General features: G+C 43.1%; 8 protein-coding genes and 4 long non-coding RNA genes across 61 annotated transcripts; 5 read left to right on the forward strand and 7 right to left on the reverse strand.

Moving 5' to 3' along the window:
* Positions 1–3,106: 3,106 nt before the first annotated feature.
* On the reverse strand, positions 3,107–65,538 carry NVL (nuclear VCP like). The gene is made up of 23 exons (XM_039532338.1): positions 65,201–65,538; positions 63,790–63,863; positions 61,660–61,712; positions 61,444–61,543; positions 59,340–59,391; positions 58,432–58,701; positions 54,315–54,441; positions 53,922–53,998; positions 53,473–53,607; positions 51,252–51,353; positions 49,153–49,270; positions 48,275–48,419; positions 44,942–45,212; positions 42,236–42,454; positions 40,352–40,456; positions 39,107–39,169; positions 36,712–36,831; positions 33,965–34,064; positions 26,189–26,295; positions 20,078–20,154; positions 14,259–14,347; positions 7,687–7,757; positions 3,107–4,231 (listed from the first exon to the last, which is right to left on the reverse strand). The coding sequence occupies exons 1-23, from the start codon at positions 65,243–65,245 to the stop codon at positions 4,187–4,189; spliced, it is 2,565 nt and encodes an 854-aa protein (XP_039388272.1). The 5' UTR covers positions 65,246–65,538; the 3' UTR covers positions 3,107–4,186.
* Positions 65,539–67,426: 1,888 nt separating this feature from the next.
* CNIH4 (cornichon family AMPA receptor auxiliary protein 4) lies at positions 67,427–77,315 on the forward strand. The gene is made up of 5 exons (XM_039528317.1): positions 67,427–67,577; positions 70,044–70,112; positions 73,585–73,697; positions 75,657–75,797; positions 77,087–77,315. The coding sequence occupies exons 1-5, from the start codon at positions 67,509–67,511 to the stop codon at positions 77,112–77,114; spliced, it is 420 nt and encodes a 139-aa protein (XP_039384251.1). The 5' UTR covers positions 67,427–67,508; the 3' UTR covers positions 77,115–77,315.
* Positions 77,316–85,597: 8,282 nt separating this feature from the next.
* WDR26 (WD repeat domain 26) lies at positions 85,598–132,077 on the reverse strand. 3 transcript variants are annotated; one of them, XM_039529597.1, is made up of 15 exons: positions 131,263–132,077; positions 129,309–129,408; positions 129,140–129,196; positions 120,354–120,490; positions 117,679–117,776; positions 116,550–116,706; positions 114,519–114,575; positions 110,890–111,028; positions 102,616–102,756; positions 98,248–98,367; positions 96,877–97,022; positions 96,460–96,538; positions 95,390–95,519; positions 92,234–92,419; positions 85,598–90,647 (listed from the first exon to the last, which is right to left on the reverse strand). In XM_039529597.1, the coding sequence occupies exons 1-15, from the start codon at positions 131,625–131,627 to the stop codon at positions 90,622–90,624; spliced, it is 1,938 nt and encodes a 645-aa protein (XP_039385531.1). In that variant the 5' UTR covers positions 131,628–132,077; the 3' UTR covers positions 85,598–90,621. The 3 variants fall into 3 exon arrangements, with proteins under 3 accessions (XP_039385531.1, XP_039385530.1, XP_039385532.1); XM_039529596.1 differs by having other exon boundaries at positions 114,519–114,641; XM_039529598.1 differs by lacking the exon at positions 114,519–114,575 and having other exon boundaries at positions 131,263–132,076.
* A 56,801-nt stretch (positions 132,078–188,878) lies between these two features.
* CNIH3 (cornichon family AMPA receptor auxiliary protein 3) lies at positions 188,879–264,471 on the forward strand. 5 transcript variants are annotated; one of them, XM_039528431.1, is made up of 6 exons: positions 188,879–189,116; positions 226,377–226,445; positions 230,068–230,115; positions 255,519–255,631; positions 261,085–261,228; positions 263,305–264,471. In XM_039528431.1, the coding sequence occupies exons 1-6, from the start codon at positions 189,036–189,038 to the stop codon at positions 263,330–263,332; spliced, it is 483 nt and encodes a 160-aa protein (XP_039384365.1). In that variant the 5' UTR covers positions 188,879–189,035; the 3' UTR covers positions 263,333–264,471. The 5 variants fall into 5 exon arrangements, 1 of the variants encoding a protein (XP_039384365.1); XR_005595497.1 differs by lacking the exons at positions 188,879–189,116; positions 255,519–255,631; positions 263,305–264,471 and adding an exon at positions 216,039–216,287 and having other exon boundaries at positions 261,085–261,142; XR_005595498.1 differs by lacking the exons at positions 188,879–189,116; positions 255,519–255,631; positions 261,085–261,228; positions 263,305–264,471 and adding exons at positions 216,039–216,287; positions 254,616–254,672.
* Positions 226,175–230,227, reverse strand: LOC120400058. The gene is made up of 3 exons (XR_005595500.1): positions 230,055–230,227; positions 229,216–229,415; positions 226,175–226,225 (listed from the first exon to the last, which is right to left on the reverse strand). It is a non-coding gene; the product is annotated as an uncharacterized LOC120400058 (long non-coding RNA).
* On the reverse strand, positions 254,615–266,577 carry LOC120400057. Its single transcript, XR_005595499.1, has 3 exons — positions 266,477–266,577; positions 255,748–255,832; positions 254,615–254,742 (listed from the first exon to the last, which is right to left on the reverse strand). It is a non-coding gene; the product is annotated as an uncharacterized LOC120400057 (long non-coding RNA).
* Positions 266,578–338,602: 72,025 nt separating this feature from the next.
* On the forward strand, positions 338,603–798,348 carry DNAH14 (dynein axonemal heavy chain 14). Of its 24 annotated transcripts, none has more exons than XM_039529966.1 (88): positions 338,603–338,939; positions 342,127–342,294; positions 345,547–345,659; positions 355,891–356,096; positions 365,669–365,803; positions 377,824–377,957; positions 381,796–381,960; positions 397,171–397,283; positions 404,745–404,807; positions 408,517–408,655; positions 425,411–425,542; positions 428,981–429,237; positions 431,066–431,243; positions 439,515–439,833; positions 444,703–444,760; positions 444,921–445,018; positions 459,725–459,897; positions 460,423–460,770; positions 479,919–480,260; positions 484,073–484,472; positions 485,049–485,239; positions 485,518–485,763; positions 488,489–488,610; positions 490,342–490,513; positions 503,947–504,051; positions 504,154–504,272; positions 520,429–520,503; positions 530,381–530,468; positions 531,298–531,548; positions 532,780–532,832; positions 532,950–533,011; positions 543,956–544,009; positions 544,439–544,584; positions 547,665–547,733; positions 550,587–550,773; positions 552,545–552,624; positions 570,606–570,777; positions 578,480–578,569; positions 578,874–579,008; positions 588,836–589,051; positions 591,151–591,223; positions 597,242–597,459; positions 599,524–599,776; positions 606,170–606,254; positions 607,088–607,317; positions 608,648–608,764; positions 613,649–613,807; positions 614,772–614,904; positions 615,548–615,630; positions 620,531–620,727; positions 624,255–624,383; positions 631,731–631,871; positions 655,930–656,097; positions 657,601–657,771; positions 667,310–667,477; positions 672,407–672,493; positions 686,701–686,898; positions 689,282–689,443; positions 691,387–691,578; positions 699,523–699,704; positions 703,301–703,409; positions 703,739–703,864; positions 704,396–704,490; positions 705,419–705,578; positions 708,892–709,023; positions 716,064–716,159; positions 717,014–717,154; positions 717,776–717,991; positions 718,267–718,497; positions 719,206–719,327; positions 725,970–726,214; positions 726,718–727,163; positions 727,605–727,803; positions 730,220–730,426; positions 733,290–733,393; positions 744,478–744,634; positions 745,511–745,721; positions 748,668–748,770; positions 751,352–751,579; positions 763,784–763,981; positions 770,259–770,458; positions 773,202–773,389; positions 780,628–780,824; positions 787,223–787,335; positions 791,332–791,480; positions 794,568–794,725; positions 797,450–797,596; positions 797,939–798,348. In XM_039529966.1, exons 1-88 carry the CDS (start codon positions 338,937–338,939, stop codon positions 798,149–798,151), a joined length of 14,214 nt encoding a protein of 4,737 aa, XP_039385900.1. In that variant the 5' UTR covers positions 338,603–338,936; the 3' UTR covers positions 798,152–798,348. The 24 variants fall into 24 exon arrangements, 23 of the variants coding, with proteins under 23 accessions (XP_039385900.1, XP_039385901.1, XP_039385892.1 ...); XM_039529967.1 differs by adding an exon at positions 797,014–797,110 and having other exon boundaries at positions 532,780–533,011; positions 797,939–798,079; XM_039529958.1 differs by having other exon boundaries at positions 532,780–533,011.
* A 2,960-nt stretch (positions 798,349–801,308) lies between these two features.
* LBR (lamin B receptor) lies at positions 801,309–832,728 on the reverse strand. 4 transcript variants are annotated; one of them, XM_039530406.1, is made up of 14 exons: positions 832,585–832,728; positions 827,822–828,002; positions 823,196–823,384; positions 821,212–821,295; positions 819,638–819,809; positions 815,588–815,781; positions 814,644–814,698; positions 809,701–809,895; positions 807,901–808,004; positions 807,041–807,166; positions 806,752–806,920; positions 803,082–803,162; positions 802,834–802,956; positions 801,309–801,550 (listed from the first exon to the last, which is right to left on the reverse strand). In XM_039530406.1, the coding sequence occupies exons 2-14, from the start codon at positions 827,984–827,986 to the stop codon at positions 801,390–801,392; spliced, it is 1,818 nt and encodes a 605-aa protein (XP_039386340.1). In that variant the 5' UTR covers positions 827,987–828,002; positions 832,585–832,728; the 3' UTR covers positions 801,309–801,389. The 4 variants fall into 4 exon arrangements, with proteins under 4 accessions (XP_039386340.1, XP_039386336.1, XP_039386337.1 ...); XM_039530402.1 differs by having other exon boundaries at positions 819,638–819,812; positions 832,585–832,727; XM_039530403.1 differs by lacking the exon at positions 832,585–832,728 and adding an exon at positions 831,895–832,025 and having other exon boundaries at positions 819,638–819,812.
* LOC120400987 lies at positions 816,933–823,868 on the forward strand. Its single transcript, XR_005596216.1, has 2 exons — positions 816,933–817,494; positions 823,246–823,868. It is a non-coding gene; the product is annotated as an uncharacterized LOC120400987 (long non-coding RNA).
* Positions 832,729–905,188: 72,460 nt separating the features above from the next.
* ENAH (ENAH actin regulator) lies at positions 905,189–1,080,407 on the reverse strand. 17 transcript variants are annotated; one of them, XR_005596173.1, is made up of 18 exons: positions 1,080,079–1,080,407; positions 1,065,703–1,065,830; positions 1,007,661–1,007,826; positions 986,090–986,267; positions 960,662–960,746; positions 932,845–933,155; positions 930,780–930,890; positions 928,094–928,392; positions 927,679–927,803; positions 927,138–927,192; positions 926,744–926,792; positions 925,086–925,152; positions 920,151–920,180; positions 919,881–919,943; positions 913,737–913,815; positions 912,722–912,779; positions 912,323–912,450; positions 905,189–907,539 (listed from the first exon to the last, which is right to left on the reverse strand). XR_005596173.1 is itself a non-coding variant. In XM_039530281.1 (17 exons), the coding sequence occupies exons 2-17, from the start codon at positions 1,065,726–1,065,728 to the stop codon at positions 907,502–907,504; spliced, it is 1,740 nt and encodes a 579-aa protein (XP_039386215.1). In that variant the 5' UTR covers positions 1,065,729–1,065,830; positions 1,080,079–1,080,407; the 3' UTR covers positions 905,189–907,501. The 17 variants fall into 17 exon arrangements, 6 of the variants coding, with proteins under 6 accessions (XP_039386215.1, XP_039386210.1, XP_039386209.1 ...); XR_005596172.1 differs by having other exon boundaries at positions 928,088–928,392; XR_005596166.1 differs by having other exon boundaries at positions 930,780–931,577.
* Positions 1,080,408–1,082,271: 1,864 nt separating this feature from the next.
* On the reverse strand, positions 1,082,272–1,103,675 carry LOC120401536. Of its 2 annotated transcripts, none has more exons than XR_005596513.1 (5): positions 1,103,498–1,103,675; positions 1,102,910–1,102,976; positions 1,086,084–1,086,237; positions 1,085,299–1,085,410; positions 1,082,272–1,084,476 (listed from the first exon to the last, which is right to left on the reverse strand). It is a non-coding gene; the product is annotated as an uncharacterized LOC120401536 (long non-coding RNA). The 2 variants fall into 2 exon arrangements; XR_005596512.1 differs by having other exon boundaries at positions 1,085,299–1,085,458.
* Positions 1,103,676–1,133,785: 30,110 nt separating this feature from the next.
* On the forward strand, positions 1,133,786–1,146,293 carry SRP9 (signal recognition particle 9). Its single transcript, XM_039533019.1, has 3 exons — positions 1,133,786–1,134,002; positions 1,141,696–1,141,764; positions 1,145,777–1,146,293. Exons 1-3 carry the CDS (start codon positions 1,133,931–1,133,933, stop codon positions 1,145,894–1,145,896), a joined length of 261 nt encoding a protein of 86 aa, XP_039388953.1. The 5' UTR covers positions 1,133,786–1,133,930; the 3' UTR covers positions 1,145,897–1,146,293.
* Positions 1,146,294–1,153,433: the final 7,140 nt, after the last annotated feature.

Here is a 1,153,433-nt window from a genome sequence, read left to right on the forward strand (position 1 = left end):
AGTCTAAAATGAATTAGATTCAAATCTGGCAGTAGGTTTTGCCTTCGCAATGCACCACGCCCAAGAAGAAAATATTACAAAAGTTATTTCAAGTTGAAAAGACAGAGCTGTTCATTTGAGTATTTTAAATAGCAAAAAGAGGGAAGGACACATGAGCTTAGCCAATTTTTGCTTTAGCTAGAAGATCTGGACTCCATGGTACCAGATGCCATGTAAACATTTCAAGATCTAGTAAAATTAAAAGTTACTCTAGAACCAGGAGGAAGTGTGCATGATTTATTTTACCCCTGCCAAGCACATGGGATTTGAGTGACTGATCTAGCTTATATAACTAGCTTTCCTAGCCCTGAGATCAATGCATGTTGTGATTTGCCCCTTATGCTGGCCACAGCCTAGGTAGAATGAGTGTGTCAGTGTAGATTTCACAAGAGAGGAATACAGCAACATGTAGCTCCAGAAACATAACTATCATTGATTAAACTCAGCGCAAGTAGAGTCATTACTTTTCAAGTCAGAATATCTAAAATGATAATTTCACACCTATAAAGAAACCAAAGTCTGGTGGGTTAGTTCCCATTTAGGAAGAGAGACAATTTAGAGTAGGTATAAACATCTGGTGATTCACTTATGCCACAAAAATGGTATTACTAGTTGTATGTATATTCTTAATTTTGGAGATTAGCTCCCAATGTGTAGGATAAAATAGCCGCATGCAGTAAGCCTTTGAAAGGAGGACTATAAACACTAAATTTAGAATAATAAATTCAACTCAATGATAGGGTGGCCAATTGCATTTTCATCTTTGAGCCTTAGCTCCAGCAATTAATAGGAATTTGGGAGTGACAGAGAGACAATTTAAAAAAATGGTTTGGCTACTTTTAATTGATTTATACAGTATGATACATTCATTGCTTAATACAGAAATGAATGAAAGTAAAGTCACTGCCAGAGTTGTTTTGCATTCTCTCTTTTTACAGCCAAAAAGTGAAGTGGGTAGTGTCATTAATACCCTCACAGCCAACACTGGCATGCACTTTCTTTGCAGGCAGTACTCAGCAACTGCTTGTCTCAAGCAATCAACTCTTTCCCATAGTACTGTAACCAGATGTTTCAGAGTTGCTTGTTTTGCTCCTGTTTCCTGCAAGGTTACACTGACAGAGCGAATACTGCTTTCTGTTCAGACAACTTGGAGCTAAGGGGCATTCTGACTTTCACTCAGAAAAGAGCACATCTGCCAAATTCAGAGTCACTGTTTCCTTATAGCTAACCCCCTCTCCTTCTGCTCTTCCTGAGATGGCTGGGGAAACAGAGCACCCATAATGTGCTATCAATTGTGTAGGGGAGAGGCCTATGAGATGTTTTTATTAAACAGTTTTACAGCTGCTTGTATGGAAATATTTACTGTTTTAGGATTCAGTGTTTTGGCAAGTAATTAAGAATCAGAAAAGCATTTATATTTACTGTGTGAGCCATAGTCACTTAATTCCCTTACCATGCATCTGATTTAGCAGCAATAACTGCTCAGGCAAAGGGAGAGGAAAGCATTTTTTAAAAATGTGACATTGTTCAAGGACAATAATTGGAAAGATGTTTGCTTAAAACATTTCTCCTTCTGAGCAAAATGTCTCCCTTTTAAAAAGGGGATTTTTCAAAAAGTAGAAGAGATCAGTTTTGTTATGTAAAAATCAATATCCTTTTAGTTTTCAGTAATCTCTTCGTATCTACAGGCTTGTCTACAAGACGACACTCAGGAAAGTTATGATGAATCAACTACAGCTGAGAAGTTAATGAGTGAGACACGGATATTAGAGACACAAGATAGGTGAGGTAATATATATATTTTTTAAATCAGACCTGAAGAGGAGCTCTGTGTAGCTCAAAAGTTTGTCCCTCTCACCAACAGAAGTTGGTCTCATAAAATATATTACCTCACCCACCTTGTCTCTCTAATAACCTGGGACCAATTTGGCTACAACACTGCAAACAATGTTAATAAGTGTAAATTAACGTGCATTAAACCTGAACGGACACACTCCTTCAGAAGTAAAGCGGCCTTAGCTGGTTGTAGCTTAATCCTCCCTTAGTTTAGCCCATGCATACATGGAAAGTTACTGTGCTGCAAACCAGGGTGAAAAAGTCTCTAGTGCATTGCTTGCTGCACAGTAATATCCCATGTGGACACTGCTACACCACAGTGAAAGTCCTGGAGCAGGCGTGGCCAACCTGTGACTCCGGAGCCACATGTGGCTCTTCAGAAGTTAATATGCGGCTCCTTGTATAGGCACCAACTCCAGAGCTGGAGCTACAGGCGCCAACTTTCCAGTGTGTGTGTGTGGGGGGGGGGGGGGCTCACTGCTCAACCCCTGGCTCTGCCACAAGCCGTGCCCCCACTCCACCCCTTCCCATCCCCTCTTCTGAGCCTGCTATGCCCTCGCTGTTCCCCCCCAGAGCCTCCTGCATGTCACGAAACAGCTGATCAGGAGGTGCGGGGAGGAAGGGGGAGGTGCTGATCGGCGGAGATGCCGGTGGTTGGTAGGTGCTGGGAGTGTGGGGGAGAGCTGATGTGGGGCTGCTGACATATTACTGTGGCACTTTTGCAATGTACATTGGTAAACTCTGGTTCCTTCTCAGGCTCAGGTTGGCCACCCCTGTCCTGGAGTATGGCCCTGGCACTCAACATCCTGGCTTGCTGTACAGCAATATGCTGTGTAGACAAGCCCATATCTGTATTAGCTTCGCACCTTTAGTTAATTCATCTTAACTTTCCTGAGTGTCTCTGTCTTCCATATTAGCTACTCAAATTAATACTCCCTCTTATACTTGTTTCAACTTGATCCTACAGGAAGGGAAGTTATGAGCCTCTGTTTCCGTAGAAAGCAGTCAGCTTTCTGGATTACAGCTTCCCAGCAGGAGCACAGCAAATAGCTTAGCTCAGCCTGGAAAATAAATGGTAATAAAAACACAGCTCTTATCTCCCTGGAGTGTTTAAAAACCAAACATTGCAGCACCAAGAATCCAACCTGATTATAAGGAAAAATGAAACTGACTATGCTGATATAATGTGCAAGCTAAGGAATGTGAAAAGACCAAAGAGCAGTTTGACAAGTTGGCTTTTTAAAAAGTTTGCTTTTAATAGGCTAAGATTCTCTTAGAAACATACTGTAAACACATATAGCAAAGTTCTTTAAATGACGCACATTTTTGAGAAAACTATTGAGATAATTTCAGCTGAGACATCTTGCTTGGCCCATGTTATAGCAATGAGAAAATTCTACTTCAGCGGATTTGTCAGAATATGCTAAATTCAGAGTGATTCAAAATCATGAAGAGAGATGGTAACAATAAGGCATAGCATCTTCCACTTTTTCCTTCTATTTCTGATATCACAATTTCTCCTCTCCTTGTTAAGAGGTACATGAACCCAGCTTGTAAGCGCATTTGAGACAGTAAAATTATTGCTCTTTCAAGGTGGAGCCCTTCCCACACGCACTCTGGCAGCGGGCTGCAAACTTCCATTTCTTAATCCTTTGCACGAACCTTTACAATTAACTATCTTTCAGTATGAGGAGTTCCTCTTAAGATAAAGGGAGGTTCTCAAGGGTTCTCAGTTATGATGGCGCACACCCATCAAAACAGATTAGCCTCAAATTTGGCAAGGGCAGGGTTAAAAATGATGCAATAGCATGTGGCTCAACATCTTCTCAGCCCACTTACCTCTGTGTCTCTTCACAGAATGGAACGCTCTGAATAATAGGGCTCATCTTCTGAGAAGGTGCACGTCTCATGTACAACCGAAAATGAATTGTTTTAAAAGTCTAAGGTTTTGAAGGGATGCTCATTATAGCTTCTCTGCCTGTTAAATAGTTCATGAGTTAACAGAGCACTGAATTTTAGAAATTGTTCCTCTATGCCTAAAAGGTGTAGTTTTAAAATCAGAGGGTTGGTGATAAGCAGAACTAGGAAGTCTCCATCTTACATTTTACTCGGTTTAACAATCCCAACTTAACCATTGTCAGAGTGGTAATTAAAACATGGCAGATATCTTCAGAGGCAGCACTTAGTAAAAAGTCAAATGAAACCATGGTCAACTTCTGTTCCAGCTGGGTTTGAGGAGATCAGACGCTACCATTATGAGCCTCTTCAACAAAGCAGAATGATGGTCTCTTTCAGGAGTTGGCCAACTCTATCATCTGCTCAGCGACTGACGCAGCTCTTCATACGTTGCTTGATCCTAACGATGCCAAGTTAGGTGGGGAAAAAGAAAAGATACTTCAGCACAGCAAGAATGCATGCTATGTTTAAAGATGACTTTACACCTATTTTCCATTAGGAAAACTAAACAGAAATGATCTCTGTGCCTGGTGGCTAATATTTGGCTAAAATATTTACAAAAGGAAAAACAATTGGAGGCTAAAGAGTATCTCTTTTATGGGATTCACTTAAGACAAGTCACCAACATTCTGTAATTATTAACAGAAGACTCTGTGTTGGCAGAGTTCTTCTATAAGAAGTATAAGACACGGCCATGCTTGTCTGAGACCATGTCTATGCACAGAACTGCACTGGTAAATTTAAGGTGTGATTTTTGAATCAGTTTAGTTAAACTGGTGCAAAGCCCTGTGCAGATAGTGTCTTATTTTGCTTTAAGAGCAATTTACTTTGGTTTAGTTTATGCCTATTCCCAATCCTAAACTGAAATGACAGAGACCATGCACATAGGGTTTTACCCTGGTTTAATGAAATCTGGTTTACATTACGGCTTAATTAAGCTAAATTTATCTTTCTTACATAGAGTGCTCTTTTTCCTGGTCTTCTTCCACAAGATGGTGCAGGATGGGGGTGATGCAGCTAAATGTCTATATTATTTGCCAGATCAGACTTATCTGGCTGAGTGGGAGCAGCAGCTGGAACGGGGCAAGGAATCGAGGTTCAAAATGCACTTTTCACTCCAAAACACCCTCAGCCACCAGAGATCAGGTGCCCTAAACTGTGAACAATTCAGCAGTTGTTTTATTGACTTATGTAACTCTACTACAGCGTCACTTCACATTATCTGTGGTTGCACAGCAACTAGCCAAAATAATCCCATTCCAGTCTTTACCAGTGTAACAAGTAGGCAATTGTCCTACATGCTGCTTGGTCAAATATGTACTTCTCCAACCACGTGAATTCTTGCCTCTGGAGAGCACTTCTCAGAGCATAGAAAGTGTTTAGATAAAGACAACAGAAAGCAGACCACAAAATTTCTTCTTGCCGGAATCTCTTGTGCTGGCCCATCCCCCACACTAAAAGGAAAAGGAGCATTCACCTCGATACTGTCTTTTCAGAGGATTTGTTGGCTAACTGCCCAAGTGAACTTCAGGAAGGAACAAAGCTATAAAGGTAAGATTTCTACACATCCAGGCTAGAAACAGAACTTTTTTTTTTTTTTAAGATTAGTATTACCATCTCCAATATATTTCCCAGTTTTCTGCTGCAAGAATGGGACTCCTACTGCCATCGTGCCATGTTAAAGAGGGTTTTCTGATTTACAAACTGACCGTCAGCCTAATTCAGCTATTTGAAGTTTAGCTCCTAGTGTATATAGAAAATATTTATTTTCAACTAGTATGATTTAAAGGTGGAAGTCGAAACCGTAATTAAGCAGCTGTAACCAGGATTGAGGAGGAGAGCAGCCTCGTTTACTGAGCTGAGGAAGGAAGGAGTGCTGGAGCAGGAAGTGAGGCAAAAGTAGAGGGAATGGAGAAGAGTAAACTTAACTCCCACATTTAAAAACCCTGGGATAAAAGGTAAATAACCTGTCAAATCTGTGAAAGTACCATTTTCAGTCTAAAATAATTATTTTAAATCAGTACAGATATGCTAGGTGCACCCAGAGGCTAAGCACAAAGTCAGTTCTGCCATTCTCTAAACGCTGTTTACAGAGATGTTCCCATTCTGCACTAGGATGAAACCTAGGACCCTTTCAAATTTTTTTCACAAAAAAATGAGCGTGCATAACAGAGCGACAGATTGATTCTAGTCCCTCTCCCCAGAATAGCCCACAACCAGTTGGTCAGGGCACCTACCTGGAATGGGAGAGATCCAGGTTCCAAGTCCCAGCTTCAATGAATATTTAATTATTTATACAAAGTAAAACAGCACCAATAGGAGAGACTGAGGGAGAATTGGAGAAGGGACTTGGAACCTGAGTCTCCCACATTCCAGGTGAGTGCCCTAATCAGTAGGCTATTGGGGCAAGTGTCTCTATGGAACCAGAAACTTCTTTAGGAGGGTTTCTTTTTAGGTCCAGGATGAAAGTTTCATCAAAGCTGATACATTCTTATAAAATGTCTTGGTTTTGATGACTCACTGTTTTCCAGCACAAAAAAATGTTTAGTCAAAAAATTCCTAACCAGCTCTAATGAAATAAGGCTTGTCTATACTAACACTTAGTTCACAGCAAGCTAGGGTGTAAATCTACCCTGCACAAGCCTGCCACGCAACTCCTCTGCTTCAAAAGCATGAGGACTCATAATACATGTCACTTTAGCGTAGGCAGTGTAACTGCAGTTACTGGTCTGATTCTTACACACACGAATCTTTTAAAGTCTTACTCAAGCCATTTACTTCCATATTATCCTACATCAAGGAGTTCCACAGGTTAATACATATATTGGACTACTGAAATTCATAGCTGAAAATGACATTTTTTCTTTGAGATAATATCCACCAGGAAAGGGATATCAGTGACCATGAGGTTATTAAGGATATTTATCTAATCATTTTACACCCAGCACATTTTGAGTTTGAAGAAATTAGAAGAACTGGCTAATTTATTTTTAGCTCATGTTCATACTATAGTGAAAGTGATATCAATGCTTCATGGTTAAAGTCCATAAAGCCAGCAGACACGTGGAACCTTTCCATGAGAAGGGCCCTAAAGCAATAAAGCTACTGTCTAAATTCCAAAGATTTCTCCTCTGGTCACCCTGCATGAAATTAACGTTGAGAAGTAATGATAGTAAATACTTAACACATTTACCGGCCACTCATCAAAAAGAGAATGGTTCATGATTTGACCTTCCAAACATATGATCAAATTATAAGCTGACTTATAAAGTCATGAAAAGGCTGATAATCAGGAAGAAGAAAAAAAGAAATAGCTTCTTATCTCAAGACAAAGATGTTATCATTATATATTAAGCTGTACTGAACTTTCCCCCCTCCCCATTCAGTAGGTGCATGCATGGTGGAAGCAAAGTGTAATGCAGCCACAACACCATGGGCTGTGATCTCATCAGATCTCACAAGCTTAACAGTATCTTAAGAGTCAGTTCTTGGATCAAAAACGTCTTTGAAAAATCCAGGATGCTGCAGAAAATGATGTTAAGGAGGTACACCTCCCTGAGCCAGTACTGAACTCCCCCATCATCACTGTGGTGCTGGAAGGGCAGTAATCTTCGTGGATGACACTTAAAACAGAGGCCCTAGATGCTTGAGTTCATTTATGAAAAGTGCCATCAGATCTTTTAGAGTGTTACCCCAGATGCCCTGAACACAGGTTCAAACACAGTAAATATATGTTGTCCTCAGTTCTTCCCACCAGTTTCCAGTAACTATAGAATTCTTCACTGCCTATCCTCAACTTGCTCTGTGTGAGGTTAAACAATATTCACCAACCCACAATTTTATAGCTTCTCTTACCTTTCTTGATATAGATGATTTCACTTTCTTAAATGCTTCTTCAAAGTATTTTCGGCTAATCTTGATTTCTCCTTAAAAAGAACACCATACAATGGACTTAATGACTAGGATTTACCCCCAATTCAGTATATAAAACACACACCCACACACTGCTTTCCAAGTAACTTCCAGACTGCCATTAGTGAAAATATATCAAGCCTTTGCATTTCACTAACTGCTTTGTCTACTCTGTGCAACTGGCTGAGATCTGAGCCACAGGCTTGATGAACTCCTGAATTTCAATATCATGTCTAATGCAGACTCTGATCTTGAGCACGTCCCTTTACCCTCTGTACATCAGTTACACCATCTGCAAAATGGGGATAATACCTACTTACCTCACAGGGTTGTTTTAGGTATCAGTGTTTGCAACTATAGATTAAGGGCTTGATTTTCAAAGTTATTGTAGCTCCCATCAAATTCAGCTAGAATTCAAGGTGCTCAACACTTCTGAAAACAAGTAACAAGTGAGCCCTGGTCTACAGCTAAAACTCAAGTCATCCTAGATACCTGACTCCTGGGTGTGAAAACTTCATACCCCTGAAACACATAGTTAAGCTGATCGAAGCCCACATCTACACTACCCGCCAGATCGGCAGGTAGTAATCGATCTATCGGGGATTGACGCCTGTATTCCACCTCAGCAGGAGGAGTCGATGGGGGAGCCGCGGCGGTAAATCGAACTAAGATACTTCAGCTACAGTTGCGCATCTTAGATTGATCCCCCTCCCTAGGGTACGTCTTCACTAGCCGCCGGATCGGCGGGTAGCAATCAATTTCTCGGAGTTCGATATATCGCGTCTCATCTAGACGGGAGGGGGGGGGGAGCCGCGGACATCGATCCCGCGCCGTGAGGACGGGTAAGTAATTCGAGCTAAGGTACTTCGACTTCAGCTACGCTATTCACATAGCTGAAGTTGCGTACCTTAGATCGACCCGCCCCCCACAGTGTAGACCAGCCCCCAGTCCCCATATACACACCACTAGGTTGCTAGAAGAATTCTTTCTTCGACTGAGCTACAGCCTTTCGAGAGGATGGATTAATTGTACTCAGGGACAAAACCCTTCCATTGCTGTAGCAAGCGTCTGTGCCATAGGAGCACAGCTGCAGTGCCTTAGCTGTGCCACTGTAGCCTCCATAGTGTGAACATACCCTGACTTGCTAAAGATCAAACAGGAAATCTAGGACAGGGCTAGCTTCAGAAGTAAGGGCTCTTCATTTTCAGTCCTATGCTCTCATCACATTACATATTATACACACATTGCTTTTATTTATTTATTTTTACATTTAGAAAAAAAAAACTTTCATCATCATCCCAAGTATTCTACACGACCCCCAGGCAGTTCAGCTCCCCCAGCACCATATTGACATTGTTTGGCACTCTCCAGAGCCCAGACAACTGCTTACCCATGTCATCACCTACCCAAACTTGGATAATCTGTATGCATGTCAGACTGTTTCTTTGTCCAGCACTTCCATCCAGTAATTACATGAATAAATCATTAGACTTAATGATTCTTGAACACAGCCTTTGAGCTAACAGATCTATTGGGAAACTGAATTTCATTCCAAACAAATGGAAAAGAAATGTGCATTGTTCAGCTCTCACTAGAAAACAGCTTACAATATATGTGGATTTAATGGACTACAGGATCAAATTGGTACATAGATTTAGTACAACAACAATAACCATCATGCACATAGATAAGCTTCACATCAGACGTGCTGAATGTAGCAGAATGTGTTTTTAAAAACGTTTTGGTGATTGCTTTATATGTATTTCATTAAGACACTTTCAGCGTCACTAGCTTGCACTACCACTTTTCATGGTGTGTGTGTGTGTGTGTGTGTGTGTGTGTGTGTGTGTGTGTGTGTGTGTGAAAACAGAGAACTTGAACATCTAGTCCTGTCAATCCAGGACTTCTCATGAACATATTTAACTGTTGTGGGTTTATTTAATGTAAGTCAGTAAAAAAATACTGGTTAAAACTATAGCCATCGCCAGAGCAAGATTCCACACAGATGGGCTCAGGTAATGATGATTTCTCTTCCAGAAAGAGAAAGTAAAATCTAGTTCAGCATTTCTCCTCATCACCATCTTTTCTATACCACACAGACAAACATCTGGAAACTCCCTGTGACTGACTCAAAGAGTGTGACGGGGAACACACTATGTATTATCAAGAGATCTGTGAGCGTTTCATGCTCAATGAATTCTAAGCCAAGTCAGGTCCACAAGTCCAACAAGGAATAGTATAAGGAATAGTATAAACATCTCCAATTTACTGTGTTATTGTGACCCAAATGTTTACTTGAGCTAACAGAATAGCGTTTTCAACAGTTCAACAGGCCAGAATTCCCTTTCAATGGGTTTCAGGCTCTATCTTCGCAATCAAGACTATCTTAATGACAGCAGCAGGAACATTTGATAGGCACCTATAATAGCTTTAAAAAATAAATAGAATGCTAGAAATACAGATAATCAGATTAATATCTTAAAAAGTGGTCAACTAAGGTTTTACAACACTACAAACTGATATTTTTACTTTGAACTGGAGAAAATCACCCCTAGGGCTTTATATACATTAATTAAAACAACAGAATTTTCACCACTTACTAACTGCACCACATTATAGCGATAGTGGGATTTTTTAAATCCCCTAATGTAGACAAAGCATCTGAGGGAGGGGAGAGTATTTCTGTTTCCACGGCCCATTTAATTCATGGTCTTTATGCAGAGACTCCCAAAGGGGCCAGTCATCATGGTGGTCCCTCCACAATGTGGACACTTGTCTGCTAAGAAGGGCAATAAAAATCTGATTCATTTAATAAAAGCCAACAAAATAGCACTTGGACAGCAATGATCCAGAATGGAGTCAGACCTGTGACCTGGAGATGGTAGGCCACACATCAGATAACTGCTCAGTTATCTGTATATACACTCGATAGTCTGTCAGAGCTCCGAGTTTGATCTGAATGCTCTCTCTAGCTAGTAAAGCTTGGAAGAGGCACTAAACCTATAACAGTCTGGCCTCCCGTACAATTCCTGGATCAGAGAAACACTTGAGTAAACCTGAGGTCCAGCAAAAACGACTATGTACCTACATCTAACAGACATGTAACAGATGGCAGCTGCACTGTTTGATACATGCCCTTGTCTACCGTCACAGATAAAGAGAGGCCTAAATCCCAAACTGGGAAAACAAGAGACCAAAAACAACAAAACAAAAAAAGTGAATACTTTAATGCAAACAACAAAAATGGTAAAAGAATGCACTACTGGCTAGACACAACAGTTAGGACTGTGGCCCAACTGTGCTGTACAAAAACATAGTAAAAGACTTTCTTCACCCTGATGATTTTATAATCTAAGGAAAGTTACAATGGCATAAGCTAAGGCATGAATTTAAACGGACTCAGGGCTTGGCTACACTTACAAATTTGCAGCGCTGCAGCAGGGTGTGAAAACACACCCTCTGCAGCGCTGCAAAAATTGCGCGCGGCGCCCGTAGCGTCAGTGTAAGCCCAGGCGCGGGCGCGCCAGCGCTGCGTCGTCCTTCCCCCAGGTGGAGGTGAGTGAGGACAGGGAGGGAGAGTTCAGCGCTGGCCGCTGGGCGCTGACCACGCTGCTTCAAGCGCCTGCGCGCGGCGCTGGCGCTGCGAAGTTTGAGTGTACCTAGTTATATTGGTATAAGCCTTCCCATGCAGACATTCTTATTTCAGTATAAAAGGCCCTTTGGGAGTTAATCTTAAATCACTTGGGGCGGGGTTTAAGGAGTTTAGTAATGACTAATCTGAGATTGTCTTTAGAACTCTAGAACAAAAAAGGTAAACCAGGACAGTTTTGTTTTGTTTTTAACTTTTTAAAAAAAAGTACTTGTTTTCTCACAGTCATCATTAAGCAGCTGAAGGTCCCAATAGACCCTACTATATTTTTATACTACTCATCACTATGGTATCTGGCCCACATTCAAACAATTATCTAATCTTGCATGTAAACTCCATGGGAAATACACCATCCTTGATCTGATAGGTATTGGAGAATTATTGTCCTTGCCAAGATTTCACTGTGAAAGGCAGAGGAGAAAAGAGTTTGTGTCTGAGCTAGGGAGACTTGATTTATTGTCACCGAGATTATCATAATGCAATCAGACCTGCCCATTTAAACTGAATAGTTATGTATGTAGTTTTATTTTATTGAAGTTATTTCTTAATGTATCACTGGAGACAAAAGTGTCAAGATGATATGCCAACAAGAAAGAAATTTCTTCTCCATTGCTTATCGCTAGCCACACAGGTCTTTTTTTTTTTTTTTTTTTTTAAGAGCAAGAGAAATATTTAAGAAATGCTAAAGCATAAGTGTTACCTTATTCTCTTTCACAGCATACAGGTTAATGAAGGACAGAGAACACTGGGGACAGATCGCCCTCCCGCCTGACACCCCCCCAATGATTTCCCCCTACCCAGAACAGGTAGACAGGACAAATCCATTTTCTATTAGATCTTGAGATTAAATAAAATAAAGGCTGGATTTGCCGTTAAGGCTCAGCATTCCAGCATGGGTGCACAACCTTTGCAGCCCCAATACATCTGGAAGCACAACTACTGCTACACCCTTTTACAGGCCATAGCCAGCGTTCCTTCTCAGGAGAGGCCTGCTTGGCTGACCAGCGCAGAAGGTATGTGGGCCATTCTGCTTTCCTTCTGAAGAGGGCAACGGCAGCTAGCCTCAAGCAGTCAAACTCCCTGGTGCAAAGACTGGCTCTCTATTGGGCTCCTGTGAAGGGGGCTCAAAAGGGATGTGTGTGGAAGTACTTTACACCTCCCTTTTTAAAGAGCTTTGAGATCTATTGATGAAGAGCTCTATATAAGACCAAGACACGGATGGGCAACTTTAAAGGTAGCAAAGGGCCACAAAATCCATGAAAACTCTTTGGCAAGCCATACATTTTTTAAAAGCCACCATGAAGTTCATAACGCAGAAGTGCTTCCTACAATACAGTATGTTAACATACAATTAACCGCGTGTTAACAGTGTAAAACCTCAGTATTCTCACATATAAAATCCCCTTAGTGCACAATCTTTAAGAGAAATACTAACATGCAGTTCTATTAACTTAGTATGACAGAAGATGAGTGGCGCTAGACAGAAGTTAGATTAGAAAAATGTCACAATTCATAGCCATTGAAACCACAGTATGGTTGTCAGATAGTGACCACATAGGGAATTTTTCATTCCAAATGTGAAGTTATCCTCAAAGATGTATTCTACCTGCCCCTAAGACCACCAAAAATTACACGTTATTTTAGGTCTTTGGAACTAAGATCTTCCAAAAAAGCTTAAAAATGCTTTTCACACAATACCAGACTATATACTAAACAACTAGAGTTGCATAGTGCAGGAAAGGAAGCCAAAGGCTCTGTGGACCCAAAATGGCTAGAAGAGAGTCAGAATTCCATTTGAATTTTTATGACCCTATTGCTATTACAAGTAATACCCAAGGTAATTATAACAAAGTAAAAATGGAGGTTTTTTCCTCTAATTTCTTTATGCATTTCACAGCACTTTATATATAATGAATTTCAGTTTCCCTCTTCAGTCCAATTAGTTTTCCCTGTTTGTGTGGGATTGCACAGCAAGAGGGGAGAGAAAAATATTTTTTTTAAATAGGAAAATGTGATTTTAAAACCCCAAAATTTGGAAAAGGGACTTATGGGCAGGTGCAGTACTTGCAACAACTTAACTCACTTTTGAAAAAGACCAGAATTCCAATTGATGGTGTCCCTTTAGTGACAGCTCTTCTATTTGTATTCTGAAAAATTTGAACTTTTATTTGGCCAGAACCAGTGAGAGATGAAAGGTATTCTGTTCTTCATGTCAATTTTATTTGAGAGCACACAGCATGTCATAGAATTGGGTTCTGCACAGAGGGAGGTTAAAATACAGTGTCCCACACAAACACATATCCATTCCCTGGGAAAAGCATAGTAATCAAAAATATTTTCCTGAGCCCAAAAAGGACACTTATCTTCTCCCAAGATCAAACAATTTCTGACCCAAGTATTCACAATTACATGTGGGCAATTTGCATGTGCAAGTACCACATCTGCTCTCTCAAAATGGATAATCCTGCATGCAGGTGACCAGACAATTTCACCAAGTACCTTAGACGGACTGATTACAATAAATATTTGAACATTAGGCCTGCAACTCCATTCCCAAATTTGAACTTCTAATACTACTTAACTTTTTAAGCAAAAGCCCAGTTTCTAATAAATTTAACTTCAACATCTTTACTGGAAATCCATACTAGTACACCTATTGTATTCACCACAATCTCTTAAAAGCAATGCCTCCTAAGGATTATGTTTATATATTTTCTCAACAGAAACCTTCCCCCCTAGTTCTGGTTGGCCCAGTACCCTCCAAGAGTTCAAGCAGATTAAGTGGTGAAAGTAGTTAAACTAGTTAAAGGTCATAAACGTAATCATCTTCCCACTGTTCCATTTAGACGTTATATGCCTGTCTTACCTTTCTTGCTCTTGCCATTCTGTAGGGCCATTTCCTGTCTCAGGGCACAAACTGAAGCTTCACGCACTAGAGCGGAAAGATCTGCCCCCCTAGAGACAGATACAAATAGAATGGATCATTTTAGGATACATTTCTCTCCATCATCTCTATTTGTGATGACATACACACAGCCGGGAGAATGCAAAAGATGCAGAAATAGTAGAACCGCTGGTGAAAGGCAAGTGTATTTGTTTAAAAAAAAAATGCTGGTTATAAAAAGCATCTGAAATCAAGTTTAAGGATCTACTTCTCTCAGTAGTTTACACACCCTGGGGTTGGGAATGCAGAAAGCAGAGAATTTGGTACAAACGTTACATATTCTTCACAAAAAACAATAGTTGCGTTAGATTCACTCAGAAGATCCTATATCACTTGGAAGATTATAAACTACAGTGCATTTGATCCTGAATAAACCTTCTGACACAGAGACAAGAGGAGGGAACAGATGGCTTATTGATTCTTCACTGAAATATGCACTCCTGAGACCCACCTAATGCATCCAGATTAGGTATTTCAGACATTAACTGTGGCTCTGAATTTATTTTGTAGACAAGAACCCAGTACAGCAGCCGTTCCTAGCTTTTTTTAGTCAGAGTTGCATCTCACAATGGATTGGCACCTGGGCATTCCCTGTCCCCATGCAACTGTCCTATGCACCTTTGTCTGTTTCCTCATCCTCCACATCTCCTTTTACTCTTTCCCTTCCTCCTATTATCTTGTTTACTCTTTTGAGGGATGTGATAAATGAGGGTCGGGGTAGCTCCCTTTTATGGACACCCAACCAGCCAGTTAGCTATAAAATCCCTGTTAATAGCTGTTCTCTACTTGCTTTACCTGTAAAGGGTTAAAAAAGTCTACAGGTAAAGGAAGGGAGTGGGCACCTGACCAAAAGAGCCAATGGGAAGGCTAGAACATTTTACAATTGGGAAAAAACTCTCTTTGTGTCTGTTGTTGTTCTCTGGGGAAGAGGAACAGGGCAGCAGTTATGCTGTGAGAAGCTGAAGGCCAGGTATGAAAATCATCAGAATTATACCTATAAATTGCTTATTTGGAAACCCAGATATGTAAGTAGATCAGAAATGTCTAGAAAGATGCCATTAGGTTTATTTCTTTTATTTTGTGAGGCTTGTGGACTCCTCTGTGCTAACCCCAGATGCTTTTGTTTTGCTTGTAACCTTTAAGCTGAACCTCAAGAGAGCTATCTTGATGCTTAATTTTTGTAATTGTTTCTTTTAAGATCTAGCAAAAAGCCTAAATTCCAAATGTATTTCCTTTCTTTTTGGGCTTAATAAAATTTACCTTTTTTAAGAACAAGATTGGATTTTTGTGTCCCTAAGAAGTTTGTGCATGTGTTGTTTAATTAGCTGGTGGCAACAGCTGATTTCCTTTGTTTTTTTCTCAGCTCTTCCCAGGAAGGGGGATGAAAGGGCTTGAGGGGACCCCACAAGAAGGAATCCCCAAGTGCACCTTCCTGGGTTCTCAAAAGGGTCTGGGGTTTTTTTTGCACTTGGGTGGTGGCAGCATCTACCCATCTAAGGTCAGAGAGAAGCTGTGACCGTGGGAGTTTAATACCAGCCTGGAGTGGCCAGTATTATTTTTTTAAATCCTTGCAGGCCCCACCTTCTGCACTCAAAGTGCCAGAGTGGGGAAATCAGCCTTGACGTGGGCTTTTTACTCTTCACTTTGCTCTCTCCCCAGGCTTCACCTCCTCTTTATTTCATTTTCCACCAGTTGAGCATGGCAGGCCGCCAGCTGCCTTGTGTTATATCTTTTAACCCCATTGGAATTACCAAGCACTTTTTCCCACAGGGCTACCTGTTATCATGGATAAAAGAGGAGACAAAGCAGGCAGTCTGAGAATGAGTAAGTCTGGTCATAGTCCTATCCAAGGGAGCGTACTTCACCCCCAGCTTGGGGAATACTGAACTATTGGCCTCTGAAGGCTCCATGTCCACAAATAGTGATTAGATCAGTCTTTGACAATAGCAGGAAACAAAGTGGTATAAGTTATTCACAAATCAATAGCTGGTACATGGCATGTAAGTCATACAAAACTAAGTCTTTAATACCTTTGGCTCAAGCAAACAAATGTATTTAAGGAGTTATTTAATCACCAGATAAATCTCTCTCTTATAAGCCATTTAAAGAAGAGTTAACAAGAACCAATAGGTCTGTACCCACTTTGTTTTACATTTATTTAAATCAAATGCAGTGGATATTGAAATTTTATTTGCTCAATATTGCAGATCTAGCAATGAGAGCTTCAAACACCTGGATACAGGGACTGAAATACTCTCCAGTTCACTGCACATTCTTTAATTACCTTCAGAGCCTCTGCCAAAATGCTTGTTTGCAACTTCCTACATGTCACAGCAGATATCTTTACACTTCCTTCACTAACAGAAGCTATATTCCCCTTCCTCCCCAATGGTAAAGCACATCAGCACTGCCATCTGCTGCGTGCATCCTAACATTTGCTCCCCTCTCTCTACTTGGATGGTAAAGGGGTTCCTGCATTTGAAGCGTAGACTGAAAAAGACTCAAAGTCAGTGAACTGAATTCACTATCATGAAGTGGAGAAAGGAGCAGTGGAAAATGCTACATCATTCAGATGTATAACAAGGAAAAGTCCAGCCAGCAGTTCAAAAGTTCCTCTTTCTAGTCAACTCAGAGTTAAACTTGTTCCCCCTAAGTCAGTTTAAGTGGCTGAAAAATGCAGTAACTTATCACCTACCCATTTCTTGTCTCTTTCTCTTTAAAAGAAGTTGGGTTTAAGAGCAGGGGTAGGCAACCTGTGGCACGCGTGCCAAAGGTGGCACGCGAGCTGATTTTCAGTGGCACTCACACTGCCAGGGTCCTGGCCACCGTTCCGGAGGGCTCTGCATTTTAATTTAATTTTAAATGAAACTTCTTAAACATTTAAAAAACCTAAAATGTTAAAATGTATTACCAGCACACAAAACCTTAAATTAGAGTGAATAAATGAAGACTCGGCACACCGCTTCTGAAAGGTTGCCGACCCCTGGGTTAGAGGATAGCAGAGAGGAGGGTAAAGCTGCACAAACCTCTTTCCTTCTTCTCACTATGCTACCAGAAGGCTCTGGAAGGGGGCAGTGCAGTGGAGACCTTCTCCTCTCACTCCAGAAGGTTTTGGAGGGAACAGAAAAGACACCACTCCTCTATTCAGGCATTTAGATGCAGTGGAGCTTCAGATTAACTCAGAAATCTACTAGCCAGAGGCTGTCCTGTCACCACAAGCTGAGTCCAAGGACAGCAGCCTGCCTTTGTTAGAAATCCTAGGTGATCACCCCCGCATGTCCTTAGCAACACCTGGGACAGGGAAAAATGGGAGCCTGTGCTCATTTAAAGTACTGTCATAGAACCTTGCTTGCGGGGGCTATTACAGACTGGGGGTATATCTGGGTAACACATGTTGTTTTGTGACCTCCATTTTGTTTTTGTGAATGCTATTTTGTGATTGTAATAAATCATTGCGACTTTCACTTAGCAGTGCAACTTCCAGATTGGATTAAGACACCCACATGGGGTTGAAAACCATTCTAATCCTGACAAGGTCAGTCTATCCTGGACATGGTGACCTCATGCTATGGTGGGGGACACCACGACATGCAAGTGGACCAGACTAAGGAGAGGGAAGCTAGGAAGGGCTGCCTGGCCTAAGGCCACTAACCAGCCCTCAGACTAACTGGGAGAGGAAGGGAGTGAGATCAGAGCCGGGGGGCTGCGTTCTTTTCCAAAGATCCATAACTCTCAAGTGCTTTCAAGAGTAAAAGTATCTGTGGTAAAGAAATTCTCTTGTTGAGTAGGAAATTGGTACATCGGTTTTTCCATAACAACCACCTCCCTTTAAAAACAAACACCATTCATCTGCAGCTGGACTTAATTAAATAATTAAACAACTCCCTTGCTAAGCCTGTGTTTCTTGCTTTAATGTCATAGTGTCCCAGAAGGATTCCATTAGATTTCTGAGGTCCCATAGCCAGGTGGGTTCTAGTGGAGAACATGTCTAAGCAACGCGTGCTCAGAAGGCTGTGGCACCAGTTCTGGGGGCTCAGGCAGCTGGATTGCCAGGTTCCACTGCCCAAAAAGGGTGTCAGACATGAAGTCTGCACTAGGGAGTGTGCCTGAGAGACCCAGAGCTAAGAATAGTGATGAGTCAGGACCCAGACCAAGGGGGATTGGAATCGATTTACAGCAGTCCATCCAGAGAGGAAGACTGAGACAAGTTGTAACAGGAACACCCAGCACCCTCATCTTTTATTTATAGATACACATCCATCTTATAGAGTTAGCTTTACTGCTAGAAAGGGTCTGGTAAGTTTCTCAGCACTGAACTTTTGCCCAGGATCTCATCTCACATGTTGAATACTGCAATATCCTTTTCCTCTGGCTTTGACAAACGCAGTTTTGCCACTCTGATATCCATTCACAATGCTGCTGCAGAGATCACTTTCTTATCTTGTCACTTTGACCACATCACCCCTCTCCACACATCCTTTCATTGACTCCCCCTTCTCTATTGCATCCAACATAAGCTGCCTATCTTCATTTTCAAGTCCTTTAATGAACTATCCCTGCTCTACTTATCACCTCTCATTCACTATCTACTGTGATGCCAGCTTTCTTTGCTCAACTATTAAATTTTCAAACAAGCGTCGTTGTGTGCTCTCCAGTGCTGCCCCTCATGCTTTGATGGAGCTCCCCATAAATATCTGCAAAGCCACCTCATTATCCTTCAACACCCTCCTTAAAACTCTCCTTTGCCATGATGTCTACACACAACAAAAACAACCCCCTGGCAACAGTTAGGTCACCAATCCACTGATATCACTACCTATTATATAGGGCAATACTGTCTCATTGTTTCCTTGTACTTTCCCATCTGTCTGTCTCCACCTGTTGTCTCTTGTCTTATACTTAGATTGTAAGTTTTTTGGGGGTAGGGACCATGTTTTTGTTCTGTGTACAGTGCCTAGCACAATGGGATCCTGCCCCATGACTAGACACTACAGTAATAATTACTTTAACCACAACATCAACCATGTTAATTTTTTTACACTGAAAATTATTTTTATTGCACAGTACAGAGATTAAGAGTGCAAAGTCTTTAGGGGAGCAATTATTACCTCAAAGAAATTTAAGATTAACTAACCAATCATGTCTATCAGTTTAAAGCTTTGAGGAGTTGTGCAGTGCTATGGGTTTGCAAATGACCGATAAGAGTGGTTATTAAATTTGCATCAAATCCATCCTTTGGACATTTGTACTACACGAAGGCTCCTCAGTATAAAATATGCATCCAACACTCCGTGTCACATACAGTACAAACATTATCCATTTCTGTGAACTAACTCAGAGAACAAGCTATGTGTACCAGTTTTGCCTACCCACTTTTACCACCTTTAACTGTGGATCCAGTTTAGAGAGAGGTTTCACATTTTGTATCTATGGTTCACTGTAAACATTGCAGAAATAGAGCCAAGGCAAAGAAAAAAGGACACAGTGGCCTTTGCTAAGCTACAGTAGTGTCAGGCACCACCAGACTATTGTGTAGGAAGAGGAAGCCTGTACCATCTACAAAGTCTTAGTAAATCCCTGGAAAAACTTCAAGTGTAAGTGATGGAAACAGGGGGCAAGGCGTTTGAGCCCTGAGAGTCAGCAAGTCCAATGTTCCTGTTAAAAATCATGTAAAAAACACATTAACATGAGTAGGACATTTCTCACTGCACGCATTTGAGTTAAAAATAGAAGACACTCACGTATAGCAATCACAACGTTGATCATAAGCAATTTCTTCAAGGTTTACATCAACATCCAAAGGGGGTCGGGTACCATCCTAAGGAGTTGGGGGTGATGGGAGAAAAAAAGAAATGGTATTTTTTTAGAATAAGAAACCCCCAAAGTGACTATCACACAAAGATCATGTTGTGGTCAGGCTGTACAATTTCCTGAGACTACAGGGCTGGGGGATTAGTACACCTCAGAAAAGGACAAGAATTAAGACCATGTCTGCAGAACCACTTGACACTGAATTGATTCAGAAAATGCTGCTGAATTCCAGTGCTGAGGCTAGCTGAATCAAGGTCAGCATTACCCTTACAGAGAGGAGGAGGAGGAGGACGACGCCTGTCCAATTATGCTGTTCACAATTCAAGAAGGATGCTGAAAAACTGGAGAGGATTCAGAGAAAAGCTACATGAATACAGGATTGGAAAATATGATTTATAGGGAAAGACTCAAGGAGCTCAATCTATTTATCTGATCAAAGACACGGTTAAGGGGTAACTATCGCAATCTGCAAGTACCTACGTGGGCCACGGAAATTTGATAATCGCAGCGCTCTTCAATCTAGCAAACAAAAGTATATAACACGATCCAATGGCTGAAAGTTGAAGCTGGACAAATTCAGACTGAAAATAAGGTGCAAATTTTTAATAGCAAGGGTAATTAACCTCTGAAACAGTTTACCAAGGGTTGTGCTGGATTCATCATCACTGGAAATCCTTAAATAAAGATTTTCCCCAAAAACATATACGCTGTAGTTCAAACAGGAATTAAGTCAAGGAAATCTATGGCCTGTGTTAAGGAGGAAGTCAGAGATTATTACAGCTGTTCCCTCTGGTCTTACATTAATGTAAAGCAGGGGTGAGCAAACTACAGCCTACGGGCTGCATCTGGCCCGTCAGACATTTTAATCCAGCCCTCGAGCTCCCGTCGGGGAGCAAGGTTGGGGGCTTGCCCCGCTCCATGCATGCTGTGGCTCCACATGGCTCCCGGAAGCAGTGGCATGTGCCCCCTCCAGCTCCTACGCGTAGGGGCAGCCAGGGGACTCCACATACTGCCCCCACCCTAAGCGCCGTCCCCGCAGCTCCCATTGGCTGGGAACCGTGGCCAGTGGGAGCTGCAGGAGAAACACCTGCGGATGGAGCAGCGTGAAGAGCAGCCTGGCCGTACCTCTGCATAGGAGCCGGAGGGCAGACATGCCACTGCTTCCGGGAGCTGCTTGAGGTAAGCGTCACCTAGAGCCTGCAACTCTGACCTCCTCCCGCGCCCCAACCCCCTGCCCCAGCCTGGAGCCCCCTCCCGCACCCTGAACTCCTCATCCCCAGCCTCATCCCAGAGCTTGCACCCCCAGCCGGAGGCCTCCCCCCCACAAGCCCCTGCCCCATCCTGGAAACCCCTTCTTCACCCTGAACTCCTCATTTCTGGCCCAACCCCCGAGCCCGCACCCCCAGCCAGAGCTCTCATCCCTCCTCCAAGCCCCCTCCTGCATCCTGAACTCCTCATTTTGGGCCCCACCCCAGAGCTCACCCCCCCAGTTGGAACCCTGACACCCTCCCCACTTCAACTCCCAATTCTGTGAGCATTCATGGCCCGCCATACAATTTCCATACCCAGATGTGGCCCTTAGACCAAAAAGTTTGCCCACCCCGATCTAAAGTGTTGCAGGACTATGGTATAAGCACGTGTATCTACTTCCTCTCCTCCTTTACACAGATATTCTTAAAGCTGGGTGTAGGGTCGACAATATTGGTTAGCCAAACGTTTTCCAGCTTTCTTTAAGAGAAAATTTTCTGGGGAAGAAGTAGCTTGAAATCAAATAATGGAGAAATGTATGCAGCATAGTTGCAGCCATGTTGGTCCCAGGATATTAGAGAGACAAGGTGGGTGAGGTAATATCTTTTATTGGACCATTTTCTGTTGGTGAGAGAGACAAGCTTTTGAGCCACACAGAGCTCTTCTTCAGGCCTGGGAAAGGTATTCCCAGTGTCACAGCTAAATGAAAGGTGGAACAGATTGTTTAGCATAAGTAGCACATATTCTAAGGAACCATTCAAGGTGGAGTGGCCTGTTAACAGCTCTGCAGTCCTAGGACAAGAAGAGGTTAGTGGGTTTCAGATTGTTGTTTGTAACAAGCCATAAATCCAGTGTCTCTGTTCTGAATACCTGCACACCACTTTCAAAAGATGAGCCTGGAAGCTTAAATTCACAACTCTGCTAGATGCTAAAAATCACAGACTGAACAGAGACACTAGATTTATGGCAAGATTTCTGTACAAGCTTGAATTTGTATTATTACCCATTGTGCCATGTGCATCTGAACTAAACTGTGAACTCATTAGCGATGAGACTTTGTCTTATGTTTTATATGGTGTTGAGCACGTCAGTGCTCAAACAAGGGTCCATGTATCCACACTTTTCAGGTTTATGTATCCAGAATGTATGGGTGAATTCTTTGCAATGTGCTGAAAAAACATCTTATCCCCTATTTTAACATTTAATATTTTCCACTCTCCATGGCTACATACTTCAGCATGGAACACTATAACCTATGAGTGAGATTACTCAATAGATACTTTATATTTGCTTGTAAACCAATTGTTTTCTGTGAAGTCTCTCTCCCTGAAGGTCTATCTTCATACAATATAACCAGCAGTTGAACATTTAAAGAAGAAAACCCCAGTTGTCTTACAGTACAGGAGAGTCAGAGTTGGAACAGCCTTATGTTCATATTAAGACGTTTTTCTCAGTGGGTAAATTTGGGACAATTCAATTTTCAGAAGTGGTTACATTTATACTGGACCCTTCATCTGAAGAATCCCATCTACACCCAATATCAACACTGAAATGCAGCTACCTATGCCAGTGGTTCTCAACCTGGGGTACACGTACCCCTGGGGGTGCGCAGAGGTCTTCCAGGGGGTACATCAACTCATCTAGATATTTGCCTAGTTTTACAACTAGGCTACATAAATAGCACTAGCGAAGTCAGTAAAAACTAAAATTTCATACAGACAATGACTTGTTTATATTGCTCTATATACTATACACTGAAATGTAAGTACAATATTTATATGCCAATCGATTTATTTTCAGAGGGGTAGCCGTGTTAGTCTGGTTCTGTAAAAGCAGCAAAGAATCCTGTGGCACCTTATAGACTAACAGACGTTTTGCAGCATGAGCTTTCGTGGGTGAATACCCACTTCTTCGGATGCAAGTGCATGCGAAGAAGTGGGTATTCACCCACGAAAGCTCATGCTGCAAAACGTCTGTTAGTCTATAAGGTGCCACAGGATTCTTTGCTCGATTTATTTTATAATTATATGGTAAAAATCAGAAAGTAGGCAATGTTTCAGTAATAGTGCGCTGTCACACTTTTGTATTTTTAATGTCTGATTTCGTAAGCAAGTACTTTTTAAGTGAGGTGAAACTTGGAGGCATGCAAGACAAATCAGACTCCTGAAAGGGGTACAGTAGACTGGAAAGATTGAGAGCCACTGACCTATGCTACATGCTGAATAGTACAGGGAAGGAGAAGTTTTGAACAGAGACCCTGGGGACAAGCTTCCATTCACATGACAAGTACTATGGGATCTTTACAGTGAACTGGACGGGACTCAAGTTAGTTACTTTGGAAGGTTGAAGGGTGGAGTTGACCATGGTGAGGTCTGAACCTATGGTAGAACTTGAGAGGATGGTTTTGAAAAGCTAATCCTCATTTTCAATAGGTTTTGGTAGAGAATTAGTAGAAATTTCCAAGTAGTCTCCTATCTCCAATTCCAATAAGCATCAACTTTGCATTAGAACTCCACAGCTGTATCCTAGCTTCCCGCTTCCTGGATTGGCAGGAGCTGGGCTTGATGACAAGATGTTGCATTCAGTCCTCCAAGGCAGAAGGGCTGGAACATTTTGCAACACTTCAGAACAACTCCCAGTTGTTTCAGGCAAACCCTTCAGCTGGTGGCTAAAAGTGTTTAGATGGAAGGATGTTTGCTTGTGATGCAGGAGATGGAAGGTGTGTAGGAGAAGACAGCCAGGGGGGCCTTAGAGCTCTAGTAGTGAAACACAACCCTCCCCCACCCCAGGATAGGGATGGGTGAGAGCCACCCACTCAAAAACACGTACCTCTATCCTGACTGTGTCTTGTATTCAGGTATAACAAGTTTGAACACATGCATATAGAAGTAGTAGTTTGATCACCCAGGCACTTTAAATATAATCTGCAAAAGGCTTGTGTCCTTTTTTGTTTATGATGTAAAAATATGCCTGAAAGGGTATGTCTCCCATAACCTTCCTACATACTACCACCTTCACCTGGAGAGGGTGTGCTGTTCTTGTTTTTTTACATTAGAAATGCAGGGTCTTTATCTAGTTTTGAAGACTTTATGGTGACTGGAGAACTAGTGCAATGACTAAGGCTACGAGTCAGCCACGGATTCCGAGATTTTACAACACCTCCATGACTTCCTGAAAATTATTATAATTCAACCCCACGCAACAGGGCTGGGGCTCTCAGGGAAGGGAATTTTAGTCAGACTGTTTAAAACACTTGCATCTACCGAAACATATTGAACTTTAATGCCTAACACACACACTTGGGAGTGTTGAATCTTTAAAAAAATATTCCTTTCTTCCATCATTTAAAGAGTGAGAGTAGCTCAAGACTTCTCCAAGATCCCCATAAATTCTCCAGCTGAACTGGGTGCGGAGGACGAGAGGAGAGGAGGTAAAAACCAGTCACAATAAAACATTTTCTTCCCCCAAAAAGCTTTTCGGGTCTTCTTTTTATACAACAAAACAACAACAACAAAAATGGCACAAGCCCAATTTTTAGGAGAGACTTAACAGGTCCCCTTTAAAAAGAAATTGTTAAAATTACAACCCCATCCCCCATAATGTGCCCTCAAAACTGAGTCGAAAGAAAGAAAGAACGAATGAAAGAACGAATGAAAGAACAGCCCTCTCTGTGGCTTCAAGAGCCAATAACTGACAACGTAACTAGGTTGTTTCAGACAGGCTGAGTAAATGGGGAGAGGCTTACTTCCACAATGCTACTATACAAGAACAACGTGTGAGAAACATATTTGAAGCAAGTCAGAGCCCTAGTGGGAGTCTAACTCTTGCATGAGTCATGACAGGAGCAGACATGTTCCAATCTCTCTCCACATTTTACCTTCCATTATGAGATTTATTAATAGCCCACATACATTCAACCATAACACTGCTTACAATTTCAAGGAGATTTCCCCCCCCCCCGCAATCCTCTTTCATGGTTTCCTCCACATCATTCATGGAGTCTTTAAAGACCCATCCCTTCTCTAAATACAAGCCTCAGCCAATTTTCCAATTCAAGAAAGTTTGACGAGACTCTTTCAGAGCCATCAACACACTAGTCCCTTAGTAAAAGGAAGAGGTGCTTCTGACTAATGTAAAACACTTTTCATATCTTATTACTAAGACAGCATTGTTATGCTATACCCTTTACCTAGGAGAGAGAAACACACTGCAGCGGGAACAGAATCCAGGGCTCATGCTGGGCAGAGTAAGACACTACCCACAGTTGGAATCCACAATTAACAACAACTTTTTTCCACATCTGCCTCTTCCTGCAGCCCCAGCACACCCAACTCTCCTATTGATCCCAACAGGAATTACATACACAGAAATAACTATTGCTGCATAAGGTCTATAGCTGGAATTTGTATGTAAACTTTTATAATTCCACCATCAAACACCTTGGTGTGACAAAGATAGCAGACCCAACAGATATACAAAAGCATTGTATGCACATTCTTATGAAGGAATGAATCATCCCATTAATTTGTCCTAATGAACATAACATAGGGACTAGCATTTTCAGTTTAATTCTCAAGTAAAGAAATTTTTGATCACCTATCATATCAACCTTAAACACTATGTTAAAAAAAAAAAAGTTGGGTGCTTCTTTTAATGACTCTATTACCAGTTATTTTAATGTTTTGTCATATTGGGCCCTGCAATTCTTCTGTGATTATAGTTTGTATAGCATCATTCAACCTAACTTCAAAAGAATGACCTCTTCTAGTATAGATCTCTTTCCAAATACTCACTTTGGTGATGGTCTTTAAAATAGCAAGTCGATCCACAGGTGGTGGCAAACCCACATAGAGTGTTTTATCCAGTCTGCCAGGGCGCAGAATAGCTGGGTCAATTATGTCTGAGGAAAGGAAGACAAAATATAATCCTGAAATTAGATGCAATACTAGAAATGTGTGTGGAATAAAAGAAAATGTCTTTAAGATACTGTTTCAATGGTACCTCATACCAATCAGGTTAAAAAACAGAAAGAGACTGAATGGCGGGAGAAATTATAGTGAAAGAGATTTTATGTATACACCTCTACCCTGATATAACGCTATCCTAGGGAGCCAAAAAAAAAAAAATCTTAACATGTTATAGGTGAAACTGCGTTATATCAAACTTGCTTTGATCCATCGGAGCACACAGCCCCGCCCCCACGGAGCGCTGCTTTACCATGTTATATCCGAATTCGTGTTATATTGGGTCGCATTATATCGGGGTAGAGGTGTATATGGTGGACATGTGCAGTCAGAGTTTTGGGATGCAGTCCCATAACAAAATATCACAAATTGCTGGATATGTACTACCAAATGATCCATTGGAAATCCTCCTGGAGCTTCCTAATGAAAACAGTCACAGAAAAGGAAATGAAGAATTAATCTCTCCTCTGCTAGTAGTTGCTCGGTTATTAGTAGCCTATCATTGGAAAATGAAAAAATAGCTCAACCATAAAGGAATGATTACAAAAAAAAAAAAAGGAGGCTGCAGTTGTGGAAAATTAACACACCAATGACATATCCAGCAAGATGGACAGAGAGATACTTAGCTATTTGGTTACCTTTCAGTCAATATTCAGATAAAGCATATTCATCTGCAAAAAGAGGCTGCACAACTGTCCAATTTTTTGAATATTAACATTTGATAGACATGCCTGGTTTGTTAAATGTGTATATAGCCATTTAATTCAATTTAATAAAAATCTTTAAAAACAACATGATGATGCTCCCTCTGTAATATGGTACCATCCTGTTAAACAGAAAACATCAATGACCACAGTCTCGTAAAAGGTCTCTTTAAACAAAAGCTAACCATTGTAGTGATTGTTTTGTTTCTGATATTTACCCAGCAAGGATTTGTAAACTACGTAAAAACTTCCTAAATAAAATAAAAAATAAAGTAAATAAAAATAAAATAAAGTGTGCGTGGAAGGCACAGAAGACAACATTTGAAGACCAAAAAACAGTTTGCTAAACAACTGTTACTGCCACCAAGTGGGAACCGACATTGTCTAGTTCACAGTCCACTCACATGTCATAAGCATAAGTCTACCCCTCAAGTATCAGTTGAGCCTACTGACAGACATAGGCAACTTTTTCTTGTTTGGAAATATACTGAGATAACACTTGTCTAGCACACCTGAGGGTGCTGACATAGCTGAACAAGGAGTTCCACATGAATTCACAAAAGAAAAAAAATATTTTCAGCTTGTTCTCTTGGGGGTAAGGAAAGAATTCTCACCAAATCAACTATAGCCAAAAATGTTTACAGTAATATAAAAGGTAAATTAAGAATCAATGTTCATCTTCGCAAAGTATAGCTATGCAGGTGAAAACACTTTCTTATAAACAATCTCCTTTTTATTGTTCATTTGCATTGCTATAGGATCTTACTCTTCTGGAAGGTAACAGAGGAGATGAAAGCGGCAAAGAGTTCTGTGGCACTTTATAGACCAACCTTTCAGAAGCGGTGTGCCGAGTCTTCATTTATTCACTCTAAATTAAGGTTTCGCGTGCCAGTCATACATTTTAACGTTTTTAGAAGGTCTCTTTCTATAAGTCTAGAGTATATAACTAAACTATTGTTGTATGTAAAGTAAATAAGGTTTTTAAATTGTTTAAGAAGCTTCTTTTAAAATTAAATTAAAATGCAGAGCCACCCAGACTGGTGGCCAGGACCCGGGCAGTGTGAGTGCCACTGAAAATCAGCTTGTGTGCCGCCTTTGGCACGCCTGCCATAGGTTGCCTGCCCCTGTTATAGACTAACAAACGTATTGAAGCATGAGCTTTCATGGGTGAATACCCACTTCGTTGGATGCAGAGGAGATGAAGTGTTCTTTGAACACATTAAAATATTAGATGGTGCTGCAAAGCACCACATGAACTTGGTCTCCTGAGAGGCAGTGCAGACCAGGGGCTCCAGACTTTATTTGGTCTTGGGAGAGAAATAAACATGGAGATGAGAGAAACTGGAATCCTTCATGAAGTCAAATGTTTTCAGGAGGCCATTCACTGTTTTTAGTACTGCTGGAATCTATAGGAGCTTTTAAGTACCACAGGCATATATGTAGAGTCTTCAAACACAGCAGGAGTCCATAAATACTAAAAACCTATTGTAGTGAGAGAGAGGAAAAATAATCCAATAGTTAGGGCGCTAGTCTCAGGTGGATCACCGGCCTGCAGAGGGCGCTCCGGGCTGGAACAGAGCTAATTCCCAGAGTCACCAGCAGGAGGCGCCACAGGGGTGAGTACGACCCTGTTACAATGACAAATATGGGGTGTAGAAAGTGGCATGGTGGGAACTTGGCCCTATCTCCCACAAATCCCTGGGCCATGTGCTACTGTGCCACAAAGCATTGCAAAAATGTCCCAAAAGGGACTGCACTGGATGGTAATGCGAGACACAGTAGGGAACCTACCCAGGGTGTGCCACACTTTACATCAACACAAGCACTGCTGGCGAGTATGTGCCGTGCTGACACAAGGAGCCCAGTGTGCATGCGCTAGAGCAATACACAAACTTCAGTGGCTGTAACTTGTGTTAACCAAACTTTGTAGTACAGACATGGCGAACATCTTCTATCCCAGATTCTGGGAAGGCAGTGGAGTGAAAACACAATACAATTATTTGACTCCATCTAGGCTTTAAAGACCTTTCCCTCAGACAGCACATCTGCCTCTTTCACTCTCTGAATTTCTTGGAAAACTGGGAGCTCTAAGGCTTAATTCTCTTTAGATTAACTAGACAGTTTGACTTTGGTTCTACATGCAAAGGGAAAGAGATGCAATTAAGTTTAAGGTATCGAATCTCTGCTATGATGACAGTAATCAGAAAGATTTAAAAGAGTTCAAGGTCATTTGGTATGTGCAACAAGAACTTCAGAAACATCCTGTATTTAAGGAGAAATTGGAAGTCCTGTTTTAGAACCCTTAGCATATGATGCCACTATCATAACAGATTTCACGGATTTCACTGTTATTCTTCTTTAACAGTGAAGAATAAATCCTTCTCTTCCATGTAAAGTAGGAATCAGATAGTTCCCATGGGCTTTATATTTTACAAGTTTTTACAAAAGATCAGTATTTGTCTCCATTACCAACAGCTCTACAGTATTAAAGTATTATGTCTGGGCAATACTGATACAATTAAACTAAGGCCTGCTCTACACACAGATTTTGTACCAGTATAACTAACTATTTCAGTTAAGGGTGTCATTCCCCCCCCACCCACCAAACAATAGTTATACTGATACAATCCCTAGTGTGGTTGCAGTTATACCACTATAAAGGTAATCTATATCTGCATAGCTTATTCCTCTTTGCATATGGGAGGAGCTATACCAAGATAAAGAACCTTTATACTAGCAAACCGCATCCACACAAGGGGAGAGGATGTTGCACTGCTTTAACTGTACCAGAATAGTTAAAGCAGAACAAACTGTATGTAAACAAGGCCTGAGTAACAACCATTTGTCCTTTACTATACTGGAGGCTTGATAGTCTGCCATGATACATGGAACTGAAGAGACAGGAAATTTTGTTGTGATCTTTCTACCGTTAGGATAGTAAGCTAGAATTTTTGGATTCTTGAACAACTGCAAATTGTGTATTTATAGTTGTCTGTTTTCTCTGAGCAATTCCAACAGAGATTCTCTCAATTCCACAAGAGTCAGAATAATCTATGAAACATTTTGAACTGAATCAGTTTAAGGATCACATCCTAAGTAACAATGTTAGCTCATTTTCTTTGTTTGGTTCAATTCTCACATGAACTCCAGATCTTTTCACCAAATACACTTTAAATAAATGGGTCTTATGCCATGTAATACATTCATCCATGAAGCCTGATGAGCTAGATGTCTCAATCTTCCTAAGGACTCATTACTAAATACTTGATTTGGGCACAAAAGCTAATTTCAAGGTTCTGTACATACAATAATTGATTTGCAAATTCTGCCAAGATGTCTTAATCTATTAATCCTATTTTTTTTCGGCTGTAACACATCCAAGAAGTCTAATATCTTCATGAGTTTCTTTCTGCACCCAAAATATTAGCTGGTCATTATCTTTAAGTGATCATATATAAACGGAGTATTTTACATTGTGCAATTATATCCTGCAGTGTTCTTTATTCAGTGTTCTATGTATGCATTGCAAGGGAATTAAAGGGCTGACCAGTGCTCAAGGTCTCCCATTGTCATCAATGGGCACAATGAGGTAACAGCCTCTATGCAATTTAAAGAGTCTCCTGAGACCTGGAGCTAGGGAAAAAAGGTTACTATGTGCCCCCAAGACGTAAGTTCCCTTTTGGAACTGCAAATAATGTACCCGAGTCACAGAGTGCACTTTTCTAATAGCCTTTGCTTGGAGTACATTAGGTATACTCAGGAAGTACTGCTTGTTTCCAGGCGCAAATTCCAAGTACAGAACCTGCCTTGGAGCCCAGCTGATGCACTGCATGCAGGTAACAGCTGATAAATCACTTCAGTTAGACAAAGTAGTAGTGAAGGCAGCCAAGCCTATGGGGAACATGAAAATGACCTGGAACAAGCCATTAAAGCAGAACAGTAGAAGTATTTGTACTCTTCAGCAGGAAGAAATGCAAACCTGTGTTCTACAGAACAGCAGCACTTACACTGCCAAAATACCTTCACCCCGCAACTCACATTTGGAGGGAGACTGTTCATAGTGAGTGAGAAAGCCCTTTTGGATCCAGATTGCACATTTCATTTCAAACACCAGATTTCCAGTATTATTTATCTAGTGCTAAAGGTATGTGGTACTGAACTGAACCTATACCAAGTAAGAAGTTCTCTGTTTGGCAGGGTTAACATTGTAGGGGCACAGGCAGATGATATGCCTGTTCTTTTAAGTCTGGACATTTGACAATTTACCAGATAAAAACCGAAAATTTAAAGTGTGCTTTGTCAGTTACAGGAAGTTCGTAACTGTCAAACTATATAAGGTGTGATGGTGTGGTGGAATGCCCCCATTATCTCATAAGAAGTACTTGCTCAAAAGTTTTCAACAGCATAATAAAACACAGTGCCAAGTGGGGATTACAACTGTAACTAGAGCAGAGACATGTAGTTTCAAGAGATAGCTGCCCCTGCCCCTTTTGTATGGCTCTGAGACCCCTCTGGAATTACCCCTCCTTCAAGCACTCTCTGACTCAGAATCATTCATGGAAAAGCCTCACTTTGGGGACACCAGGGCCCATGCTGCTCCATCCCTCCACCCAGCCATGAGTTCAGAGAAGAGATACCAGAAACTCAGCTGGCAGGAGCAGAGACAAGCACTTGCAGAAGGGATCCTAAGGCACTGATGAGACCAGACTGCTTTTTTCAGGTTTTATTCTGGGCATTCTTTCCCCCACCTTGACTGGTTTTCATTCCATTTCCCACCCTCACTGTCTCTCTACTTCAGCCTTACTCTTTATGCCTTGCAAGGTTCCCTTCTCCCCAGCTACCTTATCCCCCGCTCCTCAACGTCCCCTCTCCCTTCCTTTGTCTGTTTATCTAATTCCTTCTTAACAAAACCACACCCAAATTAAAAACCACAAACATCCAAAAAAACTGCAGAACTAACACAGCATTTGCAGACCTTCATATTGTTCATTCTAAGTTCTCTCTCTTTGTTCCCACTCTTTGCCTTGTCCACTGAGACTGAAAATTCTCCAGGACAAGGAATGCCTCTTACTCTGATTGTACAATGCCTAGTAGAATGGGACCCAGGCCTCAGCTTGGTCCATAAGTGATTCTATTATACAAATAATGTAATGAGTGAGTTTTAAGAAGCGTCATGTTAATGCACACACAGCTGTCTTTTTGTTTAAGTGGAGAAGCTGTTGCTAGCAAATATGAAAGTCACCCAGAGTACATCTACACAGCAAGCAGAAACCCATGGCAGCAAGTCTCAGAGCTATGGTCTACAGACTCGAGCTTGCACTGTGGCACTGAAGATAGCTGTGTCAATGTTTGGGCTTGGGCTAAGCCTAGGGCACTAGGCTTCAGAGCCTGAGTCTCAGAGGTAAAAGTAAGCCAGTCCGGTACGCCGTGCCGGACTGGATCGGGTCCTCCAACCGTGATTTAAAGGGCCCAGGGCTCCAGCTGCTGCGGGGAGCCTCGTGCCCTTTAAATCACCACCGGAGCTCCAGCAGCCAGGCTCGGGAGGGGATTTAAAAGGGCCCAGAGCTCCAGTCCCCGTGGGGAGCCCCAGGCCCTTTAAAGTGCCACCCAAGCCCCGCTGCCAGAGCTCCAGCAGCACTTTAAAGGGCCTGGGGCTCCCCCCAGCGGCCAGAGCCTCTGGCCCTTTAAATCATGAAAGGCCCCGCCTCTTCTGGTTGAGGCCACCACCCCCCGCTCAGGACTCAGGCATACTGGTAAGTCCTTTAAGTTACTTTCACCCCTGCTGAGGCTTCAACCCAAAATGTCTACACAGCTATTTTTAAACACTGCAGCGTGAGCCCAAGTCTGTAGACCCGAGCTCTGAGACTTGCTACCATAGGTTTCTGTTTGCTGTGCAGACATACCCCAAGATTTCAGGAGTCAACAAACAATGGGGACAGAGTGGCCAGAAACATGACCAGGATAAGAGGAAGGCAACTGAAAAAATAGAATGTGCTAGGGTTCTTGAGAATAAGTTTTTTTCGGAAGCGGGGGCGGGGGGGGAGGGAAGAGTGTGAAGAGAGGAGAGAAGGAAGGTTATGGAGTGGAGAGAGGAGATAGATGACATGGTATATGGAAAATCTGGTATAAAATATACAAAGCCATAAACTTAACTACACAGATGAGTGGCAAACAATGTAAGCAGAAAGAAGCATGCACTGTCTGCTCTATTTCTAAATCGTATTTTCTAAATTCCAAGGACCTTATTCAAAGCCCACTGAAGTTAATGGCAATTTTTCCATTGACCTCAATAAGCTCTGGATCAGGAACCAACTGAGACAGCTTTATATCTGAACAAGTTAACTTCCATTTTACATCCTGTCAGTCATGACAACTTGGAATAGACTGATGTCTGCATGAAACTTGGTCTATGCCAGGGTCTTATACCGAACAACCACTATGCTTTTATGCACATAAAAAAAGGTTAGTTGAAAGGCACCTGACCTCATCTGAACATTAAAGAATGCAAACAAAAAATACAAGCAAGACAACATACCTGCTTTAAGTATCAGTCAATTAAGCCTTAAATTAGATTACATAAATTAAGGTTTTCAAACAACCTTAATGTAGAAATGTTTTCTTGATGTCTCTATGAAATAGTGTTTAAGTTCACATCTCCTGCAGTGTTTGCAACCCAGTAAATGAGAACCAGAAAATGACTCTTTATTGTTCAAGCAGAGAGAAACATAAGTAGTAAACATAAATGGTGAAGAGTTAGATATTGAAAGTTGTTTCAGTTATAGTAAGCTAAGGTGGTGTTAATAACACAAGTATTTGTACTTGTTTTTAAAATATATATTTTTTAAACTTGAGAGTCCCTTTGTGGAAAAAATAGCAAGCTTGTTTGTTGATTATTTCTCACCTGGCCTGTTGGTAGCCGCCATAATGAAAACCTGCTGACGATTTTCCAGACCATCCATCTCTGTTAGCAACTGGTTTACCACACGGACACTGGCACCTGCCTGAAAACAATAATGTGGTTCGAGCAAAATTGAGAAAGCAAGCAAGCATGTGAATCATTTAAATACAGAAAAAAGTACTTATTAGTCTTCCAAAATACCACTCCAAGATTATGCTTCTCTCACAGCACTTTGATCAAGATTCATTACTGACCACTTTCCTCATCTCCTTTACACACCACCAGCCCAACTTCATGTGTCACGCCACCTTTGTACCTGGCACACATCTCATATGTAACAGGTGACAAGCATCCTCCTTCTCATTAAATGAAAAAAAAAAAAAAAAAAAAAAGGACAATGCTGTCCTGTGAAGCACTCACTACTAGAACCACCCACCATTCTGTTTGTCTTGCTTAAATATAGACAATAAAAATTACATATACACAGGCTTTGAGAGCCCTGCCCAATTAAACTTCTAAACCAAATACATTTTGACCATCTCAACTCAACTCATAATTAAATACAGTGGAACCTCAGAGTTAGGAACACCAGAGTTACAAACTGACCAGTCAGTCAACCACACACCTCATTTGGAATGGAAAATACACAATCAGGCAGCAGCAGAGACCCCCCCCAAAAAAAGGCAGCAAATACAGTACAGTGCTGTGTTAAACTACTAAAAAAAAAAAAAAAAATCAGAAAGCAGAATTTTTCTTATACATAGTAAAGTTTCAAAGCTGTATTAACTCAATGTTCAGTTGTAAACTTTTGAGAGCATCACCATAACATTTTGTTCAGAGTTACCAACAACCTCCATTCCAGAGGTGTTCATAACTCTGAGGTCCTACTGTACTAACATCTCCATTATAGCTACTACTGTTCTAAACTCTATTGTATACTACTCAATACATGCTTTAAAATTACAAGATCTTGGACAGGGATTCTATTAATGAAAGTAGACTTACAAGCCTCTTTTAAAGTGGAATGCTATTGAACTTTGCTTTTCATGAAAGTTAGGCAAAGAGCAATGGCTAGAAATGTGCCTCTATTAGCAGACCAACAGAACTAGACATGACAAGGAAGAATACGTGGAGAGATATGGGAAATTCTAGGTAGAGGACAAGGACTCAATTACAAGAGGAGATTGTTTGGTGGTTCTGCAGATGTCTACTTGGTTGTTTTAAGATTTATAATTTTATTCAGAAATTAAATATCAAAACCCATCAACCTGCCCAGATTTGACAGATAATCAAATAAATGTTAGAAATACCCACAATATTGTAAAAAGCAAGTGGAAACACCTAAGATGATAGGAATCCCAACTATGCACCACAAGAATGGTAGCTCTGATATTGGAGCATAGGCAAACAGCACCAGTTTCCCTTAGCTCAATCACTGTAGAACAGGGAGTTCTCAAAATTATGTTGAGGAACTATACAGAACTAGGGTCTGATTCACTACTGCATTACTCCAGTTTTATGCTGATGTAATTTCCCTGAAGCTACACCACTATAAAAACTGGAGGAACAAAATGAATCAGGCCCATAGTGTTTATATTGATTTGGGCCCCAAATCCATGTCTTACAGAGTTCACAGTGCAGGGCCTGGCAGGGACTCGTCAGCCTGGCTGTGCTTTGCAACGGTATAGATCTCTGCACTTTCCAAAGGTGGGGTAGGAACAGGGGACTTAGAGGCAAGCTGCTCAAACTCCCTCATTCCTACCCATAGGAAGGAGTTGCACTCTACCCAACCCACCGATGACAATGCACAGACACAGTGACTCCATGACTACACAGAGGGCATGAAAGCTACAGGCAGCTGTAGAAAACTTCAAAGGGGCTACATGTTTGAACATCTATAGAGCAACATGTCTGTGCTCATCCAAAGGTGTGCTCTACACTTAAAATTAGCCTAATTTCAGCCATTGGTGTAGCTGCTGTAGCCCACATCCCTCGCATACATGAGGAAAGCTGCGATTTGCACTGGTGGAACTCACTCTGGTTTCAAGCAGAGGTCAGCTCCACCAGTGCAAATTGCTGCTTTCCTTGTATGCATGGGAATTTGTGTTGGTGCAGATACACTGAGGACTTAAATAGGAGCTAATTCCACATGTAGACAATGCTCAAGTTTCTCTTCCACAAAGCAATCAAGATAGATGGGTTCATCTGGTGAAGCAGCTATGAAGGCCACATATACCACTCTGCTCCTGCCATAAAACATTTCCTTTATCGGTTGCGCCTGCACAGACTCAGCATACATGACATTAAGGAGCTTCTGTTCCCATTGCTATTGCAAACAGGGTTCAGGATTTGGCCCTAAGTTAGTTAGTACACTAAATTGCAAACAATTTTCCATTATGGCTTCCAGTGACAAGGGATATTGTGACTCCCAAACTAACATATCTCAATTGGAGGAATTTTCCATAATCCAGGAGCCATTTGCATATACCTCTGAGTACAGTGATCAGCAGAAGTAGGTATTGTACCCAATTACATATTTGGGGCTTGCATTTTTATCTTTGGCTTAAATATGTGGCAACCCTGAAATTTAATTATTGTTTCTGGGAGACAGCAGATTTACATGGCATGTCTACTGAATGGTCTCTGAGGAAGGGGCCAATGAGACAGTATTTGAAAGTTTACACAACACACTCCCCACTTTGAAGCCCACAACTGAGTGAAGTTACTTGTGGAGATGTTTTCATACTCACCTCACGGTCTGATCTCCGAGGGCACAAAGCGTCAACTTCATCAAAGAATATAACACAAGGGGCTGAATTTCTGGCCCGCTGGAATACCTGACGTACAGCACGCTCACTTTCGCCGACATACTGAAATAAGCAAGACATATAACTCAATGAAACTATGTGAGACATCTACATTTTGCCTGACAACCCCAATTTAACCCATAATTTGAGGGTTGCCAGTTCCCTCCATTTAAGTCTGCCACATCATTTTTTTTAATTGGGGACAAATTTACATCTGAACGGGTTATCTTTGTGATGTCTCACAGTTACACATGCCCACATTTGATAAGATGTTACAGGCAAGGATCTCCCCTTTTTAAAATAATGATATCTGCGGTGTTTTGACTAAGAATTAATAGTTAAATTCTTCACCAGAACCTTCATGGATCTTCAGCTGTTCACATCATTTTAGTTATCAAAGTCATCCACAGATTTGCTTCATCTGAAGTTCATATTGTAATTATATGAATACAGAAAGGAACAATTGAAATAGAAGTGAGAGGTTCACTCAAAAACAGTCATCATTTGCACACACAAAAGATGTTCAAATTCTGAATAGGAATTCATTTACCATTGTTACACTTTGCACTCTTATCTTCAAAACTCTCAGAGTTCAGGAGTCAAAACAGTTTCTCTTTGCACTAAGGAGACCGGGATCCCCACTATGGCGGATTTCTCTTTCCCTGCCAAAGGGCATCTCTTTCAGCAGACTTGAGGAAGCCTAGGACAATCGATCAAATCCACTGTTTCTCGTTCTATTTCACCCACTACCGATAAGCAGTAAGTGCTACACTCCTCCAACTCTGCTTTGAAAAACTAAGCCTGAAGCCATTGTGCTCAACATAATTCTCACTTTTAATCAACTGTAGCACATATTAAATTTAATTACTGTAAGTGTTTCTAAGCCCAGTGCTCAGAAATGAGAGACTGAAGCTTCAAACTAGTGTTAATCGTTGATCATAAAAAGCAATGACATTTAAGCAACGTATCTTGAACGTTAACAACTTTTCTGATATTTAAACCTCTATTAAAAGTAGAATAGGAATGAGTTTTGATAACATTTTCAAACCTGGTTGCCTAAAGTTAGTTTAGTAGTTAGTTTGCTTAGGTAAGTGGCCTGATTTGTAGATGTGCTGAGGACCCACAGCTGTCACTAAGAATGAAACTTTTGTCCTTAGTCCTACTTACATACTGGAAAAGATGCAAGTAACTGGCTACTTCACCAGGCCCCCCACAGCCTCATTTTCTTTACCATGAGAGGTCATTTGAGCTGGGACAGATCTAAGCCACCCAAAATTCCTCTCTCCTCTTTCTAGAGCAGTGGTCACCAACCAGTAGATCACAATTGACTCGGTGATCCTGGAGCCTCTGACAGTCGATCGTGACCTCCGGCCACTAAAAGTCCAGCAGCGCAGCGGGTCTAAGGCAGGCTCCTGGGGTGGGGGTAGGGGTCTCCATGCACTGCTCCTGCTTGCAAGCACTGCCCCTACAGCTCCCACTGGCCAATGGGAGCTGCGAGGGTGATGCCCACAGGGAGGGCCAGCGCTCAGAGCCATGTGTCCCTCCTCCCCCTCCAGGGGCTGCAGGGGTGTGCTGGCTGCTTCCAAGAGTGGTGTGGGGCCAGGGCAGGCAGGGAGCCCGCCTTAGCCTCGCTGCGCCGCCAACAGGGAGCCTCCTGAGGTAAATGCTGCCCGGCAGGAGCCTGCACCCCTCCCGCATCCCAACCCTCAGGCCTGAGCCCTTGCCTCGGGCCCGAGCCCTCTCCCAGAGCCAGCACCCCATGCTGCCTCCCACATCCCAAACCCCCTTCTGCACTCCGACTCTCTGTCCCAGCCCTGAGCTCCCTCCCAGCACCCCATACCCTTCCTGTACCCCAGCATTCTGCTCCAGTCCAGAGCCCTCTCCTACACCCAAACTCCCTCCCAGAGCTTGCAACCTGCACCCCCTGCTGCACCCCAACCACCTACCCCAAGCTCATCCCAGAGCCCCCTCCCATACTCCAAACCCCTCCACCCCAACCAGATGAAAGTGAGTGAGGGTAGGGGGATAGCGAGTGACAGAGTGAGCGGGCATGGAGTGAGCAGGGCAGGGTAGATCCTGGATTGCATTTAAATTCAAAAAAAGTGATCTTGTGCATAAAAAGGCTGGGGACCACTGCTCTAGAGAACAACCTGCCTGCCATAAGGACTATAAGAATGAGGAAGAGGTTATACAATGCAATTTTTGTTGTGCAAACTCTCTTCTATATAATGATTAGGATTTTCACTTGACCCAGGCTTTAGCCAAGAATTCAGTCAAAGGCATAGGCCAAGGTGCCACAAGCAAAAAAAAAAAAAAAAAAACCAAAAACAAAACTTACCATATTTAATAGTTCAGGACCCTTCACAGAGATGAAGTTCAGTCCAGACTCATTTGCTACAGCCTAACAAAAAGATAAAGACAGATATATTCAGCTCCCACTCCTGATCCTCAGGAGAGTTTCTGAAGTCTCTGGGGCATCATCATAGTAAAAATAAAAATGGGATTTATTTTCTCTCCTTGACTGTTTGGGCAAGATTCCAGATGCCGACACTGAGCTGGGATATTATTTTTTATCCTGTCTGCTGAACTAGGAAGAACATCAAGGAAAAGGATATCTGTCAAGCGTTTGTCAAATTATACAAAGCTCTTTAGGAGAGATACTATCCCTTTACCCACTCCCTAAAACAAATAAACAAACAAATGATTAGTTTTGAGTGATCGAAAACAGAAGAGTATTTAAAAAATTTTTTTTGGAGAAATGAAAAAAAATCATTTTGGGGTCAAACAAAACATTTTGTTTCTGAGCTTTTAAACTTTTTAAAAAAATAAAATTGAAGTAAAATTCTGAAAAGGTTGAAATAACTTTTCTTTTTGATATGGGGGGGGCGCTGAAACACTTTAGGAAATTCAATACAAATTCACAAAATGTTTCAGTCAACTCCAATATAAATTTGTTGGCAGAAAATCTTTGTCAGAAAAATTGTGCCCAGCTCTATTTTTAAGGCATTGGCTGCACAATTCTCATTGACTGATGAGAGCTACACAGAAATTTCACCCCATAAACAGCGCTTGATGTTAAAAGACAACAACTGGTCTGAAAACTTTGGGTGTTGGAGAGGGAGAAAGGCCATAAGAAATGTAATGCTCCAGCAGGAACGCAAAAGCATTTGCAAGAGAAGGTATATGGTAAAGAAAAAAAGAGCACAGCTGACCAGGTCTGATCACACCCTCCACAGTGGAAAATTCCAGTGATGGGCATCTCATAAACGAACCATTTTCTTTCCTCACTTTATTATTATAATTTAATTCTCTGCCTTGTTTTCTTCCCATTCAAGTTAAATTGTAATTATTTTACTAAGAAACTGAATAACTTCTAAAGAAAATCTTGTACTCCAACTCCTGACGAGGTAAGTGCAAGAGTTCAACTCCTATTATATGGCCTGGACCCAGTAATTTTCCATTAGAAGCCAACTGGTCATTCTTACAAAAACATCTACTTCCTTTCTAGGACTCCCTAGTCTAATTTTGGTATTATCCCACCTCCCAGTCGCCATACGCAGGGTGTGAATTACTAAACTCCTACCTTTGCCAGTAGTGTTTTGCCACACCCAGGAGGCCCTGCAAGTAGAACACCAGCAGGAGCTGTCAGGCCAAGAGCTTTGAATTGCTCTGGATTCCGCACAGGTGCCTGTAAAAAGCCCAAACAGTTCTCAGTGACAGATGTAGCTGGTCTGAATTTTCATCTAACTGCAAACTAGAGCTAAAGCAAAAGGTGCACGACTCTGCAACAAAACTGAACAAGCAAAAATATGGAGCTGAAAAATAGGTGAGTAGGTACTGGCTTGTGGAAGCAAATGACTATTTTGTGCATACTTTAGACATTGACTCGAACAGTTTTAATAAAAACCTATTACTGAAGCCATACCCAGTTTATGTAAAGGCCTGTTGAGGAAGAGAAAATTGCAGTGAGAAATGTATGCACAATTATTTTACAAATTATAAAATAAAGTTTAGCAAATTGTCAGAAAGAGTGAATGTGGGTCTAAGATTTAACAGTTCAAAACCATAAAATAAATTTCCTCATAAATGTTTCATCACTAACAAAGACCAATTAGATCAAACAGAGAAAGTTAGCTGCATATGTTCATTCATAAAAATTTACCAGCAGTAAATATCAGATACGACAAAGCAGAGTTTTCAGAACACTAGAAACAAGGCCTCACAGAATTGGCTATCAGGATCTTAATAAAGACATACAGAACCATGGACAATATTATGCACAAATACATTCTAGGTACATGCAGAGGACCCCATGTACCGTGGCCATGGAACTGGCAGTAGAATCTATCCCTTGCAACAGAACTATGCTCTAGAACAGGGATCAACAACCCTTGGCATGCGGTTTGCCAGAGTAAGCACCCTGGCGGACCAGGCTGGTTTGTTTACCTGCCGCGTCTGCAGGTTTGGCCGATCGCGGCTCCCACTGGCCATGGTTCGCCGCTCCAGGCCAATGAGGGCAGCTGGAAGTGGCAGCCAGCACATCCCTCGGCCTGCACTGCTTCACGCAGCCCCAAGTGGCCTGGAGCCGCGATTGGCCAAACCTGCAGACGTGGCAGTTAAACAAACCGGCCTGGCCCACCAGGGTGTTGATTTCTGTTCTAGAACGTAGGCTTTCCTTTAAAAGTAAAATATTTTCCTAGCCCATATCATGAAGATAAAATTTGAAAATGTTAAGAGTGTAAATCAATGCAATTATCCTCTTGAGTTTACAGATATCTTAAAATGATAGCTTAAAGAGGTGCAATCTCCTTTATTCACCTCAATCAGATGTTGTCACCTTTTTGTTTCATAGTTAAATGTCAACATTATTAACTATTTCACTGGGGGACGTGGATCAGCGTTCATGTCGCACTCCCTGTCAGTATCCAGCCCAAGCCAGGGAAGCTAATGATCCAACCAGACGACCAAATTCGGTCATGAAACCTGGTCACATGCCACATGAGGCAAGTTGCATGTATTCATAGAAGTATCCAGCTGATATGCTTATCCCACACCACCAAACTGCCTCCCATTTCTCCAACACAGCTGCCAAAGATAACTGCATCTGAAGTGTCATGTAAGTTATCACTTCAAAAATTCACAACACACCGAAAACTCAAAGCATGGGGACAATGCTAAGTTAAATCTCAGAAAAAAAACAGACCATTTGATTGTATTATGATTCATTTTCATATTAGACAGACATCTGAATACTATAATTTTAAATGAAAGTGCAGCAGATTTTCCAGTTTGCTGCACCAGTGTGCTGCAGAATCTGGGACCTTGCCATAGAATTTAGGACCAGTTTGCTGTGGTACACCTAAGACCTTGTGTATATGCCCAAAGAAAACATCATGTAAGTTTGACTCCAGCTAGATATCTTAGCCTGGCATTGCCTAACAGGGCTTTAAACAGCATTCATTCCTACCAGTATTGCCATAGTGAGCTCCTCCCGAATGTCCTCCAGGGCGCCGACATCCGCCCATGTCACATCAGGGACGGTGACAAAGCCTTCTCTCTTGGCAGAGGGCTGCACCGAAGACAGTGCAACAATGAAATCATTCATTTCGATGCAGAGCTTCTGCAGCTGCTCCTCCAGCAGGGGATCTTGCTCCTTTAGCAACGCTAGCAGCCTCTGCAATTCATCCTGAGGGAGATGGCAGTGGGAAAAAGAGACAATGGACAAGATTTTAAGAACAAATACCATTTTTCTCAGTTTCCCCTCTACAGACAAAGCCTGTCAGAGTCCAATGTGGTAACATTCATGACACAGTGCATGTGAATTTAAACACTGGAGAAAAGTTACAGACTGACTGCCCTCCCCCCCTCCCCAAACACACACACACACACGGCCAACATGACCAGCGGTAATGCAAACTTCCTCCCACACTGCTCCGGAGACAGTTCTCTCCGTGCTGCAAATGCAGTTCTTGATCTCTTCTGTTGGGACTGCCAACCAGTCTGTTTAAATTCACTAATTCTGTTTATTTAAAAAGGTGATTTGTTCTCTGTTATGAGCAATCACTGGTTCTGCATAGCAGCACTGGGAATTTCAGCCATGCATTTACATTCAGTTGTATGTAGCCCTTAGAAGTCAGTGCTCATTTATAACAAGCTTTCAGTACATTTCTGTGCATCACTGCATGTATTTTTAGGCTCTGTGGTTTAGTGGTTAATGCTGTGCAATTGCTATATGCTGTTTCCAGTCACCCTCTCGTTCTCCCAAGCCAGGGGTTGGCAACCTCTGTCACGTGGCTCGCCAGGGTAAGCACCCTGGTGGGCCAGGCCGGTTTGTTTAACTGCCACATCTGCATGTTTGGCCGATAGCGGCTCCCACTGGCCGCGGTTCGCCATTCCAGGCCAATGGGGGTGGCGGGAAGCACCACAGGCCGAGAGACATGCTGGCCGCAGCTTCCCACCTCCCCTATTGGCCTGGGACAGCAAACCGCGACCAGTGGAGCCGCGGTTGGCCGAACCTGCCGATGCAGCAGATAAACAAACCGGCCCAGCTCGCCGGGGTGCTTACCCTGGCGAACCGTGTGCCAGAGGTTGCCGACCCTTGTCCCAAGCTGACCAGATCTGTTTTTGATCTTTAGGCTCTGGATACAATGGAAGTGAATGACAGAGAGCATCTTGCATCGTTTAACACTGCCCCATCTGACAAACTGCAGTCCAGACAGACTCTGAAGGGAGAGAGTGAATACTATGCAGGTCTTCAGCTGGAACAATCTCCCTAGCTTCTGGAGTTTAAAGCATTGATTATTAAAGTCAGCTCCTTACTGAGAGGTTTGTATCAGAGAATTCCTTGACCAAATAACTCCACATTCCACCATTAACTCTACCTCTGGTCCTAACATGGCATGGTAATATTAAGGTGGGATGGTAGCTCCAGGATTTCCATTTCAGTAGAGGTACAAAAGGTTTACAAAATTCTATCTTTTGCTTACTTGATTTTCCCATAGAAGTTCGTGGAGGGGAAATGTTGGGTGAGGTTTGCGGAACCTTTCCCATCCCCCCCAAAAACAACAACTACATCACTTTGAGGGGTGAAACTCAACAGGTGTGAATGCTTAGTTTTTGTAGATTGGATGAATTGCTGTAGAAAGCTTTTTTGTGTGTTTATTTTAATAAGCATATGTTACTGTTGACTGTCTAATGTGGTCCTACAATACTGTCATTAATATTGATCTTACACCAGTCCTTAACATACAGATCTCTATTATGAGTGTTTCCCAATGACCAGGAACCTCTTTGATCATGCTGACATGAGAGTTGAAGCTATTTGCTTTAAAAATAAATAAATAAAATAAAAAATCACTCATTCCTAGTGTTCTGGAAACAGGTGAGGCGCATGAGTCATGATTATATTACCCTCATGCAGTTGCTTATTAGAGTCTTTCATCTTCCCTCTACTTAAATTAAAACTATTTTCCTGGACAATACTTCTATAAGTAGAATCTGAGTATGCACATGGAGTTTAGAGTACTCTGAAATATCAGCTCTTAAACCTGAAGCAGTCCTTGCAGAATGCAGGCAGAGAATAACTAATGTGCACAACACATTTTCAGGAAGCTTCCAAGGGCAGTACTTAAATTCACAGCAGATGGGTGCTGCTCACATTCAATGGCCACACTATTTCATCTTGAGACATCCAAATATTCTGACATCAGGCTGCCTGGAAACACTCTGGCTTGCAACAAAGCCCCAGTCCTGCTACGCATGCACAAATGACTTTTTCAGCATTATGCTGTATTGTAGACCCAACTTTTACTTTTAAAATGTTGCTTCCCCCAAAGAGGCAATGGTGCCACACAGTAGAGGAGATCAAACACCAGTGAGTGATATCGGCTTAAGAGAACCAGACCCATAGTTTTAGCCCCCAGGTGCATGCAAAAAAGTTATAAGAACCATAAAGTTTTGGTGTCATAATACCCATACAGTCTGTACTGTCAATTAGGAAAAGTACTTTATGAACCAGATGGATGAAGAATGCTACATAACCATAAAAATTACATTCATTTAGAAATGAATACTGCTGTGATCAGAAATGTTTAGTGAGACTGAGTGGGAAGTTCACACACAAACTGGTTAGTCTTTAAGGAATTGTGAAATGAGTGTAACAGTGGATTAATACCTTAGCAGGAAGCTCTGGATGTTTAGTATCCTTTTCCACCAGTGCTTCAGTTCCAGTCTCCAAGTTTTGCTCAGTCGTTGCTTCTCCAGCCTGCACACCTTTCCATTTCTGCTCCTCCAACTTTATCAGGACCCTGTTTACTGTACACATAGCTGCTTCACGACAAAGTGCCATCAAATCAGCACCTACGTAGCCTGGAGTCATATGGGCTAAATAATGAAAATCAAAAGATTCAGGGAGCCTAAGTTTTCGACACAAAGTCTGTAGAATTCTGTGTGAGAGAAGAAAATAGAAGTTGCAACAATTTCCCCTCTGATATGAAAGCAAACATCACTGCTTAGAGATGTAAGTCATCTCAGTTCACTCGGGCAGATCCTAATGGCACAAGAGCCAAATAATTCACACTTAACTGGAGAGTCACTTAATGCTGAGAGCCACAAAATTAATCTATGTTTTCTCCTGACACTCAAAGGAACCTACAGTATCAGCCAGGTGATGCTCATTTAAAGGTTAAGAGTTTTGCTGAACATATATTATAATCAACTACAGGTTTTGTTAGTTTTTTGGTTTGTCTTAAATCAAACAAACCAACATTGGATTTAAACTGTCAGATGACATCCCAAGTGGTTTCCACCAAAACTCAAATGGGTTACCACCCACTCAAGTGATTACTTGGTTCGCATTCCTGCATATAACAACATCTGTTTACATTTCACCTGCTCCAGTCTTTACAAGAACCCTGTTTTTGTTTGCAGAACATGAGCAGGCAGGTCTAGTTTAAGGTCCAGCCTTAAAAAGGCACAATTTAAGTATGGAGCAGGTTGAAACACTTCTATATAGCTAATGAGGATAAAAGTGTTCAAGAGAAAAGCTTCAGCAGATAGAGGAACAGAGCAATAGCAAGGAATTTCTAGAATGTTGCTCTGGCTGATGCTTGTAAATTCTACCAAGCGATACAGTTTACTCGCTAATCCAAGATTGTTCCACTTAAATCATGTCATCAATTATGTTCTTCCTTATCCATGTTCTACTAAAAAATATTTTAATGTAAATTTTTCGTCTCTTCTAGAGCATTCTCCATGTCAGAGCTTAAAGGATTTCCTCCCCAGGGCCCAACAATCCTTCCACCTGAGGGCTGCAAAGGATGCTGATAAGACAAATAAAGATGCAAACCTTACAGAGCCATATTATCTTCCAGCAATACAGAAATCTAGGAGAAGGGAGCTAACCTAGTTTTTATAAATAGCAAAGTATTATTTCAGTAGGGAAATATTAAAAGGCATCACAAACCAGAGAAATGAAATCCACCACTTAAGTGTCTTTTTAAATTTAAAAAAATACCTACCATTTGATCTGAACATCATTTATCCAAGCTGCTAGCACTGTACTAAAGCTTTGAATGGAACAATTTATTAAATGACTATTACCTTTAAAAGTTCAGTATGTTTTTCTTTACCCACTTAACAGACAAAATTAAGTACAGTATCTTTAGTTAATAAGCATCAACTTATTTTCTTCCAATTTTTTGGCTCATTTGACAACAGCTCAGTGGGGGGAAGTGACTCAAGGTACAGAGGTAGCAGTGACTGGCTCAGTCTGTGATCTAAGCACTACCATCCCTTCATTTAAGATAATAAAAGCATATTCACTGACAGTAAAGGTTACATTTTTTTTATAAGTGTATGATTAGAAGTGGGCATGAAAGCTGCCTAACATGTGCATGCAAATCAAGTTCATATTTACACAAAGATGTGTATGAGCAAACAAAACCTGCATGCACAACTGATGTGTACACATCTTCAAATAACTGGGCCTAAACGAACAGCACTAGCCACTTAGTAACCAGTTGAAACATTCCTTCTATCTGATGGATTCACTGTATGTTAAAATGAAACCGTAACGACACCTGTAACTTTTTCCTTTATTCTGTTACCCTGTTGTCATACTCCTATACATAAGACTGATTTTTTCCATTCTTTCAAAAAATGCAGCAATATTGGTAGTTCCTGTGGGCCCACATCTGCAGGAACTGCAGAAAACAACAACAATATGGAGGAATGCTGTTAGACTCCCAGCTTCAACTGTTCAAAACAATGATCAAGATTTTCTTGTCCAAGCAATCGCTCTCACATGTGAGGAAGATTACTGAAGATTCTACTCACAATCACCATTCCTGCTCCTTGAAATGGCACAAGTTGTGAAATATCAACATTTTGATATGGCAAACTACATAATATCTACCTTTTTTGAGAACATGGTGCATACCTCTGTGTGTTTATTCAGGATGGGTTATTTGCCATAGAGTCAAAAGGGATTGTAAAAGGAAAAGGTAAAATAAATGGCCTAGATAAGAAGCATCCCAAATACCTAAACACAATAGCCAGATTTATAGTAGCGACGATGCAACTCCTCTGCCTCAGCCCTGGTAACATAGCTGCTTTGCCACAGCTAAGAAGAGAGATCAAAATGAATATAAACCATTACAGGACCTCACACTTAGAAAAGTGTTGGTTGAGTGGCCAGAGACTGTGCAGAGGGGTCAGCAAAAGCTGACAGGCTGACAAGGGGACACAGAAAGAGCACACTGCGAGCGGACCAGTTTGTTTTTCCTAATGAGAGATGAGGATTAGCTCAGCTTACTCTTTCCCTACCAGCATTTGAAAGCAAGACACAAGGGCAGGCTTTTCATTGTTTTTACTCTTTTGTCTACAGGCTTTGTACCCTTGGGGAATTAATAAATCTTTGTTTTGAATACACTGTGTTTGAACTGTTTTAATCAACTCACTGGTCACAAGTCCCCAGAATGAAAGGGTTTATAGGTGCCAAATGCAGTTGGGCCTATTGCAGTAACATGGTTAGGAAACAGGGCAGCTGCAGCCTAGAGATCCACTCTAAGTATAGTTGAGCCACCTGGTTCCACTCAGAGTTAGGTGCAAGAAGTCAAGCCTGTCACCTCTGGGGTCTACTCAAGAGGTACTAAAAAGAATCTAAGGTGTAGTTGTGCCCTGTAGCCATGACAGGTGAATAAGGAGATTCAAGGACAGAATACTGAACAACAAAATACATATTGCCAACTCCAGGGTCTATTCTCTTCTTAAAGCTGCCCAGAACACTTGTTAATGCAATGTTAAGAGGAGATTTCTATATGCATCCACACAGGACAGCCGTGGATTGGACAGATAGCACAGAGATATACACACTGTTACCCCTTCTCCATTTACCCTTGCAGGCTGATTGGGTGCATGTGGTTACGCGTGCTATACATACGTCCTTAACTGTCCACTAATTTGCAACAGTTTTACTAATCAGAAGCCTTGGCCTACTAAGATATACCTCTCTCTAGCTGCTTCATCAGGAATCCCTAGACAAATTTCTCGATCAAATCTTCCAGCGCGCCTCAATGCTGGGTCCAACGAGTCTGGTCTGTTAGTAGCTCCAATGACTAGGACCTGAGCAGTGGCAGCCAGATTATTCAGGTCTGAGGATGGAAGGCAATAAACAAGTACTCAGAAAAGTGCTATATCTTCCTATTGGAACATCACTGTTAATGCTACTCTTCTTAGACACATGCTGCAAGAACATATTTACTCTTGATCATAGTTGGGAAACCATTTACTGTTATGCAAAACAGCCTGAAGCGGCTTCTCTTTTAACCATGAAAATTTCAAGGCACTTATCTTTATTTCCACTAGCAACATAGTTTGTTCTTTATACAATCTCAGGCATTTGAAACAACATTTACATAGCACTTTTCCAACACATATGTTTACATAGCACTGAAAGGCTTTCAAGGGTGCTGTATAAACTGATCTGTAAATGACAACATTCAGGAATATTTTCTCTTCACACTCAAAAGAAGCCACATTTAGGATGAAATGCAGCAACTGTTAATAGTGCATAATGACATTGCAACACAGGACAGGAAGTTAGTATCATATCATCCAGAAAAAGTGAAGAGTGTCACACTGGATCGCGAGGGAAAATCTAATAAGGCAGGAATAAGTTATATGGAAAGGATTTTAACCAGGGAATTGGTCTTAATATCCCCCACTTCTGCAAAAATACTTTGGGATCTTCAACTACCCACAACTGTTCAGAGCTCAATTTAAATCTAATTTTAAACAAGTTAAAACCAAAACTGGACTTCAAAAAAGAGGGGGGAGGTTAATTTAAAAAAATAAAAGTATGTTAATTTCATTGCTGAAACTGACCATCCATACAGGTTAGAAGCTGGGCGACAATTCTCCGCTCCATGTCTTTCGAGGCAACTTCTCTTTTTGGGGTGATTGCATCAATCTCGTCTATGAAAAGGATGCATGGTGCATTGGACTAGGAACAAGAACACCACAGTAATCACTCTCGATACACATAGCATATAATAAGTAATAATTTAAGAAAAGTGGTTCTCCCATTTGAAAGCTTAAAAGATATATTACGGCAAGTGCTGTCATGTACTTTGAACAACCACCCAGTCTCAAACCCCAGGACCCCCCCACCCCCTGCTCTCTTCATTCTCTTAGAGAAGCCAAGTACACTATGGAATTAGATCATTAGGAAACTAAAGCATGAGTTTTAAAATATATTTTATGTTGCTTTGTGTCTTCTACAGACACTGCATTGTTGTGATTTTGCTGATTTGAAAATATTTAAGCCCAAGACAGAAGTTGAGGCATTTAAATTTTTGTGTGGCAAGAAGTCACTAATGCTGTAGAATATGGAGAGCTAATACCATGCAACCGGCAAGGGGCAGGCGTGGGCGATAATGGAAACTATTTGCCAACTCAGATTACTAGAAGAGTCGGATCACATTCAAGGAGCTAAAGCAGGGAGCACATAAATCATTATAGATTTCCGTAACATTTCATTTAATAAACTCCATGTTCATAAAAGGACAAAGCTAATAAAAAGTAGCACTTACCTGGCACTTTAATTCACCAGTGTATTTAAACATTAACTAATCCTTAAAAAAAAGTATGCTACAGGCAAACACAGAGAAGCTTCTCTATTCAGATCTGTCAACGCCTCTCGATATAGAAAGGCAGAGTTTAAAAGCACACCGCCAAAGCTGTCAAGCCAGTGCAGCATGTGCGCCACCTAGCTGCTTGAGCATTATTTCTCTTAGTTTATCAGCACTTTTGGTACAGAAAGAACATAATTTTGCTATGTAAGGATTATAGTACCAGACATATGGTGCATGCTAGAATACAAGTTTTTTGTTCATGAGACCCAAGAGTCACTGAAAAAGCAATTTAAGATAACAAATGTAAGTGGCTAAGATAAAAAAAAAATTTTTTTAAATTGAAACATGCTTCATGTAATAAATTCCACTGAAAAAGTTAATTCTGATAGCTAAGGGCCAGACCATTTTAAATGCAAAGAATATTTTAAAAACAAACAAAAAAAACCCAACAACCCACATTATCCATTTTATACCATGATTTTGGTTCTCGTTTCCTTATTGTTTGTAATAAAGGCTTTTTAAATTCAAAACAACAGCTCAGGTTCATATTGGGACAGAAACTAATGTGAATCCACAATCCTTGCTTCCTCTGAATCCCATGAAGGCTAGTGAATATGTTGTGAGGCCTCAAAATAGTGGTGATGGTGGAGAATGGAAATGGAAAAGCAAGTGTTGTCAAAAGGCAGATATGGAGGACTCTCTAGGGAATTATACAGAGATGTACTTAAAAGTGATTTTTAATAAGTAGCGTCCCCTCAACCCCTTCTGCTTTTCTTTGCTCTCATGGAGAACCAGACAGACCAAGATACTCTCACATCAGTGTTTGGTCATCACCAACCTGGGCTGGATTTCAGCCAGTAACCCAGGGGTGCTCTTGTGTATTTAAGACTGTGCAGATATAGGAAGAGTTAATCCTAACATTTTTTCTTGGATTCCTAGCTCTTTCCCTACAATTTCTTATTTCATACTAATATCACTAATGTATCCAAATTCACAGACCTAATGAAGAGGTCAACTTCTTAAGTAACACAGCGTAGTAATTACTCCAGTGTATACAAAAGCCAAGTATTTTATGTAGTGAATTGCCTAACAGAGTGACTACACATTAATAATTGTATTACAGTTTATATTTACATTGAAGGCTCTTTGGGGCAGGGATTGTCTTTTTGTTCTGGGTTTGTACAGCACCTAGTACAATGGGATCCCAGTCCATGACTGAAGATCCAAGGTTCTACAGTAATACAAATAATTCAATCTTAATTTCAAATTGCAGCAGCAGAAAGGGATCATTAAAAGGTTTTATGAAGAGAAAGGATAAAGCAATTTATTAGCTCAGCTCCCTGTCCTCACCACAGCTTGTTCAAACAACTCTCTCAGCTTCTGTTCAGACTCCCCAGAGACTCCCGATACAATTTCAGTAGCAGCTACTTTGAGCATCGGCAGTTCAAGTTCCTAGAATAAACGCAAAGAACATGGTTATGAAATCTCAAAAACATTTCCTCTTAGCAGGATTTTCTTTGACTAAGTCCCCTAGAACCAGTATTTATATAATCATAATACTTTACACTTATAAGGAGCCTTTCAAGAGAAGTTTTTAAAGTGCTTTAGAAACCACATGCAACAGCCCTACATCTAAGTGATCAGAGGCACTTAACCAAATGAACAGAGCTGGGAACAGAATCCAGGTCTCCTGGCTCCCACTTTAACAGCTTAATAGCATTTAGTTCATGGCAAACTTGAGAGTAATCTACCCCACACTAGCATGCTGAGCACTAGATGTCCATGTGCATCCTAATAGTTCCTTAGTGTGTTCTGAAATGGGAGTACATCAAAGCACACAAGGAACTGTCAGTGTGCATCAGCAGGGTCCACACCAACACATTGCGGTAGATTTACACCCCAGCTTGCAGTGAAGTACATGATTGTGTAGGCTAAAAATACCCAAGATTTAATTCCAAGAGTCTCTATCAACTTTACGCAATAAAAGCCTGCAAGTTTTCATTTTGAAAAAAGCTGTGTTCCAACAGTTCATAATTTATGTATAATTTCCAGACTATATAACCTACGGCCATTTAAGTGAATACAGCAATAAAAAACAAAACAAAACAAAGAGAGCTACTGTATTGACAAGCCTGGCAATAAAGTCCTCCATTTATCCCCAGAACAGACAGTGATAGTGCAACTGCTCCATAGTGCCATAAGCTGTCTCTACTCTGAACTGTAGGTACCCTGTACAAGTAGAAAGTAGCTTATTCTCATGACTAAAATGCAGTAACAATCCCTGACATCTCTGATGACACCAGCTATAACAGGGGTGGGAAAACTACGGCCCATGTCCAGCCCATCAGATGTTTTAATCCAGCCCTTGAGATCCCACCAGGGAGCAGGGTCTGGGGCTTACCCCGCTCCGGCGCTCCAGCGGGGACGACGACTTGCCCCACTCCGCGTGTGCCATGGCTCCGGGAAGCAGCATGTCCCCCCTCTGGCTCCTAAGCATAGAGGCAGTCAGGGGGTTCCACATGCTGCTCCTGCCCCAAGCAGCTTCCATTGGCTGGGAACTGCGGCCAATGGGAACTGCAGGGGCAGCACCTGCAGACGGGGCAGCACGCAGAGCCACCTGGCCACGGCTCCACGTAGGAGCCGAAGTGGGGACATGCCATTGCTTCTGGGAGCCGCTTGAGGTAAGCGTTGCCGGGAGCCTGCACCCATGACCTCCTCCCACGCCCCAACCCCTTGCCCTGATCCCCCTCCCACCCTCCAAACCCCTCGGTCCCAGCCCAGAGCACCCTCCTGCACTCCAAACCCCTCATCCCCAGCCCCACCCCAGAGCCCACATCCCCAGCTGAAGCCCTCACCCCCCCCATACCCCAACCCCCTGTCCCAGCCCAGAGCCCCCTCCCGCACCATGAACTCCTCATTTCTGGCCTCACCCCAGAGCCCACATCCCCAGCCACACCCCAACCCCCAATTTCATGAGCATTCCTGGCCCACCATACAATTTCCATACCCAGATGTGGGCCTCAGGCCAAAAAGTTTGCCCACCCCTGAGCTATAAGGATGCCACTTGTAGAGGTGGCTGTTTAAGAAGGACAGATCATCAACTTATTTGACAGAAGCCAAACAGCTGTTGTATGGTAACTTCCAAGTTTAATGTCATAGGATTACCTCCCCATGGACTCAGCCATTTCACAACCCAAAACAGATTTCAACCACTTTTACAAAAAATCCAAGCTGAAAACTTTTCTACTGTAAACAGATCAAACAGATAAAACTTTAATCTAATACGTGGCCTGCTGAAAGTCCATTCCTTGTGAGTGCTTGCAAGAAGAAACTGAGCTTTTAATGCAATATTTTCCCCCTGCATGAGGATCTATCAAGGAATAATCCTGATTCAGATTGCATTTCTGTTATTTAAATTCTAATGGATGTTTATTTTGAGATGAGACGGGAAGAGGCAAGATAGATTAGAATGTTCTCCTCTTTGCTTTTATCTATCTGCCCTCTCCCTATCTTAAGTCTAATTAAAAGAGCAGACAGGAGGAAGGGAAAGCAAATATTAAGGCAGTCTCACCCCAGCAATTGCCTGCGCTAGTAATGTCTTTCCACACCCTGGTGGTCCATGTAAAAGAAATCCTCGAGGTGGGACCACGCCTAAGTGATTGTAAACTTCAGGGTGACGCACGTGTATCAGCATCTTGCATACCTCCTGTTAGAAAGAAGATAAAAATAGAGTAGATAGAGGAAAATAATGTAAACACTAAAATGCACAGACGATAACTTGTGTCTCACTTATTTCAGTGACTGATATTAGGGAGGTCAGTTCAGGTTCAGATCTATAGCTAGTCTTGCTGCCCTCATCAAGCAGCGAGAGACAGCTCTTTCTGTTGCCAATGATTTGCTGAGTTGCTATGCAAATCAGTCCTGCTTGGGCTCCAGCTGCCTCATTTTGTATATATGTAGTTTTATTCACTGTGTTCTCTATCCCATAAGTAACACAGCAAGGGTTTAATTAAAACTAACCTTCAGAGTTTCATCACTGCCTCCCACATCGTCAAATTTCACTAAAGGGAACTGCAGCTCTGGTCCTTTAGTTTTAACTGCAAGAAGAAAAAGGAAGGGAATAAATGAAGTCATTAGAATCTGGGCACAGCAGAAGCCAGTGGCTGCAAACCCCAACAAGACAGACACTGATTTGAACACTTGGGTAAAAGATTATACAGAACAAATTATTTCTTATGCAACAGTCACAGGACTGGACTATTTTCTAGCACCACATGAAGGATGAATGTCTTCCTGAAAGGCCCCAACCGAAAAATCAACATTTCAGAAGCGCAGAATATCTCTGATCCCAACTGCTACAGCTACCAACCACCCACATACTCGGTAAGCCATTTCAGAAATAGTAGCTCTCACCTTTCTGCTTACGCAAAACAGATTCTATTTCTTCATCTACATCTTGAGATTCCTCTTTCCTTCTTTTTCGTCTCTTACTCTTTGTCTTCTTTCCTTCGCTCTCCAAAAAAGAAAGGTCTTTTGATTTCTAGCGCATAAAACACAGAATGATATGACTGAGTCTTCAAATATTTAGTACATAAATGATTTGAGCTCTTCTACAGACACTTGAAAGAGCAGAACAAACAAAATCTGAAGACACATATGGTGCTTCATGCATAAATATTATGAGAATGGTAAGAGACAAGGTATGATCAATCCTTTCTGTGTCTAAATCATTGTATTACTTGGTTTTTACTAAGGATTGTTCACATTGATCTGTCTTTTGGGGGGGGGGGGGCACTAAAGTTCCAGAAAAAAATTGTATACATAAGCTAGAAAAAGATCTAAGAATAAAAAGCTGATTTAAGTTAGAACTCATCTACACAGGAACGTTATTCCAGAATAAGGTAGGCTGCGAATTTAAAGCACAATAGTGATTCCAATATAACTCTGTATGGACACCTTTATTCTTGAATAAGAGTATCCATGTGGGTTGCTATTCTGGAATAGATATTCCCGTATATTCTTCAGTAACTATTCTGGACAGTTTTCCCATGCAGACAAGCCCTGAATTGCATAATTATTGTAAAGCAACAAACACTGTGTCTTTATACAGCTGTGTGTGCATGCAGCTGTGTGTGTGTGTGTATATATATATATATAAAAAATAAAAACACCTCCATTAGAACCATTAATTACCAGTAACACACTATGTTTGTACAGCACTTAGCGCAATGGGATCCTGGTTCATAAGTAGGGCTTCTAGGTGCTACGGTAATACAATTACTAATCACCACCAATATTGTAGTGAATATTGTGCAAATAACTCAGGTCATCGCTGTATATGCAAGAAAAATACAAATGAGAGAATAGACAGATGAGATTGTGCATCTTGTTAACTACGTTTTGTTTTCAACACAATTTGGTGGACATTTTATTCCACAATGATCCCCCTGCTACGCCATCTCCCCTTGTAGGGGCAAACACTGTCATTTTAGTCCTAGTAGTAATTTTCCACATCCACCATCAACTTTATGTTAATCAGTCAGCACGGTATAATAGTGAATAGGATGATATGCCTTGTCCACTAGAGAAGAAAAACATCAACTCTACAATATGCCTTTTAGCCACTGAACAAGGACAAAGAGGTCCTGGGGTGTCTCTTAATCCCCAAACTCTTGTATGTTCCCAACTGAAAATCCTCTGGTTGTTTTTGAACACTTTCCATCCTTAAAAACTGGCTCTGGGGTCGCAATGTCACCATAAGGATATTTTTAGATACACTGAGAATACATTGCCTTAAAGGGTCAATGTAATCACATTTCTGTATGAAGGCATTTTACTGACTTTTGTTAAAGAACAAAATTCCTATAACTGAAAGAAAGTCCCCGGGCGATGCTCTGGAACTGCTCCCTACAAAGCCAGTCAGGACTCTGGTGAAGTCTCCTCTCTCTGAGCAGACTGTCTTCAGGGCAAGAAGCTCACACAACTTCACCTCCTTGGGTCTGACCTTGGAGCATTCAGCATCCTCTGCCCTTCCATACGCTTCCCACAGCAAGTCCGCCCAGGCAAGGTCCTGGGGAAGCTAGAGGGCCCTGCACCCCAACTTCGCAGTCAGACATGACTCTTGGCCAGCCAGTAAAACAAAGGTCTATTAGATGACAGGAACACAGTCTAAAACAGAGCTTGTAGGTACAGAGAACAGGACCCCTCCGCAGGGTCCATTTTGTGGGGCAGTGAGCCAGACAACCAAGTCTGCACCTCATGCCACGTCCCCAGCCAGCCCTCAACTGACTCACTCTCCAGCCCCTCCTCCTCTGGGCTTTGTCCCTTTCCTGGGCCAGGAGATCACCTGATTCCTTTGTTCTCCAACACCTTTAGCTATCACCTTTAGCAGGGGGGGGAAGGGCCCAGGCCATCCGGTGTCGGACATTTATGTACACTGGCTGCTTGCTCTGCAACAATTACACCCCCTTATCCCACCACCTAGAGACTTAAGAAATGCATAAGGGAAACTGAGGCATCACTACAGTATTCAGAGGAAACATTAAAAACATCCCACTTCGTCACAACATCAAAGAAATATATTTCTCTTTTCAACTTGTTTACTTTGTACACTGTGGCCCAAAGGGCCTCTTTATGTCAACTGACAAAGGGCCTACTCAACACGTGTCATAATATTTAGCCAAACAGTATCTTGTCAGGTATTATATAATATCTAGTAACATGCTGTCATGAATATCGAACAATGTATTTACAGGTTGTATATAAACAGTTATGCATATGTGCTAGAAATATGCTCTTCAAATAAGTTTTGGAGGCATGTGGATTTCCACAAAGGAACGCAGATTTCCCTGTCTGCATGGTTCAAGCTAACAGGCTGACTGAAAAACAGTCTAGAGCTTGATTATAAACAAAGGACAATTAAAGTACATTTATACCTGAGTTAAACAACGTGATGAAGCCAACTGAGAAAACAAATTGATCAGAGGATGAAGGGACTGAGTGTCTGCACCTAAAGAACCAGCAGTAGTGGAGAGATCTGTCTGAGTTTACTTTTCAAGGGGTTCATTTAAAAAGTATTCTGCACTATAAAAGGGAAGAATAGGGAAAAAGGATCAGCATCCTCTGATTCTGTGAATAGTGGATCCACCTGCTTGAGGAGCTGGAGACACTGACAGCTTGATGTAAGTCAGAAAGTTGTTTAGGCAATGATTGCAGTTTGTTAAAGTTAAGTTTGGTCACTGGAAAGCAGTTTGGTTTTTTTCTGTTTGTTTGTTTTTAACCAGACCTGTCTCTTTCTCTGGCTTAGTATCACTTAAATCTATGTTCCTTATCAATAAACTTATGCTTAGTGTTACTACAACCCATATGCTATGCTGTGTATTAAAGACAGCTAGACCACGGGTTCTCAAACTGGTGGTTGGGACCCCTCAGAGGGTCACAAGGTTATTACATGGGGGGTTAATGGTGTTAAATATGTAAAAAGTGTTTTTAATTTAAAAGGAGGATCGCACTCAGAGGCTTGCTATGTGAAAGGGGCCACCAGTACAAAAGTTTGAGAACTACTGAGCTAGACTAACAGGCTAGCATGTACCCGGTCTGTTTGGAGGCAGTGAACTTGGTAATTTCTGTGACTGTTCAATGAGAGGGGTTGGATACTACAAAGAGATATCTCTGGGAAACTCAGGAACTGGGGTTCACTGAATGTTACCTACCTGGCAGAGCCTCAAGGAGTTTGCTGGTGAGGTGGACAGAGGGGTGTGGCAAGGAGCTTTGCACAGGTTAAGATCCAGCAAAACTTACCTCTCTGTCTCAGCAAGAGAAACACCCAGTGGCTTATGGTTCTGGACAGTACTTTGCACTGTTTCCCCTGTCTGTCAGTCTCCCCTGTTTGCATGGGACTTGCACACAGCAACAGGAGAAGTCATTAAAAAAAAAATTAAGAAAATGTGATTGTAAAACCACAAAAATGGGCAGAGTAATTTGGTCAGGTGTGGTCCTGAAACTATTTTTGACTAATTTTTTTTAATTAACTAGATTTCCAGTCTTTTAATCTTGAGCATCTCAAACATAAAGAAGGCGTTTAAAAAAAAAAAAAAAGACTTTGATACAGTACAAATTTGTCTTTCATAAGAACATATAATCTAGTGTTGTTTGCACCAGAACATTTTTGGCAGCTACAATACTTATTGAAAAAAGATGGCACCAAGCAACTAAGCCAGTCTTTCATCATAACATCTTACATTTACAGAGCGCTTCACAAAAATTAAAATCCACACACTGCTTCTTCCACCAATGCAGCAACCTCTAGGTTGAAACATTGTAGGTGTATTAAAAAAAAAAACCAACAGGTTTGCATTGCCCACTAAAGGCTCAAACTTGTTTTTATATACATTGTTCTTCTCATGCCCCCAAGATGCACAAGTCTGTTTTTCATACTGTACTTCTAAGTATTGTCACATAAGGGAAGAAATGTACTAAGCCCCAATGTGTATGCCATGTTAAGTGGTATCAGATTTAAAAGAGAAGCTACCTCAGATATCTGTTTCCTTTCCTCTTCTTCCTCACACAGGTCAATTAAGAAGTTGTCTTCCTTTCTACCTGGGGTTTTATCAATAAACCATCCACCTTCAGAGATCCTAGTATCAAGTGGGGTACCAGATGGAAGAGCACTAGTTCTGGGTGCTGTCACTTGTGCAGGGCTACTGGTTTCTGTTGGCTCATTCTTGGGAGTTGCTGGAAGAGAATCAGGATCTCCTTTCCGGTATAAGGTCAGCAGAGAGCTGTTCAGGTGATTTGTGGACTGCAAAGTTTATGTATTTGAAAGAAAATTAAAAACAAACAAAAAAACCAATTGCTTGCAGATATCTCCCTTAGCAAGCAGACAGCCTTAGTGCGATAGTAGAGTCTTTACTCTGCCTTCTCCTCCCACCTTTGCTATGTTCCCCTTCCTCAGAAACAGCCCCCAGCAACAGTCCTGCCTCATTCTTCCCCAGGAAATAATTTCCTTTCAACTCTACAAGGTCTCCAGCTGGGGACTCCTGGTTGACATGCTCATTCTGACGAGCCACCTGAGGTTTGTCAGAATGAGGGTATCAGCCAAGCCATTAGCAGTTTGGCAACCGAAGAGCACCATGGGCAGCCAGAATGGAGGGGGCATAGCTGGTCAGATACACTGTGGCTGGTACAACTTCCAGGATGCTAACTTTTAAGACCACCACTAGCACTGGAACATATATTTAAAAAAAAAAAAAAACAAGTCTCACCACAAAGAATTATATTAATTCTAAATCAAAGTTTGGGCCTTTACCAGATGGTGTATACACAGTTCTGTTTTAAAACTCTTGTATATTTCAGTAAAGAGCATCGATATATTTCATATGTGCACTGCTGTGTTCGTTTCAACTGCACTATACCATAGAGAGTGAAATATGGACTTACTAGAGGTTCTGAGTAATCATCATCTGAGTCGTCTGTGTAGCTTTCCACATCCCTTTAGCAGAAAAGTGAGGAGGCAGAAATTATGGGTACAACATACCATAACAGCACAATGAGACATCTGCACAACTAAGAGAACAAATATTCTCCCCTAGGAAGATGCTAGGCTCTCCGTGCTTGGACTACAATACTACTGTGTGTGAGACAGAGGGTAGAGATAGAACAACTCTTCTGATGGCCTTCTCCCCCTTCCCCACAACCTAAGTCTGGTTGTGGAAGGGGGAAAACCTTCTCTCCTCAGCGCTTCCACCACCAGCTGGGCTCTCTATAGTAGATGAAGCTATTCTGGTAGTCCTGAAATCAGACTTCAAAGCCTGATGGAACAGCTCACTCAGTTTGTGTGGCTGGAGGCCTTTGAGGAACTAAAGCTGTATTTATTTTAAAATTCTGGGGCTAGAATGCAAACCAAAAAGATAAAAAGGTTGGAATCATGAGCAGAATACCTCAAGGGGACAAGGAGGGAGGAGAGAGTGTTTTGTAATTTTAACAAATAAAAAGATATTCTCTATGATTAGCCTGCTTTTGACTAATAGGTAACAGATTAACTGCTGAATTTGTCTTCATTAAAAAAATACTTTAAAACCTCAGTAACACACCTCAATATGTATTTACAGCAACTGAGATAAAAGATGAAATATTCATGTTTGTGTGGCAGTAATAAGGCTTAAGCAGGCTGTAGCCTCTAGAAGGTACATGATTACACTCAGAACAGCTCATGCCAGTGTTAATCCATTCATTCAAGAGCAGCAATACACATACACATTGTGAGAAGTCAGGCAGTTTAAGCAGTGCATTACATATATATGGTTACTATAAAATTAAGAAGTTTCTCTGACTTCTTTAGCCATACTCAAACACTTGATTGAATTTGTCCAAAAGCTATACTCTACACTGCCTCCTCTTGATGAGTCCAGACCTAAATGAGCCCAGATTATCCCTATGCTGTTAATCATAGAAATTAGAATCGCAAGACAGCAGTCACTGTATCTCTCCCTGTCAATGCTTGTCCTCTGGACTGTCGTTATAGATGTCTGCTTGCACAGGAAATTGTTAATATTTAGTAGGTTTAATAAAAAGCCAACAGACTGTTGTTTTTTAAAGTGGTTAGAGGTTTGATTACTGAAATTCAGAAGATTTGGGTATTTTGTACTGAATTCAACATACCCGGTCTTAAAAACACTTATACAAATGGCTATTACTGTCACTCTAACTGTAAGAGAGAAAATATGTTAGCACTAATAAAAAGGGAGGCATATTTTCAATATTTAATGCAGAGTAGTCTCTATCACATTTAAGGAGGCAGAATGCTCTAGACTGTGCACAGGGTTGGGAGTCAGGAAATCCAAATTCTAATTTCACTTCTAACACTAACTGGCTGTGCACCCTTGGAAAATTCACTGAAACGCTCCATCTCAGTTTTCCCATGTCTAGGGTGACCAGACAGCAAATGTGAAAAATCAGGATGGGGGTAATAGAAGCCTATATAAGAAAAAGCCCCAAATATCACGACTGTCCCTATAAAATCAGGACATCTGGTCACTCTACCCATGTCTAAAATAGCGATAACACCTCTGTGACAAAGACGAGTTGTAAGAATTTAACAGACAGGCCTTAATTCCATAAGCTGCCTTACCCACAAGGAAGGTGAATCCTTCTACCCACAAGGATCCCTTCGATTTGGGGGTCTGTAGCCTGGTCTTCACCCGCAGTTCCCCACACATACACAAAGTGTTCTTAAATTAATTAACTTGAGTTAATCCCAGTGAAAAGGTAGTTGTAGTTTTTATATGAGTTAGCAGGTTGAGTTCAAGTCTATGGGCCTGGTTCACTAGAATGTACCTTGAGTTAAGAACTCCCCCCGGTCCTTTTTATTTTTTTCCCCAGCAAAGACCAGGCTTATGAGGGTACAAGGGCCCACCTGTGTGGAACAGCTTGCAGGATCAGGGCCTTCACAGTAATAGAGTTTTTTAAAGATACAAAGCACTATGGAAATGTTAAGTACTGACATTGTTAAAGTAGTCTTAAGGCAATAAGTCTTTCCACTTACTCATTCTCTTCTCGTCTGTGTCTTGCTCTTTTTGCCACATGTTCATTCTCTAAAGTTGTTAAATCTTCAAATTCTCTCTCATTACTGATTATACCAAACACTGGAAAAAACCCAGAAGAACATGGATGGCCACAAGTGCTCAACAACAGTGTAGTCAGTAATTCAGAGAGCTTCTTCAGCTTCTTGGTATTTCAGTCCTGATATTAACAGACTTACCTTTCTCAACCTGAATTCTAAAGGCATTTCTTTTTCTTCTTCCATATTCTGCACTGAAAAACAATTGTACAGTGTTAAGTATCAGAGGGGTAGCCGTGTTAGTCTGGATCTGTAAAAGCAACAAAGAATCCTGTGGCACCTTATAGACTAACAGACGTTCTGCAGCATGAGCTTTCGTGGGTGAATACCCACTTCTTCAGATGCAAGAAGTGGGTATTCACCCACGAAAGCTCATGCTGCAGAACGTCTGTTAGTCTATAAGGTGCCACAGGATTCTTTGTACAGTGTTAGGATCTCACTGAGGCCCTCTTTCATGTATTGTCATTCTCAGTGTAGATACAAGTTTCTAAAGTGACACAATCCACAAACTTTTACACAAGTACACTCTGGACCCAGTTATGTGGAAGAGTGACTTTGGTTCGAGCTATTCCAAGCTTTTAAAAAAGATTAGGTGTAACTCAAATGGCATCATACTAAACTCAGTTTCTGGGAAAAAAGGTGCAAAGTGAATCACAGTGGTCTCTAGCTAGTGGTCTTCAGAAGGACATTTAGTAGAGATTATGACCAGCATCATTGGCTGGATATGTAGAGCAGTGAGTGGCAATATAAAAGAAGAGTCAGCCAAGTGGACATTCATTCATAATAGGCTTGTTTGCTTTAAACCACACAAATAGAGCTAGGGACTGGACCAGGATGGGTCCTTCAGCCATAGGATTATTTTTCCTTTTAGGCATGATAATGAAAAATTCAGCCCCTTTCATCATTAGCAATGAATGTGCTCTCTCAACTTCATGATCAAATTGTTGAGTTCCCTTCTACTAACAGACCACAAATTAAACATCCTTCCAAAAAACAGAGGCTACAAACATGGACAAAGCAACCTCCTTGCCCTCCTTCAAATTCTGCCTTAAAATGCTCTTTGCTGTGATACAGTAAAAAAAAAAAACTAGAAAAGTTAGGCAACTGATAGATTAAAATCAGCATCTAATTGTTTCCTTGTGCTCCCTGTTATCTCTTGTCAATCTTCAATGGTCAGATTTTCAGTGCAAGAACTATCTTTCTGTTAGGTGTTCGTACAGCACCTGGCACAATGGCTCGTAGTCAGTGGCTCATACGTGCCAACAATATGATGCAATTGCAAAAAAGGCAAATATCCTTTTGGGGTGTATTAACAGGAGTGTTGTACGCAGGTACAACATAGCAAGATAGCAAGTATGAATAATCGGGACAGAGAGGTGGGGGAATAATAGGGTCCTACATAAGACAAAGCCCCTAATATCAGGATTGTCCCGATAATATTGGGACGTCTGGTCACCCTAGCTGTACATAAGCCACGGGAAGTAATTGTTCTGCTCTACTAGGCACTGGTGAGGCCTCAGGTTGAATACTGTGTTCAGTTATGGGCACCATACTTTCGTAAAGATTGGAGAAAGTCCAGAGGAGAGCAATAAAAGGTCTAGAAAACATAACCTATGAGGAAAGGTTAAAAAAAATGGGCATATATAGTTTCAAGAAAAGACAACTTATCAGATACTCCCTCAGCATTCAAATATATTAAGGGCTGTTTTAAAGAAGATGGTGATAAATTGTTCTCCATGCCCACTGAAGGTATCAGGACAAGACAATCTGTTTAATCTGCAGCAAGGGAGATTTAGATTAGATATAAGGAAGATCTTTCTAACCATAAGGATAGTTAAGTACTGGAATAGGTTACCATGGGATGTTGTGGAATCCTGTCAATGGAGGTTTTTAAGAACAGGTTAGACAAACAACTGGTCAGGGATGATCTACGTATACTTGGTCCTGCCTCAGTAAGATGGACTAGATGACCACTCGAGGTTTCTTGTACCCTACATTTCTATAATGCTCTGTGCTACTGCAATATGAGTAAGTTACTAGATACTATATGTCAGCCAAAGAGAATCTTGCAGTGAAAACAATTTATTTTGATTGTACTTCTTCCTTGATCACTGATGTACTAAGCAACTTTCAATCCTAGTTTATAATAAGGTATAATTCAGAACTGCCATGAGAAATACATTTAAATTTTACAAACAGATATGCAGATACATATTACTATTTCTATTAAAGAAAAAAAAACAGAATGCAAGGACCAAGCTTTTTGCTCACCTGTAAGTTTTCTGTAAATCAGCTGCTAAAATTCCAATGTCCACATATCGGCCACATTTATTACTGCTTAGGTACTGAAATGCAGAGTTTATAGAAATGAACAAAATCTTAGACTTTTGCTGAAATTATTGACCGTCACAAATTATCATCATAAAAAAGAAAATTTAAACTGAAAAATCTAAACAGCTTGAATTTGTTTTGCACAAAGTTATCAGATTGATAAGTTATTTGACAGGAAACTATTAACTATTTACACAGCCAACTGGCCACATTTACTGGGAGAAGTAGTATACTATATTTGGAAGCCAAACTAACTATTGTCATTAATTGGGGCAACTCTATAGACTTCAATCAACAGAACAGTGATACTCAGATTGGTTAATAATTAAATCAGGTATGTGTGCTGCAAAGAGATGCAGGAGACATATTAGGAAGCACAGTTTAATTCATTAAGCAATCAGGATGCTTTTACTATCTTATAAACCAATTCAATTACCAATTTGCACTAAGTTATTAACTTATTTGCTGTGAAACTTAAAACTAAATGTGATTAGTATTATTGAAACAATGAATTCACACTACTGTGACTCTTTTGGGTAATGCTGAAGCTAGGAGGTCTGAGTATCACTGCAACTGCAACAGAGGAAGATGGTCCTGCAGCCAAGCCATTGAACTTGGAAATGGAAAACATGGGTTCTATTTCTGCCACTACCAAACTTTCTGTGTAACCTCATTTCTGTGTGTCTCAGTTCCCCATCTGTAAGAGGCAGATCATAATTTAATATCTAATAGGGGTGTTGTGAAGATAAATGTATCTTTGCAAGGCGCTTAGGGGAGTGCCACTTAAAGTATGTCAATCAAATGCTATAGCATTACACCAGTTTTTATACCTGGCTTTTAGTCTGGCCTATTTTCACAATAATCACACCCTCACATGGACCACCAACTCGAGAGGGCTTGAGTAAAATTACTGCTCCCCCTCACCCCCAAATCAACAGCTCCCTAACTGTCTCGGGTTTTCTAAAGGCATCCATTACTGTGGGATCGCAGCTCCCTCCGACAGGGGGGTGCCCAGGTGGTGTGACCCCAGGAACAAGATGACACCTTTCGGGGAGCCCAAGGACCGCGCCCAGCGCGTTTTAAAGACACACAGAGCGCGTGGTGCTGGCACTAGCCCTGACAAATAAACAGCCGCTCCCCTCCCCTAGACCTGAGAGCCGGGTGACGGCTCTGTAGCGCGGGGCGATGCAGGGCTGCGCTGCGGCCGCCCCTGGTTGCATGCAAGGCACCAACCCCTCGTTAGCCCTGGAGGAGCGCGCGAGGGAACCTGGGGGTGGGGGAGGGTTTGCGCGTGACTTGACTTCCCGGGGCTCGGGACGGGCCACAGCGAGGCAGGAGCAAAGGTCGGCACCTGCTTGATTCGCTGCTTCAGGCGAGGGTCCGCGCGGCCCCGCATGGCCCAGCGCCTCCGGCAGCTCTCGCCAAGCGACCCGAGGCCGCCAGAACGATGGAGATCAGCCCGCAGAGCCGCTCTAGAATTCTACGCAGGCACCCGTCTAGCCACCTAAACCTCCTCCCGTAGGACCCATTCAAACTATCCCAACTTTATTGGCAGTTCTGGTATTACGAACAAGCCCTGTTCTGGGCTAGGAACCGCCTGCGATGCGTTTGCTGCACAGCAGGCGCCCCTGTCCCAAAACCCTCAGCTGGCTGGGGCTTTCCCACCCTTTTCCCCTTGGGGCTGAAGATTCCTGCCTGGGGCCTGAGCCCAGCCAAATTCCTTCAGCCGTTTTGCATTTATAGCGTTTCTCTTGTGCGCAGGAAAGCCCTGTCCGGCCATTGGGTGCTCACTTCACCATTGCTGAAGCTGCAGACATAAAACTTGGCTTGTTTTGTAGGTCTCATTCAGGCGTGGACATCAGCTATGTCTTTTTAAAGTCCGGCACAAGTTGGTTGTATTGTGTTTACAGGGAGGACCCAGCAATGAACAGCGTTTCAGTTAAAGCCATGCCAGTATCAGTCCGTCAATGGCATGCTATTTATTTATTATTGGTGTTATCACAGTGCCTAGGAGCCTTATGATTAAGCCAAGAAAATTAAATGAAAGTTTAGGCATCAACACAGCACTAAGTTTTACAAGTCTGGCATGCACAAGTCAGACATTTCCAATCCCTCCCCCCTCTTCCTGGGACTTAGACACAATGTTGTCTTGTCTGCCTTGCACATACTGCAGATAGTACTATACATTTCTGTTTCTCTTGTTAATTATGTTATTGAAATAACGGGATGTGCACACATAGCCCAATTAGTAATGCAATAAGAACCTTAAGTTTAGGAATGTCCTCACTTTAATGGGTTTTGTTTTATTAATGTCACCAGCATTAAATGTAAAAGTTATTATTTTAAATCCTGTGCTAACCTCCCTCCACCCCATTTGCCCACCTGTGGCCGCTATTAGGATTCTGTGCTTTCTCCTGGGGGAAGGAAGTGGGTGGGTTTGGACTGGGGTCCAGGATTCCTGGGTGGGAGCCTGGGGGAGATGTGCTACTGGGATTCTAGTCTTTGTAAGGTTCCTATCCCATCCTCATCAGCACAGTATCCCAGCCCCTTCCAGCAATGACCTACAGAGTGTGACACTCTCACAGACCTTGGGAGACAGGCCAGCCCTCACTTACAGAGAGCCCCCCCAACCTGAAGCAAATACTCACCAGCAACTACATACCACACAACAGAAACACTAACCTAGGAACCAATCCCTGCAACAAACCGCATTGCTAACTTTGTCTGCATATCCATTCCAGGGACACCATCATACCACCAGGGCTTGTTCATCTGCATATCTACCAATGTAATGTATGCTATAGTGTGCCAGGAATGCCCCTCTGCCATGTACATTGGCCAGACAGGACAGTCTCTGTGCAAAAGAATAAGTGGACACAAATCAGATATTGAGAATTGTAACATTAAAAAACCAGTAGCAGAGCACTTCAATCTCCCTGGGCACTCAATTACAGACTTAAAAGTGGCCATTCTTAACAAAAAAAACCTTCAAAAACAAATTTCAACGAGAAACTGCAGAACTGGAATTAATTTGCAAACTTGACACCATCAAATTAGGCCTGAATAAAGACTGGGAGTGGCTGGGTAACTACAAAAAGTAAATATCAGAGGAGTAGCCGTGTTAGTCTGACTCTGTTGATTTTCCCTCTGTTGATATTCACCCCTTCTTGTCAACTGTTGGGAATGGGCCACATCCACCCTGATTGAATTGGCCTCGTTAGCACTGACCGGCCACTTGGTAAGGCAACTCCCATCTTTTCATGTGCTGTATATTTATCCCTGCCTACTGTATTTTTCACTCCATGCATCTGATGAAGTGGGTTATAGCCCACGAAAGTTTATGCCCAAATACATTTGTTAGTGTCTAAGATGCCACAAGGATTCCTCATTGTTTTTAATATATATGTAAAGTGAGGGATTTTTCCCAGCTTCATCCCAAAGGATGGGTCCAAGCCACCCTTCCCAGCGGGGCACCACCTCACTGCCCTCAGCAGCCTTTGCAGACCTAAGAAGGGACGTGAAGACTACACTTCCCAGCATGCCGCGGGGTGAGATCCCGAGGGGGCGGGCACTATAGCTGGGGACGGTGGGCGGGGTAGGAGGAAGGGAGCCGGAAACGGTAGGGTACGGTGGCCCGGAGGCAGGGCGGCGCTGGAGGCATGGATTCCGTCGTGTTCATCTTTTCGCTCATTGATTGCTGCGCTCTGATCTTCCTCTCCGTGTATTTCGTATCCTCTGGGCGAAGGGGCCGGGGAGGGGCGGGCGGCGTGTCGGGCAGAGCCGGGGGTGCTCGCGGGGTGGGGCGGTAACTCTAGAAGGGGGGGGGGCTTGGTGAGGGATAAGGGGTGTTACCCCCGGGGGGAGCCCGTACAGTGAAGCGGAGGAGTGGGCTGGGGTATCTCGGGGAAGAGGAGGAGGCTGAGGAGGGGGGTTGGGACACTCCTAGGGGTGGCATGATACTCACCTCCTGCCAGTCACCGTCCCTTAGGTATCTCCTAATTCTGCTGGGGCATGTTTAAGCCTAAAGGCCTGAATTTATTGAAATGTTGTTTTAAAAGTCAGGAAAGCAACATCTGTGGATGTTGGGTTTTGTCAAATCCTGTTTTTGCAAAATCTCATTTGGGGCCTAAATTGTATCTCCAATATAGTTATTCTGTTAATTGAATGAATAATATGATGGAAAGTCACACTTGTGAATTTCTCTGTATTTTTGGGAATGTTTTGCTAGTAATTTACACAGGATCTCTTAAAACTCACATTTGTGTCTCACTGATGGTCCTCTATTTTAACTGGAGGATGAAGAAAAATTAGTTAAGGCTTTAAAAACAAAATCTGTACAATAAACATGGATGTTCCTTTGTTATAACCAGCTTTGGATTCTGTTCCAATTTCATCATGATACAGCACATCTGGCATAACTGTCTAATGATAATCCATTAAGGTGCATAAGATTCTGAGTGTTACTATGACTAAATGTACAAATCACCTACCTGGCTGTTGAACTGAATGCTGCTCTTCACAGAATTATCTCCCCAGACACACGAGCATTTAAAATGCTTGTGAATTTTTGTCAGCCATTAGTTTCTTCCAAAACTGCTTTGGTAAAAAGGAAGTTAGAGAATATTGCTAGGACTCAAAAAGGCGGGAGAAGAATAGGCCGTTATGTGAAAACATTTCTATAACACAGAAGAATGTGCAAAAACATGGTTCAGTAATGAAAGCTTGCAGTGTCCAATCCTCTAAATATAGAATTTCAATATGCTGCTTACACTCATAGTCCACATAAGGAAAAACACATTGTGCTGCTTCCATATAGTTTATGTTATACTGATCTGTTTGGTCTTGATATGGGATTTTGGGGAGGGGGGAAGGAGAGGTGCGCTAAATTTAAATCTCAAAAACTTCAAGAGACCTTTGTAATCCAGTGTTCTCTGGATTCTATGGATGTCTTATTCTGTTGGAAATGTATTCTTGGTGTTAGTATGCCACTAGTTCCTGGTTGAACTACCTTTGTAATTCTCCTTACCCAAGGTTTCTCTAATCGCTCATGTTTATTGTTTTATGGCATTATTAGGATGCAAAGGGCACTGGGTGTTTATCAAAATCTCGTTTCTTGTTTCATCATGACACAAAAAAGATGGCCTAAAGAGTTTTGTTTCTAAGGTAAATCAAAACCAGAAAGGCTTTAAAAACATCAGGAATATCAAGTGTATTGTTTTTGCTGGAGTGTGAACTTTCATACCTCATTTGGGGAAGAGTGAGGGTAAATCTTTTTTCAAAGAGAATTTTTCTGATTAAAAATCCCTTCTCTTATCTGGAATCAGTTTCTTGTGATAGCAGCCCACTTGTTCTCCAGCCGAACATAGAGAAACCCGATATTGCTAATAATATGTTTTTAAAAAAAGCAGAACTAATGTTTTTAAACCTTTCGGGTGACTTTGTATGTAATAAAGAACAAAAAAGTGCACATTTTTCTTCCTTCACAGATTACCTTTAAATAATAGTTCTGATATTAAAAGCACCTCTTGTTTTTCTTGTGGAGTAATGTCATGATTATACACTTCAAAAGTGTCCATCACCAGAGTATCTGGGCACTAGTTATAAAATAAACATTAGTTTGCATTTCTCTAGCACTTTTCATTGGGGATCTCAAAGCACTCACAAAAGTCAACAAATTATAACTCACAATACCCCTGTCTGATGGTTGTATTCTCAGTGAGTTAAGAAAAACTGTATTTATGTTTTCAGTTATAAGCATCTAAATCTAGTAAGGGGCTAATTCTATTGAGGTCAGAGGGATCATTTGTATAAATAAGGATTGTAGGACAAGGCCCAGGAACAGAAACTGCATTGAGAAATAAGTAAGCTCTAGAGTTCCCTAATCTGTGTTCAGTGTGTTGAAGCACTTGGCCAACAGTCATTGGTAAAAAGCATTGTGAGATTACTTGTGTGCTGATCCCACTGTGTTCCACATCTTTTCCTCACACATATGATGTAGTAAAGAGAATAAAATAGGACAATAAATGTAATTTACCTCAAATGTAACTGACAGTTTTGCTCTAACAGAAAGGAGTGTCCCAATTAAAGCCTTAACTCCTCTGTCCTATAGTAAAGGTGTGCCTAATTCCTGTGAGAGTTAAAATATAGCTTTGAATTACTGTCTGACAAAAAATGTTCCTTATCTTGGACTTCAGATAATAACCCTATCAGATTTGGAATGCGACTATATTAATGCAAGATCTTGCTGTTCAAAACTAAATAAAGTAAGAAATCTTATGTTGCATTTAATTTGATAAAATTAAGTAGATTCCGTTCTAGCATTGGAAACAATAGGGAGTGCTGTGAATCTCAGAAAGGTGGTGGGTGTTACTTTTTCTTTTCCCACAGCTTTCCTTCACCCCAACTCCTAGAATGAACCTTTCTCATATGTCCAACAGTCTGAACTGTGGGGCATTTCCCCTCTCCCTGGTGCTTTGAGGCAGACCAATAAACTGGCTGTATACCTGCAGCTTAGAATCTCTAGATTCTCTGCCTCTGTCCCTGGGTATGAGGCAAACCAAGGAGTTGCTGGTTGTGACATGGTTTTGTGATCTTCCTAACACTTTTTTTAGTTACTTTATTAGAAATCTGGCTATAATTCCTGGCCTTTTTTGACCAGAGCAATTATCAGGCCTTGTCTACATGAGAAATTGTACCATTTCAACTAATTCTGCTTAGAAACTGACATAGTTAAATTGGTATGTTCCTCTTGTGTGGACACACTTATTTTGGTTTGAGTGGCATAAGATTAGGCTTGGCAGAATTCAGGGATTTTTGAAATTCAACAGATAATATTGATGTTTATTTTTAGCCTTTATCAGTTTTTATCACTTTAAAATTTTCAGTTTCACAGTGAAGCTCCAGCATACTTTCTACACGGCCATAGGGCTGATGACAGCAGGGGGCTCCCTGCACAGATGTGTGGCCCAGAAAGCCAGATCCCTGTGGATGCTAGGGCAGGGGAAGCTGCGTTTGCTGTGCAGAGCAGAGACCCCTGGGAGGGACCAAAATGAGGTGGCTGAGTACTTGACTGTAGGGGGGGGCTACACTGCTGCTGAATGGCTCCTGCCTAGGGATGGCCCCACTCTCTCCTGGTTGGTGACAGCAGGACTGCAGGGGGCCTCTGCCTGGTCAAGAGCCCAGGATACAAAATCCCTGTGGTTGCTAGGTGTGGTAAAGGCTGCATGTACTGATTGCTATTGATGGATCCCCCTTTCGGTTTGTTAGGTGAAATCAATATTTACAGATCACAAAAGATTTAAATTGAATCTTCCTGATGAAGATTCCCAACTTGAGATAAATCAGTATAAGGCACTCTTACACACAAAGTGTGTCCACTGAAGAGGGTTGCTTCAACTTAACTAAATCAAGTTCTAAGCCATTGGTACCATTTTTCCATGTAGCCCAGGCCTGAAACAGCTCTTGCAGCACTCTGATCTACACTTGCTGGGGTGGGTCACTTTTCTGGCTTTGGTTGGTTTTACATTGTTGATAGATTTGCTGCCTATTTTCTGAGCCCTTTGTATTGTCGTTCTGAAAAAATCTTGATTTGCGGAGAGACTGGATCAAATTGAATAAACACCAAGGAGTGGCTAATTGCACTGTAGCCAGGGAGGCATGAAGGGGGAAGGAAAAAAAAGGATTGATTTGTCAGTTTTCTGAGTTTTGAGATGGCTCCCATCTCTGGAGAGACACTACATTTTGTTCACGTTGTGTACATTTTACTTGTTCAGATGTCGTCCATTTTCCAAAGTGATAACTAGTGATTGATATTTAATGTGTCGCTGATTTGTGCATGCGTGTGGGTTGGTTTGTTTGTTTCTTTTTACTGGACTCTGAGTAGAGAATCTGGGATAACTTTTTAAAGTTATTTTGTAGTAAACATTTTAAAATATCAAATGGGGGGGAATAAAATCAAACAAATTTACTGATTTAGATAAACCTATTTCAGATCAGTTGAATGTCTCTTCCTCTTTTTTTTTTTTGTATAATTGAAGTACAGTCAAACCTCGCAATAACGCGCGCTGCCATAACGCGAAATCGCATATAACGCGATCATAAGTTGGCTCCCCTTTAAGGCCTAATACCAGTGGTCCCCAATGCCATGGACCCGCTGGGACATTGATGTGCCCCCGCCTAGTGCTCAGCAGGGGAGAGAAGCTGCGGCCCCGCACCTGCTGGGGACAGAGAACTCCAGGGCTGCGGGCGCCGGTGCTCTCTGTCCCTGGCAGACGCGGGGCCACGGCTTCTCTCCGGCCTTCCGGGGACAGAGAGCACCGATGCCCGCAGCCCTGGAGTTCTCTGTCCCCGGCAGGCGCAGGGCCGCGGCTTCTCTTCCCTGCTGGGCACTAGGCTGTAGGCGGCGCACATCAATGCACCGCGTTGGGAACCACTGACTTAAACTGACCGGTTTGAAACCCCGCTATACCGCGACCCCGCATTTATCGCGAAGGAATTTTTTGGACCCCAAACATTGCGTTATAACGGGGTTTCACTGTACTTGATCGATCTTTCTTTCAAATGGGTGAAGGTTTCACTTTTGGTGAATTGACTTGTATGGATAAATAAGCAAATCCACAAATGTAGGGATCATTTTTCTGAGTAAATACTTCTAATGAAACTGGTAAAATGAAAAACCTGACTATTAAACTTTCTATGGCACTTTTTCCTTTGTGATTCATGTCCTGTCCAGATTTAATTACATTCTACCTGCCTAAATCCCACACTCCCTGCAGTTGATCTAGAATTTAATATTCTTCATTTTCTGCCTTAAATTGTTGTGTAGTGTAGCTGTGTGCAAACAGCTATTGTTTCACCACAGAATTTGATGCATTTCAGTGGAGCTGAAGCGATTCATATAGTTGAGTGCTATATAGGTTCTTTCTCTCTGGCTTATCACCATGGTATCTGGATAAAAGGCAGTATATACATAGATCTCTAATACAGTGGGGAAATGTTTCCAGAACTCTTTCTTTAGACAAACATGGTAGATTTTGATTTAAATAATATTTTAATCATGATTTAAATTTGCCTGCAGGAAATCTTGATTTTTAAATAATTGATTTTAATTATGTTTTGCATTTGTAAGTTTTAGTTCCTTCCCTAAAGAAAGGTTTATTCTCATTGATTACTAACCATTCAGACATGTTGATTTCCAACTAAATATAGCCTTTACCCTAAATTGGAACTTTTTTGCTAACCAGGAGGCCACACTATTTATTGTCTATATACATATATTTAAACAATTATACACCTTAACATATGTATATTATCAGATTCTTAATTTTTACTGTTCATAATAGAAAATGGGGAATGATGCATTTCTTATTTACTAGATTTTTTTATTTGTGATTTATATCAAGTTCTACACAGATGGAAATTGGAATTAAACTAAAAAATGTTAACTATTAGTTTTATTTATCTTAAATGTGCTGGAAACGTAAGAAAAACATTTATCAGAACACGTTTTGCATCTTAGACTAACTGATTTACTTTCCAAAGGAAATATCTGTAGTTTGTCATAATAAAAAACCCATTTAATTCTTAAAAAATCTGATTTAAATAAAATTTTTAGTCCGTTTTTATCCACTCTGTGTACACATGTAGGTTTTGACATAATTACACTAAGGGTTAGTTCCTTTAGGGGGTGCACTCTGTGTAAATATTTAAACTTCTATATTATTTCCTTTTTTGCAGTGGGTGGTCCCAGAATTGATTGGCCATACTATTGTCACAGTATTAATGCTTATTTCATTGCACTGGTTCATCTTCCTCCTTAATTTTCCGGTAGCAACCTGGAACATATATAGGTAAGTGCACAGGATTTTATTTTCTTGTTCTCTTGAAATTTCACTACTTTCAAAATTGAGTGTGAAGATAAACTGTATGTTATGCTGGTACATCGTGACTGGATATTTCATTTATATCTCTAAGTTATTAATTCACTGTAGGTGCTTTTGAAACTGTTAAAAAATCTGACCTTTTTTTAAATTTCCCATGTAGCCTAAAAGGTTAGAAAATTGGCCTCTCCAGTGCTTTTAGCTGAAATTGCAACAGAGTTTGAGAACTTGAGATTCTTCAGTCTGCTTGTTGTGAAATTTATAATGACAAAGTACCTTGCTGTTGTGAGTCAGCATCAAGTTTTCAAGGATTTAATGGCTTGAGCCTTTGAAAATAGTAGCATGCTAATGGGGTGAAATACTGAAAGCTCTGGTGCCAAGATGTTTCCTCTCATTGCTCTGGTCATGTGTCCAATGCCCACATGCTTGTTAGATTCCCCTCTTTCAGGCTTCACGCCTCACTTTAAAATCTCACCAAGAGATGGTGTAAAGACAGTTCTTGTACTGCTGTAACTATGTGGGTGTAGTGATACAACCTCTATTGTGGATGTTGTTGTACTGGTATAAAATTTACAGGAATAAGCAACACTGATATTGGCATCTTTTAGGGTATATCAGTGTCCATGCAAGGAGGTTGTATTTCTTTAACTATTAATTTCTAAAACAATATTGTTTATAACAATTTCAAAGATTGTGTATTGATGAGGCCCTATATCAGGGATGGGCAAACTTTTTGACCCGAGGGCCACATCTGGGTGAGGAAATCACATGCAGAGCCATGAATGTAGGGCTGGGGCAGGGGGTTGGGGTGTGGGGTGTAGGGGGGGGTGCGGTGTGCAGGAAGGGCTCAAGGCAAGGGGTTGGGGCAGAGGAGGGGTGTAGGGTGCAGCAGGGGCTCAGGGCAGGGGGTTGGGGGCCAGGAGGGGTTTGGAGTGCGGGCTCCGGCCTGGCGCTGCTTACCTGGAGCGGCTCCAGGGTGGCAGCAGTCCGCACTGGGGCCAGGGCAGGCTTCCTTGCCTGCCTGCCTAGCCCCGCGCTGCTCCCAGAAGCGGCTAGCACCACCTCCCTGTAACCCCTGGGGAAGGGGAGGACAGAGGGCTGCAAGTGCTGCCCTCATCTGTGGGTACTTCCCCGACGCTCCTGCGGTTCACCGTTCACAGCCAATGGGAGCTGCAGGCGGCGGTGCCTGTGGGAGAGGGCAGCACACAAAGCCTTCTGTGCCCCCTCCCCTAGGAGTTTCAGGGATGTGGTGCCGGCCGCTTCTGGGAGCAGTGTGGGGCCTGCGACACCACAGGGGTGGCAATCCTGAGGGCCGGATCTGGCCTGCAAGCCGTACTTTGCCTGCCCCTGCCCTAGATGCTACCTTGACTTTGACTCTTCCCCCTTCTCTCTGCCTCTGTCCAAACTTCCTGTTCATTGCTTCCTTCACCTCCATTGTCCACTCTCGATTTTGTGCCATCTGTCCAGCCTGTTGTGCCTTGAACAGCCTGCCATCTTGTGTATCAAGCTCCGTCTGTTATTTATTTATTTATTTAAAATTTTAAATCACACCTATAGCATAAAGCCCTCTCTCCATTTTGTGTGGCCTGTGCTGGTATTGCTGCATTTTTGAACTGGGAATGCCTTAGGACAGGGACCTGTTTGTCTCACACTTGTTCTGTTGCTGTACAGAGAAAGTATATGCTAATGTCACCATATTAATGAAGTACATGAGCAAGATATATAGCTTTCTTTCATCTCTCATTTGTGGATGCAATGATTAGGTGATATGCAATATCTTGAAATTTATGAGAACAGCTGCTTTGTACTGAATTAGAAAATGACTCTTAAAATGGGGAGCAATGTCTTTGTTTTCCTTCTTTGGCTGTTTCAGTAAGATTTGCTTGAATACTGAGACTAAAATTATTGTTTTGTTTTTAAACCTTTCAGGTTCATTATGGTGCCAAGTGGGAACCTGGGGGTGTTTGATCCCACAGAGATCCATAATCGGGGGCAATTGAAATCACACATGAAGGAAGCCATGATTAAGCTAGGCTTTCACCTGCTATGTTTCTTCATGTACCTTTACAGGTTAGTCTTAAATCTTGTGCAGCATAGGAACAAAGGAACTGTCATACTAGCATTTCATATCCTCTTTATTCTGCCAGTGTAACTGCATATCTGTCATTCTTCTGCAGCCTATTTTAAGGTCATTGCTCAAGTAATATCTTGTGGCAGTCAGTTCCAGGTTAAACATGCACTCTCAAAATATTGCCTTTAATTTTTAATGTTTCCTTTTAAATGTAACTGAATATTTCCATCTTCAGAAATTAAGAGTGGGCCTGACTAACTTCTAAACTAGGATGATTGTTTAGTTTGGGGGAAATCAGCATTTCATGCACCAGCTAACTGTGATGTCACATTCTAGATTATACAGGGAAGAAGAGATTCAAGACTCCCTACTTCTAATGTAGGGGGTGGGAAAGCTGCACTCTTTTGAAAACAAATGCGCACAAACTGTAGCTGACTTAATCCATCATAAGTGAGCAGCAAAGGGTACAAACAATTAATTTGATTTGTAGTTCAAATGTAAAGGAAAGTAAATAATGGCAGAATGAGGGCCAAGGGCATGGTGTTTCACTTTTAAAAAATCTGACTTAATTTTAGTCATACCCAGCCTGTCTACTCCGGGCCTATCACTTCAGCTTGGCTGCAACTGCACTGGGTAGTTTCATATCTGTCTAGTAAAAGTTTCTCTCTTGTATCTGGTTATAATGAAACCTCTTTCCTCCCATTGAAACATTTCACTTGAAGTTTTATAGAAAACTTTTCAAAATATAAATTTGAGGCCTAAACACTTTGAGCAGACCTTTTAAATGATGCTATCCCACACACAGTGAGAAAGATTGGGAGTAACTACAGGGCATGTCTTTTTTTTGTTTTGTTTAAGCCTTGTTCCATGTATATACGTTAATGTATATTTTGCTCAGATTTCCAAGATATGTAAGGGTTAAGTATCTTAGTGTAAAATCTATTGCAATCAGGGTGCTGAGTGGATTTAACAGACAGAATAAAAAGTGATGGTTAATACCTATCCAATAAGGGAGCTACTTGGGGACCAAATTTGTTTTAATAGACATGTCTCATGCAAACCTTCTCATAGGGTTGGCCAAGCTACAACTCAGTGAGTTCTGTGACATGGCCACCTGCTCACTTCAAGATGGATCTTTGCATGCTAAAATTTACAATCTCTCTGCAAATCTTGCCTTCATAATAAAGGTGAAAGTGGCTGTGATCTCTGTTCTGCTTAAAACTGTAGGTGCTCTGAGATTTGCATATGCTTCAGTAATACATCAGTCTCCTCTTTTGTCTTGCCACAGTATGATCTTGGCTTTGATAAATGACTGAAGTTGAAAAGGAACTGGTTAGTTGCCAAATTTTGAACCATCCGAATAACTCCAGTGAACAGTTGTGGAGCCAGAGACAATTTCGAACATACCTGGACCGGTGTCGTCATGCAGTATATTTTTTCCTCTTTGAGATATTTTTGCTGTATTTTTAACATAAAATATTTTGAAAACCATGACATTGAGTTTTTGTAGCAATTGATTAAGTGTGGTATGAAAAAAACAAGCCACCTATTAGATCTTGTTAGATTTAATTTTTATATGGAACTGATCTTGTAGAAAAGATAACAGGAAAAGACAGCCCGGTTTAGCAGGTCTCTGCTCAGGTCTATACCAGTGGAAGGTCGAGATGCAAATTGAAGTGCAGGTTTAATACATCTGCTCATTCATAAAGGCCTTTTGTAAGTGCCTCTGGCTGTCCGGTTGTTTGAAGATCTATTTTGGAGTCCTGTAGTGGAGTGCACACAACAGGCTGGACCGCCAGAGAAGCTTGTACCCACATGGATCTTTTATCTGCTCGGAGCTATTCCATGAAACAGCATTATGATGAAAGTAGCCTAAAAGAAAGCCACCTAACACTACTTCCATTATCTCATTTTCTGTATGGGGTAAGGCCCCAATAGCAAAAGCGATCCTGGTCTATGCTCTAGTGTAAACTTATCTGTATCAACATAAAAGAGAAACATGAGTTATGATTCTTTCCCCCCTTACGCTCTTGCTACACAATACGTTGATCTACAGATGGAGACTCACTCAGGAGTAATCAACACATTGCAAAGGATGGAGACCGGCAGAAGCTACAGTAAAGCTAAATGACCCCTCAATCTATTTATCCAAGACCTTGCTGTTCCCATTTCAAGACATGTGAATCAAAAATAAACACATCAAAGAATAGTGCTCTGTATCAACTTGTCAGTTACCCCTCTGATGCCCAGCTGTAACTTTCTCTTCGACTGCTCTCCCATGCCACATTCACATTAAATAGCTGAGCCTAAATTCATTTTTAGGGATTCTTATTTTCAGGTCAGTGTGTTACTCTTTTTGATACAGACCACTTTTCTAGATCAATCAGTCTGTGTTTTTAAAATACTAAGTCTTAGCAACACTCAGACAGGAAGGGCTGAGAGATGCTATCCAAAAGAGCAATTGTATCCCTTTGATTTGATATGCAAAATTATAGTTGAAATTAAACGGATGCTAAAATAATTGCAGATTCTTATTCTTTGAGGCCAGCACTGAAGACCTTTAGATAGTTGGAGAAATCAAGCTTCAGTATCTTGCCTTTAACTTTCTTGCTGGGATAGCCTTGGCCTTAGATTTGAGGACATTAAACTGGCCATGTTTGGACACCAGTTGTTCCAAAATCAAAACCAATTATGCTTAAACAAAATGGTTTGTATTGCTACCATGTTTACTTAAGTGCCAACAATATGCTCAGCTCTGCACAAGATCCAAAATAGAGATGCTTACTGGCCTTAAAGACCTTAAACTGTCAATAGATCCTGCATGGAGGATGTGTTAGGAAGCCCAGAAAACAGGGGAGAGTAAGTTTTGTTTTACATATAAGTGAGTCTTAGGGTATGGCTACACTTGAGAGTTGCAGCGCTGGTCGTCCAGCTGTGCAGGGACAGCGCTGGTGTGTGGCCACACTCACAGCTACCAGTGCTGCAGTGTGGCCACATTTGCAGCGCTGTTGGGAGTGATGCATTATGGGCTGCTATCCCAGTGTTCAAGTGGCAGCAACGTGCTTTTCAAAAGGGGTGGGGGGAGTGTAGTGTGACAGGGAGTGGGGGGGGGGGGAGGAGAGAGAGAGAGTGGATTTTTGGAGCCAACACTGTGTATTGGCTCCCTGACTTGCAAAATCAGAAACTTTTTCCGACCCCTTACTCTTTAACTGCAAAAGCCTGAAGACCAGATAAGCAGCTGCCGACTCCCTTTCTCGCTGCTGGTCAAGCAAAAAGCAAACACTCAACCCCTGTAAATCACGCAGGGAGGGGGATATCTCATTTGATTGTTCACAGATTGAGCACAGCAAACAGGAGCTGTGTTTGTTTTTTTAGATAAGCAGCTCCCGGTGCGTTCACAACAAAACAAAGAGAGGCTGCATAACAAAACAAAGGGAATAATTTAGTTAAAAGCATTCTGGGATATCTCCTAATACTCTGGAGGCCAATAACAGCGCTGGTGTGTGGCCACACTTTACGACCAGCACTGCAATGCTTATTCCCCAAGCAGACCCAGGTGTACGGCCAGCGCTGCAGCCAGGGAGTTGCAGCGCTGGATGTGCCCTGCAGGTGTGGACAGTTACTAATTGCAGCACTGGAAAGCCTCCACTAGCGCTGCAACTCTCAAGTGTAGCCATACCCCTAGTGGTAATCCTGGAAGGAATGGGTAGTAGGGCACCAGTAACAATACTGTCTCTACTGCTGCCTAGCTTAGCACCTGTGCTGCAGCATCATGTACTTTGTACAGTCGTTAGGAGATACTACAATTGAATGTTAAGAATGCTGCCATGATCTACAGTAGCAGTAAAGAAGGCCCAGTGTACTCTATGCATTGTCAGATCCAGTCTGCAATGCCATCTGCTGTCATGCAAATGTGCACCTAACTAAGGAAAGGGTGGGTTCTCAGTACCTGTAGAAAAATAGAATGCAGAAAGCTTAACACTGCTACCAGCTCCTGAATTAGTACAAATAGTTCTAACCTCTCCCAGCACTTGTGCCTTGTGATTATCTGCCTGAAAAGCCATGGCTTCTAATTGGCAGACAAAAGGCCAGCTAACACCCTCCTCTGTAACTTTACACCTTCTTACCCACTGTTCATCAGTACAGTTATTGCTGCTCACTAACTTTAGAAGTCTCATACAGCAGCAGCACTGGTGACCTCTCCTGTTTCACATTAAAGATTGCAGCAGTAGTGTTGTTCATGGCAGAAAAACTAAAATAGTTGTTCAGTGGAATAGAGGTTGGGGGGGGAAAAAGCCATCTGTAAAATGGCATAGTAAAAGCAGGCTCCTATCCAATGTAGCTTTTTGTTAAGGAGGCAGGGTCAAATTTTCTATGTTTTATTATAGCTGAAAAGGATTACAAGCATAGATGATACAGTGGGGTTCTGGGCTGGTGGAATGTATTATGACATAGCCTCACTCCTAGGAATGTGCTGGAGATGGAAGGCTCCCTCCAGGGCTAGACCAGTGAGTGTACATACTAACATTCATACTTCAGCAATCTAGGTAACTAAATCAGGCCCTGAACAGTAGTTTGGGAGCAGAAACAATGCAAAGGGCATTGTTTAAGGTATGCTCTTCCCTACCCCCAAGCGCTAAGCTGAAAAGAACAAGTGTTTTGAAATTTAATCTGCAGGTCAACTGAAACCCTGCTTCAAAAGACTGGATAAGTAGAGGAAGATGAGAATACAAAGCAAAGTGAATATGTAGTGTTAATACCAGTATCATCTAATGCTTTTTGTGCACAGGTCTCAAAAGTGCTTTACGAAGCTGTACAAGTACCATCCCCACTTTACAGATGGGAAATGGGAGGTGCAGAGCATAAGTGACAGAGTTGATTACAACTCAGCTTTCTGACTCCATGCTCTAACTACAGGCTCCCTCTGCCTCCTGGATACAGAGATTTTTTTGGGGGGGCTAAGTGCTCACTGTGGGTTGCATTCAAGACAGAAGTAACTATCATCTCTTCTCTATGAAGTCCTCTTGGTGCATTCCACTGGTTTCATGGAACCACGTAGTATCCATTCACACAAGTTTGCATTGCAACTTTTGGTGTTTGAGATGTCATAAAATGATGCATGCTAAGATAATGTAAGTACCCAGGCACGAACAAGTGTAACATTTGAAATTCATAGCCTATTGCTGTGCTAAATGGATGCTCCCTACTATATTGTCCTACATTTACCATATTTCCCTGAAACAATGACATGTGGGAGACTTCAGAAGCTCACCCTCTTCCCCCGTCCCTTTAACTACTATCATATCCAAGGTGTTTTCACCCTATGAAGGTCAACAGTTCAAAGCCATTGTGTTGAAGCTCTTAAAATAACTGCAAGATGGTGGAGGGTCCAAGTGGTCATAGAAAATCTTGACAGCTAGTCTACAGCAGCATTCTGACCACTGCTCGTACTGACAGGAGATTTGCTTGAAATTGCTAGTAGACAAAGTTGTACTTGAGGGCTACAGGGGGAAAGTGTGGTGCTTACAAAGGAAAGCACTAGTTTAACTGTCAAATCTGAGGTGAAATGGACAGCCAATTGACAGCCATGTAACTGAAGATTAGGAGGCTAAGAACTATTCAGTCTATTTATTCATTGCTGTAGCTGGACATGTGCCTCAATTTATAAACACATCAGTTAAATGGCCCTTGTAAAGTCATGTAACAATTCCAGGCAGGAAGCAAGGCAAGGAACAGCCAAGGTGAGGACTAATAGTGAGAACCCTAACCCTGTTGCCATCTGGAAAGTTCTGCTATAAGACTAAAGCTGCCTTCTTTTAAAAATAAAATCTTTCCAAAACCCCCATCTTCTAGTCATTATGTACACATTGTCACCACTTATAGAAAACTAGATCTTGAAAAGGAAGATAGCCCCTGCTCACCTTGCTGGTGGGACATGTCTACACTACAGCTGGGAGATGCATGTTCAAGTGGCTTGAGCTAATGCACTACAAATAGTAGCACAGACACTGGGCCTCAGGCTCTCAAGCTGTAGGCTGAAAGCCCTCACAGTAGATCATATTCAGGACTGTAGTAACTTTAATATGGCATCCTCTCAGTGAAGTCCTCATGGCATATTCTGCTATTTTCAGGGAACCAAGCGCTCTCCATTACTGTGGGTTTGAGAGCATGAGGTGCAATATCCATGCTATTTTTAGTGCAGTAGGTTGATCTCTGCTAGCATGAGTCTGCAACTAGGAGTGAGCCTCTGGTAGGGAGGGAGGAGACAGAATAGAAACATACCCTTAATTATTTCAGCACCATACTGATTCAGTCCTAGAAACGCTATCTTGAACAAAGACATACTAATGAGTAGTTTTCCAGATAGCTGCTACACTTCACCCCGTTAGCACAGACTCACTGCTCATAGCAGTGACTGTTGCCCCATACAGTCAAATCAGGCTGAAGAAAGTAAATGGTGACAGAACAACCATGAACATTTCTTCATATTTACAGACTGCTTAAAATTTAGGGTTTTTGCACTTGCTCTTTAGCAATACAGATTTCAGACCTTGCTATAAAACTAAATGGCTCGTTCAATGCCATGACATGCAGTAGGCTCAGGGTGATTAAGAAGGGAAAGCGCAGAAAGAAAGGGGAAGTCTTGCCTTCTGTCACCTGATAGCTACTAAGTTATTAAATGGTATTTCATAATAAAATGACACTGTCTCAATGTATAATTACACTGTAGAGGCTAAGAAAATTCCAGATAGTGCTACCACATTGAGACAGTAAGAAAAATAATGAGAATTAATATTAATACATACATAACAGACCATTTGAATTGTTTCTATTGACTTTTAGGTGGTGATGGTCAGAATTCACTTTGTGAAAAGTAGGCAGGGCAGACCCAATTCAGCCTAAGCCTTGATGCTGGTACTGTTAAACTAAGAAGATTCCCTTCCTGATGTCTGCAGAGATATTGTTGTTGATAACATCTACCACTGAATGGAAAAAACACTCAAAAGCCATCTGTTCTTCTACAACCACCCCCTACCCCAAAGCAGCACCTTAGTATGACCTTCACTCCAATCTCTCCCATGATAAGCAGCTATAGGGAAGCTGGCGAAACAAGCACTTTCAGGAACTATGCTTCATAGTCATTCTAGTAATTTGCTAATTACAGTATCAAACTACTCACATATGAACATAGCTCTAGCCCCTTTGTTTTCTGAGAGTAAAGTTAATCTCTCTCTCAGTATCAGAGAGGTAGCCGTGTTAGTCTGGTTCTGTAAAAGCAGCAAAGAATCCTGTGGCACCTTATAGACTAACAGACGTTTTGCAGCATGAGCTTTCGTGGGTGAATGCCCACTTCGTCGGATGCACACTTCGTCTCACACACACACACATATATATATATATATATATATATATATAGGCCCAACAGTTGAAACTGTCACACGCGGATGTAATATTAACCAAGATACAGGCTTTCACAATAGCAGCAGTATCTCAGACTTTCAGAATCTGAACAATATGGATTGTCTTATAGGGCCCTTCCGCCCCACCCCATAGCACAGGGCACTTCCCCTCTTATTTATGAGCTTATAACATACCTGTGGCAGCTGTAGGAAGTGCTAACAATACAATTTATTAGGTGGACATGAGTGCCAATACCCTACAGAACCATAGCACATTCTGAGGATTTAAAGGAAAATATTAACAAAAGACACTGAGCACAAATAGCCTGAGAGGAATGCATAGTACAGTCTTCATACTTCCAGCTGGCAATTAAGTTTGGTAGAATGAAATCCAGACTTACTATACAAGTCAGTAGAATGACTCAGATTTTAGAATCTGACTATCACTAGAATTTACCGGGTGGGAGAAAGATGTATTCTAGATGATCAATAGGACGGAGTGTACTACTTTGTGAACAAAAGTGTTTTAGCATCACTTTACAGAAAGCCCGTAAAAACTTGCTAATAGTATACATCAGCCTTGGGCTTTAACTTGTTCATGCTACTTCACAACGCTTGCTTCTCCAGCCCAAAACATAAAGGCCAGCTAGCTTGCTTGCTCTCCAGAAAACTCCAGTTTGCTAAGGCCTCTGTCAGAAGCTTTCCTGTCATTTAAAAAACACAGCACTGTGATTTTCAGCATGAGTGCTATAGGCATATTAAATATTTGGCAAAACTCCTGTCCAATCCATGGAGGCGGAGGTGTTTGCTAGGGAGAATAAGGCTATGGTATTTTTTTTTCCTCTAAGCAAGCTCATCAGAAGGATTAAAGCCTAATCTTACTAGGGGCCCCCAATTACACTACTCTTACACCCGGTGACTAGTACTCTACTCCAAAACTAGTTCTATGCTACTATGGTAACACACAGAGGGAATAAGGCTACTACGATTTGCTCCTAAAATAAGTCCCATACAATAGTGGTAACATCTAATCAACAACAGCTATCAAGTCTTTTCAAACTGGTACAGTTTTATACTAATCGTTGTGGTAGTGCCTAGGAGTTATTGCACTAGGCATCGTGCAGACACACACGCACACAAAAGTGTCCCAGCACCCTAAAAAGTTTACAATTAAAGTATATAACAAGAGGCAACAGGTAGAGACAGCCAGGAAGAACACAAGGAAACATTGTGACAATATTAGTCAGTCTGATAGCCAGTGAATTCAGGACAGCAGCTGCCTCTGTTGTCAAGGTTGTTGTAGGTGTTATGGAAAAGAAGAGTTAAGAAAGAACTGAAAGAACAAGGATGTGGCTCTGCAGAGGATTACAAAGCCTTTCCTCCAAATTTGTAAGGAGCCCCATAGCAGAAAGCACGGAAGGTGCTTATTTGAAAATGTAACTTTTAGATGGTGGAGACTGGCATCAATATAATGGTATCAGGTAAGAGAACAAATAGCAGGGGAAGTGAACACATGCGGTTTATGTTTGATGCAATAAAAGGGGAAGCTAGTAGTAGGAATCTCCTTTAAGTCAACACTGTAGTTTCAATGCTAGCCTCAAGCAGGATCTGGCTTAAGGTGGTTGGGAAATACCTGTCCAAAGAAGTAGTTTAATACCGCTGCACAGCATTACCTGGAGGTCCAATGTAGCAGCACCCTACTGTACTAGGTGCTGTATAAAAATAAGACAATCCCTACCCTATAGCATTTACTATCTAGATTATTGCCCTCTAATCTGAATGGGAAGGATTAGTCAGTCAGTGCTTGTACTGTGTTTTGAAAGCGCACACATTTCATAGAATGTAGATGAGCACAGACTAAGATGCTAGAAAGTAAAGTGCTGTAAGTGTCAAGTATTACAAAAAACAGAGTAGTGTAGGTTAAACCTGAACAAGCAAAGGCTAGAAGTCAAAATGGATATTTTGAGCCAAGTTAGAAAGGTGCAGCTTCATTTAAGTTAGATTCAAATACATATTTGGGAAAATATTCACTAAAAATGCTCAAATATTGAAAGTTCTATTTTAACTGTCAAATCTGAGGTGAAACAGACAGCCAATTGACAGCCATGTAACTGAAGGTTAGGAGGTTAAGAACTATTCGGTCCAGTTATTCATTCTGTTTATTGAACTGAAGAAAGGGAATACAAACATTTCTGTTAAGTGCTGTGCACTGACATGGAAAAAGTGTACTTTTCTTTTAAAAAACCCTAATAAAAACAAATCAGAAGTTATGTAGTTCCAATTAAACAATTTTCTTTTTAAAGATATGTTTAAAATACTACACATTTATAAAATAAAAAAAGTTAACAAAGGGTGTTCTGTAAATAATTAGTAAAACAAGTGAAAATAAATATGAGACCCAACATTCTTATATTTTAATGTAATAATATAGCAAAGAAATTTAAACTACTTAATATAATCCAAGAGGACAGTAACAAAAATCCAGAAAGTTTAAGAACGCAATCCTTTGAAACATTTAATATCAGTCCATAGCAAATAGTCATTACATACCAAAAGCTCTAAGTGTTAACTAGTTCCACCACAACTCCATATAAATCTTGACAATTTAGAAATCTTGAGATCAACAGTAAAGTTCTTTTCTTGATCTCTACAGCTTGGTTTGTAAGTACATACATGCTTTGATGATCCATTTTACCCCATACATTTTCAAGGAGCCAATAACTTTTTTCCATCTGTGCCTAAAAATGTTAAGATTCAAATCTAGTATATTACCCTAACAATGAAAAATGTTTAAGTGAAAGATGGGGCACACTGAATTTCAAATTTATAAAAATATACTGATATTAACTGATGCCTGTAGTCAGAGGACACTTCACATACACACAACGTGACTTAAAGTATGCAATAGAACATGACCAGTACCTAGAACACTTGGTTCCATGTCTATGTAATACACACATACACACACTCTCTCTCTCATATACCAAATAGGAAAACGTTCACACTTAGCTGTTTTACTGAACCCAGGTAATCTGGCTTAGCAGACAGGAAATGGGTATATAGTTTGTGTTTCAGCAACAAGAGGCAGCTACTGCAGCAATTCAACACTGCACAATTCAATGAAGTCCACCCTGTTTTAAAAAGAAAAGTGTACAAGAGTTAATGAAGTTTTGCTAATTGTCATTAAAATTAGCAGTTCTTCCTAAATCAAGTATGGTAGCTGAAAATGGACACGAACCAATGTATTTTTTTAAAGCCATATATAGGATTGATGCTCCTCTTTTTAGCAATTGTTTCAAATAAATTAAACTGAGACAACTTACTGTTTTAGGGATATGAACAAGAGTCTACTGAAAGTCTGTCTTCTCTCCTCTCTGGTCGTCCCTCACATTATCAGCCAACAAATCTGTCTGTAAACTAGACTTGTATGTTGATTTCTCCAACCTTTATGTATATAGTCTACTCAACATGGACTGACTGTGTCAGCTCTACTTTCCAGGAAGCAATATCCTAATAAAGAAACCTTCAAACTTTTGTTTGGAGTGGGAGCATTATTTATTGGTGCTGCGAGATGCCACTAGACACAAATACTGCCAATAGTGAATTGATCGCATTAAACATTACCTGCTTGAAACCAGGATGACAAGTTATTGGCAAGAGTTGGCTAGTATTCCAGCTTGCATCTTTTCACAAGTTTTAAAATTATTAGGATTACTTCTTTTACATTTGAAGAACTTGTACTAAAAGAGTGAGGGCATTGGACATAAAGTTACGTTTTTTAGAAGAGAGATTTGTAACAGCAGCTTATTTCCCCCTTTGTGTTCCATCTCCTCTCTCAAAAAACTACTTACCTGAACAGCGCAGGCACATTCAGATAAATGGTTAAGTATAATTCAGGAAAGATTTACATTGCTGATAATCAGTAGCTATTGTGAATATTTTAATCAACAGCTACAAAAAAAATGCAAAAAACCCACGATAACAGTATGTTCCCTCAGAAGTTTAGCATCAGTTACTAGAAATAACTGATAGTCGGGGATAAATATAACTCTTATTTGCTCCAATCCTTAGATCCCAGCCTAAGAACATTTTTAAGCACATGGAAATTAACACATTGCAGATGAGTCTACTGAATTTGTTTTTTCCATAGCCAAAGTCTTATTTTTGGTCTATGGGCAAAAAGTATTGGTACTTTTCAAACCACACACTATGACTATGTGGTAGCATGTGAAAAAGAGTTTAGGCTGCTCTTTTTGGTCTAGAGCCTAGAACAGTAGCCAGTCATCATTCACTGCCTATAGGCCTACAGGTAATCTTGCTGTCAGACTAAGTACCATAAAGCTTTGCTTTGCCACAGTCTCACCTTTCTATCAGTCTCTGCATATCACATGTAAGATGCAGGCACAATGTATATAGCAAACTTGGTAAGACAGACTTCTAGAAATGAACCACACCACTTAGCTGGTGCAGAAGCCTTCCCATTTATATTGCATAGTTGAGTTACATAACTAAATTTAAGTGGCAATCTCAAAATGTGCTTCTCACTAACCCCATTCTGAAGTGTTCACCATGTATACATTAGGAGTAGACTCTAAAGTCCAGAAGCTCTTGAATTTGGAGGTTGCAGGGAGGCAATACATATTTTGGCAAGAGAGAATTAAAGTTTAATATTCTTTGTCACATATCTCAATAAAGAGAAGGTAATGACTCAAGTGTGCTCTAATGTAGCTTGCACTAGATATGGAGTCCCTGCTAATAGTTTCAGCTACAGGCACTATGCTTAAAATCCTGTGAAGTGACTAAGCACAAATCAATCTTCTGGATTTATATTAGGGGCTTGATCCCACATTCCTTACACACACAAAATTCCCAGTGATGTCAGTGTTAGTTTTTGGGTGAACAAACAGCGACAAAACGGGCTCCACATCATCTAAAAGTATAAAGGGTTAAAAATAAAAAAAAATAAAAATAAAAAAGCCCTTCAGTTACAGCATTACATGCTCTTAGTGGAGAAGAGATTTTTATTTAGGTTTAAAGGAGAGTGTAATGCTCTAAGAATGCTTAAAATGCCAAATTAATAGAATATATGTGAAACCTTGAAAGTTGTAAATAGCAGCACAGTTGCTGTTAGCAATTGTACGCTACTTTGAAGATGTAAAGCACTGTACAAAATTTAGATAGTCAGCTTTTATTTAAACCAAAATGGTTAGCCTGCCAAGACTTGAGCTCAGTGTTCTTTGCTTCTCCTGCAACCTGTACTATCACTGGCACCACAGAACCAAGACTATTATCTTCATGCTGTGACATGCCATTAATAGTGGCAGAAGAAACAATGTTGATCTCCAGAATTAGCAGGTCAAGAGAACTAATTTTCCATTTTTTGGTTGAAAGTTTGTTTGTAATCCAAGTCTACACATATATTGATTTCTAATATTAAACAGTATTTTATATTTGTTTAAAAAGCATTTCAGTTGAATTTTAAAGTAATTTTAGGAAGCTGAAGGCAAATAAACTAGATTGAAGGTATTGACATTCAGTTCTTATTTCAGATGGAAAAATATCAAAATATAGAATGAGGTCAAATTAAGGGTTGGTCTCAGCAAAAATTGTGTATACATTTTTAAGTGTTTAAGATAACATGCAAGTGAGTCAAAGAACCTAATGGCCATAATCTGTTAGAATCTCTCTTGTATTATATGCCTTGAGAGCATCTATTTGGGGCCTGTTCCCACCCTTTAAAAAGGGTCCTATTACTGTGTTATTTCCTCCATTCCCATTACCCAACCACGAGTCTGTTTTTTCTTCCCATGGACAATGGCAAAGTTATCCCTTCACCCAACCAAGTAGGACACTAGAGTACTTACTTAGTCTCTGCAGGAGACTCATCCACCCTTTTGTTCACATCTTTCATGATGGCCTGCCTTCTTCCCTGCTCCCTCTTTACTTCATGGCAGCCCTGATACTACCTTCATCATCCAGTTGAGAAAAGGGAAACCTAACACCATTCCATAATCAACTGCCAAGTAGTGCAGAAGCACACTAGAGATACCAGGCCACCTGTTTATTTTGAGACACATACAGTACTCAAATTGTCTTTTTAATAGGAAATTAGGGAACCATTCCTAAAAATGTCAGGCTATTCACAGCACCAGCACAGAACAAGGTCCAGCAGACACATTTAAACCTGTAAACTTCAAAATATCCCAAAAAACAAAAATCTATGCATCTTTGTCAGTCAAATACTAAGGAAAATTCTGCAATTGTATTTAAGTTAGGGGGAAATTATACAAATTGTCAATATGTATTATAATTTGGATGATAAAGGTACTTTTACTAAATTTTAAAATTACAAAGCAAAACAGCATTATCCTTGTTTCAGATCCTTCCTAAGCTTTTATCAGAACTGTTGCACAAGTTAAGAGAAACTTGTTGCACATATTTATGTAATCTAAAAACTGACCTGTCCTGTTTAATAAACTACTAGTCTCATGGTGCATTTTGACAGCTCTCACTTCTAAATAATTCTGTTTCTTCATTAAGATGGGAAATGAGGTTTCTTTTAAAAGAATACTTTATGTAGCCTGTGTAAAACTCTTTCCAGCCACTGCTTTTGACCATGTCTTGCATGACACTCTAAAAGAGCATCAGTTATACTGCATTTCATGACACTGTTTTTAAGCTGGTTTAAATTCCAAATGTATACAAATGAAGTCACTTTAATCCTATAAATAATTTATTTTTTAAAAAAATTGTGCTGTTAACCCCTTTACAGGGCAACGAGCTATGTGAAAAGTACAAAACTTTTTGTCAAGTGTGATATTGAGAGTGCTTTTGACATAGTTCACTGGTTTATTGTCTGGATTTATAGATACTGCGCAACGGGCAAGGCTAGAGTCCATGAACCAAGCTGCAAAGATCTCAAGCTAAATAAGGCGGAGAGAGATTTAGAGAAACAAGAGACGGAAATACTTTCCTATCCAATGTATACTCTTCAGACTAAAGCACTCTTTCTATCAAGCCTTCTAAACTGTTAAATAAAGTTTTCCAAACAAGCATTTAAACTTCATTACACAGAAGAGCAACAAGAACAGTAGCCCGCCAGACAAAAAGGCAGGGGGAAAAAATATATATACTGAGTTCAATGGTTAGCCTGAATGTAGCACAGTTCTTCACAACCGATGGGGGGTGGGGGGGTAATTCGACACGGCGTCCAACAATGTTCTGACGACGTGCTTCATCTCAACTGGTTACTATGAAGCAAGGTGGTAAATGTTTGGCCCCGATCGGGCTTCAGAAATGGTTCTTTTTTCATGACGAGCATGTCTGTCCAGCTATCAATCATGTTGTTTGCACCAAATCCCAAGCCATTTTAAAATACGACTAATTTTAAGTTAAAGAGAAGTCGTCTGCTCCAAATTCGCCATCAACTATCCATGCTACTGCATTCCTCTGAACAAAGACAAGATGAAACGTAAAAGATTAAACTTGGATAAGGAATTTTTCAAGGTGTAACAACCTCCACTACAAGATATATAAATATAACTTACTTATATACATGTAACACACACACACAAATTTAACATGCTTCAGAGTAATTGTGTGCTATGGATTTTATCCTCCTCACTGAAGGGGAGCTACTCTTTTCCATTCTATTAATGTATGTATGTAACCAATAATCTTTTCACTTTAACAAAAAAAGTAGCTCTCTCTGACTTCCAAATATCCTCTCCCCCCTTTCAGGACATTAATACACAGTATTTGAAGAGGGTTTTTTTTGTTACTCAACACACACTACTTAAAAACTTAGTGACACTGAAAATAAGCAATGGAGTGGACACTGATCTAGAATTGACATGATTTTTTTCCTAGTGGAATCTCTTTCTTACTCTGACAATTTTTAGATATAGATCTATACTAGGAAAGGGTCACTATGGAGACAGCCCTGTTGGACTTCAGAAGTTCACACAGAACATTAAGTGAAAACAATTACAAAAACTGTTTGCTTATTTTAAGATTCCTGAAGTATCAGAACACTAATCTAACTATGCCACCTAGGTTATACACAGAACACTATATAAAAGGAATCCACATTGTTTTTAGTTTAAGTTTACCCCTCTGCCCCACTTTTCCTGTTATTCATGTTATACAAGCATGTGTTTTCTTTTGGGAGGCAAATCTTAAATTGTAGATTAGCGTTCAGTGGTGGAAATGGGAAGGGAAAGGAATGAGGAGAACAGGAGCAGGAAAGAATTTTGGGTTTGTCAGGACTGGTAACACAATATATAGTATTTTACATCTAAGTATAGGGCTGATTTAGTTTAAGCCATTACCACCAGACAGCTGTTCAGTTTGTTAGCAATCTCAGTAGAAGGGCTCGGGACTGAATAGCCATGAAAACTGAAATATCCTCATTGTAATACAGGGAATTTCCTCAATAGAGTTGAGACAGCAGTGGGGGGAAAAACTTGCAATTCTACTGCCTGTGCTATACCAGTTCTCTGGGTAAATGTCTAGTCACCAGGGCTATTAGTACCCTTCAGGGGCATTAAATTCACTTAAGGCTAAATACCCTCATTCTGTTTCCAGAGTTAGGTTAGTATTTGTTATTTATTGCATAACAGTTAGTATTTATACAATGTTTTATATATTCAAAGTATTAGAGAAAAAAAACTTTATTCTACACGCAGTGAACACAGGCAATGTTAAGGCCATCTTGAGGTATCTAGGGACATTATAATCCACTCTAGCTCCATGTTGGGGGTTTAAATGGTTCCTGGATTCCTCCAATAGCATCACTTTCCAGCTGTATATGTTTGGGGGAATAAGTAGACAGATCATTTTGCGGTTTGACAATCAAGGCCTTTTTCAGGAAATGTAATTTTGTTTGAGGCTTAAGAGTTGTTTACTATATTATTTATATTCTTATTGAATGTTTTAATTATTGTCAAGAAATCCAAAGCAATTGGATGGATTATTTAAATTACATAAGCTTTCCAATACAGTTTCTTTTTAAATATACATGGAAGTTGCTTTACCTTCAATATCCTGGTTGTCTATGAATGGTGCTGGTCCCCATATTCTAACAGTGCCATCATCGGAGGCGCTGGCCATCATGGATGGAATCTGCGGGTTCCAGCTCACACAGTTAACTGTACGCGTGTGCCCTGTCAGCTCCGCGATTGGCAGTTCGCTACGTTTGTGCCAAATATACACTTTGTGATCTACATAAAACATCGATTTGAAGCAGCAGCATGAGAAATATTGAATTAAAATGTCTTAAATACATAACTCTCCTAATTTTTCATATTAAAATTACACTCTTCCAGATACCTAAAAACACAGTATTGCCAACAAATAAATAAAGTTTTGCAAATTCTAAAATTGAACCCCCCTAACGTGCAGCAACACTAGCAAGGTTTTGGTTTCACTCTAGAGAGGGGATCTGATCAAGAGGGTGTGGGCAAAACTCATAGACATGTCTTAAGACTTACAACTCTAGCGAGCTCATTATCTGAGGAAAAGCATTTGAGATGGCACTGAATCTTATAATTGTCAGCCAACGTATGGCCAGAAACACAAGTCAACCTCCTCCTAGGTTAAGGATATGCTGTTGCAAGCTGATTCAAGGAAAATACTGGTGATCACTGAACAACGTCTTGATACAATATTTAGAGGACAATACATATATATTGCACAGACCCTGTGTTAAGATCCAATATTTAGGAGTAATAACTAAGGCCACATTTAGAATAGTTAAAGCGTAAGTCGTGGTACTGAAGCCTCCAAAAATTCTAACCAGCTTTGTCAATGACCTAATGGGGTCATGCACCTTAATAGTTTTGCTGTGCCTGTTTCCCCATGTGTAAAGTGGAAACAATTACTGACCAACCTCACAGGATAAGGATTAATTAAATGGTTGTATGGCATTTTGAAGTTATAAAGACCTACATACTACATAGATTTCAAATAGGATTCTAAAGAACCTCCTTTTGTGAACAGTAGGAACTCCTGCTTATCATGCAATATTTAAAAAATAGTAATTAGTCAAATAATCCATTGCAAATCTCTCAAATAAAAAACCACACTGCTTCATAATGAACTGCATTTTATTTAAGACTAACTAGTTAAAATGATATTCTCTCCTAATGTAGATTAATAGCTTCTGACAAACCTGTAGACTGACTTGTTACTAAAGGCTGCATCAGGTTCTCTCAAATGGAGCTACATAGACTGAACTACAAACTATCTATTCACATGTACGTACACTACTAGACTAGCTTTTCAGAATTAAAGCTTTGAGGAACAGACTAAGACAACACTTTACACAATCCAATGCGATTCTGAAGGTTATAAAAACAAAAAAACAAAACAAACCACACACACCCACACACACCCTACCCTGTCCCTTACAAAACAGGCTCAACTCTCTGACCTACCTGCTAGAATAGGACCTGTGAATCATTTGGTAAAGAAATTGCTTTCTGCTTAATCAGCTCATTTGAATAAAACTCTACCACATTATGGTATTTGCATGAAATACACCTTTTGTGTTTACATTGTTCAATCCCCTGATTTCAGATGATAGAGATAAGTATCCATTCTGGTGTCAAATAAAACAAAACCAGTGCTGTGTCTATTCTGGGTCATAAGACCAGCATCTGCTGTCTGGAGAATCAAACTGTAAACACAAGCCAGCATTTTGGTGCTTGACAGTGGACGTGTGTGTAAAAGGAAAAGGACACATGAGCTAGATTAAGGCAGAAGTCAATTTTACTTTCAAAAGAGATTTCTTATTTATTTTCTTCCTATAAGTGCAGGTGGTAGAAAAAAGCCTAACTAGCTGACAACATACCTTTAAATTTAAGAGGTTATGACATTCTAATCTGCTACTTTTTTTTGTACATAGAGACTTTCACAGCAGCCACATTTGCAACAATTCAGTGCAAAGAGGCAACAGCCTCTGGCAGTCCGAATCTAAATAAGGTGCCATCAGCTTCAACTACAGCTGGGTAGTTTTTAGACACTGAAAATAAAAAAAATAAAAAAGCTGTTCTTAAGATGATGACCTGGATAAATTCATTACCACATTAATGTCACACACATAGGTCATAAGTGAAGTGGCAATTAAAAAAAAAAAAAAGAAAAAAAGACTGGTGTACTATAGTGTGTACACTCCCCCACACAAAGCATCAGTATTGCTCAAGCACACAAGCCCTGAATTTTCTGGCAGACAAGTACTACACCCCACACCAGGGCTCTGGCTCAAAGCTGATGACACTGCATTAGAGGTACTATCTTTCAGCTGGTATCTTCCACTAGGTAAGGGCAGAGGAGAAACTTGGTTTAAAATTTAAAGACCTTTCTGCACTCTCCAAAAGAGTATGAAAGTGTGTCCTAGTCCACACCTCCTCTTTCCAAAGAGACTTCACTGTGAGCTACTGAGTACAAAACAGTGGTTACTCAGTTTACCTTAGTGCACTACAAATACTTGGCCTGAGCAGGGCTCAGCATCGTACGTCCCATTGATCGCAATGGGAGTTGAAGGAGCTAAGCCCCTCACATGAAAGCAGTTTGGGACAGGCTCAATAACTAAATTATATTCTCACCACAGACTAATTATGGAAAAAACAACTCTTAAGTGACAAAAATAAACCAACCCATGCTAGAGTTGCCATGTCATCAACTGCTGGATTTGTGATTTTGTTTTTCCTCCCACTATAATTAATTCCACTTGAGTTGAGATGACTACTCTCCTGGGATTAAAGTCATCTGACCACACCTGCTTTTGAAAAACTACTAATCAAATTAACATAAATTACTCACTACAGAACTATTTTGGCCAAAAGCACAACTGCTAATTTGTCATGCCTCTCAAAACCCCCCACATATCTACACATAGTTAAAGCTTACTCAGTGCTATAAACCCATTATAGGAGAGACATGGAAAAGATCTAGAGCATATAGGCTATCCTTTCTACCAGAGCAGGACTGTTCCTTACAATATATAACTTCAGGAGCACTGAGACACACCTTTGTTTACTTCTGTGGACAATAACTTCCTTTTATAGATGATAGTTGCTGGTAATAGCATTAACATTAATTAAAAATACATTGCATCATCCCCTTTTATACACACTGTGTGCTTGAAATGTACATCAACTGACATCTGAAGTCTTTAAAGCCGATGTTACCTTCACTGCCACTAGCGATGAAGTCTTCGTTATGGCCTCCAAAACACGAGTGAATTGTGTAAAACCCTTGTGTAACACCTTGATACTTTCTCACTAAAACTCTGTCTTGCAAGTCCCATAAGTGAACTCCCTGGGGGGGCAAAGAGCATGCCGGAGGTTATTTTTATTGTAAAACAATAGCCAGCACCTACCCTCAAAGTATTCCACTTTTATCATTTGTTTATTTTTGGCATGTCAACCAGCTTAGGCAATAAAACTAGACTATAATGTGAAATTGAATGGATCTCATGCACTAGAACAATGGCTTAAACTCTTGTCCTGTCTCCTATTCCAGCACCCAATTCTCTACTTCGTGGTTTCCAATACACTTAAATTCTGAAGTCCATAAAGAAAAGTTACGTGGAACACCAATATTCCAGGGATGATAACTCTAGAATATTGCTGCAACGTTGGGAAGCCAAACATATAAAATGAAGTGTTTATATCTAACAGCAGATATTTTGTAATTTGCAGTCAAAATATTTCTCTTCATACTACTTTTGTGAAGCCTTTTTTAAAAAATGATATCTTCCCTTTTGGAGAATCCTACATTTATTTATTTGTATATCTGTACATACTGTCAACTATGTTGTGTGGAATACTGCTTTGTTTATTGTTTTATACAGGAGTCGGCAACCTTTCAGAAGTGCTGTGCCGAGTCTTCATTTATTCACTCTAATTTAAGGTTTCACGTGCCAGTAATACATTTTAACGTTTTTAAAAGGTCTCTTTCTGTAAGTCTATACTATATAATTCAACTATTGTTGTATGTAAAGTAAATAAGGTTTGTAAAATGTTTAAGAAGCTTCATTTAAATTTAAATGCAGAGTCCCCCGGACCGGTGGCCAGGACCTGGGCAGTGAGAGTGCCACTGAAAATCAGCTCGCGTGCCGCCTTTGGCGCACGTGCCATAGGTTGCCTACCCCTGGTTTAATACCATTACAGATCCCAAATTCCCTTAGATTTTCTAAAAAAATAAAATTGGTAGTGTTAAGAAAAAGTCTTACTTGTATTTTTATCTATCAACTTACCTGAGTTGCTACATTTAACAAAGCTAATCTGCCATTTTTTGAAATAGTAAATGACATAATAGGATGATCTTCTTGTACTCTGAAATCACAGGAAAGACACCATAATGTTAGGAGCACTACTGTTTGGACATTAAAAAAAAAAAAAAAAGTAACACCAAGAAAGCACAAAAATTTTCATTTGCAATACTTCCACTCATATTTATAACTAAGTGGGCCATGGGTATTGTATTTGAAAGGGGATTACAATCAGAACTGAGTTTAAGTAATCTGGTTCTATTTCAGTATTTGCTGGGTCCACAGATAAACTATACGATGTAGATAGACAGTCTGTGTAATGTATCAGAACTACAGTTTTCTCAACAGGGGAATCAGACTAGATTTATGAGAATTAAGAATTTGTAAGAAAAAGGTAGTTACATGTTCCTGTCTGTAAGGTCCTCAAAGTTATAACCCCGAATTCGCTGGTGCGTGTCCGATGCCAGAACAGTCTTCCCGTCGCTCAAACACCAGAGGCATTGCACTCTCACCCCTTCCCAGGAGTCAAGGAGATTACCATCTAGATCCTGTTTAGGAAGGAAATATAACCAAGGTGTTCTTTTAAGTTAGATTTGTAAGGAATTTTGATGAGCGCTTTTAATTGTAACGACTAAAAGAATGAAGAGAGAAGATTTCTCTTGTCCCGTATCAGATAAAATGTTGGTGATCATGAGAATTAGTGTATTTTTTGGCATCGCCTTCCATCTCCACCCTCAAACCAACACAGAGTCAGGAGAATCCCTTGTTTGACATGGTTGGAATCTAAACTCCTGGCTCAAGTCAGCCAGTTATTCAAAGACCTCAACTCTTCCAGCACCATCACAGTATTCCCAACACAATGATCCAGACGGCAAGAAACCAGAACCCCAAATGGATGGTCCACAGCATATCCATAGGACTGATTCCTCCCTCCCTTTTTTAATGTAAATAGTTAAATTATAGCTTTGCATGCTAGAAATGTAAATAGTCCAGATGAATTCTATGGAAAGCTAGTTTCCTTGGCCTAAAGTGTTCACTAGTCAATGATTCCTGTGAACCAAACTCAGAGAATGCTAAAGAAGTTGCTCATCGACTAAACTGACCCATCATATTGATGTTTGTTTCAGCAATACACCTGCTTTGGTACCAAAGAATGAAAAAGCCCTGTCAGGGCATTAGTATACATGCTACTCTACCTCCAAAAGTAGGAGGGCCAAAAGATTCCACGGGCAACTAAATTTATAACAAGTTACATTATTTTTCATTACATGTACTCTAGTGACTACCTCAACATATGGAATCAAGTATCAGAGGGGTAGCCGTGTTAGTCTGGTTCTGTAGAAGCAGCAAAACATCTGTTAGTCTATAAGGTGCCACAGGATTCTTTGCTGCTTCAACATATGGAAAAAATAGACCTATTAACCATGTTACACCTGTTTTTACTAGAGTGGTCAAGCGTTTAAATAAAATAAAAAAATCACGGTTAATCATTTTTAATTGCACTAACAAACAACAGAATACCACTTATTTTAAAATATTTTCTATATATTCAAATACAGGCTCAGGGCTCCAGCCCCCATTCCACAGCACTCGGGGCTACCTCCCTGCCCAGAGGTACGCAATGAACATGTATTAATTTTGTCTTCAGTTAATCGCAGGCATTAACTGTGATTAATTGATAGCCCTAGTTTTTACTCTTAAGTGCATTCTACTGTTTTCAGCTGCAATGAAGTAAGTGTTCTGAGGGGACATGAACACACAGGTAGAACTTACACACTGATAGAACTGTCCACGCTGCCCTCCTGTTACAAAGCGTTTCCCATCTGGATTCCAAGCCACACTGGTTAAACTATCTTCATGAGATTGACTCATCTTTGTCCTCAGCTCCCCAGTCTGGGGAGGAAACAAAGAAAATCAACCACTACAAAAATCCAGTGTTCCCCACTCCTACAGACACATAATTAACAGATGTGTATGAAAACTTAACCTAGTATTTCTAATTATGGACATTTCACTGCATTAATTGAATAAAAAGGTAAAGAAAGTTGCACACTATGAAAGCCTTCTAGGAAGCAATGAGGAGGTGGAGCTGGGGTCATTCTAATTTTCTTTCAGCATGGGAAAAACTGTCAGCCGTGTTCTCACTCGAGCAGTTGCAATGAGCTCAGCCTCAGAACTTTTTTGCTTCCACTTCAGATCTGAAGCCAGGACAGGCAGTGGGTGTATTTAATGGATTTGGAGGGAAGAAGAAAGGAAAGAAGAGATATCAAGGAAGGAGAAAGTGAAAGATCAATGAAGGAAGGGAAAAGATAAATAACAGGCACAGAAAAATTAAAAAAAAAGGACTGAAGAAAAAAGGAAACCAAAAGAATGCAGAGATAGTAATTTTTTTTTTACACTACAAAGCAGAGTACCAAAAATCTTAAGAACGTAAGAATGGTGATAATGGGTCAAACCAGTGATTTATCTATCCCAGTATCCTGTCTTCCAACAGCAGCCGGGGCCAGATACTTCAGAGGGAGTGAACAGAATAGGGCAATTATTAAGTGATCCATCTCGTTGTCCACTTCCAGCTTATGGCAGTCAGAGGGTTAGGGACACACAGAATGTGGGGTTGGATCCCTGACCACCTTAGCTAATAACCATTGATGGACCTATCGTGCATTAACTTATCTAATTTTTTTTTTAAAACCCAGTTACGCTTTTGCCCTTCAACATCCCCTGGCAACTAGTTCCACAAGTTGACCAGGCATAGTGCAAAGAAGTACTTCCTTATGTTAGTTTTAAACCTGCTGCCTATTAATTTAACTGGGTGATCCTGGGTTCTTGTGTTATGTGAAAGACCTCTTATTCACTTTCTCCACATCATTCGTTATGTTATAGACCTCTATCATAGCCTCACATTAGTCGTCTCTTTTCCAAGTTGAACAGTCCCAGTCATTTTAGTTTCTTGTGTGGAAGCTGTTCTATACCCCTAATTATTTTGTTGCCCTTTTCTGTACCTTTTCCAATATATTTTTTTTGAGAGGGACCAGAACTGCAAACAATATTCAAGGCGTGGGCGTACCATTTATATATTGGAATTATGTTATTTACTGTCTTATTATTTATGCCTTTCCTAATGGTTCCTAACATTCTATTAGGTTGACTACTGCTGCACACTGAGACGATGTTTTCAGAGAACTATCCACAGTGACTCCAAGATCTTTTTCTTGAGTGGTAACAGCTAATTTTGACCCCATCATTTTATATGTATCCATGAGAGGACTGATCCCATGAGAGGACCTTCTCTCTTTTCCCATGACTACTTACTTTGCTTAAGAGCCTTTGGTGTGGGATCTTGTCAAAGGCTTTCTGAAAGTACTCTATATTCACTAGATCACCATTGTCCACATGTTTGTTGACCACCCCAAAGAATTTTTAAAGATTTGTGAGGCATGATTTCTCTTTACAAAAGCCGTGTTGATTCATGCCCAACACATCATGTTTATTGCTGTTTCTGATAATTCTGTTCTTTACCATAGTTTCAATCACCTTGTCTGGTACTGAAGTTAGGCTTACTGGCCTGTAGTTGCCAGGATCACCTCTTAAAAATTGGCATTACATTAGCTATCCTCCAGTCATTTGGTACAGAGGCTGATTTAAGGGACAAGTTACATACCACAATTAATAGTTCTGCAATTTCATATTTGAGTTCCTTCGGAACTCTTGGGTAAATACCATCTGCTCCTGCTGATTTTAATTTATCAATCTGTTCCAAAATCTCCTCTGACTCCTTAATCTGTGACAGTTCCTCAGATCTGTCAACTAAAAATAATGGTTATGGGGTGGGATTCTCTCTCACATCTTTGCATAGGTTTTCACTGCAGAAGAGTTCGTTTAGCTTCTCTGCTATGGCCTTGTCTTCCTTACAATAGCTTATAGTTAACCACGCTCTGGATATTGTACCTTAAACTCTCCATGCTAGGATGGCCTTTTTCCATGGATTGTAAAGTAGGAGTATCACTCATTTGAAAGGGCCAAATGCCATGTTTCATTATGGTCTGAGATATAAATCCACAAAATTCTGAACTTCATACTCTCCTCAATCCTCATTGATCTCCCACTGGTATCACCGGGAGGTTTGACCAGAGTGAGCTTTTATGTAGTGACTCTGCTCCCACTACTTCTGCCTTTTGTTTCTCCAAGCCTCTCTTCTGTTCTTCCCTATGTACTTCCTTCCCTGCAACAACTCCCTATTCTCTCAAGGGCTTCACTCCCATCTCCTAAAATGATCAGCAATGGAATATGTAACCTTGATACTGAAAGGTCTTTGTTGGCATTAAGAGTTGACATTCCAATGGAGATTAATAAGGAACAGAGTTTAGCCTGAAACAGTGACTCAGAGGTGTCTGCAGACTCAGACATAATGATTACTGGTTTACACTGTTAACTTTTCAAATGTGATCTCTGCAGCTATAGGTGCTAACACCCTTTTTATTTTAAATGACACCTTTGATTCTTCACAATCTGAACGTGTCCTTTAGGCCAGATACAGTCTGTATGGGCCACATGCTACTTCTAAAGCCAAAAAGTAAATTACACCTCTACCCCAATATAATGTGGTCCTATATAACGCGAATTCGGATATAATGTGGTAAAGCAGTGCTCCGGGGGACGGGGCTGCTTTAGCTCATTACAGCCGAATTCGTGTTACTGCAAGCGGTTCCTCTGCGCCCCTGTTACTTGCAGAGGCCCTCCCTGGGCCCCCCCCCGCCCCAGCTCACATCCATTTCACTTCCTCCCACGAGTGTGCCACAGCTCTGCTTCTCCCCCCTCCCTCCCAGGCTTGCCGCACAAATCATCTGTTTGGCACTGCAAGCATTGGAGGGAGGGAGGAAGGAGAGGCGGAGCTGCTGCGCTTGTGGGAGGAGGCGGAGGCGAGCTGAGGCAGCGGGGCCGCAGCTAGTAAGGGGGGGGGGGGGGCATGCAGAGGAACCACTTCCTGTCCCAGCTCATCTCCACTCCGCCACCTCCTTCTCCCCCCACGAGCATGCTGCTCAGCTCCACTTCTCCCCCCTCCCTCCCAGGCTTGCTGCACCAAACAGCTGATTGGCACAGCAAGCCTGGGAGGGAGGGGGGAGAAGTGGAGCTGCAGCGCACTCGTGGGAGGAGGTGGAACTGCAGCAAGTAAAAGGGGGGGGGGGCGCACTCAAAGGAACCGCTCCCCGCGCCAACTCATGTTCACCTCGTCCCCTGAGCGCGCCGCCACTGCTCCACTCCCCCCCCCCCCCCCCGCTTGCCAGGCCAAATAGCTGATTGGTGCGGCAAGCCTGGAAGGGAGGGAGAAGTGGAGTGGCAGCAGCACGCTCAGGGAGGAGGCAGAACAGAGGTGAGCTGGGGCGGGGAGCGGTTCCTCTCCCTACCCCGATACAACGCGATCTCACATATAACAGGGTGAGATTTTTTGGCTCCTGAGGACCACGTTATATCGGGGTAGATGTATACGCCCTCGACTGTCTCACCCACTGAACAAAGAGACAGGACCAAATGCTCTTAGATCACACCCACAAGCGTCTCAGCACTATGTGGATGGGTCAGACTCCACCACACTGGCCACTTGGATCACAAATTAAAGAAAACACAGCACTTGGGTTCCCAGCTACTTCCTCACCTCGCCGATAAACCCCATAAATGTCACTTGAACATTATAAAGATAAGTTGTGATGTTTTTAAAAACCACGCACTAAAGGAATTCACTCCTTATAAATCCTCAAAGAAATCCTCTGGAAGTGCATCATCCAGACTTTTCAAAAACCAGTAACTTCTCTCTGGCATGGATGATCACTTGGAATGGAAACATTCCAGCCACCTCTTTATATTCCAGAGTTCAAAGGACAGAAGATCCATGAAGAGTAGACTCACTGACAAGTTAGTTTCAGTTCTGTTCACATTTTATACACAAAACTTTATATTCTACCTAGATTTGGTTTTATTAGCAACCTTTTTAGTAAAATAAAAAAAACTGTAATGTTTCCATGTTCACCTATCTAGAAACAAGCTTACTGAAGTGATTTCATCATTACCGAACAGTTCCAATGCATAATAAAGCCAACTGCTACAGTTAAACATGAAATTTTATATTAATATTGGATTGCTTACTTGTACATTCCAGAGCCACAGCTCAGAGCAGTCATCTGGGCCACATGCAACAAGATAGTTGTCATCTGGACTCCAAGCAATGTAAGAAACACCATATGCATGGCCTTCTAATGTTTTAAGCAATTTTAGCTGGTGCGTATCCTAAGTAAAACAAATACATATATGCTAAAAAGACTAATCAATATTTGGCATAATTTGAGCTACTGTCAAGACAACCTGAGCCAAATTTTATAGTCTTGAGTTTTTATAGGATTTCTACCCAATTCAGGCCTGTATGATTTGGCCATTATTTTTTTAAAACAAAACATTATCTTTAGAGAATCTTAATCTCTATTTGTAAGTGAGCAGCTACTACTCTATAGAGTAGATCCATATATACACAAAAAAGCCTTTCCAAAATTCCCAACATACAGAGAGAAGCACTAGTAGGTATTCTGCGGATGTTTTTTTCTTCCTTTGTTTTGTTATGGAACTCATTGACAGAGTTCTGTGCAAAAATAATACGGCCCATACTTTAGATTATGCAGGATACCTAGCAATTATGCAATATTTCATCTTCAAAGCACTGTAGGAACTTTACACAGTGGAACCAGTCTTTACACCCTTGTGAAGTAGACAAGTATTGTTAACCAAGTTTTACAAGATGATTAAATAAGACAGAAGTTAGGTGATGTGCCTTGGGTCAGGCAGTGAACGTGACAGAATTAGGATTAGAATTTCAGAGTTCCTGGCTCCTGGGGCCTAGTCAGCTACTACACTTCCAACTGCTAGTTTCAAAATAAAATATTCAATTGCCCATAATAAGAATATTTTCCTCCAGTTCTTTGTAGTTGTAGGAATGTAAGAGCCTCCCTTATTAAAGTGATATAAAATGTTACAGGACTGTCAGCCAGTTGTGAAGACCTGCCTTTGTTTTAAATTGTATTTAGTCATTAATACTAACAGTTTAGTTAATGCATGAGGCATTCCTTTTGCCTACTGAACCACTTTAAAATGGTAGTCGATTGTAAAATGCAAGATAGTGTTTAGCAATTTAATGGCAGGACAGCTCATTAGAGCGAAGTCGTAAGGTATTTATCAACTATTTGAAATATTAAGGTGGTGTTTATGCTATTAAACATCTTGCCAGTTGCTGGCTTGATCCAAACCCTGAAATCTTCTAGTTGAGTATTGGCCCAACTGTAGTCACAAGCCTCATGAATCTGTCCCGAGTCATATTAAAGATACAGCGTATAGTGATCAGATTATTAACAACTGTTCAATTAGGGGAGTATTGATTAGGTATTTTTACTCTCCATTATTTGAAAACATTTCCTACTTGCCTACTATCCTTTGTGGCTTCTGTCTTTTCCCATACTGAAAAGTCTCCTCAAGGATTAAAGAAAAAAAAAATTAACTCCACTAAATCACCCCGGCAAGTGAAGAGTGTAAACGTTAACTTCTGAACTTTAACCAATGCAGTACTGAGCCTGCGCACAGATCCAGTTCCTTTTGTCACTGTTCATTGCTGCTAGCCAAAGCTGAGGAAATGTGATTAGTTTAGTCATTTTCACTGCTCCAGATCAGAATCTTATGGGCAGAAGAGACCGTTCTGCCATTTTCACATTTTTCCCAAGCACTCAGAATGAAAGCAAGACTATTCTTGTCATTTTCCCTGCTGCCCATAAGGGTCCAAACTGCAGCAGTGAAACTGATTAGAGACTCATTACCTACCCACCCCTTGGGAAAACAAGGAAAAGTGCAAAGACAGGCACTGGAAGTATTTATGGAACCTGAAAAAAGGCTAGAAAAGGAGATAGATTAGGATTATTTATTTGTGCTTACCTGAAAATTTCCTTATATAGCAAGGTCCATAGATCCTGTATGCAGAAGGCCCAATGCTTACTGCATGAGACAGACAGATCTCAGACACTGGCAGCAGCCTAAACTCCTTCCTCTGAAGTTGCTCTCCAGTTTAGGTTAAGATTTTTAGATTCTTTAATTTAAAACGTATGCCTACTTCAGGAAATGAGTTTACACAATTTTTAAAATTTAAGTATATAAACTCCTTCACATATCCCTTAGTTTGCACCGTCGGGCTAGGTGTACAGGCCCTGCCACTTGACACAAAAAAAGAAAAGCAGCAGCGTTCAGACAGATGAGTTTTCCTATTCTTTGGTGAAACAAGGTCCACAAATCCTACAACAGAATTTTTGAGCAGTGTAAGATCTTTTAGAAAGGGAACAAAGATTCTGAAATACACAGATTCCCTCTCACAAAAATTTGTCTGCAATGAAGTGCGCAGAACTCCCTCCTAAGACTGTACCCACTGAAGTTTAAGAACTACTTTGTAGAATTTAGTCAATGCATTGGTTAACAGCCATACGGTCACTTGAAAGGCTTTTTTGCATAAGGGCATTAAAACAAGGTTCATTTCCACAGAAATGCCTGGTCAACAAGGCTGTTCTAAGAAATTGCTGGACGTCCAGGTGCACTGAGGTGTTTTTGTTGTTTGGGCAGTTTCTTAACCAAAGGATGCAAAATAATACAGAAACTTTATCATCATGATTCCCAAAGCTGAGCCTTCTTGGAGGATTTCTACTACTTGTGGAATTGTAATAATCAGTCTCTGTTCCAGTCTCTTTGCCAAATTGGAAGGTATTTGAAGCTGACATTCAGGGAAAGATATCCTCAGAGTAACTATAATAGTCAGAACAACCCACAACCAAAAACTCCCCCCAATTAATTTATTTTAAATGCCAGGCAACCAGGATCAAGACGACTAGATCATGGTGAAGCATTGCTACAATACAGTCCTTTTGCGGTGTAGAAAGGGGACAGGTTTCTATCATGCTGTTATTTTATAATAAGTCTCCCTACCCAGTAAGAATGTGGGCTCTCATTTTTCATCTCCAGATGGACCCGACTACACTGAGAGCAGTAGGAATGGTTAGAGCCGCATGTGGGTTTTCAATTGGATAGTGTCTTCATGGTAGCAACCTTCAAGTATCTTCTCCTGGACAAGAATATGACTTTGCTGTGGCTCCTGGATGTGAAGAAGCTCATGGCTGGTAGTCCAAAAAGTTGTCGCACTCAAACGCAGGGGTGAAGGCTCCATTCCTGAAGTCAGGTCTCGGCTTACTTTGCCAGTCCCTTCTCTATTAAGATTTTTCATAGAGAAGAGGAGTCTATTGCCTCATAAGAACAAGAGATTTGCTTCCCTCTGAAGGGCTGATAATGAATTGCCAAGAATCAGGTCCCAGATGCATTAGAAACCACATCTCCATCTACAAACTGCCAAGAGATCTGCACTCCTCTGGGATAACGTAGATAACAAAATAGCTGAGTACCACTATCTAAAGTTAAAGCTGAGGGGATCCAGCTCAAGTGGAACAAACTTTCACTGAAGATTAGACTAATAATAGATTAAACTGAATAGACTCTCTCTTCAAGACCTCTTGAGGTTTTCCTGCTATAACCAGATGGACTTCAACAACTGCACCACTATCAAAACAAAACACCCTGCCACACCCTTTGCAATGTCTCAGAAAACTTACACCTAAGATGTCAGGGGTGAGTTACATGCGTCTTGGTACTTTTCTTTTTAGCCATCAGGGCCTTGAATCTTACCTTCAACTCCTCTGGCTTCATTTCCTCTCCATCACAGAAAGGAGTACAGCTTGTTTCATCCATTTTTTGCACATCCTCTTGGTAAGGGGACAGGCAATGTCTCCCCTTTTGCTTGGGGCCCTTTGGACTCCTTGGGATATATATATAGGAACTCAGGAATTCATTTTGAGACCTAGTGAGAGTTCTCCAACAATCCCTCCCTGTTTTATTTTAGCCTTATTCAAGGCAGCTCTTTTTCACTTGGGATCTTGGAGAGAATTCAACTGTCCCCTGACAGAGAGAGAGAGAGAGGCAGTACCCCCAGTGAAAGAAGCTGAGGGGTGCTTGGGCTGGCACAGGCAGGAAGGTTTCATGAGATCACTCGTCAGAGAGCCCAGGAGGTACTTCCAGAGTATAGCTTGCCCTGTGTCCTTACCTTCAGGAGATGGAGGAACAACCTAGGTACTCCTTATGTCCATGGCAGAAGACTCTCCAATTTATTATAGCTAAGTTAAGTAAATAATAGAAAAACCTATCAATATTTTTTAATCAACTTAAGTCAACTATTCAGAGTGACAGATACTATCCAACATGAAGATCTGGCTATGGTTCAGGATTTTAAGTTTGCTTTTTGGTCTTCTGTTTTGAAGACTGCCCATGTTTTTGAACCATATTTGAATGAGTTAGCAAAACCTCATTTATGTAAATCAAATACTCAGTTAAGATTCCAAACCATGGAAATTGCTGTCCTTAAAGGCTGCTATGGAAAGTTCCTTCACCTCTTCGTTTTTGCCCATATAAATATGGAACATTAGAAGACCTATGTCCTTTTATGGATTGTAGAATTTCCCAGCTTTTGAGTGTGTTAGATTTTGCCTTATGAGATGGTAATAAAGACTTTATACAAAAGAGGTAATGTTTTTAGTATTCTCTCAATCACTAGTAATTAAATCAGTGGCAGTTTTTGCCCTTTACACATTATGTTGAAGAATAGGGATAATATTACGTTCTGATTGACATTTTAATGCATTATATGGATGTTGTGTTTTACACGGAGTTTGTTTTTCCTTTTCATATTTGCAAAAGACATACGTCATATGTGATTTAATAAAATTGAATTGACTCAATCCGTACCCTGGAGATGAGCAGTCTCCAACCTTGGAGGATCTGCGATAAGACCTGATGAATAGGTGAGCTGGATTCTTGAGTGGAGATGGGCCCAACAGAAAACCCCCTCAAAGTACACAGAAGATGGATAGATGAATGGTTGAGGGCAGGTCCTAAGGGCCCCCCCACTGTTTTCACCTTGCTGTTCCCCATCTGCACCAAACACCACCATCTCTCTGTGGACACATCGGCCCTCAGTGACTGAGGACAGTTTCTGACAGCATCTTCACCCTGTCTGTCCTTGCCAGCTGGGGAGGGCATGCCAGTTATCTGCCATTTCTCCTGCACCTCCTTTCTGTGTCCACTGAGAGAGGGATGCCTAGATAATCCCTTTGCAAAAGAGGCTACAAGCACCAAATCCTTCTCTTTGTCACAGAAAGGACAGAAATCTGCCCATGCACTCGATGATGGGGGGGGGGGGGGGGGGACGCGCAAGAAAAGCAAAGTTCTCCTTTCTTCATATTTCACTGCCCTACCGCTCACTGTCCTGTTGCTGCAAGGGAAAATGTGCTGCTGCAGTACCTCAGGCAGAAAAGATTCCCCCATATATCCAGTTATTTGCTCCCGGTGTCCTCCAAAATCTTAGGTCTTTTAGCTCTGAAATCCACTTGCTCCAGATTTTAGAAGTTTGCAATAGACAATCAGAATTCTCTGTTATTCATATAAACTTTGCAAGAAGAGGTCTGTTTTTCACCTGCCTGTAGTTGTGGAGTCAGAAATTGGTGGACTAGTTAGGAGGTGGAGACTATGTTACTGCCAGAGACTGAAAGGTCTGTTTCTACTAAAATGCTGAAAGTTCAATGGAGGATCGATCTATGGCCCTTGACTTGTTGAAGAATAGCAGTCAGTCTTTCTTCCATGAGACAGAACTCACCCACTCCAACTGCAAGGAAGTTCTGAGGAAAGGGAAAGATCTAATCTTCCTTCCAACAAGGAAATTATATAGTGGAGGTATTACAACAGCTGTATATTTAACACACACCTCAAGGCCCTGCCCCTGCAGCTCCATTCCCCAAGCTTCTGTATTGGCTTCTGGTAAATATTTTAAAGTCTCTTTCTTTGTGCCTGGTGACTAACTGTGGCAGCACAGCTACAAAATTAGTATGCATTTACTTCCATTTCAAAGCCAGAAAGACCACAAAAATAGTGTTGAACAGGGTCAACATAGTTATATTGTTTTTCATAACACTAAGCTGATATATCCCCTTACAAAACAAACAGTTACAACATTTCCTACTATAAGAGCTCACATTCTAAGACAGACAAGACAAGACAAAAGACATGGAATAGTAGTTCAGGAAAAAGGACAATGTGGCAGGAAAGACACCCAGAATGAGAAAGTTTAAGGATGGATTTTAAGGAGAGGACACATAGTGGACAAGAAGGTAGTTCTTTCAGATATAGTGGCTAGGCAGAACAGAAAGACCAAAGGCCAGATTCTGTCACCTTAAGTAGAGTCTCTTTCCCCATAAGTGGTCCCATTTAAGTCAAGGTACTAACTGACCGGACAGAACCTAAGTGAGCAGTCTAGGAGGACTGAAAGTAGTGGAAGAAGAGCAAGAAGAAATGAGAGTAAAAATATAGGGGCAGATGAGTTTGTAGAGCCTCTGGGTGAGGAGGCTGAAGCTGATGCAAGAGACCAGATTGAATTCAATGTGCATGGGATAGTCGGAGTGACAAGAATGAAAGGATTTCAGCAGCAGCATTTTCATTACACTGGACTTTTGGAGGTGGGGATAAGTTTATTTTCAGGAGAAATATGAGGGTTTGGATACACTTTGCTGAACTACTGATGGAGCCCAAAAGGATTAAAAATATAGGGGAACATTCTTCAGATTTTCAGGATCAGCACATAGCTAGGGAATAGAATAAGTTTGGAACAAAGTTTGACAGTCTCTCTTGAGCCAATTATTTTGTTAACTTTCAACAATTACTTGAAATGATGGGAAGAGAAATAAATGGACTCCATATGCCCTGGCAACTATGAAACCAAGTGACTAGTACGGCCTAATGCAATTTAAATCCATATTCAATATGTCCTGTAACAAGAGCATTTCCTTCAACTTTACTGAGGAATGCATTTCAAATCTACTGATTGTTGTTAGATTTAATACAGTTTCTTGGAATTTCTCCAAATAGCAGCCATTAGAAAAGCTGTGTTTCACTAGTTTGTTCTTCTAGTGACCAGTGCTTGCTTAACATTTTGGCATAATTTCAAACACCTAAAGTGCATTTATTTTGGTATGACTAAATAATATATAATTAATGACTCACTATGAAACTATTTGCTACTACTTGAGGTGCCATTTTGTACCACAGATCTGCCCTTAATCACTTTCCCTAAATAAGCTAGAACTTCCAATCCATGTTAGAAAATAATTCATTTTTTTGTAACTGTCTCCTGACATTTATAAACTATAGAGTGGTCTGGCTCCAATTAAAAATCATCTCCAGCATCAAGCCTCTAGAATCCTTAGCAGTAAGTTTTTCCAAGCTGGATGTATACACAGAACTCGTCTGTTAACTATTTTCAAGATCCCTCACCGTTCCCCAACAGTAAAGAGTTCAACTGGTATACCCTTCCTAATTTTTTTTTTTGGGGGGGGGGGGGGAGAAGAGGAGGATCTGCAGGGAAGAGAGAAGAGAGGGCTTCCCTTCAACTCAGATCCTGCTGCAGGAAGAAGGAGCAGCTTGCAAATTTATAACTGGGATTTAAGTAACAATAACCCAGTATAATTTTTAAAATCTTCTCAAAAGGTTTGAGTTACAACGCTAAGAAACCAGAATATTGTGTGCACACATGCACATTGGATATGTATATACATATCTCAATCATATAGTATATTATGCATATGTATTTGTGGCACATTTCCTAACATGTTTTCAATTAGTAACTGAACATAATTACATCTAATTCATAATGCAGTTGAAATACCAACATATCACTAGGACCTGAATAATCTCAGAGTGACTGCTCAAGCATTTTATTTACAAGAAAATACAATACAGACAGGAAAGATACTGATATCCAATAGCTAGGGTAAGGAGATTTGGCCGTTTCCTTGTAGCAGAGGCAAATAAGCAATATATAGTAACAATTTAAAACGTCAGGAGAACTTAGTCTTGAAGAAAAAAAAACTGTACATCCTTTCTTAATGACTTTGCCAGGTTTTCACAGAACACGAATCAAGAAAAGTTCCTTAAGTTGTATGTACAATGGCAATTAGCAGATAGTTGATGAAATTTCTATATGGTCTGTGAACATTTTATCACTCAAAGATCAGGTAGCATGTTTAAATGGTGAACAGGACTTCTATTTAAAATAATTCAAATTATTAAAAGTAAAGAGGATTTAAAATAAAGGTCTTCACTGAAATAATACCAAAAGCTTTAGGAAAGCCTTAGGCAAAAGCACAATGAAAATTTAAGAAAAAGTCTGCATGATTTAGAAGAGACGCATATAGCTTAGGTCTTTTTTACCTTTAAAAAACACACACCCGTTAAAGTCTGAGCACTTACTGGATCAACCTGCCATATAATAACAGTTGTGTCCTTTGATCCCGTTGCTAGTTTAGTTCCATCATTGGAGAATTTACAGAACCATACTTCATTACAGTGCTCTGTAAGTATCTGCTGTGTGTAACATGGGAACTGTTTCCTGAAACAAAGCAAAAAAAAACAAACAAACAATCTGATAAGCAACTGGTAAAAACTAATTATAAAAGTAAAGATTTCTGCAGTTAATATGTATTTCAAAAGACAATGAGCTTTGAAGACAATCCTATGAACATTAACTAGACAGTATCGGTCTAGTTTGAGGGCCACTAGGTATTGGTGATTTAAAAACAAAAATATTTAATTAAAGATACCCTCTTAAAGGACTCAAAAACATTAAGATGTGACTTTGTAGATTGGCTATATTCACAAGATCTTACTGTTACCCTCAGACTTCCCTCCCCATTACTTCCTATTGTTTGTTATACTCACTGGGTTTCAGATTAAAATTACAAGATCTTTGGACACTAACTGGATCTTCCTAAAGTTTTGTAGGATACAGAACAGTCAGGCACCAATCTGATTGGGCCTCTGGACATTAGTGCAATAAAAGTTAAGGTTAATAAGTTAACAATTTACAGGACTTTTCACTTTAGCTATTTCTTGCAACTCCCCAGACGTGATTAATTACATGCTAAAAAGGAGTAATGGAAATACTAACTTTTACAAGATCATTTTCAAGAAATGAAACTCTCATTAGTTTCCTGTAATTTACATTTTTATATAGTGTTTATCACTGTGGTATTTTGTTACTTTGCAAACTACATACAAATACCGTCCCACTTATGAGCAAACAAAAACAGAACAATAATAGCAGCTAATATCCTCCCCCTGCCCCCAAATTATGTGCCAAGGAAGATCCTACCATCAAAACATTAAATTCATTCAGAAAAATGGAGAGAAGCTCAAGTTATGTTTGCAGCTCACCAATTGGCACTAAGTAGTTGTACAGTGTTTGAAATCACCTGGCTGATTGTGTGCGTTATTTATGTTACGATAGCTTCTAGAGATGCCAATGTGCAAGACGTGCAGACACAAGACAGTCTCTGCCCCACAGAGCTTACAAGTTAACTGGAGCAGGAGCCATCGTGTGTGTGTGTGTGTGTGTGTGTGTGTGTGTGTGTGTGTGTGTGTGTGTGTGTGTGTGTGTGTGTGTGTGTGTGTGTGTGTGTGTGTGTGTGTATTTGTACGGTGCTTGGCACAAAAGGGTCCTGATCCATGACTGGGGGAGCTACTGTAATAATTAATACAATTTAGGTAAAACTGGTTATAAAACATTGCTAAAAATTATTGAACAAAGAGAACTTATTTTAGGACAGTCACTTGTGTCATGAATTTGTCAGTATTGAGTGTAAGAAGATTTGTGTTAGGAAGAGTCAGTGAGGTAATTAAACCAATCCTGCAAAAAGTACTACACATTTGTTTAGTATGCCAAAGATGTGGAAATCCTTTTAAGATACTCTGTAATTTCTTTAAGTAGCAAGACACTCTTGGTATTGCACTACCAAGCAATAGACCCCAAAAAATAAAAAAAACATAAGGCAGGGAAACACCACCCTACTTCCCCCCCTTACAATTAGTTATAACTGAAAAGAGCTGGAGGCATGCCTCCATAATCATGGTTTTGTGGTTTTTAAGAATGGTTAAATAGAAAATCAGCCTAATTCCAATATGTTTTGAGGGGGTTTACACAGTATTTTCAAATGACATTACTGTAACTAGCAGTACTGTAACTGTTTCTAGACAATCAAGATGTTTGTGATCTTAGGACTGTGTAAACTGAATTTGAGATACGGTGGTTACAGGAAGACTTATTTTAAGCATAATTTGTTATTAATGTTTACTACCGCTCTGCCAGTTCTAATACTGTACTTGTAAATCTGCTGTCCCATTTGCACAAAGCCATTTAGTGTAAGAACATATAAATATCAATTTAATGAAAGTCATAGTACACAGGCTGGTCTGCTGCTATAAATGATGCTTGTCACTGACATGGATTTAAGGAGTCCATGCAAGTAACTTACACTGATGCAAGGAAACAAGGAGAGAAAAGACAGACACTTTCCTCTCTCAACTAATGAAGCAAGTAGCTCAGTAAGTTGTACTTCACAGATACAGCAAAGTATGTATTAAACAGGTACTCAACCACTGTTCTTTTCAGAATATGCGGAACAGAACAGAACTTGATATTTTTGGGTGGTCACAAGACAAGATGTTGGTTAAGAAGGATAGTTGTTTGAACAGGTTTTGTTTAGTTAGCTGAGTACTCATGCTCAACCATACTTCTCTACATTTCTGCTTATGCAAAAGTCCTTCATTACTCATCTGCTCAGTATATAGTGTGCTTAAACTTTAGGCCTGGTCCATACTAAAAAGTTAGGTCAATCCAGCTACATTGATTAGGGGTGTGAAAAATCCACAACCTTGAGTGATGTAGTTAAGCTTGCCTAACATATGGCGTAGACAAAAGAGTTCTTCTGTCAACCTAGCTACTGCCTCTCAGGGAGGTGGACTATCTGTGCCACTGTAGCGTTTCAAGTGTAGACAAACCCTTAATGCAGGGGTACACTATTTTTTGTCAAGATCCAAATTTCTCGGTCAAGATATAATCAAGGTCCAGACTCAAGAGAAAATTGTTTTTTTTTTAAAATAAGTAAATAAAAAAAATTTCAGGGTCCATTCAAAAAGCTTCTGGTGATCTGGATTTGGCCCACAGTCTACCTATTGACTACCTCTGCCTTAGTGTTTCCTTATGCTTTATTCCACCATGTCAACAACATGGTTCATCAGTTACTGTGTTTTCACAACTTTAGAATTCTAAATTTAATCCTTTAAAAACAGACCAAAAGAACTAAAATTAAAATTACTGGAATAATAATTTAACTTTAACATGAAAGTAAATTTGTTCCCAGCGTTTACAATGAAAACACTGTTTAATAAACAGACACCATCAAGATTGACAGTGTTGCTAACCCAATATCTGCAAGAGGCAATGTTCACTTTGCTCCCAAAACCTTCAGTGTTTTTTAAATAAATCTTCCTATGCATAATCCTACAACCACAAACTGAAGCGGCAGAAGAGGAGAACCAGGTAAGTATGCAGACTCCACTTTCTACTTCTCAAAAAAGGGTTGGGGGGGGGGGGGAGAAGATGTTAAAATTGGATTGATTATAAAATAAAAGGATGCGGTAAAGGGTCCCCCACCTGCCCCCAATTAAGTTCTCCATTATCACAAGGCCAGTAACGTGAAAAAGCTTCACCCTCCACTCTGAGTACCCTCTCCCTCATTCCACCTCCTGAGAAGCAGCAATCCTGTCTGTTTTGCTCAACATTGTATCTGTTCGTGAGATATAAGCATGCCTGATTACAATATTGCCAGAAATCCATACAGATTAACCCCATTAAAAATAAAATAAATAAATAAAGTGGAAGTTACCAGTAGACTATCCTATCAATTTTAATATTACTCAAGTTTCATTGTCTTTTTAAACTATTAGATTACTGTTACTTTAATTCTATCAATTTGTTTACACATAATTAAAAAGGCCTAAAAACAAAATCCAGAATCTGGCTTCCACTGTCTTTAACTCACCTCATTATGCCCAAGCATTGCAGCATGTACGGCGCACCACATACTGATCTCAGACCCCTGCAATAGGTAGGTACAATAGGTTGAGTTGAGGACAGAGTGGAAGCCTTTGTTTTGAAGTATCTTCTTTTGGGAGGGGGAGGGGAAGAAAGGGGGGTACATGAGACTATGGTTTAATTGATATATACATATACACACACACCCAGTATGCAAGTCTGGGTGTGGAGGATACAAAATTAGAAAGATAAAAGTTTGACCTACATGGGCATATATTTATGATGGGTGGGCTTTAGACAAGCCCAGACTTGTTACATTTGGCCCTCAAATATTATTGTATTATTTTATATAACTACATCTTAAAGGAGGGTGTTCCAATTGCATTGATCTCACTTGTTAGCTGGATGCAAACACAGCATTAACACACTTCTAGACTGGCAGTAAGTATTAAAAATCAATACGGTCCACAATTTATTACTGCCCTAATGTTAAGAATCCTTTCTGAAGTACAAGGACCCCAATTCCTACCCACACTTTAAAAAAAAAAAAAAAGCCTTCAAACCACTTGTTATTCCCTAGAATTGAAATGAAGTGAGATGGCCAAAAATCCACACAAGAAAGGAATTTAAGGTGTTGTGGCAGTTAAAAGCGCAAGACTACAAAAGTCTAAAGCCAGAACAATTACTTGAACATATAGTTATAAGTATTAGGATAGTCATTTAGATTCTAAATAGAAGTATTGAAAAGACTACTGAAATGGAAATCTTCACTTTAAAAATAGATACCAAATAGTCTAAAGCTAAAAATCCCATGTGGTTGGAGATATTGGCAATTTTTAGAGAAAAAACAGAATTACAAGGGAGTCCTGAGAAGTTGTTAGTAGCTCACTATAGTAAGCATTTAATATGAAGAAAATCTTCATTATGAGCCAAAGAACTGAACTGCTACTCCAAACACCAAAAATATAAAACACCATCCCCCTTTTTCGTGCTACTTCAGCGTTCGGCAACTTGTGGCCTTACCCCTAATTATACTCTAGAAATATCTACAAGCTTTGTCTCTGCATTCATGTCACTTCTGCTAGATCCCTGAGGAGCTTTGGTTGTCTGAAGAAAAACACTCAAAACACAGCAACTGTTTCTCTGTGTGCATGATATATCAGCACTGAGTTACTTCCTCCCTGGTGCCTGCACAAGTTTCACATTTTAAATTTCTAAGCAACACCAATGTTACTTACATATAAGAGTTATGAAATTTGGGTGTTTTCTTCCAAAACAAACTTTGCCAAAGTTAAAGACATGTATTTGTGTGTTCTGTCTTACTTAGTTTGCATTACACATTTTTTAGCTATGACCAAGAATTAGAGAGTAGAATGCATTATGTGTTTTTATTTAATTTCATCTTCTAAAATGTAACGGCATTCATTAATTAAAGACTAAATCTGGAATATGACCTTGAACAGTAAACGCAGATTTACCTTACGCATCCAAGAAGTTTGAATGGGTAGTAACAATTCGACAGCCATTAGACAATGACAGAATAGCAAGTAGCAGCAAGTTTGTGCACTTAGATTAAGGCTAAATCCTTGATACATACACCCATCTCACTACAGGGCTGCCCAGAGGATTCAGGGGGCCTGGGGCAAAGCAATTTCAGGGGCCCCTTCTATAAAAAAAAAAGTTGCAATACTATAGAATACTATATTCTTGTGGGGGCCCCTGCGGGGCCCAGGGCCTGGGGTAAATTGCCCCACTTGCCCCCCCTCTGGGCAGCCCTGTCTCATTAAACAGTAAATTGCATTCCCTCAAGGAGAAGTAGCCAGACATCAAGAAGCATTTTCATACATGTTCTGTAGTTTGTCTGCACAAACTGTTAGTCAACTAAATGGGCCTGGCTTTTCCCAGTCTACTCCAGCATGTTCCAATTTGAAACAACTGTCCTACAGTTCAAAGGAACAATATTGTGTAAGTGGATTGTGTTATATATTTAAAAAAAAATACCACTGTCAATTTTAAAAGTAGAAAAAGGAATTCTTACCTACTACAAACATGGTCTATAAGCAGGGACACAGAATCTAGACTGTTATCTAGTTTGGTATTATGATATAGGCACCGGTCTCGTTGTAGCTCCACAGCCTGACGTAGTAGATTCTGTAAGCGCCTTGGGGGAAGCATCACCGATGGCGGTAAGTATGCTTAAAGAAAAAAAAAAAAACCCACAAAAATTACAAACGCACATTTTATCTTTACTGAATAAAAACCCATAAAGAGTTATAAATTAAAGAAATCCAACCTACTGCTCAACTTGTTGGTTTATAACTGTGTAACTGAGGACCCAAAGATGAACTCATATTCACTGATGTTTTCAAACAGAATTGTACTTTTTTTAGCTCTGTTGCTTTTGTTCAGCACAAGTTCCACTTATACAAAGTAGACTGCTGCATGCTGATTTTAACAGTAAAATCCTCAATTGCGAGACTCCACTAGACCACCTTTTGTGCTCACTATGAGGAATTCCCATTAAAAGGCAACACTATGTTAGTACTGCTATTAATGGAGCAGTAGAGTCCACCACATTACAGCATGCTTTCCAACCTCTTTTCATTTGCAGACTCCTCAAAAATTTCAAATGGGAGTGCGGACCCCTTTGGAAATCTTTTGACAGTCTGCGGACCCCCCCAGAGGCCTGAGGACCACAGGCTGAAAACCATTATATTATGGATAGGCCTATAGAATTGAAATGAGATACCACATGCCCTAGGATCAGACAGTCCCTGGGTCAATATCAAGGGCAGCTGCAATACATCCAACATGTTGACCTATCACAAGTGACATGGAAGAAGCAAACTAACAGTCAGAGCAGATGGCAGTGAAAACAATTCATATACTTTCTACATATAGCAGAGGCACTGAGAACTGAAAGCTGTTATTACAAACAGCTAGAGGCAGCATAAGATTGAGAGGCACAAGACCTAAGACCCACAAAAATCACTAAGTCATTCCCAGTAACCAGAATTATCTTCCCCATAAAGCACCAGTCACTGATAGTAAGTGTAATTAAAATCACTTTCCTCGAAAAAGTTACATCCTATTTAATAGGGTACTAGAAAAATATTTGGGGTGTATTTAGAAAAATCTATTTAAATGCTGAACATTAAATATCTTACTCTGGAGTTTGTCCAAAAGTTTAGACCTGGAAGCTGTTCCTTTTCCTTCCCATTCTGCTTTTGCACGCAAGTCTTCTGCATGACTACACATCAGATACCTGTAAAAACAAAGCGAATGAACACATCCTATTATGGTCTAAACCTTTTGGAATTCGTTTTCAATTGTAAGGATGCCCACATGCTCAGGGTTTAACTGATTGCCATATTTGGGGTCGGGAAGGAATTTTCCTCCAGGGCAGATTTCCAGAGGCCCTGGAGGTTTTTCCACCTTCCCCTGCAGCGTGGGGCACAGGTTGCTTGCTGGAGGATTCTCTACACCTTGAGATCTTTAAAACACAATTTGAGGACTTCAATAGCTCAGACATAGGTTAGGGGTTTGCTACAGGCGTGGGTGGGTGAGATTCTGTGGCCTGCGTTGTGCAGGAGATCAGACTAGATCAGGGGGTCTCAAACACAAATGACCATGAGGGCCACATGAGGACTAGTTCATTGGCCCGAGGACCGCATCACTGACACCCGCCCCTCACTGCCCCCTGCCCTGACCCCACTCCACCTCTTTCATGAAGTCCCGCCCCTGCCCTGACTCCATTCCGACCCCCTACCTGCCTCCATTCCAATCCCTTCCCCGAAGTCCTCACCTCAACTCCGCCCCCTCCCTGCCCACAGAGGACACAAGAGGGGTGTGGCAGGGGCTCAGGGCAGGGAGTGAAGGAGGAGTGCAGGGTGCAGCAGGGGGCTCAGAGCAGGGAGGTGGGGTGCAGGAGGGAGTGTGGGGTGTGGCAGAGGGTTGGGGTTTAGGCAGGGGGCTCAGGGTGCAGAAGGGGTGTGGGATGCAGCAGGGGGCTCAGGGCAGGGGGTTGGTGTGCAGCAGGGGGTTGGGGTTCAGGCAGGGGGCTCGGGGCAAGGAGTTGGGACAAGCAGCTGGAACCATGTCCCTGCGGCCCCTGGGGGAGGAGGGATGCAGGGCTCCGCGTGCTGCTTGCCACTCCTCCAGGTACCTCCCCCAAAGCTCCCATTGGCTGTGGTTCCCTGTTCCCAGCCAATGGGACCGGGGGGGAGGGGGGAAGGGGAAGGGGTGTGTGCCTGGAACCAGGGCAACACACAGAGCCCTCTCCCCCCGCCAGCTGCAGGGACGTGATGTCAGCTGCTTCAGGGAGCGGTGCAGGGCTCGAGGGGGGCAATCCGCTGTAGCTTGCCCACCCCTGGCCTGGAGGTAGGCAGGGGGGGTGCAGGCCGCTTGGCAGGCCGCAGGAAATAGCCCCACGGGCTGCATGTTTGAGACCCCTGGACTAGATGATCATAATGGTCCCTTCTGACCTTAAAGTCTGAGTCTACATGGAGGAGATGTTCCTGTTTACAATTCATATTTAAGTGAAGTGGGGGTAGAAGAGACTCTAAGAAGAGAGATCTCTGTTTTAGGACCTCTCTCTCCTCCATCAGCTTATTACAGCCAGAATGTACTGATTTTTAGGAGACGCGGTACAGTCACTCCTGACCAACTTGCACTCAAGTAAAAGCTTGGGCAAATGTATGAGGAGTCAAAGACTAGATTGGGGCAAATTAAAGGGGACAATGATGCTTTATTTTGTAAGCAATATATTTCATTTCTCCCCCATGCAGATTTACTCAAACGCTCATGAATTTCAATATAAAAAACCCAACTCAGTGACTCAGAAGTTTACATCAAGTTAGACTAGTCAATGATGGCACAAAAATATACCTAGATGCAAACAAGATTTACTATGCTAACTGATCCCAGTGTGTTTGAGGTATACATATGTGTTTCAAGCTGCATCATACTAAACTTCTAAATTTCTAGCATAATAGCATTGTCAATGATGCCAACACTACCGGGTTCTGCAATTTGTTTCTTGGGATGGTAATGATACAATGCATTAGTAAGATTTATTGTTGGAGTCTGGGTGATGAACAATAGCCATTTGCTCCAGAAGTTCCTTTTTCCTTTGTCACTAACTAGAAAGATTTAAGGAGAGAAGGTACCAATGCAAGGTAATGGATAAGAAACAAAACAGATCTTGTTTAGACTGACCTTCAGGAGAAATTGGGGGGAGGGGGAAAAGGAGACTGTGCACATGCTACACTCCCCCTTCACCCGCAAGGAAACAAAAAAACCCATCCCCTACCAACTTGAGAATTACTCAGCTATAGGAAAAGAGACTGAACATGCTTCCTTTAAAGGACTGAAATTATGTCCTTATCAGTTTAGGTTCTGATACCATAAAGGCAGTATATATAAAAACACTTATTTTGGATGAATGATGATATGATATGAATCATGGTACAACAATACAGTCAGTATAATAAATTTCTTCCCCTTGCCATTTTAAATAGCAGTGATCACTAAGCATAAATAATTCAGATTTTTAAAACAAGTTAGTACTAAAGATTGAAGAGAAAGGGGAGAGATAGAAGACCCTGCTTCTGCAATGGAGTTTTCCCCACTGATTTCAATAGGAGTGGGACTGGGTCCAAAAGGGAGAATAGTGCTTCATTTTTACCAAGACATTATTTTACTTATTCCACATGATTCAAGTGCACTTTTAATGTTATGAAGAGAGGGCTCAGGAAATACTGACCAGCACTTGTTTCCACTGAATTACACAATCCCTCAGGATATTCTGTAGAACTAGCTGTCCAAGATTAAACACCCTTACCCACTGAGGACATGAATGCGCTCTGTATTGTATTTCAGTGGTGTCAGTTCACAGCGCAGAACTTGAAGTGCCTCCAGAACCTTGCCATCCTCCAGGTATTCCAGGTACTTCTGCTGTAGCAGCAAGAACTTCATCCTCTGACATGACAGAAAGCAGCAGTCAGGGGAAAAAGGTTGACTGAAGTTTCAGAAAATGTTTGAGCCTAAACAGAACAGTAGAAACCATTCTACTATATACCCTTCAGAAATACAACTACATGCAATGTATCATTACTTCTGGCTGATCTTTCAATACAATTGTGGTAGTTATGTTAAAAGCGACCCAAATAAATAAGTAATCAATCTTTTCCACCTGCCTACTGGAGCCCCAAATATCCTCTTCCGCACGCCTCACACCCCTTCTAATTCTCCCTATTCTGAACCCATATCCCTTTCAGTCACTATCCTTCAAACCAGGATTTGAGGGAATCCCATCTATCTCATACTCAAACAAAACAAAAAAAGTATGCTGCATGCTTGTACAGAGCATGACCAGGAGGTCAGCAAGTCAAACCCCTAACTGGTTTTATACAGATTATGTAGGAGCTCACCAAGGGATTCTCTCTCTCTCTCTCTCTAGTTGTATAACATGCTGTAGCAACATATTAACACTGCAACTAGGCAAAACAAGGCACCATGCAAATTAAACTTGTTTTCCAGAAGTATTAATACTGCCATCTTCTTTTTACAGAAAGCAGAGCGATGTCGCTCCCCACATTTAGGGCTCACTTAGCCTATACTCATTTCTCATAAGCATTCACTTCTATTAGAATTCCAATGTGACCTTCACACATGCTCACATTTCTCATCAATAGTCATGATTCTAACTTCGTTAAAATGTTCATGGACACAAAATGAAGGAAGGCATTCAGTTTCAGATTTAAAATCTGGAGTCCCCAAAATTTCTTAACATGCTGATCCTTAAGATGAAAGTGAGACAGTTTAGTTACTTCTACTGTAACTAAGCATAGCCACTTGGTGTATGCATTTTTTGTCTGTCTTCACTGCTGCTGCCAGGGGTTATCGCCATGAGGCCTTCAACAAGTAGTGGGGTAAGAGGAAAACCTGAGACTGTATCTAGAGTGAAACAAAATTAAATTAAAGTGATGTGCTATGCTTTCCCCATCTCTATAGAAACTGAATGAAGTGTATTCATGATCTGTCTTGCACTTCAAATATTTGATCACCACCTTTCCCCATGTGAGTTCAGCAGACCCCAAAGACCAGCAGCTTTTCCAACACTATATGTATTTACTTATATTAGTGCATTAAGGGCATTATACAATTTTGAGCAAGGTGCTAACCTCTTCAAATCAAGACACTTAAATATGAAACATTTGTTATGCCTTACTCCATCTTGTTCATTTTTACTCCATGTTGTTCATTTTTGCACTTCATCTTGGATAGGGTAGCTAGACTGTCCTATTTGATCAATTTCATTTAATTCTGTTTTTTCCATACAATAGCTCAATGTTGAAGTGTTCTGAGCTGCTAACAATAGAATATTTAAATAACTAGAACTTAATTGAAAAAGATGTATAGAGTAATATTTGTAAATTAAGAAAAATCCTAAATTTTAAAGACTAAAGGCTAAAGGCTAAAGGCTAAATTACTTGAGATTGTCTCTTGATTTGAGGTTTACTCAATTTAACATTTGACTGACTGTGTTAGACACATTTTAAAAGAACATTAATTAGCTCTCATTCATGTTGTTTAAGATATATAGTACTGTCATCACAATGGCATGGAGAAAGATACATTACTACAGTGAGTCTCATAAAAATCTCATTCCTGCTACGCATTTGACTAGATGAGATACACAGATCTTAAATATCTTATCTAGTAGTGGTTTTGTCTTATGCTTTTTGAGGGAATTTAAAACATTTAGGTAAAATATTTGTTTTCCTTCAAGCGGAATGCATTCCAGATTGATTATGAATACAGCCTACAAGGACTACATTTGATTAAAACACCGAGTGAAAACGACACTTAACAGCAGAAGAAAGCTTTGGTTTTCATGTTTGGCCCACTACTCTGTAACTCTTGAGAACAAATCACACTTATCAAGTTTTCATGTACATGAAAGAAGACTGCTGACATAATGTATAGCTTTCAGAAGTGTATGAAGTTACCTAGATATGCATCACCATATAGATATTTGTAGCTAATTTCATACTATAACATCTTAGTTTTCCAGTACTCTGATGTCCTGTAGGGGAGAGGTCAGAATCCCCTTTATAATTATTCTCCCTCTCACTGCACAGATATTCAGTTTGTTTGCATTCAACGTGAAGAGGAGGCCCATTAGAGAAGAGAGTATCTGTACAATTTGTACAGGTATAATGTTGCAGATTTTGGGGTGATGAGTCATTAGAAGTAAGCCTTCCCCTTTTAATATTTCCTATCCACTTGTTAGGAAAGTGGAAGGGTTGATTCCTCACGGTAGGTGATCACCACATAACCCCAAACTTCAGTGTTTTAAAAAACTTAGTTCTTATCCAGAACTTCATGTTGAATATTCTCCAATTCTCCCTGCATATCTCAGACAATATTTTGTTTCTTATGTATCCATCCACTTTTTCTTGGTTTCCCTTATCTGCATGGTGATAACCACTTCATCCAATTACTATCTCTACCTGGCATAATGGTTCTAAAAGAAGGGGTAATGAAAGCCATTTCTGTGGACAAAAAAGGAAAGGAAAGCTTTTTGTTGTTGTTGTGCCAATATCAGCAATTTAATGGAAATCCCTGTAAAAGCAAACCAGAGGCACTGTCTCCATGACTCATTTTATCCACACTAGTACAAGAAGCATGTCAAAATTGACCGACATTCAGCCCTGATATTGTGTATAGCAACCAAGGCAGAGTACTGTTGCCAAGACAGCTGAATATGTACAGTCTCAGTTGGTTCAGAGCAAATTTTCCTTTAAAAAAGGTCATTAACTCCATGAGTCCTAGGCATACTACTGAAAAGGACATCTCCTAGAATGATACAGCACCAGAGTTTTCATACATAGAGACAAAGTACATATACTAAATGCTACAAATATTTTATTCATAACATAACAGAGTTGGAACAAAAATGTTGAATGGATTTAATTACAACTAATGTCCCTATCAAAGCCCAGATAACATTTTGCCTACAGTTTAGTCACAACCTTTTTGTTATTGGTTCACGAATGAATTTTTGTCCAAAAAACCCTACTAAGTTATTTGATATGATGTAGAACTAAATTTCAGATTTGAGTTACAGTATCCCAAATAATGAGAAATTAGCTGTAGAGACCCTTTACACTAATGGTCATGGATCCTATACCCGAGTTATTTTTAAAGATATTATCTTACCTTATGTCAGACAATTCAGCTTTTCTGCAACCAGCGCTTCTTGTGACAAGAGGGGCTTTTTCTGGCAAACTAAGTTCTATCTCTTCCCCCTACCCTTTTCCTAATTTCCCCTTCTGCTGCTACCATCTAATACCAGTAGTGCTGATAACTGCATCTAGTGTCAGCTGCCATCCTCCTCAACTGGACAGCAGGGAGTTTAAAACATGTAACATTCGTTCAGTGCCCTGTGCTCATAGTTATATTATAGCTTCAAAGAAACCCTGCCGGAAATATATCTCATGCTTATCAGGAGGTCTTCAATATATTTTTCTATCCAATATGAACAAAATAAGAGCATTAAATTGGTTGTGGTTAGACGGTTCCTACATATCCAGCTCAACACTCAGATTTCCCTTCAAAAATAATTATCGTCTTGCAATGGAAAGTATTAGAAGAGACTTCATCCCAATCCCTTTCAATCTCTATCCTGTATCAATAAAACTGAAGAGCCCTGAAACAGTTAACTGCAAACCTAACATTGACAATATAGTTTGAGATGCAGTTAGCCACTTCACTTCTGAATGATCATTGTAAATCCACCAGTTCCAGCAGAGAGTGTAGCCACTCTATGTTTCAGTAGCAAAGATTCCTCCGTGTATTATCTGGTGGAGAAACCCTGCAGGGAATGATGTTCATCTTGTCAGGTTGCGGACTTTAATTCAGTTAAATGTTACAAAATCCGATGTACAGCACTAAAGATGAATTGAGGTACAAGTGTCGCATTCTGCTGTTTCTAGATACTGTATGACATAATTAACAGTAAAACTGGCTCAATGTTAAAGTGACCCTACATAAAGAATTGCTAGGGTCTAAGTTCGGAACAGGGTTGACCAAAAATCAGGATTGAAAAAAAGTTATGGTTTAAGTGTTTATATTGTCAGTGCTTAAACTATAAATGGGACGAAAGTGGATGTTTTGCACTTGTTTCTTTAGTTTACTAGTTATATAAAGATTCTATATAAAATATCAACTGTAGACGTTTCTCCAAAATACTCATCTAAACTGAAAAAGCAAAGTCCAGGGCCTCATCCACATCCTAACTGTGAAAACACCACAGACCCGATAAGCAAATAGCCTATTCTATAACTACAAGCAACACCATATTTTGATATTCTGAATGTTCTCAAACTGAATCAAGAAAATTGAAGGGTTTTGATCTGTATTTGTGGTTTGAAGTCAATGGGATGTGTGTTCCTATTTAGGAACTTTAGTTTTTCAAAAATAAAATCCTAAAGTGACTTGCATATATAAAAAATGAGTTCATAATTTTATTAGTATATTGAAAATCTAAATAACTGATCATTAACATCAAAACAAAATTGCTTTGAAGTGACAAACACTGTCACTAAGAGAAGTTTAATAAAAATATAATTTTAGCCTCCTAATGCTGCAACATTATGTACATGCTTAGCATAAATAGTCCTGTTGAAGTCAATGAGAATATTTATGAGAGTACAGTTGTGGGTCTGATTTGCAGAATCAGGGCCTTAACATTCAATATTTTGTTTTTCCACCTATGGCACTTTTGTAAAAATTGAACAAGATACTCTACTAATAGTGGCATTTAACAATAGCACAATTTTTTCAAGCTAGTTAATTTAAATTAGGTTGAGTTTTTGTTAACTTAAAAAAAAAAAGTCACTTGATTTAGGTCAGCAAAGTAAGTTATTCCAGCCTGGCTTGGCTCTCTGCTCTCCTGTTCACAGGGAGTCTGTGCACGCCATTCTTGGGCCAGAAACTTTTATGCTGTTGTTGAGTAGCCTCCTCTAGGCAATCCAGCACAGACATTGGCTGAAACTAGAGGAAGCTGCATCTAGCCACTCTCTTTTAGGTAACCAGGTACAAGGCCTCTAAGTGAGAGCAAAAGGAAAAATTAGGGGATCCTGGAGTGTATCCCCTTCCAATAAGGAATCATTACATCTTTTAGGGCTTCTCTCAACAGCAAATTACTTCTGATTAACCTCCGTGTGTGGACACACTAATTCCACATGGAGTTAATAAGGAATAGTTAATCTGCTCTTAATTCACACCCTAGTTTATTCCAGATTAATTTTCATGTGTAGACAAGCCTTTGGCTGATACCATAGAGTTAGGAAACCTGAGAGCTCCCAGCTGGAATTCAAATGATCATTGAACAAAACTGCAGGTAGAAGTGCTATTTCTCTTAAAAGCGGGATGATCAAGTTCACCTAGCTAGGATGAATACCATTATTTGACAGAATAGCCCCAAATCAAGTGTAGACAAGTGAAATTTCACTTGGAAATCACAAGTGCACTGACTGAAATGCTGGCCTGGGCCAAAAACAAAAGTGGATATCCTTACGTTTTTTGAAAACGACACTTAGAAGAAAGCTTTGGTTTTCATGTTTGGCCCACTACTCTGGATAAGGCTTTCCTCTGGCACCTCAGCCAATTGCATCCCCCATACAACATTACACGAAGTACACACATGGCTAGCCATATTACTCAACAGCAGTACAGGGCACAATTGCCTTTCAGTGGTGTTTACAATGGAACTGAGAGGAGAGGCTACTTTTCATTTTCACCTCAAGCCAGATGCAGCAGCTGTTTAATGAACCCCCAGTTTTAAACTTAGATTAGTAGTTTGTACCTTAATATGCAGCATTTATAGCACTTCGATCTGTAGATCTCAAAGCACTTTGTGGGCAGCTTATGCTCATTTTCACAGACAGAATTTATAATATACGTGCAATACAACTATGTTTGATATTCAGCTCATCCTTGACCAAGTCACATTAAAAGTAAGATTCCCTAGCCTATTAAAGCTTACAGTAAAATGTCAGTAAGATTGACTTTTTACATACACACACCCCCACCCACTCAACTTCAGATACATGTGGTCAAACTGCCAGGTTGAGATTCAGAAACCTAAGCCCATATGATCTTGGTTCATAAAACACAAACAGCATTTCTTCCCCTAAAGAATATGGTCATATACAGCACTTAGTAGAATAAGTGCAGGTTCAACATCAGCTGAATGAACACATTTTTTATCTAAAATTATGATGAAGTTTGACTTAAAAACAGAAACCAGAAGCATAGTGCCTTCCAGAACATATAAAGTTGCCAAAATAAGTGTACACTGAATTGAGTGGTTTTACTTTTTTCATCATAGGGTGGAAATAGATGAAGTGCTGGCATTAGTAAGATTACTAGTGATTTAAAAAATGAATTATTTAACTTCCCTCCCCACCACTAGGACCATGAGTGGGAGAAAGATAACCCCACCTCTTAAAATAAACAGAAGTGCCTACATCATCACTGACTGTGCAAAACCCAGAGATATAATCTTTTATTAGATCTGATTATGCTCTATAGATAGTCTGAGCGGTGACAAAAAAATTCTTCTTTATCTAGCGAGCTTTCCTTTTCCAGTTGCTACTTATTGCTCTAAATTGGGCTGAAATCTTGCAATAACCATAAATATCCAGAAAAATATTTTCCAAATCAGCATAAAAAAAACCCCAACAGATCAACTCTATAAGTTTATTAATAGCTTTTAAAAAAATTATGTACTAAAACATCTGACTCTAAAGATATGGATGATAAAAACCAATAAAGTCCTATCCCCTCAGCTTACATCTTTAATTTATTTTCTTACTGCTGTACATGTGGCAGACTTGTTTTTAAATAAAAATCAGTATTCGTTATTTTTCTTAATTCATCAGACTCAGTTTAGATGAACAAAATACACTTTACAGCATCAATTTAGTTTAGATAAGGTAGAGTCTGAAAACAAAATTCACATTTCTATAAGTTTTACTCAGTTGGAGTACATTTTCCCAAGGTTAGGGTTTACGTAGCCATTTATACTTTGGATTCGCTAAAAGCAAATTGTCCCCTTGTTTTCCTCTTTTGTCAAATTAACCTATTGTGACAAGTACAAAAAAAATCCTTATAGTTTGACAATTTTTTCATAAACTAGAATAGACAGCACCATTTTGAATGGAATAGGAAAAAAATGCATATCCTCAAAATGCTAGAACCCTAATAAACGTTTGCTTTAATAGATGCTACGCTCTTGTGTATGCAACAGGCTACCGAATTCTCACTCCTCATGAGACACTGAAAATGTACACATTATTTTGGTATGTTCTGTTTGGATAGTCTTTCCTGCTGTCTTTTTAAAAGTTTGCCTTCCAATATTAGCCTGCGAAGCAAAAAATAGGACCTAGAACTATATAGCTCAATAGAAAAGACTTTGGAGGGGTTAAACATTCACACAATTACAGAACAAGATGTAACTTCTTTCAGGCAGCCACTGATGTTTTGTTAAACATCTGTTTTTCCTACTTCACTTCCTGTTCTCTCTCTTCCCCTCCCCCGCCGGCAGGAAACTCTCCTCCTGACAACAAAATGAATCAGCTAGAAGTAAAAAGCTAAGCAGCCATCAGCTGATTCCTCATTGTTTACAGCCACAGGCACTTCAAAAAGCAGTGCTACTTTTTTCTCCCCAAATGACTACAAAACAACACTGAATAGCTAATGTCCAATTAATTTCAATAAATGTTTAACATAGTAAAATAAGATGTTTGAAGGAAGACAAGGCCTGTATGTAACCATTTTGATCCTGGGTCATAGAAACAAACCCAGAAACACTTTGTATGTCAACAAAGTTCACAAGTTACTGAAACCACATATATTAAAACCAAACAAATTGTAACTCTGTCAAGTCACAGGATCTAAATCCTAGCATAAATCACCAGACTGGTCTGCTTTAAAAATAATTTAAAAGAGGACAAAGCTCTACAAAAATTCCGAAGAGTAAACACACACATTTGTTCTCTAAAAGCCATCTAGAAAAGCAACAGTATTGTTCATTTTCTATATCAGCCACTGTATTCCCATGACATTCTATTGCAGTATGCAAACCCCCACAGTACCTAGGTATTCTACACTGTACTTAAGCTTGGTTCTTTAAGAAAACATAAAGGAAAAACAAAAAAAACCCCAAAAAACACTACGCCAGCTATTTCAAACTCAGAAGCACTTTTAGAATTTCTTTAAAGTAACTGAATTAAGTATCAACTGAAGTTATCCAATTATGGATTTTAAATTAGATATGCAGATTACACAAGTTGTATTCTGATCCATGAAGGCAGACTTTAATAAATTTACACATTCAGTGCACTGAGTATTGGTCTTAATATTTTTAGGCCTCCTCTCTCAAATACAACAAAATGACAGAAGAGCAAATTAGTATTGTGCTTGGGATAGCAAGTTGCTTACTAAAATAAACACAGATGCCAACATTAACTCTGAAGTAGGTACCAAAAAAAAAAAAAGTGTATTATTACAGTTATTCCCAAATACATCTGAAACAATTCAAAATGTGCCTCTTACCACAATTGCGTGAGGAGAATGCACCAAAGGCTTAAGTTCATTCAAGTCGTTCTCAGCCTGCAAAAATTGGTATAAAAAATAAACATAACCTTGAAGAACCATGAAATGCATTTCACATACTATAAATTTAACAGCAGTTATGCAGTCCTATATGCCCCACATACATTACCTTATCCCATTCTCCTTCCATGACATGATTGCGGAATTTGGTAGCAGAAGGATGTTCTAAACGACATCCTGACTCTTGCATGAGAAGATCAACAGTCTGGCTGCAGGAGAGATACAGCGTAAAAAAAACTGACCAATTTTACTCTTAAAATGCACCACGCATTGCAATAAGTCTGTTATAGTTAAAAATGACTTTTTATGAAGCAAAAAGGGTTATAACCAGATTCAGAAACACGTGAAGAGATAAGTATTCCAATCACTCAAGACACTTGAATAGACAGCTCTCTATATCCACAAGAGTGGTTGATTGGTTTGAAAACTTGCATGAAGTGCCAAGATGGTGGTCTTTGACTCAGACAGGCATGTCCAGATAGAAATAAACCAGTTTCTAGCAGCAAGTTGTCTACACAGAGGAAAAATATAGAGGCACATCTAGTGTTTATAACCTATAACTACCCCTAGAGAATGGGTATAAAGGGCTGCCACTGCTCTGTATTAAGATGTCTGCAGAGATAGCCCTAGCTTTTGTTCATGTCAGGACTTTAAAAGGCTGGTTCCTTAAAATAAAAAATAAGCAAACTCACTAACTTGTAACCCTCCCCCTTTTATGCTAAAAATAACATTTACTGTGGTGTAGCCTATAAACAGTCACAAGCTGTCTCCTACTGTGGAGAATCTGCCTCCTATGTCAGTGGTGTGTTTTATTTCATGTACTAAGTTCATTAGACTCAATCCAGCCCCACAACAGTTTGCCATCTCTCCTTTGGTACTTCCCTTGTAGCTTTATTTTCTGGGGCATCATCTATAGGACCCCTCCCAAAAATCTCAATATTCATCTAGTTGCTGTTATGTTATATTTAGAAAAGGGGGAGAGGAGTGTTTGTAAAATCCAGATGGTTCATCTCTCTGTATTTTATTTCTATTTCCCCTCCCTCCACTGCATACTCACCCAAAAATACTGCAGTGCTCTGAGCCACAGAAGAATCAACATATTTGTAATTTTAATTTTTTCAGTCTATAGATAGGAGTATTTTCAAAAGCTATTAGACATATGGCCAAACCAAACCTACAAAAGCTTTCATCCAATTACATGAACACAGGCTCTGCAATCAGAATCCTAAATGCTAGTTTAATTCTTTGGTTGGCTTGTTTACAATTAACCAATCAGCTCTTAAGACTTAAACAAAACAAAAAACATCCAAGTGTCCAGGCTCCATTATGTTCACCAGATCACTTCCCCCCCACTACCACATTTGTACTGATCTGACTTTAGTGATATGTGACTGGGCTTTCATATTGTCATCTTTGGCAGAGGAAGCCCTACCTGTCCCCCAGCACGGTTGAGACACACAGTCTGTCTCGAATGTACAAAGCTGGTTGGAAGAGCCTTAAAGACAGGTCCCTCACGTCATTATTTTCAACACATTAGGTCTGCCCCACAGCTCCCCTTCATATACACTTACTGATCTGTCTTTATAATGGGATATCAAGCTGTGACAAGGCAGTGTGGGAGAGAAGGCGGCCCCTTTCCTCCCCTCCACCATCCAAATCTTACGTATGTGGGTCATAAACAGATTTGTTGGTCTGTCTCCCATGGGCACAAATGGTGCCCTAAAATAGAACAAGTCTCCCAGCACCATTATTTCCCCCGGCCCACTCCTGCACCAAGCCAACCCCCTCCCCCACTTTTGACTCCTCTCTCCTTATCGATGTGCAATTCAGCTACATCAGTGCGGGTCTACAGAGGGGAGGGGCCCAGGGCCCCCATCCTCCCTCCTGGTCCCTATGGAGGGGGAAGCGGGGGTCTCATAACACCGCTAAAGGGAAAAGGGAGAAAAACGGCCCCCCACCGTGTGGGGCTCTCTTACCCCAGCGCAGGCCTGCCCCGCAGGGGCCCCCTCCGCCCTATGGAGGAGGAGGGGGTCGGTCTCCCCTCCGAGGGCGCGGGCACTTACTTGAGGCCCAGCCCGTGGAGGTGCTGCCCGATGAGCCGGATCACGTCCTCGTCGGACTGCGAGAGCCGCTTCTTCTTTTTCAGGGCGCTGCCGCCGCCTCCCCCCAGCTCCGCGGCGGCCGAGCCGGGCCCCCCGGCGGCCGGGACCCCGTTGTTGACGCTCAGGCCGCCGGGGCTGCTGCCGCCGCCGCTGCTATTGGCCGCGGAGGCGGAGGGCAGTAGCCCGTTGGCGTGAGCCAGCTGCTCCCCGGCGGCCGAGCCCGACGAGGCCTCGCCGTTCTGGGCGCCCAAGCAGCCCAGCTCCGGGCCCGCCGGCCCCTGCGGCGGCGGCTGCTGCTGGCCTCCTCCTGCCCCGTTGGCCTGCATGGCGCTGCTGCTGCTGCTGCCTCTGAGCTGGGCGGCAGGGGGGGCGAGCCCGGCGGAGAGCGAGGGGGACTGGGACGAGGTGAGGCCTGCTCTGCCCGCGGAAGCCCCGGGCTCGCCTGCTCCCTCCGCCGCCGCCGGGGACGCCCGGGCTTTCTTCCGCGGGGGCGGGGAGGCTCCGCCGGTGTCCGAGTCGGAGGAGGAGGAAGCGGAGGCCAGAGTTTCCTCGCCGAGAGCGGCCGTGGTGGGAAGCCGGGGGGGCGAGGAAGGGAGGCGGGGGGGCGAGGGGAGGAGGAGCGGGGCCCTGTCCCCCCCGGGGTCCCGGAGGCAGCGCCGCCGCCCGCTCTGGGCTCCCTCTTGTTATTGCTGCCGCTGCCCCGAGCCCCCGCCCGGCCGCCCCAGGCGCCCGGCCTGCTCCGTGCTGCTGGGTTTGTCACTTCTCTGCCCAGCTGCAGCCTAATGGAGTCCGGGCCGGGACGTCACAGGAAATTCCTATACTGCCCCCTACACCCACTTCCGCCGCCCGGAGCGGGTATGGAGCCTATGGGGCAAGGGGCAGAGAAGAGCGGGGCTTCACCCTGCTTGTGCAGCGCCAGGGGAAGGGGGGTGGCACAGACCCAGAGGGGGCTCTGCCACACACCTGTCTAGCTGCCTCCCACCCAGCCCTGTGTGCCTACCTAGCATGTCTCTGTATACAGACTATGTACATGTGTCCTGATCGGTAATACATATCGACAGACTATATATAGGTGTGTGTACATCTGTAGGGGAGTGTGTAAATACACACACACATAGATAGATGATATACATACACATACAGATAGATATATAGATGACACACACACACCAACATAAAATATGCTAAAAGAACATTATTAAGGTTACCAGGTGATCACTCAAAAGTTAAATACCAGAGTTAAAGTGAAACCTTAATTTGGCCCCCTTGTGCCTATGCATTAGGAGATCATATTTAATTACAGGATCCCACAGTATTTTTTCCACAGAAGCCTACTGCCTATACTGCATAGTATAGATGGTGCTCACTTAATGAGCAGCTAATCAATATTTGTTTTTCTCCTCATTGTTTAATAACATACTAGTCAAACCCTGCTCTGAATACAGAATTATTAATTTTTCATGGGCTTTATCATAGTGTTCACAAATCTCTATGAATTTATTTTCACAACATCCTTGTGAGGTGAGAGGATATTATTATCCCCATTTTACAGATGGGCTATCGAGACACAGAGATAAAAGTAAAAAGTTCCCAACAAGTTTGGATGCCAAAAAAATACCTAATACATAATTTTGCAGAGTACATATTACACAGCATTTTATGTGTTCAAAGCACAGTTCCATTAACCCTTATGTTCCACACCGACACCTGCCACCACTGGAAGAGGGCTAGGCACCCTGCTGGGCTAGTCTGTGCTCCACTCTGGTTCCACATCCGACTGGGGACATTAGTTGGCCATGAGCACAGGCATGTACCTGACGCAGTTCACGCACTCCTCTGATACATATCCTTCCTGTGATGAGAGGGAGACACTAGTGCACATCTATGTAGGGTGTATCAGGTGGCAGCTCTTCTGGCTCCTCCAGAACCTCTTACTAAGGTTATAGCTGCATTTTCCCCTGCACTTCCTGATCTGTGCACACCCCATCCATGGCCCCACAAAGTCATGGGACCTAGTCATCCATCTTCTCCTGGCATTGGCCAAGATGGCCATCCATCACACCAGGAGGAAGTTGGATGGGGGTACTCTGTGACTGTGGAGTCTATTTCCATTCCCTTTTCCAATCATATCTGAGTAGAGTTCCTTTCTGGGTGGTGTCTACAGACTCCTCAGACACCTTTGAGGAGTGGTGGGCACTGTCCGGGGTTCTCTGCTCTTTGTCCCCCTCTGGCTGCCTCATTTTTAACCTTTGACTTAACAACTTTAACCTTTAACCTGTTCCTGTTTTCTCTTTCATTGTCCCAAGTAGTCAACTGTGACTGGGGCTTAGTGGTTCCTCCCCCTTAGTTGAGGGGGCAGGACTTAAATTTTGGGTAGGCCTAGATATGCCTGTCCAAGTACTAATAAATAGTCCACATCTGTCACAGGTACATCTTCATGTGTAGGCGGTGGAGTTCCCCTTGGTGTGCTTGAGGATAGTCCTGGGTGGTACCACCAGAATCAGAGACCCCTGGACTACAATCAGAGGGATTGGGTGGATCCCGTGGTGTCTGGCCGGCGCATGAGATTGACTACGGACACTACCCTGTGCATCCACCATCCTGTGCTCCAGGGGATGAAGGCTTTTGTCACCTATCTTGAATGGTCCTGCTGGAGGGCACTTCCTGCCAACCTCTCAACCTCAGCCCTCCAGCTCTCATAATCAGGCCCCTGCTCTGTGAGTCCGCCCCCTCATCCCTGATACCTCTGATGCGCCACCTGAGCTGGCTGAGCACCATCCAGCAGGCCCTTATCCAAACTGTGCCCCAAGAACATCTCTACATGCATATGCTTCATACCATCCACTTCCTTGCCCTCATGTCCCGCCCCAACACTAAGTAGTGGGACCTGCTGTCACTTGCAGAGGGTTGAGAGCCCCAGTGGACCAGCCTGTACGCCATCCAGACCCACGATCCAGTGGGGATCTCAGTTGTCAGCTCCTTCATGGACACATGAATGTGGGCATATGGGTGGCACAGTTTACAGAGTCCCCCGACACCTGCCTTTTATGCGGCAAGAGAGAGACTCTGACACACATTTACATAGAATGGGTCAGCTGCTGCCCCTCTTTTGGCTACTCCAGAACCTCCTGATGAGACCCATCCACCTCAGTGCCTTCAATAGGTTTAAGAGGGAACTGGGTCCATGTGACGTGGTATACCAGATGCTCTGAGGCCCCCTGCTGGAGATCTTTTGGCCCTGCCATACTCTGCCCCAAAAAAGGGCAGTGGAGAGGGTCCTCCAAGCTGCCTAGAGTGACTGTGTGGGACACAACCAATCAGGCCCAGCAGCCTGATATAACAAAAGCTGCAGGGCCAAAGCTGGGAGGTCAGTCCCTTGCTGCAGCTGTAGGAGTGTGGCTGGCTGATAGAGTGAAAGAGCAGTACTGCCAGAAGCCAGGGAGAGTGAGCTGGTTGCTGGGACTCCATTAGGGCAAGGTGCTGAGGTAAGGGTGAAGATGGTGTGGGGCCATGGGGATGTAGCCCTGGGAATTAGAGAAGCTGTGTGATATAGTTAAAGGGATATAGCAGATGGCTGTGATCTACAGGGTCCCTGGGCTGGGGCCTGGAGTAGTGGGCTGACCTGCTGGGCCACCCCTACCCCTCATTAGGCACTGGGGGGAAGTGGCCTGGACATTGAGGCACCCCAAAGGGGGAACTGAACTATAGTGGTCCAGCTAGGGTGACCAGATGAGAGGTGAAATATCGGGATGGTGTCGGGGGGAAGAGATGTGCTGGCAGAGCAACAAAAAAACCCCAAAGAACAAGAGCTGCTGGAGCATAGGAAAAATTGGTGGGGGCTGAGCACCCACCGGCAACTCCATGCTCTGCCCCAGCTTGCCTTTGCTCTGCCTCCATCTCCCCTGAGCTAGCTGTGGCATCCTGCTTCTCTCCGCTCCCTCCAGTGCTTGCGCTGCCATACAGCTGATTAGCGCAAGCCTGGGAGGGAGGGGTGAGGAGGAGGAATGCAGCGTGCTTGGGGAAGAGGCAGGGTCTGGGGGGTGGGGATTTGGGGAGGGACCCCATGGGAAGGGAGGGGTGGAGTTGGGGTGGGGGAGCACGAGCCCCCTCTGCCTGTGCGCCGGAGGGCAAAATATCGGGACAATTCGCATCCCGAGCGAACATTGGTTGGGACGTGGGACAAACAAGTAAATATCAGGACAGTCCCGATAAAATTGGGACGTCTGGTCACCCTAGGCCTAGCTGGAGAGCTGTAGCCAGGAAGCCCCAAGAGGGTGAAGACATTGTCTCCAGGGAGGGAGCCTGGGACACTGCTCTATCCCAGAGCAGGGACATCTGAGAGGGTGTGTACAAGAAGTGAGTGCACCCTATTAGTCCAATACATCTGAACTGATTGCCTGCTGCTCAGTTGGTCTTAAGGAAAGGTACCTTGGCCTTATAAAGGGGGAGATAACAGAATTTGGTTGTTGACAGATGCTGTGTGGAATAAGAAGGTTCCTGCAAGGCTGTAAGTTAGCAGAGAAGGCTGAACTCCAGACAAGAAGTGTTGGGAGAGCGGGAAGACAGACCCTCAGGGAGGAGGGTTTCTGCCCAATTTGAGATTATGTAAAGGTAGTGAATGTTTAGAGGACAGACCTTTACAGAGGAGGGACTGGGCCCAGCTGAAATTTGGATGAAGAATTTGAAAGTTTGAGTTTTATTGAAAAAATATTTTTGTAGGACTTAATAAATTGGATCCCAGAAGGGAAATGTTTTAAATATCTAGAATGTGGCCTTTTTAAGTGCCCTGGGAGGGGTGGGAGGAAAGAGGCAGTTTTCAGCAGAGCCATGGACACTGCAGGACAGGTATGCCCTTTGACATCTTCCTATTTCTGGAACAAATGATGTAGGGATGCTACAGGTGATGGTCTCCTTTGCTACACAGTGCTGATTCATTTCCAGAGCAGTACCAGCCTGTGCACTGAATGAACCAGGTGTTGTGCAGAAAAAATAATATGTGATCATGTAATTAAAACTGTATCTTAGGCACCAAAGGGCCAAATGAAAGTTGCACGGGCAACCTTAAGTCCTCCATTTAATAACTTTTGAGTGCTTGACTTTGCAATCTTACTAATTTTCTTAACATGGTTATTTTGTCTGTAACTTTCAAAAAAGAAAACTTTAAAAAAATCCATTATGGGTCATCAGCGGGGTTGGGACTTCTAAATCTACTGCAGACATCTACCACTTCAGCTAATGGACCAACTGATAGCAGTGGTAGGTTGTTATCCTCTGTGTCAGTGGTGGGCAACCTGAAGCCCATAGGCCACATGTGGCCCATCAGAGTAATCCGCTGCCGGGTTGCGAGACAGTTTGTTTACATTGGCCATCTTCAGGCACTGCTGCCCGCAGCTCCCAGTGGTCGTAGTTCACCATTCCCAGCCAATGGGAGTTGCAGGAAGCAGCGTGGGCCACAGGGATGTGCTGACTGCAGCACCCATTGGCTGGGAACAGCGAACTGTGGCTACTGGCAGCTGCGGGCAGCTGCGTCTGCGGACAGTCAATGTAAACAAACTGTCTTGTGGCCTGCCAGTGGATTACCCTGATTGGCCCCATGTAGCCCATGGGCTGCAGGTTGCCCACCACTGCTCTACGTGGACCAGAATTAGTAGGGGTTGGAACACTTTGCCAGTGGGTTTCAGAGATATTTGCTGACAACAAAGATGGTGAGACTCAAGAATTTTGGGTTTTATTCTAGGTTCTGGAGGAGAGTGTGGTCTAGTGGCCATGGAGTCTTGCCTATTTTCCCCGAAGCTTGAACCCTTGTGTCCTGTTTCTTCCAACATGTCCCAGTCCTGTCTCTCCCTACCTCAGGCTTCGTCCACATTGCCTGGGCACTACTGGAGAGATGATTTCCCTGCTTTCATTTCCAGTGCTCAGCCCTGGCTCTGCCTGTAGCAGCCCAGAACTGCAATTGCAGGGAAAGTCTTCATCCTTGGGATGGAGCACACTCCATGCTGAAAGACTGGGAAGCTCTCACATACTCAGTAGAGACTTGTCAGAAATGCAGTATTTTTTATAACTTGGCCACACACGGGTGGATTTTCACAGAAATACAAAAGACACATCCTTGACACAAAGGCCATCCCCATCCTGCTAAACTTCAAGTTCTGCTCCAAAACATAGGGACACTATAGCATCTCAGAGAAAAGGTTGCTAGTGTTTCTTAAAACTGGCAAACCAGTGTGTTTTTTTTTCACTAGCCTTGTTATCAGAAATGGCAAAAATGTCAGCCTGAGGCAGATACCTGCCATGGTAAACTTCAGCCCAAACAGTTCAGCTTTGGTAAAGTGATAAGCAATTGAAAACAGGGTCTTATAATGGCAAGTATTGGGCAATTTTCATACGCTGTGCAACCAATCCAACCTGTAATGTATGTTTCTGTGCACTGGTATACAAGTAATGCCTATAAATACTAAATACATATTACATAACTATATTATATATAAGTTGTGTGTGCATGCACACATATATCTTTATATTATACAGATATTACAGGAGTTAGCCATAGTCAGCATAAGCTGTATGGCAGGAATCCTTGCACCCATGCAGAGGTGTATTGACTTTCAGTAGGGCTCTGCATGTATGCAAGATTGAGTCACCCTGATCCAATTTCAGGTTTGGAGCCTCTGGGTGTATCTCTGTTCATGTATCTCTCTATGTTCTCCACTGACTTGTATCACTTGTGCGGAGAATAATTCACTGATCAGAATTCTCCACTCACCTACACCAATCAGCATTTTAAACCCACGTTACATGGGTGAAAATCACACAAGGCAGTAGAGAATCAGGATTATAGTGGCATGGTTGAATCACAACTTCATTTAAAGATCAACTTTTCTAAGTCTTCTAAAATTGATGTGCTTAGTCAGATTCCTGAGGCACATCAAATTTCAAAGGAGGGTGCAGGGTGGGGTAGTGACCCAAATTTTGGGTCATTTGAAATTACATAATTTTTTTTATCTGAGATCGAGATCAAAGGATTGTTGTGATGCTGGTGAAAATGGAGTCAGTCAATCTTTACCAAGGTACCATTCTCTTAATCTTGGGAGACCCAAATTGTGAATGGGTAATTAAGAAAATGTTCACTTCTTCACTTGAATAGACATGCAGTCTGGATGGAGTACAGTGTACATTGCCAATAAAGAATAAATCTGTAAGGGTTCCTGTGCAGCCACTTTATGCATGCTTGGGTAGTTCAAGGGAATGTGCTGATGCCATTGCCCCCAGTGAACACCCTGCCACTAGTTCAAACCTTTGTACACTTGTGCAATAAAAATTGAATAGCTCACGTTGCTTACTACAAGTTGGCTCTGTTATGTTAATGTTTTTTACTCAGAGGTTCACTGAACACAGCAGAACAGTCAGTAGCTGGTCTAAACAAAATGTTTGTTATATTAGGTGGGAAGGAGCTGGAGCCAGAGGACTTTGTGTGGTGGAAGGGACGGGGACAGGTAAGAGGGTCAGATAGGGGTTGTGGCTGTGGAGGGGACAGGAAATAAGGGTAGGTGGTAGACAAGCCTTAGATTGGTTGTTTGAGGGGGAAATCTGTGTATTTTGCTAGACCCTGGGGAACAGAAGGTGACGAGTGGCTATTTCCTGATCTCCGGGCAAATTAATGTGTTGGTTTCAAAGACTTGTATTGTGGAGGCTTGTAACTGACCGCACAGGGACCCCTTTTCACTGAAGGAAAATACACTGGCAACCCTGGAGTGCACGTGTGAGGATTTGGGGAGATTGCTGGATCACTAGGTTGTAGAAATTTGCAGGAGAGCAAGGAATACACCGTGACATGGGGATTGCTGGGTGGAGAGAGATGGCCTGCCTTGGAATCAAGTTTTGCCCACTCTGCAATGTCTAATGAGTGACTCAGGAGTTTGTGATCTACTGGACATTGTGGTGAGTCACTTGGTGAGAAATGATCTGGGCCTTATTCCTGGTGTTGGGCCATAAGCACAGACTGGTGGGATCAAGTTGCCATGCAGATGTGGGATGAGCAGCAGTGGCTCCAGAACTTTCACAAGAAGAAGCAGATGTTCCTTGAGATTTGTGGGAAGCTTGCCTCAACCCTCTAGCATTAGGATATACACAGAGGGAGGCCAGGCTGCTACAGAAGCAAGCTGCTAGAGCTATCTAGAAGCTGGCTTATGCTAGACTGTCACATGTCCACAGAGAACCAGTTTGGTGTTGGCAAGTTGGGATTGTGGTGGTGGAAGTGTGAGGCAATCAGGACTGACTTACCCAAAGGTAGTGGGCATAAACAATGTCCTGAAATAACATCTGGTTTTGTGAGAATAGGCTTTCCAAACTGTGCTGGGGCCATTGATGGACTTCTGTGCCCACAGTTTATCCACCACAAGGAGCATGTGAGTACATAAGGAGTAGTATCCTTTTTGGTTTATGCAGGCCCTAGTTGACCCTCATTATGCAGGCCCATCAACCGTGAGAGGTAGGCTCATGGACACTAATACAGGATGTAGTGGCAAGGTGCATGATGCCAGGGTTTTCTGGAGATTTGAACTTTACCTTCATGGACAAGCTGGGATGTTATTTTCACCCTATGACATTGTTATAAATGTAGTCACTGTCCCCACTGTTATTCTGGGGACCCTGCTTACCTCCTTTTGCCATGGCTTATGAAACCTTATCCTGATCTCAGAGGACATGTCATGGAACAAGATAATACTCACAACAAACTGGTTCAGCTGCAACAGCAGCACAGCATTTAGTGGGTGAAGAGCCAGGCAGCTAGTGCATTGAGCAGACGCTGACTGGCACTCCCTGAGTTCTTATAGCTGGTCTGTGTGGCCTTTAGTGGGCAGTGACCAATAGGGGGTAAGCTATACTAATTCAATTACAAGACTTGGACAGACTGCGTGAGTTCCTTACAAGACATGGCAAAAGAAGGTTCAACTACACACTCAGTACCTGTAATGTGATGGTTGAATGTGCATTTGGCAGACTGAAGTCCTGGTGTGGATGATGACATTGGCATCCAAACAGTTGTATAAGCAATGGCAGTCTGCATTATTGTTGCCTGCTTTGTCCTCACAGACATTGTGCAGGGCGCAAGTGAGCTCTTCCCCCTCCAGAAATGGGCTCAATACACTGCTGGACTTCTAGACAGGTGCACTTTCTGGCTGGTCATTACAGGGACAGGATCCACATGTGCAACAGAAATCGGGGATGCTTTGTGCACCATATAATGGGCTTGCCTCCTCCAGTGGGTGAGGGGAATGATGTAATAGGGAATTAAATAGTATTTGTAATGCGTGCCACAGTCAGCTTGTGGGTGGAGGCCAGATCCAAAGGGAGGGTTTTATCAACTTACATGATGCATTGTGTATAATCATGTCATGTTCCTCATCACACAGTTTGCTTTACTGTGAGGGTATGTATGAAAAATGTTATCCACTTCATAAAAACTGGCCACATTCTTTAGACACACAGCTCAGCTTTGAAAGTAAAGGGATGGTTTATGTATGTTGTTTAAACATGTACTTCAAAGCCAGCTTATAGATTACTGTGAAGAAGTTCCTCTGAAGTAAATGTAATACACCATGATAATGACACTTTCCATATGGAACACTTTATTTGTAGATAGTCATGTAATAGAAACTCTCAATGTTAAAAACCTGATGGGTAGACCAGCTGCCAGCAAAACTAACAATAGAACAAAGTGCAAAACCCAGTGAACATTAGTTGTGAGGAAATGCAATGCACAACAGTGCAAAACACTCATTCTCTATTCAGTGCCATTCAATAACTATAATTATATCTGGGAGTCCACTGTCTCTCTGTTCTTTGGCCATTCTAGTGTGTCTGATGAATGTGGGCCACTGCAGGAGGTACATTTGGTGAGTCCAACTACTTGTGACACAGACCACCCAGCCCGAATATTGTCCAAAGTGTGCATGAGCTATAGGACATGCTAGCATTGAGGGGATTCAGGGCATGGTGCTGCAGCATGAAGTGCAACTGGAGGCTGCAGTCTTGCTGGCAGGGGTGGCTCTATGTATTTTGCTGCCCCAAGCATGGCAGTTAGGCAACTTTTGGTGGCATGCCTGCGGGAGGTCCGCTGGTCCCGGGCCTTCGGCATACCTGCCACCGAAACCGCAGGACTGGCAGACCTCCTGTAGGCATGCTGCCGAAGGTAGCCTGACCGCTGCCCTCACGGCGACCGGCAGGCCGCCCTCTGCAGCTTGCCGCCCAAGGCACGCACTTGGTGCACTGGTGCCTGGAGCCGCCCCTGCTTATTTCCATGAGCACAAGCATTCTCTCAAACTTTTCTGCTGCATTCTATCTTCTTCCCTCAGCCTGCATTCTTGCTCCTGAAACTGTGCTGCCAAACTCCTTTTTGTCTTTCTCTCTCTGGAATTCCAGTTAAGGGCTGGCCTTCCACAGGATCTTCACTGTTACTTCATTTTGGACCTACTTCCTCCATGCCCCACTGCACTGAAGTTGGCATCCAAAGGCTCCTGGCTGCCTGTATGCATCATGCAGAAGTTGAAGAGACAGCCAAGGCAAGTGAAAACACATTATTGTCTGAGCATGGGGGAGGGAGGGGGGATTACATAGCATGTACTGCACAGGGTGGAGCTGCAGCAAGTCGTGGGCAAAAGATGCTACTTTTGTGTAGAACAAGCATAGAACCCAATGAGAAATTTTCTTTGCTCAGACAGCCCTCTGAGCTTCAATCAGCAGCAAGACTCCAGACATCATTGGAAGATGCACTTTACAAATTGAATTTCAATTATTTATAAATCTCCACCATTTTATCCTGGGGTTGCACTGGGCATAAGGGTGTGAGTTTCAATATGCTTTACTACCTGTGGTTTTACTATCATTAGCCAGGGCAACAACAAGAGAACATTAGAGTTCTGGAGATTCTTGACTGGTAGCATGACCTTCTGCTCCCAGTTAGCAGAGGCCAGCCATTCATCTATGCATTTGGTGACTGACCAGCATGCTTCTGAATGGAGAGGGTTCGTGAGCTACAGAGATGGTTCTAATAAGTATGCCCCACCCTGTGAGAAGTACACAACCATAACCAGCCAATAATGGGTTATAATTCATGGGCCAATGAACAAAATGCTGCTTTAGGTTGGAGACATAAGGGCGTGAGTTTCACCAGTAACAGAAATGTGCTACAATCCCTGGGTTATAATAATAATTTCATTGGGTCATAAGCCAGAAATTCCTCCCATTTGTACATTAATAACCAATATGGAGGCAAAACATACCTGCCTCTGATGCTACTTTTGCCTCCTGTGGTTCTGCTGCTGGTTGCTCTGGGGGGGGGGCAACCCAACAGCTCCTCCAAGTATGGTCCCAGGATGTGCTATAGCTGCTCTGATGGCATAGCCTCCTCAGTAACTGGCATGAAAACTAGGCTCACTTCCCAGGTTTCATCCGATGGCTGCTGGCTCTCCAGTGGCTCTGCTAACTCAGTGTTATGAGAGTGCCATCCCAGCTTAGCAGACTGTCATATTCGTTCAGTGCCTGCTGAATCTCCCAGAATCTGGTCAAACTGCTTGTACAAGAGGGAGGCAGAAGATGCATTTCCAGAGGTGCATTTACTGTCCCTCACATTGCACTAGTCAGTTTTAAACCACTTTACTCATTCCTCACTCATGGCAGTCTGATTGATCCCCAGCACTACAAGCTTCTTCAAGATTCCTTTGTATGCATGATCTCTTGCACTCCTACTGAAGTTGAAGCTCTTGGTTGCTTTACACCAGAGACTTACCAGAATTTGACTCTGTTGCTCTGGCCAGCAAGCAGTGAACTTGCTGTGGGGCTTCTTCCTGTCAGTGGCCATAGCTAATAAAGGAGACTGTTAAATTAGTTTCCAGATAAGTGGTCAGCATTGAGGAAGAGCAGCTATACTAGAACCAGATGGGGGTTGCTTCCTGTTCCTGGGAATTAAGGGGGACGTTTTAGGTTAGAAGGGATGAGAAACACAGGACTGTAGGAGTAGCACTGGTGGAATCTCCTGACAAGTCTGGGACTCCAAGCTTGAGCTGCATCCACACTGCAAAATGACAGGGCTTGGACCTGAGTCCCTGAATGTCTTAGGCTCAGACCCACTCCCCCAGGTGGGCCCTGAGGGTTAGCTGACAAATCAGAAAGATTTGTGTGTGTGGCTGGTATGGGGATTTAGGCTCAAACCTGAGTCTGTGCCTGGGTTTTACAATGCACAGTAGACATACTCCCTAGGAGGCCTTTGCTCCAGGGACTGCATGTGAGTTGGGTTATAGGAATAGGAAGTGGGTGGGGAAGTATCAACAATAGAAATGCTTGCAGTGGGGGTGGGGGGCTGGGTACAGTAGTGGGGAGTGTGCCAGGGTGGAGGGGAATCCAGTGAATACATCAAGGGCATGCCTGAGGAGGTGTGCCTAAGCAGGGATGGTGTGGCCCATCTAGTGGCAGTGTGGAAAGGACAGGCAGGCTGGCTCAGTAATCAAACTGCAAGACGTCCCATATACAACTGCTTAAACAACTTAGACTTTTTAAGGTGATCATCACAGTGAATTGGAGGAGGAACCACAGCTTAAATCCCCAGTCTAGGCGGAGAGAGGGGAGAGCAGAACACAGGTTCTCACCCAAGAAAGCTGATGGCTAGAGGCCTAAGTATTGTGTGGTGCCATCGGGCGGGAGGATGGAGGACTCAAAAGTGCAATTTCCTCAGTAAACTGATGATAAGAACCAGAGAGGGGGAGGCGGTTGTGGGGTTTTGTTTTTGTTTCAGGGGGGTTGCTCAAGTGATCCCAAATTTGGATAACTAATGCTATCCTGCACCCCCAAACAGACATAGCAAATTTCAAGACAATCCCAGGGAGGATGTAGATTTCTGAGCACTTAAGAGAGTAGACCTTTAAACAGAAAGCACTGCTCAACCTTAACTATAGTGGAGCTGGCACTCATCTATAATATAGATGCATACACTCAGACTTCATCAAAATATTACTACTGGTTAGAGAACACATTCATCAGATTTCTGTCCAAAAAATAATTGACAAAGTTATAAACAATTGAAAATGGAGTTCCAAGGAAAAGTGTTGGGCAACATTAACAGCTGTCACAACATCTCTAGCTGTGATATATGTACAAACAGAATACATGATGGTGTGGAATAAATATTGTTATTGGCATTAGTGGAAACTCAGCCAGTCGACTATTCTATATAGTCGCATTTCTAATATTTGTCTATGAACTACGTAAGATGAAACTAATTCCTATGCTCTTCCACTGTTAATGGTTAGTGAAGAGCATCAAGGCTTTTCAGACTGAGGAGAGGAAAATTAAAACTAAGACACCAGTAACCCCCCCCCCCCAAAATAGAATACTTTGGAGTTGTGACATTTTTATGTTTAAAAGAGCTATCTTGAGCACTTGTATCTAGCCCTGTAATGTCCCTTGTCCAGCTGAAAAACAGAATTTCCCCTTTTTTCAAAAGTATGCGGCTCACTTGTAGGTCTGCAAGGCCAAAAAATATCCACCCTTCTTGTCACCTGTGCAGGGCTGAATATTGCCTGTCTGGGCTTGTAAATCCTTTTGCATATTTGTTTTGGTGTGGGATTCTATATTTGAGGTGTGTTTTTTTTTTTTTTTTGTTTGTTTGTTCTTAAATATCTGTCTAGGGTTTTTTTGGGTTTTTTTTTTTTTAATGGTGACTGACTGAAGCTGCTCAGGGGTTTGGAATGTTAGAATAAGTCCTAGTGAGATGGATTAGTGGGCAGAGTGCAAGTGAAGTGGTCAAATGTGCATGATAAATTGTGGTGTGTGTGTGTGCATGCTCACTTTTCTTCCCCACCCATTGCTCATAGGAAGCAAACAAAAACCAAGGTGACTGTGAAAAGAAAAAGGAGTATCTTAGAATGATGGCATTTTCCAGATTGCCAAGTAAATGAATGCTTAGATATATTTGTAGTCTCCAAAAGATGAAACATGGACTGAGAACAAACACCACTTTTAAGAGGCTTGTCCTTTTCCAAAAAGCAGTTTTCAAGCAGACTACTGTGTTTTGTGTGATTCCCAGCCATTGTCACAAGCTGACAGTATTTTAGACTCTCAATACATGCCAGGCCTCCATCTGTCATTGATGCAGTGCTTCAGGGTAGTCATAGGGGGCATGTCTCATCTTTTGGATGAGACATCAAATTGTGGTCTTGACCACTTCTTTTCAGTAAAGATCCTATGATGCTTCTTACGAAAACAGTGGAGTTTGAATTTGGCCAGGACACTAAAATTAATTTTGGGTAATTACATTCCATCTACACCCTATCTAAATAACATCTGTAATTTCAATGGGATACAGTATTCTCCTCCACTTCCTGCCATTAACCTTGTGTAATGCTGCCCTGTGGTGATAAACATCAGCAGGATGAAATCCGATGGCTGATTGCACTTGAGTGTGTAGGATGTCATTGAGTGCTATGGTATACCACTCCTATTTAAGATCTATTAGGATGCTATGCAACTCCACCAGAGAGGTCCTTTGGGGCCATCTGCCTGTCCCAAAGTCAGGTAAGGAGAGGGGGGGGGGGGGGGCGTGGGGCACTAACCTGTAAAAAAAAGCTTGCTGCCAACACAACAACAAAGTTAACAAGAGACTTTTTTTTGGAAAAAGAAGGGTCTTCAACTCGAAGAAAGTGGGTGGTGGTGGTGAAAGCGCGAGGAAAGCCTAAGCGATCATCACCCTTTGCAGCCAGGAGGATTACCCACATGGAACATGAGGAGGAAGGACCATGTAGGAAAGGGGGCGCAGCAGGCAGGTTGCAGCAGAGCAACCTGACCAACAACCTGACCTACATTAGCGGACGCAGAGAGACAGAGGATGCTACAGCTGAGGAGAGTTGTGGAGTTGACAGTGTTGCTGTAGGATACATGCACACATGAGACACACACACACACACACACACTTTCATGTAGGCAAGCAGGCACAGAGCAGGCTGGAGAGTTGACTGGTTGGTGACAGCATGGTCATCACATCATCACAGAAGAGAGAAGAAAGAAAAAGATTAGGATGAATGTTGTTCAGTGCTGTTGTTCCAACAGTGAAGAGGGACAGGAGACTACTTTAACAAGAAAACTACAGATACAGACTCAGACCAGACAAAGACAGACAAGACATTACCATGAGACTAGACATGATAGAGGAGACTGACATGATATGATATGAAACACAATCATGGACCCATGCAGAGGGGAGAGAGAATGGGAAGAGAGAGAGAGATTGGAGAGAGTGATGGATCTTAACAATCTGGTCATAGGAGCATCTTCTTTCTGGCACGATCCACAAGAGTAAGCCTGTATCGCCAGAGCAGGCAAGGAAAAAAAGAGATCCAGATCGACCATGCATGCAAAGAGTTCAGAAGATGAAGAAGAAGAGGTTAGAAGTTAGAGGAGAGAGAAGAGAGGCAGGCCATCACTTGGTGGTGGGGCTGAAGTGGAAGCCAGCTGAAGAGAAAAGAAATAGATAGAAGAATAGACAGAAGCTCAAGACAGAAGAACAGACCACGACCCATAAGAAGGAGGAGAAGACCAGATGAGATTTTGAAGAAGGAGTGAGGGACAGTCTGAGAAGTGAGGAGAGAGGAAGAGGAAGAAGACAGAGACAGGAGAGAAGAAGAGTCACAGAGCCAGGAAGACACTTGAAATAAGAAACATTAAGCAACAGAAGAAAGAAACAAGCAGCAGAAAGGAGCAAGATAGAAGAGAGAAGAAAGAAGAGAGGAAGAAGAGAAGGAAGAAAGGACAAGGACAGCAGAGCCAAAAAGGCAAAAGCAAAAGAGCAGCACATGAAAGCCAAGAGCAGAGAGAGGAAGAAGAGGAGAGATTAAGAGGACAGGGAGGGACTGGCAGCAGACAGAGCACAGGCAGAAGCATAGCAGCACAGAGCTAGACAAGAAAAACAGCTGTGGACTGTCTGGAAAGCTGAAGAGAAAAAGTGAAAAGCAAGCCAGACAGTCAAAGACAAAAAGCAGAATAACAGTAAACGAAATAGAACTACAGAAAAACAGACAGCAATTGAACAGACCACCAGAGAGAACAACAGACCAACACCACCACCACTCAGACCCAGCCAAGCCAACAACAACATCAATCATCAATTGAAAGCCACCACCATGATGAAGAACAGGAAGCAGCCAACCAAATGATATCAGCAGAGCTGGCCTGAAAAAGACTGATGATCTCCCTGAAAATGAGCAGACCCCCTGGACAGAAAAATAGGAAGAAGAAAATGCCCAAGTGGAAGGAAAAGAGAGAAGACTGAAAACTGGGAAGAAAGAAGAAAGGGAATCAAGAGCAAAGAAAGGAGAATCACTGCAAAGTGGGAGAGATCAACAAATCAGGAAGAACAGAGATCCTCTTAATGAAGGATGAACTAGAGAGGTAACCAGAATGAAGGATGACACAGGGCGGAAGAACAGGAACATGGAGCAGGATAGAGGCAGATCAGATCATGCTAGACCAGAGTAGCAACAGAGGCATCCCAGTCTCTGGGTCAAGACTATATGGATTACATCACTCGTGGATGACTATGAGAGCTGGAAGAGCCTTGGCACATTGAGAGATCTTGGAGAAGCTCTCAGCACTCAGCATCCCAGCTCAAGTGTGTAACCTGATCAAAGATTCAATCGGTGCCATCATACACTAGATATTCCCATGAGTGTGGCAGCTCACAAATGGAGCTTGCATGCAGCTTCGGTCAGACAAGGATGCTTGTTGTTGGATTTTTCTCTTTCTTACAAGCGTCAACTGAATCGAATGGATTCAATTTGTTGGAATGGAATGGAGATGGGGACCTTGACGACGACCGGACAGATGAGCTGCAGCTGCAGAAGATGCACTCCCAGCCACCTTGCTGCACAGAGCACAGAGATCACAAGATAGTGGCAGCCACGTCATCACAGCAAGGCCTCAACATCCACAAGGACAAGACCAAGATCCTTACAGCAGCAGATCTCAGCAATCAAGTCAGCACAAGTGAAGCCAAGAACTCAAAAGCTAGCAGTCCCAAGCCTACCAGCTCACACAGCAAACCAGCATAGCAGCAGCAGAGCAAGAAGGCAGAGGCAGAGATGGTAGTATCAAGTGCTTAAGCAAGAGCAGCAAACTTGAGGCTCAAAGCAAGATGAGACTGGAGAGCTGTCTTTGGCAATGAAGCAGAACAACATGTTCAACTCCAGCTGCAAAAGCTGAAACCTGGATGGAGCTGGAAACAGACAAACAACCAGACAGACAAAATCAGACCGATCCAGCTGGGACCCACCAGCTCCAGAGAGATCCACCCCAGAGAGGGAATCCACCAGGCAAGAGGAAGGATCCTCCATGAGAGAGGGCCAAAAACTCCCAGAGAGAAGAAAGATGTGGAGAGAAGCTACATGGACAGACAGGGACTAACATACAACATCAGGCAACAGGCACAAAACAGGCCCAAAAGACCTGGCGGGAGAAGAAATAAAAGGCAAAAAGAAATGGAACCTATGCCAGCAATAATGAAAGAAGAAGGGAAACCACAGGCCAGTTGGGGACATCTGTTGAAAGACTATGGAGATGTTGAATGAATGGAGACTGAATGAATGAATGAGGATGCTATGCGTATTACAAGTGTAGAGGGAAGCAAGGTAGGTGTTCCAAATGGTAGGATAGCATACAGTTGAGCCCCTGGGGGGTTCCCAGCACTCTCACACACAGTAAAAAGTTGTCAGAAAAGAGAAGATGCAGATATCCTCAGTACAAAGAATTGGGTGATTAAAGACAAACACAGTACTTCCTAGCTAGGGGGGGGAAGTCCAATAGAGGGTGCAAAGGTAACTGTTCATTCCTAGCTGGGGGTGGAGGGGAATCATCTGCTTTGTCCTCTTATAATCCTGCTGTAGCAGAAGCCTCATATTTACTACTTGTAGGCAGTAATCCTGGCCTTCCCTTAGCAGCCATCTCCCAGACTGCTGCTCACAACTACCAGCCTCTTATCTCCGTGAGCTTGATTATCACTTTTTTTTTTATTTTTCCTGGCTGCTTGGGGTGACTCTGGGCCCTCTGTTGCCCAGATGTTGAATTGAGTCCCTGCCCCTCCAACGATGACATGAACTTCTTTACCTCAATTTATTCTAGGATTACCAAGACCCTCTGTTTCAGTGACTTTGTAAAATCATGGAATGGTTTTGTAAGTAGCTGTTGTTTTACCAATTTTCACCCAAATTTTGGATCACGCAAGTAGATGAAAATACTGATTGTTAAGAAAATCTAATACAGTTAGGCAGCCATTCTTCTGGTTTTAAAATGGACAGTCCTGCTTTTCTATGGTTTGTCTCCTCTAGTCCTGAGACAAAACCAGACATGTTTTTGTCCAGTATTGCATGGAGGATGCCATTTTGAAGAGCACACTGCTCTGCACCTGCAGCTCATGCAGGCAGAGGCGGGCCCACACTGTTCTCAGAAGTACCGGAATGTCTGGTATTTCAGAGATGCATAAGTGGCCACCCTAAACACATTACAGTAGGTAGATGTGTTTATGAGCCACGCTGCTCAGTGTCCCTCTAGGCTGAGCTGCTTTGAAAGGAATATTTTCTAAATTCTGCTACATCCAAGATTGCAGGACACTCTTAAAAAAACAACAACAAAAAACAAACAAAAAAAAGACACTATGCAGGACTTCAGAAATTTAGACTGAAGCCCTTTATATCAAAGCATCACAACCGTAAACTCTGTGTTTTTTAAAAACAAAACACACACACCACAGCATTAAACTGCTCTTATTTTCACGACTCTTACTTTTCTCTCTCTCCCTCTCCCCCCATATTCCTGCACCCCAGTATTTAACTGGAAAACTGTGAAGTTAATTTTGTACACTGATTTTTATCCATTTTAAAATTTTGTATTAAACACTGAAATTTTAAACAAAATAAAAACCGTAATGGGAGGGCTTTAAAGGTTACCCAGCTATGAACTGGTGGGGTAGGCACTGGAGATAGGTGACCTTATGAAAACCTAGATCTGTATATTGTAATTAATTTATTAGTTTGATCTTGCAAACACTATTCATGGGGCGGGGGGCGGAGGGGAAGGTCAGTTGCTTGTTTGTCACCTTATTACATAGTGTCAGAAGTAAATTAAAATCTCTGCAAAAATGGAGCTGCCTTAATCTGGAGAGGAACCTGGCAGACAACTAATGAAGGTGGCTGCAGTGCTTTCAAACTTTCCTGGAAGCAAGCGATATTGGAGAAGTTAAAATCCTCCTCAGTCTCACTGCTACATGTGCATGGGTGTGAGCGATCAGAGTACTACAAGTATCAGAGGGGTAGCCGTGTTAGTCTGGTTCTGTAGAAGCAGCAAAGAATCCTGTGGCACCTTATAGACTAACAGACGTTTTGCAGCATGAGCTTTCGTGGGTGAATACCCACTTCTTCGGATGCAAGAATGTCGAGCCTCTGACATTCACACACTTGCATCCGAAGAAGTGGGTATTCACCCACGAAAGCTCATGCTGCAAAACGTCTGTTAGTCTATAAGGTGCCACAGGATTCTTTGCTGCTTCTACAGAGTACTACAGTGCACTTCAGCAGGAACATGAAGGGGACTATAATTACTGAATAAAGTCATTCAAGAATAGTTTAAATCTCTCAAGAATGTCACTTGTAAAAGGCCCAATTGCCTACACGAAGCCAGCTGCCACGAGAAACCATTGACCATTATATTATAGATAGATCTACAGCATTAAAACAAACTACAGTAGCAAACAAATGGCAAAGAATAGATTTATTTGTAGTAAAGGTGGAGGCAATCAGAGTATGCTGCAAAGGTGTCCAGCACAAGGATGCAGTGTCATTCATGCAACCATTGTGTGTCCTTATAAGAAATTGAAAAGAAATACAAAAGCAAACTTTATTCAGTAATACGTAGCTAAAGGACAAAGCTCTGATGCAGAAACAGAGTCCTTCAGTGGGGCTCTTGGACCTGGTTTAAATAGTTTTTGTACACTTTTAAATTTCAGTTAGCGGGTGATTTGATACCAAAATAGATAAATTGGTACTGGTGTGGTCATGTGAAGGTGCTTATATCAATTTACCGTCTTCCCATACATATATGGCGATAAATTCTGCCAGTACAACAAACACCCACACTAGGGTGTTTTACTGCTTTAACTATAGCCATACAAAAACTGTGTGCAGACCTATACATTAGAAAAGCTAAAGAGCAAGGGTTTACAACAGATTTGGTTGGTAGTGGGGATAAATGAACAGAATGTAAAATTCAAAATAGATTCTAATGATGAGCGCAACACAACCATACCAGCAGTATTCAAAAAGATTAGTGATTGCCCAATTTTAAAAATGTAACAACTATTTTCAATTGGCATACACAATATGAGCCTATGAGCACATACTGCCATGTTGGAATAAGGGCAGGCGAGTTTGAAATAGTAGAACAAGAAATCCTCTTCATGTAAAATTGAGAAGTAGTCCTCAAAGGCAGATAATCAAATGGGTATATACCTGATATACTGAACAAAATATATTCTTAAATAATCTGAGCTGTTTAACACAATGGACTGCATTAAGAATATAATACATCACATTAATATAGCTCTACCGTGCCAGCACAGTACATGTGCCACATCTCATTAGCATTGAGTAATATATTAAAAGATGACTTGACAGGATGGTAAAATTAGATGGTGCATGAATTCAGACATCAATGTACTGGGTTAACAGTATTGTCACAGTAAACCCCAAACTAGTTAAGAACTTGTATAGGTCCAAAAGATTTGGTTAAGGCCGTCAAAGAAGAGAGTGTCTCATGAGATCAGTTGAAGTAGTCCTGTCTGGATTTCAGTAGTCAAGATTACTTTCAGTTTTGGATGTAAGTCAAGGTTTCTGACAGATCCAAGCTGATAGTGAAAGTGCAAAACTCAGCATATTTGTCTTCTCTTTTAGTAAACATATATGTGATTTTCCTTTCAGAATGCCTTAAGAGTCTGAGGCGTACCAAAGCACCATGTCACAGAACTATAAGGGGATGGATGTTGTGGATGTAATTGTTGATCTGCTAGTGCAGGATGAAAAATTAACACCACCACAACAAGGCTCTATTATCGGCCTGTATCATGCCAGCATGGATACTGATACCTGCCCTGTAACAGGGGTATAACTGTTTATAACCCTGACCAGAATTTATATTACAGCAGCACTTGGAGGCTCCAATTAAGATCCAGATCCTATTGTATTCGGCCCTGTACAAACACATAGTAAGAGACAAACATTTTACAATATAAACAGAACTACACAGAAAGGAAGCTGTTATCCCCATTTGGGGGAAATGAGACACTGAGATTAAGAAATAATCCCCACATCATCATATAACTGAAGTACATGAGTAGTCCCATTTGAATTCAGCGATTACGCAAATGCTAAAGTGCTTTCCTGAATTAAGACTTGTGTGATCTGCCCAAGGTCGCCCAGGAAGGCTGTGGCAGAACTAGGAACCGCACTCTGATCTCATTTTAGCTACTCATTTTAGTTCAAAATTTACACATAAACTTGATGTCTCGGCAGCTTTCATTACTGAAAATTATTTACATCAGATATAAAAAATCATGAAGTTATAGCAAAAGCTAGTTATACTAAAGAAAGGAATCCCACAGCATTTAAAGTTTCTTACATGTGTAATTTTTGTGTCCTTCCTTCCTTAGGGCTTGTCTACATCATGCAGCTTTTAGCGACAAGGCTGTGTCGACACTTTTGCCAACAAAATACTTCCAGCCCCATGAGCGGTGTTAGCTTTGTCGGCAGGAGCGCGCTCCTGCTGACAAAGCTACATTCACACTGCCACTTGCATCGACAAAACTTTTATCTTTGGCCGGGGGGGGGGGGACTTTTAAAAGTACCCGTGAAAGACAAAAGTTTTGTTGACAACTTCGCAGTGTAGACATACTCTTAGTCTCCACCCATTGTACCCCACGCTGGGGCCTTGGCAGATTGAGAGAGACGCTTCTGTGTCACACATTTGGCTCTTTATCCCCTTTGACAGCATCTTTTTGTAATTCTCCCTTTCTCCTCTCTTCTGTCTCACCATGGTCCCTCTTTCTGTTCCCATCCGCCCGACATTCACCATTTCTCTGACTCTCACTTTGTCTGTCTCTACTTCGGCTATTTGTTACCTTCATCCTCTCTCCTTCCACTTACTCTCTGCTCCATCTCCTGTGATATATTTATCTCCTCCCTGCACCCATGTTTCCTGGCCTCCTCTCTCAGTTTAAAATATCAAGATGGTAAAGGAAGTGTCTGTGTGCTAACATTTGAAAGCAAACAAACAACTAAGAGTTCTAGTGCTGTTTTAAAAAAATAAAACAACTACCTGGCATAAAAATATTTCTTCCCCCATCCCCAAGTTGAAGCCCTCTCCAAATTTACTCTGGCCCAAGGCACAGGATGGGAAATATGGAGTCATGGTGCAATAATTTTAAGGTCTGATCACTCAAGCTGTCAGGGAAATGGCACTTATGCTGCTGGGGATCTGGGATCATCCTTTCCATCATCCATCCAGCAGTTCCCTCTGTAGCCTGGGAGGCCATGAGAAATTGGACCTTACAATCATAACACTCTGACTTACAGAAAAGCTAATTTAGAGCCCTTTCAAATGTTCCTACTCTTACATAACTATATTTTTCTTCTTCTTCCACCAATACAGTTGGACTCTTGGCACTAAGACAACCTGATTTTACAAAAAGAAGATTTAGACATATTAGAATTTTTAGATGTGTTTTTACAAGTTCTGAAAAGCCCGTGGCATATGCACAAGGGGTGGTGTGACATGGAGGTTTTATTAGCACTTGTTTGGGATGAGCTGCATAACTCATTTGAGTCTTTGCCTTGCATGAGTAATGTAGTCATCTCAAATACATGCTAATGAAATCTTTATACTATTGTCTCTGAGAAAAGAACACAGGGAGGATACATGACACCATGGTATGGTATGAAGGCTTTATTGACGTGAATTTGGGATGGCCACATTACTCATGCATAATGTGAGTAATCAGAGAGAGAGAGACCATATATTGTCAGTCCTGTTGTTATCTATCAATGTATGTTCACACAATATATGTGCAGATGACAATAGAAATCACTATGCTTCAAGTATTGTTTCTCTAGAAATACCTAAATTTGGCTATGGTTTTCTTTAAATATTCACACTTTACCTTAGAGTTTTAATAAATAGAAATGCTGTTTCTATGAAAAAGCAGTGTGGCTAGTGGTTAGGGCATGGAATTGGAGGCAGACCCTCATGAGTAGGAAATATTCCAAGGAAAAATACCAGCTTTGTTAAATTGGAATTAAGGCCTTCATTTTACAGATACTTAAGCACATGTATAACTTTGCTCCTGAAAAAAGTACCATTGACTAAACGCAGGATTGGGAACCTAAGATTATAAATATGTATTGCAACAAGTCTGTCACCTGGAATATCATGGTTGTTGCTATGCTGACCATAGCCACTCAAAACTTTTCAGTAGCACCTGGAATAAACTCAAATATTTTCTAAAAGTACAGGCCCCTGTCACTTGAGCTAAGAGAATCTCCATTAGCTGTTAGAAGTATGGGGCCTATGACACAGTTGAACAGTTCTGATTCCATTTTGCAAGGGGTAATGGTACACATACATGCTAGGCAGTTTGATACGGTGAGCCTGCTTGACTACAGTGGCATAAATCTGCTCTAATGGAGTGGAGGATCAGGCCCTATATCAACAATGTCAGATGAAAAATCCTTGATAGAACATTGTTCTAAAAACACAAGTGTCTGAAAAATAGGAAATCACTGTGAATCATTAAAACCCCGACAAATATTGGGAAAGAAATACAAAGAATGTCATGATGGGTGTAAGGTGCCAGTCACTCTCTGACTACTAAATCTGAATTCGTAGGGTATGGCCCCCATAAATGCAATACATTCAGGTGAGTCCTGATTGCCACCAGAACTGCTCTCTTGCCCTAGTTTTGAAACAAGTCATCTCTAAACCTACAACCAGGCACTATCCCCCCATTCCATAGATGGATATAGCTCTGTCTATCAGCACAAAGGAAAGACTTAATCTGTTAATGGAACCTCCCATCTGCAGTCAGACCTGTTGAATGGTAGTTCTGGGTCTTTGCAGTCCTTAAGCAACAGCACTACCTCGTGATCCAAAAGGGAGGCTATCCAGGGTCCAGTCAGTACAAATATATTGAAGTTTGTGTAAGGCCCACAAACCATTAGTCAGTGGAATTCAGTTTTTATTGATCTTTGCTTTCTTGATCATTGGGTATAACAGATGGATCAAATCTTTCTTTCCATACTTGGCTCTGATCAAAGTTGGGATATTCAGCCCTTACTCTTATTTGTCAGTGAGGTGGACTTTCACTTAGAAAGATCAGATTAGAAATATTTCACTGATTTTCTTAGACCTTTTCAGGGGTAGGAAAGAATGGCTCATCATTTTGAGTGACACTTGCGTGCAGATAAGTAGTGCTGAAACTTGTAGGAGTGTTAATTAGAGCCAAGTATAACCTGACTGACATGTCCTGAACTTGCTTTATTTTCATACATGTGTCTGAGTTGGAAAGTTCATGGAATCATAGGGCCTAATCCTGAAGTCTTTATGGGAATTTTGCCTGTGAAAGACTGAGTAAAAACAGAGTAGGGTTCTCTGGATATGGTCCACAGTGATTGCCCAAAATGATCCTCTTTTTAGCGTTAGCACTATAGTAGCTTTAGGTATACCATATATTGGGCATGATTATCCTCTTACCTATACTGGCTTGACATTGATTGAACTCCTGATTCTGATCTCACACTGATTTTATATCTTTGTAACTCTACTGAATTCAGTGTAGTTACTCCTGACTCCCACTGGTGTGAGATCAGAACCGGGTCCATTGAAACAACTGAACATCTACCTGAAGGCAGGAGTTAAGGGGCAATGTAGTAAAAAGACATATGGAAAAGTGTGCTTGCTTCTAGAGAATTGTCACTGTATCAGGCTTGAGTCTGTAACTCTCTACTGACAGTAAGGGATTTACACAAATGTAAATAAGAGGAGAATCCGTCCCACTGATCTAGCTTGATTGGGATATTATGTGAAGGAAGCAGATGTTTCTCCACATCCTTAAATTGTACAGCTACTATAAGGATCAGATTACTCCATGGATTTGTGAGAAGAAGAGATACCGTACACTTGGCATATTGCTAAGTCTAATTCCATCAAAAAGGGGTTTATATTCGAAACACTAATAGAGCCTTAAATATAATAATAGGTTTACACGAGCAATAAATCAGCTTGATTAACCAAGTTGTATTCAAAGAGAATATGTAATACAAATGCTGCACATCGATATTGTCTAACATGTATGGATGTAGATAGCGCAGGCCATGTTTGGGGTCCCATACACTATATTTTTGTTCATTTTTTAATTTCCTAGGGACATAATTTCTCATGAATACTTGTGGGAGTTTGGTTCCTTCTTCATTCCCTCACTGATACACCGTGGGGTGGCTTCTGATCTTATACTGGGTTAATACTGTTCTGTTATTATTTGTATTCCAGTAGCACCTAAAGGCCCTTTTCACGCCCCTGCCCCACCCTTTCTCAGGCCATGCCCCCTGCTCACTGCATCACCCTTCCCTCTGTCCCTCTCTCTCCCCCACCCTCACTCACTCATTTTCACTGGGCTGGGGCAGGGGGTTGGAGTGCAGGAGGGGGTGAGGGCTCCGACTGGGTGTGTGGGCTTCAGGGTGGGCCAGAAATGAGGGTTTCAGAGTGTGGGAGGGGGCTCCAAGATGTGGCAGGGGGTTGGGGTACGGGAGGTGGTGAGGGCTCTGGCTGGGGGTGCAGAATCTGGTGTGAGGCCAGAAATGAGGGGTTGAGGGTGCAGGAGAGGGCTCTGGGCGGGGGCAGGAGTTTGCGGTGTGGGGGTGGGAGTAAGGGCTCCAGCTGGGGATGCGGGTTCTGGACTGGGGCTGGTGATGAGGGGTTTGGGGTACAGGAGGGGGCTCCAGGCTGGGGCTGAGGGGTTCAGAGTGTGGGGCAGGTGGTGGGGGGGTGGGAGGAGGTTTGGGGGGTGGGCTCCAGGAGAGATTTTGGGTGTAGGAGCGGGGCTCAGGGCTGGGGCAAGGGGTTGGGATGTGGGCTCTGGGCTCCGGGAGGGAGTTCAGGGCTGGGGCATGCGGTTGGGGGGCAAGGCGGTTGTGAGCTCCAGGTGGCGCTTACCTCAGGTGGCTCCCCAGAAGTGGCGACATGTCCCTCAGCTCCTAGATGGAGGCACGGAGGCTCCATGTGCTCTCCCCACCAGCAGGCACTGCCCCTGCAACTCCCATTGGCCGCAGTTCCCGGCCAATGGGAGCTGTGGAGTCGACGTTCGGGCCGAGGTCAGTGCATGGAGCCCCCCTGGCTGCACCTCTGCCTAAGAGCTGGACATGTCGCTGCTTCCAGGGAGCCTCGTGGAGCTGGGTATAGAGCCTGCCAGCCCCATGCCAACCGGACTTTTAATGGCTCCGTCAGCGGTGCTAACCAGAGCCGCTAGGGTCCCTTTTCGACCGGGTGTTCTGGTTGGAAACCAGATGCTTGGCAACCCTAGTTCCCAGCTTCTCCTGGAGGAGGGTAATCTCTTTGTTCCCAGGGGCTGAATTCATTTGGAGTTTCACCCCCAGCTCATGTGTCTAGGCTAAGGAGGGGATTCCATGAGACCTAGTGTCCTAGATTGAGGGTGTATGATGTCTGTACCCCCATACAGGCCCTGAAAGGGCTAATGTGAGCCTGAGAAGCCAGTTATGTTATCTGGCTGCACCTGGAGGGAGAGTCGGGCTTAACTGTTCATGAAGCCCAGCTGGGCAGGAACAGGCTGCTTAGTATACACAGAGGAAGTCTGGGGTGGGGAGGGGGAGCTGCAAGCTCTGCTAGTGGCATGTGGTGCAATGATAACACCAGTATGTGTGCTGCTAATAGCTGCTGCAGCAGCACTGATACATCTAAGGAAGAAACTATTGGAGCTAACCTTTCGGCCAAAGGTAAAAAGGAATAATGAAAATAGAAGTGCACAACAGATTTATGAGGACTGGGGGGGAGCTTAGTAGACAAAATGATATGGATTGCCACAGACTTCCTCATGCTATCGGGTTAAAATAGGTAATGGAGATATGTAAAAAAGAAACATTGAGAGAAATAAAAATGTTTAGTCATGGGAAATCAAATTACAGCTGGACAGTTATTCCCCCATTTGTGGATTTGGAATTGTATGAAAAAAATGAGAGAAAAGGGGGAAAACACACATTATGACCAATGAAATTTCTGAATTTACTTATGAAAACTGGGGACAGCTTTGCCAAGTCTATACAGACGGATCAAGAGATGACAGCATGGATTGAGTGGGAACAGCCTTCTGTGTTCCTAGGCATGGAATCCAGAAATCTAAAAGGCTATAGAATTATGTAACCGTTCTGACAGATGAACTAATGGGGATAATGTCGGCGCTAGCCAAGTAAAAGATGGGCAACCAGCTGCAGCTTTTGGAATAATTTTATCTTATTCCAAGTCAGGCATTATGACAATCAGAACAGGGACTACAGAATACAGACATGACATCATAAGTGAAATAATATTCCTAACAATGGAAATAATGCAAGCAGGTGCCTGTGTAACAATAGCATGGATTCCGGCACATATCGGTATACCTGGAAATGAGATGGCTGACAAAGCAGTAAAACAAGCTCTAAAAAATGAGGAGGCAGATATTAAGATACCCTTAAACAGACAAGAATTTAATAGTGTGGTCATGAAGGAGCTTGTGAAGGAAGAACTATGGACTAAGGAAACAAAAGGACAAAAGTTTCATGATGTATGCTCAAAAATCAAAGACAATACTATACTCCACAGTTATGATAGAAAAAGTCATGGAGTTGTGCTATAAATAAGTTAAACTTATTAAAAAGAAATAAAGATAGACTGTGTAATGTGTGCAAAACCAAAGAAACTGTTGATCACATACTATGGCATTGTGGGCAAAATTCTATGGAAAGAAAGTTTCTTTATAAAACAGTAAGTTCGCTTGGAATCAAAGGATTTCTCCCTAAATGGACTTATGAGAATATCATGGAAATGCAACAGTGCAAAAGAAGTCTTGCTGTATTTCTTAAGGATACTAGCCTGAGTGAAAGGAGATATAAAGTGGCTAAAAATGAATTAAGAAAGTGATGATCACAGCTTTGTATGTTGAGGCTGCTGCACCAATTAACAAAGAGAGAGACAGACAAAGAAGGGGGCTGCAGGGAGAGAGTCTGCAGTCACTATCTGGGCACTAGAATGTGGAGATACCTGGAAGACACAGGATTGGAGTGAGCTCCTGTGACTGACCCAAGGAGCCTCTAGGGCAGTGGTGGCCAATCTGAGCCTGAGAAGGAGCCAGAATTTACCAATATACATTGGTCTGATCTAAACAGGAGCCAAGCACAAGCATCTGAAGGCAGAATTTAGCCGACACACTGTTTTGCATTGGCAGGTGTTGGCCATGTGTGAGGCCAGTGGTCACAATTCTGTTCAGAGGCACATTTCTAGTTGGGATAATTTCTGTCAGCACAATCACGCAATAAACACCTCGGGTTTTGGGATGGACAAGTAAGGAAATACATATTGGAAAACATCAGGTCTGGGAATAAGGCACTTTGGGTCCCTAAACACACTACTTGGGATGGAGAGTTTTGTTGCCAAGTGTCAAGTATCAGAGGGGTAGCCGTGTTAGTCTGGTTCTGTAAAAGCAGCAAAGAATCCTGTGGCACCTTATAGACTAACAGACGTTTTGCAGCATGAGCTTTCGTGGGTGAATCCGAAGAAGTGGGTATTCACCCACGAAAGCTCATGCTGCAAAACGTCTGTTAGTCTATAAGGTGCCACAGGATTCTTTGCTGCTGTTGCCAAGTGTATGCATCTCTCATGATACTCATGGATTTGGCAGCCCTCTCACACCTGCCTGTAGCTTGGCCTGAATCTTCTGCATCTGGCTGAGCTGTGGTCAGGAGCTGTACTTCCCCTGCCAACCATTAGATGCTTCTGTGGAGCGTGGCCTTAGGAAGCCACAGTGGATGTCTGCCTCCCTTCTGGCTGCTCTCTGCTGGATCAAGAGATGGGGACTGGGGAGGAAGTGGTGGCAGCGGCAGAAGCCCCAGCTGGTGGGGACAGTAGGTGAGGGGGCTCAGTACTAGATTCAGGCTGCTCTAGCCAGCCCTCAGATCCCTGCCTCCCAGCCAAACCCTCAGAGCCCCTCTTACTCCTCAGAGCCCTCCATCCAGATTCCCAACCCCTAGCTCCCATCCCCAAACTCACCAACAGCACTCCAACCCTAGGCAGCACCCAGCCACCTCAGATACCCACCGGAGCGCCCCCACCTATCATATCACAGCAGGACACCAACCCCCTACCTGCCCGAGCCTCAGCTGCCAGGTTTGTGCAGCTCTGTGTCCTATCCCCAGGAGTACTTGTTGAAGGGTGTATAGATCCTAAGCTGCAGTCTGTGATTACTTGCAAGTGATTTAATAAGCTATTTTATGCCGCGGCAAATAATTGGCATACAATGTCACACATGGAGTTGCACACAACTTGGCAGCTAGCGTGTGTACAACAGCAAAGAGTTTACAGTGGCAGCTGGATTGCATATACTTGTGTGGGTGGGCCAGGCCCACTTCACTCTCCTCCTGGTACACAGAGTCCTCTGCTGGGGTGATGCTGGCAGCTTGCACCACTGCAGTATGCCTGGGAGCTAATGCCCCACTGTGATGCCTGGGGCAGTTCACACCTCAGAGATACTGTTTCAGGCTGTCTGCAGACTTGGGCAGCCATTGCTGCACTGGTAACGCTCGTCACATTTTCAATATTTTCTTTGCTACCACGTGGATTAGAAATGTACTTTTAAAGCAACAATTTGAATAAAATCTCAGATTCTGCCAAGCACATGACTTCAGGAACAGGGGCTGTAGCCCTGGGTTTATAGTGCCTATGCCTTAATCCGGCCCCTTTCCCCTCCCCCAACCTTTAAATTCTCTTCTAATTAAACAGTTTTTTTCTTAAAATGGAAAGAAATTAAAGACCCTCCTATCAAAGAATGCTTAAAAAAAGGAGGCCTGTGAGAATTAGTCTCTGAATCCATGAAGCTTAGAATCACCTTATTCCATTCCAGCAATGAAAATGGCTTTCCAAGACACAGTTTGAGAAACTCTTACTTGTATGCAAAATTTTTAACATTTTTTCTGTTGAGCATTGAAGGACCACAGTATGCATGCTACTTCAATGGTAACTGATATCCTACCCTTGCAGAGTTAAGGAATTTATGAACTTGTACGATTTTTTCCATCTCTAATTTTTATGTCTTGCTCTAAAATAAAATATAAACTGATGGGAGCTGGGAAAATCTTGCAAGTGCAGAGTATACTGTTGATAACTCTGACACCTAGTGGTCATTTGCAGAACCATAATAAGGTAGTACAGCCTTAAAGAAGGCTATTTAAAATACTGAGTTGTAATTATTTTAAATTATATTTTTAAGAGTAGGACTCCCTGTATGAGGAATGATTCTATTCAGTGTAAATGAACTTCGTTTCTAGGAATGTTATTAATTTAGTTCACCCCTATAAAATATTAACACTTTAACAGTTATTCAAAAAATCCTATGTGTCTGCTTGTACTTACTTGTATGGAACTTATTAACATCTTGCCATGGTGAGGTCACAAGCCAACTCAAAGATATAATTGAAAAAATACTGAAAATTACCTTACCACTATGACACATGGCAGGTCCTTCCATTCCTAATGGTTAGAGATTAGCTCAGAAGCCCATAAGACTAGGAGGTTTGGATTCTGTTCCTGGTACTGCCACTCACTCATTGTGTGACCTTGGGCAAGTCCCTTCACCATCTCCAGCCTTGATTTCTGTATGTTGGGGGATGACACTTATTTCACAGGGGTGTTGAGAATTAGTTAATGTTTGTCAAGTAGCTCTGAGAAATTCAGATGGAATGTTCTATAAAAGTGCACAGAGTGATTATTAGTAGCCCAGGAAGCATTCACATCCAACCATGCAGACATCAAGAATGACTGCCTTATATACTGTGTTAATATATTGTACTTATGTTATAAATTATAATAGTATAAGATATATACTGTGTCTGATTACTACATGGCTTTAGATCACTGGTCAGAAGTTTGTCAGTAGCATCATACGCATGTTGATAGCACCCAGTGAATACAGAAATCTAAGCTTATTCATATATAACCACATATGTATGTATACAATGCTTTACTATAGGTGAAATTTGTTAAACAAAGAGAAGAATCCATGACAAGTATCAGAGGGGTAGCCATGTTAGTCTGGATCTGTAAAAGCAGCAAAGAGTCCTGTGGCACCTTATAGACTAACAGACGTATTGGACGTAACTACACACCACACCATAGTAACTCTAACTCAGGAACCAACCCATGCAACAAACCTCAATGCCAACTCTGCCCACCAGCGACACCATCGCAGGACCTAACCAGATCAGTCACACCATCACCGGTTCATTCACCTGCATGTCCACCAATGTAATATATGCCAGCAATGCCCCTCTGCTATATACATCAGCCAAACTGGACAGTCTCTAAGGAAAAGGATAAATGGACACAAATCAGATATTAGGAATGCCAATATACAAAAACCTGTAGGAGAACACTTCAATCTCCCTGGACACACAATAGCAGATTTAAAGGTAGCCATCCTGCAGCAAAAACACTTCAGGACCAGACTTCAAAGAGAAACTGCTGAGCTTCAGTTCATCTACAAATTTGACACCATCAGCTCAGGATTAAACAAAGACTAATGGCTTGCCAACTACAAAAGCAGTTTCTCCTCCATTGGTATTCACACCTCAACTGCTAGAAGAGGGCCTCATCCTCCCTGATTGAACTAACCTTGTTATCTCTAGACTGATTCTTGCTTGCATATTTATACCTGCCCCTGGAAATTTCCACTACAGTCCAACAAAGTGGGTATTCACCCACGAAAGCTCATGCTCCAATACGTCTGTTAGTCTATAAGGTGCCACAGGACTCTTTGCTGCAATCCATGACAAATATGCTTTAAATGTAATAGCAGTGAACCAAATGGCATGTGTGTATTATAGCTGGAATCTTCATGACAAATGCTGGTTTTCTGGAGTTTCTTAAAAAGAGGAAGATAGGGAGATGAACATTAATTGAAAGGCTGTGCTCAGCGTAAGGGGTGACTCAGAAAAAACATGCAGATGGAAAACAGCAAATGAGATTAAGAAAGTAGTGGAGCATAGACACACAGCCATGATTCTGACATCATTGAAGTCTATAGTAAAAATCCCAGTGGTGCAGGATCAGCCCCAGGGAGAGGGAGCAGAAGGCAGCCTATGTCTTCTTCTGGACTAGTGAATTCAGTTTCATAACAGCAACAAGGTGTTCCAAGCAGGGCACTTTGAGGTTATATATTGAATTTCTCAGCAGAGTTAAACTCACGGGTTTTGGATTTCTGCCAGTAACCAAGGAGCACAACAGTCCTCAAGAAACACACTTCCTGGGGCTTGATGTTCAATGGGGTTGTTGGTTTTTTTTAGAATTCTTTACTAATGTTCAGTGTGAAGGTAAGCTGTGCTAGTGAATGTGTGCATGGAACAGGACAGGTCCGTGCAGGATCCATTATTCACTTAACCAGCACTGTCCACTCCTTTAATTATATAATTTGGTTGACCCATCCATCCCATTTATTTAAAAATGAATGTTGAAATTGTGGTCCCATTGAAGTCCATGGCAAAAATCCCATTGGCTTTAATGGGGTTAGGATTTCACCCCAGTATCTTCTTTTACCTAAACTAATGGTGTGGGGGGAGGTGAGGGGAGGAAAAATATTTAATAAAATAACCCTAGACAATTCCAAACCAAACTTTGCTTTAAAAAAAGGGAGTGGAGAGGTTGCTATGACAACAGTAACATATTTAATCACTTACAAAATCCATTCCCTTATTAGCAAGGAAATTAATAGTTAAAGATATTATAACTCTTACACTGCCAACATAAATACGTTACTGTGTTCTCCTCAAATTCCTTAATGTAATGCCACAGCCTTAACTGTGATCCAGAATAAACGGCATTATTTCATGAGTAACTTCAAAATATAAACAAGACACACAATCCTTTTGAAATTGTAACATGAACATTGCAGATTTATACATTAATGATCCATATTGATCAGCCTGAAATATACATTTACATATATACATGTTACCATAAACCAATCATGTTTTGCATTTTTTTGGCTGAATCGTATATCCAGCATTATTCTCAATTTCAAGTATTTCCCCCCAAAGTTCTACTGTTAGTTGATAAGTAACTGATATGGTTTAACATTTAACAACATCACTGAAAAAAATTAGCTGCTACAATCAAGATATTTAGATATAACCAAGATAATAAAAATAAAATAAAATAACTTCCCATGGGTTAGACTTGAAGCTGTTGTGATGGAATATGCATTTCTTTACACTTGATAAGAATGTGTTTGCTTATTGTGTAGGCAGCATAGGGATTTTGGTGATATTAAGTATTCATTTTGTTGCTTTTAAATGCTTGAATTTTGTAAATGTTGTCAGAAGGAAGTACAATATCACTTAGCACACTTAACTCTTTGTTAGACAGTTTTTGTTGTTTTGGGTGTGGGGATTGTTTTGGATTTTTTGGGATACAGACACTTGGTACAACATTGTTCTGCAAAGGTGTATATAGTACATAGTACTGTATTGTTATTCATAGGTACATGGCACAATCTTATTCTATACTGATGGCCCCAGAATTAGATGGTGCAGTGTTTTTTTTGCACAGGTAGAAACATGGGTATTTGGTGTAGAAATATTACTTTCTGCTTAGCTGTCCTGTGCTACCTATTTTGTATGTAAACGAGAGACTGAATGTTCTAGTACAGTATAGTTCTGGCTTATGGTCATAATTGTTTTGGTTTTTTTTAATGTTTAAAATAGCTCTATTAAATCTAGACTCACACTTGTTTGGGTTTTTTTTTTAAATATGAGTTTAACATAGTTTATCTTTAGTCCACACAAGCTGCACAACTCATGTCAGAAACTGATTTGTCTGCCAATGTGTTTACAACTCATTTGTTAGCCAGCATGAAGAAGGCCTTAGGTGACATGCAGATCCCAGTCCCAGCTTGGGAGGATTGCTACAATAAATTTCATGGTGTTTGTTTTACTTGTGCTGCTCCACTTCCTGCTCTCTAGTCTACGAGCATGTTCCCAGCCTTCCAGTACGAAAGCTAAATTCTTGAAGAAAAGTTATTTTAAAAGACTCTCAGAGTGTGTGAACATTTATATGAGTGTGTGTTTGTTGCCTTTGTTGGTGCATGTGGTGCATACTGGTGAGGTAGGGTGACCTGATGTCCCGATTTTATAGGGACAGTCCCGATTTTTGGGTCTTTTTCTTATATAGGCTCCTATTACCCCCCAACCCATCCTGATTTTTCATATTTGCTGTCTGGTCACCCTACGGTGAGGGTAGGTGTATGCTCTAGAGGGAGTGTGTCTGACTGACTGATTGATTGAATATGGGTGAGAATGTGCTGGGGGAGGAGAAGGAGTGTGTGTGAGTTCAAGGGATGTGTGTGTCAATATCTATCTGAGGAAAAGTATATAGGAGAGCAAAGGAAGTCTGTGTTTTGGAGGGAGATGAGTGTGAGGTGTGTGGGTATGTGTATGTATACTGTACTGTCTCTCCTGTAAGGTGTCTTGGGCAGTGGGGCCTGTGTGCAATTACTGAAAATGCATCTGCTTGTAATACTTACTTAGTAATTGCCATACTGGAGAGACCAATGATCCATGCAGCCTTTCTGACAGTGGTCAATGCCAGATGCTTCAGATAAAGAGAGATCTCACGTAATGCATGTATTTCTGCAATACTGTATTACTGGTGATTAGCTTGTGCCCTGAGATCTGGTGACTACCTTTTCATTTCCTCCTGGACCCCTCTCCTTCAAAGACATAAACTGGGCCACCTGTGTTCATGTTAATTGCAATAGTGGATTAAAGAGTCTCTTCACTTCCAAAATTACTGTTATCCCATCCACTAGAACGTCACCCTTCTGAGCGTCAGCGGCTGCTCCTGCAATTACTGGACACTCAAGGCACTCATTGGCTGTTAAGTCATTCAGGGGGAAAATAAAGGTGAAAAAGGGAAGCAAATACAAGAAGCAAGGAGAGACTGCTAGCAGCCGCCTCCAGAGCATAGCAACAGGGTGAGCTACGTTGCCCTGCAGGGAGATCCCAACAAATGGCTCCACCCTTTTAATCTTCTCACACAACCCTTGGCATGGCCGTATGTGAAACAGCAGGCAGACTGTTGATGCACACAACTGTTAGAGGAGATAGAAGTGAAAATCCAGACCCAAGGCTGCTGTTGCATCAAGTAAACTAACAAATATAACAGAAACAAAAACTAAGTTGATTTCTTACCTATATGCAGCATTAAGAGAGAACATGCCAGATTCATGCTTCATGATACTGGAGTGTTGCGGGATAAAAACTATGTACCTGGAGGTACAAAATAGTTCTCCTGGAGAGGATGGGGAAAAACTGCTGTTGTTGCTGTATCTTCTTTAATGCTGTGCCAGTAGTTGAAAGATAAATCATACCAGCTCCATAGGACACTGGGCTTCCAAACTTGTACCTTGAAAATGGTTCTTGAAACCTTAGTATTTAACAAGCACCAGAAACAGTGGCCAGTCTAAAGCTCCACATTCTCCCTTTTGATCAGCCTGATAAGGTCATGGATCTGGGTCTTTTTCTGATTGTGGCAAAAAAACCTCCCAGATCCCAGAAATAATGAAAATTGAACTTATCATGTTCATCAGTCAGGCACCATCAAACCATCTCAGAACAGTCAGTGGTGTATAGTGAAGGTGAGCCCCACCAGTCTTCTTTCAGACTTGAAATTGGATACTTGAAGGATTTTGCCTGAACAAAACCACCTATTGACAAGTTTGCTACAATATTTTAATAGCACCAATACGACCATTTTCATTCTAGCTCCTTCTACAAGGAGATACAAACGTGTCCTGAAAGAGTCTTGCTCACTGGGATATGGATATCAGCACATGCAAAGCTATAGCTGCTAACAAACCAGTTTGCATCAGAATTACACCCAGTGCAGGGATTTCTGAACTGAGGTATATTAGTTAACAAGAGAAGTGGGTAATTTGCAATCAGAGAGTGCAGGAGGTTGCAGGTAGAAAACACTAGTACGTTTCCTGGACAGACTTGTGGGAAAGCCTGTAAATCAAGAATTGGATTTTTTTTAGCCATCTATGAGTCAAGAAAAGGTCTTGCTAAATTGATCTACATAGTTCCAGGATGGCAATCACCATGGCGTGTAGGCAATAGATACAAGATTTAAAATGCCTCAGTGTCATCTGTTCAATGGAGATTTTATTCTTTTGGTCATCTGTAGATAAAGATACCAAAGGGAGGAAGAAAACTAACTGATCAGTTTATTGCTTCTTGTATTAAACAAAGGCCTATGCAAAGAAATGCCATGTCTTGCCTCTTTCAAAGAATAAAGACATGGAATCATCCAGATCTCTGGCAATAGGAAATTTTGTAGATGGAAACCTTAAATCAAAAATACCTTGCTTGCAACTCTGTGGAGGCTCACCTTGGGTATTGTAAATCAGCTTCATTATCTCATGTATGATAGTATTTTTGGAGTGGTTTTTAGACAGAGACAGAGACAGAGCAAGCAGGGCAGACCCGAAAGTAGGGGTCGTGTTTTTCTAGGTCAGTGGTTCTCAACCAAGGGTACGTGTACCCTCAGGAGTATGCAGAGGTTTTCCAGGGGTATATTTGCCTAGTTTTACAATAGGCTACATAAAAAGCACTAGTGAAGTCAGTACAAACTAAAATTTCATACAGACAAAATGAGAAAGTTAGCAATGTTTCAGTAATAGTGTGCTGTGGCACTTTTGTATTTTTATGTCTGATTGTGTAAGCAAGTAATTTTTAAGTGAAGTGAAACCTGGGGTATGCAGGACAAATCAGACTCCTGAAAGGGGTACAGTAGTCTGGAAAGGTTGAGAACCACTGGTTTAGTGGCTAGAGCACTGGATTGGGAATCTACAATGGGGCCTGGATTTCACCCCCAGTCTGAAGTCAGTGGCAAAATTCCTGGTACTGCCACTGACGTGCTGTGTGACCTTGGGAAACTCTCCTGACATCTTTATGCCTTTGTTTCCCTTCCAACCATTTGTCTGTCTTGACTATTTAGACTGCAGGCTCTTCAGGTAGCAGAGGCTGTTTCTTTCTTTCTTTGGGCCTTTAGGTTCTAGGATCATACAAATAATAAGGTATTTGGACTTTGCTGGGCTTTGAAGATGAGGGCCAGGACCTTAAACTGGATCCAGTATTGAATGAAGAGCCAGCGTAGCATGCAGAGCTTGTGGTTATTCTACCTCTGAAGAATACAGGCCTGAGTTGATCCTGCTGAGTTTTGAAACTGTAGTTCCAGAGAGTCTAGATTTTTCCAAACCAGAAGCTCAGGCTGCTATGCAGTGTCCCTTGGCAATGGACACTTATATTTTTTTCTTTGGTTCTGATTCAATATTTTAATAGCACCAATATGATCATTTTCATTCTAGCTCCTTTTACAAGGAGATACAAACGTGTCCTGAAAGAGTCTTGCTCACTGGGATATGGATATCAGCACATGCAAAGCTACAGCTGCTAACAAACCAGTTTGCATCAGAATTACACCCAGTAATTCTGGGTGTAATACAGCTTTTATATTTTTATCTGCCTCTCCAGGGTCTGCCCTTTCTGCTGTGGAACAAAACTGTGGTTTAAATGTGTCCTTTTGTACAGGCTTCCCAATCTGTCTTATTGAGGTGTTTTATGCATTTTCACATCTGCAGTGCTTATACATGCTTTTAGTTGACAGCTCAGATGGCAAAAGAAGGGACAGCAGGGGGCACCAAATCTGCATAATTCTACTAAGATGAGATCTGAAAAGAATTTAGGGCCCCATTCATAAAATTACAGCTCTTGTGTATATAGTATAACTTTCCACACTCCGTTTGGCTCCTGGAATTTCTTCCAAAAGCTGCTTTTTCTATAAAAAGAAACTTTATTTCCCAGCAGGTACCATGGCTGGAGTGAGTGGCTATTCTCCACAAAACTTCTTGCACTTCAGTCTTTCTCCCTTCTGTAGGGGAAGAGGTAGGTTCCAGAAACCAAACGGGGGAAGATGGTCTTTCCCAGATACAATTCCAGCAGGCACTTGTGCAGGTGGTACTGGGTTCATTGATGGCCTGATCCTGCAGCCCTTAAGTGTGCAGATACCAAGGTGGCAAATGAGGAATAAGTAGATGCAGACTGAAAGATGCAGGCAAGAGTTTAATTAAATCAAACTCAGACTTCACTGAGCACTTTGCCATCACAAGGAATGGGCTAGCATATTGTGAGGCTTTTACTTAGGCGCTGTTCTTTTGTACAGATTGAAGATTGTGGGTTTTATATATTTTTGAACAAAAGTACCTGTAAAAAATAAATAAGTTTTTGTTGTTGAATAGCTTCCTCCCCCACCCCCCGCAAAAAAAGTTTCACCTTGTGTATCTGTGTGAGGTTTAAATACATAAATATGGGTCTTAACCTGGAACCCTTCTTCACATGAGTAGCCCGTTCTCATATAACACTGGTGTGAAGAAGAGCTGTTTGTGTAAGGATGTGCTGCAGGATTGGGTTCTAACTATGGTAACACATGAGCACAAATTAAGGGGTTGTCTACGTGGTGGGGTAATGCGCATCGTGGGGGTATGATTTCTAAAGCACACAACCGTGTTGAGCATTAATTGGCCCATGCAGACCCTGCTGGTCTATGCTAAAGTTTCCCTTGTGTACAGTGCAGCCCTTTTGAATATTTTGAAATGGTTATTTCCTTCCCCCACCACCATTTCAGCTTGCCAGCTAGAGGTTCACTTAGTTGCCCTCCTTACAGCTGCTTAACACCTGAGTGCCTTAGGCCTTGTCTTCTCTGGAGAGAGACAGAGTAGCCAAATGGCCCAAATTACAGCTATCAGTGGCCAGCCGCTGATGTAGCTGCATTGGTGCAATCCCCCAAGCATAGACAAGCAAAGCAGCAATTTGCTCTGGTGCAACCACCCTTCTTTTATGCAGGAGCAAGCACCACTGGTGCAAAATGCAGCTTATAAGCAATTTTGTCTGTTTACATAAGGCGTATTGTACTACTCGCTTATAGGACTCAAAGGATTTATTAGGACACTGCAAGTAACAACTCCAGCACACACAGGCTGAACTAAAGCTTCCTACAACCACCTCCCTCTGTCAGATACAACATAATATCAAAACAAGACAATAATTTAGCATTATGATAAAGACACAGCACCACCTTTAGTGTAAATAGCAGCTCCACCAATCATTACAACCCCTTCCACCCTCCCCGCACTTGAATAAGAATTTAAAAGTAGTAACAAAAGTTCTATTATTGTTGTGACTCCTAGGAATCCATGTAGACTGCAATTCACAGAGGTTTTGGTGTTAGTTTAACAGGGTGACGGCCATCCGAGTGCCCCTTTTGCCCACAAGTCAGTCTGCACTGCAGCACCCTGCCTCAATTTCCCTTCTTGGACTCCAGATTGCAGTCCAAAGGTAATTAAAATACTCCCCTTCTGGAGTCATGACACACATTGGTTCCAGTTCAATGTCTCTCTTTCCCCATGGGTAGGGAGTCCCCACTCCTCCTTCCTGGAGCTGGGTCACACTTCCTTTACTCTCTGTAGACCCAAACTCCCCTGGTGGCAGGGTCTTCCCTGCATGAGTCTTTTTCATGCTGCTGTTTCCTGAGCTTCCCCCTCCTGTTTTCTGCTCTCCTCTGGCTCCTGATGGTATGTCTACACAGCAAAGAAAAACATGCAGCTGGCCCGTGCCAGCCAACTGAGTCTCGGACTTTGGGGCTGTTTCATTGGTGTGGCTGGAGCCCAGATTCTGGGACCCTGTGGGGTGTCCATAGAACTAAAACTCTCACCCAGGCCCTCCTCATCTCCCATCTTGATTATCTTTCAATCTCCTTTTCTGTGGTCTCCCTCTCAACTTCTTCAGCCATCCAAAACACCACCTCATTCAATGGCAGCTTCCCTGCCTGTTCTTATGGTGAAACCCTCCACTAGCTTCTCCTTTTCCACATAGTCAAGCTTTTTGTCCTTCACAGATCTTTCCCTCCCTATCAGCCTATCTGTGTGTCTTATCAAGTCCCTTGGTTTTATGTCACATTACTTCATATCTTCCCATGCTTAACCAAAGATCAGTTTGTTCAGAGTGGGAGTTTGAAGAAATATGATCAGATTCTATCACTTTCCAACCTTTTCCCCCCCCCCCCTTAGGGGGACAGGTCTGACTGTATAACTACTATACTATTTGTTTCACTGCATATCTAGCTGTTAAACAATATGATACATTCCTACTTCTGAACAATTTCCTGGTAAATACATTTAGATGTATTTTTGAATTAGATCCTCCATCTAGTTTGTAAACCTCATGGGGGCAAGAACAACATCTTCTTTAGTATTTTGAACAGAGCTAAGCACGCTGTAGGTGTTTCCATGCTATTATTATTTGTTAGAGCTAGGTGAATGGAAAGTAGTGGATCTTAAGTCTTTCAAAATGCTGTATGTACTCTCACCCCCACTACATCCTCCATTTCTGAGTCAGTTCAGTGCAAAGAGGTTGCTAAATTGCATTCTTAATTTGCAATCTGCTAAATTACTGACACATTATAACCTAGGTGACTGTCACTTTGATAACAAACTGGGAGTATTTTTAAATCAAGTATGCGTGACTGAAAAGACAACATTTACAAATGAAACCCTGTGGCAGATGAGGCTGCTCCATGGTATCTCCTGTAGGGCAAAGTGTGGTGCTGCAGGCCTCCCCTGCCTTAATCCAGACATTTGGCCGCTTGCTTGGCACTGGGAGGCCTATGACCTAAATTCAGCAACATTTTCTAAACAGTTAAGTAACACAATAACAAAACACAGAATTTGGTTGTCTTTATCTTTAAATAAAGAGACAAAATTCAAAGGCAAGCACTTAGTTGCAGTACTTGAAGGCCAGGCCCTTGGGTTTGGGCTGGCACAAGGATTTTCTCCTCAATCCCAGCCATAAATAGGGTTGCCAACTTTTTACTCGCATAAAACCGAACACCCTTGCCCTGCCCCTTCTCCGAGGCCCTGCCCCCGCTTACTTCATCCCCCCTCCCGCTATCACTCACTCTCCCTACACTGACTCACTCGCTCATTTTCGCCAGGCTGGTTCAGGGAGCTGGGGTACGGGAGGGGGTGAGGGCACCGGCTGGGATTGTGGGTGCTGGGATGGGGCCAGGGATGAGGGGTTTGGAATGTAGGAGGGTGCTCCAGGCTGGGACTGAGGGGTTCAGAGGGCAGGAGGGGGCTCCAGGCAGGGGCTGGGGTGTGGGGGGATATAAGAGCTCTGGCTGGGGGTGCAGACTGTGGGGTGGGGCTGGGGATTAAGGGTTTGAGGTGTAGGAGGGTGCTTTGGGCTGGGACCGAGGGTTCGGAGGCTGGGAGGGAGATCAGGGCTGGGGCAGGTGGTTGGAGTGTGGGAGGGCGTGAGGGCTCCTGATGGGGGTATGCGCTATGGGGTGGGGGTGGGCTGGGGATGAGGGGCTTGGGGCGCAGGAGGGTGCTCTGGGCTGGGATGGAGGGGTTTGGAGAGTGGGAGGGGGATCAGGGCTGGGCCTGGGGCAGGGGTAAAGGGCTGGGGCCCGGTCGAGGGTGGAGGCTCCAGGCAGCGCTTACCTCAAGCAGCTCCAAGAAGCAGTGGCATATCTCCTCTCCAGCTCCTATGCAGAAGGGCAGCCAGGCAGCTCTGCGCACTGCCCTGTCTGCAGATGCCACCCCTGCAGATCCCATTCGCTGCGGTTCCCAGCCAATAGGAGCTGCGGGGGTGGCGGCACTTGGGATGGGGGCAGCATGCAGAGTCCCCTGGCTGCCCCTACATGTAGGAGCTGGAGAGGGGACATGCTGGCTGCTTCCCGGGAGCCACATGGTGCAGAGGCTATCAGGGAGCCTGTGAGCCCCGCTGCGTAGCGCCGCCAACCGGACAGTCAACGGCCCGGTCAGTGGTGCTGACAGTGGATCCGCCAGGATCCCTTTTCAACTGAGTGTTCCGGTTGAAAACTGGACACTTGGTCATGCTAGCCATAGCTACTGGAATTAGGGGTGCTGGGGTGCTGCTGCACCCCCTGGCTTGAAGTGGTTTCCATCATATACAGGGTTAACAGTTTGGTTCAATGGCTCTCAGTACCCCCACTATACAAATTGTTCCAGCACCACTGATCCCAGCCTCACTCAGTTCTGCTACTGAGCAGTAGTAGGCAAGCCTTCTTAACTGGCCCGCTGGCTCCTGATTGGTCAGTGTTTGCTTCTGGCCCTTCTAGGCCTCTGGAGGACTGTCTTGTAGGTAGCCCAGTCTGACTGTGTTTTCCTTGAGCAGGAGATGTCGAGGTGCCCATACATCCCAGGGCAGAGAAGGCCTGATAAATGCCATCACAGACCCTTTTAGGTCATGCCTGAGAGGGAAACACATTTTCCTGTCATGTACATAAATAGTGATTTGAGTGATTGAGTGGTACCTTAACATAGAGGTGTGTGACCACAGAAATGCTGATTTCGTGATACCTACTACAAGGCTGAACCAAAGATTTCATAGGAATGCTTAATAAAAAGGAGCAACAGTGGTGATTAGGTGTTTTTGCAAAACGTTGGTTAGATTTTGGCTGGGTAAAGCCTAGAGAAAGGATGCTTTAGATCTAGGCCGCATTTTATCTGATCTCCCAGAGTTCAGGGGAGAAGGTTGCTGAGAAATTGTTCTAGTTTGCGGCTACTTCTGTTTAATATTATGCACAGAATTCTCATCTTCAGAATGATTTGTAAATTGCACTTGATTGTGCTGCATCTGAAACAATTTTCATGAAGCTGTTCAGTCATTGACTAGATATGGAGTAAATTAGGGCCTTTTGTATTTGACTTTTTAATGAGCTGATGATTAACAATAATGTAGTTTGAGTAATTCATAACCCCAAACAATCCCAAAAAGGGAGAAGTAAGAATGAGCCTGACCCACAGTGCAGAGCCAGATCCAAAGACCAGGGGTGTCTAGATGCAGGATTTTGGCTCAGACTCATTGCTAGAAAAGGTTTCTATTTAAAAGGCTTTCCCTCAAAATCCTGAGGGGTAGCAGCTTTATCCATTCACCACCCATTCCTTGCCCTGAAGGTTTCCCATACCTATAATTTAGCCTACATGAGAGGAGTCAGCCAATGGAGCTGCTATTCCCATTAGGTAAGGAATAAGCGCAGTGAATTTTGTAGGGCACACACCAGCAGAGCACAGCTTAATAGTCCCAAAATAGAAAAGCCTAGGGATTCATAAACTCAAAGTTCTCATCTGCTGATTTCTCTCTCTCTCCCCACCGCATACACATTTCTGGAGCTCATAGTGCTATGGCTGGGAAGGGGAGAGTTTAACCCTTTCCTTGCAAAATCCCGTGTGAGGTTCATCAACCCTAGCACACTAACGTACTGTCCAAGTTAGCAATCTGAGCAATGGGGCTTAAACAATTTCCAGGTTTTCATCAGAGGACTCCTCATCTGGAACAGTTCCCAGTAGGAGTTAGGGAGGCCAATAACCTACTTAGTGTCAAGGTAGAGCTTGACAAATGTATGAGTGGGATTGTATGATGGGGTTGCTTGTAGTGGTAGGGGGCAGGCAGCTCTGAGGTTCCCTTACAGGATAAAAGGTTTAGAAAACCTGACATATGAGGAAAGGTTAAAAAAAATGGGCATGTTTAGTCTTAAAAAAAAAAGAAAAAAGGAGACTGAGTGGGAACCCACCTGATAACAGTCTTCAAATATGTTAAGGGCTGTTACAAAGAGGACAGTATCAATTGTTCTCCATGGCCACTGAAGGGAGGACAAGAAGTAATGATCTTAATGTGCAGCAAGGGAGATTTAGATTAGAGATTGGGAAAAACTTTTAACTATAAGGGTAGTTAAGCTCTGGAATAGGCTTCTAATGCAGGTTGTGGAATCCCCATCAAAGGCATCTCTCAGGGATAGTCTAGGTATACTTGGTCCTGCCTTGCCATTGCACTAGATGGTCTCGGCGTCCCTTCTAGCCCTACAATTCTATGAACATAAGAACATAAGAAAGGCCGTACCGGGTCAGACCAAAGGTCCATCTAGCCCAGTATCTGTCTACCGACAGTGGCCAATGCCAGGTGCCCCAGAGGGAGTGAATCTAACAGGCAATGATCAAGTGATCTCTCTCCTGCCATCCATCTCCATCCTCTGACGAACAGAGGCTAGGGACACCATTCTTACCCATTCTGGCTAATAGCCATTTATGGACTTAGCCACCATGAATTTATCCAGTCCCCTTTTAAACATTGTTATAGTCCTAGCCTTCACAACCTCCTCAGGTAAGGAGTTCCACAAGTTGACTGTGCGCTGCGTGAAGAAGAACTTCCTTTTATTTGTTTTAAACCTGCTGCCTATTAATTTCATTTGGTGACCCCTAGTTCTTATATTATGGGAATAAGTAAATAACTTTTCCTTATCCACTTTCTCAACATCACTCATGATTTTATATACCTCTATCATGTCCCCCCTTAGTCTTCTCTTTTCCAAGCTGAAGAGTCCTAGCCTCTTTAATCTTTCCTCGTATGGGACCCTCTCCAAACCCCTAATCATTTTAGTTGCCCTTCTCTGAACCTTTTCTAGTGCTAGAATATCTTTTTTGAGGTGAGGAGACCACATCTGTACACAGTATTCGAGATGTGGGCGTACCATGGATTTATATAAGGGCAATAATATATTCTCAGTCTTATTCTCTATCCCCTTTTTAATGATTCCTAACATCCTGTTTGCTTTTTTGACCACCTCTGCACACTGCGTGGACATCTTCAGAGAACTATCCACGATGACGCCAAGATCTTTTTCCTGACTCGTTGTAGCTAAATTAGCCCCCATCATGTTGTATGTATAGTTGGGGTTATTTTTTCCAGTGTGCATTACTTTACATTTATCCACATTAAATTTCATTTGCCATTTTGTTGCCCAATCACTTAGTTTTGTGAGATCTTTTTGAAGTTCTTCACAATCTGCTTTGGTCTTAACTATCTTGAGCAGTTTAGTATCATCTGCAAACTTGGCCACCTCACTGTTTACCCCTTTCTCCAGATCATTTATGAATAAATTGAATAAGATTGGTCCGAGGACTGACCCTTGGGGAACACCACTAGTTACCCCTTTCCATTCTGAGAATTTACCATTAATTCTTACCCTTTGTTCCCTGTCCTTTAACCAGTTCTCAATCCATGAAAGGACCTTCCCTTTTATCCCATGACAGCTTAATTTACATAAGAGCCTTTGGTGAGGGACCTTGTCAAAGGCTTTCTGGAAATGCAAGTACACTATGTCCACCGGATCTCCCTTGTCCACATGTTTGTTGACCCCTTCAAAGAATTCTAATAGATTAGTAAGACACGATTTCCCTTTACAGAAACCATGTTGACTATTGCTCAAGAGTTTATGTTTATCTATGTGTCTGACAATTTTATTCTTTATTATTGTTTCAACTAATTTGCCCGGTACCAATGTTAGACTTACCGGTCTGTAATTGCCGGGATCACCCCTAGAGTCCTTTTTAAATATTGGCGTTACATTAGCTAACTTCCAGTCATTGGGTACCGAAGCCGATTTAAAGGACAGGTTACAAACCTTAGTTAATAGTTCCGCAACTTCACATTTGAGTTCTTTCATGGTTCTGTTATTCTATGATATAGTTTCATTGGAGCTAATGGGACTATTCAAATGAGTAAATTCTGAGTGGACTGGGACCATGTTTCTCAATCATAGAGATATTCACATGGGTGGATAATGCAGGCTTGTATAGAAGAGGAGACTCACCACAGGCAAATGGCTCGTGGCTGGGTGTGGCATAGCAGGCTGTTCTCCTCTAGTGCTCCCCGGCAATGATTGCTCTGGTCCCTCAGTTGTCTATCTCTTTTCATGACTCAGCCCTCCAGCCAGGTCATGTTTTGTTTCCACCCCTTCCTGGGTAACGGGATGGATGTTTGTTGTGTTGGATGATATGCTTACATCAAGTTTTCCACCCCTGACTGTGGGCCCCATATTCTTTACATCCTCTCATCCCAGGGCTTTCAAAAGTCCTTACCCCTCTTATCTCAGCGGGCAGAGTGAGGTTATTCACACCACAATCCCCAGTGGCAGTTAGGGGAACCCAGGCCCTTCCCTTCCTCTGGATTTCAGTCCTAGGACACAGGCCTAGAATTTTAAAAGGTAGCTAGGTGTTGCTGCACTCAGCATTTGTCAGTGGGATTTAGGTTCTTAAGTGCCTATATCCTTTTAGAAAATGAATTAGGCTCTTAAATCAGTTAGGTGTTGCAACACTCCAAGCAGCAATGCCCAAATAGCTCTAAAAATCTGGGCTCCCTGTAATAAGCAGGCAAGGGCTGCCTATATTCAGATCTGCCTCCTGCTACCTCCCTACACTTCTTCCCACCTCAGCCTGTCAGCAGGTCTTTCCCACAGCCTCTTTCAGGCCTCCCTATGTAGCCTTTACTCTTACTATCAGGAGAGTGACTGCAGAGTTTCTCTTTACAGCCCTCACTTCTGCTCCAAACTTCCTCTGTTTATAACACCACCCAGCACCTCCCCATCTGGATTTAATCATTAATTAGGCCTGGTCTACCCTCCAGGGGCAAGCGGGTGGGCTCTGACTCTCTCTGACTGACTGCCATTAATCTTTGATCTTCTGTCTGGGATAGACACCCTATGCCAGCGCTCATGATAACGAAGTTGAAATTTGCTTTCTTCAAATATCCCGAAATATTTGCTTGATATTTGCAGTATCCATGAATGTTCCTGTCAGTAAACTGGTATGCTAGAATATCTGCAGAAAATAGATATGAAAAGGGAGCAAAGGTACGCTGTCTCACTCTGCTGGTGCCTGGGCCACAGCTAGAGGTTGATAAGTCTGCTGCAGCCTTGGCTAGCACAGCTGGATCTTTTTGCTCAGACAATAGAGGTTTGTGCTTTTAAATTGAGAAGTCCAAGGTTCAAACCCCACACTGCCAATGACTCAAGAGCATGGCATTACAAGTTGCCACTGAAATTAATTCTGAAAAAAAAATCTGGCTAGTCACTGAGATACTATTGCAGCATGCAAGTAAAAATCCACTCCAATCACATGTCCTTCATACTATTTCATAGCTACTTTGTAGCCCAATAATTCATGTGACCAGGCCCATAATAAATATGTTGAGATGGATTCTGATCTTACTTACACCTGTCTAAATCAAATAACTCCATTGATGTCATCAGCATTATATCAATGCAAAACTGGTATAAATTAGATAAGAATCTGGCTCAATGTTTCCCTTTAAAAGAATTAAATAATATTGTATTGCAAAATAGTGTTTCTTTGTGTGGTTCTCAGTGGAAAAAATATGTTTGACATTCTTGTGAGTCATAGTATTTTGTTATTGACTCTTCAGCTATCTCAGTTTGACACGTGTCATTATTCTCATCCCAGGATATGATTAGTTAAGATCACATTTAGCTCTTCCATTTCTCCAGTAATCTCTTCACATTATATTTCATTGATCTCCCAGTTAACAATTGCTTCAGAGATCTGAGCGACAAGTAGCATGTCTCCAGGAAGCGAAGTAAAATGGGTGCATTGTGAGAGAACAGGATGAAACAGCAAGAACAGGATGAAACAGCTGACACTTATTGCTGAGCTTCTTGTGTCTCACAAATGAAAGTGGGTACCAGTCTAAAAAGGCAGATAAACCTTGACTCTGCCATTACTGATGAATACCAGGGATAATAGGGATGAAATGGGAATGACAAAAGAATGAGGGATGAAAACAATACAGAACAAGGAAAGAAAGCAACAGAACATAGATGAAATAGCTTTGTATTTCCTTAATAAAAAGCTTTACGAAGGGCACATTTTTTTTTGTTTTGGTACATCACAGTCACTGTTTCTATTAGCCTTTCTTTGTGTTTGTAACAATTAGCGTCCAGATACCCCAGAGGGAGAACCAAGGGGCTGAACCCCAAAGAATAAGCAATTGAATCAACTGATTCTATACAATATTTTGTAGTATAAAAGTGTGTCAAGTAAGGTCTTTTATGAACGCTGGTGACACACTGGTGATTAATACCATTGTGAAATGTATGTATTAACACTATATAAGGAGTTATTGATACCTACTAATATTATGCTTTAAAGTTTGTGACCAAACAAAGGGAGCAACAAGTTTTCTCCCTCCGAGCCTGACTGGGAAAGACCACTGCACTCCCTTGGTGGTAGGAGCCATGCTGGCTTTGCCCCCTGTGCTGGAAGCAGAGGGGCAGGACAAGAACTATAAGAGGTGGGCTCTTCAGATCAGTGAAGTGGGAGCCAGATGTCTCTAGCCTGCTGCAGGACTCTGGACTTGCTACCAAGCAATACAGTGCCCTGCCCATGGAGGAGACCAAGTGTGGAGAGAGCTGCTGGGACTGCTCTCTGCCGTTTACCTGGAAGAGACTGAGGACTTGCAAACTATGGAGCCACGCCAATGGAGGGTGGCAGGAGGCTTGCCCCAGACATGAGGCAGTGGGCCTTGACTGTGTTTGCTGTCTGCTCCAGCCCAAAGGCTGAAGCTGGAGACAGCTCGTTGCTCTGCCCTGCCCAGAGGGTCAGAGCCTATGAACTGTGTTTGCTGTCTGCCCAAGCCAGGAGACTAGGTTGAGAGCCACTGCCCTAATCTGAAGGGCTAGGGGTGCTGGTAACCTGATGTAAGTAGAAAATTGCTTAGGCAAAGATTTTAACTTGCTAAAATTAAGTTTTAGTGACTAGATACCATGTTTTGTTTTATTTGTAACCACACCTGTTTCTTTTAGTCTTGCTTAATATCACTTACATTTCTGTTCTTTGTTAATAAACTTATTCTTGTTGTATTACAAAATCATCTCAGTGCTGTATACTAGGTGAAGACTCACACTTCACGTCTTGCTGATGTGTGCTCTGTCTGGAAGCAACAACTTTAATTTCTGTGAGTGTCCAGTGAGAGAGACTGGACGCTGCAGAGGGACGTCTTTGGGAAACTTGGGAAATGGGCTTCACTGATTGTTACCTGCAAAGCAAGGTTTAGACTGACAGTCTTGAAGAGTTTGCTGGCAAGGCAGGCAGGCTGGAGTATCAGGAAGCAGACAACAGTTTAGCAGTAGCAAAGCTGCTAAGGCAGAGTGGTAACGCAGTGGCTCATTGTTCTGGGTGTCCTGAGCACGATGTCACAGTGTTATATATATATTTTTTTCTGAGTATCTGAATATTTATAAAGATCCAGATCCAAACTTCCCCAACGTTTCCGTGGTGATGGTTTAGATCTTGTATTGTGGTTCAGGCTCATATTTATCTTTTGTGGGGAGAGTCTTTTGAGGCAACAGACAGAAAAAGAAGAAGCACAAAGAAAGAAAAGAATTTCTTTATTTGTATTACAGCAGTGCCTAGAAACTTCAACAAGGAATGTGACCCCATTGTGCTAGATCAGAGGTGGGCAAACAATGGCCCGCAGGCCACATCTTGCCCACGGGACCGTCCCCCCAGCTCTTGTCCCGGGATGCTTGCCCCCGGCCCCTTCTCTGCTGTCCCCCTCCCCTGCAGCCTCAGCTCGCTTGCTCTGCCGCCGGCGCAATGCTCTGGGCGGCGGGGCTGTGAGCTCCTGGGGTAGCGTGGTATGGGGGCAGGGAGCAGGAGGGTTAGATAGAGGGCAGGGGAGTTCAGGGTGGTGGTCAGGGGCGGGGGTGTGGATAGGGGTCGGGGGGAACAGGGGGTTGAATGGGGGTAGAGGTTTGGGGGGCAGTCAGGAAGGAGCCGGGGGTTGAATGGGAAGGCAGGAGGCAGTCAGGAGACAGGGAGCAGGGAGGGTGGATGGGGCAGGGGTCCCAAAGGGGCCGTCAGGGAACAGGGGGCTTGGATGGGGCAGGAGTCCCCGGGGGGTGGGGGACAGATAGGAGGTGAGGGCCAGGCCACGACCCCCTCCCCTAACCCGGCCCTCCATACAATTTACAAAACCCAATGCAGCCCACAGGCCAAAAAGGTTGCCTGCCCCTGTGCTAGATGCTGCCCAAGCACAGAGTAAATCACAGAAATCATTACAGACCTGCTGCACCCAGCTCAGAAATATTTTCTATATTATAAAGAGGGTGGCTAGTGTGTCCAGGATCTACATTTAAAATATGAATTATGTATGAGCATGGCCATTCTCATATGACTGTATTTTTAAATAAACAGTAATAGGCCAAAATGCTGCATCTTACATAATAGCAATACTGCAGATATTGCCACTTACTGTTATGGTTTTTACAAGGGATTCTGTCTGCATTGATTTAGGGCCAAAAGTATAGGTATGGGATTGGCTCTGTAGATTAGAATCCAAACACCCTAAAATTCAAAGGTGTTCCAATTTGAGATTTTGTCACTTGTTGGTACAAGGAGAATAGTCCATTTAATTAGTTTGTTTGTGTTAATTTGGACAATCTTTGAATTAAATGCAGAGTTGCAGGCTTATACAAATCCTGTTTTTGGCAGATGACCATTCTATCTTAAAACAAAGATTAACAAAACTGTGTGCATCAAACTGCAAAACACATTTTCTGAATAAATGTTTTCATAATTTAATGTATTTATATATACATGTTAGTTTGCTCATTCATGCATGCTAAACACTTCTAACAAATCATTAATTCTTTTAGAATACCCAGGCTAGCCTGGTAGTCACTGCTATTGCTTTATACTATCACACCAAAGATCAGGTTTGATTTACTGCACCAATTTGCTGTTCATTGGCCAGCCAGGGACCAGGAGTGCAGCTGTGACTCTCCATCTAGCAGAGAGAGGAAGTGCTATTCATTCAAATAGCCTCCTCTCCATCTGATTAGGAGAACTGCTGAAGAACACCATAATCTGCTTTGTTCAGTCATCTCTGGCTGGAGTGGTGGTGCCTGAGTCATGGTTTAGGACACAGGCTTTCCAGGGGGAAGTGGTCCTCAAAGCTCTTAGAGTTGGAAGACAACTCAGAGGGGAAAAAAAGACAACACAACACCATTCAAATCTGCTGAATTGTTTCTATATGAACTTGGCCCAGAGCCTTCATTTCAAAGTTTAGACAAATGAGTATCTTAAGCAAGTTACCTTATTAGTGTGGACGGCACAGCAGGATCTTTAATGACTGTCTGGGGAAAGATTTCTCTTGTGTTACTTATACAGACAGTCCCCACAGAAGGTTAATTGTTTTATTCTCAGCTCCTTTATGGAATTCAACCACTCATAAGATAAATGCTTATGTTGCTCTGCAAAGATTTTGACTCAAAAATTCCATTTAATGTTAACAGGACTTAATAGATATTAGTAAGAGTTATGTATGTAAAATTACCTTGCATTGATTATAGGCACAGCTCTTAGTTCCAACTAAAGATAACATTGCCAACACTTCCCCTTATAAGACCCTGTTTTCAGTTCCTTATAATTTTGCCAAACTTTAACTGTTTGGACTGAAATTTTCCATGCTGGGTTTCTGCCTTTGGTTGAATATTTTGGAAAGTTTTAGTAAAGATTGTTCCACTGTTTCCTAAAACAACATTAAGAAATATGTTGTGTTTTGCACATATTAAAAAAATTCCTTCAGCTGGTTTTTTGAGGTGCTCTAGTGCCTCCAAGCTTTGGAGTAGGTCTTTAAGTTTGACAGAGGGGCTGCCTTGTGCCTTTGCTGTTCCCATGAAAAACTACCCAAAATTGCCCAAGTTGTAAGTCTTTGCAAAATCTTAATTCACACATGCTCGGCAGAGACGTATTAGAGTTTGACATCTAAATTCTCTGAAGATTCCTGTATTGCTACATGAGCAGGCTATGTGGATCTTTTTCCAAGATTAGAGGGTTTTTTGCTCCAAAGTACAGTGCATTGCAGTAATCGAGCTTGAAGGTCATGAAATTGTAAATTTCTGAGGTTAGTCCAAATGACTGAGGATGGGCCAAGTATCCTTGCCAACAGTCAATGGAATAGGGCATTTTTGCAGCTGGAAGCAGAGATCAAATTATACCACTGACAGTGGCTTCGTGAGCTGCCACTTTTTTCAGGGCTGCCACCTTGTTCTCCAGACTCTAAGCTTTCATTTAAAACAAAAAGTTTCTGGGCTTTTTGGTTGCAAAGTTAACCTTCCCTAAGTAAATTGAACATAAACTGATGCAGAGATTTCTGCTTGAGCCTGCACACAGTCTAAAACAATAACTCTTAGGTATGAAATGCTTCCATTCATTTGTATGAGTTTTAACACTAATGCCCAATGATGGTGGCAATTTAAATATCAGCTGTAACTATTTCAGAGTTATCAACACTCATAAGAAAAAGGGGAGAATCCTATTATGAAGATCTGCTCAATCTAATATGTGTGGCATTTCACTTTGGAATCATGAGTGGTCTGAGCTTGGTTTGTGGACAGAATTTGGGAGCATACCACTATTTACATTTTTCCAATCTGAATCCAGTAGCATTCAAGGGTTTGTCTACACTTGAAACACTGCAGCTGTCTACACTGTAGCACTTCAGTGTGGACACTACGTATGCTGACAGAAGAACCCATTCTCTCTTTGGCATAGGTAATCCACCTCCCCAAGAGGCACTAGCTAGCTTGACAGAATTCTTCCATCGACCTAGCACTGACTACACCAGGGGTTAGATTGGCTTCCATATGTCTCTCAGGGGTGTGGATTTTTCACACCCCTGAGAGACATAGCTAAGCTGATGTAACTTGTCAGCGTATTAAAGCACCAAGTATATATATTACTGGTCTGGACTTTATTCTGCTTGCACTTGATAAATGTGATCAAATCATGATCACTTGTACCTAAGCTACCATTAATGTTTTAGAACCAGACTGGGAGCCACTGGAGGGTCCAGAGCACAGGCTTGCTGTGTTCACAGTGGCCTAAACCATGAAAGAGGTGGGAAGCCACATTTTGTACCATCTGAAGCCTTTACATTGTTTTCACATTCAACTACAGATATAGGGAATTACAGCAGTGCAGTTTGGAGGTGGCAGATGAATGGCTCCCTGTTGCCAGGTCCCGATCTGTGAGAAAGGTGTGGAGTGCCTAGGGAGATGGAGCTAAGGAAGACATTTTTAATCATCGATTCTCCTGTTTGACTTATTGCTGAGTTTGGATGAACAGGCCTCCAAATCTTAACAACACTTTGATGAATGAGGGCTGTATGCCTTCAGTGAAAGGTGGGAAACTGTGTTCCAGCTGGTTCTTGACAGCATTTCCCCCCCTGGCTGAAAAGAATAATTTCGACCTGGGCTGTCAGAACCCCTTGTGGTTAGCCAATGACTCAGGGCTGGTTCGAAGGGCACTTGAGCAGGGCAGTCACCCCGGCAACTGACTTCTATCAGGGACCATACTGCTACTATGCCATTCAGCCTCCCCTGCGCCTTTTTTCCACATGGCCAACTTATGTGCAATATATATTTGAGATGACTATCAGGAAAAACTTTATCACTGGAGGTATTTGACTGTGGAGGAGTCTCCAAAGAGAAGTAGTGGAAACCCTATTGCTTCGGTCATGTGCCCCGAGCACGTAGGTGGCACACAGATGATGGTGGTAATAATAAATTTGACAATATACTACAATATATACTGTGGGGAACAATCCTGCAGTAACAGGGAGATAGCCTGAATGAGATCTAATGTCTTGTATGGTTCTTTATCACAGTAATGTATGTATTTGCAGAATTGCTTCAGAACAAAATGTTTTCCCTAGGCTTTCTGTGAGGCATCAGCTGTTCTTTAATCAGTGCTAAAGTGAATGATAAATATTCAGGTGTTGGAGGAACCGTGACACAATACAAAGACCTATTGTTCTGCAATCTATTTACAGCCTCTATTTCAGAATGTGCTGTTATTAATAAACCCTTTAATTTCTAAAGACTCTGCTACATTTCAGAGGGAAATGGCTTTTAGATACAAAAGAATAAAAAGGTCAAAGGATTGCAATGCAAAATTTTACTGCAGCCCCGCATAATTGTAAAGCCCATTATCATTTGCAGCAACTTGCCCTACTTAATGAAATCATGTAGTCACAAGTACTTTACTGAGACTCTGTATTATAAAATATTGCTTCTAGCTAGCCATCCTAGGCTTGTTTTTTAATTACTGGCCTTGGCACTGGATTCAAGTCAGTACTGTTTCCATGAGTCAAAAGTGTACATTAGTTAAAAATAAAACCAGGGAAATTATATATCTGTAAATACTTGACAAAGAAGGAAGTCTATATTTGGCTTGGTTTTAATGTAGTGATGCCCTCTGTGCACCAGGGATGAATTTGGCTTCTGCTAAGTGACCCTGGGCAAATGACTAAACAGCTCTATTGCTCAGTTTCCTTTTCTAGAAATGAATGGATGCAGTGTTAGGAGCAGTAGTTCTTTCATGTCTTGTAAAGTGCTTTGGATTGATATAGCACCTTCCAGCCATGGATTTCAAAGTACTTTTAAAACAACCCCTTCTGAGAGTATCGTCTCCAGAAAAGGTTTTGAAAATACCTGCCATTTTGTATAAATGGATGCATTCCAAAGTGTGTGTGTGGGGGGGTGGGGGAATGCTCTTGAAGCATCTTTGACAGATAAGAAATAATCATGGCAGGGGATGGCTTAGTAGTACCCAAAGAGGGGATAAATGCCATCAGAGGCAGAGACCTCTCCCTCTTCTTGAACATGGTCTTACATTTTTATAAGGTTCAGAGAAGCAAGGATTGGGCCAGATAGATACAGTAGAACCTCAGAGTTAGGAACACCAGAGTTACAAACTGACCAGTCAACTACACACCTCATTTGGAACCGGAAGTATGTAATCAGACAGCAGTGGAGGGAAAAAAAAAAAGTACTGTACTGTGTTAAAGGTAAACTACTGAAAAAATAAAGGGAAAGAAGCATTTTTTCTTTTGCATAGTAAAGTTTCAAAGCTGTATTAAGTCAATGTTCAGTTCTAAACTTTTGAAAGAACAACCATAGCATTTTGTTCAGAGTTATGAACATTTCAGAGTTACCAACAACCTCCAGTCCTGAGGTGTTCTTAACTGTGAGGTTCTCCTGTATTTCTCTGACCCCCAAAGGTGTTTAGGCAGTTAGCAGATAAGAAGTACCCTGCCAGATGGTGGCAATTAGGAATTTTGCTGCTTACATTAATAATTTGATAAAGACAATATCCTTTTCAGCTACAGAATGTAGCTAGAGATGGAACTCCTTCCCAATAGCTGTATGCCCAGCTACCACTCTCTCCACATTTAAATAGCTCCTCAAAACTTATCTTCCCTTCAAGAAGTATATTATTTCTCTCTCTCTGTGTCAAAAACCTATTTGCCAAAAGTGAGTAATTCTGTGATCTTCTTAATGTCACCTCATTTCCCCCACCTTTCTTGTTTATTACCCTTACTCATTATATTGGGCTAGGTCTCAGACCCCCACTTTGTTCCATCCCTCATAAGCCCACTTTGAGTTAGCCTACTGGCTAATTCAGGCTCACATCCTGGTTCAGATTTTGAAACACTGGAAAGTGTTTGAAGTGTAGCATTAATTACATACAGGGAGAAGGGGGACCCATCTCCACAAGTGGGACACCTCCTCTTAGAACAAAACTTAGACCCAGACCCTGCAAACACTTATGCAGGTGCTTAATCATAAGCATGTGCATTTATGCAGGATGGAGACCTTTACTATGATCAACATAAGAACTACTATACTGGATCAGACCAAAGATCCATCTAGCCCAGTATTCTGTCTTCCAACACTGGCCAATGCCAGGTGCCCCAGAAGGAATGAACAAAACAGGTAATCATCAAGTGATCCATCCCCTGTTGCCCATCACCAGCTTCTGGCAAACAGAGGCTAGGGACACCATTCCTGCCCATCCTGGCTAATAGCAATTGATAGACCTACCCTCCATGAACTTATCTAGGTCTTTTTTGAACCATTTATAGTCTTGGCCTTCACAACATCCTCTGGCAAGGAGTTCCACAGGTTGACTGTGCATTGTGTGAAAAAATACTTCCTTTTGTTTGTTTTAAACCTGCTGCCTATTAATAGGGATGTTCTTATTCTATTTGCATCATAAACTATCCACATCAGCAGTACTGGGTCACGATGCAGTGGGGACAGAAAATATTGCTTTGTTCGGCAGATGAATCCCCAGCCTTTCATCATGGAAAATGCCTCATGCTCTAATTATCATCACTGGATTCCTTATTCTTCCTTATTTCAGGATCATCTTTGCAAAGTTCCCTCTTATCTGGGAAGGAGGGACCCCTCAGGGGAATCATTTTAAAGTATTATTTAAAAATACCTCCTGCTGGGGATGGTGGATTTTGCTGTGTATCTTTCAGTGAGACATTTAAAACCTCACGTATGGTTTGGTTTTGTTAACATTCCTCATGCACATTGCCACAGCCTGGAAGCGAAGAGACACACTGGGGGAGGGGTGGGGAGAAAAGAAGGGGGATAGAGCAGCAGCAACGAATGTGGAAAAATCAGCAGCCTGCAGGACGCACGTGGTTTCCTGGGGATTTATGAAAACTCCAGAGATCTGCACGCGGTGGAGGGGGGATGCTGGTGGCCATGCCGAGAGCCCAGGTCCCCGCTCAGCGCGTGCTGCTGCCGGGTGTGAGGAGAGGGCTGCGGGGGGGAGAAGGGGAGGAGATCCCAGGACTCTCGCATCTCCGCCTCCTCGCCCAGCAGCAGGTGCAGGATTTCATTCAAAGCTGCCGCTGCGGACTGATCGGGGGGACTCAGAGCGGCCCCAGTCTGGGATTGTAACGGGAGAGGCCAGTGGGGGCGCGATTGAGCGTCGGGGGAGCGAAGCCGGAGCGGGACCGAGGGGAACAGAGAAAAGCTGCGGAGCGGGAGGAGAGGATCTCGCAGTCCGGATCCGGGGGGACCAGAGGGACCCACCCCAGAGCGCCCACCCGGCTCGGCGCCTTCTTCTGTGCGCTGGGGTCCCCGGCAACTCCGGGTTCGCCCTGTGCCTTGGGGGCTCCCCTGGCCGCTCTGGGGGTCCCCTCCCCTCCTCTTGGTTCCGTGGGGTCGCTGAGCGCCCCCTCGCGTTGGGAAGGCCCCGGGGACGGGGGGGGGCGAGGGGAAAACTCCGCTTCTCGCCTCCTCCGGGCTCCCCGTCTCCTTTCCGAGGTCCGATCCCCGCTCTCCCAAGCCGGGCTCTGCCTGCGTTTAGCAGGGCGAAGGGTCTCCCCTCTCTCGTTTCCTTGGCGGCGAGGACCTTTCCCATCTCCATTTTGGGGATCTCGGGTCTCCTGGGCTTGGGGGCGCCCCGGCAGCGAGCGGGGGTCTCCCCTCGGAGGCAGGGAAGAGTCACCCGCTCCTTGAATTTCTGGGGTTGTCTCCACTCTGCGGCGCTGGGGTCCTCTGGGTCCGATTGGGGGGTGGCGGGGGGTTCTCCCCTCACCATGGCCTTCACTTTCGCTGCCTTTTGCTACATGCTGTCCCTGGTGCTGTGCGCTGCCCTCATCTTCTTCGCCATCTGGCATGTGAGTATCCGACACGCCCTCCCCTCCCTCCAACAGCGCCCCGCCCCCAGCCCCCCAAAGCCCGGGACAGGGGCAGCCCCCTCCCCACCACATCTCCCCCTGGCTCCAGGGCAGGGAGATCAGACGCTCCCGAGATCCCGGCCCGGCTCAGCTCCCGGGACCGCAGGAGACAGCTCAGATCCACAGCCCCAGTCACCCCCCGGTGCTGCGATGAGTCGAGGCGCGGTAACAGCGAGACGCTGGGAAATGCCAGCCTCGGGGGTGGGTGCGTTTAGAAACGATTCCAGGCAAAGGGAAAGAAACAACCGATGAGCGCGGTGCGGGAGAGGGGACGAGAAAGGAAGCGTGTGACAACTGCAGAGGGATAAGTGGGACCCTTGGGCTGAAGGAAATGGGAATTTACAGCACCCTCCGTTTTCCTTCGTGCCTCCGAGACGTGGCCTTTGTTGGCCTGCGCGCCGGTGGAAGTGCTGAGGCTCAGCCCACGTGGCGGGACTGAGCCGTCCGAAGCTGCAGGAATTAGGGACGCAGGGAAAAGCGGCAGGGTGGGTGATAGTGGCGCGTGCTTTGCAGAGTAGGAAAGTTAAATCCCGGGGCTTGTCCACACTCAGCGCTGCACTGCCGAGAGTGAAGACCTGCCCAGTGTACAGGGATAAGTAGGACCCTTTGGCTGAAGATAAGGGAAATTTACAGCGCACAGTCCGGGATGCTACAAAAGCAGGGGATGAGCGGAGACAGAGCCAGCCCTTTGGCTGAGTAGCAAAGCCGAGGGCCCGACCACTTGTTAAAGACCCCCCGGTACTTCTTGCTGGAGCAGGTGTGCGAACCCTTGTTTCCTATCCAAAGCCAACTCGCCTAAAGAGGCAACCTCAGGGTAAAGTTGCCCCTAGAGTTGGGTTTGTATAAAACAAGCTTTTAGGAAGCCAAAGACCAGTGAAAATATCCTCAGGATTTTTAAAAAATCACAATAAGGAGACCTTTGAAAGGCAAGTTCCCTGAATGCCGGGCCTGATCCTGTAAAGTGCTGAGCACGCTCCACACCAACTGACTTTTATGGAAATCAAGGGCGCTCAGTGAGTGCCTCCATGTCCGGTTTGGGCCCATTGATCATGCTAATACATGAGAACTGGGGAGTAAAGTGCTAGTCATTTTCATTGTCCAGGAAAGAAGGAATGGTGGAGCATAAATACTGAAGAGTAAATTAGATTATTTCACTTTTTCCAGTTTTAATAATCTAATGTGTCACTAATTACAAATAGATGAGGACATTTGTGTTAAAATGTTGAATTTATTTAACCTGAGATTGCCCCCTTTCCCCACCTTCTTTAATTTTCCCGCAGTTATGGATATGGGGTTCTTCATTTCCTGTCCTAACTGTGTAGCTGTGTGGTGTAAAACAGCTTGGGGGGTGTGTGTGTGGAAGGCAGGGTGCGTTTCAGTGATGGGTTATAGTTATCCCTATATATAATTTGCCAATCAATTTAAAATTGTTACATGTTTTAGAAGCCTTTGGGATGAAGATGTGTTATATTAATAATAATTAATAATTTCCTTAATGTCATAAAAAGACCTACATTGGGACCAGATAGAATATAGCAAGATAACCTGGAAAAGGGAGACAGCACCATATAGAGCTTATGGAACAGATGACTGATGGAGCAGCATAGAAGGATTTAGGATTTCTTATTAATGAAACATGGGAAGGATAGAGCTGCTAATTTAGGTCTGCTTAAGCATTTCAGGAATATTAAGTGAAAAGATAAACATGTCTATATAGTGAAACAATTTTTGAATTCTAATCATTCTAAGCTAATACAGGTGCAGTAACCAGGTTTCTATGTGTTAATGCAACTGTAAAAGTTTTGTGATAGGTACTACCTCCATGAAGACATAGAGCACCTGCAGCCACTGAGCCAAATTTTTCTGATGAACTGATGTAAATCAGTAGAACAACTCAATTTTCTCCAATGTAATAAAACAGAAAGTGGCCTAGTCTCTTCTTGTAGAATGATAACAAATAATACTACTTAAATAAGCGGTTTATGAAAGTAGTAGAATAACAGAAGATTAAATCCCACACCAACTTTTAAATGTGCCTTCCATATATAAATAAAAAACCTGACAGAGCTTTTATTATTCCCACAGTGAGAACAGTAATACTCCAATTTCTTATGAGATTTAACTGGAAGACGAGGGTATATGATGCAGTATATTTACTTTAGTCTTTTATTCTAAATATTTCAGTGCAGAAACCTTCCCATCCTTTCCCCAGAATCTGACTTTGGTTCTTATATATTTATAAGGGAGAGTTGATGTATTCCAGATGGATTCTCAAATTCACAACAGAGGATCTTTTTAACGATTAAGATGGCTTGATTGTAAATCTCCTTAAACAGTTTGGCTACTATGACTAAACTGACGATTGATCCACACCCAAATACTCAATAACTTTTGAAGGGGATTGGGAGATTCAAAAACTGAACCCGAATCTTAATTTTGGAATTATTTTAAAGAACCAGAACAAAATCCCATATTCAGACGTTGTGGTGTTCAGAGCGAGATCTGAAATTTGAGGCTTCGGCAAGTTTTTAGAATGGATCCATAGTGCTTCAGAATAAAATTAAAGTTCTCATTTTCATCCGTACCTCATGCTAAAAACATCAAACTGTATTAATGGCTTGTATAATGATTTTTAGTGTTACTGTAGTGCCTAGGAACTGTGAAACCAAAATAAAAACAAAGACTGACAAAGGCTATTGTTTTATTTTTATTTATTTTTTACTTCCATAGAGCTTTTTATCTGAGATGCTAAAAGTTCTTTAGAAACATTAATACTTGCAGCATCCTAGTGAGGGAGATCTAATAATGGTATATAGTATTTAAAGTAAATTCTTTGAAGTGTGTGTAAATCAAAATCTAGATGAAACTGTTAATTATCTGGAAGGGTCAATACTATCTTTCCTACTTAAGGGCTGAGTGCACCTGCAATACTCCCAATGTCTGCTTGCATGGAAAGAACTCTCTAGTTAGATGACCCATTGATTCAAAAAAATCCTGTGCACGGTTTACACTCGTGATACTGTTGTTATCACTATTGAAATTTCACTGATGCTAAATTAGTGGTGGAAAAGTACTAAAAATTCACACCGTCAATGCACTCCATAATACCAAGACTTAAATCCAGGTCTCCGTGGCATGGCAATCATCACACCTCTCAGAATTATTTTTATTTGGAATAACATAGTACTAAAGTCATTCTGTATTATGGACATTCTGTCCTGCTCTTGTGGAAAAGTACTAGAGAAGGTGGAAGAGAAGATGACTTCTCTATAAGATTCTTTTAATCATTTTATGGAATTTAATAGAAAATTATATTCCTGCTATATGATGGTTAAAAATAGTCTATAGAAGGGTTAGCATTTTCTGTGAAATTCTGTTGATGTTTAGAGTAAGTTTTACAGAGCCCTAGTGGCTTAGTCCTTTTCAAATTCTCTCGGTCTTTTTCATAAGGTTAACCTACCCAGGTCCTAAAGTATTTCCAAGAGCTTGTTCAAGATCTCTTATAGGGCCAGATTGTGAGACACTTGCTTATGTTTTGTTGTACCTTACTCCTTGAATAGTTACTTTGAATTCAGTGGGACTTCACATGGAGTAAGGCACTACTCAGTGTAAGGAAGGGTAGGGCAATTTGGCCCATAGATAATAAAGGTCTGATGTAACAAATATTACAAAAATAATTCGAAATGTTAAAATATGACAAGCTGGTATGTCTACACTGACTCTGTATGGGTATGTCCAGTTAGCTCAATTGTGTTAACATGATTGAAAAATCCTATTAAAATGCAGGCTATCATGTATGAAGCCAGGCTAGTTGGCTGTGTTGTCTGATGGGAGCCTGGCTTCAAATGTGTTAGCCTGCGTTTTAATGTGGCTTTTCAGTCATGTTAACCTAATTTGATTGAGATAACTCAACTGAAAAATTCACCTTTGCCCATCAAGGTATACTCTATGGGATTGTAAAACACTGCAAAAATGTAGCAAGCTAGAATATATCCCTCTGTTTTGAATTACTAGCTGAAATAGCCTCTGTATGTAGCTATTTGTCCAAATTTTGCTCTCAGCTGCATTCTTGCAACTCAGCTGACTTCAGTAGAGCGGCATGGTGTAACTGATAGCAGAATTTTAGTCCATTTGCTATATAGTTCGGTAGATTTTTCTGATTTAGTTATTAACCCAATAGAACAATATCATCCTCTTCACTAAAGATCAAAGTTAACTCTATCTCCTCCTAAATCTCAGCTCTCATTGCTGCTCTCTTTAAACAACTTTCCAACTATCCAAATCAGGATTACTCTTTGTCCTTACACTACTACCCTCAACTAGGATTCCATTTATCTAAGCTATGTTAAGTCTTTTTGAGTTCCTAGCAGGATTTAAGGTGCCACATTCATCCCTAGTATAACTCTATTGATTTCAGTGAAGTTACACTTGGATTGAATGTGACCCAAGATGTCTTAAATTGATGTTTATTCCCAGCCACTTGAAATGTGACTCCCTTATACAAAGTCCTACAACCTTGACACTCGCTTCAGATTACTATATTTGAACATCCATAAGTGAGGCCATCCTCTTTCAAACGTTTTAAGATGAAAGATGCTTATGCTTTCAGGTTTGTCACATTAAAAGCTACGTTATCAATGGAGAGCATGGCTTTTTTCAAAATCTCTTTTTTTTATAGTACAACTTAGTAACAATTCATAAATGCAAAGTACTATACTATTAACATTAATTAATTGTATACAATTTTGAGATCACACCACCATGTTTCTTTGGCGTTAATGGAGTGTGTCCTGTGAATGCATAACAGTATTTAGTGCTCAGTACTATGTAAGAATATATTAAGAATACAGTTTTAATGGACAAAACTCATTTCACAATATTGAATATAGATGTATAGAGCTAGTAGGGTTCATTCAGTGCTTGCATAAAGAATAACATAACATCACCTAAGCATACGGGGTATTTTGCTACAACCTTAGGTACAAACAAGCCTTGGATTCCATTAGCCCAGTTCTCTGACATGGCAAAAGTAACAATCTTTGAAATCAATGGGAGTTACTTGTATCCTGGGGCAGGAGAATAAGACCCCAGAGCATGGCAATCCACATTCCTTTCCATTATATTTAATGTCATATGTTTTTAAGAGAGCGGAGGGAGAGGGGAAAAACATTAATCCTTAAAAAATTACATTCATATAGTTCTGAGCCTGACTTAAAACCACAAATATACATGTGCAGTTATATTTGTGACAGCAACAAAGAGTCCTGTGGCACCTTATAGACTAACAGACGTTCTGCAGCATGAGCTTTCGTGGGTGAATACCCACTTCTTCAGATTGCAGACATAGATCTGAGAAGAAGGTGTTCAACCACAACAACTGCAATGCTGCAAGGTCTGTTGTGTTCTATAATGCCACAGAGGAGTTGCTGTTTTCTTTTTTAACACGGCTACCCCTCTGATATTTGTGACAGTGGGGCAGGCACAACTTGTATAGTGGGGGTGCTGAGAGCCATTGAACCAAACTGTAAGCCGTGGATATGATGGAACCCCCTTCAAGCCATGTGGTGTGGCAGCACTCTTAGTCCCAGCACCGATTATTTATGATGTATTTTGCCCCCGCCTGTTGTGCCTAGACATTATGGGCCAGTTATTAATCCTACATACCTTGGCACAGTGATATGGATTAAACTTGACATTTCGGTTTTAACTGAAGATAGGGAATGATAACAGCAAGGAGGTATGAGTCAAGAATCCTGTGTTCTGTGCCTAGCTTTGCAGCTGACTCACTGTTTGATTACTGGGCAAATCATTTATACATTTCTGTGCCTCAATTTCCTATCTGTTAAATGTGGATAATAGTACTAAATTCTCAGGGATGCTGCGTGTGGTCTTGGTCAATTTATATCTTCAAAATGCTTTGAGATCTTTGAGTGAAAGGTGCAGTGTGTATACATATAATTTTGTTATTAATCACTCTGTATTTTCTTGCTGGTATAGATTTAATTTTATTGGAATTCAATTTTTAGTAGTTTATGCTGGAATTTTCAAAGGCATCTGAGAGAGTTAGGTACTCAACTCCTTTAATTCAATGGCTATTAGACAGCTAACTCCCGGATGCTCCTTTAAAAGTGCTGGCTTTAATTTTTGTCAATCTGCATACGCTTAATTTTGAAGATTGATGAAAAGAGCATAAGGGGATGTCTTAAAGTTCTGTGCTGATAGGGAAGTCAATAGTTCATTGCAGATAATCAGTGTACTTTAGTAACCAGACATATATGAGCAAGTCAATATTTTTCACATATAATGCCTCACCAATTTCTTTAGCCATGGCTTGGAGGGTAGGTATCTTACCTGGAAACTGTTAAAGTGATTTGTGAACTAGCTTGAGCCTGGGCCTCTCCTATGTAGAGGTTGTCATTGTCAGTCATCTTGGTTCAAATTATTTGCAATGCATTAGAGTATGCATTGGACTGAAAGTCATTTCCTTAAGGGGTTGAGGTTAGCCTTGAATTTACCTCCAATTATACATGGTTAATACCATCCCTTAATGATTGATTACCGGTAATTTATCTGAGTACACTTTACGATTCTTTGGCGTTAAAGCAAGGGTGGGTCAAGGTTGAGGCACATGGACAGAAAAGTTACACTGCCACTGCCTGTTTTGTACCTGTTTGTTGAAGATTTTTCTTTCCTTCCCCCTCAGTGGTTGAGCCCATTGATCCCTGCAGATTTCCTAACCTCTCCAGTTTAAGGAATGAGACTGAGATTGAAACCTTCTCTCACGGTTCTGTAAACGCAGAGCACCACCAGGTTGGGCTGACCATAATGCATTTTAATAGTCAGCTAATAACCACCTTTGGAAAAGTTTGTCATATTAATGCTGACTTTAGCAGCCCCAACAGCATCAATATGATAGACAAATGAATTTTGTATTTTGAAAAAAGAAATAGATTTCAGTTTGTTTACTTTGTCTCATTTAAATAAATCTTTGAAGAATTTATGATTTGTCGCAAAAGTAAAAATACAGTAACTCCTCGCTTAACGTTGTAGTTATGTTCCTGAAAAATGGCGACTTTAAGTGAAACAATGTTAAGCGAATCCAATTTCCCCATAAGAATTAATGTAAATGGGGTGGGGGTTAGGTTCCAGGGCAGCTTCCCCTATTCTGCAAGCACCAGGGGCAGGGGGCTCAACCCTCAGCCCACCCACTCCACCCCTTCCCCCAAGCCCCCACCCTTGACCCGCCTCTTCTCCTCCCCACCTCCTCCCCCTTTACTTTGCATGCTGTGTCCTGGCTCCTCCCCCTCCCTCCCCTCCTTTCTAAACGCCGCAAGCCAGCTGATTGCCGCATTCGGGAGGCAGGGGAGGGAGGGGGAGCCTGCACGCCAAGTCCTCGCTCCTCCCCCCTCCCTCCTGCTGGGGAAATCAGCTGGCTTGTGATGTTTAGGAGGCAGGAGGGAGGGGGGAGGAGTGAGGATTTGGCACAGGCTCCCTCTCCCCCCCCCCCGCCTCCTGCCCAGGGCAATCAGCTGGCTTCCGGTGTTCGGGAGGGAGAGAGGGGGAGCCTGCGTGCTGAGTCCTCACTCCTCCCCCCTCCCTCCTGCCTCCAAAATGCCGCAAGCCAGCTGATTGCCGTGGGAAGGAGGCAGGGGGAGGAGGGGGAAGGCACTGATCCGCAGGGTCTGCCAGTGGGTGGGAGGCGCTGTGGCGAGGGGGGGCGTAGGGAGGCTGCCAGCTGTGGAGAAAGCAGGCAGCCAAACAACGTAAGAGTGGAGCATTGCACAACTGTAAATGAGTATGTTCCCTAATTGATCAGCAACGTAACAACGAAACGACGTTAAGCCGGACGACTTTAAGTGCAAAATTACTGTAGTAAAATCATTTAATGGGTCCAGAAAAAAAAGCCAGTGTGTATGTTTGAACTGTGCACATCGAGATTATTCTGGGGAGAGATTCTAAATTGTAAGTGGGTAACCATCTTGAGCTTACAAGTAGCTCCAGATGCTTTCCAAGTCACAGCCACTTCATCATCAATGAGCCATGAATTATTCTGTGGAGCCTTGTGTGAATTTTTATTGGAGTCACAGAACTGTTATAATGTAATTTGAACAGTGGCCAACACTGTTTCTGAACTTCTGTTGGCTTTAGAAGGAAAATCTGCTTATTGCTGGGATTTTTCCTCTTAGTTGGTTTAATATTTTTTTAAAAAGCACAAGCAATCTGCCTATTATTACAGTGTTTCCTAATAAGCAGGGAAACACCACTGCCACGTTTTATTGGACCATTAACATACCTTTCAGACGGGTTGGGAGGAGTGAAGTTATAGGCATCTGTTGTATAAATTTGCATCTTCAGCCACACAAGATATATGTTAATTCACCCCTATAATGTATTTATTCAATTATAAAATGGATCCCGTGTTTTACAGTTGATTTTTCTTCTAAATACAAACAATCTTTTTATCAAATATCTTTCCAGTAAAATGGGAAGTCTGCACTGCCATTGTTGTGCCTGTTCAATGGGTAAAGAATACTTACCCCTGAAGAAGAGTGAGAGTCAGTGGAGAATCTTGAACCTAGACCTCTAGATATTGGGGTATCCACAAGGATTGTCAACTCCTTGACCTCTCTTCCTTCCCCAGTTTCCTTGACAGCACAGCTCACTTACGAGCAATATTGCCACTGACAACCAGCAGGGTCTCCATCTTTTCCAGACTGTCCTTCAGCCAGTCATTCTCATTGAAGTCTCTGTCTTGGCCAGTTACTAGGAAAACAAGGAAGCTGTGCTGTCCAGGTTTGCAGGAAAGGGGCTATAGGTTGTACATCATCCAGTTTAGAGCTGGTCTGGACATTTTTTGACTAAAAGGGGAGAGAGAAAGGAAGGCAGCCACCTGTGATTCACCTGATTTGGAGCAGGGACCTGAAACTGAGTCTCTCACATCCCAAGTGATTTCCCTAACCACCAGTTTATTCTTGGACGGCTCTTTCTCAAACTCTCCTGTAGGAGCTATTCCACTTTGTATTAATAATTAAATATTCAGTGGGCCAAAGAGATTGATTCTAGAGCCCAGTGGTTATGGCCCACACCCGGGACATGGGAGAGTCAGCTTCAAGTCCCTCTTTTGAATCAGGCAGGGCAAGGACTTGAGCTTGGGTCTGCCGCGTTCCAGATGAGTTCCACCAGGCTGTAGAGTCTCTTCCTGTCTCACTTCTTGTGAAAAATTTCATCCCAGTGAGGAATAGGCAAATGTTTGAAATCTTAAAAATGACTGACAGCATGGTAGCCCCAAATATCTTTCAGTCTTTTCTGGTGGCCTACGTATTGCACAGGAAGGGTGACAGAATCCAACCTTAGGGACTTTGTATGAGAAACAACACAGGAAGGAATGGAGCCACCGAACAATAACCTCCTCCAGCCTTGTCAGTTGCTATTTCAGCAATTACGTGACACACATAGTCATAGTGATACTAAAAATGTCTGAGCTTTCTCTCTGGCTTCCTTGTGTCCTGTCTCATGTATTTATTTTACCACAAAGGCAATTGCTAATTCAGCACTTTTACAATATTGTTACCCAGACAGGCTAGTTCCACTCTAATATTTGATGATTTGCAGTGCCCTTTAATAGAACCTTTATCAATTAGATCCCTAAAGTACAGTTCTGCTTCATATAGTGCAGTTAAAATGATTTTATACTATTAGAAGTGAAGAACATTATAAACTCTCCTCTGCATTATGCTTTGATGTTTCACATTTGGATTTTCTATACACACACACAAACAATGGGCAACAAAGAGGCTCCTTTGTTCTGATAGAGCAGCATACAGCCCAGGAGATCAGCATCTCCTTCTTTTGCTTTAATCCCTGGTAATTTTGTATTAGCTTCTTTTGATGTGGCAATTGGACATTCCTTAAGGGTTAATTACTAGCTGCAGCAAATACAGAATACAATAGTCATCCCACTGAAAAGAGTTGCATGGCACCCGCTGTTAAAAACATGATTGTTGAAAATTTAATGATTTTAACTGAATAGGAAAATAGTGGACAGTTAGGAGGCAGTGTTGTCTAGTGGTTAGACTGGGAGCCAGGATTCCTGGGTTCTGTTCCAAACTCCCCCACTGATTCTATTCTGTCACCTGGGTGAATCACTTAATCTCTGTGTGCCTCAATTTTCCCTTTTTGTATAATGAATATCATACTTACCTACCTCACACGGGGATGTGATGCTTTCTGAATAATTTGCAGCATTGCCAATTCCAAGCATTCAAATATAATGACTCAGGCCACCAAAATCATAACTGGATTTAAAAAAAATGATTAAAAAAAATAAAGTTAGAGTTATTTGCCTTCTGCTTTTTGAGATTTTAGGTTGCTCTCTGGTCACATTTTCAAGCTTTATTATGCAACTAGAAGAGCCAGAAACTTTTTTTTTTTTAAAGCAAACTGAGAATATCACCTAATCACTTGAATCCAGGAACTGGAACTTTAAGAAAAATCCCAAATATTGTGACAACTCAGGAAGAAATGGAGACAATTGGCAACACTCTTTGTACAGTCCTTTGTGATTCTTTGATGATAGATACTATATAAATGTCAAGTGTTGTTATATGGGCCAGCTGTTTAGATGCAGTAAAGTTCAATTTCCTATAAATCTAAATGCCAACCATCTTCATGCTGTGAGTCACTCTTTAAGTGTTTGAATGTTTAAAGTCAATGTTCTGTCTTGTTATTATGTTTTCAAGTTAAGAGTGCTGGCTAAGTAGTGTAGGTTCATAGCTAACGTCACTATGCATGATTTTTTCCTCCCCTTAATAACATTTTAAAGAGAACTTATTGCTCTCGTATTGACAGCCCAGAAGACTAAAGCTCTTTTATACATTCACAGGATGGGTAGAGCTAGACAGAAATGGTGAAAGTTCTACTAAGATCATTTGGCTACATGCACTTCAACCTTGACCCGCTGTTACTATTACTAACTCAGCAATTACAACAGATCCTCAGAGATGCCATTTCTGTTTGGATACAAGTTCAAGGCTAACCACATTCCTTAACCAGACCATATCCCTTTCGTTACACGAATGTGTTTCATGAGAACATAAGCGACTGGAGGGATAGAACAGGAAGATGCTTTTAAGACCAGCATACTTGCCGCTTCTGTGGTTCTCTTAACCTCACCTTCCTGCTTTACCACCTAATCCCTTTCTTCTTATATATGTCTCCACTTTTCTTTGATTGCTCTCCTCCCATAACCACAGGTGCAACCACTACTGGAGCAAACATGTGTTTTCCTTCCCTTGGTGATGTCCACACCCAACTCTGCATGCTCTGTGGATGGAGAGGAAAAAATGGAAAGATCTTGGAACCTTTCCCTGAAAGGCCCCTTTGCTGCTGCTCATCTCCACTTAATATCCCTGGAGTAAACCCTGTCTCCCCTACCCTAGCTCCCGCTGGAGTCATTTGGCTCCTGCTGTGCTGCAGATGGCAGAACCTGCAGGGGGAGGAAGCAGCACAGATGCCCCAGCACTTCCTTCTGGGGCCCCACAACAGGCTCTTTTCCTCCACCGTGGGAGGTCTACAAAGCACCAGGAGGTTGAGTAGGGGTGTGGGGAAGAGAGCACCGCGGTAGGAAGGAATCTGGGGATAGAGAGAGCATGGAGGGGAGAAGGAGGAGGTGAGGAGTGTGACAAGGTGACATCTTTCTTTTGCTCTGTCTATACAGACTTGAAGACGTTCATTTGTCAAGCACCCAAGTGCAGTGTATTTTCATTTGCTTTTCCCACCACCTTACTGAGCCATACCCCACAATTATTTACACGTTCAGTTTCTCCTCAGTTCTCTGCCAAGGAGAGGAAAGGGAAAAGATCTCTCTACTCAGCAATCCTTCTCAGTTCTGGCTCTGCTAGCCTGCCCCTCTCTCTCTCCCCTGCACTTCCCTCCTGTGCTTCTTACGCTTACTATGTTAATGGGCCAATTTGCTCATTACTCCTCTCCCAGCCCATTCTAATCCACTTATTAGGCCCCATCATGTCCACCCTGCAGGGGAATTAATTGGTGTTTCAGTGACCAGAGTGCTGATTCAGCTGTTGGTTCCCAGCACTCAGTCACAAGGAGAAGAGAGACCATCTACGTGCACGTGTGGGTGAGAGGGAAAGAAGGAGGGGATAGTAAGCATAACAGTTCTTGGTGTTGGGGATAGGAATGGAAGAGGAGAAAGTTGGAGAAGAGGAGGCTGCATGAGTCTGTAAGGTGAAGCTGAATGTATGTGTATGTGGACTCTCTTGGGATAGCCTGTGTAGTTAGGGTGGGGGAGCCTGCATGCATGTGTGAATGGATGTGTGGGGGAGGCAGGCCACAGGTGTGAGTGGATTCTGGGGGACCTTCAGGTGTTTGTATTTTTTGCTGGAATTTGGGGGAAGGCAGTAGTGCATGTGTGAGAAAGTGGGAATGGGAGCACAAGACAGAAGAAAAGAGGGAAAGAGCAGGGTCAGCCTCGGGGAAAATGGCACCCTGGGTGAACTTGTATTTTCGCACCCCTGGCCTCCACTGCCTCCCCATCCATCCCCTGGTTCCCCTGCCTCTCCCCCATTCCTCCCTCCCCCCCGAATTGGCCTGAGCTCCCTTCCACAGCCTCACACCTCAGGCCCACCCTGTTCGTTGCCTCTTGATGACAGCTCCTCCCTGACCATTGTGCCCTGGATGGTCGCCCACGTCGCCCACCTGTAAGGACAGCCCTGGGAGAGAGATGGAAGCATTGGGGAATGGAGGAAGAGAACTCAGCACAAGAAAACGAGAGGAAGGGATGTGTGGGAGGAGAAGGAACAATGTTCACAATATAGAAATAATATTGAGATAATAGACTGGAAAGACAGAGAAGATAATAAGAGAACTAAAAAAGTGAAGGAAGAGAAGAGATGAATCTAGGGGAGACAAAGTCACGTTTAAAGTGTTCACTTAATAGAACATATAAATGCCAAGCCAGTATAATCAGTAACAGAATATAGGAAGCTTTTAAAAAAGAAAATGGATGGGATAAAATGGGCTGTGAGGGCGAGACTGGAAACTTGCTAAGGGTCAGCACTGACTAGCTGTCCTGCCTCTTTCCTATGATTTTTGTCTTTCTTACGCTGAACAGAATTCCTTCTCCTGGTCTCTCTCCTCCCTCCCATCTTCACCTGCAAATATTTTCTCTGGTCGCATCTAGACCAGTAACTTATTCCATCTGTTTATTACTCTTTGCTTGACGTGATTCTGGAGAAACTTTCCATTTACTCTTAGCTTTGGGTTATTATGTCCCTAAGCTTTTGAACCCTTATATAGAAAATACTCCATTTCCTTCTAAGAATGTAACTCAAGAAGAAAAGACAGTGTGGATTTTATGCATTTGTTTTTCCTCTTGCTGTTCCATGGGGAATAATTGATATATACTCTGTGTGTGATAGAAAAAAAAGAAACAAAGGAAAGTGGGAGTATTACACAGGAGCATACTGCACAAATAATCAGCAAATGATTTTGAATGGGGAGAGAAAACAAGGGCAGAAGAACATTTCCTTTCATGACCATAGATGGGCCAGTTACATGGTCCCTGGTCAGAATTAATCTGGGAACCACATGGCTGATGGTGTGAACTCTTGTAATACGCACACTTTTTGGAAAAATTCTTTCTTGTTAGAGATGGATCTTGCTGGCTGAGAAAACCAGAAAACTGGAAAAGCCTGATTTCCACTGAAATCAGGCCCACAGAGTGCCCATTTGGACTTTGGTGCTGCAGGCAGAGGAAGCCCTCCACTGCTGCTTACACATATCACAGCCATCAGCTTGCTAGAGGATTGCACACCTCATTGCTTATGCAGGCTGAGCTGTTAGCCCAGCTGGGCCCTTGCCCCACTATGGCCTGCCTTCCTAGCCAGGCCCTTTTCCCCCAGCTCTGGCCAGCCCTGATAACACACAGCTCAGCCTACATAAGCAGCACAGTATGCAGTCCTCTAGTAATAAACCTGTGATGCACACATATGTAGGTAATAAATTTCAGTTGTTTATTTCCTGGCTGCAGCTTCCTGATTTGGGCCTGGGGTGTAAAACAAGGAGTAACAAGGGGCAATGCAGCTCCCCCTCTTATACTAAAGCAAAGGGGAGCCCTCCCTTCTCTGCCTGTCTTGTTGTCTTGGATAAACAGCAATTCCCTGCAGCTCCCGCTACTCCTTCGCTAGGGTGGGGACAGCTCCCACTCCTGGCTCAAGTTAATGGACCCACTGTATGGGTGACTGTCAGAAAGGTTAATGCTGCTGCCACATGACAGTGGTCAGTGTTCTTTGATGCCAGTGGTTTCTATTAGATGCTTGTGCTGCAAAATTCAAATCCAAATTTTCCCAGAATTTGGGGTTGTTGGGATCTGGGTTTTTTGGGATGGTACATTATAGAAATAAGGGCAAGCTGCAGAGTTTGGATGTGGATTTGAACTTCCCATAATTCAAGTGTGTTTGGGTATGGGTATTTGGTTCAGACCCATCTTTATTATGGGCTTTCCAGGCAGGAAGAGAGAAGAGAAACTGGTTGGAGGACTCATTGTTGAATAACACAAGAACGAGTTCCCTGCTCACCTAGTGTGAGACAGTCCCTGGGAATTGATCCCAGGGTATTTTATGGCATTCAAACGTCAGAGTAAACTAGTTCATAAACAATAAGTCATGGCTTTCCTGATGTCAGGGGCGGCTCTAGGTATTTTGCCGCCCCAGGCACGGCAGGCAGGCTGCCTTTGGCGGCTTGCCTGCGGGAGGTCCCCGGTCCCGCGGATTCGGTGGCACACCTGCGGGAGGTCCGCCGAAGCCGCGGGACCAGCAGACCCTCCGCAGGCATGACACCGAAGGCAACCTGCCTGCCGCCCTCGCGGCGACCGGCAGAACGCCCCCGGTGGCTTGCTGCCCCAGGCACGCACTTGGCGTGCTGGTGCCTGGAGCCGCCCCTGCCTGATGTCAATGTGTTGTCACCTGCCCAGTCAATAAAGTATTGCATTGGGTTTTCTGGGTGTAGTTAATGCCTGCCTGTGAACCCTTTAAAAAAAGTTACGTTACAGCAGGGAGGTGTTTCACCCGTTGTGTAATGGAACTTTCTACAACAAACTGTTGGCTTCCCTGTACTGCATGTAGTAATAGGAGGGTTCTAAATCATAATAATAATTAATAATGGAAGAACTGTGACAACAATATGATGAAGTCCCTCCAGTAAAGAAAAGCCTGACAGTCTGGGCTTCAGAAATTCTTCCTCAACTTGAAATTTGTTTGAAATGTATTCTGACTGCAGATATAGTAAGTAAAATCATCAGCCTGTTTAGGAACAGGCTCCGTACAACTACATTTGCAATGTCTCTTCCACATAGCTTGCTTGTTTTCATCTCCATAATGAACACCAGTTTATCAATGCACAGCTGATTTCCCCAGCTGAATTCACTTGGTGCTGCGTGAAAGTCCATGAGTGAGTTTAAAGCTATGGTGGAGGGATAGAGAATTTCTGAACCTTTGTGTGTGGATTTGGTAAATAGTTGGATCCTCTTTCTCCCCCTCTCTAGAAAAGAAGGTTGAAATCCTCCAGTTTTGGCAGCCATCTGGGTAAACAAGGAACATATTTCAGTGGCTGGGGCTGAGGAGGTGGAATGTATATGTCAGTCCCATATCTGCCAGTGAAACCTCCTCTTTCAGTTGCCATTGGATAAGATGGTTTTAAAAGCAGTTGCAAAAATCTGTCAGTTGTTGCCTGTCAAGTCAGCCATCTGTGAACAACATGTTCTCAACTATCTTCTGATGCTGGAAAGCTCCCAGTGGCTTGGACACAATCAATAACAAGTGAATACAGATTCCTTTAACTTCCAAAATGTGTTTGCTTTTCCCAGGCATTGCCTGCAGTGTTACAATAATAATATTTAGTAACTTACATGGAGACAGGGTCCTTCAAGATAAAAATTGCTATCCTTAAAATAAACATCCTTATACACTTCCAAAACTTGGGTTTTCATGACAGATTTCTTCATTCTCAGACTAACAGATGAATTCTTTTAAGTGACTGCCATATAATGATCCTTAGAAGTTTGCACTGTACTTGTCCACTTGCTTGGAAATCTGACTTGGCTCTAGCTGAGGCTGCTTGCCACACTTGTATGTCCATACAGTCATGTCTATATGGGGAAATTTGCCACCATAACAATACCACTGTAGTCATACCGGTATAAGTTTCTGTGTGGACACTCTTTTTTCAGAATAAAGGATGGTGTATAATTATGCCACCAAATTTTCCTGAGTAGACAAGCTGTTAAAATCATATTTACAGAGTCAAGACTGAGCCTGTATTGTGAGTATGTCTTTAATTTGTCATACTGTAATGCCATGTAAAAGACATAGCAGGTTAGCTTAAATAACTGAGAAAGTAAAATGAGATTTTCATGCCTGTTGAATTAGCTAAAATATTACAGTAGTTAGTGCCTAAGAGGCGAAAATCATGTTTGGTAGTTGGACTAAACCTGATACTCTTCTTTCCTTAGCACAACCAAACAACAAACCTAGAATTTAACTTCAAGAAAAAGATTAAGACCAAGTGACTGGGTTTAAATTGGTGCAACTCAGATTGGAGCCAACAGAAATTGTGCCTGCTTACACGAGGGCTGAATTTGGCCTTCAGTTCAGAAAGATGTTTTTAAGTGGTGGCAGATGCATTAGCAAGTTCAAATCAGATGGAGCAAGAAAGTGCTGTATGGTTATTGATGTGAAATCTGACAAAAACAGTTTAAAACCACCCAAGGGTGAGAAATTGCTATTTTCAATCTTAACCCAAAAGGCATTGCCTAAAGCAGACAACTAACAACACGTGTTAGCTACGGGGGTTGCATTTATTACATTTTATATTAGTCCATTACTATTAACCTCTTCAGCAATGTAGTATTCTGGAGGCACTAATCTGTTTAGGCTTAGACATTCGTATTCTAACATTCCTGCTTTTCTATGTACTCCCAGGCTCATTCTCTTGCCCCTCTCCCCCAATAATCTATAGGTTACAGCTTTCTCTCCCCCTCCCATTATTATTCTGTGGGCCACTTCTACTCAACACCAAATGCATTAACCAAGTTAGACATGCACCCCACAAACACATAAAATGTACACAGCTCCAGATTTTATGTGGTCCAGTCTAGAGTTGGGCCAAAACTGGAACTGTCAGGCTGTACTCCTTTGACGTTCTAGATGTGTAGGTTCAGATTCAAATCCCTGGATCTGAAGCTTCTGTAAAATATTGGCCTTCAGTCAAAGCTGGAAGGAAACCTCGGTTCTGTGTTTGGTTGGGGCACAGACAGAATCTTGAAGTGTTCTGACAAAATTTCAACTCAAGATCACAGAAATTCCACAGGATCAGTTGATCTTTTGAGAAAAGTTTGTGAGATTTCAGTGCCAACACTACCCAGATCTAACTCTGTCTTGACTGCCAAAAAAGGTGTGTTTTTACTGTGGGATAACTACCATATTTTCCGGCGTATAAGGCGACTGGGCGTATAAGACGACCCCCTAATTTTACAGTTAAAACATAGGTTTTGGCCTATACTCGCCGTATAAGACGACCCCCCCCTTCCGAGGGGAGGAGCCCAGAGCCTTTTAAATCCCAGCCGCGGCCGGGAGTCAGAGGGCTCTGGGCTGCCCGCTGTGGCTGGGAGCCCAGAGCCTTTTAAATCCCAGCTGCGGCGGGGAGTCAGAGGGCTCTGGGCTGCCCGCTGCGGCTGGGAGCCCAGAGCCTTTTAAATCCCAGCCGCGGCGGGGAGTCAGAGGGCTCTGGGCTGCCCGCTGCGGCGGGGAGCCCAGAGCCTTTTAAATCCCAGCCGCGGCGAGGAGTGAAAGGGCTCTGGGCTGCCCGCTGCGGCGGGGAGCCCAGAGCCTTTTAAATCCCAGCCGCGGCCGGGAATCAGAGGGCTCTGGGCTGCCCGCTGCGGCGGGGAGCCCAGAGCCTTTTAAATCCCAGCCGCGGCCGGGAATCAGAGGGCTCTGGGCTGCCCGCTGCGGCTGGGAGCCCAGAGCCTTTTAAATCCCAGCCGTGGCCGGGAATCAGAGGGCTCTGGGCTGCCCGCTGCAGCGGGGAGCCCAGAGCCTTTTAAATCCCAGCCGCGGCGGGGAGTCAAGGGCTCTGGGCTGCCCGCTGCGGCGGGGAGCCTAGAGCCTTTTAAATCCCAGCCGCAGCCGGGAATCAGAGGGCTCTGGGCTGCCCGCTGTTTATACCCGGCGTATAAGACGACCCCCGATTTTTGGGGGTTGTTTTTTAGTATAGAAAGTCGTCTTATACGCCGGAAAATACGGTAAGCCATGTTAGCTATCCCACTGTAAAATCCTAATGAAAGCAGGCATTTGTAGTTTTTACTGGGAGGTAGCTCGGTGAGGTCAGCACTCCACTCTACCACCACCCCCAAAACCCCATGCTTGACCGTACCTAGTTTATCTTGTGGTAAAACTATAGAGTCATGTTTCCACTAGGATTTTAATGTGAATTAGCTATTCCACAAAAACGCACCTTTTTTGGCAGTGAAGATAAACCCTGAATCTGAACCTTAAACTACAGCTTATGCCTGATTCTGAACACTACCTCCTTGGCCCATGTACAATTCTGACTAGAGCTAGTTGGCTTTGAGTTTCAAAAATAAAGGCATTTTGAAATTTTAGAGTGATTTTTTTCCCTCCTGTTTTTTGACATTCTCTAGAACTCATCATCAAACTTTATCAAATAAAAATGTCAAATGTTGAAATATTTGTATTGCTAATTGTATTACATTAGTGCCTAGTTTTGGATCATGGCCCCCTTGTGCTAGGCACTGTACAAAATGTAATAGAGACGGTCCCTGCCCCAAACACCTTCCAATCTTAAGTATAAGATGAGAGACAACAGCTGGATACAACAAACATAATTGGTCAGTATGACAGGCAGCTGTCACTGCATACCTGCTGCCTACCCGGAAAATAAAAATGAAATCTGCTCTAGTTTAGATTAGCATCTTGAACTCTGTGTGCACTGGCTTATTTTAACCCTCCCATGCCAGCAAAATCAAAACTGCGGGGGAAATACTTTATGTGCATTCATAGTAACTTATCCTAAGAAGTGGCTTGTTAGTTTTAAAGTAAAAAAAACAACTCAATTTTTTTATGAAGTCAGATTATAATTAATAATAATTTGTACTTGCATTATAGAGAGCCTTTCATCTGAGGATCTCAAAGCACTTTACAAGTCACATTAATTAAATCTCACTTTAACCCCCTATGAGCACATTAAGTATTATACCCATTTTACAGGTGAATAAACTGAAATACAGAGAGATTAAAGACCTGATAATGAGTGGTGCTAAACACCCTTAACTTTCACTAAAGTCAGAGTTGAAGGTGCTCAGGGCTGAACCTCAGGTGACTTGTTCAGATCTCTAAAGAGGGATTGGCAAAGCTGAGATGAAAACAAACAAACTAGAGAAATGCAACCTAGATGGAGCTACTATAAGGTGAGTGCATAACTGGTTGGAAAACCATTCCCAGAGAGTAGTTATCAGTGGTTCACAGTCATGCTGGAAGAGCATAATTAGTGGGGTCCCGCAGGGATCAGTTCTGGGTCCGGTTCTGTTCAAAATCATCATCAATGATTTAGATAATGGCATAGAGAGTACACTTATAAAGTTTGCGGATGATACCAAGCTGGGAGGAGCTGCAAGTGCTTTGGAGGGTAGGATTATAATTCAAAATGATCTGGACAAACTGGAGAAATGGGCTGAAGTAAATAGGATGAAATTCGATAAGGACAAATGCAAAGTACTCCAGTTAGGAAGGAACAATCCGTTGCACATGTACAAAATGAGAAATGACTGCCTAGGAGGGAGTACTGCGGAAAGGGACCAGGGGGTCAGAGTGGACCACAAGCTAAATATGAGTTAACACTGTAACACTGTTGCAAAAAAAGCAAACATATTTCTGGGATGTATTAGCAGGAGTGTTGTAAGCAAGACACGAGAAGTAATTCTTCCACTCTACTCTATGCTGATTAGGCCTCAACTGGAGTATTGTGTCCAGTTCTGGGTGCCACATTTCAGGAAAGATGTGGACAAATTGGAGAAAGTCCAGAGAAGAACAACAAAAATTATTAAAGGTCTAGAAAACATGACCTTTGAGGAAAGATTGAAAAAAATGGGTTTGTTTAGTCTGGAAAAGAGAAGACTGAGAGGGGATATGATAAGAATTTTCAAGTACATAAAAGGTTGTCACAAGGAGGGAGAAAAATTGTTTTTAACCTCTGAGGATAAGACAGGAAGCAATGGGCTTAAATTGCAGCAAGGGAGGTTTGGATTGGACATTAGGAAAAGCTTCCTAACTGTCAGGGTGGTTAAGCACTGGAATAAATTGCTTAGGGAAGTTGTGGAATCTCCATCATTGGAGATTTTTAAGAGCAGGTTAGATAAACACCTGTCAGGAATGGTGTAGATCAGGGGTCGGCAACCTTTCAGCAGTGCTGTGCCGAGTCTTCATTTATTCACTCTAATTTAAGGTTTCGCGTGCCGGTAACATATTTTAATGTTTTTAGAAGGTCTCTTTCTATAAGTCTATAGTATATAACTAAACTATTGTTGTATGTAAAGTAAATAAGGTTTTTAAAATGTTTAAGAAGCTTCATTTAAAATTAAATTAAAACGCAGAGCCCCCCGGATTGGTGGCCAGGACCCGGGCAGTGTGAGTGCCACTGAAAATCAGCTCGCGCGCTGCCTTCGGCACCTATGCCATAGGTTGCCTACCCCTGGTGTAGATAATACTTAGTCCTGCCATGAGTGCAGTGAACTAGACTAGATGTCCTCCTGAGGTCCCTTCCAGTCCTATGATTCTATGAGTCCTGACCCCTAGGGCATTTCTCTAGCTCTAGATTACATAGTGAAGCATGGAGCCATAGAGAGGCAGTGTGATTTAGCTGTTAGAATATGGGGCTATGTGTGAGGAGGCCTGAATTCTGTTCCCTCTTCTGCCACTGATTCAAATTGTTTGGCAAATCATTTGATTTTTCTGTGCCCTGTTTTCCCCTTATGTAATGTGAGACCAATTCTTTCCCCACCTTTGCAAAATGTTTTAAGAGCCTTGTTGAAAGGTGATTTATAACTGCAACACTTTGTTTTTATTATTATTGCAGCAATACAGATCTCATGGTTTTGACTTCCTACAGGACAGAGACACCTTTAAGACAAGGCTTGGTGTACAGGGCAAGGCCATACTTTGCATCATTTGTTGTGGCAATGAGTTCATAGCCATCCTCATAGTCTGCAGAATAACAACATCAATGTTATTCACCTTGAGAACTCTTGAAACCTACTCACACCTAGCATTTGACAGATCTTTTACATTAAGCTGGTATACACATAGAGCTGGTCCTACAGTTTTTTGGTGCTGTCCCAGAAAGGTCTCTTAACAAATTTCACATTGCTGTTCGTACCTGGAGATTGACAAATCAATGTCCTGTAGCCTTTGACAACATTCATTGTGTTAATTAATAACACATAACAGGAGCTCCACTTGAAGGTTGTCATCTTGACTCAGTGTCACCTTTTGTGGTCAACAGATCCAAAGTACTTGGGGATAACATTAGAAAGAAGCTTGACTTTTAAAGATCAGCTGGAAAAGATATGTGAAAAGGTAAAAACGAGGACTAGCCTTGTCTGAAAACTTGCGGGCACAACATGGGGTAACAATGCACACGTATTTTGAACAGCAACAATAGTACTGGTATACTTGACCATTCTGTATTGTACACCAGTCAGGATGGGCAGCTCCCACACCAAATCCCTGGATGCACAGCTTAATGCCATGATGAGACTCAGAATAGGAACATTAAAATCAACATCTGTTCAATGGTTGCCTGCTCTGGCACACATACATCCCTTCCCCCAAATCTGGAAACACACTCAGCTGTGTGACAGTCAAACCAGGGCCAACATGAACCTACCAATTAATCAGGACTTCCCAAACCTTTTGAAGGCACCTCTGAAATCTTGCAAGTCTTTTTGGGCTCGTGCTAAAGCTCTTACAGCACCCCCATTCAAGCCTGAGGCACACTGGGAAGCATTCTGGGATAATGCTAAGGTCCCAAACAAACGCCTGATTACCAACCCAACTAAAGAACTTCCAGGCTTCTGCCTACCCTGGAAACAATGGTTTTTGTTGAACCATTTCAGAACATTGTCACCAGATGCTCTCATCTTTTACACCTCTGAAAGATGAGACATGACACACAGTGTGACTATGAACACTAGGTGCAAACTATGGACCATGTAAATCAGTGCCCGCTTCAATCATTTGACGGTGGCATCTCAGACTTACACCCAGTCACTTCCAAAGCTATTCAGTGACTCACTAATCTGGACTTGGGTATTTGAACATTGTGGATCACCCCTCTTGCCGTACAAAAGAAGATTTATTATTATTAACCCAACCATGAATTAATTATTTTAAATATATTGCTCAGGAAAGTATTTAAGTAGCGGAGCAAAAGGAATGTCTTTGATCTCCTTTTCCCTTCCCACATTTCAGTTGGCTGTAGTGGGCTATTAACCAAACCAAGTATTTCAGACATGCTTGCTTGGGGAACCTAAGAGTTACACAAGAGGCTATTGCTGAAATCCCAGTTTTTTCTTTTTCTCTTTTTTTTTAAACTTGAAATGTTTAAAAGGATTTTGTTAAGTAATAAAGACTAAGAAATATTTAAACATGAGATGCTGTGGCATGTGAGGCAGGTTGCTGAAGATTTTGAATGATCACTCCAGGAAACAGCTGTCTGTCATTTCCTAATGGAAGAGAGAAAAGTTCTTTATAATAACAGGAAGTCAAGAGGGTTTATTTCCAGTGAAATTATACTTGACACTGCAAAGATTACCCCAAATTATTTTGCTTTATGTCCGGTACTTGCTTCAGTGATCATGCAAGTCCAATTTCCAAAGAGGTCTAAGACTCACTTAAATATTATTGAGATGCAAATGTGTCCTGCTACAGTAACTTCAAGCATTAGGCAAATTGTAGCTGAGATTGTAAGGAGAAAAAAGACGAACTAAACTACTTGAGATTATACTGAGAAATTGGTCAATATACCCATCTGGCAAATGGGGAAATGCTGTTACAGAAATAAAGGTACCTTCTGGGTTTTAAAGATTAGCAGTTAAAAAGAACCAAAATAGGGAATATTGTTGAAGATAAAGAGTTGATTCTTTGATGGTCTGCTAATATAATAAAGAGTCCTGTGGCACCTTATAGACTAACAGATGTATTGGAGCATAAGCTTTCTGACGCATGTGTCTGACGAAGTGGGTATTCACCCACGAAAGCTCATGCTCCAATACGTCTGTTAGTCTATAAGGTGCCACAGGACTCTTAGTTGCTTTTTACAGATCCAGACTAACCCATCTACCCCTCTGATACTTGATAATATAATGCAACTGGAGTTGCATACTTCAGTCACCAGAGCAAAATACACAGCAAAATCAAATAATTTTTGGCAAGCTTTAAAGTGAATGGTCTAACTTTATCCCTGAAACTTCATCCAATAAAGTTACCCTAGGCAAGAATTTTGCCAGTCTTCATACATGTTTTGTAATGAATCCATGTCCTATAGAATGACAGTTAATACATGAATCACACACATCCCTGGGTTGCTGGGAGTAGAATGCTAGGGCTTCAGCTCTAAAAGCACAGGTTTCTACTACTTTACCAAAGGAAGTGATAGCCTTGGGGTGCTACTAATCAGCTCCCTATCTGACACACAAACAAATCCGATACATGATTACATCATGCCTGCATAAATACCACATAGGGCCTGGATTTGGTCTCTTAGCTTTTGTACTACCATTCCTTTGAATCTGAACTTTGGGCTTAAAACTAGATTTCAGTTTCTGTTTAACAAGAGAAAAGAAATCATAGGTACCAAACCCCATGCAGTTGTTTCTGTATAATTGTCCATGAATGCAAAGCTTTATGCCGTCTCTATATGGTAAACTGAATTTGGGGAGTGAATAGTCACTCCAAAAAATACTTATGATGACACGACAGCCATTCAGAGAATTAAGCCTCACACCTGCCATTTGCAAATACCAGCAGCGTGACGTTGATGTGAGAGAAGAGATTAAAGCTATTTCAAAACTCCCAGCTCATACAGCCTCTAATCAAACTGTAGCCTTCGAGAGTCAGTGAAGTTGGTAGCTTACGAGCAGCTTTCCTTATCTCTCTGGCTCCAGCTTGGTTCACGCAACTGATTTCCCTGCCTTCTGAAGAGTCTGAAGATGAAATTCCTGCTTCGTTTCCTTGCCAGGGACTCTTGTTATTTTTCAGGATTTAGCAGCAAATGTAGAATTGAGCAAACTCCTTTTGGAGCCAGTCACTGAGTAAGTCATCATCAGCACTATGTGTCCCTCCCACCTCAATATGAAGGGAGCCAAGTCTGCTGGATTTTCAAGCGAAGCCAAAGTATGTAGGCCATACTTTCAGGATGGTTACTCTATCCTGGGAAGCAGTGACTCTGAGAGGCTAAGCCCAGGTCTACACTAGCGGGGGGGTCGACCTAAGATACATAACTTCAGCTACGTGAATAGCGTATCTTAGGTCGACTTACCTGGCCGTGAGGACGGCGGCGAGTCGACCGCTGCCGCTCCCCCATTGACTCCACTTCTGCCTCTCACAAGCTGGAGTTCCAGAGTCAACGGGGAGCGCGATCGGGGATCGATTTTATCGCATCTACACTAGACGCAATAAATCGACCCCCCAATAAATCAATCACCAGGAGTGAAGACCTGCCCTTAGGGGTCATCCTGGATGATCTGCTGAACTTGAGCTCCCAAAGTGACTATGTGGTCAAAATGACTAATGTGATCCTTGGATGCATTAACAGGGAAATCTTGAGTAGGAGTAGAGAGGTTATATTATCCCTGTATTTGGCACAGCTGCGACCACTACTGGAGTTTTGCATCTGGTTCTAGTGTCCACCGCTCAAGAAGGATGTTAATAAATTGGAGAGGTTTCAGAGAAGAGCCACAAGAATGATTAGAGGATTAGAAAACATGACTTATTAGTGGGACACTCAAGGAGTTCATTCTATTTAGTCTTAACAAAGAGAAGGTTAAGGGGTGATTTGATCACAGGCTATAAGTACCTCCATGGGGAACAAATATTTGATAATGGCCTCTTCTATCGAGCGGACAAAGGTATGAGAAGATCCACTGGAAGTTGATGCTACACAAATTAAGACTGGAAATAAAGTGTAATTTTTTAACTGTGAGGGTAATTAACCATTGGAATAATTTACCAAGGGTCATGGTGGATTCTCCATCACTGACCATTTGTAAATCCAGTTTGGATGTTTTTCTAAAAGATATGCTCTAGTTTAAAAATGAATTATTTTGGGAAGTTCTATAGCCTGTGTTATGCTGGAGAGCAGATGAGATAATCACCATGGTCCTTTCTGGCCTTAGAATCTATGAAATGTTTATCTGATTTTACCTCTTTTTACTTAAGTAACATCAATTACCATGATGCCACAGCACTAGTGTCCTTGGTCCTATCATGAGGGCCTTCTCCTCTGTCCCTAAATCCTGGCAGGGTAGGATTAATAATGCTGTGACAGTGCATGGAATTAGTGCAGCAGAATTTGATAGGCAAGTGGGGAGTTTAAGGTTTGGTTGGTTTTGGTTTTTTAAATGAGGCTGGTTACTTTTGTTTTTTATTGGTAGGTGTGACGCTGGTAGATATGGTGCCAGCTCATGCCACGGCCTGAAGCCTCACTAACCACTGACAAACGCATAGCTGGAGACCAGTCTGGTTCACCTGTGTGTTAGTATTGTTAAAATAGATATAAGAGTTATAAGAATGTAATATAATGTTTACATTTTTGAATGCTTGTAGGATGCTGCATGTGTTAATCCTACTTATAGTATCCGTATCCCATGTTATGGGGTAATGTTTAAATGTTTGCTTTGTAACTATAAAAATGTTTTTTAAGACTGTAAATCACCCACAGTCAGGGCAGAAGCATTATCAAGTATGAAATGCTAATTTACCTCAAGTGGTGTTTTCTCCTCCCCAGCAAAAGAAGGTCTACAGATATCAGACAAGCTACTATGGACAAAAGACTTTGTTGGTTGCTTTCTGCATACCCCTGAAGAGGGTATGTGCACAGGCTCTTGTCCCATCAGTAGGGCCCTACCAAATTCATGGCCCATTTTGGTCAATTTCACGATCATAGGATTTTAAAAATAGTAAATTTCATGATTTCAGCTATGTAAATCTGAAATTTCATGGTGTTGGAATTGTAGGGGTCCTGACCCAAAAAGGAGTTGTGAGGGGGTTACAAGTTTATTGTAAGGGGGGAGGGATTGCGGTACTGCTACCCTTAATTCTGCGCTGCTGCTGGCAGGGTGCTGCCTTCGGAGCTGGGTGCTCAGCCAACAGCCTTCGCTTTCCAACCACCCAGCTCTGAAGGCAGCACAGAAGTAAGGGTGGAAATACTGCGACATTTTGGGTCAGGACCCACAATTTGAGAAATGCTGGTTTTCCCTAAGAAATCTGTATAGTATAGGGTAAAAGCACACAAAAGACCAGATTTCATGGCGGGGAAACCAGATTTCATGGTCCATGACATGTTTTTCATGGCCGTGTGTAGCAGGGTGGTCACCCTGCTCCAGCTTGGAAAGGGTTAAAAGCTAGCCCTTGGAGAGGGCTGGGGCTGAAAGCAGTTGAGGGAGGCTGATTGGATTGGCAGCCGCAGGTGTGGCTGCACCCAATTAGGGTCCAGCTGGCCCTGATAAAAGGGCTGGGAGCTAGGCAAGGGGAGTCTTACTCCAGTGGTGGAGTGGGAAGGACCTGCCTAGAGGAGGGCATCCCAAACAGAGCAGTGCTGGGGAAGGACAGGCAGAGCTGGGGAGCTCTGGCCAGGCAAGTCCCCAGGCTGAGGCCAGGCTAAAAGGGCCTGTGGTGGTACTGAGGCTGCAGTGGTGCAGCCAGGCCAGGAAGAGGCAGCCAACGATAAGCAGCCATTGCAGACTACAGTTTGCCCCTGAGAAAAGGGGCTAGATGAAGACTGGCCATCGGTCACTGAGGCAAGGTGGGCTTCAGGGAATTGGGGTTCCCCAGGGAGGGGAAGTCCCCTGAGCAATGGGGCACTGTGGGCTGGGGGGACATGGGGCCTGACCTAAAGTGTGGTGGAAAAAAGGGAGAAGCAGGTGGTAGCAAGGGAGACACTGACCAGCAGGAGGCGCTCTGAATCTGGAAGAGTTAATTCCCAGATCAATCAACAGGAGGTGCCATGTCAATAACTCTCATTTCTTTTTCCTACTTAATAAATCTTTAGTTAGTTAAAGGATTGGCTACAAGTGTTATCTTTAGAGCCCTGTGTAGATACAAAATTTGTATCCACATCAGATCCGTGATCTGCAAAAATGATCTATGGATATAAAATGGATATTTGCAGATTTTTCAGTGCATTAGATATAAAACTTGGATCCGCATCCCTCTTCAAAAATAGTCTGTGGATATCCTCATCCACATCTGCAGATGTGGATATCTGTGGATATAAAGTGGATATCCGTGCAGGGCTCTAGTTGTCTTTGGTTTGTGATCTGAGTACAGTTGACGTGGGGTAAGTCACTGATTCTTTGGGACTGGGAGTAACCTGAATATTCTTGTGATTTTTGGTGTAAGGGACCATCTATCACAGAGGCAAGCTTACCTGAGTGGCAAGATGCATTGAAGTACCCAAGGGGACCATCTGTGTCTTCCTATTAGGGTTGTTATAGTGCCTCAGGAATTTACACTTGTTACTTGGTTGGTGAATTCTAAGTATAAAACACCCAACCACTTTGGGGTTCATATTCCGTTTCTTGGCAGTCTGTCCTGAGGTTGGTACCCATGGTCATGAGTAAGGATGAGAGGCTGTCACGGAAGTTGTGGAAGTCACAGATTCCATGACCTCCATGACTTCTGCAGCTTTAGTGGCCAGTATGGCTGACCCTAGGGCTGCTCGAGCAGTGGGAGGGAGGAAGGTGGCCTTGGGGACTGCTGGAGTAGCCGCGGTCCTGGGGGTGGCCTGAGCAGCGGCTCTAGGGGTGGCCAGAGGTAGCCAGCCCCCACCACCAGAGTATGGGCCAGCTGTTGGGCCCCAGGACCTCCCACAGCAGCAGTGTCCCAGGCTCCCCAGAGTAGCAAGACCCTAGGAGCAGATAAGATTTAGTCAGGGGTGTTTATAGTAACAGTCATGGACAGGTCAGGGCAGTGAATTTCTGTTTATTGTCCGTAACCTGTCCATGACTTTTACTAAAAATACCGGTGACTAAATCTTAGCCTTAGTCATGAGCTAGTTAGGCAGTGTAACAGTAGGTTTCAGAAGAGAAATCCCATGGAACCTGCCCAGAAACCCAAGAATTAATTCATTTATAAAATAAAGTTTGAAGTGGAGATTTAGTGCAAGCACTGCGTGGGCCTATTATTAATCCTGACTCTTGTGCAGAGATTTTAATGCACTGGCTTTGCATGTGTATGAATGTCAATATCTTGTGCCTGGCCCACAAAGAAAATGAAGAAGCTACTGCTAGTGCTAGTTAAGGGAGTGTTTCCAAAGGTGGCGACTTGGTGTTAGGGGGCCTGCTGCTGGATGCTTTTATCTTTTTGTAAGAGTAATAAAACTAAAGGCCAGACTACCTGAGGTCGTTAAAAAAAATCTCCTGGGATGTATGGGTGTTGATTTTGTGTTTTGATCAAATTGAAACTCTGGTAATTTTACATTCTGCCAACCTAAATCCTTCACTCCCTGCAGTTTCAATTGGATAAGCTATTCTTCATTTCCTGCTGTAAACTTGTTTACAAAGTGTTTCTATTTACTGCTAAACAGCTGCTGTGTTCTACCCCAAAGATCATGAACATCACTGAGCCATACTGTAAAGCACTTTGGGATCCCTACTGAGGGTAACTGCATGTAGAATTTGGCACACATTGTGCAGATTTAAACCCACCAGTTTACTGCAGTGTGTACTACTCTAATGCCCAGGAAGATAGAAATCTGCGTAAAAAAAGCCCCAAAATGTTGTTCTGTTATCCTGGAATGCACCATAACCCAGGGGCTTGAGTACCAGGCTAGAAGTCAGGTGTGCCTGTGTTCTAATCATGGCTCTGGCATAGATTTCTTGTGTACTGTGGGAAAGTCACTGAATTTCCCTGCCTCGGTCTCCCCACCTGTAAAGTGGTTATCTCACAGAGCTGCTGTGAGGATTAACTAATATCTGTAAAGCACTTTAATTTATAAAGTGCAGTAGCATAGGTAGGTAAAATCAACATCCTCTAATACCAGCCTTCCAGTACAATGGAAAGCTTGATTCTAAGTTTCTGTACTTGGGTTTGTAACCTTTGTAAATGGTTTTCTGCTATTCCAGTGGGTCACAGAATTAGATTTGTGAGGCTGAAAATGGAATTGCTCTGTAGCCTGTAACAAAACAATCTTTAGAAGCAGCAAAGAATCCTGTGGCACCTTATAGACTAACAGATGTTTTGCAGCATGAGCTTTCGTGGCCCATGAAAGCTCATGCTGCAAAACATCTGTTAGTCTATAAGGTGCCACAGGATTCTTTGCTGCTTCTACAGAACCAGACTAACACGGCTACCCCTCTGATACTTAAAACAATCTTTAAACCTTATCAGCTCCAGATCCAAAGCTAGATCCCAATAATAAGTGATAGGTATGGGAGTGACTACAACCATGAATGCCCTCCTAGTGTACAGATAAGATAATGGAACAATTTCATCTTTAGAGAGTGACAACTGCAAAGTTTTACTGGTCTGATTTTTCAGAGATGGGCAAAAGTTCAGATCTAGACTTGGAACCAAACTTTGTTGTTTGGGCCGCCATCTGCATATTTTGTGACCCTCTCCAATATTACTCTCTGTTTTTGGCCTATTTCTTTCTTTTCTTTGTTTAAAAATGTCTCGTAAACAGCCGTAGCTGACTTTGGCCCATGCCCTGGAGAAACCGGATGATTTGAGAATTGATTCTGAGGAGATAGTCTCCTCTGCAGATCTGTCCAGCTCTGGGTATCTGGAGCAGAGAGTCAGCTGATACTCTCCCGCCTTTCTTAGCTCATGTGAGCCTGGCTGCAGTTCAGGATATGAATTTTGTGGTTATGTAATTGTTATGATCTTGTTTTCTCGAAACTTCACTTTTAAATTTCTAAGCAATTTCTAAGCAGCTGGTGGGACAGCTGCTGTTTTGTGAGGTGATATGGGTGGGGGGCTGTATTTTGGGGTAGAAGCATCTGAGTTCTATCACCTAGAAACTGAGTGGCTGCAGTGTGTAGCATAGTGACAACAATGGAGTTCTAGAAGGCCTCGGATTTGTTACAATATAGTTAAACCTCTTTGTTTTCAGTTTAAACAGAGAAAAACCTGAGTTTTACAAAATATTATTATTTTTTTATTTTCACCCTACTTTTATATCTTTCAAATATTTTAAAATCACTTGTTTTATTAGGAAAATGCAATACATCGCAGAAGATATATGTATTACGAAAATACATTGGTCTGTGTGTATATGCAAAGCTGCCTGTTGAAGTAAGGCTATGGATTAGTCTAGAAGATACACACAATAAACAGGCATGCACACAAGCTCTGAAGTGTGCGCGCCTCTGAATGTATTAATGAATCTCATGCCCACTAACTAAACATTTCAAGCTGTTAGCAGATAATGGTTGAAAGATCTGACACTAAAATGGGAAGAAAACAAAAATCTGTGCCAGAATACATTTCAGAACACAAGGAAGTATTCAAAAGTGGTTTAAAAAAAAAAAAAACAGGAGCAAAAGATGCACTTCAAATGGTGTGGCCCAATTATTAAATATGAGTAATATTAGTAAATATTTATAGGCTAATAGTTTTAAGTCCCCAACAGTAACTGTTTATTCAAATGAAAAGTTTTATTTGGGGACTAGAGATACATTGTTTTCGTAACTCAGAGGTGGCATTGTTTTGAGTTCTGTTTAGTTCTGCAGCAAACCACATTGAATTCCATTAATCAAAGCATCAACCTACTGACTATTTCCCCCCATCCTTTTGTCCACCAAAATAAACCCTGATATTCACACAGAAAAAATAATTTTTTTCCACCAATTTTCACTTGTTGTAGTAAACACTGATAAATTTCCAGGAAAAATTAAATAAATATAGTTTTGAAACAAGAGCTGAAAACTAGTTCCTCCTATACTTACCAGCTAACCCTTGACTTCAGGGTCACTAGACACCAAACATTTAGCAACATTGCTTAAGATATTACCAATGTTATCCAGCAGTTGAAGAAGAAACAGTTTTTCAGTTTACATCTCAGCTACACCCCATCTCTTGCCTTCACCTGCATTTAGTTATCAAATGTCAGTGGGTCAAATTACCCTCAGATGTACACATGAAGCTCCCATTAGAGACGTAACAGAAGTTGATAGCATGCAAGGGAGGACAGAGTTTATCTCTAACTTTTTTGCTGTTTCCAGTTCAGGCCAGTATCAGTGTTATGCCATTTTAAAGCCTCAATAAATGGCCAAGGCCAGAGGAGAGGAAGCATTTCAAGGCATTAGTAGTTGGAGGGGTGGAGGAAAAAAAACAGGAGACTGTCCCTTTAAAGGCCTGTAATGTAGCAGGGTGGGGTTGGGGGTGAGAATGGGTTTCCTTATCTCTTGGCCAATCAAGAGGAGCTCTCTGAAAGAAAGCAGTATATATGCTGCCTTCCCTTTCAGCACAGGGAAGCTGCTGACAGGAGAAGCAAATCAGAGGTGGAAGGTGGAGCTCCTGCTAGGGAGGGCTAGGAGTGGCAACTTTGTGAAGAGCTTACTGGGATAGAAGAAGACCTCCCTGTGTGGTAGAACTAAGAGCCAGAGCTGAGTATGAGCTTCTGGGATGTGGTGATGGACTTTATTTTGAGGACCTTAAGGACTGTTCTATTATTTAACCAGCCCCGGGGTGGGAAGGGTGTTAGCCATGAGAGAGACTGAAACTAGAGGCAAGCTGCTGCAGAGCCTCTTCTGGCCATGAGGGGATAACCAGGAGACAACGGCCTTGATACAAGGTCCCACACTGAAATTTGACTAGAGCTGGGGTAAAGCCATACATGCAGCTAAAACTCTCATCCAGGCTCTCATCATCTCACATCTTAATTAGTGCAATATGCTTTTCTTTGGCCTTGACAAATTCTATCTTGTCCCACTCATACCCAATGCAGCTGCAAATATTATTTTCCTAGCCCTTCACTTCAACACTTTCACTATTGAGATGTCAACTCTTGCCTATGATTGGCCAATGATACCAGTCTCTATCACTCACTTGTAAAGTTTTCAGATGAGTACCTTTGTTTTCTCCCATCCTGCCCCTCATGCTTGGGAGGTACTCCCCATAAACATCTACAAAGCTATCTCAAAATCCTCCTTCAAATTGCTCCTTAAAACTCTCTTTTTTTACAATGGTGCCTTCAAAAAACTGGATATCAGTTAGCCTGCTGGTGTGCTGAGACCACTGCCTGTTCTGTGTTTGCTGTTCTCAGATTAGTTCAGCATGGTCAGATGTTCACCACATTATTCAGCACTAGCTTGGCACCTTTGCTGGCAGTCTGAACAGGCAAGACACCGTGAATGGGCTATGAATGGACGATGAATGTAGTCCCTCCAGGTCAGGGCTGTGGTACATTTTCATCTCAGTATTTTATTTTTAGATTTTTCTAAGATGTGTATAAATTATAATTTTCAAGCCCAAGAGTTATCAATGCAGCGCCTTTTACCAGCCATGAATTCACCTTAAAGAATATTCTCAGCAGATTTCCTACCCATAAATCAGTCATGGTCAGTTTAATAACAAAAAAACAAACACCTGTGCTCAAGTCAAACGCCTGTAAGGGCTCAGTGGTCAAAAATTAGAATGGCCTCCCTAAAACACAGAGATCTGGATTCCTTCCTGCCACTGCCAGGTGAAATTTTCAGTTAGATCTCTGTGGGAATAAATAAATGGAGAATGAAAATCACCCTCAATCTCATGCGAATGCTTCTGTATTCAAAGCTGTCATTGTCTGGAGAAACATGCATGGGCAGGGAATTGAGGCACATCTATAAATATCTTCCTAATTGTTGCTGTTCTGAAACAGGTGATGCCAGCACAGAATCTGTAAACTATGCAGCATAAGAATGTCTAAATTGGGGCAAAATCTGTGCTGATTTACACTTGGAGTTAATGGCCTTGCATGGGGAGAAAGTCACCACAGAGCGTGGCAGTATATTTATAAATCAAGGGAACTTTTATTCTGTTTTATTAGATGCATAGTGTAGTGTGAGATCATAAACACAGAAACATGCTTTAAGCAGCAACTAGAGAACCTCCTAACCAGGAAGTTCGTACCTTTATTAAGCTCCTTGCTGCAACACATTCTAGTCCGCTCTAATAACTGTAGAGAACCAGAAACTTTATAACCACCCCATAGGTCGCTCCAATACTTACCTTTTTCTTCCATCCACAGAACAAGTACAGCATAGGTAGTGGCAGTACAAGCTTCCTGCCATTCTGTGCCCAACAAATATTCCTCAACTCAAACCTGGATGATCTCTTCTAGGAGTCAGAGGACAGTTCAGTCTTCATAGCCCATTCATTCTCATCATAGTGCAAGAATATTAAATATTGCCAACTATGATGGTGTTGGTGGGTTTTTTTTTTTGTTTTTTGTTTTGTTTTTTGTGATGTGGACACTAGTCCACCAATAACTAGACCACTTGCTTATGACCTTAGATGAGGTGAGGGAGATAATTCTGTGGGTATCAATGGCTCTGTGTATTATGCTTTTAGAGAGACAAGGTGGGTGAGGTAATATCTTTTATTGGACCAACTTCTGTTGGTGAGAGAGAGACAAGCGTTTGAGCTTACACAGGGCTCTTCTTTAGGTCTGGGAAAGTACTCAGAATGTCACAGCTAAACAAAAGGTGGAACAAATTGTTTAGCATAAGGAGTTAACATCATAAGAGACCATTTTAGGTGAAATGGGGAAGTAACACTTCTGCAGTCACAGAACAAAGGAGGCTTAATGGGTTATAGATTGTTGTAATGATCCATAAATCCAGTTTCTTTATTAAGTCAGTGATTTTTAGTGTCTAATAAAGTTATGAGTTTAAATTCCCAAGCTTGTGTTCTGAAGGTGTTGTGCAGGTTTCCTTTGAGGACAAGAACTGAGGGGTCAAATATGGAGTGATCATTTTGTGAAAAGTGTTTGCCCATGGCTGATATGGTGTTTTTGTCTTTTATCATTTTTCTGTATGAGTTCATTTGCAGGCATAGTGATTGCCTCATTTCACCCACATAGTTGTTTGTTTGGGGCATTTGATGCATTGCATGAGGTACACCATATGTTGTGATAGGTGTGTGTGTAGGACCCCTTGAAAGGTGTGTTGTGGGGGGTATTGATCATCATAGCAATGGAGATAGGTCTGAGGTTTTGCATCAATTATGGCAGGATCTAGTGCCGCGTGCCTATCACAACAGGTGGTATACCTCATTCAGTGCACTAAATGCCCCAATAACAACTACGTGGGTAACATGAGAATGAACTGACACAAAAAATGATGTAGTCTATTCTGGCATCCTTACCTGTCATATATCACTTAAACTATATGCTGCTCTGGGCAAGGAATATCCTACATTTCTTTGTGCAGCACCTTCACGTCAATAAGACTATAACAAACATTTAATAATAATGCTGTGACATGAAGAGTTATCAGCTGAATACATTGCAACCTGTAGTTTGCTATTAAAAATGCCACAATTGTTTAATTTTAAATGCTCTATAACTTGGTAGAAACAGTGTTGTTAGAGCAGGAGACTTGGAATCCTTGATTTTATTCTCATTTCTGCCACTAGAGTGGTATATGGGCTCTGGTCTGGCAAGTCTCAACCTTTCTGCACCTCTGTTTCCATATTTGTAAAATGGGGACAATCATAACTACCTAACAGGATTATTTTGAGGCTTACTTGTTCATAAAGCTAGGCAGTTTCCATGTTGTGACCACTGTTTATTTCAGTTTCAGAACAGCTGTCTCATTGGATACGTCTACGCTGCAAAAAAACAGCAGAGAGTCTCAGAGCCTGGTCAACTAACTCAGGCTTTTGGGACTCTCACTGTGGACTAAAAATAGCAGTGCAGGTGTTCCTCCTCGGACTGGAGCTTGGGCTCTGACACCCTCTCCCCTCACCAGGTTTCAGAGCTCATGCTCCTGTCCAAGCAACCATCTCCACATTTCTGTTTTTAGCCCTGTACCGCAAGCCCTGGGTTCTGAAATTCACTGCCACAGGTTTGGGGTTTTATTCAGTGTAGAAGACGTACCCACTACCTTTCTGCATTCACTATCTGTTGGTTGTGTCTACCTGTTGTCAACTCTGAGGAGACCATACTGGGAATTGTAGGCCCAATTCTTGTCTCATTTAAACCAATTTTACACCAATGTGTCTGTAGTCACTTAAATGGAGTTACTGGAGATTCCCACTACTGTAAGTAGAACAGATTCAGACCCAGTCTGTTCAGGGTACTTAAACACCAGAAGGATACAGACCAAGTAGGTGGAGTTCATAGGAGAACAACAAAAATAATGAATGGACTGAGGTGACTGACTTATGAGGCAAGATTAAAAGAGCTAAATCTATCCAGCTTGGCTAAGAAGTGACTAAGGAGACAGTGGAGAGGGATGTCAGAATGACAGAGGAGTGTAAACAGCAAAAGCCAGACCACCCTCCCCAGAGGGAAAAACCTGAGGGGTTTTCATCAGCAAGTTTTCCTTAGGAAGTTCTGTCAAAGGGACAGAATTTGTTCTCCACCTCCCCAGACCTCTTGCAGAACAAGCAGGGAGTTCAGCCTATATAATCCTCAGACCATCTCTGAGATCTTCATTCTTCTTGGAAGAGCCACTGCAGGCAAAGGGCCATCCACACCAAGACCCTGAGCTTCCAAACTTTGAGGCTCTTTGGTGGTAGCGGGGAGACAATGCAAATCCCCTGCTCGGTTCTGACCCTTTGTGACTGGGTGAGAAGTGAGCCAATCTCTCAGCAAGGTGTGGGCTACACCAGAGCCGTTCTTTTAAAGCATATTTTCCCTGGAAAATTTAGGAAACAAAGTGTGTGTTTCTTTCAAAAACTTTCATGGAATTTTCTGGGTTTGTTTGTTTGTTTTTTCCAGCGAAGCAAAATGTTTTGTTTCAGTTTTTGCCCTCCACCGCCCACCCCATGACGGTTTTCAATTTTTTGGCTTTCAGGGGGTGTTTCATGTTTGGTTCTTTCCTTTCTTTCTTCCTTCTACTTTTTCAGTGGGAAAGAAAAGGTAGGGGAGAGGAAAAAACGGTGGGAAGGCAACAAAACGGTAAAATAAAAAAAATCTATTTTTGAAAACTAAAAGTTTTTTAATCAAAATGAAAAAATATATATTAAAAACATTGGAAAATTGTGAACAAAAACAATTTTTTCATTAAAATTTTCCTATTGAAAAAGCTGGAAGGAAACAAAACAAAGAAAAAGGCTGAAAAAATGTTGACCTGGTCTCATCTACACTGTATGAAAATTTGAGAATCCTTGCTCTATGGATCAAACTTTTTTTGACTGGGGTGAGATGTGGGGGTGTATGATCTAACTGGCATAACAGGTCTTCTTCATTTCTAATTTGTCTGATTTTATGCTTAGCCCCTTTAATGTTCAAATAGCAAAATAATCCTCCACCTCCAATTAAATCAAGTTGCCTTCTGACTTTTCCTTATTTCAATACAACACCATTTTCCAAAGCTCTCAATGTTAGGACTATGGCTTATTGCATTTATCTGTAGACAAATGAATTCATTTTTAGAGTTTTGATCTCTGAAAAATACTGTAGTAGCACATTTATTGGAGGAGTGATTCAACCTGGCAGTGGGTCAATATGTATGTCCTGTTTATAGCATGACCTATTCCTTTGTACAGTGATCTTGTGGCTGAAGGTAGCTTTTTGAATTTGTATATGTGGTTCTGTAAAATGAAATAAAACATTCATTAGTTATATTTGGGATGAATTTTAACCAAAGTTAGTAATAGATCTTAGTAACTACTATAAAGAAAAAGACCTGGATTCACTGGCATTACTGTTGTCATTACAATGTTTGAAATAACTATTTTGCAGATAATCGCATTTGATGAGCTAAGGACAGACTTCAAGAGCCCAATAGACCAGTGCAATCCAGTTCATGCAGTGAGTACAGCCTGAGATTTGCCAAACTTTAGATATTGAATGGAAGAAGATGTGCTGAGCTGTCAATGGAAAATATAGAAATTGATTTAAGAATCAATGAATTGGAATATGAATATAGTTATAGTCTGTAAGAGCAGCCGCTGTTTACTCTTGATTTAGCAACCCATCTTAGTCTGATGGTCTCAGGGTGGATCTTTACTCAAGTAGTTCCCTTTCTTGCTGGAGATGGCATGGGAGCACTTAGAGATTCAGAAAGAGGAGAAGTTGAAATGTGATTGTAGGGGCTTTGTGCATCTCTTCATTCTGAGGCACACTTTCCCCCTTTTAAAATCCTTTTCCTCCTCTGCACCCAAGCAGTGGGCTGACCATTTTCTTCAGTGTTTGCAGTGGTGTTGTAGCTGTGTCGGTCCCAGGATATTAGACAGACATGGTGACTGATGTCATATCTTTTATTGGGCCAATTGCTGTTGGTGAGAGCTTGAAAGTTTGTTGACTCTCTCATGAATGGAAGTTGGTCCAATAAAAGATATTATCTCATCTTCTTCGAGAGTGACCCATTGTCTGTACTGACTACTCAAGGACTTTGATGAGGGATGCAATCATCACCTTTCTGCCTGGAGGTCTCCCCTGCACTAAAGGGGAATAACCCACTGAAGTCAATGAGGTTCCACCTTCTTACCGTAAAGGATAATTTGACACAGAGGCTGTAAACTCTGCTATGCTCCAGCAATCTGTCAGTTATGTAGGAGCCTGGGCCAAATTTAACTAAATGTAGACTGGAAGAAAGGGGTGCATCTCCTTTGAAAGTCTGTGGGACAAATTCTATGGGGACAGAAACAGTTGTATAGATTACATATTGGGTAAGTGGCAAAGATTTGGCATCAGCTGTGTGACCGCAAAATGAGTATAACTTAAAAAGTAAGGGCATGTACCAGGAGGTCCAGCCAATGGGTAAGAGACAGCTTTCCCTCTTCCCTTATTTTAACGTATTCTTGACCTCTTCCCAACATTCCTGGTTTAAGCAGGTGCAAATTCTGCTCTCAGGTGAGCCAGTGTTCATCAGAGTGATTCCATTGGCTTCAGTGAAGTTACCCCACATTAATACCAGCAGAACAGAAGGCAGAACTCATTGGGAGTTGCATTTGTTTTCACTACAGGCTGATTTTTGTCCCCACATAACATCAAATTGGTATAAGTTATACGTATCTTGCACTGCCACCAAATGCTAACCAGATTCGAATTACAATACTTGGCCACTTAAATCCGTTTCATGACTAGTTTATTCCCAAAACGTAACTTATGCCACCTTTTATACCACCATTGAATATGACATCTTAAGAGTAGTCTTGAACTTGAGTCTCCCAAGTAGCTTTGTACTACAGAATCATTGAGCCAGTCTAAAGTTAATATGTATGTTTATGTAAGTAATTGTATCTGTTAATCTACTAAAATAAATCCACCCCTAAAATAGTAACTGAAAATGGAAACTGTAGGGAACAATCTCAACTGAAATATATTACAGCTTTTTCTATGAAAGTAATATTTAGGCCTATTTATCAGTGTTTCTTAATTCTCCTCATGCATTTTTGTCCTCATCTTGTGATACAGGCACACTTTCTGTATCTATCTCTGCATCACGTCCCACTAATATATTTTGTTCCTAAACTTGTATAGTGCCCTAGAGAGAGAAATTGCTTTTGTTTTAGAATACTAATGTAATTGGCTTCCAGGATAAGAAAGTCAATGTCTGTGTGTCCCTGTTCAAATCACGTTAGTGATTTAATTCATTAATTCATTAATCCCAGAATGTTCAGGAATTTTCATTTATTCTGAACAAACATTACACAGTGTCCAATAAAATCCTGCAAGTTATTCTGTATCAGTAGCACCATTTTGACTCTCACCTAGCAAACTTTCTGTTACTTTTTCCTGTTCAGTGTGGATGTTAATGGGTGTTATTCTAGCACACTAGGAGAGATTTTTATGAGAGGAGGCATTTGCTCTGGTGTCATTCACCAAATGTTTTTCGTTCTTCCCCTATTGTGTATCAGTTGGTGCCCACATTTCCATCTAGCTAATTGTGTGGACTCCAGATCATACTATTTTAATGTCTGGTACTAATCAATTTATTCTCACAGCACACCTGCTAGGTAAGGGAGTATTATTATCCCCATTTTACAGAGAGGAAGCTGAGTCACAGAGCGATCAGTCAGGAAGACTATGGCAGAGTTGAGACTCAAACTCGGGTCACCTGACTCCCACTGTAGAGTCTAAAGCATTTCCTCTTCCAGAAGACCAGGCATATTTAGCCCCAGACCTGCAATGGGGAGCTATGGTGGCAGAATCTTACATCCACATGGACTTCCCATTGAAGCCAACGGTGCTTTGCGCAGGTGTAAGAGTCCAACCACGTGGACCCCTTTGCAGGATAGCATCATAGTCTGAGGAGTTTCTTGACATAAAAGGTGTCATGTAAAGGCAAAATATTACTGTTGTACCTTCCATTGTTTTCCCAAACTTAAACCTTTTTAGGAGAAATATAATCCTCACAAAATGGAATCAGCCTAAAACAGTTTGAAAAACACAGAAGGCGTAGAGAGAATTGGCTTCACACATTGGTTCATCTCATTATTTGTTTCAGAAAGGTGACTGTACATAGTAGCTTTTGCAATGTCTAGAGAAAACGCTTAACCTCCCTCAGGAGACTGTATGGTACAAACCAAGGCACTTCTCTAATTTCTTGTAAGAAGAGGTGTAAAACTTCACTTACTTTTGAATTGCTCACTCCTCTTAGGCACAGTGCAACAGAGTCTGTTCTGCGCTAACCGCAGTAAATGCAGAGTCATTCCATTGAGTGTCATGGCGTTACTTTGGATGTACCCTGATGTAACCAAGAGCAAAATCTTGTCTGGTGGCTTGAGTGATGTGTCTACGCAGAGCGGAACATTGTTTTGCTAGTGAATTTCTCACCTGTGATCCATTTAACAGAAAGCCTGTTAAAGTTATTTGTTTTGACTTTCCTTGCATCAGCTGAGCCTGCATTGTCTAAACACTGGAATCCTCAAGTCCAGTATCTTTCAGTTCATATAAATATGTCTTCTGTTTTAAAAGGATATTTCTAGCATATTACAAATACACTGTAGTAGCCTGATCAACTATAAAAGTTGCACATTGATAGAGTGTCTTGGCAATTATAGAGGTACCTATCTAAACACATGTTCTCTGTGTGGAACCACCACTGAAGTTAGTGGGAATCTGAATGTTTGTGCCTCAGTCTCTCTGGACCAATGCAGCCTTAGTGTAAGAAGGCACAAATACTGACTTCAAAGTTGTTGCCCTGCTAACTTTAGGTCTCAGTTTTGTCTCTGGTTTGTTTTCTCATATGTTACTGGGAATAATAATAACCTTCCTCACAAGAGTGTTTAGACAACTGAGTGAATCAATTTTAAAGTAATATATGAGAGATAAATATTACTAGGCCAAATTCATCCCTTGTGCAACTCTGTTAATATCTGGATATAAGCCATGGATGGTTTTGGCCCATTCTGTTTGTGATATATTTTCTTCAATTAATTACACAATATAACCTCCCACCACCTTTTTTCCCACCTTTCTTTGACAGCGAGAGAGACTAAGAAACATTGAGCGCATCTGCTTTCTTCTGCGAAAGGTGAGCATAAACCAATACAGGATCTACGACATTGATGAGAATTAAGACCATCAGGTGGCTGTTCTGGGTATGTCCATTTGCCCGTCCCACTGATCCTCCATCATCACTCATGAAATCTGAGATTCCAGTGCAGAAATTGGAATCAGTGTTACCTCTGAAAAACAAAGTGAAGGTAACGAGAAGGGGTTGCTATCAGTCAGGATTTCCTGACAAGAACGGAACATTTCAGAACAGTCTCAGGTTCAGATTTAATAACCTGCTTTTTGAAGGTGGTGATTGGTTTCTGGAGGTGTAACTTGTGACAGTTATGGCACGTGCCCTGTGCTGCCATCAGGATCTGAGGTTTATAATTATTCTTTGCTGGACAGTCATTTACTAATTATTTGATAAATGGAGCATTTTATTTGTATGAGTTCAACCTTTTGAGTTTCTTACAGGCTGAATGAGAATGTTGAGATTATAGAGGCTGACCCTATGATGGCACCGAGTGACTCAGTTTATATGGGAGTAAAGGGTGCTCTGCTCTTTGCAGGACTCACCCAGTAATGAGTTACACATTCTACTGTAATTTAAGAATGGAATTTTTAAAAGCACTCAGTGTTGGCCTTACTCTGTTCCCATTAAAGTCCAATTGATTTCACTGGATACAAAGTTAGACGAACACTGAACATGTTTGATTTCCTTAGGGTGGAGTTTTCAATGTAAGCTGTAACGTAAGCTTATCAATGGGAGAGTAGCACCAGTGACCATCAGGACCAAAATCACAATGCCCCAACACATGTGCTAAAGGAGCAACACTGTTAGCTGGGAGTGAGTACAAGGCTCTTAACTTTGAAGCAGGCCACACACTAGCTGTAGACATGATCACACGCACTTAGACAGTATATTATGCAAGCTGCTTACATTGTCTTTTTAAGCCATTCTGTCTCTGAACAGATGAAGAAAAAAGACCTGACCTTGCAAAAAAGTTTTAATAAGTGTACCTATGCACTGTATTATAGAATTCAATGCAACATCATGATAATTAGCAAAACATTCCAGCTCTTAGAAGATGTCATTAGAATGTCCAGACTGGAAAGTATTTGTTGCTGCATTGTATCCATCCTTAATAGGTTATCAACTGTGTTTAAGTACCGTGGGCCAGATTTATCTGTGCTGCAACTCCCATGATGTCAATAGTGTTAGACTGGGGGGAATTTGGCTCAGTGGCCAAATTCTGTCATGAAATACATCCTTGCAACTCCTGTTGACTTCATTGTGAGTTGGACATGTATTGGAGAGCAGAATCTGGCACAGTTTCCCAGGATATTGTAGGTAGGAGCCTAACTCAGAGGACAGATTAGTAGAAGGGAAAGGTGGTGAAACTCAACTCAAGCTGCAGCCACAATCCCAAGCTATTCTACTGGAATGTACTCAGGTTCCTATATAGTGCTCTCATCACTATTGTATCTGAACTCCTAATTCTGCCTGTAATTGCAGAGTAGGTGGATGGTTCTGCTACCGTGATAAGCAGTGAAATAGCTAACACTATTGACTGCACGTGGCTATGTTCAGAACAGCTGGGAAACTCAGTTTCAAAATGTTGTGATCTTGGCAGTGCTAAGTACTGGCTCAGCCTGATCCCAGGGCCTGATTATGTTATAAACAACTGTATTTGCACTAGGGAGGGACCCTACTTTATAAAACATTTTTGTTGAATTTATACCAGTTTAGATTGATTATGGGAACAATTGTGAGCACACTGCTATCAAGAACCTGTGTAATCACATCTGACGAGAGAAAATATTAATCCAGACTAGCTAAACAACATAAAAAAGAATCAGTTCTTTTCCAGGAACCATTTTGCTGACTTAGCAGTCACCTAGTTTCCAGCTGTGTCCCAGTTTCTCTGACAGAAAGCAACAGGTGGGTGGCAAATGTATTAATATATGTGAGTCCCCAGGGGAGTCCTTGCCCATAGGAAAGTTTAATTTTTATTGAGCCTGAGCCTCATTGCTGACAGCAAAGATGGTGCCTTTTGGCTAATTACTGAAACAGCATACACCAGGGATCAGACTTCTAACTCACTTAAATTGTTTGTTAATGAAGCTTCTCCTCCCAGGTTCTTTGGGGACACATTTGTTTTAATTGGGAGATGTGATACAGGAAGAGGAAGAAGGAATAACTACAGAGACGTGCAGTCTTTTCAAGTCCAATATTTACTAACAATCGCTTTTGTGTACATAGCAGTTCTGGAGCATTCATGGTTAGTGGTAGAGCTTTGGGGAAGCAATTAAAATACTAAGTGTTTTAAGGACATAGGAAAATGTAAGGGAATATGTAGTTTGTAATGAACTCTAAAAGACCTTCTGATTATTATAACACTGCTCTGTGTGGCTGTGGGTAACTAACCTCAGTGTGCCTGTTTCCCTTTCTATAAAATGAGGAAATAGTAACATACCTGTTTCCTAGGGTGTTGGGGTTGGCTAACATTTTCAAAGCACTTTACAAACATAAAGCCAGCAGTCTTACTGTTAATGCCACTAGAACTGAATTCTTGATTTTTGGCTAGAAACCTCTATTTTAAAGGGATTTATAAGTGGGCTGTAAATATGTGCTTCATTTCACTGTCCCAGGGTTCTACAGGGGAGTCTCTCACAAGTGATCATGAACACAGCGCCATACAAGTCACATATAGTGAGCCCCAGTCGATGAAGAGACTGGATGGTTTGTCAGAATTATCTTGGAAATCCTTAGTTTTTTTTAATGTCGTGGAGATCATTAGCAGGGTTTGACCATAGCTTGTGTGTATGTATTTGATTATACTAGATGTTACATAATTTGACTGAGTTTTCAAGCATGGTGGGATTGACAAAGGAGGGATCCCACTACAGCCAGAACATTCACAAACATCACTATCTGATGTGAATTACTTTTGGAAAATGTTTACATACCATGAAAACAGTATCTCACTCAGGCAGTATGTAAAGCAGGTGGCATGTATGTGATGTTCTGGCTTTTATGTATGTGTATCACTGCCCTCTGCTGGAGAGACCTGCTCAATTTTTCTGCTAGACACTAAAGCAGTGGTCCCCAACCTTTTTGTGACCAGTAGCACATTCATGTTTTCAGAAGAGTGTGGCAGGTGCCAACAATTTTTCAAGGCTTATTTTGTATTTGTACATTAAATAATACAAAAAACATATTTAATATTACATAAGATATGAATCCAGAGAGAAGAGAGAAGCCGGAGAGAAGCCGCGAGGACAGAGAACACTGGCGCCCGCAGCCCCGGAGTACTCTGTCCCCAGCAGGTGCGGGGACTTGGATTCTCTCCCCTGCTGGGCACTAGGTGGGTCCTGCGCCTGCCGGGGACCGAGAACACCGGCGCCCTCAGTCTGCAGCCCCGGAGCTCTCTGACCCTGGCAGACATGGGGACGCAGCTTCTCTCCCCTGCGGGGCACTAGGCAGGCCCCGCACCTGCCGGGAACAGAGAACACTGCGCCCGCAGCCTGAGTTCTCTGTCCCTGGCAGGCGCAGAGCCACGGCTTCTCTCCCCTGCTGGGCACTAGGCGGGCACACATAAATGCCCCGGAGGGCACCATGGTGCCTGCGGGCACCACGTTGGGGACCACTGCACTAAAGCTTTGATTACAAAGAGGCTATGAGCTTTGTTCAGACTTGAGTGATCCCTTGGATCACAAGGTAAATGCCTTAAAGATATTATTTCCTGAAGCCAGTTTTAAAACTGGCTTCCCAGTGTGATACTGAAATTCTCCTTTATCTCAGAGGCCTGGTTTTTTGGAGCTCTGTAGTATGATCTTCCAGTCATATGTGGTTTAGCTGGAAATCATACACTTTTTGTGTATGTACATGCCCACAGATTTATTACATAAGCTGATTTACTTAAAGTATATGCTAGTGATGCTGATAGCCATGCAGGCTGGGTCTACACTAGCTTTCCCCCCCCTAAAATTTGTTACCAATTTTGCAGCTCTGCTGGTGAGAACTCTACTCTAAGCAATGTGCCAATGATGTTTTAATAATCACTGTTTGCAGTGTTTGTAGTCTTTTTTGTCTCAGGATATTACAGAGAGTACCTTTCCCAGCTCTGAAGAAGAGCTCAGTGTATCTCAGAAGCTTGTCTCTCTCACCAACAGAAGTGGGTCCAATAAAAGATATTACCTTACACACCATGTCTCTCTTTCAACCACCATGTCATTTAGACCAGCTATGAGCAGAGAAAGGCATGGTAGTTAAAATGCTAGTGGCCCACTTGCTGTTGGTATTATGGGTGGAGCTGAACTGGTGTTAGCAACACTGGGAAATTGTAGGGGAAAATGGCTAGTGTAGACACAGCCACAGTGCTGGCAAGAGGTAGAAGAGCTGTGGATTTCCCCTCAGCAATCCGGATGCAGAGCAGTGCTGTGAAACATGTGTCTGACTTGGAGCAAGCTATTCTCATTCTACATTACCATGGCAAGTCAAGAGCTTAGTCCTGCATCATCCCTGGGAAGGTGGAAGAAGGAGGAATTGAACTGGCAAGAGACACTGCAGACAATGCAAAGTAACTGCTATGAAATTTTTAAAAGGTAGTTTATAATACTTAGCATATACCATCTGTAGTCACAAGGCTTTTTCCATAGGTGAGTAGTACTAATGTTCCAATTTTACAGCCATGGGAACAGAGGTACAGTGGGAAAATGAATTTCCCAAATTCACACATCAAATCTATGAAAGAGCTGGAAATAGGGCTCTGACCTGATTCACTGGACTCTCCTCATGTAAATGATCTAATGGGAATTTTTCTCATTTATATTACATTTTTCTAATTTGTATCTCATTAAATACCATAGTATTTTTTAATATTTTACAGTTAATTATGATGGCTATATTACATTATTGGTGCACTGCACAACATTCTCTAGAGAAACTTTTTTCTATGACAGATGCCTGTTGGAAACTTTCCTTTTCTTCTGGTTTTTAAGGCAGTTAGGATTTTCCTATATTAACACATTTGGCAATGCGATGGTGCATGAACATTGTAATACTACGGCGCTGCCCCAGAGGACACATTTTAAAAGTGGCAGCTTTATAGCAGGTAGCAATTCAGATGTGACTATGGACTGCATGGATTGGGAACAATGACTGTTAACCTCATTCCCCAACAGGGAAGTCCTTCCAGGTTAAAGGAGAACATCCTCTCTCAGCAGATAAATTCCAGACCCCAGTTTGCTCACACCCATCCTTTCATGAGCAATAAAAATGACTTTACGAAAAATGACTGAGGGTTTGTTTTTAAACCTAGTTAACTTCAAGCAAGATAGGGATATGAGAAGCAGAACTGGAATTGGAGTCTGTGTGGAAGGGGGACTAAGATTGATAAAAGACAGATCTTTCACCTTTTCTACAGCTGTAAAGAAAGCATTTATGCTAGGCCAAACATAACATCTCTGGAGCTGCAGGATTAGAGACATGCTGAATCAGATCTTTATCCTTTTATTTATTGTTGGTAAATTCAGAAGAAGCAACAGGGAACAGTGCAAATTTCCAGAGTCAAAGCAACTGTAACCACAAAGTGACTTTGAGAGGGACATTTGCCTCCAGAGATGTTCCAAATAATTGTAAAAAAGACAAATAGGGTTTTGGGGAGGGGGGTTACAATTGAAAGATAAACATTGTATCTTTCTTTTTATTTTTGGGGTATTTATGTAAGACAATCCTGGAGACTAAAGTCCTCTTTAGTAATTTACTATCACTTTTCCACCGAAAAGATAGAGCATGGACAGCAGTAGTGCTAGGTTCACTATACTGCCCTAGCAATGTCCCTCCGCCATAACCTGGATGGAACACTTCTAGAGGTGAAAGGCCCATAATGATAATACGTTGCACTTCTTCCAGTGTGCTCCATTGGAAGATCTCAAGACATTTTGCAAATGTTAATTTCTCACAGCAGCCTTATGAGGTCAGTAATTATCATTAGCCCCATTTTACAGATGGCAAAACTGAGGCACATAAATGTTAAATAACTGGTACAAGGAGGTCACCTAGCAACTTAGTGGCAGAACAGAGATTAGAACCCAGAGGTCTTGACTCCCAGAGGTGAAAGATTAGTGCACTAACTCTCTGCCTTGCCTGAAGAATAGTTCATGACAGCGAGAAGAGAAAGCTACGCTAGCTTTTTTTACCCCTAACATTTCCCAAAATTGCTACCATAGTTCAGCTCCACCAATAGTAGACATGGTGGCACCCTAGTGTAACAAGCTGCTGGTGTTTTAACCACCTTGTGATCTCATCCTGCTCAGTGCCAGTCTAGGCAATACCAGTGCTTGCTGATGCTTTATCTGTTATAGAGTTCCCACCATTGATATCATCAGTGGAGCTGCCTCAATGATGGAAGATGTACTGTAGACAGGGCTTGGGTGCTCAGATATGATTTTACCACCGTATAGGGTTTCAGCTCTGTCTATACTAAATCCATCAGAGTAGCTACCACTTGTGGAACTGCACCAATTGGGGAATTAGGGATCTGAAAAATCCCAGTGTAGACACAGCCTAAAGTCTAGTGTAAACAAGCCCAACAAATCAGGCTATGTCTATGCTACAGTGGCACAGCTGCAGCTACACCGCTATCATGTAGATGCTTCCTACACTGATGGTTTTTCCATTGATGTAGTTAATCCACCTTTCCGAGAGGTAGTACCTGCCTCTACAGAAGAATCTTCCATCAACCTAGGTGTGTCTCACTGCGGGTTTGGTTGACCTAACCACAGTACTCAGGGTGGGAAATTTTTCACAACCCTGAGCAACATAGCTAGATAGACCTAATTTTTAAGTGCAGAACAGGCCTCAGTTGCAAAGCTGGGAATAGAGACTATACCCCTACCTTTAGTAGCACTATAAATCATTTTCAGCACTGATTAAAAATGAACCAGTTCCTAATTTAGACAGGGATTAATAAGGAAAGTAAACGTTACAGCATAGCCATACCGTAAAGATAGGTCTGCTTTAGAGAGAATCTTGTATTTATTGTCTTCACTGCCAGGTTTGTAACATACCAGGTGCTGTCTCCTGCTCTAACGAATAGTAAAAAAATTCTTCTTGCAGTTTAGGTGCCTCTGTCATCAGAGAGGGAGATTGAATTGTTGGCCAGTGAAAATCAGGTAAATTAAGTCTGTGGCAGTAGCAGAACTTGCTGTGATATTTCACAGAACAATGCAGGATGCATTTTGAGTTTTGATAAATTGTTCCTAAGACAAAGACCATAATGAGAACTGAAACTGGCATTACATGAATCCCTTCCATTGATAGAGACTGTAACAAAGATGGAGTATATGCACTTTGTCCACTCTTGTTAGAGTCCAAAGACTGCATCCTTGTTAGAGGCTTCTCAATGCCTGCTATATTTCCTGGCATACCTAATGCTTTTCTCTTTCATACCTTATAAATATCATGACACCGCTGAGTCTGACTCACCAGCTGGGCAGCAGGAAATCCTGCAGGAGGCTCCTCCTGCTGTGTGATTGGTAGCTAAAACTCACATCAAAAGGCAATGTAAATTAGTTATGAAGAATAACCAATGCTTGTACAAACTGTGCTGGAGCTATTTGGGCAATCATTCAGTTCACATTTTAATAGCTTAAGTGTCCTTTTAAGACAATACAGATAGAAGCTTCTGCCCTAGCAGACACTGCTGCACATAAAATGATTTGAATCGGTATTATAATTTTAAAGTTTTTAAATATTTATCATCTCATATTATTTTATTGGGTATTTAAACCATTTGCTTCTAACTCTGAAGCACAATTGCAAACTAGTTCTAGCTAGAGATGGCCCTGAATCACAAAATGTGATCTGAATAGCTGAGGATGTAGGGAAATTTGGGTTCAGATCTGAAGTCCGTGCCCAAGCCCTTTCTCTAATGATGGAGCATACTGACACTCCAGCTATGAACACCCTGAAACTTCAGGGAAGTTTGAATCCCTCTCTGAACATGACAGCCTGGACCAATCTGTATTTATTGTGCTGAATTGAAATAAATGTTGCCATTGAAACCCAAAATCACAATGAATGTGCCTGGTTTCAGTTTTTGTTACAAACTTGAAGCTCAGATCTGTTTGGAGATCTTTCCGTCTAGGGTTTTAGTTCAAGCCATAGTTTGAGGGAGGTGTCAGACATAAAATACAGCTGCAGACCCAAACTTTCCCGAAGTTCAGGTTGTGTTTGGATCTGATTTCAGGCTCATCTCTACTTTTAACGAGGGTTGGGTCCTATAAGGACTGACCAGCTAAACCATTTCCCCCTGAAGTGGGTTTATATCATTTTAAACCTTTCAGGAATCCTGATTCCTTTACAGGTTTGGATTGGCCTTAAATATGTACTCAGTGACTGGGACCACAAAGGCTTTCTTAAACTATTTGATTACCTGAAAAAATCTTAACGAAATTGATTAACAAGGGTTGTGTGTGTGTGGTCTTATTCACCAAGCTGCTCACTTGAGCATTTTGTTACTATCTCTTTTCTGATTCAAGGAATAACCAGAAATCTTTACCTATCTAGCAGCCTACAAAAATGTTGGGTAACTATACTGAAGGGAACAATTCTGTTTTGGTCAGGGTGTGGATGAATAGCATATGTAATAACTTTTTCTTTCCAACTTCTATGTTGCCGTTGTTTACTTTTCCCTTTCATTTTTGCTTCCATTATTTATGTACATATGGTAGTCCTTGGCGGGCTGAGGTACTGAAATGGATCGTTGGCAGAAGTGTGGACTCTTCCACATTTATCACGAGAGCCTGATTCTTATTATTTGTATTACAGGAGTACCTCAAGATCCTAACCAAGATCAAGGCCCCTTTGCACTAGGTGCTATACAAAGACATAGTAAGAAATTGTATGCTTTTCAGGGCAGGAACTATCTAAATGAACAAGACAGAGAAAAGATGGGAGATGAAACAGAGGTAGAAAGGCCGACAAAAGGACTTAGACACCTAGAAAATCACTGGAACAGCACTGTGACCCACAAAGCCCGAGTTAAGTGCTAGTCTCCCTATGCAATGCCTGGGGGGAGAGAGGCACTTTAGAATGCAATCCACAAAACCCAGCACGCTAGGCAGGGAGCCACCTAAGCTAGCCAATGGGAGATGCTGAGGAGAGTGGTGTATTCAAAGCTCTGCCCCTCTTATGGAGGTAGGCACCTAAGGTCAACTACAGGGAGGTGCTGAGCTCTGCTAGTGATCGGTGAACAGGGAAAGAGATATGTTCATCTGTCTAATGTGCATGCAGGCCTGATCTGGTAGGCGTGCTCAGAGGCTGTCTATCTCCAAACAAAACAACCAGCCAGGGAAGAGACCCTCCCTTTAGCTTAATAGTTAGGGTACTTGCCCAGGATGTGGGAGATCTCCTGTTAAAGTCTCTTCTGCTTCTCAGGGCAGAGAAGGGATTTTAACAGGGCTCTGCCACCTGTCAGGTGAGTGCTCTAACCACTGGACTATGGGATAATCTGATGTGGGGCCCGTCAGTCTCTCATATTGAAATTGTTCCATTTGAATTAAATAATGGAGCCAGAGGGAGAGACTGACACTATAGGCCAATGATTAGGGAGCACTCATCCCTATTGAAATTCCTTCTCACTGGGGTAAGGGAAACTTGAACTGGGGGTCTCCCACAGCCTTAACCACTGGGCTAAGGGTTATAAAAGAGGGCTTCCTCCTTCCCACCTTGTCTTGTGTGGAGTTAGGCGGCCTCTGAGTACAACTACTGGATCAGGCCACACACGCAGGTTAGGCAGAGGAACCGTTTGTGGATTGCGCTGCAGTTCAGGCAGGTGATACCCATCCAGACCCCTAGGGTGAGGCAGCTGTGCACGTGCTCGGGGCAGAAACATAGGCACCTAGGGAGGCTTTTACTGCAAAAACTGACTCACAAAGTGAGTTTAGGTGCCTCTAGGGTTAGACAGCAGCTAAGCAGGAGTTTTGTGGATCACAGTGGTGTCTAAAACAGAACTCAGGCACCTAAGTAGAGCCAGGCCAAAGTGGATTGTCCAAGGTTACACAGCAAAGCCAGGCATAGCACCAACATCACTAGTTTACTCCACCACTACCCACTAAACTCCAAGCCGGCATGAGCCTGCAGTGTGTTGAGTGCCTCCCACAAGCAGGGGCGGCTCTAGCAATTTCGCTGCCCCAAGCAGGGCGGCACGCCGCGGGGGGCACTCGGGGGGCGCTCTGGCGGTCGCCGGTCCCGCTGCTCCGGTGGACCTCCTGCAGACGTGCCTGCGGAGGGTCCACTGGTCCCGCGGCTCTGGTGGAGCAACCGCAGGCACGCCTGCAGGAGGTCCACCGGAGCCGCCTGCCGCCCTCCCGGCGACAGGCAGAGCGCCCCCCACGGCATGCCGCCCCAAACACGCGCTTGGCACGCTGGGGTCTGGAGCCGGCCCTGCCCACAAGGATGCTTCAATAGATATTAAGTGGATTAAGCATTTCCTTAATCCACTTTCAGTACCTTTCACAGGATTGGGTGCTGCCTGGTTCAGTCTCAGGTCTGTCTGCATATGCTGTAAAAAGGCTGTCTCTGGAGAATGCTGCATCCAGAGCTGCTTGTAATACTAGCTAATTAGTTCGTGTTTTTTCTGGTTTGAAAATCTCATCATTGATCACCAGTGTAATTCTATATGTATTTTTAAAATACTCTTGCTTACCGTGGTAAGTTTCTTAATGATAGCCTGGAATATCTCTCTGATATGCTTTCTTTTTATTTTCTTAGCTGTTTTTGAGCTCTCAATTTACTGATTTGTCCAAAATAGATCCTGGAAGAATTTGGGGCAAGAACTTTCAGTTTCTGTTCTCCGTGATTATGGTATCAACTTTATGTTAGCATGCAGAAAGCCGCATTCCTTTTAGTTTATAAATGATAACTGAAAATGTGTGCTGCTTTTTGGGGAGTTGATGACTTAGGGATTTGATAATGCAGCATGGGATCTTTCATCTTCAGGACACCCATGCAAATCCAGCCCAGCTCTGTACTGACTTACAATTATTACAGTCTGATTGATGGCTCGTGGGTGTGAAATTACTTGGTGGTTTTCAGTGTTTAGATACTTTGGTGATGTGTGCTGTAAGAAACCCTGAGATTATGTAGCTAGAATGGTCTCAGCCCAGGTTTTTATGGGTAGTCCATAAAACTACCACCTCCACAATTAGTCCTTTTGTAGACTGTATCAGCAGAGACTCCAAGGATTGAATATAGACACAGGGAGTGTAGTATCCTCATGCCCCTAATGGTGCTGGTCAACTCCGCAGTAGATCGGCAAGACCATGTGGAAAACCTTGCAATTCCACTATAAATGCTATGCATGTTCTGTCAATGCACTTCTGTCTCCAGGGCTGACAATGCAGCCTCTTTTTTTTTTTCCTCTTGCATTGTAAAACCAAAGTTTATCTTGGCCTTAAGGATAGTTCTAACAACATGTTTAAAACACTTATAATGGGGTATAACTTTGTTAGTCTTACACCACTGAAAATAAGATTTCAAGTAGGTTAAAATACATCAGTACAAAAATTTCAGCTAGCTCATGGAAATCATGCCTTATGTGTAATTTATTTTTAGACTGTTTCTGTAGAGAGTCTCTTGTTAGTCAGAGAAGAAATGGAACAATTTGCAGTTTATATAAACAGCAGGACTGTCACCAGTTTGCACAACTTGGGGAAAGAGGTTTCTTAGCTCTGGAGGGAGCATTATCTCCCTGCAGGGGATGTGGGAGGGAATAGGAAAAGCAAATGAGATATTTTGAAAGTGGTTTGGACTCTGCCGGTTTATGCATCTACATGAACTCCATTTCCATGATAGTGCTCCCTCTGCAATCCACATAGCTAGCCAAGTCTTTTTGAGTGGAAGCAGCAATAGTGGTATGCTCCATAGGGTTGATTCAGGGTTGATCCAGGGTATGATGGTCAGACCCACATCCAAAGGCAGTGAGAGGTTTTCAGGTACAGGCTTTTGCTTTGGGCCAGTTGCAACACTTGGAATTAAGCTTCATCAAAATGGGAGAACTTGGTCCAGAACCACTTCTCATACAAATGGGCCACATCTAGAACTGGTATAAACTGTTGTAACTCCGTTGAAGTCAGTGGAACTGAGCTTGCTTACACAAAGTCTGATTTTTGACTTATATTTATAGTTTGACACTGGCCTATTTATGTCCTCTTTATTCTATTTCAGATGGTAACTATGACCTTCACTTGTCTCAGGGTATATCTATATGGTGAGTTTCTGTGCAGCAAGTGAGGGTGTGAATCAAGCTTGCCATGCAGTAATTCACTGTGTGGACACTGCTACAGCACAGTGAAAGTCCCAGAATGCAGCTTAGTGTACTACACTTTCAAGCACCAATACGCGAAGCCTGTACTCTGAGGCTTTACCGCGCTGTAGCAGTGTCCACACGGCGAGTTACTGCACAGCAAGCTTGTACACTGTAGCTTCACACTTTGGCTTGCTGAGCAGTAATTCACCATGCAGACAAGCCCCCGGTCCCTTAGGTTTAAAGTGCCTAAAGCTGTCACTGACTACTGGAGGCAGGCTGTACGGGATGCAGCAGCCAATGTCTAGAGTAAGTTCATAATCTTTATGGAAGCGGGCATCTGCATTGTCTGGTGTTCAGGAACAAATTATTTAAAGATGCCCTGTCAAATGAAAATGAGCTGAAATTGCAGTCGCTCTAGTCAACTCTTTCTTGGACTGTGTGTTGCATTTGCTTTGTACTGAACAGGATTGGAATGGAAGAAGAGAAGTGAAAAAGACATAAGGATGAGTTGATAAAGAAAGGGATGATTGTAAGGGGAGACCTCTAAGTGCTAAAAAATCAGAGATGAGGTGCATCCTCTCCAGTCTCCCATTCGATGTGGGAGGTATGTCTTTACTACCTATCTCCACTGCAGAAAGAAAAAGAGAAAAAGGAGACATGGGAGATGAGAAACAAGGAGAATCTTTTTATTTCTATTAGGTATTTATACGGTCTCATTACCATAGTATCTTTGCAGTTCAGTCTTTAATGTATTTTCTCCCACAACATCCTTCTGAGGTAGAGAGGCACTATTGTCCCCATTTTGCAGATGGGGACTTGAGGCAAAGATGAACAAAGGAATTGCAGTTCTCTGACCAATTTACTTCATATCTTGTCACCAACGGTGGCCAGTGCCAGATGTTTTAGAGGAAGGTGCTAGAAACACCACAGTCGACAGATGTGGGATAATTTGCCCTCCATGAAGGTCTCATCCTATTCCCTAGTAAAGTGTTTCAGCTCTGGCTGAGCTCCTCCTCGTGGTCAGACATCAGGCTGCTGTATTGATTACTATGTGCTTTTAAGCCTACTGAATAGCGTCTAGACATTGTTTCTTAGTGTAGCAACTCAGGCACATTCCCAGGGAGCAGACCCCTGTCTAGTGTCCCTTTTTGGGGATATGGGACTCTACGTCGCAGCTGTCATAGGCCCCAACACCAGTTCTGACCCCTTCAAGTCTTCCCAACGGCTTAAGCACACACTCTCCAGAGCTCCACCCTTGTGGGTATTCTGGGTTACTGTTTATCCATTTAAGGACTTTGTAACAATTAAAACAAGGGAACATGCAGACTGTAGAAAGGAATTCTAAACTTTGTCTCTGAGTAAATATACACTTTACTCATAGGCAAAGCACAATAGTTGCAGATCTAGGCAAAAATAACACACACCTCCTTCCAGTATTCCCACCACTCCAAGAGCCCTTTGTGTTTTGATTAATGTCCATTCAAAATCCCAGGACTCTCCTGCACCACACTCATCCTTGTCAGTCTTCCTGTTGTCAGCCCGTGAGACAACCTCCAGCTTGAGAAGATCCAGCCCTTAAATAGAATTCTGGCCTCCACTGTCAGGTGACATCTTGAGCAGCTTCAAAACCCCCATCAGGTTTTATCGTGTGTAAAATATTTTTATTTAAAGTTAATTTTTCTTGACTAAAAACAAGGATACAGTCAAATCCAGGGCACTCGAATGTCCCTGAAAACTAGAAATGTCCAAGCTTTCAAGACCTATCCTTGAGACAAATAATTGGAAATTCTGCTCCCCATTGACTTAAACGGGGCCAGGATTTCACTCGGTGTGTTTGTCCACGTTTTTGCAAAGTCTCTGAAGACTCTTCCCTTTGAAGGAATCTCTGGCCAGCGGAGCTGGTGAGACTGACAGCAGGTTGGGTGAGTGCATATGCAATCCAACAGTGTCTCCATTCAGGTCTATCTCATGTTGATACCTGGTCGTCCCTCCAGAGCTTCCAAGGAGCTTTCTCCCTCCCCAGCACGTAAAGTCAAATCCAAATGGTGAAAGGGAAGGAGTGGGAAAAAAATGGGTGTAGAGAAGAAGTAGGAATCCTTTTCTCTCACCTGCTTGTGCACATCTCCTTGATGCCCAACATCACTGGAGAGATCTCATGCCACTCCAGAAACATATGTCATGACTTGGAAAATCTGGTCTCCCTAGTCCAAACCCTCTGAGAGAGAATATTTATCATAGCACAACTTTACTCTGATCATAAGTTCATGATGGAGGAAACCACGCCCCTTCTATTGCAAGTCCACAAACACCAAGACACAGTAAATGTGCCATGGGTGGCAATCTACTGAGAGGCCAGGTAGGGGGAAATCCACAACCTCTGTGAACCAAACTCCAATGCTATGTAGCAGCTTCCTCTGGAGAACAATGGAATCAGGTGCTGTGGGGCTGTAAACTAGGTAGACCGGTCTGCCAGAAACACCATGTAACAGAAGCTTAGTGGTCCATAGCTGCTACTACAACCTGGGTGGTTCTGGAAGGGACCTGGAGGGGAAGCTGCATGGGAACTTCAGGGGCAGAGGAGGATTTCACCTCTCCCATCCCTGTGCACACCCCACACACGAAGCCCATTCACTCAGGGTTGGCACAACATAAGAACAGCCCTACTGGGTCAGACTAAGGTCCATCTAGCCCAGTATCCTGTCTGCCGACAGTGGCCAACACTAGGCACTGCAGAAGGAATGAACAGAACAGATAATCATGAAGTGATCCATCCCCTGTTGCCCAGTCCCAGCTTCTGGCAAACGGGCTAAGGACACCACCCCTGTCCATCTTGGCTAATAGCCATTGATGGACCGATCCTCCATGAACTTATCTAATTCTTTTTGAACCTTGTTATAGTCTTGGCCTTCACAACATCCTCTGGCAAGGGAGTTCCACAGGCTGACTGTGCGTTGTGTGAAAAAATACTTCCTTTTGTTTGTTTTAAACCTGCTGCCTATTAAATAACTGATAAGGAAGCTCTTGCCCCATCAGAGAACTAGTAATTTACGTATTGCAGGGCATTGATACCATCCAAGAATTTCTTTCTAGGCTCCTGTAAATGCTATCCCTGTGCCTGAGTTAATTGCAAGCAGTTCATTTTTGTTTTGAAGCATGTTGAATCATGTTTCATAAAGAGAAAGGGAACACGTCTGCCTTATTGTAACATTTATTTCAGTTAAGACGGAAAGAAAGCTAAAGCTAAATGACAAGTCTGTTTGAAGCAGAAATAACAGAGCTTTGAAGGAAGGTGCTTTAGAGCCCGAGTCTAAGGTTTTTACATAATAGATAAGAAAAAATGATCTTTCATATTTGGGGTATTTTTCCTCCCCATTGGAAAGAAGTCACTGACAGACTGATACCAATGAAGAAATAAATACGCCAGTCTCGTAGGTTTGTATTTTGTCATATAGTGTAGGTCAAATCAAATGGATAAGTGGTCTATTATCTGCCGTGAGCTCAGATTAAAATAGCTGAGTGATCACCTGAGCTTTAAATGAATGGATAGAATGTACCCCTGCTTATCTGGGAAAGTGACCCTCAACCAGAACAGAAAGACCATATAGCATCTAGAGAAAGTCCAGCCCTTGTTTGTAGGCAATTCCTTCATCACTGAAATTGATTTATGTATGCACCTTGCCAGCACAAATCAAACTATTTTCAGTGACATTTTGCACGTTGCTGAGTTCTGCATTTTCCAAAGGTTAAGAAAATGATGATTTTTATTTTTAGGTATTGTTACCTCAGGGTCTCTGAGTGCTTAACAAAATATAATGAAAAACTACATCCTGCTTGTGCCTGCATAGGTGAATAAGGAAGAGAGAGATCACAAAGGACTAGGTTGTATGGTTACCGCAAGCCTTAATAAGGAACAACCCATAGCTGTGACCAAAAGTAACAATTCTGTTTCAGCTTCCCGCTAGCTCCAGGGAAGAAGCTGTGCCAGCCATATATCTGGTCCTGCTTACTTCCCCCTCCATGCTGGCTCAGTTGTGCTGTCCAGCATGCTGGGGCTGGTGGGATGGAGATGAAGCCAAGTCTCTGCCCGTTTCCTTCCCACTCGTGAAGGAGAGAGAGGGGCAATCCCACAGCTGATGCGCTCACCATGCACACAGATCAGTGCAAGTTGAGGAGTCGGTGGGGAGGGGAGACGGACGAATTCGTGTTTCTTCATTCCTCTTCACAGACACATCAGGCAGCTCACAACTGAGCCCAAAGTCACTGTGGAAACAGCAGTGTGCATGTTGCACATAATTAAAAAATGCTAGGTGCTTTGATAACACTTTCCATCTTAGACTCAAAATGCATTTTATAGATACTAATGATTTCTGATTCACAACAGATTGAGGTAGGAGAGCAGTAACTCAATTTTGCAGATGGGAAATTGGGGCATAGAGAAGTTTATTTATTTGCTCATGATCACACAGGAAGCCAGTTGCTGACATAGGAATAGAATTCAAATCTCCTGGTTCTGGGTCTTAACCATAAGGCCACCCTTCCTGCCTGTGAGCTGTGAGAGATGAAATCCTTTCATGCAGTGGCAGGTATGTATGCTAACATGGCAAGATGTCCACCATGGCAATGAGAATATCCTTTGGGGAAAGGGAACCTGCTTATTAATCATATTTATCACATTGCTATTTAAACATTGTACTGTAGAGATTACTCTCTTCAATGACTCAATATTGCTTTTCTGCAGCCTCCTTTTTTAAAATATTTGTTGCAAGGATTAAGGTGCTAAACAAAATACAGTCCTTTAATAGAGAGTCTGAGACTGCTAATTCCACCCCCACCCAGGTGGGAGGCATCTCCAGGTAGAGGGGCAGGGAGGCAGATACCAGGATGGGAAGATAACCAACTAAGAACATAGTGTTTGTCCCTCTTTCGTTATCAGAAGGATTGAGGTTAATGGTTATTTTATTAATAAACACCTATTTTATACCTATGCCTTATAGGCATAGCAGAGTAAAAGTTGGCAATGTGTTTCAGTGAAGTCCAGATACCACTCCAGAATCAATGTTCTGAAATTTTTACAAAACTTAGACACCATTACAAAAATCTGGGAAGTCTGGAAATGAAGAGTTAAGGAATACAGCTAATTCCACACTGGCGTATAATCCTTCCTCATTCGCTATCACTCCCATTTGCTTACACTGGGCAGTCCACCTTTGCTTTGCTCTCTTGTTATCTTCTTTAATAGAAATGCAGTTTGGGAGCCTACTTGTGATTTAATATGTTTTTTTTATCAAGAGCCAAATTCTTTCATTTTTATTCACTGACTAGCATCTCATTCCATGAGTAATCCCATTTTCTTCACTGCGACCACTCACAGGGAGTAGGGTCCTACTCAACTTGAGTTTTTATCTACACTGAAAATTGTGTTTTCACACATGATGTGTTTCAACATTTTAACATGGATAAATGACACTCCCTCTCCCAGTTCCTCTTCATACCCACCCCACCCAACTGCACCCAGGCACGCCCTACCCCAGTGCCCTGCACACCAGTACTTAATTTGTAATGAAACAGATGCTGGGCTCAAGCAATTGTTTTTTTAGTTTCATAACTGACACAGCAAGCTCAGAGGTGCCATGGATCTGCCCTGGCACAAATGAAGCACTGCTACACACCCACTCCATGTCCTCCATCTTCTGGTCTACTATGTCCCCTCGGTGCCTCACCTTGTCATCTGCATCCTTACTCCATGCCTCTGTCATGACTGGAAGGGAGTCCTGGTTTCTGGCACAAATGTGTAATTCATGTAATTTGGATGAGCATCCAGACCTAGGGACACTTGCTATCTCTATTGTCATCTGGCATTGTGAAAAGCTTCACCTCTTGGTCCTCTCTTCATGTGTTCATCTCATATTCTTCATTTCTAACTCAAGACAATGTTAATCACCACACTGCTAATTGCTCTTGTGTCTGCTTCCTCCAATACTCTTCACACAGCAGGCCAGAATGGATTCTTTTAAATATGTCTCCTTGCAGTGATAATAGAGCAACATAGGAACAAAGTTGTGCCAAAAATAAGCGTTAGCAACCACGCTGCTTCTAATGGCCTCCTGAGAACAGACTCCTAAGCAGCTCTCAGGAACACAATTATACACCTGATTCTCTGATGAGCTGTGTATAAGTTACTGACAAACTTTGAATCACTAACCTGACAGATTTGTTTGATGTGAAGAAAATAAAAGTTTGCATATTATCCAAACAAAAGTTTTAGGTTCTCTTCCCATTGAGTTCAATGCAAGTTTAAGTAGAGTCAGGATCAGACTCTTAATCCCTCAAAGGAAGGCTCTATGCAAATGAGTAAAATAAGTACAATAGGTAAAGTGGATTGAGTTAACATCTCTTCCTGTTAAATGGATTGGAAAGCTGTTACAGCTCCTGCTCAGTTTCCCACTGGGCTTCTGCCTCCTCAGATGGACATTCATTGTACTTGAGACGTGTCGGTGTCTTTCTTGTGAGCATGTTACTCAAAGTTCATGAAACTGCCAATCTCAGGCAGGCCCCAGGAATGTGGTCTTAGAGCCCTTCCAGTACTATACAGATGTGTGAACTTCATTTTACTGATCCCTGATGCCCTTTCATCAATATGAACTTGTCTGTGAAATGAGATGGTGGTTTCCCAATGAAATGGATGTGGTACTAATTGTCAATCTTGCTGCCAGACTCAGGGAAATGGCCAAAGACTGGATGGGTTTGGGGATTGAATCATCCTCTCACCCCATAAGCAGGTCCTGCCTGCCTGAGGCACCTTGGTGAGGCAGTGCAAGGAAGTGTGCACCTCTGTTCCCAGGCATGTACTTATACTGCACATAATTAGAGGACTTCAATCTCCAGGGCTGCCAATCCAGCCTTTGTCACTATTGCTGAATTATTTGAAATTCAAAGCTGGTGTTGATGTCACCTGCACTCTCTTGGGGATTCTGCTGGAGGAGGGAAGCTATAAGTCCTGTCACGGGCTCAGTATGGACTTTGTAAGCATGCAGCCCAGGGGCCTCGGTCAAACCTCTTCTTAGTGCCAACCACTTTTTGCAGCCTCTCAAAGAAAGTGGTGGAAGTCGTGTTGCTTGGGTAGGGTGACCATATTTTCCCAAAGGAAATTTTCCCACTTCACATGGCTTGCCTGAGGCCCCTCCCCATCCCCCACAGGGCCAGCCTGAGTGCGCCCCACCACCCCACTGCCTACTCACACAGGGCCGGCTCAAGGCCGCCCTCTAAACCCCACGCATGGGGCTGGCCCAAGACCCCCTGCTGCCTGCCTGTGCGGTGCCAGCCTGGCCCAAGCTGCTCACCTGAGCCCTTTCTCCTGCGCAGGGCTGGCGTTGCCGCTTGATCCCCCTCACATTCCTCCATGGCCCACGAGGGGTCACACCCCACTTCTTTGGGCAAAACTGTGCATTTGTCAGTTTGCTTTTACCAACTGATGATCAGTCAGCAAGAGCAAACGGGACAAACGCCCAGTTTTGCCAAAAAAATTGGGATGGTTGGGACAGGGCTTCAAAAAGGGACGGTCCTGGCCAGAACAGGAGATATGGTCACCCCATGCTTGGGTCATTTAAGGTGGGCTGGAGAAGACACCCAGACAGGTGTGGGTGTCGCAAGAGGGGAACTTGCACTTGAATAAAATATTTGAGACTGTTGCAAATGCTAAAATGTAATGTGTATACAATGTGGTGTGTTTATACACAGTTCATCAAGTATCTCGGTGCCTGTGACAAACAGAGCAAACATTTACAGTGTATGCGTTCCAGATGTGTGCCTGTTCCAGAGCAACGCACACGCTTCCAAAGTGCTACTATTTTTCTGTATAATCCAGTTCATTTTCTTCCAGTAGTTTGCACTGAATTCTTCTGGCTTGGTCTGTAGCTTGCAATTAGCACAATTGAATAGCTATTAAATAGGGTAATCACTTGTTGTTATTCTCACAAAGGCTTTAATCTGGCAACTGATATTTCTCAATAAACCCTGCTCGCACTGGGTGAGCTCTATTAAGATGGACTCTAAAGTGAAATTAAATTAACTCTCTGCTCTGAAAACCATGGATTCCGCTCCCCCTCCCTTCTTCCACTGACATGAAAGCAGAGAAATACCACCCTCAGCTTTAGTAAGTGATCATATGAAAAAAATGGCAAACTTCTCAGCACAGACCTCATCAGGGAGGTGCTTCAGACATTTCCAGACTCCCAAAGGAGATGGATTGGGGGAACCTGGATGTTGTCCATTCACTGACTGTTCCTGCAGTGTGGAGGATAAAAAGAGTTGAAGTTACAGTGGGTGGAAGGGAAAAAAGCCTCGGTATAAACTGATGCAGCATCACTGATGGAGTTGCACCCTATTACATCAGGCCCAGAGTTGGGTCTTTGGCTGATTTTATGCATATGCAACATTTGCAGTTGCTTGTTGCTGCTATATGGATGGAAAGGGACGGATCTATTCTTAACGTAAACAGACTTGTTTCCACTTGGCTAGTGAACAGTTTTTGTGTCACATGAAGGAGACCTAGCTTCCAGTTCCATGTCCTTTCCCCTTTTATTCCTCAGGATGGGAATGATAGGGAGGATGCAGGCTCAGCCTCTAGAGAGATCGGGAGAGTTTATGTCACCTAACAGCTGGATAAAGAATGGCATGGATGGGCTTGGAAGGGAATCCCATCTATCCATTCTCTGAAAGAAGGAATGGTGTCTGGTATTTCGGGCTTTTGAAATCGGCGGTGTAAGACAGGTGGTAATGTGGAGAGGGGGAGACTTTCACAGGGATGCAGTGGGTCCTCCTTGAGAAGTGGAAAAATTGTGGGGTTTCCAATTGCACTGGGATATTCTGGGGCATTAGCTCTGAGCTAAGGGCTTCTAAGTAGTATCAGATTCTTAGCACTTAAGTGAGTGACTTAGCAATAATTGGGTGAACAGGCTGTGATAGGTGATTTTCCATAGGTGCAGGCTCCATTAGTAACAAGGAAGGTTTTGTAATATTTATTCTGCCGCCACTACACTTTTACAGTTGTAATAATTATAATCTGTCTTCTGTGTCGTTCAAACATGGCATTATTCAGCAGTGGAGCAAGTTAGAATATTCATTTCCCATGAAAATGATGTAATATGCTATAAGTGTGGTCACAAACAAGAAAAATCAATTCCTATGCAATAGAATAATGACAAAAGGGCAAATAACTATATAAAAAGCAAGGGATGTTTTGTAAACAGATCAACAACAACATATATACAGAAAACAAGAAGCCCAATGGTTTGGGATTGAGCTACTCAAGAGACTGCCTCAGCTCTCAGGTAGCTCACCTGCAGCAGTGGGGGAGTTCTAGTGCTAGAAAAATGAGGGAGCTGCTGGCAGGGTATTGTCTGCAAGGGAGACTGACTCTGAAACTCACCTTCCCATGCCATAGTCCAGCAGAGCCCAGATTTGTAAACTTCTGGAGTTGCTGCAAGTCTCTCTTTTCTCTTAGAATTCTGAGGAGGAGCAAGCGAGAGAGAAAGAGAGAGAGTGTGTGTGTGTGTGTGTGTGTGTGTGTACATGTACGTACTATCTGGTGCACTGGGAGATTAGGTATTTATGATGAGATGAGCGATTTTTTTCCTGTCTATATATTAAATTGTACGTTGTAATTGTTGTAAGGGCACCTGGTGCAACCGCTTCTCTCAGGGCAGAGTCCCCTGGCTCACCCCACTTTTACACTGCGTCTCCAGGCTATCGCATTCTGTGTACCAAAGATGATTAGTCTGCAGGCCTGACTGTGTTTGGTTGCCTGCATGGATCCTCTTTTGGGGGCTGTGACCAGTAGGTGACGCACTGACTCAGATCAGCTTCTTCAAAACAAAATATTATTGATATACATCTAAAGGAATGTAGCATGTGGAGAAAAGGGTTAAAACAACAAGCAGCCTACATGCCTTTGCCTAAATTTATTTAAGACTAATTTATCCAAGACGACTCAGCCTCAGGGAGTGAAAAATCAGTCTGCTCTCAAGCACTCACTGCCTCCTTCTGTGTCCCTCTCAGCTTCAGGACTGAGGTTTTTTACCCCTCCACAGTTCTTTACTTCATTTCCCCCAATTGGATTTCCTTCCTCTTCCATCCCCTATGCCCAGGGTTACTAGCCAGCCTACTGATCAGAGCAGGGTGGAGGTAAAACTTCAAAGGACTTGATACCTGTATTTAAGTACTAGTCAGTGGGTTATCTACAGCCATTGTCTGCCTCCCTGAGGGTGAGCTCCTGCAGTAGTTCACCTTTTGAAACTGGGTAGCAAACAGCATAACGATCATTAAATATACAGCAGTACACATAATATTCATTAAAATAATACAGATGTCTCTCACATTCTTCCCAGACATATTCTCCGAGAAGTGATGGGGGGAGCTTGCATTGCTACTGGCCTTGGCAATCCTGATCCCTGGATAAACAGAGGACTTTGGTCTGCAGTGGCCAAATCCTGCCCTGCCTTATGCCCATGTAGCCTCATTGAAGTCAGTGAGGTCAGTTTCCCTCCAGATTTACCAGTTTTGTACATTTTACCGATAATGGATCACTTAAAAGACTAAAACCCTAAAAAGGCTATTAAGAACAGGTATATGGGAATTGTAACCCACTTTCAGTGCTAGGGTGCTTAGCCAGATATATGTCCACCATTAAGCACTTTCTATCTACAATTTGTGACTGTGATGAATCCTCCTTGCTAGAAAGGTTACCGCTATACTATAAATCAAATTCTGAAAAGGGGGGAAAAAAGCAGCAGTGATAAATTACCTGAGTCTGGAATCAAACTGTATAGTTGAGCCATGATTTGTCATCTGCCTAGGACAGGGGTTCTCAAACTGGGGGTCATGATCCCTCAGGGAGTCGCAAGGTTATTACATGGGGGGTGGGGGTTGCGAGTTGTCACCTCCACCTCCAAACCCTGCTTCACCTCCAGCATTTATAATAGTGTTAAATATAAAAAATGTGTTTTTAATTTATAAGGGCGGGGGTCGCACTCGTAGGTTTGCCGCATGAAAGGGGTTGCCAATACTAAAGTTTGAGAAACATTGGCCTAGGAGATAGAGCTTTGAGGGTACTATAATTGAAGCTACTGGCACAGGATAAGATGTCTCTAAATGTGTTACTTGCTATGGCAAAAGTACCAAAGATAAATAAAAGTTCTGTGACTGAGGTGAAAAGATTCCAAAAACAGAAAAAGGTTGGGCTCCATTACAATACAGTGATATAGCTAAAAAGAGGGATGTCATAACTATAAAGGGAAGGGTAACAGCCCTCCTGTGAACAATACTATAAAATCCCTCCTGGCCAGAGACACCAAAATCCTTTTACCTGTAAAGGGTTAAGAAGCTCAGGTAACCTGGCTGACACCTGACTCAAAGAGACAAGATACTTTCAAATCGTGGTGGGGGGAAGGCTTTTGTTTGTGTGCTCTTTGTTTTGGGGGTTGTTTGCTCTTGGGACTAAGAGGGACCGGACATCAATCCATGCTCTCCAAATCTTTCTGAACAAGTCTCTCATATTTCAAACTTGTAAGTAACAGCCAGGCAAGACGTGTTAGTTTTATCTTTGTTTCCTCAACTTGTAAATGTTCCTTTTGCTAGAGGGTTTACCTCTGTTTGCTGTAACTTTGAACCTAAGGCTTCCTCTGGGCTCTTTGAATCTGATTACCCTGTAAAGTTATTTTCCATCCTGATTTTACAGAGATGATTTTTACTTTTCCTTCTTTAATTAAAAGCCTTCTTTTTAAAAACCTGATTGATTTTTCCTTGTTTTAAGATCCAAGGGAGTTGGATCTGGACTCACCAGGAATTGGTGGGGGGGGGGGGGGAAAGGAGGGGGAATGGTTAATTTCTCCTTGTTTTAAGATCCAAGGGTTTGGTGTTCACCAGGAACTTGGTGGAGAAGTCTCTCAAGGCTACCCGGGGAAGGGTTATAGTACTTGGGAGGGAGATATTCTGGGTGGGGGAAGGTAGACAGAGTTTCCCAAATGACTTATAAATAATTTGGGTGGTGGCAGCAAAACCAGATCTAAGCTGGTAGTTAAGCTTAGAGGTTCTCATGCAGGCCCCCGCATCTGTACCCTAGAGTTCAGAGTGGGGAAGGAACCTTGACAAGGGGTCACTGTGGTAGTTGAGAGGTTCCATTGAACTATTACCAACCAAACTCCAAATGCCTTTTGTGGTGCAGCCTGTCTTTAGCTGAGGTGGCTCCAAGACACTGCAAGAGATGAAGCCAAGATGCCTACAAAGGTTTCTGCCTGGTGAGAAATGATTGCTGTCGGCAAATGAATCTTTATGGTTGTAAAAAAGAGCACCTGAGAAAATGAGAGAAAAAGACCAACTAAGAAAGGAGGAAAGCAGTAGAGATAGTGACAGGACTCTACGGTCTTGTCTGCAGTAGCCTTTCTTCCTTAAAATTAGATTTCCCTGTTGCTACCTATTCAGTTCCACCTGCGTTGATGGTGGGAGCGTTTCTAATGTCCACCCAATTTGTCTCTAATGAGAAATTACCCACTTCTTGGGTCCAAAGAGCACTGACACTTGGAGCCATGTTGTTACTAAGGAGAGACTTTTCAAGGTTTCCTTCTCACAAGATTTTGGCTCAAACTGCGCTGTAATATATACATGAGTCTCCCAGTGATTTAATCCTGTTATAGAAGATCAAAATAGTTGAAAACAATCCCAAACTAGATCTCCAATTTTCAATGGTTCAGTTATAATACTTAGCACTTGAATAGCTCTTTGTAACCATTCACTCATTTATTCTCAGAATACCCCAGTGAGACAGGCAAGTATTATAATCCCCATTTTACAGACAGGGGAAACTGAAGCAAGAAGAGGATAAGTGACTTATCCAGGGTCTCTCAATAAGTCATTGGAGTAGAGTCAAGATTAGAACTCAGCATTCAATCCTGTGCTCATTTTCTTTAGACCATATTGCCTCTCAGTTAAGATGCACCTGGGGGCAGGCACATACACCCATGAGACTTGCAGATATGCTTAGTCTACTGAAAAGCTGTTTTAAACTATACAAATCACAGAGGGGATTTTCTGATAGATCTGTACTCTTCTGCTTTTTTTTTCTCTTTAGCTGGTGCTGCCTGAGTATTCTATCCATAGCCTTTTCTGCATCATGTTCTTGTGTGCTCAGGAATGGCTAACCCTAGGGCTGAATGTTCCTCTGGTTTTCTATCACTTTTGGAGGTAAGGCTGTCTTCTATGTACTGGACTATTGTCACCCTCATTTGCCCAATCAACATGCATGCATATGGCATAGGGAAAACACAGCAGTAACATGAAGGATGGATTTCTTTCTGTACCATTAGTTGCATAGGTAGATGAAACTCAGTTCTGCTGTGGGTTCATACTTTTAAGCTGAAAGGGCCTCAAACTTTAACAGTCAATCTGGAGAAAGAGGAAAACATGAAGCATTCAGATTCGAAGAGGATGGAATGGATTTTAAAGCTTCTACAAACCTGAATATTAAAATAAATATTTTTATGGCACTTTAGGGGGGAAAAAGGAGTATATCTTTAAAAAAAAAATCTTAGATTAAGTTAATTAACTATTCCTAGACAGTAACTCCTCGCTTAACGTTGTAGTTATGTTCCTGAAAAATGCGACTTTAAGTGAAACGATGTTAAGTGAATCCAATTTCCCCATAAGAATTAATGTAAATGGGGGGTTAGGTTTCAGGGCAGCTTCCCCTGCTCTGCAAGCACCAGGGGTGGGGGACTCAACCCTCAGCCCACCCACTCCACCCCTTCCTCCAAACCCCCACCATTGATCCACCTCTTCTCCCCCCCCTTTACTTCGCACACTGTGTCCTGGCTCCTCCCCACTCCCTCCCCTCCTTTCTAAACGCTGCAAGCCAGCTGATTGCCGCGTTTGGGAGGCAGGGGATGGAGGGGGGAGGCGCGCCAAGTCCTCTCTCCTCCCCCCTCCCTCCTGCCCAGAACAATCAGCTGGCTTCTGGCGTTTGGGAGGCAGGGGAAGCCTGCACACCGAGTCCTCGCTCCTCCCCTCTCCCTCCTGCCTCCAAAACACTGCAAGCCAGCTGATTGCCGCGGGCAGAAGGCAGGGGAGGAGGGGGAAGGCACTGATCTGCGGGGTCTGCTGGCGGGCGGGAGGCACTGTGCGCGTGCGTAGGGAGGCTGCCAGCTGTGGAGAAAGCAGGCAGCCAAACAACGTAAGAGTGGAGCATTGCACAACTGTAAATGAGCATGTTCCCTAATTGATCAGCAACATAACAATGAAACAACATTAAGCGGGACGACTTTAAGTGAGGAGTTACTGTACAGTGTTGGAACACAAATACTACAGCAGCATAGTAGTGCATGAGAACCAGGAAATGAAACAGACTACAATATGAAAGTGAAACTAACCATTGTACTAGGCACTGGACAGACACAGGGCAGTCCTGGCCCGAAAGAGCTTGCTATCTAGAGGAATTGAATGGGTGTGGAGATGAAACTACCCTCTCAACCCTTCCATCAGGGTTGTGGATCATTGATGGGAGGAGTCTGAGGGATGTTTCCACTTTCACTATCTGTAATTGTGGTTAGGGTGGCCAACTGTCTAATCACACAAACCCAAACACCCTTGCCCTGCCCCTTCCCCAGGGCCCCACCCCATGCTCCACCCCTTCTCTGAGGCCACCTCCCCTGCTCACTCCAGCCTCCCTCCCTCATTGCTCACTCTCCCCCACCCTCACTCACTTTCACCAGGCTGGGGCAGGGGGTTGGGGTGCAGGCTCTGGGAGGGAATTTGGGTGCAGGAGGGGGCTCCAGGCTGAGCCCAGGACAGGAGGTTGGAGTGCAGAAGGGGGTGTGGGGTGCAGGATCTGGGAGAGAGTTTGGTGCAGGAGTGGGCTCGGGGCTGGGACAGGGAGTTGGGGTGCAGGAGAGGGCTTGGGGTACAGGCTCTGGGAGGAAGTATGGGTGTGAGAGGGGGCTGGGGCAGGGGGTTGGGGTGCAGGAGGGGTTCTGGGGTGTGGGCTCTGGGAGGGAGTTTGGGTGCAGGAGGGGGCTCAGGGATGGGGGTTGGGGTGCGGGAGAGGGTGCAGGGTGCGAGCTCCGGCTGGGTGGCACTTACCTTGGGTGGCTCCCAGAAGGGACCAGCACGTCCGGCTCCTACGCTCGGGGCATCCAGGTAGCTCTGTGTGCTGCCCCAGCCTGTAGGCACCTCCTCCACAGGTCCAATTGGCTACGGTTTCCCGTTCCCAGCCAATGGGAGCTGCGGAGTTAGCGCTCAGGGTGGGGGCAGCACGTGGAAAAACCCTGGCTGCGTCTCTGCCTAGGAGTCACAGGGACATGCTGGCCACTTCCAGGAGGGCATGAAGCCAAGGAGCCTGTGTTAGCCCCGCTGCACCACCAGACTTTTAGCACCCTAAAATCTCTTGGAGTAGCCTCCAGGAGATCGAGCCCGATTCCAGGAGACTCCCAGCCAAACAGGAGGGTTGGCAACCCTACTTGTGGCCAGATTCTCTAATCTTCTCTAGGCACTTTGTGCTGCTCTGGCTTTGCAGAATGGCCAGATTCTGGCTGTAGCTGTCTGCAGGCAAGCTTTCCATTAGTGTAAAACTGGCAGAGGCAGCCTCCCCCATCCCATCACAGTGGGAGGGACAGGGCATTGCAGGAGTGGGATGTGGTGGAGTGAAGCTGCTCTATGCCACTGGTTAAGGTCCACTGGTTAAGGTCTCTTGGGGACATTAAGAATTAGTTGCTTAAGGTAAAATTTCTCTTCGGCAGCTCTAATTTACGCTAGAGCCAGACAATGTAGGATCAGGGAACTTCAGCCAGCTCCCTAGTAGCCAAGCCCCCAGTGCACCCTAGTGAAGAATCAGCCCTCCATCTGTCCTTAGGATAACTAAGGGACTTTAATCTCCAGTGCTGTCAGTATAGCACCTTTCAGTAGAACTACATTCCCATAAAATTTTTAAAAGACATACATGATTTTTATCTTCTCAGGGTCTCTTTATATCAGGAGGGCTAAAAAATGTAGCAGAGACCCACTGCTGTGTAGCAGTGCGAAGAGCAGTGTTATAGTGAAGAAGATAATTAGGAGTATCTTGGCTTGGAACTAAAGAGTGGGAGCTCTCTCATAGTATTGGCTACAAAAGCTCAGTAGTAATTTCGAGTGGAATGGCAACAGTGTATTATTCTGAGTTTACAGTGACAATCTAATTCTCAAAAGCTTGATGGAGTTGTGAATGTGCTTTCTCTCTGGTGGGACTGAACACAGGAAAGCTAATAGTATTTCCAACACAATTTTCACAGAGGGGAACACCTCAAGTGTCACAAGAACAGGTGTCTGGCAGGTGTGAAAATTATATTTAATGTGCAAGGCAAAAATGTTGTTTGTGGCTGGCGAGTGTTTATAGTCATGCTTGGGGGGGGGAGTATAGTAGATCTTTATCTGCAGAGATGTCTGCGTATGTATGCTATTACTCTTATTATTATGCCTCCAGTAAGGATCAGGGTTCCTTATGCCAAGTGCTGTACAAAGACACAGGAAGATGTGGGGAGAAATCATAGCCCCAATGAAGTCAATGGAGCCAGAATTTCACCTATGGCCCCTTTTGAAGAATCTGCAGTCTATAGAAAGATGAGTGAGTGTGACAAATGCTAGAAGGGAAGGAGGGAGAGAGGACATGGTTAGCGTTAATGAGAAGTTAAACATCTGGTTCCACAAGTTGGCTATGTGCTGGCTCTTCATCATTTAAAAGAATGGGTGGGTTTTTAAATAAACATGTAAATATAATCAGTTCCTGATCCCATCAATCTCTATATATTAGTTTCTATACTGTATTTTTAACAGTAATAATAATACTTCATCTAAGGATCTCAAAGCATTTAACTAGAATTGATCAGAAAATTATTTTTCCTCACAAAATAATTTAGACAAAAATAATGTCTTTTCCTCAACATTTTTCTTCATTTGTTTGAGCTTTTGTTGAAAACCCAAACATTTTCAACAAATATGGAAATTTCCCTTGTGTAGAAAAGTCATTTTCCATTCAAAGATTATGTTGATGGCAAATTTTTCAGCCATATAGCAATGCAACTAAGCTATATAATGCATGCTATATGAGTAGGGCCCTACCAAATTTATGTTCCATTTTGGTCAATTTCACATAGGATTTAAAAAATAGTAAATTTCATGATTACAAGCTATTGAAATCTAAAATTTCATGGTGGTGTAATTGTAGGGGTCCTGACCCAAAAAGGTTGTGAGGGGGTCACAAGGTTATTGTAGGGGGAAGGGAGGGTTTGCAGTACTGCTACCCTTACTTCTGCACTGCTGCTGGCGGCGGCACTGCCTTCAGAGCTGGGCAGCTGGAGAGCAGCGGTTGCTGGCCAGGAGCCCAGTTCTGAAGGCAGAGCCGCTGCCAGCAGCATCATAGAAGTAAAGATGGCATGGTATGGTATTGCCATACTTACTTCTGCGCTACTGCCTGCAGAGCTGGGCCCTCAATCAGCAGCCGCCACTTTCCAACCACTCAGCTCTGAAGGCAGCAGTAAGGGTGGCATGGTATAGTATTGCCACCCTTACTTCTACGCTGCTGCTGGCAGGGCACCACCTTCAGAGCTGGGTGCCTGGCTAACAGCTGCCACTTTCTGACCACGCAGCTCAGAAGGCAGCGCAGAAGTAAGGGTGGCAATACTACGACCACTTTTGGGTCAGGACCCCCAATTTGAGAAATTCTGGTTTCCCCTGTGAAAACTGTATAGGATAGGGTAAAAGCACACAAAAGACCAGATTTCATGGTCCGTGACATGTTTTTCAGCTGTGAATTTGGTAGGGTCCTACATATGAGATATGCAAGTATTATTATATTCTTTTTACAGATGGATAACTGAAGTGCTTATTGGTTCAGAGAGAATTACCTGTTGTCATGCAGTTAGTCAGTGACATAGCTGCTATTAGAATTCAGGAATCTTGATTACCTGTTCTGACCACTAGACAAGACTGCCATTCATAACATATTCGTATTAGAAAGTAAGTCACAGTCACATAAGGAGGACGGAATGTATTGTTCTAAACAATTAATAGAACATAGGAAGTCCACAAGAATTAATTGCTACAGGGATATATGAGTAGTCTGTTTAGATTGGTATCAGATTTCAACAATGGCCAATGCCATATGCTTCAGAGGAAGATCTAAAACAGGGGTCGGCAACCTTTGGCATGTGGCTCACCAGGATAAGCACCGTGGTGGGCAAGACCAGTTTGTTTACCTGCTGCATCCGCAGGTTTGTCCAATCGTGGCTCCCACTGGCCGCGGTTCACCGTCCCAGGCCAATGGGGGTGGTGGGAAGCGGTGGCCAGCATAACCCTCAGCCCGCGCTGCTTCCCAGCCCCCCGGCGAACCGCAGCCAGTGGGAGCCGCGATCGGTCGAACCTGTGGACGCAGCAGGTAAACAAACCAGCCCGGCCTGCCAGGGGGCTTACCCTGGCGAGCCGTGTGCCAAAGGTTGCCGACCCCTGATCTAAAACCTCCAAACTGAACCTAACTATGGATTGCTATGTCATGGGAGGACACGGGATTTCTTCTTTACTCTGGGCTAGTGATCTGGGGCATGAGGACCTGCAACCTGGAATAAATGGATTTAGAATATTAGTGTCACTACAGATGTTTTCTTTTGCTCTTTCAGGTATTTCCATTGCCCAGCGGATAGTTCAGAGCTTGCATATGATCCACCTGCAGTCATGAATGCAGACACCTTGAGTTACTGTCAGAAAGAAGCATGGTGTAAACTAGCTTTCTATCTCCTTTCCTTCTTCTACTATCTTTACTGGTAAGCTTCTTCATTCCTATGTGGAAGTGGTACAGAGCTGTTTTTCATGTAAAAATTAAGCTTGCACTATGGACCAACAAGAACAGGCAGCCTCATTCCCTTTGTCTGGAGCAACCATTTCAGTCCCTGATTCAGGCAACATCCCTGTTCAGAACAGCACTTAAGCATGCGTTTAAGACCCATTGAGGTCATAGGACTTCCAGTTAAGCATGTACTTACGTTCTTTCCTGAATTGGGGCCCAATGCATCCCCAAGGTTTCCAATACAATTTTGTTCAGCCTTCAGTCAAAGAGCTATTTCTGATAGGAAATTAATTTTTTTTTTGGTCCTTTGGATAGTCTGTTTAGATGGATGTCACTCTATGTTGATGTCATAGCAAATAAGTTACATCAGCTATTAATAATATACAATATTAGGGTGAAATCCTGCCCTGTGCTATGCAAGTTGATTCTTACCTAACACTCAAAAGAGCACTAGAACGGGGGCCCAATAGCTGCAGGTGCACCTGAGCAGCTAACGTGCATGCTTTGGTCTGCAGCAGTAAGGTGCACTTGGCAGTACCTCTCCCGTGGCCTATCCTGAGCCAACCTCCCTTGCATTATAAAGATAGTTCTAGTGCTAGATAGATAAGGCCTCATCCAAAGGTCACAGTAGTGAAGGAAAGACTCCAGGTCCATGGAGAACTCCACCCCACTCCTCCTCCTTACCCTGTCACATTTACTAAGGGCACAGATGCAAATGGCTGATGCAAGGAATATGCAGGGATCATGTCTAGTAAGGAGATACCTGCGTGATCCTTGCACTTTTGCTGGTAGGGGCCAGGTAGTTACACTAAAGCAGCTTGACAACACAAATTCATGCTTTTAATTTTAAATGAAGTTATTTTATTTTAGTTTTCCCTCTACTCCTCTCATAACTGGGATCATGTCCAGTACCCCGTCTCCAACACCCTTATGTTGCATAATGCTTTGTAAGATGGGGCTTGTTCAACTAATACAGTGCTGTGGGAGGCTGAATGTCCCTTCCTGATTAGCAATAGTGATAATGTAATATCTGCTCACTTGTAAATTACAACATTATCCTGAGGTCTAAATGCTGCAGGCTGCATGTTAAAATTTGTGGCAGTTAAATTGAAAAGTAATTACTAAGAGCAAAATTATGTCTGGCCAAATCTGTGTGAGAAGGCACTAGGGTCCTTCCCACTCTTACCCATCTGCTCCCCTTGGCATGAGTCAGATACTGTCTGAGTGGGAAGGACATGGATTATGCTTTGTTAGCTCTCCTGGCTGTGCCAACTTCACCCATCCCTTCCTTGGCTTGTTTGGGGAAGGCAGAGCCATAGTACCTTTACCTTCACCCTTTTGTACTGGCCAGCAGACTAGAATCAGCTAGTTAGTGTTTCAGAATTCCCTCTGGGCCGCTCATTTCTGTCATCCTAAAACATGGCCAGAAACGTACAGTTGCAATCTGCCCCTAAGCGATCTAGTGTAAATTACAGAATCACCTATGCCACCCCTACCTATATTATCAGAGATGGAGATACAGTGAAGCAGGTCTGTGGTAGAGTAGTATAATTTCATAGTTATACAGAGTTACACTTAAGATATATGTATCCTATACAACTGATCTCTTTATTTTTGATGTTTCCTCCATTGCACGAAGATTTTTTCTCTTAAGAAATGAAACACCACCATTTCAGTGGAAACCCTGCTTTTCCTTCTGGGAATGGCTGGCAGAAATTTCAAAGATCAAACACACTACTAGAGTGGTTTTATTTTCTTCACTTTTCAGACTCAGACATCAGAAGTACATTATTAAGCTCACACGAAACTTGTGGTGTGATGGAAAATGGCTAATGAATTCATAGTATCTTGAGTGATTCCTGATACTAATCTTGAATCCACCATAATTCAGTTGCTATAGAGAGATGGAAGGGATGTGAGCCAGTATAGCAAAGGAAGGCATAGGCCATTAGAGTCAAAAATTAGGAATGGAGGGTAAAGGTTATAAAATTCAAAGTGCTTTGCATACTTCAAAGGGACACTTTCATACTGGCTCTTTCTCTTTTGCATTCAGCATGATCTACACTTTCGTGAGCTCTTAACTCAGAAATCCTCATTGAAGACTGGGAACAACAAAGGATGGAGAGCAAGGACAAGTCAGCCTAAAGTGACGCTTGGTAAAAAGAATAGCAAAGAGAGGAAAGCTTTGAACCCAAGCAGTAATACAGTATATGAAAGACATATGCAGTAAGAATAATGGCCCGCTGCAGATCTGGAGTACCATGGAGACTAGGCTGAGTAAACTATGCTTATCTTTTGTTTCTCTGTGTATCCCAGTCTTTGGCTTTAAAAAAAAAAAGGCAAAAAATTATCACATGTGGAGGCAAAGTCAAAGAACTATCTGCATCTGATGGGAAATGCGGCTTAGTGAAATTGGTTCATCACAAACTGCTATTTCACAAGGAGTAAAGCTTCTCAATTACTATTTTGTACTGAAGAGTGAAGTGGGAGGATCACCATCCATGGGAGTGGTGGCTAAGGATGCTGCTAATACACCTGTTAAATACACAGCATTCTGAGCATGAACACTCATCGGAATCAAGGTGGGATTCATGTCAGTTATCCAAGGATGTTCATCTGACTCCAAGGAAAAAGAGTTATTGTATCTTGACAATTAAGTGATTTTTAATGCTTTTTTTCCCTACCCATGACAAAGAAATTAATAACTTGCACTGGTAGTGCAGTGATTTCCAAAAATATACTGTTCCTGTGATTGAATATCCAGTGGTATATATTTTTATATTCCATCTGTGATGCAACAGTTTATGTATGGTACAATTATGTCTAAAATGCATTCAGTTATGACCTAATTCTGTCAACCATTCAGTAGCACAGTTTTCCTCTTATTGGGGAAAAAAATTGTTACAAATCACAATATTATGGAATAGTGTAACATGAATATTCTACACACCAGAATGGTGTATGCAAAGTATTGTACCTGTAAAGGACCAGATTATTTTTGTCTATAATTTTCTCATGCTGTTTCATGTGTGTTGTCCAGTTTAATCTGAAATTAATGGGCTGTTTTGTGCTTGTTTTCCCACATATTGGACAAGTATTGTGAAGGATAGTCAATCCTTTTTAAAATTTAATGCAAAGGTTTTTTACTTCATTTTAGAACACAGGTTGATATAGATGGACTGTGTATGCTTATGAATGAATAAATATATATGTACACACACACAATCCAGCTATAAATATATATTAAGGTAACCTGTTTGTTTAAAACCTGTGACTAGGGTGCTGAACTTCTGGAAAGTGTTTTACACACCGGCTATTGTATTAAAACCAAAACGTAATGTAAACAGTAATTTAATTTCTCATCTCATTGAGAAGTCCAGTCTTATACTTCTTAAATAAAAGCTGCAATGTAATACAGAGATATTCAAACTACACAATTCCAAAGAAGAGTAGGTCACTATAAAGAAAATTAATTGGCATAAATATTATTTGGCCAAATCCTATTGGCTTTACTCACACATAACCCTTATTCTCACAAGTAGTCTCCTTGACCTCAGTAGGATTGCAGGATGGGCCATTTGTCTCTACTCCAGGGTCTCCTGGGTGGGCGCAAGTGGGGCAATTTGCCCCAGGCCCCGCAGGTGTCCCCATGAGAGTTTTTCGAGGCCCCTGGAGTGGGGTCCTTCACTTGCTCCGGGGGCCCCGGAAAACTCTCACGGGGCCCGGGCCCCCGGAGCTTCTTCCGCTCCGGGTCTTCGGCGGCAATTTGGCGGCGGGGGCGGTCCTTCTGCTCCAAGACCTGCCGCCGAAGTGCCCTGAAGACCCGCGGCTAGGGGTCCTTCCACCCCGGGACCCGCCACCGAAGTGCCGGGTCTTTGGCAGCAATTCGGCGGCAGGGGCCCCCCACCGCCGAAGACCCCAGGCCCCCTAAATCCTTGGGGCGGCCCTGCTCTACTCAAGGCAAAACTTTCAATCAAGTCAAAGGGTGAATTGTTTGAATATGGGGCCAGATTCTGGCCTTCACTAAATTTGCTTTGAACTCCGCCAGAAATGCAAAACAGACTTAAAGCTGGCCTAAGTAGCTAGCGGAGGATTTCCTTAATGTGAGGGGAAGCCTTTAGTGGCATAGGGCTGGCTACATCAGCCCTACGCCACCCTGCTTGTAGCCTTAAGCATAAGAGCTGTGTCAGGTGCAGGGTCTGAGGTCAATGGAATTTGAGGAAAGATCCCTCACAGCGTCTTGCCAGGATTAGCCTCCAAAGAAGCAAGGACCACATAGCAAACCAGCCCTGTTTACTAAATGGTGGCAGGTATATCTGAATGCTATATTCTTAGCTCTTCAAACATATACCAGATCTTTGCAGTTTTCTTGTAAAGGTAAGTTTGATTCCATAGAGTTTATCAAATGGTACAGTAAGTAGAACAGATTGTTTGTTTTGTTTTTAAAGTAAAATAGCTTTGTTTTATGATAAAATGTCTTGTTACTTGTAAACAGTCCAGAAACTTAATCTGAATTCCTTTGTATTGTGACTGAATGGCCTAGCATCGTAACCAGTATAAGGAGCTGAGGGATGTGTGTCATAAGGGCAAAGAATAAAAATGTTTGCAAGACTTAAATTATCTTTTTTTATGTCTAGATTTGCCAGCCTTACTTTAAGAGGGGCATCATGAGTGGAGCAAGAGACAAGAGATCTGGGTTCTGTCCTTAACTCTCCAATTGATCTGCTATGTGTCCTTGATCAAGACACTAGCTAGAATCAAACCTGAGTCAGGGGAGTGTGTGGCAGGGCTGAATTGTCCCAGGACCTGGGTAGAAACCGACTGATTCTGAGAGTCACAATCTGGTTCCTGCTTCTCCTTTGCTTCAAGAGGGAAGTAATTTGGGCCAGCCCTTCGCTGGTGCTGCTTATTTATCTATCTGTGCTGGCTCAGCTGTGCTGCTTGGTGCATCATGGGGGGCACGGCATAAACTCTGACCACTCTCTGACCACCTTTACCTTTGCTCACCCTCAGTGGCAGCAGGTTGTATAATTTTTGGTGGTGCCCAGGCCGTAGTTTACCCACCCCTGGGCTAGGGTGTCCCCACTCCGGGGTACTCTCTCTGCACTGGACACTTCCCTGACTCACTGATCATTACATACAATTTAAAGCAAATACAATTTATTTAATCAGCAATTAATTTTAAAAAGAATAAGGAAAAAGGAAAGGTTAAAGGAAAACATCACCCGCTTTGTGGCAGGGGACATTACAAACAGTGTCTCTGGCATGTCAGGGCAGTTCACAGTCTGTTCCTTGTAGGTCCCAGGCCTCCTTCTCAGGCCCTGGCTGTGCTGCAGGGATGCTGTGGGTTAGACACTTGCTCTGGTGGTGGCCACACACCTCCGGGTTTTGGGTGGTGGGACTCTTCTTCCCAGCGTCAGCCCCCCATCAGGTTAAGATTTCCCTCCCAGTCTGGCCTACAAGGACCCTTGGCTGGGGGTGTCTTTCTGCGCTGGGCCCTTTGCCCAGGGTTCCCCCTTGACTGGCCCCAGTTGCTCACCACACCCGGCCCCAGACTGCTCCAGCCAGCCCCAGCTCCACTGTTCTAGCTCTGGCTCCACTCTGCCTCAGCGCTGCTGCTCTGCCTCCAGCCCCCTGGGCTGCTTCTCTGGCCCCTCCCAGCTCAGGTCTGCTCTCTGGGCTGCTTCTGTAACTCTGCTCCCAGCTCTGACCTGCTTCCTAGGCTACTTCTCTGGCCCCTTTGGATCTGGCACAGCTCTGCTCCCCAGCTCAGCTAGGTCCCCTGCTTTCTCCTTAGCTCGGCCCCCACTCTGTCTGACCCAGGCAATTCCAGCTCAGATGGAGGACGGGACCCCCCCTAGCCTCCTGACTCCCTGATTAGCCTGCCCACCCTGTCAATCAGGCTGACCTGGAGCACTGGACTCTCCCCATTGTTCTGGGGACTGTCAGTCTCAGGGTCCTGATTTCCCATCAGCCCTTCCCCTTTTTTTTAGTACTGGGAGCTAGCCAACCCAAACCACCTCCACTGAATGTTAATAAGGGGACAACAGTCCCCATTACACAAAGAATGGGGCCGGGCATGTGCAGGAGGGGTTTCAGGGGTAGCGCAGAGGGTTGGGGTGTGGGGCAGTGAGGGCTCTGGGTGGGGGTCCGGGCTGTGGGGCTGGGGATGAGGGGTTTGGGGGTGTGGGAGGGGCTCAGGGCTAGGGGAGAGGGTTGGGGTACAGGGGTGAAGGCTGTGGGTGGGGTGGGGTGAACGGTACACAGTGCAGGAGGGGGCTCAGGGCTGAGGCAGAGGTTTTGGGTTGGGGCAGGTAAGGGCTCTGGCTGGGGGTGCGGGGTTTAGGTGGGGCTGGGCTGGGGATGAGGAATTCAAACTTTGGGGTGCAGCAGGCAGGCTGCCCCAGGGCTGGGGCCAGAGAGGAGGACCCCCCCGAGCCCTCTCCCCACCAGCAGCAGTGAGCTCCAGGGGAGGGCCCCCCTCCCCTCCCTTCTGCCATGACACACCCAAGCCCCAAGATGCTGCCAGGAGGTCTCGGAGTCGCCTGCTGGGGTGGGGTGGGGCTTCCATGCCCTCCCTTCCTGCCGCTGCCACCGCCGCTCCCTTAGTCAGCAACGGTGCAGGTCACAGGTGAGGCAGGGTCCAGGGACGCTTGGGGGAGGCACACAATGGCAGCAGACAGGACTGGGGGAGAGATCTGGCCCCGAACATTGGTGGAGCCAGGCCCCTGGGGCCCTGAATTTGCTGGAGCACAGGCACCATAGGCCCATACAACTCACTGCGCCTGCTCACCCTCTCTGCCCATCAGTGTCAGAAGGTAAATAACAGCTGGGCACCAGCTTCCCTCCCATTGCACAGACTCTGGTGAGGCAGGTAGCCCAATCAGGGAAACAAAAAGGTTCCTTATGCCCCCTTATTCCTCTGAATGTGTGTATAGCCCAACGCATGACTGAGCCATTCACCTTTCAGTGCCTCTGTGTCCTCACCTGTAACACGGGAACAGTGGTACCTACCTTGTGACAGTGCTTAGAGCTCTTTGGATGAAAGATGCATTAGAGGCAGAATATTTTGTTTATGGGAGATGAATATTTCTAAAGGAAGGAGGTAAGAGATGGAAATGAACCAAGTGTGGAGAAAACAAACCTGAAGGAGGTGCCGGTACATGGAATGTACCTAGATAGTTTGGGTTCGTTGCCACTAACAAATCCATTGCTCCTGCTCCCTTCTCCCTTCTCTACACCTTAATGTGCAGGGATGTGAGGCTGGAATCCAGCATGCAGAGATGTGCACTTCCCTTATGGAGTCCAGAAATCCTGCTTCCACTCTCCAGCAGCAGAACCACTCTGGCTTCTTAACTTCTAGGAACCCTTGACTTTTGCTCAGAAGGTCTAATCCAAAATCCATTGACTTCAATGGACTTTGGATTCGGCCCATAGATTGCTATACAAATGTGGGAGTATCCCCACTGCAAAGCCCTTCCTGTGTTACTGGTCCCATCTGTGCAGACTGAACTTTGCATCTGTCATAGGTTTATTCCCCACTTTGAACTTTAGCATCCACAAGATGGGGACCTGCATGGACTCCTCTAAACTTAAATCCTAGTTTAGATCTGGTAAAGCTGCCACCAACTAGAGATTCCAGTGTCTAGTACACTCCCTGTTCCCCCAAACTTTCCCTGGGGAACACAGATCCCAACTTCCTTGGATCTTAACACAAAGGGAAATAATCCATTCCCCCCACCTTCTTCCCCCTCCCCTTGTCCTTGGGAGAGATACCTTGATTCAAACTCCTTGAATCAAACAAAGAGGGATTCACTTTTCCCCCTCCCCTTCCCCTGAAAATCCAAACAAGGGAAGAAATCACTCAGGTTCTAAAAGAAAAGATTTTATTAAAGAGAGAAAAAAGTACACTAGCTCTGTATTACCAGGATGAAAAAATACAGGGTCTAACTTAGAAGCCTGGAGAGGCTTCCCCCCCCGGCCCTTCCTCAGAATAATCAAAGTAACAGCAAACAGAAATAAAGATATTTCTTCAGCAAACACACAATTGCAAATGTAGAAATCAATTATAAGACTAAATCGCCTTCTAATACTCACTATACTGAATAGAAGAAAATACTTCAGGAAACCTTGGAGAACTTGAAGAATATGTCTGGCCTCTCTTAAATCCAAAGAGAGAACGAACTCAAAACAAAGAACACAGACAAAGGCTTCCCTCCACAGAGATTTGAAATTATCTTGTCCCTTGATTGGTCCTCTGGTCAGGTGTTCATCAGGTTACTGCTTGTTAACCCTTTACAGGTAAAAGAGACCTTAACCCTTAACTAACTGTTTTATGACAGCATCGATGATCTGATCCCTATTACTGCTCTGGTGAGTTATTCAGTCACTTGTTACTTGTGAAAATGCTGCTATGTATTGTAGTCTGTGTTCCACTGGGATTAACTAAGGCTAAACACTAGGAATATTTAAAAAATCCAAATGTTTAAAGGCATTTTATTTTTCTGCATTGACACTAATATAGACATTTATAGTAACACCATATACATTCTTGAATCAGCTACTTAGACATAGGGGGGAAAGATAGGGCCAAAATCTGTTATCCTGCACAAGGCCAGAGTTAATGGAGTTTTCTGCAGGGGAGAGGATACTGGCCCCATGGGAGGGGGGACAACCCCAGCTGACTATTCATATTCACAGTGGTAGCTTTAATCTGGTTAAGTATAAATTTACAGGCATTAATCCAGTGATCCTTAAGAGTAACCTCTTGACTTTAATACATGGCTCCAACAAAATCCATTATGGTTTCTGGGAACTATGCTTGAAAAATGTGTCCAGATTATACAGTAGAGAGACAGTGGAGTAGTTCATACATCAGTGCAAAATGAATATAAAATGCTACCAAGCTGACATTTGCCACTCCTACCTGAAATAACGTTTACAGATGTAAAAAATCTACACAAAGTGAAAGGCAGAGGATAATCAGGCTGCCAGTGTTGGCGAAAAACTCTGCAGTGCAGATCAGCGAGGAGCATTTTGACTGTAGTTGTTTATTATTGCACAATATGATTTCTGTTTCTCTTGCAGTGTTAACGACAACTCTGCAGAGGATGGGGTTGGGGCAGAGGTGAAAATAAGCCGGTACGCCCCGGTACAGTGTACCGGCAAGAACCGGTGCGCCGTACCGAACCGGCTTTCCCAGGTGGCAATTTAAGGGGCCTGGGGCTCCCAGCAGTGGCTGGAGCCCCAGGCCCTTTAAATAGCCGCCAGAGCCCTGCTGCTGGAGCCCCAGGGTAGCAGCAGCGGCTAGGGGCTCCGGCGGTGATTTAAAGGGCCTGGGGCTCCCAGCCACCGCTACCGCACTGGAGCCCTGGGCCCTTTAAATTGCTGACGGAGCCCCAGGGGTCCCAGAGCTCTAAAGGCCCCGCCCCTTCCAGTTGAGGCCCCGCCCCCGGTCAGGACTCCGGCGTACCGGTAAGTCCTTTAAGTTACTTTCACCCCTGGGTGGAGGGGAATAGGGAGTTAAAAGTAAATATTCACTTAAAAAAATGAAGTTCACATTTATTGAAATGAGTATTTAAAATCCATGTAGTTACTTTAAAACACATGCCTGATATATTTTCACATAAACCTTAACTGGTTCTTTGATTATGAATTACACAAGCCAGCAACTGGAAGAATGGATACTTTAACAAAGCTCCATGGAGCATTATTATGTGAAGATGTTTTCTAATTGTGATATTTCCATTTGCTGTTCCTGGTCTCCCAGCCTGACAGAGCCCACCATAGTGATGCCCTTGCCCCGCAGACCTATAACAACAGTGACCCAGCGATATGAGAAAAGACAAGTGTGGTTGTGCCTTCCCAGCTGCCAAGTAACATCTTGTCATGTAACCATATTTACTCCTGAACAAATTGCATCTGCTTTGTCACTTTGAATCACTTGGTGGGGCCTTCATATTCAAGAACTTGTACTAGCCACATGCAGCAGTGATTTAAAACTATTTTGACTTTATAAGCACTCACTGGTCATCATGATGAAATGCACCTTAAGCCAAGGGCAATTTACTCTGACCTATTTGTTCTTGAGTTTCAGCTTTATTGTATTTCTTGAACTGGAAAGGAGATTTAGCTCTTAAACTTTATGATCAACCTCAGTACCTTGGGCTTGGAAGTCTCCCTCCCCCTGCCTTTCACAGAGTGAATTTTAGTACACATTAAAGTGATTGATAGCACTAAACACACTTCTCTGAAAATGCTCCTCAATGTTGACCTTCAGCTTCCCTGCAATTTCAGTCCTGAACAGTCTTGGAGGCAGTAAGAGGGGTATAAATGAATGATGAAGTTACATAAAATAATCAATGGAAGACAGAAGTTAAACTGGGGGGGTCTTATTTACCCTTTTTCATACTACAAGAACAAAGGACCATTCCATGAAATTGAAAGGCAACAACTATGAAACTGATAAGGAAATAGGCATATAATTAACCCGTGGCACTCATTGCCACAAGAAATTGTTGAGGCCAAGAGTTCAGTATGAGTTCACTAAAGCCAATACCTTTATATAGATCGGGGTCGGCAACCTTTCAGAAGTGATGTGCCGAGTCTTAATTTATTCACTCTAATTTAAGGCTTCAGGTGCCATTAATACATTTTAACGTTTTTAGAAGGTCTCTTTCTATAAGTCTATAATAAGTAACTAAACTATTGTTGTATGTAAATTAAATAAGATTTTTAAAATGTTTAAAAAGCTTCATTTAAAATTAAATTAAAATGCAGAGCCCCCCCCCAGACCGGTGACCACGACCCAGGCAGTGTGAGTGCTGCTGAAAATCACGCGTGCCATAAGTTGCCTACCCTTGATATAGATAATGAGATCATCTAGTTACATGTGAGGGAATAAAAATGAATTCAAGATATAAACCCACATGTTGCACGATATAAGCTAGCTACTAACTAATGGAGTTTAGCAGACAATTTACCCTCCAAACAGGTTATTCCATTATGAAGTTTTATACACCTTTCTATGATATCTAGAAACAGCCACAGTCAGAGACAGGCTATTAAACTAGATGGGCCATCGGTCTGATCCAATATGGAAATTCCTACATTCAGATTCTGTTCTCACATGATTGAAAATCCAAAAAAAGTCTGCTGAATTCAAAGTTGCTTTTTAAATTATTTCATTTTCTACACTGAGGGTGAGATTTTCAAAAGCACATAAGGGACTTAGGAGCCTAAGTCCCATTTTCAAGAGACTTGTGTATTTAGTAGCCTAGGTCTCATGGAAAGTTACTTTTGAAATTTTACTATGAAATTAGTGTACATATTTATTTAACACCATAAATGTACTTGAATCAATTACTTAAAAATTAAATAAAAATAAGGCAAAATCCTGTTTTCCTGTGCAACGTTTCTGTAAAGCAAAGAAGCATGGTCATGTGCTTAAGGCAGTAGACTAGCCCTCACAAAATCTGAGTTCAGTTCCTGTCTGTGCAGAAGCTTCCTGTCTGACTGTGGTCAAGTCACTTAATACCCCATTTTACACATGGTGAATTGAGACATTAATACTTCTTTTCTCCTACCTTTCTTTGCCTTATCAATTTAGACTATAAGGTCTTCTGGGATGAGATTGTCACTTACTATGTGTTTGACTAGTGCCTAGCACAATGGGGCCCAAACTGGGACTGGGTTAGCAGAATGCTACTATGATAAAAATTATTAATAATATTTTTTCCATAGGAGGGAACAATCTGAATTCAATGGAGCTAGGATTTATTCACAGCAATGTAACTGAGATCAGGCTTTGACCTTTTGGGTTGCTGCTCAGTAGAGCCCTAGCAGCAAATTTAAAGGTGACAGAAATGGAGATGTACATTACCTATTGAGTGGAGGGAATGTGATGATCTACTGTAGCAGAAAAAAGAAATTAACAAAAAGAATGTTAAAATAGAGAGGGGTTACGTTATCCTACGCCCTTTTGCACCCTTCTGTTGCCTTTTTTCTTAACCCTTTGTCCACCTTCTGATCATATAATTTACACTTACTTACACTGACCTTCCAACATTAAATGTAAGGCTGGGCTACACACCAACTCACACTGAAATACCTTTTGTAGAGATATGTTTATGAAAGATTGTGATTTGGAGATGCTCCCTCAGAAGGGACAGCATTGTGAGTGTGGGAATTTGGAGATGTGCCCTTTGAGGTAGAGGTTGGGAACACAGCATGGTTGTGTGCAGCCGCTCACTTCAGAAGTGCTCCAGTTTGTTTTATTAAAGTTTTATTCCTTTCTCATTCTCTGGTTTGTTATTTAATGAACCTCATGATCGTTATATGGTGTCAGAAGTGCTGAATGAGAAGGGAACTGCAATCATTTTGAAGTTAACTCCTGTGTTTGCAACTGAAAGCAGAGACAAAGGGAGGCACCAGAGAAGCACGGTGGAGCACCAGACACAGAGGTTTTTCCATGTATTTGGTGAGCACAATAGTAGCTTGATTTGCTTAAAGGTGTGTGTGTGCCAAAAATGGATGTGTTGCAACCGCCATCAGTCTGCCATTGTCAGGCAATGTTGCAGAGAACTGGAAAAAATTCAGCCAGAGATTTGATTGTATTTAGCAGCCATAGGGGCAGAGGAGAAAAATGATAAAGTGACATCATCCTATTTTTTTTTTGGCATGTTGTTGGGGAGGAAGCATCTGATATTTGTAACAACTTTTAAGTTTGAAGAAGGTGAAAGCATGAATTTAAATAAAATACTGACTAAATGTGAGGAACATTGCATGCCAAAAAGGAATGAGACCTTTGAGAGACACACAGTTTTTATATGCGTCCAAAAGACTGATGACACCATGCAGCCGTGTGTAACAGAATTAAGGACCCTCCGTAAAACTTGTGATTTGGTGAGTTGACAGAGTCTGTGGCAGGAGCGATGGAAGCTCTCTAAAAGTGGGGAGACCATGGTCACTCAAACCATGGCCCTGTCCCCCCCACTGCTCTTTCTCTCTGAGGCCCTGCCCTCATGCCACCCCTTCTCTCTGAGGCTCCAACCCCATACTGCCTCTTCTCCAAAAGCCCTGTTTCTGTGCTGCCTCTTGGCCCCCAAACCCTCCCCCCCACTTGCTCCTCTGTGCCTCCTCCTCCCGGCTTGCCCTTACAGCCAGTAAAAAAGTGATGGGGCCCTGGCCTCCTGGCCCCTGCTTGTTCTAGCATCCCTGGGCTGTGGTCAGAGACAGAATCATTTGTGGCATTAAAGACAATTCATGAAGAGAGAGGCTGCTCTGTGACGGAGATTTAACTTTAAAAAAGTCTCTCCAAATGTGCAGGGAAGCGGAAACTGTGAAAGCACAAGCCAAACAGCTGAATTCACCAGAAGGAGTTATCCATGTACTAGGTAGTAAAGAATCTAGCCAGAATAGATCAAATTAGAAAGTAGAACCACTCACTATGAAAACCACTGCTAGGGAGAAGACTGGGTACAGACGTTCATGCTGAAGATGTGGATCACAGCATGCCCCCCAACAGTGTGCTGCCTTTGGGAAACTCTGTCATAAATGTGGGAAAAATAATCCCAAATGCAGAAAAGTCAAATACATATAGTTAAAGACAATCTGGTTGAGGAGTTTTTCATAGACGTCCTGGGTTCTACCAAGCCTGAGGAGAGGGATTGCCTATGACAGTGAATGGAACAATTATGCCACTGAAACTGGACGCGGGAGCTCAGGTTAACATTCTGTCTGAAAAAGATTATGAGAGACTGAAAATAAGACCAAATATAAAAGACTAAAATATAAATACAAAATATAAATACAAATATAAAAGACAAAAATAAAAGTAACTGGTTATTCTGGAACAAATATACCAGTGAGCAGGAGGTGAATTGCTAGCATCAACCATAAAAACACCATATACAGGCTCACATTCATTGTAGTGCCAAAGGAAATAACACCAATTTTAGGTCTTGCTGCATGTAAGAAACTCAATCTGGTAAAACAGGTACTCTCACTGCAAGATCATACTAAACCTGGCTACGAGGCACTCTTTTGGGAATATAAAGACTTGTTTCAAGGGTTGGGTTGTTTGCAGAGTGAACATACAATCTGAATAAACAAGCAGGTCTCTCCAGTTATCCATCCATGTAGAAAGGTGTTATTTCTACTCTGTGATAAACTCAAGGCTGAACTTGCAAGGATGGAAGCAATGCAAGTAATACAAAAAATTGAGGTGCCAAAAGAATGGGTGAGCTCCCTAGTCATCATGGAGAAAAGTAAAGGCCAGCTTTGCATATGCTTAGATTCCAGAGACCTCATCAAGGCTATAAAAAGAGAACATTTCAAACTAACAACTGGAGAAGTGATTATGGCTCAATTTGCAAATGCTCAATATTTCAGTAAATTGGATGCATCCTCGGGGTTTTGGCAGCTAAAATTAACCGAAGAAAGTTCGAAACTATGCATATTTAATACTCCATTTGGAAGATACAGATTTTTATGCTTACCCTTCGGCATACCTTCAGCACCAGAAGTGTACCACAAAACCATACATGTGATCTATAAACATATTAATGGTGTTGACCTCAATGGATGATGATATCATCTGGAGCTCAGCGAAAGAGGAGCATGATCATAGATATCAGGAAGTCCTGAATGCAACTAGAGCTGCATACCTCAAACTAAATAGGGAGAAATGTGTTTTAGGGGTTACAGAACTGACTTTTGTTGGGGACATTATTTCCAATGAAGGTGTAAAACCTGATAAGAGGAAGATTTCAGCCATTGAAATGCCACATCTCCAGTCAAAGAAAGATGTCCAATGGTTCCTGGGAATGGTTAATTATCTATCTTGGAAAATTCATATCTAATCTCTCTACCAAAGCAGTGGCTTTGAGAAAACTCGAGAATAAAAATGAATGATATTGGGGTGCAGAACAAGAGGAATTATGGGAAGGTTTAAAACAACAACTGATACAAGAGCCAGTGTTGAAGTTCTGTGCACCGGGAAGGCCTATTAACATTTCAGCAGATGATTCACAGTCTGTGTTAGGTGCAGTGATTTTACAGAAGTATGAGGATTGTCAGCAACCAGTGCCATATGCATCCAAATCATTGACTGAGGCTGAAACCAGATACAAACAGATCAAGAAGGAGCTTTTAGGAATATTGTTTGCCTGTGAGAGAGTCAATGAGTATATTTATGGACAGTGGAAGTTGAAACAGACACAAGCGCCTGATAATGTTATATAGCAAACTACTAAATGACTGTACCTTAAGGACTCTTACCTACATGCCTCCAGCTTCCATCCAGGACACACCACACGATCCATTGTCTACAGCCAAGCTCTAAGGTACAACCGTATTTGCTCCAATCCCTCAGACAGAGATAAACACCTACAAGATCTCTATCAAGCGTTCTTAAAACTACAATACCCACCTGTGAAGTGAAAAAACAGATTGACAGAGCCAGAAGAGTACCCAGAAGCTACCTACTACAGGACAGGCCCAACAAAGAAAATAACAGAACGCCACTAGCCATCAGGTACAGCCCCCAACTAAAACCTCTCCAGCGCATCATCAAAGATCTACAACCTATCCTTAAAGATGATCCCTCATTCTCACAGATCTTGGGAGACAGGCCAGTCCTTGCTTATAGACAGCCTCCCAACCTGAAGCAAATACTCACCAGCAACCGCACACCATACAACATAAGCACTAACCCAGGAACCTATCCTTGCAACAAAGCCCGATGCCAGCTCTGTCCACATATATCTATTCAAGTGACACCATCATAGGACCTAATCACATCAGCCACGCCATCATGGGCTCGTTCACCTGCACATCTACCAACGTGATATATGCCATCATGTGCCAGCAATGCCCCTCTGCAATGTACATTGGCCAAACTGGACAGTCTCTATGCAAAAGAATAAATGGACACAAATCTGACATCAGGAATCATAACATTGAAAAACCAGTGGGAGAACACTTCAACCTCTCTAACCACTCAGTGACAGACTTGAAGGTGGCAATTTTCAACAAAAAAACTTCAAAAACAGACTCCAAAGAGAGACTGCTGAACTTGAATTAATATGCAAATTAGATACAATTAGCTCAGGCTTAAACGGAGACTGGGAATGGTTGGGTCATTACACTAATTGAATCTATTTCCCTATGTTAAGTTCTCCTCACACCTTCTATGGGTCATCTTAATTATCACTTCAAAAGTTTTTTTTTCTCCTGCTGATGATAGCTCATCTCAATTGATTAGACTCTTCCTGTTGGTATGCATACTTCCACCTTTTCATGTTCTCTGTATGTATAAATATCTCCTGTCTGTGTGTTCCAGTCTATGCATCTGAAGAAGTGAGCTGTAGCTCACAAAAGCTCATGCTGAAATAAATTTGTTAGTCTCTAAGGTGCCACAAGTTCTCCTGTTCTTTTTATGGTTTGGTTGTTACCTACATGTTCACTGCAGATGCACTTTCCAGAGCAGTGGCTTCTATGAAATCAGAGAAGACTTTAGAGACAGAGATGCAAGCCTATATAGATCTGATTGTAAAGTCAATTCCCATGGCTAACAGGAAACTGCAACAAATAAGAGAGGAAACGGAGAAAGAAGAATCACTGGAAATCCTTAAAGAAGTGATAATTAAAGGGTGGCCTGAAGAAATAAGCAGTTGCTGTCCAAGTATAAGAGACTATTGGAACTGCAGATATGAACTTACTGTGCTAGATGAGGTGATTTTCAAGGGCAGTAAGGTTGTAATCATGAGCGGTGTGTGAACTGCCGGGTGGGGTAGGCTAGCCGCCAGCCCCACCCCTTCCACCCAAAATCCCCTTCTGCACCCTCCCTCCCTGCAGCCACCGACCCCACCCCAGGCTAGTGCCCCCAACTCTCCCCCCACTCAGCCCCAGAGTGACAGGAGAGCAGGTGGCATAGGCCAAGCCGGGGCCACCCCACAGGGAGATTGCAGCCATGCTGAGCGGGAAGCAGGAGGTGGGAGTCTGGGGGCTGATCATGGGCAGGGCCATGCCTGGCTCTTCAGGGAGGCACAGCCTCCCCAACCTATGATACTTGCCACCCATGGTTGTAATTCCAATGAGCCTCTGAAAAGAAATACTACAGAAGATTTGCGAAGGTCATTTAGAAATTGAGAAGTGCAAACAACAAGCATGAGAGGTGCTGTATTGTCTGCAGATCAATCACAACATTGCTAATATGGTAGGAAACTGCTTTTCCTGCTTGAAATACCAATAGGCAGAGTCACTGAGACCTCATCCAGTTCCACAAAGGCTTATGAGAAGGTCAGCATTGACTTATTTACCTGGCAATCAAAGGATTATTTAATAGTCACAGATTATTATTCTCTGCATCCAGCAATTTTCACACTTCGCAGTACTAATAGTAAGTCAGTGACAGCCAGCATGAAAAGAATCGTCTCCAGACATGGAATTCCACATGAAGTCTTTAGTGATAATGGACGTAATTTTCCAGTGAGGATTTTAGGCGATTTGCCCTAGATTGGGATTTTCACCACAAAACATCAAGTCCAAATTACCCCCAGTCAAATGGATTTGCAGAAAGGTCAATACAGATGGTAAAGAACCCTGTGAAAAAGACTTTTGACAGTGGGAGTGATTTCTATAAAGCGTTACTGGTTTACCGAAGTGCACCTCTGGAGTATGGCTTTTCTCCAGCTCAGCTGTTAATGGGAAGAAGGATCAGATCTAATTTATCAATTACTGGTAACTTGCTGAAATCTCATAACAGTGCAACTGTACAGAAGATGAAAGAAAATCAGAAATGGAAGCAGAAATATTATTTTGACAAAAGGGTCTGTGATCTCCCATCTCTTCACCCAGGTGATAGAGTGTGCCTGAGGAATCACATCTCCAATACTTGGAGTCAAAGAGGTACCATTAAAGAACAGCTGCATCCAAGGTCTTACGTAGTCCAGACAGACCCGGGGGACACATTTTGACATAGTCTATGGGATCTGAAAGTAATCCCAGAAAGTTCCAACACATTGACAGCTGATGTGGACTCTGGCATTTCCCATCTGACTGATCCTTTATCATCAACGCACAAAGGAGAAACTGTCAAGGAACAAGAGAACAAATCAGACGCTAATGAATGGCTGATACTGAGAAGATCAGAGTGGGATGGGTTAGATCACAGAAATGCCCTTGGGAGCTGCCACCTGATGTGCCAAGACTATTTCTGCCCCTGCTTTCCCTGCCAGCTTGGGACCCCAGCACCCTGTCTTGCTGAGCCAGACAGGCTTGCCTGCTTCAACACAGACCCAGGGTCGGACTTACTAGCCCCAAAGCTGCAGACTTAACTGAAAGCAGCTTACAGAAGTGTTCTTGTCTTTAACACTCAGATGCCCAACTCCCAATGGGGTCTAAACCCAAATAAATCCATCAATTTTAATTCACACCTAAAGCTTATACAGGGTAAACTAATGAATTGTTTGCCCTCTATAACACTGATAGCGAGGTATGCACAGCTGTTTCCACCCTCCCCCACTCCCCCCATATTAATACATACTCTGGATTAATTGATAAGTAAAAAGTGATTTTATTAAATACGGAAAGTGGGATTTAGGTGGTTCCAAGTAGTAACAGACAGAACGTGAATTACCAAGCAAAATAAAATAAAACATGCAACTCTATGTCTAATACAGTAAGAAACTGAATACAGATAAGATCTCACCCTCAGAGATGTTTTAATACATTTCTTTCACAGACTGGATGCCTTCCTAGTCTGGGCACAATCCTTTCCCCTGGTATAGCCCTTGTTCCAGCTCAGGTGGTAGCTAGGGGATTCCTCATGATGGCTAGTCCACTTTGTTCTGTTCCACCCATTTATATATATTTTTGCATAAGGCGGAAATCCTTTGTCCCTCTGGGTTCCCCCCTCCTTCTCAATAGAAAAGCACCAGGTTAAAGATAGATTTCAGTTCAGGTGACATGATCACATGCAGGGCCGGCTTTAGCAAGTGCGGGGCCCAATTCGAACTGTTTCAATGGGGCCCCGGCCGGCAGATATATATAATATAAAAAAAAAAAAAACACACCTGGGCTTTGACTCACCTCACAGTGCAGTGAGTGGCGGCGGCGGGTCCAGTCCTTCGTCTCCAGGTCTCTTTGGGCTGAAGCCGCCCGCGCCGCCAAAGTGCCTCTGAACAGCGCAAGCAAGCCACTGCCTGAAGTGTTGCCCGGACCCGGAGCGCGAGTAAAAAAAAAAAAAAAAAAAGTAAAAGCTAGCCAGGTAGAGGATTCTCACTGGGGGGGCCCGCCCCGGGCGGGCGGTGGGGGGGGGCTGGGGAATTGCCCCCGGCCCCCTGATCACATGTCACTGTAAGACTTCATTACCCACTTGCCAGCACACACATATACAAGAAGACTTACAGGTAAAACAGAGCCATCTGCAGTCAATTGTCCTGGTTAATGGGAGTTATAAAGATACCAAACCACCATTAATGGCCCACACTTTGCATAATTACAATAGGCCCTCAGTTATATTTCATATTTCTAGGTTCAGATTCAAGAGTGATACATTTATACAAATAGGATGATCACACTCAGTAGATTATAAGCTTTGTAATGATACCTTACAAGAGACCTTTTACATGAAGCATATTCCAGTTACATTAGCATATTTTCATATAGAATGCAATGTCACACAGAGCTGGAGATTAAACATCTTCAAAGACTGATGGAGACTTGCTAACCTGCCTGGACAAGGGGTATTTGAGGAAAGTGAGTGGTAAAGACTCACTCGAGAGTGATGTGCTGGTAATTGCCACATTGGGTTTATGGAAATGTACTACATGGGTTGAGAATTTAATGTATGTGTTATTAGATAGTTGTTAACTGTTTATATATATATACATATAAAAGTTAATTAGTTTTTTTTTAAGAGGGAAGATATAGAGATATGTTTATGAAAGATTGTGATTTGGAGATGGTCCCTTATAAGGGATAGTGTTGTGAATGTGGCAATTTGGAGATGTGTGTTGGAAACACTGCATGGCTGTGTGCAGTGGCTTGTTACAGAAGCTCTCCAGTTTGTTTTATTCCTTTCTTATTCACTGGTGTGTTATTTAATGAACCCCAAGATCATAGAATTGGAAGGGACCTCAGAAGGTCATCTAGTCCAACCCCTTGCTCAAAGGGGGACCAATCCCCAGATTTTTACTCCAGTTCCCTAAATGACCCCCTTAAGGATTGAACTCATAACCCTGGGTTTAGCATACCAATGCTCAAACCACTGAGCTAGCCCTCCTTCTAGCATTACAGCTACATCAATTTTAATTCACACCTTTTGTTATTTTGGAATAAAAGTGTTCTATTCTGATTTTTTTTAAATTGTAAAAGTGACATAAGCTAAAACAAAATAAGTCACTTTTATTCTGAAATAAGTGTGTCCAAACAGACTTGCCCTGATATACCAAAAGCTGTGAATTAAAATCTATTTAGTTATTTTAGGACAAGTCTGTGTATAGCCCAGCTCTGAAGCCTTGTCTATGTATAGAAGTTGCACCAGTTTAACTAAAATTGAAATAAAAGCAGATATAAGCCAGTGGTTAAGCAACAGAAGTGTGTCCACACAGGAATTTGCACCAGTTTAAATAAATAATTTAAAGATTAATTTTAGTTAAAGCAGGTAGAATATCTGTGTGTAGACTTGGCCTTATGCTACCATTTACATCAGCCCTGAGATTGGGTCCTGGACATTCTTTTCTATTACCTCTGGGTTCAAATTCCAAGTAGGCTGTTTCTGGTGGTGGTGGTGCTGGGTTTTTTTCTTTTTGAAATATGCATATTTTCCTTTTCCATAAGAGATTGTATGCTATGAACTGTGAACGGATTTGACTATATCTCTACCTTCTGTTGCCAACCTTATGTATAAAAGTTATATATAGGTAAGACATAGGTATTATAAGGCTGTAATGCAAGGACTGTATAACAATTAGCATAATCAAGGGCTAGCGACATGAGCAGCTTGGGAATGAGGAACTAACTATTAAAAAGACCCTAAGTCATAAAATAAGTATAATAGTAAATAATAGTGTTATGTGCTGGGAAAAGGTGAAGTCTGAACCCTGAAGAATATACTTTTGGAATTTCAAGAAAGCTTAAAAAACGTTGAGCTTAACCAAAACGTATATGTGCTAACCACAGATGTACCATGGCAACTAATTGACATAAATGCTAATGGGTGTAACTTAAATGACTAAGTGATCTGTCGAAGTTAGGGACCCTGATATTAGTGAGGTATGGAAGTAAATATAATGAAAGGAGGCGGAAACCATCACTGGATATGTATAAGGTATGGAGGGCATTAATGTAACCCATTTATAAAAGGAATTACCCAGCCTGTAGGCCAGTGGTGCCCAATTTTTTCCATTTGCCCCCCCCCAGTAATGGAATCTGTCCACACCCCTCCTCCATCACTGCACAGTTGGCTCAGCAGAGGGGCTTGGGGTAGAACTGCGGATGGGGTCAGAGAGGGAATGAGGGCAGAGTTGGCCTGGGGTCATAGCAGGGGATGGAGTGAAGCTGTGGCTGGAGCTGGGCTGGAGGCCGGGAGCGGGGCTGGGAGCAGAGCCGGGGGCTGGGAGCAGAGCCAGGACCAAGCCAGGAGCAGAGCCTCAGGCGAGGCTAGGAGCTGAGCCAGGGCTGGGGATGGAGTGGGGCTGGGTGGGGCTCCCTTCTCATCCCCTGTGGGGGCTGGCCCAAGCCCCATCGTGCCCCCCAGAACGTTCCTTCATGCCTCCCTGCGGGGGCATGCTCAACAGTTTGGGGACCACTGCTGTAGGCAGTGGGATATGTTGGGACCTGTTGACCTGATGACCACCCACTAATTACCTCACCTACTTTACGGTTCTCTGCAAGGGATGATGTGAGTAATGCAAGTATTGGACATTCTGTATTGGTTCTGTCACTTTTACTATATTACATTTTGTTATTCAGTTTGTTTTGGTAATAAACTTTATAATGTAACTAGTCAGAGAACATGTAGTGGATTGTCTTGTGTGCTCCTCGAGGTCCTCATTCTAATGGCAATGTCACCACTGGAGCTGATTCAGAGGCAGAACCCTTTCAGACCACTCCATGGCCGATAAAATTAAATATCCCCTGACAGATCAGGCTACACTTCACTGTTAATATCTGTGCTTTTAAATACTTTGGGTTTTTTTAAAGTGCAGTATTCCTTGGTATGCATGTCGGTGCACGCACGCACAAACACACATGCATAGTTGCCACCTTGAAGTTATATAAATTTGTTGCCTGATAATATAATGAATAGATGGCAATGACTTTTCTATCATCTCCATGCAGCTGCCACTTATACACAGCAAGCCCCCAGTGGTAGAATTATTTATGAAATTACAGTCAGGGAGAAGAAAAACTGGTGTTCATGCACAGCAGTGGCTTTTCTAACAGGTTCGTTTGAAATCTGCTTTTGGGAAGCATCAGTGAAGGGTCTTTGTAGAGCTGCTGCTCAGTTATTACCAGCTCCTACCACCTGCTGCTGTTTGAGTCTTTTTTTCCAGGGAAAGCTGAAGGGTCAGCTCTAAAGGGTGCTCATTTTCTGATTGCTTGGCCTTCAAGAGCTAAACCCAGGATAGTGAAATGAAACATTTCATCGGGCCATGTTTGATCAATCAGATCTTCCATCCAATGTAATAACCTTAAATCATCCCTAAGAATGCACCCTCTGGGTTTGTGAGGGAGTCTGATGCTCCAGGGTATCTGCTTTAATGTGTTTGCCTTACTAAGGAAGCTGAAAGGCCTTCACCTTGGACACTTCCCTTTAATGTAAGCGTTTCATATGCTAATAAAGTGTTTCTGAAAATGCAAAATGATTTTTCCAACACCTGCTGCCCTTAAACAGCAACAAAATCTCCACTTCAAGCATATTCTTAAGTGGTGCAGGATTTTAATGGGCCTTTTCTCGATCCTGGTGGAAAGCCAGTAACAACGATTTTCTAATCTTCAAGGGATTTCTTTCCATTTCAAACTTCCTTCTGGTGTGCATTGACACTTAGTTCAGCCTCAAGAGAACTCAGAATGTCTCCTCAGGGGGTCTTTACTTTTCCTCTTAGAAGTGAGCTACTCTTGTTAGGCTCAGCACAGTGCTCTGATACATTACATAATTAGACTTCCCAATCTTTTAAGTGTAAATTGAATATTTATACATATAAAATATTAGCAGACTTTCCAAAGAAACCTCTTTGAATCCTGGGAAATGCAGCAAGACATTATCAGACCATACAAGCCCCTATAGTAGGGTGACCAGAGGGCAAGTGTGAAAAATCAGGACAGGGGTGGGGGGTAACAGGTGCCTATATAAGAAAAAGTCCCCAAAATCAGGAATGTCCCTATCAAATCGGGACATCTGGTCACTCTACCCTATAGGATCCCATTTTATTGTAGGTCCATGCCTCATAGCCTAGTTAGGGGACTTCACTTTGTATCCCCTTTTCCTCTGTGGTGTGCGTAGCTATGAACCTGTGATGCTTTTTGTTTTCTCTGTGAAACACTTTATCATTTACCATAAGTTCATTTCCCCTGCACAGAGTTTAGCAGCCATTTTGTTCTCAGAGCATAGTACAGATTTTCACAGGACACAGACACTGTGCTCTCTAATAGGGACTTCACTTTAGTTAATTCTTGTTTTGTTATTCTCCAAGGGCCTGACCTGGACAGGTGATGTGTCTCTGTCTGGATATAGACACCCTCAGGAGGCACTGATTTGAAGCCTGAGATTTCTTTACCATTAGCATAGCTTTCATAGTCAGATTTTATTGTCCATAAAATTATTTATTTCTTTTTAAACTCCAGCCTCAGTACTTTGTGATTTTTCTGAATCCATGGGCCCAGATCTTGGGCCATGTTAAGATAGTTGTGTACCACTCCCTTGATTCAAAGCTGCTCTAAACCCAGCATAACTGGCTCCTGGAATATTCCTAATGCATCAAGGAATCGTCAGGAGGGCAGAGCTCCTATGTTACCTCTTTCCCTGTGGCCAGGGGCAAAGGGGTGTGGCTAGAACTTCCTCAACCCTTGTGATCCCCAGCTGATGGAATAGCCCCTTGGGGCCACTAACAGCAGGCACAATTAAGAGCAACTTTCTTGATACCCCAGTGATGGGCTGCTCTGTCAGTCCTAGATGTAGCTTATGTTCTCCCCATGAATCTAGTTCAGAAACACAATGGAATGATCTAGTAGCCTTGGAGACGTGCAAAAAAAAATAATAAAAAAAATGTGATGTTTAATGGGCGTCTGCCAATGTAATAGTAAGAAGGGTGAATGACTGTAGATGCTTTATATCCTATTAAAGGACATTGATATTTTTGTCAACCACTCCAAACTATGAACAATTCCGTTAAGTCTCAGTCAGTGAAGGCTTGACCTGCAGGTTGCATCTGCTAAAGCATATTTGTCAAGGAAGATGGTAGCAACAAGGAAAATATGCTTCTGCAGCAATACCAGATGCAACTTGTTGATATGTAATGGTAGGATTAAAACAATTTTTTCCTCCTTCAGCCTGACAAGTGACTAGGGTATGGTTCACAGATTCCTTTGCTGCATTCAGAAAATTCTCATAATATGGGGCTATGATGAGTGGTCTTCCAGGTCCCGCTCCACAGAGGCATCTCACCCACTAGTTAGAGCACTATTCTTGATTCCCTAGCTGACTGTGGTATTTCTGCTTTTTAATTTAACCAAATAACCACCTGTTCTTGTATTATGAAACCGGGAGAACAGATGTTCCTGCTCTTTCTTCGCTACATCATTCGTTATTTTATATACTTTTATTATGTCCTCTCTTATTTGTCTCCTTTCTTAGGTTAACAATCCCATTCTTTACAATTTCTTTCTACATGAGTTTTTTCATGCTCTGGATCAATCTCATCGTCCTTCTCTGACCTCCCTATAGTTCTGCAAATCATTTTTTGAGTCAGGTACTTCACACAACATAACAAATAAGGACACATCATTAATTTATATAAAGGCGCTTTAATATTCTCCATTTCATTCACTATCCTGTTATGCAATTTAACATCTTATTTTTGTTTTTGGATCACAGCTGCACATTGAGAAGAGATCTTCATTAGCTGTCTGCAATGACCCCCAGATCCCTCTCTGGAATGGAAATTGAAGTAAGCCACTCTGAAATTGAAATTAGAATCATATACATGTAGGACTGGAAGGGACCTCAACAAGTCATCTAGTCTAGTTCCCCTACACTGAGACAAGGCTAAGTATTATCTAGACCAGGTGTAGGCAACCTCTGGCACGCGTGCCAAAGGCACCACGCAAGCTGATTTTCAGCGGCACTCACACTGCCTGGGTCCTGGCCACCGGTCCAGGGGGCTCTGCATTTTAATTTAATTTTAAATGAAGCTTCTTAAACATTTTAAAAACCTTATTTACTTTACATACAACAATAGTTTAGTTATATATTATAGACTTATAGAAAGTGACCTAAAAACATTAAAATATATTACTGGCACGCAAAACCTTAAATTAGAGTGAATAAATGAAGACTCGGCACACCACTTCTGAAAGATTGCCGACCCCTGATCTAGACCATCCCTGACAGATGTTGGTCTAACCTGTTTTTAAAAACCTCCAGTGATGGAGATTCCACAGCCTCTCTAGGTAATTTGTTCCAGTGCTTAACTATCCTAATGTCTGACCTAATTTTCCCTGTTTGACCTAAAGTCCCCTTGCTGCAATTTAAGCCCATTGCTCCTTGCCCTGTCCTCCCTCAGTGGATAAGGAGAACAATTTATTACCCACCTCTTTATAATAATCTTTTATATATTTAAAGACTGTTATCATGTCTCCCTCCTCATTCTTTTCTTCTCCAGACTAAAAAAACCCAGTTTGTTTAGTCTTTCCTCAGAGGTTATATTTTCTAGACCTTTAATCACTTTGGTTTCTTCTCTGGACTTCTTCAGTTTGTCCACCTCTTTCCCGAAATGTGGTTCCCAGAACTGGACACAGTACTTCATTTGAGGCCTCCTCAGTGCTGAGTAGAGTGGAAGAATTACTTCTCATGTCTTGCTTATAACACTCTTGCTAATACATCCCACAATGATGTTTGCTTTTTTGCAACTGAATTACATTGTTGATTCATATTTAGTTTGTGAGCACCTATAGCCCCCAGCTCCTTTTCTGCAGTACTCCTTCATAGGCAGTCATTTCCCATTTTGCATTTGTGCAATTGATTATTCCTGCCTAAGTGTAGCACTTTGCATTTGTCGTTATGGAATTTGATCCAGTTAATCCTGCTCCAAGGAAGAGAGCATCCACAGGACAGGTTAATGTTTAATTTATGCGCATTGACTTCACACCTCTAATTGATTTGCTTTAACTTCCTTGAGTGTCACTATGTCGACTTTTGAATATGCCACCTTCCAAGCCTAGGAGTCACTGCTATTCTCCTTTGAAATCAGACTACATGGAGGTGTCGGTGACCTGGCCTTGGGAGGTCATGCCTTGTGGCTAGAGCAGGAGTCACACCTAGTGGTTGGAGCAGATGTCAGGGGCCAGATGCCAGAGTCTAGGGTCACAGTTGGAGTCAGATGCCATATGTCAGAGCCAGAGATCACAACTGGGTTACCTGGAGTGAGGCAGAGTGAGGAGTTGGGGCGAATGCTTTGAGCACCCACTGAACTGCTGCTGCTGCTGGGCTTAAGATTAACTCTTCCAACCAATCAGGCAGTGTAGCCTGGAAGTGAAAGAGTGAGAAAATTTGTTCTTGTGAGCTAGCAAATCCATTTCTTCAGATCCAGGAAATTTATATCATTTAAATAAGAAACAAAGTGTTTAACTGCTTATCTGAACTGACCCTACAAATCTTCTGAGATTTACCTTCAGTGTCATTACAGTCACTTGATAGATAAGAGTGCCCTAGAGGCACTCTTGTGTTTTAACCCCCCCTTCTGACACTGACTCACTTTATGATCTTGGGCAAATCACCTAACTGCTCTTGCCTCAGTTTTCACATCAGTAAAATGGAGATAATGGTATTTCAATGACTTACAGGAGTATTGTGCAAGGGGATTTGAAGATATCAAGTGCTACACATTATTACCTGCTAAGTGAAACCCTTCTGTATTAAAGGGAGGCAGCATTGTCTAATAGTTAAAGCACATAAGATGTGGGTGTTATTTCTGACGCTCTCATTGACTCACTGTGTGACCTTGGACAAGTCACTTCACTTCTCTGAGTGTCTCAGTTTTCTCTGTTTGTAAAATTGGGCTGACAACAACAAGATACCCATTTTTGTAAGGCACTATGAAATTGTCAGATGAAAATTATTAATATTACAACTCTCAAATCTGGATAGCTTAAAAATAAGGGATTTTTGAAGGGTTAATGTCATAGTATGAAAGTCCTCTTGGCAGCATAAACAGTAGCATGTAATTACTTTGGTTTTAAGGAATTGTAAATTCTCATTTGCATCGAAGGACTCCCTACAAATTCATTTAAACTCATCTGCTGTTTGAAGGAAATCTAATGTGTTTTGTTAGCAATCAAAGCAGTTCATAGAACTATAGGATCTCACGGACTGTGACATACTGTGTAGGAGTATTTCAGGTCTGACTGGGTGATAATTATCAGGAATGAGCAGAAGTTGACAGACAGCTATTGGAATTATTTAGTTTTATTTAAATTCACAGTGTGAAGAGAGAAAAAAAAAAGCTAAGTTGAGTTAGTCTGTAGAATGACAGTGTATCTGTAATTCTCTGATTTAGGCCAATGAAGTTAATACTGTTGAGAATCTATTGGAAGATGAAACCTTGCATAACTAATTTAGTGTTTGACAAGCTATATCACATCTCAAGTACCATAGAGTAATTTGTGTAGGCAAAGTAACACAGTGGATTGAGTTCTGGCTTACAGGAACAATTTGTAACAGTGGATCAGCAATGCATTCATTTCCATTTGTAGATTCATTAGCAATATTTAATATTCCAGGCAAGTTGGTAACACAGTGATATATTAATTCTTTTAAAGATATCCATCCCAAGAGGTGAGAGTAGAAAGCAAAACCACAAACAAGTTCAGATGTTAAAAATTAGCATGAAACCATAGTGATAAAACATTTATTGAGAGTATCATTTTTTTGGCTTTTAAATATGTCTTATTTTTATTATTTAAACATTAAAAATCTTGACATACAGGACTTTGCAAGGTGAAAAAGGTTATGCGATCCATTTGACTGACAGTGTTTCTGTTTAAAATCACATATTGTTTTTCTGCTTCTTCACAGACAAACGGTAAAGAGATACTTTCCATCTGAATTAAGAGAACAAGACAAGAAAGAATAAAAGTAAAGTTTTTACGAAAGAGTATATAGTGCATTCCCTCTGTGACAGTCTGCTTTGCATGTGAATACAAAATGGCTGCCTGTTTCTGTAGCCAGCAGAATGCTTAGAGTTAAAAATGTGGTACATAAAAAATAAAGGAAAACCAATTACATAACTAAGTATATCACACAGTGGTGGCCGGTCATTAGCAGAGCTTCTCAAAGTCAGGCCGCTGCTTGTTCAGGGAAAGCCCCTGGCAGGCCGGGCTGATTTGTTTACCTGCCGAGTCTGCAGGTTCAGCCGATCGCAGCTCCCACTGGCCGCGGTTCGCCGCTCCAGGCCAATGGGGGCTGTGGGAAGCAGCGTGGGCAGAGGGATGTGCTGGCCGCCCTTCCCGCAGCCCCCACTGGCCTGGAGCAGCAAACCGCGGCCAGTGGGAGACGCGATTGGCCGAACCTGCAAACACGGCAGGTAAACAAACCGGCCTGGACCGCCAGGGGCTTTCCCTGAACAAGCAGCAGCCTGACTTTGAGAAGCACTGGGCTACAGTACATCTAGCTGCTACCAAGTGAAGAGAAAGAGGCTTCTGGCCCTGCATCACATAGATGACAGGCAGCAGATGGAGGAGAGGCAGAGTAAGGAATACTGTCTTTGGTAGGGCTAGCACCACAGAAGCAGAGTATAAGCCTGTCAGCAGGACAGGGTGGAGAAACAAAGCAGGAAATTCAGGCATCTGTAGGGCTGTTTCAGGTCTCATGCACATACTTCATGCTACCTCTGCTTTTCCAGAATCAGCAACAGGTAGGGATATTTTATGAGAAGAGGGTACTGAGAGTGCTGGAGAGTGTCGATTAGAAGTGAGAGCTCTGGAGGTTGGTACTGTGTTCTGAGGAGTGTGAGAGAGCTCAGAGCTGATGTGGGTGGTTCTGAGCTGTGGAGAGATGTAGGAAGGGAATGGGGGGTGTTCAGCCTGGGGAGGGGTTCTGAGCTAATGGAGGGCGGGTTGGATTGAACAGAGGGGATCTGTGGAGATTCTGAGCTGGGAGGTGAATGAGCAGTGGGAATGTAGCCAACTGTGTGTTGTGTTTTTGATGGGGGAGAAGGAGGAGTCAGTGTGGTGAGATGGTAGGGTAGATCGGATGAGGGGACAGGCTGGATTAGGAGAGAACAGTGAAGGGTTACAGAGAAATATGGTTTTCACCTTCTTGACCATTTGTTGTAAGGGCATTCTGGTTTCCATTCTGAAAGGCAAGAGGGCTTGGAACAGGGGAGAGGGCATCCCTTTTCATCCTGCTTGGTCATCAAACTCCCTTATCCCCTAGCAAAATATGCCCTTGTGCCCTCCCCACAACCACCATGTCCCAGTTTTTCATTTGAAAATATGATCAACTTGTAGGGAGAAGACAGCTACTTAAAATCCCAACTTTTATTTTGGGCACCAGTTGCCATTGGCTTGCTCGCGTGTGGCCAGATTGCGGGCTAAATGCAACCTATAGAATTCTACTGTGTGGCCAGGACTGCCCTCATCCTTGATACAAAAGTCTAGTCCTCAGGCCTAGGTCTTCAAAATATTTAGACACCTAACTCCCATTGGTTGAGATCTGGGCCTTAGTGACAACTGGTCCCAACATGGTATGCTCCAATAGTGAATGAGAGATGATAGGCATGATGGGGATGTACGGTAGATTCTGCTTAATAGCCATCCTGATATTAGCAAATTCTGGTTAATGGCAACATTTCTGGGAACCAATCCCACCCCATTAACATCAGTGTTAATGGGATTCGGATATTGAAAATGGCATGTGGCTTATTAGCAGCTTTCTTTTTTTTTAAGGAAGGCCCCACCTGCAGGCAGGTTTGTGAGGCTGCAGCCAGGGAAGGAAGTAGTAGGATGTAGCAAGCACCCCCCCACACACACCCTCTGCAGGCAGCTTTGTGAGGCTGCAGCCATGGAACGAAGTTTTGGGACATGTGTGGGGCACCCCTACAAGCAGGTGTAGAAGGCTGCAGCCAGGGAAAGGAAGTGCTGGGACGTGTCTTTGCTGGCTGCAGACCAGAAAACCTGCCTGCATGCTGCAGGCAGGATTGGGGGGGAGCGGGCAGCGCAATGGCAGAAAGGGGTTGCTGCAGCCCAAATGTCAGAGTGGCACCATACTTCTCCCTCCACTCTCCAGGCTGCACCATGCCAGGGGACAGCCCACAGGGAAGGAAGCGCTGGGATGTGCCTAGCCCTGAACCCTGGAGAGTGCAGGGAGAGGTCTGATGTAGCCTTACGGGGTCCTCAGCATTCCTGTTCCTCATAGTAAGTCCTGGCATTCAGGCTGCAGCCCCCTCCCCACTGCTGCCCAGTCTGCAGGCAGGTTTGCAGGGCTACAGCCAGGGAAGGCCATCCCAGCTCTTCCTTCCCTGGATTCTGCTGTGCAAACCTGCCTTCCGCTTATTAGTAAGTGACAGATAATAGCAACTCTTTGCTGGCAACCAAAGGGTTGCTGAGAAGCGGAATCTATCAGGGGTGCTGAAATTGGCAGTACTGGGGGTGCCGTAGCACCCCATGGCTTGAAGTAGTAATAACAATCAAATACATGGTTTCCGTAAAAATTGTTCCAGCACCCCTGGAATCTATTGTACTGTGAAGGGCCTTTAAAGAGAAGACAAATAACTTATGTTTGATGCTGTAGAGAAGGGGGAGCCAGTGGAGAGATGAAAAGAGAAGGGTGACATGGTCAAAGTAATGGACTAGGAAAACTATCTTTACAGCAATATTGTGAATGGATATGAGTGGGACAAGATTGCATTTCTGAAGGCCAGAGAGAAAGATTTTACAGTAATCAAGACATAAGATGATAAGAGTTTTAGCTCTGTGGATGGATAAGAAAGGATGTATTTTAGAGATGCTATGCAGAAGTAATTGGCAAGATTTAGACCTGGCCTAGATGTGAGGACTTAGAGAGAGGTCTAAGCTGAAGATGACAAACATGTTATGGACCTGAGTGACAAGCAGGATTGTGGTGTTGTCCATAGTGAAAGGAGGTAGTGGGGATGACTTGAGGGGTGTGGACTGTAAGGTGGATAGAAAGCTGGCTAGATTGTCGGGCTCAGCGGGTAGTGTTCAATGGCTTGATGTCTAGTTGGCAGCCAGTATCAAGCGGAGTGCCCCAGGGGTCGGTCCTGGGGCCGGGTTTGTTCAACATCTTTATTGATGATGGGATTCATTGCACCCTCAGCAAGTTCGCAGATGACACTAAGCTGGGGAGAGAGGTAGATATGCTGGAAGGTAGTGATAGGGTCCAGAGTGACCTAGACAAATTGGAGGATCAACAAGGACAAGAGCAGAGTCCTGCACTTAGGAAGGAAGAATCCCATGCATCACTATAGGCTGGGGACGGACTGGCTAAGCAGCAGTTCTGCAGAAAAGGACCTGGGAATTACAGTGGACGAGAAGCTGAATATGAGTCAGCAGCGTTGTTGCCAAGAAGGCCAAAGGCATATTGGGCTGTATTAGTAGGAGTATTGCCAGCAGATTGAGGGAAGTGATTATTCCTCTCTGTTTGGCACTGGTGTGCCACACCTGGAGTATTGCGTCCAGTTTTGGTCCCCCGACTACAGAAGGGTTGTGGACAAATTGGAGCGAGTCCAGCGGAGGGCAACGGAAATGATTATGGGGCTGGGGCACATGATTTATAAGGAGAGGCTGAGGGAACTGGGGTTATTTAGTCTGCAGAAAAGAAGAGTGAGGGGGGATTTGATAGCAGCCTTCAACTATGTGAAGGGGGTTCCAAAGAGGATGGAGCTAGGCTGTTCTCAATGGTGGCAGATGACAGAACAAGAAGCAATGATCTCAAGTTGCAGTGTGGGAGGTCTAGATTGGATATTAGGAAACACTATTTCACTAGGAGGGTGGTGAAGCACTGGAATGGGTTACCTAGGGAGGTGGTGGAATCTCCTTCATTAGAGGTTTTTAAGGTCAGGCTTGACAAAGTCCTGGATGGGATGATTTAGTTGTGGATTGGTCCTGCTTTGAGCAGGGGGTTGGACTAGATGACCTACTGAGGTCTCTTCCAAACCTAATATTCTATAATTCTACAATATTGTTTTAGCTAAGTTGAGTTTGAGATGATAGATAGACATCCATGAGGAGATGTCAGAAAGAAAGGCTAAGATTTTAGTTTGGACAGAAGAAGACAGGTCTGAAGTAGAGAGAGAGATTTGTGAGTTGTTAGTGTAGAGATGGTAGCTGAATTTGTGTTTGCAGATGACATTTCCAAGAGATATGGTGTAGAGTGAGAAGAGAAGGGGACCAAGGACAGAGCCCTTAGAAATCCCCACAGAAAGTTGGAGGGGGGGATGAGGAGGAGCCTGGAAGGGACACTTTCTGTGAAAGAGTGATAATAGATGTAGGAGAAGAACCAGGAGAGGACAGAGTCACCAAAGTCAAGGGAGGACAAGATTTTAAGAGGAGGAGGATGGTTGACAGTGTCGAAGTGGCTGACAGGTCAAGGAAGATGAGGATGGAGAACTGATTCTGAGACTTGGCTAGGAAAAGGTTGAGACTTTGGCAAGAGCAGTTTCAGTGGAGTGCAAGGGAGGGAAACGAGATTAAAGAGGGTCAAGGATGGAATTGGAGGAGAGGAACTTCAGACAGTGATTGTAGCCAAGGTGTTCAATGAGCTTAGAGATGAAAGGAGAGGGGAGATGGGGTAGTAGTTGGAGAGGCATGTGGAGTACATTTGGGGGGGGTTAAGATGGGAAATACTAGAGCATTCTTGAATTTTGAGGGGAAAGAGAGGAGAGTGAAAGGTTAAAGAGAAGAGTAAGGGAGGAGATAAGTGGGCGTGAGGGACATCAGGAGATGGGATGGAATGGATCAAGTGGAGGTATTAGAGGAGGAGCATTAATTGATGTATTGGAGGGGTGAAAGGCAGACTGGCCAGCATTAATTTATTGTGGGAGAATCTTAGTGTTAATGGATTTATTAGGGGAGGCTGCCCAGCATTCATTTGGTGGAGTGGGGATGATCCAGCTTTAATTGATTTGGTGGATGTGTTGGGGGTGAGTGTAACATTAATTAGCAGCTCATAGTGGGAGGTCAGATTCTTTAGGTCCAAGCAGAGGGGGTTACCTGTCCCAACGAGAGACCAAGCAAGAAGGGGCTTGTCTTGGATGGTGTACCAGTGTAATTTGACCTGGTGAGTGGGATTAGTCATTGGGCTAGTAGATGTGTGGGTAAACTTTTTGGCTAGCTGTGAGTTGAGTTTTGTGATTACTGCTGTTGATTGACTACAAATTGTGCACACAGCTAGTCAGTGCTAGAACATCCTATTATTTCTCCATCTATTTGTTAGCTTTATCCATCTGTTATCTCTTGCCTCTTGGATGATAAGCCCTTTGATCAGGGACTGCCATTTATTATATTTGTAAATCACGCTTGGCAACCGACAAACACTTGGCATTAAGTTGTAATGTGCATAGAGCTGGGCCAATGACATAAAAGTCACCGGGCTGCATGTTGGGGTTGTCAGTGACGACAGCGGCGGGATTCATTGAGCTGGTGCTCGTGGAATTCAGTTCGCTGGTTGGACCATTAGCTTCCCTGACTGCCATCAGGTACTGGCGGGTGGCGCGACGAGGATGCTGATCCATTGTCGATGAATGCCTGCTGACTAGGTTCAGCGGTGGCCTAGAAGAACTGCATCACAACACTGAAGATGCCATCACTTGGCTAGACAACTAAGCACACGCTAAATAAATAATTATATTTGTACAAGGTTTTCACAATGGGACCCTACTGCAGTGTAAATGATAATGTACAAGTCCTTGCCTATCATATTCAGGTGAGAGTGCAGTGGGAGTGTATCTCTCTGTTGCAACTGGAATAGAATTGCAGGATGAGGGAGGTTAGCCATTTTGTCAACATCAACAGAATTACATTATAGAAATTGACTTGTGAAATGTTCATGACTTGCACTCTATATAACCCTGAGATACGTAAAAAATGCTGCAACTCACTTCATTGAAAAGCAGGACTTTGAAGGAAATAGTGTTAGTGTTTTTCTTCTTTAATTGCAACTGATTTTCTTAATTACTTTTTTAATTCTCTAATTTCTATAAACTTTGGATCATTGTGGCACCAATGCTTCCATTCGCCTTATATTCCTTTTGGCCAACTTGCCCATTATCTGTAATCGGAGGCAAATTCTGTTCAGTTGTCAGTTTTCTTTACTAGCTGCTGTACAATAAAAGAAGATCCTGTTTTTATGTAATTTTTTCTCCCCGATCTCTCACAGAGAACCCTCCGGGAGAGTTCGAAGTCCTTAGAAAAGTTTATTAGGCAGAAAGTTAAGTTGTGCTACACATTTCATACAGAGCTGAGTGTGATCTATGGTGACAGTAATAGTCATAGACTGCTGTAATGTGGATTAGTGCTCAGATGCTATTGGCAGATATTTTGAGGAAAGGTTGTTGACAGTCACAGTTAAGTTCTTCTGACTACTGTGGTAGCCTCAGCTTCAGATTTAATACTGACAGTATGGCATTTCCTTTGATTTTACTCTAATATGATACAAAAATCCATTTTTAAGGCTTAGGCAAGATCTAATAATGTTTTGGGAAAGCAATCATTTTTTTAAAAATTCTCTCACAGTGAAGTTTGAGAAATGAACTGTCTAAAATGGCGATTTTTTAGGAAGTGAAAATTGTTTAGTCTTGTCTCAGAAACTCAAAAAAATGGAAATGCTAGAAAAATTTGCTAATAACAAAAATGTTGATTTGTGTGTTTGCTAATATTTCCAAAGGAAGGCATAGTTATATTATACAGGACACAAATAATCATATAATAACTCAGTGATTATACAGTGAAAATGACCATGCATTAATCCACTGGGTCATATTGTGTTGTTATTATTGTAAGCAAAGCTTTCTGTTGATTTCAATGTGTTTCATTGATTTCAGTGGAGAGGTCTGCTTGAAATCTGATAGCACAGTACAGCCTAAACTCATGATCTGATCACATTTTTTCTGTAGCTGCTATAGTATTTGAGTATGGGGCATGGAAAACGTAATGTCAGGTGAGTATTAAGGAGATATGAAGGTAAATTCACTTGAATAGGATGGATATAGCAGCTTGGCTACATTCTCCCCACTCATTTTGAATGTACCTAACTAGTCTGAAGATCCCAATAAGCAATTATAAAATCAACTCGGCCAAGTAGATTTAACAAAACAGTTACCCATCCACTAGGCCCTTCATATGTATTCAAAGTCACTGAAAGAGTGAATTGGCATATGTCAGAATTGCACTGTGATGGTAGATAGCCCTGACCTTTGTGTTTCTCTTGATGTTTGTTAACAGGAAGTTAGTAAAGAAGACTTGGGTGCAAAATGTTTAAGGAAATTTGAGTCAAATCTTTTATCTCAAATAATATATGTACATATCAACACGTTGGTACAAAAATTATCTCACAGGAAAGATCATGAGATGAGATAGTTCAAACTTCCAGGGAGATAATGGTCTGATAATGGTCCATAAATAACAAAGGAACAGAGAGAAAGACAGTGTGTTACTGTGAATGACAGACTCCTTGCCTGCTTTCTTTTAGGCTTGGGAAATGGAAGAAACAATGAGCTTATAGTTTAATAAAAATGTTATGTAGGTGGAAGTCAAAATATTCCCCTTCTCACTAGAATTTGGTAGAATTGTGCTCTTTGAAAGGAAACCTCTCTAGCTGGAAAGTGCAAGAAGTGGAAAGAGAAATATAACTGGTGAATCTTTCCAGAGAACAATCAAAGAAGTTTCCAAAACCCAGATAGATGTCTCCTTTGGCATTGGGAAGAAGCCTCATTCATCAAAAGAGTGAAACAAGAAAAGGGTCTTTGTGCACATTTCTCTGAAATGGGATGTTTGATGGGACTGCAATATGATAATTTGCGGCATTCAGTGGCTCTCAAACTCCTTCTCTATTGTGTGGTGAGGTGACGTCTTGCTAATATATTGTGCTGTAACTTAGAAATTAGGGTGGAGCAAAACTGCAGAACATTTTTTGCAAAATTATAGATTTCTGAAAATTGCTGAGAAAATGTTCATCTCTGTTCACACCTCTTCCTCAATCTTGTTTTTCTGAAAAAGTGCTGTTCAGAGTTATAATGCTGTAGGTTCCATCAGCAAGAACAAACTTACTTTGTTGAAAGTCAGCCCATTTTAGCTTGAAAGTATCATGAAAATGGGGCTGATTTTGAATTCTCAGAGTGTGGTGGAGAGGGGCATCATCTGAGCATAAGATTGGGAGCCAGAATATCCTGAACTGTAGTCTCTTACAGTCTTTTTGTGGATCGAGTAGTCACGTGACCTCCTGGTCTCAGTTTCCCTATCTCTGAATGAGCACTGTAGTTATTTGTATTTCAGTAATGCTTAGAGGTCTAAATCTGTCCCACCCCACTCCCCTTATGTTAGGTGCCTTACACCTATATAACAAATAAGAAAGTCTCTACCCAAAAGAGCTTACATCAAATTGTTTATAACACTAGAACTCAAACCTGACTTCTGATGTTGAGGTCATTTTGGAACCTGTAGCAGCCATCTTAAAGACCACTCATTCTGAGACACTACGCGTGCAACCCATGTTATTCGAGACAATCTACAAACTGCAAGGACATTTATATAGGGCCAAATTGGCCTTAGTATTCGCATTAGTGGAGGTGGAAGGACACAAAAGACCTCTCTCTTCTTCCACACCCTGTGCAAGCGCTAGAGCCAATTGTAGTCCTAAACCTGGTGAAACAGAGGGACTGCTGCCTCCATGCATCCTTGGTGTGCAAACTGTTTACAAAGTGGTGAGGAAAGAGACCGAGACAATATTCCACCAGAAACCTGGCTGGGTGTGGCGAGGAGAGTATACTGCATTGTCTTGAATGTTCCCCCTTGCCACTGAGGAGTGGGGTTATACCTGTACTTTAACTGTACAGTCTGACCCACAACAACATGAGAAAAATATAGTATTGCATACTTTTAGTGAAACAAAGATACACACACACACACACACACACACACACACACGGGGAATCCACAACTTGTACTCAAACCGAATGCATGTTGCTCTAAAACAAAGTGTATGATCTTAAAATCAATGTGTTGTTTCACAGGCATTGGGTGGTGCGTTTTAAAATGTAGTAATGAGGTGAACTTGGTGCCCACAAAAGTGAGATAGACTGATAGATGGTGGTCATATTGCAGGAATGTGCTGTGTGGGAAAGCTTGTACAACAGCCTACACACCCACCATAATAGTTCAGTTCTGAGCCTTTTCTGAGGTGAGGCTGTCATTCTCAGACATAATTCTCATGAGACATAATTCTCATGTTAAATTATGTTTTTCATCTAGACAAGCAGCCACTGAAATGATCAACTTCACATTCACTTGTAACCTACCCTGAAGCCCAACTGAACATATCTTCAGAAGTAAAAGGCTAGTGCTTTATTCCATTGTGCTAACAGGGATGGGTGTAAATGAAACCCGTAGGGATAAGGTACTGTTTCAGGTCAGTGATATAATGGTTCTCAAACTGTTGTTCATGGCCCAATTCATGGAGCTGCTTTTCTCACAATGATGAAGCCTCAATAAGTCTACAAGTGATAATTAGCTGCCAGCTCTGCTCATTCTCACACTATTTAGTTTCCAGATGCTTTTTTTAATGATTAAAATAAATAATACAGGCTCTCCTTAGCACTGTGTATAGCAGCTTTATGTCTTTCTTTGTCAAGAGTTTCCTTAGTGTATATTCAACTGGAATCAAACTTGTGCACTCACACAAACTGGAGGGCTAGTAAATATACAGGATGACAGAAACAAGATGCAAAATGACCCAGAGAGATGGGAGGAGGGATTTACAAAGACATAAATATCAGTTAGACACCCAACTGCCATTTGTGCCTTCAAAAATAGAGCAGCAGGGGTTGAAAAGACAAAAAGGAAAGGTTTAGTATTAATAAAATATGAATTCCTACACCAAAAGACAGTATAGCACAAATAAATAGCACAGATTGAAAATGGGAGGACATAACCAAGCAGTCATATCCATCATATTGTGTCCTCATTTAAATTATTGCTGTTTCATGTAACCAAGCATGATCATTACTGCCATAAAGTAGTGGGATCAAGAGATTGGGGGTGAGGAAAAAGTCTACCAAAGAATCTCTGCATCCAACGAAGTGGGTATTCACCCACGAAAGCTCATGCTCCTATATGTCTGTTAGGCCTGGTCTACACTAGGACTTTAATTCGAATTTATCAGCGTTAATTCGAACTAACCGCTCAACCGTCCACACCAGGAAGCCATTTAATTCGAACTAGAGGGCTCTTTAGTTCGAATTTGGTACTCCACCCCGGCAGGTGGAGTAACGCTAAATTCGCACTTGCTAGCTCGAATTAGGCTTGGTGTGGATGCTAATCGAACTTAGCAGCTCCGGGAGCTATCCCACAGTGCACCACTCTGTGGACGCTCTGGACAGCAGTCCGAGCTTGGATTCTCTGGCCAGCCACACAGGAAATGACCCGCGAAAATTTGAATTCATTTTCCTGTCTGGGCGGTTTGAATCTGACGTTCTGGTTGCACATCGGGGCGAGCTCCGCAGCACCTGCAACGATGCAGAGCTCTCCAGCAGAGGAGTCCAGGCAATCCCAGACTAGAAAGAGGTCCCCAGCATGGACTGACCGGGAAGTCCAGGATCTGATCGCTGTGTGGGGCGAGGAGTCTGTGCTCTCGGAGCTGCGCTCCAACAAGCGGAACGCGAAGACCTTCGAGAAGGTCTCTAAAGCCATGAAAGACAAAGGATACAGCCGGGATGCGATGCAGTGCCGCGTGAAAGTGAAGGACCTAAGACAAGGGTATCAAAAAGTCAGAGCGGCAAACGGACGCTCCGGAGCCCAGCCCCAGACATGCCGCTTCTACGAGGCACTGCATGCCATTCTAGGTGGGTCTGCCACCAGTGCCCCACCAGTGACGGTGGACTCCGAGGACGGAATAGTGTACCGGGACAGTTCCCCCTCCCTGTTCGCCGATGGGGAAGATGAGGAAGGGTCTTTTGAGGACGGCGCAGGCGACATCGAACCCACTCCCGCTTTCCCTGACAGCCAGGATCTCTTCATCACCCTCACAGAGATCCCCTACCAACCATCCCCGCCCGTTAACCCGGACTCGGAATCAGGTGAAGGATCAGGCGGTAAGTGCTACAAACAGGGAAACATTTATTTTTTTAAGAAACAGGGATATATATAAAAAATAGAAATACTATATAAAATTTTTAAATATGAAACTATACAAACAGCAGGTCTACACAGATAGGAATGGAGCAATAGTCCTCTGGGGACAGTTCAAAAAAGCTCTCAGAGAGCAGCTGGAAAAGCCTCAGCAAGAGGTTTCTTGGGAGAGGTGCTTTATTGGGTGCTCCGTTGAAGCACACTCTCCCGCGCCAGGCCATCCTCAGGTACAGGGGGACCATCGCCTCTACGAGCATGGCAGCGTATGGTCCTGGTCTGTGCAGGGCTTCTGTTAGCATCCGCTCTCTCTGTGTGCGCCTGACACGCCTCAGGGTGATGTCGTTGTGGAAGTGCTGCATCTAATTAGTGGAATTAGTGTACTGTTACTATTGTGCATGGTAGACTTTTACTTTGCATAAGAATGACCCTCGCTTAACAGAGTTTTACTTTGCATAAGAATGACCCTCGCTTAACAGACTTTTCCTTTGCATAAGAATGACCCTCGCTTAACAGCCACGTGTTGCAGGCCACAGAGGAAAAGCATACAGGGGTCTTTCCCGTTCACTGGCGGGAGGTGCCGCATAACGCTCATCTTTTCTGCTTTGCACATTGCCTCCAGCAGGAGAGCACAGCTAAGCACTAACTGATAAGCACTCTGTACTGTAAGGCTTACCAGGACTTTGTGCAAGACGGATGCAGCTGTCTCTCCTCGCTTGCGCTATCCAGTGCAATCGCGCCGCCAATGAGAGCGTATTCCGAAATCTCGGACTAGTTCCGAGATCTCCTGAGACTTGGTTCCCTGTTTGGTCTTCTTAACTGAAACTGACTAGACTGTGTTTACTGTTGGCAAACATGTATTTGTTCAAGGAAATCACCTACTTTTTCGCATCACACAGCTTCGGCTCCTTCCCGGACTGCCCCGCCATCCCCCTCGCAGAGGCTGGCTCAGATTAGACGCCGAAAGAAAAAGACAAGGGACGACATGTTCCAGGAACTGATGGCCAGCTCCAGAGCGGAGGCGGCAGAGCAGAGACAGTCGAGGGAGAGCCTGTGTCAGCAGCATCGCACACACCTGGAACGGGAGGATAGGTGGCGGCAGGAAGACCAGCAGGCGACTCAAACGCTGCTTGGTCTAATGAGGGAGCAAACGGACACGCTCCGGCACCTTGTAGATGTTCTGCAAGACCGCAGTCAGGAGGAGAGAGCCCCCCTGCAGTGCATCTGCAACCGCCCTCCAACGCCAAGAAGTCCTGTCCCCCCCTCACCCAAAGTGACAAGACGGAGGGGCGGTAGGGGCCGTGAGAACTGTCCCTGCACCGCAGCACACAGATAATGTTCGAGACAACTGTCGCGCTGTAAATTTGTACAAGCTCTTTCCTTACAGCATCAACCAGTCCCAACTCCAAGTTCAAACCCCCCACTGTGTACTACATTATTAAAGGCGGTTTGGTGTTACTGACTGTTTCCGTCACGTTTCTGGTGTCAGAAGACTTTCTGTTCTGTGTGTGTGTGTGGGGGGGAATTGTAATGTCAGTGCATAGCCCACAGTGCCATGCTACAGACTTGGCTGCAGGGTCAACTGCAGGGCACACACAGACTGCAGTCACTAGGCACCAGGGACAGTCTGTGTGGTGTATGCTGCCCCGGGTCTTTCCTTGATGTGTATGCTTGTGCAGGGTCCTGGTGCCTGCCATCCCCGAATGTAAAGGCAGGCTTCCCTTCACATGCACTTGGACCGTAGTCACGATCCTCCCCGGTGCCCTGAGCCCCAAAAAGAGACCTCATCCAGGGGCAGATACTCACCCTTCCCCCACACCCCTCACCCCTTCCAACGCCCAAACCCACAGCTGTCATGTTAACCCCTATCCAAAGACGGCACCCCTCGCCCCTTCCTGCAAACCCACCCATCAGTGCACACCTTAACCAGCACAGAATGCTTCCATGTTTCAACGAAGAAACAGAAATGCAAAGTCAACGAAAGATTTATTATTAATTACTAAAACATGTCCTTAGTTTTAAAACGTCCTTTGGAAGTGGGGGAAACTTGGTTTATGATCAGGCTCTCTTAAAATCAAGTGGACAGTCACAGGTTACCCTGCTCTGCGAGGAAACTCGCTTTCAAAGCCTCCCTGATGCATATCGCTTCCCGCTGGGATATTCTCTCAGCACGGGTGTCTGGCTGATCGTAAACAGCAGCCAGGCGATTTGCCTCAACCTCCCAAGCGGCCAAAAAGGTCTCGCCCTTGCTCTCACAGAGATTGTGGAGCACACAGCAAGCAGCAATAACTACGGGGATATTCTTTTCGCTGATGTCCGAGCGAGTCAGTAAGATCCGCCATCTCCCCTTGAGACGTCCGAAAGCACACTCCACCACCATTCTGCACTTGCTCAGCCGGTAGTTGAAGAGTTCCTTTTCACTGTCCAAGGCGCCTGTATAGGGCTTCATGAGCCAGGGCATTAGCGGGTAGGCCGGGTCCCCGAGGATCACTGTAGGCATCTGCACATCCCCAACCGTTATTTTGTGGTCCGGGAAGAAAGTGCCTGCCTGGAGGCGTCTAAACAGACCAGAGTTCCTGAACACACGCGCGTCATGAACCTTGCCCGCCCACCTGACGTTGATGTTGGTAAAACGTCCCCTATGGTCCACCACAGCTTGCAGCACCATTGAAAAGTAGCCCTTTCGGTTAATGTACTCGCTGGCCTGGTGGGCTGGTGCCAGGATAGGGATGTGAGTCCCATCTATAGCCCCACCGCAGTTTGGGAATCCCATCGCAGCGAAGCCATCTATGATGACCTGGACATTTCCGACAGTCACTACCTTTGAGAGCAGTTGCTCAACGATTGCGTGGGCTACTTGAATGACAGCAATCCCCACGGTAGATTTGCCCACGCCAAAGTGGTTCGCTACTGACCGGTAGCTGTCTGGCGTGGCAAGTTTCCAGAGGGCTATGGCCACTCGCTTCTGCACAGTCAGGGCTGCTCGCATCCTTGTGTCCTGGCGCTTCAGGGCAGGGGACAGCAAGTCACAGAGTTCAAGGAAAGTGCCCTTACGCATCCTGAAGTTTCGCAGCCACTCTGTGTCATCCCAGACCTGCAGCACTATGCAGTCCCACCAGTCTGTGCTTGTTTCCCGGGCCCAGAATCGCCGTTCCACACCATGAACTTGACCCATTGCCACCATGATCTCCACTGCCCGGCGTACCCTGCTTTCTGAGAGGTCTGCGCCACTCTCCTCACCGTGCTGCCGGAGCCTCCTCGCCCGGTTTCTCAGCATCTGACTGTGGAAGAGGTGTACGATAACGTGCGAGGAGTTGACAACGGCCATAAGTGCAGCGATGATCGCAGCGGGCTCCATGCTCGCAGTGCTGTGGCGTCCGCGCTGTAACCGAGCAGACAAGGGCGCGAACAGATTTCCCGCCGGCGCTTTCAAGGAAGACAGGGAGGGCGTGATTGACGGTTCAATGACGACACATTTTTCCCCCCAGCATGCATTGGGGGGAAATCCCAGAATTCCAATGGGCAGCGGGGAGTGCGGGAACTGTGGGATAGCTTCCCACAGTGCACCGCTTCCAAAGTCGAAGCTGGCCCCGTGAATGTGGACTCAGAAGTTCGAATTTGTGTATTTAGTATGGATACACAAATTCGACTTATTAAGGTCGAATCCACAAATTCGACTTAAGTAGATTCGAAATAGTCCTGTAGTGTAGACAAGCCCTTAGTCTATAAGGTGCCAAAGGACTCTTTTCTGCTTTTACAGATCCAGACTAACACGGCTACCCCTCTGATACTTGCCTTAAGAAGTGAGTCTCAATATGAAAGTGTTTATTTGAGTGGCACTGATAAAAAAGCAAGCTGTATTCTATCCACAAACAAGAAATTTCAGTAACCTAGTCAAACATCACAAAAATAAGAACCAGTCCTTTTTGATCACTTGTATGACGTAGGTTTTAGTTTTTCAAAATTATATGAGTTATAGACTCAGGTAATCATTGTCATGAAGTAAATGCCAGGCTATCGCTATAAATAAGAACCACAAATGCAGTTTTGATTTTACATTGTCATCTTTCCTGTGCTTGGCTGCTTCCAAGTAGCTGTCACTAACTTTTGGCTCTATGGAACTGGAGGGAAAGGAGTGTGTAATATACTATAATTCTTTGTTGTTTTGTCAAAATCAAGTTTATAATCTCCTTTGGTGTCTCCAGCTACTGTCAGCTTGCAATGTAGAATTAAATAAATTTAGGTGGAGAAACAAATAACTGGCATATTGTTTCCCTTTTGTGAAATGTGGGGCTATTTTTAAAACATATTTTAAACTCCACTGCTGATTAAGGGTGGAGGATTGATTGCCTGAATCTTCTGTCTATTCATAGAAAAGATTGTGTCCGCTTAAGCATTCTTGTATGGCAGGGTTTCTCAAACAGGGGTCACCGCTTCTATAGGGAAAGCCCCTGGCGGGCCGGGCCAATGTGTTTACCTGTCCTGTCAGCAGGTCCGGCCGATCGCGACTCCCACTGGCTGCGGATCGCTGCTCTGGGCCAATGGGAGTTGCTGGAAGCGGCAGCCAGTACATCCCTCAGCCTGCGCCGCTTCCAGGAGCTCCCATTGGCCCGGAGCAGCGATCCGTAGCCACTGGGAGTCGCAATCGGCCGGACCTGCGGACGGGACAGGTAAACACACCGGCCCGGCCCGCCAGGGGCTTTCCCTACAGAAGCGGTGACCCCTGTTTGAGAAACCCTGTTGTATGGGTCTTACCATCATACACCACCCCTGAACTGGATAGACCATCTCCACTCCAATTCAGTCTCTGCTGAAACTGCCAATAAGATAACAGGTAGAGGAGAAAGAACAATTTGTTGCCAATTATTTATTCATTTTTGCTTTTTTTCCCCCAACTGTAGTTGCTAGTAAAATTTAATCACAGAATAAACTCAGCCAGTAATTCTTGATTTGCAGATTATTCACAAGCACTGTATTGTATGTAAACAGTTTCCATTTGAAATCTAAATGGCATTGCTTAGCTTTGCTTGTATGTAGAGGTCATGTAGCATTCTGTTCTCTGATTCATAGAATCATAGAGTATCAGGGTTGCAAGGGACCTCAGGAGGTCATCTAGTCCAACCCCCTGCTCAAAGCAGGACCTATCCACAACTAAATCATCCTAGCCAGAGCTTTGTCAAGTCTGACCTTAAAAACCTCTAAGGAAGGAGATTCCACTACCTCCCTAGGTAACCCATTCCAGTGCTTCACCACCCTCCTAGTGAAAAAGTTTTTCCTAATATCCAACCTAAACCTCCCTCACTGCAACTTGAGACCATTACTCCTTGTTCTGTCATCAGATACCACTGAGAACAGTCTAGATCCATCCTCTTTAGAACCCCCTTTCAGGTAATTGAAAGCAGCTATCAAATCCCCCCTCATTCTTCTCTTTTGCAGACTATATAACCCCAGTTCCCTCAGCCTCTCCTCATAAGTCATGTGCTCCAGCCCCCTAATCATTTTTGTTGCCTTCCGCTGGACTCTTTCCAATTTTTCCACATCCTTCTTGTAGTGTGGGGCCCAAAACTGGACACAGTACTCCAGATGAGGCCTCACCAATGACTAATAGAGGGGAATGATCACGTCCTTCGATCTGCTGGCAATGCTCCTACTTATACAGCCCCAAATGCCGTTAGCCTTCTTGGCAACAAGGGCACACTGTTGACTCATATCCAGCTTCTCGTCCACTGTAACCCCTAGGTCCTTTTCTGCAGAACTGCTGCCTAACCACTCTGCTACCTAGTCTGTAGCACTGCATGGGGTTCTTCCTTCCTAAGTGCAGGACTCTGCACTTGTCCTTGTTGAACCTCATCAGATTTCTTTTGGCCCAATCCTCTAATTTGTCTAAGTCCCTCTGTATTGTATCCCTACCCTCCAGCATATCTACCACTCTTCCCAGTTTAGTGTCATCCGCAAACTTGCTGAGGATGCAGTCCACGCCATCCTCCAGATCATTAATGAAGATATTGAACAAAACCAGCCCCAGGAATGACCCTTAGGGCACTCTGCTTGATACCGCCTGCCAACTAGACATGGAGCCATTGATCACTACCTGTTGAGCCCAATGAGCTAGCCAGCGCTCTATCCACCTTATAGTTCATTCATCCAGCCCATACTTCTTTAACTTGCTGGCAAGAATACTGTGGGAGACCGTATCAAAAGCTTTGCTAAAGTCAAAGAATAACATGTCCACTGCTTTCCCGTCATCCACAGAGCCAGTTATCTCCTCATAGAAGGCAATTAGTTAGTCAGGTATGACTTGCCCTTGGTGAATCCATGCTGACTGTTCCTGATCGCTTTCCTCTCCTCTAAATGCTTCAGAATTGATTCCTTGAGGACCTGCTCCATGATTTTTCCAGAGACTGAGGTGAGGCTGACTGGCCTGTAGTTTCCTGGATCCTCCTTCTTCCCTTTTTTAAAGATGGGCACTACATTAGCCTTTTTCCAGTCACCTGGGACCTCCCCACATTGCCAGGACTTTTCAAAGATAATGGCCAATGGCTCTGCAATCACATCCGCCAACTCCTTCAACACCCTTGGATGCAGTGCATCCAGCCCCATGGACTTGTACTTGTCCAGCTTTTCTAAACAGTCCTGAACCACTTCTTTCTCCACAGAGGGCTTGTCACCTCCTCCCCATACTGTGCTGCCCAGTGCAGTAGTCTGGGAGCTGACGTTGTTCATGAAGACAGAGGCAAAAAAAGCATTGAGTACATTGGCTTTTTCTATGTCCTCTGTCAGTAGTTTGCCTCCCTCATTCAGTAAGAGGCCCACACTTTCCCTGACCTTCTTGTTGTTGCTAACACACTTGTAGAAACCCTTCTTGTTACTCCTAACATCCCTTGCTAGCTGCAATTCCAAGTGTGATTTGGCCTTCCTGATTTCACTCCTGCATGCCTGAGCAATATTTTTATACTCTTCCCTGGTCATTTGTCCAATCTTCCACTTCTTGTAAGCTTCTTTTTTTTGTGTTTAAGATCAGCAAGGATTTCACTGTTAAGCCAAGCTGGTCGCCTGCCATATTAACTATTCTTTCTACACATTGGGATGGTTTGTTCCTGCAACCTCAATAAGGATTCTTTAAAATACAGCCAGCTCTCCTGGACTCCTTTCCCCCTCATGTTATTTTCTCAGAGGATCCTGCCCATCAGTTCCCTGAGGGAGTCAAAGTCTGCTTTTCTGAAGTCCAGGGTACATATTCTGCTGCTCTCCTTTTTTCCTTGTGTCAGAATCCTGAACTCGACCATCTCATGGTCACTGCCTCCCAGGTTCCCATCCACTTTTGCGTCCCCTACTAAGTCTTCCCTGTTTGCGAGCAGCAGGTCAAGAAGACCTCTGCCCCTAGTTGGTTTATGACTGTTGTCATAAACAAGTGTTCAGTACAAATGCTACTATTTTGAACTTCATGTTCCAAACTTGCTTTACATGTATGTTCTCTCAGGGCTTGTCTACACTTGGAAATGTACTGAAATAGCTATTCTGGAATAATTATTTGGTATATCTCCTCATGTGGAAGCTCTTATTTTGGAATAAGAGTTTCCATGTGGGATTTTACACCAAAATAACTATTCTGGTATAGCTGTTTTGGTAAATTTCTAAGTGTAGGCAAGCCTTTAGAGAACATTCATGGAAGGGGTAAAAGTGTCATAGGAAGTAGATCCATTAGCAATAATGTCTTAGGTGAAATGTAAAAGTAAAATATAGGCAAAATTCTTCCATATGCAGGGTTTTTTTAAATCCTGGATAGAAGGACCTTTTTTTAAGATTAGTGCCTTTTGAAAATAAACTTATCACAGGGCTCTGAAGTTTACTGCTTCTAATGTATCTAAATAAATATTACATGGAAACAACAGCTGTATGCTTTAACACAGAGGTGGGCAAACTACGGCCTGCGGGCCACATCCGGTCTGCAGGACTGACCTGCCCGGCCCTGGAGCTCCCGGCTGGGGAAGCTAGCCCCCAGCCCCTTCCCTGGTATCCTCCTTCCCCTGCAGCCTCAGCTTGCCATGCTGCCAGCGCTCTGGGTGGTGGGGCTGCAAGCTCCTGCTGGGCAGCATGGTTGCAAGAATAAGGGGCAGGGGGTCCTGGGGGCAGTCAGGGGACAGGGAGCAGGGGGCAGTTGGATAGGCGTGGGAGTCCTGGAGGGCCTGTCAGGGGGTAGGGGTGTGGAAAGGGGTCCGAGCAGTCAGGAGACAGGGAGCAGGGGAAGTTGGATAGGGGGTGGAGTCCCAGGGGGGCAGTTAGGGGCAGAGGGTCCCGGGAGGGGGCGGTCAGGGGACAAGGAGCAGGGGGGGTTGAATGGGTCGGGGGTTTTGAGGGAGGCAGTCGGGGGTAGGAAGTGGGAGGGGGCAGATAGGGGGCCAGGGCTGGGGCCAGGCTGCTTAGGGAGGCACAGCCTTCCCTACCTGGCCCTCCATACAATTTCGGAACCCCGATGTGGCCCTCAGGCCAAAACGTTTTCCCACCCCTGCTTTAACAAGTGTCAGCTCTGCATTACCACTTTATGATCGGGCACTAAAGTGAGCTTATAATCATTAATTTAATATGTAATATTAATGACTTAGTCCAAGCTATGATACAGATGGGACAGTTCAAGTTTATATTTATGTTCCTATCAAATTATGTTGGGTTTTGAATGATAATATAACTTGCTCTCTAGGCTATTATAATTTGACAAGTTTCTACCTAAACTCTTGTTTGATATTATCATTTCCAAGTGCATTTTTAACTCTTTGAAAAGATAAAGGTTTATAAATATTTTTCTTCATAGAAAAACTGTGAATGATTTTTTAATAAGAAAACAATATTTGAAAATACTTCACCACACCTATAACTCCTCAGTTTCCATTTTCTCTGTGCAATATCTTGGGGGGAATGACTCCACTAATTTGTTAATTGATGATTAGGCTGATGTAGCAGAGGGACAGATTGGCTTTCCTGCTGCTTTTAGTGCTGCTCAGGAACACCCTGCAGTTTATTTCATACTGAGTCTCCAGCACAGTGTTATTGTATCTGACCTAATTATTGAATTGAAGTGTCCAAATCTTTACACCCTCCCATTGTTCAAAAACAAAACTGTCTGAAGAAAGAGCCATTAAAATGCCATTAGAAATATAGCACCTATTGCATAATTGACACTTAGGCAATAGGTGCTGAGATTTGTAAAACTGCTCTCAGACTGAGACAGGAAGGTGATATTGTACATTATTTACTTGAGTTTTCTATTTGATTTTATTAAGAAACTCATGTGTCTACCAACCAAAGTAACAGTGATTTTTTTTCTAAACTTACCAAAGATACCAGACCTCAATGAGGTCTATGGACTATCCAGCCCATGTTTCAAACTTCAGTTCTATCAAAAAGTATATGTTTTTAAATTTTGTTGAAAATGTATGGTTTGGGGGTAATTTGGTTAAGGAGTCACCTTGGGCTGGTTACCAAGTATGGAAAGTTGGGAAAAGATCTAATTTTTGAAGCTAAGTACAGTATGTGAAAACAGGGTTATAATTTAAACACTTTTCAACTTAAACTATAAAGATGTATCTGGGAACTGTTATAATTAAAAAAATAGGTATCACCAAATGCCCTGAAATGTTTCTACTTCCACCTTTATCACACTTTGTCTAAGTCACTTCAGCCCACCCTTTATAGAGTTTAGGAAGGTACATGATGTGATTCCTTCCATGTAGCTATTGCCTATGTGAACCATACATACAATTCGTCGGCACTAGCCTTGCCTTTGGTCTGTAATAGATCACTGAGTGGCTCTTAGACATCAGCAGCTGGATATCTTGTGATATATGCAGCATTCTTCTCTCTCTCCCCCCCTTTTTTTAAAAAGAAAGCTGGTACTGTTAAAAGACACCAGATTGGTTTTCATAGTTGCCAATCACAATTTCAGATGCTTATCTGAACTGAACTAAGCTCCAAACCTTTTTCAAGGCTGATCCTTTGAGAATGGCTTCTCATCTACTAGGGCAGTGCTCTTCATTATTTTTGAAGTGGGGGACACTTTGGCAAAAAGCCTTCAATGTGAGAGCCACAGCAACCCGATACAGATGGTTGAACACTCCGAGTTCTTTGTTGGTTAATATGGAGGGGGTATGGGGTGCTGGCTCTGGGAGGGGCCACAGGGATGGGGCAGTGTGGGAATATATCACCCCTATGCTGATCTGTTAAACAGGAATGTGGAAAGTTACAGCTTCACGCCGCTTGGGAAGAGAGGTTAAGTTAGGTTGTGTGCCAGGTGGCTGAAGCCGGTTCGACGCGGCCTTGTCTGGTCTTCTGATAAAGGGAAGGCCGTAAACAAGATAATAAATTAGAGAAGTATGCAGCATGACAGCTCACCAGTGATTAGAAAGCAGGGGACGTACTAATCCTTGGGAGCCAATTAATAATTGTGTAGTGATGATACAATTATAGTGTAATAATTGCAATAAAGGTATATAAAGAGAGTGCTTGGAAAAATAAAATGATTCAGCTTGCAATCATGTTGGTTGTTGTGCTTTATCCGGCCCGCATGCAACGCAACAGGGCAGGGGCTTGGGGTGCAGGACGGGGTATGCAGGGGCTGGCTCCGGGAGGCTGCAGGTTGGGTGGTGGAAGAGCTATTCAGAACCTGTCCATTGAAGGGAACGGCACTTTCTTTGGGCAGCCCCGGCTCCACGCCAGTCCTGGAAGGGGCCAACGCACTTCCTGGCCAGTGGCAGCTGTGGGGAAAGTGCTTGCAGGCAGGAGCAGCGTGCAGAGACCTCTGCTCCCCTCTTACCCTGCGGGGCCATGCTGGCCACTTCCGGGAGTGGCATGGGGCTGAGGCAGAAAGGGAGCCTGCCTTAGCTGCAGCCCCACTGCCACCGGAGAGTGCGATCAACAGGGAGTCGCACTTAGGGTCCATGGGAGCCGCCACTGGCTCGCAGACCTTGCAATAAAGAACACTGCACTAGGGAGTCATGTGAGACAAGGGCCTGGTGCCCTCACAACTTTCATATGTAAAAGCAACAAAGAATCCTGTGGCACCTTATAGACTAACAGACGTTTTGCAGCATGAGCTTTCGTGGGTGAATACCCACTTCTTCAGATGCAAGTGGTGGAAATTTCCAGGGGCAGGTTTATATATGCAAGCAAGAAGCAAGCTAGAGATAACGAGGTTAGTTCAATCAGGGAGGATGAGGCCCTGTTCTAGCAGTTGAGGTGTGAAAACCAAGGGAGGAGAAACTGGTTCTGTAATTGGCAAGCCATTCACAGTCTTTGTTTAATCCTGAGCTGATGGTGTCAAATTTGCAGATGAACTGGAGCTCAGCAGTTTCTCTTTGAAGTCTGGTCCTGAAGTTTTTTTGCTGCAGGATGGCCACCTTAAGATCTGCTATTGTGTGGCCAGGGAGGTTGAAGTGTTCTCCTACAGGTTTTTGTATATTGCCATTCCTAATATCTGATTTGTGTCCATTTATCCTTTTCCTTAGAGACTGTCCAGTCTGGCCGATGTACATAGCAGAGGGGCATTGCTGGCATATGATGGCATATATTACATTGGTGGACGTGCAGGTGAATGAACCGGTGATGGTGTGGCTGATCTGGTTAGGTCCTGTGATGGTGTTGCTGGTGTAGATATGTGGGCAGAGTTGGCATCGAGGTTTGTTGCATGGGTTGGTTCCTGAGCTAGAGTTACTATGGTGTGGTGTGCAGTTACTGGTGAGAATATGCTTCAGGTTGGCAGGTTGTCTGTGGGCGAGGACTGGCCTGCCACTTTCATATGTGACCTTATCAGGATTTGAACAAAGGTCTGCAGCAATGACAAGCTGGAAAATAATCTCTTTCATATTGGCCCTGATAAACTTTAAAAAGTTTTAAATAAAGTGTTCTTAGTTGAAATTATCCTGAGAGGTTACTGTGTTTGTGTGTGGGAGAAGTAGGAATTTTTCCAGTGCCTCTAGGAAGGAACTGGAAATAGGCCTGGCAATTCTTATTAATTTCTTGAAAGTAACCCTTTCGTGTTAATAAGATTTTTCTAAATTTTAAAACATCCTCACAATATTATTATTCCAGATCATGCTCCCTACATATTGTATGTAAGGGATCCTCCATATGGATTTTTCTGCTTCTGTGCAGAAGTAGTGGCTCAGCTGCTTTTACAGCATTGTATCTCCCTTCTCTGGATCCTGTGGACGGATTTTGGGGAAGTTTTGTTACCGTACTGGGTCAGGATCTGAACTTTGTAAGTCAGACTCACTCTTGGAGGCCTCTTCAGTATAGCCACCACTGAATGCTCAAAAGTCATGAGCCAGATCCCCAAAATTATGACATTGACTTAAAAATAAAAAAATCTTAAGTTATTTTTATCTAACTTGTGGTGTTTGAGCCTTCAGGGTGTGCTTGGATCACATTTTCAACAGTTTCTCTGCAACCAAGAGAGCTATACACTTTTTTTAAAATGAAAACTGAGATTCTTACATATTAATTTTTCTCTTGGAGCTGAGGCTCTAAATAATCCATCAGCTATGAAGGAGCTACCCTGGCACAGTGAGGTCCAAATAACTGTTTATACTTACTATACACCACATGCAAAGCCTAGCTACATATACATACTACTTCTCTGGCAGGATTTTGCTGGCTTCTGAAACATAAACAGGGAGGCTGCTAGAAGGCTCACAAAATATTTAAGGAAACAAACCCATTTCCTATAAGCTATAGTCACACTGCCTCTTTTATAATGTATATGATCTTTAATAATAATGCTTTGCATTTATTTTGTATATCGTTTCAAAAAATCCAAAGTACTTTAAACTTGAGTGAATAATAGTAATAAATGTGACATCCAGGAGCTTTGCTAAGAGATTTATCTTTATTTCCTTGTCTGGGTCACACAACATGCATCTGTTGCAAATGTCTGTGCTTCTTGTCACATGGCAGAGGTCACTATCAACTGACTCAGTGGTTACCGTTACAACTTTATATTATCTTTCTTTTAAAGATAACATTGGACACTTTGGCTCCAAACTCTCTGTGCTATAAACTTTAAACTAGCCTCCTGAAATAATATTTAAGCATCTAAATTAATGACTGGACTTCCATTGACTTCAATTGCAGATTGTAGATGCTCAAAATCTGAGAGAATCTGGCCATTTAAGTGGCTAAATGTGATATGTCCTGCGTCAAACACCCAGTTGGTGTCAGAATAGAGCAGAGTTCTCCTGATTCCCCAGTCCTGTCACAGGTCTAGCCATTAGACCTATCTCTGAAATGACTGATATCATAAAAAATTAAGAGCTAGATTAAAAATCTGATTACAGCCTTTAAAAAAAATCTAATATCCTTTAAAAATCTGATATTCTTTATAATGGGTTTCTTTTAACATTTTATCCTTTAATAATCACTAAACTTTCTGAATAATAGTTGCTTGTTATATGGTAAACTATTGATTGTTACAGTGAGACTTTTTTAATATGGGTCAGTGGTAAAATATGATGTGAACTTCTTTTAATTATTTTTAATCTGTCCTCTTCCTCTCATCATTTATCACTCTATCAATTTAAGGTCTATGTTGCCATGGAGTTTAATCCACATCTCCCTAGGATAGTAAAACCACTTGAGACAGTAGTAAAGTGTGGCAAAGCACATGGTGAATACTAATGCAGATATAGTACTTCATATTCCAGATTGAGTGACTAAACTTCCAGCAGGAGGACTGGAAGAAAACATTTAAATATTGCATGAGCTTGACAGCTTTTATAAACTGCAAATCAAATAAAAAGAAACATGTTCACAAAATGTGAGTTTTTTTGAGTAATTAGGAAATGATCAACAGAAGGGAAAGTTAATTTTAGTTTAGTCTCTGTTTCTGAGTGCAGCTGTGCATTTTTCACAAATGCAATACGTACAGAAAAAGTGAGCTTCATTCACTTGACTAGGGGCTAGATTGGCACTGCTGAATGCAGTGGTTTCTATGTACTTGTTGTAATAAGGATGTGACATGCAGGAATGCTGGTACAATCTTTATTTCCTGATTCATTGCATGACATAGGTCAGTTAGAAAAGGCTAGACTGCTGTCACATGGCAGAGATCAATATCCATTGACTCCAGTGACTACTGGTATACTTCTATGGATCCTATTACTGTAGTATCTGGGCACTTCGCAGAGGCTGAGTTTATATTCACAGTACCTCTTTGAGCTAGCTGGAGAACTGAGCTATAGAGAGATAAGGGACTTGTTCAAGATCATACAAGAAGCTTCTAGCAGAGCTGGGAATTGGACCCAGACTTCTTAGTCCTAGTCTATTGCCTTAAATACAAGGCTATGCTGCCTTGGAACAGGACATGGTTGTCTTGCACTGCCTCACTAGGAAGCAGCATGGGAGGCTATTTTACATCTGGAGATGGGCTCAAGCCATGCACTTTAGACACAGAATTAGAAATTAATTTTGACTTTTCCCAAAATGCAGAGGATTTCAGTTTGTGGCTTCAGAATCAGTATGGATTAAATATAATTTTGCACTGTTTGCAGTTTAAACTTCTCTTGACTTGTGTATGACAAGCAAGTATTAGAATAATACTTTTTTTTTTTAACGGACTATGTTCCACATAACTTTTCCCTCATTTCATTATGACAACTACATCATAGATAAATGTATCACAGAAAAAGGGTTGTAGACAGCGCTGGTTAAGACAACTTACTGACTTGACATGTACAGGCACTACTCACGGTTGTCCTGTAAAACACTGGCTTTTGTTTTCAAGTGCAACACTATGCTATACTTGGACATTATGGAGCCTTGTGGTGGCACTTCTGTATCGTACATAGATCAAGGGGACAATTCCCAAAGATCTCAATGGGAATGCTGCTAGTAGAAAGCATTACTGTATATAGCTGTCAGGCTTTTAAAAAACAAAGCTCCTCTACTGAACTGAACCAATTTGTTGACTGACTTTCTGTGGGCTTCATGGTAGGAGAGGCTTGAAGGTGGTGGAATTAGGAATAAATTCAGAGATTGTGTTTCCTGACTAGGAAGTGGCATGGAAGGAAAAGTGAAATCAGCAGTGGGAGAAGCAAACATCAGTAGTCAAGGTTGGTGTCATTGGTGGAGTGGATGAGGCAACAATCATCTGCTCTTGTCTCTTAAGTTAAGTAGGGAGTGGCATTTAAATGATAAATGGAATTTTTTATTTCTTAAACTATGTGTGTGTTTTTGATGGTGTCTTGTGTTACCAGAAATGCATTTCTAACTATACAGGCTAGGACATAACAGGAAATACAGCCTGAGGAGCACGCAATTATTCAGTGCATGGAAGTGAAATAATCGTGTCAGTTACACTTCAGATTGCTGGGCCTGCTCGTGTCAACTTCTAATTAGACCTGTTCTGTGGCACAGAATAAATTATAATTACAAGCACGGCAGTAGGTTGTTGCTGTCACGACTGAAGTCAGATCATTATGCATCCACTATTTCATTCAACACGTCCTTACAACCCAGATTAAAATAACATTATGGCTGAGGAGCTAACCTGCAAGAATAAGGTTGTTTTCCAGTTGGTTCTCCTGCACCTTTTTCTCAATCCAGTTTTATTAGGGCAGTGCAGCAGGGTTGGCCCTATCTCATCTGAGAAGTTGGGCAGTATTAGAGTATTTTTAGCTTATTATCTTTAGAGAAAGACTGTTACATTGTAGTAGAACAGGTAGCGCTACTCACAAACTTGCCCTGGAAAAAGGGGTAAACCAGGAGGTGGCAAAATTTGCAGAGGATACAAAATTACTCAAGATAAGTACAAAATAGACTGCAAGAGTTACAAAGGGATGTCACAAAATGAGGTGACTGGGCAACAAAGTGCATTTATCAACATTGAATTTCATCTGCCAAAGTAATGCATATTGGAAAACATCATCCCAACTATCCACACACAATGATGGGGGTCTAAACTAGCTGTTACCACCCAAAGATCTTGGAGTCATCATGGATAGTTCTCTGGAAACATCTGCTCAGTGTGCAGCAGCTGTCCTAACAGCTTACAGAATGTTAGGAACCATTAGGAATGGGATATATAGTATCATTATATTTACTGTCTTATTATCTAAACACATGGCACGCCCACACCTTGAATATTGCTAGGGTTGCCAGGAGTCTGGTTTTCAACCGGAACACCAAGTTGAAAAGGGATCCTGGTGGCTCTGGTCAGCACTGATGACCAGGCTGTTAAAAGTCCAGTTGGCATTGCTGCGGGGCTAAGGCAGGCTCTCTGCCTGCCCTGGGTTTGTGCAGCTCCCTGGAGGCAGCTGGCATGTCTGGCCCCTAGGCGGAGAGGTGATCAGGGAAGCTTCATGTGCTGCCCCCAGCTCCAGCTGTGTAGCTCCCATTGGCACCATGCAGAGCCGCCTGGCCCCTCCACCTAGGGGCCAGGCATGCTGCCTTTGCCCCACTATGCTGCTGACCAGGGGCAACCTAAGGTATGTGCCGCCCGGCCAGAGCCCACACCCCGAACTCTCAACCTGGGACAGGGTTCTGGTACAGGAGGAACACCCTCCCACACCTTAACTCCCTCCCAGACCCCACACTCTGAACCCCTCAGCCCCAGCCAGAGCCCCCTCCTGCACTCCAAACCCCTCGGCCCCAGCCGGAGCCTGCACCTCCTCCCGCACCTGCACCCTCTCCACTAGCCCTGAGCCCACTCTTGCACTCCAAAACTCTCATCCACAGCCCCACCCTATAGCCTGCACCCCCCAGCTGGAGCCCTCAGCCCAGAGCCCCCTCCTGCATACAGAACCCCTCATTTCTGGCCCCACCATGGAGCCCTCACCCCCTCCTGCACTCCAACCCCCTGCCCTAGCCCAAAAAAGAACTAGATAAGTTCATGGAGAATAGAGCCATTGATGGACCTATTCTCCATTAGCCAAGATAGTCAGGGATGCAACCCCATGCTCTGGGTGTCCCTAAGCCACTGGCTGCAAGATGCTGGGACTGGATGACAGGGGATGGCTTTACCTGATGGTTGCCCTGTTCTGTCATTTCCTTTGAAGCATCTGGCATTGACTGCTATCAGAAGACAGGATGCTGGGCTAGATATACCATTGATCTGACCCAGTATGGCCATTCTTATGTTCTTATCTATTGATGGCCATTGGTATGTGGACTGTATTGTGTTTTATAATGCCCCCCATCACCATAGCTTCCAAGTGCCTAAGTGTGTTATGACACTCTTAACTCAGAATGTATGTTTTTGTGGATTGTGTTGTTTTAATTTCAATTTTAAGGGCCCAGTGACTTCAGTGGAAAACTTGCATACACGAGGATTTCAGAAATTGCCCTACTTCCATGGAAATACCTACAGAGGGGGCTCTGGGGGAGGGAGAGTGCTATGAGGATCCCCTTGTGGAATTTCCCCCCCCCAAAATCACTTTGTTATATGAGGGACAGTTTTCTCCCTGGGTTTGTTTTCACCACCAAGAAGTGGGTGAGCTTTGGCTCTGCTCCAATAACTCATGGGATGAAATTTTGGCCCTAATGAAGTCAATAGGAGTTTTGCTGTTGACTTCAGTGGGGCTGGGATTTCATCCAGAGTTTCTGAGGGATTCTTCAGAAGAAATAGACCTCATAAATTTAGAATAATCCACTTGTGATCTCCATACATCTGAACTGAACTTACCTTGCCCTTTTACCAGAAAAATAACTCCGTATCCATCAACATCAGAATTGGAATCTACCTCTAAATGTAGGTCAACCTTTGTAGACAGATTTTTACTAATGTTGGGCCCAGTCCTGCAGCCTCTTACTCATGCAGCTTGCCCCGTTGCAGCCAATGGAAAACAGATAATGTGCCCACATTTCATTTATTTCAAAGAGACTTTGCTCTGAGAACCCAATGGTTCCCTCTTACAAAAGTGGCTTTTAACCTTGGCACTTGTTGGCTCTGAAGAATTGTACACTTGTGCTAGTGTTCACCGTAGCTCACTGCCAAGCAACACATGAAGTGACTTCTGAGGCAAAGCCATTTTCTAGCTCTCAAACACAATTTGTGCAGCAGAAATTTAAGAGAAGTGCACAAAATCCTCTAGTCAATGATTTTAGGAAGTCATGGTATGCAATTCTCTACCATGCAGTGTGCTTGATTTTAGAGGTAATGCTACTGGGCCATCAGTTTTAACTTGTTTGCAGTTGGTGTCTGGTTGAGATCATAGTGCATAGTAATATCAATTTACTATCTGCTGTGTCCTCTGCATAGGGGTATATGTCCTCCTGGCAAAGATGATTTAGGCAACAATATAGCTGGTCTTCATAATCTCTTAATTATTGTGATCAAACAGGTTGTAATTTCAGGTGTAATTTCTGCATCTTTTTCTAGCACCATGTTTTGTATCCCCAGAGTTCCTTTAATAAACTTGCAGAAGATGCAATGGTGAGTGCACTAGCTTTTCATCCCTGTAGAGTCAACTTCAAATTCTAGTCTGAGTCACAAGTGGAATTGCAAGTCCACTATTTTCTTTTCCTCCAGCTAATCAGTAGCTTTTGTTCAAGATAGTTCTAACTATGAAATATTGGGAGTGTTTGTTGCAGGTCAGGTCTGAAGTGGACATACAGAAGTGGGGACGAGGGGATGCAAAGCTTGCAAGGTGATTTCCTGCACTAAGGCAGGAATGAGTTAGTGCTATTTGTTCTTCTTGAGTGCTAAAAGTGCCAGGGTCCACTAGGAGTTACTATAATACAATTAATAATAATTGTGAGTTTCTTATCCATACACGTTGACATGCACACTCCCCTTCAGATTACTGTTAGCAGAGCTAAATGACATAAATGGGCAAAATGCTTTTTCTCATCTTAACTGAAACTCCCAGTTAACTGAAGTTTGTTTGTAGCTGTACTGAGCTAGCAATCTCTTTCCATATAATCCAGTACTCCTATATCCCCAATCCCTGAAACCCACCTCTTCCATCTCCAGTGTTAGAAAGCAAGTCGGCATTTTCTGTTCAGCTTAGCATGCAGCTAGTTCCACCAGACCCAGTTAGCCTGGGTCTGTGCTTAAACAATGCAGGTAATGAAAGATATGACAAATACTGTGATGCTGAGCCTTTCTGGCTTGTAGGGAGGAAAGAGATGTTGGAAAAAGGGAGATGAGAGGAAGGCTGTGATCAGACTACGAGTGTGAGATGGTGGTCCAGCAAGGGTATCCACTCTTCCAGCTCCCTTTGCGGTTGCCTTTCTTTAGTGGAGAAATGTGTCTTTCTGCCTGGGGTATCTCCAGGCTGAACAATTCTCTGCCTTCACTGTGTTTTTCCCCAGCAGACCTGCTTGCTTTCTCTTCAGAGATTAATAGCAGTGTCACTGCCCACAGTTAAGGTACCCCATGGCTCTTTCTAAGCTTATTTATTCTTAGGGTAAAAATATTACATAAAATATCGTAAAACAATAAAATAGCCTCAGCTCAGAACTAGCACTCATGAAAAATGTCATCCCTCCTTTATATAGTTATGGGGTCCTCCATTTAGAGTTTCCAGGAGCAGGTAATCTGTAGACAATGGGTTTTTCTCTCCAAGGCATAGCTTCAAAGGGCTTTTTGAAGTACTCCTGGAAAACCCTCTTCACTTATTGTCTCAGTTGTTGGATGTTCCTAACATTTTATCAAGGTTTATGTTAGTCAGTCTCCCAGAAAAGTCACATACCATCCTACAATAACACACAATTACATTATTTTAATAAAATAGATCCCAAAGGTATTAAACTTAATTCTATAAGGTTTGTCCAGGATCTTGCAGGAAATTTCCCTCTGTCACCGCAATGTCACTGGGTACCTCTCTCTGGCTTGGTCTGGTCAGGACAACTTTCAGGATCAGTATAATGAAATCACAATGGTGTCATAGTTGATCCTGTGGTCCCAGGATGGTGTGACAGTGATGATGGTGAAGTTTGCTCCTTCTCCTCCTTTCATCTTTCAGTCACCCAGCATTTGTGTCCCTCTGTCCATATGCTAATCCTTCCCCCCAAAGTGTTTTCCTTTTAAGAACCCCAAAAGGAAGTGATGGGTGGAATAGCTCATTCCCCCTCATTATTTTGTTTCATTGATTACTAGTCCCACACTTTATCAGATATAATTCAAGGACTATGTTAAGATCATAGCTATAGGCCTCTTTGTTTGTACTAAATCAGTCATTGTTTCCTTTTTTTGCCCCCTTTCCCATCAACATTTATTACTCTAGGTTATTGTGACACTCTATGAACTTTGACTCACTTTTCACAGTTGAGCTTACAAACTGGAGAGGACAGAACTAATGGGCTAACACGGTGGAGATTGGGATACAGAAGTGAATGTTTGGAGATGGGGTGGGGGGCTGAACTGGTGAGGGTGAGGGTCAGAATTAATTGCTGGGCAAGGGATGGGTAGATGTAGAGGTAAGACTGTTTGTAGAGTCAAAATCACCTTTTCCAATAAAATTTGGGAGAGTGGGCAACTCTGATTGTCTCTTAGGAAGGGGGAGTTCAAAAATAAAGACAGAAAACCCCAATTTAGTAGTGGTTTTTTTTAAAATCACTTTTTGAGGGGGCAGTTTCATGGCAGTTTTCACTGACTGAGTAACTGCAGGATTCATACTGTTTCTGTATTCAAAGCCTTACTGTGGGTTTACACTGGGAATGCCAGGTGTCCAAATACTAAGGTGATGGAATATGATAAGCTATGAATAGATCATACTTTTTAAGGCAAACAGGGACACTATGATCATCTCAAGTAAAATTTTCAAATAGCACTGAAATCCCATTTTCAAAAGTCACCTGGTGCTGTATTAGTTAGGATATCAGACTGCTTCAAGCTATGACAGACAAGCAGTGCATGTGTAATTCATAGATTCTAAGGTAAAAAAAGGACCATTGTGATCATCTAATCTCACCTCTTGTATAACATAGGCCATACAACTTCCCCAAAATAATTCCAAAAGTACATATGCACTGACTTCCCCTCTTTCCAGTGGGTGCTCGACCCCCGCATCCCTGTCTCCTGGCCCTGCCCCCACTGCACCCCTTCCATGAGGCCCTGCCCCACACCTATTCCAACTCCTTCTCCAAATCTCTGCCTCTTTCCCACCTCCTCCCCTGAGCGCGCCACATTCCCGCACCTTCTCTCCCCCTCTTCCCCTCAGAGTATGCTAATGCGGCCAAACAGCTGTTTGTCAGCAGCCAGGCGGGAAGTGCTGGGAGGTAGGAGGAGGAGCAGGGACATGGCGTGCTCAGGGTGGGAGGAGGAGGTGGGGCAGGGGGTGAGGGGAGCGTGGCTGCCGGTGGGTGCAGAGCACCCACTAACTTTTTCCCATGGGTGCTCCATCCCCGGAGCACCCACGGAGTCGGCGCCTATGTGAAAGCAGAGCTTTTAGAAAAACATCCAATCCTGATTTAAAAATCGTTAGTGGTGGAGAATCCACCACAACGCTTGATAAATTGTTCCAATGAGTAATTACTCACTGTTTAAAATGTACACCTTATTTCCAGTCTGAATTTTCCAGCTTCAACTTCCTGTCACTGATTGATATTAGACCTTTCTCTGTTAGGTTTGAACAGCCCATTATCAAATATTTGTACCTCATGTAGGTGGTGGTGATTTTATGTTCTCTACCAGGTCACTAATAAAAATTATTAAATAGCATCAGGCCAAGAACTGATCCCACTAGGATCCCACTAGAAACTTCTGTTTGTCTGCTAGACACGATCAGGCACACCCTTGTATCCTTCCTCCTGGGTTCCATGGGTGTGGTGACTTGACCCTCTTCTTCAATTCTCTCCCTTTTGTGCATGTATGGCATCTTCAGAGCAACATTTTGTAGATGCAGTTGTGGGTCCATAAGTCATTTCAAGGCCTCTTCTGTGACATTGTGCGTGTTATCCAATTCACCTGTGAATCCATATTTGGGGCACGATGTTATGTGTTTGTTGGTTTAGATGTTCTCACTAGAGTCACACAAAGGGGAATCTTTGTTTTTTCCACTTGTGCATCAAGTAGCTGCATCTTCCATGGTTTGTTCAGTTGCAGTTCAGTGTGATCAGAAGTCTGCAGGTCAAAACCAGGAGGGTGGCTTGTTGGGTTAGTAGTAGTGTGCTTTTTGGAGCAGTAAATGAGGTCCAGACACTTTGCCATTCCCAGGCTGGATCCAGAGACATGCAGTCCATAGTGGTTTTCGGGATTTCAGGTATTGTTGGGTTATGTTATCCATAACCTGCTGGATGGGAATTTCTGTGTAGTCTTCAGCACATTTAAATTCTCTTCTGGTGGCTCTATCTTGATGGATAGCTGGAGGTTTGATGTTTGCTAATACAGCAAGCCAATAGAGGTGTTGATTTTAATGTTCCTGTGATGATTCTTATGGACTGATTCAGCTGCCTGTCCACAAATTGGATATAGCTGCTTCTTGTCCATACCAGTGCACAGTACTCTGAAACTGAGTACACTAGGGCCAAGGCCAATGCTCATAGCCCTAGGTCAGTTGATCCCTCCCCAGCTTGTTCCCACTAAACTTGACAGTTACTGTTTTGTTCAATTCTGGTGGAAAGTAGAGACTACAGATTTGCTCGGATTTGGGTTTGCTCTTCAGTGACAGCCTATGCTCGATAGGGACCACATTCTGAAAGAAACCTTTCCTAAACTCCCTCTTCGGCCCTGAGCTTGGGAAGACCAGGACCTACCAGCGTAAAGTGGCACCAGACCCTGCCATAACAGATGCAAAACATGCAGATGTATTTCCATTGATACGATGATTAATACCCTCCAAACACACTTTTGAAGATCCTACACTTGCCTATCATAACATGTGATGTAGCTCATCCGGGGCATTAAATGCCCTAATAACTATGTAAGTGAAATGAGACTATCATTATACTCTTATTTTTCTATGAGAGTTCATTCAAGACAAAAACACCATATCATCCATGTGTGAACACTTTTCACAGAACAGTCACTCCATATCCGACCTCTCAGTCCTCATCCTCAAAGGAAACCTGTCCAACAATTTCAAAAGATGAGCCTAGGAGATTAAATTCATAACTTTTCTAGACACTAAAAATCATGGACTTAAACTCTAAATCCAGTGCCTTTATTGTTACAATACTCTATAACCTGCTAATCCCCCTTTTTGGTCCTATGACTGCAGAGGTGTTAACTGGCCACTTCATTTTGAATAGTCCCTTGAAATAGTTTAGTATAAGCAGTTAACACATATCTGTTCCACCTTTTTATTTAGCTGTGACACAGCCGCTCTGAGTAAATTTCCCAGACCTGAAGAAGAGCTCTGTGTTGCTTGAAAGCTTACCTCTTTCACCAACAGAAGTTGGTCTAATAAAGATATTACCTCACCCCTCTGGTCTCTTTACTATAAACACAAAGCATTATTTTTTAATATTCATCATCATCCCCTTTAGGTATGAGTCTTCCAGCCCAAATAGTTTCAACCACTGGTAGGCATGAATAATCAACGCCACATGCCTTTGTCAGCTCATCATTCTTATAATGAAAAAGGAAAACAACCGTAGGCATATCTATATACATTTTTTTTATGTGTGGTGTAGTTTTAATTGGCATTTATAAGATCATTCTAGAAAATGAATGCCTGTACATTAGCTTGAATCCTTTCTCAGCATTACATGTAATTTATAATTAAGTAATGATGACAGATGTGGAGGGCATTTCCTGGCAATTAATGACTGACTAGAGGATCCAAAGGCTATAGACAAAAATGTATACAATAACTAACAGGAAAACAGCAATACTTCATTATCAATTAAAAGAAAAAAATCTTTTACTAATCATATATATTGGGTCACATTCCATTACAAGTTCCTTTTTACAAAACACATTTTTCTTTCACCAATCACATTTCTCCAGCTTCTTTATTGGTTTGTTCTTTTCTGATGATCCAAACACCAACTCCTGCAGTATTCTGAAATGAAAGCTGTATGCTTTATTCAGGTCTCTTAGTCAAGCTTTCTGTTTTACTGTTAAATCAACAAAGGGGAAAAACAGAAGCCACCACTGACCCTGGAGTGTAGTCAAGCCATATTAGCAAAGTGCTTTGAGATCCTTAGATGAAACCTACTGTATACGTATAACACATTTATTCTTGGTTGCTTTTGTACTCCAAAAGGATTACTGACGTGAAACCAAAGATTATTGCCTGTACTGTGTTTTTCTTTTTATCAAATATATGAATTGTAAATATAGTTGTAGAGCTCTATGAAAAGCAACTTTAATGAAGTTAGTGTGATGCTGTGCAAGCTGCACTTCTAAAAACATAGACTTAATCTTTCTTCTTGATTAATTGAATGTCCGATGGGGCTGCTTCTTCTTTTCCTTTACTTTTAGCATTCCAAATAAATACTGCAGGAATCTAGAAATGCAGCCATTGGTTAAATCTGCAAAGCTGGGGCATATCGGTTTGCTGCTAAATCTTTAATGAAAATCTAAAGCTAAAATGATTCCTGCAGATGGCAACGTCAGCAATAGCCTTGTCAGTTTATTTTAGCAGAATCTGATTTTTTTTTCATTTGGAACTTGGGGCAAAATGTCATCTTAAATAAGGTGGAAACTTTTAATATAGGAATAAGTGATGTTTGAAAAGCATAGGGGTCCAGTGTTCATGGCTGTTTTACTGACAGTTGCCATATTTAGTGATAATTTTTGCTGTACAGGCTGTTACATTTAGGCTGTCTTCCAAATTCCAACAGGAAATGGCTTCTCTGCTGAGCTGCTAACATGGTTGACAATTAGTGTCTATTCTATTGTTACTTTTAGTGATGTGAACACATGGGAACTGGCCCAAGAGCCAAAAAATCAATTTCACACTTGTGAGAACACACTTAGATCAATGAAGTATCACTAAAGCATAATTAAAAGAAATATAATTTCACTTCATTGCCATGGAAAGCTGTGCAAAACAGAACCATTGATATTTATTCAGTCACAGATTTCACACTGTGAAAATGAGTAGAGTTTTAAAAATGCAGTGGTGATTTTTCACTTATGAGTTCTCAGTTTTTATATCTGTCATATAAAAGTGTTTGGTGAATTGTTAAGAGACCTGAAATTCGGAGTTGCATTTTATTAGTACTTTGTTTTGTGTCTCATAAGCTGTTTCAGTATGTCAGCCTATTTTTTTAACTGTTCCTTTTAAAATTACAAGCTTTTTCATACGAAGGAGGCTGTGGAATTTTTATATGTGAGATTTGTTTATTGTAAGAGATCCTTAATATTTAATGTTGCTCTGGTAACATGGCAACTAAACTGGCAGTTGTTATGAAGAAAGTAAATATCCTTCCTAGATAATTCTGGAATATTAGGGTGATATTCACGTCGGGGGCTTATGTGGAATGTAAGTGTATTTAGGCCTTCTGCTGGCCCCTCCTGTGCAGGGATGAATTTCACCCTATGCAATTTGGAATATTGAGAAATGACCTGCTATTTATTCACTCTGTCCCTCCTGTTGTGTGTGGGCAGGGGCGGCTCCAGGCCCCAGCATGCCAAGCACATGCTTGGGGTCGGCAAGCCGCGGGGGGCGCTCTGCCAGCGCCGCGAGGGTGGCAGGCAGGCTGCCTCCGGCGGTTTGCCTGCAGAGGGTCCGCTGGTCCCGCGGCTTCGGTGGACCTCCCGCAGGCTTCAGTGGAGCTTTGGACCCTCCGCAGGCAAACCGCCAGAGGCAGCCTGCTTGGGGCAGCAAAATCCCTAGAGCCGCCCCTGTGTGTGGGTAGGATGTGGGGGAATCCCCAGTGGTTGGGAAGGAAAAATAACATGCAGCAAAGCTGAACAGTCTCCATCCAATTTATAGTTACTGTTCAAAATCAAATATTTTCTACACTGAAAATGCATTGTTTTGTTTTTCTCCAAGGAAACACAATTCACACAGTTTTCATTTTTATTTTTTGTCTTGCAAAAGAAGTTTAGATAAACAATAAAAACTTTCTGAAGTGCATGCATAGTGCTCTTGACTGCCAGGGTGGATTTGTCAGTGGTATGCTCTGATTCCCTCCTAAATCCCTTTCTCTAGTTGTTGGTTGTTGTAATGCCATTTCTGCATCATGTTTTACAAACATAGGATGATAGGGTCCCTGGATTGAGGAATTTATAATCTAAGGGCCTGATCCTGCAAACCTTTATTCACAAAAATAGCCTCATCGACTTGCTTCTGCCAGTAAGAAATACTTTTATGAGTCAGGGTTCAGGGCTGGGTTCTGTGCAGTTTTAAGGAGCTGAAGTCTACGGCTTTGAACCTTTCTGGAAGTCACCCTGGCCCTGATTGCTCTAGGGTAGTGGTTCTCAAACTTTTGTACTGGAGACTCTTTTCACACAGTATGCCTCTGAGTGCGACCTTCCCCCACCCCCTTAAAATTAAAAACACTTTTAAAAATATATTTAACACCATTATAAATGCTGGAGGCAAAGCAAAGTTTCGGGTGGAGGCTGACAGCTCACAACCCCTCATGTAATAGCCTCACGACCCCCTAAGGGGTCCCGAACCCCAGTTTGAGAACCCCTGCTCTAGGGTCATCCCACCCCACACCTACTGTGATCACATAGCTTTTTCTGAAGGTGGCATTCATTGCTCTAAAATGCTGCACCCAAAAATCATGTTGTAAAATTGTATTTGTTTTCTAAATTCTTTCTTTTAAAAATATATGACCAATCAAAAATCTCTAGAGGTTTTTTTGTGAACTACATTGCAGCAGTTAATGTCCTAAGGTGCTGCTGTATGTTGTACAATAGTAGCTGTGATAAACTCAGGACAGACAGCTGGAAGGGGAAGGGGAGGGGAGATAGAAAACAGTCCCAGAAGGTTAAAAGGCCCTCCTCCCTATCAGTTGAGGAGGGGCTACCAGAGAATCAATTAGGATCAGCTGAGAGGGAGTTACCTGAGGTCAATTAGGATCAGCTGATTCCAACTAAGGGCTGCCTGAGACCTTTTTAAACCCTCCCCTATAGGGGTGGGGGTGAGAAGGAGTTATGCTGCCAGTAGGTTAGGAGCAGTGAGACAGCAAGCCTTACCCAGAGGGTAGGTTGCATTCCATCCCATAAGGGAGAAAACCAAGCCCAAAAGACTGATGGAGAGAAGGAACAGACTTCCCCTGTGCAACCAAGGGGGTCTGTTTTACCCATGCTTGTCTCACCAAGGCTAAAAGCAGCAGAGGCTGGTGAGACCGAGAAGGTGCCTTTCCACATAGCACACTATTGGCAATATACATAAAATAATACAGCATTGTATACTACATGTTGTACAAAACTCTGACCCTGACACTTGAATAAGTTTCCATAATTGACATTGAGTAATCATTTTCAACTGCTGATTCAACAACCTCATTCCATGTACAGCGAGTATCTAAAGAGGAATCAGTACAGAGATAAGAACACAAAAGGATGGTGGAGAGACAGTTAACAGGAAGATATACAGGCATCCATCAAGTTGAAAATCAGAAAAATGTGACTAATAATAATACGGTGCCTTCTTGGCTTATTGTTGGAGTGGGTATATGGATAGGTCTCTGAAGTCTTTGAGGTCTATAGGTGAATGAACATCATTCATTTTACTGGCATAGTGAAACTCCTGTGAAGTGGAGGGAAACCCATCAGCTCATGGAGATATTAAGCTAATGCAGGATGATCACTGTCACTACAATTAACATGAAAGCCAATCAGAATGACTTGATGCATGGCACAATGCCACACTAACAATGATACAAGAACCATTTGGAAAAAATCCAGAGAATGACAGTCAAATTGGGGGTATATCATGGCTTTTAAATCCAGCTTGTATTTGGGGAATGGACATGTGGGGTGGCCATGCAGCAAAAGGAGGACCCAGGGATATTTTACATGACTCAAATAGAATAGCGTCAGGAGCCAGGGGAATGCATACCAGAGTTGGAGCTCCCCCATCCTTTCATGGGATGCAGTGTGCACTCTCCTTGTCCCTGCTCCATATGCTGGCTTAGTTCCATCAGCTTGTGAGGAGCAGGTACTGGGCCATGAGCCCTTCCTACCAATAGGGAATCTAAAACCAGAGTTGGCACGGAGTCTCTGAGCCATTGAGCACCAGGAATACAGGGTCCCAGATTGTGCCAGCCCTGATGATGTTTGTGCCTTCCTCTCCACTTCATGCAGCTGTACAGGGCTTGGTACAATGTTGCTGTAAGTAATTTCCATTTCCATATTTTATTTTTCATATTTGTTAATATGGTAGTTCTTCTGTCATGTCCACTAGGAACTAGAGTGAAGGTGCCAAGGGAAGATGGTCATGTGGCTAATGCACAGGACTAGGTATCAGAAGATCTAGTTTCTATTCCCAATTCTACTTCAGATATTCTAGGTAACCTTGGCCAAACCACATAACCTCAATGCCCCATCAGTAAAACAAGGATGATAATCCTTGCATGCCTCACACCAATAATATGAGGATTAACTCAACAATGTTTATACAGTGCTGTGATATCTGCAGAAGGAAAAAGCAACTCCCTTGGGACTGGAGACAGACTTGGATAGAGACACTTGGATTATTGCCATTTGCTGATGCAAACCATGAGTGGGGATAGGTGGATGGGTGAGCAGATATGGTCAAGGGATTATTACTTGTGGGACAGTCTCACTGGCAGGTACGAAGGGAGTTAAGTGGACTGTGGCCAAAGTTACGTGAAGGGGGTGATTTTTTACTCTTCATTTGCATATATTCTGTTGCTGTGTTTTCCCAGATCTATGACTGTTTCTGTTCTCCTAATAATTTCCTTATTTGTATAAATTCTGAGTGCTTGCAAGTAAGGAAGCTCAGCCTACTGAGGGCACCCACAGAGGGTACATTTAGTTTACCCAGGTTTCTGGGTGGGGGCTTGAGGCAGATTAACTATTCATCAAGAGGACCCTATATATATTGAACCAGGACCTTTTTGTTGGCATTAACCACCTGGCAGAAGGTGACACATTAAAAGTATGTTAGTAAGGTTGCAAAAGAAAAAGTACTCAAAAGATAGGAAATGGTAGAATTCAAGTTGCCTGTGCATCCTTCATTTATCCTTCATGTGAGTATGCAGTATGGTAGTCTTTAAAAACACAATATCCTCCTCTCTCTCCCTCCCCCCCCCCCGGATTCCTGCCTGGGTGAGCCTGCTCTGGGGATGAAGCAGGGTTATGTAGTATTGTCTGTAGGACCCCGGTTTCTTTTGTTACATAAGTTGGAAGGTGTGTACTATTTGTAGTACTGGGGCAGAAGGGTCTAGGCCCACCCATAACTAAAGGCCTTCCCCCTCAATTAAGATGGAGGAACCACTAAGCCCAGGCTACAGTTGAATAGTTGGGACAACAAACGGGGAAAAAAACAGGAATGGGAGTGAGGTCAAGGTTGAAAATCAGGGATCTGGAGGGGACACTTAGCAGAGAACCCCTGATAGCACCCACTGATCCTCAAAGGCATCTAGGGAATCAGTGGACTCTGCCCAAAGGGGCCCTGCCCGGAGACCTGATTGGATAAGGGGTTGGAAATAGGCCCCACCATCACAGAGCACTCATTTACCCACTCCCCCCAATCCAGCTTCTGGTGTGATGGGTGGCTGTCTTGGCCAGTACCTGGAGGAGGTTGTTGAGGAGGTCCCATGACTTTATGGGGCCATGGAAGGAGTGTGCATAGATCAAGAGGTTCAGAGAAAAGCTACCCTCACCTCCTAGAGTTGGAAGTGTATATTGAATGAAGCAGAGGACTGCAGGGAGAGAGAGGATGGTGAAGGCAGTTCAGTACAATACTGCCCTGGAGAACTGGATTCTATCCCTGTCTCTGCCAAAGAGTTACTATCCAGTGGTCACTAATTGTGTATTCCTCAGTTTCTTTCTGCCCTTGAGACACTGGGGTCTGATTTGCAGCATTGCTGAGTGCTCAGAGGTGCAACTGAAGTCAATGGGAGTTGTTTTCTTAACATATAAAGGGTTTTATAATGCTAAGTACTCTGAAAAATCATGTCCTAGGTGTCTCAAAACTGCCACCCAAAATTAGTGGATACTTCTGACCTTAATCTCTGTGCCTCTGTTCATCATCTGTATAAAAGGGTCAATACGACCACCTCATCTTAATTTGTGAGTGCTTGACTTTTCAACTTAATGTTCTTTAAACATAGTTTCTTTTTTGTGTGTAATAGAGAAACAAATTACAGCAAGCTCAGCTTTGGATGGATATGGTTACAGTAGATAATCAGTTGTGAAGGGCCTAGGGTGACCAGATGTCCTGATTTTATAGGGACAGTCCCAATATTTGGGGCTTTTTAAAATATGGGCTCCTATTACCTTCCACCCCTATCCTGATTTTTTCACACTTGCTATCTGGTCACCCTAGAAGGGCCAAAAGAGACTTCCTAAACAAATGATAAATTCAATATATTTGTATAAGTGACAAAGAGACTAGTTAATTGAATAAGAGAGGAGAGCTAGTGGAAAGAGACAATGTGCATAAATAAGCTATGGCTGGATCCTACTTCTACTGAAACCAATGGGAGCTTTGCTAGTGACTTGAATGGGAACAGAATTGGGCCCAGAGGGAGATAGAGGAGTGTGTCGATTTTTCTTTTTCTTTGCAAAATAATTGTCTTTAATGGATCTTGGAAAATAAATATATGAATGCACCTATTGTGGTAAATAAATACTTCCTTTAAACAAAGCAAATATCTATTTCCCAGAAATACAATAACTATATTTTGATTAAAAGCAGCAAAGAGTCTTGTGGCACCTTACAGACTAACAGACGTATTGGAGCATGAGCTTTCATGGGTGAATACCAACTTCAACTTCAGCAAACACCCACCAAAACTATGCTTTAAAGAAAAATTTCCTGTTACTGTCAATAGTGGAGGCAGGAGGAGAACAAACCAAAAACTTCTCCTGTCTTCTCTCTCAAACACACACACAAACAAACATTCATGCTGCCACTATCCCCATGTTCCCCATCCATAGGAGTTGGATTTTTTTCCCTTCTGTGTACAGCATTGCACAACTGTGTGGAAAATAATTATAATTAACCAATGTGTGTTTTATACCATTTCTACCCTAATAATCATCCCAGGTTTCTCTCTCATGTGTTGAATTCTGGGTTGTTTAATCTTTAGAACAGATGTGAGCCTTCTTATAAATGTCTGATTTATTAATTTTAATAGTCTGCTCTGGGGTTTTTAGACTGCAGTATAGCTATCTGCTGCATCATAGTAAACTGTGATTTAAACTGAATCAGTTTATCCCATACTTCTCTGATTAATCACTTGAGTCATCTGTTTATCACACTGAGTGGCTGTTCTTTCTCTACTCTGAGGTTGGATAATTTTGTCTGTCTATTTCTAATCAAGCAGTTAACTAGCCTTGTGGTTCTTCAGTTCTTTATGATGCATTTGGATTGAGTTTTCCTTGAAGATTTTCACATCACATTGGCACTTTAACTTATAAATGTTTCACTGATCTTTGATATACCTTTGATACCTTTTATCATTCTTTTTAAGTACATTATCTTTTCAGTCTTCTTTTCAATTTATTTTTAAAATTCTATTTTCAAAAGTGGAAATGGACATTTTCTTGATGCTTTGTGATTATGGTTTCCTAGCAACATAAAGCTGACCTTTTCTTCTCCAGGAAGGAGGTCTGTTTTAAATCTTACCACCTTTCTATGGTGTATAAGGGCAGGTCGACACAGATGTGTGGGGTTTTTTTTTTTTTTTTACCATTTTAACTATATCATTGTAAGGCCATGTCTACACTACAGAGTTAAATGGACTTAAATTATGTCAACAATCATAAGCTGCTGTAATTATATCATTTGGGCATGTTCACACAATACTACTTGTGTCAGCAGTGCATGTCCAAAGTTATTGCTATAGCACTGACAGAGAGAGCAGTGCACTATGGGTAGCTATCCCACTGTGCAAATTGCCACCTTCTCCTGCTAGGAGTTCTGGGAATGGATTGCAGTGCATTATGTGGGTGGGATCACTACCCCATGATGCAATACAGTTTTCTCCATCCCATAATTCTAAAGATTTCTGACTGTGTTCTGTGCTGTTTTTCAGCAGCCCCTATAAACTTTGTGCCTGCCATCTCTGCCTGAAAGCATGGCTCCTGCACTTCTCATTAGTCTTGTGATAAGTGTTATGAACACAACACAACTGATCCTGCAGTATTTCATGAGCTGCAAATCTGAACAGGAAGCCATGGTGTCTGCCCTGCTGTGTGCCATGGGAAGACACAATTCAAGATTTGATATTGGCATTCATGGAGCAGCTACACACAGCGGATCGTTGCTATTGGGCTTGGGAAACAAGCACTGAGTGGTGGGATCGGATTATGATGCAGGTATGAGAGGATGAGCCATGGCTGCAGAACTTTTGTGTGCATAAAGCCACCTTCCTTGAACTATGTACAGAATTCACCCCAACTCTGTGGCACAAGGATACCAAAATGAGAGCTGCCCTAATGGTGGAGCGCTGTGTGGAAGGTGGCAACTCCAGACTGCTACCAGTCAGTCGTGAATCCGTTTGGAGTTGGGAAGTCGACTGTGGAGGTTGTGGCGATGCAAGTGTACAGGGCCATTAATCACCTGCTATGAAGGACTGTGACTCTGGTCACTGTGCAGGAAATAGTGGGTGGCTTTGCAGCAATGGGATTCCCTAACTGCGGTGAGGTGATAGATGGCATGCATATCCCAATTTTTGGCCCCAGACCTTCTTGCGATGGAGTATATCAATAAAAAGGTCTACTTCTCTATATGGTAGTACAGGCGCTGGTGGATCACGGGGTCATTTCACTGACAATGTGGGTGGTCAGGAAAGGGATATGATACACACATCTTTAGGAACATTGGCCTATATAGAAAGTTGCATGAAGTGACTTTCTTTCCAGACCAGAAGATTCCAGTGGTGGGTGTTGAAATGCCCTTAGTGATCCTGGGAGACAGTCTACCGCTGACTTCCATGGCTCAGTCTGTATAAATTCTTCCATAAGAAATAGCAAGGGAATCCAGACCAGAGCTGGAGACCTTGATTTTGCAACACAAAACCTCCCCTGGTACTGTTCAAGCAGACTTGAGATTAAAAAAGGATCAGGCCCAAAACTTCCTTTATAGTTGAAGCTCATCTGATAAACCTCTTGACAGCAGTTAACAGAGCAGGTATTCCTTGGGTGAAGAATAGGCAATATACATTGTGGCTTTGAAGTCAATTCCTATTTCCTGTGTATACACAGGTAATTAGTTGCATTCATCAGCATAAGGTAATTATCCATTCATACAAAGTTTACTACAAATTTCAAAGAGAAAAAGACAATGATATTACACCACATTTCATCTAATTGCTAATATTCCCTTTGGATCTCTGAATCAATAGAATTCAGGAAGAGAAGTTTATCTTCTACTAGTTAATCTGGTTACATTGTTAACATCTAACAAGATATAGGTAAACAGTCAAATACAATCAGTATCTTCTAATTCTCTAACAATATAAGTTTAGAGTTCAAAGCTCTAGGCTAGCTGACATAGCTTTGTTAGCTATGTATACGGAATTACCCTAATTACCATTTATATACTTTTCTAATATGTCTTTAAAGGTTGAATTCAGTCATTTAGCCTGCTAGTTGCTTAACTCTGCCTGACTCAGTGTCACATACCATGTAACTGGTGCTGCCTCCTGGCCATTCTGGGGATTAGCTTTGCCAGGCCAAGGCCTCTTCCAGCAGCTACACTCTGCCACTCTCTCAGCCTGTGGCCCCCTCTCACTCCAGTAACTGCAGCATCCTATTCTTGACTCAGCCCTCTAGCTAGATCACTGTGCTTGTCCCTTTCAGGGATGTGTATCAAAGTCTCTGCTCCCCAGCATTCTCAGGCAGTCCTCTAACTGCTCCAGGTGTCACTCCTTCAGTAGAGAGGGGAAAGAAGGGCCTATCCTCTACTCTAGATTCTGGCTCAGGGATGCTCTAAACAGCAACTAAGGTGTGGTTCCCCCCTGTACCTTGCTGTCTTTCTGTGAGCCTCTTCCTTACCTCCTGGCCCTCCCCATTTCCTTCGTGCAAGGCATGATCATGGGCTAGTTGCCTCTATAGCTCCCTCCCAGGGAGTGACTGCAGACTGCAGTGTACCCCATAAGTCTAAATGATATAACTGGAATATGTTTTATGCTACATATGCCATGTAACATATCTATGTATAGGTTATGATCTACTGAATAAATTCCTCCTATTTGTATGCATGTATTGTTTTTGTACTTGAAGTTAGGAATATTATAACATATATCTGAAGTAATATTTAACTAACAGTATGCAAACTTATAATGACATCCAAAACTACATTTAAATTAATTTAGTTTCAAATTCAAACACAAACAAAACCAAATTTTGTGCAAAATTTATTTTGGGTCTTGCAAACCTTTACTTAGAATTGCATATTAAAAATTTTTGTTGCATCCAGATAAGTAGGAATTTTTTAAACTGATTTTTATGTTGGGTTAATAGTGATTTGTGTGTGTGTTTGGAATCCACATGGACTGTCATGTTATGGATAATTTGTGTCACATACTAACTCACCCTATCTCAGCACAACCAGGAGGGTCTGCCATTGCTCTCTGGGAGTATCTTTCACATTAACTTTACTTAAACCAAATATTAAAACATCCCAAAATACAAATTTAAAGACATGCAGTTTAGCAGTGGAAAAATAACTATTTCCATGTAACTTTAAAAAATTCTAATGGGGCTATTCTCTCTCAACTGTTTGATGGTAACTCCCAGTAGCTTTAATTGTAGTCTTGTGCACCAATGGGAAAATAGATGTGCATAAAATGATGGGATCTAAATTATTAGTGACCACTCAAGAAAGAGATCTTGGACTCATTGTGGATAGTTCTCTGAAAACATCCACTCAATGTGCAGCAGCAGTCAAAAAAGTGAACAGAATGTTGGGAACATTAAAAAAGGGTAGAGATAAGTCAGAAAATATCATATTGCTTGTATATAAATCCATGCTATGCCCACATCTCGAATACTGCGTGCAGATGTGGTTGTACCATCTCAAAAAAAAAAAGATCTATTGGACTTGGAAAAGGTTCAGAAAAGGGCAACAGAAATGATTAGGGGTATGGAATGGCTGCCATATGAGAAGATACTAATAAGACTGCAACTTTTCACCTTGGAAAACAGACGACTAAGGGGGATATGATAGCTATCTATAAAATCATGACTGGTGTGGAGAAAGTAAATAAGAAAGTGCTATTTACTCCTCCTCATAACACAAGAACTAGGGGCCACCAAATGAAATTAACAGGCAGCAGATTTAAAACAAACAAAATAAAGTATTTTTTCACACAATGCGTAGTCAACCTGTGAAGCTCCTTGCCAGAGGATGTTGTGAAGGCCAAGATTATAACAGGGTTCAAAAAAGAACTAGAAATTCATGGAGGATAGGTCTATCAATGGCTGTTAGCCAGGATGGGCAGGGAGGGTGTCCCTAGCCTCTGTTTGCCAGAAGCTGGGAATGGGCGACAGGGGAGGGATCACTTGATGATTACCTGTTCTGTTCATTCCTTCTGGGACACGTGGCATTGGCCACTGTCAGAAGACAAGATACTGGGCTAGCTGGACCTTTGGTTTGACCCAGTATGGCCATTCTTATGTTCTAGTTAACTGAGGTTTTAGGTGGCATATCAAATGAGATCCCACATCCTTAATGTGACATTTGTTCTCAATTTCATCCAGTCAGACCTGTTTTTAATATGAATGTCTCTGCAAACTTCATATTTTATTTGGATTTAAGCATTTCAGATTAACAAATCAAAGATTAGTCACTATTTAAATCTTTGGGATACCCGCATGAGGATAAACCAAGTATGGATTAACCAGATCTGAGCAGACTTATTTTCTTTCAGGTTTTCAGCAGAGTCTGGAAATTTAGATAAGATACTCTTAAAATATACAGTTTTAGTTCTTTTTTTAATTATGAAAGAAGGCTACAGTTTATGAGTAACTAGTCAGAGGACATAAACTATATACTGAGGTGACCAAGATAACTTTTAACCAGTCTGATTTGAACATATTGGTTAGGAAGCCAGTTTTTTAAATATTAAATAGCATTGACCTTTTAAAAATTCTCTGGTTGAAGTGCAATAAATATGTGACTACATTATCGTGTAAGCAATTTGCTTTCATCATGTCTTTTGAAACTTCCAATGAAATCGTGAAAGCCTTATTTACAGTGTGTCTTACAATCTCTAAGTCTGACTCATTTGCTGAAACTGTGAAGAACTTTTAAAATATTGTCCTGTGGCAACTAGGTAGAAAGTAATAACAAAAAGTTGGTTCAAGATGTAGCTATAGTTGATCCACTAAGTAAAAAGGGACTATACTATAATTAAATTCAACATTATTGTGGGAGGGATTTTACCAAAAGTCAGCATTGTGTCACTAACCTTAAAAAAATTTTTTTTTAAAGAGGTAGTGAGTCAAAAAGCCCCTTGTATCTAAAGTGAGAAGATCATGCTCTATATGCAGGCTGCTTTAGGCACTGATATATACAGCAAATATAGGTGCCTGCAAAATAAAATGTAAGCAGGAAGGCAAGAGAAAACAGCATAAATAGGAAGTATCAGAGGGGTAGCCATGTTAGTCTGGATCTGTAAAAGCAGCAAAGAGTCTTGTGGCACCTTATAGACTAACAGACGTTTTGGAGCATGAGCTTTCGTGGGTGAATACCCACTTCATCAGATGCATGTAGTGGATATTTCCAGGGGCAGGTATATATAAGCAAGCAAGAAGCAGGCTAGAGATAAGGAGGTTAGTTCAATCAGGGAGGATGAGGCCCTCTTCTAGCAGCTGAGGTGTGAAAACCAAGAGAGGAGAAACTGGTTTTGTAGTTGGCAAGCCATTCACAGTCTTTGTTTAATCCTGAGCTGATGGTGTCAAATTTGCAGATGAACTGAAGCTCAGCAGTTTCTCTTTGAAGTCTGGTCCTGAAGTTTTTTTGCTTTTACATAAATAGGAAGGTTCTAGAGATTATTTAAACTAAACAGATACCTTTGAAAAATGGGAAAATTGTCCAATTTAATTCATTAGATAGGAACATACAAATAATAACTATAATAATAAATATTATGTGAAACGGACATTAGAAGGGCTAAGAGAGAATTCGAAGTGCAAAAAGCCAAAGCTATAAAAACAAATAAATTATTTAAGAATATCAGAAGTAGAAAGTGATTCTTGGAATTCTACACTAATGAGCCTCAGCAGAAAAACTGGTAGAAATGATCATGAAAAATCACATATGTTAACATGATAGTACAAACCACCACAGCTTCTGTCAAGGAAAGTCACCTCTCTCTAGTCTGAGTATTTCATTGTCAGTACAATAGTAGATGAAGGAATACAGGTTTACATGATTTGACTTATAAAAATCCTTTGAGAAAGTTTCTCACTTCACAGTGTTGTCCAAGATTTTCAAAAGTGATTATTGATTTTCCAGTGTCCAATTTGATGTGTCTTAAAGAGGTCTGATTTTTAATAAAATCCTGGGAGCACTAAACTTCTGAACATTGTTCCCTTACCATGTCTCAAAGTGCACCCCAGAAATCATGAGACTTTTGAAAATCTTAGTAATTATTTGTATTTCAGATGTGCCAAAGTCCTCATTGAGAGCCCTGTGGTGCCAGGTGCTGCGTACACTTAGGAGAAAACTAACTGCTACAAGGAGTTTACAGTCTAATCTGGAGCTCTCAAGGAAAGGAAGTAGTCAAAGAGTGGGAGTTAAGCACTATGATGGATTGGAAACTGGTTTATAGGCAGAAAACGTGGCATCAGGTTCCCTGAGTGGGGTGGTGGAAGGCCTAGGAGGCAGTGCGCCCAGCGGCTGGAAGACGGGATAGTAGGAGTGGGAGGAGCCGGTATGGTGGGCGCAGTGAACGCCTCCGGCCCCAGCGCTTTTTAGGCTTAGCCTATGCGCCGCCACACTGGCCCCTGGCGGCCGGAGTGCGACTCTGCAACGGGGACTCATTCGCACGCGCCTGACCGAGGCGATTGCGCGTGGGCCGGGCGTTCGTTGGGATAACGGACCCACCTGCCGCCCTGAGGGGAACATGGTGAGCTCGTCAGGCCGGGGCAGGGAGGAGCCTCTCTCCAGTTGGGTGAGGGGAGGCGCAGGGAACGGAGACCCTCCATCGGGGGTGGGGACCAAGGGCAGGTGTTTGCGGGGAGAAAGTTTCGTAGTCAGGGGTTCGGGGAGCTGGGCGAGCTTCTCTCTCCCGGCGTGGGGCGCAGCGGGAATACCAGGCAGGGAGCAGGTCTCGGGAAAGGTCACAGAAGAGAGCGGGGAAACGCCGCAGAAATGGCGGGGCCGGGGCGAGCCTCCGTGTGGCTGGGACTGCCGAAGACGGTCTGCGCTGCCTGTCCTGGTGGGGTCCCCCCGTCCGTCGCGGGTACGCGGGGCCCGGCAGGGAGGCAGTTGCAGAAGAGCGCGAGCCCGCTGAAGCTTGAGGGACACGGACTGTCGCCGCTCGTGTGTGAGCCTGGCTAGCTCGCTGGCGTCAATTGTCAGGGGCAGGGTAAACGTGGCGTCGCTCTGCGCAGTCCCGGAAACCCGCCCGGAAAGCGCTGGCATTTTAGAATTGTAATTTGTTAATCTAGAGGAGACTTTCCTTCAAGACAGTCAGTGAGTCAACTTGGGTCAACTCTTGACTTTGTTCAGTTAACCTGGAAGTCCAAAGTAGCTTACTTAGGGCCTGTAAAAGGGGGATGGGTGGGGGAGATGGAGACTGGGCTCCTTTAAAACAGTGGTGGCCAAGCCTTTTTCAAAGTAGTGATTATTTATTGTGGCTATAAAGCACCTTTTACAAGTTAATGGTCCTTTACAATTCATCAAAAACTGTAGATGCCTTGTAATTGCTCAAACAGAATTTTAGCCACCCATCATCCAGATGTACCCTAGACACTGGCCTGATCTTCATACAGTAATAATTCTTAAAGGAACTTTGTGAAATTGTTGTAAGTTTGTGAACACTCCTATAGCTATTTAAAGTTGGTTGAAGTTTGTTTAGCTTGCTTCTCTAACTAAATTGATATAAGTCTGAGTTTGGAGAGTTAGGGCCTAAGCATGTCAACATAAAATTTGTGTTGGTTTATCTAAAATGGTGCAAGTCTGTGTGTTGACAAATCCATGCATTCACAAAAGTCTTTTTTCTTTGAGTGGAAACAATTCACAGACTAATCCCTTCAGAATGTTAGGAAGTAGGTTGAATTTTGCTCTCCTGAAGGAGCATTTTCTCTAGATGAGTACTTGACCGTCATCTGTTCACTTAGTATTGACCTGATGCTTACCTACTGGTGAATAATTTTACTATCATTTTAAGGAGATACTCACATTACCGAATGCTCATAGGCTAGAACTTTGTGAAAGAAAATATTTAGCAAAGACTTAAGCATGTTCTGAAGTGCTCTGCTAAATTGCGACCATATATTCTGTCTTTATATTATTATAGGTGACTGGTGTTCTGTACATTCCCACAGAAAGAATTGGAACTGGGAACTGTTTTTTGAGATGGTTCTAAACTTAAAGGTTATACCTAAAATGACCACGCTGTCTGAATGTAGCTCACTCCTGTTGATTAGCAGGAGGATCCCTTGCACTTCTTATGTGCCTGCCTCCTAGCCTTTCAAATACAGAATGTATAGAGGTCATTATTTTTTCATGCACAATATAGTTGTTTGGTTGTGTTACAGGAAACGCAGTGTATAAAATCCCCAAATTAGAGAAATGCCTCTTATGTGTAAAATGAAACAAGTGGCCCTGGATGGTTCATAGGACTGGTAATAGAGCCATCTAAACATAGCTTAACAATAAACAAACAATAACTTATGGATTTATTGAAGCTGGAGCCCTAGTGCTGCAGGGATGAAGTTGTGGAGATCACATAAAATCACTGAATCTCTGACCAACTGCATAGTCTTACCTATCACCAATGCATAGCATTTTAATCCTTTAAAGAGGCACTGTAAATGACTGACATCTGAGGACTTGTCTACACTTAAAATGCTGCAGTGGCGTAGGTGCACTGCTGTAGTGCTTCCATAAATACACTGCCTGCCTTGAGAGGCAGTAGCTATGTTGATGGGAGAAGCCCTTCTACTGACATAGTGCTGTGTACGCCAGCTGATGTAAGTTTGCAGTGTAGACCAATGCTGAAGATGAAGGAACTGCACATAGTATGAGACGTTTTTCCTCTGATTATGTATCTTTCTCTGGTGTAAAAAAATGTCAGATTGGTTGAGGAAGAAAAATCTGCTTTTCACTGACCTTTTGGTATGTAGGTCTTAACACAGCATGATGCATAGAATTTGCAGCCTGGATCTATGCAGTGTGCTAGCCATATTGGGCCAAATTCTAATCTCAGTTTTCTAGGTGTTAATCCCACAACTCCCTGTGAAATTAGTGGGAGGTGAGACCCTGAACAGCCTCCCCAGATCATATATTGTCATTGTTCCTGCAGAGACTGTATTTATGGGGCTGTAGTTTTGAGGTATTTGAGGTGGGGAGAAGTAGAGGAGAGGCTTGTCTGTGAAATGTAGAGAAGTGGCTGTACTCTAGTATGAAGTTAGACAATTTAAGGGAGACTTGCTGTTACTCCAAAATGAAAGGGATTTGTGCTATTATGTACCTGAGTTTAATGGCTTAATTTACAGTATTTGTTTTTATGGTTTAAAAAGGAGAATGGTTGATTTGTTTGTCTGAAGAAATTTAGGCTTGTTATTTAGGGCTGGATTTAGTAAAAAATGTTTTCAGACTCAACCTTGAAGCAATGCATATGATGCTCATGATGTATACAAAATGTGGCTATTATTTATACATTTTATCATAGAACTGATATTTTTCCCTTACATATTTCTGCAATAATTTTTATTCTAATCTTACTGCTACCAAATGATTATTAGTGGATTAAATGTGTGCTCTTTTGTCTTAGAGAAATGACTAACATAGTAGAAAACAGTTTAATTGCTTCATATTTCTTACAGGCAAAGTATATACATCTTTCAGTAAAAGGCCTGAAAACCACTCAAAACTGTTTTTATGTTGCCGTTTTGAAAGTGGACTATCAGTTCCAACTCCTTAATAAATAAATGCAAAACCTTATGATTGACTTCTAATTTTAAGCCCTGGACTCAGATAATATATGCATTCCTTGTATATGTAATAGGACAACTCATTATGGTACCATAATAGAGGCATAATCACAGTTTGGTGATTCACATCTGGTAACTGTTTTTCATCCTTAGGACCAAAGATACCTAACCCAGATGGATGAGCAGAGCACCTTGCCCAAAACAAAACTGGTGTCTCGTCTCCAGTTGGGACCAGAGAATACAGAAATACCACATATGGTTGAAGGAAGGTATATTATGCATGAACAAGCTGTCAACATTGAGGAAAACAGCAGCTCACTGGTGAGAGATCAGTGTTTTCCTTTTTAAAATGGGATAAATGCTTATGATGTTAATATTGTATTAACTATAATCACATTACATTAAAGGACTGACTTAAGGATATTTACACTTAATTTTAAGTAGAATGTTAAGTAGAATTAGCTGTTAGCTAAGACAGCATATAAGTGGTAGTTACACACCATCATACAGGGCTAAATTCAACCCTGGTGAGTGGGTGTGTGTGCAGCGGGATAGTGGTGGGTTTTTTTTGTTTTGTTTTTTAAGTGAAAAGGAAAAAAAGTCTTGGCTTTTCCATTGCAAAGAGAGACATCATGTGTTCTGGGTTATGGTTAACAACAAAGTCTCTTTCCTTCCTGGAATGCTATATTTATTTGGCCTGTAAGAGAACAAGACCAACAAAAATCTCTCTACCTAGGCTCTGAAGCAGAATTGTCACATTCCAGAAAGCAAAAGATTTTTTTTTTCTCTTAAAAATCCAGAACAGATGAATACTCATCTCAGCTGTTTGGGCAAGAAACTTTTCTGTAGTCTCAGGTTTGTGTCTATTACTTTCTAGGTTATGTTTTGTTGGATTAATTGGCATGGTGAAAAGGGCACCTCTGCCAAGAAACCTGACTTCTTAACTGTTGCTAGGCCTAACCGTAGCACTGCAATAGAGATGAGAACTAGCTGTGTGTGGGCTGGTTTGGCCTTGTTCTTCCCCTGAACCCCAGAGGCTTTGCAACAGATGTATAGGTTTTTACTAGCCCACTTCTGTCCCAGGGGTTCTCAACCAGGGTTCCATGTACCTTTGGGGGTATTCAGAGGCCTTCCAGGGAGTACATCAGTTTATCTAGATAGTTGCCTAGTTTTACAACAGGATACATAAAAAACACTAGCGAAGTCAGTACAAACTAAAATTACATATACAATGATTTGTTTACATTGCTCTAAGTACAATCTTTATATTCCAATTGATTTATTTTAAAATTACTTTCTAATTTTTACCATATAAGCAATTTTTGAGTAATAGTGTGCTGTGACACTTCTGTATTTTTCTTTGATTTTATAAGCAAGTAGTTGTTAAGTAAGATGAAACTTAGGGTATGCAAGACAAGTTAGACTCTTGAAAGGGGCACAGTAGTCTGGAAAGTTTGAGAACCACTGCCATAAATAGTCCTTACCTTAATCCAGACACATGGTAACCCTAAGTATCACAGACATGTCCAGATTTTTGAGTTTTAAATAGCCATCTGGGAGAACTTTGTAAAAATCTAAAAAGGTCCGGGATTTCCCTCTCAATGCAGAGTGCAGCACGGCTGACAGAGAGGCCGGTCCGGATTGAGTCACTCGCATCGGGGCCTCCAGCAGCCCAGAGCCCCTCACCCGCAGCCTCAGCACACCACGCTGGCAGCGCTGTGGGAGGGGGGCGGTGCTGTGCGCTCCACGGAGTGGGATGTGGTAGCATGTCTGTCTCTATGTGGAGCCAGACACACTGGTCTGAGCGGCATGGTAAGGGGGTTGGAGAAGGGGTCGTGGGTCCTGGGGGGCAGTCAAGGGACAGGGAGCGGGGGGGGTTGGATGGGTCGGGGGTTCGGGGGGGGGGCCTGTCAGGGGCAGGGGTGTGGAGAGGGGTCGAGACAGTCAGGGACAGGGAGACAGAGGCTTAGATAGGGGATGGGGCAGTTAGGGGCAGGGGTCCCGGAGGGGGCGATCAGGGGACAAGGAGCACGGGGGTTTGGATGGGTTGGAGGTTCTGTGGGGGGCAGTCAGGGGGTGGGAAATGGGAGGGAGTGGATAGGGGGTGGGGCTACCCCCCCAATAGTGTGTCCCTTTTTTTTAAAAGTTCAAATATGGTAACCCTACCTTACTATATGTTCAAGAATGTCATAAACCATAAGCGATTAAAACAAACGGGATGAGGGAAAATATATTAGCATTTTTTGTGCAAATCATTTGTATTTATTTGTATATGTAATTTATCCAAGTAGAATTACCTAGGGAGGTGGTGGAATCTCCATCCTTTAGAGGTTTTTAAGGCCTGGTTTGGCAAAGCCCTGGCTAGGATGATATAGGTGGGGTTGGTCCTGTTTTGAGCAGGGAGTTGGACCAGATGACCTCCTGAGGTCTCTTCCAACCCTTATCTTCTATGATTCTGTTTTTTCTAATATCAAAACCCTTTTGGCTGTGTGGTCTAGTGGCTAGGGCACTGGACTGGGACTCAGGGGAGCTGGTTTGGGGGGAGGGATAGCTCAATGGTTTGTGCATTGGACTGCTAAACCCAGGGTTGAGAGTTCAGTCCTTGAGGGGGCCACATAGGGAGCTTTGCTGCTGACCCCCCGCAGGGGATTCCCGCTGCTGCCGTGTTCATGGCGCTGCTGCTGCTGGGGTCCCAGTGGCTGTCCCCACACCCAGGGGTCCCAGCAGCTGGGGGTCCCCACTGCTGCCACACCCTGGACTCTGCTGTTACCAGTGTCCCAACAGCTGGCCCTGTGCCTGGGATCCCACCAGTGGAACTGAAACTGAACAGAATGCTTTGGAGAGATTTACATTGTTTAATAATTAGTTTTGCACAATATTCTACAATATGTTTTAATGCTGTGCTCTGAAAAATGATGAGAAATAATGAAAAGAACTGCATTTGTCAAACAAATTACATTTTATTTTGAATTATTCTGTCCCCTTTTGTCTTTGTTCACTTACACAGTAATTTATAAATTCCACTCATTCACATTGGATCCCCTAGCCATTAGTGTGAGGCAGCGAGGTTCTACTATATGATATTTGAATCATAGGGCCATATTTTGTCCTGACTTTACTCTCTGTGCAACTCTTTGATTTTAATGATTTCACTGGGTTGCCTGTTAGCCAGATTTCTTTGCAAAATATTTTGTTCTCAGTGGTAAGTTCAAAGTCATTTATTCCTGTCTTTGGAGGATGGAAAAGAGAAGGGAAAGAAAACCTTTATGTTCTGTATGAAAATAAGGGAACATAAGTGTTATTAATAAACGTATTTGAATGTTTTGTATAAATCTATTTATGATTTAATTCAATCATTCACTGGAATATTCTTTACAAAAGTTTTCATACACTTAAACGCCTTTTAATCTTACCTTCGAAAAAGTTTTCAGTGGAAGCAGAGTTACGCTATCAATTAGTACTTTTGAAAATCAGCTCTTCAGTTGTTTCCTCAGTTGACTTAAGAAATATTATTTGAGCATCGATTCAATATGTATTAAAATTAATGTATTTCTACTTTCTTTTCTTCCTCAGCCTTCTTCAGTAGAGAAGTATCCTACTGCACTCCGTACAGCAGTTTACAGAACAGGAACAGAAAGGAAACACAAAACAACAGTAAAGGAAGGAAAGATGGGCTTTGAATATGTGTATGTAAAATTTTATATTTTTTTCATTCTGTACTTCCTGTTTTGAATTTAAAGCTGAGATGACCCCCAGTAGAACTCCAGAATCTGAGAGAGAGCCTTTAGATTTGGTAAGTGTGTACTTCTACTATCCAGATATAAGCTTCACAGCTCAGGCCCAACTCTACTATAAAGGACCAGTATATGTCATTTACAGTGATGTAAATCCAAAGAAACTCCACTGAAGTCAGCAAAGTTATTCTGGATATACACTAGTGTAAAAGATTGCAATCTGACCCAAAGACTATCTGGGGAAGCAGAGAAAGAAGAATGCCTGTGGACATGTCTACGCTGCAAAAAAAACCTGTGCCAGAGAGTCTCAGAGCCTGGGTCAGATGGCTCGGGCTGTGGGGCTAAAATTAGCAGTATAGATGTTCAGGCTCGGGCTGGAGCCCAGGCTTCGAGACTCATCCCTTGTCCAAAAGCTTACACTGCAATTTCTTAGCTCCACGAGTCAAAGTCAGCTGACCCAGGCCAGCCACACCCGTGCCGCAGATCTCTTATTGCAGGTCTCTTAGACATACCTTGTGAGAAGGCAGTCCTTCACCCAATTCTGAGGACTGTTTAAAGCCTGGGCTGAGATTTATTTTTGTTATGTTTGTTTTTGCATATGATGACTTGCTTATGTTTATGGTTAAAATGATTTGCTCCTGATACAATGAGCTTGCTGTTTACTGCTGTATTATTTCCAATTTCACACAAAAGGGTAGGAAAACATTTTTCACACCGCTCTTAAAAACATCTTTACATTTATGCTGGTGTGCAGAAGAATATTTATATCAGTAGCAACAATTATTTAGCACTTGTGTTTCTGGGGGGTTTGGGGATCCACATGTAGATATACTGAAATTTCCCAGATTCTGCGCTTCATTAGGGTAGGGTGTTTTTGTGTGTGTGTGTGTGTGTGTGTGTGTGTGTGTGTCCCCGTAATGTTGGTGCAAATTGACATAGCCAGGCTTTGTCGGCTCATTTGAAGTATAGGCTGATCTGATGATATAGAGCAGGTCCTACAGCATCCCTTTTTGTGGGACAGTGCAAGGGCCATGGGTTGGGAAAAAGGAGCTGTAGTCAGAGCTTCCATGAACCCTGGCAATCTTCAGCTGCTATAACAGGAAATTGAATTCATTGGCAGCTAGTAATTTTAGAGTAGCTGTCAGGATATTGTGATTTATGCTGAGACGTGTCTATTGTTAGCTTTTGACTGAAGTGGTTGGCCAGTGTGTGGGACTCTGCAGGTTGTTTCCGCTAGGAGGAGAAACTGATGATCAGTTACATCTTTGATGTGACCCCGTTTGTTTATGAAGAATATATAAAGTCCTGTTTCCGAGAACAAAGGAGGAATCGAACAGGAGACAGGTGTTTTTGCTCATAGCTCAAAGCCCCTTTCAGTCAGACATAAAGTACACAGAAGCACACTCTAGGCTTTTTCTAAGGATCACAATCACAGTGCTTGTTTACACTCTGTCTGGAGCTTCCTTGTTGCCTTTTCTGTTTCTCTGATGTTTCTTCTCCCCTTGCGTCCCCCCCCCCATCTCCACCAAACAATACCCAGCAAAAACCCTCTGACCACATAGTTTTAAATCTTGAGCCACTTCATGTGTGCCTTTGTTTTGGGTCGTGAGGTCTGTTATAATAAGTGAGATGCAATATGTGGGATATATTAGCACCTTCGGCCTAGTCACTCTCCAACATTAAACAGTTTTAAACAAGGTTTGGGGTTTAGTATACAAAGACCTCATCTTACTTAGCACCATGGCAAACATGCTGTTAAAAATCCTTTTAACCTTTTATTAAAGATACAGAAAAGAAGAAAAAACAGTCAAAGCATTTGAAATGTAAAGTATTTAAGTCATTCATTTTAATAACATCCTTTCTTCTCATTCCCTTTAGCTCGAGAGTGTTTAAAGGAAAAACCTCCTTGTTTGATAATCTCTTAGATGGGATTAAAGATGGCAATAACTGTTCTTTTGTGGAAAAGAGAAGATGTTAGCTGGGATGGGCTGAAGGTGGTGTTGCTAAATTCAGTCTTATAAGATACAGTCTCCATGTTTGACAATCTGTTAGATGGTATTAAACAGGTAGTAACTGTTTTCCCAAGTTGCTTGGGATTCAGCTAGAGCTGCTATGGGTGTCATTGTCATCTGGCTTCCTCTCACTGGCCCTGTCTCATCAGGCATTTCTCAGGATCAGGATGATGAAGGTGATCCAGGTGATGGTGATACCGAAGCTCACGCCACTAGTCATCATCTGTTGTTTCAAGTGCTCTTCCTTATTTGCTCCCCAAAGTCTTTTTTTAAGGACCCAAAAAGGGAGTGATGAGAGGAGTAGCCCATTCCCTCATTATTTTGTTTACCAGTTAGGCCTAACATCTGACACACCAATTTTGGCTCATTAACTTCCAGCTCCACATCATCTATTTTTAACAAGTGTGATTTTTAACGTAGTCCTTGAATTATATCAACAAGTCCTTTTTTGTTTAGACTAATTCAATTTCATACCTTTTCCCATCAGCATTTTGTTATAGGTTTTTGTGACATGTTACAAACTTTCACTCATGTCTTACAATAAACTCATGATACTTACATATTTATGTCTGTCAGAAAGTTTTCATATCACCAACCCAAAATGTTTTACTTCCACTGATTTTTTTTTTTTTTGGGCTGCCTTCATGCAATTGGGAGAGGCCACATACAATGTGCCTGTTTAAAGTGTCTGTTGTTTCTGTGGAATATGCTGGTTGAGACAGACTCTGCCCATTTTGTTCTAATGGGAAATCATTACTGCCGCAACTTTCCCAGTCTCAATATCCACAGCTAAATTCTCAGTTTTGTGGCCACCACACTGAAATATTGTCCTTCTGATACCTCCTTAAATGGTCCTTGTGGGTAACTTTGGGTATAGTCCTGGGAAACAACTGTATCCTATGCATCACTTTACTTATTTAGATGAGTTCTGTAGTGGATCCCTCTGAAGATTTATTCAGCTTAGGGCTCCTACTCTTCTTCTTCCTAGAATTGTAAAAGCATACCAGATTCTCTTTTTTTAAAAATTCCTCATATAATCTTACATGTAGAACCTTTTCATCTTATCAGAGGCTATCCTCAAATTTTCTCTAGCAAAGATGTGTGGTTTTTTCATTTTGCATTGTGGGGTTTCTGTGTAGTCTAAAAAGTTCATATTTCTTTGTGCCTCTTCAGGAATGCCATCCATGAGATTTGCTCCGGTCCCTAGCTCATGCCCAAATACGAGGACTGCTGGGTTAGATTTTGTACTCTAATTGACTGTTGTATAAGCCATCAAATTAAATGGGATATGCAGGTTTCAGTCCCTTGGGTGCTGTTCTACAAAGGTAGCCAGCTGAACCACAAAAGTCCTATTGAACCGTTCTGTCATCCCACTAGATTGTGGGTGTGCGGGGTATGCCCCTCCTAGAGGACTGTTTTCTTTTGCATCCCTCACTGCTAGAGGATGATGCCCCCCACCCAGGGGCATTCCCGACTCCAAGATGTGCCTCACCTGTGTGGAGCTGATTCCTGTAATGGTGAGACACTCTCACTGTGTCTGGTCCCTGGGAGAGTCCCACAGAACTTGCCACAGCTAAAACTGCAGTCTGGGAGTAAAGGCACTCCAGTCTCCAGGGGACTCTGATGCTGACCCTGGATTGTCCCCGGAGCCTTTAACTTCAAAGAGGGTAGAATTGTGAAAACCTCCCCGGCAGATTCCCCCTGTAAAGGCGTGTAAAAAGAGTTCTGAGTCATTGGCCATCTAGAGGGGTTCCCCAGTGCGGTCACCTCAGTACTGACGGCACTGGAAGAACATGGGCTCCGAGTTGTTGGCCAGCCAGAGGGTTTCCCCGGTGCAGCCACTTCGGTACTGATGGCACCAGCAGCTCTGAAGCATGGTACTCAGAAGGGGGCCTCTGCTATGGGCTTAGGCAGTCTGGCTCTGAGGCAATGGTACTGCCCCCTAAGTAGAGCGACAAGTACCATACTATCTGTAAAAGAGCAGAACAGAGAGAACTTTTGACAAAACTCCCATCTAGGGAGTGCTCTGCACCTTCTCAACCATCGGTACTGACAACTTACCATAGATACTCCTCTGCGGTACTAAGTGAGTCCACAGTATCACATGAGCTCTGGTACCCTGGAGACCTGTGGTCCTGGTACCCAGGGAAAGACAATTACCGTACCATCTCTAAAAGAATGTCAGACAAAACTTTAGATACCGGGCATGACAAAATTCCCATCTAGGGAGTGCTCTGCACCTTCTCAACCATCAGTACTGACAAAGTACCATGCATACTCCTTCGCAGTACCGAGTGAGCGCAGGGTACCACATGAGCTCTGGTATTCTGGAGAATTGATGGTTGGGGAAGAACTGCAATTCCCATTACTTGGTACTGGGGCCCTGGTACCGAGCACATCCCAGCACCCAGAATCGTTCTTGGCACCAAGCTGTGTACCACCAATACCCCAGTCAGAGCCACCCTTACCCAGTGACAAGTTTGACAGTGGCCAGCAGAAGGGCATTGTGGCCCACTGTCAGTACAAAGATCCTCCTCAGTTCCATCGAGCCAACCCATGATTGTGGTACAGGCCCCTTGGTGTAACCCCATGCCCACCCCATGGCTGTATTGTGATCCTTGGGCAATGTACACATCCCACATATCACAGCCATCCAGTGTCTCTCTGAGAGAGTCCACCAGATGCTCTCCTACAGCCTGGCTGTCCAGAATCCATTAGCCAGGGGAGGAGGAAGATTTCAAAACAGGAAAGGCTCAAAGGGGAACCTACCTCTCCAGCAAACATCCCCTCATCTACACTAGATGAGACTGCAATCCCTCCCCCTGCCACATCACTAGGTGGTGATTTAAAAAACTTTTTGGATCTTACTAAGAGGGTGGCAGATAAGCTGCAGATTCCCCTACAGGAAGTGGCAGATAAACATAACAAGTTGGTGGATATTCTGCACACCACCTCCTCATCAAGAATTGCCCTCCTAATTAATGAGCGATTCTAGATTTTACCAAAGTAATCCGGCAGACACCAGCCTCCATCACGTCAACCAGCAAGAGAGCAAAAAAAAAAACCCCTTCATCCCTCCCAAAGAGGCAGACTTCCTGTTTCAACATCTGCAACTTCATAGTGGGTGTGGTTAATGCACAAAGCAAGCAACATCATGTAAAGTTGACCCCATACGATCAGGCTTGGGAGGAGTGCATATTTGTCGGTGACATTACAGTTTAGAATCGTGAATTACCACACGCTCATAGCCAAATATGATTTTATTAATTATGGGAAACTCAGTGTGTTTCTGGAACATTTACTGGAGACACAAAAGGAGCAGTTTCAGGCCATTCTTAGAGAGGGTCAGTTAATTGCCAGACTGATGCTAGAGACAGCACTGGATGTAGCCGATACAGTGGCCCGTCTGCTCTCCATAATAGTGGTACTGAGGTGGGCTTCTTGGCTACACCTTTCTGGGTTGCCCAAAGAGCTGCAGAAGGCTTCCAGTTTGAAGGGCCCAAACTCTTTGTGTAGAAGACGGATTCTTCTCTCCACATCCTGAAGGATTCCCGGGGCACATTATACTCCCTAGGAATCTGCACTGTGAGACAGAAGAGAAGATATACCTCTCAGCCACAGCACAGGTCACAGCCTCCTCAATATTCACCATCTCAGCTCTGTTAGGAGCTGCAGCGTAAAAGGACTAGGGCTTAAAAACAGAATCAGTTCGCACCCCAATCTGTGACCTCTCAAACTGCCTCCTTAAGCACTTTTGATGGGCTGGTCAAGGGCCCGAACAATTATACCTTGCAACATCAGCTGCCATCTACACACCTATCACGCCCCCTTCAGAAATTGCTTGGCCCTTTTTCACAGCAGTTGGGACAACATCACCTCTGACAGATGTAGCCTGGAGATTATTTTGAAGAGTTACACCATTCAATTCATATGTCCCCCCGCCTTCCAGCCGTTCCTCCCCATCCCTCTTCAGGGACCCCTGTCATGAGAACCTACTTCATCAGGAAATATATCATTTGTTATGCCTAGGGGCCACAGAACCAGTCTTGGTGCAACTCAGGAGCAAGGTGTTTTACTCCCATTATTTCCTGATTCTCCAAGGCAAAGGGAGGTTGGAGGTCCATTCTAATTCTAAGGGCATTAAACAAATATGGGAAGGCGCAGATGTTCAAGATGGTCACGCTAGCAGCCATTACTCCAGTTCTAGAGCAAGGAGATTGATTTCTGGCCCTTGACCTACAAGATGTCTACTTCCGTATCTCAATACAGCCATTGTACAGGAGATTCCTGTGGTACAGACTGTTCCACCCAGGGTATTCTCCAAGGTTCTCTCCATTGTAGCAGTGCACTAACCTCGGTACAGTGAATGGAATTTATCAGGACCAATCTCAATGCAGTACAAGCGAGAGCATTCCTCTCATTACACAGACTCACCATCTTGGAATGGATGCCTCCCTAACAGGCTGGGGAGCTCACCTACACAACCAAAAGGTTCAGGGCAAATGGCCGCCTACAGAAGTGACCCTCCATATCTCTCTTTGGGAGCTAATGGCTGTCAGGAATGTCTGTGCACACTTTCTGCCTTTTGTCAAGAACACCCAGACGAAGGTCATGATGGACTTAATATTACCTGTCTGTTTTACATAAATTGCCAGGGGGGGTGCCAGATCTCCCTCCCTCCCTCTGCACAGAAGCACTCAAACTTTGGAATTGGTGCATCCATCACAATGTACTCATCTCAGCTGTCTATTTACAAGGGATGCAGAATGTGACAGCGGACAGTCTCAGTCGGAATTTTTCTCACGATCACGAATGAGAACTGAACTCTGAGATGCTTAGATTTGCCCTTTGGGGAACCCTGACTACGGAGCTCTTTGCTACTTACCAGAACAAGAAATGTCCTCGTTACTGCCCCAGGGCTGGCCTGGGGAAACATTCACTGGGAGACACCCTCCTCCTCCCATGGGACAGGGACCTCTTGTCCGCCTTTTACCAGTTTCCTCTTTTATCCAAGGTCCTGTTGAAAATTCACCGAGACAAAGTGAGAGTTATTCTGATTGCCCCTCCTGGCCAAGACAAGTCTGGTTCCCTTACCTGACACAGATGGCAGTATGCCTTCTGGTTCTCATAGAATCATAGATTATTAGGGTTGGAAGGGACCTCAAGAGATCATCTAGTCCAACCCCCTGCTCAAAGCAGGACCAATCCCCAAATGGCCCCCTCAAGGATTGAACTCACAACCCTAGGTTTAGCAGGCCAATGCCCAAACCACTGCGCTGTCTCTCCCCTTCTTCTTTGGCCCATTCCTCACCTGCTCTCAAAACAATGGGCTGATCCTTCACCCCAACTTGCGGGTCCTCCACCTCCAGGCTTGGCTCCTTCTTAGTTCTAAGGCTTAGAGGCAGAATTCCCCGACGAGCTGAAAGATGTATTGCTACACAGCCAAAAGTTTACCACTCGACATGCCTACAAAATGGAAACGATTCCAAGTTTGTTGTCATTCTAAACACAGAGACCCAACCTCATCTTCCCTCCCTCTGATTTTACACTACATTTTAGACCTCAAGAGGTCAAAACTCTCTCTCAACTCCCTGAAGGTACATCTTGTGGCAAAAACAGCTTTCCACTGCCAAGTAGACAGATACTCAGTGTTTGCTTACCCACTGAAGTGTAGATTCCTTAAGGGCATTGGGAATCAATACCTGCATGTGAGATCACCTACTCCAGCCTGGGATTTTAACCTAGTTTTCAGGGCTTGGACTTAAAGGGAGGTCTAGTCAATGGCAACTTGCTCTCTCGTACACCTCTCCATGAAGACAGCATTTCTAATTGCCATCACTTCAGCTAGGCACATAAGAGAAGTAGCAGCCCTGATGCATGCTCACCATTTACGGTATTTTTTTTTTTAAAGACCAAGTAACTCTGAGGCCATATCCTAAGTTTCTCCCTACTTTCTCTGCACTTTGCATATGAGTCAATAGATCCATCTCCTTATGTTCCCCTGCCCCCCAACCACATTGTGACAACAGGGAAATGATTCTGCATATGCTGGATGTTAGAAGTACACTAGCTTTCTACTTGGACAGGAGTAAGAACTTCAGGAAATCCCTATGCTCTTCCTTTCATTCACAGAAAGAGCCAAAGGCTCTCTGGTAATGGCTCAAAGACTACCCAAATGGGTCTCTTGTTGCATTAATCACTGTTATCAAGGGGACAACCTACAGCCTCCATCCAGAGTTCATATGCACACCATGAGGTCAATTTCTACCTTGTTCACATTTTGTAAAGATATCCCTATCTCAGTAATCTGTAGAGCAATGACTTGGGCCTCTGCCCATGCTTTCGCAGAACATTACGCAATCACTGGAAATTTGACCTCCGACCCCACCTTCGACTCCACAGTATTCTCTATAGTAACAGACTCCACTTTGAAGTCCCAGCCTACAGTGGTAGGTACTTCTTGGGAGTCACCTACAGTGGCGCACACATACGGACACTACTCGAAGAAGAGGATGTTACTTACCTTGTGCAGTAGCAATAGTTCTCTGAGATGTGTCCCCCTGTGGATGCTCCACAACCCACCCTCCTCCCCTCTACTTCAGAGTTCTCCATAGGGCTCTGGGGTAGAGAATAAGCTTGGAGAGGAGGGGGTTCGTCCACATAGTGCTAGATAGCCTCAAGGCAGACCACGAAGGAGGGAGAGTGCATATGTGGGCTCAACAGACACTGCTACCAAAATTAGAGCGCATATGTGGTGCTGCCCTTCGGCCTGTCAACAGTGCCTCGGATTTTTATAGAATGTATGATGGTGGTAGCTGTCTTCCTGAGAAGGTTAGGAATCAAGTCTATCTCTGCCTGGATGACTGACTTTTGTGTGAATTAGAGTGCATATGTGGGCTTAACAGACACTGCTACTCTGATTTAGAGGCACAGGGGCACATATACACCTACAGTGGAGCACCTGTAGGAGGACACATATCTCCAAGAACCGTTGTTACTGTTCAAGGTGAGTAACTTCCTCTTTCTTGCTCTTGCAAGCATTTTATTCAATAAAAATTCTGTCTTAGATTGGCTAAGGTTTTTATACTCATCACCGCTGATTTTCCCCATCTCCGATACAATATTTATCCTTAAACTCCAAGCTTTCTCACTGTTACTACAGTGCTTTTGTTGTTTGTATTGTGAGGGGATATTCTGTTCTGGGGTGACTGTGTTTGTCACACATTATTCTGATATCAGGGTCCCCTCTTTGGGAAGCTTTTTGTTGCTGTAGAAACCATTCTTGCAACCCCACATTGACTGACTATCTCAGTGGATGAACCAGGAACATTTTCACTTTTGCAAATTATGGAATGAGAGGCGACTGCCATCTTTTCTTGAGTGTACTCATTCCCTTGAGCAACTAATTCCTTGGTCTCCTGCTTAGGGCAGTGTTTGCAATAAGCTCTTCCAACAAGGTGATTTGTACAAGGCATTGGCATTATTATGCCTATTTCCAGGCCTGTATGTAACTGTGAAATCACAGCATTGCAGTTTTTCCAGCTATGTGGCAAGTTACCCCTCAAGATTGCTGAATCTAAAGAACCATTGCAGGGAAGTATGGTCTTTCCGAATCATAAACTTCCTCCCATACAAGTAGTGATGAGAATGTTCTGTAGATTTAATCACTGCTAGAAGTTCCTTTCGGGAGGGGCAGTAATTTCTTTCAGGAGATCTAAGGGTATATCTGTACTACAAGTGCTACATTGGCACACACGTAGTGATGCTGTTGTAGTGTAGACACTACAGCAATGGAAGGGGTTTTTCCATTGCTATAGTAAATCCACTTCCTTGAGAGGCAGTAGTTAGGTCAACAAAATAATGTGTCTACATTGGGGCTTATTTTGTCTTAAATGTGTGTCTTGGCAGTGAATTTTTCACACCCCTGAGTGATGCAGCTATATCTAAGTTATAGGCGTAGACCAGGCTTGATTGTTTTTTTTTTTTTCCTTTCCAAATTGCATATTCCCTTCATAGAGAATTACCTTTTCACTTCATGCTAGGAAGAGTTGTGCCTTAACTGTAAATGTGAACTATTGCATAAATGTTTTCTCCTAGTCAATTATTCTTTTCTCTTATTTGATTGAATATTCAAATTATTCATACAAGATAATTTTCTTATTCAATTCTAGACTCTCAAGAAAACTGAGAGAGAGTCCTGAAAGGGCTCAGTGCGAGACGATGATATCCTTAGAGCTGAAGAGTGACATTGGAAAAAAACATTCCATGATACCTGTTCATGAAGAAGTTCAGCATGTTGTTGGCACATCAGCGTCTTCTTCCATAGATAGTGAAGGAAAGTATAATAAACATAAGCTTAAAATGGCAGAAAAAGAAGGCGAGAGAAAATCAAATTTGTTTTTTGTATTGGTATAGGTGTACTTAAGATAATTTTTATGATGATCAGAAAAAATTGCTTTCTGTGCATTCGTGACAAGAAGGCCACAAATCATGAATACTTCTATTTCAATTACCATCACATTCTAACTCATGCTCTTAAATTTAAACTATTTATTTCTGACTGTGCTGTTAGTATTTGGCATAATACAGTGATTATAAATCACTTGTCCCCTGTAAAAATAGTGTAGTATTAATGTTTGTTCATTCTGCCTCTGCACAAGATGTTATAATGGAATTGGATTAAGTTTTGCTTGCTTACTGGGAGTGTGACACATCTTGGAATCATTAACAAATGGTGCTATTTCACTGAGTGCTTGTGCATCTGTATTCCACTTTAGGGGGGTGTGCACACAGTGTACTCAAGCCAGAGAATTCTGCGGATCACATGTCCTGTACCTCCTGGCAAGTGTTTGAAGGGTGGAGCAGCTCCAACTCTTCTTTGGTTCCTTCTCATTGTGACTATAAGCTAGAGCTCCCTGTGTTCTGTCATGGTCTCTTTCTCTCATCTTAAGAGATTTTTTCCTTTGTAAATAGGTAATAGTATCATCTTTAGCACTTCAGTGTGTGTTTCTTTTTATTTTTTTTTCCACCCTGCCAAAATTGCTCTCTTTTAGTCTGAGAGGTGAAACACTGGCTTTATGCTGTCTCTGGGATTTAAACACTGCCCCTCTTGCAGGGTGTCTATCCCTGACAATGACAGCTGCACCTCTTGCTTATTGTGGTTGGGGGAAGTTCACTTTGTCAGAAAGATGTGGCATCTATTGTGCCTTTTAAAAAGAGGACTCAGAAGTCAAGAGAGCTTCATCTGAGGAAGTACGTAATAGAGCAGGCAATGAGACCATCCTCTGCCTCAGTACTGCCTGATATAGTAAGACCTCAAACTACTACTCCTAAAAGTGCCTTCATTCAAGCTCTCAAAAACATGAGAAAGTGGGATGTGTCTATTATGAGAAAATGGAAGCTCTCCCCATCTCTGTACTCTTCTCAGAAACAACCAACACCTGAAACTCACCCTAAACCAATAAAGAGCTCTTTGGGTCTTAAAAAGGATTCTGAACACAGACATTCTTCTAAAAACCTTCCCCAGGCTCTTATCCATACCAAGGTTAGAGCATCATCTTTGGCCTGACACTCCCTAGTACCATCTCAGTTCTGGCACTGTCTGGCCTCTTACAGACTTATGATCCAGCAAGTCTCTGTGGCTCCTGGATTATTGGCACTGACTACACCTGAGGCTTATGCTGCAGGTGTAGACGTATGCCTGTCAGTACTATAGTCTGCTGTGATTCAGCCACATTGACTATGATAGTGGCATATCTGTACTGAGGTCAGCACCAGAATTGGTACTGGTTTCACTCTCTGTATTGGCACTGACTGTAGTCTCGGCACTAACGTTGACTCACTTTGTGACTGGCACCACTGCAGCTTTTGGTCTTGGTACCAACTGTTTCAAACACCTGATTGGTGCACCTCTAGTGGTTGATACTGAAGCAAATACAACCATTGACACCAAAGTCACACCATGCACAGTTCTCTGTACATTTCACTATAGCACTGATGTTTGGTTCTGTGCTGACTTTGAGGCAGCCCCCAATGCTGTTGTCAGCTAAGCCTTATTTGTTTAAGCGGCAAGCAGAACAGCATGATGCATTATCTGCCCATCGTGCCGTGACTTCTCCAGTGACATAAGACTATTGTATGTCCTTCTCTGAGTCAGATTACAGTAGCAGTGGTTCCCAAACTACTACTTGCTGTGACCCCCTTTGGTGTCACCTCTGTTATGGTGACCTCCAAGGGTCTGAGAGGTGAGGGATGTGATGCTGGAAAACCAGGTGCTGGCTCTTGCCAAGGTTTTAGGCCTCAGATAGGCACTGACAAATTCATTGCTGGCAGCCAGTCTGTTTTACCTGTGTGTTAATGTGATTAAGATGGGTATTGAACATAAAACAATATGTTTAGTATTTAGACTTTATGAAATGCATGCAAGTTGCTGAATGCATTAATCTCACTTGTAATATCTTTATCACATGCTGTAAAGCAAAAACCTAAATATTACCTTATAAGTGTAAAAATGTTTGCCCTGAAACTGTCAGCCTATCAGAAGGGAAAGTCTCTTGCCCCTCAGGCAGGACTACCAAAACTGAATGGGCCATTGTGGGACATCATAATACAAAGACTTTGCTAATTGCCCCTCCACAGGCTGAGAGCAAAAGGGCTCGTCCCATTAGCTTGTATTCTGGAAGAAGGACATAAAGATAGTGAACAGAACATTTTTTATCTCTTTTGGTGTTTGGACTCTGACAGCTGGAGCTGTGAAACAGAAGCAGATTCCCCAGGGTCAAGCTGGGATAGCCCTAAAAGACATTCAGTGCTGACAGATTACTATAACCCTCACCTTTTGGAACCATAGACTGTAACTCATTTGTGTTTATATGTTTGCCTGCTTTAACCTGTAAATAACTTTCTCATTTCTTTTTCCTAGTTAATAAATCCTTAGCTTGGTATAGGATTGGCAATAAGCATTGTCTTTAGTGTGAGATCAAAGGTACCAATTGACCTGGGGTAAGTGACTGGTCTCTTGGGCCTGGAAGCAACATGAATCTTTTATGATCTCTGGTATATAGCAATCAACTATTGCTAAGACCAGCTTGCCTGGGAGACAAAACAGACTGGAATGCCCAAGAGAACTGTCTGTGATTTCATGGTAAAACTGTTAAGAATGCTTCAGGAGTTCACATTTGTTACTGTGGGTACGTCTACACTACGGGACTATTCCGAATTTGCATAAACCGGTTTTGTAAAACAGATTGTATAAAATCGAGTGCGCGCGGCCACACTAAACACATTAAATCGGTGGTGTGCGTCCACGGTCCGAGGCTAGCATCGACTTCTGGAGCGTTGCACTGTGGGTAGCTATTCCGTAGCTATCCCATAGTTCCCGCAGCCTCCCCCGCCCCTTGGAATTTCCGGGTTGAGATCCCAGTGCCTGATGGGGCAATAATCATTGTCGCGGGTGGTTCTGGGTAAATGTCGTCAGTCACTCCTTCCTCTGGGAAAGCAACGGCAGACAAGCATTTCGCGCCTTTTTTCCCTGGATTGCCCTGGCAGATGCCATAGCATGGCAATCATGGAGCCTGTTTTGCCTTTTGTGACTGTCACCGTATGTGTACTAGATGCCGCTGACAGAGGCGATTCAGCAGCGCTACACAGCAGCATGCTTTTGCTTTTGCATGACAGCAGAGATGGTTATCAGCCATACTGTACCATCTACCAATCCATAAATTGGTAATAAGATGATCGTGGCTACCAGTCCTTTTGCACTGTTCCATTTGCTGCTGTCATAAGTGGCCCTGGCTGCTCTTAGCCAGGGGCACAAAAGCCAAAATTGGGAATGACTCCCTGAGTCAATCCCTCCTTTTTGGTATCTAAAAATAGAATCAGTCCTGCCTAGAATATGGGCAAGTGTACTAGAGAACCACTGTATCAGAGAACCAGAGAGCACAGCTGCTCTGTGTCAGATCCTGCAGAAATTATGAGCTGTATTCTATTCACATTGGGTGCTCCTGCAACAACCCCACCTGTTGATTCCGTTCTTCCCTCAGCCTTCCTGGGCTACCGTAGCATTGTCCCCCCACTTGTGTGATGAAGTAATAAAGAATGCAGGAATAAGACACAGTGACTTGTTAGTGAGATATGAGTGGAAGGCAGCCTCCAGCTGCTATGATAGTCCAGACAGGACAGTAAGGAGTGTGTAGGAGAGGAGCCCAGCATCCCTCTGCTAGTTCAGGGCACTTGAATCTTTTCTTTACACATGAAGGGTGGGGCTGATGGAGCTCAGCCCCTGTTGCTATGACGACGATGGTTATCAGCCATACTGCACCATCTACCAGGAAAAATTAGGACCAGGCGCCTTGATCGACCTAACAGATGCTAGTCAGCATGGTTACCAGTCCTTTGCACTGCCCCATGTGCCAATAGGCTGATGACGAGGACGGGTACCAGTCGTATTGTACCATCAGCCAGCCATAGCGTGGGGGGAGCAAGGATGTTGGTGTTGAGTGCTGCACCATCGCGTCTATCTGCAGCATTCAGTAAAGATAGGGTGACATGTAAAAGAGTCAAGAGAGGATTGTTTTCCCTTTCACTTCTGGGGGTGGGTGGGGGGGTGCGTAAATTGCCGAGCTATGCCCTGACCCACCGCGGACACTGTTTTTTGACCCTAGAAGCATTTGGAGCTCAGCCAAGAATGCAAATGCTTTTCAGAGACTGCAGGAACTGTGGGATAGCTTGAGTCCTCCAGTCCATGAGCGTCCATTTGATTCTTTGGCTTTCCGTTACGCTTGTCACGCAGCAGTGCGCTGAGTCCCTGCTATGGCATCTGTCTGGAAATATTTAAAAAATGATTTTGAATTTCGTCTTCTGTAACGGAGCGCTGATAGAACAGATGTGCCTGCCCTTACAGCGATCACGTCCGCATCGTCCATGTGGGAGCTCTTTCTTTATTTTGATTTTTAACTGCATCACCACCCGTGCTGATCAGAGCTCCACGCTGGGCAAACAGGAAATATTCAAAAGTTTGCGGGGCTTTTCCTGTCTACCTGGCCACTGCATCCGAGTTCAGATTGCTGTCCAGAGCGGTCAGTGGTGCACTGTGGGATACCGCCCGGAGGCCAATACGTCGATCTGCGGCCACACTAACCCCAATCCGATATGGTAATACCGATATTAGCCCTACTCCTCTCGTTAGGGAGGAGTACAGAAACCGGTTTAAAGAGCCCTTTATACCGATATAAAGGGCCTCTTAGTGTGGACGGTTGTGGCGTTAAATCGGTTTTACGCTCCTAAAACCGGTTTAAACGCGTAGTGTAGACCAGGCTTGTGTTGTTGAAATGCTTATTAACATTGGTCTTGTGGGAGATCTTCTTTGAGTTTCTTACTGGCCACCCATGCTATGCCCACACTGGCCTTGTTGGGCTCCCTGGGGAGGCCCTTGGTCCTTGAGTATGGTTTTGCTTATCCAGACATAGATTTCCTTCACTTTGGCTGACTTTGCAGGCTCCTCAGCCATCTCATGTACTGTTCTTTTGCACCTTGCCAGGACCTATTGAGGAAAAGAGAGTAAGAGTTATAGGCAGAGATGGACTCTTCCTAATCCATCTAAGTGCCCTGTGGGTACTAAGCAGCTGTTTTGATGGTTTGATTGAGGATGCCAGACCAGTTTTCACGATTCCAGTGTCTTCTCCCTCTTTGTTCACAAACAATCCTATTTCTTCGGTGCTTGGTCCCAAATTACTTTGGACCAATGGGTCTTATGCACAGTGGAAGTTGGATGCATCCTTCAGTTTGTTTCTTCCCTCTCCTTCCCCATCACTTTCAGGGACCATTCTCACAAGGCCCTCCTCCTACAGGAGGTTCAATTTCTCATCCTGGTCGGAGTCATAGACGAGATGCCTCAGTGTCAAAGAGGAACGGGATTCTATTTTTTAATCCCAAAAGCACAGGGAGGTTTTAGGCCAATTTTAGACCTACATCAACTCAACCAATATCTAAAAAGATAAAGTTTTGCAGGATCATGTTGGCTTCGTTATCCCCTCCCTGGAGACTGATATGCCGCCCTCAACTTAAAGGATACCTATGTCCATGTGGTGATTTATCAAGGCCACAGAAAATATTTCAGATTCGTGTCATCTCATTACCTGTTCACGGTGCTGCCCTTCAGCCTGTCAACAGTGCCTCGGATTTTTATAGAATGTATGATGGTGGTAGCTGCCTTCCTGCGGTGGTTAGGAATCCAAGTCTATCTCTGCCTGGATGACTGACTTTTGTGTGAAGCCATTCCAGGATTCAGTTATTGTCCAGTGTAACTCTCATTCAATCAACTTTCAAGGCACTGGGTCTGTTGATCAATTCAGAAAACATCTATCCTTTCGCCAGTTAAGAGGATAGAATTTATAGGGACAGTGTTGGACTCTACCCCAGCTAGAGCTTTCCTTCCAGAGTCAAGGTTTCAGACAATTTGATCCATTGTTTTAGATCTCAAGACTTATCCAATCACAGCTGCATGGAATTTAGAGGTTTCTGGGATGCATGGTCTCTTGAACATCTGCAATCCAGTATGTCATGTTGCATCTCGGGATTCTACAAAATTGGCTGGCTTCAATATTTTTTCTGAGCCATTCCCATTGGAAAACATGTATCTCTCACATTTTAGACTCTTTAGACTGGTAGATAAACCTTGCCAATACTTGTGTAGGAGTTCATTTAGTCCCTCAATTATTGGGAATAATATTCAAGGATGCAGCTACCCTGTTTTGGGGGGCTCATTTGGGTTCTCTTCAGTCTCAGGGGTTATGGTATACAAAGGACCTAATTCTTTACTTAAATGTCAGGGAGTTGACAGCTATCCAGCTGGAAGTTCAGGTTTTCCTATCCCATGTCCAGAGAAAAAGCCTCACTCTCACAGACAACATAGCAGCAGTGTTCTGTCTTGACAAGGAAGGACGCACTCATCCTTGCTCTGCCAAGTGGCAACTCGTCTATGGGATTTTTGCATTGCCAACTTGATCTGTATGAAAGCTACTTACCTTGCAGGAATGCAGAATGAACTGGAAGATCACCTAGACAGGTCATTTGCAAGTTGCCATGAGTGGTCCTTTTGTTGCGATGTAGCCAGATCCATTTTCCAAATCTGGAGAACTCCCCAGGTAGATCTGTGTGTTATGAGATATAACAGGAAATGCTACCAGTTTTATTCCTTACAAGGTCACAGTCCGGGTTCCCTAATGGATGCTTTCCTATTGCTCAGGATATGTATGCTAGTAGGCTGAATGGCTGTACTGTACTGCAAAGAACTGGGGTGGTTTTTTTGTTTGTTTAGCTGCTCAGAAGATTCTTTTGAACAGCAGGAAACTGTTTACTAGGAATACTTACCAGTGTAAATGGAAACATTTCTTGGGTTGAGTAGAAGTTCATAGCTTCCTCCCCTCAGCAGAAAAGATACAGGATATTTTATCTGCTTCATTGTAAGGAATTTGAACTGTCTATTAACGCTCTAAAAGTACATTTATCTAGTATCTCAGCTATACATCCTCCTGTCCCATGAAGACTAATGTTCTCTCACCCTATAGTGGTTATATTTTTAAAAGGGATAGCAGAATCTATTTCCTCATCAAACAGACCGTTCCTCCTTGGAACCTGAATCTGGTATTACTAGTTCTAATGGGACCTCCATTTGAGGCTCTTTCGTCCACCTTTTCAGCAAAAGTTTCTTTCTTGGTGGCTATTACTTCTGCAAGGAGAGTCAGTGAACTGCAGGCTCTGATGGTGAGGCCCCTGTACACTATATTCTTTAAAGACTAAGTGTTCATGCGGTTCTATCCAAAATGTATTCCAAAGGTGGTGTCCAGTATCCACGTTAACCAGACTGTCCGTTTATCTATCTTATCCCCTAAGCTGCATACACGTAAGGATGTCTTCATACACAGGATGGCCTCATACACAAGATGTCTGTCATGCCCACTCTTTCTATATAGACAGAGCAAAATCCTTTTAGATCATCTCCATGTCTATTTATATTCTGTACAGACAGTATGAAAGGACAGGAGGGTTCAGCTCAAAGATGGTCTCATTGGATAACCTCATGTATAACCACAGATTATGAGATAGCAAACTCACTACCTCCTTCATAAGTGTCAGCTTATTTCACAAGGGTACCAGCAACTTTCTTGACCTTCTTGAGAGATTTTCCTGCAGAAGACATCCGTAGAGCAGTGACCTGCTCATCGGTGCATACTTTCTTCAAGCACTGTGCTATTACCATAGCCTCCAGAGCTGACTCAAACTTTGGGAAAGCAGTCCTAAGGTCTTTATTCAAATAGAATCCCAAATCCCACCACCATTCCGTATTGCTTGGGAGTCACTGAGGTGGAATAGACATTTGCAGACACTCGAAGAAGAAGAAAATGGTTACTTGAGATGCATGCACATGTTTGTTTCATGATCCAATCTTCTCCTCCTCTGCTTCAGAATCTATTCTATCATGATTCCATTGTGAAGGTACTGAAGGAGGGTTGGGATGGCTCTGCCCTTTATAGGCTGGCCTGGGGCACAAGGGTGCATGTTCCACCCCAACAGGTCTGGCTACACAGAACTCTCCGGCTCCAGGTGCACTGGGCATGCACACAGCTGAGTGGAATAGACATATGCAACACACTTTTTTTTTTTGCCTTTATTTGATGAAAAGACACTGAGAGGTATGATGCCTATGTTTTTTACAGTTCAAAGTATCAACTACAAAGTGTGTACAAAATATATTTATCCAGGTGAAAAATTTACCTCTACATATCAAAATTACATGCACGTGTAATTCTAATCTATGTAAAATAAATCTTCTCTAAGTCTGTGTATTCAAGTTGACAAGATATTTTATGGTGAACTTCCTGAGAGGAGAGTGATAAAAATAGTTTATAACCCTCACCTAAAGGCTGAAAAATACTACCTTCTTCCCTCCAAATGTATTTTAAATAAATACAAAATAAAATCACGTCTGGAAAGAATAAAAGCTTTATAAAAATCTGTAGAAGTTTTGCAGTTAACTTTGGTGGGTGAAAAATCAGGCACTTAAGCCCTAAGCGAAAGCTCATTTGGAGTGGGGGGAGGGGGAAGACCATTCTCAGGGAGTTCAATTGGCTTTGGACCAGTCCTTAAATGAGGCTGAAAGGAAGGGCCGATGAGCCAAGGGACTATAGCAGACATTTTTTTGTAAGCAAAATAAATGGAAATTGAGGGTGCTAAGTGACTTGCAGAATTGGGCCCATGGTGATGGCATGCCATGATTCAATAACTGAACAAAGCACAGAAGCACATGTTTTATTTTAAATGTGTGTAAGTCTGATTGATTAAACATGTTTAAGGCCTTTGTTTATTAGGGATACACTTAAGCATATGCTTAAGTGCTTTGCTGCATTGGGCCCATAAAGAAGTAGGTACTGGGTTCTTTTTCTCTCTGAAAGTGAAAAAGTTTAATCCTTAATGGCCCATTCATATTCTATTAAAGTCACAGCTCTCATTGACTGCAAGTAGAATCAAATGTGACGGAAGTTTAAATGCAAGAGCAAAATATAAAAAGACGAGTAACACTCTTACTTTTTTCAAAACTGTTGAAGGTAAAATACATGTTCAGACTATACACTTTAATACTGATTGGTCCATTGTAACAGCAAAAGAAGTTTAATGTGGATTTCCAGTGCGTTCATTGGGGTGAAGGAGGGGAGTACTTATGATTTTTTTTTAAACTTTTTTTTTTACTATGAACATGTTATAGACTTTACATATAGTGATATTTTAAAAATTCATTTAAATTAGAATGTTCTTTGAAAAAATATAAATTGCATAAATGTAAATGAGAATGTATATTAACTGTAAAATTGTAACTTTTTTTTCAGAAAACAAGTGAGGCCTCACGATCTACTGTCAGTAGCATAATACTTATATTTAAACTGTTTGTTACAGATGATAATAAAGAGACTGAACTTCAAACAGTTGTTTCAGAACCAAGTTGCCATACAAAGATCTGTAAACAACAGAAAGCTGGAACATCTCATAACAAACCTATTAGGGAAAAAGTTTACTCTTACGATAGAACAGGTACGTAAATCTTAGTAGCACAGAGACAAATTATTTTCTCAGTTATGCCATCGAAAACAATGGAGTTACTCCAGATGCAAACTGATGTAACCAAAAAATATTTGTCTCCATGTCTTTTTGGGAATAGTTGTGTACTTGGTTAAAAATTTTGTGGGATAGTTCTAGTTAAGATGGCACTTTAATTCTGAAAGACGTGTCAGCGGTTTATAACTTTCCCTGCAAATTACCTTTTAGGGTTGATATTTTTCACACTTTGTCTCAGTCCAGAAATGATTTTGCTTGTAGGGTTAAAAATGTGTTTGAGTTCTCAGATGTTAAAAACATTATTCAGATGACTGTCTAGGTTCTTACGTTGGCTTTTAGCATTCTGACAATTCAGGTTTAAAACTTCAGTTATGGCATGTACTGGAGTCTACATTGCAATGATCTACTCTGGTACTATCTAGATGGATTGAGACTGGATTGGACATCCAGTGTATGGTAAATTAGAATGTTCTTTGAAAAAATATAAATTGCATAAATGTAAATGAGAATGTATATTAACTGTAAAATTGTAACTTTTTTACAATTTTACAAGGGATGAGCCTTTTTCAGACTCTGATGTCTCAGAGCAGGGCTCCTTTTCTGCCCTCCACTCACTGAGCCAGCATTTGGATGAAGCCTCCTGGGATGGTACCAGGCATTCTAGGATCAGGGGTTCTGAATATCCATGGGGAACCTTTCCTTGTCTGCCCATTTTTCGTGGGCCTTCTGGAATCGTTAGGGGCACTTCGGAGAGCAGTTTTGCAGGTCTCCAACTACCAAGAAAACCCAACACCCACTGGTACCGCATCATTCTCAGACACCATCTGACCAGCCCTTGGTACTTCAGAATTGCCATCTTGGTACCTCATGCTCTTCCTTTGGTACCGTATACACCCTCACCACAGGGAAACAGTCAAGATCAGCAGGATCCCCAGGTGGAGGGAACCTTGCCTCATCAGCTAAGTTATTTTAATCTCCTGATGAAGCAGTGATGTCCCTCTTCCCTCCTCCCCCTATATTAACAACTTTCGTGGCTTTCAAGACCACATGGAATGCCTGGCAGAATCCTTCCAGATTCCATTAGAGGAAGTGTAGGAGACTTAAGTCTTTGGGACATTTTGAATATTGCCCTCTCAGACAGTGAGGCCCGGGTATCATCTGATCGTAAAGTCTGCAAACACCTGGCACTATTCAGCCCACCTGTAGGTGAGCAGATAAAGAAGTACTATGTCCCCTTTAAGGATATGGAGAATTTTTTTTGTTGCACCGCGCTCCCAATTCTTTGGTTGTGGATGTGGCAAATGAAAGGAATAGACATTAGCATTTCATTCTTTCACCTTATGAGAAGGAGTCCAAATGGTTAGATCTCCTGGGAAGGAAAAGCTACACCATGTTGTCCCTCCCGTTCTTATTGGCAAAGTATGACTACAACACTTTTAAGTTCACTCTTTATTTAACATCTGTTACCGAATCAGCAGGAACAATTTCAGGCTCTCATTTCAGAGAGTCAGCTGATAGCCAACACCCTTCCTCCAAGTTGCCCTAGATACCATGGATACAGCTTCTAGATCCCTAGCCATGACCCTGGTCAAGCAGAGAGCTTCTGGTCTCCCAAGACAGGTGCAGAATATGTTGAAGACCTTACCTTTAAAGGAACCCAAACTATTCATTTCTGACACAGATTCCTCCTTTCACTCCCTGAGGGACTTGACAGCTATCTAGCAGTCACTGGGAATTTATGTCCCTGAAACAAAGGTGATTTAGTGGGTCTCATACCTCATTGTGGTCTAGGCTGTTCCAATACAACCTCCCACAGACTTTTCCCAGACCCTTTGACTTTCAAAGAAGGAGATCTAGGCCTCAAAAGAAGGGACTTCAGTCTTCCACAGTAACATCATCTGCACCTCCCTCCAAGAAACAATGCCTCGGTTGAGTGCTTCAAGCTTCCTACCCTTCCAGAACCCGTGCTGAGTGATTCCGTCCAACCCCCCTTTGGGGATTGACTGTCCAGCTTCCTTCTTGTCTGGGAACAGATTACCTCACAGATGGATTTCTGAGGTCATCAGTCTGTGGTATTCCATAAACTTTCACTCTATCCCTCTTCCCTGTCCCTCTTCAGGGACTTCTTACACAAGAACCTCTTGAAACAGGAGGGCCAGTCTATCCTACTCTTGAGGGGTGATCAAGGAGGTTTCCCCTGAGTTTGTTGGAAGAGGCTTTTGTTCCAGCTATTTCCTAGTTTCCAAGAGGCTTAGATAATTGCAATTGATCCTTGATCTGAGAAAGTTGAGCACCTGCATTTCAGGATGGGAACGTTAGCCACTATAATAAATCTCTAGATCCGGGAGATAGGTATCCTAGAGGTCAAGGGTGACAAACCAACTTTCATGTAGTCATCCATCCATCGCACAGATGTTTTCTACGATTCAAAATTGGTCAAACTCTGCTAGTATTGAGACCTTCCCTTTGGGCTCTCTTCAGAGCATAGGGTCTTTTTATAAAGCTTCTCTCAGCAGTGATAGCCCTTTTATGTTAATGGGCTATAGTAGTAGTCCCATACCTAGATGATTGGCTCCTCAAGCGTCAATCAGCTGTAGAAGTCTAGTTTGCAGCATCCAAGGCTATAGCCCTATTTTTGTCTCTGGGCCTTCACATCAATCAAAAGAAGTCTACATTGACACCAGTCCAGAGAAATAGACTTCGTTGAGCCTCTCTAGACTCACTAGCCACCAGAGCCTAACTCCCCAAATTGGATTCTCCACTGTTCAGTCTAATCTCAATGATACTACACTGCCCACAAACAACTGTAAGGTCCTGCCTACAACCCCTGGGACACGTGTTGACCTCCATGTTTGCCATGCCTTACATGAGACTGCACTTCAGGTACCTTCAGACATGACTACAAATCTATGTATACCTCAAACATACATGGTCTCTCCAAACATATTATGGTACCTCAAAGTTCTGGACTCTCTCAGATGGTAGAAGTATCCATTGAAATATTATTTGTGAACCCCATTCTCTGGACCCCATCCTCCATCAAAGATTCTTCAATAGATGCTTCTATTTTGGGATGGGGAGCCCGCCTCTAATGGGGTACAATCCAGGGCAGTAGTCCACACAAGAGGTTTTGCTCTATATCAACATTCTGAAGCTGCGAGCAGTGAGATACACTTGCTAACACTTCCTTCACACCATACAGTGCCACTCCGCCAGGGTAATGCTGTACAGCAGGCCAGCAATGAGTTGTATCCCCTGACTAGGTGGAGTAAGATCCCAGTCCTTATACACAGAGTTGCTAAGGCTTTGGAACTGTGCATGTTCCATGAGATAGAAATTTCAGCAGTCTTCCAGGTCTCGAGAATACAGATGCAAACTCTCTGAGCAGACACTTCCTCAGGATCACAGCATCTTCCAGACCTGGAGTTCCCCAGAAGTAGACCTCTTTCCCACCCTGAGGAACGTGAAATGCTGCCTTTTCTTCTCTAAGAGAGAATATGGCTGTAGTAAGAGGAGGCCCTAAGATATAAACTTTGGTATCAGAGGCCCGGTATGAGGCCTGAGGCCTAAACTAAAGTAATGGTCAAGACTTTGCTAACATAAAGCAAAGTTAAGCTGTGAGCCAGAGGCAGGCCCTGCTCACAGAAGCTGGCAAGGAAAGGGCTGATGCTGCAAGAAGATACGTACCTAAAAGGTACTGAACACTAGATATCAGAACATTCACATACTTGCACATTCCACACAGATAACAAAGAACAGGCTGGCCCATCCCAATGACAGGGGCAAAAGGGTAAAATGATGGATAGAGTTGTTTTGATCGAACCAACATGTACAAGGTGAGAGGTGGCACCTTAATACGTAGAGAGGTTGTACCTTGCTACGTAGAGGGGTTGCAGGTGTGATGTGTAACTTGTTTGTATCTGTGTATAAGAATGCATCCCTGGGGCGGTGTCTTTGTCCGGCCGAGGGGGCAGTGGAAAGTCCCGCCACTGACTGAGCCGGGTCCATTGCCAAGAGGCACTTTCTCGTAGTATGCCCTGAAACCTACAGGGAACTGCAATTGTGTCCGAGGTTGCAATAAACCTAGCCGATGTGGCTTTGCATCTTACTGGACTCTGTGGTTATTGGGGGTTCTCGTCAGGTCTGCTGTGCCAGCTATCTGTGCAGAGCTGGGGCAGCACACAGAGGGAACACACGCACGCAGCCAAGTGATATCAACATTGGAGAAAGCAGAGCACCATACCATTCCCCCTGTACAGAAGCTCATCCCGTAGTGGGACCTCAGTTTGGTTCTTAATGCTCTAATGAATCCTCCCTTTGAACCAATGGCTATCTGCTCACTCTTCCACCTCTCCCTCAAGATGACATTCCTCATAGCTATCACCTCAGCTAGATGAATGGAAAAGCTCAGTCCCTTATGGCTGACCCACAATATACCACCTTCCATAAAGACAAAATTTATACTGCGTCGTCCTTCTGAATTCTTCTTGAAGGTCCCTTTGGAATACAGTAGAACCTCAGTTATGAACATCTCAGGAAAGGAGGTTGTTCATAACACAGTGATATTGGACAATATCATAGTTCGGTGGCCCATGAAAACAGGCCTGAATGCTAGTTGGACAGGGCAAATGTACTTTCTGCGGTCCTGCACTCCCTGCTGTCCTTCATTCCTGTGTAACAGCTCCAAGTTGCATGGTGAATGAGGGGGAGGAGTAAAGGGAACCCAGAAGTTGTTTGCACTGTTCAATGTTTGTTATGCATTATATTATTACTGGTTTAGGCATTTTAATAGCAACTGGGCTGCCTGATAGGTCTTTAATATTGGTGTTTTTGTAATACAGCATGTTAAAAATAAAGGTTTTTATTTTATTAAGAAAGTTTATTACCGTGACTGCATCACATCATATATAGTAATATATGTATTTCAAGGAATAAAGACATAAGGCACAACTGGGAAATTCTTTCCATGCTCAATTTCTCAATACATCTTTTCAAGTCAGTTCATAATGAAAATCCACTATTCATGTCACACAAACGACTGTTCCGCTCCATTGTATAAGTAGTCATTTCATCCATAACTTAAAAATTGTGACAATCACATCCAACCCATTTGTAATGTACAGCAACTAGTTCATTTACTGTTAACTTTGCTGTACAAATACATTCATAAATGTACTAATCTCCCTTCTCTTTTGATCCATGCAAATCCATAATGTGAGCACACAAAGCATCGCTGATTTCTGTTGCATGTGAGCATCCTGTTCCAGCTATGACAGGTGCATTTTCTGGCTGAGTGTACCGGTTCAGCAATCCATTACTATCAGAGGTCCGCTCAGTGACAAATGGCTCACCTTTGGATTCACAAACTTTGTGAAGAGCACAGCAAGCCACAATAACGTGGACAGCATTGATGTAATTGGAATCCAAATGGTTCTGTAAACAGCACCAGCAGGATTTCAAGCACAGAATCACAGAAATGTAGTGTGAAAGGGACCTCAAAAAGGCATTAAGCCTTGCGCTTTGAGGCAGGCCCAAGTAAACAGAGACCATCCCTGACTGGTGTTAGTCCAATCCGTTCTTCAAAATCTCCAGTGATGGGGATTCTTAACCATATCCCCCCTTAGTCATCTCTTTTCCAAGCTGAAAAGTCCCAGTTTTACTAATCTCTCCTCATATGGGAGCTGTTCCATACCCCTAATCATTTTTTGTTGGCCTTTTCTGTACCTTTTCCAATTCCAATAAATCTTTTTTTTTTTTTTTGAGATGGGGCGACCAGATTTGCATGCAGTATTCAAGATGTGGGCGTACCATAGGTTTATATGGAGGCAATATGATATTAACTATCCCTTTCCTAATGATTCCCAACATTAGCTTTTTTGACTGCTACTGTACATTGAGTGGATATTTTCAGAGAACTATCCACAGTGACTCCAAGATCTTTCCTGAGTGGTAACAGCTAATTTAGAGCCCATCATTTTGTATGTATATTTGGGATTATGTTTTCCAATATGCATTACTTTGCATTTGTCAACATTGAATTTCATCTGCCATTTTGTTGCCCAGTCACTCAGTTTTGTGAGATCCCTTTGTAACTCTTTGCAAACAATCTTTGCCTTTCAGTCCTCTGGACCCTCACCCATTCTCCATGAGTTCTCAAATATAATTGCTAATGGTTGCAAGATTGCTTTAGCTAGTTTCTTAAATACTCTAGCATGAATTTCATCAGGTCCTGACCACCTAAATATACCTAACTTCTCTAGATAGTCTTTAACCGGCTCTTTCCTTATTTTGGCTTTTGTTTTTGCACTTTGTTGCTAATATTAATTGTGTTGAGTATCTGGCCACCATTAACCTTTTTAGTGATGGCTGAAGGAAAATAAACATTAAACACTTCAGCCTTCTTGAGGTGATCAGTTATTAGCTTTCCTTCCCTGTTAAGTAGAGGACCTGTGCTCTCCTTTGTCTTTTATTTTTTTATCCTAGTATGTTTAAAAAAACCTCTTCTTGTGTCTACATGCATATGCTGTTTTGTACTCCTCCTTAGCAATTTGCCTGTTTCCACTTTTTGTAAGATTCCTTTTTGATTTTCAAGTCAATTAAAGGGCTCCTGACGGAGCCATACTGGCATCTTCCTATTTTTCCTTGGCATTGGGATAGCTTGGAGTTGTGCCTTTTATATTGACTCCTTGATAAATTGCCAGCTGTCCTGAATTCCTTTGTCCCCTAGATTTTCTTCTTATGGGACCTCACCTACCAGTTCTCCAAGTTTTTGTTAGTCTGTTTTGAAGTCCGTTATCCTTATTCTGTTTCTCTCACTCCTTCCTTTCCCTAGAGTCATGAAATCTATCACTTTCACACAAAATTGTCTTCCACCTTCATATTCACTACCAATTCCTCCCTTTTGGTCAGAATCAAGTCTAATATCGCTGTCTCCCTGGTAACTTCCTCCACTTTCTGAAACAAAAAGTTGTCCCCACTGCATTCCAAATATTTAGTGGAAATGGTCTATTTTGTCATATTGCTTTTCCAGCAGATTTCTGGGTAAAGTCCCCCATTTCTACCAGGTTTTGGATATTTATTTGTTCTAGAAATGCCTCATCTAGTTCCTCTTTCTGATTTATTGGTCTATAGTAGACCCTTACCATGAAGTCACCTGTGGGTTTTTGTTGTTTTTTTAACTCCTTCTACTTCTGCCAAACACACATTCAACTCAGCAGATGTAGAAGTATAACTCAAAGTATAGTATAACTCAATCTTCTTTTGTCAGGGCCTCCAAGATCAGGATATGGTTTCATAAACCAGGCAAAAGGGGTCCCTGAGGTCCCTTATAAAAACAGTGGCGAAAGTTACTCCATTTATGACAATATAATTTGGTTGGAATCGCTTTCCCGCCTGTCCAGGAAGGTAGAATCTCAAACAGCTGAAAATCTTGGTGTCATGAACTTTTCCTGTGAAACTCATATTGGCATCCATAATTTGGCCTCAGTGGTTGACAAGAGCCCGTACAACATGGAGTAGTGCCCTTGGTGATTTATGTACTCTTGTGCTCCTTGAAGAGGGCAAACTATGGGCATATGAGTCCCATGGCACAATTAGGAAACCCCATTGTCTCAAAGTCAGCAGCTACTTAGGGACATTGTTCATGCTCACCACCTTTGGGTAGATTACATACCTGATTGCCTTGGAAACCTCTGCACCACAGCCCCAGCAGTCGACTTGCCAACACCAAGTTGGTAATCAAAGGAGATGTCAGGAGTGGCTAGCTACCAGATGGTTATAGCAACCCACTTCTGGAGCAGCCTGGCTGCCTTCCTGTGTGTGTCATGATGCTGGAGGACTGCTCCACAAAACTCTACAAATGTTGCTTTCTTCATGGGGAAAGTTCTGGAGCCACTGCTTTGGTCATCCCAGGTGTGCATGACAATGTGATCCTAACAGTCTGTGTTTGTGGCCCTGCTCCAGAAGCACCAGTCTACCTAGGGGGCAATAGTATATATACCGCGAGCTGTGAGCAGCATCAATTGGAGTCTGCTGCATCTGTATTGTCATTGTCGTCCTCCTCTTAAAGTCCTTTTAAAGACTTCCTTTAAAAAGTGGAAGTCAAATCCTAGTGAGGCAAATAGAAAGGAGCATAAACACTGCCAAATTAAGAGCAAGAGTATAATAAGAAAAGCCAAAGAGGAGTTTGAAGAACGGCTAGCCAAAAACTCCGAAGGTAATAACAAAATGTTTTTTAAGTACATCAGAAGCAGGAAGCCTGCTAAACAACCAGTGGGGCCCCTTGACGATCGAAATACAAAAGGAGCGCTTAAAGACGATAAAGTCATTGTGGAGAAACTAAATGGATTCTTTGCTTCAATCTTCACGGCTGAGGATGTTAGGGAGATTCCCAAACCTGAGCTGGCTTTTGTAGGTGACAAATCTGAGGAACTGTCACAGACTGAAGTGTCACTAGAGGAGGTTTTGGAATTAATTGATTAAACTCAACATTAACAAATCACCGGGACTCGATGGCATTCACCCAAAGTTCTGAAAGAACTCAAATGTGAAGTTGCAAAATTATTAACTAAGGTTTGTAACCTGTCCTTTAAATCGGCTTTGGTACCCAATGACTGGAAGTTAGCTAATGTAATGCCGATATTTAAAAAGGGCTCTAGAAGTGATCCCGGCAATTACAGACTGGTAAGTCTAACATTGGTACAGGGCAAATTAGTCAAAACAATAGTTAAGAATAAAATTGTCAGACACATAGAAAAACATAAACTGTTGAGCAATAGTCAATGTGGTTTCTGTAAAGGGAAATCGTGTCTTACTAATCTATTAGAGTTCTTTGAAGGGGTCAACAAACATGTGGACAAGGGGGATCCAGTGGACATAGTGTACTTAGATTTCCAGAAAGCCTTTGACAAGGTCCCTCACCAAAGGCTCTTACGTAAATTAAGCTGTCAAGGGATAAAAGGGAAGGTCCTTTCATGGATTGAGAACTGGTTAAAAGACAGGGAACAAAGGGTAGGAATTAATGGTAAATTCTCAGAATGGAGAGGGGTAACTAGTGGTGTTCCCCAAGGGTCAGTCCTAGGACCAATCCTATTGAACTTATTCATAAATATCTGGAGAAAGGGGTAAACAGTGATGTGGCAAAGTTTGCAGATGATACTAAACTGCTCAAGATAGTTAAGACCAAAGCAGATTGTGAAGAACTTCAAAAAGATCTCACAAAACTAAGTGATTGGGCAACAAAATGGCAAATGAAATTTAATGTGGATAAATGTAAAGTAATGCACGTTGGAAAAAATAACCCCAACTAAACATACAATATGATGGGGGCTAATTTAGCTACAACGAGTCAAGAAAAAGATCTTGGAGTCATTGTGGATAGTTCTCTGAAGATGTCCACGCAGTGTGCAGAGGCTGTCAAAAAAGCAAACAGGATGCTAGGAATCATTAAAAAGGGGATAGAGAATAAGACTGAGAATATATTATTATCTTTATATAAATCCATGGTACGCCCACATCTTGAATACTGTGTACAGATGTGGTCTCCTCACCTCAAAAAAGATATACTGGCACTAGAAAAGGTTCAGAAAAGGGCAACTAAAATGATTAGGGGTTTGGAGAGGGTCCCATATGAGGAAAGATTAAAGAGGCTAGGACTCTTCAGCTTGGAAAAGAGGAGACTAAGGGGGGATATGATAGAGGTATATAAAATCATGAGTGATGTTGAGAAAGTGGATAAGGAAAAGTTATTTACTTATTCCCATAATACAAGAACTAGGGGTCACCAAATGAAATTAACAGGCAGCAGGTTTAAAACAAATAAAAGGAAGTTCTTCTTCACGCAGCGCACAGTCAACTTGTGGAACTCCTTACCTGAGGAGGTTATGAAGGCTAGGACTATAACAGTGTTTAAAAAAAAAACTGGATAAATTCATGGTGGTTAAGTCCATAAATGGCTATTAGCCAGGATGGGTAAAGAATGGTGTCCCTAGCCTCTGTTTGTCAGAGGATGGAGATGGATGGCAGGATAGTGATCACTTGATCATTGCCTGTTAGGTTCACTCCCTCTGGGGCACCTGGCACTGGCCACTGTTGGTAGACAGATACTGGGCTAGATGGACCTTTGGTCTGACCTGGTACGGCTGTTCTTATGTTTTCCAAAAGATGCCTTTGGTAGATCAGAAAACACTGCTGTTATGTCCACCAGCACCTCTTGGATGCTTTGCCTGTTTCCTGACACAGGAGTGAAAATGCAAGTAGGGTAAGTTCTTCAAATGGTGACTCCTCTGTGGCTGGCTCTGGTTGCTGGGAGAATGCAGACTCAAAAGTCATCTCAGCTGGATGTGTTTGTGGGCTATGACAAATTCCTCTCAAGTGCTGTGGGATGGATAGTCAAGCTTTCCCACAGTGCACCACGAACAATGGACTAGAGTGACTACAGCTGACAAGGTCACTTAGCAGCATAATGCTGTTGGTTTGACTCAGGTCTGCATAGTGCACTGTGGACACACAAGTGAGACCCACGTTCAGAAATTCTACAAATACCAAGCCTGTGGCTTGAGTCCCCCACAGACCTGGCTCTATGTTCCAGTGTGGACCTAGCCTAAGAAACCTCTGTTCACACTTCTCTCCCCACTATTGGATCCTCACCCTACTGCTGAAGCACCTACTGCTGGGGGGCCTGGCGGGGATAATCTTACTGATTTTGGGGCAGCTCTGGTGTTTTCACCATGGAAATTAAGAAAATGTGGTATAGTCTGGATAGGACTGTGTGTACTTCAGTAGTCCTCCTATGTTCCTACTCCTCTCTTCCCACCATTGTTTTGCTTACATAGGCATTGAACTCTACCACATGGAGTTAAGAATGGCAATTGTCTTGTAGATGGGACATAGGTGAGCCTTAGCTCTGACCCATGTGCCCTTCTAATGATGCCTAGACTGGGGAGGAGCTGAGGCTGGCTTCTCCCAGTGAACAGGAAGGCAGACTAGCTTCCCCCAAAGTGGGCTCATATCCATGGAGAGAAGAGGAATGAGGAGACAGGTTAGTCTTTCTGAAAGTCTCCCTGCTCTGCTCAAGTCTTAACTGCCAATTTCCTTTCACTACTCCTGGTAATCTCAGTTGAGCACCATGGTGATAGTAAGCTTCGTGTTTCCCAACGCTACCTTCCAGCAACTACCTCATCAGGAGAAGGTGCACAGAAATGCCTTATCCTCATTTCAGGACCTTACTCAGTTCTCATGAAGGAGTAAGAGAGAGACATGGTGATCCCCTATTGGCTCCAGGGAACATACTTTTAATAGTCCTAGCACTCCATAAACCACAAAGCTCACTAACCTGCCCTGGTGCGTCTCACATTAATATGGAGTAGTGTGTATGGTATTATTGGGGATATCCTTTAACTAAATAAGAGATATCCTTTAACTTTTGTTATACATTATCATTTTGTTAGTGGTGCCTTCAAGATACTGTGAATTTGTGCTTTAATTAGTTCAGTGTTGTGCGTTTCTAATGATAGGTTTTATTGCAGTGGTTCTCAAACTTTTGTACTGGTGACCCCTTTCACATAGCAAGCCTCTGAGTGCGACCACCCTTATAAATTTAAAAACATTTTTTTTATACATTTAACATTATTATAAATGCTGGAGGCAAAGTGGGGTTTGGGGTGGAGGCTGACCGCTTGTGACACCCAATGTAATAACCTCGCGGCCCCCTGAAGGGTTCTGACTCCTAGTTTGAGAACCCTTGGTTTATTGTATATAACAGTCCAGAAATGTAGTAGAGAGATAGATCTGTAAGGTAGGAATAACAGTACTTCCATCTGATATATACTACCATCAGTTGTTCTCATAATTCAAATTAATTTGTGGGTATTCATCCCCCTGGTGAATTTGTTCCTTGATCTTTATTTTACTCAACTATGTACCTTGTTTGGGTATGTATTACAAATGTAAAAAGATTCCTTTAAAAATTGATTCCCCCCGCCCACTCTATACACCAGAACCAACTGACGATGATGTGATAAAGCATATTTTGAGGCTGAGAGGCAAACTTGGCTGGCAAACGATATTACCACCACGTGGATACATAGCTGAAGAGACGAAGGCGACTATAATTCAGAAGATTGCACTTCGGGTAATTTTCTTTATTTTTCTGTTGAATTTTGCCTTGTGAAAATGAGGATTGAATGTAAATTTAGTGAAAATAGTTCTCCCTTGCCTATTTTCCCCCCCGAACATAATTTTTTCCTTAAATCAGGAGAACAGAATGCTCAGAATGAGTAAAACATTAGTAGGATTGGGGCCTAAACCTTTAAAATCACCAGTGATATAGCCTATGCCTTGTAAGAGGCAGAGAGATTCTGGGGAGTGGAAGAAGTGAGACACCTTGAATAGTGATGCCTGGCAGTGCTGTATTTGTCTCCAGATGTCCTGGGAGGGCATAGTAAGAAGTGGCCTTTAATAAAGCATGTACTGTGAGCAGCATTAGCCAGATATTTCTTCACATTCACTGGAGTGCTAACAGCCAAAATATGTCTGTCCCTTTGTAAGTGCAGTAGTGATGGTAAGAGGTCTCCTTGTGTTCTCTCTTCAATAAAGTGCACTCTTACAGAGCCAGACATAGTTTGGGCCTATTTATGCAGAACAGCAAGTTATGCAAGTCCTAGTGGGGCAAGTATTCTTTGTCATCATCTCATCAACAACAACAGAAAAACAGTCTCTTTTTCATTAGAAATTCTTCCCTATTTAGAACTGTTACTGATCCCAATGCAGCTGCATTGGTGGTAGTTCAGTGGTAGAAAATGGTTGTTTTTTAAAGTTTAGTGTAGACAAGTAATCTGATGTGCAGGAACAAGGGGCACCTTTTCATCCATCTGGATCTTTGTATGCTGACATTTATATAATTGTGATCAGGTTCGAAAGGTCAACTACTGTTGCAGGAAATCAGAAAAATCTGCTTCATAGTACAGTACTAGTTATTCATTTATTCTTTCACATTTGTTACCATTGGCCCTTCATTTGTTAGTATTTTGCATTTTTCTTTAAAGTTCTCACCATTACATCTTCACTGGTAGAAGCCAGGATGGCAGTGCTAGTGTAGACAGGCAGCTGGTGTCTGTTAGCATTATAATCACCAACCGTAATGATGGTAGTAAAATAAGAATATCGAAGAAAAAAAAAAAGCCTTAGTTGCTAAGTGGCTGCTCCTTATTCATACACAGAGAGTAACAAAATGGAGGCCATTTGGTAAATAAAATTTTGATGTGGAATGTAGGAGGAGATACAGGAAACTTATTGTAGGCCTCCTGTATAAACCACAAGTCTTGAAAGGATTTGATTTTAATCAGTAAAGGCTGATTTCAGTGTGTCAGCTGAAATTATCATTATCAGTCAGCGTGATTGCAGTCCTCCCCTTGGCAGCACCTTACAGCTGCATGGATCAGATGTCAACAGCACAGCAGCAACTCAGAGAACCCTCCGCAGCCATGTTGCCATGGGCCTGCTCTCTCACTCCCCAGGTAGGAGACCTGCCAGGACCCAGCCACCCACTCACTCACTCCTGTGACATCAGAACTGTAGAGGGTTCCCTGCAGGGCTGAGTGGCTGCTGACATGTGGTCCCTGCAGGCACAAGGCTGTGGGTGGAAGGCTGCAATCCTGGCAGAGCAGAGCAGAATAGAGACTCCTGTCTAGGACAGCAAAGAGAAAGAAGAGAATGAGGCCCTGACAGGAGCTATTAAGCAGTGGGATGGCCTCCCCTGTATTGGGGGCTCATCTGGGCCACTGACTCCCTGCTGAAACTTAAATTAGATTGATTTAAAATTGATAGAAATAAGAAAAAAAAAGTTAAAAATAATTTCCATCAAAATTAAAAAAATATAAAATTCTGCCAAAACTAATAACTTTGTGGTAGAAGAAGCCTTCCAAATGATTTGATTATTATTTCTTCCCATCATAAGTCATCAGTGTCAATTATGTAGTTCAAGGTATGAAAGACATTATATATAAAATAAATAGAACACTGGTTTTCAACATTTTTTTCATTTGCAGACCCATAAATATTTCAAATGGACATGCAGACCCCTTTGGAAATCTTGGACATAGTCTGCAGACCCCCAAGGGTCTGTGGACCACAGGTTGAAAACCACTGTCATAGAACATCCAACTTGCAGGATATCTATTAAATTGCCATGTGTGGATAGCTTTTCTAGAGTGCCTGGCATTTGGGATGGCATGAGCTTTATACTTCTATTACCTGTTTCCCTGTAGGAGTGAAAGTAATTGCATTTCTCTTGTATTGCACAGTTGGTTTTTCAGCGCTAATTCTTTCAAAAGTGGTGATTATGCTTCTATATTTTGATCAAAACTGATTGAAGTGATATTGCCTTACTGCAAATTATTTAAGAACTGAACAACACAATACTTGGTTTCTCGAGGAAAGAAAATAATACATAAATATCATGGTAACAGCAATTCAAAATGCATGGAAGGTGTTTAGAAATCTGGTTTCAAATAATGTAGTACTTATAACATTGGCAAAGTTTGTTGCATCATAGTAACTGGTTGAGAAGTATAAGGGCTTCCTCCAGTTTAACATCCTCTTTGCATCTTGATATAGGTAGTAGGAAGCCAGATTTTGAAACATTGACTCCATGAATGGGTAGCTAGCTACCTGGTGAAAATTTTGCACAGGAACCTGCTTCTGCATGCAAAATGTTCCTGCCCATTGTTAGAGGCAGGATCAAAAATATACTCTGCAGCTTTGCAACTTTTGATTCAAAAGCTTATTCCTCTATGTCCCTACAAGAAGCATAATAATTTGATAAAATGTAGTTCATTCAACCTGTATTTATGCCATATTTTCAAAACTACTAGATAGTAACAGTATTTAGAATATTAAATAGCACCTTTTTTCTAACATTCACAAAGTGCTTTACAATATTAATTGATTAAACCTAACAATGCTCCTATAACAGGGGTGGGCAAACTTTTCTTTGGCCTGAGGGCCACATTGGGTTTCGGAAATTGTATGGAGGACCGGTTAGGGGAGGCTGTGCCTCCCCAAACAGCCAGGCGTGGCCTGGCTCCTGCCCTTATTCTCCCCCCCTCCGCCCGCTTCTCACCCCTGGGACCCCTGCCCCATCTGCCGCCCCGTCCAACCCCTCCTTTCATTCCTGGCTGCCCCGCCCCAGGACCCCTGCCCCATCCAACCACCCCTTCTCTCTGACCACCCCCAGAACCACTGCCCCCCTGCTGCCCCATCCAACCCTCCCCTCCTTCCTGACTGCCCTCCGGGACCTCTGCACCCATTCAACCCCCCTGTTCCCTGCCCTCTGACTGCCCTGACCCCTATCCACACCCCTGCCCCTCACCCTGAACTCCCTTGTCCTCTATCCAACCCCCCGCCCCCCGGCTCCCTGCCCCCTTACTGCGCTGCCTGGGCTGTTCAGTATAGCAGAGAAAGATCTAACATGATCCGATGGCTGGAAGTTGAAGCTAGACAAATGCAGCCAGGAAATAAGGTGTACATTTTTAACAGTATGAGTAATTATTCATTGGTACAATTTACCAAGGGTTGTGGTGGATTCTCTATCACTGATAATTTTTAAATCAAGATTGGATGCTTTTCTAAAAGGTGTATTCTGAGGATCATTTTGAGGAAATTCTGTGGCTTGTGTTATACAGAAGGTTAGGCTAGATGATCACAGTGGTCCCTTCTGGCCTTGGAATCTGTGAACATTTAAAAAACTCTCCTGTCATGGAACAGAAGAATAATTGGATTGATGCTACTTGAAGAGCTATATGATGTAATAATAGGTAAATTTCCAGCTAATTCTGATGCCATTATTCACCATTCTGTTTTTAGTCAGTCTGTTTGAATTTATTATTTACTTATGGTAAAGTACATAATCAATTTGTAATTATGAAAAATAAGTGGTGCAGTAACTTAATGCATGTATTCTTTGCTAACAGAGACCTTTATTACTGAAAGATAGTGGAGAATATATATATTGTCTCAGAAGAAGCAGGAACAACCCTAAGGCTCCCTATAATCCATACGATCTTCAAGTTGTCTCTGCAAATTCAGCTAGACATAATAAAGAATATTGGACCATTACTGCTTCATTTGTGTCCAAGGTATCTATATAATAATTTCAGAATTTACATTCACAGCAGTAATTGTAACTCAGGAGTTTTGAAACTTTTTTGTAGAATGTATCCACCCCACCTCCCATTTATGATCTTACAACATCCCAGTGGAAATTACAGTACTTGCATATTTAAATAATACATTGTGGCACTCGAACCCCTCTAATGCATGTGCCACACATACAGATGGATGAGTTTGCTACTACTGGCTGCAAGTTAACAGACCTGGGCCATTTTTCTCAGGCAGAATAGGCTTCTGCTTTTAGACCCAGAGTTCTGGGTTTGATCCCTGCTGTCAACGAGCCATTGAGAGGCATCACATTACACTTATATAAAAAAGTAGTATTGGGAAAGTATTTAAGGTGTTTTTTTCAAAATTGATCAGCATTGGCCTATATTTGCTCCCTTTGAAGTCTCTGGTAAAACTCCCATTGATTTCAGTGGAAGCAGAATTAAGTCAACACTGAGCATTTTTGAAAATCTCACTCAGTGTATTTTTATCTGCCTTTTAGTGATTTACAGCTGGAAATAAAGAGGGGGAGTCATTGCTGTATGACCAGTCAGCTGTCCATGGACCACAGTTTGGCTAAGGCCTATTAGAAAAAGAGCACTGCAGTAATCTGTACAGACTATTTCGGTGGTGCTGAACTTGATGGGGAAACCTGGGTTATTTTCCATTAGCTTAAAAGGTCTCCTTTAGCACAAGTACTAGTAACTTGTAGTTTGGAAAGATAGACTGACTGACTTAATAGGTTATGAGTCACTGTCCCTATGGATGCTCCACTTCAGGTGTGTGCATGTCCATGTGCTTTCAATCAGAGATTCTTGTCAGCAATATCTATTGGCCTGTGCCCTACACATTCTCATACTCCGGTACAAGAATATACAGGGAGGGAAGGATATGCCACCGCCCCCCTCCAACCTTCATCCCTGGTAATGACACCTATAGCTCCTCCACTGGAGATAGATGATATTGCCTCAGACATTTCCATCCAGGTTTCCACCACTTTCCCATTCAGCCTTCCTCCTTTAAGGTATATCCCAAGGACGAGAGCCCAGGAACCAGTCGATGACTGACTTGTCAACCTTAGCAGGAACATCCTTGGGACCCCACTCCTTTTCCTTATGCCCCCACAGCATTTTTCTTTTTGGACACCTTGTGCTCCTTATGGTGGCCAATTCTGTAAGGTGCCCTCATGCAAGAGGACCTACGAAATCAACAGCCACTGGCACCTCAGGATTCTCTTCCCAGGAAAAGACACTTTCATCTAACAAATCCTCTTCCTCACCAGGAAAGATGGTTATGCCCCCACCCCCATTCTCAATGGGTGATTTCAAGATCTTACAAAAGTTTAGGAAAAAGAATCATAGAGGCCTTGTGGATCCCCTTGGAGGAAATACAAGTATTGTGCTCCCGGGTGGATATTTTGCATATCTCCTTTCAGGCAAGGCAATCGTGCTCTGTCAGTGATGCTTTACTTACTATCACGAGCCTGCATGATATAGGAAACACAGGTAACCATTCCACCCACATGCTGACAAAAAGTACTATGTATTGTCCATGGATTCAGAGTATTTTTCTCCCATCCCGCCCCTAACTTTTTGGTAGTTGATACTGTTAATGAAAGGAATAGGTGGTATTGGTCCAGACATCTCCCTCCAGTAAAGAACTTAAGTGCCTGGACCATCTCAGTTGCAAAAGCTATTCTTCAATTGTTCTATAATTTAAGATTGCCAGTTATTATGCCTTGATGGTGAAATATTACTTTATAAGTTACAGCAAATTCTCACATTTTATTGATTTGCCTCAAGACCAGAAGGAATAGTTTCAAACTCTCAGTACTGAAGGCCAGATGATTGCCAGATGTTCCCTGTAGACTTTTCTTGATGTGGCAGACATAGCCTTGTGTTTTATGGGAACTCTGTGACAACTCTCTTATGTCAAAAGACCTACTGATCTCTTTGGTATTGGACTACATACTATTGTCCTGTCATCATTAAATTGATGGGAAGAACCTTTGAAAATCTGGAAGGAAGCATCCTCTTTCCAACATTGCCACCAATACACTGGCTCACTAGTCTGGGATACAGTGTAAATTAAACTAACTAGAGACTGAAAGATTGAGTGCTTGTGAAACCAGATAACAGGGAAAATAAAGAATCTTGGGGAGTTCTGGCTGGAAAAGAGACACTGACCTTATTCCATTTGCTTTAAGATTTCTTCCAGACCTGTAATGTATAAACATTATGGATGGCCCTTTTCATATAGTATTGGTACAAGATGCCTATAATCAGGACTCACCATGAAGAATTCTGTTGTCCACCCAATTCTGAAGAGGCCATCACTAAATTCAGTCAACCTTGCCAACTACTACTTCTTGTAGTACTCCCTTTTTGAGGAAGCTAATATGAAAGATAGCGAATAGCAGTCCCAAAGTTCACCTGTCCACTGGCTGTGACCTTAATCTTTACCCAATCAGACATCAGTCCAGGACATGGAACTGAAATGATGCTGATGGATGATCTTCTTCACATTCTCATAGACAAGGAACAATCATCTGCTCTCTTAGATTTCTTGTGTTTTGATTCAGTTGATCATAGGATGCTGCTATCTCATCTGAAAGATGGGGTAGAAGTCAAAGGAAACCGTCTCAATAGTTTAAATCCTTTGGGGCTTCACTCAAAGGGTCGTGGTGAACAACTGTCACTTTGCTTATCAGAATCCTTACATGTGAAGTGTACTGTAAGGCTCACTTCTCTCCCCTCTCCTATTCAATATTTCTTCTTCGAGTGATTGCTCCTATGCATTCCAGTTAGGTGTGTGGGCTGCGCCTGCACGGCTCTTCGGAAGATTTTTACCCTAGCAACTCCGGCGGGCCGGCTGGGCGCCCCCTGGAGTGGCGCCGCTATAGCGCAGGATATATACCCCAGCCGGCCCGTCCGCTCCTCAGTTCCTTCTTTCCGCCCGTGACGGCCGTTGGAACAGTGGAGCACAGCTTAGCTGACCTCCACTTCCCTAGCTACTCGTAGTTTTCTCTCGTTCTGTTTATAGTGGTAGTTAAATCTGTTTGTTTGTAGAATAGTATAGTGTATTTATTTTACAGGGGTTGGGGTTTATCCCCTTCCCCTCACCCGGGTCCGGGTCCGGTGCCCGGTCCACAGGGTTTTCTACTGCTCGTCCGGCCACAAGCCGCTGCCGACAAGAGATCTTCTCCTAAGTGCCTCGAGGGATCTTACCTCACAGATAAGTGCCGCGTTTGTGAGGCCCTTAATCCGTGAACAAAGGGGAGCGGGGCTTTCGTTTTGAACAGCTCCTGAGGAGGCAGCTCCTGAGGAGGCAGCTCTTGCTCCTCCGCTCTCGGCGCCGACCGCTAGTTCGTTTTCACGGCGCGCTCCCTCGGCACCGGACCGCCGGTGCCGCCAAGGCCTCCTGGCACCACCGTCGCTGAGTCCGACGTACCCTCGGCATGGACCTCTCTCCTGGAGGATGAAGAGTTACTCCGGCCAGGCAAGAGCCGTTGAGTCCGGTGCTGGAAAGCTCCCCGGTATGCACCGTGGTCGAGCTTGCCCGGAAGCTGCGTCCGAGCCGCCTGCTCTGCAGCCGAGCGCTACGCTCAGTCGGATCGCCCGGCACCGATGTCTGCCGCGGCACCGACAATATCCGCACCTTTCACTCCGGCCAGGCAAGAGCCGTCGAGTCCGGTGCTGGAAAGCTCCCCGGTATGGACCGTGGTCGAGCTCGCTCTGACGCTGCGTCCGAGCCGCCTGCTCCACAGCCGAGCGCTACGCTCCGTCGGATCGCCCGGCACCGATGTCGGCCGCGGCACCGACAATATCCGCACTGTTAACTCCGGCCAGGCAAGAGCTGTCGAGTCCGGTGCTGGAAAGCTCCCCGGTGCAGACCGTGGTCGAGCTCACTCTGTAGCTGCGTCCGAGACGCCTGCTCCGCAGCCGAGCGCTAGGCTCCGTCGGATTGCCCAGCACCGATGTCGGCCGCGGCACCGACAATATCCGCACTGTTAACTCCGGCCAGGCAAAAGCCGTCGAGTCCGGTGCCGGAAAGCTCCCCGGTACGCACCGTGGTCGAGCTCGCCCGGAAGCTGCGTCCGAGCCGCCTGCTCCGCAGCCGAGCGCGATGTTCAGTGGGACCGCCGGCACCGACGTCTGCCGCGGCACCGGCAATGTCTGCACCATTAACTCTGGCCAGGCAAGAGCCGTCGAGTCCGGTGCCGGAAAGCTCCCCGGTACGGACCGTGGTCGAGCTCGCCCTGAAGCTGCGTCCGGGGTGCCAGCTATGGTCGAGCTCACTGTTCCCTCCTTTGACATCCGTAGGGCGTCTGCAATCTATATCTAGCGGACAGAGCCCTCTCGTAACGCCCCCAAAACCTTCATCGTACCGGCATACCGGACGAAGGGCATACCTGTCTCCTCCTAGAGGATTTCATCTTCAATTATGTTGTGCATACGCACCTCCTGTGTTTTGGCCCATGTTCCATAGCGCCACCTTACTGCACATTCCACCAGGGCTCAGGCTTCTCTGCTGCCTTCCTGGCTCACATACCCTTCCAGGGGATGTGTCGTGCTACTACCTGGTCCTCTATCCAGACCATTGCCTCTTTGGTCCAACAGTCCAGAGCTGATGCAGCCTTTGGCTTAGCAGTTTGCATTCTGCGACATCTACCTCCGACCCCACCGCCTAGGTAAGGCTTGGGAATCACCTAACTGGAATGCATAGGAGCAATCACTCGAAGAAGAAAAGACGGTTACTCACCTGTAGCAACTGTTGTTCTTCGAGATGTGTTGCTCCTATCCATTCCAGACCCGCCCTCCTTCCCCACTGTCGGAGTAGCCGGCAAGAAGGAACTGAGGAGTGGACGGGCTGGCTGGGGTATATATCCTGCGCTATAGCGGCGCCACTCCAGGGGGCGCCCAGCCGGCCCGCCGGAGTTGCTAGGGTAAAAATCTTCCGAAGAGCCGTGCACGCGCGGCGCGCACACCTAACTGGAATGGATAGGAGCAACACATCTCGAAGAATAACAGTTACTACAGGTGAGTAACCGTCTTTTACATGCAGTCACTAGAAGAAATTGACACTCCACGTGCTCAATTACCAACAAATATGCAAATAACAGCTCTGTTTATCCTTTACCGAGGCCCTGATTTAGATAACCATCCCTAAAACTCACTGAAGTAAATTGGGATTAAGGATATGCTTTCCAATATAGAGATGGTCTTAAGCACAGAAGTAATTTCTTGATTTGTGGCCACAGCATGCACATTGTTATCACACAGCTATCCCAGGCTTTGAATAAGATAAAAACATGGATGAGGATGAATTGGTTGAAGTTAAACACAAGCAAAGTGAAGGTTATGATATATTGGTTGGCAGAGGATAATGAAATGAAAAGCTTGCTGAAGAACTGGCTTGCCCCATTTATGTTGCCACTAGTCAATATATATCCCCAAATAATCAACAGCATCTGCATTCTAGACATCTTTATGGACTCCCCACTGATGCTGAACTCGTGTAACACCAGTATTTCAAGACAGTTCTGCAACTCAGCACCTGATATACAACAAGTGTGAGTGCACAGAGGTAACTCTCAAAGAGCAACAATTATTATGTCACCTCTTTCTTAGCAGAAGTCCTCACTGAGATGATGATGCTTAGGTCCCTCTTCTGAGTTGATACAGTTAATTTAAAACCCTGTATAAGTAGCTGAAATTGTTCCTTCCACTGTTCATTACTTTGCATGTATCACTATTGAACTCGGTCTGCACTCATGTTGTCCTTTCATCTAATTTGGTTAAATCCTTTTGAAGTTCCTCAGTCTTCTATGTATTTGACTAACCTAAATAACTTTATCATCTGCAATTTTTGCTGTGCCACTGCTTGCTCCCCTTTACAGATGATTAGTAAATGTATTAAACAACACCAGACCTCGTACACAGCCTTTTGTTGAGGGACTTCGTCAAAGACTTTTTGAAGAGCTAAATAAATTATGTCAATACAGTTCTGCTCTATTAGGATGTTAAAACAATTGTATAGATTAGTGGCACAATTTTCCTTTGCAGAAACAGTGCTGGTTAGACCTTTTCGTATCAGGCTCTTCCAGGTGTTTTATTCTATTTTTTATTATTGAGAGTGCATCATTCTCTCTCTCTTTCTCCCCCCACCCCCACTTCGACATTGAGTCAAGTTTAAGCTGTTGGTCCTTCAGTATTCTGGGTTAGAATACCTAAAAGATCTCCTTCAAGGATTCTGAGCTTCAGGAAGCTCTATCCTTACATGAAACCTTCAAACTACAAGAAACTCTGTACTTTTACTTTTTGAATAAACTGTAATGACCAGTGTCCCTATAGTGTGACTGTCTAATCTAGTTGCATTTCTAAAGCACCTATCACAGTAATGTCTAACTACTGTTTCCTGGTGCAGCTAGCAGAGATTGTTAACCGTTATGAATTGTGTGGTGGTTATGGCTAGAAAGTGAAATGAGACCATCATACTCACTTTTAACTGTAATTTAATCAGAATTTTGACTGAAGATCTCTTAATTAAAAAGTTTTATTGTGCACTAATCCTCTCTGAAATGCAGCCTCACAATCACATAGGCAGTATGAAGCAAGATATTTGACATTACAGAGAAGATTGATTTTTTTTCCCCCTGAAATCCTCTTCCAGTAAATATGATGGCAAGCCTTTAAAGCCTTATCACCAGGCACACCTCTACTCCAATATAATGTGATCCTCTGGACCCAAAAAAATCTCACTGTGTTATAGGTGAGATCGCGTTATATCTGGGTAGGGAGAGGAACCGCTTCCTGCCCCAGCTTACCTTCGCTCTGCCTCTGCCTCTTCCCTGAGTTGCACCGCTGCCGCTTCGCTTCTCCCTGCCTTCCAGGCTTGCCGCGCCAATCAGCAAGCCTGGAGCGGGGGAGAAGTGGAGTGGTGGCGGAGCACTCAGAGGTGGAGGCAGAGATGAGCTGGAGTGGGGAGCAGTTCCTCTGTGCCCTCAGCTACTTGCTGCGGCCCTCTCCAGGGCCCCCCCACCCCAGCTCACCTCCATTCCACTTCCCACGAGCATGCCGCAGCTCCGCTTCTCCGTCCTACCTCCCAGGCTTGCCGCACCAATCAGCCGTTTGGCCCGGCAAGCCTGGGAGGGAGGAGAAGCACAGCTGAGCGGTGTGCTCATGGGAGGAGGAGGAGGAGGAAGTGGCGGAGCAGAGGTGAGCTAGTGCAGGAAGCAGTTCCTCTGCACCCCTCCCCCCTTATTTGCTGCGGCCCCCCTGTCCCAGTTCACCTCCGCTCCGCCTCCACCTCCTCCCACGAGTGTGCCACAGCTCTGCTTCTCCTCCCTCCCAGGCTTGCCATGCCAAACAGCTGATTGACGCAGCAAGCCTGGGAGGGAGGAGAAGCGGAGCTGCAGTGCGCTGGTGGGAGGAGGCAGAGGTGGAGCGGAGGTGAGCTGGGGTGGGGGGCCCTGGGGAGGGCCGCAGCGAGTAACGGGTGGGCGTGGAGGAACCGCTTGCGATAACACTAATTCAGATATAACAAGGTAAAGCAGCCCCATCCGCTGGAGCGCTGCTTTACCGCGTTATATCCGAATTCACGTTATATAGAACCACATTATATCGGGGTAGAGGTGTATGTCATGAGGTATAAGATGGGTCAGACAGACAGGTCCTCTTTCAAGTGTTGAAGTATCAGTTCAGTAAAAACTGATAGCATTTCACACAAAGACCGATCCTTATTATAGGATGAGACTTGATTGTCTTATCGCTTTTTGCTGTGTAGATCACATTCTGTCCTTAACTAAAGCCCTGTATCTGTGACTTGATTCAAATTGCAGATAAAGGTATTGCTATGTTTTAAAAAGAATATAAGGAAGCAATCCAGGAACAGTTATGTTGCCTGATGTCAAGACCTATTGGTTTTGTCTTCCTCTGCATTAATTCTTGAACTGTTTCCTGTGCATGCAGAATGCAAACATAACAAAGTCAGGCTTGATTAGTCTTGGTTTTTATTATTGTTTTTTAATATTCACAAGAACAGTTATGTCTTAGATTCCTGCCTTATTTTGGACTGTAAAGGGGAACTTAAGAACCATTCAGATTGTAGTAATTTAAACAAAATGATAGTTTTATGTGCTCGTCTGCCAAAAAGCATCCTTTGGATCAATTGTATACTGCGTGCTTGGAAAAAAAATATTCTGCATTAAACAGTGTTGACGCTTTATATAAAAAAAGAGCTTGGTTCAAAAATGCTTGTTCGCTACTAATAGCATAATTTAGCAGTAATAAATACTGATTTGTGTTATCCCTACTGTGATAGACCCAGGCCAGTTGGGTACAGCAGAATAGCAGAAGGCAGATATACTGGCCACTGGATTAACAGTTTTCTGTTCCCTGACTGACCAGAGCAGGGGCTGCTCCAGGCTAATGAGAACACCTGACTCTAATTAACCTGTAACGAGTCAGGTGAGGCCATTCAGTTAATGTGACCACCTGACTCTAATTAAGGCCCTGCTGATACTATAAAAAGGGCTCACTCCAGTCAGGCAAGGGAGAGCCAGGGAGCCAGAGGAGAGGAAGTGCGGCTGAAGGGCTGGTTACTGAAGACACCCTCAAACCATCATTAAAGGAGCCCTAAGGTAAGGGTGAAGAAGGGAGAAGCAGGAGAGTTGTGGGGAAGTGGCCCAGGGAAATGTAGCAACTCTGGCAGTGAAAGGTTGGCTGCCAACAACTGCTACCATTAGGGTCCCTGGGCTGGAACCCGGAGTAGAGAGGGGTTCCCCCCAACCCACCACTACAGGAACAGCTTCTGGAAGGGGAAGTCAGGTCCCTGTCAGGACAGGAGGCTGAACAGAGACTGTGGGAGTTCTCTCACCAACCTCCTTGCAGCCTATGATGAAAAGGGCTCAGTAGACTGTAACCCTGGCCCTAGAGAGAGAAGGGCTACGTGGAGGGTCACAGTGAGCCACTGAGGCTAGCATAAACCGCCTAGAAGCGCAGGACCCACGGGAGCAAGGTCAGAGCTCTGCCACAACTGGTGTCAGGAGTGGGATCGTGATTGTTCACAGCGTGGCGGAACAAAGAGGTGTTTACTAAAAAACAACGGAAAAAAAACCCAAAAACAAAAACAAAAAAAGCCCCAAAACTAAAAAAAGTGCACTGGGGTTTTTGGTTGTGGGTTTTTTGTTGTTGTTGTTGTTTGTACCACCATGGAGGAAGTGGTGAGAGCACTGGTGCAAGCCACAGCGGCCCAGCAGGAGGCAACCCGGGCTCAGGCGATAGCACAACAGGAGTCCATGAGGTTACAGCAGGAAACCAACCAATTATTAATGAGCCAGGCGACCGAAGATCGCGCCCTCCTGTGCGAGGTTGTGGACCAGCTGAAGATCCTCACCACCCAGGCCCGGGTGTCCAATGGGACGCGAACCCTGATGGCCACCGGTTGTCTGCCAAAGATGACGACAGACGATGACATAGAGGCGTATCTCCTCTCATTTGAAAGGACTGCACAGTCTGAGGCGTGGCCCCTGGAGCAGTGGGCCAGCATTCTCGCCCCTTTCTTGTGAGGAGAGGCCCAGAAGGCCTACTTTGATCTGCCCACTCAGGATGCCGCTGACTATTACCGGCTGAGGGCAGAGATCCTAGCACGATCCGAGGTGACAGCAGCAGTACGGGCCCAGAGGTTCCAGGAGTGGAAATACAGGGAGAACAAACCTCCAAGGTCCCAACTATTTGACCTCATACACCTTGCTCGGAAGTGCTTACGGCCTGAGGCATGCAGCCCGGAGGAGATATTAGAGACTTTGGTCATGGACCATTACGTGCGGGGGTTGCCGCCAGATCTCCGAAAATGGGTCTGCCAGAACGATCCGTCCACCTATGACGAAATGATCACATTGGTAGAAAGACAGATAACAGCCAGGGAATTAACCCAACTACCCAAGGAAGGCCCTTCACGAAACAAACATTTGACCCCGACCATGGAGGGTCGGGCGGCCAATCCCCCAGGAAGTCCTAGGTGGAAGAAGAGGGAGGCCAAAAACCAGTCGGGAACCCAGAAGGAAGGGGAAGGGCTGAGTGGGGGGAACCCTGGGACTAAATCCCCTAACCCACGTGATAGGGGAATGACTAGAAGCAATTATAGGTGTTATGGGTGCAGGGAGTTGGGGCACATAGCTGCCCAGTGCCCCAATGTCATAGAGCCAAGGCAGTGTAACCTGGGGAATGGGGCAGACCCATGCAGCCTACTCAATATTGTAGGGGTCGCAGTCACCCCACATAAATATACAAGGCAGGTAAAGTTGAATGGGGTAGAAACCATAGCACTCCCCGAGTCTACGAGTGCCATCACCCTGATTTCAGGTAAATTAGTGAAGTGCAGCCAGTTAATGCAGGCCAAGCATACGGGGGTAACCTGTGTCCGTGGGACTGTTAGCTACTACCCCATCATACCAGTAAAAATTGAAATTCAGGGAAATGTCACCGGTGTGAAAACAGGGGTAGTCCCAAACCTCCCATACCCCGTGCTCATAGGTAGAGATTTTCCTGGGTTTGGAAACTTGCTCCCACCGGAGGAATTAGAGGGAGAGGAGCTCCCTGAACTTCAGGGGGTTTCCGCAGCGGAATGTCACCTCCCATTTTTCGCAGAAATGTCCCAGGAGCTATTCCCTGTCCCGGGGAAAGGCAGGAAGACCAAAAGAGAAAGAAGGGCAGCCAAGGCCTTGGGTACCCGAATCCTGATACAAGGACAGAAGGTCGCCTGTGTAGGCAGACGTACATGGGCAACTGAAGGGGAGGGCCCTGAGACAGAGGAGGGGTCAGAGACCACTTCCAACCCCAACCTCACGGAGCCAGCCGAGAGGGCAGAGACAGATCCCCCAGAGTTCAGGCTGTTAAGCCCAGAGAGAGAGACTTTTGGACGGGACCAGGTGGAAGACCCAAGGTACGAGAACGCCAGGAAGGAGGTGGCTGAGATAGATGGAGTACCCATAGAGGGAAAGGCCCGGGGGCCAGGGCCTTATTTTGTGATCAAGAGGAATCTCCTATACCGGGTTGTGCAAATGCAGGAGCAAGAGTTACACCAACTCCTAGTCCCCCGGAAACACCAGAAGACAATATTAAGCCTCGCTCACAGTCACCTTTTTGGAGGACACTTGGGAGTGGAGAAAACCCAGGCACGAATCTTACACAGGTTCTTCTGGCCGGGGGTACATGAAGACGTCCAGCGGTACTGTGCCTCTTGCCCTGAATGTCAACTGCACAGCCCTCGTCCACATCTAAGAGCTCCTCTGGTACCCCTGCCGATCATCGAAGTCCCATTCGAGCGGATCGCCATGGATCTTGTGGGGCCGCTAGAGAAAACGACCCGAGGCCACCAGTATGTGCTTGTCATCCTAGACTATGCAACCAGGTACCCAGAAGCTGTCCCCTTACGAAATACAGCTTCCAAGAGCGTTGCCAAAGAATTAGTGGCAATCTTTGCCCGGGTAGGGCTACCAAAAGAAATCCTCACAGACCAGGGAACACCATTCATGTCCAAGTTGATGAAGGATTTGTGTTCCCTGCTCCATGTCCAGACGCTGTGGACCTCAGTTTACCATCCACAAACCGATGGTCTGGTGGAAAGATTTAACCGAACCCTCAAGGCCATGATAAGAAAGGTGGTAAGCAAGGATGGGAAAGATTGGGACAACCTACTACCGTACCTCATGTTCGCCATCCGTGAGGTCCCCCAAGCTTCCACCGGATTCTCCCCCTTTGAACTGTTGTATGGACGCAACCCCCGAGGCATCCTGGACATAGCCAAGGAAATTTGGGAGGAGGAACCCAGTGAGGGGAAGAACGTAACAGAACATATACTACAGATGAGGGATCGGATAGCCCGGGTCACTCCCATAGTGAGGGAACACCTAGAGAAGGCCCAAGAGGCCCAGAGAACCTACTACGACCGCCAAGCCAAGCTTCGTCAGTTTCAACCTGGTGACCGAGTAATGGTACTGGTACCCACGGCCGAAAGTAAGCTGTTGGCCCAGTGGCAAGGGCCCTATGAAATAGTTGAACCTGTAGGGAAAGTAAATTACAAGGTGCGACAACCAGGACGTTGAAAGGTAGAGCAGATATATCATGTCAACCTTCTGAAACCATGGCATGCACGAGAGGCATGCACAGTGATTCGAGAAGAGCTGCACCCAGGGAACAAAAATCCTGAACAGGTGAGGGTGTCTCCTGATCTAACAACAGCACAGAAGAAAGAGATAACTGAGATGATTGCCCAATATCAAGATGTATTCTCGACAAAGCCAGGTCGCACAACCGGGGCATATCACCATATGATTACAAACCCTGGGGCCAGAGTAACTATGAGGCCCTACCGGGTGCCAGCAGCCAAAAGGGAGGAAATAAAAGCGGAAGTCAGGAAAATGCTGGAGATGGGGGTCATCGAAGAATCCCACAGTCAGTGGTCCAGCCCAATAGTGTTGGTGCCCAAACCTGATGGCACCACAAGGTTCTGCAATGACTTCTGTCGACTAAATGAGATATCCCAGTTTGATGCCTACCCTATACCCCGCATAGACGAACTAGTGGACCGTCTGGGGAATGCCCGGTACTTGACAACCTTAGACTTGACAAAGGGGTACTGGCAGATTCCCCTAGCCGAAGATGCAAAGGAAAAGACGGCGTTTTCTACACCAGAGGGTCTCTTCCAATATACGGTCCTTCCTTTTGGACTACATGGGGGTCCAGCTACCTTTCAGCGCCTCATGGACAAGTTATTATGCCCCCATACCAGTTATGCTGCAGCCTACTTGGATGACGTGGTGATTCATACCCCAGACTGGGAGACCCACTTGGAAAAAGTGGGGGCGGTCCTTGATACCTTCCGGCGAGCTGGTCTTACGGCGAACCCTGTTAAGTGCGCTGTAGGGTTCACGGAGGCCAAATATCTTGTCTATGTGGTAGGAAAAGGTCTGGTAAAACCCCAACTGAATAAGTTAGAGGCCATCCAAAATTGGCCTCAGCCGAGTCGTAAGAAGCAGGTCCGAGCATTTCTAGGGGTGGTGGGGTATTACCGGCGTTTCATCCCCCATTTTGCTACAAGGGCAGGTCCCCTAACAGACTTAGTGAAGGCCCGTGGTCCTGATCCAGTCAGATGGTCCGATGCAGCAGAGAGGGCATTCGCGGACTTACGGACTGCCCTCTGCAGTAACCCCGTATTGATAGCCCCAGATTTCGACAAGGACTTTATCCTACAGACAGATGCATCTGAGGTAGGGTTAGGGGCCGTCCTGTCGCAGATGGTTGGGGAGGAGGAACACCCAGTTCTTTACCTCAGTAGGAAACTCCTTCCGAGGGAACAAAAATACGCAGTTGTAGAGAGAGAGTGCCTCGCTGTAAAATGGGCCATGGAAACGTTGCATTACTACCTGCTGGGGCGCAGATTTATCCTTGTGACTGACCATACCCCTCTTCAATGGATGCAACGGAACAAGGAAAAGAACACAAGGGTAACCAGGTGGTTCTTATCCCTCCAACCTTTCCAGTTCTGCATAGAGCACAGAGCAGGGAGTTGCCATGGCAATGCCGATGGCTTATCACGCGTACACTGTCTGGCGTCCCAAGCTGCCCAACCCCTTGGTGTTGAGCAGAGGGGAGGGATATGTGATAGACCCAGGCCAGTTGGGTACAGCAGAATAGCAGAAGGCAGCTATACTGGCCTCTGGATTAACAGTTTTCTGTTCCCTGACTGACCAGAGCAGGGGCTGCTCCAGGCTAATGAGAACACCTGACGCTAATTAACCTGTAACGAGTCAGGTGAGGCCATTCAGTTAATGTGACCACCTGACTCTAATTAAGGCCCTGCTGATACTATAAAAAGGGCTCACTCCAGTCAGGCAAGGGAGAGCCAGGGAGCCAGAGGAGAGGAAGTGCGGCTGAAGGGCTGGTTACTGAAGACACCCTCAAACCATCATTAAAGGAGCCCTAAGGTAAGGGTGAAGAAGGGAGAAGCAGGAGAGTTGTGGGGAAGTGGCCCAGGGAAATGTAGCAACTCTGGCAGTGAAAGGTTGGCTGCCAACAACTGCTACCATTAGGGTCCCTGGGCTGGAACCCGGAGTAGAGGGTGGGCCCGGGTTCCCCCCAACCCACCACTACAGGAACAGCTTCTGGAAGGGGAAGTCAGGTCCTTGTCAGGACAGGAGGCTGAACAGAGACTGTGGGAGTTCTCTCACCAACCTCCTTGCAGCCTATGATGAAAAGGGCTCAGTAGACTGTAACCCTGGCCCTAGAGAGAGAAGGGCTACGTGGAGGGTCACAGTGAGCCACTGACGCTAGCATAAACCGCCTAGAAGCGCAGGACCCACAGGAGCAAGGTCAGAGCTCTGCCACACTACATATAACTGATTGCAACAGAAAATATATTTTATATAAATGTACTTTATTGCTGAAGCTTTTAATTATCTGTTTTTTCATACCTACTTAATTTGTAATTTGAAATTAAATATGAGGAAAGAAATAGAACAGTTAATTTGCTACCTATAAACATTCTGTACCTTTTACTCTTTTTGAGTAGCATAGAAATCATGTGAATTGAGAGTCACAGTGCTAGAAACAGATGGTTTTATATGTATTCCAGTCAGCAAACAATGAAACACGCTGTGTCCATTTGTATGGGAATACAGAGAGAGGAGGGATATATTTGTGGAGTTGTAGAAAATAAAAAACCTTTTGAAATGCAAAATTTTGGCTATCTGCAGTTAGCTCTGCTGGTAACATAGTATGTTGCCATGTAGGACTCCTTGATTAATATCCAGCCTAATTTATTCTCTCACCTCAAACATGAAGGGTCTCAAAACATTCAGAAGTACGGTACTACTCTTAGGCACTGAGAAGGGCACATACTATATAATTTGTGAGCATCCTCTAGAGCCTGGAAGAAAGGATCTTCATGATTCTACACAAGCATAGCAGCTCTTTCAGCTGCTGTTTTTCTGTTTGCCTGCTATTGCCATGCAACTGCTATTACTAACCGGATTTTGTTTATTAGAGCAGTTAATAAAATGTCAGATTTACTGTGTAGCTAATAAATTATGTATTGCAATAGTGGAAACTCCATAATGTCTCAAACAAATGCTTCTTGAACTCCTGTTTAAGATGAAGTAATGACTATTTTTTATTTCATTTTTCTAGTTTTCTGTAGTACACAAAGCAGAAGAAATGGAAATAATTCCTGTAATGGAATGGCTATGTGAAAGACAACTTTATTACATGATATGTAATTTTAATGTGTTTTCCAACGTCAGGTAAGAGAGAGAGAATTAATATATAAAAATATTAGAATGTATTATAATCTAACTTAATAATGCCTTTTTAAAAAAACCTACTAATTTCATGCCTGCAATAATTTGTGAGTTTCATAAATTGATATTTTTCCATAGTTACGTTATTTAAGGATGACCAACAAAGAAAAAAAATGTGTGCCTTTTTTAGGTTCCTTTGTGATGTAGGGTGTGTGTGTGTGTATATGTGTGTGTGTGTATGTATGTATGTATGTGTGTGTGTGTGTATATGTGTATATATATATATATATATATATATATATATATATATATATATATATAGTGGTAGAGCTCTGACCTTGCTCCTGTGGATCCTGCGCTTCTAGGCGGTTTATGCTTAGCCTCAGTGGCTCACTGTGACCCTCCACGTAGCCCTTCTCTCTCTCTAGGGCCAGGGTTACAGTCTACTGAGCCCTTTTCATCATAGGCTGCAAGGAGGTTGGTGAGAGAACTCCCACAGTCTCTGTTCAGCCTCCTGTCCTGACAGGGACCTGACTTCCCCTTCCAGGAGCTGTTCCTGTAGTTGTGGGTTGGAGGGAACCCGGGCCCACCCTCTACTCCGGGTTCCAGCCCAGGGACCCTAATGGTAGCAGTTGTTGGCAGCCAACCTTTCACTGCCAGAGTTGCTACATTTCCCTGGGCCACTTCCCCACAACTCTCCTGCTTCTCCCTTCTTCACCCTTACCTTAGGGCTCCTTTAACGATGTTTTAGGGTGTCTTCAGTAACCAGCCCTTCAGCTGCACTTCCTCTCCTCTGGCTCCCTGGCTCCTCTGCCTGACTGGAGTGAGCCCTTTTTATAGTAACAGCAGGGCCTTAATTAGAGTCAGGTGGTCACATTAACTGAATGGCCTCACCTGACTCTTTACAGGTTAATTAGAGTCAGGTGTTCTCATTAGCCTGGAGCAGCCCCTGCTCTGGTCAGTCAGGGAACAGAAAACTGTTAATCCAGTGGCCAGTATATCTGCCTTCAGCTATTCTGCTGTACCCAACTGGCCTGAGTCTATCACAATATATATATATTAAAATATATATATACACAGAGAGAGAGAGAGATATTCCTTTTTCTTTTTTTGTGTGTGTGGGAAGATTTTTTGCTTCTTTATTTTAACCTTAGACTATCAGGTATGCCAAGCCATCTTTTTCGTTTTCGTCAGAAGACTTCTCGAAATCAGGTGTATGGTATGCAAAGTGGTTTTAATCTTTCTTTCATGATAAAGAATGCATGAAATGACAAGCACTACTCAACCTACATGTAGAATGCTGCTGAGCAGTCTGTTATGTATTAAAGATAAAGCAAAATCTTTGATACTAAAATTGTCTTGTTCTTCTGATTCGGTATTGTGGGTGCATCCATAACAATGCCATAGTTAAAGGTTGAGTTGAACATTTCACTTAAAGCAAGATTTAAAATCCCTCTATTGTACATTTTGATTATGTGGGCTTCCATTATCAATGTTTTACGGTTCCTGGCTTCTGATTTATATTCATTACTGTCAATTTCCTGTGTCTTCCATTTGTCCATAAATATATAGTTTTTATAGCTGTCTTTACTTCCCCTCTAAATCAGGTCAGTTTTTTTAGCCAATACAGCCTTCTTCCTTGGTTGTGGCATTTAGGCTTCTAGTAAAGAATAATCATTTTGCATTTTTCTGGTTAAATTATTCTTCACAGTTGATTTGGCTCATAATTGTTTTACTCGTCTGGACTTTATTCTGTTTTCACATTATAAATGTGATCAAGTCATGATCACTTGTACCTTAAGCTATCATTATTTTTTAGTTCTGTGATGAGTTCCTCTATATCTCTCAAGACCAAGTCTTATACAGAATCCCCCCTCATGTTGGCTACAATACTTCTTGAGTTGGGAAATTATCTATAATATTAAGAAATTCCAAGGATGTTTTAGTACTGGCAGCATGAAAGCTCCAGCATATGTCACTCAAATTGAAGTACACAATGATTAAGCAGCTTTTTTCTCTACACATTGTAGATAGGTGCATAAGTAATCAATCAGCGTGTTCCCTAATGTGATATGGTAGTCTGTAGCAGGCACCAACTAAAATGCCATTTTGTGCTTTATCTGTTAGAACATTGATCCATAAGCATTCAGGATCATTTTCTTCTGAGATATTGGTGATTCAAACAGGCAATGTCAGTTTTAACATGGGGTGCCTCTCCTTTTGCTTACTCAGTCCTTCCTAAATAGGTAATAAAATCAACAGCTAACATTCCAATCATGAATTATTCCACCAGGTCTCAGTAATACCAACTATCTCTAATTTATGCTCATAAATGAACAATTCCAATTCCTCTTCTTTGTTACCCAGCCTCCTAACACTGGTGTATAGTTAAACAATTTCTTCTCTTCCTGTCCTTTGGTTCCTTGACTAATTTTGTTCTTGATATCTTTATTCTGTTCTGAGAGCTTATATCACCCCTCTTTTTACCCTCTTGTTTTATTAGTTTAACCCCCTCCTGGCTACTCTGTCCAGCCTGTTCCTGAGGCAGTTGTTTCCCCTTCTTCTGTGGTGGAGGCAATCCAGTCTATACAGCCCTCTCTCCCCACAGAATGTGAACCAATGTTCTACAGAACCAAAGTCCTCCACCATTTATCTAGCCAGTGGTTCACTTTCAGAATCTTCTGCCTTCCTTCACTTGCAGGACAGGCAGGATCTCAGAAAAAACATTATTCTTCAGCCCACTTCCAAGTTCCCTGCAGTCATCTATTATCTGTGAGATATTCTATGACTCTGTGTCATTAGTGCTGATATGGACCATCACCAGTGGATGCTTGTCCAATGACTTCAAAAGCCTATCTAATCTTAAAGTTACGTCTCGTGTCTTGAGTCTGGGAAGACAGCATGCCATCCTCTTGTCTGCTTTTTCATGACTCTATGGAAGAGGAGAACTACAAGTTGGATCTGCCATTTCCACTGGTACCAGCACAAATATCTTCCCCATCTCCTATTACCCCAGCTTCGCCATCCGCTCTGGATGGCCACAAGCAGTTTCAAGAGCTGCTGTGCAGGGTGGTGAAGGAAATTCAGATCTGTCTAGAGGAGGTCCAGGATACACAACACAAGATTCAAGACATCCTATAACCCACAGGATCCAGCTGTGTAGTGCTCCCAGTAAAGGAAGTGATACTGAAACCAGCAAGAGCTGTATGACATGCATCAACAACATGCGCCCCTATCCCCAAGAGGACTGAGAAGGGTTACTTTGTCCTGGCAAAGGGAGTGGAGTTTCTGTTTACACACCCCACACCGAACTCTCTAGTTCAGGCTGCAACAGAAAGATCCAGGCAGCAACATCCAAGAGCCACTCCCTGCAATAAGGAGGCCAAGAATCTGGACCTGCTGGGTAGGAAGATATTTACATCTACTAGACTGCAGTTGAGAATATTGAACAATCAAGTGCTGTTGGCCAGGTCTGATCTTTTGAATTATTCAGAGTTCTTAGATTTTTAAGGACAAATTACTTTAGCAAGATAGGAATCAGTTTCAGCTCTTTATTGATGAAGGCAAGCTGGTGGTCAGAACTGCATTACAATCTGTGATTGATGCACTGGACACCACATTAAGGTCAATGGCAACTGCCATTGTGATGTGCCAAAAATCATGACTATACTCTTCAGGGCTTCCCAGGGAGATCCAGAACACTGTGGATGACTTGCCCTTCGAGGAGACCAACCTTTTTCAATTAAAAGACTGATAAGTTTGTACACTTGCTAAAGGACTCAAGGGCAGCCCCCCCCTACTCCCTGGGTGAATATATACAGCAGCTCCAAAGAGGAAATAATTCAAATAAACTAACGTCTATGCCTCAACTGTTTATCACTAGCGATTCTATGAACCGCCTTGTAAAAGACAGAGGGCAAAAGCCATGATATCCTCTATCTTCCAAATCAACCGCATCAACCCAAACTCACCTCCTGGTGAAAAAGATACTTTTGACTGGAGGCTCTGGAGTTGTGAACCACTGTTGTTGCAGTCTCCACAGAATCCTCGTGTATCCTTTTGTGGGTGTGGCCATCTAGCACTCTTTTTTCCCCACAACCGGAGTGCAATAACAATGAACATCTATTACATTTACATTATCCAGTTTCTCTCTGTACCCTCTCAAAAAAAAACCCAAAACCTTCCCTGTCTCCTCGTCAGGGACCATTTTCATAAGGAGCTCCTCTGTCAAGAGGTAGAATCTCTCCCCTCCAATGGGGAGCAATAGAGTGGGGTACTTCTTTAACATCAAAGATAAGGGTTCTATTTGAAATATTTCCTAGTTCCCAAAGAGAAGGAAGGGTGGAGGCCAATTTCTTGATTTTTCTCCCCCCCCCCCCGCCCACAAATTATAATTCTTTTTGGTTACACTGGCATTGCTAATACCTTCCCTGCAAAATAATACATGGTTCACAGCTCTCAGTATGAAATATGTGTACTTTCATGTGCCATAATCACCCCATCCACAAAATATTCCTTTTTTGTCAGCTCCCAGAGTCTTTAACAAGATGCTTGTGACAATAATAGCCAGACTGAGGTTCCAGGACACTCACCTGTATCCTTTCCTAGATGACATCTTCATCAGAACTCCAGCCCAAGCAACAGAACACAGTGCCACAGTCCAGTCTCTGGATTTGCTTCAAGCATGTGGATTTGTAAACACCAAGAGTAGCTGCTTGGCTCCCTTCACCTGGGAATAGAAATAGACTTCTGTGGCAAAGGTCTATCCATCGCCAGACAGATTTCACAAGATACAGAACCTGATATCCAGTTGGTAAAATGTTCAAATCTGACCATAGCTCAATGTCAACAACTAATGGGCTGCCTGATTTCATGTATTGGAGTCACCCCATGGGCCATATCAGGTGCCTCCAGGCCTTTCTCCTGAAAATATGGAATGTTTCAGCAGAATGCATGTAAGGTTCTGAACCAGGTGCTAATTTCGCTAAAATGGTGGACAGTCTCACAGAACGTTGCAAAGGTCTTCCCTTTGTCTTAAAGATGCACAGGTACTCACAACTGATGCTAGCCTGAAAGGATGGAGAATGAATCTGGGGCACAGAAAAATGCAAAGTACCTGGAACCCCATGTGAAATTAATCAAATGGCAGACTGGCTCAGGAGATGCACAGTCAACAACTCAGGATGGTTCTTGAATTAGTAAGTCTTCGCTATGATTTTTCAAGAGCTCAGACTTCTGGCAGTCAACCTGTTAGCCAATCATAAGAACACAAAGTGGCCAAAGTATCTCACAGGGATGCAGATGCCAAATCTCTGGTGACGGATGCTCTTTTGCACAGATGGCTACAAGGCCTGCCATATACTTTCCTGCTCTTTCCATTTCTAGGAAAGGTGATCCAGTAGATAAGATGAGGCAAAGGCAATAGTGTGTTAACTCCATGTTAGCTAAGGAGATCATGGTTCTTCAACCTGATTGAATTGAAATTGGAGCCACCAGTGTAGCTACCGGTGAGACTAGACATCATTGACCACGGCCCATTCTTCCATACAGACCCAGACAGGCGCCTGCTGTCATCCTGGCTGTTGAGAGGGAAGCTTAGCTATGGTAGGATTATCCTACAAAGTGATTGGAACTCTGTCTAGATGAGCCTCAACACTAAAAGCTCAATCTTCTGTTTTATTAGGTTTAACTCATGGTGTCAAGAACACAGCAAAAATCCCAGTGATCCTGATATCCTGTTGATCGGTTCTTTCCTGCTACCCAGAATGCATAGGTTCACAGACAGACTCTTGAGATGTAGTAGTATGTCATTTATTTGGTGCTTCAGTGAGTGATCAGTCCACTGAAACAGGGCACAGCATAGGTTTAAATGCAAGCGTGCTCCCTCATTCATGAGCTCGCCTTAAATACATTGTTAAAAAGTCATTCATTTATATATTGTATAAACACTTTTTCTGCCTTAGCACTAAGATTAGTTTGCTAACTCAGTTGTTTAACTGATCATGTTACTGACCTAGTTGTTTACATGATCAGATTGCCGGCTCAGCATTTTACCTGGCTGTTCTCTTTCCTTGCCAGACAAGCAGGCATCTTTCCACATGTCCCTATACATGCATCTAAAGTATACATTTTACATATTACATCACTGGCTTTCTTTAGGAAAGAATAGACAAGGGATTTCAGCCTAGATCCATAGTCTGCCAGGTATGAGCTATAAGTAATATCCTATTTGTGGGATTGTTTGGTTCCTTAGCCGAGACCCCTTTGGTATCCATTTTTCTCAGAGTAGTCAGACTGGCTAAACCTGCAGTTAGACCAGTTTTTCCCAGTTGGGAGATACCAATCGCACACCATTTTGAGCCACTGACATCAATAGCTCCATTTTACCTATCCACTATAACCTGTTTTCTGATTGCCGTCATGTCTGCTAGATGAGTTTCTGAACCAAAAGCTTTATCCATGCAGGACCCTGAGTGTGTATCATGATGACAAGTTGGTGCTAAGATTCCCAGAATCACTCTTGCCTAAGGTGAATTCATCTTTCCATGTTTCACAGAAGACTGTCATCCTTTCATTCTGTCCAAAGCCACAACGCCCAATAGAAAAGCTGTTAGCACACTTTGGATGTTAGAGCACTAAAGAGCTATATCAAGCCTACTGAATCAACAAGAAGATTGGGCTTCTTATTTGTATTTGATGTGAAGTGCCAAGTATCCAAGCTATTGCTAGCTAGGTGGATCAAGCTATGCATCGTTCAGGTATATAAGGCAACAGGTATTCTTTTCCAGACATCGTCCAGGCACGCTTTAGTCTAAAGGACCTATGGCGACTTTGTGGGTGGAAAGAGCTTGTGTTTCCACTGCAGAGATCTGCAGGGCAGCAACATGGTTCTATATTAACACCTTTATTAGACTACTGTGCAGGTTGCAGGATTGTGCAGGTGTGAGTCTAATAATAGCATTACTATTTTGAGTGAGTAAGTTTGGGAGAGGGGGTTTCCCAATCTCATTCTGTTTTGTGTTTTATCCCTCTCTACTTTGGTTCACTGCTTGCTGCTTCCCATATATATTAGAACTGTGGGAAATGCTGAGATGAAGAATGGTAAATTTCTTACTTGATAATTTTCTTTCTGCTAGCAATGTTATCCTCCCTAGTTGGCTTCCTAGCCAAAGGACAGTATTTAATTTCAATATTCATGTTTGAAAACCACAGCCTATTGTACATAGTTTATTAGCTAGTATTTACTAACCATATTCTGTACATTTTTATACAGTTTTGGGATTAATCATCTGGCAGCAGGCCAGAGATTAGGGGCCTGACTATCTCAGGCTCTGCTACAGCTTTGAACTGCTTCCAGAAACTGCACACAGGAGGGGAATACCCTCTACATATCATAACTATGGGAGATGCTGCTATCAGTAAGAAAATTATTAGGTAAGGAATTTACCATTTGTTTGTTTCTAGAATGAAGAAATATTTTTTCACCTGGAAAATCAATGTTCGAAGAGCTAAGACAACCAAGAGCAAGTAAGTTGGAATACAAAGTATTGTGAAAAAAATTAAAAGAAATCTGAATGTTCTGAAATGTATCTGTTGAATAAAGTGCAAATTAATATTTCAGTGCTTTGTGAATCAGCAGTAAACAATTACAAAAAATCGCTAGGGCATCTTTATTGTATTGATACCTGCATGGCAAAAATTATTGCAATGAAAGTTCAATGGTACATCTATATTACTGTAAAGCATATCACAGAGGACTGTCTTTTTGTTGTATGTTTGTACAGAGCCTAGCACAATGAGGTCATGGTCCATGACTAGGGACCCGATATGCTATTCATAGATTCTAAGGACATTACTATGGTAATACAAATAATAATAGAGTATGGGTGAGGTCTGTTTCACCCATATAGTGTAAGAATGATCAGGTTCTGTGCAGATGGAACATGGAGGGGCTGAGAGGAATTCAATCCCTATGCTGGGACCAAAAGAAACAGGACCTCATAGCCACTTTCTCTATCCCATTCCCATTATAGCCTTCCTCATTAGTACATAGACACACTCTATGGCATGTAGAGGTGCACAGGCCTATGAGTGATGCAGAGGATCTTGCACTGGTTCTCTTCACAATGAATGAATTTCTTTCTCTATGGAATATACAACAGAAGATTGTGAGTTCAGGCCAATGCCTGCATAGGGGAGTGGGCATAATGAGTTCTGCTTGTTACCCTGTCAAAGAAAGCTATCAGGTTGATTTGACACAATTTTTCTTGACAAATCCATGCTGACAGTTATTTATCATCTTATTATCTTCTAGGTGTTTGCAAATTGATTGTTTAATTATTTTCTCCATTATCTTCCTGAGTACAAAAGTTAAGCTGACGGGTCTGTAATTCCCCGCGTTCTCCTTATTTCCCTTTTTATAGATGGACACTAATTTGCCCTTTTTCAGTCTTCTGGAATGTTTCCTGTCTTCCATGACTTTTTAAAGATAATTGCTAATGGCTCAGATATCTTCTCAGTCAGCTCCTTGAGTATTCTAGGATGCATTTCATAAGGCTCTAGTGATTTGAAGACATCTAACTTGTCTAAGTAATTTTTGACATGTTCTTTCCCTATTTTAGACTCTGATCGTACCTCATTTTCACTGGCATTCACTATGTCAGATGTCCAGTTGCCACCAACCTTCTTGGTGAAAACTGAAACAAAGAAGTCATTAAGCACCTCTGCCATTTCCACATTTTCTGTTATTGTCTCCCCCCCCACCCCATTGAGCAGTGGGCCTACTCTGTCCTTGGTCTTCCTCTTACGTCTAATATATTTGTAGAATGTTTTCTTGTTTCCTTTTATCATGTGGACTGATCACATGTACTTGTACAGTCATAGCAGCCATTAGTTGGAGACTGTCTGTAGTGTTCTCAGGAAGACTCCTCAGGTTGGAGATAAGCATCTCCTAAGGCCTATTGTTTTTCCTAATGGCCCATTGCTCTGAATCAGTCCTTCCCCACCCATTATCTAGACTGAAAGCATCTTGTCTGGTGGGTGTTCCCCAGGTGTAACTACATTTGAAATACAGATACATAGTCAATATTCATAACTTCAGATGATAAAATGATACATGCATACAAATAGGATAATCATATTCAGCAAATCATAACTTTTCCAATGACACCTTATATGATTTATCCTGCATACATTACATTATAATTGTCGTAATGATATCGTAATAATATCACTGCAAAGAATATGGAGTGCAGTGTCAAAGGTATATTTAAGCTAATGAGGTAGTCTGAGGAATCAGCACTGGTTCCAGAGGCTGGGCAGTAGGTTGCATGGTCACATCTCTGCACCATGAGCATTTGCATAGAGGACTGAAAATAGGGACAGTGCATTGGCTCTGTTCAGACTCTGGAGGCTTAAAACACCTGGAGATTCAGCAATTGGATCCCTGCTCAGTAGTTTGGCGAGGGAGAGTCTCCTCTTTGCTATCTATGTGAGTGTCAGGGTGCAAGTGGGAGAAGGCTACATATGATCTGTCCTTTTCTTTGCACATTCATGTGTGACCTAAGCACAATCTAACTATAGTTAACCTAGTCTGTCTTTACCTTATTTTCAGATACTTAAATGGGAAAGGCATTGGGAGTCATTACTCAATTTTTAATCTGTATTTAAATTCAGCCATTTTCATTTCTGTAAATAGGAGTTATGAATGATTAAAAACTGAATAAGAATTCCAAAATTTTGCTGATTGATTATAGAAGCGAGAACATAATGGTGTCCTTTATAATCTGTTAACTTCTGTAAAAGAGAGATAGCGGTAACATTTTTACAGTAATTATGTTAATTAGATACCGTGAAGGAGGCACTGTCATTATAAGGCCCTATTTTCAAATGCTAATAGCTAGCTGAAAATTTTACCAGTTGTGGTTTTCTATTTTACTGTCAGCAGTTTGCCCAAATGCAGTTTTCTTTTGTGTGTGGAAAGTTTGTCATAATTATTTTGGGACACTGTCAGACTATCCAACTATATGAAAATTGTATCTTTTTTAAAAAAATCAAATTTACTCTTGAATAACTAAAAAATGGATTATTTTCAAAATGTATCCTGCAACCATAGTACCTTGTACTTATTAATTATTTGTATTACCATGGCATCTAGTACTGCAATCTCATCGCATCCCACAAGCTAACCCCTATTCCTCTACAAACTTAGGCATCTGAGTAACTTTTTTTTGGTGGTTAGTTCCACTAAACTCAACAGATGAAAGAAATGGAGACCGCATTGAAGTCCATAGAAGCCATAGGTACTGACTCCATGGAGAAAAATTAGCGGGTACTTAGCACCCACTGCCAGCCAAGCTCCCCCTCTCCCTCCCACCCTCCAGCAACTCTCCGTCACTGGCAGCCCTGCTGATCACTCCTCCCCCTCCATCCCAGAGCCTCCCACCCGACGCGAACAGCTGTTCGCACGGCAGGTTGGCTCCGGGCGGGAGGGGGAGGAGTGGGGATGGGGTACACTTGGGAGGGGGTGGAAAGAGGCAAGGCAGAGCAGAGGCAGGGGCTTCAGGGAAGAGGTGGAGTGGGGGTGGGATCTGGGGGGTGGCGTTGAGCTCCCCCGGGTAGAGGGGAAGTCTGTGCCTATGGTAGGAGTTTTGATTATTCACCAGCATAAAGTTACTCACAGGTATAAGTATTTGCAGGCCTTTGGCCTACGATGACTTAGACCATGTTACTTCTTGGATAGGAAACCTCCAAAGAACATCAGGATGCTACATTTGGTGGCATTCTTCCTTCATAGCTGGGGTTTGAGATCCTCATATAATATGGAAGATACTGTAGAAGTTCAAATTGTTCCAGTCATTATTGATTATAAACATTGTTTCCTACAGCTTTAGGACCTGATCTAAAGCCCTTTGGAGTCAACAGGAGTCTTTCCACTGATTTTAAACGGCTTTGAATCAGTCTTTTATGAGGATAACTGCCTTTAACATGTTAAGATACTAGGTTTAAAATAACGTTTAATTTAATCAATAATAGGAAAAGAATTATATGTATCATAAAGAGAAATTACATTTTTGAGTTCAGTAATATCTTCAGGCTGAGAATACTAAAGAATTAAAAGGGGGAAAACAACATGAAGTTCCAGTTCCAGTATATTTCTATAGTGTCTACTTAACTGTTACAAAAAGAGAAGCACTTGTATACGTTTTACACCGTGAGATGCTTTTCTTGTTTCCAGAACTATGATGTACAACCAGCTTTTTTTGGCTGATGAATTATTTCTGAGCTGCTTGCTTTATATCCAAGGACTGTGTGAAGATGCATGTAACATTAATTGCTGCAAAGGATCAGAAGATAATGCAATTTATTTGATAAAGGTGAGCAAAACAGCAATATTTTTAAGTGTAACTACACCAAAAATTGATGGCTTCATATCTCACACATCAGTAAATATTAGTGATGAAAAAATATATGATAAGATATTCTTGGATAATTCTGGAAAAGAGCAACAAAGGCATTTGAGGTATGGGGAATGTGAGCACATGACTGGTTATAGAGTTTTCATTTCCAACAAAACAAGTGAATGGAGAATTGTGTGTCAGCTTGCCAACTGATAATTGGAACTGATTTGAAGTATCTGTTTAAGAATTGATGTGCATCATTTAAAGTGTGTGAATTGTACAGTGTGTCACCAATACAATGCAGTATATTATTGTGACTTGAAATCATTTGTACTAAGATAGATTTTAAGATTTTAAGCTTTTTGGGACTATCTCACTGGTGACTTTGGGCATGTCACTTCCCTTATCTGTACTTCCATTATCTCATCTGTAAAATGGGGATAATGACTCTAACCTCTTTTGTAAAGCACTTTTGAGATTTATGGATGAAAAGTACAATATAAGAGGTAGGTTTTATCTCACTGTTGTTGTGATTATTTCATTATATGTTGTGACAGACCCAAACCAGTGGGGTACAGGAGTCTGGTAGAGGGCAAATATACTGGTCACTGGATGAGTAGTTTTCTGTTCCCTGAGTGACCAGAGCAGGGGCTGCACTAGAGTAATCAGGAACCTGCTAGAACCAATTAAGGCAGACAGGCTGATTAGAACACTTGCAGCCAATCAAGGCAGGCTAATCAGGGCACCTGGGTTTAAAAAGGAGCTCACTCCAGTTAGGCAGGGGGAGCCAGAGGAGAGGAAGTGCATGTGAGGAGCTGGGAGCAAGAGCCACAAGGAGCTGAGAATGAGAGGGTGTGCTGCTGGAGGACTAAGGAGTACAAGCATTATCAGACACCAGGAGGAAGGTCCTGTGGTGAGGATAAAGAAGGTGTTTGGAGGAGGTCATGGGGAAGTAGCCCATGGAGTTGTAGCTGTCATACAGCTGTTACAGGAGGCACTATAGACAGCTGCAATCCACAGTGCCCTGGGCTGGAACCCGGAGTAGAGGGCGGGCCTGGGTTCCCCCCAAACCTCCCAACTCCTGATCAGACACAGGAGGAGTTGACCCAGACCGTGGGGAAGATCTCTGAGGTGAGCAAATCTGACAATAAGCGCAGGACCCACCAAGGTAGAGGAGGAACTTTGTCACAATGTGTATTGTGGGGCCTTGATTGGGGCTCCAGGTGCCATCTACCACACTACAGAAAATAAACTGTGTAAATACTGATGGAATCTGCCATAAAGCAACAAGATGATCTGAAAAAAAGTTAAGTACCATATTATTTTCATTGCAATAGGAATCTAGTATTATTTTAGACAGTTTTTTCTATATTTGACCATTGTAAACCAGCTGCATTTTATGCATTTTAAGTACAATTTTCACAATATTTTATTTGTTCACTGGAATCGTCTTAGCTTACTTTTCCTTTTGCTGTGTACCCCTCAATTCTATACAAAATATCACTGGCAGAGGGATAGCTCAGTGGTTTGAGCATTGGCCTGCTAAACCCAGGGTTGTGAGCTCAATCCTTGAGAGGGCCATTTAGGGATCTGGGGCAAAAATCTGTCTGGTAATTGGTCCTGCTCTGAGCAGGGGGTTGGACTAGATGACCTCTAGTCCCTTCCAACCCTGAACATAAGAAAGGCCGTACCGGGTCAGACCAAAGGTCCATCTAGCCCAGTATCTGTCTACCGACAGTGGCCAATGCCAGGTGCCCCTGAGGGAGTGAACCTAACAGGCAATGATCAAGTGATTTCTCTCCTGCCATCTATCTCCATCCTCTGACAAACAGAGGCTAGGGACACCATTCTTACCCATTCTGGCTAATAGCCATTTATGGACTTAGCCACCATGAATTTATCCAGTCCCCTTTTAAACATTGTTATAGTCCTAGCCTTCACAACCTCCTCAGGTAAGGAGTTCCACAAGTTGACTGTGCGCTGCGTGAAGAAGAACTTCCTTTTATTTGTTTTAAACCTGCTGCCTATCAATTTCATTTGGTGACCCCTAGTTCTTGTATTATGGGAATAAGTAAATAACTTTTCCTTATCCACTTTCTCAACATCACTCATGATTTTATATACCTCTATCATGTCCCCCCTTAGTCTTCTCTTTTCCAAACTGAAGAGTCCTAGCCTCTTTAATCTTTCCTCATATGGGACCCTCTCTAAACCTCTAATCATTTTAGTTGCTCTTTTCTGAACCTTTTCTAGTGCTAGACTATCTTTTTTGAGGTGAGGAGACCACATCTGTACACAGTATTCGAGATGTGGGCATACCATGGATTTATATAAGGGCAATAATATATTCTCAGTCTTATTCTCTATCCCCTTTTTAATGATTCCTAGCATCCTGTTTGCTTTTTTGACAGCCTCTGCACACTGCGTGGACATCTTCAGAGAACTATCCACGATAACTCCAAGATCTTTTTCCTGACTCGTTGTAGCTAAATTAGCCCCCATCATGTTGTATGTATAGTTGGGGTTATATATTCTATATATATATTCTCTGATATTCTATGATTTCTAAACTAATATTTCTTCATTGAGTGGTTTTCTAGATGTCTTCCATTCATGATATTGCACATCCCTTAATGCTAGAGATTGGAACTTTTTTGTTGCTAGCAGTCACCCTGTTGGTCCACGGATGCTCCTGGAATGCCCCTCCTGTTCCACCTCCGAAGGCATAAAGAGACAGGGGTGACTGACTGCCACTTAGTTCTTTCAACAGTGGCCTTAGGTTAGAGACAGAACACTTTAGCAGTCCCTTATCTGTTTTAAACTTGGGCAGTTAGGTGTTGTAAATAGTTTTTGTTTTAGTCAGATAGCTTTAGATAAGTTCTTTGTTAGTATTTTAGTGTTAGGTGCTATCTTAAAATACTAGCTAACTAAACATTTAAACTAGGTGATAGGCAGCTATGTGGGCTTCTAAATCTCTTGGTTTTAAAACATGCCTTTCATGTAACGTTGCCTGGTCAGAGATGCTTGTAAGTATTTTCGTATCTAGGTTAGGGGCATATTCCTAATAAATATGCTATCTGCTGTTCTTTTGGCTAGCAGTCTCGGAAGAACAGGGAGATTAAACTGAGGATGTATCTCCTGGACAGATGTGAGACCTGACTCAGATCCTGGTGAGTCAGATTAGTCGGTCTCCAGTATTCCCTCTACAAGTAGTGTTTCCGTGGCAGTTAAAAATCTTTGGCTGAAAAGGGACACATTTCTTTCTCCAGATCCTTTGAAGAAAAAGAAAACAAGATTCAAACTGCTGTTTTGGAAGGCATAGATAGGTGTTTTCTGAAGCCCTGAAGCATGCCTCTGAGAGATTGGTACGGTTAAAGAGAATGCCTTCAGATCATTCTGAGGCTTCAGTGCCACCTCTGCAGGTAACAGTAGCATATTCTGTATGTACTTCATTGGTACTCAAGGATTTAATAACAGGTGCACAGATACCATCACAGTTCAAAGATGCTGCTTCCATGACTACTTTCTTGTTGGTATTGTGTACAACTATACTGATTGGTTATATAGCTCCAGCATCGGTACTGATTACTTCAGCTCTCACATACATTGGATTTAGTGGTATGTGACCATTCAGAATCATCAATACTGGCTCATGCTGACAATCTATTATTGGTACCATATATGGGTGAATCATTGGTACTGGCTATTGAACATCTGCCTGCAGGATCTGGCACTCACTTAATGAAGACTCCTCCTTGCTAGTCATCTTTGTTTGAGAGAATGTTCATTGACTTCTGAGGCAAGTTTGGAGGGATCTCTTTCTTACCCACCTGCCTATGGTTCCCAAGATTTGTCCTAAAATCAGACTTCAGAAGTCTTCCCAGAAGGATTATATGTTAGATTCCAAGGCCAGAAGGGACCTTCTGTATAACACAGGCCATGGGACTGCCCCAAAATAATTTCTAGAGCATATTTTTTAGAAAAATATTCAATCCTGATTTTAAAATTGCCAGTTACTTATCCTCACTGTTAAAAATTATGCCTTATTTCCAGCATGGATTAGTCTAGCTTTGAATTCCAGCCACTGGATCATGTCATACCTTTCCCTGCTAGATTGAAAAGACTCATTTTCAAATATTTGTTACTCATACAGACTGTATTCAAGCCACCCCTTAAACTTCTGTTTGTTAAGCTATATAGAACGAACTCCTTGAATTTGTCACTGTAAGGCATATTTTCTAATCCTTTAATCATTCTTGTGGCTCTTCTCTGAATCCGCTCCAATTTTTCAATATCTTTCTTGAATTGTGGGAACCAGAACTGGATACAGTATTCCAGAAGCTGTCACACCAGTGTCAAATAGAAAGGCAAAATAAATTATATACTCCTACTTGAGATTCCCCTCTTTATGCATCCAAAGACTGCATTAGCCCTTTTGACCACTGCGTCACATTGGGAGTTTATGTTCAGCTGACTTTTCACCACGAGCCGTAAATGTTTGTCAGAGTCACTGCTTATGAGGATAGACTTTTTTGTCTTGTATATATGGCCTACATTCTTTGTTCCTAGACACATGCATTTACATTTAGCAGTATTAAAACACACATTGGTTGTGTCCAGCTTACCAAGTGGATCAGATAGCTCTGTACCAGTGACCGGTCTTCATTACCACTCCCCCAACTCCGTGTAATCTGCTAATGTTATCAGTAATTGTTTTATTTTATTCCAGGTCATTGATAAAAATATAAAATATAGTTGGGCCAAGAACACCCCGCTGTAGGACCCCACCTTTATCTGGAAACAAAAGTTCAAAATGCTGGCTCTTGCTGTTATATTCTCATGACTGAATCTGCTGGATTAGTTTACAGCTCTGGATATGCTTGATGGGTATGTTCACATCTCCGTCTATCCAGTTTGTAAACAATATTTAAGATTTTTGGTAGGAATGACACATACCAGTACTGAGTGTTGGCTTTGGCTCCAAGGATTTTCATAATTGTCTGGACACAGTGGCAGATGTCACAAAAGCAGAGTGTATCAGTCTTCTTTGGGGCTTTTCATAAAAGGAAGTAATGGATCACATCATCTTCATTCTTGGTTGTTTCTCAAACGTAGGTCTAAGGGCTAGTCTACACTACAATGTTGAAGTGCTGTTGCAGCAGTGCTGCCGTGGCAGCTCTTTAATGTGATTTGTGTAGTTGCTGCAGAATGCTGGTGCCCTGTCTTCATTGGTGCTTTACAGCACTGAATCTTGCTGTGCTCATGGGGGTGTTTTTTCACTCCTGAGTGAGAAAGTTTCAGTGCTGTAAAGTGCCAGTGTAGACAAGCCCTAAGAGTTCACATGAAGAAATCAAACAATTCCTTCTCAAAAAGTGGAAATTACAGGGTTTTGATAGATTCAAAGACAATATGAGTAGATCTTCCTCAGAACTGATTAGAAAACTGATTTGGGGGGAGGGATAGCTCAGTGATTTGAGCTATTGGCCTGCTAAACCCAGGGTTGTGAGTTCAATCCTTGAGGGGGCCACTTAGGGATCTGGGGCAAAAAAATTGGTCCTGCTAGTGAAGGCAGGGGGCTGGACTCAATGACCTTTCAAGGTCCCTTCCAGTTCTAGGAGATTGGTATATCTCTTATTATTATAATAAAACCTGGTGAATGTCATACTACTCATGCAAAGAAATTCTGTAATGACTGTCAGAATGTGTCAGAGACTATTTAGGGTACATAGTATTGTGCTGGTTTCTTTCCTCAGTCCAGGCTATAACTTCATCTTCTCTCACGGTGGTTGAAGAGAATCCTAGAGTTTAATTCCAGAAGGGGCCATCAGACCATCTAGTCTGACTTGTTTATATATCACAGACCACCCAGCACCCCACACTACACCCAGCAACTGAAAGGAGATCAAAGTATTACAGCACACAGGAGACAAGACTATTATGAGCCACAGTCAGAGAATAGGAGAGCCCAACGAGCATCAGTACCTGGGACCCCAGCATTGGCCAGGAAATAAGTTAGTGAGAAACACCCAAATAATCTTGGCAAATGATCCGTACCCACATGCTACAGAGGAAGGCGAACCCCCCCATCCCCGCAAGGTCAATCTGACTGGGAATATTCCTTCCCCACAACACATAAGGCTATCAGTTAGCCCAGTGGTTCTCAAACTTTTGTACTGATGACCCTTTTCACGTAGCAAGCCTCTGAGTGCAACTCTCCCCTTACAAATTAAAAACACTTTTAATATATTTAACATCATTATAAATACTGGAGGCAAAGTGAGGTTTTGGGTGGAGGCTGACAGCTCACGACACCCCCCGCCCCGGAATAAACTTGTGATCCCCTGAGGGGTCCCGAACCCCAGTTTGAGAACCCCTGAGTTAGCGCCTGAGTATGTGAGCAAAAACCAGCCAGCAAAGCATCTGAGAGGGAGAATGTTGTATGCCACCTCATAGCTCTGGCCCATCCTGTCCAATGTCCCGTCTTCAGCTATAGCAACCTCTGATGCTTCAGAGGAAGGAGATAAACAACAAAAGTCCCAAAATATGCTGGGGAGAAAAAAAATCCCTTCCTGACCCCTGCAGAGGGCTGGCTGAAACCCTGAACCATAAGCTTTTAGAAAATAACCAGAAGTGAGCTCCAGAGCCGCTGAGCCCTGCCCCCTACCATCACAAGCAACCCTGTCATGCAGTTTCCTCCTGAGGGAATTCTGCGCCAAAAAAAAATTCTGCTCACAAGATTTTAAAATTCTGCTTATTTTATTTGTCAGTAATTAAATGTGAGGGCTCCAGCATGACAGTGGGGAGCATAGGCTACTACTTGCAGAGAGGTGAGAGATCACCCTTCAGCCTCCTCTCCCCCAGTGCATGGACTGAGCAGTAAGGATGCACCCAACACTGACACAATGCAAGGGCCAGGCCTGCCCCAGAAACACCCCAGGGCCCTGACCTTCCATGTCAGGTGAACCAGGGTAGCAAGCAAGAGGGACAGAGTCTCACACGCACAGCCCTGTCTCTCAATCCAGGTATGGAGCAAGGAGGCTCAACCTGGCAGGATCCAAGTGTGGAGAGACTTGGTGTGGGTGGCTCTGTGGGGGGTCCTGGTGCGGGGAGGGATCTTAATGCATAGGAGCTCGGTAGCTTCCAGGGGCAGAGGGAATGGAACTCTGAAAGGGGTGGGGTGAAGGTGGTTGGGGCTCAGCAGGAGTGGTCTGGGTGCTGGGAGAGTGAAGATTGGTGTGGTCGAGGTCCAGGTGCAGCTGGTTGGGGCTCAGTGAGGTGGGAGTTCGGGTGCAAGGGGCTCGGTGCAGTGGTCCAGGTGCGGAGGGAGTGTGGGACTCATCATGGTGGGGGTTCAAATGCAGGGGAACTTAGCAGGGAGTGGTCTGGGTGCAGGGATGGGGGTCCAGATGCAGGGGTGGAGCTTGATAGGGATCTGGGTGCAGGGGGATGGAGCTCAGCGGAGCAGCTCTTCCAGTCTTTCTCTTCATAAAATAAGCCTTCCATTCCCCTGACCATCCTAGTAGTGCTTGTATGTGTCTGTTCCAGTTTAAATTAACTGTTCTTGAACATGAGTGACCAGAATTGTACACAATATTCAAATGAGGTCTTACCAGTGGCTTATTAATGGGATTAATAGTTGTCTGTCTCTACTGGAAATGCCTCACCAAATACATCCTAGGATCACATTTTGCCTTTTTTAGAGCTGCAACACATTGATGCTCATAGTTATCCTGTGATTGACTCTCAACCAGGTTTCTCTCCTCTGTCGCTTCCAACTGATGAGCCCCCAGCAGGTAGCAGAAATTCTGACTGCAAGTGTGTGACCTTGCACTTTGTACTATTGAATTTCATCTAATTTCTGTCACTCCAGTGTTCAAGGCTGTCGAGATCTTCATGTATAATGTTCTGATCCTCCCCTAAGTTGATGATGACTCCCAACTTAGTAGTATCAGCATATTTCATTAGGGCACTCATACTTTTTGTGCCAATGTCGTTAATAAAAATATTGAATGATACTGGTCCCAAGACTGATCCTTGGGGAACTCCACTAATAACCTCCCTTTAGTCCAATAATTCATCTTTCCATACAATTCGTTGCCTTCTTCCTGTTAGCTGATTCCACATCCACCTTACAATGCTTGTACTGATCCCCATCTTCCCTAATTTAACTAATGGTTTTCCATATGAAACCATGTCAAAAGCTTTACTGAAGTCCAGTTCTTGTCTAAAAAATCAGTTATTTTAGCAAAGAAGGAAATCAGGTTAGTCTGGCATGATCTATCATTGGTAAACCCATGTTGCATTACATCACCTTTAGCATGAACTTCTATGAATTTAATTACTCTTTCCTTCATAGTTCACTCTAAAACCTTGCATACTACTGAGGTCAGATTAAAAGGACTATAATTGCCCAGACCACGTTTTCCCCCCTTTCTTAAATATTAGTATGATGTTAGCTATTCTCCAGTCATATGGTACTACCCCCACATAGATTTATTAATAACCCTTGCTACTGGACTAGCAGTCGCATGTGCCATTTCTTTCAGTATTCTGTCATGGAATTTATCAGGTGCCCCTGATTTGAATGCATTAAGCTCCTTAGGTGTTTCTTCCACCTCTGAGGTGGAAGATTCTAGACACTCCATCATCAGTACTGCCTTCATTCATATGCTCCTTATTATCATTCTTATTGAAAATTGAGGCAAAGTATTCATTTAGTTTTTGGCCATAGCTAGATTTATCATTAATCTTCCCCTCTGCATTACATAGCGGTTCATTCTCAATCTTCCTTATTCTCATTTTATTTATGTAACTAAAAATCCTTTTAGTATTTATTATAATTTCCCTGGCAAAAGCTAATCATCTTGACTTTTAGCAATTTTCACTTTATTTCTACGTTTTCTAACCTCCATGATGTAGCTTTCTTTGTTCATCAGTCCCTTTTTTCCATTCCTTCTGGCACTCTGCTTACTCCCAATAATGTGTTTGACGTAGTTGTTCATCCATCTGGATCCAGAGCCTTTCCCTATAAAATTTCCCCCCCTATGTTTGGGATGCAAATTTCAGATCGATTTTGTATAGTTGCTTTGCAGAATTTCTAAGCCTCTGTATTTAAGCCTTTAAGCTGTTTTGTCCAGTTGACCTCTTCAACTAACTCCCTTAATTTCCCAGAGTCTGCCCTTTTGAAAAAAAAATCGTAGTTGATGACTTGGTGTTGATTATCTTTCCATTTAATTTAAACCGAATCAGCTTTTGATCACTTGATCCAAGGTTATTTCCTTTAACCAGCTTGTCTCAGTAACGATAGGATAAAGAAGCAGACCTATCTTATCCAGGAATAAGTTGTACCTACCAATACTAACAGCATTTATTTTCCAGTGTATATCCAAGAACTTAGTCTCCCATTATGTAATGAATCCCAAAGTATTTCTCTCTAATAATATTAGAGATTATTACCCATATCCAAGATTGATCCAGAGGGTCAATATTAGCACATCCCTAATATTATCCCAACAGACCCTCTTTTACAATTCTTTCCCAAGGCAATTTTGACTCAGACAGATTGTTTTATTCATACTGTCATTTCATATTTCATTACAGTTACTGCTTCATTGATGTACAGTGCTATTTCATTACCTTATTCCTCTCTCTCCTAAACACACATTTCTTTCAAAACCAGTATGGCAGTCATGAATGCTATTCCACCATGTTTCTGTAATCCCTAGACTATCTGGCTTGACCTTCTGCACCAATAGTTCCATTTCCTCCATTTTACTGCCCAGACTTCTTGCATTCATGTAGAAGCATTTCAGTTGTTTCCTTTGGACTTCACCCAGTTTTCTAGCTGGACTGGATATAGTCCTTTCACTAAGGGCTTGGCTACACTTACAGATTTGCAGCGCTGCAGCAGGGTGTGAAAACACACCCTCTCCAGTGCTGCAAATTGCGGCGCTGCAAAGCGCCAGTGTGGTCAAAGTCCCAGCGCTGGGAGCGCGGCTCCCAGCGCTGTACGTTATTCCCCACAGGGAGGTGGAGTACGGACAGCGCTGGGAGAGCTCTCTCCCAGCGCTGGCGCTTTGACTACACTTAGCGCTTCAAAGCGCTGCCGTGGCAGCGCTTCGAAGTGCTAAGTGTAGCCACAGCCTAAGTGTAATACCTGCCTGAATACTACTCTAAACAACATTTCCATTTTTTCTCCCTCCTTTTCATACTCTTACCTTGTGGTGTTCCATTATCCCTTATTGCATCTTCATTTAGTTGATTTTCTTCCTACTGTGGATTGAAGCCAGGCATAGAGATTGCACAAGTTTCTCCTAACCTTCTCCCCATATCTTTTAGCATAAAGCCCTTCTTATCATTCATTCTGGTATTGATCCCAGAAGGTTAATACCCCAGGTACTCAGGTGGAGTCCATCAATTGAAGAGTCTTTTTTCTGTGAATTCTTGTCCATGGTCAATCATCCCAAAACCGTCCTCATAGCACTAATCCTTAACATTGTACATTCTGTCTTTACAGTTCCCCAGTGAGTTCTGATGTCCCTTCATTAGTGGTTAGATCCTTCTCAGGCTTGCAAAGGCCTCCCATTTGTGCTTCCTTAACCAACTCTAATGGATACTTCCAAACTGGGTTGGGATGCTTACATCCAAACATCATCAGACTCGAGCATTGTGGCCTCAGAAAGAGACTCTTCTACATACATATGGTGTTGGAACTTTGAACAGTTCATCTGGTCTGTATAATCTTTCACCCGATTCAGGCCAGAAAGTGTTGGAGATGTTGCTTACCCTCCAATTCCGCTGATTCCAAGAACTTTAGTGAAGCTCAAGCAAGACTCATCTTCCATGAGGCTCATCACACCAGCATCTTCCAGACTGACTTCTGGATGGTTGATACCATCACAGATTGCCCCTCTTCTGGTTCCCAAATTGATATCAGAGGCCTGGTCTACACTAGGCGTTTAAAATTTTTTTTTGAAAAAAAAAAATTTAACGCCACAACACCCACCACACCAGGCACCCTATATTTTATTTAATCTTTAATTAATTTCTTCTGTACTCCTGCCCTCCGAGGAGAGTAGCTAATGTATCCATTAACATATATAATGTTAGAGTGGCCGTGTCACGGTGCGGCGGTATTGGCCTCCGGAGCCATCACAGTGCACACCACTGGCCGCTCCAGCATTCTGGGACGGATGCACTGCACAGGGTAGGAGGAAAAAGCGGAGCCCTTTTGAAATTTTTTTCATTTCCTGCTTCGACAGCTCATCATCTGGCTCATCATCACAGCAGACAGCAGCAGCAACAATGCAGCAGTCTCAATGAAGAAAAAAGAGCCCCAAGATGGACAGCATGGGTAATGCTGGGAGGGATCGGATCTGATCGTGGGGATGGAGATGCTAACAGACTAACACAACAAAATGAAAAAAAAGAAAAAAAAAAAATTTTTTAAGAATTTCTAAGGCCACAGGCTGGAGGACAGTGCAGGCCAGGTGAAAAGTAGAGTGCAAGTTAAGGAGCTAAGACAGAAACCAAAGCAGCAACCCAAAAAACCAGGAAACAAAAGGGAAGGTCTTGGTCAGCTGCGTTTCTATGCTTTTGCTGCTGTTGGGCAAGTACCCCCCCCCTGCTGATTGTGGATTGGGGGGTAATGGTTATTCCGAGTGTCTGTATGCATGTCTGACGGGATGATGGAGAAGAAGAAAGAAGAGGAGAGGAAGAAGGAAGAAGCACACAGCAGAGACCCCAGCAGCCAGGCACCCCGACATCCCAGCTGCGGAATTCCTGATCTGCCTTTAAGCATTACCAGCCCGCCAGCCCAGAGCTCTGGTAGAGGGAGGAATGGCATAGGGAGCAGGAGCTTTACAGTGCTTTCTTTTTTTGAACAGTTTTTTTTAATTTTTGATTTTTTACTGAGATGCATTTGTGCATTCAGCAGGATGCATAGCAACATAGGAGAGTATAGTTAGAAAAGTTTGTTAACATGTTGTCCGGGATTGAGAGGAAATCCTCTGTAGACATTTCTGAAGCCTTTGCAGAAGGGGTTCCAGCACAAGGCAATTGGTTCTACCATGCATGTAATATGTTTTACCATGCCATTCATGTAGCAAGCTATCAGGTATCATTAGTAATCAGGTATCATCATGCAATGCAGTTTACGGTCCTGGGATAGCTGAATGCTCCGCTTCTTATCTTGTATCTCAGCTTTATCTTGTTGTGGGTCATAATGATATTTGAAATAAAGTGGTTAAAAATCAGGGAAATCGTGGGGGTAGTTTTTCTACTGGGTTCGTGGGGGTGCAGCAGCGGGAAAAACTGTTCTGTGATGCAGCAGCCGAGGTGTGTGGAGACTGTGGGAGGAGATGATCTTTTCTGATTGGTCAAGCTTTGGGCTGGGCGGGGCGAGCTATGTGGGGGGGGAGCGTGGTAGAGAGTAGGCGGAGCTAGAGCAGTGGCCAGCAGGGAGGGAGCGGGGTATTAGGGCGCATGGGAGCTGAGGGTAAATCACTGAGACTGTGGCTTGAATCCTGCTGAGTGGACCAGATCTGTAGATGCCTGTATGCAAGCAGATGAGATCTGTATCAAAATAGATGTGTAAAATGAAAGTGAATATGAAAGAAACACTAGTAGGGAAATCACATGTGTAATGTAAGGTGAATAGTGTATTCAAATCTGAAAAATATAACCATTAAATGCACCTTTCCTCATGCCTTTAAAAATATTTCAAGCCTTGCAGCTCCATCGAAAAGAAAGGCACAGAAGAGAGGATCCAGAAGATGAAGAGATAGATTACAGATGAGAGGAGGCGCTGGATGAATGAATGAGTGAGGTTTCAAATCACAGGAAAGAGAAGGAGGTGGTGAGAGCACAGGGAGAGGAGGAAGGGAGCGTGAGGACAGGGAGGGAAGAGAGGTAGTGAGGGGAGGGAATGAGGAAAACAGCAGGAGGGGCACGGCGAGATGAGAGGTATCAGCGGAGCAGCGGCAGGAAAAGTGGCGGCAGGGAGGAATCCGCTGCCTTGTGGAGGCGGGATGCAGCTCTGGGGCTGCTGCGTGATCTTGGAACCCTGCTCCTCCCACCCCTAACCACCTGTTCAGCATCCTCACCACCTCCCGCCCCTACCCATGCGTGGCGTGCCCTCCGGGAGGCTGTCCTCCACCCGCCCCACCCCACCCATGAGCCGGCCCTCCACCACCTCCGCCACTCCCCTCCCAATTTCTGGTGGGCTCCTGAATCCCTTTTTTCCTCCCCCTCTCTCCTCCATTTTCCTCCCTCTCCACCTTACAATCCTTTTAAATAATGAAATGCTTTTAAAAATCAAAATCTAATGATTTTATTTAAAGAGAGTAATACTGAGACTGGAAGCAGGGACTGGGCGAAGGGGAGGGGGGAAGGGCATTGGGGACTGAATTCTGTCCACGGGCTTGTGATCTTTGCCAAATCTTCAGCTTCACTTTGCACTCTCTGGTTGATGCATCTAGCTTCCCTCTCCCTGGTTCTAATCTTCTCTCTGTGTGTAATCAGCTAATCTCCCTGGTGTCTGGCCTCGCCCTTTCGCCCCCACCCATCACCTTAGGTCCCTCAGCATGTGCTCCCCTTAGCAGAAATACAGCAAGCAGAGGGGACATTGGGTTGGCTGAGAGCAAAAGCTGAGGTCTGAGCGAGCCTTTAAACGGCTAAATGCTGGCCTGCAATTGCATGCACATTTTTAATGCTGGGAATTACAGCCTTGACCATCCTGACCACCTGTGTGCTGCCTGTCGAAGGCTGTGGGATGACCTGTATCGGCTGTAGGCCAGATGTCAGGCAGGCATTGCCATCATCCCCCCCAGGCGGTCCCACTTTTCTGGTCTGGGCCGCCCAGGTTTTCTAAACAGGCCAATTTCTGAATTGCTGAGCATCATGATGGGTCCTAGCCATCGTCCCAGACTGCAGCTGTGGAACCACCTGGCCCCATCCACCCAAGGATGATTGAAAAAGTACCCCTTCTCCCCAACGCCTGCAGCACCATGCCACTGTGCTGGCGGTGCCAAGATAACTCATCTCTGTCCATCCGCGGTTCCCCACCAGGCTGGTTGCATCACAGCAGCCTCATGGGGACCATCTGCACAACCCAAACAGCACAGAGTCTACAGCTTGCAATGCAGATTGGCTACACAACCTTCACAAAAGCAGCAGCTCACAAATTGCCTTGGCTAATCCCACCACAGCTCCCCATTGACCGTAGCTGTCTGGTGTTGCAAGCCACCCATCCGCTCGCGCCGCTTCTGTCTCCATTTGTCATGGTAGCTGTCATCTTGGGGGGCTACCCACAGGGGCTTTCGGGCCATGAAGTCAAAGTGCCGCAGGGCTTGCAGTTGCAAGTTTGAAGCTTTCGTCCCCACCATGAAACACCCCACACCTGCAACACAACATCAGTCACCAGTCAGTGCGCCCATTCGGGGAATATCGGGCACCAATTATACCCCCAATCCCGGCCCCCCGTCAAGCGCCGGGGCCGCGCCGTTGAGTCATCTCCTCATCACTCCGTCCCCAACTGTCATCGCCCCCGCCCGCGCTGGGCCGCCTCTTACTGGTCACAGATTTCGCCATGTGTCAGATCGCACTGTGCCGCCCGTCAGCGAGAGGTGCGCCTAATGTGAATTGCGGTAAGGAGCTGTGACAGCTGTGGCTTAAAACATCCACGCCAGCAAAAGAGGGACCAAGCGGTGCCACTGCCAGCGGGCAGTGCTCTGTGCTGGCAACTGGAGGGGGGAGGGGAGCGCGCAGCTGCCGCACAACGGGCCCAGGGAGGCATTTTGAGGGGTGAGGGCGGGGGATCGAAACCGGGAAAGGCCCGGAAAGCTGGGGGAATCTCAACCCGAAATGCTAAGGCCAGAGAATAATTGGACAATTCTTTACCTGAAAATGTCATCCCTACATCTGACAGCCTGGAAGCTAGCTTCTTGAATGAGACTTAGAAATTCTGTTCTCAAGCAGTTCAGGACATTTTAATAAATAGTAGAAGCTTTCCACTTGAGCAACTTGGAAAAGATTGGATGATTGGCCCCAGAGTCTTAATATTTCACCTTTTTCAGTTTGATATACCTTCCATTTTAGATTACCTTCTGTCCTTAAAATCATCTGCATTATTGATTAGTTCCATTAAAGTGCACGTAGCTTCAGTATTTGTCTATCATCCTAAGAATGATGGTTTTAATATATTTTCTTATCCTACTTCTCAAAGATTTCTTAAGCATTTCCAGCTATAAAGGATCTGTATGCTCCATGAATTCTGATTATTGTGTTGTCTAGTTTAATGAAAACCCTGTTTGAACCTTTAGCTACTTGTCCATTAAATCTTCTGTCCATGAAAACAGTATTTTTAGTAGCAATTACTTCTGCACAACGAGTGGATGAAAATGTAGGGGTCTGGTCATGCCTATATGATTTTCAGAGGGATAAGGTTTTATTAAGGGCTTATCCAAGTTTCTTGCCTAAGATTGTGAATGAGTTTCATGTTAACCAGTCAACTAACTTACCAGGATTTTGTCCAAAACCTCACACTAATAGAGTAGAAAGGACTCTAGTTAGAGTCCCAAATTTAGCCTTTTATCTGAACAGAACTAAATCTTCTAGGCTTTCTTTAATTATTTGTGGCACCAAAAGAGTTAGAGATAAACAGATTGTTTGTTTGTTTTTTTTCTCAGATACTTTCAAATTAGATTTCAAGATGTATTAAATTGTGCTATCAATTTGCAAGTCGGGATGCCCCATTGGCAGTTAGGACCCATTTTACAAGAGCCCAAGCTGCTTCCGTAGCTGCTTAATAATGTCTCAGTTTTAGACATTTGTAAGGCACATGGGCATCTGTCCATACTTTCATGAACATGCAGTTGAACAGGCAACTAGAGAAGATACAGCCTTTGGTAAAGAAGTGCTTAGATTTATCTTTATGTAAAACTTTGATATGCACCTCCATTTGTTAACTGCTTTTCAATCTCCATAAGTGGGAGACATATAGACAAATGAGGTTACTCATTTACAGTAACTGATGAGTTGTCTATATGTATTCCATGACCTACCCTCCTTCCCCACATTTCAAAGTCCTTACAAGATTTTGGCTGATGAAGGATCTGAGTGGCATTTAGTCTGCCCTGTCCCTTTATGCCCTCTGGGAAGGTGGAAGCTGGAGGGGTACATTCTTTGAGCATGTGTGGACCGCAGGAGACTGCTAGCAGGAAAAAAATCTGACCTCTGGCGCTAGAGGGTGTGCAATACTATAAGTGCAATACATATAGACAGCACATCTTGAACAACATCAATTACTATAAGGTAAGTAACCTCTCTTTTTCTCTTCCACTGCTCTAACCACCATATGTTTTTCTGTCTTACACACACACACATACTCCCTATTTAAGTTTCTTCACTGGTTCTGCATGACCTGCATTAAAATTAAACTCATTTGTCCTCCTCTTCCTGCACTGAAATTAAATTAATTGTCCTCACCTTCCAGGCTTTATGTAGCTCTTCCCCTGCCTATATTGCACTTTTCTATCATCTCAAACTATTCTTCCACTTGAAGGCCTGCACTCTGACAGTTGTCCTTCCTCTTATGTTCACTTTGCATTTTGGGGCCTAGTGCCTGTATGCTGCTACTGTCCAGGAGGATGGGTTGGGGAGACATATGAGCTGATGTCTAACTGCTAGGTTTTCTTTCACTACTCATGGTATTTTTTCCATTCATTCATTTAGGTGGACAGATTTCGCACATATTCTTTGGATGAGTTTTGTGAGGAGCAATATCAACAGAATAAAGAAGCACTTCATCAGCTACAGACTTTCAGGGAGAAAGTAATTAAAGCCATTCAGAGTACTTTTTTAAGGGTAATTATTTAAGATCCTTTGCTATTTTTATTTGTATGGTTTTATTCTACATGTGTTGTTCCTCTTCAAGTTCTATTAAAAAAAACTATTAGGCGTTTGCAATATGAGAAGAGTTGGTACCTGTTCATGCAAACTACAAGAACATTTATTGTATTCTGTGTTTCCATATAATAAAATTTTCCTTTTTGTTCTTTTCTCTACTTAATAGAAATATTATATCATATATAATTTTCTTTTAAGAGCCATGAAGTTTCAGTGAGGTCTACAGTTTAATGATTTTGAAATTCAGTCAAATATTTATTTAATATAATACCATGCTTTGAAGGCCACTTTTAGAAGTGGAAACTGACTGTACATAGAAAATAATTAATTGTACACTAGGTGCTGTCAGATGGATTAAATAAATGGAAAAAAGAGAAATCATCATGTTTTTTCTAAGTTTTCAGTTATAATGATCTTGGGTGTTACTTGTTACAATAGCACATTAAGAATTTCCAGACAGAAGTAAGATTTTTTTTTAAATTGAAGGTGTCAATATACATATAGAAAAATTGTATCACCCAAATGCCATTTTACAAAGACTTTGTAAAAGAAGCTTTAACTTCTATGTATACAATGATACTGAAGACTGCATAAGAGCCGTCTTACTTTGCCTAATAATGGTTCTGGTCCTGCAGCCCTTGCTCAGGGCTGCCCAGAGGATTCAGGGGGCCTGGGCCAAAGCACTTTAGGGGGCCCCTTCCATTAAAAAAAAAAGGTGCAAAATTATAGAATACTATATTCTCATGGGGGGCCCTGCAGGGCCTGGGGCAAATTGCCCCACTTGCTCCCCCCTCTGGGCGGCCCTGCCCTTGCTCACATTAGTAGTCCTGTTCATTTCAATGAAACTATGTAGGAGAGTAAGGGTTGCATGATTGTGATCTTTGTTAGGGCCATAGAAACCTGTCCACTCAAATGTATAGGTCTTTAAATTGTGTGGTCTGTTTGGGTGAGATTGGTTTTTTCCAGTGATCCATTACTGTAGAACGATTTGGAAGAGAGGGATTCTGATGAAGATTTTGCCTCAGTCTCCCAAATATATGTGCAAAGCTCTCCTCTGCATTCATGTAGAGGCTCTTTTCCAGAGGTCTCGGAGGAGATTGGTATCACTTGTGAGAAACGGCCACAACCACCATCTAGTTGGTATGAACACCCAGGGATGCCTCTACCCATGCCATATGCACCACCACCTTGGCCATACTGGGACCCGTGAGTGTCCGATCACCAACAGTTCTCTAGGGCTTTGAGCACCATCTATCACAGAGATAAATAGCCTTCATCGCCCTCCCTGTCTAGGAAACCTGAACCTCAGGAAAAAATCTTTGAGGAATGGGAAGCTAGTGCTGATGAAGATGTCTCTCCACTGGCCAATATCTCTTCATTCCTGGATGAAGTGGTTATGCCACCTCCTCCATCCCTGGTGAACGATTTCAAGTTGTTTCAAGAGCTTGTAAAGGGAATTGTGGATTATTTGTAAATGCCTCTTGAACAGGTTAAAGAATCATATCATATAAGTTGCTTGACATCCTTCATACAGCTTCATCTGCTCGCATTGCCTTGCCTGTTAACCTTTGCAGGGTCCAGTAGGGCCTCATTATCTGACACATCCCGGTCACAATTCCACCTATATGCAAAAGAGTGGATAAGAAATATTATGTTCGGTGTAAGGAGATTTTTTATTTTCTCATCCCTCTCCTTACTCTTGGTGGTTGACATGAAGAAGAAGATGTGGTTTCTCTCTCTCTCTCTCTCTCTCTGCAGTAACTGTGATTCTTTGAGATATGTATTCCTATGGGTGATCCACTACCCTCTCTCCTTCCCATCTGCTTCAGAGTTCTTTGCTATGGAGCTTCCCGGTAGAGAAGAAACTGAAGGTGGTTTGCCCGCCAATGCTTTATAACATGAGGCTGGAGTAATATAAGCATGGAGCATGAGGCTGAGTAATGTGCATGCATGAGTCGAATAGATGCTATTATTAGAAATCTCCAATCAAAGGCGAAGGGGTTCAAGCATATCTAGAATGGAGCACCTGTATGGGCACACATCTTGAAGAACCACAGTTACTGCACAGGTTGAGCGACCATTTCTTCCTTGGTATAACTGTTGATCCTCAATCCTCATCTACAACGTTTGCTTTCAAGACTGTATTTATACGTTCAGTACATGCCTAGAATATTGGTTGTGTCTTCAATTCATTTGTGAAATGTTGATTTTATACTGAAGTGTTTCTGGGTGAATTAATAAATTGTTGATTGGTTAAGAATAATCAAGAGTCCTGATTCAAGAAAAAATGTTCATGATGAAAATTGATTTGACAAGAACCTAGCATTAAATTAATAACCTAATGCTTCCTAGACTCACTAAAAAGGGGCTATCCTAATTAGAGTCCGTTTTGATGTTGACTATAACACTTAGCATATTGACAAATCTAGCTCGTTAGATACCAGTTTTACAATTTAGCTGGCACAATGACAAATTTATAAAATTGACCCCCCTTTCATGCCTCCTTAAAGAACTGGTGTTTAATCCAGCTAAGCTGCTGGTAGATATGTCCTCATATATGTATTTATTGTTATTTTAATGTTTGTTCACACCACATGGAAGAATCCTGTATGAAAGCCTTATTTTGCCCCAACCAATCCGACAGGACTCTGAGGCAGCCAAATGCAGCTTCAATCCCCTAGAGGTATCATATGTGCTGTGTGGTCATATCTAGATCTGTACTGAGACTACCGTCAACAGGACCCCAAGTCTCCTCTCCCAGTAGACCCCATGTATTGGCCAGTCATGGCCTGCATCGCAGAATTATTTCATTGGCTGATTACATCCAAACTGACACCAAAAATCACCTCTGCTCTTTCCTGAATTGCACTTCAGTTCTGTGACCCAACAAAATACTTCTGCCAAACCCTGTTTTGGTGACTGAAAACACCTTGGATTAGTGTGCATGCAGCATGTTTGTGCAAATGCATTGACATTGAGGACTTAATTTTAGAAGTTTTTGTGTGTGTGTGTAATATATATATATAGTAAAAGCTTAAATAAAGGTATGGTAGACATTGAGGTCACTCTGGATATGGCCTTAGTTTTATTTTAGTGTTTATTACCAATGTATATTTTTGGTTGTTTTGTAATATTTATCTTATTGATACTCTACTAACAACATATTAAAAAGATAAAGAATTATTTCTTTCAGAAGTATTAAGTCTTATTTAACCTAGAAAAACTGAATTTCCATGGTGTATGTGTGTCTCTCTCTCTGGAACTTTAAATAAAAGCATTTCTGAACAATACAGAAAAGTCTGTAATAAAAAGTTGACTGTTGCAAAATGTGCTGTATGTTTTTTTTAATGGGATTTAAAGCGTACTTTTCTAAATTTATTTTTACTAACACTGTAGGTGGCAGAAATGAAGGGAGCTCAAAAGCTTTTTCAGTCTGTGCCAAGTGACAGCAAGGAAAATCCAAAATATGCTGAGATAAGTGAATGGCGTCAGATGATGAAACGCTTTTCAAGGTTTCTTCTGCTAGTTGACAAGATCTTCCAAGAACTGCTCCGTAAACTGGTGCACAATGCTGTCCAGCTGCTGTTGGAGTTATTTAAGGGTTCCAGCAATGTGATCAATCCAGATGAAAAGAAGAATGAAAACCTTATGAGGTTATTTCTGGCACTCTTGGTTGCGAGCACTGGTTTAAAGCATTTTAATTTTATTCTATTATTTTCTTAAAGTAATCTGATTATTTTTTTTATTTTGCTCTGCGTTTATATTTTGTGGACCATCAGTTTTCTTCCACATGGTTTTCAAGCCCTGTATATGCATGATTTCCTTATGTGTAAATACTTAGAGATATGAGATTTGTCTCTTAATATTGCTGTTAATGGAGACATCAGTACAGTAAACGGCAGATCCATGGCTCTTAGACCCAGAGCTGGGAAGGGGCTCAAGGGCAACATTCATCTGCTTTTTTCACTGCTCCAGGTGAAAGGAGGATAGGCTGCTAGATTTTGGGTTTGGGCAGTGTGCCTCTCTTGGATCTAAAGCTCCGTACTTTACCGATCCCTGGGTTCCTTCCCCATTTAGGGCCCAGATCTATAGATCCAGTCTTATGGCGTGATGCAAAGCCCACTGAAGTTAAATAAAAGGAGTCTTTCCAATGATTTCAGTGGACTTTGGATTGTACCGTTAGTCTGCAATATAAAGTTGGATTTGTATAAATTGGCTATAGTAACTGTGCATTTATGATGGAAATACATGACCTATTTTAGACTAATAATTCCTTATTTGGTCAGTGAACTTTTTTTAAGTGTAATTGAGGCTGGGGAAGTTACACATAATGAATGAATGAGTTGACCCAGGAGTAAGGAAACTACGGGATTTTCTTGACATTACTTAAAATGTAACTTAGAAACTATGAATACTCACATCAAATGTACTTTTTTCCTCATTGAAGTGCTCTCTTCATTGAAGTATTTCAATTTTTTTTAAAGTGAATTTTAATGCCGTGAAAAAGTGCTGAATTAACATCCTGGCATCTGAATTTTTCTCTCTATCCATAAAACAGGTGTAATACCACTAGCAACTCTCCATTTATGTGTACATCGCCTAAACAATGTGTCTTCCACCCAGATTTCCAGAGATGACCCCTAGAGGTGGCAGAGTAATTTAGTTTGTTTCCATATAGTTCTTCATATTTCTGATGAGATTAACAGGCTGCCACATGATATTGGTTTATAAAATATTGGGGATCTGGATTGGGATCACAACTCCTTTCACAAAGACAAATATATAGCTGTCAGTGTATGACAATATTCCATCACTACTTGTCTGAACCATGTAGGAACTCAGCCTAAAATTGAAGATCTTCATATTCCTCTGCCAGTTCCCTGAGTCATCCAGTTTCCCTCACTCTATACATTTTTATATTCCTTCTAGATTACATTACAAATACATGTTTGTGTTTTCATTTGAAAAAATGTTAAAGTTCATTCCTGATATATAAAGCCATGATGTGAAATCATGATGTAGTGAAGTGTATAGTCTGTCTCTCTATCTCAGTGATACTCAGACTGAGGCTCGCAAGCTCTTTAAAGTGGCTCTTTAATGTGACTCCTGCAGCTCCTTGCAGCACATAATTAAATCTCAGAGTGTTTTAATATCAACCAATCTAAGTTATTAACCAATCAGGATATAGATGATAAAATAATAATACTTGGTCCGTTGCTTTGCTGTGAGAATATATATATAAATATAAAAATAGTAAATGAAATAATGAATTCACACTACTGTGACTCTTTTTGGTGAGGTCTGAGTATCACTGATCTAACTAAAAAGTTTACCTGAAAAATAGATCATCTGAAAAAATGTTACAAACATTTTTAATGAAGCTGCTTTAGTTTTGAAAGATGCAGGTAATTGTAATTCTTTTCTGTTTAATTAGTAAGAAACATATAATTTAGTTTTCTTTGGTTCATTTTGTTAATCCAGTATTTATAAGAACACTCTTGTGAGACTATCTGGCCTGTTGGATGCAGAATACTGTTCAGTAGGAGTATCTAAAGAATTCATTCGAGATTTTGAGAGAGCACCTCAAGAACCATCTTTCCATTCAAGGGAGGACAAAGTTTTAAAACCTGAAATAATTACTGTAGCTGATATTGACAAGGTAAAGCAGCCGCCAAAATATAGGATTTTTCTTTGAGTGCTTGACATATATATTCCACTGTAAGTGTGTGTGCTTCCCGGTGCACTTGAGCTGGAGGATTCTGGTGATCAATACCTATCGGGGTGGTGCATGCTCCCTGAGTGTCCTGATTCCTCCAACTGAGGGCATAAAGAGCAGGATTACCGTGTCCACCTCTCAGTTCCTTCTGACCACCTGTTGCTAAAAGTTTACCGTGTACTCACTGTTTTCCTGTGATCATCAATAACTTTTCTTGTGTAAATACTTAATGTAGTCATTAGTATATAATATTTCCTTTGTCTTCTAATAGAAGATTTGTTTTTGTCCCTGAGGTGGTACTGCAGTACTGACTTTAGTCATGCATAAGTCCCCAGGTTTTAAAAACTGCTTGTCTTGCAAGGTAGTCATGCCTGTTAATGATGGGCATATTAGATGCGTCATCTGTTTAGATGAAGGTCACGTTAGGGGCATGTGCTATTTGCAAGTGCTTTTCTAGAGAATGCAAAATCCAGGGAAGCCTGTCTGAGAGAATAGCTTAGAGAGAGTTGTATACTCCCAGTCTGTGATCCTGGCCAGCCTAAAACTGATCAAGTGAAGCACGCCACCTCTAGATGTGCTCCAGCAGCTACAACTTCATATGTTCCATCACTGAGGTCGTTGTCCTCTGCTAGATGGAGAAAAACCCTTAAGATGACCAGAGAAAAGAGTTACTGTTCCCATACCTGGGAACTTCATCAAAAACTCCTAGGACTTTAAGCTCTGTATATATCAGTGATAGCTCAGGACCCAAAAAGGGCTCCTTGAGCACCTGCGGAGACTCTGACCCTCATACTCTCAGTGAAAAGGTACTTCATAAGTTGACTGGTACTGAGCTGGTACCATCTACATTAAATTACTTGGCACTGGTACTAACGTTGCCAGTACCGATCATTTGGGTACCAATGAAGCTGCTACCCTCCACTGCTCCTTTGGTAGCAGTACCCCTGACATCAGTACCATTGATGTCTTCAGAGATGGCACCGATGACTGCAGCACCAATACTCTGAGTACCATGAAATCCCCAAGTATCTATGGCAGCCAGAGACTTGCTCTGCATATCAGTTCCAGGCTCTCTTATATGTCAAATCAGGGTCCTGGGACTGGCTTCAGTATCATTAAAGCCAGTCTGAAGCCTTCAAATATAAGGGCTCCATGTTACACCTACTGTCACTCCACTATTCTTACCAAAGGAATATTCTTTTTCCTTACCAGATTTACAGAGCAGCAGAGAGTCTTCCCCTGCTAAATCCCATGCATTCAAATTTCCCCCACCATCCACAACCAGGCAGCATTCTATAAAGTGTTCTTACAATCATACCTACAGGTCCCTGGCTAAGAAGATAATTCCTTGACATCCTCCTTGTTAGCCACCAGCTCCTTACACTTACCCCCGGCACTCAATAATATCAAAGAGAGTATCCTGCAAGCAATGAGATCTGTCTCAACCTCTCAATCCAGACCAAGCATCTATAAAAGAGATTGTGTTCCCTCAAATGACTCATCCTGTTGCTAGCTTGGCTCCTTTGGATGAGGAGACGCAGGAGGAACAGCAGATTCCAATGTAGCTGTCCATCTTCCTCAGCTGAAGAGACCATTGTACCTGAATCCTCTTCATGGGTCCTGGATGACTACAGATCCTTCCAGGATCTCATGCAGAGGGTTGTCTTGTCTTGCGCTATCCCTCGGATAGTGGTCCAAGAAAACCTTCACAAATCGTTGAATATATTATACTGAGCTGTACCCAGACAGGTAGCTTTACATATCAACACTATCAAATCTTTGGACACTGCTAAATTCCTCTGGCAAACACCAGCTTCTCTGGTGTTGTGACAGTCAGGATCCAGACACCCCAGGAGGAGAGCAGGGGGTCTGATCCCTGAAGAATAAGCAATTAACTCAACTTATTGTACTATAAACAGTGTCTTGGAAGGTATAATATGAAAACTGGTGATACACTAGTCATGAATATCATTGCATGAAGCACATATGAATGATGTGTAATGAAATATGTTTGTTTTGGGGGTGGACTTGATGAACACATTTTTCCTGGGCAATATTGTTTAGCCTGTTTACCTGTGCGTCCAGTGTAAATTGAGCAAGGTGATGCCAGATACAGTGGAATTACATTTGAATTTAAGGTAAACAAAGTAATCAATAGAAAGAGCTAATTCTCAAGAGGATAAGGAAGACAGCATCTGTTCATTGGCAGAGGAGAATAACTTTATCTGGGGATACACTTCAAAAGAATACATTTCAGAAGTTTACTGAACTATAAGAAGAAGATGAGAGGAAAGTGCTTAGTATCCATCACTTTAAAGGACAGAAGAGGCCCGCACTCTTGGAATCTGTGAAAACTTGATCCTTCAGCCATGGAGGATGAAGATGCTGAGAACTGACTAGATGAGAAATTGCCTAAGACCAGGATTGTAAACTGTTACATTTTAGACAAAAGAAAGTATGTTGTTACTATTGTTTTATTTGTAACCCTGCCATTCTCTTTTTCTCTTGTTTATTAACACTTAAAACTATGTTCTTTATTTAATAAACTGTATGCTTATTTTTACTACAAACCCCATCTCAATGCTATGTATTAAGTTAGGGTGTGTTTGTTTACTGCCTCTTTGGAGACTTCAGACTTAATAATTTCTGTAAGTGTCCAGTGAGAGGGGCTCCCCATCTCTGGGGAGGTTGGGAATTGGAGTGTACTGAATGTTACCTATGAAGCAAGATCTAGATTGGCAGAATCTTGAATAGTTTACTGGTAAGGCAGACAGACTGGTGTGTCAGGGAGCTGTCACACAGTTTAAGCTCCAGCAAAGCTTTTTCTTGCTAAGGCAGAGAGGTAACACAGTGGCTTAAGGCTCTGGGTTCCCTGAGGAGAGCATCACTAACCTCAAAAAGAGCTGACTTCTGTTAGCTGCTATTGCAGGGGTTTGAGAAGCTCTTTATTCACCCTCTGCTGGGTCCCTTGGTGGTAACAGTGAAGGGAGAAGATCAGGTGGGCATTTCAAATCTACTCCAAAGGACAAGGAGCCAGAGAGGCTTGCTTTGTTTGGAAGGAAAGAAGGCTTATTCTAGTTGTAGCCTCCAAATAACAATTACAAACTACCAGGCACTATTATTGAAATATTATTTTAATAACTATGAGTCACTAAACAGATTTACTGACAAATAGCCTCAAAAAGTGAAGGACCAGTTTAAATCTGTTGTGACTGAGGGCCAGCAAATAGCCATGACATTGTTGCAAATGACTCTGGACACAGCAGATACAGCCTTCAGTTTCATAGTGACTGCTATCACCATTGGGAGGTCTTCCTGTCTTCCCACATCAGGCATATGTAGGGAATTTCCAAACTTTGTGGTGCAACCTCTTCATTGGAAAGACTGACAAGGCTTTATACTCTCTTAAAGACTCCAGAGTGACACTGATGTCTTTAGAAATATATACCCCAGGCCCCAAGAAGATGTATACCCCATACCCCACCTTAATTTAGTGGGCCTCAGCAGTGCCACTGCCAGTGCTCCTTTCAACATTGGCAGGCTGATTTCTCCAGAGAGTGACATAGGTTTCCATGAAGAAAATCATCCACATCTGCATCAATGAACTCTACCCATCGACCTCTATCAGCCTCAAGGCAGCCAATTTGACTACTTCACTGAGAGCAGAGATTTTGGATCTTCCCAACCAGTTTCCTTCCTCTGGGAACCAGTTGTTCCATTTCTGCAAGTATCTGCGACTTCATAACCACCAATCGTTCTGGATTATAGGCACTGTGAAATTCCATGTTTTGTTGTACACTACCAACCTCTACCCCATCCCTATTCAGTGATTTATCACAAGATTGGACTGTTCAAGATGTACAGTCTCTTCTAGTTCTTGGAGCAATAGAGGGAGGTTCCTTTACACTCAGCACAGGGGAAGAGGGTTTTGCTTCTGATATTTTCTTGTACCCAAAATAAGATGGCATTTTCAGGCCTATCCTGGACCAAAGGAAATTGAACATCTTTTCAGAAAGCTAAAATTAAGGATGGGTGCCCCTTGCCTTCATTATCCTGCCCTTCAACTCAAATGATTGTTAGGCAACCTTGAGGGCGATAGCAGCTTATTTTCATGTGGTTAGCTGCCCAAGCCACAGAAAATACATAAGGTTTTTAGTGGGGTGTCGTCACTACCACTATACAATGCTTCCATTTAGCTTCTCATCAGCTCATTTTAGACAATGTATTCCCATAACTGCACAGTTTAATTCGCAGACAATCCAGCTAACAGAGAGCATCTGTCAAATCCAGTTGCTTTTTGCAAAACTGGGTCTGAAATAAACAAGGAAAAGTTGATATCTTGTGTACAAAGAATTGAGCTTATTGGGGCCATTCTCAATGCTCCTGCAACCATCTACTTGCCTCAGGAAAGGTTTCAGTCCATCCTAAACATATGCACCAATCTGTAGGCTCACCCAAGTACAACAGTGAGGACTTGTCTGAGATTGCCTGGACACCTGAAATGAAATTAAATAAACTCTGCCTCAGAGCATCTTATCTTCCTAGAGTGCAGAATGCTCTAGTGGATTGTCTAAGTAGGAAGTTGATCAGCAATCATGTATGGACCCTGAAACACAAAATAGTTCAGATTATAGTTAACAAATGGGGTATCCATGCTTTATACATGTTCACTATCCACAGAAAACAGTGTGTGACTGCTTCTGTTCCAGGCCATTCATAGTCTAGAATCAATAAGACGCATTCTGGCATCCTTGTATCTCAGAATGTCTATGTGTATATCCTTCAATTACACTGATTCCTAGATTTATTGTAAAATTGAAATAAGATCAGACTAACATTATTTTAATAACTCTAACATGGCTGTTGCAATATTGCTTTTTGGATATTCAGACTCTGTCATGACAACCTCCCATAATCATGAAATTGTTCCCCGATTTAATCTCTAAGAATTTCAGAAAGTTTCTGCACCCAGATCCTTACAGCCTCTCCCTCACCGCATGGTTGTTGACTGGCTAATGATACTGGAGGGCAATCTGGTCATATAATATACAGAACATCCTTATTAACAGCAGAAAAAGCTCACCTAGTGCAATTTACTTAGATAAGTGGGAAAGATTTTTATTTGGGCCCACTGTCATCTGCTGTCACCATACAAAGTGCAGATTCAAGGTACTTGGGATATCTGCTGGACTTAAAAGAATAAGGTCTTTCTATGAGTACAGTAAAAGTTCACATTGCAACCACATGTGCTAGTTACCCTTTAGTCCATGGAAATTCTATTTTCTCTCATCCTGTGGTGGGAAGATTTCTGAAAGGCAATAAGTGAACCTGTACCTCCCTGGGACCTTAATTTAGTATTGGTAGCAGGTTTTTTTGGACTTATGCTCTCTTCCATTTATCAACTAAGACAGCTTTTCTCATTTTAATAACATCGGTAACAAGAATTGGAGCGCTATAAACTTTAATGGTAGGACCTCCATGTACAATTGTCTACAAAGACAAGGTCTTATTAAGGTCTCCTTCAAAGTTCTTGTCAAAGGTGATCTAGGAATTCCACCTAAACTAGGTCATACATCTACCAATGTTCTTTCTGAAACTACATGCTCACTGGGATGAGGAGAGGTTGTACTCACTGGATTCTTGTAGAGCACTTTCTGTTTAGACAGGACAAAAGAGTGTAGATCCTAACCAAGACTCTGCGTAGGTTACACAGAGAAGAGAGAGAATCAAATATCAGCATGAAGAATTTCCAGTTGGACCTTTGGCTGCATCAGGTCCTGTTATGATTTTGCAAAGATTGTACCACCTGCAAAAATTATTGCACAATGTTCCAATCATAGACCTTTATAAAGCAGGTACATAGGTTCACTCCACATTATACCATTGTTGAAGCATTTATTGCCAATGTACACTTTGGAAAGGCAGTTGTGCATATGCTGTTTAAATAGACTTTGAGTTCCTTCCATGAAAGGAGTACTGCTTGGGCTCACCAACAGTAGAATATATATGAGTACAAGTACTTGAAGAAGAAGAAATAGTTACTTAACTGTACAATAACTGGTTCTTCAGGATGTGTTGTACTCATATATATTCCATGACACAGGTTCCATCCCATTTACTAGAGTCTAATATCACCAAAATTTGGGTGGTGAAGGAACTTAGAGGGTTGGGCTGGCCCTGCCCTTTATGCCATCGGATGGAGGGCACATGCACAGGGGTGCACATGTGAGAGGAAGAGCATAATGGTTTTCTTTTCCCATGTGAAAGCCAGTCTCTCCCCTGCTCCACAGTGAATGGCCAATTAGTCTTTGTATTCCTAGTATGGTGAAGCAGTAGTATGGTGCTAGTATGGTGAAGCAGCAGGTGTAGTGTCTCAGTGCACCAGAAGGATCTGGGAAGTATTGGAGTTCCTATTGGAATGGTATGCATCTATTCTGCACTGGTGTAGAGTGGTACTTTAAAAACAAAAATGAGTTCTTAAGTTTTTTACTAAATCTATTCATTTTAGTGGGAGTTTGCATGAGTTAACTGAGTGAGGCTCATCATTTGGCACAAGAAGAAGAATAAAAATGATTGAGATTTTAAATCTGTTACATATCACACAACAAATGATTTTTAGCTAACAGTGGCATACAAATAAATATCAATAGGTTTTATTTAAACCCGCTCACGTATTAAAATTTGTAATATTATTTGACACTATTAAAGTAGTCAAGATAAAATAAAACTAAGGAGGTGTGGAAATATGAAGTATTCTACAAGTTTACTATTAAATCTACTAAAAATAGGCAGCTGAAATTAAAAGGCTTGTTATTCATAAAGAATGCATCTGCATCCATCTGAGGTTCAAAAACAGACTCATAAAAGTGGATAAGTCAGAGGTGGGCAAACTACAGCCTGCAGGCCACATCTGGCCTGCGGCACTCTCCTGCCTGGCCCTTGAGCTGGCCTCTGGGCGCTACCCTCCTGTTCCCCCTCTCCCGCAGCCACAACTCACTGCGCTGACGGCACAATGCTTTGGGCGGTGGGGCTGCGAGCTCCTGGAGCAGCGCAGCTGCAGAGCCGGGGCCTGACCCGGTGCTCTGTTCTGCGCGGTGGCATGGCTGGCTCCAGCCAGGCAGCACGGCTACCTGTCCGGGTGCTCAGGGTGGTGTGGCTGTAGCGCCACCAGGCACGGGTGATCCAGGCAGTGCGGTAAGGGGGCAGGGAACGGGGGTGGGAGGGGGTTGGATAAAGGACAGGGGAGTTCTGAGTGGTGGTTGGGGGGTGGGTGTGTGGATAGGGGTTGGGGCGGTCAGAGGGTGGGGAACGGGGGTTGAATAAGGGCAGTCAGGAAGGAGGGGCGGCCGGATGGGGTGGCAGGGGCAGTCAGGGGACAGGAAGTGGGGGTGGTGGATGGGGCAGGGTCCTGGGGGGGCCGTCAGGGAATGGGGGGTTGGATGGGGTAGGAGTCCCAGGGAGGCCATAAGGGAGCAAGAAGCAGGGGGGGGGGGTCAGATAGGGGTCAGGGGCCAGTCCACGCCTGGCTGTTTGGGGAGGCACAGCCTCCCCAACCAGCCCTCCATACAATTTCGGAAACTCATGCGGCCCTCAGGCTAAAAAGTTTGCCTGCCCCTGGGATAAGTGCTACTCCCATTTTAGAATTAGGGAAAAATGAAGCACAGAGAATTTTGTGACTTGTTGAAATAGGGTGACCAGATGTCCCTATTTTATAGGGACAGTCCTGAGATTTGGGGCTTTTTTTTCTATAGGCACCTATTACCCCCACCCCACCCCATCCCGATTTTTCACACTTGCTATCTGGTCACCCTATGTTGAAACCAAGGATAGAATTGGTAATAAAATTCACATCTGACTAGTCCCTATCTGTAATGGTCTAAACATTTCACCCTGTCATCTCCAGATCAGAAGTTCTGGCTCTGTTTTGTATCTGGAATAATTATTTCTAACATTAATACATCTACTTTTTAATTAACACTTTTACACTGGTGATAATCAATAATCTCCCTCAGCTTTTGGTCTTAGGATCAGATGTTTTCTTTTCTTTTTCCACTGTATAGTGTCTTCACACAACTGATACTTGTAATTTATCTGTTGTGTAGTGTGATGTTCTGGACTTTTATTTCTGTTTTGGGATACAGTTTGTAAGAAAAATGCTATATTAAATATTTTATTGTATCCTTGCGATTTAATAATATCTGTGTATCAATTTAGGTGCTAGAAGATGTAAAAAAGCAACTGGAAGGAGAGCAAGAATATGCACCAGTATTTGAAGTAAATATAGGTCTAAGAATTCCTTTTGAGAAGATTAATGATAGGGGCAGCCATCAGGAGGATGATCCTGAGTCCTGTGAGATGCAAGATGATGATTCTTTTTCACTGACCTCAGTAGAGTTTCTGAAGCAAAGGTTAAAAGATGATGACAATTTGAAAAGTTGGACCCAGAGTAAGAGTAAAAGGGCATATGAGGAGCTGTCGGAAAATACAAAGAAACAGACATTTAAATTAAGTCAAGGAAAAACTGACCTTTCTGGTAAGATAAACAGAGTCCTTTAGGAATAAAGAAAAGTATCATATATGAAACCGACATGTAAACTATTACTGAAATAGGATTTAGAGTATATCCAGTAGTACAGTAGAGATTGAATATTATGTAAATGCTAGTATTTTTGCAAGTAGCAATAACATTTTTATTTAAAGTTTACTGTATTTTCTGACCTTACTAGTGGCTAATGAAGTGCATTTAATTTCTAAGTATTTTTATATTTAAAAATATCATTTACATCTGTTAAGGTGTTTGTGTGTGTGTGTGTGTGAGAGAGAGAGAGAGACTATCATTTTTCATGTTTTCTAGTTACTGCTGTAAGCTAGCCCAAATACTTGGTTGTGACTCCACATACCAGTGATTGAAACATAGGGAATAAAAAATAATGTTTTTGAGAAGGAGACCAGCAGTCCATTGATTAAGCTTAATCTTTATAGTGGCATAGCATCTTCTGGAGATGTTTGTTTCTCTCTGCAGGAAACTTTCTGGAAGCTAAAACTATGTCTTTTTCACAAGCTTCCTACCACATTGCTTATGGAAAATATCTGTGGCTAGTCAATAAAATGTGCAGACTGCTTCCAGATATTCCTCGTGTGCATCTTCCTCTGGAGAGTACTTGCTGTCTTTTTCTGGGTGTCAGGTTTGGCAAGAACTAAGTACTGTAATTAGATAACTTCACAAAGACAGGTACACGCTAATCGTTTTCAAGATTTCCTCATATACTTCAAACAGCATCTGAAGATGTGGCATTTGAGAATCTCTACCGACAGCTGGAATGGCGACTAGATGTGTTAGTCAGATTCATCTCAAAGTGCTTCATCAGTCAGCATTCATTTTGGTTTGATGCAAAGGGGGAAACTCCCCAAGTAAGCCTAATAGCATCCAAACTTCCTAGACAGTGGCAGGAGTCCCTGTCCTGAACCAAGTCATTGGGAGCTTTGTGCTCTGGAGCAGAACCACCTAGTACCAGGAAGGACTGGACTGAGATTTTGGAGGGCAAAATTGTGGCACTTTTCAATACTGGGACTGCTTCTCTGGCATCAAACCCTTCATGCTCTATCCAGCATCTTCTACTTCAGTGATCTGAGTTATAGAAATGACTCTAGTTCTCTGCTTAGCTCTAGAATACCTTCTACTGCTTCCAGAACCAGAGTTACCTCCCTCTCCAGACCTCAACGCCTGGCACCAGGACTTCAGTTGCTTCTGATATCACTATGGTACCCACCTCTGTCCCCATCCTCAAGTAAGGGTTGAGCCAGATTGGCTCTGGTACTGTGAGTGAGTAGAGAGGCAGGTCACCCCAGCGCCTGTGATACTAATGGCTCCCACTCTGGATCTGGGATCAGAATCCTCAGGATTGGAAGAAGATTTTGAGAGGGACGGCTTTGGCCTGGGCAGAACATCAGAAGTTTCCAGGGCTTCTCGCCACTTCCATATAAGAGAATATCCCCCCTATACTCATTGGTGCCCTGCCCCTTGGGGACCAGCATAGAGGAATATTAGATCCTATAGTGGCAATTCTGGATCCGAGAAGATCTGTGGGATTTACCACCCTTATATCCATAACATGGCACAAGAACCCGAGGAGACCTAGGGTTCTCAGAGGGTGGAGGAGGAGCTTCCTCAGCCTTCTCAAGAATCACAACTCCAGCAGTATGAGGAAGAATAGAAACAAGAGCAGAACTTTTCTATGCCTGTGACATTTTCTTCTTCCCTGGATGTTGTGGTCATTCTAGTTTCCCCACCATGCCCTGATGACTAAGGCCTCCAGGACTTACTGAAGAGAGTGGCAGAATCACTTCATATTTCCCTGAAAGAGGTATAGGAAGATCCATACAAACTGCTGGTCATTTTGTATAGGTCAGTCCCAAGCAGAGTGGTGCTTTCTATTAACGAGGCCGTCCTCAAACCTTCCAGGCCTCTGGCAGACACACCCATGATACCGCCAGTCTACAGTTGGGCTGAGAAAGAGGTACTTCATACCTGTGAAAGGGTCAGAGCATGTAGGTTCTCATCTACTTCCCGACTCATTGATGGTGTCTGTAGCCATTGAGCATAGCTGACAAAAAAGACCCAGTTCTATGCAGCATGAGAATAAAGTGAAGAGGGTTGACCTCTGTGGTAGGAAGGCATATTTCTCAGCCTCCCTTCAGTTCTGAGTTTCAAACTGCAAGCTCTATGACAAGCTGGGTGGCTTCATTGTTAAGGTGCCTCTCAGGACTTTAGAGACCAGTTCCGGGCTCTGACTGATGAAAGAAACTGGAAACAAAGTTTGACGCTTCAGACTGCTTTAGACATGGAGGGCCTGGTGGTGAAATCTCTCCTCTGTGGGAATCCCAAAGGAGGTACAAACAATGGTGGAGGACCTTCCATTTGAGTACAATGATCTGTTATGCAACCCTGTGTATCCCACAGTCATGGATCTCTGAAATGCTCTCCTTTCTCTGCAGCTCACAGAGGCGGATCAGTGTTTTGGTGCTGGATGGTCTGGCCATGCCCCCTCTGCTCCTGCTTGCTGCCAGATTTCTGCCTCTACAGCAGCAGATAGTGACAGTTCCTTTTGCTTTTGCCCTTACTCTTTCTATTTTAAAATTTCTACCCAGTTTTCTGGGCAGCGGGGAGCAGTGTTCTCCCTCCTTGGCATTCTTCCTCCTCCTTGGGTCTGTTAACCCCTCAAGAGTTTAACCTTCCCTGAGCCTCTGCTCCAATATTTCCCTGCTGGCTTCTCTGCCCCTGACATGCATGGCAGAGCAGCCAAGAAAGCAATAGGTAAAATCGAAGTAGTGCTCTATGTGTGAGACAGCAATCCCAGGCTTGGTTGACAGTGTGTTGTGGCCAGCCTGCACCTAGCCTTCCGTCTCTAACTCTGATAGGTCCTGGGGCTACTAGTCAGACAGGCCGAAGGGTTCCCCTGCCCCCTGAGACAGCCATGACTCCAATGGGGAAAAAATAGACCAGGAACCCCCAGAGGGTTGTATCCCTAAGCGCAATCCGTTGCCTTCTTCCTGTTAGCCAGTTTCTTGTCCAGCTTACAATGCTTGTACTGATCCCTATCTTCCCTAATTTTAGTAATGATTTTCCATATGGTTGTAACTCCATTCCATGGCTGGGGCTGGGAGCGTAGCTGCAGCCAGGCTGCGGTGGGAGCCAGCAGTCAAGCTGCGGTCAGGTGCAGCTCCACTCCCACCCCAGGATTGGCCCCTGACTGCAGCCCTGCTCCTGGACCTGGACCCGGACCCAAACCCACCCCCAGTTGTGGTCCCAGCCTCGGCCCTCTTACCGCTGTCCATGCCCCACAGCCCCGCTCCCGGCTCTGGCTGGGGTGTGTGTGTGTGCAGACAGGGGGAAGAGAGGTGCAACCCTAAAAAGTTTGGGGACCACTGCCTTAGGGCTATGTCTTAGCTCCTTCAGCTTATACCTTATGGTATCTCATCCATTATTTGAGCCCCTGGCATCCTGCTGTCTTCTATATCTTTCTCAGAAGATAACATTTTGGGTCTCTGTCCAGTCAGCCAGAAGAGTCAGGGAACTAGGGGTGCTTATGGCTGACCCTCCCTGTACAGTTTTTCAGAGGGACAAGGTATTCATTAGACTACATCTGTAGTTTATCTCTTAGTAGTGTTGGAATTTCACATCAACAAGATTATGTACCTCTATTTTACGTAAGGCTTGTTCTATCAGAGAGGAGGTCTCATGGCTTTCAGTGGACATGCTGAGGGCTCTTGCCTTTTATCTGCAAAGAATAAAATCATTTTGAAAATCCCATAAACTCTTTGTCTCATTCATGGAATTTATGAAAGGAGAGGCTCTTTCCTCCCAGATGCTGCTGAAATCGATCTCAAAGTGCATCTGGCTGCTACAAGATGAATTATATTTCCTTTGAGGGCAGCGTGAGAACTCACTTGACTAGTGCTCAGGCAGGATTGGTTGCTTCCCTTAGAGAAGTTCCTATTATTGACTTCTGCAGAGCAGCACCTTGCAGTTCTGTACACACCTTCATTAGACAATAGGCGCTGTTGCAAGGAGCTGCTTTTGATGCTTCCCTAGGCATGGCAGTTCTGCAATTTACTGTGCCATAGGACACAAGGAACCCACTTCCTTAAAGAGGCATTGCATGTGAATCACCTGAAGTTCACTATATATAGGGACAATCAGTCAAAGAAGGATGAGTTACTCACCTTGTAGTAACTTGAGTTCTTTGAGATGTGTTGTCCCTGTGGGTAGTACACTACATGCTCTCCTTCTGCACTACCTGATTCCCCCTAGTGGGGACTAGCGATAGAAAAGGAACCAAAATGGCAGTGGTCCAGCAGCCCCCTTTATTTCTTTAGGGTGGACCATGAGGTTGGTAGGGGTGCACGATCAGACCATCCTGACACTGCTAAAAACAAGATCTTTGGTTCTGGGCACATGGAGCACATTCACAATTTGAATGTTCACTATACATAGGGTCAACACATCTTGAAGAACTCAAGTTACTACAAGGTGTGTAACCCATCTGTTCTCTACGCTTCTTAATATGCCATTCCACTCAATTTGGACAGCAGTGTTGTTGGACCAGGACACTCTTTTTCTCTGAATTACTTGTCTTTTAGGAATTTTAATTGAATTTTTTCTTGGATTTTGTTTTTATTGCTCAGGAAGTCTGAAGCTGAGAGCATTCAGCCTGCCAGCACCCATATCTCCATAAAAAGAGAGTAATGTCACACACATTTGACTTTTTTCCTGTTTCCGTCTGTTGGTAGAAGAAGTTACAACCACTGTTTGGACTGATTAGCATGTTAAGGGATATAAGACACCAAATTAGGAGGTAAGACATTAGAATTTTGTTCAATACTTGTGCTTTCTTTTCTGTAGCATGCAAAGGAGAAGTCAAGCCTGAATCAGATAATAAAGCGGAATTAAAACATGAATGGTAAGTGTAGTCTTAGAAACATATTTAACAACACACTATTCAGAGTGTAACAGCTGATAATAATGGGGTAAAAGTGGGCATTTTAGTTGAAACCTTTATAATAGTATGCACATTTAAAAAAAAATATTACCCATATTCAGAATGTTATTTTCTTTCCTAGTTCTTCATCATTCTGTACAGATATCTTTTTAATTCCCAATAGAAGACAGTTTTCTAAAAAATTACAAGGAATTGTGGATGGTCTAGAAAATACTACCGGTATGTATGATTGTTGGTATCACTTCATAAAGCAAATACTAGTGAATATGTAATAGAACAAAGCACCAAGCAAGAAGAGAGGAGAGGTTAGCAAATGCTATTGAGTGGGAGGAAGAGAGATATTTAGGAAAATGAAGAAAGGGTGACAGAAGAGAAGAAAAAAGTAGAAGACAAAAAGAAAGGGAGGCAAATACAAAGAATAGAGAGAGAGAAAAAGGGTGTGGGGAGAATAGCATTGGTGGTGGTGGTGGTCCAACTCCTTTTTTTTTTTTTTTTTAAACATTGATTCCATGCATAAATTTTGTATTGAGACTTGTATACACTACTGAAGTTTGGAGTAGGCTGTCAAATGTGCCCTTTGGCAGCCCATTGGATTTCTATATCATAAATCAGCTTATTTCTTATATTGGGTGGTTTCAGGACATTGCTTATTTATAGTACGGTATATAGAACTGATCAGGATGACAGATAAAAAATAATACAAATTTTCTTCTTCTAGAGAGTTCCTATGGGTTGTCTACTTCAGGTGCATGTACAGCCCATGTGCCTTTGATTATATTTCTTGCTATCAATGTCTGGTTGATCCATAAGTACACCCTAGTATCCTCATGCCCTATACCAGGGGTCGGCAACCTTTCGGAAGTGGTGTGCCGAGTCTTCATTTATTCACTCTAATATAAGGTTTTGCGTGCCAGTAATACATTTTAATGTTTTTAGAAGGTCTCTTTCTATAAGTCTATAATATATAACTAAACTATTGTTGTATGTAAAGTAAATAAGGTTTTTAAAATGTTTAAAAAGTTTCATTTGAAATTAAATTAAAATGCAGAGCCCCCCGGACTGGTGGCCAGGACCCAGGCAGTGTGAGTGCCACTGAAAATCAGCTCATGTGCTGCCTTCGGCACACATGCCATAGGTTGCCTACCCCTGCCCTATACTTAAGATACATAGGGCAGTACAGGACCAACCACAGCTGCAATTCCTTCTCAACCATGTGTGGCATGTAATGGAATGCTGTGGTGTCTGCATAGCTAGCTTCTCAGTTAGTTGTAGTGTTTATATATACATAGTTATATTAGTTTGTGTAGTTAGGATAGACTTTTAGAGAAGAAAAAATCTCTTTTTAAGGAGCCATTGATTAAGAAGATTTTGTCTAAGATTCTCACCAGTGTGTGCCCAGTTCACCCACTTATTCTTATGGGTTTCCTTCTACAGGGATTGTCTCTGAAAGGGTTTATTCAATACCTAATTGGGATGAAAATCCACATTATCACTCTCATATGCCCTGGTACCATCCTCCCTGGAGCCCTCCCTCTTTGGCATACGGGGCATCACAATGGCCTTTTTGGAACATGTGGGAACCTTTTGGGGATAGATATGTGACGGTGCAAAAGCATTCCAATGAGAAGATTCATGGAAGACAACCAGTGTTGTCACAGCCTCTTCCTATTCACTCTATTCAGAATGAAGACACATAATGTCAGGAAGTGCAACAGCTAGGGGATGAATCACCTCTCTCTCAAAACATCACATCGGCCTTACAGGATGAGGCTGTCATGCCTTCACCTCCATTTTGTGTGGATGATTTTAAACTGTTTCAAGAACCAATGAAAAGAATTGCTGAAGCATTACACATTTCTTTAAAGGCAATTCAAGAATCTCAACTCAAATTATTGGGTATACTTCAGTCATCTTCCAGTGGGAGGTGCTTCCAATCAACAAAGCTTTATTTGAGCCAGCGAAAAGTGTTTGGATGTGTCAGCCACCATTCCAGCTACACATGAGAGAATTGACGACAAATATTATTTATCTCCCAAAGACTCAGAGTTCCTGTTTTCCTTTCCAGTTCATAACTCTTTTTGTAGTAGACATTGTCAATTAAAGGTCAAAGCATGGTTGTAGATCAACCCTGCCTGACAAGGACCAAAAATATTTGAATTTATTTGGAAGAAAAAATTATTAGCCTGCCACACTTCAGTTTAGAGTAATGAATTTCCAAGCATTGATGGCAAAGTACAGTTATATTAAATATAACAACTTTCATATTTTATTAAGTTTCTGCCACAAGATCAGAAGATTCAGTTTCAGTCCTTGAAAGCTGAAGGTCAGACAGTAGCCAGATATTCACTTCAGGCTGCTTTGATGTCACTGGCAACACACACTGTGGCTGCAGCTATAGTAATACATAGAGCATCATGGCTACAAGGGTCTGGAATTCCTAAAAAGGCCCAGAGCACAGTGGATGAGCTTTATTCAGTGATAAAACAGATGCTTCATTCCATTCACTGAAGGACTCCAGGGCAACCTTACATTCCCTAGGAATTTACACACCTGTCAATAAGAGAAAATATAGGCGCAGTTTTCACAAAGACAGTGTTCTGTGCAAATGTCTTACCAGTAAAAACTGTCTGAACCTCTCAGAAAGAAGGGAAAGTTTCAGAAGAGGCCTTCCTTTAGCAGCAATAGGAACATGCAACCATCTGCATCTCGGAAACAGCAGTGTTGCTCAGAAGGCTGAGAGCTGCTAACCACTCATCATTTTAGATCTAATGAGTCATCCTTCTTTGCCTACCCCTCTATTCAGAAGTCACCTTTCTCTTTTCTGGAAAGCTTGGGACTGCATAACATCCAAAAAGTGGATTTTAGAAGTGGTAACCTCTGGATACGCAATCCATTTGAAAGTTATCCCTGTCCCATTCTTTTTCAGGGACCTTCCCATGAGTGTCTTTTGAGAAAAGAAGTGGATTTTCATGGAAGCAAGACCTCTCAGTTACATTGGCAGAGAGGTCTACTCAAGGTACTTCCTAATCTCCCAGAAGAAGGGGGGATAGAGACGCATTCTAGACCTAAGCAGATTAAACACCTTCATCCAGCATTCAAAGTTCAAGATGGTCATATGATCCAGGAGACTGGTTTGCACTTTGCAGCCCTTGCCTCAAGGATGTGCATTTTCATACAGCCATACATATAGCTCACACACATCTGCTATGATTCACAATAGATTAAGATCATTACCAGTACATAGTGTTCCCATTTGGACTTTCATCAGCACCCAGGTTGTTCACAGGTACTCTGAGGGCTTGTCTACACTTCCAGCACTGCAGTCGCACCGCTGTAGTGCTTAGTGAAGATGCTATCTGTAACAAAGGGAGAACTTCTTTCATTGGTGTAGGTACTCCACCTCCCTGAGAGGCAGTAGCTATGTTGACCTGAGAAACCCTCCTGTTGATTTAGCACTGTTTACAGTGGGAGTTAGGCCAGTATAACTACGTTGCTCAGGGGTGTGGATTTTCCACACTCCTGAGTGACGTAGTTATACAGTAACTCTTCGCTTAACGTTGTAGTTATGTTCCTGAAAAATGCGACTTCAAGCGAAACGATGCTAAGCAACCCCAATTTCCCCATAAGAATTAATGTAAATAGGGGGGTTAGGTTCCTGGGAAATTGTTTTTTATAAATATATATACACAGTATAAGTTTTAAACAAACAATTTAATACTGTACACAGCAATGATGATTGTGAAGCTTGGTTGAAAGTGGTGAAGTCAGGGAGTGGGATATTTCCCAGGGAATGCCTTACTGCTAAATGACGAACTAGAATAGCTGAGCCCTCAGGAGTTAACACATTGTTAATGTAGCCTCACACTCTACAAGACAGCACAAATGGAGGGAGGGGAGACAGCATGGCTGACAGAGACTCTCACCTGTGTGTGTGTGTGTGTGTGTGAGAGAGAGAGATACGTGTTGCCCCTTTAAGTACGCTGACCCCAGTCTAAGTACATGCCTTTTAAAGTAGATCAGCAAGTTGAGACAGCTCCTGCTGCCAGCAAGCTCCCTCCACCCTGACCCCTGTCATGTCTCCCCTGTTCTCTATGGAGATGAGGTAAACGGGGGACATGAGCAGGGGGGAAACTACATGCCAAACTTCATCTCCACTGTTTTCAGGCCTGGCTCCGGAAAGTTCATATCCCCAACAAACATTGATTGCATATACCAGTTTCAATTCCACAAACAGTACTATTATCACTTGGTGGAAGGACCTCACCACAGGTTGTATGGGGATGTATGGGGATTACCCCACCTATTCTGTCAAAGAAGATAATGTCTTACACATCACTAATTGCATGGGGGATACATCTGGCTGAACTTGGTGGTGCAGGGCAGCTGGAGTGCTCAAAAATCTACCCAACATATTAATATATTGCAACTGAGAAGAGTAAGAAATGCATGCTTACACCTCCTACCATTAAGTGCTACATAAATTTAACAAGAGGGTGCATGATAATTTTGCTTATGCAAAGAAGTGATGCTTTTGTGGCGCTGGTGCATGAAATATCACCAGCATAACAGAGGTGCACTTACCAGGACTACAGAATACAGTGATGGAGAAATTAAGCAGACATTTCTCAGTAGATAGCAAATGGAAAATTAATGGAAAAGTGCTTCAATCAATATTCCATGAGTGAAGTTTCCCAGAGATAGACCTCTTCACCACCTAGGTCAACAAAAGTGCAAGGAATTTTGTTCCGGGGAAGTCTAGGTCACTGATCACCAGAGGACATGTTTCAGATTCTGTGTTTTGAAAATACTGTTTTATGCCTTTCTGCTATTCCCTTAATTCAGAGGGTGCTAAAAAATGTAAAGCAAGTTAAGTCATAGTTCCAGAATTGTCCTAACAAAGCTGGTTCCCAGATTTAGTCTATCTTTGCCTTACTGCTCCACTCCAATGATTAGCTCCCCCTGAGGTCCAACCTGCTACACCAGAACTAAGAACAGATTTTCCCATCCCAGTCTGGTGTTCTTGCACCTGATGGTGTGGTTGTTAGATGAGTCTCACACTTTGAGGAGAAATATGTAAAGAATCTTCATAATATTTTGTTGAAAGCAGGAAGTGGTCAACTTGAAAAACTTATTTTGGTAAATGGACTAAATGCCAAGTTTGAGGTAAGGAAAGAGATCAGTCTCCCCAGAGTTTCTCCGTTACCTCAGATGTTAGTTATTGACTGATATTAGAAGGATGTGGGATTTTGTTGAGTTAAATAATAGTTCAGTTAGAGGCCATCAGTGCCTTTCATTTCACGGTGGAGTGTTATGTTTTCGCTCATCCTAAGATAACTAGATTTCTCAAAAAGCTAGTAAACCATTACCTCCCTGTTAGATGACTGCCACAGATTGAAGACTTTAATTTGGTTCTGTCAGCTTTAATGAGACTTCCATTCAAATGTTTAGTCAATTGGTCCTTCTTACACTTATCAATTAAAGTGTCTTTCCCAGTGGTTATAATTTCAGCCCGTAGGGTTGGGGAGTTGGGACCTCTTGTAGCAGACTCCCCACCAACTCCTTCCCAGACTTATGTTGTGTTTCGTGGGGACAAGGTAACATTTCATCTTTGCTCTTGTTTATTCCCACAGTGTTCACAAATGTGCATATTAATCAGGAAATTCATTTACTGGAGTTCTATCCTAAACCTTCTGGGAATTCTGTGGAGGCCCAGACTGAATGCATTATGTGTGGACAGCTCTCACTTTTTACCAAGAAAGAACTAAACTTTTCTGAGCCTCTCTAAAACTTCGTCTTGTTTGGAGAAGGACTGAAAGGCTGCCCAATTACATGTCAAAGTTTCTTATCTGATTGTGACATGTATACAAAGCTGTTACGAAACCTTGAAAATAAAGCCACCTACAAATATTAAGTTCATTCTACAAGGGTGGTTAGCGAATGTCCTTGATATTTGTAAAACAGCTACGTTGGGCTCTATGTAGTGTTTACTAGACATTATGCCCTTGTTCAAACTTCTTGAGTTGATGCCTCTCTTGTTTTGGCTTTGCTTCAATTTCCTGTAAGTAAAAAAAAAAAAAAAAAAGACTCTGAAGCCCCCATCCTCATAAGAGAATTGCTACTTGGGAATCACCTGAAGTGGAACACCCTTTTGGGACTATTCACTCAACAAAGCAAGGAAGGTTTCTTGCCATGTATGGTAATTGGAATTCTTTGAGATGTGTCCGTGTGGGTGCTCCACTACCCACCATCTTTCCCCTCTGCTTCAGAGTCCTTAATATTTAAGAATTCCACAGTAGCAAATGAAGTGGAGTGGCAGTTGATCCCACACTGCCCTGTATACCCTTAGTACAGGGCACGAGGACAGCTAGAGCATGTGTGTACCATGTCTACACTGCTAGCAAAAATTTTTCTATTAAAGGTGTCTCTGCACCTGATGTGCAGCACCCATAGAACACACATCTCAAAGTACAGTTACTTTTACATACATTGGATCCAGCATCACAATCTACCAAGGAGTCCATGGCAGTGAGGTCTTCCTATTGGTTTCATCCTTATTCTGTTGATGTTCTTGTATATTGGCTGGCTTGTACCAGTAGCAGTTTTTGCTTGCCTGGTAGGCAGGGTCTGTTGTCAGTTTGCAGAAACCAAGAGGCCCAATCACAGGTGAGGTCAGAATTGGATGTGTCCTATGCCTACAAAATCTGGGGATAATCCTGGACTAGTTAATGTCAGTATTGTTCTTTAGGGCACTGAGGTAGCATGCTATAATGAAAGCTATGAACTCCTGAGTTCTAATCTTGTCTTTGTCACTAACCAGCTGTGTGGCTTTGGCTAATCACTTAACCTCTCTGTGTCTCAATTTCCCATTATATAAAATCTGTATGGGGCAGCTTCTTATCTTAACAGATCATAGAATCATAAGGTTGGAAGGGACTTCAGGAGGTCATCTAGTCCAACCCCCGGCTCAAAGCAGGACGAATCCCCAGACAGATTTTTTTGCCCCAGATCCCTAACTGGCCCCCTCAAGGATTGAACTCACAACCCTGGGTGGTTCTTCGAGTGCTTGCTCATATCGATTCCAATTAGATGTGTGCGCACCACGTGCGTGATCGTTGGAAGATTTTTACCCTAGCATCACTCGGTGGGTTGGCTGAGGTGCCCCCTGGAGTGACGCCCTTATGGTGCCAGATATATGCCCCTGCCGACCCAATGCCCCCTCAGTTCCTTCTTACTGCCCGTGACGGTTGTTGGAACTGTGGAGCTGATCTCCACTTCCCTAGCTCTTTGCTCATTTATACCTGTAGATAGTTGTTATAGTGTAGTTGTTAGTAGTTTCTAGTTGTAGTCAATAGTTTTTGTAGTTGGTGTATATAGTAATTGGAGGTAAGGGGCTTCTCCCTCCTCCTTCCCGGTACCAGGCCCATGCCTAGGTCTCTGGGTTTCAAGCCCTGCTCGGCCTGTCTTAAGCCGATGCCTATGGGAGACCCCCATGACTCCTGTCTGAAGTGCCTGGGGGAATCCCATCAGTAAGATAAGTGCTGCATTTGTAAGGCATTCATGCCTCAGACAAAAAAGGAGCGGGACTTTCGTTTGAAGCAGCTCCTCATGGAAGTGGCACTTTAGCCCAATGTCCTCTGCCCCGTGCCAAGACCCAGCGCCTTTGGTCCGAAGTGCACCTCTTGCACCGAATTGACCCGGCACCGGCAAAGACTCCCGGCACCGGACATCTCTGGCACCATTACCAGCGTGGCACCACTTGCTGTCTCCGGGAGCCAAGAAGCAGCACAAGCAACCTGCTGCTCCTGTACTGTTGCCGGCACTGCCTGTGCCTCCCTTGGAGCAGCGTCCCGTGCCGGACCGCCCTGCGAAGGCTCCAACTCCGGCACCGCTGATTCCGGCGCCGCAAGAGCCGTTGAGTCCAGTGCACATAAGCTCCCCGGTACGCACCGTGGTTGAGCTCGGCCTGCCTTCCACCCCGGAGACTTTCTCTACTGCTTGCGACCTGATTTTGCTCACCAAGCTGGGACCGTCACAATCTTCGGTACCACCGGTGCGGGCTGATCCATCGATAGGGAAGCCCTCCATGATGCGCCCTCCATCGCAGAGCGAGAAGGGTCGGCACCGATCTTGGTCCCAGTCCAGGTCACAGTCCCGATCCAGGCACTGGTCTCCTCCACGGCACCACTCGCAGTCCCAGCACCAATCACCATCTTGGCGCAGGTCGTACTTGGGCGCCGCTCCACCTCAAGAAGATCTCCTTTCCGGTACGGTCCATACCGGTCCAGCTCCCGGCGCCGGTCTCCTTGGAGTCGTTCCCGGCGCCGCTCCGCCCGTAGATCTTCAGCGAGGTCCAGATCTACCTCCTGGAACCAAAACGACCATCGGTCCCGGTCCAGATTGCAGTTCAGTTCGAGACCACGGCACTGATCTCCTTTCCCGTGGTGCGGGCCAACAATGCATGACAGTGCAACCTAGCATGAGCAATTGGCTCCACCTTGGCCTTCCCACCCCAACTCAAGGTCCCAAGTGAAGAGTGGCTACCGCGTCCATGACCAAGACGGGGATGGAGCTAGCCAATGGCACGACGAGGGGCAGGATCCTGCTCAGGGTCCCCCACAATGGCCCTTTTGGACCCCTTGGGCATACCATCAGGCCCAAGGTGTCCCATTGGGAGCTTCTCGTTCTGCCCACTCAGAATCTTGGGACCTGGAGGCCACTGTCAGTTCCCCCCACCCCGCAGGGGGCTTGGAGGTGACGGCCCTACCCTCAACTCAGGCCCATGCCCCTAGCATGGATGACCTAAGGCAGCTGGACCCGCCCCCCACCCCCTCAGCAGGACTTGCCCCAGGACCCATTAGTCCCGGGTGTATCTTCTTCATCCTCCCCTGACAAGGTAGTGGCGGGCACATCCTCCTCTGGCCCACCATTTATAGACCACCATGCACACCAAAACTTGCTTCGTAGAGTGGCACAAAACATGAACCTCCAGGTGGAGGAGGTGGTGGAGGTCGAGGATGCGGTGGTAGACATTTTATCTGCCAATGCCCCCACATGGATAGCCTTGCCGTTTATTAGGACCATTCAGGCTAACGCCAATACAATCTGGCAGTCTCCGGCGTCTATTCCTTCCATTGCCAAGGGGGTGGAGAGGAAGTACATGGTCTCCTCCAAAGACTGAGTACGTGTACATTCACCCCTAACCCTGCTCCCTTGTTGTACAGTCCGTTAATGAGAGGGAAAGACATGGACCTTGCTAGAGGAGGGCAAGAAAGTAGCCAGGACATCCTTGCAGGCTTCGATAGATGCAGCAGACTCGAAGGCTAGGACTCTAGCCTCGGGCATGGCTATGCGCCGCATCTCATGGCTGCAGGTGTCTGGTCTTCCATAGGAGCTGCAACAAACAATTCAGGACCTATCGTTTGATGGCCAGGGGCTATTTTCAGACAAAACAGACTCCAGAGTCTGAAGGATAACCAGGCCATCATGTGCTCATTGGGCATGCATACCCCGGTGATGCAATGTAGGCCCTTCTGACCCCAACTGCAGCGCACCTACCCTAACCCCTGGTTGAGACAGGACTTTTCTAGAAGACGCGGCTGCGGTGGTAGGAGGAGGCAATCTGGTCCTCAGACAGGCCAGAACGAGCCACCCCCACAAACCATTGGCGGGGCCCAAACAAAACTTTTGAAGGTGCACCCAAGGGCGGAGCACCAGTCTCCTTACAGGATCCTTTCCCACCTTTCACCAGCCGCGTCTCCTATTTCCTCCCTGCCTGGTCCCATCGTCAGACTGCTGGGTCCTATGCACGGTGGAAAGTGGATACTGACTTCAATTTGTTTTGTCCCTCTCTGTCCCTCTTCAGGGACCCCTCTCATGAACAACTCCTTCTACAGGAGATGCAGACGCTCCCGGCTGTCAGAACTATAGAGAAGGTTCCAAGGAATCTGAGGGGCAGAGGGTTTTACTATTGCTACTTCCTAATCCCCAAGGCAAAGGGGGGGGGAGGGCTATGGCCCATTCTGGACCTGCGTGGACTCAACAAATTTATGGTAAAGTTGAAGTTCCGCATGGTTTCCCTGGGGACCACTATCCCTTCCCTGGATCCTGGAGTCTGGTATGCTGCTCTCGACATGAGGGACGCGTATTTCCACATAGCGATCTACCCACCGCACAGACGCTTCCTTCGCTTTGTGATCAGTCAATGACACTTTCAGTTTACCATTCTCCCCTTTGGCCTATCCATGGCACCAAGGGTATTTACAAAGTGTATGGCTGTCGTAGCTGCCTTGCTCCGTTGACATCGGATCAAAGTGTTTCCGTACCTCGATGACTGGCTCATTTGGGGTCGCTCTGAGCTCCAGGTGCAATATCATGTTAGGTTCACCGTGAGCTTTTTCAGACAGCTGGGCCTGCTGCTCAATGTCGAAAAGTCCACTTTGCAGCTGACCCAGAGAATAGACTTCATCGGAGCAGTCCTGGATTCAAATCTTGCCCAGGCGTGCCTACCGCATGCCTGCTTCCAGTCCATGGTGAGCATTATCCATGGTCTCTGAAGCTTCCCCCTCGACAGCATGCACGTGCCTCGGTCTACTGGGACACATGGCATCTTGCACCTTCGTGACCAGACATGCCAGACTACTCCTCCATCCACTTCAGGCCTGGCTCTCATCAGTCTACCGTCCAGGCTGAGACTATCTGGACACGGTGCTCATGGTACAGACGGAAGTCTTAACCTCCCTGGGTTGGTGGCTGAACCCCAACTTCGTATGCGGGGGGATGCCATTCCATGCCCCACAGCCCTCCCTAGTCCTAACCACGGACGCATCATCTCTAGGCTGGGGCACTCACCTTGTGGACCTTTGCACACAGGGCCTTTGGTCCACAGAAGAGAGAGCCCTGCACATCAACGTGCGGGAACTGAGAGCAGTTCGCCTGGCATGCCAGGCGTTCCGCGAACACCTTCAGGGCCATTGTGTTGCAGTCTTCACAGACAACGCAAGGGCCATGTTTTACATCAACATGCAAGGGGGAGCGCGATCATCCTCCCTCTGTCAGGAAGCCATTCGCCTGTGGGAATTCTGCATAGCTCACTTGATCGACCTAGTGACATCGTTTCTCCTGGGAGTCCAAAGCACTTTGGCAGATTGCCTCAGCCGGTCCTTCCTGGCTCATGAGTGGTCAGTTCACCCGGACGTTATCCATGCTGTTTTCTGGAAGTGGGGGTTTCCCCACATAGACCTTTTCACCTCTTGCAAGACTCTAAAATGCCAGATGTTTTGCTCTCTCCAGGGATGCTCCCCGGGCTCCCTATTGGACGCCTTCCTGATGCCATGGAAAGACCATATGCTCTATGCCTTTCCTTCATTCCCATTAGTCCACAAGATCCTTCTCAAATTGCGAAGAGACAAGGCCCACTTAATCTTGATCACCCCGGCATGGCCCAGGCAACATTGGTACACCACTGTCCTCGATCTGTCGGTGACCACACCAATTCCACTCCTGTTGTGGCTGGACCTGATCACTTAGGAGCACAGCTGACTGTGTCATCCAGACCTGCAATCCCTCCATCTCACAGCATGGATGCTGCATGGCTAACTCAATCTGAGCTGTGTTGCTCCCACTCGGTGCAGCATGTACTCTTGCGTAGCAGAAAGCCCTTTATTAGGTCCACGTACCTGGCCAAGTGGAAACGTTTCTCCTGCTGGTGTGCCCTGAGCAATACTGCCCCTCTAGAGGTGCCAGTACCTATCATCCTAGATTATCTCTTGTCCTTGAAACAGCAAGGCCTAGCAGTTTCATCCATCAGAGTACACCTAGCAACAATTTCGGCCTTCCACCTGGGTGAAAACAAGCGCTCGGTTTTCTCCAATCCCATGGTCTGCAGATTCCTCAAGGGATTGGAACATCTGTACCTGCAAATTCGGCATCCGGCCCCTACGTGGGACCTCAACCTGGTCCTATCCAGGCTCATAGGTGCCCCATTTGAGCCAATGGCCACTTGCTCGCTTCTGTGTCTTTCCTGGAAAACAGCTTTCCTTGTTGCTATCACCTCGGCGAGACGTGTGTCGGAGCTTCGAGCCCTAACTTCGGACCCACCGTATACAGTGTTTCATAAGGACAAGGTACAGCTGTGACCACACCCCAACTTCCTTCCTAAGGTGGTGTCTCCCTTCCATGACAACCAAGACCTCTTCCTTCCGGTCTTCTTTCTGAAGCCGCACGCCTCTTGACGAGAGCAACAGCTGCATTCCCTAGATGTTCGCAGGGCCCTCGCCTTTTACATTGAATGAATGAAATCCTTTAGGACGACAACCCAGCTGTTCATAGCGGTGGCAGACCAGATGAAGGGTCTCCCGGTCTCCACACAGCACATCTCATCCTGGATTACATCATGCATCCGTGCGTGCTATGACTTGGCTGGTATCCCAACTACGCACCTTACTGCCCACTCTGCTGGGTCTCAAGCTTCGTCCTCCACCTCCTGGCTCATGTGCTCATATAGAAGATCTGTAGGGCAGCAACTTGGTCATCAGTACATACCTTTGCTTCCCACTATGCGATAGTGCAGCAGTCCAGGGATGATGCTGCATTTGGTTCTGCGGTCCTTCAGTCCGTGAGATCTCACTCTGACCCCACCGCCTAGGTAAGTCTTGGGAGTCACCTAATTGGAATGGATATGAGCAAGCACTTGAAGAAGAAAAGACGGTTACTCACCTTTGTAACTGTTCTTCAAGATGTGTTGCTCATATCCGTTCTAAACCAGCCCTCCTTCCCCTCTGTTGGAGTAGCCGGCAAGAAGGAACTCGGGGGCGCTGGGTCGGCAGGGGCATATATCTGACGCCACTCCCGGGGGCACCTCAGCCAACCCACCAAGTGTTGCTAGGGTAAAAATCTTCCGATGATCATGCACGTGGCACGCACACACCTAATTGGAATAGATATGAACAACATATCTCGAAGAACAACAGTTACAAAGGTGAGTAACTGTCTTTTTAGCAGGCCAATGCTCAAACCACTGAGCTATCCCTCTCCCCCAACCTCAGTGTTCCTATTAGGCTTGGTTCACCCTATAAATACAATGGGATAGGGATGCAGTTTGCATCTATCTGCTCCTGTAGGAGCAGTTGCACCAAGACAGTGATCTACAGGAACAGTGGCAATGTTTACACTATCTTCCCATAGTAGTTCTTCAAGGGAAGAGCAGCTTTAATTTCTTACTAGGTTTGCCCTCTTTGGTCATTCCTGCTCACTTCCCAGGTTCTACCAACGTGCTTCAGCTGCCCTATTGGAGTGGGACTTCTGGGCAAATTATGTTTTTGTGATTTTTCCACTGGACAGACTTCCCGCTAATGAGGCCCAGATGAATAGGTTCTGATGACAGTATGGATTAGATGATCATAATGGTCCCTTCTGACCTTAAAGTCTATGAGTCTAAATATCTTGAGTGTACAATTTTGTGAAATTCTTTTCGGCTTTCATTAGAAAACTATTTCTGTTAACCAATTTTTGGTGGTCATTTGAGTGTTCACCTAAACCAAGTTTCACTACCTACCTGAAAGGGTGTTGTGAGGATTGGTTTGTATATGATTGTACAGCACTATGAAGATGAAAAGTGCTGAATTTAGCTATAGCAAATAGCAGCTGATTTGCGAATTTAGTTACATATATATTAACAATCTTGCATTCGTCATGCTTAACATAGATGGATGTATATGTTCCTGTATGCCTGTTGTTCAAAAAAGATGGGGAACCCTTACCTCTATGTATGTTGAAATAATTATTACATTTATACTTCAATATATATTTAATATTATAGCATATTTAGATACCAAAGGCCAAATTCATCCGTGCAATAGTGGGGGCACTTCTATTAACTTCACAAGCGTTGCTGCTACTTATACCAGTGGTGAATTTGGCCCTGTTGCATATCTTCTTTTTATTTATCATGACATCAAAAATTAGTAAATATATATGTGCATTTATACTTGCCATGTTAATAGCACTTGTCCCTACCACTGGCACAAACTAACTTTCAGTGACAGTGTCACAGGAAAAACAATGAGTCCTTGTGGCACGTTAGAGACTAACAAATGTATTTGGGCATAAGCTTTTATGGGCTAAAACCCACTTCATCAAATGCATCTTCATCTGATGGTTTTAGCCCATGAAAGCTTATGCCCAAATAAATTTGTTAGTCTCTAAGGTGCCTCAAGGATGCCTCCTTGTTTTTGGTGATACAGACTAACATGGCTACTACTCTGAAAAGTGTCACAGGAGGCACTTATGTGTATGCACATTAATCTTAACTCCAGAGGTTAAAACTGGGGTCATAGTAAATACATCCTGGCCTCAGTTACACTGGCACAACTGCAATGGCCTCAGGATTTGGCCCCTTGAGTTTAGACAGAAATATTTTCCATCACTAGAATATCTTAACAGCTTTTAAAATACTTTGCATTCTGCAATATATTTTCCTTATGCTCTGTTGTTTCACCTCTTGTGCATAATATGTGGTGCACCAAATCAATATTGTTCTCTTTTGTAAGTAACAAATTTATCTTTGAAGGCTTGGAATTATTCAAACTTAAGTATGATTTGTTAATAGAAAAAAATGGATTTTAGAGCTCCAAGATTTTGTATGTGAAATGTGACAAAGATTGCCGTGAAATAATGGTAAATTATAAAATACATAGACAATAAGCAAACTATAGAAATCTTATTTTTTAATTCAATATATACAGTTCACTGTGGTGATTTCTTCATTATGTATCATATTGTGGTAGATTATATGGGGAAGTACAATATTAGTGTACTATTTGGAGAGTGGAGAATATGCATACTGTTTATGATCTTTGTTTATGTATTATTGTAAATTTAAGTTCTGAGATTAGTCTCAGAAAATTAACTTGCTTTATCTCTTTTTAGCTCAGGTTATTCCATTTTCTCGTGATACTCATCTGTCAATCTTCATCACTCAGTCTTTACATAAAATAATGCAGTCACCTGAAAGTTGTACAGAATTGTGGGAAAAAGAATATCCAGCACCATGGCCAAATTGGGAGCTACTTCTAGGAACAGATCCATGCTACCAAAACAAAGTATGTGCTGCAAAGTAAAAAAATGTATCTAAGTAACATAACATTTGATTGTAAAAGTATATTTTAAAATAATCTGTTATATGTTGAATGCTAACCCTGAGTTTGGTACTGTACAGAACAGAAAATAACACTCTCCCTGCCCTGAAGAGTTAACATTCTAATAGAGACACACACAGGATGCGCAGGGAAACCCGGCGGTGGCAATATTTGAAAAAAATGTTATCAATTTGCTTTCTGTTGTCATCCTGTTAGAAGTGAGTCTTTAGGAAGGATTCTTGGGAGGTAGTTGTAAACTAAATATGAATATACCAATCTGAATTTATGTAAGAAAGTATAGGTCCTGCGTGTTTTTTTTTTTAACAGAAGTTCAACTTATCTATTTTGACGATCTCTGTTTTGAAAAATTGTTAATTTACAAAACTGGTCAGTAGATATCTAAATTGCTGGTAACAGAGAAAATTTAATTAGACCAACCTTTTGTCAAAATTAAATTTGTAACTATTTCTTACAATATTAAATCTACAGATTTTGACTCTTCTGTCTATTCTTAGTAGTTCAATGGAACAAGTTGAATCTTATAGCAGAAACTTTATGCGATACTGTGCCATGGTGAATGAAGCTAAAACTATGAATATGGAAATCTTAGCACTACAAAGGGAATTATCATCACATGATTTCAGAGGCATCTTAAATAAGTATACAGATGATGTAAACAAGATTATATGTATGACTATTGAAAGACGCATTCATATGATTAAGGTCAGAAGTGTTAACTATCAAACAGACTGCCTGCCATATTTTGAAGCCCTGCTTAATATAATACGTTCATCACTGTATGCAATAGTTGAAGCAAAGAACTTGCATCTCTCAGAAGTAAGTGACTTGATCATTTTTATTGCACACACATTTAGGGTTAATAAATGAAAATATATTATATAGCATATAGTATGTATGGCAGTGGTCCCCAACCTTTTTGTCTGGCGGGTGCCAGATGAAGGACCGGGGCGGCGGTGGAGCACCTGCCGAAATGCTGCTGAATTTCTGCAGCATTTCAGCGGTGACGCCACTCGATGATGTCGTTTGTCGGCAGCAAGTGGCGTCATCGAGAAGCGTCGCCGCCAAATTTCTGCAGCATTTTGGCGGCGATGCCTCTCGATGACGTCACTTGCCGCTGACAAGTGATGTCATCGAGAGGCGTTACCGCTGAAATGCTGCAGAAATTCGGCGGCATTTCGGCGGATGCTCCACCACTGGCCAGGACACGGGTGCATTTAGATGCCCTCGCGGGCGCCATGGCACCCGCGGGCACCACATTGGGGACCCCTGATGTATGGTATTATTCCACACGTATATTAATCAGCAATATCATGAAAACAAGTACCGCTTAGTTGCTATGATCTCATTAAAAGATTATATAATTAAAATGATATTTTTTACATTTATGAAGGAAAACCTTAAACTATTGTTCTTTTTAAAAGCTACTCTAAAAATATCTCATAGAGTTCTACATTTTTTTTATTTCTCTCTCTTTACCACAGCAAATTTCCTCAGTTTCCAAGAAGATGATTTATTTTCTAGTTGTCAGATCCATCCATCCATCCATCTGATCCGTTGCCTTTCATTAGAACCGTTCCACATAGTCTAAGACATGCCCTGGAAAATGAGTTTTGCATAGCAAGATCCATATTGGACTTTATAATGTATTGTGCTCTTTACACTTTGCAGATTCTAGGAAGCTATGCTTGGAGGATACCTGTCATCTTCAAAATTATTTTTATAAAAAACACTTCCAATTCTTCAAGTGGTTGTTCACATGTACTGCATTTATGGTGCACAGCATGAGGCCAACATTTTGAACATCAGTGTCCTCAGGTGCCCCATAGCTTAGGCATAAAGGATGGGGTGGGCAAAATTGCTCTCCAGTTTCTTCTTTCCATTTGTGGTTGTGAGACTGAACATCTGCAGTATCTTTGCCCAATGCATTACTTAATTCTCATAGTTAGTTAACTGTAGTTTATGTAGTTAGTTTCTTTCTTTCTAGTTCATTGGCTATATATATACATATTAGGGCCCGCCCTCTACTCCGGGTTCCAGCCCAGGGACCCTAATATATATATAAAAACCCAAATATATATATATAAAACCCCAAAACCTTTTAGCTTTATAAAGTCCAGATGCTCTTGGCACCAGACCCTTAGACACAGTGAAGTCCAAGACCCTGGGATTCAAGTCCTGTCCCTCTTGTGAGGAAGTCATTTCTATCAACAATAGACAGCGTAAGAGCCTCTTTTGTTTGGAGGATGTGCATATACCACACAAGTACTCTATATGCTGTTCCTTTTCTAAAAAGGACCCAAAAATCCAGGGTCATCTGAAAACATTCCTCGTTGAGAGCTTCACAATGGCTTCGTTGACGCCTGAGCATGAGAAGTCTATCTGATCAGACTGTACAGTCTCTGAGAGGACTCCAGTAAGTCAACGGTTCACTTTGAGCTCCAGAAATCATTTCGTTTTGAGGAAGTCCCTCTTTTTTCCAATGGGGATGGCCAGTATCTCTTCAGTGTCCTCAGGTCAATCTTCTGAAGAGAGAGGCCTCAAAGAGCACCAATCCCATGGTCACTGGAGACACAGATGTGCATCTCTGGCACTGAGCAAGTCCAGTTCAGCAGGCAGTTCAAAGCCCGTAATGGGTCCCATTGATGCCTTGACATCAAGCAGTCATCACATTTCTGCTCAGTCTCCAGGTGCCACTGACGAGTCTGGTACTAGTAATCGTGGACAGAAGCACTCAGCACTGAAAGAGTCAGCTCCAAAGATCTCAGCATCAGAGCTCCGTGCGCACAAATGTATTGTTTCTGACTGTGAAAATCCCAGTTACAAAGGACCACACCCAGAAGAATCTACTGTGGCAGAGCTCTGACCTTGCTCCCGTGGGTCCTGCGCTTCTAGGCGGTTTATGCTAGCCTCAGTGGCTCACTGTGACCCTCCACGTAGCCCTTCTCTCTCTAGGGCCAGGGTTACAGTCTACTGAGCCCTTTTCATCATAGGCTGCAAGGAGGTTGGTGAGAGAACTCCCACAGTCTCTGGCCTGGTCTACACTACGCGTTTAAACCGGTTTTAGGAGCGTAAAACCGATTTAATGCCACACCCGTCCACACTAAGAGGCCCTTTATATCGGTATAAAGGGCTCTTTAAACCGGTTTCTGTACTCCTCCCTAACGAGAGGAGTAGTGCTAATATCGGTATTAACATATCGGATTGGGGTTAGTGTGGCCGCAGATCGACGGTATTGGCCTCCGGGCGGTATCCCACAGTGCACCACTGACCGCTCTGGACAGCAATCTGAACTCGGATGCAGTGGCCAGGTAGACAGGAAAAGCCCCGCGAACTTTTGAATATTTCCTGTTTGCCCAGCGTGGAGCTCCGATCAGCACGGGTGGTGATGCAGTTAAAAATCAAAATAAAGAAAGAGCTCCAGCATGGACGATGCGGACGTGATCGCTGTAAGGGCAGGCAAATCTGTTCTATCAGCGCTCCGTTACAGAAGACGAAATTCAAAATCATTTTTTAAATATCTCCAGACAGATGCCATAGCAGGGACTCAGCGCACTGCTGCGTGGCAAGCGTAACGGAAAGCCAAAGAATCAAATGGACGCTCATGGACTGGAGGACTCAAGCTATCCCACAGTTCCTGCAGTCTCTGAAAAGCATTTGCATTCTTGGCTGAGCTCCAAATGCTTCTAGGGTCAAAAACAGTGTCCATGGTGGGTCAGGGCATAGCTAGGCAATTTACGCACCCCACCCACCCCAGAAGTGAAAGGAAAACAATCCTGTCTTGACTCTTTTACATGTCACCCTATCTTTACTGAATGCTGCAGATAGACGCGATAGTGCAGCACTCAACACCAACATCCTTGCTCCCCCCCCCCGCCATGGGTGGCTGATGGTACAATAAGACTGATACCCATCGTCATCATCAGCCTATTGGCACATGGGGCAGTGCAAAAGGACTGGTAACCATGCGTACTAGCATCCATCAGGTCGATCAAGGCGCCTGGCCCTAATTTTTCCTGGTAGATGGTACAATATGGCTGATAACCATCATCATCATAGCAACAGGGGCTGAGCTTCATCAGCCCCACACTTCATGTGTAAAGAAAAGATTCAATTGCCCCTGGACTAGCAGCAGGATGCTGGGCTCCTCTCCTCCACACTCCTTAATGTCCTATGTGGACTATCATAGCAACTGGAGGCTGCCTTCCACTCATTTCTCACTAACAAGTATTCCTGCATTCTTTATTACTTCATCACACAAGTGGGGGGACAATGCTATGGTAGCCCAGGAAGGCTGGGGAAGAATGGAATGAACAGGTGGGGTTGTTGCAGGAGCACCCCCTGTGAATAGCATACAGCTCATAATCTATGCAGGATCTGACACAGAGCAGCTGTGCTCTCTGGTTCTCTGATACAGTGGTTCTCTAGTACACTTGCCCATATTCTAGGCAGGACTGATTCTATTTTTAGATACCAAAAAGGAGGGATTGACTCAGGGAGTCATTCCCAATTTTGGCTTTTGCGCCCCTGGCTAAGAGCAGCCGGGGCACTTATGACAGCAGCAAATGGAACAGTGCAAAAGGACTGGTAACCATGCCCATCTTATTACCAATTTATGGTATGGTAGATGGTACAATATGGCTGATAACCATCTCTGCTATCATGCAAAAGCAAAAGCATGCAGCTGTGTAGCACTGCTGAATCGCCTCTGTGAGCGGCATCTAGTACACATACGGTGACAGTCACAAAAGGCGAAACAGGCTCCATAATTGTCATGCTATGGCATCTTCCAGGGCAATCCAGGGAAAAAAAGGCATGAAATGCTTGTCTGCCGTTGCTTTCCCAGCGGAAGGAGTGACTGACGACATTTACCCAGAACCACCCGCGACAATGATTTTTGCCGCATCAGGCACTGGGATCTCAACCCGGAAATTCAAAGGGGGGGGGGAGGCTGCGGGAACTATGGGATAGCTACGGAATAGCTACCCACAGTGCAATGCTCCAGAAATCGACGCTAGCCTCGGACCGTGGACGCACACCACCGATTTAATGTGTTTAGTGTGGCCGCGCACACTCGATTTTATACAATCTGTTTTGTTAAACCGGTTTATGTAAATTCGGAATAATCCCGTAGTGTAGACGTACCCAGCCTCCTGTCCTGACAGGGACCTGACTTCCCCTTCCAGGAGCTGTTCCTGTAGTGGTGGGTTGAGGGGGAACCCGGGCCCGCCCTCTACTCCAGGTTCCAGCCCAGGGACCCTAATGGTAGCAGTTGTTGGCAGCCAACCTTTCACTGCCAGAGTCGCTACATTTCCCTGGGCCACTTCCCCACAGCTCTCCTGCCTCTCCCTTCTTCACCCTTACCTTACAGCTCCTTTAGCGATGGTTTGAGGGTGTCTTCAGTAACCAGCCCTTCAGCCTCACCTCCTCTCCTCTGGCTCCCTGGCTCTCCCTTGCCTGACTGGAGTGAGCCCTTTTTATAGTATCAGCAGGGCCTTAATTAGAGTCAGGTGGTCACATTAACTGAATGGCCTCACCTGACTCTTTACAGGTTAATTAGAGTCAGGTGTTCTCATTAGCCTGGAGCAGCCCCTGCTCTGGTCAGTCAGGGAACAGAAAACTGTTAATCCAGTGGCCAGTATATCTGCCTTCTGCTATTCTGCTGTACCCAACTGGCCTGGGTCTATCACACTACCCATGGCACTGGTGCAGAGTGTGAGCAGTTATTACTCTCTCGTACTGACTGTACTTCCTCCTGAGACCTTGCTGCCTGAGACTTTATTTGTGGTACATCTCCCCCCCCCCCCCCCACAGCTCAAGGTACTGAGACACCTAATGGTAACTGACGAAGATGTCCTTCTGTTACTTTTTTCTGCCAAGAAGTTACGTACTCTGGCACAGACCTCAGCACCGTTACTGGTTCATGATCTCCCTCGACACCTGAGAGATCTGCTTCACGGATGGAAGTAGCTTATTCCTTCTTTGAGTGCTTGTCCCTATTTGCATTCTGCTTTAGGGTGTGCATGTGCTGCATATGCCTGTGAATGGAAGTTTTTGCTAGCAGTGTTCATTGGGCTGTGCATGGGTCCTACCTATCACCATACCAAGGCTAAAAAGGGCTATGCAGGACCAACTGCCACTACAGTTCCTTCTCACCACCCTTGATCTGAGACAGAGCATTAGTGTCCATAGCTTGTCTGAGTTTAGCTTCTCTTTGTAGTTGTATATAGTTAGTTATCCAACTAGTAGTGTTATATTGTTAGTTGGTTGATTAGATAGTTATAATTGGCAACAATTTTAAGGGGGTTATCTCCCCCCCCTCCATTTTTCTTAATTCTCCATATATGTTCTGGGGCCAGCATGTGAAAATCCCCAGGATTTAAATAGTGTGTGATCAGTCTGTCTGTACCCAGTTAGCACATGACCATGACACTTATCTATAAGGAGACTCACCCACCATCAAAGTGCTGTATTTGTAGATCATTTTGCCCTTGGGCCAGACATCCCAGAGAAGTCCAGCTTAGGGTGTTTCCTTATGGATAGGTCCATGAGGATAGAGTCACATCCTGTCCTGCTGAATCCTCCAGTATGTTGGCCAGTGGAGTCCAGGTTTGTCCCATTAAGCTTGGCTTTGTTTTGCTCTGGGCATCTTTCCCTAAAACACTCAGGAATCATCGGGGAAAATGAGGAAAAGAGCAAACATTAGTAGAAAGAGAGTAGGGACAAATCTCCTATCAAGTCCTCTTCAAAGAAGAGGTCATTGACCCCTGTCTCCAAGCATTCTGAGACTCCACGTGCTGGTATAGGTATGGCTGGAGCTCATAAGGAGAGTGATAATGGCTCTTCATACTCCTGCACCAAAAATTTTAAAATTCTGCAAATTTTATTTGTTGAATAAATGTGGAAGCTCCAGCATGTCATTGGGGAGAAGAAGTGGGAGATCACTGTGCAGCTCCCCCTGGGACACAGACTCAGCTGTGAGGCTGCACCCAACCCTGACACAGCACAAGGACCTGGGTTGCCCCAGAAACACCCCAGGGCCCTGTCCCTCTGTGTGGGCAGACAGGCTCAGCAAGGCAGGATCAAAGTGTGGAGGGGCTTAAGTGGGGGGATCCAGGTGTGGGTTAAGAGGGTTCTGTATGGGGCAGTCTGGGTGCAAGTGGATCAATGGGGGAGCCAGGTGTGTGGGGGATCTGGATGACCAGGGGCTTGTTGGGGAGTCCAGGTGAAGGTGGTTGGGGGTCTGTGTGTGGGGGGATAGAGCCCAGCAGGCAGAGTCTGGGTGTGGGGGGCTCAGTGAGTGGTCCAGATGCTCAGGGAGTGGGGCTCAGTGGGGTGGGAATCCAGGTTCAGATGGTTGGGGCTCAGTGGGATGTGGATCCAGTGTGGGTGGCTCATCAGGGTGATGCAGGTGGAGTGGGGCTCATCATGGGGGTTCTGAGTGCGGGGAGGTGAGGCTCGTCTGGAGGGTCTGGGTATGAAGGGGTCTGAATTCATGGGGGTTGGGTGGATGAAGGGGCGGCTCCCTGTACAGGAATCCCTCCCCTTGCAGCTGAGGCGCAATGGGTGTGGGGAGAGGGATTTTACAGAGCTTTCTGCAGCCAGGGGAGAAATCTGAGGGTGGGTCTGACACTGCCTCAGATGCTGTGCAGGGGAAGAGGAAGTCTCATCCTCCCCAGCCTAGCTGGGGCTAGCAGCTGAGCACAATGCAGGGTAGGAGCCACCAGCTAGGTCTTCCCCAGTCCCATCTCCTGCGCCACAGTGATTTACTTTTCTGCTGGCTGCCCTGAGCACCCAAAACATACTGCTGGAGAGGGTCGCGTTGTACAGTACCGGGTGACTTAATGGTCTATACATAATTGTAATCCCTGCTTTTCTTGCGGAATTTACAATAATATCAAGTAGCAAAATAGTTCCATTAGTGGTACAGTAATCCTTCCCAGTACCATTCACAAATCAAGGTAGAACCCATTCCTCTCTGGAACCAACGGCATCGCCATTGAGAGGTCTCATATTCCTTTTCTGAATCCATAGCCAATAGAAATACATCACCCTCAGTTCAAGGGACATTATCCAGATAGGGCATCTAGGAATGTCTCAAGGTACGTCTACACTACGGGACTATTCCGAATTTGCATAAACCGGTTTTGTAAAACAGATTTTATAAAATCGAGTGTGCGTGGCCACACTAAACACATTAAATCGGTGGTGTGCGTCCACGGTCCGAGGCTAGCATCGATTTCTGGAGCATTGCACTGTGGGTAGCTACTCCGTAGCTATCCCATAGTTCCCGCAGCCTCCCCCGCCCCTTGGCATTTCCGGGTTGAGATCCCAGTGCCTGATGGGGCAAAAATCATTTTCGCGGGTGGTTCTGGGTACAGCCTCACCCCTCCCTCCCTCCCTGACAGCGGCAGACAACCGTTTCGCGCCCTTTTTGCTTGGTGAACCGTGCAGACGCCATAGCACAGCAAGCATGGACCCTGCTCAGCTCCATACCGCAATCGTGGATGTTTTAAACACCTCGCGCACTCTCGTGTAGTATATGCTGAACCAGGACCTTCGAACCGAGGCGAGTAAGAGGCGGATACGGCAGCGCGGCGATGACAGTGATGAGGACGTGGACACAGAATTCTCTCAAACCGCGGGCCCCGGCGCTTTGGAGATCCTGATGGTAATGGGGCAGATTCTATCCATTGAACGCCGATTTTGGGCCGGAAACAAGCACTGACTGGTGGGACCGCATTGTGTTGCAGGTGTGGGACGATTCCCAGTGGCTGCGAAACTTTCGCATGCGTAAGGGCACTTTCATGGAACTTTGTGACTTGCTTGCCCCTGCCCTGAAACGCCATAATACCAAGATGAGAGCAGCCCTCACAGTAGAGAAGCGAGTGGCGATAGCCCTGTGGAAGCTTGCAACGCCAGACAGCTACCGGTCAGTCGGGAATCAATTTGGAGTTGGAAAATCTACTGTGGGGGCTGCTGTGATGCAAGTAGCCAAAGCAATCACTAAGCTGCTGCTACGAAAGGTTGTGACTCTGGGAAACGTGCAGGCCATAGTGGATGGCTTTGCTGCAATGGGATTCCCTAACTGTGGGGGGGCGATAGATGGAACCCATATCCCTATCTTGGCACCGCAGCACCAGGGCACCCAGTACGTAAACCGGAAGGGGTACTTTTCAATGGTGCTGCAAGCACTGGTGGATCACAAGGGACGTTTCACAAACATCCACGCGGGATGGCCAGGGAGGGTTCATGACACTCACGTATTCATAAGCACTACTCTGTTTAAACGGCTGCAGCAAGGGACTTACTTCCCAGACCAGAAAATAACAGTTGGGGATGTTGAAATGCCTGTCGTTATCCTGGGGGACCCAGCCTACCCCTTGATGCCATGGCTCATGAAGCCATACACAGGCAGCCTGGACAGTGGTCAGGATCTGTTCAATTACAGGCTGAGCAAGTGCAGAATGGTGGTGGAATGTGCATTTGGCCGTTTAAAGGCTCGCTGGCGCACATTACTGACTCGCTCAGACCTCAGCCAAACCAATGTCCCCTATGTTATTGCTGCTTGCTGTATTCTCCACAATCTCTGTGAGAGTAAGGGGGAGACCTTTATGGCGGGGTGGGAGGCTGAGGCAAATCACCTGGCCGCTGATTACGCGCAGCCAGACACCAGGGAGATTAGAAGAGCACACCAGGAAGCGGTGCGCATCAGAGAAGCTTTGAAAACGAGCTTCATCAATGGCCAGGGTACAGTGTGACTGCTGTGTTTGTTGATGAACACCCAACCCCCTTGATTGACTCAGTCCCTGTAAGCAACTCCCCTCCCCTTCGAGTACAGCTTACTTATGCTAAGAAAGTCACTCTCATTTAAAAGCATGAATTCTTTATTTTTCATTATAAAAGAGGAGAGAAGTAAGGGTGTGCTTTGGGAGGAGGAAAGGAGGGATGGAGAAGGCCATTAAAAAAATTCAGAGTAACGGCATCCTTCTGGTTGGGCTATCCACGGGGTGGAGTGGGCGGGTGCAGAGCCTCCCCACGCGTTCTTACACGTCTGGGTGAGGAGGCTAAGGAACATGGTGAGGGGGGTTATACAGGGGCTGCAGCGGCACTCTGTGATCCTGCTGCCGTTCCTGAAGCTCCACAAGACGCCGGAGCATGTCAGTTTGATCACGCAGCAGCCCCAGAGTTGCATCCCGCCACCGCTGATCTTCCTGCCGCCACCGCTGATTTTCCTGCCGGTCTTCCTGCCGCCACCTCTCATCTCGGTTGTCCCTCCTGTCCTCACGTTCATCCCTCCTGTCCTCACGTTCACTGGCCTCTTTCCTGTAATTTGAAACCACGTCCTTCCACTCATTCAGATGAGCTCTTTCATTGCGTGTAACTTCCATAATATCCGAGATCATCTCATCTCGCGTCTTCTTTTCCTCTGCCTTATCTGTGCTAGCCTTTGGGATGGAGGAGGGACGCTTGAAAAATTTGCAGCTGCATGAGGGAGATAAATATTTAGAAAGATACATTTTACAGAACAATGGTTATACTCTTTCACAGTGAAAAGCACTATTCACCTTACATAGCACATGTGATTTCCCTACAAGGTCGCATTTTTATCTGAATAGTGACTGCTTGCATCTCTGGGGTTACAGATCTCACAGACACAGGTCCAGGCATCAGGATTCAGCTTGCATGCGGCCATGGTAAGCCACTGTCTCAGTGATTTACCCTCCCCCCCCAACGCATGGCTAATACCACGCTAGCTCCTGCTAATCAACAACCTTCCCCTCCCCCACCCACTGCTTGTCCGGTAGCTTGGGAAGATCGCCTCGCTGGTGACCAAACAGAAAAGATCATCGGCATTTCACCCTCCTCCTCCCCCGCCGCTACGTGCAGGAAAGTGTTTTTAAGCTGCTGCATTCCACGAACCCAGTAGAAAAATGGCCACCCCCCTTACTTAAATTCCTGATTTTTAACCAGGTTATCCTGAACGATATCACTTTGCTGAGGATAACAGAACAAGATAAAGAGCGGATGCTTCTTGAATGCCAGCAGTCCCCGGGACCATACGCTGCGATGCTTTGCCACGCAATGATACCTGATTACTTGCTACATGCATGGCATGGTAAAGTGTCCTACCATGGTGGGCGGAACAAGGATGCCTTGCCCAGAAACCTTCTGCAAAGGCTTCTGGAGTACCTACAGGAGCGCTTCATCGAGATGTCCCTGGAGGATTTCCTCTCAATCCCTGGACATGTTAACAAACTTTTCTAAGTAACTATACTGTCTGCGAATGCATCCCAAGTCCTCAGGGCAAATCAATCATTAAAAAAGGCTTGCTTAAAAAACACTGTTTGCTATTTGCAAAGGTACACTCACCAGAGCTCCCTTCCATGGCGTCATTCTCTGCAATAGTTGCTTGTGAGGGCTGGGAGCAGGGTAATTCCGTCAGGGTGATAAAAAGCTCCTGGCTGCTGGGGAGTGCTGTGTGCTCTCTGCGAGGTCTTCCTCTTCTTCTTCCTCTTCATCTTCCCCGTCTGCATAATCCTCAGACATGGCAGAGATTACAACCCCCACCTCGGAATCCACGGTCAGGGGTGGGGTACTTGTGGCGCAGCCCCCTAAAATTGCATGCAGCTCATCATAGAAGCGGCATGTTTTTCGACCTGCCCCGGACCTTCCATTTGCTTCTTTGGTTTTCTGGTAGGCTTGTCTGAGCTCCTTAACTTTCACTCTGCACTGCACGGAGTCCCTGCTGTGGCCTTTAGCAGTCATAGCCTTAGAAATTCTTTCAAATACTTTTTCATTTCGTCTTTTGGAACGCAGTTCTGTTAGCACTGAATCCTCTCCCCATATAGCGATCAGATCCAGTACCTCCCGAGCGGTCCATGCTGGGGCTCTTTTTCGATTCTCAGGAGACTGCATTGTTAACTGTGCTGATGAGCTGTGCGTGGTCACCTGTGATGATGAGCTCTCCACGCTGTCGAAGCAGGAAATGAATTTCAAAAGTTCGCGGGGCTTTTCCTGTCTACCTGGCCAGTGCATCCGAGTTGAGAATGCTGTCCAGAGCGGTCAGTGGTGCACTGTGGGATAGCTCCCGGAGGCCAATACCGTCGATTGCAGCCACACTAACCCTATTCCGATATGTTAATACCGATATTAGCGCTACTCCTCTCGTCGGGCAGGAGTACAGAAACCGATTTAAAGAGCCATTAAAATCGATATAAGGTGCCTCCTAGTGTGGACGGTTGTGGCGTTAAATCGGTTTTACGCTCGTAAAACCGATTTAAACGCCTAGTGTAGACCAGGCCTCAGCCTGTGTTCCCTCTAAGCTGCGCATACTTGATTAGCAGAGCCACACACATCTGGCAATGTGTGTTTAGGTGCCTGTAGCGGGGCGGTCACCGCACTCTGGCCCTGAAGGGGTTAAAACAGCTCTGGGAAAGGGCTGCTTTGGGGAGCCAATATGGTAGGCCGATTGGGAAGGCAGCCACAGCTGGGGCCACACCCCAATCAGACCACAGCTGGCCCTATAAAAGGGCTGTGAGCCAGTCTCTCTCCAGCCTTGGAGAAGGACCTGGCTGCCTGGAAGCACAGGGTACAGGGAATGGAGCAGGGCTGGGGAAAGGCAAGAGGAGCTGGGGAGCTCCAGCCTGGTAAATTGCCAGGCTGTGGCCTTGCTAAAAGGCCAAAACAGGTACTGGGGTTGGAGAGGCGCAGCCCAGAAATAGGCAGAGGCAGCTGGGCCAACCTCCTTGCCAATGATGAGTGGCCATGACAGACTGCAGTCTGCCCCAGTGAGCGAGGGCTAGATGATGACTGGCCGTAGCCACTGAGGCAAGGTGGGGATAGAGGGTTGGGGGGTTCCCTTGGGAGGGGAGACCCAGACTTTGGGTTACTGCTGGGGACAGAACCCCAAGGTAAAGGGGCACCGGGGTCCAGGACGAACATGGGAGGCCTGAGGCAAGTGAACCACCGGCCAGGAGAGGGTGCTCCGAGCTGGAATTGAGCTAATTCCCAAGACCAGCAGGAGGCACCATACCGGTGAATTTCACTTTGCTACAGTGCCCCGTCCCCCTGCTGCTTTGCAGCCATATTGCTCCTGCAGCTGCTCCCAGGACCATCCTGCTGGCTGTGTAGAATGGGGAGGGGAAGGGGGTGCTGATATCAAGGTGTCCTCCTTCCCCCACCCCTGTACCCTATCTCCACAGAGTAGGGGAGAGGAGACAGGGCTCGGGACTTAGAGCAGGAGAGCCGCTGAGGTCTGAACAAGCCTTCTGGGTTGTGAGTGAGTGCCTTAAAGAGACAGCGTGCAGTGTCTCAGAGACTTCCCTAGCAGTGAGCGCACACACACACACTCACTCTGACTCTCCACCTCCCCCCGCCCATGTACCCCATCTTTGCAGAGCAGGGGAAGGCGGGGGACAGGGCTCAGGAGCAGGAGAGCTTTCTATGATTGCCTTAAAGAGACAGCACATGGTGTCTCTCAGAAACTTTCCCAGCATCCAGTTCACACACTGTCTCTGTCTTACACACACACACTCACCTCCTAACACATTTGTATTATTGTTACTTTTTGCAGTGCACATACATTGTGTAATTTTATTTTTTCAAAGTGTTATTTTAGTTTTTTGATTGGTCTATGTGTTTCATAATTTTTATTTCTCTTACACATAAATTTAATTCTTTGAGTAGTGAGTTCTAAAATGCCTAATCTGACCTGTCTGGAGTAATTATTCCTATGGTAACTTTTAAAAAATAACATATCTAGGTTTTTTATTTCTACTGGTGATGCACATCCGCACATTACCTCAGTGCATATAACAGAATTTATTCCACAGATGGATGAAAAAAATTAGAGGTGACATTGGTTTCAGCACTCCCTCATTAGTGACTGTCACCCTCATATGATACAGTATGCTCCCTCAGGGGCTCCTGCTCCCTTCCCCTCTGAAACACCTCAGTGTCCCTATTGAAATCTCTGGGGCCTGTATACAAGACATCCCTCTCCGGGACCACATAGTGAGCATGACACAAGGTGACAGAAGGCCATTTTATCCCAAGGAGGATCCTTCTCAGCTTCCTAGACAGGACCAACAGTCAGATGAAGTCAGTCAGCTGGAACAAGGGGACACCAGCTCCACTGGTCCTGTCATCTTCACCCAACGAGGCAGTGGTTTGAGCTTTGGTTTCAGTTCCTGAAAACTGTCAAAAAGGACTGCTGAAGCACCTCCAGATACCACTAGAAGTGCAGGAGGCTCCTCAGAGATTATTGGACATCCATCATAGCTCGATTCCGAATAAGGTTGCCCTTTTTATCAGTGAGGCAGTCTGAGAACCAGCAACGACTGTCACAGATTCTGGCCACCGTTGCCCTTACATCTGGAAGAGCAGAAAAAATATGTACCAGCTAAAGAGGCAGATTATCTCTTCTCAGACCCTGTTCCAAACACTCTCAAGCAGCAAGTAAGAAGAGTAAGCAACAGAAAAGGTCAGCATCATTTTACAAGGATACTAAACATCTAGACCTCTTTGGGAGAAAAAACTATTCATCATTGAGTTTTCAGTTTATCCGTTGTGATAAAAAAGACAGAAAAGACCTTTAATTTATATTTCCTGCCCTGTCTAGGGGGATTCCATCCCTTCCTGCTAAGGGCGTTTAGAAGACTCTCTCTAAATTCTTCCAGTTTAAAAAAAAAAGGGGGGGGGAAGGAGGGAGAAATAACTTTCTTCTGCATTCCTCACTGCTAGAGGGTGATAGCCCTTCCTCCAGAGGCATGCTCAGCTGAGCTTCAAGAGGTGCCTCTCCTGCAAAGAGTCAATTCCTGTAATGGACAGACACTCTCACTGTGTCCAGTGCAGAAGTGTTCCCTCTGCAACCAGATAAAGCCAAGGTCTTGCAAGAACTGGGAGCTGAAGTCAAAATGCCTTCTTATGGAGAAGACACTTCAGCCTCCAGGGGACTCTGGTGTAGACCCCAGATCATACCCAGAGTTTTCAGTGTCAAAGGAGTAGAGTCGCAGAAAAGACCAGCAGATTCTCCCTATAAAGGCTTGAGAAAAAGGGCTCCAAGCCCCCAAACTGAGTTGTTGGCCAGCCAGAGGGGTTCCCCATTGCAGCCACATCGATACTAATAGTAACCCGAAGTATCAGAGTGCCTCTGCTGTGAGCTCAGCTGCACTGCCTAGAGACACCAGGAGTCAGGTTCTGAGGCAGCGGTACTACCCCTTAAGGACAAAGACAGTTACTGTACCATCTCTAAAAGAGAGGCACCAAGTAAACCTTCAGTACCGGGTGTGACAAAGCTCCCATCTAGGGAACGCTCTGCACCATCTCAGCCATCAGTACCGATAACATTCCACAGACACTGAGATAACGAGCCCACAGTACCGCAAGAGTTCTGGTACCCTACAGACCTGACGGTTGGGAAAGAACCACAGTCCCCATTAGTCGGTACTGGGGCCCTGGTACTGAGCACATCCTGGCACCTGGAATTGTCCTCTGCATCATGCCATGTACTACTAATAGCCTGGTCAGCGCCACCCTTACCCAGTGACAAGGAGGATGTCATTTTCCTGGTCTCTCATTGTGGCCTGCTGTCACAATACAAGGGCGCTCCTCAATTCCATTGAGCCAACGCATGATCATGTTATGGGCCCACTGGGGCAACCCCATCACCTAATACCCTTCCCCTACAATGGCGGTATTGGGATCTTGGGTGACTTACACATCACGGCCATCCAGTATCTCTGAGAGAGAGAGTCCACGAGATAGTTTCTTACAGCCTCGCTGTCCAGAGCCCCTGAGCCGGGGAGGAAGAAGCTTTGCACAAGAGGAAGAAGGGCTTAAAGGGGAAGCTACTCCTCCCAGCTAACTTCTCCCCATTTCCACCAGATGAGGCTGTAAAGCCTTCCCCCAATCACTAGGTGATGATTTTAAGAGAACTGAAAAATACTACATCCCTCCCAAAGAGGTAGACTTCCTATTTCAACATCTGCAACCCAACTCCATCATAGTAGATGCGGTTAATACATGAGGCAAGCAATATCATGGCAAGTTGACCTCATACAATCAGGATTGGAAAATGCTAGGTCACTTTGGCAGGAAGGCATATTGGTCTGCAACATTGTAGTTTAGAGTCATGAAATACCAAGCTGTAATGCCCAAATATAATTTTATTAATTATGGGAAACTCAGTACATTTCTGGAACATTTACCAGAGACACAAAAGGAGCTGTTTCAGGCCATTGTCAGACAGGGTCAGTTAGTAGACAGCATTGGATGCTGCTGATACAGCGGTCCGCTCAATCTCGACTGCAGTGGTAATGAAGCAGGCTTCTTGGCAACACATTTCTGGGTTGCCCAAAGAGCTGCAGATGATGATGATGGAAGATCCCCTGTTTGAAGGGCCTGAGTTCTTTGCAGAGAAGACACTCTTCTCTCCACACCTTGAAGGATTCCTAGGCCACATTACCCTCCCTAAGAATCTAGTACATGGAAATGGAAGGTACAGAAGGGAAGATGTAGTGCTCAGCCACAGGACAGGTCACGACTTCCTCAGTACCCACAGTCCCAGTGCTATTATGAGCTGCAATGTAAAAGGCTCGGGGTTCAGAAGCAGTCAACACCTCAACCAGTGACCTCTCAGACCACCTCTTCTAAACACTTTTGACAGGTTGGTTGAGGGTCTGAACAACTATAACTCAAAACATGAGCTGCCATCTACTCGGTCACACCCCTTCAGAAGTCGCCTAGCTCTCTTTCACAGCAGTTGGGAGAAGATCACATCTGACGGGTGGGTCTTGGAGATTATTTCAAAGGGTTACACCATTCAGTTTATATCCCTCCCCCAGTCCCACTCTCCTTCCCCGCCCCTCTTCGGGCACACTTCTGATGAGAACCTGCTTCACCAGGAAACAGATCATCTCTTATGCCTAGGGGCCGTAGAACCAGTCCCAGTGCATCTCATGGTAAAGGGATTTTACTCTCATTATTTCCTGATTCCCAAGGCAAAGGGAGGGTGGAAGCCCGTTGTAGATCTAAGGGCATTAAACAAATATGTGAAGGTGCAAAAGTTCTAGATGGTCATTCTAGCAGCCATTATTCCAGCTCTAAAGCAAGGAGATTGGTTTTTAGTCCACGATCTACAAGATGCCTACTTCCACATCCTGATATGACCGCCACAGAGGAGATTCTTATGGTTTATCTTCGGGCAGGACCATTATTAGTACAGGATGCTCCCATTCTGCTTCTCATCTGCACACAGGGTATCTTTCAAGGTTCTTTCCATCGTAGTGGTGCACCTGTGAACATTCAGCATTGTGATCCATAGTTTAGCAAATGCCGCCTCAGGGCTCCCTCATTTCAGAAAGCTGTACAAGCCACCCAGATGACCAGGGACACACATTTGTTTAACTGGGTCTACAGCTCAGTTTACAGAAATCAACACTGACCTCAGTACAGCGACTGGAGTTTATCAGTGCCGGCCTCAATGCAGTACAAACAGGAGCGTTCCTCCCACTGCACAGACTCACCACCCTTACGAGTCTCAAAGAGATGGTCCGGTCCGGTCCGGTCCAGTCCAGTTCTCAAACATTGACCTGGAAATGCCTGCAACTGCTAGGTCATATGGCAGCATGCACTTTCAACACCCCAAACACCTGAATGTTCATGAGATGTCTTTAGATGTGGATCACTTCTGTCTATTCCCCAAACAAGAACAGACTAAACAAAGTATCACTAACCTCCACAGTAAAGCACTCCTTAGACTGTTGGACAGACCCATCCAATGTCCAAGCAAGTGTTCCATTCATGCAACTGACACTGACTCTAATAATAGATGCCTCCCTAATAGGCTGAGGAGCTCACCTACACAACTGCAAAGTTAAAGGCAAGTGGTCTTCCACAGAAGCAACCCTCCATAGCAATATTTTGGAGCTAAGGGCCATCTGGAACATGTGTGCACACTTTCTGCCTTTCATCAAGAACGCCTATATGAAGGTCATGATGGACAATATGACCTGTATGTTTTACATAAATCACTAGTGAGCACCAGATCTCCCTCCCTCTGCACGGAAGCACTCAAACTTGGGAATTGGTGCATCTGTCACAATGTGCTCGTCTCCGCTATCTGTCTAATGGGGATACAGAACATGACAACCAACAGTCTTAATCAGAACTCTTCTCACGACCGTTAATGGGAACTGAACTCAGAGGTGCTACAAGACATATTAGCCTTTGTGGAACCCCGACTACAGAGCTCTCCACTACTTACCAGAACAAGAAATGTCCTCGTTACTGCTCCAGGCCTGACCTGGGGAAACATTCACTTGGAGATGCCCTCATCCTTCCATGAGACAGGGACCTCTTGTATGCCTTTCTCTCATTTCCTCATCTGTTGAAGATTCTGTTGAAAATTCAGCAAGACAAAATGAGTTATTCTGATTGCCCCTCCTGGCCAAGGCAAGTCTGGTTCCCTTACCTGACACAGACGGCAATATGTCTTCAGGTTTGTCTTAGGCCCATTCCCCTCCTGCTCTCTCAGAGCGAGAGGCTTTCACCCCAACCTTCAGGTCTTCCGCCTTCAGGGTTGGCTCCTTATTGGTTCCAAGTTTTAGAAGTGGAATACCCTGTTGAGGTGAAAGATATGTTGCTGCACAGCCAAAAGCTGACCACTTGACATACTTACCTACAAAAAATGGAAATGATTCCAAATTTGGTGTCATTCTAAGCACACAGACCCAACCTTGTTTTCTCTCCCTCTGATTTTAGACTACATTTTAGACCTCAGGATGTAAAAACTCTCACTCAGCTCCCTTAAGGTACATTTTGCTGTCATAACGGCTTTTCACTGTTAGATGGATACTTGGTGTTCGCTCATCCACTGATGTGTATGTTCCTTAAGGGCATTGGGAATCTCTTCCCAAATGTGAGACCACCCATTCCAACCTGGGACCTTAACTTAGTTTCCAGAGCTTTGACTAGACTTCCCTTTGAGCCCATGGCAACTTGCTCTCTCTTTTACACATGTCCATGAAGACACCATTTCTAATGGCCATCACCTCAGCAGGGTGCATAGAAGAAATAATGGCCCTAGTGGCATACCCACCATACATGGTTTCTTTTAAAGACAAAGTAACTCTGAGGCTGCATCCCAAGTTTCTCGCTAATTTGGAGACTGTGTTAGTGAAGGAACTGGGAAGTGGTTATGGATGCCCTGCACTTTAAGCCATTGGCTATGGCGCATTGGAGAATGCATAGAGCATAGCCACAGCCCCCAAAAGACACTACTGCTCAGAAAACTCTGGTCTTACATACATGGGGCCTGTGCATATCACAAGTGGAATACATGGATACAACACATCTCAAATAACTAATTACCTGTAGTGTAAATAAATGTTCTTTTTTAGTGGCAGCATTTTATAAAAAGGTATGAAGCTTTAGAGTATGTCACTTTACACTGTTGAAAAGGTGTGAAAGAGTCTGACTACACTACGAGTTAGGGCCAGGATTCCCAGCTTGTGTACACATGCTTGCGTTAATTCTCATCGGCACTGGCACACTCAAAATAGTGTATCTGCAGTAGTATGGGCTGTGGTAGCAGTGGCCTGAGCTTGCTGCCCCAAGTACATACCCACCAGGGTTCAGACAGGTTTGTACTGAGGCAGCTAGCCTGTGCTAGCTTTCTGTGCTACCGTCTGTACACTACCATTTTTAGTGTGTTAGCTCAGATGAGAGCTAATGGGAGTATGTGTATACAAGTTGGGCATCAGACCCTTAGACATAGCCTTAGTGTAAATGAAAATCCAGCCCTTTATCTCCAGCTCTTATACTTCATTTTGTTTTTTTTAACTGCATTGTTCCTGGCTTCTCTCTGAGTATTTTGATGATAAAACAGAGAAAAATATAACAATATAAATAATTTAAAAGTGTGTGTTTGAACAATATAATGATTGATGTTTCATTTATTTTAGGTTATCCATTCAGCACTTAGAAAGCTGGACAAAGATCTCACAACAGTGGAAGAATTTATTGAGCACTTGACTTTTTTGAGCCAAATTTCCTCAGAGTTGCCAATGCTAGAAACTCAGTATAACACTCTTTCCCAATTGTATTCTATTGCGAGAGCCTATGACTTCTTTATTCCAGCTGAACAATTTGCTTTATATCAGATCCTTACTCGCAGTCTGCATGATCTTAAATCAAGTATCCTTATTTGTGAAAAAGTCAAAAATGACAATATTATAAAATTCAGTGCAGATTTGGATGGCTATTTTGGCAACCTACAGTTTGAACTTAGGAACTTTAAGAACAAAGTAAGTGACTGCTCTGTTAAGAAAGCATATTTTCATCTTTAGAGTCAGTCTGGTCTAATGGATTAAAAATGAGCTTAAGAATCAGGAACTCAAGCATTCTGATCCTAACTGTTACTCTAGCTCATATTGTGGCCTTGGGCAAATTGCTTAATACTATATCTATATCTCATTTTCCCCATATGTAATGTGTGGGTAATAATACTTATGTAGCAGGCAGAGGTATTATGAGGATAATTATGTAATATTCATAAATGCCCCAATTCAATAAAGCACTTAGGCATATCCTTAAGTCCCATTTACTATGTTTGTTTATTTGTATTGCAGTACCACCCAGAGCCCAGGTCCCCATTTTGCTAAGTGCTGTACAAACAAAAAGACTGTTCTTGGCCAAAAGAGCATATACAGTCTGTACATATACAGTCTTTAAGACAGACTAGGTGGACAGCTAATGGAAGTCCAAGTTGACAATGACATACAATCATAGAACTGGAAGAGACCTCAAGAGGTCATCTTGTCCAGTCCTCTGCACTCAAGGCATGACTAAATATTATATAAACCGTCCCTAACAGGGGTTTGTCCAACCTGCTCTTTAAAATCCCCAATGATGGAGATTCCACAACCTCCCTAGGCAAATTATTCCAGTGCTTAACCACTCTGACAATTAGAAAGTTTTTCCTAATGTCCAACCTAATCCGTCCTTGCTGCAATTTAAGCCCATTGCTTCTTTTCTAGTCTCAGAGGTTAAGAAGAACACTTTTTCTCCCTCCTCCTTGTAACAGCCTTTTATGTACTTGAAAACTGCTATCATGTCCCCTCTCAGTCTTCTCTTCTTCAAACTAAAAAAACCCAATTTTTTCAATCTTCCCTCATAGGTCATGTTTTCTAGACCTTTAATAATTTTTGTTGCTCTTCTCTGGACTTTCTCCAGTTTGTCCACATCTTTTCTGAAATGTGGTGCCCAGAACTGGACACAATACTCTGGTTGAGGCCTAATCAGCATGGAGTAGAACGGAAGAATTACATCTGGTGTCTTGCTTACAATACTCCTGCTAATACATCCTAGAATTATGTGTGTGTGTGGGTTTTTTTTTTTTTTTTTTTTTTTTTTTTTGCAACAGTGTTTCACTGTTAACTCATATTAGGTAGTGATCCACTATGACCCCCATATCTTTTTCCGCAGTACTCCTTCCTAGGCAGTCATTTCCCATTTTGTATGTGTGCAACTGATTGTTCCTTCCTAAGTGGAGTATTTTGCATTTGTCCTTATTGAATTTCATCCTGTTTACTTCAGACCATTTTTCCAGTTTGTCCAGATCATTTTTAATTTTAATCCTATCTTATCCTATTATTAGCATGTTAAACATTGGTCACAGCACAGCAGCTTCCTAAGAATAGTCAAGTGTTTTATAGGCATCAAGGCATAAGTGGATGTTAATAGACGTTTAATGGAGCTTTAACATGTGCTTAAGTACTTTGCTGAATCAGGTTGGACTTAAAACATGCTTAAAGTTAAGCACATGCTTAAGTGTTTTGCTGAATTGGGGTCAAAACATTATGGAAATATAGAGATACAACTAACGTTTTCAATTATTGTCACCGACTTCATTTTTGGAAAATGGAAACATCTGAAAAATAAACTAGTTAATAATGCACACCATGCATGCACTTAAAGTGATATGGATGTGCACACAAGAAACGTTAGTTCAAAATTTGAACCAAATTTCTTAAAATGTTTTCTCTCTGAACATAACATACTGGTTGAGTTGCCCATGGGCTAAACACAGCTAGTGCAATACTAATGCATAAAAAAGTCATTAATAATTGTGACTGGGATGCCAGGGGGATCATGCTGAGGTTGCTGAATTAGGGCAAACTCCAAAAAATGGAGCAGACGATCTCCCAAACTGGTGGGTATTCTGATACTTAAAATCACCAAACCAGCAACAAAAATGCTATAATACCTTACTGGTTACCCAGAAACCAAAACTCAGCTCCCTTAAAGCAACACAGCTTTGGACTCCCAGCCAGACATCAAAGTCAAATATGATGAAGATCACTGAAAATCTTGTTCATCATGTAAAAAGTTATACCAATCCCAAAGGATCGGACACATTACCCACCAGATTAATGAATATCTTAGCTCTTACCCAAATACATTTTTACAGCCAATTCTTATTAACTAAACTAAAATTTATTTAAAAAGTAGAGAGAGTATTGGTTAAAAGATCATTATGCATACAGATATGAGTAGAGTTCTTCAGCCAGTTTCATAGTAGAGATAGTGACCTTTAAAGATGGCAAAGAGTTCTTTCAGAATTAGTCCATAGGTTACAGTCCAATGTTCAATATCAGGGTGATCTAGAAGGGACTGGAGACCTCAATCTTGCGACTCAAACTTCCCCTGATGGAGCTTAAGCATATCTGAGATGACAGGATCAGGGCTCTAGAGTTCTTTTTATAGTTGTCTAGTAGCTTCTTGACAGAGTGTTGTCCTTTGGTGAACAATAGGCAATTATCATAGCTTTGAAGTAGCCTTCCTATTTCCTAAGCAGCACCGGTAATTAGCTACATGGATTAACATAAAGCAACTGCCCATCTGCCATTTACAGGTAGTTTACTACATAGTTCAAAGAGAAATTAAGACAGTGATATTACTACATTCACAGTTCATGTAAATGTTAACATCTGGATTAACAAAATACTGCCTATAGAGGGGAAAGGTTTGGTTATATTGTCAGCCTCTAACAATATATTGTGATAGATTCATGCCAGTTGGGAACAGCAGAGTAGCAGAAGGGAGATATACTGGCCACTGGATAAGCAGTTTTCTGTCCCCTGAGTGACCAGAGCAGGGGCTGCTCCAGGCTAATGAGAACACCTGACTCAAATTAACCTGCTAAGAGTCAGGTGAGCCAGTTAAGCACCTGACTCTAATTAAGGCCCCTCTGATGCTATAAAAGGGCTCACTCCAGTCAGGCTAGAGGGAGCCAGAGGAGAGGAAGCGTGTGCGAGGAACTGGGAGCAAGAGGCATGCAAGAAGCTGAGAGTGAGTAGGCATACTGCTGGAGGACTGAGAAGTACAAGCGTTATCAGACATCAGGAGGAAGGTCCGGCAGTGAGGACAAAGAAGGTGTTGGGAGGAGGCCATGGGGAAGTAGCCCAGGGAGTTGTAGCTGTTGTACAACTGTACCAGGAGGCACTCTAGACAGCTGCAGCTGGAACCCGGAGTAGAGGGCGGGCCTGGGTTCCCCCCAAACCTCCCAACTCCTGATCAAACACAGGAGGAATTGACCTGGACTGTGGCTTCTACCAGAGGGGAAGGTCTCTGGGCTGTTTCCTGACCCTCAGGGTAAATCTGTGAGGCAAGTAAATCTGCCAATAAGCGCAGGACCCACCAAGGTAGAGGAGGAACTTTGTGGTTTTGTGTGTTTACATATATTGTGACAATCATTATCTTCTAATATGTCTCTAAATGTTGAATTTGGGTCAATTAGCCTGCTAGTTGCTTAACCCTTTCTGGCATAATGTCACAATAATAAAAATAAATAAATAAATTTAAGACTTACATATACCGCTTTCTTCCTCTAGTAAGTGTAGATTTTTGGTAGGTTGCATGTGCATGCTGCAGAACAAACAATAACTAAATGATGTGGTAAAAGGTAGAAATTCATAAAGAATTGAATGCTTTTTCAGATATTTGATTTTGCAAATATTTAAAAAGTTTTATACGAGTACTGTAATTGGTTACTAATAGTAGGCTCTGTACTTTGACATTTTTAGAACACATTTTAACACATTTTTATGTCACATAGGTGAGAAATCCAGTTCTCCTCCTTAGCAAAACATCACCTAAGACAGCTAAAGAGATGATCCAAAGCCTTGTGGAAGAAGCTGCAGTTATTTCTAACAAATCCAGAAGTTATGCAAATTACCAGGATCTCTTTGACAGTTCCATTGCTGACATGCGATCATTGTCGTTGGAAAGGGTGTCACAGAAGAGTCAAGTTGGAGACTCAAGTTCTCAGAGAGTGAATAAAGAGCTCTCTAAAATTGAAAGTGAATTATCTTTGCGAAAACTCTTGTGGGACTTACTAGAGGAATGGGGGAAGCTTTCTTTTAGGTGGAAACATACACTTTTTGAGAACATTGATGTAGATTTAATACAAAAGGACGTTAACAGATTTATGCAGACAATACAGATTCTAGAAAAAGGTAAAAATACTAAAATTGCTAGTGTTTGAGGCTTATAGCCATTCATCAATGTATTGAGGGAAAGAAAATATTTAGAAATTATGGGCTAGATCCTTAACTGGTGTAAATTAGAATAATGCCAGTTTTTAATAGGTCTGCAATGATTTTCACCACTGTTTCCTTATTCTACAAAATCAAATTATGAGACGCAAAGACATTGAATTGGTGGTGCACTTATAGTAGCTTTAAACTTAAAGAATATTCCTGGTTCTTCTCCTTTTGTGGGAGATAAAGAGGGGTTTGGACTTCTTCAAATCGTAGAACATGAGGCTATTGATGTCCAAATTATTCAAAAAGCGATGACCATTTGAATAAAATAAAATTAAAAAACTATAGATATGTTTCATTATTGTATTTTAATATGTTCTTATAAGTGATGCCAATGGAAAAAATAATATGATAATGGAGCACAGTAAGATGCTAAAGAAAAATAATTACAGAAATATCTTGTGTTATATATACTTAATAGTAATGTTGTGTCTGCTTACGCAGATTGAAATAAGTCTGATATATTGCAAACATTTTATATTTTCCAAGGTTTACCAGAAAATAATATTATAATAGGTCTGAAGCAGTCACTAACGGATTTTAAAGAAGGCCTATCTGTGATTGTGTTTTTAAGAAGTCCATATCTTCAACCAAGGCATTGGGAGGCTATACAGTATATTATTGGGCAATCCATTTCTTGGGATAAAAAGTTTACGCTGGAGAATGTTCTGCAACTCAATGTAAATATATGTTGCATTATTTATACCTGACTCATTAACATTTTTTGTTGTAAAATGTGGTTATAATTGGTTTATTACAGCTGTACTTCTGATTGAAGGTTTACATTAGCTTTTAAATATATAGTCCAATCTACGGCTACTACTACTCCACTTCTGCAGCTTTAATAGGGATATTGTATATTTTGCAGAAATTTATACTCCAGTTATTTAGTATAATATCTGTATTATCACTTGTTTATCTATTGTTCAACCCCGCGTAATACAGTTTTCTACTTTAGTTGTTTCAGTACGAGAAAGAAATCACTGATGTATCAGTAACAGCAACCAATGAAGCCACCCTTGAAATAATGCTGAATAAGATAATTAACCTTTGGAATAAAACTAATTTCCATTTGTCTCCTCACCGCTCTGAAACTTCAACTTTCATGATTATTTCATCTGCTGAAGATATAATGGCTCAGTTAGAAGAATCTCAAGTAACAATTTCAACAATTAAGGGTTCTTGCTATGTTGGGCCAATTAAGGTAAAGATTACTTGTGACATTTGTGTATGTTTGGAGAATAAAGTTTGCGGAAAACCTGTGCAAGTGGTGTACAACTAAAATAAATAGTATCTTTGATGTTTACTTTCTTTTTACTTTCAAAGCTTGGCAGTAAACCTTTTCTAAAGGTATTTATTACTGTATGTGTGTTGCTGTAAATAGTTGCAGAGCTTCTAGTTAGGAGGGTCTTCATAGAACTTCTCAGAAGTTCTGTCTCCACAAGACCATTAGCAGCATTTGCACTGCAGTTACTGTATACTGTATGTGATTTATTTGATTAACTTTTTGGCAGTTTTTCTACTCAGCAGTGATTAGTCCTGGTTAGATTTATTTTTGTTATTAAACAGCTGCTTTTTGGTAGCACTACTGAATATGTGGTCACTTTTCAACCCTGTCCAAGCTAGAAGAGAAGCTAGATCTTTCCACAGCATAGATCCACAGGAAAAAGAGTGAGAGAAGAGCATTTAGCTTCTAAAGCATCCAATTCCTCCTTAGCTTTCTGTCCAGACTTCCATGACTTATGTGAATTTGTCTAATCACAATGATTTGAAAAGGCAGGCACTATATTTGGATGCATCTAACTTTGTGTGCAACTATAGTTAAACCATACAAATGATATGAGCTCTTTTCAAAGATCATTTAGTGCTGTACTTTAGTAACACTTTTTTTCAGCATTATTGAGCTATACTTAAATGTAAGTTTTCTGCAATGACCATTTTCTAATTATATGAGAATTGAAGAGGGGATTGAAATGAGGAAAGGTGAGCTAGATTGGGGGCAGGGCATTTCATACATGGAAAAATGTACAGATGGAAGTAGTAGGAGAAGATTAACAAGGCATGGAATCACTGGGACAAGGAGGAATGTGGTAAAAGTGGTCAGAGACATAGGCCAGAGTGGAGTTGTGCACTTGAAGATGAGAATAAGAAATTTTGGTGGTCAAGGGTGAATCAGTGGAATGATTCAAGAGTGAAGTATGGTAACATGGCTAGATTGATGTGGGAGGAAGATTGCCACTAACATATGTTTTGGATGGACTGAAGGGAGTCAATATATATGTCGCAGAGGCTTAAGAAGGTGATTATAATAATCAATATGCACAATGAGGGCATGAATGAGTGTTGTAGCTGTCAGGCAGAGAGAAAGGGATTGATTTGTGGTGTGCTGTGAAGAAAGAAAAAAAAAGATTTAGACATGGCCTGAATGCATGGGAAGGAGAAAGGAGTTAAAATGGCCCCAGGGTTTGAGCCTGGGTGATTGGGAGGATGGTGGTGTTGATAACACAACCAAAAAAATGGATGGGGGTGGGAAATTATGACTTAGGAGGATAGATTTTAGCCGTGGTAAGCTTCAGGAGGATACGCTGGAGAAATCAGTTGGGATGTGGGACTGGAGAGAAAAGGGACATAGGTGTGGAAAAGGCGACTTGTTCATTAGGATAAAGATGCTGAAGCTGTAAGAGTGGATGAGGTTACCTAGGTATAGTGAAAGAAGAAAAAAGGACAAAGAAAAAGACCCATATGACTTCTATAAAGAGGGGAAGAAAGGAAAGAAGAGTAATCATCAAAGGAGTCTCAAATGCTAAGATGGTGCAGTAATGGACACAGAATAGCAGACTACATAAGACTAGCGTCCTGTAGTTTTTAACGTAGTCCTGTCTTCAAGTCCATGAGAGTTTGAGTAAGGATTTTGTCCCATAGTATTTTGCAGTATGCATGAATTATAGAGCTAAAATCTGAATTGTGTGCAGAGTGCTTATCAAATCATGCCCTTTGTAAAGTAATTAATCATATGTATGAAACAAATTAAGATGAATATATGCAAATTCAGTTGACAGTATGTTTTGTAGTCTATTTTTTCACTTTTTCTGCCTTCAAATAGGTCCTCAGCAATATAGATTATTTTGGTTTCTTTTAATTATATGAATCTTGCTCTTACATCTCAAATGTGACATTTTGAATCACAGTTTTAGTTATTTTTAAGGAGTCCAATTATTTATATAGCTGGGCATGATTTATAGTTTTGAGTCTCAGCCCAGATTGCAACTGTAAATGGCTTTAATTTATAGCTCCTAGAACTGATTGATTATTATTAAAAACATACGCAGCTGGGTATTGCAGCTGTATCAGTATATCAAAAAGAAACCAGATATAGTAACTAGGTCTTCTTTGGATCATCTTGCAAAATTCTGTTTGCCCTTTGTTTAAAGCAAATATGAACGTGTATACTTGTTAAGTTTGTAGAAATAGGTTTACAAAATTTCCGTTACTGTTCTATTGGCTTCAGTGAACGCTAACTAACAGTGAGGTTAATTTATGAGCAAGGAAAGCAGGATTCAGCTCCATAATTTATACCACTACAAATACAGTTAAATTTTAATTCATGCCAGTGCCCGGAAATGAAAAGATTTCCAGCTGAGTGATAGCTATTTTCTTCATACTCTTATGTATTATTATTATTGAAACATAATATAAAACAAACTTATGACATATCTTAGTAAGCCTTTTTCAGATACAAATAATTAACTCCTAAGTAGGTTTTTTGTCACATTATATAAAAGTGTGGAAATTTTGTATTTAATACTATGCTATAGTCTGCTTAAAACTCCATCAAAATTTTGTTTTGGAGTCCTTAGGTAACATCTTGCAGAAGTAAGAATTTCCACCAAGCTTAGATTTTACTTTATATTATTCTATTTTTTTGGTAGAACCTTGTAGATGCATGGGATCATAAGTTAAATCTCTTCTCTCGCACCCTGGAGGAATGGTTGACTTGCCAAAGGAATTGGATTTACCTGGAACCAATCTTTCATGCTCCAGAAATACAAAGGTATATATGAATGCATATCACATTATCTCAGGGCAAAGTGATCTTAGCAGATCAGAGAACTGAACCTCAAGTATGTTCAAGCATTTAAGAAATAGTGACTAATTTTTAAGGGAGGATATCATGGTGATGCATGAGACAAAAAACACAGATGAGTGGATAGCTAGATTGTGAAATGATGAAGTTTAACATTCTAGGATGGGGCACAATGCTAGGGAGATTCAGTAGTACTGGCACACTAAATGTCAGGGAGCTCTATTTTATAAAATCAACCACGATATAAATAGTTTGAAAAGAAAGTTAAAAGATTTTGCCCTTTTCTCTATTCAGGATTGTACCAATTTAAAAAAAAATGTGATTTTTGAACTGATTCAATTAATCTACTGCAAACCCTGTGTACACGTTCTTTTAATTAGCTTAATTGGATATCAAGGTATACTAAATTGACATAAACCAGGTTTAAATTGAAATAAGAGTGTTCACACATGGTTTTGCACCAGTTTAACTCAGATGTCTATAAAATGCAGTTTTAAAAGCTAAGGCTTAAGAGGCTAGATTACATGCCCACTTCAGTAAAACAATACTGCAGTCTATTTTTAATTACAGTAACCTTTATCTTATCTTTGTATGATTATTTTTTATTTTTGGCTAGCTTCCAGATATGGTGATGAGTGAAGCAATTTGTGATACAGCATGGCCAGAGGGCAGCAGGAGAGGGTTAGAAGGGAGCCTTATCCCCTGTAAGGGGAAGAAAGTTTGCTATAGATTAACTAGAGCACCTGATGCCAATTAGAGCACCTGAAGCCAATTAGACAAAATTAGACCACCTGCAGTCAGTCACATGATAAAAACCCTTGCTTCAATCAGACAGTGTGGGAGTAGGAGCAGAAAGGATTGGTGTTGGAGCAGAGAACAGTTTGGAGGAGTTGGAGCAGAAAGAATTGGTGTTGGAGCAGAGAACAGTTTGGAGAAGTGCGGTGGGCTAAGAAGTCCTAGACCCTAGGTAAGGGGCACCTGGCTTGTGCAGAGGGAGGGCAGGAAGCCCCCCACAAGCTGAAGGGCAGGAGAGGGAAGTAGCCCAGAGGAAGGAACCGTCAGTTCAAGTAGTTCACCGCTATCCTCAGGGCCCCTGGGCTGGGACCTGGAGTAGATGGTGGGCCCAGGTCCCTCCCTCTCCACTCCCCTCCTCTAGAACACTAGTGGGGCAATTAATATTCCAATTTAGGGGCAAGAAATGGTGCCCTGAACCCCCCTCCCCAAAGAAGAGAAAGTGCGAGACCCATCATAATAGTGCTGGCAATTTGCCACAAATTACATGAAGAGAAAAAACTAGGTTACTTCCTGTTTACTACAATTTTCTGAATATTTTTTTTCACCCAAATCCACATTCATCTTTCTCGCCATAGTATCTTCTCTTATCTTGGTCAGGAATTCAGGGGATATGTTGCCTGTACATCTTATTATAGAGGTTTTGGCAGTGATTAGTGCACATTCAGGCACTCAGATACTAATTGTAAGAGAGACATATGTGCCTAAATAGATAGATTGACTGACTAACCTGTGATGAGGCATGCTACCCTGACTCTGTGTGGCTCAACATGTGATTCCAAAATGTGAGTCTGTGGAAGCAGTATAAAGGCTGTAGGGAAAATAAATTGACAAAATTCACAATTAGGTATATTTGAATGCTGCATTCTATAAATTGATCTCTAATATGATCTGTGATTTAAATAGGCAGCTTCCAGCAGAAGCAAGTATTTTCTCTCAGGTCAATAACAAATGGAAAGAGATAATGGCGTGTACAGAGGATAACCCAAATGCTCTTAGGGCAGCCACAACTGCAGGAGTCCTTGAGATGCTGCAGACCAACAATGCACATCTTGAAAAAATACAGAAGTCTCTTGAGGTAAAACCGCACCTGATCTCCCTACTTCCAGCCCTGTTCCCTATCCACTAAACCATGCTGCGAACCAGTGCTTTTTCCTTAGTAAAACTTTGTGATAAAAAAACTAAACAAATAGTATAAGAATCTGTAATTAATTGTGGGTTTGAGTGAGATATTTGGAAATAACAACCTAAACATACCATGTTCAAAGAACAAACATCCTGAACATATCTTTGGACATGACTCTCTACAGATTCATTTGTATCCCTTCAAAATAAAAGTCTAATGAAGTCATAAATCACTTATGAGAGTTAACTAAGCTTCAGTTTATATCTAAATAGTAGTAAAAGGTAAAATCCCTTTAAAAGTCTCACTAATGAAGTAAACCCAGATTTTACTGTACACAGAAGTGCTAGATAATGTGTAGTGCTTACAACTTCATGTGTAAGACTGGGCTGTATTTTGCAATTACAGTAAGAGTTCAACCTCTGTTTTTTATATGAAAAAGTTTGTCTGCCTCAAATTTTCAGCACGTAAGTTTTGAGTAAGTTTTGTCTGCATTTTCAGAGGATTTTCAAACAAATCCATGTATTTGTTTCTGAGTTCTAACTTAAAGTTGGCATTAAAAAGTTGACATTTTAAGTCTCACAATTTTCTGGGCTTCTGTAGCTTAAAAACTAAGTACAGTAGAAACTCAGAAATTGATACATAATTGGCTTTGGGGCGGTCTCTCTATAGTTGCATAATTATTAATAAAGAAAAAAAATTAGTGTTACTTGTCATAACTGAAACCTTTTGTGCAACAGTTAGCTGGCAGAGAAAATGTCTTATGTTGGCTTCTCCTATTGTCTGATGTGTTATGCAGAAGCCCTTTTGAATGGCTCAGGAAAGGAATACAACACTGGCTCTTGTCCCCAGGTCTGCCATCCCTACTGGGGCAGAACAGAAGTTGTAGTGCATTGTCTATGTTGTATGGTGGTAGTTCTATAGTGAGGCATGTGACTCTTTTTGGAAGGGTGAGGGTATGTCATTTTAGGTGCCCTAACTTTGCATTTCCTCACTTATGTGATCTTGTGTTAAGGTTGGTGTGTACATAAAATTCGTAACTGTATTTTGTGCATCAGTGATGAGGCAAATCTGTGCCTTGGCAGTAAAACTTATACAAGTCTGCTCCTTGAGGAAGGGTTGGGTTTGACTGTCTGCATGATGAGAAGGCTGGGAGAGGGTAACAGACAGAGGATCCATCTTTGCATGGATCTCTAACCTGTTGCAGGGACAAAAAGGTAGTCTTCAGCCCAGCACTCTGCCAGGCTAGTTGGCTTGGGTGCTGGCATGAGGCTATGGCCTGATTTACACGATAGCTACATGTTTTATGTTGACTCTGAGTAGGATGAATGATGTAAAGCCATGACATTTTGCCAAGAATGACAGCCATCAAGATTATATAACATCTGAAGGAGCTGGATCTGCCGTTCATAGAAAATAAGTTGCAGTTAAGTAGTAAATTATGATCCAAGTTCATGTTTTTTCATTTACATGCAGTTTTTTTTACTCAATGACTAATAATAGAATCATAGGGTTAGAAAGGACCACAAAGGTCATCTAGTCTAACCCCCTGCCAAGATGCAGGATTTGTTGTGTCTAAACTATCCAAGACAGATGGCTATGCAGTCTCCTCTTGAAAATCTCCAATGAAAAATCTTCAACAACCTCCTGAGGCAGTCTGTTCCATTATCCTACTGTTCTTACAGTTAGGAAGTTTTTTCTGAGATTTAATCTAAATCTGCTATGCTGTAGTTTGAACCCATTGCCTCTTGTTCTGCCTCTGTGGCAAAAGAGAACAACTTTTCTTCATCTTTTTTATGGCAGCCTTTCAAGTATCTGAAGACAACTATCCTGTCCCCCCTTAATCTGCTCTTTTCCAAACTAAGCATACCCAGTTCATTCAGACTTTGCTCAAATAGCTTGCATTCCATCCCTTTAATCATCTTTGTTGTTCACCTCTGGATCCTTTCCAGTGTCTCTACATCCTTTCTATACATTTGTGACCAAAATTAGATACAGTGCACCAGCTCAGGCTGAACCAGCACCAAGTAGAGCGGTACTATCAGCTCCCATGATTTGCATGCTGTGCCGCTTTTAATGCAACCTAAAATTGCATTTGCTCTTTTTTTTTCTTTTTTTTCCCAGCAGCATCACATGGCTGACTCATGTTGAGGTTGTGTTCTACCACAATTCCGAGTTCTTCTTCGAGTAGTGTACCTGTGGGTACTCCACATTAGGTGGTGGTGCGTCCCAGTGCTGTCAGTTGGAGATTTATGGTAGCAGTGTTTGCGTGAGTTGCATGTGCAAAGTAGGCATCTTGTGGTGCTGTTGGTGCCGCATGTAGCACATGCGCGACCCAAGCCCTCCAGTTCCTTCTCAACTGTCCTTGGCTGAAGACAGAGCGAAGAGGCAGTGTTAGCCGTTTTCCCTAAAACTGTTAAGAAATAACTTTTAGATACATATTTAGATAAGTTGTTACAGAGAGAGTTAGAATTAGTGTCAGGGTTAGAAAAAAAAAATTCTTGTTAGTTCATTAGACAACCTCCCCATGAGGGACGGTTACTAGTTAAAATGCTGGGGTCTCCATGCTTCAAACAATGCGGCTCCTGCCACGATACCATGCTCGTTTCAGACAGACGTTCTTTATGCATACACTGCCTGGGTGAGGGGCATATTCCCCAGAAATGTCCCCACTGCAGCAACCTGAAAGCCAGAGCCCGACGGGACAGGGATCCCCAGCTTAAAATGATCTTGATGGGGAAGTCCCTCCAGCCTGAGGTGGACAAGCAAACAGCCTCTCTGGGCACTCCTCAAGATGGAAAAGGAGACCTACCCTCTGAAAAACCAAAAAAGAGGGCTCAAAGGTCTCCGCAGAGAGGTGATTTCCTGCCAGGTCGATATCCCTGATGCCATCTTACTCTTGGGTGAGCACCTATGACACTCTAGGACCGCCAGCACTGCTGAAGTCAGAGCAAAAGAAACAGAGTCGAAGCACTGACAAAAACATGCCTCCTCCACAGCACCAAGCTCACCGGTACAGAGCTCGGCACTGAGTGTCTCAGGCACCATGCCTCCACCCCTAGCACCAACAACTCGGTCGGCACTGGTAGACACCAGAAAATCTGCACTGACGGCACCAGCCAAACAACACCATTGGTTGGCACTTACTCCATCAATGAAAGGGAAAGCACCCACAGCACTGACTACTCAGAAATCAGCACCAACAGTGTCTCTGCTGCACCAGAGAGACTTAGAAATCTCATCGGCACCACATTCACCGATACCCGTTGCCGAGGGCTCCCCCAAAGGCTCCAGAGGAGATCACAGCCCAGAAGTCATGGCACTGTTCTCCATTGAGGAGGAGGAGATGCAGGGACAATATCTCCATGTCACTCCTCACCTAAGGCCCACTGACCGGGTGGAACCACATGGGTCCAAGACACCAGATGAACCAACCATGGTGTGGACCCCCATGGATGTACCCTCTTATGGCTTTCCCAATGCAATGGGCGCATTGGGAACCATGGAGCTCATATAGGGTCAGCATTCTAGACCATCCATAACTCATAAATGTAAACTGCGCTCTAACCCAGCATCTCCCACACCACAATCCTTGGAGACACAGAGAGCGGGAGAGGACTCAGAGATGGGCACAGACCATGACACATCTCCTGTACACAATTCACCTTCCTCCCCAGATGAGGCAATTATGCCCCCACCGCCAACCTTGGCAGATGACTTTAAACAGCTCAGGAGCTGTTCAAAACATCCCACTAGAGGAGGTAAAGACAAACCAGCACAAGCTAGTACAAATACTGCAACCTGCATCTACCTCCAAGATTGCCCTTTCCATCAACAAGACCATCTTGGATCCTGCGGCGATAGTGTGGCAGACACCTGCTTCTATTCCGCCCACCTGCAAAAAAGTGGATAGAAAATATTACATACCATTCAAGGGGGCAGACCTTCTATTTGTGCACCCACCTCCCAACTCCCTAGTTGTTGAGGCAGTAAGTCACCCTAGCAAACAGCCACAATTCAAGGTTACACCCAATAACAAAGAACACAAAAGACTCGACTTGTTCGGATGCAAAGTATATTCCTCCAGCACCCTTCAGTTTTGAGTGGCCAATTATTCAGCACTGCCGGCCAGATACGACTATGACAACTATGGGAAACTTGCCCAGTTCACATATGAGCTCCCAGATAAAAAACAGACAAAATTCTAGGCCATTGTCATTGAGGGCCAGCTCTTATCCAAAACAGCCCATCGGGGCATTGTACACAGCAGACACGGCAGCCAGAATGAGGGCCACAGCTGTAGCAATGCGCCAAGCCTCATGGCTTCAGGTCTCAGGGATACCAAAAGAACTCCAGATAGAATTAGAGGACTTACCTTTTGACTGGGAGCAACTATTCTTATAGAAGACAGACAAGGTGCTTCATTCAATGAAGGACTTTCGGGCCATGCTCTGCACTTTGGGGATTTACAACCCCCCTGCAGAGAGAAAGAGATACCAACCATATCAGAGACCTAGAGACTCCTCAAACAGGCAACAACAACAGCGACCATACGATAACCAATGCCAACATCATTGATCACAACACCAGCAAACACCTCAATCTTGGGTGCCATCTTCTCAGTTAGCACCTCCAAAACCACAATTTTGAAAAGTTGGTTGATGGTTTGAATGACCTCCCTCATGAAACAGCACTCACACCTGACCCATCCCCAATTTTTGGCCATCGACTCTGGCCCTTTTACCACATCTGGGCCATAACAACTTCTAACAGCCATTTGTTTGATATCAAGTTGGGATATGCTATCCCCTTAACCTCCTTCCCACCTACCCTACCTCCTTCCCCATCCCTCTTCAGGAACCCTTCTCAGGAGCACCGACTACAACAAGAAGTCGATAATCTTCTACAGGTAGGTGCCATGGAACAAGCACTGCTACAATGCGACAGCAGACATGCTCAGCAGGTATTTCTCTCAGGAGCATGAATGGGAGATGAATGAAGAGGTCCTGAGTTCAATCTTCAAATGGTGGGGCACTCCCACCATCAGTCTGTTCGCATCCCTGACAAATCGCAAAAGCGTGATGTTCTACTCAAGAGCGGGACTGGGACTACAGTCATTAGGGGACGCCTTCCTCATCAAATGGGAGGCACAGCTCATGTATGCATTTCCACCAATACCAGTGATATCACGTGTGATACACAAGATACAAGGTCCAAAGTTAGCCTTATAGTCCTGATATGGCCCAGACAGGCATGGTATCCTTACCTGTAACATATGGCGATATGCACCCGCGAGCTCTCCCTCGCCAGCTGGATCTGCTGTCTCAACAGAATGGTTGCACTCTCCACCCAAACCTGGAGATACTCCACTTACAGGCAAGGCTCCTGAATGGTTCCACCATGACAAAATAACCTGCTCAGAACAAGTTAAACACGTGTTATTAAATAGCAGGAAACTGACTACGAGAAATACCTACCTTCAAAAACTGAAGAGGTTCTCCGTCAGGTGTCAAGGAAGTCACTTGACGAGCGATTCAGCACCACTACCATTCATCTTAGAATAACTATTGGAGCTGAAAAGCACTGGCTTAACGATGAGCTCAGTCAGAGTCCATCTTGCAGCCATTTCAGCATTCCATCAAGGGAGTGATGGAATTTTGATGTTCGCACACCCAACTACAAAACGCTTCCAACATGGGACCTCAACCTGGTACTGAAATGCCTCACTAGACCACCATTCGAACCATTAGCCAGCCGGTCACCATTACCATTAACCATTAGCCACCTTATTGATGAAAGTAGCCTTCCTGGTCACCATTACCTCAGCGAGAAGGGTGAGCTAGATAGGAGTGCTCATGGCAGATCCTCCATACACAACATTCTTCAAGAACAAGGTCACGCTATGTCCACACCCTAAATTCTTACCGAAAGTAACCTCAGCATTTCACATGAACCAATCTATTCACCTACCGACATTCTACTCTAAGCCTCATGGTACTCCAACAGAAGCTGCCCTACACACTCTAGACATTAAAAGGGTGCTAGCTTTCTACTTTGAAAGAACCAAACCTTTCAGGAAATCCCCTAGAATTTTCATCTCTACTACTGAGTGCTCGAAAGGAGGTGCTACATCCACTCAGAGATTATCTAAATAGATTTTCACATGCATTCAAACGTGTTACCATATCTGGAATACAGAACCACTGGAGCACATTAGAGCACATTCTACTAGGTCCATTTCAACTTTAGTAGCATTCCCCAATAACGTTCCAATACTAGATATCTGTAAGGCGGCCACCTGGGCCTCCATCCACGCATTCACAATGCACTATGTAGTCACACAGGACTCCAGGGCTGATGCCATAGGGGGCCTCACGGTACTTACTTCAATGACTCAAACGAACCCGAAGTCCCCAGCGCCCTCATAGGGGCACTACTCTACAGTCATCTAAAGTGGAGCACCCTCAGGGACACTACTCAAAGGAAAAGGGAAGGTTATTCACCTTGTGCAGTCACTGGAGTTCTTCGAGATGTGTGCCCTTGTGGGTGCTCCACTACCTGCCCTCCTCCCCTCTACTTCGGAGTTCACAGTGAGGACTCTGTGGTAGAGAAGGAATGCACTACACGCGGCACCAACGGCACCGTGAGATGTCTACTGCACATGTGCGACCTGCACGGATGCTGCTACCATAAATCTCTGATAGATGGTGTTGGACTCACCGCCACCTAAAGTGGAGCACTCACAGGGACACACATCTCGAAGAACACCAGTGACTGCACAAGGTGAGTAAGCTTTCCTTCCTTCTCAGCAGTGCTACTGCGAAGCCAGTTTTCCCCCATTCTGTATCTGTGCATTTGGTTTTACTTACCTAAGGCCTGGTCTACACTAGGACTTTAATTCGAATTTATCAGCGTTAATTCTAACTAACCGCTCAACCGTCCACACCAGGAAGCCATTTAATTCGAACTAGAGGGCTCTTTAGTTCGAATTTGGTACTCCACCCCGGCAGGTGGAGTAACGCTAAATTCGACATGGCTAGCTTGAATTAGGCTAGGTGTGGATGCTAATCGAACTTAGCAGCTCCGGGAGCTATCCCACAGTGCACCACTCTGTTGACGCTCTGGACAGCAGTCCGAGCTTGGATTCTCTGGCCAGCCACACAGGAAATGACCCGCGAAAATTTGAATTCATTTTCCTGTCTGGGCGTTTGAATCTGACGTTCTGGTTGCACATCGGGGCGAGCTCCGCAGCACCTGCAACGATGCAGAGCTCTCCAGCAGAGGAGTCCGGGCAATCCCAGAATAGAAAGAGGTCCCCAGCATGGACTGACCGGGAAGTCCAGGATCTGATCGCTGTGTGGGGCGAGGAGTCTGTGCTCGAGCTGCGCTCCAACAAGCGGAACGCGAAGACCTTCGAGAAGGTCTCTAAAGCCATGAAAGAGAAAGGATACAGCCGGGATGCGATGCAGTGCCGCGTGAAAGTGAAGGACCTAAGACAAGGGTATCAAAAAGTCAGAGCGGCAAACGGATGCTCCGGAGCCCAGCCCCAGACATGCCGCTTCTACGAGGCACTGCATGCCATTCTAGGTGGGTCTGCCACCAGTGCCCCACCAGTGACGGTGGACTCCGAGGATGGAATAGTGTACCGGGACAGTTCCTCCTCCCTGTTCGCCGATGGGGAAGATGAGGAAGGGTCTTTTGAGGACGGCGCAGGCGACATCGAACCCACTCCCGCTTTCCCTGACAGCCAGGATCTCTTCATCACCCTCACAGAGATCCCCTACCAACCGTCCCCGCCCGTTAACCCGGACTCGGAATCAGGGGAAGGATCAGGCGGTAAGTGGTACAAACAGGGAAACATTTATTTTTTTAAGAAACAGGGATATATATAAAAATAGAAATACTATATAAAAATTTTTAAATATGAAACTATTCAAACAGCAGGTCTACACAGATAGGAATGGAGCAATAGTCCTCTGGGGACAGTTCAAAAAAGCTCTCAGAGAGCAGCTGGAAAAGCCTCAGCAGGAGGTTCCTTGGTAGAGGTGCCTTGTTGGGTGCTCCGTTGAAGCACACTCTTCCGCGCCAGGCCATCCTCAGGTAAAGGGGGACCATCGCCTCGACGAGCATGGCAGCGTATGGTCCTGGTCTGTGCAGGGCTTCTGTTAGCATCCGCTCTCTCTGAGTCCGCCTGACACGCCTCAGGGTGATGTCATTGTGGAAGTGCTGCATCTAATTAGTGGAATTAGTGTACTGTTACTATTGTGAATGGTAGACTTTTACTTTGCATAAGAATGACCCTCGCTTAACAGACTTTTACTTTGCATAAGAATGACCCTCGCTTAACAGCCACGTGTTGGAGGCCACAGAGGAAAAGCATACAGTGATCTTTCCCGTGCACTGGCGGGAGGGGCCGCAAAACGGTCATCTTTTCTGCTTTGCACATTGCCTCCAGCAGGAGAGCACAGCTAAGCACTAACTGATAAGCACTCTGTACTGTAAGGCTTACCAGGACTTTGTGCAAGAGGGATGCAGCTGTCTCTCCTCGCTTGTGCGCTATCCAGTGCAATCGCGCCGCCAATGAGAGCGTATTCCGAAATCTCGGACTAGTTCCGAGATCTCCTGAGACTTGGTTCCCTGTTTGGTCTTCTTAACTGAAACTGACTAGACTGTGTTTACTGTTGGCAAACATGTATTTGTTCAAGGAAATCACCTACTTTTTCGCATCACACAGCTTCGGCTCCTTCCCGGACTGCCCCGGCATCCCCCTCGCAGAGGCTGGCTCAGATTAGACGCCGAAAGAAAAAGACTAGGGACGACATGTTCCAGGAACTGATGGCCAGCTCCAGAGCGGAGGCGGCAGAGCAGAGACAGTCGAGGGAGAGCCTATGTCAGCAGCATCGCACACACCTGGAACGGGAGGATAGGTGGCGGCAGGAAGACCAGCAGGCGACTCAAACGCTGCTTGGTCTAATGAGGGAGCAAACGGACACGCTCCGGCGCCTTGTAGATGTTCTGCAAGACCGCAGGCAGGAGGAGAGAGCCCCCCTGCAGTGCATCTGCAACCGCCCTCCAACGCCAGGAAGTCCTGTCCCCCCCTCACCCAAAGTTACAAGAAGGAGGGGCGGTAGGGGCCGTGAGAACTGTCCCTGCACCGCAGCACACCGATAATGTTCGAGACAACTCTCGTGCTGTAAATTTGTACAAGCTCTTTCCTTACAGCATCAACCAGTCCCAACTCCAAGTTCAAACCCCCCACTGTGTACTACATTATCAAAAGCGGTTTGGTGTTACTGACTGTTTCCGTCACGTTTCTGGTGTCAGAAGACTTTCTGTTGTTGTATGTGTGTGGGGGGGGGGAAATTGTAATTTCAGTGCATAGCCCACAGTGCCATGCTACAGACTTGGCTGCAGGGTCAACTGCAGGGCACACACAGACTGCAGTCACTAGGCACCAGGGACAGTCTGTGTGGTGTATGCTGCCCCAGGTCTTTCCTTGATGTGTATGCTTGTGCAGGGTCCTGGTGCCTGCCATCCCCGAATGTAAAGGCAGGCTTCCCTTCACATGCACTTGGACCGTAGTCACGATCCTCCCTGGTGCCCTGAGCCCCAAAAAGAGACCTCATCCAGGGGCAGATACTCACCCTTCCCCCACACCCCTCACCCCTTCCAACGCCCAAACCCACAGCCGTCATGTTAACCCCTATCCAAAGACGGCACCCCTCGCCCCTTCCTGCAAACCCACCATCAGTGCACACCTTACACAGCACAGAATGCTTCCATGATTCAACCAAGAAACAGAAATGCAAAGTCAACGAAAGATTTATTATTAATTACTAAAACATGTCCTTAGTTTTAAAACGTCCTTCGGAAGTGGGGGAAACTTGGTTTATGATCAGGCTCTCTTAAAATCAAGTGGACAGTCACAGGTTACCCTGCTCTGCGAGGAAACTCGCTTTCAAAGCCTCTCTGATGCATATCGCTTCCCGCTGGGATATTCTCTCGGCACGGGTGTCTGGCTGATCGTAAACAGCAGCCAGGCGATTTGCCTCAACCTCCCAAGCGGCCAAAAAGGTCTCGCCCTTGCTCTCAGAGAGATTGTGGAGCACACAGCAAGCAGCAATAACTACGGGGATATTCTTTTCGCTGATGTCCGAGCGAGTCAGTAAGGTCCGCCATCTCCCCTTGAGACGTCTGAAAGCACACTCCACCACCATTCTGCACTTGCTCAGCCGGTAGTTGAAGAGTTCCTTTTCACTGTCCAAGGCGCCTGTATAGGGCTTCATGAGCCAGGGCATTAGCGGGTAGGCCGGGTCCCCGAGGATCACTGTAGGCATCTGCACATCCCCAACCGTTATTTTGTGGTCCGGGAAGAAAGTACCTGCCTGGAGGCGTCTAAATAGACCAGAGTTCCTGAACACACGCGCGTCATGAACCTTGCCCGCCCACCCGACGTTGATGTTGGTAAAACGTCCCCTATGGTCCACCACAGCTTGCAGCACCATTGAAAAGTAGCCCTTTCGGTTAATGTACTCGCTGGCCTGGTGGGCTGGTGCCAGGATAGGGATGTGAGTCCCATCTATAGCCCCACCGCAGTTTGGGAATCCCATCGCGGCGAAGCCATCTATGATGACCTGGACATTTCCGAGAGTCACTACCTTTGAGAGCAGTTGCTCAACGATTGCGTGGGCTACTTGAATGACAGCAATCCCCACGGTAGATTTGCCCACGCCAAAGTGGTTCGCTACTGACCGGTAGCTGTCTGGCATGGCTAGTTTCCAGAGGGCTATGGCCACTCGCTTCTGCACACTGAGGGCTGCTCGCATCCTTGTGTCCTGGCGCTTCAGGGCAGGGGCCAGCAAGTCACAGAGTTCAAGGAAAGTGCCCTTACACATCCTGAAGTTTCGCAGCCACTCTGTGTCATCCCAGACCTGCAGCACTATGCGGTCCCACCAGTCTGTGCTTGTTTCCCGGGCCCAGAATCGCCGTTCCACACCATGAACGTGACCCATTGCCACCATGATCTCCACTGCCCGGCGTACCCTGGTTTCTGAGAGGTCTGTGCCACTCTCCTCACGCGCTGCGGAGCCTCCTCGCCCGGTTTCTCAGCAGCTGACTGTGGAAGAGGTGGACGATAAGGTGCGAGGAGTTGACAACGGCCATAAGTGCAGCGATGATCGCAGCGGGCTCCATGCTCGCAGTGCTGTGGCGTCCGCGCTGTAACCGACCAGACAAGGGCGCGAACAGATTTCCCGACGGCGCTTTCAAGGAAGAGAGGGAGGGCGTGATTGACAGTTCAATGACGACAGTTACCCAAAACCACCCTCGACACATTTTTCCCCCCAGCATGCATTGGAGGGAAATCCCACAATTCCAATGGGCAGCGGGGAGTGCGGGAACTGTGGGATAGCTTCCCACAGTGCACCGCTTCCAAAGTCGAAGCTGGCCCCGTGAATGTGGACTCAGAAGTTCGAATTTGTGTATTTAGTATGGATACACAAATTCGACTTATTAAGGTCGAATCCACAAATTCGACTTAAGTAGATTCGAAATAGTCCTGTAGTGTAGACAAGGCCTAAGTGTAGCACATTACATTTGTCTTTGTTGAATTTCATTTTGTTGTCTATAGCCCAGTTCTCTCATTTATCAAGATCTGAATTTTAGCTTTATTCTCTGAAGTATTGGCACCCTCCGCCCCGCTTTGTGTCATCTGCAAACTTGATAACTATGCTTTCTATACCTACATCCAGGTCATTAATAAAGATGTTAAACAACACCAGACCCAGAACGGATCCTTGTGGAACCCCACTTGAGACCTCCCTCCAATCTGAGATAATTTCTTTAATAGTTACTCTTTGCAGTTGTGTAACCAGCTATGTATCAATATAATGGTAGTTTTGCCGAGCCCACATTTCTCCAGTTTACTTATCAGAATGTCACATGGGATTGTGTCAAAAGCCTTGCTGAAATCCAGGTATATTATGACCACCGCATTCCCTCTATCCACCAAGTCAGTTACCTTGTCAAAGAAGGAGATCAAGCTGGTTTGACATGATTTGTTCTTGGTAAATCCATACTGGCTGCTAGTGATTACCCCATCATCCTCCAGGTATTCGCCAATTGAATGTTTTATACATAGCTCTTATAGCTTCTGAGGTATCAAAGTCAGGCTGGCTGGTCTGTAGTTTCCCGGTTCTTCCTTCTTCCCCCTCTTTAAATATGGACACTGTTAGCCCTTCTCCAGTCTTCCGGGACCTTTCCTGTCATCCATGACTTTGTAAATATAATGCCAATGGCTCTGAGATTTCTTCATCTAATTCCTTCAGTACCCTTGGGTGAATAGCAACCGCCCCCACTGATTAGAATTCATTCAATTTGGTCAGAAGATCTCTGATGTGTTCTTTTCTTATCCCATTCTGCATTATCCCTTCCCCTATATTGACTACGGTGACTTCGCTAGTCATCCGTTCACTTATTATTTTTTGAGAGAATACAAGCAAAGTAGACATTGAGCTGCCTTGCCTTCCTATCATACTAGTCATCATTAGTATAAATCCTTGTCAAACAGTTAGTGTAATTTAACATTTGATTATTGATAGGATTTATGTACAGCAATTTGACTGCAATAATTTCCTCTAAAAGAGGCTGCCAGCAAAGCAACTTTGTTGCATGCAACTAATATAGGATATGGCAGCGAGTGGCTCATTGAAGTGAGCATTTAGGCATGTATTGCACTGACATTGCATTGTTTGTATCAGCTGCCTATTGACCAATCAGTGGGCTAGAATATATTTGCAGTGGTGGACTGAAGATGTGTTTTTTTTTTATATATATAAATTTAGAGAGAGCGGAGTGTTATCCTGTGGAGTTGTAAATGGTCTTTGTGCCCTGCGGGCTTCAACCAGAGTAAGCCTGATAAACAGAATGATTATAAATATGCATAGTGCACTACAAAATAAGTAAGATCACACATCACTGCCACAAAGAGTTTCTACTTTAACACAGACAAAAGCAAACCACAGGACAAGAATTCAGTCACAGGAAGAAGCGGGAACAGTATTGGATTGATTAGATTAATGCAAAAGTGGACTTTCAGGAGAGGTTTAACGGTAAGAGAGGTGAGGAAGGGTACTTAGCTGACTTGAAAGGAGGCTGATCCAACTATAGTGGATAGCATAAAAAAGAGCAGAAAACCAACCATCGGAAAAGGTAATGAATAAAGAGAGAGGAGTAGGTGTGAAGGAAAAGGGTGAAGTTAAGAGGGATGTACATGGCTGTAATGCAGAGCCGTGAAAGTGAGGATGAGGAGCTTGGGATCATATTTCTGTATTATAGTTTCAATGTATCTTTAATGTTATTTTTTAATTACTGTATTTATTTTGGAACAGGACTATCTTGAAATTAAACGAATGATTTTCCCAAGGTTTTACTTTCTCAGCAATGCTGAACTTCTTGACATTTTAGCTGAAAGCAAAAATCCTGAGGCTGTGCAGGTAACATTTCAATACTGCATGCTAGGAACATTCTTCTTGTTACATGTAATGACAGACTGTTCATATTTTATTCTGTAATTTTCTTTTATGTCTGTACCATAGCCTCATCTTGTGAAATGTTTTGCGAATATCAGGAAGTTATATATACGCAGACATGACCAGAAGTCTCCGGTGGTGGTGATGATCGGTTCTGCTGAAGAAGAGACTCTCTTAGTGCCAAAGTATGGTATACATACATTGCATGATAATTAATACAATGGAAATTTAAGAAATTTCTGCTGATTTTCCGACAGCTCTTTACAATGTAACTTTGTATGGATTCTTTGGTGTACAGATAGTGTTGGTGTGAGGTCTCTGAAACTTGTAACCAGCAGCTTCAAAGCTTCCTTCTGCCTCATCATAAACATGCAGATACCATCTAATGATGGATCAGTTTTGAATATTTTGAATGACTTTAAATCTTGTGATGTGGAGCTCTTCTCGCACTGTATTATAAAACCTTAAGGACCCATTTCAGCCCTCGAGTCAGCACATACAGTTTCCACTGATTGCAGTGGGAACTACACCTATTTCAGAGTTGAATTTGCGTGCGGAGACTAGTATAAATACTAACTCGAGAGAATACGCTGTCTCAGCATTTCTGTTTGTAACATGCACAGTGCCTTACAAATCTAGAAGCTGGTCAGATTTGTCGCATAACAGCTGGTAAACATTTTGCATTAGAACAAATGCATTCTGCAGCCCAGCATTTCTCACACTTCTAAGACATATGGGATGTTCTTCTTCAAGTGATTGCACATGTCTATTCCACTGTAGATGTTTGTGAGCTCCAGTGCACAGTTGTCAAAGAGTTTTTCCCTTAGCGATAGCCGTTGAGGCAGCATGCACACCAGCAAGTGCACAGGCATAAAGAACCAAGCCATCTGACCTCCCTCAGTTCCTTCTTACTGTTTGTAACAATTTTTGGAGCTCTCTTTCCTTGCATCTGCAAGATGTTAGTCAAATCATTGTTGTTAGTCAAACTCATTCTAGTTCTATGTAGTTACTGTACTTAATACAAATTGTTGTTGTTTGTGTGGATCCAGCACCCAGTCTGGGTACTGCCTCTGGTACCGGAGATATGCCATGGGTTTCAAGCCCTGCCACTCTTGAGGTAAGGCAGTGCCTAACAGTGACCCTCAGCCCTGCTGCCTTAAGTGCTTAGGGTAGGCTCACGTGAATAACAAATGTAGTATTTGTAAGGGATTAAAGCCTGCTCCAAAAAAGACAGGGCAGCCAGATTGAAAAATCTGCTGCTGAAATCAGTTTAGATGGAGGACATAGCACCATCTACCTTGGTTTGGGTATGGAGCACCTCTGCTTTAGTCAGTAGTGCATATTCTGCATTACTGGTACCAACAGGCAGATTGTTGTTGCTAGTAACAAAGAGGTACTGTAAATTGTACTTGGTACAAGGATCATTGAAGGAAGCGAAGAGGTCAAAATCAACTAAAGACTCAAGAGGGTGCTCAAAGCATGCATTCCCCAGAGCAAACCTCTAAGCAAGGTTGGTTGTTGACACCAGGGTCCAGTACAGGGCTGTTCTGACCAGCTTCTGAAGCACAATCATTGGGATCACCTCATGCCACCACCTTCTGAGGCATTTGAGGCTATGAGAGAGCTTTTGAACCTCTCAGTGCCACCATCACTAGCAGTTCAGGAGTCTCACCTGGCACTGGTGCCCAAGCTACCAGCGTAAGTGGTTTCACCACCACACTGGGCAGGTCTAGCTGAATTAGCCATCAGGGTTTTGATTAAGACAATGCTGCCTAAGGGAAAGGCACAGATCTCCCTGGCTCCCCTTTCTTCGGAGTCTGAATCTTCCTCACTGGTACTGTTCAGTACAGCCCCACCATGGTAGCAACAAGAGGCTTCTTCTTCATCAGACTCTGAAGTGAAATCCTATGTGTCCTAGCCTAGCTAGTCCCACCATCAAGAATATGCTACTTGCCCACCCTGGTTTCATTCTCAGTATCAACCCTTACTTACTGAAAGGACCCTGGGGCATTTTAGAACTCATGGGGGTTTTCCCCCTAATCAAGAGCTTCCCCACATCTACCTCAGCTGGCTCCATCTAGTGGCTGTCAGGAGCATTGATGCTGCAAACACCCTAGTTTTGGCACTGAGCCTGACCTAGTGGACACAGGACCTCTCTCATTAACATCCACAAGAGGAGTGGGAAGTGGACAAGCTTCCAAGACTGCAGGCATCCTCTTTCTCTATGGTAACTGTGGCAGAACCTATTTCTCTGCCTCCTGTTGATTTTAAGACACATCAAGAGTTGTTGAGGATGGCTGTGGTCTTGGACATCTACTGTCAAGGAGTCCAGGAAAAATCCCACACGTTGATGGACTTCTTGGTATCTCCAGCCCAAGCTAGAATAGCTCTTCCTATTAATGATGCTATTTTAAGGCCTACCAAAGTTATTTGGCAGGCCCCAGCTTCCCTGCCACTGACTGCAAAAAAAGACTGGAGAGAAGTTACTATGTCCCCTCTCAGGGGTTCAAGCACCTCTGTAATCATGTCCCTCTGAGCTCACTTATAGTGTTAGCAGCCAATGAGAGAGAGACATGGTCATGGGACATCAACCCCCTAAAAATAAGATGGCCAAGAAGCAGGACTTATTTGGGAGAAAGCTTTATTCCACATGTAGGTTATAGCTTCCTATTGCAAACCAGCAAACTTTACTGGGGTGCTACGATTTCACCCTGTGGGATATAGATTCAGAGTTCAAAGACAAGCTCCCAGATGATATGAAACAAGAGTTCCAGATATTAATTGAGGAGGGTAAGTTGGTTGCCAGAATGGCTCTGCATGTGGGTCTAGGTGCAGCAAATTTTGCAGTTTGGGGCATGGCCTCTGCCATCACAATGAAATGCTTGTCTTGGTTACAGTCTTCTGGCTGCCTTCCAGGGGTTCAACAAACAGTCTGGTTCATCAAGGCAGGCAGCATCCTCCACAAGCTAATTTTGATGGACGGGTTGAGAGCAATGTATCAGTTCTAAGAGTGCCATCTTTTTCTTCCCAAGTTTTTGCAAACTGTGTGTTCTACCTCCACTGTGATTGGGGCCACATCACAACAGATAGGTGGGTTCTAAGCATGGTGGAAATGGGATATACACTCCATTTTATTTCTGCTCCCTCCCACCTACCCTTCCTGTCCTCCTTCAGGGACGTCTGTCATGAGGCAGTGTTACTGCAAGAAATGCAATTGCTTTTCCTTGTAAGAGCTATAGAAGAGATCTATCCTGATACTGAAGGCAAAAGGGGATCTCCGGCCTATTTTAGATATAAAGGAGTTAAACAAGTGCCTAAAAAAGAAGAAATTCTGGATCATCACTCTAGCTTCCATTATTTCTTCCCAGGAGCCAGGGGACTGGTATGGTGCTCTTGACTTAAAGGATATTTGCTTTCATGTGGCAGTTCATCAAAGGCATAGAAAATTTCTGAGATTCACTGTCAGCTGATGCCCTTATCAGTTCACAGTGTTCCTCTTTGGTCTGTCAGCTGCCCCGCATGTATTTACAAAGTGTATGGTCACAGTAGCAGCATTCCTCCAGAGAGCAGGGGTCCACATTTTCCCTTACCTGGATGGATGGCTGGTAAGAGGTAAATCCAGGTTGCAGGTGTTGTCCAGCATAAGCAAAATCCAATCCATCTTCGATACATTTGGTTTAGTGATTAACACAAACAAATCATCCCCCCCTCTGGGTGAACAAATCATCCCTCCCTTAATTGGTGAACATACCCAACCAATATCTGCAAAGGTGTTCCCTTTGTCCCTCCCTAACAATGTCTTTCCTTAGTCATGGATGCCTCAAACCTGGGTTGGGATCAACTGGTACCCCCACAGATGCAAAGTCTCTGATCTACTCAAGATCTCAGTCTCCATGTAAACAACATGTGAACAACCCAGTTAGCTTGTTCACATCAGGGGAAGGGGTGTATTGGTGCTGACCAACAATATGCCAGACATGTTTTATGTAAACAAATGGAGAGGACAGTCCTCACTACTTTATCAGGAAGCAATCCTGCTCTGGGACTTCTGCATTGCCAACTCTGTGGTTCTGAAAGTAGCCCAAGTGCTCAGAATATGCTGAGCAGGTTATTTCTCAGTCACCATAAGTGGTCCCTTCACCCAGACATAGCAAGGTCTATTTTCCAGCACTGAGGAACACCCCGACTGGATCTATTTGTAACAAAAGACCACAGGAAATGTCAGTTTTGCTCCCAAGTGGGCCACAGTCGAGGTTCATTAATGGATGCTTTTCTACTGCTTTGGTCAGAGGGTCTGCTGTATAATTTCCTCTAACCCTCTTCTGCCTGTAGTTCTATGAAAGGTCAAGCAGGATAAAGCCTGTCTTATACTGATTGGTCCTGCATGGCCCCATCAGCACTGGTTTTCAAACTAGTTAGACCAGTGGTAGGCAACCCGTGGCTGCACGTGGCCCATCTGTTCGCCATTCCTGGACAAAGGGAACTGCAGGAAGCAGCAGCCAGCATGTCCCTGCAGCCTGTGCCGCTTCCCGCAGCACCCATTGGCCAGGAATGGTGAACCGTGGCCACTGGGAGCTGCAGGCGGCCATGCAAATGTAAACAAACTGTCTGGTGGCCTGCCAGCAGATTATCCTGATGGGTCATGTGCGGCCCACGGGCTGCAGGTTGCCCACCACTGAGTTAGACCTATTAATCAGTCTGCCACTGTCAGTCTCACTACATACAGACTTGATTTTTTTCTAGAGTCATTGTTGCCTCCTCCACTCCAGTCTACAGGCTCTTTGCCTGAGAAGCCTGAAGGCTTTGTAGTTAACATCAGTGGAGGAGTTCTGTTTTAGAGAAGTTCAGGACATGCTGCTAAATAGAACAAAAACAACTAGAACTACTTACCTGGCTAACTGGAAGAGGATTTCCCTCTGGTCCAGACTGAAAGAGGTTTTCCCCTTTCTTGCTTCTATTCAGCATGTGCTGGCTCTCTTCTGTCCCTTAAACATCAGAGATTGATGATTATCTCAATCAGAGTACATTAAGCGACTATATCAGCATTTCACCTAGCTGTGGATAACCACACTCTCTTTTCCAATCCAATGACCGTAAGATTTTTAAAGGGTTTAGACAGACTATTTCATCAGGCACAGAACACTATTCCACCATGGACCCTAAATCTAGTCTTAACAAAGCTGACAGGTCCCTTCTCTGAGCCTCTAGCAACTTACTTTATGTTGTACCTTTTGATGAAGGTGGTGCTGTGCAGAGAGGGTGGAAATTGAGGGCGCTAGTATCAGATCCTCCATATACAAGTTTCTGCGTGGACAAAATCTATCTTCATCCTCGACCAAGTTTTCTTATAAAAGAGGCTTCTACTTTTCATACTAACCAAGAAATTTTCTTACTGACCTTCTTCCCAAAGCCAGAGCAATAAGGTGCTGGAGATGCTCAGGATGTTAGAAGAACTGTAGCATTTTATCTGAAAGGACTAAACCTCAATTGTTCATTGCATTTGCAGACAGAATCAAGGGCAGTCCTGTTTCCACACAAAAGATTTCATCATGGATATCCAATTGTATTTGCCTTTGTTATGATTAGGCTAACATCAAGCCACCGCATAGAGCGTAGGGTCATATGACTAGGTCCCAAGCAACCTCTGGGCTTTTCTGGCTAATATGCCCATATTGGACATTTGCAAAGTGGCAACTTGGTGATTGTCACACATTTACCTCTCATTACATTATCTCTCAGCTATGTAGACACTATGCTGAATTTGGATGAGTGGTCCTCCAATCCCTGTTCAAAGAAACTCCCAAACCACCTCCAGTTGAGATTGCTTGTGAGTCACCTACAATGGAATGGACATGTGCTATCATGTGTAGAAGAAGAAATGGTTACTAATCTTTCCGTAACTGTTGTTCTTAGAGATGGGTTGCACATGTCCATTCCATAATCTGTCCTCCTTCCCCTCTCTATTGGAGTATTTCCGGTAGAAAGGAACTGAGGAGGGTCAGAGGAGACTTGGCCCTTTATGCCTGTGTGCAGCAGCAGAGGGCTCTCATGCCACCCCAGTGGGTACTAGTAAGGGAAAAACTATCCTACAGCTGTGCACTGGAGCACAACAACACTTACAATGGAATGGACATGTGCAACAGATCTGTAAGAACACCAGTTAAGGTTAGAAACCATTTCCTCCTCCTCTCTGCTTTCTAGAGGTGGTTCAGTGACCTATCACAGAGTGTGCTGACCATGCCCTGTTCTTTGGCTTGCTGCTAGAATTTCTGCAATTAGTGACAGTTTACAGTGCTCCCAAACATCTCCTTTACCAGTTTTACTTTAATATATATCTTTAGTCATTAGTGAGCAACCTTTACTTTTTCTTCCTCCTTCCTCTTAGATTGGGTATTTAGCACCATGGTGGTTTATAGCCACCCAGATCTGCCACTGCAGTGTCTCCCTACTGGGACTACTGCACCATGGCTGAGTTTTCCTGAAAATACTGGACTAAATCAAAGCAGTGGCCCATATATGAAGAAGTGTTTACAGGCTCATCTCAAGGCAAATTATGCCCTGCCTGTTTACAGCCAGCTGATTCTCATGCTGCCAGGGTATGGAGCTTAGCATTGGGTTGGCATGTTGGGACACTCCTTCCCTAGAGGACTCGTGACTCAAGCCCAGTCAGGATCTCCTGAACTTCTTGGGTAGAGAGCCTAAGGACAAGGAGGAGACCATTTGACCAGCTCAGAGGGTAAGCCCTGTGACTAATCTGGGCCACACACCATTTCCCCCCAAATACTGAAATGAGTTTCATCTCATTGGGGAAAGAAGGAAGGCTCCAACACAGCTCCCCTTCTTCCAAACAAAAATCTGCGACCCCATCCTACAGGAAGAGGAACTGTGACCCTAAGGGTGAGGACACAGAGAAACATATCTAGGGCACTCAAGACTCATGATGAAAAGAGCCACAAGAAACACTGGGCTGGCCACAGCTGGGCAGCAACTTCTCAAAAACAGGCAAAAAGAGCCAGAAAACAAAAAGAGAAAGGAAAAAATATAAAAAACGTATATCTGATTCAGGGTCTTTCTTCTTTACTGAGGAAGATGAGCTCTCCAGTTCAAGTTTCTGAGCAGGAATGGAAAAATACATCAAAGGACTTTCCACCCTGACAGATTTAATACTAATCACAGAAAGTCTGCATCTGCTGTTCAGATCCACCTAGAACAGATACCCAATAAGGTGGTCAAGGGCAAATACCCATCAGCCAAATCAGTGACCAAGATGCCAATCCTGCTGCACCCTTCCTATGAGGATGTGATCAGGGATCAGTAGAATACCCTAACAAGAGTAAGTGCATTAGCAGGCGTTCACTTAGATACCATAAGATACAAGAGCCAAAAAATGCCAACACATTTGATCCTGTAGGTGACATCTTTAGCTAAAGATAGCATAATCCTATCAGAAAGGGATTCCTTGATAGCAAGATGGAAGTCAAAGAAGGTATTTTGTGACTTTCTTGGCTGCCTTCAGAGTTCCCTGACCACTACCTGTTTTGCAAGAACCACAGTATTCTGGCTGAATGACCAACCCTGGATAATAAGGACCAACCTGACTTCAGGTCTAACTTAAAGAAAGTATTCTAGCAAAGACTTCGTGGCACATGTGTCTCATTAAATGCAATATGATTCTCAGCCAGGCTCATATTATCAGCTCAGCAGCTGGGCACCACATTGACTATATCTTTGGATGGCAGAGATGCACACGAAACAAGTGTTGTGCTCATCCAGAGTCACAAGATCTCCACTATTTGGAGATAAATTTAATAAGACAGTGGTATACAGTGCATGCAAACTGCAGCAATCCCTTCCTTTCCCATGCGGTGCCTCAAGAAGCGATGACAAGTGCAGAAATGTTCCTTTCATCCATCCTTTTCATAAAAATACCAAAGGAAAGATAGCAGGTATGTCAGGGGAAAATCCTTTAGCCATGGATCAAGTGGCAAAACCAGAGGTGGTAGCAACACCTCTAAGGACTCACCTATGAGTCTGTGCCTCTGACCACATCTGAATCTAGGAGGCAGAGTGTCCCACTTCTCTAATGGATGGTGTCTGTCCATCACTGACAAGTAGATGAAAGCAGTAGTAAGTTTTGGTTACTCCCTTGAACTAAGGGCCCCACTGCATCACTCATTCATCCAGTCGCCTATCTCAAGCACTGTTATCAAATGCAAGCTAGTACTGAATGAAATCTGTAGCCTTCTGCACAGAAGAGCAATAGAATTGCTACCCTCGTAAGAAAGGTTCTTGTGGCTATATTCCATATTCTGTATTATCCAGAAATGTATAGTGTGAGTTAGTCATCCTGGACCTCAAACTGCTCTACAAATGAAGAAAATGAAATTGTGGATGCAAAGTTAGCCTCAGTGGTAGAATCCCTGTAAAAAAGGGATTTCCTTGTCTCAATGGACCTAGCAGATGTGTAACCGCATGTACATGTCACTGCTGTGTATTAAAATTTGTGTATGGCACAGCTGACTACCAGTACAAAATACTGCTATCCTTGTTTTTGTCAGCACCCAGAGTCTCTATCAAGATGCTGGTGGTGGTCATAGCCCAACTTTGGTCCCAGGCTTTCATCTGTATCCTTTCCTGGAGGACATTTCTATCAGTGCTCCAACCAAAGAACGAGTACACAGCAGCACAAGTTGGACACTTCAAGCATGCTGTTTTGTGATAAACATGAAAGGAAATATCCGATTCCTTTCACAAAGATAGATCACCTAGAAGTGGATATAGACACTTCTGTGGCTGTAGTCTGGCCTTTATTGGACAGGTTTGAGAAAATCCAAAAGCTTATACCTGTGTTTGTAAGGAACACAAGGCCATCCATATCTCAGTGTCTCTGGTTTTGTGTATAGGAACCACCTCCTGGGGAAGATCCCATATCAGGTTCTCTAGAAGTTTCTTTTCAAGGTTTGAAATAACTTACCGGAATGCATGCAGTATCAGGTGCTGGTCCCAAACCAGGTTCTGGACTCCCTCAGATGGTGGACAATCCTAGAAAATGTCTGTAAGGGTCTTTCCGTATGCCGTACAGACTCACAGGTACTCACAACAGATACCAGCCTAATCGGGTGCAGAGCATATCACAGACACAGAATAATGCATGGCACATTGAACTCCATGGAAAGGAGCCAGAGCATCAAGCTTGTGAAGCTTAGAGTGGTTGAAGTTAGCCCTAAAAAAGTTCTAGCGCCACTTCAGTTTTAATTTATATATATATGTGGATAGGTCCATCAATGGTTATTAGCCAAGATGGTCTGGATGACACGGAATAGATCACTTGATAAATTTGCTCTTTCTGAAGCATCTGACACCAGCCACTGTTGAAGACCTGATTCTGGGCTAGATGGACCATTGGTCTGACTCAGTATGGCCATTCTTATGTTCTTATGTACTGTTTGCGGGCCAGCTAGTCTACCATACATAGTTTACTGGTTGATAGTAACAAAAAATTCAATAATCATATTCTGGGAGTTTCTACATAGATTTAGAATGATCTTTTGTCAGCAAGCAAGAGAAGAGGGTGTGGCCAGTATGGGCTGTGCTACAACACTGAACTGCCTGTGGAACTGCAAAGAGGAGGGGGAATAGCTCGTACAATCTGTGGGAGATATTGCTAGCAGAAAGAAAGTTATGGGGTAATAAATTCCTCATTCTTTGGTGAATGTGTAGTTAAGACACAACTGTTGTAAAAAGCATGATTGCTTACTCAAAATTTTAAAGCTAAATAATCTACAAACTAAGGCCCCAACTCTGCAAACCTTCGTATGTGTGTAACTTTATTTTGGTGAGTAGTCCCATTGACTTCAGTAGGATTGTACATGCAAGTAAATTTACATATGTATGTGAGTATTTATAGTGTTGGGCCCTAAATAATGACATATTCAAGAAAAATTATGTATACCTAGTTTTAGTTACCATTATTTTGTATTGTAGTGTGGTATACAGATGTCACCCTTTGCTACTTTAAAAATTAGTTCAACAGTCAGCTAAAGAAAGTCTGAAATCAGTGGGTAAAATATTTTTTTTCATAAATGTAAAGTATCTTTGACTGTGAGAAGTTTTTAAAAGAATCTAATTAATATTTTATCTGAATCTCTAGTATTACTTACAACAGATCATTTTTTTCTATTAGGTGTCTATAAAATAGGGATAATAATCCCTTTAGTCTTTGTAAGTGCTAGATATTATATTTTCAGTTTTGAAGGCTTTCTTAGTTATTTCTCTAATTGTACTTACCCAAAATAGAGATACACACTAATTCTCTTTTCCACTTGTATTATATATTTAACATGTTTAGCATGTTGTTTATGGAGCTATAAAGTATAAATATGGTATTAATCATTTATGAAATGCATACATTGCTACTTCCATTTTTGAATCTTAAAGAAAAAAGTGATAATGAAGCCAGATAACAAAATTGGACAAATTATTGAGAATGTTAATGACCGAGCAGGGGCTTAAAAAAAAGAACACAGTGTACTGGTTAACAATATAAAAAGGTGCACAGTATGGAAGGGAGCAGCAAAATTGCATTACACAGCCTGAAAATTGGATTATGGCTGTTAAGGATTTTCAAACAATATGTTAGAGCTATATTGGAACATTAAAAACAACAGATATTAAGATTATTATTATTATTAAGCTACAATCTACTGATTTGTCACAAAATAAATAAATTATAACTTAGATAGATGCACATGTAATGAAGAGAGGTCAGATCCTTGGCCCAAGATATTTAGGGAGTGACTACTGCTATGGGGAAATAGACTATGAGTGAAAGGAGAAGATCTGCCATATAAATGTCAATAATTGGTAAGTTATCTTTCATTGGAAAATGAATGTGTTTCATTGGATTCAGAAATGTACATAAAACCTAAAGATTTTTTTTCCCAAGTGATTGTTCACATGGATTTCACTCTTGGTGCACATATACCGCATGTGTGCAAGATTGGATTGGCCAGCAGTATCTGTTGGAGAGGGACATATTTTTGAACAATGTACCATACATTGCTTCTTCTCCAAGTGGATTAAAAAAGCTACAGATGCTCTCCTGAAATTGTCCCTCCTTGAGTGCGCTATGCAATCCTCTTCTGACACCAAAGGAAAGATGCAGCTAGACCTCAGTCCTACAATCATTCTTGCTCTACAAGTGGCCTGTGAGCTGAGAGTCTACCCTGTGTTCCCAGGGCACATTGACCAAGAGACCCAGTCCTCTTCCATTATGGCTTTGATGACCTCTTATGGGTGGGAACGAGCACCAGTCCAGAATTGACCTGAGATCACCCTCTCCAGTGTGTATTGAGTCTAGGCACAAGACTTGTAATTCACAGCTCAGTGGCCGAAGGGCATCTAATGGCCTGAGAAAAGTCCAGAGAGCACCAGATGTATCCATTAAACCAGAGTACCATGTATCTTTCAGTACTGATCCTTCAGCACTTGACGTCTCATTACCCAACATTCAGTATCCTGTGCTTCTATACAGGCAACCTTGAAACTGTTCCCCAGTGCCCAGCGCATCAGAACCTAGAGTGGTGGAACCAAGTGGTTTATCTGTGGCAGTGGTATCAGAGTTTCTCTCCCTAAGAGCCTGAGGTTGGTGATAGGTAATACACCATCTTCCAAGGTATGGCAGGTGAAGGATTTATATCTGGCACTGACTTCACTTCCTACCCATTTAGGCAGGGCACAGCAGAGCCAGAGTACTCCTAACAGGACAGCCCCTCACTTGGAAGAAGTGTACTCCTTTTTCTTCATTCCATTTGAGGTATCATAGGGATTCCTTTCTTGCACACCCTCCTTTCCCCTCATTGATTAGTTCAGTGTAAATTAGGAAGAGAGTCTGGGGAAGGATCTGTAAGTGAGCCCTCTGTGTGTCTTCCACCTTAGTACCCATTTTGGTATCAGTCTTGGCTGTGGCTGATGTCTTGGGAGGTGCAGCCATATTTATACAAACCTATATCATTGGCCTCCTCTAGGGTTAGATCTCGCTTCTCAAATAGTCATTATAAAGCAACACAACCAGGTCAGGTAGTGCAGACTCAGATCCTGGAAAGGCAGAAGGAAAAAAGTAGTGAGTAATAAAATTTGCAAGGGGAACACCAGCTTGTCTCTAGTGTCACCAATGCGATCTCATCCTCTACTGACAAGACAGTAAATCCCTGGATTTATTCATTCAACAATTTAAAGGTGTTCCACCAGAGTCTAATCAAGTTCATGGCAGACACTCTGGATATATCTCTGCAAGTGGTTCAGGACAAACTTCACAAACTCCTGTACACTTTGCACCTTTCCATGCCTGGCAGGCTCAGCAGTCCCCTAAATGAGGAACTGTTGTAACCTGTGAAAGATCTGTGGCACCCTCCAGATTCCATTCTAATCACATCCAGGTGAGCTGACAGGAGGTACCAAGTGCCTCCCATGGGATCTGAGTACTTTTATTCCAACCCAGTACCACAGTTGCTTCTGGTAGCTGCCATCCAAGATAGGTTGAAGCAGTAGGGGCCTCCCAAATGTATGCTTAGGGAGAGAGACCCAAAGATATTGGACCTATTCACCCACAGAGTGTATTCATCTGCCAGCCTCCAGATATGTGTAGCTAAATGTCAATTTCTTCTGTCCAAATAAAAATTATTTGAATTGGGAAAAACTGATACAAAAACACTAACAGGAACTAAAGACCCAGCATGTCTGAAGAAGAGATGATAACCTATACTTCCTTACAAGCTACACACAGTGTGTCCAACTCAGTGATGCATGCTATGGCTACGTCAGTGGCCATGATGGGAAGACCTTCCTGGCTCCAATCAGAGAGGTCCAAGCATCAAAGAACCACCTTCCCTTTAACTTTTTAATTAAAATATGGGTGAGGATCTCCATTTCTTAAAGGGCTGTAGGACAACTCTGTGTTCTCATGGCTTGTGTGTTCCAGTCCCAAGGAGAAAACAAGTAAGACCACAGACCTCCTTCCTGCAGTGTTCCTCTTCTTACTATTATTATTAGTCTCAAAGGACCTTGGAGCCATCAAGAAAGAAGTAGAGGTTCCACCGACAACCCTCTGGCTCTTCCTCTTCTACTGCACATTCTGCCTTTTCCTCCAGCCAGCAGGTTTGACACCAGTATTGAGAATCTGATGAATACTTCCGAGGATCCTCTTCCTTTTACTCTGTTTTATCCATCACCAATTACATGAAACCTGAACTTGGATCATGGTGTACCAGTGGACCCTGAAAATTTTAAATAAAGGGGTATTCTATCCAATTCCACTTCCTTCCTAATGCTTCCCCCCACCCTCCCCATCTCAAGAAATAGAATCTTTCTACAGCTGGGAGCTGTGGAAGAAGTGCCCTTACAGTTCAGGGGCATTGGGTTTTATTCACATTATTTTCTTATCCCAAAGAAGAAAGGAGAGAAATTGGTGTTCCATTCTGGACTTTGAATTACAATAAATTAATCTCTCATTTCAACTTCAGGATGATGATTCTGACCTCCTTAATTTCCTCATTAGATCCTCAAGGCTGATTTGTGGTTCTCAACCTGCAAGACTTCTACTTCCACATATCTATTCATCTGTCCCACAGGAAATACCTCAGATTCTTAGTAGGAGTATCTCACTACAGTACAGGGTCCTGCCCTCTCATCTTTCCATGGTACTGAGGGTGTTCACTAAGGGCTTCGCTGTCATGACAAGTTATCTAAGGAGACAAAGGATCCAGATCAGCCCATACCTCACCTAACAGGCGGATCCAGATCCCAAATGGTAACCAACTTAGACTCTTGGGACATATGGCCTCATGCCCTATGTGATGCAGTTATCCAGACTTCACCTACACTGTATACAAGAGTGTTTGAAATCAGTGTATATATGAGGAAGATAGCCAATGGGCATAATGGTCCCAGAAGTTCTCTCCTAGTTAAACTGGTGGGGAAAAGTGTGCAGTGGGGTACCCTTCTCTGCACCTCTGCTTTTCAAGTCTCTAGTGCCAGACCCCTCCATTCAGGGATGGGGAGTTCAGCTAGATCACCTTTAAATCCAGGTCCTATGTTCCCCTCTGGAAGCTTGTCTCCACCTAATTATTCTAGTGCTTGGAGCCATTCACTTGGCATGCCAGGCATTCCTAGCACTACTCTAGGGATGCACAATCCAAGTTCTGACATACTATACCACAGCTATGCGTTATATCAACAGACCAGGGGAAGCAAGAGGCCATTCAGCTATGGAGCTGGCACTTTCTGAGTCAAATCACACCAGCAGCTCTGCACCTTCCCAGCCTTCAGAACACTTTGACCAGGACAAGCAGGCTAATGATCGACAGACATGTGAGATGGGTTTAAAATGATTTGCTGCAACATTATTAATTAAACCTTGGGGAGGGACACTACATTGCCCGCCATAGCTCTCACATACCAAACATTTAATTGGTTCCAGTGCAGGTTACAAGGCTTCTACCACGAGCCATACAAGTCAAGGTAGACTTTCCCTGGGCTACCCCACAGACTCAGTTCAGTTGTGAACCATCTCCCCACCATGTAATGAGGGGTGGAGTGACAGAGGCCATAAGGCTGGGTTGGCGGAACCTCAATCAGTAAAGACTTCTCTCACTTCCGTCCCCCCACGAGTGCAACGTGTATCATTCAGCTGTGCAATCCCGAACCTCATTGACCTTTGGGAGCTTGCCCCTTTAGCTTTTACTTGCACTGGACACTGGTCACTGGACATGCAGCATGCCCGGTATCTTTCTCCTGAATGACCCAATCCCTAAAGTCACCGAGCCAAATGATGGTCCCAATATCTGACAGATGCTCTCCGTCCTCCCTAAAGAGCTCAGGACCATTTAATCAGCTATCCCTATGTGCCCCCACTCCAAGTCACAAAATTATCCCAGCTGCCTCTGATTCACATTTTTGTGCCCTGTTGATGTGTGCTGGCTTATGACCCCCCACCCCCACCAACTTGTCTTGCAAGCATCTCCAACCAAACCAATTGAACATGAGGCCTAGAGATAATGCATAACTCTTGAGGGGGAGGGGGGATTTAAAGGTTCTGGAGGGCACATGACTTCTGATGTGAGATTACTTGCTCCAGACATAGTCCATAGCCTTTCAGCCATGAGGGAAGCCAGAGAGTCAGCTACCTCTGCTAACCCAAACTGGAGCTGTGTATCCTGTCCCTTTGGCTTGTATATTGCTGGTGCTACTCCTGCCATGATTCCATGAGCCACCCTTACAGCCACTCCCATTGTGTTTCCAATCCTGTATTGTCAGGTCCATGGTCTTCTGTAGAATGTACATGACCCAGCAGAGAGGTTCAGATCCAGCCATTGCTTGACTGTCACTTTCCTCAGACTCATCCTTGTGTTTGAGTCCCATGTTTCTTGGTAGTGTGACCCAGGGCTGAATTTACTGGAGATTTGCCCTTCTGCCCTTTAAGTTTTGCTATATAAAATTTGTTAGCACACCCTAGCTTACCCTATCCATCTGAAGATCCTTGGATGTGGGTCACTGACTTGCCACCTGAAGCTGAGATCCTATTCCTGGGCAGCCTGTGGCTGTCAGCTGACCTTTACTCTCCAGTACATGGTAGAGCATCATCCTGGATCCTTGAACTGCAGTATGGTATATGAGGTTCTCTTGCAAACACCAATGGCCAGAGCTCTCTTGGGGGGGAATGGTCTGTGTACCCATCTGCCAGCCTGTGGAAACAAAAACTGACCCTTCCAAATGGACTTGTCTGAAGCCACTGTTTTGAAAGAAGTGTCAAAAAAGTCAAAACATGCCATAAATTCATGGTTTATAACACTTTGTCATTCAATAAATGTTGCATTAACCAACTTGTGGGGTGCAGACGTGGTCCACTGGATACCACTGGCCAAAATAATCCAATCTTGTGTGTGTGAGGTGGGGTGCATGCGCACCAAGAGTGGAATAGATATGAACTACAAGTTGCAAAGAACTAGAGTTACTTTAAGGTAAGTAACCATTCTTTTCTGGATGTGATCCTTCATGCATTATATAAGCCTACAATCTCCATGGAGACAAAATTTCCACTGATTTCTTTGGGAGTTACGCACATGAATGAGCTGCAGAATCTGTAGCCCCTGGAGAAAGACAGTGATTCCAAAGGAGAGGAAATGTTTTCTCACACTCTGGATTAAGTCCAAGTGTGTAGAATTGAGAAATAAGAGGTGCAGTAGAACTCTTAATGCCTACAATTCAAATAAAGTTGTAAGAATATGAAATTAAAATGTTCAGTTGTTTTCAATAAGTGCTGACTTTTCAAATTCTACATTACAGGATTATTCGTATTAGAGGCCCTGTTGAGCAGTGGCTAGGTAATATAGAGAGCAGCATGTTTGATATGGTAAAAAAGTAAGTATATATTTCCCACTGAATAAAAAATTCTCTGTTACCGTCATTTGTGGGTTACATATTTATTTGTATTTGTGGTAGTATCCAGAGGCTTTAATCATGGTCAGGATCCCATTGGCCTAGGTGCTGTATAAACACACAGTAGGAGATAAATAGTCTCTGTCCCCAACGAGCTTACACTTGAACAAAGGACTTACAATTATTTAAAAAAAACCAAGCAAGTGCATACCATAAACGCTCTTATCTAGAACTAAATGAAAACTGACAATGTGCAGAATTTCAGGCTTATGTTTGGTAGCATTGGCATGCAGGAGTGCTCAGAAATCATTTGAGATAACCAGACTAGTCCTTTCAAAACAGCAGAGCATGATTTCACTGCTCTTGGAGCATATTTTATGTGCAATTCCAGTTGAAGATGGGGATAGTTCTTAATTGTCTAATCATGTATTAAACAGCAAACAAAATTATACTAACACTTCTTAAAAAAACAATCGTGCAGATGGTTTGTGTGTAATTTTCAATCCAACAGACCCCATCTCTTTCCACTTCATGTACACTTTAAGCGTTATTCTGTTTTGGTTTGATTCTGAATTATCCTTTTGTCCTTATATAAACTTTATTCTCAGGAGCCTTTGGTAGCATGCCCCTCCATGAGTATCTGTCTCTGGACAGACATAACACCCATTTGAGCTCAACCAAGATCTCCCTTAAGAGGCGGAAGACTTTAGAGGATTCAGGGAAAGCTCCAAAGAGGAGAAACTTGGTCTCTCATCACAAGGATCCAGCTCCCAAAAGGCCCTGATCTCCCACCAAATTTACAGTGTTGGAGGCCTTGACCTCTCAACTTGGTACCATGGAAACAATGAACTCTTCCTCCAGTACCAGCAGAGCCAGAAGATCCTGGAGTGTTTCAGAGAAATATGACTCCAGCCGGCCCATGTACCATGAAAGACAGGATGCCCAGGACATATACGTCTGTAAAATGGCACCGTATACATCAGACTTACTATCAATGCCTTCTTCCTCTGACAAAATTAAAGCACCAGACACCTGAAGCCCGAGCACCTACCTGCTCCAGATCAACAGTACCATCCACCTCAATTGCTGCATTAGTACTGATCCACTCCATACTGCAGGAATACCACTACTCCAGGGACCTATCAGATTTAGATGAACTGGAGTCCCCACTGTTAAATAGGTACCAACAACTGTTGGTACCAAGACCCCAGTCTCCAGATTACCATTGCTTCCCAGTATTACAAGATTATCTGCCTTTTTGTACAGGGCCCCCCTGCTTTGGAGGATATTGAGGAGGATGAAGGAGATGTTCAGTCAGTCTCATATTATCAGTGCATATCAGGATAGAAAGCTATACTTTGACCGGCTCCTTGTCCACAACAGGAACAGTAGAATCACTTCTGGGTGCCACCCTCTCTTCCGTATGGCCACCCCCCCAGTGATCATACTAGGATCCTTGGGCAGCATATTGGTAGCAGTTTGCCAAATTCCACCTCCATTACACCAAAAGGCTAGGGTTATACAGTCTCCCCATCAAACCCCCTTCATGAGAAGACCTTTGAAGAACAGGAGAGTAGAGAGGAAAAGGAGGCTGTGATGGGTTCCCCCTGAGTGCCACCTGGAACTGGGGTACCACTGAGCCCCCTGACCCACCAGCCTGGGGCCCCCCTCACACTACTGCTGTGACAAGCTACAAAATCCTCCAGCCTGCACTTTCACCAGCATACATACAGGTAGGAACACACCCAGCTGCAGTTACAAGCAGCTCTCTGACCAGTACCTGCATGGGAAAGCTCTACTCCCAGCTCCTCAGGCATACACCTGCTCTGGAGTATAAACCCAAAATTATACTGTCCTGCACTGCACAGACAACTATACAGCATAAGTTTATAAAATTCACCCCCTCCCTCAATCTGGAGAGGAATATGCAACAGCCCTTTGCCTTGAGTTATGATTCCCACACACTAGTTTAGATAAAGCAAAAACAAGTTTATTAACTACAAAAGATGGACTTTAAGTGATTATAAGTGATAGCAAACCGATCAAAGCAGAATACCTATCAAATAAACAAAAAATGCAAACTAAACTTATCCAGTCTATTTAGTATATTATGAATAGCAGATTCCCACCCTAAGGAATGATACAAGCAGGCTGCAGATTCTTAAGAGGCAATCTGCACCTGCTTTGCAGCTTGGAATCCCCAGGTGTTTCATTCACAGGCTAAAAATCCCTTTAGCCTGGGTCCAGCACTTCCTCCAGTTCACTGTTTGTTCCTCAGGTGTTTCCAGGAGTCTTCTTGGGTGGCGAGTGAAGAACACCAGATGATGTCACTCCCTCCTTTATATAGCTTTTGCATATGGTTGGATCCCTTTGTTCCCAAGTCTGGTTCCCATACCAGTCTGTGGAAAAACATTGACATCCTAAAATGTAATCTAGAGACATGTAGTCACATCACATGTCTTTGTAGAGTCATAGCAGCCATTACTCAAAGGCTGTCTGCAGTGTTCTCAGGAAGGCTCCCCAGGTGCAAGATAAGCGTCTCCTAAGGCCTATTGTTTTTTCCTAATGGCTCATTGTCCTGAATAGGCACTTCCCCACCCACTACCTAGACTGAAAACATCTAATCTAGTGGGCGTTTCCCAGGTGTAACTACATTTGGAATACAGATACATAGTCAATATTCATAACTCCAGATACAAAAATAATACATGCGTACAAATAGGATAACCATATTCGGCAAATCATAACATTTTCAGTAACATCTCACATGACTTATCTTGCATAAAATACATCATAACTAAGTCATAATTGTATCATAATATTACTATGAAGTATATGAAGTGCAGTGTCATAGAGGCCACCCCTCAAACTCCTATTTCATCCTCATTTCCAGACAAGGCAGTCATGCCTCCATCATCATTGATGGCCAACAATTTTTGTCAGTTCCAGGATCTTCTGGAGAGGTTGGTTGACAGCCTTCAGATACCTCTTGCAGAAGCTAAAGACTCACAACAGAAGCTCCTGGACATTCTGTAGTTGGCAACATTCACCTGAGTTGCACTAGCTGGGAAGCATCCCTAAGTGCAGCAAAGACTGTGTGGCAAACTCCTGCCACCCTATCTCACCAACTTGAAAACCAGCAGATAAGAAATATCATGTTCCTCCCAGGGACTCAATTTTTGTTCTCCCCCAACTCCTACAGACTTAATTCTCTTGTAGAGGATACTGTAAATGAGAGGGATAAACAGCTACCAGGTCTACTTCATAGAATATCAGGGTTGGAAGGGACCTCAGGAAGTCATCCAGTCCAACCCCCAGCTCAAAGCAGGACCAGTTCCCAACTAAATCATCCCAGCCAGGGCTTTGTCAAACTTTAAAAACCTCTAAGGAAGGAGATTCCACCACCTCCCTGGGTAACCCATTCCAGTGTTCCACCACTCTGAGTGAAAAAGTTTTTCCTAATATCCAACCTAAACCTCCCCCACTGCAACTTGAGACCATTACTCCTTGTTCTGTCATCGAGTACCGCTGAGAGCAGTCTAGATCCATCCTTTTTGGAACCCCCTTTCAGGTAGTTGAAAGCAGCTATCACATCCCCCCTCATTCTTCTCTTCTGCAGACTAAACAATCCCAGTTCCCTCAGCCTCTCCTCATAAGTCATGTGCTCCAGACCCCTAATCATTTTTGTTGCCCTCTGCTGGACCCTTTCCAATTTTTCTACATCCTTCTTATAGTGTGGGGCCCAAAACTTGACACAGTACTCCAGATGAGGCCTCACCAATGTCGAATAGAGGGGAATGATCACATCCCTCAATCTGTTGGCAATGCCCCTACTTATACAGCCCAAAATACCATTAGCCTTCTTGGCAACAAGGGCACACTGTTGACTCATATCCAGCTTCTTGTCCACTGTAACCCCTAGGTCCTTTTCTGCAGAATTGCTTCCATTCGGTCCCTAGTCTGTAACAGTAAATGGGATTCTTCCGTCCTAAATGCAGGACTCTGCACTTGTCCTTGTTGAACCTCATCAGGTTTCTTTTGGCCCAGTCCTCTAATTTGTCTAGGTCCCTCTGTATCCTATCCCTACCCTCCAGCATATCTACTACTCCTCCAAGTTTAGTGTCATCTGCAAACTTGCTGAGAGTGCAGTCCACGCCATCCTCCAGATCATTAATGAAGATATTGAACAAAACCAGCCCCAGGACTGACTCTTGGGGCACTCCACTAGAAACCGGCTGCCAACTAGACATGGAGCCGTTGATCACTACCCGTTGAGCCCGACGATCTAGCCAGTTTTCTATCCACCTTATAGTCCAATCGTCCAGCCCATACTACTTTAACTTCGTATGATAAGAATCAGAAGAAGTTAGACCTTTTTAGACAAAAGGATTACTCATTCATATTCCTCCCATTTTGGATCATAAGCTGTCAGGTGAGCATGGGAAGTATGACTTCATGAATTACAGCACTTTCAGACCATCTTTGTGACGTGTTAATTATTAGCTGGAACTTCTCTCCAAGCCTCCTTAGATACTGCAGATGATGATGCCAAATCCCTCTCCACAGCAGTTGTTATGCACAGAACGTCATGTCTCTAGCATTTGAGGTTCACAAGAGAGGTTCAGAATACTTTTGAGGATCTCCAGTTTAATGGTTGGAAGCTCTTATCTGGAACTACAGATGAGTCCCTACATACACTGAAGAAATCCATGACCATGTTGAGATCTCTGTTATATACACCCCTACGAACAAAAGGAGACTTGGCACATCTCAGACTGCCCAGAGACTGCACCTTTCCCAGTTCTCTTGATTTTACAGAACCACTGAACCCATTAGAAAGAGACAAAGATTCCAGGGGAAGAGAGCTGTTGCACCTCAGTGCACCTCATGCGGGCGTGGACACATGTTCAACAGTCAATATGATTGGTAACAGAGTCATTTATTTTTCTCCAGCATACATCTTTAAACTCTTGAAGCAGGCAAGCAAGCAATTGCTAATTGGTTAACAAAATACACACAAGCACTGCTATAACTTCATAGGGTAACATCATCCTAGACAACTTCTAATTTATTATCCTATTATTGCCTGCAGAGAGAAGTTAGCCAAGGCCAACTTCTCATAACAAAACTCACAACCTAATTAACCCAACCTGAAAACCTAAACATCTCAGGCTTCCCACACTACCTCCTAAAAACCTAAACATCTTAGCTTCCCACACTACCAGCTGCCAAGCTAGCAAAATATTCCCAACAGAGAGCTCATCACCCTCCTTCAGCAAGTACCCACTTATCCTTTAAACAGTAATTTGGATGGATTGATCAAGGGTTCAATTCCTCCCTCCCCTCTAGTTTGCAAGCTACAATCTTTTGCCCATCTTCCCAATTTTAGAGACCATCTTTCCCATTTCCAACAGTCTTGGTGGCATATTACCAGGAGCGGCTCCAGGCCCCAGCACGCCAAGCACGTGCTTGGGGTGGCAAGCCACGGGGGGCGCTCTGCTGATGCTGCGAGGGCGGCAGGCAGGCTGCCTTCGGCGGCTTGCCTGTGGAGGTCTGCTGGTCCCGCGGCTTCAGGAGGTCCGCCGAAGCCGCGGGACCAGCGGACCCTCTGAAGGCAGCCTACCTGCCTGCCGTGCTTGGGGCGGCAAAATGCCTTGAGCCGCCCCTGCATATTACAAAAGACAAGTGGGTCATGGAGGTTATAAGATTAGGCTACACTATCCACTTTATGTCCTTCCCTCCCTGCTTCCTGCAGCCCTTCTCCATCTCTCTACAGGGACCCCGCTCATGAGACTATACTGATTTAAGAAATGCACTCTCTCCTTCAGTTAGGAGCAATAGAAATGATCCCATCTCCTCACAGGGTGAAAGGGTTTTGCTCAAAAGTATTTTCTCATGCCAAAGGACAGAGGGTGGTGACTGAGTTTAGATCTGAGATGGCTGAACAAATTCATAAAGTTGCAGAAGTCAGAATGGTGATGTGGGGAGCTATAATTCCTTCCTTGATCTATGGCCATTAGCAGTCCATTAAGACTATCGCTTTATTTTACATACCTATAGTTAGTCTCCTAGTTATAGTTCTAGCTGTAGTTATTTTCTTTCTTATTTTATGCTTAAAAATCCCCCCTCCCCCTCCAAGACTTTAATTTCTTTCCTGTTCTTTTCTCCTCCTTTCCCCCAGTGGGGTATACTCAGTTCATCGGGCTACAAAAGATGCCTCACTTTAAAGAGGCAATCCCAGTTGTGAACAAATACTCTCAGTGCATTCTCTGCCTTGGAGAAAGCCACATCCAGTAGAAGTGTGGTCTTTGCCAACAACTCCGGCCAAGATCCCTTAAGGACAGAGAGATCTGCCAGAAGGTCATCTTCATGGAGGTTGCTCTCCAGCCTGAATCATCTGACAGATGTGAATCTTTTCCAAGCCCTCTACATCTAAGGACTATGGGTCGAAGAAACAAGCTGAGGACCCTTTTCATAAATCATCTAAGAAGAGAGCAGCAAGTCCCCACAGTGAGCTCCGAGATAACCATAAGCGATCTCCATTTCACTTGGTATCTTTGGCACCGTCAGCACCAAGGCCATCTCCACTGCCACTGACCCTGGGATGATTGGTACTAGCAGAATCCCACCATTCCAGGGACCTCAGCATGCTAGACACATCTGGGTCCTCACCTCTTGGGACCTCTGCACCAAGCATTTACTGAGCACAGGAAATATCCACACTGCCATGTCATGCCCCTCTGCTCTCTAGTGACGCTTCAGACAGTGAGCCAGAGGAGGTAGTGTTGCAGTACTCCTCCCAAGCCTCATATGGTGCTCACTATTAACAGAGCCGAAGGATATACCCACAGATGGCCTCACCGTCTTCTTACGGCCACTCATGGGCTCCACCACCGGGCTGTATGCCCCCACCATCCCAGTACCCATATTGGGAACCTTGGGTGGCACATTGCCAGCATGCCTCTCAGGCTTCAAGCTTCACCCGAGAACTATCAAGAGACACCTCCTTGCCTGCAGCATCCAGTGCTTCAGAACCTCCACAAGACATAGAGGAACAGGAGGCCAGTACCGAGGAAGAAGTGACACCAAGGACCATATCCTCCTCTTCTTCTGGCGAAGTCATCATGCCTCCCCCATCATCTTTGGCATATGACTTTCACCTCTTCCAGGAGCTGGATAAGAGAGTGGCAGACACTGTCTGGATAGCATTGGAGGAAGTCAAGGACAACCACATACAACTCCTTCTTCACTTTCCTCCTCCTCCAAGATTGCCCTCTCTATCAATGAGGTCATGTTAGACCCAGCAAAAACTGTGTCGCAAACCCCATCACCAGTGGCACCTACCTGCAAGCAGGCGGACAAAAAGTACTATATCCCTGCCAAAGAATCTGAATTTCTGTTCTCCCAGCCACCACCCAGCTCCATCATGGTGAATGCCATTAACTCCAATGGCTGACAACACCAGTCAAGGGCTATTCCCTGTGATAGGGATTGGAAGCATTTAGACTTTTTCATTAGAAAAGCGTACTTTTTGGCCACTCTCCAATTCTGTATCACCAACTACCTGGCCCTCATAGCGAATATGATTATATAAATTACTTAAAACTGAATGACTTTATTGAAAAGATGCCAGAATCACATTGTGACCAATTTAAGGCCATTATCCAGGAGGGCCAATTAGGACAAAGACATCACTGCAATCTGCCCTCGATGTGGCCTACATAGTGGCTATGGTGATGCAACTTTTGCCAGGGCTCCATCTGTTGAGCTTCCTGAAAGAGGTACAGTCCACTGTTGAGGACCTTCCTTTTGATGGCACAAAGCTTTTTGCTGAAAAGACTGATGTCTCCTATCACACCCTGAAGGACTCCAGGGCTACTCTCCGGTCACTGGGTATCTATACACTGGGACAAGAGAGACAATTTAGTCCCCAATCCCAGCATCGACCACACATGTCTCAGTCTCAATCTCAATGCCACTATGAGCCACAAAGAAAGAAAGAGAAATTTCCTATGTGCAAACCACCTGGCCCACCATCTTCTTTGTCTCAGCCCACTACATCCAAGCACCATTTTTGATGGGTGGATTGAAGTGCCATTAGATCACTCCCCCTGAGTGACACAGCCAACCAGTGTTTCACACCCATTTGGCCACCGATCGGCAGCGTTCCGCAGTGTCTGGGAATGCAGAACATGGACCAATGGGTTCTAAAGATTGTTCAAACCAGGTGTTTCATCCATTTTACCTCCCTCCCTCCTCCACAACACCCTTCCCCATCCCTCTTCAGGGATTCTTCTCACGAGAGTTTAATACAACAAGAAGTAGACTGTTTCCTCCAGTTAGGAACCATAGAACCAGTACCTCAACTTCTATGAGGCAAAGGGTTCTACTAGACGTCAGAGGCTATGGAATTGGTGTATCTCCTGCAATGTTACACTGTCCGCAGCTTGCCTCCCAGGCACACACAACTCGATAGCGGAAAGTTCAGTCACAAACATTCAACAGTACTTCACGACGGATTCAGATGATGGGGGACATTGTCCACAGACCTGTTGGGCACTCAACTGAATAAGAAATATCCATACTAGTTCTCCAGAGTGGGAATGAGTCAATATTCCCTGGGCAATGCTCTCCTCATCCCTGGAACAGGGACTTTGTCTCCACCTTTTCACCTGTATCTCTACTGTTTAACGTACTGCTGAAAATAAAGAGACAGAGCCCAAGTCATCCTGATTGCTCCTCCTTGTTCAAGACAGACCTGGTACCCTTACCTGGGAGAGCACAGCTGTGTCTTCACATAGTTTGGGTCTTTGCCCTCTGGCTTCCTGAAACATGCAACATGAGTCAGTGCCCCTCATCTCGGGGCAGAGCTTCAAAGGCCAGATATTTTTGGCATAACCAATGTTGGGGAGCTTACATTAACTGAAAGTAGAAATTACACAGGAAATTCATCCAGTAAGCCAGGACCCTGAAAACACATTTAACTCTTATTGTCACAAAAGCCCATGCCTCTCTGGTCCATTTCAATATAATAGTCTTTTGAAGTTCTCACACCTCCCAAGTCTCACATCTGTCACAGTCATTATAAGGACTAGTGATGGCAATTAAAATTTCTTGGAATCCCATTTATTTTATACATCTTTTACTATGGATGCCTTCACTCTCAGAGAAGTGGTTTTATTTGAAAGAGGAGTGGTTTGTCTTTTGTAAAAGTTTTATTAGGTAATGGATTGGTCTGATATGGCATCAGTAAGGAGACACTGAAGCAGAAGTGGGGTTTGTTTCTGTAGTCTGAGCTGTCATTATTTGGAGGAGGAATTTTTGAAACTGATATTAAGCACAGATATTGCAATTTGTTTTATGGACAAAATGCTGGCATATGACATGGTAGTTCTTTTAGGGTCTGTTCTACAAGATGCAAAGCACTTAATGCAAGGTTCTGAGCACCTCATATGACATTGAAGTGATGAGGACTTTTAATCTTTGGGCCCTTGGTGATCTGCTGTAGCATCCAAAAATATCCAGTTTAGCAAAGTCTGGTTTGTCAAAATACTTGCTATATTAGCTAGTGATTATGAAGTCTGCTACAAAACCTTAGTATATGGCAACATCAGAGACGACCCATGCCTGCTGATGGTAGGGCGGGGGGTGGGGGTGGGGGTGGGGCACAAAGCGAGGGCAGCAGCTTCAGCAGTGTTACTGAGCATGCTGACTACAAACCAAGCAGCAAATCTTGGGAGGGAAGGCATGGGAGCCTGCATGCTCTCCTCTACACGTCGCTTCTGGGCAGCATAATAATTAACTAATAGTATTTCTGTGATCACCTACTTTTATTTTAATGGTATGACATGTGTTGTAGATTTGTAAATATTGGAATGGTAGAGTGGAATCAAATGGAATTTAAACAGTGGTTTCTGACTCATCCAGGACAGGTGGTACTTCTTGTGGTAAGTATCATTTGAGAATTCATTCAAACATGAAAAATGCCATTGCCACTTGTATTTTGGATATCTGTTTTAGTGAGAAACTCTGCCTTTAAATATCTAAATCCTATTCTAATAATGCTATATGAATGCAGCTTTCTAAATTTCAGTACAAAATGCTTGACTACTTGGTTGATAACATGGTTCTTTAACATAAACCATTTCTGCAGGTTTAATTCTGCTTCTGTACTCTGGTTCTCTGATTATCAGAGGTGGCTGGAGCAATTTAAAAGTTGCCTGAGGGTGGGACCATTTTGTATTGCCCAGCAGTCAAGGAAAAAAGAGAATGAATAGTAGCCTTGACATGAGGGCCTCAAATTTAATAGGGTTAAAATAAAGGAATAGTGGGAGGAGGGTAATTTTAAAGGGTAAATTCAGAAGTTTACAGAAAAAATAGTTATATGCTAATTACATTTAAATAACATTTATGAATGTGAAAAAATCATTAGTATTTCCAGACTCCATTACCTGAAGTAGAGTAAAGAAGAATGTGATCATTTGAGAAGGTTAAGATACAAAAAATCTAAGTGTGAAAAGATTATATTATTTTTTCTCTGTGTTCAGAAGGGAAATATCAAATAAGCATGGGGTTCTGCTACCATTATTCATCATAAGCAGCACTTCTCTTCATTACTCCATTATTTGTGGAGTAAAGTACTGGTCAATGTAAGGATGTCAGAATCTGACCCCTATGTTATTAAACCAATCTGTGGGTTTATGCAACATGTACTTTTGAAGTCAAAGAAATAGAAACTGTAGTTAATGCTGCCAGAATAATATTTTCCTTTTTTAGAGTCAAATTATGTTTAATAAGGATTGTACAAGAAGTTTCCAGAGTTCTGATCCAAAAATGGCACTGACAGGAATCCATGATGAACTAGTCCGTCATCTAGAGCAGCTTGCAGAGATGGCATCTGACATTCTTCAGTTTCACAAGCAAACCACACTAGAGGCATTGCTTACTCTGTACATCCACTGTAGGGACATACTTTCCAGTCTGATAGATAAACAAATCTTCAAAAGGGAGGATTTTGAATGGACAAGGTACAAAGTTTTTAAATTATCATAGGTGGGGATGATAGCAACATCTAATTACTTCCCATTATTGGACACTGTTTTCAGTTGCTTATAACTTTGCCATACTTTAAGTATTAGGGCTGAAATTTTCAATGCTGGGCTCAGAGCGGGTTTTTTTTCTTTTAATTTTGAATGAACCTAGGGGAAAATGCCTGTTTTCCTATGTTAAAAAATTCCAGTGACCTTTTCTTTGAGAAGCTGTGTCACTCCATACTTTACAGCAGGGGCTTGAAATTTGGCAGGGGAGTAGCCTTTGTGTCAGGGATATACCTTTTGCCAACCCTATCAAAAACTTCCTAAATTTGGCCAAGTTATATGCATTTGAGAAATCACAATTTGCACATGCCCAATAGAGACTTGCTAGAGCCTTTCAACTAAATTCCTCAAATATTCTGTCCATATTGGGCATGTTCCGGTTTGGGGCTTAGCAGAACTTTCCTGGCCATTGTAGCTCTGGGTTGCTGCTGGATAGGTTGGGGCCAAGCATCAGAACTGAGAGAAAGAAGCCAGTCTCTCTCCTGTGCTGTCAGTGCCCTCTTCCTCGCGCTGGGTCCATGGAGCATGTAGAAGGAAGCTGCCTGGTTCTAACGCAGAGGGGACGGGAGCTGGATAGGCAGGTGTGGGGGGAGTAGATTGGGACTGGAAGTCAGGGAGGGAAATGGGAAGGGACTGGCTAGAGGGCACATGAGGAGTCAGGGTGAGGGAGGAGACTGGGACTGGCTAAGCAAAGAGACTTGGGCAAGGATCCAAGTGTGGGGACAACATTGAGATTGGATGAAGAGCCCAATGTTTCAAATAGCAGTATGTCAAAGTGCACTACAAAACTCTTACTTTGTGGTAGCAGGATCCACAAGACCTGTAGTGCCTGGCAAGCTAGTGTGCTTGGTTTGCTATGTATTAACTGACCATGTAGACAAGTCCTCAGAGTTTGTGGTATTTTTACTCATTTAGTCAGTATTCCATGTCATTATGATAAAGTGATGCTTTATTTTCAGTACCTAATGTAATTTAGCTTTGCTTTCTAAATTTTCTCCTATTTATGATTATTATTTTTATTTGACTCTTCTTGCACCTTCAACTCTATCTAATTTATCCCTTCATTTAAAAAATCCATGTATATTCCATACAGTGAATAGGTGTGATGTTAGTTCCTTTGTCATTCATTTTACAAGATTCTGATACACAAATATTATTTCAGGCAGTTGCGTTATGAATGGAATGAAATGAACACCACATGTAGGGTAGTTCAAGGTAATGCCTCCTTTATTTATGGCTATGAGTACTTGGGCTGTTCCTCTCGACTGGTTATTACACCGCTCACCGACCGATGCTGGTTAACCCTTACTGGAGCACTACACTTGAATCTAGGAGGCTGTCCTGCTGGTCCAGCTGGTACAGGAAAAACCGAGACTGTCAAAGACCTGTCTAAAGTAAGTACCATATGCTGATAGGACAGAATAAATCCAGTGCATTTATGACATTTCCTTTTAGAGAAACTATAACCAGTAGTATTTCTGCTATACAGCTTTTGTCTGCATTCATCACGAATGGGTAACACATCCCACTTGTAGAATTTGAAGGCGGTCTAGTGCTGTTGTTGGAGGCTTCAGGACTCAGGTCAGACCACCATATCTTCTGCCTCCAACAACGCTGGCAGTTTTGTTTTGCTGTATAATTTACATTGTCATTTATTTTCTTGCAGTAGTGACTTGATTTCAGCTTTTAGCTCCTCTCTCACTTTCCTAAGGTGAAGAATTAATGGAGTATTGAGGCTCTCACCCTCTGCCTTCTCCAGTACTGTACTTCTTGAGTGTGATCCCACCACCCTCTACTGTCAGCAGAGAAGCCCTGCAGGCATGAGTCAAGTCCAAGAATTGTTATGGGCAGCATTTCAGGAACTTTCAAGGGCAAGCTTGAAACTTACTCCAACAAGTTGCCAACCCTCTCTCTGCCAGGGAATGGGGCTTTGGGACAGACAGGTATGCTGAAGCCTCAGCCTCAGGGTCAGCTCCAAGCCATGACCCATTATGGAAGGCTTGACCAGGAACATGACCACAGAGATGAGAACCCCTCACAGCCTGCTATGGGGTAAATATTGCAAACACCAGAGACTCTAGGTACCAAAAAGACAAAAGCAAATGTGCCCTTAATAAGGCAGCAGTTTGTATAGTGAATGAACAAGCAATATAAAAATTGGGGTTTAAACCCTTTTTCTTTTGCTTTCCCACCCTGAGGAAGAGTTTGGTGGGGCTTTTCTCCTCAAAGAGGCTCTTTTACAGTGCTCTGTATCAAGTCCATTGCTCCTCCTCCACTCTGCAGCATAGAAATATAGCACTGGAAGGGATAGGACTCAAGAGGGCATCTCATCCAGCCTCTGCACTGAGGCAGAACTAAGTATTACGTAGACCATTCCTGATGGTTTTCTAACCTATTTTTAAAAATCTCCAATCACAGAGAGATTCCATAGCCTCCCTAGGTAATTTATTCCAATGCTTAAATAGCCTTACAGTTAGGACATTTTTCCTAATATTTAACCAAAATCTCTATTGCTGCTATTTAAGCCCATTACTTCTTGTCCTGTCCTCAGACAATAAGGAGAATACTTTATTGCCCTCCACTTTATAACAACCTTTTATGTACTTTAAGACTGTTATCATGTCCCCCTTCACTCATTTCTTCTTCAGACTAAACAAGTCCAATTTTTTCCATCGTTCTTTGTTGGTCATGTTTTCAAGACCTTTCATCTTTTTTTCCCTCTCCTTTGGATTTTCTCCAGTTTGTCCACACCTTTCCTGAAGTGTGGTGCCTAAAACTGGACACAGTACTCCAGTTGAAGCTTTATCAATGCTAAGTAAAATGGAAGAATTACTTCTCATATTTTACTTACAGCACTCCTGTGAATACATCTGTAAGGTGGGACAGACTCCAGTTTTTCTTTTGCAGGTTCTGTCAGTTCTGTGTTGCTAGGCATCAGCCAATGAGAGCTCCTGGGCAGTACTTCTGCAGAACTGAGAGCAGAGGTCTGCCCTCTTACACTGCCTGTTCCCTTCTGAGCTGCTCTGCTTCCCTTTTGAAAGTCCGTCTCCAGTTTGCATAAGCTTTATAAGTGTGGAAGGGCAGGGTCATCTGGTACCAAAGTTGCTCCTTAACCCCTTGTTATTTAGTGTGGAGTTTGTATACCACATCCCATACCCTTCCCCTCAAAACAGGACCTGGGTTCATATCCTTCAGACCCAGGTCCCCACCCTCTCGGAAGGGAAAAATCTGTGTTTTGGTGGGCCTTCTGAGCTCAGTGAAATACCTGAAAACTGTACCACTGTAAGGAAAGGTACCACTGTGTAATTCTGGGGTTGGCATACTTTATGGAGTTTAACCAGTGAAGAGGGGCAATGGTCTGTTACTAGTGAGAATGGATTTCCCAACAAATGCTGTCTTAGGGTCTAATCTACAGGCCATTTCACAGCTAAAGCTTCCTTTTCTATGACTGAACAGGCCACCTCCTGGGGAAACAGTTTTCTGTGTATATAGAGGACACGGTATTCTTCTCCCTCAACTGCCTGGGAAAGAACTACACCCAGTCTTACATCAGAGGTGTCTGTTTGTAGTGTGAACTTTTTGGAAAAGTCTGATTGGAGAAGTACTGGCTCCTGGCACAGATGATCTTTTAGAGTCCTAAATGCCCTGTCACTGTCCTCTGACCAAATGATTTTCTTAGGATTAGTGTCCTTCATGAGGTCTATGAGACATGCTGCAATCATGGCAAAGTCTGGTATGAATCTTCTATAATTTCCTGGTAGGCTCAGAAAGTGTTGTAGCTGTTTGTTTGTCATCGGGATAGGGCAGGTAGCTAAGATCTGTACTTTGCCAATTAGTGGTTGTAACTTGCCCCTCCCTGTGTTATAACTGAGGTATATAACGTCCTAGTTCGCCATCTTACTGTTGGCTATCTTTGCAGCTAGTCCAGCACTCTTGAAAGCCCATAGGATAGAAGTGACATGTCATAGGTGATTGTCCCAATTATGGCTATAAATCATGTTATCTATATAGGCTGAGCATATTGGCTGTGAAGTCACAGCACTTGGTCCATGAGTTTTTGAAAAGTAGATGCTACCCCTTGGAGGCAGAATGGCATAGTGTGGAATTGGTATTGACTGAATGGGGTGGATATAGCTGTCTTTTCCTGTGATTCCGAGTTCAGAGATTTCTCAGTACCCCTTTGTGAGGTCTAGGGCAGAGATGTATTTGGCAGCTCCCAGCCTTTCTAGTAATTCATCCACCCTGGGCATAGGGTAGGTGTCATATCTCGTTATGGCATTTACATTTCTGAAATCAATACAGAAGCACATTGTCCCATCTGATTTTGATACCAGCACAATGAGACTTCTCCACTCACTGCAAGACCGATTCCTTTCTTTAGCAGGGCTGGGATGAACGTGCCTGCACTCTCAACCTTCAAATTCTATAATTATCCAGAGAGAGAAAGAGAGAAAATATTTGAAAGGTTTAAAAACCAAAGAGAGAGAATTTGTTTAGTATAATTAAAGTTGGTATAACTAGGGTAATGGCACATTTTACATCTAGGTTGGAGAAGACACTGGTAAATGTAACAGTAAGAATGAGACCACCACTGTCAGGGAGATGGACTAGATGACTACAAGGGAAGTCTCTTCCATCTGTAGATTCTGGGCCATGACAGTTTGCCTTCCTTACATGAAGAGTTTTATGGAGATCAGTAAACTATTCATTGTGAGTAAGATGGACTTGGCCTTCTTATCCTTATAAGGATTTTAATGGGTATTGTATTTTTTGCAAACCTTAGTTGAATATAAAACAAATACTGTAGCTACGAAGAATGTAGACACTCTTTAGGGTAATGGTTGTTCAGAATAAAATTTCAGCCTTGTTTAAATGTTGAATCCTAAGAACACATATACATAATGGTTTCAAGCCATTCTGAAAATAATAAATAAATAATAAATCCCTAATGCAAAACCATTATAGTTGATGGAGTTGCATTAGGGATGGAACTGGCCCATTGCCTTTTATTCTTCCCTGTGTAGCTCTAAAATGTTGCATTATACCTTTAATTTATCATTTCCAAAGTGATTTTAATTGGTACAGAAATGCATAATTAATTAAAGTTTACATCAGAGTCAGAAAGACAGTGATACTTGGAAGAACTTGTGTTATGGAGCTTGCTTGCCATTTTTTAATAATGAAGACCTAAAAGGTAGTTAATTGTGTCCATTCGTGATAAATTTTAAGGTTTTACTGACTGTCAAATTTATGAAACTCTAATTCAGAGCATATATTCTATAGTTGGTTGCACTAATAAGATGATACAGTGTCAGAGCGTTATATTTAAGATACATCTTATTGCTTTCAAATCAACTTTGTGAATAAAATTGGGCCATCAAGTTCATGTCAGTTTAGATGTGTTTCCCTCAACTACTGAAACAATTTTTGTTTTTTTTTTAAATTGATCATATTTTCATAAATATTTGGAACTAAGTCAAAGATGGTGTATGGTACATATCTGAGTGTAAGGCAGGGGTCAGCAACCTTTCAGAAGTGGTGTGCCGAGTCTTCATTTATTTACTCTAATTTAAGGTTTCGTGTGCCAGTAATACATTTTAACGTTTTTAGGAGGTCTCGTTCTATGTCTATAATATATAACTAAACTATTGTTGTATGTAAAGTAAATAAGGTTTTAAAAATGTTTAAGAAGCTTCATTTACAATTAAATTAAAATGCAGAGCCCCCGGGACCAGTGACCAGAACCCAGGCAGTGTGAGTGCCACTGAAAATCAGCTCGTGTGCCGTCTTCGGCACCCGTGCCATAGGTTGCCTACTCCTGGTGTAAGGGATTAAACTATATACATCAGTTCTAGTTTCCGTAATAGCATGCTGGTGAGAATGTTGAGCCTTTTACCATGAGACCATCATTCATCTGTTTTGGAAAGGATTAATTAAATATATTAGGTAGATGGTGCCAAAAATATTTGTGATGTCAATATTTTCTTATTTTTAATCTATTTCATTCAATTTGCTGTATTTAATACATACATTTTATTTACCAAAATGAAATCAGTTATTTTAGTCCTTTGTATAATTTTTATTTCTTCTCTTTTGATTGAGCCTTGAATTGTTCAGTATTAAAGTGCTTAGGAAACATATACTTGGTAGATATGTGTTAAAAACATGGATGTTTTCAGCTTCTTTTTGGCCCCTACTTTTTACTAAGGCCTGGTCTACACTAGGGGGTGGGGGTCAAACTAAGGTACGCAAGTTCAGCTACGTGAATAGCGTAGCTGAACTTGAACTACCTTAGTTCGAACTACTCACCCGTCCAGATGCCGCGGGATCGAAGTCCACGGCTCCCCCATTGACTCCGCCACCGCCGTTCGCGGTGGTGGAGTTCCGGAGTCGACAGGAGCGCGTTCGGAGTTCGATATATCGCGTCTAGATGAGACGTGATATATCGAACTCCGAGAAGACGAACACTAGCCGCCGACCCGGGCGGGTAGTATAGACGTAGCCTAAGAGACAAAACTTAACTGCTACTTTTCTTCTTTTAGAATTGTATATTATTAGAGACTATTAGAAGCTTTGCTTCTATGATCCAAAAAGCTTCAGAAAATATTTACAAATATCACTGGAAAACTAATATGTGAGATGTTCACCTTTATTCATAAAACAGTAACATACCAAGCATGCAATGCTACAAAGTGTTGAGAACTTTCAACTCCCTTTGAATTGGACTTCAGAATACAATAGAATGTCAGAGTTACAAACACCTCGGAAATAGAGATTGTTCATAACTCTGAAATGTTCTGAACAAACTCCGAACAAAACATTATGGTGGTTCTTTTAAAAGTTTACAACAGAACATTGACTTAATACAACTTTCAAATTTTACTATGCAGAAGAAAAATGCTTCTTTTAACCATCTTAATTTAAATGACACAAGCACAGAGACAATTTCCCTGCCTTGTCAAATCTTTTTTTAAACTTTCCCTTTATTTTTTAGTAGTTTACTTTAAACACAGTACTGTACTGTATTTGCCTTTTTTTTTTTATTCTGCTCCTGCCTGATTGCATACTTCTGGATCCAAGTGAGCTGTGTGGTTGACTGGTCAGTTCACAACTCTGGTGTTCATAACTCTGAGGTTCTACTGTATTTGATATGTTACTGGAGGTTTTCAGGATCTCACAGGATCAGGTCTTATTTTCTCATATCTATCTTTTTATTCTCCATGTGTATGGCCAACCATTACAGAAGCTGTCTACTGAAATGAAAAAGAAAGAAAGCCCTCTTTTAAATGGTAAATTATATGTATACAAGTAATAAAAGAGAGTATATAAGGTAATCAGATGCATTAATTTAAAATAGCTGAATGATAACTATTTCAGAACAAGTAATTAGTATAGCAAATGGGAAATCTCACAATGCAGTGGCAGGAGCACCGGGGCCTTTAAATACCTGCCCGAGCCCTGCTACCCCAGGGTAGCAGCGGCAGGGCTCCCACTGTGATTTAAAGGGCCCGGAGCTCTGCGGCGGCCAGAGCCCCAGGCTCTTTAATTCACCCCTGGCCCCGGGGCTCCCAGCCGCCTCTGCAGCTGGTAGCGCTGGAGTGATTTAAAGGCCCTGGGGTGCTGGCTGGGCCTTTAAATCTTAGCACGGCCTTTAAATCTTGAAAGGCCATGCCTCTTCCGGTTGAGGCCAAGCCCCGGCTCAAGACTCCAGCATACTAGTAAGTCCTTTAATTTACTTTCACCCCTGCTTTTGAGTTTGGTACTGGGCATGCCTAAGTCCCAGGGCATAAGCCTGTTCTGGCTATAGAACGTCTGTTACTCAGTGATCCTCACTTCTATTGTTTAAACATTTTGGGAGAAAGACACATTAGGCATAAGTGTCCTATCTGCAGGGGGTTTAAGACCAGAGCTAAGTTTTCTAGGGAGGTAAGGCATCCACACTGGAAGCCGCTTTGCATGCCTCTTAAAATCCAGCTGCTCAGTACACGGGGTTTCAGACTCCACACTGTCCAGGAGCATACCACCAGACTTGACAGTATCCCCCTGCCAGAGGGAGTCAGAGAGAAAACACCATTATCCTTCTCCGGTGCCAGATTTTACTTTTGGAATCAAAGTGTCAGGACATTCAGGCTATTTTTTTTAATTTCCTTATCTCCAAATTTTCTTATTAAATGTTTTATCTTCCACATTTTATTCTGAGTCATTGTGGGGGTGCTTGGATGAGTAAATTGGTATGATAGGTCTTCAATTCCCAATGGCTCAGCTGATTATTTTGGGAGATTTTAATGCTCAGATAGGTCTCCCAACAAACACAGTATCAAGGGAAGAAAACACTGAAAAGACTTTTTTAACTCCTGCCCTGTGCTAAGAATTTTCAATGCTAAAATAATATTGCAGATGGTCTATGGGGCTGAAGTTTGGCGTAGAGGCCAAATTTCAGCCTTAGTATTTTTTAGGAGATTTTTAGTTCTCCCAGTTTCTATCCTGCCTCATTTTTACATTCCGAGATTGGTGATTTTTCTGAAAGTAGTAGAATTTGTATAGCTTTTCTTAAATTTTGGTTTAAGATCTATACTCTTCCAAATTATAGATTGCCCTGTATTTGCCTTCAGGAGGTGGAGGAACAACCTGGGTACTCCTTATTTTCATGGTATGAGACCATCCATATTATTATAAGCAGCAAAGAATCCTGTGGCACCTTATAGACTAACAGATGTTTTGCAGCATGAGCTTTCGTGGGTGAATACCCACTTCTTCGGATGCAAGCAGTGGAAATTTCCAGGGGCAGGTGTGTATATATAAGCAAGCAAGAAGCAAGCTAGAGATAACGAGGTTAGATCAATCAGGGAGGATGGGGCCCTGTTCCAGCAGCTGAGGTGTGAAAACCAAGGGAGGAGAAACTGGTTCTGTAATTGGCAAGCCATTCACAGTCTTTGTTTAGTCCTAAACTGATGGTGTTAAATTTGCAGATGAACTGGAGCTCAGCAGTTTCTCTTTGGAGTCTGGTCCTAAAGTTTTTTTGCTGTAGGATGGCCACCTTAAAATCTGCTATTGTGTGGCCAGGGAGGTTGAAGTGTTCTCCTACAGGTTTTTGTATATTGCCATTCCTAATGTCTGATTTGTGTCCATTTATCCTTTTCCTTAGAGACTGTCCAGTTTGGCCGATGTACATAGCAGAGGGGCATTGCTGGCATATGATGGCATATATTACATTGGTGGACGTGCAGGTGAATGAACCGGTGATGGTGTGGCTGATCTGGTTAGGTCCTGTGATGGTGTTGCTGGTGTAGATATGTGGGCAAAGTTGGCATTGAGGTTTGTTGCATGGGTTGGTTCCTGAGCTAGAGTTACTATGGTGCGGTGTGCAGTTGCTGGTGAGAATATGCCTCAGAAACCATCCTGACATTATAATCAAAGAGGCTGATAAAGGAGGTGCTGTTGTCATCATGAACAGGTCTGACTACCAAAAGGAGGCCGCCAGACAACTCTCCAATACCAAATTTTACAGGCTACTTCCCTCAGATCCCACTGAGGAATACACTAAGAAACTGCACCATCTACTCAGGACACTCCCTACACTAACACCGGAACAAATCAACATACCCTTAGAACCCCGACCAGGGTTATTCTATCTACTACCCAAGATCCACAAACCCGGAAATCCTGGACGCCCCATCATCTCTGGCATTGGAACTCTCACTGAAGGACTGTCTGGATATGTGGGCTCTCTACTCAGACCCTATGTTACCAGCACTCCCAGCTATCTCCGTGACACCACTGATTTCCTGAGGAAACTACAATGCATTGGTGACCTTCCAGAAAACACCATCCTAGCCACCATGGATGTAGAGGCTCTCTACACTAACATCCCACACACTGATGGAATACAAGCTGTCAGGAACAGTATCCCTGATGATGCCACAGCACAACTGGTTGCTGAGCTCTGTGCCTTTATCCTCACATACAACTATTTCAAATTTAATGACAATATATATCTCCAGATCAGTGGCACCGCTATGGGCACCCGCATGGCCCCACAATATGCCAATATTTTTATGGCCGACCTGGAACAACGCTTCCTCAGCTCCCGTCCACTCACGCCCCTTCTCTACCTACACTACATTGATGACATCTTCATCATCTGGACCCATGGGAAGGAGACTCTGGAAAAATTCCACCATGATTTCAACAGCTTCCACCCCTCCATCAACCTCAGCCTGGACCTATCTACACGGGAGGTCCACTTCCTAGACACCACGGTGCAAATAAGTGGTGGTCACATTAACACCACCCTATACCGAAAACCTACCGACCGCTATGCCTACCTTCATGCCTCCAGCTTCCATCCCGGGCACACCACAAGATCCATTGTCTACAGCCAAGCACTGAGGTGCAACCGTATCTGCTCTAACCCCGCAGACAGAGACCAACACTTAGAAAATCTCCACCAAGCATTCTCAAGACTACAGTACCCACACGAGGAAATAAGGAAACAGATCAACAGAGCCAGATGTGTACCCAGAAGCCTCCTACTGCAAGACAAGCCCAAGAAAGAAACCAACAGGACTCCACTGGCCATCACATACAGTCCCCAGCTCAAACCCCTCCAACGCATCATCAGGGATCTACAACCCATCCTGGACAATGATCCCACACTTTCACAGGCCTTGGGTGGCAGGCCAGTCCTCGCCCACAGACAACCTTCCAACCTGAAGCATATTCTCACCAGCAACTGCACACCGCACCATAGTAACTCTAGCTCAGGAACCAACCCATGCAACAAACCTCGATGCCAACTCTGCCCACATATCTACACCAGCAACACCATCACAGGACCTAACCAGATCAGCCACACCATCACCGGTTCATTCACCTGCACGTCCACCAATGTAATATATGCCATCATATGCCAGCAATGCCCCTCTGCTATGTACATCGGCCAAACTGGACAGTCTCTAAGGAAAAGGATAAATGGACACAAATCAGACATTAGGAATGGCAATATACAAAAACCTGTAGGAGAACACTTCAACCTCCCTGGCCACACAATAGCAGATTTTAAGGTGGCCATCCTACAGCAAAAAAACTTCAGGACCAGACTCCAAAGAGAAACTGCTGAGCTCCAGTTCATCTGCAAATTTAACACCATCAGTTTAGGACTAAACAAAGACTGTGAATGGCTTGCCAATTACAGAACCAGTTTCTCCTCCCTTGGTTTTCACACCTCAGCTGCTGGAACAGGGCCCCATCCTCCCTGATTGATCTAACCTCGTTATCTCTAGCTTGCTTCTTGCTTGCTTATATATACACACCTGCCCCTGGAAATTTCCACTGCTTGCATCCGAAGAAGTGGGTATTCACCCACGAAAGCTCATGCTGCAAAACATCTGTTAGTCTATAAGGTGCCACAGGATTCTTTGCTGCTTCTACAGAACCAGACTAACACGGCTACCCCTCTGATACATATTATTATAGTTAGGTTCGGTTTTTCTGTTAGTCCCTGTCAATATGTTTTAATCAATGTAATCAACTCAGAGTGACAGATATTACCCAACAAGAAGATATGGGTATGATTCATGATTTTAACTTTGACTTTGGGTTTTCTACTTTGAAGATTGCCCATGTTTTTAACTATATTTGAATTAATTATCAAATCCTAATTTATGTAAGATACATATTCTGTTAAAATTCCAGATCATGGAAACTGCTGTCCTTAAAGGTAGATATGAAAAAGTTCCTTCACGTCACCCTTTTTGCCCATTAAATCTGGAGCTTTGGAAGATCTACCTCATTATAGAATGATTATAGAATTTTGGATTGTAGAATTTTCCAGCTGCTGAAAGCAAGCTGAATTTTTCCTCTTTTGTTTAAAAAAAAAAAAGATTTTTTTTATCATCATCTCTAAAGATAATGATTTTAATATTTTCTCAGTCCATAGTAGTAATTAAATCAATGCAATTTTTTGCCCTATTAGCAGTGTACCAAAGAAGAGGGTTTTTGTTAAGTTCTGATTGATATTTTAATATATTATATGGATATTGCTGCTGTTCTAGATTGTGTTTTTCTTTCTGTATTTGCAAGACGTATGTCATATGCCTATCTTAATTGTAAATGTAAAGAGTGATGATTTAGAAATGTAAAGGGTGAATCAGACTTACAGTGAGATTACTTCTCTCCTTTTAGAATCACTTATAAAAATTTTTCCATGAAAAACAATTCTTCAAAAATATGCTTTCAACAATTTTTATGTCTATGGGGATGACCTTATTCATACGCTGTTATTTTAATGTTTCAAGAAATGTGTCATATCTGCTCTAAAACAGTATTCTTTCCCTTAGGCCATGGGAAAACTCTGTGTGGTTTTTAATTGTTTTGAAGGTTTGGATTATCAGGTAAGGCATGTTATGTTCTTTATCACAAATAACTTGGCAGGATAGTACTGCAAAGCAGAATAAATGATTTCATGTTTTTCCTCTTAGTTCTATCCTACAACTATAGTACATTTCTGAGTTAAAAACTGTGATTATGATAATAATACAAGGGTTTTTTTTTAAGGAAAAGTGAATATAGTTAAATTTAGAGATTGGGTCAGGGAGCTGTGTGCAAATCTAGATCCGGAATATGTTTAGATTAGGATCAGAGAATGTGTTTTATCTACTGTTCTGCTCCCTTGAATAAATAAGATGATTTCTTTCTCTTTTTTCTCTCACGCTCTTGTGAATAAAGGACATTGCAGTTTTTCAAGAATCAGTATTACCAAAATCATCTAAAGCTTCAGCTCTTAATACTAATTTCTGTTCTTTTTTCTTTTTTTTCTTAAGATGATGGGAAAATTCTTCTGTGGACTAGTTCAGTCTGGAACATGGTGTTGTTTTGATGAGTTCAATCGCATAGATATAGAAGTTCTGTCTGTAATTGCTTCACAGATTCAGACAATCAAGGCAGCAAAAGATAGCCATGTTATCAGGTATTTGTTTTCATTTCCTTGGTTCTTTTGCAAGTAATAATGCCTTATAGAACTGGCTATTTACTGCTTTAGGTCTAGAAAGGCACTTGAATTTCTTACACCTGTTCCACACTATGGGTATGTCTACATTACGGGATTATTCTGATTTTACAGAAACCGGTATTTGGAAACAGATTGTATAAAGTCGAGCGCATGCGGCCACACTAAGCACATTAATTCGGTGGTGGGCGTCCATGTACCGAGGCTAGCGTCGATTTCCGGAGCGTTGCACTGTGGGTAGCTATCCCATTGCTATCCCATAGTTCCCGCAGTCTCCCCCGCCCACTGGAATTCTGGGTTGAGATCACAATGCATGATGGGGCAAAAACAGTGTCGCGGGTGATTCTGGGTAAATGTCGTCAGTCAATCCTCCCTCCGTGAAAGCAATGGCAGACAATCATTCCGCGCCCTTTTCCCTGGATTGCCCTGGCAGACGCCATAGCATGGCAACCATGGAGCCCGTTCAGACTTTTTTCACTGTTATTGTATGTCTGCTCAATGCTGCTGACAGACGCGGTACTGCAGTGCTACACAGCAGCATTCACTTGCCTTCACAAGTTAGCAGAGATGGTTATCAGCCCTATTGCACCGTCTGCTGCTTTGCAAATTGGCAGTGACGGTTACCAGTCATATTGTACCGTCTCCTGTTGTCATGGGTGCTCCTGGCTGGCCTCGGTGAGGTCGGCCGGGGGCGCATGGACAAAAATGGGAATGACTCCCCAGGTCATTCCCGTCTTTACGTTTTGTGTAAAGGTAGAGTCAGTCCTGCCTAGAATATCAGGCAAGCCTATTAAAGAACCAGAGAGGCAAACGGCCGCTCCGGGTCAGAGCCCCAGACATGCCGCTGAAATGATGAGCTGCATGCCATTCTAGGGGGTGCCCCTGCAACAACCCCACCCATTGTTTCCCTCCTCCCCCACCCCTCCTGGGCTACCGTGGCAGTTATCCCCCCATTTGTGTGATGAAGTAGTAAAGAATGCATGAATAAGAAACTGACTTTATTGCGTCTGCAATCAGAGATAAAAGGCGAGGGGAGGCTGCCTCCAGCTGCTATAATATTCCAGGCAGGACTGAATCTCCATTAGACAAAGCTTAAAGAAGGGAATGACTGGGAGTCATTCCCATTTTTGCCCAGGCACCCCCGGCTGACCTCACCGAGGCCAGCCAGGAGCACTCACGGGATGATGATGATGACGGCTATCAGTCATATTGCACTGTCTGCCATCAGGAAGGGAAGGGGAGGGGATGCCGCTGTTTAGCACTGCAGCACCGCGTCTGCCAGCAGCATCCAGTAGACATACGGTGACACTGAAAAAAGGCGAGAAATGATTTTTTTCCCTTTTATTTTCATGGGGGCGGAGGAGGACTAACAACATATACCCTGAACCACCCGCAACAATGTTTTTGACCCTTCAGGCTTTGAGAGCTCAGTCAAGAATGCAAATGATTTTTGGAGATTGCAGGAACTGTGGGAAAGCTAGAGTCCTCAGTCCCCCATCTGTCCCTCCCTCCCTCCCTCCCTGAGCGTCCATTTGATTCTTCGGCTTTCCGTTACGCTTGTCTCAGCTCCTTAAGTTTCACGCAGCACTGTGTAGAGTCCCTGTTGTGGCCTCTCTCTATCATAGCCTTGGAGATTTTTTCAAATGCTTTGGCATTTCGTCTATTGGAATGGAGTTCTGATAGAACAGATTCATCTCCCCATACAGAGATCAGATTCAGTATCTCCCGTACGGTCCATGCTGGAGCTCTTTTTTGATTCTTAGACTGCATGGTCACCCGTGCTAATCGGCGCTCGACGCTGGGCAAACAGGAAATGAAATTCAAAAGTTTGCAGGGCTTTTCCTGTCTTCCTGGCCAGTGCATCCGAGTTCAGATTGCTGTCCAGCGGTCACAATGCACTGTGGGATAGCGCCCGGAGGCCAATACTGTCGAATTGCGGCCACACTAACCCTAATCCGAAATGGCAATACCAATTTCAGCGCTACTCCCCTCGTCAGGGAGGATTACAGATACCGGTATTAAGAGCCCTTTATATCGATGTGAAGGGCTTCATTATGTGGATGGGTGCAGGGTTAATGCGGTTTAACGCTGCTAAATTCTATATAAACTCGTAGTATAGACCAGGCCTATGGTTGATCCTGTGCTGATGATAACCAGATTTAAACATTCCTAGCAGAGTTAAGATGGTTTCTCTTAAGCAGTCTGGGCAAGGGTTTTTTTTTGTTTTGGTTTGCTAAGAACAATGATACAATTTACCTTGAAGGGGTTAGCTTCTATTATGATTGAACGAGCAGAGTATGGGGCAGAGAGAAATCCTTGTATACCTTGTTCAGAGGACAAGTTCTGCTAGTAACAAACACAGAAAACCAAAATATCTTTTTGGCTTCCCCACACTCCCAAAAAGGAAACAGAAAGCTAAATCATGCCATCATTCCCTCCATAGATACATAAGGCCCTAAATGCACTTGAATCACTTAGGTTCTGTTACATGTGACTGGGGAAGAGGGAACTGTGGAGGGGTTGCACAAGAGGAGGACATTGTACCCTCACTATAGCAGTGCTTGGTAGCAGCTCTCTCCGGAGCAGTGTGGAAGGGGATGTTTGAGCCAGGTGCGTAACAGGAGAGTTGTGGTTGACCAGACCCTGGACTGTGTAAATCCACTGACCAAAACACTTATGGTATGTATGCATGAGTGCAGAGGCTACAGTCATTATTATAGGCCATAGACTGCAGTAATAGATGCATTGGCCTTTCCTTCCCTACAATGGAGAATTTTCATCCTCACAGAGATTCTCTGTGAAAGGCCCATTCACTTGCACTTTGTACTTTGTTCAAGATTTGTCCCAGAGTCATTTATCTTTGTCTGTCTGCTCCCTCTCCCTCATAATTTTGCTTTGCTTTTATGCATTTTAAGGCTTCTGTGTCTTTTTAATATTTGTATTAACACATTATATTATTATCCAATTTAAATTTGCAGAAAACATTTTTATTTTTTCCCCCTTTTTGGGGTAAATGATTAATAATGTGCTTTATAACATAGATTTGTGCTGGAAGGAAAAGAAATCCGTATCAATACATCCTGTGGAATCTTTATTACCATGAATCCTGGGTAAGTGACAATAAAAACTAGACTTGTTTGAGAATGCCGAAGCATGAGCTTCAAAATTCCCCTTTGGTGCTCATACAGATTAAACTCTGGGCTGCTTTTTGACATTAGTTTATCTTCCAGATCAGTTAGAATATTTGTCCATTTAGTAACTAAAGAGTTGCTCTCTTTTTTCTGTGGCTTGTTCCAGGATCCGAAAGGAATGATGAGACTATTTTTCCTAATTTATGGTCATCATCTGTCCCTTAAGGCTCAGCATGTTGCTTTCTAACATATTTGCTCAAAATGAAGAGAGCAAATTATTTTTCCTATAAAATAGTAAACTATATTTTTCCTCTTTTTCTCAATATATTTTGTATACCTTCTATGTCATGAATTCATCATTTCTTGCCTCCCCATTTCCCCCTCTCCCTTTATAGACATAACATTTGTAACTTTTCCCCTGTCAAATGGATTTATAATATATAGTGGTATTTGCCTCCTCTGCAAGTCATGTGATTCTTCCTTTATGAAATCTCTGAAAATCTGTTTTCTTCATCATCCTTAAACCCTAGTCTAAGCTTTGGTAACCACTTGTCTCAGCTACTGAAACCCCAGGGGTCATCAATATGCAGGCTGTGGGCCAAATCTGGACTGCCAGATGCTTTTGAATACAACCAGAAATATTTTTATTTACTTATTATTATCATTATTGTTATTTTTATTATTTTCTCTGGAGTCTGGACCTTGACTATATCTTGACCATAAAAATTGAACCTGGACAAAAAACGTAATTGACTTATTCCTGTTTACTCCATGGGCTCCCTGGCTTGTCCCCTTGCATCCCTGCAATCTATTCAAGACACTGCTGCCACAATTATCTTCCTCTCTGGCCACTATTGTTGACACTCCCATGTTTCAATCCCTGCATATTGGGTTGCAGTCACTTATCACCTCAAATCTGAGCTGCTTGTCCTCCATTTCAGCCTTCTGTGTCTGTACTTCTCAGATCTTATTTCTGCTTACCTCTCCTCTCATTGTCTGCTTTTCCTTCAAGTTACCTGCCTAGCAGCTGGTTTGGTATTCTTCTCCCACTTCAATCCCAGGGCCGCCCAGAGGGAGGGGCAAGTGGGGCAATTTGCCCCGGGCCCCGCAGGAACCCCCATGAGAATTTTCGGGGCCCCTGGAGCGGGGTCCTTCCGCTCCGGGTCTTCGGCGGCGGGGATTCCTTCCACCCCGGGGCGAGGAAGGACCCCCCGCCGCTGAATTACCACTGAAGCAGGACCCACCGCCGAAGTGCCGTGTCTTTGGGGCACTTTGGCGGCGGGTCCCGGAGCGGAAGGACCCCCTGCCACTGAATTATCACTGAAGCAGGGCCCCAGGCCCCCTGAATCCTCTGGGCGGCCCTGTTCAATCCTCTTTCTATATTGTTACAGATCTGGCTGAGTTCCCACTGTTGGACAGATTTCAGAGTAGCAGCCGTGTTAGTCTGTATCCGCAAAAAGAACAGGAGTACTTGTGGCAACTTAAAGACCAACAAATTTATTTTAGCATGAGCTTTCGTGCGCTACAGCTGTTGGACACTCACTAAACTGCTGTGAGGAAACCTAAATGTTGAATCCAGCTTGTCTTTAGCTTGCTGGGGCTGGACAGAGTTTAATCCCAGTTTCGGCTTTGGGTACACACTCCAGGTGCAGACCTTTTGTCAGTGAGGCCCCTGATGCCCCAGTTGCCTAGGCCCTGAAAATTTAGTGTCATTTCCCCCAAGCATCTACAGCAGCTTTTGCATATTCCCTAGAATGCCAGCAAAGGTGCGAGTCTTCTGGCTTAGTTTTCCTCTTCAGGGGTACATGATAATGAAAGCCAGCCAATAGATAGACTTTGCACAGGATTCTATTACATATTTTCTCTTTACTTAGAAACATGAGAAAAACACAGATCTATATAAAATAATTAACACACCTGTACACATATCCCTGCCTCAGCCTCCTCTTTTGCTGGAGAGTTCATTGGGCTTGGTTAGAAACCTACTGTTAGTATTTGTGCCACGAGTGCTCCCTCCCCTCCAAAGCTCAGCTGCAGATTATTGCCCAAAGGCTAATGCCCAGACACTTAATGGGTCGTTGGACAGGATAGGTGACAGGTGCCCCGCACTGGGCCCAGTGGTGGTAAGTCTGTAATGTTAAATGCCCCGCTAACCCCAAACCAATGCAGGAACTTGGGCCCAGTGAAACTTGGAAAGAGGACACAAGGCTGATAGACTACAAGGACCAGATGCAATTGTCTGCTACTCCTGTGGACAACAGCAACATAGGTTTTGTGACTGCTCATCCATAGAGTGTAACTTTGTGCATGTATGGACAAGAGAGAATAGGGCACAGAGAAAAGCCCTAGGAAATCTCACAATTCCAGTAGAGGCAAATGTACAGTGATTATGCTGATCCATAGAATAAAAGTTTAAGGATGTGTCCGCATATGAGGTGTCTGAATCTGCATAGGTCTTACACTCTTCTAAAAGAGATTGGAAACATATCTGTAGATAATTAATTATCTCCTGCCTGTTTTTATACCAAAACTAATGATGTGCATGCATGCATTTGTATGTATTCAAAACATCTAAACTTAAGGGAAATTGTTATAACCTGGCAATCCTAAAGTAAATTATCTGCTGTGGATGAATTAAAATATGTTGATGTAAGCAACAAAACTTCACTATTTAATTCCCTTAGGATAATACCAAAATAGGATAATACTATACTATAACTTTTTTTGTGTTTGAGAAATCATTCTTTAGTTTCTTACTATTCTAACTCCCAGATAATTAGTACAGATGTAACTTCTGAAGGCTTGAGAAATTTTCTTCTTCTTCTTCATTAGGTACAAAGGCCGTGTAGAACTCCCAGACAATTTAAAATCTTTGTTTCGACCTGTCTCAATGATGGTACCAGATTATCAACTCATTGCTGAAGTAATATTATTTTCAGAAGGTTTCAAATCAGCAAAGTCACTCTCTGGGAAATTGGTCAATCTTTACCAGTTGGCTTGCAATCAGCTGTCACAACAGGTAAAATATCATTTTTAGAATTAGAGAGACAAGAGGTAATATCTTTTATTGGACCAACTTCTGTTGGTTAGAGAGACAAGCATTTGACTTACACAGAGCTCTTCTTCAGGTCTGGGAAACCTACTCAGAGCGACACAGCTAAATACAAGATGGAACAGATTGTTTAGCATAAGTAGTCAACACATATTTCAAGGGACCATTCGATGTGAAGTGGCCCATTAACACCCCTTCAGTCACGGGGGGAGGGGAAAAGGCAGCTGTGGGGGCATTGTTTGTGGGTTATAGATTGTTGTAATAAGCCATAATTCCTGGGGCTCCATTGAGTCCATGATTTTTAGTATCTAGCAAAGTTATAAATTTAAGCTCCCAGGCTCATCTTTTGAACATGTTCTGCAGGTTTCTTTTGAGATTGAGGATTGATAGGTCAGATCTAGAGTGATTGCTTTGTGAAAAGTATTCACCCACAGGTGATATGGTGTTTTTGTCTTTTATCGTTTTCCTGTGTGAGTTCATTCAAGAGGGTAGTGATTGTCTGGTTTCATCCACATAGTTGTTGTTGGTGCATTTAGTGCACTTAGTGCATTTAGTGCATTACTTTGCTAGACACTAAAAATCATGGCTTGAATAGAGACACTGGATTTATGGCTTATTACAACCATCTGTAACCCCCCAGGTGCCTTTCCCCCTCCCTCCCTTGCTTCCCCCTCTATGACTAGAGGTTTCAGGGGGGTAGCCCTGTTAGTCTGTATCAGCAAAAACATTGAGGAGACTAGAGAGGTGTTAATGAACCACTTCACCTCAAATAGTCCCTTGAAATAATCTATTCCACCTTGTATTTAGCCGACCTGAAGAAGAGCTCTGTGTAAGCTCCAAAGCTTGTCTCTCTCACCCACAGAAGTTGGTCAATAAAAGATACTACCTCACCCATCTTGTCTATCTAATATCCTGGGACCAACACAGCTTACAACTACATTGCATTTTCAGAATTGTATTTTATAGATTGCAGAATATACATGTGGAGAGTGGGGCTGCTTATCATGAGCACAGAGGATATGTGGAATCCATTTGTAGTTGATTTCATAAGTTTTTTTTTTTACAAATATCTCAGGGGACTCTATTAATACTAAATAGGTTTTAAACACATTTTAAACAAACCTTTGCATACAAATGATCTGCTTAAGCAATTCTTGTTTCTACCAATTTATTTTTAAATTTAAAACATTTATTTCTTTTGAAGTTCCAAGAAACAGCAAAAAAAACAGGTTAGGATTCTTCTGGTTTTATTTTGCTTTTACAACACAACAATGATCAGTCATTTAATATTGAAAAATAGATTTTGCAGGAGTTCATTCCATAATGTGAATTTATTGCTTTGGCCCCCTCAAACAATCCTTGACTTGGCTATGATTTTTTTTTAATTAATTTAGTATATTTTTCGCTCAGGCGCTAGTTGTTAAGTACACAGGATAGCCTTATCTTTCACTTGTTTGAGCTGTCATTGGTTGGTTTCACAAATTTCTTACCTAGATATATTTTTATATCAAACCTGTTTTGTTTGATTCCATGATTGGGTTGCATTTCTCCAAATATAGTAATTTATTATATATAATAAGTATATAGTTCAAGGGACAAATTTTGCCTTTCTCTGCATCCAAGCAATCCCACTGAGTTTCTTGTTCTCAAGTGCATATGTCAATTTATGTCTGATATTGTTTAAGAATTTGTTATATTCTTTTAGCCTTGTTAAGAAAATATATTTAATGTTTTCTAGGATCATTATGATTTTGGTATGAGAGCCATAAAGACAGTGTTATTGAGGGCTGGACAGAAGAAAAAAGAATTAAAAATACAGTGAGTAAGATTCTAAATCTCTTCCACACTATATTACTACAATTTAGGTCTTTATTATGGTGTCTTAACAAGCAAAATAACACATAATCTCACAACTAAAATGTTGTGAACAGAGAATCTTTAACAGGAATATTGACTTACACGCCGACATCACCAGCCCAGTGGATGTTGGGATGTCTCATCACAAGATGGAAGTTGGAGGACTGAGAAGCTCTGCTATAATCATTACCCTAAACAAACAAAAATGTAAAATAGCTTTAAAAATGTGCAAAAGACTTAACTGATGATAGTTACATTGAAAACTCCAGCTTTCAAAACAAGCAAGATCAATATTAACTCCATTGGTGAAACCTTGATTTGGCATCATATACTGCTTATGAGCGAGCACTGAGGTGCAGTTAAAGGTTTTTATGTTGTATGTTGATACAAAGCCTTGGTAGTGATGCATCCTACTTTCCAACAGCTAGATTTTAAGTATAAAGTTCCAGAACAGTGAGTTGCTGAACACCCTCAACTCCTGTTAGCATCAGCATGTGCTTGGTAGTACGTAGGTGTGCACAATACCTTGTAGTTTTGGGCTCATAAAAAGAATGTGATGCATTTCTGCCCAGGAAGAGAACGCAGACATCCAGAAGCAGACATTATCTGTTGTGCTTTACTTACATTCACATGTTCAAAGTTACATCAGGAAGGTAAAGAGCCAAATTTTTTCATGATACAACTTCACTGAAAATAATGAGGGTATACCATGGATGAATCTGGTCCAAAGTGTTTAGTAGCTGTTGTTATGCACATGTGGGAATTTACATGTGTGTGTATATATAAATAGTATGGACAAACCCATTTCCTGTATGGCTTGTGCTGTCACTTAAGTTAAACAGAAAGTATATTTCTAGACATTTTCTAGGCTTCACTCCCTCTGTTTGCAACTGCTGTTTTCATTTCCTTGTTCAAATTGGCCAATATTTTCCCACTCCCAAATGCTAACTTCTCATCTCCTCCAAAATTCTTGGCTATACCCACTCTTCCAACTTGGCACTTCCTAGTTCAAACTTCCTAGTTCAAACTTTCCCCAATGTCTTCTTCTTCCAGCTGCTTTCTTACATTCCTGGCCAAATCTCGATCATCACTTTCAGGCCAAAATGCTCTAACAACCCCTGCTGTCTCCCCTACTGAAGCTCCCTAACTTTCAGCGATGATGCAAAAATCTGTTTTTACTGGCTATTCAATTTGCAGTTGGTTTTGGCCTATGGGAATTCTTTATCCAGGGAATCATGTGGAGTTTGATTGCACAACAATGACCTTGTTCTGTCTCTACCTAGCGCTTATCAGGATTTGGTGTTATGCAGTATATCAGGTTTTTTATTTGACTAGCTTGATAATAATGCTTAATATTTGGTAGAACCTGAGATAAATAAAGGGGGGGAGCTCCCTTTTACAGACATCCAGCTAGCCAGTTAGTTATAAAGTCCCTCTTGGTGGCTGTTCTCTATTTGCTTTACCTGTCAAGGATTAACAAAATCCTGCAGGTAAAGAAAAGGCCACCTGACCAAAAGAGCTAATGGGAAGGCTAGAACTTTTTAAAATTGGGAAAGAAGCTTTCCCTTTGTGTCTGTGGTCGTTCTCCAGAGAGCAGAGACACAGAGCAGCAATGCTGTAAACAACTTTAAGCCAGGTCTGATCATAAGTCATCAGATCATACCTAGAACTACTTATCTGGAACTCCCAAATGTGTAAGTAGATCAGGAATGTTTAGAAAGACACAATTAGGGTTATTTCTGCTTATTTCTTATGGGTAATGGACTCCTTTGTGCCAACCCCAGATGCTTTTGTTTGCTTGTAACCTTTAAGCTGAACCCCCAAGAAAGCTATTTTGGATGTTTAATTGTTGGAATTGCTCTTTTAAAATCTAAAACCTAAGTTCCAGATGTATTTACTTTCTTTTTTGTTTTAATAAAAGTTACTTTTTAAGAACAGGATTGAATTTTTGGTGTCCTAAGAGGTTTGTGCATGTTGTTCGATTAGCTGGTAGCAACAGCTAATTTCCTTTGTTTTCTTTCTCAGCTCTTCCCCGGAGGGGTGTGTATGAAAGGGCTTGAGGATACCCCACAGGGAGGAATTCCCAAGTGCTCCTTACTGGGTCCAAGGGTTTTTTTTCCATTTGGGTAGTGGCAGCATTTACCACGCCAAGGTCAGAAAAAAGCTGTAACTTTGGGAGTTTAATACAAGCCTGGAGTGGCAAGTATTAATTTTTAAAATCCTTGCGGGCCCCCACCTTCTGCATTCAAAGTGCCAGAGTGGGATTCAGCCTTGACAGAGCCAATCCTCCCTTTTACCATGGCCTATGTAAAGTAGATTGCTTAACACTGGGTTTCTTATTTCCCCAATCAATTTATCATGGATTGCTATTTGATCAAAGAGATTTCCTGGGCCTGGAACTTGAACTGTTTGGAAAAAAGAAGTGATTTGGGGGTAAGATATTCATTTTAACTACTGCAGTTTTGCCAAACCTGAAATGTCGTGTTCTTCTTCAAGTGATGTCCCTATGAGTGCTCCACTGTAGGTGCGACAGCGCCCTCTGCGCCTGGGATCGGAGATCTTCATCAGCAGTGCCTGTCGGACCATACATGTGCACCTCCTCCCTCTTGTGCAGTGAGCGGTACATATATATATAGTACTGTGCAGTCTGACTCCTCCCAGTTCCTTTTCTGCCACCTTTAGTCTGGGATGGAATCTACAGCAGAGCCCCCTTTTTCTTGTTCCCTCAGTAGTTAGTGTCTTACCTGTTAGTTGTAGTGTAGTTAGTATTTTTTTCTTCTCCTTTTCTTCTAAAAAAATTTTTTTTGTTTTCTTAATCTTTACAGTTATTTCATAGCTTAGGTTTCATTTGCCCCCTGCTTCCCGCCCATCCCAATTGGAAAGCTTTTTTTCTTCACCCTTATGCCCAGATCCCTTGGGTGTAAGAGGTGCATCTCCTGCAGGGCTACCATACCGGTAACAGACAGCCATCTGCAATATATACACTGTCTGGGAGAGGGATACGTTCTACAAAGTGTTCCCACTGCCATGGCCTGACAGCCCAAGCCAGGAAAGACCAGGACATTAGCTTAAGACTTCTCCTTATGGAGAAATCACTGCAGCATGCATCAGACCCAGGCCTGGACTCTCCCCCTGTGAGGCCCTCGCGTTCTGCCAGGTTGTCTGCTGATCCTCATTCCCCTTGTCCTTCAAAGAGAAAGTCATCCCTTTCTCACTTGCATTAGAAAAAATGGGCTCCCTCCTCACACTTTGAGGCACAGGCACCAACTTTCTTCTTTCCGAGTGGGTGTTCCACCCCTGCTCCACCCTGAGGCCCTGTCCCCACTCTGCCCCTTCCCCCAAGTCCTCGCCCTCCCTTCACCTCTACCCACCCCTTCTTCTCCCCCAAACACCCCTGCCCTCACTCTGCCTCTTCCCACCCCCACTCCATCCCCTCCCCCCCAGTGCCTCCTGCCTGCCGCCGAACAACTGATTGGTGGGTGGCTGGTGGGTGCTGAACAACCACCATTTTTTTTCTGTGGGTGCTCCAGACCCAGAGAAACCATGGAGTTAGCACCTATGCTTTGAGGCATAGCCCACCAGAACACCATCCCCAATGATGTCAGTCGCCTCAACAGCATCTGACAGGGGCCATAGCTGTGGGGCCTACCCAGGTACCTTCAGTACCAGAACAAAAAAAACCTGTCCTCAGAGCACACGGATGATTCCCTGCACTCCCTTAAAAACTCCTGAGCTACACTCCGATTCCTTGGCACCTACATGCCTGCAGTGAAGAGACATCCGGAAAGTATCATCTCCCCCTGCGATCCCTGCCACCGTATTATACTCCTCAAGGTCATTTGGACATCCAGTGCTGAAAACAAAGGCTTTCCTCCAAGTGTAGAAAACCCACTCCTCAGAGGGCTACTTCTCACACAACCCCACTTAAGCAACAATTTGGAAGGTGTGGTCAGTGCCCCAAGAAGCTTCCCCCTCTTCCAATCATTCCCACCATCTTTCAGATGTTAGTCTGTATCCACAAAAACAACAAGGAGTCAAGTGGCACCTCAAAGTGCCACTGGACTCCCTACAATCTTTGACATCCCACCAGCTTGGCGACCAACTAACTCTGTTTCTTCCATCATGGAAACTCATCACTTCAGACAAGTGAGTTCTAGAGATAATCAAGGAAGGATACTCCATCCCCTTCCTATCTTGCCCCACCACCCCTCCTTCCCATCCCTCTATAGGGACCCCTCTCATGAACCCATTCTACAGGGAGAAATAAGTCATCTTCTGCAGCTGGGAGCCATAAAATTGGTCCCTTTCCAAAACAGGGGACAGGGTTTCTATTCCCATTTTTTCCTCATCCAGAAGAAATCCAATGACTGGTGACCCATCCTGGACCTTCGCAATCTAAACAAGTTTCTCAAACTGCAACACTTTAAGATGGTTATCCTCTCCACTATTATCCCAGCAGTTGAACAGGGGGCCTGGTTTTTGGCCCTCAATGTCCAAGACACATATGTCCATATCACAATACATCCTGCCCACAGATGATTTCTCTGATTCCTCATGGGTGACAACCACTACCTGTACACGGTACTATGTTTTGGACTATCAGCAGCCCCTCAGGTGTTCTCAAAGTTCCTAGTGGTAGTTGCTGCCTGTCTACGAAGCAAGGCATCGTCATCTTTCCATACTTGGACAATTGTCTCCTCAAGGCCCCATCCGAGCCATCCATGTAACAATGGACCTGTTTACGAAGCTAGGCCTCCTCGTAAACCTAGAAAAGTCTACTTTAATTCCGGTACAACACCTGGAATTTCTTCTTCGAGTGCTTGCTCATATCCATTCCAGTTAGGTGTGCGCGCGCCGCGTGCACGTTCGTCGGAAGATTTTTACCCTAGCAACCCTCAGTGGGTCGGCTGAGCGCCCCCTGGAGTGGCGCCATAACGGCACCGGATATATACCTCAGCCGACCCACCCGACCCTCAGTTCCTTCTTACCGCCCATGTCGGTCGTTGGAACAGTGGAGTGCGGCGTAGCTGACCTCCACTTCCCTAGCTTCCTTATAGATATCCTCTTCATCATTCTGTATATAGTTCGTTTATATTTTTCTTTATCAGTTTTTGTTTACTAGTAAGTTAGTTAGTTAGTGTATTATTAGTCAGTGGGTTCGGGGATTAGCCCCTCTCCCGCGCCTGGGACCGGAGCGCATGCCCGGCTCCCTGGGTTTCAAGCCGTGCTCGGCCTGTCACAGGCCTATGCCTACAGGAGATCCACATAGCTCCAGTCTAAAGTGCCTGGGGGAGTCGCACTTATCTACTAAGTGCCTCATTTGCAAGGCTTTCAAGCCGCGCACCAAGAGGGAGAGAGACATCAGGCTCAAACAGCTCCTCATGGAAGCAGCCTTGACCCCTCCAGCTTCGGCACCGTCCGCCGCTCCATCGGACGCTCGGAGCACCTCCTCGGCACCGGGCCGCTCTTCTCTACACAAGCCGCGAGCACCGTCGGCACCAAAATCGGCCACGAGACACTCCCTTTCGCCGAAAGCGAAAAAAGCGAAGGCCGCTGCCGTCTCGGCACCACCTGCTTCGGCATCGCCGAGTGTGCCCCGACCAGACCGCCCGGCACCGAAACCTGCCGCGGCGCAGATTACGCCGGCACCGACCACTCTGCCGGTGCCGTCGACTCCGGTCCATCAGAGACCGTCAAGTCCGGAACCTGTGTCCTCCCCGGCACCCGCCGTGGTAGAGCTCCAGATGCCATCAACTCCAGAGGCCTTCACGGCGGCAAAGGACCTTATTGCCTTGATGAACTGGGCTGTGCCTCCGCCCCCGGTACCGCCGGTGCGGGCGCTCCATTCTATTGGCAAGCCGTCCTTGCTCCGTCCACCTCCTGGCACCGAGTTGACCCAGCACCGCTCTCGCTCCCGTTCACGTGGACGCTCCCGGTCCCGCCGAAGATCTCCCTCCCGGCACCGTTCTCAACGCTGCTCGCAGTCCCGGCACCGCTCTGCCACGCAGCGCCGGTCAGACTCGCGGCACCGGTCGTTCTCTCGTTCCCCGACTCAGCACTCGCGGCACCGATCCAGATCCCGGTACCGCTACGGACACCGTGCCTCTCGGAGCCATTCTAGGCACCGCGAATGGAGATCACGGTCGACTTCCCGGCACCGGGTTGGTCGTAGGTCCCGATCTCACTCTCGCTGCTGCGCTGCCTCCCGGCACCAGTCGCCTCAAAGCAGGGAAACGAGATCAGTCGGCACCTCGGCGCAAGGCTTCTCCGCTCCTCCGTGGCCCTCCAGGCATGTGTCGGTATCATCACAGGCCGACAGCTATTATGTGGACGAGCATGACCCTCAAGTGCCCTCGGGAGTCTTCCAGGAGGCCCGTTTTGCAGACCAAGACCTTTGTCATTGTGGTTTTTGGACCCCTTGGGCTTACCATCAGGCCCAAGGCGCTCCACTGCCTTCCACCCATGCAGCCCCACCAGAGCCACGTGCCCCGGAAGCTACAGTAAGCCGCCCCCCAGCTGAGACGGAGGTTCCGACACTACCCCTCCAACATTCACTGGAGCCTCTTGACCAGGAGCCGTCCCAGGAACCAGAGGCCGGACAAGACACCATCGTCCCGGGGGTCTCTTCTGCCTCCTCCCCGGATGAGGCAGTAGCGGGGTCCTCCTCCTCAGGGCCCACTCCAATAGATTTGAGAGCACACCAGGACCTCCTTCGGAGGGTGGCATTATGCATGGACCTCCAAGCAGAGGAAGTGCCAGAGGTGGACAACTCTGTGGTCACCATTTTGTCGGCGGACGCTCCAACCAGGGTGGCTCTGCCATTCATAAAGACTATTCAGGCGAATGCTGACAGTCTTTGGCAATCACCAGCCTCCATCCCTCCCACAGCCAAAGGGGTGGAACGCAAGTATATGGTCCCCTCTAAGGGATATGAGTATTTGTACGTCCACCCTCCCCCCTCGTCGCTACTGGTTCAATCCGTCAACGACAGGGAGCGTCACGGACAGCAAGCCCCGACTCCTAAGTCTAAGGACGCAAGGAGAATGGACTTGCTAGGCCGCAAGGTCTACTCTGCGGGCGCCTTACAATTGAGGGTGGCTAACCAGCAGGCTTTATTGAGCCGTTATTGCCATGACACATGGGCTGAAGTGGAAAAGTTCAAGGAGCTGCTACCTCAGGACTCGCGCCAGGAGTTCACGGCCTTCCTGGAGGAAGGTAAAAAGGTGGCTCGTACATCATTGCAGGCCTCCTTGGATGCGGCCGATTCAGGAGCCCGAACTCTGGCCTCCAGCATCACCATGCGCCGCATCTCCTGGCTGCAGAGTTCGAATCTCCCCCCTGAATTACAATATACAATTCAGGACCTTCCCTTCGACGGCAAGGGGTTGTTTTCAGAAAAAACGGACCCCAGGCTTCAAAGCCTGAAGGATAACAGGGTTATTATCCGCACATTGGGGATGCACACCCCTGTGACCCAGAGACGTCCGTTCCGCCTCCAGCTTAACCGGCCTTACTTTATGCCCGGATACAGGCAAGACTCTGGTCGGCGACGCGGTCGAGGGGGACGTAGACGGCAGCCTGGTCCGCAACCGTCCCAAGGTCGCGCCCCTTCCAAGCCACCGGCGGGGCCGAAATCGTCATTTTGAAGATGCGCCCGGGGACGGCCTACCAGCTCTTACTCAGGATCCTTTCCCTCCTTTTTCCAACCGCCTTTCCTACTTCCTCCCGGCGTGGTCCCGGCTGACCTCCGATGCCTGGGTCCTCCGCACAGTGGAACGTGGATACCACCTCCAATTCGTTTCACCCCTACCTTCCCACCCTCCTTCCCGGTCCCTCTTCAGGGACCCCTCTCACAAGCAACTCCTCTTACAAGAAGTGCAGACGCTCCTCGCTATCGAAGTGATAGAGGAGGTTCCAGAGGGAGAAAGAGGCAAGGGGTTTTATTCCCGTTATTTCTTGATCCCCAAGTCCAAAGGGGGCCTCAGGTCCATCCTAGACCTGCGAGACCTCAACAAATACATACTAAAGCTGAAGTTCCGCATGGTCTCCTTGGGGACCATCATTCCTACCTTGGATCCTGGAGACTGGTATGCCGCCCTCGATATGAAGGACGCTTATTTCCACATCGCCATCTTTCCACCGCACAGGCGCTTTCTACAATTTACACTCAATCACCTTCACTTCCAGTTTGCGGTCCTCCCCTTCGTCCTATCCACAGCCCCAAGGGTGTTTACAAAGTGCATGGCCGTCGTCGCCGCCCACCTCCGTCGGCGCGGCATCTGCGTTTTTCCCTACCTAGACGACTGGCTCATCAGGGGGGATTCGCGGACCCAGGTGCAGCAGCATGTAACAGTGATCAAAGACTTGTTCACGCGACTGGGCCTGGTACTCAATGTGGAGAAGTCCATCTTAATGCCCTCCCAGAGGCTGGACTTCATTGGAGCGACCCTGGACTCTTCTCTAGCCAGGGCCTTCCTTCCTCAGCTTTGATTCCAGGCCCTCACACAGATCATTCAGGGGCTTCAGACCTCCCGCATGACTTCGGCCCATACTTGCCTCCGCCTCTTGGGTCACATGGCGGCTTGCACTTACGTAACCAAACACGCCAGGCTCCGCCTTCGCCCCCTCCAGATGTGGCTCAACGCGGTGTATCGCCCGCACAGGGACCCTCTAGACACCCTGCTCACCGTTCCAACGAGCACCCTTCGTTCTCTGGACTGGTGGCTGACCCCGTCCCAAGTGTGTGCAGGGGTCCCATTCCATCCGTCTCAGCCTTCACTTTCACTGACGACGGACGCCTCGTCCCTCGGATGGGGGGCTCACCTCGGCCACCTTCGTACGCAGGGCCTCTGGTCATTGCAGGAGTTGAAGCTGCACATCAATGTCAGGGAGCTACGAGCAGTGCGCCTCGCATGCCAGATGTTCCAAAATCAACTCAACGGCCATTGTGTCTCTGTCTTTACGGACAACACAACGGCCATGTACTATATCAACAAGCAGGGGGGAACTCGCTCTTCCTCACTCTGCCACGAGGCGATACAACTGTGGGAATTCTGCATAGCCCACTCGATAGATATAGTGGCGTTTTTCCTCCCAGGCGTGAAGAACACCTTAGCAGATCGCCTGAGCAGATCCTTTCTCTCCCACGAGTGGTCGCTGAGACCAGACATCGCTCATGTAATTTTCCAACAGTGGGGATTTCCCCAGATAGACCTGTTCGCATCTCGAGCAAACCGGAAATGCCAGGACTTTTGCTCATTTCAAGGCCTGTCACCGGGGTCCCCGTCGGACGCTTTTCTCCTTCCATGGAATCATCATCTACTCTACGCATTTCCCCCATTCCCCCTAGTCCACAGAGTCCTGCTGAAGCTCCGACAAGACAGAGCACATCTCTTCTTGATTGCGCCAGCGTGGCCCAGGCAGCACTGGTACACCACGCTGCTCCGTTTTTCTATAGCCAGCCCAATTCCTCTGCTGCTTCACCCGGATCTTATAACCCAAGATCACGGCACTCTCCGTCACCCAGACCTGACGGCCCTCCACCTCACGGCTTGGCTCCTGCGTGGCTAGACGAGTCGGAATTGCGCTGCTCTGCTCCTGTGCAGCATGTCTTGTTGAGCAGCAGAAAGCCTTCGACTCGCTCTACTTACCTAGACAAATGGAAGCGCTTCGCTTGCTGGGCTCAGGCGCGCAACGCTGGCCCTTCGGAGCTCCCTATCCCAGTTGTCCTCGACTACCTCTGGTTCCTGAAACAGCAAGGCCTAGCATTGTCCTCTCTAAAGGTACACTTAGCGGCCATATCTCCTTTCCACCCAGGAGAGGGTGGACATACGGTTTTCTCTCATCCATTGACTGCTAGATTCCGAAAGGGCCTTGAGCGTCTCTACCCTCAAGTACGTCACCCGACTCCTACCTGGGACCTAAACCTGGTCCTCAACAGGCTCATGTCTCCACCCTTTGAGCCATTGGCCACCTGCTCGCTGCTGTACCTGTCCTGGAAGACGGTCTTTTTGGTAGCCATCACATCGGCTAGGCGGGTCTCTGAGCTCCGAGCGCTCACGGTGGACCCGCCCTATACTGTCTTTCATAAGGACAAGGTACAGCTGCGTCCACATCCAGCGTTCCTCCCGAAAGTGGTATCAGCTTTCCACAACAATCAAGATATCTTCCTTCCGGTTTTCTTTCCAAAGCTGCATACATCCTCACGCGAGCAACAGCTTCACTCTCTCGATGTTCGTAGGGCGCTGGCTTTCTATATAGATCGGACAAAACCGTTCCGCAAGTCCCCTCAACTGTTCGTGGCAGTTGCCAACCGGATGCGAGGTTTTCCTGTTTCATCGCAGCGGATCTCCTCGTGGCTGACAGCATGCATACGCACCTGCTATGACTTAGCTCATGTTCCCTTGGGCCATCTCACCGCCCACTCTACCAGAGCCCAGGCTTCATCCGCCGCTTTTCTGGCGCACGTTCCAATACAAGAAATATGTCGTGCGGCAACCTGGTCATCGGTTCATACCTTCGCCTCTCACTATGCTCTGGTCCAGCAATCTAGAGATGATGCAACCTTTGGCTCCGCGGTCCTACATTCCGCCACATCTCTCTCCGACCCCACCGCCTAGGTAAGGCTTGGGAATCACCTAACTGGAATGGATATGAGCATGCACTCGAAGAAGAAAAAACGGTTACTTATCTTTGTAACTGTTGTTCTTCGAGATGTATTGCTCATATCCATTCCACACCCACCCTCCTTCCCTACTGTCGGAGTAGCCGGCAAGAAGGAACTGAGGGTCGGGTGGGTCAGCTGAGGTATATATCCGATGCCGTTATGGCGCCACTCCAGGGAGTGCTCAGCCGACCCACTGAGGGTTGCTAAGGTAAAAATCTTCCGACGAACATGCACGCGGCGCGCGCATACCTAACTGGAATGGATATGAGCAACACATCTCGAAGAACAACAGTTACAAAGGTAAGTAACCGTTTTTTATCGGCGCACAGTTGGATGCCATGCAAGCCAGAGCCTTCCTACCACCTCACAGATTCTCTGCTGTACTAGATCTGATATCCAATGTACAGATCCACCCCAGACATAGTTGCTGACTCCGTGGGTGCTGCAGAGTTGGAGCACCCACGGGGAAAAATTAGTGGGTACTCCACACCCACTGGCAGCCAACCTCCATCCGCCCCCACCCCCTTCTCACCTCCTCCTCCTCTGAGCGTGCCGCATCCCCGCTCCTCCCCCTCCCAGCACTTCCCGCCCGTTGCCTAACAGCTTTTTGGCAGCACTTAGGACTTTCCAGGAGGGAGGGGCAGGAGTGGGGATGCGGCATGCTTAGGGGAGGAGATGCAGAAGAGTCAGGGCAGGGATGGGGGCTTGGGGGAAGGAGGTGGAATGAGGGCGGGGCTGGGGGGGGGGAAGGTGTGGTGGGGGGGACTTTGGGGAAGGAGTGGAATGGGGTGGGGTGCAGGCAGTGCAGGGGCGGGAAGAGGCGGGGCAAGGGTGGGGCCAGGGGAGCAGGTTGAGGACCCACCGGGTAGAGGAGAAGTCGGCACTTATGGCCCCAGATCTCTGTCAGAATATGCCTCCAACTTCTAGGCCACATGGCAGCAGCCACTTTCATGGTCAGACACAAAAGACTACACATGTGATGTCTTCAGGTGTGGCTCCATACAGTATATCTTCCCCACAAACACAGCCTCCGCAAACTTTTATTCATGCCGATGAGAGTCAAGGACTCACTACTTTGGTGGACGCAGCCCAACGACGTCTGCATCGGAGTTCCTTTCCTCCAACCACCACCAACCATGATTCTAACAACTGATGCCTCCCTAATCAATTGGGGAGCACATCTCCACAATCACATAGTGAGGGCAGATGGTTGTTAACCAAATCTAGTCTACACATCAACCTCCTAGAACTACGAGCGGTCTGCAAAACCTGCTGACATTTCCTCCCTCTCTCGAACATCACACCATCAGAGTCATGATGGACAATCTCGCCTGCCGAGCCAGATCCCATTCTTTATGTTTGGAGGCACTCAAAATGTGGAAAAGGTGTATCCAACACAACATCACCATGTCAGGTGCATACCTCCCTGGACACTAGAACACCACCATGGATGCATTGAGCAAGAGATTCTCCCATGATTACGAATGGGAACTGGACATGCAAGCCCGTCAGCCCATCTTCAACCAGTGGGGATGTCTTACCATAGATCTGTTTGCCACTCTGCAAAACACCCATTGCCCTCATTTCTGTTCCAAAGCAGGACTGGAACACAGATCATTGGGAGACGCATTCCTTATCACATGGTATGCACCACTCCTCTATGCCTTCCCTCCTTTTGCCCTCCTATTCTGAGTACTTTGCAAAATACAGGAGGACTGAGCTCCTATCATTCTTATAGCTCCAACATGGCCACAACAGGTCTAGTATACTTCCTCCTTCAGATATAGTATGCCAACCGATTTCTCTCCGTCCAACACCATGGTCCTTCCACAAGACACGTTCTCCATCCCAATCCACAGATGCTCCACCTCAAGGCCTAATTCCTACATGGTTCTGGGATTCGGAAATAACCTGTTCATATGCAGTCAAACGGATACTTTTGAATAGCAGGTGTGACATAATTAGATGCAAGTACATTTACAAATGGACTAGATTTCAAAACTGGTGTGCCTCCCACCAAGTTGACGCAGCACATGCTCAGTTACCACTTATCCTGGACTACATGTTATACCTTAAACAATCAGGATTATCTACCAGCTCGATTTGGGTACACATGGTGGCAATCACAACTTTTTACTGCCACATACCTCTTCACACACCTGCTCACAAAACAGTTTCTGAAGGGTCTCCAAAATCTTTATTCCCACATACGAGACCTGACCCCTGCCTGAGACCTCGTCCTAATCCTGTGTTCTCTAACTAGACCCCCATTTGAACCAATGGCGACCTGATCTTACCTGCATCTGTCAATGAAAATGGCCTTTCTTGTCACCATCACTGCTGCCCAATGAGAGGGCAAAATTACGGTCCTTATGGCATATCCATACACAATGTTTCACAAATACAAAGTTACCCTATGCACACATTCAAAATTACTATCTAAGTTTCCATCATCCTTCCACCTCAAGCAAGCAATACACCTTCCTTGCTTCTTCCCAAAGTGTCGTAACAACCAACAGGAGGCAGCTCTACACACTCTGGAGTAAGATGAACATTAGTGTTTTATTTGGACAGGACTAAACATTTCTGAAAATCAGCATGATTATTCTTCTCCACCACTGAAAGATCCAAAGCACAGCCATCTCTTAACAATGCCTTTCCAAGTGGATCTCACAGTGTATATAATTTATTTTATGAGCTCCACCACAGACAACCTCCTACCGCAATCAGAATACATTCCACATGTTCATTTTCCACCTCAATAGCTTTTCTGAATAAGGTCCGCATTGATGACATTTATAAAGCTGCCACATGGGTATCAACAGACAGTTTCACCCAGCACTACTCTATTATGCACAACGCCGCAGCAGACACTGTCCTAGGACATGTTTCCTAGGACATCTCCAAAGCCCCAGCTGTCCATTTAGGGGCACTGCTTTCTAGTCACTGACAGTGGAGCACCCATAGGAACATAACTTGAAGAGGAAGACAAGGTTACTCACCCTGTACAGTAACTGAGGTTTTTCTGGATGTGTCCCCCTACAGGTGCTCCACTATCCCCCGCTTCCCCTTTGCTTCAGAGCCTAAAACATATGCTCTGCGGCAGAGAAGGAACTGGAGGTGGTCAGACTGCACATATACATCCCGCTCACAGCATGAGAGTAGGGAGATGTGCATATGTGGTCCTACGGACATGGTTGATGAAGATCTCCGATCCCAGGTGCTGGGGGTGCTGTCCCATCTACAGTGGAGCACCTATAGAGGGAGATATCTTGAAGAACCTCAGTTACTGCACAAGGTGAGTTAACCTTTTCTTGACTAACTTTCCAGATCTGTTTTGATATTCTTAATCAAATTAGTATAAATAATATTATTTAAGGTGTGTCGTCTTTTAGAAATGTGCATTCCCAAGTACCTTATTGAAGTAGTTATCCATTTGTTTTTGTATTTATCTTTTATACCTTTCTATAGATCAGACCGCACACCTGCATCAAGAACTTCTGACTTGTCACTGTTTATTTTAAATCCTGACACTTTTCAAATGTTTAGATTACCTCTTGCACTTCTTATAGTATGTGAACAGGATTCATAACAAATACCATGACATTGTCGGCATATAAGGCTGATTTGCATTCCCTCTTTCCTATTGTAATTCTATTTATATTAGGATTATTGCTAATTGATCAGGCCAGTCATTTGCCCAATCAGTCAGCAATGTTGGTAGTCATCGTTAGCGATGGACTACCAATATTGCTAATTGATCTTGCAAATGACTCCATTAACATGGCAAAAAGAAGAGGTGATAAGGGGCATCCTGCTTGTCTACCTCTAAAAAGGGGACATTTTTTCTCATCAATATCCTGTTTACTCTTATTGTAGCAAATGGTTGGAATATAAGACAGAAATCCAATTTTCAAAAATAGGTCCTAAACTGCGTGCATCTAGAATATCTTTTAAGAACTGCTAGTTTAGTCTCTCTAAACTTTTAGTGCATCTAGTGATAAATATATATGGGCTTCATTCATAAAGCCTTCAAAGAAATTGAGGTCTAAAACTCTGTTAACATTATCCAATAGCTGCTTGTTTAATACAAAGCTGTTTTGGTCACTATTAATGTATCTAGGTAATAATTTTTTCAGTCTGTTTGCTAGGATTGAAGCGTACATTTTTGCATCTTGATTTAGTAAGGAGATGGGCCTCTGAGGCACACCGTTGGATGATCCTCACCAGGTTTTGAGATGACTACATTTTATCCTTCTATCTAAATATCTGAGGGTTTTTTTGTTAGTTCATTGAAGATATTGTTAACTGTTATATTAGTTGTGTCCTAAAAAATTTACAGAATTCTGGATGAAATCCACCAGGGCATGGGGATTTGCCATTTTTAAGGGACTTAATAACCTCTAGCTCTTCCTCTGATTTAATATCTTGCTCCAGGGCTTCTAGGTCAGGGAGTTCTAGATTTAGCAAAATATTCCTCTATCAGCTTATGGTCAACTGACTTTAGGGAGTAAAGTCTCCTATAGAAGTTTGCAAAAGTCTCACATATACCTTTTGGGCCAGTTGCCAGTTTATTTGGCGCTTCCAGACTGGAGGTATAATTTTACTTCCTTTTAAATTTTTAGTCTATTAGCTAGTCATTTATCACTTCTGTTAATCTTTTCATAATATAGGTGTTTGGTGTACCTGATTGCCAGTTCAGCTTTTTCTGTTTGTAGCAAATCTAACTTGCTTCTGACCTCTATTTTTTGTATATTTTCTGTGATTGATTTTTCTGGTGTAATTTAAAATTTTCAGCCTTGTTGAGCAATGTTTGCATTTCCTCTTTTCTAACTTTTCTAACATAGGATTTTTTGTTAATTAAGATGCCCCAATTACTGCTTTCAAGATATCCCACAGAGTGCTTTTTAAAATCTGATCAGCACTGTTTTCCTTAAAATATTGCTTATTTTCCTCTCTGATATCTTCAACTCTTTTCTTGTCATCGCATAGAAGTGAGATGTTTAATCTCCATTTTTTCATTTTAGTGTGTCTTTCCATTGTCTTATAAGAAGCCAAACTAATGCATGATCTGATCAAGGGATGCATCCTTCCAGTCCTGACATTGCTGTACTAAGCAAAGATCTAGAGATCATATATGTTCTATGGGATATTGAAAAGAAGGAGTAGTCTCTTTTCTTTGGGTTAAGACACCTCTTGGAGTATGTTTATTCATTAGATAGAAAATCAGGAGAAGAATTAATCTATCCTTTATTATACTACCTCTCTGATCTATCTAACCCAGGATCCGGATACAATTATAATCATATCCAATAATAATATTTCCTTCTCTAAAATCTTCTAATGTCTGAGATAACTTTCTGAAAAAAGGTATTTGACTGTGACTAGAGGCACAAATACTTCCTAACATTAGCATTCTATCACCAATTGTACCTTTAACTAACACTTGTCTTCATTATCTATATATTTATCCTTTATTTAGTAAGGTATATGTTTGGCAATAATGATTTCTACTTCTCTTTTATTTGAAGTTCCTGGAGAAATATAAGGTGTTTGGAACTAGTTACCTTTAATGTGTTTATGATGTTCCTCCATAAGGTGTATGTTTTTAACAAAAGTCCCATGTATCTGGATTCTTTCTTTCTTTCTTTCTTTCTTTCTTTCTTTCTTTCTTTCTTTCTTTCTTTCTTTCTTTCTTTCTTTCTTTCTTTCTTTCTTTCAACTGCTGTTAAGACATTGGTATTTATGTTAAAGAACTGGATTGCATTAGCCATGATAAGTCCACATGAGATTCTAATGAGCAAACTAGGGAAATGTGGTCTAGATGAAATTACCAAAAGGTGGTGCACAACTGGTTGAAAAACCATACTCAGAGTAGTTATTAATGGTTTACTGTCAAAACGGGACATCTAGTAGGGTCCTGCTCAGATCAGTCCTGGGTTGGGTACTATTCAATATTTTCATTAATGACTTGGCAATAGAGTGGAGAGTATGCTTATAAAATGTACAGATGGCACCAAGACAGAAGGGGTTGCAAGTCCTTTAGAGGACAGGATTAGAATTCAAACTGACCTTGGAGAACTGGTGTGAAATCAGCAAGATGAAATTCAATAAAACAAGTGTAAAGTACTACATTTAGGAAGGAAAAATCAAATCCCCAACTACAAAATGGGGAATAATTGGCTAGGCAGTAGTACTGCTGAAAAGAATTTGGGGGTATAGTGGGACACAATTTGAATATGAGACAATGTCATGTAGTTGCAAAAAAGGCAAATATTCTGGGGTGAATTAGCTGTAGTGTTATATGTGAGACATGAGAGGTAATTGTTCTGCTCTGCTTGGTACTGATGAGGCCTCATCTGAAGTATTGCTTCCAGTTTTGGACGCCACACTTTCAAATGTGGGCAAATTCAAGTGAGTCCAGAGGACAGCAACAAAAATGATAAAAGATTTAGAAAACATGACTGATGAGGAAAGGTTTAAAAAAAACTAGGGATGTTTAGTTTTGAGAAAAGAGGGGGAGACCTGAGAAGTCTACAAATATGTATAATGAGGATGGTGATAAATTGTTGTCCTACTTTCAGTGGACATAGAGAAGAAATAATTATCTTAATCTGTAGCAAGGGAGATTGAAGTTAGATATAAGGAAAATATTTCTAACTGTAAGGATAGTTATATACTGGAATAGGCTATCAAAGGAGGTTGTGCAATTCCCCTCATAGGAGGTTTTTACGAATAGGTTAGACAAACACCTGTCAGGGATGGTCTAGGTATACTTGGTCGTACCTCATCACAGGGAGATGGACTAGGTGACCTCTTGAGATCCCATCCAGCCCTACATTTCTTTAATTGTTGTTTTAATATACTGTGACTTGAATTCCTGTTTTACTCTATTTGTTTGCCTTTTTTCCCTCCTGTTGAAAAGATTTTGTATGAATTTACTACTTATGGGCCTGATCCAACTTTTATTGAAGTCAGTGAGAATCTTTTATTTTATTTCAATCAGAATTGGATTGGGTCCCAAATGAGGAAAGTGAGCAAAATTATGTTCCAAGGTGAAATTCAAATTAAATAAACAAGTTTGATCTCACCTTGTCCTTCCAAACTCTTTTCAGTACAAAAATGTGATCATTTTCAAAATATCTGCTAAAATATACAGTATGATGCACAATTATAAATAAATTAGAAAATGAGAATGATATTCTCCAAGGGTATAAGACAGATAGAATCATATATTAAATATCCTGGTTTGACATTCTTTTTATAATTTTTCTAGAAATTATGAAACTAGTGTTCCTGCAGAAGAAGAAACTCTCATTATAATCAATTCATTGAAAGAAGCTAATTTACCCAAGTTTCTTGCAGAAGATGTTCCTCTGTTTGAGAACATTATGGCAGATCTGTTCCCAGGAATTACAGTTCCAAGAGTAAGCACTCACAAACTAGAGGTAATAAAATGAATAAGGCTTTTCAGGGATAGTGATTGACAACTTAAATGTCACTGTTTTATTTCAATAAAGAAAGGGATAAAAAAATCTTTAATGGTTTAAAAATTCTTAATTTTTTTTATTAAGGGAGAAACCCTGATATGCAGCAAATCAAAGTGATGTGTCTTGATGGGGGAGAGTTCTCCAATGGCCAGGGAAATAGCATCCTTCCCCTCTCCACCCTAGGCCATGGAGCCACTCTGTAACTCCTGAAGATTCAGGCCTGACCCACTTCACACAGATACGTTTGAACCACAGCTCTCCAGTCCCAGATCTGCTGATTTATCCTCCATCCTTCACAGCCCCATTGAGACCAGGGAGTGGAACCCTCCTTTGCAAATTCCCTTGATTTGTGCTCTGTGCAGTGGAACATGTTCCACTACCTGTTGGGCCCTATGTGTCTGCAGAGGAAAGGGGAAGCAGGGTTTTCTCTTAACATTTTTTGTCTGTAGTCCAGTTATCTCAGTTGTCTAAAGAAAAATGTTTTAAAAGTAAATCAAATTTACTTTTTAGTCTTTTGTTAATTTCACATGTTGATATAAAATAGCATGGGATTTCTGTTAAAGGTGGATTTTCTAGTTTGTTTGAGAGAAACCTGGAGAGCTTTTTCCTCTTCATTTGTTGAAATTTGCCCAAAGATTTGAACACTGTGGAGTCTTTTCTATTCTTGGTGGTCATGTGTAGCTGGAGTTTGTGTATGTATTGAAGAGAAGATGGATCTCTGTCCAGCCCTTGTGAATGAAGATCCCTTGATCATCTTAAGATCTCTTGTGAGACTACTGGGCTGATTTTCCCGCTACTTAAGCAATATGCAAGTCTTTGTGGTATGAGGACCTAACTTTAAGCAGGCAATGTGTCCAATTGACTTCAGTTACGTTAAGCATTTGCATAAGTCTTTGCAGGATTGAGACCTTACACTGATATATACTGAGAATAATTCTGTTTATGTAAAATCGGTGTGAGGTTCCTCAAGCCCATTATTTATGAGACTTTTACAGAAAAGAGCAAGCCATAACCATGTCATAAAAGATTTTTAAGTTCTTCTTCGAGTTCCCTGTGGGTGCTCCACTTCAGGTGTCAGTGTGTCCCGGTGCCACTGATCGGAGATTTACGGTAGCAGTACCTGGTTGGGACACGCGTGCACAGTAGTTGTCTTGCAGTGCCCTTGGAGATTCAAGTAGTGCTTGTGCATCCCAGCCCCCTCAGATTCTTCTCAACTGTCCTCAGCTGCAGATGGAGCTCCAATTGCAGTGTCACAGAACCATCTAGAAAAGTGTTTAAAATAGTTATTAGTTAAGTTTGTCCTCAATAATTAGTTAGTCATTGTTGAACTAGGTTTCTGTTTCTTTTTCTAACTGGTTAAACTAAAAATACCCAAAAAACAAAAAACCCTCCCTAGGGGTTTTTCCCCTCCGTTTCCTTTAGTTATCCCATGACCAAAATTGGACTCTGAAAATGCCAACCTCTCCTGGGTTTAAAAGATGTACTTCTTGTAAGGACGCAATGCCCGTCTACGACGGACACTCACAATGCGTCTGCTGCTTAGGAGAGGAGCACATTCCTCAGAAATGCTCTCACTGCAGTAATCTTAAAGCCAGAGCGAGGAGAGACAGGGATCTCCGACTCAAAATGATTTTTATGGAAAAATCCCTAACATCACCATCCACTCCGGGAATTGGGGGATTCACCAGGTACCTTGTCCCTAAACAGAGCAAGGGCCCTCTCCTTCAAAAAGGTGAGGAAGAGGGAGACATCTCCTGCTCATGGAGAATCGTTGAAAAGAAAACGGTCTCCAGCAAGATCGCTACCCATGGTGACCAGCAGGGTGACCATATTTGATACTCCGAGCATCTCCAGCACTGCCAATACTGGGACCTCGGCTGGCAGAGATAAAGAATCAAGTTGCAGGCATAAATCAACTTCCTCCACAGCACCAACTACTCCAAGGAAGGACATGGTGCCGACAATGCCTCAGCTTGCTATGCCCCTTCCTATGGTGCCACATACTACAGAGCTGATACCTGACCGTACTAAGTCGGCACCAGCAAAGGCCATGCACAGGTGGATGGGATCAACCTCCCAGGCGTCTACACATAAGAACATGGCACTGCTGCCCTCGGCACCATGCTCCCTCACTAAAGCAGCCGATATCAGAATCTCATCCACACTGATACTTGGTGCCAATGGCACTGGTGCAACTGGAATCACCAAATGCCTCCAGATTCTCAAGTGATGAGGAAGCTGATATGTATGAGGCAGTCTTCTACTCCGGAGATACCTCCCCATTGGGCACTGAACCCCCAGCGTTGCACACAAGTTCCAAGGAACATCTACACAGGGACATGCCTCCATGGCTGACTAACCTGTGGATGTGCCCCCCATGCCATTTCCAATGCAGTGGGCACAGTGGGACCCATGGGCAGTTTACCGTGCTCAGGCCCAAGGGCCCTATACATCGCAGAGGTGACAGATACGCCCTGTGACAGATACTGCAAATGAGCCCTCGGAGACACAGGAGGACTCTGTAGAGGAATTGAATGATTCCAACAACCAACAACAATCACCAACTCACAATTCATCTTCATCTCTGGATGAGGCTGTCATGCCATCCCCACCCACCGTTGCAGATGACTCAAAACAATTTCAAGAGCTATTCAAACGGATGGCACCTAGCCAGAACATCCAGCTGGAAGAGGTGACTGAAAACCAACATCAGCTCAAGATACTACACCCAGCATCCTCGACTAAGATTGCACTACCGATTAATAGCGCTCTAATGGAACCAGCAGAATTAGTATGGCAAACACCAGCAACCATACCTCCGACATGCAAAAGGGCAGACAGGAAGTATTAAGTGCCCAACAAGGGTATGGATTTCCTGTTTTCATCCTCTCAGCCATACTACTTGGTTGTGGAGACAGTGAATCAATGAGGGGGAACAACACCATTATAAATCCACACCACTTGACAAGGACTCAGAAAGATTGGATTTGTTTGGCTGAAAAGTCTACTCATCGGCAACCCTTCAGTTTCGCATAGCCAGCTACACAGCAGTACTAGCGAAATACGACCATGATTATTACCAAAAACTCAGTGAATTCTTAGCAGACATCCCAGAAGACGGAAGGGATCAATTCCAATCCACCATAACCTAAGGTCAACTCATGGCGAGGACTGCTTTACAAGCGTCCCTTGACATTGTGGTCACAGCTGCTCTCACAACAGCTACAGCAGTAGTCATGAGGAGGGCCTCCTGGCTACAATCCTCTGGAATACCAAAGGACCTCCAGACTAAAGTCGGGGACCTCCCCTTTGACAGGGAAAAACTGTTCTTGGCAAAAACAGATGAAGTCCTACACTCAATGAAAGACTTTCGAACTATGCCCCAAACCCTGGGCATCTGTACGCCCCTTAACAAATGTAGGAGATATCAACCTTACCAGTGCAATAGACACAACTGGACAGAGACAACAGAGGCCTTATGATAATCAAAGACAAAGGCACAGATCACAGAGACATCACCCTACCCAGTCCCAGACTGCGACATCCCAGTCATCTTCAAACAAGATGCAATTTTGAAGCATTGGTTGAGGGTCTGACCGACCGCCCCCGACCACCAGCGTCAATAGAACCAATAATCCAAGTTTTTGGTCATTGACTCTGACCATTCGACCATACGTGGGCCACCATCACTACGAACCACTGATTTTTGGATATCATTCAAACAGGTTATACCATCCCCTTTACCTTCATCCCACCTACCCACCCGCCTGCCCCATCACTCTTCAGGGACCCTTCTCACGAGCACCTATTGAGACAAGAAGTAGATCTCCTTCTACAATTACGGGCCATGGAACAAGTTCCAACACAACACAGAGGGAAAGGATTTTATTCCCATTATTTTCTGACTCAAAAGAAAAATGGAGGTTGGAGACCCATACTAGACCTCAGAAAACTCAACAAATTTGTCCATACCCACAGATTCAAAATGGTCACACCGAACTCGATCATCCCAGCTCTGGAAGAGGGGGACTGATTTTCAGCCCTCAACATACAAGATGCTTACTTTCACATTACCATCCATACTGCTCACAGACAATTCCTACAATTCACAGTGGGACAAGATCACTTCCAATACAGAGTACTGCCATTTGGACTGTTGACAGTTCCATGGGTCTTTACCAAAACCCTAGCGGTGGTAGCTGCTCATCTACGCAGACAGGGAATACTGGTATTCCCATACTTAAACGATTGCCTACTAAAAGGTTCTACCAGGATGGAAACACTACACATGACTTGACAAACCATCTCTCTGTTTCACTCCCTAGGGCTACAAATCAACAAAAAGAAATCTACCCTAACTCCAGTACAACATCTGGACTTCATAGGAGTGCACCTGGATTCAGTAGAGACCAAAATATTGCTACCGATGCCCCGATTCACAGCACTGACCTCCATCATATCGGTGATCTCAGACAGCCTGTAGGTGCCTGCACCTGCTGACAACTCCTGGGATATATGGCGGCCACCACTTTCATTGTAAAACATGCCAGACTACACCTGCATTGCTTTCACGAAAGCACAACCTACACAAAAGACTCACACCAACCCCAGAGGTCCTACATTCACTACGATGGTGGACAAACCCAATAAACGTGTGCTCAGGCATCCCGTTTCAGCAGGTACAAATCACAACAGATGCCTCACTGGTCGGATGGGGAGCTCACCTAAACCAATATACAACCCAAGGCAAGTGGTCTCCCACGGAAACACACTTACAGATCAACCTGCTCAAATTACGCGTGGTTCGCAATACATACCTACATTTCCTCCCCATTATGCGAGGCAAAACAATAAGGATCCCAACAGATAACGTTGCATGTATGTTCTATATAAACCGCCAGAGTGGGGCACATTCCCACTCCTTTATGCACAGAGGCCTTAAAACTATGGAATTGGTGCATAAAACACAACATCTCTGTTACAGCAGCATACCTCCCAGGCTGACTGAACATGATGGCAGACACATTAAGCAGATGATTTTCCCAAGAGCACGAATGGGAACTGAACGACAAAATAATCAAACACATATTTCACATGTGGGGATCACCTCACATAGATCTGTTCGCGACATCGGTAAACAAGAAATGTCCAAAGCTTTGTTCACGAGCAGGACTCAGAGCACAATCCCTGGGGGACGCTTTCCTCATCAAATGGAGTGCTCCTCTTCTATACACATTTCCACTCATACCTCTGATCTCCAGAGTGATGCACAAAATACGAACAGACAGAGGCAAAATAATACTCATAGTACTGACATGGCCCAGACAGACTTGGTTCCCTTACCTGTCGTGCATGGTGATCTTCAAACTGTTCACTTTTCCTCGCCTATGGAATCTTCTCTCTCAGGATGTCGGTCAAGTCCTCCATCTGGACCCGGAGAGACTTCACCTGAAGGCATGGTTCCACCCCAACGAACTAACCTGCTCAGAACAGGTAAAACAGGTGTTAATAAACAGCAGGAAATACAGCACATGCACTATTTACTTCCAAAAATGGAAAAGATTCTTCCTGTGGTGCCAAAACAAACAGATAGCTGCAAGTTGGGCACCACTTCCACTAATCATGGATCATTTATTATCCCTAAAGAACTCAGAGCTTGCTACGAGCTCGCTTAGAGTTCACCTTGTGGCCATCACGGCCTTCCATAAACAAGTAGATGGGACATTGGTATTCACCCAGCCGATTACTAAATGATTCCTAATGGGCATACAGAATATGTATCCAGACATCCATGTGGGTGTGGGTTCTTGGGACTTAAATCTGGTTCTCAAAAGTCTAACCAGAGCCCCTTTCGAACCCTTAGCCACATGCTCATTACTTCACTTATCTATGAAAGTGGCATTCCTGGTCGCCATTACATCGGCACGAAGAGTTAGTGAAATAGGGGTTCTCATGGCTCACCCCCATACACAATATTCTTCAAGGATAAAGTCACACTTAGAACACATGCTAAGTTTATGCCCAAAATATCATCTTCATTCCATCTCAACCAACCAATTCACTTACCTACATTCCACCCAAAACCACACACTAATGCTCAAGAGGCAATCCTGCACACACTGGATGTGCGTCGGGCCTTAGCCTTTTACCTAGACAGAACAAAGCCATTCTGTAAATCTCTTAGATTCGTTGTGTCAACAACAGAACAATCAAAAGGCTCTGCCATATGACTCAAAGATTATCCAAATGGATATCCAACTGATCCATACATGCTATTCACTACATACAACTGAAGCCCCTCTGAGCATCAGAGCCCACTCGACAAGAGCTTTAGCTACCTCCACAGCATTTCTACACAATATTCCCATTCTAGACATCAGCAGGGTAGCCACCTGGGCCTCTGAACACACATTCACGAACCACTGTGCAATCACTCTTGGTTCCAGCTTGAATACATGACTAAGCCTCACTGTACTAGCCTCAGCAATTGACTCCACTCCGAAGTCCCTTCCATCTTCATGAGGGCACTGCTCTACATTCATCTGAAGTGGAGCACCCACAGCACTTGGAGAAGAAGAGAGGGTTCATCACCTTATGCAGTAACTGAGGTTCTTCGAGATGTGTATCCCTCTGGGTGCTCCACCACCCACCCTCCTTCCCTCTACTTCAGAGTTTGCAGTAAGGACTATACAGTGGAGAAGGAACTAAGGGGTTAGGACACGCGAGTGCTAGTTGAATCGCCAACAGCATCATGAGAAGGTTACTGCGCACGCGCATCCCAACCAGGCACTGGTACTGAAAATCTCCAATCAGCAGCGCCGGCATGCACCTGAAGTGGAGCACCCACAGGGACACACATCTGGAAGAACCTCAGTTACTGCACAAGGTGAGTAACCCTCTCTTTTCAATTTCCATGATATTATACACTGCTACCCTGATATAACGCTGTCCTCGGAAGCCAAAAAATCTTACTGTGTTATAGGTGAAACTGCGTTATATCGAACTTGCTTTGATCCACTGGAGTGCGCAGCCATGCCCCCCCAGAGCTCTGCATTACCGTGTTATATCCAAATTCGCGTTATATTGGGTTGCGTTATATCGGTGTAGAGGTGTAGTTAACATGTTTCATGTCTTAGGAGTTAAGATGTGTACAGTATTATAATTCAAGTAAGTGGAAATTCTGAGCATGTGTCTTTGCCCATAGAAAATAAAGAGAACTGTTTTATGAATACAAGGTCATGACACTGAAGGACTAAGTAAAAGAAAGAAACAATAATTTAATCTGTTCCATTTAATCTGTCAATTTGAGCTGTACTAACCTGGATGCATGTGATATTTAAGCATTATAGTTGGAATTGCAATTAATCAGAGATTTCTTTATGATATTGTTAATTGCATTCTAGCATGCATCAGAAACATTTGTATGTTCTTAGGGGATACAATAACCTATTTTATTTATTTATTTATTTATTTAAGGAATATTAGCCCCAGGTATTGTGGAAATCACCTACTTTTCTAATTTCTTCTGCTTCTGATACTGCTGCCTTCCTGAAAATGTTTTCAGGAAAATGCATTTACCACAGAAGCAGTCACTTTACCTTTTAATTTCTTTTAAGTTCTATTACTGTGCTAACTGTGTGATTTATTTTTTTCATCTTAGAAATCAGTAGCTGTTGCAATGCAACAGTTAGGTTTGCAGCCTTGGGCATCTCAGATAGAAAAAGTTTTACAGTTTCACAATCAAATTCTGGTAAGTACAGCAGAACATTTGTTAATATGACAAATGCCTTGAATTTGAGGTACAAGTCCAGAGATTTGAAGATTTGTGACAGTATCCAAAAGATCCTAATATAATCACATGCCTGTTGAGAACTACAAAATTGATATTGTAGTAGAAAGAAAAAATATTTTTGAGACCAAAATCAAATTCATATCAGAATTCTAAACTTGCACACATGCTAAATCATTGAAATTTTTTTCTAATAGTCTATCATTTTAGGGATAAGCTCCAATGCCACTTAGAAACGAGCTGATCTTTGCAAATGTGTTTTCAGGCTCGGGTTGGTGTGATGTTAGTGGGCCCTACAGGTGGAGGGAAGACAACTGTTAGAACAATTTTAGAAAAAGCTTTGGTAATTTTACCAACTTTATGTTTGGAAAAAATTTCAAAAAATGATGCTGTTTTGCAGGTAAGATATTTGAATATCTCTCTTATATGTTAGTTTTAAGCTGCTGGGTTTAGTTTAATTTTTAATCTTGAAGGGCATTTATTTTAAAGCTGGTTCATAATTCTGCATAGATCATAATTTTTCCAGCAAACTAATTTATCAGTAAAGATCCATATTTGTTTCTCTTTTTAAATTGAGTGCTTTGGGAAAGTAACACATTAATATCCTGGGGAGAGTATTTTGAAAAGTGCCCAAGAAAGTTTAATGCCCAGTTCCCATTGAAAGTCAGGAGGAATTGGATGCCTTAAGTCTCCTTAAGCACTTTTGAAAATTGCACTCTGAAGTGTGGGGGTGGAAAGAACAAGTTTCAGTGGAAGTTTCCTCACTACACTCAATCTTTGAGCCTCAGTCCTTAACCTAGGAAGACCACCCCTGTACCTGAGAGGTAATTTGTTCTTCATGCCTATTCATTCAGACCTTGGCCTTTCTGTTGACTGCCACTGCCACATTTGAGTGTGCTCAAATATATCAGTGATATGGGCAGTTGTCTACTAGGAATCAGACTGAGACAACTTTTAATAATTACAGATCGTTGCGAGATTTGAACCAGAAATAACCTAGTAATGAAATACTTCATGTCTCATCACCAATTCCTTGAATCATCTAGTCCCCTATTTATTGTTTAGAATTAATTAGTCAGACATACACTTTTCAGCTAAGAAAACTGAAAGAAATCTGTTTATATTTCAAAAAGAATACATACTTTATGCTCCTGTTTTTATTAAAGAATGTCAATATCTTGCAGTAAAATTTAAATTTTTGTAGTTAGCCTTTTAAAATGTAAATTAATTTAGACAAGGGATAACCCAGTAATAATCTTGCAAATAAGAATTTATTGCATGATACTGAACCACAAAAAAAAAGTCATATATGGTGCAGGAAGATTTAGCAATGACAAATCTGGAAGTCAGTGCAACAAAAGATTTATGTAAAGACATCTGAAGCATGAAATACTCTTCTGTTTTTTATACCAATGTTTTACACTTAACTGCTAATTCATTAACATGAGCTTATTCTGGTCTTTTGAATAAGTATCCATTTTTTAAATTGGCCAAAAATTTACTGCTTCTTTGTGTGCTTGCTCATGTCCATTCCACTGTAGGTGGGTGCTCGCTACACGCACCGGTTCTGGAAGTTTTTCCCACAGTGGTATCCACAGTGGATCAGCTCTGGCACCCTCTGGAGTGACGTGCATATGTGCTGGTATAAGGGTGCCGCCACCCCCCCTTCAGTTCCTTCTTACCGCCAGTGATGGTGCTGAACAGTCCCTTGCCTTGGCAAGCTTTTGGCTTTTTCAGTGTTGTTTCTAGTATTGTTTGCTGTATATAATTGTTGAGGGTAGTTTCTAGTGTAGTTCTTATTAGTTTCCTTAGTGTAAGTATAGAATAAGTTAGTCTCCTATGAGACTTAGCCCAGGGACGGTGCATGCCCCAGTCCCTGTGCTTCAAGCCTTGTGAGCACTGTAAAAAACCTATGTCCATCAGCAATCCCCATCAAAGCTTTCTGAAGTGCTTGAGGGAAACCCACAAGTGACAACTTTCGCATTTGCAAAAGTTTTAAGCCACACACCAGAAAGGAGTGAGACATTTGGCTTCGAGCACTCCTTATGGAGCCAGCCAGATTGGACTCTGCTACAAGCACCTCTGCGATGGTGCAGAGTGTGGCACTGGCCCTGACCACCGAATGGTGCCGATCTCCATCCCCAGTACTTGCTAAGAAGCAGAAGAAACACACTGGGATCGGGCAGTCTCACATGTCTCGTAAAGGGAAGGAGAAAGCCGGAGGTGAGCAAAGACCCACGTGGGGCAGCTGATCCCCTCCAGAGTGCAGCCAGGCTCCAGCATCACTGACTGATCTGTCGAGCTCCCTCTGGGACCTGCCCGCCACCCTGGGAAGCAGCAGAGGCACTCGGCACCTGGCAGAGCTATCCACACCACAGGACTTTCAGGCTGCTTAAGGACATATTGTCCTTCCGACTGCTGCTGATGCCTGTGAGAGAAGTTGCCTGCTCGAGAGCAATCCTGCCCTGGGGCCTTTAAAACAATTCCTATCTGCATGGCACCACTCCCTGGCACCACCACAGGAGGCATCCCGCCAGCAGTCTCCAGAGCTGTGCTGTCTGCCCTCCAACACAAGCCAGCTGGCCTGCCAGAGCTCCTAGTACCACTCCCTGCACTCCAGGCTCCATTCTCTGGAATCTCAGCGTCATTTGCCAGCTATCTGGCACAGACCTCCCAAGGCACGCCGCCAGTCCGCAGAGGCCTGGCACTGGTCTCCTGAGTGTCTGTGTTACTCTCCAGACTCATGGCACCAATCCCTCGAGTCTCAACGCTGGTCTCTGAATCGACAGTACCAGTCTCCAGAGGCCCGACGCCAATCTCTGGAGTCATGATGGAGGTCTCTGCGCTCCCAGTCACTGAAGCCCTGGCACCGTTTCCAGAGTATGAGGCATTGATCACCAGGCAACCATCACTGATCCACCAAGCACTGTCACCAGAGACCCAACAACAAGTTCCGACTTCCGGGCACCGGTCCCCAGGGGATGAGCACAGGGACAGCTCAAAGGAAAGGCAAAGAGGCAGTAGTGGTACCACCATGGGGCTGGGAGGGGGGAAGGATATCTTAGTGGTTTGAGCATTGGCCTACTAAACCCAGGGTTGTGAGTTCAATCCTTGAGAGGGCCATGTAGGGATCTGGGACAAAAATCAGTACTTGGACCTGCTAGTGAAGGCAGGGGGCTGGACTCAATGACCTTTCAGGGTCCCTTCCAGTTCTATGGGATAGGTATATCTCCATGGTCCCCAAGACAAGTCTCTTCCTTCTCAGTCTCAGAAGGCGAGGAGCTCATAGTGCCCGTGGGCCAAGGTCAGCTGGCAGTTTCATCGGGATTGCCCCCAGAACTGCCAGCAAGTGCTTTGCCTCAGGGCCAGTTCTAGAACCCTTGGGAATTCCCTCAGATATCGGAGCTTGTGCAGTGATCAGTCTCAGGGACTTCTGAGAAGCGATCGGTGACAGTTTCCCGTCCACCCCGACACTCAGGAGTCGGAGCAGGGTGTCCAGTGGTAGCCAGCCTCAGCCAAGGCTCCCCCGGCAGCAGAAATGGAGTTGGTCAACCCATCTCCTCATCCTCTTCACTTGATAAGCCATTGGAGGGGCCCTCCCATGTGATTCTCCAGGACCATGTCAAAGCTCAGCAGGAGCTACTTAAGAATGGCAACAAATCTGGGGCTGGGGGTTGAGGAGTTGGCAGAATCTTCCGACACCCTATTTGACATATTGAGTGCAGCGGCCCCTTCTAAGGTGGTTCTGCCTGTCCACGAGGAGGTGGTAAAGTTAATCAAGGCCTTGTGGCAAATTCCCTCCTCTCTGCACCCCATCTCCAAGCGGGCAGAGAGGAAATAAATCCTGGCTAAAGGCTTCAAATACCTTTCCACCCACCTGTCCTTGAGCTCTTTGGTTGTATCCACTGCCAATGAACTTGACAGGCAGGGGCAACCTGATTTGACCCCTAAGAACAAAGATACAAAGAGGCTCGATATGTTTGGCAGAAAGATTTATTCAACTGCCAGTCTCCAATTGCAAGTGGCCACACACACAGCCCTGCATGGCAGATATAACATTTGGCAATCCGTGGCCAAGCTTTTGGACTCTTCGCCAGAGGGCTCTAAGCAGGAGTTCCTGGCCATTCTCACAGTCAGGACTGTGGCTTTGGCCATGTCCATGAGAAGGGCGTCTTGGCTATAGTGGTCCAGGCTCCCAGTGGAGGTTCAGCAGCCAACCCAAGACTTCCCCTTTGATGGCCTGGCGCTATTCTCAGATCTGATTGCCCAAATCACCACCCACCTGCTTACTACAGCCCGGGCCTGTCTCAGGCTGCTAGGACACATGGTGGCATGCACTTATGTTGTCCAGCACACAAGACTACGCCTCAGACCCCTCCAGATGTGGCTGGCATCACTTGGACAAGCTCCTCACTATCCCGCCACGGGTACTCACCGCCCTGCAATCGTAGTCCAACCTTGATCTGGTGTTGAAAGGTGTTCCGTTTGCGACTCCATGACCCACAGTGTCCCTGGTGTTGGATGCTTCTGACCTCGGTAGGGGAGCCCACCTCGGTACACTCCGAACTCATGGTCTATAGGGTTGAGAGGAGCTGTCGCTGCACATAAACATCAGAGAGTTCAGGGCCATCCACCTGTTTTGCGTAGTGTTCCTTCCCCATCTGTCTGGTTGAGTAGTGCAGGTATTGACAGACAACAAGGCCTCCATGTTCTATATCAACAGACAGGGGAGCTTGATCATCGGCCCTTTGTCAGGAAGTCCTTCACCTGTGGGACTTCTGTATCCAAAATGCTAGCCACCTGGAAGCCTCCAACTTCCCTGGTTTCCGGAACACACTGGTGGATCGTCTCAGCGGGTCCTTCTTCTCTCACCACGTGTGGTCCCTCCACTAGGAGGTTGTCAAGATACTCTTCCAGAAGTGGGGAGCTCCCCAAGTGGACCAATTCACCACCAGATAGAACAGAAAATGTCACCAGTTCTGCTCTCTGCAGGATCTCGAAAGTGGCTCGCCATCCGTTGCCTTTCTCCTCTCATGGACGGGCGACCTGATGTACACCTTACTGCCAATCTCATTGATCAGCAAAGTCCTTTTGAAGATCAAGAGGGACAAAGCGTGAGTAATTATGATCGCCCCGGGTTGGCCTCGCCAGCATTGGTTCATCACACTCATGGACTTAGCGGTAGCGGCCCCGTGGACACTTTCCAACTGCCAGGACCTGCTCTCTCAGGATCATGGACTGTTACTGCACCTGAACCTTGCCTCTCTCCACCTCACAGCATGGATGCTGCATAACTGAATCTTGAAGAACAAGCCTGCTCTAGTTAGGTCTGGCAGGTTCTTTCAGAAAGCAGAAAGGCCTCCAGTAGAGTGACTTACCTGGCAAAGTGGAAGCATTTCTTCTGCTGGGTGTTGGAGCAGTATATCTTTCCAGTCCAGTCATCACTATAATACATCCTGGATTACCTGCTTCACTTAAAGCACCAAGGCCTTGCCTTTTCATCGATCAAGGTGCACTTGGTGGCTATATTGGCCTTCCACTCTCGCATCCAGGGTTGATCAGTATTCTCACACAAGATGACAATCAGGTTCCTGAAAGGCCTTGAAACACTTTTCACACTGGTCTGGGATCCAGTTCCCCAGTGGGATCTCAACCTGGTCCTCTCCAAGCTCATTGGCCCTCCCTTCGAGCCTCTGACTTCTTGCACTCTTTCACACGTGTAATGGAAGGTCTCATTCCTGGTAGCTACAATGAAGTCGCATCTTACGCGGGGGTTAGGTTCTAAAGTCAGCGCGTAAGGCGAAAATCGCGTATAGTCAAAATTACCCTTGAAAATCCCTTAAATCGCCCATAAAGTACAGTATACTGTACATGGTTTTGTGTATACGACCCTGTACAGTAATAGGTATAAATGTATAATGTATATAGTAATGTACAGTATATAATAAAGAGTACATATGCAAAATATAATTTTACAGTACTGTATTTTTAATTACAGGTGGCAATTACAGGGGGTAATTACAGGGGATCATCAGGGCTTGATGTCGATCCAGGAAATGGAGGTGACAGAGAGCTTGGATGACAGAGAGCGAGTCGTAGATGAAATGGTTGGCTCTGGTTCAGCTCAAGAAGTTGATTGTGTAGGCTCATCTGCTGCTGGCTGTTTTTCTTTGAAAAACATGGTGATCGGCAACTGTCGCTGTTGTCTCTTGAGCTGCTCAAACATTTCTTGATACGGTCTCAAATCGTCCATAATAACCACGTGTGATTTTGAGGCTTTGTTCCATAGAGGGACCATATTCAGAAATTAAATCATTCAAGTGTTTCGCTGCTTGGAACACTTCAGCAAGATTCCAACTTGCTGGCTCTTCCTGTTCGTCGTCATCATCTTCATCTTCTGTAGATGATTTTATCAGTTCCTCTAACTCTTCGTTAGTCAATGTTTCTCTATGGCTCTCAATTAATTCTTCAATTTCTTCCTCAAGGATGTCGACAAAGCCATCACCACCCACTTGCCTGGCCACCTGAACAATGCGTTTCACTTCTTTGTCAATGGTCGGGAAACCCTTAAAATCATTCATACATTCTTTCCATAGGTTTTGCCAACATGCATTGACTGTTTCAGGCTTGATTGCATCTATTGCCTGTTTAATATAAGTGATGCAATTAGCAATGTTGAAGGACTTCCAACACTCCATCACATTAAGATTGAGATCAGCGTCCATAGTGCTACGTATCTGTGAGAGCATAAGCCTCGTGTACATGGCCTTGAAACAGTGAATCACGCCTTGGTCGAGAGGATGGAGGTGGTATTGGGGGGGAGAAAGACAACTTCGATGTCATTATGTGCAAAACGGAGTGCCGCAGGGTGGCCAGGAGCATTGTCTACAATCAACAACACTTTAAGTCATGTCCTTTCATTCCGGATGTCAAGCGGTACCTCGAAGAGAAACACTTGTGGAACCAATCCAGAAATAATGCTGCCGTCACCTAAGCCTTTTTATTTGATTGCCAGAACACAGGCAGGAGATTTTTTGTTCTTGCCTTTTAGGGCATGGGGATTTGCAGCCCCGTAGAGCAAGCCCGGCTTTATTAAATGCCCAGCCGCATTGCCACAAAACAACACAGTCACATGGTCTTTAGCTGCTTTGAAGCCAGGGGCTTGTCTTTCTGATTTCAAAATGTAAGTGCGGTTGGGCATTTTTTTCCAGAAGAGCCCAGTCCCGTCAGCATTAAAAACTTGTTCCAGAAGATAGCCCTTTTCTTCTATGATTTTCTTTAATTGTTCGGGGTAGGCTTTTGCTGCCTCTTCATTGGCAGATGCAGCTTCACCAATAGTCTGCACGTTTTTGAGGTTGAAGCGGTTCCTAAAACTGTTAAGCCAACCTTGGCTGGCTTTGAATTCCTTCTCATCAGAAGGATGTCCCTCTTTGACAGGAGGTTTGAACAGTGCGTAGAGGCTAAGAGCCTTTTCTTGCAACGTGTTGCCATCAATAGGCACACGTTTATGATTCATGTCTTCCAGCCATAAGTTTAATGCCTTTTCAGTCTTCACTAAAGTCTTATCACGCACCTGGCTCGTCACCTTAGCAGTTATTGGCGCTCGTGATGCCACAGCTTGACGAATTTCTCTCTCTCTAATCTTGATGGCATGGATGCTAGACTCATTGCGGCCATATTTACGCACCATGCTGGAGACTGACATACCATCTCTCAATAAGTCCAACACAGCCAGTTTTTCCTCCAGCATTGGAACAGATTGCTGTTTCTTCGGTTGAGCACCAGATGAAGTAGTTGACTTGCATTTAGGGACCATGTTGTACGAAAAATATGTATCTTTAAACACTAGAATCACACTCAACGCGGTGAGATGCTCACACTATGAGAGGCATGCGGAACAGCAGATTCACGTCTCCCATCTCACGCTCACTCCGGGGCATTCCCTCATTGGGTGGAATCGCCTGCACTATTTACAGGTATCTTGTTGTTTTTCTTTTTCTTTTTCTTTTTTTTTGCTGAGAGTGTATAGTTGAATTAGCGTAAGTTAAATGCGCGTATGATGCGACTTGCCTGTGTTACATTGGCGAGGTGAGTCTTCAAAATTAAAGCTCTTATGCTGGAGCCCCCACACACGGTGTTCTACAAGAACAAGGTAAAACTGTGTCCCTATCCAGCCTTCTTGCCAAAGGTGATATTGTAGTTGCATGTCAACCAGGATATCTTCCTCCTGATATTCTGTCCAAAGAAGAGAGGCGTCTACACACCGTAGACATCAGACATGCCCTAGCCTTCTACCTGGAGCGCACCAAGCCCTTCAGTACATCTACTCAACTCTTCATTGCGGTGGCTGATAGGATGAAGGGCCTTCCAGTGTCTTCTCAGAAGATTTCATCCTGAATCACCATGTGCATCCATACTTGTTAGGAGATAGAACAGGCTGTGCCCCCACCAATAGTGACAGCTCATTCCACAAGAGCTCAGGCATCATCAGATGATTTCCTGCTGCATGTCCCCATTCAGGACATCTGCAGAGCCATGATGTGGTCATCGGTATACACCTTCATGATGCATTATGCCATCACCCAGCAGGCCAGAGACCACTCTGGCTTTGGCAGAGCTGTCTTGCAGTTGACACTCCATGAACTCTACCCGCTCCGGAGGTACTGCTTGGGAGTCACCTACAATGGAATGGAAATGAGCAAGCACTTGAAGAAGGAAAAACAGGTACCTTTTGTAACTGTTGTTCTTCAAGATGTGTTGCTCATGTCCATTCCATGATCCGCTCTCCGTCCCCTCTGTCAGAGTTGTAGCAAGAAGGGACTGAAGGGGAGGCCAGTTGTGAGAGCAGCAGAGAGCAATCTCCTATGGATGCTACTGAGGGAAAAACTTCCGGCACCAGTGCATGTGGTGAACACATACACCTACAGTAGAATGGACATGAGCAACACATCTCAAAGAACAACCAGTTACAAAAGGTGAGTAACCAGGGATTTTTTTTTATATTCTTCCATTAAAGAACAAATTTTTTCTTTTAAAATTTCCATGGATGTTTGGTTCTCACAGACCTGACAGACTAATGTATCAGCAGTGGTTGTGCAAGCTTTCCCACACACTTTAATCTAAGTCTGCAACAGATCTAGCTGTTTCAGACCTAGGCTACTAGAATTGTGTGGTGGTTTTACAAAGAAGGCAGATGTCAAGTAGGAACTAGGAATCGACCACATATTTATTTTCACTTATGACATGTAACAAGTTATGAAGCCAGGCCTCCAGAGTCTGTGGCTAGTTCATTAACCCATTGCGCTACCTACCTCTACTTTTGAATAAGAAAACAAATATAAATTCTTATCAACATACTGAGTGTGAAAATAAATGTCATACTTTGTTGTCCAGTGTTGTGTTATTTTGAAGCTTTACTATCATGAAGGTTAGAATATTTTATGCTCACATTTCCACCATATCAAAAAGAGCTGGTCCTAAATTAATCTTCAATAGAAAAACTCAGATTGGTAATGTGGCTTTTCTAATATCAGACTTACTGTGTTTAAAAACTCCATAAAGCTTCTTGATGCTGTTTGAATGTAAATTAAACACACTTGTGGTGCATTTCAGACCTTGTTGCCAAGGTCCCTGACTTCCTTATGAAGCTAATGGAAGATTTCACTGAGGCCCGGTCTCCACTGAAAAGTTAGGTCAACCCAGCTACATTGCTTAGGGGTTTAAAAAAGAAAATCCACACTCCTGAGCAATGTAGTTAAGCTGACCTAACCCCCAGTGTAAACAGCGCTAGGTCAAGAATTCTATTGCTTCTCAGGAGTGTGAATTATCTACACCAACAGGAGAACCCCTACCATTGTTGTAGGGAGTATCTACACTGAAGCACTACAGTGGTGCAGCTGCAGTTGTGCAGCTGTGCTGCTGTAGCATTTCAAGTATAGACAAGCCCTGAGTAAGAACTCAGGGCCAAATTCAAGAAGGTCTTTATGTGCATGTTTGAGTTAGTCCATTGAAATCAGTGGGACTGCTCACATGTTTAAAGTTATACACACACATAAGTACCTTGCTGAATCAAGGCCTCACTAAGAATTGTTAGATTTGACCCTTTGTGGTATATAAATGGTGGTGCAATCTGTCATAGTCATTAAGGCTGAAGGCCTTATAATTGAAGTAGAATTAAGCTAATAGTAGAATACAAATTCTGCAATTAAAAAAAAGTCTTTACCTCAGAATGCACCAAAGAAAGGAAAAGTGGATACTTTTGTAATAAACCCAAAGTGTGTCAGTGTTGGTGAGCTGTATGGACAGACTGATCCTAATACTATGGAGTGGTCTGATGGATTATTGGCATCAGCAGTTCGAACATTTGCAAAACATTCAACAAAAAAATCTAAAAAAATGGAGGCAAACACTGATGCAGCTACAAGAATCCAGGACGCTTACACCGTGAGTTCAGTTGTTATTTTAATGATTATAAGGAATATGTTACAGTCTTGCATGACCTAATGTTGACTTGTAAATTGGGCCAGCTGTAGGGGTTTGAGAGGCTGGCAAGGCTATTATTTGGGCTCTCTACCCTCTAAACCTCTCCTTTCACCGCAATAATCCTCTTCTTTCCTCCTTAGTCTTCCCACCAAGGAGGATAGCTAGCAGAATGTCAATTGGTGCTCTTTTGGCCAATTTTTATTCCCACTGAAATCAGTAAGAGGTTTGCCTTGACTATAATGAGATCAGGATTTGGCCATCAGAGAGCTGCAGATCCTAATCACATGTAAAATATGGGACTGACCCACAAATTTGGAAGCCTCCAAAAAGAAATAAAAAATCAATGACCATGTTTTAGATGCAAGCGTTGCTGGTTCCAAAAGAATCTTTGCTTTTAAATCTTCCAGCTGCTATGTTTAATTATATTTAATAAATGAAATTTGTGCTGCAGAACTCCCAGCGCTGGGGGCCTGCCTAAATTATGGTAGCCTTCTGGGGCTTTCCTATGGGCTATTGCACTGCCCAGAATCTTGGCAGTACTCTGTGCTGTGGCCCTGCCCCTGACATGCCCCTACACCAAAACTTGTTGAGGGGGGGTTTGGAAGGAAACCTTACAGCTTTGTTCCTTAATTCGTGCACTAAAGGAATCTTCTCACAGCCTAAACGGGGACTTTTAAAGCTCCTTTAATCTTTGGTCCTTTTACCTTGTGTAGACCAGCCCCTGAAGTTCTTTTCCACAATTCTCCACAATTCACCACCAGATGTCAGGCTCATCCTGACTCTGCTTATACAATAATGATAATAAGTAAGGAAAAAGATTTCAGGGTCTGTTCAGAAGCATCTGGTGGTCTGCATTTGGCCCATGGTCTACCTGCTGACTACCCCTGCCATAGTGATCAGGAAAGCATTAGCCTTCTACCTCGATAGGACCAAACCATTTAGAAGATCTCCTAGACTATATGTATCCATTGCGACAGAAACATGGGTTCAGTAATTTTTAAACAGCGGTTATCAAAATGCATTTCTGGCTGTATTAAGATTATGACAGAACTCATGTTCAGCCCTCTTTGAGAGTGATAACACGGTCCACAAGAGCACTATCTACATCTATAGGCTTACTTAAGGATGTACCAATTGCAGGCATCTGTAGAGCAGCAACTTCGTCATCTTTTCATACTTTTTCTAATCATTATTCTTGGTTACCTGAGGCAAAAGAAGATGCTCTAGGCAATGCAGTTCTCTCTTCTGTATTGGACTCTGCTCTGAATCTTCCACCTACATAATAGGGGTACTGCTCAGGAGTCACCTGAAGTGGAGCACACACAAGAACACTACTTGAATAAGGAGTTTCCTCACCTTGTGCAATGACTGGATTTCTTTGATATGTGTGTCCCTGTGGGTGTTCAACTACCTGCTTTCCTTCCCCTCTGCTTTGGAGTCTCCCTAGTGGGTCTTTGTGGTGGAGAAGGAGCCGAGAACTGTTTGGCCATGCAGCCCAATATAACTTCAGTGCAGAGCACAAGGATGTGTTGGGCGCAAGCGTGGGCCGATTGGGAATTGCTATAAAAAATCTCTGATCAAAGGTGCAAAGATGCAAGCACACCTGAAGTGGAGCACCCACAGTGACACACATCTCGCAGAACTCCAGTTACTGCACAAGGTGAGTATCCTCTCCTACTGTCTCACAGGCAGTGTCAAGCAGGGACAGACTCACTCTCCAGCAGCCTCCCAGAACCTCCCCTCCTCACCAAGCCTGGATTAGTGTTACTGTGCTGGGGCAGAGGGTGCTGCTGCAGGTGGTTGGTGCCACCTCAGCGGGGCATAAAGGAGGCAGAGAAGGGATTGCTGTATATTATATTTAAAGAGGTACCATTGAATTTTCATACCATGACTTTATACACTGCTTTTCCCCAATCCCATGACTTTTACTAAATTTACTGTGAATGCTCTGTGATTTTTTATTTTAAAAAAATCCATGACAAATCTTCAGCTCTAGGCAAGAGAATCTAACTTTTATATTGTCTAGTAACTTACACTGTTAATATTGTCATTTGTTTTAGTTGAACACAATGGATCTAACTGACACTGCTGTGACTGCAAAACACAAAGTAACAGAATCTTCGTACTCACACAGTAAGTGCTATGACTGTATAAACATGGAACAAATGGCAAACATTTAATAAAGAAAACTCCTTTCTCTGAAGTCTAGTTCATTGCTATTTCTTCTGCCTGATAAAGGCTAAAGGCCTTATAATTGAAGTAGAATTAAATTTATAGTAGAATATAAATGCTGCAATTAAAAAATTTGTCTTTACTTCAGAATGCACCAAAGAAAGGAAAAGTAGACATGCAACTCTTACTCACTTATGCAGAATTTTCTTAAGTATCCCCAGTTAAACAACTGGGACTACTTAGGAGCCAGGCTGTGATAGCCTTACAGTGAGTAGTATCTTGCTCCACAAATAAACTCATTGACTTCCGTAGGATTATTCCTTCTTTAAGGTATTGTTATTCTGGAGGTTGGATAAAACCTCAGTGGAGCTGATCAGCAGAACAGCCACTTTCCACTTAGGATAAATGACGGAACAATGAAACGTCCCTTTGTTTAAAGAGAGCTGAAATAATAGGACCCACCACCTAAAACACAGACAGACCACATGTAAGGCCACTCAGGAATCTGCACTGTAGGTGGAGGCGTTTCATGATGGCCTAAACCTGAACACAGGAGTGGGTTTGATTTGACTGCTGTTTTGTACTGTACGTATGAGATAAGGAACAGAAACACCACAGAAGTAGAGAAGGAGCAGAGACGCCCTGGTAGTGTGACCCGGAGAAAAAGCTGAGAGAGAGAGCTTTTGGGCTAAATACATACTGGCTAGAAAGGGGTTTACAACAGTGAGCATAGAAACTGTCTCCTGCTGTTTGAATCCTAAAGTGTTCAAGTAAACAGGACATTGTGTACGTTCTTTGTAAATAAACAAGATTCCATCAAAGAAATACCTGACTCCGTCACCAATTTCTTCCTTTAATGGAAACAACCCACAAGAACGAATTTTGGCTAACCTCACGGTTCAAAAGGAGTAACAGTACTATTCAATATGAGTAAGGATTGAAGAAACTCACCCACAGTGAATAAAGTTACAGGTATTATGTCAGTGGTTTGTAACTGCTTTTAACATAAACTTTCCAGCTATGCCTCATGGCGTTTATCTGTCAGTGCTATATTTTTGTATCAAATTCACACATTGTCTTAAAATGTATCCTTAGTTAACTAATGTCCAGGCTCTGTGTAATCTGCAGCCACAAAAATTGCTACCCATCACTGATGAGTAGATTACCTTAAAATCTTGAACTGAATTGTAAACTAAAACAGTGATGTCTGCCTGAAGGCTTGTCTTCACTGCAACCGTTAACTTGAGTTAGCACACTCAGATTACTCCACTGGAGCCTTAATCAAGTGAGAGTGACCACATTTTGAAACAACAAAACTCTCGTTACACAGAGTTGTTTGATTAGTGGTACAGAGTGATTGGATGAACAGTTGATGAGTTCTTGTTACTCAAGTTGCTGCATCTCCACTTCATTACTAGATTGAGCTTCAGCAGCACTTGAGTTTCAGCCTCTACACCCTGATGTTCCAGTTAGTTCAAGCTAAAAGAGATGCCTAGCTCAGGCTAGAGATTTTTATGTGTGGACCAGAGGCAGGTTAGGAGTAAAACTCAAGTTATACCTTGAGCTAACAATACAGTGAAGACAAGCCTTGAGTGTGTATAGAGCCAGGAACAACAACCCTGAGAGAGATGAATTGCCCGCATTCATCTCAATGCACCACTGATGCTAAATGTAAATGTCCAAAACTAACTATTTCACAGCTAATCATTTGAGCAGAAACAGAATTTATGATGTAATTATGCATCATCAATGCAAAAAATCCATGGCATATCAAAAAGTGGAAGTGTGAGGACAGTGTAAAATAAATGGAATTTAATGGCAAAATAAGTATTACATCGGCTACTGTACTGATTATATGATTGTTTCATATTTAATTCCATAAAAGTCTCCCATTTTCAATTCAAATGGAGCTGTGGAAGAATTTCCAGTCTGCTGCACTGGAGTGCCAAATAACCAGGTGATTTTACCATAGAATATAAGTCAAGTTTGCTGAGAAGTTCACAGAAGCCTTCACTAAGGTTTCTTTTTATTATCATCTTTATTCAGATAGCACTGAAGATATGCATGGTGCTGTACAATGAATAAAATGTGACATGCATCTCTTTCTGTTGCACATCGTCTGCCCTCATTCATCACTAATGGGTTAATGCTCCCACCTCTGACATTCAAAATCAGTCCAGTTTTGTTGCTGGAGGTTCCAGGGCAAAGTCCCACACTTCAGCTCAGGAGACAAGATTCTTTTTTGCGTAGTGTTCCTGTGAGTGCTCCACTTCAGGTTCACCTGCACTGCACCTTTGGTTGGAGATTTTTGGTAGCAGTGTCTGTTCACCTCAGGGATGCGCGCCACACATCCATGTGCACTACACATCCACACATCCCATACTGAGACTATATGGGGATGGATGGGTGAACTGCCCTCAATCCTCTGAGCTGCTTTAGCCTGAGATGGAGTCTTCTGTCTGCCTGTTCTTGTTAATATTCAATTTATCAGTTAGTCAGTATACAGTTAGTTATTTCATAGTGTTGTGGGAACAGTTGTTTCCTTTTTTTTCTTTTGCTTTTTTATTTTAAAAAAATTAAAAAGGTCAGCTTTTGTTATTTTGCTCAAAAATGCCAGGCTCCCAGGGATTTAGAAGATGCTTCTCATGCCACAAGGCTATCCTGAGCAATGATGGGCATTCTCAGTGCCTCTGCTGTTAGAGAGATGTGTACATTCCCAGTAACTGCAAGATCTACACTTCCTTCATGAGTAGATCCCAATGGATCAAACACCAACTTTGGGTCCAGAGGTGGTGGGCCGCACTGTACATAGGTATCCTAGTACAGCTAGTGCCCTGTCCACCTCAAAATCTGTGTCACGGGAGGTTGCTAGACACATAGGACATAGCAGTACCGTTTATGTCTATGGGGCTGAAATCCTCAAAAGCTAGCTTTGATATCTGCCTCTAGACAGAAAGAGGTAATGAGTAAATCTCCAAGGACATTTCAGTCACCACTGCGTAAATGGGCTATGGAGACCTCAGGTCCCAAGGGGAGTTCCATGCAGGCTCCAAGTGATTCTGGTGCTGCAACGGCAGTGAAGACAGTTTCAAAGAATCATTCATCAAAGACAGAATTGGTACCAAGCTGGAGTACGTGTACCCAGAACTGCAGACACTCTTCTGAGAGGAATTCTAAACTCATTCTTCTTTGAGTGCTTGCTCATGTGTATTCCACAGTAGATGTGCTTGCTCGCCACGTAAACCGGTGCCGGAAGTTTTTCCCTCAGCAGTACCCATAGGGGGGAGCGCAACTGCGACCCCTGGAGTGGCACTGCTATAGCGCGCTATAAACGGAGCCATGCGCTCCCCTCCACCCTCAGTTCCTTCTTGCCACCCGTGACGATGCATCAGAACTACTAGCTCCAGCTTCGCTGCAGCTCTTCCCAACCTCGTTCGTTGTTCAGTAGTACCTATGTCGTTCAAAAGTTCTAGTTTTGTTAGTTAGAGTTCAGGCCAGGGCATGCCCCGGGCGCCAGGGTTTAAATTGTGTGAGTCTTGTAGGCGTTCGATGCCCAGGAGTGACCCGCACTCCGACTGCCTCTGCTGCCTGGGCAAAACCCACATTAGCGACCACTGTAAAATCTGCAGGTCCTTCAAACCCAGGACTAAGAAAGAAAGAGACATCCGACTTTGGGCCCTTCTCATGGAGTTGGCACTGGCTCTGACCCCGGTGTGCTGAGCGGAGTCAGCATCGGGCATCTTATCTTTGGTGCACAGCAACCCCATGGCACCCGCCAGTGGCCGGCACCGCTCCCCGATGAGAAAGCAAAGAAAGGCATCGTCGTCATCACAAGCGCAGAGAGAAGGCACAGAGTGAGGCTAGGCCCACGTCGGGCAGCCTTGTTTTCCCCCTTCTCCCTCCCCCCCCCCGGGCTGTAGAGCTCTGACTCAGGTTGAGTGGAGCAGCCCGGTTGCGTCAACTCAGGCCTCTTCAGCTGAAGTCCGCATGCCTTCGACACCAAAGGCCCTGAGGCGGCCAAAGACGTTATATCCCTGCAGGTGCCCACGGCACCGCCGGCATCTGGACCCTGATCTAGAGGCAAGCCGCCGCTGGACTCTCACCAGCTGACGCTGACCTGACGCAGATCCCGGTCAGGGGACCACTCTCGGGCACGTTCGTCACCCAGTGTCCTTTCGGGGGACAGCCCTCAGCCTCCGCTCTCATCACCCTCCAGGCTGTCTGGTAAGGTGCCTTCGGAACAGAGTTCCAGCCACTGCTCCATGCTGAGTACAGGGTATCGGCGGGACAGGCATGGACGCCACAGACACTGTGGATTACCATTCCAGTCAGTGAAGCTGTCATGTAACCTATTAAAACTATCTGGCAAAACCCAGCTACCGCATAACTCAACGTAACTCAATGTCCACCCCGCCTAAGCTGATTGGCACCACAAGCCTGGGAGGTGAGAGAAGTGAAGCAGCGACGGCGTGCTCGGGGAGGAGTGGAGCAGGGGTGAGCTGGGGCGGGGAGTTCCCCTGCATGCCGCCCCCCCTCCTTACTTGCTGCAGGCGGCCCTCCCCGCGCCCCCTTGCCCCAGCTCCCTCCGCCTAAATGCCGGCGGCGACTGGGGCGGCTGAAGATCTGGCCGCTGTGGTCACCGCTGAAGAAAATGCTGCCCCCCAAATCCTAGCGCCCTAGGCGACCGCCTAGGTCGCCTAATAGGTTGCACCAGCCCTGCCTATCAATACAAGAATTGCACTACTGTTTCCATAAGGAAAGGGTTATTCAGATAGCTCCAGAAATCTTTTTGTTCAAAATAAGTTACCCTTTACACAATTCCTGAGAAATAGTTCTCCCATTAATTTGTTCTAACTCATAGCACTTCTTTAGAAGGTTATGACATATATGTGGCTATTTCTAGCATTCTAAAGATATATCTCAAGCATATGGAGTACACATACCAGTTGTGATCAGTTCATCTCATTCTATCAGAAATGCCAAATCCTTAGAACCACAAAGTTGCTGCAAACAAGATGTTAAAATCCTGCACCGGTTCTCATGGTAGACATCTGGGAAGCTATTCACTGGCATCCAGAAGCATTGGGGGGAAAAGTGTATGTCTCATCTGAGGAAGATTTGCAAAGTAAAGCCATGTAAAGTTAAAAAATTCTATTGTATGACATGGCTGAGACATGTTCCAAGTTTAGAAAAGCAGGCACAAACCAGTTCCTCAGAGACAAAAGGCAAACTGACACCTCAACCAGGTGTCAAGAAAATCAAATGGACCATCACCTGGTTAAATGGCCATTCTTTGGCAGGAAAAAGGGTCTGAGTGAGAAATTTACAGCTGGCAGTTCCCATCTCTCGAGACTTTCTGTTTCCTTATCCCCAGCTGGAGATGATTCTCAAAGGAGAAGAAAAGGATAAAAATAAGGAAGAGAGGCCTCAAATAATCTCTCCCTCATCTCTACTCAAAGCATCAACAATACCTTAAGGACAATGAAATTAACACTGAACTGAGGGAGGGGTCCTGGCTGAAAGGACTCCAGACAGTAAGATTGCTGGAGCATATGGTGAGAGAAACTTTTGCTTTGAATTCACTTAGCTTGTTGAGTTAGGTGTTTGTGTTATACCTTTTATTTATTTGTAATCAATTCTGACTTTTATGCCTCATTACTTGTAATCACTTAAAATCTATCTTTCTGTACTTAATCATTAATTAAACCTGTTAAATGTTTGCAAGTTTTGGATCCAGTAATCTTCTTTTACTGACAGACAGACAGACGATATGAGGCAAAGCTGAGTTTATTTCTCAAGCACTCTCAGATAATTATTGGAGTAACACGTTCCATTCTATTAACTGTATTGCATTTCTACCACATGTAGTAAGACAAGCTTTTATAACATCTGAAGACTCTCGTCAGGTAGAAAGTGCGACAGAAGAGCTTCTTTTTACATGTGTGATAGTGTGACTATAAAATGAATGCTTATTTGTAGGTAAAACTATTACTGATTGGCAGTGGATAATCTTGGATGGACCAGTAGACACAGTTTGGATAGAAAACTTAAATACTGTGCTAGATGATACCAGAACTCTGTGTCTTGCGAATAGTGAAAGAATCTACTTACCTTCAGGAATCAGAATGATATTTGAAACAGACAGTCTCTCTCAGGCCAGTCCTGCTACTGTCAGTCGATGTGCAATGGTTTTTGTGGTAAGTCTGTAAGAAAAATTATAGATTATTTTATAATAAGAATTTTTTGCCTTATTGATATATTTGACTTCATCTGCAAAAATACCAACATAACAAACTGAGCGAATTAATGTTTAGTACATCATTAAACCACCAGATTTGTATTATCCTGTCAGTGATTTTAGATGGAACAATACACATGCACTGAAGGCTATATATTTGTAGAGTATTATTTTAAGTAATAGCCTCAATTTTTGAGGTCACAATTTTCAGTCACAAATTTTGCACTCACAGAGCTAGAGTGTGACTTTAGGCACAGCCATGAGTAAAGGACAGTGCATAAATTGCACCACCCAAGAAGTACCACCAGGAGGCACTGTGACTCAGGGATACAGCTGTAAATCACAAATTCCTCCCCTGCTTCCTTTTTGCTATGTAGTGGGGGAGTAATTTTGCTGCTGCTGTGTATGGGCAGCAAGTCTCTCCACCCTCAGTGTCAGTTTAGCTACAGTAGCCAGTGCATAGTGCGGTTGGAGCCAAGTCTCTGTGTGTTCCCTGTCCTTTCTGACCACTTGCTCTGGGATGAGGGGGAGTAATGGGAACATGGGTGGCAAGTTTGTAAAAATTTTGGTGGGGCCCAGAACCCGCCCCCAACTCCGCCCCCCCAACTCCGCCCCCACCTGCCTAAGGCTCTGGGAGGGGGCTCGGCGGGGGAGGTCTGGGGTGCAGATCCTGGGCTGGGGATTAGGGTGCAGGAAGGGTGCTGGGTGCAGGCTCTGGGCTGGGGCAGGGGGTGGGTGTGCAGGAGGAGGTGAAGGGTGCAGGCTTTGGGATGGAGTTTGGGGTTGGGAAGGGGTGTGTGGGAAGTGGGAGGGAGTTTGGGTATAGGCGGGAGTGCAGGGTGAGGACTGTGGGGCTGAGGATGAGGGGGACATGATGCGGGGGGGCTCAGGGCTAGGGAAGAGGGTTGGGCTGTGGGGTGCGGGCTGTGGATGAGGGGTTCATGATGCGGGGGGGCTCGGCTAGGGAAGAGGGTTGGGCTGTGGGGTGAGGGCTGTGGATGAGGGGTTCATGATGCGGGGGGGCTCAGGGCTAGGGAAGAGGGTTGGGCTGTGGGGTGAGGGCTGTGGATGAGGGGTTCATGATGTGGGGGGCTCAGGGCTAGGGAAGAGGGTTGGGCTGTGGATGAGGGGTTCATGATGCAGGAGGGGGCTCAGGGCTAGGGCAGAGGTTTGGAGTGTGGGGTGAGGGCTGTGGGGCTGGGGATGAGGGGTTCATGATGTGGGGGCGCTCAGGGCTGGGGCTGAAGATTAGGGTGCAGGGGATGAGGGGTTCATGCTGTGGAGGTGCTCAGGGCTGGGGCTGAGGATTAGGGTGCAGGGGGATGAGGGCTCTGGCTGGGGCTGAGGATTAGGGTGCAGGGGATGAGGGGTTCATGATGTGGGGGTGCTCAGGGCTGGGGCTGAGGATTAGGGTGCGGGGGGAATGAGGGCTCTGGCTGGGGCTGAGGGTTTGGGGTTGGAGAGGCTCAGGGTAAGGGCAGCCTGCCTTGCCAGTAGTGGTGAAGGGCAGGCACTAGGACCCTGCGGCAGCAGACAGCAAATCTGCTGGGAGCCCTCCGGGCAGCAGGCAGGGGAGAGGCGCGCTGTGTTCTGTCAGGCAGGGACGCAACACAACGCGGCGGAGGGGGGGGAACACACGGAGGGGGGGTGGCAGGCGGGGGCTGGGACCTGCTTCAGGCAGGGTCGCGGCGGCAGGGGGAGACCTACGGTGGCCGGGGCCGATCCAGGCAGGACCGGGGGGGGCGGGAAGAGACCCAGCTCCAACTATTGCTGGAGCAGGGCGCCCAGCCCTGAATATTGCTGGGGCCCGGGCCCCACACAAATATATAACCTGCCGCCCATGAATGGGAATGCAATGATTATTAGTAGTTGGGGGTCTGATTCCCTGTTTGTGGTCCCATCTTACTCATTTTGAAGCCAGTGCAAAAATAACAAGCCCTCCAGCTTTATAGTCTGTATAGCACAAACACATTTCTCAAGATCTATTGTAAAGACTATACAACTCATTTGATTTAATTAACAGGACCCAAGTAATCTGGGATGGGAACCTTATGTAAAGACATGGCTGTTAAAAGCTTCCAGAATAATTACACAAAGTGGCTCGGAGTGTCTTGAACGTTTATTTGAAAAAAGTATAAAAAAAGGACTAAATTTTTTACATAAACACAAGAAAATGCAGCCATTTCCCGTGCAGCAGATGGGAATTATAATGAATCTCTGCAGAATCCTTGGTGCTTTTATTGATATAATGAGCAAAAATGGACTCTTCTGTCACAGTGAGTAAATACATTTTAAAATTAATTTAAAATCATTTTTCCTTTCATAGGTGTTTGATTCTTTGATGTTGAGCATATAATTACCCATCTAATTCGTTTGTATTCACACACTTGTTTCCTCAAGACTGGGCAAAACTAAAATGACTCAGACACTTACATGTCTAGAGTTTAAAAAATACTTTCCACTATTTGCATTACTCTCTTAAACTGCTTGAAAACAACAGTTTTTCCACAAAAATACCATTTATACCACTTTTGAATCTTGTGCTTCCAGAATGAGTCATTCAGAAAAATCCCTTAGATTTTAAGCTTTTTGGCCCTCTGACACACCTTCAGGATGGCTCTAGAGTGAGCCTATCTCCTCACCAAGACATTCTGTGGACTGGGTGATCTAATAAAAGAGGTCATCCTTGGACCTTGGACTACAGTCAAGACTTGCCATGTTTGGCCACATGGCCTCATGCATCCACATTACTCCATTTGCTAGGCTCCATCTCCATTGCCTACAAACCTAGCTTCAACCTGTCTACTCACCAGAAAAAGACAATATCAGTGCCAAAGTAACAATTCTGACCAAGGTTCTGGCCTCTCTTACCGAAGGATAAAGCCAGAGAAAGTTTGGGTGGGAATTCCTTTCCTCACAGCTACACCCAAGGTGATTAGCTTCACAGATTACTCCATTTTAGGTTAGGGAGCTCATATGGGCAAGCGTCCTGCATATCAATCTACTGGAACTAAAAGAGGTCTGTTGGGCCTGCAATGCTTTCTTTCCACTCATCCAATCCTGACATATCCAGATAATATTGGCAACTTGATGACTGTCTTCTAGGTAAACAAACAGGGGAACAAGATACCTCCCTCTGCATATAGAGAGAGTCAACCTGTGGAATTGATGCATCTGAAATCACATAACTGTTTCAGCAGTGTGCCTACCAAATATGCAGAACTCCCAAGTAGACAGTTTCAGGAGACATTTTTCCTCAGACCATGAATTGGCGAGATTCACAATTCCATTCTCAGTGGGGACTCCCTTCTATTACCCTGGACAGACCACCTCAGTTATGCCAGTTCCCCCAAGCCATTAGTATTACAAGTCCTCTGGAACATCCATCGTGACAGGGCTTTGGGTCATCCTCGTCAAATCCAGCTAGCTGAGGCATTTCTGGTTCTCAGACCACCTGAGGATTTCAACCCGCCTGCCCATCAACATCCAACCATTTCCGGATCTGCTAATGCAACACAATGGCACTATCATATATCCCAACCCAGGGCCAAAACAACTCAAGGCCTGGCATTTGGATGGGCATCAGAGGTAGAGCACTTATGTTCCAGGGTGGTTCAATCCATCCTCAACCAAAGCAGGAAGAATTCTACCACAAGATGCTATTCAGCCAAGTGGAAGTGTTTCTCCTTTTGGTCACCACACCAATTATCTCTAGAGTCCAGTGAGAACTCTGCTATTCTAGAATATCTATTCACCTTTAAGACATTGGGTGTCTCTGTCAGTTCCCCACAGGTTCATCTGTCAGTAATCAGTGCTTTTCATTCTCCTATCAAGGAACACACTATCTTCATTCATCCTGAGATGACAAGATTCTTGAAGGGACTTTTTAGATCCTTTCCACCAGTGGTGAAGTACCACAACTTCATTCTTTCGATTCTCATCAAACCTCCTTTCAGATCATTAGCCACATGCTCTAAGTCCCATCTCTCGATAAAAGTTGCCAGAAAGGTGATCTAGCTGGGAGCACTCATGGCAAATCCACTATAGATTGCCTTTCATAAAGAGAAGATCTTTCTTCACCTACACCCAAAATTCATCCCTAAAATAATTTCAGAGTTTCAAATGAGTCAAACCATCCATTTACCAATATTTTTTTCCAGAACCATGTGCCTCCAATGAGGCAAGGAGGCTTCACTGTCTAGATGTCTGATGAGCACTAGCCTTTTATCTACAGAGAAAAAAAGCAACTAAAAAGACACATAGCTTTTTTATTGCCATACCAGAGAACTCAAGAGGTCAGAGAGACTCTAAATGGATCTTGGGTTGCAACATTGTTTATTACCAATTAGCTCTTATTTCCTCCACAGAGGGGGTGAAGGGCCATTCCACGAGAGTGCAAGCAATCTCTATGGCATCTCTGCAAGACTTGCCTTTACTGAAAATAGGTATTGCAGCTATCTGGAGCTCCTTATACACCTTTACAAGACATTATGCTTTGGTGGAGTCTTCTACTTCTGATATAACTGTAGGGACAGCAATATTACAGACAGTCATTACATCTGCATCTTCTCATCCACCTCCTGTTTGACCACTGCTTACTAATTTCCCACGTGTGGAATTCACATAGGGACAATCACTTGAAGAAGAAATGAAGATTACTTACTTGTTACAATGGGAGGTTCTTTGAGATATGTGGTCCCTGTCTGTATTCCACTACTTGCCTTCTGTCCCCCCTGCTGCAGATCATAATTAGATTTGCAGTAGAAGAGGAACTGGAGAGGTGTTGGTCTGCACCGCCCTTTATATTCCGGTTCAGAGCATGAGAACAACTGTGCATGTGCAGGCCAACTGACACTGCTTACTAAAAATCTCTGGATTCAGGTGCATAGTGTGTGGAATACAGATAGGGACCACACATCTCGAAGACCCTCCAGTAGTAACTGGTAAGTAAGCATCCTTAATTTTGTCACTTAAGGCCTGATTCTACCAATTTTGCTCATGTTGAAAAGTATAAGAACATAAGAACGGCTGTACCGGGTCAGACCAAAGGTCCATCTAGCCCAGTATCTGTCTACCGACAGTGGCCAATGCCAGGTGCCCCAGAGGGAGTGAACCTAACAGGCAATGATCAAGTGATCTCTCTCCTGCCATCCATCTCCATCCTCTGACGAACAGAGGCTAGGGACACCATTCTTACCCATCCTAGCTAATAGCCATTTATGGACTTAGCCACCATGAATTTATCCAGTCCCCTTTTAAACATTGTTGTAGTCCTAGCCTTCACAACCTCCTCAGGTAAGGAGTTCCACAAGTTGACTGTGCGCTGCGTGAAGAAGAACTTCCTTTTTTTGTTTTAAACCTGCTGCCTGTTAATTTCATTTGGAGACCCCTAGTTCTTGTATTATGGGAAAAGGAAATAACTTTTCCTTATCCACTTTCTCAACATCACTCATGATTTTATATACCTCTATCATATCCCCCCTTAGTCTCCTCTTTTCCAAGCTGAAGAGTCCTAGCCTCTTTAATCTTTCCTCGTATGGGACCCTCTCCAAACCCCTAATCATTTTAGTTGCCCTTTTCTGAACCTTCTCTAGTGCTAGAATATCTTTTTTGAGGTGAGGAGACCACATCTGTACACAGTATTCAAGATATGGGCGTACCATAGATTTATATAAGGGCAATGATATATTCTCAGTCTTATTCTCTATCCCCTTTTTAATGATTCCTAACATCCTGTTTGCTTTTTTGACCGCCTCTGCACACTGCGTGGACATCTTCAGAGAACTATCCACAATGACTCCAAGATCTTTTTCCTGACTCGTTGTAGCTAAATTAGCCCCCATCATATTGTATGTATAGTTGGGGTTATTTTTTCCAATGTGCATTACTTTACATTTATCCACATTAAATTTCATTTGCCATTTTGTTGCCCAATCACTTAGTTTTGTGAGATCTTTTTGAAGTTCTTCACAATCTGCTTTGGTCTTAACTATCTTGAGCAGTTTAGTATCATCTGCAAACTTTGCCACCTCACTGTTTACCCCTTTCTCCAGATCATTTATGAATAAGTTGAATAGGATTGGTCCTAGGACTGACCCTTGGGGAACACCACTAGTTACCCCTCTCCATTCTGAGAATTTACCATTAATTCCTACCCTTTGTTCCCTGTCTTTTAACCAGTTCTCAATCCATGAAAGGACCTTCCCTTTTATCTCATGACAGCTTAATTTACGTAAGAGTCTTTGGTGAGAGACCTTGTCAAAGGCTTTCTGGAAATCTAAGTACACTATGTCCACTGGATCCCCCTTGTCCACATGTTTGTTGACCCCTTCAAAGAACTCTAATAGATTAGTAAGACATGATTTCCCTTTACAGAAACCATGTTGACTATTGCTCAACAGTTTGTTTTTCAATGTGTCTGACCATTTTATTCTTAACTATTGTTTCGACTAATTTGCCCGGTACCGACGTTAGACTTACCAGTCTGTAATTGCCGGGATCACCTCTAGAGCCCTTTTTAAATATTGGCGTTACATTAGCTAACTTCCAGTCATTGAGTATCGAAGCCGATTTAAAGGACAGGTTACAAACCTTAGTTAATAGTTCCGCAACTTCACATTTGAGTTCTTTCAGAACTCTTGGGTGAATGCCATCTGGTTCCGGTGACTTGTTAATGTTGAGTTTATCAATTAATTCCAAAACCTCCTCTAGTGACACTTCAGTCTGTGACAGTTCCTCAGAACTGTCACCTACAAAAGCCAGCTCAGGTTTGGGAATCCCCCTAACATCCTCAGCCGTGAAGACTGAAGCAAAGAATCCATTTAGTTTCTCCGCAATTACTTTATCGTCTTTAAGCGCTTCTTTTGTATTTCGATCATCAAGGGGCCCCACTGGTTGTTTAATAGGCGTCCTGCTTCTGATGTACTTAAAAAACATTTTGTTATTACCTTTGGAGTTTTTGGCTAGCCGTTCTTCAAACTCCTCTTTGGCTTTTCTTATTACACTCTTGCACTTAAGTTGGCAGTGTTTGTGCTCCTTTCGATTTGCCTCACTAGGATTTGACTTCCACTTTTTAAAGGAAGTCTTTTTATCTCTCACTGCTTCTTTTACATGGTTGTTAAGCCACGGTGGCTCTTTTTTAGTTCTTTTACTGTGTTTCTTAATTTGTGGTATACATTGAAGTTGGGCCTCTATTATGGTGTCTTTAAAAAGGGCCCATGCAACTTGCAGGGATTTCACTTTAGTCACTGTACCTTTTAACTTTTGTTTAACTAACTCCCTCATTTTTGTATAGTTCCCCCTTTTGAAATTAAATGCCACAGTGTTGGGCTGTTGAGGTGTTCTTCCCACCACAGGGATGTTGAATGCTATTGTATTATGGTCACTATTTCCAAGCGGTCCTGCTATAGTTACCTCTTGGACCAGCTCCTGTGCTCCACTCAGGATTAAATCTAGAGTTGCCTCTCTCCTTGTGGGTTCCCGTACCAGCTGCTCCATGAAGCAGTCATTTAAAGTATCGAGAAATTTTATCTCTGCATTTCGTCCTGAAGTGAAATGTTCCCAGTCAATATGGGGATAATTGAAATCCCCCACTATTATTGGGTTCTTAATTTTGATAGCCTCTCTAATTTCCCTTAGCATTTCATCGTCACTATTACTGTCCTGGTCAGGTGGTCGATAATAGATCCCTAGTGTAGTTCTGTTGCAATTATGTTACATTGGGGGCTATTTTTGGTCCTTACTGTCCTAAGTGAATTTTACTCATAAAGAAACCTATGTATGCTATGATTCAACTTTATTTGTCTTCAGTCCATGTTAATCCAAATGAACTCCTATCAGTCTGAGAAAAAAATAATTACAATTACACAACCAATTGTATGGTAAAGAAAAATCTGATACTAGTCAATGCTATTCTGGTTAACTAACACCACTAAAATTAAAATGGATAAAGTTCAACTACCACCTCTGATTTCCTAATGGCCTGACTCTGCATGCTATATTGTCAATCTTCAGAATAACTCATGCCTAGCATTCTTGATTCTGACTTATGAGCTCAGTCATCCCCCCAATGTTTTAACCACCTGCTTTCCTACAGAGGAACAACCAGCTCCACAGTTACTGTTTGTAGTGCTTCCTAAGAGTAGAAGTAGTTAAGTAGATGAGCTTCTTGTCACCCATTCTCCATGTCTTCTGATTCTCCATCTTATCTGTCCTTTCCACAAAGGGCAGCATATTCTATAGGAGTTACTAGTAACCTAGCAGTGCATTCAGACTTATAGGTACAGAGGAAGAACAGAAAGCTGAAAGATTTCATATGTGTAGAATGTCGTTTATGTTTTTTGTGTACATCAGTTAGGTAGAACAATTTTTTTCTATTCCTGTGTTGGTAGAAGCAAAAAAGGACCTTTCACTGCAGTCAGTCATTTGAATTATTTTCTAGAGTAAATTATGATCAAGTCATAAAAAATTCTTTGGTAAAACATAGATCCAGTGTCAATCCAATATCTTCAAACCAGTTGCCTTTTGACATTCCATAATTACATTAATGCAAATGAGAAGTTTCAAAGTTGATTGCCTAGCAAACTAAAATTAGTACAACTGTAGTTTGTGTAATCATATAAACTTATTTCTTACATATGTCAAATGATGTCTTCTGACTTTTTTTTTAGGTGTTGAACATCAGGACTCTGTTGCAGGTACTTCAAAAGTTGAAGCCAAAGCACTAACGGCAAAGGCCTCAGTAGAAAAGAAAAGGTCAGCCAATGGATTTAGATTTGTTAACAATGAGCCATTATTCTTTCAAGAAAAGACAAACTCCTTGATAAACAGTGCACTAATTCAAATTGGATAATTAGGAGTTGGCAAATAACATTAGTTTTCCTTGCATCTTAAAGAACAGGCTACCACAAGGTTCTATGTTGGCCCTAACTTTGTTTAATGTCTGCATGTCAAATCTTTTCCAAACTACAACTTCAGAGTGTGTATATAGTAGTGATATCTGCCTGGCTGCACAAACTGAAATGTTGGATGAAACTAACTAGATGATTGTTTACAGTTTTCTTTAATTCAAGAATTTAGAGAATGATCTGAACTTTGTACTTGAGCCCCAATAAGGACGGTCTCTTGTGCATTCCTCCAGAATAATTATTTCTTTCACAACGTGTGATCATGTTCTGTGTCCCTCAACCCATTCATGACCACTAGCCAAACTACCGTATCTTGGAATTATGTTAGACCACAGTCTCACACTGAAACAGCACCTCACAATGTATTAGAAAAAGTGGAGTAATACTCTTAACATATCTTGCCTTACTGGGGCTTTTTGAGAACTCCTGGCAGCAGTACTACAGAATTATTTACCGTCTGGTACTCAACAGCTGTGTAATATGTTGCACGCCACTTGGCTATTAGTAACCATGCATGTCTTTTGAAAATGTCACCCTACCAGTCCTTATGTTTATAAACCTACTTGGTGCATAATAACAATTTATAACATATAAGTTAATTACGTGCAATGAAGCAGTTGACTACAATAGTAATAGCCTGTTGTAATATTACTGAACTTACTTCTTTCTCATTGATTCCAGGGAAGATCAGAAATGGTTTTTGGAAAAGTATCCTGACAAACTGCCATCATTGTTAGAGAAACTCTATGTCTTTGCATTTACTTGGGCAGTTGGAGGAGTTTTAAGACGAGAGACTGATTATGAGGAAGAGTCTCTGATTGGCATAAATACCAAAGATGAGTCTCTTGTAACTGTAACACGTGGTTTCAGTAACTTTGTTCGGGATATATTTGAAGGAGAATCACCTATTGGTAAGTTTTGCTATATGTAGTATACTACATACCATTCATTAATTTTATGGTGTTTCTATTACAATTAGTTTGAAGGTTTTCATCTTTTCGAACCAAATCTTATAAATAAAAAATGTTCATGTTTGAACTTAAAAGCCACATATTATATATATAGTTTTGTACACTTTTTAAAATATTTAGTACTAAAAAACTAAAGAAGATCGAACTAGCTGAATAATTATCTCTGTTTTCAAAGTCCCAGATTTTCTCCCAGAAATAATTTGTGCAATTATCATATTCAGACAAAGTCAGAGTCATTATTAATACTGTGATTGGGAGAGGTGAAGTTGTCAGGGTAGGCCAGCCATGATTTCCATTTTGGCTGATTGCTGAAAAACTGTTCACAAAGCAGCATAAAATACATGTAGTTCCAGTGTTGCTAGTCAGTTTAAATTTAGAAGGCTCATTCATGTAGAGTATGTCTACACTGCAAAGAAACACTTGTGGCAGGGTACATATACACTGCAATTAGACCCTCATGGCTGGCCTGTGCTAGCTGGCTTGGGCTCATGCTAAGGGGCTATTTAATGGTGGTGTAGACATTTGGGCTCAGGTTGCAGCCGAAGTTCTGGGACCCTGCCACCTTGCAGAGTCCTAGAGCCTGGACTCCAGCCCGAGCCTAAATGTCTACACCATAACTAAATAGCGCCTTTGCCTGAGCCCTGTGAGCATGAATCAGCTGGCATGGGCCAGCCACGGTTTTGTAATTATAGTGTAAACATACCATCAGTGCCCTAGTCTGGTGCCTTTGGTTTGCAAGACTTGCACTATGGGGCTAAAAATAGCAGTGTAGACATTCCCACTTGGGCTGAAGCCCAGGCTCTGAGACCCACCTCCCTTGCCAGATTTCAGAGCTCGGGCTTCAGCCTGAGCAAGCACGTCTACACTGCTATTTTAGTCTCATAGCATGAGCCCAAGACAGTTGACCAGACTCCGAGACTCGCTGCCATGGGGTTTTTTTTCAGTGTGGCATACCCTTAGAGATAATCAAAATGTATTTTTGACCTTGCAATGAGTGGTAAGAAGGAGAGATGGTTAAAGTGTTTTTTAAAAATCTAGAAATATAAGTACACATATTTCATTTCTTTGAGAAATAAGCTATATTGACTACTGTTCAGTTGTTTAGCTTTACATCACCACACGTAGAGGCAGTTGAACAATATGAAATCTCTAATTTTTCTGGGCAGATCCTCAGCTGGTGTAAATTGTCGTAACTCTTTGACATCAAATTCTAATGTGCACCAGCAAAGGATTTGTCGCTCTGCTTCAATATCTGTTTCCAACTTCACAGGCATTCAGTTCCCAGCTGGAGACAGGGTTATCTTTGAGTATTTTGTGGATTTACAAACAGGTGACTTTGCACCATGGACAGACTTAGTTCCTACCACTCAGTTTCTAATTCAACAAGGTAAGATTCCTCGGTGAAAATCTCTAGTACTATATGTCTACTTTATTATCTCTGGGAGGATCTTTTTTCCCTTTAAATATAGTGCTTACAAAAATGAAAGATTCACACCACTGTTTATCCTCAGAACAAATACAGTATTGTTAGTGTTTTATGTAAACTGTCCCCTGGGTGTTCATCGAGCATACCTCAAATTTGACTTGGAGACACCACCTGCATGGATAAGAGGATAGTTCAGTTTTTTGTAATTATCCATTTCTTAATGTCTATGCTGAGACAGCCAACAACATTCTCCTTCAAGTTATGGTCCCTGTATGTATTCACTCGAGGTACACATGAGCTTCACATGCCTGAGACCTGAAGATTGTTCACTAGCAGAGTCCTTTGGTCTGTGTCTGTGCCCTTCTCCTCCTCACGTTCCAAACCAAGGCTATAAGGAGTGGTACAGACCAACAACCTCTCTATTTCCTTTCTATCGCCTGTGGTCTGAGGCAGAGCTTGTCTAGTATCCGCAGCTTTAGCTAACATTCTTTATTTTAGTGTGAGCAGTTATATAAAAGAGCAGGCCAAACTATTTACAAGTTTATTCTAGGGTTAGGATAGGTCTAAGATCCAGAGGTCTGGGATATCCCTGCCCTCTCTCTCACTCCTCTGTGCAGAGTACGTAGTAAGCCCAAGACCCCAGGATTCAAGATCTGTGTGATCTGCCCCCAGACCTTCCTGGTCAGTGACAACCACTTGACTGTATTGCCTTGGGGAAGCTCACATCCCCTCTATGTATAATATCTGCTGCTCCTTCCCTCACTGAATCCATAAATCCCGTAATTTCAGACTTAGAAGATTCCTGTTGGATTTCTCAATGAGGCCTTGATCCAACCCAAAAGACCCTATATCAGGCAGAAGTGTCAAGAAGTGCCCCTTCGAGCACGGTTGTCTCCAGCTCCAAAACTGCTGAGAGCAAAGTGAAGGACTTTAGCAAACAAAGCAAACATGAATAGGGTACGGGTAAATTCTCTCATAAGAATAAATGTGAGAAATCCCTCTCTAAGTCCTCATCTAAGAAAAGGACTTCTTCCTAGGCCCCTTCTGACTCAGGTGATACTCTGTGCCCTGCTACATGTGTGTCAGGCGCTCACAAGGAGCCAAGGGACCAGTTTCTCAGCGCTGAGAACCAAAAATGCCCTGTGAATGTCAGCTGCTGAAGGAGTGAAAACATTCTCGGTACCAATAAGGGAAAGGAGCAAGTGGACGCCTCCTCCACCAATGGTACCAACTTGTATGGAGGAGGAGTTGTTGATGCCAAGAACTGCCACTCACCCAAAACTGGCACCGCCAAGGGTTTGTCCTGTTTGTCCCTCAGCAATAAAGGTCACATACACTATCCCAGAGTACCCTACAATCTCTGAAGACTGAGTTGCCAGTACTGTAAGATATGGTGCTTGCCTACACTATTGGTTCATCATTCACTGGTGCCATCTACCAGCTGAGCCATAGTAAGACCACCACCAGTACTGATGGTCCTGCCCGACCACATGAGGATTTGTACTCCTCCAATGAATCTGGGGTCAGTGGGAGAGCTTCACGGGTCTTGTCAAGGTGGGAAGTTGGCCCCAACAGAGACTCTAAGATTTAATGGGCACCTTCCCACTCCCACAGGAGAGACTACCCAGTTCCTCAGAAGGACCATTGCCTCCCACCATTACCTCTGTGATCCCTCTCAATGGCTTTAATGGAGTTCCTGGGGTCCTTATAGGAGACATCTTGAATACAGAACAAGAGTCAAGGCATATATCCACACATAGGGAAGAATCCCAACCCACTCAGGAACACTCCAAGGAAAAGAGACAATCTGACCGTGGGGTTATTATCCTCAGCAGGTGTGTAGGTCTCATCAGCCTCACTGTCACCAGCAGACAACTATAGACAATGCCAGGATCTTCTAGGAAAAATCACTCTAGATCCTCATGGAAGAAATACAGGAGATCGTAAATTACTGGATATCCTCCAGAGCTTGGGTCATAGTAAGGTGGCATTGCCAATCTGTGAGGCTATCTTAGAAACAGCCAAAATGGTCTGGCATACTCCAGCCACCTATGCTTCTACTCTATAAAGAATGGAGAAGAAGTATTTTGTACTGTCTAAAGGGGCATAATACTGTTTCTCACACCTGCTCCAGACTCTTTAGTGGTGCAGCCTGTCACCCAAAAGGAACAAGCAACACCAACACAGATCTGCACTCACAGATAGGGAGACAAACATCTAGACCTCTTTAGGGAAAATAACTTCATTTCTGACACTTTACAGTTCTGCACAGTAATCTACTGGGTTTTAATGGCAAAGTATGCTTTTATTAATTATAATAAGGTCTCTAAATTCATCAACTAGCTGCCTCCAGAACACAAACTTCAGTTTCAAATAGTCATTGAAGAGGATATATTGATAGCCAGGTGAGTGGCAGTTCTTGGTATCAACAACTCCTCCTCCATACAAGTTGGTACCTTTGGTCATCCACTTATCTGTTTTCTGTCAGAAGCCCCATGCGTCCAGAGACAGGAAGCTCTACTTTCTGGAATATCTGTTGAGCCTTGGCTTTCTACCTATAGAAGTGCAGTAATGCTTAAATACCGTTAAAAATCTGTGCCTTACTGTTCAAATCAGATGCTCAGTTTGGTAGGGCAGTGCTTGAATCTATATCTAATTAGGACAGAATCCCATCACCCATTGATGGGGTACTACTTGCCAATCTAGCCAAAGAGAGGGAATATGCAGAGGGCACTCAAAAAGAAGTGAAGACTTCTTACTTGTGATGAGTTTTTCAGGATTGACTCTGCATAGACACACTCACCACCCAGCCTTCTCTCTTCCTCAGAGTCCTAATAAAATCACTGCAGTGACAGTGGAAGAAATTCAGGCAATAGCAGGTGCCATGCCCCCTTTTATAGCTTTATCCTCAGAACATTCAGGAATTCTAAAGGGAGGAGCAGGAGGAGGCACATGAGCACTCTAATGACATTGCTATGAGAAGTTCTAATCATCTAGGCTGCCCCTGAAGAGTATGAATATGCAGAGTCTGTCTCAAAAAACTGGTTACAAATAACTTCTATTTCTCTTTACCCTCTGAGGCAGCTGTTCTCCTGTAGAACAACACAACCTACAATATCCCAGGGACATTCTTGAGTTTTATAGATAAGGTGTTTTTTTATGTGAAAATGCTTGAACTGTTGAATGACCCATCAAGGGAGATGAGACTAGTTCAAACCAGACCGTTTTCAGAGAGTGCTGCAAAACTTCCTACAATAACTCAGACAATGACAATGAACTGTAAGTGCAACAAAAAACAAAACCCAATCAAAAAACATAGTAAGCAAAGACTGCCAAACATGGGGAAATCAAATAACAGAATACTACGGACATCTCATATGTGGAATTGAAATATGCAGTGATAAGGACCATATAAATATTTTAGATTCTAAGCCACACAAGTACCCAATCCTGCAAGCACTTGCACATGAATAACTTATACATGTGAATCGACTCTCTTAGTTTAAAGGGACTTGTTTTTAAAGCAATATGTTCTTATAAAAAAAATCTGAATTTTGTGTTTTTACTTCTTTGTTTATAAAACAGATGTATTATTTCTCTTGTAATATCACTTTTTTGTGAGAAAATATGAAGCATTAATTCCTATGAAGTTTTTATCTGTCTTCTCGGCCTTCTGGCTAAGATCAAGTGTAGATAACTTCTTGGCTCTTTGAGATCAGATGGGGTGAGTAGTCTCTTGGCCTATCCAAGGCCGTGATCAATTGTTTTGATGTTTTGGTCTTTTGGCCTTGAGATGAAAACCTGGTCTGTGTCTTGGGAATCTTGAAGAAACATTATCTAAAATTTGTATCTGTTCTTATCATAGCAGATGGATAGGTCAAAGTAATATAATTAAGTAAAATGTGCTAATAATGTCAGTGACTACTGGTGTTTCAAAACTGTTTCACTTCTGCTTATAAGGTTCCTGCTGTGAATAATACTACAATTTTATACGCCTTTTAGCAGAGATTAATTTTGCTTTGTGACAAAATATCTTGTCATGCATTTCATAGCTCTCCAGGTAAAATTATTATTTTATTTATTTTTTATAGTGTCTACAAATATTCAGAGAGCTATAGTAAGTCATGGTTTCCACTCTGATCTTTGTGTACCGAGATCATCATTGTGGTATGTCAGATCAGAATTTCTGATTCTGCTCCTGCTTCCACTTGCATGGAACCTGTAGACCAGCTTCCCCAACATGGTGACATGATTACCAGTATTGATATTGTTTAAGATCAGACACCCTGACATCCAGAGTAAGGTATTTCTTTCAAAGGCTAATTCATAGCAAGACACCAAATGGCCAGTCAAGCAGAGAATTAAAAGAATATGAGGCACATTCTCTTGTCACTTACATGTATCTTTGAACAGCTGGGCCAACTACATTTCTCACAGGAGGAGCGGAAGGAAGCATAGCAGGCTTCAAGCTCAGCTGCTGCTCTTTCTCCTTCCCAGTTTGTGAAGAGCAGCCCCTGCTCCTCTCTCCTTCTCCTTACCATCAGCTCATCAGTAAGCATCAGCTCTTGAGCAGCTTAGCTCCCTCCCTTAGAGGAGGCACAGCCAAGGACATTTTGGGTGGTAGCAGCAATGGACCCCTGCAGAGATGTAGCACCCAGGGTAAATTAATTCAGTAGCAGGAAGAGGGCAGCATTAACTGAATTGTATTCGGAAGGAGGAATGGAAAGAATGTGTTCAGTATGGAGGCAGCATGGGCAGAAAACAACATAACTTGTGAGTTCCTTAATCAATACAAAGATTAAAAAATCAGAAATTAAAAGTAAATAATCTGTTTTTTTTATTCAGAGACTACATCATTTTCTGATTCCCTGAGATCTGGGAGTAATAAAGATGTGAACCTTGGAAGAAGAGATACTCTGAAGCTTATACCCAATATGGAAACAATTTGCTATTCTTTTCTAACAAGCCTTCTTTTAATGAATAAACATCCAGTACTTATCACAGGTAACAAACTCTTAACTTCTAAAAACAAAGCAAATACTGTAGTCTGTTAAATAAATTATTCATGTCCAAATAGATTTTAAACAAAATACAGACATAGGAATTCCTATCTATTGACTCCCATTAGCCTAGTGTGCTTTGTTTGATACGTTTTATTTAATACTTTATTAACCCCTTCTCCACATAGGAAAAGCTGAATATAATATAAGTTGACACCTATATATAGCATATGCATAATAAAGGACTGATGGTGCTGAATCTTCCAGTATCTGATTCTGTCGCTCTTACTCATGTCGAGTAGTACCTTATTCCACAAAATACCCCATTAGAATCAGTGGAGCTACTCACAAAAGGTATTACTTAATGTCAATGATAGTGACAGAATCTGTCCTACAGAAAGATGATGGGATTTAAGCCATTCTCAAAAAAAAGCATTTAACAAAATGGTGGATGAATAGCAACCATGAATAGAAAATTCAAACAGCTTTTGATTAATTGACTTCCAGAAAAACTGTGAGGATGAGCCCTAAACTCACTCTTGAATCTGCAGCATCTACTGTTGCTTTCCCAGCTCCTTTTTCCCCATATGTAGGGATAATATATAATCTAAAGCTATACTTGAATGTAATTTTTGACTTTCAGGTCTTAAGTTGTCCGTTAAGAGAGAGCTGGAAACAGCCATAGCTTGGGTAGGAGTACTCTCATGCACAGAATGAAAACATTCCAGCTTGAACATCGCAGCTCCCCTGTGGCAGCATTTTCTAAAACAAAATATTCTTATCAGTTTTTCTCGTTTGTATATTTAAGAAATACTGAAATATATAAAACAAGCAGAGATTTAACCTGTGTAATAGCAGTAATAGTGTGCAGATTATGAATTCATGTTTTGGCACACAGTTTTGCCATGCCTATTAATGAAAATTTGAGTTTAAGTGTCTCAATTCTTTTTGTCTTTGGGTTTTTTTAGGAGACTCTGGTATTGGGAAGACTGCCATGATTCAAAATATGCTTGAAAGACTTCAGAATCAAGGGGGATTATTTGTAAAATCAGGAACAATTTTAGGAGATGTCGTCTTACATAATGAAATTAAAAAAGCAAGGTTGTAGATGGCTTTCCAGTTTTACATTTTCCATCAGTATTTAATATCATAGGAAGTAATACAGTCAAACTTTCCTTAGGATTGATAATGAATAAATAATAGACATTAATTTTAGTATTGTGGTAAGTTATACCATAATTGTAGTGCTGTTGAGGCAGCATTTTTATTTTAAACCCCCATTTTCAAGTGCTTTAACTTTCTGGAAAAAAGTAATATTTTAGCCAAAATAACTTATGCTGCTTCTTAGCTCAAAGATGAATTTGTTTGAGTTTTGTGAAATTCCATTAGTTTACATTTTAAAAAAACCCTGTTTTTCATGTAATGAGAAATTATCCAGATTTTGTATGTGGCCAGATTGAAAAATGTGTTAAAATTTAAATTAAACTTTTTTAAAAAGTTTTTTAAAAAAGTTTTTTAAAAAAGTTTGCTCTCGGTCTTCACTGAGAGCAAACTATTTTCAATACCAAAAGGAGAAGTACCTGAAAAATGTTGATATAGTTTTCACACTGGCAATTTGAATAACAATGTATAAATTCTCATCCTGAAGAAAAAAGATTTATTTCATTACTCTGTATTATTTCTTCATGGCAGTTAAGTTACAAAAATGAATTGTGTTTTTTCCTACTCGTGTCTTCCTGATCAGTATGTTAAAGAATTCCAGTTACCTAACATTTGATATGCCCAAAGGTGCTCAGAAGAGAGTGTGGCCCTCACCTGGAGACTCGGGTATGTGATCACATTCATTTTTAAAAGGTTTTAGGACCAATTTTATTGGAATAATTTTGCATCTCTAATTAAACTTTGGAGCAAAATGTTGGGGGCAGTTAATTACACCAACATCTGATCCCAGTTAGATGTCTAACCATTTGAACTGTGGGTGCAAACTGAACCTGCAGAAAAAGAGGTTGAGCTGAAGTCTGTCTGATAATCTGGCCTTCACAACTAAAAATGACTGTAAAATTGTATTAATTAGTAGCAAGCTCTATCCTAGTACTGTACTTTTATTATAAACATTTGAATATTTACATGACATTGATAGCAGAACTGGGAATACAGGCATGAAAATTAGCTCAAGAACTCAAACCATGATAAGCTTCTACATGAGTGACACCAAAATAAACCAAGCTTTTCATCACTATTATATTTCAATTTGATTGGAGGCACAAAGCTTGTAAACGGTGTGTGTGGTTACATTTTATTGGTGTGAAAATCTGTTTGAAAAATGCAAGTAGACTTCAGCAAAGTCTTTTGGATTTTGCATCTAAGTGCATCTATAAAGATATTTCTGATCACTTATATAAAATTTCCAAGAAATATACAGCACAAAAATGTATTTATTTAAAATTTATTTAAGTATGCAGTAGTACAGTGGTTCCCAAACTTGTTCCGCCACTTGTGCAGGGAAAGCCCCTGGTGGGCCAGGCGGGTTTGTTTACCTGCAGTGTCTGCAGGTTCGGCTGATCGCGGCTCCCAGTGGCTGTGGTTTGCCGCTCCAGGCCAATGGGAGCTGCAGGAAGCGGTGAGGGACATGCTGGCCGCTGCTTCTCGCAGCTCCCATTGGCCTGGAGTGGTGAACCACAGCCACTGGGAGCTGCGATTGGCCGAACCTGCAGATGTGGCAGGTAAACAAACCAGCCTGGCCCGTCAGGGGCTTTCCCTGCACAAGCGGTGAAACATGTTTGGGAACCACTGCTGTAGTAGATTCACCTGCAGTGATGAAATAAAGACCACAGTCACTCATTCAGAAAAAAGCAAGGTTAAATAGGTCAGCCATGCACCATCTGAACTGAAAGTCAACAAGCTTACTTTCTTTAGGACTAACAGAGGAAGTAAAATCTAGCACTAAGATTTCTGCCTCTAATCCAACGGTGGGCAAACTACGTGGGATTGCCAGCCCCATGGTGCCGCAGGGCTAAGGCAGGTTCCCTGCATGCCCTGGCCCCGCATCGCCCCCAGAAGCAGTGGGCACCATGTCCCTGCTGCCCGGGGGCGGGGGCAGAGGGCTCCACACACTGCCCTCACCTGCGGGTACCTCCCCTGAAGCTCCCATTGGTCACTTCTGGGGGCAAAGTGGGGCCAGAGCAGACAGGGAGCCTGCCTTAGCCCTGCTGTGCACTGCTGCCAGCCCGGAGCCCACACCCCAACCCCCTGCCCTGAGCCCCCTGCTGCACCCCACACCCGCTCTTGCACCCCAAACCCTGCCATGAGCCCCATCATACACCCTGCACTCCTCCTGCACCCAAACCTCTTGCCCTGAGCCCCTCCCTGCACACCGCACCCCCTCTCACACCCTGCACGCTAACCCCCTGCCTCAGCCCTACATTCATGGCCCTGCATTCAGTTTCCCCACCCAGATGTGGCCCTTGGGCCAAAAAGTTTGCTCACCCCTGCTCTAGTCCTTTAGATATTCAAATATATATGGGGAATCACAGTGAGAGCATGCTGGTTGATCTGAGGTGTCTTGACAGAGCACAGGGAGATAGCTAAGAAATAAATCTTATAGGGAATTATACATCTTAAATTGCACCTGGAAGTGAACAAGAACTTAGTGCACTATTTGGACAGTTTATGTGGTATTTTTCTTGTGCTGTACTCTCCTAAGCACTGCTGCACTAGGTGTAACTTCCAAATGGTCATCAAGTTCATGTAGTGCAGTGATTGCTTTTTTTTGAGATGTCAAGCTGCATGTCATCTCCATACTGATTGCACTAAAGTGTAAACTTCTTCACTATCTCCTCCTATGACTTCACATAAATGTTGAACAGAAGGGATGACAGAAAATAATCCTCAGCAGCCATGCATTAGAAAGCCCTGCAGTTAACTGGGCAATTGCACAACATGTTCTTGGACCACTGTGCAGGAACAAAAAAGAATGGAACCACTTACGTGTAATTTCATCCATCCCAGCATGATTCACAGTCAATAAAACCTTACAGCTAACAGTATCAAATGCTACTGAAAGATCTAAAAAAAATTGTATGACTGTTGTCCATTGCTAGAAGGAAGTTATCAGCCAGCAAGCTTGTTTCATTTTCCATACTGTTCTCTGAACGTAGGGATTATTATTACTGATCAAATAAATCTGAGAACTCCAGATAACATAGGAGGTGCTTCACTACAGCTTTCCCAAAAACCTTACCTGAAATCGAAGGTTAGAGACACTATGGCTATGGAGTTCTGAGGATGTAAAATACCACCACCTTAAAAGTATGCACGACCAAATGCAGCATTTGGCAAAGTCATTCATGTCCCTCAGCTTTAAGTAATGTTGCAGCACATTTCCTCTAGGGTTCTGGAATGTCTCTTCTACTACAACTGCTACCTCTTTTGCAATTTCTTTGAGGTTGTCAAGTTCTAATTCCAGAAATGTGCATGGCTGCCATCTGAAACTTGGTGCATACAGGCTAGAATGGATATCCAGTTTCAGTGTTCTCTGTCACAGTTCAGTAGAGTTGCTATTTGCAGCTTTTCTTTCTTCATATACAACTGAAAAAAGTCATCTATCAGCGTTTCCCAAACTGGAGTCCATGAGGGTACTCCAAGGGGTCCGTGGGCCCCGCTGATCAACTCCTCCCCCTCTCTCCCAGTACCTGCATGCTGGGAAACAGCTCTATCTCCCAGATGCTACTGAAGCTAAACCAGGAAATTTTAGGTGCTAGAAGTCTGGTGGTGCAGCAGGACTAAGGCAGGCTCTCTACCTGCCCTGGCTCTGCGCCACTTCCAGAAGTGTCCGGCACATTCCTGCAGCCCCTAAGGGGGGGTGCAAGGGATCTCCGTGTGCTGTCCCTGCCCTGAGCCTACTGTGCAGCTCCCATTGACTCAAACTCCCTCGGAGAGCCCGAAACCTGAACCCCCTCCTGCACCCAAACTTCCTCTCAGAGCCAGCACCCCCTTCTGCACATCTATCCCACTAGGGTTGCCAGCTTTCTAATAGCACAAAACTGAACACCCTAGCCCCACCTCCTCACCCCTGCCCCACTCTTTCCCCAAGGGTCTGCCCCCACTCACTACATTCCTCCTCGGTGGGTCGCTCTCCCCCACCCTCACTCGCTTTCACTGGGCTGGGGCAGGGGCTTGGGGTGGGGATAGGAATGAGGGATTTGGGGTGCAGGAGGGGGCTTCAGACTGAGGGATGGGGTTGAGGGATTTGGAATGTGGGAGCAGGCTGCAGGTTGAGGGGGTTGGAGTGTGGGAGGGGGTATGGGCTCTGGGCTGGGGGTGCTGGCTCTGGGCTGGGGCCAGGGATGAGGGGTTCAGGGTGTGGGAGGGGGCTCTGGGCTGGGGCAAGGGGTTGGGGTGCAGCGAGGGTGAGGGCTCTGGGCTGGGAGTGCAGGCTCTGGGCTGGGGCCAAGGATGAGGAGTTTGGGGAGCAGGAGGGGGCTCCACATTTGGGGGGCTCAGGGATGGGGCAATGAGTTGGAGCTTGGGGTTGAGGTGTGGGCTTACCTCAGATGGCTCCCAGTCAGCAGCACAGCAGGGATAAAGCAAGCTGCCTACCCTTCCTTACACCACATTGCGCACGCCCTGGAAGCGACCAGCAGCAGGTCCTGTGCTATGCAGGGGGACAAGAGGCTCCGTGCACTGCTTTCACCCATAGAAACTGCCCCTCCAGCTCCCATTGGCTGGAAACTGGCCAATGGTAGTGTGGAGCCAGTGCTCGGGGCAGGGGCAGCACGTGGAGCCCTATGCCCCCCTCACCTAGGAGCCACACCTGCAGGACACTTCTGGGGTGCAGCGCGGTGCCAGGAAAGGTAGGGACTAACCTGTCTTAGCACCAGAGCACTGCCAACCTGACCTTTAATGGCTAGGTTGGCAGTGCTGACTAGAGCCGCCAGAGTCCCTTTTCGACCAGGTGTTCCGGTTGAAAACCAAACACCTGGTCACTCTATTCCCTAGCCTGGTGAAAGTGAGTGAGGGTGGGGGAAAATGAGTGATGAGGGGGGAATGAAGTGAGTGGGGAGTGGAAGAGGTGGGGCGAGGCCTTGGGGGAACAGGTGGAGTGGGGGTGGGGCCTGTGGCTGAGTGGCTTGCGGGGGTCCCTGAAACATTTTAAATCAAAATGAGATCCTCGGGTTACTGAAGTTTGGGAACCACAGTCAGGAGTAATTCTGGTGGAGAATTAGCTGGTTTGTTGGTCGTCTTCCACAGTTAAGAATTTTTTTAAACTTTTTAATGTAATCTCTACATTTGGAAAAACAGTTTTTGAATAAATAATGTATATATTTTACACAGTAGCTTAGCAGTAAACTTCCTTTATCTCTTTCAGGAGAAGAAAACATTTTAACTTATGTTTTAAATATGCTTTTTTAAGATACACAGGCAAAGAGATGCTTTGAATTCAAAACTATAAAATTACTATTAAATCGCAGAAGCACATTTGAATTGTACCAAAATCCAAACAGTGTTCTACTCTATCATGCTTAACAAAGCTGGCAATGCTTAAAATACCACACTAATATGAAGACAATATGCACTTTGACTTGACTTATATTTTTGGTAGTGATATTAAAAGAAATATTTGCTGTAATAACAGTATGCAATATTAATAGCATCTTAGAATTGTGAAGAGAGTAGATCCACTGTTGATCAGATATCATTCTGACCCTTAATTTTGTATATGGCACAGATTTGAAGTCAACGACGGGGCCATATTCTGCAAGTGAAACTGGTGACATTGCTCTAACATCTGAAAGAATCAAGGGTGTTATAGTTTCCACAATACAGTGTGGTGCCCACACCAGTGCTGCCCAAATACAGTCATGGATTCATCAGAAATTAATACTAAAAAGTAAAGATGTTCTTGGTGCACCAAAATCCAAACAGGTAAAACAGTGTTCTACTCTACCAATGCTTAAAAATGCTGTCAGTGCTTAAAATAAACACTAAAAAGATTGACAGAACTATTTGACTTATTTAAAAAGTGTGTCTGTCTAACTCCTGTTAAATACATTTGTAGCCATGTTGGTCTCTCTCACCAATAGAAGTTGGTCCAATAAAAGACATTACCTCATCCCCCTTGTCTCTCTAATGTTGTGTGTATTAGGCTGTTTGGGTTATTGTTTTTATCTGTTACTGTTGTGCTTCTTTTCAATTACTAATGTAGTATTTCAGGTGTAATGGCAGGAATTTGGGGATAAGGTATTCTTAATAAGTAATGTATTGGTAACCTTATTTATTCAATCCCATTCATTTATGAATGTTATAGTAGCTACAAAAATAAATAAAAAGCTTCCAAGATGTTTCAGCCAGCTAGCCAGCCTACTCAATTAGCTGAATATGCCAACCCTAGTGGGATAGGGGTGCAGAAGTGGGTGCTGGCTCATTGAATCTCTGACAATGGGCTGTTGCTGTTTCCATTGCTGGCCACCACCCTGGCCTCCCCTCTGGACACCATCCACAAATGTAATACATTACAATAACTTTTAAAAATCCAAATAGGAACTAACAAAATACATAGTATTAATCTCCTCGCATGTTCTTCCATAGCTGTGAAACCTCTCATTGTTTGTAAAGTCAAATGTAGTTTGCCTGGCCCTGTGTAGTTGTGGAAGAAGGAGTGACTTCCTTTCCCAGAACTGCTTCCTGCAGGTTTTATTGTGGGAAGGGATGATCTCACTCAATATGACTATTTATTGAAACAGCTAGGCCTGGAACTCAAAAGGGAAGAGGCAGTTCTTGACTTAGGCCTAAGTGGAGCACAGCATTGGTCCAAGAGGTGAATATAGCTAAACCACTAGGTAATAGCAACCATAATGTAATTAAATTTAACATCTTGGGGGAACGGGGGGGAATATCAAATAAACCAGCACAAATAGCATTTAACTGCAAAAAAAGGGGAACTCCACAGGTGGCTAGTGAAATTGAAATTAAAAGGAACAGTTACAAAACTGAAATGCCTGCAAGATTCATGGAAATTTTAAAAAAACTTAATAGAGACTTTAAACCCCAGATTTAAAAAAGAAGAAGAAGAAGACCAAAAAATGTCACCAGGGCTAAACAATGGAATAAAAGAGGCAGTTAGAGACAAAAAGGTATCTTTTAAAAATTGGAAGTTAAATCTTACCGAGGAAAATAGAAAGGAGCATAAACTCTGGAAGTCAAGTATAAAAGTATAATTAGGCAGGCCAAAAAAGAATTTGAAGAACAACTAGCAAAAGACACAAAAATAACAGCAATTTTATTTAAATGAATCAGGAGCAGGAAGCCTGCCAAAGCCTATCAGTGGAGCTACTGGACAATTGAGGTGCTAAAGGAGCACTCAGAGAAGACAAGGCCGTTGCGGAGAATCAAAATTAATTCTTTGCATTGGCTTTCACTGCAAAGAATATGAAGAGATTCCCATACCCAAGACATTCTTTTTAGGTGACAAATCTGAGGAACTGTCCCAGATTGGGGTGTCATTAGAGGAAGTTTTGGAACAAATTAATAAACAGCAATAAGTCACCAAGACCACATGGTATTCAAGAGTTCTGAAGGAAGTCACATATGAAATTGCAGAACAACTAACTGTGGTATGTAACCTATCACTTAAATCACCCTCTGTACCAGATGACTAATGGATAACTAATGTAGCACTTTTTTTTTAAAGGCTCCAGAAGCACATCTAGCAATTACAGGCCAGTAAACCCAACTTCAGTCCCAGGCAAATTGGTTGAAACTATAGTAAAAGACAGAATTATCAGACACACAGATGAACACAATGTGTTGGGGAAGAGTTGACACAGCTTTTATAATGGGAAATCATGCCTCACCAATATATTAGAATTCTTGGAGGGGGTCAACAAACATGTGGAAAAGAGTGATCCAGCAGATATAATATACTTGGATTTTCAGAAAGCCTTTGACAAGGTCTTTCAGCAAAGGCTCTTAAGCAAAATAAGCAGTTATGGGATAAGAGGGAAGGTCCTCGCATGGATCAATAACTGGTTAAAAGATAGGAAACAAAGGGTACGAATAAATGGTCAGTTTTCACAGTGGAGAGGTAAATAATGAGGTCTCCCAAGGATATAGACTGTGACAACTGCTGTTCAACATTTTCTGAAGTGACCTGGAAAAGGTGGTAAACAGTAAGGTGGCAAAGTTTGCAGATGAGTCAAAATTACTCAAGATAGTTAAGTCCAGAGCTGACTACAAAGAGTTACAAAGGGAGTTACAAAATGGAAATGAAATTCAAAGATGATAAATGCAAAGTAATTGCACATTGGAAAACAGAATCCCAACTATACATACACAATTATGGGGTCTTAATTAGTTGTTACCACTCAAGGAAGATATCCTGGAGTCATTGTGGATAGTTCTCTGAAAACATCTATTCACTGTCAAAAAAGCTAACAGAACATTAGGAACCATTAGGAAAGGAATAGATAATAAGACAGAAAATATCATAATGCCACTATGTAAATTCATGGCGCACCCACACCTTGAACACTGCATGGAGTTCTGGTCACCCATCTCAAAAAAGATATATTAGAGTTGGAGCAGGGACATAGAAGGTCAACAAAAATTATTAGGAATATGGAACAACTTCCGTATGAGGAGAGATTAAAAAGACTGGAACTGTTCATCTTAGAAAAGAGATGACTGAGGGGAGATATGATAGAGGTCTATAAAATAATGAATGGTGTAGAGAAAGTGAATAAGAAAGTCTTATTTACCTTGTCACATAACACAAAAACCAGGGGTTGCCCATTTAAATCAATAGGCAGCAGGTTTATAACAAACATAAGGAAGTACTTCACACAACACAAAGTCAACTTGTGGAACTCATTGCCAGGGGATGTTGTGAAGATCAAAAGTAAAACTGGGTTAAAAGAATTAGATAAATTCATGGGTGACAGGTCCATCAATGGCTATTAGGCAGATGGTCTGGAATGAAATCCCATGCCTTGGGTGCCCCTAAACCTCTAACAATCAGAAGCTGGGACTGGACAACGGGATAGATCACTTGATAAATTGCCCTTTTCTGTTCATTCCTTCTGAAACATCTGGCACTGTCCACTGTCAAAAGAGAGGATACTGTGCTAGATGGACCATTGATCTGACACAGTATGATCATTCTTACATTTTTATGTGTCTTAATATTAAAGCATTCTCATTGTTTCCATTTGGATGAGATATAACAGCTTCCTGTACCTTGCAGTTTACATCTGAGCTGCTCATATAATGACATATACTAAGTCATTTGTGCAAGTACACTAATTAATGTGTGTTTTAGATAAAGAACAATGTAGCTCTTTCATAATTATGTGCGTAAAACACAGTCACTTCATGTTAATACTCTGTAATAATAAGTAAAGCTAACTTTAACATAACTCAGATATGGTTTCTAATGTGGTTATATTTATTCACAGGTGATAATGTTTATTGATGATCTGAATATGCCAATACCAGAGGAGTATGGTGCCCAGCCACCACTTGAAACAATCAGACAGTTTTTAGATTTAGGAGGTTTTTATGACACTAAGCAACTTGCATGGAGGGTACAGTATGGACTTCTGATTTTTTATCAGTTCTAATTAATCTTCTGCAAAGAGCAAGTTAAGTTAAATCTAAGGGCTACTAACCATTTCATATTAATATTATGATAATATTATGCTTACTGATAACAATGGAGTATATTTAAATGAGTTTTCCAGGAGGGATGGGGAGAGTTGTAAATGTGTCTTATTGATTGATCTAAAGGACTAGATTTTTTTTTAATTCTGATTTAAGAAGCAAGAAAAAATTTAAAAAAATATTTTAACTAGAATTTATTTAGAAAATACGATTTTATTGTATTCTAGTTAAATAGATTACATTACAGTCTGGAAGGTGCCACAAGTACTCCTGTTCTTTTTGCTGATTCAGACTAACACGGCTGCTATTCTGAAACATTACATTTTATGAAATTTAAAATTCATACACAATTTTTAAAAATCTCATTTCAGCTCATACCTTGCTTCAGCTGGATAGATCTCCTCTCCCTGTATCCTTACAGAATGCCTTTTGGCCTTGCTCTCTCTCCTGAGGATCTTTTTCTCTTTTCAGAACTTTGTTTCATCACCACTGCTTTCAGGTCTTGTGGTCTCTTCTTTTTGTAGTGTCAAGACTTACACTTAGGGTGCCATGCATTAAGCAGTAACTAGAGAACTCCCTGACCCAAAGAAGTCCTTCTCTTTATTAAACTCCCAGTGCAACTCATCATGGTCTACTCTGGAACTGTGGAGGACCGGGAGCTCCATAACCACTCCACATTTCCCTTTCTTTATAATAAAAGATTACAACTTAAATTATATCCCAGCCAGTGTGTGTGTATGTGTCTGTCTCTTTGTCTATCTAGAATTCAAAATAAACATTGAATTCCTTAAAATTATTTGCACTTATATGTCCCTTATCAATTCAGTTTAAATAGTCCTGAGCAATATTCTAATGATCAAGTCTCTGAGGGGGCCTGATCAATCTTCCAGCCCATGTATGTGAAGTTCTCTGTGAAGGTGAGGGCTCAGGTCTCAGATTCTCTGTTGTCCTGGGAAGTACTGAAGATGAACTCAAGTCCCCCAAACAAGTCATTTTGGAGTCTCCACTAGTCAGGATCTGAGAGTTTCTGCTACAATCTGAACTGTTCCAAATGTCTAAGAGCTTTTGAGCCAAACTTTGTTCCCTGGCTAAGTTCAGGTAGTGCTTTTGTTCAGTGCTAAGCCTTGAAGTTTAGATGCTGCCAGATTTTTATTTCATCATCTCATTTTCAAAATTCCTTCAAAAAATCATAACAATGTAGGGCTGAAAAAGACCTCAAGAAATCTTCAAGTCCAGCCCCCTCGATTGAGGCAGGACCAAGTAAACCTAAACTATCCCTGACAGGTGTTTGTCCAGCGTGTTCTTAAAAACCTCCAATGATGGAGACTCCACAACTTCCCTTGGAAGGCTTTTCCAGACCAAAACTACCACCTAGTCTGTTCTCTGCATTTTGTAGTTGTGCATTTGATTTTTACTTCTGAAGTGAAGTACTGTGCACTTTTCTTTATTGAATTTCATCTTGTTGATTTCAGACCAATTTTCCAAACTGTCAAGGTCATTTTGAATTTTATTCTAATCTAATTCTAATCTAATCCAAAATGCTGGCAACCTCACCCACTTTGGTGTTGTCTGCAAATTTTATAAGCATATTCTCCATAGTACCAGACCAAAGACTGACCTCTGTTGGACCCCACTAGAATTGCCCTCCAAGTTTGATGACAAACCATTGATAACTATTCTTTGACTACAGTCTTTCAACCAGTTATGCACCCACTTTATAGTAATTTCATCAGACCACATTTCACTAGTTTGCTTATGAGAAGGTCATGTCATACTGTGACAAAAGCAGATAGCTTTGTAGTGAGTAATGGTTCTGGTGATTGTTTTTCTTCTTTGTTACATACTTCACAGCTCTCCATTAAAGTCTGAATTTGCCTACTCAGGGCAGGCCACCATAGGGATTGTTGTGCTCAGGCCCTGCAGTTGTTTATACCTTGGTGTCTTTCATGGGTTCTTCTTCGAGAAGAAGAAGAGGAGGTTACTCACCTTGTGCAGTAACACGTTCTTCGAGATGAGTGTCCCTGTGGGTGCTCCACTACCCTTCCCTCCTCCCCTCTACTTCGGAGTTGGGGTAGCCTCCGGTGTAGAGAAGGAACTGAGGGAAACGGCCGCGCATGCTCACTAGAGCTATACTCAGAGTGGGGGGGGGCAGGCTCTGAGCATGCGTGGCCGGTAGGAGTACTGCTGCAAAAATCTCCGATCAAGAGCGCAGGGGCGCACCGACACCTAAAGTGGAGCACCCACAGGGACACTCATCTCGAAGAACGTCAGTTACTGCACAAGGTGAGTAACCTCCTCTTTTGGAGAGTTTCTCTTTCTGAAATTCCGAAGCGAGAAGAATGTGCTGATGTTCAAAAGCAGGCCATCAGCCATGTAAAAGTAATTTTGGTCCTGCCAGTATGGTAGTGGTCTGTTGGAAGCCTATTCCTTTGACCCCATGTTCTTTAGCAGGATGGATAAAAATCAATGATAAAAAAAAATTAAAATAAAAAAATGGATTTGTTTATTTAAATCAGATTTTTTGATAAAATGCTTTTTGAGGAAAAAAACTATCGAGATGGTTTTAATTAAGATACATTATAGCTCAAAGATATCTCATCATGGAATAGGGATTATAAATTATAATTCTATAGTATGACAACATATTCATGTAATGTTTAAGAAAAGTTTTGTAAATGAGTTTCAACAGTTCATGGATTAGGGACCCAATCTTATGGGATTCCAGGGGATTCTGTGTAGATTTAGGTTAATCTTTCTATCTACCCAATGGGACTCAGTGCTCAGTCTAGAAGATACCATCAGAGATGCTTAGTTTTGCAGTTCTCAAACTGTGGATTTGTGTCTCCAGAGATAACATGCTTGTTGACAGCAAAAATGTTTTTAAAATAAATAAATAACCAACACGAATGCACTTTTATGTAAAAATCCATGATTACATTGAGTCTTCCTGACTAGTGATTTAAATCATTATTTTTTTTTATGTTAAAATCCAACACAGTTATGTAGGTCCAAGTGACTGTTAAAACTTTGGTTTCCACCTGAGCATTCTGCTGCTTGGTTTCTGTGAGACTTCTTGATATAAATGCAACAGGTCTCTGGTTTCCCACTGGCTGCTTTTTTGTGAAGACTGCTTCTAAACCATATGAAGATGCATCTGCTGCTACTGTTGTTGGATAGTTTACTGAGTATTGTGCAAAAAGAGATGGAGATCTCAGTAGTTCTTTTATTTTATTAAATGTATTTTGTTTTGTGCTCTTCCAGATCCACATATTGTAACCATTAAGGAGAACTCTTAAGGATTTGGTTAGATGAACTAAATTTGAATTTCCCAAAATGATTTGTAATGCCCAGGAATCTTCTCAGCAGGAAATATTGTTGGGTTCAAATGAGGCAAGCAGTGCCTTCAATTTGTCTGAATCCTGCTGAATTTCCTGTTTGCTAAATGTGTGTCCTACAAATCTTTGCTCTTTTCCACATTAACATTTCTTGCTTAGAGTGAGGCCAGCTTGTTGGAAGCACCTCAAAACTGCATGTAATCACTCATGTTCATTTTTATCTCTGCCATATACCAAGACATCATCTGGATGGCAAAGGACAACAGGCAAACTTGACACAATCTTAGAGATTCTTTTCTGGAAATGTTCTAGTGCCAAAGCTATGCCAAATGGAAACTGATTGAAACAGTACCTTCCAAACAGGGTGATGAATGAAGTTAATGGTATAGATTCTTTAGCAAGAGGGATGTGCCAGATGTGCTGTAGCATCTAACTTTGAGATTCTCTTTCATTCTTCTTTGACTTTCTGTAGCAAGGGTATAGAGATGAGGCATGGTACTGTGAGACCAAAGGGATTCATTGATGGCATCAATTTTATTTTGTACTCCCAGACAGCTTTCCTTGTGAAGATGTGTAGATACATTTCATGTGTAGTTTGCTTTTTGTATTAAAGCATTCCTGTTTCTCTAATAGGTGTAGTCTTTCCATTGCTGGCAACCCTAGTAGGGCCAATTTGTACACGCACATCAGATTTGCATATGTATTTGTGCAGGTTCAGAATTGGCTTCTTCTTTAGGTAGATCAGCCCGCTCACCAGATGCGAGAATCCCATTCACCAGATGTGAGTGTATTTCTGAATTGGGAGAGCACAACATTTTGAGAGACCAATTGTTTGTCCATGATAACAGCTTTTCCTCCAACAAGCCTCCTTCCCCTTTCCTAGGTTTGAAACTTGGGCTATTCTCAATGCCTAGCCACCAGCATCATTCTTGCATCTCTTTGTCTCCTCTTATCTCAAGGAAGAAACCAAAGAAACTCACCTTCTCCAGCCTCAATCAACTCGTCTGTCTCATACTACTTCTGTCTCCTCCTCCTCTGCCCACTACAGTTTTACCCACTCAGGGCTTTCTTCTCTCTAGCACATAGGGAGTGAACTCAATATCTCCCATCCCCTTCTCTCCCTGCTCTCCCAGCTCTCTCTCTCTCTTTCTGAAACAGGGGTTGGAAGTAAGAGCGGCCTCCACACCAAGAAACATTTCTCAAGAGAGAAAAACTGACCCAAAAGAGGTGCTGACGAAGTAGCCTCACATGGTGAAGGGGAGAGTATTGAGTGGTATAAGGAGGCAAAAAATTGATTTTTTCATGGGTTGGGGGCACATATAGACATGGAATTTTATTAACAACAAGACATGTGACTTCATTGGGCTACGGGATTTTTACCTGAGATATGTGTTTTTATAGGAATTTTGCAAGACTGAAATATTCCTTGTTTAGAATTTTTCTCTCACCTTTCTGTTCCTTTTCCCTACATACTCATGTTTGTTTTTCAGTTGTCCTATTCTCTGTGCCTTTCTTCACCATTTTTCATTAGACTTTTTTATCTCTGTCCCTCTTTGCGTCTTTTTTCACACTCAAAAGCAGACCACATACATTTAAATTCAAATCAAACTTTAGAGGGGTAGCCGTGTTAGTCTGGATCTGTAAAAGCAGCAAAGAATCCTGTGGCACCTTATAGACTGACAGACGTTTTGCAGCATGAGCTTTCGTGGGTGAATACCCACTTCGTCGGATGCATCTATAAGTCTATAAGGTGCCACAGGATTCTTTGCTGCAAATCAAACTTTGAAATCCATGTTGTTTCTGTGGATTCTGAATTAGGTAAAAAGTTTTCTTATTCCTAAAAGTACCCAAACAAAATAAGACTTCTCTTCTCTTCAGTGATAGTTTTGACTGAATATTTCCAATTTATTATTTAATCTGCAGGTTATACATCTTAAATTCGTCAAATTACTTACCTGTCATTGATAAACCAGAGAAAGAGAACTCAATATTTGTGTGTGTGTGTGTATGTGTATAAATTAGGGCTGTCAATCAATTAAAAAAATTAATCATGATTCATTACGCCATAAAACATTGAATCACGATTAATCGCGCGGTTAAACAATAATAGAATACCATTTATATAAATATTTTTGGATGTTTTCCACATTTTCAAATATATTGATTTCAGTTACAACACGGAATACAAAGTGTACAGTGCTCACTTTATATTATTATAAATATTTGCACTGTAAAAATAAAATATACTGTTTTTCAATTCACTTAATACAAGTACTGTACTGCAATCTCTTTATCATGAAAGTTGAACTTATAAATGTAGAGTTATGTACAAAAAATAATTGCATTCAATAATAAAACAATGTAAAACTTTAAAACCTACAATTCTGCTCAGTCCTATTTCTTGTTCAGCCAATCGCTCAGACAAACAAGTTTGTTTACATTTGCAGGAGATAATGCTGCCTGCTTCTTGTTTACAATGTCACCTGAAAGTGAGAGCAGACATTCGCATAGCACTGTTGTAGCCAGTGTTGCAAGATATTTACATGCCAGATGTGCTAAAGATTCATACATCCCTTCATGCGTTAGCCACCATTCCAGAGGACATATGTCTATGCTGATGATGGGTTCTGCTCAATAACGATCCAAAGCAGTGCAGACCAACACATGCTCATTTTCATAATCTGAGTCAGATGCCACCAGCAGAAGGTTCATTTTATCTTTTGATGGTTCAGGTTCTGTAGTTTCCGCATCAGAGTGTTGCTCTTTTAAGACTTCTGAAAGCATGTTCCACACCTCATCCCTCTCAGATTTTGGAAGACACTTCAGATTCTTAAATCATGGGTCTACTGCTGTAGCTATCTTTAGAAATCTCACATTGGTACCTTTTTTGCATTTTGTCAAATCCTCAGTGAAATGTTCTTAAAACGAACAACATGCTGGGTCATCATCCTAGACTGGTGTAACATGAAATATATGGCAGAATGCGGGTAAAACAGAGCAGGAGACATACAATTCTCCCCCAAGTTGTTCAGTCACAAATTTAATTAACGTGTTATTTTTTTAACGAGTGTCATCAGCATGGAGGCATGTCCTCTGGAATGGTGGCCAAAGCATCAAGGGGTATACAAATGTTTAGCCTATCTGGCACAAAAACACCTTGCAATGCCAGCTACAAAAGTGCCATGCGAACATCTGTTCTCTCTTTCAGGTGATATTGTAAATAAGAAGTGGAGAGCATTATTTCCTGTAAATTTAAATAAACTTGTTTCTTTTAGCGATTGGCTGAACAAGAAGTAGGACTGAGTGGACTTGTAGACTAAAGTTTTACATTGTTTTGTTTTTGACTGCAGTTATGTAAAAAAAAATCTACATTTGTCAGTTGCACTTTCACAATAAAGAGATTGTATTATGGTACTTGTATGAGGTGAATTGAAAAGTACTATTTCTTTTATCATTTTTACAAATAATACAAAGTGAGCACTGTACACTTCGTATTCTGTGTTGTAATTTAAATCAATATATTTGAAAATGTAGAAAAACATCCAAAATATTTAACACATTTCAATTGGTATTCTAATGTTAACAGAGCGATCAATCGCGATTAATTTTTTTGAATTAATTGCGTGAGTTAACTGTGATTAATCAACAACTCTAATATATATATATATATATATATATATATATATATATATATATATATATAAAAATTGTAGCTCTCGGTAACTCTTTCCTGCTATCGTTGCTCAAATCACTGGATTTATATATTTATATTGGGGATTAATTTTGCCTATTTTCTAACTACATTTACATTTGGAGCAAGATGGAGACCTTTAAGTGGAAATCCTTGCAATAGCATAAGAGCTCTAAAATTTATTTTGTTTTGAAATGCTGATTCAGTTGCTGCCTTTCAAGCTTGTCCCATTCTGTTTCTTACAGAATATCCAGGATGTCTCACTGGTTGCAGACTGTGCCCCTCCAAGTGGTGGAAGAAATGAGATTAGCCCACGTCTTCTCACACACTTTTGTCTGTTGGTTCTGCCTCAGCCTTCCTTACAATCCTTACAACGTATTTTCCAGGTAATAGATCAGATAGTTTGGGAGAAATTATATCAGCAAATGGAAGTTCTAAAAGAATGAATAGCCAGCAAGTTTCACTTAAAATACCTCAAACCGTTTTTTTCACACTAATCACAACATTTTATGTAGTATTGTATAAGCAAAGAGGTGGGTTTAGGCATCTAAGAAACCCTCATTTGTGTGGGAGTTCAAACCAGGTATGTCCCAAACATAGATTTTATTTCACTACTTAGGAAACACTTAAAGTTGTATGATCTTGAGTTGAAATAATGTTTAAATAAAGAATTCCAGGTTCTTATGAGAATTCACAGTTGTGAGATTTTTGATTAAATTAGCCCTGAAAGCACCGAGGAAGATTTTTAGTTTATATGAATAAATTGCATTTGAGGAACAATAAGAGATTAAGCTCATCCTCAGTTTTTCATCTTTCCTTCTCCCACCTCTCCTGCCAAACAGGTGCACCAAAGTCTCCTATAAACTGCTGTACCCTTCTTTCTCCTGATAAACATCTTGCTTCCAGCTATTGTTGGGGCTGGGAATTGGAAGCAGTAAGGTGTGTGTCACTTGAAGAAAATAAGCCAAGGATTGAGGAGGTTTTTCTATCATTAGAGCAGGAATCTTTGCCCAACCTGTTCCATTTCTCAGCTGCTTGGACACCTTTTCTGATCCTTGGAATATTACCATTTCTGCCCATCTCTTCACAACCCTCCTTCAAATAGTGCTGTTTGCCTACCAGTCCCCAGTAGTTGTCTAAGGATTAAGATGCACATACTGTATATTTCTGGGTAGGAAACACCTGTGATAAGGTAGAAAGGCACTCTATAAGTCCCAGTGTTTGAGGGGTTAATGCAGATCCCTCCCTGTAACATGGGTAATCAAAGGTGGAGTATATTAAGTTAAAGAGGAAGTGACTGTGGTGGTGGCTACCTAGGAGAAGGGTGTGAAAGAAGCTGGAAACATCTCTGACAAGCACTGAGGTTCGTTGTTCTGAATGGATTATTTTTGTTTTTATTTATTTGGAATCCTTTGTTTATAAATCAGCAAAAGAAAGCCTTGAGGAAGAGGATTCAAACTGCCGCTGCTGAGTGTTATTCATCTTCCCTAGTTGTTCCCACTGACTTACATGCCAGTGTGTCCTGACAATGTTATCAATCACTGTGCTTGACAAATGCATTATGTACATTCTATTGTATTCTAATCTAACTGTGGGAAACTTGGATGGATTTGTTTTCTCTCATAGGGTTATACTGTATTAGGGTCTCATCCTGTTACTGCTAAAACAGATGGATGCACCCATTTGTAAACATTATGAAACTACTTTCCATATAACATGAATGACATTCTCTGTTCAAGAGAGGCCCTGAACTGGAAAAGCAGGGGTTTTGCAGATCAAGAGTGAAGTACCTTGGAAGAGATGTGTTGGGAAGCTTGCATAGCATTTAACTTACCTAGAGTATGCCTGGTTTAAGATTGTGTGCATTAATACCTACTTTTCAGGAACTCTGAATTCAGTCACAGATTACTAAGGGAAAAGTAAACGAGACAAATCGAGATGCATTATCAAAAGACTCATTTGTGAGTCTATTCTAACTACAAACAGTACATATTTGTTATAATTCATCTTAGTGTTTCCAGGGATTGCCATTTACACATCCCTCCATGGACCAGGGAAGCAGCTATGCCAGAAACGGGAATTCATCCCTGGGGAAAAAGTAGATAGATGACACTTTGGAACAAAGCCAGCATAGATGTGGAGAGCCCTATACTCAGTTTAATAGTTCTGCTTCACTGATGGAAGGCTTGGCTACATAGAGCTTGTACCAGTGAGAGTTGGGTGGGATTTTATGATGGGGGATGAATGGTAACAGTGGGGCCCTGAGGTTGCAGTAGTGGTTGCAGAGTTGCCTGAGGAGTTTTTATTTATTTATTTAGAATTTAATATTTTTTTAAAGTCAAGTATACAAGGCTCTGGGTTCCCTAATATATAATTAACAAGACAATAAAATCCCAGCAACAAAAATAACAATTTTAAACAGTGTGAGATAGCAGGGCCAGGGAACAGTGGGAGAGTGGTAGAAGGGAGATATATAAACCCTAGGCTAATTAACATGTGGTTCCCTGTATACTAAGGAAGGTTACTAGAGGTTAATTGGAGCACCTGTAGTCAGTTGTGGCACTGTCAGGAACCTAATAACAAAACCCTGCTTCAGGCAGACAGGATGGTGCAAGGAAGGATTGAAGACTGGAGTTTGGAAGTGTGTTGCTGAGAATTGAAAGACCAGAGAACTGGAGGAATGGAGACCCTGCCCCAACAGGGCAGGGAGACTCCCTCCCCCAACGTCAAGGACCACCTTCCCAGGCCACTAGGCACCACAAGAGCAGGAGCAAGGGTGGTGTCCTAGCCCCTCCACCAAGAAAAGCACGGGACTCACCATACCAACATTGGCCGTTTTTCCACAACAGGAACACATCCAGCCACCTACAAATTCTTTTGGCCAATGGATTCCATTCTTTCTTGACACCTCCAGAAAGCTGTTATACTCAGATTTGACATAGACAATTTGCTCTGCACCTTTACTCATAATTTGGACTGGTGCGATTTAGGCATTTTTATTACTATTTAGCTAATTGCTCCTCCCTTAAAGGCATACGCATTTTCCTCATCAGTCTCTGATCAGAGAAGGGTGGGCACCCCTAGTTACTTCTCAGGGCTTGTCTACATGGTGATTTAGTGCGTGGAAAACCAGGATGTGAATGTACAGTGCACTAATTTGCTGTTAAATGTTGCTCTTGACCATCAGGATTTGTATGTCTATGTTTCAATCCACTGTGCTCACAGAAAATAGCTTAGATTTGTAGTAGGGACAAAACCTCTTCAGTAAAGAGTTCTGCTATTTGATTTGTCAGCAGCCTTAAAGGTTTTCACAAAATATCTTGTGCTGGTGATAGCATTTCTAAGGGCATATCTACACTACAGACTTAGGTCTACCTATGTTAGGTTGACCTACAGCCACCACAGTAAGTACTGAGGTCCTGCTATCCTCCTCCTGTTGGTGATGTGTGTCTTCATCAGGAGTGCTTCCACCAACTGAAGAGGGGCAGAATGGGGGGCTGAGAGCCAGAACGTTTAGCTCTGTGAAGCTCCTCGCTGGGGGCCCAGCTGCCCCCCAAGTCTCTTGCCTCCCCATTTCCTGCCGGGAACAGGGAGCTGGGCTTCTCACCTCCCCACTGGGAGTGGGGGCAGCTACCTGGGCTACTTGGCTCCGTGATCACGGACAGGAGAGCTGGGTGGACGCAGCCAGGTTCTAGCTGCCCAGCTTTCTTGTCAATTTCAGGGCTCCAGCGTGGAGTCCTGAAATTGACAAGACAGCCAACAGTCAATGTAAGTATCTAAGTATCTATACAGACACTGTGTCTCCCTAACTACATCAACATAAGCCCTATGCCTCTCGTGAGGTAAGGTATGTCTACACTACGGGATTACTCCGATTTTACAGAATTCGATTTTTGGCAACAGATTGTATAAAGTCGAGTGCATGCGGCCACACTAAGCACATTAATTCGGTGGTGTGCGTCCATGGTACCAAGGCTAGTGTCGACTTCCGGAGTGTTGCACAGTGGGTAGCTATCCCATAGTTCCCGCATTCTCCTCTGCCCATTGGAATTCTGGGTTGAGGTCCCAATGCCTGATAGGGCAAAAAACATTGTTGCAGGTGGTTCTGGGTACATGTTGTCAGGCCCCCTTTCCCTCCCTCCCTCCCTCCGTGAAAGCAATGGCAGTTTCGTGCCTTTTTTCCTGGGTTACCTGTGCAGACGCCATACCACAGCAAGCATGGAGCCCGCACTGCTGACCATCACTGTAAGTCTCCTGGGTGCTGGCAGACGTGGGACTGCATTGCTACACAGCAGCAGCTCATTGCCTTTTGGCAGCAGATGGTGCATTAGGACTGAAAGCCATCATCCTCATACAGAGAGGGAGTGACTCCGCCAGGTCATTTCCCATTTTCTGCCGAGCACCCAGGAGATGATGAGGGCTAGCAGTCATAATGCAGCATCTTCTGGCAAGCAGCCAGGAGATGATGATGGCTTGCAGTCTTAATGCAGCATCTTCTGCTAAGCACCCAGGAAATGACAATGGCTAGCAGTCATACTGCACCGTCTGCTGCCAGCCTAAGATGTAAAAGATAGATGGAGTGGATCAAAACAAAAAATAGACCAGATTTGTTTTGTATTCATTTGTTCCCGCCTCCCTCCATGAAATCAACAGCCTGCTAAACCCAGACTTTTGAGTTCAATCCTTGAGGGGGCCATTCTGTGTAACAGTTGTTTGTGTTTTTCCTTGATGCAAAGCCTCCACCTTTGTGGATTTTAATTCTCTGTAAGCCATGTCGTCAGTCGCCCCTCCCTCCATCAGAGCAATGGCAGACAATCGTTTTGCGCCTTTTTTCAATGCAGACACCATACCATGACAAGCATGGAGCCCGCTCAGCTCAATGCAGCAGTGATGAACATTGTAAGCACCTTGCGCATTATCGTGCAGTTTATGCTGAACCAGAACCTGCAAAACCAGGCGAGGAGGATGCGACGGCAGCATGGTGACGAGAGCGATGAGGACATGGACACAGAATTCTCTCAAACCACGGGTCCTGGCACCTTGGAGATCATGGTGTTAACGGGGCAGGTTCATGCTGTGGAACGCCGATTCTGGGCCCGGGAAACAAGCACAGACTGGTGGGACCGCATAGTGTTGCGGGTGTGGGATGATTCCCAGTGGCTGCGAAACTTTCGCATGTGTAAGGGCACTTTAATGGAACGTTGTGACTTGCTTTCCCCTGTGCTGAAGTGCCAGAATACCAAGATGAGAGCAGCCCTCACAGTTGAGAAGCGAGTGACAATAGCCCTGTGGAAGCTTGCAATGCCAGACAGCTTCTGGTCAGTCAGGAATCAATTTGGAGTGGGCAAATCTACTGTGGGGACTGCTGTGATGCAAGTAGCCAAAGCAATCACTAAGCTGCTGCTACCAAAGGTAGTGACTCTGGGAAATGTGCATGTCATAGTAGATGGCTTTGCTGCAATGGGATTCCCTAACTGTGGTGGGGCGATAGATGGAACCCATATCCCTATCTTGGCACCGGAGCACCAGGGCACCCAGTACATAAACCGCAAGGGGTAATTTTCAATGGTGCTGCAAACACTGGTGGATCACAAGGGACGTTCCACCAGCATCAATATTGGATGGCCGAGAAGGGTTCATGATGCTCACATCTTCAGGAACACTAGTCTGTTTAAATGGCTGCAGCAAGGAATTTACTTCCCAGACCAGAAAATAACTGTTGGGGATGTTTACGTGCCTATAGTTATCGTTGGGCACCCAGCCTACCCCTTAATGCCATACACAGCCATGAAGCCATACACAGGCAGCCTGGACAGTAGTCAGGAGTTGTTCAACTATAGGCTGAGCAAGTGCAGAATGGTGGTAGAATGAGCATTTGGACATTTAAAGGGTCACCCCCTTGATTGACTCATTCCCTGTAAGCCACCCACCCTCCCCGCTTCAATCATAGCTTGCTTGCAAAGGAAATAAAGTCACTATCATTTAAAAACCATGTATTCTTTATTAATTTATTATAAAAGTAGGGGGAGAACTGACAAGGTAGCCCGGGTGGGGTGTGGGAGGAGGGGAGAAGGGAAGGAAAAGGCCACTTCAAAACTTGTTGAATCTCAGCCTTCTGTTGCTTGGGCTGTCCACTGGGGTGGAATGGCAGGGTGCACGGATGAGATCGCATTTTGCATCTTAATATTGAGTGCCTGCAGCTTTGGTGTTAGAGATCACAGACGCAGGGCTGGGCAACAGAATTTGGCTTGCATGTGGCCACGGTAAGCCATTGTCTTTCGGCTTCTGCAACCTTCATAAAAGCAGCACCCTCCTTTCCCATACCAAGCAAAGCCCGTTGAGTGCTGCGGTTTTCATGTTAATGTGCAGCAGCAGAAACCAAACTAACCCACCCACCCCTCCGCCCAAATCCAGTTCTCTGGGATGATTGCTTTACCCCTGCCCCCATCGCGTGGCTAGTATCAGGGAAGATCCCTGCTAGCCAAACACGAACAGCTCAGCTCCAGTGCCCCCCCACCCACCCACCGCTTGGCTAACTGCGGGGAGGATTTATTTTCAGCCACAGGCAAACAGCCCAGTAGGAACAGCCACCTCTGAATGTCCCTTTAATTAAATTCCCATATTTCAACCAGGTTACCATGAACGATATCACTCTCCTGAGGATAACACAGCGAGATAAAGAACGGATGTTGCTTGAATGCCAGCAAACACCGGGACAATACGCTGCCAGTCTTTGTTATACAATGATACCAGATTACTTGCTACTAGCATGAAGTGGTAAAGTGTCCTACCATGGAGGACAGAGTAAGGCTGCCCTCCCCAGAAACCTTCTGCAAAGGCTTTTGGAGTACCTCCAGGAGAGCTTCATGGAGATGTCCCTGGAGGATTTCTGCTCCATCCCCAGACACATTAACAGACTTTTCCAGTAGCTGTATTGGCCGCAAATGCATCCCAAGTCCTCAGTGCAAATTAATCATTAAGAAATGCTTGCTTTTAAACCATGTTTTATATTTACAAAGGTACACTCACCAGAGGTCCCTTCTCCGGCTTCATGGTCTGGGATACCACCTTGTGAGGGTATTTCAGTCAGGCTGAGAAAAAGATCCTGGCTGCTGGGGAGAACGGTGTGCTGTGTGCTCTCTGCAAGCTCATCCTCCTCCTTCTCCTCATCTTCCCCATCCGCAAAATCCTCAGGCATGGCTGAGAGTACCCTCTCCTTGGAATCCATGGTCAGGGGTGGAGTAGTGGTGGAGGCCCCCCCTAAAACTGCATGCTGCTCAGCGTAGAAGTGGCATATCTGCGGCTCTGCCCAGGAGCGGCTGTTTGCTTCTTTGGTTTTCTGGTAGGCTTGTCTGAGCTCCTTAACTTTCACACGGCACTGTAGTGAGTCCCTATTGTGGCCTCTCTCCATCATGCCCTTGGAGATTTTTTCAAATATTTTGGCATTTTGTCTTTTGGAACGTAGTTCTGCTAGCACAGAATCATCTCCCCATACAGCGATCAGATCCAGTACCTCCCGTACGGTCCATGCTGGAGCTCTTTTTCGATTCTCAGACTGCATGGTCACCTGTGCTGATCAGCTCTCCACGCTGGGCAAACAGGAAATTAAATTCAAAAGTTCGCGGGGCTTTTCCTGTCTACCTGGTCAGTGCATCCGAGTTCACATTGCTGTCCAGAGCAGTCACAATTTGAACCGGCAATGTCGATTTCAGTGCTACTCTCCTCGTCGAGGAGGAGTACAGAAATCGATTTTAAGAGCTCTTCATGTCGAAGTAAATGGCTTCATTGTGTGGAGGGGTGCAGGGTTAATTTGATTTAACAATGCTAAATTCGACCTAAACTCGTAATGTAGACCAGGCTGTAGAGTTATATCAATGTAGTAGGGCGCTTACATCAGTGGGACAAGTCTGTAGTATGTACACTGACATAATTAGGTCAATGTAAGGCAGATTATGTCGACCTAACTGTGTGGTGTAGACCAGGCCTAAGAAGACAACGCAACGCCTTTACTCTTACCTCAGTGGCTGGCTCATTTGAGGATCCTCTTCTCAACAAATTCACAGATAATATACATTACATCCTTCAAATCTTTACTAAGTTGGGACTCCAGGTAAACAAAGAGAATTCATCCTTAGTACCATCCTAGAAGACAGAATTTATAGGAGCACTTCTGGATTCCACAGCAGCTTACCTCATAGTAGGTTCAAAATCAAAATTATAAATAATTTACTAATAATTCTCAGACAGCAGTACGAATGTGTCTAAAAATACTAGGTCATTTCATGCACATTCATCACTCCTCATACTAGACATCACCTTTGCTTTATGCAAGGCTGGTTGTAGTCATCTACCTACCAAGCAAACACCATCCAGATATGGCAGTGCAGATTCCACAACAGGTCCTATCATCACTAAACCACTGGAAGTAACCAGTCCAAGTACGCAGAGGTGTTCCGTTTTCTGCCCACAGTGGGCCCCCTCTGCCCACAGTGATGTTAGTAATGAATGCTTCCAACCTCTCATAGGGAGCATACCAGAATCAACCTTAGACCCAGGAACTATGTTCAATAAACAGGTCTCAGCTTCATAAATACTTTAGAACTGAGAGCAATCTGTATAGCATGTGTGATGTTCCCACCTTTAATACAAGGCACAACAATACAAGTGATAAAAGATAACACTATAGTTATGTTCTATATTAACTGATGAGGAGGACACAGATCTTCTCAACTGTACCAAGAACCTGTTCACCTATGGAGCTGGTGCATCAGGTTTCAGATTACCTTGATAGCCATTCATCTACCAGGATCAGTGAACAGAGGATCAGTTGAACAGACACTTTCCTTTTGACCATAAATGGTCTATTAAGGACTCAATCTTTCAAATGGAGTCACTCAATTATAGACTTGTTTGTCACAAAATCAAACAGAAAATGCTGCCTCTTTTGCTTTAGAGGAAGTCTGAATCCAGGATTGCTATCTGATGCTTTCCTTATCTCTTATTCCCAGGCTTAGATGTACACCTACGACCAGTTCCTTTAATTCTGAGAACATTGAGAAAGTTCAGACAGGATGCAGCAAAGTTGCTATTGATAGCCCAGTGAGGCCCAGACAGTTTTGGTTCAAAGACCTGTTAAGACTCTTGATACAAACCCCAAAAACGTGGCCTCTGGATTTGGACATAATCTCCCAAAACCATGAGGAAGAACCTTTCATCCAGATACAGAGTCTCTGCATCATACAGCCTGGATGCCAGCTGCCTAACTGACATTGAGAAGTCATGTTCCAAAGACGTCCAGAACATCCTGATCCATAGCATAAATGATTCCAGAAGACTCACTTGCAGTTCCAAATAGAAGCATTTCACTGTTTAGATGAAATAGCATTTCTCTCCATTTTAAGCTGACATTCCCTTTATTTTGGATTACTTTCTCTCTTACAGTGCTTTGGACTTTCGGTTAGCTCTACAAGAGTACATGTAGTGGCTATATCTGCTTATCATCCTCCAATACATAACCACACTGTATTATTATACCCTACAGTGTCTAGATTCCTCAAAGTGTTGATATACGTATTCCCTCCAGGCAGGATAGGATCTCAATGTAGTGTTGGCTGGGTTCATTGGACTCCCATTCAGATCAGTAGCATCATGTTCCCTATACCACCTTTTCATGAAAACAGCTTTCTTATGGGCAACCACCTCTGCATAGGAGAATTGCAAGCTCTGATATCAGGCCCATCTTATACTACTTTTTCAAAAGGATTTGGTACAGCTTGTGGTTTGAATTCACCTGCAAATAGCAAAACTAGTTACGATCTCTGGGCTTGATGGCCATTTACTTGCTCATAGAGGCACATCCAAGTGTTAAGAGGTATCATATTTTTAACAGGACCACCATTTTCAATTCAAAGTGTTGTCTTTTGAGCTGACATAGGTGCACCATATGTTTGCCAAGAACTTAACAGCGATAAATGTCCATCTCCCGATTGGGAATACATGTATTTCCTTTGTCTGGAATATTGATTTCTCAAGGATAGCATCTTGGAAGGAGTCCAAGGATTTGTTCATATCCCCACTAAAGTGCTGAAGTCACTACATTTCTTTTTTAGAATGATTGTCTTTATGGAGTCCCCTCTTGGTTTACGTGTACCCTGTGCATGCGAGATGGGATTCTTTTGGCCAGCTGTGTGTACTGGGGCTGCTTCTCTAGCTTAGGTGCCATCACATCCCTTCTCTCCCACACCTGAGGCATAAAGGGCAAAGCTGGTCCAAATTTCTCTCCGTTCCTTCTTAACACTCATGGCAGTTCCGCAGAAGCCTTGCAGTCTGCACATATTCTGCACACTATGCGATTTACTTAGCCTTGTATGTAATAGTATAGTGTAATTTGTGTGGTTTCTCTTTTTCATGCTGTCAGGGTTCCCTCCCCACTCTGAACTTTAGGGTACAGATGTGGGGACCCTCATGAAAGACCCCCTAAGCTTATTTCTACCAGCTTAGGTTAAAACTTCCCCAAGGCACAAATTCTCCCTTGTATCTTGGATTAGGTAAACGCTGCCACCACCAAGTGATTCAAACAAACAAACACTTAGGGAGGGCCACTTGGAGCCCTATCTCCCCCTTAATATTCCCCCAAGCCCTATGCCCCCTTTCCTGGGGAGGCTTGAGAATAAATAAGATGAGCATAGACCAACCTTGGGGTTTTTAGGACACTAAAACAAACAATCAGATTCTTAACAAAAACAAAACAGGAGTACTTGTGGCACCTTAAAGACTAACAAATTTATTTTAGCATGAGCTTTCGTGAGCTACAGCTCACTTCTTCGGATGCATAGAATGGAACACACAGACAGGAGATATTTATACATACAGAGAACATGAAAAGGTGGAAGTATGCATAACAACAGGAAAAGTCTAATCAATTGAGATGAGCTATCATCAGCAGGAGAAAAAAAAACTTTTTGAAGTGATAATTAAGATGGCCCATAGAAGGTGTGAGGAGAACTTAACATATGGAAATAGATTCAATTAGTGTAATGACCCAACCATGCCCAGTCTCTGTTTAGGCCAGAGTTAATTGTATCTAATTTGCATATTAATTCGAGTTCAGCAGTGTCTCTTTGGAGTCTGTTTTTGAAGTTTTTTTGTTGCAAAATTGCCACCTTCAAGTCTGTCACTGAGTGGTTAGAGAGGTTGAAGTGTTCTCCCACTTGAGCTTCTTAACCCTTTACAGGTAAGAGGATTTTGTGCCTCTGGCCAGGAGGGATTTTATAGTACTGTATACAGAAAGGTGGTTACTCTTCCCTTTATATTTATGACAAATGCGTACTGTGGAAGGGGGAGGGAATTAGATACATTTTAATTAGCCTTGATATCGGTCTTCCTCCCCACCACCCCTACCACTCCCAGCCATACAGGGATACTAACATTATGGCAGAAGGTAAGTCACCAGTGTTAATGTCACTCGTATGATTCTTGGATGCCCATTAAAAATGGGCCCTTCCAGTACCTTCTTTTTCTTGAAGAAGGATACATTATTGACAGATGTTTTATCTGTTGCTCTTTCACCAAGCATACTCAGAGAAAGATGGAGGCACAAATGAAATTTTTCCTCCTAGAGAATTGATCCAAGCCTTCTCAGACTTTGAGAGAGAAGAGCTACAGCCAGGCTTCAGACAGTGGGCTGGTGAGCCGTGATTCATTTTGATCTCCTGAACTACATATACTCACAAGAACTGTTCAGTCACACTACACTGGTATCAGTGTCTGATGAGCAGAAAGAAGCACCAATCCAAAGATGAACCTCAGGCACAGGCTGCCATTCTCATTACATGGCAAGAAACAGAAGAGTCATCAGCTGCATGACTTCTCTTGGGCTCATTTATCCAACAGCCATAAGCCTGACAAAACCCATGCCAGTGACCCAGTACTGACTTCCAAGACAGCACGTTTGGCACTCTCTAAATCAGCAAACTGCTGCCCTCGATACCAACCCTTTGGTACAGACTATGGTGCTAACTGCCTTGGTACTCAGAGCCTCATTACAAGTGCCTCTGTGATTGTAGCCCCAGTATCTTCCACCTCAGTACCAACTACATCAATGGTACCCACTATTTCAGTTCTGAGAAACTTATTGGTGGACTCTGTAGTGGAGTCCCCTCTCTTCAAAAAAAAAATAAAATAGAGAGGTGATAGCTAAACCACCAACCTTGTAGCCACTGGTACTGCAGGTCAGAGAGGTATCCCTGGTAGTGACCTTTCCTATACAAAGATGATACATATGAAAGACCTGTCCCTTTCTTAGAGGAGGTGATGTAATAATTGGGTCCTAGCACGCCTACTTTAATTGTTAGCCTAACTGATAAAAATTGGGTAAAGATTCAAAAATTGTTACAGTAATTGTTATATAAAACTATTTTTAACAAGTTAAAAAGGATACAAAAAACTAAATTTAAACAAAAACGGTCTACTATTACCACTCAAGGACTGTGTTAAAATTATGACTGGTAAATAAGAGAAGTAAAAAATGAAAATTCAATAAGTCAATATTGGTGTATCAAAATTAGGCCTAATTAATGGACAAAATAATGAAAGGATAGATTATTTCACTCATCCCCTTTTTTGAGCCCTTTAAAAGAGACTTTGGGGGAGAAGAGGGAGAACTTTTTACGATCACCACAGGTGTAGCAGAAAAATTGTTTCCATAACACCAGACCTTAATACTCCGATGGGGACACTAGTCTAGGTGTAGTAAAAAGAGGTCTGGGCTTCATAGGGGGTCACCCTATCTGGTACCTCCCATGTGACCTCCAACTCAATATTTCTACCCATTCCAGTCATGGTTTAAACACATGGTTAAAAGCTTAGGCATACATCCCTGTCATCTCAAAAAGAGCTGACAGGAGGTACTGAGTCCCTGCTAAACGATCTGAGTATTTCTAGATATTCAAGAGCAAGTTCTCTCATAGTGGTAGCAGTACAAGAGATCAAAACATCGAGCCCGCCCAAGTCCACATTGAGCAAAACGAACCCAAAGAAATTGAAACTCTTTAGCCTTAAGCTGTATTCATCAACTATGCTCCAGAGGTATGGCTAACTATTATGCCCTCCTCTCAAAATAAGATTTTTTTTAATTGAGACAATGTCTCAATTTATAGGCAACTATCCAAAGAGTAGTAAGCGGAGATGAAATATACAATGGCAGAAGGACATCTGACTTTATGTACTTCTCTATTGTCATAGATTCAGTCCTCAGAGATCCCCAGGCAGATCCAGGCAACAATCGAGGACCTCACATTTGAGAATAATGAACTTTTCAACAACAGGACAGAGGAAGCACCCTCTAAAGGATTCTAGGGCAACTCTGCATTCTTTGAGACTCTACATCCCAACTCTAAAGAGGAAGCGGCCATGCCAGCATACTTTTGACAGCACTCCTCTGTCAAATATTACAATCAGCCACAGAGGACATAAGAGCCACTGAAGAAGAGACAGAGATTCCTGTGAAAATGACCCTCTACCTCCTTTGCTGTCCCATGGTTGACTCCAGCATTGAGATCCTGCTAGAACCACTTGAGGATCTTTTTTGTTCTACCCTCACATCATCCCTTGGGAACAACCATTTTTATTTTTGAGAAGTTTGGGCAAGCATTACCTCAGACTAGTGGGTCCTAGAAATCATAAGCAAATCCCTTCCCTGTCCTTTTTCAGAGAGCCTTCTCACAAGAGACTGTTAAAACAAGTAAACTCCTTTCTATAGCTGGGAACTGTGAAGGAGGAAGTGCCCTTACATTTCAGGGGAAGATGCTTTTATTCACATTATTTACTGATCCCAAAGAATAACTATTGGGTTTGTTGCTTAGCCTGGACCTTCAGTGCCTCAAAATGTTCATCCATTGTTTCAAATTCAGGATGGTGACTCTAGCCTCTATAAATTCCCTCATTAGATCATCAGGACTGGTTTGCTGCTCTTTGCCTACAAAATGCCCACTTCCATATCTATCCACCCAACCCACAGAAATACCTCAAATTCCTTTAGGAACATTTCACTATCAGAATAGGGCTCTGCCCTTTGGGCTATCTGCAGCATCGAGGGTTTTCACCAGGTACCTTGCAGTATAGGCAACTCATCCAGGTAGATAAGGAATCCAGATCTATCCTTACCTCAACAACTAACTGATTCGAGGAAGAACTTCACAACAGGTAACTGACTCGGTCCAAGTAATTCTAAAGTTCTTTGCCTCGTTTGGTCTCAAAGTTAATAGACAAAAATCCACACTCAGTGATGCATAGATAGAGTTTGTAGGAATCCTATTAGACTCCAGATAGTGATAGCTTATCTTCCAAAGGGAGAGCCCAGACAATGGCAAGGCTTATCAGTCAACTTCAAGTTCACCCAGGAACATCAGTGAAAGCATGTCTCAGACTTCTAACACACTTGACCTCATATACTTATGTCAGCTAGCATGCCAAACTTCACCTACACTCCATGTAAGGGTGGTTGAAATCACTGTGTCTACCCAGAAGACACTTTATGGACTTGATGGTTATGATACCACAAGAAGTCATCATTAAACTAGTGGAAAGACCCTTCTCAGGTGTGCAATGCAGTACCCTTCTTTACACCTCTACATACTAAGACTCTAGTGACAGACAACTCCACTCAGGGATGGGGAGAGATCATCTAGATCACCTTTAAATCAGTAATAATTGCTGATCTCTGAAGACTGGGTATCCACGTTTTTCCATATCTGGATGACTACTAATCCAGAGTCAATCCAGTCTGCAAGTTTTGGACAATATCCTTCAAATTCAGTTTCTGTTTGCTCAGTTCGGCCTGAAAATAACCAGTGACTAGTCAGTTCTGTGTCCTGTGTAAAGAATAGAATGCATTGGGGCCATTCTGGACTCCACAATAGGAGATTGCCTATCTGCCTCCAGAAAAAAAGTCCAGCTAGGCTCAATTTATGCAATAATCTGCAGTTTATCCAAGAACTGCAAGATCTTGCCTCAGGTTGCTCGACCACCTGGTCTTCTGCATTTACGTGACTCAGCATGCCAGACTTCACCTGTGCTGAATGCAAAGCTGGTTGAAGTCTATATCAGCCGAGAAGACATCACATGGACATATTCACATTGCATCTTGAGTCCTGGCCTCATTAAGTTGATGGATGAATCCAGTGATGTATGTTGCAAGTTGATCCCCTTTTCTCCTCCAGTTTCATCAAAGATGCTAGTAACAGATACATCCACTCTGAGCTGGGGACCATACCTGGATGATGTGCAAACACAAGACTTGTGGACACCTCAGGAGTCAGCTCTTCATTTACACATCCTAAAGCCGAGAGCCATTTATTGAGCTTGCAAAGTCTTCCTATTATTCAACAGGGGCCTCACCATAAAGATTATACCACACAATATGGCTGCAATGTTTTATCTGAACTAACAAGGCAGGTCAAAATCCACTCAGTTGAGTCAGGAGGTATGTGTCTGGAACGTCTACATTTGTCATCAGGTCACTTTCAAAGCATCTGATCTCCCCAGAGTGCAGAAAGTTCTGACAGATTGCCTCACCATAAAATCAATCAACAATCACAAATGGACTCTAAAGGATGAGGGGTTTCAAATGATTTTCAGCAAATATGGTTCTTCTTTGAGTGCTTGCTCATATGCATTCCAATTAGATGTGTGCGTGCCGCGTGCACGTTCGTCGGAAGACTTTTTACCCTAGCAGCACTCGGTGGGTCGGCTGGGCACCCCTTGGAGTGGCGCCGCTATAGCGCCGAATATATACCCCTGCCGACCCATCCGCTCCTCAGTTCCTTCTTACCGCCCGTGTCGGTCGTTGGAACAGTGGAGCGCGGCTTAGCTGTCCTCCACTTCCCTAGCTTTTCACTCGTTTTTCCTATAGTTATAGTGTATATAGTTCAGTCTTCATGTTATAGTTAACTTTTATTGGTTTTTAGTAATAGTTAGTGTAAATAGTTGAGAGGGGTTGGGGCTTAGCCCTTTTCTCCCTCGCCCGGTGCCGGGCCCATGCCCGGCTCGCCGGGGTTCAAGCAGTGCTCGACCTGCCATAGGCCGATGCCCACAGGAGACCCACACAGCTCCTGTCTTAGGTGCCTTGGGGAATCCCATTTGGCAGACAAGTGCCACATTTGCAAGGCTTTTAAGCCCCAAACAAAAAAGGAGCAGGACATTCGCCTTAGGCAGCTCCTAATGGAAGCGGCGCTCACTCCTCCTGCACCGACTTCGCCGCCGGCACCGGGATCAAGTTCTGCCTCCGCACCGGGAACCACTGGCACCGCGAAGGCCCCGCACCAGCCGTTGTCTCATCCACGGCACCGGTCACTCTCCCCGCGGGGGAAGAAGCGCAAGACTCCTGCGGCACCCGCGCCTGGGGTGCAGTCTGAGCGCGCACCGAGAGCAGATTGCCCGGCACCTTCATCTGCCGCAGCACTGCCCACCACTGCACCATCGATTCCGGCCTCTCAGGGGCCATTGAGTCCGGTGCCCGTTGACTCCCCGGCCCCCGCCGTGGTAGAGCTTATTGTGCCCTCTACGCCGGAGACTTTCGCAACGGCGAGAGACCTCATTGCCCTCATGGACCCAGGGCCGCCTCAGCCCCTGGCACCGCCGGTGCGTGCCCCTCATTCTCTAGGCAAGCCAGGCATGATGAGGCATCCCTCGCAGGGCACCGTCGAGCGTTGACACTCCGGGTCGCGCTCCCGAGGACAGTCGAGATCCGGTCGCCGATCACGATCACGGCACCGTTCACAGTCCTGGTGCCGCTACCCATCAAGGCACCGGTCCTATTCACGGCACCGATCGCAGTCCGTTCACTGTCCCGGTACTCCCGGCACCGCTCCCGCTCCAGGCACCGATCCCGGTACCGTGTCTCCCATAGCAGGTCGAGACGCAGGGACTCTAGGCATCGGTCGACCTCCCGGCACCGCGCTGGTAGTAGGTCCCAATCTCCGTTGCAGTACCGCTACGACTCCCGGCACCGCTCTCCGGGGCGACGTACGGAGCAGGGCCGCTCTGCCTACAGGGACCCGCCCTATTCCAGCACAGCTCCGCCATGGCCGTACAGGCACACCTCGGCCTCGTCTCACGCCGGCTCTGCCTATTATGGGGACTCAGACATTAATAGCAGGGTTTCCCAGACACATCACGCCTCGGACCACGCACCGCAGCAGTGGCCCTTCTGGACGCCTTGGGCATACCATCAGGCCCAAGGCAAGCCCACGGTACCACCTCGCCCAGTGGCTGCAGAGCATCGCGTGCCAGAGGCGACAGCTAGCAGGCCTCCAGCGACCAATACTGAAGATGTTTCGGCGCCTGTTCCTCAGGCCCAAACCTCTCCGACCCCAGATGTTGCCCAGGACCAGGAGCCACTTCAGGACTCACTTGTTCTGGGCCTTTCCTCTTCCTCTTCCCCGGATGAGGCAGTGGCTGGCACATCCACATCCGGTCCACCTCCGATCGACCTTCGCTCACATCAGGACCTCCTCCGGCGTGTAGCACAAAATATCAACTTGCCCACCGAGGAAGTCCCAGAGGTGGAGGATCCGGTCGTTGATATCTTGACAGCGGAGGCCCCCACTCGTGTGGCGCTCCCCTTTATTCACTCAATCCAGGCCAGAGCAGACACCATCTGGCAATCCCCGGCGTCTATCCAACCGACCGCCAGAGGGGTTGAACGCAAATACAGGGTGCCCTCCCAGGGCTACGAGTACTTGTACGTGAACCCCCCCTCCTTCCTCATTGGTAGTGCAATCTGTTAATGACAGGGAGCACCATGGACAGCAGGCCCCCGCACCAAAATCCAGGGAGGCCAGACGTATGGACCTCTTGGGCCGCAAGGTCTACTCCGCAGGGGGCCTCCAACTGCGAGTAGCAAATCAGCAGGCCCTGCTAAGCAGGTACAATTATAACACCTGGCAGTCAGTGAGCAAGTTCTCTGAGCTCCTGCCTCAGGACTCCAGACAAGAGTTCTCAGCTTTGTTGGAGGAAGGCAAAAAGGTGGCGCGTACCTCGCTCCAGGCCTCGTTGGACGCTGCAGACTCGGCTGCTCGTACAGTTGCATCAGGCATAGCGATGCGTCGCATTTCGTGGCTTCAGGCATCGGGCCTGCCACCTGAGCTCCAGTATACGCTTCAGGACCTCCCATTCGATGGCAAGGGCCTATTTTCTGAAAAGACGGATACCAGGCTTCAAAGTCTGAAGGACAATCGGGTGATTATGCGTTCGCTCGGGATGCATACCCCTCAGACTCAAAGGCGGCCCTTCCGCCCTCAGCCTCAGCGTCCTTACCCCCCACCAAGACTGAGGCAGGACTTTGTTAGGCATCGAAGTCGCTATACGTGCAGACGACAGTCCGGACCTCAGGGAGGCAACAACAACTCCGGCTCCGCTAAACCACCCTCGGGCCCGAAACCAAACTTTTTAGGGTGCACCTGAGAGCAGCGTACCGATGACCTCCGAGGACCCATTTTTGTTTTACAACCGTCTTTCCTTTTTCCTCCCTGCGTGGTCCCACATCACTTCCTATCGTTGGGTCCTTCGCACGATGGAACTGGGATACCACCTTCAGTTTCTTTCAACCCCTCCCTCCCACCCCCCTTCCTCATCCCTCTTCAGGGACCCATCTCACGAGCAACTCCTCTTGCAGGAGGTACGCCAGCTCCGGACCATCGGGGCTATAGAGGAGGTACCAGAGGACTCAAGGGGCAAGGGGTTTTATTCCCATTACTTTCTAATCCCCAAGGCGAAAGGGGGTCTCCGACCTATCCTGGACCTGCGAGGCCTGAACAAGTACCTGAAAAAGTTCAAGTTTCGCATGGTATCCCTGGGGACCATCATCCCTTCCCTGGATCCCGGAGATTGGTACGCAGCTCTTGACATGAAGGATGCATATTTCCATATTTCTATATACCCTCCGCACAGGCGGTATTTACGGTTTTTGGTGGGCTGCCAGCACTTTCAGTTTACAGTCCTCCCCTTTGGCCTCTCCTTGGCCCCGTGGGTGTTTACAAAGTGCATGGCAGTAGTCGCAGCCTTCCGCCGCCGCCACCGAATTCATGTCTTTCCATATCTCGACGATTGGCTAATTTGAGGAACCTCGGCCGCGCAAGTGACCACGGCAGTAGACATCGTCAAAGACATGTTCGGCTGTCTAGGACTCTTGCTCTACGTAGGGAAATCCACCCTAGTACCTACGCAGAGAATAGAGTTCATCGGGGCATTGCTAGACTCCACTCTCGCAACAGCCAGTCTGCCCTTGCCTCGCTTTCATTCGATTGTCTCTCTCATTCATACGCTCCAGGACTTTCCGACAACCTTGGCGCGCTCTTGCCTCCGCCTCCTCGGCCACCTGGCAGCGTGCACATTCGTGACAAAGCACGCCAGGCTGTGCATGAGGCCCCTTCAAACTTGGCTCGCCTCGACGTACCGTCCGGGCAGAGACGCCATAGACATGATACTCACCATTCCACTGAGTATCCTCACCTCCCTCAATTGGTGGAGGTCGCAGTCTCTGGTGTGCTCAGGCCTCCCATTCCATCCGCCACAACCCTCGGTGTCCTTAACAACGGACGCGTCGTCCCTGGGTTGGGGCGCACATCTGGGGCGACTTCGTACTCAAGCCCTTTGGTCTCCCCAGGAGTTGGCATTGCACATAAACGTTCGGGGGTTGAGGGCAGTCCGCCTGGCATGTCAGGCGTTCCAGGCTCAGCTACAGGGTCGTTGTGTCTCGGTCTTCTTGGACAACACAACGGCCATGTATTATATCAACAAGCAAGGGGGAACGCGATCCTCCCCTCTCTGTCGGGAGGCGATTATGCTTTGGGACTTTTGCATAGCCCACTCAATAGACCTGGTAGCATCCTTTCTCCCAGGAGTCCGGAACACCTTGGCGGACCAATTGAGCAGATCCTTCCTCACTCACGAGTGGTCCATCCACCCGGACGTCCTCTATTCGGTCTTCCAAAAGTGGGGGTTTCCCCTCATAGAGCTTTTCGCCTCCCGACAGAACCAGAAGTGCCAGCAGTTCTGCTCCCTGCAGGGTCGCTCCCCGGGCTCCCTCTTGGATGCGTTCCTGCTCCCGTGGAACGATCGCCTCCTTTATGCCTTCCCTCCATTCCCACTCGTCCACCAAGTCCTCCTCAAGCTCCGCAGAGACAGGGCTCGGCTGATCCTAATTGCTCCAGCGTGACCGAGGCAACATTGGTACACGCAGTTGCTCAACCTCTCAGTGGCAGATCCGATACCCTTGCCACTCTATCCAGACCTCATATCCCAGGACTTCGGCAGACTTCACCACCTGGACCTACAGTCCCTCCATCTGACAGCATGGCTACTCTCTGGCTAAACAAGTTGGAGTTGCGCTGTTCGGACGCTGTGCAGCAGGTCCTATTGGGGAGTATAAAGCCTTCTACGCGAACGACATATCACGCCAAGTGGAAGCGCTTCTCTTGTTGGTGCGCTCAGCGGGGTTTCCTCCCGGATCAGGTACCCATCCCCATTATCCAGGACTACTTATGGTCCCTTAAGGAGCAGAACCTGTCGGTCTCATCCATTAAGGTGCACCTTGCTGCCATTTCCGCCTTCCATCCCGGAGACGCAGGCTCTACAGTCTTCTCTCACCATATGGTGTCCAGATTTCGTAGGGGCTTGGAACGTCTGTACCCTCAGGTCAGGAGACCTGCCCCTGCTTGGGACTTGAACCTGGTGTTGGCTCAGCTTACGCGTCATTCCTTTGAGCCTTTGGCCACCTGCTTGTTGCTGTACCTCTCCTGGAAGACGGCCTTCCTCGTTGCCATTACATCGGCGAGACGAGTTTCGGAACTTCACGCATTCACTGCAGATCCTCCTTACACGGTCTTCCATAAGGACAAGGTACAGCTCCGACTGCACCCAGCCTTTCTCCCTAAAGTGGTGTCTGCATTCCACATCAATCAGGACGTTTTCCTCCCTGTTTTCTTCCTGAAACCGCACTCATCGCGTCGGGAGCAGTAATTGCACACCTTGGACATCCGCAGGGCTCTTGCCTTTTATATTGAGAGAACCAGGCCCTTCCAGCAGTCTCCTCAGCTCTTTGTGGCTGTCGCTGACCGCATGAAGGGTATGCCTGTCTCCTCCCAACGAATTGCTTCTTGGGTGACGTCTTGTATCCGGGCATGCTATGACTTGGCGCAGGTTCCCGCTGGACATCTGACTGCCCATTCTACTCGAGCTCAGGCCTCCTCGGCTGCCTTCCTGGCCCATGTGCCCATTCAAGAAATCTGCAGGGCCGCCACCTGGTCTTCCATCCATACCTTTGCGGCGCATTATGCATTGGTTCAGCAATCTAGAGACGATGCTGCCTTTGGTCTTACACTCCCCGACGTCTCACTCTCACCCCACCGCCTACGTAAGGCTTGGGAATCACCTAATTGGAATGCATATGAGCAAGCACTCGAAGAAGAAAAGACGGTTACTCACCTTTGTAACTGTTGTTCTTTGAGATGTGTTGCTCATATCCATTCCAAACCCGCCCTCCTTCCCCGCTGTCGGAGTAGCCGGCAAGAAGGAACTGAGGAGCGGATGGGTCGGCAGGGGTATATATTCAGCGCTATAGTGGCGCCACTCCAGGGGGCGCCCAGCCGACCCACCGAGTGCTGCTATGGTAAAAAGTCTTCCGACGAACGTGTAAGCGGCACGCGCACACCTAATTGGAATGGATATGAGCAACACATCTCGAAGAACAACAGTTACAAAGGTGAGTAACCGTCTTTTTTCCCACCTTAGATCCATTTGTTATCAAAGAAAACAAGAAGTGTCATTGTTTCTGTGGCAAAGAAAGACAGAGTTCAGAGTCAGTTTCCAATGCATTCCTGATTTCATGGTGCTTGGAATGTCTATATGTATTTTCTCCAATCCCACTGATTCCCAGAACCATCAGAAAATTCAAACAGGAAGTAGCCAGTATCATTAATAGCCCTGGTGTGGCCAACACAGTTTTGTTAATTAGACCTTCAAACCTCATCCATTCAACCTCCCAACACCTTACTATTACTCTGAGGCATAATCTCTGAGTCATAGTCAAGTCTCCTTGCACTCTGCACATCACAACATGGACATTGAATGGTTAACTCATCAGAAAGTCTGTTCGGCCATGTACAGAACATTCTCAGTGAAAGTAGGAAAGACTCTACTAGGAAAACTTACCAGGCTAAATGGAAGAGATTTTCGATATGGGCTCATCATCATCAGTTATCGCCTTCCACAGCTCAGGTCCTAGACATGTTAGAATAATTCCTGGATCAAAAAATTCAGTCCTGTAAATTAGTTTGGTGAAGGGTCACTTAGCAGCCATCTTTGCTATTCACTCTGTTATTCATGGACATTCTGTTTTTTCCCACCCTATGGTCACAAGATTTTTAAAAGGTCTGATATGAGTTTAACCCCCCATAAGAAAACCAATCCCCTCCTGGGAGCTTAATTTAGTCCTGGCAGATGTGACAGGGTTGGGACTCACCACCGCAGCGCCTCCTGCTGGCACGTCTGAGAATTAGCTCTGTCCTCTGCGGGGCACCCTCTGCTGGTGGTGTCCCATCCGTCATCTGCTCCCCTGTTGGTGTCTGGACCCATGTTGCTCCCTGCTCGGCAGCGGCCTCTTCAGGACACTGCCCTCTGGCATGCCTACAGCTCTGGTCTCATCCCCTTCCAGGGGTCTGGTGTTATCAGAAGACCTCCATCTGCACCTGTTCTAGTGGCCAGCTGCAGCCTCAAAGTCTAGCCCCTTTGTCACAGGGGCCAGCCACAGCCTGTATCAGGCCACGCTCCTTCTCAGCCAGGTGTAGTACAAGGGGGAAGGGGGGACCCAGGCCCACCCGCTACTCTGGGTCCCAACCCAGGGACCCTCTAGCAGCAGCCTTCCTGCCCTCCTCCTCTCCCCTTGTCAGAATTTTGTCCCTGGGCCACTTCCCGTTTGACCCTGTGCACCTGCTTGTCCCTATGTAACAAGGCCTGCAGCCTGGGGTTTTCCTTGGCTGGAGCTCTCCAGCTTCTTCTGTCCTTCCTCAGCACTGCTCTGTCCAAGGTGCTACCTTTCAGCCTAGGAGCCAGTCCTCCTCCCTTGGCAGTCAGGGAGAGACTGCCTTTCCACCTGCTAGACAGCCTTTATATAGAGCCTTACCCGGCCCTGATTGTCTACCTCTGCCCTGTCCTGATTGGCTCCTAACAGGCCTCTGTTGATTGGCTGCCGGCCTGTGCAGCCTGAAAGGCCTGTTCCAGACTTTTTCTCAGGGGGTGGGGCACCGCCCCACCACAGCAGGTCTCATGATTCCACCTTGGTCTATTTCACTTATCAGCAAAGAGCATTTTTGTTGGCAATAGCATTAGCAAAGAGATTAGGGGAGTTACTGTACCTGATGGCAGGACATCTATATAGTTTCTTCCATAAAGCTAATGTCTCATTAAAGGTCCGTTCCAAATTCTTACTGAAGGTGTTTTTCGATTTTCACTTGAATCAGGTCATTAATCTGCTGATGTTTTTTCCTGAAATCCCAAACTCACAAGGTTGACAAGACACTGCATTCTTTAGAGGTCTATAGGGCACTTTCCTTTTACATAGATTGAATGAAACAGTTCAAAATGTGTCTCAGGCTCTTTCTTGTATATGAAGAGACAATGAACAGTCAGACTGTTGTGCCTCACAGAATCTATAACTGGATCTCGCTGTGCAACAAAATTTGTTACGAACTGGCTAATGCAAGTCCACCCCCTAGGATTATTGCCTATTCTACTAGAGCTCAAGCTGCCCACTCTCTCTAAGGAATGTTCCTGTTGTGGACATTGGTAGGTCTTGCTTCCACAATGGTATAATACTGAGTGAATGTGGGGCTGTATCTAGAGGTCATGTGAACTTTGGGAAAATGTTCTATAGTCTTTGTTTTAAAAGACTACTGGTTCTCACTTCCAACATGTCTATTGCTTGGGTGTCATCAACAATGGAATATATATGTGGACATGCACTCGAAGAAGAAAGAGTTATTTACCTGTACACACACATTCCACAATGTGCCTTACATTTTTGCTACTACAGTCTATTTTCATAAGGATTTCAGTGATGAAGGAACTGGGGGGCGCAGTTTGAGTGGCCCAGTCTTTTATGCCCTCAGCTGGGGGCATGAGGACCCTGAGGTCACCTGCCTCACCCAAACAGGTACTGCTGACCAAAAGTCTCTTGCTCAAATGCACTGGACACAGACCAGCAGTGGACAAAACATCTTGAAAAAGTAAAGTTACTGTGCAGGTAAGTAAGAGTGTCTTTTCCTTCAAAATAATAATGAAAATTGCTGCTTTTTGTCTTATAAATTTTGTTATATTTCAGCAGTTAGCAATATTCTTAAATCTTTCTTAAGAAGTAGTAACTAAATCATATACATTTTTCTTCTTTAGGTTAATCTGGGAACATACCTGTATAACAACAGATTCTTATCTGAGGTTCAGAAATGCAGTGACTTTCTAACTTCCTCTTCCATAGCTGTATACTATAGTGTGTGCCGCAGCATGCTCCCAACGCCAGCTAAGTGCCACTATACATTTAATCTACGAGATCTCTTCAAGGTGTGTTATACTGCAGTAGACATTTTAGATTGCCATAAAAGTATTCTCAATTTTTGTGCAGAATGAACAAGCAAGAGTATGTATAATTTTGTCTACTGAATGTAGCCTGGTTCTTGGAGTTAGATTATTAAATTAGTCTTGCTATCTGGAGTCCTATGATCGTTTCAATTTGGTTTATGACATACAAGGAAAATAAATTTGGAGATTTCCATATAATCGAGTCTTTGCTTTCAGAATTGCCAAGATCACTCAGAAATAATTATTAATAAATAGAAGAAAACAGAGGGCGGAAGTGATAGTCTCCTTCAGACTGCAAATTGTTTGTTTTAAAAGTATTTGTTGCTGCCTACCAGAGTGGCCGTTCCATGAGTGCTGTATACTAACCTATCTCTCACTTATTTGTGCACTGGTATATATTGTTTCATTTTATCTTTATTGCCTTCAGTAAAAAGATGTGTTAACATTAGAAACAAATATCTAGGAACTAAATAATTTTGGCCATTTTCAGCCCTGCAACAAGTGGGCACAACTCCATTGACTTCAATGAAGTTGTGCTTCCACTTATACCAGGACTCAATTAACCCTTTAACTATATTCATTTACTGAAAAGATTAAAGTTTGAATCAAGGCTGAGCATATACATCAGTCCCTGTTGTGCATGATCTACAGATATAAAAATATGTTCATGCACCATTAAAAGTTTCAATAAATTGTGATTTCAGCAAGTGTGGTATTTCTTATAAAATAAAATACTACAGTATCTTACAGTAATGGAACTTGAACAAGAGCTATTTTATGAATTTTGAGGGCCTCATGCTGCCGGGGAAGATGGGAAAGGGGAAATAATTAGGTCAGGAGTTGCTTCTGTTCCTAGTATGTATGGAAAGTTGGCTCATGTAAGCTCCATGTGTTGCAAACTGTCCATCGCAAAAAGTACCCCAGGCAGTCACTTGCATTGCTGATGCTTATGGCTGACCAAATATGGACTGTCATCTGGCTTATACCAACAACCCAGTGGTAGGGCTTGGATTGAACTGCGCCACCCCATTAGGACTCCTGAACCCACTGTGCCTCAAGAGGCACAATATTTTCAGTAGTTCCTGATGCCCCGGGAAGATACACCTGCTGCTACATCCTATAGGGGATACAATGTGCACTTTGTTTCATGTCCTCCCACCTTCCCTGGCTAGCAGGATTTTGTAAGCATGGTCATGGCCCAGGAACTGTCATGTTACCATCCCCTGTGTGGGAGGTATAAGGTAGGAGAAGGCTTCTTGTGCCCTCCTGCTCCCTTGAATGCATGTGCAAGGGAAGAAAACACATACCTTAAGTGAGAGATATTTGAATGCTTTAGTTCTGATTAAAATGTATGATACTACTGTTGATAAAGCTTAATACAATATATGGTAGCTTAAAAATAAACATACCAGGATCTCTTTTAGTAATCCAATTACCGGTAATTTAAAACTTCATATAAACATGATGTACTAAAATTGCTAACAGGTGCTCCAGGGGTTGTTGCAAGCCCACAGGTCTGTTATTGTCTCAAATGAAACTGCAGCTCTTCTCTTTGTGCATGAAACAACCCGAGTATTCCATGATCGCCTGATTGAATCTGCTGAAAGAGAGATTTTTTATCAGTTTCTTGCAAATGAACTCCATAACTATTTTAAGGTAAATATATGTATTTTTCTTCAGACATTTTCTTTAGACGTGCATTTGTTTTAGGCCCTTTTGGAAAACTTCCTTAGTTATAAAAAATAGTAATTATAGATGTATAAATTAAGGGCCATAATCTGCTCTCATTTACACCAATATAAATCCTGTGTAACTAAGAGCAGAATTTGGCCTGATGTTAAAAAGTTAGCCTGCTCCTCAATCCCCCATATACATAATTCTTGCTGATTTCAGAAGGAGTTCCATGTGAGGAGGCTTGCAGGATTGGGCCCTTAAATATTAGATGACTGATTCTATCTGACCCTGTGTAGGTAAACAAAGGGAGGGAAGAGGGAGGTCTTTCTCCATCTTCTACCACAGTTGGAGATGAACAGAAGCAAGCATACTGGAATCTGAGAACACATAAAGCTTTCTTTTGATAAAAAATAAATATTTCTCTACATGTAAGTGATAAGATAGTTTTCAGCTGAAATTTATCTGAAAAACTAAGGAAATCTCTCACCATACTTTGCTTTAGGTGCTAAAAATTAAATAATGAAGCCAGGAATGACAATAATATTAAGTCTCCCATTTATGTACTATATTGTGGTGTATTTATATCTGTTTAACTTGCTGTCAGGAAATATGAGTTTGTAGCAAACTATGAATGTTTTCAGTCTGTAGCAATTTAGGAATGTTTAAAATACTGTACAACGCATTTTTAGTTGTGAATTTAGTCAAAGAGGAATTATTTTATAAGAAACACCAACACTGCTTCCTATGGCACTCAGTTTTCCATGGAGTTCTCTCTTACAGATATTGACTAGGCTTAACCCTGCTTAGTCTATGAGATTTGACAAGATCATAATCCAAGATGAAATGCTGTAGATTCTGTATTTTTCACATAACTTGACAATTTGACCAATTATTAACACAGTGCTAAATATGCTACAAAGGCATCTTTCCTGTACTTTGATACCACGTCCTTCCACTCATTCAGATGAGCTCTTTCATTGCGGGTCACTTCCATGATTTCCGAGAACATTTAGTCTCGCGTCTTTTTTTTCCGCCGCCTTATCTGAGATAGCCTTCAGGACGGAGGAGGGAGACTTGAAAAATTTGCAGCTGCAGGAGGGAGGGAAAAAAGGGAGAGAAGTATTTACAAAGATACATTTTACAGAACAATGCTTATACTCTTTCACGGTGAACAACACTATTCACCTTACATAGCACATGTGATCTCACTACAAGGTCACATTTTGCATCTTAATATTGAGTGCCTGCGGCTTTGGTGCTAGAGATCACAGACGCAGGGCCGGGCATCAGAATTCGGCTTGCATGCGGCCATGGTAAGCCATTGTCTTTCGGCTTCTACAGCCTTCATATATCCAGCGCCCTCCTTTCCCAAATAGCAAGCAAAGCCCGTTGAGTGCTGCTTCTTTCCTGTTAACGTGCAGCACCAGAACCGCCCCCATTCAATTCTCTGGGATGATCGCTTTACCCCTCCCCCCACCGTGTGGCTGGTATCATGGAAGATTGTTGCTAGCCACCCTCCCTGCCACCGCGTGGCTGATAGCAGGGAAGATCCCAGCTAGCCAAACGCGAAAAAGCTCAGTGCCAATCACCCCGCTCCCTTCCCCCTGCTTGGCTAAATGCAGGATAGGATTTCTTTTAAGCCACAGGCAAACAGCCCAACCATATCTCTCCCTCCCCTTAATTAAATTCCCGTATTTCAACCAGGTTACCATGAACGATATCACTCTCCTGAGGATAACACAGCGAGATAAAGAACGGATGTTGCTTGAATGCCAGCAAACACCAGGACCATACGCAGCTGGGCTTTGTCATGCAATGATACCAGATTACTTGCTACATGCATGGCGTGGTCAAGTGTCCTACCACGGAGGACAGAATAAGGCTGCCCTGCCCAGAAACCTTCTGCAAAGGCTTTTGGAGTATCTCCAGGAGAGCTTCATGGAGATGTCCCTGGAGGATTTCTGCTCCATCCCCAGACATGTTAACAGACTTTTCCAGTAACTGTACTGGCCGCGAATGCATCCCAAGTCCTCAGGGCAAATTAATCATTAAAAAACGCTTGCTTTTAAACCATATTTTATATTTACAAAGGTACACTCACCAGAGGTCCCTTCCATGTCTCAGATAGTGGCTTGGGAAGGCTGGGAGGGTACTTCTGTCAGGCTGAGAAAAAGCTCCTGGCTGTTGGGGAGAATGGAGTGCTGTGTGCTCTCTGCAAGCTCGTCCTCCTCCTCATCTTCCCCGTCCGCAGAATCCTCAGGCAAGGCTAAGATTACCCCCACCTCGGAATCCACGGACAGGGGTGGGGTAGTGGTGGCGGACCCCCCTAGAATTGCATGCAGCTCAGCGTAGAAGCGGCATGTTTGTGGCCCTGCCCCCGACCTTCCATTTGCTTCTTCGGTTTTCTGGTAGGCTTGTCTGAGGGCCTTAACTTTCACACGGCACTGTACTGAATCCCTGGTGTGGCCTCTCTCCATCATGGCCTTGGAAATTTTTTCAAATGTTTTTTCATTTAGTCTTTTGGAATGGAGTTCTGTTAGCACGGACTCCTCTCCCCATATAGCGATCAGATCCAGTACCTCCCGTGCGGTCCATGCTGGAGCTCTTTTTCGATTCTCAGACTGCATAGTTACCTGTGCTGATGATCTCTGCGTGGTCACCTGTGCTGATCAGCTCTCCACGCTGGGCAAACAGGAAATGAAATTCAAAAGTTCGCGGGGCTTTTCCTGTCTACCTGGCCAGTGCATCCGTCTCCAGATTGCTGTCCAGAGTGGTCACAATGGTGCACTGTGGGATAGCTCCCGGAGGCCAATACCGTCGAATTGCGGCCACAGTAACCCTATTCCAAAATGGCAATACCAATTTGAGCACTACTCCCCTCATCAGGGAGGAGTACAGATATCGCTATTAAGAGCCTTTTATATCGATATAAAGGGCTTCGTTGTGTGGATGTGTGCAGGGTTAATTCGGTTTAACACTGCTAAATTCGGTATAAACCCATAGTGTAGAACAGGCCTATAACTATCTATTACCCTAATTCTAAACAAGGAGGCAGGAGGACACTGTAGTTCTGACTTGCTGCCATGGGAGGTCAGAAGGAATCAAGTGGCAGGTTGGGGCTGCTCCATCCTTTATAATCTTGCTGTAGGTGGCATGACGGCGTACAAAGTGCATGAACACCCCTAAAGGACATTGCTGACTAAAAGATGCACAAGACGCATACACCTTCAGTGGGATCTGTGTAGACAGTTGCTTGAAGAAGAACTTGCTCTTTGCTGCTTACAGGTATGGTTTAATCCATTCAGCTCTCATGTTTAGATTCAGTAAGTGTTCAACCATTAAGACCATTTCAAACAGAGAAAGTATTTTTGTCATTCAAGAGTGCCTTTGACAAGAAATAGTGTTTTCTAAGGCGAGCATATTAATAAAACAAGCTTCTTTATCATTTTGCAGCAAAATACAACAATTTAGCAATTTAGCAATTTGCTGGCTGTAACTTGTAATGCAGTTTTTCTCTTGAGCTTTATGGTTTTTTTGCTAGCATCTTTAAAAAAGGATTTGAAGTAAAGGGTATACAAATCAACAAAGTATTGTTCTCTAACATTTAAAATCTTTTTACTTTGTAAATGATACTGCTCATCAATAATCAATACCAATTTATTATGGATGTCTAGAAAACAGATGATTACTCTATTTTGCATTTATATCTCTCCCAATTGATCAGTATTTAAAAAAAATCTTCACTATATTTGTTAAAATGTTCACTATGCTATTTTAGGAGATTTGTAACACCCAACCCATACATATTAAAATAAAGACATTCCTGTATTTGGCTTACAAAACCTGATGCAATTGCAGACATATATTTTGTTGTGTGTGTAACCCACCAACTTGGTACAGCTAACACAAGTTCTAGACATAAGATTTGTCTCATTCCAGGGAAAAACAAACATATTGTAATCCATCACAACCTATTTGAAGGGACCTGGTGAAGACTGATAGGCCATGAAATTGATTTCCCTTTCCCATCTAAAATGACTGATCTTCCAGATGTTTTCTGTGCATTTCTATTTCCAATTAACTTTTACAAATGCAAGAAAAAATTTAAAGCATGCAGCTTGTCAGACAAACACACACCACACATACACAACACAACAACAGTCTATTAGAGAAGAACTACAAGAGGAGTATTTCAATGATTAGTTGTGTATCAGTAATTCCCTTGTGATTTACATATTACTTACATATTACTAATTACAATTGATTCATCCTGTAAAATTGCTTTCAACTTGGCACATTAAAAACATGGTACAACCCTAGAAGCTGAGTTTGCCTAATGTTGAACCTGACTAAATATAAAACAGTGAAATGTGTCTTGTAGTTAAGAGTTGTTTTTGTTCTTGCAAACTGTTATTGGAATAGGTAGTTAAACTCTAATGGCCAGGTCTTCAGCTGGTGTAAATTGATGTAGCTCTAACGAGGTCAATGGGGCTGCACCAATTTAAGGCAGCCAATGTTAATCTGGCACCAGTGACCGTGAGGACAGGAGGGACCAACGTGAGGACAGGAGGGACGAACGTGAGGAGAGGAGAGACGCTCGAGATGAGAGGTGACGGCAGGAAGATCTGAGGTGTCGGGATGCAACTCTGGGGCTGCTGCGTGATCAAACGGACATGTTCCGGCGTCTGGTGGAGCTTCAGGAACGGCAGCAGGATCACAGAGTGCTGCTGCAGCCCCTGTATAACTGTCCTCCCCCCTCACCATGTTCCTTAGCCTCCTCACCCACCAGACGACTAAGAACGCGTGGGAGGAGGCTCTGTGCACCCGCCCATTCCACCCCAGTGGACAGCCCAACCAAAAGGCTGTCATTATTTTGAAATTTTTTTAGTGGCCTTTTCCTTCCCTCCTATCCTCCTCCCAAACCCCACCCGGGCTACCTTGTCAGTTCTCTCCCTCTTTTTATAATTAATTAATAAAGAATACATGGTTTTTAAACAAGAGTGACTTTATTTCCTTAGGAAGCAAGCGGTAATCAAAGTGGGAGGGTGGGTGGCTTACAGGGAATGAGTCAATCGGAGGAGGGGGGCCTTCATCAAGATAGGGATATGGGTTCCATCTATCGCCCCACCACAGTTAGGGAATCCCATTGCAGCAAAGCCATCTACTATGACCTGCACATTTCCCAGAGTCACAACCTTTCGTAGCAGCAGCTTAATGATTGCTTTGGCTACTTGCATCACAGCAGCCCCCACAGAAGATTTGCCCATTCCAAATTGATTCCCGACTGACCGGTAGCTGTCTAGCATTGCAAGCTTCCAGAGGGCTATCGCCACTCGCTTCTCAGCTGTGAGGGCTGCTCTCATCTTGATATTCTGGCGTTTCAGGGCAGGGGAAAGCAAGTCACAAAGTTCCATGAAAGTGTCCTTACGCATGCGAAAGTTTCGCAGCCACTGGGAATCGTCCCTCACCTGCAACACTATGCGGTCCCACCAGTCTGTGCTTGTTTCCCAGGCCCAAAATCGGCATTCAATGACTAGAACCTGCCCCATTACCAGCATGATCTCCAAAGCGCAGGGGCATGCGGTTTGAGAGAATTCTGTGTCCGTGTCCTCCTCATTCTCGTCGCCGCGCTGCCGTAGCCGCCGCCTCCTTGCCTGGTTTTGCAGGTCCTGGTTCAGCATAGACTGCATGAGAATGCGCGAGGTGTTTACAACGTCCAGGATTGCTGTCTTGAGCTGAGCAGGGTCCATGCTTGCCGTGCTATGGCGTCTGCACAGTTCACCCAGGAAAAAAGGCGCAAAACGGTTGTCTGCTACTTGCACGGACGGAGGGGTGAGGCTGTACCCAGAACCACCCGCGACAATGTTTGTTGCCCCATCAGGCACTGGGATCTCAACCCAGAATTCCAATGGGCGGGGGAGACTGCGGGAACTATGGGATAGCTATTGGATAGCTACCCACAGCGCAACGCTCTGGAAATTGACACTAGCCTCGGAACATGGACGCACACCGCCGAATTAATGTTCTTAGTGTGGCCCCATGCACTTGACTTTATACAATCTGTTTTAAAAAACTGGTTTCTGTAAAATCGGAATAATCCCGTAGTGTAGACATACCCATAGTCACAGACTTTAAAGCCAAAAGGGACCATCATGATCATCCAGTCTGACCTCCTGCACATCGCAGGCCACAGAACCTCACCCACCAGCTCCTGTAATAGACCCATAACCTCTGGCTGAGTTACTGAAATCCTCAAATCATGATTGAAAGACTTCAAGTTACAAAAATGCACCATTTAATCTAATTTAAACCAGCAAGTGACCCAGGACCCATGCTTCAGAAGGAAAACAACCCCCCACCCCTGGGTCTCTGCCAATCTGCCCTGGGGGAAAATTCCATCTCAATCCCAAATAGGGCCATTAGTTAGACCCTGAGCATATCAGCAAGACCCACCAGCCAGACACCTGGGAATGAATTCACTGTAATAACTTAGAGCCCTTCCCATCTAGTGTCCCATCTCCAGCCATTGGGAATATATTCTACTAGCAGCCGCAGGTGGGCCACATGCTATTGTAAGCAATCTCATCATACCATCCACTCCATAAACATACCAAGCTCAGTCTTGAAACCATTTAGGTTTTTTGCCCTCACTGTTCCCCTTGGAAGACTGTTCCAAAATTTCACTCCTCTGGTGGTTAGAAACGTGTCTGATTTCAAGCCTAAATGTGTTGGTGGCCAGTTTATATCCATCAAAGAGTCCTGTGGCACCTTATAGACTAACAGACGTATTGGAGCATGAGCTTTCGTGGGTGAATACCCACATGCATCCAACGAAGTGGGTATTCACCCATGAAAGCTCATGCTCCAATACATCTGTTAGTCTATAAGGTGCCACAGGACTCTTTGCTGCTTTTACAGATCCAGACTAACACGGCTACCCCTCTGATATTTATATCCATCTGTTCTTGTGTCAACATTGGCACTTAACTTAAATAACTTCTCTCCCTCCCTGATCCCTCTGATGTATTTGTAGAGAGCAATCATAATCTCCCCTTAGCCTTCATTTTGTTAGGCTAAACAAAGCTCCTTAAGTCTCCTCTGATCATCCTTCTCTGCACTTCTCTGCACCTGTTCCAGTTTGAAATCATCTTTTTCAAACACAAGAGACCAGAATTATGCAGTATTCCAGATGAGATCTCATCGCCAGGCGAGGATATTTTCTCCACAAATGGAAAATCAAAGAATCAACAAATTGTGACTGTGCTGAGGTACAAATCATGTGACACATCACAAACAATGTCCCATTTACACTTACAGTGGAGGTACAAGGAGGATCCACCTAGCTTATCCCAGAAACATTAGAATGGCTTTCAAACCTTAAAATTAAATTATAATCCCAGCCCGATGCTTTTCAAATGTCATACAAAAGAAGAACCAATGAATAAATAATGGTAATAACACATCCCTGTCTCTACTGGAAATACTTCATCTCATACATCCTAGAATTGCATTAGCCTTTTTCACAGCCACATCACATTGGTGGCTCATAGTCATCGACCAGTGATCGACCAGTACAACCAGGTCTTTCTCCTCCTCAGTTGCTTCCAATTGATATGTCCCCAGCTTATAGCAAAAATTATTTTTGTTAGTCCCTTAGTGCATGACTTTGCACAATTAAATTTCATCCTGTTTCTATTACTCCCGTTTTCAAGGTCCTCCAGATCATCTTATATGATATTACCATAACCCTATTCCCTGAAGAACTCCCTTAGTAATCTCCCTCAAGACTGGCAGTTTATCTTTCACTATGACCTGTTGTAATCTCCCCTTTAACCAGTTTCTTCCCATCTTTCTTATATTAATTCTTCTAGTAATCCCCATCTTTTCAAATTAACTAATAATTTCCCATATGGAACTGTATCAAATGCCTACTGAAATCCAGGAAGATTAGATCTGCATTTTCTTTATCTAAAACATCAGTTATCTGTTCATTAGTTTGTTGTTAAGTTTCATTTAAGCCCATTGAGTTTTAAAAAAAAAGGTGGGGTTGGGAGTCTCTTCTTCTTTCAGTCTTGCCTAAGTAAGAAGGGTAGATCTGATGGCAGAGTGCAAATCCCTAAGTTTAAAATATGCCCAGGATGCAAGACAGTTGTGCTTGCTAATGATGCACATTCAATAGGCCTTCTTATTTCAGAGTAACCCATTATCTTAGTAAGTATACTATTTGAAACTGTCTTTCTAAGCATGTTGAAAAGATACACTAGCTTCCAATCTCAGTCTCCACCTCTGCTCCCAGTCTGCCTGCAGAGCCACTCATATTTTTCCATCTGCCCACCAGCTCTCTGTTCCAGTCTCCTTGTCCAATCAGTTCCAGTCTGAAACTTCCTCCCCTGGCACCCCAGGGGATTTACATTCCTCCACCCCCTACCCTGTCCCGGCCCAGTCCCAGTCTCACTAGGATCCTTGTCCTAACCTATTTCTTTCCATCTTCCCTGGTCTGATTTTAGTCTCTTCTACAGTCCAGTCAGGCCTCCTCTTTCTCCACACTGCCTGGCAGCCAGAAAGGGCCTCATTGAGAGCACATGATAGACAGTCTTCATGCTCTCAGTTCTGGTGCCTCACCCTGCCCTGTCACAGAAAAGCTGAGAACAGCATTTACAGGCATGCTCCTTCACTCTGTGAGGATATCATATGCACAGTTTTGCCAGTGCTAGGAGCTGTGAGGGTGGAATCTTCAGAGATTTTAGCTTCTAAATTCTACTGAGCAAGTGCAACCTGAGATTCTTCAGAGGCTTATAACTCTGCCAAATTTGGATGGATTTTTAAAGTAGCAGGAAAAGGTAAATCCCTGACACAAAACACCACCTGCCAAATTTAAAGTTCTTGCTCCAAAGCATGGAGGCGCTAGATTTTTGAGAAGAAAAGGACATACATTTAATACAGCAAAAATAATGTACTTTCCCTAATTTCATTCTCAGGATAGGTCTATACTTACCCGCCGGGTCAACGCGTAGAGTTCGACTTCTCGGAGTTCGAACTATCGCATCTAATCTAGACGCGATAGTTCGAACTCCGAACACGCTCCTGTCGACTCCGGAACTCCGCCACCGCATGGCGGTGGCGGAGTCAACGGGGGAGCCGCGGACTTCGATCCCATGGCGTCTGGACAGGTAGGCAGTTCGAACTAAGGTAGTTCGACTTCAGCTACGCTATTCGTGTAGCTGAAGTCGCGTACCTTAGTTCGACCCCTCCCCCAGTGTAGACCAGGCCTCAGAAATGGCTGAACCTTTCTAGCTGTAAATTTCAACAACAAAAAATCATTAGACAGATATCCAATATGGAAAATTTCAATACAATTAAATATGGCAAAGTTATGGGGAACTGAAATGAAGGTCTAATAACAAGAACTGGGGGGAAACAATAATAGGCAGAACTACCATTTGATTTATGAGCAGCAATGAACATTGCTTTCTAACATATAAAATGGTGAGGTTAATAGATTGAATTGTATTTTTAATAGATCACATGGACCAAAGAAAAATTGATGGAGGAGTCTACCATATTTGTGGATTTTCTGGATATGAACACACCTCTTGAAAATAAAATCTATCGAAACATCACTAACTATAAAAAACTTGTTTCTGTCTTGGAAGAATTCCAAACTAAAATGAATTCAACGAATACTAAGGTATAGAAAACAGACGGCTTGTTATCTGTAGCTATTAAACTAAAATTTGGAAGAGAACATTTTAGAAATATTTTGAGCATGCCAAAATGCTGTTTTTTCAAATATAGGCATGTAAGTTGTGATAAAAAATAATATACCTAGTTTACATTTGTACATACAATCTGGACAATTATTATAGTACACAGTTACTTGATATCTGCATGCAGTGAGTACAGGTCTGTCGCATCTTACGCGCATTTAACATGCACGATTTCAGCTTTACGCGGTCGGCAAAAAAAAAAAGGGAGAAAAATAACAATTTTAATACTGTACATGTAGTGCGGGCGATTCCGCCCACCATTACACTCAATGTAATTTTGACTATACACGATTTTCACTTTACGCGCTGACTGCGGAACGTAACCCCAGTGTAAGATGCAACAGATCTGTATTTAAGTACACAAGTGTGAGTTTTGCAAGCATGGCAGGTGAACAGGTGTGTTTATTTGAAAATGTAGTCCAGGAGAGCTAGTTATTGGTGTTTTATTATTTTCATTGGGATCATTGGTTTCAGTTGTTAAGAGTAGAAGGATGATCTTATGGTTAATGCACTGGACTGAGACTCAGGAGATCTGGGTTCTATTTTTATCTCTGGTACACACTTTCATGATGACTTTAGACAGGTCACTTATTCTCTCTGGTCTCAGTTTCCCTTCTGGAACATGGCACAAGGATTCTGCACAGATAAATTCATTAAAGTATGGGACACACACAGGTACTATGTGATGAACACCAATATAAGCCTATAAATAAATAGTCTCTCACCAACTAATCTGTTCTAGTAACTGTGTTACTGACTATCACTAGACAAAGTTAAACTCTCCCTAATTCAAAAAGAATAATATGAAATCTACTGAATCATAGTAGCTATCATAAGAAAAAGGATTCCATTTGTCCAAATTTCAAAGACTACTTACCATATGGCATGTGGTCTTATCCTTCTTCCTACCAACCACTCATTGGTATGTATCAACTCAGTGAGACGAGAAATAATGTCAAAACTAGATTTTAAATTAATACAACATTTCTTTTAAATCCCTCCTTTTCCCCAATTGAAAGTTAAACTATGCTATCCTTTCTTAATTTAGCATTGTTTAATGTTAAATAAATGTTTAATGTTGCCAAAGGACAACATTACATGAAAAATGCATGACAATATTTCATTATTTTTGTCACCAGAATAGTTTTACAGTGTCGTCAAGGAGTTATCTTTACTTTCCTATTCACACTATTAATGAAATGTCTCTTAAAGCCTTAGAATAGGATCTCCTTTCTTGTGACTTTAATAAATAACAATACACTTTAAAAGTGTTACCAGAGAATTTCACTAACTGAATTGTTGCCGATGATCCATAGCACAAATTCTGCCTTCACGTCTCTGTACCTGTCAGTGCAGAATTCCCCAAATTCAGATACACTGATGTAGTTCCACTGCAGTTGGAGTTGATTTGTTAGACTTGTATATGGTGTTCGTGTCTTCTGTATGCTGTAGAGCACAGCTTCCCACAAGCTCCCAACATGCTGTTAGGGGAGAAACAGTGCTGAAGCCTTTTAAGAGGGTAGAGTTGGCAGAGTGGCATATAAAATGAGGAATAGGGAGAAATAGAGTGCTGAGCTGTAGGGATGGATGGCAACATGTAGAGTCTTGAAAGTGAGGATAAGGAACTAAAATAAATTGAATGATAGAGACAATTGACATGGACAGCAAGGAAGAATAATTTAGCGGTAGCATATTGAATGGATTGGAGAAGGGAAAAGAGCAAGGCATAGAGCTAGAGAGGAGGAGATTGCTATATTACTTGCAAGAGAGATCTGGGTGCAGGCCAGAGTTTTTTAGTGAGGACAGGCAAAGGGGTAAACATCAACATATTTGACATCAGCTTGTGTCATGGCTGTTATATTATATACGGACCAAATTCTGCCTGCAGATATGCTCAAGTTGAAATTAATAGAAGTTACTTGCATACTGGTATGGGCAGAAGTATATACAATATATTGAAGTATATATATTTTCAAAATAATAAACACTATATTAGTATCGCATCTCAGCCACAGGCTTCTTTTTTAAATTTAAAAATTAATCAGAATAGAAGCTATTCTGCTAATCATCATCACAAGTTTTATTTCTGTCCAAAGAAGTCAGCAGATATGTCTAATTCTGCTATATACTCCTATTTTCAGATGCTGGAGTTCTAACAATTTTTTTTTTAGTGACTACATCACTGGTTTATATAATGATACTTCCATAAACTTTCCTCCCCACCTCATCTCCCTCCATTTCCCAAAAATTAATCCCCTCTGCTGACCGTGAAGCTCACTGAGGAGAATCAAGGAACGAGAGATTTTTGGTCATTTTGGTTGTCCCCACTGCTGTTAGTCCATCTTCTTCTGCACTACTGTAAATCCACTCTGTCCCACATGAAGCTAAATCCTTCTCTCACATACACGGTTATACTGTAATGCTAATTAACTTCAGTGGGGCTGCACCGCTGTAACAAAGAGCAGATTGTAGCTTATAGTACAGGGGTCAGCAGCCTTTCAGAAGCAGTGTGCCGAGTCTTCATTTAGTCACTTTAATTTAAGGTTTCACGTGCCGGTAATAAATTTTAATGTTTTTAGAAGGTCTCTCTATATAAGTCTATATATTATATAACTAAACTATTGTTATATTGTAAAATAAACAAGGTTTTCAAAATGTTTAAGAAGCGTCATTTAAAATTAAATTAAAACGTTGAGCTTACGCTGCCGGCCCGCTCAGCCCGCTGCTGGTCTGGGTTCTGTTCACCTAGGCCGGCAGCGGGCTGAGCGGGGCCTGCGGCCGGGACTCCGGCTGGCAAGGGTCCAGCAGCCAGAACCCCAGACTGGCAGCAGGCTGTGCGGGGCCAGTGGCCAGGACCCCAGACCAACAGTGGGCTGAACGGCTCAGCCCGCTGCTGCTCAGGGGTTCCATCCACCGGCTCCTGCCAGCCAGGATCCCGGCTGCCAGACCCGCTTAGCCCGCTGCCGATCTGGGGTCCCGGCCCTGCCCACATACAGTGGATACCTACCTTCTCCCTGGTTCTGGCCCATTCTCTTTCTCTCTCTCTGCACTGAGCTGAGGGTGGGAGTGCACTGAGCACAGGGCGTGGGGTGAAGGAGCAGGCTAGAGGTTGGGGTGTAGGGTCTGGCCAGGAGCAGGGCCTCCCGGGGGGGGCAATTTGCAGTGGGCCCTACAGGGGCACCACGAGCTGCTCCGGGTTTTCAGCGGCGGGCCCTTTACTCGCTCTGGGTCTTCAGCGGCAGGTCCTACAGTGCAGCGGAAGACTCGGAGCAAGTGAGGAACCCGCCGCTGAAGTGCTGCTGAAGCCTCGGCGCGCCGCCCGGTCAGTACAAGCACCACAAGCAGCGGAGGGAAAAAAAAGGGGAAAAAAGCGATCGGCGGCACTTAGGCTGCTCTACCGCCACTGCTTCATTCTTTGGCGGCAATTCGGCGGCGGGTCCTTCCCTCCAAGAGGGACCCGCCGCTGAATTGCTGCCGAAGACCCGATCCTGCCCCAGGCCCCCTGAATCCTCTGGGCAGCCCTGGCCAGGAGCGAGAATGAGGGAGGGGGCTCAGGGTTGGGGCAGGAGGTTTGGGTGTGGAGTGCTTACCTGGGCAGCTCCCATTTGGTGCAAGAGGTGCAGGTGGGAATATGGGGGGGGGTGTGCTGCAGGAGCTCCTGTCTGGTGCTCAGGGTAGGAGTGGGGATGTGGGGGATGCAAGAGTCAGGATGTGGGGGTGCATGGGGTGTGGGGAGGCTGGGTATGTGGGGGGGTGCCAGAGTCAGGGCTGGGGTCGTGGTGGGGGTGAAGGAGTCAAGCAGAGGGCTGGGTGTGTGTGAGGGGGTACAGGGCTCAGGGCAAGGGCCTAGGGTGTGTGCAGGGCTCACGGCATGGGCCTTGGGGGTGTGTGGGGCTGCAGGGCTCAGGACAGAGGACTGGATGTGTGAGGGGGAATCAGGGCAGAGTGCTGGATGTGTGGGCTGGGGTCATGGGGTGCTCACGGCAGGGGGCTGGGTGTGTGTGAGGGGGGTCAAGGCAAGGGCTGGGGGTGTGGGCTGGGGTCGTGGGGTGCTCATGGCAAGGGGCTGGGGATATGTGAGGGGGGGGTCAGGGCAGAGGGCTAGGGGTGTGGGCTGGGGTCGTGGGGTGCTCACAGCAAGGGGCTGGAGGGGATATGCCCCTATTCCACTACCTCCCTTCCCCAAGGCCCTGCCCCCACTTCTTCTCTGTCTCAGCCAGGAGCAGCGAGTAGGCTGACTCCACTCCTCCCCAGCCCCTCCCTCGCAAGGGCCATCAGCTGAAGGGCTGGCAGAGAGGGAGGGACGGAGAGGAGGAGGAGGGGCAGGAACCCAGCACACTGCGGGAAGAGGCAGGGGAGCCGGCAGGACCAAGCTTCTGCCCCCTGCCCCCATGGGAGGGGGCAGAGGGTGGAGAAGAGCAGGCTAGGCCAGACCGGGCTGGGTGAGATTTTTAATGTTATGCTGCTGCCTGCCGGGACTCCGTGCCGTCTTTGGCACACGTGCCATAGGTTGCCGACCCCTGTTATAGTACTTGCTTTTGCAATCTGAGTAGGGTATTGTTGGGTAGAATGGACAGAGTGCAGCGAATCAGGGAGATTAGTGGCAATATGGGTAGCAGCATGAGGATCTCCGTAAGTGACTTTGAGAGAGGCAGTCAAGAGGATAGGAAAGAGAAGAAATAAACATCTATTATAACTTTTCTAGTTATGGGAATTGAGCTGTCTCTCCCGTCTCTTCTAGGTATGTTTCCCCCGGCTAGCCCTTTTCCCTTACTTACCTACTGTAAATATCACTTGCCATGTGCAGCTGCTTTCTTACTGAAGTGAGCTTGTTTTTTTTGCTTCCCCAGACTTCAATGGTGTTCTTTAAGGAAGCTGTAGAACACACTACAAGGGCTGCTAGAGTCTTTCGGCAACCAGGTGGCCACATGATGCTAGTAAGAATATTCATTTTTTAACATTTACATAATTCTAAATTTAAAAAAATTAAGAATCCCAATGGAAGTGGGGTTTTATGCAGAATTTCAACTTGCTGTACTTACTAAGAAGATTCACCTAAACCATATTAATTCCTAGCAAGATAAAATCAGAGCTAGCACTTGTATCTTTTGAGGTTACCATCTTTAGGAAAATAAGCTGAGCTTTGTATTGTATTTTAAAATAAATTATTCTGGCACTGAATAATGTTATCCATCCATCCACATTCCCTGTATGGCCATGTCATCCCAAAAGTCTCCAGGAATCCTTTACCTTGAGAAGTCTTTGTTGGAGGCAGTTGCCCCCTTCTCCTGTAAGTTTCTGGAAGAATCAGGTAGTCATTCCTCCAATCTTATATTTCGAGAAGGGCATACCTTATGTAGTTGTTGCACCCAGACGTGTAAAGAACTTTGTGGAGGCAGCAGCTGGAAGCTACCAGTTCCCCTACTTGGCAGAAGCAGGGCACAAAAGCCTTCCACTTCCTATTCAGCACTCTGTACATATGTGAGGGTGTCTGAGGTGTCTTTTAGGCCTCAGCTAATGCTTCAGTAAGGCCATGAACTTTTCCTGCTCTGGTTCTCCCTAACGAGCTGGGCAGCCCCAGACCATACAGGCTCTTTCTTCTTCGAGTGGTTGTTCATGTCTATTCAAAGTAGGTGTGCGTGCACCGCGTGCACGCCAGCCGGAAGATTTTCCCCTAGCAGCACCTGTAGGGTCGGCCCTGGCGCCCCCTGGAGTGGCGCCACTACGGCACCCTATAAAGGGGCTCGCCAACCCTCCACCCCTTCAGTTCCTTCTTACTGCCGGTGATGGCTAGCTGGAACTTCGCTTGCTGATAGCAAGTTTAGCAGTGTCCATAAACCTAGTGTATATAGTTCGTGTATATAGTTAGTCCATCTAGATTAGTTGTACATAGTTCTTTGCTGTTGGGGGTTCCCCCACACCTACTCATCGCCCCGCTGGGGCATGCCCGGGTCTCCCGGGTTTAAACTCTGCAAGGACTGCGGAAAGTTCATGCCAAAGAGTGACCCACACTCTGCTTGTCTGTGGTGCCTCGGGGAGAGCCACCAAAGGGACCGGTGCACTATTTGCAGGGGCTTCTGTCCCAGAACTCTCAAAGACAGAGCACAAAGACTTAGAGTTCTTCTGATGGAGGCTGCCTTGCGGCCACCTTCGGACCCGGAGCTGGCCGACGCGGTGACCAGCACATCATCGTCGGTGCGGAGCACCCCGGCACCAGCGTCAGGATTTAGAGCCCAGCCCAAATCCTCCAAAACCCAGCACCAGAGGGAGTCGGGTCATAAGAAGTCAGCCTCAGTGTGGCACCGCTCGCCATCCCCGGTGCCTGCTAAAAAGAAGAGGTCGGTGAGGGAGCGATCGCCCTGCCAGGACCTCCACAGGCCGACGCCGTCCGCCGGTACAAGTGGACAGGCTGGGCTACAGCCCCCGGCTGCTCCGTTGACTCCCGCACCGGAGAGAGGGTGGTCGAGTCCGGAGCGACCAACATCCCTGGACCTTAGCGGAGACGTGCGTCCCCCCTCAACGCCAGAGGCATTCGAGGCGGCCTCAGACCTGCTGAGACTCCCGGTACCGGCCTCCCCACATCGTGGCAGGGAGTTGCCTACTATAGCTCGTCCCCCAGTACTGTCTAGGGGCAAGCCGGCCATGCTGTCACCTCCTCTCCATCCCGCGCCACCCGGGCGGCTCCGGACCAGAGAGACAGCTCCCTGCCTCCGCACCACTCTCCGGTGACAACGGGTGCCACTCCTCCCAGGTTCTCTTATTCAGAGACCTCAGACTCAGAGGCGGACTCCTATCGCTCCAGCTGGTTGCGGAACAGGAGGTCGACTTCAGGGGTGAGCCACCAGCGGTACCCACCACAGTGGCAGCAGCAATGGCAACCGCCCTCCCAGTCGCTGTTTTGGACCCCTTGGGCCTACCACCAGTCGGTGGGCCAGGCGTTTGGTCCTCGCTCCAGGTCGGCCTCGGTCTCCTCGGCATCGATGGCCCCGGCACAGTTGCCTCCTCCAATGGCACAGTCGCCAGGCAGGGGTGTACCGCATCTAAGTTCAGCACCCCTTAGCCGGGCATCGGCACCGGCGGTGACCACGGTTCGGGCTCAACAGGTGCCGCCAGACACGCCAAGCCGTTCATTGGTGACCCCGGTACCAGCCACAGTGCCGCATTTGGAACCGGCACCGGGCCCGCAACCTCGGTACCATGTGCCGCCAGACCCCAAAGGGCTGGAAGCGCCGGAGGACGGGCCGATCCAAGTGATTTCCTCCTCTTCTTCCCCAGATGAGGCGGTCGCGGGCACAGCCACGGCACCGGCCCTGGAAGACACTAGGATCCTTCAACAACTGCTCAGGCGAGCGGCTCAGAGCCTCGCAATCCAGGCTGAGGAACTTGAGGTGGACATAGATCCGGTAGTGGACATCCTGGCTCCATCGGGACCATCCAGAGTGGCCCTACCATTGATCAAGACCATAGAGGACACGTCCCGCACCTTATGGCAAACGCCAGCCTCATTGGCCCCTACTGCCAAGAAAACAGAGAGGCGTTATTTTGTGCCCTCTAAGGGGCATGAGCATTTGTACACCCATCCTTCCCTGGACTCCCTGGTGGTAGACGTGGCCAACCAAAGGGAGCGTCAAGGGTTTCAAGGGTCGACGCCAAAGAACAGGGATGCCAAAAGGCTCGACCTCTTTGGTAGAAAGGTGTACTCCACGGCGGGCCTTCAACTATGAATAGCCAACCAACAGGCTGTCGTAAGCCGATATGGTCATAACACATGTTCGGCCATGTCGAAGTTTACCGAGCTCCTTCCCCAGGATTCGAGGGCAGAGTTTTCAGCCTTGGTGGAAGAGGGAAAGCTCTTCTCCCGAACCTCCCTTCAGGCTGCCCTAGATGCAGCGGACTCGGCCTCACACTTCATGGCAACAGGCCTGGTCATGTGGCGGGGAGCCTGGCTCCAGGTCTCGGGCCTACCCTATGAGGTCCAGCAGACTATCCAGGACCTCCCCTTTGAAGCGCAGATGCTGTTTTCGGACAAAATGGATAAGCGTCTGCATAGTCTAAAGGACTCGAGGGCTACGCTTCGCTCGCTGGGCCTGCATACCCCGACAACCCAACGTAGACAGTTTAGGCCGCAAGCGGCGCCGCGCACTTACCAGCCTCAGAATCATCCAGAGGTTGGGCGCAGACAGGGCAGGAACGGCAGGAGGCGCCACCAACGCCATCCCTCCGGCCAGGCATCCGGCCAACCAAGACCGACATCGGGGCCTAGACCCCCTATTTGATGGTACAGTCGAGGACGGCCTACCGATCAGGACTCCGGATCCTTCTTTCCCTACCTTTGGGTCATGTCTGTCCCCCTTCTACTATGCCTGGTCCCAAATCACATCAGACAGTTGGGTGCTTCGCACGGTAGAGAGGGGATATTCTATTCAGTTCTCCTCCCTCCCGCCCCACCAGCCCCCCTCCCCGTCCCTTTTCAGGGACCCCTCTCACGAGCAACTTCTAATTCAGGAAGTGCGGTCCCTCCTCACAGCGGGGGTGGTGGAGGAAGTTCCTCAGGAGGTCAGGGGCAGAGGCTTCTACTCCCGGTATTTTCTAATACCGATGGCAAAATGGGGCCTCAGACTCATCCTGGACTTGTGGTGGCTGAACAAGTTTGTGAGAAAGCTCAGGTTCCGCATGGTCTCCCTGTCTTCGATCATTCCCTCCTTGGATCCAGGAGATTGGTATGCCACCCTCGACTTAAAGGATGCATATTTCCATATTGCCATAATCCCCCGACACCGTCGGTACCTCAGGTTTGTCATGGCCGACGCCCATCTGCAGTTCACAGTGCTCCCGTTTGGCCTATCGGCGGCACCAAGGGTCTTCACAAAGTGCATAGCAGTCGTGGCGACCTTTCTGCACAGGTGGGGTATCCAGGTATTCCCCTACTTGGACGATTGGCTTATAAAGGGCTGCTCCAAGGAGCAGGTGGAAGCTCAGGTGCTTTTCATCAGGCGGACCTTCCTCGAGCTCGGCCTCCTCTTAAACGAGGCCAAGTCCACCTTGTCTCCTACCCAAAGGATAGAATTTATAGGGGCGGTTCTGGACTCAACACACGCCAGAGCGTATCTTCCGGAGTCCAGGTTCCGGTCCATGTCCGAAATCATTCTCGGTCCGCAACGCGCCCCGACCACCACAGCAAGAAACTGCCTCAAGCTGTTGGGCCACATGGCGGCGTGCACCTATGTGGTGAGCCATGCCAAACTCCAGCTTCACCCACTACAATGCTGGTTGGCGACGGTATACCGCCTGGCCAGGGATCCCCTGGACTCAGTGGTGACTCTTCCCCAGGTGGTGCTGAGCTCTCTCCAATGGTGACTCGACCCACTGAAGGTGTGCTTGGGTGTTCCCTTCGCCACCCCTCAACCCTCCCTCTCCCTGGTGATGGATGCCTCGGATTGGGGATGAGGAGCGCACTTGGGGGACCTCAAGACACAGGGCTTGTGGTCGCAGGAGTACCTCAAGTTACATATCAACGTCTGGGAGCTGAGAGCTGTTCACCTGGCTTGTCTTACCTTCCAATCCCACCTGGCCGGCAGATGTTTCTCAGTCCTCATGGACAACACGTCAGCGGTCTTCTATATCAACAAACAGGGGGGTGCACGCTCCTCTCCCCTGTTCAGGGAAGCCCTTGCGCTGTGGGACTTTTGCGTTCAGAATGCTACCCACCTGATGGCGTTCTACCTCCCGGGGGAACAGAACGGCCTGGCGGATGCCCTCAGCCGCTCTTTCCGGGGTCACAAGTGGTCACTTCTTCGGGATGTAGTGCGCTCAATCTTCTGGCTCTGGGGTCGTCCCCAGTTAGACCTGTTTGCTTCAAGGGAAAACAGGAAGTGTTGGTGGTTTTGCTCCCTCCAGGGCCACAGCCCGGGGTCTCTGTCGGACGCCTTCCTCCTGTCGTGGAAGAAAGGGCTGCTCTACGCCTTTCCTCCAATTCCCTTGATACACAGGGTAATTCTCAAGATCCGCAGGGATCACGCCCATGTAATCCTGATAGCACCGGCATGGCTGCGCCAACATTGGTACACGTTGCTCCTGCACATGTCCACCCGAGCGCCCCTGACTCTGCCCCTGCTGCCGGACCTGATCACGCAGGACCAGGGCTGCCTCCGCCACCCGAACTTGCAATCACTCCACCTCACAGCCTGGATGCTCCATGGTTGAACCCGGTGGAGTTGCAATGCTCCCAACAGGTCAGACAAGTGCTGCTCGGTAGTAGAAAACCTTCGACCAGGGCCACCTACCTGGCCAAATGGAAACGCTTCTCCATCTGGTCCGGTCAGCGAGGGCAGGAACCGTTGCGGGCCCCAATTCCCATTATCTTAGACTATCTGCTCCACCTGAGACAGTTGGGCTTTTCCCTCTCCTCGGTTCAAGTTCACTTAGCGGCCATCTCGGCTTTCCACCCGGGAGAAAGGGGCACCTCAGTGTTCGCAAACCCGCTGGTTGGTCGTTTCCTCAAGGGCATGGACAGGCTGTTTCCGCATGTCCGTCAACCAGCTCCTACCTGGGACCTCAACCTGGTCCTCTCTGCCCTCATGGGGCCTCCCTTCGAGCCCCTGGCTTCATGCTGTCTGCTGTACCTGTCATAGAATGTTGCTTTTCTTGTAGCGATCACCTCGGCCAGGAGGGTATCGGAGCTCAGGGCGCTGACATCCGAACCCCCGTACACAGTCTTCTATAAGGACAAGGTCCAACTTAGACCTCACCTGGCTTTCCTCCCCAAGGTTGTCTCCCAATTCCACATGGGACAAGATATCTTCCTACCGGTGTTTTATCCAAAGCCACACTCTTCCGGTAAGGAGCGGAGGCTGCATTCCCTGGATGTCCGCAGGGCCCTAGCCTTTTATGTTGAACGGACAAAGCCGTTTAGACGGTTGACCCAGCTCTTCATCGTAGTGGCGGATAGAATGAAGGGGCTCCCGGTCTCCTCTCAGAGGATCTCTTCGTGGATCGCGGCCTGCATATGGGAATGCTATCGTATAGCTAGAGCCACTATCCCTCTGGTTACGGCCCACTCTACCAGAGCGCAGGCCTCCTCCGCAGTGTTCCTGGCTCAGATCCCGACTCAGGAGATTTGTAGAGCTGCCCACGTAGTCCTCCATCCACATGTTCACGTCGCACTATGCCATCACGCACCAGGCTAGGGATGATGCCACCTTCAGTCGTGCAGTGCTTCAGTCAGCAGTGACCTCCGACCCCACCTCCTAAGGTTAGGCTTGTGAGTCACCTACTTTGAATGGACATGAACAGACACTTGAAGAAGAAAAAACGGTTACCCACCTTTTAGTAACTGTTGTTCTTTGAGATGTGTTATTCATGTCCATTCCAATACCCACCCTCCTGCCCCTCTGTCGGAGTGCCAGCAAGAAGGAACTGAGGGGGTGGAGGGTTGGCGGGCCCCTTTATAAGGCGCTGTAGTGGCGCCACTCCAGGGGGTGCCAGGGCTGACCCTACGGGCACTGCTAGGGAAAAATCTTCCGGCTGGCGTGCACGCGGCGCGCGTGCACCTACTTTGAATGGACATGAACAACACATCTCGAAGAACCACAGTTACTAAAAGGTGGGTAACCGTTTTTTCAGGCTTGGTGGACAGCTGATGAAAGATGTCCAATAAGTATGATATTAAGAAGTAAGTAGTTATCCAGCCTGAGTTGTGAAAAACCTGGAATTTATTTTGTTTCTAGATTTTATTTGAATTTCTGTGTCACTCTGAAATATTTACAATAATAAAACATATATTAGAATGTTTTTATATTAGAAACATTACACTCTAATCCTGGTCTATGAATGCAAACTTAGAATAAAGTTAAAAGTTAAGCGATGAGAACATTAAAAGATTCTTGCTATATATATCCTCTCCATTATTTACTGCTCATCTGCAAACTTGATCAGTGAAAAAAATGTTGACTGGCATAGGGTAACGAACCAGTTCCGGTGGGAACCCACTAGAAACACACCTGCTCAATGATGCTTCCCTATTTACTATTACATTTTGAGACATATCAGTTAGTCAACTCTTAATCCATTTAATGTGTGCTATGTTGATTTTATATTATTCTAGTTTTTAAATAAATTGTTTAATGCCTTACAGAAGCCTAAGTATATTATGTCAACACTATTACCTTTCTCAACCAAACTTGTGATCTCATCAAAAAAGATATCAAGTTAGTTTGACAGAATCTGTTTTCCGCAAACCCATTTTCATTGGCATTCATTGTATTACCCTCCCTTTAATTCTTTATTAATCGAGTCCCATAACATCCGCTCCATTATGTTGCCTGGAATTAATGTAAAACTGACAGACTTAAAATTACCCAGGTGATTCGATTTTCCCTTATTAAATATTGGCACAACATTAGCTTTCTTCTTGTCTTCTGGAACTTTCCCAATATTCCAAGCCTTATTGAAAATCAACTTTAATGGTCCAACAAGCTCCCCAGCCAGCTCTTTTAAAATTCTTGAATGCAAGTTATCTGGACCTGCAGATTTAAAAAAAGTCTCTAGTTCTTGCTGTTAAACATCCTCCTGAGATACTAGTGGAATGGAAAGAGAGTTATCATCATATGATATGACTAAGTCATCTGTTTTTTTGCAAATACAAAACAAATATTTATTGAACACTTCTGCCTTATTATTGATAATTCTACCCTTTCTATCTAGTAATGGACCAGTACCATTACTAAGGGCTTGTCTACACTACAGGACTATTTCGAATCTACTTAAGTCGAATTTGTGGATTCGACCTTAATAAGTCGAATTTGTGTATCCATACTAAATACACAAATTCGAACTTCTGAGTCCACATTCACGGGGCCAGCTTCGACTTTGGAAGCGGTGCACTGTGGGAAGCTATCCCACAGTTCCCGCACTCCCCGCTGCCCATTGGAATTGTGGGATTTCCCCCCAATGCATGCTGGGGGGAAAAATGTGTCGTCATTGAACCGTCAATCCCGCCCTCCCTCTCTTCCTTGAAAGCGCCGGCGGGAAATCTGTTCGCGCCCTTCTCTGGTCGGTTACAGCGCGGACGCCACAGCACTGCGAGCATGGAGCCCGCTGCGATCATCGCTGCACTTATGGCCGTTGTCAACTCCTCGCACGTTATCGTCCACCTCTTCCACAGTCAGATGCTGAGAAACCGGGCGAGGAGGCTCCGGCAGCACGGTGAGAGAGTGGCGCAGACCTCTCAGAAAGCAGGGTACGCCGGGCAGTGGAGATCATGGTGGCAATGGGTCAAGTTCATGGTGTGGAACGGCGATTCTGGGCCCGGGAAACAAGCACAGACTGGTGGGACCGCATAGTGCTGCAGGTCTGGGATGACACAGAGTGGCTGCGAAACTTCAGGATGCGTAAGGACACTTTCCTTGAACTGTGTGACTTGCTGTCCCCTGCCCTGAAGCGCCAGGACACAAGGATGCGAGCAGCCCTGACTGTGCAGAAGCGAGTGGCCATAGCCCTCTGGAAACTTGCCACGCCAGACAGCTACCGGTCAGTAGCGAACCACTTTGGCGTGGGCAAATCTACCGTGGGGATTGCTGTCATTCAAGTAGCCCACGCAATCGTTGAGCAACTGCTCTCAAAGGTAGTGACTGTCGGAAATGTCCAGGTCATCATAGATGGCTTCGCTGCGATGGGATTCCCAAACTGCGGTGGGGCTATAGATGGGACTCACATCCCTATCCTGGCACCAGCCCACCAGGCCAGCGAGTACATTAACCGAAAGGGCTACTTTTCAATGGTGCTGCAAGCTGTGGTGGACCATAGGGGACGTTTTACCAACATCAACGTCGGGTGGGCGGGCAAGGTTCATGGCGCGTGTGTTCAGGAACTCTGGTCTGTTTAGACGCCTCCAGGCAGGCACTTTCTTCCCGGACCACAAAATAACGGTTGGGGATGTGCAGATGCCTACAGTGATCCTCGGGGACCCGGCCTACCCGCTAATGCCCTGGCTCATGAAGCCCTATACAGGCGCCTTGGACACTGAAAAGGAACTCTTCAACTACCGGCTGAGCAAGTGCAGAATGGTGGTGGAGTGTGCTTTGGACGTCTCAAGGGAGATGGCGGACCTTACTGACTCGCTCGGACATCAGCGAAAAGAATATCCCCGTAGTTATTGCTGCTTGCTGTGTGCTCCACAATCTCTGTGAGAGCAAGGGCGAGACCTTTTTGGCCGCTTGGGAGGTTGAGGCAAATCGCCTGGCTGCTGTTTATGATCAGCCAGACACCTTGCTGAGAGAATATCCCAGCGGGAAGCGATATGCATCAGGGAGGCTTTGAAAGCGAGTTTCCTCGCAGAGCAGGGTAACCTGTGACTGTCCACTTGATTTTAAGAGAGCCTGATCATAAACCAAGTTTTCCCCACTTCCCAAGGACGTTTTAAAACTAAGGACATGTTTTAGTAATTAATAATAAATCTTTCGTTGACTTTGCATTTCTGTTTCTTCGTTGAAACATGGAAGCATTCTGTGCTGGTTAAGGTGTGCACTGATGGGTGGGTTTGCAGGAAGGCGAGGGTGCCGTCCTTGGATAGGGGTTACCATGACGGCTGTGGGTTTGGGCGTTGGAAGGGGTGAGGGGTGTGGGGGAAGGGTGAGTATCTGCCCCTGGATGAGGTCTCTTTTTGGGGCTCGGGGCACCGGGGAGGATCGTGACTACGGTCCAAATGCATGTGAAGGGAAGCCTGCCTTTACATTCGGGGATGTCAGGCACCAGGACCCTGCACAAGCATACACATCAAGGAAAGACCCGGGGCAGCATACACCACACAGACTGTCCCTGGTGCCTAGTGACTGCAGTCTGTGTGTGCCCTGCAGTTGACCCTGCAGCCAAGTCTGTAGCATGGCACTGTGGGCTATGCAGTGACATTACAATTCCCCCCCCCCCCCACAGAACAACAGAAAGTCTTCTGACACCAGAAACGTGACGGAAACAGTCAGTAACACCAAACCGCTTTTAATAATGTAATACACAGTGGGGGGTTTGAACTTGGAGTTGGGACTGGTTGATGCTGTAAAGAAAGAGCTTGTACAAATTTACAGCGCGACAGTTGTCTCTAACATTATCGGTGTGCTGCGGTGCAGGGACAGTTCTCACGGCCCCTACCGCCCCTCCGTCTTGTCACTTTGGGTGAGGGGGGGACAGGACTTCTTGGCGTTGGAGGGCGGTTGCAGATGCACTGCAGGGGGGCTCTCTCCTCCTGACTGCGGTCTTGCAGAACATCTACAAGGCGCCGGAGCGTCTCCGTTTGCTCCCTCATTAGACCAAGCAGCGTTTGAGTCGCCTGCTGGTCTTCCTGCCGCCACCTATCCTCCCGTTCCAGGTGTGTGCGATGCTGCTGACACAGGCTCTCCCTCGACTGTCTCTGCTCTGCTGCCTCCGCTCTGGAGCTGGCCATCAGTTCCTGGAACATGTCGTCCCTTGTCTTTTTCTTTCGGCGTCTAATCTGAGCCAGCCTCTGCGAGGGGGATGGCGGGGCAGTCCGTGAAGGAGCCGAAGCTGTGTGATGCGAAAAAGTAGGTGATTTCCTTGAACAAATACATGTTTGCCAACAGTAAACACAGTCTAGTCATTTTCAGTTAAGAAGACCAAACAGGGAACCAAGTCTCAGGAGATCTCGGAACTAGTCTGAGATTTCGGAATACGCTCTCATTGGCGGCGCGATTGCACTGGATAGCGCACAAGCGAGGAGAGACAGCTGCATCCCTCTTGCACAAAGTCCTGGTAAGCCTTACAGTACAGACTGCTTATCAGATAGTGCTTAGCTGTGCTCTCCTGCTGGAGGCAATGTGCAAAGCAGAAAAGATGAGCGTTATGCGGCATCTCCCGCCAGTGACCGCGAAAGACCCCTGTATGCTTTTCCTCTGAGGCCTGCAACACGTGGCTGTTAAGCGAGGGTCATTCTTATGCAAAGTAAAACTCTGTTAAGCGAGGGTCATTCTTATGCAAAGTAAAACTCTGTTAAGCGAGGTCATTCTTATGCAAAGTAAAAGTCTACCATGCACAATAGTAACAGTACACTAATTCCACTAATTAGATGCAGCACTTCCACAACGACATCACCCTGAGGCGTGTCAGGCGCACACAGAGAGGCGGATGTTAATAGAAGCCCTGCACAGACCAGGACCCTACGCTGCCATGCTCGTAGGCGATGGTCCCCTCTACCTGAGGATGGCATGGCGCGGAAGAGTGTGCTTCAACGGAGCACCCAATAAAGCACCTCTCCCAAGAAACCTCTTGCTGAGGCTTTTCCAGCTGCTCTCTGAGAGCTTTTTTGAAATATCCCCAGAGGACTATTGCTCCATTGCTGTTTGTGTAGACCTGCTGTTTGTTTAGTTTCATATTTAAAAATGTTTATATAGTATTTCTATTTTTATATAAATCCCTGTTTCTTAAAAAATAAATGTTTCCCTGTTTGTAGCACTTACCGCCTGATCCTTCCCTGATTCCGAGTCCTGGTTAACGGGCGGACGGTTGGTAGGGGATCTCTGTGAGGGTGATGAAGAGATCCTGGCTGTCAGGGAAAGCGGGAGTGGGTTCGATGTCGCCTGCGCCGTCCTCTAAAGACCCTTCCTCATCTTCCCCATCGGCGAACAGGAGGGGAACTGTCCCGGTACACTATTCCGTCCTCGGAGTCCACCGTCACTGGTGGGGCACTGGTGGCAGACCCACCTAGAATGGCATGCAGTGCCTCGTAGAAGCGGCATGTCTGGGGCTGGGCTCCGGAGCGTCCGTTTGCCGCTCTGACATATTGATACCCTTGTCTTAGGTCCTTCACTTTCACGCGGCACTGCATCGCATCCCGGCTGTATCCTTTGTCTTTCATGGCTTTAGAGACCTTCTTGAAGGTCTTCGCGTTCCGCTTGTTGGAGCGCAGCTCCGAGAGCACAGACTCCTCGCCCCACACAGCGATCAGATCCTGGACTTCCCGGTCACTCCATGCTGGGGACCTCTTTCTATTCTGGGATTGCCCGGACTCCTCTGCTGGAGAGCTCTGCATCGTTGCAGGTGCTGCGGAGCTCGCCCCGATGTGCAACCAGAACGTCAGATTCAAACCGCCCAGACAGGAAAATGAATTCAAATTTTCGCGGGTCATTTCCTGTGTGGCTGGCCAGAGAATCCAAGCTCGGAATGCTGTCCAGAGCGTCAACAGAGTGGTGAACTGTGGGATAGCTCCCGGAGCTGCTAAGTTCGATTAGCATCCACACCAAGCCTAATTCGAGCTAGCAAGTGCGAATTTAGCGTTACTCCACCTGCCGGGGTGGAGTACCAAATTCGAACTAAAGAGCCCTCTAGTTCGAATTAAATGGCTTCCTGGTGTGGACGGTTGAGCGGTTAGTTCGAATTAACGCTGATAAATTCGAATTAAAGTCCTAGTGTAGACCAGGCCTAAGATTCGTTTTGTTTCTAGTACAGCTTAAAAACTCCTTGTTGCTGGCCATAGATTTCTCCTGGTGTCCCTTTGCTTCCCTTAGGAATTGTAGAAAATTGATATCTTCTGATATATTTATTAATATCAACTTCTCTTATGATGGTCCTTAACGTGAATATATGATAAACACAGGATCTCCTGGACCTGAATCCAGCTTGTCCTTTTCTAAGTTTTGGATCCACTGTCTCTTTCATCCTGTATAGTATCACACTGCAGAAGATTTTCCCTACAACAAAGAGTAGTAGAGTAACTCCTCTCCAATTGTTACAGTCAGTGAGATCACCCTTTTGGGGGTATTCTGACAATGACTCCATGTTTCTACAGGGTCATAATCGTCACTTTTTTCTCAGAATTCATTAAACAGTTCTGTCAGTTTTGTTAGGTTGGTGGTATCAAGTACTTTTAGCAATTCTGCTGTAATTTGATTGTCTCCTGCCGCTTTGTTTTTCAGCTGCTTAATTACAGCCTAAACTTCTGAGAATTCTATTAGACCATTGTTAATGTCAAGTTGATCAGATTTGCTGAAGTGGGGCTGTGGCTGTTGAGGATTTCTTTGAAATGCTGTGCCCATCTCTGTTTCTGTTCTACATCAGTTGCAAACATTTTTCCATCTTTGCTTTTTATTGGCCCATTTCCGAAATTTCCACACAGGGTTTTAGTAACTTGGTAAAAAGCTCTGTGATTTCCTGTCATATCAGCAGTTTCAGCCTACGCTGCTAGATTTTCAAAATATTTCTGTTTCTTTCCCAGTGTTGCTTTTCACTGCATTGTCAGCTTTTTTTTATTCTAACCATCATAAAAGAGTGAATAGAACTACATTACCTTGGACACAGCACACTAACCAGCAGGGATCTCAAGAAGCAAGTGGCATCACGGATAGGACAGGCGTCCATAGTGTTCAGTAAACTCAACAACATATGAAATCAAAGATATACTGCACCATAACAAAATTTAGAATTTTCAACACAAATGTAATCTCAGTGTTAACATATCACTTCGAAAGCTGGAGATTTACCAAAATGCTAGACAGAAAACTAGACACTTTTGAAAATAACTGCCTATGAAAGATTATGGGCATTGGATACAAAGACTTCATTAGTAGCTAACATATCCAATAAATTGCCAACCAGCAGCTCATCACCACCAGAATCAGATGGAAGCACTGGACATATTTAGGGCATGTACTCTGGATGCCAACACATAGACTCCCACATGAAGTCTGTCATGTCCCGCTGCATAGCATTTATGTCATCTCAGTACTCTAACTGAAGCAAATAAACTGGTGCACAGAAAAAAGTGGAAACATCTGCATGCTACCTTCCAGAGCTACACATTCAAGTGGCAGAACTGCTTCAGCAACTGTCTGCTGAACTGATAGTCATCTCTGTAGTTGTATGCTGTGTTGTAGCCATATTGGTTCCAGGAGATAGACCCAATGGGTGCAGTAATATCTTTTATTGGACCAACTTTTCTCACCAATGGAAGTTGGTCCAATAAAAGATATTACCTCGCCTTCCTTGTCTCTCTAATATCTGTAGTTGTACAGTTATTTCATTTTATATTTTTCTTTTCAATCTATAGTGAAGGGATTCTCAAACCATCTGCATGACTGTGTATGTGTGTGTATATAGATAGATAGATAGATAGATAGATAAAATAACTAATATCTTTCTGCAGATTGGCCTGGATGGAAATGGGAAAATAACCTGTGCAACCCTTGCCTGTTATTTAGCAAACTGTAGTCTCTTTAGATTGTCTGTTACCCACAGTTACAGCTACACAGATTTCATAGAGGACCTGAAAAGAGTCTATAGACAAACAGGGCTGGAGGGCCAGAACACTGTTTTGCTCATCACTGATTCAGATATAGTTCAGGTAAATGCTTTCTTACATGATGTTTTTGCTAAAGTTAGAGTACTTGCATGCATGCTTGTTTTAGGCCTGGTCTGCACTGGGGGGATCGATCTAAGATACGCAACTTCAGCTACGAGAATAGCGTAGTTGAAGTCAACATATCTTAGATCGACTTAGAATCACTTACTTCGTGTCCTCGCGGCGCAGGATCAACGGCCGCCGCTCCCCCGCTGACTCCGCTTCTGCCTCTTGCCCTGGTGGAGTTCCAGAGTCGACGGGGAGCGCATTTGGGGATCAATGTATCATGTCTAGACGAGACGCAATACATTGATCCCCGATAGAGCAATCACTACCCGCCGATCTGGCAGGTAGTGTAGACATACCCTTAGAGTTGTACCATTGTGCGGATACAAATATGTTTTGTACAAACAAATGGAGACCATGGGCTAAAAATTGGTCTCTTTAAAAGTTTGGTCCTGCTTCCTTTTAAACTCAATAGCAAAACTCCCTTTGATTTCAGTGGTGCAGTATTGGGTTCCGACTATATGCTATATAGCAGGGGTTGGCAACCTTTCAGAAGTGGTGTGCCGAGTCTTCATTTATTCACTCTAATTTAAGGTTTCGCGTGCCAGTGATACATTTTAACATTTTTAGAAGGTATCTTTCTTTAAGTCTATAATATATAACTAAACTATTGGTGTATGTAAAGTAAACAAGGATTTTAAAATGTTTAAGAAGCTTCATTTAAAATTAAATTGAAATGCAGAGCCCCCCGGACCGGTGGCCAGGATCAGGGCAGTGTGAGTGCCACTGAAAATCAGCTCATGTGCTGCCTTCGGCACGCGTGCCATAGGTTGCCTACCCCTGCTATATAGTGAGAAATGTCCTTTTTCCTAAACTGTGTTCCTATTTCACAGTGATGTGAAAAAATAGGCACCAATTTGAACAGAAAGAAAAAAATGAAACATTTAAACATGATCATACACTTCAATAAGTTGATTAATTACCAAGATAAATTCACAGTTCACCCATAGTTGAAAGAACGAGGTATTTGACTTTATGCTTGAAAAGGCACTCATGGCCACGGGTTTTGTGGTGTACTTGTATGCATCATTATGTATATTTTTTTTACTTGTGTATATTATATGTATGTGCCCAATGAAGACAAAAACCTAATATTTGGTGCTATCAATGATTGGGAATTTTTTAATATTTTGTTCTGGTGCTTGTACAGAGCAAATCTCTTTGCTCTGACAACTGGACTGGAAACCTGACAGGAGTAGACCTTCATATAAAATTTCAGCACTTTTGTTAATGGGGTCAGAGGCAATAAGAAAATGGCCTCTTTTGTGGTATTTCTTTTTCCAGTTTTAGCCAAAAAAGCAGGATGAGAAAGCATATGAAAATTAATAGATAATGTAAAGTTAACCAGTTTTTTCACCTTAGAGAAGTTTCAGGTTTCATCTGAGTTGCAGGCAAAGATTTGGGTTAATTCCTCTTTTTCTAAAATGGTCCAACTGTCCTAATCCAAATACAGTAATGCTTAGGGCTACAAATTTGTCACTTTATTTTTTATCAAAAATCACAGAGCAGTCTTGGTAAATTTAGTAAAAGTCATGTATTTAGGGGGCAATGGTGTGTAAAGTCACAGATATGAAAAGTCAGTTATATCTCCTTAAATACAGTCTACATAAATCCCTGCAGAAGGGCCACCAACCTCCCACAGCAGCTCCTTCCACCCCAGCACTGCAAACCTAATCCCCACCCAGTGCAGAGGGGAGGCCCTAAGGTGGGTCAGGAAAAGCTGGAGCCTGTTCTGTACTCATCCCACAGTGGTGGCTCCTGTCCCATAGGACTGGACCTGGCTCCCCAGTTGAGGCATTGCGCCCTGGTACACAAAGTTACAGCACCGCTCAGGTTTGGCCTGGTCATCCCTCAGTCATGACAGAAATGTGGCTGAGCCAAACCTGAGTGAGTAGTCCTATGACCCTGACAGGTTGTAATGCCACTCAAACAAATTTGGCCGGGCAGCACTGCAACCCTTTGTGCCAGGTCACATTACCTGAGAGGGGAACTGGGCCCAGCATATGGGACAGTGTGGGTCAGACTCACTCTCCAACTCCTCCCCCTCCCTGACCTCTTCTGCACACCGAGCCAGTGACTCATTTAGAACCTCCCCGGAATCTACTGGTTTGCAATCCACTGTTTGGGAAACTCCCCTTTATTAAAATCACAGACACAAAGAAAAGTCACAGATTAACCAAAAAATCACTGTATCTGTGATATTTTTACCACTGTGACAAGCCTTCAGCCCTAAAAATGCTTTATGATATATTGTATTAGTTTTAAAAGGAAATAAGTAACAAGTTTTGCAGGGATTACTAATTGTTGTTCTTTACCCTAGGATTCTTTTTTAGAACATTTGAGCTGCATTCTGAATTCTGGAGAAGTGCTTGATTTATTTGATAAGGAGGAGTTGGAAGGTATTGTTGTGAAGCTTACAGCTGTTGCCGAAAAGGCTGACTACTCTAACAGCAGAGAAGCTATTCTTTCATTTTTCATGCAGGTACTGTTTCAAATACATTAATTTTAGAGAATTTGAAACTTTTTTATCAAAATGTCCAAGGGCTAGACCCTGTTCCAGTTGAACAATAGTTTCGCCATTGTCATCAGTGTAAGCAGGAGTAGGTAGCTGTATCTAAGACCATTTCAAAGATGCCTACCTAAGTCAAAAGTTACTGAGGCACTTAAATCGCTTTTGAAAATGGAACTTAGTCACTTAAATGTTTTGAAAATTTTGCCACATGTTTATATTATTACATATAAGTTTTAATAGTAGTAGTTTTGAATTTTAAAATTTATATTTTGCATCATATTTCACCCTTTGTTTTTACATTCAACAATCTAGGATGCTTACTTAAGTATTTGATTTGCTGAAATGTTTTTTCTTCTTCATAACAAGAAAACTAAAGAGATGGTCTGTGTGACATTCCACAGGGTACAGTCTGAACTGATGGACTGCTATGTCCCCTTAGCTGTCCAACCTGAGATGCTTTTTACATTGCTTTGCTGGTGAACAGCAACCCCTCCTGGCTCTGCTCACTCGCAGCCACCAGCATGTAAAGTCACTCCGAGCTGAATACATGAATGTTATGCCCAGCCATTCATGAATTACATATAGAGTGATACCCACATAGTCCCAGTCCCAGTCTTATGCACCAGAAATATGTGTTTTATACTGCTCAATAGCCCTCTGGACAGTATAAGCTCATAGATAGTCCAACATTCCAACACTGGGTAATGTTTATGCACCAGGCTTGTTGACCTAAGTAGAGATTCTCAAGCACTTCAGCCAAAACAAGTGTATTAACAGAGAAAGATGGTTTTTAAGTGATTACAAGTGATAAGGCTTAAAAATCAGAATTAGTTAAAAAGAAATAAAAGGATAAACACACAAACTAATACCTAAACTTTATCAAGGGTAATAGGTTTAAAAGCAGAAAGAAGTTTTTCTCAACAAAAGCTTACAGCAGTCTGTGCTGGCTTGAAAACTGCCAGGCCAGGACCAGTCCTCCAGTTCAATGATGCTTCTTTTGTCTTTCAAGCAGTGAAGTTGCCGTCAATAGAGATGGAGGGGAAGTGGTAAGGTGGAGGGCACTGTCTCCCATTCTTATATCCCACTCCCCTCTTTGAGGATTAGTCCCACTGGGGTACAGACAAACAGTCTCCTGTGTATGTGAGGTTTGAAAAGTTTCTGGGAGGAAATGTAAATTCTTTGTTTATATCTTCCTGCCCTGCTGGTGAATAGCCAATTAAGTAGGTAATGGCGCTTTAGCACTTTGCTGACATGCCAGTGTGTCTTTGTCTCTGAGAAATTGGTTTGTGGGTGTTACCCAGAATTACAACATATTCCAGTAACAATCATACAGTAAAATCTCACCACTTTACACACAGTGTTGTTACACACATCTTAACAGGACAATGATATTCAGCAGATTATAAATTTTCAAATGATACATCACAAGGCATACTTTGTACAAAATATATCATAACCATATTAACGTGGTGAACATGGAGTACCGGGTGTCACAGTATGTCAACAAATTTCCGTCACAACTGGGGTTTGATTCTACAGTCCATATGAATGTGTAACTCCCATTTACTCTAAGAATTAAGCATGTGTAGGGACTGCAAGATCAAGGATATTATGAGCTAGCAAATTCACTAAGTATTTGAGCAGTCTGCCTTTTCTTTTAGGTATTTTAATATTTTGTACTCTGTTTTTTATAGTCTTAAATGCGTGACTTAAAAATGATTAGGTAAATTTTTACATTGTTGATCATGTATTAGTACAGTATTGTTGTCACTTAAAAAAGAGAGCATTACATTAGTAAAAAGTAGTAATCTTAACATAATTTTTGTAATAAAATAATTCCAGCCAGCAAACAGGTTTGGGAAAAGAGATATGTAACTGTAATTCCCCCTGCCAAAATTAAACCTTTATTTCAGAGAGTACGTAGCAAGCTTCATATTGTTTTGGCGACAAGTCCTGCAGGACTTAACTTCCGTCAACTTTGTCGGATATATCCTTCCATCGTTAATTGCTCTACCATTGACTGGTATGACAACTGGCCTGAAGAAGCTCTACTGCATGTTGCAAAAATCTACTTTAGCCATGAAGACATTTGTGATGACAGTGAGGTAGCATAATAATAGAACTTACCTTTTTTTAACTGTAGTTAACACTTTTTCATTTATTGTGCATTTGATACCAGATTCAGACAACATGGAAATTGCAGAGCCAAATTCAGCAGAGATTGAAATGACAATCTAGGTCTGGACCTGAGTTTTGCATTTGTTACATGAGTACAAATCAGGAATAATTTCATTGAAGCCAGTAGGGCTAAACTGGTGTAAAACCAGCATAACTGAGAAAAGAATCAGGCCCATAGAATGTATGTCAGATCATTGTTAAAACACCAATTTGATATAAAATGAGACCTACATGCTGAGGTGCAATAACAGGGAGCAGTAGAAAAAACACAATTGTCAGGATGATATAAAATAAAATTATTACTACATTGCAAAAATGAGTACAATTATTTTTCCCACTTCCATGGTGATGTACAATTTTTGGCTTGGCTTATGGTGAATTTTACAAAAGCTGTTTTGCTATAGAAAACTGCTTTTCATTAAAGGAAAATTTAACCAAGCTACAATTGATGTGAAGTGAGTTTTCATTTTTTGCAAAAACAGTGACTAGGAAAATTTTGCCATTCTCAATGCATATGTTTACATATTTTTCCAGGGCCTAATTGTCAAACATGATGGGTCAGAGTCTTCCCTCACTTACATTGGTGCAAATCTATTGGCTTCATTTTTATCCTTATAACTAAGGCTAAGATTTTGTCATGGATATTTTCAGTAAAAGTCATGGTCAGGTCGTAGACAATAATTAAAAATTAATGGAAGCCTGTGACCTGTCCCTGACTTTTGCTAAAAATATCCATGACAAAATGGGGAGCCTGGGCAGCTGGGGGTAGTCTGGGAGCTCCAGGGACCCCTACCACCCATAGGGGCTTGGAGCTCTTCAGTCCCCCTCTGCCTGCGGCTCTGAGCTGCGGGAGTCCCCCCTGCCTCCCATGGAGGTCGGGAGTGGCGAGGGTCCCCCCTGACAGCCAGGAGCAACGAGGGTCCCCCCCCCACCATCCGGGGTGGTAGAGAGCGGCAGGGGTTCCCCCTGCTGCCCACAGCGGGGGACCCTGCAGCTCTCATCCGACGCTGGCTGAAGTCACAAAGGTCTTTGGAAGTCACAGATTCTGTGACTTCCATGACCTCTGTGTCTAAATCGCAGCCTTAATTATAACTGACGACAGAATTTGACCCTTTGTATTGTTCAGTGTCCTCATTTGTAATAAAACTGTACAGATTTTCACTTGGCAACAAGAGCTGAAATTCTTATACAAATATCCTTTTCATATTCCTACTCATGAGACATGTCAACTGGTGCAGTGTAAATGGTGGAACCTTCTTATAGCAGTGTCCCAGAGGGTATGTCTGCACTGCAATCCAAGGTGTGAGAGCAGCATGGATAAACCTACTCTGGCTTTGCCCACACTACCATGACTAAAAGTATCAGTGTAGATGCAGTGGCACAGGCATCAGTGCAAGCTGTACAAGCATACTGGGGACCCTGGGTGTGTATCATGTGACTAGCCCACCTTGAAGCCCATGCTGCCTCATCTACAGTACTATTTTTAGCTGCGATAGCTATCTCTATCTATGCTGCAGTAACACCTCAGATTGCAGTATAGTTGTATCCTTAGAATGCTCAGGCTCTCCTCCAACCCCCTCTCCTCCACTTTCCCAAACATTCCGGGGGCAAGCCTATAAAAAGAGAAGCAATAGGACACAAGGAGAAATCAATTGCCAGTAGAATTTAAGATAGGAGGAGGTTTTTGATATATTAGGAACAAAAAAATCCTGAGAATGGTATTGGTCCATTATTGGATGGAAATGATAGAATTATCAATAATAATGCGAAAAGGTAGGAGTATTCAATAAATATTTCTGTTCTGTATTTGGGGAAAATTTTAATTGTAAATGAGGAATCATCTTTGAGTAGGTTGTGTATTTCCAGGGGTCCTGCAAGGGTCTTTGCCCTACACTGTTTAATACTTATATCAGTGACCTGGAAGAAATCATAAAAACATCTCTGATAGAGATCTCAGGTGACACCAGAATTGGGTTGGTGCAAAAATAGACAATTGAGTAATAATTACATAATCAGCTAGCCAGAGAGGAGTTACAGCTCCCTCCCACTTGAATGGGCCATCACAGAGACATATTAGTCCTCGGTGATTCACTTTCACTCCAAGGCCATAGAGGCTTAATTTCAATATATAGATACATTATTCCTTAAATATTACCGTATGCACATCTCATAATGATTAGGAGTATCAGTAAGTTACAAATATTTGGTAGAAACCTCACCTGTTGCCCTTTATGAATAAGTACTATAAAAGCAGTGTATTTGGTGTAGAGAGTTTGTCAGGTCTGAGGCAGGAATTGCTCTTAAAGTACAGTGAACCCTTTGCCAGTTGACACTTATGGGCCTCTGTGTCACACTTCCCTAGACTTCATGCTTAAATAAGACATATACTTTAAACACTAAGAGTGTTTTAGCTCAGTGGGTTCTCAACCAGGATCTGGGACCCCCTGGGGGGCCCTGAGAAGGTTTCAGGGGGTCCGTCAAGCAGGGTTAGCATTAGACTTGCTGGGGCCAAAGTCAGAAAACTGAAGTCCGAGGCCTTGAGCCCCACCGCCTGGGGCTGAAGCTGAAGCCTGAGCAGTTCAGCTCCATAGGGACCCTGGCGTGAGGCCCCAGGCTATTGTCCTGCTTGCTACCTCCTAATGCCAGCCCTGTCTTTTATATGCAGAAAACCAGTTGTGCCACTGGTGGGCCATGGAGTTTTTATAGCATGTTGTGGGGGCCTCAGAAAGAAAAAGGTTAAGAACCTCTGCTTTAGCTTACTATCTTAATAGGGCTAAGTAATTTTATAAGTGTCCCAATCTCTTTATTTCATGTTCTGACAATCCTAAAGGTCACATTACCTCTTCACAATCATTATCTAGATATGTTAGACCAGGGATTTGGAGCAATCAAATTTTTGAATTTCTCCGCTCCAGCTCCGGGCTCCGCTCCAAAGCCCTGGGTTAGAAAGTGTATGGAAAAACGTTAAAGATAGCATCCATTCCTCCCCATGATGGGGTTAGGCCGTCGTCAGGCTATCCCTTGATATGAGGATGATGTCTGCCAGGGGAAAAGTCATTGATGAAACTTAAGATGGCTAAGGAGTCCAATTTGTGCTTTACATGTTTTATTCATATATGTGATAGGTGGTTGCTTGGAAAGAGCACAACTTCTGGCCAGGATGCTGTATCTTTTCCTTCCTCCTCAACCGTTTCTCAGCCACTTGAGCAAGGCAATTCTCTTCAAAACAGGCTGAGGCTTGATGTATGATGCAACAACATTGCAGTCTATTGCCAGCCAGCTCTTCCCAATTGGTGCAATGCCTCCCTTCTTAAAATATATTTTCAGGGTATTCTTGTAGCTTTTCCTCTGTCCCCCACAGATCCTCTTACCATCACTAAGTTGAGAAAAGAGGACTTGCTTCAGAAGGCAAGTATCGGCCATCCGCACACAATGATCAGCCCAGTTAAGTTGATGTTTCATAATTAAGGCTGTGATATAGTCATGGATATTTTTAGTAAAAGTCATGGTCAAATCATGGGCAATAAACAAAAATTCACGGCCCATGACCTGTGCATGACTTGTACTATAAATACCACTATCTAAATCTTAGCTGGTGGGGGAGTTTCGCTGCTCAGGGAGGGGGCATGCCCCCGGGGCCATCCACCCCCCCCACCCTTCCCCACTGCTCCGCCCACCCCTGGGACTACTGCTAGGGGCCGCTCACCTGCCGCTGCTGTGGCCACCCATGGGACCACTGCTCAGGCAGTCTCCAGGGCCAGTGTGCACCGATCGCTGCTCAGGCGGTCACCGGGACCAGGTGCCTGGGGCCACCTGAGCAGCGGCTAGTGCGGCTGGCTCCAGGGCCTCTCCAGCAGTGGCCGGTGTGGCTGGCTATGGAGCTACTCCAGCAGTGGCAATGTGGCTGTCCCCGGGGCCACCTGACCTGCTGGTCCCTGGGGTCCGCCACACTGGCAGCTGCAGAAGTCATAGAGGTCGCAGGAAGTTACAGAATCTGTGACTTCCATGACAGACATGGAGCCTTATTCCTAATCTTCACCTCAACATGTGATGTTAGCTGCAGAGAGAATGCTGGTATTGGTGCAATGGTCTTCCCATCTGATATGGAGAATCTTCCTAAGGCAGCACTCCAGATGCTTAAGGCGGCTTCGGTATGTCACTCATGTCTCGCACCCATAAGGAAGGGTAGGGATCATTATGGTATTGTAGACCAGGATCTTAGTTTCCATCCGCAGATCTCTGTCAGTAAAGACACAACGGAGCAACTTTCCAAAGGACACATTGGCACAACGGATGCTATGTTCAGTCATTACATTGAGATTGGCTGTCTGGGAGAGGTGGCTACCAAAGTAAAGAAATGCTCAGCTTTCCAGGGGTCCACCGCCAGTGACAATTTGTGGGAGAATGGAGGCAACTAGTGTGGGGACAGGCTGGTGGAGCACTTTAGTCTTCCCATTCTTGAGGGAAAGTCCCAAGCTATGATAGGCTCCTGCTGGAGCGGCTCTGCAGCCAGCTACAACAGGCGCTGCCGGAGTGGCCCCAGGGCCATCCACCCCGGACGCTGCTTGGGTGTCCCCAGGAAGCTGGCCCTGGGGACCACCTGAGCAGCGGCAGGTGCAGCTGGCCCTGGGGACTGCCTGAGCAGTGGTTCCAGGGGCAGCCGGAGCAGTGGGGGAGGTAGCACCAGGGGCGGCCAGAACAGCTACTGCTCAGCAGTCCCCGGCAGCTGGTGCCCTCCTAAGCAGCTGTCCCCTGGCCCACTCTCCCAGAGCAGCAGCACCCCAGCTAAGATTTAGGCAGATGTATTTATGGTACAAGTCATGGACAGGTCACGGTCTGTGAATTTTTGTTTATTGCCTGTGACTTATCATGACTTCTACTAAAAATATCCATGACTAAATCATCGGTTTAGCGATAAACAATGGCTGGTGTTGTTCTCTACGCTTCTCTTGGATCTGTCATGCAACAAAAATCATGTTGATGGTGCTCTGAGACAGTCTGAGACCATATTGGGATTCTGAAAGGACATCTTCAGCAAGAGGGAGGAGACAGTTCAAAAGGATGCAAGAAGGACATTCCCAGAAATGGAGAGGAGGGCAATACCTCAGTAACTCCTGCACATTGACTTGTCCCCTTCCTTAAAAATTGTCACAATATCGGCATTCTTTAGGTTGGATGGAATTTCCTCATTAACTCAAATTCTAACAAAACGTTTATGCAGTTTTTGCACAAATGCTATTCCCAGGGGTGAAAGTAACTTACAGGACTTACCGGTACTGCCGGAGTCCCGAGGGGGGCGTGGCCTCATCCGTAAAAGGCGTGGCCTCAACCAGAAGAGGCGAGGCCTCTCAAGATTTAAATACTCTGGGGCACCAGCTGTGGCTGGGAGCCCCAGGGCCTTTAAGTCAACCCAGGGCTCTCAGGTAAATTAAAGGGCCTGGGGCTCTGGCCCCTTTAAATCTCCACCGCAGCTCCAGCTGGGCTTTAAAGGGCTCAGGGCTCCTGCAGCTGTGGGGAACTCCGAGCCCTTTAAAGCCCGGCCGCCGAAGCTGCAGGTGGGATTTAAAGGGCTCTGGGCTCTCTGCAGTGGTGGGGAGCTCTGAGCCCTTTAAATCCCGGCCCCAGCCCAGCCGCCGAAGCTGCGGGTGGGATTTAAAGGGCTTGGAGCTCCCTGCCGCTGCGGGGAGCCCAGAGCCCTTTTAATCCCAGCCGCGGAAGCCGGTGCAGTCCGCCACAGTGTACTGGCTCTTGCCGGTATGCTGAACTGGACCGGACCAGCTTACTTTCACCTCTGGCTATTCCACCACCTTTGAAAACCTCCCAGAGATGCCATCTGGGCCTGGCACCTTGTTGTTTCTTGTCTGAGTGATGCCAGACTTCCTCAGAAGATGGCGGGGGGTAGCAAGCGGTTCTATTACTGGATGCTGAGGAATGGACTCAATGGTGGCAGCTGAGACTTCAGATTCATGGTTCAATAGAGTCTCAAAATGTTCCTTCCAACATTGCTTGAAGGCCATTGTCCTTAAGAAAGATGGAGTTGTCCTGGGCTCACAGAGGGATTGTGCCATTTGAACGTAGATGGCTTTGTTGCTTGAAAAAAGCTTCTCATGTCATGCTGATCAGCAAAACTCTGGATCTCCATGGCCTATGCTTGTCACCACTGATTCTTGATGTCACGCAGCTTCCTTTGAACACAGCTTTAAGCCAATGATAAGTCTCTGGTATTTGCTGATTAGAGGATTCATTTTGCCAAGTGCAAAATGCACTTCTCTTCTAGTGAATAAGTGCTATGATTTCCTTATTGTTGTCACCAAACCAATCCGTATGGCAGTGAGTGGACTATCCAATTGATTCAGCACATGCCTTATGAATGATGGTCTTGAATTCCTTCCAATGTGTTTAGATGTTGTTGATATTGTCAGGAAAGTCAGAGAGCCTCTCGATGACGTGTTGCTGAAGAGTCTCGCAAATAGCTTATTTCTGAAGTTCCTTAATGTTAAATCTCTTTCACATTCCTTTTGGTTGTTTATGGTGTTGTGGTGCAAGCTGTATGTTCATGATTGATCTGACTAAGCGAAGAACGTAAGACCACTTGGAAACACCCACATGCCAAACACTGGCATCTTTTTCACTGTCATTGTCAGAACCCGTGATCGTACTGTTGTCGATATTACATGAGCCATGAGAGGTATGGATGACTGGTTAGGACCAGAGCAATGGCTACTGCTATGGCATGTCTTAGAAATGTTCCAGTTGCTGAGATCTGTAAGGCTGGTACAGGGAGCTCTATACATACATTTACAAAACACTGTTCCCTAGATCTACTGTGTAGATCAGACACTTAGTTTGGTAGGGCACTACTTCATTTTCTATTCAGTTAGAACTCCAAGTCCCATGATCCATTCATGAGGTATTGATTGCCAAAGTCTCCTGTGAGTGGGAATATTCAGAGGACTCTCCAAGAAGGAATTAAGTTTAGTAACCTGTAACTCGAGTTTTTTGAGATAGACTCTGCATATTCACATTCCCTGCCCACCTTCCTATCTTCTTTGGAGTCCTAATAAAACTTGGCTCTGGGGAAGTGGTGGAAGGAGTTGAGCTGGCAGAGGGTGTCATGCTCCCTTTTATAGCTTCACCCTCAGAATATCCAGGAACAGAGGAGAGGGGTAGGAAGAACACATGATCACTCCAAGAGACACTGCTACAAGAAGGTTTAATTGCCTAAGTTGCATCAGCTAGGACAGGGGTAGGCAACCTATGGCACAGGTGCCGAAGGCGGCACACGAGCTGATTTTCAGTGGCACTCACACTGCCCAGGTCCTGACCACCAGTCCAGGGGGCTCTGCATTTTAATTTAATTTTAAATGAAGCTTCTTAAACATTTTAAAAACCTTATTTACTTTACATACAACACTAGTTTAGTTATATATTATAGACTTATAGAAAGAGACCTTCTAAAAAGGTTAAAATGTATTACTGGCACATGGAACCTTTAATTAGAGTGAATAAATGAAAACTCGGCACACCACTTCCGAAAGGTTGCCGACCCCTCAGCTAGGACAATCCCCTGAGTGGGGATATCCAAAGTCCATCTCAAAGAATTCTGGTTACAGGTACATAATTTAAATTTTCTATTAACTTTGCATGCCAGTATATGAAGCATGATTTTATTACTTTATTTTATTATTATTACTAATACTAATATAATAAGCATTAATTAATATTAATAAGCATCGTTTTACTAATTTATTATTTCCTGTGCATTTAACAATGTTATGTGAACCAAAATATAAACAAAAATGAATACTATGACTTAAAAAATATGAAGATTTTACTTTTTCATATTTATTTAAAATCATGTTGCCTTCCAGAACTTAACAAACACAGTTGCCCAGGTATGTGTTGAAATCCACAAAAGTGCATCTACAACAACTGAGAAATATTTGAAGGAAACTAAAAGGCACTACTACATCACTCCTAATAGCTATTTGCAATTCATAGACACCTTTTCAAGCATATTACAGAGCACAAAAAAGAAAAGTCTGTTTAACAGGTGAGAAATTAATAACATTTTCCCATTGTGCTCTGCTGCAATGTACAGCCACATAAAATATCCTACTTCAAAGGAGCAAAATATCAAAACCAAACACAATGGGTCAAATTTTCAAAATTGGACATCTAAAATATCCTTGTAAAATCTATGAGCGTGTATGCACTAATATTGTGTAATAGAATACAGATGTGTAAGAGTGATTGCATGCACAATTACCCATTTAACATGCATAATTTTATATGTAAAGTTACCTGATATTATTTCTAGGACTGTTGATTAATCGCAGTTAACTCATGCGATTAACTCAAAAAAATGAATCGCAATTAATTGCAGTTTTAATCACACGGTTAAACAATAGAATACCAATTGAAATTTATTAAATATTTTGGCTATTTTTCTACATTTTCATATATATTATATTCTGTGTTGTAATTGAAATCAAAGTGTATATTATTTATGATTACAAATATTTGCACTGTAAAAATGATAAAAGCAATAGTATTTTTCAATTCACCTCATACAAGTAGTATAGTGCAATCTCTTTGTCGTAAAAGTGCAACTTACAAATGTAGATTTTTTTTTGTTACATAACTGCACTCAAAACAATGTAAAACTTCAGAGACTACAAGTCCACTCAGTGCTACTTCTTGTGCAGCCAAATGCTCAGACAAACAAGTTTGTTTATATCTAAAGGAGATAATGCTGCCCACTTCTTATTTACAATGTCACCAGAAAGTGAGAACAGACGTTCACATGGCACATTTGTAGCCGGCATTTCAAGGTATTTTTGTGCCAAATATGCTAAACATTCGTATGTCCCTTCATGCTTTGGCCGCCATTCCAGAGGACATGCTTCCATGCTGATGACGCTCATTAAAAAAATAATGTGTTAATTACATTTGTGACTGAACTCCTTGGGGGAGAACTGTATGTCTCCTGCGCTCTGTTTTACCCACATTCTGCCATACATTTCATATTAAAGCAGTCTTGGATAATAACTCAGCATGTTGTTCATTTTAAGAACACTTTCACTGCAGATCTGACAAAACGCAAAGGAAGTACCAATGTGAAATTTCTAAAGATAGCTACAGCATTAGACCCATGATTTAAGAATCTGAAGTGCCTTCCAAAATCTGAGAGGGACGAGGTGTGGAGCATGCTTTCAGAAGTCTTAAAAGAGCAACACTCCGATGCAGAAACTACAGAACCTGAACCACAAAAAAAAAAAAAAATTAACCTTCTTCTGGTGACATCTGACTCAGATGATGAAAATGAACATGCGTTGGTCTGCACTGCTTTGGATTGTTATCAAGCAGAACCCATCATCAGCATGGACGTATGTCCTCTGGAATGGTGGCTGAAGCACGAAGGGACATATGAATCTTTAGCGCATCTGGGACGTAAATATCTTGTGACGCCAGCTACAACAGTGCCATGCAAACGCCTGTTCTCACTTTCAGGTGATATTGTAAACAAGAAGCAGGCAGCATTATCTCCTGCAAATGTAAACAAACTTGTTTGTCTACGCGATTGGCTGAACAAGAACTAGGACTGAGTGGACTTGTTAGTTCTGAAGTTTTATATTGTTTTATTTTTAATGCAATGATTTTTGTTCATAACTCTACATTTGTAAGTTCAACTTTCAAGATAAAGAGATTGCAGTACAGTACAGTCGAACCCATTTATCTCAACCTCGGTTAACTTGCCAATCGTATTAAGTCGACGTTTTAGAAGTGGAACCGCCAAACTCCCTCTTTGTCTTATCGGTTTCTCATCGGTTATGTCGATTCTTTAATCTCGCCAAACCCTAATATCTCGAGCACAGAAGAGCGCCGAATTTGCCACTTACCGGTAAACTACTAACTCCGGCGGCGGCCCTGCCCAGCTCCTGCCGCATCCCTCCCTGGCCGCGCGACTCCTGCCCTGGCCCCGTGTCCCCAGCCGCGCGACTCCTGCCCTGGCCCCGCATCCCCGGCCACCCGGCTCCCGCCCCGCGTCCCCGGCCGCCCGGCTCCCCGCGGCTCCGACCCCGGCTCCCCAGCCCCAGCCGCCCAGCTCCCGCATCCCCAGCCGCCCGCTCACCGGCCGCCCAGCCCTGCGTCCCCCGCCGCCGGCCCCCCGGGCCTGGCTCCCCGCGTCCCCGACCCCCCGGCTCCCCAGCCCCAGCCGCCCAGCTCCCCGCGTCCCCAGCCGCCTGCTCACCGGCCGCTCAGCCCTGCGTCCCCAGCCGCCCGGCCCCCGGCCCGGCTCCCCTCGTCCCGACCCCCCGTGGCCCCAGCCGCCCGCTCCCCGCGTCCCCAGCTGCCCGGCTCCCGTGTCCCGCCGCGCCCGCCCGTCCGCCCGGCCCGCCGCGGTCCCGCCGCCGCCCGCCCGCCCGGCCCGCTTCCCGGTCCCCACCGCCCCGCTTCCCGGTCCCGCCCGCCCGCCCAGCCCTGCATACCCGATCCCGCTACGCCAGCCGCCCGCCAGCCCCGCCCCGCATACCCCGTCCCGCTTTGCCTGCCGCCCGCCTGCCCGCCCGCTTCCCCGGCCGCCCGCTCCCCGGCTCCCCAGCCCCGCGTCCCCAGCCCGCGGTTCCCTGCATACCCGCCCGCCCAGCCCGCTTCCCTGGTCCCCGCTTCGCCGCCTGCTCACCCGGCCCCGCTTACCCGGTCCCCGCTTCGCCTGCCGCCCGCCCGCCCGGCCCCGCTTACCCGGTCCCCGCTTCGCCTGTTTATCTCGATCATCGGTTATCTCGATGCTTTTTGGCAAACCCCTAGGCCAGCGACATAACAGGGTTCAACTGTACTTGTATGAGGTGAATTGAAAAATACTATTCTGTTTTTTACAGTGCAAATATTTGTAATAAAAAATAAATATAAAGTGAGCACTGTACACTTTGTATTATGTGTTGTAATTGAAATCAGTATATTTGAAAATGTAGAAAACATTCAAAAATATTTATATAAAAGGTATTTTATTGTTTAACAGTGTAAATAATCGCACAATTTATCATGATTAATTTTTTTAATTGCTTGAAAGCCCTAATTATTTCTAAAGATCCCAAAGTCAATATATAATAACTTATATTTTACTTAATCTTCACACTGTCCATATACTAGAGGATGTTTCAAAATATTACAAACCACCCAAAATATATTTGTTACACTAGAGGCACCCGAGCAAGTGGAAATAGTTGTAAATTATATTTTCCTGGACAAGCTAATCTCTCCCTGGGGCAACAAAATTACCCCCACAATCCTGTTTCTATCCTGCAACACCGTCTTTACAGTTGGGACCCCATAATAACCCTGCCAGGTATGATTCCTCAGTGGATGTGGTAAATCAGCTCATCTCTGGATTCCCTTCCCAGACCATCTCTCCAACCCATACTGCAAATATTTGGGCTGTGTTGGCCTTTTGTGGGCCTTCATTGGAGGGGAGGTTGTAGCAGATTTCCACTGCTACTGCCTACCCCTCCACTCCTTCAGTTAGATTTTCCCAGAGCAGAAGTTAGCATAGACCATTGAATGAAACTGGGCTGTTATCTTTAATGACAAATAAAATAAAATTACACAACTAGATAATGCACATTGCAACTTAATTTTTATTTGTAGGGCTTGTTTTTACAATGGTCTGACCAAGCTTCTGGAAGCAACATCACTGGTTGCAGAAATGCAAGAAGAGTTGCTTACCCTTGGCCCTCAGATAGAGCAAAAATCAAAGGTATGTTTTAATTACAAATTACTTTCTGTAGTGGGCTTTAAAAATCTTCTGTAACCTCCCATTCCACCTCCTCCTCTCCACAAAATTCAGGACCTAAAACCTACTTGTTATAGCACCCTTGCCAGTGAGTTACATTATACCCTTTCTCCTTCAACACTTCCATGGCTGACAGGAGATTCAGACACAGTAAAGACAATTCAGTTTTCTGATTGGCTCATGAGAAAAAGAAAATGTTTCAATCTTCTCACTATTCCGTCATCTCACCAAGTGTGTATGAAATTCTGCAATCAAAATGTTTTGCAAAGGAAAACTTTTTTTTTTCCTGTTAGGAGATAGAAGAACTCGTGGAAAAACTTCATAGAGACTCACAAGTAGTGGAGCAGGTTCGAACTCTTGTTAAACAGGATGAAGAAATCATGGCTGAGGAAACAAAAGTTGTGGAAGAATACGCTCGGGTACTGAGTCTCTTGTGGTCTCTCACAGGTTTGGTTTCTGTGGGCCTAGTTTTACAAAGCATTAAGAACAGTCTGGGCATTAACAACCTTGCATGATCCAGTTCTATTTATGGTAAAAATAAGTAGTTCCAAAAAGTGCAGAAATTTTCATATGCCTTCAGCATAGATACTGTTTTTTTAGGAATCTTCACCATATTATAAAATGTAAAGTAATAAAAACTGAAAGATATCTGTTTTAGTTCTTTCAAGCATGATTCTGATTAGAAAAGTAACTATGCATGAACAGCATCTTAGTACTTCACATATCATCTTTTTGTGTGTCTTACTCGCAAAACAAACATTTTCATCTTAGTACTTCACATATCATCTTTTTGTGTGTCTTACTCGCAAAACAAACATTTTCCTACTGGTTGTTACAGAAATCTGGTTTTGTTCAAGTACATATTGTCAAAAGAAAATGCCAACTCTAACTTTTTTCTGTGGGCTGTGGGGTTTTGTTTGTTTGGGTTTTTTTTTTTTTTTACAATGTAGCAAGCAACTGAAGAGCTAAATGCTGTATTGCCAGCTTTAGAAAAGGCCCTCGCTGCTCTAGATGCATTGGACAAAGCTCACATTGCAGAACTCAGGTAGGTTGGTTTTGTTTTAAAACTTTGCTATTAGTTGGAACAGTGACAATCTTCAGTTCTGGAATAATAATGCTGGCAAATTACATAACAGAGCAAAGGTTTCCACAGGAGTTCCTTCCATTCAGAACATCCATAACTAAAGAAAATGATTTTGAAAGTGCAAACAATGCACTCTTGCCTACATTTCAAGCTCACTCACTCTTACTCTTACTTCTTTATGCTTTCATGTGTCAAATTCGTTCCTATTGGTTAGTTTATTCTCTTTCTAAATCAAGACACACCCACCACCCCTATATTGGGTCAAAAGGGGCTTGTCAGAAATTTTCATTTTCTACACTTTTATACACAGACCTTTTTCAGGGAAGAGGGGTGAAGGATGGTGTCATCAGATCTAAGTTGTTTTCCTCTGTTAATATAGGGGTTTTTTTTCTTCTCCGTTCTATTAAAATAACAATATAGTACTTTGTAGTATAGTTATATACTAATTAGTAAGAACACAGAAATTAATATTAATTTAGAAACTAAAATAATAGTTCAGACTATTGAACCATCTAATCCAGTAGCCTGTCTTTGAGGTGGGCCAATACTGGATGATTTAAATGAAAATATACAGCACTGTATTTTGTATAAGCAACAAAGAATCCTGTGGCACCTTATAGACTAACAGACGTTTTGCAGCATGAGCTTTCGTGGGTGAATACCCACTTCTTCGGATGCAAGTGGGTATTCTTCGGACTTGCATCTGAAGAAGTGGGTATTCACCCACGAAAGCTCATGCTGCAAAACGTCTGTTAGTCTATAAGGTGCCACAGGATTCTTTGTTGCTTTTACAGATCCAGACTAACACGGCTACCCCTCTGATACTTGTATTTTGTATGAAACTGCTGATTGTTATCAATTTCTCAAATGTTTCTTTGTTTTTTTACAGAGTATACACTCATCCTCCTCCTCTTGTACTAACTGTTATGAATGCAGTTTGTATTCTTCTGCAAAAGAAACCTAGTTGGGCAACAGCAAAGCTCCTCCTTGCAGATGCAGGATTCCTCAAAAAATTGGTTACCCTGGATAAAGATAATCTACCAGAAAAGGTAAAGGGATGGTATAGTGCTCAATAATTCATCTTCATTTCTTCTAGGATTCTTCAAAGGATGTTGATTTTGTCTTAATAAAGACTGAATTTTGTATAATAACTTTGGGCCAGATTCAGTCCCATGTTGCAGCCCCTTTATGCCACTATGGCAGGATGAAGGGGCTACAAAGGGGACAGAGGCAGAAACAACTGCTGCAGAATCCTACTGTCATGGATAGGCTCTCTCTTCCCAGCATAGACCTGGGATAATACCTTTATGCTGGACTCCCTGGCAGCTCCAGAAGTATGGGCCATGTCAGGGGCAGGGTGGGAGAGTGAGGAAAGAGAAAGTCATGAGCACACTGTGCTGTGTGCCACTGTAATTGTCCATAGAGGGCTATTACAAACTGGCACAATTTAGATTAGCTCATGGGCTGCTCTGAGTTGAGATGAGGACTGGGGACAGAACAGAGGAGGTGCAGATGTGGTTTAAAGCTTCCTTTCTCCCCAACTCAACTGGTTTAGTGCTCGATGAAGAACTGGAGGAACACAGAACCTTCCCCTTTCTATCAATATGTAGAAAAGAATGGATGAGAGTAATGCTTTTAGAAAAAATTAAACCAGTAGTTTCTTCTTTGAGTGCTTGTTGGTATATATATTTCAGTTTTGGTGCACATGCTCCCCATGTGCTTTTTTGGCCAGCAGCATCTGTTTGGGGCTGCACTGCCCCCTGAGTGTCCTTGTGGTCTCATATTGAGGGCATCAAAGGTGGAGGTGGTCCACCTGCAACTCATTTCCTTCTCACTGCCTTTGGCTGTAAAACAGAGCTTCCTAGTATCCATGACACATCTCTTTTTAGCTTATTATACTAATTCTTTTGAACATAATTAGTGTTAATTTAGGAAAAGATAGGCTTAGTTACCTGTTGGCAATTTTTTTAATAAGTTTTTGTTGTTCAGGAAGTTTTTTAATCTCACTTCCCTCACCAGAATTTTCTTCTTAATATCAAGGTTTAGGGGCATTGTAATGGTTTGGGGGACCTGCCTACATACAACTTCTGAATTCTGTTTGATATTTTGAACTCAGTATACATCTGTACTGAATAATAACCTCCATTTTGTTTTCTAAGCACCATTGCAATTGTAAAAATTGTTCTGTGCCTTCACCTTGTGTGAGGCAAACCCACAACCAGACAACCGAGATTCACCTCTCCAACAGAGCCAGCAGTGACTCAGCACTCAGGCATGCTGTAGCAGCCTATCCCTGAGCAGGGCCTGAGTCAAATAACCCCAAGGCACAAGTATTTTACTGATGGCACCAGATATCAGGTTAGTCTGTGCTATAGCACTACCCGGCCAGGAATCCTCACACTGTCTCACTGTGTTGTAGACTCCCTCTGCTTCCAGCCTGCCTTTGGTACAATTCCTGCCCCTGATGCAATTCCTGCCACAGCCTTACCTGAGCCTTGTTCCAGCTTGCTTCAGCCTTGCCCGTGCCCTAGTCCAACTGTGCTCCAGCCCTGTTACTGACCCACTCCAGCCCTGCATCCATCTCCTGACCCCTCAGATCCTCAGACTGACTCCCACCCAGCTTCAATCTTTGGCCTGAATTGGGACTCCAACTATAAACCTGATTTGGTTTGTCTTTGGACTCTGACCTCAGTTCTGACCCACAGCCTCTCCCCAACTCAGCCCAGACCCAACTCTATGGCTGTCTTTGACCCTGGTACCTGTTCTTGACCACCTCTCTAACTACCAGGTCTGCCCGCCTCAAACCAGAGCCTGACTGTTTGCACAGACTCTGTACCAGGCACTGGTGAGGACTCAGCTGGAATATTGTGTCTGCACTTTCAGAAATATATGGACAAATTGGAGAGGGTCCAAAAGAGAGTAACAAAAATGATAAACGTTTTAGTAAATGTGACCTGTGAGGAAAGGTTAAAAAAACTGGGTATGTTTTGTCCTGAGAAAAGAAGACTGAGGGACAACCAGATAACTGTCTTCAAATATGCTAAGGGCTCATATAAAGAGAATGGTCCTATTAGGATCCAGGAAGTTGGCAGGCAGAAGCCCACTGCTAAAGGACCTCCCCCCAGTCTAAGGGGGGGATCCACAGGACCTGGAAGCCAAGTGATTCCGAGGGGACAACTAATGAAATAACAGGGACAGGAGTGCGGTCAAAGGGTCAAACGAAGGGAACCTGATGGGGGCACCGAGCAGAGAACCCTGGGGAAAAAAAAACCTAACAGGACAAATATACCATTGTCTATAGATTTAAGATGAAGTCCAATTTTTCCATCCTGATCTTTACACACAATTATTTCATGGATGCCTTGTTTAATCTCTGCTCTGCAAATTCCAACATCATTTCCAGTTACTGGAGCTACCATATAATTCACAGTGGAGGGTCTCGTTACCGGCTGCCCCTGAGATTGTGTACCTGCAACCATTGGCAAGTTTTTATGTACCCCTTCTTCATTAAGACTCAGACCCATGTATTCAAAAAGTTCTGGGTATAGTCTGGGATAAAGACTTCCATCTTGAGGGATGGGAGCAGAAGCTTCAGACAAAATTGCTGGATTGGCAGGGTTTGAATAAAAGGCAGTCTGAGCCTGAATTACCTTGTCCACTTTCAGATCTTCCAGAGAAGGATAAAGAGACATTTTTTGTGCAATTTTCACAGCTGAGGCGGAGGCGGTGGCGGTGACGGAAGCTGCTGTTCCTAGGCCGCTATCAACGGTGGCTCTAGCTCTTGGCAACGCGGCTCTGCTAAGGGAGTGGCTTTGTTGTTGTTCTCCATGTTCACTGTTTGTTGTTCTCCCTGTTCACTGAAGATAGAATAAGAAATAATCGACTTAACTTTCAGAAAGGGAGATTTCAGTTAGATATAAGGAAAAACTTTCTAACTGTAAGGATAGTTAAGTAATGGAATAGACTACCAAGGGATATCGTGAAATCCCTGTCATTGGATGTTTTTAAGAACAGGTTAGACAGACACCTGTCAGTGATGTCTAGGACTACAGGGTCCTGCTTCGGCACAGTGGAATGGAGTATGTGACGTCTCAAGGTCCCTTCCAGCCCTATATTTCTATGATACTATATAGATCTAACTGAAGACAGTAACATTTCTATGGATTTACATCAGTGAAAATGAGATCATAATCCTGCCCAAAGTATTTATAGTGGTTTTTTCTCATCTTCACCTAACTAAAAAATATCCAAAAAGACTTTCCATTGTCTTCTCCTTAAGCAACAAAGAATGCTGTAATAATTCTTCAAATCTGTGGGAACTCTAAGTCATTGTTCTAATATTTAACCTGTTCATTTTTTTAGGTGTTTCTGCAATTGAAAAGATATGTAAGATCACCTGACTTTAGCCCATCAAAAGTGGGACTAGTGTCTATTGCCTGTTGCTCCATGTGTCACTGGATTTTAGCTTTAGATCACTACCATGAAGTACAAAAGGTATCTTATTTAATAAAATTATCATTATTTCCAAAAACTCTTTTAATATTCCCAGTAAAATACAAGTCCCTATAAGAATACATTTGGTAGATGATCTTCTGTTCTTAGAATATGATCTTTCATATACAAATGCATTCAACAATAACTGAAATTAGCTATTTTAGTAGGAACCTTCATATGAAACAGTTATTCTACTGGAATACTGATTCAGCCTCTTAATCAAATAGTTACCCATAATAAAGCTCATGGGCCAAATTCTGTTCTTAGTAATATCTGTGCAATCCACCTAAAGGCAGTAATCTCAAAACAGAAATGGTGAAAATTGGTTTGCAAAACCCATGCTACTTATATTCCAAGAACTGAACTAGATGCCTTAGAGAACGTGGAATAAAAACAGAAATTAAAATCTGTGCTGACTCAATTTCACTTCAATGTTATGCAAGCTCATAGAAACCGAGCATGATTAAAAAGCCAAATAAATTGAGTACCAATTTATTCTTTACTCTCTCACATCATATATAAATCTTTCTACATCTGTGACCATCCTTAATGGTCTTTTCATTCTTGTCTTGTTAGGAGTTTCAATAGAGAGATCTATGATTTAATAGCCCAGAAAACCAAGCTTCTGTCTTTTTGAGGTTCTCTCTCTGAATCAGGATTGAGATATATTTGGTGGAGCCATATTGTTCCCGTACTGTGGATAAAGAAAGGTCTAGCCCTTCCTTCCTTCCTTAGGTCCTACCTTCCTATCAGATACTTTTCACAACCAGTAAATTCACTTTTAAATACAAAAATGTCTTTTAAACATCTTTTATAGAAATTCAATTTTAAGCAAGTTCTAAGTAAAGTAGAAATAGGAATTTAACACTGGCTAAAGAAGAGGGGCAAGATTCAGGTCCCAAGTACTTTTAGATCAGACAATGGACTTGTTTTCAGACCAACTATAGACTCATGCACTTTCCCATGCAGATTGCTCATTGGCTGCTTCTGTAAAAGAAGCAATCTACCAGACATCTCAGACATACGTTGCAACTTCAGAGGTGATTTTTATTGTTATTTACATCTAAAGAAATAAACCAAGTCAGAGAGTGCACCTTCTAAAATATAGGGTCCTGACCCCCGGTCCCACCCTGGAATATTACTCTCCATAGCTCCAGCTGCAGAAGACCTGTGAGGTGTGAACTCTGCAAGATTTGGGGAGTGGGACACAAAAATTACCCCTTATGATTCCCCTCAGGCCATTTTTGGGCATATGTTGTGTGTCATCTGAGCCTTGAATTTAGCTGTAAGAGTGTTTTGCACAGTATAGTTATGTTCTTGAATAAAATTCACCTGGCATAAACAGTTGATTCAGTAGACTAGGGTAGTTTAATTCATTACAGCATGTTTAATTTGACTAACCTCAATATATATGCTAACATAACCAATAATATTTAGGTCTGTAAAGCGATTAAAAAATTCAATCACAATTAATTGTGCGATTAATAGCTCTGTTAATAGAAATCCAAAAATATTTATATAAATGGTAGTTTTCCACATTTTCAAATATATTGATTTCAATTACAACACAGAATACAAAGTGTACAGAGCTCACTTATTATTTTTATTATAAATATTTGCACTGTAAAAATAAAAGCAATAGTATTTTTCAATTCACTTAATTCAGTACTGTAGTGCAATCTCTTTATCATGAAAGTTGAACTTACAACTGTAGAGTTATGAACAAAAATCATTGCATTAAAAAATAAAACAATATAAAACTTCAGAACCAACAAGTCCACTCAGTCCTAGTTCTTGTTCAGCCAATCGCTAGATAAACAAGTTTGTTTACATTTGCAGGAGGTAATGCTGCCTGCTTCTTGTTTACAATATCACCTGAAAGTGAGAACAGGCGTTTGCATGGCACTGTTATAGCCGGAGTTGCAAGATATTTACATCCCAGATGTGCTAAAGATTCATATGTCCCTTCGTGCTTCAACCACCATTCCAAAGGACATATGTCCATGCTGATGATGGGTTCTGCTCGATAACAATCCAAAGCAGTGCAGATCATGTGTATCAGATGTCACCAGAAGAAGGTTCATTTTCTTTTTTTTGGTGGTTCAGGTTCTGTAGTTTCTGCATCGGAGTGTTGCTCTTTTAAGACTTCTGAAAGCATGCTCCACACCTCGTCCCTCTCAGATTTTGGAAGGCACTTCAGATTCTTAAATCATGGGTCTACTGCTGTAGCTATCTTTAGAAATCTCACATTGGTACTTCCTTTGCGTTTTGTCAAATCTGCAGTGAAAGTGTTCTTAAAACGAACAACATGCTGGGTCATCATCCAAGACTGCTTTAATATGAAATATATGGCAGAATGTGGGTAAAACAGAGAGCAGGAGACCTACAGTTCTCCCCCCGAGGAGTTCAGTCACAAATTTAATTAACATGTTATTTTTTTAACGAGCGTCATCAGCATGGAAGCATGTCCTCTGGAATAGTGGCCAAAGCATGAAGGGACATACGAATGTTTAGCATATCTGGCACAAAAATACCTTGCAATGCCGACTACAAATGTGCCATGTGAACATCTGTTCTCTCTTTCAGGTGACATTGTAAATAAGAAGTGGGAAGCATTATCTCCTGTAAATGAAAACAAACTTGTTTGTCTGAGTGATTGGCTGCACAAAAAGTCAGGCTGAGTGGACTTGTAGACCCTAAAGTTTTACATTGTTTTGTTTTTGCGTGCAGTTATGTAACAACAAAATCTACATTTGTTAGTTGCACTTTCACGATAAAGAGATTGCGCTACAGTACTTGTATGAGGTGAATTGAAAAATACTATTTATCATTTTTACAGTGCAAATATTTGTAATAAAAATAATACAAAGTGAGCACTGTACACTTTCTATTCTGTTGTAATTTAAATCAATATATTTGAAAATATAGAAAAACATCCAAAATATTTAATAAATTTCAATTGGTATTCTGTTGTTTAACAGTGCGATTAATCACGATTAATTTTTTGAGTTAATCACGTGAGTTAACTGCGATTAATCGACAGACCTAATAATAATTCGATTATAGAAATATATACATGGCGTGAAAAGAGTGTGTACAATATATTTATTGGGATTAAACATTTCAACAGTTATCTCATAAGGACAGCACAATAATTCTATGTGTATATTCAGTGTCTGTGTACCGCATACATATTCAAATACATACACAGAAAATGTAATACAAGCAGTTGGGTCCTGTCTTATTCCTTGAACTGTGTGAGGATCCCCAACCCTATTCTGAAGGCAGTTCCATTTCCATTGCACTTCATGGAAGACTGTCCATCCGGAGATCTGCATGGTTGGAGGAAACAGGCAGTTGGGCAGGCCCAGCTCTAGGGAATGATGTGCATTGTCCATATGCCAGGCCTCTGTTAATTTGGCAGGAGAAGTAATATAGCCTCTAAATAAGGTCTCAGGCCATCTGTAAACAGGGAAATCCCTGACATTGCAGCTCCATTGGGTCCATGTTCCCAAGAAGTTGAGGTGAGACACAAAGCCTGCCTACTGTCTAGTCCACACCTGCAGCAGTTTCAGAGATTCAAACCCTGCCTCCCAATTAAACCATGTGGGAAGCTCTTCATGAGGGAAAGTTTGTGAAATCTTCCTCTCAAGGTCCCTATTTGTGGGGATGTTGAATATGTGTACATGGAGAATGATGATTTTTTATTCCTTTTTCATTCTTTAATAATGTAAGAAACCACCTTTTATTTAACCCTCTCATAAATTGATGTTCAGAAGAGGGAATCTCACCAGGTATTCTGTTTGGTATGTAGCTAGTGGCTAGAGGCAGAGAAACAGATGGAGCAGGAGCTGAAGCAGAGCATCCAGACCCAAATGGAGATTTAAATAGAGTGAATAGGAATGGAGAATAGAGCCAGGACGTAGGGAGGTTTAGGTGAGATGAGAGGTGAAGCCAGTCTGTGTGGGAAGGAAGTTATTTGATAGGCACAGCCTGGGCCAGGATAAAGGTCAGATGGGGAAGTAAGAGAAGTGTATGGGCAGATTAGATTAGGTAATTGGAAGAAAAAGGAGTGGAGTGGGAGAAGCAGTTACTAGGGAATGAAAGTTGGACAAGGCTCTAGGGTTCACATAAAATCAGGGAGCAAGAGTAGAAACTAAGCAGAAGTGTTAGGAGTAGAACAGGAGGACAGGTAGAAGCACCTGAGGAGACAGCCACTGACAGGAACACTTAGAGCTCTTTGCTTTCAGATCCTCACTGTGGTGAAGGGGATATTGGAATTAAAACATATTAGTTAGGATGAATACATTATATTAAAACTAATACATATGTATTGCAACTGCATTATCTTCTGACATTGCTCACAATTCAGAATTTAGCTTTGCATTTGAAATCCTCTTCCCTACATGTATGAAGTGCTTTGTCTTTATTTTCTGCCAGAAAATTACACCTTAGATCTTCAAAAGGAGATAAGTTAACTTTGGTCTGGGAGAACCAATGAATAAAAGATTTCATGTTACAGTCACGTGACCATGGATTATTGTGCAAGAAGACATCTTTAATAGCTGAAATAGAAAAATGGTAAATGCAGCTTAGTAGTTGACATTTGTCAACTAAAATTTGTTTTTGCGTTTAGTAAGAATTGAATATATGCTTGAGAAGTATCTATCAAACTTCTAGAACCCCCAGACTCCTCTCCTACTCTTAATTCATTTCCTAAGTGTCCCTCTGATCTCATTGGTATGTGGTCCCTTAATCTCCTGGATCATTTGAAGTTTCCTCACACACCAAAAAGGTCACACTCAAATTTGGCTTCACTAAAAACTACTCTCTTTGATCTCACCACCATTAAGTTTCCATTCTTTGACCTCATCTAATTTAACATCACTCACCCTCTTGCTCTCTAGTCTTGCCATATAGACCTTCTCCAAACTTCAATCCATCAGTATCCCCGATTTCTCATAAATGGTCAGTCCTGTCTCCTCCCTTTCCAATTTTCAACTCTTTTCAGCTCTAAACTCATCAAGCTCACCATACACAACTGCTGCTTTAAGTTCCCTTTCTCTAATTCCATCTTGGATCTCCTCCATTGTAGCTTCTGACCTCTTCACTTTATTGAAACTACTCTTCTTAAGGTTTCTAGTGACCTGTTCGTACCCAAGTCTTGGAAACAATACTACATCCTCAACCTTGACATCTCTCCTAACCTTGACACTATAGTCACTCCCCTCCTGGTAGACATTCTTCCCTCCCTTGGTTTTTCTGATATTGTCGTCTCTCAGTTCTCCATATGCCACTCATACTATTCCTTCAGCATCTCTTTCAATGGGTCAACCTCATACCCTTTTACACTCCTTATGCACATCCCACCGGGGTCTTTCCTCAGTCCTCTCTTCTTCTTCCTCTGGATTCTCTCCTTGGCTGATTTTGTCCTCTTACATCTTAATCTACCATCTGTTTGCTGATGACTCTGAAATCTGCCTGTACATTCTTCACTGCCTCCCTCCATCCAGACCCATGCCTCTGTAAGTCTGACATCTTCTCCTAGATCTCTTACCATTAGCTCAACCTTAACATGGCCAAAACTGAAATCCTTATTTTACCAAAAGGTCAGTTCCTCTTTCTGGCCTCTTGATATGTTACCCCCATATCTATTCATCCATCCATTGTACTCCCCCTTCTAATCCACATCAGGCTCGATTCTTGTCTTATCTTTAAGGCCTCATCCTAATTATCTTTCCAATGACCTATTTCTACCATGATGCCTTAGTTGCCAACTCTTATGATTTTATACTGAGTCCCCCAAAATTTTGGTGTTTTTCTTGAGGTGCCAACTCCAGGAGTCATTTAATTACCTGAGACTCTCAATTTTAATTTTTAAAGAGTAAGCCTCTAGCCCTCATGGTTGCAGAGAAAAGGTTAAAAATATAAACCCTAAAGACTCATAACAGAGAAAGAAAATAAAGAACTCCAAATCTATTATTTTAAAAATTTCAGGATTTTTAATACAATCAACTGATTTTTGTTGTCCTGATGCATGTTTTGAGTATTTGGAGTTTGCATTCTACACATGTAAATATTTTCATTTATATTGAAAAAATAAGTCATGGAACTTACATTTGTGTTTATGTGATTTTATTTTATGCATGTCTTAAAATAGTATGAGAAATATGTGAAATTCTTAGAGAAACAGTTGTTCTTACCTTGATGAACTATCTGAATTAGAAACCACACAGATACTTTGGTTAATCAATAACTTCTAATAATATGTTTATTAAAACACAATTGGCATTTTACAGACTGAAAAAAATATTAATCTATACAAGAGCTTTTGCTCAAATGTTCTGCATGTATGAAAACCCCAGAAAGGCAGACAAAACAAGCAAATGCAGCCAGTAATAATACAAATTAAAAGGAGGCATATACCCATGAGAAAGTGTATGGAGTGATAGCACAGAACTGCAATGAATTTAATATAATTTATGCACAGAATGAAAGATTTGGGCAGTCACTTGTTTGAACTGGACATTCTTTTGATTCACTTTTAATATTGACTTCTCAGTCCTATTAGAAAGTACAGTTGCCACATTTTTTATGACGAGCTAAATATGTCTTATAACTATACTATAAGAGCTGAAGTTTATTTTTCTTGGAGACCTTTTTCAGTAATAAACATGGCCTTAGGATGTCAAGGTACGTATTTGCTTATGTCTATAAGCTAAACAAAGAGGGTACAGTGAAGAAATGGGAAAATGTAGTTTATACTTGTCTAGGTCTGCATTAGGAAATAAGATGACCAGCAGATTTTTCTTTCATATCAATACAAATATTAACAACCAATACCATTACCAACTAACTGATAACCACTAGTATTTCAGGATGCCCAGTTTTGAAAATATTTCCCAGGGGGACTGCAGGAGAAAGGAAAAGTCATTTTTCAGTTTTTTGAATACATTCAAAATATGTAGGTGGTATTTAACAAACCGTATATTTTCTTCATTCAAAATGAAGTGTAGCCTGAGATACATATTTTTATCTAGTTGGTGAAGCCAAAAGAAATCCGGGTTACAGAAGCTCAGGAAGTACTAAGACTTGCCCATCAAAAACTGGATGAAAAACAAAGAAGTTTGGCCTTGGTGAGTCATTTCTCATTATTATATGTTATTGCTTAGTTATTGAAGCATGTAAATATTCATGTTTTTCTTAGACCCTACTAAAACTTGTACAAGTTTTTTTTTTAAAAGCTTCAGAAGAGGGAGACATTTCTTTACAGGAGTGTTGGGGCCCAATCCTACAATCTTAAGACTTTGGAACTCCTGTCTGATCTCATTTACTTCAGTGGATGCTTTACCTGCACTAGGACTGCAAGATCAGGCCTTTAATCAAACTTCAGCAAAGCCTAGAAAATAGTGATTTCTTCAGAGAAATAGCTTCCAGTGCCTCCTAGTTTGCTTCATTCCTCTCAACCAATTTGGGACACTGGACTTTACAGTGGGAGTGGGAAGAGGACTTATTAATGCAGGAAGCGTTAAACAACAGAAAAGTGATCAGTAGTAATAAATAACCCCAAAAGAACAATTTCAGTACCAAGGGAAAATGTTGCTCCAAAATGTAGGAAAGGCCCACTTGAAAATGAACAATAGAAATTTGTGTTGTGCCTATACTTCAGAAAGGGTAAAGATTAGAGGTGACTTAGCCTCTAAATTGCTGTGACCATTCGTGTATTGCCATTCGTGTATTGCCATCTTACTGTCAGACAACGCATAATGAGAAGACTGAGTTTTAGAGTAATGCAATGTGAAACAACTGTCAATCACTACAGTGTAAGCTCTTACTTTCTTAAATAAGCTCAAGCCTGTTACACTGGTAGCACATGTAGTGATAAAAGCAATGAAGTAGGTCTATTAAGTCTAATAAATGGCAGGCAGGCACCCCTTAGTCAAAATAAAAAATAAAAACCTTGATCTATTATCTGCCAATTGATTACTAGATTGAAGAACATGAACAGAATTTAGAGGCAAGCTATCAAGAAAGCATAGCCCAGAAAGAAATGCTAGCAACTCGAAAGCAACTGGCAACTCAGCGTCTACACAGAGCATCTATATTAAGCACAGCTCTGGCAGATGAGATGGTATTGCCTTTCATTTTTTGTATTGTCCACTTTTTGGCCTCAGAACATTCAAGCATAAGAGCATCATAGGAGTTTTACTTCATTTACATTTTTCAGGGGTGGGAAGCTGCCTCCCCTTTTTAGATAGTGCTTCCCCTCTCCCACATTACCATATGGCTTAGCATGGTGTTGTGGCCTTTTGTGCTGGCCTGTCCAGTTTAATAACTAGATCCCAGCCCTGGGCAGAAGAGGAGAACTGCTTTAATGAGGATTCTTGCCCAATAAAACCAATCTTCCTACCTTTCAACAGCTGCACCTTAGTTTCCTCCCTCCAGCAGGTACAACAGTATTTCCAATCCCTTGTACTGCTGGGCAGAAAGAGGCCTCCCCTATTATGACTTGTTCTGCAGGGCAGGAGGAAGCCTTCCCTATTATGATTAATAGGTTTTGAGGTGCTTCAGTAATGATTCCTTTCCTTGGTCCAGAGTTGCAACTGTCACTTTAATTAAACTCCTGATTCCTATTCCACATAATTGTAAATAGTAAACTTTGATACTACATTATTAAAAATGCATATTTACATATATTTAAAAACAGGTACATTTTTATTGTAAATGATAATATTTCATTTGGATGTGTTAGGAGCGATGGAAAGAATCAGTTAATAACCTGGACGAAAGGCTGCAAGGTATTATGGGCGATGCCCTTGTTTCAGCAGCATGCATCATCTACAGCGGAGTGTTATCAGCAGAATATCGTCAGCAGCTAATAAATGAATGTCTGAGATTGTGTAATGAGAACATCATTCCTGTGTCTCCAAATTATTCCCTAATAACAGCTATGACAGAAAAAAATGAGGTAATAATATGAGCAGATGATGAGGGGCATAGCTGATTTTTTTACATCAAAGGCTTTATCAGGACTTCCCCCTTTCAGAACACTTGATTCCAAACTTGATTTACTAAGAGTAAAATTCAGAGGTACAAGTATTTTACTGAGATTATTTACAATATAGATCGTTGTGTTTTGTTGCTTCACCTTGTCTTTATATGTAGTTAATTGTAAACAATGTATCCATGAAATAACAAGGATTGTCAAAAATGTAAAAATATTGAAAATTGAAACTTTTCTAGATCAGTAAATGGCAAAATGAAGGTTTGCCTCTCGACCAGTACTCCATTGAGAATGCTATCCTTGTTAAGTATGGACAACGATGGCCTTTACTAATTGATCCACAGAAACAGGCTTACAGATGGATTTGTCAAATGGAGGGAAACAGGCTACGACAAATTCATGCTTCTGATTCCAATTACTTAAGAACTTTAGAAAATGCCATGCGAATTGGAGACTCCATTCTGCTACAGGTAATTTGCTTTAATTTGAGGGGGGTTCTGAGTAAATAACAAGGGAAAAAAATCCCATCAGAAAACTATAAATGTAAGAAGAATAGAATGTGTTTGAATGTTAATTTCCCTTGTCAAAGGTGTAAGAGTAGGAGAGCGATGGAAGCGATGGAACTACTTTGTAGTTTTATTTATTTAAATTTAATAATAAATATCTGTCTAAAACTCTAGGAACCTGATTCTCCTCACTGACACTGATGTAAATTAGTAGTAACTCCAGTGATGTCAGTGGAGTTACACTGCATTAAAACTGGTATGGAGAACTGGCCATAAGCACTGACAGTTCTCGATAAAACCACATACATACGAGAAAGTCTCAGTCAGCTACATGGATTCCTATGGGATCAGAAGGCCAGAGCCATCTGCACTGAGGACCTATGCTTCTGCATTAGCTCTGTGTCCTTGCCATCCCCACACTTGCATTATAGGCAGCATGATTCCAATGAAGTCTCACTGACAGGGCATCTCTAGTACCCACTGTCCCTGGTTCCCTCTTTAAGGGGAGTTCCCAGCTGGGCACAAGGGATATGAATATCCTTCCAGAAATTAAATTTAATGATAAAATGCAAGGTGTATATCTGATTTCAAGCTCACAAAGCTAAATAATTATTTGAGCTTATTAATTAACCATAATGATTGCTATGTAGACAATACATTTATGGGTTTTAGGATCTTGCTGAAACTTTGGATTCAAATTTAAAGCCAATCTTAAGAAAGGAAATCTACAGTACAGGAGGTAAAGACTTCATCAGGATTGGAGATGCTGAAATTGAATACAACCACAACTTTAGGTAACTGACCTCATCCATGACAATTTTTTCTAACTACTATTGTATTAGGTTGTACAATATATTAAACTACACTCTCAACATGCATTTTAAGAACATTATTAAAGTAGCAAAGTAAAGTGCTCAAAAGTTAGAAAATGCCTGTGCAATCTTAATTCAACTCCCTTGTGCATGTCCATGATGATACTGTATTGATTTATATGATCACATATTATTTTTTCCTCAGAACCCCTGCTTCATTCAGTAAGAGCATGGATAGTGCTCACTTAATGAGTAGCTATTCAATATTTTTTATTCTCTTTGTTGTTGTGTGCCACATGCCTTATTTACTGCACACTATTCAAAATCTGCTCTGAAAACAGAATAATTGGTTTCTTCATGGTCTTTTCTATGGTGCTTATCACTGTGGTATGTGATTGCTTCACAAACATTAAATAATTCATTTTAACAAAACCTCCATGAAAGTGAGTGGTATTATCCCCATTTTACAGAAGGGGTATAGAGACACAGAGACATTAAGGTCAAAAGTAACCACTAATTTTGGGTCCTCAACCTGAGATACCTAGGCCCCGATTTTTCAGTGTGTTAAACTTAAGACCAGCTTTCTGTTGACTTTAAGTGCTCTAAATCCACATGATTACTAGTATCAGAGGGGTAGCCGTGTTAGTCTGGTTCTGTAGAAGCAGCAAAGAATCCTGTGGCACCTTATAGACTAACAGATGATTACTAGGATTGCCGTGAAATTTGGTGTTCCTCATGGGACACAGAGTTCTGTTAGTGATCCAAAATTGGGGCCATTTGACCAAGTTGTTCCCAAGATACAGCCCCCAGAAAACACATTATGACACTTTTGTTCACAGGTAGAGATCAAACCAGGGCTCAGATCATCACACTAGTGTTATGTTCAAGGGTTATCTCAATTGAGTGCATGGCACCCAGGGGCGGCTCTAGGCACCAGCGGGCCAAGCGCCCGCTTGGGGCGGCATCCTGGGGAGGGCGTCATTTGGCTCCGGTGGAGCTCCCGCCGGCATGCCTGCGGCAGGTCCACCGGAGCCCGGGACGAGCGGACCTGCCGCAGGCATGACTGCGGCGGGTCCCGTCTTCCCGCGGCTCCGGTTGAGCTCCCGCAGGCATGACTGCGGCGGGTCCCGTCTTCCCGCGGCTCCGGTTGAGCTCCCGCAGGCATGACTGCGGCGGGTCCCGTCTTCCCGCGGCTCCGGTTGAGCTCCCGCAGGCATGACTGCGGCAGGTCCGCTCGTCCCGGGCTCCGGTGGACCTGCCGCAGGCATGCCGGCGGGAGCTCCACCGGAGCCAAATGCCGCCCTCCCCAGGATGCCGGAGCCGCGGGAAGAGGGGACCCGCCGCGGGACTGGGGAAGGGCGGCGCAGCGCTCCGCGCTGCTTGGGGCAGCCTACTTTGTAGAGCCGCCCCTGATGGCACCCACCAGCCTTTTGGGGAAAATATTATTTGAAATAGGGTTTGCTTCTCCAGTTAGGCACATGCCAAGCAGTTCTAAGGCTCATGCACCTATTAACACTCCTAATGGATCACACTGGACATGTGAAGAGAGAGGCTAACTACAGTATTTGGAAAATTACCTCTGTGTTACAGGACCTGTGTGGCTCTGAGATATGTTATTGAATCTGAGCACTGCCCCAGGCACTGAGGGTATATCTTCACTGCAATTAAATACCCGGGGCTGGCCCCTGCCAGCTGACACAGGCTCATGGGTTGCAGAGCTTGGGCTAAGGGGCTGCTTAATTGCAGTGTAGATGTTTGGCCTTGGGCTGGAGCTCAGGCTCTGGGACCCTGTGAGGTGTGGTCCATCTCTACACCTCAGTTAAATGGCCCCTTAGCCTGAGCTCTGCAAGCGCAAGTCAGCTGGCGCGGACCAGCCATAGGTTTTTAATTGCAGTATAGACATATCCTGAGAGTTTAAATCTGGCCCAGGGCAGAAATCTGAAGTGAAAAAAGCAGGCATATTGCTCCAATCTGCCTCTGACAAAAGGTTTCATTTTTATTTACTTTGTGGAAAATGTAATGTGAATACAGTAGAATATTCAGAGGTGCTAAAACTATTTTTGGAAAAGAAAATAAACTACACAAGCAAATGCTTGTTGGGAGGGGAGGACGAGTAGAGGCGAAGATGTGGGTGATAATGAGGGAGGGGGTTGTGGAATCTGGTGATGGGGATTGGGCAAGGATACCAATTGGGGGGGCCGGGGAGGGTGGTAGCTCCCCCTCCCCCCAGTTTCAGAAGTTCCCACTCTACCTGTGGTACTTATGTGGCCCCATCACCATAGTATTTGAGCTTGCACCTCACAATGTCTAATCTAACCTATTTCTCCTCCCCACCCCTTGGTGAGGTAAAGCAATGCTGTTATCCCCGTTGTACAGATGGGGCACTGAGGCACACACAACTAAAGGCCAGATTTTCAAAGGTATTTAAGCACCTAATGAGATTTTTCAAATGCACTTAGAAGGTTAGGTGCTTTGTAAACCCCATTAGATGCCTAGCTGCATCTTTGGGTGCCTAAAAACCTTTGAAAGTCTGTCCTTAAAGCACTGGCCCGGGGTCAGAGAGGAAGTCCATGGGGGGAAGTAGAACCAGGTCTTTCAAGGCTAGCTCCCTATCCAGCAGACCAGCCTCTCTCTCTGCTGCATGCTGCAATAAAGAGGACTCCAACAGATGGGAGCAAAACCAAAGCGGCCAGTTCTCTGAGACTCTAGCAAACAGTCCCAGGATGGATGCCATGGTTGACAGCAGGAGGCAAATAAAAAGAACCCCCAAATCTGTTATTTTTACATACTCATATCTTATGATTTTAAAAACCAATCACATGATTTTTGGTGAGCCTGATTCATGATTTTTGAACATTTGAGATTGGCAATACTGTGAAAGTGACTTGAAATGTCAGTTTCACTCCTGTCTAAGGTTATTTTCTAGTGTATTATTTGTAGTGAGATAACACCTCTAGAGCCCCAGGCAGGTGCAGTATAAATTCATGGCGCCTTGCCATAGTAGGATGTTTCAGTTAAATGATCTAGTCCAAGCTTGATGAACTGCAAAAAGTTATAGAAAGTAATCTAGATTTTTCTACAATTTTTTTCAGTTGTTGTATTCAAGAGTTAGTAACAAAGAATATACATTAAAATTTTAAACCTAACCAGTGTTCCTTAAGTGACTTGACACAAGATGTGAGAACATATTAGTATTAGAGCTGAGTGGGTCTAATATTTATTAAATCATTTTTTTTTATATAGGAATTTGATACACTACTCCTATCAGCTAATTTCTAAGTTATCTGCAAAAAAAAAAAAAAAACCCTAGAGTTTTCAGGTGCCTAAGTAGCCTTTGGTATCATGGTTAAAGTTGCTCCCCCCCTACCAAATCTGCAATGATGCCCTAGGGCAGGGGTTCTCAGACTTTTGTACTGGTGACCCCTTTCACACAGCAAGCCTCTGAGGGCGACCCCCCTTACATATGAAAAACACCTTTTTATATATTTGACACCATTATAAATACTGGAGGTGAAGCAGGGTTAGGGGTGAAGGCTGACAGCTCGTGACCCCCCCATGTAATAACCTCATGACCCCCTGAGAGGTCCCAATCCCCAGTTTGAGAACCTCTGCCCTAGAGAATGGAGGAGGGCTTGGGACACTGAGAAGAAGAACGTGGGAGAGGATAGGGGCAGGGGCATCTGTCAGCCCCACATTCTCTCCCATATGTGTGCCACAATCTGGGACCCTCCCCAACCCATCTACAGGGATATGACCCCTTTCTCTGCCCCTCCACATGTGAGCCAACTTCTGGAGGAAGCTTGCCTATTTGGGGAGTGGGATGTTCTGAGCTGCTCTCCCTACCCCCCATGTGAGCTGAGATCTGGGGTTCCCTGCTCATGTGTGGGGTTTGACCTCCCTTGCATGTCCCCTTCGTGAGCCAGGTTCTGGAGAGAGCTAGCTGTTCTGGAGGTGCTTGAGCCCCATTTCCTATTCCCCTCAGGTGATCTGGGATGCCTTGACCTTCTAAGGAGATCTGAGCCCCTCTCCCTATCCCCCACATATGAGCCAGAACCTGGGAACGCCCTGCCCCTGTGGATGAGGAGCTTAGAACAGGCATGTTGCTCAGAGCATACCCCCAAAACACAGTGCTGATACTGGGGTGAGGAGCTGAGAACAATTATGCTTGATGCATATCAGAAACTCTCCAGCACTGGGGAGGAAGGAAGGGAACACCCACTGACATGAATGGGAGTGGGGCATCATACTTCTCAGAGCCATTGTTTTAGGCTGTATTTATCTGCATTGGTTATTCATTCAGCTGAGAATCTCATTGAAATGAATGAGCCACTTAACACCCCTCTGAGCCTGCTGTACTGCTGATGGATGTGTAGAGCCCCTCTGCTCCATTCTCCCTATAATTTCATAGAATATTATAATGAAGTGCTAGCTCTTCTTTAGCTAAGGTTGGGAAGCTCTTCCTGTGTAAAGGACAACTCTTCTAAATGCTCTAAAACCTGCATGCTTATACAGATTATCAGTTTAGGGGTAGGGTTAGCTATGCAAATGTAGGTCATTTCAGCAAGATACATACCCCAGGGAAAAAACAGCATTTCATTAAGTTCACTTTCTAGCAACTTTGAAGTTTGAAACCCACCATGAGTAGAAATCTGAGAATGAACAGTAAACATTTGAGAAAAATCTGCCTCTATCAAGGTGTGTTTTTGTTTTGTTTTTTAAGAAGTACAATCTGAATACAGAATATTCAGAAGGCACTGGAACTATTTTTGAATGAATGAATAAATGAATTACATGAATGAATGCACACTGGGACGGTAGGGGTGGTTAAGGGGCAAGATAGGTGGTAATTGGGAGGAGCTGTTTAGGTCTGCCATGAAGAATGCAAGTATTCTGGAGAGGGGGATAAATAGGAATGGGTGGTAGGGGAGGGAAGAGAAGCTGGGGGGCTCAGGTAAGGGGGAGAGGGTAAGGATTAGAGGGAATGGGAGGGGAAAAGATGGGTTGGAGAATGTGAGGAGTACCAGAGGTAATTGGAGTTTGTGGCAGGGGAGACTTTCTGCCCTGAATTCTCTCCTTCCGTATGTGTACTGGGATCTGGAGGAGCCCTACCCCTGTTCAGGGATCTAAGCCCCTCTCCCTACCTGCTGTGTGTTCTGGGATCTGGGGAACACTGCTCCTCTTGGTCTGTTTGAGTTTCTTGACCTGCTCCTCCATGAGAGGTCACAGAGGAGGAGGAACTGAAGGTAACAGATTTAGACATCTGAAATCCAGAAAATGAATAGTTAAGTTACACTTCTCTGCTGTGTGGGGGTGGAGCTGTTGAAAGTGTATGGGGGATGGGCTCAGTTTGGAGAAGGGGCAGACTGGGTGGACCTGAGGCATGGCTGGGGAAGCCTGGCTGAAGTAGGTGCAGGAGTCCCATCTGCAAGTGGGCAATGGAAGTGAGATGCTAGCTCAGGTGTCATAAGCAAAGTAGTGTGGGACCCTCCAGGAAAGTTTTGAATCTTTAGATCCACTGCATAGACCTCTGCACCTTGAGCTAATGGAATAACCTATAGCAGTAGTATGCTGTCAGCCTTTATGTGGCCCAGAACAAGAAGGGGAAACTTTTCCAGTAGGATTCACAGATATTTGATGACATCAGGAGACTAGTGAGACTTGGTGTTGTGGGTAGGCAATCCCCTGCATACCCCCAGACCACAATTTACACTGCTTACACAGTCCTTCCCCTGTTTGAGGCACACAAGGGATTTCTCCAAATAAAACAAACAAAAAGGTACTTTTTCATCTCCTTCCCCTGCAAGAGACAGAATCAGAGTGAAAGAAAAAGACAAATGTGGTCAGTCTCTTAGGTGGTCTTTTGGTCACCCCTTTGGAATTCATTTTATCTGCATGTGTGGTGTGCTTAATCAGGGGGTAGGGTCACACAGGGACAGGTTGAAATGCTAGTGTGGCATCTTCAGTTCATGCCCCAGTCTGCTATGGGGTGGAGGAAAATAGCTTTGTGGTTGCTGACTGCTCATTGGGGAGCACCTGACAATCTGGATACCTTTTCCGTTTACTTCAGTCCTGGCTGTGGGACAACTCCCATTCCTACTCCTATTTAACAGGGATAAAGCTGGGGCTAGGGCGGGAGAAGAGAAATCACTGATTTTCTGAAAAAAATTAGAGCATTCCTGAGGCTGTTCTGACTTATTGTGGGAGTCAAACCAACTCCCAAACAGGATCAAGAGGACATAAAAGTGATGTATAGCCATCTTTGCTGCCACCTCACCCCACCCCACCCCTTTTGGTTCTGCAAGGGTCTAGCTCAATATCCAATTTATTTTTAAAGTGTTCTTAGTGTTGCTGAAATATGCCAAATTGAAAGCGCTAGACAAGAAACATTTGATACTCAAATCCTGTTGTGATGGATGCTCTCATAATATATTTCTTTAGACAGATTTTCATTCACATAACAGGTAAAGTGTGGTCAAAGAAAGTGCTGCCTTCTTTCACCTCACCTTGCCAATGTGCTTCATCCCTAACCTGAAGTTCAAATTAAAAGAAAACGTATGAGTAAGATATGTTGATATGTGCATTATTACTTATTCCTTTAACACTTAAAATGCTTTGTGGTTTCAGATTATACATAACGACACAAAAAGCCAACCCCCATTTTCTTCCTTCAGTTTGTAACGTGGTCACAATGATCAACTTCACTGTAACATTCCAAGGTTTGCAGGACCAACTGTTGTCCACTGTAGTAATTCATGAAACACCCCAGTTAGAGCAACAACGTTGTGAGTTATTGGAGAGTATCTCTGCTGACCAAATCACACTCCGAGAACTGGAACAAAAATCACTTAAACTGCTCCAGAAAACAGAAGGTAAGCAAAAATGTTACAGAAATTGAGGACATACTGTGCATCTGTTTGAGGAAAGTATAGAACAAAATTGCTTACTATGCTATACAGTATTGTGATAGTGAACATGGATAAGTTCTTAATGTGCATTGCAAACAGTAAACTTCTGCTTCAGTTTCTTCTGTTAATTCTTGTGTGTGAAATTATCAGATAACTTTATTTCTTTGTATTTATTTTCATTACAGTTTATATAAAGTATTAAGATAAATATAAATTATACAGCAAGACAATAAATTCCATATAAAAACAAATAATGTGAAATACAATACTAACATCAGTTAGGTTTAGTGTGAAACTTTGTTTTTGTTTTTTGGGTTTTTTTTAAATAAATATATGACTACAGGGATAGTTTATGAAGTAACCTCCATAAAATACAGCCTGGGTTATTTTTAAAAAATGTGTTCATTTGTCTGCTGCATTCTAGTTCACAAATTTTCAATTTGAATAAAACCTTTTTCACATTTTAGGACACATATTAGATGACCAGGACCTCATTGACAACTTACAAAGAACAAAAGTTACTTCAAAAGAGATTTTTGAGCGTGTAGAAGCATCAGCAAAAACAGAGGCCGCAATTGAAAAAACACGTAAAAACTATCTCCCTATTGCAACTCGAGGTGCTGTGCTCTACTTTGTAGTGGCAGATCTTATTAAGATCAACTACATGTATCAGTTTTCATTGGAGTGGTTCCATAAAATCTTTGTAGAATCTATGGATTTGGTGAATAAACTGCAAAGTCAAATTTCTCTGTCAGAGTCGACTTCTTCTGTATGTGGAACAGTACGAGCCCTTAGCAGGCAGAGAAAAAGGCATTTCACCCAAGAGCACTGGGAAGAATGTGAGAATGAGACAGACAGCTTTAACAGGCATCTTAAAGATATAATTGACATGTTGACGAATAATGTTTATAAGGTGAGGTGTCACCAAAATACAATATAGTTACTTACTCATGAATCTTCCTAATTACTATGAGAAGCTTTGTGTCTGAAGCTATGTCTACACTATGGGCTATGGGTGTGAGTCTCTTCCTTATGGACTCATACTGCTACCATGAGTATAAATATCAGTATACCTGCAATAGCTTGGGAAGCCGCAGTGGAAGCATGGCTCAGTTGTGCTGAGTATGACCCCCTCTGTACGTACCCATATATACTCAGCATGGCTCAGCTGTGCCTCCATTGCCTCTACCAGTGATACTGTGGCTACACTGCTATTTAAACTCATGCTAGCAGTATTCAAGCAGGAGAATCACACCCCAGTCTGTAAAGTAGACATTGCCTTAAATATCTGCTTTGTGTGTTTTCTAAGTATATTACACTATTAGTATTGACACACATCTTTCCCCCTCAACAGACAGTTTGTTCTGCACTCTTCACTGAAAATCAACTTTGCTTCTCTTTCCTACTCTGCACTAAGATCATGCAGAATAACTGTGGTGAAAATCAACCCCAAGACAACCTTGGATTCCTATCTGAGAATGAGTGGAACTTCTTCCTCTACTCCAGCATGTTGGCAAATATTATGGATACACAATCAGAGTTCGAAAATTATGGTAAATAAAGCTCCTATCCTTCAGTTAGACTTATACAATCCCACTGAAATTAAAGGGGCCTCATGAGTGTAACTAAGAGCAGAATTAGGTACCTTTAAAGAAACACAGACGAGGTAATAAACATATATATTTAAATGTCTTTCTTGCCTCTGCTGCCAATAATGCTTTCTACTCTGTTACAGTGAAGTCACTGGAATTTCTCTTGTTTTACATCATATAACTGGGAATAGAATTTAGCCTTTGTAATAGCAGAACTGAAAAGTTTGAAAAATCTCATCAAATGTTCAATAGAGAGCCTGTTGTTATTGTTGTTGTTTGTTTTTGCTTCTTGAACTGGGTTTGACTGTAAATCTTGACTAATCTGCTTATATCCAATTTCACTTTCTGATTCTGATACTACCATAATTCTGTTGTGTGTTAGATTGCAAATATTTCAGGAAAGTATTTAAATACAAAAAACATACTTGCATTTTTGTAAACCATGAAAATATTTAATTAACACAATTTTTGTAAAATGCAAGCCTTTTATTCTTATGTTTAATATAAAACCTAAAATTTGGGCCTGGACTGCATGACACAGTGCCGTTGTAACAACAATTCTTCTTTGAGTAGTGTTCCTATGGGTTCTCCACTTCTGGTGCACATGCGCTCCATATGCCTTTGATCAGAGATTTTCAGTAGTAGTGCCCATTCAGCCTGAGTATGCACTCCAGACATCCTCATACCTTGTATCAAGGTATGAGAATGTCTGTAGAGCTGTGTGGACAAACTGTCTTCAGTTCCTTCTCAGTTGCCCTTCAGCCTGAGGCAGAGCGCTGAGCACGCCCACTTCACTTTAGGCACAGTTAAGTATAGTTATTCTTTTATTTCTTTAGTTTAGTCTAGTTCATAGTATTTAGTTTTTGTGGTTCTGTTGTTTGTTGTTTCCCCCCTTTCTTTTTTCCCGCTTCAAGGGTTATTCTGCATATTGGCATTTTTTTGATATGCTGGGATCCTTAGGTTTTAAATGTTGTCCCTCTTTCTGGGAAGCTATCCTAGTCTATGATGAGTCTCTTTCCACAGATTGAAGAACCCACTGCAATATGGGATTTGAACTTTTTCCTCAATTCCCTTATAAAATTGTTTCTTTTGAGCCATTAGCTACATTCTCTTTACTTCACCTATCCATTGAAACAGCATTCTTGGTGGCTGAACCTTCTGCCTTCAAGGAACAGAGAAATGGGGACATTAATGGCAGATTCTCCCTTTACAGAGTTTTTCAAGGGAAAGGTTTTGTTATGACTACATCCCAAATTTCTACCTCAAGTGTCTTCTGAATTTAACAGTAGTCATGTCATTCATCTCCCAGTTGTTTTCCGAAAGCCACATCAGCCCAGGAAGGAAGCTACATTCCATACCTTGGATATCAGTAAGGCATTACCTTTCTATCCAGACAGAACCGATCCATTTAGAAAGTCTCCAAGACTGTTTCTATCCAAGGAATCTGCAGTCTGTACCCAAAGAGGACCTCTGGATGATTTATTTGGTGGTACAATCTATCAACATCCAATCTCCTTCTAGGATGCTAGCTCATTCTACAAAGTTTCAGTCTACTTCCGTGGCATTACTCAAAGATGTTCCAGTTGTTGAAATTTGCAAAGCTGCACCTTAGACTTCACTACATATTTTTTCTAAACACTGTGCTTTGGTTCATGCCTCTAGCTCAGGTGCTGCAGTTGGCAGTGCAGTTCTGTCCTTCTGTATTAGACTTAACTCTGAAGCTCCCTCCTCTTTCCAGGAATAATGCTCAGAAGTTACCTGAAGTGGAGTACCCATAGAGACACTACTCAAAGAAGAAGAAGAGGTTACTTTGTGCAGTGAAAGGAGTTCTTTGGGATGCGTCTTTCTATAGGTGCTCCACTCAGTCTCCTTCCCCTCTGCCTCAGCATTTCCTTTCGCAGAATTTTGTGGTAGAGAAGGAACAGAGAGTGATTCACCTGCACAGCTCTATGTATCTTTAGTATTGGGTGCAGGGATGTCTGGAGCACATCTATGAGCCGAATGGGCACTGCTACCAAAAATCTCCAATCAAAGGCAAATGGGGTGCATGTGCACCTGAAATGGAGCACCCATAGGGGAACACATGTCAAAGAACTCCAGATACTGCACAGAGTAAGTACCCTCTCATTCAAATGAAATAGCATTACCATTGGTAGAATAGAGCAGTGGTAATGTAACTATGCTGTTTTAACATCCAAAAAGCATAAACAGTAATCTTTCTACAAAGTCTCCTTTATATTATCAGTTTATGATCAAACTTAAGTGAACAGACCATAGTTACTTTTTTTGCATCAGTTAATTTTACTTGTATGACGTGGATGAAAATCTAAGAAGCAAAGGATTAATGTGTTCTAATCCTATAATTCTTGTTGCTTAGGTTCATATATGTTTAATAAAACTCCTCATCTCTGGATTACTGAATCTATGTGGAAGGAATGTCAGTACATGAGCACTCACATGCAACCTTTCAATCTCTTGTGTGACTCCCTTGCATCAAATTCCCAACAATGGAGTTCTTTCCTAAACAGTGGTAACTTATATTATTTACTTAGCACACAGTACAGGCCAACATCATCACAACAAGGTACGAGCTCGTAATTTTACTTTATTTTGTTTAAAACTTTAAGTAATCTTGGGTAAGGAGTCATGTTTCCTCAGCTGTGCCCAGTAAATCTATATGCAGTGTTGTAGCTGTCAGTACCAGGATATTAGAGAAACAAGGTGGGTGGGTAATATCTTTTATTGGACCAACTTCTGTTGATGAGAGAGAGAAGCTTTCAATCTTACACAGAGCTCCCAGACCTGAGGAAGAGCTCTGTATAAACTCGAAAGCTAGTCTCTTTCACCAACAGAAGTTGGTCTAATAAAAGATACTACTTCACCCAACTTATCTGTCTCTCTAATATCCTGGTACTGACACAGCTACAACAACACTGCATATAGATTTGCTAGGCACCTCTACTGCCTAGTAAAGCTGTATGTCAATCAGGAGGTTTGTGGTGACTTTATAAACCAGAAAAGTAACATTTATAAGGCTTTGATTCAGCAAGATACTTCAGGTTGTGTACACACACAATTTGTACCGCTTTGATTATACCAATATAGACAGTGGTACAACCTTTGACAGGGTTATTGGCCTAGTGCAGTGGTCCCCAAACTTTTCATGGACAAGCCCTCCCTTACACCTGTCTGTGCCCCTGCAAGCCGGGGCCAGGAGTGGGGCCACAGCTCCCCGGGGGGATGGGTGTTGACAGGAGTAAGGGAGCCAAGGCTAGGGCTGCAGCTGGGCGTGGGTCTGGGGCCAGGAATGGAGCTGCAGCCAGGGCCTGAGGTTGTGGACAGGGCTAGGGCTGGGGCTGTGAGAAGTTGTGGCTGGAGGCTGAGGCTGGGGGGTTGGTCTGAGGGCAGGGGCAGGAGCAGAAGCTGCAGCTGGGCCGCAGTCAGGGACTAAGGCTGGGGCTGGGAGCAGAGCCACAGCCAAGATCCAGGAGCCAGGGCTGTGGCAGAGCTGAGGGCAGAGCAGGCTGTGTGGTGTTCCCTCCCCACTCCCTGTGGGGGCTGGCTTTGGCCCCCGCCACTTCCCCCCAAACATTCTAGTGGGTGTGTCCCACAGTCTGGGGACCACTGGCCTAGGGGATGGGAGGGAAGCTGTAAACATGATATATCTTTAATAATGCTTTTGATACAGTTTCACATGACATTCTCATAAGCAAATGTGGTCTAGATGATTACTTATAAGGTGTGTCAAAACTGGTTGAAAGAATATTCTCAAAGAATAGTTATCAATGGTTCACTGACAAATTAGAAAGACATATCCTGTGGAGCTCTGAAGGGGTCTATCCTGGGTCTAGTACTATTCAATATTTTCATTAATGATTTGGTTAATCAAGTGAGAGTATGCTTATAAAATATGCAGATGACACCAAGCAAGGGGAGTAGCAAACAGGTGGAGAGCAGGATTAGAATGCAAAATAACCTTGACAAATTGGAGAATTGGTCTGAACTCAGCAAGATTACATTCAAGAAAGACAAGTGCAAAGTACTTCACTTAGGAAGAAAAAAAATCAAATGCACAATTACAAAATAGGGAATAACTGAAGAGGCAGTAGTACCACTAAACAGAGTGTGGGGGTTGTAATGCATAACACATTGAATATAAGCCAACAGTGTGATCCAGTTGCAAAAAAAGGCTAATATCATTTTGGGATTTATTAATAGGAGTGTTCTATGTATGACATTGGAGGTAATTCTCCCATTCTTCTTAGCACTGGTGAGGCCTCAGTTGGAGCATTGTGTCCAGTTCTGGGCATCTAGAAAAGATGTGAATAAATTGGAGAGAGCTCAGAGGAGAGCAACAAAAACTATAAAAGTTTTAGAAATCCTGACCTATGAGGAAAGGTTTAAAAAACTGGGCATGTGTAGTCTTGAGAAAGGATGACGGAAGATGGCACCTGATAACAATCTTTAAATATGCTAAGGATTGTTATAGGAAGGAGTGTGATCAATTGTCCCCCGTGTCTACTGAAAGTAGGAACAGAAGTAATTGGCTTAATCTGCAGCAAGGAAGATTTAGGTTAGATATTAGAAAAATCTTCCTAACTATCAGGATAGTTAAGCATAAAATAGGCTTCCAAGAGAGGTTGCAGAATCCCCATCATTGGAGGTTTTTAAGAACCGGTTAGATAAACACCTGGCAGGAATGGTCCTGCTGCAGCACAGGGGCCTGGACTAGATGGCCTCTCAAGGTCCATGATTCTGTGATAACCATCGCCCACCCCACATCAGAAGGGACACAATTATACCACTATAAAGTTACTCTATCTATAGATCTATTCCTGTACGGGGAGGGGAATAAGCTATACTGATATATGGCATCTTTATACCTGTATAATTGGGTCCACATGAGGGACTATATCAGAATAACTATATTGGTAAAACTTTCACACAACTCTGTAAATCATCCCAGATTCACTTTTATGATTGTGTTGATATCAACAGACCTTAAGGCTTATTGTGTAAAGTTGGCTGCATATAATGCTATGAACTGGTTGCTGTGCATGTATACCACTGCTCTCCATTGGATAGAATCAGAACTGCTCCAATGTCATAGGCCCTGTACTGCTAATAGCTATTGAGATTCTCCTTTAGCTGAAATGGTAGGGGTTTGTGCTTTTGGAGCAGGATGTCTACATTCTGTTAAAACTGTAGAGTCCATGGGGGGCAGGGATTTGTTACAGTATTATTCAGATGGTATCATTCTTGAAACTCATTCAGTTGACAAAAATCTTATATTTAGCTTTTAAAAGGTAAACAAAGGCCATCTAAAATCTTTGATCAATGGCTACTTTTGGTGAGGTACTCACTGGAAAATATAGTTAGGCAGCTAGTGCTAGTCTTTTTTATTACTGTTGTATATTTGTAACTCTGGTTTTATGATTCTATAACAGATACAGACCTGCAATCAGATGCACTGAAAGAAAGAATTGGGCTTGATAGTGCCGTGGTAGATTTTCATTGGGAGAATCTTTCTTCATTTCAAAGAATTATATTGGTAAGAAAATAAAATGATGAAGGAATATTCTTTTACCAAAAATTTTAGACACTGTTGACCACTTAGTTAGATATAGATTTGAGAGGACTTTATAGCTCCTAAATTCCAAAATATTTGTCAATGATGTAATGTTGAAGACACATAAAATAAGTTTTGCAAAACTTCTGTAAGAAAATAAAGGGGGCAGGTTTCACAGAAAGCTATTTATAATGCAATTAAATTGTGTTTTTTTCTGAATAAATACATTACTGTTCATTTTGTGAAATAAAAAGCATTATACAGAGGCCCAAATTCTCATCTGCATTCAGGTTGCTCTGCACCATACCACAAGTACAAAGCAACCTAAAAACGAGCATAGTAGAGTCTTATATCACCCTGCTCTCTGCAGTCAAAATAGGAGATGTGTCTGAGAGTTTCCTGGGGAACAGTGATCTCCAGCTACCATAAATAGCCCCTGGTGGCTATCTGTAGCCTGAATAAGTTAAAACAGGCTTCAATCAGACTCACTTCAATAAGCCTCCCTTAGACCAAAGGACTCTTAGGTCCACGGTTCACCTTAAATCAGGAGAACACAGAAGTGGCTTACCACCATCTTTGCACCACCTCACTTGAGTTACATTGTGTGCTTCTTGACTGCAACCCTAGATCTGGGCTAGACCATCTTTAATCATGCTTGGATTACAGAATTCTTCTTCGAGTGATTGCTCATATGCATTCCAGTTAGGTGTGCGCACGCTGCGTGCACGTGCATCGGAAGATTTTTACCCTAGCAACACTTGGTGGGTCGGCTGGGCGCCCCCTGGAGTGGTGCCGCTATGGCGCAGGATATATACCCCTGCCGACCCATCTGCCCCTCAGTTCCTTCTTACCGCCTGTGTCGGTCGTTGGAACAGTGGAGCGCGGCTTAGCTGACCTCCACTTCCCTAGCTACTTGTAGTTCTCTCGTTAATTCTTGTGTATATAGTTTAGATTTATATAGTTGTAGTTAACTTTATTCGTTTGTACTATAGTTAGTAATATAGTTCACAGGGGTTCGGGGATTATCCCCTTCCCCGCACCCGGTGCCTGGGCCTATGCCCGGTTCACCGAGTTTTCAAAGCTCGGCCTGCCACAAGCCGATGCCGACAAGAGATCCCCATGACACCTCCTGTGTTTTGGCCCATGTTCCACAGAGCCACTTTACTGCACATTCCACCAGGGCTCAGGCTTCTCTGCTGCCTTCCTGGCTCACATACCCTTTCAGGGGATGTGTCGTGCAACTACCTGGTCCTCGGTCCACACCTTTGCCTCATTGGTCCAAGAGTCCAGAGATGATGCAGCCTTTGGCTCAGCAGTTTTGCATTCTGCAACATCTAACTCCGACCCCACCGCCTATGTAAGGCTTGGGAATCACCTAACTGGAATGCATATGAGCAATCACTCGAAGAAGAAAAGATGGTTACTCACCGTTGTAACTGTTGTTCTTCGAGAACATATCCATTCCAGACCCGCCCTCCTTCCCCACTGTTGGAGTAGCCGGCAAGAAGGAACTGAGGGGCGGATGGGTCGGCAGGGGTATATATCCTGCGCCATAGCGGCGCCACTCCAGGGGGCGCCCAGCCGACCCACCGAGTGTTGCTAGGGTAAAAATCTTCCAACGAACGTGCACGCGGTGTGCACACACCTAACTGGAATGGATATGAGCAACACATCTCGAAGAACAACAGTTACAACGGTGAGTAACCATCTTTTTTGGGACCATGTGCACTGTGGAAATTGGGGCAACCACATCTTCCATAAACTAGAAAACAAAGCAACCTGACCACATATATACCCCACCCCACACAAATCCCTGAATGCCACTGTCTCCCCACCCCACACACAGACCCTCAAATGCTCCTCTCACCCCACATGTACCTCAACAACCTCCTACAGTCCTTTATCCAGTTATCCTGGTAGTTTCCACACACATCCCAGCAGCCTTGACATACATCCCTCTCACTCACACTTCAGTTCCACTAGCCATAGACCCCAACATCCCTCCCTCGCCCCCAACATCCCAGACCCCAACTGCCACTACGCATCCTCCATTCCCTCCACAGGCCCCACAACTCACCTCAGCCACCATCTTTCACTAGTCTTTAACTCCTCACTATGTAGCCCTCCAACACGCCCCTCTTAGCCCATAGCCCATCACCCACCACTCCCAGGACCGTCTTAGCCACTCACCAACTCAGTGATCTGCTTTTGTCCCAGGCTATGGTGGCTTCTCCCAATCCTGGCCCACCCAGCTCTGCTCACTTCCATTGCCCACCCTGCACTTACAGGGCCCTGTGCTGCTCAGGTTTGGTTCAGCCACTTCTTTGTCATGACAGAGGGGTAGCCAGGCCAAACTTGCGTGAGAGGTGTTGCAACCTGGTGCACAGGGTTGCAGCACTGCTTAGGTTTGGTGTGGCTATCCCTCCATCTGACAGGAGGACAGCCAGGCCAAATTTGAGTGAGTGGCATTGTGACCCAGCGTACAGGGTCACAGTGCTGCAGAGTTTCTTTTGTTTTTCCCAGTTGTCAGCAACCCCCTGAGATGGGTGTCCTGTGGAAGTGAAATTCCAATTCCCAGTTTTATTAATTTTAAGGATTTCATAGAATTGTAGGACTGGAAATGACCTCAAGAGGTCATCTAGTCCAGTCCCCTGCACTCATGGCAGGAGTAAGTATTATCTAGACCCTGATAGGTGTTTGTTTAACCTTCTCTTAAAAATCTCCAATGATGGAGATTTCATAACTTCCGAGGCAATTTATTCCAATGCTTAACCATCCTGACAGTTATGAAGTTTTTCCTGATGTTCAAGCTAAACCTCCCTTGCTGCAATTTAAGCCCATTGCTTTTTGTCCTATTCTCACAGGTTAAGGAGAACAATTTTTCTCCCTCCTGCTTGTAACAACTTATGTACTTGAAAACTGTTATGTCCCCTCTCAGTCTTCTCTTCTTCAGACTAAGCAAACTCAATTTTTTCAATCTTCTCTCATAGGTAATTTTTCTAGACCTTTAATAAATTTTGTTGCTCTTCTCTGGACTTTCTCCAATTTGTCCACATCTTTCCTGAAATGTGGTGTCTAATCAGCATGGAGTAGAGCAGAAGAATCATTTCTTGTGTCTTGCTTACAACACTCCTGCTAACATATCCCATTTGCCTGATTTAAATCCTGCAGCAATACTCCATTCTCTCACACACAAACACACTGCTTCCCTCTTATACCCATGTCAAGATACACATACACAAGAACCAATCATCCAATCCATTGTTCACTTACTGTCTCCCAAACACGCCTATAGAAGCTCCCCGACTTACGCAAGCGTTCTGTTCAGGAACGCCTTGCATAAGTCTAATTTTGCGTAAGTCGGGAACGTATACCTGACAATTATGAAAAAAAAAAAAAAAAGTTTACAGAACTTTTTCCATAAGTGCGCTTTGCATAAGTTGGGTTTGCGTAACATGGGGAGCATCTGTATTAATGTTGTTGTGCCCCTTCCCTTCAATAGTCAGTTACCTCTTTTTCTAAGACATAAGCCCCTTCCGTTTTTACCAAGACTTTCATAGAATTTTCTTTGTACTTAGGATTCTTCTGAGAGTGATTGTCCACACAGATTCCACTCTTGGTGCACATGTGCCCCATGCATGTGAGATCAGATTCTTTTTGAAGAGCAGTGTTCATTGGGGCTGTGCCTATACACTGGGAGCCCTCGTGACTACCATAGCTCAGGGTGCTGTTTAGACTGGCTATCCCAGACAAAACCATTCCATTTATTGAGGAGGCCTATTGCTTCTCCAGAACACAGAAGATGTTCTCCTCCAAAGGATTGTGTACATTTACATTCCACTGTAAGAAACAAGGTATCTCTGAAACCTGTTCACCGTCCAGGGGTAAGGAACACAATTGTGGATTTCCTCCAAAAGGATTTCATAGACCAGCATAAGTGCCCAATGAGGAAAGATATTCTTCTCTGGATCTTCTACCAGTGGAAACATCTGATAATAAATTTATTTCTGGCTAATCTGGACAACAATTGTAAGAGTTTTTGCTCCAGGGTGAGCCACAGCCCCAGTTCCATTACAGATGCCTTCCTTCTCCCCTGGTCCACTCATCTCCTATTTGCATTCCCTCCAGTTCTTCTCATCCCAAAAGTACTCCGAAAACTGAAAAGGCACAAGGCAACATTAATCGTAGCCTGTAAGGGAACTGCTGATGAGTCATCTGCAATGGAATGTATACGTGCACAATCATTCAAAGGAGAAAAAACAGTACTTACCCAGTTTAATCCAGTAACTGTTGTTTTTCAAGATGTGTTGTGCACATATACATTCCACAATCCTCCCTCCTTCCTTGCTACTTCAGACACTAGATACACAGCAGTGCAAAGGACCAGAGAGGGAGGCAATAGAAGCACCCCTTTTATGGCCTTGGCTTGGAAGAAGAGGAGAGCAGGGTTGCATGCCCTGCCTAGTGGTACTTCTGGCAAAAATCACAGACTCAAGTGTGTTGGGCACCCATATACTTGCAATGGAATGTATATGTGCACAACACATCTTGAAGAACAACAGCTACTGTTCAGGTATGTAGCTGTTTTTTTCTCACTGGTTGATCTTCACTCCCCACCACTTCCCAGACCACTGGGAATCAAGAAGGACAGAGGGCAGGGACCCACAAAGAGCTTCCATCTTTGTACCCCGCATGTGCCCTCCACCTCAGAATGCCTAACAACCTATCACTTGTGGCCTTACTGATCTCCATGAGATATGAACCTTTATACTACAAAGCCCACTTCTACTGTGACTAGATTGAAGTCTCATTCTCTGAAGAAGCAGATTCAACCTCCTCCAGTTCCTCATCTACTGCAACATCAGATTCTGGAAGATGAGGACATTGAGAATGTAGATGACAATTCCCCAGACCACCACCACCCTCTCCCTGAATGGGTGTCTTCTTCATTGCTTGAGGAAGCAGTTAATCCACTTTTTTGTGATTAATTTTTCTATTTATTTTCATAAAGAAACAGGCAATGAAATGTAAAAAAAAAATGACATAGCTTTTATATGTTTCTAAATACTGCACGTTTCATGGGATTTGCAACAGATTTATGCAATTACACAGTTTTACAATTTATTAAAGCTGAAAAACCAGACAATACAAAACCAAACCATGCTACATAGACATTACATGTTAGGATGGGGGTAACAGTAATAAAATAGGAGAAGTACATGAATAGGCAGAGGGGGCTGGAGTATGAGGAAAAAAGAGGAGGAGGTAGGTGGAATTAGAAGTCTGGCATTCTTTGAGCTGTCTCAAATCTATCTAGAAATGGGTTCCAGACTTCTCTGAATTAATATAATTTCTGTCTACTGTGATAAGCTATTCTTTCTTTGACTGCTGACTCAGAACGATCCAAATACTGCTCAGTGCTGGAAATAAGCCTACTCTTCCATTTATGTAAAATCATGGCCTGGATGATAAGTGCAGCCCTCAAGAAACAGTCTTTGTGTCAAATTTAAACCCAACTTAGCAGGTAAATAACCTAAGATATAATTTTAGGATGAGGTTTGGCTGCTGAGGTCGAGCACTGTTTTAACTCTTGAGTTCACCTTTTTCCACAGCTTCCTGACCATTGAATAGCATATGTATCAGGGTTCCTTTTTCTTTGTAATAAAGAACAAACATCAGAAGTTAAGGCCTTTATCTTGTGCAACCTCTTTGGCATCCAATATATTTTGAATAAAACCTTTTGTTATGTTAAGCATAGCCTGAGATCCACAGAGGCATTTTTAACATTATGTAATATGCTCAGCCATTGAGATTCTTTTAAGGGCTGTGATAAATTCCCTTCCCTCATTTTTCACAAAGAATTCCAGACTAGAACAGAAGAACAGCCATACTGGGTGTAGTGGGGTGGTTACCCCACTCCTGCCCTGAAGGGCTTAAAACAGCCCTGGGAGCGGGCTGTGGCAGGGGAAAGGCTAGGCTGATTGGAAAGCAGCCACAGCTGTGGCTGGCATAATGCGGGCCCAGCTGGCCCTTATAAGAGGGCTGGGGCCTGGGCCAGGGCCAGCTCTGGCTTTTTTGCCGCCCCAAGCAAAACAAAAAACAAAAAACCTGCAGGGCAGCTGGAGCGGCGAAGCAGTGGGGAGGGGGAGGAAGCGGGGAGGAGAGAGAGAAGTGGGGCGTCCAGGGCTTCCTTCAGCCAGGGCGCTCACCACTCGGCCCCTCCCACCGCGCCGCCTGCCAGGAGGGCTCCGCATCACTCCGGTCGGCGGGGAGGGAAGGACACGGGCTGCCGGGCTTGCTGTAGACCTGGCACCAGCTGGGGCAGACAGAACACGCAGCTGGCTCCCAGCAGGGCGCTCCCTTCCTCCGCACCGCTGCCCCCTACAAGGCGGCCAGAGCGGTGAACAAAAGAGAAAAAAAAGAAAAAAAAAGGGCCGCCGGGCCACTCTAGGATTGGACGGAATGCTGCCCCTTAGAATCTGCCGCCCCAAGCATGAGCTTGCTTGGCTGGTGCCTGGAGCCAGCCCTGGCTGAGGCCAGAAGCTAAGGGAGACTCTCTCTAGCTTTGAGAGGGCGGGACCTGGCTGCAGGGAGCTGAGAGATGGTACCTGGAGTGAAGCAGGGCTGGGGAAGGCCAAGGGAGCTGGGGAGCTCTGGCCTAGAAAGCTCATAGACTTTAAGGTCAGAAGGGACCATTATGATCAGCTAGTCCGACCTCCAGCACAACACAGGCCACAGAATCTCACCCACCCACTCCTGTAACAATCCCCTAACCTATGTCTGAGTTATTGAAGTCCTTAAATCATGGTTTAAAGACCTCAAGATGCAGAGAATCCTCCAGCAAGTGACCTGTGCCCCATGCTGCAGAGGAAGGCGAAAAACCTCCAGGGCCTCTGCCAATCTGCCCTGGAGGAAAATTCCTTCCCTACCCCAAATATGGCAATCAGTTAAACCCTGAGCATGTGAGCAAGACTCACCAGCCAGCAATCAGGAAAGAATTCTCTGTAGTAACTCAGATCCCACCCCATCTAACATCACATCACAGACCACTAGGCATATTTACCTGCTAATAATCAAAGATCACTCTGCTGATGGTCACAGGTCATAATGCTGCTTTAGCATTATAAAAGGGACAAAGTCCTCATCATTGACTAATTGGGAAATGCATATGATGCTTCTGCTCACCCAGTTCTTCCAAATTATAAATTAATTCCCAGTTGTGAATCTGAGTTGCCACAAATAGGTGACTTTGCCTGACGTCAAGGATGACAAACCTAGAAGACCAACACCTTCTTTATAGGATGAATAGTCTTTCAAGATCTTTTGCCAAGAATTGCCAAAACCTGTGTTATTCCACCAGAAATAATCCAGGAGAAATAGCATAAATTACTGACATATATAACTCATCAACACCTGGTGGCCTAGGACTGCACACAAACAATGGCATTCTCAAACTTGCAAAAGCATCTTGGCATGCTCCCACTTCAGTAATGGCGATTTCCAAGTGAACAGATCAGAAGCCCAAACAAAGGGTATGGTATATTTATTTCAGAACTCAAGACCAGGTTCACTGGTCATGCAAGCAGCCCAAGAGAGGTCAAAATAGCAAGAGTCCTTCAAAACCACTCCTTGCAACAAGGACCTAAGAAACTGTACCTATATGGTTATAAAATATACTCCTCCATGAGACTTCAAATGAGAGTGGCCAACTGCAACACCTTACTCCTGTCTAAATCTGAATTCTTCTCTGGGACAGTCCTTTGAACCTCCTCAATAAATTATCTAAGGATCATCAGGAGGAGTTAAAGATCTTTATGACCAAAGGCCAATTCACAGTGAGAACATCCCTCCAGGCCACTCTTATTGCTTCTGACACAATGGTGAGGACTGTGACCATGGCCATCTTCATGAGGTGTTCTTCATAGCTACAGGCATCTGGGATCCTTTGGGAGGTCAAGATGACTATAGCAAACCTTCCTTTCAAGGGCTGTGAGCTCTTCAGCAGCACTACTGATGAGGTTCTTCACAGACCTAAGGACATTTGAGTGACCTGCGATTCCAGGCACTCTAGGTCCCTACTTCTCAGGGGAAACAGCCTCTGAGGCCGCAGCCTTGCTACAAAACCTGTACTACTCTCAACAGTGACTTTCTGAGCCTTTGAGGTAGAGATTCCACAAGCATCACCCTTTCACCATCTCCTTGACTGTCCCACAATTTTGACACAAGTAGCAAGAGCCCGCTCAAACTACCTGTGGATGCTTCTGTCACATCTTTTGGAAACTGATTTTCCCTCTTTCAAAAAGCCAAGAATGGGATAACTTCAGACCGGTGACTTCTGGATATAGTAACCCAGGGGTGACCAACCTGAGCCTGAGAAGGAGCCAGAATTTACCAATGTACATTGCCAAAGAGCCACAGTAATATGTCAGCAGCCCCCCATCAGCTCCCAGCACCTTCCACCCACCAGCAACCCTGCCGATCAGTGCCTCCCCCTCTCTCTCCACACCTCCCAATCAGCTGTTTCGTGATGTGCAGGAGGCTCTGAGAGGGGAGGTGGAGGAGCAAGGGCATGGCAGACTCAGGGGAGGGTGTGGGAAGGGGTGGAGTGGGGGCAGGGCCTATGGCAGAGCCAGGGGTTGAGTGAGAACTCCACGGCACATTGGAAAGTTGGTGCCTGTAGCTCCAGCCCCAGAGTCGGTGCCTATACAAGGAGCCGCATATTAACTTAGTAACCAATGGGTATTCCATCCAGTTTTAGACAGTTCCTACCCCCCACCCCTTGTCTGTCTTCAAGAACCCCTTTCACAAGATGCTGGTGAGGCAAGAAGTAGGAAATACCCATAGAATTAAGAAGAAAGGGCTTTTATTCTCATTACATCCTAATTCCAAAGGAGAAAGGGATCTGGGCATCCAGTGCCTCAACAAGGTTATTATTCAATGTTTCATATTCCATCCTACCCTTCAGCCTCTTGATGTCCCCACAGGTCTTTACCACGTTGCTAGCCATTGTGGCTGCACATCTATACAGACTGGGAATGCAAGTTTGTCTATATATAGATGACTAGACAGTTCAAGGAAGATCCCCACAGCAAATATTCAATTCAGTTCACATAACTCTACATGTCTTTGCATCTCTGTGCCTAGAGTCAACAAGGACAAAGTCCACTATGATCCCAACTCGAACCATAGAGTTCATCAGCACAGTGCTAGACACTTCTCCAACTCCAGAACACTCTGGCAGGCCAGCTCAGCAGATCATTTTCAGAGAACCATGAATGGCCCCAATTCCATTTTCCACAACATATTAATCAGGTGGGGATTTCCAGTTGTGGTCTTGTTCACATCATACAAGAACAGCAACTGCTGGACCTTTTGCTCCTGAAGGGATGTAAACCCAGGCTCGCTGACACCTTTCTTTGCTCTTGAGTGCTGGATCAGTTCTTCACCTTTCCACCAACTCACTTAATTTCCAGAGTTTGAGAAAGCTGAGACAGAACTCTTGCCACATTATCCTGACCACTCCCAGCATGGGCCAGACAGCTCTGGTTTTTTGAGCTGATGAATCTTTTGATCATCCCACCAATCACCTTATCACTTCTTCCTGACATAGTCTCCCAAAACAAGGGCTGAATATTGACCCATATACAACGTCACTCCATCTAATAGCCTGGATACTGTTTGGGTAACTCCACTGGAGAGGGTCTATTCATTTGAATTACAGAAAATTCTCTACAAAGCAGAAAGCCTTCTACCAGACTAGCATATAGAAATGGAAAAGGTTTTATTATCTGAACAATCCAGCAGCAGCTTTCACCAATGACTCCTTGATTTCCAACTATCCTGGAATATCTATCCTTCTTGAAGTGATCCAGGCTTTCCATCAGCTCAGTTAGAGTACATTTGGCAGCAATTTCTGCATATCACCAGGGTTACATTGTATTCACACACCCCACTGTACTGAAATTTTTGAAGGGCCTTGCTTATATTCTCCACCTACTTAAGGACCGTCCCCTTTCCTGAGACCTCAATTTAATTCTTACTGGTTTAATGGGATTACCCATCAAACCCATGGTGATTTGCTCCTTCTGTCATCTGTCAGTGAAGACACCTTTTCTGGTGGCCATTATCTCAGCTTAGAAAAGTTAGCAAATACAGGCCCTCAGGTCCCCATAAGGACAAAGTAATCTTTAGGCCTCATCCCAAATTTCTGCCTAAGGTAGTTTCAATCAATCAATTCATCTCAATCAATTAATCCATCTCCCATTTTTTCCCCAAAACCTCACTGGAACCCAGGCAAAATAAAACAGCACATACTAAAGAAGTGAGAGCTTTATCCTTAAATGGAACAAAGTTATTCATTTCTTCCCCCAGACCCTTTATGGCTTTCCCAGAAAAAGTTAGAGGGCAACCCATGTCCACAGAGGTTATCCAGGTGTGTTCCTGTCTATATTTAGTGGTTCTCAGCACCCCCACTACACAGATTGTTCTAGCACTCTGCAAGCCACCCTCCATCCCAGATAATCAGAGTCCTGTTCTCTTGTGACTCTTGTTGGCAAAGGAACCGAGTGGCTGTTGAGGCCACCCTGCCCTTTATGCCCTCAGCTGTGGTGGTCGCAAGGGATCTCAGAGTACAGGTACAACCCCAAGGGACACTGCTATCCAAAAGAATCCAATCTCACACATGGGACACTTGCACAACTTGAGTGGAATCCGTGTGGAAAACACATCTTAAAGAACCACAGTTACCATGGGGTAAATAACATTTCTTTCACCTTCTTTTCAGCTCCTAGTCCTGATTTTATTGCAATTCTTCCCATATTACCTGATAAGTGCTTTACTTTCCCATGTAGATATCTTTTGATTCCTGTAAAGTGAGAGGTATACAATGACCTAGTGGTATTAATATTGGTTAAGTAAAACACGAATGTTGAGATTTTGGAATCTTTTAGAACTGTATAGTACAAAACAACCGGACTTTATTTTTATCACAGGCATAATTATTATGCTAATGTTAATTTAAATGACTTGATTAATTTGCTCTCTCATCTTTCATATTTTATTGTTAGATTAAAATTCTCAGACCAGGAAGTTTAAATAGTGCAATACGAGAGTTTGTTATTGAGAAATTAGGAGCCAGCTATCTTCAGACTGGAGGGATTAACTTGAAAGAAGTGTATGAAGATTCCAGTGCTGCCACTCCATTAATATTTATTCATTCTCATGGTGAGATACTTATAAACTAAGAAGGGGCACATAAAACCTGGTTTATGAAGCATTAATTTTCAGATTCTAGTTTAGCTCCTATGTTCAATAGGTTGCCCCTGCTTCCTAGAGTGTTACCAACTTTTGCATTCATGTTATCCTTGTCTCCTGTTAAACTGAACAGCAAAGAGTGAAACTGGGAGTAGACAAAAATCACAGGAAGGAGGAGGGTTGTGAGGGATGCTCCACATCAATCCACCAGTACCTCTGGCCTTGGAACTCTGCTCCAATCTTCAAATTCCCCTTTAACACTGGGTTCAAGGTAGCTGCTGGAAGGGGAAGCCCTGCTCATCGTCACCAAAGATAAGGAAAGTGGTAAGGAACCAGGAGGCAGCACAGAGTTACAAGGCCTGGCTTTAAATGGATTCCCCGAAAATCCATGGGCAGAGTTTTTCTCCTTCTAGACTGCCTCTAGTGGTTTTTCCATGAGAGTGAGTGATCTGGCCCTATATTATTTGTTCAGTATTTAAAATAACACTAAATAACTTAACCAAAAATGTTGGTTGAACCACCTCAGCATTTTCCTGATAAGAGGTACTTCTGCTGCTCAATATCATTTGCTATGATAGTTACCATTTTGAGAAATTCTTGAACTAATACAATCAAACCATTTTTATTCATCAGTGTCTCGGTGCTTTCTTCTGATAATATAACATAACCCATTGTTCCTCACCCCATGATTCCCTTATAATGAAATGTATAATATTACAAAAATAACAGAGTACTATTCTTACAGGTGAGATGATTAAAGATGACACATTTTTAAATATGTAACTCTAAAGATAATTTTTGGCTGCTGTAGCCGCATAAATAAATCAATTCCATGTTGTTACACAGGAATAGACCCAGCAGCTCACCTTCTGCGCCTTGCACAGGAAATAAAAGGAAGCACACGGCATGTGCAAATGGTTTCTTTGGGACGTGGTCAGGGAAGCAAAGCTGAAGATTTGATACATAAAGCACAGCTGTTGAGTGGACAATGGGTTTTCCTGCAAAACTGCCATCTTGCTGCATCATTTATGCCCAGGCTTTGTACTATTGTTGATTCGTAAGTGTTTTATTTATATTCAAAATATAAATAAGTTATATACTTAACCCAGCCAAATCTGAAGCAATCAATATAAATGCAAATATCAATCTTTTTAACACAAGAGAGAAACTGCTTTGAACAGAGGAGGGATAGCTCAGTGGTTTGAGCATTGGTCTGCTAAACCCAAGGTTGTGAGTTCAGTCCTTGAGGGGGCCACTTAGGGATCTAGGGCAAAATCAGTACTTGGTCCTGCTAGTGAAGGTAGGGGGCTGGACTCAATGACCTTTCAGGGTCCCTTCCAGCTCTATGAGGATAGGTATATCTCCATATATTATTTATTATATAAGAGGTATAAATAAAGTCTCAGAAGAGGAACTGGAAAAAGTTTTCTTCTTTGAGTGTTTATATATTCTACTCTTGGCTAGCAATATCTATTGGGCAGTTCCTACAACCTGAGTGCCCTCATTCTCCTCTCCAAAGGGCATAAAGAGGAGAGCCACACCAACCTACTCTTGGTTCCTTCATACCACCCAGGACTGAGAGACATAACTGAGGACAGTATTTGTCTCTTGCCCATTTGTGATTGTCAATACAATCATTTTGTATATAGTTGCTTTTAGTGTGGATACAGTAGTTTATGATAGGTTTCCATTCTGCGTAGTTTTTACTCTGTCTTTTAGTTATCTGGTACCAGGCTTCAGACCTTATGGCTGAGCAAAAATCACCAGGTTTCATGCCAGGTGCCTATACCCTTCAATGACAGGCATATTAGATGCCTATTTTGTCTGAGTGAGTGGTATATTACTAACAAATGCTCTATTTGTTGGTCTTTTTCCAACAAAACTCAAAAGCAAGGGAGGCTTATTTAAAGCTGTACCTCCTAGACAAGCCTATACTTGGTCCTGGACCAACAAGATCTGCCTGGATCCAAATTTCTTCTACTGGTGAATGGGAGTGCCACAACTTCCTCTATGGTTCCAGCTCCCAAAAAGTACTCCTTAGCTACTTCCATTTCTAAATTCTCTCTTAGAGAAATTCAGGCTGTCACTGAATGTAACAGACTGCACCAACCTAGCTCTACTCTTTCTGACAAGGACACCAAAAGATTAGACCACTTCAATAGGAAGAGTTTTATCTCAGCTAACCTACAGTTCTGCATTGTGAATTATCAGACCTCAATTCCAAATAGGATTTTATTAATTATATTTTTTCTGAGTTCAGAAACAAACTGCTCCAGGAACCTAAAACAGAATTGCAGACCATTGTCTGAGTGAGTGGACAAACTGATAGCTTGATTGTTCCTCCAGGCCTCAGTAGATGCATCTGTCACAGCTTCCTGTTGCATGGTAACTTTGGTTGCAATGAGATAAGCTTCATGACTTCAATTCTCTGAGTTCCCCAAGGGCATTCCTACCATGGAGGATCTCCGCTTTGAGGTTAACAACATGTACAGTGTACAGTCCTTCAGGACTCTCATGCAACCCTCCACTCCCTGAGTATATACACCTCAGCACCTTGGAGAAGGTACTCCAAACCACCTCCTTATAAGCAAGAGCCTGCTTTTCCACCCCTTTACTACCAGAGATCCTATGAACTTCCCAGGAAGTCTCTACCGTGCATGGTCCCGTATTACTTTGGACTCACAGTAGGGAGAGGATACTCCATCCAATTCTGTGCCCTCCCATCGTTCCACCCCCCCTTACCCATCCCTCTTCAGAGACCCCTCTCACAAGCAACTCCTTATACGGGAGGTGCACTCGCTTTTATCACTAGGGGCAGTGGAAGAGGTCCCTCAGGAGCAGAAGGGCAAGGGCGTCTATTCCTGGTATTTCCGAATACTGAAAGCCAAAGGCAGCCTCAGGCCCATCTTGGACCTGCGAGAACTCAACAAGTTCATGAAGAAACTAAAGTTCTGCATGGTCTCTTTGGCCTCCATCATCCCCTCACTGGATCCAGCAGACTGGTATGGCACCCTCGACTTGAAGAACACATATTTTCATATTGCAGTCACTCAGCCCCCACAGAAAGTACCTCAGGTTTGTGGTGAACAATACCCACTACTAATTCACAGTCCTTCCTTCTCTCACTTTTCTGCAATCATAATTGTTGGATTTACCATGCTCAGAAAACCACGTAGGCTTCTGATTTGTCAAAGATATTGGTGTCTGCACTGTTCCACCATATGCTGAGTTCTGGCGAAAGGCTACAACTCCTGGACTTTAGCTAGCAGCTCCTGACCTGGACCTCAGTGGAGGCTCAGTGGAATACAGCTGTTGCTGCTATTGCTGCCCACCGGTACCCTTATCCCTGAAGGCAAGAGAACTGTCCCCCATTACCACCCTAGAGATCAGTCTGACCAGGGAGGCCCCTCATGGCATGAGCAGATAGGCTGAAGTTGCCATTCATTGTCAGAAATGAGTGAGGAGTTCATCCACAATATCTGAAAAGGGAAGATCACCACCCAATATATCCGTGAACAAAAGGTAGCGGCTGTGGGGTTCGCTGCCAGAGATTAGTGAAAGGGGATCCACCTTGCATCTGTGAACCTGTTGGGCTGTTGAATTCTCTCCTCTATCCACTGCACCACTCACTTGGAATGCAACTGAGTATTTTCTGACCTTGGCAAACCCCAGTACCTAGTAATTAGCTACCAGGTAGGAATGACCATTCCCAGTCTTATAGTACATCATTAGAGGTTCTAATGTGAGTGGACAGCATCACATTTCTGAACTGGACGATGATGTGAAGATTCAGATTCTCTTTTGCAGGACCTGCTAGCTCTCTTTCTAGGCTTACTACTTTGAAGAATAAGACAAAAGCTGGAGAAATCACATTATTTCTGTCTAGGTTGTTTCATTTAATTAACTTGAGCAAATGGTAATGAAATTTGATTATTAAAAAATTGCATCTTGCCTTATATTTGGTAGAATAATAATTATGTTACCAAACTACCTGTCTTTACAGATTTACCCAGCCGAACATAAACATGGATCCTCAGTTTAGACTATGGTTAAGTTCCACACCTGATCCTTCTTTCCCCATACCTATCCTGCAGAAAGGTTTTAAGGTAAGGGCATAGGCAGTGAGTTATATGGGCTCCACCAATGTTTGGTATTATATTTTCAGAACCATCCCATCCATATGACAGATGGGGGCAAATGCCCTGGGGGGCCCTGCACCCAAGGGATTAGTGTTAGGACTTGGGGTGTTAGCCTGGCTGTTAGCCTGGGGCCAGCAGCAGCGAGCAACCCAGCCCAAGCCTGCCCCACTCCATCCCTTCCCTCAAGCCCCTGCCCCGCCTCTTTCTAGCTTCTGCCCCCTCCCCCCAAGCAACACCAGGAGTGGGCAAGGGGCGGGCTGGGGCTGGGCCACTCGCTGCTGCTGCCAGCGCAAGCCCCGTCCTCGCCCTGCTAGCCCCCCAGGCCACCCTGGACCCCATGTCCCCCTGAAGCGCATGCCCCCCTCCCCCCCCCCAAAAGCAGGATGGCTCTGTTTGGACCCGTTCTGGGCATCACCAAAAATTATACTAACCTGGCGCCCATGGGTAAGGGTTGATTATAATTTGCTAAAACACCACAATCAGAAAGTTGCTGTGGTTTTGGCTGTGAATACTCAATTTGAATATTTCAAATTTCTCATTCTAATATTATCTTAACAAGAAACAGAGCCAAACCAAAATTCAGGCCCAGTTTACTAAGTCTGGCAATGTGTAAATCCAGCATCAATTTTGGCCATCCGTTAACCTAAAGTGGTTGTGTGCCTGGCTTGAGCCACGCCCATCTCAGTGATCTTATCTGGGTGAGCCCCATGCCAAGGTCCTGGTGCCAACCAGCACCAAGGTCCCTGGATCCCTCCTGGTCAGTCTAATTCAGTACTGAGATACCAACACAGTTGATGTGCTGCCAAAGTCTCCTGATCCCTCCAGCTTGACCTATTCATCACCAAGGTCAGCATTCTTGTTCTGGTGTCAAAGTCCCTGTATTCCTCCGGATCAGTCTAATTCCAGCAGCCTTGATGTGTGCTAAGGTCCCCTGGATTTATAATTTGATGCTGATGTCCCAATATTGTTGTTATAGCGTCAAAGCACCCGGATCCCTCTGGGTTGATCTATTAGCATTGAGGTTCTGGCACAATTAATGACGTGCCTAAGTCCCTGTATTCCCCGCAATCAACCTGAGGTCTCAGTATTGTTGATACATCCATTTTTTGTAGAATTTGCACAGCTGTTGCTTGAAGCCCTGTATGTAAATATATTGAAATAAAAATGTCTTTTGCTGAGGTCTGATGTGGGAAAATGAAATTATAATCACTTCCAACATTCTCTTGTATTACAATCTAGCGCTGATGCTCATGTTGGCAGTTTGTAGTCCTTGTTCACCTAGACTTATCAGCCCTACTTCCTCAGAGGTTATACATTTTACTAATCTCTCACAAGTGAGCATAGATAGAGGCCACTTAAAGAAGAAAGAGAGGTTACTTACCAGAAATTGTTCTTTGAGAGTATTGCTTCTGTATATTCACACTCCGTATTCACACTCCCTACTCACCTTCCCCTCTTCTTTGGAGTCTCAGATAAAGAATTCCAAAAGTAGCAAAGGAATTGAAGAGTGGTTGGGGCCACACCCTCTTTTATACCCTCGGAATCCTCCCCAGGGGGAGCAGGGGGTAAACAGGTAGCATGACGGGTTTGGCCAGTCAGACCTATGAGTCGGAGTTAGGAGTCAGTAAACCAAGTCAAGGGTCAGAATCAGAGGTGGAAGTCAGAATCCATGACTGGGGCGTGGATCAGGACCAAGGCAGGAAAGCAAGAACTAGGTCAAGAAAACCAGAATCAGGAGCAGACAGGGAAGCAGGAACCAGGGACAAGTCAGGAAAGCATGGCTCAGGAGTCAGGCAAGAAGGCAGGGTTCAATGTAGCAACTACCCAGTTGCACAGATAACTTCCTGTGTCTGCTTCTGGTTTAAGTAGCACAGCCAGACCAATAGATGGGGCCAGGCACTCATCCAATCAGGACTTCGATTGCCGATGCCTCTGGTGGGGCTACGGTTCCATTAGCCACTGAGCCCACCAGTTACTAGCAAGCTGCCAGATGGTAGCCAAAATACAAAGGTTGCTTGGGGATCCAAGGATCGTGGTTCAAGACTTGTGAATCCTTATGGGGGTCAGATGACTGGCACCAATGGATATTGATCACTAATAAAATTCCACAGCTCAACACAAGGAGTATTATGTCTCATAAGTGCGAGGGATGATATTTTCCAAGAAGAACAGTTACTTGTAAGTAATCTCTCTCTCTTTCCAATTGATCATATCCAATTAAATAACTAATCCACTAAGAAAAAGTGAAAGGGTTTTGTTAGATTTGTTTTGCTCTCATCAATCTGTCTGCAGCATATTATTCAGAAAATATAATACACCTCTACCCCGATATAACGCGACCTGATATAACACGAATTCAGACATAACGCGTTAAAGCAGTGCTCTGGGGGGGGGGGGCTGCGCACTCCGGCAGATCAAAGCAAGTTCGATATAACGTGGTTTCACCTATAACGCGGTAATATTTTTTGGCTCCCAAGAACAGCGTTATATCGGGGTAGAGGTGTAATGGTAATACACTTGCCTTGTTTCCCTCTTTTCTTTTTTAAAGATGGCAATAGAACCACCTCGGGGTCTGAAGGGAAAATTACTTCAGACATTTGGATACAGTGGCAGCGGAGATGTAACGGAAATTATCTTCAACAAGGTTGAATGTGGCTTATCATGGAAGAAGCTGGTGTTCAGCCTGTGTTTCTTCAATGCTGTAGTCCATGAAAGAAAAAAATATGGCTCTTTGGGCTGGAATGTTCCATATGAATTTAACTCTTCCGATTTAGAAGTAAGTACTTTGCAAAAAAACCCACAAAGAAACAAATAGAAAGTTATCTGGCACTCTGATTCCCAGGTTCATGAATGCTTACACTAGAGATGGGTATGAACTAGAACACCTAGTCTGATCTCCCAAGTACACAAATTCAGTGTCTCACGCCCATGCCTAGCTTATACTGTACTTTGATTCTAAGTTTGTCTCCCAGGAACTATTCAGTTTCTAGGAGACAAAATCCCAATAAGTTTAAAATAAAAAGTAAACACTCAAGGGTCAGGCCTGGGAAGAACCCAGTGTTCATTAAGTATTTATAAATGTGTCTGAAAAAGAGAAAATTATGGAAGACCACCATGTATTATTTTTCCCTACAATACAGGAAGGGTACCCCATATCCCTTCTAATACCACTAGTGCAGGAGATCATGAAAACTCTGTGGAGAAACAAAGACTCCATAATTCCTGAAACCAGCAGGTAATTGTTCTACTTTGATCACTGCACATGTGGATCCCACTCGTGCTGTGTTGGGCACCCCAGAACAATAGTTTGCAACATTTTCACTAGCAGTGTGTAGTAGGGGTCACATTCACACTCCGCGTACCCTTCCCAAGGGTATAAAGAGCCTGAGACCCTAACTTCCACTCAGTGCTTTGCAACCACCCTAGGCAGAGCAGATGGAACATCAATATCCTTTTTATAGTTCCTCGTTGCTTAGATAGGATGTTACTTTTTAGTAATTGGAACTTAGTATTCACTAGCGTTACAGTTACTCTAGTTTTTAAAAAGGTACATTTTAATTTTGTTTTTTATTCTCAGGCAGTTGGTTTTTAGTTTAGATACAACAGTGCTGAGCTCTATTATGATCATTGGACCTACAAATTTACTCTAATTGTGGTCTCAACTGCAAAAAGTATGTGAAAGTTCATAAGATATCACAATAACAAATAATAACAAATGTTGATAGGAAACAGTACAAAAGGGAGACTGAATTAGTCCAAACTAAAAGGAGGTTACTGAGCCTCATCATAAGCAGCTTGATATCCTCCACCTTCAGAGGCCTATATAGCCTTACCTGTTAATGAGGCTCTTTTAGATCCAGCAAAGATTGTTTGGCAAACACTAGCTTCCATTCCCCCTACGTAAAAGAGCAGACAAGAGGTATTACGTCTCAGCAAATGACTCAGAGTTTTTATTTTCCCACCTCTCACTTAACTCCCTGATAGTAGATGTGGTGAAGGAAGGTGGTAGGCAGCACCACGCTAAATCAACACCTCATGATAAAGATCACAGGTGCCTGGACCTATTAGGGAGAAAGTCTTACTCCTCGGCCTCTCTTCAGTTCAGAATTGCCAATTATCAGGCCTTGATGGCAAAATATAACCACATCAGCTATACCAAATTGCCTCCTTTGTTAACCACCTATTGGCAGAACCCAGGGAGCAGTTTCAGGTGATTGTGGCAGAGGCCTAGCTATTGGCCAGAAGAATGTTGCAAGCCTCCCTCGATGCTGCTTACACCGCCACTCGTTCAGTTGCCACAGCAATGGTAGTGAGAAGAGCCTTCTGGCTCCAGCTCTCTGGTTTCCCTTAGAAGGTTCAAACCATGGTCAAGGACCTTCCTTTCAATGGTTCTAAATTGTTCACAGATTTGATGGATGAGCCTCTGTGAATACTGAAGGATTCCAGAGTGACTACATTCTCTTGGCATTTATACCCCCTTCATACAAGAGAAAAGTCCCAGACAGCACAGAGATCCCACCCAATCCAATTCCTCTCCTCTCAGAGGCCAAATGAACCACAGGCACCGAGTTTTCAAAATGCTGGGGGGTGCTTGACCCCAGACCCCACCCGCACTCAACCTTTCCCCCAAGGCCCCACCAAAGCTCTGCTTTCTTCCTGCTCCACCCCTGCCCTGCCTCTTCCCCCCACTCAACCCCCGCCCCACGTCTTCCTGCCCAGTTCCGCCCCCTCCCCCAAGCGTGCCGCATCCTCGCTCCTCCCCCTCTCTCCCAGCTTCCTGCCTGCACACCGCAAAACAGCTGATTGTGGTGGGAAGGAGGGAGGGGAAGGCGCTGATCCGACTGCAGGGCTTCCGCCAGCGGGCGGAATGTGCTCGGGGAAAGAGCTGATGGGGGGCTGCCAGTGGGTGCTCTGCACCCACCATTTTTTCCCCGTGGATGCTCCAGCCCTGGAGCACCTATGGAATTGGCACCTATTATATGAACCACACCTTAGAAGCAGAGGTTTCAGAGAAGGAAACTATCCACTTCTCAGCCTTCTGCCTCATACCCATCCACTTCCAATCAGCAATTTTGATGTGTCTGTTGAGAGTGTGAACTACAATCCTCATCCTCTCCTGTTGCACAAGTTCATCAGCCTTTCTTCCTTTGGCAAACACCTTCACCGCTTTAGGCGAGCCTGGGAGTTAATCACTATAGACAAGTGGGTCTTGGAGATCATTTCCACAGATTATTCAATACACTTCACTTCACTTCCCCCTTCTCCATCCCTCTTCAGGGACTTCTCTAATGAGAGCATGCTTCTCCAAGAAATAGACACTGTCTTATGTTTGGGTGCTCTAGAACCAGTCCCCATGCTACACAGAGGAAAGGGGGTTTATTCAAGGTATTTCCTCGTACCAAAAAAGAGTAGAGGTTGGATACCCATCCTAAATATGAGACTACTCAATACCTATGTGAAGGTACGGAAATTCAAAATAGTGATGCTTGCAGCGATAATTCCTTCACTAGAGCAAGGGGATTGGTTTTCAGCCCTCAACCTTCAAGACTGTTGGCTTAGTATGATGGGGTGGACTAGGCTCTGCGGCCCCCTATTGGAGGCCTTGTGGCCCTGCCACACCTGCCCCAGAAAAGGACAGTAGAGAGGTCCTCCAAACTGCCTAGAGAGGCTGTGAGGGAAGCAGCTAATCAGGGCCCAGCAGGCTATTATAAGAAGAGCTGCAGGGCCAGAAACAAGTTCAGTCCCTTGATAGAGCTGGAGGGGCCTGGATGGTGTGTGGCTGGCTGAAGGAGCTGCAGGACCTCAGATGAGGTAGTTCTGCCAGAAGCTGGGGAGAGCGAGAAGGAGCCCTAAGCTGGTTGCAGGGATTCCATCAGGACAAGGCGCTGAAGTAAGGGTGAAGATGCCATGGGGAAGTGGCCCAGGGAATTAGAGCAGCAGCGCAACTTAGATAAAGGGACACAGTGACTACTGCTATCTACAGGGTCCCTGGGCTGGGACCCGGAGTAGTGGGCAGGCCTGGGTTCCCAAAACCCTCCAATTAGTCATTGAGGGAAGTGGCCTGGACTTTGAGGTACCCCAAAGGGCAACCTGAACTGCAGTGACCCAGCTGAAGAGCTGGCACCAGAAAGGCCCTGAGAGGGCGAACACATTGCCTTCAGGGAAGGAGCCCTGAAGCACCGCTGTATTCCGGAGCAGGGACAAACTGAGAGAGGCATTACAGAGGGCACTGAAAGAGGCCCCTGTAGACAAACTGTATCTGATTTGGCCAGTGGGCTGAGTCACCGGAGACCCACCAAAGAGAGAAAGTGAGTGTACGGTCACATGCACTCTGCCATGGGGTGCTCATGAGAGGTGAGTCTGCCCCTGTTACACTTAGAAATTACAAATTGAAGGCACAAAGATGGTTAGCAACAACGCATGTTTCCACATCACTATCCATCCATCCCACAAATGTTTCACAGCATATTACTGTGGATGCACTCAGCAGACACTTCTTCCAAGACCATAAATGGGAAATAGATCCCAACATATTACATCACATATTCCACCAGTCGGGCACCCTCCAAATAGATCTGTTCACCACAGAAGTAAATAAACGGATTGGGTTGCCAGTCCTTAAGAGATGCTTTTCAACTTCAGTGGTCATCAGCCTACTGTATGTGTTCCCTCTGACTCCTCTAATAGGCAAGACATTGCTCAAAACAAAGAACAGGGCCATATCATCCTAATAACCTCCACCTGGCCCAGGCAAATGTGGTTTCCTTACACCCTACAGCTGGTTGTTGCCGTCCGATCATTCTCCACAACACTCCCTGTGACCGGTCGGATCACAGAAATCCCCTTGGGAACTGCCAACTGATGTGCCAAGACTACTTCTGCCCCTGCTTTTCTTGCCAGTTTGGGACTCCAGCACTCTGTCTTGTTGAGCCAGTCAGCTTCAGCACAGACACAGAGGTTGGGCCACACCCATCTGCATTTCACTGAAACTGATGCACTCAACTCAGGGGCTTCTTAGTTAACAGAGACTTTCCCAGTGCTGTGTTCAGCCTTTCTGGGCAATTTGCAACTTGTGTAGTTCTAGATTTTTCTGATCTTCACTCTTACTTGTTTTGCTTCTTTTTCTGTCCCTATTGCTCTTACCCGAAATAAGCAAACAGAAAATAACAAACTAGTAACCACTTGCCCCAAAGCTGCAGACTTAACTGAAAGCCACTTAAAAAGTGTTCCAGTCTATAACACTCAGATGCCCAATTCCCAATGGGGTCCAAACCCCAAATAAATCCGGTTTACCCTGTATAAAGCTTATACAGAGTAAACTCATAAATTGTTCGCCCTCTATAACACTGATAGAGAGATATGCACAGCTGTTTGCCCCCCGCCCCCAGGTATGAATGCATACTCTGGGTTAATTAATAAAAAGTGATTTTATTAAATACAGAAAGAAGGATTTAAGTGGTTCCAAGTAGTAACAGACAGAACAAAGTGAATTACCAAGTAAAATAAAATAAAACATGCAAGTCTAAGTCTAAGAAAACTGAATACAGATAAAACCTTACCCTTAGAGGAATTCCAGTAAGCTTCCTTTTACAGACTAGTCTCCTTCTAGTCTGGGTCCAGCAATCATTCACACCCCCTGTAGTTACTGTCCTTTGTTCCAGTTTCTTTCAGGTATCCTTGGGGGTGGAGAAGTTATCTCTTTAGCCAGCTGAAGACAAAATGGAGGGGTCTCCCAGGGATTTATTATCTCTCTTCTGGGTGGACACCCCTTCCTCTCTCCTATGCAAAGTCCAGCTCCAAGATGGAGTTTTGGAGTCACATGGGCAAGTCACATGTCCATGCATGACTGAGTTTCTTACCAGCAAAGCCACATTCCTGGGAAAGTTCTGATGTGGATTGGCATCTTCAAGTTCATTGTTGGCTTAAGTGGTTCTTGACTGGGCACTTAATTTGCACATTCCTTTCTCAAGAAGCTAACCAAATGCTCTGCTAGGCTAGTTAAAATCAAGCAAGTACACAGCCAATATTCATAACTTTTAATACAAAAATGACACATGCATACAGATAGGATTAATATATTCAGTAGATGATAACCTTTACATAGATATGTTACATGGCATATGTAGTGTAAAACATATTCCAGTTATGTCACACATACATTCATAAGCATATTTCCATAAAGCCTTATGGGGTGCACCATCACACTCTCCACCTCCTCTCCTAAAACCACGGGATGATTCTTCACTCCAATTTCAAGATTCTTCGTCTCGAAGCATGATTAAGCGAGGGCTCACTTGGGTAGAGATAACCGGGGGCAAGTGGGGCAATTTTCCCCAGGCCCCGGGCTCCGCAGGGGCCCCCAAGAGAACGGCTGAGTCTCCCGCCCCGGCCCCTTACCCCCGCCTCCGCCCCTCACCCGGCGCCTCAGAGCATCCAGGAGCTGCCCTCGACAGCGGCAGTGTGGCTCCGGCGGGGCCCCTAAGCTCTGCCCTGCTCAGAGCCGCATGGTAATGGGGCGGGGCTGCGAGCTCCGGGCCGAGCGGAGGGAACTCAGGCCTCACAGGAGCTCACAGCCCCGCCCCCTTACCACGCAGCTCTGAGCAGGGCGGAGCTCAGGCCCCGCCGGAGACACGCTGCAGCTGGTCAGCGACACGCTGAGGCTCCGGGTGAGGGGGGAGCCAGGAGTAAGAGGCTGGGGCCGGGGGGGGGGGGTTGGCTAAGGAGCAGAGAATCCCAGGGACAGTCAGGACACAGGGAGGGGGCAGAGGTTGGGGGCGGTCAGGGGACAGGGAATGGGAGGGGTTGGATTGTGGGTGTTCCGGGGATCTGTCAGGACTCAGTGGGGGTGGATAGGGGTCAGGGCAGTCAGGGGACAGGGAGCAGGGGTGGGGTCACGGGGTGGTAGTTGGGGGTGGGGGTCTCTGGGGGACGGTGAGGGGACAAGGAGCAGGATGTGTCAGGGATTCTGAGCAGGGCAGGCAGTCAGGGGCAGGAAGTGGGTGGGGGTCGGATAGGGGGCAGGGCCAGGTTGTTTGGGAGGCACAGCCTTCCCTACCCTAAAGCTCATTCAGGCTTGCAGAAGAGCCAAGCTGTTAGCTTTTCCATTAGGGCTACCATCCCTTTCACTTCTCAAATGCCAAATTATAGTCTATATTTAATTTCAGTGCCATAGGGAGATTCATGTCAGGGGAGGGTAGCTTTATTTAAAATTAGCCACTGGGGGAGGGATCACATGAGAACAGCAATATCCTGCCCAACCCTACCAGGGGAGACCCCTCTCCCCTGCATTCCCTGAGGCTTCAGAGGGGTTAATTCAGTGGTTCTCAAACTTTTGTCCTGGTGACCCTTTCACATAGCAAACCTCTGAGTGTGACCCCAACCCCAACCCCTTATAAATTGAAAACACTTTTTTATATATTTAATACTATTATAAATGCTGGAGGCAAAGCGGGGTTTGAGGTAGAGGCTGACAGCTTGCGACCCTCAGTAATAACCTCGTGACCCCCTGAGCGGTCCTGACCCCCAGTTTGAGAACCCCTGGGTTAATTTAATTTTAGCACTCTGTGTCCATTCACATGCATATGCTATTTTGAGCATTTCAGTTTTCACAACATAGGCTCATCCCAGATTCTGGAACAAGCTCAAATGCTCAGTTTGTGGAGTATGTACATAAGCTGTACTAAAGACAAACCCACAGTAACCGTCTTCAGTTTGTGAGGGACCCTATGGAGCCAGTTTCTAGGAAACAGCTAAATGCATGGAGGTTAAGTCCATTAATGGCTGTTAGCCAGGATGGGTAAGGAATGGTGTCCCCAGCCTCTGTTTGTCAGAGGGTGGAGATGGATGGCAGGAGAGAGATCACTTGATCATTACCTGTTAGGTTCACTCCCTCTGAGACACTTGGCATTGGCCATTGTCAGTACACAGGATACTGGGATGGATGGACCTTTGGTTTGACCCAGTATGGCTGTTCTTATGTTCTAACCTAAATGAACCCAAAGTTATGGAGACAGATATGAGTCAAGGAAGCCAGCAGAGTATCAGAAACCTGGAAAAATCTCTGCCTAGATGGGCTCAGGTGTTTGGTTACAAGCTGAGGTGGTTCAAAAGTTTTGGATTTTTTTAAGCAGAATTTTTTTATTGTTTCTTTAAACAACCAAACGCACCAAGCAGCAAATATTTAGCCACACACTTCTGAAATCCCAAATCGTGTTCAGGTTTTGGCAGACTTATTTCAGCTTTTCAATTAAAAAAAAAACACAACAAAATTTGAATGAAAGCAGACGTCCGTGATTTTTTTCTGCTTTTTAAAAACCCCTAGTTTTCAATCCAAAAAAAGTTTTGATGGAAAATATTTGTCCAACCATTTTAATGAGCTTTAGTGCCTTTTAGCACTAGCTGATGCTGAGAACCAGTGATACTTTGTAAAGAAGTTTTCTCAAAACTGAGTTTGTGCTCAGATGTGGAAGGTTTATTTTTCCCAGGGCCGCCCGTCGGGGGGAGCAAGTGGGGAAATTTGCCCTGGGCCCCGCAGCGGCCCCCATGAGAATATAGTATTGCAATTTTTTTTATGGAAGAGGCCCCCGAAATTGCTTTGCCCCAGGCCCCCTGAATCCTCTGGGCTGCCCTGGAGATAACCTGTTCAACCAATGTAAAAAGAGTGCTACTACACAATGGGAAACAATCTACTTGCTACATGTATTGTCAGAAATGGACACATTTTGCCAGTTGGTGTGGCCATAGACAGCATTCACCAATGACTGCATCGCTTCCAGATATACTAGATTACACCGTAGCCCTAAAAACTTCTGATTAAGTAAGAGCCCACCTAATAGCCATCAGAGCCTTTCACACACCCCCATACAGGGCTATTCCATCTTTAGCCTCCCAACCACAGGATGGTTCCTCAAAGAGCTTGGAAACCTCTACCCAGTGGTCCAACATCCATCTCCAATATGGGACCTCAGTCTGGTCCTTAAATGCCTCCCAAGACTGCCCTTTGAACCTCTGGCTTCTTGTTCACTACTCCATATGTTGACAAGACAGCATTCCTGATAGCCATTACGTTGGCATGACAGTTTGGTGAGTTACAGGCCCTGATGGCATATCCCCCTTTTACAGTGTTTTTTAAGGACAAGGTCATGCTTCAACTTCACACCAAATTCTTACCTAAGATCTCTTCTGCATTCCACCTCAGTCAGACAATTCACTTGCCTGTCTTCAACTCCTAAGTGCATCTGGACCCCCAGGATGTAGTACTGCATACCCTGGATGTCAGAAAAACTCTAGCTTTCTATCTAGACAGAACAAAACCCATCAGAAAGACCGAAAAGTTATTCATCTTGATAGCAGACAGATCAAATGGGTTGGCAATCTCTAGCAAGAGACTTTCCAAATGGATTTCACAATGCATTAGCTCCTGTTACTAATCTCACAACATTGAGCCACCCTAGCTCATATGCACTTATTCAACAAGGTCCATTGCCACTTCCACAGCTTTCCATAATAACATACCAATCATCAAAATATGTAAAGCTGCCACTTGGGCTTCTGTGCGTACGTTCTCTGAACATTATGCAATCACCCATGACTCCACTCTGATACAATATTCAGCTCAATTGTACTCTCTGCTGTAGTGGATTCAACTCAGAAGCCCCCTCCACCTTAGAGGGTACTGCTCAGTAGTCACCTAGAGTGAAGCACCCATAGGGGGACACATCTCAAAGAACCACAGTTACTGCACAGAGTGAGTAAACATTTCTTATCCCATCAATAAAAGGATTGTCATTATCTGATTCCTCTTTAGACTTCAGCAGGAGGCCTTCACTGAAGACTAGAGCAAGTCAGCAACAAGAAAACAACAACAGTAAAGGCAATACAAACTAGCCTTATTATGAATGTAAAGATTTAAATCCTAATTACTTTCCTTGGTATCCTCCAAGTTGGGCGAATGTGTGTCATCCATAAGATCCTCAACTGTGGCATATTGACCCCCAAGATCACAGTATCTACAACATTCAGGATGAGTTTCCCCCTCAATACATGGAGCATACATGTAAGTCACTTAATTCAGGTTCTTGAGTGTCATATTCTCCTGCTTGGATTGTGGAATCAGAAAATCAACAGAATTATAGTGATAAAGATTTCCCTACCTACTCAACTGGCGATGTCCCAACCAATCACTCTCCAGTCTGTTCCTCATTTCCTCTGTGAAGATGCTGACTAGGTCCATCACCCCAATCTCCAGCTCAAGGCATGGCTCTTTGATGGTTCCAAAGCTTGGAAATGACTTGTTCCGAGTATGTAAAGGTGATGCTGTTACATAGCAGGAAGCAAACTACTTTCACATATATGTTCAAAGGTGGAAGAGATTCTAACTCTGGTTACTTGAGATGCATTACTTCTACTTCTACATCCTCTCCATTACTACTTGTGTGAGATTACATCCTAGAACTAAAGATGTCAGGATTATCTCTAAATTCCATAAAGGCGCATCTCGCAGTCATCACTGTCTTCCATCGTAAGATAGAAGGTTGTTCCGTTTTTGCTCATCCTTTCACAAGAAGGGTTCTCAAGGGAATGAGTAACCTCTTCCCACAAATCAAATGGCCTACATCGTCATGGGATCTCAACCTTGTCCTCAGGTGCCTTACAAGGCCTCCCTGTGAACCCATGCCCATCAGCTGTCTTCATGAAAACCACATTCCTAGTGTCCATTACTTCTGCTCAGAGAGTGGCAGAGATAGGGGCTCTAATGGCGTACCCTCCCCCATTTATAATCTTTTTCAAAGACAAGGTTACACTATGACCACACCCCAAGTTCCTACCAAAAATACCTTCAGATTTCCATATAAACCAGCTTATCCACTTCTGAGTTTTCTTTCCAAAACCACACTGGGACAAAAGGGAGGCGACATTACACACACGATGTCAGGAGAGCACTAGTCTTCTATTTGGATAGGACTAAGTCCTTCAGGAAAGCTCCCAGACTATTTCTCTCCATTGCAGACAGATCTAAGGGATCCTCAATCGCTAAACAAAGATTCTCTACATGGATATCAGACTGCATTACCTATTGCTATCGTTCTCACAACATTCAGATTCCTCCTAGAGGATGAACGCACTCCAGATCTCTCTCCACTTCCATAGGCTTCCTCAAAAACATTCTGGTCACAGAAATGTGCAGAGCAGTGACTTGAACATCTGCTCATACATTTGCTGAACATTATGCAGAATCAATGTCCAATGCCATATTTGGCTCCACTGTCTTATCCTCAATTCTAGACTCAATTCCTAAGCCCCACTCCTCCATTGGGGCACTGCTGCAGAGTCACCTGCAGTGGAGCACCTATCGGGACACTACTTGAAGAAGATAAGGGTTACTCACCTTGTGCAGTACAAGATGTGTGTCCCTGTGGGTGCTCCACTAGTGCCCTCCTCCAGACTGCTTTGGAGTTCTTACCAATGAGCTCTGCAATAGAGAAGGAACTGGGAATGATTCACCTGCAAAGCACTATATAGCCCTGATGCAGGGCATATGACGGGGAGAGAGCAGAATCAAATGGACACTGCTACCTAAAATCTCTGATCTGAGGCACAGGAAGTGTGAATACACCTACAGTAGCACATCAATAGGGACACACATCTTGAAGATCTACAGTTACAAGATGAGTCAACTTTTATTTATTTTAATCTGTTTTTATAGTTAGTATACAGCTAGTAGGGTGCTCTTGAAGGATTCACATATATCATGAGGTTCTGATGATGATAAAGCTTTTGATACAGTCTCCCACAGTATTCTTGCCAGCAAGTTAAAGAAGCATGGGCTGGATGAATGGACTATAAGGTGGATAGAAAGCTGGCTAGATCATCAGGCTCAATGGATAGAGATCAATGGCTCCATGTCTAGTTGGCAGACGGTATCAAGCGGAGTGCCCAAAGGGTCAGTCCTGAGGCCATTTTTGTTCAATAACTTCATTAATGATCTGGAGGATGGCGTGGATTGCACCCTCAGCAAGTTTGCAGATGACACTAAACTGGGAAAAGTGGTAGATACGCTGGAGGGTAGGGATAGGATACAGAAGTACCTAGACAAATTAGAGGGTTAGGCCAAAAGAAATCTGGTGAGGTTCAACACGGAAAAATGCAGAGTCCTGCAGTTAGGATGGAAGAATCCCATGCACTGCTACAGACTAGAGACCGAGTGGTTAGGCAGCAGTTCTGTAGAAAAGGACCTAGGGGTTACAGTGGACAAGAAACTGGATATGAGTCAACAGCGTGCCCTTGTTGCCAAGAAGGCTAACAGCATGTTGGGCTGTATAAGTAGGAGCATTGCCAGCAGATCGAGGGACGTGATCATTCCCCTCTATTCATCATTGGTGAAGCCTCATCTGGAGAACTGTTGTCCAGTTTTGGGCCCCACACTACAAGACGGATGTGAAAAAATTGGAAAGAGTCCAGCGGAGGGCAACAAAAATGATGAGGAGGTTGGAGCATATGATTTATGAGGAGGGGCTGAGGGAACTGGGATTATTTAGTCTGCAGAAGAGAAGAATGACATGGGATTTGATAGCTACTTTCAACTACCTGAAAGGGGGTTCCAAAGAGAATGAATCTAGACTGTTCTCAGTGGTAGCAAATGACAGAACAAGTAGTAGTGGTCTCAAGTTGCAGTGGGAGGAGGTGTAGGTTGGATATTAGGAAAAACTTTTTCACTAGGAGGGTGGTGAAGCACTGGACTGGGTTACCTAGGGAGGTGGTGGAATCTCCTTCCTTAGAGGTTTTTTCAGGTTAGGTTTGACAAAGCCCTGGCTGGGATGATTTAGTTGGGGATTGGACCTGCTTTGAGCAGGGAGTTGGATTAGATGACCTCCTGAGATCCCTTCCAACCCTGATATTCTATGATTCTATGATAACATAATCACAAGAGTCAAATTAAAGTAACAATAGTAATGCTTAACTTCAATCTTTTGCTCCAAAGGTTTCCATACAGATGTTGGGGATGCTTCTGGCAAACCAAGAAGAGATTCCTTGGCAAGCAATATGTTATCTTACTGGAGAGGTAGTTTATGGAGGTCGTGTGACTGACCACTGGGACCGTCGTTGCTTGCTCAGCATTCTGAACAATTTCTATAGCCCTGTTGTATTGCAGGAGGGTTTCGCTTACTCTAGTGATGGGGTAAGAAAAATATTTTTTCTCTCACTATTCTCAAGTGTTGTAATAAGTTGTACCTTTATATTGCATATTTAAAATATTTTCAGCCTTATAAATTACTGAACTTCAGATTATGGGCATCCAAATCTAAATTTTGAATGGCAATTAATTGTTAAGTATCAGAGGGGTAGCCGTGTTAGTCTGGTTCTGTAGAAGCAGCAAAGAATCCTGTGGCACCTTATAGACTAACAGATGTTTTGTAGCATGAGCTTTCGTGGGTGAACACCCACTTCTTCGGATGCAAGCAGTGGAAATTTCCAGGGGCAGGTGTGTATATATAAGCAAGCAAGAAGCAAGCTAGAGATAACGAGGTTAGATCAATCAGGGAGGATGGGGCCCTGTTCCAGCAGCTGAGGTGTGAAAACCAAGGGAGGAGAAACTGGTTCTGTAATTGGCAAGCCATTCACAGTCTTTGTTTAGTCCTAAACTGATGGTGTTAAATTTGCAGATGAACTGGAGCTCAGCAGTTTCTCTCTGGAGTCTGCTATTGTGTGGCCAGGGAGGTTGAAGTGTTCTCCTACAGGTTTTTGTATATTGCCATTCCTACTGTCTGATTTGTGTCCATTTATCCTTTTCCTTAGAGACTGTCCAGTTTGGCCGATGTACATAGCAGAGGGGCATTGCTGGCATATGATGGCATATATTACATTGGTGGACGTGCAGGTGAATGAACCGGTGATGGTGTGGCTGATCTGGTTAGGTCCTGTGATGGTGTTGCTGGTGTAGATATGTGGGCAGAATTGGCATCGAGGTTTGTTGCATGGGTTGGTTCCTGAGCTAGAGTTACTATGGTGCGGTGTGCAGTTGCTGGTGAGAATATGCTTCAGGTTGGCAGGTTGTCTGTGGGCGAGGACTGGCCTGCCACCCAAGGCCTGTGAAAGTGTGGGATCATTCTCCAGGATGGGTTGTAGATCCCTGATGATGCGTTGGAGGGGTTTGAGCTGGGGACTGTATGTGATGGCCAGTGGAGTCCTGTTGGTTTCTTTCTTGGGCTTGTCTTGCAGTAGGAGGCTTCTGGGTACACATCTGGCTCTGTTGATCTGTTTCCTTATTTCCTCATGTGGGTACTGTAGTCTTGAGAATGCTTGGTGGAGATTTTCTAAGTGTTGGTCTCTGTCTGCGGGGTTAGAGCAGATACGGTTGTACCTCAGTGCTTGGCTGTAGACAATGGATCTTGTGGTGTGCCCGGGATGGAAGCTGGAGGCATGAAGGTAGGCATAGCGGTCGGTAGGTTTTCGGTATAGGGTGGTGTTAATGTGACCACCACTTATTTGCACCGTGGTGTCTAGGAAGTGGACCTCCCGTGTAGATAGGTCCAGGCTGAGGTTGATGGAGGGGTGGAAGCTGTTGAAATCATGGTGGAATTTTTCCAGAGTCTCCTTCCCATGGGTCCAGATGATGAAGATGTCATCAATGTAGCGTAGTTTAATTGTTAAACTTTACTATGTTTAATTGTTAAACTTTACTATGGCACAGAAGGCTCTTGTCATTCAGATTAAAGTTATATACATGCATCTGTATGTATTTTTTTGAAACAGTTGGTGAAATATAGTATATTTAGCTGCGTTGATCTGAATTACATTGGCACACTTTGATTACCATACTTGTATGAATTTTTGTAACTAAAATAAGAGCTCAAGGTGCATCTCTATGGTCAAAATGCACCCCTGTCATTTTATGTAGTTGCATGTAACTGACTTAGTGGCAAACTTCTGGAAATGGGCAACAGAAGGATTTATTTGCACACTGTTAGCTCCTGCTTTGCTATGGTACCAATAACAAAATGACTCCCCTCGTTTTTTTAAAAATCATGTGGCGTGATGTTTAACTACAATGGGGTATTGAAAAATGGCACAATGTGGTAGTGAGATTACAATCACACTTTAAAATACATTATAATGTCTCCATTTAGTAGTCAGATAGATGCACCAGGATATGAAATGGCATTTGATCCTTTTAAGACCCTCTAGCTAAGCAGGGATACAGGCACTGACTCAGAAACAGTTACCCCTGAGGAGCATGAGAATTTATTGTAAGTAGAGATTAAACTAAAACCTGATTATAGCAAAACCAATGTAGAATTTTTAAGAAAAAAATTGATTCTTCAAGGGCTTCTGTGAATTCCCATTTAGGAGAGCTAACACCTCTAGCATGAAGCTGCAGAATGATAGAAAAGAGTTATGTCCATTAGGGAGTGCAGGAGCACTCTTGTGCTAGGATATCATCGGCTCCATTGATGGGAGGCTGCATCCCCCTGACCATCTCAGTTCCTTAGCCACCAAGAGCTAAATGGAACTATCTGTTGTGTCTGCAAGCTAGTTAGAAGAAGCTGTTTTCTTCTATTATTGGTTATTTAGAGAGTGAATGATTGGGGTAATTTGCCTTGGATTATTCCCAAGGCAATGTCAGGTCCCAAATTTGGTAGGGGATTCAAAAGGTATGCAAACTTCTCAGCCCTCGTTCCTGAGACTGACGCACATGTTCAGTGTCTAGTGTGCCAGGGAGAGGCTCATGTAGTGTCACAGTGCATAATTTGGCATGCCTTCACTAGTTGGACAAGGAACAACAGATGGTGCAGGTGCCCTTAGCTTCCTTAAGCTTTAAGCCAGACTGTCCTAGAAGTCCTTCGGGAATTTCAAAGTCTGCCTCTTCTTCCGAGGTCTTCCATTAAATATCCCTTTGCCTCAGCCTTGGTGCTGCACACAATACTAGGCTTGACATCTATCTCCCCAAGACATATCTGCTGGGGCTGAGCTTCCTGCCCAGCATCTCATCACCATAGGCTCTATCAAAACAGACTGCTCCGGCACTGCAGTCTACACTGGTATCAGCATTGGCACTGAAAACTGCCTTGGTGTTCTTAGAATAGACACTGACACTACAAATAAAAGACAAGCTTCCAGATCTCCTCATTGCAGAGAGATGTTTGTTAAAGGTTATAATTTAGAGAAGCTCCCTCATAACAGCATTATGACAGCATTATGGATATAAGAATTTTGAGACATGCCCTGGTGGCAGTGATGGTGAACACAGGGTGTGTGTGTACCATGAACACTCCCAAGTTTTCTACTAAAAGTTTATGCCTTTCTCATTCAGTGGCTTGTTGTTTAATGACCCCTAAGATCATTATATCAAGTCAGAAATGCCAGATGAGAAAGAGACTGCAGTAATTTTTAGGTTAATTCTGTGTTTGAAACTGATAACAGGAAAGAGGAGCACATGGGGCAACAAACAAAGAACAACAAAGGCTTTTATATCTATTTTATTAGCACAATAGTAGTTTGATACATTTAAGAAGGGAAGAAAGCGAAAAATGGATATGTTGCAAACTCCATCCAGTCTGCAATTGTCAGGCAATGTTGCAGAGAAGTGAAAAAAAATTCTGAAAGAGATTTGAATTGTATAGGAGCAGAGATGAAAAGTGATAAAGTGAAATCATCTGTCTTTTTGCATATTGTTGGGGAGGAAGAATTGAATATTTGTAACAACTTTAAGTTTGAAGAAAGCATGAAGTTAAGTAAAATACTGACCAAATTTGAGGAATATTGCATGCCAAAAAGGAATGAAACCATAGGCGCCAGCTCTGGGACTGGAGCACCCACGGGGAAAAAATGGTGGGGTGCTGTGCATCCATCGACAGCTCCCCTATTAGCTCCTCCCCACCTCCGCCAACATCTCCTGCCTGCTGACAGGCCCCACAGATCAGTGCCTCCCCCTCCCTCCCCGCTCCTCCCACATGCCACAATCAGCTGTTTCGTGGCATGCGGGAGGCTGGGGAGGAGGAGCAAGGACATGGCGCACTGGAGGAAGGAGATAAAACTAGGCAGGAAGAGGCGGGTCAGGGGTGGAGCAAGGTCGGGAAGAGGCAGGGCACAGGTGAGGCCTTGGGGGAAGAGGTGGAGTGGGGGCAGGTCCTGGGGCAGTGCACCCACTGGCACTTTAGAAAGTTGGCGCCTGTGAATGAGACCTTTGAGAGAGACATTTTTACATGCACACAAAAAAACTGATGATAGACTAGAGCAATGTGTCACAGAATTAAGGAGGCTTAGTGAGACCTGTGACTTTGGTTAGCTGACAGAGACTCTGGTCAAAGATAGCATTAAAGACAATGTTTTAAGAAAGAGACTGCTCCATAAAGGAGATTTAACTCCAGAAAAATCTCTCCATATATGCAAAGCAGCAGAAACTGAAAGCACATGCCAAAGAGCTGAATTCACTAGAAGGGGTTATTCACACACTAAATACAAAAGAATATAGCCAGAAAAGGTCAGATCAAAAAGTGCAACCACCTACTATGAAAGCGACTGCTGTGGGGCAGAGTGAATACAGATTATGTGGAAAGTGTGGATCACAGCATGGCCCCCAAACAGTGTTTTGCCTTTGGAAGCTCTATCATAAATGCTGCAGATTCCAAATGCAGAAAAGTCAAGAACATGTAGTTGAAGATAACCTGATTGAGGAGTTTTACATAGTTGTGCTGGAATCAAGCAAAACTGATGAGAGGGACTGGATTCTGCCAATGGCAGTGAATGAAACCATTATTCTACTCAACCTGGACGCAGAAGAGCAGGTTAATATTCTGTCTCAACAAGATTATGAGAGACTGACAATAAGACCAAAACTGGGAACAACAAAAATAAAAGTAACTGATTATTCTGGAATAAACATACTAGTGGAGGAGAAGTGCATTCTAGCATCAAATATGAAAACACCACATATAGGCTCCTATTCATTGTAGTACCAAAGGATGTGACCAGTATCTCTTGGTTTAAAGAAGCATTCTGAGCATGACTACACAGTGACTTAGTGCCTGGCAAGTCAGCTTGCTGCACACTAACTCGCCATGTGGACACTGCTACAGTGCACTCCCTCTATAGCTTGTCTGAGATAGGATCCTGTGCAGAGATTTGCAAAGCAGCAACATGGAGTTCGGTTCAAACTTTTACTTAGCACTATTTGTTGGATTTGGCATTGTGTCCTATTGCTTGGTTTGGTAAGCTGGCACTACAGTTCATTTTTGCCTAGAATTCCTCCCCTTCCATCCTCTGATGGGAGCATTTCTTGCTAATCTCCTGTAACGTGGAATGCACAGAAGCCCTCAAAGGAGAAAGAAGGGTTGGTTACTTGTAACTGTTGTTCTTCAAGTGTTGCCTGAGTTCATTCACACTTCCCACCTGCCTTCCTCTCTGCCTCAGAGTGCTTTGTATTGCTGGACTCTGTAGGCTAGGAGAAAGATCTGAGGTGGTCAGGCGGGGGAATATTCTGTTATGAAAAAGCGCATATGCAACCCCCAGCAAACATGGCTTTTTACATAGTTCCCCAGGTCTACACTAGAGGGGCTAGAACCCATGAGTGTGAATGCACAGAGACAACTCTTGAAGCATAATAGTACTAGTAAGGAAAACTTCTCTGCACACTAAGGGTAGCCCCCAGAAGGATCTCTTATATTGCTACCTCTGCCACTCAGAAGTGCTAGGAAAAATCAGGAAAGTTAACTCTGAACAATTGAATTACTAGCAGAACTATCTGAACAACACAGCGAATTACAATTGAATTACTAGCTTAGAACTATCTGAACAACACAGCGACAGCATTAATTTAAAATAGTTTTCGTACTGAATTTTAAAAATAATTAACATATATATAAAAAGCAAAAATACCTGTAAGTTGACATAAGTTTACAGTGCTTGTGGGAGGAGGAGAATACTGAATTCTCTCCATGTCTTGTCCTTTTTTGTTATTTTAAAGGAAGGTGAATTGATTTATTTTATATTAATAGATGATATTTTGGCCCATATATAAACCTTACAAATAAATTATGCTGTTTATTCCTTTGTATGTGTTTGTGTACATGTATGCGTGCATGCATGTATATACATATAGAGAGAAGAATGGGGGAAGGGATATATGCTATTTTTATATAAGCAGTACAGAATGATTTGCACTCACAGAAGAACCCCACCACCACCAACACATGTATAAATGCATGTGTTAATCAGATAACTGCTCAAGCAGAAGGGTATTTGCAATATAATTACATTCTTCTTCAAATTGGCTTTGTGTCTATTCCCACCTGTAAGGAATATCACGCACCACTGACTTTCAGGAATCTTTTAGAAAAGCAGTCCCAGTTGGGACCATATAAGCAACCTTGAAGAAAAGTTACTTGTGTGTAACCCTTTTTGCACTAACCAGCCTTTCATTAAGTAGGGAAATAAAATGTTTGTCATTTATTTTGCAGGTATATCGACCTGTGTCTGCCACAGATAGCTTACAAGACTGTAGAGCCTATTTAGAGTCTCTGCCAGACACTGATTCACCAGAGCTATTTGGAATGCATGCCTGTGCTGGAAGAGCATTCCTGGAATCTCAGGCACAAACCTTTATTGATACCATTGTCAGTATGCAGCCAGGAATCAGCATGGACACCCTGATCATCAGGTCAGTGTTTTAAAAAGAAACTGTTTTGGTGACAGAACAAAGTAGAATCTATTACCTAAGAGAGTTAGGAAGTTATTTGTTATGCTTGCCCACAATTTTAAAGTTTATTTGCATATATTAACTCTGATTTACTGAATGAGTAAAACAAGGGGAGTGAGGTCATATTTTTTTATAGGACCAACTTCTGTTGGTAAGAGAGACAAGCTTTCGAGCTCCACAGAACTCTTCTTCAGGTCTGGGAGAGGTACTCAGGACTTGTCTACACTTAAAACACTGCACTAGCACATCTGTGCCACCACTGCAGCCACTGTAGTGCGTCAGTGAAGACACTACCTATGTCAAAGGGAGGGCTTCTCCTGTCAGTGTAGATAATCCAGCTCCCCGAGAGGTGGCTGCTAGGTCAGTGGGAGAATTCTCTTGTCAACCTAGCACTGTCTAAACCGGGAGTTAGGTTGATTTAACCGCCTCGCTCAGGGGTATGGATTTTTCACACCCTAAGTGACATAGTTATGCCAACCTAATTTCCTAGTGTAGACCAGTGCTTAGGGCATGTCTACACTACAATCTTAAATCAACCTATGTTAGGTTGACTTACAGCCACCTCACTAATTACTACAGTAGCTGATGTCCACACTGCCCTCCTTCTGTCAGTGGTGCGCATTCTCACCAGGAGTGCTTCCACTGACTGAAGAGGGGCAGTGTGGGGGACTGAGAGCCAGGGCTCTCAGCTCCACGTAGCTAACCACCGGGAGCCCAGCTGCCCCCTGGGGCTTCTCACTTCTGGCAGGGAGATCTGCACCTGGAGTCTGGTCAGGTGCCATGCTTCCAGAGGGGAACTGAGAGCCGGGGGGGCAGCCAGATTCCCGACAGGAAGATCCGTGCCTGGAGTCCGGTTGGCTGCCGTGTTCCCAGTGGGGAGCCAAGAGCCATGGGGGGCAGCTGGGCTCCCAGCCAGGAGTCTTGGTGCAACCGGCCTCCCAACAGGGAGCCGGGACCGGGTTGGTGGGGGGCAGCAGGGCTCCCAGACAGGAGCTCGGGTGGTAGCCCAAGCCAGGAATCTGGGTGGCAGCCTGGCTTGGAGCGGAAACCTGGTAGCAGCCCAGTTAGAAAGCTGGGCTTTCTTGTCAAATTCACAGTTCCAGTGGAGCCATGAAATTTACCAGGCAGCCAACTGCCGATGTAGGTAATGCAGTATCTACACAGACACTTCATTGCCCTAACTACACCGACATAAGCCCCTCACAATATAAACAGACTTTAGTCTCCTCAGTCTTAAAAACCCATCCTTGATCTCATGTTGCCTGTGCAACTATTGATTATTCTTCCTTCTCTCCTTCATCTCAAAACTCATTGAATGTCTCATCTTCAACTGCTGTATGGATTTTGTCTCCTCCAGTTCCATCCCTAGACCCTCTGCAGTCTGGATTCTGACCTGAATACTTCACTGAAACTGCTCTCACCAAAGTCTCTAATGACCTATTTGTGGCCAAATCCTAGGGCCTGTACATTTAAATATTCTTATCCTCCGTAAGTTCTTGGCTGCCTTTAACCAGGGCCGGCTCCAGACCCCAGCGCAGCAAGCACGCGCGTGGGGCGGCCCTTTCCTGGGGGGGCGGCAGGCTGGGCCGGTGGACCTGCCGCAGTCATGCCTGCGGGAGGTCGAGCGGAGCCCCGGGATGACTGGAGCTGCCGCAGGCATGACTGCGGAGGGGGCGCTCATCCGGCGGCTCCAGTGGACCTCCCGCAGGCATGACTGCGGACGGTTCACTGGTCCCGCGGCTCGGCTTGAGCTCCCGCAGGCATGACTGCAGCAGCTCAAGCGGAGCCGCCGGACCTGCGAACCGTCTGCAGCTGCGGGAGGTCCAGCCGAGCCGCGCGACCAGCGGACCCTCACCAGTCAGGCCCGCAGAAGGTCCGCTGCTCCCGCGGCTCCGGGGCGCCTCCCGCGCATGACTGCTTGGGGTGGCCAAAAAGGTAGAGCCGCCCCTGCCTTTAACATAGTCAACTATGCTATTCTTCCTGAAGTCTTTTCCTCCCTTGGCTGTCATGATTCTCTCCTTTCCTGGTTCTCTAATTCTTCCTTCAGTGTTTTATTTGGTGAAGTCTCCTCCCTTCCAACTGCTGTGTTCTCTGCAGGGTAGAGTATTACTGCATAATTCCAGAGGCATTGCCACATTATTTAAATCTAATCTGCTGCATAGTAAAAGACCTTGCCTAGAAAAGAAAATGAGTATCTTCCTGGCCATATTTTAGATTTACAGGCATCACTGTAACCTAAATTCAAACCTCGGCTGGTCTGTTTCTGATATATGGGTACAATATTCTGTTCTTTGTGTATTGTACAAGTCAAATATATTCTAGCTCCTATAAAACAACCACTAGGAAAATGATCAAATGTCCATGTAACTAACTTGCTTAGTGAAATGGCTATTTTTCTGTTATTCCTAGATACTTGTACTGCTTTGTCAGGAATCTGCCTTACTGCATAGATCATTGACTCTTCCTCAGTGTCATGTTGAAAGGACCATTCTTTTGGAATATCACCCACAACTCTTCATCCATATCCACTCATCTAACTATAGAAACCTGCTAGAGATGGTCTAGAAATATTAGAATATAACCATAAACCACAAGTGGAAGTGGGGAGATTAGATCATCTCCTTTTGGACCCCTCCAACCCTGACAATTCCAGAATTATAAGTCTTAACTTTTTTTTTTTTTTTTTTTTTTTTGCCCCTTCCAGTGGTGGAAAGAGCCAAGATGAATTAGTACTGGAAATAGCTTCTGACATTCTAAGGCAGCTGCCACTCACTATAGAGGAACAAGATACAGAACTGACACCTGGAACTGAACGTTCTTCCAAAATGAAAATCACACTGGGAAGCTTACTGTCAGGCCCCATTTGGGCTGCTCTTGCAAAAGCTGCTAAAGGTCAGAACAACAGTTTACATAATGTTTAATTAGAAAGAAACTTTTATTTTCACAAATTAATCTTTTATTTTAAAATATTCCTTGTCTGTTTTTAACATTCTATCGCAGTTTCTCTCCTCATTCACAACATGCCCCCCACCTATGGAGCCCTCACCAACCCCAAGTAACAAACTTAAAACTTCTCCTTGAATTTCATCTACCAAAAGTTGCAATTCAGAGTCCCATTCTGGTGCCCTGGCACAGAAGAGCAAAGTGACACCAAACACTCCTAAGGACCATGCTACCCCTGGTACAGTTCAGGTGCCATATGTTCCAACAGCATCTTCAGCACTGCAACTTTTGGCACCTCATCCCTGGTACCACTCACAACCTCCTCATTACCAATAGACATTTTCAGCACCAGATGTTTTGGTGCTGTAAATTCTGGCATTGAAGCTTTCATGGTACTGGCCAGTCTACGTGCAGATTTGGTACTGGAGTCTCCTCTATTAGAGTACTTAAGAGATGTCATCTCCAAGCAGCCTGTGTCTCTGCCTGCATCCAACCTGGTATTTTTATGTAGACCTGATACCCCAGAGAGGATTGCTCCACCCCTGGAGGAGGCTTGCTATTTTCGTTGCCCTCTCCAGATCACAACAGAGACTTCTCTCCTTCCTGCCCCAACTCTCCACCCTGGGTGGCGCCACAGGAATCCAGCAGAACCTCCAGAAATGACTCCATTAAAGGACATAGAAAGAGGGCAGGTATTTTTAAAGAACCTCCATTTTGTTGTCTTCCTAGATATCCCCTTGTTCCCTGATGAAGCATTCAATCCACCTTTCACAGGTTCTCAGGACAAACTCAGGGGTTCTTCTTCAAGGAGTGTCCCTGTGGTGCTCCATTTCAGGTGTTGGTACATCCCTGTGCCTTTGATTGGAGAATTTCAGGAACAGTGCTCATCTGGGTCACGCATGCACTCTCCCCGTCTTGCGCCATTGTTGGTGCCTATCTAGCACCATGTGACCAGACCCCCCTCAGTTCCTTCTCAACTGTCCTCGGCCTGAAACGGAGCTCCTAGCAGTGTTAAAACTGATAGCTATACTTAGACTTTAGAAAAAAGAACAGGAGTACTTGTGGCACCTTAGAGACTAACAAATTTATTTGAGTATAAGCTTTCATAAGCATTGGATGCATGTAGTGGAAAATACAGTAGGAAGATATATATATACACAGAGAACATGAAACAATGGGTGTTACCATACACATTATAAGGAGAGTGATCAGTTAAGGTGAGCTATTATCAGCAGGAGAGAAAAAGAACTGTTTGTAGTGGTAATGAAAATGGCCCATTTCCAGCAATTGACAAGGAGATGTAAGGAACTGTGCGGGGGGTAGGGGTAGGGGTGGGGTGGGGGGAGGGAATAAACATGGGGAAATAGTTTTACTTTGTGTAATGCCCCATCCACTCCCAGTCTTTATTCAAGCCTAATTTGATGGTGTCCAATTTGCACATTAATTCCAATTCAGCAGTCTCTCGTTGGAGTCTGTTTTTGAAGTTTCTTTTGTTGTAATATTGCGACTTTTAGGTCTGTAATCGAATGGCCATGGAGATTGAAGTGTTCTCCGACTGGTTTTTAAATGTTATAATTCTTGACGTCTGATTTGTGTCCATTTATTCTTTTAGATAGAGACTGTCCGGTTTGGCCAATGTATATGGCAGAGGGGCATTGCTGGCACATGATGGCATATATCACATTGGTAGATGTGCAGGTGAACGAGCCCCTGATGTGGCTGATGTGATTAGGTCCTATGATGGTATCCCCTGAATAGATATGTGGACAGAGTTGGCAACAGGCTTTGTTGCAAGGATAGGTTCCTGGGTTAGTGTTTTTGTTGTGTGTGGTTGCTGGTGAGTATTTGCTTCAGGTTTGGGGGTTGTCTGTAAGGAAGGACTGGCCTGTCTCCCAGGATCTGTGAGAGTGATGGATCGTCCTTCAGGATAGGTTGTAGATCCTTGATGATGCGCTGGAGAGGTTTTGGTTGGGGGCTGAAAGTTATGGCTAGTGGCATTCTGTTACTTTCTTTGTTGGGCCTGTCCTGTAGTCGGTGACTTCTGGGTACTCTTCTGGCTCTGTCAATCTGTTTCTTCACTTCATCAGGTGGGTATTGTAGTTGTAAGAATGCTTGATAATTATCTTGTAGGTGTTTGTCTCTGTCTGAGGGGTTGGAGCAAATGCGATTGTATCGTAGGAGCTTGGCTGTAGACAATGGATCGAGTGGTGTTGTCTGGATGAAAGCTGGAGGCATGTAGGTAAGTATAGTGATCAGTAGGTTTCTGGTATAGGGTGGTGTTTATGTGGCCATCATTTATTAGCACTGTAGTGTCCAGGAAGTGGTTCTCTTGTGTGGACTGGTCCAGGCTGAGGTTGATGGTGGGGTGGAAATTGTTGAAATCATGATTGCATTCCTCAAGGACTTCTTTTCCATGGGTCCAGATGATGAAGATGACATCAGTGTAGCGCAAGTAGAGTTGGGGTGTTAGGGGACGAAAGCTGAGGAAGCATTGTTCTAAGTCGGCCATAAAAATGTTGGCATACTGTGGGGCCATGCGGGTACCCATAGCAGTGCCACTGATTTGAAGGTACACATTGTCCCCAAATGTTATGGGTGAGGACAAAGTTACAAAGTTCAGCCACCAGGTTTGCCGTGACATTATCAGGGATACTGTTCCTGACAGCTTGTAGTCCATCTCTGTGTGGAATGTTGGTGTAGAGGGCTTCTACATCCATAGTGGCTAGGATGGTGTTTTCAGGAAGATCACTAATGGATTGTAGTTTCCTCAGGAAGTCAGTGGTGTCTTGAAGATAGCTAGGAGTGCTAGTAGTGTAAGGCCTGAGGAGGGAGTCTACATAGCCAGACAATCCTGCTGTCAGGGTGCCTATGCCTGAGATGATGAGGCGGTCCAGGATTTCCAGGTTTATGGATCTTGGGAAGCGGATAGAATACCCTTGCTCGGAGTTCTAGGGATGTGTCTGTGCAGATTTGCTCTTGTGCTTTTTCAGGGAGTTTCTTGAGTAGTTGGTGTAGTTTCTTTTGGTAATCCTCAATGGGATCAGACCAGTTGGAGAACACTTCAATCTCCATGGCCATTCGATTACAGACCTAAAAGTCGCAATATTACAACAAAAGAAACTTCAAAAACAGACTCCAACGAGAGACTGCTGAAATGGAATTAATGTGCAAATTGGACACCATCAATTTAGGCTTGAATAAAGACTGGGAGTGGATGGGGCATTACACAAAGTAAAACTATTTCCCCATGTTTACTCCCTCCCCCCACCGTCACTCCTACCCCCCGCACAGTTCCTTACATCTCCTTGTCAATTGCTGGAAATGGGCCATTTTCATTACCACTACAAACAGTTCTTTTTTTCTCCTGCTGATAATAGCTCACCTTAACTGATCACTCTCCTTATAATGTGTATGGTAACACCCATTGTTTCATGTTCTCTGTGTGTATATATAACTTCCTACTTTATTTTCCACTACATACATCCAATGAAGCGGGCTGTAGCCCACGAAAGCTTATGCTCAAATAAATTTGTTAGTCTCTAAGGTGCCACAAGTACTCCTGTTCTTTTTGCAGATACAGACTAATACGGCTGCTACTCTGAAACCTTAGATTTTAGAGTAGTCTTTAGCACCCTAGTTAGGTTTACTTATCTCTTTCTCCCTGTTTATTTTTTCCTTTCTCTTTTTACTCTGAGTTTGAATATCCCTTAGTTTATTAGAGTTCACCATTAGGGTTGAACCATGATAACTAGAGCCACGCACGGTTCACTGGGTTTCAAGTGCTGCCTTTCCTGCTGAGAGGTGACCGGTCTCAGACAGACACTCTCGGTGTGTCTGGTGCCTAGGGGAGGCACACGTTCCTCAAAATTGCTCTCACTGCATTAACCTGAAACCTCGCACCAGAAAGGATAGAGACCTATGTCTCAAACTTCTGTTAATGGAGAAGTCTCTGTGCCCAGCATCTGATCCAGGTCCACAAACTCCCCCAGGGGCGGCGAGTTATATACACTTGTGGTGCCTGGGCTCCACCAATATTCAGGGCCTGGGGGCCTGTCTCCACCAATATTTGGGGCCAGGTCTCTCCCTTGCCCCTGCCTGCTGCCCCCACATGCCTCCCCTGAGTGTGCCCTGGCCCCACTTGCTGCCCCTGCTCACCTCCCCCAGGCCCAGGAGCCTGCAGCTCCATGCTGACTCTGCTCTGCCAGCTCCCGGCATCAACTGCTGCTGCAGGGTCCTAGTGCCCCCCATCCACTAATGGCAGGGCAGGCTGCCCTTACCCTGCCTGTCTGCCCTAACCCTGAGCCTCTCCAACTCCCCAAACCCCTCAACCCCGACCAGAGCCCATATACCCCTGCACTCTAATCCTCTGCTGCAGCTCTGAGTCCTCTTCTGCATCATGAACTCCCCATCCTCAGCCCCAGAGCCCCCACCCCACACCTCAACCTTCTGCCCTAGCCTTGAGCCCCCTCCCATACCCCAAACCCCTCATCCTCAGCCCCACAGCCCTCACCCCTGCACCCCCTCCTATCCCCAAACTCCGTCCCAGAGTGTTCACCCCCTCCCCCTTCCCATACACCCCCACTCTTGCCCCCAAACTCCCTCCCAGAACCTGCACCCCTCGCCCCCACCCCCAACCCAGAGCCTGCACCCCTCACCCCCTTTTGCACACCCAGCCCCTGCCCCAGCCCGGAGCCTGCACCCAAACTCCGTCCCAGAACCAGCACCCCTCACCCCCTCCTGCACCCCAACCTCTTGCTCCAGACCAGAGCCTGCACCTCAGACCTCCTCCCCCACCCAAACTCCATCCCAGAGCCTGCACCCTGCACCCCTCCTGCACCGTAATCCCCAGCCCAGGGCCTGCACCCCAGACCTCCTCCCCCCACCCAAACTGCCTCCCAGAGCCTTAGGCAGGTGGGGGCGGAGTTTGGGGGGGGCAGGTTCTGGGCACCACCAAAATTTCTACAAACCTGCCATCCATGAACTCCCAGCCCGGACAGTGTTCCCCAGCAACGTCACCCAGTTCACAGTGGAAGGCTCACTCCTCCAAAAAGACAGTGAGGAAAAGGGCTTTGACTTCTCTGAAACAGCCGCCAAAAAAGATGCACTCCCCAGTCTAGCTGAGTACTTATGAGGCATTGGGCTTATCTGGTGCCATGCATACCGTGAAAGCCAGTGACCCTAAGTGGGCAGGCTTGGAGTCAAGGGGCAAACAGAAACCTACCTCCTCCTCTATGGCACCAACAGAGCTGCCACAAGATGTGGCACCAATACGCTCGGCCCAAGTTCTGGTGCCACCTCCTGTCCCAACAATGCAGAGCGCACGGAGGCCAGCACTGACAAACGCGACTACAACAGCAGTGTTGGCACTGACCACCTTGGTACTGAAACTATCAGCACCACACTTCTTACATCAGGCAGACCTGCATGGCTCATTGACACCTGAATCATGTTGTTTTGGCACCGGTGTTTCCCTGACACACATGGCACCGCGTCAGCTTACTTCATCTCTGGCCCCTCCATTCTCCAGTGAGGAAGACGATACTGAGGAAGAGGGTGTCTTCTCATCTCAGCACTCCTTTGCTACTCAATCTACTACAGTGCTCGGTCCACCTATACAGCCTAAAATCCATCACAGGTCTGACACCCAGACCTGGTATGCTCCCCCCCGCCCACATGGATGTGACCGCTTATGCCATTCCTCACTCAGTGGCCCTACTGGAACCAACGGGGGGCATACAGGAGACAGTACCCCTGAGCCCATATAGGGAGAGGTTTAGATCTCCCACACTACCCTCAGTTTCTGCACATATTGGGAACGTGTGGACAGCACATCTTGCAAAACCACAGTTAGTGCAGGGTAAGTAACCATTCTTCCCAAGCTCTGATGAAATGTTAAATCAACTTTCTTGTAACTAAAAAGTCCTATAGAGACATTAGTTGAATAAGCTTATGTTATGTGGATCAGCAACTCACTATAGCCAGTTATGCTCTTGAACAAATTTTAGGATATTATCTTATTTTGGGCTAATGTATAATATAAGGGAGACATCTAACTATGACTCTGTCAGTTTTTTCTAGCCTTTGATGTGCAATAGGATGCCAAAAACACTGAGAATTCTTCCCTGTCTTTAATGTTAATCTGAGGAGGACTTTTCTAATCTGTATTGCTCAACCATTTGGTCAGTGCTTTAACCAAAGGCTGACTCATATCTAGCTTTAGATTCATGTGTGCATGCATGTGAAATCCCAAAAGAAAATACAGTAATAGTGTAAAATACTTGTTGGCATATTTGAGAATCCCCTGGGTCCACATTTGTGTTTCAGTCCCAAAGAATTTCAAGTTTATCTGAGCTCCACCTCATTGATCTGCTGCAATGATTTGGCTGAAAGAGTGTAACAAAAAAGAAAATGTAACGGTAAATAAATTCCAGATCTGTTGCTATTGGACTCTATTCATAATTTTATCCATATTTTTAAAAATGAGAATAATAATTTTTTAAAAGGCCCAAAACCTGAAGTCCATATTTACGCCTTAATTGAGCATACTTCCCAGTAATTTCAGTTGTAGTCTTGTCCAAGTAAAGATTAAGTGTTGAGCAAAGATTTCAGGATTTTCACTATTAATAGTTAAGAGAAATTCAAAATCTGAAAGAAAAGCAAATTCCTCTCAGAGGATCATGCTGCTAGATTTGAGAACTTCTATAAAATTGGAAATTTGCACATTTGACATTCACTTGTTGCACTAATGTGTTGAGCCTGCTGGTGTCAGACAGTGTTGCAGATACTGTGGAAGCCACATTCACAAAAGTGAATACACAGGGAAAGGATGTTTTCCTTCTTTGCTGAAAAAGAGAAGTAAATTACCTTGAATTATAATAAAACTTAATCTTCCATTTCCCTGCCTCATTTAAGTGAGGCTCACAAAGCATTGAAACAAAAAATGTCTCAGACATTCTGAGTGTCATTTATGCATCTTACTTCAAACCTGCAGTTGGCTAATAGAATACTTATGATAAAGTTCTCTCCCACTACTTCATATGGTGCAAAGTGGCTTGTCCCTAACTCAGCATAGGAGAGAAACTAAGGCAATATTTGCAAAACTTGAATGTCATGATAATGAGCAGCTCCTTCTCACTTCTCTATGGGAGGAAAGTTCCAGCTGATATTACTCCTTTTTCCTTTACCAGGACATGATCCTTTTATCAATTCAGCTTTGTTAACTGTTCTTCGCCAGGAGATTGACCGATTTAATAATTTATTGTCTGTAATAACCATATCGTTGCATTCACTTCAACAAGCTATGAAGGGAGAGATTATCTTCACCACAGGGTTAGAAGACCTTTATAACTCAGTTTTGAAGTCCAAGGTGCCTGAGTTCTGGCAGGTAAGATTATAAAGCCTCTTAGTTTACATGTGCAGGTATAGATAGATCGATCAATCAATTGATCAATCAAGCACTGAGGGACTCTTCCAAACAGGCTTTTACTAGAGGATGATTCAATTCAGGAAGCTCCCTAGAAGGAGGGAGGGAATTTTTGTTCTAAAATTGTGGCCCTTTTTTCAAACCAAAAAATTGTCTGAAAAATATTCACTTTTTTTTTCCTTTCTACCACTGATTGCAATAAAATGACTCAGGACTAAGAAGTCTTTTTATTGTATTTTTGGATGTTTATTGTTTGTTGCAGGGAAGGGGAGTGTTGTTGTCTTTGGATATGTCTACACTATGAAATTAGGTCGATTTTATAAAAGTCAATCTTTAGAAAGCAATTTTATACAGTCGATTGTGTATATCTCCACTAAGCACATTAAGTCGGTGGAGTGCATCCTCAATACCACTGCTAGCATCGACTCATGGAGCGGTGCACTGTGAGTAGCTATCCCACAGTTCCCACAGTCTCCGCTGCCCATTGGCATTCTGGGTTAAGCTCCCAATACCTGATGGGGCAAAAACATTGTCATGGGTGGTTTTGGGTACGTCGTCAGTCTCCCCTCCCTTCTTTCCTCCGTGAAAGTAACGGCAGACAATATTTTCGCGCCTTTTTTCCTGGGTTACCCATGCAGGTGCCATAGCACAGCAAGCATGGAGCCCGCTGTGACGTTATTGATATAATCTGGGACCATATAGAACATGGTTGCAAACAAGGTCCTGTAGTGGCACCAAATCTTATGTAAAGGGGGTCATAAGGTGTCTAAGACCAGGTTATAGGTTGCTTTTTTACGGTTATGCTGTCTGTATGCATGTATCGTTTTTGTAGTTGAAGTTATGACTATTGGCTCTATACTGTCTGTACTTCAAACTTATGCTATGCTTCTGTTAGCCCTGCCTAGTCTGCTTGATGGCCCATTAAGGACCATCAGCTATACAACTGACCCATTCAGAGAAGGCAGATACGCCTTGTAACTCAGCAAAGTATGCAGGAACTTGCCCATGTGACTCCAGACTCCATTTTGCTGCAATTTTCCACTGTAAGAACAAAGAGGTGTTCTGACACCTGGAAAAGACTATAAAAGGCTGATGCCTCATCTCCATCTTGTCTTCAATCCTGCTTCTTACCTCTGAAGGGACTTCGCTAGAAACTGAATCTCTGAACAAAGGACTGAATGACCCCTCCCAGATGTGGATGTACTCCAGAGACTTGATTTGAACCTGCAGTTTACTCCATCACTGCTACAAGACTGAACTAAGAACTTTGCCATTAGTGTATGTAATTGAGTCCATTTAACCAATTCTAGCCCTCATCTATAGCTTTTTCCTTTTATGAATAAACCTTTAGATTTTAGATTCTAAAGGATTGACAACAGCGTGATTTGTGGGTAAGATCTGATTTGTATATTGACCTGGGTCTGGGGCTTGATTCTTTGGGATTGAGAGAACCTTTTTCTTTTATTGGGGTGTTGGTTTTCGTAATCATTCATCCCCATGACGAGTGGCACTGGTGGTGATACTGGAAAGCTGGAGTGTCTAAGGGAATTGCTTGTGTGACTTGTGGTTAACCAGTGGGTGAGACCAAAGTCCTCTTTGTCTGGCTGGTTTGATTTGCCTTAGAGGTGGAAAAACCCTAGCCTTGGGCCGTAACTGCCCTGTTTAAGCAATTTGTCCTGAATTGGCACTCTCAGTTGGGTCCCGCCAGAACTGCATCGTTACACCCGCTCAGCTCACCGCTGCTGTTGTGAGCATTGTAAACACTTCATGTGTGCAGAACCTGGGAGACACCAGCAAGAGGACGATTGTGAGGAGGACATGGACACAGATGTTCCTGAAAGCATGGGATGTGGCAATTGGGACATCATGGCAGCAGTGGGACAGGTTGATACAGTGGAACGCCAATTCTGGGCCCAGCAAACAAGCACAGACTGGTGGGACCGCACAGTGTTGCAGGTCTGGGATGATTCCCAGTGGCTGTGAAACTTTCGCATGCATATGGCCACTTTCCTGGAACTTTTTGAGTTGCTTTCCCCCCACCCTGAAGAGCAGGAATACCAAGATGAGAGCTGCCCTGACAGTTGAGAAGTGAGTGGTGATAGCCCTGTGAAAGTTTGCAACGCTTGACTGCTACTGCTCAGTCAGGAATCAATTTGGAGTGGGCAAATCTATTGTGAGGACTGTTATGATCCAAGTAGTCAATGCAGTCACTGACCTTCTGCTAGCAAGGGTAGTGACTCTGGGAAATGTGCAGGTCATAGTGGATGGCTTTATTGCAATGGCGTTCCCTAACTGTGGTGGGGTGATAGATGGAACGCATATCCCTATCTTGGCACTGGACCACCTTGCCAACCAGTATGTAAACCACAAGGAGTACTTCTCAATGGTGCTGCAAGCACTGGTGGATCACAAGGGACGTTTCACCAGCATCAACATGGGCTGGCTGGGAAAAGTGCATGATGCTTGCTGTTCAAGCAGCTGCAAGAAGGGACTTACTTCACAGACCAGAAAATTACCGTTGGGGATGTTGAACTGCCAATAGTTATCCTTGGGGACCCAGCCTACCCCTTGATCCCATGGCTCATGAAGTCATACACAGGCAGCCTGGACAGTTGTAAGGAGCAGTTCAACTATGGGCTGAGCAAGTGCAGAATGGTGGTAGAATGTGCCTTTGGACATTTAAAAGCTCACTGGCGCTGTTTGCTGACTAGGTTAGACCTCAGCACAACCAGTATTCCCATTGTTATTGCTTCTTGCTGTGTGCTCCATAATATCTGTGAGAGTAAGGGGGAGACGTTTATGGCGGGGTGGGAGGTTGAGGCAAATCGCCTGGTGGCTGATTTTGAGCCACCAGACACCAAGGCTAAGACAAGCACAGCTAGGCACACTGCGCATCAAAGAGGCTTTGAAAACCAGTTTCATGACTAGCCAGGCTACGGTGTGACAGTTGTGTGTGTTTCTGCTTGATGCAAACCCACCCCCTTTGTTGATTTTAATTCCCTGTAAGCCAACCACCCTCCCCCCTTTGATCACAGCTGGCAAAGGAAATAAAGTCACTATTGTTTTGAAACCATACATTCTTTCTTTATTAATTTTTAAAAAGTGAGATACCTGACAAGGTAGCCCAGGTGGGGTGGGGGAGGAGGAGAGGTGGGAAGGACAAGGCCACATTGCTTATTGTAGCCAGACTGCAAATAAAAACTGTTTGAATGACAGCCTTCTGTTGCTTGGGCCATCCTCTGGAGTGGAGTGGCTGGGTGCCCAGAACCTCCCCTTTCCTCCCCCCTCCTCTCCCGCGCGTTCTTGGGCGTCTGGGTAAGGAGGATATGGAACTTGGGGAGGAGGGCAGGTGGTTATACAGTGGATGCAGTCTGTGCAGTCAGTCTGTGCTCTTGTTGGCTTTCCTGCAGCTCCACCAGATGCCTCTTCGTGTCCGTTTGCTCCCCCATTAGCCTCAGCATTGCCTCCTGCCTCTTCTCATCACCCTCACTTAATGCTTTCCTGGCCTCTGCCACTGAATGCCTCCATGCATTCAGCTGTGCCCTGTCAGTGTCGGAGGACTGCATAAGCTCGGAAAACATGTCATCGCGAATACAGGGGTTTTTTGCTTTCTAATCGGCGATAACCTCAGGGATGGAGATGATAGGGGGAGCATAGAAACATTTGCACCTGCGGGGGGATAAAAAGGGTGAATACAATTTAAGATGATGCATTTCTGAGAACAAAAGGGAGACTCTTTCACAATTCACATCAGACAGCACGTGCTTTAGGTACAAGGTCGCATTTTGCCTTTTATATTGATCACCTACCAGTATGGTGACACATCACACACAGCTGGGTAACAGAATTTGGTTTCCAGGCGGCCATGGTAAGCCAAAGGGTACACGGGGTTGGCTTCTTCTGCGTTCATAACATATAGAAATGGTTTCAAACTGCAGTGCCCTCCTTTCCCACAGCAAGCAATGCCGGTTGAGTTTGCCATTTAAAAGGAGGGGCTGCAGTTTTCAGGTGGATGTGCAGCACACACCACCACCCCACCCCACCATGTGGCTATTATCTGGGATGATCCCTTCCCCCACTGCATGGCTATTCTCAGGGATGATCCCTTTTAGCCAAGCACAAACAGCCCAGCATGAACGGGGTCCTTTTACTGTTCCCTTACCAAAATTCCCCTGTTTCAACCAGCATTCTCCTGAGGCTAACACAGAAAGATATAGACCGAATGTTGCTTGAATGCGACCAGAACCTAAGACCATTCGCTTCCATGCTTTGTGCTACAATGATTCCAGACTACTTACTACTGACTTGGTGTGGTAAAGTGTCCTACTGTGGAGGAGGAAATAAGGCAGCTCTCCCCAGAAACCTTCTGCAAAGGCTTTCAGAGACCTCCAGGAGAGCGTCATGGAGATGTCCCTGGAGGATTCCTGCTCCATCCCCAGACACATTAATAGACTTTTCTAGTAGCTATACTGGCCGCAAACACATCCCAGTTCTTCAGGGCAAATCAATCATTATTGCTTTTAAACCCTGTACTGTATTTACAAATGTGCACTCACCAGAGGTGGCCTTCTCCAGTTTCAGGATCCGGGATCCTGCCTTGGGAAGGTACTGGCTGCAGGGTGATGAAAAGGTCCTGGCTGCTGGGGAGAACGGATTCACCGTTTGCCTGCTGCGCATTATCCTCCTCCTCTTCCTCATCCACAAAATCCTCCTCCCTGTTGCGTGAGACTCCCCCTGACAGGTGTCCACGGACAGTGGTGGGGTCATGGTAGGGTGCCCCCTAGGGTGCATAGGACTGCTATGCAGCTGATCATAGAAGCGGCATGTATGGGGCTCTGACCCGGCGTGACCGTTTGCCTCCTTTGTCTTTTGGTAGGCTTGGCTGAGCTCCTTAACTTTCACATGACTCTGCTGTCCGTCCCTGTTGTAGCCTCTAGCCACCATGCCTTGTGCGATTTTGGCATATATATTAGCATTTCGTCTTTTTGATCAGAGTTCAGCCTGCACAGATTCTTCTCCCCATGCAGCAGTCAGAGCCAGTGTCTCCTGTTCGGTCCACGCTGGAGCTCATTTGCAATTCTGGAAGGACTGCATGGTCACCCGTGCTGCTGAGTTCACCACGCTGACCAAACAGGAAATGAAAGTCAAAATTTCCTGGGGCTTTTCCTGTGTACCTGGCTAGTGCATCGGAGTTGAAAGCTGTCCAGAGTGGTCACATTGGAGCACTCTGGGATAGCTCCTCGAGGCCAATACCATCAAATTGCCTCTGCACTACCCCAAATTCGACCCAGCAAGGTCGATTTTAGTGCTACTCCCCTCACCGGGGGGGAGGAGTACAGAAGTCAATTTTAAGAGCCCTTTAGGTCAACAGAACGGGATTGGTTGTATAGATGCATTGCTTATAAAATCGACCTAACACGGCTAAATTCGACCTAACCTCATAGTGTAAACCAGATCTTTGTTTTGTGGTTGGTTGCCTGTTTTTAGAAAAGGTCCAAAGTGCCCAAAGAATTAAACACACTATCTCTGCCACTGTAACTTTGCAACAGTTGGAGAAAGGTTAAAAAGTGACATTTACTAGAGTTACAGTTTCATTTTCCCTTTTGTCACTTCATAAGTTTTCCAAAGTTGAGGCAGCTTTGAAAAGGCAGAATGGAAAAAGAATATGGAAAAAGAAAAGTCCAATTTAAAATCTTGATATCATTCATTTTTATTGCACTGACTAGCATAAAGGGAAAAATAGGGAAAAGGGAATGGGGAATTGAAATTCCAAAAATACTTTGCAAAAATTTTTGAAAAAAATAAATAAGCATTGTTCCACTTTTAAATCCTGTGAAATTAAAAGAATTCCAAATTTTGAAATTTTTAGCAAAGTAGATCTGGTTTTTGAACCTTCAGTAACACAACTAATCTTTTCAAATATGTGTGTTGAGCACAAAGAAAGCATGGTGATACAATGACAGTAGAAATGCTTAGGCAGATGGATCTAATGTGAGACTTTGGTTTTTGAGGAAACCCATATTACAAGTGTGTTTTGGAAAAGCTGGTGCATTTGTGTTTTTGTTTTCTTTTTGAGCATGTATGTTCTGAATTTTAGCACTTTGTCAGATTTTGACACTTTGGAAAGTCCAGAGAGCAATATCCGTTATAGGAGATTAAAGGGCATTTCATAGTGAGCACTGTCAGAAGTTTGTGAGTGTTCTTTCAAAGGCTTTTAATCTATATTTTGTCCATTTCTACCTCTCAGGCAGTGATTCCCTTCTGCAGTCCTACTGCTAACAGTTCCAGTTTATAAACTGGCTGTATTTGATAATGTAGTGGTATTTAATGAGATTCTGCTTTTCTGTCATTTGCAACAGCTATATTCCTATATGTCAAATAAGTCTTTGGGATCATGGATTGATGACCTTATTCTACGAGTGAATTTCTTTGCAACCTGGGCAAACCAGGTCATCACCTGTATACAGTTAAGGTAAAGTGAAACATGAAAAAATAAACTAGAAGTAAAGGGGGAAACCCTAATAAAATTACAATTCCAGCTGGAACTCTAAACCAAATACTTGGGTGAGATGGACTCCCACAGGCTCTCCTCCTGAGGAACCCTTAGCATAGGAGGCATGACTGGGGACATGAGGAGTGTGTCAGGGTTGGGCCACAGCATGTAGTGCTATGAAGATTCTGGGTAGTGCTGCTGCCATAGGACAGCTCGGAGAGGCTGACATAATTTAGATAGGCCCCCACTCTCTAGAGCAGCCTGGATTCGGCAGGGCACAAAGGGTGGTTATGCTGTATTATTAATTTATTATTATTTGTGTTATCACAGTGCCTAGGAGCCCCAGTCATGGGCCAGGGCCAACAAAAAGACAGTCCCTACCCCAAAGAATATACAGTCTGAGACAGGCGTGGCCAACCTGAGCCTGAGAAGGAGCCAGAATTTACCAATGTACATTGCCAAAGAGTCACAGTAATATGTCATCAGCCCCCCACATCAGCTCCGCCGCCCCCATCCCCACTCCCAGTGCCTGCTGCCCAGCACCCCCCCACACACACACACACTGCCTGATCAGCTGTTTCATGGCATTCAGGAGGCACTGGGGGGGAGGGGTAGGAGCGAGGGCATGGCAGGCTCAGGGGAGGGCACAGGAAGAGGTGGAGTGGGGCCAGGGGGTTGAGCAGTGAGCACTCCCTGGCACACTGGAAAGTTGGCACCTGTAGCTCCAGCCCCGGAGTCAGTGCCTATACAAGGAGCTGCATATTAACTTCTGAAGAGCCACATGTGGCTCCGGAGCCACAGGTTGGCCACCCCTGGTCTAAGACAAGAGACAACAGATGGATACAGATAAACCGAAGGGGGCAGTACAAGGAAAATATGAGATAATATTGGTCAGCATGATAACAGCTGTGCTGAGACCACAGCCTGTCAATTTTTTTGTAGACCTCATGGCAAAGGAGAGTTTTAAGTAGGGTTTAGAAGGATAGATAATTCGTTTTGCAAATACCTGTGGGAGCTTTTCCCAGGAGTGTGGGGCGGGGGCAGCACGAGAGAAAGCACAAAGGTGACATTGGACGTTGACATTATTGACCTATCACAGGCAGGCGTTGACCTTTCAATACTGAATGAGATGATAGGTACGGTGGGGATAGGTTCTGAAGGCCCTTGAAAGTGAAGACAAATAGCTTATGTTTCATACAATAGAGAGGAAGCAGCCAGTAGAGCAGTAGTGGGCAAACTGCAGCCTGTCAGGGTAATCTGCTGGCGGGCCACAAGACAGTTCGTTTACATTGACTGTCCGCAGCTCCAAGTGGCCGTGGCTCGCTGTTCCCAGCCAATGGAAGCTGCAGGAGACGGCAGCCAGCATGTCCCTGCCGCCTGCGCTGCTTCCCACAGTTCCCATTAGCCGGGAACGGTGAATCGCGGCCACTGGGAGCTACGGGCAATTGTGCATGCAGATGGTCAACGTAAACAAATTGTTTCGCGGCCTGCCAGCGGATTACCCTGACAGGCCGCATGTGGGCCGCAGGTTGCCCACTACTCCAGTAGAGAGATACAAAGAAAGAGGTGACATGCTAAGTGATGGGCTAGGAAAACATTGCAGCAACATTCTGAATGGATATGAGCGGGACAAGTTTGTATTTGTCAAGGACAGAGAAAAGTATATTGCAGGTAATTGAGAAATGAGATAATGAGAACCTTGTGGATGGATAGAAAAGGCCATATCATAAAGAAGAGGACCAAGGACACATTCTGAGGAACCCCCCAGAAAGCTGGTGGGGAGATGAGGAAGCTTGTCTGAAGAATATGCTGAAAGCACAATTAGAGAAGTAGGAGGAGAGCCAGAAGAGGGCAGAGTCACAGAAGGACAAGATTTCAAGAAGAGTATGGTTGCCTGTGATGAAGGTGGCTGACAGGTCAAGGAGGTTGCAATTAGAGTATTGGGTCTGAGCTTTTGCTAAGAAGAAGTCATTAGAGATTTTGGTGAGAGCAGTTTCAGTTGAGCAGAAAAGGGCAGAAACCAGAAAAGGGCAGAAACCAGACTGGAGAACTTCTAGAATGGCTTGAAGGAGAGTAACTGCAGACAGCCATTGTAAGCATCATGTTCAAGGAACTTACAGATGAAAGTGAGATAGGTTGGTAGTTGAAGAATCAAATGGGATCAAAGGTAGATTTTTTTTTAAGATGGGAGAAACTAAAGCATTTTGAGAGGAAAGACCCAGAAAAGACTGAAAAATAAAGGAGAATAGGCACCGCACAGACTCTCATGCAATTTGAGGAAGTGTATTAAAAACAAGGACAGATTCAAATTGTCAAGATGAGTAACCTGGTCATTTTATGCAAAGAGAAGCAAAATTAATTCAGTTGCCTTGCCAAAGTTATTGAATATTAACCTTGGAGTCATTGATTAAAATAGATCCACTTATCCAAGTGAAGCATGTTGAATGTGAAACCTACTTTACACTAAGAGAGTTCGTAACAATGTATTTCATATACATATAAGTTCTCACTAACTTTTAAAACATTGTAGTGGTAAAAAAACAAAGGCCCAAATCCTCAAGATATTTAGGTGCCTAACTCCCACTGATTTCAACAGGAGTTTGGCCAGACCCTTCAAGTTATTTAGGTGCCTAAGTTTCCCTACTCTGAGTAGGGAAACCTGTCTACTTCAGAACTCAGAAGACCAAGGGAGAAATCCTGGCTCCATTGAAGTCAATTACAAAATTCTCATTGACTTCAGAGAAGCCAGGATTTCACCCTAGAAATATATTTAGAAGGCAGGGGTGCCATCATCTGCAATGCTGTCCTTGGTACTTATTCTGAGTAATTTTAAGAGACATTTTTATAGTTTGATTTGTAATTAGGTTAAAAATCTAGGATAGCGTAGAAAATATCAAAACAGAATCTTCTTGAATAGAGGGGGCAGTCCTCTGTGTGTGGAAGTTTAAGAGTCTTCATACTAAACAACACAAAAATCCTGAGCATTAGTTACATGTAAAGATTTTTAAACATTAAATATAAGAATTTTTTTACAAAGACGATATCTGATCCATTTTGCTTGAAGAGTGCCCCTTACGGACAATTCTCTTTAACATCACTGCCAGTCAATATTTGGTTTGACCATGATTTTTTTTCTTAAATTTTATTGAATATTCACTGATGTTGAAAGGTGCTGGATTGCCAGCTCCAGAAAATGAAGTGCTCTGTTTAGTTAGAGAACAGGTACAGTATAGGCAGCAAAAATGCAAGTTTCTGGGCCCCCCAGTTTTGTCTGCAAGGTCCACCTCTAGCAATGAAGCAAAAGTTCAGTCGCCCTGTCTATGCAATCTATTGTCCCACTGCTCAGACTATTAGCAAGTGATGGTGATGGTTTTGTGATCTAGACACTTGTCCAGTACTGGACTGAGAGCACCATCTCATTTCATGTAAATAATAGCCCTTGCATTGTCACTTTAGGTTACTAGACATCTATAATTAAATCCTTCTTGACTGTCACATGAGCAGCTATTTAGCAATTAAATTATTCATATAAATAAGGAGTGCAAATTTTGGCTCCTACCTTATATAATATTTAAGATTAAAGTTTCTGGCGTCACTTTGAGGTAACTAGCTTTCTCTCACACAGATTAGTGTTGTTTGAATAAAATACATTGTATCATATTTAATCAGTCACAAGAGCTTACCAAAGAGACAATTTTAAATCACAGTTGTCTGCTCCTAAATCACATTTATTTAATAATATGATTTGCTGTGATCTTACTGGTTGCATTCAGACATAAATTTGCTAATTTTTGTGTGTTTTATCTAAAGACGTTTAGAAAATTTGCTAGGGAATTCATAGGCCTTTAGGAATAATGATGAAGATAGATTTTGTTTTCAAACAAGTGAGCTAGGGTTTGGGTTTTTTTTTTTCAGGGCATGGGGGTGTTAAAAAAAAACCTGCTTAAGCATTTATTATCCTCTTTTAAAAAACAGGTATAACAGCTTAATGCTGCTTCAGAAACAAGCCAAAACATCTGGGATCTCATTTTCATCACCGACTGGCGATAGGTCCAACATATCCACCAACAGCATTCAGGGAAATCCCAGTCGCTTCTGGCTTTCAGGGTTTTTTTCCCCACAAGGTACACTAGTAACTAGTCAGTCATCAATAATGAATAGTGATTTGTAATTTTTTCTTCTCAAATCTTCTGCCCTCTCCGTCTTGGACTGGGGGATGGGGGAGTTTCATGTCGTTAGAGGCAGGCAAATGGTTCTTCCTTTTTGGGGCCATTTCTCTTCTGTTTTTGCAGAAAATCATACCAAAACTTGGGCTGTTTCCTAATCTGTATTCAGTTAATACTTAGTTTTGATTGAATTTATATCTTGATTTTTGGCTGACCACATAATTTCAACGCTGCTTGCCTCATTAAATCAGAAGACATTATTATTTTGGAAAAGGTTGGCCAGTTGATGCTTCCTTAAATCTACCTGGATTACACTGTTATTTTCAGCAAAGATTCTTTTGAAGGCAGTCCAAATGCTGCGCACATTATATAGATCATAAAAATAAGGCTGCGGATTATATAGCAATATTGAGTATCCATGCTGAGTCTCTTTCTGCATGTACTTTATATTTTTATGCTTCCAAAATGGTATTGCACAGCTTAGCCATATGTCATAAACAGATAGTTAAGGGTTAAATGCCTCTTTTACCTATAAAGGGTTAAGAAGTTCACCTAGCCTAGCTCACACCTGACCAGAGGAACCAATGGGGGAACAAGATGTTTCAAAAGGAAGGAGGGAAGTTTTGCTTTGTTTAGTCAGTTTCAGTTTCAGCCTGAGTGAAAAAGATCAAGGAACCAGCCTCTTATCAGAGTAGTAAGTTTTAGAAAGGGATAAATAGGTTTATGTTTATTTTCTTTGTAACTTGTCTTGGTACCATTAAGGGAATTATCAAATTTGGGTATTCTTGTGTGTATTAATATTTTTGCCCAGGGGAATATCCTCTGTGTTTTGAATTGTTGTCTGTGAGAGTAGCTGGTATGCTAATCTCTCCCAGAGGGTTTTCTTTTACCTTTCTTTTCTTTAATTAAAAGCCTTCTTTTTAAATACCTGATTGATTTTTTCCTTGTTTTTAGATCCAAGGGGGTTGGATCTGGATCCACCAGGAGTTGGTGGGAGAAAGGAGTGGGGATAGTTAATTTCTCCTTGTTTTAAGGGGTTTGGATCTGTGTTCACCAGGAAATTGGTGAAGTCTCTCAAGACTACCCAGGGAAGAAAAGTAGTGCTTGTGAGTGGTGGCAGCGATACCAGATCTAAGCTGGTAATTAAGCTTAGAAGTGTCCATGCAGGTCCCCACATCTGTACCCTAAAGTTCAGAGTGGGGAAGGAACCTTGTATAACCTTTGTCGTTTTTCATTTACTGATTAAATGATGCCCTCCCATGGTAGCATCCAAAACTGAATTTACTACCAACAAAAGTCAGGGCTATTTTGTTTATTAAACTGTAGTATTATGGCACCAGCACTTTTTCTTACTGCACCCATGTCCCTCACACCAACTGAAGTTTAAAATGACTGGAGAAAACATTGACTGTGGGAGGAAGGTTTAAGGGGTTGGAATAAGTGCCCCTATTGGTTTTAAAAAGTTGTTAATACATTATTTCCAAAGGCCTCATTATAAAAATGAACTGAACTTGCAACTGCTCTGTGTTGATAGCTGTGGTTTTAGATGGAGTGTCTAGCATTATGTGCGTTGGATCTCTCACAAAGAAATGAGGTGTGGATCTTAAGAGGTTTATTCACTGTGGTATCCTCATAAGTTAAAACATGTTTTATTTCTACTCAGTGAATTCATTATGTAAAAACTTATGGCTAGATCCAAAAAGGGGGACTTAGCATCAGCATTGCAATGCCTAATATTTAGGTGTCCTCTGCCACCTACTGGCATCTGCATAAGGCAACCAGTCATAAGGCTATGACTCTGTCACGAATTCTGTGACTTTATGAGAGCTCTGGCTTCAGCACTGCATCCACAGGACTTAAACAGCTTTGCGTATGCCCACTGGCAGAACTTGAGGTGCCAAGAGGACTTTACATGCCTATAGAGTTAGGCAGAGGCTGAACTGGGGTTTTGAGGCGCTAAATGTTGAGCTTAAAGTGTCAGTTAGGTGCATATGGTGAATTGTGGCTTTGTCACTAAGTAAAAAGAGCTGATTCCAAATGTGCCCAAGGAGCTGATCAGTGACCTAAGAAGCTATGGGTTAGCTCCACAAAGGCGTTTAGGTGCCTAACTGTCACTTTAGGCCCCTACAGCCAACATTTAGGCACCACCGAGATCCTCAGAACCCCCCACTCAAAGTTTCTGCCAGCAGAGTTCCCAAGGCACCTAAAATTTGTGCTGATGGGAGCAATCTGTGAAGCTGCTCGTGCCCAAGCCCTGGTGGGATTCTCAAACTAGGCATGCCCCTGCCTACTAGATCAGGCCCCAACGAACAACAGCTAGCAATGAGAATTTTCCTGACTTGATGGTTTGTGCATGTCTCTATCCAACTTATTAGAGCACTCCCCCACCATGAAATCCCCAGCTGCCTGAACCAGTGTAGCGTTGAGAAAGGCACTTAAGCCAGGTCAGCCCTAAATCCAGGCATGGGTTCATGGCTGTGAAGCCCAAGCTGCCACTAGGCCCTGCCTAAGTCCCATTCCTCTCCGCGGTATTTCTTAGTGGCTTCCCTGTTTATAGAGAGAGCCTGGAAGGACACCTTGGAGAGGATTCAACACAGTGGCAGGGTCCTTAAAAATTAGGTATTGTGATGCCTAAGTCCCTTTCTGCATTTAACCCAAATTAATTTTTTTTAAACTCTTTGCAAAGAGCACAGCCCTAGTACTGAGCTGGATTCTTTTCTGGATCATGTATTAATTATTAACAAATTTTAATTGTTAAAAAATCTTTATTTTTGATACATGAACCAGGAAAAAAAAAAACACCTTGACTTTCAAATTTCAGGGGGAGAGTGAGAGACTATACTTGTCAATACTGTATATTTACATTGGAGTAGCTTTAACTTGAAAGTCAGAGAGATGACAATCATGGGTTGATGTGATGCCGGTTTTCAGAGCATTTTGAGTTTGGGAATGCATAGCAAATGTGGGCCTCAGAGTAAACTCGGCTCTGGTCTTAAATACACTTAGCGTTTTAATACCAGATTGTTGTGTATTTTATTCCTGCAGGGTTTCTTACTGCTGTGCTGCAGAACTATGCTCGTCAAAATGGAATCTCGGTGGATTCTCTAACTTTTGGCCATAGACTACTTCCTACGATCCACGATGAAGACTGCAACCTCAGAGAAGTCAAAAGAAAACAAAATATAATACAAACTGCATTTAAGGTAAGGGCTGTAATGGCAGCTAGACGACAAACTGTAAATGTGGCAGGAACCAAGGTTATTCTAAAACAGGTTTATTTTATTTTATTTTTTTTTGACGCACTGTCTGCAGGCTATTGCTCCACCCCCTCCCCCCAATATTTAAGTTGTCCTGTGTTTTAAATTGTTCCTATACGACTAACCTTATAATCATATTCTTAAAACTTGAGTCAAACACCATGATGCTTTGAATCTGTCGCAAACTAGAAAATACCACCCTGCCCTCTGTCCCATTTTGGTGGTTACAATTCATGAGCAGAAAATCAGAAGTAAAACTTTTTCATTTCTGTTTATTTCCAACTCATCCTCAGAAAATTGACTATTGCTAGTATCTATACAGAGAGGGCTCCCAGCGGGCAAAGTACAAGACTGAAAGGATTTTAACCCCAATATATACAGAACATGCCCACATCCACTCTGCTAGTAGGGCCTAACTGGACCCTCACATTGAGGGCAGGCCAGCAATTAGGAGGGCATTTCTGACAGCAGACACCAACATTCTGAGAATGGAAACGCAGCTATGAGAGACAGAAGGCAAGGAAATTTAGGGAGGGCACCTATTTACTGTCTTGGATAAAGGGGGCATAGATATCAATATTTGGGGTGTAAGTGGATAAGGTGCAATGAGTACTAGAGCAACATACGTTGCAATTTATTGAGAACAAGTGCACTGAAAGCGTTTTTGTCTTATTTGCTAAGCCCTAAATTGGCAGCTCTAACAAGGTATTACCTTGTAGTAGGTAATCGCAGTTAACAGAATTAATCGCAATTAATCAGTTTTAATCGCACTTGAAATGTAAATATTTTTGGATGTTTTTCTACATTTTCAACTATATTAATTTCAATTACAAGACCAATTACAAAGTGTATAGTCTTCACTTTATATTTATACAAATATTTGCACTGTAAAAATGGCAAACAAAAGAAATAGTATTTTTCAATTCACTTCATACAAGTACTGTAGTACAAGCTCTAAGTGCAACTTACAAATGTAGATTTTTGTTGTTGTTACAGGAATGACTCAAAACCAAAACAATGTGGAGCCTACAAGTCCACTTGTCCTACTTCTTATTCAGCCAATCGCTAAGACTAACAAGTTTGTTTACATTTACAGGAGATAATGCTGCCTGCTTCTTGTTTACAATGTCACCTGAAAGTGAGAACAGGCATTTGCATGGCACTTTTGTAGCCAGCATTGCAAGGTGTTTACATGCCCGATGTCCTAAACATTTGTATGCCCTTACATGCTTCGGCCACCATTCCAGCTTCCATGCTCATTTAAAAAAAAAAAAAGGCATTAATTAAATTTGTGACTAAACTCCTGGGGGGAGAGAATTGTACATTTCCTAGTCTGTTTTACCCACATTCTGCCATATATTTCATGTTATAGCAGTCTCGGATGATGACCTGCCACATGTTGTTCGTTTTAAGAACATTTTTCACTGCAGATTTGACAAAACACCAAGGTACCAGTGTGAGATTTCTAAAGATAACTACATCACTTGACCCAAGGTATAAGAATCTGAAGTGCCTTCCAAAATCTGACAGGGATGTGTGGAGCATGCTTTCAGAAGTCTTAAATGAGCAACACTCCGATATAGAAACTACAGAACCCGAACCACCAAAAGAAAATCAACCTTCTGCTAGTGGCATCTGACTGACTCAGATGATGAAAATGAACATGCGTAGGTCCACACTGCTTTGGATGGTTATCGACCATAACCCATTATCAGCCTGGATGCATGTCCTCTTGAACGGTGGTTGAAGCATGGACATATGACTCTTTAGTGCATCTGGCGCATAAATATCTTGTGATGCTAGCTACAACAGTGCCATGCAAACACCTGTTCTCACTTTCAGGTGATATTGTGAACGGGCAACATTATCTCATGCAAACTTGGTTGAGCAATTGGCTGAAGAAGTAGGACTGAGTGGGGACTTGTAAGCTCTAAAGTTTTACATTGTTTTATTTTTGAATGGTTTTTTTTGTACATAGTTCAACTTTCATGATAAAGAGATTGAACTACTGTATTTGTGAATTGAAAAATACTATTTTATTTTTTTACAGTGTGAATATTTGTAATAAAAAATATAAAGTGAGCACTGTACACTTCGTATTGTGTTGTAAGTTAAATCAATATATTTGAAAATGTAGGAAACATCCAAAATGATTTAAATAAATGGCTTATTGTTTAACAGTGCAATTAATTTTTTTAATCACTTGACAGCCCTACCTTGTTGTAATGCTCTAGGGGCATCGTGATAGCACCCTGAAAACACAGACAATCCCTTCCCTGCAGACCTTACAGTCCCCATTAAAAGAAGAACAGGCAGCTACAGAAACTACTAGTATGTTATATAGAGTTACTGTTGTGACTTGGAACTATCAAGCTGTGCACAAACACCCTGCTCCCCTCTGCTTTCACATACCTTAAAAATAAAAAAAACAACCCTGGACTTCCTTCCTACTTAAACTTGTTTTCCTCCTTTATGCTGGACTATATCCACCACTTCTGGATTTAACATTCCAATTTCCTTTAAATGAGCAAGAGTGGTGGGTACATTTTATGTTTAGACATTGCCATCTTCAGGCTGCCAACCGCCATGCATCCTTAAGGTTGCTGAAAAGCAAAGTCTTGTTCTCTACCTCACAATACATAATCTGAGTATTTCTCTCTCTAATCTTAGGAATCTTCCCCCCCAGAAAATGGTGTTCTAGTTTTTGGTTTATATATAGATGGTGCACGATGGAGCACTACTACACATGTGCTGGAAGAACCCTTTCTTCATGACAGATTTTATCCACTCCCTGAAATAGTGTTTTTACCACAACAGGTGAGAGCTAACTTCTTATGTAAGTTTTGCTATCTGTTGGCTATGCCATCTACAAACAAATCTAACTGTTATGCTATCACTTTGGGCCGCCCATGGAAATACCAATGGCCTCGTCCTATAGTTCTTACTTGGGTAAAATATGCAAAATTTCCACTGAGCACAGTACGAGTAAGAACTGGAGCTGATCCTTGAGTCAGCTAAGGAAAAGGCAGGATTTAGTTTCTAACATAGGGGATCTAGTCCTGTTCTCACTAACCAAAAATTGTTGGAGTACATTTTCATTTGGTTTAACTATGTACCTGCTATTAAACAATCCTCTTGTGTCTGGATTATAATTTTTAGATTATCCAAACAAGACACACATGTCCAGATGAGGAACAAGGAGAACTAATGCATTATGAATGTCCACTTTACCGGACTCCTCAAAGAGCTGGAATCTTGTTATCTACAGGTCTGTCCACTAACTTTGTAACAACAGTCAGTCTACCAACCAAGAGAACTTCCAGTCATTGGGTTACAAGAGGGGTTGCAATGCTGTGCCAACTGGATGACTGACAAATTGGAACAAAACAAACCACCACCATTTATTATTAATGAAACCACATCTTATCTGCTGTACAACTAAGATTGGGGAGTATAGTGGTTTCAAAAGCATTAGGAGTACTAGTAGTCAGTCAGCTACTTACTGTACAAATGCGATCAAGATAATGTAGCACTCCTTGGGTTAAATAAATCTTATTTAAAAATCTGTAGTTTGATGTACAGCCTGATACTTTCTTCCTGCATTGGTTTTATCCATTCGCTCGCCTCCCTGGTATCTGATTATTCATCTGAAGCAGTGTGTCTAAGTTTTATAATTACGCACCATCTCTGTATAGGCTAGACAGGAAAGTAGAGCATTCTAAGTAGCATTGTGATTTAAGTTTATGATCGAAATTAAAGAACACAGTTGTTAACTGCTCCAATGAGAAGACCTTTTTCATAGTATTATAAGTGTATTCCTCACTTCTATCCATGGTAGTTCAAGTGTTTTACCAAAGTGTGGTAGCTAGTGTGGAGTTATCAGAGCCCACTTCAAAACTACAGGGATAATCTTCATGTTATAACTGATTAGAAACTCCTACTTCCATTTATCTTGTGCATACCAGTTTTGCCAGGTTTAAAAAGAGCAACCAGCTTATATGGACCACTGATCTGATATGAAGATCTTTTTCACTTCTCCATTTTAATAAAATGTATATTAATGTATATTTTGGCCTCTGCACCTTCACCAGAAAAAGACTGTGCAAATAGAATTTAGTTACTTATATTGATGATGCACAAAATTAAAACTTTGTCCCAACATATATTAAGAGTGCATGTAAACCTAACACTGCTCCCCCCCGAAAAGCACACAGAAGGAGACAGAATTAGGTTCTTCTTACCCAATAGCAGGCTGACCAACATTCAAGGCTGGGCCTCTTGTCTTCTCTTGCAAGGACATCTTACCATTGCAGAGAAAATTAAAGGCACTATTTCATGGACAACTTCCACATTATGTACTGCATGATTAGAAAAATCTCATTCCCACCCCTACATAAAACAGCACGGCATTAGCTGGGCATGGGTGAGATTAACGAATTCAAACTACTGGGGTAGGTGCCCTCACACTGTGAAGATCCACACTTGTTACAAATGTGAGTTACTCCTGATTAAACCAAAAATGTGAAGAGGAATGTTTAAATAACTCTGCTTAAAAGGTCCAAAAACTTGCTTATAGAGCTTAAGTGCTGCCATTAGTGAAGGGCCAAGAACATTTTTATAAATAAAACACCTCATTTGAAATTTTGTTTCTCTTCAGGTGATGATTCCAATGAAGATTCAGCTGGCACTGTTCTCTTAAAAATGCAATTAATATATAAATAAGTGATCAAAATTTGCACTCTACCACTTTTAAAAACAATTTTATTTCAGTTTACAGGTTGTTTGTATAAAATGCTACTTAAATCAATTTTACATCAAAAATATGAGCGTACAGAACAAGTTGCAGTTGATATATACCCATGTCTCCAAAGAATGGCATGCAGACTGTAGAAAGGTTGCTAGTTTATTTTTTAGTAGCATAATTTAACCTCATTTTAAAAAGTGGTACTTTTAACCACGTTTTTTTCCAGAAATCAAAATAGTTGGTGTTAAAATATTCTCCTTACAACAGCAACCAACCACATGGACCTGCTGAAGCTGTCATGATCATGTTGAACAAGTTATGCTATATTCACTAAAATGACTCAGTGCATTTTAAAAAAAAGCAAAAACACTAGCTTTTCAATTATATCACTATATCACACATCCAACTATTCAACATTTTTAACAATTGTAGTCTGATAGGAACCCTGACTATGGAGTACCAAATTTCCCTCCACAGTGCAATTAAAATTCAAGACCAATGACTTACTAAATTTTTGTATCTGAAAAAAGCTACCAACTGAAAGACAAGCAGGATAAAACTAGTTCCCCAAGGTTCATTAATGCAAAATTACCTCAGCACTCTCCCAGCCTTATTAAAATTAACCCACTTACAGTTAATCAAATACAAATTAAACCTTTGCAGTGGGATAGAATTCCATTCTTGGGATATAAAGAACATAACTGACAGAAGTAGATAAAAATATATACGCTAGATTAAAAAAAGTCAAATATATACAAAAATATATTAGAATGTGACAAAGATTCATGTAAAAATTGACTTAAATAGAAACACTGAAAAAACTCTGCTATTTGCAACAGTATAAAAGGCAAAACCTACATTTGAGGTAGTAATGCCAGATTCACAAACTTTGGATTGAATATATTTTCTACATTTTCATAGCATATTTGTCAACAATATTAAAATGAATACTTCAATTAATTTTCAAGACAATTAATACATTACTTTACAAAATCCTTAAGAACTTTAAAAAAAAAATACTGGAAATGGTTTGTTTCTCACTGTTCCTAAAAAAACTATTGTATCTCACATTCTCAAACACTGTACAGGAAAAACATGAAGGTTTTATAATACAGTCAATGGATCCTATGGTACATTAAGAACTATTTTACAAAACTCAGAGCAAACACACTGTAGCTAATTTACTTCATAGTGTGTACTATACACCTTATAATACCTTCCATTTATCACTGAATGCAGGATTATGGTTTTTAGCTCCTCACCGCTGGGAACCAGCAAGAGATTGAAGAAGAGCTGGATGGAAATCGTATTCCCTTAATATAACAAAAACATACATCACAGTGCTCAATTAAATGAACTTTTTCTAAAAAAATGTAAACTCAGTAGATTAAGGTTTAACTTAAAAAATTGGATCCTCAAGAATAAAAAGAAACGCACAAAACCTTACAATTTTGATTGGGTTGTAAACCCCAAAGCCTTGCACCCTACAGTTTTTGTTTGTTTTGTTTTGTGGGGTGGCGGGGAGGGAAAGAGAGCACATTTTCTCAGGGATAATACTGAAAGTCAGTTAAATATGTGAGTTATGTGAACTGTGTATTTCCTTATCTTTTACTTATTCATACATCACAAGGTAACTGGTTTATTCTAACTGAATACACCGTGTAGCTTAAAATGACTAGTTGGTAAATATTTGGAGACGGCTGTCTAATAATCATATTTGTTTGTTCACTACGTTGTTTAATCACATCTTTAAGAAAAGCCTAAAAATTTAACAAACAGACGAAGTGCAAAGGTATGGGGCATGTTTTTATTTGCAAAGAATGCGTAACTGCAGACGTAGTTTGCAACACAAGTTCCTGGAGTACCTTAGTAGATGTATGGAAATATACGGTATGGTACACGTTGACAGTATCTTTCCCATGCCAAGCCATATTTTTTCTTACACTGATGTTCATCACGAGCTTCTCGGTGAATAAGCAAGCAGGTGAAACAAATCACGTAGAAATATGGCAAAATATGATTAAAACCTGTAGAACACAGTTGGAAAGTCATTGTACATATAGCAAAACTCAGAAAAATATGCTGATATTCAGAGTAAGAGTAAAAACCTTGAAATACAAGTCATGATACAGATATTGGGTTCCAACTATTAGGTCAAACATTATACAAAACACAACATTTTATCTATACCAAACTGTATGGCATGTGCTTGTTCTGGCCTGTGAGCATCTTCAAAGAGATTGCATCTATTTGTACAGTAGTGAACCTCTTGTTAGCACTCAATAATAGGATATAGCAAGACTGCTATGGCACATTTTGCAGGCAGTTTGTCTAGACTAACAGTTTGTTTTTGGAGGAGAGGTGTAAAGGAAGAAGGCCTTTTAATTTTGCAGACCTGCTCTCTGTTTTATGTACACATGTGACAAATTTTACAATGCTTAAAGAAAGTAATTTTGCATTAAACCTCACAAACGCACACTTCCTGTAGGCTAAAGCAAAAGGGATATTCAGGCAGAAAAATGCATTGAGAGAATATTACAGTATTGTGCGATGCATACAAAAGCAAGGAAATGTTAAGGTAAAGTATCCTCCCAATACCTAGATCTCCAAATTTAAGATAAGACAGACTGCTAACGGTGCTCTTTAGGTGAACTTCACTATACTCAAAATATTTAAAAGCTGAAATAATTGATATTTGAACCTAAATGTTGAATTTCCATACTTTCTGAAGTTTGGATGTTTTTTAACTGAAATATTTTTAATAGTGGAAGATTTGCTCAATTTTAGCTGCATCCTAATTCCAAGGCATAAAACTTTGGAGTTTAAAACAAATTCTCAGCAACAAGAGTTCAACACAGCCTCCTTCATGTGTGTTTACGGTCATCAATTCATTTGGATGTACTCTGTTTTGAGATCCTGCCCATATCTGGTGACACTTGTCCCCAAGCAGCAGGAAACCCTGCCTACTAAAGTAGTACTTCCTCTAGCTCCATTTGTAAACATCATAGCCCAGCTGGGAGCCCCAGGACGAATGAATGAAGAAGGGGCTCACAAGTCAGCCATCCCCAGAAGAGCACAGGTAAAGCAGGAGGAGTCAGAAGTTTATCTAAGACCTAAACTTGGTTCAAAGGGATTATGTAGTGGGAAGCCATATGTCAAATCAGGCTTATTCCACTGAATTAAAACTTTCTGTTAATTACAGACAGTCTAGCGTCTTAAATAATTATTGGCAAATTAGAAAATGGATGTCAGTTGCCAAAACACATGCACAAGTTTTTAAATAGAAAGCACTTTAGTTTCAGGATCTTACCACATGATAGGGACCAAGCCAGAGCCATCATAATATCACCTAGATAGTTAGGGTGACGAACCAAGCCCCACCAGCCTGTGATTAGAAGACTTTTTCCAGCTGCAGTGGGAATACATTTCAAGTCTGCATACAGAAAATAGGGTATAAAATAATGTTAAAAATGTGCATGTAAAGAGTACATAATTGAGAGATGCTGTATGGAAAGTAGTAAAAAAAACTGAACGCTAAGTTAGCCAAAAGATACTTACGAGCCAATTTGGGATCATTTGGATTCCTCCGAAATGCATTTTTCTGAGAGTTTGCACCACGGAAAATGTAATACCCAAAGACTAAAATAAAGAAAATATTTTCATTTCATAATTGCAATATGTTTCAGTAAACTCTTCTATCATCAAAATACCCGCTTGTACAGTCACAAAATTATTTCATTAGAGACAGTTATAATTACCCAGCTCTCAAGAATCACTAATAGAACTGAAATATTGTAAAAAACACCGTGGGTTTCAAATGTTAATGTGTTTCATACTGTATCTGAAGCTTTATACATAGGTATAGGATTTTGGAGAATCTTTACCAAGAACTTTGCCTTTTTACACGTTTCATTTTTAACATGATGCTGGGTTTTACATTTCTATTAAATAACCCACAACAAGTTCTCATATTCCTCAGAAGTACACCTATTCTGGGAAAATACATGCCCAATATATCATTGCAAGCAGATGGACGTCCAAGAGGCAACAACATTCATGGCTACATTCTTTTTTATTACGCTCTTCATATGCACTACTATAGTCTTACCATGTTTACTTGCCCACTCTCCCCAGTCAAGTAAACTTTTAATAGAAGAGAAATTGAATTCAATTAAAAAAAAACAAACAAGCTAAAGAGTAGATGAGATGTTGCACCTGGGCCACTACATTTTCACTGTATGTTTTTGAAGTTTGCATTGTACTGCTATGTACCCTAGCACAATTGATAAAAATGTAAGAAAGAAGAGGGGTGGGCACAAAAGAAATTTAAAGGAAAATGGGACAATGTTCCAGCATATTAAAAATTAAGCATTTATTCAAATGAAAGAAACCTCAGAACTGAAAAGGAAGGGGAAAAAAAAGATGCATTTTGCATCTCTTGGCGGAAGCAGATATGAAGTAAAATGAATGAATAAAATGTATAAGTGTTATTGCATTTCAAGGAGCTCTCCCAGAATTCTGATACATACGGGCTATACTGTTCCCATCTTGAGTGCAGTTTCAGGAAGCAGTTCAAAGCTGTAGCACAGCCAGTGCTAGCCACACCCATGCTTGCCTGCTTATGCTTCATACACTGGATGCCAGACATGCCTTACCATTTTATTTGCAGAGGATAAAATATTTTGGATCTTCAGCTAGACTGTTCATCTCAGAGGAGAGACTGAAAGGAAAACCCATCTGGTTCAAAAGATTATTTAGATGGATTTCTGTAGCCCAGCATCTCCCACAATTCTGATATTTATGGACTATTCCCCTGTTGCCGAGACTGTGCTAGCCACACCCCTTTTTCGACCCTGCTGCCAAATCTTCTGCCTCCACAGCAGCAAAGTGATAGTTCACTTTGCTCCTTACTTTTCTTTGCTCGCTTATTATTTTATCCACTTTCTGAGCAGAAGCAAACAGCCTCTTTGTTTTCCCTCCATTGGATCTGGTCTCAGTCACCCAGAACCAGCATTGCAATGCCTCCCTGCTACACTCCTTTGCCTTCAGTCACGCATGACAAACACCAAACTAAATCAAATGGTATTCTATCTGTGAAGCAGCTTTTACAGGCTCTTTGAATGGCAAATTGGGCCCTGCCTGTTTTTAGCCAGGTAAACCTTGCACTGGTAGGACACAGGGCTTTAGGTCAGGCATGCATGTTGGTCCCACTACTCCACAAAGCCCTAACTCCTACACAGAAAAGCCCAATCTGGAGACTTTGGATGAACGACAATATCCAGGGTGGATGACCTTAAGGCCATGAAGAACAGAGGCTATCTTGACTTCAGGTCTACACTTAAGAAAATTTCCCTAGCAACAACCTTTATGGCAGATGCCTGAATGGATGCAATGAGATTTTCAGCGAGAGCCATGGGCATCCAGCTCTGGAACCCTGGAAAGTTGATGCTCACTCCAAAGAAATTCCGTGCTCATCTAAATTTAGAGGCCCTCTCCTCTTTGGAGAAAATCTAGACAAGCTGCCAAGCTGAACCTTTCCCCCTGAGTCCTCTAAGGAGAGACCACAAACCCAGCAAGTCAAAAACACTCTATTTGTCCATCCTCCTCACAAAAGGTACCAGGGGAAAACTCTGGGACCAGAGATTGGGTGGAAAATCCAAAAGGTGGGTCCACCGCCTGTAAGAGCCCACTAGGACAACAAACAAATGTGCCTACATCCAAACGTGAATCTAGGACGCAGAATTTCCCAGTTCTCAGAAGTATGATCTCTATTAAACTAAAGACAGTGAGCGAGAGAGGCAGTTACTTCTTCAAACTAAAGGCTCCAGCCCATCTCTTGTTCATCCAAACCCCCATCAAACACAAGCTGGTATTAAACAAAAAGTCAGATTTCCTGGGCATAGGAGCAATAGAAAAAGTTCCCTCAGAAGAAAAATTCTTAAGACTATACTTCATTGTTCAGAAGCACACCGGAGGGGACTGAGGGGTGCCCCAGAGCTATGCTGGATCTCAAGCAGCTCAACAAATGGATGAAGAAAGAGATTCTGGATTGAGATCCTAGCTTCAACAGTAGCATTCCTGTCTCAAGGGGAGCTCCTCGTTACTGTGGCTCTAACAGATGTAGATCTCCACATTCCCATATGACCATGCCACCACAGACTGCTGAGATTTGCATACCAGTACCAAACGCTTCTATTTTTTAGCCTTTCATCCACCCCCTGGGTCTTTACCAAGATGCTCGTGGTAGTAATGCCCAGGCTCAAATCTCAGGACTCCCACATGTCCTTATCCTTTCCTAGAGGACATCTTGATCAGAGCTCTGATCCAAGCAGCAGCACACAGTGCCACAATCTGGACACTAGATCTGCTTCAAGCACATGGATTTGTGATAAACACTAAGAAGAGCTCCTTCATTCCCTCCCATCACAAAGACAGTTTGCTTGGGAGTGGAAAGATTTCTCTGGCAAAAGGTCTACCCATCACCAGACAGATTCGACTGGCTCCAAAACTTGATATACATGTTGGTAAAATGTGCAGGCCAACCATAGCTTAATGTCTATAGCTACTGGTCCTCCTAGCTTTATGTATAGGAATCACCCTATGAAGAAGGTGCCTTATCAGGTGCCTCCAGGCTTCTGCCCTGAAAGGATGGAGCAACTCATCAAAACGCATGCAAAATCAGGCCCTGGTTCTGAACCAGGTGCCGAACTCTCTAAGATGGCGGACGATCCCATACAACAGTGGTTCTCAAAACACAGATGTGTGTACTTCTGGGGGTATGGAAAGGTCTTCCAGGGGATACATCAACTCATCTAGCTATTTGCCTACTTTTACAACAGCCCACATTAGGTGAATCTAACATGAGTTTATTCTTTGCAGTAATTGCTAGCCAAAAAATATCCCCTCTTAAGCAACTCATTAGTTGTCCAGAGTATGTTCAGGTTTTTTAGTGTATTTAAACCCATAATACTTAATATGCCTACTCAAGAACTATTGTAGTAATGGGGGCCTCACAATTTTTAACTTATGGTGGGGAACTCCTATTACTGTGGTGGGGAACTGAGACAGAGATTAAATGACTTGCCCAAGGCCACACAGGAAGTCTGTAGCAGAGAAGGGAAATGAACTCCAGGCCTCGTAAGTGCCCTAACCACTGGACCATCCTTCCTCTTTCAGAAAAGAAAATAAAGATTAGTTTTGTAATTGTAAAAAAATGTTCATGACTTACTATTCAGAATAATAATTGCAGAAGCAATAGGCCAAGAAATTTCACTAGGATGATTGACTAAATAGAAGGCTTGTAAACTGTAGACGAATGGAATCCATACCAAATCTCCAAATGCTAGCATGAACCCAAACCCATCGTGGGTAATGTCCATTGTAGTCAAGATAGCTTCCTAGAGAGATTAGGAGGGAAATTTACAATTCATAAAAAAAGCACGAGTACATTAGTCTGTCACAATTTAACTGGATATGCCAGCAAAAGTTTACTATAGACTGAAGGGAATGTCAGTTACCTCATTCCAGAGAGCATCCACCACATAGAGAAGTTGGAAACTATTAACCAGTATCATTGACAAAGATGGCACATTACGATCCTGTACCTTCATCTCAGCCAACAGCATTGACAAGTTAATAACAACCTAAAAAGAGTCAGATTTCACTACAAATTTTGCACAAATTTAAAGACAGACACTTATTTCTACTATGTCAGGGGTCAGCAACTTTTCAGAAGTGGTGTGCCGAGTCTTAATTTATTCACTCTAATTTAAGGTTTCATGTGCCTGTAATACATTTTAACGTTTTTAGAACGTATCTTTCTATAAGTCTATAATATATAACTATTGTTGTATGTAAAGTAAATAAGGCTTTTAAAATGTTTAAGAAGCTTCATTTAAAATTAAATTAAAATGCCAGGACCCAGGCAGTGTGAGTGCCACTGAAAATCAGTGTGTGTGCCAATTTCAGCACCCGTGCCATAGGTTGCCTACCCCTGTACTATGTTATAGTTCATTTTTAAAAGCAGACTGTCTGGCAATTTAGACCCAAGATCTAGGTTACATTTATTTAAAAAACAAAAAACAAACAAACAAACAAAAAAACCTACAAATTTCACAAAAAGGTAACTCATTAGTAGCCATGGTTCAAAAAAGTATAACCTCTGCATAGTCACACTTTTAGAATGCTTAATACAAGCAATGTGATAGAGCTGTAAAAACTGTTCCCGTGAGATCTGTTTTAATCATGTCTTTCAATACACAGCTGTTTTGCACATTTTCCCTTCTTTCAAGCATATATTTTTTTACCACAATTAAAAGTTTTCATATTTAGTAAGATCCAAGCAAGTGAAACAAAATGGTTAAGAGTACTCACTCACCCAGCCAATTAAGCCTGGACGCAACTCACAGAAGTATTTGAGGTCAAAATTTCCAATGCGAGGGTTTAATTCACGTCCAATGAACAAGTCATAAACAAAGTTCCCTGCAAACAAAATGCACATGCTTCCAGTAATGGCTTTCTGTCTGTTCCCCACCACCTTCCTCCAACACTTAAAAAACAACTATTACTTTATCTGTGGTTACAAGTCGTGCTGTAATCCTAAAACTTGAATTTAAAAAAAGTTATAATGGAATTTTTCCTGAGAGCCCTCATATGGTAAAAACATAAGCTAAGTCTGCCCAATAATTTCTTGAGGAAATTTTTCATCTTTTATTCCTCCTTGAAGTTTGCCTCTTCCATAAACTCTGCTGTTAGGAGCTTGTGAATTTCATTTTCTGTGACACAGTGACATCACAATCCCCATGTGGAAGTTACATACTAACTAATCTTAGCTGCTCCTACTCTTAAATTCCCCACGGCACCTCTCACTCTGTGCTGGATAGCAGCAATGTAACTTCAGCCAAGAACATGTAGCAGTTTTAATCAAGAAAATGAAACAATGCATAAGTGAATAAAGTGTGACTAATTTTTTTTTGGGGGGGGGGGGGTATGTGTGTGGGGGGAGGGGGTGGAAATATGAGAAGAAAGATAATACTATATGCATATGCTAGAAAGCGGAATTCTTGTTAACTTTTGAAGATGGACAAGGAGGACAGAAATGGCTCACTTGGAAGGTAGGAAAAAATCTTGTATAGAAGAAACAGAATACCATTTTTAAAAAGTCATATTTTGAATGCTAGAACTATACTTTTAGAAGCACAATTATTGTGACAATTTCTCTTCTGTTCACTCCCAAACACCAGCAAAAAGCTAGTAAGCTTAAGTTTTCAATAATTTTCTTGTTTCACTCATTCATTTTGTCTGGTAACTCCCCTTGTCATCTTACTGCTATTCTATTAGAAGCAACACTGTCAGTTTAATGCCGTGTTATATACACACATTTCTGCAGTTAGCCAGCAAGGTCTGACATGGTCCCCCCCGTACCCATACTGTTACAAGTAAAAGCCAAGATTATTACTATCATAACTGTATGGTTTTTTGGGGGGCGGGGGAGGAGAGAATCTACTTTTATTTGTACATTTGGTAAATTTGCGTATAGTCAATCTTTCCCCTCCCAATTTATCACTGATCCTGCAAAACCCTGACACATATGATTAGCTTTGCATAAATGAGTAGTCCCACTGGAGTCAAAATATCCTTCCAAAAACTAAGCTAAACGACTAGATTTAAAAACAGATGCAGCCAAGTAAATAAAAACTGAGTTAAAATCATACATTGAAATTCTCTCCTACCCCTGACTTCCCACTGCCAGTGTCTCTAGTTTTTGAATCAATCATTTTCTCCCTGCTCCTCCCCACCAGCTGTTGTTGGAGAGGTTTCAACAAAGAGGGGAAAGTGTGAAAGTGACTATACAGAAGACTATCAAATGCTGAAAACTGCAAAAGAAAAATCATTTTCCTCTCATCTCTAAGTACAGGGCTACATAAAACACTTCAAATAATGCTTCTGAGTTCAACTAAATTTGAGGTGCTATGCAGGTTCTTTATTAAAAAGTATCTTTATTAAAAAACATTCAACTTGCAATATAAATATGAGAAACATCTAATAATTAGCCAGACTGTTATGGCAATTATCCTAAAATGTACTTAAGATTTGATTTAACAAAGATTTCTTTGTACTATGAAAGTGTAATAAAACAGAAAGGAGGAAAGGTTTGAAATATTATTCACACACTTACCAGAATTTCCACCAGGTGACAGTTCTTCCTTAGGTGCTTTCAGGGACCGGGCATAGAGATAAAGGCTCAACAACAAAGAAAAAACTGCAGCAGAGACTGCAAACTGCAGAAAATGGTCATATAAATAATGAAGCTCAATTTCAAAATATAAAGAATTTCCTACAGCGGCAGCAGTCAGGACAAAAGCATAAAATCCTTTAAAAAAAGACAAAACAAAAACAAAAGTTAACAAATAAGCCAAAAGACAAACTTTTAGTATAAGGAGTCATTCATTACATTTGTGTGTGATTTTGTGAAGTTTTGAAAAATAAGATTTCAAGATACCTACAATGACATAATTATCTAATTTTAAAATCGTGTATAGATGTGTCCCACTTCAGCTAAGCATTTAGCAGAATCAGGGCTTTAAAGTATATGCATAGCAACATGCATGTAACAGGCCAAGCAGTGGTCATGCTGGCTAGAAGTTTTTTTGTTTGTTTTGTTTTTAAAAGGTGTTTTCAGCCACAGTCTCCTCTGGTTGAAAGTCCACACCCACAACTGGTCAAGCCAGTGTGCAGTTTAGAACTTACCCTGGATTTCAGGTTTATGATAAGCTCTCAACATAGCAATATCTATGAGCAAGGAATTCAACCACCTCCAGCTGGCTACGATCACATAATGACCTGGTTTCAGCAACACACAACAGGATTACAGCAATACAGTCTACCTGGTCTACAGTTAATACAAAATGCAGCAGCACCCCTCCTCAGCAACACAGCTTACCCTCAAGCACATGGAACCCATCTATTCACTTCACTGGCTCGACATAGTATATTGCATCAAGTTCAAGACTTCAGTACTTTTCTTCAAGACAAGTAATAATCTGAGCCTAGGTTATCAAATAGGTCACCTAAAGCTCCAGGACAAGGACCACCATCTACAGCTACGATCCTCTGGCAACATATCCACCACAGGGCTAAAAGCTCAATTGTGTAGGAGATAAAAATCTTTTGGGAGATCCAGGAATGTGCTCTCCCACAGAAGCTAAACCAAGCCACAGGCTTTGCTGCTTTCCATCCCACATGCACACACACTTCTTCAATCTTACCTTCCTCATAAAAAGCACACAGATCAACACACACACACACACGCAAGAATGTTGGTTTTTATTTTTCCCCTGGGGAAAAATAAAAACAAAAAGAATCACACAACAGATGCTAGTTGCATGCAGTGTTGTTGTAGCCACGTCGATCCCAAGATATTTGATATTTTTATATATATAAAAATAGCTTTGGATCCACTTGGTTACAACACTAGTTGACATATACTAGACATGTCTCAACTTCTTAAAGCAGTACTGAAAGGGGCTCAATACATGAGATGGTGCAGTATAAGAACCTGAATAGAAAAGGTACAGGTTTGGACATCAGTGTTCTTTTCTCAACAGTAAGAAAAACTTTCTTTCGAGAGCAACAGTCTTATTGCAGTGTGTTGTGTTGCTCAGCATAAGAGGATCTTCTGAACGCTGCTCTATGGTGTTGAGGGGACAGAGTGCTGAAGCATGCAGAGCTGCCCAGCAGAAACATGGGAGGGCCCTTTTGAAGCACTTCTTGTCCTTGGAGGGACTTGGGGTATGAAACCATTGAGAATTGGGGCCAGAGTGTGGGTTAAGAGATCCTATAGGACGAACTGCTTATTTGAAGTGGAAAGGTGAGAGCAAGAACTTGAGCTCTTAACACTGCATGCCAGGTAGGAAAGCAGGCAGGAATAGACTTGTTACCTGAAGCCCAGGATAGAAGGGAGCCAGAGTCCCTTGTCTGCTGCCACTGCCACGGGCCTTGGTGTAAGAGACATAGCTGGGATTGGAGATGGTAGGACCCTATGATCTTTCACTCTGCTAGAGAAGTTTGAATAATGGAGGGGAAACCTTTGGTCCAGAAAGAGTAAATAGCGACAAAGGAGAGCATGCCCAGAATACATACTCTTCAGATATATTTTTTGTATGACTATTTTATTTTCAAAGTTTTGCTCTACTGTTCTCCGAGCTTGCGAGGGCATGCACTCAACTTGTTAACATTCCTCTATCTTTTTAAACTTTAACTTTTGAATGCCACATTGAGTTAATTCTAAAATGTCAGGGAATATTCTGGGCATCAGTAGCCAGAACCTTATTGATTTTAGGGAAACCAAGAGAGGGGGGAAAAGGGAGGAAACACAAAGACTATCCTTTGTTTAGCAAACCAACTGCTTCAAGCACCTCTGCAATTATCTGTAGATCAAATAACTAGTTGATAGCACCCAATAATGCTTTCCAGCACAATAATGATAATTCAGCTATGTCCATCTTCCCAACAGAGTTTAATGTGTGAGACCCTGAATAACTTCTTGCCAGACAGAAAAATTACCAAATAATAATGATGGAAGGATAGGGGGCATGCACACAGCCCAAGCATGAGGGGAGATTAAGGGACCTGGTATGGGGAAGTAATGGAGCAAACAGAACCTCTGGGCCAGGAGACTGGCAGTCTCCCTGGCATATGGCAGAGTGAGGAATGGACAACACACAGCCCCCAGCATTAAGGAAGCGGGGTGATGAAGAGCATTGTAGGGAGTGCTGTAAGGAGTGCCTGAAATGGAAGGTCATAGGAGGGTAGCACACATGGACCTTGTGGAGGGAAGCAATGATCCCCTGACTGTGCAATGAGCATATCCTTCAAAAGGTGCAAACTGCACAACTCCATAGTATTTATGAAGGGATCACCATGAGAAGTTACTTGAACTAGAAACTGCTCAATATACTGAGCATCCTGGAGTTATCTGAAGAAAAAAAAAATCTTTTTGTTTCTATGGATGAGGACAGATACAACAAAACAGTAGGTCTCCATAGCTAAGTAATTGCATAGCAGCCTCCAGAGTATGCTAGAAAGTATAACAGACCAAGAAAGACAGGCGATAATATAGCCTCTCTTGTTTTTAGTTACATTGGGATTGATTTTAAGGAAAATGTGGGCATGGACATGTAATCACCAAATATAATAATACAAACTGACTTGAGTTAGTCACTTCATTGGTATTGCACAGCTACAAACCAATCAGACATTGGAGAATGTGTGCCCCCGAGAAGCCAATACACGAAAGCAACACCCCAAAGCAAAAAAAAATCTCCCAGAGCACAAAGCAATGCAATTCATAACTCCACAATCTGAAAAGTTTAATCCCCTCATCCACAGCTGAACACTACAGTGAAAATTCTGGGCAACTTTATATCCATCAAGCCATAGAGAATAGTGCCAGTCCATGTTGTGCCAACCTTGCAATATAGCCATTAAAATTTACCAGACCACACTCTTACCAAGATGATAATTAGGTTCTACAGATAAGGAATAATTTAAACTCCATTCCATAGGCATGCAGAACTTTCCAAGGCCATTTTATATGTGGATTTCATAAACTAGTAGTGCAATATGAATATATAAGAACGCTTCGTCCTGTGCCCTCAGAGACAGAAGAACAATATAAGTTATCGTGTTTACCATAGCCATGGGTACATTTACCTAAATCTTACAGTATTCCACGACCAAAAATCAACAACAAAAAACCCTATGTTAAAATGAAGTTAAGACTGAGAGCACATATTTCCATGGACAAGGACCAATACAAAAAAACAGGTCTCCATAGCTACGCAATAAAGGGTTACCAAAAAAAATAAAATAAAATAAAATCTTGCATGCGCACTCTATAGGGATAGTGTAATTAATTACCCCAAAACAAAGAATTACAAATCCAGGAAATTCAGTTAGAATTACACTTAAAAGAAATCCACACATTAAGATACCAGAACTTTAACTCTGTCCCTACAGTGAAGTCATGCAATAACCCCATGATTAGGGCTGAAATATTTTAGTGTTTGTAGTCCCATTTAAAGACACGGGTTTTTTTCATATTGTGTCACTACAGGGTATTTAAGGTTGTGTGGGCACCTTACCTGTGTGTTTCCATACCTTAACATATTTGGATTTCCTTTAGATGTAACGAACTGTGAATTTCCTGGGTTTTAATGCTCAATTTTATGATATATAGTTACAAATGATGTATTTCCCTGTAAGTTATTGTATGTACTGAATCTTCACTCCATTTTAACATAGTTGTGTATCTTGGAATTTTCTAGTTTTCTTGTTTGTGTGTCCCGCCTGAGAACTAAAAAATCTAAATAATAATACTGAGAGATATTTCTAATGATTTGAGGATAGAAAGCATCAACCTTAAATCGGTTCTATTTTAAACCTGTGTGTGCTGATTCTCTGATACAGCAGACCAGCACAACACAGCCAGAGCACACTGACCACTTAAGCTTAGCTTATTTCACAGCTGCTTTGCATCACCAAGTGTACTAGTGAATCAGGCCCTTAATTGCAATTGACTTATTGGTTTAAAAGAGCAGTGTTAGTGAGACCAGCCTTTCAATCACTGATGGCCAAGTTAGCATACTGCCATAGAATCTTTAAAAAAATGACTGTTTAGCCAAATCTCCAACAAGAACTCTTGACACATGTCTCCCTCATACCACAGACTCATTACAGCAGCTGGACTGTTGCATGTAAATCAACCGCAGAGAAAGGGCTGTGGTCCCAAAAGGAAATTAGCTGTTGATTTGACCCTGTCTTTAACCTGTATAATCTTAATAATTATGTTATTGTTCACAGCATATCTTAATTACAACCTAGTTTCTTCAAAGACAGCATATGCACAAGATACCAATTAATTTTAACTCTATTGAAAGACTGAAGAGTCTTATTCCATTATGAAGATTGTACAGGGCACATGAAACATTCACAAAACATCTAACTTTTCCCCACTAATACTACACTATGTGTATTTTAATTAACCTGTGACACTGAGTTAATTAAAGCGGAGTGTCACAGATTAGACAAATTTCAAAGGAAACTATTGAACACACTTACCATTTATTCTGTACTGTAGCCTTCTTCCATTCAAAAGTGGCATTCCTTCTACAACCTTAGAAGAGAAAGGATAAAAGGCTAGTTGATTTTTTTAAAAAACTTGATTAAAACAATTTAATTTGCCAACATGACATTCAGTCATGATCGCCAACTAGAGGCATGCCATCAACTTGAAAATCTTACTCCTTTCTAAAATTTTTCTACCTTCTGTAGTAAATAGCAACAACTGAGATTAAAAAATGAAAGCTAGCAAGTCTATTCTTCCCATCACTTAATTAGTTTACAGAAAGTATTGTCAAATGCACAAAGTATAATGTCAGCTTCCCTTCAGTAAGCTTCCCATTTATTTTGTATTTTCCCACAAAGAGAAGGGAGGGTCATTTAGAAAAGGGAAAATAAAATAGGAAAATGGGGTTTACAAGGGGAGTCAGGAGCAGGTTCAATACCTAAGACTACTTTTCACACCTTTTTTTTTTTTTTTTAATAGCGACAAGGTAGGTGAGGTAATCTCTTTTACTGGACTAACTTCTTCTGTTCATGGAGACAAACTTTTGAGCTACACAGAATAATAACTATTTGATGTAGTGATGGAACCAAATAGAAACTCAGTAACAGAAGCTGGTAAAAATGTATATGCTCAAAAGTTGCCATATGACATTCTTCTAGGATTCTATCAGTGCATCAAGTCCATTTTACTACTTGATACCTAAATGATCAAAGTACTGGGATATATGACCAGAAATCAGACTTTTGTCAGCAAGGGTTTTCAGGATGGCAGTTGTGTAATTTAAGCTTTCAACAAATCTGAAGTAGTTATATTCCAATATAGTATTGATAAATAGATAGTTATTGGTTAATTAACAGTATTTCAAATAATGGAATCAAACCTTCTTTCAACCCAGTCCACAAAACCCTCCAGAACACATTTACTACTAGAAGTTCACCTTTCCAACTGGCAGTAATGAAAACAGAGCTTGAAGAAAGAACCACAGAAGAAAGACACCAAACACTCTGGTCTCCCATAAACTGTCAAATGCTGGCAAAGGAGGGAAGTTCATAACACTGGGATCTTCCTGTTTGCACATCAACAGCAAATAAAACACAGTGGCAGGCAGGAAAAATATCATGCAGAAGGCCCCTGTAAACAAAAAACACACAACAGTAAAAGATAAACTTGGAAAATAAAATCATCCCATTAGAACAGCAATTTTCAATCTGTAGATTAATAAACTCAAATTATTTCATACAAGGATAAACACTTATTTGATAAAACAAACAATTGCATGTAATGCTATCAAAGATTACCACCATGTGTTTACAATGGCTGTGTTAGCCACAAGTGGAATAGTCATCTTAAATAAGTGCCAATTTTTTTAAAAAAATACCATGCTACATAGTTAGTTTGTTTTTAAAAAAGGGGAGTTCTGTAAACAAACCACTCACTCCAGAGTTAGCTTAATACCAGAAAGAGGGTGGTAAAAAAATTCTATAATTTAAAACCATATATAAATTATCTAAAATGGCATTTCTATAAATTGGTGTTGCTGTTTTAGAGCAAAACTCCCTCTAGAAACAGACTATTATAAACAAAGAATTCCATAACCTTAGATAAATAAATTGCTTTTAAGACAGGGAATCTTAAAACTGCCAATTCAACCAGTTGTGAAATTGGTCAGTGTAATTTTTTTTTTTAATTTAAACTAGGTTCAATGTAATTAGATCGTGTAATTTTAAGATCACTGTGTTTTCATCTAGACTCTTTATTTAAGGATAGCAGCTGACAGGTTAATTTAGAATATTAGATCCAGTGCCAGTGGAGACAGATTATCTTGATTAGTCACACAGTGCAAGCAAAAGACAAAAAAATAGAATCATAGAAAGGTAGGATTGGAGAGGACCTCAATAGGTCATTTCATCCATAGACGAGGCAGGACTAAGTATTATCTATAATATCCCTGACAGGTGTTGGTCTAACCTGTTTGTAAAGACCTCCAATGACAGAGATTCCACAACCTCCCTTGGTAATTTGTTCCAATGCTGAACTACCTTTACAATTAGGACATTTGCCTAATGTCTAACCTAAATGTCCTTGATGCAGTTTATGCCCATTACTTCTTGTCCTGTCCTCAGTGGATAAGGAAAACAACTTATCACCTCTCTTTTTATAACAATTCTTTTACATACTTGAAGACAGTTATGTCCCCCCTCAACCTTCTCTTCTCCAGATTTAACTAATCCAATTTTTTTGTCTTTCCTTGTAGGTCTTGTTTTCTAGACCTTTAAACATTTTTGTTGCTCTCCTCTGGACTGTCTACGAAGAGTGGTGCCCAGAACTGAACACAGTATTCCAGTGGAGGCCTTATCACTGCTGAGCAGAATGGAAGAATTACTTCTCATGTCTTGCATAAAACACTCCTGCTAGTACATCACACAACTTTTGCCTTTTTTTTTTCCCCCTTCTCAACCGTATTACACAGTGTTGACTCTTATAGTAGATCACAAGTTTAATAACTCCCAGATCATTTTCTACAATACTCCTTCCTAGACAGTAATTTCCCATTTTGTATGTGCACATGTGAGGGGGTGTGCCAACCCCGCAAGGGTTAACCATGTACTTTGGGCTCAGGAGGTCACACCTCCCTCCCCTCCGGGCATACTCCATCTGGAAGCAGTATATAAAAGGTCACAGCTCAGCTCAATCTGGGCTGACTGAGGAGAAAAGCAGATGCATGCTGCAGGCTCCTGCCAGGGAGCTGCTAGAGCTCCAGCCTGCAGAGCCCAGTCGACTGCGGAGAATGTGGGAGGTGGAAGGCTGCTAACCCTGAAGGAACTACAGGATCCAAGACTAACGGTAGGAAGTGGTCCAGGGAACATGTTTGTTGAACGAGGGACCTAAGCCTGAAGCCAGGACTACTGGTTCCGCAGGACACTGGGTTGGGATCTGGTTGAGTAGGATGGGCCCAGGTCCCCCTAGCCTAATGCTAGGCCCCACAGCCCTGAGGCCAAGGGCAGCCATAGACTCTAGCTGCTAGCTCCCACCACTCTGAGGCCAAGGGACGTTCCCTAATCTTTGTCTGGTAGGCCTCCCCACCCTTACTGCGAGAAGCCACATTCACCAAAAGGGGGCGTTCTTCCCCAACGGTCTGAAATCCTGCTACAGTGCCATGGATTATTCCTTCCGAAGTGTAGTACTTTGCATTTGTCCTTGTTGAATTTCATCCTGTTTATTTCAGACCACTTCTCCAGTTTGTCAAGATAATTTTGAATTCTAATCCTGTCCTCGAAAGCACTTCCAACCCCTCCTAGCTTGCTATCATCCATATATTTTATAAGCATTATTCTCTATGCCATTATCCAAATCATTTGAAAAGATATTGAATAGAACCCAGGACAGATTCCTGCAGGACTCCATTCTATATGCCCTTCCAGCTTGACTGTGAACCATTGATAACTACTCTGAGTGTGATTTTCCAACCAGTTGTGCACCCACCTCATAGTACGTTTGTCTAGGCTATATTTCCCTAGTTTGCTTATGAGATGGGCATGTGAGACAGTATCAAAAACCTCATTAAAGCTGAGATATCAAATCTACTTCTTCTTCCCATCCACAAGGCTCGCTGCTCTGTCAAAGGATATTAGATGGATTTGTCAAGAACAAATCATGTCAAACCAAAGTTGGCTATTATTTATCACCTTGTCGTCTAGGAACTCACAACTTGATTATTTGCTCCATTATCCTTCCAGGTACCAAAGTTAAGATGACTGGTTTATAATTTCCTAGGTTGTCCTTATTCCCCCTTTTATTCACAGGTATTATATTTGCTCTCTGATCTCTCCCATCCTCCACAGGTTCGGAATGATTGCTGATGGCTCAGAGATCTCTTCAGCCAGTTCCTTAAATATTATAGCATGTATTTCATCAGTCCCTGCTGACTGAAGTCAACTAACATGTCTAAGTTAGGTCATGTCTACAGTAGCAAGCTTACAGCTGTACCGATGCAGCTGAGCCGCTGTAAGACTGCTTATGTAGCCGCTCTATGCCAACAGAAGAGAGCTCCTGGTTAAGCCAGCGTGGTCTTTTACCGTACTTCCTATCTTTCCCATGCACTGGGATATATCTGTAAAAAGCTGCCAACTCTCCTGAACTCTTTTTTTCCCCCATAGACTTGCTTACCTACCAATACTGCTAATAAAAGGAGTTCACCATACAGCTATAGATACAAAGGGATTTATTCAAGGGTTGTGTCCACATACAGTATGTTGTATAAATTAATAAATAAGTAGCCACACGCAACAGGCAGTGGTGGTTAGCATAGGCACAGTGTGAAAATGTGTGTCTCACATTACAGGTGTCTGTATTCACAGAACTAAATGCAAGATTGTTTCTCTCATGGATTTTTTTCTAGTTTTGTCCTCTCTAGTTTTAACCCCAAAGGGCTACTTCTGTGATAACAAAGAATGTAAGATTGAATACCCAGTGTCCTAACACAATGGTACTCCACTATTTCCCTTTGCAATCTATTCCAGATTTCAATCAACTAATGGTCAGAAATCACTGACCTCTCGTTATTCAGCCAAAATTTTCCTTGTTTTATTTTCACAGCATTAAACCCAGTTACTTTCCAATTGGCTTTTTAAAAAAGTAAAATGATCATACTGATTCCATTGAAGTACAAAGTACATTTGCCTTCAGTAGTTCTCCAATAAGGTGGAATATCTGAGTTTGAGACAACTGGCTTTTCAAATTATGAAATTTAAAGATGCTTACTCTAGTAACTTCAAGGAGAAAGATCATGATAATCAGTCATCTGTCTCACAGCAGGTCAAACAGAACCAAATGTGAGGCATCAATGTCACCAAAGGCAAACAAGATACACTAGCACCAGATGAATGACCCCAATGTGTGTGTGTGTGGGGGGGGAAATCTTTGAGAATGGCAACGTGATATCAAGTAAAAATAAATCAGTGACTATCACTATTGTTAATATACATACCAATTCTTCCACCAAACTCTAGCTCCTTTGTTTCTGTTGATACTTTTTCAGTAGTTTTTGCTGTCTCAAAAACTCTCTCTTCCAAAAATATTTCTTCCTTTTTCTTCTGTCTTCTTGGATGTAAGGTGTACTTGTCAAGCACATGCCCAATTTCTAGCTCTGATTCAACTTTCTGCTGATAAAGAACAAAAGCAAAAACCAAACAATTACCATGTCTTATTCTATAGAGTGGTGTAATCAAGAGATTACTCAGATTTGAGCACCGAAGTACAATGCATTTTTCCCCCGTTAAAAGGTATTCAACTATATTAGCAGTAGAAGAGAAGACAGCCAAAAGGCAAATATTCTGCTTAATATTCCCTCCCCGCCGCACTTGTCTGCTTTGTTTCCACCCTTTCCAATTCTACAAGCCCTAGTCCTCCCTTCAGATGAGTGTTATCCTAAACAACCACCTTCCCCTGCCAGAAGAAATTATTTTAAAAAGCAGCAGTTAATATTGTTTCACTGCTGATCAATTAGAGAACATGGTCATTTAAAGTTGCGTAATGCTCCCTTATAACATTGTTTGGCAGCTGCCTGCTTTGTCCACTGCTTGCAGAAAGAGCAACCCATTGGAGCTAGCTGGTGGGGGCTTGGAACCAGGGTGGACCAGCAGCACCCCTACCAGCTCCCTGCTCCCCTAAGTTCCCTATATGGCAGCTGCCCAGCAGGTTAGCTGTCCCTCCCCCAACTGCCATGTGCTGCTCCTGCCCTCTGACTTGGAGCTGCTCCCGGAAGCCTCCTGCCTGCTGTGCAGAGGGGGTAGGGTGACCAGATAGCAAGGAAAAATCGGGACAGGGGGTAATAGGCACCTATATAAGACAAAGCCCCAAATATTATCGGGACATCTGGTCACTGGGGGGAGGGAGAGAGAAGAGGGGTGCTAATGTCAGGGTGTCCTCCTCTCCCCACTCCTGCCCCCCATCTCCACAAAGCAGGTGGGAACATGACAGGGTTCAGGAGGGAGGGAGCTTGCTGGCAGCAGCTGCTGTCTCAACTTGCTGATCTACTTTAAAAGGCAGTGTACTTAAGAGTGGGGTCAGTGTACTTAAAAGGGCAATGCGCATCTCTCTCTCACACACAGTCTGTATGTGTCTCTCTCTGCCATGCTGTCTCCCCTCTCTCCATTCATGCTGCCTTGTAAAGTGTGAGGCTACATTAACAACGTGTTAACCCTTGACGGCTCACCCGAGTGCTTGTTCATCATTTAGCAGTAAGGCATTCCCTGGGAAATACCCCACCATCTGACTCCGCCACCTCAACCAAGCTTCACAATCATCATTGGTGTGTGGGTGTGTGTGTGTAAAAATATAAAAAATTTAGTCTTTGGCAAAAAAAATTTCCCTGGAACCTAACCCCCCCATTTAAATTAATTCTTATGGGGAAATTGGATTAGCTTAACATCGTTTCGCTTAAAGTAGCATTTTTCAGAAACATTACAACCTTAAGCAAGGAGTTACCGTAACAAACACTTTTTTCTGGTAATGCTGCAGATTTACTGTGGCCATAAGATATACAGTTCTTAGCTCTCTTACCTGTAAGATTTTGTAGGAAGTATCATTCCTTTCTGTACTATCAGGTTCACCATTATACCTGCTAGTGTTGTTCTCATTCAGTTTCTAGTTTGAAAAAGAAAGTGAATTTTTAAATGCTACCATTGAATTAAAATAAGTACATAATGAATAATTTAAAAAGTATTTACTGACAGAGGTATCTGTCACAACAGTAGACTAGTATAATTGAAAAAAATAGAGAAGGTGTTTTGTTATCCCTCCCCATTTGTTTACTTTGTGCACCTGGCAGCATTTTTTGAAAATGAGTAAATGCAATCTCCACTGTTTGGATGAGTCAAAGGAAAAAGGGGAGAGAATTTCTTTAAGAGTAAGAAAATGCAATAGTAAAACAGGGTAAGTTGGGAGAATTCAGAGGAAGGTGCAGTTCCCAAGTCACTTTTAACTCAGTGAATTGAGACGTCAATTACAAAAAGTGTGTCCATTTAACCATTTTGTTACGCAAGCTAATTCACTCTCCCGAAATTGTTTCTTCTGCAAAAGGAGCAGACCTGCCAAGTAAAAAAGGTGCCATTTAACATTATACTTTTCCATAGTAAAAAAAAATAGGAGCCAAATATGTCCTTCAGACAAATCTGAAGTCTGGCTACACAGCTCTGGAAAAATCTAACTGATGAAATAAAATTTTGGTTTTGGTTTCAGTTTCTGCTTCACAGCAGGGAGGCTCAGAAAAGCCTGCCTGTAGCTAAGGAAACAGACCAAAATTATGAATTCTTCAGGAGCGAGTCACTCCTATCATGCCAGTGATCAAAATGTCTGCTTCCTAAGCTTTAAGCAAGTTTAAACCGCACTGTTAAGCACATGAGGACCTTCATGCACAGAAGGAGAATTGTGGGCCACAAGTCATTAGAAACACAACATGTGGGCATGTCGCCAACAAAGGCCCAGGGCATAGCTTAAGTCACCTGAAAGGTAGAAAATTAGGTCATTATAAAACAACATGCGGAGCACAAACCACAGTATGTTTTTAAGGGGTTATAACTCAGCCAAATGAAAAATAATTTTAATGGATCAGTGAAAGGCACATTTTTAAACTAGAAACTATGTCCCAGCCTTATTTCAAGTTCCCATCTCCTCACTGAAGCACTTCAAAACAAAGTTCTTATAAAGCAGACATGTGTCACCTCTGCTAACCTTCATTCTCAAAAGCTGCTGGTCCATTTTTAATCAAAATTTTCAACACAAATTCACTTCCAGGTTAGAAGAAACGTGCAAAATTTCAGCTTGAAAGCCAAAAGTTTGACAGTTAAAAGCTATCAGAAAATGATCCTTTATAATGAAAACACTTATGCAACCTCACACATAGGCAAGGCCACATATACTTCACAGCAAGCTAGTCCTAAATTCTGCACCAAAATCCCAACTTTCTGCAGTAGCTTCAGATAAATTTTTAATATACAGGTTTTTAATTAATTAAATGTGAAAATAATCAATACTGCTGCACCTGTTTGTTTTGATACTAAATTTGACTTTATCTCCACATTTTCAGTGTGCCACAGATATTCATCTTTAGATTTCAATATTAGCAACGATTAAGATAAGTGGTGCAGTTCAAACCTCTTAGAACTAGTGCTTCAAGTTCTGTGCAAATTCAAGGAGGTATTACCGCATCTCTTTACACTTGGTTTACATTTTCAAGTTTCATACCCATGTAAGCTAGGAAACTTATTTTGTTAAAATGAAAGTGGAGCTTCCTGAGCACAATTCTGCAGCCAGGCCCTGACCATAAGCAATACTATGCTTATAATAGCAACTGGGAAGGGCATTTGTTTCAAACTGTATTTACAGTACTATTACATTTTTTCTTTAAATCTAGACATACCCACAGATCCAAATCTTCAAAGGTTTCACTCCTCTAAAAAAATGTCATTTGAGACTATACATGTTTATAGAACACAGTACATATCAGTGCAAGTAGACAGATCTCAATCAGAAATTAATCCAATACCAGAAGAGTTAAGTTAGTTTCCCGAACTGTTTTCTTTTTCTCATCTCTAGATTCTCTGCTTTGGGAGGAAGAACGACGTTTGCCTTTTGCTGACCGACCAGGAGAACGAGATCTGGATCGGCTACCACTGCGTCTGGAAGGAGAACTTGAGGAAGAATTGCTTTTTCGAGGTTTAAATGATGATACAGACTGAAAGAAACAGGACACATTAAATATGATTTGTAAAGTTTTTGCTAAATGAAAGAATTGTCATAAAAATACAATTAGACAGTAATTTTAGCTGTTATTTCTCAATATATATTTGTACCATTGAAAACATCTAATACCTATAAAAATGTTTAAATATTTGTAGTAAATTTAGGACTCAAAGGGACTCAATTTTCAGCTCTAGTAATTGAGCAGAGACTGTGGTAATGCAAAGCTTCCCTACTCCGCTAACATTCCACAAGACCAAGATGGAGGGACAATCTCATTAGTATTTAGTCCCTATTCTTCCATTTCTGGTTAATACTGAAGCAACTGAAGCAAGACAGGCTTGAGTATCTGGTTGCTTCAGGTCTCCTTAACCCTTGCCAAATTTGGGTGCAGACCTGGGTATAGCACAGAAACTGCACTAACAACATTGTAATATATGCTCCTTCTAGCAGCAGTAAAGATCAAGGTGTTCATGTCAGCTGCCTATGATCCCACTGACTCTTCTAACAATCCCAGCAGGAATAAACAGGCTGCCTTCTGAGATCTTGTCTCAGATACTGCAGAGAACAGTATTCGGAAATTTTCTGCCATCAGTACTCTCTTATTGAGTTCTGCAGAACTTTAACTTGTTTCCCCTGTTGTTCAGTGTGTACACAGGTCCCTGAAGAAAACTGAAACAGTACTTTCAGTATGCTGATACCACCCAGCTCTATTTCACTGTCATCGGTCCAACCAGTTCTGTTGGATGGCTTCTCCCTGAGACTGTAGAGATTAGAGGTATGGATGAGACCTAGCTGTTGCACTTCAGCAAAAATGCTACTACACTAACAGGAGAGCTTTTCCCGTTGACAGATGTACCACCTCTCATTGAGGTGGATTAACATGCTGACAGGAGAAGCCCTCCCCTCGACATAGCGTTGTCTACACCAGAAGTTAGCTTGGTATAAATGCATTGCTCAGCGATGTGGATTTTTCACATCCCTCAGTGACATAGTTATACCCATGTAAGTTCACAGTGTAGACTAGACCTCAGTCTAAAATAAAACTAAGGTAATCTGGGAGAAGCAACTATAAAATATGACATGACAACAATTATCTTCCCTTTAATGTAAGGTGTGTGCCTACTAATTGTTAAAGTTTGCATTGTGACGGTATGGTTGTATTCCCAGCTGCTGCTCAATGATCTTATTAGCAGCTGTGGTGAGGAAGACTCATCTATATCTGACCAGGAGACTAAAACCACTTCATTCAGATGTGAACTCTGTTACTTCTGCATTTATCACCCGACGATTAGATTACTGCATGTGTTTTGCACAAGGCAACACACTTTAAGTCAACCTGGAAACAGAGTGCTGTAGAATGTGTCAGCCAATTTAAAAAGCAGTATTTCTCACTAAGAACACATAACACCAATGTTTCAGGATCCACATTAGTTTCTGGATGGAGTTTAAGATATTGTTTTTCACATATAAAACTGTAAAGGTAAAGTTTTCAAAAGCACCTAAGATTGTATGTCTAAAGCTACGTCTACACTACACAGCTTCGAGCGACATGGCCGTGTCGCTACAGCCATGCAGCTAAAAGTCACACAGTGTAGCCATTCTTTGTCAGCTCTCCTGCCGACAAAGCGCTGGTCACACTGGCGCTTGTCACCAGCAAAACGTTTGTCAGGGCAGGAGAGAGTTTTGTCGTTCAATTGCCAGTGTAGACATTACCTCACTCAAATAAGGCTATTTGATGTCAAATCCTAGTGAAGACAAGGTAATCTGTAGCTTTCACACAATTTAACAGGTTAAGTTGGTAGCCTACGCTAACTCAATTTTCTAATTTGCATTAAGAAACCACTTGTCTTTGATAATGATGACAAGGCCACAGTGATTTAGAGGCCTACATCCTACTGACTTTCAGTAAAAATTTAAATGTCTAAGTCATTTGGGAACTATTTGGAAATTTTATCCTCAATGGCTTGGGGACCTGCCTACTTCTTCAATTATAGTCAACAGAGGTGCTCAAGTTGGAGGATAGTCAGTATAAAAGACTTTTAAGGTGAGGACACTGCTTTTGAGATTTTTTTGATCAATGTACTGAATATTGTTTTGCTTCAATTTGTTAAATCTAAACCCCACCACTTGGGAGCAAAACTCTATTCAAACACATCCAAGGCCCTAACTGATGACTGAGAAAATTCCCACTCAATTCTGTGGTCACACAAATCATCTAAGTTTACACAAGGAAAGTAAGGACCTGTAATTCATCAATGTGAAGCTCTGTTGTGAGAAACAGATTAAGATTTTAGGTTAACTTAAACAGTATCCTTTATGTTACGTTTCTTATTCTTACAAATCAGTTGTTTTCAGGGTTCTGTTGCCAGAGGCTCTAACATACAGCAAACAAATCCTTTTAAGATGTATTAAAATGCACATAAAGAAGAGTGTTAAAACATTTTAAAAATAAGTAAACTTTCATTTTAATAGCCTCCCTTATTTCCCATTTGCATAGTCTTTTATAGGGGGAAAACCTTTGCTGGGCAGTGACTCAGATGGCATCAAATACTCTTTTTATAGCTTTCAGGTTTTGTTTCTCAAATTCAATCCTGCTTCATAAGATGACAGATCATACACACACAGGAGAGGCAAAAAGATGAGTAAAAGATTTTTTAAAATACAGCATTTGATATTTGTTCAGTTTCTGGAAAAAAAATAATCACTTGTACAGTATTTAGCACGAAATTCAGATACCTAATCTGGGGGCAAGACAAATTTTTACCCATCACTTCTACTTTGCCCCTGGCATAGCAAAGTATTGCAAGGGCATATCTGTCGTACTTGGGTATAACCAACCTAGTTAGACAAGTAGAAAAGTGATAAAGATTACGGAAAAAACTGATTAGGAAGGGACCAGTAGTAGAAACCTTAGATTCTCTTCTCAGGACTTGTTCAGGACACAGTCAAGGAGATGTTAATATCTCTGGTCCCTTCTCTTCACCAGATCTGAACATATTTCAGGATCAGGAAAGAGAGGAGTCCCAAGAGTGGTGGTGAAAACCATGATAGTGCTGCAGATTTTTATTCCCTTCATTATCAAAATTGCTAAATGTTGCTCAGAAAAGCAGTGCTTAGAATAGAGAACAACTTTGTCCCCAAACTGAACGGAACAAGTTTTCATTAGTCCTCATACACATGCTTCCTATAATTTAAACATGTTTTTCTGTCTAAAAACAACTCTAACCTCATCAGGAGCCATAAGAAACCTCTAACAAACAGATTTTCATTTGAACAAAAAGAGTTCACATAATTCCTTTGACTCTTTGGTGTTGAGCAGCTATTTTAAATAACTTGCTTATAAATTTAAATGACCTTTCTTTCATCTTTCACCCACTTTAGACTATTTAAGACTTCAACAGAGAGTACAATTCAACATAGTTCATTCATTATAGCCTCATCCAAGTCTATAATACATAACCACAATTACCATCTCTAGTGGAGAATTCAGAATCTCATTTTTTCTTGTGCAACACAGCCAACCACAGAAGACAAGATTGCTATCTAAAAATTAGGCTTACCATCTGAAAGATCTTTTTTAAAAACACCTTTCAAACCTTTACACATCAAAAAAACAAACACACACACACACAAAAAGAGAAGGAAGTATACTTCCTTCCATTCTTTTGCAGCTCGCATGTAAGGGTCAAGATTAAGAAGTATCTTAAAGTACCATCAACTTAAAAACTACATCTAAAAAGGTTGTACCTTCTATCTGTAATACTATAATGGAAATTTCTTCCTCCCAGTTTACTTTATGCATTTGACAGCACTTTGTGTCTATTCAGTTTTAGCATTCTGCTGATGTCAGCTGACTTCCTGTCTCATGCATTAGCACATGGATATTACATTCAAGGGAAACTCATAGGCAGGCCCTACAGGAAGGCATTTACAAGTAATAGCAATTGAACAAATTTAAGAGACAACTAGCAGGTACATGGCACAGAGTAAGGAGGAGAAGGATGGGCCTGAGCATGTATGGTGTTATTCTCATCATCCCTAAGGACTCTACTAGTCGTCACTGGAGCAGAATACCCTTACGAAAAGAGTATTTTTTTTAATTGCTCTGTACATAGTATTTAAAAAAGGGTATTTTAAACAAATTTAGATTTTGTTTTTTTAAATTGGCTTACTTAACAAAAATCTACTTAACATCTAGCTAACAGCTCTGTAGGCAATTCCACAATTGTGTGGTACAATCCTCTAATGGGAGTTCTATTTGGGGAATACTTGCAGGCCTGGGCCTTCATTTTCAAAATGTATCACCAAGTTTTTTAGATAGCAAATTGGATCACGGTTTTTAAAACTTTTAATATAGTACACATTATGAACTTAGTCAAGACTTCAATATGGATTCTAAATATTGTTAATTATATAGATGAACACTTACCCTTATATCGCTTTCCCTCAACTCAAGCTCAGTTCCATCTTTGTATTGAACAGTGTAAAGGTGAGTGAGGTCATTATAGCTAGTTATTTGTACTTCATAATAGAGGACACTTCCTGGCCAACGACCCATCACCACCTCACCAGTCGCAAATCTTCTGTTTGGCATTTTCCAAAAAGAATCCCTAAATTAAAAAAAAAGTTTTTACATCAAACGACAAATTTAAGCCAGGCCTTCATTCCCACCTTTCCCCCACCCCCAATCTTTTTGTACAGAAGCACAATTGTGATGGTCTATTCTGGAATGCAAAAATAAAGCATTCCAAATCTGTTGAATATACATGTGTTATCCATATTATGCACCAAAATAAAATATCTATTTTAAAAGAACATTATTAAGATTGCCAAGTCAAGCACTCAGAATTTAGGAAATACCAGAATTAAGGTTGTTTACGCAACTTTAATCTGTGTCTCCCCCAGAGAATATATGATATAGTCCTTAATAACATGATCACAAACTATTTTTTCCACAAGATCCCTATCTCATTCAATGCACAAGCTAGGTGGTACTCACTGAATGAGCAGCTATATTATCCTAATTGAATGACATACTGCCTCATGTCTTATTTAATGCACATTATTGAAACTGCTGTGAAGAGAGAATTATTAAAATTTCCTCATGGGTTTTTCTATCGTGTACATCAGTGTTTCCCAAACTTGGGACACCGCTTATTTAGGGAACGCCCCTGGCGGGCCAGGCCGGTTTGTTTACCTGCCGTGTCCACAGGTCCGGCCGATCGCGGCTCGCTGCTCCAGGCCAATGGGAGCTGCTGGAAGCAGCGGCCAGTATGTCCCTCGACTCGCGACGCTTCCTGCACTCCCATTGGCCTGGAGCAGCTCAGTGGTTTGAGCATTGGCCTGCTAAACCCAGGGTTGTGAGTTCAATCCTTGAGGGGGCCGTTTAGGGAACTGGGGTAAAAATCTGTCTGGGGATTGGTCCTGCTTTGAGCAGGGGGTTGGACTAGAAGACCTCCTGAGGTCCCTTCCAACCCTGATATTCTATGTAATTAGAGACTATCATAATGCATATACTCCTCCCAAAGGGGCCAAATTAAGGTTGTGTAGACCTTTCTTAATTATGCAGCCTGAGATATAACCAGATGTTCATTCTGTTCTCTCTCCACTATTCCAACATAGGAGACCATCTGACTGAAGTCCTAGAATAAAATAATCAATTCCAGGACTTTCCTATTCCAGATAATCTTCACTTTTGTTGAGTTCATGGATGCCACAATCAAGGGAGTTACAGATCCCAACCTTCAGATTCCAGTTATTTGAATGATAAGTCATGCTAGTAGTATGGACAAGATCACTTCACCGCACTGCTGAGTAAAGCCAGTGGACAGTGTGGTAAAAAGGTTTATAGGGTTATGTCACACTGATCATATGCTTCAAGAGAGGTGGACAGAAAATAGAAGTTCTACTGGCATTGGCAGAATGTGCAAAACCACTCTGCTGCATCCCTGAGAAAGACCAATAAAGGTCAGGTAAAACAGCAGAATAAACAAGGCCACACAAACACATACTGAGGGAGCCAGAAGAACAAAATATTTAATACTCTGTATCGCCAGGCTGCCCTAAAAGAATGGTTAAACTGCATTAATTCCAGTACTGCAAATCCAATTTATTTGAAGGTATTGGATTTGTTTTCTGTGTTATCCCACCTCTTTCTGTGAGAGCTCAGGATCCAATGCTGATAGCCCAAAAGGGGTGAGAATCTTGAGCAGGGGTAGGCAACCTATGGCATGGGTGCTGAAGGTGGCACGCAAGCTGATTTTCAGTGGCACTCACACTGCCCGGGTCCTGGCCACTGGTCCGGGGGGCTTTGCATTTTAATTTAGTTTTAAATGAAGCTTCTTTAACGTGTTTTAAAAACCTTATTTACTTTACATACACCATAGTTTAGTTATATATTAGAGAGACTTATAGAAAGAGACCGTCTAAAAATGTATTATTGGCACGCGAAACTTTAATTTAAGTGAATAAATGACGAGTCGGCACACCACTTCTGAAAGGTTGCCGACCCCTGATCTTGAGGATGCTTTCAAATTAGAGCCATCAGAACTTTCAGAGCTGGATAGGAGGCACTGCTACCTCTGGTACTGACTGACACATGCATAAAGTGATCTAGAGAGACAGATGAATATTCGGAGACAACACAACAGGGACACATACAGGAGGCCTCCTGCCCTTCTTACTGACCTGATCTTTGGACTAGCTATGTCATACCTCATATCAGGAGAGAAAGTGGCAGGAAAATGATTTCCAAAAGACCAGGTCCTATCACCAAAATGTTACCCTTACATAACTTAATACGTCCTTGCACTCTTGCTGCTGTGGAGTGCAAAAAGAGCTATAGCCCCTCTGAACCACTGAATGGGCATCCAATAATACTTTCTTCCCTCATAATCCTTTAGTAGCCCATCTCCCTACCAGGACTGAAGGGAGAAATAAAACTGAAAAAATCTTTTCCTGTTTGGAAATGTTGGGAGAACTCCAAAGGAACCCACTGCTTTGCCATATTGAGGAGAAACACTGAGGAGAGTTGAACATTTGTGCATTATGCTGTGCATACTAGAAGAGAGAGAGAGACAGTTTTTCAGAAGACAGAAGGTGAAGAGAGACTCTATACTTTGAAGATCCGGAAGAACATGCCAGTAGTCATGTCTAATGGAACAGCAGGTATTCACAAAGGAGAAGTTAGTTTTATGTTCAAACACTCTGTAAAAATAAACTATGACAGATAATTTTAGGACCACCATTTCCACTGTTTGTCTGCTTGTCTTGAACACGTAAATGCTGGCATCTACCACCATTTTAACCATTGTGTAATCTGGACCTGATTAGGTGACATGATTAAGTTAAACTATCAGCAATCAATGGGACCTTGTCTATACTACTGTTCCCACCACTAACAGCGGTGAACATTTTTAATGAAGAGTGGCTGTCTCTATGCTAGGTTATGTCATCAATCCTCCTATGGTCAACGAGTACTCTAGCTGCTCTTCAAATTGCCTTTTGCATTTTACAGTTTCACAGTGCAGTTTCCAGGTCATGGACTGTACAGTACTTAAATAATATTTAAATCACCCTTTAGGAAAAGGTCTCCACAATACTCACTAAGGCACAGCTTTCAATGGAAGAAGTGCTCACAGTGCATAAAGTGAAGCACATACATAAGTTTTTGTACAATTGGGGTCTAGGAGATTATGTTTGCCCATACCATCACTCATACCACTTTCACATTAAATCAAGAAAAACCGAATACAAAAAGTTCAGGCCTAATCATCATTATACTTACAATCTAGAATTATTTGTATAGTGCCAATGTAAGGATTTGATTAGGAAGAATGGAATAAGCAAGTTAACTGTTTAAGAACTAAGAGGAGTAAAATACTATTTTTTAAAAGTCAGATTATACATGTTTACATATAGTTTAACGCACTTACAAAATTTGGAAAATGAAATGTGTTTGCAAGCAAACATAAATAGGCTTAGAGCAAAAACAAAACATTTTGATCTGACTTTAACTATCCTTGTATTATATATACCAAAAGAGTATAGTAAATAGTTGGGTGTCAAGTAAAAAAAAAAACAAAAAAAACAATTAGTGTGACTACCACAGAAGTATTTTGCATAGTATCTTTCAAACCAGCCTTATCATATATATATATATATATATATATATAAAAAAAGAAAGAAGAAAAGACACCACCACCACTCCATCTCCCTATTTCTATACAGCATTTACATTTTAAATTGAAAAGCAACTGACAAAGACCATAACTGACAACTACTAAATACCCAAATGAAGAGAAAATCTGTCAGCCTTTGCAAAGCAAATCTTGAAGCTATTATAGAAGAACATGTGCATTCGTCCCCTTTAAATATACTTTCAACCAGAAGCATTCACAATGGAGGGAAAACGTCATAATTTAAACTTTTCCCATTTAACTTGATAGAAACGCTTCAATGATAAATGGCTTGAGCGCGCCCTGGAAATGCAACAGATCTCACGTTTGTTTTGTGGATCGGGAATCCTCCCCGGCAGTGCGAGTAAAGAGACGGGACGGTGAAGAGGAAACGATCCCGTGACGATCACTTTCCTCTTCAGCCCCCCGCAGCCCCGCTTTTGCGCGCGATGTAAAGTCTCGCTCGTTTGTTTCGCAGCGTCCCGCGCGCCCCAGGCCTCAGCCCGCCCGCGCCTCGCTCGTTAGCCCGGAAGAGGCGAGGCACTTAGCCGTCGCCCGGCTCTTTCGCAGGGTGTAGGGGAGCGTGTCCCCCCGGACATCGCCTCGCCCCACAGGGCAGCCGGCCAGTCTCGCGCGCTGGGGAGGGCGCTACACGCCTGTTTTCATGGACGCTTCAGGTCGCGGGGCTCCCCCGCCACGAGCCTCCCCTCGGTTACCGTCCTCCCCCCGGTTACCGTCCGCCCCCCGCCGTGTAGAAGGGAGGCGAGGGCGGATAACGGAACCTGTCACCGCCCGCTCCGAGATGCGAACGCCACTGGCGGGACGTTAACGAGCGAGAGAGGTCGGGGACGGAGCCCCCAGAAACACAGAGAGAAACGTCTCGGCATCGCAAGGCCCCGGAGCGTGGGGGAGGGGTGGGGAGGGGAGGAAGCGACTGGACGGTGCCCTTCCTCCCGGGAAAGCCGCTGAGGGGGTGTGTCCTGGTCCCCGGCTGCCCTCAGTCCCGGGTCCTTACCTGGGCTGCCGCCCCCACCTGGCCTGGCCGGAATCGCCTCTGCGACACAGCAGGAGCCGGGGCCGATCGGACCGGACCGTCAACGAGCTACGAAAACAACCACCCCGAGCGACGGTTACAGGGCCGCAGCCCCGCCCCTTCCTGCGAGCTGTTGGGCGCCAACAGTCCCCATTGGCCAGGTCGCCGGGTTTGAATCGCGACCGAGACGCGGAATTGGCTACGAGTCGGTGGCGCGTTCCACCCGTTTGTGCCCCTGTCGGGCCCTCCGAGTGACTGAGCTGCCCCAGGCCAGCAGGGAGCTGCAGGTCCGAGTTCGTCCCCGCGCCTCGGGGAAGGGAAACTTCAGCTTCGCTCACCGGGATATTCAAATCCTAGCCCCCCCCCCCGGGCTCTGCCTCATTCTGGGGAGGACACAGATTTCGGCCCAGAGCACCAGATCCCCGCCCAAAACCCTCCACCTTTCCCTCATCCCCTCTTCTGTCAGAGCCACCCACCTGCCACTGTGGTTGCCAATCCTCCAAGGTTGGCCTGGAGTCTCCAGGAGTTAAAGATTAGGGCATGTGATGAAATCTCCAGGAATATATCCAACCAAAATTGCCAACTCTACCTGCCACTAACAAGGGGGAAGGGAAATGGAGACTGACTCAGGGAGGGGAGAGGAAACACCTACACAGCTGAAAATGGTTTCACTGGTTGAAAAGACTTATGCTGCTTGCAGAGGTGGTATTTTTTATGTCAACTCTCGTCAGCAATAAAGCTTCTTTACGATATACACTGCAGCAGCGCACCTCTATGGATGCAGCTGTAGCACTGTATGTAGAGACATAAGACACAACTGTTCCTGTTCCCCAGAGACAAAGAGTAGATCAGGCCTTTTACATGTAAAGAAAAAACCCCACACAGACAAATCTGAAATCTTCAGGAGAGAAAGATGGTTTGCTCATCTGCACTAGCATTGGAAGTTAGCTAATGTAACGCCAATATTTAAAAAGGGCTCTAGGGGTGATCCCGGCAATTACAGACCGGTAAGTCTAACGTCGGTACCGGGCAAATTAGTTGAAACAATAGTAAAGAATAAAATTGTCAGACACATAGAAAAACAAACTCTTGAGCAATAGTCAACATGGTTTCTGTAAAGGGAAATCGTGTCTTACTAATCTATTAGAGTTCTTTGAAGGGGTCAACAAACATGTGGACAAGGGGGATCTGGTGGACATAGTGTACTTAGATTTCCAGAAAGCCTTTGACAAGGTCCCTCACCAAAGGCTCTTACGTAAATTAAGCTGTCATGGGATAAAAGGAAAGGTCCTTTCATGGATTGAGAACTGGTTAAAGGACAGGGAACAAAGGGTAGGAATTAATGGTAAATTCTCAGAATGGAGAGGGGTAACTAGTGGTGTTCCCCAAGGGTCAGTCCTGGGACCAATCCTATTCAATTTATTCATAAATGATCTGGAGAAAGGGGTAAACAGTGAGGTGGCAAAGTTTGCAGATGATACTAAACTACTCAAGATAGTTAAGACCAAAGCAGATTGTGAAGAACTTCAAAAAGATCTCACAAAACTAAGTGATTGGGCAACAAAATGGCAAATGAAATGTAATGTGGATAAATGTAAAGTAATGCACATTGGAAAAAATAACCCCAACTATACATACAACATGATGGGGGCTAATTTAGCTACAACGAGTCAGGAAAAAGATCTTGTTTATCGTGGATAGTTCTCTGAAGATGTCCACGCAGTGTGCAGAGGCGGTCAAAAAAGTAAACAGGATGTTAGGAATCATTAAAAAGGGGATAGAGAATAAGACTGAGAATATATTATTGCCCTTATATAAATCCATGGTACGCCCACACCTCGAATACTGTGTACAGATGTGGTCTCCTCACCTCAAAAAAGATATTCTAGCACTAGAAAAGGTTCAGAAAAGAGCAACTAAAATGATTAGGGGTTTAGAGAGGGTCCCATATGAGGAAAGATTAAAGAGGCTAGGACTCTTCAGTTTGGAAAAGAGAAGACTAAGGGGGGACATGATAGAGGTATATAAAATCATGAGTGATGTTGAGAAAGTGGATAAGGAAAAGTTATTTACTTATTCCCATAATACAAGAACTAGGGGTCACCAAATGAAATTAATAGGCAGCAGGTTTAAAACAAATAAAAGGAAGTTCTTCTTCACGCAGCGCACAGTCAACTTGTGGAACTCCTTACCTGAGGAGGTTGTGAAGGCTAGGACTATAACAATGTTTAAAAGGGGACTGGATAAATTCATGGTGGCTAAGTCCATAAATGGCTATTAGCCAGGATGGGTAAGAATGGTGTCCCTAGCCTCTGTTCGTCAGAGGATGGAGATGGATGGCAGGAGAGAGATCACTTGATCATTGCCTGTTAGATTCACTCCCTCAGGGGCACCTGGCATTGGCCACTGTCGGTAGACAGATACTGGGCTAGATGGACCTTTGGTCTGACCCGGTACGGCCTTTCTTATGTTATGTTCTTATGTTCTTATTATTCCAAGTACCGATTTAGGGGTATCAATTGCTGACCATTTTTGACAGCAACAGGTTCATTTCCCCAAACAGAGCTTGGCCTATTCTCCGCTAATGTTCCAAAACATAAGATTGACAAGCATTTTACTAATAGGTGTAAAGTTATCCACATCCTCTGACGATGGACAAGGGTGAGGGACAATCTCAGCACATGGGAAAAACTTCACAAACAAATGCATCATGCTAAAGTAGTTTACATCAAGTTAAAGCTTGTGGAAGGGTCCCAGTAAAGGAACACAAGGTTTGGGATGGAATATGGTTTTAGGGAAAGCTCTGGAATAGTGCTGTATATGACACTCATTTTAGCTCCATATTTAACTCCATTCTGTACAGCCTTTGTATTAAACACTTTTCTAAACAGTACATCACAGCAGCAGATGGAAGTACATCCAAAATTCTGACTCAGAACCAAGTTTGAGGACTGTATAGAAGTTATAGGCATTAATTCATCTAGGTTTTTATTTACCACCCAGTCATGTGGTAACTTCCTAGCCCCAGGAGCTCTACTTTTTGGAAACTAGTACCTCATAAAATTGTACACAAGAAGGTATACGCATCATGGCTGTATCTAACTGATTCTCATTTAATCACATTGGGCTGTGGGCTGCAACCATAATAAGCTCATCAAGTATCAGAAGAACTGGCAATACTGTCTAAAGTTCAAGTAATACTAAACGCTATATTGAGACAATGATCAGACACACAATCTTGTCTAAAGCTCACAGTATTAGAAACACCTGAGTCTTGTCTGTATTATAACTATAGTGGAGCTGCATGTGTGGTGAATTACAGACACACAATTTTTTAAAGAAAAAAAAACACCCCATCATCTGTAGGCAAACACTTTTCACAAAGCAATCACTTCATATCTGACCTCTCAGTCCTCATCCTCAAAGGATACCTTCACAACACCTCTTAGTTCCCAATCTCGTCTTTTGAACCCATAACTCTACTGGACCCTAAAAACCACAGACTTAACAAGAATTGATTTTATGGCCCATTACAACAACTTTTAACACACCCTGCTGCCTACTATCCCACTTCATTTGAAGTGGTCCCCTACAGCGTGTGTGAATCCCTTATGCTTAACAATATGTCCCACTTTGTATTTAGCTTGGACTCTAATTTCCTTCTTCAGCCCTGAAGAGCTCTGTGAAGCTCGAAAGCCTGACCTTTCCACCAACAGAGGGTGGTCCAATAAAGATATTACCTTACCCCACCCCAACCACCTTGTTTAACTACACAGTTTGACTGCCTAAAGGCCAAAGATACAATTTTCTCTCCCTTCATTTCCATCTGCAGGAATTGGATATTTTTTAATGAATATTATTGCAGGTAGGCTAAGCCAAAATATAATTTACCTCTAAAGAAGCTGAGATTTGTAGTCATGCTGCTTCTCTTCCAGGAGTTCCAGGTTCATGGGCATTTGGTGCAAAGACTTTGTCACCGATGCACATAATACTCCTGAGGGCATTCTATGGCAAAAAATTAAAAATTCTGCACACAATATTTTAAAATTCTGCAAACTTTGTCAAATAAATGTGGAGGCTCCAGCATGGCATTGGGGAGCACAGGCCACTTGCTGCACAGAGATGGGAGATAGCTTTGCATCCCCCCCTCCTGGGACATGGAGTAGTGGTGAGGCTGCACCCAACCCTGACACAGCACAAGGACTGGGCCTGCCCCAGAAACACCCCAGAGACCTGCCCCTCTGCCAGGTGCACTAAGTGTGGGAAGGCAGGCTCAGCAATGGAGGATCCAAGTGTGGAGGGGCTTAGTGTAGGGGAATCCAGGTGTGGGTTGAGAGGGTTGTGTGTGGGACAATCTGGGTGCAGGCAGCTCAGTGGGGGATCCGGGTGCAGGGGGGATCTGGATGCACAGGGGCTTGCTGGGGGGTTCTGAGTGCAACGGTAATGGGACTCTGCCGGGGGTGTCCAGGTGTAGGTGGTTGGGGCTCAGAAGGGGAGGTCTGAGTGTGGGGTGAATAGAGCTCAACACGGGGATCTGGGTGTGGGAGACTCAGTAAGGGGGTCCAGATGCAGAGGGAATGGGGCTCAGTAGGGTGGGGATCCAGGTGCAGCTGGTTAGGGCTTGGTGTGGGGGGATCCGGGTGCAGGTGGCGAGGGGGTGGTCCAGAGTGGGGCTCATCAGGGGGGTTCTGGGTGCCAGGAAGGGGTGAGGCTCAGCAGGAGGGTGTGGGTATGAGGGGGTCTGGATGCACGGGGGATGGGGAAGTAGCTCCTTGTAAAGGGATCCCTTCCTCTGCATCTGAGGAGCGATGGGTGCAGGAAGCGCAGGGGTGGAGAGTGAGTTTGCACAGCTTCCTACAGCAGCTGGGGGAGAAATCTGGGGGTGGGTCTGACCCAGCCCCAGATGCCATGCAAGGCAAGAGTAAGTTCCCTCCTGCCCAACCCAGCCGGGACTAGCAGCTGAGCCTAACGCAGGGTAGGAGCCACCAGCCGTGTCTTCCCCAGTTCCACCCTGCCGCACAGTGATTTACCTCTCTGCTGTCTGCCCTGGGCACCCAAAACATACTGCTGAGGAGGGTCACATGACTGCTTTTGTGGCTTCCCTTTGCTTTCCCATCAGAAAGTCATTTTTCTGCAGGGAAACAAAGAAATCTGTGGTGAACATAAATTGTACACATGCCTGGTGGCACAGAATTCCCCCAGGAGTAACATAAGATTGACTTTTGAGGTTGACAGCTCCATTGTTTCAGGGGAATGTAGCTGCCTTGGAGGATGAAGATCTGTGTAAAGTGATACATTTTGACTTATTTCATGAGTGATTTTGAATGTCAAAATCACAACCTTGATTTCAACCCACCATATGACAAGGAGCCAAAGAGGAAGTGTGAATCACACATTATTTCCTGCCTTTTTAAAATACATCTATCTTTCTTGGGGGGGGGGGGGGTAGAGGGATTGTCATATGTGGGGGTGACAAAGTAAGAATTATAATTATACTAGTTCATATTTTACTTTTTAAGACATCTACTGTTGGATTAGTACCTTTCCCCAAGGATCCAGAAGCACTTTATTTAATATTAAGATTTGCAACATCCCTGTAATGTTGAAAAGAAATACAGAACCCTCTTCACTTAACCACCAGAAAGCAAACATCTTTTGGATTAAACACAGTAGACTATAATATTTTTGAATGTCACAAACAGTAAACAAGATATATATACAGATTATGCATTTAAAATTTATAATTGGTGGTATCCCTTTAATCCATCCTCACACGAGAAAGTATGTGAGAATGACTGGCATGTTTTGAAATCAGGAAACCTAAGCAATAATATTTCTTGTTATCTGCACAGAAATATATTGTGAAAAGGTAACATAAATGCACTGGGTAATTTCTCAATAAAAATAAAATTCAAGTTAGTTTTTTATTTCCACCAATAAGGCAAGTGATTTATCTATTTTACACATGCTCATTTAAAATTAATTTAATATTGTTGTAAGTATTTGGATTAAAAACCTCAAAGTCTTCTCGTCATCCATAAAATACTGAATAGTCAATTGCAATGCAAGCTCCCCTTCATTGTCAAAAGTGCCTCAACTCTGTTCAGGGAGTTTATTTTGTAGCCTAATCAGTACTTCACCTATCCAGCAAGACAGCAAAAAGGCTAAAAACAAACTTGTTTGTTTGCTTTTGTGATGTGAATAGTATCCACTAAAGGACTGACAACCCCATCCATGCAAAAACCATGAGTTAGGCCCTCAGAAATCATGTGACTATTTTAAAAATCCTGAGATTCTAAAAATAATACATTGTGGGTTGTTTTTATTTGTTTTCTGATTTTAGAGCCTTTGGGGTTTGTTTTCAAGATTTCCTCTGCAGCTCTGACAGCTAGAAACTTACAGGTTTAAAAATAAATTAACACAGAGATTCTCACCTAATCAAATCAGTTGGAGCTTTAAGAATAACACTAAATATTGTGGGACTCTTAATAAATTGTGAGAGTTAGGAACACTTCACTATGAACTGAACTGAGACATCATTTGTAACAAACCAATAGTGTGAGTGTAATATCATGCATGTTGGAATATACAATTCAGAAATTCCATTGTGTTGGTAATAAACCATACATATGCCCATAAAGGATGACAAAATACAACATGATTTATGTAACTAATCAACACAATTTTCAAGTTGCCTATTTCATTGTAATACTCATTTTGCAGTCACCTATATATTTAATACTCAGTGTGAACTGTGAATATTACACTTATAAAACTTGAAATTCACTTTAAGTTCAAATATTCATCTAAAGTTTGCTTTTCAGAGATATCCACATTAGTAAATCTCAAAAGCCTTAATATTCCCAGAAACCAAATGCGAAAGTTAAATTTACTTTCATATTCAAATGAAGATTTGCAATTAATGTTTTCCACTATATGCTCAGCTCTGCTCTTAACTTTCCAATTCTCCAAAGCAAAGGAAATCTTGGTGCAAATACTAATACCAACCCAGAAAGTCTATTTTTTATTCAGCTTTCTTATTAAGAAGAACAAACACTAATTTGTATTTTCTTTAACAAAATGCCCTTTGTGTTCATTTTATTTTCCATTACATAGGCTATTAAGAGGCTTCTAAATTAAATCAGGCACATAATTGAACTGGAATCAGTGTCACAAAATCATGTTAGAGTACAGATTTGCAACAATCCAGTTAGTACAAATTTGCTCTTTTTAAAACATGTTTCTTTTTGACTGACTGACAGATAGATCTTACTGCAAGGAGCAGAGCAACTGAAGCACATTTCTGACCTCAAGTGGACAATTTGTTTGTTTCTGAATAGTAATCCAATATTGCACAGTTTACAGTGATAATCTAATAGGGCTTGTTTTCAGGCGGACAGCTTGTATATTTAAACAAAGAAAGATCCAATTCATGCTTATAGAGAGCCAACTTTATTTTACTAATGATAAAGGCATATAATTAATGTGTCTAACTATGTAGGCTTTCAATTGTAATCTCATTTGGAGAATAAATATGCTTTCATAGTGAAATAGAGTCTTTTGGAGTTGTTTGTCAAACCTGGATTAGAGAGCTTGTAATTTGACAACTGAGGATTTATTTACAAAACCAATGTACTTGCTGGTATGGATGTTAAATTAAGTGGTCATTTCAGATTAGTAATCTAAAATGATCCAATAATATTTTAATAATTAAAAACATCACAAACTTGAAAACTAGTAAATTAAAAAAAGGCTAAAATACTTTCCCTGAGCCCTCTGCAAATATATGTGGCTTTACAATCAAATTTTTCTATTTTCTTTTTATAAATGAAATCTCTCTCTCCTGTTGCCTAACTCACCCAAACAGGGGAAAGTGCAAGACTATATACAAAATAAATAAGCAGGAAAAAGTATTGTTTTTCCTCTAATCACTTTCATTTTAGTAACTGCAGGTATTGATTGTAACGATCGTAGGTAAATATTTTCAGACAGATATGGGATATTTAAAAGGTCTGTGTACCTTTAAGAATCTGAAACTGCAAGATAGGAATGTGCTTGAAGCTGCAAATCTGTAGATCTTGAGCAGGGGATCTCAGTTCCTGCTTCCAAAGCAGTATGGCTCAGATCAAGCTTTGCCCAAGATTTTCTCCTCTGGCTGTTACTCCGTAACCGCCCCTCATCACTGGGGCAAAATCTACTTCAGATAATGTTAATAAGTGAGGATTAACTGAGGCAGGGACTTCCCACAAAGTCAAGGGGATGGTGAGAAAACAATGCTGGTGAGCAGTAGTGTGACTGTCCCCACTATCCTTGCCCCCATGGAGAAGCATCTGCATAGTCAAGGGAAGTGCCTCAGCAGAAGAATGCTTTAAAAGGAAATTAAACAATAGATCCCAAATCTCCTTAGTAGAGGCAGTTTGCAAAAGGCTATGTCTGAGGTTAAGAGGAAATATAAAAGTGATGGACTATAGTAGGAATTTCATGTGGGTAGTTACATCTGGGCACCATATGTTGCACTGTTTTCTGGTTCACTTCCGCGTGTAATTTAAGATGTGTGTTTAAATCTATAAAGCCCTACATCATGCCTGAAGACCTAACTACTTTAGGCCCTATGCCTGCAAACATGGTATTCCCATGCTTAAATGTACATGAGTAGTCCCATTTACTTCAATTACGCTAAATATGTGCACAAAATTAAGTATGTGCAAGTTTGAATTACCAGGGCCTTACAGACTGCTTTTCCCCACAGTATGCACCCACCCAAGAGCAGAGTTCAGCCCATGCATTCTCAGTTAACAGTCCCAAGATTTAAAATTCAGAGGCTGGTGGCAATGTATTTTTGGTGAACAATCCATAACTCTGGAACTAGCTTCCCTTGTCTGCCAGAGCCTGAATTTGATGACCTTCAGGAGCCCCTAACTGTTTATCCATGCCCTTGCCTGAGTAACGGTTTGAATGGGAGGTACTTTTTGTAACTGATTTGGCTAGAGACAAAAAGAAAAGAAATAAGAATGGTGGGGAGAAATAGGAGGGCATTGGGGAAGGGGGCACACACAGAGCCCCTGGCATGGGCTAGTTCATTTTTCATCCTTTATGTTGGTGGTCTACTTTTAGCATTTCACTTACTTTGAAAAATGAAACTATTCTAATTAGTTTATGGTAAATTTCTCACCTGGGTTCTTATGCTCTAACATAAATCAAAACGCTGTGTTTGATTTACAATTCTGACAGAGGAAAATTTAAATACTTCTTTAAAAAAATATTCCAAGGCCAGAGAGGGCGGGGGGGGGGGGGGAGGGCAAAAACTTACTGAAAACACTTCTGGAAAATTGTGTAATATTTTGCATCAAAACTACTTGGCTTGTCAGTTAAAGAGAAACTATTAATAGAGTAGAAAAAAAGATTTGTTAGTAAATATTCTAAAGGTTGATCTTTAACTTTTTAAAAATTATTATTAATAGGAAAACTGCCAACAAATTAGAGTATTCTTTTGGGAGAGAACATGGTCTTGTAGTTAGGATAGAACAAAAAGGCAGGACTCCTACCTCCTGTTTCTAGCTTTGCCACTAATTTATTTTGTGATGCTGGGCAAGTCATGGGGTCACAAGTTGAAGATACAAATTAATATATACATTTTACTTTTTACTCAGTCAAAGCTCGTATTCGGTCACATAGTGTTCAGTTGTTTCCCCAGACTGTGCCTCAGTTTCTCCATTGAAGGTGCGTATAAATAATCCCTTTCTACCCACCAAGACTATTGTGAGGTCAAATTAAGTGATTGCAAAACACTTTGAGATTCTCTGGTAAAAAGTGCTATAAAAGAATTTCAAGAGCATTACACAATTATTCAAAATATCTAGAAGTATTACATAAGATACACAATCATATAAAAGATAACTTAGTTTCACTGTGTTAAATATATGTAAAATATATCTAAATAAAACCCTAGAGAATCCCCCAAAACTGGACCTTTTCCTCTATCTTTTAGCAGGATAACTAATGTTAATAAAACAGAATAACAAACACATTTTAATATAAAAAGAAATTTGCCAAACAATATATGCAACAATAAGTGAAGAGAGAGAAATATAATATTTAAACTTTATACTAATATTTGAGGCATAGAACGCTTACCGCACATTGAACTAACAAGGAAGAGCTACTCATAATTCTACAAAATTTCCTTTGCTTGGGGCTGTTCCCGCAATATTTATTACTCCTTTTTCCTTACAGAAGGACTCAGCCCTTTAATCCTCATTCAGACCTTTGCAACTGAAACTAAACCCAGTTGCATGCACTCTAAGGCCTGGTCTACAGTAGGGGGTGGGGTCGATGTAAGATACACAACTTCAGCTACGGGAAGGTATTCCTGTAGCTGAAGTCGACATATCTTATTTCGATTTACCTCCCATCCTCACAGTGCGGGCTTGACGGCCGCGGCTCCTCCGTCGACTCCGCTACTGCCGCTTGCAGAAGTTCGAGGAGTTCTGGAGTCGACAGGGAGCACGTTCGGGGATCGATATATCGCTTCTAGATGAGACGCGATATATCAATCCCCGATAAATCGATCACTACTCGCCGATCCGGCATGTAGTCTGGACATACCCTAAGTATCCAATTTACTTTGATTTTCTCTTTCCCACATGCAGTGACATACCTAGCAGCCAGCCTTTGTACCAGTGAACACAATACTTTCTTTGTATGATAGTGTAATTTTTCATCTTTTCTTTCAAAAAACAAATTTTCATGATGAGTTTTTACGTTCATCCTTTCTTGTATATTTTCCCATTGTCCTATCCTCTTTTTTAAAGATTTCTGTATTAAGATTTTTTTTTCTCTCACTTGAAAATGATAAATAAATGTTATGGAACAGACAAATAACTTTGCAAAGGTACTCATTAGTCCAGTCAGAGACAGGATACTGGACTAGGTAGACCTCAAGTCTGATTCACTATGGCAATTCCTATGTTCCTATTATTTCTCCATTTTAAAGCCAGGGAAAGTGAGGCAAGAGAGGCTGAATTATTTACCCAAGATCACACAGAGAGCCAATGACAGAGCAAGGAATACAATCCACATATTATAATTCTCAGTCTCATGCCCTGTCCAATAGACTGTATTCCCCCCCCACACACACAATTGGGACTACGCAGGCTGGCCCCCCTGACCACATAGAGCCCCCATGGATTTCAGTTGGGCTCCAGGCAGGCACAGGAATTCACCTGCACAACGCTGATTGCAGGGTCAGCTTTGTGCATGTGCCACCTCTATTAACAGCCTGCAGGAACTCCAAAAACAACATGCACAGAGATGAAAACCAGTGAGAATTATTAGAAATTTTAAAATGTAAAGTACACAGAAAACAAAGGTGTCTGTTTTATATCTACACACACTAAAATTAATACACCTGAACTTTGGGGAAATGCAGATCCAGATCAGAGCTTTGCAATTCAGCGTCTCATCTTTGATACATAGCTCAGTGTTCAAAATTATACATCTGATGAACTGAAAAATCATCACACTATGTAGCTTCGGTGTTGCAGATCACACAGCAAGCAGATCACACAGCATGTAGGCTTTCTGTGCAGCTTATCATTCATAATGGGATTTCGCACTTGCATCAGTGCTACTGATGTTTGTTAAACAATATTTTTATCTAAAAATATCACCTTGAACGGGGAGAAATATGAATAATACTAGAGGAAGGGAGAAACAATCATGAAAGGACAATCTTTGGCTGCTAATAACGGAACATGAAAGGCGACCTACTCCATAAAACAATCTAGGTGAAATTCAGCTCACTCCCCAAACCTTGAGTGATTGAGCTTTATGTGGATGAAGTGCATGGAGGCTGCAAGCAAAATCCCTTAGCAGCCACTGCTCCACTCTATCTGTTGAAACAACACCTACAGCCCATCTGTGCAGATTGTGTGGGGCTCTGGGGACAATGGAGACTTGTCAATACTTGGGATTTTACCCACTGGTGACCAGCCTTTGATGCAGGTGCACCTGTGCAAATCCCTATTGTAGACAGGCTGCTCTGCTATAAATCACAATTTATACTAGTGCAGCTACAGTGATGGCTGGCCACAAATGGGTGAAATCCCAGTGTATGCTGTGGCTTAGCCTGACTACACTGAATATTTGCACAAATGCAGTTGTACTAGTAGCTGGCCACCAATGGCTATAACCAGGGCAAATCCCCGTATCTGAATAATCACAGATTCTCTGACTTTTTCTCTTATCTGTTGCCATTACTATACCTGGAGTCAGCAGAGATCCTCTCTATGATGTACATGCATTACGGAACTCCCCTATACAGCTAATTAATTGGCAGATGCTCCCACACTGCCCCATTATTGTGCATTAGTGAGGTGGAGGCCTTCCAAGGCAAATCCACATTAAGGAGTAGTTCACCTATGCACTAATCTACTGGTTAAAAAAAGGCAGTTCTTTATGCCTTTATTTTATCATAGATATTTCCCAAAACAACTTTTTGTAGTTGTTTTTTTAAAATGCTTATTACGCACTCATTCATAATAGGTTTCATCTCAAGCAATTTAACCTACTTCTGGAGGTATTGAGCTCCTTGTGATAAAGCAGGAATATATTTTAATGGTAGCAAGGTTTCAGTTACATATCCATGACAGCTACCTGTTGAAAAGCAGAAGTTAATACACTACTACATAGTAAATTCAACAGAAGCTAAACGAATGCAGTGAAATACTTTCGTAAGCATTGTTTTAAATCTGCATAGCATTGGACGAGGAAGGCAATGGTCTCCAGGAAAGAAGAGGAGAAAAGATGGGCCTAAGAGGGAGCTGAACTGTAGTACCTCATGCTTTGTCTACTGATGGTTTCTGTAGAGCCCAAGAGCTGGTCTACACTAGAAAGTTAGGTTGACATAACTGTCTCTCTCAGGGGTGTGAAAACCCACAGAGACATAGTTAAGCCAACTTAGGGCTTGTCTACACTGCGAAGTTGTCGACAAAAGTTTTGTCTTTCACAGGTACTTTAACCCCCCCCCCGAAAAACAAAAGTTTTGCCAAAACAAGTGTCAGCGTGAACATAGCTTTGTGTAATGACAAAGTGCTGACAAAGTACCGAAAAAGAGTGTTTATACACGCCAACTTTTAGCAACAAGGCCTTGTCGCTAAAAGCTGCGTGGTGTAGACAAGCCCTTAAACACCAGTGTTGACAGCGCTAGGTCGATAGAAAAATTCTTTCATTGACCTAGCTACTACGTTTACTACACCGCTGTGGTAAGTGTCTACACTACAGCAGTGCAGTTTCTAACATAGATTTTCTAGTGTGGACATACCCTAGGGAAAAAAGAGGGTGGGGGGAAATTGAGTACATCATTCCTCTCATTGGATACATAGGTTGGAAAACAGACGCCCACTTTTTCCTTTGCCCGGGGGTCCTCAACCCCTGCTCAGCCCCAGGCCCTGCCCCCACTGCACTCCACTCCTTCCCCCAAACTCCCACCTTGCCCTGCCTCTTTCCACCCCTGCTCTGCCCCAGGACCCATCCCCACTCCACCCTTTCCCCCAAGCCCTTACCCCTGGCCCCTTCCTGCCCAGTTCCATCTCCTACCCCAAGCGCACCATGTCCCCATTCCTCCCTCTCCCTCCCAATGCCTCCTGCATGCCATGGAACAGCTGATCGCAGCAGGCAGGACGTGCTGGGAGGGAGGGGGAGGAGTTGATTGGTGGGGCTGCTGGTGGGAGGAGGTGCTATGGGGATGGGGGAGCTGGCTGCCGATGGGTGCTAAGCACCTGCTAATTTTTTAATGTGGATGCTCAAGCCCTGGAGCACCCATGGGGTTGGTGGCTATAGTTGGAAATATAACTGCAGCTGCTTCGTTCTGCAATTCTTTGGCAGGCCTTGGGTTGTGCCTGCCAGTTGCTCTCTCTTGTGTTTGAATTTAGTACATTAATATGTTATGTATTAAAAGGTGTCATCCATCAGCATAACAGAGTTTATACATTCAAACATTTTCTGCTCCTCATGTGCCCACTTTTCTACATTGGATCTATATTCTGTTGGACCTTGGACCCAGATCCATAAATCAATGGGATTTATGCTTAATCTGCCACCGTGTAGACTGATCTTGGGGAGTTTCCTTATAACTCGGTCTGAACCCAACTCCATATTTCAGTACCTTTTTAGAAGCTTAAAACAATTTCTTCCTTCCTCCATTTGTCAAGCATTGATGTTTATTTGCTTCTGTTACGGATCACAAATCCACCATAGCTTGGAGCCCAATCCTCCTACTGAAATCAAAAGGAGTTTTGCCGTCTAGTGGGAACAGGAGCTGTATTTCCTTTTTCTCACGATAAGTCAAGGTTTCTCCACCTGAGGAGGATCATGAAAGCCTAACATGGGGGTCACAAGGCACTGAAAATTTTATTACAATCTAAAGCAAAGAAAAATCTCACTTCCCACATACCCTTACACACTTCAAGGTCAAGTATTCTCTGTCAATCATTTAAAACACTTACACAAATAAATTATATAGGGTTATAACTATTATCATTAATATATTTTTACTCTTAGTTTTATAGTAAATGTAAGAGTGTTGTGGAAATTTTTTACTTCAATAAGGGATTGCCATTCTGAAGAGGTTCTGGAACACTTTTTTTTTTTTTAATCTGAGCAGAGCCTTTAGGATTGGTTTGAGTAATTAGCTTGTATTTTCTTGTTAATTTGCTCTCTGCTTTTGTAGAAGAAAATTGAATGATGAGACACTGATTTAACAAGAAAAACAATGTCAGGGAATCCAAACCTGTCTGGTTCAAAAGCATAAGTCTATACCACTTGAGCTACCACTGTCAGCAGTACAAGGGTGTGTGACACACAGTTTAGCAGTTCCAGTTCCAGCTACTAGGAAAGTGATACACCCACACACATCTGTTGGTTAAGGCCATGATCCAGGGATCAGGAGAGAGGGTTCAATTCCCTCCTGAATATTGGGCAAGCCATTTAGTCTCTGTGTCTCAGTTCTCCATCTGTAAAACAGGAATATTTCCCTACCTCAGGAGGAAGTTGTGAGGATGAATTAATTAATATGAAGTGCTCAGACACTATGGGAGTCATACAGGTTGATATACTAATTTTATTTTTAATTTCTCAGTGATAAAGTGGTGGGTTTTTGTTTTTGTTTTTTAAAAAGGGGGGAGATTGGAAGTCAATGGAAGTTATGTCATTGACTTAGGCTATGGCTACACTTGCAGATGTAGAGCGCTGGGAGTTAAACCAGCCCTTGCGGACAGCAGCAGGGAAAGCGCTGCCCTGTGTTCACATTGTCAACTGCAAGCGCAGTGGCGTGGCCACCTTAGCAGCTCTTGCAACACCACAGAAAACAGTGCATTGTGGTAGCTATCTCAGTGTGCAAGTGGCTGCAACGTGCTTTTGAAATGAGGTGGGGTGGAGTGTGACAGGGAGTGTGTTGTGTGTATATGGGGGGAGAGACAGTGTGTTTTGTGGGGCAGAGAGTGTGTCAGCGTGCTCTCTTGTAAGTTCAGACAGCAGCGGGGGGAAACCCCCGACATCAGCCACCACCCCACACACCCCGCCTCTCTCTCTCACACACAAGCACAAACACCTGCCTTGGAAGCAGCAGCATTCCACAGTGCCCTGGAGCAGACAAGTAGGCCAGCTCTCAGAAACGGAGCTTTGAAAGGGGATATCCCCATGCCTGCAGCCGAGTTCAAAACAATGACCAGAGTGGCCATTTGACTTCAAGGGGTTATGGGACATTTCTGGAGGCCGATCACAGCGCAGTAATGCAACACGTCATCCACACTGACACCCTGGAGTTTCAGCCAAAGCACAGCAAGCTTTATGCTTTTCGTGGAGGAGGATTACCAGGGGCGCTCCAGCTGCAGAGTCCAGGCGTTCTAAGTGCCTTGCCAGTGTGGGCACCTCAGGAGTTAGGGCGCCCAGGGCTGATTTAATGCGCTCTAAATTGCAAGTGTAGCCAAGCTCTTAATGGGGCCAGGATTTCACCTTTAGAATCTAGAAGATTCCTCATTAGATCTCAATTTAAAGTATGTCAAATTGGGGGCCCACAATTCCATCTTTTTGGAGAGTATGAAATACTTTCAGACACTACCATTTACCAAGGGTTGTGGTGGATTCTTTATCACAGGCAATTTTTAAAACAAGATGGGATGTTTCTCTAAAAGCTCTGGCTCTAGGGATTAGTTTGAGGGAGTTCTATGGCCTGTGCTATACAGGACATCAGACTAGATGATCACAACCATCCCTGCTGGCCTTGGAACCTATGAATCTACAGCTCTCAACAAGTGTGTCGGGCACTTGCATTCTGGGAATTTTTCCAAAATGTTATCTTCACAAACAGCTTTAAAAAAAAACTGGCCAGAGTTATAAATAGCTTTTACTTTGCTGCATGCTTTTTAGCTTGTGCCCTGGAATACATAGCAAGAATGGGTACAGTGTTTACAAAGTGTTTCCAAATTCTCTACACAGGAGAAGTAGAAAAATTACATTGAAACTTTGATCTCTACATGAGTGTAACAAACTTCCTCTTTGTACTGCAACTACATGAATTTATAAATAAGGCCCATTATTGGCTAAGGGAGGTTCATGCTTTTCTCAGAGACCTGGTGATTATGATAAGCTCTCTTGCTGCAGTATCTTCTGGTGGGAAGTTGAACACTCATTTTTGACAATGAGACCCTTACCTTGCTCCAGTGACAGGTTCCTGGAAAGGATCATCTCTTTCAGTATGAAGAGTATTAACAAAAGTATGTATTGCAATAACTGCCCATAAAGTATTTTCCAAGGGTTCATAGATTTTGTGATATATGAGCCAACATTTTTCAGCCATGTCAAAGGCAATTGTATTAAAAGAACAAAAGAGTTTGAAATGTTCAAACCAAGCATTTTTGAATCCTAGGATGGAATACAAAGCCTACACCTTATTTGTTAAATAAAGGAAAAGCTAGTTTCCTCCATACTAAGTGCCTGTAACTCACAACCAGCTTTATAGAGTTTTTAAATCAGTGCCTTCTGTCCTGTTTGCATCAGTGTAGCCATCACAAAGGGGTTGTAAAGCATCCTGACATGGGCTTCTCTGCCAGGTGGATAGCCAGCTCTGGTAGCTGTAGCTCCCACACCCCTGGTGCAAGAAGCCTTCTAGGAGCATGGTAATAGGGATAGGAAGGAGCCTGGGCAGGGGGTACCTATGCTCCATCTATTCTGTTACAGTCAACAGGGGCCATTTCAGAAGGGGTGCAAGTTAGAGCAGCCTGAGGGCTGAATTGATCCCCCAAATATGGGAGGCATATTGCATGCGCTCTCAGTTCCCACACCAGGAAATGCACTGAATGAGAGGATGAATTTGGGCCTCAGTGTCACTGTTTGTAGAGTGTTAATGACGACACATCCCCTACATCACTGGGGTGTTGTAAGATTTAATTCATTAATATCTCTAAAGTGCTTTGAGACACTGATGAAAAGTCCTGTGATAGTGCAAAGCTGAGAGTCTTCATGCAATCTATTAATTGCAGCATCTGGGGCTTTAAGGAAAAGCACCAAATAGCACAAGACTTGTAATAAATTTGTGAGAGTTGGTAACTTTTACTGAACAAACTAGAGCAGCTCAATTTCATCCTATCTGAATCATACCTATCCTTAGGGTGACCAGATGTCCCGTTTTTAAAGGGACAGTCCCGTTTTTTGTGACTTTTTCTTATATAGGCGCCTATTACCCCCCACCCCCACCCCCTTTCCCATTTTTTCCACAGTTGCTATCTGGTCACCCTACCTATCCTTCTCCCTCAAATGGCATGAATATGGATGCCCCTAGGGTAGTCCGAACAGCATATGTGCTAGTTATGCTGCATTTTTTCTAACCTCATACAGAAGAAGAAACCATGCTGACTGAGTATAGGGTTGTATTCAGCCTTCCCTACTTCCTGTTCTGAAGGCTAAAATACATAGTGCTAAGTGCAAAAATAGCTGCATCCAGGATGCAAGACATATTGTGGTTGAAACACATAACTGTAGCTGTGATGCCAAGTTGTGTATTAGTATTTAATTTTTTAAAGGTAAGTTTCTAGCCCTCATAGCTGACGAGAAATTTTGAAAACATGAAGTGAATACAGACTGAAGAATCAGAAATCAGAACACAAAGAAAAAGAATCCAAAATTATTTAAACAAAACAATGATTTTTATGCTATCATTACTATTCTTGTCTGACTCATGATTTCTTGAATACTTGAGGCTGGCAATACTGCATAATACCTTGTGGTAGCTGGGATGGTAAGCAGGGAAAGCAAGGGTTAAAGGAGGCTTTGTAGGGGAAGCTGAAGAAACATGAAAAGGCAAAGAGAAAGCAGTAGAAATTAACATACCTTGTAGCATCCCTGAACAACTAGTACTATACCACCAGAACAGATTCATCTGCAAGGGATATCAGCTTTGCCTTTTTGTCGCTCAGCTGAGCATTGACAGAAAGAGTCAGAGATTAATCTAATTTGCATAAAATGAAGGCAATTGGATCCAGATGAAGCATTGCACTGGGGACATTAGTCTGGGGCCACTCCTCAATATTAAAATAAAAAGAGGAGAGGTTGCAATTTGGCAACCCCATAAAAATGTGCTCACTTCGCAAGACCTGTTCTCTAATCACCTCAACAGTAGGACACTTTGAAATGCTGGTCTCTCTTCCTATCTCTCTCCATTCCAACTGGGAATAATGCCAGTTTCTTTAATTCCCTGCCTCCTCTCACAACTCTAGAAGGCTAGAGTCCTTAGTCTCCAGTCCTGATGCCCCCACTATTCTCGCCCCTCCCATCATCTTCCTCATTAAAAAAATGAAACAAAAATCCAAGCATACCTTGCTGAAGTGATGAGGCCAGAAGCAGAGGCAGTAGATCAGGTGGCCGGCTTTGGTATATCCCAAAAGACTAGCTCCTATCTAATGGCTTTAAAAATAGGGGTCTCTCTTCAGAGATAATACACTTAAGTTACGCTGACTTCAGCTGAGTTATTTCCTATGCACACCAGTGGAACAAATTCTGCTAAGGATGTTCTCTGAATTAACTCCATGAACTTCAATAGTTATTACAGATTTATACCAATGTAAACATAGGTGTTAGAACTAGAGGTGCTGGGGGTGCTGCCACATTGCCCTGGCTTGAAGTGGTTTCCATCCATGGGTGGCAGGTGAAATCCCTCTTTGGGAAGGCTAGCCCCTGGGCCCCACCCCTTCTGCCCAAGGACCCGCCCCTTCCACACCCACTCTCACCCATCAGAGCCCTGAGCCCGCTCCAACGTGGCCAGAGGAGCCTCGTCTGAACAGACCCAACGCTTGGGCCGCTGGCCAGCCAGAGCACCCGCCTGACCCCTGGCCTGAACACCCCGAAGGGGGTGAGGAGAGATGCGGCAGGTGGGGGGGGGAACCCTCGGGGCGGGGGGTAGAATGGACTTACCAGGCAGCAGCTGAAGCAGTTGGTGGGGGCCCTCAAGGAAGGGGCGGAGCAGGGAGGGGAAGAGGCAGAACGCAGGCAGGGCCACCATATCCCGGGCATTTGGTGGCAGGTCAGTGGCGGATGAACCAGGAGAGATTTAGCCTCCCCTGCCCTATTATACCTGTCACCCATTTCCATCATATACATGGTTTACAATTTGGTTCAATGGCTCCCAGCACCCTTACTATACAGATTGTTCCAGCACCCCTGAGTGTAAAGGAGAACAGACTTTGGCCTCTTGGAGTTACATTGGCATAAAACCACATTGAGAGACATCTGATTCAGGCCCAAATATCATGTGTGTGTACCTGTACTCACTAATTTCTCCAAGGTATTTTTCATGCCTGGTTTTATTATTGCTTGTGAAAGATTTTGTTTATTTAAAGGAGAATGGAAAAATGTATTAAAGAGATATGACTATCAAAATTGTAAACCATGTTGGTGACATCTGGACTCAGTTCACTCAACAAAATATAGCCCTTTATTTCAACACCTGCTATCATAGCCTTTCTGTAGCATTATACTGGATAAAATAATCATAAAGAAGCAGCCTCATTGATAGAACCCTACCAAATTCACAGTCCATTTTGGTCAATTTCATGGTCATAGGATTTTAAAAATTGTAAATTTCATTATTTCAGCTACATAAATCTGAAATTTTATGGTGTTGTAATTGTAAGGGTGCTGACCCAAAAAGGAGTTGTGTCGGGGGGTTGCAAGTTTATTGTAGGGGGCGTTGTGGTACTGCTACCCTTATTTCTGCGCTGGTGCTGGCAGCGGCACTGCCTTCAGAACTGGCTGGAGAGTGGTGGCTGCTGGCTAGGAGCTCAGCTCTGAAGGCAGAGCCGCCGCAGCAGCAGCACAGCAGTAAGGGTGGCATGGTATGATATTGCCACCCTTACTTCTGTGCTGTTGCTGGCAGGGCACCACCTTCAGCGCTGGGCGCCCAGCCAACAGCCACTGTTCTCCAGCCACCCAGCTCTGAAGGCAGTGCAGAAGTGACGGTGGCAATACCGCAACCCCCATAAAATAACCTTACAACCCCCCTGCAACTCTCTTTTGGGTCAGGACCCCTAATTTGAGAAATACTGGTCTCCCCAGTGAAATCTGTATAGTATAGGGTAAAAGCACACAAAAGACCAGATTTCATGGGGGGAGACCAGATTTCATGGTCCCTGATGCATTTTTCATGGCTGTCAATGTGGTAGGGCCCTACTCATTGATGTTCAGTTACCATAATAGTTGTCCAAGTGACTATTAGAATGGGATTTTATTGTAATCTTGTGGTGGTCCTTCCTGGGCATGAAGCAGTTACAAAACATTTTGATGGCCTAACATTTTTAATTTTTGTTACAAAAACAAAGGAGAAGGTTACTCACCTTGCAGTAACTGAGGTGCTTTGAGATGTGTGTCCCTGTGGGTGCTCCACTCCAGGTGTCGGTGTGTCCTGGCACCATTGATCGGAGATCTTCGGTAGCAGTGCCTGGTCGGGACACACACACGCAGCTGTTGTCTCATGGCATCATTAGGGCCTGTCTGTGCGCGCGTGTCCCGCATCCCCGCCCAATTCCTTCTCTACTGTAGAGTCATCTGATTCATACTCCAAAAGTAGGAGGAGGAGGGTGGATAGTGGAGCATCCACAGGGACACACATCTCAAAGAACCTCAGTTACTGCAAGATGAGTAATCTTCTCTTCTTCTTCGAGTGCTGTCCCTGTGGGTGCTCCACTCCACTGTGAAGCAGTACTCACTATGGTTGGTGGGACTTTGGAGTTGCTTCACTGATAACGGTAGACAGTATTGTATGGCCTACTATGGTGTCTGCCATAGCGTCCTGTGTGATAGCGTAATGTTTGGCGAACGTGTGGTCTGATGCCCATGTGGCTGCCCTGCCTATGTCGGTAATAGGTATGTTTTTAAGGAATGCAACGGATGTTGACATCGCTCTAGTAGAGTGTGGTCTGATTCCCTCGGGGGGTTGAGCATTCTGGGTCTGGTAGCAGGACCTAATGCATTTGGAAATCCACTTGGAGAGTCATTGCCTGGAAATAGCAGCACCCTTCAATTGTTCAGTAGTGAACACCAATAGTCTAGGAGATTTATGGAATGCCTTAGTTCTGTCCAAATAAGGACTTCATTGGGGGGGTTTGGAAAAAAGTTTATCCTTATCAAAGGGAAGGTCCTCCACTTTGGTTTGCAGGTCTTTAGGGATGCCAGATGAAGACAGCCAGGAAGACCTGTGCATCACTACTGCGGTGGCGGTAGTACAGGCTGCTGTGTCTGCATGTCCAGGGATGCTTGTAGCGCCACCCTAGACACCAGTTGACCTCTGATGAGGACAGATTTAAAGTCTGATCTTCTGTCCTCTGGGATATGGGAGGTAAATTCAAATAACTTCTTGTAATTGTCATAGTCATAGCTTGCGAGGAGGGCAGAGGTGTTGAGGAGAGCCGCCCTCTGTGGCGGGTCAAGTCCTTGTTTCTGAGGTGCTGGAGCGGTCACCTGTGCTGGTCTTTGGTGGTCTCAGCACAGGGGGAAGTGACTTCACTGGAGACCTTTTTCGTTTATTTAGGTCCCTTTGTGGAGAAGTTGGGGCTTCCTGCCTCTTCACATGAGAGGGTGAAGCCATGCTCCTGGTCGGTTCTGACCCAGTAGGAGAGCATGAAGGAGGTTTACTTGTGCCTGTCTCTTCTGGTGGCTGCAGGGTTTCTCCATAAGGAGCATTTTCAGCCGCAGGTCTCTGTCGCGGTGAGCCCTGGCTCTCAGGCTATTACAATGGACAAATTTTGCGGGGACGTGTATCTCACCTACACACGTCACACATAGTGACTGTCCATCAGACCGCGGCATAGACTCATTGCAGGAGCTGCATTTTTTTTAATCCAGGGGACCCCAGCATCATGAATCTATGACTGCCTTGGGGGGTGGGGGAGAGTCTCAGCAGGAGACAAACTTGAGAGAAAAGGAGGTTGTTTTTTTTAAACTAACGAACAATGAATAACTATTCTAAAGGAAGGAAAAGAACTGGGATATTTCTAGCTAACTATTTCTACTTGTTTCCTTTAGTGACCAGGGGAAGAGGTTCAGCACTGCCCTGAGTCCTGTCTTCAGCTGAGGACAGTTGAGAAGGAACTGAGGGAGTGCGGGACGCGTGCACACAGACAGACCCTAACGACACCGCGAAACAACAGCTGGGTGTGTGCGTCCTGACCAAGCACTGCTTCCAAAGATCTCCGATCAACCGCGCCAGGATGCACTGTCACCTGGAGTGGAGCACCCACAGGGACAGCACTTGAAGAACAAAAATATCCACAAGAATTTACTATGTAGTGCACTGGCTGAACAGTTATTCAGAGCAGAATTTTAGCTACATAGGGTTAGGCTCGCCTTCTAAATAGTCCCCCTTCACCCTTTCCTAACTTTCAAGGAAGATGAAAGCAACAGTTTTAGCAAATAATGTCATTTTACTCTAGGCCCACTTACAATACAATGAGACTGTCTCAAAGTCATGGCCCCCTCTGGATAATCATTCACACAATAGCTATACATGGCAAATGACTAAACATCTATGGGAAAAAATCCCAGTGAGCCAACATCTGTTAAACATGATAGAAAAGGCATTGATGTACTATACTTCAGAGTCGTCTTCCTCTTCCCCAATTACAAGGCAGGAAGACCTGGCTTGATTCTGGTTATCGATCTGTGGTTCTGCTCTCAAGTGTCTCCTGCTTCTGATCTCCTGGTAACCTGACCCTGCCTGCCTCCTTACTCTTAATTCTTGTTTGTTCTCTGGCCTGGCTTTTACTCTGACCTCCTAGTATCTGACCTGGCCTGACTCCTGCTTTGACCACTAGGTCAGACTGCTCATGTCCCAGTTGTGACATATCCAGAGATGGCTTTAGGTATATCCTTATATATGGGGCGCACACTTCAAGGATCTCCAGGTTACACACACATGCCTCAGTCAGAACACCATTTCCGGTTCTCCAGCTATAAGTACAACTGTAGACTCCGACTGGACTAGTACCACTGTGCTGTGGGAGAGAGAAACATATCTAATAGCACTATTCTGTCACAAAGTTGTACTTTGGCTTTTGTAATAATCAGTTTCTTCCATGATGCCTGCAAAGTCTAGACCGGCATTTAGAGATACTGTGTGGTGACATTAGGTTAAGTTAGTCTGGGAGCTAGAAAGAAAGGCCCTGTGGGTGGGGTGCTCTAAGATAGTACGGAGACTCAACCACATGGAGGAACAGTTGCTAAAGAACTAAGAGGCAGAAAGATTCATAGGCAATAAATGGCCACAGGATGTTGTCTCTGGCATGCAGAAGTAAGGGGACATTTTTACAGGTATGGAGAGAGGCAGATGTGGCCCTGCATATAGTACATTATATAGATCCACAGAAAACCTAGGGCTGGACCTGATTAGGAGTCTTTTTAGGTTATATTGCTAATAATTTAAAAGAAACTTCAATCTGCTTCATAACCCAGGGAAATGCCTATTTGCTTAAAGCTGTTTAAGCCTACGAGCACAAAGTGAAAGTGTCTCTTGTTTCCTGACACAGCCCTGCACGTGGGACCAACTTATTGTTTCAGAGACTACAGAGCACAGTTCAATCAATTCACTGAATGTTCCATATTTTTAAGTAACTGGTCTTTAGCAGTTATGTAGAGTTCAGGCTGTCATGGCATGATTGTATAGAGATTTATTCAGATTAGAATTAGACTGCTGTACACTTTGGACCTGGGATTTCCATGGACTGTGGAGGGTAGGATCTTGCTTTAAGATGCAGCTTTATTTGGTTCTTTATCCACAACGCTCACACAGGCATTTGGCAATCACTTCCCTAAACAGCATGAAGCAAGAATCCAGACCTGTGGTCTCCCCACATATCCGTATATATCATACCTATGATGAAAGGCTGGCTGACCAAGCACACTCAGACATAATCATTATTTAAATGCCCATGGAAGGACCCTTTGAGACAGCCTGACCTAAAAACACCCTCAGAGCCAATCACTCTTGCATGAAAACAAAGATGTTTCCGGCTTATGCTTAATGCCTACCCTCTTGTCAACAGGCATTCTGGCTCAGAGTCTATTTACCTTTATAGGTTGACTATGGCTTGGAGACAAAGAATAGACTCTCAGTTGTTCATGTAGGCTAGAGTTTTCAGAGCACCCTTCATACTCAAGGCATCTTAAAGTACTTTACAAAGTCAGACAGACTGCTGCTGAATTTTAAGTCGCTGTTGTGGCCCCATCATAGGGTTAAGCAACATTGCATTTTCCCTGTTGTATCTCTGCAATTTTGAGCAGCAATTGGAGCCAAGATACAAAAGTGACAAGCATCTTAGAAACACATATAACACACAAACGGTACATTTACATAAATAGCATTTCAGCAATGACACAAAAAGTATTCTTGTGTAACGTTTAAATTTAAATAAAGATCCTTTATAGGGCACCGGGCTACACACAGAGCCAATCAAGCAGAAGACCCATGGTTTACATTTGAAAGTGAGTGTTGCTTTCAGGGTTAGTATTTCCTCTTCCTGTACACAGCTGCCAGCAGGCTTTTGAAGTTTCTCAAGTTCTATAGATTTCCTTTGTCAGAAGAGCGGCATTTCTTTGTTTAAAAATATTTGTTTGCCTCTCACTGTTCCACTCCCACTCCTTAACTGCTCTACCTAACTTGGGATTTTTCAAAATTAAACAAAAACTCGATATTTCTGTTTGCCCACTTGTGCCTCTCCACTCCCATTAGTCTTTGTGCTTTTAGCCACCTCATTGTTTTGTTTTTTCTTACTGTTGGGACACAAGTGGGACTGAGCAAAGTTACTTTATTGTGAAAATGTCAGCCCCACCCCACAGTTTCCTTATTTATGACCAAAAATCCTGAAATCTACTGAGCACCAACAACTTGCACTGACTTTCTTTTGCAGGATGAGGGCCCCACCATTGTCCAAAGATTTCTTTGAGGGGGTAGAATTGAGCTTTAAGGCACAATAAAGTTACTATTTGAGACCTATGGCAGTTGATGCATCAGCCCCTCTTTTCAATTACAAGATGTAACGTTAAGTCAATATGATTGTTAGACTTTGTTGAGGAGAAGTGCTAGAGTGGAAGGGCAGATGCTACATCAGGAGTAATACACAGTGTTGGGTGGGAACGTGAGAGTGAAACAGAAAGGCTATTGTCAGGGCAGCAATGGTGTGTAGATGGAGCTGGGTGTAAAGGAAATCATCAAGACCGCTTGGGTGGGGGGATGGGATGAGAAAAGGCTCATTAATATAGTGTTTGATCTTTGTTGCATATTTCTGTTCACACGTATTCCTCTTACGTTCTGGAGTCAAGTAGCTTATTACAGTGTGGGAAGAGTTCCTGGCAAACAAGATTTGCTGAGTAAATCAATGACAAATGTAACAGCATTTCCCCCACTTTATGTAGCAGGATAAAAAGATCAGTCTCCGTCCTTGTGGGAATGCTTAAGTACACTGATAGGCAGAACAAAAAAATGTAACATACTGAAGCCAGAGACCAAACTAACTGCAGCATGTATACCCCAAGGCAGAACTCTTGCGGTCCAAAATTCTTAAGAACCTGACTTATCAAATTTTAGATTTCTGGGTCTTAAAGAATGGCTCGCTTACTATATTTAAAATCTTTTCCTTAATTCAGCCAGTTTTCAGCTTTGCTTGTCCTTTTTGCTAATGATTCAAGACAAAATGTTTTAAATAAAACGTTCAGCCCAGCTCCTCAGTCCTTCAGAAGCTGTGACATCTTTGCCATTTCCCTTGGCACAAATTGTCGTAATAAACACAGGATCACAACTCCACTGCAGGATAGCCGAGTACATTTGTTACCTACAGAACAAGAAGAGGAGCAGAGCATGGCTTTGGATCCATGTTCCACTCCTGACCGATCCCACCTCTTGAAATATCAAGACTGAATATGTTTTACTAGTATATAATCGTGCTAAACCTCCATTGCAAAAATGATTGGCTGGCTTCTGAAAGTACAGCCAATTACAAGGAAGACGGAGAGGCATTGTGCTAATCTCATTGCAGCATGGCACTGGGATCGGTACATTAAAATAGATGAATCTTTTACAATGGAGAGTCTTCAACTTTTGGAAAGCATCAAAATCCAGATTGGTATTTCAAGGCTGCCCTGTTTTTCTAGTAAACTGAAACACTGGATCTAAGCTTGAGGGGTGGGGGCAGGGAGTGTATCAGAATCATAGAATATCAGGGTTGGAAGGGACCTCAGGAGGTCATCTAGTCCAAACCCTTGCTCAAAGCAGGACCAATCCCCAGACATATTTTTGCCCCAAATGGCCCCCTCAAGGATTGAAACTCACAACCCTGGGTTTAGCAGGCCAATGCTCAAACCACTGAACTATTCCTCCCTCCAGGGAGTAGTGTTCTACCCCAGAGGGGACTTGAACCCACAATCTCTGGCTTCAGAAGCCAGTGCCTTATCCATTAGACCACTGGGCCCTGAAGTAACCTTCCTGTATGCGCATATGCATCCATGCAGGGAGTTCAGAATCTGAACATGTCCACATTTTGCAGCTCAGGCTGATGTCTAATGTGAAGTTTGTAATACATTAGTCATTGAAAGGCACAGTCTGCTGAAATGGGATGTATATTCCAGGTAGCCCCATATGAGGGGAGACAGAAAATTCTGGAATGAAAAGTGCTCTCTCTCTCGCTCTCTCTTTTTTTTCAAACCAAAAAACGTAATACCCAGTAAAGCTGGGACAGAGTTTAAGCAAAGCTGCTGCTTGAATTGTAATGGATTTTGGGAACTAAACTTACAGGAAATCTATATTTATTTATGTACACACCAGATAAGAATTCCTCAACCTGGTGGGCAAAAGCCCATTTTTTCTGTCTTCATAAACAATTTTTTCAATTACAACAGTCTTTCCTGTATTGATTACATCTATTTGCATCTACAAATATTCAATAATGGGCTCTTCAGTCTAGCAGAGAAAAATATAACACGATCTATTGGCTGGAAGTTGAAGCTAGACAATTCAGACTAGAAATAAGGTGTACATTTTTACCTGTGAGGGTAAGTAACCAAAGTGGTCCCTTCTGGCCTTGTTTACTGTGCCCCAAAGAAAACAGCTACTGCCATCAAAATTGTGCATATACTTAACTTGGGGTTTTTGCCTTCTATTTTTTTTGAAGCAAACCACCACAAGTCAGAGTGAAAGAGATTATGATGAATTATGTTGCTGTCTCTGCAAAAATACAAAGTAATGATATAATCAAAATGTCACTCACATGATGCTGCTGGTGGTTTGAGGAGTCAGAGTTTGACTTAAGCAGAGAACAAACAGGCATTGTTATGGCTTTGGCATTTGCCTCCTGATTTACTGCATTACGAATGAAACTTTTTTTATTTAGGATTTATAATGCCTCGCGTACAGAAACTGCTCTATAAACCCTCCAGCTCTATCTTCTAATGAAAACAGACAAGAAGTTAATAAGAGAGTGCTATGTGGGCTAATCAATACACCTTTCCCCTACTCCATCACCCTTCAAGTTATTAAAAAAAATTAGGTAAATGTGTGTGGGATTAGTGTTAATTTCGTGAACATCAGAGATGGCAAAAGTCAAGTCACACTTAAGCCTGGTCTACACTAGGCGTTTAAACCGGTTTTAGGAGCATAAAACCGATTTAACGCCACACCCGTCCACACTAGGAGGCACCTTATATCGATTTTAATGGCTCTTTAAATCGGTTTCTGTACTCCTCCCCGACGAGAGGAGTAGCGCTAATATCGGGATTAACATATCGGAATAGGGTTAGTGTGGCTGCAAATCGACGGTATTGGCCTCCGGGCGGTATCCCACAGTGCACCACTGTCCGCTCTGGACAGCAATCTGAACTCGGATGCACTGGCCAGGTAGACAGGAAAAGCCCCGCGAACTTTTGAAATTCATTTCCTGCTTCCCCAGCGTGGAGAGCTCATCAGCACAGGTGACCACGCACAGCTCATCTGCACAGTAACAATGCAGTCTCCTGAGAATCGAAAAAGAGCTCCAGCATGGACTGCACGGGAGGTACTGGATCTGATCGCTATATGGGGAGAGGATTCAGTGCTAACTGAACTGCGTTCCAAAAGACGAAATGAAAAAGTATTTGAAAGAATTTCTAAGGCTATGACGGATAAAGGCCACAGCAGGGACTCAGTGCAGTGCAGAGTGAAAGTTAAGGAGCTCAGACAAGCCTACCAGAAAACCAAAGAAGCAAACGGAAGGTCCGGGGCAGGTCGAAAAACATGCCGCTTCTATGCTGAGCTGCATGCAATTTTAGGGGGCTGTGCCACAACTACCCCACCCCTGACCGTGGATTCCGAGATGGGGGTTGTAATCTCTGCCATGTCTGAGGATTATGCAGACGAGGAAGATGAAGATGAAGAAGAGGAGGAAGACCTAGCAGAGAGCACACAGCACTCCGTGAGCCCCAGCAGCCTGGAGCTTTTTCTGACCCTGACGGAATTACCCTCCTCCCAAGCAACTATCCCAGACAATGACGCCATGGAAGGGACCTCTGGTGAGTGTACCTTTGCAAATAGCAAACATTGTTTTTTAAGCAAGCGTTTTTTAATGATTGATTTGCCCTGAGGACTTGGGATGCATTTGCAGACAGTATAGTTACTTAGAAAAGTTTGTTAACATGTCCGGGGATTGAGAGGAAATCCTCCAGGGACATCTCAATGAAGTGCTCCTGTAGGTACTCCAGAAGCCTTTGCAGAAGGTTTCTGGGCAAGGCAGCCTTGTTCCGCCCACCATGGTAGAACACTTTACCACGCCATGCATGTAGCAAGTAATCAGGTATCATAGCATGGCAAAACATAGCAGCGTATGGTCCCGGTGACTGCTGGCATTCAAGAAGCATCCGTTCTTTATCTCGCTGTGTGATCCTCAGCAAAGTGATATCGTTCAGGATAACCTGGTTAAAAATCAGGAATTTAAGTAAGGGGGATGGCCATTTTCCTACTGGGTTCGTGGAATGCAGCAGCTTAAAAAAAAAACCTTTCCTGCACGCAGCCAAGCGGGGGGAGGGGAGGAGTGAAATGCCGATGATCTTTTTTGTGTTTGGTCACCGGCGATCTTCCCCAAGCTACCAGCCATGCAGTGGGTGGGGGTGGGGTGGGGTGGAAAGGGTGTTGATTAGCAGGGAGCTAGCGTGGTATTAGCCATGCATTGGGGGGAGGGGTAAATCACTGCAGAAGCCGAAAGACAGTGGCTTACCATGGCCGCATGCAAGTTGAATTCTGATGCCTGGACCTGTGTCTGTGAGATCTGTAACTCCAGAGCTGCAGGCACTCACTATTAAGATGAAAAATGCGACCTTGTAGGGAAATCACATGTGCTATGTAAGGTGAATAGTGCTGTTCACTGTGAAAGACTATAACCATATTTCTGTAAAATGTATCTTTTTAAATATTTCTCTCCCTCATGCAGCTGCAAATATTTCAAGCGTCCCTCCTCCATCCCAAAGGCTAGCACAGATAAGGCGGAGGAAAAAGAAGACGAGAGATGAAATGTTCTCGGATATTATGGAAGTTACACACAATGAAAGAGCTCATCTGAATGAGTGGAAGGACATGGTATCAAATTACAGGAAAGATGCCAGTGAACGTGAGGACAGGAGAGACACCCGAGATGAGAAGTGGCGGCAGGAAGACTGGCAGGAAAATCAGAGGTGGCGGCAGGAAGATCAGCGGTGGCGGGATGCAACTCTGGGGCTGCTGCGTGATCAAGCTGACATGCTCCAGCGTCTGGTGGAGCTTCAGGAACGGCAGCAGGATCACAGAGTGCCGCTGCAGCCCCTGTATAACCACCCTCAACCCTCACCATGTTCCACATCCTCCTCATCCAGACGTGTAAGAACGCATGGGGGGAGGCTCCGTGCACCCGCCCACTCCACCCCCATGGACAGCCCAACCAGAAGGCTGTCGTTAATGTGAAATTTTTTTAACGGCCTTCTCCATCCTTCCTATCCTCCTCCCAAACCACACCCTTCATTCTCTCCCTCTTTTTTATAATGAATTAATAAAGAATTCATGATTTTTAAACGAGAGTGACTTTATTTGCATAAGTAAGCTGTAGTCGAAGGGGGAGGGGGAGTTGCTTACAGGGAATGAGTCAATCAAGGGGGTTGGGTGTTCATCAACAAACACAGCAGTCACACTGTACCCTGGCCATTGATGAAGCTCCTTTTCAAAGCTTCTCTGATGCGCACCGCTTCCTGGTATGCTCTTCTAATCTCCCTGATGTCTGGCTGCGCGTAATCAGCGGCCAGGTGATTTGCCTCAGCCTCCCACCCCGCCATAAAGGTCTCCCCCTTACTCTCACAGAGACTGTGGAGAATACAGCAAGTAGCAATAACATAGGGGACATTGGTTTGGCTGAGGTCTGAGCGAGTCAGTAATGTCCGCCAGCGCGCCTTTAAATGGCCAAATGCACATTCCACCACCATTCTGCACTTGCTCAGCCTGTAATTGAACAGATCCTGACCACTGTCCAGGCTGCCTGTGTATGGCTTCATGAGCCATGGCATCAAGGGGTAGGCTGGGTCCCCCAGGATAACGACAGGCATTTCAACATCCCCAACTGTTATTTTCTGGTCTGGGAAGTAATTCCCTTGCTGCAGCCGTTTAAACAGAGTAGTGCTTCTGAATACGCGAGCGTCATGAACCCTCCCTGGCCATCCCACGTGGATGTTGGTGAAACGTCCCTTGTGATCCACCAGTGCTTGCAGCACCATTGAAAAGTACCCCTTCCGGTTTACGTACTGGGTGCCCTGGCGCTGCGGTGCCAAGATAGGGATATGGGTTCCATCTATCGCCCCCCCACAGTTAGGGAATCCCAGTGCAGCAAAGCCATCCACTATGGCCTGCACGTTTCCCAGAGTCACAACCTTTCGTAGCAGCAGCTTAGTGATTGCTTTGGCTACTTGCATCACAGCAGCCCCCACAGTAGATTTTCCAACTCCAAATTGATTCCCGACTGACCGGTAGCTGTCTGGTGTTGCAAGCTTCCACAGGGCTATCGCCACTCGCTTCTCTACTGTGAGGGCTGCTCTCATCTTGGTATTATGGCGTTTCAGGGCAGGGGCAAACAAGTCACAAAGTTCCATGAAAGTGCCCTTACACATGCGAAAGTTTCGCAGCCACTGGGAATCGTCCCACACCTGCAACACAATGCGGTCCCACCAGTCAGTGCTTGTTTCCCGGGCCCAAAATCAGCGTTCAATGGATAGAATCTGCCCCATTACCATCAGGATCTGCAACGCTCCGGGGCCCGCGGTTTGAGAGAATTCTGTGTCTACGTCCTCATCACTGTCATCGCCACGCTGCCGTATCCGCCTCCTCCTCGCCTCGGTTTGAAGGTCCTGGTTCACCATATACTGCACAAGAGTGCGCGAGGTGTTTAAAACATCCACGATTGCGGTATTGAGCTGAGCAGGGTCCATGCTTGCTGTGCTATGGCGTCTGCACAGTTCACCAAGCAAAAAAGGCGCGAAACGGTTGTGTGCTGCTTTCAGGGAGGGAGGGGTGAGGCTGTACCCAGAACCACCCGCGACAATGATTTTTGCCCCATCAGGCACTGGGATCTCAACCCGGAAATGCCAAGGGGCGGGGGAGGCTGCGGGAACTATGGGATAGCTACGGGATAGCTACCCACAGTGCAACGCTCCAGAAATCGACGCTAGCCTCGGACCATGGACGCACACCACCGATTTAATGTGTTTAGTGTGGCCGCGCGCACTCGATTTTATACAATCTGTTTTGCAAAACCGGTTTATGTAAATTCGGAATAATCCCGTAGTGTAGACGTACCCATAGTCTACTCCCTTGCCAATGGGGAATTATTCCTGCCAGCTATCCCAGGAACAGTTCGTCCAGTTTTAGATTATTGGACTTCTACCACATCCTATTGAGTTCACTCTTGAAGAAATAAGTCTCAGACTGCCCAGATCTCCCACACTAAAGCAGTGGGTATAGCCATTACACTTGTTAGATTAAGGAGCAGACAATCATGAAACTATTATCTAGAACAAGACAGGGATAAAACATCATTCATCCTTCGCTGCTATGGTGTATCCCTTTTCTCCATTAGTCCACTGTATTTTATCTGTTTAGACTGCAAATTATTGAAGGAAGGCTTGGGCCTGTCTTCCCAATCATTTTTAAGGGCCTAGCCCATGTGGGTTCTGTATAGATACATCTTGTACGGCTCTACATAGGGCCTAAAGCACAGCAGTTTCCACTATGCAAGTGAACACTATTGACCTGAATTTATAGTGCTAATTTATTATGGCTCACCAATGATCTAACCAGAAAATACCTAGGTTCTTGTCCCAGATTCAGGCTACAGAATTAGAGAACATACGGAGTGCAATATCTTGTACAGACCCTCGGCATGTGTGGGAAGGACACTCATGCTGAGGACAAAACCAAATTTTCAAGATCTTTATTAAAATCAACGAGAGAGTAACCAAAGTTACAAACCACAGAGCCACAAAAAAGTAATACAGTTCTATAGTCCCTGGTGGTAACGTCCCTTTTATAAAAGGCTACTTAAACTAGCATACTCGCACCCTTCTTTGGAGACCTGGTAGTGGGAGACAGAGGACCAGCCTGGTCTCTTGCATACCCAATGAGTTCAATGCTCCAGGCTCTTCAATCCCAAGCTGGTAGAGATCAGGTTCAAGTGTTGAGTAGCTAAGCTATATTACAGATGCTGAGCTGATAGCTTAACAGAAGATAACTAAGAGAAGGAATGACCCCTCCACATGGTGGTTTTCCCTCTTATAAGGTCCTGACACTGTCCTGAATATTCATATCAATGCCCAACCATCAACCCAGATAAATCTTCGGGTTCACTTACTCTATAGGCTAGCATATTCTGACATATTAATATAAATTATCTCATCCTCAAAACCATCACCTTTGGCCTAGATCATTACTTCCATTTTCTGTGGTATACAGGACCTTGTGTACCATAATTTTGGTGAACACATTCAGTTTTTTGTTCAGTTCCCCAAAATCAAAAGAGGTATCCGGTAGGCCATTTGTCTATGCCAAAGGTTACAAACTTTTATGCTAACTTGCTGTAGCTAATCATACAGGATACAGACCTGTATGTTCCTTGTGTTACAGCCAGGGGTGGCTCCAGGCCCCAGCACACCAAGCGCATGCTTGAGGCGGCAAGCCGAGGGGGGTGCTCTGCCAGTCACCACAAGGGCGGCAGGCAGGCTGCCTTCGGCGGCTTGCCTGCGGAGGGTCTGCTGGTCCCGCGGCTTCGGTGAACCTCCCTGCCTGCGGGGACCAGCGGACTGAAGCCGCGGGACCAGGGCCGAAGCCGCGGGACCAGCAGACCCTCCGCAGGCAAGCCGCCGAAGGCAGCCTGCCTGCCGTGCTTGGGGCGGCAAAATGCCTAGAGCCGCCCCTGGTTACAGCCAAGTATAATGAAGAAATGTGTACTGGAATTATTCAGTACAAAACAAACCAAGAGAATAATAATCAAATAAATAAAGAAAACAGATTACATAATAGACCAAGCTAGCAGGCTAGCCCCATGGGCTACAACACCCTTTGCATCATGGAATAGTGCTGTGTAGCAGCTCTCCATACTGGACCATGGGTGTGTTTGGGAGCAAGGAGGCGGGATTTCTACACAATTATGTTTGCTACCCCTCCTCATGCTCTGTAGTAATAGCTACAGCCATCCTCTGCCCTGGTTAGGATTCTATTTTTCAGCCCTTGCACAACCCATCCACTCAGACTGGGTTCAACTCGCTAGACGTTTGTTCAAACAACATCAGTTGCGTTAAAAAAAAAAAAAGATTTTGAGACTGCACTCACCTAGCCATCTTCATCCAGCTCTCCCCCTCCCAAATCTATTTGAAATAAATAATTAAAGTCAACATTCTTGACTGACCACTTTGTCCATGAATTTTGAGGTCTGTGCCTTCTGCTAGAGATATTTTACAGCAAAAAAGTTAATACAGAATATTTAGTGTAAAATAGCATTTGTGCACAAACAGAACAATGTTATTACTATAGCTCCACAAACTGAATTTCATGAATGGAACCATGAGAAAAAGACTCGTTTTTCTCTCTCTAAAAGTGTTTAATTTCAGAGTATGGTGCAAAAAGATTTTATTATTTTTCTCATGATAACTCCAGTCCCATTTTGTCTTTAATTTAGACTATCTTAAGATTTATTGTTTGTTGGTAGGCAGAGTTTGTACTTCACATGAAGACACTGACTAGCATAGAAAGGATTCATTTTGTGCATGTGGGATTTGCTCCCAGTTTTGGAATATTGCACAAAGCTGAATAGATCGTTTCCCCCTGCAAATCAGAGGAACTGTGCTAACAGGATCTACCCTTTCATTAGGAAGTGGCCTCTCATTGTAGTAGCAACACTATATCCTGAGCAAGTAGAAAAGGAAATTCTTCAACTGGAGAGAGTTCACAGAAACAACCACCACCTCAAGGGCATTCAGGGAGCAGATTCTGTTGAGATTTGGGTGAACCACACAAATTAGAAGTTATACAGTGTGAAAAACAAGGATGTGCTTTCGGTGAAAGAACGCTCAAGACTTTAAGGGTCTAATAGGGTTAGTTATTATGCAACTGATACTAAGAGAACAGCAGTGATTAGTGTTTCTAAGAAACAGCCCTAAGAATGCTCTGACCTACATTGCTATTATTGTAGATATACTGTACCGTCTGCTTAGTATAATAGAAGGCTAACTCATGTAGTGATCAGCTTTTATAGGCTGACAGAATTAATGTGGCATCATTAGCAGTTATGGTTACCTGCAGAGAAATAACTGTGCAAGTTATGAAATGGCAGTTATTGACCTGGCAGTGGCAAGACTGGGATATAGTCACAGAAGAAAATAGACTACCACATTGATTCTGTCTCTCTATGAACAAGTGTGTGTGTATATTTTTTGGAAAAGGGCACTATGTTAATCCAGAGGGAAAAGAAACACATAATTGGAGCACTGTTCAAGCAGCTGAAAGTATAAACAGGTAAACTAGACATTTGTCAGGGCTTAGTGAAATTCTGCCATATGAAGAGACTTGCTGACCACACTGCAAATGGATCTGCTGTTGTTTTCTTAACCTCTTTCTGTTCTCATTACCAAAAACAACCTGACCTGTCAATGGCACACTCAGGGTTTTCTAGCTGTAGCAAATGAAAGCTTGATTGCCAGTGCACACCGATAACTGACTCAATGCTGTGGTTTTTGTACTTGAGATCATTTCCTGTTACAAGCTACAGCCTGTCGATTTCTCTGTATTATTGCTAACGTGCCAGCAGTGCAACAGACATTTTTGTCAAACAGGCAAATTGTTTCAGTTCACGTAAATCCTCTGTTTGGCATAGAATAGCTGAAACAGCTACTAGAACAAGAGGCTAAAAATAAAGTATCATCTAATTTAGATACAAATTAAGCTTCTCTAGATTTTTAGTGTTTTTTTTCCCTGGCAGATATCACTGTATTACTGAACATCAATAGGGTAAACGTACTAAAAATCAAGATTACTGGAACTGCTGAGTTTCATAACAAAACCTCAGAAATGCTTACGACCAAATTTTGCTCTCAATTAAATGTCAATGGAGTTAGTCTGGATTTACACTGGTGTAACATAGCAAAACTGGGCTCTTACAGTACAGTATCATTTATATAGTGCCAAGAGGTGCATAGTAATTTTCAGACAGCTTGATGAGAAGTTCTTTGACCTGAACAGTTTACAATCCAAGTAGCTGTATCTATTGCATCCATTATAGCAGAATCCAAGTTTCATGTTTGAATGGAAATAACTTCAGAAGGAATGTGGGCCGACGTAAGAAAACATTGCATTATACACTGATCGCAGTGCTTTTTTGCTTTACTTTTTTGTCATATTACAGCAAGGTCTATTCCAAGATGACCCTCTAACCACAGATCCTTACTCATTTATTACTGCTACAATCAAATACAAAGATTTGCTGGTAGTTATTTGAAAGCCTCTGCTAGAAATGCGGTCAGGGCACAAAGATATTTCATAGTGGCATTAGGTTAAGAGTGCTTGGAATACACTGCTTGTGTACTGCAACTTTTGCAACTAAAAAATAATACCAATACCTCCCAATTTTAAACCTTTATGCAATTTGTCAAGAATTTCTCAAAACATAAGAGCACCCAGGACACATCAACACATTTTTTCCTTGGAACAGATACACTTCCTATAGTCCAAGAGACAATTTGGTTCTTGAAAAAAGTTTAATACCAGACAGTGGATTTTGCACAGCATAACGTCAGCAGCTTATAGGAACGGATGGAACACTTGAATAAGAAATACTTGGTTCAGGAACTTATCGCAGAAGTGAAATATGTTGTTGGATGAGCCTGTACATCTCTATCCAGTACCTTTTGTAGAGTTTAGACACAGGATGTAAAAATCTATTTTAGACAGCTGAGTAGTGTCAAATAGGTGTATTTTACTTTAAAATGGCTGGGATCATCTAAAAACAGGTTTTACAGGCAGTTCCATATTCTATAATAATCTCTTCTTGTATTTAAAAAAAAAAGATAAAAGAAACAAATTATTATTTAAAGCCACATGGGAAGACCAGAATCAGCCCAGCTGAACTGACAGCTCATTTTCATATGAAATAACTACTAGATGTACACAATTCTTCCCAAAGATTGGACTGTACTTGCTTTTTCTAGTGACAATATAGGTATCATGATGCCAGTCATAGGCCATATTTTCTGTCCTGCAGCTGTGCAACAATGGTCCTACAAACAATGAAGTAAATTGCACTAAGGGAATAATATTGGGGAAATGCCTACAAATAAATTGTAAATCATAAAATTGTAGGACTGAAAGGGACCTCGAGAGGACATCTAGTCCAGTCCCTGGCACTCGTGGCAGGACTAAGTATTATTCTAGACCATCCCTGACAGCTATTTGTTTAACCTGCTCTTTAAAACCTCCAAAGATGCAGATTCCAGAGCCTCCTTATGCTGTTTATTCCAGCACTTAAACACACTGACAGTTAGGAAGTTTTCCCTAGTGTCCAACCTAAACCAATTTGCTGCAATTTAAGCCCATTGCTTCTTGTCCTAGCCTCATAAATTAAGGAGAACCATTTTTCTCCCTCCTCCTTGTGGCAACCTTTTATGTACTTGAAAACTGTTATGTCTTCCCTCCGTCTTCTCTTCTCCAGACTGAATAAACCCAGTTTTTTCAATCTTCCCTCATAGGTCATGTTTTCTAGACCTGTAATCATTTTTTCTGCTCTTCTCAGGTGCCATTCATCCACACTGAACCTTCAAGAAAAGGAGTCTATATTATGAACCTCGCTACAACATTGAGAACAACATCTGCAGAGCAGGTATAAGAACCCCCCAACATTAATTTGGAGGAAGCAAATCCTAATAAGAGTGGATTTACTCTGCTGCATCATTACTTACAGCAAGGATGGAAGAAAAAATGTGATGCATTTCTTGTTCCTAGGTCTGATGTTCTGAATGGTTCAACAGAAAATTTCTTTAGCATTTGGGATTCTCATACCTTTTGACCTATCAATAAAAATTAGCACAAATACTGCAGTTGTAAACCTTCTGACTTTAGTGTCTCATGCTCTCTTGCGTTAAGCACAGCAATAGGCATACAACATGACAAAGCAAGGGAGGCTTTCACTCATTCCAAGCATCAAAACCGCACGTGACCGATGTTAGTCATGTCGGAAGGCACCAAACTACGGTGGTGATGGGGGAGGTATAAGAATCTGAATAGAATGGAGTATCATATACGTCACATTCCCTTTTAAACTCCATGTATAGTTCAGAGATCTAATGGTTCTGTGGTTGGCTAGACGCATACCTGGATCTCTAGTCTCTTCCTGCTGGAAGCCAATGGGATTAACTGAGGCCTCTGACGTCTCTCGTCTTTTAGCCTGCCTGTCACTAGAGAGTGCACATAAAAACTTGGTACGCTAGTCAGATCATTTCCAAAGTAACAGGTTCCTACCTTGGTATACAGCAGGAGGTCCCAAACGTTACCTAATCACAGGCTGCATTGTCAATTTGCCTGGATGTCAAGGACCACGCTTAATTTGCACACCAATTGAAGCAGTCTGTAGTCACCTTCCTCTTCCATACAGAAGTATGGCTCATGCTGACGACAAGTCCCAGCAGACATTGAGTCATTTTGATGTGAGCAGCCCACCTAAGTGCTATATTCAGAAGCCACAGGTCTCAGCAGTCACACCTTATAAAGGATGGCCACATGGTTGATTGTAGCTTCTGTGGGATGCTCTTTGGCCATGTCCCATTTAGACACTTTGGCTTATTCTCTATAATCCAAAAGAGTCCCTAGGAGTTTCCTTCCACCTAAATAGAAAAAGATAGTGATTCCAGTCAACTAGCCAGACAATACTTTTTTTTCTTGGAGACGTTGGGAGGAAGGTAGAAGAGACACCGCATTTCTTTGCCTACTGTGGCTAGAGAGACAGTGTAATCAAATAAAAGGACCCACCCAGCTGCATAAGCACTTCTAAGGGTTGCCAATAACAGCTGCTTGAGGAGTCTGATAAGGCAACAGAAGCTTAGCATCTGGGATCTACAACTTATCCAAGGAGTGGCTCACTATCCTGGCAAGAAATGTGACACAACACTGGCCTGCTACAGCTGGCTGAGAATATTTTGTGTTCAATGTTGTTGTTAAAAAGGACCCATAAACAGAGATGGAGGAAGGATAAACTCAAGGTAGCATAGTACAAAAAAAAGCAAATGGCATGGAGTGGGACATTTAAACCACAGAGCATTAGCTAATATAGCAGAACTTCTGCAGACATAGTGGGTGAACACGGAGAAGCAAGAAAATCTTGGTTACTGTGTTTTGCATTATGTTCTTTCCTGATGTAAGGTGATAAATTGATGTGCTGCAAACAGACACAGCTAGTTTATAGCCAAAATGCAACACTGCATTTACTCAGAGTTAAGGTTGCTCAAGGGCAAATCTCACCAACTTCTCACTAGAAATCAAGAAAATCACCAGCAAAGGCAACTTTCATTTCCATTCTTTTAATGCAAGAATATGACAGTCAGAGGCAGGAGGGCTGTGAGCAGAAGTGGGGCCAATAGGGTGCTGTGTGGGATGCAGGCAAAACGATGCACATTGCTGCTGACCACATGAATAACTGGCAGTGCTGATAAAGACATTTTTAAAACTGCCCTGTATAGCTGGGAGCCTTTCCATTACCAATGCCTTGGGGCAGAGCAAATGGGCTCTACGCAGGTCTGCATGAACACACCCCTGCTCAGTCTCCTGTTATAGTGGAAGAAGAAGAGCTAGTTCCAAAATCTCCTGAGTACAATTGGAGAGGGTAACTATCTCCCCTTGAATGGGGAAACATTTATGGATCCAGCTGCCTCCAAGCCCATGAGGAATGTTAAGGGCCCAAACTGGCACAAACTTTGGAGATTTAAATTAGGGCTGGCAAGCGATTAAAAAAATTTATCACGAATAATTGTGCTATTAAACAATAATAGAATACCATTTATATAAATATTTTTGGATGTTTTGCACATTTTCAAATATATTAATTTCAGTTACAACACAAAATGCAAAGTGTACAGTGCTCACTTTATATTTATTACTATAGATATTTGCACTTTGTAAAAATAAAAGAAATAGTATTTTTCAATTCACCTAATGCAAGTACTGTAGTGCAGTCTCTTTATCATGAAAGTTGAAATTGCAAATGTAGAGTTTATGTACAAAAAATAACTGCATTAAAAAATAAAACATTGTAAAACTTTAGATCCTACAAGTCCACTCAGTCCTCCTACTTGTTCAGCCAATCGCTCAAACAAGTTTGTGCCTACTGCCTGACACTGTTGTAGCTGGCCTTGCAAGATATTTACATGCCAGATGCACTAAAGATTCATATGTCCCTTTGTGCTTCAACCACCATTCCAGGGGATTAGACTAGGTGATCCTTGCAGTTCCTTCTAACCCTTTTATTCTATGAATTTCCCAGGGTTTCAGTAACACAGTATTAGCCTTCAGGAAATCACATGACTCAATTCTGTGACATGATGCATAAAAATGAGTACAAACCAAAACAATGGATCCAGATACCTCCTGAACTTTGTGACTTGGGCCATTCTTGTCATTTACTATATTTGTGCACAATGCCTAACACAATGAGACCACAACTTGTTTGCAGTCTCGGGTTGCTACCACAATATAAATGTTAAATAATCCTATGATTATTTATTGGCACATGGAAGCACAAATATTCAGAGATGCAAGAGTGGACATTGAACTGAGTGTTCTAAGCTTGTATTGTGGGTTGATAGTGCACTGAGCTTTTTTATACCCTTAATAACATCTATTTGTCAGTCCCTAAGAGCAAAATGTAGAGCCTCGGTTCTCTGAAGCAGACAGGTTAGCCTTAAAGATACCACGCTTCTGCCCAGTTAGTGCCTGCCCTCACCCCCTTTTACTGCCCACCATTGTCTCCCTGACCCTCGATACCATCGCCCTTACCCCTGACCTCACCCCTGCTGGCCAGCCCTCCACTGACACCTTAAAGGGTTGGGTTCTCGTCCAGGGGAAGCAGAGCAAGCGGAAGAAAATAAAAAGAGAAATGCAAATAAAGATTCACTCAACATATACCTAAGCTTTGCACCATTAACACTTCAATAGGACTGCTATGCCAGAAGGGAAGCAGACAATATGGCTTTCTTGCCTTCTCGTCTGGTGGTGTTTCCTTGAGATACAGACATTTTGGGCAAAGATGCAGTGATCATGGAGATTACCATATTTGTGGTGTGTATGTGTGTGTTTCTGCACCTTCTGCTTAAAGATTGCATTGTGATCATCTCTGCAATTATCTAGTACTGGTTGCAATGACCCTAATAGCCTCCAGATAGTTCTATGGACATGTCTGGGATGGTTTAAGAAAATGGGGACATCTGTGGCCATGAAGAAAATCTGTAAATTTGCCGAGAGGTTTGTATGACCCACCTCCCCACTCTATGAATAGTATGAGCACAATGACTCAGCTGTTAGAAACCCCAGAGCCTAGGTGATATTTTTCCACATCTAGTCTGCTGTATCCGGTGCTTGAGGAGAGAGTGGTTTTCTTGTTTCCTACATCATCTTGGTGTCCTCCCAGTCCTTTAGAACAAAGCTGACCTATCTGGCTTGAGTTGAAATGGTGCTGAGCAGTTGTCTGGATTTAATAGTTGTGTTTTGTCTTGTTCTCATGTTTCCTGGAGGGAATTCCAAACTATGCTATTATGTATGTTTCGCTTTTCTTTTCTCTTTCCAATTTTAGCAGGTTGCGTTGTCTCAGAGCAGATAATTGAAATACAATGGCCTCAGCGGCTTGCCAAGTTTTTCAGTAGCAAGTGGGATGCTTTTTCTGCCCTGGTTGCCCCGCTCCCCCCATATTTTTCAAGAGTTCTTTTTGTAAAATGTAACTAACAGGATTTATCTGCAAAGGGAGCAAAAGTATGTAGGTTCCCCCTCCCACACACTTTGCCTCCCTCAGCCCAGGTGCTGTATAATGTGGTTGTATAGTAACTACCTCAGATGTAGAGCATTGTCTACTGGCTATAACCAAAGGCTCCTCTCTCTCTCTCACCCCTTCAATTTTTGCATGTGTGAAAATTTCACCTGAAGATGAGCAGAGGTGAGAGTATCACAGAAATAGAGTCATTGCAGAGAAATTATTTGCTCTATAAGTCACTTAAAAGAATTACTGTAATTAAGTAAAAATACCAGTGACTCACACGAGCTGCAGCATTCATAAAAGAAAATGAAAGCAACAGACGCAGAGTCCTCCATATTGACTATTTGTAATTGGTGGGTATTTCATGGTTTGCATTTGAAATGTTCCTCCTGTGATAAAACCTACTCTTCTGAGGACAGTGAACCTAGCTTGAAGGACCCACATGGGATAGCTTGATCCAGTAGACAGAGAGTAGGGCTGGGTTCTAGTCCCAGCTCCTGCATAGTCTTGTAATTTCTGTGCTTCAGGTACCTCTCTCGAAAAATGGGAACTATAATTCACTTTTGGGAAGGTCTTGAGGTCTATGGATGAAAAGTACATTGAGTACAAAGTATTTTTATTATTAAATAAAAAATGCAGACCGATTGGAGGACATCCAGACATTTAGTTCTTGTGCTCTGACACATGCACTTTTTGCCAGAAGCCACTACAAATTATGAATAAAGGACTTACAAGTTTTGGGGCCCAGCACACATCTGCTGTCCTCAGTCAAGCAGAAATTCCATTGACCTGAATGGGAGTTTTGGCTGAGTGAGAACTGAAGGATCATCTCCTGTGTAAGATAATCACTTTAGTGCTACGTACAATAACCTGCATCCTATTATGTAGTCTAGTTTTTAACTTGTATGGAATTTAAGCTACGAGCAACGGACAAAAACAGCTTCAAGATGTTATTGAGTAATCAATATTCAGTTTGATAATGTGGACTATGTTATTGAATCCAACTGGTGTAGCTCTAAATCATCAGATATTAATGCACAATCAGACATACATCATAAGGCAGTAGGTTGTGAACTATGACAAGTTTTGGAGGCCTTTCATTGTAAGAATAGTGGCATGCATTGGCAGATTAACCACTAGGCCAGCTAATTGGGGGTCCCAAGAAAAATGGATGCCCCCAAACCCCAACCCTGCTCCCTGGCAGGAGCACCGCAGGTGGGGGAAGCCCCAGAACCCTGAGCCCATTTCCGCAGCAGGAGCGCTGTGGGGTGGGAACTACAGGCAGAAGAGGTAGGCAGGGGCCCTCACTTGCTCTGGCCCAGGGCCCCACAAAACCACAATCTGCCTCAGAGCCTCATTTTACAGTTCACTTAGGTTTCAGAGAGGGAAAGTTCTATTTGAAGTCCAGTTGTACTCTGAGAAGAGACTCTAAAAATGGCAATGTAGGGCTCCATATTTCCTGCATCAATCACAATCAGATTGGCTCAGCTGACAAGTAAAGAGATGGTTTTTCTAATTGTTAGCACTGCAAGATTAACCTAGGATCTGAGAGTCAAGCTGGGTTTTGTCTGGCTCATAAATCATCAGCAGCTATAAAGATTCTGCAAGTGGAGTTTAGTTAACAGTTCTAGAGTCAATTCACAGGCCAAAATAGCATGCAGCTTCCTCTCAATTAACAGAAGTAAAAGTCAGTAAAGACATTTTGTTTGTCATAGTAAGCAGGTATTTGTATGGTCTCCTAGTAATGAGACCACAGTTACAGTTGCACGGAATTTTCTGTTTTATAGGGTCTGTACCTCACTTTCACCTTTTTTCAACCCCCCCCCCCTTTTTTTTTTTATAAGCATGCCTTGGTAATTTGAACCAAATTTCAGTCACTAACTAATGTATAACTAACACGGCTACCCCTCTGATACTTAATGTATATGGAACATTCTCCCATGTGTCTTCCTAAAAACCACCAACACAAAAGTTTGGGGAAACCAGAACACTGGAAAAGCCTGATTTCCCCCCCCCCACAGTGCTCGATTGCTGCTCCCTCTCATCTCCGACCAGTAACATTAGAGATACTCAGTCACTCATCCCCCTACAGTTCATTTTGCATACTTGGAGAGTCACTATTACCCTGGCTGTCATGGCAACAGCTGCCTTTGATAACTGATTTATCTCCGACGATCTGAAGGGCCCCAGGAGGAGCTGTAATGAAAGCAGACTAATTTTGGATATGCTCCTGCGGGTTTGTGGTCTGGTAGATTATGCAGTTTCTTTTAAAAGTATTATTGTTACTTTCCTCCAAAAGGGAAACATAAAAATAAGATACAAAATTCCAGATCCTTTTCATGTATATTGTCATGCTTCTTACAAATTTGGAGCTATGACCTTCTGAATACTTACTTTTTGAAAAAGCAGAATATTATAAATGAGTTTCTACTCTGTTTTCTGTTGCACAAATTTTTAAAAAGTTATTTAAAAGTTGCAGTAAAACTGAAGATGCATTAAAATATTTTTTTAAAAATGCAGTTTAACTTAATTTAAATAATTTGAGCTACATGGAACTGAGTGGTGAACATGGCACTTCACAAAGAACAAGTGTAATAAAATATGAATTGAAGACAAATGTGTAAAAGCTTTATTATTTAAATAACAAGGATAAGATTTTATTTCTATTACAAATTAAATAATTTTTTATTTGAATTTCCTTAATTTTAGTTAAGGTGGCTTTCTCAATAAATTAACCATAAAAATAGGAAATACAAAATTAAGGATTAAAAAATTGCAAAGCTAAGCACTCTCAAGTTAGGAAATACCAGAATTAACATTGCCCATGCAACCTTAATTGGCTCCTGTGAAGGGGTTGACTCACCACTAGCACCTTCTTGTGGCCAGACATAGTATAGCAGTATTCCCGCCCAGATACCTCCTGCTAATGGTCATGCCATGCCTGCAGTGGTCTGCCTCATCCTGTGACATGGCCCTCCAGTCAGGTCACTTTAAAGTCTCTCCGGTTCTGGGAAAGTCAACAAACTAAACCAGGGGGAATTAACACAAATAAACAGGTTCACAGATAATAAAGAGGATAATCTCCCTCTCAAGGTGTCTCAGCAGCTGGCCCTCTCTCTCCTCAGGGAGGGGCCGTCAGTCAGCCCTCTCTTCAGGAGGTGGGTGCTGAATATCTGCCATCAACTGAGCTGGGGCTCTCCCTCTTAAGCTCCTTTCACCAATCCTGACATGTTGCATAGGTGTGACAGGGTGGAGCCAACTGAGCCCACATTGTTCAGTGCGGGATTTGTTGTACCCCACCATAGCCCCCCCCTTGTATGTATACCTTATGTGTATGAACCTGAATCTTCAATTACATGATCATTTTATATATATATATATATATATATAAAATCATGTAAAATATATATTTTTTACAGAGGATCCTTGGTTCATTCTGTGTACAGGATAGGTCTGCTCTGGGGATGAATTGGGGTTGTGTTGTCTGCAGGGCCCCTGACACATTTGTTGCAGAACTTTGTAGGTGTCTAGTGAATGAAACAGAGGATTACAGCTAGAGAAAGGATGGTCTCAAGGTTAGAGCAGTTGAATGTTGCCCTGGAGACTTGGAATTTATACCTGCCTCTGCCACTGAGTTCCTAGGTGATGCTGGTCAAATCATGTACACCAGACTTTTTAACAGATAGTTACTTCTGAATGTAAGTAAAGGCTGTATCATAATGCATATGCACAAGGGGGCCAAGTCAAGGTTGCATGGGCAATGTTCATTCTGGCATTTCCTAACTTGAGAGTAATGGGCCTTTTAATTGTAAACATTTTATTTCCTAATTTTTATGGATTCATTTATTGATGAAAGCTGCCTTAACTAATGTAAAATGAAATTTTTTGTTTGTGTTTTATATTATATGCAACCTTCCCTACAACCCTATTTTAAAAGACTGTGGTTGGAAATTCAAGAACTCAGAAGTTAGGAGCTGGTAATAAAAATTTAGAATCTTTAAATAAATTGTATTAAGAAAATATCCAAACTCTGTGACAACAGCTCAGCAGAAGCAGGAGTTTTGCCTCTGCTCAGCAGAGGGTGACGACAATATATTATCACCATTCCACCGGTAATTATGTCTCTGAATGCAAACCGGTAGTAGATGTGTTGAATAAGGTATTGCCACTTATTAAAAATATTCTCATCACAGGATTCCATGCTTACATCTCAAGCTTTTAGCATGATCCAGATCAACAACTCCTCTAGCTTATTTGTATGTACACCTCTCCCTTGAGGGGAGGAAGGCAGATGCCTGAAGGCTCTTGCTCTCTCCCACTGGTAACATATTGCCAGTGCCTCAGTCCCCATGAACCTTGCAGTCACTCTCTTTGATGCTCCCTGCCTCCTTCTTCACCTTCTTCCCCTGTCCCCTCCCTCTCGCTCTGCTTTGCCAGGAACCCTTTATCTTTGTCTCTCTATTCTCCCCTCAGCCACGCATGACACCAAGTAGATTACACTTCCTGGGATTCACACTTCTAATTGCTTTGTTCAGGTTTTATTCTGAGTGAAATTTTCTTGTTCTTTGAGAAAATGGACAATGTTGCACTTATTTTGGAGTGATAAGGGCTGATCTGGAACATCATCATCAGCCAGCAAGAAGCTGTGGCTCAGAAGATTGCTAATAGAACATGGACTCTTTCTTCTTTAGCCTGCTGGATCAAATCAGAGAAAGTCAAATGCTCCTGCCTTTTCACAGCTGAGCAGCAGCCTGTGTGAAATGAGGTGGCAATCTCAGTCCAGTTGCTAGTGGATAAACATCCACAATACAATATCACCACCAGGGGTACCATCATTGGCAGACTTAGTAGAGAGACTAAAGATTTAATGGGACTAGAAAGTAAACTATTATCTCATCATTACAGGTTCTGTTTAGGCACATTGAGAGAGAGTGGAGGGGGGAGAAGGGAACTCATACTACTTGGTCTGCTAGAGACTTCAAGAATGCAGGTGAGTACATGAAAACAGAAGAAAAGATTTAAGAGTTTAATACAAACTAGAACAATCTATCATAAGAAACTGATTGGGCTTCTAACATGGCTAACACAGATAATGACAAATGTGTATTATTAAAAAACATTTTAACATGCTTTTTCTGTTAGATGCTAAACCCCAATCTTATTAGAGTAACACCTGAATAAAAAAGATGCAAAATTTTTCCACCAGTGACTGACCTCATGTACTGAGTGCAGTTGGGGGTCTTCTATCACAGCTGGACTGCATGCCTTCTGAAGCACTAGTGGAAACAGTAAATGTGCGAACCGTAGCTCTTTATGGCAGTATCTCTTCAGCACTCCTGTCTCTCTCCTACCTCACCTAAGTAATATTTCAAAGACCATCTGATGCCATATGGAAAAAAAAATTAGACTAGACAATTTTGCCCGTGTATTAAAGATTTTGTATTTCCCTTTCCCCCTTTCAGTTATTATTAGAAATATTTGCATTAAAAACAGCTTCTCTGTTTCTTATGAGTTCACCTGCTCTTGTCACTTCTCTGTCACCCAGTTATAATCCCTTGTCTCTGACTTCACACACAGGAGGTGTAAGTTCCTAAGGATCAACAATTCTATTTTCATGCAAATACCCTTAATACGGCAATAAATATGAAGAACACACATAAAATAGTGTCAGATGGCAGCAAAATAGTCTCAAAATAGGATGAATTTCAGGAGGCATGAGCAGTTCTGAGGAGTTGGATCATTTTTACTTCAGTTGAATTTGGGGATTTCAGAGTTTGAGGTTATGGGGCAAGGAGCACTCCCCTGAGGTGAGAACTTTTGCCAGCTGATTATTTGCATCTTTTGGCCTTTATCCATCTAGCTCTAGCATTTTTTTAGAACAGTGGTTTTCAAGACTATGTCTAAGATTTCCAAAGGGGTCCGTACCTTCATTTGGAAATTTTTAGAGGTCCACAAATGAAAAAAGGTTGAAAACCACTGCTTTAGTAAACCTCATTACAAGAAGAAGTTATATGTTGCAGAGGGCAGGGTGATGGATTAAAGTAAAATGTTACATTTATTTATAGGACTACATCTGTCAGTCTCCTTAGGTGGTCAATTTCAATGAAGTTTAAATTCTTTGTCTAAATTTAATGTCTGAATGTGATGTTTAGGGGAGTGAGATTTGATAAAACTGTCCAAACAGTTTACTTTCATCAGAACAAACAGTATTGTCCAACATGAGAGGTCTTGTCATGATAACTGTGACACTGCTGTCAGTCACTGTAGCCCTGCAAAGAAGTTTAAATAACCTAATTAATGTTTAATCCATCTCCGGCACACACACAAATAACTCTCAAAGAAGAATGAAGGATATTTTTAATCTTTATTCCCTGGTGAGATTTATGTATTTTATATTAATGGGGAAGAAATATTAGACAAAATCCTTTTTAAAAATGTACAAGTGCTGTACTTTGGCACTGAATCAGATGCAGTGGCATCTCTCTCTCTTTTTAGTTTTAATTGCCTATTGTACTTTAACTGAATGCAGTGGAATGGCAAAATTCACCCTATTAGAAATGTGGTTTCAGTTCCCACAGACCCTATTTTTCTTCTTCATTGACCCCACTTATTTTAGATGCTTCATGATGTAACAATATGATGCATTGTATTGGGGATGGGCCTTCATGCAAACCCACTGTAGCTGCTGTCTCTTACAGGAGGTTTCATAGTCAACCTAGTTAATATAAATTCATATGATTAACTCACCATTTTCAACTGAGCATTTTCTGGGGGGGGCTCTTAAGTGCTTTTGTTTTTAAAATTGTGGTCTTATTCTGGAACCGATGCTGTACATTTGGGTGGTTGTGTTCCATGGCCTGCTGTGTTTTTACTTGTTTAATAACTACAACCATGCAGCTTGAAATTATGCTTTGGGGTCTCTTCCCTCACTGCCCTTTTATCTAATTATGGATGATCAGTTTTCCTTCCCCATCTCCTTTCTTCCACTATAGCTTTCACATTCTTGTCAGTTAGAAACCAGAGCTCATACAATAACTTGAGGTAGAGTCTAGTATGGCAGAACTTTGGCTGATGCTGTAGTGAGCCAAAATAGTAGTAGTTCTAGTTACTGATGAAATAATGAATTGTGTGATGTGTGGATCTCCTAGACCTGTTGCTTTTAATTTCTGTACTCCAGGTCATTCTAGTGAAGGCTTGCAAAATAGACACACAATCTATTCATCCACCCTTTACTCACCTGGCAAAGAATCCCAGTTTTACCTACTGCAGATAAGCAGAATGTCTCCAGGCTGCAGTACAGGGAGATGTTACTTCTCAGTGAGTTTCAATGGTCTAAAAACATTTTAAGTGCTAAATCTAAGTTTGACAGTATACTGGAAATGAGACCATTTTAAAAAACACTAGTGTTATAGTTGCATCTACAAGGTATGTCTGACCCCATTGTGTTAAGTGCTGCATAAACATATAGTAACAGACTCCCTAACCCAAAGGGATTGCAATATAGACAAGACAGATGAAAGGAGACAAAAAGGAAATATTATCCCTGTTTTACAGATGGGGAAGTGAGGTACCAACACACTAAGGTCACATAGGAAGCTCTGTGACAGAGAAAGGAATTATACCTAGAGCTCCTGAGTTCTAGTTCGTGCCTTAACCAGAAGACAGTCCTCTTTCTTTCTAATTATATTATGAATTTATAAATAATCAGGTAGAATGTTAATCAGTTGAATCATATGGATATCAAGACACTTGATACTTTGGTAAAATATAAGAGAAGAGGTACTGCAACCATCTATGGGAAAAAATAAACATGAACTCGACTTGTTTAAAAAGTTTTCAGCTCACTATTATTTTTAATTCACAAATTCCTTTAAATAAGCATCTTTTTCTTAAGACTCAAAGCAGCCACACTTACATTTACTATCTTAAAATTGATCCTCTTTGCTCATTCAAATTGCACTTACCTTTAGCTTCTGCTGTTTCCACTTTAGGACTGATTATAGTTGAACAACAGACATTGACATAATGTCCTTTGAAACCATAAAAGCCTTACTGACATGTGACCAGATTTTTTAAATTATTTACTTATTTATTTTGGGTGGAGAGAGAAAAAATGTGTTTTGGTTATTCCTGTCGTCATTGAAAGAATCTTACATTCCTTAAGTGGTCAAGAATGCATCCAGTGACTTCCGAGTCCAGATACTTAAAAGGATTCTAATTATCTGTAGCTCCTTGTGTTTACTTTTCCTAATCTTTTCCTTAGGTTCTTATTAACAATTACTGCCTTTTGTTTATACAGGATACATATATCCTGCCCTCCTCCTTTCCCACCACTTCCCTTTACTACCTCTCCTTGATAAGGTTCTAATTTAGATTCACATTCTACGTGGATTAAATTCTTGACACTATTTTCTCTTTGGACATTTCTAGCTCATAATGGGCACTGTAAATTAAACTTTTAAATCATAGATACATCACACATATTCTCTCTTGCATCCTTAAAATAGGTGGAGCACATAATGAATATGCAGTATGCCCTGGGTTATCTATATTGAAATGATAGATGGGAATTGCTTAAAAAGACCACAAGATGCCACTACTATGCCACAGAGACAGAGTTATAAGAGGAACTAAAATACCTGATAAGACAGACTTTAAAAGAGAAATTTTAAGAATAAAAGGTAGAAAAAAACTAGCATATATCCTTATCCCTCTAGCCTCACAACCTTGTTTGCCTTTATTTCAGTGTATTTAAAACTATACAGTATTTCCAGCTCCCACACAGAATTAAATAAAAGATTTGTTGACAAAAAGAGCTGTACTATAATAACTGAAAAATGCATAGCTTCCCGTCCAGCAGAAATAATCCAGTTCTTAACCAAAACCAAAATACTATTTTACAATGCAACATTTAACAGGAATAAGAAGTCTGACATAAAACCCTCAGAAGCCCACATTCACTGATGACAAATTTAAGTGCCAGTTCTGTGTGGGTGTAAGTTGGCCAGAAAACAGGAAGTGGGAAAGTAGCTGAAATACCATGGTATAAACTGATAAGTACTGTAACTTGTACGGTTTGCTATTTAGTAGATGCGTGCAGAACAAAAGTCAGCTTTCATATTAAGGAAAAGGCTGGTCTTGTAAAGGCATTGGACTGAGACATAGGAGATCTGGCATCAATTCTCTGCTCTGCTACAGCGTTCCTATGTGATATTTGACAACTCATTTAATCTCTCTGTGCCTTCTGTTCCCCCATTTGTAAAACAGGAATAAGAATTCTCCCACCTTTTGTCTGCTTAGTCCATTTACATCTTTATGCGTTTGTACACTGCCTAAAACAATGGAATCCCAATCTCTCTCAGTGCCTCTAAGTGCAACTGTAATACAAATAATCAGGGCCTGAAATGGGAAAAAGCAGGAAGGCACAATATAAAATAAAATATTTAGTTATAATGGCTGTTAAAACTGAAAACTTTCTGAGCAAGATGCTCATTCCCCACTCCCGCTCCTTTATGACAGGTGAAAGAGCCAGAGCACGGTAAAGGGGCCTATGTCGGGATCTGGCTGAGGAAGGATTCTGCCAGCACCGACATGGTGCGGGACAGCCAAAAGTGCGCAACCAAGAGGTGCAACGATGCAAAGGAGTACTATCTAGAAAGCACACTAATTCAATATTACCAACTTTAAAATACAGATGCTGGGATTTTCGAAAGTGTCTAAGGGCTCGTCTACACTGGCAATTCACAGCGCTGCAACTTTCTCGCTCGGGGGTGTGAAAAAACACCCCCGAGCACAGCAAGTTTCAGCGCTGTAAATGCCCATGTAGACAGTGCACCAGCGCCAGTAGCTACGCCCCTCGTGGAGGTGGGTTTATTAGAGCGCCGCCGCAGCAGCGCTTTAGCGTTGCCAGTGTAGACTAGTCCTAAGTAACTCAGGAGCACAAATCGCACCGAAGCGCAAGTCCTAAAGTCATTTAGTACTTTTGAAAATATCACCCAAAGCAACTTGTAAAAAGCAAGGAAATAAAATACTAATTTTAAAGGCAAAGAATGCACTGTATTAAAGCTCAAACAGTATGGAGAAAGGAATGGTCCCCCTCTAAAATATATAAACACATCAAAGTGCCACTAGCATAGCCGCAGGAGCTCTGGCTTGCCAGTGACTTGGGCTTCATTAAGATTTCTGCGCACAGGAGCAGAAATTTATTGTTTCAAAATTAAAAGAAGCCCATTTAGCAAGATTGCTTAGATGGCAATTTTCAGGGCCTATTTTAATGTGTTGCAGAATAATCTGACTTTGAAAATATGTAAATATTATCCTCCAAGACCCTAACAGTGCAGGGAGAAGAGAGCAAGATTATTCAAAGCACTTAAAAACAAGAGCTAGTTTCTGCCAGTGAGGAGCTGTGCTTGCTTTGAAAAGAACAGAAGAAAAGACTGAAAATTAAACTTTTAGTGCCATTGATTATGACTACATAATAATGCTCTTTGCAACTGGGAGAAAGACACAGAACCCTAGCTCTTGTGAGCTGTGCTTTTGGACTGCTACCTCAGATGAACAGTGGTCCCCCCCCTTCTTTTTTCTTGTACCTATCTGAAGAATTTGTTTATCTTAAAGGTAACCTGCAAAAAAGGGGGTGCGGGGAGAATTGGGCTTATGCTCTTTTCACTTGAAAGGTTCCCCTCTAAAATAAAACCCTTCAAAATATTTTTTTAAAAACATTTGAAATTTTGGTCCTATCTAATGTGAAAAAGTATCTGATATGATTAGAGAACTAGTAAAATAGTGACGTATCTGAGCCAAGAGAGTGAAAATTGAGCTATTAAGAGGGGAAACAATTTTTAGGTCTGTCTACATTCAAACTTACATTGGTGTGGCTAAACTGATGTAAACCCCCATGGCCTTATCTAGACTAATATTTAGGGTGTGATGTTAACATGGGCTAACACGTCTATTAAAAAAAAAGTCTAGTGTAGGTAAGACACCCTGCCTTTAACACATACTAAGATTGTCAAATTAAAGCAGATTGTGAAAGATGTTCTCTGAGCTCCACTTGGCTCCCTTGTGGTGGGGCTTGACTGAGGGGGGGAAAAAGGTAGATGGTAGTTTTTCTCAAACACTGTCTCTTTGTGATGCCAAATGAGACATCTCCAACCTTGTCTCTGAGGCCTGGTCTACACTACGCGTTTAAACTGATTTTAGCAGCGTTAAACCGATTTAACGCTGCACCTGTCCATATAACAAGGCCCTTTATATTGATATAAAGGGCTCTTTAAACCAGTTTCTGTACTCCTCCCCGACGAGAGGAGTAGCGCTGAAATCGGTATTACCATATCGGATTAGGGTTAGTGTGGCCGCAAATCGACGGTATTGGCCTCCGGGTGGTATCCCACAGTGCACCATTGTGACCGCTCTGGACAGCAATCTGAACTCGTATGCAGTGGCCAGGTAGACAGGAAAAGCCTCGCGAACTTTTGAATTTCATTTCCTGTTTGCCCAGCATGGAGCTCCAGCATGGACCTTATGGGAGATACTGGATCTGATTGCTGTATGGGGAGGCAAATCTGTTCTATCACAGCTCCATTACAGAAGACGAAATGCCAAAGCATTTGAAAAAAATCTCCAGACAGAGTCCACAGCAGGGACTAAGCACAGTGCTGCGTGACAAGTGTAACGGAAAGCCAAAGAATCAAACGGACGCTCATGGAGGGAGGGAGGGGGTACTGAGGACTCCAGCTATCCCACAGTCCCCGCAGTCTCCGAAAAGCATTTGCATTCTTGGCTGAGCTCCCAATGCCTGTAGGGTCAAACACATTGTCCGGGGTGGTTCAGGGTATAGCTCGTCAATTTATCCCCCCCACCCCCACCCCCACTGGAAAGGAAAGGGAAAAAATAGTTTCTTGCCTTTTTTCAATGTCACCCTATGTCTACTGAATGCTGCTGGTAGACGCGATGCTGCAGCAGTGAACAGCAGCATCCTCTTCCCCCCCCCCTCCCCGGTGGCAGATGGTACAATATGACTGCTATCCATCATCATTATCAGCCCGTGAGTGCTCCTGGCTGGCCTCAGGTGAGGTCGGCCAGGGGCACCTGGGTAAAAATAGGAATGACTCCTGGTCATTCCTAGTAGATGGTACAGAACGGCTGGTAATCGTCTTCATCATAGCAACTGGGGGTTGAGCTCCATCAGCCCCCGCCCTTCATGTCTAAAGAAAAGATTCTGTACTGCCTGGACTATCATAGCAGCGGGATGCTGGGCTCCTCTCCCCCACACCACTTAATGTCCTGCCTGGACTATCATAGCAGCTGGAGGCTGCCTCACCCTCATTTTATCTCACTAACAAGTCACTGTTTCTTATTCCTGCATTCTTTATTACTTCATGACACAAATGGGGGGGACACTGCCACGGTAGAATCAGTCCTGGCTAGAATATGGGCAAGTGTACTAGAGAACCACTGTATCAGAGAGTGCAGCTGCTCTGTGTCAGATCCTGCAGAAATTATGAGCTGTATGCTATTCACAGGGGGTGCGCATGCAACTACCCCACCTGTTGATTCCGTTCTTCCCCCAGCCTTCCTGGGCTACTGTAGCATTGTCCCCCCACTTGTGTGATGAAGTAATAAAGAATGCAGGAATAAGACACACTGACTTGTTAGTGAGAAATGAGTGGAAGGCAGCCTCCAGCTGCTATGATAGTCCAGACAGGACAGTAAGGAGTGTGGAGCAGAGGAGCCCAGCATCCCTCTGCTAGTCCAGGGGCAATTGAATCTTTTTTTTACACATGAAGGGTGGGGGCTGACAGAGCTCAGCCCCCTGTTGCTATGACGATGATGGTTATCAGCCATACTGTACCATCTACCAGGAAAAATTAGGGCCAGGCACAGGGGCGGCTCTAGAAAGTAGGCTGCCCCAAGCAGCGCGGAGCGCTGCGCCGCCCTTCCCCGGTCCCGCGGCGGGTCCCCTCTTCCCGCGGCTCCGGTTGAGCTCCTGCCGGCATGCCTGCGGCAGGTCCACCGGAGCCCGGGACGAGCGGACCTGCCGCAGTCCTGCCTGCGGGAGCTCAACCGGAGCAGCGGGAAGACGGGACCCGCCGCAGTCATGCCTGCGGCAGGTCCGCTCGTCCCGGGCTCCGGTGGACCTGCCGCAGGCATGCCGGCGGGAGCTCCACCGGAGCCAAATGCCGCCCCCCCGGGAAACGGCCGCCCCAAGCGCCTGCTTGGCGCGCTGGTGTCTAGAGCCGCCCCTGGCCAGGCACCCTTGATAGACCTCACCGATGTTAGTCAGCATGGTTACCAGTCCTTTTGCACTGCCCCATGTGACAATACGCTGATGACGAGGACGGATACCAGTCGTATTGCACCATCAGCCACCCATGGCGGGGGGGAGCAAGGATGTTGGTGTTGAGTGCTGCAGCATCGGGTCTATCTGCAGCATTCAGTAAAGATAGGGTGACATGTAAAAGAGTCAAGAGAGGATTGTTTTCCCTTTCACTTCTGGGGGTGGGTGGAGGGGTGCGTAAATTGCCGAGCTATGCCCTGACCCACCGCGGACACTGTGTTTGACCCTAGAAGCATTTGGAGCTCAGCCAAGAATGCAAATACTTTTCGGAGACTGCAGGAACTGAGGGATAGCTTGAGTCCTTCAGTCCATGAGCGTCCATTTGATTCTTGGGCTTTCCGTTACGTTTGTCATGCAGCAGTGCGCTGAGCCCCTGCTATGGCATCTGTCTGGAGATTTTTTTAAAATGATTTTGAATTTTGTCTTCTGTAACGGAGCGCTGATAGAACAGATTCGCCTGCCCTTACAGCGATCACGTCCGCATCGTCCATGCGGGAGCTCTTTCTTTATTTTGATTTTTAACTGCATCACCACACGTGCTGATCGGAGCTCCACGCTGGGCAAACAGGAAATATTCAAAAGTTCGCGGGGCTTTTCCTGTCTACCTGGCCACTGCATACGAGTTCAGATTCCTGTCCAGAGCGGTCAGTGGTGCACTGTGGGATAGCTCCCGGAGGCCAATACCGTTGATCTGCGGCCACACTAACCCTAATCCGATATGGTAATTCCGATATTAGCGCTACTCCTCTTGTTAGGGAGGAGTACAGAAACCGGTTTAAAGAGCCCTTTATACCGATATAAAGGGCCTCTTAGTGTGGACGGGTGTGGCGTTAAATCGGTTTTATGCTCCTAAAACCGGTTTAAATGCCTAGTGTAGACCAGGCTTCATCCACTTCTCTACACTGCCTTTCAGAAGGAATCAACCAAGTATCTGCATGTGTAATTCTCACTAACTGTGGATCATTGTCCCTCTAGTGGCTAGATCACCCAGAATCAGAATTAAAGGCCAGAAAGGATCACCAGATTTGAATTCTTCTTTTAAAATCCAGGTCAAATTCTGCCCTGAGATGTGCAAGTAGAGCCAAGCTCTCATTGAAGTCAATGTGAAGTTGCACATCTACATCTCAAGGCGGACTAGCTCCTAATAATTTTGTGCAAACAACACCTCCGCTTGCACATATTTGACTGAATGTATAACATTTTAAATGTTCATAGTACTTGACAGATTCCTAATAAAGCTTCTTAAGGGTATCTTTGGAGTAAAAATAGTACTTATTTACTGATCTTTCATTAGTCTAAGAACTAAAGCACCAATATTAAAAATGACTGTGAGAAAAAATAAATTCATCTGCTAATGTGTATTGTTCTTTAGCTCAAGTGGTAGAAACTCAAAGCTTTTAGCTCTAGAGATCCCAGTTTAATCCCTGAAGATGACACAATCAGGGGCTGGTCTACACTGGGGGCGGGGGTATCGATCTAAGATACACAACTTCAGCTACGTGAATAGCGTAGCTGAAGTCAAAGTATCTTAGATTGATTTACCTCGGGTCCTCACGGCGTTGGATCGACGTCCGCGGCTCCCTGTGTCGACTCCGCTACTGCCGCTCACTCCGGTGGAGCTCTGGAGTCGACGGGAGCACGTTCGGGGATCAATATATCGCATCTAGATGAGACGCAATATATCGATCCCCGAAAAATCGATCGCTACCTGCCAATACAGCGGGTAGTCTGGACGTACCCAGGGCCATCATCATGCTTCCCTGTGCTGTCTCTAACTACTAAATCATAGCCAGCTCCGAGACCCAGGAACAGAACCCAGGAATCTTGATGCCCAGCATATTAATGGTAGAACACACACAGCTGTATAACTCAGCCTGTAATAAAGTATGTGTTTATTTCCCTCAATGGGCTGCTCCTTGTAGAGAACAGCAGCACACTTTCACCCCTCCCTAATTCCAATGGGTGAAGTGGTAGAGGTCAGTTGATGAGGCCACAGGGGGAAAGTGCATGTAATTTAGCATGAGGACTCTTAATAGTTCAATTTTTTTTATATTGTAATACATATCTAGAAATTAGTTTGGCTATTGGGCTAATATTTATTGTGTTTCATGTTTAGTGTTTGTAGTTTGGTTAAATTGAAGCTGTCCTTTTAGGAATAGGATAGGGCATATAGCAGGGGTAGGCAACCTATGGCACGGGTGCCGAAGACGGCACATGAGCTGATTTTCAGTGGCACTCATACTGCCCAGGTCCTGGCCACCAGTCCAGGGGGCTCTGCATTTTAATTTAATTTTAAATTAAGCTTCTTAAACATTTTAAAACCCGTATTTACTTTGCATACAACAATAGTTGAATTATATATTATAGACTTATAGAAAAAGACCTTCTAAAAATGTTAAAATGTATTACCGGCACGCAAAACCTTAAATTAGAGTGAATAAATGAAGACTCGGCACAGCACTTCTGAAAGGTTGCTGACCCCTGGCATATAGTATAGATTGTCTGAAAGAAGTATATTAAATCAAATTGTGACCATCTCTCTTGCAGGGATATAACATTATCTCTTATAAGGGGACTGGATGAGGTAGGACTTTGCTAATGAGCTTCAGATTCTTTTGTCTTGAGGTCACTCATATGAATCCAGACCAATTGAATAGGGATTAAAAGTTGTTCCCGTCTAATGGATGTCCGAGGGCCTCCAATTCCAGCTCCAACATCACAAACTCCTTACCACACTTTGGACTACTTGGCAGACTCAGAGAGGCTACAAAGTGTATGGCCCACAAAAACTGAACTACTTATGTTACTGTTAGTAGAAGCTGCCTCGTCCCCTGCCACCCCAGATGAAAACTGAAGCAGGCAAGACATGTGGGAAACTTGCCCTGCTGTTGCTGTGCAGAAAAACTGAGGGCTCCACACCTGGAACTGCAGAAAACTTGGCAGGGTATAGGACAGGAAACCGTGAGGATTCAGAACATAGGGGCAGTGCAGGGGAATGTGGCTTGGCAAAGAGGGAGAATGTACTGAGTTGGAGACTGAGGGAAAAGGGAAGGAAATATAGATAACAGGTGAATGCAGGGGGCAGCTGGGGGACAGGAAATTCGGGGGAGCATGGAGACAAGTTGTGAGTGGGGCAATTACCTATCCCGTATATAGGATACATCCTGTCTATATATATATGGAGGGGACTAGAGAGGCAGCTCTGACTCCTCAGGGGATAGAAGTGAGTAAGCAGCCCCATCCAAGGGGATGCATTTTTGTGTCTGTATTTGAACTTGAATTTTGAACCTGAAATTATTGCACAAAATGAGGACGGGCAGCTTCCCCCCAAAGAAAAATCAGAGGGCAGGTAAAAAAATTTTTAAAAAAAAATCATGATTTTTAGACACTAGGGTTTGGCAATACTGCTGCACTTGAATGCTAGATATGGGATGGCAGGCAGGGCAGAGTTAAGGTTGGTGGTGGAACTGTAATTTCTTAATTGCTATTTAGCTTTTCTGAACTACAAGTATGTGAGGGTTCCCTCTCCACTCTGAACTCTGGGGTACAGATGTGAGGACCCGCATGAAAGACCCCCTAAGCTTATTTCTAGTAGCTTAGGTTAAAAACTTCCCCCAGGCACAAATCCTTCCTTGTCCTTGGATGAGTACTGCTGCCACCACCAAGTGAGTTAGACAAAAATTCAAGGAAAAGAACCACTTGGAGTTCCTGTTCCCCCAAAATACCCCCAAACCCCTTCACCCCCTTTCCTGGGGAGGCTTGAGAATAATATACCAACCAAATAGGTTAACAAAGTGGGCACAGACCAGCCCTTGGGTTTTTAGGACACTAAAAACCAATTAGGTTCTTAAAAGCAGAACTTTATTATAAAGTAAAAGTAAAAGAAGCACCTCTGTAAAATCAGGATGGCAGGTAATTTTACAGGGTAATCAGATTCAAAACACAGAGGATTTCCCTCTAGGCAAAACTTTAAAGTTAAAAAAAAATACAAAAAACAACAACAAACAGGAATAAACCTCCCTCATAGCATAGAGACAATTCACAAGCTAAAACAAAAGATAATCTAACACATTTCCTTCCTATTACTTACAATTTGTAATCTCAGATGCTTAGTTCAGGTATGGTTTTGGGAGATGTATTTTCCTTGCCCTGATTCCTTGCTGACCTGGAGAGAACACACAAACAGACAAAAAAAACCTTCCCCCACAGATTTGAAAGTATCTTCTCCACTCATTGGTCCTTTTGCAAATACTTCAAATTTCCTGTCTTTTTAAAAAATATAGTGTCTATATACAGCATTAACTATTGAATTATGACAGGTTTCAGAGTGGTAGCCGTGTTAGTCTGTATCAGCAAAAAGAACAAGGAGTACTTGTGGCACCTTAGAGACTAAAAAATTTATTTGAGCATAAGCTTTCGTGGGCTAAAACCCACTTCATCGGATGCATGGAGTGAAAGATAGTAGAAAGATATATATACACAGAGGACATGAAAAAATGTGTGTTGCCATACTAACTATAAAGAGAGTAATCAGTTAAGGTAGGCTCTTATCAGCAGGAGAAAAACTTCTCTAGTGATAATCAGGATGGTCCATTTCCAACAGGTGACAAGAAGGTGTAACAGTGGGGGAAAAATTAGCATGGGGAAATAGGTTTTACTTTGTGTATTGACCCGTCCACTCCCAGTTTTTATTCAAGCCTAATTTAATGTTGCCAAGTTTGCAAATTGATTCCAATTCTGCAGTTTCTCACTGGAGTCTGTTTTTGAAGTTTTTTTGTTGGAGTATTGCGATGTTGAGGTCTGTAATCGAGTGACCAGAGAGGTTGAAGTGTTCTCCGACTGGTTTCTGAATGTTATAATTCTTTATGTTTGATTTGAGTCCATTTATTCTTTTGCGTAGAGACTGTCCGGTTTGGCCAATGTACATGGCAGGGGGGCACTGCTGGCACATGATGGCATATACCACATTGGTAGATGTGCAGTTGAACAAGCCTCTGATAGTGTGACTGATGTGATTAGGTCCTATGATGGTGTCTGCTGAATAGATGTGGACAGAGTTGGCAACGGGCTTTGTTGCAAGGATAGGTTCCTGGGTTAGAGTTTTGTTGTGTGGTTGCTGGTGAGTATTTGCTTCAGGTTGGGGGGCTGTCTGTAAGCGAGGACTGGCCTGTCTCCCAAGATATGTGAGAGTGAGGGATCGTCCTTCAGGATATGTTGTAGATCCTTGATGATGCGCTGGAGAGGTTTTAGTTGGGGGCTGAAGATGACTGCTAGTGGTGTTCTGTTACTTACTCTGTCCACATATCTAGGACCTAATAGGGATAGCACATGGTAGGGAATATCCTGGTGCCCCCAAAAAAGAAAATCTGAATTCAGTTTGGAAACAAAACTGGGAACTGTTCTAAAGGTCTTATCCAAGTAAAAAAATAATAAAAGGACTTTTAAAAGAGAGCGTAGTTAGTTCCCTTCTCCACCTGCTAGACAAGAGACCGCAATTAAGGACTATCCCAAAATATAGAAAAATTAAGTCCATTGGCTTGGAAAAGGGTAGAAAAGTGGAGAGGACAAAATCTTCATAACAGAATTCAGCTTCCAATTAGCAGCTATTTTGCTAGAGTGGGCAGCCACTTATTCCACTATTCTGAAAAATCTGTTAACGGAGGAAACTTATTCAAATGGACCTTCAGCCTCCTCACACACACACACTTCCTGAGGTAAAGCAGAACTCTTTAAGAGTACTTAACAGATTTATTGCTGTTGCTAGGTATAACAATGCCCTAAGCATAGGACATCCTAATTTTAAAAGCCTATAATAAATCCTTGTGACACCTTCCCCCTCCAAAGCAGGCTGAAATGTAGGGATCTGCATGAACAAAAACTAAAAACCAAGGTACTAAGCGTAAGCCATGCTTTTCTTTTCCATTTCTGTAGAACCTACCATCACCTGTCTTTTCTTTCATCTCTGTTCTATTTTCTCATCCTTTTGTTCTTTTCTTTTCTCTTTCTCCAATTCCTCCCTTTTCCTGGTCCCTTCTTTCTTTTTCTATCTTATCCAGATAACTGTAAAATCATCTACAGGCAAGTCACTAAACTGATGAGCAAGAATGAAATACTTAAAGATGGTGAATATTTTAAAAATATGGTTAATGGAAGTGGTAACTTTTTAAAACAATGCTCTTTGGCACTACTAGGATGCCTCTCTCCAAACTGATTGGTTTAGAAATAATCCAAACTAATAAACAAAAATTTAACATTTCTGCTTGAGAAGGTATTTGAGTGTTTCACCTGCAGATAAAGTAACTGTAAGTTCATAGCTAAAGAGGAACATGACAATAAGCTTTTTGGAACCACTGTAAGACAGAAAAACACCTGGAAAATGCTGATGTACAGATTTTGGAGTGGACAGTCCAATCATCCCTTCTGACAAGTCTTCAGTCTATACAAAAGCTCTCTGTACAAAAACTGTTTCTTATCAAATAAAAACTGCTTTGATTTTTCCACAGTTCTGCATCAACAATAAATCCCCTTTATGGAGAAAAGCAAAACAGTCAAAGGGGTTGACAAGAAAAAACAGGAACTAGAAAAATGCATGCACTTTAATCATCTTTCTATAACAGAAAAAACACACAGTTCATTAAATGCTGGAAAAGAATACACATCTTGCATTCATCTTAAATAGTTAAGCATTTATTTAGTAAAGAAAAGTGATATCAAGAGGTATAGAAATGAAGCATCTAGAAACCAACAAAGCAGAAACGTGTGGGTGTAATATGGAAAGCTGAAGATCAGAAAAGCAGAGCAGACCTCAGTGATAAAATTGATTAATGCAAACTTACTTTGTTGTATTCAAAATTTACATATAATTAATATCATGCAAACACAAATTAAAATTAGTGGTTACATGAAATCTGCATGCAGTTCATACAATGTCAGACCATTTGTAAGGCACTGTTTTTTGTGCAGAAAAATGTACTTATTTCTGGTAAGTCTCTTTGAAGCATTGCGCCTAGCGGCTTTTCTATTTTGTGAGCATCAGCCTTTGTATCATTGGCACAAGACTAAAAAGTCTCAGCTAACTCGTTTCGTTTTTTAAATGATTTTTTTATTTTAAAGCAGCTATGAAGTCACTTGTGTTATTTGACAGATTCATGAGAATTGTTATTTTAAAATTGTTACTTCCTTTCCCACTTCACCCAAACTTAACACTATAAGAATTCAGCAGCAGAACTTTGCGGCTTCTCCAAAACAGTGTTAACATTGTACAATTCTTGCTCTAAATGTCATCATTATTGTAACACTATCAATTTCCTTATTAAAAAACAAGGGTCACCATGCTAATAATATTAAATCATTACTATTTACTTCACATTTAGAATCTATATTGCACTGGATTACCAGTTACTTTTATTTTTAAAATGCTGCCATGAAAGAACCTTTTATGTTAACTCATAACATTTTTAGAGTTGCTATATTCAGTCATATATTAATATTTGAACTCAGTAACTAAGATTTAAAATACAGTGTAATGCTGTACAGAAAAAAACATGCACGTGTAGAAGGTATATATGATAATCAATTAAAAAACTATTTTGAACCATTTTATCACACCTTGGAGGGTATTACAAACACAAGGCCCGGTAGGCATCCTAGGGCAATAACCATCCTGAAATTCCAGTAGGATTTATTGCTTATATGAAAAAGAATATATACATAAAAAAGGGGAAACAGTGGTATTTACTGGATATTACAGACATGGCATCACTATTAACTAAAGGAGGAACTGTCCTGAAACATCGCAAACCATACAAACAGCCTATGGATTTACTATTTGTACTCTATTAATTTACCAGACAACCCAGGTGGGTTGAATAAGCAGAGAAGCTGCTAATAGAAAGATCAGGTAAGAAATTTCTCATCTGTTGCACAGCTTCTCTCCCTGTTCATCACTGATGAGAAGTATCAAGCAGTGAATCAGAGAATTGGGGAAGGATAAGCATATTTTTAATTATTATAGTAGAATAATAAGCAGGAATGGAAGTTCCTCCCCATATAAAGCAAGAGCTTTGTAAACTAAGGAATTATATGGGAATTAACTCTTCCTACCAAAGGATGTCTTTGTGGAAAAATCCAAGTCTTGGTCAAATAAGTCTCACACACTTTCCCTGCAGTGCCCATTGGGATTTCTGTGAATCGCTTCCCAGATGCCTATTGTGAACTGGTGCAGGATTCTAACATCTTGCCTGCATCAGCTTGTGGCCACAAGGCCCAGGCATTTTGGATGGCATGACAGGAACAGGGTAGAATTGGTATCTGTACTCTATATGCTCGAGATACTAGAGCGAAGAATAACCTTTTCCTCATGACAATAGTAGTGTAGTTCTTGTACTGTTACAGGAACTAATTCCAAACACTGTTTTTCTGAGATAATGGTAACTAGAAAAGCCAGTCAGCCCCAGGGTTGACTAATCTGTCATTCTGATTAATCTTGACATCTGATGATACTCAGATGTAGAGTCTGATGTGCTTTCCTATGGAATGCAAGTAGGGCTGGTACTTGTTTTTGTGATGCTTTTTTGAAGGACTCCAATCAACAGTTCTGGAGATACTCTAGTGTAGCTGAGATCACTAGACTCTTATTATTATTATATTTGTATTACGCTAGCATCTAATGGTCAGGACCCTCTGGTGTTGGGCACCACACAAAACAGACAGACAGTCTTTGCTCCAAACAGTTTACTGTTTCCCTTTGCCCCAGGAATATAATTCAAACAGATTATTGAATGAAATTTGCTGGTTAAATTCTGTCAGGATACCCAACACAGGCTAATGAAGAATTCCTCCTGAATTGCACTTTGTTTCTGATTCCTGGGTTGCTATGTAGGTTGTCCAGATGTGTATGAAAAAGGAGTCCTTGTTTCATGAGTTATGGTGTTTTCTGCAGGCTAGACAGCTGAGGGACCTCCATTGCACAATTCTGAAGTGCCTTCTGGGAGCACTAGGAGGATTTCAATTCTCCCTTTTCCTCTTCTCTGTATTGTTTATCTGAACTTTCTTGAAAGGCTGCAGATTCTTTTCTGCTCAGGCCATTATTTTCATTGTTGCAGAGATTTTATCTCTATTTACACCCTGGTTTTGTAAATGATATAAACACTCATGCCTCAAACAAAAGACTAGTGCTAACAGGAGGTAGGAAAAAAAATTCCCTGCATGCACCATCGTTGCCCAGTATGTGGCTTCCTGCCTCATCTTCTGAACCAGCTGGTACTAACTGCTATCATAGATAGGAACTCCACTAGATGAACCACTGGTATGATTCCATATGGCCTGTTTGTATTTGTATTCAGACATGCCATTGATAGAGGGGCTGAGGAGAACTAAAAGGATATGTAGTTTGAGATTTTGGAAATTTGTCTCACAAGTAAGCTCCTGCAAGACTTGCATCCACGAGTACTGCAAGGGCCTAGAGTGAAAACTGGGTTGGCTTTGGATTCAGTGCATGGTTCCAAGCCCTAAGAAGAAATTTCTGCAAGTACATTTCAAGAAACCCACTCAGAAGATGAAGCTGATACAAGGCATTAGCACTCCTAGCCACTGGAGATACTTGGCTATGATCACTGCCAGGAAATAACTTATGCAATGGAGTTTCGGATCTTTTCAAATGTTTACCATGATGGCACAATTATGGCCAGAGCCCTTTATTGACCCCTGGGTGAACAATACGGTGTACTGGGTTCAAAAGCTCTCAATTTTGGACAACCCATTTATAACTGGTATAAATCCTTTCTAGTGGTCATCCAGTTATAAATGGGTCTGTTTTTCTGGAAAGGCACAAATTGGTACATTGACTATACATGGATATAGGTGTGTAACTTGTGGCCTGAGTCTTCATTTATCTAGTATCAGCTGTTAAAACTCCAGGCGCAGAGCAGCATCTGGCATTCCCTGCCTGGTCTCCTATCCAAGTACTAACCACACACAGTTTAGCTTCAGAGATTATACAAAATCTATGGTGTTCAAGATGGTATGACTGTAGATATGGATTGGAAGTAAGAGTCTTGGATGGGAACTATGAGTTCTTATACACACATGCTCGTTTGTTCTTTGTCATGCTGAGATTTTTGTTGATTATATGAAGAAAATTTATCTAGGTTTCCTTGGAGACGTCTGCTTCAGATTTTTCCTTCTGCCAGGTTAATAGTCCTGTCTTGGCTACCCTTGGTGTTGGCAATACCCACCAACACATTGCTACGGTAGCTTTGATAGTGAGGATTGAGATCTCTCTGCTAGCTCAGCTACTAATATATCTAGTGTTTCCCCAAATTGTAATTTTCCTGTAAGTTTATGTACAAGATAACTGTTTAGAATGATTGACTGCTTATGGGTGTAACATGGCTTCCTTGTAAATAAGTTAGAAGACACTGCTTAACATCAAGGATTTGACCAGAGCAGAATGCAAGACATCTCACTTCAAGCAAGGATTATATCCCTAGACAATGAGCTACATGCCTGTCACCAAGGCGGCTTTTCTTACTAAATATATGAAAAAAATCTTTGGTCTGACTGGCAATAGCTGAGGCTTTGAAATTGCTGTGTAGCATGTCCTCACTTTTATAGTCTATGGGGTCTTTTAGAAGGACGTCTACTTACAAAAGTGTCAATGTCTCACTGGTGGTGCTACTGTTACACCAAACTTTGGCACTGTCTTTGTTTTTTATGTGAGACACAAGATGGATGAGGTAATGTCTTTTAGTGGACCAACTTCTGTTGGTGAGAGAAAAGCTGTTGAGCTTACCTAGAGCTTTTCTTTAGGTCTGGCAAATGTACTCAGAACTTACTTAGGTAAATACAAGGTGGAACAGATTGTTCAGCATAAGTAGTTAACACTTATTTCAATGGACTATTCAAGATGAAATGACCCACTAGCACTCCTAAAGTCATAGGGGGGACAGGAAGGCAGTGGGGGAGGCATTGTTAGTGGGATTGTGGTAATAAGTCATAAATCCAATGTGTCTATTCAGTCCATGATTTTGTCTCTAGCAATGTTAAGAATGTAAGGTCCTAGGCTCATCTTTTGAAAGTGGGCAGGTTTCCTTTGAGAATGAGGACTGATGGGTCTCAGAGTGACTGCTTTGAGACTTTTTAACATTTTAGTTTAACACTTGGTTTTAACCAGTAGTTCTCATTTGAATCTTTATATGGGAAACTACCTAATATGGGCTGAAAGATTTTATTAACATTAATCAGGACATTGCAAGCCACTCGCATCCTTTCCTGAAACAGTCCTAACAGTTGGGGGTGACGGTTTGGTTTGGGTGGTATTTCTCCTGGATGGTATTTCTCCAGGGGAAGGGTAGTACGCTGCTCATCCTGGCCTGGGGAATCTCTTCACTGAGGAGGGGTACTGATACCAATAGCTGGATGTGGAAGTAGCTGGCTAGGTCAGGTCTCACTTACCCTTCTGTAATCCCCACAATGGTGGAGCTTTGTGGGGAGTGGAGTCTTCATGTGCCTCTGTTCTGGTGTGCCTGAAGTGCTCCTTCCGCTTAAATATGGAGCCAGCCTGTGGAGTGGGAGGAGGGGTGAGACCCCTGCGTGCCTTTCAGACTTTGAGCTAGGGTGACCAGATGTCCCAATTTTACAGGGACAGTCCTGATATTTGGGGTTTTATCTTAGATAGGTGCCTATTACTCTCCCACCCGAGTCCTGATTTTTTTCATATTTGCTGTCTGGTCACCCTACTCTGAGCACCTTTCCTTGGCAGGGCAAGCACTTATGGTTGATGATTTGCAGGCACAACAATTCCCATCCTGCTGCTACTGCCTGAAATCTGAGCCCCTTTCCCTGGCAAAGTGAGAGTCCATGGGCTGAAAGCCAGACAGGCACAATTCCCATTACACTTCAGCCTGAGGGAGGGTTCACAAGAGTGACTGGTTTTTCTGCATGTCCAGACAGTGCTGCAGGGTGGGGGAGGGGCAGTGAGCTTGATAGAGAACACTAAGACTGTCTGTGTAGGCAAAAAGCTTCACCAAACAATCCCTTGAGGGGGGAGGCGCAAAGAGAAGGGGTTTGTTTAACCCCTAGCTTTTTATTACACTTGTTCATTAACAATACTCACTGCTGTCTTGCAAAGGTGATGCTTCCTTTTGCCATTTTGGGACTGGAGTTTTATAAGACTTACCCCAAAGCATCACAAGAAGCTCCCAGTTCATAGTCAGAGGAAAGGGAGCTCTGTAGGAACCCTGTTTCTTTCCTCAGGCAGCTGAGGACCCACCTCAGTACCTGGGGGAACGGCAGACTTTGGATCCTTTGACATGTACTTCCCACACCAGCCAGAGGCTGTTTCAAGACTTATATCCCTGAACTGGCCAGATAGCATCCTCCTGGTCTTCAGATTCTCTTCTGGAAATGCTCAGAAGCTCCTGATGAGGTTTTTCTGCTTTGGAGTCATGGCTCCCCTGCAGGGGGGGGAGAACCCAACATGCCAGTCTGACTCTGAGCCCCTTGACCTGGCAATGTGAGGCTAGGTCTTTTTGTGTGTGTGTGTGTGTGTGTGTGTGTGTGTGTGTGTGTGTGTGTGTGTGTGTGTGTGTGTGTGTGTGTGTGTGTGTGTGTGTGTCTAAGTCTAAGATACACTCACGTAGCTGAAGTTGCGTATCTTAGGTCGATTTACCTGGCCGTGAGGATGGTGACGAGTTGACCACTGCTGCTCCCCCGTCGACTCTGCTTCCAGCTCTCACTACAGTGGAGTTCCGGAGTCGACAGCAGAGCGATCGGGGATCGATTTTATCATGTCTACACTAGCTGCGATAAATTGATCCCCGATAGATTGATCACTACCTGCTGATCCAGCAGGTAGTGTAGACCTACCCTGAGGGTCAGCTAGTTGTGAAAAGTAGTCGGGCATAATTTATCCTCTTTAGAGGCTGTAAATGCCGCCTCACATAGGGAGCTGTAGCCCAGTATTTGCAATGCAACACTTCGTGCCAGTATGTGGTCAGAGAAGTCCTAAAGAGGACTGCTGCCAGTGGCAGATCCAGGTGGTTGAAACAATCATGCTGCCAAATTCCTGATCCAGGAGGTGGAGAAAGATTATATATTGCTTCTGCATAAAAAATGAATGAAACTGAAGCTATATACCAAAACTGTCAGGAGAAATTGAACTGCCAACTTATTCCACCGTTGGGGGGAGAAAATCTGGTGGCCTGAATAGAAGGGCAGAGCTTAGTTCTGGAGCCTCCAAATTCCATGGGTGGGGGCATTAACCCATTAGTGATGAGTAAGTAGAGCAGCTGTGCAAGAGAAATTGAGTGTGCTAACTGCTCTGGATGCCTTCCATTTTAATGCTATACAATGGCGCATAAAGGTGCAACAGTGGGTGCAACAACACTGGATTAACAAAACATAGGACACCAGGTTCTACAAGAAACTGTCGTAGGAAAGGCATTTGTTCACTATGGGGACATTTATACTCCGTTTATAAACTATGAGAGATTAGCTAAGCAGGACAGCTCCCTGACCTGCCGTACCATCATAATGCCTGGCAGCATGAAAAACTTAAAATTTACCATTTTTCTTCTAGAGACAGGTGATGGTGGTTGCCAACCTTAAGCCATGTTATCAGATGAGTTATAAGTACACCTGACTAGTTTAAAAGTTTTGTTTAGTGGATCTATCCTGAATTTCAGTCCTTAAAAAACTTTCATTAGACTACACAATCCACATCATCTCAAGCAATAACACTATAAATTAGATAAATTTGCTTTTACTGATTGGACAATCAGGCTAAATAATTCCTTTCTTTTCTGACATTACAATTAAATTTCAGTAACTTATATTCTTCTCTTTGAGCTAACTCCTCAAGAGCTAAGGTAAGATATCAGGTCAGGAAACCGAATCAGGGAAATGCCTTTATAAGCACAAATTCGTTGTCTGTATGAATACAGGCTGATTTGTCTTCGATTTTTCAAACCATATTTTAGCACTGTAGCATCTTCATCCAAAATCTTCCTTGATTTCGCATGAGATGCAAGCTCATTTAATTCTCAATGTTTCTGTATACAAAACTTTCCCCGTTAAAAGAAATAGCTTAAGACAACTTTAATTTCTTTTTCAACAGCTTCATACTCTTAACCCTAATTGAAACCAGCTTTCTTTTCCATCTGCTTCCTGTCACAAATAATAGGCTCGACCCTAACAGGATATGTTTAGGAAAGTCCCCGGTGCCTCAAAGGGAAAGATCACGTCAGTCACAGCATGATGCAGAGATGATTCTGGAAAGCTCTTTTTTCTGCTCCCTCCCCCCACTCAATCTTTCCTTCTTCTCCATTGGCTCATGGAAAATGGTGAAGATCCTCTCTCTCTTTTGTGAACTTCATATTTGGTTGGTAAAATAATCATGCTCAAAAGCAACTGATTTTCTGCCTTGCATTTGTAGTCATATTTCACGTGATTACTCCGAGGATGTTACCATTTTTTTATATAATTCATTAGTTTATTCAGAATTAGACACCTGTCTTCCTGTCTGAGCTGGTGCTTATTGTATTTTAACAGCTCTGACAACAGTGGATAGGATTTTTTGACATTGTTTCAGTACCTAATTGATAATCCTGACACTTGTTGTTAAAGGTTTAATGCATATCTTTAAAAATTGCTTTTGGAGAGCTTCAGATAAAATTGTATAATACAGCCTGTTATGTATATCCTGTGCCCTCGCACCTCCCTTACCTTGCATTTACCAGAAGCTGGGAATACTCAGGACCCTCTAAGTATATACACATGATTAAAACTTACTCTTCAGCAGTACAGTCTTGAATTTGCATTCTGTGAGCAGGTGAGCATAGGTTTTTAAGAAAGACAAGTTAAAGATTAAGTGATTGTGAAGTACTTTTTTTTACAATAAAAAAGACTTCATGTACACAATTCTTTGTATTTCAAAATGCCAAATGAAAATTTTTCATTTGACTTTTTAAAAAATGATTGAGAACACTGGGGTCTTTTCAGTTTTTGCTCCCAAAAGCAAGGGGACATTTAAGTAACCTAGGTGTAGGGCTTGACCAACCTTGAAATTGGTATCTGATAGGAGCAATTTTTTAAACAATAGCATTAATGTAACAATACAAATCTTAAATAGCCACTGCTAAAAAACTGTCACAGTTAATGTATGACATTTGTAGCCTGGTGCTTGAGAGGCATTCAGCAAAGGGAGCAGATTGATTAAACCTTTGTTTTCAGGACTACACAGAAGGTATCAAGGCGGTTTGTGAAAACAAAGCAAGTAATCAAGAAAGCCTGTATTGCTTTGTGCTCCCATAAGATAGATACAAGAGGTAAGTGGAGGAATGAAATCAATGTTTCCTAAATGGAATAAAATGGAGAGTAGAGAAGTGTTAGTCTCAAGGCTCTAATCCAGGCCCGCACAACATGCGGCCCGAGGGCAGCATGCGGCCCGTGTGGGCTCACTGTGCGGCCAGCGCGGGGTGGTGAGTAGGCAAGTGGCGGGTGAGGGAGGGGGGCTGAAGAGGCGAGTGGGCAGTGGTGGGGGGTGAGGAGGCGAGCCGGGCGGGGTAGGGGGCTGAGGAGGCGAGCCAGCAGTGGGGGAGACGGGGCTGAGGAGGCAGGCACGCAGGGGTAGGGGGTGAGTAGGCGAGCCGGGGAGGTGGGGTGCTGAGGAGGTCAGCGAGGAGCCAGTGGCTGACCCTGTTCTACTGATCTGGTCTGGCTCCCAGCCCCTCTCCAACGGTTGCAGCTGTCTGGAGGTGCTGCCTTCCACGCCTTCCTCAGTCACACCTCATTCATTCAACAGGGGAATTGATTACAAAGTTGTGGGAAGATCTTATTCTACTTCTAGCAAAAAGACATTTTTCCTTTTACCTTAATTATACTACCTCAGGGGCCCGCTATAACATATTACCATGGTTCAATACCGCTGTTTCGGTGGGGCAGCTCTGGGGAAAGAGGATGTGTTTCCGCAGGGTGGGCAGCGCTGGGGGGTGGTTGTGTTTCAGGGGGGCTTGGTGGCGTTGGGGTGGGGTCGGTGGCGCTGGGGCGGGGGGGGTTTGGCCCTCAGCTGTTTTCTTTGGAGTAATATGGTCCTCACCGCTTTACGAGTTGTGCAGGCCTGCTCTAATCCAACAAATATTTAAACAATTACTTGGAGTATACTTTAAACTTGTCAAGCAAGATTTTTCCTACCTTCTGCACAGCAACGTGAAACTTTAAGGGTGGGGTTTTTTTATTATTAGTGTTTCAATATTTTGTTATACCGGGAAACAGCAGAGAAAAAGTTGGGAAAATTCAGTCTAGATTTTTTTCATAGCATTTTCTTGGACGTAAGGGCAAAAGCCTGTGCCAAGTCAGACCAACAAAGGGGGTCAACGTAAGCAAGAGTGACTACAACTGTCTTGAATTTATGTACACTAGTTTTCATTCATAATTTTCCATAGTCCCTTTGATTACATTCTTTGCAGAGCAAGCATTTAAAAAATGCCTTGAAATTTATAAACAGAACAGCAATATATAAACCATCAAGTGGTAAAATCATAGACTAAAAAGGTATTTTTTACATTTCAGTAAGACCCATTTGGGAATTACAACAGAATCTTCTAGATTTACCATTTATCAAACTCCACAAATGAATGGTGGCAACATATATATATATTGCAATTTTATTTCATTCGCTCAAACAAAAAGTTAGCATGTAAGAAATTTAAAATGACAAATATGGTAAAAATAGCAGAGAATGAACTGAAAAAAAACTAAAAAGGAGATAAACCTAAATGCATGAAAATTCAACATTCATTAGTGTTTCATCTTCAGTTTTGATTGACACTTGATGCTTGAAAACTTTTTTAAACAATGAACTTGAAATCATGACAACTATCTGAAGAGATTTCAGCACCAGCACTAAGATTTATACATTCAGTTTGTTTGCAACTGACTTGTTAGCCACTTGTGTATAGCACAGATTTATCACAGATCAGATCACAGTGTTGAGGAAAGCAATACCTTCCTGGAATTAGAAAGGATCTCCTAAACTGTACTCAGTTTAAGACATCCACTGTACAAAAGCACAGAACCATCATAATATGGTTTTTAAAGAACTTAGTTCAACAGTGAGCAAAATAATCTTAGCTTCTGTAGTTCATTTTAATTATGGAAATCTCAGTATGACAGCAAGTGTTTACAGTAAGCTTTAATTCAATCAGATTTTCTGGAAAGGACCAATTCAGCAATATGAGATTATGTAAAGTATGTATGTAGAAACAGCACAAAAAAGACATCTGCTCTTCTTTCTTTTAAACAGAAATCATGTTAATTTTAGACCAAGGCACAAACGTTTAGTGCATAAACCAGGTTCCCTCTCTCCCCCACAATCTGACAGTTTGTTTATTACTACTTTGGACCACTTATACCCATTACATTTCTAGTAGGCTACTCTTGAACTTCCCTAACAAACAAAATCAAACATGATTTCTGACAAGATTAAACTTCCTTAATGTTAAAATGTTTGCAAAAACAAAAGTTATCAAAGATGAAAATGCCTCCTTTTATTTCATGCTTGCTGCAATTTGTTTAATGCCTTCACTAATGTATGCAGAAAGATGATCAGTTTTTGGAAAGATAATTATATATTGATTTAGGTAATATTTCCATTGTAGAACAATTTTACAATTTGAGTCTCTATAGAAACAGGAACATGTTTAAACTGGAGAAAAAATCCTCATTCAAGCCTTTCAGAAGCAGAAAGTGCTGTTGATTTGCTTTGGTTTCCAGCACCTAGGAACATATGCTATTTAAAGCTTTTATTCTATGAATGGAGCTAAGTAAGCTGTAACATGAATAATGCCTCCAAAACCATAGGTTTTTTTTTTCCTATCAGCAGATAGCAAAATAATATGGCACTATTACAGCTCAGAAAAATTCAAGATGCAAGGAAAAAGTGCAGATTTGATCCACAATATTTTCCAAAGCATTACGGCTCTGCCTTGCAGGATTTTTACTCCACTGAATTTTATTAGTTTAAACTAAGATTTGCATATATGAGGTGTTTTAACAAATTTTTAAACCATGGGAAAGGGGAAAGTGTCATCTCCCCTGAAAAGTGCTCACCTAATGCTGCCCCACTACTGTTCTTCTGCTTCCCTTTTTCTGCTGTGACCTAATGCTCTAATGCTTCATTATAGCCCTTGTCCTTGTTTCCTCAGAGAGTCAAAAAGCAGCCTCAGAGAATACAGGAGCAGGTAATTGTTGTGCATCCTGTACTACCACAGGTGCATCACTGGTAATAGCTGATAAATTTAAATCGACTTGGATTTTGATCAAGTTAAGAAATGAAACAAAAATGAGATGGGAGTTTTAGAACCATTACTGAATCGGAAACACAAATAACTCAAGAAATGATACAAAAAGAATTAAGTACCTGGTTCTGTTAACATGGTTACTGATAAAAGTCACACAATTTTCCTCATTATTACACATGCATGTAATATGTGGAAAAATAGTGCAGAAATTAATAAAAATATTTTTAAACCAAAACTGTCACCTTCCCCTCCTCCCACCCCAACTTTTTTCCTTGGCATTAATTCAGCCTTAAAAATGAAAAAGGCTACTTAATATTTATGACATGCAATGTTTTTTGTTTAATTAAAAAGCTGATTGTGTTGTGTTACCTTACAAAAATGTCCACATGCATAAATCTTAAAAAATAAAAATAAAAAAAAGCCTGAAAATCTACTGTAAATCTACAACATACTAATGATTTACATTTGACCACTGGTTTGTATTATGTAGAAGTCTTAGATTTGGTAAAGCATTGTAACGATTTAGGAAGGCATCTACATCTTTAAACTCTGGACTGCTTGCTTTTTTGTTTACAAAATTGCATGAAGGCTAACTAGAGAGGCTTCCGATCATAAAATTCCAAAAACTTGATATGCCATCGCTTTCTAGGTGATATTGCCCTTTAAAGCATACACTTCTAATTATTTCATATTTTGTGATCTGAACTTACATGTCTGCTCTTTGAAGTTATTAATGGAAATATCAAATATGATAGGAAGACAAACCTGAGATACATTTGCAGTACAACAGAATAGCTTGCTAAATCCTTCATTAATAAAGAAAACCTCTCTGAAAAGCCTTCCCAAGCTTTTCTCCTTTTTTGTGTTAACAATGAATTCTGAAATATGTGCAGTTTTATCTTGACATGAGAACATCTCAATGCACTGTGATCTTGTCTGACAAATGTGGGAATTTCTGCATAATCATTACAGTAACTTTTAAGACTCTTTTCCACCCTGCTGTAAAGGTCAGAAAAAAGCAGCAAACTAGGAAGGAAAAAGCATATCACCAGAGTGATGTGTCTGAAAGTTTTCAGAATGTTGTTTTCCCCTCCTTCCAAGTGTCTGTCTCCATTTTCTTCTAACAGCTCACAAAATGTAGTCGACTTTATACCAAGTGAAAGTGTCACATTGGCTTAGTCCTAGTCTTTCTATGCAGTATTTGACTTGCTCAGTTCTTGCCTGATTGCTGATTAGGGAAGGAAAAAAGCATAAATTAACATTACATATTTAAAAAAAAACAAAAACACTCGCCTAGACTGACACGTCTGTCCTTTGAACAAAAAGTGCATCCTATCAGAAGCCATCTTGTTAAAAATGTAGTATACTGGACCTTAAGATTGTTTGACACCATGAAACAGAACTTAATTCTGACTCAGATTACATCTTTTTTTCTGGTATAAAATATTCTGATATTTGATACTTCAGTCTGTTTCTCTCTGTCTCCACCCACACTACTGCCTTTTTAATGGCGGGAACCACCACCAGTTCACATGTCAGGAGGAGGATTTGGGTTCTATACTCACTTAAGCCATCTTGTTTAAGTGGTCACAGTATGTAGCATAAATGACAAAGCAAGCAAAAAAGGGAAGGAAAAAAAAAAAAAAGAGGCGAGGGAGCTGCTACATTAATACATACAATTATTCATCCCAGTATTGAAAAATTAGTGTGGGACCATGAGTAATTCCAGGGGCAAGTTAATGATAGAAAGGGAAGGGAGGTGTCATTTGATTCATAAATATCTACACAATCATAATTTCAATGGTGTCACCCTCTGCAACATGGCAGAGTGTGTGTGTGTGTGTGTGTGTGTGAGGAGGTGGTGTCACTGGCCCTTCCACCACTAGTTCCAAGCTCCAGTTCCTCTGTTTTTTGGAAATTTTGATAATATAGTGTCATTGGAAATGGGTTGTGTTGGGTATAATTCAAAAGCCCTTTTCTCCCACAAACACAATGGCATCAAACATTACAAACTTAGAACAATGAAATAGATACATATTTGAGAAAACGTTTAAAAGTCAACATTTTTTTAACACATGCATGTCAAACTTGCAGCCCTCACAAAGTTAAATTGTGGCCTTTGACTGACAGTACTGTGTTTATCAGTTAATGCTCAGAACACGATACCTGATTAATTTTTTTAATGTTACAGATTACTATAAATGGAAGGAGTGCTTCAAGTTGATTTGCCATCACCTACAAAAAAGAAGTGGTTCAGAGGTATTGATAATCAGCTTTGTTTATTATGCCAAAGGAGTTGTAATGAGGCACTGGTTAGACATCAGCATCCAGCCAGAAATTACTGGAAGCCATCTGTAAATAGTATGCACACAGTTGCATAACATACATTACATCATATAATTAATTACAATCCCTAAGTAATTTATTATAAAATCCTTGTTTTTACTTTGGTCTTGATCATTTTTAGGCACCGAGGAGATGAAAAACACCAACCAGTAGCTAAATCTGTGGAGAATATCATCGCAGAAGACTTGTTAAACACACAATGCTTGGCAGCACTTTACATGCTATAAGAAGTGAACCCATATCATAGAATCATAGAAGATTAGGGTTGGAAGAGACCTCAGGAGATCATCCAATCTATCCCCATATCTTGACAGTGATATGTAAACTGGGCTCCTTTGTTGATGGCACTGGCATTCCTGATACCCCAGGTACTTTGCTTAGTGGCAGTACTGTGAACCAAATTCTTAAAGGGAAAAAGTTGTGATACGCTATAAAAGAACACACCCAAGCACTTGTTGCCCTTAAAAAAATGCTACCTATGTGTCTTCTTTGGAAAGCATAAAGATGTGTTTGAAGTCATTTCCCAAAGGATATAGGACTGACGAGACCTGTTCCATGCATCTAGTGTGCATTCTACTCTCAATGACCTATGGTGCACAAAGGAGAGCTTCAATATCGCAGAATGGATCAAGCAATTTGAAGAAGATGAATCAGCGACAAACCCAACTTTTGGGATGGTGCGGTGATACATTAAGATGGTTGAGTCTATGCTGCTCTTTATTTGATCTGACAGGACTGCTCATTGGAATTTGCACCTCACAGCACTAGAAGACTTAGTTAAATGCTTTTTTGCTTTAGATTTAACCACCAATTCGGCAATGATTGCCTGGTATCTCACTGAAATAAGAGATGTAGAAAAGTCTGACCCTGATATACGAGAGGAATTTCAAAGAGGAAATTGGGTTGTTTAAAGGTTGCTAGTTCCCTTCTGTTCAGTTTGTTCAGACAATGGCCTATCACATGAAAAAGAGAGAGCAATGAAAGTCATTGGGGGAGTTGGTGGGCATAACACAGCACCCACATGCTCTTGTTTTTCAGGTATGCAGAGGAATCATTAAAAATATTACCAGAGAGAAGGAACTCAGTAGTATTGTGCTTGTCCAAATCAAAATAATTGACTCCACAAACATCTTCAATGTCACAGTGAAGTTACTGTCTCATACTCACACAAACAAGCTAACCGCACACCTTGCAGGAAAAACATTCCAGCATGCATAGAATTTTGTTGTCACATGGCGTAATGAAGCTGCTGCCTTGCATTGTTTTGTGAGTTTCTTCGTAGTTCCCATGAGAAGGCTGATGCTACAATTATTTTGCATGCCATCAATGCCACAGAAACAGGTGCTCCGTAGCTCTGTATTTTTGCACAAGACATAGGTGTAGTGCTCTCTGTGAGACCCTACCCAAGATTTCTGCAAGATTGTTTTAGTTCTTGCTGCTGGAGAACAGACTCGCCATATATCCCTCAGCAATGTGTTCCTATCACTTGAACCACCAAAAGCCACTGCACTGCCAGGTTTCCATGCCCTTTCAGGATGTAACACTACTGCAAGGTTAGCTGAAAAGACCAAATGATCTTATTGGAAGGCATTTGATTCAGCTAAGACTCTCTCTCTCACTCTGAAGATGCTCAGCACAGCTGAGACAGTCACGGATGAGATCATAAATGCACTAGAGGAGTCCATATGCCAAATTTACCTTTTGAAGACTAACACCACAACATTTGCAGAGTTACAATGGTGGATGTTTTCCAAGAAGCAGACAAATAGAGAAAAATTGCCACTGACAAGGGGTGTATTACACCTGCTCCTGAAACAATCCTTCAGCTAGTATATAAAGGCCAGATGCTAATTGCCCTGCAAATGACTGGCCAGAAGCCTGCCTTCTATGGAGATGTATGAGTGCGCCATGGACAAAGATCAATGTGACAATGTGTGTAGCTGTTGTGCCCCTGATGGAGACAACACCAAAGGTAATATGGTATATCTCCAATTATTACCTATCTCCTAGAACTGGAAGGGACTTTGAAAGGTCATTGAGTCCAGCCCCCTGCCTTCACTAGCAGGACCAATTTTTGCCCCAGATCCCTAAGTGGCCTCCTCAAGGATTGAACTCACAACCCTGGGTTTAGCAGGCCAATGCTCAAACCACTGAGCTATCCTTCCCAACAGTGACTTTGATCAATAAATGTTTTCAGTCCTACATGTCAAGGCTAACTTCCCTAGGATTAGCCAAGATCATTGTCATTTTTATGTAAGCAATGCAACCCTGTGTTAAAATATAATTAAAAAGGTGATTTTTAAACAGTTTCTCAAGTATATAGCTACATATTTATTCTAGATTTGTCATGTTTTGTACCACTGTGTTAGTGGAAAAAGGGCTTTTGAATGATATCCAACTCAATACATTGTCATTGGGAATGGATTATCAAAACTTCCACCAATCAGAGAACCTAGACCTGGGAGCTGAGGTAGGGGAGTGCATCTCCCCTCCTATGATGCAGAGGGAGACACTACTGAAATTATGACTGTAGATTTTTATGAATGAAATTATACCTCCTTTATGTTTCTATCACTAACTTGTCCACAGAATGAGATTTTTCTAAATTATGCTTCCAGACTACATACCTACTTTCACATTATATAAAAAATAGTAACAACCACTCTGCTCAGGACTGATTAACTCATCACTGGACACTAGGCAAACATACACAGATGCTGCTTAGTTTAAACTAAGCAACATCCAGGCACTAGGAGCCAGTCACTGATTGACATGGATAGAAAAGGATTAATTTACTCCTCTCCTGTCCAGGTCAGTCAGCTATTAGCTCCTCCTGTGTGGACACTGCTCCATTATCCTCCTGGTGACTGGCCTCCCCAGGTCTCTGAGCAGTCCCTCTCCTGGCTGGCTTCCCTATTCCAGCACCTGGATAATGGCAACCAAGATCAGGTTGGTCATCTGGTTCAGTTACAGGTGCAACAGCTAGCCCCATGACAGCCAGGAGGAGCAGCAGTGCTAGCTACCCCATTACCCATTAAGGTTTAACCTCACCACTCTTCCATCATGACAGGGGGGCAGTGGAACTAAATTTAAATAAGCAGCTTTGTGACCTGGTGAACAGGGTCACAGAACCACTCAGGTTGTCTCTCCGTTATAACCCCCTGAATTGGCTCCTAGGTACATGCTTATATTGCTTATTTCTTAATCTGGCCTTGACTCTGCTACTCTGATAGTATTTATCATTAATCATTATAAAGTGGTGTCATCAGTACTGCCAACCCAAATTTAAAACAAACAAAAATAAACTACGCCACCCTCCAAAAAAATCCTGAGCCTGGTTTTCAAATTATGAGATTAAAACAACAATTTTGGAGTTATTTGACTTTTGGTTTTTTGAGCATTTAACGGTCATGTTTTCTAACTCTCCAAAACCCAAGAGGGTTAGAAATCTACTTATTTTAAAATGAAAGCTGTGATTAATGTAAAATCCCATCTCCTTGAATCATGTGATTAAGAAAAACACCAAATATCAAGAATTACGATACAATGTTGAAAGCAGTCATTGGGCTAAAATGTCACAGGATAAATACTGACTGCTTTGAAATATGTGACTCAACTGCTCTGGCTTTTATTTTAAGTGGTACATTATTATATGACAATCTTGCCTTTCCTAAACGAAAGCAACATCATGAGATGGTAAACATCTGCAAGGAGGATCTTGCTCAATTTCTGCACCCATCCATCCACTTTTAAAGACAGACATGGTTCAGCATCATTGCTCTATCCAAAAACCCTGCAGATAAGGTATAAAGTACCTGATTGTGCAAGAATAATCAAAACAATTAGTATAAGTTAGTTTTTCATTTACTACATGGTAATGAGAAAAGGAGTGGACATTAGAAAAAGCAATTCTATCATGAATTTGGCATTCTAGAATCTTCAGAATGTAGACAGAATCTTGAAAATAGATTTCCATTTCTGCATCTTTTCACCTTCAAGAAATATTTATCCATTCTTTAAGACTTGGAAATCCAAAATATGTAGTGAATCAAGTTCATACTCACCATCAATGAGTTCTTCCTTTAATTTTGTTAATTCCTTTCTCATTTCATCTAAAATATCCTATGGCATCAGAATACAAGTCATAATAAATTAGTGTGGTTTAAACTTTCAGCTAAGAAAAAATTAAAGTAATTCTAATTCTTGTTCATTTTGAAACATCTTAAACTTATATTCCAGTCTGTATCTATACCTTCAAAATTCACCCTTAAACTCCTTTACTATTAGTAAGTAATAAAAATTCCATTTTAAAAATATGCTGCCCAAATCTTATAAATTGATTTATATGGCGCTTATCCCACCTAAGGTAGGAGATACTTGAGTTACAACGATTTATCACATACATTTCATGTTCTCCCACAAGTGGTGGCAATTTATGTAAAACTAGCAGGCATAGCTATAACTATAACTGCCCTGCAGATAAGATGTGAAAGTCCAAAACAAAGAGAGAACCTAGACCAACAAATTATTCTCAGTTACACAGATAAAAATAAGTAGAATCTGACAGTAGTGCTATCATAATGTCCTTCTCTCATCTCTATCTCCTTTCCTATTGCTGATTTGATATTTTAGATAATGATTTCCTGAAAATGCATTTAAATCCAGAGTGTGAAGGAATACAATTCTTGTGAAAATGTACTTTTCAACTTGGCATCATCGATACTCATTGAGAACAACAAAGAAGCATCCAAAGGATTGCTGTCTTGTTAAAACTTTACCATTCTCCTCAATTGTTATTAAGATGGTACACTTTTTTGTTATAGCTGAAAATATTAAATCAAACACAATATTCATTATCAGTTAAAGCAATATTGAGACTATATTCTTGACTTTGCTATACGTCATTGCAAAATTACAGCTAGTAGAAAGTATTTAACCAGATATAAAAAAACCTTCCTGGATTTAGGTTTGAAACTAGGAAAAGGTTAAAGTTTGGTATTTAATCAAGAACTGTTGAAAGTCTTTAAAAGTTCTGCTATTACTTATTCTGAAAAGGTTTCTATTGAAGGTACTATATACCTGCTTCAATCTGTCATAGTCTAGCCCTTCTGACTGCACTCCATTGGCACTGGTTTGCCCAGATGGTGTAGATTTTGGTCTGTAGAACATAAAAAAGAAGCGATGTATTACAGGTCTCTAATTACTGTATGTCTGCTTTGTAATAAGCCTACATTCTCCCCCCCACCAGCCCCCAATTAATGTGTTTTGTTAATAGTTACTGTCTTCCAAGATTGTGATAAAGAATTAGAATGAAAAGAGGATTTTTACAAAGATGGTGGCAGCCGAAGAAACACCAAAGCTGTACATACAGAATGGAAGCCACCAGTAAAGGGCATTTTCCTGACATGGAAATATTAACTATTTCATTAATATATAATGACAAAGTGGGTGAGGTAATATCTTTTATTGGACCAATTTCTGTTAGTAAAAGTAACAAGCTTTTGAGGTACGCAGAGATGTTCTTCAGGTTACCATAACTAACACAGGTACAACACTGCAAACAAATAATATATGAGTTGTTAGTTCAAAACAGGAACAATTCAACAAGCATAACTATTTTTTCAGTGATCTCTTATTTTCTCCTCCTAGAGCACGAGAGGGGAAGAGTATCCCCTCTAAATTTATCTTGTAAACCCTTTATATATTTTTCTTTTTTAGCTTAGCTTCTTGCTCATTAAAAAGGGCCCTATGTCACAAGGACCTTTCCCCTCTGACTAAAGAAGGCCGTATGCTGACCCTTGCTACAATGTAATACATGGTGTACCTCCAAAAAGAATACTGGATTGATCTATTCAAAACATGCTTGCAAACTGTGACCCAGATGACTGCAACATTTACAGAAATTACACCTCTATCACGATATAACGTTGTCCTCGGGAGCCAAAAAATCTTACCGCGTTATAGGTGAAACCGTGTTATATCAAACTTGCTTTGATCCGCTGGAGTGCGCAGCCCAGCCCCCCTGAAGTGCTGCCTTACCGCATTATATCCGAATTCATGTTATATCGGGCTGCATTATATCGGGGTAGCGGTGTACTAATTTGGAAGTTGTAACACATTTCTGATGCACATAATCTTTTCCTTTAAATCACCTACAAATTTGTTTGCAGAAGACTGCCACATGCAGAGCTAACTTTCTTAAATAAAGAAGCTATCATAGGAAATTTCAAATTTGTGTTTTCTGCCCTCTTCCATCCATGTAGAGTACATTGCTCACACTTGGAAACATACATACTTACTGCAGATATATTCATGTCTCAGGAAATGTTTGCCTGATGGGCTGTTGGGGTACATGCAAGGGATGAAGGTTTTGAGAATAAAATTCAGCCATCTTCCTTGAAAAGTATGCATTAACTTCCCCTGGATTCCTGGACACTTTTGAGACTCGATAGTAATTCCTGTGTAGTAGCATACCCAGGATCTCAGGCCCTGCAATAAATTGTCTCACATGGGCCTTGATTTACATAGGCTACACATGCCTTGGAGAGTTGAGTAAACTCTATATGACCCTCAGAGTGGCATGGGAGGGAGGAGTAGATGCCTGAAGCAGCCATCCTCTGCCCTCCCCTCTACCTGTGCTGCTATCCAGAATGGGCCACTCCTCTTGTCTAGTTTACCTATTGAGTATTTTAAATAAAATTGTGGCTGCTCTGCCAAAGATTCCTGATGTTTGTGTCTCTTCATATTTACCCCATGACACTGAACAACTTAAGCTGAAAATTCATGTTTAGTTTTGGTGAATTAATTACTTTTGAAATCCTCTTCTTCTAACACCTTGCTTCTGCATCATTCTGGGACCATTTTTTAAAACTACATGCTTCTGTTTGCAGAATGATTAAGTTTACAGTTGATTTCAAAATCTGCTTTTCCTTATGTTAGAATTAACCTGGTGTATTATGGTAAAGAATCTCCCTAGTGGGGTAGGAGGAAGCAGGTTCTCTTTCACTGTCTCTCTGTGCTGCGCTGATCCGAATAGAAAGGTAGAGCGAAGCTGCAGTTTTTGGCTTCGGAGCTTTTATGTAAGAGAAACACTTAAAATTGTGTTTCTCCTAGCTTTTGTCATCCCAAGATGAAGCTTTATTTACTGAAAGTAGGGCCGTCTGTGGCTGGGAGCAGAAGCCAGCATGGGTACACAGCTCAGCAAGGAATTTCCCCTCCCATGCAGAATATATTAAAATGGCCTCAGTTGTTCCCACAGCTCCATAAACACAAAGCAGAAAATTTAAGAGTAACTAAAAAAATTGATAAAGTGAGGCAAGGGCTTGTCAAATCTCCCTCCTTTTAAATGTCCTCTCTTCTTTCCTTTGCCTTGTCATTTAGCTAATCCCTTTACAATTTAGCCAAACTCAGGAAAGCTGTAATGCCCCCGCCCCCACCACCCCAAAAGCGAACAGAAAAATATCATGGAACTAATACAACGCTCGCAATCCATAATTATTTTCAAGTTGTATCCCTTTTCCTTACAGCCTAAACAGAAAAGACAGACAAAGGGTAAATTCTTTGGGACATGGACTGTCTATTACACTATGTTTTTACAATGCTTAGAACAGTGGGCCCCATTCTTGGTTAACCTCTAAGCGCTACCTTAAGTTGATAGAAATCTCTCTGGAAAATATTTCTAACGGAAGGAGAAAAACTTTACCACTTCCCACCCGCTGCCTCAGCTTTTCAGTTGGACTGGTACTGTACACCAGATAAGCTTTTTCCAATATTATAGAAACTTTTCTAACTTGTGAGATTCCAGGCAGAACGTGGGCTTTCCCCTGCACTATAGTCCAGGCTTGTGGTGTGTGCAAAAGGATATTAATTGAAAAACAATCTGAGATACAAGAGTTGAGATTTTTTTCCAACCAATTTATATAGGCCATTTTTTGACCTATTTGACAAACTTGACACTCAAAATACACATTTATACCCACAGTGCAATACTGGAGAGGAGACACTTGAAACCAATATGCCTGTGGGTTTGTCTACACTAGAAATGCTACAGCGGCACAACTTCACCGGCATTGTTGTAGCATTATTGCAGTTATGGAAGGGGTTTTTTCATCTCTGTAATAAATTCACCTCTACAAGATCCGGGCGCTAGGTCGATGGAAGAATTCTTCCATCGACCTAGAGGTGTCTGTACCAGGGCTTAGGTTGGCTTAATTACATTGCACAGGGTATGAACTTTTTCACAGCTCTAAGTGATGTAGTTAAGACGACCTAGGTGCAGTATAGAGCAGCCCTGAGGCTGTTTATCTTTTTTAGAAAGCAAAATCCTCAGTGCAGATTGAAGAATCCAGCATTTTATTTTATTAGTTTCATGGGTAATATGAAGGAAAAATACCTCCTCAAATTTTCTGAATCAGAGCAAATTGAAATAAAAGTTGATCCAAGGATTTTAAGCTAAACTGAGAGCCATTAAGATGTTAGAATATATGGAAAGTTAAATAATTGTACAGTGAACGTAGTTGAAAACTACAGTTCACCTTGCACCCCAAAGAACAACTACACAGTCTGTGTTAATGCTATGAAGCCAAGTCACAGTCTGAAGTCTGTTGTATAATCTTTAGATACTGAACTCTACTATATTTCCATATAAAATAACTCCTTGTTTGAAACTTACAAAGTTAACTTTCCAGCAACTGCTGTTTCACTGCAAATCTGCCAATACTATTGAAAATGAACACAAAAGCTGGTAGCAAAATGTGTCCCTCAGACATTTAGTTAAGAGAATCTAAGCATTATTTTTGTTGTCATATAGATAGTTTTCCATATACCAAGAGTTCTTCTACATACTCCATAGATGTCCCATCGATCCCTGAGGATTTCCATTGAGTTTCATTTAACTGTTCCCACTCTCAGTGTCTTGCTTTCTGACTAAAAGCCCTGAGTGGGAAAATGGGAGCTATTCTTCCAGAGACCAATAGTGTGGTTGCTGACTAATGACAATAGGAACAAAGTACATACGTTGAACGGCAGAATTTAGCCCTTACAAAACACAGACTGCTTATGGATTAGAGCTTTAAAAAACATTGTCAGTGTTTACACTCCTAGTCACACTTCCCGTCAACATTACAATCATAATTTGTCTGAGAATTGGATAGGAAAGGATCTATAGAAACAGGGCTTTGAAGCTGTACTATGGTTCCACTCCAGCTCCAGGCAAAAACCTGCAGCTCCACTGCTCCGGAGCTGCTCTGCGCTCCAGCTACGGGGTCCGCTCCAAAGCACTGTATAGAAAAACCTAAATTCTACTACTCAGTGAGAAGACATATTAAAGAACATATTAAAATTATATATTTTTCCTTCATGGATGTCTTGGTTTCTTGCAATAAAGGTATTTTGTTCAATCAAACCTATCAAATTCCTTTGGAATTTGGTATTTTTAAAAATTTCAGTCAAATCTATTTGGTACCCTTCATTTCTCACAGCTGCATTTGCAGCTGGCTACTGATACTGCCAAGAGAAAATACTATCTAATGAAAACACAGCCTCCAAAACATCTCAACCATGAATTCCTGAGATTGCTACTGAGCTCCCCCATGTGGTGATTCATAGCATTACCTACGAAGACTGTGAGGCAACTATAATGAGCAATAAGAGAACTTGATTTAAACATGCAAGATAAAGATCTGATTCATGCTAACATGCAAAACACCACCACCAAAGATAATTAGCTAATGGGGGAACTTTTCATACAAGAGAACAGGTAGTCACCACAGTGTTTGCTTTCATGAAAAAGACATTAGCAAAAACAATTTTAAAAAAATTGAGAAATTTGTCAGTAATTTTCTAGATTGTACCACACTTTTTGTTTTTTTTTAAAGTGAAAACTATTTTAATCCTGTACCATTTTGTTCAGAAATGTATTTAGTCTTTTTAAAGTACTTTCTTAAGGCACTTTCTTTAAAAACAATTTAACTCTTGGAACACTGGCTTTTTAAAAACTGCTAAATTAGTTGCTTTGGATGACAGATGCATAATTTCACTCCCCCCAAAGGTTTAAAATATGCCCAGAATTACTCAATCACAATTCTGTAATATGTTGAATGAGCAGGATATGCATTTACCATGTTCTCTCTTTTAATAAGGATCTTTTAGACATTTATGTTGGACAAAATCTATTCAGTGAGCAGATCAACTTTACTGTATGATGAACAGCAACTATTCTTTTAGCTGGTAATAACAGTTGTGAAATATATTCTGAGATTAAATACATTCTTGGGAAGTTAGTAGCTAGATAATTCTATGTGCCAATCTTACTACTTTGAAAAACCGTAGCTTCTCAGGACATTACACCTTAATAAGGTGCTCTTCAGAAGCTGCAATCAGACATACAGTTATACTGTAATCCACATGTTTAATTACTGTATAATTGAGATATTTTATATAAGTGAAATTAAAAGTTGCATGGCATTACTTTACAATGAGATCTATTTTTGACTACAGGACTGTTCTTTGGGTCACTATTGATGAGATATTGAATTATTTTAAATCACATGGGAAAATATGGTGCATTCTGCAATTAGAGATGAACAGAAATTCTATTGCACCCAAGCAGCATGACATACATCTTAAACACCTTATTTTGAATTGAAAGCAAATAAACTGCCTTGCATTTAAAATTACCAGTAAAGCTCCCTACCTTTAAGGATTCTGAAAATGGATACAACTATAACTGAAGGAAAGACAGACAAATTGTTAAGAGGAGCTTTATGTCAGTGGTTCTCAGCCAGTGGTCCGGAGCCCCCAGAGGGGCCACAAGCAGGTTTCAGGGGAGAATGCCACGCATGGCACGCATTAGACTTGCTAGGGCCCAGGGCAGAAAGCCAAAGCCCCACGGCAAGGGACTGCAGCCAGGACCCTGAGCCCTGCCACCCTAGGCTGAAACTGAAGTCTGAGCAAGTTAGCTTTGCGGTGCCCAAGCAACTGCCCTGCTTCCTACCCCTTAATGTCGGCCCTGGCTTTTCTATGCAGAAAAACAGTTGTTGTGATGGCTGTGGAGTTTTTATTGTGTGTTGGGGGAGGGGGGCGTTCAGAAAGAAAAAGGTTGAGAACCCCTGCTTTAAATCATTTGTCTTTGTGGTGATTACCGATCCATGTAGAAAAAGCCCAGCCCTGTTCTGGTCAAGTTGGTTAATTAAAAAAAAGTCTCAAACCCTAACAGGATGATACCTGTTTAATGAATCATAGGACCTGTTTTCAGAAACAATCAGAGTTTTCCATGGAGACTCCCGTCTATGAAGGGCAAAAAACACTAACTTAGGCTATATTAGAGCTAGGCTATATGCAGTTTTAGAAAATGAGTTATATTATAGTTTAAATTACTATACCAATTAAATCCTGAACACTAAAGGAAAGGATACTTACATCATTTAGAAGCTTAATTTTAAATAGGATAAATAGGTATTTTATTTATTTTGCACATTTACTATGAATACCAACCTCCCTGTTGAGTCTCCTTGCTGAGTTATTCTGAAAAGAAAAAATCCTGCTTTACTTGTCAATTTTTCCAGACATGTCCAACAATCCTCATATGCAACTTAGGTCTTCTCTGCATATGTTAGAGGGAGATTTCAGCAGAGCCTAGCAGGAAGGAGACTCCTACTACCCGTAAACTGAGCTTTGGTGACAAAGCATTAAACAGTCTGGACCAATGTACTCTAAGCAGCCATGCCCACTGACTAACTAGGGACAGAAAAGCCTTTACAAAGACAGTTCTCAGCATATGTTTTTGCTGAGGAACAGACATCAAGATTTCAGTGACTTGTAAGGTAGAAAGGACCTTCCCATGGCAACTTTAACATATTCTATTGAAGCTTTTTCCCCTCAGCCCATGAAGCGTCCATGGACAAGGCTGATGGGGGAAGAGAGTCTTAGCAGCTCTAAATGAAAAAGTAAGATCTTTATCTGCTTGGATCTGCTGCTGCTAGAAAAAATTACTTTTTTGGATACCTTTCCAGGTGACAAATATGGAGTCTTTGTTTGACTGGATGAATTCTACATAACTACAACTAAAAGGCTATGACTCATTCAAACTATGCCAAAATCTCTCCTTGGAGGATTTAGATGATGGGCAAAATCTTGGTGGGACAGTTTCCTGCTATGAAAGAAGACTCAGACTTGTGAATAAATACTTGGACTGTTCTGAAAACAGCTTTATTCTAACAGAAGGTCATAAAAATTCTTAACAGGAGATGGCAGCTCTCTGGCTCATCTGATTGAAGTAATCATGATGATAAAGACTGTTTTAAAAAGAAGAGGAAGTTATTTAACTGGAGGTTCTTCTAGATGTGTGGTCCCTGTCTGTATTCCGCTGAGGGTTTACACATGCGCACCATGCATCCGGGGCACCGTGAGCCTGGAGTCAGAGAATTTAAAAGCAGTAGTGTCTGTCGGTCTGTGCATGTGCCCTGAACTTGACTCATGGTTTCGTCCAAGGTTATAAAGGGAGGAGCGGACTGACTGTCTCCAGTTTCTTCTCCACTGCAAATCAACAGATCTGCAGCAGAGAGGAAGGAGGGCAGAAAGTGGAATACAGATAGGGACCACACATCTCGAAGAACCTCCAGTTACAGATAAGTAACCTCTTCCTTGTCTTCGAGTGATAGTCCCTATTGTATTCTATTGAGGGCAACCAGCAAGCAGTACCTAAGTTGGAAGAGGGCACAAGAATGTAGATGGGAGAGATGAGTGGAGGACAGTTGCACTGAAAGAGGCACCTGTCACTGAATCTTGCACCAAGGCATAATAAGTAGCGAAGGTGTGAACCAAACTCCATGTGGCCACTCTCAATATATCCTGAAGCGGCATGTCATAGAGGGAGACCATGGTCGCAGCATGGGCTCTTGTTGAGTCGGCCCACGCTCCGAGGGTGACTGCCGCACCTTAACTCTTTCAGCTATTGCAACAAACAGTCAGAGATCTCCTGATCAGTTTTGTCCTGTGTAAGTAGAAGGCTAAGGCCCTACGGACATCTAGGGAGTGGAGTCAATGTTACTCTTCCAAAGTGTGCCTTTTCGGGAAGAAAATAGGTAAGTGGATAGGTTGATTAATGTGAAATTGGAAGACTACCTTTGGCAGAAGTCTGTGATGCAGAGGCGAGGAAATTTTATCAGTACAGAAAGTTGTGAAAGGAGAGCCCGCCGTCATGGCCCCAGGCTCGCCAACTTTTCCTGCTGACATGATAACCAACAAAAAACAGGCCCCCAAACTAACTATTCTATTCAAACTACTAGACACTACCTAAAAACAATAAAAAAAAATTGTTAAAATTAACTATATACAAGGTTGCTTGAGAAAGTGTATCACAAGCAAATGGACACCAATTGTTCCAAACTGGACCGTGCGGCAGTGAGAAGGAACTGGAGATGCAGTTGGTCTGCCCCGCCCTTTATCACCTTGGATGAAACCATAAGGCCAGTTCAGGGAGCATGTGCAGTCCAATTGACACTACTACTATTAAATTCTCCAGTTCTGGATGCATGGTGGTACAGACGCAGGGTGTGCATGTGTAAACTCTCAGTGTAATACAGAAGGTACCATCACTCGAAGAACAACACAGATTTTAAAACCAAGTTTAGACTCCACAGATGGACCACAAAGTTAAACTTGGTTTCAGGCAAGATACAGCACTAAGAAAACATCTGATATAGAAATGAACTCCTGTTATGAACTTTTCCATTTTCCTTCTGATTGCTCCAAGAATGTAAATTTAACCCTGAAGGATGGTTGGTCATTGGTTATGAAAGCATGTGTCCCAGCAACCATGGGGGTTTGAAACAGCGGTTCTGAAACTGTGGGTCAGGACCCCAAGTGGGTTGCAACCCCCTTTGAATGGGGTCACCAGGGCTGGCTCAGACTTGCTGGGGCCCGTGGCTGAAGCCTGAGCCCCACTGCCCAAGGCCAAAGCCTGTGGGCTTCAGCCCTGGGCGGCAGGGCTCAGGTTGCAGGCCCCATGCCTGGGGCTGGATCTTCAGCTTTGGCCCCCCTGCCCAGAGCAGTGGGGCTTGTGCTTTGCCGCCCCCCCCCCCCACGGCAGTGGGGCTTGGGTGGACTCAGGCTTCGGTCCCTCCTGCTGGGGTTGTGAAGTCATTTTTGTTGTCAGAAGGGGGTTGCGGTGCCATGAAGTTTGAGAGCCCCCGGTTTAAAAGTTCAGACAGCAAAATATGGTGGAATGCCTTCTGGATTCCAAAATAGAATCCTCATACAAATAGCATTTTGTGATTAAAATCTCCCTCAATTGCCAGGCTGTCAGTTGTAAGCTGGACAGAACTGGTGAAAAAGAGGTCTTTGTTGCAGCACATACTGCCTGATGTGGAAAGACAGAGGCAAATGAGACAGCCATCTGACCAGGCTAGGTTAGTGTGGCATCATATGGCAGCACAGCACTTTTAACTTCAGATATTATTTGCATTAGATGTGACAGAAAACAAAGCACTTGTCCTTTAGTAGGAATAGAGAAGTCAACTGCTAGAGCAGGGATGGGCAAACTATGGCCCGTGAGCTGCACCACGTGGCTCGGACCCGCTCTGGTGCTTCAGCCGGGGCGCTGGGTTGGGGCCGCACCATGCGGCTCCTGGAAACCGTGGCATGGCCCCGCTCCGGCTCCTATGAGCTCCAATGGGAGCTGCAGGGGTGGTGCCTATGGATGGAGCAGTGTACAGAGCTGCCTAGCTGCGCAGGAGCCAGAGACGAGACATGCCACTGCTTCCGGGAGCCACTTCAGGTAAGTGCTGCTCGGAGCCTGCAACCCCTGAGCCTCTCCCTATACCCCAATCCCCTGCCCCAGCCCATATCCCCCTCCTGCTCTCCAAACCCCTCAAATCCCAGCCCAGAGCACACTCCTGCACCCCAAACCTCTCATATCCAGCCCCACATCCCCAGCTGGAACCTGCACCCCTTCCTGCACTGCTGCCCAGCCCTGATCCTCCTCCCACCCTCCGAACTTCTCAGGCCCAGCCCAGAGCACCCTCCTACACCCCAAACTCCTCATCCCCAGCCCCATCCTAGAGCCTGCACCCCCTCCCACACCCCAACCCCAATTTTATGAGCATTCATGGTCTGCCATATAATTTCTATTCCCCGATGTGGCCCTCAGGCCAAAAAGTTGCCCACCCCATGCTAGAGCCTGCCTAGTTCTTGGAAATTAGAAAAAAGATGCTAACAAGCTGATTGTGCTTGTTGCTGCTTTTATTTTCAAGCACAAGATCTAGGGGGATGAGAATATTTAGCTAGTGACAGAAATGGGGCATTCAGCTACAGGATCTATGTTTGATTAATTTTTCCCCCTCTCTGTGTAGTTATCACCCTATTGTCCTTTCAAACTTTAACAACAAGAATCTCTCATTATATTTGAAAGAGAACATTCTCCTCAGGGTTAATCGAGAATCTGGTTGTCTTTTTTTAAGATCCTCACAAGGTATTTCTCAAGGGAAAAAAATTATCGTTAGACTAACTATAAAAGTTTCTCAATCAGAGTTCCTCAGCACTTGTATGCAGGACATACAGGACCATTAATTGAACAATTCCTTATTTTTTACCTTATGGCCAAAAATATATGCATTTTAGCAGGGCTTTGGAGCTGTGCTCTGGCTCCAGGTAAAAACCTGCAGCTCCACTACTTCAGAGCTGCTCCGCGCTCCAGCTCCGGGCTCCATTCTAAAGCCCTGCATTTTAGGATCTTTATGAGAGCATTAGTTAAAAAATTTATCCCAAAAGGTAGAATGGCTATCCTGGCCATTTCTCCGTCAGGTCTGTCATCTAACCAGGCACTGACATTCTGTCTGAGGTATTAGCAAAGAATTGGGTAGTGTGTTGAAGGATCTCTCTTTGCTGTATCCCTCAGAATAGGGTTGGCCCAAACACATTGCTTAGGGTTGTCATGAGAATCAGATTTGGCTGAGATCATCAGGCTTTGGCCGAAATACCTAGTTGGGTTTGTATATTATCATACCATCATAATACAGAGGGACTAGGCTGTTAGGTAGAGTCATCTGCTGTTGAGCGCATGAATGAAATCTCTTATCTGCCTTTAGTGAGAGGACAACTCATGTTTAAGGACTGATGGAGATGCATCTTGAATGGAAAATGAAATGTTTCCATAACTACAGTTATACCACAATCAGAAAAGTTGTAATTTGATATTTGTTAATAAGATTCTACTTTTAGCATTTTGCATTCATTCCTCAATCCTCCTCAAAACTCAGTATCAATATTCCTATACCCCTAAAAATATTATAAATGAAATCTATTCTGCTGCCTTATTTACAATAGTTAGATGGTATTTATTATTTCTATTCCAATATTTTTTATGCACAACGAATAATGACAATGCTCCACATCTGAAAAAGATAAGTACTGATTTAAAAAGCAGTGTACCTGGAGATAACAGGTGACTTGCTTCCATTCACTGTGTTTGTTCTTTCCCAAGGTTTCCTTGTTAGTTCTTTAGATATATAAATAAAATCGTTAGAGACGCTAGTTTTCATATTCATTCATCACTAACAATGCATATGAAGTAACTTCAGGTAGCTATGGACTTAAGATACTTAACTTTTATCATCTTGCATTAATTCTTCAAAATTAAACCACCACCTGGAAAACTATTATCTTATTTTTTTTTGATCAGTTACAGTAAGTGTAGTGCAGGTAGCACCTAACTGTTTTACTTTGTCTTTGTATAGTACATTGTGCAAGAGGGCCATAAGATTGGCTGGGGCCTTCCAGTGTTACTCCAACAATCACCTCTTTAGATTCATTGTATTCATATTATGTTGAAAGCTTGTCTCATATATACTCAAGTTCTGTGCTCCATCTAGTGGAGTATGTTTTCAGTTCTATTAGAAATTCTCTCTAGGAAGTTTTGGCTCACTACCTTGAGTCACCTACAGCACTCTAGAGACAAATAAGGGTACATGATCATGGGCAATGAAATGCACTTCTGTCTAACAGTTAAGGATGACTGCATAAGTCACTGGCAGGGTACAGCCAAGGATTAGCTATTAGTGATTAACTGCAACAAATAAAAGTGCATTACTCTGTCTAGAGTCCTGTTGTAGTTATTATATATCAGAGGAGCAGCCATGATGCAGAGATATTAGAGAAATACACTTCATTAATATAAGTTTAGAGATATTAGTATACAAGTATACTTTGTCAGGGTACAGTAATAACTGCCAATAGTCCAGGTCTGACCACAGTAGTCTCTCTCCGCCCCCCCATCCCTGACAGTGTCCTGTGATTGTTGTCAGGCAATTTGCTTGATAGCCACCTTCTCTGTTCCCTGCCAGTTGCCTCTTACTCCCACACACTCAACTCAGTGGGTCCCTGCACTAAGACGGGAGTTCTGGGGCAAGTTCTCTTGGTGTAGGTCACCTGCTCTTCCCCAGTTGTATGAGATGCTTGCACTACTACTGGATAGCAACAGAGACTTAGCCATTCAATGGCAGAATACATGAGGTTTTGATGATGATATAAAAACCAGATGGCAAATTCAGTAGTCTACATTTACTGCTTTGTCCCCACATAATACTATTATATCAATGACTGCCTATCCTGCAAACACATTGCCATTAGCTTCTGTTAATTTTTACAACTTTGAATCCAGTTCAAGTGTTTGCAGCTGTACATTTCATGTGATGTTTTACATTTAGCTGTGTATGGTAAATGCCAGACAACAAACCTATTTAAAAACCACTTGACTTTGTTCACCTCAACTTTGTTCAAAGAGTGTGTACTATTTATATTAAGGCTATCAGTGGATTTGTGCACAGTAACATAAGAGAAAATAGTAAAGACTAACCATAAATGGGGATAATTTGAGCTTTAGACAAATTATTACCAACGAATAAAAACAAGATTTATTTTTAACTACTGATCATACTAAGATACTTATGTTATTTCATTTTCATGACAACACACTCAGGATCATGAATTCTGATACCATAACAAAACAGTTTTTATATAAAACTTCAGCACTAGCACTTAAAGGGAATTTTGAAAAGTTAAAGTGCACTTCACAGATTTATACTACTTACCAGGTGTGCTTGTTGAAGAAGGCTTGGAAGTTGAAGGCTCTGATTCTTCCTGATTAAAATGAGGTGAAAAAGCTTTAGAATCCTGAAAATCTGGTCAGATTGATGTAAAGTTGTTTAATGGAATTGTTTATATATTTATAGTTAAATCTTTTTCAGGCAGTTAATGAGCTCTGTTCACATAAAATCTCACTAGAAAGTACAGAAGAAATTTGTAAGAACTAAACTGAACGTTTAAGACAACCCCATTGTACTTGTACCCTTTGGAAAAAAATGGAGGTTATATTTTTCCATTAAGACAAGCTGTAAATGATTTGTAATTTGAACCACTAGAATAGCTTTCTTGTATGGCCTGGTATTAAATAATTAAAAGCCAGAAAAATAATGATCAATTTACAGTTTTATCCTCTTTCTGCTCTGGTTCTGTTGATCCCTTTTCAGCAATTCTTCTCCTAAAAGACAGAAACGTGAGTTAAGAATGAAAAGGAGATGGCTAAAGTTATCAAAGTTATAGCTACGAAATGGAAAATATTTGTTTAGTAATGTTACACGACTTGAAATCTAGATCAACTTAAAAACAGTAAAAAGCAGTTTCAAGTATACACTTTCCACTGAGTCTTCTAGCCAACATCGGTGGTTTTGCAATCACATTTTCCTATTTAAAATGTTGGTTTTTGCTCCCACCCTGCTGAGCAAAAGTCACACGCAGAGGAAACTAGCTACTTGACTATTCATGAGTGAAAATAAAGTTGACTGTACACAAAGTGCTATGAAACACACAAAGGAAAAATATTTCTGTAAATTTTTCAGTTGTAGATTACAATAGTAGGTACATTCTATGACAGAGGTACGATTTTTAAGTTCACAGTATCCCTTTAAGATTACTGTGAAACTATCATACTATCTACAGCTGTATAAGAATACAATTATTTGTTTACCTCCTGGCCAGCAGAGCGCTCATTTCTTCCATTAATCCACTGCCTCCCAAGGGAAGTGGTCCATTTCCACGAACACTGTCTGTTTTAGATAAAGCTCCTCCACTTGAACTAGAGGACTCTTCACTCTTTATGACAGTACACAAAAATAATAGTATATTTGAGAACTATTTATTAAAAATCATGATTTTACATTCATGCAGAAAAACACTAATGTAACATGCTACAAAAATCACCTGAGCATAAAATACAGATTCAATGAATACATCTAAGAACTCTGCTTTAATTAGTCAAATTGCTCTTTGGGTAGACCTATTCCTGCTACTCAAGTTATTAATATGTTAGTAGAAATTATTCCAAAGTTACCCTCATAGAATTTAGAAGTGTAAGTCACAGACAAATCCAGATTTACATTTACCCGTGACACTTTCCTAAGTTTGGCTCCAGCGAGTGCAGCTGCTAGTCCAGTTAAAGGGCGACTGTCTTCAGACATAGATCCCATAGAAAATCCAGAGGTAGGGAGAGGAGGGGCAGGAGGTGGAGGAGGAACAGGAGGAAGAACTTGGCTAGGAAGAGGCGGCGGTGGCGGTGGCCCTGAGGGTGGAAGTGGAGGTGGTGGTGGAGGACCTGGGGGAGGTGGGATTGCTGCTGAAGACTGGGCTGGGCCAGGTGGTAGTGGAGGTGGGGGTGGAGGTGCAGGTGGTCCTTGGATGACACCTATTTGAAACGAAAAACAACATTAAGAATTAAGACTAGCTGGATTTTAGTTCCATTGAAATAAGGGCTTTTCTTCTTAGTAGATACTAAGACAAAAAAATAGTCTTCCTAAATTAACTAGAAAAATATTGTGTCTTGTTAAAACACAGGAAAAATAATCCACCTTGGGGGAAAACAAGTTTTTAAAAATACATTAATGAGCATTATATTGTACATAATGCTGTAGAAGAGAAGAGGTTAGCCAAGAGAATCCTTAGACATGCAACACAATGACACCAGTCAGTCTTTTCACTATAACAAAAGAACGGCTACATAAACAGAAAAGTGGGCAGAATTTTAAAAGAAAACCGATAAGGAACAACACAAGCACTAAAAATTATAAGAGAAAAACACTCCACCTGATAACTCAGAATGGGTCTTGGCTCAAATGCAAACCTAAAATGGAATGTTACTTTGCAAGCAGGTGCTCCCACTCCACCCAAACATTTAAACAAACCTTTTAAAAGTTATTGTTAAACTGAAAGTTCAAAAATTTGATTTCTAGACTTACATAAATACATCTTTTCTGTAAATATTTCAGAACTCAACTCTAATTATTAAATACAAAATACATTAGTGAGTTAGAGAATTGTTATTCTTGTAAAATAACGTTTAGAGGGAGAGCAACTGTTTTTAATTTTGTGAAAAAAATACATTTCATACGACTCCTTTAATTCTCTAAATTCAGAATGATATGCAGTATGTTTTGAAGAAGAGCATTGTTTAAGTATTACTACGAACACAAAAAGTTTATTCCATGAGCACAAACAAGCAACTATATATGAAACTGTAACTTTTTTTTTTTAAACTTTTTCTGATTATAAAACGCCTTAATAAATTATTGGAGTGGAAGATCATCATCCAACTTAATAAATTTAAGAGCTTGACTTCACGTAAAAGTTGAACCGCTATAGCTTAAATTAGTATTTAGTTTAACTGGTGCAGACATATGCATGGATACTCAAATCTTTTTAATCCTTGTTTATGTCAACTTAAAACCTATCGATTGTTGACTTGAATTATTTTAAACAAGGTTTATATCAAATTAAGAGCGTGCATAGGCTTTTGCATCACTGTAACTAGAATTTAGAACTAATTGTAGCTAAACTGGTGTGACTATGTCAGGGGCAGGCAAACTATGGCCTGGGGGCCACATCCGGCCCTTCAGAGCAGGGTCGGGGGCTTGCCCCGCTCTGCGTGTGCCGTGATTCTGCGCAGCTCCTGGAAGCAGCAGCATGTCCCTCATCCGGCTCCTATATATATGGGCAGCCGAGGGGCTTCACATGCTGCCCCTGCCCCCAAACACTGCCTCCGCAGCTCCCATTGGCTGGGAACCACGGCCAATGGGAGCTGCAGGGGTGGCGCCTGTGGATGGAGCAGCGGGCAGAGCCGCGTGGCCGTGCCTCTGCATAGAGTCAGAGAAGGGTCATGCTGCTGCTTCTGGGAGCTGTTTGAGGTAAGCACCATCCAGAGCCTGCACCCCTGACCCCCTCCTGCGGCCTACCCCCTGCCCCAGCCCTGATCCCCTCCCACCCTCTGAACCCCACGGTCCCAGCCCGGAGCACCCTCCTGCACCTCAAACTCCTCATCCCCAGCCCCACCTCAGAGACCGCACCCCTCCACACACCCCTACCCCCCGGCCCAACCCAGAGCCCCCTATCGCACCCTGAACTCCTCATTTCTGGCCCAACCCCAGAGCCCGTACCCCCAGCTGGAGCCCTCACTCCCTCCCACACCCCAACCCTCAATTTCGTGAGCATTCATGGCCTGCCACACAATTTCCATACCAAGATGTGGCCCTCGGGCCAAAAAGTTTGCCCACCCCTGCTTTATGTGTAGATCTGGTCTAGCACATGAGTGTGTGTATTCACAAATTCACACAATCCAGATAATTACATACACATAGCTAATACTTGAACTACCTCATAAGTATCAGTAAATGGTTCAGATTACTTTTCACCAAGACCAACTCACACATTCAAAGCTCCATCATATGCTCCCTTGGTTCACAGTGCAATTAGGAATTTACTACTACTACCTAGTTTTAGGGAATTCTAAATAAACTAATGATGCAGAATTCATCAAATAATCATGACTCAAATGGTTTTGAAAAATAAGATCTAGATATGTATTTTATATCTTTCACAGAGCATATTATCCCAACTCCTCTCTTCAGAGCTTTATAATATCCCCTATGATCCCTTCAAAAACTGTATTTTGTTGCAGTATTAAGATCACTGCAATTTTCAAAATTATTTTATTAATTTAAGACAATTATGGGTTTTGATGCAAACTGGTTTGGGTGCATTCCTGATTAGTTAATTAGTAGCAATAACAGAAAGCCTTACCCTGCTGAGTCGGAGGTTCAATCAGCTGAGAGGCTGCCTGCAAGACTGGCTCAGAAGCAGAGGAGTCTCCCAGCACAGAGTTTAGAGAGTTCTCAACAGAGGCAGGGGTAGCTGCAGAGGGAGAAGGGAGAACACTAGGCTTGGATGAGGGAGTTGAGGCATTAGGGGAGCTAGGAGAAGGCGAAGTTTGAGGTCCAGAGAGTGAGATAGGTGGAAAGGAAGGCAGTGGTGGCGGAGGAGGTGGTGGCGGCGTTGGACCTGAGGTAGAAGGTGAAGGAACTGGGTAAGTTACAGACTCAGGAAGCCCATTGGGAGGAGTAGGAGACTGGGGCATTTGGGACACAGAACTAGAAGCAGAAATTGGCAGGACAGGTCTTGGACCAGTAGCTTTGCCTGGTGGGCTGCTGATCATTACTGGAGGAGATGGGGGAAGTGGTGCAAAACTGGGAGCAGACCAGACAATGGACTTTGTATTTGGAGGTAAAGAAGTTGGGGCATTCACAGGAGAAGGTGGTCGAGAATTTTTGTTCAGAGGACGAGGAACTGTAGCATAATGGGGAAGAACAGGGTGGAAGGCGGAGCCTAAAGATGTAGCAAAACGTGATGCGGAATGCCTTAGTGGCGGTGTAGGGGGAGTGGAAGTCGGTGGTGCAGTAGTCACTACAGCGTAATCCGGAGTGGAATCTGACCCTGGTGCTGATATTGCTTTTGCATATGATGGAGGAGGTGCTGAAGGAGGCTGGCAACTGGAGTATTCAGGAAGTGGTGTGCTATACAGGGAGTTGTCGAAAGATGAAGCTGGACAGAAGATGGAAAGCAGCAGCAAAGGCAGGATAAAAAAGGAGAGAGAGAAAAAGGGAGCTAATGAAGCAACAAAATCAGCATTCAAACAAAATGTATAAATGTAGACAATAGTTAGTACCAGAGGATTAGGCACAAGTGAAAATACTGCTAGGAAAGTTTTTACATACTATAAAAATCTACTTTTTAATTTCACCAACTATTTTTGTGCCAACATTTGAATTTACAAGCACATTCTGGAAATCTAAAGAAATATGGCATAAGTTCTCAAATTCCATTAGTGAGATAGATTAGGCAACGTGATTCATTAATTGGTCCTTCCATATTATCTTTATCTTTGATTGTTTGCAACTCAAGTGTAGTGATCTTAACATTCATTCTAATTTCACCAATAAAACTAACATATAGGCAGTAAGTTAACTTGATTCTTCCCCTCCCCAGAATAGGGAGATCACTCCATACAAGATTAAAAATATTCAAAGTGTAACACAAATAAATCAATACTTTCTTCTCAAGCAATTTGTTTTACATTAGATGGTTTAGTTTCACCAGCAGTTGATTTCTCACATGCATTAAGTTAAGTAATTAAGAAATGCTTAACTACATGTATCATTACATTACAAAATTCAGAAAACAAAGTTAGCTCCTTGTTTATCTTTGGATCCTAGCTTGCTGCAGACAGTTTACTACAGGTTATATCTACTGGTACATCAAAAACTGATATCTTAATATAAACCATATCAATCGATAAATAAGAAATAAGACTCTTGGTGGGATATCTGCCTTGCAATGTTACCAAGCTGGCTTATGCACGTGCACACCTCTGGAGTGTACAGATTCTCTTAAGCCAATGGTGTCATTATCAGAATACATAAGAATGTATATGGTCTTGCTTAATTGATCAAAGTAGACTAGAAAGTATTAAGGAATCTTCAAATGGTCATGTCTTCAGGTGCCAACAAATTCAAAAACCTTTTATGCAATTAGAAAATACAGTAAACAATAAGCACCATTTACACGTTTTATTTCAGTTATTGGAAATTATGACAATTCTAGAGAAAAGGATGTTCTCCTGAGGTCAGGCATCCAGAATTATAATAGTTAAAAAAAAGAAGTTAATCCCAGAAAAATCAAGATATGTGATTGAGAAACGGGTTTTGCCTTCACATAAATACTTACTGTCAACTCTGCCCTGTCCCACTCCATTGACTAAACACAAACAATCAAGCAAGTACTTGAATACGTTCAGTTTTGAAATTCTTACCAGCATTTGAAATTCTTCTCTCTCTCTCCCACTCCAGTTGTTCCCTTTCTAATTGTTCCTGCCGTTCTCTTTCTTGTCTTTCCCGTTCAAGTCTCTCTCGGTCTTGCCTCTCCCTTTCCTGTCTCTCCCTTTCAAGGCGTTCCTGCCGTTCCCTTTCTTGCCGCTCTCTCTCCAACTGCTCCTGTTCTAGTCGCTCTCTCTCAAGTCTTTCCCTTTCTAGTCTCTCTCTCTCCAGCCTCTCCCGTTCCATTCTCTCACGATCCAGTCTCTCCCGTTCAAGCTCCTTCTGCCGTTGCTGCTCTTGCAACTGTCTGCAATAGAGAAAACAAGGGAAAGGTTAAACTGAAGAAAAGATGCAGGAGTACTATAAAGTAACAAAATATGTGCAAATTTGCTTTGTCATTGAAGTTTTTTGTGAGTTCACTTGCCTAAGGATGCTGTTGTAAACAGTCTTGACTAAGATAAAAAGGTGTTTTTTAGAACATGTTGGCTAGCATGTGCTAAATCTATAGTAATAGCTGATGTTTTACACATGCTTAAGTACAACTTGTCTTGTCCACGTTAGTTTTAGAATGAAAATGAGTGCCAGCTAACACATTCTAAAACACCTTTTTTCCTAGTTAAGATAAGTCGTTAACGACTGCACTCAGTGTTCCATTTTAGAATAATTAACTTTGTTTGCTGGCTAAATTTTTCCGAGCTCTTAGTTAAGTTCTGTGTCCATATTTGTTCAGATCTCTCAAGTTCTGGACAATGTTTTTTTAAATCAAAAACAGATTAATGAAAATTTCCTGTTAGAGTCTAATAAGACCAAAAAAGCCTTGGATTTCATTCAAATGTTTAAGAAAATATTACAATAGCACGCTGAGACATACAAATAAGATGACTTATGATGGGATTAAAATTCCACACTATTAAGATTAGAAGGCAGGGATTGCTTTGAGGTGCTCCAGAATGAAATTCGATGAAGATGAATCAGTGATGGTGCAGTGATACATTAAGATGGTTGAGTCTTTGCTGTTCTTTATTTGGTCAGTCAGGACTGCTAATTGGAATTTGCACTTCACAGCACTAGAACACTTTCTGAAGTAATATTTTTGATGTCAATTTAACCAACTATGCTGCAATGACAGCCTGGTACCTCACTGAAATAAGAGGTGTAGAAAAGTCTGACCCTGACATATGGGAGGAATTTCAAAAAGGAAACTGGATTGTTAAAAGCTCCCTTCTGTACAGTTGGCTCAGATAAAGCCCTAGAACCTGAAAACAGAGCAATGAAATTCGTTGGGGGGCATAACAGCACCTAAGTGTTCTTTCCAGGTTTTTCCTGACAACCTCAGAACTCCATCGGATTTCGAATGAAACATTAAGCACATCCAGGATGACTTCTCCAGAAGTAACCAAGCACCATCTAGGCTCATTACGTGCCGTTAAATGCTAAGAAAGGGTTTACTCATACTGGCAACCTATCCGCGTGTGATGGACTGGAACTCATTAATATAATGACAGAAGCAGTCTTTAGTGATGAGCTAGCTAAAGATGTCAGTCGAATGGATACTCTGGGTCATGACTTATATGAAGCCTTCAAACCCTACAGAATTATCCAAGGCTCTGTCAATCTATGGGCTCCAATCAAGAAGAACAGGCTAAAACTGTACTCGAATGCAAACACGTCAGAGTGAAAATGGCAGGAACTATTACAGAGCTAGCCCCAGACAGGTCATTGTTTGCTCATCTCCTGGTTATGTCCAGACCTCAGAGTGATGTTGAACTAGGTGAGATTTTGGGGAAGTACAAGTGCTTTGTGGCACCACAACTGATGTTTGAATGCAATGCAATAGTTCAAATGTGCCAGGCAAAAAACAAACTAATGCACATCTTGCATGATCTTCCTACACCAGCATCTACCGGCAACATGACCAGTACCTTATGCCTGCGTAGGCCTTTCAGCATAGCAATCATAGATGGTATGGCTGAGGTACAAACTCTTGACAAACCAGAAACTATTAACTCCTGCTGAGATATGGCTGAACCCTTCATGATGAGGCTACAGAGAAAATACTGAATATATGACTAATTCCACCTCGTGTTTGACACGTATGCAATGGAATTGATTAAAAATATTACCAGAGAGAAGAGACTCAATGGCATTGTACTTGTCCAAACCAAAATAACTGACTCCACAAATATCTCCATACTTGTCTCATACTTGCACAAAGGACAAGTTAACCACATACCTTGCAGGAAAAATGCTTCAACATGCAAGGGATTGCCTGAAGAATTCTGTCATTGCATGGCGTAATGAAGCTGCTGCCTTGCACTGTTCAATGGAGTTTCTTTGTAGTACTCATGAGGAAGCGGACACTAAAATTATCTTGCATGCCAATGCAATCAATGCCACAGAGAGATGCTACTGAACTCTGGATTTTTGCATAGACAGATGTTCTAGTGCTCTCTGTGAGACTGTACCCAAGATTTCCACAAGATTCTGTTTTTATGCCTGCAGCTGGGTAACAGACTCACCATATATCTCTGAGATGCGTTCCTATCACTCAGATCATTAAAAGCCACCAAACCTTTTCAAGATGTGATACTACTGGAAGATTGGATGGAAAGACCAATTTGATTCAGTCTTTGAAGACACTGTCCCTCAATCTGAAGAAGCCCTGAATGGCTGAGAGGGTCGCTGACGAAGTCATGCACTAGAGGAGTCCAAATGCCAAGTTTACCATAAGAAGACCAACATTACAACACTTGCAGAGTTATACTGGAGGAAGTGTTCCAGGAAGCTGACAAATGGAAAAAAATTGCCACAGACAAAGAATGCATTTATATCTGCTATTGAGAAGGCAAATTATCAAGCAATGGAATGGGTCTGGGATGAGCTAGCACATCCAAAACTACCCTCTTCTATCAATCTTGGAGGATGGACTGATCACACCAGTTGTGAACGAAATATTACCTGCTCCAGAATCAATCCTTCAGCTAATCAAATACTTGTGTGCAAAACCACCTTGCAAATGATTGGCCAGCAGGCTGCCTTGTATGGAGATATGTGAGTGCAGCACGGATGAAAATCAGTGTGACAATGTGTCTAGCGGTGGTGCCCTAGTAGAGATAACACCGATAATGACTTTGATAAATAAATGTTTTCAGCCCTACACGTCACGGCTAATTTCCCCATCATTAGCCAACATGGGTGATATTTTTATGTAAGCAATGCATCCCTATGTTGAAGTATAATTTTTAAAAGTTGATTTTTAAACATTTTTCTCAAATATATATCTACACACTTGGCTTGTCATGTTTGGCATCATTGTTTGTGGGAGAAAGGGCTTTTGAATGATCCCTAGCTTGACCTATTTCCAACAACACCGTATTATCAACATTTCCACCAACTGGAGGACCTGGAGCTAGAAGCCAAGAGTGGAGGGGGGCAGTGAGTACCCACCACCACACTGCAGAGGGTGACACCACTGAAGTTATGATTCTGTTGATTTTTATAAATCAAATGATACCTTCCTTACTTTTCTCTCACTAATTTGCCCATGGAATGAGATTTTACTATATTATGCGCCCAGACTATTTCATCACCATTTTCTTTTCCGAGTCTAAGGGTGTAGGCCTCCAGTCATACTCTAAAACATTAGTTTCCCGTGGCCACACAAACTACTGTAACAATTGCTGTTCATACCTAGTTTCTTTTGACTCGGGGGAAATTATAATCTACATTTCCAGGGAAGAAAGACGTGTGCAGTATTTTTTCCCCTCTGTAATAATCATTAAATCAGACCATTCATGTCACTATTAAATAATTACTTAATAATAATTTAGTTATTCTCTTAGGACTTTTTACTCAGTTGAAATATTACAGAAATGTTAAAACTGTGCCACAAATGCTATCTTACAACCAAAAGTTAATTACAGCATCACTAGGACAAAATTATTCTAATTACATTTTAAAATGCAGGTTACTAGAAAACTAATATCTGATTGGCACTGAAAAGTCAAGATGGTGTACTGTAAAACTGAATGATCTGCATTGCCTAGTAATACAAGCATTTAGACCTGGGGTCGGCAACCTATGGCACGCATGCCAAAGACAGCACGTGAGCCGATTTTTAATGGTACGCTGCTGTCTGCCGGAGTCCCGCGGAGGCAAGGGGCAGAAGTGTGGTCCTGGAGGCTCCCCTGCCTCTTTGAGCAGTGTGCTGGGTTCCTGCCCCTCCTCCTCTCCATCCCTCCCTCCTTGCCGGCCGATCAGCTGATGGCCCTTGCGAGGGAGGAGCGGAGTCAGAGAAGCAGGGGCAGGGCCTTGGGGAAGGGGAGGTTGGAAGGGGGCATTTCCCCTCCAGCCCCCTGCCATGAGCACCCCACGACCCCAGCCCACACCCCAAGCCCTCTGCCCTGATCCCCCCTCACACGCACCCAGCCTTCTGCCCTGAGCCCTGCACACCCCCCAGGCCCCTGCCCTGAGCCCTGAACCTCCCTCACACACACCCAGCCCTCTGCTTGACTCCTTCACCCCTGCCACGACCCCAGCCCTGACTCTGGAACCCCCATACCCAGCTCCTCCACACCCCATGCACCCCCCACATCCTGACTCTTGGACCCCCCACATCCGCCCCCCACCCTGAGCACCAAACGGGAGCTCCTGCATCCCCCCACACACACACACACATTCCCACCTGCACCCCTCGCACCAAATGGGAGCTGCCCAGGTAAGTGCTCCACACCCAGACCTCCTGCCCCAACCCTGAGCCCCTTCCCTCATTCTAGCTCCTGGCCAGACCCTTCACCCCCTGCCCTGTGCTCAGTGCATTCCCACCCTAAGCTCAGTGTAGAGAGAGAGGAAGAGAATGGGTCAGAACCAGGGAGAAGGTAAGTACCCACTGTATGTGGACAGGGCCGGGACCCCAGACTGGCAACAGGCTGAGAGGGTCTGGCAGCCAGGATACCGGCTGGCAGGAGCCAGTGGATGGAACCCCTGAGTGGCAGCGGGCTGAGCTGCTCAGCCCACTACCAGTCTGGGGTCCTGGCCCCATACAGGCCACTGCCCGTCTGGGGTTCTGGCTGCTGGCCCCTTTCCAGCTAGGGTCCCAGCCACAGGCTCCGCTCAGCCCGCTGCCAGCCTAGGTGAACGGAACCCTAGACCAGCAGCGGGCTGAGCGAGCCGGCAGCGTAAGATCAACCATTTTAATTTAATTTTAAATGAAGTTTCTTAAACATTTTGAAAACCTTGTTTATTTTACAATACAACAATAGTTTAGTTATACAATATATAGACTTATCGAGAGAGACCTTCTAAAAAACATTAAAATGTATTACCGGCACATGAAACCTTAAATTAAAGTGAATAAATGAAGACTCGGCACACCACTTCTGAAAGGCTGCCAATCCCTGGTTTAGACATAAAAATGAGTTTATCCATTTCAAACTATCAAAACATGCCAGGTGTACTCCACAGTGTATTTATGAAAACTGTAGTTTTCAGATCTCAGTTCTATTAGTTATTTAGCTTCAAGTTACATAATACATTAGGGTGCTGAGACCTTTTTATGACCACCTTTGTGTTTTAATGAAGTATTTTAAGAAATTAAATGAATTTAAAATGAAATTTGTGTCTCACTTCTTTTTCTTGCCCCTGCACTTGTTTAGTCAAATCAAAATCAGAGGGTAACAAAGAGGCAGCATTTTTAACTCCCAAAGCACTTGCATGCTTTATAGTATTCAATTGCACTTATGAAATCTGTCAACGTTGCTTCTTAACTGTCCAAAGGCTAGGGGGATGGAAGGGATGGCTGAGGAATCTTGAAATACTGTAATAGGGAAGAAGGCAACATAAATAGTATAAACACTCATTGCTCTGTCATAGGTTAAAAAAACCTAAGGGGAATCTGGAAAGATGGCAAAAAAAGTTCAAAAGCTATCCTACAGATGGTAACTGTGCAGAATATTACTTGCCAGCTACAGAATTATCATCTCCATAGGTCCACACACAACAGTGTGCGCTTAGAATCACCGGGAAAAACAGTGTCTGTGGGGGCCACTATTTTCTGCTCATGGATCTAAAGCAGGGGTAGGCAACCTATGGCACATGTGCCAAAGGCGGCACGCAAGCTGATTTTCAGTGGCACTCACACTGCCCGGGTCCTGGCCACCGGGCTGGGGGGCTCTGCATTTTAATTTAATTTTAAATGAAGGTTCTTAAAACATTTTTAAAACCTTATTTACTTTACATATAACAATAGTTTAGTTATATGTTAAAATGTATTGCTGGCACGCGAAACCTTAAATTAGAGTGAATAAATGAAGACTCGGCACACCACTTCTGAAAGGTTGCCGACCCTTGATCTAAATAGTCAGACCAGGGATTGTAAAAAGTCCCTGCTGCCCCAGCTGCTTTCCACCACCACTTCCAAGAATCCTGAGAAGAATTGTTAATAAGTGGGTAAAGAAGTTGGGAGTGTTGATTTTCAGGGGCAATATATTGTAAGAACAACAGTTATTGGTAAGCAGAGCCAGTTTGCACACAAAGAGTTGGGCTGTGAGCACACTGCAAGAGCAAGAGTGAGCACACTGCAAGCTCTCTCCCAGACATTTCTGCAGCTGACCCAGCTCTTGTACTAAGCAGCAAGACTTCTGGCTACAAGGAACAGCAGCTCAGTCACACAAAAAGCAGCATGAAACACAAAATTTCCAATACATTCTTGGAAGTGCTTGGGACAGTTTTTTGTTTCAGAAAGTGGAGGAATTAACCAGGGGGTAAAACATTTTAGACTTGATTCTGACAGGGAGAAATTGGTTGCAAATCTGAAGGTGGAAGGCAGTTTGGGTGAAAGTATTCATGAAATGGTAGATGTCATTCTAAGGAAAAGAAGGAGTGAGCAGCAGAATAAAGATAACGGACTTCAAAAAAGCAGACTAGCAAACTGTGAACTGGTAAGTAAGGTCCCATTGGAAGAAAATCTAAGGGAAAAAGGAATTATGGGGAGCTGGCAGTTTCTCAAGAAAACAACATTAAAGGCACAACTGCAAACTATTCTGATGCAAAGGAAAGACAGGAAGAACAGTAAGAGGCCACTATGGCTTCATCAGAAATGTTAAAACTGTGCCACAAATGCTATCTTACAGCCAAAAGTTAATTACACAATCACTAGGACAAAATTATTCTAATTACAATTTAAAACGTGGGTTACTAAAAAACTAATATCTGAATGGCACTGAAAATTCAAGATGGTTTATTGTGAAACTGAATGATCTGCACTGCAAACCTATCTTCAAGAACTCATGGTAAATGGGTGAAGTCCCAGAGGACTAAAGAAGGGCAGACCATAGTCTTTAAAAGGGAAAATAGAGGACCCAGGAAATTATAGACCAGTTAGTTAGCCAAACTTTGATACATGGAAAGATACTGGAACAAATTATTAAACAATCAATTTGTAAGAACCTAGAGGACAATAGGGTTATAAGGAAACACCAGCAAGGATTTGTCAAAAACAAATCATGCCAACCAACCTAATTTACTTCTTTGACAGGGTTACTGGCCTTCTAGATATGGGGAAACAGTAGATATGATATATTTTGAATTTAGCAAGGCTTTTGAGACAGTCCCAGATGACATTCATATAAGCAAACTAGGGAAATGTGGTCTAGAGAAAATGACAGCAACGAGGGTGCATAACTGGTTAAAAGATTGTACGCAAAGAGCACTTATCAATGGTTCACTGTCAAACTGGGATGCTGTATCCACTGAAGTGCCACAGCAGTTTGTCTTGGGTCTGGTACTACTCAATATTTTCATAAATGAAGGAGATAATGGAGTGAAGAGTAAGCTGAGGATGATATCACACTCGGAGGGGTTGCAAGCACTTGAGAGGACAGGATTAGGACTCAAAACAACCTTGATCAATTAGAAAATTGGTCTGGTACACTTGGGAAGAAAAAAATCAAATGCACAACATCATGGGGGAATAACTGGCTAGATAGTAGTACTCCTGAAAAGGATCTGAGGGTTATAGTGGATCACAAATTGAATGAGAGTCAACAATGTGATACAGTTGCCAACCAAGCTAATATTCTAGGGTGGATTAACAAGAGTGTCATATGTAAGACACACAAGATAACTGTCCCACTCTACTTAGCACTAGATGCTTCAGCTGGAGCACTGTGTCCAATTCTGAGTGTCATGCTTTAAGGAAGATGTGAACAAACTGGAAAATAAAAATGATAAAAGGTTTAGACAAAAGACTGGGCATAGTTAGTCCTGACAAAAGAAGACTAAGGGGAGACCAGCTAGCAGTATTCAAATATATTAAGGGTTATTACAAAGACTATGGTGAACAATTGTTTTCCATGTCCACTGAAGGTAGGGCAAGTAACAATTGGCTTTATCTACAATAGGGGAGATTCGGGCTAGACATTAGAAAAAACTCTCTACAGGAATATAAGAATAGGTTTCCAAGGGAGGTTTCTAAGAACTGGCTGAAAACACATCTGTCAGGATGGTGTAGATTTACTATGTCCTGCGTCAGCAGTCCCTTCCAGCCCTACATTTCTATGATTCAGTAAACAAAGGAAAGTACTGCTAAGTGACTTGACCAAGGCCATTGAAGAATCCAGTGTCTATCTTGACTCCCTCTGTGGACTTGATCAAGGCAAAGTCTTTCTGCTTTAGTTCCCCCATCTGTAAAACAGATCTATTATATTTACTTCATTAAAGGGCAGGTGTAAATATTTGTAATAGCTAAGTAATTAATATCTGAGAAGTGCTATATCTAATTGGCATTTATACCACACCCAATGTCATGGCATCTTGGTGCATCACAGAAGAGATACAAGTTAAACACGTAGATATGTTGACTCTTTCCTATCAGCTAGAATGTGTTTGAGGTTTTCAGTTTAGTTTTTTTGTTTTGACTAAAATTCACTGGGGTAAACACAAAGCCTGCCGGGGTGCAAAGAACCAAATTACTGTCTACTGTAGATAAATGACTGGATCTAGATCCTTATTCCCTTTCAATAGCAGCACAGATCTGGTATAGGTTGCTTAGAGAAGTAGTGGAAGCCCTTCTCTCCCACCATCATATGGGTTGAAATCAGGAAAAACAAAGAACTTGGGCAAATTTAAGTTTCTCATTTACTGGTAGAATAATCTTCCCCGTCCATCTAGACTTGGAGGTCAAAAAAGTTTGTATTCTGAAATGAAAGACATTGGACCTGTAGTATCTGTCCCAAGAGTTACTGAACGTGTCTTATCAACCTGTAGAAAGATGGTGATTATGACAATATCCCTCAGGGAACAGAAGCAGGTTTAGTAGAAGCATGCTCAATGACTTTCATGTCATCTCATCTTTTGATTCAGAAATTCTCTTGAACACTGATCAAAGGTACAGATGGCAGAGTAGGAGAAGGAAGCAGAGGTTATTTACTTTGTACAGTAACTGGAGTTCTTAGTGATGTGTGTTCTATGGGTACTCCATGTCAGAATGTGCATGTGACTGAGCACTCTTGCTCAAAGATTTTCATCAGGAGCATCTACAGGTCTGTGCCTGTGCCCTAGATAGCCTCATGCTCCAGTATGAGGGTATATTTGGGAGGGACAGGGAGACTGCCACCACTCCAGTTTCTTCTCAATCATAAAAGTCCAGCGAAAGGACTCCAAAGCAGAATGGAAGAAGGGTTATTAGTGCAACACCCATCAGGATACACTTCTTGAAGTAGAAGAGGTTACTTTGTACAGTAACTAGAATTCTTCGAGTAGTGTCCCTACAGGTGCGGTACGGACTGCAGAACACACGGGAAGCCTTGCCAGCTCTGGAAGCAGCCATAAGAGCGTAGTGCTGGGAAGACGTGCATCAAAGAGCAGGCTGCTGTCCTGTAGATGTCTGAGAGAAGTATGATTTTCAGTAGGGCTACAAAGGTAGATTGAGCCCTGGTGGAAAGAGCTATCACCCTTGGAGGGGAGCAACCCCCCTGAAGCTTTATAACAGGTTAAGATGCATCCCGCAAACCATTTGGAAGTTTTTTGCTTGCATCGGATGTCCTTTCAATCATTCTGCAATTGGGATGGAAAGCACTAAAAGACTTAGTCTGTTGAGATAAAAAGGCGAAAGCTCTTACATCCATCATATGGAGGCGTGTTTCTTCTCTTAAAGAGTGAAGGGAGATTCCAGTAAGGGAATCTTCTGATTAATGTGGAATTCTGAAGCAATTTTATGTAGGAAGCAAGGGTGTGAACATAGTGTCGCCTTATCACAACACCACACTGCGTACGATGGACCAGCCATCAAGGCTCCAATCTCTCCTATCCTCCTGGCTGAGGTGATGGCTACGAGAAGTGAGGTTGACAGACAAATGAAGGAGGAAACTGTTCTCCAGGAGTTCAAATGGGGCTCCCTTAGCACACTGAGAACTAAGTTGAAATCCTATGTGGGAAGAGTAAGAACAGGCCATAAATCTTGTAGCAGTTAGATGAGTGAAGACTGAAATCCCCTGGATGGGGATGGGATGGGGGCAGTTGGGATGCCAGCTAGGTTAACCATAATGGAGCTCAGTGAAAAACCTGGGGTTTTTAAATTAAGCAGGTAACTGAGAATGTGTGTCGGACAGAACTTGAGAGGAGGTATAGATTAGTGGCTGCACCAGGCCTGGAAGTGTTTCCATTTCTGCAGCTAAGTTTTCCTTGCCATGGGTTTGCTACTGCTAAGCAGTACTGTTCATACCTCTGGGGAGCAGTCTTGTTCTATATACCAGTCATCTAGTAGCCGTGCCTTGAGGGTGAGGAGGGCGATAGATTACAATTCCTGAATGAGGAGATTCACTGCCAGGGGAAGATGGAGAGGCAGTTGCAGAGACATGCAAACTAGTTCTGGGAAACCACATTTGTCTCAGCCATGAAGGTGCTATGAGGATGTCTACTAATTTCTCCTGTTTCCATTTGTTTAGGACCTTGAGCAGTAAAAGCAATGGGGGATAAGAGTATAGAAATACATGAGGCAAAGAATGACTAGGGCTCCCCACTGAGTTGTGGCCATGCCCTCCCCTCGAGCAGAATCATCTGCACTTTGCACTGGATGGTGTCATAAAGAGATCTATCTTGGGATGGTCCCAAGTCAGACATAACATTTGGAATACCTTGTTGTTCAGTTCCCACTCATGATTGATGCAGAAATTCCTGCTGAGGAAGTCCAACATTGCTGAGATCCATATGTGGTCTGATACTCACCAGTTCTATAGTTTTATAGATCTGGTGCGTAAAGACTTGGATCCTGCTCCTCCCTGCTGATTGATATAACACAATCGCTGCTCTGTTGTCCAGCATTATACTTATACCCCTAATGTGGAGTATAAAGTGCTAGCAAGTGTAACAAACCACTCTGAGCTCTAGTATGTTGATATGGAGGATTGCCTCCTAAGGAGTTCATTTGCTCCGAGCTGTGAAGTTCTGGAAGTGTGTGTACCTGTCTATAAGAGAGGCATCTGCAAGTGATGATCCTTGTGGGAGAATTCTGCAATAAAGGAATTCCCATGCACACCTTTTGTGGATTCTTCCACCATTTTAAAGAACTGAGCACTCTCCAGGGTACAGACATCAGCTTGTAGAGACTGCGCTTATCGGGTGTGTAGTTGGTGCTCAGCAAGGTTTGAAGACACCAAGAATGTAGTCTAAGAGTGTCACAAATGTACAGGATACCATACAGTCCAGGAGTTGCAGGCAAGCCCTTGGTGTGCTTGGCAGGGCTCTGCTGTATCGCTGAAACAAGGCTGGACATTGTGCCAATCTGTCCTCAGGCACATATGCTGTGGTGGTAATGGAGTCCAGCATGGCCCCAATGAAGTCTATGCGCTGAGTGGATGAGAGGGTAGACTTTTCTGCACTGAGACAGAGGCCCAGTGAGTGGAACAGATATGGTGCTGCTTGGTTGCTCTCTCTATCTTGAGAAATGAGCGACTTTTAGGATCCAATTGTCCAGATAGGGAAAGATTATAATTTCCATCTGGCAAAGATGGGCTGTGACAGGCAAAAGATCATTGGTAAAAATCCTCAGGGCAGTGGAGAGGCCGAAGGATAGAATGCAATACTGTTTGTGGTCCCTGAACACCACAAAACATAGGAAATGTCCATGCAAGAAGTGCATACATGCTGATATAAAAATAAGCGCCCTGAAGGTCAAGGGAAACAAACCAATCTTCTGGATCCAAAGAGGGAATTATTTCTGCTAGAACTAGTATTCTGAACGGTTGACAGTGGACAGAGGTGTTCACAGACATTTGGTCCAGAATGGGTCTCTGCCACCCATTTTCCTTCAGGAACCATTTTCCAATGAAGTCTGGTAGGACAGGATTTGATCTCCTCTAGTGTTAGGAGGGATTGTACCTCTTGCCCTAGAAGACCTTTAAGAGAAATAGGGTGACCATATTTCCCTACGCTGAATACAAGACACCTGGTAAAATTACTTATATTCAAGCAAGTTCAACGACAATCAATTAGAACTATGCAGTACAAACATACAAATTAACAACAAATTGACTGAGCCCCTGTTAAAAAGAAATACTGCCTAATTAGAGTCTTATCTATTTACCTTATCATCTTTAAGGCTTTAGGGTTCACCTGTTGGAGAGGTGACACACACACAAACCCACCCACCCACCCCCGTACACCTCTCTCACACAGGGTGTGTGTGGGTTGACTGACCAATCCTCCCCACCCTCCATGCCTGGCTGGGCCCTTGGGACGGACCCACCTCTCCTGGTACCTGGTGCCGCATCTTCCTGAGGCAACATGGGGGGGGCACACAGGGTTACATGCCCCCCCTCCCCAGATTTCTGCTAGGGTTCACACCAGAATGTGGCCAGCAACAGCCTTTCAGCGTTGTGCTGGAGGGAAGGGAGCTGCTTCCAGCCATGTGGAGGTTGAGGGTGGGGGAAGGCTTGACCTGGTCCGTCCCTTTGCAGAGCTCATCTCTTCTTCTCCCACCCGCCCGTGGCTAGAAGTAGCTTGTCCCTTCCTGCCTGCACAGTGTTGAAAAGAAGCTAACACCTCCAGGCTGTTGTTGGCCATCAACATAACACAGCCCCCAGCTACAGCATGGGCAGGAAGGGGTTAAGCCCTAAGGATGCATTGTGCACCAGGGCCCAGAGAACCTGACTGTATGGGGCTTCAGAGAAGCCAGCCAGAGAGGTGGCTCAGCAGGGGAGGATGCCTAGGGGACAGAGCAGCCCCACACTCCCTGGGGGCAGAACCCAGGGCAGGGAGGCAGGCGGGGGTGGGCAAAGAGGGTGCTAAACCCCTGCCGGGGGGGGCTGCTGTGGAGACTGCAGGGTCAGGGCATGAACAGGCTGGAAGTTGCTTCCCCTCCGCCACTCCAGTGCTTAGCTGAGGGGCGGAAAGGCTTCCCTGTGCCAGTGCTGTGCAGGGCTTTGGCACATGCAGGGCGCTCTGCTCCTCCTGGCCAGTGCCTCGGGCCAGAGAGTCTTGGGCTTTCCTGGGGTGCCGGCCCAGCCAGAGGCAGTGGGGGAAGGAAGGAGACTGCTGGTGAGTTGAGCACTCTGACCAGGGGCTGGTTCTCTGCACAGCGCTGGGAGTGGGAAGTACTCCACTGGAGGGGGGATATGGAGGAGCAGCAGTGCTTGGGGTGTATGTGTGAAGGGGCAAAGTAGGGCGAGGACAGCGAGAGGGGGACCACTTAAAGGGCCGATGGGTGGGTAGCAGAGGTGACACATAACCAGCCGCCACCTGGCACCTGCCCGCACTCACCAGCCACAGCAGCTTGCAACCTGTGCCGTCTGGAAAAGGAACGGGGGCGGGGTCCTGCTGGCTGAGAGCCAGCACACAGCGGGGGCTGTGCTGAGTGATCAGCAGGTGGAGCAGGCTGGCCTCATGTGCTGCAGCTTTGCCCCACCACCAGCCTTGCACACTCACCCCCATCGTCGACCACTGGACCCCACCACTCACCGCTGGTGGGCAGGCGGCTGGTGAGCAAGGATCCGGCGAGCAGCAGGACCCGCCAGTACTGATTGTGGGGGAGACAGAAAATACAGGACAATTTGCCCTTTTTAAAAGAAAAAGTAGGGACACCTGCAAGAGGGCTTAAAAACAGGACATCTGGTCACCCTAGAAATATGGAAATAAGCATCCTGAAGATCAAGGGCCAAGAACCAGTCCCCCGGTTCCCAAGTAGGAATAACTGCTGCTAGAGTGACCGTCTTGCATTTTTAAGCCTTGATGAACTTGAGTGCTCCGAGCTCCAGTATGGGTCTCTAACCTCCTTTTTTCTGGGGTATTGGAAAGTAAGGAGAGTAAAACCTTTGCCTCATACTTGCTGAGGTACTGGTTCTAGGACTCCTACATGGAGGAAGTGATCTATCTCTTGTCGCAATAAACTCTCATGAAAGAGTCCCTGAAGAGGGACGGGAAGGGTGTTGTGGGGAGGGAGGGAGGGAGGTGAAATGAATGATATCCATTATGGATGATTTCTCTCACCCATTTGTTGGATGTTATCCATCCCCATGTGCTGCGGAACAGAGCAACGCGGCATCCAAAGGGATGAAAAGGGCTGGTCAGTGTCAGGTGGCACTGGAGGGAGTGGTCTGTTGGCACCCCAACCAATCTGTCAAAATTGATGTTTTGAAATGGATGGTTGGGAAGATGATGATTGTGGGCCCAATGTTTTGTGCTTTGAGAATCTAGACTCTCTCTTTTGTGGCTAATAAAAACATTGAAATTGATAGCATGTGATTTGAGGGCTGAGAACTGTATTTTCTCTTCTGTCCAGGTGTATAAATCACAAGTGACCGCAGGGTAACCCTGAAGTCTTTGAGCATATGGAGAGATGCACCCATCTTTTCTGCAAACAATTTGGTGCCTTCAAAGGGAAGGTCCTCCACAGGTCATCTGGTACTTTCTTGGGGAAGCCAAACAAATGTAACCACGGGGCTTGTTGCATCACAATTGCTGTGGAGATGGATTGTGCCACAGTATCGTCTGTGTCAAGTGCTGATTGAAGTGTCGTTTTGGCCACTTCAGTTGTCCTTCGTTGATAACGGCCTTAAACTGATCTGCGTGATTCTGAAGCTGATCAATAAATGAACTGATTTTGGAATAACTGAAGTAGTTGTATTTTGCTGTTAGTGCTCGGTAATTTGCAATGGGGAATTATAGTATAGCTGAAGAATAAGCATGGCTGAAGATTAAGAATAAATAGGTTGAGGTGTTTCCAATCCCTATCATATAGGGTGGACTTTGCCTGGTGTTGACAACCTCTGGAGTTCCCTGCATCCATAGGGATAGAATTAGGGGGTGGATGGGAGAAAAGAAATTCCGTATCTTTGGCTGGGATGTAATATTTCTTATTGGCTTGTTTACAGGCTGGCACAACCGATACAGGTGTCTGCCATAAAAGCTTGGTAGGCTCCAATAGAGCCTCACTGATGGGGAGGGCTACTCTGGATGAGAAAGAAGAGTACAAAATGTCTATCAGTTTATGGTGTGATTCTTTTAGCTCCTCTAGAGGTAACTGCAGAGCGTCTACCACCCTCTTAAGCTAGGTCTTGAAGGAGTTTAAAGTTGTCTATTAGAGACAGTGGAGGGGGCATCACTGCTTCATCTGGTGAAGAGGACAAGATGTTGGTCAGGGGTGTGACCTCTTCATCAAGGTTGGCCTCCTGTGCCTCCCTCATCTATTTGGGAAGTTCAGAACCTCTGGATGCAGAGGCAGATGGAGGGTGCCTCATTGATTTATGGTGGGCCACGCTAGATGTTTGGGAGGAATGATGTTTATATGCCTCTCATGGGTCCCAGTAAGGCCACTGGAATGGCAGGATGGGTCCGGGTGGACAATACGGCTGTGAAGGCCCAGATTAGTAATGGGCACTATAAGGTGCATGGAAAGAGCAATGGGATACAACCTCCTCCTGCTTGCTGATTCTCCACTGAAGAATTGAAGTGCATGGCATAATACCTGTAGAGACTCCAGATTTTGGGGCAGAGTCAGTACCAAAGCCCCAGTACCGAGTAGTGGAGACTCAGGTACATCAGATACTGTAAGGTCTGTTGAGTATCTGAATTCCTGTGGTGAAGTGGAGGTCAGTATCAGTGGTGGCTGTCAGTGCTGAGACAATGGTATCGATAGGGTCAATGACAAAAGCCAGCCTAAACACTCAGACGTTGTTTGGCATACCACTGATGGTATGGCACAGCAAAAGGAGGGACAGCATGTGTGCGGGGCCGAATGGACATTGCTACCAAATTTCTCCAATCAACAGTGCAGGGACGCAAGCACACCTAAAGTGGGGCACCCATAAGGACACTACTCAAAGAAGAAAGGAAAGTTAAGAGGTGAACCCACACTATCCTGCTCTGGGGAAGACCATATTCTAGACCTGGAACAGCGAAGCTCAGGAACCAGTAACAAGGCAATATCATTACTTCATCCAAAGCAACCTCCAAATACACAGGCACAAACCTAGCAAGACAATGTAGGACAGCTCTTCCCTTATCAAAGACCCTCATATGAAACTTCTGGATTTCAGTAATATGCAGAGTTTTCTTTTGACTAGCGCATATCCTGTTCATGGGCTATGCTGCCACATACTGATGAGGTTTCTAATCTGAGACATGCTTCTTTCCTACCTTCTTGGCAAGAAAAGAAAGCAGCACCAAAGCTTAAGAGAAAGATGGTACCGTCTAGTCAGAAGTCAGAACTGAAGCTCTCTCTAGAAAGTGGCACTGGTTGTGTCACCAAGCTATTGCCTGGTGAGCCAGGATGATCTGAATACCATAGAAAGGGCAGTAAGAAAAAACAGAGAGAATGTAGCAGAGTTCTTTAAGAAGGGTGTATTAGTAGTTTATCATCATCTGCAACCTAAGTCTTTAGTCTCATTTCCTTGCAAGTTCTTTTACCTCTCAGGCAAGTCCAAAGTTTACTAAGGAAGCAGGCCCCACCCAGCCTGTGCCAAACTCAATACCTTTTTCCCCCAACGTGAAGCCCTCTCCCTGCTGCTCCTTTCTGGACGTCCCTCCCTTTGACGCTCCTTCAGCATACCAGTCTTCTTGAGTGCATATCCTGTCTCTCTTCCTCCCTCTGGAATGAACTGGTTGATATAGGCCACAGAGCCCTCCCAGCAATCTCTGAGAGAATTGGTTATTTGGAGTCAGCTGCTTTGATTCCCTGCACAAATGCAACAGTTCACTTTGTCATAGACTGAGCTGCAAAACCAGAAAGCCTTAATCACAAAAGGGATCTTGAATATATAGAGATCCTGGATTGAACAGAATGGCTCAAGGCAAACCATATCTTTGAAATATAACTTAATCCAACAGGCACTCATTCCTTTAGAGGTCCCAAATGAACAGAAACGTGGTCAAATTACTTCATTATTAAAACCTTCTGTAGAAGACAAAACAGCTTCAAGCACTGCTCTCTAACCCTTTGGGCCCAAGAATGGAAGCTTATACACAGACAGAAAAATGCCTCAAGGAATGGCCCTCACTGAAGTAAAGAAAGCAGTGAGTGGGCAGGTCTACTGCAGACATTTGAATTAAACAAGGCACAATGGTTGAAGCCTGACATCTGTCAGTCTTAACTATAGCTCACACAATACACAGTCAGGTGTTCTGTCCTAGATCTCCATCACTGGGGATTTTTAAGAGCAGGTTGGACAAACACCTGTCAGGAATGGTCTAGATTAGGGGTAGGCAACCTATGGCACATGTGCCAAAGGAAGTACGCAAGCTGATTTTCAGTGGCACTCATACTGCCCAGGTCCTGGCCACCGGGCTGGGGGGCATCTGCATTTTAATTTAATTTTAAATGAAGCTTCTTAAAACATTTTAAAAACCTTATTTACTTTACATAACAGTAGTTTAGTTATATATTATAGACTTATAGAAAGAGACCTTCTAAAAACGTTAAAATGTATTACTGGCATGGGAAACCTTAAATTAGAGTGAATAAATTAAGACTTGGAACACCACTTCTGAAAGGTTGCCGACCCCTGGTCTAGATAATACTTAGTCCTGCCTTGAGTGCTGGGGACTGGACTAGATGACCTCTCGAGGTCCCTTCCAGTTCTATGAAATCAGATCACAGAAAATCTCCCCAAGAGAAATTTAAATGATAAAGAACAGATCTAATTTAAAATAATCCAGCGTCATAACAATCTTATCCAGGACAAATCATTACTATGTGAGACTTCTACATAGGGTTGCCAACCCTCCTGGATTGGCCTCAATCTCCTAGTAGGTGTTGCAGCAGGGGTAAGGAAGGCTCCCTACCTAGGGTGACCAGATGTCCTGATTTTATAGGGACAGTCCCAATTTTTGGGTCTTTTTCTTATATAGGCTCCTATTACCCCCCACCCCATCCCAATTTTTCACATTTGCTGTTTGATCACCTTATCCCTACCCACCGTGGTTCCGTGGGGCTCCCGGAAGTGGCTGGAACGTCTAGCTCCTAGGCACAGGGGGTCTCTGCATGCTGCCCCTGCTCCAAGCGCTGACTCCACAGCTCCCATTGACCAGGAACTGCAGACAGTGGGAGCTGTGGGGGCAGTGCCTGCAAGCAAGGGCAGAGTGCAGAGCCGCCTGGCTGACACTGAGCCTAGGAGGCGCAGGGACATGCTGCCACTTCTGGGAGCTGCCTGAGGGAAGCACTGCCCAGCCAGAGCTCGCACCATCTCCCATACCCCAAACCCCTGTCCCAGCCCTGAGCCCCCTCCCATACCCAAACTCCCTCCTAGAGCCCTCACCCCAAACCCTCTCCCACAAGCCAACCCTCTGCCCCAGCTCGGAGCCCCCAACCCCAAAGGCCGCACCCTAACCCCCTACCTGCCATAGCCTGGTGAAAGTGAGTGGTAAGCGTAGGGAAAGAGTGAGCAACGGAGTGGGGCAGGCTGTCTTATGAGGCCATCTCCACAAGCCTTGGCATGGGGGTGTGATGGGGAAGGGCCATTGCAGTTGTCTCTGTGGTGGTTCTGGGTGATGCAGCTGACCATAAGCAGCTCAACTTTGGCTGCCTAAGTTATGCAATTTTGGCCCCACCGCAGCCCTGCATTAGGAAGGCACAAATGTGGCTTTTAATACCTCCGTATCCCCTATGCCTCCCCCAACTGGGGTGGGGGCTTCGTGCCATTTCAATAAGATACGCAGCACAAAAATCTCAATGTTTTATATCATTCTGCTGACCACATCAAAATGTGAAAAAAATGCTAAATAATTTATACAACATCTTAATGCCATTCAAATCTTTTCAGTTATAGAATTAGGTTAGTTATAATTAGGGTTGAGATAAAGAATTTTCAATAATACTATTAAGCTTTAAGTTTAAAATAAAATATATCCCTTTCTAAATCTTCCAATCTACCTGAAATAAAAATCATTACCTTCTCATTACATAAGCCAATCTAGCATTATGAACTAAGAACTCCCAAACATTAGCAGTAGCATAAATCAAAACCATTCTCTGTATACACACTACTCAGTACAGCAGTGTAATTAAACTTGTGTTCTGCCTTTATTTCTGTCAGTAACTTAACCTCACAGCTTTTGTTTATTACTTTCATAACAGAACTTTAAGACATTTAACACTTAAGAAAACATCTAACATACAGGCTGTTTCTTCTGAAAACTAATCAGACTCTTGAGTACTTACAACAGGAGCCGGTCAATCCTTGGTCCATTACTTTTTTGAAGGACAATGGGAGGCCTATACACTTTCATTGACGCTATAAGCTGTACAATTATTCTCTTCTTATGTGGTTCTTGTCCTCTTTATAAATACTTGTATGCAGTGGTGATGATTTCCAAGCTATTTATAGACCTTAACTCAATGAGTTCTCCATAGACATGATACAAGATACTGCTCCCAGTGTCTGACTCAGAGGCCTCACAATATATTATTTATCACAGCTAGACTAGGAGGTACAATATTATAAACACAACATGACTAGCATGCAAAGGCATGATATGAACTAATGTTCTGTATTAAAACAGAAGTTATAATGCTTATTTGTTCTTAAGTCATTTAGCAAATACAGACACCCAGTTGAGAAAATTCATTCAATATTGAATAACCAAAACCAATCAAATGTACTCAAACTTTTACATTTTTTTCACACATCCTCTATTGTGTTAATCCAGGGTTTCTCACACAGAGGTCGCCGCTTGTGTAAGGAAAGCCCCTGGTGGACCGGGACGGTGTGTTTACCTGCCCTGTCTGCAGGTCCAGCCGATCGTGGCTCCCACTGGTGCGGATCGCTGCTCTGGGCCAATGGGAGCTGCTGGAAGTGGTGGCCAGTAATTCCCGCGGCCCGCGCCACTTCCAGCAGCTTCCATTGGCTCGGAGCAGGGATCCTGCGGCCAGTGGGAGCCACGATCAGCCAGACCTGCGGACGGGGCAGGTAAACACACTGGCCCAGGCTGCCAGGGGCTTTCCCTACACAAGCAGCGACCTCTGTTTGAGAAACCCTGTGTTTATCCCTCCCTATACTGACTACCATTCCACCCCATGACAAAATGGGGGTGGGGTGGGGATTCATATTTGATAATCTAACTGTTTTTATCAAAACAATTTGGCTATAATATGTTGGAAAAACTGCAGCACTATATTTCCTTTATTATGCTTTGAGGCTTATGATTGATCCCTTATAAATGAACACTGTTTAGAATAATTGCACTTTTTTACCTTCAGTTTTGCTTAGTCATTCTGCCTAATGCTGGGGACACAATCTAACTGTTATGTGCTAAGTTTTAGAAAAACTTCAACAAATAAAATGAAGATAGCATTAGCAAATTTGAAGAGTAAGATGTCAAATGGCCAGACAAAGATTTGACTGCATGATGTGTAACTACAGCCTTATAAAAATAACTCATGTAAAATGTTTTGAATTGCATGTTTGGTGCTAGTGACTTTATAGATTATTACATCATTAAATGTGCAATAAATAATTTAGGTACAGATCCATTAGGCCAGCAGTATCAAGTACCCAGTTTAAAGTAAAAGAATTTAAAAGCATTTGAGCCTTGAGAGGATGAGACTATAAATCTATTATACACCAAAGAGAAAATATTCAGTATATATATGTAATTAAAATTCTTTAATAGATTTTATTTTGTAGCTCATCCAAATGCTTCACATTACTGAGATACGTTCTTACACCTTGAACAGTTTTAGTCTCAGTCACTAATGGTCCAATCTTGCCAGGTGTTTAGCATCCTCAGTTCTTGAGCGCTAAAATGTAATTGAAATACATAGACTCCACAAGAACAACAAATACTGGATATAGAAGACATTATGAAATTAAAATTACTAAAAAAAATTTCTTAAAAATGCAGATTCTCACTAAAAGCTAATGCTAAGAATTTTTTTCAGAAAAATCTTTGTACTGATTACATTCTAGAGAGAGAAAGTTGATGCAGGATTGTGAGAATCTCTTGTTCTCTCCTATATCTGTTAATTCTGTCCTTTCAAATAAATGCAAAGAAAGGCTGAATATCTGCCTAACTAGAGATAACATCTTCACTGGTTCTGCTATGGAATTCAATAGGTAAAATGTTGGTTGCTGTAGCCCAATGTATTATAAAGGCACAAAAAGGAACCTTAATACTCCTAACTGAAGTGAACAGCCGATATTAAAAAAAAAAAAAGATAAAAAAACACAGATTTACTAAAGATCTCTCGTTATTTGTGGACAGGAAGTCCATGTGAGACATTTATATAGCTCTTGCTTGAAAATTCTTGAATCTACCATGCCTCTATCCAGGGGTGAAAGTAACAATGGACTTACATATGCAGGACAGCTGGGATCCTGGGCAAGGTGATGGTGGTGGGGGCCTCTGGGCTCTGAAAGGGGGCAGGCTCCAGGGGCAAGGGGGGGCAGGGCTGGGGCCAGACTCTCCCCAGCTCTTTTTTTTAAGCCCGGAGGCCTGTGATGCTGCTGCAGCAGCCAGCGCCGGCGCCCCCCCAAGGCCCCCAGTGATGGTGGGGGCTGGGGGCTGGGGGGCTCTCCAGGCTGCCAGGCCCTTTAAATCCTAAATCATCGAGCCCTCCCTCCCCCTCCCCTCCCCTCCCCCCCCCCGTTGTGCCAGTGCAGTGCCAGCAGTCGGGCGCGCAGCTGCTACTGTACCTGTACTGCAGCCTGGTGTGTGCCATACCCCACTCCCATACCATGCCACCCTACTCTACTTTCTACCTCTATCTCTCTCTACCTCAAATTCATTGGCATAATTAACAATCAGCTCTGGGGGGAGGGTGAGGCAGCAATAGCTCATAGAATCATTACATAGCAGTTGAAGACCGTTTGAATTATACTAGATCAGATTAAAACACAAACTCTAGGGTGAATTTAGGTAGGCAGGCAGTAGGCCCACTCAACTGGGCAACTAAACTTACTCTTCTCAAAATTACTCTTCTGCAAAATTATGACCACAAACTGTTAGAAAACCTGAAAAACTGGTTAAACTGTCCATAAAGGCACTGCAGCACTGGAGGAGGTTTGAGAGAGGCTGGAAGTGCTGGAGGACATTAAGTCTTTGTCTCTACGTCTAAAGCCTAAAGTAGCTCCATCACTCCAGGGTGTACAGTCAACACCTGAAAGATTAAAGAAGTAAAATAAGCAAAAAAAAAGAAAAACCTAAAATTGATGGAAATTGAGAAGTGGGGGAAAAATTTCTTCAGAAAGCAGAAAACAAAGAAAGTCAGAAAGTGTAGCTACACTCTAACAGCTGTAGTGTAACTATCTTAGATACATAATGTTCATCTTTCATAATCTTCTTTCAATATTGTTCCCATTTTATTCAAAAGACTTTTCCTGAATATTTTGGTATTTTTTTTATTTTTTAAAGAAAGTCTGTGAAATTTAAAAACAACAAAAACAAACAACTTTAAACTTGAGGCAAGTTAAAAGAATTATTAAGTTATTTTAAAAGAATGTACTTAGGGAAAAAAATATAAAATAAAAAAATAAAATTAAAAATTTTATTTTATTTAATTCTAAAAAAATAAGAAAAAAAAACCAAAAAAAAATAAAAAAAAAGAAAGCTTGGTTTAGTTTCTTCTTTGAGCTTGTGATTGGATTGACCTTTCACAAGTTGCACCCCCAAGCAAGCTCCTCATCCAAGCTCAGTGTGGAGGGAAAGGGCTGGAGCTGCCAGGCTGGCAGGGTGCACAGCGCTACTGGCGTTTGCTACTCAGCTATGGCTATGGGGCTCTCTACTCAGATTTGGAGGGGCTGGAGGTGGAGTGGTCAGCTGAGGAAGGGGAGGTGAGCCCAGGGAATCACAGTGAGCACAGTTTAGTTTCACTTGTTCTTTTGGTCATGATGAATGTGGAAAGCTGCCCTGCCCACACTAAAGCTGCCTAAAGAAAGTGACTGCAATTTTTGCTTTTGTGGAAAATACAAAGCCATGCTTTTAACAGCACAAAAAACAACAAAAGAAAAAGATAAAAAGAAAAAACAACATAAAAAAAAAAAAAAAAAGAAAAATAAATAAATACAAAAAAAACAAATATAAAATAAATAATTTAACAAGAAGACTAGTTTAAATAGAATTTTTATTTTCTTTTTCTTATGCTACTGTATTTTTTTTTTTTTTTTTTGGATTGTATTGAATACAACTTAAATCTCTATCTATTATGTTTCTTTTAAATTTGGCTTGCTACTATACATTTCAAATAATTACAGTTTTTTGAAAGATGACTATAAGAAACTTCCAAATATTAGAAATAAATATTTCAAGACAAAAAAAATGACTCAGAAGAATATGGAGTTATTTAAAATCTCCAGTTAACTGATAGTCAGTAAGTTAATGGAGAACAGAAGTCACAGAACAAGCTTTTATCTGATCATGGTCCTTGACAAATGACCAATGTTAAATATAGACAAACAGGAAGATCATTTATTTTTAATACAATTCATTTTGTTTTTAAACATGGAAACTTTATTTAAAGTGATTCCTACATAGATTTAGGAAATTCCACATTTTGGGGAGAGTTGCACAAACAAAAATATGATTCTTTAATTTTTATTTCAATTTTTTCTTCATTATGCATAGCCAGAGTCAATTGTAGATGAACTACAGTTTACTATAGATTATCTACTATCGGTTTCTGTTCACTACTTCATACAAAAGTTGCATGAAAAAAAAACCAGGACTAGAATTATATCTGCAAGTGTTTTTAAAATGGGTATTTCATAACTAATTACTTGATATTGAAGATTTAACATTTAACTTGTTTCCTAAATTCCACTGAAAAACACTATCTTGGTTTAAGAAAAAAGTTATACAAGGCATACTCCAAACTGGAAAGGTTAGTAAATATTATACCCTGTTGTCAGAGGGACTGAAGTACTCTGTCCACAGAACAGGTACAGCACAAGTAGGGAAGCAGAGCAAGTTTCCCAATACTAATTTAAGAAAAAACTACAATCCCCTAGAGCATGGGGTAGTCAATTATTTTTTGTCAAGGTCTAAATTTCTTGGTCAAGGTATAGTCAAGGTTCAGACCACCACTTCTCCCTAAACCCCCAATTACCCACCACAAACTTCCCAATCACCTGCCAGCTCCCTGCCTGCACTGCCCAGAGAGTAAGGTGACCTTATTTCCCTAAACTGAAACGGGATGCACGGGGATGGACTGATCCACCTATCTCAGAACTGGAAGGGACCCTGAAAGGTAATCGAGTCCAGCCCCGTCTTCACTAGCAGGACCAAGTACTGATTTTGCCCCAGATCCCTAGAGTGGCCCCCTCAAGGGCTGAACTCACACCCTGGGTTTAGCAGGTCAATGCTCAAACCACTGAGCTACCCCCATTCCCCCAACCTGGCGTTGCTGCTTGCCTGCCCCCCAAAAAACATTCCTCCGTGCCCCCAATTGAGCCAAATAGCAGAGATGGGGCAGGGGGAGAGGGATGGGTATGGCCTGGGATCTGAGCAGCAAAGCAAGGAGTGAACGTATGAGAGTACTTTTGAGCTTGGATACAGGAGGTGAAGCTGTTGGACTATGATCCAGCTAGTGGTGCAATGACCCTTACGGGGCTGGGATAGCAGAGGGGCAGCAAGGAGGATCTGGGTAGCCAGAAGAACCAAGGAGACTCTAGAAAGTTGCCCTGAGGAGATGCGGGGAGGCTAAGATGTGGCAAAATAGGGTGACTGGAAGTGGACTGGGGAGGAAAAGAGGCTGGTTTTGGGGTGGGGGGGCTGGAGAGGGCTCTGGGGACTGGCCCTGAAGGACAGGGGGCAGGAAGGACATGAGGAAAGGGTGGGGGGACTCCGGGGATCACTCGGGAGCAGTCAGCATGAGGCCAGAGTGGGGTGGCAGGAGGTATGAGGCTGGTGGGAGGGTGGGCTCTGGGGACCACTTGAACAAGCATGGCTTCAGTCCCATGCGCAGAGGCAACACGTGGCTGTGGACAGTGGGAAGGCACAAATGAAAGGTTTGGGGGGGGGGGCATGCTTCCCTCCCCCTGCCCTGATTTCTCAAGACAACCAGAAGCAAGGAGGCAACACTCCTCCTGACAGCAGCACTCTGTGTGTGTCCCTGCAGCCAGGAAGTGAGGAAGCAGCAGGCTGATTTCCTCCTCTTCCTGCCTATATGGGGCTGCTTCGCCCTACCTGCTGCTGGAGTTCCATACATTGCCTCTCACCTGTAGATGATCTGCAAAGCAGGCACAGCACTGGGACTCCAGCAGCAGGGAAGGCAAAGGAGCCCCATGAGGGGGGGTGAAGGAAGAGCTCAGCCTTCTGCTTCCTCTCTCTCCGCACAGGAGAGTGTGGCTGCCAGGAGTTCTGCCTCCTTGCCTCTGGGGGCATACCCTCCAGAGGCATCTGAAGCAATCCTGGGAGGGTGGGGATGGGGGTGGGGTGGGGTGGGGGGAAACAAGGAGAGAGAGAGAGAGAACAAGTGAGCCCACATGCCCCACCCATGCATCTCCTCTGCCCCTGCAGTCCACTCAAAAGCATCTGGCATTCCAAATTTGGACTGCAGTCTGCCTATTGACTACCCCTGCCTGAGAGGGATCACAACCGGAAAGGGGCTATTGAGTCCCCATCCCATTTTAATCCTTTACTTCTTTGATTGACAGAGAATGTTAATAGGCAGCGGTATTTAAAGTTCAAGAATGAAGGTATTTAAAAACAGAGACAGGTCTGGAGAATAAATCAGTCTGGTTGAAAGGTGTAGTACTGAATTCTCCCAATATTCCTACTGGTAATCACTACCTTAGTGACTGGCCAATGCCAGGAAGGTCTATGTTGTCCAGACTGGTGGATCCCTGACTAAATATTTACCTGGACTAGGTTTTTGCACTGGTATAGCTGCAACAGTGTAAGAAATTACTTGGAAAGGGTAAGCTGTACCACCACCAGTCACTTGTTTTTTGCACCAATGTAGCTGCACTGGTGGGGAAAATGAAATAAAAACACCATAATATAGATAAGCCCTCAAAGATGGAATTTCTGACATAGCTAATATATTTCCATTTGTCAACATTATTACATTTCGGTTCTATGCCTCCTTTAACAGATTGGCGCTTGATGACATCTTCAGCAAACGTGCCTGGAAGTTCTCTGATGCCATTTAAGCTGCTGGGTTATTGTGGTACTTTGAAATATTGAATTTTAAAAAGGTATAGGTCTATTTTAAAAAGTGAATTTATCAAAATGTGAGCTTTAATTAAAAAGTTTGTAATAATAAAGTTACCAGCAGAATTTACTAATTAGAAAATGATTTACTTTGTGTAAATCAAAAAAATAAAATGGCTGTAAATACTAAGAAAGTTAGGTTTAAGAATAGGATCTTATTTTTATGAATGGTTGAAATTGTACTGCAATGTAAGTACTGTGTACATCAGTGAACTATAATGAACCAATTGAGCATTAGGAGACTTTGAGCATTCATTTTTCTAAAACGGTCTTCTAACTGATATTGGGAACACAGAGCCTTTAAAGAACATAACTGTGTGTGAAGGAATAAGGGATAACAATCCTCTGGATCAGAATGCCTGGAGCTGGCATGGCTACCTGATCAGACCACCTGCACCCAAAGAAAGAGGTAGAACTTAATTAGCTGACCCTGATAAAAGAGGGCAGCAGGAATCCAGAAAGGAGACTACAACGTTTTCCAGGAAGCCAAATGCTTGGGCTGGTGCTCCCAACAGACTACCACAGGAGGTACTGCTGAAAGAAACTGTTCTGAAAACAAAATGGACAAGAGGACAGTCCTTGAGGGCTCAGGCTCTGAGGTAAGAGCCAGGAAATCTTGTTATAGGAATTACTGGTGCAAGAGACGGATTGGAGGGAAGGCAATGCTATGCTTGCACAGGCTTAGAAATAAGAGTCTGCAGGGGTGGACTGTGTTCATTAAGTAGGGTCAATTAAAGAAACTACCCCAGCTGAAGATAGTTTCCCAGAACTACTTGAGAGAAACAGATGAGAGCTCTCCAAGGGAGCGAGCTGACAGGAGAAAGGAACTATAAGATAGGCCCAGTCTATTACACTGTGAAAGAAACTTCATGAGAAAGAAAGCAATGGGGCACTATCTGGGAGTTAAGACAAAAGAACCGAGTCAAATAACTGATGATAATATATTTCGATTCAGAGGATTGTAAAGCTTGTTGAATAATGTTCAGGTAAATTATTTCAAGGAATACACATTTTATATTTCAATATTAAATCTACATGGTACAATTAATGCACAATAAATCTATGTAATTGCTATTACAATGTAAAATTAAGATCTGTTGGTATCTCTCTCCAAAGCTGAGTATCAAAACCAGGTAAATATGTCATTAATGTTCCCTTGTTCACTAAAAGTCTTACCTTCTCTGGATTTCCAACTCTTCATGCGATGGGCCATTTTGCACTTGGGGGGGGAGTTGTGAATTCTGTCGAGGCAATGTTGGACCTGTGAGTGAAGATTAGAAGTGAATGTAGCTTTGACTTTCAAATTACAAAGGCACAGGAAAATAGAACAGCAAACACATGGAGTTACCTATTTTTTTTTCTTTCTAGCGAAATGAAACAAGCTCCATAACACAATATAGCAAATGAAAACTGCAACAAATTGTTATGTATTCCCAGACAGATTTATTTGAAATGGATGAAAGTTCAACTGGAATGCAAAAATAAAGTTTTACATATGATGAGACTTAGCACTAAACACATGTATTCAATAAGCTTTGAATAGGCTCACAAATTTGAGATTTTCTGAGACAAACACACACTGTTTGGAAAAGGGGAAGACTCAAAGAATTCAATAACTCACCTAAAAAGAACACTGGAAACAAAAAACAGGAGAGAAAAAACCATCAGAAGCTTATTATCATACTGACAGTATGAAGATAAGAATTTGTTCCTCAAGTTGCACTGAAATTTATTTGCCACATTTTAGCTTATCTTGGATCAAATGTAAATTCCTTGGACTGAATGTAAATTTTTGCTAATTATGTCTAACACATTTATCTTAAACACTGAATTTGCAGTTGGAGCTTAGAAATGTCACTTTAAAGGGCACAGACAACTTAAAAAGTATATTAATTTTTCTTTAAACTTACTGTTAAAAGTAACACCTAAGATTACTTTATAAAGTGATCAGTGAAAAAGTCATTTGGCTTTGTACATCTGGCAATACTTCACATATAGTAATTTTCACCAACTACTCTGTATAGTCAGCCCATTGCCTCTTTTGTATATGTGGGTCTCACATAGCAATAAAAGTGATTACAATTTTTAAAATAGGAAAGTGTCATTCTAAAACCACAAAATTTAGCAGTAGGATTCAAAGTACTATCTTAAACCACCCATAACTTATTTTTAACTGACTAGATAGTCAGTGTGTTGTTCACTTAAATATGATGCACTATATACCTAGTTTTACTCTGTGGTCTCAATTTTTCTAAATTGTCTATCAGGGACAAAATAATCTGTGTAGAAGTTGGTTTTGATTCACATCCTTCCTCAAACTAAGGGAATGCCTTGAAAGACCAGTCTTATAGCTTTCACTATTTACTCTGTACTTGTTCTTAGGTTAAACTGAGGTTATAAAAGATTAATAAATATCATATGTGAATGTTCACTATAGCTCCACTTAAGCAGAAACGTAAAATTATATATTTAATATGTAATGATTTTAGGAATTGCTTGCTATACACCAAATTGTGTTCCATTATAAATAAGATGACTGACCTATTTATTAAAAAAAAGTAGTGTTCCATGTTTTCCCAAGTATTCTCAGATATTTCCTATTTTAAGCCAAATAAGGAATTGTTTTGATTTTGACTTTTATATGGTAGTCATACCTAGACACAGTGTGGCTCCCAATACCACCGTTTAAGATTAAAAAACACCCAAAAAAGCCTTATTTGCATCATAAGCAGATACACTCTGTGGCTAAAAATATGAAGAGTACAATATAATTCCTTAGACATGTCTCAAAGGATACAACGTATTGTTTACCAGTTGGATATCCAACTGAGTTTTTGAAATGTGACAGACAAGGTATCATCCAAGAGAAATAACATTTGAAATATAAAAATAGCAAACGGGTATTGGACTGTGTGGGTATGCTGTTCTCTAAACTATCAATTAAGCAAGGGAACACAGATTGCCTAGGTCACTGGGGAAAGAGGCTAACCTAGTCAGAGACAAGAAAAGCTATGTAAATGTTAACAGACCATACTCAATAGAGAAGAAATACATGTGCATGTTATGGAAAGGCAGTAGCAGACACTTAGATACTGTTTTATTGTATATTCAGTCTTGAATGTGAGCAAACATCTTTTGATCTGGTCCGTGTCAAGAACATACTGAGGGTCCAGAACTCAATGAAAATTATACATACATTAGAAAAAAAGATACATATAAAGAATGCAGAGTAAAAGCTTACTCAATTGTGTTGTGACTGAGAAAATATGGTTGTCCATATACTGATAGGCGATGACTTCCGGTCTAAAGTGGTAATCAAGGATGTTCACACCTAAACAAAGGGACCTAAAAAGTATAAACAAGAAGGGTACAAGCCAAAGGGGGAGGGGGGAGGAGACTTTCAATGACTCAGAAAGTGGTGGTGTGACTGAGCAGGGTTAATTGACTTGATGCAAATACATGCACCTGGCTCTACCACTAGGTTTACATCGCTGGTAGCACTGATGCAACTACAATTTTGCTGGAAAATGGGCCCAACACTTTTTAGAACAAAGAAATATTAGCAGATTGAGGAAAGCTTTGGATGACTATAGTGTAAGAAATTGGGGGGCGGAGGGGAGGAAGGCTCCAGTTAGAAGGCAATCATTGCATGCATCAAGTATGCGCTCTGGTGCATGCATAAAAGGTATGGGGAAAACAGGGATGTGCGGGAATTAATTTTTGTTTTTATTATTGGATAAGCATTTTTATGGATTTCAATTCTGAAAAATAACTGAACAAGCCAGATTTACTTATTTCTCCTAAAACTCAAAAGGCATTTCAAATGTTGAACATCTGTTTTACATCCTGATCATTTTAAAGGACATAAAAAAAGCAAAAATAACCAGTGACGTATATGTACAAATTTAGAGTACAATATCTTGTGATAAATATACTGTTTCTCTAAAAGAGGATTTTGTACAACAAAGTAGAAAAACAGATGCCTTTGAAGAGCTTTACCACGGCCTTAAAAGAACAGGGCATTTGTTTAGATAGTATATCAGCATCTAAACCCCTGGAATAAAGCGTTTAGGACAGGAGAAGATAGCACAGAAAGCCCACGTTGAAAGTGTACAGTGGACAAATGTTTTTATTCCTTACTCTTGCTTTTTTAAAAGTGTAATTTCATGTTTAGATTCTGCAAAAATAGTTAGAGAAGGAAAATTCCAGTGAGATACATTCACTTTTATATTTTAAAAAAGGTCACAAAACTAACAAAAAACAGCCAGAAATATAAAAAAAAATGGCTGGTTATGTTGAGGCAGCATGACAGGATATTTGCTGAATATCTGGTGCAAACTTAATACTGTTTTGTTCAAAGAAATGCATCTGACACAGAAGATGGCATGTTTAAACAAGAAGGCAGCAGCATTGGTTCTATAGGAGTCAAATGTTTTTCTGGGGTCTGAAAATGTGTTTATTGCTACAGGTTTTTTGTTTTTTTTTTTTCATTTTTTGCTCTAGCCTGAGGTTTTTTAAAAAGTACCTGAAGTCAGCTCTACTACAGCAGAAAATCCAGTATAGTATTTACAGAGGAGTGTATTCCTGTCCTTCCTGACTTAGTGCCTTATGAATACCATAATAAACAAATAATCTAAGTAACATCTCAGTAAATGAACTAGTGCAACTTCTGAACTGCATCTACAGTTTTCTGAGAAGATGTCTTTTTTCATTTAACATTCATGTTTCATGTTGCCCTCCAGGGCATCCTGAAAAATGAGCGTTTATTTCTGGGTATGGGGAACTATTTCCATACAATAACTTAGAATTAATTCATTTGGATTACTTGCAATATCTTCATCTCTCCACTCCTAACTTATTAAGACTTCACCATGTTAAAAGCGCTTGTTTCCTGAATAGGTAACAGTCAGCACTAAAGGGATTTGTTTACACTGATAGAAATTATTGGCAACAGGTGAAAATTAACTGGTTCAAGTACTTGAATTCTGTGTCCCCTACAAGAAAATCATATCCAACTGTTGTCCAAAAACTCAGTCTCATCCAAATAAATGTTTTTTTGTCTTGACATAAAAATATTGACAGTGCACCTAAGGCTTTTTCTTCTCATGCAGCCCTATACTTCCTTCAAGAACTACTCCATGACAACCTTGACTGCATTACAATGCAAAAGACAGCTCAATTCCAAGAACTAAATGACTTGACTCCAAAGGTGACTGCCTGCCCGCCAAAAGTTGCATGAAAACCTCAGTTTTAAGTGGACCTGTATGCTGTTTTTGCCAGTGTAAACTGAAAAAAAACTGAGGGGAAAAAATACCATACATAAAACATAAGAACTACATAATACCTTTCCATTTCTTTCCTTGTGATGTACATAAATGCTTTCCTCATAGTCCACATGGATTACATTTCCTGCACACAAACAGTTCTATCAAGAAATAAGCCCAACCATTTATTTATTAACAAAAAGCTATGTTTAATTACAGGTAACATTGCATCAGGACCCACTCCACCAACACAAAGCCTTAAAAGCATAGGAAAGAACAGTTACTTACCTTACAGTAACGGTGGATCCTGTTGTAGGTAGACCCTCCCTCAAAATTCAAAGCCCATGTTAGCTGAGGACTCTGGAAGTGCGAATGGAGCAAGGGTCTTGGGATCCACACTGACTAAACATCTCTAACAATCGCAGTTACTGTAGGATAAGTAACTGTTCTCTTTGAGTATGTGTCAGTGTGTATATCACCTTAGGTGACTGGCGAGCAGTATCCTCTTGAGGATGCAGGGCATGAGAAGTATCAGCTGCATTAGTTGATGATAGAATGAAGATTTCCCAAACCTGGCATCTGACCTGGCAGCCAGGTTCTGTGCATAATGCTTAACAAACATGACTGGACTGCTTCACATAGTAACTTTGCAGATTTTGAATACTGGCATGTTGCAGAAGCATTTTCAGGATGCTACTTGAGTTCTGGTGGAGTGAGCTTTAGCAGTGGGAGAGGTACACTAGGTAGCTGGTAGCACAGAGATACAATGTATTATCCCATTTAGAAAGTCTTTGGGATTAAATGGCTTGTCCCACACACAAACAGACATGGGGATGGTCTGAAAGATTTGGTCCTGTCAGTACAGTATCGAAGAACCCTGAAAATGGCCAAGGTGTGAAGTTTCTTCTCTGTCTGCATGGAATATGGCCTTGAGAAGACACAAGAAAGTTGACTGACTGAAATGGAATTCGAAAACAATGTGAGAAGGAATTTTGCATGAGGAAGGATGAAACTACTACTGCTCAGTGGTACTTTACAGAGGAGTAGATCAACCTGAGCCAGAGCTCAGGTCTCAGGCAAAGTATGGCAAGCAGCATCACATATGGATATATGGCTTAACAACATAAGGCATGTCCATACTGTCATCACTGGGTATGAAGTCACAATGTTTGGTAACAACCAGATAGTAAGGAATCTTAAGGTAAAAGTATCCCCTTCCTATGGTGGAATTTTTCCTGGCTCCTATGAACTCTATTGTCTGTGATGGGATGAGACACTATTTCGCTTAGTTCACCAAAAGTCCCAGCCAGGCGAACATGAGAAGGGCACAGCTGAAGCCTATCAAAGCTTTCTGATGTGATCTGCCTCCCATCAGCCAATCATTCAAATACGGGTAGTCATACACGTCCTGGTTCCTCAGGCGGGCTGTCCCTATGGGTAGGCATTTTATAAAAACTTTTAGTACCATGGAGAGTCCGAAGGGCAGTATCTTGTACAGATAATGGCTTGGCCCCACTGTGAATGTTGAGCAGTTCTTCGGGGTTGGGTGGATAGCGATGTGGAAGTATGTGTCCTATACGTTGAGAGCCACAAACCAGTCCTGAGCTTGAAGGGATGGAATAATGGAGGAAAGTATTGCCATCCTGAATTTGAGGATGGCAATATTCTCACATATTCTCAATTAAAAAACATATTATTTGTTTAGCTTTCTTAGGTGAAGGAGAGGACAAAATCCTTTTCTTCTTCCAAATGACTAAGTATCAGGAGCGCAGACCCCTTCCCCTGTACACCTTGAAACCTGTTCTACAGCTCCAAAGTAATGAGGCCACTTCCATTTGCAAAAGACTCATGAGGAGGGTCCCTGAACAGGTATGGGGAAAGAGGGTCAGTAGGGGGCAGGGAATCAAACGAATGACATAGTCATGGACAACGATGCTCAATATCCATTTGTCAGCTGCAGTGTGCATCCATGCCTGATGAAAAGGGGCAAGCTGGTTTCTGGAGCTCAGCTCCAAGGTGGTTTTGGTGTAACTCCTGATTGTCTTGTCAAACCTGCTGCTCTTCATAGGGAGGTTAGTACATGATGGAAGAGGTGGTGCCAGGCTCCTACATCAATAGCAGGGTAAATTTCTGCATGAATACTGAGGCTGCTGACAGAGAGAAAGATGGCATTTGTCTCTGAGGAGGCACTGGAAAGCTTATAGTATAGTGCTGGGATATACATGCTCTCAGAGAATGTAGTGCCTCATCCATTAACATGCTAAATAAGTCCACACCTACAAAGGCCAAGTCCTCGACTGTGGATGTGTATAAAATGTGCTTGAAGGCCTTGGACAGGACCTGGTAGCACTTTTCCACACGCATGGAGGTCAATGGGAGCAAGGCCAGGGTGTGCCATAAACTCTTTGCTGGGTATAAAATGCAATCACTGATTGGGAGAGCAATTCTTGTGGGCGCAGAGGAACTGAAGATGTCGAACAATTTATGGGTGTTTTCTTGGATCACAATATGTTTGCTCTCCTTGACAATAGTCCCTGGAAAGTCCGGAAGTCATCAACAGCGAGGTGTCGGGCCACAGTGATTGCTTCATCTGAGGATGAACAGGATTCTTTAGGCAGGAAACGTTGCAATGTCTTCCTCACTACCTCCGCTGCATCTTCAGGAGGTCTCCTCCTGGTTCTGGTGAGGGTGCTCCAGCCAACAATGCCATTGATGACCATAATCTTCCTCCTTTTTGCCAAGATGTAGAAAGGAGCCCCACTCCAGAATCTGTGGGATGGTGGGCCTCAAAGTCAGTATGGCCATAATGGTAGGTTGTACTGGTGCTGGCCAGACTGTGGGTGACCCATCTATTGCCAGTTCTGCACCGGGGCTCAGTACCACATCTTCAGGGTTCCAATCTGATCTCTCAGGTGATAGCTCCCCGGTCAAGGTAGGGAGAGGAAGAGTGGCCCAGTAAGGAGCAGGAGAAAGCTCTCCACAAACTGCAATTCCAGTGGGCATGGTTCCAGCACCGATGTTAGTGGAGCTGGTATGGTTGTCAGCACTGCTGTCATTGTTAGGTCCAGCGCAGAGAGTAGCCGTGAGGAGCTCTCAAAAGGTATATCTTGCTATCAAGAAGGTTTCCAGTTCCAGGGCTGGAACTAATTACTTTACATAAAACTTGAGGTACTCTCATTACATTACATAATTTGAACATATATTACATCTCAACTGAACTCATTACATTGCATCAAGCTTAAGAAAGATCTCCTCCCCTTACTTCCTACTATGTCTGCCCCTTCTTAAAATGTCTTTAATCAGCATGGCCTTTCCTAGGACAAGAGGGTTAAAACTTTCCCTACCAACCCAGGATGAGGTTTGCACAACTTATCACACATCTTCTCCAGGAATGTAGTTATGAATACACATAAAAGAAGTCCTGCTCCTTACCAACCCAGGGATGGGGTCTACATAACCTATCACATCCTGTTTAAAAGTTACTAAACTACACATACCAGGAGCAATCTGCTGTATTTAAAAGTTTGCTCACTTCCTATAACACGTGCAGTCTCCCATGTACTTTTAGAAATTGGACGCGGTCAGATACAGCTATGTCAGAAGGGTATATGCCTAAACTCCAGCAGCACATCTACCTATTCTGCTCCTTCCCCATCTTGGTCTCCCATCGCTGTGTGAAGCATGCCTCAATATTCAACACCTGAAACTCAAATGTGTTACAAATGACAAAAGGTGAAACCCCTGTACAGCACAGCTTAGCCAAAATAATTTAGTGACTACCATAGTTTTTACATTAAAAGATTCTTCTCACTGTATGAAACACATGCAGTTATAACATGCCTCAGAGATCAGCAACAGAATTTGAACCCCGAGATCTCCGCTTCACACTTTTACTTTTGTAGCAGAAGCAGGTAGCTGATAGTCATTTTTGGACCAGTCACTAGAGCAGGGGTGGGCAAACTTTTTGGCCTGAGGGCCACATTGGGGAATTGAAATTTGGGGCTGGGGTATGGAGGGCGGGTGAGAGCTCTGGTTGGGGGTACAGGCTCTGGGTTCGGGCAGGGGATGAGGAGTTTGGGGTGTAGGAGGCTGCTCTGGGCTGGGACCGAGGAGTTCAGAGGGTAGGAGAGGGATCAGGCCTGGGACAGAGGTGCAGGAAGGGGTGCAGGTTCCGCCTGGGGTGTGGGTTCGGGGGTGGGGTTGGGGATGAGAGGGGTGGGGTGCAGGAGGGTGCTTGGATCGAGGGGTTGGGATGGTGGGGGGGGGATCAGGGCAGGGCAGGGGGTTGGGGGTGTGGGAACAGGCTCATGGGTGCAGGCTCCGAGTGGTGCTTACCTCAAGTGGTTCCCAGAAGCAGTGGCATGTCCCTTCTCTGGCTCCTACACGTGGAGCGCCCCCCAACCCTGCTAGTGCCAGAGCAGGGCCATGCCACGGCTTCCGGAAGCTGTGTGGTGTGGTCCCCAATCTGGTGCCCTGGCTGGAGCGCCAGAGGGGGCCGAGCCGCGCTACCTCTGACCCAGAGCCCCGGCTGGAATGCCAGAGGGTGGCCGAGCCACACAACATGGCCCCCGACCTGGTGCCCCAGTGGAGTGCTGGAGCGGGGCAAGCCCCAGACTCCACTCCCCAGCAGGAGCTTGGGGGCCAGTTAAAATGGCTCGTGGGCCGGATTCAGCCTGCGGGCCATAGTATGCCCATCCCTGCACTAGAGGAAGGCTTGTCACACACTTTGCCAGTGGGTTACACACAACTACACCTCTACCTTGATATAACGCCACCCGACATAACACAAATTCGGATATAATGTGGTAAAGCAGCGCTCCGGTCAGGCGGGGCTGCGTGCTCTGGCAGATCAAATCAAGTTCGATATAACGTGGCTTCACTTATAACGCGGTAAGATTTTTTGGCTCCCGAGAACAGCGTTATATCGAGGTAGAGGTGTACTTTCTTATTTTTTCTAAAATAAGCATAGAACTATAGGGTTAGAAAGGACTGCAGGGGGTTAGACGGATGGCTATCCAGCTTCCTTTTGAAAACCTCCAGCGAAGGAGCTCCCATGACTTCCCTAGGTAGTCTGTTCCCTTCTCCTACTGTTCTTACAGTTAGGAAGTTTTTCCTGAGATTTAGATTTAATCTGCTATGCTGTAGTTTGAACCAACTGCCTTTTGTCCTGCCCTCTGTAGCAAAAGAGAACCATTCTCCATCTTTTTTTATGGCAGCCTTTCAAATATCTGAAGACCACAATCATATCATCCCTTAATCTCCTCTTTTCCAAATAAAACATACCCAGTTCCTTCAGCCTTTGCTCATATGGCTTGCATTCCACCCCTTTGATCATCTTTGTCACCTCTGGATCATTTCCAGTTTCTCTACATTCTTTCTATACATTAATGTCCAAAACTGGACACAGTACTCCAGCTGAGACCTAACCAGCACTAAGTTGAGTGGTAGTATCATCTCCTGTGACTTGCATGCTATGCCTCTGTTAACCCAACCTAAAACTGCATTTGCTTTTTTTTGGGGGGGGGGGAGGGGGAGGAAAGCATTGTATTTGCTGATCATGTTGAAGTTGTGAACCACCATAACTCCCAGATCCTTCTCAGCAGTGCTTCTGTCAAGCCAGTTCCCCCCATACTATATTTGTGCATTTAGTTTTTCTTCCCTAAGTGTAGCACTTCACATTTGTCTTTGCTGAATTTCATTTTATCATCTATAACTCAGCTCTCCAATTTATCAAGATCCCTCTGAATTTTAGCTCTATCCTCCAAAATACTGGCAGTCCCCCACCTTCAGCTCTGTGTCATCTGCAAACTTGATCAGTATACTCTCTATCCTACATCCAGGTCATTAATAAAGATGTTAAACATCAGACCCAGAACAGATCCCTGCAGAGCCCCACTTGAGACCTCTCTCCAATTCTACATCATTCCATTAATAGTTACTCTTTGTTCGCAGTAGTTTAATCAATTATGTATCCACTTAATGGTAGTTCTGCCAAGCCTGCATTTCTCCAGCTTACTTATCAGAATGTCATGTGGGACTGTAAAAAAGCCTTGCTGAAGTCCAGGTATATTATGTCCACCACATTACCCCTATCCACCAAATCAGTTACCTGTCAAAGAAGGAAATCAAGCTGGTCTAGCATGACGACTTCTTGGTAAATCCACAGTGGCTGCTAGTCATTAACCCTTACATTAAAGTTACTTACAGAAAGTTTCCACAAAAGGAGTGTTGACATCATAAATTATTGCACTTGTTCTCTGCCCAACTCTCAAGGGCAAATGTGAGCTCTGAATGATCACTATTTACAAGATGTCAAGTTAGAGGAACAGCATCAACTATCCATGACATAGGGCTATGAGTTGGTTCAGTAACACAGAAAGGAGAAATTGTGCACTATCTTCGCAATCTTTAAATCATAACTGTTGAGGGGAGCAGGACAGGTCCCTACTTCATAGCTGGAACACATGCAAAGCAGATGTACCAGAAAAGATACTACAGCAAATAAAGGATTAAATAAAAATTTAGAAAGCAAAGAGTGCTACATAATAAATACAAACTCTTATAGCACCTTTCAGAGATCTCAAAATGCTGTGGAAACATTAAACTCCAAGCTCCTGTGAGGCTGGTGTCAATTGGGTAAATTGAAGGTTCAAAGATTAAATGAGTCACTCAAGACATCACATTAAATACACCTCTACCGCGATATAACGCTACCCCATATAACACGAATTTGGATATAATGTGGTAAAGCAGCGGTCCCGGGGGGGCAGGGCTGCGCACTCCGGTGGATCAAAGCAAGTTCGATTTAACGTGGTTTCACCTATAATGCAGTAAGATTTTTTGGCTCCTGAGCACAGCGTTAAATCAGGGTAGAGGTGTAATCGTAAGCATCAAAGTGAGGAATGGAATCCACGAGTCCCATATCTTAGTCTCTGCACAAGTCAATACTCCCTCCTCTTCTTAGCAAGAGACATTTTGCCATAAATAGGGCCCTATCAAATTCATGGCCACAAAAAACATGCAACGGACTATGAAATCTGGCTAGTGCAGGGGAGGGGCAGGACCGGGGCTCCTACCGTGCACCAGGCTCCAGCTGCTAGTTCTGGCTGGGTTTGGGAACGATGGGACTTCCTCGTCCCCTGCAGGAGCCATTTCCACGGCTGGGTCAGACCCACCTCTGGGAACCTCGCCCTGCTGGTGGAAGCTCGATGGCTGCTGGCTGGAAGCTCAACTGTGAAAGCAGGACCACCAGCAGAAGTGAGCGTGGCATGCTATGGTATTGTCAACCTTACTTCTGCGGTCCCACCAGTAGCAATGCAGAAATGAGAGTACCAATACCATACCATGCCACTCTTACTCCTGTGCTGCTGCTAGTGGCAGCCCTGAATTTAGAGCTGGGCACCCGGCCAGAAGCTGCTGTTCTCTAACTGTCCAGTTTGAAGGCAGTGCCACCACCACAGCAGCACAGAAGTAAGGGGGGCAATACTATGACCCCCCTACAACAGCCATGCAGCCCTCTGCCTCCACCACAACCATCTTTTGGGTCGGGATCCCCACGGTTCCAACACTGTGATATTTAGGTTTTTTAAAATCCTCTGACCATTAATTTGATCAAAACGGACTGTGTATTTGGTAGGGCCCTAGCCATAAAGAAGGATTACCTATGGTACTCTTCAGTCAAATTCTGCTTTCATGTGGCAATTCAAGCATACACCACATGAGTTACAACAAACAAAAAAAACAAGCAGCATAGCAAGAGCTGACCTGGTAAAACAAACAGGCAACGTTGCAATGCTATGTCTATGCAATATTATTTGGCTGTACTACAAATTTCAAAGACAAAATTCACAAGGCTGGTATGTTGCCAATAAAATGCTATAATATGACCTTCAAACAATAACCTACCAACCAAAAAGTAAATGCAGTTAGCCATTTTGAAATAGGTTCTCTTTGCAAGCGATGCTATCATTGGGACAAAATGACTTAAAAAAAAAATCTGTTCCCAGTAAATTAAGTTTGTTCAATCATTCTGTCACTACTTTGCTCAAACCAACTGAAGAAAGAGGGGCATAAGCAAAATAGTGTCAGGATGACTGATTGATCATAATCACTTGCAGAACACATTCTGGAGTCTGTTTACAAGACCATATTATCTTCATAAGTTTAGCGCAGGAATGATAAATCACTAGGATTTGGTAGTTCATTCATTCCGTGAACTCATGTTACTGTCACCAGAAGAAGAGCCAAAACGTTCATCCTTTATATTTTTAAATTATCTAAAATGCAAAAAATACTCTTAATTACTATAATTTTCTCAGCAAACATGTATCATTAAAGACATTTTGTAAGGCTCTCTTTTTTACCAAAAGAACAGAAGTTATTAAAAAAGAATTTGATGTTACTGGAAACAGTACAGCTATAACTCAGTCAACTAGGCAAGATCTATACAGCAATACTTTGGTTCAGGAAAGTGAGCTCTCTTTGGAAAAAATGTTTTGAGATAGATGCGTAATTCACAGCGCAATTGTTTAATAATTAAAAACTGCTAAGTAGTCATGAGCTTAAGTAACACTAACATTAAATTAAGGTAGCCTATCCTAACCCACACTAAAATAGGTTGTGAAGGATCTGTTATTCAAATCAAAATATGAAATACAGTTTTCAAAGGAAGAATGGATTGAAGGTAAATGGCGAGTAGACAGATGGGAAAGTATGAATCTTAGAATAGCAATAGTGAATTGTTTAGCTATTTCAAGGAAAGTTCTCAATCACATTTTGTGAAATGAAAACCTCCCCTCTCACACATTTTCCTCCACTAAACTAAATTTTCAGGGATAGGAAGTTAAAATTTGCCAGTAAAATTAATTTGATTTTGAGCTAACGGAAGGATCTGAGGACTTGTTATTACAAGAACATCAATCTAATTTTCCCCAAACAAACGAGCTGTTCCATCTACCTGATTTTATTTGAACAGAAGAGATATCACTAAAAGGATTTAGTAAGTGTGCCATACAAATAAAAAGAAAGCATTATACTCAACACAACAAAGTAACTTAATATTGTTCATTAAAATTTCTCCTGAAGTAAATATTAGGAGTAGCTCAAAAGCATTTATTAAACAAGGAGCATACGCAAGAGTTTAAAAAACCAGAGTAAACATATCTGTTTCAGTTAAGAGCACATAGCTCCTTCCTAGAAACTAGTTATTCCTATTAATAAATTACTGTATATACTCACTCATAAGCCAAATATTTTTGGTAAAAATGTGACGCATCAAAGAGCGGGGGTCAGCTTATAAATGGATCTACACTAAAATTTGATGATTTTAAACTCTAAGGAATCACTGAATTGAAGATCTAACATAGTAATTTTGTATACCTGGAGCGTCTGCAAGCATGGAGCCCCTCAGCTGCCTGTGACTGCGGTTCGCCGTTTCCAGCCAATGGGAGATGTGGGAAGTGGTGCGCTTTAAGACAGATGTGGACAAACTAGAGAGGGTCCGGGTGGGGGCGGGGGGAAATGATGAAAGGATTAGAACACTAGACCTATGAGGAAAGGTTAAAAAAATGGGCATGTTTAGTCTTGAGAAAAGACGACCGAGGGGGGACCTGCTAACAGTCTTCAAACATGTTAAAGACTGTTACAAAGAGGACGGTGATCAATTGTTTTCCATGTCCACTGAAGCTAGGATAAGTAGTAATTGGCTTATTCTGCATCAAGGGAGATTTAAGTTAGATATTACAAAAAACTTTCTAACTATAAGTATAGTTGAATATAGGAATAGGCTTCCAAAGAAGGTTGTGGAATTCCTGTCACTAGAGGTTTTTAAGAACAGGTTAGACAAACACCTGTCAGGGATGGTCTACATATATTTGGTCCTGTGCCAGTGAGGGGCTGGACTGATGACCTCTCAAGGTCCCTTTCAACCATACATGTCTACGCTTTTATAGTCATCATTCATTTTATCCATACCATCCAAATCTCTAGTTTTACTTCAGCCATCACTTTGCTCTTTCTATCTATCGTTAGAGACTGACAAGGGTGTTCATCTTTTATACTCACAGCGAACTTGCTCTACAAAAGAGGTGCACAATATCTTATAGCAAATCAAACCTGGGTTTTCAGTGAAGGGTTTGGGAAGGTATAGTGTAACAAGAAACTAATAAACACAATTATCCAATAAAGAATAATTGGACCAAACACCCCTAAATTTGAATATAGATTGATTTATTATCTATACTAACATCAGGAAAAAAGCTATGCTGGAGCAGAGGAAAAATCTCTTTGTAAGTATCAAAGTTAATTGTTTCAATACTATGCTAAAATTATTGTATTTTACTTTAATTCTATCAGAGTTTTTAAATATGAATGCTATTATCTGCTTTAAAAAGACAACTGTCCATCTTTACCCACAGTACTAAGAAATGTGACAGTCTGCTAAAAATAAAGTTGGTATAACGTCTCCAAGGTTGTGCATAAAATTGTAAATGCAGCACTCCGTTAAAAAAAAATTGTTTTAAGACAGTTGCAACTTGTATTAGCTTTACTAAAGATCAATACCTAGCATCAACAGAATTAAAATTAAGTAGTTTAACAAAGTTTACATACATTAAACTCTTATCCTCAAAATGAAAGATACATCCGTGGTTTCTAAGCTAGGCCAATTGTAGAGTTTTAATGAAATTCTTTGAATCTTACTCCCAGACTTTCACTCAATGCTTTTTATGCAATACATTATTGGAATTTAGGATGCTAGAGGCAAATAGAACCCTGCTAAACACTTAGTGATCCCCAAAACTGTATTACAAATGAAGACAAAGGTAATACTTCTTTCAATAATGTTATATGCAATAGGATTATAAAGGAATAGCAATACACTGTCAGACAAAGACTAATTACAAAGTTCCTGTTATTAAAATACATATTTTAGTTCAATGTTTTGACAGATTGAAAGGGCAATCTAAGTTGTTTTGAATTTAATTTGCTTGTGGAAACTCAGTTTCGCTAAAAGAACAACAGCTATTACTATAGAATCTAACACAAAAAATTGAAATCTAACAATCTTATACATTTATCCTCCTTTTTTCCTTTAATCAGTTTTACATTTAAACAAGAGAAAAAAAACTTACTAGCAAAAATGGAGATATTATCCCATTTCTAACAACACAGATACTGCCCCATCCCATTACTATTCTGGCAAGGAGAGACGACAATGCCCTCCAGAGAACTGTCAGAATGCAAGTAAACCACCATTATTGCAACTCAGCAGAATCAGCCTCTTCCCCCTGCCCCCCGCCCCAAATACACATTTTATAGATTCATAATGCAATCTGAAGTTTAGAATTCTTGAAGAGCATTTTTGAAGGGTTTCCGCCCATCTTTAGCAGGATCTTAATTTCATTCTGGTAGCTTACTTGTCACATATTCTAATAAGGCTGTTTGCATTTCTCAAAGATACTAAATTATTCATTCCACGATATGCACAATGCTAACAGCACTCCCCTTAGCAGCACTGGTTCTGTTAACTCTATCTTTGCTGCTTAAAAACTAAAGCACTGTAAATGAACATACATCCTCAGCTTTAAGAGTATTATGTATTTTGTAAGATTTGACTGATAAAAATGAACTCTGACTAGTCAGACTTCAAGCCTTAGTTTAGTAATCAGTAGTAATAATGTAATTTCAGAAAAGATTTAACCCTCAGCCTGAAAATTATGTTAGTTTTCAGATTTAACTAGTATAGCTTTTCCTTTTTCCAATGTGTATTTGTTGTCGTCCCTCCCTCTTCCCCCCTCTTTTTTTTTTTGGCGCAATTTAAGTAAGAGATGCCTAGGATTAACTAAGATTGTTAAGGGAGTTTGGTTCTTTTAAATTGTCCTTATACCCATCTTTATATCCAGAAAGCCATACATTCATTAAAAAACCCACAAGAAACAAACTGATGGTTAGAAAAAAAATTATGCCAATCAAACCCAGAGGATTCTGACAATCACAATTATTGTGAGATGGAAGTAACTATATGGAACAACCTATGCAACTACTACAGACACCATTATATAAGCATCTTCTCTCTCTGCCCCCATCTCCTTTCACTACTAATTCAAAGTCCCCTCTAGATGCAAGTTGCACATACAAATTTATTCTTCTCATACTCATTCTTAAACCACTCACTTGGGCTAGCATTTCTTGAGACCCTAAAATAGATACTCCACAATAGCATTTGTTGTTCCTTCCCAGTTCTGATAAAATGTTTTTTGAGGGCTCTGTTACAGGTGAATAGATTTTGGTCAATATTGGACACCTCATACTATGTTATTGTTTTTTTAAAACAGGAATATTATATGGACAACCCTGACGGGAAAATAGCAAAGACATGTATGCATATCATTACATGTGCCTTCCCCTATTTATAGCTATTCTCTTAAAAGATTGAATATTGTAAGTGAAGGCTCTCAAATGATTCTCCTCATAGCTTCACTCCCTTAACATTTTCATTTCAGTCACTTTTTGACTGCCAAATTGAACTTTTCAGGAAGCAGACATCAGGAACTTTCCTTATATGTACTGTGTGAAAAAAATTCCCTTCCTTACACCTACAATATGCAAACCTTCACAAAAAGTACTATTGTCTTTGCTATAGGTGATTTTTCTTGTAATCACCAACAACAATTTAAAAATACAATCCTGGAAGAATATTAACTTAAAATCAGACATCCCTTTCAACTGAACTCTGGATAACAGTGCTAGATATCTTTTAGCTGTTTGAGGGTCCTGATGCCTTCTGACCCTGTTAGATGTACGATTACCCACTGTTTCATAAAATCTTTCAAAGCTTCCTAATATTAACAACATTAAATATTAAAATATTAAGTATAAAAGTAGTTAAACTTCAAACTGAAGATTTTTTGGGCAAAGTCAAATTTTTAACATTTACAATGGTCCAGATGACCTCTGAAGAATACCAACACAATTAATCAGGTTATGAATAACTTTACAATTTGTCTGAAGAATATGCCAAGTATAACTGTCATGCCAAAAGAAAATATTTTAGTGTGTTTTCCACAATGCAAGAAGAGGTTCACTAACATATGATCAAACCAATTACAACTACACACTGGCAGTCAAATTTCATTAATTTTTCTTCTATATTTTCTTAGCCTGCATAGTAAGCAATTCTTGCAGCAGAACTGGATAGGTATAAATAGGATTCTCGTATTCAATTTGAAGAATGTGAAGGATTTTAATATTGTTACACATAGATCTATGTAAAGAACTTTAGAAAGATCATTGCAGGTAAAATATATCCTCTTGAGAATTAATATTTTTAATATAGATTTCTCAAATTTGTTTCACCTATCACTATTCCATCTGGGGTTAAATAAATTGTAACTATTTTAATATATAGTAGACAACTCAAAAGGACCAAAAAATTAGATCAATCTACCCAATAAGGAAACTGACCCAAACACTAAAATTCCCAGTGTAACATATATTCTTAAAAATTTGTATATATTTAAAAAAAAAAAAAGGATTGAGATTTGCTTTTATAAAAAGCTATTTAAGTTTGGGGCAGTTTCAGTACATTTCCTAGCAACAGAAGTGCTGATGACATTTGAGCTGCTGAGCCAGTGATTCGTCCAGGTGAAAAAACTTCCATGATGAACAAGTAGTAGAAAAAGGGATGAGAAAACATCAACTTTAAAGTGCAGGGCTTATCTAGTGCAGATAAATAGCTTTAACATATGTACATCAAAAGAGGTTTTTGGTTTTTGGTATGGAAAAAGAAGGGAAAATTAACTATAAGCTCCATAAAACAAGCTGGATGATGAGACATCCTGGTTTTCGTATTAAGTTAGCAGGCTGGTTAAACGTCCTTGCCTGATGATCAAATGCCCAGGTCCCTTACACTTTAAATTAGCTTTGGGAAAGGCATCTTGAACCAAAATGTATTATAGTTTGGGCACAGCAAATAAAGATATTTATTTGGATGAGAGCTAGCCAGCCAAGGCTTAATCCTGACAAGACTTACATGATACTGATTAGCGGAGACAAGCAGCTAGAGATGCCAAGAATAATATCTGCCCCTTTAATTGAGGTTGTCTACCTTTAGTTGGGTCAGATTTATGATGTAAAAATATGGTTGGGCTCTCAGCTGCTAAGGGAAATCAGGCAGCAGCAACAGAAATGTCAGGTTTTTATCATCCACAGACAGCTAGGGGGTTGCAACCATTCCTTTCAGATTAGGAACTTGCAACTACCATCCATGCCCTTGTCACTTCAAGATTAAACAAATGCAATGACGTTTACACAGAGCTGCACCTTAAAAAGCATTCAGAAACTGAAGCAGAGGCAGAATGCAGCACTCTACTTGGTAAGTAGAGTACCTCACCATGATTACATTCAATCCATGTTTCATGTGCTGCATGGGCTGCCTATGGGTTTGTGTGTGATTTTTAAGGTGGTTTTGACCTGTAGAGGTCAAAATGGTTGAGCATCTATGTACTGGAATGTATTTACCCATGTCATGCCATCACAGTTGAAAGCAGCAGAAATACCAGACATGAAGCCCCACTGAAGGGACTGCTGGCAGGGCATTCTCTAGGAGAGTTTTATGGCTTTGGAATTTACTCACTTTGTCCAAAGTAGTCCAAATTCAATGACCTACAGGAACACAACAAAAGCTCATCTTTCCACCCTCTCTTTTCTTCCCCCGACCCTCCCAGCATTTGGGGAAACGGTTAGGGGGAAGCAGGAAGGGGAAGATTAATTGAGTTATTTGGTTTGTTGGTAGTGGATTGCGCTGATTGTATGGCTGTGCTTTAGTTATATTTGGTTATTTTTTCTTGTTTGTACAAAGTTCTGCCAGGAGTCCCTTGAGAATACAGATAGGTACTCTTTATTTAGACTTGTATGAACTAAAAAAAAAATCAGTTGTTCAGAACAGACTAATGTAGGATGTATGTGTGCAGCAGACTGCTAGAACTTCTGCTACTAAACAAGTAGCAAGAATGTACTTGTGTGTCTGGATATACTTTATAGTAAATAGTACAAGTCCCATCAAATTTAAGTAACCTGCACACATGGACCATTATAAATATTTCAGTTAAATGAAAAACTGGATGTGTTGGCTGTAATTGTTAAGGCATAAGAGCACTGCTGAGTCTCATGCAACCGCATTGCATAGGTCATTTCAGTCTTTATGGCAGCTCAGTTCTGGTGAAGAGGTGATTATTAAAGTTGGATAACGTCATAATAAGGAAAATGACAAATTGTTCAACGACAGCTAAGAAAGAAAAAAGTGCAGAAATGCACCAAACCCTCGCTGAATGTGGGATTTGGGATCCACGCGCAGTACTGCGTTATAGCGGGGACTGCGTTAAAATGAATTGAAATTAATTAAATTTGGGATCCATAGCCGTGACCGCATTATAAGCGAATTTGTGCTATACAGACGCGTGTTCTAGTGAGGGTCCGATGTATGACAAATGTGATTCCATTTTACTCTACCATGGTTCTTATATTATGCCAGGGACACATACTATGGTGATCGATGCCAGTATAAAACTGTAAAATAAAGGGGTCCAGAATAACATGGCTGCCTGAAGCCTGAGCTCTGAGGGGGATATCAAATTTATCTGCTTCCATCAACCCTCAAAACCTATTAAACGCCCCAAAAAACAACAGATTTGAAGAAGGATTCTCCAAAAAATCCAAATATTTAAAAAAAAGAGATACCTCAACTAAGAAGAGTGTAATATATTACAATAAGAGGGGATTTGGAGGGATGTCCCAGGGATAGTAGAGATTAGAGAAAATAGAGAGGGTATGGGGAGGAGTTCTTAGGGGTTCTTTGTAAATGCTCCCCATGTAAATCAAATGATCAGATGGCAATCTATCACTAAGGACATATGTTAAGGTCCCACAGATGGAGAATGTACCTTCTTTGGATTGCAAGAGAAGCAGTGCAAGTGTTCATACGACTAGTACAGGGGTTTCAGGTTCCACAAAACACAATCATTTTGGAACTGATTTATATGCTATGTTGGTATTTTACTTATGGATTCAAAGTAAGGGGAGAGGAGAGGGAACCAAGGAGGTCGGGGAGATTATTACAAGAAATAGATAGGGAAACTTACAAACAGAAACCAAGCCATATTCAGACACACAATCATGAATGCAACATAATAAGAAACGAGAGACTGACCACGCACGGGTTTGTGCCAAACAGCTAAAGAACAGTAAGTTTTGCAATAAGCTAAATAGAGACAAGGTGGGTGAGGTAATATCTTTTATTGGACCAGCTTCTGATGGCAAGAGAAACAAGCTTTTGAGCTTACACACAGCTCTTCTTCAGTCATGGGAAAGCTACTCAGTGTCACAGCTAAAAACAAGGTGGAACAGATTGTTCAGCATAAGTAGATGACAACATATTGTAAGAGGTTGTTCAAGGTGCCGTTGCCAGTTAACACCTTTGCAGGTGTTAACCTCACCTTGCAGGGTCATAGAACCTGGACTCCAGCTTGACCGTCCGCATAATTAAACAGCCCCTTAGCATGAGCCAGCTGGCAGAGACCCACCACAAGTGTCTAATTGTAGTGTAGACATGCCCTCTGAGTAGCTTTTCCAGATCAGAAGAAGAGCTCTGTGTAAACTCAAAAGCTTATCTCTTTCACCAACAGAATTTGGTCCAATAAAAGATATTACCTCACCCATTTTGTTGTTCTGATATCCTGGGAACAACACAGCTGCAAACAATATGCTAAATAGTTTCTCTCAATGGCTCTTCCTTATAAAGTAACATCTCTGAATGTCAAAGTGCTAAACAATATCATTGAAAGGAACAGCAACTGGAAGAACTTAAAAAACCCACTCTCAGATTATTGCACTCATTTTCAGGAAGGTCAAAGAATGGACATGAAAGCTAATTTGTTTCAGCAGACTTTTTTGCTTCAGCTAAAGGAAAAAACAGGAATGGGAATAATATTTGCTAAACATGCACCTTTTCCATTAAAGATCAATTTAAGGATAAGCAGGGATGGTTTATCTTGTTGGAGGGCGCAACTGCAGGATTATTAAAAACAGTGGGCTCAGTGTATGCTCCCAATCAAAAGCAAAACCCCCTTTTGTTAAGGACTTCTTTAAAATACTGCAGCACTTTGTGGGAAAAATGGTTACTAACCTTTCATAACTGTTGTTTTTCCAAGATGTGTTGCTCATGTCCATTTCGTGCTAGGTGTGTGTGTGCCACCTGCACAGTTGCCAGAGGTTTTTTTCCCCTCAGTGGTATCTGTAAGGCCAGCTCTAGCACCCTCTGGAGTCACACTCTTGGTGCTGTTGCTAGGCCAAACGAGCACCGCAAACTGGCATTGTGTCTGACCAACTACAAACCACAGTAATCTCCTGTGGCCAGGAAATATCCAAATATGAAAGTACGCATCCTTCAGGTCAAGGGCAACATACCAGTCTCCAGGGAGGGAATGATGAAGGCCAGGGAGACCATACGGAACTTCAAACTTTTGAGGTATTTGTTGAGGTCTCGCACATCCACGATGGGGCATAGGCCCCCTTTGGCCTTTGGAATGAGAAAATACCAGGAGTAAGAACCTTTCCCTCCTCGTTCCACAGGAACTTCCTCTACAGCCCCCAGTAGTAGGAGGGCTTGCACCTCCTGGGCAAGCAGGTGCTCGTGAGAAGGGTCCCTGAAGAAGGATGGGGGTGGGAAGGAGGGACAGAAAGAAATTGGACGGTGTACCATACTACCACCGTATTGAGAACCCAGTGGTCTGTAGTTATAGCGGTCCAAGCAGGGAGGTAAGGCAACAAATGGTGGGAAAATAAAGGATGAGACAGATCCTGGTTGCAGGCTGGGGGGTCCCCCTACCACTAAAGTATAACAGTTCTTACTAGTTTGGTAACTATCCACTAAGTACAACTATTTACAAAGAAAAAAGTTCAAAGAACCACTGAATGGGAACCACTTGCTAGAGCCAGGGGCGGCTCTAGACATTTTGCCGCCCCAAGCATGGAGGGTCCGCTGGTCCCGGGGCCAGCGGACCCTCAGCAGACAAGCTGCCGAAGGCAGCCTGCCTGCCGCCCTCCCAGCACCGGCAGAGCGCCCCCCCGTGGCTTGCCGCCCCAGGCAGGTGCTTGGAGCGCTGGTGCCTGGAGCTGCCCCTGGCTAGAGCAAGGGGAGCATTTCAGCACCAACACTGGTAGTAAGAAGGAATTGGAGGAAGGGGGCTGGCGGCATCCTTATACTGTGCATATGGCAGCCACTCCAGACGGCACCAGAGCCGGCTCCCTACGGATACCACTGAGGGTAAAAACTTCTGGCACCGGTGCACATGGTGAGCGCACACACACCTACAATAGAATGGACATGAGCAAGCACTTGAAGAATGTATGATCATTTGAAGGACTGCTGGGGAGCAGGTTAAGTTGGTCACAAACTTATTCAACTTATTTCAACATCTGAACAAAATATCTTTTCAATGTAATATTTGAGATATGATACGTGCCAAATCAGAATGATGATGAAATAATCATTTTCTCTAAACAAGAAGTCTCGTTTTAGATGCATTATTCTTATAACCTGGAATCATATTTTATTTGCATATCTTTGTTCAATAGCTATGTAACAGCAAGCAATATTATGCCTAGACAAATAATTTTTATGATTTTCACTATAGACCAATATTCTCTAGGTTATCCATTGCTAAAACAATTTTTAAAGCAGTTATAGTCAAAGTAAAATAATATAAAGTTGCACAGTGATTCTCCCAGTGCCTGATCTGAAGCCTGTTGATGTTAATGGACTTTGGTTCAGGCCCAGGTTATTTCACATCAAATGTATTCAGTTTGTAAGTTAAAAGATGATTTTCCTATCTTCTAGCCCAGGGGTCGGCAACCTTTGGCATGCGGCCCATCAGGGTAATTCGCTGGTGGGCCATGAGACATTTTGTTTACGTTGACCATCTGCAGGCATGGCCCCACGCAGCTCCCAGGGGCCATGGTTCGCTGTTCCCGGCCAATGGGAGCCGTGGGAAGTGGCCATCGCCTCCTGTAGCTCCCATTGGCCGGGAACAGTGAACCGTGGCCACTGGGAGCTGCGGGGGGCCGTGCCTGCGGACTGTCAACATAAACAAAATGTCTCGCGGCCCGCCAGCGGATTACCCAGATGCTCCACGTGCCAAAGGTTGCCGACCCCTGTTCTAGCCTGACAAACTCCAAAAAGAGTTAAGCTGTTCCCCCGCACCCGTTACATCACTAGTATCAACTTATCCTTGATAGCAAACTAGCTGTATTTACAGTAACATGTAAGAAACATAAGAAAGCTGTTGTAAGGGATTATGCTGCTACCACTCACATTTTAGTAGCAGTATGTAACTATGCTAGCTGTGTTCAGAGCTAAGTGCAAACTGACTTTTTATTTAACTGTTAAAATGTAGTGAAATATTTAGGTCAGAATGAATTTATACTACTTATTCCTGCTTTTTTATTTTTATATATTTAAATAGGTCACAATCTGACTTTATATTCAACTAAGCTTAAGGAACAAAAGGTATGAAGCTAAAGAATACTATTTACAAAATAAGGAACATGTATACAAGGAAACAGTGTAACAAAAAGACACAATCTTATCTTTAGCATTACGTTTACTACTTAATTCTTTCATTTTTGTGCTCAAGACAATCTGATTCTTCTAGGCCTCACCCTTTTCACACATCAAAAGTTCTATATAATCAAAGTTTCTCTAACAATTTAGTTGATGTATGAAGCAGAACATAGTATTTGAAATGCTAGTAGTAGAAAGATTGTTTTGGTTGGCTAAATAAGTAAGTGGGTTTCACTTGAAGACACAGGTAATATTTTTTGTTGACTAAAAAAATCACTTTTCTGAGTAGCCACATCTTACAAAGGGCAAGCATTCCAAAACTATTCTATTTCAAACTGTTTGCACAGTTTACATGTTGCTGTAATTTCCTTGTCCTTTTCACAAACAAAATATTTGGGTTGAAATAAGAGCTCTCTCCTCAATGGCACAAACAAGTTATGACTCACTACAGAATCAATGGCAAGTTTGGTAGTGAGGATCAACAATTTTATACATGCATGAATATCTGGCAGGGAAAATATTAAAAAACCCTGGAAAAATAAATTATTACTGTGACTGAGCCTTGCAGAATCATCATGAAAATGTACCATCACATGCAAAACATCTACTTGCTCATTCTCATAATGATGAGGAAGCAATTTTACTTGCTTACCAAAAAAATTGCCCCAGGTAATCAGCTGAGCAAAATTTTGCATACCAGTTATATTTCTTTCACTATTCCCTCTTGCATTTAGAACTTTTTCCATTCTCCCTTCCTGCCAGCATACTGCTAATTAAGGGCACATTGTAACTGAAGACATTAAATATCATCTTCATTCCTCATCCCAATTCCCCCCAATAAAGGTTTAAGGCAAGAATTTTATCGTTTTTTATTTTGATTAAGAATTCACACAAAATAATTAGATCAACTATGAAATGTGTAAAGACTATACATTAAAGCAATGTATTTTTGATTCATGATTAGGGCTAAAAAAGCAGTTCATTTCATTTAAGTGTCCTACAAACTTTCAGTATCTTTTACAAGTTTATAAACTGGGAATACAATCGAAGACTCACATTTTACTACCATTTGGTATTTACTGCATAATTTATGTTTATTTGTGTTTATTACATACAATTGTTAATTTAACCAAATGAAATGAAGGATACCCAAGTGTCTGAAACTGACAAGTAGTACAGATATTCAAATAATTTCAAATATTGAAAAGTAATATTTGAAATATTTGAAATTTGAAATTTCTAAATTTGAAATCTTCGTTAAAATTTTTAACAATCTGGCAGGAACTGTTCTCTACACTAAGGTTTCAGACAACACATCTAGGTTAGGCTTAAATTCTAAAGATTCCTTCAGAAAACCTTGCAGATATAGCTCAAGAAGCCAGGATGTTGTTACTCTGTTACTAGTGGCTTCTTTAAAAGTGAGACACTGGAATTAAGACAACAATGTGCCTATTAAGCTTACCAACTAAAGCACTGAATCAATGGGGGCTAAACTCCCAGGACTGGGGAAGAGATGTTAGATTTTCTTCATTTGATTTCCCCTTTTCATAATAAATTAAGATCTTATATAACAAAAGAAAGAAAACTCTGTATAAAATTCACAACATTTTCTCTAGAAAGGAAAATCCTCAAACACATCTTGAGGAAAGAAAAATTAAGATTTAATTTATTTTACACATTTCTACAAGTAACAGATGAACTGAGAAAAAAGTTTAAAAGCCTTACCAGTTTCCTGTGAATTCAACACTTCTAAGGCATGCATCATGGCACTTGCGAAGACATTGGCATCTTCTTTACTGCCAAAGTTAAGACCATACACCTGTCTAGCATCACGCCACTGGTGGAAGGTCTGTGTAGCTTGATTATACTTCAATCCTTTTGGAATGGCACAATTTATTACCACCTAAAATGATAAAGTAAATACTTGTAAATACATTTTAAGTCTCAAATATTTACTGTAATTTTCCTAATACAATAGAGCTTTATTTAATTACTTGCCTGTAGCCATTTTTTATTTAAAAATTTTAAACCTGTTTCTAACAGATAACACTTAGCTACTCATCAGTAACACTAACACTCAAGCCTGGTCTACACTAGGCGTTTAAACCGGTTTTAGGAGCGTAAAACCGATTTAACGCCACAACCGTCCACACTAGGAGGCACCATATATCGATTTTAATGGCTCTTTAAACCGGTTTCTGTACTCCTCCCTAACGAGAGGAGTAACGCTAGTATCGGTATTAACATATCGGATTAGGGTTAGTGTGGATGCTGATCGACGGTATTGGCCTCCGGGAGCTATCCCACAGTGCAGCAGTGACCGCTCTGGACCGCAATCTGAACTCGGATGCAGTGGTCAGGTAGACAGGAAAAGCCCCGCAAACTTTTGAATATTTCCTGTTTGCCCAGCGTGGAGCTCCGATCAGCACGGGTGGCGATGCAGTCCGAAATCAAAATAAAGAAAGAGCTCCAGCACGGACCATGCGGATGTGATCGCTGTAAGGGCAGGCAAATCCGTTCTATCAGCGCTCCGTTACAGAAGATGAAATTCAGAATCCTTTTTTAAAAATCTCCAGACAGACGCCATAGCAGGGACTCAGCGCACTGCAGCGTGACAAGCGTAACGGAAAGCCAAAGAATCAAATGGACGCTCATGGACTGGAGGACTGAAGCTATCCCACAGTTCCTGCAGCCTCCGAAAAGTATTTGCATTCTTGGCTGAGCTCCAAATGCTTCTAGGGTCAAACACAGTGTCCGCGGTGGGTCAGGGCATAGCTTGGCAATCTACTCACCCCCCCACCCACCCCCAGAAGCGAAAGGGAAAACAATCCTCTGACTCTTTTACATGTCACCCTATCTTTACTGAATGCTGCAGATAGACACGATGCTGCAGCCGTCAACACCAACATCCTCACTCCCCCCCTGCCATGGGTGGCTGATGGTACAAAAGGACTGGTAACCGTCCTCGTCATCAGCCTATTGGCACATGGGGCAGTAACCATGCTGACTAGCATCCGTCAGGTCGATCAAGGGCGCCTGGCCCTAATTTTTTCTGGTGGATGGTGCAGTATGGCTGGTAACCATCACCATCATAGCAACAGGGGGCTGAGCTCCATCAGCCCCCACCCTTCATGTGTAAAGAACAGATTCAGTTGCCCCTAGACTAGCAGAGGGATGCTGGACTTCTCTCCTACACACTGCTTAATGTCCTGTCTGGACTATCATAGCAGCTGGAGGCTGCCTTCCACTCATTTCTCACTAACAAGTCACCATGTCTTTTTATTCCTGCATTCTTTATTACTTCATCACACAAGTGGGGGGACAATGCTACGGTAGCCCAGAAAGGCTGGGGGAAGAACGGAATCAACAGGTGGGGTTGTTACAGGAGCACCCCCTGTGAATAGCATACAGATCATAGTTTCTGCAGGATCTGACACAGAGCAGCTGTGCTCTCTGGTTCTATGATACAGTGGTTATCTAGTACACTTGCCTATATTCTAGGCAGGACTGATTCTATTTTTAGATACCAAAAAGGAGGGATTGACTCAGGGAGTCATTCCCGATTTTGGCTTTTGCGCCCCTGGCTAAGAGCAGCCGGGACACTTATGACAGCAGCAAATGGTACAAAAGGACTGGTAGCCATGATCATCTTAGTTCCAATTTATGGAAGGGTTTGGATGGTGCAGTATGGCTGGTAACCATCTCTTCTGTCATGCAAAAGCAAAAGCATGCTTCTGTGTAGCGCTGCTGAATCGCCTCTGTGAGCGGCATCTAGTACACATACGGTGAGAGTCACAAAAGGCAAAACAAGCTCCATGATTGCCATGCTATGGCATCTGCCAGGGCAATCCAGGGGAAAAAGGCGCGAAATGCTTGTCTGCCGTTGCTTTTCCAGAGGAAGGAGTGACTAACAACATTTACCCAGAACCACCCGCAACAATGATTTTTGCCCCATCAGGCACTGGGATCTCAACCTGGAAGTTCCAAGGGGCGGGGGAGGCTGCGGGAACTATGGGATAGCTAGGGAATAGCTACCCACAGTGCAACGCTCCAGAAGCCGACGCTAGCCTCGAACCGCGGACGCACACCACCGAATTAATGGGCTTAGTGTGGCCGCGCGCAATCGATTTTATAAAATCTGTTTTACAAAACCGGTTTATGCAAATTCGGAATAGTCCCGTAGTGTAGACGTACCCTCAGATACTCATCAGAAGGCTAAGTTTGCTTCTCCTTTTAAGCCAAGTCCCAACACTGCCTCAAATCTGTGGTGAAAACCTGGGGGCCACCAATTTCTGCATAATTTAAAGGTTTAATTTTGTACTTCTTTTAACTATATGAACTTTCTGATGTGAACCAAGACAGCGTTTTCTTTTGGACTTTGAGAAGTACTGTCCCCTTTTCTCTCAGTGGGGTGTTACTTTGCTATCATTAAGCTTCAGAGTTCAATGTCAACTGTTTTTTCTATGACCATTTCATCAGGAATAACCTTGTAAACTGTAAAAAGAACAGGAGTACTTGTGGCACCTTAAAGACTAACAAATTTATTTTAGCATGAGCTTTCATGAGCTACAGCTCACTTCTGTAGCTCACGAAAGCTCATGCTAAAATAAATTTGTTAGTCTTTAAGGTGCCACAAGTACTCCTGTTCTTTTTGCAGATACAGACTAAGGGCTTGGCTACACTTACAAGCTGCAGTGCTGGTGGAGGCTTTCCAGCGCTGCAATTACACCCCGTCCACACTTGCAGGGCACAACCAGCGCTGCAACTCCCTGGTTGCAGCGCTGGCTGAAAACCCATCCCGGCAGGGGTATAAGGAGTGCAGCGCTGGTGATCCAGCGCTGCTCAGCAGGTGTGGACACTCACCAGCGCTTTAATTGTCCTCCAGGGAATAAGGAGTTATCCCAGAATTCCTGTTCAGCCACTCTGCACATCAGTTTGCACTCTACTGCTCTTGCCTCAGGTGACCCGCCCTTTAAATGCCCCGGGAATTTTAAAAATCTCCTTCCTGTTTGCTGCAGCCAGGTGTGTGTGGAGTGCAATCAGTTAATCTTTCCAGGTGACCATGCCTCCATGCGGCAAACGAGCCCCAGCATGGAGCAATGGCGAGCTGATGAACCTCATCAGTGTTTGGGGGGAGGAATCTGTGCAGGCACAGCTGCGCTCCAGCCATAGGAATTACGATATCTTTGAGCAGGTATCAAGGTCCATGCTGGATAGGGGCCATGATCGGGACGCACTACAATGCAGGGTGAAAGTTAAAGAGCTGCGGAGTGCCTATTACAAAGCCCGCGAGGGCAATCGGCGATCCGGGCTGCCCCACGACCTGCCGTTTTACAGGGAGATGGACGCGATATTTGGGGTGACCCCACTGCCAATCCCAGGACAACGATGGACACTTCTGAGCAGGCTGGGGACAGGAGGAGGAGGCGGCGGGGGAAACCGCGAGTGAAGCTCCTGGGATGGGGGAAGGCACCCCAGAGTCCCTGGAGGCATGCAGCCAGGAGCTCTTCTCAAGCCAGGAGGAAAGTACCCAATCGCAGCAGCCAGCAGTTGCAGAAGGACAAGCAGAGGAGCGGGTTACCGGTAAGCGGCTTTTATTTTCTGGGTGGAAATGTTTCTGGAGAGGAAGGGGGGTTATGGCTGCATGCATGCCAGACTAGTAGATGTGGAATAGCCCGTTGATGTGGTCTATCACGTCGCGGTAATCTGCTTCAGTTATCTCAGCAAAAGTGTCATCCAGAGCGTGGCCAATATGCCTGTGCAGGTTTATAGGCAGAGCCACTGTGTTCCTTGTCCCAGTCACGCTGACGCGTCCGCGCCACTGTGCTGCAAGTGGTGGGGGGACCGTTTCTGAACACAGGCAAGCCGCATAGGGTCCCGGGTGGAATCCACATTGCTCTAAAAGAGCCTCCCGCTGTTCCCTAGTGACTCGTAGCAGGGAGACATCTTCCAGGATTAACTCCTGTGAAAAATGTTGGGAGACTCTTTAGTGAAGAGATAGGGAGATAGTGAAGATCACCCCTGCAGCTGCATCTTCACTCAACCCCTCTATCACTCCAGATTACCTGAAGCAACCAGCTCCCCTCTATCAATCAAGCCCCATTTCTCCCTCTATAAGCACCCCTCACTCACCATTTCGTGGCTTCTGTCGTGTTATGCGTGTGGTAAAAGAATGCTAAAGTGAGAACTCCCTCAGTGTAACAATTCATGTCTGGAGATAGTGGATACAATGCTGCCCCTGTTAAATGTTGTCATTTCTGGGTTTCTACAGTGACCTTGACTACTGGACTGAGCAAATGTTCCACAGCACAAAGGCTTCAAAATTTGAGAAAAAATCCCCGAAAGAGCAAAGAGGACATGCTGAAAACTGTTCTTCATCACTCTGCTAGAGAGAGTAAGGAACTGAAGGAGTGGAGAGAGAAGGAAAGCATGATCCGCCAGAGACATTGGCGTAGAAACGCTGTGGCAAAGAGGAAAAGCATAAACCAGCTGCTAGAGATCCTGTCGCGCCAAGCGGACTCTCTCCAGGCTATCGTAGCCATGCAGGCAGAGCAGTCCCGTGCTGCCCCACAGCCCCCCCCGTCCCAAAGCTTTTTGCCTTGTGCCCCAATGTCAGCTCAAACCACCTTTCCCCAGCATCCAGGTTCTTACCACCACCAGCTGCCTCCAACACCTGTACGTTCACCAACCAGCCCTGATACCTACCACCACCCTTACCCCATGCACTCAACCCCCATCACCATGCAGTATATGCACCCTGAAGTGCAGGATTCATTAAACAGCACTCCAGACAGGACATATGCAAACTTGTGACTGTACAGTTCACCAACCCACACCCCTTCCCTCTTGTGTTCATGAAAAATGTTGTGTGTCTGTCTGTCAAGGAAGTTTTTTTCTTTTCAATAAAACAATTCTTGGCTTTGAAAACAGTCTTTATTATAGCAGATAGTGAAAGATACCTTAGCCCAGTAAAGAAAGAGGCACTGCAAATCATATTATTATTATGGATAATAGAATAACAGTGTAAGCAGTGCAATTCACTCCCATGCAAGGCAGCAAACATTACTGTTGGCTTTCAGCCTCAAATTCTTCCCTCAAGGCATCCCTAATCCTTGAAGCCCTGTGCTGGGCCTCTCTATTAGCCCTGCTCTCTGGCTGTGCATATTCAGCCTCCAGGACTTGAACCTCGGTGGTCCATGCCTCACTGAATGTTTCACCCTTCCCTTCACAAATATTATGGAGGGTACAGCAAGCGGATATAACCGCGGGGATGCTGCTTTCCCCCAAGTCTAGCTTCCCATACAAGGAACGCCAGCGTGCCTTTAAACGGCCAAAAGCACACTCCACAGTCATTCGGCACCGGCTCAGCCTGTAGTTGAACCGGTCCTTGCTCCTGTCAAGCTTCCCTGTATAGGGTTTCATGAGCCAAGGCAGTAACGAGTAAGCAGGGTCTCCAAGGATCACAATGGGCATTTCGACGTCCCCTACTGTGATTTTCCTGTCTGGGGAAAAAGTCCCTGCCTGCATCTTCCTGAACAGGCCACTGTTCCGAAAGATGCGTGCATCATGCACCTTTCCAGGCCAGCCTGTGTAAATGTCAATGAAACGCCCGCGGTGATCCACAAGCGCCTGGAGAACCATAGAGAAATACCCCTTACGATTAACGTACTCTGATGCCAGGTGGGGGGGGGGGGGGCAGAATAGGAATATGCGTCCCATCTATCGCCCCTCCACAGTTAGGGAAACCCATTTGTGCAAAGCCATCCACAATGTCCTGCACGCTCCCCAGAGTCACGGTCTTTCTTAGCAGGATGCGATTAATTGCCTTGCAAACTTGCATCAAAACGATTCCAACGGTCGACTTTCCCACTCCAAACTGGTTCCCGACCGACCGGTAGCTGTCTGGAGTTGCCAGCTTTCAGATTGCAATAGCCACCCGCTTTTCCACCGTCAGGGCAGCTCTCAATCTTGTGTCCTTGCGCCGCAGAGTGGGGGCGAGCTCAGCACACAGTCCCATGAAAGTGGCTTTTCTCATACGAAAGTTCTGCAGCCACTGCTCATCATCCCAGACTTCCATGACGATGTGATCCCACCACTCAGTGCTTGTTTCCCGAGACCAAAAGTGGCGTTCAACGGTGCTGAGCATTTCCGTGAATGCCACAAGCACTTTAGTGTCACACGCGGCAGGAGAATCGATATTGATATCATCGTCAAACTCCTCACTGTCACTTTGGAGCTGAAGGAATAGCTCGACTGCCAAACGTGTTGTGCTGGCGACACTCATCAGCACAGTCCTCAGCAGCTCGGGCTCCATTTGCCACAGAAATCACGATTCACACAGAGAGTAAAACAGAAAGACACTCACAATGGCGCCAAACGTTGCCGGAAAGAGTGAATGCTGGGATGTGAAGTGATGCACCACGGGGCGTTGGCACACAGGAAGCGGAATGACCCGCACACTTCCTTCCCCTTCCCACAATACTCAGCGCCAAAATGGGACGAGGTGCTCTGTGGGATAGCTACTCACAATGCACCTCTCAATACAGCGCTGGAAAGTGCTGCAAGTGTGGCCACACTGCAGCGCTGGTAGCTGTCAGTGTGGCCACACTCCAGCGCTGGCCCTACACAGCTGCATGACCAGCGCTGTAACTCCCAGCGCTGCAACTTGTAAGTGTAGCCAAGCCCTAACACGGCTGCTACTCTGAAACTTGTAAACTGTGAATGTGTGTGTGCTTGGATATCAGAAGCTGTTTACAACCCACAATCCAAAAGGCTGTCTTTGAGCTTTAACATGTCTGGTGGAGTGGCTTTTCTGTGCATAGCAGGCAGGGAGAAAATTAGAGTGCTCTTGGAGGTGTTAAGTAGAGATATAGGTAGTTTAACAAGGAGATAAGCTTATTTAAACTCATTTGGCAGGTAATTGCAAGGTTTAACATGGACTTCACTCTAGACAGCTAACAACTCTTTTTGCCTGCCAAGCAATGTTGAAAGTTAGATAAGGGTGGTGCTATTTGTGAAAGCCTCTGGAAGTACTACTCAAGAGATTAAGAAAAAGCAGTGGCTAAGGAAGTGGTCTTCTAATGAGCAGCACTGTACATGAAGTGATCTGTTTAAAGTGTTACAAATATACTGAGATGGGGGTTGCTTATATGTGGTTCACTACAATGATGAAAAAAGTCTGCGTTAAAACACAGCAATTATTTGCACTAGACCATATCAGTTCGCTTACAAATAAAAGCAGTGACCATTCTTATTGATCCTCATATCCCTGTGACCTTCATAATATATGTTTTATAATACTTTAGAGAGTGTATAAGGAAAAAATGCAACTGCATCAGACTAAAATCCTACATAAATGTGTATGCAAATACTGTGCAACCCTTGAATTCCTGGCAAGTTACCTCTGTGACCCTTTTAAACCATCTTGGTGCCCTCCCTGATCCTGATCTGCTCTGTGGACTAGTGAGGTGTCTGATATAACTTAGATAGCCCCAGGGGCCAAAGTTATGGCAGCCACCCAGGCTACTGCACAGCACATAATCTCTGCAGCCACGGTTCCAGAAGACCCCTCTAGATCAGGACTTTCAAAGGAGTCTTTAGGCAACTGACTTATAGTGATCTTCTGCAGTTCCTGAATGGGGGACAGCCAGATATGGGACTTTTGGGGCAGAGCAGAGACCCCTGGCTGCCCCTGTGCATAGGAGCTCAAGGGGGCACATACCGCTGCTTCTGGGAGCCACATGAAGTGGCCCTGACCCTGCTCCCCGGCTGGAGCGCCAGTGCACCGAAGTGGGGCAAACCCCAGACCCTGCTCCCCAGTGGGAGCTCAAGGGCCAGCTTAAAACAGCTGGCGGGCCGGATCCAGCCCTCGGGCTGTAGTTTGCCCACCCTTGCTCTACAAGGACACGTGATGAGACCACATGTCTCTAGACTCCATCTTGGAATGTCAGTAATTTTCCACCGACCCGTCTGGGAACCATGCTTTGAAACAGAGTTCCCACCATATGCAAAAGCTATATAAGGCAGCAAATGACGTCATTTGGGGTTCTTCACTCCCCACAAGACAACCCTGGAAACACCTGAGGAACAAAGACTGAATTGGGGGAAGTGCTGGACACAGGCTACAGAGATTTTTAGCCTGAGAATGAAACTCCTGGGGATTCCAAGCTGTAAAGCAAATGCTAAGGGCAGCTTGCCCCTTAAGAATCTGCAGCCTGCTTATATCATCTCTTAGGGTGAGAATCTGCTATTCATATCCAATCTATTTAGTATATTATGTTTAGTTTGCATTTTTTGTTTATTTGCTAGGTAATCTGCTTTGATCTCTTATATTCACTTTAAAAGGATCTTTTGTAGTTAATAAACTTGTTTTTGTTCTGTCCAAACCAGGGAGTTGGAGTGAGGTGTGTGGGAATCATAATTTGGGGCAAAAGGCTGTTGCATATACCTCTCCAGATTAAGCTCATAAAATTCACCACCCTCCCACACGCTGTAAAGTTCCCTCTGCAGTGCAAGATGGTATAAGTAACCTTCCTATGCCCAGTCTGGCCATAGAGCCTGCTCATAACTGCAGCCGGGTGTGTCCCTACCTGTATGTATGCATGCTGGTGAAAGTGCATGCTGGAGGGCTTTGTAGCTTGTCACAGCAGTACAGTCTGAGAGGGAGACCAGGCTGGTGGGTCAGAGTACTCAGTGGTACCCCAGTTCCAGGAGGCACCAAGGGGGAGCCCATCACACCTCCATCCTCACAGGGTCCAGGTGCTCAGGCTCCAGTCCAAGTCTGAATCTCTACACAGTGATTTTTCAGCCCTGGAGACTGAGCCCTGTGAGCCCAAGTCAGCTGACCCAAGACAGCCATGGGTTTTTTTATCCCTGTGTAGACATATCCTCAGATTCCACAGTGAGTTTACAGGGCTGGCAGTTTGAAACAAAATCTTTACATGTAAACTGACGGGAGTTGATCTGAAAGCCATTAACACCAAAAATATGTACCTGTGCGATACCAAAGTCATTTTACAGAGCAGAACTGCCGTATTAAAAGATTTTATGGGCTCAGACCACAAAGTTTTGTATGCAAACATGGTAAGAGATTTCCAGAATAGAAGACTTTAAACAATTTTTCTATCTATTCTACCTTTTTTATCTATTTGAGAAAACAGACCTTATTCTGCTTCCATTACATCAGCTTAAAACCACAGTAATATCAATAGTTATGTCTACAGTCACACCAGTTTAACCAAAACTGCACTTTGTCCATATTTCTTTAATTGAAATTCCACAATGTAAATCTGCATTAATTTACAGTTAAGGTAACTCAAGTTCTAGCCCTTATTTAGTAAGTTTACTGGTGTTAACGCTAAACCTTGAGAAGTATGGAAGTGATCAGTTATGGTAACATTTTATTATTGTTGTAGTTTATGGATTTGCTTAATATTGATGTGAAAATTCACCAGAAACATTCCCATAACTACATTAGGTCTAATTCACAAAATGTATAGTACCAGTGAATTTTCAATATATGCATCAATATACACTTCTCATGGGACATGATAGCCACAGATTAGTGATGCCTAGGTTACATACCTTGAGAAACAAACAATGTAATTGGAATGTATAATGTAAATGTTGACATTAATACTAAGTAAATCATTAACTGTAAGAACAACAGAATGTTGCCTTAGTTTATCATGTGCATACATTAAAATTCAGTATTTTTGTTTTTGAAATAGTTCCTATATATTTTCTATAAAGGTTATACTATTCACTCTAGCAACCTTAGCTAAGTTTACAGATGATACCAAGATGGGAGGGGTTTTAAGTGTTTTGGAGGATAGGATTAAAATTCAAAATGATCTGGACAAACTGGAGAAATGGTCTGAAGTAAACAGGATGAAATTCAATAGGAACAAATGCAAAGTACTCCACTTAGGAAGGAACAATCAGTTGCAAACATACAAAATGGGAAATGACTGCCTAGAAAGGAGTACTGCAGATAGGGATCTGGGGGTCACAGTGGCCCACAAGCTAAATGTGAGTCAACAGTGTAACGCTGTTGCAAAAAAAGCGAACATCATTCTGGGATGTATTAGCAGGATTGTTGTAAGCAAGACACAAAAAGTAGTTCTTTCGCTCTACTCCGTGCTGATTAGGCCTCAACTGGAGTAGTGTGTCCAGTTCTGGGCACCACATTTCAGGAAAGATGTGGATAAATTGGAGAAAGTCCAGAGAAGAGCAACAAAAATGATTATAGGTTTAGAAAACATGACCTGTGAGGGAAGATTGAAAAAATAGGGTTTGTTTAGTCTGGAAAAGAGAAGATTGAGAGGGGAGATAACATTTTTCAAGTACATAAAAAAGGTTGTTACAAGGAGGGAGAAAAAATAGTTAATTTCTGAGGACAGGACAAGAAGCAATGGGCTTAAATTGCAGCAAGAGAGATTTAGGTTGGACATTAGGAAAAACTTCCTGTCAGAGTGGTTAAATACTGGAATAAATTGTCTAGGGAGGTTGTGGAATCTCCATCACTGGAGATTTTTAAGAGCAGGTTGGACAAACGCCTGCCAGGGATGGTCTAGATAATACTTAGTCCTGCCATGAGAGCAGGGAACTGGACTAGATGACCGCTTAAGTCCCTTCCAGTCCTATGATTCTATGATTTTAAAAAAGTGTAGACAGTTAACGGCAATCTCAGAGTCATCTGTAATTCTACCAGTTGAGTTAGATCTACACCAAAGTAATTTCACAAATCACAACATGACAGGAACTAGCGTATCAGCATGTACATTTTGCTTCATGGAAGACTGTCAATCCTAAATACTGTATTATTTCATACCTTAAATTTAGTTCAGCTTCAGAGAAAGATAGTCCAATTAATATTTCTGTATTTTTTTCTTTTAAATGAAGGTTTGTCAAACTTTGACATCAGAAGTAAAATGCCTTGCCCTTATAATGGAATCATTTTAACACTAGAGAGATTAACATCTACTTATTCTTTGTAGAAAAAACAAAAACAAAGGTATTCTACTCAATTTTATTTAATGATTTTTGTCCAAAGCACACGGCATAGTTTTAGGGCATCACCTACACTACAGAAACTGAGTTGGGGACCTTATTACAACATGGCTGTCTCCTGACTAGAATACAAAAGGATAAATTTTGTAGCATTGACTGTGTTGCAATTAAGTTGCATAACCAGGCTAAAGCTGTAGACATGTCCTCAGGTTCCCCAAAATGATTTCTGTAAGGCAAATGTGCCCTTCCACAGCACAGTAGTGTCCGAACAAAAACCATGTTCCGTTTCCATGGATTCACATGCATAATCAGTGAATTAGAAGCAGCATGTGCATCTAGATATGAACATACAACTTTATCCTGATGCATTAGCATGAGTTAGTTGTTCTCCGTATGTCAAACACTGTAGGAGCAGAAGACAGGGCTGCCCAGAGGATTCAGGGGGAGTGGGGCAAAGCGGGGGAATTGCGGCGCTTGTACTCACCCGGCAGCGGTCCGGGTCTTCGGCGGCGGAGCGCCCTTCAGTTGCTCCACGTCTTCAGCAGCACTGAAGGGCCCCCTGCCGCCGAAGACCTGGAGCGACTGAAGGGCCCCCGCCGCCGAAATGCTGCCAAAGACCCAGATCGCCGCTGAGCCAGGGCTCGCTGTGCCCCTGCGGGGCCTGGGGCAAATTACCTCACTTGCCCCACCCCCGGGTGGCCCTGGCAGAAGACAAAAACTCCACAAACTAAATCTGTACATGTCTATTAGATTTAATTTACAAGGACTGAAACAAGGGAGAGCTGCACATTTGACAGCTTCTCTTTAACCATCTCAATGACAACTGCCAGAAAATAGTTAAACATAAATGAGTTTTGTCACTTTTGCTTCTCACTACATTCACCCTCATGGACAATTGAATGTTGACGAGATACCCAATACAAGAGTACTACTACTTTCACATCACCCTCAGTAGCATTGGTGCCCAAACTTTTCCTCTCGAAACCCCCATCCCCGAAATCAGTAATGGAATGTGTCTGCAGACCCTTGGGCCAAAAGCTGAGCAATGGCCAGGAACAGAGCTGCAGCTGTGGCCAGGAGCAGTGCCAGAGTGGAGCTGGGAGCAGAGCAGGGCTGGGTGGTGTTCCCTCCCCACCCGTGGGGATTGGCCTGGGCCCCACAGCATCCCCCTTGATGTTCCTGCACACCCCCCTTAGGGGGCACGGCCCACCACTCTACGGTGTTGAAAGAGTGGTGGAGCTAAACCATTTCTTGACTCTCAAAGCCAAGAATGCCACTTTCGTCATGCAAGAGATGTAAAACTTAGTTTAAATTATTCTAAAGACTTGATTACAGGGGAAAATTATGCTAGTATAAACTAGGATGTGAATTTAAACAGCTGTACCAGCATTAACCCCACCTCATGCAGACACTTATTCCGGTATGACTGCCTTTTTTTATTCACTATATTTAGCTTAAACCTCTTTCCCAGCAACACCAAAAAAGCTGCTCTTTCACCAGAATAAGAGTAACCGCAACGGGTGTCACACTGGTAAAACGTTCCACTGTAGTCATGGCCTAAGAAATGTTTGTCAGACACACTACACTGGACCAGTACACGCTGTAAAGACTTCATAAAAGACAGAAGACAGAGAATAGAAAAAAGCTTAACTAAAAAGATCTAATAGCTCTTGCCTCCCTGTAGGTACTTGTTATGTTACAATAATAAAAAACAGAGTCCTCAGTAAATGATGATTTATGTGGCAGAGAAGAGACTTTCCTCTTGGCTAGAAGATGGTTTGGTAGATCAATCACTGTTCAAGAAAGGTGGTTTCAATTGGACAATGAGGGCCTTAACTCTCCTCACCTTTGTCATGAAGGATAAAGAAATCCTAAGGATTTGCCAAAATGAGAAAGTTTTTGCAAATGATGTTTTTGTGTAACATACCACAATAACTGCATCCACAAAACCAGCTGTTACCTGCTTCCCCCTCAATGAGTGTGTACACAAAGCACTGACTTTTTTCCAAAATAAGTAATCAGTATTCTGGATGAGTATCCTATGGTGCTTTGTCCTGATGCTGGCCTCTATGCACTCTGGGATGTTTCTTGTGCTATATTGTAGAATACCTGTTAGAAGCCACTGGAATTCTGGGATTTCGGATCGTACTTGCAAGTTTCCATGATTCCTCCCCTGATATCCCATCATTTAACTGCCTTTTGCAACCTGGCATCATTTTCAAAACCTCTGTTAACCAGCATGGAGGGATCACTTCTGCATGCCATGATCCTGACATTTACTAATACACAGAGGCTGCTGCACATGTATTTGAGATCATGCTCCCAAGTGATGGCTGCTTTGGAGGCTAGCTGTCACACTACCAAGCTGATCTGGCTAAAGGAGGAGGAGGAGGATGTCAAGCAGCTACTTGTGGATGATCTTTTCCTGGAGCAGCTTCACTGACTGCAGAGCAGTTTCTGGACTTCTGAAATGAGCAGTAACTGGTAGGAAAGGAAAGTGATGGAATCCTGGGGATGACCAGCAGAATTTCAGATGACAAAGACCACTTTCCTAGAGATCTGCAGGGAGCTCACCACAAATCTACAGCAACAGAACACCAATGTGTGGCTTGGCGCAAGGCTGAAGACTTCACCTTGCAGAAATCCAGCCTGCTGTGGGCCAGATGAGAATATAGCACCCATCTGCACAGCTACTGCACACAACGTGCCGCTAAATAAAAATACTATGCCAGCATGGATGGCAAGTGTTATTCCCCATTATGACTTAAAGCGGCTAGAAGCAGCAAAATGCACTCTCAGGAGTTTTCTTGTGCACTGCAGTGTACATGACAACATTCAGTTTCAAACAAATTTTTTTAAATTGTTTATCATACCAATTTCAACAAGCTCACATACCACCAACAGCACATGTACCAATGTTTGCAAAACCCTATTCTAGAGCAATTTCTTTACAGCCTCCTAGGCAGTTTTATTCCCACGGCACACTACATTTACATCTGTAACTCCAGGGTGAAACATCATTTTATGAATGTATTTGAGATTAAAAATTTGTATCTAAAACCAAAGATGTAATTGTTGCCTAGCCCCTTGCCAATGAAGTCAAATTTAGACACTGACATATCAGTGATACTTTACTAACTTCTGTTGTCCATTATCTCACCAAGTTAAGAATTCACCATCCACAGTTGGGCAAAAACTCTTGATAGATATCCAAAACTCCGGTGTAAAGTGCTGAGCCTTTTCTGCCATTCTTTTAATCATAGTTCTTTTAATCATAGTGATTATTTTAGTTGCCTTCCACTGCCATTCTAACAAACCTTACACAATATCTCTAAAGGTGTTTAACTTATGGATGAGACTGTTAATAGCTGTAAACTTAAAGCAGTAATATTACAGGAAGGTTATAGTTAGAAAATTTTTTCTCTGATTTGCTAAGGGGAGACAAACTGGGAATATAGAGAAGAAACATTTAAATATGTTGTAGCAGGAGCAGGAAGAAAAGGACAACTTATTTGAGTTGACCTAGCTTAATCTCTATCACATCACCTCAAACAGAAGTAAATGAAGTGGAAAAAAGAAATGAAAAATGATGTCAGTTCCTGGTTACAACAACTTTCTATATTTAAGACATCAGCACTTGGAAGCATCCAATGTAATAATTTAGAAGTCCTATTTCATAGATTAAAATCAGTCATATACCACATACAACAGAATCATCTCTACTAATATAGTAGAAATTCACTCACGTAAGAAGTAGTGCTGTCAATTAATCACAGTTTAACTCAAAAGATTAACTGCAAAAAATTAATTGCGATTTAAAAAAAACACACTTAATCGCACTGTTAAACAGAATACCAACTGAAATTTATTAAATATTTTTTGATGTTTTTCTACATTTTCAAATATTGATTTCAATTACAACACAGAATACAAAGTGTACAGTGCTCACTTTATATTATTTTTATTACAAATATTTGTACTGTAAAAATGGTAAACAAAAGAAATTGCATTTTTCAATTCATCTCATACAAGTACTGTCATGCAATCTCTTTATCACAACAGTGCAATTTACAAATGTAGATTTTTTTTTGTTACGTAACTGCACTCAAAACCAAAACGTAAAACTTTAGAGCCTACAAGTCTATTCAGTCCTACTTCTTGTTCAGCCAACACTTTGTTTACATTTACAGGAGATAGTGCTGCCTGCTTATTATTTACATCACCAGAAAGTGAGAACAGTCATTCACATGGCACTTTTGTAGCCGGCACTGAAAGGTATTTAAGTGCCAGATATGCTAAACATTGTATTCCCCTTCATGCTTCAGCCACCATTCCAGAGGACATGCTTCCATGCTGATGATGCTCATTTAAAAAAAAAAGTGTTAATTAAATTTGCGACTGAACACCTTGGGGGAGAATTGCATGTCTCCTGCTCTGTTTTATCTGCATTCTGCCATATATTTCATGTTATAGCAGTCTCAGATGATGACCCAGCACATGTTCATTTTAAGAGCACTTCCACTGCAGATTTGACAAAACACAAAGAAGGCACAAATGTGAAATTTCTAAAGATAGCTTCAGCACTTGACCCAAGGTTTAAGAATCTGAAGTGCCTTCCAAAATCTGAGAGGGAGGAGATGTGGAATGTGCTTTCAGAAGAGTTAGAAGAGCTACACTCCGATGTGGAAACTGCAGAACCCAAACCACCAAAAAGAAAATCAACCTTCTGCTGGTGGCATCTGACTCAAATAATGAAAATGAATGTGCATAAGTCTGCACTGCTTTGGATCATTAGCAAGCAGAACCCGTCATCACCATGAGTGCATGTCCTCTGGAATGGTGGTTGAAGCACGAAGGGACACATGAATCTTTAGCACATCTGGCACGTAAATGTCTTGCGATGCTGGCTACAACAGTGCCATGCGAATGCCTGTTCTTACTTTCGACTGATAATGCAGCCAGTTTACAGTATCTCCTGCAAATAAAAACAAACTTATTTGTCCGAGCAATTGGCTGAACAAGAAGTAAGACTGAGTGGACTTGTAGACGCTAATATTTTACATTGTTTTATTTTTTTTTAGTGCAATTATTTTTTTTTTTTACATATTATACATTTGTAAGTTCAACTTTCATGATAAAGATATTGCACTAGAGTACTTGTATTAGGTGAACTGAAAAATACTATATTTTTATAGTGCAAATATTGGTAATAAATAATAAAGTGAGCACTGTACACTTTGTATTTTGTTGTAACTGAAATCAATATATTTGAAAATATAGACAATATCCAAAAATATTTAATAAATGGTATTTTATTATTAACAGTGCAATTAATCATGATTCTTTTTTTAATTGTGCAATTAGTCACTTTTTTTTTTTAATCGCTTGACAGAAGAAGTTAATTTCTTATTCTCCTACTACACTGGACTATGCGGATAAGATTTCACAAGCACAAGAGAATATAACTACTAAGGGAAATCCTGCAGAAAGGTATCATCCTAATATGCAGTCACACCTCAAAGTGAGTTCCACGCTTATATCTCATGTGCCCAGTTTACAAGCAAGAGCACTCTAATTTTGTCATCCTTACTCTCGCTAAGTAGTACTTTACTATGTAAGAATTCTCTGCAGGGGTTCTCTCTTAATATGCGATTGAGTGCAAGTAAGGGTGGCAAAGAAAATCTTTTTGGAGCCAATTCTAATTGCAAGCCTGTAAATTCAGCATAACAACAGAAACTAGGCTCTTCCTGGTTTATGGATCACCAGTAAAATAATTTGTAATCAAATTTTGTTCAGAACTGTTGCGTGGGACACACTGAATTTCAATTCTCTCCTATTTCCTTATATTTGCAAGACTAGGAGACGTAGTAAAAATTAAAAAAACCTGAATAACTTCATGGTTTATGATGAATCCATATGTTTGCAGAAACTTTCATGAATGGTTTGGAGAAGAAAGTCATGTAATATTTTAGCAGAAAGAGATAGGATTTAGGAAAACTAAACTGCTTTTTGTTAATTTGGGACCAACATTCTTAGCAGTAGCTGGTGTCTATTCTTTGTAGGAACTGAAGCCATAAAAGTGAAAACTATTCACTGTACTGTAGGACGTAGCCAAGGGATATTGTGCTGAGCACCCACAACTCTCTGATTACTTGAGATCAAGCTGACCAGAAGGGACAAACTGGTTGAGAAATAAATGGGGGGGGATCCTGAAATTCAACTGGGGTGCAGTCCTCGTACGCACCTTGAAAACGCCTATCTCAAACCTCCCTGATGTCTCACGGGACCACACTGGGCTGCCGAATGAGAGGGAGAGGGATGACGATGTTTAAACCTCTCTCTCTCTCCTTTCTCTTAACAGCACACTGTCGAGGAAGCCCCCATGACCTGGATGGTGAAGACAGCTGGAACTGCTTCCTCGCAGCTTGCGGCATGTGAAGGCCAAGCACACTCAGGATAACCTGAGAATCCTTCAGGCCATGCAGCCTTGCATCCGTCTGCTCCGAAAAGAGCACATTCCCTTCAAAGGGAAGGTCCTGGATGGACAACTGCATTTCCTGGGAGAGACCTGAGAATTGCAGCCATGAACTGCGCCTCATTACCAAGGCAATGACTCTGGCTGCTGAGTCAGACGCATCCCAAGCCATCTGGAGAGAGCCCCTCGTCACCGCTTGCCCTCCTCCAGAATGGCCACAAATTCCTAGCTAAGGTCCTGAGGCAGGGAGTCCTGTAACTTATTGAGAGAATCCCATAACTTACAATTGTATCTCCCCCACAGGGCCTGGTGGCTAGACACCCTGAACTGGAGACTGGCGGTCGGATAAACTTTCCTGCCAAAAAGGTCCAGTCTCTTTGTGTCTTTATTTTTAGGTGTGGCGCTTGCCTGACCCTGCCTATCCCTTTTGTTGGCTGCTGATACTACTAGCGACCCTGGAGGCAGGTGGGTATGCAGATATTCGAACCCTAGGGCAGAGACGTAGTACTTCTTTTCCACCCATTTGGATGTTGGCGGAACAGATGAAGGGGTTTGCCAGAGTGACTCAGCAATTCTTAATACTCCTTCATGCACCAGTAGTGAGACCCCCGCCAGAGCTGTTGCCGTTATCACATCCAACAGGGTGTTTGACGGCTCCGCCAACTCCTCCGCCTCCTAGCCCAGGTTGGAGGCCACCCTAAGGGCAGGTCGACGCTGTGAGTTCGACTTCTCGGAGTTCAAACTATCACGTCTAATCAAGACGCGATAGTTCGAACTCCCCGCGCGCTCCGGTCGACTCCGGAACTCCACCACCGCGAACGGCGGTGGCGGAGTCGACCTTGGAGCCGCGGAGTTACACCCCGCCACGTCTGGACGGGTAAATCAGTCGAACTAGGGTACTTCAAGTTCAGCTACGCTATTCGCATAGCTGAACTTGCGTACCCTAATTCGACCCCCCCCCCTTAGTGTAGATCAGGCCTAAGTAAAGCTTGGTGTGCTCTACAGCAGAAGTTCTCAACAAGGGGTCTGCGAACCCTTTCAGGGGGGTCCGCAGGGCCCCACAGCTGAAACCCAGAGCCTGAGCCCCAGCACCTACCGCAGGGCTGAAGCCAGAAGCCGCGGGGTTGAAGCCCTGATCCCCGGTGCCCCCCGCAGGGCTGAATTCCGGAGCCCTAGTGCTCCCCCCGGTGCAGAAGCCCATCAACAATGAGCAGAGTTGGGGGAACATGGGGGTGTTGCCCATCCCACCCGAAACTACAGTGCAAGAGCAGGGCAGTCACGGGGCAGCTCCACCACCCCCTTCTCTCCCCACCTTCTGATCAGGTCGGAGGCAGGAAGCCAGAGCTGGGCAGTGCGGGACAGCTGCTACTCTGTCTGGTACCATGGAGCAGGAAGCCGGGGCGTTTCCTCCTCTGCTGCTGCTGGGGGTTGAAGCTGCTCCTCAGCTCCCAGCCCCCCTTGTTCACACAGCCAGTAAGAGCTGCCTGGGTGGGGGACCCAGCCCCATGGCTGGCAGAGCCCTCAGGGAACAGGAAATGCAGAGGAGCATTAGCTACCCACTTCCCCGCACCGAGCTACCCCCTCTGCGTGCACACAGCCCCTAACTATTCCCCTTCCTGAACCCTGAGCTCTTTTCAAACTTTTTGAGCTGTGCCCCACACCTTTCAGTTATAATTTTTGATTGTGCCCTCCTCCCCAACCCAAACAGGCTGAGTGACCTGCTGAAGTGAGTTGGGGGTGGAGGTGGCGCGCCCTCCCTGGACCCTGCTATGTGGAGCTGGCAGGCACAAGCCATGCTGGCCCCTGCCCACCCAAAATAGAAGTCAAACTACACCTATGCCCGAGCATCCGGACCCCCCAGCCCATAGGCCCAAGTCCCCCCTCCTTCCCCCACTGGGCCTTGGAGTTTTTATAGCATGTTATGGAGGGCCTCAGAAAGAAAAAAAAAAAGGTTGAGAATCCCTGCTCTAAAGTCATCTGGGAGGGGACAAGTGTGAGGGCCCCACTACCGCCTCTTCCAGTGACAAAGACGATGATGGGGGCACTCTTCTGCACTGGTGAAGATTCCCTTGGTGTTGGTAACTGCTCCTCTGCCCCTGCGTCAGAGTCCGTGTCTTGTTTTGAACTGTGTGCCAGTGGAGTGGGGGTAACTTCTCCGAAGCCACCAGAGAGGAGTGATGCGAATATGTCACCGGTATCCTTGGAAGGTCCCAAGGATTCCAGTAGGGCCATTGAGCTGGCCAGTGGCCCTGCTGCCACGCAGCCACTGCCAGCATAGTGCTGGCGTCCAGAACCCAAGGGGACTGCTGTTTATGCAGCGAAAGGCTGAACTCTCGGTCCAACTCAGACAAGTCTCCCCTCAGTGACCATGGAGGGCTGTGGAGACTTGTGTCTGCAGCTGACGTCAGGGATGGAAGACCAGTGCCTAACGGGTAGTAACCGATGACTCCCCAGGTTGATGGGGTCTGGTGATGTGAAGGTGAGGAGCAGTCCCGTACAGGTGGCAACCAGCATGCCGAAGGTCATTTGGGGGAAGGAGACTTGAACCAAGGCATTGAGGGAGGACTGGTACTGGGAATGAGGAGATCAGTGCCTCAAGGCGGGCGATCCATGCCGCAACCATGGGGACTGCAAATGTGGAGCTGGCAACCTAGGTTGTATGGCCAGGGACCATAGTTGCGGAGCTGAGGATTGAGATCGTGGAGTAGGGTAACAATGCCTCTGCTCCGGAGACCAGCAATGCTCCACTGCCCTTTGAGGCAGGGCCACAGCTAGCTTGCCCTTGGAATGGGGAGCTTTAGTGGTATCTGCCGGTAGTCACAGGCAGCGCCGGAAGGGCCAAAAGGTCCCTAGCCGCCTGGAAGGCCTCAGATGTTGAAGACACTAACAAGCGCCGAGGTCCCCTGTTGCTCCCAGGAGTCAGAGGTGGATCCCTGGGTGGGCTGAATGGTCCAGTCACCAGTCTGGGGTGAGCAGCCTGATACCTTTCTCCCCTGTGCTCGGTGCCAGGGAACAGCTGCGCTGTTTATTCTGGCTCTTCCTCCTCACCTCTTCCATTATCTGTGAGGGCATCCGAAGGCTCTGCCCATGGTCAATTGCTCTTCTGAATTTACAATTTGTCATCTAGCAATCTCATCAGCTCACACACTTCCCCTATCATCACTATGCTGAAGGCTTTAATGCTTCACTTTGTATGGATAGAAAAACAGTAGTAGAAATAAATGGGGGGCAGGGGGAGAAAAGAAGTTCAAAGAAGAGGGTACTGTTGTAGTTGAGTCTGGATACAATAAGGTTTTGAATGACAGATCTGGCTTTTAGGATGGCTACAAAAGGTTGGAGCTGCCAAGTAGGAAGAAGAAGTGTAGCATTTGATTATGGCATTGATGTGTAGGGCAAGGGAAAGGGAGTGGCAGTCAAAAATCCCCCAGGATTGCAGACCTGTAACTGGAAGGATGATGGCATTGACAGTGAGAGAAGGGGGGAAATGGAGCAGGTGTGGGAAGAAAAATTCTGTTTTAGCCATATTAGAACTTAAACAGTTTACTGTGAATTAAGTTGGCTTGCACATAAATTGCTTCATGTTGTTTCCTTCCCTGAACCTCTGTCCACTTGTCTGTCCTTACAGCAATGACCATACTTTCCCTGAATGTTTAGAAAATGCCTAATAAGTCTTGGACAATATCATAAGCTAAATTGTATTTTATTATTTTGGATAGTCCCATTACTTTACTGAACAGAGATTTTTTTAAATGGAATAATTATAATAGTTAAAAATAAGTTCCCTTTGAAAATTATTAGAGGTTCACATACCTGATGATCTTGAATCTTCCTGCCCACTACTCTAAATGTATTGTTTCCTGTGTGGTGATATATATGAACTCTACTGAATCCAGTCGATCCACCAGCTGGTACCCATTTCTTATTGGTATCATCATAGACCATAACTGCAGCTCGTGCTTGGCAGATACTCTGTTCACTATTAAGACAAGAAAAAAAGATATTTCATGTTAAAAAGCAAAAGCAATGTTAAGGTAAATGAAAGCGCTACATGTAAACCAAAAAAAAAAAAATTACTGGGCAAGTTAAGATAACCTGACAGGAAATTTTACCTTTCATCAATGTAGAATTGCTAGCACCATAGCACAACAACTATTTCACTTAGTGTGTGTCATTCTGAAGTAGAGTTCTGCTCACAAAAGGTATGAACGAAGAGAACTGTATTAAGGGTAAAGATAGACCAATATAATTAGACCTGCCAAACAAATGTTTGGCGGGTTTTTTACTACAGGAAAGCTTTCCTACTAAATATGAATTTAAGTTATTAGCACTTTAAAACCCTGGGTAAAATTTGCAAAAGAGAATAAGGTACTTAGAAGCCTCAGTCTCATTGACACTATGGCTTTACTTAGGCTTCTATAATTAAACACTTCAATAGAAGAAAAATGTAACTGATGGAATAAGCTAACAGCTAGGAAGTGAGATTAATAAGGATAGGAAGACGCTCTGCAGTGAATTCAATGAAAAAAAGACATTGAACACACCTATTTGGGATAAATTTCAATATGTAAATAATTTATTTTCTTGGAAACAAAATAAGTTTAAGATTTTCTTTTTACATATATTTTACATCATATGGTATCTAGAAATTTCAGATACAGCTATGACCTGTGTTTCCCCTAAGCTGCATGGTCGGGCGGCCGCCCAGGAGTGATTCAAGTGCCGCGCACTTGATTAGCAGAGTCACACACATCTGGCAGCCTGTGTTCAGGTGCCCCTTTCTCCCCGCTTTACAGCCACATTGCTCCTGCAGCTGCTCCTGGGACTCTCTTGATGGCTGTGCAGAGCTGCTTGAGGGGGGCAGGGGAAGAGAGCTGATGTCAGTGTGTCCCCCTCCCCAGCCCCTGTACCTCATCTCCGCAGAGCAGGGGAGAGGGAACAGGGCTCAGAGCAGGAGAGCCGCTATTGTCTGAGGTCTGAATGAGCCTTCTGGGCAGTGAGTGCCTTAAAGAGACAGTGCACCGTCTCAGAGACTTCCCCAGCAGCCAGCACACACACACACACACACACTCTCTCTCTCTCTCACACACATACACACAGTCTCTCCCCCTCCCCCCGACCATGTATCCCATCTCTGCAGAGCAGGGGAGGGGGGACAGGGCTCAGGAACAGGAGAGCTTTCAGTGAGTGCCTTAAAGCGACAGCGCTCAGCATCTCTCAGAAACTTCCCCAGCAGCCAATGTGCAGAGTCTCTCTGTGTGTCTGTCTCTCTCACACACACTTTCACAGTCACCTCCCAACAAATCCTTGTATTATTGTTGTTATTCCTTGGTACTTCCTACAATGCACATATATTCTCTGTAATTTTATTCTTTCAAAGTGTGTTATTTTAGTTTTTTGACTGGTCTATGCATTTCATAATTTTTATTTCTCTTACACTTAAATTCTTTGAGTAGTGAGTTCTAAAATGCCTAACCTGTCCTGTCTGGAGTAATTATCCCTATGGTAACTTTTTTAAAATATATATTATATCTAGGTTTTTTGTTTCTACTGGTGGCTCACCTCCACACATTACCTTGGTGCACACATTATTCTACACATGGATGGAAAAAATTAGAGGGAACATTGGCTATGACTCCTCCCTGAGCAAGAGGGTGCTCCTTTGATCAGTGTTCAGTGAAGCTCCCTTCCATGCTTCAGCATAATACTTTGAGTAGAATAATCATGCTGAGAACAAGGTACAGTCTAAAACTGAGAGAGAAGAGTCTGCCTATGCAAGGAAGTGGGACAGATCAGAGGCATACTATTTATTGAAAGGGAAGGGGAACCCAAGTTGTTTTTACTAGAAATGTCCAGACACTGTCTGGCAATAAAAATAAAAGTAATTACTTATCAGTAAATCAAATTATCCATGACGACGTATTGGCACATCCAACACTGCAAGCCATGCATTGCACATGCCTTCCAGAAGGAGTGTTACCTGCCTTTTTTGGAGGGGAAGGAGGGCAAGAGGAAGAAGGGGGATTCTGCAGACAGTCTATGAAGGAGAAATGCAAGAAAATGAACTATATTTATTTATAAAATATTAAATGTAAAGAAGGGTTTTCCCACATAATTTTAAGCTGTTTTAGTTTCTTCCTTTCCCCAATGTTCTCAATTCCTTCTGTTAGGAAAATGGCAATATGTTTCACCTTTTTTGTTAACTATGTTAACTTTGAAGTTTTGAATGAACATAGGCACCTCCACTTAATAGCAAAGGGGAAAACTATGTTCAGTAGTCAGTGAAAAGTCTGTGTACAGACAAAAATACATCAGCACACAATACCAGTCATCCAGCTACGGGAGATAAGAACATGTTTGCATTACTTCATGCAGATATTGCACTGCAACTATTTCAGGACAAAGGCTTATATCTGAGTACTCCATACGTCTAAAGATGACCAAAAAAATCTAGCCCAAATTTTGGACTTTAAGGAATTCTGTTGCATTAAACAAGTATGGTTTCACCATCTAATACAGTGGCATACAGCCTTTTTAGCCTGAAGACTGAACATATTTCAAGAGGCCACAATCAATACTTGGAGACGGGTACTGTGCTGCTTTGTTCCCTCTGTGCCAATCAGGCAGTGCAAAGGGGACAGCAACCATCCAGAAGTCCCCTGCTGAGGATTTCTTCAGTGTGGAGGAAAGCCCAAGGGGCAAAGAGTCAGTATAGCTGGGTCCTATGCCTCCCTTTCTGCAGCTTCTTCTGCAGGAAGCAAGGTGGGGTAGGGGAGTGGCTGGTCTGTGCTACACTGCACTTCTGGCTATTCCAAGTTGGCATAAGGACCTTAAGAACTGTTACCTGCTGACTCAAATTAGAGGAGTCTGGGGATTGTCCTAATCTCATCTGAGACGGAGGCCATTTTCCCAGCCTGACCTGGGTGGCTGTGAAAGAGACGTTCTTTGCTAGGTGCTCCCCTAAACTCAGGAAGCACCAGATGAACCTCTCCTGCTCTTCCTGTGACTCCCAGAGCAAGGTAGGTAAGCAGGCAATGGAACAACCAGAGCCCTCAGATCTACTCCCAGGACTGCAAGAGAAACAGTGGAGCCAGGGCCCTCACCTCCTTTCCATAGTAACAAGTGTGATGTACCCATCTGGCCTGGGTCTAACAAAGTAGTAGATATACTGGCCACTGGATTAGCAGTTTTCTGTTCCCTGACTGACCAGAGCAGGGGCTGCTCCAGGATAATGAGAACACTTGACTCCAATTAACCTGCAAAGAGTCAGGTGAGGCCATTAAGGTAATGTGAACACCTGACTTTGATATTATAAAAGGGCTCACTCCAGTCAGGCTGAGGAGAGCCAGGGAGCCAGAGGAGAGGAAGTGCAGCAGAAGGGCTGGTTAATGAAGACACACTCAAGCCATCAGTAAGAGAGCCCTAAGGTAAGGGTGAAGAAGAGAGAAGCGGGAGAGCTGTGGGGAAGTGGCCCAGGGAAATGTAGCAACTCTGGCAGTAAAAAGTCAGCTGCCAACAGCTGCTACCATTAGGGTCCCCAGGCTGGAACCTGGGGTAGAGAAAGGGCCCGGGATCCCCCCAACCTGCCACTACAGAAACACCTCCTGGGAGGGGAAGACAGGACCCTGTCAGGACAGGAGGCTAAACTGTTCTGAAATAAGCCCCTAGGGGCAACAGAGACTGTGGGAGTTCTCTCACCAACTTTCTTGCTGGCTTATGATGAAAAGGGCTCAGTAGACTATAACCCTGGCCCTATAGAGAGAAGGGCTACGTGGAGGGTCGCAGTGAGCCACTGAGGCTAGAATAGTATCAGAGGAGTAGCCATGTTAGTCTGGATCTGTAAAAGCAGCAAAGAGTCCTGTGGCACCTTATAGACTAACAGACGTATTGGAGCATGAGTATTCGTGGGTGAATACCCACTTCGTCGGATGCATGTAATGGAAATGTCCAGAGGGGGGTGGGTGTGTGTGTGTGTGTGCGCGCGCGCAAGCAAGAATCAGGCTGGAGATAATGAGGTTAGTTCAATCAGGGAGGATGAGGCCCTCTTCTAGCAGTTGAGGTGTGAACACCAAAAGGAGAAACTGCTTTTGTAGTTGGCTAGCCATTCACAGAAGGCTAGCATAAACCGCCTAGAAGCACGGGACCCACGGGGACAAGGTCAGAGCTCTGCCACACAAGGGATTCTAGAAAGTCATATGGAGCAGCTCAGGGAACATGTTTTTCCAATTCAAAATCAAATACATTTTCTTAACACAGTCTCAACTTGATAGCCACAATTCAGAGCCTCAAGGACCACAACTCGCCCCAGGCTGGATACCAATGAGCACGAAGAACAGTGGACTTTATTTTAAAAGATTTATGTGTTTCACAGTTCTATTAAAGTATACTGTAACTGGCTAAGAGATTATATGATCTGAGAATAGGATTACTTAAACGTGTAACCTACTCCCATACTTAGTGTTTGCTTACATAATTAACTTGTTAAAATCAAAATCTAAAACCCTCTTACATTGTTTATTTCAAATACCACCATTTGACAGAACTCCTACGAAGCACAGTATAAGGGTGTGTAATACTGTTGAATTTCTAGAAAGAGCAAACATGAACACTGGAAATCTGAAAATGTACGCAGTCAAGTACACTAAATATTTGGTTGACTTTACACGTAAAGTTGATGTGTACACTAGATACTGTAAACAATAACGTAGTCAACAAGTACAAGCTCTAATTCTGTTGAGAGGCTCCTTTCAATAATTTGTAGGTAGAATATTGTCCCAATACAATCTATAAAAAAGTCTGTAAAAAGATCATGCTTCAGATTTTCAACATCTCCTCAATTTAGCCTTCCCTATTATTCCTTCCATTTCCTAGTACCTGGAAATAGGCTTTTCTAGAGGCAAAGACCATTTTTTAAGAGAAATTAGTCTTCTCTGTTTTGTCATTCCCCCCCCCCCGCCTTCATTACTTAGTTCTCCAAGACCCTTCCCTTCTACCCCTTTGTTGCTACTCACCTCTATTATCTTGATCACTGTCCCCTTATTGCATGGTACCATCAGATCCTATGTAACATTAGAAGTGCTGCCACCATTAGATTTTAATTTCTCGTAGCACTTCTAATGGTCCCTGATGGAACAATATACCAGGGGAATTGAAGTCATAATATCAACTTGTGCTGGGCACACCAAGGACAGTCTCATAGCCTGACAACATCACTGCAAAAACTGTATGAAAATGAGTAACTAGAGCCTCCAAACTATAATTTCAACCTTTATTTGTGTATATTTCTGAGGTGCTCTTATAACATATCATTTTAAAGAAGGTCTTCTCCTGATGCCAGTTCATGATCTTCATCTTTTGATACCCAGGTCTCAGTGCCATGCCATCTTATTTCATCATTTTTACGTGGACTTTGTTGTTTTGAATAACACACATTTTAATGTACATTCCAAAATGTATCTTATAAGTACTGATCAAAATATACACACTCCGAGAGACACACCTAAAGCAATCTCTATTATATGTTTTATTTTATATGCTTTCATTCATGAGTCATACATGAAAAACATGTTAAACTATGAAGCCCCAGAAGGTAACCATTACATAAGTTTGACATATTTGTATTCTAAGTTAATTTAAAACATTTCCTATAGTGGTGGGTCATTCTAAACCAATGAAACCAAACAATTTAAACACTAATAATAAGATGCCAAACATTTCTAATTGGCCTGTGAAAATGTTGTGCACCAAAATACTTGCTTTACTTGAATTTCATTCAATTCTTCAGATATAAATGAATATATATGTTGATCCTAAATCAAATTCAAGTTCACAAAGTATACTAAGCCTTTTCTATTTCCAAATGCCAATTTAAATATAACAAAACCATGTCCTGCTCTGAATTTTATTCCTAATACCCAATACCTTCTTTACCAAGTTATGCTTACATAGGGTGCACAAACCATAAATTTACTGTTCTAAACTCAGCAAGAGTTAACTTGTACACATCTTTCAAGTTAGCTATGCTGTTTGTAACCATGAAGTCAAGTTAAACTAAAAGTATATTTGTGTTAATTCCACTCCCCTGTCAAATGCACACTACAAAAACATTCAGCTTAATTTGAATTAAAAGAACTATGGTACAATACATTAAAATCAGATAAATTAACAGGTTTGAACAGCTACAAACAATGCATATGTAATTCATCCTGAGAGAAAAATAATACCAAACATCTGTGAAATATGAATCTACTTATGACTGATTTTGCTACATAGTTTTCCAGCTGTTACTTGGCTGTCCCTTTTTTCTGGGTTCAATAATTCTCTCACTGCTAGCTGAAAAGAAATTTTGAATGCACAAATTCCCGAGTCTAAGCAATAGCTAGTGACAAAACCTCATTTTGAAGAAATGCATTTTGCAGGTGCAAATCTTCTTTAGTTTCTTTATAATTTAATCTCTCATGTGAAAATACAATTCATAGTTGCACATTATAGCTTAATTTTAGCCATTTGTATTCAATATTTAAAACATTTATTTCCTTGAAGGACTAGGACAAACGTTCTTTTCTTCCCAATTTATCCTTTTTGGGGAAAGAGACATTTAATATATATAGCAGCGTTACAACCTGGTTGAGTGAGCCCTTCTGTACAGTTAGACTATTGTGAGTGGACCCAATCACTCTCAATCCCACTTCTTCCAAGCCAACAGTCTAGGGGCTTGGCTACACTTGAGTTGCAGCGCTGGGAGCTTACAGCGCTGGTGTGTGGCCACACCCACCGCTACCAGCGCTGGTGTGTGGCCACACCCACCGCTACCAGCGCTGGTGTGTGGCCACATTTGCAGCATTTGCAGCGCAGTTGGGAGTGATGCATTATGGGCAGCTATCCCAGCGTTCAAGTGGCAGCAACGTGCTTTTCAAAAGAGGGGGCTGGGGTGTAGTGTGACAGGGAGCGGGGGAGAGAGAGAGTGGATTTTTGGAGCCACTGTGTGTTAGCTTCCTGCCTTGCAAAATCAGAAAATGTTCCCGACCCCTTACTCTTAACTGCAAACAGCCTGCATCCAACGGACTCCCTTTCTCCCCGCGCTGTTTCTCTGTCAAGCAAACACTCACTCCCTGCCTGCCTGCCTCACTCACAGGGGTTATCTCATTTGATTGTTCACAGTCAGGTACAGATTGATCACAGCAAACAGGAGCTGTGTTTGTTTTTTAGATAAGCAGCTCCCAGAGCACCGGAGCTCCGAGTTCACAACAAAACAAAGAGGCTGCATAACAAAACAAAGAATAATTTAGTTAAAAGCATTCTGGGATATCTGCTAATACCCTGGAGGCCAATAACAGCGCTGGTGTGTGTCCACACTTGATGAGCAGCGCTGGATCACCAGCGCTGCACTCGCTACACCCCAAGCAGACCAGGTGTTCAGCCAGCGCTGCAGCCAGGGAGTTACAGCGCTGGATGTGCCTTGCAGTGTGGACAGTTACTAAGTTGCAGCGCTGGAAAGCCTCCACCAGTGCTGCAATTCTCAAGTGTAGCCAAGCCCTAGGCAGTAATCACAGTTTCTAATTGTGGTACTCTAGGGCACAATCCCAGGCTCAGATCTGCTGTTCGATGCCCCTTCTTGGGAGACTGGATGCCCAACAGCCCCAAACCCTGAAGTTAGGCTTCCCAAGTCTTCCAGTCTCTTACACACCCTCCTCCCCCACATAGGCTGCAGGCATACTGGACTTTTAGTTAACACCTTTGGGGACATGAAAGGAAAGCAAGGAATACAGGCTTAAAGGAATTTCTTAACCACAGTGACTTTACTCTTAAAGCACAAAAAAATTACATATCTTTGAAAACAACAGATCTCAAAACAGCCTGGAAACACACCCTTGCCCTAGTCTGATCTCATCCCTTTTGAAAGTTGGAGGTTTGTCAGAATTTCAGGATGGGCAGAATCCCTCCTGCTCTCTTTCTCCTGGCAAGTTCTTACAGTGATTGCAGTGATGATCAGCTCCCTGAACAGAGCAGAACCTCATTTGTTCTTGGGTAGGGACCCTGTTTCCGAGCTTGTGCTCCAACTGAGATGCCACAGATACCCTCAATCACGCTTGCCCCTTCCTCCTGTGGGCCCCTGAGTAAAAAACCCATTGTTCCAGGGAAGTGGGCTACTAGCTGAGATGATTAAAGTCACTGGCCCCAGACTGGAGTCATGATGGTTCTTACCATTAGTTCTTCAACAAGGTATCAAACACCTTTCCCAGGCAAGACAGCTGTCTGGAATGATGCACAACTGGTTATCTTTGACATGTTCAGGTTTGTGCAGTCAGTGTCCAGCATTTCCATATAGAGAACAAGACAGAGTTCATGATCTAACCCAGACATATCGCATTCTGTCACATATAGCTCACAGGTAAAAAAGTAACTGTCCATGCTAGTCAAATCATGATAGAAACATACAGTAGAACCTCAGAGTTACAAATTGACCAGTCAACCACACAACTCATTTGGAACCGCAGGTACACAATCATCATCAGCAGAGACAAATTAATAAAGCACATTTGTGGTTTTTAGAGGTCTCAGCGTGGATCCCACTATAGGTGCTCAGACTCTCTGTGCTAGGGCATAGAACATGGAGTGGTTATAGTCGGCCCTCACTTCCGTCAAAATTCAAAGCCCATTTTAGCAAAAGACTCCAAAAGCAGGGATGCAGGGTGGGTTGTGGGGTCCACAGAAAAAAAAATCTCGAAGTAACAATTTTATTCTGTAAGTATATGTCAAGAGGTGGAGTCCTCTGTAGGTGACTGGCAAGCAGTATCTTCTTCAGGATAGTGGGAATGAGGAATATCAGTTAAAATAGTGATTGCAGTACTACTCTTCCAAACTGGCATCAGCCCTGACAGACAGCTGCAATGAATAAAGTTTAATGATATGGAGTTAAAAAGACTTATCTTGCAGATTTCAGAAGTGAGCACATTCCTGATGAAGACAAAGATGTCACTTGAGCTCTGGTGTGAGCCTTGATGTTCAGTGGGAGAGGTACACCAGCCAACCAGTAACATAGCACTGTATTATTCATTTTGAAGAGATGGCCCAACTTTTAGAATGACCAGCTGTAGCTAGAAATAAACAGGAAGACAGAACCAAACTATCCAGACCATCATGTAATAAAGCAAGGCTCTGGAAAAATCCAGTATGTTGAGTGGGGCTTTGGGAAGAAGACTTGTAGATTATGAAACTCAAGAGACCACTTGGGGAATGAATTTCAAGTGACATTTCAGCACTACTTTCTCGCTATATAATGTTACATAGTGAGGTTCAAAATTTACCCTAATTGTAAGCTCAACTGTAAGAAGTGGATAACAGTTTATGCAGCGTCACAACAACCTGAAGCAACAAATGTTGATGGGAAAAGGTGTAAAAGGGGAGACAAAGACTTAATTAATCTGAACAAAAAGTCCTACTGATATAACTCAACAACAACATTAAGATCATGGTTGGTAAACAAGAAAAGCATGAGACTGGAAGTTCAGTGAGTCAAGATTGGCATGTCGGAAATTAAGCCTGAAAATCTGTGAAAAGAGTGAGAGGATGGAATACTTCATCCATCACTTCTTTTCGGGGGTTTTAAAAAATGACTTTGGAGGGAAATACAGATGGATAGAGGCAAAGCTAAAGGGGCAACTGCTGACTGAAACAAGAGAAGGAAGGAGCTTCGCCATCATGACTGCCACCCTCACGATCTCTTGGAATCCCAGGATTGACCGTAACATCAGCCCTTTTTCATCCTGATTCTGATATGTCCTGACCATCAGACCAGGCCCAAGAGAAGGAGCCAGATGACACCACCACCTCCATCAGCTAAATCCCAAATCACCACCTGGGGCGTAAGACTTTGTCTTTCCACCCCCTCTAGGCCCCTCCCAAAGTGTCCTTTTCCTTCCCTATCTTATTTCTTCTTTTTCCTATCTCTCTCCTTTTTCCTTTTGTCTAATGGAAGTCTGGCTTACCTGGCCAAGACTGCATATTTTGCAGCAGTGCTATAAGTCTGTGCCCAGAAAAGCAGTTAAGAGCATGCCCAAAACAGTCCAATGGTAGTACCAGTTTGCCAGACCTCAGAGAGGCTGGTAAGCCTGTGCGCTGTGCCTGTGTTTTTACAGCAGTGAGGTGGCAAGTGAGAGTCAACACCAAAGACAGAAACCACATTTTCTATTTTTGCTGTTCTTTTTCTTTTCCCTTTTGTGTACGTTTGTCTTGTTTTGTCTTCTAGGAAACAGGATTGGACTTCAACAGCAGCAGCGACAGCTCCAGCCCATCTTAACTAACTTTTTCTCTTTTCCCGTCAAAGGACAGATATTACCATCTAAAGGACTATAAAACAAACAAGTTTTTTTCTTCCAAAGACCCTGGTCACAGATTGTCTGCATAGGAAGTCCACTAGGTTGCCGCAGACTCCCAGAAAATGAATACCTATTGGAGTTATTCTACGTAGATGGCTTCATATCCAAAACCTGACAGCCTCAAGCAGAGGAAGAGACTACTATGTGCCTCTTTGCTAACTTGCGTAGTGTGTCATGGACATGTCAATCACGAATAGCACTCCTTGGAGTTTTGGAGAACAGGACATTTATGTGAAAACCAGCATCTCCAAAGGACCAAGTCCCCTGCATTTGTTGATAGTTCAGATGGGCTCCCCAACCTGTCACTGACCTGTGATTAAAGGTGTTTGTAGGGGAAGGAGCTGAAAAACATTGAATCATAGAAATTTAGGGCTGGCGGGACCCTTGAGAACTCATCAGACCAGTCCCCCAGTGAGGCAGAACCAAGTACACCTAGACCATCCCTGACAGGTATTTGTCTAATCTGTTCTTAAAAAATTTTAATGACAGGGATTCCACAACCTCTTTTAGTAACCTATTTCAGAGGTGAACTATTCTAGCTAGGACATGTTTCCTAGTATCTAACCTAATTCTCCCTTACTGCAGATTAAGTCAATTACTTCCTGTCCCACCTTCAGCAGACATGGAGAACAACTGATTACCATCCTCTAACAGCCCTCAACATATCTGAAGACACTTACCAGGTCCCCTTAGTCTCCTCTCCTCCCCCCAGATTAATCAGAGCTTTCCAAACCTTTCCTTATAGGTCAGGTTTCTAAACTCTTTATCCTTTTTGTTTCTCTTCTAAACTCGCCAATTTATCCACTTCTTTCTTAAAGCGTGGTAACCAAAACTGACCACCATGCTCCAGATGAGGCCCCACCAGGACAGAGCAAAGTGGGACAACTACTACACATATCTTACATATGACACTTCTGTTATTACATGCCAGAATATTAGCTTTTTTCCCCCCAACTACTTCTCATTGTAGAGACACAATCAATTTGCAATCCATTATAACCCAAAGATCCTTTCAGCAGTATTAGTGCCTAGCCAGTTATTCCTCATTTTGAATTTGTGCATTTGATTTTTCTCATACATGTAGTACTTTGCATTTGTCTTTACTGAATTTCATCTTGATCATTTCAGAGCAGCTCTGCAATTTATCTGGACTTGTGAGAGGCTCCAGTCCATCATAGTTTAAACTGATTCTCACTCAAGTAACCTCATTTGCATTGACAAGAATCTGTCCTTAAGGAAGTATGCTCTCGTAGACCTGAAGTCAAAGCTCCTGTGATCGCTATCATCAGTGATGGGATACAAGACAATTTTTTTTAAGTTCATCAGAAGACGAAGCTAGGAGAACAGGTAGACGGCGTACTCCAGGCATGCTACCATCACTGCTAGGATCTGCCTTCAATCATCATTGATAGTAACATATCCATTAACAATCCATGACTATCTACAAACATGAATGTAAAAGTAACAGTAACTGGTCAATTATTTTTAACAAGCAAGCATGCATCAATTGCTATAGTTCGGCCACCCCTGCAGTTAATTAAGTTGATATAAAATCACCTGAGTCACATTTAGGACATCTGGATAGCACAGCATTTAGAACACTCAGTGGTAGCCAATATTTACTACTTACATCGACCAGGTATTAATTACTTTTTAAAGACAAAATTCTAAAGCCTATTTGGAACTGGTCTCAATACATTAAAGTCTTCAACCAAAGTGAAATAAAAAAAGGAGAGTGGGGTACATAGAAGATGAACACTATTATCAGAGTCACTTCTGGTTTATATACTTTAATATTCATTTTACTGTGGGATTCAACATAGTCAGATCTCTCAGTTAAGCTGTTACAGCTTAACTTTATGGAGTGAAAACCTACACGATTTTTCTGTTCCAGAAAATGGTGACGGTGGTGAAGTACATCCAGTTCTTCCTTTAAAGAATCAGTAGTGAACCAATGCCACAGCATGATGGCAAGCATTCTCCCAGGAGAATTCTGCGCCAAAAATTAAAAATTCTGCACGCAGTATTTTAAAATTCTGCATATATTTGCCAAAAATCACACAACATACTCCCACCAGTTTCAATTATTTTGTAATTTATTTCAAAATGCCTGTCAACAAGTATGTCTGTAACAATACAGACAACAAAAGAGATTCAGGAAATGTTTTTTGACAAAGATTCCTTACTAGTCATATTAATTCAGAATTTTGAGTAACAAAATACAGAAACATATTTCCCTTCAGAAGGCTTGGGGAAGTCGGGGTAATTTAGTTTATTATAAATTTGAATCTTAACTTGTAATAGCACAAATTTTCAAGTTTTTCTAAAGTTGCATCTCATCTATGGACAAGTTGTACTGTAATACCTAAAGCTGAAAGCCTTAAGAGAGTTGCATACCAAAGAAATCTCCCTAAAATAAATCCATTCAATTGTGTGTGTTTCATAATTTGTTCTTTTGTCTGTGGACAAAAAAACAAACCTGATGCAAATAAAGTAAGAGCTTGTCCCACTGCAGCCCATCTGTTCTTCCTCTGTGATTTTCCAGTTTTAGTGACAATCATTTCCACAGCAACAGACAAATATCAAACAGGTGTAAGACTTCATTGCAGGACAAGCAGAAGAAAGTTTTTACTCAGATAAGCATCTTCATGTCAGAAATAACTCACAATTCGATACAATGAAACATTAACCATCATCCTAAAACTTCAGGACTTGAAGAAAGCTGGTCAAAGTATATTTCATACTAAATAAACTGAAATCAAAATGGAATAGTTAATTCACATTTTAGCTTGTGTTCCATTCCCCTTGCTAATATTAACTATGGTAAAGGTTTAGTCACCATTATTATTATTTTTTTTTTAACTGAAGACTGGAGCAAAATAAGCATTAAACCACCTCAGTCTTCTTTGTGTCTTCCATTATTAGCTCTCCTTCCCCACTAAGTAGTCGACCTACACTTTACTTTCTTTCTCTTCCTCCTAATGTATTTATAAGATCTTTCTGATTTTATCCCCTACATGCCCAGGTTGTTCTTTTGTACTCATCCTTAGCAAACTGTCCATGTTTCTGCTCTTTGCAGGATTCCTTTTTTGACTTTCAGGACATTGAGGAAATCCTGATGGATAGGGCCCTACCAAATTCATAGTCCATTTTCATCAATTTCACAGCCAGAGGGTTTTAAAATTGGTCAATTTCACATTTTCAGCTGTTTACATCTGAAATTTCACGGTGTTGTAACCATGGGGGTCCCAACCTAAAATGTACCCAGAAGTGGGTCTGATCTCCCCACCTCCCCTGTCTCTCCCTCCTCCCCCACCCTGAGCTGCCCTGCAAGGGAAGGACAAGTCCTGTCTCTCTCCACCCCAGCAGGGACACTCAGCTAGGAGCTCCCTGGCTGGGGCACTTCCAGGAGCAGGGGGATATCGGATCCACCTCCACAAAGTTTCCTCCAGCTGCAGGAACCTCCAGTGCTGGACAGGAAGCTTCCTGCAGGAGGGGGAGGCACTCTGAGGTAGGTCAGATCTCCCCCTGAGAGTGACCGTACAGGGCTAGGACAAATCCTTTCCCTCTCCAGCCCAGCCAGGACTTGCAGCTAGGACCCCCCGACTAGGACGCTCCCAGCAGCACGGGGAGATCAGATTTCAGGGGGAAGGGTTTATTTCACGGTCCATGACACATTTTTCACAGCTATGAAATTGGTAGGGCCCTACTGATGGAGCCATGTTGACCTCTTAATAGTCTTTCTACCTTTCCTTCATATCAAGGTAGGTTGCTCTTATGCCTTTAATATTGTCTGTTTCAGAAACTATCTGCTCTCCTGAATCCTCTTTTCCCTTAGATTTTCTTTCTATGGGACCTTACCCATGAGATTTCTGAGTTTGTTAAAATCTGCTTTTTTGACGTTTATGGGATTGGACTAGACCCAGAAAGCTGTAACCACCCCTATTGTTCACAATAATTCACTGTCATTATAAAAGACAAAAGCACAAGGTTTATAATTTACCTTAACGTAAGTAACACTGCCACAGTGACTTAAGAATTACATCTCGTATATTTCTGGCTCATTAATAAATCTCTTTTCTGCAGAACCTTTATTTGTAATTTCTCATCTAAGATATTTCTCTAGGTCTTGGGGATGGCCTGTATATTCCAAATAATCACCAACATGACGACTCAGGGGTAAAGCTGAATGGAGAGAGGTGAAGAGTTTGAACAGCAATCTGTGCTGCTCAAAGCATTTCACTAGGTATCACACTACTGGTCACACACAAAGATTGTTTTCAGTGTACTCAAAGCAGACATCTCTGCACAAACAGCATTCTCTCCTTTCTGTTTGTAAGCAATATGTTTTGAAATTTCTTACTAAATCACCAACATGGAATATATTTTTAAATAAAATAAAGTCTTTGCCTTACAAAAAACTTTCTCCTGCCCACTCTTTATATACTGGAAAGTTAAAGCAGATAGACCACACAGAGAGCTATGAAATGAGTTATTTTAGTTTACATTTTCTCTTCATGTTCCTCCAATAGTTTCGTGCCACCTGAATCCAGATTCTTTCTGCTCTAATAAAATCCATGTTTCCACTCATTCCTCAAACATCTCCCTTATAATAAATATATGGAGATTACCTATCTCATAGAACTGGAAGGGACCCTGAAAGGTCACTGAGTCCAGCCCCCTGCCTTCACTAGCAGGACCAAGTACTGATTTTTGCCCCAGATCCCTAGGTGGCCCCCTCAAGGATTGAACTCACAACCCTGGGTTTAGCAGGCCAATGCTCAAACCACTGAGCTATCCCTCCCCCCTTCAAAGCATCTTCTCTCTTGCTTGTACCAAAACGTTACCCAGAAACACTGCATTCACTTCATCTGTTTAATTCCTTCATGGGGGACTCAAATCAATGGCTCTGCAAGCAAAGGTTCTACGCAATAGACACACTCGGGTCCTATATGAGTGTCTGTGCTTGCTAATTTCACGCAATGGAAGAGAACATTAGTATTGCCTGGCTCTTTCATCTCCTCAAGAGGAAAGAGTACTTTCTTGATGGTTCTTGCTTCAGGAACAGTTGGTTAAATATCTTCAGCTAGAGATTGGAATTAAACTGGTCTGGAGGACCAAAAAAAGTTTGAAATCCTAATTTACAATTAATGCAGTTTACACAGTCTGCAAATGAAGACAAAGTTTTATGCCTCTACAGTTAATTTAAAATGTTTGGTTATAAATATTTGCTTCTAGGGAAGTCTGCTCACCTGTTACTTTCCCTCTTCTGTGCACGATGGTTTTTGGTTAAGTTATATTTGACAAGTTACTACCAATTTAGCACTCACATAGAAGAAAAGAAACTTAGTCTTACAACATGTAAATTGGTGGAATTACTTATTTTATTCTTTAAATGAATGCTAGTATTTTACCTCATACAAGTACTGTAGTGCAATCTCTTTATTGTGAAAGTGCAACTTACAAATGTAGATTTTTGTTACATAACTGCACTCAAAAACAAAACAATGCAAAAAACTTTAGAGCCTACAAGCCCACTCAGTCCCACTTCTTGTTCAGCCAATTGCTAAGACAAACAAGTTTGTTTATATTTACAGGAAACAACGCTGCCCACTTCTTATTTACAATGTCACCAGAAAGTGAGAACCGGCATTCGCATGGCACTTTTGTTAGCCAGCATTGCAAGGTATTTATGTGCCAGGCATGCTAAACTTTCATATTCCCTCTTCATGCTTTCATCACCATTCCAGAGACCATGCTTCCATGCTGATGACGCTCATTAAAAAAATAAATGTGTTAATTAAATTTGTGACTGAATTCCTTGGGGGAGAATTGTATGTCTCTGGCTCTATTTTACCTGCATTCTGCCATATATTTCAGGTTATAGTGGTCTCGGATGATGACTCTGCACATATTGCTTATTTTAAGAACACTTTCACTGCAAATTAGACAAAATGCAAAGAAAGTCCCAATGTGAGATTTCTAAAGAGAGCTACAGCACTTGACCCAAAGTTTAATAATCTAAAGTGCCTTCCAAAATCTGAGAGGGACAAGGTGTGGAACATGTGTTCAGAAGTCTTAAAGAGCAACACTGATGCAGAAACCCAACCTACCAAAAAAGAAAATCAACCTTCTGCTGGTGGCATCTGAGTCAGATGATGAAAATGAACATGCATTGTCCGCACTGCTTTGAATTGTTATCAAGCAGAACACATCAGCATGGACACATCCTCTGGAATGGTGGTTGAAGCATGAAGGAACATATGAATCTTTAGCACATCTGACATGTAAATATCATATGATGCTAGCTACAACAGTGCCATGAAAATGCCTGTTCTCACTTTCAGGTGACACTGTAAACAAGAAGCAGGTAGCATTATCTCCTGCAAATGTAAACAAACTTGTTTGTCTGAGTGATTGGCTGAACAAGAAATAGGACTGAATGGACCTGTAAAGTTGTACATTGTTTTATTTTTGAATGCAACTATTTTTGTACATAATTCCACATTTGTAAGTTCAACTTTCATGATAGAGATTGCACTATAGTACTTGTATTAGGTTAACTGAAAAATACTGTTTCTTTTGTTTTTTACAGTGCAAATATTTATAATAAATATAAAGTGAACTCTGTACACTTTGTATTCTGTGTTGTAACTGAAATCAATATATTTGAAAATGTGGAAAATATCCAAAAATATTTAAATAAATTGTATTCAATTACTCATTGCTGCGATTAATCATGATTACTTTATCACCTGATGGCCATACATTTTTCCACTGTTAGTTTCAGGTTTCTCAGAGGAGGACACATTGAAGACTGATCTCTCAGAAATGCGTATTACTATTACAAGAGAAGGCATTTACTTGCCAATAATCCATTTCACAGGAACTGGTTCAATTAGGATGGGTCTTCATGCAATAAATTCATGCATCTCTGACTTCAAATTTAAATCAGTCTTTACTTGTGGGGCCTGTAAATAGTAATTTTAAGAATTTGAAGGCTTTGAAACTGTACAAGACAAAGAACAGGTTTTATTTTTAAAGCTAATTTTTTGATGACTAAAAGTCTTTATATTGTAATAGACAATATTAGACTTGTATTGTACAATAAATGCCACAACATTTAAATAAAAAAAATTTAAAGTCCTTTAGGCTTCAAATAGGAGTATTTTTAAATTGACCAATTATGTGAACAAGGTAAATACTAAAAACTGATAACCAAATAATATTTTGCCCTTTGGAAAGGGCTGAGTATGAAGACTCATTCCTCAATTTCCTGGAAATTAAGGTAGAAAGTCAAGCGATTTCCCCATGGTCACACAAGGAATCCTTGACAAAGCTATGAATAGAACCCACATTGTCTTACTGCCAGCTCTGTACATTGGCAACTTCTCTCTGGAACACATTTTATCATAAGTTTAGATATCTGAAAAATGTCAGCATACATTTTTACTCCAATGAAACACATGGACGTATGACAGTTACACAGAAACAACTATTTTGTTACAGAAGTTATAAACTATTTCTCCTCAATAAGGTAGGGTTGCCAGGCATCAGGTTTTCAACCAGAATGCCCAGTCGAAAACGGATCCTGGCAGCTCCAGTCAGCACTGCTGACCAGGCTCTTAGAAGTCCAGTCGGCGGTGCCACAGGGCTAAGACAGACTCCCAGCCTGCCCTGGTTCCTGGAAGTGGCCAGCATTTCCCTCCAGCTCCTAGGCAGAGGTGCGGCCATGGTGGCTCTGTTTGCTGCCCCCACCCTGAGTGCCGGCTCCGCAGCTCCCACTGGCTGAGATCCACAGCCAGTGGGAGCTGCGGGGGCAGCACCTGCAGGCAGGGGTGACACACAGAGCTGCCTGGCTGCGCCTCCACCTAGGAGCTGGAGGGAAATGCTGGCCACTTCCAGAAGCCGCCTGAGGTATGCACTGCCTAGAGCTTGCACTCCTCACCCCCTCCTTCACCCCAACTACCAACCCCAACCCTGAACCCTGTCCCACACCCAAACTCCCAGAGCCCACATCACCTCCTGCCCTCTGAACCCCTCAGGCCCCACCCAGAGCCCCCTCGTGCATCCCAAACCCCTTATCCCTGGCCCCACACCACAGCCTCACCCCAATCCCGTGCCCCAGCCATCACCCCCTCCCACACCCCAACCCCCTGCCCAGCCTGGTAAAAATAAGTCAGTGAGCAACAGCTGGGGAGAGTGAACGAGCGATGGAGGGAGGGGGTTGGAGTGAATGGGGGCAGGGCCTCTGAAAAGGGGCAGGTCCTCGGGGAAGGGGTGTTCAGTTTTCTACAATCAGAAAGTTGGCAACCCTACAAATAAGGACAGCTGGCTTCTATTAAACCTGTTACTATAATATTAGCAAGATAGCATACACAAATATCCAACATACCAAACATACGTCCATGTAGCTACTGTTTGTTTACAGATCATCCTCTGATGAGCAACTTCTCTAAAAATTGTCAGGCAGTACTGCTATGCCTACAAATGTTGAGGAGTGAGGTGAACATCCTTTCTTATGCTTATTATTAGGACATTAGGTTCTTCCAAATGGCTGTCAAAATTTTCTAAAGCTATTTAAAGGACTGATTTTTTTAAAGTCCTATATTTTATACAATTTAAAGAAATCCTATTCTTCTAAATTATCAGAAAAACACAGCTACTATCATCTACTTACTTTTATATAGGCCATATATATATAGGATATATATCAAAGCCAAAAGGAACATCCAACATTTTAACGCTCAGTTACTCTTGTATGCCAGACATTCTTAAAACCCTCATGATAAATATCCAACACTACAGTGCACTTTTCACAAATTCCGCACAGAACCCCTAAATGAGAGTCAAAACTAGAAGCTTGAAAGCAATGCCCCAATTTCTAATTAAGTCAGAATCACCTGACATGAACATCTGTTCCCCTAAAATAAACACACTTCTGAAAGCTTAGCCTTGTATTATAATTTTCCCACTTCAATCCTCTTTAAAAGCAGTACATGAATTTTAGTGCATGCAAGATGCAGCCACACATTTAACTAAATATCAATAAAACTTATGAAGTCCAGAATTAAATAGGAGCACTGTATGCAGTTACAAACTTCATTCTTCAATCTGTTCCTTTCTGATTAAAGATCTATTCCCTAGAGCTGTACAATTACCTTTACTACTTGGTATGTCATTTTCTCCACTGAGACCAGTTAGGCTTGGGGAGTTTCCAAATTTGGAACGGCAGAATCGCAACACAATAATCTGTTACTAAACTATTATGCCAGTTCACGTTTTTTATGCACCAGTTTAAATTGCCTATGAATCAGAAAGCTATTCATTATTTTTTGGGGTATTTTTGCTGAATCGCTGAAAACAGATATTTTTAAGAGGGAGATTCATTTACAAAGCTAAGCTAATAGGTTGAAGAAATCTTTCCAATCTAAAAATAAAAGCTGAGTAAACATGTTAATGTTAACAGCCTTACCTCGTTTCAGCACCTATTTCCATACAGCTTAAAAGTGAAAATGCCACAAGTGGCCAATGGCAGTACAGCCAACTTGACAAATTGCATATCTTAAGATCCCTAAAAAGATACCTACCCGGGGAGATAAGCAAGGAGCTCCTAAGGGCTTCTGCTAGGCAATTCTAACAATTTTATATATCAACTTTGGCATAATGTCTTCATTTCTTGATGTAGATAATCTTGCAATGTTTGCCTTCTCCTGAGAACCTTCATTTTGAGAAGATTATAGAGAACATTATAGTTAGGCAGTTCTTGCAATAACTGGACTCCTAAGATTTCTTGGATCCCATCAATTTTAAGCATACATAACATTCAGAAACTGCAATGGCTATGAAGAAATAGATAGAGATAAGTGTGTGCATGTTCATTCTTTAGATCAAGAACTTTTGATAGTTGACCACTAGATGTTTGATATCTACTATAGGGATCCTAGCATGGGTACACAGAATTGCTCTAGATTGGCTGCATTCCTTTCTTTCTACAGTCCCAGATGGTAGTATAGAGTAATTACGCGTCTGACCCGAGGAAGATGCACTAGTAATACATATTGTCATACCTATGTTCATAAACTGATGATCATATGTTGGTTCCTTTGTGCTCTTTAACATGAAGGTAGCAGCAACTTGTCCTTTGTTCATCAATATTTGGTAAAGAAGATATCTGCTTCTAAAGAAAGTGGCTCTTTGACACATTTTCCAGTGTTTTTGTCACCTTGAGTTTGGACTATTTCAGCATGCTCTGCATCTGAATGCAGTTCCAACAAGGGCAAACCTTTTTTAGTAAACACTCTTCCTATTCTTTGTACTAATGTCCACATAGGCATTAAAATGGGATTTTCATAGCTGCATGCTTCCAGAGTGGGTAGCAGGATCATCCTTTACATGTTGACGTCCAAAACAAGGTGTATTATATATAAATCTCTCTTCCATCTTCCTCTCAGCACTAAGCATGAAGAAGAGTTCTGCCAAAAGAAAGGAAATGGTATGGTCTAAGAGTGGATGACCAATATGCAGAACTTGGTGAACTTACATATCGGTCATGTGGCCCTCTAACATATCTCTAATACAGCAGACAAATACATGGAGTTATAATTATTGGTACTCCTCAGGAATGAACTTTGATGCTTAACTGAAAGAAATATTGCTTGAATTTACTTACAGAATGAATGCTATGACAGCTGAGAGGACTACATGTCTGAATTAAGAGTACAATGTTGTATCTCCCAATGTCAAATAAAAAAACCTCATCTGAGTGGAGATAGTAGCCATTGGGATGTCTTATCTAATGGACAGAAAACATAATACCACCTCCTGCAGATGTTCCATCTAGGTAGTGCTGTAAGAAGCAGAATGAGGTTCCAAGATCATGTTCTGTGACCTAGAAGGTTGGAATAAGGTTGATGTCCTAAGGAAGCATTTAATGTTTGGATCTGTACAAAATTACTTTTTCTGGAACATGTGAGATCATCAGACTACAGAGATTTTGACGTATTTGCTAGGACACTCTTATACACCCCACAGTAAGACTCCTATAGGGACTCAAGGCTGTTTGATTGTTGTTCAGTGATTTTGCCCCAGTCAGTAGACAACGTTCTATTTGTTGGTTTTTCTTTTGGGGTCCATGAGAGCAATCATGACTCCAATTATTTATTCACTGTCTGGTCCTGGAGGGACAATTAGTTTTGCAATACCAGACCTCCTCTGAAAGACAGACATCAGAAAATCCAAGGCTAGGTAAACAAGGTCTGAGAGTCATAGCCTCCAGATCCTGAAAGGCAAACAGCATACTGCCACTCTCTTGTTCTTATATTTTGTACTGTCCTGGTGACTAGTAAAAGGGGTGGAAAGACATAGCAAGGACTTTGCCCAGCTTTGCAAGAGATCATTTACCACTTCTTCTCCTATGTCCTGACAGAGAGAGACCTCAGGCCACTATTTACTGTTTCCAGATACAAAAGAGGTCAATCAGTCCAGCAAATTGGCTTATGAGTGAGATATTTCTGGATGTAGAAGACACTCTGCTATTTCAACTTCTGCCACATAAGATTTGGTGTACTCTGGTATTGACAGCATCTGCTGAGCCTGGTGCCCTCTGGGGTATTGGGTGAAGAGGTGGGTGAGCAGTTGGAAGAGTGGCTGCTGGTACAGGATATAGTGACTCAGGTGAGACCTTCCATTTGATGCGTTCATCATCTGGGCTTCACTCCTCTCATGGAGATGGGGAGCTGCTTACCTCCATGCCAGTTCTTTTGCAATCCTGCCAGTCTCCTTTCCTGCCAAGGAAGCGGGGGAGCTGAGGCAATTCTGCCCAGCACAGCTGACCTCTGCAATCCTCATGGCACCTTCCTTGCCTGAGGAATTAGGCTGGATACAAATCTATATATTTTTAAAAATAAATAAAAAGAAACCTACCTAATTTAAACTGAAAAAAATAATCAGATTTTAAATATAAACCTATTTAAAAAATAAATTTGAAATTATGATTGCCTATACTAAAACTTAACCTTACTGTAATATATTAAAGTCATTTAAATTAAATCAAAACATTGAAGCAGTACATGTTTGCTGCTAAAATTTTAAAGAAAGTCAACACTGACCTGGTGGAAGTCACTGGCTAAGCACCTGAAACCAGAGTTTGTTAAAATGTTAAACCAGCTTTTGACAGCAAAAACTTCTTTCTGCAGGTGCAGAGAAAATTTCCTTCATTTTAGTTTATTCAAGTAGTTCAGTTTAATCACTAGTTCATGCAAAGTCAAGAAACCAACTGGGAGCTGAAAAAGCAGGAAAGCTTGTTTTTCCTCTTGCAATCTATGAATAAAAATTTGGTGTGAGATCATGAGATTCACTAGTTCTGGAATCCTAAGGATGTGGTGACCAAAAATAAACAGTTCAATTCACTAACTACAGATACTACTACCTTTAATAAATTAGTTATAATACAAAACATGTCTTCTTATAAGTCCAGCACATTTAAGGTAGTATTATTTAAGTAATTAAAATTTTTAAAAAGCTGTTTTGTGCATTCTTAATGGAATTCCAATTTCCATCCAAATGCAGCTTAACAAAACAAGTAAAAAAATTAATCTAGTTAATCAAAAACCATCATTCACTGTTTTCTAGCCCAAAAATGTAAAAATTAAGAATTCGATAAAATGTATTTTAAGTTATATAATTACTTAAATAAATGTCTATAGATATAGTTTATTCTCTTCATTAGAAGAAAGTACCAAATTTAGTGTAAAGACAAATTGTGCACAACCAATAAGAATCAGCTTCTCTAGAAAATTTACTAAAAAAATACAAATGAAAATTAAGATGAAAATCAATTTAAATCATGGTTTCCTATTTGCCGATTGAAATCATGATTAAAATCAGTTTGATTGAAATACGTAGTAAAAACCTGACAGACCCAAAAATGATTCTGGATGTAGATACAGAGACTGCCAATCAGCTTCTGCCTTGGACCATTCTGGCAGGATCCGAAGTGCTCAGCACATACCGTAGGAAACCCCATCATACTGGGAGCAATATCTATACTATATGTGCCTCATAGCTTCAGTCCTTCAGTATTCCTGCATAGTATCTCACAGAAGTAAAAATGAACCATCTAGCTAGACTACAAAGTTCATGCATAATCTGCATGAGTGACCTCCCAACTATTAATTTAATTTCTGCCATTCTGCAAAGAGATTTACTCTAGTTCCCTAGTCTGTACAATATAACAAGGGGCCTATACAAGCTGCGTCCGAGTTCACTTCAGCTTGAAGCACCTATACACAGCATGCTTTCCAAAGCTGTTTCAGCAAGCTAGACAGTACCCAATCACGATCAATAGCTAGCTTCAGTACCTGGTGCAAGTAGAAAAGGTGTCCAGCCAATTTTTGTGCCCCAGTACAGGATGATCTATTTATATTAATATTCTAGATTAAAATGTTACGTCTTTCTGCATTAATGATCCATCTTGACAATTCTAAAAACCGTAAGTACTCTGATATTACCTGAACAGTTCATGAGTGTCTTTCATAATTTCAGAAAGGGAGGAGCCCTTACAATTAAATTTTCTGTGTGCCTTTCAGTGTCACTTCTGCTAACCTACACATGAAGATACTCAGGTAGACTCTAGACTTGTGAACTATCAAGGAGCCATGCCCTGAGGCAGAGGATCTTAAGTTGGAATGAAGTGAAAGACCTGCATCTTGGGAGAGGAGATGAGGAATGACTTGAAGCTTGATTGCCAGGCAGACAGACAGATGAAACAGGTAAGGATACCAAGTTGGTCTCAGTCAAGTTGGAGCTACAAGGATAACCCTGGCTTTAACCTGTCTGATCTTGTTCATCACTCTCAGTATTAGGGGGCTTGGAGAGGAAACACAGAATAGGCCCTTTGTCCAAGGTAGGAGAAAGCCGTTTCCCAGAGAGTGATGGTCGCCCTACACCTCCTCTTGAACACAACAGATGACACATCTTGTTCACAGAGGTGGCAAAAGAGGTCCATCTCTGGAAGTCCCCAATTTTGGAATATACTGTGGAGAGTTTGAGAATCCAATTCCTACCTGTAGTCCTGGGAGAAACACCTGCTGAGAGCATCGGCTATGGTGTTCTGAATGCCAGGGAGGCAGACAGCTGAAATATGAATATGATTGGTTATGCAACAGTACCACAACTTCACTGCTTAGTCACACAAAAAGGGGGCTCTTGTCCCTCCTTGCTTGTTGATAGAAATCATGCAGGCCATGTTTTTGTCTATCATGATCCTGGCTGATATGCCTCTGAGGGACAAAAAGGCTCTAACAGGCTGATGTGGACAGTGGTTTCCTAGGCAACCATTTCCTGGACTTTGTGAGTATTGAGATGTGTTCCCCCATCCCAAAAGGGATGCATCCATCATCACAATGATCATTGGAGTTGGACGAAGGAATGAATGCCTGCACTGACATTGTACTGATCTTCCCCCAGACTAGATAATATTTAATATGACAGGGAACCAAGACATGTTTGTCTAAAATGTGCTTGTTCAGTGTCATTCTGAGTCAGCCCTGGAAGTAATGAAGTACAAGCTGCCATATGATCCAGGAGTTGTAGAGTTTCTTACTGAGGTTTGAGGACACTCTTGAATGGTCCTGACTAGATATTATGTTATGAATTTGTCCAGAGGAAGATAGGTCCTGGCTGTCAATGAATCCAAGGATGTCCCAATGAACTTATTTTCTGTACAGAAATTAACATGCATTTTTTAAACACTGAGTTAAAGACCCAATTCCAGGAATAGGAAAAAGGGCCATCTGAGTGGATGACACCATTGCTTTTTAAAAAAGACCCTTGAGCAGCTACTCATCGAGGTACAGGAATACTAAAATTGCTCTTGAAGATAAGTGGCCACCACCTCCAGGTCCTTTTAAAACACTCCTGGGGCCCAGGAGAGTCTGAAACCAGTATTAAAAAAAATATTAAAATAAGCAGCACAGCAATTTTCTGTGAGATGGTGAGATGGGCATCCTATCTGGAAATAATAGTCTTTTTAGGTAGAAGAGCTGAAACCAATCTGCTGCATTTAATTAGGGATTATAATATAACTGCCCATCCTGATCCTGAACTTCTTTTCTTCAAATTGTTTAGTAGTCTTGATCCAAAATATGTCAAAATGTCTCATCTTTCTTTTCTTTGAGGAAATACCTCATATATAGAACTCCTCTCCTTGTGGAGCTGCTGGGACTGGCTTCACTCCTCCTATTCAAAGGGATTTTTTTTCTTGGTTGCTAAAAGAGAGAGGGGAGGGAAAGGGAGAAGGGGAGAGAGAGAGGAGAGAGAGAGGAAGAGGAATGGAAATGGACAGATTATTATTACCTTAGTCCATAGTGATCCATCTCCATCTATAGTGATCTGCTTCCATGTATTATGAAAAATGAAAAAAAGTCAAAAATGGGGGAAACAAATGTTGGCTACATGTTGTGGCTAAATGAGAAAGGATTTGATCCTCGACCAAACTGTCAAAACAGAATTTCCTGATGTTGATTGTAATCATGGAGATCCTCTCTCTTGAGTGCCCATTGTGGTGGGCCCACAGAGGGTTTCCCCTTTGAAAGAGGAGCCTTTAGTGCCTCTGCAGCTGACTGGAGATCCTGTGGTGTAAGCAGTACTGGTAGGGCCTCCAGCATTGAAGGCACCATCACATGCATGGGTCCCCTACTGCTCCCTAGAGTCAGAGGATCCCTAGTTGGGCTAGGAGCCCTTGGTGGCGAGACTGCCCCTTGGTACTCCAGAGATGGCACGTGGCCCGACATCGGTCCTTTGCTTGGAGCCGGAGAGCTCCCCCGCTGTTTCTTGAGGGGTTTATGTGGCACTGGTGACAGTGAGTGGCGCCAGGGTGAGGTTGGTGCCAGTGGAGCACTCTGTACTGATGCAGACATGCTCAGTGCTGAGTCAGAAAGGAATGGCTTCAAGGCCAGTCTAAGAGTCACTTCCATTAATAGGGCTTTTAGATGGATGTGTCTATCCTTCTGAAAGTACCAATAGCGTAACTTTGCTTAATGGTACTGGCTGGTACTTTTCCTTGCCCTATGTAGATGGTAACAAGGCTTGGTCAGAGCCATGTTTGCCTTTATACAAACTTCAAGACTTTCCAGACTTCGAAGTTATAAATATTGGATATGTACTTGTATCTCAGTGTATTTGATTCTAAGTAGCATCAGTGAAACATTTGGTCAGTTTCTTAAGAAACGACTATTCTGAGTAAGTGCCCAATCAAGAAACACTTAAACTGACAATGGACCTTGGGAGACTCCAATCCACATCTGAGGAGCCTTCCTGGGAACGTTCAAGGTAGCATATGAGCAATGGCTGCCGCCTGAAAACTGAGTCATGCAAGGACATGTGACTTGCCCATGTGACTCCAAACTCCATCTTGCTGCTGTGATTTTCCACAGTAAGAACAAAGGGGTCCTTCCACATGGCAGAGGATATAAAAAACCCTGGAAACCCCTCCTTTTGTCTTCAATCCTGCTTCTGACCTCTGGAGGAACTATGCTTGAAACTGGAACTCTGAACAAAGGACTGAACGACCCATCCAAACTGGGATGTTTGTACTCCAGAGACTTGATTGGTTTAAATCAGCAGTAATTCCATCAAGCCTGAAACAAGCTTGAACTAAGAACTTTGCAACTGTTGTATGTATTTGATTCCATTTAACCAATTTTAATTCTCATCTAATGGGGAGGGGGGAGAGGTAGCTCAGTGGTTTGAGCATTGGCCTGCTAAACCCAAGGCTGTGAGTTCAATCCTTGAGGGGGCCACTTAGGGATCTGGGGCAAAAATTGGTCCTGCTGGTGAAAGCAGGGGGCTGGACTTGATGACATTTCAAGGTCCCTTCCAGTTCTAGGAGATTGTATATCTCCAATTATTAATTTCATGCTCTAGTAAAAATATAACAGTAGGGATCTATTATCGACCACCTGACCAGGACAGTAATAATGATGATGAAATGCTAAGGGAAATTAGAGAGGCTATCAAAATTAAGAACCCAATAATAGTGGGGGATTTCAATTATCCCCATATTGACTGGGAACATTTCACTTCAGGACGAAATGCAGAGATAAAATTTCTCGATACTTTAAATGACTGCTTCATGGAGCAGCTGGTACGGGAACCCACAAGGGGAGAGGCAACTCTAGATTTAATCCTGAGTGGAGCACAGGAGCTGGTCCAAGAGGTAACTATAGCAGGACTGCTTGGAAATAGTGACCATAATACAATAGCATTCAACATCCCTGTGGTGGGAAGAACATCTCAACTGCCCAACACTGTGGCCTTTAATTTCAAAAGGGGGAAACTATACAAAAATGAGGGGGTTAGACAAAAATTAAAAGGTACAGTGACTAAAGTGAAATCCCTGCAAGTTGCGTGGGCCCTTTTTAAAGACACCATAATAGAGGCCCAACTTCAATGTATACCCCAAATTAAGAAAAACAGTAAAAGAACTAAAAAAGAGCCACCGTGGCTTAACAACCATGTAAAAGAAGCAGTGAGAGATAAAAAGACTTCCTTTAAAAAGTGGAAGTCAAATCCCAGTGAGGCAAATAGAAAGGAGCACAAACACTGCCAACTTAAGTGCAAGAGTGTAATAAGAAAAGCCAAAGAGGAGTTTGAAGAACGGCTAGCCAAAAACTCCAAAGGTAATAACAAAATGTTTTTTAAGTACATCAGAAGCAGGAAGCCTGCTAAACAACCAGTGGGGCCCCTTGACGATGAAAATACAAAAGGAGCGCTTTTATAACGCTTTTAATAACGATAAAGTTATTGTGGAGAAACTAAATGGATTCTTTGCTTCAGTCTTCACGGCTGAGGATGTTAGGGAGATTCCCAAACCTGAGCTGGCTTTTGTAGGTGACAAATCTGAGGAACTGTCACAGATTGAAGTGTCACTAGAGGAGGTTTTGGAATTAATTGATAAACTCAACATTAACAAGTCACCAGGACCAGATGGCATTCACCCAAGAGTTCTGAAAGAACTCAAATGTGAAGTTGCGGAACTATTAACCAAGGTTTGTAACCTGTCCTTTAAATCAGCTTTGGTACCCAATGACTGGAAGTTAGCTAATGTAACACCAATATTTAAAAAGGGCTCTAGGGGTGATCCTGGCAATTACAGACCGGTAAGTCTAACGTCGGTACCGGGCAAATTAGTTGAAACAATAGTAAAGAATAAAATTGTCAGACACATAGAAAAGCATAAACTCTTGAGCAATAGTCAACATGGTTTCTGTAAAGGGAAATCGTGTCTTACTAATCTATTAGAGTTCTTTGAAGGGGTCAACAAACATGTGGACAAGGGGGATCCGGTGGACATAGTGTACTTAGATTTCCAGAAAGCCTTTGACAAGGTCCCTCACCAAAGGCTCTTACGTAAATTAAGCTGTCATGGGATAAAAGGAAAGGTCCTTTCATGGATTGAGAACTGGTTAAAGGACAGGGAACAAAGGGTAGGAATTAATGGTAAATTCTCAGAATGGAGAGGGGTAACTAGTGATGTTCCCCAAGGGTCAGTCCTAGGACCAATCCTATTCAATTTATTCATAAATGATCTGGAGAAAGGGGTAAACAGTGAGGTGGCAAAGTTTGCAGATGATACTAAACTACTCAAGATAGTTAAGACTAAAGCAGATTGTGAAGAACTTCAAAAAGATCTCACAAAACTAAGTGATTGGGCAACAAAATGGCAAATGAAATTGAATGTGGATAAATGTAAAGTAATGCACATTGGAAAAAATAACCCCAACTATACATACAACATGATGGGGGCTAATTTAGCTACAACGAGTCAGGAAAAAGATCTTGGAGTTATCGTGGATAGTTCTCTGAAGATGTCCATGCAGTGTGCAGAGGCGGTCAAAAAAGCAAACAGGATGTTAGGAATCATTAAAAAGGGGATAGAGAATAAGACTGAGAATATATTATTGCCCTTATATAAATCCATGGTATGCCCACATCTCGAATACTGTGTGCAGATGTGGTCTCCTCACCTCAAAAAAGATATTCTAGCACTAGAAAAGGTTCAGAAAAGAGCAACTAAAATGATTAGGGGTTTAGAGAGGGTCCCATATGAGGAAAGATTAAAGAGGCTAGGACTCTTCAGTTTGGAAAAGAGGAGACTAAGGGGGGACATGATAGAGGTATATAAAATCATGAGTGATGTTGAGAAAGTGGATAAGGAAAAGTTATTTACTTATTCCCATAATACAAGAACTAGGGGTCACCAAATGAAATTAATAGGCAGCAGGTTTAAAACAAATAAAAGGAAGTTCCTCACGCAGCGCACAGTCAACTTGTGGAACTCCTTACCTGAGGAGGTTGTGAAGGCTAGGACTATAACAATGTTTAAAAGGGGACTGGATAAATTCATGGAGGCTAAGTCCATAAATGGCTATTAGCCAGGATGGGTAAGAATGGTGTCCCTAGCCTCTGTTCGTCAGAGGATGGAGATGGATGGCAGGAGAGAGATCACTTGATCATTGCCTGTTAGGTTCACTCCCTCAGGGGCACCTGGCATTGGCCACTGTCAATAGACAGATACTGGGCTAGATGGACCTTTGGTCTGACCCGGTACGGCCTTTCTTATGTTCTTATCTATATTTCTTTCTTTTTTATGAATAAACCTAAAGGATTGGCAACAGCATGATTTGTGGGTAAGATCTGACTGGTATATTGACCTGGGTCCGGGGCTTGATCCTTTGGGATCAAGAGAACCTTTTCTTTTTTATTCCCCTCCTTTCTTTTACTGGGGTATTGGTTTTCATAACCATTCATCCCCATAAGGAGTGGGGTTGGTGGTGATACTGGGAAAACTGGAGTGTCTGAGGGAATTCCTTGTATGACTTCTGCTTAGCCAGTGGAGTAAAACCAAAGTACTAAGGCACACACAGGTTTGGTGTGCCTTAGTAGTGAAGGACCCCCAGCCTTTTGCTGCGACCGCCCAGCTCTAAGCAATTTGTCCTGAATTGATACTCCGAGGCCTTGGCTACACTTGCAAATTTGCAGCGCTGCAGCAGGGTGTGAAAACACACCCTCTCCAGTGCTGCAAACTGCGGCGCTGCAAAGCACCAGTGTGGTCAAAGCCCCAGCGCTGGGAGCACTGTACTTTATTCCCCACAGGGAGGTGGAGTACGGACAGCGCTGGAAGAGCTCTCTCCCAGCGCTGGCGCTTTGACTACACTTAGCGCTTCAAAGCGCTGCCGCGGCAGCGCTTTGAAGTGCAAGTGTAGCCAAAGCCTCAGTAGTGTCCCGCCAAAGGCCACTCTGGGGAAAAGTTAACCACCAATGCTATGCACTTTACACATAGCTCTGGTTCTAGGATGTAATTTTCACTTTCAAATTCTAGCAACAATCTTTCACATTGTTCTTAAACTAAATATGATCAGACTACAGGCTCAATTTATTTTATGCCATGAGTGCACTCTTGTAGTTGATTAACGGCATACATAGCCTAAAGTAGTTTAAAAATAACCCTCAAGTAGTCAAATGCCAAAAAGATGATGCCATTTAGATATTTCACTTAACTGGTATCGCACATACATTTTATTTTTCCCTCCATTATTCTAAGCCTGTAAATGCCCTCAAATCCAATCTTTAGAGCCATGAAAAGGCAATCCTATCACTGTCATGAAGTTGCTTTAGAGTTTACATGCACAGCAATTAAGTAATTCAAATGTATGTTTTTCAGAGATAATACAAATTTCATTTTGCATGTGTACGTACTTCTTTTTTTGCTGTTAGTGGTTTAATACCTTAGACCAGGGGTGCCCACCCTGGCGCCCGCCGGGGCATCTCTGTGCGCCTGCGTACTGGCTGCCGGACAAGCATCCGCCGAAATGCCACCAAAAAGCAGCGTCATCAAGAGGTGTTACCAGCGAAATGCCGCCGAAAAGCAGCGTTGCTGCTGAAATGCTGCTGATTTTTGGCGGCATTTTGGCGGCAATGCCTCTTGACGTTGTTGCCGCTTCTTGGGGCATTTTGGCGGATGCTTGTCTGCCGGCCACGGTCCTCGGTGGCTTGCCATCCGGTGCCCACCACCTGGAAAAGGTTGGGGACCACTGCCTTATATATATGCAACCTAGAAGCTATTCTTGGGTTGAAAAGAAAATTTTCTGTCTTGTGTGTAAAATCTTCAACATTACATTACATAATGTACTTTTTTTTTTCTATTTCTTGTTTGTTTTGGAAAAGTAGCTAGTACCCTTTATTTCAGTACATGGTTTAAATGATTACAGACAAGTTGTACAATACAGTATATGGCAGCCTAATGTGTGCATACAACTTGAAATAGGGTAGTGAACTAGCAGAAAGGCTTTGAGACTAGCTGTACTCCCTTCAATATTATTTTAAAATGTGCCTTCACTGGGGAAGAGAAGAAAATGAAATAAAATCCCGCCTTTAAAATGGCATCACAAACAGCAGAACTGTTTTCTTGCACACAGTGAACCACATGGCTCAGGCATTTAAGAGCTAACACAAAGGTTATCATCACACAACTACTCACTTCTGACAAGAATGAAAGCGAATACCATATATTGAAAATCATTCTATACCTTTCCCCTTAACATAAACAAAGAAAGGAACAGTCACACAGTTCACCCAGGGAAACAAACACGAAGTGCCTCATCTTGGGTGCACTATTCCCCCACTCCTGCAGGGTGGTATACACTCGCTGCCCAGAATTTGGGCATTTATGAGTGGGGGCTGGTGTCAGGACTACAAACATACCTTCCTTGTCATTTCAACCTCTGTTGTATTTTTCTCCCCATCCCTTCAAGATCAGTACTGTCCCACCTTTCTTCACACCCACTATTGCATCATGTCCTGTGTCACCAGAATGCCCTCATTGCCATATTAATAGCCTATTCTATCAACCCTGGCCCAGTAACTGTTCTCATCCTTTGTACCTCATGCTTTCAACTGGTGACTGGTCTGCAGAGACCAAGCCATCCTTCCCCTCCTCCTACTGCTGAGCTCTCAGACCCACCTCACACCTTCTGAGACCACTGACAATCATCCAACTCCTGATTTCACTGAACTGTCTCATGGTAACTGCCCCCCACTATCACTTATCTACTCACATAACTACTCACTCCATCTCCATCACTATCAAACTGTTTGCTGAAATCAGCTCTCTCACTGACAGCTGACCTCTCTCACATCTCATGTCATTGACTGCTTATTGACTCTCTGCCATTATTTGGTTTGTCCCCATTTATTCACTGCTCTTACGTTCTACAATCAAGTCACCTGCCACTCAAGGGCTCTTCCACACCCCTCTTCTGCATTATAGCATCTACCATCCTCCTGCTTCCACCAGCCCCTACTCTCCCTCTACTGGGTCCAATTCTTCATCTTTGTTATTGTCACCCCGCTACATTTCTCAGCTGGTCCTTGTCCTCTCTCCATCCTCCTCCCACCCACACAAATCCATATACAATTCCATAATTCTTTTCACCTCCAGTGACATCTGCCCAGGCCCTAGCCTTCACCTGCACTCTCCTCCCCCTCTCGCACTAGCTCTCCTCCTCTGGTGTTATTTTAGATCTTACACACAATGCTCCCTTCTCTTGGTGTCTGGAATGTCTGCTCTGTCTCTCAACAAATTAGAGCCATCCACAACATCACCTTTTAGCTCTCAGAGCAGGACCCCTCTAACACTATAACAGGGGTAGGCAACTTATGGCATGCGTGCCAAAGGCAGCACGTGAGCTGATTTTCAGTGGCACTCACACTGCCCGGGTGCTGGCCATCGGTCCGGGGGGCTCTCCATCTTAATTTAATTTTAAATGAAGCTTCTTAAACATTTTAAACAATAGTTTAGTTATATATTATAGACTTATAGAAAGATCTTTTAAAAACGTTAAAAAGTATTACTGGCACCCGAAACCTTAGAGTGAATAAATGAAAACTCAGCACACCGCTTTTGAAAGGCTGCTGACCCCTGCACTATAATGTCTGCAGCTACCCCATAGCTCACACTCCTTGTCCCAGATCAGATTGCACCTGGGGCGCTAGGCTTCTCCCTCATTCCCGCTGCTCTCTTCCCACTCTTTTTTGAACAGCACTGAATCTCTGGTCAACTTTCCCTACTCACCAAAGCGATCACTCAGTTGACCTAGTCTCCACACTGCTGCTCTCTGATATATTGCTGAATTCCCCCTTTGACCACCAGCTGGTCTCTTTCACCCTTGCCCATTTGCCTCCTTGCTCTCACCCCTACCACCCGGTCCTTCTGCAACTGCAAATTGATCAGTGTTGATGGCTTCTCTTCTGCTCTCAACCCTTTCCTTCCTTTCTTCTATCGACAAGGTCTTTGATATTCTCTGCACCCCATGCTCCTCCAACACCTTTGCCCCAGTCTTCCATGGCAAAGTCCTCCTTGCCAACCCCTACAACATCCAGTGCCAGAGCTCTGGAAGTTGAACTTCTGATAGAAGTCCCATGGTCCAGCCCAACTTCTTCCAGTATAAATTCACTCTCCTTCAATTCTGCCCATTTTCCTAACTATGCAGCTCTACTTCTCCACCCTGGCTGAATCCTACTACCTGCAATCCCTGCCATTTTTTTTTTTATTTTTTTTGTGCCATCTTGGACTTCCTCTCCAGACACTCCTACCATCTGTACCCACTTCCCTTTCTGCACAGAATCTCAGATTTCTTCAAAGAGAAAAAAAAATCAAGATCCAACACAACCTCCCCACTCTCTTCCCAATACAAACTCCTACTCCTGTCACTGATGTGGAAGTTTGTCTGTTCACCTTCTAATCTTCCACTTGCCCAAGTAACCCCATCTCATTTCCTGATCTCCCTGGCCCCTTTCTCAACCTCTTACTCTCCTTCAAAATACAAGCATGCATTAGTGTCTCCACCCTTGACCTTACTTGCCTCTGCAGCTAATCCTACTCCTTCTACACACACTGTGACGTTGCAGTCTATATGGTTTTATACAAATATGTTAATAAGTGAATATAATGTAACTGGAATATGCTTCATGCAAAAGGTCTCTTGTAAGGTATCATTATAATCTGAGTGTTATCATCGTATTTGTATAAATGTACCACTCTTGTATCTGAACCTAGAAGTATGAAATATAACTGAGGGCCTATTGTAATTATGCAAAGTGTGGGCCATTAATGGTGGTTGGGAATACTGATGACTCCCATTAACCAGGACAATTGTCTGCAGATGGGTGTGTTTTACCTGTAAGTCTTCCTGTATATGTGTGTGCTGGCAAGTGGGCAATGAAGTCTTGCAGTGACATGTGATCATGTCACCTGAACTGGAAGCCATCTTTAACCTGGTGTCTTTCCATTGAGAAGGAGGGAGTGGGAACCCAGAGAGGGACAAAGGATTCCCACCTTATACAAAAGATATATAAAGGGGTGGAACAGAACAAAGGGAGAAGAGGAGGAGTCATGAAGAATCCCCTAGCTACCACCGGAGCTGGAACAAGAGCTGTACCAGGGAAATAATTGTGCCCAGGCCTGGAAGGTGTCCAGTCTGAGGAAAAAAATTACTGAAGCATCTCTGAGGGTGAGATTATCTGTATTCAGTTTGATTAGACATAAATTTGCGCATTTTATTTTATTTTGCTTGGTGACTTACTTTGTTCTGTCTGTTACTACTTGGAACCACTTAAATCCTACTTTCTGTATGTAATAATTAATAAGTAAAAAGTGATTTTAACTCAGAATATGTATTAATTCCTGGGGGAGCAAACAACTGTGCATCTCTATCAGTATTATAGAGGGTGAACAATTTATGAGTTTACCCTGTATAAGCTTTATACAGGGTAAAACGGATTTATTTGGGTTTAGACCCCATTGGGAGTTGGGCATCTGAGCGTTAAAGACAGGAACACTTCTGTTAGCTGCTTTCAGGTAAACATGCAGCTTTGGGGCAAGTAATTCAGACCCTGAGTCTGTGCTGGAGCAGACAGGAGTGTCTGGCTCAGCAAGACAGGGTGCTGGGACCCCGAGCTGGCAGGGATGGCAGGGGTAGAAGTAGTCTTGGCACATTAGGGGAGGGATTGCTCAGTGGTTTGAGCATTGGCCTGCTAAACCCAGGGTTGTGAGTTCAATCCTTGAGGGGGCCATTTGGGGATTAGTCCTGCTTTGAGCAGGGAGTTGGACTAGATGATCTTTTGAGGTCCCTTCCAACTCTAATAATCTATGATTCTATGATCAGGTCGCAGCTCCCAAGGGGGTTTCTGTGATCCAACCCATCACAGTGGCGTAGTCAAGCAGGACTTGTGCACAGCTGATTGCTTTGAGATACTGGTGGTGATTTTAAGTGAGTTTTAAGTGTGGTGGCTGGAGAACAGACAAAGTGATTACTGGTTTGTTATTTTCTGTTTGCTTATTTCGGGTAAGGGAAGTAGGGACAGAAAAGGAAGTAAAATAAATAAGACTGAAGATCAGAAGAAGCTAGAACTATACAAGTTGCAAATTGCCCAGAAAGGCTGAACACTGGGCACTAGGAAAGGCTCTGCTAACTAAGAAGCTCCTGAACTGAGTGCATCTCAGGGCTTGGCTACACTTACAAGTTGCAGCGCTGGTGGAGGCTTTCCAGCGCTGCAATTAACACCCCGTCCACACTTGCAGGGCCAGCAGCGCCTGCACTCCTGTGTGCAGCGGCTGCTGAAAAAACATCCCGGCAGGGGGTATAGCAGCAGCGCAGCGGTGACACCACCAGCAGCTGCTCAGACACAGCGCACCGCTTTACCTACCTCCCCAGGAATAATAGCTATCCAGAATTCCTGTTCAGCAGCCACTCTGCACATCAGTTTGCACTGCCTCTTGCTACTGCTCCAGCCTCACCCCCCCTTTAAATTTAAAATCCAAAAAAATTTCTCCTCCTTGCTTGTGTGTGCAGGTGGTGTGCAAGTTACAGGTTTCAGGTAGTTACAGGGTAACCCAACCATGCCCCCCAGCATGCATGGAGCCATGCAGCACAACAGGACAGTGTCAGTGAGGACATCAGTGTTGGGAGGCATCTGTTCAGGCAACAGCTGGCCGGCCGCCGTATATACAGATAGCAAGGGCCATGCTGCAAAGGGGGGCAGGCTGGAGGCAGGCCATGAGCGCACTACACTACAGGTGAAAGTGAAAGTTAAAGAGCTGCGGCCTGCTAGTGTAAAGCCCCGGGAACCGCCATGCTGCTTGAGCGACCTGGACAAGCCAGGGGGATGGGACAGGAAGGGCACAGGACAATGACCCCAATGCCAATCACAGGGGAACGATGGGGAGAGAGGAGAGGGGAGGGGGGGAGGGAGGAGGAGGCTGCGGGAGAGGGGGAGGGGAAAGAGGGAGGAAGAGGGGATGAGGGAGGCAGCAGAGAGGAGCTGGAGAAGGCCAGGGAGAGAGCCCCCGGAGCCAGCCAGAGTAGCAGTAGAGAAGAGCAGGCAGGCAGGCAGCAGAGGGGTTTTTTATTTTTTTTTGGGAAGTGGGAGTTTCTGGTTATGGAAGCATGGGGATGCATGGCATGTGATGGGATGTGGCATGCATGGCCGCTGATGGTCTATCGTGCGTTGTAATCTGTCATCACGCTCTCAGCAAAGCTTCAGTTATCCTCAGCTTCAATATCATCAGCGCAATGCAGAGCCACTGTGTCCACTGTGTGCAGAGTCCCAGTGTCGGCCACCCAGTGCGCGCCCCCGCCACAGTGTGGCGGGGGACCGCAGTGGGACACAGGCACCGAAATGGTCCCGGGGCCCAGTGCCCCAGCTGCCCCCTAGTTTGCTCCGAAACATCTTCCAGGATTAAGTCCTTCCTCCTTAAGTGATGTGAAAATGTGAAGAGAGAGAAGAGAAGAGAGATAGGAGATAAGATGGAGACTCAGATACCCCTCTATCACTCTCCTCACCTCTGCAACCCCAGCCTCCCCTCACTCAAGCCCCTCTCTCCTCTCCTCCCTCCTCTCTCCTCTCACCTCTATATATACTCCTTTCTGTTTTGTTTCTTTTTTAAAGAACTGTTGTGTTTTCTTTTTGTTGTGGAATGCTCAAGTGAGAATAACAAAATGAGAACTCCTCAGTGTGTGCAAATCATGTCTGGAGATATGTTGTCATTTCTGTCCCATGTGTGTGATGTTGTGTTTTCTGTGTTCACAGTTCAGTTCCACAGATCAAAAGAGGGAAAAAAAAACAGAAGAGCAAAAAAAGAAAGAAAAAAAAAAAAGAAAGAAAAAGAGAAAGAGAGAGAAGAGATGTTGAAGGAAGAACTGCTAGAGAGAGAAGAAGAAAGAAAGAGAAATGCAGAAAAGAGGAGAGAAAGAGAGCAGCACAGGCAGAGAGGCTGAAGTCAAAGGCGGAGCTGCGCAGCACAGCATCCTGGGCATCACCGCTCCGCAAGCACTACCGTGCCTACTCCCCCCCGTACCCCAAATTGCCCAGCCACCCCCCCCCCCCCCACCCCACCCCCACTTGTCAACACAGGCCACCTTGTCAGCCACCTGCACTCTTCCCACCAACCCTGCCAACCACACCCACCATCCCCACACCCTCCCACCATGCCCCCCTGCCCCCTACCCTCCCACCACCCTCTGCATTGTGACAGACCATTGATATAGAATATATTGACTGTACAGTTCACCATTCAATTCACATTGCCCACATATGAAATGTGTGTTGTCTGTCTGTCTGTCAAGTGTCTTTTTGTTCTGTCAAGTTGGTGTCTTTTTCTGTGTGTCTGTCTCTTTTTTCTTTTCAAAGTTTTTTTCTTATTAGCCAAACAAAGAAAGGCTTTAAAAGTAGTCTTATTATATTATTATATAGCATAAGAAAGAAAGCAGTGCAAATCCCATGCACAGCATGATTATTATTATTATCAATAAGCAAAATTCACTCCAAGCAGTTCTTCTTCAGCCTGCTGCTGAAGGCTCTCAGCCTCAAATTCCCTCCTCTCTGCCCCTTCCCTGCTCTGTGCATATTCAGCCTCAGCTGATGCTCTGCCTGCATCCTCAGCCTCCCCTGTGCCTTCCTTCATTCCATGCTCCACTTGTCTAACAGCCCTTCCCTGGCTTATTCTCCACCTGCTTTCCCAAAACAATTATAACGCCCAAAAGCGCTTTATCACATACTAGCAGCTCCAGCGCTCCCAAGCACCGCTTCCACATCTAAACAACAGTCCAGCTTCCTTCAGCAAAGCACAGCCTGAGTCTTCAGTTGCTGGTGCCAAGGCAGCCAAGGCAGTTGCTTCATCAATTCAGCAAGGCAGTAAGTGGTCCTCTGTCATCTTTCCTGTGATGGGTGGGTCCCTGTGTGCCTCCTGCCTGCTCTTTCTGCCTGAGCTGATGTCTCTGTCTGCATTGCATCATTCTCCAGGCCTCAGTCTGTCAATGTCACATGCATCCTCACCGTTCTGATCTTAGAACTAAGAAAAATCAAATAGCCAGCCTGTGCCAATGTCAATGAAGAACATAGGGAATGAGCCTGCAGCGATTCCACCCATAGGGGCCCCCTCTAATTTAAATGCCCACCATCTATCAGCTCCACAGTTAGGGCACCAGGCCCCCCCACGCCAGTCTTCCACTTAGCACACGTTGCCATTGCTGCAAGCTTGCATCAACACTATTCTCATCGCGGGTCTGCTTTTCCCGACGATTTATTGCCCCGCCCGACCACTTTCTCCATTTCAAACTGGTTCCCAGCACCACCTTTCACACCAACACCGCTCTCGACCAATCTGCTTGTGTCACGCGACGGCTTTTCCAGCAGAGCAGCATCTCCCTTCCTTGCGCACCAGATCTGCAGCGCAGCGCTGCATCTTCCATCCATCCACATGGCCATGTGAGTCCACCACTCCATGCTCATGATCGATCCCATCAGACTTCCATGACCATGGCATCCCCTGCTGAATGCCCCAGCACCCAGAGCGTTGTAGCGGTAAATCTCAAATGCTGATAATCGCCGACTGCGGCTGTCATTTGGAGCTGTCAGCATCACTGAAGCCAAGCACTGCTGGTCTCACAACTCACTCTCATCACAGATCGCTCATCATTGAAGGACTCAGCTGTGAAACGCGATTCTGAGATCACAAAACAGAAGAGAACAAGCGCTCAAGCGAGTGATGAAAGACAGAATGCTGGGGAAACAGAGAGCTGAGATGGATGCAAAGAAACAGGAAGCCACGAGATGAATGAAGGAGAATGCTTCCCACCACGGAACGCAGCGCCAAAATGGGACAAGCGCTGAATGACCCAAAGCACACTGACAATGCACTCAATAATGGGCTTCTTCACCTTAATGCGCGCTGGTGGCCTGACCTGGTGCTCTGTGCGCCAGCTGCGCAGCTCTGTGCTGTGTGGGCCCTGCTCGCTGCAGCGCTGTACAGCGCTGCGCTGGCAGCTAAGTGTAGCAGCCCCGCCAGTGTGGGCAGTAGCCAAGCCCCCAGTTTCAGTGAACTGCAGACAGGTGTGGCCCAACCTCTGTGTCTGTGCTAACGCTGACTGGAGTGTCTAAGTCAGCAAGACAGGGTTTAGAGTCAGTCCTGAGCTGGCAGGGAAAGCAGGGGTAGAAGCAGTCTTGGCACATTGAGTGGCAGCTCCCAAGAGGGTTTCTGTGATCCAATTCGTCTCACACACCATCTCAAATCATCCTTCTTCCATTCATCTCCCAAGTTCACTGATTGCACCATCTACAACTGCTATTTGGATTTCCACTCCTCTCATTTCATTCTGGAAACTCTTCCAGTCCTGGTTCTAACACTTGCATACCACTGAAACTGCTCACTAAAGTCTCTAAATCCCTATTCGTAGCCAAATCCCTAAGCCGGTACTTCATTCTCATCAAGCTTACATGCTTTTCCATGCCACCCCTTATACACAGGGAGCCCCTCCCATGTGCATCTGCAAAATCACCTCATTGGCTTCCTTCAAACCCCTCCTCTGCTGCCTACAAATAACTTGACAATGATTAGATATCTGATGTGTGGTGACTGCTGCTTATCATACTGATAAGTGTTGTTTCATAGTTACCTTATGCTCCCCCTGATTTTTATTCTCCTGTTGTCTATTGTCTTATACTAAGATTGTGAACTCTTGAGGGTATATGGGTGGCCCTCCTCTTGTGTTTGTACAGCAACTAGCCAATGGGGTCTTGATCTATGACTTGACCCTCAACAAGCTATTGTGATACAAAATGATAAACTTAGACACCCATGAGGTTTCTGAATGCTGAAGTTCCTCTGATAATCTACTACAAAGTACCAATGTTTGGCTTCTATCTTAAATTTAAATTCAGATGTGCAACTAATGTACTTCTGATCCAATACTCGTCATTTTTTTCCTCTTGCTGTTTAAAAGCAAGCAAATCACCAGGGCTTGCTCTACACTACAGACTTATGTCGGTATAACTACGACACTCAGGGCTTGGCTACACTTGAGAGTTGCAGCGCTGGTGGAGGCTTTCCAGCCCTGCAACTTAGTAACTGTCCACACCTGCAAAGCACATCCAGCACTGCAACTCCCTGGCTGCAGCGCTGGCTGAACACCTGGTCTGCTTGGGGAATAACGAGTGCAGTGCTGGTGATGCAGCGCTGCTCGTCAGGTGTGGCCACACACCAGCGCTGTTATTGGCCTCCAGGGTATTAGGAGATATCCCAGAATGCTTTTAACTAAATTACTCTTTGTTTTGTTATGCAGCCTCTCTTTGTTTTGTTGTGAACTCAGGGCTCCCGGAACTGCTTATCTAAAAAACAAACAGCTCCTGTTTGCTGTGATCAATCTGTAACTGACTGAACAATCAAATGAAATAAACCCCTGCCTGCCTCATTCACAGGGGTTGAGTGTTTGCTTGACGAGAGAAACAGGGGGGAGGGGGAGAAAGGGAGTCCATGCTGCTTATCTGGTCTGCAGGCTGTTTGCAGTTAAGACTAAGGGGTCGGGAAAATTTTCTGATTTTGCAAGGCAGGGAGCTAGTGTCGGCTCCAAAAATCCACTCACACTCTCTCTCTCTCCCCCCCGCTCCCTGTCACACTATACCCCACCCCCCTCTTTTGAAAAGCATGTTGCTGCCACTTGAACGCTGAGATAGCTGCCCATAATGCATCACTCCCAACAGCGCTGCAAATGTGGCCACACTGCAGTGCTGGTAGCTGTGAGTGTGGCCACACACCAGCGCTTTCCCTACACAGCTGTACGACCAGCGCTGTAACTCCCAGCGCTGCAACTCTCAAGCGTAGCCAAGCCCTCAGGGATGTGAATTTTCCACACCCCTGAGCAATGCAGTTATACCAACCTAACCCCGAGTGTAGACAGTGCTATACCGACTTCTCAGGGAGGTGGAGTACCTACACCGATGGGAGAGCTCTCCCATCAGCGTAGATAGCATCTTCACTAAGCGCTATAGCTGCATCGGTGCAGCTGCAGTGCTGTTATGTGTAGACAAGCCCAAGATGGTATAACACAGGGAATTTCTAACGGGCAAGCAAGTGGACTGGATTACAAGTTTCTTCCCATCATAAACTTATGATTCTATGACTTAATATAATACAAAGCCTGGATGCTTGTCCTGGCAACTGTATTACTCCCCAGCAGGTTACAAGACAGTTCTTTGTAGGTTTTTTGAGAACAGAAATAATAGGTCACGGTAACCGCTTTTCATGGGCCTGAAACCAGAATTTTGCACCATCGAAGCAAAAAGCACAGCTACACAGGGACCATAAATAGCAATACTGAGTTGACATGAGGCAAACTCATAAGACCATGTAATCAGATGCATGTATTGACAGAGAAAGTGATTCACAGGTGTCAGGTAAGCGGCAAAGTTGTTGTTTTAAGGAACCTTAAAGAAGACTTGACACATTGACCTCACACAATGTGCTCCTCCTTGTTTTCAGAGCCACCTTTTAGGTTCATTCCCCAACCCTATGTCAGGAGACATAAGCCCACCACTTCTCTACTCTACAACACACAATGGGCAGAAGGACTCCACACTGGCAACATGAAAAGCTACAGTTAGTTTATATTTGCATTTTCTTCCTCCACTTTCTGCCATTTTTCTGAAAGGAACAACACATTAAAAACCCTGTGGTCCATTTTTTTATTTTTTTGGCAACAGGTTTGCTAAGACAGCCCAACTGAAGCACTGTGATGACTAAAGAGGACTGAAGTGGAGAGTCAAATAGACTATGCTAATACCAGAAAAACTTTGAGTCTGCCAGATCGACAGGAGACCCAGTATGCTCCCAGAAACAAGCCACAATTACTAATCTTATTTGCCATAAGACTTCAACCATGAAAGTGAAGATTTAGATGGTTGCTACAGAGTTACTGAAAGCATGTTCTAAATACTGGCACACAGTACTAACAAAGAGATTCAGAGAACTATGAAAAAAATGTACAGAGCAGGTAGGCAAAAGATGAGATGCACCTGTCTCGTCAGTTAGTACAGCTGTGAGATAAGCCACAAGTACTGCTAATTATATCTCAATTAGTTATAATCCATTCCAAGTTATTACAAGACAAAGATGCTTCAATTCAAAAATTCCTCTCAGCTGAGATCTGATTTTAATATGCAGATTATTGCTACTTTAAAAATAGGGTTTACAATCTCGTAGTATTTTGTATACCTAATTCTTGGAGAAATTTCATGAATTTAAGGAACATGGAGAAGCTCAAATATTTTAAGCTCAATACAAACACGACTATAATCCAGTATAGTGTGTTCACTAAGGTTTTTCTAATCACATCACAATTTAGCAGATATAATTCCTTTAAGGGTACTGCCCCTCCCACACCCAAGCCCAGATCTTGTGATAAAGTGTGCGCAGCTTCCAGCTCCCACAAATTCCATTGTGACTCCTGCCATTTACTCAGCCTCCACCAATAATCTCCAGCATTCCAACATCTAATAATAGCAATGTATTTAGATGTGCAGCCAAAAAAAATGGGAGAAAGGCTGGAGAATCACTCCATCATCAGGAAAAGGCTATTAGAAGAACAGACAGAGCTGATCTGGAGAACAGAAGGGTGTGCTGTCTGACAGAAGCTAAGATACTGGATGTGGACCTGAGGCTGAAAAGGATCCTAGTTAGAGCAGAAAAGAATCTACTGATTGTCCTTCATGTGGGAACAAAGGATACTAGATTCTCATTGGAACTTATCAAAGGAGGCTATGGCACGCTGGGGAAGATGCTTAAGAAAATCGAGGCTCAAATGATCTTCATCAGGATTCTGCCTATCCCTACATAAGGGGAAAGGCAGAGACACAAGATGACTATCAACGGATGACTCAGGCATCAGTTGCTATAAGAAGGGCTTTGGGACCATTCTGAGGCATCCATGAACAAAGGACTGTTCTCATGGGATGGACTCCAACTGAGGGAGGGAAATAGAATTCTGGGATGGAGGCTGGAACAACTGATTAAAAGAGCTTTAAACTCAGGGAGATGGTTGGGAGATGCTCATGTAATCTGCATGCCTATTTTAACATTGAGAGGGAGGAAAATCAAGAAAGAAAGGATACAGCAATGGAAAAGAACAGCAGTGGGTAGTACAATGGAATTAAGAGGAAGGATAGTGCAGATACTAGTCAGATAGCTGATCCTGGTAGTAGATCGACTGTATCCAATCGGGCGAAAAAAGTGGGTCAAAGCAAAGCAGCAACAATTCAGATGATTGTACACCAACACAAGGAGCCTGGGTAACAAAATGGAGGAACTAAAACTACTGGTGCAGGAAGTGAAATCAGGTATTACAGGGATAACAGAAACATGATGGAATAGTAGTCATGACTAAGGCTACGTTTTAGTTAAGTATTTTTAGTAAAAGTCACAGGCAGTAAACAAAAAGTCATGGCCCGTGATCTGTCCATGACTTTTACTATATACCCGAACGAAAACTTGGGCTAAGAGACCACGGGTGCTCAAGGGGGCAGGGTGGAGGTGCTACAGGTGCTGCCGGGGTGGCTCGGGACCCCTGCTTGTGCTGAGGGGGGGGGTGGCAGTGCATGGCTCAGGACCCCAGCTGGTGCTGGAAGGTGGGGCCGGTGATTCCTAACTTCCCAACTAGGCCCCCCTTGGGGTCTGTGGAGATGGATTCTCCAGCACTAGAGTCTGACTATGCAGCAGGGGGCACATTCCTTGCTGATTCAAGCTGATGTAAGGGAAGTTCCCTGGCCTGGGTCCGACTGGGGTCTCATGGCTTTCTCCATAAGGTACTTGCAGAGACAAAGTGCCCATCCTTCTTGGGTACAGCTGGGGAATGACCAGCAAATATTGCACCGAGCCAAGATGTGAGCTTACCCCAGGCAATAGAGGCAGCGCTGATGGTCTTCAGTGACCGAGGAGGATAGTGGACAGGAGGCACAGAGTTTGAAGCCCAAAGTCCTGGGCATAGTTTGGTACCTGAACAGGGCACAGAGGGGTCCACCATATATAGGGCCCTACCAAATTCACAGCCATGAAAAACTCATCATGGACTGTGAAATCTGGTCTTTTGTGTGCTTTTACCCTATACTATAGGGATTTCACGGGGGAGACCTGCATTTCTCAAATTGGGGGTCCTGACCCAAAAAGGATGGCAGAGGGGACTGCTGGCAGGTAGCTCATCTCTGAAGGCAGCTCCCCGCCAGCAGCAGGGCAGAAGTAACGGGGCGGGTGGGGGGGGAGAGGAGTGTTGTGGTACTGCTACAAGAACCTTATAAACCCCCTCCACACACACACACACAACTCCTTTTTGGGTCAAGACCCCTACACAATTACAATATGAAATTTCAGATTTAAAAACAACTGAAATAATAGGATTTTTTAAATAGCAAATTTCATGACTGTGAAATTGACCAAAATGGACCATGAATTTGGTAGGGCCCTAACCATAGACTAATCTAAATTTAAGTAGTGTTCAAACTAATAAAATCTATTAAAAGCTATTAAAAACTACTAAAACTATGAACCATTTACAACTTGACTGATATTGCAGAACGACATCAAAACTGTGGACACTAAGGGTTCCAACCTAGACTAAGTGGCAGTGAGAAGGAACCAAAGAGCCTGTCGGTCCACTCTTCCCTTTATCACCTCGGTTCGAGGCACAAGGTGAGCCCGGGGTGGGCACAGGCACAGACCAATGGGTGCTACTTTCAAATTCCCAGGCGTGTGGTGAGCATGCGTGACCCACAGTGGCATAAAATAGGGACCATCACTCAAAGTAGCAGTTTTGGTTAACTCAGACAGTCCTGTGCTGGGAACCTGCTGAATTTCTGTAGCCTTCTGGTCCCAGCTCTAAATTCATACATAGCATTAATCAAAGCTTTCAAAGACTCTTCAGCGATTCCTGAATCTACCTAGTAGGTTTCTTAGGGATGCTGTCCCTTCTACCTTCAGGACACCTGTACCCACTGTGACAGGATCAGGCCAGATGGCTACAGGAGAGTGTTAGAAGGCAGATATATTAGTCCCAGATTAAGGAGATCTCTTTTCCCTGGGTAAGGTAACAGGGGCAGTTCCAGAACAAGCAGGAACTTGATGGAACCAATTAAGGCAGGCAGGCTAATTAGGACACCTGGAGCCAATTTAGAAGAAACTGCGAGAATCAATTAGGACAGGCTGGCTAAACAGGGCACCTGAGTTTAAAAAGAACCTCACTTCAGTTTGTAGTGTACACTCAAGGAGCTGGGAGCAAGAGGCACTAAGAGCTGAGAGTGGGAAGATGTATTGCTGGAGTATTGAAGAGTACAAGCATGATCAGACACCAGCAGAAAGGTCCTGTGGTGAGGATAAAGGTGGTGTTGGGAGGAGGCCATGGGGAAGTAGCCCAGGGAGTTGCATAGCTGTACCAGGAGGCACTCTAGACAGCTGCAGTCCACAGGGCCCCCGGCTGGAACTCGGAGTAGAGGGCAGGCACGGTTCCCCCCCAAACCTCCCAACTCCTGATCAGACACAGGAGGAATTGACTTGGACTCTGGGCTGTTCCCTGACCTATATGGTGAATCTCGGAGGTGAACAAATCCACCAATAAGCACAGGACACACCAAGATAGAGGAGGAACTTTCACACCATTCTCAGATCCTGTCAGCATGTGTGTCTAATGGTGTCATAGGGTAATGGGATCAGGCTCTTACAGGGAGACATCGGTCATGGACCACTTGCTTTCCACATCTTTGTGTAGGTAGGTGGGTAACATCTGAGGAATCTTATAGAACAAGGACGTCTTGCTGCCCCCTATCACTTCCCTTTCCCTCCTCTGGTATCTATCCTTCCCAGCTCTCATCAGGTGAGGCATACCTTCCCCCAAATCAAGAATTTCCTTCTCTTTATGATATTTATAGAATAGAGGGGGAAGATGCCTTTTTCTTACTTTTGTTTTTCCTTCAAGAAGAATCTGAGGTTTGGAATCCACGTGGTAGGAACTATCAGGTGTGAGCTAAAGTGTTCCTAGTGCCCAACAGGGTTTTTTAACCTGACTGTCCTACAGAACAAAAGGGGAGACAGACCTCTTTCTGGGTATGTCTGTGACGGAAAAGGAGCCTCCAGAAGAGAAGCTGTCTCCACCTGCCAGCTGGGAGGAACTACAGTCTGGGCACATAGACTAGTACAGAAGATCAAACAAATTAACCAAGGATGGCATCTCACACTACTGTGGTATGACAGCCAATAATGTGGAATTTAATTAAAATGCTACTGAGCTGCAGCCCTTCCATTCCCTTTTGTTCATTTTTAGGTTACCACTGTGTTTGTTATGGAGTATTAGTGTGCGAGTCTTAAAAAAAAAAAACAAGATAACACGAGGGATTCAGGAAGGTAAGGGGAGAGAGAATAAACAAACCAGAAGACTGAGAAAGAAAAGTAAAGAGTTTACAGCTTTTTTAAATTGTTTGCTGGCAGTGAACAGCTCTTGCTCTCTTGATTGGCCATTGTGTTGCCCAGTCACCCCGTTTTGAGAGATCTTTGTAACTCTGTTTTGGACTTAACTATCTTGAATAGTTTCGTATCAAATTTTCCCACCTCACTGTTTATCCTTTTTCCAGATCATTTATGAATATGTTGGACAAAATTTCACACAAGACACATTTCAAGATTGTGCCCATAATTTAAAAGTTGTACAAATTATAATTAACTTGTCAGCTTCATGTTGAAAGGAAGGAAGAAATAATTTAATCTAATCTAATTCTCCAGAAAAGAACACAGACTATTTCAACTTAGTTTTTTTGTGTCAGAAACTTACTGGAAATTCTTAAAGCTGTAAAGTTTAGCTTTAAACAAAGAAGAAAAGTTACTATTGGTAAGCAATTATTAAAAGCCATGGCCAGCCTCAATCCTTTTCCCAAACAGCTCTGGATAGCAGGGAGGTAGAGGGAAGAGAAGAGAAGCATCTTGGAAGGGGAGAGGCTTTTCAAAGTAATTTCAGTGTTGATATTATAGCAGCGAAGAAGGGGTTTTAAAGTTATTTGGCTGTGTGGACAGCTATGTTGTGATCAGAAGAATGCTGCAGTTTCTTCCAACTCCCTCCCCCAAAAAGTTATAGGACCTGTGTTAGGTTGTTTTGCTCTACAACATACACACAAGTGTCTCTGGAAGTACAAAATTGCTTATGAAGCATAAAACCGAGCGTACCACAATTAAATTGGTGTGGTATGGGCTATGAAGTTAGCTGCTCCTTCTTGCATATACTTTCCAAAGTTAAAAGGCATTTTATGTGTAAAATGAGAGAAAGATTAAGTAATTTTTAGTCTTGCGTAGCTTCATATTGTACATCTTCAATTTCTGCTGTATTTTAATTCAAGTCAACAAATACAGTACTCATATGAGAACAACAAAACAATGTATGCACTTCTGCTGCAGGTTTAAAACAAATGTGCTACAAATGGATACCTTACACAAAGCAAAGCTTCAAGCTATAAGAACCAGCAAAAGCAACAGTATTTCATATGCTAATGTCAATGTTTAAATTAGTTACAAAATCTAATCTAAAATGCAGTTGATTTCAAAAATCCAGAAGGTAAATTATCTTCAAGTGTTAACCAAAATTTAGTTCCACAACCCACTGAATTTTCGCATACAAGTGTCAGTTCAGAATTAATAGTGATTACTGTCTCACAAATAGCTATAAACCCTGGAAATACAACTGCATGTGCCAATGTGCAGAATCACTTAACATGCATTAACCACAATTTCATACATATACACACACTTTTTTTTTATGTTTTTTTTTTTTACACACACACACACACACACACACACACACACACACAAAACCACAAATTAACAAATATGTAGGTATAAGGGATAGATTTTTGCATGGTAACACACAAACCACTGAAATATATACACCTTGTTTCACATGCATGGCATTGTTCCCAGGCATTTTGAAATGGAGATCAAATCAACAGCCCACTAGTTCTTACTTATATTATTAAACCTAGACATTTCTTGTCTCTTATCAAGCACTTTCATCAAGGTAGTGAAATATTCACTGAAGTACAAACTTGCACATTAAAACATTGGCTGCAGCAAAGCGCAGTGATACATTTATCCTTCAGTATCTCACTAGTGAATTTGATAAGATCTTAGAGAAGAGACTTATTTTGGAGAGTTTATATTATTTTCTACCACTTTTGTCCCCATCCCATGTCTCCTATGGAAGTCAAACTAGGCTACTAAACATTACATTTTCAGTTATCTTTCTTGTCACTTGTCCATTACTTAAGTGTTTGTTTTGCAGCCCACATAGAAAGAAAGTAATCTCCCAAACAGCACACTACATTTATTCCAGAATCCATCTAGAGACAGTCTCTACAATTTTTTTTTTTTAAGTTTCAAATTCAAATAATTAAAAGCCAATTTAAGGTTTTAGCCCAGGATTTCATATGACACTGAAACTGAATTCTTTGGCTCATATTTATATTTAAATGTTTTCAGAATCCACAAACTACTACTAAGCTTTTCCACACAAAAGTCTCTCCCTCTTTTGAAATCTTACGACGTTGCTTGGCAATATAATTCTACTGCCAGGAACACAACAAACACCCTTTTTTGTCTGGCTAGAAGTCTGATCATATTGCACAGGTGTCCTTTACATCTGAAAAATAAAAAATGGCTAAGCAAGTACTTACATGTAACCAGAGTTACAGCAAGCATATGAAGAAAAACGTGAATGTATACATCACATTAAGTCTTCCGTAGAAACCCTGAATTATCATACTCCAAAGGGAGGTTAACATGCAGAGATATGTGCAGAGAATACAAATTTAATATATCCTGTACTAAGTGACATTGTTTGTTGCATAGCAACAGGAATCTGCTGCAGAAAAACAATATGGAACTTCCTTTCTTGACCTGCAAAGCTACAACTAACCATATCAGTCTTTCTGAAAAATATGGAGCCCCACAGTATACACAACTGCAAATAATATTACAAATGTAACAAACAAGTAAGGTTGCTAGGCCCAATATTTAGCCTATTATATGTTAGCAGAATCCTTCTACTTGAGAAGCTTTTAAGAAATCAGGTTTCCATACTAATGAGTTTCATTCTTAACATACCCCAGTTCTGGCTTGCAACCTGAAGCATACTAATTCTACAGAATTTTGTCTTGGCAATTATAGTAATTTTAATAGCTCCTTTAAAAAAAAAGCCAAATATTGTTAACAGAATACCTTCCCCTCCTCTAAAAAAGAATTAAAATACTCCAATACTAGGAAAAACTCAGAATATAGCCTAATATTTGTGAACAGTTTTGATTCTTTTTAAAATAAGCTTCATCACAAAATAGTGAAATTAAGCCCAAACTACCGTAAGCTTTTTTCCTTGCCAGGGTGATTTCAAAACTTTAGATGTTCAGAGTTTCAAAGATGTCAAACTATTCCCATATAGCAGAAAATTACTGAGTACGCCTTAATAGGATTTTTTTATATTTGATTGACAGTACACTAATTCTTTTGGCGGGGGGAGAACTGCGCTTACACTACACTGGATACATTTTCAACTCAGTTACAATGATCAAATTCTACCATGAATAACTATTGCTGTTTTCTGCTTTATTCTTCCTTTTATAGCCACTTTATATTGTTGTGGTTATACAAGCTATATTTTAGTTATATTTATGCTCAAAAGTATTAAAAAGAAAACCCCAAAGTGCTAGGAAACTGATGTTTTATATGGAACATGAAAAAGCTGAAACACCAAATTAGGTTGACACCAATATCATCACTTAATCATCATCAATATCATCTCCTGACCTTCTCAAAAAAGGCAAGGTTGAGTTCCTCAAGAGCCAGGACCAAAGCAGTCCAATGATCAGTCAACAGCTAACGTCCCCCACTACAGACATTTCTCCATGACAAGAAACAAAGTTATATTTCCTGCTTGGTAAGGAAATGATTTTTAAAGAGGTAGGCAGGTTATGGAATTTACGCAAGTGAAAACTGTGCTCAGTTTACTCCATCACTTAATAAATCAAGACTTGCAACAATAAGGGAAACCAACCTAATAGCTCCTGTTAGACAAGGAAGAAGTCAGTGATTTGCAGTACTAAGTTTTGCAGGTATTTAAAATGATTTACAGTCACACCGGCCTGAAAATGAAAGTCTCTCTCAGTGCAGAAACAAACTGCAGAAAAAGTGACTTGTCAGATGTTTTACTAATCATTAGTATTTTTAATCTTTTGGCCATTATGGGTGAAATCCTGCTGCTAGTAAAGAAAATGGCAGAACTTCCATCAACTTCACTGAGCGCATGATTTCACTCTGTGTGTCATGAAGAATTATCAACCAAAACATGTTATTTTTCTGCCTGAATAGTTTACTACAAGGTAAACCCAGATATCTACAAACTAGTCTTGATTCATTAATGAATCAGTTAATAGGCCACCACCAAGTTTCTTACTCTCTCCTTTTATGAAGGGAAAACCGCAAGAATACAGACACATCGGACAGCAAGAATAGTTATTTCCTAATGTTTCACATGAAGCTAGCCAAACCACTTAATCATTAATCACTTTGCAGACAGACAGTTGCCTTAACTCTGAATCTTCATTCTGGAAGTACTTATCAAGCCAATCTCATTAAGGTTGTTTTTCAGGTTATAAGTTAAAATTAGCTAAAGATAAAGACCTCAATAAACAAGGCAAGTCATTTCTTTAAACAGGGTAGGAATACACCATAGCTATGTTTGTTTTGTTCAGAATAGTTAACTTTTTCTTATAGAATATAATACGTAAATCAACTGATTAAGTATGTCGTCTTTTTTTGTTAAAAAGTCTGTGCCAAAATTATTTAAGTAATTCCTAATGTGCCTTTTGCCTACACAGGCAGCACACAGAGGTTAGTATCAGAGTCTATAATAAAAATAGCGTTATTTCTTAACTTGCCCCAATGAATAGGTGTGAATGAATTTAAGGCTGGATTTTCAATGTGCTAAACACTGGCCTAACACAGTTCCATTTGAAGTCAAGAGGATTACTACTATGGTCGTCAATGGAAGTAGAGTTAAATTCCTCCAGTAAGTGATTATTTTTTGCAGTCTTGTTTATGGGTGCCATTTTTGTGGGAAGGCTTGCTGAAAGTTATATCTTGTATCTGAACCTCTACACAGTCATGCTTAGACTCTGTTTAACCTGTGGAATGCACATAAAGAGTTGGGCTTCTTTAACTAAGGATACTCAAGAGTGGACTGATTTAAATCAAGGTGATTTGAAATGGATTTAAAATCACCAGGTGGAAAGCCTCAATTTAAATATTCGATTTTAATCAACTTTCCCATTTGTACTTCAGTTATTTTCTAAAGAAAGGTGCATTCTCACTGGCTGACATGCTGATTTACAACTAAAGAGCCCTTGGCACTACATTTGGTACATCTGTTTGCTACCTAGGAGGGTACACTACAACAATATATATTTATTTAAGCAGTTATATAGTTAATATTTTCAGATTAATTGTACATTTTCAGGAGGTTAGAAAATGGTGAATGACATATTGCTTATTTACTAGTTAATTAACTTTTTGCTCATATTTGTGCTAAGCTGCATTAGGAAGGTAACTAATTTAATTAAATATAAAGCATATAAAATTTGTTTTTATTGAAACAACCTTAATTTTTTTGATACAGGAACTTATCAAAACTTGTTTCACTATTACAATTAAATGATTTATTAAAAGGAACAGAAGGATTAACTGCAGTCAGTGAATTAAACTGATTGTCTCATTTTCAGGGGACTTAGCAAGTAACAACTTATGCTCTAGTTACTTTCACTTTGTCATATTTGAAAAATTTTGCAGGCTGACCTGAAACAGTCTCCTAAGCTATTTAAGCTATTCTTCAGACTTATAAACCCAGTAGATTTCATCCCCTCCTTCCTTGTTTTTATTCATAGACTGCAAGTGAGACAAGTTTTCCTAATTTTTCAGCTCCCAATTTCTCAACTTTGAATGAATTAGTTCAAATGAAGAAAATATTCTTTATTCCTTCCAAATAGGCTACTGCTCTGAAAAGCTGTTTTAGCACTTCAAAACTCTAGGTCCAGCCACATAGCTAGTGACTTCCACAGTTTCAGTGATGTGACTTTCTTTAAAACCATCATTAGCAAACACATACTGCTTGAATGGTTCACCTCCACCACTGAAATTCATTATAATTGACATGACTGATTGAGTGATTAATAGATGCCCGTGTCATAGCAGCAGTATCTTCTTCAGCAGTTAGGCATCTACCCCAATACTTTGGTTTGAGAATACTGACAAGAAAATGAAGTAGAGTCAGTGCTTCATTGATTGCTTCTTTACTGCCTGCAATTTAATTTTGTTGTTAGTTATTTCTTTCTTCACCATCTCTTGGAAGTTCTTTCCAAATTTCAGCAGCATCAGCAATACAGCAGTCATCTTTCTGCCATCTGTCCAAGGCTATGGAAATATGCTGAATATACTGAAACCTATCTAACGTTTCATTTTAGACCAATGTTGACTACTTTCGCTGTGATAGTTCCATCTATTTTATCAAGATTTTCTTCACAAAGTGACAACAAAATAGCCAAGCCCTTAATAAATAAATGTTTAGTTGCAGCACTGCTGGTGGTACCAGCAGAAACTCTGAAGTTGTAGACATTGTAGATGGACGTTCATAATTCCTTATGCCTAAGATAGACCCTAAAAACAAAAAAGGAGTAAAAAAGTTACTCACTATTACTCAGTGCACTGCTTTGTTTACAATCTCACTTTTTTTAAAAGATTAATAAATCATAAGAATTTAAATCTACTTAAATACTTAAGCAACATACTGAACATCTTGAAAGACATTAAATGTTAAAATTCATAAATGTCTAATAAAACTACTTTTAAACAGGAAACGTCACCTACGATGTTTGATTTTTTTATTGCTGAGCACAATTTCAGAAGTCCAGCATTAACAGTAAAAATTTAACTGATACTCACACAAATTAACATTCCAATTATTTTTAACACATTTTGACATTCGTAATTAATCCACACAAAACCAAAAATTTATGACAATAATCTAAACTTATCATTTACCAGCATAGGAAGACATGGCAGGTAGCCCATAAGAATGATGCAAAAATAAATTTACTAACCAGTTGATCCAGATTGTTCAGACACGTTCACATCATCTTCAGTCATTGCCTTCTGAGGTGTATTTTTCATAGTGCTGTTTCATTCTCACAACCAGGCCTTGCATCTCTTTGTTGCACTGTTTATATCTGGCATGTGGGGTTTTTTTGTTTGTTTTTTACCCAGAGGTACAAGAATTTATTGAAAATATTCCCAAACAGGGTCTTGTTTACAACATGCAGCCATGGCAGGCTTTTTTCCTTCACGTCTCCGGTACTGAAAACACTTAGGGTATGTCTACACTACGAAAGCAGCAAAGAATCCTGTGGCACCTTATAGACTAACAGACGTTTTGCAGCATGAGCTTTCGTGGGTGAATTGCATCCGAAGAAGTTGGTATTCACCCACGAAAGCTCATGCTGCAAAACGTCTGTTAGTCTATAAGGTGCCACCGGATTCTTTGTTGCTTCTACAGAACCAGACTAACACGGCTACCCCTCTGATACACTACGAAAGTAAATCGATTTTATACAGTCGATTGTGCATGTCCCCACTAAGCGCATTAAGTCGGCGGAGTGCGTCCTCACTACCGTGGCTAGCATCGACTTATGGAGCGGTGCACAGCGAGTAGCTATCCCACAGTTCCCGCAGTCTCCGCCGCCCATTGGAATTCTGGGTTAAGCTCCCAGTGCCTGATGGGGCAAAAATATTGTCGCGGGTGGTTTGGGGTACATGTCGTCAGTTGCCCCTCCCTCCATGAAAGCAACAGCTGTCAATCGTTTTGCGCCTTTTTTCCTGGGTTACCCATGCAGATGCCATACCACAGCAAGCATGGAGCCCACTCAGCTCACCGTCACACACTTTAAAAGCTCACTGGCACTGTTTGCTGACTAGGGTAGACCTCAGCACAACCAACATTCTGACGAAGTGGGTATTCACCCACGAAAGCTTATGCGCCAATACATCTGTTAGTCTTTAAGGTAGCACAGGACTCATTGTTGCTTTTTACAGATCCAGACTAACACGGCTACCCCTCTGATACTAAACATTTCCATTGTTATTGCTGCTTGCTATATGCTCCATAATATCTGTGAGAGTAAGGGGGAGACGTTTATGGCGGGGTGGGAGATTGAGGCAAATCGCCTGGCATTCAGTTTTGAGCAGCTAGACACCAGGGCGATTAGAAGGGCACAGCAGGGCGCGCGGCGCATTAGAGAGGCTTTGAAAACCAATTTCATGACTGGCTAGGCTACGGGGTGACAGTTGTGTATGTTTCTCCTTGATGCAAACCCGCCCCTTTTGTTGATTTTAATTCTCTGTAAGCCAACCACGCTCCCCCCTTCGAAACAAAGTAACTATTGTTTTGAAACCATGCATTCTTTCTTTATTAATTAAAAAAAACAAAAAAGAACAGACAAGGAAGCCCGGGTGAGGTGGGGGAGGAGGGAAGGACACAGCCACATTGCTTATTGTAGCCACTCTAAAAAACAAACTGAATGACAGCCTTCTGTTGCTTGGGCCATCCTCTGGAGGGTGGGGTCTGGGTGAGGCGGCTATGGAACACAGGGAGGAGGGTAGGCAGTTATACAGTGGATGCAGCAAGAGGGTCTGTGCTCTTGCTGGCTTTCCTCAGCATCTTGCCCTGCCTCTGCTCTTCGCGCTCACTTAATTCTTTCCTGGCCTCTGCCACTGAATGCTTCCATGCATTAAGCTGTGCCCTATCAGTGCGGGAGGACTTCATGAGCTCAGAAAACATGTCATTGCAAGTGCGTTTTTGCCTTCTAATCTGCGATAACCTCAGGGACGGAGATGATAGGGGGAGTGTGGAAACATTCACGCTCTATGGTTCTGGGGGGACTGCATGGTCACCTGTGCTGCTGAGTTCACCACACTGACCAAACAGGAAATTAAATTCAAAAGTTCCTAGAGCTTTTCTTGTGTACCTGGCTAGTGCATTGGAGTTCAAAGTGCTGTCCAAAGCGGTCACATTGGAGCACTCTGGGATAGCTCCCGGAGGCCAGTACCATCAATTTGTGTCTGCACTATCCCAAATTCGACCCAGCAAGGTCGATTTTAGCGCTATCCCGTCGGGGGAGAAGTACAGAAGTCGATTTTAAGAGCCCTTTAAGTCGATGGAACGGGGTTGGTTGTGTGGACGCATTCATTTTAAAATTGACCTAATGTGGCTAAATTCGACCTAACCCCGTAATGTAGACCAGGTTAGAGGCTGTATTCTGAAGAACGTTGTTCCTTCTTTCCATTGTATCCCACTTTGACACTAGTGTTGCTCCTTTCTGGCTGCAAACTCTGCACCTTCTCCCTTGTTACATAACTCCTCCCTCTATCCTCAGAAAAATAAAAATTCCAAGACTTTGGCTCATATAACACACATGTCTTTTGCCGCTCAGTAGTCTATTTTTTTAGAGACAGAAATGGAAGCAATTGAGAAATTAATGGATTTCTCTTTTTTTTTGTATCTATCTGTATATGCAAGAGAGCAAGGCCATTTACCTGAAGTGCCAACATCCATACAGAAGCAAGGGCAGAGGAGTATTTTTCCACGAGCTAGGGTATAAATTTCCATGTTGAGTAGAGTAACAAATATTCATAATTTGAGAAGTGAACCACTCAGAGCTCAGGTAGAGAGAAACCATAAAACAGAAGTATGAGCCCACACACAGCTGGGCTCAGTGCACATAAGAACAGCCATAATGGGTTAGACCAAAGGTCCTTCTAGCCCAATATTCTGTCTTCTGACAATGGCCAACGTCAGGTGCTTCAGAGGGAATAAACAGAACAAATAATCAAGTGATCCATCCCCTGTTGCCCATTCCCAGCTTCTGGCAATCAAAGGCTAGGGACACCATTCCTGCCCATCCTGCCTAATAGCCATGGATGGACCTATTCTCCATGAATTTATCTAGTTATTTTTTGAACCCTGTTATAATCTTGGCCTTCACAACATGTTCTTGCAAAGAGTTCCACAGGTTGACTCTGCATTGTATGAAGAAATATTTCCTTTGTTTGTTTTAAACCTGCTGCCCATTAATTTCATTTGGTGACCCTTAGTTCTTGTGTTATGAGAAGGAATAAACACTTCCTTATTTACTTTCTCCACACCAATCATGATTTTATACACCTCTATCATATCCCCTCTTAGCTGTCTCTATTTCAAGTTGAAAAGCCATAGTCTTTTTAATCTCCTCTCATTCGGAAGCTGTTCTGAACCCCTAATCATTTTTGTTGCCCTTTACTGTACCTTTTCCAATTCCAATATATCTTTTTTGAGATAGGCCTACCAGATCTGCACCCAATATTCAAGATGTGGGCGTACCATGGATTTATAAAGAGGCGATATGACATTTTCTGTCATATTACACCTCTACCCTGATATAACGCCACCTGATATAACACGAATTCAGATATAATGTGGTAAAGCAGCACTCCGGCGGATCAAATCAAGTTTGATATAAAACAGTAAGATTTTTTGGCTCCCGAGGACAGCATTATATTGAGGTAGAAGTGTATCTATCCCTTTCCTAATGAGTACCAATATTCTGTTAGCTTTTTTGACTACCGCTGCACATTGAGTGGATGTTTTCAGAGAACTATCCGCAAAGACTCTAAGATCTCTTTCTTGAGTGGCAACAGCTAATTTAGACCCCATCATTGTATATGTATAGTTGGGATGATGCTTTCCAGTGTGCTTTACTCTGCATTTATCAACACTGAATTTCATCTGCCATTTTGTTGGCCAGTAACTCAATTTTGAGAGATCCCTTTGTAACTCTTTGCAGCCTGTTTTGGACTTAACTATCTTGAGTAGTTTCATATCTGCAAATTTTGCCACCTCACTGTTTGCCCCTTTTTCCAGATCATTTATGAATATATTGAATATTACTGGTCCCAGTACAGACACCTCAGGGACACCACTTTTTACCTTTTGCCATTCTGAAAACTCTCCATTTATTCCTGATCATGATGGTGTCATCTGGAAACACAAGCTGGGTCCCAAGAGCTGTGATGACTTTGCCAGTCTCTCACACCAAGTAGCACAGTCCATGGATCCTGCACAGGATAAAGCCCTTAATACAGCACATGACCTATTTTGCCATATTTATAAAGCTTGACCTCAAAAGTTAGATGCGTTTCCCCTGATTCTTTCTTTGTACAGAAAAGCAGCATTTCACTCAAAGGGGAATTTTTTTTTGATTGTTTAGAACAGAGGGACATGCCAGGAAAACACAAATTTGGCAATAAACCTTTGGGTTCTTTAGGTCTTAGATTATCAGATGTGTATAGAAAGCTAGCAGTACTCTTCACCCATTTGCTTTTTACAGCAGGGATAAAAGTAGGAGCTCACCAGCATATGCCTCATGTTCCTCCTTTGACTAGATGTTTTAGCAGAGCATGGCACGTCTGATTAAGGCAGCAGCTCCACTGCATTTAAAATGTGGATATTCTATATACATGTTCCATACAGTATGCACAGGAAATAGATGTTGCCAATCAACCTGTCTCGTTCAGACTAGAGTGACCAGATTTTGAGATTAGACTGAGTGATGCATTAATGTGCACTGAGCGACTGAAATATATTTCTCTACATTTACTACAAATTTATGAGCAGCACAATGGTCATAGTCTATTTTTATTATAACTAATAAAAACAGAAGTTAAAATTGCCATAAGAAGTCAGATTAGAAGTGTTGTTATACTTGAGTTTTCAGGTCTGAGCCAAAAGTTTATTGAATTGGGAACAGAAATTCAGAAGTGTTTTTCAAACTTCTCCCTTTTGAAAGAATGAAGAAGATTGAGCAGGGAACTAACAAAACAAATCTCCCTAGGTATTAGCAAAAGAAAATAAAAATTAACTGAATCAATGTCTATACAAGCAGCAAAGAATCCTGTGGCACCTTATAGACTAACAGATGTTTTGCAGCATGAGCTTTCGTGGGTGAATACCCACTTCTTCGGATGCAAGCAGTGGAAATTTCCAGGGGCAGGTGTGTATATATAAGCAAGAGAGCAAAGCAGGAGAGAGATAGAGAGAGGGTTAGATCAAGGAGGAGGGGGGGGGCCCTGTTCAGCAAGCTGTGTGTGAAAAAAAGAGGAAGGAGTGGTTCTGTTTTGTCATTTTCTTGTTTAGTCCTTTTCTGTCTGTGAAAACTAAAAATGATAAAATGAAAATGAAAATTGGCTCTCTCTCTTCTCTCTGAGTCTGGTCTTTTGTTTTTTTTTTTTGATGAAAAAAACAATAAAATGTGCTATGGTGTGGGGGGAGGAGGGTCCTACAGGTTTTTGTATTTTGCCATTCCTAATGTTTGATTCTGTCTTGTGTCCATTTATCCTTTTTTCCAGTTGACATCCGATTGGCATTAGCATAGCATAGAGGGGCATATATATATATGATATATTATATTACATTGGTGTGTGGTGTGAATGAACCGGTGATGGTGGTGTGGCTGTGGTGGGGGTGGTTGGTGTTGTGATGGTGTGTAGATATGTGGGCAGAGTTGGCATTGAGGGTTTGTTTTTTTGTTGGTTTTGGCTGGTAGTGAGCTAGAGGCTGGTGGGTGCGCTGCTGGTGTGCTGGTGAGAATTCAGGGCAGGTTGGCTGTTTGTCTGACTGGCCTGCCACCCCCTGGCATGACAGTGGGATGGATGGTAGATGATGTTGATGTGGGGATGATGATGGATTGGGGATTGGAGCTGGATGGGGTATGGGGTGATGTGGGTGGCTGGTGTTTCTTTTCTTTGCTTGCTTTTTAATACACATTATTTTAAAATCCATGTTTTCTAGACAAGTCAACACGATTATCAAAATATCAGTTTACCAGTAATTAAAATTTTCCTATTAAATTCTAAATCCAATCAGCAACTAGAGTTACACGTGCATTTTCAAACCCTGAAACAGAGCTGAGATTTAAGCATTGTCTAGCCCCTTTTATGCCTTTTGCAGTCATTCCACTATTCTGATTTATGACCTCTAGCAAAGTTAAGTTCATCAGGATTTTTTATTTTGTTTTTAAAACTGTTTGGTCATCAAGCAACTCCACTGCATTTCAAACATTAGAATATGTTTGCTGTAACACAGCAAAATTAGTTAAGCTTATTTCATAGCAGTTTTGTGAAGTTTTACAGAAACAACAACAATAATTAACTGCACATACCAAATATTAAAAGTGTTACACAATTAAGTTCTTCACTAGAATCAGTCATTTCATTTTTTTTGAAGTTTAAATTCTCAACTCTTGCTTATAAAAAATATGCTATTTCATTAACTCCTGCAAAATAGTTTGGACTGTTAAGAGATTTATCACTGGATGAAGGGCCAAATTCTGTTAAAAAGAACACACATTTACTTCCCACTGATTTCAACAAGAATTTAACACACGGGGGGAGAAAAATATGGTATTATGCCCATCTAGGAGTGCATTACATTATGCTGTTTTATTAGCGTATTTGGCTCCCCACACAAGAGGGAAAGGGATTGAAATGGGAATATTCTAGAATAGCCAGAGAAATGTAAACAAAAGCGAATAGGTTCTTTTAATGTTTTAAAATTGTACTTGTTTATGTAGTGAACTTGCAAACAGACTGATACCAGTATGTGATCTGGATAGCAAACAGATAAAACACCAACATGAAAACTTCACAGCAAGTTTTTTAAGTTTATACAGAAATTAAAAATAAGCTACCTAGAGAAAATTATATTCTATGTATAATACATAAGAAGTTTAACAAAACATTTGCTATTTTACAGAGATTTAATTTAGCATTTGAGAAGTTTCATTTATTAGCTCTAAAAGTAGACAGCTCTCATGCAGCTGTACTAAAACACACTGAAAATTACATTGCAAGGTTCCAGGATAAGATTTGCTCAGTTTGCAGACCAAAGCGATTTTTCTGTCAATACTTAAAAGTCAACCAATGATCTCTCTCTTGTGCTAAAAGTTGTACGGGTGACTTTATAAAAACCTAGATTGTCTACCTCTTCCAAATACAGAAACAAAGATTCTGCAATTAGACTTCCAGTGACAGTTTTGTTGAAAATGCACAAGCCAGAACAGAAACCAGATCACTCTTGCATTGGTGTATTGACTCTGCAAGATTAACACTACTACAAAAATTGTTTGCCAAAGTAAACAAATACGACGCACATAATAAGCGGGCAGTTATGTTCAACAAGGGAGTGCCATTTCTGATAGTAACTTTTCTGACAAAAACTCTTAAAACTTCAGTATACTGAATATCTAGGATATTTGAAAGAAAAAAAGTGAACAATTTCAAGTATAAAATTCTGACCAGAGGTACAATCCACAAAACTAAGCAGCCTATCAATTTTCACTACTAATAGAAAGGTCTCATCTCCACTCCAGCAAAGCACTAAAAAGAACAAATATGTTAAATAAAATCCATCAAATGTACAAAGATTCTGGAAGAGAATTCATCATATAAGAACATACACAATGTTAATGTTAAATGGTCAAACACGCTACTCCTATCAGTTTGTTTTAATGTTTTGTTTGAAAAAGGCAGACATTTCTATAAATTGAGCTTTTCTAGAAGAGATTCCTTCTAATTTACATGCAAAAATCTATTTTCCCAATTGATGGGACGCATGGGCTGTGAAGAGAACAGATCTTAGCAGTGAGTATTAAATCCTAAAAAGAACATTTTGAGAAATTATTCTATTTAATGTTTGAGAACCCAGGGTGCTCCGAACTGCACAAGGTAATGAAAACAGTCCCTACTTTGAGGAATTTAAAATCTGAATTTAGTTTTCTGTGTATAGCTGCTTCTGTGATATGAGGTTAATGTGAGGAGTGAGGTTTCAAATCTGGGAAGAAAGATAAAATACCACAACCTCTGAACAAAAAAACAAAACACACCACAAAAAATACAGCCACTTAATATAGATTAAAGTAGAATCGTCCCAAGTCTGTTCATGCTGCAAATCCGCTATAACATAGCAAGTAAGCACTGTTAAATTTACAGATTTGATTTCTGACACCACACAAAAGTGCTACTTTGCTGGACTTGTATCTCACTACAGGGTGCAATCAACTTCTATTTTTCCTCCCACATGCTAGCGGATGTAGGCAAGTTTCTTGGCCGCACTTTCTTAAAAGGAAACTATTTGTCATTATTGAAAGAATGTACTAATTTTAGACTAAATGGAGATGGTTCTTACTAATGTTTCCTTATGTGCTCCAGCTTGGTCTAGCCACTTTCTAATGTAAATAATTATGAAAGGTAGATTTATTTCCCTTGAGCATGGATCTTATGCTTACCCTTTATTGTCCCCACTTAAATAGAAAGCAAGCAAAAACATGATCAGTCTCATTTAACTCCGCAATTTAGCTCCTGTATTGACTTTAAAATGAATACTTATCAGTAACTATCAAGATGCAAATCAGAGAGAAAATTAGGTGGAACGATTAATCTGAGGAAACATAAGAAATGCACAGCACTGCATAAAAAGTGAAAGTATGGCCTTTCCACCCCTTCCTAGAGGCAACTTTTCTTTGTAAATATCTGGTGGAAACCTAGCATGAAAAAGAAGTCACAAGAATGAACTAAAATGTCAGTTGTGCAGGGACGCCAGTGCTAAAAGTCACTTATTTTCAAAAGCATTAAGGTTACAAGGAAATGGGGTTTTGTTCTTTAAGTTCTGTCTCTCTACTATGGAAAAGAGCAAAATCCTACAATTAGAAACCTGACTCTAGCCAGGTGGTTTAGATACAATTGGCACATATACTTCTACAATGCTGAATAAAGTAGACATGAAGTATCAGGAATGATTTTAGATGAAAGGTCAAAGTTGAGGAAAAAACATAACCTGAGTCTAAAAATGGATTTCCCCAGTAGCAGAAGATGCATGCAACACTGCTTAGTGCTCTGTTCCTACACTAGTTATGCATGAAATGCACAGGGTGCGCAGGGAGCCAAGTTCCATTATGAAGTACTCCCAAGTCTGACGCACACATATGCCTAAGGCAGGGTGGAGCCCCCTGTCAGATGCTCTGCCTTAGACCATGTCTACACTACAAACTTTGATCTACATAAGTATGTATATTCCACATACATATTTGGCTACTTATGTCAGCACTTTGTATGCTCACTAGCAGTTCTTGCACCAATGCAAAGTGCAGTGCACCACGGGTAGGTATCCCAGTGTGCCACATTCCACCTATCCAGCACAATGTCTTTTGTGATATTGTCACAGCTTGGTGGGATAGAAATGAGTCATGCAGGTATCTCCAGGGACTAGGCATCAAGTTTCCAGCATACAACTTTCTCCATTCTATAATGTAATCCATATCCCATAATTTTCAGGCTTTTTTAAGAAAGTGTCCCACAAACCCGCACAACCCTTTTTGCTATCCACCATCTCTGACAGAAGCATGGAACTTGCACTGCTCCATTCTCATGAATGTTGCAAGTACAGGAAGTATAGCTCTCCAGTATTTGCAGGGCCGCAGGAATAACCATAACAAAGGGGGACCTGACAATTTCTTCGAATACGAAGTATTGTTGTAGTCATGTTGGTCCCAGGATATTAAGACAGACAAGGTGGGTGAGGTAACATCTTTTATTGGACCCACTTCTATTGGCAAGAGAGACGCTTTCAAGCTTACACAAAGCTCTTCAGAAGAGCAAACTTGAACACGTCTCTTTCACCAACAGAAGTGGGTCCAAAAAAAGGCATTACCTTACCCACGTTGTGTCTCTGATTTCTTCACGGCCAGACTACAAAGGGACACAAGGATACAATTCAAGGATTTTGTGGCATTTCAAAAGCAGTTGCAGATAGTGAAGCACTGGTTCTGGGCCCAAGAAACAAGCAGCGAATGGTGGGATCACATAGGAATGCAGATTTCGGATGACGAGCAGTAGCTGTAGAACTTTCAGATGTGAAAGGATATGTAATAGGGTGCTTGACGGGCTCGGCAGTCTAGTGGTTGGCACATCTGACTTCCAGCTCCTTGCTTCCCTGACAGAGGTGTCTCAGTTCTTAAGGAGGTATGGAAGGGGGACCTGGGCCCTCCCCTTTCCATCAGGTCTCAGTCCAGAGCCCTGTGTGAAGTACACTGGCAGGATCCTCTCCGCAGAAGTCTAAATCCACTGCCCTGAGCTATTTCCCACCTGTCTCTTCAGTTTGGGGCATGGCCATTATAGTCCCATCTGTAGTGGCTTAACTCAAATAGCGCCCCTTTGTGGCCTTTTGTGGTGTCCTGCAATGGCTTAAGAGACCTTTGGGCAGGGCAAATGCAAGATTGGAGGGGCCTAATCCCAGTGTCTCTAGTTCATTAACAATTCACTCACTGCTGGGGTCTCTTCAGCCATCTCCCTCAGTCACGGAAGCAGTGCTTCTTCCCTGGTGGCTTTCTTGGCTGTCAGGCTTTTAGCAATGATTTCCTCATGCAAGGAGGCAGCAAGTGCCAGTCAACTCTGAACTGAGCCAAGTTCTCTCCTTTTCTTCTCCCTCCAGGCCTGGTATTGGTTACAGATATAGCAAGGCAGAGCTAGCTGGGTCCACTGTCTGTCTCTAACCCTTTTTGTGCTGGTTTGAGGCTTCTCAACTTCATCACAGGCCACAGTCCTGGATCTTGCCAAGCTTGCCCAGCCCTCCAGCACAAGGACAGTAGAAAGAGATGCACAGACAGCTGAAAAGTGAGAGAGAATAGCACTCCAGAAGCTTGCAGCCACGGGTTGTTATTGGTCAGCAGGAAATCATTTGAAGTTGTAAAATCCACTACAGGGGCAGTTGTCATGCATATGTGTAGATCCATCAATCATGTCCTGCTACGAAGGACTGTAACTCTCGGGAACATGCAGGAAACAGTGGATGGATCAGCAGCAATGGGGCTCCCAAATTTCAGTGGGGGCAAAAGACAGCACACATATCCTTAATTTGGCACCAACCCACCTTGCCATAGAGCAGGGGTGGCCAAACTTACTGACCTGCCAAGCTGCATGCAACAATCTTCAGAAATTCGAGAGCTGGGGTGCAACTGCGGGGGCTCAAGATTTCAGCCCCACTTCTGCTGAAGCCCCAAGCCCTGGCAGGTGCACCCCACAGGGCTGAAGCCCCAAGACCCACCTTCCACTGGACAGAAGCCCCTACGCCACCATCCCACTGCAATACAGAGGTCCCAAGCTCCCACTCCAATCTGGTAGGTGGAGAATTGGGGGAGGAGACTGTGAGGTGCTCCATGAGCCACACTTTAAATGTAAAAGAGCCACATGCAGCTCGTGAGCAACCATTTGGCCATCCCTGCCATAGAGGCCATCAACAGAAAGGACTACCTTTTATATGATTATGCAAGCATTGGTGGATCACCAGGAAAGCTTCACTGAGATCAGTGAGAGCTGGTTAGGGAACTTGCATGATGTTCACATCTTTAAGAACACAGAACTGTTCACAAAGCTGCAAGCAGAGACATTCAGCAACATCCAGTAGCGATCCTGAGAGACCAAGCCTACTCCCTGCTTCCCTTGCTTATGAAGCCACACACTGACCACTCTGACAGCAAAAAGGGAAGATTCAACTACCAGCTCAGCAGGTGCAGAATTATAGTTGCTAGATTGGTAGGGATGCTGGTGGTGTTTATTCACAAGATTGGATCTTGGTAAGAAAAATATCGCAATGGTTATAGTTGCCTGTTGTGTGTTGCATAATATCTGCGAGGCAAAGGGGTGAGGGTGGGGAGGGGGGTTGCTGTCTGCTAAATCTGAACAGACAGACAAAAGGGCTATTAAAAGAGCTCAAAGTGTACCTATGCAGCTGCAGAATGCTTTGAAAGAGCACTTTAACAGTCAGCCACATTAGTGTGCTGTGCTGGACTGTGCTCTGGCCCTGAAGGCTTGGGGGCTGTTAGAATTGTGTAGTGCTTGGTATAGATTTATACATATTATACTGTGTCTTTTAGTCAATCTATGAATATGAGGTGCTTGCTGTCAATTTACATACAGGACTGGGTGTTTAGTTGAACCTGTGAGTTCTGTGGTGCTGTACAACAACAAATACTGGGTGCTTTGAGTACTACTATGCATTTTGCAGTATGTGTGGTGAACTAATAAAGAGGACTATTTCAAAAACAATTTTGAGTGACAAATACAGTGCAAATAAAGGACAATACAAACTTCTAATTTAAATTAATGGAACAACTTTAACATTGAGAAACAGCAAACATTTCCGCCCATTTCACCACAAAAATGAAGTCCATTTTGGCTACATATATACCAACTGTGCCCCTCCCAGACCAGTGTATATGAAGCTGTAGAACAGTGTTTCTTCTCTGGAGTTAAGTTGTAGGAGTAGAGATGTGGCCCATGATGCCATGTGGAATGTTGAAGGTACGGGGAGCTGCCACCATGGAATTCTCCAGAGACGGCAAAAGATGGCAAGTCTGTGATTACTGAACCTGTAAGGTCACCCAGAGACTGCACTATTTGTGTTTGCTGCCTGAGAAGCCCTTTATGTCCTGGTGCATCTTCCTTTTCCTCTCCTTTTCCTGCTGGGATTCATGGATCTTTCTCCATTTTCTCCTATTCTCTCTGTCCCTCTCCATGCAATCTGCCATGTTGGTGCTGAATATATCCTCCCTAGTCTTCTCTCTCCTCACTGGGGTCAGCCATTCAGTGGGTATGGAGGGGGCACCCCTCAAGGCCACAACAGCAGCAGCTACCGATAAAACAGATGCATCACTGGATCACCGTCTACTCCAGGCAGGAGCATGTTTAGTGAGCGAAGCCAGCATGGTTGGTTGGGCAGTTGAACACAACAAGGGAGAACTGCTAGGTGTGCTCGCCAAAGTGGGCAATCAGGAAAAGGCATTTCAAAAAACACAGAGGGGGTGGATTCCAGTTTCTGAGACCCCTGGGAAGTGGAATTCACAACTGTGACCAGAGCAGTCACTGCCAGGCATTTTGGGACAGCTGGAGAATCATTAGGGTTGACAAAGGTAACACAGTATCTACACTTGCACTGCACTGACCTCAGTAGGTCGACCATGGCTCAATGCTGTTCAGGAAGATGGTTTTATTGCATTGCCTTAACAGGGTACTTACATCAGCCAGAGACAAATCTGACTATACAGACATGCATAAATAGGCTGACAAGTCAACTTTTGTCAACCTATCTTTGTAGTGTAAACCAGACCTCAGTGTGTCCGGTAGGCATACAGTGAATAGGTGCTGAATGAACAACTTCTTCCCATTTTGTGGAGAGGTAGATAAAGGACCATCTGGCCCTACATGCCCTATAGTTCAAAGTGGGAAGAGAGAAGAGCAAGACAAATTTATCTGACTCTGCTTAAAAATAGAGAGCCTTGCATTAGGATCAGGAGGAAGCAGCCTGCATGCATGCTTCCAGACCGATGCTGAATTTTAGAATGCCTTCCTGGACCCCCACCCCCCATATCATTTGTAATTTTTAGATCTCTGCAATATAACTTGATAAGATGGCCATAAGTAGCCTTCTATGAAGAATATGCATTTTGGGTGATGCACATTTCATTTACTTAATAATCTTGTGGAATAAAAGCTTATTTCTGTCTACCACCAAAATAATTCATTAAACTATCCAGAGACTTTGGGGAGAGCAGTTGTCAGATTCCATGTCGGGGGGGGGGGGGGGAAGAGTGCAAGAATTACTTGCAACTGTCACAAATGAAGCGCTAGCTAACAAAATCTGCAATAGTATCAGACAGATGACTCAATGTGTCTGTTAGGCTACATCTATACTAGGAGCAAGAGAGGCAATTCCCTGCTCTCACACATACTTGTGCTAGCTTGATGAGAGCTAGCGTAAGTATAAATAGTAGTGTAAGCCACGCTAAATATGTACCCACAGGGTTCAAGCGGGTTTGTATTCGGCATGCTGCCTCTGCTACTGCAGCTACATTCCTATTTACACGTGCGCTGGCTCTCACTTTGCTAACACAAGTATGTTTATACGAGTTGGGAATCACACCCCAAGCTCATTGTGCAGACATAGCCTCAGTCTACTTAGAGCAAGGAGAGTAACCTGAACTGAATTCTTGTGCCCACCTGAAAAATCTGCCTACACTTCCAATTTTACTCTAGAGAAATGAGCAATTTAGTGATTGGGAACATGTACAGCAATACAGTACGATTTAACTGACTGCTATGCACTTTCAATATTTTGTCAAATATTTCAAAACTAGATTACATTTTCTATTCCAAATAAGTAATGTGTCATGCAGGTAGTAAAAGCTACAACAAAAGCCCAATTCTGAAATTTTACCCTACACAGTAAAACATGCTGTAATACCCTTCTTATTCTCTCATTCCTGAGTTACTGGCTCTTTCTGCTTGACCACTGTACCAACATTAATTTAAATTACCATAAATGTATTATTGTCACGAGTAGTGTCACCTTTTGAAGTAACTCTAGGACACACCTGAGATTCCTCAAGAATTCCATATCCTAATGAAGCTAGCTTTGCTACTATTGGCTTGGAACTACTTTTTCTTCCCATTTCATTAATAGAGTAGTGAATGAAATTATATCTTAATGCGGCCTTTAATATATCAAGAAAACGTACTTACCCAGACCCAAAGTCTGCTTGACTGACTTTTGATGACTGATATATATATTTACCCAGAGAGAAATTAATTTACCCAAGGTAAGTAGAATTTTGGAAGGTTAAAATAAAGCATGAATGAGGAAACCATATAACTTGCTAAGAAATGGACTTCACTAAAAAGATCAGATCTGTTACTTTTCCATTTAGAAATTCAAGTGCTATAAAAAATGTAGTATAACCTACAATAAAGGGGGATGGTCAGACCCAGACATTTGTAAACAAAGTAACATATTAGAAGGAAATAACATTAAAAATGAAAATTTTGAACATTTCATTTACTGTTCTACATGAATTGTAGAAAGATGTCAGTCATCAACCACTAAGATACAGATATTCAGAGTACTGCTCAATAGAATGTTGTTTAAACAAAATTCTATTATATCACAATAAGTCACACCACCACCAAAACAAAAGTTGTATATCATGCAATTAGCAAGATATACAATTACTGTAAATTATTACATTCTTAAACTAAGATTTTAACAGCCACTTTTTTCAGCATTCCAATTGGCTATGGAAATCTCTAGTCATGTATACCTATTTCTGGATACCTATTATGAGATTACTCCATTCACATAACACTATAGTCAGACCAACACCTATTCTGTCAGTTACGATGCAAAAAGAGCAACAGACATGTAAGAATCAACTGTTTACCTTCCCAACAGGAGGAAAAAAATAAATAAGCCTACTGCATAGTTAGGTTTCTGAAACAAAACTTGTTTTGTTACAGGCACTTGTCTTTACTCCTGAGCAATTCAAGATTTAAAATTCACCTGAAGTGTGTGTTCAATACCAAAGATCTACATAGTTGTTATATAATGTTCAGACAGCTACAAACAAGCCACTACAAAATCTAATTGCCAAGGTCTGGTATTTACTGTTGATGTTTACATATATAACCTATTGTGTTGTCTATTACATTGCACTGATTTCAGAATTTGGTTACAGTTACAGCAAGCTGTATTTAATAAGGGAAAAATTGGTAAGCTACTATATGTTAACTTCTAACCACCTAGCTACCCCAAATATGGCAGCAGCCATTCATAAGTCAAGTCCAGCATAACTTCAGAATCGGGATGGAAGGAGAATAGTTTTCTGATGACTTTGCCGTATGCGCCTTATCGCACGCCGGAGAGTACAAAAGTGTACACTGAAGTTATAGTTCAGAACAATTTTCTCTACCAGCGTACACTGGAAAGATTATGCACATCCATTCCTTTTATATCTGTCAAAGTGCCAATTGTATACATTCTGTCTGCTTGTTATAAATCAAGCTATAAGCTCGTTTTCTATAGAAAAGTAGGAGAGCCTCCATCTCAGAACTACATCTTAGTTTACGATCATTTATATCTAAACGTTTGTCTAGACTATGATAAAATATTTTTAAAAGGTGTTAGCTTCCAAGTTTTAATACTTGGCCTATCTCTGCTAAGTTGTGTTTGACTATTAGCTGGTCACACTGAAGCATAGGCTCCTCCTGTCATCCCCTCTCATCCCCCAAAGGGTTTACCTTAATCAGAAAACATGTTTTAAAATAAAACATACTTGTCTATAAGACTGTGTAAAGACAAGTTAACTAATGCCTTTTAACTACCATGTTTGAGAAATACCTTTTATCCTAGTTTACACAAGCCCTAAGAGAACACATTCACTGAAGTCTTGGCTACACATACATGTCGTACCCATTTAACTAAATCGATTGAGAAACTGATTCAATTTAACACTGTCCAACACAAGGGGAATACACTGATTTAACTAGTTAATAAACCAATTTAGTTACACTGATATAATTTGTATGCTTGGGCAACACTTGGATTTACACAATTCCTGAAGAATTCTTGAGGTTCCTTTAAAATATCAGCAATCATTCACGATGAACATTTAATTTCAGACAATTTCCCTCTTTAAAAACAGTTGCCATTTAGTATTTAAAGATAAATACACAGATTTTACCATACATGTAAGACATTTTGCTTAGAGTCTATATACATATACAAACAGTTTAAAGTCGATTATACAAACTTCTAATTAGACACCCTAAGGGGAGGTCTACATAGGAAACTTTTGCTGGTAATGTTGCTGGGGCATGATTTTTTGTAACACTTCTAAACTAACACAAATGTTTTTGCCAGTATAGCTTATTTCACTCACTGAACCAGTACAAGCTATAATGGCAAAAGAGAGCTGCATCTACAATAGGACAACTAGTTGGTATAGTTATACCAACAAACCTTTTTTAATGCAGACATGGCCTAAGTAAAATGATGGTCTCAAAACTGCCTAGACAAATTCACCTCTAAAATATGCAGCAAATTAGATAGAAAACTAGGCTTTTAAAATTATCAAAATAGTCAAAACTACTATGCACAAAATATGCAATTACTATAAACTGAGTATTTTACAAGTGTTGAGAAACTAGCCACTTTGTGAAAAACAGCTGTACAAATAAGAGAAAAAAGTTATGATTTAACATAAGTTACAAAACAGCTCTAAAAACCAATTTAAGGCATAAATAACTACAAACAAGATACAATAAAGCCATCTCGGGAATAGAATGCAAGAAAAAAAGAACCAAGCCCTCCCTATGCCAAGCCTGCATGCATATTTGCCCTTGGGAAAACAAAAAACCACAAACCTTAAGTTTAAAATAGAAACTTCTTAAATTTGTGAAGAATTCCTATGACTTGACACTTTGTCACAGCAAAGGAATGTGCGGATTATATCATGTAAATCTTACTGTTGCGTTCTAAAGGACTTGGCAACTGCTTATCATTAATCTTTAACACAAAGAAGATTCAAATCTAACTACAAGACAGACAATACCTTTGAAGGGCAATTTACAGCACCCCCTCCCCCATAACTGTTTAACCTAATGGGTAGGCCTATATGGATCACAATAACGCATCTCCAAATATACCAGCATTCAGTCTACCAAGTCACATTTCTCACGAAGTCTTGCACCAATCCAAAGAGAGCTTATGGACACAGAACAGGCACGAAACGGCTGGAGGGGGTGGAAAATAGTCTCCAAGCAAATACGACCACATAAAAGGTTCAGTCTCTTAGACAAATGGACACACACTCCAAAAAAAGGAATGACTAATGTATGGCTCGATGTTTGCATCTGAACTAACAAATCCTACAAACGACAGATTCACCACTGCTGGGGGGGGGGGGGGATGATGATTTTTGCCTCTATTGATTACACCGGGAAAAACCCAGCTGCAGCAATGCAACACACGCCGATAAAAGGGCAGCGCTTCTCCCTCCCCGCCTTGGACACGGGATCGCGAGTAGCCTCAAGCCCCCCAAAAAGGAGCTCACGAGCCGGCCCCTTGCGCCACACAAATCACCGGGACACTCTCTATTTACGGACAGCCGCGCCCGGCCCGCGGGCTCCCCAAGGCGCCGGGCGGGTTGGCCATTATCCCTGCGGAGCCGGGCCGGCGCCCGAACGCCCCTGCCGGGGAACAGACACAACGGCTGAGAACCAACGGCCCCCAGGGTGTTTTCACAGAGCAACAAGCCAGCGGCGCAGGAAAACCCGCCCCTGGAACAACGCCCCCCCCCCTTCCCCATAGACCCGCGGGCTGCCCCCCTTCTCGGGCCTCCTCCCACCGGAGAGCCCCACAGCGCACCCCATGCGAACACCACGGTGCGGGGGTGGGGCGATGAGCCCCGGGGCGGCCGCTCACCTCATGGTGCTGCCCGGGCCGGGGAGCCACTCTCCCCCCTCCTCTCGAGCCGGCGCTTCAATGGGCAGCGAGTCCCTGAGCACGAGCGAGTTCTCCGTTCAGCCGCCGGGTCGGGCCAGACCCGACCACAGCGGGGAGCCGGGGGTGAGGGGAACGAGGAGGAACAAACCAACTCGCGGAGTAGGGGAAAGTGGAAGGGACGGGAGCGCCTGCACCAGCGCGCGGGCGTCTCGAGACACCGGCTTGCTTGGCGGGGGGAGGGCACGGCCGCACGCAGGGGACGCGGTGGGCGGAGCAGCGACGCCACGCCCACTACTGGTCTGCGTTCCGTTCGGATTCTAAAGGGGGGAGAGAGGGGATGTGAAGCAAGTGCGGGAAAAACAAACGGGGTTAATGTGCTTTGGCGACCCCTAGTGGGGAGTAGTGGTCCCTCTGCACACGTGTATAGCGTGGGGTTCCTGAGCCCACAAGCACTCCATGCGGTATTGCGGAATCCTCCAGTGGTTTCTCCGCAAAACAGAAGTTCATGTATTGTATGTGACCACTCGGTACTCTTCCTCTATAGCTGCCTCGTATGCTTACTGTTCAAACCCCAGGTGATTTCTCTGCACAACTGCATTGCATATACTGTTGAATCTTCTTACAGCCCTTTCTATACATCACTGCATTCATTACTGGTGAATACTGTGGTGGTTTCTCTGCATGTGTGTATTGCATTCATTGATTTCTCTGGTTGTTCCCTCACCCACCTACCCTGCAATCCAATGATCAATGCTCCACTTTTTCTCCTACACACATGCATTATAATTCATCACACTGTTGGTCCCTGTGAATCTGCAGTGTGCATCTACATGTTCCCCTGAATACCGCTGAGTTTTTCTGCCAGTTGTGGACACATTAGTTCCCCTTGGAGATTCTTCTGTGGCCTCTTTATGCCAGCTCTGCCAATGCAAAGTGCCATAAAGCCCAGTGAACTGGCACTATGGGAAGTTCCTGGATTATATACATCCCACCAGGGAGCTCTAGCTCCTTCTCTTGCAATCGCCCCAGGTAGAGGCAGGGTAGGGTCAGGGGACCAACACTACCTTCTTAGAGGGCCATTACAGCTGAATATAAATTAGAGCAGCCCTCAGGCAATGACTGGATCAGTCCACATGGTCACTTCCACCACTCCTGAGGTGCACTCAAGCTTAGCTCAGCCACAACTAAGAAAGGGAATAATTAATTTTAACTCCCTCTTCCCTGAAATCCATGGAATTGTTGCCTATCGCCCCTGGCATAGCATAAGGGTTTAGGGAAAGTGGAGGGCAGACAATTACATTTACAGAGTCTTCTTTACAGCTAAGGGGGCCCAATCAAATGACTTTGCAAAGCCCCCTTAGACACTGCAGATTTGATTGAACCAGTCTTGCACATGTCATTATTAGGGTTTCCATCCCTCGGGGGTTGTCCTGGAGTCTCCAGGCATTAAAGATTATGTCATCTGATGAAATCTCCAGGAATATGTCCAACCAAAACTGGTAACCCTTGTCACTATACGCAATTCTTTCCTCAACACTTTCTCCACTTAAGGCTTGATTCAGCCACTTTTTCTTATGCTGAGTAATCCTTTACTCCATGAGTTACGTAGTCCTATAGGCACTATAAATAAAGTTGTAGAATCGGGCCCTTAATTTTTCAGGAATGTGTACAATCAGGTCAGCCTACTAAATTAAGTCTACAGGTTTAATTATTCCATGCTTTTGTAATTCTTCTAATTACCTTTCTATGCTCCCATGAGCATCAGGTGCAGGATGTAATTTTAGAAAACTGGGAATATTATTTCAGTCTCATGAACATTTCTGTTACATCTTTTAGTAACCACATGTCTGTACTAAAAACACATAGTATACAGAACTTCTGTTAATTCTTATTCAGCCAATTTCTGTCAATCACTGAATACCTGAGATGGGAGAGAATGGGTATCTGCAGGCATATTCACTGTTTTCTAGCCACAGGGTGTGGGGGGTGTTTTTCTTTTCTTCTCCTTACAAAAAACAAAAACAAAAAACAAAACAAAACCACACCGGTTTCTCTAATTTTTAAATTAGGAAAAATTTAAAGGAAACATTTCTTTAAAAATTACATATATCATAGTCACGCTATACATTTCTGTTCTCATTTTCACATAATTGATATTTACTGTAACCCACCTGAAAGCATTTAAGTCACATTTATTTCATATTACACAGCCACCTCTTCACTGGACAGCACCATTTCTTAAACAGATTCGTCCATAGTCAAATAACTAGTCCAGAGGTAGAGTAAGAGGGGAGATGGTCAAGAAATATATTGACCATCTGTTATAAAATAGATTAAGACAAGGAAAGAAGATCTGAAACTGAAGCTTGTGACCATGTATGTGGAAGGAAAATTATTATACTTCTATTGGCATGAAGATTATGTAAATGAAAATGTTACTGTAGAGGTGAATCACAAAATGCAGATGAGTAATCAGAAGACAAACTAGTATCAAATATCCTTCCCAACAGGTAGGTAACTTTGGCCACAATGTAAACACAGACTAAAAAAATGGACTAATTTGAATCTGACAAAGAAATCTGTTTACTGTTCTTTGATTACTGCTCTAAATGCATGAAGCTTTCAAAACTAAAACTGTGGTGTTTAGATGTTGCTTATGATTATTAGAACTGGGAGCACTGGCTGTTGGGAGTCTGAAAGGACAGGAAACAGGAAGGAGGGGGGAGGAGTTGGAGGCAGAGTGAGAGTTACAGAGGGTGCAGCAGCAGCTTGGTAAAGAGGTTTCCACATTAAAAATAAAGTCCTGTTGAAGTTTGTTAGTACCTTGCCTGGTTGATACAACACAAACACAAGCAGTAGAATGGAGATCACCTATACTAAAAATCACAGTTTGCAAGGCATGAAATACTACAGGTTCTGATGGCTGATAATGGACCCCAATAGTCAAATACATTATTTAAAGAATTCACTAAGATCTGAGATTATCACATTATCACCAAAATATCCTCAGAGCAACAGGATGGCTGAGAGAGCTATTCAGACAGACAGTGAAAAGTCTCTTGAAGTCAGCCAACCATAACAATAAGGATCCGTTTCTAGTTGCACTGGATTTAAGAATATACCAGGAGAAGGAATGGCATCACCTTCACAGATGGTAATGGGCAAATTAACAAGGATGTTGCTTTCTACAGGAGTTCAGTTATTCCAAACTAGAGGAATAACAGAATTTGCTAATAAAAACAAATGAAAGGTAAATTAAACAAAATTTGACTATGAGAGACCCCAGTTTGTTGAGAGTGTTTAACACCAAAGCCAACCACCTGCAACAATCTGGTCAATTGTTCTGAATCAACCTGCCATGTATGCAAAAATGACCAAAGAAACCTTGCAAAAGGGCTATTCCAGGATCCTGCATGTTGGTGGTAAATGTAAAATTGGTGCCTGGTACATCAAAACACATTCTGAAACAGTTAAATCAAGCAATTGAAAAGTCTGAACATTGATATCTGTATTTTATCTAAACTACACTGGCCAGGAGTGGTGAAAAGAAAGTTGAGGATTATACGTTTTTGTTCTCAGGCCATCCCGACAGGTTTTCCAGCAAGGAATGGCCATTGTACTTTCACTCATTGCCCAACAGGCAGTGCAGGGAATGGAGGTGATTAAGAAGTGACTTTTCAGCATCCGATTCCATAATAGCTGCGGACATCTTACCATCATTGCCATGTATGGTTCAACCAAGGCCTATAATGTAGCTGCAGATATTTTTTACCAACAACTGCAATCAATCCATAATGAAACTCTGAGAAGAGATGTCATCATGACCCTGGGCAACTTTAATGCACAAGTAGGAAAGTATAGCGACCTGTGCAAGTACTCTCAGGAAGTTTGGTATCCAGCAGAAGAACAGAAATGGGCAACAACTGATAGAATTTGCAGCTGCCAATAACATGGTGATTGCTGATTCATTCTTCCGTCACCCAAGATTCACAAACAGAGCAGGTACAGCCCAGTTGGTTTCACTAGGACTGTTATTGATCATGTCCTCGTTAACAATCACTGGTGATCAACAGTCACTGATGTATGGGCGCGCAGATACAAAAATGTGCCTCCTACTTTGAAAAAAAAGAAGTTAGTGGGCTGAAATTAGTCTGATTCAACCAAAAGCTCTTCTTACAACCAAGCTATCAAATGGCTTTCTGTTCTGAACTCCTTAGGGCCATCAAAGCTTTAGAGACTGAAATCTTACTCCCTCCGTCATCTGATGAGGAATGGTGTTTCAAGTCATCAGGGCTGATTGCTGCCAGCTCACTCTGGGGCCTTTGACCTTCCAATGTCACCCACAGATCAGTGAAGAGACAGATACAATGGTTGAAGCTGAGGAAAAAAAGTGAGGGTACAGTTTGAGTCTTCAGAGACATGTTTGTCAAGAGCAAAAGCAAAGGCTAAATGAGTTCAATTTCAGATCATCAAGTTTTGTGTTTACAAAAAAAAGGAGGGGGGGAATCCTGGGCTGACTAAGGCAGCCAGTTTAAAACAAGCTGCTGCCAGGCACAATCTTCACATCCTTTACTCAACCTTGCAGTGTTTGCGAAGGGAAGTGCCACCAGCTTATTCAACATGGAAGTGAGATGGCAACATCAGCCCAAATCTGAAGGACCAATTGCATCAATGAGACAATCATTTCAAGATGCTCCTCAACTGTCCATTCCCTGCAGTCCCTCTTCTGTTTGAAGAGGAGCTGGAAGTTCCAGTACAGCCACTGCGAGTTCCACCTTACTCAAATTATGACCTGATACTTAGCTATGGTTCCGTTTATTGTTTGCCATTTTGGTTTGTAAAGAACAAGTAGTCTGCCTTGTTGGACAGCCTTCTTGTTCCCTTCAGGAGAGAAAAGGTGGGAAATCTAGTGGCTTGTTGTTAGGCAATGGGAGGGATTATATAGGCTGGGAAAGAGCAGGAAAATTCCTTCTCTCTTCCGCTCTTTCCTTGGAAAGAAGGGAAGCGGTCAGACACCAGTTATCCGCCTAGAAAACAGCTCATCTCCAAATGGAAAAAGATCTAGTTTATTGTTGGGGTTTATTATTTTAAGGAAAGCATCCATCCATCCACGGGGTTTTACCTCGAATGGTTAGGACTCTTACACACAGACAGGACGTCGCAAGGGGGTTAGGGTGGGAAGTTAGTTAGGCCTCTTACCTGATTCTTCATCATCGTTCATCGCCATTCTCTGCTGCGGTAGCTGTTCCAGTGGTGATCGTGGTCCAGTGGGTCATTGTCATCTATTGAGTCCTGGTCTCAGCAACAGCATCTGAACAGGGTATAAGGAGCAGTCATTGCTTACCCGCTTTTGTAATTCCTGTGTGAAAGAGTACATGGTTATAAATCTGTTCAGTATTATTAATCTTCTCTCCCATTCCTTTTGTTTATCCTATTCCTAATTCCCTAGTTAATAAAAATCAGTTGTTTCGGTTGTGGTCTTTGTAATTATTTTAGATAAGCTCTGATAGATGGGCTATACTGAGGGAATCTTGGAAGACTTCTGTTGGCTCCCTGCAGTCTTCTGGAAGTAGGATCCTGGAATAAATTATAAAAACTAACACCATCTTCCTTCAGCCAAGAAGAGATGTGCATCACAGTCCATAAGCTGAAGTCTGGGAAGGCAACAGGACTTTGTAACATTACCCCTGAGGTGCTGAAAACCAGTGAGAGTATGTGTAATGCTATGGCTATAGGCTCTTCTAGACCATCTGCAGTACTAATACCATCCCCAATGACTGGAAGAAGGTGGTTGTTCTACCTCTGTTCAAAAAGGTCAATAAGGCCAAATGCAGCAACTATAGAAGTATTACACTGTTGTCAGTCCCAGGGGAAGTCTTTGTTTCCATGTCAATGTCCTGAGTTAACAATGTCCTTCATGGCAAAAGCCAGGATACTCAGGGCAACTTTAGACCTGGCCATTCCACTGTCAACCAGATCTTTACCTTGAGACAGTTTTTTGAGAAGATGGCTGCATTTCATAAGCCATGAGCAGTACTTTATATAGACTTCCATCAGGCCTCTGATTCAGTGCATCAAGCAAGTTTGTCGTATCTGATTAAGTGACTTGGCATCCCTGGGAAGATAGTGACAAGAGCTCTATAATGGAAAAACAAAACAAAACAAAGTGGTTCAGTCAATGCCAGATTCATAGATTCCAAGGCCAAAAGGGACCACTATGATCATCATCCAGAGAAGACTAAATTGCTGGCCATTATCATCAAACAGCCTCCAGCTCCAGATTACAACCTGCTCAGTATTAACCTGCCCAGACAGAATATTGAGCAGGTGGCAACTTTCAGGTCAGTAATGTCATAAACGGTGCTGGAGGATGCTTGGAAGATGTGTACACTGCTGCCATGTTTTGGGCCCTTCAGTTGCCTCTGTAGGGATGTTGTGACAATGTTTGCTATGAAGCTCTGGGTCTATAGAACCAGTTATACCGACTCTGTTGTACAGCAGCGAAACATAGGCACTGAGGAAAGCTGAAGAACACTGAATTAAGCTTTTAAATTCTCATTGTCGTTGTCAGTTGCTCCATATCAAGTAGCAGGACAAGATCAGAAATGAGGATACTCAAAGCTGAACCCAGCAACTACCTCCATCAGTGGTGGTTTGGTTTCAGCAGCTTTACCGGTACAGACTCATTAGAATGGGAAGACCAACAAATTAAAAGAATGTGTACAAAGGAATGCCACTATAAAGCTGGTGATAATGTTGGCATCAAAACCTTCAGTGGTATGAAAGGATTACCAGAGATGGATGTAAACCAAATATCCAACCAGACCACCTTGCCAGAGATTGATCTGGATGGTGCTTGATTTGCAACAAGGCCACATCCCTTTAGGATCTGCCATCATCATGATGATGATATATAAAACTACTATTCAAAAGGGCATCTAAACAGCCAGTCCACCTGAGAAGGGATGGCACAGCCAGAAGCCAGCAAAAGTTATCTCCACAGTAGGGCCACAATCATATAGTACAGAATATAGGCCTGGAAGGGACCTTGAGAGGTCATCTAGTCCATCATCTCACTGAGGTGGAACCAGGTAAACCTAGACCATCCCCAACAGGTGTTTATTGTACCTATTCTTAAACCTCCAATGACGAGGATTCCACAACCTCTCTTAGTAACCTATTCCAGTGCTTAACCATCCTTAGCGTTAGAAAGGTTTTTTTCCTAATATCTAACCTAAATCTCCCTTGTTGCAGAGTGCCCCCTCAGTTTTCTTTTCTCAAGACTAAACATACCCAGATTTTTTTACCTTTCTTCATAGGACAGGTTTTCTAAGTCTATCATCATTTTTATTGCTCTCCCCTGGACTCTCTCCAATTTGTCCACATCATTCAAAAAATGTAGCACCCAAAATGATGTGTTACTCCAGCTGAGGCCACACCAGTGCCAAGCAGAGCAGGACAATTACCTCCCAGGTCTTACATATAACACTCATGTTAATACACCCTAGACTGATATTATCCTTTTTTGCAACTGCATCACAATGTAGACTCATATTCAATTTGTGATCCACTATAAACCCCAGATCCTTTTCTCTTGTACTACTGCCTAGCCAGTTATTCCCCATTTTGTAGTCGTGTATTCGATTTTTCCTTCTTACATGTAGTACTTCGCATTTGTCTTAAATCACCAAGATGAAATTCACTTAAGACCAATTCTCTAATTTGTCATGGTCATTTTGAATTCTAATCCTGTCCTCTAAGGGCTTGTCTACACTACAGGACTATTTCGAATCTACTTAAGTCGAATTTGTGGATTCGACCTTAATAAGTCGAATTTGTGTATCCATACTAAATACACAAATTCGAACTTCTGAGTCCACATTCACGGGGCCAGCTTCGACTTTGGAAGCGGTGCACTGTGGGAAGCTATCCCACAGTTCCCGCACTCCCCGCTGCCCATTGGAATCGTGGGATTTCCCCCCAATGCATGCTGGGGGGAAAAATGTGTCGTCATTGAACCGTCAATCCCGCCCTCCCTGTCTTCCTTGAAAGCGCCGGCGGGAAATCTGTTCGCGCCCTTCTCTGGTCGGTTACAGCGCGGACGCCACAGCACTGCGAGCATGGAGCCCGCTGCGATCATCGCTGCACTTATGGCCGTTGTCAACTCCTCGCACGTTATCGTCCACCTCTTCCACAGTCAGATGCTGAGAAACCGGGCGAGGAGGCTCCGGCAGCACGGTGAGGAGAGTGGCGCAGACCTCTCACAAAGCAGGGTACGCCGGGCAGTGGAGATCATGGTGGCAATGGGTCAAGTTCATGGTGTGGAACGGCGATTCTGGGCCCGGGAAACAAGCACAGACTGGTGGGACCGCATAGTGCTGCAGGTCTGGGATGACACAGAGTGGCTGCGAAACTTCAGGATGCGTAAGGGCACTTTCCTTGAACTGTGTGACTTGCTGTCCCCTGCCCTGAAGCGCCAGGACACAAGGATGCGAGCAGCCCTGACTGTGCAGAAGCGAGTGGCCATAGCCCTCTGGAAACTTGCCACGCCAGACAGCTACCGGTCAGTAGCGAACCACTTTGGCGTGGGCAAATCTACCGTGGGGATTGCTGTCATTCAAGTAGCCCACGCAATCGTTGAGCAACTGCTCTCAAAGATAGTGACTGTCGGAAATGTCCAGGTCATCATAGATGGCTTCGCCGCGATGGGATTCCCAAACTGCGGTGGGGCTATAGATGGGACTCACATCCCTATCCTGGCACCAGCCCACCAGGCCAGCGAGTACATTAACCGAAAGGGCTACTTTTCAATGGTGCTGCAAGCTGTGGTGGGCCATAGGGGACGTTTTACCAACATCAACGTCGGGTGGGCGGGCAAGGTTCATGACGCGTGTGTTCAGGAACTCTGGTCTGTTTAGACGCCTCCAGGCAGGCACTTTCTTCCCGGACCACAAAATAACGGTTGGGGATGTGCAGATGCCTACAGTGATCCTCGGGGACCCGGCCTACCCGCTAATGCCCTGGCTCATGAAGCCCTATACAGGCGCCTTGGACACTGAAAAGGAACTCTTCAACTACCGGCTGAGCAAGTGCAGAATGGTGGTGGAGTGTGCTTTCGGACGTCTCAAGGGGAGATGGCGGACCTTACTGACTCGCTCGGACATCAGCGAAAAGAATATCCCCGTAGTTATTGCTGCTTGCTGTGTGCTCCACAATCTCTGTGAGAGCAAGGGCGAGACCTTTTTGGCCGCTTGGGAGGTTGAGGCAAATCGCCTGGCTGCTGTTTACGATCAGCCAGACACCCGTGCTGAGAGAATATCCCAGCGGGAAGCGATATGCATCAGGGAGGCTTTGAAAGCGAGTTTCCTCGCAGAGCAGGGTAACCTGTGACTGTCCACTTGATTTTAAGAGAGCCTGATCATAAACCAAGTTTCCCCCACTTCCCAAGGACGTTTTAAAACTAAGGACATGTTTTAGTAATTAATAATAAATCTTTCGTTGACTTTGCATTTCTGTTTCTTCGTTGAAACATGGAAGCATTCTGTGCTGGTTAAGGTGTGCACTGATGGGTGGGTTTGCAGGAAGGGGCGAGGGGTGCCATCTTTGGATAGGGGTTACCATGACGGCTGTGGGTTTGGGCGTTGGAAGGGGTGAGGGGTGTGGGGGAAGGGTGAGTATCTGCCCCTGGATGAGGTCTCTTTTTGGGGCTCAGGGCACCGGGGAGGATCGTGAGGATCCAAGTGCATGTGAAGGGAAGCCTGCCTTTACATTCGGGATGTCAGGCACCAGGACCCTGCACAAGCATACACATCAAGGAAAGACCGGGCAGCATACACCACACAGACTGTCCCTGGTGCCTAGTGACTGCAGTCTGTGTGTGCCCTGCAGTTGACCCTGCAGCCAAGTCTGTAGCATGGCACTGTGGGCTATGCACTGACATTACAATTCCCCACAGAACAACAGAAAGTCTACTGACACCAGAAACGTGACGGAAACAGTCAGTAACACCAAACCGCTTTTAATAATGTAATACACAGTGGGGGGTTTGAACTTGGAGTTGGGACTGGTTGATGCTGTAAGGAAAGAGCTTGTACAAATTTACAGCGCGACAGTTGTCTCGAACATTATCGGTGTGCTGCGGTGCAGGGACAGTTCTCACGGCCCCTACCGCCCCTCCGTCTTGTCACTTTGGGTGGGGGGGGGACAGGACTTCTTGGCGTTGGAGGGCGGTTGCAGATACACTGCAGGGGGGCTCTCTCCTCCTGACTGCGGTCTTGCAGAACATCTACAAGGCGCCGGAGCGTCTCCGTTTGCTCCCTCATTAGACCAAGCAGCGTTTGAGTCGCCTGCTGGTCTTCCTGCCGTCACCTATCCTCCCGTTCCAGGTGTGTGCGATGCTGCTGACACAGGCTCTCCCTCGACTGTCTCTGCTCTGCCGCCTCCGCTCTGGAGCTGGCCATCAGTTCCTGGAACATGTCGTCCCTTGTCTTTTCTTCGGCGTCTAATCTGAGCCAGCCTCTGCGAGGGGGATGGCGGGGCAGTCCGGGAAGGAGCCGAAGCTGTGTGATGCGAAAAAGTAGGTGATTTCCTTGAACAAATACATGTTTGCCAACAGTAAACACAGTCTAGTCATTTTCAGTTAAGAAGACCAAACAGGGAACCAAGTCTCAGGAGATCTCGGAACTAGTCCGAGATTTCGGAATACGCTCTCATTGGCGCGAATGCACTGGATAGCGCAGCGAGGAGAGACAGCTGCATCCCTCTTGCACAAAGTCCTGGTAAGCCTTACAGTACAGAGTGCTTATCAGTTAGTGCTTAGCTGTGCTCTCCTGCTGGAGGCAATGTGCAAAGCAGAAAAGATGAGCGTTATGCGGCATCTCCCGCCAGTGAACGGAAAGACCCTGTATGCTTTTCCTCTGAGGCCTGCAACACGTGGCTGTTAAGCGAGGGTCATTGTTATGCAAAGTAAAACTCTGTTAAGCGAGGTCATTCTTATGCAAAGTAAAAGTCTACCATGCACAATAGTAACAGTACACTAATTCCACTAATTAGATGCAGCACTTCCACAACGACATCACCCTGAGGCGTGTCAGGCGCACACAGAGAGAGCGGATGTTAACAGAAGCCCTGCACAGACCAGGACCCTACGCTGCCATGCTCGTAGAGGCGATGGTCCCCCTGTACCTGAGGATGGCATGGCGCGGAAGAGTGTGCTTCAACGGAGCACCCAATAAAGCACCTCTCCCAAGAAACCTCTTGCTGAGGCTTTTCCAGCTGCTCTCTGAGAGCTTTTTTGAACTATCCCCAGAGGACTATTGCTCCATTCCTATATGTGTAGACCTGCTGTTTGTATAGTTTCATATTTAAAAATTTTTATATAGTATTTCTATTTTTTATATATATCCCTGTTTCTTAAAAAATAAATGTTTCCCTGTTTGTAGCACTTACCGCCTGATCCTTCCCCTGATTCCGAGTCCGGGTTAACGGGCGGGGACGGTTGGTAGGGGATCTCTGTGAGGGTGATGAAGAGATCCTGGCTGTCAGGGAAAGCGGGAGTGGGTTCGATGTCGCCTGCGCCGTCCTCAAAAGACCCTTCCTCATCTTCCCCATCGGCGAACAGGGAGGAGGAACTGTCCCGGTACACTATTCCGTCCTCGGAGTCCACCGTCACTGGTGGGGCACTGGTGGCAGACCCACCTAGAATGGCATGCAGTGCCTCGTAGAAGCAGCATGTCTGGGGCTGGGCTCCGGGCGTCCGTTGCCGCTCTGACTTTTTGATACCCTTGTCTTAGGTCCTTCACTTTCACGCGGCACTGCACGCATCCCGGCTGTATCCTTTCTCTTTCATGGCTTTAGAGACCTTCTCGAAGGTCTTCGTTCCGCTTGTTGGAGCGCAGCTCCAGCACAGACTCCTCGCCCCACACAGCGATCAGATCCTGGACTTCCCGGTCAGTCCATGCTGGGGACCTCTTTCTATTCTGGGATTGCCCGGACTCCTCTGCTGGAGAGCTCTGCATCGTTGCAGGTGCTGCGGAGCTCGCCCCGATGTGCAACCAGAACGTCAGATTCAAACCGCCCAGACAGGAAAATGAATTCAAATTTTTGCGGGTCATTTCCTGTGTGGCTGGCCAGAGAATCCAAGCTCGGACTGCTGTCCAGAGCGTCAACAGAGTGGTGCACTGTGGGATAGCTCCCGGAGCTGCTAAGTTCGATTAGCATCCACACCAAGCCTAATTCGAGCTAGCAAGTGCGAATTTAGCGTTACTCCACCTGCCGGGGTGGAGTACCAAATTCGAACTAAAGAGCCCTCTAGTTCGAATTAAATGGCTTCCTGGTGTGGACGGTTGAGCGGTTAGTTCGAATTAACGCTGATAAATTCGAATTAAAGTCCTAGTGTAGACCAGGCCTAAAGTAATAAGAATCCCTCCCACGTTGGTGTCATCTGCAAATTTTATAAGCATACTCTCCAAGTAATTAATGAAGATATTGACTAATACCAAACCCCTGCAGGACCCCACTAGATATGTTCTCCCAGTTTTACAGTGAATCATAGATAACTACTCTTTTATATGGTTTTTCCAACCAATTTCAGAGTTATTCTGGAGATCAGCATTGTCAAAATAACCAAGCCCAAAAAGCACCTGGATTAAGATACAACATAACAACAATCCTGGAAGGAGTCATTAGCAGCCATACGCAGGAAAAACCAGACAGATTAATACAGGGTTAAAATAAACTACAATTGACTAGTTAATTGACTTTTCCTTTGCAGGTCACCTTTAAAGGTGCTATCATAGAAGAATTAAAGTAGTTTATTGGGGGGGGGGGGGAAATAGGTATATATCATGTTACCAGTATATAAGTATCTGCTACTGAAATTAGTATAAAAATATATTATGCCTCAGACTTTGCCTATATATACACACACTAGAGAGCTAATCCTCAGATATATTAGACCCTAATAATTAGGGTCATCCCTCTGTGTAGGGGGATCAACTGGTAGCATAGAATTTGTGCCAATACCTCCTACATCACCCCGCCTAGACCCAAGTTCCTGTGGACAACACAAGGTCCTGGCCAGGGGGAAAAAAGGATGTGACAGAAGCCTGCCCAGGCCCCAACAATCCCTGAATGCCATATAGCTGTCTTGGGGCAATTAACAGCTCACAAATTAGAACAGCCTTCAGGCTGCTGGATTTGATGTCAAGGAATTAGATTGGTGCTCAGCATCCCCAGGATCAGATGACTTCAAGATGGCTTAAAGTCACCTTTGCCTCCCTCTCCAGAGTTGTGCTTCTCAGCTATGGCTGAGATTTGAGATCTAGATGTTACCAGAAGGCTAAGGCCTGGTCCACACTAGGACTTTAATTCGAATTTAGCAGCTTAATTCGACTTAACCGTGCACCCGTCCACACCAGGAAGCTAATTAGTTCGACCTAGAGGGCTCTTTAGTTCGAATTCTGTACTCCTCCCCGACGAGGGGAGTAGCGCTAAATTCGACATGGCTATGTCGAATTAGGCTACGTGTGGATGCAAATCGACCTTAGTAGCTCTGGGAGCTATCCCACAGTGCACGACTCTGTTGATGCTCTGGACAGCAGTCCGAGCTTGGATGCTCTGACCAGCCACACAGGAAAAGCCCCGGGGAAATTTGAATTCCTTTTCCTGTCTGGCCAGTTTGAATCTCATTTCCTGTGTGGACATCGTGGCGAGCTCAGCAGCACTGGCAACGATGCAGAGCTCTCCAGCAGAGGAGTCCAGGGAATCTCAGACTAGAAAGAGGGCCCCAGTATGGACTGACCAGGAAGTCTTGGATCTCACTGCTGTGTGGGGCGATGAGTCTGTGCTTTCGGAGCTGCGCTCCAACAAATGGAACGCAAAGACCTACGAGAAGGTCTCCAAAGCCATGGCACTCAGAGGATACAGCCGGGATGCAAAGCAGTGCCGTGTGAAAGTCAAGGAGCTGAGACAAGGCTACCAAAAAATCAGAGCGGCAAATGGATGCTCCGGAGCCCAGCCCCAGACATGCCGGTTCTACGAGGCACTACATGCCATTCTCGGTGGGTCTGCCACCACTGCCCCACCAGTGTGCGTGGACTCTGACGATGGGATAGTGTCGATGGCCAGTTCCTCGGCGATATTCGCGGACGGGGAAGATGAGGAAGGAGATGAGGACGGGGGGGCAGTCGACAGCGCTTACAACGCTGATTTTCCAGACAGCCAGGATCTCTTCATCACCCTCACTGAGATCCCCTACTAACCCTCCCCAGCCGTTACCCCGGACCCTGAATCAGGGGAAGGATCAGTCTGTAAGTGCTCTAAACATGTTAACATTTATTTTTAATGGAGCAGGAATAGTTACTAGTTGAAAAGAAGGTCAATATATATGGGGATAGAACAGAAATCCTCTTGGGAGATTTCCGAGAAGCTCTCCTGCAGGTAATCGAAAAGCCTCTGCATGAGGTTCCTGGGGAGAGCTGCCTTATTGGGTGCTCCGTGGTAGCACACTTTTCCGCGCCAGGCTATCATCAGGTACTCCGGGAGCATTGCCTCCACGAGCATGGCAGCATAGGCCCCTGGTTTGTGCTGGTTTTCACGCAGCATGCGCTCTCTATCTGCCTCAGTGACCCTCCTCAGGGTGATCTTGCTCGGAGACTCCTGCATTTAATTACAGTAATTTGTGTACTATTAGTATTGGGAGTGCTTCACTGTTCCTTTGCATAACAATGAGCGTCACTTTACAGCCATGTGGTGGAGGCTGCAGAGTGGCAGCATACAGGGATCTTTCCCAGGGAACAGACACGAGGGGGTGCAACAGGGGCAGAGTTTATGCTTTCAGGATTGCCTGTAGCAAGAGGACAGTGGTATACATTCACTTTTAAGCAGCCAAAAGTTTTTGGCTTACCATGCCTGGCTGCTCCACGGATTCTGCTGTCCTGCCCCGCTTGTCTGATCTGCAGTGCAATCCCCCAGGCAATGAAAGCGAATTCCGAAAATTCGAACTTTCGCTGAGTGAGTGCTGTGCATGGTCTTGTTCACAGAGACTGACTAGACTATGTTTCTTCTTTGCAAAAATGTATCTTTATAAGGAAGTCAATCCCTTTTTCCCCATCACACAGCTGCAACTGTATCCCGACCTGCTCCAGCATGCCCCTCACAGAGGCTGGCGCAGATTAGGCGGCGCAAGAAAAAGACACGGGACGAGATGTTCGCTGAACTTATGGGCTGCTCCCGAGCCGAGGCGGCCCAGCAGAGCCAGTGGAGGGAGAACCTCTCTCAGCAGCAGCGCTCACACAGCAAACGGGAGGACAGATGGCGTCTGGAGGACCAGCAGGCGACTCAAACGTTGCTTGGACTAATGAGGGAGCAAACGGACACGCTCAGGTGCCTTGTGGATGTTCTGCAGGACCGCAGGCAGGATGACAGAGCCCCCCTGCACTGTATCTGCAACCGCCCTCACCCGCCACAAAGTCTAATACTCCCCTCACCCAAAATAACAAGAAGGAGGTGTGCTAGGGTCCATGAAAACTGTCACTCCACCCCAGCAGAATTTTGAGAAGTCCTTCCCTTCCTGGATCACCCAAGCCCGAATCCCAGTTTCATCCCCTCACTGTGTAGTTGATTATTAAAAATAGTTTGCTGTTCATTACTGTTTCCGTCATGTTTCTTTACAGAAGACTTTGTGTGAAGGGGGGGGAGGGGTTTGGTAATTGCATAGAATGGTCACCATTACCTGGGTACAGACACGGGGGCAGGATCTACAGCAGGTCAAACACACAGTGCGGTCACTAGGCACCCTGGTCAGTCTGGGAGGTGTTTTTCATGTTCCGTGCATAGGCGGCAGGTGCCCTGCTCCAGCTATATTTGGAGCTGGGTCTCTCCCCCCGGCCCTGCCTGGATCGGGCCCTGGCCCCCACGGGTCTCCCCCCGCCCCGCCGCGCAGCGCACCTGCCTGACAGTAGAGCGGCTCCCCGCAGAAATGCTGTCTGGTGCCCCAGGGTCCTAGCGCCTGCCATACACAAATGTCAAGGCAGGCTGCCCTTACCCTGCCCTTCCACCATAGCCCTGAGCCTCTCCAATGCCCCAAACCCTCAGCCCCAGCCAGAGCCCTCATCCCCCTACACTTCCTCCCCTTCCCACACACCCCACACCCATCCTACGCCCCCACCCCCAGCCCAGAGCCTGCACCCCTCACCCCTTCCTTCACACCCACCTGTAAACGTCCTCCCCCGCCACAAGGCCACACAGCCCCCGCACACAGAGTCCCGAAACGGAGGGATGGCAGGCTTAGTTGAAACAACCAGTCCGGCAGTGCAGACCGCTCTAGGAGCAGGAGCCTGTCATTCCTCGAGTGTAGAAGCAGTCTGTACATCACTGCACACCCTACCCACCACAGTCTGCATCCCTGTTTCAACCCTTTAACGCGAATTCATTAGTAAAGAAAACGTTGTTAATTAACACTATTCCATTAACTTTATTTTTAAACGTGTGTTGGAAGGGGGGAAACGTGGTGAACAGGCTATGTAACCGCAAAAGAAAGTCAACAGTAACTGAAAGAGGGGCAGGTTCAGCTTCTCTGTAAAGAATCTGAACAGTCACAGGTTACCCTGCAACCTGAGGAACCTATCTTTCAAAGCCTCCCGGATGCACAGCGCTTCCCGCTGGGCTCTTCTAATTGCACGGGTGTCTGGCTGAGCGTAATCAGCAGCCAGGCGATTTGCCTCAACCTCCCATCCCGCCATAAAGGTCTCCCCCTTGCTCTCACAGAGATTGTGGAGCACACAGCAAGCAGCAATAACAATGGGGATATTGGTTTTGCTGAGATCCGAGCGAGTCAGTAAGCTTCACCATCTCCCCTTGAGACGTCCGAAAGCACACTCCACCACCATTCTGCACTTGCTCAGCCGGTAGTTGAAGAGTTCCTTGTCGCTGTTCAAGGCGCCTGTATAGGGCTTCATGAGCCAGGGCATTAGCGGGTAGGCTGGGTCCCCGAGGATCACTATAGGCATCTCCACATCCCCAACAGTTATTTTGTGGTCCGGGAAGAAACTACCTTCCTGCAGGCGTCTAAACAGACCAGAGTTCCTGAAAACACGCGCGTCATGAACCTTGCCCGGCCACCCGACGTTGATGTTGGTAAAGCGTCCCCTACGGTCCACCAGTGCTTGCAGCACCATTGAAAAGTAGCCCTTTCGGTTAATATACTGGCTGGCCTGGTGGGCCGGTCCCAGGATAGGGATGTGAGTCCCATCTATAGCCCCACCGCAGTTTGGGAATCCCATCGCGGCGAAGCCATCTATGACGACCTGGACGTTTCCTAGGGCCACTACCTTCGAGAGCAGGAGCTCAACGATTGCGTGGGCTACTTGCATCACAGCAAGCCCCACAGTAGATTTGCCCACGCCAAAGTGGTTCGCTACTGACCGGTAGCTTTCTGGCGTGGCAAGTTTCCAGAGGGCTATGGCCACTCACTTCTGCACAGTCAGGGCTGCTCGCATGCGGGTGTCCTTGCGCTTCAGGGCAGGGGACAGCAAGTCACAGAGTTCAAGGAAAATGCCCTTTCGCATCCTGAAGTTTCGCAGCCACTGTGATTCATCCCAGACCTGCAGCACTATGCAGTCCCACCAGTCCATGCTTGTTTCCCGGGCCCAGAATCGCCGTCCCATAGCATGAACATGACCCATTGCCACCATGATCTCCACGGCGCGGCGTACCGTGCTTTCTGAGAGGTCTGTGCCACTCTGAGACTTCATGTCCTCACCGCGCTGCCGGAGCCTCCTCGCCCGATTTCTCAGCATCTGACTGTTGAAGAGGTGTACGATAAGGTGCGAGGAGTTGACAACGGCCATAAGTGCAGCGATGATCGCAGCAGGCTCCATGATTGCAGTGGAGTGGAGTGCTGTGGCGTCCGCGCTGTCACTAACAGGGAAAGTGCGCGAACTGATTTCCTGCCGGCGGGAGTGACGGTTGAATGCTGACAGTTACCCAAGACCACCCTCGACACAGTTTTCCCCCAGCATGCATTGGGGGGAAATCCCAGAATTCCAATGGGCAGCGGGGAGTGCGGGAACTGTGGGATAGCTTCCCACAGTGCACCGCTTCCAATTTCGACGCTTGCCCCGTTAGTGTGGACTCACAAAGTCATATTAGTGTCCTTAGTGTGGACACACAAATTCGACTTTGTAAGGTCGATTCTACAAATTCGAATTAACTTATATCGAACTAATCTGGTAGTGTAGACATACCCTAAGATATCTCAATCTGAGTTGAGTGCCATGCCTTCTCTTCACCCAGCCTGACTCCTGGGAGCTTATTGGATACTAGAGACATGGCTCTATCAGGCATAAGCCTGTTTGAAGACCGAGTGTTTCTATTTAATATCAGTCAGCTGCAGGAAATTTGGCAGTCTACTCCTGAGGGCTGTTTGTGAGCAGACCCAACTGAGTCAGTCTCATAATAGTGTGGGCCACCTTCCATATAGGGTCATGAGGGGGATGCATGACTCATGCTTTGGAGGCATCAATAATCGGGTCTGAATGCATCAAAGGAAGCCTGACTCTTTCAGGGAAATTTCCCCCCGTTTTCTCTGAAATAATTTTCCATTTTGAAATATTTGTTGCTTTGGGACTGTCACAGGGTCTTCCCACAGCTAGTGCACCTTCTCTTGGTCACTCTGGGGTTTACCTGGTTCCAGGTCTGATGGCTCCTTTCCGCCTCTTGCTGCACACACTGCCTTTTCTTCCTGGTTCTCAGCAAGGCAAGATGCTCAGTGTTCGTGGCTTAACCCTCCAGCCAAGTCACACATGTCCTCCCCTTCCAGAATATCAAAGTCTTCTTATGAACAGGCTCAGGCAATCTTCCGATTCACTGGCCAGCTGGTGCCACTTCTTCAATGGCTGGCAGGGGAACCCAAGCCCACTCTCTGCTCCAGATTCCAGCTCAAGGATCCTCTAATCTGCAGCCAAGGTCTGTTCCGTTCCAGACAGACCTTACCGCATTTTCTCTGAGCCTTTCCTAACCTTCTGGCTCCCTCCCTTTCTCTGGGTTTTCCAGCCCCAACACTGCCTCCTCCCAGGGGTAACTGTAGTCTATCTAGCTCTGTAGTCCCCAAACATACCTCCCTTCTCCCCAGGAGTGAACATAGACTACTTTTTTACAGTCTCCCCTCTGCTGTTAACTTCCTATCTTTATAAACCCAGCCCAGCTCATTTCTCCTCAGCTGGGCTCCCTCTTTATTCAGTCCAGGGATTAGTTATGCCACCCGATTCCTTTCACCTTTGGCCTGTTTGGTTAACTGGCCCCCTTCTTAGCCTACATTAAGTCCTTCAGGGCAAGTGTGGGATGAACACCCCATCACAGGTGTGTGTGTATTTAAGAAAAAAATGTGGCTAAGAATAGATCTTATAAGATACGTGTCTCACTGTTCCAATGGTCCTAGGGCAGCAGTATTCATTCAAGGTCACTTCAGCCTTCTTCAGTACACTGCAAACAGCACTATACTCAGTCTGAGAGATTTCTGGAGGTGGTGAAAATGGTTTAATTTTCTCTTCTTTTGTGATTTTTTTTGAAGGCTGATTTTTTTTTAAAATCTGTTTAGGAATTTTTTTTTGGGGGGTGGGGGGAGACGTTTGATTATTTTCTGTAGAGGTATTACATGGAAAGAAAATAACATTTATAAAACAGACAGAACCTGAGAAGTTCTGTGATGGAAAGCTAGGTGAAAGAAGTTAAATTAAAGGAGTGATTTGAGGGAGAAGACAGATGTTTAACCCATGAAAAGAAGGAGTTTGTTCCAAGAATACAGGCCAAGGCAAAGGAGCATAGCTGTGTCCCTGTGCCTGTATTACCTCATTACATGACCAAAACAGAAAGAATTTAAATAACATAATTTATTACTACCAATGATGATGCTCATTTATCTATATTTCACTCAGGACTAGACCATTAAAGTGATGTAGCGCTGTACAATTCAATGGAGCTATGCTAATTTACACAGGTTGAGGATCTGACCTTTAGTTTAGACAATGAAAATATGCTGGTCAGTGTTATTTTTTTAAGTCACTTTTAATGTCAAGTTGCCATGTGTCAGCACATTTCTTGTGTTTGAGTAGCACATCCTGAGAGGAAGTGCTTGTGACCAAAACAAAGAACTATTTAAATGTACTTGTCAAAGGTTTTCTATTCAAATTACATGTGTTCTTCTCAACCTTGTTCTTGTGAGGGTCACAATCTGTTATTTTAGCATTTTTGAAGATTGCCAACTGTATAGATTGGTGGAATGACTCAGCAGGAAAAAAAATACAGGAACAGTCAGCAAGGTCTTTTCTTCAAGGGATAATGTTTACTAACTATAAAAATGAGCAGAAAAGGAAGCAGAAAACTTGCCAGGATGTGGTTCAACCCAGTCCAAAAACCCATGAGTGTGAAGCACAATCTTTGTAACATGAACATTTTTTTCTCCTGTTACCCAAGCAAACAATCTATAGACTTAATTCAAGCGCCTCTGTAACAGGAAGGGAAACATGAGCTGAGGTTAACCCTTTTTTCACCCCTACATTCTATCACACATTATAAAGAATCAAGACAGCTAACCACAAACCAGGGCAGTGTGTCCCTCCAATACATTCCCAGCAGTGACTCAAATATTTTGGAATTTTTTTTCCCAAAAATTCAACAGTTTTGTAAAGAGATTTATTTTTTGTTTTCTCAGATTATCACAAAATTATTATTCTAGTTACAGATCATTACTCATTAAGGATTTTACGTTGTGCTGTGGGCTACTTTGTGGGGGCAAAAATCTCTCTATAAGCACCGTCCATCAAATACAATTAATTGTGTGCCGTGTCAAATGATTCCCTGACATCCAAAAATATTATGATGGTTGTGTTGACCCTTATCTTTCATTCACCTCTGCCTAGTCTCTGCATTGTTACTTTTAACTTCTTTTGTGGTTTCTGGGGTGACATTTAATTTAGACCCTGTATGATATCATCAACCTCATCTTTTACTTTCCATCTCATTTTCCTCTCCCATCTCTTAATGGTTTTACTTACCATCAATCTGTGCACTTTTTATGCATTACAAATAAAATCTTTTTCATCATTATGTACTTTGCTATATTAATCTTTTTTGTTAATGTTTTAGGAGAAATTGTACCTGGCTGCTCTAACTTACACTGGGAAATTGGCCCAGCACACAGCTGGTTCAGTACTGCGGGAATGCAAAACTGTTTAAAGCCATTTTTGCCCCATTTCCTCTTGAGCTGGGTTGTATGCTCCTCAGTCACAGTCAAGGATCTGGGCCATTAATTAATTATCATTATTAATTTGGTGCCAACAGTGCACTTGGAGCTGTACATGACAGAAAAGAAGACATGCTCCCTGACCCAAAGACTTTCATCTAAGGGTGTGGTTTTGCAGGCATTGTACACCAGTGAAATTCTTGGGAGTTGAGGGTGCTCAGCACCTCACAGGAGTGGGCCTCAAACAGATAAGACAAACCAGACATAAAAGTCCTCCACTATGCTGTCAAATATCATGGAGAGGAATGACTGCAGGAGGAATGATTGTGGCTCCCTGAGATAAGGCAACCCTGGATAAGGGGTCCAGCTATAGCTTATGCTACTGGCATTGTTCACATAAGGTCCCTTACAGCAAGAGAGGATTAAGTATAGCAGAGGTTCAGGTCTGCCATGCTCCCTCTTTTCCTTTACATCAGAGGATAGCAGGACAGGAAATGGCCACCTTGCTTCTACCAGCTGTAAGCCATTGGAGAAGTCTCCCCAAATCTCCAATTGGTTTAAAGCTACTTTGCACTGTGCAATGTGGCCTTAGTGGACCAAAGAATCTAGGCAAAAATGTACTGGTTGACCCAGGGAAAGGTTCTACCCTGATTTCAGTGGTAACAAGATCAGCTTTTTGAACATCCTTCTCTTTCCTCCCCCTCCCCCTATCATGGGTAGATGAAAATACTTTTACTAAAGGGACAAGGTGGGTGAGGTAATATCTTTTATTGGGCCAACTTCTGTTGGTGAAAGAGACAGAGCTCTTTTACTGACATTGGTTAGTGTTTGTGGACTATAAATTTAGAAATAACTTAAAATAAAAATAGTGCCCGAATAAAGGAGATGATGATAGCCTCTTCACTTCTTCCCAACACTGCAGTATTTGCTTTTTGGCAACAGCTATAGCCAAATCCACAATTTGGATTTCAAATTTAGCAAATGATAAATCTATAAGACCCAAAATACACAAAGCAGCAGTTGTAAAAATATCCTTTTTCAGTGTTTCAGAAGTAGCATAACAAACATGTTGCCAAGTGAATTAATGTTTCTATATAAAGATACAAGGAGAAATGAACTCTATAAGATCTTAGAACACCAACACATGCTGTTATCATTACTATAACTAACATTAAATTCCAAAGTAAGGTACACTCTATAAAATAAATAATGAATAGTTTGCAATCGAACCTCCTCAACACATTTAAGAATATGGTTCCATATTTAAACCACCTTTGAAGTGAAATATTAACTCCACTGAGCATTTATTCTATATTTCCTCCATTAGTTCAGTTCCTATTTTTCATAAAATAACTACAGAAATATAGTAATGGGCCTTCTAGTGTTCCTATTGGTTTTAGTGGAGCAGGAGCAGGCCTGATATCTTTTTTCTTGATATTGTAATCCTATATGTTTGTTATAAACAAACTTCTATATTATTATTCCATTTATCATGTGGTCCAGACACAATTTATTCACTTAGACCCATAATGTAAATATTACAATGAACTGATTATGTACATCACTTACCTCAAGTGGATGGAATCAGAACTGTTAAATGATGTGTCATAGCTTTATACTGCTAATGGAGATTTGCCTTTTAAAGAAAAGAGAAGAATTTTGCAATGCCTCTGTATACACACCTGAATTCACTTTTCACCAAAACAATTCCAGTAGGGGTGTTGTCTGTAGATATTGTATATTAAAAACTAGGTAATACTAGTTGTGTGAAGCAAAGAAAGAGAGATTTACAACAAAGCCCTGAGGGATGTTCAGACAATCTGTTTATTTAACTGTGATGATTGGCTGAATATTCCTAACTCTCTAATTGTGAAGAGAGGTTGCCTTGTGCAGTGGAATGACTCTCATCACTGCAGAATGAATGGTTCATTGTTAATACACCGGGGGGGGAAGAGGAGGAAGGGCAGGAGAAAAGTGACAGCTTTGTATAGTTTTAAATTATTATTATTATAAAAAAAATACTACAACTATAGGACTGAGATAAGTAGCCTGTCACCTCTCAGCTGCTGCTGGTTCAAAACCAACCAGAGTATACATCAAATAATCCGTAAAATGTACAGACATGTAATGCCAGAAGGATGTACTTAATATTTTTACCTATTTTTGTGGACAAATCCTACCCCTTTAGCCACAGAGGACCCCAGATGCACTGGATCCAATGCAGCACTGAGTGCAGGGGGCAAGGGGCAGGATTTGTGGCCTTGCAATGCTTGGGGCCATGCTCTGTGAGGGTCCTTGGATGTCCCTTTGCAGCAGGATCTGGGGTTGGAGAGAAAGAGGTTATCTAATAAAAGGGAGAAATAAAACATTGACAATGTTAAAATATTATGGGCTATATCCAGCATTTGTTCTCCACCTCACCCACCCAGGCAAGGCAATAGGTGACAGAGAGAGAGAGAGAGAGAGAGAGTGTGCGTGTGTGGAACAGGGGCGACTCCAGACCCCAGCGCGCCAAGTGCGCGCTGGGGCGGCGTCCCAGCGGGAGGGCGGCAGGCGGCTCCGGTGGACCTCCCGCAGGCATGCCTGTGGAGGGGCCGCTGGTCCCGCGGCTCCGGTGGAGCATCCGCTACAGCGCCCCCCGCAGCGTGCTGCCCTGCTTGGGGCGGCCGAAATCCTAGAGCCGCCCCTGGTGTGGAACATATATCCACGTACACTGGCTTTGAACAAAACTGTTTTATAGGGTACTATTTTAATCTTGAAGTTGAACCTGTAGCAGAGACATAATTCCAAGATCATTAGATATTTGAACAGGTGGACTTCAAATTTATTGTTCCAAATTATGTTTCTAAAACATAAAGGGCCAGCCACTCAGCCCAATAAAGCTGCTATACATCACTCTTATAGCACAAAACTGGCTTAATCAGTTAAATGAAAAATTCTCTGGCTCAGGCAAACGCCAACCACCACATGCTTGTCCCCACCCAACCTGGTGTAGGTAGCATATCTTGGGCATGGTTGGGGAAAAGGATGTGGCTGGAGTACTAATGAAGTCCAGTGATCCCAGCTGCAGAATGGCCCCTCAGGGACTGTTCAAATTTGGTGAAATTTAGAACAGCCCTGAGGCTGCTCCAAGCTATGCCAGGGGCTGAACCAGGCATGGCAACTGTGATGATTAGATCACAACACTTGCTTAAAGTTATCTTTGCCTATTGTTCTCCTCTGCTGCACGTAGTGGAGCTGTGGCACAGATGAGGAGCAAGCCCAAAGAATACTGAACATCTGTTAAAGTCTTTAAACATAGATCAGATCATATTTAGTCATTTATTCCAAGTAATCTTTCTGTACTCTGAGGTGCTGGGTTTTAAATACTTGGCCTGGTTCATTCAAACCCTTTAGCACCTCTCATTGCTTAGTGTATATATGTTTCATGATCTGATACTTGCTTGGCTATTTGTAATGTTCTTTTTGTAACACCAGGTAATAAAATCTTTATAAATTGTTGTCTTTGGTTCAAAAACAGAAATTCTGTTTTGTAGCCTTTGCTTTTGTGAAGATTGAAGGAGATGCACAAAATTCCAGCTGGATTTATATGTGAATGTAACAGGCAAAATGTGCTAGCTAACAAGAGCCATATTCTACTCTCCTTCTGCATGTGGAATCCTGAGCAAGGGCTGAGGCAGTTCTTGGATTTCTATGTGACAATGAAGATATTAGTCTCTATGAAAGTCTGCCACACAGAAATTCTGTTTATTCATTTGGATTTATTTGTTCTGTAAAACTTCTCATATGCAGGTAAATCTTGGCATGGAGCCTTGTGCTCTAAGAAAGAAATTTCAGTACATTATAGGCTGATCCCTGACACACAACTACATTTTACACACTTCAAAATCTGTGCAAATTTTGGTAATTGGCTTTGGTGTAAAACAAGCCAGGCCATATTCTCTTTTATAGAAAAGCCCCTTTACAACACTCTGTAATTAAAGTCCCTTTACACTGAGAGGCTGGTGCAAAGGGGCCTTAGTGTGAATAAGAATCTGGCTCAGAGTCTTTGATTCTGCAAGGCCTTGTGCAGTGTGCAATGGAGTGTGAAAAGTTATTGGGCTCCATAACTACCTTTCCCACAATTTATATCACTGCCACCTTTCATGGGCCTCCCAACAGTTTCTCTCAAGACTCCCAAGGCGACATAAGGGTGTTTTTAATTCCTGCCTCCTGCTGAAGTGAATTTGCTAAATCACTTACAAACAGCTCTTCTTCAGAAACTTAGAGTACCCCATAAACCACTTTTCACAAGCAAAGCCTCTTGACTTTAGCAGGAAACTCCTGACTTTAACTACACCCGCCTGAGGTTCTGACCTCTTCCAGATGTCTGCTGATTTTTGTCCTAGTATTGCATTCTCAGAGCTGCTATGTGGATGGCGTATAAATGATTCTATTCTAGTTCTTCCACTTTACATGAGTGTCATGTTGTGAAGAGCTTGGGAGTTGAGAGCAGATGATCCAGGAGACACTGGAGAGAGTGTCAGCCTACCCACCTGCCCAACATTTTCAGCATTAAAAATCTTCTTCCCCTCTTCCACTCTATTGTGTTTTGAAACCTATAACTGAAAAACACTATATAAAAAAGAGTTAAGTATTCATTATTATTTATTATTGTTAATTGGGAGAAATAAAATTATCCAGGAGGCCGGAAATGGCAGAGGATGCTTGTACTGCAGGAATCACTGGTGGGGGACACAGAAAGAATGTTTAACCAGAATCAGTGCTCCACTAGATCCTGTTTCCTGATTTCTGCATCTTCAAACTTTGAAGTACAGTAAACTTTTCCTCTTAACTTCATTTGGAATAGAATTTTATCGTAGGAGAGGCACTGTACACTATATTGCTAGTTCCGGAGGCACCTTCTTTGCAGCACTACGGGAACAAATAAACAGCAACCTGGTGTGCATCGGAGATGGGCCACTAGTGAGTGGCTAACTGTGGAGTCATGGTATACAGAAGGATGAGAACCCCTGATTTAGTAGAGAGATATATACATTCATATTGTATGCTCCAGATTGGGGATGCAGTAGGTCTAGTAAGAGGACATATCCTGTTACATTGTCTCTTCAGCACTTTCTGTTGAGAGGAAAAGGCAAGAGAGCTGGGCATCGTTCACTCTCTTGCCTTTCAGCACCATGCCACTGCCAAACATTCCTTCACTTTAGTGTGCATGTTTTTTTACCTCTCAGCAGCAACCACATCAGTTACACAACAGGGGTCATGTCTGGAAATAAGCCCTTAATTTGAGTAATCTCCCAAAACTAAAATAATTTAAAAAAAACAGACAATTGATTTCATAGACAGACATGGTCCTGAACCAGATCTAAAGACCCATAGGTGTCTGGAATCTAAACTGGGTCTATCTTCTGCAGTTGAAGCAGCACAATGGTCTGAACCAAAGCCCCAGATTCAAATATGCATGAACTTCAGGAATGTGGGTTGAAATCTGGATCTAGACTCAAAATCGTAAATTTGGATTAGTTTATAGACTTTCTTAGACACAAAATCCCATTATTCTGGTTCAACTAGATTGTGAATGGGATTAATTCACTAATCATTCTCCTCTAGAAGCCTATGTTTAGATCTTGAGCCAGATCATCTGGGAAAGGAATGGACAATTCCCACTGATTTCAAAGGAAGCTATGCATTTATATCCTTTGGATTGATTGGATCCCTAGATTATTACTCTGTTAAAGTATCAGACCTGTACATTAGCAAAATTTGTGAGAAGAGAAAAAGTGGCAGTTTGATCAGCAAAGCACAATATAAATACCAAGAGAGGGGGTGAACTGGAATGACAAGTGTTATAGCTCAGAAATGAAATGGACTGGAGAGCTTCGAATGTATCTGTCCCTACTATACCTGTTAGGGCTTCACTTTGAAAAAGATTTAAATTATCACTTATGAATATGTGTAAATTGTCCCACCTTAATTATTATGCCAATAGAATGTTTGCCTCACACTGCACTGTAACATAAATGAAGTTTGTAATTAAACTAGGGGTCCATGCATCTTAATTAGGGTCTACAAAACATCCCACCAGCTGATGCAATAAACACCAGTTTCTCTCTCCTCCAGGGCTTCTGATGGCAAAGAAGGCGAGGATAAGATTCGCCCCTACATATTTTGCCTGTACACTGAGTTGGAACTCTTCCGGATGAAAGGCACTATGGGTCACATTCTGCCATCTTTATTCATGCTGAATATTATCTTACTCCATAAGTAGTCCCATTTAAATCAATCCCTTTTCCAAAGGGAACAGCCCTACAGCCTCTTAAAATGGTGTCATATGCGTTATATTTATACAGCAGCAAGCCTTTAAGTAAACCAAGACTTGGGACTTTCTTACAGAAGATGAACTACTCCATTTATCAGAGGGGTAGCCGTATTAGTCTGGATCTGTAAAAGCAGCAAAGAGTCCTGTGGCACCTTATAGACTAACAGACTTACTGGAGCATGAGCTTTCGTGGGTGAATACCCACTTCATCGGATGCATGCACAAAAGCTTATGCTCCAATACGTCTGTTAGTCTATAAGGTGCCACAAAACTCTTTGCTACTCCATTTACACAATTATAAATCATCTCGTCATCAGAATTTCACATACAAGGGAAATAAACCTCCTGAATGATTCCCAGATGGACTCAATTAACAAGTTTCATTACGTGGAAGGGATACACATCAGCTGAGGGCTAAAATGGCTGCTCAACTTTGCATTTTTCAATGTTTGTTAATATACCTCTACCTCAATATAACTCTGTCCGCGGGAGCCAAAAAAATCTTACTGCATTATAGGTGAAACTGCGTTATATTGAACTTGCTTTGATCCACCGGAGTGCACAGCCCCGCCCCCCCGAAGCACTGCTTTACCGCATTATATCCAAATTTGTGTTATATCGGGTTGCGTTATATCAAGGTAGAGGTGTATGTTTCATAACTGTGCATATTCCAGCTCCAGTTCTAGCCCAATACTGAACTACAAATGAACAACTGGATCCATGGGTGGTTCTTATAGTTTATAATAAAAAATTAACTTGATAGTGGTCAATTTTGTAGCATTGGAAGTGACTCTATTCCTTATATAACTCATAGATGCCTATAATTGGCCATTTACCAAACTTCTGTTTTAAAATCATATTGGGTGAAGTTCGTATTACAGCCAACTCCATCCTTCTAGCAGCTTCTGAGCATCACACTTTTAGAAAGGGAGAACGGAGATCTGGAAACAAAAGATATACAATTATGTGACCTACATGTACTCATGTAGTTATCCGGACTGCACAAGCAAATCAGGTGTTTGTGTACACAAATGGCAAGATAAACATCTAAATGGCCAATGGCATGCACAAAAACTTGATCTTAATGTACAACTGTAGTAAATTTGTCTACTGACATAAGTGTCCAACTACACTTGTATTTTGCAAGCAGACCTCCAATCTTCCTGGCAAATCAAGTCCTCCCTCCTGGACCTGCTGCCTCTGCCTACCCTTGGGCTGCCTTTCTGCAACTCCAGTACCCTTCTTGGCCTTTCACAAGGCCTGCAGCCTGCGGGTTTTCCAAGCCAAAGCTCCCCAGCTGCTCTGGCCTTTCCCCCAGCCCTGCTTCACTTTAGGTACCCTGCTCAGCTGCCAGCAGCCAGGCCCATCCCTCTCAACAGCTAGAGAGAGAGACCCTCTGTGTGTTCAGCTTCTGGCCCCAGCCCTCTTATAAGGGCCAGCTGGGCCCTGATTAAGTGGCTCACAGCTGTGCTGCTTTTCTAATCAGCCTAGCTGTCTCCGCTGCAGCCCTCTACAGGACTGCTTTTACCCTTCCAGGGTCGGAGCGGGGTCATCACCCCGCTACAAGTACCTTTGGAATTATGCTTTTTTCATGTGAAAAAATGATTTGGACTGGAACTGAATATAACAACTATAACGTATCATTCTTGACAGTTGCTTTCGAAGTCTCATTCACTAATAGAATATGAGCCTGTTTCTCCTCTGTGTTATACCAATTTTACACTGGTGTAATTCTACTAAAGTAACTGAATTACTCAGGCATAACAGAGAGAAGATTAGACCCTAAGTATTATTTTTATTTCTTCTCAACAGCACTAAGCAGTTAACTGAAACAAATATTTGACAACAGTGGCAGCAACGTAAGCAGTCCCCTTTTCGACAAGCTTGCAAGTAGGAAAAATGTTGCTTAGGGTCATACTCTGCATTTTCATACACAGATTTAGTGAATGGAATGCATGAAATGCTTACTAAGCTAGTTTGGATAAACATAGAAAAAACCTGGCGGAGCTGTCACAGACCACAGTGGTTTCATGTGCTATGTAATTTGAAGAAGAGATTCCTTTGCTATGTGTCACTCACCTTTATACATCACTGTCACCCAATATTTTGTAACCATTAATTCTTTTCTGATGTCCACATGCAGATTTTTTTAATATAGAAGCATAAAAAAAGATGAGAACAGCACATTCTTATGTGGTGTCACACAATGTTCCACAAGCAGCTTTGCTGCTCTTCTTTACCATGTTTGGAAACAAAGAGAGGATGTTATTGACTTATGCTACAGCTACATCAAATTTCCCTTTCACATTTTGAAAACAGAGCTACTATATATTATGATATGGACTGCACAGCTAACACAGCCTATACTTAAGAGTACTTGACACTGTCCACAATAAGACCCTGTTTTCAGTTGCTTAGGACTTTGCCAGATTTTAACTGTTTTTGACTGAAATTTTCCATGCTAGGCAGGGGCAGCTTGAGGCACCAGCACAGCAAGCGCGTGCCTAGGGCGGCCTGCCGGTTGCTGTGAGGGCGGCAGTCAGGCTGCCTTCAGCGGCATGCCTGCGGGAGGTCCGCCAGTCCCGCGGTTTTGGCGGTAATTCGGCAGTGGGTATGCTGAAGGCAGGGGACCGGCAGACCTTCTGCAGGTGCGCCGCCGAATCCGCGTTACCAGTGGACCTACCGCAGGCATGCCACCGAAAGCCACCTGACTGCCGTGCTTGGGGCAGCAAAATACATAGAGCCGCCCCTGATGCTGGGTATCTGGTTCCACTTGAGAACGAGCGCGCGCATGCACACACACACACACACTTTAATTTCAGATAAAACAATTCAGCCATTTATCAGGATGAAGTTAGGCAAAACAATGTATTTTCCCTCTGTTAAAACATTCTTACAGCTGTTCTGTTGATAAGCTCTAGAGCTTCCAAGCTTTGAAGCAGGGATTTGAAATTTGACAAAAGGGTTGCACTGGTGTGCTTGCCTTTTGCTGTTCCCATAAAAATCTGCCAAAATTTGGCGAAGCTATGAGCCTCTCGGGTCACACATGCTTAGCAGAGACAAAGAGTGAGGAGACTGAACAAAGGGGTGGAAGAATGAGGGAAAGAGCTGTGGGACTGGGACAAGGATTCCAGGTGGGAGGGTGAGGGACTGGTATGTGTACCCTTGGGGGAGGGAGACTGGGATGAGGAAATACAGGGTGGGGTACTGGGACAAGCAGCCAAGTTGGGGGGATTTGAGGAGAGACCCTGGCACTGGGACAAGGAGCCAAGGTTGTGTGTAAAGAGACTGGGACTGACATAGGCTGGAGAAGCTGGGCTAGATAGAAGGATTCAGGTGGGTCTATTCTACTAGATACCCTTCCCTCAGAACCTGGAATAGAAATCAGGATTCCTAAGTTTCAACATTTCTCTGCTAGCAGCAAATAGCTATGAAACCCACTGGCAAAATGTATACCTTATTTTCCTCTGGCCCACTTAGAAGATGACAACCTACTACTGCTATCACTTACTCTGTTTGTTCACATGGCAGTGGTCTGTATTATGAATCTAAAAGTTCTAGCCCTGTTAATGAACCATGTGGGTGTCAGTAATGATGCTTCATGATGGAATTTCTGTTCTTTTTAAAAAAGAAAACTGAAAGCAAGGAAATTCATGCAAAAATCTATGTTAAAAGAACATTCGGCTGTACAGGCAAGCAGTCAAAAATTAGGAAATACTAGAATTAAAGTTTCCCATGCAACCTTAATTCATCCCCTTTATATGTATGCATTATGATAGAGTCTTCAACGATCACATGCTATTGTTTCCATAAGACACCTGCTTCTTCCAGAGCACAGGAATTCTTCGAAACTTTTGTAATTAGCAGGAATGGCAAATTTTGTATTATACTGGTACATGATGACAATTTAATAATTAGGCCTTTCTCTATAATGGGACAAACTGGAACCCTGACTTTAAACACCCCCAAAGTTTCACTTCTGGTCTTTTCTTTCACCAGCCTCCTCTTTCCCAATTTGCTCTTTTCTTCTTACTTTTCTTTTTTTCCCCACACCCTATTTTCCTTTCTTCCTTGCTTTTCCCCCGTAATTACCTCACCCTCTTTCTTTCCTTTTTTATCATCCCCATTTCCTTCTTCTGTGACAGTGATGTCAAAAAGACCAATAGACTGCAAGCTTTTTGGGACAAGGATAGTCTTAGTTCTGCGTTTAAACAGCAACTAGCACAGTTGGGTCGTGTTGCATGACTGGGGATTCTAGGCACTATAGCAATACAAATAATTAACAATGATAACTGTTGTAATTATATTGCCCACAATAGATATTCAGATTAAAGATGACATTCTAAACAATTTTTGAAAAAGTAGGTTTCTAGTCCTTGTGGCTACAAAGAAACATTCCAAACGTGAACCAATTGTAAATCAACGTTATGATGTTTACCTGAGTCTGCAGACAACCTGAAGCAATGACTCAGAGGATGGACTTCCCTGCCCCTAAAGCCCAAAGTCAACATTTAAATATCAACACTAACTATTCCACTGTTGATCATTTTAGCGGATGGAATGGGAAAGGGAGTGGGAGTGAAGCCTGGAAGGGGTGGGATCTGGGAGTCATGGCAGGGAAGTAAATGCAGAGAGAAGAACATAGAACACTTTCAATGAGGGTAAGAGGGAGAGAGAAACAGAAGAAAAGATGGAGAAGGACGAGAAACAAAAAGCAGAAGTGGTGGTGACCTAAAGGAGATCAGATTTTCTCAATGAGTGATACAGTACGTGACGAAGTACTGGATAAAGTAAATAATAAAAATGTAGTTACTTCATCAAGGCTGTATTTCCCTTTAGTCTCTGTGCAAATCTCTCATGGATATCAGAGGGAGATCCAGTGTGAACTTGGGATAGTATGAAATCCTGAATTTATATCCCAGCCCACAGACCATAACAAAACATGGAATCCAGCCTACTCCTCTGGCTGATCTCTGATCTATTATCTTCCTTATCTAGCTACAGGATAGTCAATTATTTTTAGTCAAGGTCCAAATTTCTAGGTCAAGGTATAGTCAAGGTCCAGACTCCAGAGAAATATTTTCAAACCTCAATAACAATTATGATAAGTAAATAAAAAGATTTTGCAGTCTGTTAAAAAGCATCTCACGGTCCAGATTTGGCCCACAGTCCACCTATTGACTACCCCTAGTCTACTATCTTCTCTTGTAAGGGTCTGCTCCTGCTTTCACTGAAGTTAATGGAAATTTTGCAATCCACTTCAACAGGAACAGAGCTGGGCCCCATTTGTGGATTACTGTAAATAGAGGCCAGCCTTGGCAACCTGCTTGCTGAAGAGCCAGTTCCACTCCAGAAAGTAAAGGATGTTTTACTGACAGCATTAATATACTATGAAGCAATAATACTCCTGGGCTCTGGCAAATTATGGAGCAACATGATGAAAATTGCAGAATCCACAATATTAGTCTACCCACCGTTTTCCACTGGCCGTAATTACAGCTTTGTTGCTAAACCCATATAATTTGATTTTTAACAGCATACCAAAAAGGCAAGAGCTCAGCAGTTTACAGAGCAATTCCACATAGTTTGTGGGACACAAATACTCTGGTTGTACTTGATGTTATGATGAATAATTAGTATAAATTGTTTTCTATTCTGAGAAAATATAAGCACAGCAGATATGATGTTACTAAACACTGGAGAGACAAAGAATCCAATCCTCTGACTAAAGTCACTGCAATTTGAAGGTACTAAACACCTCCCAGGATTAGGCTTTAATACTTTCTCTGAGTTCACTCTGATAAAAAAAAGAAATATTTTTGTATTCCAAAAAGCTTAATGTTGTACAATTGTTTATTTTAGCGCTGATCAAAGGTGGTAGATTGAGAACCTGGGGATCTATTCCCAGATGATGTAATTCACCCCTGAGAAGGCAGCCAGGAAAAGATCCAGACAGCACTAAAGTGGTGCCTAAGCCATGTTCACAAGGCAATAAAATGCAAACTTCCTCTTTCAGCCCACAGCAGGTCTGTCCATATTCCTCACCCCTGACTTAGGATCTGTTGTCACTCAGTGATACGATAGGTCAGACTCCAATGGCCATTCAGTCCTTGGCCTTTCTGCTGTGAATGCCAACTACTAGGGGCTAAGTAGTGATAATTGTGGTGCCGATTTTCGTTATAGCCACTAGAAACTGAACTAAAACCACCAACTCATTTCACACAAGCTACCAGCTAATAGATGGTACCAACTCTCAGGCAGCAGGCAGCTGCAGCTTTCTCCCATCGGCATACCCAATACACCCAGGGCCGGTGCAAGGATGTTTCGCGGCCTAGGCGAAACTTCCACCTTGCGCCCTCCCCCATCCCCGAGCCCCTGCCTTGAGGCCCCCCCCCGCGACAGCTCCTCACCCTCTGCCCTGAGGCACCCCCCCGCCCCAGCTGACGCCTGCCCGCCTCCTCCCCGAGCTGCTTCACTTCTCCTGCCTCCCAGGCTTGCGGCGCCGATCAGCTTAGGCGCCGCAAGCCTGGGAGGTGGGACAAGTGAAGTAGCCATGGGTGCTCGGGAAGGAGGCGGGGCAGGGGTGGTCTGGGGCGGGGAGTTCCCCTGCATGCCGCTCCCCCCCCTTATTTGCTGCAGGCAGCCCTCCCCGTGCTCCCCTGCCTCAGCTCCCTCTGCCTAAATGCCGGCGGTGACCAGGGCGGCCGAAGATCCAGCTGCCACGGTCGCTGCTGAAGAAAATGCTGCCTTCCAAATCCTAGCACCCTAGGCAGGGCCGGCTCCAGACCCCAGCGCGACAAGCACGCGCGTGGGGCGGCAGTTGTCGTCAGGGGCGGCAGATTGGGCCAGCGGACCTGCCGCAGTCATGCCTGCGGGAGGTCCACCGGAGCCCCGGGACGACCGGACCTGCCGCAGGCATGACTGCGGACGGTTTGCTGGTCGCACGGCTCGGCTGGACCTCCCGCAGGCATGACTGCGGCAGCTCAACCGGAGCCACCAGACCAGCCAACCGTCCGCAGCTGCGGGAGGTCCAGCCGAGCCGCGCGACTAGCGGACCCTCACCAGTCAAGCCAGCGGGAGGTCCGCTGCTCCCGGGGCTCCGGGGCGTCTCCCGCGCATGACTGCTTGGGGCGGCCGAATATGTAGAGCCGGCCCTGACCCTAGGCGACTGCCTAGGTCACCTAAATGGTTGCACCAGCCCTGAATACATCTCCCCAAGAGGCAGTAGCTAGGTCCACAGAAGAATTCTTCCATCGACCTAGCACTGTCTACATGATAAGTTAGGTCAGTATAGCTATGTCTCTCAGGGGTGTGGATTTTTCATAGACATACCATTGTAAAATCATAGCATACACCAGATCTCAGTCACAACCAACCTGGGCTGCATTTCAACCAGTGACTTAGACTGTGGAGCCTTTCACTTCAATTACCAATCCCCATAGTCATCCAGTCCCTGTAGCTCACTCTCTCTCTTTTTTTTTTTTTAAATGAGGCTGATCTGCAGACCACAGAGATTGAAGTTTAAATGGAAAGAAACGCACCTGTAAAAATGGCAATGCAGCCCTCCCAACAGTCCTGGGTTTAACAGGACTGTACCCTTTGACCCTCAAAGGCCCCTGTCCCAGTTGAAGAGAAGTTTGCTCTGGGCCCCCCTTATGATAGGGTCCTCAAACAGAATGGTGTTCTGAGCCAGCAAACAAGGCACACCACCAGTAAAATTTGACCCTGCTGCCTCTCCATCTATGACCATGCACTAGGTCGCAATGCCAATTAAACTTGACCCTTCTGCTTCCATCTATGGAGGGGCAGATGGGCCAAATTTGAGTGGTACTGCATCCTGCTTTTAGCCACTTGAAATGTTGGGAGGTATGGGAATGTTGGGTTCACACTATAAAATAAATTGCTATTTATATACCCTGTGGTTTCTAGGTCAAGTCATACAGTATTTATTACAGCTCTTTTATTTCCATCAGTATGTTTTTTGCCATTTGAGTCCCTGACATCTCTCACTTCATTTACTGATTACCTGCAGTTTTCATACCTGAGGCCTGATCCTGCTCACTGACCAAAAACTGAGTGTGGCTGCTGACTTTATTGGGGGCAGCACTTGGGAACTGGGCCCAAGAAACTAGTGTGGAAGGCAGCATAGGACACTATTTTAGAGGTTAAGGGAGTATTTTTCCCTCATTATCTTGCCTTTCTGTTTTAATTGCAGCAAGGTGCTTAGATGCCAAGGCAACAGAGACATTATTTATAAAGCTTTAAATAAGGAAATAAGCATCTGGTGAGATGTCTCCTACAAGATTATTTTACTGTAACAGTTGAGGACCAGACACTGATTGTTACTGATTTTATTTTGCTTTCAAGACAGCATGATTAAAATCTGGATTCTTATTAATTTCATTTTTTTGAAGCAACAATGCTCTCCTAACTAATTCCCTTAGCTGCTATCTTCAAGATCAGAAGCAAAGCTGTCATTAATGCATTTTATAGTTGCCTAGCTGGTAGTGTAAAAGGAATGACCCATAAGCATCAATTCTGCGGTGCTTGCATTCTGCATTTAATTATAAAATAAAAATATTTGTATTTATAAGGGGCCTGATCCTACAAGATACTGGGCATCCCCTGTGAGTTGGAAATCTGACCCAGTTCTAAAAGACTTCAGAGGAAGTTGAGTGAACTTAGCATTTATCAGATTCTGTTTACATATTTGTGCTAGCATGAAATATGACCGATCATTTTTTTCATTTTTGTCCTCATTCACATAGTCTATTTTAGGTAGGGGATTGAATATCATTGTGTCCAGTCATCCAAATAACCTCTCAGATATTTTGTAAGATATTCATACTTTTTTACTGCAGTGCTTTTAATAAGTTACATAGGCTACCCATTGTCACAGATGCTGTATGGAAGCTTCCCCTGCTTTTGATCTTGTTCCTTCTGTTTCATATCTCAATCTTTAAAAGTGGAGGTTTGTGTTTCATCCCTGGCTAAAACTTCTACCCAGATGCTTCTTCCCACTTGTGTTATAGTATTTTCTTCTCAATCTTCTTGCTTCCCTGTGTAATGTCAGAACTTTACTACTGCTTAGCTTAATGTTATCCTGGCAGAATTCCAATTCAGGTAATTATACCCAGCTCTATCTAAAGTTTCCTGCTGTAGTTTCATTGGGAGAAGTCATTCTTCAGTTCCTATCCTAAATTGTTCTAGTGTGGTGTTGATGCTGGTAAATTCTGTAGCTAAGTCAGAGGTGGCTGCATTTCAGTGTTCACCGAATATAAAACTTTCTGATGGTAGAATGATAATATAGTAAAAACAGTTTATATTAAAAAAAACAAACACACACACAGATTGCCCCTCTTAATAAGACGGTTACTACATATAGTAAAGGAGAGGGAGAAGAGAAAATTTTGGTTGCACTCGAAATAGAGACTTTACACTGTAGTACCACTCTGAATTCAGTCCACATTTGTTACACACAAAATGGCTATTCAGTGACCTATTGTATATGACGTGAGCTGGTGGTCACAGTCCACAAATGTACATATCACTACACCACTCTCACTACTTGGCACTCTGATTAGCAATCTCAGCAGAGAGGCCAAGGACTGAATGGGTATGTCTAACTGCAACAAAACACTCACAGCTGCCCCAAAACACCTGTCAGATGAATCAGGCTTTGGAGGCTCAGGCTGCAGGGTTATAAAACTGCAGGATAGGTTAAGCCTAGGCTCTGGAACCCCATGAAAGGTGAAGGTCCCAGAGCCCAGGCTCCAGCCTGGACTTAAACACTACAATTTTATAGCAGTCAGTTTACACAGGCCTGGCACAGGTGTTTTATAGACATACCCAATGAGACATGGAAAGAAAATTATGTTCTCACAGCTAAAGGTGGTCCTTCCGAGTCAAAAATGAGGCACATTGGAGGGACACAGTATGAAGAAAGTTTGGGTTGCTGATGTCTGCATTGTACCTACTTAAGGAGTTGTAGCGCCTCGATTCCCGAGGCTAGTTCAAGGCTGGTCCCAATGTACATTAGCGCAACGTGTAGCAAGGGGATGTGGCCTCCCTCCCAGATGGACTGAGGAACAGCTGCAACCGCCTCCTGGTGGGCAGAGCCAGGACACCCATGCTCACCCTGCCGGAAGCAAAGGGGAGGAACAGGAACCGGACGTATAAAAAGGTAGGCCCTCCAGCTCAGAGCCTTTTTCACTGGCAGCTTATCTAGCACTACCTGACCTTCTCCAAGGTCCCCAGCAACTCAGTCTTTCTATATGTGGTTTTCTTTGATGTCCTGCATAGTTTATGGTATTCACTGAATGTTCTCTTGTACTGTGTGACTTTCTCTAATGTCCCTAGCTGCTCAGAGTCTTATATGGGATCCTCTGTCCTGGGGAGGCCTTCTCTGGTTTTCTCTGTCACTGTGAGGCCTTCTCCGAGATGCCCTGCAGCTATTATTCTTCTCCAAATGCCTTGACACTCCTGATGTCCCCCAGCACCTACACCATTAGCAGCTTTCATCCTCTTCTGCTGCCCCCTGGCTGTAGTTTGGTCTCTTTGATCTTTCCCAGCTGACTCTTAGCACTATCCTGTTATCCCCTCTTCCTCCTCCCTGATCTTCACAGGCACCTCTTGCTCTTTAATGGTCATTTCCCCATTTTATTTATTAATTTATGTTTGGTGCAGATCATTGTCACTTATCTACATATTAGTCACTCATCTACATGAGTGACCATGTGGTCAAAAATGCCCATTTAAACTTTTGTTTTGCTTCTATGAAGAACCTGCTTTATTTTAGAAAATGTATAGCTGCTTTATTTCAGTGCAGTCATGTCTGCCTCAGGAGGCGTTGACTATAGCAGCCTGTTGCATCTGAGTTTTGGGATTGTGGAGGAGAGGACCTCGCCACCAGAGACCATCTATAATATTAGTGGTTGCCATAGGAGAGGGCAAGCTTAGCCACCTTTTTGAGGTCCCTGAGGTGAAGAGGAGGGCTCTGGAAGCTTGGCTGAGATTCAGTTCATGCATGCCTATTAATCTTATTTGCATTCTGTTGTAAATGTACAAGACAACTGTGACATCCACACAAACACAATGGTGTCCATGAACATTAAATTTTTCAAGCAAAGTTGTGTGCTCTATAGAGATGAATGAGACACTGTAGAAGGCTGTAAGTTGCTGAGTTGCCATAAAAGACCATGTGACAAAGTAGGAAATTTTTGTAATATTTTTGAGTCATTTGGGCCTCAGCTTCCCCTATATGCTGCAGTGTTCCCTAGTGGGTGTAAAGGGACTGTCTGCTATCAGGGCAGGCTATGACACAGATGTGAATGGTGCCTAGCTGTCTGGGTCTCAGGTCCCATATCAAGAGAGCTCTTGAGAAAACAATGATAGATCCAATTGTCTGGTCACTGAAACATAGCAAACAATGACCATAGATTGTCCCACCTCTCTGCAGGTAGTGGAGCAGCATTTCCCCAGCTTGAGAACAAAGCACTGAGGGGTGTAAGGTGGTGGTGGTTGAGTGTGGACTGCGGGAAGCAGTTGGGGCACACCTGGGAGTCCGACAAAGGAGATCAGATGGACTAAGGTAGATGGACCTTGAACAATGGGGTTCATCTACAGCTTGGCTGGGCTTTGAGCTAACCAGAATGGACTATGCTTTAACCATCATTCCTCCATGCTAGCCTAATATTTTCCATACTGCATTCCAGATGACAAATAAACCCTACTGTTTTGACAACACTGTGTGGCACTGCACATGCTTGGAGAGGTGCATTGATCCCTAAAAAGTGTGTAAGTCTCCATCAGGGGTCTGTCTCAGTTGGACTCACTAAACAGAACTCATGATCTGAAGCAGGAGTGCTGCAGGCACAGAGATCCAGTCTAGGGAGGCAGTGAAGCAGTGTTACTTACCCTGGAGGAGGAACGAGACCCCTAGGAGTTCTGGCACACTGAAGGGGTTCCTCCTAGAAATCATTCCAAAGCTGGGGCCATGGCACTGATCCTTTGGATTTGTGACAGACCATATAGTGCGAAGAAACATCAGGAGAAGATGTGAGCTTCCAGAGGCACGGAGGAAGAGTCAAGACTGCAAGTTGGATGGGAAATTGTAGAAGACTGCATAGTGCCAAGAAAACATCTGAGAAGACCATGAGTAACTAAAAAGATTGCACAGTCTGGGGGAAACTAGAGAAGACAGTGAATTGCTGGAGAAGTTGGCCACACAGTGCCACAGAGACCAGGGAAGCACAAGAAAGGATGCAAATTGTCAGAGGAACTAGAGAATCTAGCATATAAACAAGGGTCAGGGACAACAGAGAGAATGAGATCTGTCAGGCAAGAGAGAGGAAGGTCAGATATCTGTTTTCCCCAAGTGGCTCACAGAAAAAGGCTGTGCTCTGAGAGAATCCTGCCTGCTTTTTTCTTGAAGCTGAGAACATAATCCCTTTCAGTGCTAACTCAAAGAGATGAATGCCTCCTAATAAGCTGCCAACACCATTTTTGGGAAACAACACTATAAGGACTTATGTGTCTCCCTCAGCATTTAAGCTGGTCTTGGAAAGCACAGAAGAGGAAGGGGAAATAATAACTTAAGGGAAAATGAAACACTGTAAGGACTACAATTATACCTGCTCCTGTGAAGGTATGTAGGGGGAGAAGACACAGGGAATCCTTTTACCCTCCTTCCCCAGCATTCTCATGCAGCAGGCAGTCATCATTTCATTTTTTTAAAAAAGCATTACAGAAACAATGCTTAAAATGTATTTTATTGCTGCCACTTCCAGCTCCATAGCATTTCTATACCAGGGCCAACACAATTTCTACTTGTAGTGTTGATTGGCTCTGAACGGGTGTCTCTTGTGGGGCCAGGGCCTCAATTCTAGTATGCTGATATGGTTGTACTGTGAAGCACGTTTGCTATATTCCTATTTAAAACCCTCTCTACACTGCACTCCTCCCCAAGGGAATGCCACTGTGCACTGGTGCTCCAGCAGTGAATCTCCTCCCTTTCTCCAGCACAACTGAGTCTTGAGAGAGACAGATTATGGAATCTGCACTTTGATTTAAAAAACAACAACAACAACCACCCCCCCGTTTTTGGCGAGGCTTTATTTAGGGCAGCATACCAGTAAAAGATTTCCAGTCCCTTTAGGTCAAGGCTCTCAGATTCTGCATCAGGCTCTGATTCAGCCCCCATTAATGCTTCCTCATCAACATCACTAACAATGGTCTCCTCACTGGGGGTATAACTAGGATTATACTTACTGCCAGAATCCTCTGGCACAGAATCACTGTGAGTCAGAGCAGGAAAATAATTAACCCTCATGATACTTCTCTGAGGAATGAAGAGAATACATAATAAGATTTATGGGGTACTGAATTAATCCTGCTCCTGAGGAAAAGAACTTCCAGACTCTGAGGTTAGCATTGCCACTCTTGAGATAGGAGGTTGCTATATCAATGCGGGAAAATTCTCCACCACATCTATAACCAGTGTGTATTCTCCACTTACTGTAGTTATTTAAACAGCAAACTGCTACCACTTACTAATCACTGAATTCCCTCGTGAGAGTTGGGCTCTTTGAGGGCCCACACAGAGCTCCCTGCACAATTATTCAGAGTAACTCCATCAAAGTCAATGGTGTCACAATATTGTGAAGCTAGCGAAAGATCAGAATCAGACACTTCAACTCCCTTATACCAAACTACCAATGTTTAACTGACACAGCACCTTCAAATTTGTCCCTCAGCGTTTTCCCAGCCCAGAAGACCACATTGATAAATTTACAACTCCACATGTTGAAGAGGCTTACTGGAAAACGTGCACCATGGATGGGGAATTTCGCTGCCTCCTGGAAGAGAAAGCTACATAACGAGTCAGATACACAGGTTTACATTTTTGGAGCTTTGTTCAACTCTAAAGGAACAACAATAAAAAAATCAATTAATTCAGTGGTAGGCATCCCCAGCAAAGCACATTAGCATTCTTTATCACCACCCATAAACCAGTGATTTGGTTTAATGAACCTGGAGGAGAGGTAGTATGGTCCCTGCTGGCCTGCAGAAATCTCCAGAGAACTGCATACCATAGAGATTTCTGTCTGTGAAAAGCAAGACATCCAAGATCTGGAAGCCTCTGTGATCCTAAGAGCATCCTCATGCCAGAAGGCAAAGGGCTCCCTGGTATCTAGCAGTGAGTTTCAGCTGGTCTGACCAGCTCAGTGTAGCTCAACTCACTACTGTTATCAGTATCTAAAAAGGTGTCATGTAATACATCACTGGAAAACTAATAACTCACTGATCACTAATATTCTTGCATGATTTATGTACGGTCAACCCACAAAGGATTATGAAAATGTGCTGAAGTTATAACTAAAATGTATTTAAACCAGGCATGTCAGGGGAATTGAAAAGAGGGTTTGTTTTTTTTCCAGACAAAGGAAGAGGCCAACACCTCAACCCAGGTGTGACTGAATTCAATCTGCTATTCATCTGTATTGGAGACTGTAGGAAGAGAGAATTGCCGTTGTAGAAATCCCTAGTAGAGAAGACAGCATGGAGTCTACACCAGACAGCATGGCATCCACACCCTGCAGGGAAAAGGAACTCTATCCAGGGATAGATTTCAGAAGACTCCAGAACGTGACAGTCTCAATCTTTCGCACCTCTGTAGGGAATTTAGTTCAAAGCAACTGTGTGTACATTTTTACATAGCAAATGCTATGTTTGCAAATGTTCCTTTTATGACCTTTGTTTTTAAATCAACAAAAGTAAACTGTACAGAAGGAAAGTTAATGTTACAGCATCACAGACTTACCCTGTTTCTAAAGAAAAATGGAGAATATGGTAGGAGATGAATAATTGGCTTGTAAAGGCAGATGATCAGCCTTGCTCCAACCTCTTTGTGCTGTTCAGGCGGCACAAGGAGTAGAGACTGGCTGCATCCCCATTGCTGGGGATTCCTCTGGATGGGGGAGTCCCTAGGAAGCACAGATAGCTCCTACACTACCCTCCCCAGGGCAGGAAGTAGATCAGGGGCCAGGAGGAATGGCCTGAGTGAACTGAGCTCTGGCTATGTTCAGCAGCTAGATGGTCACTCAGGGACATGGAGAAACTCAGGGAGCCACAATCAGCTTCCTGATGGCCCCTCATCTCTCCTGTGCCTGCAGAGAATCTAGTTGGATATTTTTGTTTATAAATTCACATCCTTCATGTACATACTTTTGACACGACTTGGTCTGATACGGTCATGACACAATCCCACTCCTGTAAAAGTGACTGGGAGTTTTGCCATTAACTCTTGTGGGAGCAAGATTAGGCTCACAATGTGCTTTGTATTTACCAACAAACAGGTCAGCAATACTTGCTAATATAATTGGCAAATACTCCAATCACTTAGGAGGAGATTGTCTGGATGTGTATTTCAAATCTTGACAGAGCTTATCCCCTTCCATATAAAGTTACAGTACAAATCCTTGCATGGAATCAATGCAGACTCCTCCCACTCCTACACACATTTCTCCCCCTTCTTATTTTTTAAACTATTTTAAATCTTATAAAAGTTGCCAGATTGATAGCTTTGAAGATTTAATTCCTCTGCAACAACAAACTAAGCTTATCAAAGGCCCAGATCAACACAGTGACCGCTGTGTCAAGGTGCATAATGGAAATTCTGCAAGCTGGGTGTGAGGAAACAATTCAAGGCATGGATCTTGGCTTTCAGACATGTCTCTACTGGGCCGCTTGATCAGTATGATGCCCTACAGCTACTCCAGGTCTGGGTAAAACATGCTTTATATGTGTAAGATTTCAGGGTTTACAATATTGTAGAGCTAGAACAACAAAGTTGAGTGTTTCACGCCATTCCAGGAATGGGGAACGGGATAAAAACGTTCATTAATCTCCTTTAAAACTTTCCTTTTAAGTGTAAATCTAAACTCTACCTGCACCAACATTCTATGAAATACAAATACCCCTTCAGCATAGGCGGCAGGTTTGTATAATTTTTGGTGGGGCCCAAAATGGTGGTGCCCCCCCGCTCCCGCCCTGTAAGCCGATATAAAATGAAGCTACAGCCCAGCGCCACACAGAGATACAAGGGTCAAAAAAGTGGAAAGTCAGAAGCACTTGCACTACTTCAATATACAGTATTATATTTTTATTTGTACCTGTGTTGATTGAAAGGGAATTTCTTATATGTTTCTCTGAATACTGTGTTCCCCTGCCTCAGTTTCCCCTGCAAAATGCCAGAAGGTGAGGTGTTGGGGACATCTCCCTTCAGTGTTCCAATCTGCTATAAGAAAATAGGGTGATAAATAATAGTCAACAGAATGTCAAGAACAAATAATGCCAAACCGGCCTGATTTCCCTCTTTGACAGGGTATCCAGCCTAGTGGATTAGGAAGAAGCAGCAGACATGAAATATCCAGACTGTAGTAAGACTTTTGACAAAGTCTCACGTGACAGTCTCATGAGCAAACGAGGGAAATATGCCCTAGATAAAATTAGAAGATATGTGAGCAACTGATTGAAAAATATTTTCATTAATGAAAATAGATAATGAAGTAGAGTACACTTACAACATTTTCAGATGACACTAAAGTGGGAGGGGTTATAAGCACTTTGAAGGACAGGATCAGAATTTTAAATGACCTTGATAAATTTGGGAATTGATGTGAAATCAACATGCTGAAATTCAATAAAGACAAGTGCAAAGTATTACACTTAGTAAGGAAAAAAAATCATATGCACAAATACAAAATGGGGAATAACTGGGTGGGCAACAGTTCTGCAGACAAGGATTTAGGGGCTATCGTTGACTCACTGAATTTGTGACTCACAATGTGGTGCTATTGTGAAAAAGGGAAATATTATGGGATGTATTAACAAAACGGGAGTGTCATATATAGGACCCGGGAGGTAACTGCCCCACTCTACTCAGCACTAGCAAGACCTCAACTGGACTACTGTGTTCCGTTCTGGGCACCACACTTTAAGAAAGATAAGGACAAATTGGATAAGAGGTTTAGAAAACATGACCCGTGAGGAAAGATTGAGAGAACTGGGCATGTTTAGGCCTGAGAAAAGAAGACCGAAGAGGGACCTGATGATAGTCTTCAAATATGTAAAAGGTTGCTTTAGAGAGGACAGAGATCAATTGTTCTCCATGTCCACTAAATGTAGGACGGGAAGTTTGCAGCCAGAGAGATTTAGGTTAGATATCATCATAAAGCAACCTTTTCCTAAGGCACCCTCTTGCAGCAGGCACTGACATGACCAGTGTGCCTGCTTCAATTTCCCATTTCTATAGCCCATGCAAAGGAACTGTCTGAGTGTCCAATACAAAAAATACATCTGGGAATAATTTATTCACATATGCTGTGATGCTGTATGGAATCTAGGGGACACTTTAGGATATTACGAATACCAATATTGTGAAATTGCACTGAGTTATGCCAGATATGTCGTGCAAGGTATCTGCAAAAATGTTATAATTTGCCAGGTATGATAATCTCGTTTATGTGTTTGTATCACCTTTGTATTGTAAGTTATATGTATGGTATGTCTGTAGTTCCAAAAACTTATGCTGTACATCTGGGTGACACCTCCAGACAGATTGGCATTAGCACTGCCTAGCCTGTTTGACAGCCCATCAAGGGATATCAGCTATACAACATCAGCTACACAACTGACATGTTGAGAGAAGGCAAGGGATACACCTTATGACTCCGCAAGGCATGCAGGGACAAAAACTCTATGGACAAAACTCTAAGGCTTCCAAGCCATGTGCAGGGCAGCTTGTGTTTGGAACAAAGGAAATCAAGCTGCATGGCAAAGGCAGTTGCACCTTCTCCATTTTGTCTTCAGGCCTGCTTCTTACCTTCTACAAACGAAGCTCTGAACAAAGGACTGAATGACCCATCTAAGCTGTGGATGTGTTCCAGAGGGACTTTCAAGGCAAGCTCACTAACACTGCTAGGAACCTGATATATGGACTTTTAAGTCTTTGTTTCTATGTGACTTTTACCATTTAACATCTCTCTTCTTGTTCTTACTTTTTCCTTTATAATAAACCTTTAGTATTAGACACTAAAGGATTGGCTGCCAGCATGATATTTTGGGTAAGATGCAAACCTATACTGACCTGGTAATGTGGCTGACCCTTTGGGGTCAGACAAACATTTTGTATATGTGAGCAGAGTTTTTTAAATAACTTCTCACTGTACTGGATTTATGTGCTGATGACAGCCAGCAAACTGGAATGCAATAAAGGGGGCGGTGTGATTTCTGTTTTGCTTCTTGATAACCAGCATGGAGGATCAGAAGCACACAGTTTGTGACTAGTTAGGGGAGTTTAACTTCAGTGTTACCCACCAGTCTTGGGAGCATTTGCTTTCCCTTTTGTAGCCTGCCCTGACCTTGGCATTTCCAGTGAAGGCTACCCCAGGACCCTGGGTGACATACACAAGTGCAGTAATTCCCTTAAAGTTTTGGTAGTAAAACTATTTTCCAATTTCCATACTAAACAATCAGCAAGTTTTTCCTCATTCCCCTCCCCCAGGAATATCACCAGCAAGTTACTCACCCAAGAGTCAATAGCAGTATTTTGTTCTCAGTTCCCTTGGCCCCCAATCCAGGGCCACACTGCCTGCGTGAGTAGGCTTCTCTCAGCCCTTCACTCATGTCTTCACCGTGAGGGCTCCCGCTCTGGCAGTATTCCACTCTTCCAGGCCTACCTGCCCAGGAGTCCTGCCGCTGCTCAGGGGATCCCCATCCTCCCACAACCACCCTCCTGTCTCTAGGGTCAGCTTCCCCTGACCAAGCTGGATCTTCTCCATTTTGTTAGAGGCCACTGCCCAAGCCTTCTGCTCATCGGGGTCCCCCAGCTATGGTCAGTTCTCACCAACAGCTTTCCTCCAAGCTCTTCATGAGCTCAATTACTGCCCTCCTTGCAATCAACCCCTGCAGCTCTTCCTTGGCGTTTTTTTCTCTCTCTCTCGGCTCTCAGGCAACTAGGCCCATTGAGAGAAGTTTGGGGACCCAGTACATCATATTCATTGACGCCTCACACCCTCACATTTCATTTTATTTACACAGACATTACAAACATTTTAGGAGCCCCCAGTACAATTGTCCCCCATTTCACCCCCTCATCAGCCCTGCAGCCAGCTCTCACCAGCCCATTCCTGACTCTCCTTCAGACTCTAATCCACCAAGTCTCTGATTTGGCCAATCTCCTCCTTCATGGGGGCTAGATGCCCTCTTTTAAGCCCAGATGGGATCAGCTTACAAGTCACAGGTGCACTAGCTTCTTTCCTCTTAAACAATTAATGTCAATTTGAAACAGATAGTTAAGCATTGGAACAGGTTGTGGAATCCCCACCATGGGAAGTTTTTAAGAACAGATTAGATTACCACCACTCAGGAGTGGTCTAGGCATACTTGGTCCTGCTTCAGCACAGGGGGGAAGGACAACATAACCTCTTGAGGTGCCTTCCAGCCCTACTTTTCTACAGCAGCATGAAAGGAGCCTGTAACAATTCTATTACACTATGTACTTTATGTAAGAGATAGTTTATGCCAGAGGTCCCCAGTCTGTGGGGCATGCCCCTCTACAGGGGCACGAAGGAATGTTCAGGAGGGCATGGCTGGGGCCTGGGCCAGCCCCCACAGGGGGCAGGGAGGAAGTGCCCCCCCAGCCCCAGCTGCAGCCCTGGCCTTGGCCCCTTTACTCCAGATCTGGGGAGGGCAGGGGGCACGGACTGAGGTAAGGGGGGGCACAAGGTAAAAAATTTGGGGGCCATGGATCTATGCACTATGAATATGTCTACACTGGAACTGGAAAATGTGAATTCCAGCTCAAGGGGAAATACCTGCACCAGTGCTTATCGTGCTGTGGTTTGAGCATTGGCCTGCTAAACCCAGGGTTGTGAGTTCAATCCTTGAGGGGGCCATTTAGTGAAGTGGGGGTTGGTCCTGCTTTGAGCAGGGGGTTGGACTAGATGATCTCCTGAGGTCCCTTCCAACCCTAATAATAATAATCTGTGATTTAAGAACAGCAGTGTAGCCATAGTGGTGAGAGCAGCAGGAGGGGCTAGCATCCCTGAGTACTATCGCAGCTGAGACCATACTCTCCTGCCATTCACGCCATGGCAGATACACTTCTATTTTTAGCATGCTAGCTTGATCAGAGCTAGCACTGGTATGTCTCCTCAAGCTGGAATTTACTCCTTCCAGCTTCAGCGTACACATACCTTATAAAGTGGTACAACCCCTAGAGTGGACATAGTTATACCTGTATAAAGGAACTTAAGCTATACCCACAAAAGCATCTTTTTACTGGTATAACTATGTCCACGCCTGGGGGTTGTACCGCTTTAACTACATCCGTTTCTAGTTCAATATAGCTCTAGTGGTACAGAGGTGTAGACCAGCCCTAAGTCACTACTGTCAAGTAAAAGCCTGTTTTCTATTTATAGAGTAATGTCAGAGATCAATGCAGCTCCCATTTATGCAAGCTGATGATCTGGCCCTATCCTCTGTAAGCTCAGAAATTCCACTGAACAGTGATATGAAATCTACAAGTAGTTAATACTAACAATATCTGACTGCTTGAAAAGCGGCACAATTGCTGCTTCGTGAGCTGGCAGCCAGATGCTGTTCTTTTCCCTGCAGACCAATTCTAAGACTGCTATAACACTTTCAGTCTCCATGGCCAAAGTAGTGACAATATAGATTCTGCTCCCAACCATATGTCTCCTGTATGACAGCACATTACTTTGAATAAATTATTACGCTGATGGGATTAAACTGAGCACCATCACCACTTAACAGAAAAGGACATATCTCCCTAACAGTTATAAACATTCAGAGTAGTGTGAAAATTTTCAGAGCAGTGCCCAGAAAGTGAAAGAGCAACTTCTGTTAACAGCAGGCTGAAATGCATTCGTGGCGATACATCCCCTGACATTTCAATGGCTATTCAAATATGTGCCTACAAATCCTTGCAATTATATTATGCAAAATCACCTCATTAAATGACAATGGTCCAGTGGTTAGAGCAAAAGGCTGGCAATCAAATCTCCTGAATTCTATTCCTAGCTCTCCAGTTAACTTATTGTGTGACCTTTGGAAAGTCACAACCATACTATGTCTTATTTTCAGCATCTGTAAAATGGCTATAGCAATACTTAATTATCTTGTAATACCATTATGATTATTGGTATGAAGTCCTTAGAGATCCTCAGATGAAAGGTGCTACAGAAGAGTAAATCAGTAATTTATTTATTTAATAATATAATTAATAAATGTCTCTATTTAGTAATTGCTCAGACAAGACTGTGATTCAAGGACGTAGCCTACAGAAAGGTGCAGCACATACCTGTGTTCCTTCAGGAGCAGTGCAATGAAGGAATTATGGTTTGGTTGTCCATGTTATAAACCATCACAGAGCTTGGGTTGCTTGTAATTATGGGCCAGATTTTCAAAGGTATTTAGGTGCCTAAAAGTTCATAGATGTCTTTTGAGATTTTCAAAAGCATGTAAGCAGGTTAGCCACCTGACATGCTTAGACACTTAAAAAATCCCAGTAAGTGCTCATCTGCATCTTTAGGCACCTAAAGACCTTGAAAATCTGGCCTTGCCAGACTGATATTTAGATCAATTCAAGCCCATGGTGCATTACAGTATACACAATGAACAGAAGGGATGGTTACTGGCTTCTATGATAGATCTCCAAGCCCGATTTGCTCTCATTGAAATCAACCGGAGTTTTGCCATTAACTTCAATGGGAGCAGGATTGGACCTATCATGAACAAAAGTGAAAATGTCAACTTTAAACATGAACCAGTTTCTAGGCTGTAATAATCATCTTATTCCAACTTCCTTAGTAGTGCCTCATTCTACTATAGGTGTCCAAAGTCACTGGGCCTGATTCTAGTCTCTCTGCTCTTTTATACCCAGGTAACTTCATGGACTTCACATTACTCCTGGTGTGAGATCAACCTCGCTAGACCAAATTCTGCTCTAAGTTACAACATTATATGCACAAAATAGTGACTGTATTACAACAGTGTCACTAAGAGCAGAGTCTGGCCTATTGTTTCTATTCACATCCATAATTTAATAACAAAGCGTACAATGAAGAGCCTGCTTGGTCTAGTAGCAGTGTTTTAGCAATGATAGAAAAGAGCATTAAGTTCTACACCAAAGCTCCAGAAATGAATCATTTGGACTCTATCCACGAATGAAAAATATATTTGCACATGGGATCATGGTTCTTAGTCTAGACAAAAGCATAAAATATGAAAAACAGGAAAACAAATGCCTTATCCTGAGAGATGCTGAGTATCTGCAAACTCCCATTAATGTCAGTAGGGGCTGTGGGAGCTCAGCATCTCTGAGAATCAGACCCTAAAATGTGACGATATACGTTTTTTTCTACTTTTTTTCAACGTTTTACATATGACAAGGAAGGTGGTAGACATAAAACAAAGAACGCACCATGTGGAATTCAGATACAGAAATATAACTATACAGAGCTGAACTTGCGGCGGCAATGCATGTAGAAGCTTGCTCTAAGAGACATCATTAAACATGCACATGCAGGTTAGATGAAAGGAGAAGGCCTGAGAAAAAACACATGTGAGATCCACTCCGCTACACCAGTGCTTACATTATTTCTTCAGTTTCTCATGGCACAAAATCCCAGGAAGGAAAGGCATTATCTAAGGTGGTATAAGAGACTATAGCTAGGATACATTAAATGAGACTGAGAAAGGAAAACTGAGGCTGCATATCATATACAACTTCCTAACAGTGATGGAAGAGTCATACTCAGTAGAATAAGTTCTCAAATGGAAAGTACACAAGAACACAATTCAAGAAAGGCGGCCAAAAAAGAAAAGGAAGTTCAATACTTCTGTCTTGTTTTTAAATAGAGCTGCTTTTTTATTCCCAAGTAGTCAAATATTATTGGCTCAATAGACATGAATGTTCAATATATATTACATTTCACTAGACAGGCAGCCTACAGAAAAATTTCTAGGATTCATAACTATCATGTACTCACTGGAGATTACTTGGGCAGTTTTGGACACATTCAAAAATATAATTTATAAATAAATAACTGCCAAGCTCAAACACAGCAAGAAAATACTCTGGCCTCCAAACAAGTTAAAAACAACATAGTGAAGTGGCAGATTACATACCTGGAACAGGTCATTCACTAAGGCTCAAATTTTCAAAAATAACCTTTGATTTTAGGTACCCAAATAATTGGGCCTGATTTTCAGAGGGACTGAGCACTTACAGCTTGAGGTGAGCTTAAATTTCTGAGGTGAGCTTGACTTCACCTCAGAAATTTAGACCTAAAGTGATGCACACCAGGCACCCAAAAAATGAGGCTCACAAAATCAAGGGCCACTTTTGAAACTTTTGGCCTAAATCTGGTGGGTGGTTAAACTGCAGAATGTTACATATTTTTGGCCTTATTTTCTACTGTCTTACACCTTGTGTAACCATTACCACTCTTCAGTGGGCATAAAACACTACCATATCAAAATGGTAGCATTTTTATACCCACTTTGCAGAGCTGTCAAGGACTATACAAGATGCACGATAGTAGAGAATCAGACCATCTGGGCTGGATTGTCTAGTCTGCTAAGGCCTCAGCAATGCACCCACTTGTTCAATTAGAGTTGAGTTGGTCAGGACCTCTGAAAGTCAGACCCAAGGTGTCTGAAGTTGAATACTTGAAAAATGAGGCAAAAGTCTGGCCACCTTTGAAAAAAATTAGGCTGAAGATTTTATCCTACACATTGCCTTCACTCACTGTTGCATACTCTCTCCCCTTTCCACCAGGATTGTTGATGCTACATATAATATTCACAGTAGCAATTTATTAACTTGTGGCAGCACAACTACTAAAGGCTCTTCCACAGTTGAGCGCCACAGTAACAACCAACTAATCTGATTTACTGACTCAGAGAAATATATTCCTCCTTAGTCTTCCCTTCTTCCTCCCCTGCCAAATCTCCCACTCTTTCTCTTGCAACCCCACTGTGAATCCTTCCTTTTATGGTCAGCAAAACCACAGCTATCATTTCCTCATTTTATTAGTGGAGTCTGGAGCTGCTCCGCTTAATTTGTCCTCTCATATTTCTAGATCCCACTGCTAGCTGCTTTCCTAGTTGTTTACATGGCCACACCACTGAGGTTTGTTGATTTCAATATAAGTAACCTGAAACAACAGCTTCCATTGTGATTCAGATCTGGGAGTTTTGGGTTTTAAGTATATCCCCCTAAGGCAGATAATAGAACCCTACTATTTTTGCTTGTTTGTTAGTTCTAAAAGGGCAATTTGATGAGCTTTATAACACTAAGGAAGCAATCTGACTGGCCATGGTCTCTACCTCTGCAATTATGGGGGTAACAATCACAGATCAGTAAGCCAAAGAAAAATAAAATTTTTAAAAAATTAAACAGGGAAAAACATGCATAATTGTTCCTGCTTTCTTTTTTAATTAAAATTAATCAGTGTTAAATTAATTTAGAAAAAAAAACCAGGAGTCCCTAGGAGCACTATAATTCTATAACCTCTAGTCTCTTGCTGAAATCAGCTTTAATTTCAGTTTAAGCCTGAGACACAGTGTCTGCTGCAAGTCAAGCCTTTGAAATAGCTGTGGCTGATGTGTCTCTGAGCTAAACAGAGAAACCAGTGATTTGTGTTTAAAAAAAAAATCTATTCTGCACATAGCCAAGTTCCAGTTTAATGAGGGGCCTTCCAACTTGGGAAAACTTGAAATATAGTCAACTTTAAAAGAAATCCATTTCCGTTTCACAGGGTTTATATAACTTTTGTGATCATGTTTGCTAGTTACTATAATGTTTAAATCCAGATTTGGCTTTCTTATGGCCCCATGTTCTCAGTTCTCAACAGACCTTGCTGTCTCACAGCCCTCATCTTCTCACGAGGAAGCTAGGATTGGGCGATTACCTGTTCTTTTCATTCCCTCTGGGGAACCTAACATTGTCCTCTGTAGATGAAGACAGGATACTAGGTTTAATGGGCCTTTGGTCTGATCCAGTATGGCCCTTTCTTATGGTCTCTCCCCACAAGCCCACGCTCCCGCACCACCTCTGCATCTTCCCATTTTCCACACAGCCTTGCTCCTTCATTATCTTTCTGCAAGGCCTCTTTCCTTTGAGGCCATATTATTTTTAATATCATCCCTCCAGGGATTTCCTCCCTGTTTGCCGCATGTTATCATTCACCCAGAGCAGAACCTACTTTCTTTAAGGCCAGGGTTCAAATCTGAGCCAGAAACCTGAGACAATGGGGTTTTAAAGTGATCTAGAGTCCAAAGGCATATGGATGTGCATAGGAGCCTAGTATTGCCAACACCAAATGTTTCAAAATCATGATCCAAGCATCCCCCCCAAAAACAAAACTTGGTCTGTTTCCTGAGCCCACAGGCTCCAGTCGCTTCACATGTTCAAGATTTTTTCCTGCAGGAAGGAGGGCAGAAAACACGGTTTGATGTGAACTAGAACAGATGCTCACGCAGTCTCCTGACCCTAGCAGCCGGGCGGCCACAGAGGCATCCACACGGCAAAGCTCCCCAGGGAGGTGCGAGGGCGGCAGCCGGGAGCCGCAAGGGCAGGGGCGCAAAGCCACGCGCCCCGGCCTGAGCCCCAACCCCGCGGCAGACCCGTGCTCTGCCACTCACCGGGCTGCATACAGCAGCCTCGAGGCCGGGCTGAGGGATACCGACCTGAGCCCCCCCGCGCGGCATCCGACCGGAGACTAGAACCAGCGACCTCGGGAACCGCCTTCACGCCTCAGGCTTACAGTTATCGGCATAACAGCGCCCGTCCTGATTGGGCGGCGCAGTAGCCAATGAATGCGCTTGCCGTCCCTTCCCCCCCCCCCGCTGGCGGCAAGGCGGGAGGGGCGCTTTGGGAGGAGGAGGCTGCTGCCCGGGTAGTTCTGTCCCGCCACGCCTGCAAGTGGCGCTGTGACACGTAGAGCACCTACTCTCCGCAAGCCGGATAGACCCTCCCCGTTCTCGCACTTCCGCCATCAGGGGCGGGGACCGCTCAATAATGCGCTTTGCGATTGGACAGTCTGTTCTTGCCACCCATTAGAGAGGCGCGATACAGCGCTTCACCCCGCCCCCCAGCGCCATCTTGCTGCGTGTGCGCTAGGGAGGGAGTGCTGAGCTGTAAGAGTGACTCCGAGCCGGCCCGGAGGAGCTGTTCCCGCCATGCCGCACTACCAGACCTGGGAGGAGTTCACCCGTGCCGCCGAAAAGCTCTACCTCGCCGACCCCATGAAGGTGCGGAGGGCGGCCGCAGAGCGCCTAGGGGGTGGTCCCGGTCCGCTTTAGAGACCGGCTGGTGCGAGCGAGGCCCCCGCCTTGCGGGTCCGGGACGAGCGAGCGAGCTCCCCTAGAAGTGGCCGGAGGCTGGGCTGACTGGGAGCCCAGCGATTCCGGAGACATCGTTCGGGTGACCGAGCAGAGCAGAGCCCGGGGTCTCACAACAGAATTGTCTGCCTCAGGTGGCGTGGCAGGAATAGCCCACCCCCGGGGTAGCCTGGCACCCGTGTGGTGGCGTGGCAGGAATAGCCCACCCCCGGGGTAGCCTGGCACCCGTGTGGTGGCGTGGCAGGAATAGCCCACCCCCGGGGTAGCCTGGCACCCGTGTGGTGGCGTGGCAGGAATAGCCCACCCCCGGGGTAGCCTGGCACCCGTGTGGTGGCGTGGCAGGAATAGCCCACCCCCGGGGTAGCCTGGCACCCGTGTGGTGGCGTGGCAGGAATAGCCCACCCCCGGGGTAGCCTGGCACCCGTGTAGTGTCCATGAGACGTGAATCTGCCCGGGGCGCTGATATGCCGCGAAGCCATCGATGCAGTCTGCTCTTTGCGCTTCATACTGGTTCTTCTGGTCTGTCTTATTCCTCCAAACGCACTAACTCTTAAAGCCCTAGGTCTGATGTGTCGGCCTCCCTCCCACTCTGAGGGGAGGCGGAATTGGTTCTTCCGATATTGGAGTCGCCAGTCTTGTTTCTGTTGAGCGCACAGTGCTTCATAACCATGACTCGCTCCTATCTCACTATCTGGAAGGTTTTTTTTGTTTCATAATAGTCTTAATGCACTTGTCTTAGTTTTACTCCATTACTTCTAGTTATACTACCTTAGACTTAACACTGGTAAGGGAGAAATTATTTGTACTTCCAAATACTCTTGAATGATTATCATGAACCACTGTACCACTTATATCCTTTAATGGGGCTGTTCATAGGCAGACCTCAATGACTTCAGTGGGGTTTCATGTCGGTCCAGTGGGCTGCCTATATGGAGGATATGGGCATTAATGATCACTCTGTCAAGCAGTATATATTTATCTCTTAGTCTTTCAATATTGTGACATATATCCTAATATTCAGAGAACTTTATCTTATTGCAAAATCTAATTTTGCAACAAACTGCTAAATGAAATGGTAAAGAATTATTTATTAACTAAAACTTACCTTGGTAAACACTTTTATTGTAGCAACACATTTAATCCATCTGATGCCAAAATGGGTCATATAGCATATTGGCCCTCTTAAATGTTGTAGCTGTAGTCATATTTGATGTTTTGGTAACTGGTCTGACAGCTGTATTTGAACATAGCATGTTCAGGATCAGTGACACACTATTTATGTGTTAAAGCTTTAAACACAATGTATGTATTGTTACTTTTGTTAGAAGCTTGAGTGAATTTCAATATGGCCGCTCAATCTTTTGGCCTGTTTGTTCCTTTACAGTAATGCCGAGCATGCCATTATTGTGTGCAGTATAACTCAAGTTATGTAACTTCAGGAAAATGAAGTGACTTCAGGAAGGATTACTAAACTCAACAGTTTCCTAGTCAACACCTGCTGTTAAAGTAGTGTGGGTCTCCCACAAGTAATTATTGGAATAATTCTTTCTAGTGATCTTTGCTCACTACAGCTTGAGCAGGGTTGAGAATCTTTCTCTCTTTCTTGAAAAGAGAAATTAATGTTGAGGTCCGATATCTGTGTATCTACTTTTTTGCATTTGAAATCTGGCATTAATACTTCAAAAAGGAAATGATTACATTAAATTTCTTGCTATTGCCTTCTAGGAATAGGATGTTTTTATTTTCTTGAGATAAGGTTGATGATGTTGCAATACAGTAGCTAAGTTTTTTTATAGCAGCTGTTGTATAGGCAAGTCTTGTGCAATATTATAAACAGTTCAATAGCTCCATTTTCCATTGAAGTTTTCCATTTCATTTTTACATTGGCTGCATTACATCAAATCAATCTATAGTTGTCTGTCACATGACAATGACACTGCACCAGCATCAAATGGAGTTTTGACTAGGTGATTGTAGAGCAGAGTGGAATCTATGTACTGTTACTACTGTTTGTTTATAAGGAAAGTGTTTCTCCATTTGGGTTACATGGAAATCTTAGTGGGAATGTCCACCTACAGTGACACTATAACTGACAAAATGCAGCATTAACCGTTTTAACATTGACTGACAATGTCAGTCTGACCTGAGTTTTGCTGGTGACTGTTACGTTTTATCTAGTGTGCCCCAAGAAGGGAGGCAAAGCGTGCAGTGCTGTTTCTGCCATTTCCCTTGTACTTGCTAATTTAGAGCTTGGAAAAATTAACTTGAAACCTGTTAGCCATAGCGAACAATATATATGCTGCCTTGCTCCTGTGGCTGTGGCCTCCAAAGCCACAAACCCTGATGTGTATATTACAGCTTGTTACATTTAAATTTGCAACATATATTTAACTGCCCTTGCTTTTGTCATACTTTGACATCATTCCAAGCTTTTTTCCTTGTTGTTCCTTTGTTTGTTTTTGCTCTTCCTGATCTTTTCCTATATTGTGTTTTCCCTTCTCCATATTTTCTCCTTTCTTCTGTCACATCTTACTCTTTCCTTGTATATACATGCACCGCAGTACTCTTCCACTCATCCAAACAATACATTTGTCCCTATCCCTAAACACCTGGATTGTAATTTTGCTGGACGCCAGTCTGGAGGACTGAAGCCTAGCTATACCCTGGTGACAATGGGGTTGGGGAGGAAAAGGGCTACTGTCCAGGAACATATTCTCACCAGTAACTGCACACTGCACCATAGTATCTCTAGCTCAGGAACCAATCCATGCAACAAACCTCGATGCCAACTCTGCCCACATATCTACACCAGCGACACCATCACAGGACCTAACCAGATCAGCCACACCATCACTGGTTCATTCACCTGCACGTCCACCAATGTAATATACGCCATCATATGCCAGCAATGCCCCTCTGCTATGTACATCGGCCAAACTGGACAGTCTCTAAGGAAAAGGATAAATGGACACAAATCAGATATTAGGAATGGCAATATACAAAAACCTGTAGGAGAACACTTCAACCTCCCTGGCCACACAATAGCAGATCTTAAGGTGGCCATCCTACAGCAAAAAACTTCAGGACCAGACTTCAAAGAGAAACTGCTGAGCTTCAGTTCATCTGCAAATTTGATACCATCAGCTCAGGATTAATCAAAGACTGTGAATGGCTTGCGAGCTACAGAACCAGTTTCTCCTCCCTTGGTTTTCACACCTCTACTGCTAGAACAAGGCCTCATCCTCCCTGATTGAACTAACCTCGTTATCTCTAGCTTGCTTCTTGCTTACATATATATACCTGCCCCTGGAAATTTCCACTACTTGCATCCGAAGAAGTGGGTATTCACCCACAAAAGCTCATGCTGCAAAACATCTGTTAGTCTATAAGGTGCCACAGGATTCTTTGCTGCTTTTACAGATCCAGACTAACACGGCTACCCCTCTGATACTGTCCAGGAACAGTGCTCATGTGAAACTAAATTCCAGCACTTCTCCCACCCCCCAACCCCCACCCCGCCCAGCAGGAATTCAATAAATCTACTACATCCCCCTCTCTGGCCAAACCTGTTTGGGTTGCTGGAAAGGAGCATTCTTATGAGGCCTTTTCCTCTGCACCCCCATCCCCTCCAGAGCTGTCTTTCACTGTGAAAGTGGGTAGGATCTGTCCTACTCTACCCCTTCTTCAGTCTCTTTGCTTATGTAGTGGAGGCATTATCTCTCTTACCTGCTTCCTCAGTTTTTTAGCTCCCAGGGGCAGGTCAGACCACTACTTTGCTTCTTGTCAAGTATCTGCTTGACTCCTCTCTGGTGTCTGCCTCTGCTCTGCTTTGCTGAGCTACAGCAGTATGAAATTGACCTGATACTTGTCAGTTTAACTGTTGTGAATAGGAATTGCAAAAGTGCTCAGTCTTAGCTTTCCCAAGGCAGCAGAGTGAAACTAGGAACAACACAAGGGGTATTGGAACTATTTTCTGCAGACATAGGAAAATAGCATTGCATTGTCTTGCATTTAGTTATAATTTGGAAAGTATCTAGAACTATAAGAATTAGAAATATAATTCTTTTTAAATGAAAGGTTAGAGTCTGTGGAAATTGATGGTACTTGTTATGGATGAGTGGATTTTTCAAGGTCTATGCCAGGGGTCAGCAACCTTTCAGAAGTGGTGTGCCGAGTCTTCATTTATTCACTCTGATTTAAGGTTTTGCGTGTCAGTCAGACATTTTAACGTTTTTAGACGGTCTCTTTCTATAAGTCTATAATATATAACTAAACAATTGTTGTATGTAAAGTAAATAAGGTTTTAAAAATGTTTAAGAAGCTTCATTTAAAATTAAATTAAAATGCAGAGCCCCCCGGACTGGTGGCCAGGACCTGGGCAGTGTGAGTGCCACTGAAAATCAGCTTGCATGCACACGTGCCATAGGTTGCCTGCCCCTGGTCTATGCTAATGTTCTTTGGAGAGGTGGTTCAATGGCAGGGAGGAAAGAAGGGAGTTACATTAAAGATTTTTTTTTTATCAGTTACCAATTAGTATAAAACATACAGTAAACAGTCATTTAAGATTTGATTTGGCAAATGCTGAGAGTGGTTTGTAGGAAACATTTCAAAAGTTATTATAGTGACCTATGTATGCAAAGAGATGGCAGCTTATTTAAATGTGTTGTGCATTTGCTTGCTTGGCAGTGTGGCTGTGTTGTAAAAAAGGAATTCAGTCCGATGGAGAATATGTTCGAGGGTTGGCTGGGATTAAATATTTTTGTCTTGTGGGTATACTAAACTGGAGCTATACGGGCCTTATTAGATTCCTTCTCTTGAAAAGAAAAGGCTAGTAATGGCTAGGTTCCATTATATGCAAATATCATCTTGCATAATATTGCATACTGGGTTAAACCTGTTTAAAGGATATCTTCATAAACAAGAAACTAACTGCCATGGGTACTTGGATTATACCCTTATTTTCCAACATTTCTTCAGCAATCATCTTGTGCCAGAACAAATAATTATCCAGTTTTTAAGATTATTTACAAAACTTACCGGACACCTACTGGCCATAGGCAGATGTGGAAGCTCATGGTGGAGGAGAGCCAGTGAGGTCCTAGTAAAAATCTGTTTATACTAGTACTTGTGAAGGAGAGGGTGCTGGGGTTCGTCTGAGATGCTGTTCCTGAACTTTGCTCAGGAGTCTTTCTGTCACTGACTAGTAAGTGTCCGTCTGATAAGTTTATTTGTAACTACCTTCCTACCCACCCAGCTGTCCTTTTGGCTTCTGAAAAGAAGCCGTTATCTTCTCCCATATATCCCAGAACCACCTGACTTCTGCAAGGATTAGGAGTTTTCACTGCTTTGCTATGTGGGGAGTGTCCTCCTTTGGCTGTTCTAATAATCTCTGCTATTCTACCCCTCCATCATCTCATCTAAGTAATCACATGGGACAAATCACAGTAGTATTGTAGTGCCTCAAAAGTATTTAGAAATTAAAAATAGGAACGTAGCTGTCATAGTTGAGGGAGAAGCAGCCTCTTGAGTAACTAAGGCCAGTCCTGTGAGGAGGAACTAAAATGACAGGGACCTTGAACTGCTTTTTGTATTTAATGGGGTGCCATTGCAGAGAGTGAAGCACCAGGGTTGCATGTTAATAATGACCAGATTGCTGAGTCCTGTACCATTTGGAACCTTTTCAAGGTGTATATGGCTTCATTTCTAGAAATGAGTTGAAATCAAACTTGGAGGTCACTAGTGCATGGATCACCATGGCCAGTTCTGCATTCAATAGGATGGAGTACAGTCTTCTGGCCAGATGTAGATGGAAGTGGACTTCTTTTGTCAAAATGGTGTTGGGGTATTGAATATATTGAGGAATCCAAAAGGATCCAAGGCTGCAGACAGACTTACTCAGAGGGCATATGCCCTCAATAGCTGGAGATATCATAGAGAAGGCAATTTCTTCAAAGTCTTCCCTCTTTTCCAAGAAGCAGCAGGGTGAAATTGAGAATTCTTTCTGGTTTCATTGCTGTCTGTAGGGTTCTGATTTTAGCAGATTTGAAACGGATAGCCTTATCAGTTTCTGCTTGGGAAAACTCTTAACAGCAGAGGCATTGGAATAATCTGCCGACAGACTCTCAAACTCAAATAACGTCATTGGTTGGTATTTGGAAAGTTTTCTCTACCACTGTGGCTAAAACCTTTTTAATATTAAGGTTTAGATACTGTAGAAATGAATAGCATAATGCTGAGCTGACTCCTTCCACATTTACCACAGCCAGTAGCAAAAGTGAATTTTTCAAGTCATTCCAATGTGAAAATCACTCTGAAGAGTTGAGTGAAACATTTTAAGTTAAGCATAGATTTCTTTAGTATATGTCCCCACTAACATGGCAGTGGGGAGAAAAGGGATGCCTCAATTTTATAGGAGACCACTTAAAATTATTTCCCCTTTATGAAGGCCGCCTTGTTCCCTGAAGATATCAAAGTGTATTGCAGATGCCATGGATTAAGTGGGTTGCAACAAGGACCATTTGATCTTAAAACTGGTGTAGAAAGTAGTTGACCGTACCAGTTTCTTATTACGCTACCTATCTAGTCTTCTTGACCTCAGGCCACTTGGAGACCTCAGAGTGGGGAGCCTGGCAGCTTTCCTTGTACGTTAGTGACAATGTATGAGACAAATCCTGACTTAGGGTAAAAAATTCTTCTTAAGCATGTGATGATCTTAGCATTTCTGGTCCCTTTTCCGAGCCAGTCCCATAATGACCTCCATCCAACAAACCAAATGGGTAACTGGGTAATTCCCGGTTGTAATTAATCCTCCCCCATCCTATCTATATCACTTTGGGGGGGGGAGGGGAATGTCTGCACAGCAAAACAAACAAACAAAAAAAACCCTGCGGCTAGCCTGTGCCAGCTGACTTGGGCTGTGGGGCTGTTGTGTAGGCGCTTGGGCTGGAGCCTGGGCTCTAGGATCCTGCAGGATGAGACAGTCCCGTAGCCCAGAAGTCTACACAGCAATGAAACAGCCTGAGCTGGCTGGCGCAGACTAGCCATGGATTTTGCTTTGCTGTGTAGATGTATCCTTGGTCTCAAAACTGTAACAATTCTTTTCCCCCATGGCCTCTTATGCCAGATCCAAAGCAATCCCCTGATCCAGTGTTGGACATCTGAGGAGTGGTGATGTGTAGAAAAAATTATTTCCCCCAGTCTGATTTGGATATAACCATGCTGATATTCTAATAATAGAACCTCAGTTATGAACACCAAAGTTATGAACTAACCCCTCAACCATGCAAATAAAAAGCAAGTACAGTACTGTGTTAAATGTAATCTACTAAAAAAAAAAGAATGGGGGGGAAGCAGCATGTGAGCAAACCCCACTTTTTGTTGAAATGAAAACTTTCCTGAGCATTGAGAAATCAAACAGTAAACATTTTGGTAATGTGTGTGTGCTAAGTGAAATGGATCATGAATTGACATGTAGTTTCCTTGACCAAACTGAATGAAATGTAAAATAACACTTTTAAATATTAAGTTGGTCTATGCTAGAAAATCTTTGTGTGATGTGAAAAACTTGTCTATCAGTAATTCCTAAAATGTTTTCTCATTTCAGGTGCGTGTGGTTCTTAAATACCGACACTGTGATGGGAATCTGTGTATCAAAGTAACAGATGATGTAGTTGTAAGTAAAGAATGTTGACACTGGAGCTTGATTCTGCAAGCTTGCATTTTAAGACAGGCTATCATTTAATTTGATTGAGACTAAAAATTGCTATTGAGAACTTTATATACAGATGGTTCTGTAAGCTGTCTAACTTTCTCAAACCACCAAGCTTCTTGTACTTGGAGTGTGTGTTTTGAGAGCCTCTGATGCTAGCTTGGTACCCCATTCTGCACCCATTGAGTCTGAGACAAAGTTCCTAATGATTTCAAAGGGCATAGGATTGGGCCCTTATTTAACTTTAAGGGCACTTACTGGGTTTCTTTTGAGGGGATATAACTGAAAATGCTGCTATTCTTATTTTGCTTATATAAGTCTTGCAGTTAAAGGTAACTCCTTTTTGTTTTTCTCATTACCACACAAACTAAAGAACCACTACCAGATTGAGGGGAAATGAATAAGGTTAGGCCTACACTAGAAAAGGTTTGCTGGTATAGCTGTTCTGGCAAACCCTCCTAGTGTAGAGACCTCTTAAACCACCATAAAAGGGCTTTTGGCAGTATAACTTACACTGGTTTGTGTAAAATAAGCTCTTCTGGCAAAAGCACTTTTATGGTGTTATAACTCCATCTGCACTAGGACTTTTGCCAGCATAGAAATGTTACGCACCCCCAAAAAAAGATCCCACACTCCTTCCAGATGTTATATTGGCAAAAAATTTCTAGCGTTGAACTGTCCTGAAAGTCTAAAATTTTTAAATATTGTACACATTTGTTTGTTGGCATAAAATGTAAATAAGGTAGACTTTCAGAGGAGTATGTTTTATAACACAATCAAGAAACCTCACAGAAGTGAGGAAAAGACAAACTTCAAACAGCAAACACATACAAAATTCTAGACATGGAGCCTCTCACCCAACACCCTACCAGCCCCACCCCCAGAAGCTTGGAGAAATTATCCAGGTATCTGGCTACTCCACTTTTTCATAGGGGTCTCCATGAATGCAGTATTGCCAACTCTCATAATTTTATCATGACTCTTGTGATTTTGGGGGTGTTTTAACTTGTCTGAAAACATGATGAAAGGCTGCCAACTCACAACATTTCTCATATTCAAAGTGGCCCCATCTCCTGCTACTGTCAATGGGGCTGAAGCTAGCAAGATAGATGGTAGGGAGATGGCAGCCCATCTGCATGTGGAAAAGCTGCTGTTAATAAAGTTGGCTGCCACTTCCCACTGTTTTCAGTTTAAACTACATCTGTGCCTACAGCTAAAATGGCTGTCACTCTGGTTTAGGGGCTAGACAGGACACAGGGATTGAGGAGCAGCAGACACTAAAAGGTGGATGGAAAGAATGAGGGGCAGTAGGAGCTGGACTCAAGAGTTGCAGGGGATATTACGGAGGTCTGGAGCAATGGGAGGCAGGGGAGAAGTTTCGGGGTAGGAATTGTTGTCCAGTCTCAGGCTGTTCTCTAAGGAGGGGTCAATAGTTCTTTCAAATTTAAGCCTACTTCTGTTATCCAAATGTCCTGTATAACCCCAATATATCAGACTGAATTCAAAAGTTGATGTTAGAACCTGCATCTTTTATGACCATACCATATGACCAGATATGTGTTCAGTGGCATCTCTTGGGAGTATTTCTCACACATTTTTGTAACCTTTCCTCCCCTGAATTAGAATACAGCAGGGTTTTTTAAAAGGCTTTAGTATTTAGTGCCTCCTTTAGCTGACTTCTGTCCAAACACACTGGAGGGATATTTAGGAAAGGGCGGGTTGTACGAGCAAGAGGAAAGGGCAACACACAGAACAATAAAGAAGGGAGAACAGGACATGTGTAACAGTCCAATAGTACATATTGCTAGTAGTTTGCCTTTTAAGATCCTATTTCTTCAGGGATGAGGCAAACTCTTACCAGATTCTTCCTAGAAGAGTTGGTCTGTGTCAGAGTCCAGACTGTGGAGGAGAAATAGTCAGGCATCTGTGGATGGCTAATTACAGTACAAGGGATGGGCTCTGAAGGCCAGAGGGATGTTGAATTAGGGGCATTGTTAATTGAAAAGACAGATTTGTTAGGAGAAATCCTACAAAGTAGGAAACTTGGGGTAAGTGGATCCCGAGCTTACATGTAGTTTAAAACAGCCCCTTTTTACTCTCATCTGCTTGTCACCAAGTCAGTGTAGTTAACTTTACTGACAAAGGCAAGTTTTACTGCTGTGGGCTCTGCAGAGGCAGTATACCTGTGGAAAGACTGAACTAGGTTCTGTACTGCATGCCTCAGTTTAAAGAAATTTTAATGTGAACTTAATGCGGGTAAAGCTGCTGTATTGACAGCCCTGGAGACTGAAGCTTTCTATTTTTATTCCTTTGCTAAATCAATCTGGACAGCTGGGTTGTTGCTGTATTCATGCTATACAGGCAGAGGGAACTAATCATTCTTGACAGAAATGCTGGCTGTATTCCAAGTCACCTGCTGTTTCAGCTGGTATCCCCAAATCCATGAGCTGCCTCTTAGGCAAACAAAAGCATTTGTGGCCTCCAGCTGCAGTAAATTTAAAATTCCAGTTTGCCATGTATCTGTACTAGTGTCTAGTATGTAATCATGATCAGACAGTGGCATCCTACTTCTGTCCTTAATTTGCAATGGGGAGGAAACCTCACATGAAGAGAACTTCTCCTTATCTTAATCAACAAGGTGGTTCTCTGATTCTTCAAGACTTATCAGGAGGTATTTCCCTATAGAGTATAGAGACAATGCACTAACTCCAAAGACGACAAATCTTCTTGACTTTTATTCACTTCTAAGCAATGCTTAATCTAGCACTGCTAGTGACAAAATAAGTATATCCCTAAAAGTATGAAGATCTAATCTGGGGAAACCCAAGGAAACAATTTCAGGTTCAAAAAAATCTGCTTTGGTGATTACAGAACACAAAAGGAAAGAATCTGTTTCATATGTTACCACAATAATTTCTTCCATCACAGGGCAGCTTTTGGCCTGCTGCTGAGATTTTTTTATTTATTTATTTTATTGAGAACTCCTCTCATTATGAAAAGAGACCTTAGCCTTTGCAGGAAAATTTAGGCAAAAGAGAATCCATATAAACCCCCTTTAGTTTTAAAATACACCATTTCTCTGTATCAAACCTCAGTCTTTTGTATCCTGCTTAAATTTTTCATTGAACAGTTAGACTGTAGTTCAAGAGGTTTTGTGCTAACCAACTAGTCTGTGGTTCTTTGTAGAAGATACTTGACAGCACAGTAGTGCTTGTATAATTGTAAGACAAGTTAGACTGAGGGAAGAAAGCTTGTTAAACTTTATCTGACCGCTAGAATATTCACACTTCAAATAGAATGTAAACCTCTATAGCACATTGCTAAAGGGGAAAGACAAAACTATTTATTCATCTGAGTTTTGAGTGGATGTAAACTACAACTGTTTAACATTATCTGTTAAACATGGTGCTCTAAGGAATGTCAATACTAAAAAGATGTTTAGTAGGCATATATTAATTTATTCCAGATTGTTTTCTTTAAATGTTACACAGATTATAACTTTAGAATTTATCTGTATACAACATTGAATACAATGCACTGTGTTCAGTGCTAGCCTTATGGCACCCAAGATTTTGCAAGTTACAGTGAGGCTTTATAACAGTAGAGTTCTATGTGCAAACTGTATGCTTGGTAACTTTCCAAACAGAAAACAGTCCCTGGCATTAAGAGTTTGCAGTGTTAACATAGACATATTATATGGGGGACCCAAAGGAAGATAATTTTTTTTATATTATATATATGATTTATTTTATATATATATTGTTGTAATAAGAGTTGGAAGTTTAAGGGTAGTTTATGTTGCCTCTTCAAGTGTGGAACACAGTACAGATGGCACTGATCAGAGTCCTTGAAGTCTTTCACTTTGTAGTGTAAGCTTTCTGGTGTCCGAAATATGTGAAATTAATATTGAAACTATAAATCACAGATTTAAATAGCTTGAAATAAAACCTGACATTCAGTAACTTTCTTTTGACAGTGTCTGCTATATAGAACAGACCAGGCTCAAGATGTAAAGAAGATTGAGAAATTCCACAGTCAGCTAATGCGACTCATGGTAGCTAAGGAATCCCGCAGTGCTGCCATGGAAACGGACTGAATTGCTGAAAATAAAATGAAAGCTCCAGTCATATTTCATGGAAGAAAATACCACTTGGATTTGAGCAAACATTGGGACAGGAGATGTTTTATGTAACAAAGTGGACTATGAAAAGTCTGAAGCACTTTTTGCCCTACCCTAGACACCACTTCAGATAACTAGGAAAATAAATGCTTTCAGTTGAAAGCCTCTATTTATTTTTGAAAATTAAGCAAGAAAAATATATCCTCCATGGAAAACATTCTTACAAGTTTTGCTTAACATACTTTAACCTGTAAATATTTTCTTTTGTAAATCTACAGTACTCTAATTTGAAAGTGAAAGGAAAAAAGTGTATCCCTCTGGAAAGTGAGAGCATGTCTTCATGTAGATTAAATTGATCTTATTTGCATTCATATACCTGTGCTGGTGTATTTTCACAAATGAGAAAATATATATTAATCTAACCAACTAATACTATAACACTGTAAAACTGGATCTACTAACCCTATACATCTAATGACATGTTCTAACAGAATTTAGAAATAGAATAGACATCTTCTAAATTAAAATTGCCAAAAATTATGTATAATGCTGTGCAACTAGCAAGATATTCTGTAAAAGGTTACTAGCTTTTAATATTATGGCCACAAGTTGTGTAACACTTCTAAAAGCCTGTGCATAATAGTTCTACAGAACACATTCTAGATTGCTGGTTCAAATACAAAGTTGTCATTAATCAGGTCATCACCATCTGAAAACTGTTCAGTAGCCTATGTGAAGTTGGAAGGTCCCAATCCAGTTATCAGGCAGGTGTTCATATAAAAAGAATCAAGGTAATATTTAGAAGTAATTGGCAGAGAGGATGAATTTCCCTCTCGCTGGTAGAGGTTTGACTTCCAGGGCAGAGTTGAGGCACGCTAGAAAGGGCACTGTGGAAGCTTGCATATGTAATGCCCAGGATGTGACCTGTTCTGTGGATAAATTATTTCAGTGTCCAAGTCTTAGTAACTCACTAATTTACATTCACTTTAATAATAAAAAAAGGTAGACTGTTACAACTTGCATTCACAAATGCTAACATGTTTACCAAACTTGTACCTTAAACATCAAAGCAAAAGAATGTTGTACTGGTGACCCCTTTCACATAGCAAGCCTCTGAGTGTGACACCCCTCCCCCCCTTAAATATATTTTAAAAAGTGTTTTTAATTTATAACACCATTATAAATGCTGGAGGCAAAGCAGCGTTTGGGGTGGAGGCTGACGGCTCGCAACCCCCTGAAGGGTCCCGACCCCCAGTTTGACTACATCAGGGGGTCTCAGTCTTGACACGCATATGGCTTAGGAACCAGTGCTTCTTATTGCTACCTTTGTTTAATGGTAGAGGACTCTATTTACTCTTCTCTTGAAAGGTTCCTGCTTGAAGACCCAAATGTTGGAGTTGGACACTTGCTTTGAATAGATACTGTATACTGTTGTGAACTGAACTCCATTTTGTTAAATGCCAACCTGACTTCCTGTATGTAACCATGCTACTGCTGTAACTGAGTTTTCTCCTGTGCTAATAATTTGGCCAACTCCAAACCTTTAAAAGAAAAGAGCCTCGCAAACTGAGTGTAAATGCTGTACTTAAATACTAGTTATCTGCTGTATTTTTTTAATAGAACAATTGGGTTCTCAAACTTAACTGATGATCTTGCTACTTAGAAGAAATGGAATTCCCATTTTTTTGCCGAAGGTTTCTTAAATACCCACAAAATTAGTTTATTCCATTATATTCTACAGAGAATAATTTGTTACATATTATTGGAAGATATTTTAGCATGGTGAACTGCCGTTTGCCATGTTGAGTTCTGGCGTGTAAGGTTTGATGTCAGCAAAATACATTCAAACCAAGACAAAGGTTCTATTGAAGTCTTATTGCTTGGATATTTTGTCATGTCAACAAGACTGAGTTTGTGTCGTCTTCCCTTGCTGTCCCCCACAAAAGCCCTGGTTTCTATTTCAACTTTACTTCCTCATCCTGTTTAGTGGGTGTGATGTTGAGGATGGGTGTGCATGATGGTCTTAGATTGTGTACATATTTCTGAAGTAAAGCATAATACTCTTACATTATTATATACCACTACCCTTAGTTTTGCAAAACTCCTAAACCTGGACAAAAACACCTGCCACTATAATGCTGAAGGTTTTTTTAATAGGTACTTCAAATGATCTTAAAGTTTACTACAAGTATTAGAACAACAGTGTTTTTAGAGTAGTTTGTGTTAAACCCTACTGCACCTTAGCATTGTGCTTTAGTGCAGAATGCTTATCTTCTAGAGCAGCAGTTCTCAAACTGGGGGTTGGGACCCCACAGTGGGTCACAACCCTGTTTTAATGGTGCCAGGGCTGGCATTAGCCTTCCTGGAGCTGAGGTGTAAGCTTAAACCCAAGCCCCGCCGCCCAGGGCCAAAGCCTGAGGGCTTCAGGTTGTAGGCCCCCTGCCTGGGACTGAAGCCCTTGAGGTTCAGCTTTGACACCCCACCCCTGCCCAGGGCAGTGGGGCTTTGGTTCCCCCTCATCCCCCTGCCTGGGGCAGTGGGGCTTGGGTGGGCTTAGGCTTCAGTTCCTCCTCCTGGGGTCATGTAGTAATTGTTGTCAGAAAGGGGTCATAGTACAATGAAGTTTGAGAACCCTATAGGACAGGGGTTATTTGCATACAGGAAAAGCCTACAGTACAGAACTAAGGACAGATTTAAATATGCTCTCTGCAAGCAAAATGGATACAGGGGACAAATGAAGTATGCTAATAGTTTTCTCCAGATGTTGTTCCTGGAAGCTGTTATGTAGACAGGCAACATGTCAGAAGGTGTATTCTCAATCTGCCTTTCAGTACTAAATTTAACAGTAGTGTTCTACTGTGGATGTGATCATCAGGATGGAGTTTTAGTAAACTTAAGCTTAAGATCCCACTCTATCTTCTTTAAGGTTACACTAAATTAGAAATGTATTTAGTCTTTGGGAGGAAAGTCCAGAGCATAATAGTCAATTTGGCAAATTGTAGCCATGAAATGCCAATAACACTGCAATCTGCTACCCCACTGGTTCATTTCTGACTTGTGGAGACTTCCAGCAAGGTTACATACTACAGAGATGTTGGTCACCAAGGCTTTTTACTGTTCATAGATTTCAATCAGTGAGTTGATCTGTGTCCTACTGCCAATCACCTGTGTCATCCAACTTTTGTGGTCCATAATTTTCATTAAGCTGTGTGGGCCATACAGCATAGAGCTTCATGGAGAGATTTTAATTAGACTCCCACACAGAGTCCAGTCTGTCCTTTGTTTTAGTGTTGTAATTCTCCTGGTTTGTTTGTTTTGGTTTTTTTGTTTTTAACATCTTCTCTTCCTTTGAGAATCAAGAGGTGAAACCCTTACTCCCACTAGTTTGGGATGTGTCTGTTCTTATGTGAAGCTATGTCCTTTCTATTTTCCTGTGGGAGTTCTACCCGTAGCTGTTGTATACATATCCATCAACAATTTTTGTAAATGTTAGACCTCTGAATGTGGGAAGGTACTTAACTGAGCTATAAAAGTAAGAGTTTAATCACGAATTTAATTTTATTCTTTTTAAGTGTTCAGTGGAAGAAGTCAAGTACCTAAGTCACTTCTGCAAATGGAATTTAGCATCCTAGGGTCTTTAGGACCATTTTGAACATTTTACTGTTTTTTTTATAAATTTAGTGAGTAATTTACTACATATTCTATAAAGGCATGCAGAATACTCAACACATTTTTGTCTCCTTCCAGCTCAATTAAAAACATCTCTTGATTTCTGGGTGAGACACCTGGGAGCACTCTCAATTTTAAGTAGAAGATTTTCAACATTCAGAGACTATCAAACAATTTATCTCAATACCATAGTCTGATATCTGTAGGAAGACTAAGTTGTCATAAGATTCAGTTACTCCTACACTATGAAAAAATAAAAAGACCATCCTTATCAAGCATCATCCTTATCAAACAAAATGACAACTGAGGTGGAGAGATTTGCTTGAGTAAGGTGTTGTCTTGTAGGTACCTCATGGTCTCAGACATCATCTGATGGTCCAGGGACATCTATACCGAACACATCACCGGCCACTGACAGTACCAGGAGGTGTGAGCCAGAGCGCTATTGTGCATCGACTACAAGAAAGGGACCGATAGACTTTTTCCGTTGGACCATATGAACTGGAACCATAAACTCACTGAACATTAAATCTCACCAAATGAGGGTCAATCCATCCTCATCATCGTATCCACTCATTACACTCCACATCCAAACATAGCCATCATCTGAACAACATACCCTCATATCTCAATGTCTGTACTTTGACCTGTTAACCTTTTACTTCCAATCAGGGATATTGTAGATTATGTATTCCTTGCTGAACTTCGCACCCCTTGATAATCTGTATGTTATTCCCTGATAACCAGAAACTTCTATGCTTAAACTCTATACCGTTCACTTTTTAAAAAACATCTTAATAAATTTTTTAAATCTGTTCCTTCCCTCCTGTTCTCTGGTCAGGTCTTCTATTTTGCTCAAGATTTTTATTTGATTTTTAATGAGCCCATTGATTCTCATCTCAAGTCTTGTTTCTTTACAGAACTGCATTTCCTGTATCAGCCCTTCTAAGTCTTTAAGAAGCAGTGGGTGACCTTAGGGGATGAGAACTTAGCTAAAACCTCTGAACTCTTGTTTAGGTATTGTACTTTTGAAAATGCTATATGTGAAGGAACCTTTTTAAAACTTTGTCTACCTTCATGGTGAAGCTAGATCACTTTCCTCCTGATTAATCAAAGATGTGTCTTGTGCAGGAATGGTTAAGGTGTTTGTCATTCATGCTTTTTTGAGGCTATTGGGGGCAGTAGGGACACTTTCTTGGCATTGTCCAACAATCTTAAACCCCATTTCAAAAAATTTTAGAAATGCAATTGCTTATATACCAGTTTTTACTCAAGCTATTGCTCAGGATGATCTAGCTGGAAAAGGTACAGCAGCCCCTGGAAAAGGTCTCTTTGCCCTCAAACACGTTCATGCTTCTCAGTTCAAAGAAATGTTATGTGATTCATTCAAACAACACAAATGTTTATAAGAATTTAAAAAAATATATATTCAAGCGTCGGTGGGTCTAATATATGGGTAGTGCTAGGACTAGATTCTTCTTTGAATGGTGGTCCTTGTGTACTCCACACATGGATATGCATGTGCCTGAGCCCAGGATTTTACAAGTAGTATCTGTTGGCCCATGTATGTGCCATATCTTTCCTTATGCTCTGAAACAAGGGCATAAAGGATAGTGTGGGCTAAGGCCTCTCTAGTTCCTTCTTACCGTGGCATAATCTGAGTCAGGATCCCAGCACAACTAAGATTCTTTCTACTATATCATTGCTCTAAATATATTGGCTGGGAACAGTGAACTGCAGCCACTGGGAGCTGCAGGGGGCCATGCCTGCAGATGATCTACATAAACAAAATGTCTCGCAGCCCGCCAGCAGATTAACCTGATGGGCTGTGTGCTGAAGGTTGCCGACCCCTGGTGTATAATTTTGTTTTTTATAGTATATTCTAGCATAGTGTCGTTTAGTTTCTCTCTTCCCTGGAGAATTTTTCTGCTTCAGAAGTCGGATTATGCCCAGGGTCCTGGTGTTCCAAAACTGTTTTCTGAGAGCAAGAACCATCAACATTGCCTCTGCTGCCTGGGTGAGGGTTCACATCATTCAACTGCAGAATCTGCCATTCTTTTCTGCCCAGAACTTGAGGGTCAGTAACTAAAACTCAGAAAACATCTGGTGGAGAAGGCAGCGAGATGCCAATCAGGTTTGGCTTGGGAACCTCCTTCCCTGACTTATACATCAGTCTCAGGAAGCAGGCTGCACCTCTCCAAGCATGACTTCAGGAACGGAAGCTAAAACTGCTAAGACTAAGGAGAGGAGAGGGCTTCACATGAGAGTAAGGGGCACTTTCATAGATACAAGGAAAAGTCATCTTTGTCAAAAACTGTCCTGAAGAGAGAGGATTCCTCCCTGACTCAGGCGAAGTCGTGAGAGACTGCGTGCACAGGTGTGGTAGGATAATGATAAAAGTTAGAGCTATCTTAAGTTTGGTTAAGGGAAAAAAAACCTTTCACTTTATCGTTCATGGCCAGTAGAAAGAAGGCCCCAATCAGCAAGTAAATGAAGGCTGTGAGAATAGTAAGTAGTGTTACTTTAATGTGGGAAGGATATTAAGGTTCCAAAAAAAAACTATAAAATAAGAGCTACAGTAATATGACAAACAAAAATAGTCTCAAAAGAAACAAACCTGAACCTTCTCACTGTTCTGCTGGTAAGCAAGGCTGGGAGGAGGCAGGAAGAAGATAAGAGAAGGCCTTGGAGAAAGGAAAGAAACACAGATAAACTGCTTCAAACTAGGTTTTTGCTAAAGCTAGTTAGCTGAAGGGGATAAAGAGAGCCATGAATCTGAAGGTTTTGTCAGACCCTACCTGATTATGCTGGAGCATGCCAGAATGAGATGGTCATCCCTAGGTCTGGCCTATTTGTAAGTATATTGATCACATGCTTATCAATATTAATAATATATTTGATGTAGTGACTGCTTATTTTTAGGACGTTAGACATGTTTAGAGCAACTGCATAAAGTACCATTTTTGCCTTCAGATTTAATAAAGGAATTCATGGTTACACTGGTGTTTGAGTTTCCATAATATTAACAATATTTGAAATTATTAATAATTTCAACAGACACTAAGAACTAAGACCAAAGCAAATCTCTACAGGAGACGGTGGTGTGCAAGGGTAGGGATCTGACAGCTCTGATGGCAAAGACTCAGGATAAATAGCTTCTGGTGCTCTTATCCACCTCTAGATCCAATGTTGTACCTGTATCAACACTGTCCCATGTAGCTCTGACTTCCACTGTGACTGGGAAAGCTCCGGTTCTGACAGTTTCCGCAGGTGGACCTTCCTCATACTCCAGCATGGTCTGAGACCTTTGATCTGACCTGGCTGCATTCACCCCTCCTATCAGGATCTTCTTTATTCCAGGACATTGTTACACCAGAGGAAGAGATTATTCTGATGATCCAGAGTTGTTCTCCCATCCCACCAGTCAGTCTTGAGGGACAGCCATTGGTACCATCAATTCTGCTGGTAATCCAAAGTCCAGCCTTTTCTGATGAGTCAGAGACTCCACAGGAGTTTCTGTGGCACTGAGGGGAGATGGCCTGGACAGAAGCCATAAAAGATCAGGGTTCCAGCCTCTGCCCAGACACAGTTGGCCATGACAGGTGGTACTCTATGCCCTGGGGTGGTCCTCCGCTGGCAATAGTGGAGACCATGGGAGTCCCACCTTAGACACCCAGGATCGATGCATGAGCCCCATTTGCTATCACCTAGCCATCCACAACCTGCCCCATGGGAGTATTTGGAGGAAGGTGAGCCAGTTCCAATGGTTCCATGAACAATTTTGTCATTTTCACCGGCTGAGACAGTTACTCCATCTTCTCTGTCTCCACCAGATGACTTTAAA

Source organism: Mauremys reevesii, linkage group 3 (genome assembly GCF_016161935.1).
Source record: "Mauremys reevesii isolate NIE-2019 linkage group 3, ASM1616193v1, whole genome shotgun sequence".
Lineage (NCBI taxonomy): Eukaryota > Metazoa > Chordata > Testudines > Geoemydidae > Mauremys > Mauremys reevesii.

Coding starts and splice junctions, on each gene's coding strand:
- NVL (XM_039532338.1), bottom strand. CDS start 65,245: ATGCGGGGCCGCGCGGACCCTCGCCTGAAGCAGCGAATCAAGCAG. Junction 59,392..61,443: donor CACAGACGAGAAGAGAATGA/GTAAGTGGAAAG, acceptor TTTCTGCTAAAG/GGATGTGGAAAGCTACACAG. Junction 48,420..49,152: donor GCTTCTAACCTGTATGGATG/GTCAGTTTCAGC, acceptor TTCCATCCTCAG/ACCTGAATAATCTGGCTGCC.
- CNIH4 (XM_039528317.1), top strand. CDS start 67,509: ATGGATTCCGTCGTGTTCATCTTTTCGCTCATTGATTGCTGCGCTCTG. Junction 67,578..70,043: donor TCTTCCTCTCCGTGTATTTC/GTATCCTCTGGG, acceptor CTTGGACTTCAG/ATAATAACCCTATCAGATTT. Junction 70,113..73,584: donor GCTGTTCAAAACTAAATAAA/GTAAGAAATCTT, acceptor CCTTTTTTGCAG/TGGGTGGTCCCAGAATTGAT.
- WDR26 (XM_039529596.1), bottom strand. CDS start 131,627: ATGCAGGCCAACGGGGCAGGAGGAGGCCAGCAGCAGCCGCCGCCGCAG. Junction 116,707..117,678: donor ACTTTTGGACAAACTCCAGA/GTAAGATATTTA, acceptor TTTTTCTTTAAG/CATACTTACCGCCATCGGTG. Junction 98,368..102,615: donor TGTGGCTCTGGAATGTACAA/GTAAGCAATCCA, acceptor TTTCCTCCCCAG/ACTGGGGAGCTGAGGACAAA.
- CNIH3 (XM_039528431.1), top strand. CDS start 189,036: ATGGCCTTCACTTTCGCTGCCTTTTGCTACATGCTGTCCCTGGTGCTG. Junction 230,116..255,518: donor TCTGCTTTCTTCTGCGAAAG/GTGAGCATAAAC, acceptor TTTTCTCTTTAG/CTGGTGCTGCCTGAGTATTC. Junction 255,632..261,084: donor GTTTTCTATCACTTTTGGAG/GTAAGGCTGTCT, acceptor TTGCTCTTTCAG/GTATTTCCATTGCCCAGCGG.
- DNAH14 (XM_039529958.1), top strand. Junction 445,019..459,724: donor TGGTCTAGAAAATACTACCG/GTATGTATGATT, acceptor ATCTCTTTTTAG/CTCAGGTTATTCCATTTTCT. Junction 589,052..591,150: donor GAATCCAGGACGCTTACACC/GTGAGTTCAGTT, acceptor CATTTGTTTTAG/TTGAACACAATGGATCTAAC.
- LBR (XM_039530402.1), bottom strand. CDS start 827,986: ATGCCAAACAGAAGATTTGCGACTGGTGAGGTGGTGATGGGTCGTTGG. Junction 802,957..803,081: donor AAATGATCCCAAATTGGCTC/GTAAGTATCTTT, acceptor TTCTGTATGCAG/ACTTGAAATGTATTCCCACT. Junction 801,551..802,833: donor GGCTTGGTCCCTATCATGTG/GTAAGATCCTGA, acceptor TGTGTTCTACAG/GTTTTAATCATATTTTGCCA.
- ENAH (XM_039530275.1), bottom strand. CDS start 1,065,728: ATGGAGAGTTTTCAGAATGGCAAAAG. Junction 1,007,827..1,065,702: donor AGTTTTCAGAATGGCAAAAG/GTAAAAAGTGGT, acceptor TTGTCTTAATAG/TGAACAGAGTATCTGCCAAG. Junction 907,540..912,721: donor AAAGGAAGAACTCATTGATG/GTGAGTATGAAC, acceptor TTCCCTAATCAG/CAATCAGGCAAGAACTGAGC.
- SRP9 (XM_039533019.1), top strand. CDS start 1,133,931: ATGCCGCACTACCAGACCTGGGAGGAGTTCACCCGTGCCGCCGAAAAG. Junction 1,134,003..1,141,695: donor ACCTCGCCGACCCCATGAAG/GTGCGGAGGGCG, acceptor TTCTCATTTCAG/GTGCGTGTGGTTCTTAAATA. Junction 1,141,765..1,145,776: donor AAGTAACAGATGATGTAGTT/GTAAGTAAAGAA, acceptor TTCTTTTGACAG/TGTCTGCTATATAGAACAGA.